The sequence below is a fragment of the Moschus berezovskii genome, chromosome 24 (assembly GCF_049115385.1).
Source record: "Moschus berezovskii isolate FMDL1 chromosome 24, NW_MosBer_1.0, whole genome shotgun sequence".
Taxonomy (NCBI): domain Eukaryota; kingdom Metazoa; phylum Chordata; class Mammalia; order Artiodactyla; family Moschidae; genus Moschus; species Moschus berezovskii.
This window is the reverse complement of record NC_142483.1, coordinates 21,627,849-22,481,756: the sequence shown is the minus strand read 5'-3', so window position 1 is coordinate 22,481,756 and position 853,908 is coordinate 21,627,849. Positions and strand designations below refer to the sequence as shown.

The 853,908-nt window shown below is 41.1% G+C and overlaps 2 protein-coding genes across 3 annotated transcripts; both read left to right on the top strand.

Moving 5' to 3' along the window:
* The first annotated feature begins 256,145 nt into the window (after window positions 1-256,145).
* On the top strand, window positions 256,146-279,454 carry LOC129547536 (methylmalonic aciduria type A protein, mitochondrial-like). Its single transcript, XM_055413282.2, is given in 6 exon segments — window positions 256,146-256,278; window positions 257,466-257,639; window positions 259,833-259,922; window positions 260,649-260,757; window positions 262,483-262,660; window positions 278,402-279,454. Coding segments are annotated over 6 exon segments (1,737 nt in total).
* An 89,008-nt stretch (window positions 279,455-368,462) lies between these two features.
* On the top strand, window positions 368,463-852,852 carry CADPS (calcium dependent secretion activator). 2 transcript variants are annotated; one of them, XM_088831951.1, is made up of 28 exons: window positions 368,463-369,253; window positions 492,581-492,694; window positions 502,626-502,958; window positions 593,904-593,984; window positions 603,618-603,851; window positions 608,584-608,705; window positions 663,005-663,116; window positions 671,073-671,212; window positions 685,592-685,658; window positions 695,821-695,929; window positions 701,503-701,715; window positions 714,877-715,013; window positions 718,400-718,587; window positions 734,225-734,326; window positions 735,528-735,591; window positions 735,983-736,106; window positions 738,443-738,511; window positions 752,434-752,540; window positions 758,354-758,510; window positions 759,346-759,487; window positions 770,743-770,898; window positions 774,814-774,961; window positions 784,719-784,793; window positions 785,682-785,765; window positions 807,701-807,733; window positions 814,448-814,555; window positions 848,395-848,499; window positions 851,723-852,852. In XM_088831951.1, the coding sequence occupies exons 1-28, from the start codon at window positions 368,810-368,812 to the stop codon at window positions 851,900-851,902; spliced, it is 3,948 nt and encodes a 1,315-aa protein (XP_088688077.1). In that variant the 5' UTR covers window positions 368,463-368,809; the 3' UTR covers window positions 851,903-852,852. The 2 variants fall into 2 exon arrangements, with proteins under 2 accessions (XP_088688077.1, XP_088688076.1); XM_088831950.1 differs by lacking the exon at window positions 738,443-738,511 and adding an exon at window positions 720,623-720,781.
* The last annotated feature ends 1,056 nt before the right edge of the window (window positions 852,853-853,908 follow it).

The window sequence follows — 853,908 nt, the reverse complement described above, 5'->3', positions numbered from 1 at the left end:
TGCTCTGAACAAGGCAAAAGAAAACCTTACCCTGTTCAGTAATTATAAGAATACATTTACTTATTCCTAATCTAAACCTTTAAGTAAAAAATGAAGTCAACTATGAGACATTAGAAAATTGACTTATTTGGTCCTTCATGGTCATATGCTCTGTTGGCCTAGGTTCTTCCACATGGCTTGACAGCCGTGCGAGCATTCTGCTGGAGACACTCACAGAGAGAAGCACAAATCTAATACCTAAAATTAGGTTTTACTAAATTATATTGCACTGCATTTTTACACCTGCTTGGCAAATAATACCCAGAAGAAAGGTACAATTACATAGGCTGTCTGCCAGAAATGGAAGACAGGTTTAAAAAAAAAAAAAACTAAGAAGGAAGGAAGAAAGAAAAAAAAAATAATAGAGAGGGAGAGAAGACAGAAAATGAATGTTTTTCCCCCCAGACCATGATCAACAGATATCATCAACAGCCTTGTAAGTTACTTCTTTTGAGAGTTTCCTATGTTCCAGGCACTATTATAAGGTCTTTATAACACTATGAGTGAGTTATGCATATTTCACAAGTAATGAAACTGAAGCATGGACAAATGAATTGCTTGCCCAAGTTCATACAGCTAAATGGAAGTGAAGCCAAATTTGAAGCCAGTAATTCTTGGGAGTTTGAACTTATTTTATACCTTCTAATTATCCAAAGTATAAAATATTCATCCTTCAGACCATAACTGGAAACTAGAGATATTGATGAGCCTTTTATTTCATTATTAACCCTAATTCCCTGATTAGATATTAGGGAACTGATTGCGGGCATTCTCATCTTTTTTTAAAAATTGTGATTAGAACACACGGATAACCAGTCTCCCCAACACCTTTTGCTGAAGAGTCTGCCCTTTCCCAATTATGTAATCTTGACAGTCTTGTTGAAGATCAGGTAAATGTGTATGCTGCTGCTGCTGCTAAGTCACTTCAGTCGTGTCCGACTCCGTGTGACCCCATAGACGGAAGCCCACCAGGCTCCCCCTTCCCTGGGATTCTCCAGGCAAGAACACTGGAGTGGGTCGCCATTTCCTTCTCCAATGTGTGAAAGTGAAAAGTGAAAGTGAAGTCGCTCAGTCGTGTCTGACCCTTAGCGACCCCACGGACTGCAGCCTACCAGGCTCCTCCATCCATGGGATTTTCTAGGCAAGAGTACTGGAGTGGCTTGCCATTGCCTTCTCCGGGTAAATGTGTATATCTTTGTTTATTTCTGGACTCTCTTGTTCCATTGGTCTGCATCTGTCTTTATGTGGGAACCAGCTGTTTAATTGCTGAAACTTAGTGATGTATTTTTGAAATCCGAAAGTGTGATACATTCAGCTTAGTCTTCCTTCTAAAGATCATTTTGGTTATTTAAAGTCTTTATGGTTCCATATGAATTAAAAAAAAAAATCTTTCTTTCTGTTTTTGTGAACAGTGCTCTTGGGCTTAGGGTACAGACTACATTGATTGTGTGATTGCTTTTGGTGCTATGGACATTTTTAACCTTAGTAAGGGTTCTAATCATTGAACACATATGTCTTTCCATTCGTGTATGTCTTCTTTGATTTCTTTCAGCATCATTTCATAATTTTACGTCTTTGGTTAAGTTTATTCCTATGAATCCTACATTCTCAATCTTTCTATGTCTTTTTCATTTCAGTTGTACTGGTAATATTTTTTGGAACATCATTTGTTTTCAAGAAAAGCACCATTCTCATTTATTTCTAATATATCCAAAATATATCTTAGTGTTATAGGACATTAAATGCTATAATAACATGATAGGAACATGCTTGATATTTTACAGATTGAATTCCTGTTTCATAAAAAGACACGGAGGAACCTTAAATGTATATTTAAACATTGGGAGTCAATAAAAAGGCTATATACTGTATAATTCCAGCCATATGACATTCTGGAAAATGTGAAACTATGGAAACAGGAAAAACAACAGTGGTTTCCAGAAGTTAGCGTGAAGGGAGGGATGAAAAGCTGGCATATCCAGTATTTTTAAGGCAGTGAAAACACCCCGAATGTTACCACGATGATGGACACGTGTCATTTTACATGTTTCTAAATCCATGTAGGTCAGGTGGTCTGGAATTCCCATCTCTTTCAGAATTTTCCACAGTTTATTGTGATCCACACAGTCAAAGGCTTTGGCATAGTCAATGAAGCAGAAATAGATGTTTTTCTGGAACTCTCTTGCTTTCTCCATGATCCAGCGAATGTCGGCAATTTGATCTCTGGTGCCTCTGCCTTTTCTAACACCTGCTTGAACATCTGGGAGTTCACGGTTCACATATTGCTGAAGCCTGGCTTGGAGAATTTTGAGCATGACTTTACTAGCATGTGAGATGAGTGCAATTGTGCGGTAGTTTGAGCATTCCTTGGCATTGCCTTTCTTTGGGATTGGAATGAAGACTGACCTCTTCCAGTCCTGTGGCCACTGCTGAGTTTTCCAAATTTGCTGGCATATTGAGTGCAGCACTTCACAGCATCATCTTTCAAGATTTGAAATAGCTCAACTGGTTTTCCATCACCTTCACTAGCTTTGTTCGTAGTGATGCTTTCTAAGGCCCACTTGACTTCACATTCCAAGATGTCTGGCTCTAGGTCAGTGATCACGTTATCGTGACTATCTTGGTCGTGAAGTTCTTTTTTGTACAGTTCTTCTGTGTATTCTTGCCACCTCTTCTTAATATCTTCTGCTTCTGTTAGGTCCATACCATTTCTGTCCTTTATGGAACCCATCTTTGCATGAAATGTTCCCTTGGAATCTCTAATTTTCTTGAAGAGATCTCTTGTTTTTCCTATTCTGTTGTTTTCCTCTATTTCTTTGCATTGATCACTGAGGAAGGCTTTCTTATCTCTCCTTGCTATTCTTTGGAACTCTGCATTCAGATGCTTATATCTTTGCTTTTCTCCTTTGCTTTTCGCTTCTCTTCTTTTCACAGCTATTTGTAAGGCCTCCTCAGACAGCCATTTTGCTTTTTTGCATTTTTTTTCCATGGGGATGGTCTTGGTCCCTGTCTCCTGTACAATGTCACGAACCTCCGTCCAGAGTTCATCAGGCACTCTATCTATCAGATCTAGTCCCTTAAATCTATTTCTCACTTCCACTGTATAATCATAAGGGATTTGATTTAGGTCATATCTGAATGTTCTAGTGGTTTTCCCTACTTTCTTCAATTTAAGTCTGAATTTGGCAATAAGGAGTTCATGATCTGAGCCATAGTCAGCTCCTGGTCTTGTTTTTGCTAACTGTATACAGCTTCTCCATCTTTGGTTGCAAAGAATATAATCAATCTGATTTTGGTGTTGACCATCTGGTGATGTCCATGTGTAGAGTCTTCTCTTGTGTTGTTGGAAGAGGGTGTTTGCTATGACCAGTGCGTTCTCTTTGCAAAACTCTATTAGCCTTTGCCCTGCTTCATTCCGTGCTCCAAGGCCAAATTTGCCTGTTACTCCAGGTGTTTCTTGACTTCCTACTTTTGCATTCCAGCCCCCTATAATGAAAAGGACATCTTTTTGGGTGTTAGTTCTAAAAGCTCTTGTAGGTCTTCATAGAACCGTTCAACTTCGGCTTCTTCAGCGTTACTGGTTGGGGAATAGGCCTGGATTACTATAATATTGAATGGTTTGTGTTGGAAACAAACAAAAATCATTCTGTCATTTTTAAGATTGCATCCAAGTACTGCATTTCGGACTCTCTTGTTGACCATGATGGCTACTCCATTTCTTTTAAGGGATTCCTGCCCACAGTAGTAGATATAATGGTCATCTGAGTTAAATTCACCCATTCCAGTCCATTTTAATTCACTGATTCCTAGAATGTCTATGTTCAGTCTTGCCATCTCCTGTTTGACCACTTCTAATTTGCCTTGATTCATGGACCTAACATTCCAGGTTCCTATGCAATATTGCTCTTTACAGCACCAGACCTTGCTTCTGTCACCGGTCACATCCACAACTGGATATTGGTTTTGCTTTTGCTCCATTCCTTCTGGAGTTATTTCTCCATAGTCAAGGCTATGGTTTTTTCCCATGGTCATGTATGGATGTGAGAGTTGGACTGTGAAGAAAGCTGATCGCCGAAGAATCGATGCTTTTGAACTGTGGTGTTGGAGAAGACTCTTGAGAGTCCCTTGGATTGCAAGGAGATCCAACCAGTCCATTCTAAAGGAGATCAATCCTGGGTGTTCATTGTAAGGACTGATGCTATAGCTGAAACTCCAATACTTTGGCCACCTCATGCGACGAGTTGACTCACTGGAAAAGACTCTGATGCTAGGAAAGGTTGGGGGTGGGAGGAGAAGGGGACGACCGAGAATGAGATGGCTGGATGGCATCACCGACTCGATGGACATGAGTTTGTGTGAACTCCGGGAGTTGGTGATGGACAGGGAGGCCTGGCGTGCTGTGATTCATGGGGTCGTGAAGAGTCGGACACAAGTTGGCGACTGAACTGAACTGAAATCCATGTAATACACAGCACCAAAAGTGACTGCAATGTAAACTATGGATTTTGGGTGATTGTGACATGTCAGTATAGCTTTGTCAAGTGCAAAAATTGCATCACTAAGATAGTAGAAATTGATAGTGGGGGAGACTCTGCTTGTTGGGGGGGTCACTAGGGGGTATATGAGAAGTCTCTGTTCCTTCTGCTCAGTTTTGCTGTGATCCTGAAACTGCTCTAAAATAAGTCTTCATTTAAAAATATGATAGATCTAGCAATGCTTGGTTGACATCTTGAAGTTTGCTGCTGCTGCTGCTAAGTCACTTCAGTCATGTCCGACTCTGTGTGACCCCATAGACGGAAGCCCACCAGGCTCCCCCTTCCCTGGGATTCTCCAGGCAAGAACACTGGAGTGGGTTGCCATTTCCTTCTCCAATGTGTGAAAGTGGAAAGTGAAAAGTGAAAGTGAAGTCGCTCAGTCGTGTCTGACCCTTACCGACCCCACGGACTGCAGCCTACCAGGCTCCTCCATCCATGGGATTTTCTAGGCAGTAGTACTGGAGTGGCTTGCCATTGCCTTCTCCGATCTTGAAGTTTAAAAAAATGTTAATAATTACTTGGTACTATTATTTCTCTAGTCAAGGACCTGTTACGCTCAGTGGTAGAATAAGAAATGGAGCATGTTTATGAAAGTTTTCGTTTATTGAAATGAATGTTGGATGACTTTTCCTTAGCATGATCATTAAATTAACCAAGAGAAAAATGTAATTTTATCTGATGGTTTTTATCTCTATATAAAAGTCAATTAAAGGTAATCATTTTTTGGTTTAATGTGTATGTTTGTGTTAATGGAAAGTTCATGGAGAGAAATATAAACATATTAACACTTCTGGTAGCCTGTCTTGTCTTTAGTTTACAGATATTTTTATGAGTAATACGTATAAAATTTCACATAGTTTAGAACTACTTAAAGTAGAAATCTCTCTTTTCTACCTGCTACTTCCATCGCCCAGAGGAATATACACTCTTCTTGTATAGAGATACATGTTGTTGCTTAGCTGCTAAGTCCTGTCTGACTCTTCTGCAGTCTCATGGAGTGTAGTTCACAAGGCTCCCCTGTCCGTGGGATTTTCCAGGCAAGAATACTAAAGTATGTTGCCGTTTCCTTCTCCAGGGAATCTTCCCGACACAGAGATTGAACCCGCATCTCCTACATTGGTGGCTTCCCAGGTGACACTAGTGGTAAAGAACCTGCCTGCCAATGTGGGAGACATAAGAGATGCGGGTTTTAAGAGATTCTCCAGTATTCTTGCCTGGAGAATCCCATGGACAGAGGAGCTGGGGGGCTAGTCTATAGGGTCACAAAGAGTTGGACACAACTGAAGCATCTTTGCCTGCACTCACACACTTCTTGTGGATTATTTACCACTGAGCCAACATATATGCATGGTATATATGTATATATACCAAGAACATAATACACATATTATATATATTTCAAATAGTATACATGCTATGTTTTATAGAAATGAGATAATACCATATACATTGTTACACAACCAAAATTTTATGATGGTCATTTTTACTTGTCATTTCATACCAGTCTGCTTCCTTTCTCTCTTCCTGCTGGCTAAGATTCATATGTGATGACAGGAGCAGGAGGAGCCAGCCACCTTGGAGCCAGAGATGAAAGAAAAGTTTGGAAAATAATAGAGTTGTCTGACCTCAGATGTGTTACAAGGTAGTATAACAGAGTGTAGCTGAGCACAGCCCTTAGCCCATGGCCATCACTATGTGCCATTACTCTGCACAGTTTCCAGGCAACAAGTCCCACTCAGCCATTGATCAGTGCCACAGTGGTCCCTGTCCACAAGCAACCAACTGTCAAGGAGTGAACGTTAGTGATCCTACTCAGCCAGTGGTCAATGCCTTGGCCCTGCCCACAGCAACCAACTGTCAAGAAGTGAACCTTAGTGGTCCTGCTCAGCCACTGGTCAGTGCTCCAGTGGGACCCACCCACAAGCTACCAACTGTCAAGAAGCGACTTCAGTGAAGGGATTCAGCCAGCAGTCAGGAAGTGTTAGTCGTCAGGCAGAGAGTGAGCTAAAAGTTGGATCCCACACTTCTCGTAGGCCTCCCCTAGAAAACAGCTGGGAGCTGTGTGTCCTGCAGGGCTCCAGAGCCCTCGCCACCACTGCCCACTGTCCAGGCCAGGTCTTGAGGCGGCAGTGAACATCACTGTCAGCCCTGTCTTAGGGACCTAGCAGCAGCTGTCTGCACGGAATGCAGTCTGTGGGACCTGCTCCTGCCCATTTGGGTGGCCTGAGGACCCCAGCTCACAGGCTAGCACTCATCTCAAACACTAGCAAAGTAATGCTCAAAATTCTCCAAGCCAGGCTTCAATAGTATATGAACCATGAACTTCCAGATGTTCAAGTTGGATTTAGAAAAGGCAGAGGAACCAGAGATCAAATTGCCAACATCCATTGGATCATCAAGAAAGCAAGAGAATTCCAGAAAAACATCTACTTCTGCTTTATTGACTATGCCAAAGCCTTTGATTTGTTGTGGATCACAACAAACTGTAGGAAATTCTTCAAGAGATGGAAAAAACAGACCACCTGACCTGCCTCCTGAGAAATCTGTATGCAGGTCAAGAAGCAACAGATAGTACTGGACATGGAACAAGAAACTGGTTCCAAATCGGGAAAGAAGTACATCAAGGCTATATATTGTCGCCCTGCTTATTTAACTTATATGCAGAGTGTGCCATGTGAAATGCTGGGTTGGATGAAGCACAAGCTGGAATCAAGATTGCCAGGAGAAATACCAATAACCTCAGATACGCAGATAACACCACCCTTATGTCAGAAAGCAAAGACAAACTAAAGAATCTCTAGATGAAAGTGAAAGAGGAGAGTGAAAAGATTGGCTTAAAACTCAACATTCGGAAAACTAAGATCATTGCACCTGGTTCCATCACTTCATGTCAAATAGATGGGGAAACAGTGGAAACAATGAGAGACTATTTTTGAGGGCCTCCAAAATCACTGCATATGGTGAGTGCAGCCATGAAATTAAAAGACACTTCCTCCTTGGAAGAAAAGCTATGACTAACCTAGACAGCCTATTAAAAAGCAAAGATATTACTTTGCCAACAAAGGTCCATCTAGTCAAAGCTATGGTGTTTCCAGTAGTCATGTATGAATGTGAGAGTTGAACTATAAAGAAAACTGAATTCTGAAGAATTGATGCTTTTGAACTGTGGTGTTGGAGAAGACTCTTGAGAGTCCCTTGGACTGCAAGGAGATCCAACCAGTCCATCCTAAAGGAAATCAGTCCTGAGTGTTCACTGGAAGGACTGATGCTAAAGCTCCAATAATTTGGCCACCTGATGCGAAGAACTGACTCATTGGAAAAGACCCTGATGCTGGGAATGATTGAAGGCAGGAGGAGAAGGGAAGGACAGAGGAGATGATTGGATGGCATCCCCAACTCAGTGGACATGAGTTTGAATAAGCTCTGAGAATTGGTGATGGACAGGGAAGCTGGCACAATGCAGTCCGTGGGGGTCGCAAAGAGTCAAACACGACTGAGTGACTGAACTGACTGACTGAACTGAGGAGCCCAAGGGGAGTTAGGTTGGGCACATGGCTCCTTCATTGATTATAGCTGGACAAAATCTGGGGACCTGACCCTGAGGGAGCCGCCTGCTGAGACCTGCCTCCTCTCAGTCAGGACCGGGACCTCAGAGAGTGAAAGTTGTACCCGAGGGACCTGGCCCTTTTTGGTCAGAACAGAGAATAGAATTTGTTTGGTGGAGGCTTACAGGGACATTGTCACCTGACAGTAACCTGACTTCAAGAACAAGGGCTCTGACACCAAGAAGTTGGCAACAACTAGCCACCCTCCTTCCTCACCTTTCCTATGAAAGGGCTTTGCTGAAAGTTTTCGGGGAGTCTCGGGTTTTTAAGGCATGAGCCACATATCTCCTTGCATGGCCCTCTGTACACCTTTCTCTCTTCCAGATTCTAATGTTTTGGTATTGGTTGGCCTCACTGTGCATCGGGCACACAGACAGGCGTTTTTAGTAACAGTAGTACTTTGTTCACATCACTATGTTTTGCAGTTTGCTTCAAGAGTTGTTAGTTTATCTTAAACCGTGCCCTAATAAAATGCCTTTCTTTGCCCAATTCAAATGATGTTGACTCTCAGAAGGCTTTCAGATTTCTACCATCTTTAGTCATGTGCCAATTACAAGTGGTCAGTCTTGTTCCATGTATTTTAAAATGTTTCTTTTACCACTTATAATCCTCTGAATTTATTATAGTTATTTTAATTTAGTGTCTGCTGTCAACATAAGAGCCTTACCTCACGTTCCAGACATGTTAGGTGCCCCTGTAATGTGCTCTTATAACATCTTGTACTTCTGTGCAGCAGTTATGCTTAAATTTCTTTTCCAGTATTTACTTTCACGCTAGATTGTGCAGCCTCCACATGGACAAACTTTGGCTGCCACTCTTCTAACTCTTGTCTCCAACTCCCACAGGAGATCAAGCCCAGAATAGTTCAGTTCAGTCGCTCAGTTGTGTCTGACTCTTTGTGACCTCATGGACTGCAGAACACCAGGCTTCCCTGTCCATCACCAACTCCTGGAGTTTACTCAAACTCATGTCCATCATGTCAGTGATGCCATCAAACCATCTCATCCTCTTTCATCCCCTTCCCCTCCCACCTTCAATCTTTCCTAGCATCATGGTCTTTTCCAATGAGTCAGTTCTTTGCATCAGGTGGCCAAAGTATTTGAGTTTCAGTCCTTTAGCATCAGTCCTTCCAATGAACACTCAGGACTGATCTCCTTTAGAATGGACTGGTTGGATCTCCTTGCAGTCCAAGGGACTCTCAAGAGTCTCCTCCAACACCACAGTTCAAAAGCATCAATTCTTCAGAATTCAGTTTTCTTTATAGTTCAACTCTCACATTCATACATGACTACTGGAAACACCATAGCTTTGACTAGATGGACCTTTGTTGGCAAAGTAGTCTTTGCTTTTTAATAGGCTGTCTAAGTTGGCCACCTCATGCAACGAGTTGACTCACTGGAAAAGACTCTGATGCTGGGAGGGATTGGGGGCGGGAGGAGAAGGGGACGACAGAGAATGAGATGGCTGGATGGCATCACTGACTCGATGGACATGAGTTTGAGTGAACTCCAGGAGTTGGTGATGGACAAGGAGGCCTGGCGTGCTGTGATTCATGGGGTCGCAAAGAGTCGGATACGACTGAGCGACTGAACTGAACTGAACTGAATTGAATTGAACTGAAATTGGTCATACTTTTTCTTCCAAGGGGCAAGCGTCTTTTAATTTCATGGCTGCTGTCACCATCTTCAGGTATTTTGGAGCCCCCCCCACCCCCAAAAGTCTCCCATTGTTTCCATTGTTTCCCCATCTATTTGCCATAAAGTGATGGGACCAGATACCATGATCTTAGTTTTCCGAATGTTGAGTTTTAAGCCAGCCTTTTCACTCTCCTCTTTCACTTTCATCAAGAGACTCTTAAGTCCGTCTTCGCTTTCTGCCATAAGGGTGGTGTTATCTGCATATCTGAGGTTATTGATATTTCTCCCGGCAATCTTGATTCCAGCTTGTGCTTCATCCAGTCCAGCATTTCACATGGCACACTGCATATAAGTTAAATAAGCAGGGTGACAATATACAGCCTTGATGTACTCCTTTCCCGATTTGGAACCAGTTTCTTGTTCCATGTCCAGTTCTATTTGTTGCTTCTTGATCTGCATACAGATTTCTCAGGAGGTAGGTCAGGTGGTCTGTTATTTCCATCTCTTAAAGAATTTCCCATCTCTTGAAGAATTTTCAGGTTGTTGTGATCCACACTACAAGACCTTTTAGAACTAACACCCAAAAAAGATGTCCTTTTCATTATAGGGGACTGGAATACAAAAGTAGGAAGTCAAGAAACACCTGGAGTAACAGGCAAATTTGGCCTTGGAGCACGGAATGAAGCAGGGCAAAGGCTAATAGAGTTTTGCAAAGAGAACACTCTGGTCATAGCAAACACCGCCTTCCAATAACACGAGAGAAGACTCTACACTTGGACATCACCAGATGGTCGACACCAAAATCAGATTGATAATATTCTTTGCAGCCAAAGAGAAGCTCTATACAGTCAGCAAAAACAAGACCAGGAGCTGACTGTGGCTCAGATCATGAACTCCTTATTGCCAAATTCAGACTTAAATTGAAGAAAGTAGGGAAAACCACTAGAACATTCAGATATGACCTAAATCAAATCCCTTATGATTATACAGTGGAAGTGAGAAATAGATTTAAGGGACTAGATCTGATAGATAGAGTGCCTGATGAACTCTGGACGGAGGTTCGTGACATTGTACAGGAGACAGGGACCAAGACCATCCCCATGAAAAGAAATGCAAAAAAGCAAAATGGCTGTCTGAGGAGGCCTTACAAATAGCTGTGAAAAGAAGAGAAGCGAAAAGCAAAGGAGAAAAGCAAAGATATAAGCATCTGAATGCAGAGTTCCAAAGAATAGCAAGGAGAGATAAGAAAGCCTTCCTCAGCGATCAATGCAAAGAAATAGAGGTAAACAATAGAAAAGGAAAAACAAGAGATCTCTTCAAGAAAATTAGAGATTCCAAGGGAACATTTCATGCAAAGATGGGCTCGATAAAGGACAGAAATTGTATGGACCTAACAGAAGCAGAAGATATTAAGAAGAGGTGGCAAGAATACACAGAAGAACTGTACAGAAAAGATCTTCATGACCAAGATAGTCACGATAACGTGATCACTGACCTAGAGCCAGACATCTTGGAATGTGAAGTCAAGTGGGCCTTAGAAAGCATCACTAGTGAACAAAGCTAGTGAAGGTGATGGAATTCCAGTTGAGCTATTTCAAATCTTGAAAGACGATGCTGTGAAAGTGCTGCACTCAATATGCCAGCAGATTTGGAAAACTCAGCAGTGGCCACAGGACTGGAAAAGGTCAGTCTTCGTTCCAATCCCAAAGAAAGGCAGTGCCAAAGAATGCTCAAACTACCACACAATTGCACTCATCTCACACGCTAGTAAAGTCATGCTCTATTTCTCCAAGCCAGGCTTCAGCAATATGTGAACCGTGAACCCCCAGATGTTCAAGCAGGTTTTAGAAAAGGCAGAGGCACCAGAGATCAAATTGCCGACATTCGCTGGATCATGGAGAAAGCAATAGAGTTCCAGAAGAGCATCTATTTCTGCTTCATTGACTATGCCAAAGCCTTTGACTGTGTCGATCACAATAAACTATGGAAAATTCTGAAAGAGATGGGAATCCCAGACCACCTGACCTGCCTCTTGAGAAACCTGTATGCAGGTCAGGAAGCAACAGGTAGAACTGGACATGGAACAACAGACTGGTTCCAAATAGGAAACGGAGTACATCAAGGCTGTATATTGTCACCTTGCTTATTTAACTTATATGCAGAGTACATCATGAGGAACGCTGGGCTGGAAGAAGCACAAGCCGGAATCAAGATTGCTGGGAGAAATATCAATAACCTCAGATATGCAGATGACACTACCCTTATGGCAGAAAGTGAAGAGGAACTCAAAAGCCTCTTGATGAAAGTGAAAGAGGAGAGTGAAAAGGTTGGCTTGAAGCTCAACATTCAGAAAACAAAGATCATGGCATCTGGTCCCATCACTTCCTGAGAAATAGATGGAAAATCAGTGGAAACAGTGTCAGACTTTATTTTTGGGGGCTCCAAAATCACTGCAGATGCTGATTGCAGCCATGAAATTAAAAGACGCTTACTCCTTGGAAGGAAAGTTATGACCAACTTTGATAATATATTAAAAAGCAGAGACATTACTTTGCCAACAAAGGTCCGTCTAGTCAAGACAATGGTTTTTCCCGTGGTCATGTATGGATGTGAGAGTTGGACTGTGAAGAAAGCTGATCGCCGAAGAATTGATGCTTTTGAACTGTGGTGTTGGAGAAGACTCTTGAGAGTCCCTTGTACGGAAGAAGATCCAACCAGTCCATTCTAAGGGAGATCGATCCTGGTTGTTCATTGGAAGGACTGATGCTAAAGCTGAAACTGCAATACTTTGGCCACCTCATGCGACGAGTTGACTCACTGGAAAAGACTCTGATGCTAGGAAAGGTTGGGGGCGGGAGGAGAAGGGGACGACCGAGAATGAGATGGCTGGATGGCATCACCGACTCTGTGGACATGAGTTTGAGTGAACTCCGGGAGTTGGTGATGGACAGGGAGGCCTGGCGTGCTGTGATTCATGGGGTCGCGGAGAGTTGGACACGACTGAGCGACTGAACTGAACTGAACTGAACTGTGATCCACACAGTCAAAGGCTTTGGCATAGTCAATAAAGCAGAAGTATATGTTTTTTGGAACTCTCTTGCCTTTTTGTTAATGGATTTTGGCAATTTGATCTCTTGTCCTCTGCCTTTTCTAAATCCAGTTTGGACATCTGGAAGTTCATGGTTCATGTACTATTAAAGCCTGGCTTGGAGAGTTTTGAGGTAATGCTAGCGTGTGAGATTAGTGCAATTGTGCAGTTGTTTGGACATTCTTTGGCATTGCCTTTCTTTGGGATTGTAACAAAAACTAACCTTTTCCAGTCCTGTGGCTACTGCTGAATTTTCCAAATTTGCTGCACATTGAGTGCAGCACTTTCAGAACATCATCTTTCAGGATTTGAAATAGCTGAACTGGAATTCCATCACCTCCACTTGTTTTGTTCATAATTGATGCTTTTAAGGCCCATTTGACTTCATATTCCACGATGTTTGGCTCTAGGTGAATGATCACACCATTGTGATTATCTGGGTCATGAAGATCTTTTTTGTACAGTTCTGGGTATTTTTGCCATCTCTTTTTAATGTCTTCTGCTTTTACCATTACACATACCATTACACATACCATTTCTGTCCTTTATTGTGCCCATCTTTGCATGAAATGTTTGTTGGATGAATAAAGGATTTCCTTAAAGGTAGAAAATATGGATTCCTCATATTTGTAGCCCATTCATTGCTAAACTCAGTGTCTAGCATCTATGCCTTGAGAACCTCATGAACAGCATGAAAGGCAAAAAGATAGGACACTGAAAGATGAACTCCCCAGGTCGGTAGGTGCCCAGTATGCTATTGGAGATCAGTGGAGAAATAAATCCAGAAAGAATGAAGGAATGGAGCAAAAGCAAAAGCAACACCCAGTTGTGGATGGGCCTGGTGATAGAAGCAGGGTTTGATGCTGTAAAGAACAATATTGCATAGGAACCTGGAATATTAGGTCGATGAATCAAGGCAAATTGGAAGTGGTCAAACAGATGACAAGAGTGAACATTGACATTCTTGGAATCAGCAAACTACGATGGACTGGAATGGGTGAATTTAACTCAGATGACTGTTCTATCTACTACTATGGGCAAGAATCCCTTAGAAGAAATGGAGTAGCCATCATAGTCAACAAAAGAGTCCAAAATGCAGTACTTGGATGCAGTCTCAAAAACGACAGAATGATCTCTGTTCGTTTCCAAGGCAAACAATTCAATATCACAGTAATCCAAGTCTATGCCCCAACCAGTAATGCTGAAGAAGCTGAAGTTGAACATTTCTATGAAGACCTACAAGACCTTCTAGAACTAACACCCAAAAAAAGATGTCCTTTTCATTATAGGGGACTGGAATGCAAAAGTAGGAAGTCAAGAAACACCTGGAGTAACAGGCAAATTTGGCCTTGGAGCACGGAATGAAGCAGGGCAAAGGCTAATAGAGTTTTGCAAAGAGAACACTCTGGTCATAGCAAACACCGCCTTCCAATAACACGAGAGAAGACTCTACACATGGACATCACCAGATGGTCGACAACAAAATCAGATTGATAATATTCTTTGCAGCCAAAGAGAAGCTCTATACAGTCAGCAAAAACAAGACCAGGAGCTGACTGTGGCTCAGATCATAAACTCCTTATTGCCATCAGTTCAGTTCAGTTCAGTTCAGTCGCTCAGTCGTGTCTGACCCTCCGCGACCCCATGAATCACAACACACCAGGCCTCCCTGTCCATCACCAACTCCCGGAGTACACTCAAACTCATGTCCACAGAGTCGGTGATGCCATCCAGCCATCTCATTCTCGGTCGTCCCCTTCTCCTCCCGCCCCCAACCTTTCCCAGCATCAGAGTCTTTTCCAGTGAGTCAACTCGTCGCATGAGGTGGCCAAAGTATTGCAGCTTCAGCTTTAGCATCAGTCCCTCCAATGAACATCCAGGATTGATCTCCTCTAGAATGGACTGGTTGGATCTCCTTGCAGTATAAGGGACTCTCAAGAGTCTTCTCCAACACCACAGTTCAAAAGCATCTATTCTTCGGCGATCAGCTTTCTTCACAGTCCAGCTCTCACATCCATACATGACCACGGGAAAAACCATTGTCTTGACTAGACGGACCTTGGTTGGCAAAGTAATGTCTCTGCTTTTTAAAATACTATCAAGGTTGGTCATAACTTTCCTTCCAAGGAGCAAGCGTCTTTTAATTTCATGGCTGCAATCAGCATCTGCAGTGATTTTGGAGCCCCAAAAAATAAAGTCTGACACTGTTTCCACTGTTTTTCCATCTATTTCCCATGAAGTGATGGGACCAGATGCCATGATCTTTGTTTTCTGAATGTTGAGCTTCAAGCCAACCTTTTCACTCTCCTCTTTCACTTTCATCAAGAGGCTTTTGAGTTCCTCTTCACTTTCTGCCATAAGGGTAGTGTCATCTGCATATCTGAGGTTATTGATATTTCTCCCAGCAATCTTGATTCCAGCTTGTGCTTCTTCCAGCCCAGCGTTCCTCATGATGTACTCTGCATATAAGTTAAATAAGCAAGGTGACAATATACAACCTTGACGTACACCTTTTCCTATTTGGAACCAGTCTGTTGTTCCATGTCCAGTTCTACCTGTTGCTTCCTGACCTGCATACAGGTTTCTCAAGAGGCAGGTCAGGTGGTCTGGGATTCCCATCTCCTTCAGAATGTTCCACAGTTTATTGTGATCCACACAGTCAAAGGCTTTGGCATAGTCAATGAAGCAGAAATAGATGTGTTTCTGAAACTCTCTTGCTTTCTCCATGATCCAGCGGATGTTGGCAATTTGATCTCTGGTGCCTCTGCCTTTTCTAAAACCTGCTTGAACATCTGGGAGTTCACGGTTTACATACTGCTGAAGCCTGGCTTGGAGAATTTTGAGCATGACTTTGCTAGCGTGTGAGATGAGTGCAATTGTCATGTTCAGACTGAAATTGAAGAAAGTGGAGAAAACCACTAGACCATTCATGTATGACCTGAATCAAATCCCTTATGACTATACAGTGGAAGTGAGAAATAGATTTAAGGGACTAGACCTGATAGACAGAGTGCCTGATGAACTCTGGACGGAGGTTCGTGACATTGTATGGGAGACAGGGATCAAGACCATCCCCAAGAAAAATAAATGCAAAAAAGCAAAATGGCTGTCTGAGGAGACCTTACAAATAGCTTTGAAAAGAAGGGAGGCAAAAAGCAAAGGAGAAAAGGAAAGATATACCCATTTGAATGCAGAGTTCCAAAGAATAGCAAGGAGAGATAAGAAAGGCTTCCTCAGCGATCAGTGCAAAGAAATAGAGGAAAACAATAGAATGGGAAAGACTAGAGATCTCTTTAAGAAAATTAGAGATACCAAGGGAACATTTCATGCAAAGATGGGCTCGATAAAGGACAGAAATGGTAGGGAATTAACAGAAGCAGAAGATATTAAGACGAGGTGGCAAGAATACACAGAAGAACTGTACAAAAAAGATCTTCATGACCCAGATAATCACAATGGTATGATCACTCACCTAGAGCCAGACATCCTGGAATGTGAAGTCAAGTGGGCCTTAAGAAGCATCACTATAAATAAAGCTAGTGGAGGTGATGGAATTCCAGTTGAGCTATTTCAAATCCTGAAAGATGATGCTGTGAAAGTGCTGCACTCAATATGCCAGCAAATTTGGAAAATTCAGCAGTGACCACAGGACTGGAAACAGTTAGTTTTCATTCCAATCCCAAAGAAAGGCAATGCCATGGAATGCTCAAACTACCACACAATTGCACTCATCTCACACACTAGTAAATTAATGCTTAAAATTCTCTAAGCCAGGCTTCAGCAAGCTTGGAGTTCAGCAAGTTCATGGTTCATGTGAACTTCCAGATGTTCAAGCTGGGTTTTAGAAAAGGCAGAGGAACCAGAGATCAAATTGCCAACATTCGCTGGATCATCAAAAAAGCAAGTGAGTTCCAGAAAAACGTCTATTTCTGCTTGATTGACTATGCCAAAGCCTTTGACTGTGTGGATCACAATAAACTGTGGAAAATTCTGAAAGAGACCACCTGACCTGCCTCTTGAGAAACCTGTAGGCAGGTCAGGAAGCAACAGTTAGAACTGAACATGGAACAACAGACTGGTTCCAAATAGGAAAAGGAGTATGTCAAGGCTGTATATTGTCATCCTGTTTATTTAACTTATATGCAGAGTACATCAGGAGGAACGCTGGGCTGGAAGAAGCACAAGCTGGAATCAAGATTGCCGGGAGAAATATCAATAACCTCAGATATGCAGATGACACTACCCTTATGGCAGAAAGTGAAGAAGAACTAAAGAGCCTCTTGATTAAAGTAAGAGAGGAGAGTGAAAAAGTTGGCTTAAAGCTCAACATTCAGAAAACTAAGATCATGGCATCCAGTCCCATCACTCATGGCAAATAAATGGGGAAACAGTGGAAACAGTGACTGACTTTATTTTTCTGGGCTCCAAAATCCCTGCAGATGGTGACTGCAGCCATGAAATTAAAAGACACTTAGTTTGACTCACTGGAAAAGACTCTGATGCTGGGAAAGGTTGAGGGCGGGAGGAGAAGGGGACGACGGAGAATGAGATGGCTGGATGGCATCACCGACTCTGTGGACATGAGTTTGAGTGTACTCCGGGAGTTGGTGATGGACAGGGAGGCCTGGCGTGCTGTGATTCATGGGGTCGCGGAGAGTCGGACACGACTGAGCGACTGAACTGAACTGAGTCCTTGAAAGGAAAGTTATGACCAACCTAGACAACATGTTAAAAAGCAGAGACGTTAGTTTGTCAACAAAGGTCCGTGTAGTCAAGGCTGTGGTTTTTCCCGTGGTCATGTATGGATGTGAGAGTTGCACTATAAAAAAAGTGCTGAAGAACTGATGCTTTTGAACTGTGGTGTTGGAGAAGACTTTGAGAGTCCCTTGGACTGCAAGGAGATCCAACCAGTCCATCCTAAAGGAGATCAGTCCTGGGTGTTCATTGGTAGGACTGATGTTGAAACTGAAACTCCAGTACTTTGGCCACCTGATGCAAAGAGCTGACTCATTGGAAAAGACCCTGATGCTGGGAAAGATTGAGGGCAGGAGGAGAAGGGGATGACAGAGGATGAGATGGTTGGATAGCATCACTGACTCAATGGACATGGGTTTGGGTGGACTCTGGGAGTTTGTGGTGGACAGGGAGGTCTGGCGTGCTGCGGTTCATGGGGTCGCAAAGAGTCAGACACGACTGAGCGACTGAACTGAACTGAAGCATCTGTTAGGTGACAAATATATGTAGAATGATGCAAACTAAGTTTGAATGGGATAGTATCAAATAAGATGGAATAGGCTTAGAGTATCAGTTCTATAAAGGGCAGTAGTTGGGTATTTTTACCCAAGGAGATCCTTACAAAAGGCTTATCTAGCAGTGTTTCCATCTGCAAATATTTTTAAATTCCTTTGTATCTGAGAAATGATCATTATAGACAGTAATTTAAGAAATGAACCATAGAGGAATACCTGCTACATAACTTCTAAGATGGGACTTTCCATATTGTAAAAGCAGTTGTTTGAATATTCATTTCAACTTGTACACTCACACCCACCTCTCCATGGTCAAGCGTTGGTGAGGAAAATCCATCATTAGTTAATTTCCTTATTCATGATCAAATCATGTCTTTATATTATTAGGAAAATAGAATTTATGCTTATATTTGGAGAATAGATTTAAACATATAAGTGGATTTTAGTCATTTGCTATTATTATTATATATGTGTGTGTGTTTTAGTTGATCAGTCATGTCCGACTCTTTCTGACCCCATGGACTGTAGCCCAGCAAGCTCCTCTGCCTGTGAAATTCTCTGAGCAAGAATACTTCCGTAAGGAGCCATTCTCTTATCCAGTTGATCTTCCTGACCCAGTACTGAACCTGGGTCTCCCAGCCTTTTAAAAAATCTTTTCACAAGTATTTCACACAAATAAAATCATCTAGAAATTGAAGATTGACACGGTGAAGATATTTCAAAAAATAGTATATTTGGGACATTCATTTTGAGTGTTTTGTTCTTCTCAACTTTACAATATTAAAATAGGGTCAGTATTATTGTTGTTATGTCACTAAGCCATGTCCGACTCTTTTTGACTTCATGAACTGTGGTATGCCAGGCTTCCTGTCCTTCACTGTCTCCTGAAGCTTGCTCAAACTCATGAATCCATTGAGTCGGTAATGCCATCTAACATCTCATCCTTTGTCGCCCCCTGCTCCTCTTGCCAGTATTAAGTTCTCTAAATTTTTAAAATATTCCATATTTTCCATGACTGTTTTTGTATAAACGATCACAATAAAATGCATGTCTTGTATGTGTCAAGAATGGACTCATTAATGTGATCATCAGTTTACAACATGAAATGGAAATTTGTTCAGTTCCACCCAGGCCACTCCTTTTGCTGCCTGGCTATTATGTTATCATTGATCAGCACCTTCCTCTTTATAAAGACTCTTTGAGGACTCTTTCCCCCTGCTTATGACTCACAAGTAAAATCATGAGTTACATTCTGTGCTCATTTTATGTTTGTTTTCATGAAGAATGATTATTCCACGGTGTGAAATAATGAATATTCAAGTGACAGCAAATCTGAATTTGTGAAACCATTTCTGAAGTTATTAACCACATCAGAATATTTTTGCTGAAATGAATGATACTGCACAAATTGCTGGGGTTTGCTTTGCTTTGTTTCCCTTCCCATGACCCCTTTAAAGTTTATTTGATGGTGCTGGGGTGGGGGGTTCCGTCGGGCCCCTGAAACAAACCTCAAGCGGATGCTCTTTTAATAAAATGTTAGATGGTCATTCGTAATTGTCTTCATTCCAAGATGTAGACTTGTCTGTCCCATATAATCATCAAAATGGCAAAACTGAGTAAAATTTCCATGGTTTCCACCACTGGCTTTAACTTCTCCACTGTTAGGTAACCCGGGATATTTCTCAGACGGGAGCCAGATGTCAGCTCACTTCTTCCAACTGCTGGGACACCCTTTGAGCTCCAAGTTCCTGCCTGTAGATTTTCAGTGAAGTCGATGCACTTCTATAGCATCACCAGTTCTTAAAGCATCCCGGGAGACCCCAGGACCACATCAGGATTTTCATGGACCCCAGGAAGTTTTGCCTTCATGAGCCTTTTCTCTACAAAAACAATCATGATTGTATTTTGTGACTCTCTTGGTATAAAGATGAATATAATCCAATCTGGACTGTGTTTCTTTTCTTCTACTGATTTTAAAGTAAATGAAACTCTCTTCACGGTTCCGTAGGCATTGACTTTCTGAGCAGATTTGGGAAGCTGGACTCCATTGATGTAACTAGTACAGTAAGTCTCCTATGTACGAACCTTCAAGTTGCAAACTTTGAAAGGTGTGAATGTGTGTTCACACGTCTCATCACGTAAGTTAGTTCACATGTATACATTGTCACACGCATATGTCCTTTACAGGTGGTTGTGCTCTTGTGTGCTTTATAGTACTGTATAGAGTGGGGCTTCCCTGGTGGCTCAGCAGTAAGGAATCTGCCTGCATGCAGGAGATGCAGGTTTGATCCTTAAGTCAGGATTCCCCTAGAAAAGGAAGTGGCAACTCACTCCAGTATTCTTGCCTGGAGAATCCCATGGACAGAGGAGCCTGGTGGGCTTCAGTCCATAGGGTTGCAAAAATGTCAGACATGACTGAGTGATTCAACAACAAAACTGTATAGAGTATAGCATTACAGTATCTTTATTTGAAGCACAGTAGTCTGGAAGCAAACATAAAAGCAGCAGTATAGAGCCAACTGTGTTCTTTGGATACCTAGGCTAACTTTGTTGGACTTACAATCAAAATGAACTTATAAACGTGCTCTCAAAACGGAACTCGTTTGTATATAGAGGACTTACTTTATCTGGAACAAGTGAGACTGAAGGGCGGAGATGTAACAATGCAACTTTATATTTGTTTTCTTCCTATTAAGCTACCAGATACCAGCCACAATGGTAATAAACACAACAGACATCTGATCTCTTCTACACTTGCTGCTGCTGCTGCTGCTAAGTCGCTTCAGCTGTCTGACTCTGTGCGACCCCATAGACGGCAGCCCACCAGGCTCCCCCGTTCCTGGGATTCTGCAGGCAAGAACACTGGAGTGGGTTGCCATTTCCTTCTCCAGTGCATGAAAGTGAAGTCACTCAGTCGTGTCTGACTCTTAGCGACCCCATGGACTGCAGCCCACCAGGCTCCTCCACCCATGGGATTTTCCAGGGAAGAGTACTGGAGTTGGGTGCCATTGCCTTCTCCTTCCACACTTGAATATTGTACTAATAAAAGGGGGGATGTAATGATAATGAGAATAATGTTACGACCAATGGTACTAAAAAAAAAGAAAATAAATCACAAATGCTTGAATTCGTTTATGTGATAAATTCTTCTCTTTTCCAGGCCATGTCCTACTTGGGAGAACATTGGCTCATGTTTGGCTTGCTAAGCGGTTGCCATGTTTCCCTTTCATGTTGATAATGAAAATAGAAGAGTCCTTGTTCACTTGGATGGGGCTCTACCTGGTTTAAGTGTCTGCAGCATTTACGCACTTTGGCCAAGTTTGGTAGATTCTGTGATCCTAGGCTCAGTTTCTTCATTTGTAACAAAGGTTTAGAAGAGATGGTCTCTAATGTGCCTGTTGCTCTATAACAAGTAAGGGAGGCAAGGTAAAATGTATTTTTAAATATTAATGAATCTGATTTAAATCAATTAAGTGGACATAGACTGTGAGTAAATATTGTTTCTTAAAACAAATGGAATGTCTTATTAATTTAACAGTTATTAAATGTCTGCTTAAAATCAATGCAATATTAAATATTGAGGTTGCAAGAAGGAATGCAGCAAGCATTGTCCCAGCAGTGCAGATGGAATGTGAAAATCTGGTGATCAAATACATTGTCCTCTTCTCTACATGTTAGTATATTGAACATCACAGAGGCCAAGATTTTTATTACTGACTGAAAAATGGAAACAGTCTTTACATTAACAGTCTGTATCTTAGGATTAAAGAGTTAAAGAAAAATGACAGAAAGCACACCTTTAGAAGTTAAAAATGTCATTGAAACCAAATTGCCACTATACCCTGAACACTTGAAAACACATTTAAATTACTTCTATGAATTTGCATGACTCCTGTGTTTTCCTTCTAGGAAGGAATTTGTTCTGTCAACAGGCCAGTAATGTGTCTTGCATTCTGCTGAATTTTAAATATTTTTGTGTTTTGTGTTAGACAGCAAGGGTTATTCTCAAAGGTTGGAATTGAGTTTCATGTTGAATATCTAAGTACCACTTATATCTCACATCACAGAAAAAAAAATACTAGACCCTGTTTAGTATTCAGCTCTGGAAACATAAAAAACACACTGCTGCTATATGCTGATAGGTTGTTTTGGCTTATAATAAAATTACTTTTAACTTAGAGCACTTTTCCTCTTAAAGGCTCAAAGAATTTCAAAGCATGCTTAAGGGACACGTGTATTTCTGTCTGCAATAATTTTTTCAAAAGTTATAAAGTTAAGAGTGATGTTTTCATGTATTATTATTTTGCTTCAATTCAAGCATCATATTGATGCCATGTCTGCTTTTTTTTGTGTGTGAATAATCTGAATTTATTCAGCATGCTAATACAGTTTAAACTGGTAATAAATTAGTATGTACAGTTATCAAAAATGTTGGGGGCTTTCCAAGAAAAGGGTTTCTGAAGTATATGCAAAATCCTCTGATGTGGAGTTACTGAAGAATGGAGTATCTTTCTCTGTAAGTCATCTTTAGTGTTTAAAGGTTTCAATTACCATTCCAGCTCCTGCAAACTACGAAGCCTGAAATTATAGTACTGAATTTAGAAACCCCCTGATTCAGTCTCCTGATTTTAACAGATGAGGAACCCACTGATCTTGCCAAGGATTACAAAGCTAGCAGGTCACAGAGCTAGATTACAAATCAGTCCTCAGAGGGGCTCTGAAATGTCTGTGAAGCTAAGCAAGGGACACCACAGAACTCTAGTCATATCTGCAAGACCCTGGTTTTGCTTTCTGCTTAACATAGGATTAAATCCTGATGTGTTCTTTGTGGTTAACAGATGTAGTGACTCAGTTGCTTTTGGGAATGAAAGCATGCCAATGATCACATTCCTGAATATCACTGATCACCAGTGCCACTGGCTTGTCTCCTGGGACATTTGGACTTGGGCACCTTTTCTTCCTGCTCTTATGGTCACAGCAGAAGTGACATTAAAGATGTCTGCTTATCTTCCCATATTTCTTCCAGAGATCACTGAGTTCCTTCACCTTTTCACCTACTCACTATCAGATCAAATCCCTACCCATGTTTTTCTCAATTCATGGAATGCCTGGGTGTTTTACCCTCTAGCAACAAGTTCTGGCTATAGGGACTCTCTGGGAGAGGATGAAGGTGGGATGATTGGGGAGAACGGCATTGTAGCATGTATATTATCATATGTGACCAGTCCAGGTTCGACGCATGATACAGGATGCTTGGGGCTGGTGCATGGGGTTGACCTGGAGGGAGGATATGGGGAAGAGGGAGGTGGGAGGGGGGTTCAAGAAAGGGAACACAAGTACACCTGGGGCAGATTCGTGTCAATGTATGGCAAAACCAACCAATATATTAATGTAAGGTAATTTGCCTCCAATAAAATAAATTAAAAAATAAAAAATAAATAAATAAATTATGAAGGATGTAGTGTTTTTTTTTGCATTAATCACAGGAAGAAACAGAACAGTGGAGTGCCTGGGTCCTGGCTTTAGAGACTGAAAGACCTGGACTCAGGTCTTAGGTGACTTGTAAAAACTGTGACTTTGGGGAAAATTACTGAATCACTCTTTGTGTCTGTTGCATAATCTATAATATTGGGGTGCATCACTGGAAAATATTCCTTATGTGTTTCTTTGAAGATGTGGCAGTTTGAAACATGCCCCCCCCCCAATTTTTACACATTTCTCTCATCAAGGAGTAGAGTCAGTATTTCCTCCTATTTAAGTAAGTGAAAGCTACCCAGTCATGTCTGATTCTTTGTGATCCCATGGACTATATAGTCCATGAATCCTCCAGGGCAGAATACTGGAGGGGATGCTGCTGCTAAGTCACTTCAGTCGTGTCCGACTCTGTGTGACCCCATAGATGGAAGCCCACCAGGCTCCCCCGTCCCTGGGATTCTCCAGGCAAGAACACTGGAGTGGGTTGCCATAGCCTTTCCCTTTTCCAGGGGATCTTCCCAACCCAGGGACTGAATCCAGGTCTGCATTGCAGGTGGATTATTTACCAGCTGAGCCACAAGGGAAGCCCAAAAATACTGGAGTGGATAGCCTATCCCTCCTCCAGCAGATCTTCCCAACCAAGGAATTGAACCGGGGTCTCCTTCATTGCTGGCGGATTCTTTACCAACTGAGCTCTCAGGGAAGCCCCTCCTTCTGTTTAACCTAGGCTTTACAGTCACTTCACCAATGTCAGGTTCTGGAGCCTTAAGAAACTAGCAGCTCCACTTACTATCTCTTGGGGTGCTTGTTCTAGGAACCCATCCCCCATGGCGAGAGGAAGTCCTGGATCCTCATTAAAATAACTGGTGTCTTGTTGCTCTTGGCCATGACTGAGCTCCCAGCAGACCACCAGCACCAGCTTACCAGCCGTGAAGTGACACATCCTGAAGGCGGATCCCCCAGTCCCAGTGAAGCTACTCCAACTGACACACCGAGGAGCAGACATGGACCTTCTCTGCTGATTGCTGATTGAGCTCAGAACTGGTCAGTTGAGTAAGTGATTGTTGTGGTTTTAAGCCACTGTGTTTTAGAATGGTTTGTTATGCAGCAGTTTTAATTGGAACAAAGAGTGAAGGAGATACTGACATACTCACAGAGGTGAGCACACAGTAATCACTAAAAATTATCTCGAAAAATTTAGAAAAGGAGATTAAACTTGCACTTCAATATTCCAGAAAATGTTAAAGTTGAAAGAACCTTCGAGGTTATCTAGGTGAGAGGGGACTAGCTGGCGGTCCAAATGGCTGACAGGTGTATTGTGTTTGGTGAATACGTTTTTGCTGAATAATGAACGCTTGTCTAAAAATACATAACAGAAGTGGTTTGATAAAATCATATCTACACCAACTGCATTTGAGACACTCTGGTGTTGTTCTTCTATTTCTTTTATTTGGCTTCATTGTGGCATGCAGGATCTTTAGTTGTGGCATGTGGGATCTAGGTCCCTGACCAAGAATCAAAACCGAGCCTCCTGCATTGGGAGCCTAGAGTCTTAACCCCTGGACCACCAAGGAAGTTCCTCTTCCTTGTATTTTTAACATTGGTTCCAACCACTAAATTAGTTTCATGACCCACTTTAAATGCTGATCTAATGTATTTAGAAATAGAGCTTTAAAAATCTTGTAGTTCCACATTGTAAAATAATTGTAGAGAATGCTACTGTAAGTCATTAAGTTGCTTTTTAACAGGCTAAAATGTGTTCATCAGAATTTACAGTAGTCTGTAGGAAGGCAATGCAGTTGTTCAAAGGATGCTGTAGTTTTTAAAACATTCAAGTTTCTTTGGGGACTAGGTATTTTTTCCTTCATAGATTATAGAGCGATCATGTTATTTTGCAGTTGTACCACACTTCTTTTTTTACTGTAAGTTTATTAACTAAATCTAGTGACTGCCTTATTCACCATACTTGAGTCCAAATGACCTTTGGCTGCTATTAAAATTTATATTAAATTTATCCTTAAAGAGTGATGATTTGAATGTCTAGGAAATTCATAACATGTACCATAAGCTCTGAATGCAGTGCCCCCCAAAAATGACTTACTGAATGTTTTCTGTGGCTTAAAATAACTGTAGGATAACTTTGAAGGAACCATTCTTTAACTACATATGTAACTTTTGGTGCTGTTCTCAGGGTCTATAACCTGCATGCTTCACTGCATGCTAGAGTGTATGAAAATGTGTGACTTTGTCCGGCCCTTTGAATCATGCATCCTTTTTCTGGTTATTGACACATTTTTAGGAAAGTTTTCTGTAGCTTTGTGGGGAGAAAAGTTTGCATATCAACTTATAAAGAAATGATGGAGAGAGGGTAATTTTCCTTAAGATACATTGCAACATTCCTTATCACTGGAAAAAAAATTTCTCTTTGGCAGCTTTATGCTACACTCAAAAGATATTAAAGACATATTTTCATCCTATATTCGGAAATTGTTGAAATAAAGGCTACATAAATGGAGTTCTAATTAAATGTAATGGATCACAAAACATGGCATAAGGATAAAAAGGAAATTTTATTACAAATGATAAATATGTATTATAAAATAATATAAGCTCTTGGTTTAAAAGAAATCTTTATATAATTGTATCAGACGAAGGTTTTTAGTCTCTAGAGCAAATCACAGTTAATCATTTCTACTAACATCCTGGGAACAGTTAGAACATATAATATTTTTATGCTAATGGAATGCACACTGCTCAAATACTTTCTTTTGCCTTTTTTAATTTAAAATTTATCTTGCAGATCTTTTACATCAGACTGCATATACTTGCCTCATTATTTTCAATAGATACATATTACTTCATGGTGTATTAAGTGAGAGACTCTCTCATCCCAGTGATTCAAACAAGGAAGTCATTCGGTTATCTTTATTTTTCTTTAGTTCAGCTTCATTTTATTTTAGATTCTATTCCCCTGCATAGTTCAACCTTAATCTCTGCCAATTCTGAATCTGACATTTAGTGGAGTCATGGTGGCTCAGAGGTTAAAAGCGTCTGCCTCCAATGTGGGAGACCCGGGTTCGATCCCTGGGTTGGGAAGATCCCCTGGAGAAGGAAATGGTAACCCACTCCAGTATTCTTGCCTGGAGAATCCCATGGACGGAGAAGCCTGGTAGACTACAGTCCACGGGATCGCAGAGAGTTGGACACAACTGAGCGACTTCATTTCACTTATGTAGAACAGAGGTTGTGGCTGCAGAGTCTTGTCTTTGGTTGTTGACTTTCCTTTCCATGCTGACAGATGCTGAGGTATATTTGTCCCATCTGGTGCTCCATCTCTGATCCATGTAGATCTCTGATGATCTTCCCTGAGCCCCACCCCAGTCCCATTAGATCCCTCGAATCTCCTATGCACATCTGTGCCACTGTCACACGTAAGGGATTATTGTGCCATGCTGTGGTTTGGAGGAGATATTGCAGACTCTCTCAGGCCCATCGTTTAGTTGCACCAGGCAGCCATTACATCCTTACTCTTTGAGCACTATGTCAGGATATTCTTAAAAGGGAGATGGGGATGGGGGAGGGTTTGATCTTTTCTAAGCATTTACCTAAGAAGCAGATTTTCTTTTCTCTAAGACTCAGCAAAGTCATCTGCTTCCTACTACTAGACTCATCCTTCTGTGGAAGCTCCTTTCCATCTTTTTTAATTATACAAATAATAAGTTACTTATATAATATGTAACAACTTATGTACAAGTTCCCCTTCTGACTTCCTCACTTTTCGAAGCCGGGAGGTTTTTTATCTATGGAGAGACAGATAAGCTTTTCTCATTTACTGTACAAGCTTCTAAATATCAGGGTTAAGACTTTTGAAACTTTTTGAAACTCAAAAGCCAAATGTTTCTACTTGTTTGACATTTGCATTCTACTCTGCCCTTTGATTTCTGAAGCAAGGCATACAGTATACCAAAGAGGAAAGAAATTCAAGCAAATAGCCCTCCCCAAAGAGATAATATTGCCAAATGTTATCTCAAATATGTGTATTTATAACTCTTTATAGGTAGTAATATTTTGTCACAGCTACAAGCTACAATAAATATCCTTGCCCATATAGCTTGAAAATTTACGTAAAAATATAATATTGACAATAAAAATCCTAACACTAAGATTCCTGGAAAAAAGAACAAGGGCAAGTGTGTTATAAACGTTATTGGACATCACCACATCTCCCCTCCAGAAAGGCTATAAGACCACAATCTTGAGTACAAGTGCCTGTTTCATCCACTAGGTTTTTATCACCTATTTAAATTTTTCCCAACCTGTTAGCTGAAAGTATTATCTCTTTATTTTCAGATTTTCCATGTCTCTGATTAAAAGAGAGATTGAATATATTCTCAAACATGTTCTAGCCTTTTGCACCTTGTGTTCCTTCAATTGCTTATTTTTTCTATTTGTTCATTTTTTGAAAAAAAAAATCAAAGTATAGTTGATTTGCAATGGTGTATTTAATTTTTGCTCTACAGCAAAGTGACTCAGTTTTACATATTTTTATTCTTTTCATATTATTTTCGATTATGGTTTATCGTGGGATATTAAATATAGTCCCCTGTGCTTTACAGCAGGGCCTTGTTGTTTAACCATCATGTATATAATATAATAGTCTGCATCCCTTCATGTGCTTACAGTTTATGGACATGAAAATATGGTGTTAAATAAGCCTAAAGTGTTTAAGTAGAATTTTTTTTCAAGAGCTGTACGTTGATTGCTTAATATTTGTTTTGGGAAATAGATTGTATAAAATTGAATGCAGCTACTGCTTCCCAGTCTTTTCTGCATTTGACCTCAACTGGGTAACTATTATACAGGGTTAGGAGCAAAATAAGTCTGCAGGTAAAAAACTGAGTCACTAACACAGAGGCAGTAATTATGCTCCAAAAATGTTATGATGTCTCCACTCAGCAAACACAGAGCTAGTTTTCATCAAAATGGCATTTAGTCCAGTGGTTACATGATAGAGTCATGTGAGACAGCCTACAAAGCCGATGAATGACCCTTGAGCATGTGTCATTATGCAAAATTCCAATAACTAATTAGCACAATGGATTTTGGTCTCAATTCAAGTGCTGCAGGACATCCATTTCATATGTCCCATGAAGTCACTGCCTCAGAGAATGTAGATTTCTATCTCATTATAGTAGATTTGCTCCCAGTAAGAATTCCACTGGATGTTCATTGGAGGGACTGATGCTAAAGCTGAAACTGCAATACTTTGGCCACCTCATGCGACGAGTTGACTAACTGGAAAAGACTCTGATGCTGGGAAAGGTTGGGGGTGGGAGGAGAAGGGGACGACAGAGAATGAGATGGCTGGATGGCATCACCGACTCTGTGGACATGAGTTTGAGTGTACTCCGGGAGTTGGTGATGGATAGGGAAGCCTGGCGTGCTGTGTTTCATGGGGTCGCGGAGAGTCGGACACGACTGAGCGACTGAACTGAACTGAAGAATTCCACAGAGAAGCTAAGACATGTAAGAATTTTAGGAGCATTGAATGAGGACCAGTTGCCAACTGTGATTATTTTTTCAACACCTTAATCATGTAACGTCTAAAATATCTGACTTCTTTGTCTTTAGATCTTTTCCACCTCTATTTCTTAGGTTTTCTATTTGTTGTTGTTGTTTAGTTGCCAAGTCGTGTTCAACTCTTTTGCAACCCTGTGGACTATAGCCCACCAGGTTCCTCTATCCATGGGATTTCCCAGGCAGGAATGCTGTAGTTGGTTGCCATTTCCTTCTCCAGGGAATCTTCTTGACTCAGAGATCAAACCTGAGTCTCCTGCATTGGCAGGTGTGTTCTTTACCACTGGGCCACCAGGGAAACCCTTTCAGCTTCATACTTACCTATTTGTTAACAAAATCAGCATCCTGTCTCCTAGCTAGAAAGTACCTAACAATCTGAGTAACTCCGTACAATCACCACCTTTCCCTTTTATCTTGATAATAGTTGTTACCATGTCCTGAAGCCATACTATGTGCCAGGCAATGTTGCTAGGTCATTATCATTATCCCATTTTTTATAAATAGAGCCTAACACTCAGAGAGGTTGGAAAACTTGCCCAAAGTCAACATTCAGTAAGTTGCAGAATCAGCATTAGCAGATTCGGAGGTCTGATATATTCTGCAAAGGAAAAGGAAGGACACTTTTGTTATGAGATATGGCATTTCTCAGAATAAATTTTCTTGGATCTGCTACTTAATCGCTAACAATGCCAAGGCCTCTCTGTACATTACTCTGCCCCTGTATACTTAGCTGTCCCTTCAATGCTCTGAATACTTCTGTTTAATCCCGTTTAAAGATTATAAGGATGAGTAAGGAAGCCTGTGCTGTATGACCCTTAGCTTTTCAAACATGGAGAAGAATGCCTTGTAAGGAATAGGGTGGATTCCTGACCCCTCAGCTCATTTTTTGAGCTCATTTTCCTCATGTAAATGGATACAGATGGACTCCTTCCTCTGCTGCCTTCTCCTTCTGGCCCAAGTCCTGTGACCCATCAACTAATCATATTTAGGCTAATTTATGAAAAGAACTTGGAAAAAGAATTAACCTGGAGGAAGGGGCCTAGAAATAGTCCAGATGTTGTACTTAGACCTGGATGGTGGAGCCCTTTGAAAATATCTTAAAAGGATAGGAGTTTCAGGAAAGCATTATTCTGTAAGTATAAATTTGACAACCTTCTGCGATAGTACCTTGGTTTGCCTGTCACACTCCACAGCCAGTGGCATTAGCGACTGAATTCCATGCTTCATAATTAAGCCTCAAGCAAGCCTGATGGTCATCACGTCCCTCATTATCCTTATTAGAGGTAAATATAAAATTTCATTTTCAGGGCTTTTCAAACAGGGATATCAGCTTTCATACTATCTGAAGACTTTAGACTGAAGTGACCTGTTTAATGTAATTTCCTCATTTTGCAAAATGTAAGGTTCATAAAGGAAAGCAGTTTGTCCAGGAACACACAGAAAAAAAAAATTTTTTCTACTCATGTTTTAATTCTGAACTAATATTTAGAAGAGAATTTCAGTTCAACATTTGTGATCCATATTAATACATAAATGTTATAGAAAACTCAAGTGTCCCAGAGAAGCATTTTTTCCCTTGTCATAGCTAACATTTACTGAAATCACTACAATGCCAATTACAGTATTAATCTTTGTCTCCACTGTCATTTAGCTTTACAGTAACACCGGGAAGAAGGAAATTGTATAAATCCCCATTTTATAGATGAGATAAGACAGTCTCAGATATTTCAAGTCATTTGTCGGTGGCTAATGTACAGAACTTATCCCAGTTTTCAAATTCCAAAGTCATACAGGCTCTTAACTATTGTGATGCGCTGAGCCCCTAGACTGCATTTGAAATATTTAAGGGGAATTAAGGGTCCAACCCCAGAGGGCTTGCCTGTACTCTTCCTTCCGCTTGGAGTACTCTTTCTCTAAATATCCATGAGGTTTAAACTTTCACTGACCTCAAGTCTCTGCTCAAATGTCACGTTATCAGTGAGAATTTTTCCAGCCAGTTTGTAAAATACTCAGTTACTGCACTCCCACACTTCTGATCCCCTTCAGCCTGCCTTATTTTTCTGCGTAGACTGTATCATCAGACATATTGTGCATGTACTTCTGCATCGTAACCATCTTTCCTCACTAGAAATGTCATTTCTGTGAGGTCAGGAACTTGGATCTGTTCCTGCATCTCCAGTGCCTGGAAGAGTGCGTGAATGAAGAGTGAGTCAGACAAGTTCAGGTGCGTCTCTATCATCAGCCTCATACAACTGCTTTCAGGAGCAGCTGGGGGACTCCAGGAAGTCTAATTTAAAAGGTGTCTGACTGTCTTTTTAAAAAGTCAGTAGAATAAAAGAAAATTTAATTATGTCAGTGGCTGGTATTAAAGCACAGGAGGGCCTCTGTTTTTCTTCAAGCCCTCACAGCTGGGAGAAGAATGGACAAGTCTGCTCTCCTTGCCTGTCCTTGGGTTCCCTTCTTCCTTGCATAGCTCTGTATATTTAAATCACTGCAAATACTCATTCTGAGAAATGTAGAAGCAGCATTTTTTTTCCCCCTTTTCATAAGCCAACACTTATTCCTAGTGAGAAATGTTTAGCAATGAAATGTCTTTTGACTCTAGTACTTATCAGTGTTTCTGAAATATATAGTATAATTAAATTACTTAGAGATTGTGCTTTAATCAGGAGCAGATTTAATGAATATTCAAGCTGTTCACTGTTAAGAAATGAAAAAAGATTGTAGGAATATTTTTATAGCCTCAAAAGTCATCCAGAAGAGGGTGCTAATGTTCTTTATGAAATACACACACAAGCACACACAGAGATACACATTAAACAAAGCTTTCTTACATGAGTGATCAAGTGATAATAACTCTATACATTGAACATTGAATAGAGAATATATAAACACAGGCAGTTCAAAGGTAAAAATAATTGCCCAATGATAGCACTAAGATTTTTTAAAATTTGGACAGATTATAAAATCTACCTCAGTTTGGACAGATTAGTTAACAGTTAACCATATCACCACCAAAGTAGCATGTCACTTAAAATGCCCACCAGAAATAATAGTGATATTTCATTAAACGATTCACCTCTATCAAAAGATGAACAACAGGAAAAAAAAGTTTGCTTAAATTATAGCCAATATCTTTTAAATAATCAAAGTTTTTGTTTGATTCCTTGCATATTCTTCACTCAAAGGCTTTTCTTTTGAGGGTAGATGGAGATGACTACTAGTTATTGCTTAACTCTGATTCCAGAAAAATCATGTTATAGTTTTTATTCATCAGCTTCAAATGAAAACAGCCTTTTAACATTGACATCTTTTCTGGTTCGCTTACTCAAAAATGAAATTTCAGAAAGGATGAAATTTCTGTGAAGTAAGTAATTCTCAAAATTCTTTCTACTTGTGCTTTGGAGGTATTAGTTGAAGACAGCCATGGCAAAAACCCTTTTCATTTCTGTTTCAAATGTGCCCTAATTTCTCTTCCTTCTGCTAGGTTTTCTGAGCTCCTCCTTGATAGTTCAGGCAATTTGTATTTTGATGATTTCTCATTTCTTTGAAGCAGAACAGTCATGTGAACTGTAAATTTTCTTGAGCAAAATAAACGGAAGTAAGAGGAGATTTTGATGTCTGCCTCAATGAGTTACTTAGAATACAAACGAGAAAAGCCATTCCAACCTGGAAAGCTACTTTCACATGCCGCTATTAGCTTCTAGGCATAGTGGGTTTGAGAGGATATATGCATTACGCAAAGCTCAATATATGGATGGTCTTAAAAGAAGTTCCCTTTAGCTTGTAGAACAGGACTCTGATTGGAAGGAAACAATGCCTCTGCCTGAAAGAGGAGTCTGTTTAGTCATTCACATACAAAATGCACATGCCAACACTGACGAGCCAGCTAAAGTGGAGGAACTCAGGCAGATGGGAGAGTGAAGAGAACACTGCAGACACCAAAGAAGCCTCTGGCACTTACATCTGCCCTTAAGCTGAAAGTCATTGCAGCAACTTACCCTGAACTCATCAGCTTGGGTGAGCTGAATCCATCCCTTTTGTTCTCAGATCTATTTCTCTGCCCTTCGCTCCTTGGCTATGTGTTTGAGGATACTAGTTTCCCAGGCTGTCTTGCTTTCAGCTTTTAGATGGATTTAGCTAATGGAAGACTCTGTGTGGAAGCATGGAGAAGCAGAAGGGAAAAGTCAAAATACCTACCGCTCTGCTCTGTTTCAGGTGGCAACCCCAGTGGTGGCTGCAATACCTGTGTGACTCCAGTTCCTGGAATATATTCACTTCGTCCGTGGTTTCAGTTCTCATCAGAAAGGCCCACCAGGGACCCTGAGCTCTGATACAGCCACCTACTTTTCTCACTCCAGCCCTAGGCTGATAATAACTCTCTTGCTTTTACTAAATGCAGAGTTGCTTCACAGTACTGATCAGTTCCCCAGCTATTCTATCATCTGAGTAAGCAGTCCTTTGTACTATATTTCTTTGGTTTCAAATACTTAAAGGACTCTCTTTTTACTGATATAGAAGACCATCTTTTGTGCTATAGGATTTTTGGAGAGGACACACTGTTCTACTTTAATCCAAATATTTTAATGCATAACTTCTTTAAACCAATCTGGTCGGGCAGTGAAAAAGCAAAGATTTGTTTAAAAATATATCTTCACCACCAGTTGCTGCCTTGCCACCGCACACAAACAACACCCATATATATAACTCTGAAGAACTTATCCCAGTATGACACTTCTGGGATGGTTATAGTTAACACATTTTTTGTATTATTATTCAACTTTCAAATGTTTATGGATTATTAAATATATGTCAGGGAAGAAACAACCTTCAAGCTCCACTCTTGAAGAAGGTGTAATAAGAGACAGAATTACAGATTGAATTGTTTATACCTCACCACTTTGAATATATTATTCCACTGTCTTTAATTCATTGTTCTGTATTCATCTGTGCAGTGGGGATAGTAAGGGTATTTTTTCCCCATCAGATTGTTATGAACATTAAATGAAAGATACTTAAAATACTGCCAAGCCCACAGCAACCACTCAAAAATATTAAGTCTTATTGTTGACTCAAAGTCTTTTGTCAGTCGAATGGTCATTCCTTTGTAGGAATATGTCTTTTAGTCTCTGGTAGCTTATAAGAATTTTGCTTGTCTTTGATTTTCTGAAGTTTTATTACAATGAGTCTTTTAGACATGATTTTGTTTTTGTTTTTCCTAAATGGATCTTGGGATGCTCCTTAAGGCTTAGGATGCCTTAGATGATTTTTTTTTTTTCAATTCTGGAAAATCTCAGCCATTTTCTCTTACCACTTTAGGTCTCCCACATTCACTTTATTTTATCCTAGAACTCCTGCTGCTGCTGCTACTGCTGCTAAGTCACTTCAGTCGTGTCCGACTCTGTGTGACCCCATAGACGGAAGCCCACCAGGCTCCCCCGTCCCTGGGATTCTCCAGGCAAGAACACTGGAGTGGGTTGCCATTTCCTTCTCCAATGTGTGAAAGTGAAAAGTGAAAGTGAAGTCGCTCAGTCGTGTCCGACCCTTACCGACCCCACGGACTGCAGCCTACCAGGCTCCTCCATCCATGGGATTTTCCAGGCAAGAGTACTGGAGTGGCTTGCCATTGCCTTCTCCGCCTAGAACTCCTATCAAGCATATATTAGACCCTTCCTGTTTTACATGCCTCAACTTCTCTTATTTTTCTCTTCCACACTGTAGGTCAGTTCCTTAGATCTGTGTTTCAATATATACATTATTTTTCTGTATGTATTTGTACTGTCGTTAAACCAGTTAATTGATTTTTAAAAATTGTGATGATTTTATGATTATCATTTAAAGATTTCCATTGTATCCTTTCTCATTTTGCACATCAGTTTTTTATACTGTTTTGTGCTTGCTTTATCTCTGTTTTCACTTTACCTATGTAAACATTTTAAAAAAAATATTTCAAACCTCTTTTAGACAGGTCCATTATTTCTTGTTCTTAACGTACAGTTTTTTCTTTATGTTGCACAATCTTATTCTCCATTCCAGTAATTCACTTCCTTCCATGGAATCTTCATCTGGGTGCTTATTTTTAGTTGAGACTTAATTCCCCAGCATCCTGGGTTTCCTGAACTGTGGAATTCTTCTAATTGGGGTAGGCTGGCTTTGCCTCTTCTGAGAATTCATGGATTTCAGTTATTCTAGGTCCATTTCTTTGTTGATTTCTAATGTAGGAACGTCTGCTCTACACTGATGACGTGAATTTGGACCTGCTCATTCGTGTGATAATGGGTTTGAATTTCCTGGGTTATTTTCTTCTAAACTCAATCCTGCATATAAGGCAAACTTCCTTGCTCCTTCCCCCACCTGGAGGGATGGCGTTTGCCTGTCCCTATGAATGCTGACTTGTTGCAGATATCGAAACTCTAGTTTCATGTGTGACTAGCGTCTGTGCCCTACACTACCTTCTCTGCACAGGCATCCAAACCCCCAAATGCAGCTGCTAGAGGCTGTACCTGCTTCTCATAAGACCCTGACACATTCTCACTTAAGCCCCTTATCATTTCTTTGATTTTGTGTTTGCTTTGCATTTCTGAAAGTGAGTATTTCTGTCTTCTGGTTTTTAATTTGCATGTATGCACCTTTTACTTTCTTATATAATATTTTATGAATTCAGAATCTAACTGGGAGTGGAGAGTCCTTTCCTCAGTTTTATTCCCTATATTGACTGCAGTGAAAGAAAAAGTGCTTGGTGATTACAGAAAGATTCTTTCATAGAGTGTTGCCTATGCAGTCTTAGAACCACCTGTAAGGGGGTGGAGAGATAGTCCACTACCAGAAAGAAGATCCTGCTACCCTTAGCTGATCATAAATCCATAAGGAGTTCATGAAATGATGCAAAGGATTTATTTTCTCATCAATAATGAATTCATTTGGTATGCTTTTGGCTGGAGGTAACAGAAAATTCGACTAAAATTGGCTTAAACACTAAGAAAGACTTATTTTTTTTATCAATATTAGAACTAAAAATGGGGCCATTTCAGAGTGGGTGGACTCAGTGGCTTGACTTCATTATTGCTCCAGCTTAAATTCTTCTTATATCTCTTGCTTTCTCTGCATGATCATGAGATGACAGCAGCAGTCCCTAGCATGTCAACCTAAATATATATCAAGATGGAGGAAATGGAAGAAGGTAACTTATTTCTTCCAAAGATCTCTCTTTTTAAAAGAAAGGAAGAATTTCTAGAAGTCCTTGTGGTGTAACCCTCATCTCTAATTAGCTGGAAATGTGTTGTAGGCTCCTTCTCAAACTAATCACCTGGCAAGGGAAATACAGTTACCCCAAATGGCAGACATCATGTTAGACTGACTTTGAAGTTGGTAGGAGTCTAGGCGTCCCTGAAGTACAGGTCTTCCTCACCACTGAACAGTATCAGAAATTTCTTACCTTCAGTTCAGTTCAGTCGCTCAGTCGTGTCCGACTCTTTGTGACCCCATGAATCGCAGCACGCCAGACCCCCCTGTCCATCACCAACTCCCAGAGTTCACTCAAACTAATGTCCATTGAGTCGGTGATGCCATCCAGCCATCTCATCCTCTGTTGTCCCCTTCTCCTCCTGCCCCCAATCCCTCCCAGCATCAGGGTCTTTTCCAATGAGTCAACTCTTCACATGAGGTGGCCAAAGTATTGGAGTTTCAGTCTCAGCATCAGTCCTTCCAATGAACACTCAGGACTGATCTCCTTTAGGATGGACTGGTTGGATCTCCTTGCAGTCCAAGGGACTCTCAAGAGTCTTCTCCAGCACCACAGTTCAAAAGCATTAATTCTTCGGTGCTCAGCTTTCTTCACAATCCAACTCTCACATCCATACATGACCACTGGAAAAACCATAGCCTTGACTAGACGGACCTTTGTTGGCAAAGTTGTTGGGCCAGCCTTTGCCCAAACCAACGTCTGGGTGGGCGACCCTGGGACCCAAGCACCACGCTGACAGATGCAATCAGCGAGAGGATTTTATTGAACGTTTGCGCAAACGGGCCCTCTGCATCAAAAGTGAGCCGAGGACCCCTAGCAACAGTTACAGACCAGTTTTAAAGCCCAAAATCTACATAATTAGCATATCACACGGGTATACAGCTCAGGGACTTTCTTTGCGAAACGTGAGCCTCCGGGGTGGGGCTGTTTTTTTTTTCCTTCCGCAAGGTGCTTTTGGTTGCTCAAGTCCCAGGAACTTGTGAAAGTGTGAGCAAATGTTGGATTGCCCAAGTCCCAGGAACTTGTGAAATGTGAGCAAATGTTGGATTGACGTTTACACGGTCGGGGGCGGGTGTTTCAAAGTAATGTCTCTGCTTTTTAATATGCTATCTAGGTTGGTCATAACTTTCCCTCCAAGGAGTAAGCGTCTTTTAATTTCATGGCTGCAATCACCACCTGCAGTGATTTTGGAGCCCCAAAAAATAGTCTGACACTGTTTCCCCATCTATTTCCCATGAAGTGATGGAACCAGATGCCATGATCTTAGTTTTCTGAATGTTGAGCTTTAAGCCAACTTTTTCACTCTCCTTTAGCTTTTGGGCAAGGTCAGGTGCTCAGAGTCGACATTAAGTCCAGATCTGGGCTCTTTTCCTCCTGTGCTTGCCAGTCCTGTTTCCTGTCTCAGCCCTAGCCCTGCTAAGGCACAAGCAACCTTCAGCACTACCACTGTTTCTCTCTCTGCCCTGTGAGAGTGATAGTGAAACCTCATAATCAGTACTACCTTACAGCCTATGGAAAGCCTAGATGTTTTAACATCTTCACACTGAACCATACATGGGCTAAATAGGGTCCATACTCATCCCTGTCCTGCTTTCGAAATTCATCTTTCAGAAGTCCATGGCATTGTCTAGAGGTGCATGTCTGGGCATCATTGGATGGGGAGAGTATGAAGTCTCATGGCATAGGGGAATGCTACTGCTGTGGGAAAATTAGCTGGTGATGTACTGGTAGGACATGAACAGGGTTTCCATGTGGTGCAGACTAGAGTCCCAGCTGGCAAAGGCTGCACGGCCTGCATTATGAGTAATGCCTCCAAGACACTGTGGGCCATGGTTCCTTTACAACTGTCCTCAGCTTGGTTCACTCACTGGACATGACCTGGGTTATGAGACAGTGCCTTCCAGAACAAGTGCCCTATGGTGAGGTCACTTGTATTTATCAGTCACCTCACTTAATTTCTCCACCTCCAGACCCACATCCACATCTTGTTTATCCCTCCACACAAAAACTGTCTCTTCTTTTATTTCCTTCCAGACTTCAGGGGACCATACATCCAGAGCACAAATCATAAGCCATAGAAAAAACCATTTCTCTTTCGACGAGTGCAGGAAAAACTCCCTTTAACATTGTCTGTGTGATGAGGGAAATCATTTGTTTTTCTCCTAGAGTGTAGACTAGGGAGGTGAATGCCCTGTTAAAGTGGGATGAATGCTTCTAACACCAAAAAGTGAAAAACATAAATGAGCTAAGTTTTTAAAGTAAGATTGCACGTTTGTATCCTGCTAAATAAATAAATTCTTCTCTTGCCAGTATTGATTGCTTTGCAAGTTATGGCCTTAATCCTTTTTATATATTTTTAAAAATAGTTTAAAAAAACTCATAAGCAATAAGATATAATGGAATAAATAAACACCTGCCTCATCTCACATAGGTCTGTATAGTCAAAGCTCTGGTTTTTCCAGTAATCACATACAGATGTGAGAGTTGGACCATAAAGAAGGCTGAGCACCAAAGAACTGATGGTTTCAAACTTTGGTGCTGGAGTAGACTGAGCATCCCTTGGACAGCATGGAGATCAAACCAGTCAATCCTAAAGCAAATTCATTGTAAGGACTGATGCTGAAGCTGCAGCTCCAATACTTTGACCACCTGATATGAAGAGCTGGCTCCCTGGAAAAGACCCTGATGCTGGGAAAGATTGAATGTGGGAGGAGAAGGGGACGACAGATGATGAGATGGTTGGATGACATCACTGACTCAATGGATATGAGTTTGAGCAAAATCTGGGAGATAGTGAAGGACAGGAAAGCCTAATGATTAAAAATATAACAAAGCAGTGATAATTTTAGAATCCAGTCTTTAAACATACCATAACTTCCTCCAAGATACAAATATACTGAATTATCCTCTACCATCTTTGAAAACTCACTGTTGTAAAATAACATCCTTACTCCTTTGCTCTCTGAAATTACGCCTTTAGGGGTCTGTTTTGTTTCACTTTGATCCCTATTAAATACAAATAACCTCTAAGAATGTTGAAACATATAACCTCATCAGCCACTAAAATTAAGTGAGTAAATGTCAGATCTCTTCTTATTGGAAATCACAGAATTCATTTAATAGTACTACAAATCTGCTGATACCTAAAACTCCCTGATTTATAGCTGCCTTTGTGTTTAACCTAACACAGAAGCTGTTTTGTGTATGTGTGTGTGTGTGTGCGCGTGCGCGTGCTTGTGCATGTATGCATGCTTACATTCAATACCACTGGTTTCTCCTGTTTAAAAAATCACTTCAAACTTTTACCTTGACAGATGGAGGGAATAATGGTGGGGAGGTAGGTCAGGGGAGATGGAGAGTGGAAAAGAAGGAACTGCTGAGGAGGAAAAGGGGCAAAACCAGCAAGGCTAAATATTGTTGCCCCTTCTCCGTGGCAGATTGAAACTGACTCACAGAAAAAAAAAAAAAGGAATTATTTGTTTAAATGGAGCTTTTTTCCTTCTTAAAATGAACTAGAGTGATTTCGAGTTAGGGCAAGATGGTGTTGAAGAGTTTCTCCTTGCTCCTCCCCACTCTGGAGAAATAGAAACCCTGGAAATAGCACAAGCTTGTAAGAGGGAGGTGAGATGGTTTTCTCAGGACTTAAGGAACAGAACAATTGCAGGGTGTCCCCTGAAAGGGGCAGATGACCCAGACCCATTGTATCCTAATCCCTGACCTATCAAGAAAAGGCAGCTCAGGTGGGGTTTTTCTTCCCTCAGGTGGAAAACGAGTGCTGTTGACATAGCATAAACCAAGCAGACCAAAGTAACACCACAAAGACTCTGAAAATTAAACTGCCATTGAAACCACAACCCACAGAGTAATCCAAGACCTGTATATGACACCTAAATGGATGATTGCCTGTTAAAATGGAAGATTTAGATGGGACCCAGAATTCTAACATAATAATAGACAACATGTCCACATTACAGCTTGAAATCATGTCATCCCAGTTCAGTTCAGTCACTCAGTGGTGTCTAACTCTTTGCAACCCCGTGGATTGTAGCATGCCAGGCTTCCCTGTCCATCACCAATTCCCGGTGCCTCCCCAAACTCTTGTCCATCATGTCGATGAAACCATCCAACCATCTCATCCTCTGTCATCCCCTTCTCCTCCTGCCTTCAATCTTTCCCAGCATCAGGGTCTTTTTCAGTGAGTCAGCTCTTTGCATCAGGTGGCCAAAGTATTGAAGTTTCAGCTTCAGCATCAGTCCTTCCAATGAATATTCGGGACTGATTTCCTTTAGGATTGATTGGTTGATCTCCTTGCAGTCCAAGGGACTCTCAAGAGCCTTCTCCAACACCACAGTTCAAAAGCATCAATTCTTTGGCACACAGCTTTTTTTATAGTCCAACTCTCACATCTGTACATGACTACTGGCAAAACCATAGCTTTGACTAGACAGACCTTTGTTGGTAAAGTAATGTCTCTGCTTTTTAGTATGCTGTCTAGGTAGGTCATAACTTTTCTTCCAAGGAGCAAGCATCTTTTAATTTCATGGCAGCAGTCACCATCTGCAGTGATTTTGGAGCCTCCAAATATAAAGTGTCTCACTGTTTTCATTGTCCCAAGAACCAGGAAAATCACAACTTGAATGAGAGGAGACAACCAACAGATGGCAACATCCATTTAAATAAATCAGAATTGGAATTATCTGACCAGAATTTTAGAGCAGGCATCATAAAAATGATTCAGCAATCAATTATAAATTCTCTTGTAATAAATGGAAAAATAGAAAGTTTCAGGGAAATAAAATTATTTTAAAATGGAGATGATAGAACTCAAGGATACAACAGCACCAATGAATCATTCACTGGATGGGCTCAAGAGAAGAGTAGAGATGACACAGGATAAAAGTGGTGAACTTGAGGACACAGTAGGACTCACCCAATCTGCATGAGAGAGAAACTAAACTGGAAAAACAGTAAGGTAAACTGTATAAGGATTGCTCTGTTATCTACATGTGAACCTACAATTACATCAATAAAAACTTTGTTAGAAAAGGAAATAGCTTTTTATTATCCTATTAATAATTGAAATTTTAACTACCGTATTTTACTCTCTCCTGTAAAAACAGCATCTTTTATGAGAAACAAGCCATCAGTGCAGACCAGCTGGCCCAGAGCAGAACATAATGCACTCTGTTAACAGGAACTCTGACTATCAAGGCAAGTCACCATTTGCATAGATATTGAAAAATACATTTCAGAGCTTAGAAGATCGACTTTTCTTATTCAACAGTTCCACAGAGGGGCAGCTCCAGACTTTCTATAGATCAGACCCTTCTTAGAGACAACTTTTGTTCATTCTATAAATTGGTGCGAGCCAAGCTACTAAAAGACTACTACATCAGAATATGAATTCTTTTCTTCCATCTTCTGTTGTTTTGACCCTGAAACATGCAGGGCAGAAGTTCTTGGTTCTGTAGTCCTAAATCTTCCCTCCAGTGGTATCCAGAGATCTAGCTACTGTCTCCAACCAAGCTTTTGTCAGAAATAAAGTTGACATTATGATCTTTAGTTCCCAAGTATTTCTGAACTTATGTAAAGAAGAAGGGACTTGAGGTCAGCCTTGTGATTGGAAAGTGGAACAATCACTGCCATTGGCCAACATCACTGTCGACTGTCTCGACACAGCAAATGCTTGGAAAAAATGGCATGTGGAGAAGGGATAGAATAAATGCAGTTCACAGAAGAACTCTTGATGCTCCTGCCGTTGATCTAGATTTCGTGTAGCATTGTCCTTTTCAGTTTCATTGATGATAACGAAAAATGGTATGATATTTCCAATCAAATTTAAGTTGGAGGAAGTTATATTTCATGTAGAATGAATAGCATGTTTAAAAATCCAGAATCAATTTCCCAGACTCTATTTAGGATTTAAAAGAGTTGTAGGTGGAATTTAATGTTGGCAGTGGTATTAATATGGGGGCAGAGGCAAAGCATAACAGAATCACCAGGGCCTACAGGGCTGAGGATGTTAGGGTCTGGACCATGTAAGGCCTTGTGTTGGGGGCAAAAGAACATGATCCTTCCCTTAGAGTTGACAGGGAACTGATGATACTTACTTTCCTCTTATTTGAGAGGAAGAAAAGAGAATTTTAATTTGAATCTCTCTTCAAGGTTTAGAGATTCAGTTCCCAACTATGCACTAGATTTATGATAATGCCCGCATCCATTCCGTGCCTCTCAAGGAGCTAGAACATTGGTTTTCAAGTTCCAGTGAGTTTAGGAATCAGCTGAGTTCTCTGTTAATCATGCCAATCCCTGGACCCCACCCTCAAAGAGCTCAGTTGAGTTGCTCTTGAGTGGATTCTGGGAAGCTGGGTTAATTCTGAAGACCCAGGTCTTTGCATTATACTTTGAAGAGGACTGTGTATGATTACAGTATAAACAGAGCTCCCCTTACTCCTGTCCTATGAACAAAGATATGAATGTACTTTCAAATGGAATTAACAACATTGGCTCTTAGTCTCCACTCAGTTCAGTTCAGTTCAGTCGCTCAGTCGTGTCCGACTCTCTGCGACCCCATGAATCACAGCACGCCAGGCCTCCCTATCCATCACCAACTCCCGGAGTACACTCAAACTCATGTCCACAGAGTCGGTGATGCCATCCAGCCATCTCATTCTCCGTCGTCCCCTTCTCCTCCCGCCCCCAACCTTTCCCAGCATCAGAGGGTAGTAAATTAAAATTTTGAGTTTTGAACAAAACTTGTTTAAATTGTGTGATTTTTTTTCTTTTTTCTTATTTTTAATTGGAGGATAATTGCTTTACAGTCTTGTGAATTGCTTTACAGTCTTGTGTTGGTTTCTGCCATACAACAATGCAAATCAGCCTTAAGTATACACACACACACATCTCCCCTCCCTCATCAATCTCCCTCTTGTCCTCACCCCCATCCCACTCCTCTGCTGCTGCTGCTGCTGCTAAGTCGCATCAGTCGTGTCCGACAGTGCGACCGCATAGATGGCAGCCCACCAGGCTCCCCTGTCCCTGGGATTTTCCAGGCAAGCACACTGGAGTAGGTTACTATTTCCTTCTCCAATGCATGAAAGTGAAAAGTGAAAGTGAAGTTGCTCAGTCGTGTCCGACTCTTCACAACCCGGTGGACTGCAGCCCACCAGGCTCCTCCATCCACAGGATTTTCCAGGCAAGAGTACTGGAGTGGGGTGCCATCGCCTTCTCCTATCCCACCCCTCTAGGTCATCACAAAGCACGGAGCTGAGCTCCTTGTGTTATATAGCAGCTTCCCACTGTCTGTCTGTCTTACACTAGGTAGTGTATATATGTCAGTCTTTTTTATTTTATTTTTTTTGAGAATCAGAGTTTAAAACATTTTTTAATGTGGATTTTTTTTTTTCTACATGGAAATGTTAAAAGAAAAGGCTTTCTTTGGGAAACTGTTTTGCCTTCTTTTTTTTCCCCTAGGGTAATCAAATGACTTGCTCAGATTAATATATTTCCTCAGTTGCTACCTTGTTGTCATTCTGGGGGATGCAGTTATAGGATGTTAGTGATAATACTTTCTGTTTTACAGATGAGGGACATAAGCCCCCAAAAGAAACTAGATCACGGCCTCTACAGTTGTAGTAGAGTTAGGAATAGAAGCCAGGTGACCTGACCATTAATTCAACATCATTTTCTATAAACCATCTTATAAAAAGTTTAATTTGGGGAATGCTGAGGATGGAGAAGGGAATACTGCATTATCAAATTTTAGTTCCTTTAGCTATAATTCCAGTAGGAGTCAGAATTTGAAATATTCATTTGAAGCAGCCTTGAGAGCTGTATGAAGTAACCTTGCTTTATGACTTTATAAATCTGGTGGATGAGGCTCCCCTCTTCTCTTTTTTTTTTTTTTTCCCACTGAATTAGACCAGTTCTGAGTTATAACTCTTGGATTTATCTCTTCATCCTGTGTGAATGGTTTTATTGTTGTTCTTTTTTAAATGGTGGAAACATAGCTTCGAAGTCAGGACAACATGAATTAGGATTTAAAAGAACAATAGCAAGTAAGCCTTGTCAAATAAGGGAAATCGATATAAATGTTCCAGTAATTCAGCCAGTTTATATTTTAAATGGTCTTGGCTTTGATAAAGAAATATGTGCAAAAACTATGATTTTTTTTTCCCTGGCGTGAGGCATTTGCTTCACTGAATGGCTTGGTGTCTGGTGAAGGCATGTGCTTTCTTTTTGGCAAGTTTCTCACCCCTAAGACCTGCTAATAGGAAAAATGGCCTTTTCATAGAAGGATGCTGACCACTTTTCTAGTCTGTGACCAGCCCAACAATGGTATTAATCCCATGAGGAAATGGCAGTAGTGTTATTTCTTTGTTGTGATGGGAGTAATTTCCTGAGAGTCTTAAGAATTGGGGTATAAGAAGTAGTCACTAGGCAGTAACCTAACATTTCCCCCTTTGTAATGGAAAATCACCAGTCATTTCATTACAATGGTATCTCCCAAGCATCCCACTTACATTAAAGCATAGGTCATAAAACCCTAAGTTCCTAAAGTGTAAACCAGCCTTACTCTTACAATAAAGTCTAAATTTGCCATGCTCCTAGTAAGTGTCAGGCAATGGGACAAGTTTTATCCATCAAATCTTATCTGTTACTCATAACAACCTAATGAAGTAGATGCTCTCATTATCCTCATCTTACAGACGATGAAACTGAGACTCACATGGACTCAGGAATTTATATATATATATATGCTTACTCCTTGGAAGGAAAGTTATGACCAGCCTAGATAGCATATTAAAAAGCAGAGACATTACTTTGCCAACCAAGGTCCGTCTAGTCAAGGCTATGGCTTTTCCCGTGGTCATGTATGGATGTGAGAGTTGGACTGTGAAGAAAGCTGATGGCCGAAGAATTGATGCTTTTGAACTGTGGTGCTGGAGAAGACTCTTGAGAGTCCCTTGGACTGCAAGGAGATCCAACCAGTCCATTCTAAAGGAGATCAATCCTGGGTGTTCACTGGAAGGACTTATGCTTGTTAGGAGCCCTAACATCTGAGTAGCCAGGATAGGCCTGAGACCTTGCTTAGGCCTAAGTTTCAATTTCCTGGAGACAGGGTGGAGGCTAAATTCACAGAAACTCCTCCCTAAGAAGATCCCGCCAGCGCCAAAATTAAGAAACTCCTCCCTAGAAAAATCCCGCCGGCGCCAAAATTGGGCCAATCAGAAGAAAAAGGGAAATCCCCCAGAGAAAACCCCGCGTGCGTATAAACTGGCCAATGAGCTTCCACGTGTGCATGAACTGGCCAATGAGCTTCTGCCAGCTTGATCTTTTGAACAGAAATAGGTGCTTATGTAACCTGAGACTATAAAAACCGCTGTGACCTGGGCTCGGGGCTCTTGTCCGCACTCCACTGCGCTGGAGGAGGCATGAGCCCTAGCTTGAGCTAGAAATAAACCCCATTCTTGCTTTTGCATTGCTGCGAGTGTCTTATTCTACCAGTATGGGGGACCTGACTCAGGGCATAACATTTGGGGGCTCGTCCGGGATCCCTCTGACTGGGGAGAATAATGCTCTCCCGGCAGAAGGGTTCATCAGCCCGGAGGAGGGCTGATTACAGCACCGGTGCAAGGTCTGTTCAGGGGTGATCGCCATAGCCAGCGTAAGGCCGAGGCCCAGCATTCGCGCTGGAAGGCAGCTGGATCTGCAAGGTCTGTTCAGGGGCGAATTGATCGCGGTAGCCAGCGTAAGGCCGAGGCCCAGCATTCGCGCTGGAAGGCAGCTGGCTCTGCAAGGTCTGTTCAGGGGCGAATTGATCGCCATAGCCGGCATAAGGCCGAGGCCCAGCATTCGTGCTGGAAGGCAGCTGGCTCTGCGGGAGAGAGGAGGTCTCTCCCAATCCGGAATCTGGTGGGCAGTGGACGCCCTTCGGTAAGGTTACTTTAAACTGCAGGAAGCCTCAGAGGTCTCAGAGACCTAGTAGCGTGTTTTCGGCCGACGTTTGTCTGTTCTCCATTTGTTGTGTTATCGTGTGTGCCGGCATTGTCTCTGTCCTGTGTCTTTTCTCTCCCGTAATCTATTCTGTGGTCATGGGTCAAGGAAACTCTACCCCGCTCTCCCTCATGATGGATCATTTCTCTGACTTTAAAGCTAGGGTCCGAGACTTGTCTCTGCTAGTGAAGAGGATAAGCTGGTGACGCTCTGCTCCTCGGAGTGGCCCACTTTTAATGTCGGGTGGCCGAGAAAGGGAACCTTCAGCCTGCCCACCATCCGGGCTGTTGGGGGAAGGTTCTCACGCCCGGCTCTTCCGGCCACCCGGACCAGATGCCCTATATCCTGGTCTGGCAAGATCTGGTGGAAAACCCACCAGCATGGATAAAGCCTTTTGTTTCTATCCTTTTCACCCATAATCCCACCTGGGATGACTGTCAGTAGTTGTTACAGGTGCTCTTCACCACGGAAGAATGGGAGCGGATTCTATCGGAAGCTCGGAAACATGTCCCGGGTGTGGACGGGAGGCCCACCCTGCAGCCGAAACTAATTGATGAGGGATTTCCATTGACCCGGCCCCAGTGGGACTTTGAGCGCGCAGAAGGTAGGGAGCATCTCCGAGTGTACCGCCAGACTCTAATGGCAGGCCTCTGAGCAGCTGCCCGGAGACCAAGGAATTTGGCTAAGATAAAGTTGTTCAGGGATTGGTTTTGGCTATGGAGATTAAATGAAAATTACGCTGCGAATACAATCCCCAGAGCTCGGGTCAAGTAAAAAGGATGAATCGGATCCTAAAAGAAACATTGGCAAAATTGGCAATAGAGACTGGCAGGGACTGGGTGACTCTCCTTCCTTATGCCCTTTTATTGTTTATGGGGTCCCACCGCCGACCCCCTATAGAATCGGTCCAATTGTTTTTATAAACTAGTGAATTTTATATTGTAATATCTAATTCATGACTAAAGACTCGCTCTGTGTCTATCTTAATATGTCTTGGTATGTCTTTGTCTCTGAGTAATATTTTTGAAGTTAATTTGTAAATGAGCTCTATTTAATTGGCTTAAAAAAGGGTAAGTGCTTACAAATCAAATAATTCTAAATTAAATAATAAATTCCAGGTTCAAGTAAACTGGAAAATATTGAGTATTAAATACCTGATATTAATGTTTGTTGATCTATCTAATATAGACATGTCTTAGAGTAATTAACATTAAGTAGAATATTTTCATTGCACCTAGGTTCAATATAAATTAAATATCATATCTGTTACAAGTTTGTCGACAAAGAAATTACCTTGAGTGAAAAAAAAAGAAACTTCTAAGAAATGTAAATGAGACATGAGCTTTTAGATAAACTCTATTAAGATTAAAAATGTCTGTCTAAAACAGTTTCTCTAGATTTTGGTAACCTGAATTTCTAAGGTTGTGCTAAATTAAGTAACAAAAGTTTATTGAATAGCTAGGTCATTTCCAAATAAGATTCTGAAACATTCACTACTGAATACTAACTTACAGAAAAGCTAAAGATTTTAGACTATTAATAAATAATGTTTGATGCCATCCTGAGATGTTTGCTAAAATTTTTTAAGTTATCACTGGTATTTATGTTCACCAATCTATAGAATGCTAATATAAAGGTCAATTCTTGGTTGCTTAAGGGAAGTAAGATGTGTGTGTTCAGTAAAGAAGGTATGAAGAAGGAAGTTACATTTTATGAAGGAAAAAGGTAGTAGGTCTGACTTACAGTTGGCTGTTCCAGGATGGGAGAACAAATGGGTACAGAAAGTGATAAAATGGTTTTGTGGAAAGTGGACCCCAAGGAAAGAGTTTTGTGTATAAATAAACATTTTCTTGAGATGTTAAACTGCATTTGACAATAGATTTAAGTTTATTTGCCTCTTAAATGATCTGTTCCATATTTGCCTCTGAAATCCTATATTGTTACTATGGCTGAGTGAATAGCTATTGTTTCAGTGACCTATAATCCCATCTGACTGAGTGCTCTAAACCTTTCTGATATTTGTTGACAAAACTTCCTAAATCAATCTGATGAAGCACTTTTGGCTTCTAGCTGACTTTGGGATGCTTCAGAGGGTCCCTGAAACATCCCAAAGGGAGATACTACACTAATTGGGTTCAACTTCCATGTTAAATACATGGGAAGTACTGTCAAGTGAATAAAAAGTCTCGGGTATATTGTATGGTAAATGTTACTAATACAGATATCCTAGAAACAATTTATATATAAATTCTGATATGTTCAGGTAAAATGTTGCCATAATTCTGATTACTATCTTAAAGTGGTGTCACAGCACTAACCAAGTTTCTTGAGAAAATGCTTCCTCTTCCAGAAGATTTATAAAAAGGACTTTTGGATAAATACAAGTTTCTGAACTGGGTAAGAAATTAAAAGGATTCTAGTGACCAACCTTGATAGTATATTAAAAAGCAGAGACATTACTTTGCCAACCAAGGTCCGTCTAGTCAAGGCAATGGTTTTTCCCGTGGTCATGTATGGATGTGAGAGTTGGACTGTGAAGAAGGCTGACCGCCGAAGAATCGATGCTTTTGAACTGTGGTGTTGGAGAAGACTCTTGAGAGTCCCTTATACTGCAAGGAGATCCAACCAGTCCATTCTAGAGGAGATCAATCCTGGATGTTCATTGGAGGGACTGATGCTAAAGCTGAAACTGCAATACTTTGGCCACCTCATGCGACGAGTTGACTCACTGGAAAAGACTCTGATGCTGGGAAAGGTTGGGGGCGGGAGGAGAAGGGGACGACGGAGAATGAGATGGCTGGATGGCATCACCGACTCTGTGGACATGAGTTTGAGTGTACTCCGGGAGTTGGTGATGGACAGGGAGGCCTGGCGTGCTGTGATTCATGGGGTCGCGGAGAGTCGGACACGACTGAGCGACTGAACTGAACTGAACTGAGTGGGAAACCTGATGACTGTACAAAGGTTAACAAAAGGACCGAATGAACTGGCAAATATGCTTATAACTTTTATGGTTTCTGAAAAATTACTGGTTTGAATCTGTGTTTTCCAGATCTTAGGAAACCTTCCCCTCAAACTAATTATGACTTAACAGTAATTTGGTAAAATGGTATTTAATAGACAAATTGAAGCATTTAACATTTTTCTCTATCTGACCCCTTCAGAGACTGGAAACTCTTAGGCTTCCAGTAACTTTATCAGATAAATTAAGAAGGTTATCTCACTAACAGGTACAGAGATCTCAGTTTTGGAGACCTTAAGAAAGGGAGGAATTCACTCACATCTGTTAGGCAAAATCTGTGATAAGCCTTTGAGATGACTTTCCTAGTCCTGAAAGGTTTTAAAGTTAAGTTTGAGACTCCATAAAAGTTTCAGCAAAGCAAAAAAAAAAAGAAAAGTCTATGGTTATATAAATAATCAGGTCAAGTTTATTGAGAACAGATCTATTTTGTAAACAAGGCTTAATTTGGTTATATTTGATAAAAATGAGAGTAATTTTAGGGAAAAAATGATGTTTAAATGAGTGTTAAATCCCAGTTTGTTAATGGAAGTCTGTATCTACTAAGACTCATTTCCTGAATGGATCTTTGCTGTTATGTGATATTAATATAGGATTTGGTTGAGTTCTTGAAGAGCACCCTAGGTTTGTTTCTGAAGCTTGTCTCAGTGATCTATCTTTGGATGAAGATCAGATGCCTCATGACCTGCAACCAGGACTAGAAAAAGACATAATTTAAGGGACTGTCTCCAACCTGGACGGAAGGACTTTTTTCAGAAGAAACTATACTACACCAGGATGAGAAGATGACGACATCAGAGGTAGACAGCTTGCCCAAGATGCTGGACCTGATTCGTATGATCATTTATAATGTTTTCTTGACTTCTTAGCCCTCTGCATATAAATCACATTCTTTTCTACCATAGGCCTGATCCTATGCTAGGTTTAGAAATTAATCCAAGAGTCGGGTTTGTAGACATGTAAAAGCTCATTCTGCTTATACAAAAACTCTGTTAGACTTGTGCCATCCTAATGTCCTTAAACCATGGCAACAGTCTGCTTCTAAATTGGAAAATTAAAAAAAATAGCTGGAAATCAGAGTCAGGGCTATGGGAAATCCAAGATGGCTGCTTGGCTTTTCCCAGCTCCCTGACAAGCCTCATTTTTTATTTGATGGGTTAAAGCCTTCCTGGCTACAGGGTTAATGCCTCCATAATGAAAAATCATGGAATATTAAGTTTGTAAATTGTTAAATTAAGTTTCTAGTTTTGTTAATTAAGGTCTAGTGTTTACTAAGACTCACTGCTAAGACAGTTCCTTGTTACGTGATACTGCTAAAAGATTTAATTAAGTTATTAAAAAGGACACTCTAGGTTAGTTTCTAAGGCTTATCTCAGTAACCAATCTTCAGATAAAGGTCAGATGCTCCATAATGTACAACCAGGAGATTAACACCAGGCTATAGTCATTTAACAAATGAAGTCAGGTGACTTGGGGTATGCCAGGCTTTATCTAATAAAAGTCCTTGACTTATAATTCTTATTTTACTAATAACTGCTAGCTATGGCTATATTATTTTCTATGTCACTTGTTTCACTGAGCCTGTGATATAATGCTGGTATGCAGTTCCATATGAGATCAATAATTGTAATAATGTGACTCTGGGTATGAGAAAAAGCAACAAGAGGGAATATTTTCCTGGACAAGTAGGCTAGTAAGACAGTGGTCCAGAGACTTTTGCTACTTGCAAAGCCTGGTCCAATTTTAGCACACTGAGTGGCCCATCGCTTCCCTAGATGTGGGAATGAGACTTCCCAGCACCACGGGACACAATGGCCATAAAATGGTGTCACATGGTCGGATATGTGGCTATGAAGGGACCCTGCTGACTGGAAGTTGGTACTTGCCAGCTGCCTCTACAAAGATTATGTCATGACCATTGCAAGCTGTTGACCTTCAACACCCCCTGAAAGAAGTTCAGGGTGAAAATCAGGAATGAGGCACTCTGTGCTCTGAAAAAACTGGCATAACAGGCCTTCAGATAGTCAGATCTTTTCAGAAACAGGTTTTATGAGTTCCAATTCTTGCATCTTCTCATACCTAGAAAAACACTGACGTCATTAATGGTGACATCTGCTTTGGCTATTAAAAATTTTTTACAATTAAAAGTCAAAATAGAGTAGCTATGGTTCAGACATCTTGGGAAATAACTATTTCCCAGATATCCTGAAAAATGATATTATGGGTGTGATTTCAGATTAGACGCTGTAACGTAATGTAGAACTTAATGCTCCTGTAATGCATTTTTGCTTCTGTACTTTGCTTGCTGCTCATAGAACCAAAGTTACTCCATTTTAGATAAGGTTGTTTTTAAGTAAAGATTCCTAGAATTGTTTTGAGTAAGGCTGTATAAAGATCCCTGGATCAAACTCTACCCACGGAGGAAGATTCCTCCGTTTGAACAACAGAAAAGTGGGGAGATGTTAGGAGCCCTAACATCTGAGTAGCCAGGATAGGCCTGAGACCTTGCTTAGGCCTAAGTTTCGATTTCCTGGAGACAGGGTGGAGGCTAAGTTCACAGAAACTCCTCCCTAAGAAGATCCCACCAGCACCAAAAATAAGAAACTCCTCCCTAGAAAAGTCCCTCCTGAGCCAAAAAATCGGGCCAATCAGAGGAAAAAGGGAAATCCCCCAGAAAAACCCCGCACGCGCATGAACTGGCCAATGAGCTTCTGCCAGCTTGATCTTTTGAACAAAAATAGGTGCTTATGTAACCTGAGACTATAAAAACCGCTGTGACCTGGGCTCGGGGCTCTTGTCCCACTCCACTGCGCTGGAGGAGGCATGAGCCCTAGCTCGAGCTAGAAATAAACCCCATTCTTGCTTTTTGCATTGCTGTGAGTGTCTTATTCTACCAGTATGGGGGGACCGGACTCAGGGCATAACAGGATGGCATCACTGACTCGATGGACATGAGTTTGAGTGAACTCCGGGAGTTGGTGATGGACAGGGAGGCCCGGCGTGCTGTGGTTCATGGGGTCGCAAAGAGTCGGACACGACTAAGCGACTGAAATGAATTGAACGGATATATATATATATATATATATATATATATGAATTATATATATATGAAACTAGAAGTGGATGAGTCTTTATCTAAATCCAGACAGTCAGAGCACAAGTGCCTGCACATCACCAATCTGCTCTCCCATGCTGGATATATATACAGTCCTTGGGATGGTAGTACAGGGAGAAACGTATCCAGAGAATGCTTATGTGTAGAACCCCATTTAAGGTTGAAACATGATATGTATGTATCCTCTCGTTAAGGTTAAGGTGTTCTTAGTAGGGGACATGTTAGGTTAAGGTGTTCTTAGCAGGGGAAATAAAGGTTAATTATTGGCCACACCTTCTCTGGTGGCTCGGAAGGTAAAGAATGTGCCTGCAATGGAGGAGACCCAGTTCTGTCCCTGGGTTGGGAAAATACCCTGGAGAAGGAAATGGCAACCCACTCTAGTATTCTTGCCCGGAGAATTCCATGGACAGAGGAGCCTGGCGGGCTACAGTCCATGATACCGCAAAGAGTTGGACACAGTGGAGCAACTAACTCTTTCTTTTCTTTTAACAACCAGTAGGAATAGCCTGAAAAAAATGAGATAGGGTTAATGTCTAGGATAAAATTCAAGCCAGACTGGATTTTCATGCTCTATTTACTGTAGCAGACTGGAATCCTTCCTTCAGAATCTCTAAAAACAGGAAGAATAAATAGCAAATATGTTAGAAGGAGCAGAACCTAGACATGTGGTACATATTCACATTAGAGACAGGTGTTATTTCAGATATATCTTAGATTACATTTCTGGGGCATGAAGGCATATGCCTCAATTCACAAGAGTTTAGAGCTCTATCTTTACAAAATTATCCAGAGTGCTCACTGAAATGTGCAAGAGGGAAAAGAAAAGCACTGAAAGGAAAGAGAAACACAGAAATTTCTACTCCAAAGAGGCAGAGATGTATTGGGGCTAGTTGTGTACTGGGTGGTCTGTACCACAGGTGGCTTCTGAGATGATGCAAGATGGTACATGAACACATTTTTTACAAAGAAACGTTAATACTTACATGTTAAATAAGTCTTTGGCGGGGGGGAATCTGGCATTTTAAAACCAGTGATTTTTATGGATATTTCTTAGGACAAGTCTGGGTTTCAAGGAGTGAGCAATCTTAAATTTGATTAGAAAAAAAAATTAAGTGAATAATATTAATAGTGATAGATATGGGAAGAATTTTGAAGGTGTTTGTAAGAGAGATTGAAGTTGGGAAACTTTAGTATGGCAGAATCAGTGTATCATAAAGGCTTTAGATATGTGGGCCCAAATTCTGGTAAAATGTGAGGTTTAGACCAAATCGGAGAGGCCCTTTCAGGGACTGTGTACCCATAAAAGACCTTGGTATTGCCACGAAGGATCTGAGAACTCATGTACTCAGCACTGACTTAGACTGAGTCAGTGCATCCTAATGGTAAGCATATGACTGGTTTACAAAAACATAAAAAAGCTGTCATGATTAATCATGAGTTTAATTAACTTGAACTAATTCAATGAAAGTGCTGCTGAATGCATATGTACTTGAACTAAATGTACATTCTCCAACAGATAGGTCCTGCAAGTTCAGTTGATGTTTTTTATATCGTCACACATCCATGCAGATTTTCCCTGTTAATATAGTTTAAACTTCCATACTGTGGAAGAATTACAACTGTGTACAACACAGAAAGGTGACCCAAGAGATCACAAATAGAAGCTAATTAGTTCCCTTGTTACATGATAATACTGAGGGGAAAATACCCTCTCTTGATCTTTTACCTGACCTAAAATATCTGCATACAGAAGAGACATACTTACTGTAATGACCTTTTGTACCCAGGCCAATTTCTAAAAAGTAGATTTGTAGATAACTCCTTTTGATGGAAATTGCCTTAATGATAACAGTAGTAATAATGATTAAATTGCACCCATGTATTTGGTACGTAATGTATGTGTGTATGTATACATCAGATGTTGTGCTTGATACATTATGCATCTTTGATCTTTCAGTGTATGAATACCCCTAATTTATTGTTTTTACTTTCAGTGTATGCTGCTGCTGCTGCTAAGTCACTTCAGTCGTGTCCGACTCTGTGTGACCCCCACACACGGAAGCCCACCAGGCTCCCCCTTCCCTGGGATTCTCCAGGCAAGAACACTGGAGTGGGTTGCCATTTCCTTCTCCAATGTGTGAAAGTGAAAAGTGAAAGTGAAGTCGCTCAGTCGTGTCCGACCCTTAGCGACCTCACGGACTGCAGCCTACCAGGCTCCTCCATCCATGGGATTTTCTAGGCAAGAGTACTGGAGTGGCTTGCCATTGCCTTCTCCACTAATTTGTTTTACATTACTTTGCTGACAAAGGTCCGTCTAGTCAAAGCGATGGTTTTTCCAGTAGTCATGTATGGATGTGAGAGTTGGACTATAAAGAAAGCTGAATGCAAAAGAATTGATGCTTTTGAACCATGGTGTTGGAGAAGACTTTTGAGAGTCCCTTGAACTGCAAGGAGGTCAATCGTAAAGGAAATCAGTCCTGAATATTCATTGGAAGGACTGATGCTGAAGCTGAAGTTCCAATACTTTGGCCATCTGATGTAAAGAACTCATTTGAAAAAACCCTGGTGCTGGGAAAGAATGAAGGCAGGATGAGAAGGGGTAGGCTCTGGGAGTTGGTAATGGACAGGGTAGCCTGGCATGCTGCAGTCCATGGGGTCACAGAGTTGGATACGACTGAGTGACTAAACTGAACTGAACTGAATTTGTTGTTGAAGTCAGATAGGTTGAGGTTTTTGCCCAAAGCTACAAATCCATAAGGTCCCAATACCAGGATTCAGATCCAGAACTCTTTGGTTCTAAATGTCACCTATTTTTACTATGCTACCCTGTTTTTTGATATAATGAAAGTGGAGAACTCTAAACAGACACATAGGCATAGGAGAAAGATAAGTCAGCAGAATTTTCTTTGAAGAAAGATAAAGGCTCTGAGGTTAAAAGGAAAGATGATGCAATCATATAAGACTCATTGGTGGGCCATGTTAGGATTAGGCCAGAATTGAGACCGAGTATTAAATTTTCACAGCTAAGGTCCCGTTACTGAATCTCCTGCCAGTTATTGAAAAGTCTTTCTCAAAAGTTAAGCTACTGAGATAATCACAGGATTCTGATGGCCATCCCCATACTTACAGAACTGTTCAGACTTATTTTTTCTGCAACATCAATTGACATCATCCAACAACCTGGCAGTTGGAGGGACTGGGCTGATATTGAAAGCTTTTGACTGATTTCTTGAATCAAACATTGTAATCATGGTATTTCCACAGTTGTTCTCCTATGTCAAGGAAACACCTATGAGACAATCCCAGTGGAAACAGAGTTAAATAATATTCTGGGGACATGATCACATGCAGAATAGCAGAACATGGTTTGCTTGCACTCCAGCAACAGTGAATGGAAAAGAAAGGAGGCTCATTCATCCATTTATTCAAAATACATTTCGAAGAGTTCCTGTCATGTAGAGGTTACTAGTTACTAAAGAATGCCAGTGAATGATATAGGAATCAGAGTCAGAGAAGCCCCAATCTTTATTCCTAACCTATTGTCAAGACTGATTTTATGATTCAAAGTGCACGATTCCTTCTGGCCAATGTTGTCTATGTTTAACAATCATTTATAGTACTAGTTACTAGAACACAAGACGAAGAGCCAGGAAGGAGTGATCAAATCCTAATGTTCCTGCTTACCAGATATGGGACCTTGGATAAATCAAAGAAGCTCTCTTGGATTCAGCATGTGTGGAAATAAGAACATTTCAAGTCAAAGAAAAATCTAAAGCAATGATCCTTTCCCCCATCTTAAGAAGACTATTTCCTCTCTTCCAAATCTACATGTGAGAATCCCAGGGTTCAGGAAGGCTCATGAATCATCACTCCAAGATGTATACAATCAAGCTATCATCACTCCAAGATGTATGCAATCAAGCTATTATCTGGTATCCTAGCAGGGTCTTGGCAATGGCAAGCCACTCCAGTACTCTTGCCTAGAAAATCCCACGGACGGAGGAGCCTGGTGGGCTGCAGTCTGTGGGGTCGCTAAGGGTCGGACACGACTGAGCGACTTCACTTTCACTTTTCACTTTCACACATTGGAGAAGGAAATGGCAACCCACTCCAGTGTTCTTGCCTGGAGAATCCCAGGGAAGGGGGAGCCTGGTAGGCTTCCGTCTATGGGGTCACACAGAGTCGGACACGACTGAAGTGACTTAGCAGCAGCAGCAGCAGCAGGGTCTTGGGCTTTCCTGGTGGCTCAGACAGTAGAGTCTGTCTGCAGTGCAGGAGACCTGTGTTTAGTCCCTGGGTCAGGAAGATCCACTGGAGAAGGGAATGGCTACCCACTGTAGTATTCTTTCCTGGACAATTCCATGGACAGTGGAGCCTGGTGGACTACAGTCCATGAAGTCGCAAAGAGTCAGACACAGACTGAACAGCTAAAACACACAGCAGGGTCTCAGGTGGGCAGGAAGCAAAACATGTTGTACTTTTACCCATGCAGTTCCAAGAATCGCCACTTGGTGGTGCCAGATGGCCTATGTTTGTTTATGTTCTACTGGAAAAACGTCCAGGAACTTTTTTTTTTCTATATTTACAAGGTTACCAGGGAGTTCTCTCCTCTTTGCTATTTATAAATATTTTCAGTCAGGGTTGAATCCATAAAAAGGTGCTGAATGGGAAATCTGAAAATCTTGAGAGTGAGGAGAAAATAAAGGAGGAAGGAAATACGGAGAATAGTAGAGGAAGGGAACAAATGGGATAACCAGCGATGTGTCACAGACCTCAGACTCAGAAACAGACTCAAGTAATTGGTTTTTTAAAAAATATTCGGCTGCATCGGGTCTTCGTTGTGGCAGAGGAGACCTTCGTTGCGGCTCACAGGCTTCTGTCTAGTTGTGGAACGGGCTCAAGGGCCCTGTAGCATGTGGGATCTTAGTTCCCCGATCAGGGGTTGAACTCACATACCGCCCCCACCATTGGAATTGCCTTTACTCATAAGTTAAAGAGGTGGTATGGCCACTCTTGGGCTTCTGTTGGTGGCTTAGTGGTAAAGAATTCCGGCTGCCGATACAGGAGATGTGGGTTGACCTTTGGGTCAGGAAGATTCCCCTGGAGAAAGAAATGGCAACTCACTCCAGTATTCTTGTCTGGGAAATCTCATGGACAGAGGAACTTGGTTGACTGTGGTCCAGTTCAGTTCAGTTCAGTTCAGTCGCTCAGTTGTGTCCGACTCTTTGCAACCCCGATGGTAGCTATCGTCCATGGGGTCGCAAAAGGGTCAGACACGACTTAAGGAGTTAAACAACAAGAACAACAATGGCCGCTCACAGCTTCAACTCTCTCATCTACAAAATGATTCCTTATCTGCCTGGAGGAAAGCAGGGCATGATGACTTAGGCTAGCTTCCAGCTCCAGGACCTCAGGTTTCTGTTAAAGGGACTGATCAAATTGACACCCTGTTTACCTATTAGGATCCTTTCTCTCCCCACAGGAGGAAGATTCTAGGCAGAATGAGTTTATCTGCCCAAGGTGGCAGTCACATGTTCAAGTTCAGAGACTCATCATAAACCACATGTGCACTGTTGAGCCACTCACCTGAGCCATCTAATGTTCCTTGTGACCTAATACCTTAGGCCTTCTGGAGAGCCTCCCCTCTCCCTCTGTTTCTCTCCAACTGCCTGCGTAAACTAAATTGTGTACTGTTCTTCAAATCCATCAGTGGTTACCCTTTGCATTCAGAGTAAAATCAAAACTCCCTTCTGTGGATGCCAAGGTCTTCCGTGATCTGGTGTCTCCCTGCCCGTGACGTACAATGCTGGTTGGCTATCCAGGGCTGCTATCAGTGGGCTCTTCTTTCTGATGAGCAGAAATCTGATGCTATCAGTGTCACCATGAGCTCATCACAAGCTCTCAACTCCCTGGACTCATGTGAATTAGGAGTAGCCAGACAATCCATTTATGGATAATGAAATATAAGGGGAAGACTTCTGGTGAGGTCTTCCTGGGAAAGCTTTTCCCCGCCATCAGTTTAGAAAAGGACAAATCCAGCATGCGTGTGTCTCTCGCCCTTACCCATTTTCTTCCTACATTACTTAAGAATGGAATGCCTGCAGAGAGAGGGACTATTTCATGACCATGAGGATACATGCTCCATATAGAGGAGCAAAAGATAAAAGTATCTTGAGGCCCTGGTAGCATGGCATGTGACACCAGCTTGGACGACCTACCTCTTCCTAATGTGATAAAAGTACACGTATGTTCAGTTAAGTGACTGTTGTCCGATATTTGTTCCAAGTTGCAAAAAATATGTAATATTCTGTCTTTCTGATTTTATTTTTTATGTTACTACTCATCCCACTCAGTACAGATGTGCTCTGCTGTGCATCCCAGATCTTCCCTTTCAAACAGAAAAATCTCTTTTCCTACCTTTTAGAAAGATTGTTAAGTGACAGTATTCACCTCTTAGACTTGACCCTAACCCTGTGTGGGTTTTTATTGGCAGCATTTTATTTTGTTAGGGGCTTCCCTCATAGCTCAGTTCGTAAAGAATCCACCTGCAATGCAGGAGACCGCAGTTCAATTCCTGGGTGGGGGAGATCCACTGGAGAAGTGATAGGCTTATCACTTCAGTATTTGGGGCTCCCCTTGTGGCTCAGCTGGTAAAGAATCCACCTGCAATGTGGGAGACCTGGATTTGATCCCTGCAGAAGGGAAATGATACCCACTCCAGTATTCTAGCCTGGAGAATTCCATGGACTGTATAGTCCATCGGGTCACAAAGAGTTGGACACAACTGAGTGACTTTCACTTTCACTTTTCATATTTTGTTAATCCTATTGCATTTTAATCACCATCTAAGAATCTTTTTAGGGAGTCTAACTTTCAAAGGACCTGTGTCTCCTCCAGGCTCAAGCAATAAATCCTCCCTTTGCTTGTCTGGAGCCTCTTACCTTTCTGTGAGGAGTGTGGAGCCTAGGTTTCAGAAAGTGGAGACACAAGATCACTGAGTCATCATATGGGTACAGCAGCCTGAGGAAGTGCTTGATCTACAGCAGATTTTGTGTCATCAAGAGATACATTTTTATGTGTTAACCACTGAGGTTTGGGAGTTATTATATTCTTTGCAGCCAAAGATGGAGAAGCTGTATACAGTTAGCAAAAACAAGACCGGGAGCTGACTGTGGCTCAGATCATGAACTCGTTATTGCCAAATTCAGGCTGAAATTGAAGAAAGTAGGGAAAACCACTACAACATTCAGATATGACCTAAATCAAATCCCTTATGAATATACAGTGGAAGTAAGAAATAGATTTAAGGGACTAGATCTGATAGAGTGCCTGACGAACTATGGACAGAGGTTTGTGATATTGTACAGGAGACAGGGATCAAGACCATCCGCATGGAAAAAAAATGCAAAAAAGCAAAATGGCTGTCTGGGGAGGCCTTATAAACAGCTTGAAAAGGAGAAAAGGAAAGATATAAGCATCTGAATGCAGAGTTCCAAAGAATAGCAAGGAGAGATAAGAAAGCCTTCCTCAGCAATCAATGCAAAGAAATAGAGGAAAACAACAGAATAGTAAAGACTAGAGATCTTCTCAAGAAAATTAGAGATACCAAGGGAACATTTCATCCAAAGATGGGCTCGATAAAGGACAGAAATGGTATGGACCTAAGAGAAGCAGAAGATTTTAAGAAGAGGTGGCAAGAATACACAGAAGAACTGTACAAAAAAGATCTTCACGACCAAGATAGTCACGATAACGTGATCACTGACCTAGAGCCAGACATCTTGGAATGTGAAGTCAAGTGGGCCTTAGAAAGCATCACGATGAACAAAGCTAGTGGAGGTGATGGAATTCCAGTTGAGCTATTTCAAATCTTGAAAGATGATGCTGTGAAAGTGCTGCACTCAATATGCCAGCAAATTTGGAAAACTCAGCAGTGGCCACAGGACTGGAAGAGGTCAGTCTTCATTCCAATCCCAAAGAAAGGCAATGCCAAAGAATGCTCAAACTACCGCACAATTGCACTCATCTCACACGCTAGTAAAGTCATGCTCAAAATTCTCCAAGCCAGGCTTCAGCAGTATATAAACCATGAACTCCCAGATGTTCAAGCAGGTTTTGGAAAAGGCAGAGGCACCAGAGATCAAATTGCTAACATCCGCTGGATCATGGAGAAAGCAAGAGAGTTCCAGAAAAACATCTATTTCTGCTTCATTGACTATGCCAAAGCCTTTGACTGTGTGGATCACAATAAACTGTGGAACATTCTGAAAGAGATGGGAATCCCAGACCACCTGACCTGCCTCTTGAGAAACTTGTATGCAGGTCAGGAAGCAACAGTCAGAATTGGACATGGAACAACAGACTGGTTCCAAATAGGAAAAGGAGTACGTCAAGGTTGTATATTGTCACCCTGCTTATTTAACTTATATGCAGAGTACGTTATGAGGAACGCTGGGCTGGAAGAAGCACAAGCTGGAATCAAGATTGCCGGGAGAAATATCAATAACCTCAGATATGCAGATGACACCACCCTTATGGAGAAAGTGAAGAGGAACTCAAAAGCCTCTTGATGAAAGTGAAAGAGGAGAGTGAAAAGTTGGCTTAAAGCTCAACATTCAGAAAACAAAGATCATGGCATCTGGCCCCATCACTTCATGGGAAATAGATGGAAAAACAGTGGAAACAGTGTCAGACTTTATTTTTTTGGGCTCCAAAATCACTGCAGATGCTGATTGCAGCCATGAAATAAAAAGACGCTTACTCCTTGGAAGGAAAGTTATGACCAATTTTGATAGTATATTAAAAAGCAGAGACATTACTTTGCCAACCAAGGTCCATCTAGTCAAGGCTATGGTTTTTCCCCTGGTTATGTAAGGATATGAGAGTTGGACTGTGAAGAAAGCTGATCGCCGAAGAATTGATGCTTTTGAACTGTGGTGTTGGAGAAGACTCTTGAGAGTCCCTTGTACTGCAAGGAGATCCAACCAGTCCATTCTAAAGGAGATCAGTCCTGGATGTTCATTGGAAGGACTGATGCTAAAGCTGAAACTGCAATACTTTGGCCACCTCATGCGACGAGTTGACTCACTGGAAAAGACTCTGATGCTAGGAAAGGTTGAGGGCGGGAGGAGAAGGGGACGACGGAGAATGAGATGGCTGGATGGCATCACCGACTCTGTGGACATGAGTTTGAGTGAACTCCGGGAGTTGGTGATGGACAGGGAGGCCTGGCATGCCATGATTCATGGGGTCGCGGAGAGTCAGACACAACTGAGCGACTGAACTGAACTGAACTGAACTGAACCAATGCCTAAAGTTTTTCTTGCCTGGAAAATCCCATGAACGGAGGAGCCTGGTAGGCTGCAGCCCATGGGGCCGCGAAGAGTCGGACATGACTGAGTGACTTCACTTTCACTTCTCACTTACACGCATTGGAGAAGGAAATGGCAACCCACTCCAGTGTTCTTGCCTGGAAAATCCCAGGGATGGCAGAGCCTGGTGGGCTGCTGTCTATGGGGTCGCACAGAGTTGCACACGACTGAAGCTACTTAGCAGCAGCAAAGCTACACTGCCCTACCCAGGGTTTTGACCAGACAGATGTAACAAAAACTTTCCAGTATTTATTTTGAAATGCCTTTTGCTTATCAAGATAAAAAGAATGTGATTGGTCTCTTATTAGCCACCTGTAGACTCCCCCTGACCCCTTGAGTTAAAAATCATAAGACAGAAGTTGAGGCCTTTGAGAAGAGAATAATTTTGAAATTTGAAATAGACCCTTTTCCTCAAACTCAAGGCATAACATCAGTTCTTCCTTCCTCTGGATCTGTCTTTCTAAATTTTCATGATGTTGTTCTATTCTTGGATTCTGTCATTTATCACCGTCCTTTTGGGTTTGACTGAGCAATGAATCAGACTTTGCAGTACACTGTATTAGGAGTTGAGCTCTTTGGTCTAGAAGAGCCAAGGCCATGCTTACAACTGTTCATTATTAGTTCCTTTATTAGGAATAATAGTTTGCTTAAAGGGTTTTCTATAAAATGGTAGAAGCTTGACACACAATGTCTATTAAACAAGAAGTTTTTACTATAAGGAGTTCATTAAATTAAAGATCAGACACCAGAGAAGGGAGTGCCAGCTGGTGTGGTGACTCCAAGGGGAGGGTGATAAGGCTGGTTCTGTGAGTATTCGAAAGCTGCCACCTGGCTTAGCCTCTCCCATGGGCAGGAAGAGCTTCTGCTGAGGTCAAGAAGGTGGAGGCTGCAGTGACTTATGGGAGCAGAAAAACCTACAGGAAGGACCCAGGCCCTTCTCTTTCTTCCTGCCTTTCAGTCTTTCTGTCATACTTTCTATTGGCAGAGTTTGATAGAACGGCTGGGAAAGTAGAAAAGTGCTTTGTTCAGTCTCAATCCCAGAACCACATGGCAGAGTGTAGAAGGGCGACCTTCAAGCTGAGAGACAATTACCAAATAATCAAACTATCAGTTATTAGCCACATGATGATTCAATTATCCTTGGTTCTTTCTTCCTGTTTAACTACAGCAGCAGATGCACCAGGAAGACATAATATTACTCTCTCTAAACAAGTGCTTAATTTTGTTGACTTTTTTCCTTCTTTCTCAATGTAAACTTGATCTAAGGCTCCATAACCTCTCGCCTTGACTTTGGCAGTATCTGTCTAACTGGTTTTCTGAATTTCACTCCGGCTTTCTTCCAAATTACTGATACTTATTCATTCAAAAAAGGTTTGTGCAGCATCTTTTATGTACCAGGCACTGACCCAGGCACTTTGATTGTCATAGTGAACAAACCAGATGAAACCTGTCCTAATGGAGCTTTATTTTATTCACTCTTGTTGACACAAAGTAGCAAGATGGATCTATTAAAATAGACTTTACATTGGGTATCTGCTTACAACCCTTCAGAAGCTTTTCTGTTTCAAATAGAACAAAAGCCAAATTCTCTCCATGAAGTATAAAGCCTGGTATGATGTGAAGACTTCCCACCTCTGCAGACTCTGTGCTGTCCCTTTCCTTCTCTGTGCTCTGGACACATTAACCAAATTTCAGTTTCTTGGACAGGCCAGAATTTTAAGTAAGTATATTCCTTGTTGGACATATGTCTCCCCTACTAGACTATAAGTTTCATAAGTGCAGGATTGGTGTCTGTATTCTAACAAATAATGCACTGCCAGATACTCTATAAATATTTGTAGAATGAATTAATCAATTTAAAGCTCCAAGAAGTCAGTTTAATGTTGTTTAATCCAACAGTACCCAATCTTATTTGGCCACAGAATCATTCTTCACATAATACCTCTCAACACTCCTTAAGAACTTGATTTTGTTAATACAGATCCAGTAACACATACTTTCAGTCAGATCCTCTCTGGCTTCTTGTTCAACTCCAGTAAAAACATTTTTTAGCCACAGAGTATTTAGAATCAAGTTTTATTCTCTCAAAATACAAAGAAAAAAGGATTTATGGGCCCTTTTTTATGAGACCCCAGGAGGCATCCTAAGTTGGAGATAAAGCTATGATCATTGAATTCTAAAAAGATTGGATTCCAATGCCAATTTTCATCTGTGAAGTGAGATTACAATTGAAGTGAAGATTACAGTTCTGACATTTCAGAATCATTGAAAGATACGATGAAATAAAACACACAAAGCATCTGATATGATATGTGGCACAGAGTAGGTTCACAGTAAATATTAGCTCTCACATTTTCACCTATCCCCTTTTGTCCATCTATTGGAGAGAAACTTAGCTAACAGTCTGCAGAGAATACTGAAGAGATACAGACAGTGTAATCTTTGGCATGCATTTCATGAACTACTAGTGGACAGGATTATCAGGGGATGCATTTTTGTAATTTTTTACCTCTACAATTTGTTCAGCTTTCCAGTAAATATAAGACATGGTCCTGCCCTTAAGAATTTTAAAGCTAACTGAAGAAAAACAAGTAAACCAAATAACTAGATAACCAAATAATCAAATAACTAGGAAGATAAAGATGCTAATAGGAAATAAGAGTTATAAGAGAGGAAGCATAAGAATGGACACATCTGAGGTTCTCTCACGAAGGCATGGATCTGCAGTTCCTCTTAGGGAGCCTCCTATACTGAACAGTTTAACAAGTGCTTTTGGATGGAGTTGGGGAAATCTACCCCAAATAAAATGAAATTTTGATTTAACAATGTGTTCTACCAAGATCATGGTGCATGTTATGGAGCCTGTCATCATAAAAGCCCCAACTAAAGAAAGATCCAAACTATTAGGTTGACCAAAAAGCTTATTCAAGTTTTTCCAAAAGATGCTATGGAAAAACACTTCCCACGCCCCCATACTTTTGCCTGCCCATAAATACCCTACCCTGACCCACTTCCAGCCTTTTGCCTTCCAGGTAGGTGGTGGGTTTGAAATTTGTTCTTCTGTCTTCTCCACTGTCTTTCTCTTAAATCTCCTTTTTGTTGCAAACCTTAGGGTCTGAGCTTTTGGGTTTGCTGCTGCTGCTGCTGCATCGCTTCAGGTGTGTCCGACTCTGTGTGACCCCATAGACGGCAGCCCACCAGGCTCCCCTGTCCCTGGGATTCTCCAGGCAAGAATATTGGAGTGGGTTGCTATTTCCTTCTCCAATGCATGAAAGTGAAAAGTGAAAGTGAAGTTGCTCGGTCATGTCCAATTCATAGCAACCCCATGGACTGTAGCCTACCAGGCTCCTCTGCCCATGGGATTTTCCAGGCAAGAGTACTGGAGTGGGGTATCATTGCCTTCTCCTGGGTTTGCTGAGCCCTGGACAAAACAAAGCTAGTTCAGTAATCCTGAGAAGCCCAAATGTCAGGCTACTTTTTCTTCTTCACCAAAATTGAAAATTGCTTGAACGCTCAAAAGTGTCTATCTTCTACCAAGGCAGTTGAAAACTAAAGAGAACAAACTCACAGCAGGACTAATCTGTGGAGACATAGGGCTGGTGGGAATTCAGCAGAATACTATTTCTGCAAAAGGCTGTCACCTTGGGTTACCTTGGAGAAAGATGGGAAGTGAAAGAAGGCACTGTGGTCCCTGCCCTACAAGCCTAATTTGGGAAAGTAAATGAGATGAGAGTCTGGGGAAGAGGCTGAAGGGTAACAGAAAGAGTTTGTTGCATACCGAGTGTGAGGTATCAGTAAAGTACCAGGAAGATGTTAAATCTGAAGTTAGGTTACCAGAAGTGACGTTCATCTACAAGTAGGATAAACTTGAAGTTTTTTACATGAGTTCTGCTGAACTGTATAATTTCCCAAGGAGACAGGGAGGAAGGAGAATGGGCATATCAGATGTTCTGTACCCATCTCCTTGCCCAAGCAGCTCCAGTCTGTTTTCTTACTCTTAATTCTGTCTCTGAAAAATGTGTTCCACTGATTTAAAAAGACAAAGTTACAAAACTAGGTGATTTGAGGATTCTCCAGAATCTAAATGTGAATTTATAGAACTGGGAGTATTTCCAGTACAAAACAAACTCTGGCTAAAGTTCCCCTCAGGTGGTTTCCTTCTAGTATTATAGTTTTTCATATATGAGGTAGCATTTTTTCTCCATTGAATTTCTCAACTTTCCTATGATCCTATGACTACAGATTTCCTGTGATTTATAGAGTTTTTCCATCTTCAAATGCAAAGGGTATAATCAATCTGATTTTAATCCCAAAGAAGGGCAATGCCAAAGAATGCTCAAACTACCATACACTTGAGCTCATTTCACATGCTTAGATAATGCTCAAAATCCTTCAAGCTAGACTTTAGCAGTATGTGAACTGAAAACTTCCAGATGTACAAGCTGGGTTTAAAAAAGGCAGAGGAACCAGAGATTGAATTGCCAACATTTGTTGGATCATAGGGAAAGCAAGAGAATTCCAGAAAAAACATTTGCTTCTGTTTCATTGCCTGTGCTAAAGCTTTTGACTGTGTTGTTCAGTTGCTCAGTCATGCCTGACTCTTTGCAACCCCATGGACTGTAGCCCACCAGGCTCCTCTGTCCATGATTCTCCAGGTAAGAATACTGGAGTGGTTTGACTGTGTGGATCACAACAAACTGTGGAAAATACTTAAAGAGATGGGAATACCAGACTACCTTACCTGTCTCCTGAGAAACCTTTATGCAGTTTCAGAAGCAGCAGTTAAAACCAGACATGGAACAGTGGACGGGTTCAAAATTGGGAAAGGAGTACAACAAGGCTGTATATTGTTGTTCTGCTTATTTAACTTCTATACGTCCTCCCAAGATCATGGCACATATTACTGAGCCTGTCATCATGCAAAATGCCAGGCTGGATAAATCCCAACCTGGAATCAAGATGGCAGGGAGAAATATCAACAATCTCAGATATGCAAATGATGCTACTCTAATGGCAGAAAGTGAAGAGGAACTGAAGAGCATCTTGATGAGAGTGAAAGGAGAGAGAAAAAGCTGGCTTAAAACTCAACGTTGAAAAAAACAAGATCATGGCATCTGATCCCTTCTCTTCATGGCAAATAGATGGGGGAAAAGTGACAGATTTTATTTTCTTGGTCTTCAAAATCACTGCTGACAGAGACTGCAGCCTTGAAATTAAAAGATGTGTGCTTCTTGGAAGAGAAACTATGACAAACCTAGATAACTTATTAAAAAGCAGAGACGTGACTTTGCTGATAAAGGTCCGTTTAGTCAAAGCTAGGTCTTCCCTGATATCTCAGTTGGTAAAGAATCTGCCTGCAATACAGGAAACCCTGGTTCAGTTCCTGGGTCGGGAAGACCCGCTGGAGAAGGGATAGGCTACCCACTCCAGTATTCTTGGGCTTCCCTTTGGCTCAGCTGGAAAAGAATCCACCTGCAATGTGGGAGACCTGGGTTTGATCCCTGGGTTGGGACGATCCCCTGGAGAAGGGAAAGACTACCCACTGCAGTATTTTGGCCTAGAGAATTCCATGGACTGTATACTCCATGGGATCCCAAAGAGTCGGACACAACTGAGTGGCTTTCACTTTCACTTTTCACTTAGTCAGAGCTATGGTTTTTCCAGTTGTCATGTACTGATGTAAGACTTGGACCATAAAGAAGGCTGAGTGCTTTTGAACTGTGGTGCTGGAGAAGACTCTTGAGAGTCGCTTGGCTAGTAAGGAGATCAAACCAGTCAATCCTAAAGGAAATCAACGCTGTATATTCATTGAAAGGACTGATGCTGAAGCTGAAGCTCCAGTACTTTGGCCACCTGATGCAAAGAGCCTGCTCATGGAAAAGACCCTGAAGCTGGGAAAGATTGAAGGCAAAAGGAGAAGGGGATGGCAGAGGATGTGATGGTTAGATAGCATCACCAACTCAATTGACATGAATTTGAACAAACTCTGGGAGATACTGAAGGAAAGGGGAGCCTGGCCAACTGTAGTCCATGAGGTCGCGAAGAGTCAGACGTGACTTAGTAAGTGAACAACAACAGATGATCTATTGACTTGATTACAGCTTTCAGTGTTAGGTAGAAATTTTCCTATTAAAAATAAAAAGTCTAACGAAGAGAGAATCTTACGTGGGATTTGTTGGATGAAATGTCAAAATTCTAGTTTAATGAATTTGCTAATGATTTATCTTTAACACTGAATTTTTGCTGGGATGATGTGTTGGGCATATAAACACTTGAAAATCCACAAAACAGTATATTGTTGGGGAGAGGCACCAGCTAAAACACCTTTCAGATATTTACTAAGAAAATTCAAAGGAAGCACATACAGGAACATGGAAAGAAACAAAGGTTAAAAAGAAATAAAAGGAAGGGGGGAAAACGGGAAAGGAATAATAAACAACTTACAGAAAATCAAGACAGATGGCTTTTTAACAAAAACCTAAGTGGGTTCACCTTCCTCGCGCCTTCGTTATTCTGCTACCTCATGTTGTTCAGTCTTCTGAACAGCTGATTAAAAGGACAGCAATGGTGATTGTGAAAATGACTAAAAAGGAAGGAAAAGAGGGTAGAAAATAAGTAAGGTTTGTATGAACCCAGACCAATCAATCTACTTTAGTCGCCGCAAACATGATTTAGAGCAACCTTCAAAACTGATCCTGAGATACAGGGAAAATAAGGAATTCAAAGGAGAGAACTTGTATAAGATGATTTTCATCAGCAATCTATTTCCCTTAGATAGAATGAAATTTCTCTTGGCCCTGATCAGTCTTAATTTCCATGAGGACTTAGCTTTCAGCTAGATTACTTGCTCCTGAAGGAAAGTGATCCCTAAAAATAGTCTTTGCTTTATTCTCAGCACCCAGTGTATAGTTAGGTAGTGTGGGTGATTACAGTACTTAACAACCAATGCTGACCAGAGACGTATAAAGAAAATAATTTTCGTTAGTGAATCAGGTGCAAGTGAACTGAACCTATTTTAGTTAATAAAGTGGTTTCCACAATGATGTTTGACTTTTTTTTATTTCCTAAATCCTGTTAGGGCGAAAAAACATTTGTTAGCTACCACGAGTTCTGTGGAATTATCTAAGCCCCATTTAATTGCAAAATCTGAATGAATCCAACAAATGTCTAACAAACATCAAGCACAGGCTTTTAGACAACACTGAGCAAGATCAATACCATCCATGTCTTGTGGAGCTTCTAGTCTATAGAAAAGGGATATTAAGCAAATAAATAATTATTCAGTTAGGGCTTCCCCGGTGGCTCAGTGGTGTAAAGAACCCACCTGCAATTGCAGGAGATGTAGTACATGTGGGTTCAATCCTTGGGTTAGAAAGATCCCTTGGAGGAGGAAATGGCAACTCACTCCAGTATTCTTGCCAGGATAATCTCATGGACAGAGGATCCTGGCAGGCTACTGTCCTTGGGGTTACAAAGAGTTGGACACAGCTTAGCGACTAAACAACAGCAACTGTAAACTTGGGACCATGGGATGGGAACTTTCTTAAGAGCTCCTTGAGCACAAGGAACATTTCTCTACTGTTTTCTGGTGTTTAACTCTTGACATGTAGGGCTCAAGTAATAGAATAGATCCCCTAAAGAATGAGGGAAGCCTCGGCATACACACCGAGGAAACCAGAATTGAAAGAGACACATGTATTCCAATGTTCATGCAGCACTGTTTATAATAGCCAGGACATGGAAGCAACCTAGATGTCCATCTGCAGATGAATGGATAAGAAAACTTTGGTACATATACACAATGGAGTATTACTCAGCCATTAAAAAGAATGCATTTGAACCAGTTCTAATGAGGTGGATAAAACTGGAGCCTATTATACAGAGTGAAGTAAGCCAGAAAGAAAAACACCAATACAGTATACTAACGCATATATATGGAATTTAGAAAGATGCAAATGATAACCCTGTATACGAGACAGCAAAAGAGACACAGATGTATAGAACAGTCTTTGGGACTCTGTGGGAGAGGGTGAGGGTGGGATGATTTGGGAGAATGGCATTGAAACACGTATGTTGTCATATGTGAAACGAATCACTAATTCAGGGTCGATGCATGTTATAGGATGCTCGGGGCTGGTGTGCGGGGATGACCCAGAGGGAGGATAAAGGGAGGAAGGAGGTGGGTGGGGGGTTCAGGAGGGGGAACTTATGTAAACCCAGGGCGAATTCATGTCAATATATGGCAAAACCAACCAATATATTGTAAAATAATTTGCCTCCAATAAAAAATAATTACTTTATAGACAAAAAAAAAAAAAAAAGAATGAGGGAGGCAGTTTCAACATGGTGTTAGTTCTGCTCTTCCTCTGTTGCAGTGTTCGCTTTAAAGAAAATTCTTTGGTCAACTTTTGGGGGAAATAGTAGGCCATTTCTGAGCCTTTATTATTCTGTTGAATCCATATTTCTTACCAAACTACTGCATAGCAAGCTCAGACTGATCCAAGGGGCATAGAATGACTATAAACAACATAGTCCCTGACCTCACGTAGCAACCTGGACTGTAAACCTACAAGAGGAAAATAGCCTTCATAGGACTTCCCAGGATTACTTGAGTACAGAATACTTTTTCAGCAGAGCATCCCAGGACATTGTTTGAGAGATTACTTGCTAGTCTTATCTAGAAGAATCAGTACTAGTCATTCCCCAAATACTTAGATTGAGTTTTTTTGAAAAGATACTTTAAAAAAACGCCAGGCAAGTCCTTGTTTTTAGGAGGACAAACTAGATGACATGTGGTGGAATGCCCCTTTTAGCTAATGAAGAAGACCATGTGTGCCCCACAGTGAGAAATGATAACCCTTTCTCTGCTGGATTTGAAAGCAACATTAGGGAGTTCTCGATATAAATGTAGAAACCCACATCTTGCCTCACACCAACTCTGGAGATAAGTCAGTTAATGTTTTCCAAGTAATTTAAACCCCATGCCGGTTTTGCAATAATTAGATCCTGGTATGACATCTATTTGGATGCAGTTTTTATTCAAAGAAGAGTATCACTCTAGATGTGAGGCTAATTAAAACAACCATCTCTTGTCTTCTGAAAACTAATGTACTTGTAGAATTAAGATTTGTAAATGCTCTCACTAGGTGATTGAATTGTATATGGGCCAAAGTTTGAAAAAAACAGGAATCTAGAGTTAAAAAAAAAAATGGAACAGGGGCTACAAATTTAAGAGAAGGGCCCTCAGTGGCAGGGAGGACAGAAGAAAACCATTCATGTATTGTTTCTGGCAAATCCTTCCCTTGATACAAACTTTCTCAACCATCAGGAGAACCATAAAACCCTTATTCCTGAACCGAACTTTCCAGTGGATTGTCACTACCATATTTTAACATGCTTTTGGGGCTTGTGGTCTGATTTGTCCAGTTATTCTTCTGAAAGGATGTGCAGCATCTTATTTCAGATGAATTTCTGACTGCGGTAGATAGTTCATTATGTACTCCTGCCAGGCAGGAAACAGAGCCATTGCTCATACAGTCTGTAAATACAAAGCCAGCTTTTGCAATCAGACAGAGCTCACTTTTCCTCAGAGATCCACTGAATGAACATGATACAACTTCTCTTTCCAAGCATCTGTCAAGGGAAGAATATACACACGCTCCACAAAGGGGCTATAGACAGTAGTGTGCACTCAAGAGACAGAAGTGTGACAATTATTTCACTGTTTTGTAAGAATCGGCTGTAACAATGACTGGAGCTTAACAGCAACTCCAAAATTCCAGAGGCATACCCTCCACCACTGTGAATGAGAAGAAACACACCACACCGAGGGCAGTTCTGTTTCTTTCATTTTAGATACCAGGTGGTACATGAAAAGATAGAAGAGACTGCTTTCTGGAATGTTTGTTCAGAGAGGCTCCAGTTGCCTTGATTTCAGTGGTTCACTTGTCTATCCCCATACATTACTGTAAGCATATGAAGGCACAGTTTTCACTAAGCTGTGCCAGAAACTGTGTTCATGATAGGGAAACACCTGGATGCAAAATTGACATGGCCCCTGTCAATGACGAAGGAAGGTGAGAAAGATATTGTGAAGACAGTCATCAGAGATAGAAAATGACAGGAATGAAATGGACAGCATTGTGGGAGGCTAGGAAATGGAAAAAGGATCCTGTGAAAAGGTGTTGGGATGCAGGGTGTGGGGGAGATGTCTAGATAATTCAAGATGCTGATGAAGACTCCTAACAGAGGAGAGAGAAAGATGTTGTGGGTTGAATTTCCGCCCCCCCCCCGGAAAAAAGATATGCTGAAGTCCTAACCCCAATACCTTTAAAATGTGACTTTATTTGAAAATAGGGTGACTGCAGATGTAAGTGGCCGAGATCAGGTCAAACTGGACTGGGGTTATTAGTTAATCCAGTGTAATTGTTGTTATTATCAGATGAGGAAACAGACACACAGAGAAAATGGGCATGTCAAAACAGAGCTGGAGATTAGAGTTATGCTGCCATGAGGCAAGGAACATCTGGACACCCCAGAAGGTGAAAAAGCAGGGAGGATCCTCCCCTACAGGCCTTAGAGGGAGCATGGTGGCCCTGCCAGCACTTTGATTTCAGACTTGTAGCCTCCAGAAGTGTGAGAGAATGGATTTATGTTGGTTTAAGCCTCTCGGTTTGTGGTGGTTTGTTATGGCCAGCCCCAGGAAACCAGCATGTGAAATAAGACTGGTGTTTAACCAGTTGGAGTTCAGATCAGGCCAGAGCACGCAGGGCCTGGAAGATAATATTAAAGGTCTTTCTCTTTGAGTTAAATAAGTGTTTTGAAGCAGTGAGGCGATAATGACTGGGTACTGTATAAGAACCAGTGTGCTTTTATGGCCACCTGAATTTTTTTTCATTAAATGTATTGGAAATATGTGAGAGTTAGTTAGACAACATTACAAATCACTGCCCTTTCAAAATAGCTACCCAGATAAATCAGTGTATTCCTCCAGCTACGCCGGATTATAGTAATCATGCTTTCTGTGCTCGATAATATTGGACACCTAAAACCCCTGTTTCCAAATGGTGTTCCATGGAATACTAGTTCTGAGAACACATTTTAAAAGTGTTCCATGGTCCAAGAAGATTTGGAAATACTAAGCTTCTTTGTGTTTCCTCTTGTAGAGTCATAATGGGTATTAACAAGTTGAAATCTCTGGAAAGTTCTACAGTAAAGAAAGAGTTGAGCCCAAATTCCCAAATATGTTTAATCATGCAGTGCCCCTAGGTCAAACGAAAGCCAGGGATATGTGAGACTACGTGTTACGAGCCAAATACATGCACTTTTGGACATGCAGAGAGATTTAAAATATATATATTTTCATGCTTTCAACCCACTTTTGAAACCAGGGAATTCTATCCAATTCCAAGTTGAAAGCTTGCTCTACTGTTACTCTCTTCCCTGAGTACATAGCCTGCTGGGGAATAGCTGCAGACAACCTGTGAAGGGCAAATCTCCTTTCCTTTGTCTTCTCCTGTCTGAGCTTCCGTTGAGGAATCTGCCCTTAAGCAATTTTACAAGCAGAGGGTGGGAAAAGATGTCTGAACCAAAGGAATTCTAATACTTTCTCAAATGGCAGGTTCAGATGCAATTTGAAATGGGTAGCTCCAAACTTCAAAATGTTGGCCTTCATTTCAAAGGCAAATAACACTATACCTGGTAAGGATTCAAGGAGTCATTTGGTACAAAATGCTCATTTTACTCATAAATAAACTAAGGCATGGGGCTTCCCAGGTAGTGCAGTAGTAAAGAATCTGCCTGCAAAGCAGGAGATCTGGGTTCGATCCCTGAGTTGGGAAGATCCCCTGGAGAAGGGAATGACTACCCACTCCAGTATTCTTGCCTGGAGAATTACAACTAACACACACACACACACACACACACACACACTAAAGCATAGACAGCCTGGAGAATTACAACTAACACACACACACACACACACTAAAGCATAGACAGCCTGGAGAATTACAACTAACACACACACACACTAAAGCATAGATAGCCTGGAGAATTACAGCTAACACACACACACAAGGCATGGATAGCCAGAGACAGCACCAAAACCACACAGTTGAAGGGATAACATAGCCAGGAGGCGGTCAGTGGTGTTTGCTCTCAGCCCACCTTCTCTTGAAATATGCCATCTGGGGCTAATAAAAAAACTTACACAAACTCCTGACACAGCATTTGATCCCAACATTAATAGGTAATATAAAGATCACCAAAAAGACAGTCTAATTCAGGAGTCTCAGTAGCACATACCTTCTCTGAATAATGCTAATCAGTGCAATAAACTCTAAAAATAACACCCAATAAAGTTTAATGTTCTCGTTATCCATGTGCCATGTAAATGGTTTCCTTCATTACCACAAAATAACCCCTTTGACGTTTTTATGTATTCATTGTAAGTTTTCTGTTCTTGGTTAAGGAGTGTTTTTCCTTTAAACAAGAAAATATTAAGAAAATGACATTGAAAATACCTGCTTTGGGGGTTTTTACTTCCATCTCCTTCCCTTCTGCAATCTCTGGTTGCAAATAGAAAGGATCTTCTAATCAGTACCACCCACTTAAGAGAGTAAAGTCATGTTCTGCGGTCTACACTCTGTCTACCTTCCAGGTGGCTAAAAGTCCTTATCAGTGCTTTTATGGAAGTCAGTTTCCGCTCATTCTGTCATTGCTGCCTGGCGCACACAGATCCATGTTCTGCATTTGTGACTCAGCACCTAGACCGCAGCCTGTCAGACAAGGTAATGGGGCACAGCAGGAGGGAAGATGCCTCCTGCCTGAGCAGGAGCTTCGACTGGGAGACTCGCACAGGCATCTCTCCAGGTATGCAATTCTTACAGCCACTCAGAGAAGCAGTGTTCATGCAACACAGCCCCTTCACACAGACCTGCTTCTCTGCCTTGCACTGCCCTCAAGGAAGAGCAATTTGTTCTAATCCTGGAGCATAGCAAGCTAAGGGAACCCAAGGTGATAGATTGTTCAGTAACCATTTTTCCTTTCTCAGGAATTTTTAAGGATAATTTAGGGCTCCCTGCACTTTTATCTTTTACTAGTTAGTTTTAGAACCTAATCCACACACAAAATGTAGACTTCCAGATGAAATTTTGTCATGATAAAATAGGAGCGATGCCGCCTGGACACATCTCGATTTACTCAAGCCCATATGCCTTCTACTGGCCCGTTTAGCTTCTTCTGTTTAGACAGCATGTTTTTCCATCCTATTTGGGCCAATCTTAAAAGCACATCTGGTTCCTAATGTTCTCTCATCTCAGAAAGCAGATAAATCTTTCAAAATGCTTGGAAAGCTGCCTACAAAATGCTGCCATTCCTCTGGCAATAAACACCTTGAGGAAATTACAGTCAGCATTCTTTTTCTAATTCAGGCAGAAGCCCAAATGTAGGTCAAGAAGGAAAAATTAAAAAGAAGCAAGAGTCTAAGTCATGGACCCACTACATATTTACTGAGGGACCTTAGGTGAATTTCTTCTTTATTCTGAGCTTCAGTTTCCCCACCAGTAAAATAAGACAGGTAGTATTGACTGAAAATAATGTTGGGAAAGGACCTGAGGCTTGACAACATTTGTATTTAGTTGCTGGCACATCAAAGCTCTCAGCATGTGTACTTCCCCTTCTCATCTCTGGCTCCTTTGAACCTCAGAATTCAACTCCATGTAACTTCAGACATTAAATGCCAGCTGTATATCTAAAAGAAAGTTCTTTGTGAAAGTTTAACCTGAAGGAATTTGTCATCCTGAGTCTGTAATATCGAGACTTAAATACAGTATCATTAAAAGAATGCATTGGGGAAAAAATACAGAATAGACAGCAAGTGGACTCCACAGAATGGCATAGTGGGGGCCACCTATGTTCATGAATAAGAACTTAAGAAAATAAAAATACTCAGTCCAGTTTATCAGTTCAATTCAGTTCAGTCGCTCAGTCGTGTCCGACTCTTTGTGACCCCATGAACTGCAGCACGCCAGGTCTTCCTGTCCATTACCAACTCCCGGAGTCCACCCAAACCCATGTCCATCGAGTCGACGATGCCATCACCATCTCATCCTCTGTCGTCCCCTTCTCCTCCTACCCTCAATCTTTCCCAGCATCAGGGTCTTTTCAAATGAGTCAGCTCTTCGCATCAGGTGGCCAAAGGACTGGAATTTTAGCTTCAACATCAGTCCTTCCAATGAACACCCAGGACTGATCTCCTTTAGGATGGGCCAGTTGGATCTCCCTGTAGTCCAGGGGACTCTCAAGAGTCTTCTCCAACACCACAGTTCAAAAGCATCAATTCTTCGGCGCTCAGCTTTCTTTATAGTCCAACTCTCACATCCATACATGACCACTGGAAAAACCACAGCCTTGACTAGACGGACCTTGGTTGGCAAAGTAATGTCTCTACTTCTTAACATGCTGTCTAGGTTGGTCATAACTTTCCTTCCAAGGAGTAAGCATCTTTTAATTTCATGGCTGCAATCAGCATCTGCAGTGATTTTGGAGCCCAGAAAAATAAAGTCAGACACTGTTTCCACTGTTTCCCCATCTGTCTGCTATGAAGTGATGGGACTGGATGCCATGATCTTAGTTTTCTGAATGTTGAGCTTTAAGCCAACCTTTTCACTCTCCTCTTTCACTTTCATCAAGAGGCTCTTTAGTTCTTCTTCGCTTTCTGCCATAAGGGTGGTATCATCTGCATATCTAATTTTATTGATATTTCTCCCGGCAATCTTGATTCCAGCTTGTGCTTCCTCCAGCCCAATATATAGACCATATCTATTCCCCTATTACCTATAGATATAAGATTTTGGGGAATGTTGGACAGACTCAAGAAGCAGTTAAATGTAGTGGTTAACAGCATACATTTGGAGTCAAATACAACTGTGTTCCAATCCCAGCTCGGCCACATGCTAAGTATGCCTTCTTAAGCAAGCTATTTAACCTCTGAGTTTGAGTTTTCTCATTGGTAGAAAGGGGATAACATAATAGTATTTAATGTATGGAGTTGTCTTTGGGAGTAATAAATACTGTAATGAATACATAGTGCTCGGCCCAACCGTCAGTCAAGTAGCCTATGTTCAATAAATGCTATCAATTATTACTGCTATTCATGTTATTTTCCCTTTTTATGAGACACTTAAGGTCAATTCTGATTCACTTGTAATCAGGAATTTAGCCATTCAGTCCCCCAAAATGCATAAGATGAACCGAGGGCTTGGGAACAGAAACGAAAGAACATTCTCTCTGGTTGATGTTTCTCCTCCATACAGTATGTTGAAGTCTGTACTCTACAGCCATCACACATGAGATGTGAATTTTGTGAAACTGCTTATTTTAGCTCGATTGCTAGTTTTTCTTCTAGGACAAAACTAAGAAGCTTAATCATGTTACCAGTGGGGAAGCTTTTGCCTTTGTCCTAGCCATTTGGCTGGCGTGACAGCTGAAATAATAGCACTACCCATTCTCTTTAGATGTCTAAAAAAGATAGGAAATCTAGGTCTCTGTGTTAAACAGCAAGTAGTCAAAAAAGAAATCCAGCAGATGTATCTGTAGTTTCTTGGGTAAAAGTAAAAGAAGGATGCCAGTTTTTCTTTATTTCATTGAAGCATTGACAGCAAATTCTTCATCATCATGATGCTAGAGATGAAACATCTCGGCCCCAGGCTAGAGCAGGGCAGGGGTTTAGCAAGTCAGCCCAGACCAGTGTGATGTGGGATGAAAAGGAAGGGGAGTGCTTGCTATATTACTTGCTTTGTATGAATACCAGTTGGGAACAGAATATTTGGGAGGAAAAGTCGATGAATGAGGTAAAAAACTCAAATGGTTAGCTCTTGATAATCATGGACTGGGTGTTCCAGGAGTGAATAGCTGAAAACATTTTAATAATTTTACATATTAAGTAGCAGGCATATATGGATATATTCATGTTATTTAAACAGTAAGTGTATGTTTTTGTTTATGTGTGTGTATACAAGGCTTCCGAGGTGGCACAGTGGTAAAGAATCTGCCAGCCAACACATGAGACGTAAGAGATGCAGGTTCAATCCCTGGGTTGGGAAGATCCTCAGGAATAGGAAATGGCAACCCACTCCCATATTCTTGCCTGGAAAATCCCATGGACAGAGGAGCCCAGAGGGCCACAGTCCATAGTGTCAAAAAGAGTCAGACATAACTAAGCAACTGAGCATGCGTGCTTGTGTGTGTATTTGACATATTGAGGAGGCTACTATGAAGTCCTAAAGTACTATGAAATTATAGAATTTATGATTCAAATGAGAATGCCTCTGGGTTGCTTTTGTACACAAATGTTTATGACAGCTTTATTCATAATCATCAAATGCTAGAACAACCGAATAATTTTCAGCCTGTGATGAGATCAACAAAAAGTAACATAGCCATTCTGTGGACTGCTACACAGCAAGAAACAAGGAACAAATTACTCAAGCGCACTGTGTGGATGAGCCTGAGAAGCATTGTGCTGAGTGAAGGAAGCTCAGCAGGCTGCATCTGATTTTCTGGGATAGGCACAAAACTGATCAGTGATTGCCAGGGGCCAGGGGTGGGGTTAGGATCTGTCTCCAAAGGGGCGTGAGAATTCAGGGAGATGTTATATATCATGATTGTGTGGTGGTTATGAAAGTTCACAGAACAGTGCTCTAAAGAGGATAAATTTATCTCTACCAAAATTATATCTCAAATATTTTAAACAAATCTGAGTTTAACAACATTCCATGATGAAGTCCAGCTGCTCAGACATAGCTGTGGATTGCCGAGGCCCCTTCTTGAGGCAACCTAAGTGGCTTAAGTGAGGACTGACTGAATTGCAGTTAACTGCTGGCTGAGAGAAGGCAATGGCACCCCATTCCAATACTCTTGCCTGGAAAATCCCATGGACGGAGGAGCCTGGTAGGCTGCAGTCCATGGAGTCGCTAGGAGTCGGATACGACTGAGTGACTTCACTTTCACTGTTCACTTTCATGCATTGGAGAAGGAAATGGCAACCCACTCTAGTGTTCTTGCCTGGAGAATGCCAGGGACGGGGGGAGCCTGGTGGCTGTGGTCTATGGGGTCGCACAGAGTCGGACACGACTGAAGTGACTTAGCAGCAGCAGCAGCAGCAGCAGCTGGCTGACCAGGCTGTAAATCACTTGCTCTCAGCTTCAGTTATAGCCATAAATACCAGTGAAAGTGGCAACAATTGCCCACCCTGAGACCCTGATTTTCTCCTTCTTCCCCTTTGGGTCCCCATGCCCCAGGCCCCAGCTGGATACTTCTGGTCCCCATATCAAGGTTTCTTCCTAGCTTCAGCAGGTTAGTGACTTAACTCAGATGCTGCCCAGATTTCTGGGCACTCTTTCCCTGAGACTTCTCCTTGTGTCCGTTTATGAAAAAGTACCAGTAAGAGAAACCAATCTCCCACAATGGCCTGTACTTCTAGATGCCTGCCAGGCCTTAGGCACTACAAATGCCCTTGTTTGAAACAGCAGAAAAACTATTGAAAAAGATCAGCCTCTTTGCTGGAATTTCCAGAAAAAAACACAACTAGAATCAGGTCTCAGGTGTGGGAGAGACTAATAATCCACAAGGCCACCCAGTGAAAAATCCATGAATTAGGTAGGACTCAGGGTTAAGTAACAGGAATCAACTTGAATTATAGTGGTAATATATCTCCATGTATTAGTCTGTGCTCTGTATACATTTCCTTCTTCTTCTAGAATGCCAAGGATATTGTCTTCCCTCTCCTTGTTAATAAAGAATAACTGCATCTGACTTTCCAGACTAAGATATAATTATCTGCACTATTCTTGTCAGGAACAGAAGAGGGCACCCTAAGAATATTTAAGTAGCAGCAAACCATCGCTCTAACACACTTTACAATACTACAGTGAATGCCTGTTCTCAAACACAGGAAAGCAAAGCATGGTCTGTTTTGCAGCTAAAATTATTCTACAGATCTCCATGATTGGGGATAAAGAGTAGGAATGCCCAAGTCGTCTCTAAGAAACAAGGCGAAGCCTAAAATGAAACTTCATCCATTCCATTCCATTCAGTGGCTCAGTCATGTCCGACTCTTTGCGACCCCTTGGACTGTAGCCTACCAGGCTTCTCCGTCCATGGGATTCTCCAGGCAAGAATACTGGAGTGGGTTACCATTTCCTTCTCCAGGGGATCTTCCCGACCCAGGGATCAAACCCGGGTCTCCCGCATTGGAGGCAGACGCTTTAACCTCTGAGCCACCAGGGAAGCCCCAAAATAAAACTTAGTATCTGTCAAACGTGGTATATTCCCAAATAATCGAATCAAAGTGTCACACTGGTTTAGTGAAGAAGGGTGCTCAGAGTTATTATCTTTGTTTAATGAGTATGAACAAGGAAATAATAAAATTTCTATAGAGCACTTTCTATATGCCAAACATATGTCTATGAGCATATTTAGTATTATACTGTAGGAATTCCTGGTGGTCCAGTGGTTAAGACCCCATGCTTCCAGTGCAGGGGGCATGGGTTTGATCCCTGGCTGGGGAAGTTCCACGGGCCTCTCTATGCAGCAAAAATGATTTTTTTTATTTAAAAATAAATCGTATTGCAACTCTGAGGTAGGCATTCAACCTCCCTCCCCTCAACTCCAGTAACTAAGGGATCATTTTAACTAGCCCCTTTTCTGGAGGATCCAAATAGTCTCCTTCATAAGGATAGATCTGAAGTAAGCAGGTAGATTATTCTTTTTTAAACTACATGGAATTAAATGGATTGAGAACAAAGAGGAAGGAGAGATGCAGATAAAGAGAAGAGGGAAAGATAGGATCCTGGCGTGGGGGAGAAGGGGGGAGAAATGGAGAAGAGGGTGTGAGGGGACAGAACAGAGAATCCAAGAGAAAGCGGGGGACGGGGACAGGGCAGCTTCTCCTAAGGCTTCAAGAGGATCTTCATTGACCTGAGTTGTGAATGCGTGCCCTTTATTCTTATACTCACAACAGCCCAAATACGCATATTGCAGACAGGCTGCAACATGGGCGTCAGTGTCCACGCCTAGCAGTGAAAGGAGCCACATGTGCTACTAGAAGGGGAACCATCCAGGGAGGGTATTGATTGAGCAAGCTTGGGAAGCAGGCTTCACAGAAACGCTTACCCATCTCCAGCTGTGCATTAGTTAATGAATATGAAATATCGACTCAAGGATGGCCCTACAGGTGTTCAGGAAAACAATCTCATTTCAAACCAGTCAGTTGCACAGGACTGGAGGGTAGGTAGGTGGAGGAGGGAGAGAATCCTTTACCCTCCCCTCTCCCCCATTTACATCTCCCTGGAGCCTCAGGATAAGCTGGGTCTTTGGATCCACATGCTTCCCCTGTTCTGTCCTAGGTGGGGGAGTTCCTAAAATAAAGACAAAGGGCACATCCACTCCCCTCTGCTCTTTCTGAACACTTCAGGACAGGGGCAAATTGAGTCCCAAAGCTGGGCAATTGTGGTAGGTGAAACTCCCCACTCCCTTTTAAAAAAATTAACTCCTGTGAATTTATTTTAAAGTGTATTTGAAGAAAAATAAACTTGCATATAAAGCCCTCAGTTTCAGAGCTGTTAGAGTAATGTCAGAGGAGCCACTCACTTATAGAGAAACTAGTGTGTAGATATAAATATTGAGAACACAGTGTTTATGGCTGAAATTTGAGAAACACAGGTTTAAGGCGCATGAACTAGGAGTGTTAGATAGATGGGTGAGTGGGTGGATGAGTGGGTAGGTGTGTAGATGAATCAGGAGTGTTGGAAGTGTAAATGGGTGGATGGATGGATGGTTGGACGGTTGGATGTAGGATAAGTGTGTGATATAAAATGCTTCTTTAATTATTAGCTCTAGCAAAGTGGGTTCTGTTTGACTAAAGGGCCTAGAAGCAGAAAGGAGTGCACCTGCTTCTGGACCAGTGCACATCGACAAATATCGGGTGGTGCAGTCCCTTCACAAGTGAGCTGGCAACCTATGTTAACTAAAATGTTTATTTTCCTTATGATGTCAGGATCTCACCAAAACTGTTGAGACTGTGGGCTCTGGAGTCAGATTTCCCTTGTTAACCTCTAGCTTTTAATGTTGACCTTGAGCAAGTCACCTTACCTTGGTGCATATGCCCCCTCAGCTGTAGAGCAAGGCCAGTCTGAGAACTTGACCTGAAGTGTTGCCGTGAAGTTTACAAATAAAGGTGGCCAAAACAGTCAACCTGTACAATCCAAACTGACATGACTTGATGGATGATTTTTTTGATGGAATTAAATTGAAGAGGTTAAATGTAATAAAATGAAAAAATAATTTGCAGGTTTTAAGTTTCCCTTGTGAGTTTGAATCTTTCAGGTCAGGATGATTATTGATTTTATGTTTTTTCTTTTTCCATTTTTTAACAATAAAGTTATTTCTTAAACTCTAATCATTAGTTTGATAAGTCATTAAATTTAATTGGGTACTGCCAAACATAGTATTGAATTTTTAAATAACTGTCTAATGAAAAATATATTTTGACCTGTATACTACTTTGAAAATAACTTTTTTTGGTAGACAGCTTCTAAAATAGCTCCCAAACACCCCTCCTTGTTACCACGCCTTTTGTGTAATCCCTTCCTCTTTGGCGTGCACCAGACTAAGGGGCTCAGATTTAATGAATAGAGTGTGGCGAAAGTGAACAAACAGATCACGTCTGTGATTGGGTTACAAAGGACTCCAGTTGCCATCCTATCTCTCTCATCCCTCTGAGTCCTGGCTCTGGAGGAAACAAGCTGTGTTGTGTGGAGGTTCACATGGCAGGATCTGGTACCTCTGGCCAATCACCCATGAGATGTACCAACCACGTAAGTGGTGGTGGAAGCAAGTCCTCTTCCAGTCAAGCCTTGAAGTGACTATAGCCCTGCTGATACTGTGATCACAGCTTTGTGAGAGACCCTAAGTCAGAGGCCTTGCCTCAGAGAGACAAGGAAGATAGTGGTTTTTAAAAAAATACATTTATTTTTATTTATTTGGCTGTGCCGGGTCTTAGTTGCTGCATTTGAACTCTTTAATTGCAGCACGTAGGATCTAGTTCCCTGACCAGGGATCAAACCCCAGACCCTGCATTGAGAGAGCAGAGTCTTAGCCACTGTACCCCCAGGGAAGTCCCTGATAGTGTTTATTTTGACTTGTTAAATTTGGAGGTAATTAATTGTGCTGCAATGGAGAACGAATACATTATTAACATTTAAGAACTGATGCTGAAGCTGAATCTCCAATATTTTGGCCACCTGATGCAAAGAGCCAACTCATTAGAAAAGACCCTGATGCTGGGAAAGATTGAAGGCAGGAGAAGGGGCCGACAGAGGATGAGATAGTTGGATGGCATCATCGACTCAAGGGACATGAGTTTGAGCAAGCTCTGGGAGATGGTGAAGGACAGGGACGCCTGGAGTGCTGCAGTCCATGGTTTCACAAAAAGTCAGACATAAATGAGCAACTGAAAATGACAAAGAACATTTAGAACCTTCAAGAAACACTATACTAAGCTACCAACGTTGTTCTACCTATTGTACATGTAAGCTTTGGCCGTTAACCTTTCTGAAGTCTATTTCCTCATCCATAACATGGGAATAATAAATCCCACAACATTGTTCATTTATTTAACCTTTGCTGTAAAAACTGGTAAGAGAGTGTCTTAGCTTACAAAGAGGTCTGCGAGAGCACAAGCTCCTTGTTTGCTCCATGCCATGAAGGTGGGAAGGATGGACCTTTGTATGTGTGTGTGTTACTCAGTTGTGTCCAACTCTTTGCAACCCCTTGGACTGTAGTCCTCCAGGCTCCTCTGTCCATGAAATTCTCCAGGCAAGAATACTGGATTGAGTGGCCATTCCCTTCTCCACGGGATCCTCCCAGCCCAGGGATCAAACCTGGGTCTCCTGTTTTGCAGTCAGATTCTTTACCATTTGAGCCACCTGGGAAGCCTGGACCTTCCGAGGTGAGGTTGCAGAATTTAAATACTGGTTTTTGAAATGAGGATTTCATCTTGGGAAAACTAAAACCCTAGATCAATGTACTCAACCTGACTTTGACTCCAAAACAGGAATTCAGGTCCAAATTAAGTCCATTTTGCTGTCACCTCTTCAAGGAGGTTTACCCAGATGACCTGGCAGGAAGTAGCTCCTGCTTTTATCTTTTCACAGCATTTAGCAGCTATGAAATTTACTGCATTCATTTCTTTTTTCTTCTCCTCCCTCAGGAAAGTTAGTATTTTGAGGGCATCGACCTCTGCCTGGTTCATGGCTAGAGCATTACCAACATGCACTAGAATCTCAATACCTTTATTGCCTGCCTGATATGGGGAGAGGAAATGTGCTTTCTGCCTTCATCATCCTGCTAAGAAAAGGTTGCTTAGCCTTTAGGGTAAAGGACCTGATTAAAAACAAAAAAATCATCTTTATGTTCAATTTAGGATTTTTCTGGTTTTCATAAGATTTAGTATTGATTGTAGTAGAGAGGCTGTAAAACTGTTTCAAAATCTCTTAGCCAGAAAAGTTTAGAAAGTGAGATGGGCCAAAAGATGTGAGGCCCTTCTACCTGCTAGCAATATGCTTTGAAACACTTATGTTTCAAGAGGGGGAATTATCCAGTTTTCCCTTCCCTGTCACTGTTAATATTTGCTAAAGGAAACACAGCTAAGTACCCGTGTTTAGAACTTATAATGGAGAGAATAAGAGCTTAATTTCTGAAATTCTTATTTGGAAAGTGTTAATTTCCTTCTACTGAACCACCATTTATCTTGTTCCGAGAATATATCCTGCATTTTGTCAGTAGGTGTGTGCTTTCGTGTGTGTGTGTGTATTTGAGGGTTGAGGAGATTTGAAAGAAAAAAATGAAGGGAGAAATGGATATATTCACAGTTTTAAAAGTACCATAGTTGAAAATATTTCCATGTAACATTCTGGAAAAAGGACATCATTTATGTCAGTCCATTCAAGGCCCTAAAAGCATAACATGCAGTTGTATTAAATAAATTGCTTTAGAAAGAGGTTTAGAAAGTAACAGCTCTATATTTGGTTCTTCTTCATCTCAGGGACTTACTTGAGTCTTTAGCCTAAAATAGAGATCGAGTCTTTTCATTTAGTTTACCTTCTAAAGCAAATATCACAAGATGAAACATTAATTTTGTATTTTCATAGTTGTGGTAAAGGGTGAGAGGGAGCTGTTTTCCTTCTTACTTAACCCTTCTTCCCTCAGGCCTGATTCTGGAGCTGAATCCAAACAATATGTTCCAAATTGCCAACCACATTCATCTCTGTGTGGGATGCTTAAAACATGCAAATGACTCTGAAAAATGTCTCTCATCCTACAAAGATAAATGAATGTATGCATCGCCATCAATTGCAGTGGAAGTCAAAGGAGGACAGAAAGCGTTGATAAACGAGGAATCTTTGCCTTTCCCCATAGACAAACATTCGATCGGAAAACATGAGTGTTGATGGATGACATCAGCCTCCTGACTGTAGGCACACCTGTAGCCTCCACAGCAGCCCATCTTCTTTAGCACTGCTGGGCAAATCTTCCTGAAGAATGGCTTTGTTTACTTTCATGTGCAAATGCCTTCTTTGGCTCCCTGTTGTCCATTAAGGAAATAAAGCCCCACTTTATCATCTCAGTGTTCAAGGCCCCAGTCAACCTGGCCATCCTTATTACCCACAGCTTCTCAATGTGTTTCTTATATTCCAAAGTCAGCTACAAGGGATCCTTATTACTTGAGAATGTATCAGAGTCTCTGTAGTGATGCCTTCAAAAGGGAATCAAAGCTGTAAGGTATATGATCTCCTCATAGCCAATCTGTGAAAGTCAAGTATAAAGTGAAAGAGGTCAGTCATCTCATGCTATCATATAGTTGTATCAAAAGTATCACATGCACACCCCAGCCTTGATCCATTATCTGCTTGAGTACATTGACTCAGCTAAGTCACTTCAATCGTGTCTGACTCTTTGCAACCCTATGGACTGTAGCCCCCCAGGCTCCTCTGTCCATGGGGATTCTCCAGGCAAGAATACTGGAGTGGGTTGCTATGTGCTCTTCCAGGGGATCTTCCTGACCCAGGGATCAAACCTGTATCTCTTATGTCTCCTCCATTGGCAGGTAGCTTCTTTACCGCTAGCGCCACCTGGGAAGCCCCAATCCATTGTCTATTCACTTAACAAATTGCTGTGATTATAACTGACAGAGTATAAAATATAAATTACTTATTTTTAAAGTTTTTATTTAATTTTTGAGATAAATCTCCAAATCAAATTTTCCTTCATTTACTTAGGGAATTTTGGTTCCCACTTGAAATGGATTCCCTTTAATGACATAGCAATTTCCTTTCGCTCTTGCTCCTATATCAAAATATTCCAAACTTCTCTATTCTTGATGGAATGTGCATCTTCCTTATCCTTTCAGGAACAGCTCGGATATTATTTCTTCTAAAAATCTTTCCTAACCTCCTTTAATAAAAAGGAATCTTTCTCCTCTAAACACCCAGCAGATTTTGTTTGTAGCAGATTTTATTTGTAGCAGCTACAGAACATATCAGATGTTGCCCTGAGGTATGGATACTTGGCTACATAGGCTTGGCCAAGGATGGGTTCCTTCATTCATTCAGCTAACATTTGAACTCTTCTTATGTATGATTCAGTGCTCTGGGATTGGTGGGAAGATAACATTGTAAACAATATCTATCTTGAATTCTATTTATTGAACAAAGGGCAAATAAGAAAGTGAAAATTTACATTTCCTTTCTATGGACTTTCCAAAAAATGAAACAGTTCCAGACTTTCGTGTCACTTAATGGAAGGTGTTTTCCTTTTCACTGTGGACCTCTACTCAAAAGGAAAAAGTGGGGGATGGTGGCTCCCCTTGCAGCGGACCCGAGCACTGGCCAGCTCTTCTCGTCTTAGCCTCGCAGCGTGGTTGTTGATGATCTGCTGCTCAGTCTCTTGAGGCCAAAAGAAAAGAATTCAGCAGCTGGTGCGCTGATGGAGTGGTGTCAGATGGAGCCACAGTCTCTTTCCCTGGTGAATCCTCTAATTAGTTTGGGTTAGTTTCTGCAGAAATGGAAAGCTGTTTCTCAGAATAACATTGGCCAATAATTCACAAGCTGATCCAACTTTATGACCAAGATCCTTCAAGGAGAGGATAGGGAAGGTGGTTCTAGGCTGAAATCTCTGTCACACTAATCAGTGTTCCATGTCAACCTTTGAAGAGAAATCCAGAATTTAAACTGCTAAAGAACAGAGAGTTTAGTGGTCACGGATCGCTCAGTGACTGCTGAGGCCAGTCACGTGACTCGAGCGTATGAAGTGGCCTCGGTGTAGTAGTGAGGATTGACAGATGAGCTGGAGGTTGCACACCCCTTTTAACAGGTTCAGATTCAAATGTTTTTGTAAACGTGTGCTTAACACAACATAATTTTGGCTTTGATAGGGCCTAGGGATGCCAGTTTGCAGATCCGAATTTAGGAAAACAATGAATCTTTGTTTAAAAATTATTTTTAGTTCGTTCCTTCTGTCTTTCCTTCCCTTGGTATTTGTGGCTAAAGCATCTTCCCAATATCTCTTTCTGCTGACACCAGGGTCATTTGTCTTATTCAGTTCTTCTACTAAAGCAAAGGAGAAGGTGGCTATGTCACCTTTAGCTTGGCTAAACCCAGGCTGTGTCTCCAGTTGTCTTTTGGGAGGGGACTGTAGAGAAGATCTGCCTGGGTCAGCCTCCAGTCTCCTGTTCTTAAGGAAAGGAGGTCTCTTCTAAAGGGGGAATCTACAGGATACCCCCTTCCTGTCTGTCCCAGGACAAAGTTCATGATAGCTTAAGCAGTTTGTCACTGAAGGTTTCAGGGAACTTTATCAAAGCTCTACTGAGAGATTAAGAGATTGGAAAGAGAAGAGATCTGAGGTTCTGTAACCTAATTACTCCCTTTCCTCACAATGCACGAGGGTAATTCTTGTGTGAACTCTCTTTAATCAGGTTCTTAACTTGTCTATAAATCAGAATCACCTAGCTTAAAACATATAGATACCTGGATCCTAACTCTTAGAAATTCCAATTTGATAGGCTTAATAGAGACTGCTGCTGTTTAGTCACTAAGTCATGTCCAACTCTTTTGTGACCCCATGGGCTGTTTCCCTCCAGGCTCCTCTGTCCATGGAACTTCCCAGGCAAGTATACTGGAGAGGGTTGCCATTTCCTTCTCCAGAGGAGCTTCCAAACCCAGGGATCAAACCCTAGTCTCCTGCATTGCAGGCAGATGCTTTACTGCTGAGCCATCAGGGAAGCCTGAGAGAGCCTGAGCACCAGGATTTTCATATGATTCCAGTGTTCAGCCAAGGCTGAGAAACACCAGCCCTGACCTTCAGTTGCCTGTGTGTGTGATAGGATGAGGGCGGAGGGTGGCCTCTGGATCCTCTGTCCACCTAATGTCTTTCCTTCCTCACTTCCCACTGCATTGTCTTTAACCTATTTGCATTTTCTCTCTAGTGTATGCCCCGCTTCCTACATAAATAAACAAAATCCAGCCCCTCTTTTGGACATCTTTTCTATGTCTAGCATAATTGGCAGCCTTAGACATCCCTTGAGTGTTAAAGCTTCTGCTTCAGTATTAGATTGTGCAGCATTTTTCTCCTTTGTCACCAAATGTCATAAATACAACTGTAAAGGCTGCATAATGTTATCATGCTTACACATGATCATTTATTAAAATATCCCCTCACACTTATACAATTTGTGATATTACAAATGAAGTCACCTTATTTAAATATGTTTGCCCTCTTCTCTGATTATTTCCTTAGGGGATCTTCTTAGCAGTAAAAATTATTGGTGCGAAGATAATAAACATTTTTAAGGTTCTTGGTACACATGGCCAAACCACTTTTCAAAGGGGCTGTATTTACTTATAAAACCAACCAAGATTATATTCTCTAATTAATTCTTTCTTTGTTGCTGAGATGGGTGCATATCAGTTGCATGGGATAATTTAAACGGAATTCGATTAAAGCCTAAGTTGTAGGCTATACCATTCAATAAGAAGTATTAATTAGACATGCTGTAATATTAATAAGCATTTTTGTGCTTTCCAAAAAGAGCTATATTTTATGTGTTCACTTAAAAGACTTCATTAGTTTAGTATGTTCTTCAAATAGTAAAAATTTTTTTCATCTTGCATAATTTCCTTTATAAAGTGTAACAAAATGGAATATACTCATGGATTATAAACCAGGTCATACTGTAGGACATACTGTGGAAAAATCATAGATTTTGAACAATATAAATTCCTGGATTCCTCTCATGGAAAACTTTCACTTATTAGATGTGAGCTAAAGTCCAAGCATCTGTATGTTAGCAGAGGTTGCCCAGGTGTGGCCAATCTGTGTTCAAGCTTGAATACCACTGGACTGTGTTATGAGAATGTCTCCATGACTCTCATATACATACGTATATCATCATCCTTCTTAAACTTGACACTTCTTATTTATAGCCAACAATTCAAGATTTGACCATCGTGCTCCTTTTAAAATTATAATGCATTGATGGACTGTCAAATGGTTATGTATTAGAATTCATGATAAGATTAAAATGTTCTTGCAGATGAAGTAACTATGGAAAGAAAACAATGAACATTTGATTAATCTGTTTAATATGTAATAAAATATCACAAATATGTTATAAGGCATAAGACACGTAACAGAGACCAGAGATTGTTAATAGAGTGGTATCCCAGTCTAGAGTGAGCTGGTAAGTGTGTCTTAAGCATCAGTTTACAGGTTAAGAACATTGATGAATTGGATGCAACCTTGCATGTTCCTTTTGATCATGGGAATGGCACACCATTTCTCGAGTCATACCTCTTTTTATTATGATATACTTTTGTGCATTTGTGTATGTGTGCACCCATATTAGAGAAAAAATGAATGTTATCTTTAGAGTACCTATATATTATATTACAAAGAGCACCCATTGAGCAATAAAGTTTGGGAAATGCTAACTGAATTAGGATGTGTACTGTTGCAAAGGGAAATACATTCAAACCACCTCATGCAACAAAGAGGTTTCAGAAAAGAAAATAAGAACATCTCACATGAACCATGAATCACATGAATCTTGCTCAATTTTGGTTGTTGAGATGGTAAACACATCTTTGAAGACACCTGGAAATCAAAATATCAAGCTGCCTAAAGTTTACAGTCTATCTTGTAGGTGAGAAATGAGCAAATGAACATCAAGATTCTGAGTGGAATGAGCTTCTGTGTTTCAGGCTAGCAAATGCAAACAGCATTTGGACGATTATTTGAAAACCTAGAAGAGTGAGATAGTTAAAGTAGCAGTGATTTCTCTGTGGTTTTTGAATGCAGACAAACAAAATGGCTCCCAGATGTACATCTTATTTTTCATTTAGACCCTGTTGTTTGAATCCCAAATAGAAGAAAGACTTCTACTTGTCAGGAGAAGTACCTACTGGTGAATAATTCAGAACTGATCCAGCAGGGCTGGATAAATCACAGATTGGAATCAAGATTGCAGGGAGAAATATCAACAAGCTCAGATATGCATGTGATGCCACTTTAATGGCAGAAAGTGAAGAGGAACTAAAGAGCCTCTTGATGAAGGTGAAAGTTGGCTTAAAACTCAACATTCAAAAAACAAAGAGCATGGCATCTGGTCCTATTACTTCATGGCAAATAGATGGAGGAAATGTGGAAACAGTGTCAGATTTCATTTTCTTGGGCTCCAAAATCAATGTGGACGGTGACTGTAGCATAGCCACAAAATTAAAAGACGCTTGTTCCTTGGAAGAATAGATATGATGAACCTAGGCAATGTATTAAAAAACAGAGATATCACTTTGCCAACAAAGGCCCGTATAGTCAAAGTTATGGTTTTTCCATTAGTCACATATGGATACGAGATTTAGACCATTAAGAAGGTTGAGCACTGAAGAATTGATGTTTTTAAACTGTGGTAATGGATAAGACTCTTGAGAGTCCATTGGACAGCAAGGAGATCAAACCAGTCAATCCTAAAGGAAATCAACCCTGAATGTTCATTAGAAGGACTGGTGCTGAAGCTGAAGCTCCAATACTTTGGGCACCTAATTCGAAGAGCCAACTCACTGGAAAAGACCCTGGTACTGGGAAAGATTGAGGGCAAGAGGAGAAGGGAGAGACAGAGGATGAGATGGTTGGAAGGCATCACTGACTTGGTGGACATGAGTTTGAGCAAAGTCAGGAGATAGTGAAGGACAGGGAAGCCTGGAATGCTGCAGTTCATGGGCTCACAAGGAGTTGGACATGACTTAGCAACTGAACAACAACAAAAAAATTTTTTTATTTTACAACATTAAGCTTTTCTCTTTAGAAAGACATTACTTAATCTTTCTCTGAATGTATATTATCGTTCTAAACAAATATCATTCTAAAAATGGTAAAAATCTCGTGCTTCTTAAATATGCCACTCCCAGAAATAATCAGTAGTAGTCATCCAACGTATGTATATACATACATTCCATGTGCATATAGATTTAGTATTGATTGGCTAATACCATATCATTATTCTATAACTGCTTTTCACTTGACATTGACATATTGACTCCATTCGTATCAATAAACAGATATGACCGCAGAACTTTCTATCCTACAGCTGGACCATAATTTGACACCAGCCTTTTCATGGACATTGCTTTTCCTCTTGAATTCTTGCTGTTGTAAATATCTGCACAGTAAGTTGTAATGCATATACATTTATCTTCCTGTCCTTGTATTCTTAGGCAATTCTTAAAAGTGGAATTTCTGGATTAATATCCAATTAATTTGTGCCAAAGTCTGTGTGGCAGGCAGAATAATGCCCCCTTCCCAATCCCCAAAGATGCTGATATCCTAAATCCCAGAACCTGTAAAAATGTTAGGTTACATAGCAAGGAGGAATTAAGGTTTAGATGAAATTAAGGTTGCTGAATATCAGATAAATTTTAAAAGGAGGAGATTATCCTGGATTGTTTGGATGGGCCTGGAATAATCACAAAGGTTCTTAAAAGTAAAATAGAGAGGCAAAAGAGAAGGTCAGATGTGAGTACAGGAGGAAAACACAGAGAGATGCAACTTTGTAGGCTTGAAAGATGAAGGAAGGGACCAGGAGCCAAGGAATGTGGGCAACCTGTAGCTGGAAAGGGCAAGGAAATGGATTCTCCCCTAGAACTTCCAGAAAGGAATATAGCCCTGCCAACATCTTGATTTTAGTCCAGTGAGACTTATGTATCTCTAACCTACAGAACTGTAAGGTGATAAATTTGTGTTGTTTTAATTCACTCGAGTTTTGGTAATTTGTTTTAGCAACAATCGAAAGCTAATGCAATCTACTACTGTGACTGAGTTACAGTCAGCATCATTTCTCAACTGCTTTTTGTTTTGTGTTTCACTTTAGCATGAAAGGATGGCTTAAGGGATCTCATGATATCATGAACTGTTGGCCACCTCAGAAAGGGCCTTAAGTATCATAAAGGGATAAAATTTGGGAGGTTTATGATTTTCTAAATCTCACACAACTAGTTGAGTGACAGTTATAACCCATGTCTCTGGGTTCAGCCCACTGCCTTTTCCCCCAGCATGCCTCCCAAGTCCCCTGCTGTGGCAGACAGCAGATGGCTTTATTGAACTGCCAATGACAACTTTCTTTGTCCTAAAGCCTCAGTGCTTCTCCACATGTGACATGACGTTGTCCTGCTCTGGCCAATGAATGGAAGTTGGCCAGCACACCCTCCTTCCTCATTTTTCCTACCTTGATTAAAGACATGAAAGCTAGATCTCCAACACCCAACATCCAATAATTAGGAACCATGAGAACAATTAAGACCATGAGAATATCAGAGTCACTGGCCCTGCCATCACTGGGTCCCTGAACCAATGTCAGATGTCTTGTTATATAAGAAAAGGAAACTTAAATTCTTGTTAATTCTTCATCCTATCATCTGTTGCCAAAGTATTCCTAACAGATAGAAACCCCTTCTATTCTTACTCATACCTTACCCTGTTTCTCTCTTCCAGTCTAATCTTACCCATCCTCAGTCAACCTCCCTCCAAAAAGTTTCTTTCTCAATACGGCTCATGAGAATTTCCACCTCTTCCCAACCTCTCCAGCATCATCCAAGCTGGCTGGTATTTTATGTTGTATGTTTTTCTGACCACTTCATATGTGTCAACCCTGGCTGCTCTCTAGAGAAGTGCTGTCCAATGGAACTTCCTGCCATAAGGGGAATGTCTGTATCTGTACAGTTGGATATAATGATCACTAGCCACATGTGGTCACTAAGCACTTGCAGTGTGGTTAGTGTTGACTGAGGGAACTAAAATTGTATTTAATTTCATTTTAAATAGTTACATGTGGAAAGTGTCTACCATACTAGTCAGCCCAGCCCTAGAGTGACAGTTCCTTAAAGGAAACAACAATGGTTCATACATTTCTTTGCTCCAGCAGAGGGTTAGACAATAAGTACATAATAAATCATTCTTCAGTTCAGGCGCTCAGTCGTGTCCGACTCTTTGCGACCCCATGAACCACAGCACGCCAGGCCTCCCTGTCCATCACCAACTCCTGGAGTTCACTCAAACTCATGTCCATCGAGTCAGTGATGCCATCCAGCCACCTCATTCTCAGTCATCCCCGTCTCCTCCTACACCTAATCGCTCCCAGCATCAGAGTCTTTTCCAGTGAGTCAACTCTTCGCATGAGGTGGACAAAGTATTGCAGCTTCAGCTTTAGCATCAATCCTTCCAATGAACACCCAGGATTGATCTCCTTTAGAATGGACTGGTTGGATCTCTTTGCAGTCCAAGGGACTCTCAAGAGTCTTCTCTAGCACCACAGTTCAAAAGCATCAATTCTTCGGCAATCAGCGTTCTTCACAGTCCAACTCTCACATCCATACATGACCACAGGAAAAACCATAGCCTTGACTAGACGGACCTTGGTTGGCAAAGTAATGTCTCTGCTCTTTAATATGCTATCTAGGCTGGTCATAACTTTCCTTCCAAGGAGTAAGTGTCTTTTAATTTCATGGCTGCAATCAGCATCCGCAGTGATTTTGGAGCCCAAAAAAATAAAGTCTGACACTGTTTCCACTGTTTCCCCATCTATTTCCCAAGAAGTGATGGGACCAGATGCCATGATCTTCATTTTCTGAATGTTGAGCTTCAAGCCAACCTTTTCACTATCCTCTTTCATTTTCATCAAGAGGCCTTTGAGTTCCTCTTCACTTTCTGCCATAAGGGTGGTGTCATCTGCATATCTGAGGTTATTGATATTTCTCCCGGCAATCTTGATTCCAGCTTGTGCTTCTTCCAGCCCAGCGTTCCTCATGATGTACTCTGCATAGAAGTTAAATAAGCAGGGTGACAATATACAGCCTTGACGTACTCCTTTTCCTATTTGGAACCAGTCTGTTGTTCCATGGCCAGTTCTAACTGTTGCTTCCTGACCTGCATACAGGTTTCTCAAGAGGCAGGTCAGGTGGTCTGTGATTCCCATCTCTTTCAGAATTTTCCACAGTTTATTGTGATCCACACGGTCAAAGGCCTTGGCATAGTCAATGAAGCAGAAATAGATGTTTTTCTGGAACTCTCTTGCTTTCTCCATGATCCAGCAGATGTTGGCAATTTGATCTCTGGTGCCTCTGCCTTTTCTAAAACTTGCTTGAACATCTGGAAGTTCACGATTCACATATTGCTGAAGCCTAGCTTGGAGAATTTTGAGCATGACTTTACTAGCGTGTGAGATGAGTGCAATTGTGCGGCAGTTTGAGTATTCTTTGGCATTCCCTTTCTTTGGGATTGGAATGAAGACTGACCTTTTCCAGTCCTGTGGCCATTGCTGAGTTTTCCAAATTTGCTTAGATAACCTCTAATTACTCCACATTGCCCAAAACTGAAGGGTGAATCAATATGGTCAAATATTTCCATTTTGGAAAATCTAGAAATGGGGATAAATAAAATCAGAAACTATAATTTTTTAATGTTAGTAATTAATTTGACATTTAAGAGAAAATAGCTCTGGTAGCCCACATGAACGACAAATGTTGGCTGGATGTGACCATAGGCCCACTAGCTTGAGGCGTGTGACCCATAAGATAAATTTCAGATTTTCCCCAACGTGGAGACTTGCTGACATCCCAGGCAGGACTCCTGCTGTTTCCCCGCAATGGCTCTAGCAATCTGGGATTGCTCATGTTTCCCCAAACATATCCTGCGCTTGTATGCCTTGATGTCTTTGCTTCTGCCATTCTTGTTGCTTCTAGGCACCCTCCCCTGTGCATGCCTCAATACCTTTGTCTTTATAGGAAGCTGTATCCAACTCTTTGCAACCCCATGGACTATACAGTCCATGGAATTTCTCCAGGCCAGAATACTGGAGTGAGTAGCTTTACCCTTCTGCAGGGGATCTTCCCAACCTGGGGATCGAATCCAGGTCTTCCACATTGCAAGCAGATTCTTTACCAGCTGAGCCACAAGGAAAGCCCCAAAACCCCATCTCAGGGGTTCACCTCAGTCATTGTCTTCTATAAAGTCTTCTCTGAATCTGCACAAAACCAAAACTGTATCCTAGCCCTTTGCACAGACAGCTGCTATTTGATTTCTTCTGTGATAATTAGAGTCAGTTACTTCCCAGGCAGCTTTAGTAATAATTACGGCCAGTTTCCTAGCACTGTGTTTGTGCTAGGTGACTTGTACAACTAACTGTGCTAACAGGGGTTATCAGGCTCAGTTGCTACTTCATTCTCTGCAAAGAATAGATAATGATAGTAACTATCTCCTAAGCGTCTGAAGAATAAAAGAGATATTACACATCAAGTGCCAGTACAGTGTGTGGCGCACAGTCCCTTCTCAGTTTGTCCTTTTTGTCATTTCTTACCCTGGATATAGAGTGTCCTCTTGTGATCATGTGATCTGTCTTAAATCTTAAGTCAGACCATCCAACTAAATTTGGTGGAAAACCCATGCAACTATTTTTAACATGAAATAGGAAGTAGGCAAAACAATTTTATGTAGAATTTTCCAGAGTCACCAGGGTGTTAAGGCAGGGATTTAAACTCAGGTCTGTTTAAAATCAAAGTCCAACAATGGTAAAGCTCAGGAGATGGGCTGACCACCCATTCTCCAGGCCGGGAAAGAAAACCAAGATTGGCTGCAGGACTTGACAAGGATTACACTGCCTGAGCAGGACCCCGAGTCCAGGTGTCCTGAATGCAGGGCTTTTTTGCATTTTAGCCAGAAGCTTCTCCCTGCCTAAAAAGCAATTTGCATTCAGGACCATGCTGAGGAGGGATGGTACTTCTGAGCAGCCTTTGTATTTCCTTAAGAACAGTCTTTGGAATAATAGCCTGGAGCAGACCCAAGGGTCATCTTGCAGGGCACTGGGCTCTGAGGATGCCACGGGGCAAAAGGGAAGGGCCACTGACCTGAATTCAAAGATGACAAGCAGGCCTCTTAGGAGACTCAGCTGAGCTCTTCTTGGTTTCTTCCTTTGAAAAACCTGAAATAGTCAGAAAGATCTGTCAAAGAGCAAGACCTGAGCTTCCCAGAATACCTTCATTTCTTAGAAGAATAGCATTCGTAAGGCTGTGAGGCCTTTGGCTTCCAAGAATTAAGAGTGGTAGAGAGTCACATTAAATCCTTTTTTATTTCCTTGGAGGGAAATGGATTTATTTTTTTTATTGTGGTTGGAGCACTTAACAGGAGATCTACTCTCTTACCAGATTTTAAGTGCAAAGCACTTAAAAGTATCGTTAACTGTAGGTGTGATGTTGTAACACTGCATGTCTCTAGAACTGATTCATTGGATATGACTGAAATGTTATACCTGTTGAGAAGCAATTTCACATTCCCTCTCCCAATAGACCCTAGAAACCACCCTTCTGCTCTGTTTCTATCAGTTTGACTATTTTATGGATCCTTCATATAAGTGGAATTATGCACTATTTGTCTTTCTGTGACTGGCTAATTTTGCTTAGCATAGTATCTTCCAGGTGTATCCAAGTTGTCACATATAGTGGGATTTCTTTCTTTTTTTAAGGCTAATAATAGTCCATAGTGTGTATATACAAATTTATTTTTGTCCTGCCATCTGTCGTTGGACAATTAGGTTGTTTCTATATCTTCCCTGTTGTGAATAATGAACAATGAACATGACAAGACTGATAATCTCGTCAAGATTCTGACTTCAGTTCTTCTGGATATATACCCAGGAGTGGCAGTGCTGGACAGTGTGGGAGTACTACTTTTTCATTTGAGGAACTTAAATACTGTTGTCGCTAGGGAGCATAACATTTTACATTCCCACCAACCATGTACAAGCGTTGCCGTTTCTCTACACTTACTGTATTATGTTTTCTTGATAATTGGCATCCTAACAGGTATGAGATGATAGGTCATTTGGTTTACATTTCCCTGATGATTAGTGGTGTTGAACATCTTTTTATATATCTGTTGGCCATTCGTTTTCTTTTCTAGAGAAATGTCTATTCAAGTCCTTTGCCAATATTTTAGAATGAGTTGTTGTTATGCTATTGAATTATAGTTGTTTTCTTTGGTTATTAACTCTTTACCAGATTTGGTTATTAGCAAATATTTTCTCCTGTCCATAGGGTCCATTTTTCACTCTGTTGATTGTTTCTTTTGCAGGGCAGAAGGTTTACAGTTCAGTGTAGTTCCACTTGCCTATTTTTGTTTTTGTTGCTGGTGCTCTTGGTATCATATCCAAAGAAAACATTGCCTAGGCTGTCATCATGAAGCTTTCTCTCAGATTTTCTTTTAATGACTTTATAAAAAATGAAAACACAGTGTATCAAAACTTACAGGCTATAGAAAAAGCAGTACTAAGAGAAAAGCTATAAATGCCTACATTACAAAAAGAAGAAAGATGTTAAACAACTGAATTTTATACCTCTAGAAACTAGAACAAGGAGAAAAATGAATCCCACAGTTAGCAGAAGGAAAGAAATAGTGAAGATTGGAACAAAATGAGTGAAATCAAGAATAGGAAAACAATTTAAAAATCAGTAAAGCCAAGAGTTGGTTTTTGAAAGATTAAATTGATAAATGCATAGCTTTATTAACTAAGGAAAATGAAGACTCAAAATAAAAATTGAGTTGAGACATTACAATGCCACAGAACTAAAAAAGCTCATAAGGGTCTGCCATGAACAATTACACATCAACAAATTTGTTAACTTAGAAGAAATGGATAAATTCCTAGAAATGTACATGCTAATGAGACTGAACCGTAAAGAGATAGAAAATCTAACAAGATGATTTAATCAGTAATCAAAAACCTCCCAACAAAGAAAAAACCAGGACCAGATGGCTTAGTGAATTCCACCAAACATTTAGAGAAGACCAAGAGAGAATCCAGATACTCCTAACCACAGTCCCCTGACTGATGTCCATGTGTTTGCCAGCCTGACCTCCTTTCCTGGAGGATGAGCCTCCATCCTGGAGGATGGAGCAATGTTTACATTGCTGCTTCCCCAGCATCCAGCAGAGCACTAAGTGAACATACAGGAACTAGAATGTACATGGCGCTCAGACAGTGAGTGAATGAAGAAACCATTCCACGGGAGGGAAGAACATTAAAGGAGTCTTCTCACTAATAGCAGCACCCTTACTCTGTCATCTTTATTTTTATACCCTCCACCAAATGCCCAGACGCATCTGAGCATAATCACAACCTCACTTGAATAATTCTGTCGTTTACAGGTAAAATCATTCACACCCAATCTCATTAGCCTGCACTTTGTCTGCCATGCAGGGTTCTCACGCTGACTGCTCCTATAGAAGAGAGCTGGGTCCTTTGGTGCAGGACCTCCGTGGTTAAGAGCTGGGGGAGAGACCCCGTGAGTCCCGACTCAGAGAACCATGTGTCGTTCAGAGTTCTGCCAAGAGAGATGAAAAAGGTAACCACAGTCCCTGGGAGCTGAAAGTGTTTTGCTAAAAGTCTGAAAACTCTCTGCTTTGAGAAGCAGACATCTGACAGGAGCTGCAAAGTCGGCAAATCTAATTTTAGACTACCTAGGAGGAAAAAACAGAAAGCAAAACAGGATCCCAAATTCAGCTACAGTGGCTCTGAGGAGAATTCAGAGGACCGGGCTAAGCACAAGTGTGTATGTGAGCTATGATTAGGCAGGCAGCTCTTTCTGACAGCAGCCCAGGCTTTGCGGGGCCTTTTTTACCTCCATTGGGAATCACAGCAGACCAGAACTAAAGGGAACTTGGATTGTCACATCTGTGCATCTCATTTCACATGAGCAAGCCAAAGATAGGAAAGAAACCACTTTGCAAAGAGACACTGTTAGGCATGACACTTGCCTATCAGCTCATGGGTACATTTGTTCCCGCTAAAGCAACTGGTTGCATGAAGACACTTCTCTGGCATTTGATAGCCTAGGAACTTGAAGTCTACCAATCGACTAAATGGCCTGACATTTGAAAAGTTTGATAACTTTCCCAAGGAAGAATCAGTCTACACAAGGTGCTAAAATTTCTTATATTAATAGAATGTCTCATCAAGCTTTCTTGTTCAGCCAGCATTAGTTTAAAAAGAAGATTAATTTATCCATCAATTTTCATTCAGACTCAGTGCTTGGAAATAGTAGATACCTTTCACCTTATACACTGTACATGGAACAACAGACTGGTTCCAAATAGGAAAAGGAGTGCGTCAAGGCTGTATATTGTCACCTTGCTTATTTAACTTATATGCAGAGTACATCATGAGGAACGCTGGGCTGGAAGAAGCACAAGCTGGAATCAAGATTGCTGGGAGAAATATCAATAACCTCAGATATGCAGATGACACCACCCTTATGGCAGAAAGTGAAGAGGAACTCAAAAGCCTCTTGATGAAAGTGAAAGAGGAGAGTGAAAAGGTTGGCTTGAAGCTCAACATTCAGAAAACAAAGATCATGGCATCTGGTCCCATTACTTCATGGGAAATAGATGGAAAAACAGTGGAAAGTGTCAGACTTTATTTTTTTGGGGCTCCAAAATCACTGCAGATGCTGATTGCAGCCATGAAATTAAAAGACGCTTACTCCTTGGAAGGAAAGTTATGACCAACCTTGATAATACATTGAAAAGCAGAGACATTACTTTGCCAACAAATGTCCGTCTAGTCAAGGCTATGGTTTTTCCCGTGGTCATGTGAGATGTGAGAGTTGGACTGTGAAGAAAGCTGATCGCCGAAGAATTGATGCTTCTGAACTGTGGTGTTGGAGAAGACTCTTGAGAGTCCCTTGTACCGCCAGGAGATCCAACCAGTCCATTCTAGAGGAGATCAATCCTGGGTGTTCATTGGAAGGACTGATGCTAAAGCTGAAGCTGCAATACTTTGGCCACCTCATGCGATGAGTTGACTCACTGGAAAAGACTCTGATGCTGGGAAAGGTTGGGGGCGGGAGGGGAAGGGGACGACCGAGAATGAGATGGCTGGATGGCATCACCGACTCTGTGGACCTGAGTTTGAGTGAACTCCGGGAGTTGGTGATGGACAGGGAGGCCTGGCGTGCTGTGATTCATGGGGTCGCGAAGAGTTGGACACGACTGAGCGACTAAACTGAACTGAACTGAACTGAACTTCACCTTATACGTTCAGTGTGTGGCGATACCCTTTCTCTGAGAAATACTCCTCTCCATACCCTCAGAGGACTTCTGCATACCCACTCCCCAGGCATATTTGTGTCATGTGACTGTTTGGCTACTCACAGTTGGTTGGACCATGGGTGATACCAAGCTGGACCAATCAGATCCCCATTTGTTTGGATTTTAAAACCTGAGAGGTTTAGGAAATTCACCAGTGATCTGAGCTGGTCTCTTAAATGGATAAGTGTAGTCTGGAGTGTTGTGAGGAACACTTAGCTATGAACATGGAAAAACAAAGCCAGCCAGTGAAAGGGAAAACAATGAGAGATGGAAAGAAAGAGAGTGGGAAAGGGAAGAAATGAAGGGAAAAAAGCAAAGGGACTGAAGGATACAGCCAGAGGCAAAGACACAATAGAGCAGGGAGGGCTGGGAGTGAGACAGACAGAGAGAGATTAAGAGATTAAAACTGCCTGTTTCACATTTCTTTTTCAAGTCATTTAAGAGGCCCAGCTGCTCTGGAGTTGCATGTTCTCACAACATTAACACAGTGTTCTCGCAATAATTCCCCCTTTTTATAATTTGAGTTTTTGTTGTTTTCTGTTAATTGCAACGAAGAGTTTTAACTCTAAACAGCTTGGCACTCATTCAAACAGCAGTGCTGGTGAAAAAGCAAAAAGAGAAAGAGTGCAAGCCAAAAAGTGACACATGATGGATTATGACAGATTTGGAGACTGCGAGGCTGTTTCAGAGCCTTTCAAACACTACCTAATTATCTTAGGTTAATAAAACCTTCACCATCAAAAGCGATTCAATTCAGCTCTGCCACTGGGAATGTCAATTAAAAGTTCTTTTGCTAGAACCATAAGATGGGTCTAGCAAGTTAATGTATCCACGTTTGAAGGAAATAGAATGGAGATAGCTAAAGAGAGCTACGTGGTTTGTTAACACACTAGAGCCCAGTCAGAGGTACTGAAGGCTTCATTGAGAAAGTGCCCTTGGTTTCCAAACGTGGGAAGTGGGTGAAGTCAGTGGGTCTCAGCCAGGTGGGGCAGATGAATGGGATTAACCCATTGTATCATCGTTGTGTGTTGTATATGGCGACATCTGTCCACACTGCATACTACTTAGTTACTCTCCGGGACCCAGCCTTTGTATCCTCAGCGCCTTAACACATAATTCAGTTTCATGCACCCATCTATCTGTTTCTACCTTGCGTTTTCTCCACAATGCTCGTAACTTACTCCTCCACAGATCAATCCCGGTGCACTTTCTGAGGTTCTGCTTGAAACACTGCCCACTCTGGTGCTTTCCTCAACCCATGCTGGACAAACCAAGTCACCTCATCCTCGGTTGCCTCCATTTCACTTAGCACTGATATCTGTCACCTGCCAGGGACAGTTCTAAATGTTGGGACCAGAGCAGGAAGCAAAATCCTTGTTTCATTGGTGCTGTATTCTGAGAGACAGCAGGCACATGCACGAATAAATACATAATGTTCAGTACTGATGAATATTATGAAAAAAGCTGTGTAAGGTAGTAATTGATAGGGGAGAGAATGGGATCTTAGTCTAGTAATTTTCATATGTGAGAACTAGTTGTCCCTGTGACTGTTGCACTAAGAGCTCTGAGAAGCATCTTTGCCTGGCACATAGCAAGTGCTCAGTAAATTTGTAATAAAAGTGGGATACGTCATGGCCACAAACCTAGTGTTTCACAATACATGGAATGCTGTTGCAGATTTTACAGACAGTAAGAGAGCTAGAGAGTTACCCAATTTCCCAGTGAATGAAGGAAAATTATTTTGTTCCCTGAAAAATGTAAGTATCATATTTGTCTCTGACTTCACCCAGGAATGTAATTAACCGGAAAGCTCTCAGTATTGGCACCAAACATCGATATTCCATTTCTCACTTTCACAAACAGCTGCTTAGACTTGGCCCCACATTCCACTCTCACTGGCTTCAATTATTTAATGCTGCACTTCCCCGGCCAAAACCTGCTGTTTATTATCTATGTGTCTCGCATTAGTTTTTCAGCCACCAACCCAGTGAGGTTGTAATTTTCAATCCAGTACCCTGGGGTTTGTTGTCTGACTTCCATTCCAAATACTGGTTAATTTGGCTATGGAGACCCTTGAGGGGCTGAACTACTTGGCTGGAATAGGATGCAATTTGTTGAGCAAGAATATCTGACTCATTTCTGAATACAAGCATAACGATGGAAGTAGAGAAAATGCTCAGTAAGTAGGAGCATAGCATTAAAGAAGCCAGACTCAGATTTGGACGGCAGCAAAGGCTTTGGAACCAACTAGAGTTCTGTTTGAATATTTATTTTTCAACTTACTGTTACGGTGTTCTCAGATAATCCAGTCCAGGTTCCTTCTCTCAAACTGAGGAAATTAATATCTCCTTTGCAGGGTCACTGCAACAATCAAATATAGTGTCTACAGAATACCTAGCAGAATATCTCACACGTAGTAGGTATCTATAAAGTAAAATTAATAGACATCGATCAAAGTGGACAATATTTTTATCATAAAAGGAAATCTACGTTCAGTAGACTCTCTGTCTAGCTCATATCTCAAAACTGACTGTGTCCAGTCTTAGGGAGCATCATAAACTGCTACTCTTTGAATCAATACTCTGAGAGAGGTGTTCAAGAACACAAAGCATGGGTTTGAAACCTGCCTTTCTAACTGGGTGACCCTGGACAAATTGCCTTGCAGTGAGTGCCTGTCTCTTCATCTATAACCTGGAAAAAGTCGTAGGATTATTGAGAGGTTGAATAAATACATCCAAGTTACTAAGAATAGGAATCAGGAGCATCAGCTGCTAGTTGCAGTGACGCCAGGATCAGAAGCAGGACCTTAGCCAGTCACCGAGCTCTTCTGCGCCTTCACGTTTCCTGTGGGAGTCAAAGGAACGGGGATGCAAGGTTTCTAATGTTGCTTGCGATGAAGCTAGGTTTACTGCATCCCGCAGTTCAGCACTGTTAGAGAAACCTGGAGTGACCCATTCATTCTCTGTCGAAATGACCTGGCCACTTTGCACTGCTCAAAATTTCCTGGATGGGTAATAGCCTCATCTCAGCTAAAGGGACAGTTATTTAAAGGCAAGAACAGTGCTCGTTTTGTATTCCTTCTAATGCCAGACTGTGAAAAAAAAAGCTTCATTTTTATCTGTTGCATCAAAATAGAATGCTTAACAATATTCACTTTTTGGTTAGGACAGAAAGAGACAGAGACAGAAGTATTGACAGAAGTGCATTCTTGTCACTCTTAATCACTCTGAGATCCTCTTGTAACTCCAGGTTCACAATGTACAACGCTTTGTACAGACTTACCATCTTCCAGCATGGAAGGCTCAAGAATAAACAAGTAAACCACAAATAAACCTCACCTTAATATATTTTTAAAAATATGTTAATTTTTTAAAACATTTTAAATCTCTCTATGATCATTAAAAAAAAAATCTCTTTGGAACCCTTACTAAAACAATGTTATAAACCCACCTCTTCTTCTTTAATTATAAAAGGCTATTTCAAGCCATATAATTGAACCACTGACAGATATAATATTCTGCTTTTTAACTTATCTTAAGCATCTGACAAAGCATCCTCTTTTTCTGTCAACCCTTTTTTTTTTTTTTCTAATTTATATCAACAGGCCTAACCGTTTTGCTATGACATTCTTTTCTTTCTTGTCAATTGTTATTCCATAAACTTGGTAGGAAGCATAAAGAGAAGGCTCAATTGGTATGTAGATGTTGGGAAGCCAGCTAGGCTCACTCATTAGCCTTGAGACTCAACCTTCATTAGTAGAGTTCTTTGGTAGCAAGCAACAGAAGTTGACTCTGGCTTCCCAGGTGGTGCAGTGGTAAAGAATCTCCCTGCCAATGCAGGAGATGCGGGTTTAATCCTTGGGTCAAGAAGATCCCCTGGAGTAGGAACTGGGAATCCACTCAGTATTCTTGCCTGGAAAATTCCATGGAAAGAAGAGCCTGTGGGCTACAGTCCGTGGGGTCTCAAAGAGTCAAACACAACTGAGCACACACACACAGCATGAAATAGAAAAGTCAATTTCTTTTGTGTGGAGATCACAGAGTAAAAAGAAAAAGCTATGAGTCAAATGGTTAAAAGAGAGACAAGCATGTGTGCATGCTCAGTCACTTCAGCTGTGTCTGGTTCTGCTACCCTAAGCCCACCAGGCTCCTTTGTCCATGGGATTCTCCAGGCGAGAGTACTGGAGTGGGATGCCGTCCCCTCCTCAAGGTGATCTTCCTGACCCAGGGGTCGAACCTGCATCTCTTATGTCTCCTGCACTGGCAGGCTGGTTCTTTACCACTAGTACCGCCTGGGAAGCCCAAACAGAGACATAATGCCTCATAAATCCTAAAATATTTGCTAGCCAGCTTTTTACAGAAAAAGCTCGGTAATCCCTACTTAAAATAATGGAAGTGGATAGATAGTATTTTCAGGATATCATGATGGAATGGAATTATTTTCCATCCTTACATCTCTTATTTCAAGTTTCAAGTTCCTAGAAGACAGAGTCCAGCTGACTGAACTTGAGTCACATACCCAGATCGTTCTCAGGGTTCTTGGCTGACCTTCCCACTACTGCAGGATCCAGCACAGTGAGGCACGGTGCCTCAGAGTAAACCCCAGAGCTCTTACTGAAGAAAGGAGGATAGGAGCCAGGCAGGCAAAAACAACAGATGTACAGTACACACACTCCTACACAGCAGCCGCACGGCAGTTCAGGCTCGTGCTTCAGTAAAATGAAAATATATGCGCATGCTACAAGCCAGGGAGCTTCAGGTTGTTCACAGATAGTCAAAACCAGAAACGGTAGCTTTGAATTCCAAGGGTCCAATATATTCCACTTCTCCTAAGTCCCACAGGCATTAGAAATAGCTCCTGAGGGTAAAACCAAGCAACCGCACTAAACAGGCCTGACACTGATAAATAAAAAACGTCACCTCCTGAGACTCAGTTTCCCCAACCTTCCCTGCCTACCTAGCAGAGTTGGAGTGAGGTTCAGTGTCAGGTATGGAATGGGTGCTCCTTAAATATTTGTGAAATGATTGAGGATCTTATATGAATAAATGGCATTAGGTATGGAAAATCATTAGACAAGAGTAAGGCATGATTAAAAACCCAAAGCAAGTCATTTATGGTAGTGTTTGACTGTCTCCAGATGCAGTTTGCTACATTCACATATTCTTTGCTTGTCAGTCATTTATTTCTATAGCATGTAAGTATCAAGACTTTTCTCTCCCTCGCCCCCAACCCCAAACCTATCCTCATCTCTCATGGGTGTAGCCTACTGAGGTTAACATGGTAAACTTGGACACCAATCCAACTTGTCGATACAAGGAAATAATACTGACTTCAAGATACTTAGTGCCTTCTTGGAAGTAGACAATGCCTCAAGATCAGTTCACTGGTAGAAATTTTCACAAAACTTTGCACAAACTAGACTCCTCTGAATAGCACAACCTTCCTCAAGATGCCCACCAAGGTTAGCAACACTTCTATCACCATAGCAACCCACTTTCACAGTATGTTAATCTGATGATTTTGTATTCCTCACCAGAACTCCTAAGACCCTGGGATGTGCAGCCCCAAGACTAATTAGTGCTTTAGGTCCGTCTAGTAATAATAACAATCATAAATCCCTGAAACACTGTCCTAAGCATTGTGTTAAGGCTGTATTTCATTTACTTGGTAGAAGGTACTTGGCATCATTTAGCCAGTGGGAAAACTAAGACCAGGAGATATGCAACAAGTTGAAGGTCACAGAGCTTTTAAGTGCTGGCACTTGGAGTCAATCTAGAGTGGCTCACAGGAGTCCTATCGGGGACAGTGTTTCATCATTTGAAGTCGTCAGCAGTAACAAAGAAAAGGAGAGCACTAATGTTATGCAGATTAGGAGAAAATAAAGGAAAGAAAGCAATAAAGTATTCCTATTGAGATCAGTTCTCTTTACCTTAATTATAAGATCAGAAAGCACCAACTATAGATAGAGAAATGCAGAAAGTTATAATTATGTACCACTCTAGTATGCGGACTTAATGGGCCAAACAAGTGAAGGATGTTTGACATCTGTGTTCCATGCTTCTGCTTTAAGCTAGATGTTTAGTAGAACTGACCCTAGGCCTGGACTACTGGTAACTACTATTTATCACTTCTTAGCACGGTGTTCTTGGGTTCTGAAAGAAGGAAAGAAGGTAGGAGAAAGTCTACCAGTTGACTCCTTCACAAACAGGGTGACTTCATCTGTCTGATAACTGTGTCCTCTCCTCAAGTCAATGGTATATGGATAGAACTTGTAGATTGAAGTAGGAATATCCAGGAGGAAATGTGAAAGACTCGATCCTGACCTGAAAAGAAAACCATTTACCCAGCCAGTCACAGGATGGCATGACTAAGCTTGGTAGCAGAGCAATGGCCTGGATTGGTGGCCTTTCACCCACTCTATGACAGAAGATACTTAGTCATTTAGAAGCATGGATTTGCACTCACAACTTTCGTATTTCTCTAGCCCATGTCTTGATTTTTTAGCCAACTGCCTCCTTGATAGCTCCATTTTAAAGTCAATTTCAACATGCCACAATGGTATATTTTTATTTCCTTTACAAACTTGGTCCAGCTTCCTCACTTCTATAATCAGCAGAACCACCCTTCTAATGGGTCAGGCCAGAAATCTTGGAATCCTTCCTAATTATAATTATTCTATCAGTAAACCCTGTCAGTTTCACCTCCAACATATATCTTGAATTCATCTAATCCCCAAGATTTCTACTGCTAGCCCCTGAACTATGCTACATCTTCACTTTTCTGGCCCTCTGAGGGAACTTCCTCTTTCCATTTTTGACACTTACAACCCAGTGGCAAAAGGGACCTTTGTAAAGCATAATATCTGATCCCATCATTTTCCTGCTTAAAAGCCTTCAGTCACTTTCCATGGCTCTTAGGAGCCAAAACCCTTCATAGTTTATATATTTCTTAACTGTGCCTGCCCTCTCTCTCTTCTTCAGGATCATCTAGGCATTTGTTTTCCTCGAGTTGCTTTTTACTTAGGACCTGCCTGTGTACCCCTTTATCTGCCAGTCTGACTCCATCTCACCCTCCAGGCTCAACTCCCCTTACCAGGAAGTTTTACTGTCCTTGTTTCTTTCTCTCACACTGTCCCATTCCTCTTCTTTCTAGCACTTGTTACAGAGATACTATTTGCTTTCTTGATCAATATGTCTCCCCTATCAGGCTGCAAGTTCCTCAAAGATGGGGAGAACCTCAACTGTCTGATTTACCACTGATCTCCAGCCTAGAACACAGTGCCTACCACTCAATAAATATTAAATGAGTAAATAATGAATGACTCAATCTACCTTTCATTCTTTATGGTCTCTGGCATCACATTTGTAGTTTCACCAATGTGTTTCCTCATATCATCTCCTTCAGTTCAGTTCAGTTAAGTCGCTCAGTCGTGTCCAACTCTTTGCGACCCCATGAAATGCAGCACTCCAGGCCTCCCTGTCCATCACCAACTCCCAGAGTTCACTCAAACTCGTGTCCATCAAGTCGGTGATACCATCCAGCCATCTCATTCTCTGTCGTCCCCTTCTCCTCGCTCTTTCACTGTCTTTGTCTTTTCTGTGAGGAAAGCAGAGCAGATGAGTTCATCTCTTAGATACAACTGTAAAAAAATAAGATTCTGTTTGTTTAAGGGACTTCAGTTCAGTTCAGTTCAGTTCAGTCGCTCAGTCGTGTCCGACTCTTTGCGACCCCATGAATCACAGCACGCCAGACCCCCTGTCCATCACCAACTCCTGGAGTTCACTCAAACTCATGTCCACAAAGTCGGTGATGCCATCCAGCCATCTCATTCTCTTTTGTCCCCGTCTCCTCCTGCCCCCAATCCCTCCCAGCATCAGAGTCTTTTCCAGTGAGTCAACTCGTCGCATGAGGTGGCCAAAGTATTGGAGTTTCAACTTTAGCATCAGTCCTTCCAATGAACACCCAGGATTGATCTCCTTTAGAATGGACTGGTTGGATCTCCTTGCAGTCCAAGGGACTCTCAAGAGTCTTCTCCAGCACCACAGTTCAAAAGCATCAATTCTTCAGCGATCAGCTTTCTTCACAGTCCAACTCTCACATCCATACATGACCACGGGAAAAACCATAGCCTTGACTAGATGGACCTTGGCTGGCAAAGTAATGTCTCTGCTTTTTAATATGCTATCTAGGTTGGTCATAACTTTCCTTCCAAGGACTTACTTAAGGCTTAAAAGCAGTAAGTTTGTGGCAGAACCAAAACTGGAACCCAAGAATTCTGGTCTTTCCTTTAGCTCTCTTAAGCCTCATTAAATGCTTTGACTTGTCTCTCTTAAGGGATAAATTGTTATAAACAAAGATCTCAAAATACAATGAAATGTAGAAAAGGATATTCAAATAGAGATAGGAAAAAGCATAGTTCTATTTAGTCCCATTTGCATTGTTTATCTTTTCAGGTAACAAGCAAATAAGGCTCATTTATGCATTCTGCTTCAAGCAAAGCTAGACAGGAAGGCCTATCTCTGGAATTCAGAAATGAAAACTCCAGGTTTTATGAAGATTTATTACAAGTGAGACATTATAGTGGGTAATAAAGCGAGCTTCATTGACTGCAACAATGATGAAAAGTAATTAAAAGCTGTGGCCATACTAGATTTTAATTAGTGTAATGGACATGTCTAAAATGCAGGTATATCCATTTATTATTCTCTGAGAGTTCCATATTCTTGAAAGCACTAATGTGCAAAAATGTATCCCAAGACAGAATGGCTACATATAATGGATCATTTTAAAGATGAACATTATTTTAAGTTTTGGCTGAGGACAGTTAATATTTTCCAAAATATCATCTAGGTCATTTTTACCGAAATGTTTGTTATCATAGGACCACATAAGCTCCCTTCTTTTTCCATTTCCTTTCTACAAAAGCAACTTATCCCTTCTTAATTTGTAGGAAAAAAAAAAAAAACATCAGCACTATGTCTGAGCATGGCTCTTCAAATATTACAATTGAACCATTTATTTTTATCTTTGAAATTAAAATCACATATGCAAAACAAGGTGTCTCCTCACCAGTCACACTTCTTGACTTTTCTAGGGATACTCTTATCCACAAAAATAAATGTTTTTGCTCAGAAATGTATGAATGAAATTATTTAGTTACCCATAATGATTAAATTATAAAATGTAGGTTGTCTATAAAGATGGATGATGCCAACATTTTCTCCCAGGCTTGTCATATCAGTCCTCCCCTTGGAAATTATTCTCCCTCCTTGAATCTGAGCTGGGCCTACAAGTTGCTTTGACTGAGAGAAGCTTACAGAAGAGACAAGGTGAATTATGAACAATGAGGCTTTAAGACTCTTGGCAGCTCTCGGTTTTGTCCTTTAGGGATCTAGGTCCCATGTCAAGGAGCTCAGGTGATGCCACTAAAAGATTCTTGGGAAGGGAGAGGTCCAGCCAGTCCCAGCCATTCCTGCCAGCCCTGCCAAGACACCAGACACAGGGGTGAATCTAAGATGTTTGAGCTCTTGCTGAATTCCTAGCTCAATGAAGCCATATGTGTGACCTCAGTCAACACCACATAAAAAAGGGATAAGCTGTACCCACTTGCCATGCTCTAACTTTAGAGTCATAAAAAAAAGAAATGGTTGTTGTTTTAAGCCACCATTCAGAGATGGTGTTTTTATGCACATGAAACACCAAGATAATCACATTTATCTATGTTCCATGTAGACAGAAGCAGAGCTCGTCAGTACACTACACATATATTGAACAACTGCTATGAGAGCTGTGGGTACCACAGGACTGATACACAGTTCTAATCTTTAGGTAGCTTCCTGTCTAAAGAAGGATACAGAATCAGAATCGCAGAATTACAGCATTATGTTTGAAGGGCTGACACTTAGTTGTGTAGTTGAGTACTATCCGGGCCAACCTACTAAATCAGAGCAGGCTATGGAAGGAAACAGTTGAGCTGAGTCTTGAAGAAGAATAATTAACCATATATATATAAAGGAAAGAGGTTCTACAAAAAGCAATTTAGAAGAGAATGCTGGGCAGGGGGTGAGGGGGGATGTTGGGGTAGGAAGTACACATGGTAGGGAAACTAAAAGTAGTTGTATATGTGTAAAGTGTGACAAGAAACTGGAGGTGTTGAGAGAGAAGCCTGGGAAAGATGCAGAATATGGTTAACTTTGTATCATTATAAGGGCTTGGTCTGTTCAGTACAGGGAATAGACTGTACGTTAGACATAAATCAGAACTAATTTTTTAACAAGAGTCATCAGGTTGCATACATTAATGGGATCCACCTCTATCACTGAGATAGCTTGGACTCTTAGCTGTAACAGAACCTCAGTTCAAAGTGTATTATGCAAAACAGAATATATAATTTTTGGACTATGTGGCAGTGAAGGAAACTGAGGTAGCTCGCAGATTGGAAGAAGAGCAGGGACTCAAAGAAATCTGGGACTCAAAGAACAAAACCAGAAATCCCAAATCACCAAGAAATACTCAACACAGCCAAGACACATTTACTTACTATCTCTTGATCTCCTCCCCAGGGGCACCTACTGAAAAACCTTTAGCTGTTTCTTCTGCTAATTTCCCTATGTTTCTAAAACAGAAAATATGCCTACACTTCTTTTTCTTGAATTCTGAAATTCAAGCATTGTCCACTCACTTCCTCTTTAGATGGATGATGTGAGTTCTAGTAGATTTCATTTCCCCTACTTCTACCCCTTTCAATATGATTATATCACAGTTTTTGATTAACTGAACTTCAGTGCTTTTACTATTATGTCTGTGTAAATATTTCTCACTGCTCAGTGAAGTAATGTAACCATAATTACATTTAATCTCTTATCCCACTTTTTTCACACCTGCATTAAAATTAACTGCTTTTTACTGCTCTGTTTTTATTAAATCAAAGAAATCTCTCCACACTTTGTAATAACTCTTCAAAACACTTTTCAATACATTTTTTTAAATGACAAACTTAGAATCTCTTAGTTTCAATAGTTTCTTGAAGACATTTCTCCTTGTTCCCTAAATTCAACTTTAATCTATACTGCCATCTCTCTAGCACAACTTGAACCCCAGGTTTTTTCTTAGCTAACATTCTGGAAATTCCCTTAATCTGGGTTTGACGTTCATCTTTTCTGGATTCCTCTCCTCTAGCTTAGTCCATTCTTTCATTTTGCTGGAACAGAGCAGACAGGGTGCACTGAAATATGAAAGTCTTAAAAGTGTCACCCTACCGGGCCCCAACCCTGCATCCTTATATTTGATTGATAGTTTCAGTTCAGTCACTCGGTCATGTCCAACTCTTTGTGACCCCATGGACTGCAGCACGCCAGGCTTCCCTGTCCATCACCAACTCCCGGAGCCTACTCAAACTCATGTCCATCAAGTTCGTGATACCATCCAACCATCTCATCCTCTGTCGTCCCATTCTCCTCCCACCTTCAATCTTTCCCAGCATCAGGGTCTTTTCCTATGAGTCAGTTCTCTGCATCGTATGGCCAAAGTATTGGAGTTTCAGCTTCAGCATCAGTCCTTCCAATGAATATTCAGGACTGATTTCCTTTAGGATGGACTGGTTGGATCTCCTTGCAATCCAAGAGACTCTCAAGAATCTTCTCCAACACCCCAATTCAAAAGTATCAATTCTTCAGCATTCAGCTTTCTTTATAGTCCAACTCTCACGTCTGTACATGACTCCTGGTAAAACCATAGCTTTGAGTAGACAGACCTTTGTTGACAAATTAATGTCTCTGCTTTTTAATATGCTGTCTAGGTTGGTCATAGCTCTTCTTCCAAGGAGCAAATGTCCTTTAATTTCATGCCTGCCGGCACCATCTACAGTGATTTTGGATCCCAGAAAAATTGAGTCTCTCACTGTTTCCATTGTTTCTCCATCTATTTGCCATGAAGTGATGGGACCAGATATCACGATCTTAGTTTTCTGAATGTTGAGTTTTAAACCAACTTTTTCACTCTTCCTCTTTCTCTTTCATCAAGAGGCTCTTTATTTCTTCTTCACTTTCTTCCATAAGGGTGGTGTCATCTGCATATCTGAGGTTATTGATGTTTCTCCCAGCAATCTTGATTCCAGCTTGTGCTTCATCCAACCTGGCATTTCACATGATGTACTCTGCATATTAGTTAAATAAGCAGGGTGATAATATACAGGCTTGATGTACTCCTGTTCTGATTTGCAACCAGTCTGTTGTTCCATATCCAGTTCTAACTGTTGCTTTTTGACCTGCATACAGATTTCTCAGGAGGCAGGTCAGGTGGTCTGGTAGTCCCATCTCTTGAAGAATTTTCCACCATTTATTGTGGTCCACACAGTCAAAGGCTTTGGCATAGTCAATAAAGCAGAAGTAGATGTTTTTCTGGAACTCTCCTGCTTTTTCAGTTATCCAGCAGATGTTGGCAATTTGATATCTGGTTCCTCTGCCTTTTCTAAAACCAGCTTGAACATCTGGAAGTTCATGGTTCACGTACTGTTGAAGCCTGGCTTGGAGAATTTTGAGCATTACTTTGCTAGTGTGTGAGATGAGTGCAATTGTGCAGTAGTTTGAGCATTCTTTGGCATTGCCTTTCTTTGGGTTTGGAATGAAAACTGACCTTTTCCAGTCCTGTGGCCACTGCTGAGTTTTCCAAATTTGCTGGGATATTGAGTGCAACACTTTCACAGCATCATCTTTTAACATTTGAAATAGCTCAGCTGGAATTCCATCACCTCCACTAGCTTTGTTTGAGAAGTGAGAAATGCTGAAACAAAGGAAAACAGTCTAAGGAGACTAAATAATAATAATGTAGTCATTAAGCATAGTCACTAGCTTTGTTTGACTGATAGTTAAGAAGGTGTAGAATTCTAGGTTGAAAATAACTTTGTCAGAATTTTGAAGCTATTCTCTCGTCTCTTAACTCTCCCTGAGGCCTTTCTGATTACATTTTCTTTAATATGAATTGTATCCCCACCCACTCTGGATAATTTGATGGTCTTCTTTTCATCCCTGGTCTTCTAAAATGTCATGATGACACCTCAGCATGGGTCTGTATGTCACCATTGTGATATGTTCCTAGTAGGGTCTTTGAATCTGGATATTCATGTTTTCTAGTCCTTGCAAATTTCATAACATTCATTTTTCCTACTGCCCAGACTTGAAACAGTGAATTTTATGCTTGAATTGATCAGTGTATTGCTTATTGCTTTGCACTGCCCTTTAACTTCTTCATATATGTCCCTCGGAGGGAGACACATGGTTTCTCCCATGGCCTTCAGAGGGAACCAATCCTGCCCACACCTTGATTTTGGCCTTCTGGCCTCCTGAACTATGAGAATAAATTTCTGTCACACTAAACCACCTAGTTTTGTGGTAATTTGTTAACATAGTCCTAGGAAATGTACATGGTTACTTATTGTGAATCTCCAATGACTTCATCCATGAGTGATATGTTTGTTTGTTTGTTTTTCTGTCTTTGGAAGCACATTTGGCTTACATGTGAATAAGCCAAATATCCCTGGAAGCTACCTTCAAATGTGGCACAATTATATCTTACCCTCCTCTGCAGCCAGGGTCCTCAAGTCTGAATCTTCTTTGGTTCATTTCTATCAGGCCCCATCCATTCTTTCATCTTGTGAAGGGTCTTAGAGGTAGAGGTCTTGGCACCTGCAGATACAATTGCTCCTTCTACTAACTTTCAAAATTTGTCCCTGTTTTCAGTCACTGCCCGACTGCCACAGTCTGGAAAACCAGGTGCCTTCAATTCCTGAACTTTTGAGAGATTCTTCAGTGCAGTCTGACATCTGAGTAAAGAACTACTCTGCTTGGTCATTCACCATGCATTCACCTAACTTCTGTTGTTGTATGTTATAGTTTGGGAGTTACATGTTTAACTTAATCAGAGGTGTTTTAATTCAAGACGGAGTTTGTATTTCTGTATTCCTTGGAATTTTACGGGTGATTTTCAAAAGGAGGAAGTTGATTTTACAAGTTAATAAGTGGCAAGGCTGGAGAAGGCAATGGCGAGCCACTCCAGTACTATTGCCTAGAAAATCCCATGGATGGAGGAGCCTGGTAGGCTGCAGTCCGTGGGGTAGCTAAGGGTTGCACACGACTGAGCGACTTCACTTTCACTTTTCACTTTCACACATTGGAGAAGGAAATGGCAACCCACTCCAGTGTTCTTGCCTGGAGAATCCCAGGGACGGGGGAGCCTGGTGGGCTTCTGTCTATGGGGTCACGCAGAGTCGGACATGACTGAAGTGACTTACCAGCAGCAGCAGCAGCAAGTGGCAAGGCAACTGATTTATAAGAGATAAGTTTTACACTCTTTGCGACCTGTAGCAAAGAGTACAGGTCTGTAGCCTGCCAGGCTCCTCCGTCCTTGGGATTTTCCAGGCAAGAATACTGGAGTGGGTTGCCATATTCTTCTCCAGGGGATCTTCCCCACCCCAGGGGTCAAAATCAGGTCTTCCACATTGCAGGCAGACTCTTTATCCTCTGAGCCACCAGGGAATCCCCATGTTTTACATTAATTAAAAATATATCAAAACTGGAAGCAGTTTAAATAAAATCTTGTTCCTGTCTTACTGATTTTTGCATGTAAACTTTTAATCATAAGGTCTTATAGGGCAAGGAACGCACACACTCCTATTTTTCATACTGCTCCTTAGCTATTTGGTAAATATTATATAAGGTAAATTAAAAATGGATAAAAAACCCACACATCCCTATACTTTTCCTCCAGGTTTAAACTTTGTCAGAGCATCATTTACATTGCAACCTTTGCAAACCAAATTTTCCAGTTTATCTCTTACCCATGAATACTTCTGCAGTTTGCAAAATGGAAAGCTGACTTCATCTCCTTGTTTCAGAACTAAACTCTGCAATTCTTCAGGAAAACAGACAGCTACTGTCTCATATGTTAAGTCCAAACTATCAGTGACTCAGTTCTCTATAAAAAGCAATTCACACCTCCCTCCACCCCTCTCAGAGTCCATAAACAAGAAAAGCTTCTGAAAAAGAAAAGAATTTCATGACTTTTCAAGATGATCAGATAAGGAATGGCATGAGGATAACACAGGAGACCTGATTCCCAGGGGGAGCAGACAAGGAAGCAGTCATAGGGCAGCCAAAGAGATGTCCGGTAGAGAAAGCACTCTGTGTCAAATACATCTGGCAATCCCTGAATAAGTATCCCCATCTTGAGGATTCTCAGAGTCTATTAAAAGCTCTGAGAAGTCCTGTAGTAAATAGAAACAGCTCAATGTGGATTAACTAAAGGATTCCAAAATATGTTTGAGAATATAACTTATTTTTTTCAAAATGATAATCTACCTAAGACTTGATTTCCTCTTCTATAAAATAAAGATAATAGTCTCTAGTTCAAAAGGACATTTTCAGTATTTAATATGATAGTTTTAAAAATAGCATTTAACTGGAGCCTTCAGTAAATTTTAAATGTAGTAGTTTGTTGAGTTTCAGTTTACTTGTGGTAGTTATGGGTTTTATTGTTAATAATAATATAATATCTTATGGGAAATGCCATATGAGAAGTGTGTCAATATTTGTACACCACAATCAATGAAACTTGGTAAGTAAGCAGTTCTGAGACTATTACAAGGCTTCCACAGGATCAAAGTTTCCAAATGTCCCCTAAAGTCCTCTGATTTAGTTGTTTAAACAAGCTGTTTGTGCTGCTGGATTCTGTTGATGTCCAGTATGACCTGGGTATCAGAAAAGTCATGAAACCATCACAGGGGGACTCCAGGGATACAACATGAATGTGTGGAAAGAACATCAGTTTTGGAGCCCGAACACATCTGGGTCAAGATCCTAGGTCTACTCTTTGCTCTTTCATTAGTTTGTTTACCATCTCTGGGCCCTTCTCTGCTAGAAAATGAGAAGAATGATTTCTCTTTGATCATGTGCTTGGGTAGATTATTATTGTTCAGTTGCTTAGTCATGTCCGACTCTTTGTGACCCCATGGACACAACAGACTTCCCTGTCTTTCAGTATCTCCCAGAGTTTGCTCAAACTCAGGTCCATTGAGTCAAAGATGAGCAGTTGAACTTGAATTATTGGTGGAAAATGAGTGACTTAGTACCTGGTCCCTATGGGGTTAGTTTCTTGGATATTCTTGCCTTTGTGTTACTTATGCGGATGGCCCCTGCTCTACTGTTGGAATCCAGAAACTTAATCCTACTGGTTTACACAGAAGTGTAGCAATTGCCTGTTGACTGTACCTCTCTCTACCCTCATATGACCTCCCCAGCTTGTATCTACTGAGCTCAACCCCATAGGGCATTATCCATAAGGATCCAAGTGCTAAAATCTCATCACTTTAGCACAGCTCTGATGTGGCTATTCCATTTGTGGAGGCTGACCAATAACAGAGAGGGTTGGGGAACATCAGAACCTTTTTGCACAACCTGAAAAATTTATATTCTGATTCCAAACATAAGACTTAAAGAAAAAAAGAAAAAAGACTTTTATATACAAGCCTTATCTCATTTGACATACATAACAGCCCCATAAAGTAGATGTATCACTTTATTATCCTCTTTGAACAGAAAGAGAAACAACTTCAAAATTGGTTTAGGATTTCCCCAAGGTCATATTTTGCAGTGGAGCTAGTGCTGGAATCAAGTCTTTTGCACCCAAATAATCCATACCAATAATACACGAACTACTATGACAATGACCGTCTTGGACTATTCAAGCCTGTCGTTTAAGCATATCACATTTCATCCTGAAAACATCTTTGAGGGGAAGATAACATCTGTCTTTCATAGATGAAGAAAACAGGGCAGCTGAGAATTGGCAGAGCCACTTAGGGTTTCAGCTAAGGTCTGTTTGACGTCGAAGCCCTTGCCCTGCACCCTAAATGAGGCAAACTCCAGAGAGAGCCTCTGGGGCCTGTTAATGCTGTGAAGACCTGTGGTAATGTGTGCTCCAGTAAACTGGCACCCAGGGCTGCAGATGTTTTGATGAGTATTTACTGTATACACACATCTTGTGGGCTGTTCTCTAAGTACAGGTTTCGAGATGTCTGGGAAGACTGGCAGAATGAGCACAGTTTCATCAGGAGCGAGTCCGCCAAATCCCAAAGCTCTGTCAACAGCAGAGTCAGTGTTTGGCCAGCCCCTTTGGTTTTCTGAGTTCCACTCTCAGCCTTCGTTAGTTGTTCCGTGCCGTCCCCTGCACAGGATCCTCTGCATACTGGGCTGCATTCTTTCCTTCATTTCTTTTGGGTCAGGAATAGGCAATGAATGGTAACAGTTAACATTTCTGGAGAACTTACCATGAGACAGGCACCATGCACAATTCTTTATCATTCTGTTGAACATGCCTAAGTCTCCAGGGAGTTACTCTTAATTAACCCAGTTTTTTCAATGAGAAAACAGACCTGGAGATGCTTTGTAACTTGCAGAAGGTCACAGAGCATAAAAAGTGGTAAGAGCATGATTTAAACCTTGCCAGTCTAATTGCAAATTGCAGCCCTTCTGCCATTTTGCTGGACTGCCTCTTCTTCAGAGAGAATGAAAAAAATATCGCATTAAAAATGAACCCATTAGAAACACTAGCTGCCTAGTCATTTATCCTCAAATACTGATTCCAGTAAAACGACAGAGGGGGACCAAGAGCAGTTTAGATGACTCTGGAAGCAAATACAGAAGGGAAATTGGCAAAAAAAAATTTAAACAAGTTTTACCTCCAAAGACTCTGCCTCTGTGTCTTCCTGTGTATTACAACAACCCATGGGAGATACTGCAGACACATCCATCAAACACCGTGTCTTAAGTTCTTAAAAGGCTCACTCTCAGGCTGCCCAGACAAACATGAGTAAATAATCCACCTCACAAGGGACAATTGCTTCACTTCATGTGAGAACCCTATGCATATTTCTTGCTGGATTATCTTGGTTTTAAAGTCTATTTGTTTTCTGTGGCTGTTATAATAAATTATCACAAAGTTTTTGACTTGAAACAACACAAATGTATTATCTTACACTTCTAGAGGTCAGAAATCTGAAATGGGTCTCACTAAGCTAAAATCAAAGTGTCATCAGGGATGCATTGGCTTCTGATGGCTCTTAAGAGAATTCTTTTTTTTTTTTTTTAGTCTTTTTCAAATTCTAGAGGCTGCCCCATATTCCTTAGCTGTGACTTCCATCTTCAAAGTCAACAATGACCAATCCTATCTTTCTCATGATGTATCACCCTGACACTGACTCTGCCACCTCTCTCTTCCACATTCAAAGACCTTTGTTAATGTCAGCTGAGTACCAACTTTGGCATGTAACATAACATAATCCTAAATTCTAGGAATTAGGATATGAGTGTTTTGGGGGGACTATCCTTCTGCCTATTATGTGGAGCTCTTTGTAAATTCTGTCTTTGGATGGAATCCTTCAGTAGTGTGAGTAGTGAAAACAGAAATGAAAACCTAAGCTACAAAGATTAACTGATTTCAAGGAGATGTGATGTATAATGAAACTTAGCATTAACAGCATCCTTTATCTTTAGGAATATTTCAACATAGAAGCATGTTAACTCATTAATCTACACTGCAAAACTCTAAGATAGTCACTACCCACAACATTTTAGGGGTGAAGTAATCCAAGGCCCAGAGGTAGCACAGGAGCTGTGGCTAAGCTGGGTACAAACCTAAGACACCAGACCCCATGACCTGCTCTCTGCCTACTACACACAACTTGTTCAAAGAAAGGTTCCCACCTTGCAATGTGCATTTACTGACACAGGCCATTGACTGCTAGAACTAAAAGTGTTGAGGAACTAAAGCATTATCTTTTAGGCTTAGGGCATATGGGAACAGATGCTCAAGGTATCTTCAATTGGAACATCCCAGGTCCAGCCTTCTAAACTTATCTATCATGTGGATGGGTAGCTAAGGTAGCAGGTTTCTCCTGGTTTCTTACCTTCCCTGAATCCTGGGTGTGTTCTGTCTAAGAATTGGGTGGCAAGGAGCTCACAGCCCCAATTCCCTTTTTCTATTTGCCAGTCGAAAACAAGCATCCTAGTCTTCTCATTTGCCACTCCTCTGCAAGATAGTGAAACCAGTGTAACTCACAGTTTTTAAAATGAGAATGTCACAGAGAATCCACGATGTGTTGGTCACGCTAATAGAATGAGAGGAAATGTCTCTTAAAAATCCTAAATTGGACCCTAGTGTTCTTTCCAAAGCACCCATAGACTCTGATAAATCTTTACTGATATTAAAATGAGTATATGTGGCTTCTCCTCAAATATATCTGGGTCAGAATCCATCTCTACTGATTACAAGCTGTGTAATGTTGAACAAGATGCTAAACTGTTCTGGTCCTTACTTTTCTTATCTGTGAAATGAACATGGCAGTATTTTCATCCTAAAGTCAATGTGAAGATTCAGTGACACAATGCTTGCAAGTTTAGCATAGACTGAGCTCTGAGTGATCAGTAGTAATTACTACCCTTACTGAACTTATTGGTTCAGTAAATATTTGAAAATCCCCCAATGTTAAATTGGTCCAGGCAGCACAGAGATGAGATTGTGGCTGCCTGGTTACACAAGTCTTTGCTTAAATTCCAATTTCTTTATTCCTTGAAGGATGATTGACACATTTTACCTTCACTGAGCCTCTTCTCAAGGGAAAATGATAGTGTCTCCTTCAAAATGTTATCACTTTAGGAGATAAATGAAATGATATTTAGGTCTTAGCATATGTCCTAGCATATTATAAATACTCAACAAAAGATGTTGCTGTCATTGTTCAGTCACCAAGTCATGTCCAACTCTTTGCAACCCCATGGTCTGCAGCATGCCAAGCCTCCCTTTCCCTCACCATCTCCCGGAGTTTGCCGAAGTTCATGTCCATTGAATCGGTGATGGCATACATCTATCCATCCTCTGTTGCCCTCTTCTACTTCTGCCTTCAGTATTTCCCAGCATCAGGGTCTTTTCCAATGAGTCAGCTCTTCTTATCAGGTGGCCAAAGTATAAGAGCTTCAGCTTCAGCATCAGTCCTTCCAATGAATATTCAGGACTGATTTCTTCTAGGATTGACTGGTTTGATTTCCTGTCCAAGGTATTCTGAAGAGTCTTCCCCAGCACCAAAGTTAGAAAGCATGAATTCTTTGGTGTTCTGCCTTCTTTATGGTCCAGCTCTCACACCCATACATGACTACTGGAAAGGCCATAGCCATGACTATACAGACCTTTGTCACCAAAGTGATGCCTTTGCTTTTTAATACACTATCTAGGTTTGTCATAGCTTTCCTTCCAAGAAGCAGTCATCTTCTAGTTTCATGGCTGCAGGCACCATCTGCAGTGATTTTAGACCCCAAGAAGAGGAAATCTGTCATTTTTTCCAACTTTTCCCCTTCTATTTGCCAAGAAGTGATGGGACCGGATGCCATGATCTTAGTTTTTTTAATGACTTTTAAGCTGTTTTTTTCATAGTCCCCTTTCCCTCTCATCAAGAGGCTCTTTAGGTACTCTTTGCTTTCTGCCACTAGAGTGGTATCATCTGCATATCAGAGATTGTTGATATTTCTCCTGGCAATCTTAATTCCAGCTTATAACTTTTCAGCCCATCATTTGGCATCATGTGCTCTGCATATAAGTTAAATAAACAGGGTGACAGTAAACAGCCTTGTCATACTCCTTTCTCAATTTTGAACCAGTCAGTTATCCCATATAAGGCTCTAAGAGATGAATGTTATTAATTTTGATATTCTCTTAGGACTTCTTAGTTGGAACTTTAAAAAAAAGTAGGAATTTTATTGGCTTATGGCTTTAAAAATCCAGGCACAGAGCAGGCTTGAGTTATGCTGGACTTTCTAGATGCCAGTAATGATAGTATTAGGAAGCTTGCCCTCTCTTTCTCTATTTCTTGGCACCCTTTTGCCTTGGTACTAACTTCACTCTCAAACAAGCCTCGTATATGATGGCAGGAGCCTACCAAACCCTACAGAAAGAAATCTGCTTCCAATATTTCCAACAAAATTTGTACACTGGCTGTCACTGGGCCCACATGATTTTTGTGTCTGTCCCAGAACCAGTGTGTTACTAGGGTAATAAAAATGCTGATTGGCCAGGCCTGGGTCACGATGACTATCTCTGGACCTGAAGGAAGTGAATTCCAATTGCCAGTTCTGCCTGGATTAGGAGAGGTGAATGGGGCTTCCCAAGTAAATTTAGAAAAAAAGAATTGATCCTGCACAGGCAAAACAGTAGTTATTCTTCACCATTGCATTATTATCACATTATTTTAATTTTTTAAAAAATCCAACTCTAGCCAAGGAATATTGTGAAACCTGAGAAAACTCATGCAGTACAATTTTGACAGTCTGGTTCTTTGTGGTGGCTAAAATTTCCCCATTAGTGGGTAATGTTTAAGCCAACCAAACAGCAAGACTGTGGTGGTTTTAACATGTGTCCATCAGTTCCTTGACATTTCTCTTCTCAAGATTCAGAGCTTAATTCCACTCCCCTTGAACAAAAGGATTCACTGGACTGAATGAATCCTGCAGATGAACAGAATATGGGAGGAATGATCATGTGTGACTTCTGAAAGCCACTCAGTTGTGTCCAACTCTTTGCAACCCCATGGACTATACAGGCCATGGAATTCTCCAGGCCAGAATACTGGAGTGGGTAGCCTTTCCCTTCTCCAGGGGATCTTCCCAAGCCAGAGATCGAACCCAGGTCTCCTGCATTCCAGGTGGATTCTTTACCATCTGAACTATCAGGGAAACCTTGCTACTGACTTCTGGGTTAGGTCAGAAAAGACACTGCAACTTCCTCTTTGCTCTCCTTCTTAAAAGATTTTTTTGGGGAGGTCAGCTGCCATGCTGTGAAGACACTCAAATCATCCAAGGGAATGTTCCATGTGGTGGAGAACGGAAGCTTCCTGTCAACAACCAGTGAGAAATGAAGGCCTCCATAACCAAGAGATTGCACTATGTTAGAAGCTGGTCCTCCAGTTCCAGTCCAGCCTTTATGCCTGCGGCACCAACCCACATCCTGACTGTAACCACAGGAGAGACTCTGAGCAAGAACCACCAATCCAGGCCTCTCCCTGACCCTCAGAAACTGTGGGGAATCACAACTGTGTGTTTCTGTAAACCACTAATGGTTAAGGTAACTTGTTACACAGAAATAGATAATTGATACAAGGACCCCAGAGTAAAGAAAATTGGAGTAATAGCATGAGACAAGTATTAGGAGAACTTTCAGGAGATGTAAGTTTGTATTTTGGGCAAATTAAGCATCAGTATCTTTGCACTAATGACTTAATTTCTCTGAGCTTTAGTTTCCGCAAATGTGACGGGAAACAGTACATTCCTGCATATTTTACAAGAACTAGTGATGATCCAACTATATAATGTAGGCATCACTTAAGATAGTAAAACAAACTGCAATTGTGTCATATCACAGTATGGGGGGAAACTTTTAAATTATTAATTGTGTAAAAAATTGGGGATCATACCATTGTAAGGGAATGTGTAGTTCATTCCCTAGTATTTTGGGCATTTAAGATTTGCCTTTCAGTCACAGGATCCAAGAAAGTTAAATGAATAGTTGAAGGTCACAGAGAAGCAAAGGGGGAAAGCAAGGTGGAGAAAAATCACTCATCAATCATTTTTAACCTTTATAACTCTCATGGGTTGGCTTCTCCTTGAAGTAGGCTCTGAAACAAAGTTGAACATGTGAGATATTTATAAGGAGGGTGCTTGGGACAAACTCCTGTTGAGGAGAAGGAAGCAGAACTGGGTAGAGGGGGATGTGGAGCTGCCATGCAGGTCCAATGCCAGCCTGGGCCAACCCCACAGGAAACTCTGGAAACAAAATGACCCATCAAAGCTATCCTGCACTGGGCTGACTTGGTCCAGCCTTTACATAGTCACCTTGATCCATCACTGAGGGAAGCTCATGACCTTGGAGAAGTCAGCTGAGGCAAGTCCTAAAGGAATTGGTGAGAGAAATCTGTCTGCTAAGGGCACTTTCAGCAGCTGCAGGAACAGCTTGCAGAGGGACATGGGTGGCTCATCACAATGCTCACTGCAATCATGATATATGTGCCTGGCACCTCATAGGCAATTAATGACTAAGAGCCACTAACTGGCTCTGGCTCCAGGCCACTCTACAGCATGGCTGTGATCTCTCTCCCTGTAACCATGAAGGAGCTTCATCCCCTGCAGCCTCCAGCTGCAGGGACCCCCAAACTGAAACCAGTGGACACAGGGTGAACCTCGGGAAACCATCAGAAGAGACTATCCTTTCAATGTCCTAATGCTTACTGGGCAGTGAGTCTTGCTCTTAACAGACCATTTCTAGGAGCTCTAGATCATGAAGGGATCTCACTGGAATGCCTGGGGTCTGGTGCAGAAGAGGAAGACTAACGTGTGTGCTGTCAGGCACTGTTTCCTTCCCCAGGTTTTCTTTCTTGGTCTTTGGTTAGCACAGAGCTGTCTGCTAGCCGCAGCTGACGTGTCAATGATTGTCTACAGCCCGAGCCAATAAAGCAGGTAGCTGTTCATGGTGAAGGTAGGGTTCTTCATCAGGGAAGTCTCAGCCAGCTCCTCCAATTCAGGCAAGGACAAGCCTACTAATCCTCAGCCGCCACGCTGCACAGAAGAAATCAGGTCAAATGAATATCACAGGCAGCCTTGAAGGAAAAGAGAAATGACCAGACCTGAGCCTCAGGGAAATGTGGAAAGGGAGGATGGCTGATTTTTCTTCCCTGGGAATGAAGGGTTTATGAACAGACTACACTTAGGAGCTGATTAACTCCCCCTTCCCTCTGCCTTTCTCAAGCACTGCCAGGAATTTATGGGGAGAATTTGAGTGATTGTCCTTTTGTAACAACTAAGGGGCAGCAGTAAGCACACCAGCATTGCAGGGACTTTCATTCATTCATTTAGCAAATATGCTGCACTAAGCATAAGGTCACAGCAGGAAACAGACAGCAGTCCATTTTCCTTGCCACAGACTGTGATATTATAGGTCCCGTATCTCGCAACTGAAATTTGCCTCCCATGTTAAAAGCATTGACCTCAATTCCCTAATCTTCACCACCGCCATTTCATTTTGACCTCTTCACCTCCCACCGTGGATCTCTACCCACTCACTATTTATTTGTTGTTGTTTACAGCATCTAAAACCCCCATGTTTGTTGCGGAAAGATAGGCAGCCTTCTACCCTGTCTCCTGCTTCACTTCTTTAACTAATGTTGTCCTTGAGGGTCACCCAGCTTCTTGCAACCCTTGTTCATCAGCAGCCCAGTTCATTTTTGGACAGATCTGAGTGACAGAATTTTATTATTTACTCTCAGCAAAAATCAATTTGCTCTCTTGCAGCCTATCTCCAGAGTGTGACTCCCACTTCCTTCCAGTCTCTCCTCCAAGTGTCTGTCTTTCTAATTAGGCTACTAACTTCCTTTTAGGTCCTTGAATGTACCAAATTCTTTCCACCCTTACTGTTCACTTTGCTTGACGTACGTATTCCTTCGGTTCACAGGGCTGTGATGAAGGCATCTTTCAGGTCTCAATTTAAATGTCACTTCCTCAGGAAAACCTTTTGTAAATCCTGAAATTATATTAATATACTGCGTCTCGTGACTCTTTCCTCTCATTTTATTAGATGGGTCAGTGAATGGAATGGTTTCCGTGTGGTTTTTGATACCATCTTTGGAGCTTCACTAAATAGACCTGTTTCTACTTCTTTTTGAGATGCCTTCCATTATTTGAATAACACGTTTGTGCCCTGTCTGACTTTTTTGCAGTCTGAACATCCTCAGCTCCTTCTGTGTTCCACTGTAGATCAAAGCATCAGCATGGCCTCTATTGTCCATAAGGCACCTTTCATAGTTCTATTTGATTCAAGCTGGTTTTGAACAGAATAGAATTTAAAGCATGGGAAGAAAAGAATCCTTGACAGAAGGCCAGCTGTGAATGAAAGGAGCAAGGGATAGAAACAATGACAGGAAATCAATATAGTAATATTGCCAGAAGCGGCTAAGTATAGAAAAGCCTGCCATTTATGATATTTATACCCTTCTTGCAAATACCAGAAGACATTTTCCAGCCAGCCCTTTCCCCAGGAGGTCTAAAGTTTCTCTTGATACAGGGTGAGTCTGTATGTAAAACTGACATTATAAAATAATAATGGCTTAGAGCCTTTTGTCACTTCTTTACTTCTAATATTTGTAAAAGTGGTGATGCCTGGGTCCTCCTCCTGTCTCTTACCCTTCTTTAGATCTAGAATCTTGCTTTAAAGAACCATTTCAACTCTGAGAGTTAGTTTCCTCATCTGTTAAAAAGAGGATATATCCCCTGTGTTGCATGAGTGCTCAGTCACTTCAGTCCAGCTCTTTCTGATCCTCTGGACTGTAGCCGGCCAGGGTCCTCTGTCTATGGGATTCTCCAGGCAAGAATACTGGAATAGGTAGCCATTCCCTTTTCCAAGGGACCTTCCAGACCCAGTGATTGAACCCAGCCTTGCAGGTGGATTCTTTACCACTGAGCCACTGGGTAAGCCCAACCCCTGTGTTCAGTTCAGTTCAGTTCAGTCCCTAGGTCGTGTCCGACTCTCCGCAACCCCATGAATCACAGCACGCCAGGCCTCCCTGTCCATCACCAACTCCCGGAGTTCACTCAAACTCATGTCCACAAAGTCGGTGATGCCATCAAGCCATCTCACTCTCTGTCATCCCCTTCTCCTCCCACCCCCAATACTTCCCAGCATCAGAGTCTTTTCCAGTGAGTCAACTTGTCGCATGAGGTGGCCAAAGTATTGCAGTTTCAGCTTTAGCATCAGGCCTTCCAATGAACACCCAGGATTGATCTCCTTTAGCATGGACTGGTTGGATCTCCTTGCAGTATAAGGGACTCTCAAGAGTCTTCTCCAACACCACAGTTCAAAAGCATCGATTCTTCGGCCATCAGCTTTCTTCACAGTCCAACTCTCACATCCATACATGACCACGAGAAAAACCATTGCCTTGACTAGATGGACCTTGGTTGGCAAAGTAATGTCTCTGCTTTTTAATATACTATCAAGGTTGGTCATAACTTTCCTTCCAAGGAGTAAGCGTCTTTTTATTTCATGGCTGCAATCAGCATCTGCAGTGATTTTGGAGCCCAGAAAAATAAAGTCTGACACTGTTTCCACTGTTTTTCCATCTATTTCCCATGAAGTAATGGGACCAGATGCCATGATCTTTGTTTTCTGAATGTTGAGCTTCAAGCCAACCTTTTCACTCTCCTCTTTCACTTTCATCAAGAGGCTTTTGAGTTCCTCTTCACTTTCTGCCATAAGGGTAGTGTCATCTGCACATCTGAGGTTATTGATATTTCTCCCAGCAATCTTGATTCCAGCTTGTGCTTCTTCCAGCCCAGCGTTCCTCATGATGTACTCTGCATATAAGTTAAATAAGCAAGGTGACAATATACAACCTTGACGTACACCTTTTCCTATTTGGAACCAGTCTGTTGTTCCATGTACAGCTCTGACTGTTGCTTCCTGACCTGCATATAGGTTTCTCAAGAGGCAGGTCAGGTGGTCTGGGATTCCCATCTCTTTCAGAATGTTCCACAGTTTATTGTGATCGACACAGTCAAAGGCTTTGGCATAGTCAATGAAGCAGAAATAGATGTTTTTCTGAAACTCTCTTGCTTTCTCCATGATCCAGCGGATGTTGGCAATTTGATCTCTGGTGCCTCTGCCTTTTCTAAAACCTGCTTGAACATCTGGGAGTTCATGGTTCACATATTGCTGAAGCCTGGCTTGGAGAATTTTGAGCATGACTTTACTAGCGTGTGAGATGAGTGCAATTGTGCGGTAGTTTGCGCATTCTTTGGCATTGCCTTTCTTTGGGATTGGAATGAAGACTGACCTCTTCCAGTCCTGTGGCCACTGCTGAGTTTTCCAAATTTGCTGGCATATTGAGTGCAGCACTTTCACAGCATCATCTTTCAAGACTTGAAATAGCTCAACTGGAATTCCATCACCTCCACTAGCTTTGTTCGTAGTGATGCTTTCTAAGGCCCACTTGACTTCACATTCCAAGATATCTGGCTCTAGGTCAGTGATCACGTTATCGTGACTATCTTGGTTGTGAAGATCTTTTTTGTACAGTTCTTCTGTGTATTCTTGCCACCTCTTCTTAATATCTTCTGCTTCTGTTAGGTCCATACCATTTCTGTCCTTTATCGAGCCCATCTTTGCATGAAATGTTCCCTTGGAATCTCTAATTTTCTTGAAGAGGTCTCTTGTTTTTCCTATTCTGTTGTTTTCCTCTATTTCTTTGCATTGATCATTGAGGAAGGCTTTCTTATCTCTCCTTGCTATTCTTTGGAACTCTGCATTCAGATGCTTATATCTTTCCTTTTCTCCTTTGCTTTTCACTTCTCTTCTTTTCACAGCTATTTGTAAGGCCTCCTCAGACAGCCATTTCGCTCTTGTGCATTTCTTTTCCATGGGGATGGTCTTGGTCCCTGTCTCCTGTACAATGTCACGAACCTCCGTCCAGAGTTCATCAGGCACTCTATCAATCAGATCTAGTCCCTTAAATCTATTTCTCACTTCCACTGTATAATCATAAGGGATTTGATTGAGGTCATATCTGAATGGTCTAGTGGTTTTCCCTACTTTCTTCAATTTAAGTCTGAATTTCGCAATAAGGAGTTCATGATCTGAGCCACAGTCAGCTCCTGGTCTTGTTTTCGCTAACTGTATACAGCTTCTCAATCTTTGGTTGCAAAGAATATAATCAATCTGATTTCGGTGTTGACCATCTGGTAGTTGCCCATAAAAGATCAAATGATATAAAGCAAGCTGATGCACCATACAAATATAAGGTATGTTTAGGGAGATGATTTTACTTAGGGAATAATAAGAAACATGTTTTAAGTGAACCATCATGTTTTAATTGAATATAGTTCTGGGAAGGATTTAATGTAAACTTTAAGCAGCTCACATTTTCACAAGTGGGATGATGAAGGATATTTCTAGGGCTGTTGATTTGGTTTCAGAAGGCAGCCAGTGTGTGATCAGATTAGCAAGTAAGATGCTCTGATGGTGAATTCCAGTTTATGGAGGCAGACGTCTCACCCCCAGAAGTGTGACTTTTCCTAACACACACAGAATCAGAATTTGGACTGAGAAATCCTTTAAAGAGTTGCTTTATTTCCATGTTGACATGAAAAACTCTCCTTTCTATAGTTCAAGGAAAAAATGGATACAACATGATATTTGGGCAGTATATTTAGTGGTTCAGAGCAAGCTATTGAAATCAGATAGACAACGGTTCCCATCCTAGCTCTGTGCCATGTAAGATGTATGATCTTGGCCATATTGTCAATTAAGCCTAGTTTTCCTCATCCATAAAGGTAACTATATATCTCTCTATGTCTGTCTATATCTATCTTCATACACTGCTTTGGCATATAGTAGATAAAATGGTTTTCTTTGGTTTGAGGCAGAACTAAGGAAATATCTTATGCAATTATAAATACTGCAATGTAAATTGATATTTACTACAAATGTCTAAGTCAAGTTCTACTAAGAAAGAGTCAAGAACAAAAAAGTGAGTTTTAATACAATGATAAAAACATTTTTAATCTGTAATAGGAACTCATAGATACCACTTGTTAAAGTTGCCCTCAAATACACTCTGAAATCGATGTCTTAATAGATTTAAACCCTTGATATTGTTCTTTAAGCTACTTGGTAGGAAAATGATACAGGAAGCATTTAATGTTCCCCCCACTCCCCCGGGCCATCTACCCAATGCCAAATCTCAAGATGCAGTCGAAATAGTCTCTCTGCTCCCCCCTGCCTCCCTTATCCATTCCCACATGATAGCCAAAACCATCCCCTTAAGACCCCAGTTAGATCCAGTTACCTCATTCCCAACAACACTGACATGTTGCCTAAAATCCTTCTATGACTTCTGCTTACATTTAAAATACAGTCCAAACTCCCTGCCATAGTTCATAAGGTCTGTCTGACTTTCAAACTTCTCCAAACTCATTCTGTGCCAAGGACCACATTGCTCAGTGTGCTCTAGACAACCCAGCTTTAGAATAACACTTAGAACCAACCAAGAGTTCATCTCTACCTGGAGCATCCCCTGCCCTGTGTTCATCCTACCCTCATCCCCAAAATTCAAGTCTCTATTTAAATATCCCCTCCTTCAGAAAGGCCTTCTCGAACAAGCTTATCTAAGACAGCTGCTAGTCCCTCACTTTCTATCAAGGTACTTTGAGTATGTCTTAAACACCTGTTACAAACTGTCATCATTTTACTTATTTACATAGTCACTGGCTTTTGGTTTAGCTCCCCTTACTGAATATAAGCTTCATGAAAACAGGAACCAGCTCTTGAATCCAGAACACTAAGTATCACATGGTGTTTAGAATATAGAAAAACATTTGATGAAAACTGTTACGTGACTAACAATGAATACATCCAAGTTTTACCTGTTTTTCTTCGTGGTAGGTCCCTGAAGGCAACAGACCGGCAGAATGATCACCGTTTGGTGGTGTTTCTTCACTCAATGTTTTTTCGCTTGAGAGAAAACACTTGCACATTACAGCCAAGCTTTCTCAGCAGATTAAAAGAAAAATTGAGGTTGTGCATGTGGCTTGTGAATTGCTGCTGAAAATTCTCAAAGTTAACCCTGGTGCTATTGGATTAATTCCCTCCTTTCCCAACTCAGCCAGGAATCCAGAGGAAGAAAGGGGCAGGTCTAGGTTTTGAGGTGTGAAACCTATATAGATGAGGGGTGTGGTGTCCATGTGACCATAGAGGCACTCCATTCACATTTACCTTCGAGAGATCGGGGTCAGGGTTGCCGACAGTCTCTCCCCTCTATCATTCCTCCGTAAACTCTCTTGCTGTCCATATCTCAGAGAACCCAAGCTGACTCAAGGGGCCTTCTTTGAGAAAAAAATAAATCATGAATACAAATTTAAATACACATCTTTTGTAAACAGTCTTTATGGAGGTGGAGATCCTTGAGACTCAAGCTTCATTAGCACCAGAGCAAGGCCTCCTCTGGCAGAGGTTCCAGATCAAAGCTCCTCGAATGTGACTGCACATCAGAATCACTGGGGATCTTTAAAAATACTGATGCCAGTTTCCCACCTGAGTCTAGAGTGTGTCTTTGGCATCACAGTGAATGAAAGCCCAAAGGATGATTCTGATATTAGCCAGGGTTGAGAGCCACAGTTCTTCTTGGATGCCTGGAGGGGCAGGTGACCATAAGAAGCTCCGATTCCTGAATTTACTTGTTTGGAAGATAGGACAGAATTCTGCTGCAGTGTTTATTCCCCTAACCAGCAATGTGATGCTAAACAAGACCCATACTATCTCTGAGGTTTTCTACATAGACCTGGAAAGTTGGAGTTGTGTTACCTATTTCACCGAATCAAAGGAAGCAATGAGTATTATACCACTTTTGAAATCACTTTTTGGGTTATTAATAATGGTGATGCTGTGTGAATCTTGACAGACACAAGTGCCCCTATTAGCATGGCATGGGAATAAGGATGTTGGGTAGAGAAATATACAATTTCCTGGTCACTTAACTCATAAAGAATATTTACTTCTTGGAAGTAGTGATCATCTTGTGTGTTTGGTGGAATTAGTTATAGGTAATGACAGCAATTTTATAGGAAGGCAATTAGTTTTTCCTAAAATGAACTAGATTGGTATTTCTTAATTTCTCTTGAGTATTTCACCTGCATCAGATTCTCTTGGGAATACTGGTTTAAAATGTGGGTACCTGAATCCACATAAGCTGTTTAAAATAAGGATGAGGGAAGGTGAAGGATGGGAGAAGAGTCTGCATTTTTAATAAGTGCTGCAGATAATTCTTCAGCAAAACAAGGTGCCATGTCACTTTTGTAGTGCATAGAGCCTGGTTAAATGACAATGTCCTCCAATTCCTTGTGAAAAATGCATTTCTTTACAAATCTCAGCATATCTTCTTTACATATCTTAGCACCAGATCCAGCCCACTTGAAAGGACCCCTTGAGAGCAAATTATTTGATCGAGTAGAATTGATTTTGCAGGTTAAAATGAAAATAATTATGAAATGGGTTTAAGAATGCAGTGGATGCAGAAATAAACACTCAGCAGACATATTGTGCTATTTAAGGATATAAATCTAAAATCCTTCATCTGTAGCACTGATTCAGAATTATCAGGAAAATGAATAACTGTTTTTATTGCTTCCTAGCATGTGACACAGTAAATCTAATTCCAGTTTTCACCATTTCTTACGTGAATCTTGAAATATCGTCCTAGCTGGTCTCTTCCTTAAGTCTTCCCCACCTAATAGGTCCAACCCAGTACTGCAGAGTGGTCTTTCTGGAATCCCCAAATATTCCCTGCTTCATTGCCTTCAGTGCTCATTGCTTCTACTCAAAGTGTAGTCTGTGGCCCAGAAGCGTGGGTATTACCGCAGAGCTTGTTAGAAATGCAGACTCCCCAGAGGCATTGGATCAGAATGTACCTTCTTTCTAGCAAGATTCCCAGGTGATTTGTATGTTGTTGCAATGTGAGAAGCCTTAGTCTACAGCGTAAGGTACAAGCTTTGCTCCTTGTGATTTGGCCCCTGCTCCTCCCTCTAGCTCTGCCCCCTGCCTAACTTTCCTTCTACCTTCAGCAACTGCAAACCATCCACAGTTCTTCAGATGTACTCTGCTGTTCCGCTTACTTGAACTTTCACACTTGCTGTTCCCACAACCTGGAGCTTGCCCGGGTTTTCCTCCTCCATGTAGTCCCCCTGATCTCCCTGAGGGAGTTAGTGACTTTCCCCTTAGACATTATGCTGCATCATCACAACATGATGTGATTGTTATCTGTCTGCTTTCCTAAGTTGTGGGAAACTTATTTTGAATCTTTGTATCCTCTGCCCAATGCAGTCTCTGGCATAGAAATGTGACTCAGTCAATACTTGATGAATTGAGTTGAACACAGGAAATAAGTTGTTCAAAAGGACTCAGTGACTTTGAGAATCAGGGTCTGCTGCATGTAGTTATATGCTGCAATCTCTGACTCTTACCCTCTTGTGTTGTGCAGTAAACCACCATTACATGGCAGCTCTGGTCAAGATGAAGCTTGGTCTCTGTACTAGTCAAGTGTCAGTGACAACAAGTGACAGAAACCACTCCAGTTTCTTGGCTACTTTTTGCCAAGAATGGGAACTTATTCTGAGAATAAAGAAATGACCTGGGAAGTATAACCAGGATTTGTGAAACTGGCCTGGAACCAAAAATTTAAAACCTTTCCTGACTTTCTCTTTATTTTTCACGGCTGGTTTCCTTTGTCTGCTAGTATTATTTGTATTCTAGATGCAGACGGATTTTATTTGTTCCTTGTAACATACAGGTTTACAGCCACCCCATAGTCCCCAAGCTTAGATATTACTGGTTCAGCCACTCACAAGGACAGAGATAGGATATACAAAATTTCCAAGGAAGATAATCTGATTGGCCCAGCTTGGGTTAGTGTTAATCAATTGACTAACCAGCTGTGTCTTCGGATAGGCTATACAGTTCAAAAATGACTGCTAGTGGCTTATTTCTGTGGATATGTGCATTGTAGTGTCCCTGAAAGATGGAGTCATACCCCAAAGAGGTGTTCATTATAGTAATATTATGTAACACACTGTCTTTTCCTGCTTAGTACTAAGTACTAAGGAAGCTGGGGTCACAGGTTCCATCCTCACATGAGCAAGGGAGATTTGCTTGGCTGTTCGCGAGCTATCACATTGAGTCTTGAATTGTTGTCTCAAAAATGTTTAAGAGTCTCCCTTATTCCTTTCCTGGTCCAGCTTCCACAAACTATAGAGAAGGAATGAAGAGTGAGGAGTAAAAGACTCCAAGAAGATGAAGACTAAAACCCCAGATGAACTCTGACTTCATTGAGGGCAAGAAATGTATCTTATTTAATCTTTGTCATCCTTTCCCTTCCTAGGAACTAAAACATGTCATGGGCCATATGAATTTTCTGGGGCTTCCCTGGTGACTCAGATGATAAAGAATCCGCCTGCAATGAAGGAGACCCAGGTTCAATCCCTGAGTCAGGAAGATTCCCCTGGAGAAAGTAATGGCTACCCACTCCAGTATCCTTGCCTGGAAAACCCCATGGACAGAGGAGCCTGGCAAGCTACAGTCCACGGGGTCGCAAAGAGTCGGACATGACTGAGTGACTAACACTTTCAGTGTTTTTATTTTTTTTCATGCATCTTTTGGTGAGCTGAATTAAAATGGACTGGACCAAGCCATTTTATTCAAGACACAGGGTCTGATTAGAACAGTATTGAAAGTGGTGTGTAAACAAAGTATCATGAATTTTGAATATGAAACAGTTACCTTATAAATTTTGATTTAGTGGCTTCTTAATGAATGGGACCTTACTTTATTAGGAATATAATTGTGATTTTGAATTCAGGTATACTGCAGTTTAGATTGACTTTACCATGTACTAGCTTTGTCTCTAGGCAAATTATTTAACACATACAAGCCTCATTTTAATCATCTATAAAATGGAGATGATAATAATACCTATCTTGTAGGATACTTGTGAGGATGGAATGGGAAAATGTGTATATTGTGTCCCTGGCCAGTGCTTAGCATATAATGAACAATCAACAATTAGCTATTAATGTTTTTATACACTAACTTCAAGCATTGGCTAGCTAAGAAGCTTTGCCAAGACTCTAGGTACCTAAATGAGGGGGTTAATACTTCTGGGTTACATCATAATCCCAAAGCATCCATGATGGCTTGAATACAATAACTCTTCAAAACTAACTAATTTGCCACTAGGGAGCTTAAGAAAGATAACACTTAATGGGAAAATGTACAACTAATCTTCATGTGCTCTTACTAAGGCCTGCCCAGTTCCCAAGGGACAAAAAGTCCAACTCAATATTAAAGTGTTTTAGAAGCTAAAAGCCTCACAGAATAAAAGCTAATGGCAGAATAACCAATTTTCTCTTTCAGTATGCTCCAAGCATCTACCTCCTTGTCTGCTGCTGCTGCTGCTAAGTTACTTCAGTCGTGTCCGACTCTGTGTGACCCCATAGACAGAAGCCCACCAGGTTGCCCCATCCCTGGGATTCTCTTGGTCTAATCGCCTCTAAATCACCTTGACTAAAACCTTGCTACTGTTTAAGGCAGGAAGTAAATACCATCCCTTATAATTAGAAACTCTGGCATTCCAGAAATCTTGACTAAGCTCTCTTGGATTATTTTTTAGCATCTATCAAATAAAAGGTCCTCAGTGCATTCTTCAGTCTTTTCAATTGTCTCCAAAATAGATGCTCCAGTTGCCAATAGGGATGTCTAAAACCAGAAAGCTGCAGTCTGAATGATTTTCTTAATAAAGAATAAGGAGGCAGAGAGAGAACTCACCAAACTGAAAGAAAACCCAGTGACAATTGGCTGTATAATAGTCTATAAGCAAGTTCTATTGAAAGATCCAAAGTAATTTGGATTGGGTCAATTTACTGAAGGAAAATAAAATATGAACCAGTCAACTGCCACCTAAATTGAAGCATTTCTAGTTCATCCACCCCATGAACATTCTTTCATTTGTGTTGTCTGTTTCCTCCATAAGCCTTCAAACTCCATGGGGCAGAACCACAGTGTTTCATTTTACTATTGTGAACCCCCTACCTAGTACAATGCCTGGCATATAATAGGCACTCAAGAATGTGTTGGTAAAATATGGATTATTTTGTGTTAATGGGAATATAAGTTTCTGTCAAAGGTTGTGTTCTCTAGAAATAGGTGTTGAGTCAGAGTTTGGGGTACAAGATTTTTATTGAGTATCAAAACTGCTGCAAGGGAGGAAGGGGTCCAGGTTGGGCAGAGAAAGAAGTCAGCTTGTCTTGCAGGTCTAACAAGACTTGCCAACTTGGCAGGTTTTGCCTTGGCAGGTTTTGGTGCACGTTTTGCCTTTCAGAGTGTCTTGATCACCAAGGTGGTAGCCCTTTATATCACCAGCTTGCTGAATCACTCTAAGCAGGCTTCCCCAGGAAGGACATGACCTCAGGTAGGAAAGATCTCTGCAATTGAGGGGAACCTTGAAAGAGCCAAAAGCTAGGGGCTGTCCGCTGATCCTGTTCTCTCACAGCTAGACAGCAAATCCTTCCTTGAAAGAGTAGCTGGGCGGAGCATTTTCATGTATGTCACGGTCTCGGTTACTTTTCTCTCTGGGTAAGAAGTCTTTTTGTTGGCTGAACACATTAATTTATCTCTAGATGAGAAAAGAGAGCAATAATGAATCTCCAGATGTGTAAGAGAGATCCCAAAGTGAATTTGGAGGTTGACTCAGAGAGAGATGAACTTTACTTTGTAATAAAGTAGGAGACTTTTTTGCCCTATTTGCTGGAGGTTAATGAGTAAAGGTCGGGAAGATCCCCTGGGTAGGGAAGATCCCCTGGAGAAGGAAATGGCAACTCACTCCAGTACTCTTGCCTGGGAAATCCCATAGACGGAGGAGCCCGGCAGGCTACAGTCCACGGGGTCGCAAAGAGTTGGATACACTGAATGACTTCAGTTTCAGTTTCAATGAGTAAAGAATGAATAGAAACAGAAAGTCAAGAAATTGGGCTGAAGACTGATGCTTGTTGTTTGAATTAGCAGAAATGTTTGAAGAATTGCAGTCCTGAAACAGAAATTCAATTTTAAATTATCTGCTGTATCACTTCCCACCTTCAGTGACTATTACTCGGTTCCTTTATTAAAAAGTATGCTTCCTAATTACAAGTATCTGTTTAACCCATTGAAGTACATTCAGATGGTCAAGCTTTACATATTTTAGCTTAAGAAAACCTGCAATATATTCAAGTTAAGAAAGTAGGAGATGTAGCCAGAAAACATAGAGAAGATACCCAACCAACAGAGAGTCAGTCTATGAAAATGAATCTAATCAGGATAACAGAACTGGAGCTGTTGCAACTGAACCTGGCAATTACCCAGTTTGACAAGGCTCTGTTTTTACCATCCCTCCCAGTGTGTGAGTCCAGGGGACATTGATCAATGTGATGGACTCACCTGAGCCAACTAATCAAAGGTTCAAAGGCAACACAGACTGAATACATGTGAGCACACATAACTGTGTCTGCCTTTTGGTGGTTGCCCTTGTAGGGTACATAGTCTGAGTATGTCCTCCATGCCCACTGAAACCCCAAAAGTGATTTCATGGAAGCCAAGGAAAGAGAACTGAGTTTCATGTGTGGATCACACAGAACAGAGAGAGAGAGAGAGACACATCCGGGGAAGGTTAAAGATCAATTGAGAGCAGGAAATTTTGTCATGGGACCTTCTTCTCCTTATTCTTCCTCTACCCTTTCTTCTTCTTCTTCCTCTTCTTTACCCAAATTTTCAAAAGTATCAAACCATTCTTAGGTCACAGACTGTATAAAAACTGGCCTGTTCCTACACTGGACTCTGGAAAAGAGTCTGATGCTGGGAGGGATTGGGGGTGGGAGGAGACGGGTACGACAGAGAATGAGATGGCTGGATGGCATCACCGACTCTGTGGACATGAGTTTGAGTGAACTCCGGGAGTTGGTGATGGACAGGGAGGCCTGGCGTGCTGTGATTCATGGGGTCGCAAAGAGTCGGACACGACTGAGCGACTGAACTGAACTGACGCTTCCTTGGTTTAAATCACTATGCGGTTTACAGGTAAAGTTTGCTGATTCCTATGACAAAAGAGTAACTATAAGATATAAAATAACTGAATATTGTAGGAGGGCTGAGGGAAAATGCCTTTCCAAAGACAGACTTGGCCCCCTTCCCAAGGCTGAGGCTTAGACCTCACTGGAGAAGGTCTAGTTTGCAGCTCACCAGGTGGTAGGAAGGTTCCCTGGTTGGTTGGGCCAGAGCTGGCCCATAGTTGTTGGTCCATATCAACTCTTGGGGTAAGGTTGGGTGTAGCTAGTAACTGGGCATGCAAGCCTGTAGAAGGAGTTGGGGAGGTGAGGGCAGAAAGTATAGATGTGTGGCTGTGGCAAGGACCAGGGAAAGTGACACTAACTAGGGCTGCTAGGTCCTTGAGGAACGCACATTCTGGGCTCACCACAGAAACAGAACCTCACCAGGTATCAGTCCATCCATACCAGTGAGTGCCAGTTGGAATCATCAGGAGAGCCTGTTTCCTCCTTAAATTCTCTCCAGAGCCCTCTACTAAGAAAGCCGAATTTTGTGCTCATTGTAAAGGAGAAATGCTTAAATTTCATCCATTATCACAAAGTGGGTACTGAAGGGTGAATTGCAAGCTGAGAGGCAGTATATGGATAACTGGCACATGTGTAGTTTTTTTTTATAATCCTCATCATCCCCTAATAAGGAAGGAATAAAAGTTACTCAGATTTTATAGCTGAGGAAGCTGAGATTCAGATAAATAGTTCTTCCAGAATCACACATGTTCAGTTCAGTTCAGTTGCTCAGTCATGTCCGACTCTTTGCGACCCCATGAATCACAGCACGCCAGGCCTCCCTGTCCATCACCAACTCCCGGAGTTCACTCAAACTCATGTCCATCGAGTCGGTGATGCCATCCAGCCATCTCATTCTCTGTCGTCTCCTTCTCCTCCCGCCCCCAATCCCTCCCAGCAACAGAGTCTTTTCCAGTGAGTCAACTCATCGCATGAGGTGCCCAAAGTATTGGAGTTTCAGCTTTAGCATCAGTCCTTCCAATGAACACCCAGGATTGATCTCCTTTAGAATGGACTGGTTGGATCTCCTTGCAGTCCAAGGGACTCTCAAGAGTCTTCTCCAGCACCACAATTCAAAAGCATCAATTCTTTGGCGATTAGCTTTCTTCACAGTCCAACTTTCACATCCATACATGACCACTGGAAAAACCATAGCCTTGACTAGAGGGACTGCCGGCGGCGCAGACGCGAGAGACACCGGCTCTGGCGGCGCAACCGACCAGGCGCAGAAGCGTGGCGGAGAGGAGCTACCCCACGTCCAAGGTAAAATACAGCGGCTGTGCTTTGCTGGAGCAGCTGTGAAGAGATATTCCACGACCAAGGTAAGAGAAACCCAAATAAGACGGTAGGTATTGTGAGGGGGCATCAGAGGGCAGACACACTGAAATCATAATCACAGAAAACTAGTTGATCTGATCACATGGACCACAGCCCTGTCTAACTTGATGAAACTAAGCCGTGCCGTGTGGGGCCACCCAAGACGGACGGGTCATGGTGGAGAGGTCTGACAGAATGTGGTCCACTGGAGAAGGGAATGGCAAACCACTTCAGTATACTTGCCTTTAGAACCCCATGAACAGTATCAATCACACATGTAGAAAGATTCAAATCCAAGGAGAATGATTCCAGAGCCTGTGTTCTCACAGGTACGCTGTGCAACTGCTCAAATATACCCGCAGGTGAATTGCTTTGTGTGTATGTGTGTACAGAATATAAGTATTATTGGTTAGCTCATTGTTGATTGAAGAGTTACCTCTTTTTTTTAGGGGAGGTGGATATACCCGTGAAGCCCTTAAAAATTGTCTCCAACATCCAGCAAAGTATATGCACCTGGCTAGCCAACTTGGCACTGGCCCCTCTTTACCAGTGGCTTCTCCTCTTTCTTCATGTGTTTGATGTTGTCCATGGCTGGCAACACCCCAGGAAATAGTTAGAGACCAGAATAGAGGCTCAGATCACCATTCCTTTTTTTCTCTTCAGCTCTCAAGAAGCTTTTATTGCTCCTTTGGTCAAAAATGTTGAGATGTTGAACATAAGAAGTATCCCCGTTTTGAAAAATTTCACTTTTCTAGAACTTCAAGGAGAAATGAAAGAATGTCTTTTAAAATCCCAGTCACAGACACATCAATAGTTTTGTTCAATTTTATTACTGTCAGAAATGTTAAAAGTACTAAAGAACATGAGATGGGTTTCCTGGAGTTGAGGATCTCTGAGCTTTGGTCTAAAATCTCATTCATCACTCAATTTATCACTTGGTCCTTGGACACTTGTATCCTGGTTTGCAAAGCCCATGAAATGATCGTTTCCACACTTACTGAGTCTCTCTCCCTCATGAATCTTGCTCTACAAATATCAATAGAAGCTGAAAGCTGCCCTTGGGAAATAGCTTTTATGGGCATAAAGTGAATGTCAAAGTCCCTCAATTCTCATGGCCACTTTTTGCTTTGACATATATATTAAAATGGACATTTGTAGGCACAGGGCTTCTATCCCTGTATTTGCTGGGTCTGAGTTCTCTTACTTCTACCTTAATAAAATTAATTTGTTTTTATATAAAAGCATTTGTATAAAAACTTAGTTTTAATCAGCTTTAAAACTTTGGTGACAATGTCTTTATAAATGCAGCACACACATATTACCAAAAACCCAAACAATATAGAAAACTATATAAAAAAAAAATTCATCCACATTTTCACTACTTAGAGTCAGCCAACCACAGTTAATGTTTTGGGATGTTTCCTTTCAGGCTTTTTCTTTGGGCTATGATAAAGCTCTCAGTAAAATTTTAGTTTCTGCTTTTCTACAAGGGAATTTTACCTCCTCTGAAGCTTTATATGGACTATAACATACATATTTCATACATACATAGATACATACAAACTCCAATACTTTGGCTACCTGTTGTAAAGAACCAACTCATTGGAAAAGACCCTGATGCTGGGAAAATTGAAGGTGGGAGGAGAAGGGGAATACAGAGTTGTATGGCATCACCAACGCAATGGACATGAGTTTGAGTAGGCTCCGGAAGCTGGTGATGGGCAGGGAAGCCTGGCGTGCTGCAGTCCATGGGGTCACAAAGAGTCAGACTTGACTGAGCGACTGAACTGAATTGAACATACGTACAGGAAAGTGCTCAATTCATACATGTACAAGCTGATGCATTTCCACAAACTCAACTTGCCCATGTGACCAGCATCTAGGCCAAGAAACAGAAGGTCATTCCTATATTCCCATTCCCAGCCCAATCGCATCCCCTGCAGTTCGTACCCTGCTCCAGGAGCAGCCAGTTTCCTGATTTCCATCTCCATTGATGAGTTTGGCCTATTTTACAATTTTATGTAAATGGAACCATGCAGTATGTACTTTATCATGTTTGGCATTTTTTGCTCAACAATTTATGCGTGAGACTTACTCAGGATATGTAATAGCTCTTAGTTCATTTGCATTACTGTATATAAAGAATTTTTAGAAGATATATGGGTGTAAGAGTGAAGTTGTTTATCCTAGTTCAGGAAACTGATCTCTGCCATCTTCCAGTGATGCTCTGTTACTCAGAATGATTCCTTTGAGGTGCTCCAGAGTGACATTTTATTTGAGTGGAGGGATAAACAAAGTATAGCTTGTCAGTCTCTCAGTCGTGCCTGACTCTTTGCGACACCATGGACTGTAGCCCACAAATCTCCTTTGTCCATGGGATTCTCCAGGTAACAACACTGGAGTGGGTTGCTGTTTCCTTCTCCAGGAGATCTTCCCAACCCAGCAAATGAACCCGGTCTCCTGCGTTGCAGGCAGATTCTTTACTGAGCCATGAGGGAAGCCCCTAAATATGGAAGGTAACTTTCACGATCATCTCCAAAGACTATGTACTATGTGTATTTCCAAGATTCTAAGAGTCCCTATGTCAGAGATAGTTTTCTTTCTTAGAAAGATGTGTTAATAGCAGAATGTATAGAACATTGGGATTAGGTAGAGAAAATTAATGAATTCTGAAGAACTTCCTTTATTCTAGATGCTTCCAGGGTGTGATCACAACTCAAATTTGTCTACTGATGAGACGGTTTGTTTAATGATTGGTTACAGCGGCAGTGCTACTCAGGATGCAACTCTTAGCTGACAACATCAGCTTCAACAGGAGCCCAGTCTCTTTAGAGATTAGATTATAATTAAAACCACAGTGTTTCGTGAAATGCTCCTGAACCTTTGTGCTATAATACCCTTCATGTTTCAGCTAATTTGAGGGGGGCGTATGTTACTTGTAACAGAAAATAAACCTTGACTGCAAGAAAGCACAATTTCAATTTTGTCCCAAAAACAAGACCCACTGCTGCTGCTTCCTGAACGAGCACCTGCCAGCGGGGAGGTCTTACCTGTGCTCTGATCTTCTTGTAACAGCATCTTGAAAATAGAGCAGCTCTGTTCAGTTGCAGGAATAATCACAGCAGGGAGAATATTTACATGTTCAGCATAACTGCCTGGAAGAATGAAGATGAAGATAAGATTCGGTTCACAGAGAAAGGGTCCTTAATTCTCTCTTATAATAGTTAGAGACATTTATCCTCTGGAGTCTAATCATATCAAATTGGCAGATAAACCTGATCATTAGGTTATTTTGAGTGACTTTCTTTTGCTAGTACCAGGGCCAGTGGGAATCCTTTTCTTAGAGTTGCAGATGATTCAGGGATATAACAAATACTTGCAACAAATCTGTCTCCTATATCTGATTTACCTCTGCCCTAACCTGATTGACAGCTGATACAACAGCACTTCGGCTCCTACTTGGACATGATTATGCAGAGGTGAAGTTGGGTTCTAGCCAACTTCACAGGTAGGTGTTGATGACACCTATAAAGTATGCATTGAATGGAAAATGAAAAGAAGCTCTTCTCCCAACCCTACCATCTGTGGTCTCCTTGAGAGCAAGGATCCAGACTCTATATTTAGAGTCCAGTGGCGTGCCTGGATTATTCAAGGAGACTCTCCATGGAGCTGATGACATATGATGTGGTTAATTTTCTCTTTGCCTTACAGGGGGTAGGAATAAAATTAACAAAATATGGCTATTAAACTGTCTGGGGCTCCACCAAAGAAATTAAATTAGACATAAAAAGGGGAATGAAATGTGTAATATTTGCAGGATCGTTCTAAAAAACTCTTTTGTTCAGAAAATATGCTTACTTGTTGTTGAATGTTTCCATAAGATAGGTTATTCGAGTGGAATTTCACCAATGCCATTAATGCCTAAAATTTCTTCTCTTGATAAAGTAATTTAAAAAATGGGGGTCAGAGGTGGGGCAGTCTGCTAATCATCTGGTGTCCTAAGCCACCAGATTGTCCAAATGACTTACAACTTTAGGAAGGCCTAGTGAAAAGAAGGGGCATCCAAAATTACTTGGGCATTCAAAACAATCACACCTTCATCACAGGGTAGGCAACAGTGGCTGTACTATCACAGTGATGATTTTCATACAAAAGACAACTTGGAGACAGAAAATAAATGCAATGAAGAAAAGTTTAAAAATACTTGATTAATGTCTAGCTTGCTTATTTTTACGTATCTGGTAATTGTGTTTGAAAGAATCAAATTGAGGCTCATCCATGGAGTTTAGTCTTATTAAGTTCTAATACATTTCTTCAATTTCTCATGCACTTGTTCCACCAGTTCTTTAGAAAGTATCTACTTCAACATCCTCATTACATAGGGTTTAAAAAAAGCTGAGTCCAAGGAAGGTAAAGCAGCAGCATCCAAGCTAGCAAACGACAGAGACAGAACCCTAACCCTGTCTTCCTTATTCTCAGGCAGCGGTGCCTTATCCTCGCATCATAGTTCTACTTCAGGCTGACCCTTGCTCTGTCCACTTGCTCTGATTTAAAAATCCTGCAAATGCAATTTTTCAAGTGATTGTAAAGCTCATTAAGAGGTAGGATATTATACATTGAGTACCTTTTCCACCATGTCTGAGTCATTCTTTAAGTCCTGGAACAGTAAGTTTCCTTACTTCCAATACAGAAACAAGCCATGTCCCAGGAAGAAAAGCTGGAGGTGGCCCAAGAACCTTGATCATCATCCATCAAACTGAAGCTACACTAAAGAAACCATTTCATACCAAGAAAGGAACTATTTCAAACTTTCTAGAAGGTTAAGAATTATATATTTTTGAATTTTTCGCCTCAGAAAAAGGGTTTCTTATCTTAAATGTGTAATTTACACTTGTTTCATGAATATTATGTCTTTCATTCTGTTTTATCAGTATCCTTTGGGAATTTTCCACTGTCTTTGACCCTGGTCATTCTAGTGGGAAATCAATCATGGGGCCCAGAGTCCTGACTACAATTTAGGTGGAAGTCCCAATAACTGATGATGAATCAAGTCTGTCCCTCCAATTATTTGAATTGTGGACAACCACATATAATGAAGTGGCTAAGGCTGAATGACCCAATGGAAGAAACCTGGAGAGACTACTCAGGAGTTCCTGCCCCCAAGCCCACTGAAGACACTTGTTCCTGTCTCTCCCAAAGCCGGGTCTTCATCTCTTCCTTCAGCTCATTAGTTGTCTCGTAACCCTCTTACCGGAGAAGGCAATGGCAAGCCACTCCAGTACAATCCCATGGATGGAGGAGCCTGGTAGGCTGCAGTCCATTGGATCGCTAAGAGTCGGACACGACTGAGCGACTTCATTTTCACTTTTCACTTTCACACATTGGAGAAGGAAATGGCAACCCACTCCAGTGTTCTTGCCTGGAGAATCCCGGGGATGGGGGAGTCTGGTGGGCTTCCATTTATGGGGTCACACAGAGTCGGACACGACTGAAGTGACTTAGCAGCAGCAGCAGCAACCCTCTTACAACCAAGGTCCGTCTAGTCAAGGCTACAGTTTTTCCTGTGGTCATGTATGGATGTGAGAGTTGGACTGTGAAGAAAGCTGATCGCCAAAGAATTGATGCTTTTGAACTGTGGTGCTTTGAGAAGACTCTTGAGAGTCCCTTGGACTGCAAGGAGATCCAACCAGTCCATTCTAAAGGAGATCGATCCTGGGTGTTCATTGGAAGGACTGATGCTAAAGCTGAAACTCCAATACTTTGGCCACCTCATACAACAAGTTGACTCACTGGAAAAGACTCTGATGCTGGGAAGGATTGGGGGCAGGAGGAGAAGGGGACGACAGAGAATGAGATGGCTGGATGGTATCACCGACTCAATGGACATGAGTTTGAGTGAACTCCGGGAGTTGGTGATGGACAGGGAGACCTGGCGTGCTGTGATTCATGGGGTCGCAAAGAGTCGGTCACGACTGAGCGACTGAACTGAACTGAACCCTCTTACTTGTCTATTTATGTGTCTATTGCTTAGGTCAGTACATTGGATTGCTGTTGCTTACACTCAAGAGACTCCAGTCTTGCTCAACTACTGAATAGGTATATGATCCTGAGCAATTTCCGTCCCCTCTCTGGACCTCAATATCCCCATCTATATAATGGGCATGATAAATTGCATTGGATAGTCTGAATACATGAACAGATAAGGGAGTATGCAAGAGATGATGGAAACAGTTTTTAAAAAGATCCACCCCTATTTTAAGCTTTGAGCTAAATTCAGAGGGCTACAATGATAAATGAGACACACATGAGTATTAAGACTCCGCTCTATCATTCTGGGCATCTAACTTTTCACATCACCACCGTAATAGAGCCAGTATTTCCAAATTTCAGTTATTAAAATAAGGAATTTTATTGTATGGAAATGATAAGGAACCACAAAAGGGCTCACGGAGTGAAATATCATGATTGTAGATATTTGCCGCAAGTACTATTGCCTAGAAAATCCCATGGATGGAGGAGCCTGGTTAGCTGTAGTCCGTGGGGTCGCTACGGGTCAGACACGACTGAGCAACTTCACTTTTACTTTTCACTTTCACACATTGGAGAAGGAAATGGCAACCCACTCCAGTGTTCTTGCCTGGAGAATCCCAGGGATGGGGGAGCCTGGTGGGCTTCTGTCTATGGGGTCGCACAGAGTCGGACACGACTGAAATGACTTAGCAGCAGCAGTCTCGGTCCCTTGAGTCTTCCTGGCACGAGTGATGGAAGGATAGGCACACTGTTGCTGGCTTGATGATCTGGAGTCAGTGACTTTCTTACCCTAGAGCAACTCCTGTCATACATCTCACAGCCTTGAACCTTCACTGATTAGTATTTGGCTCAACCAGGGCAGCTGCTAGTGAGTTGGCACTATTTAATCCTAGCATTGACATTCATGATATCTTGCAGGTGTTGAGGCTCTTATACTTGGCTTTCACTCAATGTGAACTTAAGAAATAAAAACAGTAGGAAGTGCTGTCTCATCACTTGCCTCCAACAGCAACAACAAAGTCATGGATCTAATTTTCTTCATATATTATAGTTATTGCCACTTAGTAAACACCAACTGTATGCCAAGCAATGTGGAGAATTGTATATGAATACCATTGTGTTTAAGAAAGTAACAAGAGGAGGATAGATAATAAGTGCTTCTATTACTCTGGGAAACTGAGGCACAAACATTTGCCCCAATAAATGGTACAGTCAAGATTCAAACTCAGGAAAGTCTAATTTCAAAGCCCTGTGCTTATTGACTTCCACTCTTCCAAGAAAGGAAACATTGCTAGGTTTAGGAATCATTCCATTGGATGGGTTCACTGTCATGCACTTTACAAATATTCCACCTCCTTCACTCCTACTTATCAGGCAGTAGAGGAAACGTATAAAAATAATCCAGTCACATTTGTCAAACATGATCTGTTTTTCATGAGTGCAGTAGAGATTCAGTAGATTTCCACTGATATCAGCTAAAGAAATAATCAATTCCACTGCAAACTCACCTTGTACTTCCTATCATTCATTTGCCCTTGTAGATGATTGGATAGACTTTATAGGGACCTAAGTGTTCATATGATATAAGGCCAATATTGAGAGATGTAACAATGTGCTATAAAGCTGAGACTTTTTGAAAGTAAGTGGAATCTCCTTACGTCTGTGTAAACTGGGTGACTTGACAGGGCATAGTATTAGGAACTTCAGTTAGACCTAGGATACTGAGGGGCAAGAGCTCTGGAGTAAGCAAGAGACTGTGCTTCACTAAAAGACTGAAATCTCAGTCCAGCCTCTGTCTTTCACTTCGTTGGGATACAAAGTGTTTTTTCCCTTTCTTCCCTGTACATCAATGTCACAGCAGATCCAAAACAGCTAGACCCAGAGTGAAGAAGCCCAGCAAGGACGCTGTCTCCACTGACGACCTGACTACTTGATATTTGGTGAATTGCATCCTCTTTACAGACTGTAGGTTAGATTTTCCTTCTATGCATTTGCTAAAAAAGCAAAAGCAACCACCTCAGCATCTGTTACATCAGGAAGACATTGTTTTACTCAAATAAAATAGTATTTATTGCAGAAAACAACAATAGCAACAAATATAAAGTAGCATAAACATGCAACATGCTTCAGCAGCGCTGAATCCCAGCTTGGGACTGTCTTCAGTGACTTTGGTATGCTACCTTCCATCACCAATTTTTTTTTTTGCCATTGGCTGCTGTGTTGGTAATTGAGTCTTTTATTCAACTATTAAAAATTTGCCCAAAAGGGGAGTTATGAGACAGGTTCTGATGATACAAATAGATAGTGCTCATCTGGTCTCCAACAGTTTATTCAGATATCCTGTGTCTTCAGAATTGAAAAGCTATCATTAAAATGACCCTAAAGGGACTTCTTAGATTAGCTCCACAGAGCTGAGCATGCAAAGAAATGTAATGAACTAAAATTCCAGAAAGTGATAAGACTATCCTAAGAGAGAAGAAAACAAACAGTTATTTTATTTCTGGTAGAACTGTGGGAGAAGGAGAGAGGAATCTGTGAAAACATGGATTAAGATAAACCAGCCAAACATTTGACAAATTTTAATGACTCTCTGTGGCTGCATGCGAGCTACTAGGAGAGTTGAGAATCCTAAGAGGCCTCAACCATGGAGAAGTTCTACACCCATCCATCAGTTCTTTCCCATAGGCTTTCACTAAATGCTGGAGGGTGTGATGCTGAGGATTGGGAGTCCTGCGGGAGAGCTGACAGAAAATCATTCAAAGGATTCCAGACTTTGAACAAGTTGGTCCTCCAAAGACTGGGGAGTAGGGCAGGAGGGACAAGAGAAATCCCCCGAGTACACAGCGCTGAGAACAGAGAAACTTACTTGAGATCAAAATGCTCAGAGAGACTGGCAGTACTCAGATCTAAGTTCTTCTGAAGGGAAAATCCTTCAGGTGAACTTGTTATTGTTCAGTGTCTGACTCTTTGAGACCCCATGGACTGCAGTACGCCAGGCTTCCCTGTCCTTCATCATCTCTCAGGGCTTGCTCAAACTCATGCCCATTCAGTGGGTGACGCCATCTAAACATCTCATCCTCTGTCATCCCCTTCTTCTCCTGCCTTCAATCTTTCCCAGCTTTAGGGTCTTTTCTAATGAGTTGGCTCTTTGCATCAGGTGGCCAAAGGATTGGAGCTTCAGCCTCAGCATTAGTCCTTCCAATGAATAGTCAGGGTTGATTTTCCTTAGGATTGACTGGTTTGATCTCCTTGGCAGCACAAGGGGTGATCAAGACTCTTCTCCAACACCACAGTTCAAAAGCATCAATTCTTTGGTGCTCTGCCTTCTTTATTATATTATATTCATGTTAACTAAATATAATTCAAGTTACATCAAAGCTAAATAGAAGAGATTGACTCACCTTCCAACATGATTAGCCCCACAGAATAAAGAACATACATTTTCAGGAGAAAAATATTTACTTATATCTCTACTGGTCTTTCACACAGAGTGTGTAAACATAGTAGAAAATATGGGAGTTTTGAAGAAGCAAGAGCATCTGATTGATGGTCAGATAAGACAAAGAGATGACCCAAGTGTTGGTATTATAAGACAGAGAATTTAAAATAATGATGGAAATAGATTAAAGATCTAGAAGATATGGTGGACAATATGAGTGAACAGATGGGGAATTTTAGCAGAAACTATAAAAAGAGCCAAATTGAAGTGTTTGTTAGAAAGTTAAAAAAAAAAAAAGATGTCAGAAGTAGAAAATTCATTTGGGTTTAACAGAAGACCAAATACAACAAAGGCAGGGATTGGCAAGCTTGAAATAGGTCAAGAAAAGTTACCTACATCGACCTAAAGAGGAAAAGAATGTAAAACACATCAAAAAATGAGAGCAATCTGTGAATTGCTATCAATGATTATCCACCATATTTGTAACTGGAGTCCTAGGAAAAGCAGAGAGAATAAGACAGAAAAAAATATTTGAATATTGATGAACATCAACCCACAAATGTAGTCAGCAAGATAAAAGGTATCTATTACTAGACACAGAGAGGTTAAACTGCTAAAAAAACAAAGGTAAATAAAAATTTTTTAAAGAAGCAAAGTGAGAAAAAGAAATACTGCCAATTGGGAGGGTAGAAAAAGATAGATTATGCAAACATTTAGCAAAAGAAAGCTGTAAGGACTACATTAATATCAGAGAAGGTCGACTTCAAGAAAGAGTATTACCAGACATAAAGGCAAATTAGCTAATTAAAAAAGGTCAACTCATCAAGAAGTCAAACATCCTAAATTTGAATTCATCCAATTCCAAACTTTAAGATATACAAAGCAAAATCTGACAGAACTAAAGAAAGAGATAGTTCCTATCTCATGAATTACCAGAACACAAAGGCCAAAAAAAAAAGTCCAACAAGCATAGAGAAAATTTGAACAACTCAATCAACCAACTATATCTAATAAATATTTAGAGGAACTTCCCTGGTGGTCCAGTGGTTTAGAGCTCACCTTACAATTCACGTGGTGAGGATTTGATCCCTGGTTGGATAGCTAAGATCCCACATGCCTCACAGCCAAACAGCCAGAACATCAACAAGAAAAGCAATATTGTAACAAATTCAATACAGACTTTAAAAATGGTCCCCACTGAGAAAAAATCTTTAAAAAAATACTATAAAACACTGTATCCAACAACTACAGAATATATGATTTCCAAATGCACATGGCACATTCATTGTAAGATATATTGAGACTTTTTTATGACCCAGTGGTAAGACTGAAATTCTCTTCAGTTCAGTTCAGTTCAGTCGCTCAGTCATGTCCGACTCTCCGCGATCCCATGAATCACAGCACGCCAGGCCTCCCTGTCCATCACCAACTCCCGGAGTACACTCAAACTCATGTCCACAGAGTCAGTGATGCCATCCAGCCATCTCATTCTCTGTCGTCCCCTTCTCCTCCCGCCCCCAACCTTTCCCAGCATCAGAGTCTTTTCCAGTGAGTCAACTCGTCGCATGAGGTGGCCAAAGTATTGCAGTTTCAGCTTTAGCATCAGTCCCTCCAATGAACATCCAGGATTGATCTCCTTTAGAATGGACTGGTTGGATCTCCTTGCAGTATAAGGGACTCTCAAGAGTCTTCTCCAACACCACAGTTCAAAAGCATCAATTCTTCGGCGATCAGCTTTCTTCACAGTCCAACTCTCACATCCATACATGACCACGGGAAAAACCATTGCCTTGACTAGACGGACCTTGGTTGGCAAAGTAATGTCTCTGCTTTTTAATATACTATCAAGGTTGGTCATAACTTTCCTTCCAAGGAGCAAGCGTCTTTTAATTTCATGGCTGCAATCAGCATCTGCAGTGATTTTGGAGCCCAAAAAAACAAAGTCTGACACGGTTTCCAATGTTTTTCCATCTATTTCCCATGAAGTGATGGGACCAGATGCCATGATCTTTGTTTTCTGAATGTTGAGCTTCAAGCCAACCTTTTCACTCTCCTCTTTCACTTTCATCAAGAGGCTTTTGAGTTCCTCTTTTCTCTTACAACAACAATATTATTAGAAATTATTAACAAGATATCTAGAAAATACTCAGCTATCTGGAAATTAAACAACACCTCTATACGTAATCTATGAATCAAAATGGAAATCTCAATGGAAATTAAAGCACATTTTGATGTAAAATAAAATTAAAACACAGCACTGTAAATTAAAATTTGTGCAATGCAGCAACAGTAATGCTTAGAGTAGGATATGTAGGTTTCCAGTGCCTATATTAGTAAACAAGAAAGCTCTAAAATTAACTAGTAGTAAGAAGGACAGATTAAATTCAAAGATAAGTAGAAGGCTCAACTAGTTCAATTCCATCATCTTCAGATAAAGAAACTGATGCTGAAAGTTAAGTTATTCACATGAGGTCAGACAACTAATCAAGAATGAAACCAGAACTTAAAAAAAATCCATTTCCTACAGATGATCTGGCTCTTCTCATACCTCAGCCTTCTGTTTTTCCATCTTTCCTTCCTGTGAGATTTACAATTCTGCCCTTAAAGGACGCTGTTTTCTTCCTGTAACAGGCAGAAGAACCCATTCAACCATCTTTGGGAAGTGAGGAAATTTCTTTATTTCTCCTGATTTCAATCATGATGAGGCTACTAGTGACCTAGAATAGAAAGCATGGATTTTTACTACTTCCCTTTCAGCTTTAAAACCCAGCACAGCATCCTAAGCTGTAGTTAGGAAATCTGTGGGCCCAGCACTTGTTCACTCTCCCCCTGATTTTCCTCTGAATAATCCCCTAATCCATTTAGAGTCCATCCTATCGATGCGATATGGTTATAACTCATCTCTAGCAGATTACTCATTTTGACCTATTGAAGAATTTCATGCTCATACTGACCACTGAGATTGGATCAGGAATGTGTGCATAACCCAACCTGAGCCATGAAGATACAATCTGGGTTCCTTTTGCTAGGGCTTTTGTATTGTTGAAGGATAGAGGCATAGTTTGTCTTTTAGCTAAACTTAGAAATGGTAAAATGTAAGCTTTCAGCTTCCATGGGTTATATGCATGAAAGTGAGTGACACTAACAGGAAAGATGAGCTGAGAGCAAAAGAGAAAAATGCTGGATCTGGATGACACTGCTAGTGCTCTGAATCGAGCATAAATATTTGCCTTTATTTTTAAACTGGCTTTTTAAGTTGCATTTTTTAAAGTCCTATTCAGCTAAAAGAGTTCCAACTGATGAAACCCGCCCCCCCCCACAAAAGACGCTGTCTTGGAGACATGTACATTTCTAGACAGCACCTAAACTCTAGAGAGGCCTGGCACCAGCTCTGTTGTAAGATTAGTGAGTGGCTTGTCCAAACCCCAGCCAGAGGGCCTGGGTTACACACTGAATGTAAAGGTAGTCAGTGAGCTGGACTAACTGGATTCTTGCTGTCACCAACTTTAATTATAAAACTCAACAAGAGATGGTTGGTGTTCCAGACTGAATATGTGTGACCCCTCACAATATGGCAAATTTAGCCTTATCCCTCAGTGTGATGGTATTATAAGATGGGGCCTTTGGGAAGTAAGTAGGATTGGATGAGATTATGAAGGCAGGGCTTTCCTGAGTGGGATCAGGAAATGCCCTTATAGGAATCACAAGACAGTTTGCTTCACTAATTTGTTTCCACCGTGGGAGGATACCGCAAGCATTCAGCTCATACTGGAAGAGAGTTCTCACCAGAACTCAGCTATCCTGGCTTCAACTTCCTGAACTGTGAGAAATCAATGTTTGTAAGCTATTCAGTCTGTGGTCTTTTTAAACTTTTGGTAGCAGCCTGAACTGACAAATATTCTTGGCAATAGGAACTATAGCTTATAGTATTAAATAGATTTTTCCCTCCTAAAGATGAAGGTATAGGTAGATTTAGTTCTCTAAGGTAGAATTAGGATGCAAGAATCATGGTAACTACAAGTGATGAAGCTGCAGGATCCATAAGGAAGCACAAGTCATGAAATACAGAAAGCAAATTCAGAGAGGAGGGAAGGAATAGCAAGTCAAGAGTGCAAGACACTTTACCATGTATAAAACAGATAGCTAGTGAGAATCTGCTGTAAAGCACAGGAAGTTCTGCTCAGGGGTCTGTGATGGCCTAGGGGGATGGGATGGAGCAGGTATGAGGGAGGTCCAAGAGGGAGGGGATATATGTATACATATGGCAGATTCATTCACTTTATTGTAAAGCATAAACTATCACAACATTGTCAAGCAATTATACTCCAATAAAGCAATTAAATTTAAAGAAGAGTGCAAGGCAAACAGAAAATTAGCAAAAATAAGACCATGTGTGACTGTGTGGATCACAATAAACTGTGGAAAATTCTGAAAGAGATGGGAATACCAGACCACCTGTCCTGCCTCTTGAGAAACCTGTATGCAGGTCAGGAAGCAACAGTTAGAATTGGACATGGAACAACAGACTGGTTCCAAATAGGAAAAGGAATATGTCAGGCTGTATATTGTCATCCTGCTTATTTAACTTATATGCAGAGTACATCATGAGAAACACTGGGCTAGAGGAAGCACAAGCTGGAATCAAGATTGCCAGGAGAAATATCAATAACCTCAGATATGCAGATGACACCACCCTTATGGCAGAAAGTGAAGAGGAACTCAAAAGCCTCTTGATGAAAGTGAAAGAGGAGAGTGAAAAAGTTGGCTTAAAGCTCAACATTCAGAAAACCAAGATCATGGCATCTGGTCCCATCACTTCATGGCAAATCGATGGGGAAACAGTGGACACAGTGTCTGACTTTATTTTGGGGGGCTCCAAAATCACTGCAGATGCTGATTATAGCCATGAAATTAAAATACGCTTACTCCTTGGAAGGAAAGTTATGACCAACCTAGATAGCATATTAAAAAGCAGAGACATTACTTTGCCAACAAAGGTCCGTCTAGTCAAGGCTATGGTTTTTCCCGTGGTCATGTATGGATGTGAGAGTTGGGCTGTGAAGAAAGCTGATTGCCGAAGAATTGATGCTTTTGAACTGTGGTGCTGGAAAAGACTTGAGAGTCCCTTGGACTGCAAGGAGATCCAGCCAGTCCATTCTAAAGGAGATCAATCCTGGGTGTTCATTGGAAGGACTGATGTTGAAGCTGAAACTCCAATACTTTGGCCACCTCATGCGACGAGTTGACTCACTGGAAAAGACTCTGATGCTGGGAAAGATTGAGGGCAGGAGGAGAAGGGGACGACAGAGGATGAGATGGTTGGATGGCATCACCGACTGGATGGACATGGGTTTGGGTAGACTCCAGGAGTTGGTGATGGACAGGGAGGCCTGGCGTGCTGCGGTTCGTGGGGTCGCAGAGTCGGACACGACTGAGCGACTGAACTGAACCGAGACCGTGTGGTCCGTGGGAGAGAGAAAGATGGAGAGAGACATAAGCTCTGAGATAATACCAAGTGTCTTTCATAATCCATTTCTCACCAGACGGAACTTCAGCAGTTCTTGGTTTTGTATTTTACTGGTCGTAGGAACTCTGACTTTCAGTGCCTGTGTCTTCAACTTTTCAGTCTTGAGCTATCTTCTTAAAATTTACTGTGACACCACTTCCTTGCCTTTAAAGTGGGACAAGGATAGCTCTAGCTTCACTGGATTGTAATAAAGATAAACTAATTCATGTAAGGGTCTTAGCATAGTAATTGGCACATAGTAAGTAATCAATGGGAGACTTTTTTCACTCAAGCTATTGTTTTTTTATTATTCATTCCAATATATGTTGTGTCTCTAATTTTGATAGCCCTCTACATACTAGGGATATAGTGATGAGTGAAAATAAGACCCCTGCTCCATGGGAAATTAAGCAAAGCATCTAAGCCATGGAGGTTACATGTTATCTTTCTTGTTGTATTAATTATCCTCCAAAAATTCCCTTATGGGTAGTTTACCACTCGCCTTATCGGAGTTGTTTTCTTTAAGTCTCTATTCCTTATGTCCAAAAATGTGTAACCAAAACTAGCAGCCTGGGTAGAATGGAGATGATGGGAATCTAGGGATGTGCCTCTGTGTCTAAAATGCATCCTTTGAAATTTTCTCAAATGCTCCATATCCTAATTAGCTCACGTGGAAAATAAGCAAACTATGTAAATAATAAGTCATGGGGATTTTTTTGACCTCATTGGAAGAAAGATACTAGTTAGACTCAAGAAATTATAGTTATTTATTCAAGTTGCTGTCAGTATTATTTCTACCATTCATGATTTAAAACTCTAAGATTCTTTACCACTGTACCACCTGGGAAGTCCTTAAAGCAAACACATTTAAGAAAATTTGTGAAGTATAATAAGAGAAGCTCAGAGTACAAAAATATTTTTCTTAATATTCTTGATTAAGAAGGCAGACTCCCAAGGGTTGAGACATCAGAAAAAAAAACAGCTCAGATGAGGTATTAATAGAGAAGGTATTAATGAGGTATTAATAAGGAAATCTCATCTTTTTTGTACTAGAAAATTATTATTCTCCTGTCCTTATTTTTGATGAACTGATAAAAATCAGAAGTTGTGTTTCTGCCAGAAAATCAGTCATTGAAAAACTGTGACTCAGATCTCAAGAGCCAAAGAGAATTGTGCCTATTGTGACCTTTAGTTTTCTATTCCATTTCATTAACTGTCTGAAAAGGATAAATGAGAAATCAGCACCAAGTCTAGACTGAGTTCCAGCATCTGTCATAATTGTGGAAAATAATGTGCCTGACTGCTCTTGTTTTATAACCATGCATCATCAAAGCCCAGTAAATGAGCATGTCAGCCACCAAGTTCACTAGACAGAGTTACTGATACTTCATGAGACCAAAGGATGCCCCATACTCAGAAGATCACAAAGTACCATTTCCCAGTGGAGATGAGCATCAGACCTGGGATTGGGAGAACTAATGTGCTGCTTGGCTGCCCTTGGTTCTTCTTCCTTAAGAAGAACAAGCCATATTACCTGTGAAGGTAATATATATCCTTCTTTTGTAGGATATCCCTCCTTTGTAGGTTGAAGAATAATACTTACTAGTTGTGAGGTTCAGTAACAATAAGGTAATCATGTCTGGAAGACAGTAACTCTGCAGTGAGTCTGTACTGAATGACCTAAGATACAAATAGATTGGAAAGCACTATACAAAGGGAAGATATATGAACTAGCTGAGTAGCTTCCATAAGACTTCAAAAATAGTGTTAAATAACCTGTGTTTTAGCCATGGTATTAATTTCTTGTTGGGCTTTATACAAATTCCCTAACAGCTATGCCTCAGTTTCCCATATGGGCAACAGATGAAAATGGCAGACTGCAGTCTCACACACACATGCACACACAGACACACACAAAATGTACTCACACAAATGCAAAATTTCTTTTAAAATTCCTGTATTCAGTCATTCACCCAACCATTCAACGAATACTTTATAAACTTCTACAGCCTGCCCAGCACTGTGCTAGAAAGACAGAGCAAATGACACGACCCAAAGTTTCTCCTCTTGGAGTTTACATTGAGATATATTTGAACAAATGAGTCGAACACCATGTAATGCTTGGTGACAGGGAAAGTATGTGGGTAGTGTGTGATTGCACTGGGAGCCCTTGCCTTACTTACATATTTCACTCAGAAAATCTCTTGAACCCTAACATTTCAGTGCTCTGGCTTTTCTAGGTAAGAGTCAGTAGCGTCATCAAAGGCTAGCAGTCTCCTTGAGCTCAGCTGTCTGCTGGGACTGGGAGTCAAAAGTGACATCTCTCACTGCAGATGACACTGCCTGTCAGAAGCGATTGCATCCTTAAGAATGGATGAAGAAAATTCTCCCTCGTGCTCGTACATGAGTGCACCAGGTGTCATTGTTATGTAAGAGGGAACTTTTCTAATCAGCAGCTACTGCAGACCTCCAAACAGCCTGGAAAGCAGCAGACCCATCCATCAGATGGCTGGCAAGCCTCCCTTCTGGAAGAATGTATATTCTGTCCCAGCGAGGGAACGAGTCCTGTTTGTACCCAGTAGTGCAGAGATCTTTCTAAAGAAAAGGTGTATGTGTAGGATCTTACTGTTTGTCTGCCCGTAATTCATCAACCCCCATCTTTAGTTAAATATTCAGACTGTTTCGAGGAAATCACTCTCCCCTATACTGACCTGACCGGAGAAGGCAATGGCAAGCCACTCCAGTACTCTTGCCTAGAAAATCCCATGGATGGAGGAGCCTGGTAGGCTGCAGTCCATGGGGTCGCTATGGGTCGGACATGACTGAGCGACTTCACTTTCACTTTTCACTTTCACACATTGGAGAGGGAAATGGCAACCCACTCCAGTGTTCTTGCCTGGAGAATCCCAGGGACGGGGGAGCCTGGTGGGCTTCCATCTATGGGGTCACACAGAGTCGGACACGACTGAAGTGACTTAGCAGCAGCAGCATACTGACCTGACATGATTTGTGGGGGAGCTGGGCAAAGACCTAGCTCTAGAGTAACCTATCCTTTTAAACAAAGTGATAGCTAGAGAAATGGGGCCTAGAAATAGCCTAGGCCAAATCAATATCTTCTGTAAAATCTCACCCCTGTACTTTGCTTAAAAAAAAAAAAGAAAAAATAAGAAATAAGGCATTCTAGTCCCAAACTTGAAAATGGATATACGACTGAACTTACTTGTAGCCATCTTCATGTTAAGCCTTGATGTCCTCTTCAGTAAAATGAGTATAATCACAGGGCCCATCACATATGGCTGTTGGGAAAATTAAATGACACAATATAGGTAAAGAGCTTAGGAACAGAAGAGAAAAAAAAGATTTAATTAGCTTTAGCCATCATTGAAATGTACAAGTTATGCTTAAAACCTTGAAGGAGCCCCCATTCATCAGAGTTCTATATTTCACTGCATTTGAGCCTTTTAGAAGAGACAGGAGGGCTCTAAGAACTGATTGCCATGGCCCATTGGGTGTGAAACTAAAACCTTTTTCTCCATTCCCAGTTCACTCTGTTTCTCTGCACTGGAGTAGATCACCAGCAGGAGCTCCTTCATAGCCTATATACCAGACTCCTCCGGTAGTGGAAGGCTCTCAGTGTATGAAATACCAACACATGATTCTAAACAATGGTGGTGTACATGTGAGTATATATGATTCTTTAACAATCCAGTTTACTTCAGGCAATGTGGTGCAGTCACGCAAGGCTGAAAGATAAGCCTCTTTCATTGTGTCGCTATACCTCTCTAACTATGTGGTAACCTTGTCATGTAATTGAAAGTGACCCTCAGGCCTCACTTCTCCTATCCCATGCGGGGTCCAAATCACCAGAAATGGAATTGGTGTGTAAAGGAAAAAATATTGCAATGTCACCAATCAACCTCTTACTAGCTGAATACATTGGGTTTCCCAGGTGGTTAAGTGGTAAGGAATCCACCTGCTAATACAGGAGGTGCAAGAGACACGGGTTCAGTCCCTGGGTCAGGAAGGTCCCATGGAGTAGAAAACGGCAACCCACTCTAATATTACTGCAAGGAGAATCCCATGGACAGAGGAATCTGGTGGGCTGTAGTCTACGGGATCTCAAAGAGTCAGACATAGCTGAGCAGCTGAGCACATGCAGACACAGAATGCCATACCTCAGTTTTTTCCCTTTTCTTTTAAAATATGCTTTGTGACATTTAATATATACCACAAGATGGAAAATACAGTACAAAGAAAATTATGTACTTATTCCCCAGTGCGTGCATGCTAAGTCGCTTCAAATAAAACATTACTAATGCATTTGAAGGCTCTGTTCATATCATTTTTTAAAGTGGGTCTATTTGAATTACAGAGAAACAGAAGGCATATTATGGTGGGAATTTCATTCATTTCCTTATAATAACATAATCCATAGAGAGTACCTCTTAATATGAAGGCATGAAGGATTTTGTCTACCACTTCCAAGGCAGAAGGCTTCCTGGCTCTACAAGTTATACCCCTCTTCTCCAGATCTCCCTCTCTTCAATGGGACTTAAGAAACACTCTGAGCCTCCTTCTCCCTGGATTATAGAAACCGCAGCCTGAAACCCTGCAGTGTGAGTATTGATCTGATGGCAATTTCTCCAGCTACAGCAGATCCTGGTGGGACCTGGATGAAAATGACAAATCGTCCAACAATAGAACTGAACTTAGAATTTAGGTACCATTCAGGTCTGAGCGTCTAGCCATAAATACCCTATGATCCCTTTGGACTTTTCAAAAAGCACAGTGTGTCAGCTACTTCTACAGAAATAACTTTGACCTAGGAGATTAATGTGAAAAAGCATATTTTAGGGCTGGATTAGACTTGATCCCTATCTCTGGCTTTCAGGAATGAATATCAGTCATTAGGTATTGAAGTTGTCTGATAACTCTTTAGTCACACTCAGCCAAAGTATAAGAAATAAGTACGAGTACTTAAATGGATAAAACTGTAGTTATAGTCAAGATACCACTGGGCTGTATGGTCTTTAGGTCTGGAGAGTGATAGTTTACTGATAACCCACTAAAAACATTTTACCCAGTGCTATCCGATACATCAACAGAAATGGTAAACTTTGTTAATCTCTTTTTTTAATTACAATTTTTAGTTTATTCAGTTGGCATTTGATAGTGTGCAATAACATCTGTGAAACCACTTTATAAATTCAACATCCCCCTACCCAAGCAAGGACTTCTTATTGTTATCAGAAACAATTTTAATTCACTTCTGTGTGGCAAATCATCTTGGATCTTTCAGTGTAAATGTCCCATGACCAAAAGAGAGGAGGAAGGCCGTATGATTTTTGAGCCCTGGGGAAGCCAGTGAAGCAGAAATCTATCTTCTTGGATATACATTTCCATAGAGGCAACCTCAAATATGACTGTTAAGTGAGCCTATGCCTTACCGAGAGTCCCTAAAGGCAACATACTCTTGCTAAAAGGGATGTAAATCACATTCCATGATGATCTGCCTACTAATTAGTTTATTTGTGATAAATAATCAGCTGTATGTAAAGGGGCTTAAGATGATAGTACCTTGTTAGCATCTAACCTCTTCAGTTTTACACTCGTTTATTTAATACCCAAGATGTCACTGTCAGAATGCTAGGCACTGCTAGGAATGTAATTATAAAAAAGACACATTCCTCGAAGTGAAATAAGCTATGTTCTAACAATTTACCCTTGAACAGCAGGGGGTTGAACTGTGTGAATACACTTTTATGTGAATTTTTTTCAGTAAATATGTACAATAGTACTACGTGATCCAGGTTAGTTGAACCTGAGGATGCACAATTGCCACTTGAAAGGCTGACTATAAAGTCATATGTGAATTTTTGACTGCAAGGAGGATCAACACCCCAAACCTCAGATTTGTTCAAGGGTTACATCCAAAATCAAAAACACAAATGACTGTATTCAGACAGATGTCCTGAAGGCTAGTAGGGATTCAAAGGATAAGAAGGTAGATTATGCATTTGAGGACTTGAAAAACAACTTAATTGGGTGTTTTTATATGACCCAGACCCTGGAGGTTGGGAAAGATCTTGACTGGTGACGATGAAAGAGAAAAATATTACAAACAGAACAAACACGAGCAAGATAGAGGTTTGAGGTGTGGGATACTGTTAGGAAAAATGCAAGTAGTCCATTTTAATTGCATCACAGATGCCCACTGGGAAAAACAGTAAAATGATGACAATGTCAAGAAAACAACAATAATCACATGATAGTGACCATGAGCCCAATAGCTAACATCTGTTGAGCTGGGCGTTGTTCTTTCTATTTAATAATCATAGACTAGGAAATAAGCACATTTATACAGATTATATATTATATTCACAGAAAACACATTTATGTAGATATAATCGTCCCTTGTTTGACTTTCCTGGTGGCTCAGTGATAAAGAATCCTGATACAATGCAGGAGACCCCAGAGAGGCAAGGTTGATCCCTGAGTTGGGAAGATCCATGGAGAAGGAAATGGCAACCCTCTCCAGTATTCTTGCCTGGGAAATCCCATGGACAGAGAAGTCTCTAGCAGGCCTCAGTCCATGGGGTCACAAAGAGTTGGAAATGACTGAACACACACACACACAATTGTTCCTTGTTATCCATGGAGGGATTGTTTCCAGGATCCCCAAGAACACCAAAATCCATGGATGCTCAAGTCCCTTATATAAAATGGTGTAGTATTTCCATAAAACCTTTGCACATCCTTTCCTATAATGTAAGACATCCCTATATTACTTATAATACTCAATACAATGTAAATACTATGTGTATAGCTCCTGGGACATCACAAATTCAAATCTGGCTCTTTGGAAACTTCTATATATATATTTCCTTATGTGTGTATATATATGTATTTATCGTCTGTGGTTGGTTGCATCCCTGGATGCAGAACTCACAGATAGGAAAAGCCGACTCGACCTTCTTTATTGGTGTCAGTTTTTACTATGAATTCATTAGACCTGGTTGGTTCATAAACTGAACCCTCTCATTAAGGGTGATGAGAGACTGAGGAATAAGGCAGGCCACTCCAGGTTGGTAGGTGGCAGGTCTTAGCAGACAAGAAACTTACTTACAAGACTTGACTTGGGTATCACAAAGGATCTTAGGGTTTCTGTGGGTTTTGGAATCTCTATCAGAGGGTGCAAAAGTAGCACTGAGATCTTAATAGGAGGGAATCTGAATTCAGAGAGCAGGTTAACTGCATCCTTTCACATTCTTAAAATTCTGAGTTATCTGTGTCGGAGATGCAAACATTAGAGGAGAAGGGAAAATGGTCACAGATAATTGAAATGGAGTCTGAGAACTGGGAAGGATCTTGAAGGATAATGGTTCAACTGAAATAGTTTAAGCACGGGGAGACACTGGGAAGATACAGCAGATAAATCATGGAAGGACCTGAGGATGCTCATTGGCTTAAATCTATTATTTGTATTTATTTCTTTATTTTTATTTACCTTAACTGGTTAAACTAAAAACCAGTATGCTGATTTTCAGTTCAGTTCAGTTCAGTCGCTCAGTCGTGTCCGACTCTCCGCGACCCCATGAATCACAGTACGCCAGGCCTCCCTGTCCATCACCAACTCCCGGAGTTCACTCAAACTCATGTCCACAGAGTCGGTGATGCCATCCAGCCATCTCATTCTCAGTCGTCCCCTAGAGAAACTAAAACTCGTAACTTTCCAAAGGTCCCTCAACAAAAGGAAGTTGGAGCTTGCTTACAAGGCAAGCATGTGGAAATGGCAGAGAGGTCGATTTCACTTAAGCAGAGGGAAGGACAAGTAATCATAGGAAGTAGGAAATGGGCCTCTACTGTATGTAGTGAGCTCTACACCTTTGGTGGCAAGCAAGTTCAGTTCAGATTCCTATTAGGCAATGATTCAGAGGAGGAGACTCTATCACACTGTTGGTGGTCACACCATTAGAACATACAGTTCCTTACAACACTGAGAATTCTGTCATCTGGCCTTTCTGTGTCAAGAGTAAAATTAGGTCTCCTCCTAACATTCAGATAAAAGTGTTCTTTCAGAACTTCCCTTCAGTTCAGTTCAGTTCAGTTCAGTCGCTCAGTCGTGTCCGACTCTCCACGACCCCATGAATCACAGCACGCCAGCCTCCCTGTCCATCACCAACTCCCGGAGTACACTCAAACTCATGTCCACAGAGTCAGTGATGCCATCCAGCCATCTCATTCTCTGTCGCCCCCTTCTCCTCCTGCCCCCAACCTTTCCCAGCATCAGAGTCTTTTCCAGTGAGTCAACTCGTCGCATGAGGTGCCCAAAGTACTGGAGTTTCAGCTTTAGCATCAGTCCTTCCAATGAACACCCAGGATCGATCTCCTTTAGAATGGACTGGTTGGATCTCCTTGCAATACAAGGGACTCTCAAGAGTCTTCTCCAACACCACAGTTCAAAAGCATCAATTCTTCGGCAGTCAGCTTTCTTCACAGTCCTACTCTCACATCCATACATGACCACGGGAAAAACCATAGCCTTGACTAGACGGACCTTGGTTGGCAAAGTAATGTCTCTGCTTTTTAATATGCTATCTAGGCTGGTCATAACTTTCCTTCCAAGGAGTAAGCGTCTTTTAATTTCATGGCTGCAATCAGCATCCACAGTGATTTTGGAGCCCAAAAAAATAAAGTCTGACACTGTTTCCACTGTTTTTCCATCTATTTCCCATGAAGAGATGGGACCAGATGCCATGATCTTTGTTTTCTGAATGTTGAGCTTCAAGCCAACCTTTTCACTCTCCTCTTTCACTTTCATCAAGAGGCTTTTGAGTTCCTCTTCACTTTCTGCCATAAGGGTAGTGTCATCTGCATATCTGAGGTTATTGATATTTCTCCCAGCAATCTTGATTCCAGCTCGTGCTTCTTCCAGCCCAGCGTTCCTCATGATGTACTCTGCATAGAAGTTAAATAAGCAAGGTGACAATATACAACCTTGACGTACTCCTTTTCCTATTTGGAACCAGTCTGTTGTTCCATGTACAGTTCTGACTGTTGCTTCCTGACCTGCATACAGGTTTCTCACGAGGCAGGTCAGGTGGTCTGGGATTCCCATCTCTTTCAGAATGTTCCACAGTTTATTGTGATCCACACAGTCAAAGGCTTTGGCATAGTCAATGAAGCAGAAATAGATGTTTTTCTGGAACTCTCTTGCTTTCTCCATGATCCAGCGGATGTTGGCAATTTGATCTCTGGTGCCTCTGCCTTTTCTAAAACCTGCTTGAACATCTGGGAGTTCATGGTTCACATATTGCTGAAGCCTGGCTTGGAGAATTTTGAGCATGACTTTACTAGTGTGTAGGGCCTGAAATTCCAAGAATTGACAAAAGAACATTTTCCACATATTTCTCCTTTATCATCACTACTATAATGTTCTTTCTTTTTCTTTTCATTCTTATTTTCCCTTGTCCAAATTGCCTTTTTCCATATCTGCTTCCTTTCCCTGCATACCCTGCCCTCCCCACTCTGCTTATGCTCTGTAGGAGACCCATCCTATGATGATTTTATTTTTCTATTTTCAGTACCCTTTTTAGATTCTTTCAGTCAATACATAGTGCCAAGGATGCAGGAAACAGCCTACAATGGGAGAAATAATGTCATCTGTCAGGAGCCAGCAAGAGAGACCCCGCCCATGACAAGGTCTTGGTTTGAGGAGCTGGCACGCAAGGCTGTCTAGACCTCTGGGGATTTCTCGGGGCCGCCCCATCATCTACTCCTGGGCCTCCGTGTCTTCTTCTTCTGATGCTTGGTAGTCCTCTGTGCTTTCTAAGAATTCTGACTCCTGCTCAAATAACCATGAAGCCTTTGCATGGCAGCAATACAGTCCCTGAGGGTGTATGGGCCCTATAAACAGGCCAGGAATAAAGAAAATATTATTACACAGAACATCCTACCCCTTCTGGCCCTGTTGGGGTTATAAATGTCAATTTAGAATTTGGAATGCTCAGGACTGCACAAAGCGCCCCTGGCATAAAACTAAGTCTGCTAACAATAGGCCTAAACACTCCACAAGCAAAATAGATACAGAGCCTTTCACGAGTTTAGAAGGGCCCCTTAGAGTGAGATATGGAGGGAGCTCATGAGACTCTTGGCCCTCAAGGTCACATACCAGTGCTTGCTGATATGTCTCCCTGCCCCCTGTCCATGGTGTGCCTGGGAGTACACTAGAAGAAAACATAGAGATAAAGGTTGATAACAAAATGAATAAGCATATAGCATTAGTGTAGAAAATTGTCTCTGCAGATGTATGTGGGTAGAGCCCAAAAACAGATACCACGCTACCTAGAGACTCACAAAGTCTGCCCAGAACTGAGGCTCCCAAGATAAGGCTTGTTATGACCAACCTTGATAATATATTAAAAAGCAGAGACATTACTTTGCCAACAAAGGTCCGTCTAGTCAAGACTATGGTTTTTCCTGTGGTCATGTATGGATGTGAGAGTTGGACTGTGAAGAAAGCTGATGGCCGAAGAATTGATGCTTTTGAACTGTGGTGCTGGAGAAGACTCTTGAGAGTCCCTTGTACCGCAAGGAGATCCAACCAGTCCATTCTAAGGGAGATCGATCCTGGGTGTTCATTGGAAGGACTGATGCTAAAGCTGAAACTGCAATACTTTGGCCATCTCATGTGACGAGTTGACTCACTGGAAAAGACTCTGATGCTGGGAAAGGTTGGGGGCAGGAGGAGAAGGGGACGACCGAGAATGAGATGGCTGGATGGCGTCACCGACTCTGTGGACATGAGTTTGAGTGAACTCCGGGAGTTGGTGATGGATAGGGAGGCCTGGCGTGCTGTGATTCATGGGGTCGCGGAGAGTCGGACACGACTGAGCGACTGAACTGAACTGAACTGAACTGATACACAAATAAAGCCATTTCTCATGCCTTGTGGCCTTGATGTCTTAAGAGCCCATTGTTTAAGAGTTATGCGTAAAGGTACTGACTATTCTAGAAGATGGTCTAGGACTGCATTCCCGGCACAATTTTATCAAGACAATCCCTCCTCCCTTTTTAGTATTGCTGGTTTTAGGGTATACAAACACTGATGTAAAAAAATAAAGCAGTCTTGATTCTGCACTCAACCAAGACTCGACTTGCTTTATTTTTCTTTCTTTTCTCGCCAACACCGCTCATCCTGAGGGTATCCCTGGACTCTTGCCGAGGCTGGACCCTGGCAGTCATCGAATGCTGTTAGAACAGTGCTTAGAACTCCTTTATTCATAGAACTCAAAGTCAAGTTCTGCTCTTTTCTCCCAGCCAATGTCCCAGAAGCCATTCTTGCAAGAGCAGGAATAGTGATCAAAGCCTGCTGTGATCTTATAGTTTAAAAAAGAAAAAGGGGTAACTGGAGCCAAGAAGGAAGCACAGTAACACACAACCTTCCCTCAGACCTTTTCTACAAAAACAAGAGCTCAGGATGGTCCTTATTCCATCCACCCATTCACTCATTTCTCCACCAGGTGTCAACTGCTGCTGCTGCTAAGTTGCTTCAGTCATGTCCAACTCTGTGCGACCCCATAGACGGCAGCCCACCAGGCTCTGCCGTCCCTGGGATTCTCCAGGCAAGAGCACTGGAGTGGGTTGCCATTTCCCTCTCCAATGCGTGAAAGTGAAAAGTGAAAGTGAAATCGCTCAGTCGTGTCCGACTCAGCGATCCCATGGACTACAGCCTACCAGGCTCCTCCATCCATGGGATTTTCCAAGCAAGAGTGCTGGAGTGGGGTGCCATTGCCTTCTCCAAATGTCAACTGACCATCTATCAATTATCTAAAAGATTCCACACCAAAAGAATCAAGTAAGACTTGGAAGAACAAAGCTGACTCAGAGGGATTGCAGGAGGGAAATAGCCTCTAGCAATAAATTCAAAGATAAATGTCACAGAAAAAAATCATGGTAGAAAAGCTGACATTTGCGGCCACTGACTGTTAGCCATAACAGACAAAGTAACATGATAGATGTCATAACTTGGATTCATTCAGTCCTTCCAATTCTGCAAAGAAGATGTTCTGAATCCCTGATTATAGGCAAATTATATGAGATACAAAGAGAATGAAAGATAAAAGAAGATAAAACACCCATAAGGTCACATGGCCTGGAAATGGAGGGGCCTGGATTGGAATCTGTCTCTAAATTCCATGCTCTTGGCATGAGAGGTGCGGTGAAGTGGAAGAGGATGATGTCTATGCTTCAGGGAAATTTATTTTGTTTTCATCATTTTTGAGAGGTAAATTCCAACAATAATTCCCCCTGTTTGATGCCTTAAGGAAGGAGAAATGCAAGATGAGAAATAAGTGCAGATGGAGGGGGAAAGAAAAAGATTAGAGAACAGGAGCCATTCCTGATTCCCTTTTCCCACGGCCCCTCCATCATATGCAGGGATGCAGGTATTAGCAACGCCATGCTCATGACCTCTCTGCTCATTACATCTTGTTTCTCTTGCTTGGCTATTTTTCCTAAATGTAAAGGGAGGTAAATTCCGATTGAAGCTCTGATTTTCATCAAATCCATATTTAGACTGTTTCTGATTGTTTTAGTTCAGAGTGGCACTTTTCTGAACCACAATTCTAATAGGTCCCACTAAATCCTACCATTGGAATAATCTTGAACTTATACGCAAACACAGCTTGTCTAACAACCCAACCTGAAAACCCCTGAAATTAGAGACCTTGGTTTCTATGTCTTGATTTCCTATGTTCTAGCACTGCTGGGTGCAGAGATTTAAAACAAACAAACAAACAAAAAACCTTCCCTGAAAGATACAATTGAGAACAGTTTGGAAAAAATTGATGGAACATGAGAGGAAGCCATGTGGCAGCTCAATATACTTGGCCAAGATGTAACATTCTTTTCTTTTTTTTTTAATTGAAGTGTAGTTGATTTACAATGCTGTGTTAATTACTGCTATACAGCAAAGAGATTCAGTTATACACATATAACTTTTTAAAATATTTTTTTCCTTTATGGTTTATCATAGAATATTTAGTATAGTTCTCTGTGGGAGTAGGACAGTACTCCCACTGTGGGACCTTGCCTATCCATTCTACATGTATAAGCTTCCAAGATGTAGCATTCCTAGGGGATAGTTTCAGGTGTGGTCAGTGAAACCCATCTGCAGGAGGCACTGAATAGTACTGGTGGAGTCTCCAGTATAGAGGCTTGACTGATGGCAGGAATGGGAAACAATCCAAGTCTTGTTGCTGTCAGCACTGAGCTCTGTCAGATCCAGCCTATTAAGCTGTAATGGGGACTGAAGCCTCAGCCAAGGGAGGGACTGCAGAGAGAAATGAGGAGAGCCCAGTTCCTAGCTGATCAGCAGTTCTCCCCAGGGGTTTCAGTTTTGTTTCTCGATAATTCAAAGAATTCAGAACTTGGAGGAGTTTGGGAGTGGGGAATAAAATACCAATGGCCCGGTCAACAGAAAATGTGGACTTGGAGAGCAGTTCTCTTGTACCGAAAGAATATTTTGTTCCAGTTTTGGGTGCTCACCCAATGAAACAGTTACTGATTCGAGACATTTTCAGCTGAATTTACATTATTAATATTCTCTCCATAACTTAAGTTTTAGATGATCAGCAAAACAGTAAATCAAGCCCCGATCTGTGGCCTCTGCCGATCTCTGTGGTCTGCATACTCTCACCTTGTCCTTTTTCAAGCTACCAGCACAGCATCCTGAAGGTGGAGTTAGTAAGACGGAACACCTCACATAACCCATAGGGTCTATTGAGGTCATGCAGTAATTAGGAAACAAAGTTTTTGAGTACTTACTGCTTTTGTTTTTAGTTCAATTTATTTTAAATTGTATAATTAAAATTTTAATAAAGGCTGTGTTTAACAACCAGCTTAAAAAGCTTCTCGAAATTTAACAATCAGCTCGCAGAAGCAAGTGCAGGCCAATTCCAGAGCAGCGACTATTCCCTCTTGCACTAGTAACTTTCTCATTATATGGAGATTTCTCATTATATACTCAGTAAAATCTAATATTCCAGCATTTCTTTTTCACTTTACTGTCTGTTTCCCAAGCATCTATAGAACAGATTCCCACAAGGGATGCAACCTTGATGTGTTTCACTGGATTGTATCCCCAGCACCTGAAGCAGCCAGTTGCTACAGTACAGTGCTCAATAATTATCTACCAGAAGCTAAATAAATAGAGAATATATAGTAGTTGCCAATTAATGTGAAAAAGACAAATCGATGAATAGAATCTGGTTTAGGAAACTGTCAGTCATTTCAGGTGAAGAAATTCATCAGGCCATAAACATCAGTTCAGTTCAGTTCAGTCGCTCAATCATGTCTGACTCTCCGCAACCCCATGAATCACAGCACGCCAGGCCTCCCTGTCCAACACCAATTCCCGGAGTTCACTCAAACTCATGTCCACAGAGTCGGTGATGCCATCCAGCCATCTCATTCTCTGTCGTCCCCTTCTCCTCCCGCCCCCAATCCTTCCCAGCATCAGAGTCTTTTCCAGTGAGTCAACTCGTCGCATGAGGTGGCCAAAGTATTGCAGTTTCAGCTTTAGCATCAGTCCTTCCAATGAACACCCAGGATTGATCTCCTTTAGAATGGACTGGTTGGATCTCCGTGCAGTCCAAGGGACTCTCAAGAGTCTTATCCAGCACCACAGTTCAAAAGCATCAACTCTTCGGCGATCAGCTTTCTTCACAGTCCAACTCTCACATCCATACATGACCAATGGAAAAACCATAGCCTTGACTAGACGGACCTTTGTTGGCAAAGTAATGTCTCTGCTTTTTAATATAGTATCTAGGTTGGTCATAACTTTTCTTCCAAGGAGTAAGCATCTTTTAATTTCATGGCTGCAATCAGCATCCACAGTGATTTTGGAGCCCCCAAAAATAAAGTCTGACACTGTTTCCACTGTTTCCCCATCTATTTCCCATGAAGTGATGGGTCCAGATGCCATGATCTTTGTTTTCTGAACGTTGAGCTTCAAGCCAACCTTTAGGACAAGATAATCAACCTTAGCTAGAATTAAGGAAATGTTTTTATTACATTACTATATGGCCTGCCCAAAGCTGGGGACTATTTCTCACTTCAAGATAGTGCTTATTTTGAAAGAGACATGCTCAAATGTAAGAGATTCTGACCCAGGAAGCCTATCACTATATTTTTTAACAAGTATCTTAGATGACTCTGATTCTGGTAACTCAGGGATTTCTTCTTTGAGAAGCACAGTTAACTGATGGTGAGTGTTCTCAACTCTGGCTGCACTTAAGCATTAACTGGGCGAAGAGGGGGCGGAAGTGGGGAGGGTGGAGGGGTGGACAGAAGGGAGGAGAAGAAAGAAAGGAGGAGAAAAAGGGGAGGGAGGGCATTAAAAATAGGGACACTGGCCTCTATTGCTTCTGCTCATACACATTCATTGAAGACTATTTTCCCTGAGCCTATTAAGGATCAATTTCGTGTTTGTGTGTGTGGTTCTTTGCTCCATGGTGAAATCTAAAGCCTAACATATAGCCAGAGTCTAACCTGTAAGAAAATAGCCCTAGTTAGCAATTCTTCCTGTTTTATCTCTGTAAGTATGAATACTACTTAAAGAATGAGTTTATTGAGCTAACGAATTATAATGTATAATGTATTTCAGATTTTTCACCTTTTAGGTTGTACTTTTTCCATTTTCTATTCTGACATATGTCTACACATGAAAAACCCAAATATGTACATCTTCAGCTTTGTAGCAATAGTTGCCTATGGTTCTTGTGAATGTGGATTGTGTGGGATGGAATCCTAACGCTGCCCCAAGCCAGTCCTGTGATCATGAGTAGATTCTCTAACCCCTCATGCCTCAGTTTCCCTCACAGGGTCATTGTGAGAATTAAGCAACTCAACATATCTGAAGTCTTAGAACAGTACCTGGAAAGGAACGAAGGTTCTGTTAGTATTCCTGTTAGATCATCAGTCATCGGGGGAATTGTGGCTGCATTGATGCATATTCGCAGAGAAAAGGAAAAATCAATCAACTGATTTTTTAAAAATGGCACCAATCTGCATGCATCAGCATGGGCACTCCCTAGCCCTTGCCCACCTAATAATAACTGATTATTTACATAAGCCACATGATGGGTTACATAGGTTCTCAGCAACTCTGCAAAATAAGGTGATTCTCTTTAAGATCTTCATGGGATGAACTTCAGGCGATCTTTTTTTATTCCAGAACCAGTCAGATGGCAGCCAAGACCATCTTTCAAATGATGTCTCAGAAATGGGGGAAGTGACACTGTTTTCACTTCAGATCATTCACCAGGTAATAGAAGCAGATTCTAAAAGGGAACTAGGGTCACCAAAATAAATTCTGACGGCCACTGATATGGCACTACTGTGATGATCCTAGGCACAATTGATCAAATTCTCCTGTATTCCCCCAAAGCTTTAGGGTGTTTTGATAGTTCAAAGTAAAATAGTAATTCAGTTTATCCTAAGCAATAATTTGGCTTCAAATAGGTCTTATACTTTATATAAATAGTTTCATACTAAATGCTACATTTTTTTTGCCAAAATTATGTTTTTGAGACTCATCTTGCTGATTCATATGACTAATTTATTTCAGTCATGTTTATTTTCCATTTGTATGAATTGACTGAAACTTATTATTTTCTTTTTGATGAATATTTGGGTTGATATCCAGTTTTTGTGGTTATTACAACCAGTACTGGTATAGTCTGTATTGTATATATCCATGGGTTAAAATTATAAAAAAAAAAAAGGAAAGCAAGAAAATGATTAAAAAAAAAAAAGAAAGTACAGTGTTTCTTCTTAGAAGTGAGAAAGGGAAACTGGCATTAGAAAGAGCTGTAGGGCCATCAGAGGAATGATAATGTCCTGCTTTCTTAAGGTAGATGTGTAAGCAGAAGGGTTTTTTGTGTGTATATATATATATATGGAAAGAGAGAGAGTGGGAGAGAAATACATCCATAAAGTATAAATATACTTTGAAAAACCTTTAATTTTGAGGTAATTTTGAGATAATTCATATTGTTGTATAAAATAATACAGAGATCCCATATAGTCTTTCCCCGTTTCCCCCAATAATAACATCTTATGTACAGTACCACAATTGTGAAATTTATATTAGTACAATCTATAGGTTTGATTTGCCAGTTTCACATATACTTATTTGAGTGTGTGTGGGGCTTCCCAGGTGGCACAGTGGTAAAGAATCCACCTGCCAAGCAGGAGACACCGGTTCGATCCCTGGGTCAAAAAGATCCCCTGGAGAAGGAAATGGCAAGCCAGTCCAGTATTCATGCCTGGGAAGTCCCATGAACAGAGCCTGGCGGGCTCCAGTCCATGGGGGTCACAAAAGAGTCAGACGTGAGTTAGTGACTAAGCAACAAATTTGGGTGTGTGTATAGTTACTATCCCATGGACGGAGAAGCCTGGTAGGCTACAGTCCACGGGGTCACATAGAGTCGGACACAACTGAGCGACAGAATGGAATGGACGGATAGTTACTTTTATTCAATCCTTTCGTAAGTGTTGGTTCATAAGATTAGTACCACAGTCAAGATACAGAACTGTGCCATCATGAAGTTCCCTCACACTGTTTTTATAACCGTAACCATCTCCTTCCCTTCTCCTCTTCCTAATCTCTGGCAATCACTAGTATGTTCTCCGTCTCATAATTCTGTCATTTCAAGAATGTCACTTCAGTATTTCTAGAACAAATGGACTGCCCATTATTTCACCAGCAAAAATGTCTTTATTTGAGATAAACAAAAATTTGTAGTCTGAGGTCTGTAATCATGAGCCATATGGAAGTCCACCCCCACCTCTTCCAAACCCAGCCAAGAGAGAACTCTTTTTTAAAAATGGGAAAGGAAGTTGGGAGTGTGACAGAAAGCAAAGTGCTCATTGGAGGAACGAAGAGTTTGAAGTAGAATGGCTTCTCCGTGGCTGAGTTGCGGCAGTCTGTCATTGGGCAAGCTCTTGCCAGGCAAGAAGAGGAAGCCTTCCTTCTTCCTGTGGTGCATGAGAGCTTCCCTTTCTGTCTTTTCGATTCTGTTTTAACTGAGGTTTCTGTTTATTAATTTCTGTGTCTGCTCAGTTGCTCAGTTGTATCCGACTCTTTGCGACACCATGGACTTTGTGACACCAGGGACTCTGCGACCTCAATGAATGAAGAAGCTCAAAAGGCCTTCTGTTGCTCCATTCTGTGCGGTGTTTTGGTTTGTTTTCTTTCTCTTGCTGCTGTTGTTCCCTCGCTCAGTCATGAGACTCTTTGCGACCCCGTGAACTGCAGCACGCCAGGCCTCCCTGTCCTTCACCATCTCCCATAGCTCGCTCAAACTCACGTCCACTGAGTTGGTGATGCCACCCAACCATCTTATCCTCTGTCATCCCCTTCTCCTCCTGCCTTCAATCTTTCCTAGCATCAGAGTCTCTTCTAATCAGTGGGTCCTTCACATCGGGTAGTCAAAATATTGGAGCTTCAGCTTCAGCATCAGTCCTTTTCAAGGTTGATTTCCTTTAGGATTGACCGGTTTGTTCTCCTTGCAGTCCAAGGGACTCTCAAGAGTCTTCTCTAGCCTTTTTCAAAAATTCTACAGAAAAACGGCTTTCTTTCATCCCTTAGTTTTTGAATTGCCTTAGTACCATTTTTTTGCTCCAAGTACATCCTGAGAAAGAACAGCAGGCAGGAGACAGAAAGACGAAACCTTAACCAGTTTGTTTAGAAAAACATCTCGGCCTTTTAGAGAGGGAGGGGTGGCATCTTTGCTGAAAGTTCCCTTCTCAGCTCCCTTTAGGAGTGCTCATCTAGTTAGAGTTTTAGGTATTGCTTAGCCCTCTGTTGGTCAAGAACAGACTAAGTCTAGCCAGACTGCCGACAGAAGAGATTTGTGTTTTGTTTTTGTTTTTCCCCTTAATCACCTCTGAGCTTCCTGGGTAGCACAGCTCTAGCTGTAATGGTGCCCAAACCCAGTCAATGCAGGCAGAGGTAAATGCACCGGGCCACAGGCCCCATGATTCAGTCAGTACAGGATGCAAGCCACAGAACAAGAAGGCTTACCGTCCTTGAACTTTCTTGGTCCGAATTCTGTCTTTCTAAGTCATACACTCTTTTAGCAACACCAGTACTTTTGTGTGGCTTATAAATGAAAAAGTGAAGTCACAAAAAGGGGAAGAAATTTATCCAGGGTCACTATAGATGAAAGTGATAAATCATTTAAAGTACCAATGAATTAATACAGGGAGTTTAATACCTGGGAATGTGAGCCAGGAAATGGAAGAAGCATCTGACCTGGTACCTTTATTTTAAAGATGAGGTAACTTCAGTCTGGATAGGTAAGAGTATTATCCAAAACTGGAACCCCCTATTCTTTGAAAAGTCAACACTTTTTTCCCTAAACTCAGAAGGTAAGCCCCAAGGTCTAGGCTCATCATCAAAAACCCAGGTGTCCTTAGTTATACACCACTGGCCACCTCGAATTACAGCTAGCTAAATCTTTTGAGGAACCATATCTCAGTTCCCCTAATACATTAAGCATCTTTCTGTAAGAAAATAGAGCAACTTCAATGTTGACTAAATTTCCCTATAGGAAAGAATAATAATACAAGTTATCAGATTCCCAGCATAACAAGCCTGCAGGTCAGAGCCTTTCCGTTGACCAGCTATCTGCAGCAGCAGGCATAGAGCAAGTACCTGAATGAATGTTTGTTGACGGAATAAACGTTTGCTGAGCTCAGGTTGAAAAATCCTCAAAGATCTGGCTTCTCACAGATGTTTTCACTTGCTTGTGGGCAGAAAACAACATCTGCCACCTGGATCCCTGGGCTTTCCCCAAATATTTGGAGGACACTTGTCTGGGGCTGGTTTGTCTCAGAGAGTAGCATGTGCTCTGAATTCTTTTGTGCTGAATAATGGTCTCATATAATCTATTTTCACAGATAAAAAGCAGTATGGATCGTTCTATTTTAGGGTAGGGCAGGAAGGTTTTGGAGCAGAAATTGGTACAATGTAACTCCAGAGAGGAATAATTCAAATCCCCATGGAAATATTTTGCTTCTAAATTTGCTCCTGAAGACAATATAGGGAAATCAAATGTGTGGGTCAGGCAGGGTTGTAACCATGAGCTCTAAACTAACCAAATGGCAAACAAAGTCGTAAAGCAAAAGGTTTAATCTGGGACACTTACTCATCAAGGAGCGACTTCAGAGACGGCCCTCCCCTTCCCTCCCCTCCGCCATGACTGCTGCTGCTGCTAAGACGCTTCAGTCGTGTCCAACCCTGTGCGACCCCATAGACGGCAGCCCACCAGGCTCCCCCATCCCTGGGATTCTCCAGGCAAGAGCACTGGACTAGGTTGCCATTTTCTTCTCCAATGCATGAAAGTGAGAAGTGAAAGTGAAGTCGCTCGTGTCCGGCTCTTAGCGACTCCATGGACTGCAGCCTTCTAGGCTTCTCTGTCCATGGGATTTTCCAGGCAAGAGTACTGGAGTGGGGTGCCATTGCCTTCTCCACCTCCATGACAAAGCTGTGCAGGTGATAATTAATATCATTTCCCCATACCATTGGGAATAATATGAAAAGGGTTGAAAAGTGCTTACCTTTAACTATAGCTGAATAGAATAGCTAAATTTGCATCTGGCCAAAGGGAGAATCGTGTTCAACTCTTTGCAACCCCATGGGCTATACAGTCCATGGTATTCTCCAGGTCAGAATACTGGAGTGGGTACCTGTTTTCTTCTCCAGGGATCTTCCCAACTCAGGGATCGAACCCAGGTCTCCTGCACTGCAGGCTGATTCTTTACCAGCTGAGCCACCAGGGAAGCCCATAGAGGGGTAATCAATGAAAATACCATTTATCTAATAGTTCAAAGAGATGAACTATTAGATAAATATTTAATATTTAAAATACACTTAAGTGTATTTTCAGATAGCAGAAATGTCAAAATTTCACTTTAAGCATTCTTTTTCAAAACCTCTTTTTCTTACCATTCTACCCGTTTTCCTACCATCCTAAAAAAAAATAGCCCACAGCATTTTTGTGCTGATTTGGAGCTTAAATAATGATAATCTGTTATAGGACTGTGCATAACAAAATAATGCTCACCAGTATTCCTGACTCATGCTTACCTTAAACTTATACTATGTGGCTTCAGCCTGCTGTCCTTTGAGCTCACCTTTCTTTGCTGTTTATGTCACTTCCCTTGATGACTGTGGGTTTATTTCTGGTGGTCTTGCTTTTTGGTCTGTTCTTCTTGCCTCTCTCTGCTCATCTATTGAAGTCTGGGAATCCAGATCACCTGGGGTGTTAGAAGTGTTCTGAACATAATAGTGAACAGGTTCCAAATGAAATAGTGAAGGGCTCTCCTGTGAGTTAGGAAAGAATTACATTGCCTTGATGATAAATATTTTCATTCTTGAGCCTTTGTCAATCCCAGGAGAATGTGATCAAATCAACCTCAGATTAGTTTGCTTTTACTGTATTTTGTAAATAAAATTTATCTTGTCATTCATCCTTTAAAAATATCTAGGTCAAGTTATTATGCTTCTGAGTTTTACATGGAGCACTAAATTATAAACACAGAACACTCTTGATTTGGTGAGGCAGATATTCTTATTCCATGTTTTCAAGTAATGAAATAATGACTCTAAGGTTAACCAACTTGCTGAGAGCAGGTAGAAGGCTGGATCTAGAGCATAGGTGTTCAAACTTGGCTGTATATTAAAACACTGAGGATGGGATCTCATCTCAGATTTTTTATATCAGCATCTTTAGACATAGAGGCCTACTCTCAGCATTGTTTAAAAACAGCCCAGGTTTCGTGTTCAATAGCATCAAAATGTAACAAATACCAAAGAATAAATCTAACAAAAGATTGCAAGACTATTTACTACTGAAAACTATTAAAAAACACTTAAACACTATACAAGAAGTAAATGTACATTGTACATGAGTAGAAAAAAAGACAGCATTCTAAAGTTGTCAATTTCCCCAAAATGAGCAACATTTTAATGCAGTCCCAATCTGAATTGCAACAGGTTGTGTGTCTGTGTGTAGAAATAGGAAAGTTGATGCTAAAATTATAATGAAATGCAAAGAGCCAAGTGTAACTAAGACTATCTTGAAGAAAAACAAATATGTAGGACTTACGCTCAGGCTCATAATAAATCTTGTTTTCTATCAAAATTAAGCTAGTGTGGTATTGGCGCATGGACAGACAAATAGAAAGAACAAAATAGAGTCCAGAAAAAGATGTACACGTGTATGTCTGCTGAGTACGTGCTAAGTTGCTTCAGTCATGTCAGACTCTTTCCCACCCTCTATAGACGGTAGCCTGCCAGGCTCCTCTGTCCGTGGGATTCTCCAGGCTAGAGTACTAGAGTGGGTTGCCATGCCCTCCTCCAGGATATCTTTCCAGCCCCGAGATCAAACCCAGGGTCTCTTATGTCTCCAGCATTGGCAAACAGGTTTTTTTTTTTTTTTCTTTCTTTCTTTTTTACTGTTAGTGCCATCTGGGAAACCTTGTGGCTCAGATGGTAAAAAATCTGTCTGCAATGCAGGAAACATGAGTTCAATCCCTGGGTTGAAAAGGTCCCCTGGAGAAGGGCATGGCTACCCACTCCAGTGTTCTTCTCTGGAGAATTCCATGGACAGAGAGTCTGGGGGGGCTATAGTCCATGGGGCTGCAAAAAATTGAACACAACTGAGCGACAAATACACGTATGATCATTTGATTTATAACAAAGGAAGACTAGTGAGTTGGCAAAGTTAAAGGGAACTGGATCAACCGGATATCCTAATGGAGAAAAAAACCAAACATGTATCTTGGCCCCTACTTCACACCATCTACAAATGCTGATTCCAAATGTATTTCATGACTAAATGAAGAAAGTACAATAATAAAAGTTTTCAAAGAAAAGAAACAAGTACTTACGACCATAGAGTAGATAAAAATTTGTAAGTTGACACTATAAAATGGCAGTAATCATAAGAAAAATATAACAAATCAGATTATTAAAATTAAGAAATGTGTTCATCAAAACAGAGCAATAAGTTTAAAAGTCAGCCCTAGAGTGGAAGAACATATTTATAATACATAAATCTATCAGTGACTCATACCCAGAATGTATTAAGAACTCCCACAAATCAGAAGGAGAAAGACAGAAAACCCAATAGAAAATTAGGCAAAGGACTGCTGCTGCTGCTGCTAAGTCACTTCAGTCATGTCCGACTCTGTGTGACCCCATAGACGGAAGCCCACCAGTCTCCCCCGTCCCTGGGACTCTAAATTTGAAACAGTGGTTTTATAAAGGATGAGTAAACACAGGAAAAAGGACTCTACTTCGTTATTCATCAGGGACGTGCACCGTCAAACTACAAAGCAATATGACCACACGCTCACCAAAAAGGTGAAAATGACAGAGATACTCAAAACTAAGCCGATGAGGATGTGGGACAACCAGATGCTTCTACACCGCAGGTGAATGTGGACAGCAGTGCTATACTTCCTTTGGAAAGCTGCTTGGCAATAGCTACTAAAGCTGAAATTACACATGCCATATGACCTGGAAATTTCACTCCTCAAAGAAATATATCTCGAATGGAAATATCGCTGTGTACACCAAAATATATCCTCAAAAATGTTCACAATAGTACTGTTCAAAATAGCCCGAAACAAAAGAGAAACCAGTTGCCTGATAAGATTAGATAAATTTTGCAGTCATACAAAGGAACATAATAAACAATGAGTGTGAACATATGAGCGTACCAACCAGTATCTCAAACCTAATATTGAGTGGAAGAAACCAGACAGCAGAGTATATTCTGAAAATGCCAATATGTAAATTTCCAAAACAGCCAAAACTCATTTGAAAGTCCAGAGAATGTTTCCCCTTTGTCATTGGTAATTACTTAATAGGGGCATAGGGGGAGCTTCTGAGATACTGATGTTCTGTTTCTTAACGTGTGTATACTAAGGATGTGGACAGTTCTCTTCATGCTAGTTTTATTCAGCAAAAAAAATTAAAATGCACCAAAAACACTCCTGGTGAGTCTAATAAGTAGCCAGTTGAAAATCCATCTATCTAGATCTCAGATCCAGTTTCTTCCCTCCCACAATTCCTTCTCTCCCCAGATTCATCCCCACAAGTTACCCTCTCCCTAATTTCTCTGGCTGCAAAGTGTCAAGCACTGTTCTAGGTACAAAACATACAGAGAGAAAGACGCCATTTTACTTGCCTTTAAGAAACTAAATGTCTGTAACGTCAGCCTGCCACTTGACAGTAAGATTCACCTGTCTACACTACAATTGTTAGTAGTGAAGGTACTAAGGTGAAGTTAGTATGGTTCCAGCTGCAAGAAAAAGCCCTATGGCCATCCTGAATAATTACAGTGCTAGTTATGACCACATTGGCAGGCTCAATTGCAACAGATGTTAATCACCTAGGATTGCACTGGGACTCATTCGACCCCAGGTGTAACAGAATTAGCAGAATAATGGGCTAAGTTGCTCAAAGATTTAGAACACCTTGATGTTTCAATTGTATCTGACGTAAGGATCATTCTACTTCCAGTGGGACAATTCTGTTCCCAATCAATACCACATATTTTCCTGAACACAAATTATGATAATCCTCATTCTCTTGGTCTCTCTTTTGTAAGCAGTATATAAAAGTTAGGGTTTCTTCCGTTTATTTTTCTTCTTCCTCTCTCTACACTCTTGCTCTGAAATAAATAAAGCAAGCGATGTCTCTGCACGATCTAGACTTTGTGTTTCCAGATCACGTCTCCAAGCTCCTATCTTTGTCCTCAGACACTTCCAATAACCAGGGCACCAGATGACACAGAAAGTCAAAGCAAATCATCTTTATCTTCACAGTACACTCTGTCTTTTAAGAACTTAGCTATTGATTACTTGACCATGGCCATTATTCCAAGGTTTGCCTTTAGAAACAAAAGATGATCTAACCTTGGCCTGAATCCTGCCTTGAGTTCGTCCTCCCTCTGATGGATGTAACCAGAATCTAAATACTTAGGTGGCAAAAGGCTCCGAGAAGTTACCAATGGCTTCAGCTTTGGACACAAATTCCTTTTCATCAATGCCTCCTTTGTAACCTAGATAAACTATCCTGACAAGAACACTTAAAATGTTTTCCAGATGGGAATGCTCGTTATTTCACTGATTCTTGTTCGCCCTCCAGATCCTAGACTACATGTTACCTTCTGAGACAGCCCTCCTGAACCTTCTGGAACAGTTTAGGTCCCCAGATTAAAAACTTTCACAAATTCTGTATAATTTTCCTTCACAGAGCTTAATTCAATCGCAACTAATCTATTTTTCTGATTGTGTGTCTCATTCACTGATGTATCTCCAGCACTTTGTACAATGCCTGTCTCATAGCAAATGTTTAGTAAATATTGTTGAGTAAATGATTGAGCAAATGAAGAAAGGTGAGCCTTGTGAAGGATGGATGCTATTTTTTTCATTGTTGGGAGTTTTTATTCTCTAAGATTTTCTCTTGCTTTCGATAAAGTACATCCCAAATTGCTCTGTCCACAGTAGGGATGAATGGCATCCATCATGATCAACTGAGGGTTGTTAAAACAATCGCTGGACCCTACCCTCAGCTTCTGATAGTCCAGGGTAGGCCTGGGATTCTGCATTTTTAACAAGTTTCCAGGTGATGCTGAGGCTACTGATCTGGGGACCACACTTTTAGGGTCACTGATCTGATAAATGGAATATTAAGTTAGAATACAGTTAGGCTTAAAAAATAGTTGGACGGGTAAATGAATGAATGGGTTAATCAGCCAATCAGGACAAATCCATCACTACATCAATAGCATAAAATCCTGATAAAACAAGTCTACAGAGATGACTTTTACAGTGGCTTCTTTACAGCAAAGCCATGAAAGGCTCTGCCACTTCTCTCCCTGTGTGACTCAACACTAACAAAAATGGTAGGGCTGGAATTTATTAAGCTGTTTTTCACCTGTTTATGTCTTGCTCTATCTGGAGTTGCAATGGGCATTGCCTCCTCTGGAGTATAATTCAGGTTAACTAATTTCCCAAGTCACTGAGCGAAAGGGAAGCACGGCTGCAGTTCACAGCAGAAGGCATATCAGGAGCTATTGATCAGGAGCTGCACATCAGAGAGATTACCAGCTCTCATTTGTGTTCTCTCTTGGCTGTCTTCCCGAGAACCAGCAGGTCAGTTGAATTAAAGGTTAAAAGCACACTGGCATGTATCTGTGGATGATGTATGCAGTCAGCAACAGAGAAAATTACAGCAGTCCAATAGAGAGTGCGTCAGCGCACTTTGTTTATATCCAGACAGAAGTACATAGTCCTGATTCTGTCACCTAGGAGTTACACGGTCAACACCTCTAATCCTTGATTCTTTTGCTTATAAAACAGGCGTCACTGTAATAATTAACTCATAGGGTTGTTGCACATAATGTGCATAATGTGAAGTTTAGCACAAAATTGACCTCATTTTAACATTCAACACATTTTAGCTAGCATCATTATTCATCACCTTCTCAAACTTTCTTCATCAAGCTTAGAATCAACATGTGCCTTTCGGTCACCTTTAGACTGGATCTGTAGGAGGAATTTCAGGATTTTCAATTCTAATCTAGAGAATGGTTTGTACGCAGATAAATTCTCTTTGCCACTCAGGATAAAGATTCCCACATGGGGTCAACATTCACTCCATGTTAAAGGTACCAAGAAGAAAGCTGTAGAAGAGAGAGCTCTCTTCCTGAAAATCAGCTTTAAAAAGTAGAGATGGAATACTTCCAGTTGCCCTCTCTTTGTCCTCCACACTTACTGAATCTAGCAGTATTCCCTGCGATATGAACTGAGTGAAGAACATTCCGTATCAGCTTGGGGGTCAGACATCCCTGGTTTCTAGTCCTCGTTTCACCACTACAAGCTTCACCACCACCTCACTTCACCACAGACAGAGCCAAGATCAAAGGGAAAACACCTTGGCTCTCATCTCCAGGTGGCTTGGTTGAGTAAAACTTGGCAGAATCCCAGCTGTAGTTTTGAACCTGTGGACTTCTAGTGAGCTTCTAAGATCATATGATCTTGAGTAAATTACTTATGCTCTCTGTTTCCTTGTTGGATCATACTTACTAATAATTACTGTGAGATTTAAATCAGTGAATGCATTTTCCAGTACCTGAAAAGCACTAAGTGCTACCTGAATGTTAGATATGTGAACTCTTAGCATCTTATCCTGTTGTGTGACCATCATTTTAACATCTCTGGATTTGTTGAAGCCTGTGCCCTTCAGGATTGGAGTGGTTTCAATTATATCCCCTTTCAACCTCTTCTTTTTAATAGAAAAGCCCTAATCCTTTTAGAGAGTCCGCATTTCTTTCATTCCTTTGAATGGAATAGTCGCTTGGCAGTTTTTCCTGTGGCTGCCTCGTCTGTCTTTCTGGAAACACTAAATAAGACCTTTCAAAGGTAGGCCTTTCATCTATCCTGCCAAATGCAAGGCCTTTTCCATAATAGGCACTGGATAAATATTTGTTGAATAGATGAATGAATAAAGGCAGCCAAGATATTCGAAAGTAATCGTGGCATTAAGCTAAAAATAAGGGCAGCTTTGTTCCTCTGTAGACATGCAATGGTGCTAAATTAGCACATCCCTTTCATAGAATTGTTCCAAATCAGTCATTCATGAGGAACAGTACAAAGCCCTATTAATCATAATGCTGTCACAAAACACAAGGGTGGGAAATGGGACATCTCTGCATTAAACATCTTTTGATTTTTATTCTGGTCAAAAATCCACATCATCTAGACAGAGCCAAGATTAAAGGGAAAACACCTTGGCTCTCATCTCCAGGTGCCTTGGTTGAGAAAACTTGGCAGAATCCCAGCTATGACTTTGAACCTGTGGATTTCTAGTGAGCTTTGTAAAAGATAAATTAGATTATTTACTGCCCCCACCCCATTAAAACTGCCTGATGACATTCTGTAAGACTTGAAACCTAAACTCTTTGCCGTGGTCTAAAAGGCCCTATCTCACCTGGGTCCTAACTCTCTCTTTATTCAGCTTTCATTTTCTCAGAGAGCCATCTCCTCACCCCACCACCCAGACACTCTGTCGTTTAAAACAGACTTTTTTTGTGAAGGGCTAGACAGTAAATATATTAGACTTTGGGGACCATATCATCTCTGTGACAACTGCTCAACTCTTTCATTGTTGTATGAGAGCATGTATAGAACATGTATAAAATGATGAATATGCTTGTGTTCCAAAAAAATTTATTTACAATAACAGGTAGACATCCGGATTTGGCCCATGTTATATAATTTGTCAACCCCTTCTCTAAAATAAGACTCCTTCTTTAACTCCCTATCCCCATACCCTTCTTTAGTTTTTATGATGTATTTTCCCATTTGTTTGTTACTTGTCTGGCTCAGTCTGTAGAATACGGGCTTCATTTTAGAATGGGGCCTTTGTTTTGTGGACAGCCACATCTCCAGCACCTTGGACAGTTCCTACCACTGTCTGTTCAGTGACTGCTTGTGAGTAAGTGACCTCATCTCCCATTGCTTTTGCGGTCACACAGTACTCTGACTTTCCTTCAGTTTTCAGGACACTCTGGGCTCATTCTTCCCTCCTGGCTTTTGCACTTGCTTTTATCTTCTGCCATAGTATTCTCCCCCCCCTTATCTTTGCACACCTACTTCTTCCATTCATTTGGGTCTCAGATCTTTGGAGTAGCCCTTCCCAGTCACGCTAAATAAAGTTTCACAGGAGCCTCAGCTACTCTTGTCTTATTTTCTTACTAAAACTTTTTAAGAACTGCAGTTATTTTTTTTACTTGATTCTTATAAATTCCCTCCCATGAATCCAGAAAGTTTATTAGCTTCTTTAAAGCCTAAAATGATAAGAGTTTTTAAAATTTATTTATTTAAAAGAGGTTTTCAATAAATATGTGTGTAGAACAGTGTTTTTGAAACTTAAATGTGTATATGAATCACCTGAGTGTCTTGCAAAGTGCCAAGTGCAAGTCATTCAGTCTTTGCGATCCCATGGACTATACAGTCCATGGAATTCTCCCCCTGAGTATCGTATTAAAATGCAGATTCTGAGTCAGTAGGTCTAGGGAGGGTTGTCTTAAAATTCTGCATGTTGAGAGCTTCCAGAAGATGCTGATCCCGATAGTCTATGGACCACTCTTTCTTTGAGCAGGGAGAGTCTGGTGAATATTTTTAACTGCTTCACCTATAGGGCAGGAAATGGAATTTAAGCTGAAGATCCTTGAAAAATTATTAAAGATGTTTGCTAGCATGCCAAAGATCAAAGCAAAAGACCAATCCCATCCTTAAAAGGCACATCCAGTGCAAAATGATAAGGATAGATTTTCCTGAGTCACTTAAGTGGTTTTGGCATCAGGCATCAAGTCTTCAGTGAATGGGAACTGGCAACATTTCCCATATTAAATTCACCCTGAAAATGCTGAATCACCCATGAGGAACTCAAATGAATCTGTCTTCATACCCTGTTCAGTTATCTCTCCCTTTCTTCAGACCATTCTGGTGCATGCCTTAGGGACTTACCTGCTCAACACCTCAGTGTTTCTGCAAAGTGCAGAGACCTCAAGATTCTGTAGAAGCATGGAAATGCTGGTAGTGTAATATGGTGGTGTCTTGACATAAAAGAAAACTCCCCACCTCAAAAGTGAAATGACATGTGTCCAATAGGGGAACATAATACGGCAGTGTGATTAAGAGCTATTGGTCTACAGTGTGATTACCGTTTAATCCTTGTGTGACCTGGAGCATGGTACCTACACTTTTAATGCCTCAATTTCTTGCTCTTAAATGGGATGCAATGGTTCCTGAGTGATAGCATTGTTTTGACAATTAAGGGAGCAGTTCTTGTAAAGAAACTTGGCATAGTTCATGGCATGTGTGCATATCAATGAATGTTAGCTAGAGTTCTTATTCTGGTCCTCCGTAAAATGTTAATATATTTACTATAAGTTATGTTTTAGAATCCAACAATTCCAATTCTAGTTAAATATCAAAGGGAAATAAAGACAGGAGTTTGACTAGATATATACATTCTCATATTTATCACAACATTATTCACAATATTCTAGAAATGAAAACAACCTAAAATGCCCATCAACAGACTAATTGATAAAAAAGATGAGATATATATTCACAATGGAAGATCATTCAGCTGTGAGAAAGGAGGACGTCTTGCCACTTGCAATAACATGGATGCACTGTATGATATCACTTATATGTGGAATCTAAAAAGTCAAAAGCAGAGTAAAATGGTGGTTACTATGGGTTAGAGAAGAAGACTGATGGTATTTAAGGGTACAGACTTGCAGCAAGCACTGAATAAGACATAGAGATCTAATGCGCAGTATATTGAATATAGACAGTAATATTACTCTGTAAGTATGTAATGTGATAAATATCATTATTACAGCAACCATATTGCAATATATAAATACATCAAGGTAACATGGTGTACACCCTAAATTTACAGAATTCTGCATGTTGAATATATTAAGTTAAAAGAATTTGCAAGTGGCTTTGAGGACAATATTCAACACAGTGGGTATAACATTAATAGTTAAGACTTGGTATGTCTACTATGTACATAGAAATATATTAAGTGCTTCTTTTTCTCATTTAATACTGAAAATAAGTCTCTGAAGTTGTTTCCTGCTTCCCTGATAGCTCAGGTAGTAAAGAATCTGCCTGCAGTACAGGAGACCCTGGTTTAATTCCTGGGTCGGGAAGATCCTCTGGAGAAGGGATAGGCTACCCACTCCAGTATTCTTGGGCTTCCCTGGTGACGCAGCTGGTAAAGAATTCACCTGCAATGCAGGAGACCTGGGTTAAATCCCTGGGTGGGGAAGATCCCCTGGAGAAGGAAAAGGCTCCCCACTTCTAGCCTAGAGAATTCCATGGACTGTATAGTCCATGGGGTTGCAGAGTGGACATGACTGAGCGACTTTCACTTCCACTTTGCAGACAGGGGAAACTGAAGCTTAGTACGATGAAAAGGTTTCTAACAGATCACTCAGCTACTAGGGTTGAGTAAATATTTGAACCCAGGTTTGACTGAGCTCAGGGCTCTGGTGATACTCTATCATTTTCTAGTTAAATCATTCATTTAAGTATAGACTTGTATGTCTTGGCTCCTGAACAGGAAATATTTCCATCACAACACCAATTCTTGGGGAGAGTCTTCTATAAATGAAAGAGTTCTGGTGGTTTTACATCCAGTTCTAACAGCCTAATGTTCTGAGTTCTATTCTGATGGATTTTGTTCGTTTATCATTTGTTTAATTTTTTCCACTATAGATATGACCTGTTTGACAGAGTTTTGGTCCAGTGAGCGTCATCATGAACATCATCATATCTTCAAGGTACAGGGTGCTCCTTGATGGCCATGCTGTCCCTTATATTTTAGTTACCTATTGCTAAGGATTAGCAGTCATCTCACATTTTAGTGGTGTAAACAAACAGCAGATTCCGAGTCTAGAATTTGGAAAGGGCATAATAGGGACAGCTCTTATGTGCTTACAACATCTGCAGCCCCAGTTGAAAGTACTTTGGGGCTAGGAGATGACTGCATTGACTAGAGACTAAAGGCATCTAGAACTATCTTCACTCATGTGCCTAGCACTTGGACCAGATTGATTCAAAGGCTGGGACCATGAACTGCACCTACATGGTAGGCTTTCCATGTGGCATGGGCTTCTCCCAGCATGGCAGCTCAGTTCTGTAAGATACTATCCCAAGTGGGAGCATCTGGAAAACAAGTGTTCACTTGAGACTTCAGATTCAGCTTCAGTGTCACTTCTTTTCTGTTCTGTGGTAAAAGTAGATCCCTAAGAAATGCCCAGATTGAAGGAGAGAGGAATTAGATTCTACCTCTTGATGGAGGCAAGCAAGTTCACAAGGCTGAAAAACACGTATAATGAGAGCTATTGCTGTGTCAATCTTTGGAAAGTACAGTCTGCTACAATCTTCACATTTACACTTTCCTCATTTCATCATATTGAACATCAGACACCTTGCAGGAGTCCAGTAGATTCCCTGCCAGCCTCAAATGATCTGGCAATGAGGAGAAAAAAAGCTTAGCCAATCTATTGAATACCCTCAGAAAAAAATTTCCCTCCCTATGGAACATGACTTAATTCATGATTAATACTATTTAACGGAGGCTTTTGGAATTATCAGGAGGTCCTAGGGAACTGATGGTGGTCAAGAATGTTCAAAAGTGATAACAATTCCTATAAAAGAACTTTAGTAAGTAAGTTTACCATTTATTTGCACTTTCATGGCTACTGTTAATGTGTGTATAATCCTCACAACCCAATGAGGGAAATAATACACCAAGTTCTCTATAATAAGATGAAATTGAGGATTGAAGACCTTAAGTAACAGTTCAGTTTTCACCCAGATAAGAAGTAGTAGAGCACGGGTTCAGACCTAACTCTTTCAGACAACTGTAGACGTTCAGTGACAATCTGGTGATACTCCTTTGGATATCAGTTCATCACAAACTCTTTTCAGTAAGGAATTTTTGTTTGTTTGTTTCAGGTGTCAAGAACATAACCACCACTGGCTCATGTGAGTGGCAAGTCACACTAATTGCAAGAGCTTCAGGCATGGCTGGATCCAGGAGCTGCAGCTATATACTTATGAGTCTGACCCTCTCCAACTCTTGGTTCTCTTTCCTTTTCTTTTGGTTTCATTCTGAAGTAGCATCTCCCCGGGTGATGATAAAGATGGACACCACCAGTTACAGGCCTACATCCTACCATTTGAGCAAAGCCAACAGGTATTTAATTTCCCTTCTCTATAAATTAAGAAAGCTTCTTTGAAATTAAAGAGGCAATTTAGATTAAAATCTAACTGATCTCAGTTGAATCACAAATCAATTCCTGAATCAATCACTTGTGATCTGGGAGATGAATAAAGATGGTTGACCGCACTGAAGGCAGACCTTCATAAACACCATGGACTGTATATGGAAGAGGAGTAGTTTCCCAAAGGAATATCAGGGTAAAGGATCAAGTAGCAAAGGAAGGGACATCAGACAGACAAGAACATCAGATGCTGACAATATCCTCGTTTTGCAGATGGATAATCTTATATCTGGAAAACTAATCCTTATTCTGTTTTTATCAATTCCTTCCCTCTGGCTCTCAGTGTTCTATTATAGCATCTGTTCCTCCTTCCTTAGAGGAAAAGAGTTGACAAATTTATACACATTGAGGTGTGAGTCACTCAATCACCAAGAATGCTTGCATTCTATTATAAGAATTCACTTATTTGACTAGTATCTGTTGCACATTCACTATGTGACAAGCTTGTGCTAGGTAAGGATTGCAGATGCAGAAGTGAAATAAGACAGGTCTGACTTATATAGATTTGAGTACGTATTAATATTTTAAGGGAAAAATAAACTATATTTTCATTTTTACAATGCTAAGGTCATTAGGCAAAGGGGAAATACTCAGGTATTTTCAAACTGGAGGAGTTCATAAATATTGCTTGGAGCTGCTTTCTGTTCTCCAACACCCAGATATGTGATTCAGTCTGGAGTGAGAACCAGGAATCTGGATTTCTATAAAGCATTCCCAGAAAAATTTGAAGATGGTTCAGGGAACTTGCTTTGAGTCCCACTGGCTTAACCTGAAAGAATTATTCTCTAATGGCTATAGGTCTAGAATATTGAAATCTCTGAATTTATCTGGAGAAACAGAAATTTTGGAGCAAGAATGAATGCCTTTCCCTTCAAAGCATACTGCATAAGCAGTATCAAATCCAGTCTTTTCATAAAGCATCCACCCTGACCTCCTTGGCATTGAGCTTTGCAAGGTGGATAAATGATGCTATCAAGGCCCTGCCCATAGTACCTATCTCTTCATAGCGAAGGCTGCTTACTGTGATGCATGCTGCTGCTGCTGCTAAGTCGCTTCAGTCGTGTCCAACTCTGTGCGACCCCACAGATGGCAGTCCACCAGGCTCCTCCGTCTCTGGGGTTCTCCAGGCAAGAACACTGGAGTGTGTTGCCATTTCTTTCTCCAATGCATGAAAGTGAAAAGTGAAAGTGAAGTCAGTCAGTCGTGTCCGACTCTTCGTGACCCCATAGACTGTAGCCCACCAGGCTCCTCCGTCCATGGGATTCTCCAGGCAAGAGTACTGGAGTGGAGTGCCATTGCCTTCTCCACGTGATGCATGAGACTCTCATTGTTGGGTTGATTTCTGCTGTACAGCAGGTGACTCAGTTGTGCACATATGTGCATATTTTGTATTCTTTTCCATTATGGTTTAACCCTGGGATTTTAGTTCCCTGTGCTATACAGTCTTACCTTATTGTTTATCCATTCTATATACAGTAGTCTGCATCTACTAACCCCAAATTCCCAGTTCATCCCTCCTGCACACCTCCTCCTCTTTAGCAACCACTAGTCTGTTCTATATAACTCTTGAGTCTGTTTCTGTTTCATAGATAGGTTTATTTGTGCCATATTTTAAATTCCACGTATAAGTGATATCATATGACATTTGTCTTTTACTTTCTGACTTACTTTACTTACTGTGGAAATTTCTAGTTGCACCTGTGTTGCTGCAGATGGCCTTATTTCATTCTTTTTTATGACTGAGTAGTATTCCATTCCATATACATACTGTATCTTCTTTATTCATTCATCTGTTGATGGACATCTAGGTTGTTTCTATATCTTGGCTATTGTGAATAGTGCTGCTATGAACGTAGGGGTACATGTATCTCTTTGAACTGAACTGAACTGAAGGGGTTATTCCTGGCCATGGGAACACACTTCACTCAGGTTTGTCCAGGTACGAGGCTGGAGAATGAATGCTCCTAAGACTCCACTCAACCAATGTAAGTTGGGGAATTGGTAAATACATACCCCAGCTTCCTTCTTCTTCATTGTTCTACACCATCTCTCAGGATCCCTCCCAAGGTATCAAGCTCCAGTTTACCACCAAGGTAACTGGCTTATGAAAGTTTCCTCCAGTGGCTTTCTTTCCTATTCCTGTGTTTCCTGTAATCACTTTCCTTATAAATGGGCAGCACTCTGATCCTTATATCAGAGTCATCCTCCCGGAAAAGCCTAAGCAAACACTCAAGTATGTCTAATTCTAAAATTCCTGTATTGTCCTTTCACTGTTGTTAGAGATACTAATTTCTAATAGTTTCTTCAGATTACATCAAGAAAGAGGTTCCAGTCAAGCGTCTGAAGGGAGCAAGCCAAGCCTTAAATTACAATGGATTCCTCAATATGTGACATGGGAATGATTACATGTGCACTCAGCTATAAAGCAGAGGATGGAGACCTTATTACTCTTATTAGTACTTTTACCATTAACTTTTGAAAACAGCATTTAGCCTAAATCATGCTATATAGTTATTCCAAAGAAGGATGTGGGGAAGGAACATACTGATATTAAAATGTTATTGTACTAAAATAGTTGTTGAAAGTGCAAAGAGTATGTTTATTATGCAGGATGCAGCTCAGCATGATTAGATGTTTGGCAGAGAAGAAATGAGGAAGGAGTAGAAAAAGCCGAGAAAAAACCACCCAGACCCAATGATTTACTCAAAATTGAATGGATAGAAAACTGTTTCTTGGGATTTGGATGTTGATGAATAACTGGCATCTCTGTTCTTCATCTACTTTCAAATGGTAACAAGTCATTCTGATGATAATTGCAGAATGTGTCTATTTTTGGCAATCTGATGGCCATGGAGATGATCCCATTTTGTGTTCTATTCATTACCAACCCCCAAACTGATCCATGGGCTTTTAGAAAAATCCAAGAATAAACAGTGGCATCATAATTTGTTTCCTGACATAAAGAGAAAGAAGAAAAATACTTGTTGAATAATGAACACATAGTAAGAACACAAAATCTTAAGTTTGGAGGATATGATTATGCATAACAAATATATACACATATGTAGCAGGGGAGGGGTTCAGAGTGCTCTTCTTAAACATTCAGAGTATCTGATCTATTCTTGCTAGAACCACCAGGGAGAGATCAATTTAGAAATTTGTTTTCAGTTCTAGAATCTAGGCATCCATTGGATTGTAGAGGGACATACACAGTTGAAAAGCTCCTGAAAAAAATTGTGCTGCATTCTTTTCCCCTGAGAATTTGCTATTCTTCTGAAACCAGTGATTAGTTATTTTAAGAAATCATATCACTAAATCCCTTCTTCTACATCTAATTATAGTAAAACCAACAATTTCAGTTAGGAGTCTTAGTTTGCAAGCAACAGAAATTGATGGATCTGTCTAACTCAAGCACAAAGTAAGCCATTGGGAGTGCTGAGGAAAACATTCAGACTTAAGGGAAAGGCTGAGGAACCAGACAGAGAAAAGCTGCCAGGAACCAGTGATGCTCTGAGAATCCTGGCAGCAAGAACAAATGGACAAACTCATCAGCTGAAGAAGCTGGAATGAACCATCTCCAGCTTCTTTTGTAGCCTTTCTGTCATGCCATTAAAGATTTAGAATACTTGGGTTACAGGTCTGCCTCCTGACAAGGAGAGAGTGATGTACCTGGAATGACAGTTGCACCAAACTGGCATGCAGTGGAAGAAAACTCATTCCCCAGAAGAAAATTAGGTATTGGAATCAGAAGAAGGGGGCTATAGAGCAAGAGCTAGAGGTATCGATAAATGTTCAATGAGATAACAAGTTTGTATAAAGAAAGGAAAAGATCAGTATTAGAGTTTTGTCTGTTTCATGGTCTTGCTATTTTTCTGCCTTGGCCAATACTTCCTTTATAGCCCTAATAGTTATCACAGCAACACTAGAGTTTTTGGAGAGGCATCACTTTTGGAAACACTCCCTTCTTATCACCCTCAAGCTCTGAATCTTCACTGTTCTTTTTCATTTATCCATCCAAATTCTAAACACAGGGCAGCCCTGCCTGTCTGCTCAACCTCTGCATGTGGTCTTAAAGATTCACATTTGAGGCACAAATTGTGAATCTCTGAGTTCAAATATATGACCAACTGCTATGTGCTAGAAATTTGATATTATATTCCCTGTGCTAGGTAAAATACAAACACAAATTTTACATTTATATTTACCATTGTGCAGGAAAACTCTACAGTGTAAAACAAACAAACAAAAAATAATGATGCTAATCCGACAGCCCTTGAAAGCCCAGTGGGATATATTCTGAGGTCTTTGAAAACCACCAAATTCTCAAGCATATCTCTATGAATTATATTTTCCCCCACAAAATGCAATAAAGCATAGCAGAGAAACTATAAATAATCCCCACAGTCTTTAATGATTCTATAAATATGGGACTAAAGTAATTTACACAGCCATTAAAATAAATACTGGCTGGAGCACTCACTGAGACAATTTCACAAATCACTCGTTTTTGCTTTCCTAATAGTGGAGAGATCTGACTCACTGCCAGATATAACATCTCCTCTTAAATATCTTCAATACATGGAATTTCCAGAGTAGAACTCTGAATTGTATAAACCTCTTCCTTCCTACCACAAATGCTAGAAGGAGGAGGGCTCCAGAGTTTGACGTCCCAGGTTCAAATCCAGGCTCCACCACTTAGTATAAGTGAACTTGACAGGACCTCTCTTGAGTAAGTCTTGTTTCCCCCACCTGGGAAATTATGTCGTGACAATTCAAGTACCTCAATTAAGTAAGTGTCTGGTACTTTGTAAATACTCAATATACATTAGCTACTACTTTTTAAAAAGGCTTTAAAAATTATCTCAGGAAAGCAATCACTTTCAGCAACACTGAATAGAGAATAGCAAAGCCCCTTAAATTGTTTATGCTGGGTTTTCAATGAGGTTCATTTACCAGCTAGGTAACTCATTCCATATTCAACTCATATTTGTGTCCTAGAAAAATTAAAAATTCCTTTAGAGTATCATTCTTCAGGGTCACTTACAAATAACTGAACTCCTAAATCCATATGCACCCAGGGTCTAATGTAGAGTTGACAAACATTTGGGGAGTAAAATAGTAAACTTTTAGGAGGAAAGCCCCTGAAATACTGTCTGGCTTTGTAACAAAGACAAAAAAATATTCATGTCTGTGACCAAATAATTTAAACATACCTGAGCTACAGAATACAGTACTGTGAAACAGCATAATCCTCTGAGTGACTTATGAGAACTTCAGTATTAATATCAGACCAAGTAGATGATTCAGCTCACTGAAGCAAGCATCTCATAATGATAATGTAGTGTTCCCCAGAAAATACATCAGAGATGCCAAAACAGAGTCAGAGCATAAAAATAAGTCAAAGTTCCATGATTTTTTTAAATCATATGATTTTAAAATATCATATGAAACATGTTCATGGTAAAGCATATATTACTACTAATTCCACAGTAAAAGCACTAACTGGTGACAGCTATTTGGCAAGAATTTCCCATTAATTTCCATGGCAAGTATTCTCCTGCATTTATAATAGAAAATTATAAATGTGAACTCAAACACAGAACTTGTCTCTGTACAGAATTTGCATCAGTAGAATATGGTACAGTTTATAAATGGCTTTAGAGAAGATATGTGACTCCAATTAAATAAGAAACCGAAAGATGTCAAATAAATATTCCTCTCAAGGACTCCTCTCAGCCCAAGAAGCCCAGGAGATTTATCTTAGTAAGCACTTTACCTCTTTGGCAACACTACAGAGGAATAGCTTTCCAGCAGTGGAGTTTTGTATGATCTATTGCTGGGCCTTGCCACACTGCCTTGGGTCTCACTGATCCACAGATATCTCTGCTCCTACATCCAGGTGTTATAGCAACAAAACTTACCAGCATCACTCCTTCACTCCTTGGGGTTACCCCTTCTCCTTGCAGCAGATCTTATTTAAAATGCAAATACTCCTGGGAGGGGGTAACACATTATTACTATTGCCTTTATTGTCCGTTGTTCAGTTGCTAAGTCATGCCTGACTCTTTTGCAGCCCCATAGACTGTAGCCTGCCATGCCTCTCCATCCGTGGGATTCCCCAGGCAAGAATACTAGAGTGGGTTGCCATTTCCTTCTCCAGGGGATTTTCCTGACCCAGGATCAAACTCACGTCTCCTAAGTTGGCAGGCAGATTCTTTACTGCTGAGCCACCAGGAAACCCCTAGTGTGAATTAATTCAAAGTAACCGAATCCCATTAACACATTCAGAAAAGGCATAAAATGTCTGTTTGTGCTCTTGCCTGGAAAATCCCATGGATGGAGGAGCCTGGTAGGCTGCAGTCCGTGGGGTCGCTAAGGGTCGGACTGAGCAACTTCACTTTCACTTTCACACATTGGAGAAGGAAATGGCAACCCGCTCCAGTGTTCTTGCCTGGAGAATCCCAGGGATGGGGGAGCCTGGTGGGCTTCCGTCTATGGGGTCACACAGAGTCAGACATGACTGAAGTGACTTAGCAGCAGCAGCAGTGCTATTGAAGGGATGGTGGTGCCATTGTGAAACAAAAAAGGATACATTAAAGATAGTTAGGTGGACACTTAAAGAAAGTGCTGTTTTGTTTGGATGCCAAACTTCCAAACTGTAATAGGTGGGATTATTTTCAGCAAATATTACTTCCCTGCTTTGAGTGGAACACTTCATCCCCCATTGACTTTGACCTGGCCATGCGACTCATTTTATCCAATAGAAGGTGGATATGCAGTTAGTATCTCATATGATATCATGCTTTGCTTTGCTTTCTTACACTCCTGTCATTCATCATAAGAAGGAACATCCCCAGGTAGGCACTGACCCAGTGAGGACAAGCAGAACTGAACACATCACCTTGAGGGTCCCAAGCCCAGTCAACCAACAGCACAACAAAGAACCATTCTAACTAACCCTCAGGCCTGTGAGCCAGTAAAAGAAATGCTTAGTATTATAAGCCATTGAGTTGGGTGACTTTTTATGCAGCATGCACAATAGTTGGTAGACTATTAGCAACAGCTGGAGATCAGTGGAGAAAAAACTCCAGAAAGAATGAAGGGATGGAGCCAAAGCAAAACCAATACCCAGTTGTGGATGTGACTGGTGATAGAAGCAAGGTCCGATGCTGTAAAGATTAATATTGCTTAGTAACCTGGAATGTTAGGTCTATGAATCAAGGCAAATTGGAAGTGGTCAAACAGGAGATGGCAAGAGTGAACGTAGACATTCTAGGAACCAGTGAACTAAAATGGACTGGAATGGGTGAATTTAACTCAGATGACCATTATATCTACTACTGTGGGCAGGAATCCCTTAGAAGAAATGGAGTAGCCATCATGGTCAACAAAAGAGTCCGAAATGCAGTACTTGGATGCAATCTTAAAAATGACAGAATGATTTCTGTTCGTTTCCAAGGCAAACCCTTCAATATTACAGTAATCCAAGCCTATGCCCCAACCAGTAACGCTGAAGAAGCCAAAGTTGAACGGTTCTATGAAGACCTATAGGATCTTTTAAAACTAACACCCAAAAAAGATGTCCTTTTCATTAAAGGAGACTGGAATGCAAAAGTAGGAAGTCAAGAAACACCTTGAAGCTCAACATTCAGAAAACAAAGATCATGGCATCTGGTCCCATCACTTCATGGGAAATAGATGGAAAAACAGTGGAAACAGCGTCAGACTTTATTTTTTTGGGCTCCAAAATCACTGCAGATGCTGATTGCAGCCATGAAATTAAAAGACGCTTACTCCTTGGAAGGAAAGTTATGACCAACCTAGATAGTATATTAAAAAGCAGAGACATTACTTTGCCAACAAAGGTCCATCTAGTCAAGGCTATGGTTTTTCCAGTGGTCATGTATGGATGTGAGAGTTGGACTGTGAAGAAAGCTGATGGCCAAAGAATTGATGCTTTTGAACTGTGGTGCTGGAGAAGACTCTTGAGAGTCCCTTGGACTGCAAGGAGATCCGACCAATCCATTCTAAAGGAGATCAATCCTGGGTGTTCATTGGAAGGACTGATGCTGAAGCTGAAACTGCAATACTTTGGCCACCTCATGCGAAGAGTTGACTCACTGGAAAAGACTCTGATGCTGGGAGGGATTGGGGGCGGGAGGAGAAGGGGACGACAGAGAATGAGATGGCTGGATGGCATCACCGACTCGATGGACATGAGTTTGAGTGAACTCCGGGAGTTGGTGATGGACAGGGAGGCCTGGCGTGCTGTGATTCATGTGGTCGCAAAGAGTCGGACACGATTGAGTGACTGAACTGAACTGAACTGAACTGAATAAAAATTGAGCTCTCCCACTGTGCCAGGCATTGAACTAAGGACTTAAAATTCATGATTTTTTAAAAATTCTTAAACAATCTGGTGGGATAGGAATGATTCTCCTATTTAAACAGTTAAGGATGTGGAAAGTTACCAGAAAGATAGCATTGTTAAAGCTCTTGAATAAAACCCCCAAAGCTACCTTCAGATGCCTTAAGCAAACAATAGATGTCCCTGTGGTTTAAGCCTCAATTACTTGCAGCAGGATGCATCCCTAACTGCTCTAGGTCCCAACTATAGAGGCAGCTGCCATTCAGCTTCTGCTGACTACTGATTACGGGAATGTGGACCTGCTATTGCCACATCTTCTATTAAGTAGAAATCTGGATTTTTTAAAAACTGTGAAATCATTCCCTTTTAAAATATTGGCAACTACATAAAATTAGTAAAACATTTTGCATACCAAACAAAATATACCTTCAATGCCAGGTCTAAGAGCTACAATTCTGCAGTTCTTGAGCACTATGTGTATCAAAGTTATAAACACTCTCTTAAATAAACTACCCAGTTTTTCAGGCTGGTCTTGTAAGAAACCCAGATAAGAAGCATCAAAAGGCAATTATGTGAGCACTAAATCCTCCAGATGAAAGAAACCTGTTTTGCCTTCCTAGACTCAAGTGGAAAAGCAGCAACTTCTCCCCACAATTCTAGTCTTGGATTTAAAAAGAAAGTTGAATTATTAGGTCATAGAGAAGATTGACTCTGTTCAGACATTTCAATGGGTCTGTTTTCCAAACTGATTTGTCATCCTTTTGATAAGATCTCAGAAACTGATTGCAGAGCTGCTTGGAGCTCAGGCTTCATGTAACTCATCAAAAGAGGAAGAAAAGAAAACCCTCTCTATGTCAATAATCAAACCAGGACTGACTGCTAATCTCAGGTTTATTGTGTGGCTTCGAATATTGCCCTGGAGCTGGAATAAAAATAGCAGTGGTACTAGTAACCACAACAGTAACTGCAATGGCCTCCATCCAATCTAACTGCTGAAATAGATCTCTGTTGTTTTTATGTTGGGAAACTGCCCTCCCCTGCCCCATATGGTACCAATGGAAATGTAAATCTCAGAAGCTTTCCTACCTTACACTTGCAACGGAAAGCACATGATCTGGACATCATGGCCAGTTGTCTTCCAGTCCATGATAACACCATTTAATCCCCAAACCCAATGGTGCCTTAAAGATTGAACATTCCAATTAAGTAAGTCAATGAATTTCCAGAGAGATATTGCTAAGGAATCAGAACAAGAAGTAGCCATGTGCTGAGATGATGCTGCAATTACATGTGAACTATATTTGACTGCCTAGGATGGGTGGAAGGACAATTTTAGTCAAAATGCCTATCAGAGAATTCTCAGTGGAAGGACAGGGAGCATTGCTAGGAGCAAAAGCAAAAAGTAGTTACACAATACATAGAGATGACATATGATAATAATAGTAATAAATCTCAGCTCCCTATTCTTAACGAACAACTCTATCTTGAATTGTTGTCTTCTTTTTACTTTTGCCCCCCTCCCTCTGAAAATGGTTTGCATTCTGCAGACAAAAAGAGTATGATCTCCAGTGGATGATGATCTGTGGATAGGCATTCTGCAGGCCTTGGAAAATCTTTGTCTTTCTAAAGCCTTACTGGTTGTTAACAAAGTATTTCACTGACAAGGAGGAATGAACGTCTTAGTCACACTGAATCTAGGCATTAGGGTCAGGGAGATTTTGTTCAAAGTCTCAGCTCTGCCCCATAACTAGCTATGATTCTTCCGTATGATTCTTCAGTTCAGTTCAGTTCAGTTCAGTCGCTCAGTCGTGTCCGACCGTATGATTCTTAGGTAAGTTAAATAAATTCTGTGAGTCTTGGCCTTCTCAGCAGTAATATAGATTTTGGTGAGCATTATATAAGCTATTGTGTGTAAAAACACACAACGCAATGCCTTGTACATTGTCTGAGCTCAAATCAAGAGTTTTTGGATGCTTGGTCTTTTTCTCTCCATTATTTTTTTTTGTCCTCAGACTCTAAATCTCTTGGCTTTCTCTTCCTGTTATTTCTCTCTTGATCAAACTTTCTGCCACCATACTTCTTTGTTTCTCCCCCGGAATAGAGCATAATGGAGAACACAGAGTGGTATTCCATAAACCCCTGCCCCAACACATGCCTTGAGCTCACATGTTCTATCTTCAACTACATCCTTGGTGTGTCTCCACTTAGATCTCCAGTAGGCCACCTCAAATTTAATATAGTCATAATAGGACTCTAGATTCTGGTCCCAAGAGTTGCCTTCCCTCAGTCTTCCCCAGCTGAGAAAATGGCACCACCATTTACTCCATGCCCGACTGAGTTGGCTCTTCTCTTCATCCCCCATATTCGAATGAGCATCTAGTCTTACTGGTCCTACCTCCTAGATACATAATGATGACACTTTATTCCATTATCGCCAATGCTATCACCCTAGTTCAAATCACCATCACCTCTTTCCTGGTCTTCTAGCACCCCAACTAGTCTTGTAAGTGAGCTCCAAGTTGACCTACATTGATTATCATGTGACAGTTTTGATAAGGACAGAAGTGATTTCCAACATCACAACAGTTTTCTTTGGACACCTTGAAGACCATACTCAACCAAGGATTATTCACTGCAAGCTATAGGTCAAAGTATTGTGTAATGATTTTTCCTCATGCAAGAGAAAGTTCAGGAATTCTTGAGAATCAGGAACCTGAGTGTCATGCTGAAGAAACTTCAGTTGACATAACCTGGTGCCAGGTCACATATATTCTTTCCAGCTTAGACATTCTTTCTAGGGTTTTTTTTTCTCACTCCTATAACACTAGGAGGGAGACCTGGCTTCTTAAGCTCTTGAAAAGTTCACCAGAACCTGGTGAATTAATTAGACTCTCGTGAAGTTCAATCAATTGCTGCCCAAAGCATTGAAAAGTAGTAATTAACCCCAGGTTTCTACTGCTCAAATAGAACAAGAGCATATAAGCTGCCAGGTTCAGTTCAGTTACTCAGTCCTGTCCTATTCTTTGTGACCCCATGGACTGCAGCACACCAGGTTTCCCTGTCCATCACCAATTCCTGGAGCTTGCTCAAACTCATGTCCATCATGTCGGTGATACCATCCAACCATCTCATCCTCTGTCATCCCCTTCTCCTCCTGCCTTCAATCTTTCCCAGCATCAGGGTCTTTTCCAATGAGTCAGTTCTATGCATCAGGTGGCCAAAGTAGTGTAGCTTCAGTTTTAGCATTAGTCCTTTCAATGAATATTCAGGACTGATTTCCTTCAGGACTGACTGGTTTGATCTCCTTGCAGTCCAAGGGACTCTCAAGAGTCTTCTCCAACACCACAGTTCAAAAGCATCAATTCTTTGGCGCTCAGCTTTCTTTATAGTCAAACTCTCACATCCATACATGACTACTGGAAAAAAAACATAGCTTTGACTAGACAGACCTTTGCTGGCAAAGTAATATCTCTGCTTTTTAATATGCTATTTAGGTTGGTCATAGCTTTTCTTCCAAGGGGCAAGCATCTTTTAATTTCATGGCTGCAGTCACCATCTGCAGTGATTTTGGCTACCAGGTTACTAGACACAGAATCTTGGAAATTACAGCTACCTTTTAGGAATAATATTCAGTGGAGCCATGTGAAATTGCCATCTTTGTAGGTCAAAATGGTTGAATAATAGCAATTTATATTTTTTAACCTAATAATAACTAATGTTTGTTCATTGTCTACTATGTGGTAGGAAATATATCAAGTGCTTTATATGCATTATGTGAAAGGGCTTAACACAATTAAAGAGAATTATAATTACTGACAGTAATTACAGTAGTTAATAATGCGTCACTCAGTCCACTAATAATCTTACAGAGTATTATTACCTCAAGTAGACTAGGAAGCTGAGACTGAGAGAAGGTGAAGGAACTTGCCCAAATCTAACCTACTGATAAGTGACCAAGTCAGAAATACTCACAGGTCTCTGAGAAGCTAAATGCCATGAGCTGCTGCTTTCTTAAGATTCTACTATGTACTGGGCACTTAAAGTATGCTATTTCTAATGTCCCCAAAAGAACATGACACGTAAAGATCATCCCCATTTTAAAGAAAAGGGGAGCTGAGCCTCTAAGAGTTTAAGCAGTCTGAATCCAGATAATACATGGCAGAGCTGTGATTTAAATTCAGAAGTGTCTGATTCTAAAGCACATACTTTTTTCAGTATGCCAAACTGCCTTTCATATATGGAAGAACCTGTTTTGGGGATGGGAGATACACACACGCACACACACACACACACACACATTGTTTTTCATTCACTAGTCATGTTCAATTCTTTGCGTCCCCACAGACTCCAGAACACCAGGCCTCCCTGTCTCTTACTGTCTCCTGGAGTTTGCCCAAGTTCATGTCCATTGAATCAGTGATGCCATTCAACCATCTCTTCTTTTTCAGCCCTCTTCTCCTTTTGGCTTCAGTCTTTCCCAGCTTCAGGGTCTTTTCCAATGTGTGTGTGGTTTGTTAAAATGAATCAGCTGGATTTTTAACAAAAGAAACCCACTTCCTTTCACTTTTGGAGACTGTATGATTTGTATGATTGTTCCAAGAGTACAATATCCAGACTAATAAACATGGTGCTCAGGAATGAAAGGCAGGACCCTGTGCCCCAAGTTTGTTCTGGATAAGAGTGCAGCTGGTGGTTTTCTGCTCCCCAGTGAATTTCCAAGCCCTTCATTTCTAGCTTGGAAATCTTCCTTCTCCACCTCCCCTCGGGAATCAGTACCGACAATGTGTGTGGAATGACTCACTGAAACACTGTTAAAAAAAAAACAAATGAACAGATCTTTCTGAGGCCGTCAGCCAACACTGAGAAATTTGGTACAGACCGTCAGCCACATGGAACTCAATTCATCTAATATTAGGATGATGAGAATGAGTCAACTCTCAGGAGCCTCGAACCTTTTATTTCAATTAGTCCCAATAATGTAAAGCAAATGCTTTTAAACCACTAGAATTCAACAAGCTGCCCACATCTTCCCATAAATACTCCACCTCTTCTCTCCCCGTGCTTCCTTTTTCACAGACATAAGAGAATGCTGAAGTTCAAGCACGGCCTTTAACTAGAATCCGTTTTTCTCTGCTCACATGATGACCAAAGCCTAGAATTGCCAGCATTCTCGTTCTATTAGCCACAAGACCACCCTAGGTTAAAAGACTCAGAAGATTAGAATTAGGAATTTCCCCTGAAATCAGAAAGAATGTGGTTTGGAGTAATTCTTTACATCCTGGATAAATTATCCATTATGTGAAGGTATTTGCCCATTATTTCCTTTTACTAATCATAATGTTGAGGTAAAGATCATGACTCTGAAATCAGACAGACCTGGGTTCAAATTCTGCCTCTATTACATACCACATAGACATGGGTGGTTTTCTTAAAGACTCCTCACCTTGATTCTCTCTCACCTGGGATATGGGACTTGATAATAGTTCCTAGTTCACAGGTCTTTTGTAAAGAATAAATGAAACATAAAACCTATTAAGTGTTTAGAACTATGTCTGTCACATAAAAAGTGCTCGACAGGTGTTTCATAGTATCTTTATTATCATCCAGATGTTAGACAGTAATCTCTGTGTAAGAAAGAGAAATCCAGCTTAAATGAATTAAAGCCCTTTAAGGTCTGAGAGTGATGAGTCTCCAAAATACAGCTGAGATGCCTTCACCAGATTGCAGAAGGCATGGGGCCAGAAAGGCAAAAGTAGCAGATGGTCACTCAAGTCCCCAGGAGTTAAAACAGGCTTGAGATGTAAAGTCAAGTCAGGCAAGCTTCTTGTGACTCATCATGTAGAAATCAGAGAACTTTTCTATAGGATGAGGAGAGGAATCTTTTTATCTCCATAAGCCATTCTCCACTTTGAATCCATTTTTAATGTACTAGATCAGATAAACTGTCTTTAATCAATTATTTTCAAGGCTGCTATAATATGACTGGCCACATACAGAATGGCATGTTCCAGATCAGTTATTAATAAAATCTCTCATAAATATACAAAAATCTGGAGGCAGCTTCCCTTGTGGACAGAAAGGTTATAGCCTGTATCACTAAGTAGGTATCGCTATCAGCATTTTACAGATGAGGAAATTGACATTTGGCATCTTTGAGAGAATTGCCAAAGCCATGCAGATGTAAAATATGGCCCAGTTGTTCTTCAAGTTCAAATTCATCAGATGACAAAGTTTATCCTTTCTATATAATAATTAACCAATGCACTCCTTGGAGACCACCATGAATACATCCTTCCCTTTTTGGCTTCTTGTTCCATACTTGAAATGCTTTGAAAAGGGATGGCATAAACCTGAATGAATCTGAGACTCTCCACACACAAGCAATCTTTGTGTATTGACACCAAACATAGGTGAAAAAGCCATTTTCATGATAGCTGAGGCTCTGCCACTTCTGAAAAAAGACAGCTACCCTCTTCAAACTGGAATGTCTCGCTCTGCATCTCAGCTCAAGGATGGATGCTCTTAAAACTTCACAGGAAAATCCTTTCAGCCGTGTTGAGTCAGGCAAGTGGAAGAGAGCAGACATCCTCCATTCCATAAAGAGCCTGTTACTGTGGAAATTCCACCTCTCAAAACAACTAGCTTGACATAGGCATACATTGTGCTGAAAGGAAATACATCTTGCTTTAGGAATTGTTTTGAGTTGTTGTTGAAGGATTTTAGTTTTATTTATGATCTTTTGAGTTGACAAGCACAATGGTCACAGGCACCTCTTGCATTGATTAATAGGGGTAGGATGTTTCTGGGAAATTTTACAAATGAGGAATTCCTGATTGAGGAGGTTGTTTGTCGGTGATGATAGGTTATCTGAGACAACTGCTTTCCTTGATATGTGACTCAGATTATTATCTGTTACTCGAGAAGTTTCCTGCCGCTTAATTCCTCACTGACATTCTCCATTAAGATGTAGGAAGCTTTAAAGCCAGATTTCCTGCCTACAGAAGAACTGAAGAACATTGTAGCATGTGTCACTCATCCTGTGAGGCTGAGACCAGGCACCATCCACTCATCTCTTTTTTTAAAACTTTTTATTTTGTATTGGAGTATAGCTGATTAACAGTTTGTGATCGTTTCTGGTGGACAGCAAAGGGACTCAGCCATACGTATGCATGTATCTGTAGCATGTATACAGATGTACGTATATTTAGGGGAGAATATACCTAAACTCCCCTCCCATTCAGGCCATCCGTTTCTTTATTCACTTTATTTCTAGAGCTCCCAGCTGCATGACTATGCATAACCAGCATTGGGGACAGATGTGGCAGAAAGGTTGCTGAGTATGGTGACCCTAATGGTTACCTTGACTACTTTTCTTCCAAAACCTCTTCAGAAGTGAAATGGATTGGACCCTGGGGAATACACGCATGAAAGCTGAGATTAACAAATAACTGTTCAAAAAAATGCTACATGTATTTCCTGCAACATGTGTGTTCGGTGGCACAAAGATATACACACATACCTATCAGATACATAGATAGTCCACCTAGTTAGTGAATTTAAACACTATCAGGCTAGAGATTTTTCTCTCAAGCCTATAACTAACACAAGAATGAAAAATAAATTAAAATTTCCCTTTTTTAGTCATTTCAGAGCAGGCCATGAAGTGCAGAAACTGACTTTTTAAAATTTGGGGTGCTCAATTGTACGTGTTGTATGTGTGTGGTAGTTGCTCGACAAATAAATACTAAATGAAAGAACAGCTTAAATAGCTGTGTGATTCCTGTTTTAGTGATTTCTTCTGGTATTTCTGAAATGTGTAAGAAAAGTTTAACATTTAAGACTTTCTTAATGCTATTAGCAGTAGTGGGAGACACAGGGACTAGAATTAAGTAACTTGAGAGGTGACTGTAGAAGTACCAGTAAGGAGAGAGAAAGTTAAACAGGTTTATGGGTGATGAGGAGTGAGACAATAGCTGAAAGCTGGTAAAGGGTGCTTTCACAAATAGGTTACCACTCTGGGGAATTAGAGCTCAGTGCTTCCAGGGCATCGCAGAAGCAATGTACCCAGTTTCCTGGGGTATTTATTCAATGACTCCCATCCTTTACTGATTGTATTATCTCCCCAGCACTCTGGTCTGTCCCATCTGTGAGCCAGGCATGCTCCTGTGGCCAGAGAAGGACCTTGGATTGGTTAAAGTTCTTGAGGTTTTTTGCCATCACATATGCTAGAACTGTGCATGCAATTATACCTGCAATGTATTTGCAGCCAACAGCCTCCAAAATGACTCCCTGCACCGCTGCCCTTCCTGGTATTCATACTCTTGTGTAACCCTCTTCCCTGAGTGTAGACTAGACCTAACGACTCACATTTAAGGAATAGAATATGGCAAAGTGACAGGATGAAGTTATAAAAAAAAAGAAAAAATTGTCTTGCTCACTCTGTCTCACTCATGGGAAAAGTGAGCAGCCTTGCTGTGAGGCATCCCATGGGGAGGCCCATGTGACCAGCCTTCAGACCAATTGCCCTCAAGGGATGAAGCCTGCTGACAGCAGTGGGAGTGAGCAGAGATTCCGATCCAGTCTTGAGACAACCATAGCCCAGATTGCCAGCTTGACTACAAACTAGGAGGGAGGGACCTTGGACCAGAGGCACACGACTCAGTCAAACCCTGATTTCTGACCTACAGAAACAGAGATAATAAATATTTGTTGGTTTTAGCTGACAAATTCTCGGATTATTTGTTACACAGCAATATGTAACTCATAGCGCTGCACTATTGGAGAAGGAAATGGCAACCCACTCCAGTGTTCTTGCCTGGAGAATCCCCGGGACAGGGGAGCCTGGTGGGCTTCCGTCTATGGGGTCACACGGAGTCGGACACGACTAAAGTGACTTAGCAGCAGCAGCAGCAGCAGCAGCAGCAGCAGCGCTGCACTATAAAGAACAAAAGCTGTTCCACCACTTTCTAATGACAAAGAGCTTCAGAAGAGGTATTAATATTTTTATTTGTTTTTAGTCCTATAGCTTTTGAAAGACTTTCAAAGAAAGAATTTAAGTAGATCAGTGGAATACTTACCCAGCTTTTTGTATTTTTTAAATTGATTTAATTGGGCCTGACTTACCATCTAGAATAATGACTCACTTACTGGACACAAAAACTGCAGTTATAAACTGAGCATATGTATTTGTGTTACAGTCAAACAAAACTCAATTAACTTTACACAGTTGATTCCTGACTTATATTTAGTGTGTGTTTGTCAAAGTTATTGAGTGATACCCTGAGCCCTGCTACTGTTATCCTTGAAAAACTGAAACTAGGAAAAGACCCTTTAAATGACATAAAGTCAGGGTATATACAATATTGAAATACAGTTTTGTTGTTGTTCAGTCACTAAGTTGCGTTTGACTTTTTGTGACCCCATGAACTACAGCACACCACGCTTCCCTGTCCTTCACCATCTCCCTGAGTTTTCTCAAACTCATGTCCATTGAGTCAGTGATGCCATCCATCTCATCCTCTGTCATCCCCTTATTCTCTTGCCCTCAATCTTTCCCAGCATCAAGGTCTTTTCCAATGAGTCAGCTCTTTGCATCAGGTAGCCAAAATATTGGAACTTCAGATTTAGCATCAGTCTTTCCAATGAATATTCAGGGTTGATTTCCTTTAGGATTGACTGGTTTGAGCTCCTTGCTGTCAAAAGGACTCTCAAGAGTCTTCTCCAGCACCACAGTTCGAAAGCATCAGTTCTTCAGCACTCAGCCTTTTTTATGGTCCAACTCTAACATCCATACATGACTATTGGACAATACATGACCATAGCTCTGACTTTTGTCAGCAAAGTGATGTCTCTGCTTTTTAATATGCTGTCTAGGTTTGTCATAGCTTTGCTTCTAAGGAACAAGCATCTTTTAATTTTGTGAAGTATAACTTTGAAAGTCGTAAATTTGAGAGCCTAGGAATTTGTTTCTTAACTTGGGGCAAAGCCATTATGCAACACTTCTCCTTCATTTCACACTTGAACAACCTACCTTGTCCTTAAAGGCAGTTAGTAAGACAAGTTATTTTATCATGAAATATACCTGTTTTGTATACCTTCTTTTGATTCCATTGGTGAAAGAAGGGTTATGGTGGCAACCAAAGACATGACACCCCACACTGGACAGATGAGACTGACAGCGGTTTAGGCTCCTATGTTCATAGTCTTGGGGTGGAGGATACCATATGCCATACAGGCCACTTGGGGGCTGTGCTTGGAGACCGAGTGAATAGTCAGGGACTGGACGTGAGAGTTGGACTGTGAAGAAGGCTGATCACCGAAGAATTGATGCTTCTGAACTGTGGTGCTGGAGAAGACTCTTGAGAGTCCCCTGGACTGCAGGGAGATCCAACCAGTCCATTCTAAAGGAGATCAATCCTGGGTGTTCATTGGAAGGACTGATGCTAAAGCTGAAACTCCAATACTTTGGCCACCTCATGTGAAGAGTTGACTCACTGGAAAAGACTCTGATGCTGGGAGGGATTGGGGGCGGGAGGAGATGGGGACGACAGAGAATGAGATGGCTGGATGGCATCACCGACTCGATGGACATGAGTTTGAGTGAACTCCGGGAGTTGGTGATGGACAGGGAGGCCTGGCGTGCTGTGATTCATGGGGTCGCAAAGAGTCGGACACGACTGAGCGACTGAACTGAACTGAACTGATTGAAGGCAGGCTTTGTAGTGTCAAGAAGATGGAATGACCCTGCTTCCTATGAGAAGATGTAATTGGCCAGTTAGAGTAATTCCATTACTGGCTGGCAGGAAACTGAAACCTACCATTCAGGAGAAGCAGGAACTGCATTTGGTCCATTTAATCCACTTTCGGAAGTTGAAGAGGACCTTTTCCCTGTAGCAAAGTGGGACCATTAGAGACTCTCCTTATTTCATCAGATATGAAGGAAGGGCATTATGTTCATTTTAAGCCTCACACTACATTACCCTTGGTACGTGTCTCCACAGAGGAGCCAGGAGCCTCTGTTCCCAGTTCCTCGTTAAGTTTAAGCAAGACATAATGAGATTTACTTGAAACAAGCCCAAATACCAAAGGATATACATGTTCTTTCTATAAATCTCTTGTTCACATCTCTTTTTGGTTTACAAAATTTACTTACTTGATTTTTATGACTTTACAAAGGAAGTTCAGACTCGCAAAGTCATCCTTCAAGGTTGCAGATGACATTAAAGACTATTACTTTATAAGGCCTAGGCCCACAGTTTAAGCCATGCAGGGAACAAGGCAGAAGGCTGCATTTGCCTGGTCACATTCACAGTCACAGCTGCAGAGTTGCAGGCAACCCCTCTGCTGTCTGCCCCCAACAGTGAGACAGCGTGGTTTGATCTGGTGTCCAAGACCAACTGGAAAGATAAAGAATTCACAAAGAGCTGTCCTGGAAATTCTCTGGATATTGCTGAGCACTAGGTTTGATAGGAAACAGAGACATAGTCAGTCCTTTTGACAAGTTTCTCTCCCTTCTTAGTACTGATAATGAATTCTAGTTATAAACTTGCTGTAAGAAATGAGGTGTTCTTAATTGGGTTAAATCACTCCTGATTATATAGTCAAGAAAACAGATCCAGAACAGTAGAAATTGCTCGAAGATTCCACAGCTGGTCAGTTCTCCAGGACACTGGGTGTCATGTTTAGAGGAACAAGGAATGATGCTGAAGTAAATGTCATCTAAGTTTGAATCCCAGCTCTTCTTTCTACACATAATGAGCACACCGAGCTTGCAGTTTGAAGTCTGAGCCTCAGTTTCCTCCTTAGAGTGAAAACTTTGACATAGTACCATGCCTGACACAGAGACTGTATAAATATTCACATACTTATGTTTATATTTTCATTGAGGTAAAATGCCTGTGATCAACACAGTTGAGGCAGCGTTTGATGCCTGGTGTATGTGACTCTGAATTCCTGAGCTCTTTGTACTGTGCACATACTTTCTCATGGAAGAGCAATCATGCCACCAATCAAACCTCTTAGAACATTTTATCATCTCCAGAGTCACAGAGAGCAATAGCATCACCAGAAAAATATACTGGGGCTGTATATTAGGACCTGGAAATGTGTGCTTTTTTCAACCAGTAACACTGACACTCTCTGACTCTTTGAGGAACACTCTCAAGGTGATAAGTGAATATTTAGGTGGGATGACTGGGGAGAACGGCATTGTAGCACGTATATTATCATATGTGAAATGAATCACCAGTCCAGGTTCGACGCATGATACAGGATGCTTGGGGCTGGTGCATGGGGATGACCTGGAGGGAGGATATGGGGAAGAGGGAGGTGGGAGGGGGGTTCAAGAAAGGGAACACATGTACACCCGGGGTGGATTCGTGTCAATGTATGGCAAAACCAACCAATATATTAATGTAAGGTAATTTGCCTCCAATAAAATAAATTTTAAAAAAATAAATAAAATTAAATTAAAAAATAAAATAAATAAATAAAATATAAAGTGAAAGTTGCTCAGTCATGTCTGACTCTTTCCAACCCCATGGTCTATACAGTCCATGGGATTCTCGAGGCTAGAATACTGAGTGGGTAGCCTTTTCCTTCTCCAGGAGATCATCCCAACCCAAGGATCAAACCCAGGTCTCTCGCATTGCAGGCAGATTCTTTACCAACTGAGCTACAAGGGGAACAGTGACCTATTCAAGTATTCTGGCCTGAAGAATTCCACGGACTCTATCGTCCATGGGGTCACAAAGAATCAGACACGACTGAGCGACTTTCACTCACACTGTTTTTATTATAAGTGTATCTAAAGCTGGAAAGCAAAGATAGATGATAGGTTAATGGGCAGATAAGTTGTATAGATCTGGAATCATCTGAATTCAAAAGTCTTTTGCACCTGTAATAGCACTTTACACTTTGCAACGTATCTTCATAGAGTTTAAAAAGTTTATTCCAGGGATAATCATCACATGTCTGCTATGCCTGCTACATGCCAGGCACTGTTCCAGGTGCCAAGATTATGTCAGTAGACAAAATAAGACAAAACACTGTACCCTCATTCAGCTTAAATCTCAGTGGACAGGTAGAGAGGCTATAAACAAATGAGGAAATAAATTCTGTTATCCAACGGATGATGGTTAGTACTATGTTGGAAACTGAAGCAGGGAAACAAGATAAGGGGTGTTGAGGGTGGTGGCTGCAATTTGAAATATGGTGATTTGAGAAGAATGCTGTCCATGGGTTCTCCAGGCAAGAATACTGGAATGGGTTGCCATTTCCTTCTCCAGGGGATTTTCCCGACCCAGGGATCAAACCCAGGTCTCCTGCATTGCAGGCAGACACTTTAACCTCTGAGTCACCAGGGAAGCCCTGAATAGAGGCTGGAAAGGGTTAAAAGATCAAGGGTGTTTCTGAGAGAGGCAGAAGCAAATGCAGAGGTCCCGGGGCAGAAGTGAAGCTGTGCTATTGCTGTGTTCCAGGAAAAGCAAGGAGGTCTGTGTGGCTGAGGGAAGTAAGCAGCTGAGGGTAATAGAAGAGGCCGTAGATGGAAGACTGGGCCAGACCGTGAAGAACTTACAGGCCATGGTGAAGACTAGCTCCTGGTCCAATCAGAATGGGAGGATTAGGACATGAAAATGGCATGGTCTGATATGAGTTTTAAAGGATCGCTCTGGTTGCTGGGTTGGGAATAGATTAGGAGATACAGGATAGAAGGAGGAAGAAACGGGATAGGGGGCGAGGGCAGAATCCAAGTGAGAGAGGATGTTGGTTTTGATCACGATGGGAAAAGTGGAGTTGAAAAAAAGGAATGTAGTTCTAGAAAAGTTTTAAAGGTAGAACCAACAGGATGTGCTGAGATGAGAAGAGAAAAAGGAATAGAAGGAAGTTTTCTGCCAGAGCAACTAGACAAAGAAAGCAACATACCTAAGCATGATGAGAGGAAGGTTTCCATGAGGTGGGGCAGGGAATTAGGAGGTGGTGGGCATGTTAAGTCTGAAACGCCTTTTAGACGATCCGGTGGAGGATTCAAGGAGACGGCTGTTAGGAGTCTGGATTTCAGGCAAGAGCGCCAGCCAAGAGATTTCAATTTGAAGATGAGGGCCTGAGCACTGGGGCTTCAAGTCTTCATGAGGGAGATGAGAACCTCACTCACATCTTCTTCATGACCCACAAGGGCTTGTATTCTTAGCAGAGCATGTTCTTCCCAGAGCTCCCGTTTCTCTGCAGGGGCCAGGAGACGACTGGATAGGAAGCCTGGCTGGTGAATGATGCTCTCAGGCAAGACAGAGACAAATTAGGAGGCGCCTGTGTTAGTGCCCTGTAGCCTGCAGCCAAGCCACCGCAGGCCTGGCTCCCCTTCACTTCAGGCATAGCAGAGGGAAAGGGACTTGTTTATTTGGGCCTTGGGGACAAGAAGGAAGCCACCACCATCACTCAAGCCCCCGCTCTCCCACCCTTGCACTCAGGACTGCTGCAGAAAGCACTGGGTATTTTTCCACTGGAGGAAGTCTTAGAGTGTATGTGGTGATAAAACTCCTCCTTGAAGATGACTCAGCTGTTCTGATATTCTGCCAAAGTCCTATTCAAGAGAGTTGAAGGAGGCTCCAGACAGGGAAGGTAGACTGCCTGCAGCGGGACTGTTCTCTGGTAAGGAAGTCTACCTTTTACACACACCCCTTATCCCCGGGCATCCATGTAAACACTCCTCCTGTTTCTCCAGTGCAAACTGGGGCCAGATACACAAAATGCCATCTTGGAGGTGAGAAAAGATGGCTTAGAGAAGTAGTTAGCTGAGCCATCCACGGTCCTTCTGAGCCTGTGCTCTGGACCTCTGTGCTCTTGGCCTTTCTGAGCATAAACGATAGCTCCTGGTGCCCTGGTACCTTTCCTCAAGGGTCTTGACAGAAGTAACTCAGACCTCTTTCTCTTTACCTTCCTTCTCGGTTAGAGCATAACCAAGCTTTTTACTCTTTTCTAGGGAAACAAGTTGCATGCAGGGTGGGATGGGGGTGGGGGTGCAAAGCACACTTCTAGATAAATCATTTGCAACACTTTCTGTGATATAGAACAGACTTGGAACCACAAAACCTACCTGAGTTTTGAACTGAAAACGTTGGTAGCATGACATTGTTTGCCTAATAAAGAAAAAACAAAGTATAATATCACCTAGAAAATCCCACTGTTTGGTGTGAATCTTGGTTCACCATTTGACCTCAGTTCTCCAGTGATTATCATTGCCACCATACATAAAGAGGTTCTCACAAGTAAGAGCGTCTGTCATTGGAAGCTGCAGGGAATGAACAGACCTCTTAGCTGTGTCTCCCTACCTGCTCTGTCCCTGCCAGGGCCCTGAGCTGCACTGTTCTCATATTCAGAGTGAAGATTGATTTTTTACCCCAAATGGAAACAATGTTTCTGTATTTATAAATCCCAGAGACTCAGACACATCTGCTCATATTTATATCCATTCTGCTGCGGGTGTAAAATTGCATATGCTATTTTGATGAAACTTTATCTTAATTTCATTACCAGCCTGAGCAATGATGTGATAATTGCCTAATTTCCAAGTAATTGGGCAAAAATGCTATTTCGGGTGTTTTTTTCTGTTTTTAAACTCATAACTTTATAAAATATTAGGCTATTTTACTTTCCTAGAAGGAAGTCAAAATAATACATCTTCATGCTGCTCATGAGTCTACTTTGAAGGGAAAATTGTCGACTTTACCTTTAAGAGGGAGTCATTGGTGGTCTTGGTGATGGTCCAATCCAGGCATAGGGAGCCCATCAAAGTCCATTTAAAGTGAGAAAATTACAAGAAAGAGCTCAAGACTTTGCACCTCTGGGGCAGCACTTAAGTACTTTCGGTAACTAGTTGGTCACGTTATTTTAGGCAAATAAAACTATTAACTTATGAGCCTTTTATCATCTAGAAAATTGGACTGAAAATTCACACTTTCTGTGAATCTTAGTGATTACAGATATCAGGTGCTTTGGATGATATCTTCCTGTTGTAGGTGCTTGATAAATGGTAGCTCTTAATATTTTTATTACCGCCTTTCAAACCAGTGCATCTTCCATTGTATCCAAACTGATTGGTTTTGTTGTGGTGAGAAATTTCACTCCGTTCTTCTGACTGAGACAGTATGTTGCTTTGCTGATTGCTCTACACTTCACTTGCTGAGATAGGAGCCAGGGCCACCATGCAGCACAACGCACTCCAGACCATGTCAAGGCTTCCAGATGAGAATATTGAAAGGCAGTCTTGAACTGCCAGCAATAATAGTGGCATCTAATGTTTATTAAGCTTCTACTGTGTGCCAAACAGTGTGCCAAGGCCCTGCAGCGTCATCTCGCTGGTGCATCCCAATAACTGCATGAGATGAGTATCATTTGCATTTAATTATCCCCATTTCACGGATGGAAGAAGTGGGTCCCAGCGGTGGAAGTAACTTGCCAGGAGTCACGTAGCTAGTGAGTGGCAGAGCCAGGCAGGCTACCCACAGACCTGATTCCCCCACTTCACTGTGCTGTACAAACTCCTGATGATGCCACTGTTAAAGCAAAGAAAACACAAACACAACTTCCTGAAAGACATTCTTCTGGAACACAGCAACCACGACAGAATATTAAATCCAATTTAAAAAGCCATGCAAAGAAAAAAAAAACACAAATAAAATTAAGCTCTGGTTCTTTCCTCTTACATTTTCTTATCAAAATCCACAGTCCCATTATGTGTATGGCTCCCTTTGTTCCAGTTTCTTCTTACAACAAAGTTTTGATTGACAACTTCTTGGAAGTCACTATAATTTAATCTACTTACCTTCTCTTTAATCATTTTGCTTTGTTTCCTCTCTCAACTGTTTCTATACAAAGGGGAAAAAGCATCCATTTTCTTTTGCTTTTTCTGCTTTCTTTTTTTTTTTTAGATCCTGGACAGCTTTGTATATATTTCTTTATTTTTCCAAATTCTACCATTTCCAGGAAGAAAGTCATATATTCAAGAGGATGAAAAGCAGGGGAGCTTGGCTCCAATTATTTGTTTTTCAAATGAGAATGAAAAAAACCACTAAAGGCAAAGGAATATTCCCACTCACTTGTGCATTTGACACATATTAATACTTATCACAAAGGTCTTTGTCCTTTGATAGGTTTATTGGAACATTTGGTCTGTTGAAGGACAGAGACATAAGTTATATACCCAAATTGATAAATTAACAGTTGCTTTGAGAGTGTAAAGGAGAGTTACAAGGTCCAATAAAAACTTATAACAGGGGAGTTGACCTCATCAGGAAGATCAGAGAAGTTTTCTGAGGTAGACAGACGAGCTAAGTTAACAAAAAGAAGGAAATCTAGGGGCAAGAATGTGCTAGGCAGAGAGAATTGCTCATGTAAGGGCCCTGTGGGGAAAAGGGTTTAAAAGAAGCCCAGAGTGGCTACCGCAAAAAATGGGGAGGTGAGTGTGTTATGAAGGAGAGCCAGACAGCCTTGCTGAACATGGAGATCAGAGTGTGGATTTTCTCCAAAACAATGAACACACTAAAAGATAATAATCCGGGGAATGGTGCACCCAGATTTGCATTATGCCAAGATTACTCTAGTTATAGTGATTTATAAAACAGTTCCACATAGAAAGACCTTACTCATCATCATGTCTTGACACACCAAGCCATGTCTCAGACAACTTTTTTTTTTTTCCAGTAGACAGAGATCTTGTCTTAAGTGGAATGATCTCAGGAACCTTAGTTCTTTGCTACTGAGTTGAGTGGTGAGGAATATCCCCAAATACCACATCATTAACAAAAAAGACAGCATCTGAAGCTCCCAGGAGCTAAAGATGACCTTAGCCAGAATCTGTTTCTCAATTTCTTGCCGTCATCAGGCCTTTCAGAAATCATCTTGATCATCAGCAGCACATCTACATTTAAATGGCTCTCACAGAGTTTCTGAAACACTTTCACAAACATTACTTGAAAGTAATAATTACAATCTACACTTGTGAGAACTAATCAGGTACTTCAAACTGCCCTTTTTTAATCTTTAGGTAAGGAACACTTAAACTCATTTTAGAGATGAGGATTCTGAAATGCAGAGACATGCAGACTTGTTGAAGATAGCTTACAACCAACCAGCCTGGATCTTGACCCTCAGTCTGCTGACTTTTGGTCTGAAACTTCACAACTCTATATGTCAGCAGTTTATAGGTTGCCTGGACTTAATTCTTTACCGTTTACTAACCATGTGAACATGGGCAAGTTTTTAACTTTTTTGAGGTTCACTTTCCTGATTTATAAGTATAATAATAATAGAACAACTTAAGAGTCATAAAAACTAGATTAGTTAATAACACATAACACACTTAGAACAGCTTAATCCATAGTAAAAGCTCAATGAATGTTATTATCATTATTATTGTTTATTCCCCTGTACTGTGCTATTTTAGGTGGAGCAGGTAAATGCCTCAAAATAATAAAAATTATCTTAAAATGGCTAAAATTTATCAGTCAGATATATTTAGTCTTTAAAGTGTTTACAGTGAGGTAAACATCATAGTGACATAAACTGAGGAAGAAATTGAAGCACAGAGATTAAAAGTAGCTTATTCAGAGCCTCTGAGTTGAAATGTGGCAGGACCAATATCTGAAACCAGGTTAATCTAACTTCCAAAGCAGCAGGCCTGGAAATCTTACTGGTCTGCCGGAAAGCTAGTGGATCTATTGAAAGCACCACTGTGAGAAAACCCAGGTAGCGAGGACAGCACAAGGGTACCAGGAACTGAGAGTTGGGGTGGGGTGGGGAGGTGCGCTGGGAAAGAAACTCATTGGAAATGTCTTTTCCTTCTGGCTAGTTGAGTAACCTGAGAAAGTTTTTTAAAGGCTGAGAATTTTAAGGGCATACACATCTATAAGGAAGAACAGATTGATAATGAAAACAGAAAACATCTTTGTCAACGAGAGTCACTTTTAGATGAAATGTACTATAAGCTATAACTTATAAACTAAGGTCTATAATACTTCCCAGCTAAGAAAAACAAAAAAGAATATGTTTCCTATTGAAGGAATTATCTTGTGATTTAATATGGAATTGATTTTGTTTCCGATGCATATTTTTTTATGCTTTTCCTTCTTAAAAACTTTTCTTGCTGTTTACCCTGGCTCCAGGTTTCAGGTTAAAAAGGTTTAACTAATTACCATTACTTGTTCAGTAAGGTAGCTTTTGTTCCCAAGTTTGTGTCAAGCAATGCTACTCCCACTTTTTTGAATGACTAGGTAATAGAAATATCTTTGATGAGCAAACTGCATATTCATTTGACTGAAGAAAGTCTGATTTCTCACACTGAAGTCTATCTGTTCTCTGGGCCATCTGAAGCTGAAAGATGGTTTTATGGAATTCCTCTCCATGCCACCCAATTTTAGGGTCATTTCCATTTTGCTCTCCATAATGCCAGGCCTGGCGTACTGTGATTCATGGGGTCGCGGAGAGTCAGACACGACTGAGCGACTGAACTGAACTGAACTGAACTGAATGCCACCAAATTTGAGATTTAGTCACAGACATGTGAACCTCTGTTTATGGTGGGAAATCATCACTGTCAATACTGAGTAAAGTAATTAGATGAGAATCAACAAGGGAGCAACTGTCCTTGTTGGAAAAAAAGCATTTATGAAATTTTAATACAGTTTGCCCATGTGATCAAGATTGATTTATTTTAAAATACTTGGGATTGAAATGCAAAAGTATATATTTTTCCATTTAGAGCTTTCACAGAGACTTTGTTATATTCTGGCAATATTATCATGTCCCATTTCCTTTATTTGACCATTAATCATATTTTGTCCTTAAATGTTAACTTACCTTACCATGAAGTATAAATGAGTAGAATAAATATGCAGTCATTTTATAAAGCACTTTAAATAATTCTAAATTTTACTCTTACTGTAGTAGGAAATGCTTGATTCTTTCAAAAAGATCTTATTGTACATGTCCACGCCTGAGTATATTTGCCATCTATTCTGTAACTGATAGAAGTTAAGACCATCTCAGTTTTACCTAAAATACACAATCTTTCTTATATGAAGACAAAGCTAAAGACCCATTAGTTCATCAAGACACAGGCATTAAATTTTCTCCCACTAGTTATTATAGGTCACAAAAATATTTTTAAATTATCACTAAGGTACTTTATTCCCTCTGAAAACAATGTGAATTGCCGTGAGAAACAGTGTGAATTTCAAGATGGTGAATCAAGGTTAAGGGGGAAGGGAATGATCATAAAGGCTCAGTCTTTTTGCACATGAACCTTATCAGCTATGTAAAGTATCAAGTTTTGACTTCATTTAGAACACATTAGCTGAAAATCAAAATTGTATAGAGAAAGTCCTTCTTGCAATCTAAGAAAAACCCTGTATGTCTCTTATCCTACCCAGTAATTACTGGTTGCTAAGCTGGGTTTGTATGCTTGTAAAAATAAAAAAGAATGTATTTGAGTGTGGCTAAATATAGAACTGAACTGAAATATAGAAGACAAGATCCAGATTCTATTGTATTAGAATTTCACATGACTCAACCAGTTCCCATAGGTTAACAACCAGTCTAATTTTAAAACTAGAGAATTTATAGCTGTAAAAAGTATTTCCTAATTAGGTAAGGAATTCTCCTGTCATTCTCCACTCTTGGTAGTTACTCTAAGGAAATCATTTATATTTTGAATTTAACGTTCAAATGGAAACTCCAGGAGTTTTCAGCTTTGTTCCAAGCCCCATTGAACTTCCAAGAAATGTGCCTAATTGTTTTAGCTGTGGTGTAGTCACTAGATCAGGGTGGAACTAAAGTGGAATTTTTGGTAAGCAGAGATGTAGCTACAATAACAAGACTTAACTGTCACTCATGCTGACCAAATCTCAAAAGCATGATAAATAATAGAACCTCATTTAATTACCATTTGTTCTTTCATGACAGTAAAAATTATTATAAATTATGCAGATAAGTAATTCATTATGGGAATGTGCCAAAACAATCTAAGCCTGTGATGTTAAATAATGTTGACTCAAGGCTTTGAGAAAATTAAAATCATAGAGCAAGAGGATAAAATTTGCCCTAACAGTACAGAAGTCACCTTTCTTGTTTGAATATCTCTAGTCTTATCTACTCTACAATCATTATTCAATTGTGCAGTGCAAAGAGATACTAAAACATTCACAGAAATTTACTTTAAACCAGATGATGAGGTATTTGCTCAGTGTCTGCTATGCATAAAGCCTTGCAATTAAGCTCTAGCTCATAGGGCCATTTTGGTCTCACTGGAATTCAAGGTTGTGCTGCTTGTCCATTTTCTAGAGTGTGAACTCCGGGAGTTGGTGATGGACAGGGAGGCCTGGTGTGCTGTGATTCATGGGGTCGCCAAGAGTCGGACACGACTGAGCGACTGAACTGAACTGAAGAGTGGTAAATGGGCTTCCCTTGTGGCTCAGTTGGTAAAGAATCTGCCTGCAATGCGGGAAACCTGGGTTTGATCCCTGGGTTGGGAAGATCCCCTGGAGAAGGGAAAGGCTATTCACTCCAGTATTCTGGCCTAGAGAATTCCATGGACTGTATAGTTCATGGGATTGCAAAGAGTCGGACATGACTGAGCGACTTTCACTTCACTTCAAGAATGGTAAACAATAGCTCTTCCCTTATCCAAAGAAAATTTCTCCTAAATTCTTGATATATCAGCTTTCCAAATTTGGAAGGATTCATTAAAGTTTTTTTATTTTTGCTTATCAAAATTTGAAGTCCCAGCTCATGTGTTAGTGAATGAGATGTTTGCCTTCAAGTTCAGTGCATTTTCCCTTACACAAAATGTGCTGTGCTTGGTCACTCAGTCATGTCCAACTCTTTGCAGCCCCAAGGACTGCAGTCTGCCAGGCTCCTCTGTCCATGGGGCTTCTCCAGGCAAGGATACTGGAGTGGGTTTGCATGGGACAAGCAAACTCTGATAAGGAGTAACAAAGCATTGTGAGGGGGAGAGAAGTCTAGAGGTGACGCCACTAGGGACTGTAGGGGAACCAGAGAGAAGCAACAGGAGCCTAAGAAGTGGGATGCTCCTTCAAGGAAAGAACACTGCGCAAGGAATGGACACCAATGACTGGTACTACCAGCATTTTTGCGTACATAAGGTCCCAAGATTGTACTCAGCCTTTTACATTCATTATCTCACTAATTAACAGGCATTCTCTATTGCTTGTTTGTCAGTTGAGAAAACTGGGACTTAGAGAGGTCAATAAACTTGCCAAAGGATACACATTGAGAAGTGGCAGAGCCAGGATTCAAACCTAAGTGTGCCTCCAGAGTTCAAATTCTTATTGACCACATTTGAATCCCTCACACATACAGATTTCACAAATCCTAGGGTTGGCAAGATCTCCTGGAGAAGGGAAAGGCTACCCAATGCAGTATTCTGGCCTAGAGAATTTCATGGACTATACCCATGGGGTCGCAAAGAGTTGGACACAACTGAGCAACTTTCACAACTTTCAGGGTTGCCACTGCTTAGATCGTGACAGTACAGGGGTGTGGGTTTAGTCTCTCCTTGGTAAATGGCACCTCATGCATGTAGCCCAAGTCAAAATCTAGGAGCAATCCCTGAATGACTCTATTCTATCTTTTACCCCCTGCAGTTTCCAGTCCATCTTGTCAGTTCTACCTCCAAAGAGTATCCCAAATCTGAACCACTCTTCAGCTCCACTGTTTTGTCCTGGACTCCTGAAGCCATCATCCTAGACTACTAAAATGGTCTCCATGCTTTCACACTCAACTTCCTATTCATCCTGCCAAAGCAATAATTTTTTTAAAGTAAAGCATATTATGACAGTACCCTGTTTAGAATTCTCCAATAGCTTTCCATCACTCATAGAATAAGAGTGATATTTTTCACAGCTTGCCAGGTCCTTCAGCATCTGCTCTACTTCATATTCGTCTCCAATAACTCATCCTAATTCACTTTAATCCAGTTAGAGTCATCCTTCTGTTCCGTGACAGTGCCAGAATGGGTTCCATACTGGAGCTATTGTTCCTCCCTCTGGTAAGTGTGCTTTTCCTCCACATCTTTGGCAGACAGGCTCTTGTTTGTCACTGAGAGTCCAGTTAAAGCATCATTTCCTTCATGAATTCTTCTTTGTACCTCTAGTCTCATGGTCCCCATCCTCCTAGACACCTTGTTTTTGTTTCCTCATAAAACTTATCACTACTGACAGGATGCCATTATTACATATTTCTTATCTGCCCCTCCCAATTTCAAATATAATTTCTATGACAGTGGGTCCTGGTCTGTCTCCACACCACCACCACGCTGCGCCCCCCACCCCCGCACCATCTCCATTTTCCAACACTAGTAACACTACCTGGAAAACGTCAGTTTCTCGCAAAGTACCAACGATTGTATGATGAATGAATAAATGAATGGAGAAACTAAGGCTTAGAGAAATTAAGTGGCAATCTGTGGTTTCTTGGCCAGTACAGGGTAAAGCCAGCACCAGCACGCTAAGGCCCTGAGATCTGGAAGTGCTAGGAAACACAGAGTTCAAAGGATCAGCAGAAAGTTGGTATTTAAGTCTTAAGGGAGTGGGATTTTGAAGTGAAGACATTGAGAGTGGGACCATCTAAGATGAGGGAACAGCATGGGCAAAAGCAGAGACATAGAGAGGTTTACTGCTAGCATTTTCTCCTCCAAGAACAAAATAGCAAATAGGCTGAGATAAGCAAGGAAGAGAAAGAGGTTGATGCGACAGCCTCCTACTCCATAGCCTTCAAGCTTGTGGGAGAGTTTTTGCAACTGACACTTAAGAGTTTAGAGATTCTTAATTGTACCTTTTTATTTCTTAGCTCATCTATTGCCTTGCCTAGCCTCCTTCTATTCTGCCTCCATGATGAAGCTCTCATGCAACTCAATTTAATTACCACTAGTTCTTGCCTGGAGAATCCCAGGGACGGGGGAGCCTGGTGGGCTGCCGTCTATGTGGTCGCACAGAGTTGGACACGACTGAAGCGACTTAGCAGCAGCAGCAGCAGTTTGCTTTAGACTCTGACAATGCAATTCCATTAAAACCTGATGGTGGGTGGGAAGGAGTGGGCGTCAAGAGATGTAGGTTCTTAATTTACTTTGGGGCATCTAGCAGATGTTTTTACCTCTATATATCTCAGTGTACTCACCTAGTGAGATCTAGCTACATGTTAAATTTCTAAAATTCTGTGGTTTGGTGTAGAAAATTGGATACCCAACACTGAGTCCTCAGGTTACTTATTTATCTGTTCATGCATGACATGTTTAGTGGTTCTCTTCTTTTATGGGGAATATATTCACTTCTTAGAATTGCCATAACACACTGCCACAAATTGGGTGGCTTAAAACAGTAGGAATTTACTTTCTCATAATTTTGGAGACCAGCAGTCCTGAATAAAGGTTTTGATGGGACTACACTTCCTCCAGTGCTCTGAAGGAGAATCCTTTTTGCCTCTTGTAATTTCTGATGGCTCCAGGCATTCCTTGGCTTGAGAGAGTGGAATTCCAGTCTCTGCCTCTATGTCCATATGACCTTTTACTCTGTGTGTTTTTCTCTGCCCTTTCTTGGCTCAAAACCTGCTTCCACCACTTCCTCAGTGTTTGACTTTGAACATGATACTCAATGTGATAATCTAGTGTTGTTCAGAGGATTAAATGTGACCATATACATATATATGTGTGAAAAGTGAAAGTGAAGTTGCTCACTCATTTCCGACTCTTTGTGACCCCCTGGACTGTAGCCTGCTAGGCTCCTCTATCCGTGGGATTTTCCAGGCAAGAATACTGGAGTGGTTTGCCATTTCGTTCTCCAGGGGATCTTCCCAACTCTGGGATCAAACTTGGATCTCCCGCACTGTGGGCAGACTCTTTACTGTCTGAGCCACCAGGGAAGCTGTGTGTGTGTGTGTGTGTGTGTGTGTGTATTCGAAAGTGAAAAAGTGTCAATCACTCAGTCTTGTCTGACTCTTTGTGATTCCATGGACTGTAGCCCACCAGTCTCCTCTGTCCATGGAATTCTCCAGACAAGAATACTGGAGTGGGTTGCCATTCCCTTCTCCAGGGATTGAAACCAGATCTCCTGCATTGCAGGCAGATTCTTTACCATCTGAGCCACCGTGTGTATATTTCACAAAGAAGAGTGAAAGTAGTTAACTGGGAAATTAAATCCCAAAACAACTTACCATGGATAAAATGGGCTTGAAGTACCCAGACCTTATTCTCTGCATTGATCGTGTTATCCAGATCAATGCTCAGCTGCCAACTTAATGACATCCAAATAGAAAAAGGCAGGATTTAAGATTCATTCAATACCCTTTACTCTCTAATGGGCAGGTTCAGGTTCACCTAGCACTGTTAGAAAGACAGTTAATATAGTAAATTTCTTAGTGTAAGAAGCTTATTATGCTGAAAACAATCATTTTTATTCCTTAAAATTTTGACAGTAGAAATCAGAATCAAATTTGTAGAGATATTTGCTGCTAAGCTTACATGGTTTATACACAGAACCTCAAAGAAGGCATACGCTGATCACCATAGCCCAGAGGATTTCTATAGCTGAACAACTGCAGTTTCCTTCTAAGATACAGGACCTGGTATCTCCTTGCTTCTCTAGCCATGCTTTTGTGCATTCATTCAGTACCTATTCTGGAGCAACAAGGCTGATAAATTTGTGTCATGCAATCTTTTAGACACTGAGCACACTTCCAGTAACTCGCCAGTGTTTTCAAATAAAGATTTTTCTAGAAGTTTTGAGCTCTGTCACAGAATCCCGAGGAACTGGATCATGGCCTCTTTAGGCTAATATTATGACATGATCTCTTAAGATACAGTCCTAACATGACAGACATGTTCTGTCTCTTCTAGAAAATTATACATTCATAGTATTGCATCAAGAGGAAGAAGAGTAGTGTGTCTGATTTCTGAGAGCAGACCGGAGAAGGCTATTGTTTTGGAGCTTATCAGTTATTTCCCCAGGTGTTCAGATTTGGTCTGTGTCACTGTCCTTGTGTAGCCATTAAGATCCTGACATTGGAGCAAATGCCTTAATTTGTATTACCCGAGCGCTCCGGAGACCAAGGTTAGAGCACGGCCCTGGGACTTTTCCATCACCTTCATTTGACTTAAACCTCCATAATGATGGCATCAACTGTGTCTGTCTTGTTTATCATCATATCTGCCTCCTGGGATATAGTCAGCGTTCAGCAGCAAGTGTTCCTTGTGAAAAGAAGAGATGAACAAGAAAGTAAAAATGGAAGGAAGAAAAGAAAGGAAAAAAGGAGAGGATTATATAAAATACTCATGACTGAGCTATAGTCCTTGCCCAACTGTGACTTCCTGGCTGTCTGCTCTGTTGCTATTATCCTCATCTTCTAGCTAGTAGTTTGTTGTGGTTTTAGATTTAGCTGCAGCTCACTCCAGTCTAGCCCTGCTTAACTTACAGCCTTGACTCCTACTAATTACCTCCTACCTTCTCTGTCTCCCAGTTTAAACTCCCAGGAGTAAATTACATTGGCTCATTTTCTCTCTCTCTCTCTTTTTTAAAATCCTACCATGTCACTGGTCATTAGTCATTAATGGCTTGACTAAATTTGTGTCAGATGCTCACCCTTAGGGCAACCAGATGTGGTTAGATTTATTAAGCAATTTACAAGATACTTATTTCATAAACATTTTCCAAAGAGAAACATAAAGCTTCCAAGATGAGTCCACTCAATGGCATACCAGATTTTAGCAGCAGTAGCTCATTACCATGTTGGCCAATATATTTTAAAAAGACAGATACATCTGAGACCAAAATCATCTTTTTAGAATGACAAAGAAGCCAAGAAAATATATCATCCATATAGCTTAGGAGACTAAGCCTGACTCATTCCAAGAAAACTGGCCCAGTGGGAACACCTATAAAATCCTTGTCTGTTCCTCCACTAGCCACTCTGCACTGTGGCTACATCGGTGAATTACAGCATTTTCACATAGTGAAAGTACCCATATAGGAAAAATTTCCAAATGTAAATATAATCACCCCCATTTGAAGAGAACTTTATTGGCTTCTTTATTTCTCAAAGCACAACTTATACCATTTTCCCTGTTGCTCTAGCCACTGACACCAGTGGAGAGAACCAGGCATGGAATTAATTGTCAGTTCCAAAGGTGTCATTGCCCTTTGGATAATAAAAAGGCCTAATGTTGGGGCAAACTTGAAAACAATGAATTTTTTAAATTTTAAATACTGATATATGTGTCTTAAGTGATGAATTTGTGACAATTAAGGGAGCAGCAAACCTGAAATCATGCAGTGAGTATGGTCCTTTTGTAATGATACCAGAATCTGTGCTCAGCATGGACTGCATTCAACTCTCCAAACCTCCCTTAAACTTACAAATGATATTTCATTTATTTTAAATCAATCAAGTGTCCCCAGAGGATTTCACCAGAAACCCAAATATAATTACATAAGCACACAGGCTTCTTAACTACGCACATGTTATGCCAAAAGAAAAATATATCTTAAGAGCAAAGCAGAAAAAATAAAGGCTTATAATATGCATTTTGGTGTCTTATGAATAGCAGTATTAGAATTAAAGTTGCATGTTGCATACACATAGCTTAGCAAAAACACACACACACACACACACACAACAAAAACAAAGAATATGCAGAGAGGATAGGAGCAGATCCTTAGTGTAGTTGGAATTACCCAAGAATACCCTCTTTTCATTTAAATGAAGTTCATTGTTTCATTTGGTCTTCGTTTCAGTAACATTCAAATCCTAGAAAATGTCTAACTTCATCAGCAGTAGGCAATACAAGGGCCTGAGGATATAGTTAGTTTTTTAATTTATTCATTAGATTTATATAGCATCTCTTTTCCAAAGAGCTCCAGGCACTGTAAAGAATGTTTAACTGATGTTGTCCAAGGTCTTACAGAAATGAGTAGAACTGTGTCTCTAAGGAGAGGTGGCAAAAGAGAAGAGAAAACCAGAAGGAAGAGGGAGAGGAAACGGAGAAGCCTACGATGAGGGGAGGACAGAGCCATCTTTAAAATGCCAGCATGAAAATGTAATGTTCCAATGCCAGCTCTCTGAAGTGGGTCCAAAAACGATATGACAGAAGTTCTCCTTCTATGAAGGGACACATTTGAATCTTTCTTAGAATGACACATGTAGATTAAGCTTCTAGGAATCTCATCTTTAACAGACATGTTAAATTCACAAGCTATATGCTAATAAATGTTATTGGATTTAAACATGAAATTTTATGTCAGCACATTTTAATATGTCCTTATTTAATGAATAAAATTTCTTCCCACTTCTCCTGGGTCTGAGGTGATCAAGGTTTTTTTTTTTTTTCCACACCATTTAGGAAGTTCTGAAAGTCAGAAAGGAGAATGGATAGACAGTGGCAGAGTTCCTATTTATTAGATTGTAGTAGTCTGTAGTTAACTGGAAACTCTACTGTGGCATGTTTCTCCCATGTGGCATGCTCTTTCCCTGGGCAGACAAAAGTAGAGGAATTTGGAGTGAGGTTCTTTGCATAGAACTCTTACCTGGTGGCTCGGACTGTAAAGAATCTGCCTGCAATTTGGGAGACAAACCCAGACAAACCCAGATGGTCAGGAAGATTCCTTGGAGAAGAGAATGGCTATGCATTCCAGTATTCTTGCCTGGAGAAGTCCATGGACAGAGGAGCCTGGCGAGCTGCAGTCCGTGTTGTCGCAGAGTCCGACATAACTGAGCAACTAACACTTTCACTTCTTCACAAAGAAGAGCTTTGACCATCCTTTAGTGACATTTAATCTCAGCAAAACTTGGTGAATATTGGATCCAGCCAACCTCATGCCAGTTTCAACAGTAAAGATACAGCAAGGGAGAGGATTTTGATGAGATGATGGGAAATAGCTAGCATTTTAAAACCTTTATTTGTGAGAAAATTAGGAGATTAAATGGTTTACACATTTTACATCCCTACTGATATTAAACATTATTTATTAAAGCACTGATAATCACTTGCTTTAAAAAATTAAACACTGACATTTCAACAAATTACATGGAAATAATTAGATCTAGTACTGTTTAAGTGGAGTCAGAAAGGATAGATGCTGGGATTTTTACTTTGAGAGCCTGACTTCTGGAAGATAAAGTACGAGGATATACTTACTCCCAGACAAATGTTTCTTTCAGAACCACTTTTGGGAATCATGGAGAGACCAGTGCTTTTCTCTTGGACTAGCATACTGAGTCAATTTAATTTAGTGCTCAGTTCACTATTTGTTGGATGGCTTCCTTGTGCTTGGAGCTAAGGCATGTCCCCAGCTCACATTGCTTGAAGTATGAGTGGTGCTAAAAAGAAGCTTGAAATACCACACAATAAAATGTTTTCAGGTTTTCTCTCTCTCTCTTCATTTTTTTGTCCTTTCAAGCCAGCCCTGTTATCAGGACATTATGAGAAACCAGCAAAATAAGAATCTTAACTTTCCATGAACATTTTTTGAATGCTTGAACAAGTTGTGTGACAAATTTTTATTGCTATCTTTTATAAAACAAATTTATCTTTAGTGACTCTCTAGACAAAACTCATGTTTTAATTCACAGATTCAATTAATGAATTCCAAATCAGAAGAATTAATTAGTAATGGTTTATTTCATTTAATAAAACTGAAAACTTTTCCAATTCATTATCTACCAATATATTGACCCAACAAAATAAGAATATCAATGGCAAATGGGATTCAGATAACTGAAATTAAAGTAAAAAAACTTGAACTGTTTTCTATTCCTTAAAAAGAAACTTAAAATCAAGTCCTTGTAAACAAAAGAATCCATTAGAAAGCTGGATTAGGCTAAAGTTGGCTTCGTATTCCCTAAACTCAGGCATTTAGGCTCTCTTTTCCAGGTGTGTGAATCTTGAGTCAGTAGTAGAAAAGCAGAAGAAATGACTGATGAGGACTTACCTCAACAAGTGTCCTGTGACGGATTCTCTCTGCCCCAGCTATAATGTGTCCTGAGTCCCTGCTCCCTGCAGTTGTCAAAGAGCTTTCCTGAGCCCAGATCATGTCCCTGCAGGCTTCACAGGTTCCCCAACTTCTGGTGACCTTCCAGTACATTCCCTTTTGCTTAAGATAGGATGCCCAGACTTGGTTTCTTTTGCTAAAACCAGGAAACATGGTCAAATCTGTGTGAAATGGTCACCTGACTTTTTGTTGATTTCCAAATGATGAGATGCCTAGAGGAAGGGATGCTTTCATTTTGTGGGCTTCCCTGTCATGCTTCTTGGGGTTTAGGAGTCAGAGGAAAGAGGAGCTTGTTTATTTACTGACAAATGTTACTCTGCAGCATAGTCAGTGAAGAGCATGAGAAGACCATTGGGTGTCCTTCACTCAAGCAGTCACCCTCCACCCACCTTTTTGGTGGTTTCTGACTAGCTTGCCCTTTTCAGTTCAAACTGCACCCAGGAAACTGAAGCCAATGATCAAAGTTTAAAGGGACCAAAACTTACCTCTAGGAAACCTTTACTCAGAAAGATCCAAATCTGGGTTAGGATGGGTAGATTGAAAACTAAGGAAAGGAGTTTCCTGATTTGTGCCCGTTAAATTTGAAAAAAAAAAAAAAAAGGAAAGAGAGAAAAGTGACAAAATGGCAGGCCTTAAATATAATTGTGATACTTCTGTATTTCTTGACAGTTGAAATGGTGTCATTTTACCCTCCCGTGATGTATGGGGTAAAAAACAGAATGTCAAATTATATAACGTGTAATTAGAAATGTTTAACTCTAGTAAAATGGTTGGTGTGTCTCCGGGGGATTTGAAGACATTTTATACACTTGTTTTTTTAAAAAAAATAATCTTGAGAATATTTTCAGATCATGTGGTAATACATGTTTACACAGGTAATGCAGTCTATTTTAAATTTTGGCTGTTCTTATTTTTCCCTTCCTTTCATTTTTAATTCACTTGTGAAAACTTTTTTTTCTTAACTAGAATTCCACCTGGACCTTCTTTTCTTTTGAGCAGAGTCAGACTCAAAGGCAAACATTGCTTTCACATTCCTAGGTTGTTCTTTGTTTCATATTACCTGCAGTTGATCTCAATAGAGACTTAATTAGCCATTTACAAGCCAACATGCTAAGATTTCTAATTAATGGTGGCTTGCCTATCAAGTTAATGTCCTTGCAAATTATCTCCTTCTAGAGATTATTGCCATTTGCAGATGCAAGTCCGTTATTTATTATGTAGGGACCTTAACAGACATTTTAAACATCAAGCAGAGGTGTTTCTAACCAGGAGGATATAAACTCCAAAGTCAGAATGCAAGATGAAAAATGTGTGTAGTCAAGTTGACCCCCTTGACAAGCCATTCAGTGGCACTGCATGAGAAATCAACACTCTGGAGTCCATCAGGGCTGCCTGCCCACACAGACCACCCTTTTCTCTTGAACAGCAATGTATTTGCATTTACAAAACATGTTAAACGAAAAAGGATTATTTTTAAACACTGGAATCACATTCAGCATGGCAAGGTGCCCACCTTCTGAGATAAACAAAGAAACAGTAGATTCCCACTGCAGCGCAAGATCAGTTCAGGGGAGGCACACTGACGGAATATGGCCTGAATTTCCTGCATTATTTAAGTTATTCACTTTTTCTGTCACCTCTTTCCCACTCACCACCGTTTTCTCTTTTTGCCAAACCTTTACAGATGAATTTAAGTATCACTTCATGGGAAATAGATGGAAAAACTGGAAACAGTGTCAGACTTTCTTTATTTTTGGGGGCTCCAAAATCACTGCAGATGCTGATTGCAGCCATGAAATTAAAAGACGCTTACTCCTTAGAAGGAAAGTTATGACCAACCTTGATAGTATATTAAAAAGCAGAGACATTACTTTGCCAACCAAGGTCCGTCTAGTCAAGGCTATGGTTTTTCCCGTGGTCATGTATGGATGTGAGAGTTGGACTGTGAAGAAAGCTGATGGCCGAAGAATTGATGCTTTTGAACTGTGGTGCTGGAGAAAACTCTTGAGAGTCCCTTGGACTGCAAGGAAATCCAACCAGTCCATTCTAAGGGAGATCAGTCCTGGGTGTTCATTGGAAGGACTGATGCTAAAGCTGAAACTGCAATACTTTGGCCACCTCATGCGACGAGTTGACTCACTGGAAAAGACTCTGATGCTGGGAAGGATTGGGGGCAGGAGGAGAAGGGGATGACAGAGGATGAGATGGCTGGATGGCATCACTGACTCGATGGACATGAGTTTGAGTGAACTCCGGGAGTTGGTGATGGACAGGGAGGCCTGGCGTGCTGTGATTCATGGGGTCGCAGAGAGTCGGACACGACTGAGTGACTGAACTGAACTGAACTGAAATAGGTACAAGACATGATACCACTGTGATAATATTTTTAAGCAACAGTAGTACTGATAGTTTCATGGCTTAATTTTAGCTCTCAGAGATTTCCCTATTTTTATATTTGTCTTGTTTGTTTCATTAGTAAAACTTACACTCTAATTTTAAATTTCCCAGCAAGAGCCTGTATATCAAAGTTTCAGAAGAAACCTAAGAATTTCAGTCAATTGGGATGGATAGATACCAGTGGATTGTCCATGATTTGAGATCCGGTGAATAGTCCATTTGGTAGAACCCCATGGTTAGTTGAGAAAATTACTTTCAAAACTTGTAAGTCATCTGCAGCTGAAATGTTCCCCTCACCTCTTTCTCCCAGAGATTTATAAGATATTGGCATCCCTGTAGGTTCTCAGAAGACATTAGTTGAATGGGAAAGGATGGAAGGCAGAGAGGGAGGGAAAGAAGAAGGAATGAAGGAAAGATAAAGAAGGGAGAAAGTGAGGAGAGAAGGAAAGAAAGAAGGGAGGGAGTTAGTGAGTTTGAGGACTGTTTCTGCACTGTGGAATCTGTGACCCTGCGGAAGTTACATTTCCTCTTTGATTCACTGCTGCATAGACAGCAGTAAAAGTCCTGCCTGCAGGGAGTCAGTAAATGGAAGTTCAACCTGCTGAGCCATTATCACTGGGTCATATTTAGCATTCTGACCATTAGGAAACCTCATGTATCTGCTCTATTCATAAAAAGTAAATTTATAAATGTTTATGTCTGCAGACTAAAGAGTCGGCCAGTAAGTAGTAATGTTGTCATGAAGAGTCTGCCCCCCAAAGACCATCACAAAACAGAAAAAACTTCTGAAAGATCATCAAAAGACTCTGCCTTCACAGGCAGAGCTGCTGCTGTTGCTAAGTCGCTTCAGTCGTGACCAACTCTGTGCGACACCATAGACGGCAGCCCACCAGGCTCCACTGACCCTGGGATTCTCCAGGCAAGAACACTGGAGTGGGTTCCATTTCCTTCTCCAATGCATGAAAGTGAAAAGTGAAAGTGAAGTCGCTCAGTTGTGTCTGACTCTTCGCGACCCCATGGACTGCAGCCTGCCAGGCTCCTCCATCCATGGGATTTTCCAGGCAAGAGTACTGGAGTGGGGTGCCATTGCCTTCTCCTCGCAGACAGAGCACATAGTCAGAAAACAGTGATGTAACAAAAACCTACTAATGTTACTGAATTGTTACTAACATTACTAATGTTAGCTCATTACACACAAATGCACGTGCCCAATACACAGTGAGGCCAAACAAACCAAAACATCAGAATTTAGAGCAGAGAAAGGTTTACTGCAGAACCATGCAAGGAGATGGATGGCTTGTGCGCCACAAGCCCCAAACTCCTTGCAGGGTTTGGCAAAGCACTTTTAAAGGCAAGGTGAGGGAGGGGCATGGTTAGTTGCCAACTTCTTGGTGTCAGATCCCTTGTTCTTGTATCTGTCCACATAGATCAGGTCACAACGTTCCTGTAAACCTCTGATGAAACAAATGTTTTTTTTTCTCTTTTCTACAACTTTTTATCTCTGTATGAATGGACTCTTAAAGGTCAGAGCCTTGAGAATAGGCTATCCTTATATTTCAGGCCATAGGCAACGTTCTTTTACAAAAGGTGCAGAGCCAGCATGACTAAGCACAGACACCAGAGCACAAAGTTTAAAGTAAAAAGAAATAGATCTAGTATGGAGTCAGATTTGTTCTTTCCTGTTACACTAATAGAGCTGTCACTTGCTCCCATGGCCACACGTGTAGTCATCATCCTCACATCACTCAGTGAGGAACGTCTAACTATTCTCATTTTTCAGACAAGGAAATGGAGCTCAGAGAAGTTTAGTAACTTCCCCAAGGTCACACAGGTGATAAGTGCCAAAGCCCACATTCAGTTTCACTTCCCCTGACAGCGCCATTCCCAGGCTTCTTCTCCTACACCATCCTCACACTCCTTATTGTAAACTAGCAATTTAACTTTATATAGAGTGTTCAGTCTTGAGAAGCAGATTATTTGTTGAAGAAGTAGCGCTAGTAAAGAGATTGAGTATAGTTATAGATGTTGAAAGAAAGAGCTAAACATAATATAAGTGCATTAATTACTGGGTGTCCTTGGAGAATTTCTGTGTTTTACAATATAAAATGCTGGCGAGTAATACTGAACGACCCTGTACACACAGGTCCTTGAGTACATATTATGTATCAGGCACTATTCTACACAGTCTTCTAGGTAGTAACTCATTTCATCCTTATAGTTAACTATTTAGAGCAGGTTCTGAAGCCCAGAATATTGATATAACCTGTAAGTAAAAAATTAGAGTTGATATTGAAGCAAAAGCAATCTGGCTCCAGTGACTTTACTCTTAGCAGCAATATGGGTTGGTCTGATGTTTGTTTTCCTGTACCAGGGCTGCCTCAAAGGGCTGGTAGGTAGATGGAACAGTACAACATAGGCGTTACTGCTTAGGCATGAGTCAGGACTTCCTGAGAATTCTGACATGGAAGTCAGAAAATCTGGGACCCACCATCTTCCCTTTGCTAAACCTTAATTACTTCACTGGTAAAGCATGACCGGTCATGCCCAACTATACTACTTCCATAGGATGATCATGCATATAAAAACTCAATAAGATACACAAAATGTAATTATTAAAGCACAAGTGCCAAATCACACTGCCCGGGTTTGAATCCTGATTCTACAATTTAGTAGCTGTGCAAACCTTGCATAAGTTACTTAACTTCTCTGTGCTTCAGTTTCCTGATCTCCAAATAGTATCTGCCTCATAGGGTTGTTTATAATATACATTCAGTGACGAGGGCGGGGATAGGAAATAAAACAACAATATGAGTATCAGTATTCACTTTGAAGGATGTATTCATTTAGGAAGGGAGCACCTTCATTATTTCATATATGTCAAGTTTAGATCAGCAGTGTAGGCAGTCCCTATTGTTTCTCTAAGCCCTGTTGTTTTTTCCAAAAGCACTTGAAGCTGAGATAATGGAGAGAAATGGTAGGAGGAGGAACACAGTGTGTGAAGATCTTGCCGAGATGGGTGTGGGAAGGGGTCTTTCATCTGCTCTCTGCACTGATGTCAGAAAGAAAACCACTTCAAACTTGTCCTCTACTGCTTGACATCCACTGTTTTCAAAGCCAGGTTTATATCTTGTCTGGCTGTGTTAACACACTTGCAATGTCCCTCTTGGTGCAATAAAGAGATGGCAGCCTCTGGGTTTCCCGAATGCACTGAGCTATTAGAGAACCATTTGTAGTATAAGCACAGCAGGACATTATGAGAAAACATGGGGGGGGGGGCAGGGACAAAGGGGAAGAAGGCTATACAATCTATATAGTCATCTCCTCTTTATTTAGAAATAGCACCCCAAATTTCTTCAACAAATAATCACCCTCTCATAGTCAGTCTGGTGTGGGGGAAGTTAACATTACTCATGACTTCTTCCTTGACTAATGGGCAGGAATTGATGCAAGACTGACCACTCAGTATATTCCATCCCCCTGGTGACCAAGATTGGTCCGGGGTAGGCACTTGAGCTAGGGTAGGCCACTGAGAAGCAACAACTCCAGAACACTTTTTGATAGAATTAGCAAAGAGAGGTTCTTCTTTCTGCTGAGGTCACTAGCTGGATGAAATACGAAGTTGGAGAGATGGGCAGCCATCGTGCTGCCAGTTTGGGGACAACCTCATTGAAAATGAAGCCAAGCATGAAGAAGGAGAAAATGAGATGTCTTCATTTGAACCTCTGAATCAAACCACACCTGAACCAGACCCAGTTCTGGACTTCTAGATTACAAAATTCGTAGGTTCTCTTCTGCTGCTTCTTTCTCTCTTTGCCTTTCTCCCTCTGTTCCTCTCCCTCTCTTTCTTGGTTCTGATTGGGATTCTTGTTGCAGTGGTCTGTGTTCTCAATCTCACCTCCTGTCTGGCTCCAGCATTCCCAAGATTATAGAAAGGCTGCATCTCTCTGCGGGCTTTGCAGCTCTGCTAAAAAAATCCAAGCACAAGACATCAGAACGATTGAAAGGCCAACTAACAGCTGAGGCAGATTTTCATTTTCCTGGGGGAATCAGTTCTTCAAATTCATAATAAAAAAAAAAAATCCATGACTTCATGGTAGAACACAAACTCATTTTCCCAGGTTTATAAAACCCGACTCTATTAAAATGCTGATGGCTTTTATGAAGCTACACTGAAAAGGGGGAAATCGAATGCCTCTGTATGCAATAAACTCATGGGACCCTTGAGTCCCATTCACCATTTCAGAGGCAACGCCAAGAACAGTGAGGGTGTTAGAGAGGTGAGGGGAGCAGTGTGGGGTCCTTTTTAAATCAGTTCACTGTTCAAGCTGAAGTAGGAAAACCAGAAGCCCCATCTTCATGTTCACCGTCTTGCCTTTCAGATGGAGAACACAAACTAACTTAGCTTTGAAACATGATCAAGGAGAGAAGAAACTGCACATAGCTTCCTAGAAGTCTGTGGCCCGCTGAGCATTCTTAATGAAGGACCATAGCTGCTGGGTAGTATGCGGCATTGTGATTTTTATAGACCAGTGCCATTACTTATCTTTATAGATTATTTTTTAAGTTCTGGGGTGATTGGCACACAGTTAAAAACTTATAAAGAGAAAGGTTTTACTAAGAAAATTATTGAATTTTCTTCTTTGGCTTGATGTCAGGCATTAATTTAACTTTTTCATTCAATATGTATTTACCTGTTGAGCATTTATCACGTGCCAAGCACAGTTCCAGGTGCTGGGGTACTGCAGAGGCCAATACAGTCGAGACCACTGTCCACAAGGAATTCATTTTCTACGTGGAGACACATCTGAAACAGGAAAACCCTACAAATAATCACAAATGAAAGGAAAAGGGAACTTCAGAAAATGTTAGCGCTTTGATAAATAGAGTATAAAGACATAATGACTAGCGGGGGTGGCGTCTTTAGAAAGGTGATTAGGTGATGACTCCCTGAGCGAGTGAGAGAGGAGTGGGCCAGGCTGAGGAATAGCACAGTGTGAAGAGTCCAGATCCAGCCAACTAAAATCTAGGACACCCAGTTAAATGTGATTTTTGGATAAAGAGCTTGTCATACTTCTGGTAACAAAGGAGTTTTTTAAATGTAGCAACTCTGAAAGGACAGAGGCTCAGAGGCAGGACTAAGCAGGATATAATCAGCAAGGCTAGCATGGCTCGAGTTAGAGGGGAGGAGGAGGGTGATGGGATATGAGGTTGGAAAATGGAAGTAGTCAAGGTGAGACGCTGGGGTCGTAGTGTTAACATGATGGAAAGCCACTGAAGGACGTTAAAGGGTGAGTGGCCCAATCTGACTTGCAATTTTAAATGATGAAGGAGATTAGATCATGGCAAGTGGGAACACAGAGGCACGGAGCCAGGGAGAGGCTCCTACACCTGGTCCAGTTGTGAGATGGTGGGTCCTCAGTCCAGCGGGGAGGGCAGTGGGGAGGAGAAGTGACTTGCATCTGTCAGGGGTTATAGTTGGAAGCTCTAGAAACTGACTCTAGGACCTTGAGGACCAAAGGGAATTTTGGCAGGGGTTGAGAGGAGGGGGTATATATATATGAAGGCTAAAGAAATAAACTCTATAGATACTTAGGAACTAAAGAAATAAAGGCAGCAATAACCAGCCAAAGCCATGCCATGATAGCACAGGTGCCAGCAGCTCGCCTTTGCCCTTCAAAGCTGCATTCTGCATGTCATCATCTCTCTCTGTATATGTTTGCACTTTCCCTGCATCTCTCTGTAGTTTTCTTAAGACTGTAAGGCCCCGGCAGGATCATCTGTATGGCCAGCTCAGTCACAGGGCTGCACCTGGGCTTCCAGGAGAAGGGAGCGGAATTGTTTGCCACCTTTGGGTTCTGCAGAAGGAGGCTGGGGGTTCTGCTTCCCACCATGATTCAGTCTCATGATTTACCCTAAAGGAATTGAGTCCAAGCTGGGTAGTTCCAAAAATGGCCAATATTCATTACATGGATGATTGTTTTTCAGGACAGAAAAGTGGCCAACGCATCATACTTCTTGCAACTGTGTATAGTTTATCAAAGAACAAAGATCATAACAATGAGATGGATATTTTTATAAAGCTAAACATTAGGATTTATGTCGCAAAGTGTCACCTATATGAACTGGAGGAGCCTGGTGGGCTACAGTCCATGGAGTCACAAAGAGTCAGACACCACTGAATGAGCAGCCAGTCATTTTGAGGGGAGGAAACAGTCCCAGCAAAGTTGAGATACTCATCAAAGGCCCTGGAACTTTTGATGGCAGAGCCAGAACCATGGCTGAGGACTCCCCAGCTCCCAGGCCTCATGATCTTGGCCTCTCTCACCAGATATGCATGTGGAAAACTAGAATCTAAAATATGCTGAGAGCTTCCCTGGTGGCTCAGTGGTAAAGAATCCCTGCCTGCTGATGTAGGGGATGCTAATTCCATCCCTGGTCTGGGAAGATCCCACATGGCACCAGAGCAGCTAAGCTCCTGTGCCACAACTACTGAGCCTCTGCTGTAGAGCCCTGGACCCACAACTACCAAAGCCTGAGCACCCTGGAGCCTGCGCTCCACAACAAGAGAAGCCACCGCAGTGACAAGCCCACATACCACAACTATAGAGTAGCCCCTGCTCACTGCAACTACCGAAAAAATATATGAATAGATAAGGGAGAAAATAAGTAGGGTCTTCTCAGTAGAATGACCCTACTACGGCCCTGCTCGCCAGAGCAGAGCAAGACCTAGTTTTACCCGCAGCCAGTCCCTTCCACCAGGAATGTTCTACAAGCCTATTATCCTCATCCATCAGGGGACAGGCAGAATGGAGATCACAATCACGGAAAACTAACCAAACTGACCACATGGATCACAACCTTGTCTAATTCAATGAAACTATGAGCCATGAGGTGTAGGGCCACCCAAGATGGACAGGTCATGGTGGAGAGGTCTGAAAAAATGTGGTCCACTGGAGATGAGAATGGCAAACCACATCAGCGTTCTTGCCCTGACAACCCCATGAACAATATGAAAAGGCAAAAAGATATGACACCAAAAAATGACATCCCCAGGTCGGTAGGTGCCCAATATGCTACTGGAGACGAGCAGAGAAATAGCTCCAAAAGGAATGAAGAGGCTGAGCCAAAGTAGAAACAATGCCAAGTTGTGGATGTGCCTGGTGGTGAAAGTAAAGTCCGATGCCGTAAAGAACAATATTGAATAGGAACCTGGAATGTTAGGTCCATGAATCAAGGTAAACTGGAAGTGGTCAAACAGGAGATGGCAAGTGTAAACATCAACATTTTAGGAAATCAGTGACTAAAATGGAGTGGAATGGGTAACTTTAATTCACAGGACCATTGTATCTACTACTATGGGCAAGAATCTCTTAGAAGTAGCCATTATAGTGAACAAAAGGGTCCAAAGTGCAGTACTTAGGTGCAATCTCAAAAATAACAGAAGGATCTCTGTTTCCAAGGCAAACCATTCAATATCACAGTAATCCAAGTCTATGCCCCAGCCATTAATGCCAAAGAAGCTGAAGCTGAACAGTTCTGTGAAGACCTACAAGACCTTCTAGAACTAATACCAAATAAAAGATGTCCTTTTCATCATAGGGGACTCGAATGCAAAAGTAGGAAGTCAAGAGATACCTGGAGTAACAGGCACGTTTGACCTTGGAGTACAGAATGAAGCAGGGCAAAGGCTAGCAGAGTTTTGTCAAGAGAATGCACTGGTCAGAACAAGCATCCTCTTCCAACAACACAAGAGACAGTTCTACACATGGACATCACCACATGGTCAATACCAAAATCAGATTGATTTTATTCTTTGCAGTCAAAGATGGAGAAGCTCTATAGTCATCAAAAACAAGACCAGAAGCTGACTGTGGCTCAGATCATGAACTCCTTATTGCCAAATTCAGACTTAAATTTGAAGAAAGTAGAGAAAACCACTAGACCATTCAGCTATGACCTAAATCAACCACCTTACGATTATACAGTGAAAGTGACAAATAGATTCAAGGGATTAGATCTGATAGAGTGCCTGAAGAGCTATGAACTGAAGTTTGTGACATTGTATAGGAGGCTGTGACCAAGACCATCCTCAAGAAAAAGAAATATAAAAAGGCAAAATGGCTGTGTTAGGAGGCCTTACAAATAGCAGAGAAAAGAAGATAAGTGAAAGGCAAAGGAGGAAAGAAAAAATATATCCATCTGAAAGCAGAGTTCCAAAGAATAGTAAGGAGAGATAAGAAAGTTTTTGTAGGTGAACAGTCCTAAGAAATAGAGGAAAACAATAGAATGGGAAAGACTAGAGGTCTTTTCAAGAAAATTGGAGATGCCAAGGGAATATTACATGCAAAGATGGGCACAATAAAGGACAGAAACAGTATGGACCTAACAGAAGCAGAAGACATTAAGAAGAGGTGACAAGAATACACAGAAGAACTATACAAAAAAGATCTTAATGACCTGGATAATCATGATGATGTGTGATCACTCACCTAGAGCCAGACATCTTTGAGTGCTAAGTCAGGTAGAACTTAGGAAGCGTCACTACGAACAAAGCTAGTGGAGGTGATGGAATTCCAGTTGAGACATTTCAAATCCTAAAAGATAATGCTGTTAGAGTGCTTCACTCAATACGCCAGCAAATATGGAAAGCTCAGCAGTGGTCACAGGACTGGAAAAGTTTTCATTCTGATCCCAAAGGAGGGCAATGCTAGAGAATGTACAAACTACTACACAGTTACATTTATTTCACATGTTAGCAAAGTAATGCTGAAAATTCTGCAAGCCAGGCTTCAACAGTATGTGAACCAAGAACTTCCAGATGTTCAAGCTGAATTTAGAAAAGGCAGAGGAACCAGAGATCAAATTGCCAACATCCATTGGATCATCAAAAAAGCAAGAGAGTTCCAGAAAAACAATTACTTTTGCTTTATTGACTATGCTAAAGCCTTTGTGTGGATCACAACAAGCTAGGGAAAATTCTTCAAGAGATGGGAATACCAGACCACCTGACCTGCCTCCTGAGAAACCTGTATGCAGGTCAAGAAGCAATAGAACAGGAAATGGAACAACAGACTGGTTCTAAATTGGGAAAGGAGTGTGTTAAGGCTGTATATTGTCACCCTACTTATTTAACTTATATGCAGAGTACATCATGGGAAATGCCAGGATGGATGAAGCACAAACTGGAATCAAGATTTCCAGGAGAAATATCAATAAGTTTAGATATGCAGATGACACCACCCTTATGGCAGAAAGTGAAGAGGAACTAAAGAGTCTCTTGATGAAAGTGAAAGAGGAGAGTGAAAACGTTGGCTTAAAACTCAACATTCAAAATAGTAAGATCATGGCATCCGGCCCCATCACCTCATGGCAAATAGATGGGGAAACAGTGGAAACAGTGACAGACTATTTTCTTGGGCTCCAAAATCACTGCCGATGGTGACTGCAGCCGTGAAATTAAAAGGTGCTCGCTCCTTGGAAGAAAAGCTGTGACAAACTTAGTGTATTAAAAAGCAGAGACATTACTTTGTCAACAAATGTCCTTCTAGTCAAAGGTTGAGTATTTCCAATAGTCGTGTATGGATGTGAGAACTGGACCTTAAAGAAGGCTAAACACTGAAGAATTTATGCTTTTGAACTGTGGTATTGGACAAGACTTTTGTGAGTCCCTTGGACTGCAGGGAGGTCAAACCAGTCAATCCTAAATGAAATTCATCCTGAACATTCATTGGAAGGACTGATGCTGAAGCTGAAGCTCCAATACTTTGGCCATCTGATGTGAAGAGCCAACTCATTAGAAAAGGCCCTAATGCTGGGAAAGATTGAAGGCAGGAGAAGGGTACGACAGAGGATGAGATGGTTGGATGGCATCACCGACTCAGTAGACATGAGTTTGAGCAAGCTCTGGGAGATGGAGAAGGACAGGGAACTCTGGCATACTGCAGTCCATGAGGTTGTAAAGAGTCAGACACAACTGAGCAGCAACAATAACTCAATAGAATGCATTAAAAAAGGATAGGGGATTTTAATAGCTGATAGTCATATTCTGAATCAACAGTGAGCTGTGGGTGAAAAAAACAGCATAAATCCCCATAGAAACAAAATCCAAAGAGTTTAGGAACCTAGGACAGAAAGCATACTTGAGGCTCTCTTGTCCAATTCATCCTTGACTCAGGTATATTCAGAGATTATTTTTATGGCTGAACTAAATCATCTTAATGCTCTGACCATCACTGAGCTCCCATTCTTTCTGGGATTATGAGGCTAAAGAATAAAGTTGAAACCTTTCAAGAAGTTAATATATAGTCAGACCTGAATTGGCCAACAGATTTAACCTCAGTCTTAGCAGGTTTTTTGATTGAACTATAGTTGACTTACAATATCATGATAGTTTCAGGCATGCAACATAGTAATTCAGCAGTTTCATAGATTATACATGATAAAAAGTTATTATAAAATATTGTCTGTATTTCCTGGACTGTATATTACATTCCGGTGACTTATTTTATAACTGGTAGCTTATACCTCTTAATCCCCTTCACTTGTTTCACTCAGTCTGCCACTCCTCATCTCTCATAACTACTAGTTTGTTCTCTATCTGTGAGTCTGTTTCTGTTTTGTTGTGTTTGTCAACTTGCTTTGGTTTTTGGATTCCACATATAAGTGAAAGCATACAGTATTTGTCTTTCTCTGTCCAGTTTATTTCTCTAAGCATAATACCCTAAAGGTCCATCTATGTTGTCCAAATGGCAAGATTTATTTTTTTTCTGATGAATATTCTGATGTGTGTATATATGTAAATATCATATTTTTAATCCATTTTTTAACCCATTCATCTGTTGATTGGAAGCCCTTAGGTTGCCTCGATATCTTGGCTATCATAAATAATGCTGCTGTGAACATTGAGGTGCATGCATCTTTTCTAATTAGTGTTTTCTTTGGCAACTAGGAGTGGAATTGCAGGATTGTATACAATTTAAAAAATGGGCAGAGGACCTGAAGAGTATTTTTCCAAAGAAGACATGCAGAAGACCATGCATGTGCAGCCACATGAAAAGATGCTCAACCTCATGAATCATCAAGGGAAGCAAAGCAAAACCATAATGTGATATCATCTCATACCTGTCAGGATAGTTATTGTGAAAAAAAAAAAAAAGAAACAAGAAATAACAAGAATGACAAGGATGTGGGAAAAAAGGGAACCTTAGAACAGTGTTGCTGCTGCTGCTGCTGCTAAGTCTCTTCAGTCATGACCAAGTCTGTGCGACCCCATAGATGGCAGCCCACCAGGCTCTGCCGTCCCTGGGATTCTCCAGGCAAGAACACTGGAGTGGGTTGCCATTTCCTTCTCCAATGCATGAAAGTGTTGGTGGGAATGTAAATTAATATAAACACTATGGAAAACAGTATGGAGGTTCCCCAAAAAGTTAAACATAGAACTATCTAAGTCTTAGGTTAAGAGGACACAAACTGGTAGTTATTATAAGACCTAGGGGAGATAATACACAGAAATTAAGGTCTAGTGCCTAGCTTGTAGTAAGTTTTCAATAAATGTCAGTTGTTGCTTTCACAAAGAATGTTTTACAGTTGCTAATAGTTATTTGTGTTTCAGAATTTGACCAACATAGACCAATTAATACATCCATTGAGTATGGGCATTTAACACATCCAATTAATATGTTAATTGAGTTGAAATATCTCCTTAGACTTGCCTGGGGAAAGAAGAGGAGATTTGAGAAGTAAATACACACACAAAGGAAAGAACCTGAATGACCCAATGGTAATGCATTTCTCATCTCAGTAGAAGGGTCTCTTTGAATTGACAGGTTATTACTTAAAATTTATTTATCAAAATCATTGTTTCTGTGATTCTAACACAACTGATAGAAATCCTGCAAACGTCCCAATAGGATGCAGCCACAGTTAACATGTATGTTGTATGCATGAGCATTGACCTTGGCTCTGGGTCATAGCCTATCAATTTCCACTGACCTTTTCAACTAGCTACCTAGAAATCTATAATGAAATAATCATAAATAAAATTCACAATATGCCCTTCCATGTTCTATTCATACCGTATTTTATGAGAATTTTAGTGGACAAAGTGGAAAAACGATTGTTAAATTTGATGCAACAAGGAATATTTTATAGAGGGGAAATGTGCCTAATTACAGCAAAAGCAGAATATTGACAGCAGAATTCATCATATTCATTTACTGTCATGTATATGATTTATATATCCTGCTTGATACTTTACACAAATATATCCTTAACTTTTATATGAGTTGGACAATACTTGTCTTACTCAGTCTGACACTTCAGTTTTTCATTAAAAAGAAAAATTAATCAGTAGACTAACTGGAAAAGAAAGCAGTAGGCAAGTTTTTGAGCTTGAGAGCAGCAGGCATTCTAGGAGAATATGAAATAACAATGCATTAAATTGTAAGCCACAGCTCCAGACAGTATATACATCTTCCCAGAACAACAACAACAAAAAATGTTTCTTAATAAGCCACCAGCAAAGGCACACTTGACTTGGCTGTATTTTCTGTTGGTTATCATGTAAACTATCTTTAATATCAAGTTTCTTTTTATCGTCTACATTCAGACATTCAAGCAGGGCTTATACTCTTCTCTGCAGGGCACTTTGATGGAATCAATAAATTGAATTTCCAGCATTGGTAAGGAGAAATCAGATCTAGGGAAGACTCTTTTCCTATTCAGCTCCATGTCAGAGATTCAGCAGAAGGAAGCCTTTTGTTTTATTTTGTTTGTTTTAATGTTTCCAGTGAACAATATGAGTTTTACCTGACTTCAGTTTATTTATCTCTGAACTATAGTTTTCCTCTGTTATTTTGGTCACTGGCTTCTTAATGACTACTCTTTTGTCCTGAATATAATGACTGAGTTCTTTCATTTTTCATTTACCCATTCATTCATTCAGTAAAGATTTGAGGACAAAATGATAAGGGAGTATGCTGTGTGGTGGAGAGGCATGGACTAGACCCTACCTTCCAACGATTCTTAAGAAGTGAATTAAACAGTTTAAAATTAAACACTCTACTCATGATTTTATTCCTCTTGGACCTGTCTGTTATCATTGTTTTAGTCATTGAGTGGTCCTGTAGGCTGGGAGTCTGAAGCCATGTTTGTAGTGTTGGATCTGTTATTGCTCTTCCCTAAGACCTTAGATTGGAGAAGGAAATGGCAACCCACTCCAGTGTTCTTGCCTGGAGAATCCCAGGGACGGGGGAGCCTGGTGGGCTGCCGTCTATGGGGTCGCACAGAGTCGGACATGACTGAAGCGACTTAGCAGCAGCAGCAGCAAGACCTTAGATAACTCAATGCACTCATCTAGACTTTAGCATCTCCATCTCTGAAATAAGTAGATGGGATAAGAAAGTCTCAAAAATCTCTTACACTCTAAGATTTCAAATCCATTTATATTTCTAGTGCCAATCTTTTATAAGACTTCTCCAAATCTTCCCAGCTAGGGAGTGGAAAGGCTAGACTGAAAAGTAAGCCTCCTGACATTAGTTACCAAGTCAGAGGCAGCATCTTGATAGGGAGCTGGTTAAATACAGCCACAGACCTAAGTTATTGATATGGAAGGTTATCTTGTTAGCTTGTTTGTTTAGTTGCATTGATAATAAGTAAACAAAACATGGATTTATGGTTTCTCATGCAAAATAAGAATCTAGAAACACTGAGTTATATTCCCATGTGTCAATAATTATCAGGAGATAATCAGCAATGACCCCTTCAAGTGATCTATTTGGGCAAGTTTGCTGTAGCCCTCTGGAGAAGGCAATGGCAAGCTACTCCAGTACTCTTGCCTAGAAAACCCCATGGATGGAGGAGCCTGTGGGCTGCAGTCCGTGGGGTCGCTAAGGGTCGGACACGACTGAGCGACTTCACTTTGACTTTTCACTTTCACACATTGGAGAAGGAAATGGCAACCCACTCCAGAGTTCTTGCCTGGAGAATCCCAGGGAAGGGGGAGCCTGGTGGGCTTCCGTCTATGGGGTCACACAGAGTCGGACACGACTGAAGTGACTTAGCAGCAGCAGCAGCTGTAGCCCTCACTACTCTATATTCTTACACAGAGCTTTTGTTTCTCCCTTATGTTACTTACCTTGTCTTTAAGGCAATGAGTTTGGCAAACCCTATACTAAACCATAAATGGATATGTGAGTTTGTGTGTGTGTGTGAGTGTGTGGGAGTGAGGAGGAAGGGAATATATTTTCATATGGGATTTACAACTAAGTCTGAAATAAGAAAAGAACTAGAGCGGGGGGAGCACAAATAGGTTTTATCTCCAGCTAAAAAGTAATTAACATTTTGGACTTAACATCTTTGAATCAACAGAACAGAAATGAAAATGCCATTCAGAACTTAGTTATCATTTAAATTGCTCATCAGCTTAACTTTATAGATGTTTCTGCTTTGTTTCATCCAATCCAATAACCACAATACATATACAGATATTTTCAGATAAAACCCACACTATAAAGGTATAAAACTTGATCTTGAGAAATGGTAGACTTCCCACTGTTTGAAATTGTTTTCTTTAATGTCTGCCTTTGTTAAAATGATCACATAGCTACAGTGATCATTTTCAATCTCTTTAAATGTTTCAAACAGTTTATCTTGCTACCAGCTCAGGTTAGTAGTTAATTAAAGAAGGAAATAAGGAAAATGTTCTCATCTCATTTTTTTTACAATTTTTTTTTAAGTGGAAGCCATTTTCTTTATAGTTTTTATTAAGTATTTCACTACTGGTTGATGTCAACATAACTTAGTATTTGTTTTCTTTTGGACTTCTTTTTTTTTTTTTTTCTCAGTGGAAAATAAAGTAGTTAATTAAGTGTTCATATGCACTTCCCTGAAGGCTCAGTTGGTAAAAAGTCTTCCTGTAGTACAGGAGACTGTAGGCAATGCAGGAGACCCATGTTTGATCCCTGGGTTGGGAAGATCCCTGGAGGAGGGAATAGCAACCTACTTCAGTATTCTTGCCTGCGAAATCCCATGGAATTGTAGACTGGCGGGCTACAGTCCATGGGGTCACAGCAGATGGACATGACTTAGCAACTAAACCACCACCAACCATTAAAGATACAGAGTGTTTAAGAGAAGAAATCACTTTCTTCACATTGGAATTTGCTTCCTTCTGGACATTTTTCTTCATTGTTTGAATTAAACAGACAATCATTCAGTTCAGTTCAGTTCAGTCGCTCAGTCGTGTCCGACTCTCCGCGACCCCATGAATCACAGCACGCCAGGCCTCCCTGTCCATCACCAACTCCCGGAGTACACTCAAATTCATGTCCACAGAGTCGGTGATGCCATCCAGCCATCTCATTCTCCGTCGTCCCCTTCTCCTCCCGCCCCCAACCTTTCCCAGCATCAGAGTCTTTTCCAGTGAGTCAACTCGTCGCATGAGGTGGCCAAAGTATTGCAGTTTCAGCTTTAGCATCAGTCCCTCCAATGAACATCCAGGATTGATCTCCTCTAGAATGGACTGGTTGGATCTCCTTGCAGTATAAGGGACTCTCAAGAGTCTTCTCCAACACCACAGTTCAAAAGCATCGATTCTTCGGCGGTCAGCCTTCTTCACAGTCCAACTCTACACTTTATTCTTCTTATGTATTTTTTTACCTCTCTCAATAAAAAAAAAAAAAAAACAACTATTTCTCACCTTATTCTCCACCACTGTACCCAATGTCCCAGTGATGTTTAGTCTTACCTGTCTTTGAGTCCACTAAACAGATTAAAAGATGATCAGTGAGCAGACTGACTTTTTTGTTATAACAATTTGTTTGATAAAGAACAGACATAGGGAAGGCACAAATAGTCCAGAGCTTCTTTCTATCCAAGGGGGAAAAAATAAGGCAAGAAAACCCCACTATCCATGTGTAGATCAGTCATTTGAATTCAGTATAATCTTTCTCAAGATTATGATTTCTACTCTGATGTTGAGAATTTCTATAAATGTTATGTAAGGTCTTAAAATATCCTTGGTCTTTCCTCTGACAGCTTGTTGTTCTGCATCATTTACTGCTTTCAAACAATGTGTTTTAAAGAGATGTCAGTTTTTCTAAGGAAAAGTGACAGTACATGTAAGACTTCTTTCCCTTATCCATAGATAAGAAAGGTATAATTTTGAGGGTTTTTTTTCCTCTAGCATCTGAAAGATGAGTTGCTCACGATATGCAATTATATGGCTCTAGACAAATAATTTCACACACATAGCAGACTCAAGCTGACTGGAGAGAAGACATTGGTGACATCTCATGAAAAAGTGCGTGATGCATAATTCAAGCATACGAGGACATTGAAAAGAATTCTAGAAAATATGACTATTTTATTCAACTTCTTCTGAACAATCCTGCTTTTCCTCTCTTTATCATTTTGTTTGTTCTTCCTTTCACCATCATGAAGAAAAATTTCTAAACAAATCAAGATCTACTGGCCATGAGGGGAAAAATGTTCTCAGGCTTTTGGGTATCATTCATTTCTGACCATGCTGGTATTTAATTCAAAGGATACTTTTTTCTTTTAAAGTAAAACTGAAAAAAAAAGTACCAAAAGCCCCCTCCCAAATCATCAAGATAATTGATAAAAATATAATGCATAAGAAAAGTAAGTAAATGCATAGAATCAATGTGATTTCCAGCATACTAAGTATTGAGAGTTTTTGGTACAAAGGACCTATGTTTAAGCCTAATTTTTATATAATATTCTGTCTAGTTAATTAATGGTACTAGCTTTTTCACTGTATTATTCAACAAACTAGATTATATAAGTGAATATTTGTTAGTCATGTTTTTAAGTTAAATTCTGACAATTCCTATTGATTCTGTTTCCAAAACCATCAAACATTTCTTTCTTTCTTTCTTTTTTTTAATGTGGCAGTGCTGGTATTGATGCACGATCTGTATGACTGCAAAATCTGTTCTTTTAACTACTTAATTTCAGTGACTCTCGAGCTGTTTTGTCAAGTTGTTTCTCTTTTTAAATTTCAGCTTTATCAAGGTATACAAATTGTAAGACATTTAAAGTGTACATATTGGTGACTTGATGTACATATCAAGTTGATTAACACACCCATCACCCTACATATTTATCTTTGTGTGTGTGTGAGAACATTTAAGTTCCACTCTCTTAGCTAATTTCAATTATACAATTCAGTGCTATCAACTATAGTCACCATGCTTTACATTAGATCCTCACACCTTATTTATCTTATAGCTGACAGTTTGTATCCTTTTGCCAACCTCTATCTCCCCTACACCCAGTCCCCAGCAACCTCTTTTCTACTCTGTGTTTTTATGAGTTGACTTTTCTAAAGATGCCACATATGAGTGATACCAGGCAGCATTTGTCTTTCTCCGTCTGGCTTATTTAACTTGGCATAATACCCTCAAGCTTCGTCCATGTTGTCACAAATGGCAAGATTTCCTTCCTTCTCACAGTTGAATTTTATGAGTATATATATATAATGTATATACATATATATAATCTTTATCCAGTCATTTGTAAAGCTTTCTGATTTTAATGGGTACATATTTTACTATGTACCTTTATTATGTACCTAAACACCTTTTCTCAACTATATAAAAATGTCAAAATGAAGGAAAATATTGCATTGTAGATGGCATGGAAAAGTACCTCCAGAGCATCTCTTTCATGAATGTGATTCAAGCAAAATTATAAGTAGTGTATATTCAATAATTCATTTAACAAATTATATTTTCTTGTCCATAAATAGATATTAGGAAATAATCTTCGGGATTTGATTGATGAAGACAGTGGCTGCATGTGACTGAGAACAGTCTCTATTCTGGATATTAGTGCGGATCAGATACACTCACTAATAGGCAAGCTTCTAGCTTCTTTAGTACAAACCTTTCAGATCCCTGTGAATTGTAATCTATCTGTCTACCCGTCTTCCTCCCTACCAATATTTATTGAGCACCTACTGTGAGCCAAGATGTGAACAAAACAAAACCCTTACACTCATGAAACTCAGTCCAGTGGAGAGAGAGACTTAAAATACATAAATACATATATGATGCCTGGTAAAATGTTTGATTTTTTTAATGAAGCTCAATGATGAAAATAATGAGAGGAGTTGTTAGTCAGATAACTTATGGAAGATTTCTTATTGGTCATGAAAAAGGAAAAGAGAGATTGATACCAGGAAATGTAAAAAAATGAGGGAAAGAAAACACTTTTTCTCAACTATATAAAAATGTCAAAATGAAGGAAAATATTGCATTGTAGATGGTATGGAAAAGTACCTCCAGAGCATCTTTTTCATGAATGTGGATTCAAGCAAAATTATAAGTAGTGTATGTTCAACAATTCATTTAACAAAATTACTAAGGGCCTATTTTGTATCAGGCGCTGTCCAAGGCCCTGGAAACACAGCCATAAGCAAAACCAAGCCCTTTGCTTTAGTGCAGAATTACTGTGCACAGCTGCTCAGGCTGTGGACTGCACAGGCTTCAGGGGCACAGCCACATAGGCCATGATGTGCACCCCCTGGGTTGTGAACCCCAGCAGCTCTGATCTAACTGAAGCAAATATGCTAGTGAGAGGAAGACAAAGCATAAACAAACGATATCACATGGAAGTGCTTTGGGGAAAAAATAAAGCAAGACAAGAGAGAGAAAAAGATTTGGGAGCTATTTCAGATTTTGTGATCAGAGCAAGCATTTCTGATAAGATGATATTTGGGAGGAGCCACTGGGATATCTGGGGGTGGGGGGCAAGTACTCTAGGGAGAAGGCACAGATTTTCAGGGCAAAATGGTTTGTTCCAGGAATGTCCAGGAACCTGGCGTGGCTCAAGCAAAGTCAGTGAGGAGGATCAAGGTAGGAGGCAAAGATGGAGTTATACAGGAAGCTGGGGCCAATGGGAAGACTGTGAGGCCAGTGGAAAGACTTTGTGTTCCTTCCTGAAAATGATGGAAAGCAATTAGCAACTTTTGAACAGAGGCATGTTTTGATCTGATTCATGTACTGTCAGAATTATTCTGGCTTCTCTTTTAGCAAAGACTGCAGAGGTACAAGAGCAGAAACCAGGAGACCATAACAATAGCAGACCATTGAAACAATACCCATGAGAGATGTCCATGGCTAGGACCACAAGGGATCATGAATGGTTGAGTTCTCAAACATGTGAAGGGAACAGTAGGATTTGCTAATGTGTTAGAGATCAAACGTAAGAGACAGGGAGGAGCCAAGCATGATTGTAAGGGTTTTTTCTTGATCAACTCAAAAATCAGTTCAGTTCAGTCGCTCAGTCGTGTCCGACTCTCTGCGACCCCATGAATCACAGCACGCCAGGCCATCACCAAATCACGGAGTTTACTCAAACTCATGTCCACAGAGTCGGTGATGCCATCCAGCCATCTCATTCTCTGTCGTCCCCTTCTCCTCCCGCCCCCAACCTTTCCCAGCATCAGAGTCTTTTCCAGTGAGTCAACTCGTCTCATGAGGTGCCCAAAGTATTGGAGTTTCAGTTTTAGCATCAGTCCTTCCAATGAACACCCAGGATTGATCTCCTTTAGAATGGACTGGTTGGATCTCCTTGCAGTCCAAGGGACTCTCAAGAGTCTTCTCCAACACCACAGTTCAAAAGCATCAATTCTTCGGCAATCAGCTTTCTTCACAGTCCAACTCTCACATCCATACATAACCACTGGAAAAACCATAGCCTTGACTAGACGGACCTTTGTTGGCAAAGTAATGTCTCTGCTTTTTAATATACTATCAAGGTTGGTCATAACTTTCCTTCCAAGTAGCAAGCGTCTTTTAATTTCATGGCTGCAATCAGCATCTGCAGTGATTTTGGAGCCCCAAAAAATAAAGTCTGACACTTTTCCCATTGTTTTCCCATCTATTTCCCATGAAGTGATGGGACCAGATGCCATGATCTTTGTTTTCTGAATGTTGAGCTTCAAGCCAACCTTTTCACTCTCCTCTTTCACTTTCATCAAGAGGCTTTTGAGCTCCTCTTCACTTTCTGCCATAAGGGTGGTATCATCTGCATATCTGAAGTTATTGATATTTCTCCCAGCAATCTTGATTCCAGCTTGTGCTTCTTCCAGCCCAGCGTTCCTCATGATGTACTCTGCATATAAGTTAAATAAGCAGGGTGACAGTATACAACCTTGACGTACTCCTTTTCCTATTTGGAACCAGTCTGTTGTTCCATGTCCAGTTCTGACTGTTGCTTCCTGACCTGCATACAGGTTTCTCAAGAGACAGGTCAGGTAGTCTGGTATTCCCATCTCTTTCAGAATGTTCCACAGTTTATTGTGATCCACACAGTCAAAGGCTTTGGCATAGTCAATGAAGCAGAAATAGATGTTTTTCTGGAACTCTCTTGCTTTCTCCATGATCCAGCGGATGTCATGCTCAAAATTCTCAAGCCAGGCCTCAGCAATATGTCAACCATGAACTCCCAGATGCTCAAGCAGGTTTTAGAAAAGGCAGAGGCACCAGAGATCAAATTGCCAACATCCACTGGAACTCAAAAATATGAAGCTTTATTTACTGAGATGGTCTGAAGGAAGTCAGAAGTCCTGATTCAGATGTAGTGATTTTGAGATGCCTATTAGAAGTTCAAGTGCCAGTGTCAAATGAGCAGTTGGAAATGTGAATATTGGAACTGAAGATACAAGTTTACAGTTGCTGTCATATAGTTAATATAAAGTCTGGAGACTAGACAAAATCAACAAGTAATTGTTCCCAGTGCTAGCTGTGCATCGCAGTCAGCTGGGGAGCTTTCAGAAAGATGAGGACTGAGTCCTGTCCCAGACTAATTAAATCAAAACCTCTCAGGGTTATGCCAAGGCATCAGTATTTTTAAAAAGCTTCCCAAGTGATTCTAAAAACCAGCTGAGGCTGAGAACCATTGACCCACAGAGTCAATGAAGAGAGGAAGGGATGCATAGGAACTAAGCCCGGAAGGACTCTGAACTTCATAAATCAAGGACATGAGAAGGGGCACGGCACAGGAGCCAAACACCAAAATAAGTGAAATATAGAGCAGGGGTCAGAAAACTAAACTATTTGTAAGGAGATAGCAAAGTTTTGTTTTTGTGTGAGTTTATTTATTCATTTTTGGCTTTGTTGAGGACTTGTTACCCTTATGAATTCTGCTGTTGGAGCATGAGAGCAGTCTTAGTATGTAAATAAATGAAAATGTTTGTGTGCCAATAAAACTTTATTTACTGGAGTAGCTGTTGGGCCACATTTGGCCCATGGACAGTAGTTTACCAGCCTCAGATGAAGGGCATCACAGGATTATTTTAGTGTTCTCCAAGTCAGATTACAACCACGTGCTGGTGAGGTGAGCATAAACAAGGAGCCCTTATTATGGCATGGGTGTCCTCTTCAGGGACAGTCGTGAACTTGTCAAAGACATTGGAAGAGCTGTCTCTGGAGAATGTGGACACTCATTTAAATATTTCTATCTCTTTTCATTGAATCTGTTGTGTCTAATGTAATGCTTATAGGTTGGAATTCAATAATAGGTTTGCATTTTTATAATTTTACAAGTAGCTTTTTTCAAATAAGACAGAACAAAATGAGAAAATACATAATCCAAAGTGCATCTATGAACTCACTGGTTAGTTTTTTCCCTTTAATGTTGGATATACTGATACTTTCAACATGGAGTGAGAGTGCATTATTCTCTCAAGAGCTCCCGTTTGGTATTTCCCTGGAGAAGCTGAATTATTCTTCTTACGACACTTGCTAAAATGAGGCAGAATGTATTTCATCTTACAGTGGCTCAGATGGTAAAGAATCTGCCTGCAGTGCAGGAGACCTGGGTTTGATTCCTCGGTTGGGAAGATCCCTTGGTAAAGGAAATGACTACCCACTCCAGTATTCTAGCCTGGAGAGTTCCACGGACAGAGGAGTCTGGCAGGCTACAGTCCATGGGATCACAAAGATTCAGACACAACTGAGCGACTTTTGCTTTCCTAGGTTGTCCCAAACATGCAGGGGAAACATGTATCACCAATGTTGGAACCAGAAGTCTCTGGAAAATTGTGATGACCCCATTGAAAATAAAGCTTCCTACACAAGATAAAAATCACAAAGGATTTGGTGACCCAGAGTGCTACTTTAACTCGGTTAGTGACTAAACCATAATGATAATCATGGTCATTTAGAGCTTCCTGGGACCTCTAACTCAAATACTTCAAAGGGTTTTGGAAACCCAAACAAGCTTTATTATACCTCTGTGGTTAAAAAGCATGTGATCTACCAAGACATGAGGGAAACAGCAACAAGGCTAACAAATAATGATTGTAAGTGGTCAGAGAAAAGGACAGGCAGAAGCAAATTCTAGGAGCAGAATTCCAGATATCTGGCCAACCCTAGTCACAACTAAGGTGCCATGTCCTTGTGAGTGCTAGAATTCCATAGATGGTCTGGACTCCTGCACAAGATCATGAGAGGGATCCCTACATAGTAAGGCTACCACCACAATTGACTAATTGGAAGTATGCAAAGCAGGTAATCTAGTCACCACACTTCAAAAATACGCAGGTGGGTCACATCAAACAAGGCTTGGATTCCAAATCAACCAGGATTTGTTGAGTACCTATTGTGTGTGCCCACCTCAGTTGGGTTATATTACTCAGTGTTGGTATTAAAGCAAAATGGAGCAGAGGACTTCCTGTTCTGGGAAAGAGAGAGTAGTACCACTCCATCCAGACTCTCCCTGCAACTAAAAATCCCTGACATACATAATAAAGAGCATAAGAAGACTCTGAAAAGTGGAAAGAAGAAGGCAGATGGCTTAGGAATCTTGACAATAGAGGAATGACAGAGCACTCAGTTCCCTGGGCTTCAGGGCTTTTCAGAAGTCTTCGTCTCTGCACCACCAACTGGTATAGACAAAAAAGCTTCAAGAGAAGCCCATTGTCCCCAACCAAAGGATGAAGGAGTAGACTAACAACAGAAAATTGTTTTGGTAATGCCCACCCTACACCGACCGAAAACCATAATGGAAGTAGGCTACTCAAATTCCTCTGCCAGGTGCTTTCAACAGCCCAAGCAGGGAGCCTATTTCTGATCATTATCACTATAGACTATCTTTCCCATTCTTGTGCTTCATATAAATGGAACCATACAGAGTGTGTTCTTTTGTGTGTGGCTTCTTTTGTGTAGCAAAATGTTTTTGAGATTTATCTAAGTAGTTGTGTGGATCAGTACTTATCTCTATGTTTCAGTGAATAGTATTTCATTATACGGATAGACAAAATTTGTTTATTCTTCTTCCTCTTGATGGACATTTGCTTTGTTTCCAGTTTGCAGCTACTATTAAAAGCTACTATGAACATTCCTGTACAATCTTCGTATGGATGGGACAGACTTTGATTTGATCATATACATAGCATTCCAGTTCTATATCAGTCTCCTGGGTGTTTTCATTTACAGTAACCATACCTGTTAACTATGACCAGATAATTCTTAAACTTTATATCATTTCATGCTGTTTAAAATCAAGCTTGAAAGGGAGAAAATGGGAGAATTAGGGAATATGAACCCAGTGTGGTTAAAAACTAAACTCAAACTAATTATATAAAATAGAGATTTATATTTCATTAACAATCAACCGACTTACTAAATCTAATTACGTAGCAACCTGTTACAATGAATGGAGTTCAATCCTTGCTGCTGATGTGCTCACAGTCAAGTTTCTTGATAGTATAAAAGTTAATAATTTGATTTGAGGGAATTATTTAATTTGAGGGAGTTTGGGGATTGGAGAATTCTCAGTCTTTGCATATTCTTGTATGAAGTTTTTCTGAAGTTGGAAGTGACTGAAATTTCATGCAGAGCAAGAAAATGGATAAGCTTTTAAGATCAACAAACCAGAGGGAATGATAAGAATTAAAACAGTCTCCATTCTTGGAAAAGCACAAGTTGATATAATGTGATGGGTAGAATGTCAATTCATCTTGATTTACTGGCAATTTGTAAGATATTCTCTTCTCTCCTCCATGATAGAAAGACAGAAAGTAGTAGGTGAGTCATTTTCAAAATAGACTCAGTGACCTACTCCTCACAGCAATTTAAAATCTACTGTACTTTGCCGTAATTTAAAAGCTAATCCTTGCAAAAATGTATTTTGAAAAGAAATGAGAATACCTGGCAACTGTGATTCAAGAAGGAAAAAAAAGTCTTTTAAACACGTATTAGGGAAGTGAATCCCAGTAATAGCATTATCCCAATTTCTATCTTCATTCACAATTTTCAGTCACATCCCTGCACACAACCCTTCCCTAAGAACCCGTTACACTTCCATTATGGCTAATGTACTAGATTCAGAGTTTGCCTGGCATTTCTCAGAAGGGCTTAGTACATGTTTCCATCTACAGTGATATTGAAGGTCCTGCAAGAGACAGAAGGCCTCCTGCTAGATGCTGTTAAGTGCTAATCATTTTTATTACAGAAGATATCATTCAGCAGTGAGAGTCCCACAGAAAGGAGCCTAAGCACAATGTGCAGCATCTCTAAAGCCTTCAGTCTGATTAGGCTGATTCTCAAGGGATCCCTGAAGGAAGAATTTGAATTATCTTGTTTCTGAGAAACTCTGTGGACTCAAGTCCTCAACTGCTTTATTCTGACCTTCACAATATGCTTTTCTGTTGATATTATGGATCTCTGTGTGGTAAATTCACTTGAAGTACAATAAAGTCATGATTAACTAAATTACATAGTGGTTGCTTCCTTCTCATACATCCTGCAAATTGCCTTTTTCCTATTAAGTTGTAAGGTTTCCCTTTCCTTTTGCATGACTTTGCAGTTTGGGAGATCTCTCTGGGTCCTGTCTGTACTCTGCTTCTTTATTCTGCTTCTGGACTATCACCTCACATGATTTTTTTGCTTCTTTGTTTGGTAGGAAAGAAAATTCCCCCATTGTCACAGTGGAAAAGGTATTTCATATCAGACAGGAATACAGATGCCATTTCTTCCTGTGTAAAACCTTTAAGTAACACTTGGCCAAACCCCTTAGGATCATAGCAATCTTTTTTCTAACATATGTTCAGTCCTTTTTTAATCTACACATGAAGCTATGACATGGTAGTAAGTTCCCAGAGCTCTCAAGTTGGTCACAGATACTGTAACTGCTTCTTTGAAATCTCACGTACCTATCAAGTTTGTTGTTACTGGAGGTAGGACTTCCCTTAAACCTCTTTTCTAAGCCAAGTGTAGTTTACCTCTTTTCAAAGTCAAGTGTAGTTTAAAAGCCAGGATGATTTGGGAGAATGGCATTGAAACACGTATGTTGTCATATGTGAAACGAATCACTAGTTCAGGGTCAATGCATGTTATAGGATGCTCGGGGCTGGCATGCGGGGATGACCCAGAGGGAGGATAAAGGGAGGAGGGAGGTGGGAGGGGGGTTCAGGAGGGGGAACTTATGTAAACCCGGGGCAAATTCATATCAATGTATGGCAAAACCAACCAATATAATATTGTAAAATAATTTGCCTCCAATAAAAAATAAATTAATTACATAAAAAAATAAATAAATAAAAGCCACTAGCCTGACATTCCAAGTGCCAAAGCCAGATACAGCTATTCTAGGCTGGAAGAATCGCCTACCTCCTTTTCACTTGTAACATCTAACAACAGATAGGCCGATGCAAACTTCAAACAGAACCTAGAATTCAGAGAGCCCTACAATGTTCTTCCTCTTCTGCCTGCCAAGCTTGAGATCAGGACCTGCACGGCTCATAAAGAGTGTAACTCAGGACCATGCACTTCATTCCTGGCTCTGATTGGTGACTGTTTCTATTATATATCCATTGTTTTCCCAGATAGAAATGCATACGTTTATTTCTACCATGTGTCAATTACTATTGATCTATTTATAAGACAGACACTATACCTGTCCCCACAGAGCTTACATTCTGGTGGGAGAGAAAGACTACAATAAATAATCATTCAACAATAAGACTTCTGGATTACAATAAGTGCTATGACAAAAATAAACAGGGTGACCTGATGGAAGGTATTGGCAGATCCCCTACTATAAATAAAGTATGCGTTGTTTTGAGGAGCAAATATAAGGGCTAACATTGTACAGGTAAGTGTTTATTGTTATGTTATTGACATAGTCTGATATTTGGGCACTCATCAAATAGTTACCAGGAAACAGATGATACAGTTAAATGGAGATATTGGGGAGAGTTTAATGAGAGATCACAGAGTTGTGAGTGGGATTCAGGAAAACCAAGGAGGGTTAGTGATGTTCCCTGTACCGTATCTAGGTATGAAAGCACAAAGAGAGGGAACAGGTCTTGGAACTTAAAATGAGTTGTGATAGTTGTAAGAGAGATGCTCAACAGAAGTTATGGCTTTAGTATATAATAAATAACCACAAGTGGATCATGTCCAGGAAGATATAAAGACCCCAAACTCACTCTCCTCTTTTTCAATTTTCCCCAGTGTCCCATAATTAAGGAAATCCAGCCAGAAGTCAAAGGGGCAGGGCATCATAGATATTGTGGTCCATGGAGATCAGCCTCCCAGAGCACAAAGCCAAGTGAAGAAGAAATATATACGGAGGACCAATGGAAAATAATCATCATGAGGTAGAAGGATCCTGTTGGATGTTGTTAGACTGAGATCTGACATTGTTGAAGCATCAATTAAATAACCAACAGAAGGATGAAAGAAAACAAGCGCAACTGATGCCCACCATAAAACTGTCCTGGGAAGTAAAATTTTCATGCTGTAGGACCACCAAGACTGTCTGCCTTACAAGAAGATACAGTAATCTTTGTAACTCAGCAACTGAAGCCTTTCCCATGAAGTGTCATTCTACAGCAAATCCTGTTATAATGAGACTGCACTGTGCAATATTTTAGAAAAATAGGCATCCTGACAGTTACCACAACAGCAAGAATTCTAAATAAGAGGGCACCAACCATTGAATGACTGAAACATTCAAGATGACAAGCTTTGGTGGCTTAAGCTCTGGTTTATCCTGGATAAAATGAAAATTGCTTCCTGGCTGGTCTTACATAAATTTGGATTGCAGATAATAAGTGACAAGATGAATTTTCCTTTCCAATCAAATCACTTGTCACCCTTTAGTCCCCCTTCAATTACTTGTTCTATCTTTAGCATTCAAGAAATATTTCTATTTATATACCAAATTGTGGGAAAATATTTTGGGACTAGGTTAGAATTTTCTTTTTCTGATCTTTTGGTATCCTCTGAATTTCAAAGTCATACATTTATGACTTGCGTGCATGTATGCTCAGTCCCTCAGTCGTATCTGACTCTGTGCGACCCCATGGACTGCAGCCTGCCAGGCTCCTACATCCATGGGTTTTCCCAGGGAAGAATACTGGAGTGGGTTGCTATTTGCTCCTCCAGGGGACATTTATGGCTTATTCCAATTCAAATTAACTCCACTGCTTAGTAAATATTTATTGAATGCTTACTCTGTTTAGACAGGAAAAATTGCTCCTAATTCATCCAACATGGATCATACTTTTGTGAATTTTGTGTTTATAGCCCTATATCAGTTTACTTATATTTCTCTTCATTCACTGTTACTCTAACACTTAATACTTGAATTTCTTTCCTTGTGTGTATTGGTATAGCATCACCACCTATGTGCCTGGCTCCTTGATTAATGTGTTTCTCTTGGTCACTAGCTGGAGCACCTTAGAGTCATCCATATACTTTCCCCACAGATTTCCCGTTGGTTTTGCCAGTGTACATTGACTGTGACTGGATTACTTACAGTGATTATTAAAAATAACAAGAGTAATTGTGGCATGGCAAACTAGCATGGTTGAGATCTTGCAAGTTGGATCTGCCCATGTTATGACTCCACTGTGCTAGGTACCATGGAGACACAAAGATGAGCCTTATGCAGTTCCCAAATTCAAGAAGATCCCACCTTGATGCAGGAGGGAAATGTGCAGAATAAGGCGCAAGAAACAAGGTAGTGAATGTCTGAAGCAGAACAGGGGAAAGGGTTAAGTCCAAGGACAATCCTAAGGGCTAAAGGGAGGAGGTGGCATTTGAGTAGGGCCTGAAAAGATAGGTAGGATGTTAAGGGAAATTTTGTTTTTAATGTATGATTACAGTCAGTGTTGGGAAAGGTTGGGGGCGGGAGGAGAAGGGGATGACCGAGAATGAGATGGCTGGATGGCATCACCGACTCTGTGGACATGAGTTTGAGTGAACTCCGGGAGTTGGTGATGGACAGGGAGGCCTGGCGTGCTGTGATTCATGGGGTCGCGGAGAGTCGGACACGACTGAGCGACTGAACTGAACTGAACTGAACAGTCAGTGTCTATTGTGTGTTCAGTGTATGCCAGACACTGTACTAAGTATTCCATCTGCATTCTCTCCATGAGTTGTGTTCTGCTATCACACCCATTTTGCAGATGAGGAAGTGGGATCTTGTCCCAAGCTCCCATTAATGAATGTTTCAAGACTATTAAGCAGTAGGGCAGGAATTTTGAGCTGGGCAGAATGGTTCCATGGTCAATTTTCTTAAACAGTACACCGACTTCTGTCCTGTTAAAGTCCATCCATTTATTCAACAGAAATCCATTCAATGCATAGTATACGTCAGGCCCTTTCAGTAAACCCAAGAGACAAAGATCTCTGGCTGGCCTCACGAAGCTCTGGTCTTTATAGGAAAAAGGCCAATAAACAAATAAGCAACTTGCATGTTATTTTGGAAGATGGTAAGTGCTATGGAGCAAGAGGAAAGCAGGAGTACTATTGTAGGTAGTTTAGAGGGGGTTACAGTGTTCAGATATGGTGGTCTCAGGGACGGTTACTGAACCAAGGTGACTCTGGACAAAGGAAGTCAAGTAAGGCCCTTGAGGATGCCTGGAGACCACATGAAAGGGTGCTGAGGGGGTGAACAGGCTGGGCACTTTGTAGAAAGAGCAGGGGGGTCATTGTGGGTGGAGTGGGGTGTGCAGGGAAGAGAGCAGCCACCCAAACCTTGGAAGGTCTTGTAGACCCTGAAAGGACTTTGGCTTTTCTGAGTATGAGCTGGGAGCCATGGGTGGGTTTTGAGCAGAGAAAGGGCATGATCTCATTTTGCAACAGCATCCATCTGCCTGTGCTTTTGAGGTTTGGGTAGCCATTTACAGGTACTGCAGCCACTCAGGCAAAATGAAAATGGCACAGATGAAAATAGCAGCAGAAAAGGTGATCAGGGTCACATGATGTATCGTGAAGGTGGAACCAGTAAGGTTTGCTGATGGATTAAATGTGGAGTACAAGGGAAAAGTGGAGTCTGCTGATGAAGCCAAGGTTTTTTTGAACCTCCATCATCAGACTGCTCCCCGGTACTCCAGTCATCACGTGTGCACCCCCACTAACCAGCTTACTCCTCCAAGAAAAGGAAATCTGCTCTCCTGGGACTCTTACTCTGGGGTAATAAACTGAGGACAGTTGAAAAAAAGGCTCAGAGGTGCCAGTGTAGAGAGCCGATAGTGACTGCAAAGTACTGAAGTTTTGCTGCTGTATTGCCCTTAAATAGAGCAATAGAACTGTGTCTTAAGGTTCCCTGGCATAACACAAAGCTATTCAGTCTGAGAGGGAAGTTGGGGCCACTGATAGAAAATGGAATATCTATCTGGGGAGTTTTGCTACCAGTTTTGCTTTAATTACTCCACAATTTTTTAAGCTGCAGAAAATAATCAAGGCTTACCTACTCAGCCTAGCTTTCGCTCTGTGTCTGGGAAAAAACATTTCCTTCCATGTAATCTTTTTCTCTACCCAAATGTGTGCATATTCGCCTTGGGGAGGCCTGTGGTCTCATGTTCTCAGTACCCACACATATCAAAGAAGGATCAATGCTGGTTTTGGACCAGGTGCTTTCACACAGATCATTAAAGGAAACTGTGTATATCATTAGCCCTGGATATCCGCAGGCGCATTGAGCCCAGAACCCTGTCGCAAACCAATACCCCTGGATGCTCAGCCTTCTGTATCTGCGGTTCTGTTTCTGCTGACACGGAGGCCAGCTGTATATGGATTGGTTCTCCCAGTTACCTGCTCTTTGCTCTAAGCCAAGTTCCTTTACCTGAAAGTACTCTTGCCCTTATTTGTATCATTGGGCCACTGATAACACCAACCTCCTAGGGTTTTTATATGAAATAAAACACGTAAATCCTTTAACTCAGGACCTGGCACCTAAAAAGTCCTTAAGTCTTTGCCATTTTATTATGATTATGCTTATGTGTGTGGTTAGCCTTAATAATAAGCTTAATTAGATGCCTGAAATTAAGTCGGTGCTAAATAAACATGCATCCATTCTCTCTCTCTCTCAACAGTATTGGGATCAGAATCTTCTGAAACACACAGGACTCTTGAGGCCTAGACTAGGAGCTTGCCCACCATGTCTCCTACTACGTTTCTATTGGCCACAGCCAGTCACTGACAACTATTGGCCTTGCTGGGGGCATGGAAATGGGGGCAAGGAGATATGAAGGACTGAGGCCATTTTGCAATCAATTGCAGTTATCACACATCAACTTGTGCCAGTAAATCCCTGCGCAGAAAGGAGAGGGCATCAGGCCATAACCCCAGTCTCCTTTTGTGCTCAACTGAGTCACCCTGCTACAAACAGGACAGACTTACAGCCAAACGTGAGAACTGTTGCCTTCCTAATCACAGAAAAGTGGGGTTTTCAGCTCCTTTCAGGTCGGATCCCTGTCCAACCTTCACCACCATCTCAGGGAATTCCACTTTGCAGAGCAGTCTTGGAAAGTTAGACGCAGATCCCACTGTTGTAAGTTGATCCTGTTTCCCTAGAGTCCTGTTGTACTTGTTCTCATCATTTCCAATTGATCTTGGCAAGACTTGAATCTCTGCTATCTCCGTATTTGCTTAGCTACAGATTTTTTTGATCCCAGCCTCTGACAAGCTCATCTATAAGTGTTTTGTAAACAGACACTTCCATTTATTTATTGAAGGTATTTATTTGTAAAGCAACTTGGTGACAAATCCTTTCTTAGGTCACTTGTCTAGATTTTGGAAAAATAGGATTTTTTTTTAAATGAATGCAGCCCTAGACATATTTCTTGGTAGATTCAAAAATCAGAGTAACTGCCTGGACAGTGTTTCCACTGAGGTTTCCCCTAAAATAAAAATGTCATCCTTAAACCAACAAACTACTGCTTGGTGATTGACTGATTGAGTGGCCCCTTAAGTAAGTGTGCAGAAACCACCTTCCAAGTAGACTACTGGACAATCTCCTTACAAACTGTCATTTCAGGCCTATGGAAAATGCATCCATCCATCTGCTCAGTGATAGCTGAAATTGACAGAACAAGCTCTTTTACACAATCTTAGTCTTAAATTGCAAATACCTTGTTGCCTCTAACACAGAATCTTGCATTCATATTAATGATATAATACAATTAAATAGGAAGATAAATTGATAGATACTGACATTCTATCATCTAGGGCTTCCCAGAGAGCGCTCGTGGTGAAGAAACCACCTGCAATTAAGAGACATGGGTTCAATCCCCGGGTCAGGAAGATCCCCTGCAGAGGACACGGCAGCCCACTCCAGTGTTCTTGTCTGGAGAATCTCATGGACAAAGGAGCCTGGTGGGCTACAGTCCATAGGGTCTCCAAGAATTGGACACAATTGCAGCAACTCAGAATGCACACATACAATCTATCATATGTTTCTTTATTCACCAAATGTGTTCTGAGCACCTATGCTCAGCTCCTTTATTTCCTCTACCTTTTTTCTTTTAAAAACAAAAAGTCTTTTCTTTCTTGCTTCCTTTCTTCCTTTCTTCTTTCCTTTATTTATTTTTTTTTCTTTTCAATCCAAAGTGTCATTATGATGTTAGTTCAGTCCTCAGTGCAGAATTCTCATCCTTTAGGAAGGACAAATAAGGATGTCATCTGGTGAGCTAGTTAGCTCTAATGTAGAAAGCATGTCTTTTTATTCTAATGCTTTGATATCTTCAGGACTTTGCTGATACTGGAAGGGACTTCCCCTCCCAGAATTAGTTAATTTCTTGAGAAAGCAAACAAGTCCCTAAGACTGTACCTTTTATATGGAAACCAACCATCCAGTTCCCTGACTCCCCAACCACCTCTTTTATCAAGCTTTCTTGTTCTAGGCCAATACCTACCTGTCCTAATAACCCCAGACCAGGTACCAGACAGCTGAGGTCAGTACCCATGTCCCAGAGTCCACTAAAATGATTCAAACCAGCCAGACCTAAACCTGTTTACCTGCCTCCTGTGTTTCTTCCTGCAGCAACTACAGTCAACGGTCTCGCCACATTCCCCCTGCTCCACCTTCTGCCTCATAGCTGGCCTCGGTGCTTCCCTCTGCAGCCCTTTGTGGGTATGGTGTGCTTCCTGCTTCTAGGTATCTGTGAGATTTTGAAACTTCTTCTTTCATGACTGCCATTTTTGTGACTGAATGTCTTACCACATCAAATTCCAGCTTTGTCTTTAAAAATCTTAACATTTGGAGTCAAACAGAAGATGAGAAGTGTCCATTTTTCCATCTCCCAGATTCTCTTCCCAGAATCACACATGAGTGAGCTCTGATCAATACAGTATGAAAAAAAAATGGATCCAAAGGATACCTATAAGTGACAATAAGCATAACCAAAGCAAGAGATACAGTAATACATCCTTAGTACCCAACACCTGAGTTGCCTAAGTTTCCTGCCTTGGGGGAGGAAGAGTATCTCTGTTTCTATGCCAGGCATTAAACAGTGATGTGCCAAGTGTCATTTCATATTTTCTCTTTCTGAAAGGTTTGGAGCTAGAAAATTGAACAAGACACGTCCCTGCCCTGAAGGGGATTACCTGGTGAAGGAAAGGGACAGTTCACAAGATAACCCTGTAAGCACATTACTGCTCTGCACAGCTCCCAGGGAATCTGCTGGTACAGGTGGAATTTGCACTCGATCTTGAAGGATAAGCAGAAGATTACTTGAAGAAGGTCAGATTGCAGATCTTAGATAGAGGAGTATCATTTCTTTGCAAGCATACAAAGTGTGGGAAAGAGTTTGTTTTGAGAAACCTGATAGTGTTGCTGTGGTTTTACATTTTTCCTTAGCTTGTGTTTTTGCCATCGCCACTCTGCCTTGTCAGCAAATTGCAAAAGTAGAACAGAATCTCGGCATTGCAGTGTGTCAGTCTCAGGAGATAAATCATCCCTTGGGATTGTAAATTTGCAGATATAGGGGAAGATCACTCCCTCACTACAGAGCTCAGACCCTGTCTCACGTGTCTAGGGTATGTGTGGGGGGTGGGGGTGATTGATAAACAAGGATAAAGCAAGGTAGTTTGCATGTGTCTTTCTGGCCCTTTAAGAGCGACTTGAAATAATACCAAGACGAGAAAAATGAGCTGGTGAATTTTTAGCAGCAGATTTACACTCCACCATTACTCCCTTTGATTCCTTAGCAAACGGTTATATGTCCAACCCAAAATATTGGAAAATGAGGGTGGGAGTGCGGAGGTAACATTCTCAAGATGCCAGCTATTAAGCACAGCAGTCATATGTTTTTGTAGCGTGCCAGACATTGATGAGCTTCTCAAGTGTCTCAGTGGTAAAGAATCTGCCTGCCAATACAAGAGACACAGGTTCAACCCTTGGGTCAGGAAGATCCCCTGGAGGAGGAAATGGCAACCCCTACCAGTAACCCTGCCTGTAAAATCCCATGGACAGAGGAGCCTGGCAAGCTATAGTTCATGGAGTCAAAATGAATCGGATATGATTGAGTGTCTAAGCATGCACTCAGATCATTGATACTCATTGATGTTTGCCAATTCCCAGACTCCAAAGGTTTGCAAAATGTAGCCCTCTTAACAAACTTAAGCCACTCCATTACTTTCAAATTTCTCTACTCTGTCCAGACCCAAAGTGTACTCGTTTTGAAAAGAAATGACTCTTGAAAATCTGAAGAGCCTCAATTATTCTAAATCACTCTGCAAGGCAAGCACAAGACAATCAGGGCTCCTATGTTTGGCATCAGTCAGGCATGCAGTAGAGAATGCCATAAATAAAAACACCAAGTCTGACTATTGGCCAAACCTTGGGGAAGTCTGTTTTCAACTGGGTAAAAGAAAGCCATACCAACCTTTCAACACATTCTTCTATGAGAGGAAAAACTAGAAAATATCTCAGATGAACAAATAAAACCCGGATTAGTGAAGGAGTTGCCCCTTCACTGTTAACCATTAACAGAGATACTGGGTTATTTTCTTAAAATGTTCAATAACCATCCTTATTTCCTTCTATTGGGTCAACAGTGCTTCCAGCTAAACAATAGTCAAAGTTTAAGGCCTTTTCATGCATATGACCACCGCAGGGGCTGAAATGCCTTCGGTCCATTGCTGGCACTTGTTTCCTTGTTGATGTTTTAGAATCTGAGGATGTTTTAACTGGAAGAGACCTTGGATATCTCCTTCACAGAGGAGAGAAAGACACACATGTGAAAAAAAAAAAATTCAGAAGATAAATCATCAACTGAAGCTTTTACCAGGTATTTATTGCATATGAGACACTGATGATAGCTTTATGTATCAACTCTTGAATTCTCACAATGAGCCTATGAGAAAAGACCTTTAATTGCCCCCGTTTTGCATATGGGAAACCTCCGTGGGCTAAGTATTCCATTCAGGATGACTCCGCTCAGAAGGGGAGCAGCAGAAACTCAAGCCAAGTTCATATGCTCTCCACCCACAGGGTTGAACCACACAGGGGAGTGTGATAGGATAGAAGATAGAACCAGGATGCTTGGGGCACCACAGTGAAGACCTCGCCCTTCCAAGCCCCTTTACTTCTCATACAAGGATGAGAAGTCACAGGACAAGAATACACATCCTTTACTTTCAACCCAGCTCAGATCATGAGCTTCTGGGGAAAGATACTATGTCCCTTTCAGTTGTATACCCAGCACCTACCACAGTCAGCCCTTTGGTTATGGATCAGTTAGTTCACTGAATAAGGGTATGAATGAACTTAACCAAAGTCATGTTCCATTTGACGCCTTTCAAGTTTCAGGTAAACAACACAGCCAACTTCTAGAGATAAGCATCCCAGATACAACTTGGATTCCAAAAGTATTCATGCAACCACTTAAAAAGAGGAGTTATTTCAGGAGATATTTAGCAAAATCCTAAAACAAGATGAATGGCCCAGTTTTCTTAAAAAAATAAAAAAAGTGAAGTGATCCTTCCTAATACAATACACAAACATAAACTCAAAATGGATTAAAGACATAAATGTAAGACCAGAAACTATAAAACTCTTAGAGGAAAACAGGCACAACACTCAATGACATAAATCAAAGCAAGATCCTCTATGACCCACCTCCTAGAGTAATGGAAATAAAAACAAAAGTAAACAAGTGGGACCTGATTAAACTTAAAAGCTTTTGCACAGCAAAGGAAACTATAAGCAAGGTGAAAAGACAAACCTCAGAATAAGAGAAAATAATAGCAAATGAAACAACTGACAAAGGATTAATTTCCAAAATATACAAGCAGCTCATACAACTCAATGCCAAAAAAACAAACAACCCAATCAAAAAGTGGGAAAAGACCTAAACAGACATTTCTCCAAAAACGTACAGATGGCTAACAAACACGTGAAAAGATGCTCAACATTGCTCATTATTAGAGAAATGCAAATCAAAACTACAATGAGACATCACCTCACCCAGTCAGAATGGCCATCATCAAAAAGTTGACAAACAATAAACGTTGGAGAGGATGTAGAGGAAAGGGAACGCTTGCACTGTTAGTGGAAATGTAAATTGATACAGCCACTATGGAAGATGGTATGGAGATTCCTTAAAAAACTAGGAATAAAACCCATATGACCCAGCAATCCCACTCCTAGGCATATACCCTGAGGAAACCAAAATTGAAAAAGACACATGTATCCCATTGTTTACTGTAGCACTATTTTCAATGCTAGAACATGGACGCAACCTAGATGTCCATCGACAGATGAACGGATAAAGAAGTTGTGGTACATATGCACAATGGAATATTACTCAGCCATAAAAAGGAATGCATTTGAGAAACTATTATACAGAGTGAAGTAAGTCAGAAAGAGAAAGATGAATATCATATTCTAATGCATATATAGGGAATCTAGAAACATGGTGCTGAAGAATTTGTTCACAGGGCAGCAGTGGAGAAACAGACACAGAGAAGACACTTGTGGACCTGGGGGGAGGGGAGGAGGGGGTGGGATGCACGGAGAGAGCAACCTGGAAACTCACATCACCGTGCGTAAAATAGAGAGCCAACGATATTTTGCTGTGTGGCTCAGGAAACTCAAACAGGGGCTCTGTGTCAACCTAAGGGGTGTGATGGGGTGGGAGATGGGAGGGAGGTTCAAAAGGGAGGGGATATATGTATACCTATGGCTGATTCATGTTGAGGTTTCACAGAAAACAACAAAATTCTACAAAGCAATTATCCTTCAATTAAAAAAAAACTAAATTTTAAAAAATGTGAAGTGATCAATGTAGAGGCAGGGACAATTATAAGTTAAGGGAATTTCAAGAGAAATATAAATGGCAAGTTACCAGCTTTTCTTATTGTGGCTTATTGATTGAAATAAATTGTAAAAGCAATTATAAGGCATAAAAAAATTGTGACAATGCAAACACTGACAGGTAACTGATATTAGAATTATTGCTAATTTTTAGGTGTGACAGTGGTTTGGAGTATGTGCATATTTTAATTGTAAAGCTTCTGTCTTATCAATAAAATACTAATTGATAAACACTAAAAAAAAATTATTCCAAACTATCATCAATGTTTGGTCAACACCGAAATCAGATTGATTATATTCTTTGCAACCAAAGATGGAGAAGCTGTATACAGTTAGCGAAAACAAGACCAGGAGCTGACTGTGGCTCAGATCATGAACTCCTTATTGCGAAATTCAGACTTAAATTGAAGAAAGTAGGGAAAACCACTAGACCATTCAGATATGACCTAAATCAAATCCCTTATGATTATACAGTGGAAGTGAGAAATAGATTTAAGGGACTAGGTCTGATTGATAGAGTGCCTGATGAACTCTGGACGGAGGTTCATGACATTGTACAGGAGACAGGGACCAAGACCATCCCCATAGAAAAGAAATGCAAAAGAGCGAAATGGCTGTCTGAGGAGGCCTTACAAATAGCTGTGAAAAGAAGAGAGGCAAAAAGCAAAGGAGAAAAGGAAAGATATAAGCATCTGAATGCAGAGTTCCAAAGAATAGCAAGGAGAGATAAGAAAGACTTCCTCAGTGATCAATGCAAAGAAATAGAGAAAAACAACAGAATAGGAAAAACAAGAGACCTCTTCAAGAAAATTAGAGATGCCAAGGGAACATTTCATGCAAAGATGGGCTCAATAAAGGACAGAAATGGTATGGACCTAACCGAAGCAGAAGATATTAAGAAGAGGTGGCAGGAATACACAGAAGAACTGTACAAAAAAGATCTTCACGACCAAGAGAGTCACGATAACATGATCACTGACCTAGAGCCAGACATCTTGGAATGTGAAGTCAAGTGGGCCTTAGAAAGCATCACTACGAACAAAGCTAGTGGAGGTGATGGAATTCCAGTTGAGCTATTTCAAGTCTTGAAAGATGATGCTGTGAAAGTGCTGCACTCAATACGCCAGCAGATTTGGAAAACTCAGCAGTGGCCATAGGACTGGAAGAGGTCAGTCTTCATTCCAATCCCAAACAAAGGCAATGCCAAAGAATGCTCAAACTACCGCACAATTGCACTCATCTCACACGCTAGTAAAGTCATGCTCAAAATTCTCCAAGCCAGGCTTCAGCAGTATGTAAACCGTGAACTCCCAGATGTTCAAGCAGGTTTTAGAAAAGGCAGAGGCACCAGAGATCAAATTGCCAACATCCGCTGGATCATGGAGAAAGCAAGAGAGTTCCAGAAAAACATCTATTTCTGCTTCATTGACTATGCCAAAGCCTTTGACTGTGTGGATCACAATAAACAGTGGAACATTCTGAAAGAGATGGGAATCCCAGACCACCTGACCTGCCTCTTGAGAAACCTGTATGCAGGTCAGGAAGCAACAGTTAGAACTGGACATGGAACAACAGACTGGTTCCAAATAGGAAAAGGATTATGTCAAGGCTGTATATTGTCACCTTGCTTATTTAACTTATATGCAGAGTACATCATGAGGAACGCTGGGCTGGAAGAAGCACAAGCTGGGATCAAGATTGCTGGGAGAAATATCAATAACCTCAGATATGCAGATGACACTACCCTTATGGCAGAAAGTGAAGAGGAACTCAAAAGCCTCTTGATGAAAGTGAAAGAGGAGAGTGAAAAGGTTGGCTTGAAGCTCAACATTCAGAAAACAAAGATCATGGCATCTGGTCCCATCACTTCATGGGAAATAGATGGGGAAACAGTGGAAACAGTGTCAGACTTTATTTTTTTGGGCTCCAAGATCACTGCAGATGCTGATTGCAGCCATGAAATTAAAAGACGCTTGCTCCTTGGAAGGAAAGTTATGACCAACCTTGATAGTATATTAAAAAGCAGAGACATTACTTTGCCAACCAAGGTCCGTCTAATCAAGGCAATGATTTTTCCCGTGGTCATGTATGGATGTGAGAGTTGGACTGTGAAGAAGGCTGATCGCCGAAGAATCGATGCTTTTGAACTGTGGTGTTGGAGAAGACTCTTGAGAGTCCCTTGGACTGCAAGGAGATCCAACCAGTCCATTCTAAAGAAGATCAATCCTGGATGTTCATTGGAGGGACTGATGCTGAAGCTGAAACTGCAATACTTTGGCCACCTCATGGGACGAGTTGACTCACTGGAAAAGACTCTGATGCTGGGAAAGGTTGGGGGCGGGAGGAGAAGGGGACGACCGAGAATGAGATGGCTGGATGGCATCACCGACTCTGTGGACATGGGTTTGAGTATACTCCGGGAGTTGGTGATGGACAGGGAGCCCTGGCGTGCTATGATTCATGGGATCACGGAAAGTCGGACACGACTGAGCGACTGAACTGAACTGAACTGAACTGATCATCAATGTTCCACCCATCCTAACATGTACATTAGGCAGCAGGTGGACCAAAGGCACTCAGGGTAATTACAGGAATCTCCTAGACAAGATGCTTGAATTTAAATGAGACACAACCCCATTGGGGACAGATTCCTGGCCTCTGTCTCAGACATAATTCAATCGAGGGATAGAGGGGAGAATTGCAGTTGAATATACAAGAAAATGTATTCAAAAATCTCTTATTTCTCAAGGAAAACTGCCAGTAAAAATACTGAAATGTAAAGTTGATTATTCAATATATAGATTTCAAAAATAATTTCATGCTAAGTGGGAGTTCTCATGAATTCTATATACTCAGTCCATTTTGTTTGTTTTCAAAACCATAGCCACTCAATTCCCAAACACATATCATGTCAGACTAAGCGTCATTTCCCTCACCCAGTCCTGTAGATATATTCATAAAGGGCTATTTTCTAGAAGAAAGTGATAGGGCTGGAAGAATTAAGAACCCAACAACTGAAATTAGTCTTTGAATCTTTGCACTACCACTTTATCAAATGTGGGACATGAGCAAGGTATTTTATAGCTTTGTACCTTCTTTTCCTTAATTGTAAATGTGGATAATGATGATAGTACCAAAGTACCCAATCCCATAGGGATGCTCTAAGGATTGAATGAAATAATACATGCAGGGCTTGTAAATGCAATGCATGGCCATGGTGATTCCTTCAGAAAGATTAATAATTACTGATTCTCTGTTATTATTGTATTTTATTTCTTTAAATCTCATTTGGAAAAATGTTAATTGAGAGGGGTCTAACCATTCAAACGTTAGTTTTGATAGTAAAACTGTCACCTTATTTGCCTGTTTAGTCTTTTAGAGAGGCAGAGACCATTTCCACAGCCAAGATGCTATCATCATCAGTTCAGTTCAGTTCAGTTCAGTCGCTCAGTTGTGTCCGACTCTCCGCGACCCCATGAATCACAGCACGCCAGGCCTCCCAGTCCATCACCAACTCCCGGAGTTCACTCAAACTCATGTCCGTAGAGTCGGTGATGCCATCCAGCCATCTCATTCTCTGTCGTCCCCTTCTCCTCCCGCCCCCAATCCTTCCCAGCATCAGAGTCTTTTCCAGTGAGTCAACTCGTCGCATGAGGTGGCTATCATCATAGGCTTGATATAAACATGCATGAGTTGTCTGGGACTAAACTGAAGAAAACAAATTATCTTACCTAAATAGAGAAACAAAGTACATGATCAATTATGAAGACCTACTTGATATTGGAATTTTGTGTAATTTCAAACCCTCACCACTTTAAAGGGTAGATATTATTATTTTATTTTATAACAGTAAACTCTGGAGCTGGGACAGGTTCAGTAATCTACACCAGGTCACAGAGCTAGAAAGTTATGGAGATGAGTTTTGAATCCAATTTTTTTTTTTTTTTTTCTGAGCAAAACCCACATTATCTAAACACTCCTTTTTAAGACAGAGGTTCTCAGCCCTCACAGACCCGGGGAGACTTTAAAACTCAATACACAGGACCCACCCAAAAGAATTGAGTCACTGCCACGGAGGGGTAGAAGGAAAACCCACCCACCTGTAATTTACAAATCTCCTGTGTCCTCAGGACTGAGAACCACTTAACTAGACTCCTCCATAGTGTGTAAAATAAAGATTAACCTAGAGCAGCATCTTTCTCGTTATCTATTCCATTAATTAGCTTTGAGCAGCTAAAATGAAGACTCATTTGCATCATTTACTCGCTGAATTAATTTTCCCTGTTTAGAAAGTCATCCATCCCAATTTGGATGAAAAATCTCACATTGCTTACTGTTTCTACATTATGAGCCGTGCAATTATTTCTGGTGACTTTTTTCCTTCAAAGGTGTTTTTGAGAGTGCCCTCTGTGTCCTTATTGTTACTTCTGAGAGACATAAAGAAAAAATGAGCCACTGCTGTTCTCAAGGAGGTGATGATCTTTATGGCAACATATACCTATAGAACATTTCATTGATTGATACTAAGCATTGTAAAAGCCAGCAAGTATATAGAGGCAAACAATGTACATGTAACTACTATCCTTTTGGAACTTATAGGTTAATACAGAAGTAAACATGTAAATTGATAAATATGCAATTACAAATTATGGCAAATGTTATGAAGAAATAAACAGAAAGGGTCTCCTTTAGATTGGGTGGTCGGGGAGAGTTTCCACACAATATCCTCAAAATCAGGAGTCTTTTGGGTGTTGTCATGTATATTCCTAACAGCTAATTTTATAACTATAATGTGTATACCCAGTTTATCCTCTCTTATGTCTGACTTCTTTCTTTCAGCATAATGTTTTTGGGATGCATCATGTTGCTAAGTGCATCAGCAGTCCATTTCTTATCCTTGCTAAGCAGAATTCCATGGTATGAATATACTGTTGGTGATGTTTTTGCATATTAAAGTTTAAGAATCACTAAATTCGATTGTTACTTCTTTAAGGGCAGGAACAATGCCTAATATTATGTACTGCATTTTCAAAAACATTTGTCATAGGAAATTTCACTCAGTAGGTATTCAATACACATTATCTGACTGGATGAATTTTGATGCTTGAGGATAATACCTTTTGTTCCCTCTCTAGTGTCCCTACCCACAATATTCATGTGATTTTAAAAAATTTTTTATTGGAGTACAGTTGCTTTATAGTGTTGTGTTAGCGTCTAGTGTACAGCATAATGAATCAGTTATATGTATACATATATCCGCTCTTTTTTGTTTTCTTCCCATTTAGGTCACCACAGAGCATTGAGTAGAGTTCCCTGTGTTATACAGTAGATTCTCATCAATTATCTGTTTTATACATAGTGTCAATACTGTATATATGTCAATCCTAACCTCCCAATTCATCCCCCCTTTGCCCCTTTGTATTCATACATATGACTTTTGAAAAAAAATTAAAGTAGACATTATTTTGAGTCAATAAAAGACAGAAGTGATTGAGCATTTTCACAGAAGGCAAATGATTTATTTGATGGTAAGGCAAGGAATCACATCAACAGCAGTGAACCTGTTTATTCTCAAGATTCTTTAAAATCATCTGTCTAATGCAGGCAGACATTTGCCTCATTCATAAATGTGTCCATGGTTGGTTCTGACACTTTAGCTGTGATGTTAATTAATTACACAAAATTTAGATGCAATTGAGAGGTGAGGATAAGACTGTAAGCTCCTAGGAAACGGGACCAACCTTTATTCCTCTCCACCTCCACTGGAGCCTGAGTCACAGCATCAAAAATCTAGTAGGTGCTCAAAAAAGATCTCTGGAATTGAACTGAATGTAGACCACGTGCTCTAATACAAAATATGAATGTTTACAGTGTGCTTATCCATAATAATTACTCTGGGAACATTCAAAGAAACCCTTACTGAACCTACATTTTAATGCAGGGCACATTTCTGAGACGAGACTGATGTTCTCCATAATGACTCCCCTGAAACCAGACTAACATTTAAAACAGTTAGTATGCCAGAAGCAGTCTGGGAAATGTCAGTGTGGTTTGCGATCACGAGCTGGTCTAAATGAAGAAAACAGCTCCCTTTAATAAACTGAGCTTTATACAGACTGCACAATTTTATTGAAATGAAGACAGATGGACTTGACTAAACTAAAAGGCTTAGACATATTATTGCTTATTAAAATGTATTCATTAATTAATTGCTGATTAAAATGTATTCATTCATTATTGCTACATTAAAATGTATAGAATCATCAAGATTGATTCTATTATAACAGGAGGCAGTTGGAAGTTATTTGTTGAGTGTTTGAGCTCTAAAGTCAGAATGAAGTCTGCCATGTCCTACCTGAGACCAAGGTTCAATCCGCCTAACCTTTCTGACTCTTAGTTATCTAACCTACAAAAAGGCGATAATATTAACAGCCTCACTGGCTGTGCTCTGATTGAATTATACAGCATGTTGTATAAGACACATCGTCGAGGAAAGGTTAGCACATCCTCATCACCTAAGAGCTTATTAGAATGCAGACTCTTAAGTCCAACTGCCGACCTACTGAATCAGAAACTCCATCTTAGCAAGATCCCCAGCTGACTCTCATGCACATTTAAGTGTGAGAAAAGTGGATCTTAGGCATTTACACATGCCAGGCACACAGCAGATGCTTCATAAATACTTGCTGTTATTATTGTATGGAAAATTTTAGAAATGCAAGTAAAAGATAGTTTTGTCGTCTCCCCAAAGATAGTCAGGTCCATTTCTTTTCCATATTGTACATGTCTTTCATCTTCTTAGAACTGTTTCACCTTTGCAAAGATCAATATACAGCATTTTAATGTACAGCATTCAATGTAAACACTGACTCATTTAATTTGGTTGATCATTTGTAAAACCAGGATTGAATAGTTCACATTGATCATCTAAAGCTCGGTGTCTTTGTGGACTACAAATATACAGCTTTATCGGAACTGGCGGGCTGATGTTAACATGAAATTACTAATTGACCTTTCTACTTCCTCACAGGCACAGACAGATATATTGGTTTTAAATGGATTCTTCACACTATGGTAGCTTGGTTCTCTCTTCCCAAATCTATAATTGACTGAATAGATGAAACATAAGGGAACAAATGGTAAAATTTTAAGAGGTGATCATTGCTAGTTTCATTGAGCCTATTTTCAGAAAGATTAGAGACAATGGTTTTGGATAGGAGACAACAGGGCTTTCTTTATGGTTTTCCCCCCTCTGCATCGATACTCTTAAGTGTGCTGTCTGAAAATCTCTAAAAGAAATAAGTAGTTCACCATTTGTCTTTAAGAATCCTCCATCTCCCCTAAGTAGGTGTTGGGAGAATAGGAAAGACAATGCATTTCTTCTGAACAAACCATTGAAATTTTTCAGAGCAGGAAGTTGGCCCCCAAGCAAATGGACTGAAGGTGGTATCAGGCTGGGAGAAGTTAATCTATTAGAGTCTCTTCTAAGAACAGTCAACTCATTTTAAATTCTAAGGCAGCATTTCTTTACAGTTCTTCCACAACCGTAGCTGAACCGAAATAAAATGGAAGCTTTATAAAAGTGGGCCCAGAGGTTTGTCCTCCTGGTTATGTGCTGACCTGAGCTGTTACCCTTCTCTGCCTTCACTGAGAATTCTTTCTCGTTTCCTAAGTGTTGTACAACCTGCTGCCTGGAGATGAAATCTCCTGCCCATGTTTTGTAGACTGCTATCTGACTATCAAAATAGAGAAAGTACAATTTGTTTTCAGTGACCACTCCCTATACACAAATACACACACACTCATGGGTGCATTCCCTTCTTGGGTCCTTTTATCCCACATTCAACAAATTTACCCTCATGGGGTCCTCAAGTTGCCCTGAGCCCCTCTTACCATAGAGATGATGAATCGAATAAAATAATTCACATTGCAATATCTCTATCAGGTAACCACCTTTTAAAAAAACATTTTGAGATACTGAAAGAACATACAAAAGGCACAAAGTATAGAACTTTTATATAAAACATACTCCAAAGATTTCCTGTCTCACAGAGAAGAAACCCAAGTTGCTGATGTGGCCTTCCGTGAGATGGTGTCTCCATCTCCCACCATTCTGGTCCTCCTCTCTCTATTCAGCCACCCCTGCTTGCCAGGATTAGGGCCCAGAACACTAGCATACTGTGCTCCCTTCGCTTCAAGACTTTCCTCCTAAACATCCCTTTGACTCCTTACCCCCATTTCTTCGGGTCTCTCTGCAATGTCTCCTTATCAGAAAGGCCTGTCCTGACAACCCTGAATGAAACAGCTTTCACTCCCCCAACCCAGGCTCAGCATCTCATATCCCCTCACCCTGCTTTGCTTTTTCCCAGAGCACTGATCACGTACAGTATATATTTAGTTGTAGACTTTCATATTGTCTTGTTGTCCTGACAAAAATGTTAGTTCCCAGAGGTCAGGGTTTTTGTCTGTATTTTCCCTGCTATATTCCCCAAGTCTGGAAAAGAACCTGAGACATGGTAGTACAATATATAAATCATCATTGTATGTCCTGATGAATTTTCACAAATATAACACATGTACAACATGCACCTGGATCAAGAAAGAACATCCCAGCCCCCAGGGTCCCCTCTCAGGTCTCTTCTAGGCTGTACCCTCCCAAGAGGGTAATAACTCACTTGACATCAAATAATGGATTAATTTCCCCTGTTTTTGATAAATACACACTCTTTTCCTGGTTCTTTCATTTGACATAATACAAAATATATTACTTCATGATATCGTCTAGATTAAAAAATAGTTTAGAAAAAGGAAAACCATGCAGGAGAGAAAGCATAAGACACTAATTATAAATAATATATCTGATTCACTACCTAGAAAAATTGGAAAAACAATTTATTTCTTAAAATATAGTTACCCATTTTTCTTTAAAATATAGAGAAACTTTTAGATCACATATTTTACTAACTCATTTATCGACCTGTCAGTGTGCCTTTGCATAATGTATGTTACTTAGAAAATAGCATGAATACAGATTGTGTATAAAGGTATTACTAAAAAGGCAGGTGAGGCCAACTTTGTATGCCCTGTTATTAAATTATAATTAATTCATAGTCTAAAACTTATATTTATTTCATCTGGGGGGTATATGCTTTCAGGAATAAATGTGATCATTTTAAGGTAACATATTGATCAATTTAAGCTAACAAAAGCATGTCTGAAATATCTCGATTCATTTATTCAGTGCATTTTGAATGCAAGTAATACAATGCTGACCAAATGCAAAGTTGACCCTTCCCCTATTGGATCATATAGCCTGATGAGAGACAGATATTAATCAAAGAATCATGCAAATAAATTTAAATGTAATGTTAATGGCTGAGTGTAGGCAGGCAGGCTGTGAAAGAATGTCAAAAGGGTGGACTGACTTGACTGGGAGAGTCACAGATGGCTTTCCTAAGGAAGTGATGGTGGAGCTGATAATTCAAAGACAGAATGTGTGTGTGCTGTGCTGTGCTCCATTGTTTTTGAAGCTGTTGCAATCCCCTGGACTGTAGCCCCCCAGGCTCCTCTGTCCATGGGATTTCCTAGGCAAGAATACTAGAATAGGTTGCCATTTTCTTCTCCAGGAGATCTTCCCAACTCAGGGATTGAACCCAAATCTTTTGCATCTCCTGCACTGGCAGGCAGATTCTTTACCACTGCTGTACTTGGGAAGTCCCAAAAACAGAATGCTGGAATTTAAAATAGCCTTGAAAATCTACCAACCACATATACAGAAATTGAGTGCAACATCTCTAGGTTCTGTTTGTCTACAATAGTCTCACAAGTATTCACCTAAAACACATGCAGACAAACATACTCTTTGCTGTCTAACTCTTAGGCAGCCTCAGGTGTCAGCTACAACTTTTCTCTTTTAGACAAGAAGTTCCTAGATGTCCTTCATGTACCTGAAATAGGTCAAGGTCTTTAGTTTTATGCTATTATTATTCACATCTTAACTGTACCATTTGTGATAGATTCCCCCTCCCCGCTTTGTTTGTAAGGAATAACGTGAGATTATCTGTGCTCTGTGCTTCCCACAATGTCTTGCACAACATGAATATACAGCAAACAGTAGCTCTCAGTGTGTTTAATGTGTATAATCTCTACAAAAATACTCTAAGCTCTATGAGGGCAGGAAACACATGTCATGTTTTCTCCAGGAACAAGAGCACTTATCACAGAGCACAGTGTTAAGTTAGATCTAGAGTCAGACTGTCTGGGTTTGAATTCAGTACTAGCAGCATGACCTTGTTCAAGTTCTACATGTCTAGTTTGTTCATGCCTGCACATCTTACTAGAAAGTAGACTCCATAATAAAACCTATCTCATAAGCTTGTGTCAAATACTCATGTTTATAAGTTGGAAGGAACAGTGCCTGGCTCTTAGTAAGGAATTTATACATTCACTATTATTATCCATATGGATTCAATAACTACTACCATTCCACTCTGCCTCCTTTAATGCTATATTAATATACTGTCAGAATCCAAGAAAATGGGGATTGAATCCTACACCAGTTCATGCAGGGCTGCTTCATGCCTCCTGGGCTTTCCTCAGCTGAGTCAACTAGGCCTTGGGATTGGCCCATGAACCTTTGCAGGACTTATCTGGGAAAACACTTCAATTTAGAGCCTCATGGAAAAAACTTTTATATATTTTTTTAAAATTACTTTTTTGAAGTATATGTGAGTCCAGCCCATCAATAGAAACTTAGATTAAAGATTTACTGAGCATGGTCCCGCCCATCAGAATAAGACCTAGTTTTCCCCTTCAGTCAGTCTCTCCTGTCAGGAAGCTTCCATAAGCCTCTTGTCCTTATCCATCAGAGGGCAGACAGAATGAAAACCAAAATTACAGAAAATTAACCAAACTGATCACATGGACCACAGCCTTGTCTAACTCAAAGAAACTATGAGCCATGCCATGTAGGGCCACCCAAGATGGACGGGTCATGGTGGAGAGTTCTGACACAACGTGGTCCACTGGAAAAGGGAATGGCAAACCACTTCAGTATTCTTGCCTTGAGAACACCATGAACAGCATGAAAAGGCATAAAGATATGACACTGAAAGATGAAATCCCCAGGTCGGTAGGTGCACAATATGCTACTGGAGATCAGTGAAGAAATAACTCCAGAAAGAATGAAGAGATGGAGCCAAAGCAAAAACCACACCCAGTTGTGGATGTGACTGGTAATAGAAGTAAAGTCTGATGCTGTAAAGAGCAATATTGGGTAGGAACCTGAAATGTTAGGTCCGTGAATCAGGGCAAATTGGAAGTGGTCAAACAGGAGATGGCTAGAGTGAATATCGAAATTTTAGGAATCAGTGAACTAAAATGGAGTAGAATGGGTGAATTTAACTCAGATGACCATTATATCTACTACTGTGGGCAAGAATCCCTTAGAAGAAATGGAGCAGCCCTCATAGTAAACAAAAGAGTCTGAAATGCAGTACTTGGATGCAATTTCCAAAACGACAGAAGGATCTCTGTCCGTTTCCCAGGAAAACCATTCAATATCACAGTAATCCAAGTCTATGTCCTGACAGTAATGCTGAAGAAGCTGAATATGAACAGTTCTATGAAGACCTACAAGACCTTATAGAACTAACACCCAAAAAAGACGCCTTTTTCATTATAGCAGACAGGAATGCAAAAGTAGGAAGTCAAGAGATACCTGCAGTAACAGGCAAATTTGGCCTTGGAGTACAAAACAAAGCAGGTCAAAGGCTAACAGAGCTTTGCCAAGAGAATTCACTGGTCATAGAAAACACCCTCTTGCAACAACACAAGAGAAGACTCTACACATGGACATCACCAGATGGTCAACACCGAAATCAGATTGATTATATTCTTTGCAGTCAAAGATGGAGAAACTCTAAACAGTCAGCAAAAACAAGACCGGGAAATGACTGTGACTCAGTTCATGAACTCCTTATTGCCAAATTCAGACTGAAATTGCAGAAAGTGGGGAAAACCCCTAGACCATTCAGGTATGACATAAATTAAACAATTATACAGTGAAAGTGACAAATAAATTCAAGGGATTACATCTGATAGAGTGCCTGAAGAACTATGGATGGAGGTTCATGACATTGTATAGGAGGCAGTGATCAAGACCATCCCCCAAAAAAAGAAATGCAAAAAGGCAAAATGGTTGTCTGAGGAAGCCTTAAAATAGCTGTGAAAAGAAGAGAAGTGAAAGGCAAAGGAGAAAAGGAAAGATATACGCATTTGAATGTAGAGTTCCAAAGAATAGCAAGGAGAGATAAGAAAGCCTTCCTCCAAAGAAATAGAGTAAAATAATAGAATGGGAAAGACTGGAGATCCCTTCAAGAAAATTAGAGATACCAAGGGAACATTATATGCAATGATGGGCACAATAAAGGACAGAAATGGTATGGACCTAACAGAAGAAGAAGATATTAAGAAGAGGTGGCAAGAAGACACAGAAGAACTATATAAAAAAGATCTTCACGACCCAGATAATCACGATGGTGTGATCCCTCACCTAGAGCCAGACATCCTGGAATGTGAAGTCAAGTGGGCCTTAGGAAGCATCACTACCAACAAAGCTAGTGGAGGTGATGGAATTCCAGTTGAGTTAGTTCAGATCCTAAAGATGATGCTGGTAAAGTGCTGCACTCAATATGCCAGCAAATTTGGAAAACTCAGCAGTGGCCACAGGTTGGAAAAGGTCAATTTTTATTCCAATTCCAAAGATAGGCAATGCCAAAGAATGTTCAAACTACTGCACAATTGCACTCATTTCACATGCTAGCAAAGTAATGCTGAAAATTCTCCAAGCCAGGCTTCAACAGTATGTAAAGCATGAACTTCCAGATGTTCACGCTGTATTTAGAAAAGGCAGAGGAACCAGAGATCAAATTGCCAACATCCGCTGGATCATCGAAAAAGCAAGAGAGTTCCAGAGAAACATCTATTTCTGCTTCATTGACTATGCCAAAGCCTTTGACTGTGTGGATCACAACAAACTGTGGAAAATTCTTCAAAAGATGGGAATACTAGACCACCTGAACTGCCTCTTGAGAAACCTGTATGCAGGTCAGGAAGCAACAGTTAGAACTGGACAAGGTACAAAAGACTGTTTCGCAAATCGGAAAAGGAGTACATCAAGGCTGGATATTGTCACCCTGCTTATTTAACTTATATGCAGAATGCATCATGTGAAATGCTGGTCTGGATGAAGCACAAGCTGGAATCAAGATTTCTGGGAGAAATATCAATAACCTCCGATATGCAGGTGACATCACCCTTATAGCAGAAAGTGAAGAGTTAAAGAGCCTCTTGATGAAAGTGAAAGAGGAGAGTGAAAAAGGTGGCTTAAAACTTAACATTCGGAAAACTAAGATCATGGTATCTGGTCCCATCACTTCAAGGCAAATAGATGGGGAAACAATGCAAACAGTGGCAGACTTTATTTTGGGGGGCTCCCAGATCATTGCAGATGGTGATTGCATCCATGAAATTAAAAGATGCTTGCTCCTTGGAAGAAAATCTATGACCAACCTAGACAGCATATTAAAAAGCAGAGATATCACTTTGCCAACAAAGTTCCATCTAGTCAAAACTTTTTTTCCAGTAGTCATGTGTGGATGTGAGAGTTGGACTATAAAGAAAGCTGAGCACCGAAGAATTGATGCTTTTGAACTGTGGTGCTGGAGAAGACTCTTGAGAGTCCCTTGGACAGCAAGGAGGTCCAACTAGTCCATCCTAAAGGAAATCAGTCTTGAATATTCATTGGAAGGACTGATGCTGAAGCTGAAACTCCAATACTTTGGCTGCCTGATGCAAACAGCTGACTCATTAGAAAACACCCTGATGCTGGGAAAGATTGAAGGCAGGAGGAGACGAGGATGGCAGAGGATAAGATGGTTGGACGGCATCACTGACTCAATGGACATGAGTTTGAGTAAGCTCTGGGAGTTGGTGATGGATAGGGAAGCCTGGTGTGCTGCAGTCCATGGGGTCACAAAGAGTCGGACAAGACTGAGTGACTGAACTGAGCTGAACTGATTTATGTTTCTAGCATACAGTGAATTGATTCAGTTTTGTGTGTGTATGTATGTGTATGTGTATACACACATTGTTTTTCGTGTTCTTTTCCATTATGTTTTAACACAGGGTATTGAATATAGTTCCCTGTGCTGTACAGTAGGGCCTTCTTGTTTATCTATTCTACACATGAGAATTTTAATAAGAACTTTTGCTTTTAAACACTTGCTCTGCAGACAACCTTAGAGGAACACTCAGAAGGGCTTTCTGATAAAGAGCAGAGACTTGTGGATAAGCTCTATACTGGCTTAATCCAAGGCCAAAGGGCCCATTTAGCGGAGGCCATAACTCCGGTAGAATCAACACACAGCAGGAAAAAGGAGTTGGCCCAGGTGCTTCTTCAGAAAGTATTAGCCCACCACAGAGAACAAGAACAATTAAATAAAGGAAAACCACTAGTGTTTCTAGTGGGATTGTCTGGGCCTCCTGGTGCTGGAAAATCAAACTTTATAGAATATTTTGGAAAAATGCTCACTGAGAGAGGACACAAATTATCTGTGCTGGCTGTGGACCCTTCTTCTTGTACTAGTGGTGGATCACTCTTAAGTGTTAAAACCCGAATAACTGAGTTATCTAGAGATATGACTGCATACATCAGGCCATCTCCTACTAGAGGCACTTTCGGAGGTGTGACGAGGACCAGAAATGAAACTATTCTTCTGTGCGAAGGAGGCGGATATGACATCATTCTTGTTGAAACTGTGGGTGTGGGACAGTTGGAGTTTGCTGTCGCCGACATGGTTGACATGTTCATTTTACTACCGCCACCAGCAGGAGGAGATGAATTACAGGGCATCAAAAGAGGAATTGTGGAGATGGCAGACCTGGTGGCTATCACCAGATCCGATAGAGACTTGATCCTGCCAGTTCAAAGGATAGAAGTAGAATATGTGAGCGTACTGAAATTACTGCGCAGGCGTTCAGGAGTCTGGAGACCAAAGGTAATTTGTATTTCTGCCCGAAGTGGAGAGGGGATCACTGAAATGTGGGATAAAATGAAAGAATTCCAGGAGGCGATGCTTGTCAGTGGGGAGCTGGCCGCCAAGTGACAGAAGCAGCAGAAGGTCTGGATGTGGAACCTCATTCAGGAGAACGTGATAGAGCATTTGAGGACCCACCCCGCAGTCCAGGAACAGATTCCTCTTCTGGAAAAGCGGGTTCTCAGTGGGGCCTTGTCCCCAGGACTAGCAGCAGACCTGTTGTTGAAAGCTTTTAAAAGCAGACACTAATGAAGTACATCCTACACAGTGATTTTAATGTATCTTTTAATAAAGTATTTTAATATTAAAAAAATAAATAAACACTTACTCTTCTTTCTCTCTTTTCACTTTACCAAATGGGTTCCTTTTCGCCTTACACACGGCTTTATGCTCATCAGGTTCAGAAATAGTCTGTAACACTGTGGTTGGTTATTCAATGGTCCAATAAACAGCAGAGGGAGGGAAGAAGTGGTCCAAACCAAAGGGAAAATCGGTTGGATGTGGTTTGTCACTTGTACTAATCAGGAGAAGAAATTCATCAATCTCCCCTCAAAATTGTAACCATGGCCAAAGGAAATATTTCATCCTTTTCATCATTGTAATTGGTTGGCCCTTTTCTATTGACAGGAGCAATGTCTGTGTTGAGAACTCATGGCAAAATGAACTACCATTCTCAACTCTTATAAGGAGCAATACATTTCAACAGGAAAAAAAGAATGTTTTTATAAAACAAAACCAGCAAGTATCTCTAACTATGAAAGTTAGCTTTGAAACAAAACTAGAGAAATTAAAATTAAAATTTCAAACTATGAATTACATATTTTATTTTCTAGGACTGAATTTTGCTGGTTAATTAGAATGATTCCTTATTAAATCAAACACTTCCCCCAAGGGATTTGGTAAATCTTTATTGTACTTTTTAATCTTTCTCAAGAAATAAACTATATTTCCTTGTGTTATTATTTCTACTTTTATGCTCTAACAATTTTTGTAACAGTGCAGATGCTTATAGACACTGGTAGTTAATAAAAACAGATTCAAATTAAATCTTGACAGAACAGTTTCTAGAGGATCCAAATTTTCTTGAATTGAGAAGTTTAAAAGAAAACAATAAAACTTTTATAACAAAGCTATTTTATTAACTTTTTACAGTTCTGATAGTTTAGTTTCTGCCTTTGTGATAAAATACAGGAATCAGATACAAGGGTAAAATAAACAGATTCCACCATATTTTATTATACCTTAATGTTAAGAACATCTGTTCAATGAAGCTATAAAATTCATATTTAAATCCCACTGGACTAGAGCATTAGCCTGACGAGGACAGGGATGGTTCCGCTTGTTTCCACTGTGTCAATGTCTTGCCCGTAATAGAAGTTTAGGAAATTTGTTGAACAAATAAATTTAAGAGGAAGAAAATGATTTATATGGGTCAGTTGATTATGCAAGTCTTAGATGAGATGATGTGATGAGAAGATCACAGTTATGACATAGATCTCTTAATTTACCCAAACCCAATGTTCTTTTATCTAATTAGAATGAGTTTAATAAAGGATAAGATGCCTGGACATACTGCTGTATATCCCCAGCATCATTTCCTTTTCCACTTTTCCATGAGCTCTCAATTTTCACTGGAGAGCCACAAGATCTTTCAATATCTAACTCCATTCCCAAATCTAGTAGCACATGACCTAAGTAAAGCCAAGGGCACCCCACTTTTTAGTTGCAATGAATTGGTTCAGAATAGGCATGTGACCTATGCCAACCCAATTAGATTGACTCTCAGAATCTCAGTAAGAAATGTTCTTGAATATGCTTTTTTTCTCTAGATGGAACAGTGTCTGTGTGAGTCCTAGAACTCCTGCAGGGATGTGCAGAAGAAGGCTTATGGCTGATGCAATCAGCTTTGTCATCCTGTTGGAAGCCAGTCAGATGAAAAAGCAGACTCACCTGGAGGGTATACCTAAGAGAATTAAGGAAAAAGAAACAGAGTCCATTTTAAGTTCATAGATCAAACCACACCTAAAAGTTTGACTCATCTTAGAGTGCTCAGCCATTATCAGAGTTGAATTTTGGAGGGAAAGGGAGGTATGATCAACTCAATGATATCTGTAGAGCTCTTATGTTCAGATATGGTGATTAGCACTTAACATACAATGTTTTATTTAATCTTTATAACATGATTATGAGTTAGTAGTTACATTATCCCATTTTACAGATGAAGAAACTAAGGCACCAAGAAGTTAAGTGATGTGCCCAAGGTCACAGAGCTATTAAGTGGTTAATTCTGCCTCCAGAACGCACCCAATTAACCACTGTTCTAAACTCTCTAAAACCACGTTGACTCCTTTCAGACCCTCCTTCCTACTTAAGGCCTTTTAATTTGTATTTCTGCCTGCTTAATTAAGAAGATTGTTCTTGTCCTTCATGTCTCAGGTCAGTTAGCCACTCTGAAGTGGCCTGCCCTGACCGCCTGACCTAAAATAGGACCCTCCCAGGAACTCTGTATCCCATCATCCTGTTTGTTTCCTCCAATATATTCTTCTCATGCTGTGTTTATTCCACTAGAATGTAAACTCCATGAAGGCAGAAATCACGAAACTCATTCACTCCTATATTTTCAGTGCCTTGCCAAGAGCTTGGCATGGTGTAGGCACTCAATAAGTGTTTAATATTTTTGAATGAACAAACATCTCAATTAATTAGACATGATTATGCTTATTTAGATAATAATCACTCTCATTAATGTATGTTAATGAAATAAAATAGGGAAGAAGAGAAATGTTTTAGATCCCTTAGAGACTATAATTGCTGGTAGATTTGTTTTGCTGGGCACTTAAGTGACTTGATGAGTCAGCCAGTCTGCATTCATCTGTGAATATCCAAGTTATCATTTTAAATGTCCTCTGTATCCAGTCATATGCCTGACTGCCCAAACAGCTATTTAAGTGAAGATGGGCAGAACTTGACTCTAGGCTCTGTGTGATTCATGGGCACAAGGAAGCTGAGGGAAGGAAAATGGAATGAAAATTAGAGCTGAACAAGATCAGCTCTTGGCCAGTCTGTGTAAAGTTTGAGGACCTCTCTTGAGCATGCTTCTTCTTCAAACCCACTTCTCTAGAGAACTTTGAAAAAACTTCCAGCCTACAGCTGTGCCCTGCCACACATCCCCTAAGTACACCTAACTTCAGAACCTCTGTGTGGACAGTTCCGTGTATATTGCCAACATCTCACCCTAGGGGCACTTCTGGAGAAGTCAATCCACTTTCCTGCCTCAGAAGGAGAAATGGCACCAATATGTGGGGAAGTTAGTGTCTGAGGTGCAGTCATCAACCAGAATAGGGTAGAAGTCCGAACTCCTCTGGTCTCCTTTTATTTGATTGACAGTTTGTCCAGATCTTCCCTAGAGTCCTCACTGGAATTGAACTCTAGGTGACAACACTGCAAAGCAACTTAATTAGGTAAACTTTGTTGGCTTTTTACCTCCCTGTGTCACTGTTACTTTTTCACTGTGCTTTATGGTATCTCTTCCCAAATAAACTATTTGTTTCTAAGTCCTTATCACAGGATTTGATTTCAGGGAAGACGTTGAGCAAATTACAAAAAAAAAAAAAAGTCTCCCAGATGTGTGTGGATGCAAATGGGAGCCCTCTCTGGTAGAAATGTTACAGAAAGGAAAAAGGCACCTTTTTCTTTAGGCTAATATAGACCCTCCACAAGTTACTATAAATGTAACTTGTATTTTAGCGCACGCACTCTTTCTCCCAAACCAGGTGGTTTTGTGCAGCCCAGAAGTGCACACTGTACATGGCCTTCTTACCCTAGTCTCTTTCTGTATATCCTCAGATATAGCAAAACATTTATAAGGTTTGTCAACCTTTATCAAATTTTATCAAGTTCCAAAGTAACAACATTCTTCCCCTTGACCAAATCCATTTTTTCCCATATTAAGTCTACTATGTGAATATGTAGATTTAAATCTCTTCTAGTAGATAACAACAATGATTATATGGTTACACATGTTTAGGTTTTGTTTCCAAATTGCTATACTATGTATTACTTGATAAATTCAACATATGGATATTATTCCCATTGTACAGATGAGAATATTGAGACTCAGAGAGAATAACTAATTTTCCCAAAGCAAAACTTGCTAGTAATCTAGGATTTGATTAACGCAATATTTTAACCTAGTTTTATAATTCTAAATCTTAAAAACTTTTCACCAACCCAGGAAGTCATAGCAAGCAACTTGTGAAACAGAGATTTTTTAGAACTTGAATATTATTTTTCTTACTCTACTGATTTCTAGACATTTCCTACTGATTGGCAAAGTAGTTATGAGAGACAAGTATATGGGATGTAAAACTCAGGATAATTTTTTCACTGGATGGATGATTGAAAGGATAATTAAGGGTAGAATGAAAGCTCTTCCTTGTTGATTCCCTAATACTTAAAAGCAAAACCCAAATGATTAATTTATGACAACAACTACCATTTATCAAGGGACTCAAATATCAGGTATTCATTTTTCTTTATGTATTTTGGATACTTATATGGGTGTAACTGAATCACTTTGCTATACACTTGTAACTAACACATCATTGTTAATCATCTATACTCCAATATAAAGTAAAAATTAAAAAGAATTCAACCAGAAGTGGAATCTTGCCACTTATTAGAATCGAGATTTTGAGCAATTCACCTCACAGGGTTGCATGGAGAATTAAATGCGATAATATTTTCCCCAATGTCGGGGGCAATTTCTGGAACATAGTAGACTCTCAACAATGAGATGTTTTAATTAGTTAACATGTATTAAGTGCCTGCTCTGTGCTAGTCCCTGTGCGAGCCACCGTGGGAGCCAGTAAAAGACAGTCCCTGCCCTCCATGCCCCTAGTCTGTGGTGGACCGAATCAGAAGGTAGACTTGAGATGCTCTTGAGTTCTGAGTGTCCCAGCTGTGTGTTACAGTAAATGTGCCCTTCATTGCCTTGTCGCTGTCTGATGAGTTCAGCTACTGTTTTGTTCAAGGTTGTGTGTGAATCATGGTTTGTGCTAGGTTTATCTGTCCCTTTCTCGGTTGGAGTCAGTCTGTATTTATCAAAGCCAACTGACTCGGAAAAGAACAGGAGCAAAGAATCAAATAGTCGGAGAGTTTCCCATACCTCCCAGCTCTGGACTCTCAGAAGAGGGATGAGCCAGAGATCCTCAGCTGTGACATGTAAGATCATCCATCTTTGTTGCAGTACATGGGATCCAGTTCCCTGAACAGGGGTCGAACCTGGGCCTCTGCATTGGAAGCATCGAGTCTTAGCCACTGGACCACCAGGGAAGCCTACAGAGGTCCTTAGTTTTCACTAGTTCCTATCCTGTGGCTAAGGTAGATGGCAAGTATGATTTTCAGTCCATAAGCATAGCTGTGCCAAAAAAAAGAGAGAGAGAGAAACCACAAAGCAAAACAAACAACAAACCCAAAACAAACAAAAAAGTCCTTCTGTTTCTTTAACTTCCTTAAATCCACTTGGTTCTCATTCAGGGGCCACAGCTCCTGGCTAACCAATGGAGGATGAGCTATTAGAGTCTTCTTCCTAAAGATGATGGATGTCCCAGAGGCTATGAAGCATCACAACTTAAAGGAGGGTGCTCAATCATGAACTTGAACCTGTTCTAGTTACTACTGAGAGTCCACAGTGCCTCCAGCCCACACCATCCCTCCAGTTCTGATGGCATGTCTTCTTCAGAGTCATGCTTGGGGCCTGGGGTCTTTGAGAAAACTGGGAATTCTGGTGTCTCCAGTGAACCCAAGCACTCAGTCCTCTCGGCAGTCTGGACATCTTCCAAGGCTGCTTCCAGGGATAGCTCAAATCTCTACTGCTTAGGGCAGACACACACACACACACACACACACACACACACACACACACACAGCTCTGTATTCAAAAATCACTTTTTTAATCCAAAGTAAAAGTTTTCTTTCTTTCTATTCTTGTTTCCAATAATGGCTCCCTTCCCTCTTCTCTCCCTGCCAGAAAGAAGTCTAGCATCATCTCTTCAGTGGACAAATCTTTTGAGATTAGAAGTTCATAAATGGAACTGCCCTATTCACTTTCTTATTTGCTGCTAACTTTCCCAGGGGCAAGAGAGCAAGCCTTGCTACCTGCTTGAGTGACGGAAGAGAAAAGAAAAATGTATGGGAAAACTATGCAAATTAATGTGTTTGTAGAAGATTCTACCACAGCTCTGAGCTACTTGAGTTTCAGTGCAACAGACAGGGTAGTCAAGTAGGATTTTGACTAGCTAAATGTTTGATATCATACATCAAAAGAAGAGAACCATCTCATAATAGTGTGTATTTATAGATAATTAGAAGTTAGACATAAAAGGAAATTGCTGCTGCAGTGTTTGTGTTTGAGCAGCATTGATTATGATGAGGTGTGAGAGAGAAAGTCTTCAAGAAAGTATCACAAGCCAGCCTTTCTTGAATACAAGAAAGTATTCACAGCCTTTCCCTACAGAGCCTGATGGGGTACTGGACAACACCAAAGATGGTTACAATAGCCATCATTCACTGGGCATGTACTATATGCCAGTAGCTCTATAATATTATCATATTTAAACTTCACAAAAGAAATGTGAGTTCCATGTGGGAAAGGGTTTTGTTTCTTTCACTGCTGTGCTCCACAGCTATAAACAGTGCTTGGCATATTATAGGTGTTCCACATGTATTATTAAAAGAATGAATGTTTTGAACTATCTCCATTTTATAGATTAAAACCTGAGATTTATTGGGAGATGGTGATCACGTAGTAATAGAAATAGATCCTATTCTTTATAATCTAACCCTGAGAATTGACCAAGAAAAATAATTCAAATTATGAAAATCCAAAATGGAAGAGAAGATATCTTTACAGAAATAAAAAGAATTGTAACAAAATAGTATTAAAAAAAAAGCTATCTGCCAACATATCAGATAATGTAGGTGAAATGGACAAATTCCTAGAAAGATAAAAACTGCTGAAAAAGACTCATTCAAAAAGAAATGGAAATTTTAAATAGACATATAACAAGTAAAGAGATTGAACTAGTAATTTAAAAAATTCCTCCAAAAAGAAGCTCAGGCCAAGATGGCTTTACTGGTGGAGTCTTCTAAACATTTAAAGAATTGGAAATAATTCATCACAAACTCTTCCAAAAGATAGGAGACAAGGAAACACATTAGAAACAGTACAACCTATGATATGAGACTATATACACAACTCCACAGAACCCAAGACCCCAAAATATTTATTAATATAGTCTCCTAGCTACTCCAAACTTCAGGCAAAGGAAAACTGTAGTGGCTTTTTATGATCTGAAACAGACATGATGTTTCAACACAGAGCATTCACTCAGACACTTCCTAACAGGATAAGAGGAAAAACAAATTTGTTTTCCAACAAATTTGTAACATTCAGCAGTGGCCACAGTACTGGAAAAAGTCAGTTTTCATTCCAGTCCCAAAGAAGGGCAATGTCAAAGAATGCTCAAACTACTGCACAGTTTCAGTCATCTCACATGCTACAAAGTCATGCTCAAAAGCCTCCAAGCTAGGCTTCAACAATACATAAACCAAGAACTCCAAGATGTTCAAGCTGGATTTAGAAAAGGCAGAGGAACCAGAGATCAAATTGCCAACATCTGTTGGATCATCGAAAAAGAAAGAGAGTTCTAGAAAAACATCTGCTTCATTGACTATGCTAGAGCCTTTGATTGTGGATCACAATAAGCTGTGGAAAATTCTTCAAGAGATGGGAATAGCAGACCACCTTACCTGCCTCCTGAGAAACCTGTATGCAGGTCAATAAGCAACAGCTAGAACTGGACATGGAACAACAGACTGGTTCCAAATTGGGAAAAGAGTGCATCAAGGCTGTATATTGTCACCCTGTTTGTTTTACTTATATGCAGAATACATCATGTGAAATGCCAGACTGGATGAATCACAAGCTGGAATCAATATTGACAGGAGAGCTACCAATAACCTCAGATATGCAGATGACACCACGCTTATGGCAGAAAGTGAAGAGGAACTAACGAGTCTCTTGATGAAGGTGAAAGAGGAGAGTGAAAAAGCTGGCTTGAAGCTCAACATTCAGAAAACTAAGATCATGGCATCTGGTCCCGTCACTTCATGGCATATAGATGGAGGAGAAGTGGAAACAGGGAGATTTTAATTTCTTGGGCTCCAAAATCACTGCAGATGGTGGCTGTAGCCATGAAATTAAAAGATGCTTACTCCCTGGAAGAAAATCTATGATAAACCTAGACAGCATATTAAAAAGCACAGACATCACTTTGCTGACAAAGTCCATCTAGTCAGAGCTTTGGTTTTTCCAGTAGTCATGTATGGATGTGAGAGTTGGACCATAAAGAAAGCTGAGCACTGAAGAATTGATGCTTCTGAACTGTGGTGCTGGATAAGACTCTGGAGAGTCCCTTGGACTACAATGATATCAAACCAGTCAATCCTAAAGGAAGTCAATCCTGAATATTCATTGATGCTGAAGCTGAAGCTCCAATACTTTGGCCACCTGATGCGAAAAGTTGACTCTTCTTTAGAAAAGACCCTGATGCTGGAAAAAGATTGAAGACAGGAGGAGAAGGGGATGAGAAAGGATGAGATGGTTGGATGGCATCACTGACTCAGTGGACTTGAGTTTGAGCAAGCTCTGGGAGTTGGTGATGGACAGGGAAGCCTGGTGTGCTGCAGTCTATGGGGTCGCAAAGAGTTGGACACGAATGAACAACTGAACTGCACTACACGGACATGGGAGACTTCAGATGAAATGAAGCCTGAAGAAACAGTCAACCTGAGAATTTTTATGCTAGGTGTGGTTAAGAGACAACAGTGGTGGATAAATGTAACAGGTCAGAGAGTGTGAACTAAGTGGAGTAAGCTGGGAGAGACTTAGCAAGGCCTGTTAAGAATCTTCTTTGCATCCCTTTGTCTATGGAGATAAGGAAGCTCTTTGAAGTGTCTTATGACCTATTCCAGGAGGGGAAAGGTCAGAGTGGCCTTCTTACTGCTGCCATTTTCTCAAACTACTTCATCTTATAACAGGCCATATGCCAAGGCACCATCTTTGTGGTACCTTGATGTTGACGGGGCAGTATGTCAAAACCCTGTCAACTTCAAGGTAACTTTATTCTTTCTCTTCAGATTTTTATAGCATGAAGCATTCTTTGTCATTCACTTTCCCACAATTCACTCAAACACTTTCAGCCCTGTTCCTCCCCTTCCACTGACCAGGTTGGTTTATACGTCTAGATTCATCCAAAATACAATAGTCAGCAGTTCATAAGCCCCTAGTGTGTGTGCCCACTGCAGGCATGGGAAGTAGAAACAGCTAAGCCACCCAGAGGCTCTCAGTCCCTTGTGACTACCCTCGGATCTTACCATCTCCCTGCTTGGTTCCAGCAGACAGCTGTGGCTTCTATTTAGTCTGAAATAGCAGAAAATTAATGCCTACATGAGCCCTTGCTGCAGCAGCAGCAGTTGGTGTATTGTGGGTAGACTCACAGGCACCCACAGCTCTCAGTGGGATAATTCTGAGGCACATTTCCTACAGCATTTTCCAGAGTCCCACAGCAGGATTCAACTCAGGAGCTCTCTAGTGGTAGCTAGATGCTACCTATCTCATGATAACATAAGACATCTCTTCCTTCCTGTGTCTTCTTTCCCTGCTGCTCTACTGGTTTCCTCATCTCCCCAATTAACTATGAACACTGGAATCTTTGTTTAGAGAGCTGCTTCCTAGGAAAAAAAGTTAAGGCATACATTGTTCCCATCTATGTAGAATTTACAATCCATTAAAGATTCAACATAGACACAAAATAGCATAAACATGTGTGCAGGTCTCCACTGGCCCAGAGAGAATGTGGGGGGTTGTCCAGTCTTTCTTTGAAATCAAATAAATAATGAATTAAAAATCCAACTTAGCTGTTGAGTATAAAGGCTCTGTTTCTCCATAGGGGTTTGTTAGCTAATCCCATCAAAGGCTGTCACTCTTGCTGAGAGAGCACAGCTCTCCTCCCATCCTCTCTACCCTTTCCCACCAGGAGCCATGTCACCATTAGCACCTCACGGATGGCAGATTCAGCAGCTAGAGAAACACAGAGAGGCTCGTTCTGAGAGCCAAGAACACTGTTCTTGCTTTGGTTTCAGAATCAAAGAGAAGTTTCAGTGTCAGAAGCTATGATTGAATTGATAAACCTTTCTTTTAAAGTTTAAGGAAAAGTCACTTTCAGCTCCTTTCTTTCTGAATAGCCAGGAAGGAAACACACAGTCACACACACACACACACACACACACACACACAGAGCGTAAGGAAGGTGTTCATTGTCCAAAATCCTGGAGAGTAAGAAAAATAATCAGAACAATACAATAAGAATCTTTTTTTGACTATTTTTGACTATTTACTTTCCTTATGTCAACCCTAAGCGTTAGGAATTTTTAACCCCATCTTACAGATGAGAAAACTGAGGCTTCAAGAATGTAGTCACTTAACTATTGAGGGAGAAAATAAATATAAGCTCCATGGGGAATAGGGATGGTATCTTGTTCATGACTGAACCCTTTTAGCACACTGTTTAGTGCATAATTATTGTTAGATGAATGTTGAAACTCTGTCCTAAAGACCAAGTATTCAATATCCAAGAACTCATAGAGAGTAGGGACAGCAAATGTTTTCTGTAAAGGACCAGACCACAGATATTCCAGGCTTTGCAAGCTGTAAGGTCTCCATTATCTGCTTGACTCTTCCACTGCAGTGGGAATGCAGCCATAGACAATACAAAAGGAAATGTGCATGGCTGTGCTCCAATAAAACTTTATTTACAAAACTGATAGGAGACCAGATTTGGCCCACTGGCTGTAGTTTGCTGACTGCTCATGTAGGAACTTGTTCCTCAAAAGTGAGGTCTGTGACCAGCAACATAGGCTGGGCCAGAAACCCAGTGTAAGTCCTTCCCTAGATCTGCTAAATTAGGATCTAAATTTTAAAATTAATAAAAGACCAGCAGAGAGAAGGAAGGGGGCGGGACGTAACAGGGGTGCGGGGTTAAGAGGTCAAACTGCTATGTGTGAAATAAATAAGCTACAAGGATGTGTTATACACAGGGGGTGTAACCAGTGTTTTATAATAGTTACAAATGGAGTGTGGGCTTTAAAAAGTGTGAATCACTATGTTGCACACTGTATGTACAATTATGTTGCACACAATTATATAATATTGTAAATCAACTATACCTCAATTAAAAATTTTAGGTTAATTATGTATTGAAACGGCACTGGGTTAAATAAAATATATTATTTAAAAAAAAAAAAAAAAGCCCTAAGGATTCATATGTTCAGTAACATTTGAGAAGCACCACTTTAGGAGATTTGCATAGTGTAGCCTATCAACCAGAATAATTATACAGGATTTCAAATAAACTTTTATTTCCATTCAACATTGTCTGAGTGTAATTACAGCAGAAATTTGCTTAGTTTGATGTGTCCAGGTTTGCAGTGGTTATTTTTCCTGATGGGTGAAGAAAGGAGTGTGGAAAGCTGAGGAGGATCTCTTTTAAGGTCTACAAAATTGGAATAGATCACAAAATCTGGACAGTCCAATTCTGTGCAACTCAAAAATCATCATGCCACCCCACAGAACCAAGAAACCCGCAACTCCTTGATTTCCTTTGCTTCCACAAAATAGAAACACTTTCTACTAAACCAGACCAATCATGCTAAATCTGATTGCTCAGACCTGTGTACAAATAATTTAGGTGTCTTTGCCATCACAGGTTATTAAATGTCCCCCAAGTACACAGCTATTCCCATAAATGTCATGCTCAGAGCCTTGAAAAAAATGAATGCCTCTCTCCAAGGACTGAAGTGCCTTCTCGTTAAACTTACTAATCATTTTACGTTCTGTCAAAGGTGAATCCGTAGTAGAAAAGAGTCCTGTCCTAATCCAAAAGCAATTGGCAAAATGGTCCATGTTTTAGTAACATGTGAGCCTGAGTTAGGCACTTGGCTTCTCAGAACCAGTGTTTTTCACTGGAAAGTGGGCATTCAGATCACCAGATACTATTTAGGGACTGATGCTAAAGCTGAAACTGCAATACTTTGGCCACCTCATGCGACGAGTTGACTCACTGGAAAAGACTCTGATGCTGGGAAAGGTTGGGGGCGGGAGGAGAAGGGGACGACAGAGAATGAGATGGCTGGATGCCATCACCGACTCTGTGGACATGAGTTTGAGTGCACTCCGGGAGTTGGTGATGGACAGGGAGGCCTGGCATGCTGTGATTCATGGGGTCGTGGAGAGTCGGACACGACTGAGCGACTGAACTGAACTGAACTGTAAACAGTTTACTGGCTTAGAACTTCTGACCCAACAGTTATACTATTGATACTAGGAATACATTCTATAAAATTTTCATAAAAGTATACAAAGGTTTATTCTGACATATAGCCATCCAGTGTTATTTTAATAGTAAACTTAGAAGCAGCCTAAATATTTAAAACTATGTGAGAACTATTCATTAAATGTTCAATACATTGTGGAAGAGATATGCAACAGTTTAAAAAGAAGTGGATCCATTCGTCCAGACGTGAGACTATAGCTGTGCTGTACTATTTTTTACCATATATATTTATTTTAATTGGAGGATAATTATTTTACAATATTGTGATGGTTTTTGCCATACATCAACATGAATTGGCCGCAAGTATACATGTGTCCCCCCATCCTGAACACCCCCTCCCACCTGCCTCCCCACTCTATCTCTCTGGCTTGTCCCAGAGTACCACCTTTGTCTCCCTTGCTTCATGCATCAAACTTGTACTGGTCATCTATTTAACATATGGTAATATACATGTTTCAATGCTGTTCTCTAAAATCATCCCACCCTCGCCTTCTCCCACTGAGTCCAAAAGTCTATTCTTCACATCTGTGTCTTCTTTGCTGCCCTGCATGTAATACTATTCATTGAAAAAATTAATTGCAAAATATTGACATATTTCATTGATTTTAAAATGTACATTCTTTATATTTTGACATTATTATAAGATGTCTTATAATTGATAATGTCTTATAGTTGTTGCTGGCCAGGGAACAGTCCTGATGGTGGTATATACCATATGATAGACTGCATCATCAGTGGCATCTTAGATTTAATGCAGTGTGCAAACAGAACCGCATACACATGTGAGTGGATGTGTTCATGTATGTTTCTTTTACACTATGTGTATATATATATTTTTCAGTTTATGTATGTGTGTGGATATATATATATGTATATTTTAAGAGGTACATATCAAAATATTGAAAAATGCCTAGAAATTTGCATACCAAATGAGCAGCAATCACTTTTAAGGGGGAGTATTAAGCAAATAGGACTAGGAGTGAGATAAGAGAGGTAGTTTTGCTTTTCAGAGTTTATACTTTTTATTCTTTTTGTATTGTTTTGACAGAGAATATATTTTGCTTTTCAAATCACAAAAAAAATTATGATGGTGATAATGTTTTCTTTCTTATTTCATGAGACTGGAGTGACACGTTATAATGCAAAAGTAACAGCTATACACCTGTGTGACCATTCTGCCTTACTTTCTCATCTACAGAGACTAAGACATACGAGACAGAAAGAGATATTCAGTACTGTCACCTTTTTTTTCTGACTTTGCAACATGTATTCTGTGCAAAAATGAGACGAGATGGCCCCTGGCAACAGGAGAAGCCAATCTTTGGCTTGTTGGGATATTGCTTCGGATCGCAAATGTGTCATGAGGCATTCATTCATGAGGCAAATCAGCAAGGAAATGTCAAAACATCAGGAAATTGTGAGTAAATAGACTCAGACACTTTGGTGCAAACTTGATGAGAATAGAGGCTGTGGTTTCCATATGCCTCTGCAAACTCCACTGGTAAGATGCCCTCATGAATATTAACCACTCATATATTGTGAAAAATGGTGGCACAGCCAAGCATTGCAGGCCAACTTTGGGTGGGTCGGATTGAAGGGAGGACAGTCCAGTTTAACAATTGGAAGGCTTTCTCTGGAAGCTAGAGAAACAATGGCCCTATGCAGAACAGTTTTCTCATTTATGATGAAACTTATGACAATGTGTGGCAGACTCTTTGGCATCCTGTAGCTCCCTGGGACCTCATGATTCACTGTAACTAGCGCTGAGCCCACGATAATAGGCACCAAGCACATTTTCTTTCTTCAGGCAAAATACACAGAGTCAACTTGCCTCTTTTTTTTTAAAGTATGGGACTATCTCAGAATTGCCCTTGAAGATTAACCTTGAGGTTAAGATTAACCTTGAAGTTAACCTTGATATTAACTTGAGTTAACCTCAAGTGATCTACAGATAGGGAAGTCTGGAGGGAAAACTGGAGCCCAAAGGCATGAGCAAAAAGTGGTTGCAGTTAATGAAAGAACACTAATAAGTATTGATAATTGTTGAAGCTGGGTAATGAATGTATGGATACTTCTCACACTACTTTTGTGTGTGTTTGACTTTTCCATAATTAAAGGTTAATAAAGGAAAATTAACTGGAGGACTCCTGAAGAGGAGTTCTGAATTTCTTTATCAGTGGGGGGAGAGGGAGCTAATATGTCAGCAACATTCCTGTCATTATATTCTCAATTTTCTTACCTAAAAAAATGGAGGTAATGTCAACTCACCGGGTCATGACAAAGGGAGAAATGAACTTAAAATTTCCAGCACTGAGCCTGAAAGTGTGCGACTATTACTGGAAGATAAAATAAGATTAAAATACATTTAAAATATCAACTATTGATTAGCAAGAGGGGGCTGGGCAGGGAGGAGCCGGCTGAACTGCTTAGAGAGAGGACCGGGCTTGAATGCCGCGAGAACAATTTGAGAGAACTGGGGAGAGCAAAGCAGACTGTGGGATAGCTTCCCTACGAAAAGGCGGAAAGCTCTAACCTATGACTCGGCCAGCCCCGCTCACAGAATAAAGGACTGAGCAGAGCGAGCCGGCTGCTGTCGGCCCATCCCCCATCCCCCGCCGAGACAGGCAGGGAGCGCAGCCAGAGCCGGAGCGGGCAACCGCAGCCCCAGAAAGGCATCCGATACAAACTGCAGACAGGCTTGTTGTTAATCAGGACTTCTTGGGCTCGGGCCGGTCGATATCCCCCTGAGAAGGTGCGCCGGTTGTACACCCAGAAAACTGAGTGGCGGGGACTGGGGAGGCGATAAGTCGCAGAGACCGCGCTCGCCAAACACCTGGTCCCCTGAGCTGCTCGGACCGGGGAAGGCACAAAACGCAGGCCCAACCAAGTCTGCGCCTTTGTGGAGTACCTGAGAACCTGAACTTGAGCCGCTCAGACCTGGGAAGTGCATACAACCCGGTGCCGGCCTCGGACAGTTCCCGGCAGAGCAACCTAGAGCCTGTGCCGTGTAGACTGGGACAGCATACGTGCTGTGAGCGGGGGCAAACCCAGTGTGGCCGAGACGCTGCGAGCACTCCCCACAGACGCCAGAGATAATCGACTGCAGCGTTCCTCCCTTCCCAGAACAGGACTGAACAACTGAGCCTTAAAAAGTGTCCACCCACCCTCTAGTATCAGGACGGAAATTAGACACTGAAGAGACCAGCAGACAGAAGCTAAAACAGAGGGAACCACCTTGGAAATGACAGATAGAGATGTCTAGAGACTACTCCAAGAATAAGACCAAAAACCAGAGGCAAGAGGCTTAAGCCCGAATCCTGAGAACACCAGAGAAGTCCTGACTCCAGGGAACATTAATCGATAGGAGCTCATCAAACGTCTCCATACCTATGCTAAACCCAAGGGTCAACAAGTTCCAGAGCAAGACATACCACGCAAATTCTCCAGTAACACAGGAAACTAGCCCTGAGCTTCAATATACAGGCTGCCCAAAGTCACTCCAAACCCACTGATATCTCATAACTCATTACTGGACACTTCATTGCACTCCAGAGAGAACAAATCCAGCTCCACCCACCAGAACACCGACACAGGCTTACATAACCAGGGAACCTTGACAAGTCACCTATCCAACCCCACACACAGCAAGGAAACTACATAATAAAGAGAACTCCGCAAACGGCCAGAAGAGGGAAAGGCCACCCCAAGCAAAGCATTATAAGCAAGATGAAGAAGCAGAGAAATACCCAGCAAGTAAAGGAACAAGATAAATGCCCACCAACACAAACAAAAGAGGAAGATATAGGGAATCTACATGAAAAAGAATTTCGAATTTTGGTGGTGAAAATGATTCAAAATCTTGAAAGCAAAATGGAGTTACAGATAAATAACCTGGAGAAAAGGATTGAGAAGATGGAAGAAAGGTTTAATAAGGACTTAGAGGAAATAAAAAAGAGTCAATATACAATGAATAATACAATAGATGAGATCAGAAACACTCTGGAGGGAACAAACAGTAGAATAACAGAGGCAGAAGACAGGATAAGCGAGCTAGAAGATAGAATTGTAGAAATAAATGAAACAGAGAGGAAAAAAGAAAAACAAATTAAAAGAAATGAGAACAATATTAGAGACCTCTGGGACAATGTTAAACGCTCCAACATTCGAATCATAGGAATCCCAGAAGAAGAAGACAAAAAGAAAGACCATGAGAGAATACTTGAGGAGATAATAGTTGAAAACTTCCCTAAAATAGGGAAAGAAATAATCACCCAAGTCCAAGAAACCCAGAGAGTCCCCAACAGGATAAACCCAAGGCGAAATACTCCTAGACACATATTAATCAAATTAACAAAGATCAAACACAAAGAACAATTATTAAAAGCAGCAAGGGAAAAACAGCAAATAACACACAAGGGGATTCCCATAAGGATAACAGCTGATCTTTCAACAGAAACTCTTCAGGCCAGGAGGGAATGGCAAGACATACTTAAAGTGATGAAAGAAAATAACCTACAGCCCAGACTACTGTACCCAGCAAGGATCTCATTCAAATATGAAGGAGAAATCAAAAGCTTTACAGACAAGCAAAAGCTGAGAGAATTCAGCATTACCAAACCAGCTCTCCAACAAATGCCAAAGGATCTTTTCTAGACAGGAAACACAGAAAGGGTCTATAAACTCGAACCCAAAGCAATAAAGAAAATGGCTATGGGATCGTACTTATCAATAATTACCTTAAACGTAAATGGGTTGAATGCCCCAACCAAAAGACAAAGGCTGGCTGAATGGATAAAAAAACAAGACCCCGATATATGTTGTCTGCAAGAGACCCACCTCAAAACGAGGGACACATACAGACTGAAAGTGAAAGGCTGGAAAAAGATATTCCATGCAAATAGAGACCAAAAGAAAGCAGGAGTAGCAATACTCATATCAGATAAAATAGACTTTAAAACAAAGGCTGTGAAAAGAGACAAAGAAGGAAACTACATAATGATCAAAGGATCAATCCAAGATGAAGATATAACAATTATAAATATTTATGCACCCAACATAGGAGCACCGCAATATGTAAGACAATTACTAACAAGTATGAAAGGGGAAATTAACAATAATGCAATAATAGTGGGAGATTTTAATACCCCACTTACATCTATGGATAGATCAACTAAACAGAAAATTAACAAGGAAACACAATCTTTAAATGATACAATAGACCAGTTAGACCTAATTGATATCTATAGGACATTTCACCCCAAAACAATGAATTTCACCTTTTTCTCAAGTGCACATGGAACCTTTTCCAGGATAGATCACATCCTGGGCCATAAATCTAGCCTTGGTAAATTCAAAAAAGTTGAAATCATTCCATACATCTTTTCTGACCACAATGCAGTAAAATTAGATCTCAATTATGGGAGAAAAACTATTAAACATGCCAACATATGGAGGCTGAACAACACGCTGCTGAACAACGAACAAATCATAGAAGAAATCAAAAGAGAAATCAAAATATGCATAGAAATGAATGAAAATGAAAACACAACAACCCAAAACCTCTGGGACACTGTAAAAGCAGTGCTAAGGGGGAAGTTCATAGCAATACAGGCACACCTCAAGAAACAAGAAAAAAGTCAACTAAATAACCTAACTCTACATCTAAAGCAACTAGAAAAGGAAGAAATGAAGAACCCCAGGGTCAGTAGAAGGAAAGAAATTGTAAAAATTAGGGCAGAGATAAATGCAAAAGAAACAAAAGAGACTATAGCAAAAATCAACAAAGCCAAAAGCTGGTTCTTTGAGAAGGTAAATAAAATTGACAAACCACTAGCCAGACTTATCAAGAAACAAAGGGAGAAGAACCAAATCAATAAAATTAGAAATGAAAATGGAGAGATCACAACTGACAACACAGAAATACAAAGGATTATTAGAGAATACTATCAGGAATTATATGGCAATAAAATGAATAACCTGGAAGAAATGGACAAATTCCTAGAAAAATACAACTTTCCAAAACTGAACCAGGAAGAAATAGAAAATCTGAACAGACCCATCACAAGCATGGAAATTGAAACTGTAATCAAAAATCTCCCAGCAAACAAAAGCCCAGGTCCAGACGGCTTCACAGCTGAATTCTACCAAAAATTTAGAGAAGAGCTAACACCTATTCTACTCAAACTCTTCCAGAAAATTGCTGAGGAAGGGAAACTTCCAAACTCATTCTATGAGGCCACCATCACCCTAATCCCAAAACCTGGTAAAGACCCCACAAAAAAAGAAAACTACAGGCCAATATCACTGATGAACATAGATGCAAAAATCCTTAACAGAATTCTAGCAATCAGAATCCAACAGCATATTAAGAAGATCATACATCATGACCAAGTGGGCTTTATCCCAGGAATGCAAGGATTCTTCAATATCCGCAAATCAATCAACGTAATACACCACATTAACAAACTGAAAAATAAAAATCATATGATTATCTCAATAGATGCAGAGAAAGCCTTCGACAAAATTCAACATCCATTTATGATAAAAACCCTCCAGAAAGTGGGAATAGAAGGGACATACCTCAACATAATAAAAGCTATATATGACAAACCCACAGCAAACATTATCCTCAGTGGTGAAAAACTGAAAGCATTTCCCCTAAAGTCAGGAACAAGACAAGGGTGCCCACTCTCACCACTACTCTTCAACATAGTTCTGGAAGTTTTGGCTATCAGAGCAGAAAAAGACATAAAAGGAATACAAATTGGAAAAGAAGAAGTAAAACTTTCACTGTTCGCTGATGACATGATCCTCTACACAGAAAACCCTAGAGACTCTACCAGAAAACTACTAGAGCTAATCAATGATTACAGTAACGTTGCAGGATATAAAATCAACACACAGAAATCCCTTGCATTCCTATACACTAATAATGAGAAAATAGAAAGAGAAATTAAGGAAACTATTCCATTCACTGTTGCAACGAAAAGAATTAAATACTTAGGAATATATCTACCTAAGGAAACAAAAGACTTGTACATAGAAAACTATAAAACACTACTGAAAGCAATCAAAGAGGACACTAATAGATGGAGAAATATACCATGTTCATGGATTGGAAGAATAAATATTGTAAAAATGAGTATACTACCCAAAGTAATTTATACATTCAATGCAATCCCTATCAAGCTACCAACGATATTTTTCACAGAACTAGAACAAATAATCTCACAATTTGTATGGAAATACAAAAAACCTCGAATAGCCAAAGCAATCTTGAGGAAGAAAAATGGAACTGGGGGAATTAACCTGCCGGACTTCAGGCTCTACTACAAAGCCACAGTCATCAAGACAGTATGGTACTGGCATAAAGACAGAAATATAGATCAATGGAACAAAATAGAAATCCCAGAGATAAATCCACGCATCTATGGACACCTCATCTTTGACAAAGGAGGCAAGAATATAAAATGGAGAAAAGACAGTCTCTTTAACAAGTGGTGCTGGGAAAACTGGTCAGCCACTTGTAAAAGAATGAAACTAGAACACTTCCTAACACCATACACCAAAATAAACTCAAAATGGATTAGAGAGCTAAATGTAAGACTAGAAACTATAAAACTCCTAGAGGAGAACGTAGGCAAAACACTCTCCGACATAAATCACAGCAGGATCCTCCATGACCCACCTCCCAGAATATTGGAAATAAAAGCAAAAATAAACAAATGGGACCTAATTAAAATCAAAAGCTTCTGCACAGCAAAGGAAACTATAAGTAAGGTGAAAAGACAGCCTTCAGAATGGGAGAAAATAATAGCAAATGAAGCAACTGATAAAGGATTAATCTCCAAATTATACAAGCAGCTCCTGCAGCTCAATTCCAGAAAAATAAATGACCCAATCAAAAAATGGGCCAAAGAACTAAACAGACATTTCTCCAAAGAAGACATACAGATGGCTAACAAACACATGAAAAAATGCTCAACATCCCTCATAATCAGAGAGATGCAAATCAAAACCACAATGAGATACCATTTCACACCAGTCAGAATGGCTGCTATCCAAAAGTCTACATGCAATAAATGCTGGAGAGGATGTGGAGAGAAAGGAACCCTCTTACACTGTTGGTGGGAATGCAAACTAGTACAGCCACTATGGAGAACAGTGTGGAGATTCCTCAAAAAATTGGAAATAGAACTGCCATATGATCCAGCAATCGCACTCCTGGGCATACACACTGAGGAAACCAGAATTGAAAGAGACACGTGTACTCCAATGTTCATTGCAGCACTGTTTATAATAGCCAGGACATGGAAGCAACCTAGATGTCCATCTGCAGACGAATGGATAAGAAAGCTTTGGTACATATACACAATGGAGTATTATTCAGCCATTAAAAAGAATACATTTGAATCAGTTCTAATGAGGTGGATGAAACTGGAGCCTATTATACAGAGTGAAGTAAGCCAGAAAGAAAAACACCAATACAGTATACTAACACATATATATGGAATTTAGAAAGATGCAAATGATAACCCTGTATACGAGACAGCAAAAGAGACACAGATGTATAGAACAGTCTTTGGGACTCTATGGGAGAGGGTGAGGGTGGGATGATTTGGGAGAATGGCATTGAAACACGTATGTTGTCATATGTGAAACGAATCACTAGTTCAGGGTCAATGCATGTTATAGGATGCTCGGGGCTGGCATGCGGGGATGACCCAGAGGGAGGATAAAGGGAGGAGGGAGGTGGGAGGGGGTTCAGGAGGGGGAACTTATGTAAACCCGGGGCAAATTCATATCAATGTATGGCAAAACCAACCAATATAATATTGTAAAATAATTTGCCTCCAATAAAAAATAAATTAATTACATTAAAAAAAAAAAACATGAAACTGGAGTCAACAACTGGCTATTCGGACCAAGTCACATCTAAAAAGTATGTGGGCAGGTTATTTTGAAAACTGAATATTTGAATCGACTGGATACAGGAAAAGCCTTCCCTGCAACCAAGTATAAAAGCCTCATAAAAAAAAAATAAAAATAAAATAACTATTGACAATGATTGTGTTTCAACGATGGAAACATTTTTTACTTGCTTGTTTTTAATTTTATTTCCCCCAATTTCTATGTTAAGCATATATGCAGCACTACAGTTAGAACAGGTGAAATAATATTTACTTAAAATTAATGTTGGCTCATCTCTGCCCATATAAAATGTGTCTGAAAAACTTGGACTACGACATTCAAAAACTTTCCTAATATTATAGCTTCAATTCCTCCCTTTAAAGGCTCTTTGAACAATAACTTTGGGTTTAAAGTTCCTTAAAAATTAATGGAAAAATTCCCTGAGTTATAACATACCCATGTCTTCTACCTATTGGTTCCCAAAAGCATTTAAATTAGCTGCTAGCTATTTCTGTGTAAGATTAGTTTGTAATTTTACTTGACAAGTGATAGGTTACAGTAGCTCACCCTGCAGTTCTCCAGGGATAAATATGAAATTTTCTACTTTTGTCAAAGAAGCTAGATTGCAGTTCAGTTTTTTACCTAAAAAGTATGTATCATGCGCCTGTTTCTTCTGCTTTTATTTGGAGCATAAAATAAATAGAAGGCTCTGACTTCCAGGAGTTTTCCATGTTGAAGCTGTTATGATTTGTTCTTGTACATTCTATCAAGTATCAGCTGTCACAATGATGCTCATAGCCAGGTGAAATTGACACAACAACATAACTTCCTTGAGAGTAGTAGCATATATCGTGTTTTTCCCCTAGGGTAACTTTGAGGTCAGCTACTATAACCTTCAAACTATCTATAGATACAGAAAATTCAAATGAAAAACTGTGCAGCCTACAGTAATAAGCATTGATTTAGCTCCTCAGTCTGCAGGTATGCTTGGTTAGGCTGGGCTTGGCTACTCTGAGTTGGTCTTGCTCTCACTCACATGTCTAGGGTTGCTGACTGTGGTCTGCTTCAGGGTAGCCTTCTTTGAAATAAAGGGTCCAGGGGCTCTGCTCCTAATGTTTTTTTGTCCTCCAGACAACCCTAGACGTAGTCTTCTGATGTGAGAAGGCCTAGCTCAAGCAAAAATGTCCAAGTTCTTTTTTCCCTCATCATTTTGTTCAAAACATGTCTTATATTTACTGCTTTTTTTTACAAGTGCTTTTTAAAGCATCTGTTGTGTCATGTCTGCTAACAACCTTATGGCTAAAGCAATAACTAAGACAGCCCAGGTTCAAGGGTGAGGAAGTAGACTCTGTCTCTTTAGTGAAAGGGATTGCAAATTCACATGGCAAAAGTTGAGGCTACAAGAGAGGGTAAAGAACTGAGGCCAGTAGAAAAATCAGCATGCCATAAAAAGTTACATGATAAGAACTAGCGTTTCTCTGTGATATTGAGTTTTACAAAGCATTTTAAGGAGTTTCTTGTATCTAAACACATCCCTAAGGCCTGAAGAGGGTTCATTCTTTTAGGAAGACAGCTATAAGTTGTTTCAGTGCTGACATTTACCTTTACTTCTGGCATTTTATCCCCTGATTTGAACATATATGCTATGATAGTTTGAAATTTTAGAAATCAGTGAGTGAAAGTGCTTCTTTGCTTTTGGCACATGCAGTGTGTGGTGGTTGCCTGATAAAACACCTATTCAAAACCCACCTATTATTATCACCTCTTCTAGGAAGCCTCTCTTGTCTCTCCAGATAAAATTAATTGTGCCCTCCTCTGATCTGCCTTTATCTGGAGCCTACTTTCACCTTTATTTATTGGTTTGAGCTATGATCTGCCTCTCAAAGAAGCTGAGCCCTTTGAGGATCTCACGGGTTCTAGGATCAGACTGGGTGTGCATGCTAAGTCTCTTCAGTTATGTCCAACTCTTTGCAACCCTGTGGACGATAGCCCGCCAGACTCCTCTGTCCATGGGATTCTCCAGGCAAGAATACTGGAGAGAGTTGCCAAACCCTCCTCCAGGGGATCTTCCTGATCCAGGGATCGAACCTGCGTCTCTTATCTCTCCTGCATTGGTGGACAGGTTCTTTACCACCAGTACCACCTCAGAAGCCTGGGATCAGGCCACCACAGTTCAAATCCCAGGATTATCATTTTTTACCTGGGGGACCTTGGGTAGTTTGGACAACTTATCCAACTTGGGCTAATGCGCCTCCTTTTTTTTTTCTCATCTGAACAATGGGAATAATAATTATATCAATACTTACTTAAAAGGAATATTGAGAGAAATGAGTATTAAACTTATGGTAACATATCTAACATAGACTACTAAATAATAGTAGCTATGATTAATTATAGTCTTATCCTAAATGTTGTTTAGTTTACTTTATACTACCTTGGAATAAATTTATAACACTGGGTCTCAATTGCCAAAGTACCCCTAGATCCTTGAATCCAAAAAGAGTCTTTACAACTCTATTGTCCAGATCAAAAGTGCAAATAATATTGTAGTCAGGACCTGAAAGAGAAGGGGACAGAAAATTAATAGCTGGGACACATAAGCAGCCTCTCAAGACCACTTGGTTCTAACCATAATACATAATTCCATGAAGATAAAGAAAATAAAATACAGGAGGATCAAAATGTACCCAGTTAATATTCATCTTCACAGTTTCATTTCTGAGTATTGTTTTCCTGTTCCTCTGAGCAGAAGGTTCACTTCAGTCATCTCAATAAGCTCTATTCACCAAAAACCAAATAATAAGATGATGTAAGGACAATGGAAAATCAAATGGCATAACCCGTCCTTGAGGCTAAACAAAGTAATGAAATAGAATCATATAAGCCACCCTTAAGTCCACAGTTTTAATGATGCATTTACTTTGAGATGTCTCATCTTCAAAATGGGCAAGCTGAGGATTAAAGGAAATGAACAGATGGCATCTTGATAAATTAAATTAATGGAAATGAGAGAGGTGACACATTGTCTACAAAATTCAGAAAGTACTTCTCAATGAAGAAAGCATGTACTATACTTTGGTGCATCTGAAGATTTTTAAATGTTTGTGTCACCATCATTTTTGTAGCTTATTTGGGGGGAAATGAATCTTAACAAAGGTGGACATGACTGAGAGACTGAACTGAACTGAATTTTAACAAATGGAAAAATACATTTTAGCATGTATTCACTATATGTTCAGTTGTGTTCACTTATATGTTCAGTGTGTTCACTTCACAGCAAATAGAAGAGGCAAAGGTGGAAGCAGTGACAGATTTCCTCTTCTTGGGCTCTAAAATCACTGTGGATAGTGACTGCAGCCGTGAAGTTAGAAGATGATTGCTTCTTGGCAGATGAAAGCTCTGATAAGCCTAGACAGTGTGTTAAAAAGCAAAAACATCACTTTGCTGAAAAACGTCCATACAGTCCAGGCTATGGTCTTTCCAGTAGTCACATATGGTTGTGAGAGCTGGACCATAAAGAAGGCAGAGCACCGAAGAATTGATACTCTCAAACTGTGGTGTTGGAGAAGACTCTTGAGAGTCTTTGGACAGCAACTCTGAATACTCACTGGAAGGACTGATGCTGAAGCTCAAGTTCCAATATTTTGGCCACATGGTGCGAAGACCCAATTCACTGGAAAAGACTATGATGCTGGGGAAGATTGTAGGCAGAAGGAGAAGAGGGCGACAGAGGATGAGATGGTTGGATAGCATCACCGATTCAGTGGACGTGAACTTGGGCAAACTCTGGGAGATGGTGAAGGACAGGGAAGCCTAGAATGTTGCCATGGGGTCGCAAAGAGTCAGACACGACTTGGTGACTGAATAACCACAACCTAAATGGGAAAAGAAATTTGAAAAAAAGTAGACATGTGTATAAGTATAACTGAATCACTTTGCTGTCCACCTGAAACTAACACAACATTGTTAATCAACTATACTCCAATATAAAATTAATATATATATGAACACCAATATCACATAATAAAAACAGAAAATTATCAGCTCATGGGAATGTATCCAGGGAGTAGACCTAACAGCTTCAAACACAGCTTGAGGTTCTTGGCTCTTCATTCTCTCATTCATTTTGGGGTTCTCTTCTCCACTGGTTGCTTCCAATTTTAGATTCTGTGGAGTGAGAAAATAGTGGTCAGCACCCCCAGCTTCACATTCAGCCTAACTTCAAATCTAGCAAAATGAAAAAGGTCTCTTCTCCAGCTATTCAAGGAAAATCTGAAGCTTAATTCTTACTCATCAAAACTGTCTCATACCCATCCCTGAACCAATCACTGTGCCAAGAGGAACATCCTTTCACCCTGGAAGCACACACATCCCTCTAGTCCACCCCCGCCCCCTTGTGCTCAGAAAATGAAGGAAGCCACACTGCCAGAAGGAAAACGAGGCTGCCATTACCAGAAGAGGAATGAACTGGTGGCAGGCAGATGGAAATCACAGAGGTGTACAGCACTTAACCAATTAGGAGAAAGACAGGAGTAAAATATCTTTTGCTTTGCTGTAGAAAGTAGTTGTATCAAAGATAGAGAGACTATATCCTTCTCTTATAAGACCCCAATAAGTTGTTGATTTTCAAACTGTATTTCTTATTACAAGATAAACATCAGTTGGACAAGGAGTATAAGTTATCTGCGTAAAAGCCACTCCGGTATTGCTGTTTTCTGCGATATTGACTTGAATTCAATAGTACAATAATTCAGATTTTGGTCACTTTCCAATTGCTTTCAGAATCATTCCCAGCAAACACATGGTGATATCTTTATTTTTTTTCCCCTTTCGGGAAATGCATTGTTGGAATGCTTCTTAGCCACTTAAACTAGCAGTTAAATTTTTTCATCACCCAGATAGCATAAACATACACACTGAAGCCTATCAGAAATAAAAAAGATAAAAGGCTACCAATGACTTTTATCAAATTAGGGGAAATAACAGGCAAGATTCAACTAGATGTAAACGAGCAGGTAATACAAAGCAAAATATGTCTTTCTTAAATGTACATTTCAAATGACATTTCAGACCGCTATTTACAATCAAAAAGCTATTCACTAACATCGAAAACATTGCCTTTAACCTCAAGACTGCAGCAGATTTAGGAATAAGATCACTGAAGTCTAGTGATATGAATGTGACAGAGCAGATCATTGGGAAGAGAATTAACCCAGATGCTGGCTTAAAATGCAAATTATTTGGCGTGACCAAGAGCTATGAGCTGCATATCTGCAGGTGGGATCTGAGAACCTGGATATTAATTAACTCACTTGGTGATGCTTATGAAGTCTATACGTGAAAAAAAACCTGTTGATAATCTAACTCCTTCATTTTATAAACAGGGCCACTGAAGTGCAGAAGCGGGAAATGACTTGTCAGTAAATGGCAGAGTTGGGTCTAAACCCACGAGTCTTGACTGCCTTGCTCTTAACGTCTCTTGCTTTCTTCCTTTCTATACATACATTTCCACTGGTCACTGAGAATGAATCTGGCTGACCAGACTGGTCAAGCTGGTGTGACATTCTATTAGAAAGATATCTGGTGGGGAAATTACCATACCAGTGGGTTTTAACTGTTCCTTAGAGGATTCATCTTCTTGACTGTAAAAAGCATCTGTCTGGATTAATGCTTAGTTAACTGGTTCTGAAAGAAAAGTGGCCCAGATAAGGAATGATGTTTCCGTTGGTCAAAAAGCTATATATTCTAAAGATACAAGGTGGGACTCATTCAGGGTCAAGGAACACTGTACCTGAAATGGGTCCACCTTGCCATACAGTTGATTCCTTTTGTGTTCTCTACAATAAAAATGAAGAAAGGCTGAGGAAACTACTATATCAAAGCCTAGATTATATTTTTCCTGGGTGTCTTAAGTCTTATTTCCCATACATAAAATTATACCTGGATAGTCTATTTGATGTGATGTTTCAAACTGGAATGAAGCAGCCTCCACGGTCTTTTAATTTTCAGTGGATGAGATTTTTCTCTTCCTTCTTTCTACTCTGACTCATCCAATTTTGTACTCTCCACATGCAGCATAATGCCTAGTATATTTTATCATGGTATTAAACAGAGGTTATATGCCCCAGTACTTAACAGAAAGAGCTGCAGGTGTGCTGGTGTTTAATAACTGGTTCCTTAGGAGAAAAAAAAGTCCCTTCTAATAAGTAGCTTTTGTTTATTTCCATGGTATAGATAGCCACCCATGGCCAAATTCAAGCTACCAATGTGATGTCTTTGAATGCAGAGTCACAAAAAGATATGCTGTAACAAACCATTATATAGTAATTCCACCACAGAGATTCAAAAGACAAAAGTGACTTCAAGAGCAAGGATAAAGTAGACTGTAGTAAAATAATTAGAAAGTGATGAGCTTCAGTACTTGTTAACTTTGTTTTATTGCAGTTTATTTAGTAAAAAAATTGTGTAATTGAATGTTTCGTAGCAGCTGCATTTAACAACCAGTGCTCAAAATTCCTGAACATTTAACGGTTGACTCTTGTGAACTATTTGACTTCAGTTGCCACTGGAAAAGGCTCTGGATCCAACAGATTAGGGTTTGAGTCTTGACTCCTTCAACTACTAGCTCTGAGACTGTGAGCAAATCGACTTCGCCTCCTTGTTCCTCTCATTTGTTAACTGTATAACAGAATAATAGCTGTATTTCATAGGTGGTGTGAAGGATAGGTGAGAAAGTGTGTGTAAAATTATGGAAATTTTGTAAGAGTTGAACTAATGTTAGCTTTCAGTAATAATAATTAGTATTATTATAATAAATGCTGACTCAGTGGTGAATGGATGGATGCTGCAGAATCTGTGAATGGACAGATACTTTTCAAGTGGAAGTGGAAAAGCCTTTTTGAGTGCAAAAGTATATATAAATACAAGTGAGCTGTGTTCACCCACAAAATGTCTCTGAGGAGTAAATGAAATCCTCCACTCTGAAATGCTGGGTGGATTTAATCAGCTCCTCTGCTTTCTGTGAAGCTGCAGGCCTACTATTACACAGGAAGAGACACAACATGACTGCTATTAGTAGTGTCAGCAGCCACGGGAAAGGCAGGAAAAGGAGTGCCTGTTAGTCACTCCTATCCTCCCCTGGGAGCACAGGTGTTAAATCCCGTCCTTCAGACCTCATTTCTGCATGTCCAGGGCCCCCTCTCCCCGGAAAAGGGCTGAGTCTGTCTCTTTCAGCATGTCACCTCAGCTACCATCAAGTGGCATTGTCTTCCCTCCCGAGACCACCTAAGGATCGCCTCCTCTCCCAAGACCACCTAAGGATGTGTCTCTCTCCTCCTCATAGTGAACTGATCCCAGCACCGCATGCAGTTGTCTCTCACTCAGATGGAAAGTCTGACATACTAAGAACTCTGTCTCCTCTCAGACTGAGTAAAACCCATTTCCTTCAGAATAACCTCTTTCCCCTTGCTCCAGTTAAAGCTTTAGTTTACCTTCACGTGCCAGGAGAGAGGAGAAAAGAGAGACCTAAGAACTATGGTTCCTGGAATGGCCATGCAATAACGTCTCAGAAAAACCAAAAGTGGAAGCCCTGTTATCATCAAACTCAACTTTTCTAAATCATTCAAACAGATGCCCAAGTGGTGGGGCAAAAGCTTAGAAAATAGGTGTTCTGCAAAAAGGCCTTTGACAGAAATTGGCATCGGTTAGGTTGAGAATACTGACCTCCTCACTCTAAGTCTAGAGCTTTTTTCCATTGAATCATGCTGCCTTTGGGTGAGGGGGGGGCACGTTGGGGAGGGATTTCTTGACATATAAATAATGCCTGTGATGTTTTCACCTTTCAAAAGTTAAACATTCAGAGTATCTATGTGTTTAAGGAAACAAATATAGTTCTACTGTTTTAAATACTTTAAAACAAAGAAAAAATATTTTGGAATAGTAGGAACATCTTTAACCTGAAAAAGTTTACCTCTAAAAGCCTAAAGCAAGCCCCACACTTAACGGTGATGCATTCCTCTTAAAATCAAAGAAAACCTCTGCATATTCACTTTAACTTCTTCTATTATCCTGGAGATTGCAGGAGTTTGGAGTAAGATAAGAAAAAATAAATCACAAGTGTTAAGACTTAGAAAGGAGGAAATGAAACTGTCAGTCACAAATGACAAAACTCAAAAAGTTCAAAATCATCTTCACATTATTAGAATGAAAAAGAAAGTTTAAGAAAGTTAATTGAATATTAAATCAGTACATAATAACTCTATACACCTGTATCAGAGATTTTAAAAATTGACTTTAAAAGTCTTCATGTATAAAATTTTATGATACTGAGGAATAAAGCTAAAAAGATTGCTACCATGTTAACAGATAGGACTATTCTATGTTGAAAGTTAATTGATTCTCTTCTAAAATTACCTGTAAGCTAAATACTATTTCAGTCTGAAGTCTTTATTAAAGTCATTTGATATTTGAAAGCAAATGTCTGTATCAGGAAATATGACTGGAAACTCCGGTGAAGGCAGTGAAGCAATTAGAATAAGCTTTGGAGTCAGAATAAACCTGCTGTATGTTCTGGGACCAGTTACTTCTCTCTGAGTCTCAAATTGGGGGATATAGTGACTAGTTGTAGGTTTGGGGGTTGGGATAGCATCATGAAATCATGAATGTCAATTGTTAGTCTAAAAATAATAGCTATTATAAATAATACATTATCATTACCATAAACTGACCCCTATGTTGCACCAATCATGCTGTGCACATAATTCTTTTAATCCTCCCAACACCCATGCAAGTGCTTGCTATGTACCAGTCCAGGCATTTTTCATGGTATGTGTGCCGGGAAACACATGGTATGTGTACAGGAACAAGAGGGCACATTCAAAATTGAAGAGACATTAATACAGATGCTATTTACAAACAGAGAAGTAAGCCTCAAGCAGCCAAGGGAAGGAAGTTCACCAGAATGTGGAGAAAATTATGAAGAGAGTCAACTGAAAGGAGCTGTGCTGTTTCTGAGAGGCGACCTAGAAGGGTGGGAACTGGAGAAATCAGTATCCTGACCTCATGCTCCATTTACCCTCAGATCTTCTGCTGATGCTCACATTGGTTGAGCAGAATCCACAGGGTGAGGGAGTCCTTTGATTTAGTCTATACTGATCGGACTTCCAGGTACAGACCAGGGTAGAAAAGGATGGAAAGAAGCTCTGAGAGGAATTATTGCTTACATAAATCTTTGCAACCGCCCCAAGGGGTGTGGATTACCGTTATCCCACTTCACAGGGGGAAACTGGACCCTAGAGAAATTGACAGCTGGCATGTGATGCAGATGGGGTTCTGGGTCTAGACAGTTCCAGTCCTGAGCCATGTAGAATCAGCACTAGAGTGAAGCTGATGGCTTCCTCAGAGGAGAAGAGATTTTCTTCGATCAGATGAAAAGCTGGACCAATGTAAAAAGAAAGGACTAGCAGTTCTCCGTCCTGCCTGGTTCCAAATGCCGCTTTCTACCCATGGCATCTTAAGAGCACCCATGACACAGCAGCCCAGGAGATTTGAACACTTGGGACTTTTCCTCACGATAGCAAAGTGGAGAAATGAAAGATACCAATAGTACCAATTGAAGTTCTCAACCGGTTGTCTCCTGAGGCTAGGTGGCAGCCATCCTTAGAAAGCAACAGTCTTCATGGAATGAAGAGTGACCCAGGAAAGAGCAAAGAGTGGGCATTTGCTAATCTGCATTCTGCAGACTCTCAGGAGTCACTGAGGATATTCTGAGGGTTTACATTGTTAGAGGTATTGGAGTATCTGCATTCATTTTGATTTTTTTTAAGGCCATGAAATCAAAGAATTAGGTAAAGTTTTATTTTTTTTCCATTAAAGAAGCAAAGCAAAATACTCTGAGGACTTCCAACTCTTATCATAGGCAGTTTTAAGATATGCGGTCATTTTTCACTCATCTAAATGCTGTTGACCCACTTAGGGGCATTACAGTTATACAACTTTCTTTGGTTTTTAGAGAAAAGCAAGAAATTAATGATCATACAAATGATAACAAATCTACAATTTCCACTCAAACTGGTATTAATACCCTCTAGATACCTTGATTTATCTGATCAGAATTTTTAAACCATACATGTCAGGATAACTCTGTTGCCTTAACATGCCTTGCTCATTAAAAGAACTTCAGTGATGATTAATTTGGCTTTTGATTTATTGAGAACAATAATAACTACCCATATGATGATTTATTTGCAGAGAAACATTGGAAATAGAAGCCTTGAAATTTATTAACTTGCCAGTTGGAAACAAAATAGAAAAGCATTAAAAATAAACCAGTTAACTTTAAAGTGAAAAATTCAAGCCTTCCAAACAATCAAAATGAAGTCATTTTTACAAATCTATTTTTGATGCTGTAACACCTGCTAAATCCCAATCTCTATTTTAATAACCTTTCAATGCTCAAACTAAATAAGATATGATGTTCTTTTAAAATGCAGCTTTGTTCCAGAATTAATTCAAAGTAGATTAGTGTCTGTCCTTTTCTTAAAGGAGAAAAGTTGCATTCCTTTTCACATATAATGTGACCGTTAATGATGATCATTTAAAATTTACTATAAACCATATACAATACAGATCTAAATTTAAAACTAAAATCACTTCTTGTGATATTCCATGAAATGAGTAATGAAGTTATTCGTTAATCTGACTAGGAGATTGAAAAATCAAATTGCTGTGAGTGGTAGACATATGTTGCTTTTTTCCCATTCAGCATCATCCCCTCGTCTCATCGTGTTGCCCAGAATCTCCTTTGAGAACTACTACCTCCCAGTCACAGCCCCATATGGGATAGGTGACACTGATCTGACTTTCTGCTTCGTTGATGGGCATCTTGACCCAGACCAAGAAAATCAGAATGTACAATGGCCCTAGCAAGTGATTGGTTCAAATCTAGGCCATGACCCAAACGGTGCTAATGACTTTTATGTGAACCGGTAGAATAAAGAAGTTTGCTTTAGGCTGGAGCCACTGAGATGGAAGAAGCTAAGACTGGAATTATCTTATCATTGCACGAGAAGAAAGCAACACAGAGAAAAGCAGAGCCAAGTGATGGATGAAGATAGATTCCTGATGACATTTGAGCCCCTGACATTCATCTATCAAGTTATTGTTTGATAAAACTAAGAAGCCTAGGAGCGAGAATCTAACTGAGTAGTTAACAGTTGGACTCTCACTCCTAGACTTCTCAGTTTTATCCAACAATAACTTGATAGGTGAAAGTGAGCAAATCACTTTATTTCTCGGGACTTCATGTCCTCATCAATAAAACAAAGGCATTAGACTAGATGACTGCTTAAGATCTCTTTCAAATCTTACATCTTTTATACTGTGGCTGACTATGTATTAGTGACTTTTTAGATGTAATTCTTTTCTTAAATTTTATTTATTTATTTTTGGCTCCACTGGGTCTTTGTTGCTGCCCACGGGCTTTCTCTAGTTTGAATGAGCAGGGGATGCTCTAGTTGCAGTGTGTGGACTTCTCATTGCAGTGACTTCTCTTGTTTTGGAGCATAGGCTCTAGGGCATGTGGGTTCAGTGGTTGTGGCTCGTGGGCTCTAGAGCATAGGCTCAGTGGTTGTGGCACACAGGCTTGGTTTCCCGGCAGCATGTGGAATCTTCCTTGACAAGGGATCGAACCCATATCCCCTACATTAGCAGGTGAATTCTTAACCACTGCACCATTAGGGAAATCTCAATATAATTCTTGCTGCTGCTGCTGCTGCTAAGTCGCTTCAGTTGTGTCCGACTCTGTGCGACCCCATAGACAGCAGCCCACCAGGCTCCCCCGTCCCTGGGATTCTCCAGGCAAGAACACTGAAGTGGGTTGCCATTGCCTTTTCCAATGCACGAAAGTGAAGTCATTCAGTCGTGTCCGACTCTTAGTGACCCCTTGGACTGCAGCCTACCAGGCTCCTCCGTCCATGGGATTTTCCAGGCAAGAGTATTGGAGTGGGTTGCCATTGCCTTCTCCGCGATATAATTCTTAAATAGACCCAATTTCAATTGACAGAATAAACGGTGCTGACCATCTCTGCCTTCTTCATATATATATTTTTAAAAAGGGTAACTCATACAGTAGTGATAATTGTAGGAGCCTTGAGAGGTCAGCTAGTCCTTCTGAGTCTCTGATAGAAATTGAAAACATACAAAAATTGTTTTATACATGCTATCTTCATTTTGATGGGGCTCAAGGGCAAATGTCTGAGTTAACCTAATCACAGATGTCAGTCACAATCTGTGTCATGATCCTAAGTATTCCTGCCCCCATTTAAATATATATATATGTATATTTGGCTGTGTCAGGTCTAGTCGTGGCACAGGGGATCTTTCATTGTGGTACACTGGCTCCAGAGGGCTCTCTAGTTGTGGCACGTGGGCTTAGTTGCCCTGCAGCATGTGGGATCTTAGTTCCCTAACTAGGAATCAAACTCACGTCCCCTGCACTAGAAGGTGGGTTCTAAAGCACTGGACCACCATGGAAGTCCCCCCACCCTCATTTTGGTGAGTAAATCTGACAGTTATCCATTTTAGTTTCACATGTACTTGATGAAATTCTCCTTATACACTTTAGCAAATGCAGTGAAAAAGCCCTCATATAATCCACATTGTTTAATAATTCTTTGATAGATAGCATCCATACACCCCGATAATTATTTTCCCCATAAGGCAGGGTATTACCTTCCAGAAGATATTCTACAGGTAAGAAAGCTTTTGAAAATATATAATATTTTGACCTTTTGAGATAAGAGATTTGTTGTGAAACTAGTCCTTTTTATTACTAAAGTGTCATTCAAAATAAAGTAATACGTTTAGACATGTTGCATCAATTTACTTGCTATTACTCAAATCTTACCCTCTAATTAGAAGGAGAAATATGAAGCCTCACCAGTGCATAATTTAACAAACTCAATGTCATGAAATTACTGTATTTTATTCTTGCCTAGCACCAAAATTTGCAGGCATGGAGGGAAGCTGTGCACTTCTAAAATGCAAGATATGACTTACAACAAAAGAATGTTCCAGAGGTGAGAGTAAAGATTCAGGCTAATCAAAGGTTTTTGGACGAGTTCCAAAAAACAGATTTTAAAATACGACTCAATCTCCATATCCTGTCTGCTTTGGGATGCAGTAGAAAAAGATAGGAAATCACTGAGGGAGGAAGAAAAAATTCTGAAAACCAGGACTTTTTAAAGCACTGATGGAAATGATAATGAAGCCGTGGAGATTCCAGGAACAGTTCTCCAGGGGATTAGAATTTCACCTCCAGGTAGAAAAATCCATACACGTGAAAGTGGCATTGGATTCTCTACATTAGAGTTCAAGTTCACTTTGCTCTGTCATCATCAATCTACCATCTGTCTATTTGCGAAACCCATATTAGGGAAGGTTACAGGCTTTACAAGACAACCCTAAAATTAGATCAGTGTAACAAAATCAAGGTTGTTTCTCATGCACATCACAATCCCATCTGGTTGTTCCTGTTCAGGAAATATTCTCCTTGGTCATTTCATCATGACCCTCCTCTAGGACCTCAGGGTCCTTTTCACTCAGCAATCAGTGGGGAAAGTAAGACCTCAGGAAAACACGCCACATCTTAATTACTTTGACTAAGAAATGACACACATCACTTCTGTACATATTCTCTTGGCCAAAACTCATTCATATGTCTACAGTGAAGTGAGAAGGAGGCAGGGAGGTGTAATCTCACTGTGAGCCAGGAGGAAAGGGGAAAGGTCTTGGTGAACATGGCATTGTCTCTGCCACACTCCTTCCCTCCCTTTCTTCCTTGTCCTCTCCCTCCCTCTATCATCTTCACAATATTGCAAAACAGAAATGCAGAGTTAAATATGCCCTCCAGTCAGACTACCAGAATTCAAATGCAAGTTCTGCTTTCAGTAGCTATGTGATCTTGAGAAATTATGTAGGCTTTCTGTGTTTACTCTTCTGGAAAACAGGAATAAATGAGAGTACTTACTCATAGCATCCTTGCAAATATCAAATAAATTAATGCCTGTAAAGAGCTTAGAATGTGCCTGACACTTAGTTACTTCTCGGTATCTGTTCTTAAGCAGACTTCCAGTTTGTAATGGAACAAAAATCTTGGTGCCTTAAGTAAAAAAGACTTTATGAGAGGACCAGGCAGGCTGCAGAAATGGACTTAGGAAACAAGCCCAAAGGAAACACCTTCTGGAAGGGCCAGGCATCTGGAGCCAGAGTGGGTCTCCCAGCAGGAACAGGTCCATTCAGAGATCCCCAGGCCACCCCTGCTGCTAAGATGATCATTTCCTGTAAAAGCACCACACCTTGTCAGCACCTTAATCAAATTCCAGGTGTTATCAAGGATTGTCTGTTTGGCCAAGCTGAAGTCAAATACCTGCTTGTGAACTCACCAAAATGGAAGTAAAGGAAATTTGGCCCTACTTGCATTCCAGTTCCTGGAATGCACACAATGACACATTTCTAAGAGGAGAAAAAATTTTAATAGTTATAGTACCTTCCCAAGATGGATGCTGCCCAATCAGATAAATAAAATATGCATTATATGACTTATCTCTCCAGCCATCCATCCATCCATCTATTCATCCATCTACTAAGCTACCTACCCAGTGAAACACCCAGCCATCCACCTATCCAGACATATGTTCACCCACCCTACTACCCGTCTAGTCATCCACTCTTCAACCCAGCCAGCCAGCCAGCCATTTATCCATCTCTCCACACATAGATATATTTGACAAACACACATCATCAGATTTCAGTCACGTTCTTTATATCCAAGTGCCCGTAAAAAATGAGTCTTTCAGCAGAAACTTTTATGGACCTAATTCTCCCCAAGGCTTATGTCTCTCTGAGCAGTAGATGAAAAATATTGCAGACTGAAAATAATTGACTTGAAAGAATTAGGGCCCCTGCCTAAATGCCTAACATAGTATAAAAGAGTGACTCTAGCCCCAGGGTGAATGGAATCTTATGTTTCATAAGGCAAGATATTTGCTATGATGGCAGGACAAAATGGCCTCAGTCAAATCTTAAGTCCAGGATGCATCTAAAACAAGAATGTCACTTTCAAATTCAAAGCCAAAATTCACATTAAAGTCAAAGAGTGCTTATCAATTCTATTTAAAATTCTCTTTACAGAAATGGATTAGACTTGCCATTGATACCAAGCTTCTGTTCTACCTGAGATGTATTTCATGTTTTGAGTAGAGTTTAAGGCTTTCTTCTGGAACTAATAACCTCACTTAATTTTCAATTTCTATGTTAGAATTGACGTAGTCAAAAAGAAAAATTACATTATTTTCTTCGGTGAAATTCTAAATTAGCCCTTGGGATCTCCAACTATGACAACCACCACAAAAGATTCTGTATTTTAAGGGAGTTAATAGTCTTGGCATTTTAATGCCATGTTTTTGAGGAATTAAAATTTATTAATGCCTGTAAAGAACTTAGAATGTGCCTGACAGTTACTTCTCAGTATCTGTTCTTAATTAGACTTCCAGTTTGTAATGGAACAAAAATCTTGGTGACTTAAGTAAAAAAGACTTTATGAGAGGATGAGGCAGTCTGCAGAAACAGACTTAGGAAACAAGCCCAAAGCAGTCACCTTCTGGAAGGGCCAGGCATCATTAACCAAAATGTTCTGTAATGCAATGTAATAGACACCTTCTTGTAGCTGTCTCCTACATATTACTGGTTGGGTTCAGGGCACCATACTAGAATATGTACATTTGTTGTTGTTAAGTCACTAACTGGTGTCCAACTTTCTGCAACCCCATGGACTGTAGCCCTCCAGGCTCCTCTGTCCATGGGATTTCCCAGGCAATAATATTGGAGTGAGTTGCCATTTCCTTCTCCAGGGTATTTTTCTGACCCAGGGATCAAACCCGCATCTGCTGTATTGACAGGCAGATTCTTTACTGCCGAGCCACCAGGGAGACCCTAAGATAGTTACATAGACCAGTTCATTGAGCCCTTTCAAAACCTATGATGTAGGCTTTATTATGTGTTCTATTTTATATGTGGGAAAATTAAGGCTTGCAACATCAAGTGGCTTTCCCGAATGTAAATAGTGAAACTGAAAATCAAACTCAGTTTTCTGATTCTAGAACCCAAGTTCAATCACCCCATAGCCTTGCAGATCGATTTTCTCCCATATCTTTCATTCAGACTGGCTCAATGGCAGCAATGTGTGGTAGATGCGACCCCACCATCTTGATTACTACTGTTCAGGTTAGAGGCCTCATCTGAGAAGGGCTAACTTGGGTAATTCTGGAAATTTGGAACTGAGATCAAGGAACTGATGTTTAGTCTGTGTTAACTTCAAAAAACAAAAGAGCTGGGAAGGATTCGGTGGATGTATTCTCCACATGATAGGGGGCTTAGTAGCAGGAAAACTTGGATGGCAGAGGACAGAAGAATTAAGAAGATACGCCAAGAGAAATGTTGATATTTCTTAAACCATTTTTTAATTTGGTGAAATAACATTTGGTAAAATAAGAATTTAATGGCAGTCTTGATAGTAACAGCAATATTAGAGACATCCCTTGCCAGACATTTTTTATTAAATACAATTATTTCAGCACTTAAAATCTGTAGAATCTGATAAATAACACAATACTGCTGAAACCTGTATCTGTTATTTGCTTCACTATTATGCTTATAATTGACATTTTTAGTACTTAATCCATGCTAGCAGTCCCAAAGTCATCCTATTTGTACTTTATTATTCTGAATAAAACACTTGTCCTTAACTCATTGTTTTCTCTTAGTTCATGGTTTTTGTTGTTTAGTTGCTAAGTCGTGTCTGACTCTTTGCAGCCCATGGACTGTAGCCTGCCAGGCTCCTCTGTCCATGGGATTTACCAGGCAAGAATACTGGAGTGGGTTGCCATTTCCTTCTCCAGGGGATCTTCCCAACCCAGAGATTGAACTCACATCTCCTGCATTGCAGGCAGATTCTTTATCAGGGAACCCCCTCTTAGTGTGCCTTTTTCTTTCTTTTAGATCGTCTGAATGACTTTTTAATCATTATAAATTATGTTTAAATATTCTAAGCATTATGTCAACCAAATACTACCCACTTTCTTTTTGGCTTTTCGGGAGTTCAAATCCCTCTTGAGCCCAGTTGCATCTCTTCCTTTGAGTTCTAGAATGTGCCCCGATCATCACTGACTCAATGGACATGAGTTTGAGCAAACTCCAGAAGAAGATGAAAGACAGAGAAGTATGGCATGCTGCAGTCCATGGGGTCGCAAAGAATTGGACATGACTGAGTGACTAAAAAACAACTATACAATGCATTTCCCAGTTTTTTTAAGATGGCTAATTGCTTTCTGTTGTTTGCAACCCCAAGTGTCCTGATCTAGTAAGAATTATGGGAGGAGTTCAGTATTTACCAAATCTTTCCTACCCGCAAGGATGTTAACATAGTTTTACTAATTTAATTCTCATGACAAACTTGGGAGTAGTCAATTCAAAGCATTTAAGTGATATAAAGTAGTCAAGATTCTGTCTGTGAGTTCCTGAACTCCAGAGCCCAGGCACTTTCTCCTGTATGATGTTGTAACCTACCTCAGAATTAAGAGAGGAAAAAAAAACACCTCTTTTGAAACTCAGAAATGTTATTTAAAAGCTGAACTTCAACATTTGTAAATGATGAGGGTACAAGTAAAACACGATGGCAGTTGTTTGCTTCTAAAATATACCACTGCCCCCTCTAAAGCATTGAATAGTAAGTACCTATTTCTTTATGAGCCTCTGTACCCAGGGATTATAAAAGCCTACACAGTTACCGTCATAACTTGTACAAAGCAAGAACAAAGAGCATCCTTTTGAAAATGTAGGCAATGAACAAGAAATGAACAAAGAATAAAGAAAAGAAGCCACAACTACAGGCAAAACTACAATATACATGAAGTTGCACAGTTATATTGGGGCTTCAGTTCAGTCAGTTCAGTTCAGTCGCTCAGTCGTGTCTGACTCTTCGCGACCCCATGAATCACAGCACGCCAGGCCTCCCTGTCCATCACCAACTCCCGGAGTTCACTCAAACTCATGTCTATCGAGTCGGTGATGCCATCCAGCCTCCAATCCCTCCCGGCATCAAAGTCTTTTCCAGTGGGTCAACTCGTCGCATGAGGTGGCCAAAGTATTGGAGTTTCAGCTTTAGCATCAGTCCTTCCAGTGAACACCCAGGATTGATCTCCTTTAGAATGGACTGGTTGGATCTCCTTGCAGTACAAGGGACTCTCAAGATTCTTCTCCAGAGGTGCTTATTTTACATTAACTGTTTGCCCATAAGAAAGAGTCAGTCCAAATTATGGAAAGAAATTTGATGGCCAGTCAGGTAGCAGGGATCTAAAACAGAAAGACCAGAAGGGAAACCATAGCAACTCAAAAGACCTTGGCAGTAGATTTGGGCAGATCTTCCCATCAGTGCTCCATCCAGAAGGTAGATGAACTTGACTACTATTGGTCCCACCTTTGTGTGTTTTTGCTTTTTGCACTGCAGACTAGCTTCCTTGCACAATATTCTGTGTTTCTCTCTGCCTTTCTCACCTCCTATTCATGGCTTTTGCTCTCTTGTGATTTCTACCTGCTTATAACTTTTCCTGTTTCATCATGACCTGGGCTCCTCTACTGGTACCTTTCAACTTTACCCAGGACAGTTACACCCTGGTGGGCTCCATGTTTCCCTCTTCAAAGTCCTGGAGCTAGAATCTGGCTGCCTGCACTCATCTTGACTTGGACAGAAGTTTCGTTTGTTTGCTTATGGGCTCTTTTGCTAGGTCCTCTCATACAGAGTGGCACAGGCCATGGATTGGCTGCTGTGCTTATCCCTCATGTGAAGAACCCTGGGTAGTGTGTGTGTGAGAGAGAGAGAGAGAGGGAGCACGGGGGGTGGGGGTGATGGTGAAGACAGGACACAGTACACAATTCATCCTGGTTTAGGGCTACCGCCGCATCAGTGGCAATGATGGGAAAGGCTGTGGCAGCTACTGCGGCAGATGTGCTTAATCTGGGCTTTGCCCGAAGTCTCTGTGTATTGATAAAGCAACAGGTAATATGTGTCAGCCCTTCTGTGTTCTTGGAACTTTTCTAAATGCCTTCTGCACACAATCCTGTGAACAGCTAATCACAACTTTGTGAAGTCAGCCCCTGTTTTGAAGTACCATCCCATTTAGAAGATAGAGAAACGGAGACATGGATAGCTTTTACTCTTAGCTTGTACATAGATTAGGAGTTATTATGGGAGGTGACATTCAGAAAGTGAAACAGGGCAACGTGATCACTTGTTTCGGGTATTTCTAATCCCTCACAAGACTTGAAGAATTTTTAAGTCCCTAAACAAACAAATGATCAAAAAGCAAAGAATGGAGGGAGTTCCCCAGTTGGCCTAGTGGTGCCCTCAGGATGCTATTCAAGATCCAAATAAACTATCTGATCCTAGGGATCATATGGAGAAGGATCTCCAAAAGGAGGGTCAACCTCCAAAAGGATGTTGGGAAAATGGACTCAGGAGAGCATTGGAGGTGTAATTGACAAGAACACTCAGATCCTCCTCTTCTAATCTGGATCCTTGATAATCAAAGAGGAACAACAGGAAAAGCCAGTTCAGATTTCCCTTGCCCTTAAGATGTGCCAAGTTCCACCTTCTTCAAGAAGCTTTCCCAGATTACTGCAGGATGTCTCCTGCCTTGAAAGACTCATTGCAGTTATTCTGTGGCTAACACAGGATTATTCTCCACAGAATAGAAAAGGAAGAAATAATTGTGGGCCTACCTGGTAGCAGCTTCAGCTGTGGCAGCAGCAGGGGAGCCCAGCAGCTGCTGCTGACATCTTAGCATTAGCAGTTTGGGCAGATGCCCTAAGCCAAAAGCAGACATGTGTCTGGGGCTTTTTTTAGTCCTTGCTGCAGGAGCTGCTGTATTCTCTTCCTCCCAGTGCTCTCATCTCTCTCTCTTTTCTCTTTGGAGGGCCCAGTCCTGGGTTCTGAGGCTACCGGCAGACCTGCGTGACCTGGTCAAACACCATTATGTCTGGGTGAGCCCACTGAGTGATCAGAGGGAAGGGAAGACAAACACAGCCAGGAAACAAGCTGCCAAATGAACTGAAACCAAACAGAAGGGCACCGTAAGATCGCTGCAATCACAGTCACTGTGCAATTGGCAATGTACCTAGCACAGAGGGAAGGGTTAAAGGAGATAGCCTGCCTCTCACGCCTCAGCAGATGCCTCCTGTGGTGAATGGGCTGTGTCTCCCATCCTCTCAAATATAGTCTACTGCTGGCTTTCAGGCTGCACCAAAGCCTTGATAAAATGAAATGTGCAATTACATTCAAAATCCATCCTCTTTCCCTGCCAGCAAATAGTTACTATTCTATTTCGATCAACTGCAATTCTTTTATCAGGGAGATGCCTGGGGGGCTTTTTTTTTCCTCTCAAGCTTCAGAGTTTTGTTTTTTTTTAATGTATTTGCGTGCCTGTGTTTTCAAGGAACAAATTCCCCGTAGAAGCAAAGTCACATACCTTATCATGTCTGTTGAACGCTTGACTATCAGAGAATTGAAAAATGTGAGGACTTCAGTGCTTCAGTGTGGAGCCACTGTGTGTATATGTGAGTGTGTGTGTGTGTGTGTGTGTTATTATGACCGAATTCTCTTTCTGAGCCAGAACATTTCTGTATTTTAGAGAAGAACTGCTGAGATACAGTGTTTTGGTTTGTGTTTTGCTTTAACAACACAGTGGTATTCTCTTTGGAGGAAAATTTTTTTAGGTTTTTAAAAAATAGACACTTACATATCTCTCCTTTGCTTCATCCAGGGTTTCTCAGCCTCAGCATATTACTGCTTTGGACCGGATAACTCTTTGTTTGAGGAATGGTCCTATGTGTTGTATAATATTTAACATTATACAGTTAAATACAGGACTCTACTTACTAGATGTCAGTTCAACTCCTTCCCAACCCCCTAACAACTTGTGACAATGGAAAAAATATCTCCAGACATGAACAAATGTTCCCAAGGGGACAAAATCACCCCTGATTGAGGACCATTGACTTAATATAAAGGTACAGAGCTTTTGCACAAGAGGCACTCAATACAGGAACTTTATTACGGGCAAACAAAAGCATTTCCCTCTGCTCCTGAGGAGAAGGCAGAGTGTCTGAACTTGGCCTTTTGGGCTAACCTGCTCTGGCCTCAGCTTACCTGTGAATTCAGATCTTAAAGCAAACACTCCTGCTGGTTTTACTCTGGCCACATTTCCATCTGCATGGGATTTAGCGCAAGCTGATGCCTCTATGTGGAAGGACCTTCCCTCACCTACTTGGTGAATCTCCTGATGAATCAGCTTTGGGAAACACCGCGCTGGCTTTACTTCCCTCCTCCCACTCAGAGACAGGATCTGGGGCTGGGACTTCCTCCAGAACCATCTTCTTTCAGAGCCGCCCCCAGCCTATTCCATCATCAGCTGTGACACCAAGCAACCTACTTGGTACTTTTTCATCTGGGATCTCTCCAGAGATAAGCAAGAGTGTGGGGGAGTTATCCAAAGTTACAAGATAAAGGGGGCCGTTTTAATTTGTGTAAGCATCAAGTTTTATTCCTTGGTGAGCAATTTAAGACATTCAAAACAGAGTTGTTATAGACCATGAGAGAGAGAGAGAGTGAGTGTGTGTGTGTGTGTGTGTGTGTTTGTGTGTATGTGCGTGCGCGCACCTGCTGCAGACTCACTTCCCGTCATACAACCCTTCTTTTCTGCTGTCAAAGTGATTTCTTTTCTGCTGTTGGGATAATTTAGTGACAAGTTTGAATGCTTTCTGTCTCAATACATGAGCCGATTTTAATAGCATCTAGGAAAACAGCAAGGACATCCAAGGATAATTTACTCCTAATCAGGGCTTTGTAAGCCACCTTCATTTTGTAGCTTAGCTGGTAAATAATCTTCCAATGTGGGAGACCTGGGTTTGATCCCTGGGTTGGGAAGATCCCCTGGAGAAGGGAAAGTCTACCTACTCCAGTATTCTGGCCGAAAGAATTCCATGGACTGTATAGTCCATGGGGTCACAAAGAGTCAGACACAACTGAGCAACTTTCACTTTCATTCCTGAAAAGCAGATAGAATGGAAATAAGACATAGTACTTTTTTAAGATGTATTTATTTATTTGGCTTCTCCAGGTCTTTGGTGCACTACATGGAATCTTTTAGTTGGAGCATGGAAACTATTAGTTGCAGCATGTGGGATCTAGTTCTCTGACCAGGGATTGAACCTAGGCCCTGTGCATTGGGAGCATGGAGTCTTAGCCACTGGGCCACCAGGGAAGTCTCCAGACATAATACTTAATTTCAAGAAGTTACTGTCCAGTGGGGCTTGGGTTGCTAGATAAAATACAAGAAGGCCAGTTAAATTTTAATGTCAGATAAGTATAATATATCCTGGGCTTCCCAGGTGACTCAGTGATAAAGAATCCTCCTACCAATGCAGGAGACATGGATTTGACCCCTGGGTTAGGAAGATCCCCTGGAGAAGCAAATGACAACCCACTCCAGTATTCTTGCCTGAGAAACCTCATGGACAGAGAAGCCTGGCAGGCTATAGTCCATGGGGTCCCAAAAGAGTCAGACACGACTTAGTGACAAAACAACAATAAAAATATACTCAGGCAATCCTTAGACTTATACTAAAAGGTTATTTATTTTCCATTGGTAGCTCAGATGGTAAAGAATCTCCCTACAATGCAGGAGACCCGGGTTCTATCCCTGGGTTGGGAAGATCCCCTGGAGAAGGAGATAGCAACCCACTCCATTATTCTTGCCTGGAGAATCCCATGGACAGAGGAGCCTGGTGGGCCACAGTCTATGGGGTTGCAAAGAGTCGGACACGACTGAGCGACTAATACTGACACTAAAAGATTATTTATTATTTAACCAAAATGCAAATTTAACTAGATATTCTGCTGCTTCCCACCCACATATAGGAAGAAAATGAGTATCCATGCAAATATAATATAATTCCAATATTGATTAGACAGTGAAAGTTACTTCATTGGAACTACAACGGAAGTGGTTTCAAAGGAAACAGAGGCCACATCTGATTGAGAAACTAAGGATGCAGGAGTAGAATAGGAGCTGAGCCTTAAAAAATGAGCACAATCTGTAAGAAGCAAGAATAGGGCATGCTCCAAGCAGGAGGAAAAAGTAGGAGACAGGAAAATATAGAGGAAATTTATTTCACCAGAGTATAGATTTGGCATCAAGCACATAAAGCTGAAAATGGATTGATGCAGACAGACTGAAGAGGCCGAGGCACTTAGGATTAATCAGCTTCATAGGTGTGAGGGGAAATCTGATGGTTTCATAGGATCTGGGCATCAAAGAAGTTTAATCTGATAAGGGTCTATGGAATAAACTAGAAAGAGAAGATCAATTAGAAGTCTCTTCCAATGATCTGTGTCAGCTTTTTCTGTGAGTCACAGCTTTTTAGTGGGTTGTGAAATCAATTTAATTGCTCATGACTAGAACCTTTAAAGAATAAACCAGAAAAACAAAATTAAGAAATTTCAGTATATATCAGCCATCATCATATTTGTGTCACTGCAGTAAGCATTTGTTTGGTGTGTATGTGTGTGTATCTGATGGATCATGATGGAAAATATGCTTCTTAAAAGTCACTGTCCAAAATGTTTGAAGGGCAGTGTTCCATGCAGAGGGTGGATCAGTTGGCTTCTTTACTTTGTGCTCACCATCTTCCGAAGAACTCGTTCTCTCCCACTGACTTTGGCAGTGACCGTTCAGTGTTCTGTGTGATCCTTAGCTCTGACCAGGGTAAACATCTGACCCAAGAAGAACCATTCAGTAGACTGGAGCTAAACCAATCATCCACTCAATTGTGTCAGACTCTTTGCAACCCCATGGATTATGGTACACCAGGCTTCCTTGTCCTTCACCATCTCCCAGAGCTTGCTCAAACTCATGTCCATTGAGTCAGTGATGCTATCCAACCATCTCATCCTCTGTCATCTGCTTCTCTTTCTTTCAATCTTTCCCAGCATCAGGGTCTTTTCTAATGAGCCAGCTCTTTGCATCAGGTGGCCAAAGTATTAGAGCTTCAGCTTCAGCATCAGTCTTTCCAATGAATATTCAGGATTGATTTCCCTTAGGATGGACTGCTTTGATTTCCCTGAAGACTGAACTGTGGGCTGCTTTCATAAATGCTTGTAATCTGGTAGATCGTGGCCACATTAGGCCATTGGCAAACTGAAACCGCAGGTCAAGAGGGAGATGAGCAAATATGAGAGGAACAACCCAGTCCTTAAGAGGCAGAGACAGTTGAAACCCAGCAAAGTCACTGATGAACAGAGACTAATTTTGTGTTCTGAATGTCCACCTATGATCCCCAAGTGCCCGAACTGTTGTTTCTGACACTTACATGTCTGTGAGATTACCTTTTTTAAAATAATAACAATAATAATGTATTTATTTGACTACTCCAGGTCTTAGCTGTGGCATGGAGGGTCTTCAGTTTTCATTGCATCATGGGAATCGTTAGTTGTGGCATGCAGGATCTAGTTCCCTGACAATGGATCAAACCTGGGCCCCCTGCACTGGGGGCACAGAGTCTTAACCACTGGACTTCCAAGGAAGTCCTGAGATTGTATATTTTGTCTGTGTGTTTTATTTGCAATAAATTTCCCTTTTTCTTGGACAAGCTTGAGCAGGTCCAGTTCTTTGTTACTAACTGGTCAGTCACTAAGGCAGAGTATTTGGGCAACAATAATGCTGATAGGTAAATATTTATCATGGAATGAGAGGGAAGAAGATTAATAAGAGACCTAACAGCTGAATAATAATAATAATAAAAATAAATTATCATACTTTATTTGCTACCTCTATGTGCTCAGAAACAGCAGGACAGATACTCCACTGGTTGTGACCATCATCAACATGAATCCCCACCACCCCTCTCTAAGTTCTGTACTTTTGCAGATGTAGGTACTGAGTCTCCAAGAGATGAGGGAAGTAGTCCTGGTCACCTCACTTGTAAGTGACAGAAGGGACTTGTCCAGGCTTATCACCCTCCATTCTTAGTGCTTGACCTCACTTGATGTGGCCAGTGAAGAGAGAGAGCAAGGATAGTAAGAAACATCCCCTCCCCACCCCCCCAGCCCCAGGGACCATGAAAGTAGCCCAGACTCTATCTGTATTGCTCTTTCCCTTTTCATGTCATTTTCAAATTACATTTCAACAGTAGTCAATCAATCATGTGGCAGGAGATGGTTTCCATACAATCCCAAATGAAGTGGAAACAACTGTTATATAGTTATAACAATTATATATAATTTGATCAACAGTCACACAGTGAAGATTCACCAAAAAAAAAAAAAAATTCTCCTTTAGAAGTGATTTCTCTGATTACTGGTTTCAGTGCTATGCTAGCTCCACATGGAAGAATAGCACGGCCCGGGTAAGACCAGCAGCAGGTGCATAGTGGTGTAACCCTTCATCCCTCACATATCCTCTGGGTCTAATTGGTACTATGTCTACACCCACTCCTTCCGGTGGCAATTACGGGAGTGGCCCTTTCTCCTTCTGCGTAGAAACCATTTCTTTAATATAATATTCAGGTTCCTCCAGAACCTGAAACTGACCTGAAATGTGAGAACTCCCAGCTTACAGTCAGCAGTCTATTCATGCACCCATGCATCTATGTATTAATGTGTGTGTTTGTGCAGAGAACACTTATTGTGTTCCTACTCTGTGCCATTCCTATTGTTGCCAGTGGGCATTCTGAAAGTAATAATAATAATACTGAGGTGTATGATAATTAATGTTTGTGAGTTGGTAACACAGGCCAGGTGCTAGACTAAGCCATTTATTTGCAGTAACCAATTTTAAGAGGTGGGTACTATTATCATCCATGTTGCAATAAAGGAACCCAGAAGTGAAAGACGCTGCCAACTCTCCTAAGGGCCACACAGTTAAGAAATGGCAGAATCAAGATTCAAACTCAGATCTATCTAACTCCAGAATCTGAATATTGAGCAGTTGTTTCCCAGTGCATATACAGAATGAGATCTATATAGTCCTGTCCACAAACAAGTACTCTAGAAGGAAAAAAAAATAGCTGTGTAAATGTAATTAAATGCAAATAGAGATATCAGGATGGAAGTGTGAAAAAATGGATCAATCTCATCAAATGGGTTGACTGGTTCTCCCCAGGGACCAGCAGCAAATTTTTTTAAAAAAATTTATTGTATTTTCAATTGGAGAATAATTGCTTTACAATATTGTGTTAGTTTCTGCCATACATCAACATGAATCAGTCACAGTGATATACACATCCCCTCCCTCTTGAACCTCCCTCTGACCTCCCACCCCATCCCACCCCTCTAGGTTGTCACAGAGCACCATGTTTGAGCTCCCTGCATCATACAGCAAATTACCACTGGCGATCTATTTTACATATGGTAATGTAAATGTTTCAGTGTTGCTGTTTCTATTCATCCCTCCCTCCCCTTCCCCCACTGTATCCACAAGTCTGTTTTCTATGTCTGAGTCTCCATTGCTTCCCTGCAAATAGGTTCATCAGTGCCATCTTTCTAGATTATATATATATGCGTTAATATACAATATTTGTTTTTCTCTTTCTGACTTACTTCACTGTGTAATAGGCTCTAGGTTCATCCAGCTCATTAGAACTGACTCACATGTGTTTACTGACTGATTTTCAGCTGCCCAGAGTCCCCACCCAACTTCTTTCCATTTTTCTAATCATTCTGCTATTTTAAGGCAGGATATATCTTTCCTCACCTGTGCAGAGGTTGTTAATCAAACAGGAAAGCTCTTTTCTGCCTCAGAATACTTATCAACATAGCCTTCAGGTCAACTTGTCATTAATTAGAGTTGGAACATAGACATGTTTTGTCTCTCAATGCTAATCTACCTTGTTTCATGTTAAAAATGAGGAAGTGGAGGCTTGAAGAGCCGAGGGTCACCCAGTGAGGTGAGATAGACCTAGATCTAGAAGCCAGGCATCCTCCCTTCCAATCCAGACTCTTCTTCCAACCCCGCCCCACTCCCATCCTTAGTCTACCCCTGTGATCTATTGCCCATCACGAGAAATGATGATCAATGAAGTCCAAGGACGCAGAGAGGGAGAAAAGTAAAATGCCAATTACTCAGTCCCGACAGACTGAGTGCCTGCTTGCAAGCTGCATGGGGATACACCTACGGAAAATGTCTTTAATTAGAGCCAGAATCTGATGAAAGGTTGGCAGTGTCTCTAAAATCTTTATTTTCATTTAAGTGCATGGAACACTATGCATGTATATCATTTCCATGCCATATTTGAGTTGAGGAATATTAAATATTTATTCTTCTTCAGTTAATGAGTAACATGCTGCTCAACTTTCCTATTTACTAACACAACTCATTTGTTTATTCCATGGCTGCGTTTGTACTGGGATATTTGAAATATCACTTTTAGCAGATCCTTAGGTATGAAAAGAAAATGTCAACTTAGAAAGGAAGGCATAGAAATCGTATATCCGTAAGATAAAGTGCAGGCCTAATCATGGTCGATTAATTCTGTGGTGTTATAGGAAGGGCCCTTAGCATAAAGAAGATTGAAATTTGAACTAAAATTCTCTTCTTGTCACCTGTATGAACTTGTTCCTTTCTGACTGATCTCTCTGATTCTCGTTCCTCATCTCTCTCAGAGGTGCAGGATTCGTATGAGATAAGAGGGACTATATTGTGTTTGATATTTTAATTCTCTTGCTATAACTATTCTGTTTTTGTCTACTGTATGCTGAGGTAGTAAGAGCCAATTCAGTCAGTTCAGTAATTCAGTCAGTTCAGTTCAGTCGCTCAGTCGTGTCCGACTCCTTGCAACCCCATGAATCACAGCATGCCAGGCCTCCCTGTCCATCACCAACTCCCGGAGTTCACTCAAACTCATGTCCATCGAGTCGGTGATGCCATCCAGCCATCTCATTCTCTGTCATCCCCTTCTCCTCCCGCCCCCAATCCCTCCCAGCATCAGAGTCTTTTCCAGTGAGTCAACTCGTCGCATGAGGTGCCCAAAGTATTGGAGCTTCAGTTTTAGCATCAGTCCTTCCAATGAACACCCAGGATTGATCCTTTAGAATGGACTGGTTGGATCTCCTTGCAGTCCAAGGGACTCTCAAGAGTCTTCTCCAACACCACAGTTCAAAAGCATCAATTCTTTGGCGATCAGCTTTCTTCACAGTCCAACTCTCACATCCATACATGACCAATGGAAAAACCATAGCCTTGACTAGATGGACCTTTGTTGGCAAAGTAATGTCTCTGTTTTTTAATATGCTATCTAGGTTGGTCATAACTTTCCTTCCAAGGAGTAAGCGTCTTTTAATTTCATGGCTGCAATCAGCATCCGCAGTGATTTTGGAGCCCCAAAAAATAAAGTCTGACACTGTTTCCACTGTTTCCCCATCTATTTCCCATGAAGTGATGGGACCAGATGCTATGATTTTTGTTTTCTGAATGTTGAGCTTCAAGCCAACTTTTTCACTCTCCTCTTTCACTTTCATCAAGAGGTTTTTTAGTTCCTCTTCACTTTCTGCCATAAGGATGGTGTCATCTGCATATCTGAGGTTATTGATATTTCTCCTGGCAATCTCGATTCCAGCTTGTGCTTCTTCCAGCCAATAATTAGGAAGTACTTAATACATTCCAGGTCATATGGGTCTCCGCATCACATGGTCACTGTCCATGTGTTAGTTTGGGCATCCTCACTATATAAGTGTCTGGGTCCCTAGGACGAGCATCTTGAGAGAGAGATAGTGCTAGACAATGTGACCTGGCCTGGAAAGGAAGTCACAGAGCGTCACTTGTGCCACAGTTGATTGGCACAAGTCAACTGTGCCTGCCCAGATACAAAAAGGGAGAAATAGGCTCCATCATGGACAGAAGAGTAACAAAGTTCTCTTTGTGGAAGAACGTATGAGACTAGAAATATCACTGGACCATTTCAGGGAAATATAATCTTTATAGAATGTAAGTGCCATGAAGGCAAGAAATGATGGATGTTTTGTTCCCCTAAGTGGTACCGTTGTCTAGAAGCGAACTGATTCCTAGAAACTCAGAATGCATTTTTGTGGCGTGAATGAAAGAATGGTAGTTTGTAAGGACTGTGACTTGTCGTAAACCTTGTTTTATGGAAGATGAAACTGAGACCCAATGAGAAGAACAAATTGGTGCAAAGTTCAGACTAAATCTGGCATTCCTGTTTCCAGTTTCATGTTCTTTCCACACCCCAAATTCTGCCTGTTTTGGATGAAGTTACTGGGAAAGTCTGATATTATCATATGTGAAACGAATCGCCAGTTCAGGGTCGATGCATGTTACAGGATGCTTGGGGCTGGTATGCGGGGATGACCCAGAGGGAGGATAAGGGGAGGAGGGAGGTGGGAGGGGGGTTCGGGAGGGGGAACTCATGTACACCCGGGGCGGATTCATGTCAATGTATGGCAAAACCAACTAATATAATATTGTAAAATAATTAGCCTCCAATAAAAATTAAAAAAAAAAACCTCATTGTGATTTAATGTCTGGTGATAATGACCAATTTTGGAGCTCCTGGAGAGCTTCTGGAAGTAGCAACCCTTCTCCCAACAAAATATCGGCACTATAAATTGCTATGTGTTAAGAAGCTTGTGGGTGTGCACCATATTCATAAAAATAGCTGAAAACCAAGAGAACAATTATTACAGAATTGATTGCCCGTGTCTCAACCCAGTGAGATTTGGATGGTCCTATACTGTGAGGTGCCAATGGACCAAATGATGTGATATTTTAGAAGGACCATTGATTGCCCTCTGAATAAGATTTGAAGCAATTTGAGCCAAAAAGCAATCCTGCATTGGATCCTGGTGGAATTTTTTTTGTAGTTCCTGTGCAATATATGTTTAGCAAGTAATTGCTAGGCTCATTGAGATGTTTTAGTGTTCTGGTTTCAGAAGTCTGCACAGTGTTTATGACATCCAGTGAAACCAGTTTGTTAGCAGATTAGTAGTAGATGATACTATTAAATATCATCTAGAGTTCAAGGATAATAAATCAGAAGTCAGAGCAATACCCACAACATTTCTCAGTTAGAGTACAAATAAGATGAGAGATAAACAAGATAAAAATTTGTGAGCAACCATGGCATAGTGGCTAAACACATTGACTTTTCCACCAAGTTTTCTGGACTCAAATTGCTATTCCATTACCTACAGCTGTTTCAATTGTGTTGGTTGTTTAAGATTCTCGTCTCACAGTTTCTGTAATAGACATAATCATAGCATATACCTGTAATGTTTTTTAAAGATTATGAACATTAACAGATATAAAGTGCTTAGGGCAGTTCTTGGAATTTACCAATAGCTATATGAATGTTAGCTGTGATTATTATTATGCGAAGAATTCATCCACCCAAACATTTGACCACCTCCCGACAAAGACTGTTGGTAAAGCTGAGATAAAAACTCTGACATTTTGCACCAAACCTCTATGCCTTGACATCTTCCACTAAGAAGACTCTTTTCTTCCTTTCCTGGGAACTGCATTTACAGTTATCATTCGTTGAAAAAGTTATCCATCATCGGGTGCAACAGACCAAACACTAGCAGATGGGGAGGAGCAGAAGTTCAGCTTCCAAGAACCAATGTCTGAGGTTTACTGAGCTGAGAAATCCCCTAAAATTAGGCTGTGGGGGACAGAATGAGAGGAAGCAACCCAAAGTAGCCCCAAACTGGAAAGAATTAAAGATTGGGGGATGGATGAGCCATCTGCATCTCCTTAATAAAAGAAGACTCCTGCTTCACTTCCCTGTGCTAGCTGGCTTAATGCTTTTCTCTGTGTTTTCCCAATAATCTCCATGCATCAGTACATAGACAGAGGGCTCACCTGCCCTAATTTCTTTCCTAAATCCTCCTTTACATAGGAAAACTGTTGAGAGTTCAAGCATTACTTCTTGCCTCTTCCTATAGAATCACTTGCAGAGTAGGAAGAGGGAGACATCAAGCCTTGACACTGAACAGAAATCTGTGTTGTCAGATCCATGTTACTTTATGTAAATATATATATATATATATATATATAATGGAATATTACTCAGCTATGAAAAATGAAATAATGCCATTTGCAGCAATGTGAATAAACCTAGAGTTAACTATGCTTAGTGAAAGAAGTCAGAAAAGACAAATACTGCACTTATATATAGAATCTGAAGTAATACAAATGAATGTATTTGCAAAACAGACTCATGGAAAACAAACTTGTGGTTACCAAAGCGAAGAGGAAATGGGGGAGGGACAAATTAGGAATTAACAGATACAAGCTACTGTATATAAAATGGGCTTCCCTGGTGGCTCAGATGGTAAAGAATCTGCCTGCAATATGGGAGACCTGGGTTTAATCCTTGGGTCGGGAAGATTCCTTGGAGGAGGCCATGGCAACCCACTCCAGTATTCTTGCCTTGAGAATTCCATGGACAGAGAAGCCTGACAGGCTACCGTTCATGGGGTCACAAAGAGTCAGACACGACTAAGCGACTAAGCACAGCATAGTATATAAAATAGATAAACAGCAAGGATTTACTGTACAGCACAGGGAATTATATACCCAGTATCTTCTAACAACCTATAATGGAATTTAATCTGCCAAAATACTGACTCACTATGCTGGCACACCTGCTGCTGCTGCTGCTAAGTCACTTCAGTCGTGTCTGACTCTGTGCCACCCCATAGACGGAAGCCCACAAGGCTCCCCCATCCCTGGGATTCTCCAGGCAAGAACACTGGAATGGGTTGCCATTTTCTTCTCCAAGGTGTGAAAGTGAAGTCGCTCAGTCGTGTCCGACCCTTAGCGACCCCATGGACTGCAGCCTACCAGACTCCTCCATCCATGGGATTTTCTAGGCAAGAGTACTGGAGTGAGTCGCCATTGCCTTCTCCATGGCACACCTGAAACTAACACAATATTGTAAATCAGATATACTTCAGTTTTTTTAAAAAGTTCAACATAAAAAAAAAAAAAAAACATCGAGTTTGTTACCTGCTAAGCACTCCACTGAATTCTCTTAGCAATCTTCTGAAGTAGGTCCTATGGCTATACCCATTTCAAAGATAAGAAAACATTGGCTTAAGGAAATGAAGTAACTTGCCTCAAGTAACACAAGAAGAATAAAGCCAAGGTTCAGAACAAGGTCTGCCCAACTCCAAAACCCAAGATCTGGGTGAAACCGTGACCATAAATCAGAATTCTTATTGTAGCCTGGATGCTCTAGCCCCACTTTCCTCTCTGACCGCCTCCCTCTCTCTCCCTCATGCCATTCCAGCTCCACTGGCCACCTCATTATTCCCTGAAGATGCCAAGCCCAGCCCTGCCTAAGGCTATGTCTCCAGCTGTTCTCTAGCTGGAGCCTTTGTCCCCTAGATGTCTGCTTCCTTCACACTCTCATCTTGAGTCTTTATTTACATCTCATCTTTCCCTGGGAATTATTTTGAACTATTCATTCCTACAAACTGCCTCATCATCCTTCACTAACCCTGACCTCCTTAGCTAGCTCATTTTTTTTTTCTTTTCCAAACTTCCTTATAGACTTTATAATTTACTTATTTTAAGATGTATTGTTTGTCTGTTTCTTCCACTAAAATGTAAGTGCAGTGAATGTAGGGACCCTTATTTGATTCACTGGTGGTCCCAAGCAACTGTAGCAGGACCTAGCACATAGTAGGTGTTCAATAAATTATTGTCAAATGGAATGAATGACCTTTCCTTACATGTATATTTGCCTTTCTTCAACCTTTCTCTCTTCTTATCCTTAGAAGTTTCCACATACCTAAATTATGTTCCACAAAAACCTTGCTAGTATCTCTGAGGGTTTGGAACTTGAGTACATTCTATTGATATTTACATGTAGCATTTTCCTTCACAGTCTTTCAGGATTTCCTTCCTTCCTTCTTTGCAAGATTTTATAAGCTTCCTACCATGTGTCTGGTATTCTCTCTCTTTCCAGAGATGAGATGATGAAAGTGTCACAACCTTTGACCTCTTGAAGAACACTGCTGCTGCTGCTGCTGCATCACTTCAGTCGTGTCCGACACTGTGTGACTCCATAGACGGCAGCCAACCAGGCTCCCCTGTCCCTGGGATTCTCCAGGCAAGAACACTGGAGTGGGTTGCCATTTCCTTCTCCAATGCATAAAAGTGAAAAGTGAAAGTGAAGTCACTCAGTCGTGTCCGACTCTTAGCGACCCCATGGACTGCAGCCTACCAGGCTCCTCCATCCATGGGATTTTCCAGGCAAGAGTACTGGAGTGGGGTGCCATTGCCTTCTCCGCTTGAAGAGCACTGGCTGTCTTAAATCAGATACACCAAAAGGAGGCTCCAAGACCAGGATTCATTTGCAAGTGATTTCTTCAGTGCTCTTAGTATAAACCAGTGAAGGAATAGGGCTCAAGTCTTATGTCCTTCCTATAACCATCCCAGACTTCTCTTGAGCCTTCCCTGACCTGAACACTGGTTAATACATGCAGGTCACTGTTGGAGTTAATAAAAGTTAGATGCTACCAAGAAATTTAAAAAAATCCACTGGCCAACCCTAAAAGGTATCAGAGAAGGAAGCTCCCATAGGAAAGCTATATATCACACTTTGGCAAAGTCTCAGCAATCAGACTAGATCAAATCCCTACTCACCCATTTCCAAGCTGTTTGTCTTTGGACAAGTTACTCAAGCTCTCTGAACCTAAAATGTATCATCTGTTCAATAAAATACTATATCATAGAGTTTTCTTGGGGATTAAGCAAGATAATGTACATAAAGCACTCAGTAAATGTTAACTACAGCTGTAACGGCCACTACTAACAGTATTCTTTTATCTTAGTAATTTATTCATCTTCCACCTTCCCCTGATACCTTTGTCTGAATGAAGTAAGTCAAAGTCACAAAGCAACTTATTATCTTCTTATTTTGACTACCCTCATGAGTTACACTAGAGAGAACCTTCACTTATTTGATTACAGTACTATTCAGAAATGTCAAGATTTACTAGTCAAGAATGGCAGAAATCAAGTGAGTTTTCGTGGTGTTATGTTTAGTCATCATGGCTGGTTTAATCACATTGAATTGGGCTCTGAACGCCAATCTAACCTTAGCTATTTGACAAGTTTAGTCATGATTGATTGCCTCCTGAGACTTGAGTCTTTCCTGTAGCTCCTAAGATGAGCAACCTCTTCCTGGGATAATCTGTTTTTCTCCAAAAGATTGCCACTTGCAGATAATTACATCAGTATTCCGAACCAAAAAAGTTTTTTTAAAACTTTATAACATGCAACACTTTTAGCTTAAATATAGGAGAGAACAAAATGACCCACAAGCTTTCTGATCAGCTAGAATTGAACTGTATGCTCAACAGGGCCAAGGGGCACAGTCAGATTACCAAGAAATCCATATGCAACAACAGCACAATGCCTGGCAAATAGCTGACCACTAATTCACTTGTGTGGGATGGATAGTTGTACTGATGGATGGATGCTTGGATGAAGTACATAACAGGAAAGCCCAAAGTTTCTAATGAGAACAATAGTGCAGGTCTTAAGCCACTTTGAATCCTTTAAGGATCAAGGCAGGATATTAATTAATTTACTAAAATCCCCAGTTTGCCAGGCTAGTGGCTCTCTCAAGAAAAGGAAATCAGATTATATTACAAATACTGTAATTACCTTAACAGTCTTCCTCTGGGGATTTTTTTCCCCTTCTAATCTATACTACAAATCGTCTCTGAATTAATCTTCTTGGAATTTAATCTTTTATTAATTTATTCCTAATACCACCTATCATTTCTTTCTCCTACTCCTTCAACTCATTCATCAAAGATTTCAATTAGACAGTAATAACATTCTATTTAAGGCTGATATTTCCATTTCAATAGGAACAGGTAATGCCCAAGGTAGAAATGTCTTAGAAAAGTACTGTTTGACCAGAATGACAAATATCCCGCACAAACAATATATTTACCCTTTCACTCTCTTTTTACTGCAAGCTGTTTAAACAATTAGGAGGATCTCAGGAGCAAATGGCATCGTTCAATATTTGAGATCTCCCTATAGCAGGTGTCCAAAAAAATAGACACATGCAACTATTGTGAAAATAGAAATTTAGATCGATATCTGACTCTCTGAGAAAGCCAAACTTTTCCACAACCCTTTTAGATTAGCTTGTTCTATTGTTAAGACCTTGTGAAATAATTAGTATCCATTTCTCAGAATATAATTTTATAACAATGATAATAATAACATCTACCATCATCAAATACATATTTGATATGTCAGCTACTATGCTAAAGGTTCTAAATCTTTCTGTTCATTGTAGTTATTGTTGTAATACCAGTTTCATAGGTGGAGAAGCTGAAGCTCAGAAACACTAAGTAATTGGCCCCAAGGTCACCCACATGCAAGGAGCAGGAATATTCAAAAAGAATCTGTCTGACACGACCACCTGCTCTCTTAATCTCTGGTCATATTGACCTCATATATTTCCTCTAAATGGCAGGAGGTTGGAAGGAGAAATGGCATGAATATTTCACCATTTCTTCTTGGATTCCTTCTATAAATATGGAAAGCCTCTGCTCTGGGCCCTGTTAACCACTCTGATCAATAGATCAGTGAGTGTGGACAAAGGAGATAGGGAATGAATGCTAACATTTTAGCATTAAAGTTGTATCAGAGCCTGCGCTAAGTGCTTTCCAATTATTTCTTTTAACCACCATACAAGCACTGCCCTTAACACAGTACCTGCCATGGAGCAAGTATCCACTAAATATATGTGGAATCAGACAGCCAAGCTAATACTTCTAAGTGGAGAGCATCACTTAACAGATTAGGGGGTACCACAATAGTCATTCTCTGTTCCTTTCCACAAAATTTATAGAGACTGAACTTCTGAATCAGGGGAGCTATGAAAGTATTCTTCATGGACATGTACTGTTTAGCTGGAAAAACAATAATGCAAAATGTGAATTTTTTTATCAGACTGTAGATATAGCTTAGGTTTACCTCTGTATGTGTGCTTAGTTGCTCAGTTGTGTCTGACTCTTTGTAACCCCATGGACTGTAGCCCACATGGTTCCTCTGTCCATGGGATTCTCCAGGCAAAAGTACTGGAACAGGTTGCCATTCCTCCTCCAGGGGATCTTCCCAACCCAGGGACTGAACCCATTTCTTTTGTGTCTCCTGCATTGGCAGGCAAATTCAAATAATGGCCCAATGTATGTTAGTTAAAAGAATGTGTGGGATCTGCAAGAGGGTCCAGAGTCAAATTTTACAGATTATTTTTCAAAACAGGTGTTCCAGAGTGCAAAAACATGACTGGAGTGGTCCCATACACATGGAGAGGTGAGGGAGCCCTACTCTAGGGAGAGAATTTAAACACTAGAACTGGACTTCTCACACCTTGCCTAGCCCATGGCAACCTATACAAATATGAAGCAAGCTTCTACAAGATAGAACAGATCTGCTGACCAGTCCATCCCTCACATTAATGACAAAATGTTCCTCCTCCCTGCCTGCCAGCACAGCAGTCCTGCCCCCTTTCCAGATGCCCACAGGAAGCCATCTTTTGTGAACACTTAGCTCACAGTCATATATCCCTCTCATTCCTACCCTTTTCTTTTAGTTCTCCAGGTATTTGAGAGTGATGGGTGGAGAAAGAGAACCAGAGCTAAGATTATTTACCTATTAGAAGAAAAATGTCACCAGCCAGAAACAACTTCTTCTTAGTGGCCATGACTTCCTGCAATCAAAGGATTAATATGAAAAGAACAAAACTAGGAATGTTATTTGCCAAGTCATTCAAGTCCTAAGAGGGCTTCCCTGGTTGTATCAGTGGTAAAGAATTCACCTGGCAATGTAGGAGACTTGAGAGAGGAGGGTTTGATCCCTGGGTTGGGAAGATCCCTGGAGGAGGGCATGGCAACCCACTCCAATATTCTTCCCTGGAGAATCCCATGGACAGAAGACGCTGGCAGGCTACAGTCTATGGGGTCACAGAGTTGGACACACAAAGTGACTTAGCACACACGCAGGCATGAGTCCTAAGAAATATTTTGTCCTCAGAGAAGCCACAAACAAACCACAGACAAAGGCAATAATGCCACAATTCAAGCCCAGTTCAAAGCAGTCAGTGTTGATAAAATTCTGAGTACATTGAAATCCTTTCTAAAATAAAGGAAGGTTTAAGAAATTGTCACAGGACGCAGGGGACTGAGGAGCAAAACCAGAGATGTGGAGAGTAAAATAAAACTACAATGGAAATTCTTGTATTGGTTCCTGGAACAGAAAAAGGACATTAATTGGAAAACTGGTGAAATCCAAATAAAGTTTAGAGCTTGGTTAATAACGAATCAATGTCACAAAATTTCTCCGTTTTGACAGCTATACCATGGTAATATACAGTGGGGGAAAATAGATTAGAGATACATGGAAACCACCTGTAACTATCTTTGCAACTTTTCTGCAAACCTAAAATTATTGGCAAAATAAAAAGTTAACTGAAAATACCCTTTAGAGCCCACTGCAATGTTTTGCAATGGTCTCCCAATTCAATTTCTCTTCCCCTGTCACCATAGCAACCTGCATCCTATGACAAATGATGGGGTTGCATGAGAGGAGGAAGAAGCAAGCAGGCAAGATGACCTTGGTTCTCAATCAAAGAACTTAGCCTACAGAGGATTCCTTCAGTAAGTTTGTTTTTTATTGTTGATACTTGGTATCTTGGGATATTTAACACCTGCCCACAAACATGGGAAATATTCCAGTTTACTCTCCTGATTGTCTTGGCATTTAAGGATATTGCTTAGTAATATGTGCTGTGATTCATTTCAAGAGCCAACAGTTATAAAAATGTTAACATAACATAAATGTACAAGTCCCATAGGGAAAAGGGCTTAACTTTCTAAGAAAAAGACAGTGGGAAAGATCCTAACCTTAGGAAATCTAAAAAGTTAGAAAGCTGCTACAATGTCCAACTTAGAGATCAGAGAGAAATAAAAAAATTACTGGCTAAATTCTAATGCTTTCAGAGAGAGGAGAAAAGATGTAAAAATCTCTCATAACTGGGAAAAATCTAGAAAGTATTCAGGACATTGGATGCTGTCTTCTGATAATTCTATTACTTAACATCAACTAGTTATTTACTAAATTCCCACTGTTTGCTAACTGGATTCATATATATATATATATATATATATATATGATCAACACACATGATTGGAAAAGACCCTGATGTTGGGAAAGATTGAGGGCAGGAAGAAAAGAGGTTGACAGAGGATGAGATGGTTGGATGGCATCCACTGACTCAATGGACTTGAGTTTGGGCAGACTCTGGGAGATAATGGAGTTCCGAGAAGCCTGGCATGCTGCAATCCAGTTCAGTTCAGTTCAATCACTCAGTTGCGTCAGACTCTTTGTGACCCTATGGACTGCAGCACACCAGGCTTCCCTGTCCATCACCAACTCCTGGAGCTTGCTCTAAATCATGTCCATTGAGTTAGTGATACCATCCAACCTCATCCTTTGTTGTTCCCTTCTCCTCCTGCCTTCAATCTTTCCCAGCATCAGGGTCTTTTGAGATGAATCAGTTCTTTGCGTCAGGTGGCCAAAGTATTGGAGTTTCCGCTTCAGCATCAGTTCTTCCAATGAATATTCAGGACTGATTTCCTTTAGGACTGACTGGTTTGATCTTCTTGTAGTACAAGGGACTCTCAAGAGTCCTCTCCAACACCATAGTTCAAAAGCATCAATTCTTCAGCGCTCAGCTTTTCTTTTATAAGTCTACTCTCACATCCATACATGACTACTGGATGGGTGTCATATCTTTGACTAGATGGACATTTGTGGGCAAAGTAGTGTCCTTATTTTTTAATATGCTGTCTAGGTTGGTCATAGTTTTTCTTCCAAGGAGTGAGCGTCTTTTAATTTCATGGCTGCAGTCCCCATCTGCAGTGATTTTGGAGCCCCAAAAAATAAGTCTGTCATTGTTTCCACCGTTTCCCCATCTACTTGCCATGAAGTGATGGGACTGGATGGAGTCGCAAAGAGTTGGACATGACTGAGAGACTGAACAACAACATATACATGATTCTTTTCAATTAAAGTGTGAAAGTTTTTAGGAAAAAATGTCTCTAATAAATTGCCCAACAGAGGTATCTTATTTGCTAAAATGTATGTGATTCCCCCAAATGGGAGATAAAACCAAAAACTATGATGCAAGCTGGATTCAGCATAAACTGAAGGAAGTATGTGAACTTTAACATTTGATAAACAATTTATTTTAAATGTAACATAATAAAGACTATTGTGACCACTTTTGTCATATGTTTGGAGTAGAAAGGGTGCACTCCATCTTAATACTTATAGTCATCCACGTGTCCATGTAGATGAGTTCCAGGAGCCCTCTTGGATACCAAAATGCTCAAATTGCTTATATAACATGGCATGGCACAGTCAGTCCTCTGTATGCCTGAAGTGAAACCTCAGGATGTGGAGAGAAGTTTGCATATATTCTTTATGTCTATGTGTATATGTGTGTGGTGAGTTGCTTCTCTTTGCAACCCAATGGGCTGTAGTCTGCCAGGCGTCTCTGTCCGTGGGATTTTCCAAGCAAGAATACTGGAGCAGGTTGCCATGCCCTCCTCCAGGGGATTTTTCTGACCCAGGGATCAAACCCATGTCTCTTAAATCTCCTGCATGGGCAGGTGGATTCTTTACCACTTGTACTACCTGGGAAGCCCTTATGTGTATATATATATATACATATAAATATATACACACATACACATGTCATATATATATATATACACACACTTACATAGATCTTCCTCGACTTACAGTGAGGGTATGTCCTGGTATACTCATCATCTTAAATTGAAACTATCACCAGTTGAAAATGCATTTAATATACTTAACCTACACCTCATGCGAAGAGTTGACTCACTGGAAAAGACTGATGCTGGGAGGGATTGGGGGCGGGAGGAGAAGGGGATGACAGAGAATGAGATGGCTGGATGGCGTCACCAACTCGATGGATATGAGTTTGGGTGAACTCTGGGAGTTGGTCATGGACAGGGAGGCCTGGCGTGCTGTGATTCATGGGGTCGCAAAGAGTCGGACACGACTGAGCGACTGAACTGAACTGATGACCAACCATCATAGTTTATCCCAGCCTACTATAAACATGCTTTAGTGTACTTACAGTAACCTACAGTTGAGCAAAATCATTTACCATAAATCCTAGTCTATAACACAGTGGTGACTATCTCATGTAACTTATAGAATACTGTGCTGAAAATGGAAAGCACAGTGGTTGGGTATAGAATGGTTGTACATGTGTGAGTTGTTTACATGGTGATTGCGTGGCTGACTGGGAACTGCAGTGGCTGCTGCTGCTCAGCATCACAAGGGCACATGCACCACACGTGGCCAGCCCAGGAAAAGATCCAAGTACTTCCAAGTACTGTTTCTACTGAATGCTTATCCCATTGGTATCATGGTAAAGCTGAAACATTGTAAGTTGAACCATTGTAAGTCAGGGACCATCTCTGTGTGTGTGGCATGTGAGGCTTAGCCTGCTTCTTTACTGCAAGCCAAAGAATTAAGTCAGTGAATCTGATATTATCTCCATTTGAAATATTAAATAAATGAAATATTTTTTCAAAAGAGCAAGAAGGAAAGGAAACAAGTAAAAGAAGAGGGAGAAGAGGAGGTAGGAGGCAAGGGAAGAAGGGAGGGGGAAGGGGAGGGAAGAACAGATTTGTTAGCAACAGAGATTGCCAGGGACTTCATTTAGTACACCAGCGTTTCTTCTCCCACTCAAAATGCTTCAGTGTTCCTTTTCCAGGAATACTGAATTTAAGAAACATTCCCACAGTTTTAGCATGCTTTACAAGAAGGAAGAAAAATAATAGATGTATCTCTTTGGTCCTGTCACAGGAACCATTCCACTAGTCTCTTTGGAATTGCCCTCCTGAAGGAGAACTTTAGCAGGTGACAGTCCAACCTCACCCTTTATGGGGGGGTTGTTTCTATATTTAGTAATAAGATGCTGGTTCTGAAGACTGGAAGATTATCAGTTGGACCTGGGCTAGACTCTCAGGTAACGCTGGCCAAAAGTGACATGCATGGACAGTTTCCTTAAATCACCTTCTTCCCCGTTTGCTATTGACTTTATTTTATTGGATTTAAAAAAAAAGTATAAGTACAATATGTATGTATCATGACAAAACACACAAAAGTTAATATTATGCTCTTCCTTCCAAGCCTCCCTCCCCATACCCTCTGGGTAACCAAATCAGTGTTAATAGATTAGTAGGTAGTAACTATTGCCTAGAAAATCCCATGGATGGAGGAGCCTGGTAGGCTGCAGTCCGTGGGGTCACTAAGGGTCGGACATGACTGAGCGACTTCACTTTCACTTTTCACTTTCACACATTGGAGAAGGAAATGGCAACCCACTCCAGTGTTCTTGTGTGGAGAATCCCAGGGACGGGGGAGCCTGGTGGGCTTCCGTCTATGGGGTCACACAGAGTCCGACACGACTGAAGTGACTCAGCAGCAGCAGCAGCAGCAACTATCTGCTAACCTGTTAACTAGCATTCAACACATGCTAACATGTGCTCATTCAAACATGTGAAAACAAATGCTCACAAATAGGTTTTTTACATAGTATTTTACAAAAATGGGATCATATCCCTCACTCTACTCTGAAGCTCTTTTTTTTTCATTTGACAATTTCATTTGACAGTTACATCATGAACATTCCTTTAGGCTAATACACAGAGATTAATGCACTTTAAAAAAAATTTACAGCTATGTTGTTCTTGATGGAATAAAGGTATCATAATTTAATCCTCTATCAGTGGACTTGGTTTCCTGATTTCTTTTCCACTGTAATGTTACAATAAATATATATATTCTATACATTTATATATTCAGTTCAGTTCAGTTCAGTCGCTCAGTCATGTCCGATTCTTTGCGACCCCATGAATTACAGCACACCAGGCCTCCCTGTCCATCACCAACTCCCGGAGTTCACTCAAACTCATGTCCATCGAGTCGGTGATGCCATCCAGCCATCTCATTCTCTGTCATCCCCGTCTCCTCACACCCCCAATCCCTCCCAGCATCAGAGTCTTTTCCAATGAGTCAACTCGTCACATGAGGTGGCCAAAGTATTGGAGTTTCAGCTTTAGCATCAGTCCTTCCAATGAACACCCAGGATTGATCTCCTTTAGAATAGATATATTAGGTATCTATATTTTTATGTATTAATAAATTATATACATAGATGCTTTATTTCTTTAAGAAACATACCTCAAAAGAGATTAATTTTTCAAGGAAGCAACCCATTTTGCAATCCAGATGTATAGGCTATTATAACTACAAGTAACAATTGTTCCTCTTAATATTTAGGACCCCTTGAGGGTCATATAGTAACGTAAAATAGAATGATCAGCAGAATTCCAAGTGAATTTATTGACACAAATACACTTCACATCAGGGCTTCCCAGGTGACTCAGTGGTAAAGAAACCACCTGCCAATGCAGGAGACACAGAAGACACAGGTTTGATCCCTGGGTTGGGAAGACCCGCTGGAGAAAGAAATGGCAACCCACTCCAGTATTCTTGCCTGGGAAATCCCATGGACAGAGGAGCCTGGCAGGCTACAGTCCATGGGGTCTCAAAGAGTTGGACACAACTTAGCGACTGAGCGCACACACACACACACACACGCACACACACACATCATATCACAGGGCCAAGCAAGGTCCCCAGCTGAGACTTGTGGAAAGAGCTTTTCACAGAGAATTCAGATATGAAAGTGTGATGGTAACTTCACTAGGCCCTTCATCATGGCCCATTCTCAGCATCATGACAACTTCCTAGTAAAGAGAATAGGCGAAGTGATTTTTTTTTATTTTATTTATTTATTTTTATTTATTTTTTACTTTGCTAATTCTCTGTTGCTGTGCAGGCTTTTCTCGAGCTGTAGCAAGTGGTGGCTACTCTCTAGTTGCAGTGTCTGGGCTTCTCATTGCAGTGGCTTCTCTTGTTGCGGAGCACAGGATCTAGGTGCCTGGGCTTCAGTAGTTGGCAGGATTCTTAACCACTCGACCACCAGAGAAGTACAGTAAAGGGATTTCTAATAGTACATCAGTCAGTGTGTGCTGTCTCCTCCTTAAAATGCTAAGTTTACCCATCACTAGTTAATTCCTATTTTGAAGAATCAAAGGTAACTAAATGTTTTTAAAAAGTGAGACTGGACCCTTTTTTTTTGAGGGGAGCAGAGGTCACACAGCCTTGGGAAACAGAAGCAGTTTAACAGTCAGGGATGATACAGATAACCAAGAGAAAGCCAGTTTCGTCTGCAGGATGATGAAGCAGTCTTGGATCTCAAGACGGCTTGCTAGGTAAAGGGGAGAAGGTCGTTTCTCTTAAACTGGAATCCAGTTGACATATTAGATATCTAATAATGAATAACAATTCCTTTATGGTCATTAATGTTACACTTCAACTGAAGTCATAGCACAGAGATGGCTATGAAAATGTATCTTGAGGGCCTGAAACACCCAGCAGAGAAGAATTTGAACTGTGAAAGTCTTCCCTTCTGCTCAGTGTAATGAAAACTCTCTGGAGTAAAACTCAGGAGATCTCAGTAACATTGAGAAATTCATTGAAATTCTCTGAGTTTCCATTTCTTTTCTGCAAAATGGGGCTAATACTGCCCCCTGACCCCTGAGCTAATAGCTCACTGCAGTCAAAGAAATAACACACCAGAAAAAACATCGAAGGCAAAGATAGATGTTAAGAATACAGACCCTGCAGTTATCCAACCTCTGTGGCTTTTCTGGTTCCTCCTGGGTAATCTTGATCCCATTACTTGCCCTCTGAGCTTCAGCTTCCAAAAAGGGGATAATATACCTACCTTGATTTAAGAATGTAATATAGCCACTGATTTAAGAATGAGATGGGATCATGCCTTCAAAAGTGCAAGCACAGTGCCTGGCACATAATGAGATCTCAGTAATACGAGCTATTATTTGTAAAGTGCTACTCAAATGTGATCTCCAGTAGCATTTTGGGCACCTACTGACCTGGGGAATTCATCTTTCAGTGTCCTATCTTCTTGCCTTTTCATACTGTTCATGGGGTTCTCAAGGCAAGAATACTGAAGTGGTTTCCCATTCCCTTCTCCAGTGGATGTGAGAGTTGGGACTATAAAGAAAGCTGAGCACAGAAGAATTGATGCTTTTGAACTGTGGTGTTGGAGAAGACTCTTGAGAGTCCCTTGACTGCAAGGAGATCCAACCAGTCCATCCTAAAGGAGATCAGTCCTGGGTGTTCATTGGAAGGATTGATGTTGAAACTGAAACTCCAATACTTTGGCCACATGATGTGAAGAGCTGACTCATTGGAAAAGACCCTGATGCTGGGAAAGATTGAGGGCAGGAGGAGAAGGGGACGACAGAGGATGAGATGGTTGGATGGCATCATCGACTCAATGGACATGGGTTTGGGTGGACTCCAGGAGTTGGTGATGGACAGGGAGGCCTGGCGTGCTGCGGTTCATGGGTTTGCAGAGTCGGACACGACTGAGCAACTGAACTGAACCAAAGCCAAATGTGATAATCCTTCAAAGAAGCTCTAAATATTTTTTCTGAGGTTCCTTAAGCATTTCTTTCATTCAGTAGTTGCTTTTCGTCTTCTTGTGAGGACGCTGTCTTCTTACCAAGACACAGTGACTCTGTCTCTGAGAGAGAAATAGGGGCCTCAATGCTAGAATCAAGGCTGCAGGAAAGGGTTGAGAACATGAGATTCAGCTTGTGATTTGATTGGAAACAAGTGGTCAGGAGCCCTTGGGCCCTTCTGCAGGCCCCAGTGTGAACCACATTAGCTCCTGACTGCTCTGGATCCCAGAACAAACCCAGAGATTAAAGGGCACCAGGTAAGGCCTGATGTGAGTAGAGGGATGTCTGAAGCCTCCCTGGAATTATCTAGGAGCTGTGGTCGATTGAGAGCTGGCTCAGGATACTGTCTTGTTTTTTAACAGAAGGGCGACTCCTGAAGACTGGAGAACTAGGGTCGTCCAAGTTATGTAATCATCATAAGAGTGACCACAGCTGCTGCCAATCCTTGGTCATCAGCAGATGCTATGTCAAGGATATCAATGCTGATAGAAGGCAGGTGGTATTGCCTCCACTTTACAGGTGAGGATCTGAGGCTCAAGCCACTTATCTGAGGTCCTACCGTAGGTATGTGGTGATCTGGGGTTCAGATCAGGATCTTTGCATCTCCAAATAGTGGGCTTTTTAACACACAAGCAGTATCTTGTAGGATATCAAGCCAGAGTTTTATATATGCATCCTCACTTTTGCCAGGATCTCCTGCCAACAATGCAGCCAGATTCCCTGCTTTAAAACTCTTAACAGTATGGCTGAGTCACCCTGCTGTCACCTGAAACTATCACAGTATTGTTAAATGACTATACTCCAATATAAAATTTTATTTAAAAAAAAGGCTTGAAGCAGAACTTTGGAGAAAGGGTGCATTTACTGGCTGTTGACTCCTGCCTGATACGACTGTAGCGATGCCTAGAAAAGAGAGGGTGTAAAAGGAGCAGGCAGAGAAGGACGGCTACCTTAGTGGGTAGGAATGTTCCATGGAAAACAGTGAGTTCCACTCCAAGAATGGTATTTAGAATTCATCTACTACTTCTACCTAATAGAATTTTCTGTCAAGAATGCAATTGTTCTGTAATACATCTGTACTAGCTTCATGTGGCTATTGAATACCTGAACTATAACTAGTGAGCTGACTAATTGAATTCTCATTTCATTTTAATAAACTTTAATTTAAATCGGCATATGCGACCAGTAACACAATGGACAGTGCAGGTGTAGACCATCTTTCTGCTGCCCAACATGGTTCTGTCAAAATTATGAGTCAGGGAGACAGAACACTAGAAGGGGCTATGAAGTCAGATTGCCTGAGCCTGAATTCCAGCTCATCATTTCTAGAGGGGGCTGTGAGGTCAGACTGCCTGACGTTGAATTCCAGCCCTCGCATCTGTGTACCTCAGTTTCCTCATCTGTAAAATGAAGATTACAAATCATAACTGCTTCATAGGGTTATTGTGAGAATTAAATGATTTAAGGTTTTGAAAGTACTTTTTACATAGTACCCAGAATAGAGTAAAATGATAAAGGTACAGAAATGAACAATATCTATTCCCTACCCTCAAGAAGCTTTTATACCACCTCTGTGCCTTTAGGACTTTAGTTTATTCCACTGCCCATAATCCAGTCAGTCAAAATCGTATGCATAGTCCAGCAGTATGAATAGATAGGTTATACAGATCAGCATATTTGCTCTGTGTGTATCACCTGACACGTGGTAGACACTCAGTCAATAGTGGCAATTTTTCTCTTGTTAAATAAGATCTTGTGACATGTAAGAGCTAAAATGGACCAAACTGCTGGACTCAACTCTCCAGCAGTACAAGCAGGTGGTGTACCACAACATGGTTTAATTTTTACTTCTCTTCTTTTGGCCATATTTCAGAGGCTTTGTGAGACATAGGATTGTGAGAAGCCTGGGTATTTTGGCAGGCTCTCAAATCCGGAAGTCCATTAGGGACCTCACAGTCAGCCTTTGTTTTGCCTAATTGAGTAGTATGTACTAGGGTTGTTTTACTCCCCCCTCCTCACTGAGATGCACTGATTTTTCTTCCAAGGACCAAACCCTTATTTTCCTGGGGGAGCCACGTCTTCCCATCACAGTTCACATCCTTTAGTGGGTGATTCTGACTCTAGGAGAAGGGTATGATTATGGATTAGCCAATTAGAGCACTCATGCCTTTAGTCATGGTGATGGAACATAAGTGGCATTTGGCCCAAATCAATCCAAGGAGGTTGAAGTCAAAAATTTTGCAGGACTCTTAGGAAGAAAGAACATTTGTTTTCAAAGGACTTCAACTGAAAGAATGTTATCTAGACTTGGAGAGGACATTACACAGAGAAGGCCTGACCTGGAGTAAAAGCTGCTGTTGCTGCTAAGTCGCTTCAGTCGTGTCCGGCTCTGTGCGACCCCATAAACAGCAGCCCACCAGACTCCTCCGTCCACAGGATTCTCCAGGCAAGAATACTGCAGTGGGTTGCCACCTCCTTCTCCATGGAGTAAAAGCAACACAAAGCAAAGCAGAACTAAAGACAAAGGGACTGAATCTTGATGATGTCTCTTTAGCTCTGGCCCGACCAAGCTGGCAGCACTACTGCTAGACTTGAGGAGTGTGAGCCAATACATCCCTCTCTGCGTTTCAACCAGTGTGAGCTGAGTTTCTGTTTATTATAACCAAAGCAGGATATTCCCTCTGCCATTTCCTCAGTGTAAGAGGGTTGCTCCCAGCAGCTCTGTAGGGGTAGAGGTCAGACCACCTGCCCTCTCCTTCCCTTGATAGCAGCCTCAGAGCACTTATCGTCAAAGACCAAATGGCAAAAGCCACTCACATGCTCATGGCAGCAATTTTCAGGATGTCCTGTGTGAGACTGACCCTAAGAAGGGATTCTAAAAAGGGCCTTGCTTATGTAATTGAAATTCTTAAAATAACTGCAGATGGAGTCTGAGAATCCCGCTGGGCCTCCAGACTGCCTAACCTGGGATGGAGAGGTCAGAGATTCTCGATGAATGAAAAATAGGCTGACAGCAAAATAGGCTAAGAACAAAATCATCCCATACCCTCAGCAGAGCCGAAGAGTGGGTCAGGACTCCAAGTGGCAAAGGCATGACTTTGCATTTATTTAACGACTTCTCAAAAATACCTTTAGCAGCACAGGAGGAGCTGACCCATTTTGGGGTCTGGAATCAATAGACTAATAAAAGCAATCCTTAAAAATAGCTTTCCCTTCTTAAAATATATTTCCCATTGAGCAGGATCCAGAAGGAAATTTTTATGTAGGCCCTGACTCATTTTTCTATGGATTGAAACACAGTGAGATGGAAGCCTTGGCGTATAAGATGGTTATAGTATCCACCTGGATACTGTGCACAGGGTTCCGTTCCCGAGAGCAAATTCCAGTCCAGGTTTCCCAGCTCTCCCTACTGAGCCGCTCCTCCCCCTCAGGTGGGGAAGGGGGCCAGGCCTGGGAGGCGCCCAGACTTCACTTCGCCAAGAGGGATGCATCTGGTGTTCTCATCCTATTTCCATCAAACTAAAACCTGGAACCAGGGAGTAAGAAGCAGAGTCTGGAGTGCTGAGAATGACAGCTTGGAAGAGGGCAGGGAAGTCCTTGGGCGGAGTGGCTGCTTCAGTTATCCTGGAGCAGATTGGAGAGAAGAGAGGGAAGAAACTCATCTTCAGAACAAAACAAACCCTTCAGGACAGGAGGGAATCTGTGGACAGTGTCGTTTTCTTAGCCCTGGGTATGTCCTCATTCTGACTCCCTCAGAATGACACTATCATTAAGACCCCATTCTGGTTGTTTTTTCCCCCAAGAAAGAAAATGCCTTTCTTTTTTCCATTTCTGTCCAGCACTTTCTGTACAAGTAATAATCCAGGATCTGTCTTATCCCCTCCATCCATTTATCTTAGGAAAGAGAATTCCCTAAGTAGTATTTCTCAAAGCAAGGATATGGACCTTTTGCATCATGGGGCACCTGACAAAAACACATATTCTAGAATCCCACTATAGACTTAATACATCAAAAACTTGATGGGTGGAGCCCAGAAATTTCCATTTTTAAGATTGTGACCAGGCATCCTTTATGCACACTAAAATTTGAAACCCACAGCCTGGTGGTAAGAGCAGATATTTCAAGTTGCTACCGGCAAATGCAAAGTAAGGCCTTCTATTACCGTGTGCCCTCTGATTTTCAGGGAAAGTTCCCGCTTGAAGGAGCGGGTGTTCAAACTTGATTGACAGGAGAAAAAAAGACCAGAAATAATGTAATGCTTCCTGCTTGATTGTCAAGCAATAGGTCCTGTTTCTGTAGCTCCTGGCAAGGGACTTACCTTGAAAATTCCAGAAGCTTCAGGTTCCTTCCTAAATTCAACTCAAAGTCACTTCCAGTGACATCTGTAGTTAATGTTGTTTTATGTGCTTTGGAGGTTTGACTGTCCCTCATGCCACCAGAGATGGCAGTGTGCTGTAAAAAGTATTTTATTACGGACCATAACCTGCATTTTTGGTAATGCAGACAGTAGTTATTTTACAGCCATGCCTTCTGAGCTCTGAGACTGAATAAAGCCCATGGGAGAGACAAAAAGAAAATGAAAAAACTTGTTTCCAGGCTTCTTAACTGGAATTTGGAAAGGATGGGAAGTCGGGACCAGATGTTATCAATGGAAATGGAGTACAAAATTATTATCAGTTGCAAATTGAACCCAAGGGGCTTTCTAGGGAGCGGACAAGATGAAGTGAGAGTTGCCCTTAATGGTATGTGAGTGGTGTCTCGTGGAAGCAAAATGAAAGTGTTAAGATGATGACTGACCCCACAAGGTCAAGTATCTTTACTGAGAAGCTCTCCATTAAACTGAGCATTAAAAAAAAAAAGGTGGGGGGGGAATCTTGAGCTCTGCTTTTGTGGGTAGTAGCTGTACCCATAGGAATAGGGAGGGGAAAAAATAAGTGGTGATCATTGAAATCTAATAGTTAACTATACATTTCTTGAGCCTTACTTCTTAATCCTTGGGATGATCCTGTGAAGTATGAGACTAACCAAAAAGTTCATTTTCAGTTTTTCCCTGACATCTTATGGAAAAACCCAAATGAACTTTTTGACCAACCCAATAAATAATGATACCATAGCAAAGGAAACTGGGGACCTGAAACATTAAGTAAGTTGCCCAAGACACATGTCTTTGTCAGTTTACTTGGTAAAGGATTTGACTCAAATCTTTTAATGATGGCCTTTCTAATGACTGGAATCCAAACTGCAAGCAAGAGGCAGTCTTAGAACCTTATGTGCTATACAGTAGTATATCAAGGTGTTTAACAGCACAAGTTCAAATCAAGACCATTAGGCACTTGTTTGGAAAAAAGAACGAAAGAAAATATATGAAGTCCTTAGTGTCTGCATAGATGAAGCTGCTACTGCTGCTAAGTCACTTCAGTCGTGTCCGACTCTGTGTGACCCCATAGACGGCAGCCCACCAGGCTCCCCCATCCCTGGGATTCTCCAGGCAAGAACACTGGAGTGGGTTGCCATTTCCTTCTCCAATGTGTGAAAGTGAAAAGTGAAAGTGAAGTCGCTCAGTCATGTCTGACTCGTAGCGACCCCATGGACTGCAGCCTACCAGGATCCTCCGTCCATGGGATTTTCTAGGCAATGGCAAGCCATTCCAGTACTCTTGCCTAGAAAATCCCATGGATGGAGGAGCCTGGTAGGCGGCAGTCCGTGGGGTCGCTAAGGGTCGGACACGACTGAGCGACTTCACTTTCACTTTTCACTTTCACACATTGGAGAAGGAAATGGCAACCCACTCCAGTGTTCTTGCCTGGAGAATCCCAGGGATGGGGGAGCCTGGTGGGCTTCCGTCTATGGGGTCACACAGAGTCGGACACGACTGAAGTGACTTAGCAATAGCAGCAGTTATTCCCCAAATAGGACAAATAGTAAACGTTACTTAATCTTCAGTTCAGTTCAGTTCAGTCGCTCAGTCGTGTCCGACTCTCCGCGACCCCATGAATCACAGCACGCCAGGCCTCCCTGTCCATCACCAACTCCCGGAGTACACTCAAACTCATGTCCACAGAGTCGGTGATGCCATCCAGCCATCTCATTCTCCGTCGTCCCCTTCTCCTCCCGCCCCCAACCTTTCCCAGCATCAGAGTCTTTTCCAGTGAGTCAACTCGTCGCATGAGGTGGCCAAAGTATTGCAGTTTCAGCTTTAGCATCAGTCCCTCCAATGAACATCCAGGATTGATCTCCTTTAGAATGGACTGGTTGGATCTCCTTGCAGTATAAGGGACTCTCAAGAGTCTTCTCCAACACCACAGTTCAAAAGCATCGATTCTTCGGCGATCAGCCTTCTTCACAGTCCAACTCTCACATCCATACATGACCACGGGAAAAACCATTGCCTTGACTAGACGGACCTTGGTTGGCAAAGTAATGTCTCTGCTTTTTAATATACTATCAAGGTTGGTCATAACTTTCCTTCCAAGGAGCAAGCGTCTTTTAATTTCATGGCTGCAATCAGCATCTGCAGTGATTTTGGAGCCCAAAAATACAAAGTCTGACACTGTTTCCACTGTTTTTCCATCTATTTCCCATGAAGTGATGGGACCAGATGCCATGATCTTTGTTTTCTGAATGTTGAGCTTCAAACCAATCTTTTCACTCTCCTCTTTCACTTTCATCAAGAGGCTTTTGAGTTCCTCTTCACTTTCTGCCATAAGGGTAGTGTCATCTGCATATCTGAGGTTATTGATATTTCTCCCAGCAATCTTGATTCCAGCTTGTGCTTCTTCCAGCCCAGCGTTCCTCATGATGTACTCTGCATATAAGTTAAATAAGCAAGGTGACAATATACAACCTTGACGTACACCTTTTCCTATTTGGAACCAGTCTGTTGTTCCATGTCCAATTCTAACTGTTGCTTCCTGACCTGCATACAGGTTTCTCAAGAGGCAGGTCAGGTGGTCTGGGATTCCCATCTCTTTCAGAATGTTCCACAGTTTATTGTGATCCACACAGTCAAAGGCTTTGGCATAGTCAATGAAGCAGAAATAGATGTTTTTCTGGAACTCTCTTGCTTTCTCCATGATCCAGCGGATGTTGGCAATTTGATCTCTGGTGCCTCTGCCTTTTCTAAAACCTGCTTGAACATCTGGGAGTTCACGGTTTACATATTGTTGAAGCCTGGCTTGGAGAATTTTGAGCATGACTTTGCTAGCGTGTGAGGTGAGGGCAATTGTCCGGTAGTTTGAGCATTCTTTGGCATTGCCTTTCTTTGGGATTGGAATGAAGACTGACCTCTTCCAGTCCTGTGGCCACTGCTGAGTTTTCCAAATCTGCTGACATATTGAGTGCAGCACTTTCACAGCATCATCTTTCAAGACTTGTAATAGCTCAACTGGAATTCCATCACCTCCACTAGCTTTGTTAGTAGTGATGCTTTCTAAGGCCCACTTGACTTCACATTCCAAGATGTCTGGCTCTAGGTCAGTGATCACGTTATCGTGACTATCTTGGTCGTGAAGATCTTTTTTGTACAGTTCTTCTGTGTATTCTTGCCACCTCTTCTTAATATCTTCTGCTTCTGTTAGGTCCATACCATTTCTGTCCTTTATCGAGCCCATCTTTGCATGAAATGTCCCCTTGGAATCTCTAATTTTCTTGAAGAGGTCTCTTGTTTTTCCTATTCTGTTGTTTTCCTCTATTTCTTTGCATTGATCACTGAGGAAGTCTTTCTTATCTCTCCTTGCTATTCTTTGGAACTCTGCATTCAAATGCTTATATCTTTCCTTTTCTCCTTTGCTTTTCGCTTCTCTTCTTTTCACAGCTATTTGTAAGGCCTCCTCAGACAGCCATTTCGCTCTTTTGCATTTCTTTTCCATGGGGATGGTCTTGGTCCCTGTCTCCTGTACAATGTCGCGAACCTCCGTCCAGAGTTCATCAGGCACTCTATCTATCAGATCTAGTCCCTTAAATCTATTTCTCACTTCCACTGTATAATCATAAGGGATTTGATTGAGGTCATACCTGAATGGTCTAGTGGTTTTCCCTACTTTCTTCAATTTAAGTCTGAACTTCGCAATAAGGAGTTCATGATCTGAGCCACAGTCAGCTCCTGGTCTTGTTTTTGCTAACTGTATACAGCTTCTCCATCTTTGGCTGCAAAGAATATAATCAATCTGATTTCGGTGTTGACCATCTGGTGATGTCCATGTGTAGAGTCTTCTCTTGTGTTGTTGGAAGAGGGTGTTTGCTATGACCAGTGCATTCTCTTGACAAAACTCTATTACCCTTTGCCCTGCTTCATTCCGTGCTCCAAGGCCAAATTTGCCAGTTACTCCAGGTGTTTCTTGACTTCCTACTTTTGCATTCCAATCCCCTATAATGAAAAGGACATCTTTTTTGGGTGTTAGTTCTAAAAGGTCTTGTAGGTCTTCATAGAACCGATTAACTTCAGCTTCTTCAGCATTACTGGTTGGGGCATAGGCCTGGATTACTGTAATATTGAATGGTTTGCCTTGGAAACGAACAGAAATCATCCTGTCATTTTTAAGATTGCATCCAAGTACTGCATTTCGGACTCTTTTGTTGACCATGATGGCTACTCCATTTCTTCTAAGGGATTCCTGCCCACAGTAGTAGATATAATGGTCATCTGAGTTAAATTCACCCATTCCAGTCCATTTTAATTCACTGATTCCTAGAATGTCGACGTTCACTCTTGCCATCTCCTGTTTGACCACTTCCAATTTGCCTTGATTCATGGACCTAACATTCCAGGTTCCTATGCAATATTGCTCTTTACAGCACCGGACCTTGCTTCTATCACTGGTCACATCCACAACTGGGTATTGGTTTTGCTTTTGCTCCATCCCTTTATTCCTTCTATAGTTATTTCTCCACTGAGCTCCAGTAGCATACTGGGCACCTACCGACCTGGGGAATTCCTCATTCATTATCCTATCATTTTGCCCTTTGTCACTGTTCATGGGGTTCTCAAACTCTTAATTAAAAATACAATGACAGAGCAGGTTGCGAGTAGATTCAGCTGCTCTAAACAATTTCTGCATCGTTGAATGCGAGTTAGAGAGACAGAGTTAGGATTTGAGCCCAGGCCCATGTGATTCCAGTGTCCAAATAGAGCCTTCCATTGCCATTCTGTAATTTGCCTGGAGTCTGCTCAGATAATTCACCCTGCCCAGAAAACCCATTCTGTCCTCCTTCTTCTTTTAGAAAGACATCACCTTAAAACCTTTTTGGCACTATCATAGAGACATGGGTTCATATAAAGACTCTTGCCGTTTTGTGTTCTTTGGTACATTTTTCATCTTTCAGACACATTGGACTATAGCGCATTGTCACTCTGTTTTTCTCATTACTTGTACTATTCCATATCCTAACTCTAGGTATGCCTCATAGCCAGGCCTGTAACTATAGGCTTCTAGTTCTAACCTCAAACCTTCCAGAGGACATTATCAATTTTTTTATTGCCTATGTTTTCAACTAGAAAGTGAGCTCCTTGCAAGTGAAAAACTGGACTCATTTGACTTTGCCTTCTCAGGATCTTGCCCACAGTCTGGTACATAACAGATATTCAATAAAGGGTACAAATAGGTATGTTCATTAAACCAGTGGAAAATTAGTTGAACTCTAAAGTCAAAAATTATTTGATGACTGTTATTAGAAGTCCATGTATGCTGCTGCTGCTGCTTAGTCACTTCAGTCGTGTCCGACTCTGTGTGACCCCATAGACGGAAGCCCACCAGGCTCCCCTGTCCCTGGGACTCTCCAGGCAAGAACACTGGAGTGGGTTGCCATTTCCTTCTCCAATGTGTGAAAGCAAAAAGTGAAAGTGAAGTCGCTCAGTCGTGTCCGACCCTTAGCGACCCCACGGACTGCAGCCTACCAGGCTTCTCCATCCATGGGATTTTCCAGGCAAGAGTACTGGAGTGGCTTGCCATTGCCTTCTCCGAGAAGTCCATGTATACCTGACACAAATAAATGATAAGAATTATCAGAGTCTCTGCTCACAAAATCTAACTTAAATGACAAGTGGTGCTGGGACCCATGGTTAAAAACATAACCACATTTCAATTAGTGAAATTGAAGTGCCTTTGAGGTCCTGGAATGCACTTGCAGGGCACATACACCAGAACTATTGGCTCACTGCAAGGTTTCACATGTAATTCTTCTCACTTAGCATCCCCAGGCTTGAAAATTGGCACATGCTGAAAGGAATCTCTGGGGTAAGAGAAAATCCTGATTCCCTGATATGTTCCAACGGGGACAGAAGGATTGCAGTTTCATTTCCTGCCAATTTCTAAATTATGAATATTTTGGTATGATTATAAGTAAGTGAGACAAGCCTACCCAGGGAATCAAATAATCCAGGAACATGAAAACATAGATTATTGTTTTCCTTTCCTTTTCCTCTCAAGCTGATTTGTTTTGCTTTTGCAAGAGAAAATAAGGTCAGGTGGCAGGAAAATTAGTTTGGGAAATTTAAATCTATAAAATCATAGTGAGAGGAAATTTGTTCTTGCTTACTCAATCACATCATCCGAATGCATAAATCTGCTCTGGTTTCCTTGAATTATGGACCAATTATTTGATTAGATTAAACCCTCTTTTATGTTAGGAAAAAAATCACCCTATTTGACCCCTCCCCCAATATCTCTCCAGATTGTGTAAACTCTTTAGGAACCACCTCTTTGAAATTAGTAAAGCAGACTATTTTAAAAGAATTCCTAGTTCAGAACAATAATAGAGGTAAGAACAGACTTCCTTTTAATTTTCTAGAGTGAAATATAAAAGCTTAGATTTTTGTGGTATCTTTTTGTAGTAATCTGAAACATGGTTTTGTTATGTTAATGGTACACATTATTATTTGAGGATTCACTAAATTTTCCTTTCATACAAAAGCACTTTCAGAATCCAGACAGATTAGGTTAAGGCAAGACTACCTTTCCCATCACCATTTTATAAGCAAATCTTTCAACATCCAACATATGTTGGTTGAATTAATGAGAGCAATAAACAAAGAAACCAAGATTAGCTATGAACACACTCAATGGAAAACTTCATCTTACTCTAAAGTCTTCTCTCTTTTTGAATGTTATGGCTAAATATAGGATAAGAATGCTTTCTTGTGTACTTCTCTTTATGTTTCAGTCTCATTCACAGACTTTCTGACTCACCCCTATTCATGATCAAACACAAATTTCACAAAAGGTTTAATTGCATCTAGACTTTAATAAATATTCTATTTGGGAATCTGCAAATAAGACTATAGGAAGGTGGGGTAATCTTTTTGTTATGCAAATACAAGCTAGTGGAGCTCTCTCAGAAAGCTATTTAGCTGAGCCCTCAAAAAGCAATGTTTGAATGGACTTTTCTTTTTTTTTTCTTCCAGGAATGTCAACCTCATTACAAGTCTGGTAATAACATCCTTATTCTTTGGTCAGTTGGCAAGTAAATTCTTCCTCAGATGAATTTTGATAAAGCATGTAATGATAACTTGATGTGTTTTTGTAAGCTATCTCAAATGAAGTTCTTAATTCAGAGATGGAAGGATAAGATCTTGATAACAAAGAATTTCTATAGAAGCTTCTCCAACAGGCCCTGTCCTTTCTGCAAGTGGGCAAGTGCTGGACACCTCTCTTCTTTGAGTTCTTCCATATGGAGTTGGATACAAATTGATGTGTAATGTTGACAGTAACTTCCATCTCCTGAACAGAGGCCAGCCTTTGTGCTAAGCACCTCAGATATGTGAATTTGATTCACCTTCACAAAATCTTATGCATTATTGGTATTTAATTGCCACTTTTAAAGTCAAAGAATTGAGAATCAAAGAACTATCTTTTTCAAGTCACAGCTACTAGAACCAGGATTTGAAATCTGTCTAACTCCAAAGGCACAACTCATACCCTTTATGCAAAATTTGGTGTTTTAATAATTCTCGGTTTGAGTTTCGTTTTTCTTTCTAGAAGCAACTCACTTAGTAAAACAGGTGGTATATAGACATATTTTACCCAGTGAATCATGTCTATAAGCATTAGAAAAACAGTATACAAACCATGGCAACAGCAAAGGTAATAATGAGGTCAAAAAGACTAAATATTTGACTATGAAACTATATTGACAATTATGGAATATAAAGTTGATGTGGAAATCTTTAAAGTTTTCTTTTGTCACCTAAATGCCAGTTAACCTGGGCAAATTTGGGGGTGAAAACAAACTCTTTGCAGGCTACAATTTCTCTTATTTTTTAAACTAGTTATTCCTGTGAGAAATGAATTTTAAAGTCCTATATTTTGTATCATGAATTTGGGCACAATTTGATCATTTATCACTTTCATCACACAGCTAGTAAATTGTCATCAGGGAACTGAACACTCAGTTGCCCTCAGTAACCTTGAACACATAATTGAGCCCCGTGATGGACTTACTCCATGATGAAGCCATTCCCCTTGCCTGTGAAGTTGTCAGAGGTCATGCATATGTATGGGTGTGGGGAAAAATGATGACTCAGTTTTCTGTGATTATTCAACCTATGCCTGAAGGCATCATCATCACACACGTAAGGTTTTCCTTTTCTACACATTTTCTGAAGTAATCAAACAGGTTATGGCCCTTGCATGGGAAATGTGTTGTTTTAGTAGCTGACAGTACAAACGGCTTGGTGACTCACAGGAGTCTGCTTTTGTTGTGCAGTATAAATAATAATGGGAGGAGAGATGAGGCCTTATGATTTAGGTCTAACTTTTTGCTGTCTCTTCACTGTGAGTTAACTTTGAGTGCAGAATATTCTTTAAACATTTATTGCATTTCCTATGATGAGTTGTCTGAGATGGAGATAGCACTTTACCTCTTCAAGGGAAGCCTGTATACTGGTCTTTTTATAGCATAAAGTCATGCCTTGCGAGGAAAAGTTAATGAAGGCGTCTCTATGACAGTTGACATGCCTGTTTAAATACACTCCAAGGGTTTCCCTTAGAGTTCTAGCCAACTCTTTTAGCTTCACAACTTTGCCCTTGTCCTTCACTTAATTCTCCTTCTTATGTTCATATACCTTCTAAAAATATAACAGTAGATCAAGATATCAGAAGAGTGAAGATGGGGATGAATTAAATCTTTGCTCAAACAACACAACACTCACCTCCTCCAAGTGTTGTAGCTTTGGTGCAGACTCTTATAGTCTGCCTTAGGTTTCTAATGCTAACTTGCCTTTCTCTTAAGGGGCAAGAGATTTCTCACTGGTCTCAGTAAACTGTGCCCCTCTTCCCATTCCCAAAAAATAGAGCCTAGCTTTGTCATTTTGAATAAAATTTCATGATAGCTACCAACAGCATCAACATCTCATTGGCATTTAACAGAAGCTTACTATACTTTATTCTAAGCATGTGTGTGTTCTAATCACATACGTGCATTCAGTTCAGTTCAGTTCAGTTGCTCAGTCATGTCCGACTCTCTGCGACCCCATGAATCACAGCACGCCAGGCCTCCCTGTCCATCACCAACTCCCGGAGTTCACTCAAACTCATGTCCATCAAGTCGGTGATGCCATCCAGCCATCTCATTCTCTGTCGTCCCCGTCTCCTCCCACCTGCAATCCCTCCTATCATCAGACTCTTTTCCAGTGAGTCAACTCGTCACATGAGGTGGCCAAAGTATTGGAGTTTCAGCTTAGTATCTGTCCTTCCAATGAACACCCCGGATTGATCTCCTTTAGAATGGACTGGTTGGATCTCCTTGCAGTCCAAGGGACTCTCAAGAGTTCTCCAGCACCACAGTTCTAGTTCACCTATCTCCTTCAAAGACGTTGCCAAGAAAATTGTCAGAATTTCAAATAAATAAAACTGATGGAATGAGACCCACTTTTAAGAAACAGGTACAGTGGTTCAGTTGGATTCTTGGTTGCAGGATAGCCAGGGATCTGAGAGCTGGAGTCACTTGGTGAAAAGTGGTAGCTTGGGTCATGATCTTGCAGAGAGAAAGGCAAGCTTCTGGCTCTCTTCTCTCTTCTCCTCAAGAAGAGAGCATATTAATCAGATTTATCAGATAATGTAGACAGTTGAAGCATGTTCATGAGTAGGCAGGTCGGGGTGCATCAAAGAGCTGTGATGGTCACGTCTCTCTCTTCTGTTTTTTTCTTCCCTGTGACTGGGCTGAGTAGATTCAAGACATGTAGTCTTGGGACAGTGCCTTCTCTCTGCCTCTCTTTGCAGGCATGCCAAATTGCACTTAATTGTTATTTTCATTTCCTATGCCTCAAAATCAGTCAGAAAGTGATAAAACATAAAAATAGGAATTCTAGATGATCAGGGTAGAGATTCTGCTTAGAAACAAAGCCTAAAATGTATATTTTATTCAAGTATTATCAATGTTCTGGGGGCGGGGTGGATTACTGAGGCTTATCCTACTTATCATCATAATGGCATTGTGATTTTTATCCATCATCGTTCCTTATGTATTTCTCCCAAGAACCACACAGGATGAATGAAGGACGATGAAAGAACAGAAGTTTTACTGTTGGAATATACTGGTTGGACCTAGTTGGAGTATACTAAACGTTTTCACAGTGCAACCCTAGACCCTTATATAAGTCCGTTGCTCTTCATGGTAAACTTTAGGTTTAACAAGATGCAGATTAGCATCTTCCTAAAGGTTCTTGAAGCTCAACATTCAGAAAACAAAGATCATGGCATCTGGTCCCATCACTTCTTGGGAAATAGATGGAAAAACAGTGGAAACAGTGTCAGACTTTATTTTTGGGGGCTCCAAAATCACTGCAGATGCTGATTGCAGCCATGAAATTAAAAGACGCTTACTCCTTAGAAGGAAAGTTATGACCAACCTTGATAATATATTAAAAAGCAGAGACATTACTTTGCCAACAAAGGTCTGTCTAGTCAAGGCTATGGTTTATCCCGTGGTCATGTATGGATGTGAGAGTTGGACTGTGAAGAAAGCTAATCGCTGAAGAATTGATGCTTTTGAACTGTGTTGTTGGAGAAGACTCTTGAGAGTCCCTTGGACTGCAAGGAGATCCACCCAGTCCATTCTGAAGGAGATCGATCCTGGGTGTTCATTGGAAGGACTGATGCTAAAGTTGAAACTGCAATACTTTGGCCACCTCATGCAACGGGTTGACTCACTGGAAAAGACTCTGATGCTGGGAAAGGTTGGGGGCGGGAGGAAAAGGGGATGACCGAGAATGAGATGGCTGGATGGCATCACTGACTCTGTGGACATGAGTTTGAGTGAACTCCGGGAGTTGGTGATGGACAGGGAGGCCTGGCGTGCTGTGATTCATGGGGTCACGGAGAGTCGGACACGACTGAGTGACTGAACTGAACTGAACTGAACTGAAAGGTTCTTTTGGAATCACTGGGCAAAAAGTTCTTACTGATAAAAGAAACAAGAGTAATGGCATTCTTAAGAACAATGGGCTGGAATAGTAGACTCAACTGTAGAAAGAGTCATTGTCACCCTAAGAAGAGGAAGAAGAAGAGGGACACTCTTATGAGCAGGGTCCAGGTTGTAATCTATGAATTTCCCTTTTGCTAATGGCATGTAGGTGACTAGACCTGGTTTAAAGCCTTTTCCTCAGTAGGATAACCTCTACTGACCTGTGATCCCAATGTTAGTATCTATCCCTTGATCAGGACCCATCATTACATTTTCTCTTACTTTCCCTTCATTTATCAAGCCTCTCTCAACCTCTTTTCCTTCCTCATTATTTTCCTCCAGAAGATTAGTTATTCAAAAGACCCATATGTTTTAGGGTAGCGGGTTGGTGATGGACAGGGAGGCCTGGCGTGCTGTGATTCATGGGGTCACGGAGAGTCGGACACGACTGAGTGACTGAACTGAACTGAACACTGAAGGAAGTTACCGTTTTCAATTGTTTAAAATGAAAAACAAACTTATTAGTATGGAAATATCATGATGTTTTAAACAGCCATTGCTGTTTAAAATCTATTAAAAGCCTCCCAGTCTAAAGCCAGTGCAGTCTGTGAAACCTATTAAATATAACCAGACAATCAACCCAAAAAATTATTTTGAGAAGATTAAAGTAGCAGCATATGCCAATATAAGCCAGATTAAAAACTGGGCTAATTAGAGGAATTATCAACCTAATATCTCATACAGAAACCGGTATGTGGGTATTTTCCCCCTTTTATTTCCTGTCATGTCCCTGCATCCCAGAGTCAAGGCAAAAGTCTTAATGCTTCACTTCATCCATGTAAACAGCAGCATAAACTTCATTTCAGCCTATGCCATATCTAGCTCCTACTTTTATTAAGAGAAATTTTATACAGAAGAAATGTGATTACTCTTGTGAATAGTTGGTTTTCAGAATTCAAGTTAATTATTTGCTATAAAATACATTGTTTCATTTTTTATCATCTTCTTAATAGGTGGGTTTTTCAAGACCAATTCATAATAAGTAGTATTATTTATTACTCTAAAACATTTTGTTTTGTTGCCTAGAGTAAAAGATGTTTTTGTGTGTCTTGATTCTATTATTTTCGTCTTATGATTATCCTTTAATTCCATCCTAACCCACTTTAGCAAGATTTATTATATGATAAAGAGTAATGGTGAAAAGCAGCTTTTGCAAACAAAATAAACCTTTTTCTAAGTCTCTGAAAATATTATCTAAAGCAAGACAGGGATCAATTAAATAAAAAGCAAATATCCTATTATTCAAGGATCTGTTTCTGGGTTATGTGATTCTTTCTTTCTTTGAGTTTTATTGAGGTATAATTGACATATAGCACTGTATAAGTTTGTGTACAGTAAGATAATTCACCTTACACCCATTGTGAAATAATTACCACAAAAATTTTAGTGAAAATCTATCTTCTCATATAGATACAAAATTAAAAAATATTTTTCCTTACGATGAGAACTCTTAGGATTTACTTCTTAACAACTTTCAAATATAATATACAACAATGTTAATCATATCATTTGTACATTATATCCCTCGTAATTACTTATCTTAAAACTGAATGCTTGTCAGATATTTTGACTAACTTCATCTAATTTCCTCTCCTCCCATCCCCTGCCTCTGGTAATCTGGTAACTACTAATCTGATCATTTTAAAATGAGTTTATTTGTTTTTGAAGTATAATTGACCTACAATACTGCCTCTTGAGAAATCCGTATGCAGGTCAAGAAGCAACATTAGAACTGGACATGGAACAACAGACTGGTTCCAAATAGGGAAAGGAGTACGTCAAGGCTGTATATCGTCACCCTGCTTATTTAACTTATATGCAGAGTACATCATGAGAAACACTGGGCTGGATGAAGCACAAGCTGGAATCAAGATTGCTGGGAGAAATATCAATAACCTCAGATATGCAGATGACACCACTCTTATGGCAGAAAGCAAGGAAGAACTAAAGAGCCTCTTGATGAAAGTGAAAGAGGAGAGTGAAAAAGTTGGCTTGAAGCTCAACATTCAGAAAACGAAGATCATGGTATCTGGTCCCATCACTTCATGGGAAATAGATGGGGAAACAGTGGAAACTGACAGACTTTTCTGGGGGGGCTCCAAAAATCACTGCAGATAGTAACTGCAGCCATGAAATTAAAAGACACTTGCTCCTTGGAAGAAAAGTTGTGACCAAACTAGACAGCATATTAAAAAGTAGAGACATTACTTAGCCAACAAAGGTCCATCTAGTCAAGGCTGTGGTTTTTCCAATGGTCATGTATGGATGTGAGAGTTGGACTATAAAGAAAGCTGAGTGCTGAAGAATTGATGCTTTTGAACTGTGGCGTTGGAGAAGACCCTTGAGATTCCCTAGACTGCAAGAAGATCCAACCAGTCCATCCTAAAGGAAATCAGTCCTGAATATTTATTGGAAGGACTGATGCTGTAGCTGAAACTCCAATACTTTGGCCACCTCATTTGAAAAGACCCTGATGCTGGGAAAGGTTGAAGGCAGAAGGAGAAGGGGATGAAAGAGGATGAGATGGTTGGATGGCACCACCAACTCAGTGATCAGTGTGATTTCCTTGTTGACCATCTGGTGATGTCCATGTGTAGAGACTTCTCTTGTGTTGTTGGAAGAAGGTGTTTGCTATGACCAGTCCATTCTCTTGGCAAAATTCTGTTAGTTTTTGCCCTGCTTCATTCCGTGCTCCAAGGCCAAATTTGCCTGTTACTCAAGGTGTTTCTTGACTTCCTACTTTTGCGTTTCAGTCCCCTATAATGAAAAGGACATCTTTTTGGGGTGTTAGTTCTAGAAGGTCTTGTAGGTCTTCATAGAACCATTCAACTTCAGCTTCTTTAGCATTACTGGTCAGGACATAGACTTGGATTACTATAATATTGAATGGTTTGCCTTGGAAATGAATAGAAATCATTCTGTCATTTTTGAGTTTGCATCCAAGTACTGCATTTTGGACTCTTTTGTTGACTATGATGGCTACTCCATTTCTTCCAAGGGATTCTTCCCCACAGTAGTAGATATAATGGTCATCTGAGTTAATTTCACCCATTCCATATTGTAGCCAATATCAATATCTCATTCTTTTTTAAGCTGAGTAATATTCCACTGTATATATACACCAAGTCTCCTTGATCCATCCATCTTTCAATGAGCACTTAGGTTGCTTCCTTATCTTGGTTACTGTCAATAATGCTGCAAGGAACATAGGGGTACACATATCTTTTTGAATTAGAATTTTTGTTTTCTTCAGATAAATGCCTCGGAGTTAAATTACTAGATGATATGGTAGTTCTATTTTTAATTTTTTGAATTTCCACCCTGTTTTTCCATAGTGACTGCACTAATTTACATTTTCACTAACAGTGCACAGGTGTTCCCTTTTCTCCTCATCTTTGCAAACCCTTGTTATTTGTTGCCTTTTTGATACTAGCCATTCTGATAGGTTTGACACTATGGTTTTGATTTGCACTTCTCTGAAAATTAGTGATGTTGAGCATCTTTTCGTGTGCCTATTGGCCACCTGTATGTCCTCTTTGGAAAAATATCTTTTCAGGTTCTCTGCCTATTTTTTTAAATATTGTTTATTTATTTATTTATTTGGCAGTACTGGGTCTTCATTGCAGCACAGGCTTTTCTCTACTTGCAGTGAGCAGGGGCTGCTCTTCATTGCTGTGTCCAGGCTTTTAATTCTGGCAGTTTCTTGTTACAGAGATCGGGCCTAGGGCGCTCCGACTTCAGTAGTTGTGCTTTCTGGCTGTAGAGCACAGGCTCAAATGTTGTGACGCACAGGCTTAATTGCTCCCTGATATGTGGGATCTTCCCAACCCAGGCATCAAACTCATGTCTCCTGCATTGGCAGGCAGATTCTTTATCACTGAGCCATCAAGGAAGCCCCTCTCCCCATTTTTTAAATCTTTTTTTTTTTAATGTTGAGTTGTATGAATTCTCCATATATTTTGGATATTAACCCATTATCAGACATATCATTTGCAGATATCTTTTCCCATTCAGTAGGTGGCCTTTTCATTTTCTTCATAGTTTCCTTATTTGTGCAAAAGCTTTTGGTCTGATGCAGTTTTTCTCATTTATTTTTGCTTTTGTTTCCCTTACCTGAGGAGACATAGCCCCCAAAGTATTCTAGGGTCAGTGTCAAAGTGAACACTATGTTTTCTTCTAGGAGTTTTATGGTTTAATTTATATTAAGTCTTTAATTCATTTTTAGTTTATTTTTTAATATAATGTGAGAAAGTTGGGTTATTTGATTTTTTTTAGTGTTTTTCCTTCCAGTTATGCATGTTCAATTTTATTTCATTTATAAGGAAAATGAAGTCCTTTTCCTTTCAGCGGAAACATGTTTATCTCCTTTTAGTGGAAAAAAAGGCTTAAACCTAAAGTCTGTTGAAAAATACTTTTTTTATACTATTCAATTTGATTTTCTTGTCATTCTAAGGTGAGTTAGTACTACTGTCCCTCAATTTACAGATGAGGAAACTGAATCTGAGTCATTGAACAATTTTCTCAGAATAACTCTGCTGTTAAGTGGCAAAGACAGAACTGCCTGGGTCCAGATCCCACGCATTTAACTTGAATTTAGGCAAGGTTCAAATTTATCCTTTTGGGTATTTATGTCTATTCTTAAATTTAAATATATATATATTGATTGGATGAGATGATTACATCTGAAATTTATTGTGAGATTTAAAATATATATATTTTATTTGGCCAAACTATCCTCTAGTAACAAACACAGAAAATCATTAAGATGGGCATTGAACTCAGGTTTATTTGATTGAAATATGTTATATGAGTGACATAAAGAAGTGATGGTTTTTCACCAAGATATGTTGATTGCCAATGAGTCAGCTATTCCATCATACTTGTGGCTTTTTACGTAATTATAATGAACACTTCAGTGGAGAATGAGGTCTAGAAATAATCAAGATCCAGATGACAAAACCCTAGTTTAATGTCTCAATCATTTCCATTTCCTCTAGAGTTTGCTGGGATTAAAAAAATTCACTGTTATAACTTCTACTTTCATGATATGGTCTCCAGATGGCTGACTAAAATTTATTCCATCACCTTAAGGTTATTCAAGTTTCCTACAAAGCAGAACTGGAGGTGGGGGCAAGCATGCAAGCACCTAAAATAGCTTGTTTGAGGATATAAATACTGATGTATATCTGAATCTATGGTAGAATTGTATTTTTAAAAAGAAGAATATGGATGTTAACAAAAGGCAGACAATAATTAACATCCTTTGGATGTGTTCTGGGATAATTTTCTTCCTTTTTCATCAAAATTTGCATCTAGGAAAGCCACAATTCCTAGTTTAGATGCCTAAGGAGTTCAGACTGGGATATCCTATCTTCAGCAGAAAACAAAAGTTATAATATCTCCAAGGACATTTAACTTTCAGCTAAGGTAAAAAATATCTTTGAAAGGATGTATTTGTGTGTGTGTGTGTGGCCTTGTCACACGGCATATGGGATCTTAGTTCCCCAGCCAGTGGTTGAACACACGCCCCCTGCAGTAGAAGTGCAATCTTAACCACTGAACCACCGGGAAAGCCCCAAGATGTACTTTTTAAAAGTCAACAATACATACATTTTGGAAAAAAAAAATTATAAAAGTATTTCCTGTAAAATCTGTTTGCCTCCTTTGATTGAACACTCATGGGTGTGTTGAGAAGACTGTTAAAGTTATCTGAGCAATGTCATATTTAATAGCCAAATCATAGGCTTATATGAGTAACAAAGGGTAGATACTGAGTTTATGTTTTAATGAAAAACATTGTTAAAAATACAAAACTACAAAAGTCTATTACAATGATTGAGGAATTTCAAATGGTTCTAAAGACAGAGTTCATGGTCACTCTTCTACCGGAACATAATGTAATAATACTCAAATGCCTCATCTTGCTTAGAAATATTTAATTAGTAAATGACTTTGTCTTTCCTTCTGTGCAGAAGTCACATGCTCCTTAGCTAGCCATTTATTCCTTTGTGTCCTAAAGATGACCACTGCCACCCCTTCCCCCCAATTTGGCCAGATGGATGATTATTTCAACTTTCTTTCCTCCTCCCTTCCCATTTCCTACCCACATACTGTCTCCATTACATGGCTTTGCAAATCCCTCTTTCCACTTATAATATCTTCCCTTTTCACCATTAAGTCATATAGTTCATTTCTTTAAAATTTAACTCTCTTTTTACAGAAACATATGATTATCTTCCATTCCTAGTTGCTTCATTCAAGCAAGCTTTTAGCAGTTTAGTAACTTGGATTTGTTTATATGTTGCCTTGAAATAAGCACTGTCAATCTTTTTCATGTGTTTGTGTTGTTATCTCCAACAGGGGATTATAGACTCTTTAAGAGAATGTCTTCTAAAAATTCCACCTACTCCAAGCACCTAGAACAGTGTTCACTTTGTGAAAAGGTGCTAAAACTTCCTTTGACTATAAAAGCCTACAGTATTGATAGTCATGGTAAATTTTAAAATACATAAAGACATGTGATATAAACTTTAAATGCACAGTACACTTCAACAATAACTCCCACGAGTATCTATGAGTAATTAGAGCATTGAAAATACATAAATGGGGTGAGGGAAGGCCAAGAGAGGTCTCTAGATAGTCTAAGATCAAAAGGTGAAGAGTGTTGGTTTGTTTGCAATCTATCTGTGGGTCGCTGATTAGATTCAGCACGCTGGCCAGCTCCCCCGTGCGCTGGGTTTATTGGCTTAAGTGAAAGGAGCCGGGGGAAGGAAGGCACCATCTGCTGCTTTGAATTAATAGATAACGGAGAAGCAGGAAGGAAGACAGTGCGACAGAATCAACGCATTCGACGTCGCTGCACTCAGGTATTAGAGTGCCCTTGTCTGATTTTGGGGTCCCCAACCCTCCACCCAGATACTCTAGCGAGCCAGAATGGAGGAAGAGCTGAGCAACAAGAAACCCTTCTCTTTCCATGGTAGGCTCACCTCAGCATAAAGTATTACCAGTTATTGGAACTGAAGAATGCAGAGTAGGCAGGGGCGGGGGTTCTACTTAAAGAGTTGAGCTGCGTGATGGATACATCAGTCCGCTCAAAATCTTTTCTTTACGGTTGGGTGTATGTTGTAAACTGCTGGCTTTGGAGTTTACACAGGTGGGACAAACAGGCTGTTTGGTGAGGAAAATGTGAGGAAAGCTGGTTATAGCAAATAGCCTTTCTTTTGTGTATATCATCTCGCCGACTTCGTCTCAGTGAGATCTCTGAATTTAGTGTGTCCAACAGCTGACAAAAAGTCATCACTGATTGATTTATTTCCTCCTCTCCCAAGAACTTTTTGTTCGCGGGACGGGGAGAGACGTTGAAACCAGGAGGGCTGGGCACCAAGGAGGAAATTAGCCACAACGGGGTGGGAGTGAGGAGGACGGGAAAGCACTGGGATCACTACGGAAGCTCTGAGACTTTGGGGACGCTCCGCGCTCTTCCGGCTCCAGCCCACTGCAGCCGCCCTTTATGCTGCGGACACGGGAGAGTTAAGCCAATAAACACGTAAGCGCCGCTCCCTCCCCAATCGGCAAGATGCCTCTTCGGCTCTAGGCTGCACCGACAGCTTGCAACACTCGGCATCTTTTCTGGAGGCGCCTCCTTCAGCGGCTGCAGATGGCATCCTGCTGTGGGCTCGGGGCTCGCAATTGACTCCCTCCTTTGCCCACTTTGGGTCCACGGACGCACCTCTCCCCGCCCCTCCTCCCCTGGTGCTCCTGGGTCACAGCCCAGCTCTCGAACGCCGGGCGGAGGAAGCAGTCTCCGCGGCCGAGGCTGAGGCTCAGCAGTAGCGCGCTTGCTCCCTGATTTGGGGTGAAGCGGCCATCCGGGAGAGCCGACCCCCAGCTGCCTCCAGCGCCCCCCACCTTTTGCACCCCAAGCCAGGGGCTCCAGGGAGCCCCCCTCCCCAGGCGCCACCATGCTGGACCCTTCATCCAGCGAAGAGGAATCGGATGAGATCGTGGAGGAGGAAAGCGGCAAGGAGGTGCTCGGCTCGGCCGCGTCCGGCGCGCGCCTGTCTCCCAGCCGCACCAGCGAGGGCTCGGGCGGCGGCGCCGGGCTGGGGGGCGGCGGCGGGGCCGGCGCCGGGACCGGGCTGGGCGCCGGCGGCGGCGGGGGCAGCGGCGCGAGCAGCGGCGGCGGGGCCGGGGGGCTGCAGCCCAGCAGCCGCGCCGGTGGCGGCCGACCCTCCAGCCCTAGCCCGTCGGTGGTGAGCGAGAAGGAGAAGGAGGAGTTGGAGCGGCTGCAGAAGGAAGAGGAGGAGAGGAAGAAGAGGCTGCAGCTCTATGTGTTCGTGATGCGCTGCATCGCCTACCCCTTCAACGCCAAGCAACCCACCGACATGGCTCGCCGGCAGCAGAAGGTAGGTGCGCCTGGGGGGCCCAGAGTAGCTCCGGGACGTTGCCAGGCAGGCGGGGCGAACAATGGGAGCTGGCGGCGCAGCTGGCGAGGAGGAGCTGGAGGAGGAGGAGACCGCGCCCCGGGGAAGGGGTCACAAGGCCCCCTCTCCGCGGCCAGGCCTCGCCTAGCCCAGCCCGGAGCGCACCAGGAGCTGCCCAAGACCAGCAAGGGTCCTGGAGCGCAGCACGCTGTGCCTCGGCCTCCCTGCTGGGGAGCGAGGCGGGCAAGTTCTGCTTTGTGGCCGGGGAGGTTCGGAGAGTGACTTGCAGCCGGCGGCGCCCAGAGAGGCCTGGCTCTCTTGCAGGGCTCCCAGCACTCTCGAGCGGCCGGCGGCTGCGCTCAACTCCCGGCCCGCCCTCTGGGCGTGCGCAGGGCGGGCAGGGGCGCCCGGTAGGTGGGGGCTCCGGTATGGAGCAAGCGGAGCGCCTCCGAGCCGCGCTCAGGCTAACCCCGGCAGAGAGCCACCGCAGGGGCAGGCGAGAGAAAGCGAGCCCGGAAGGCGAAGCTTCCCGTGACACTGTGAAGGGCACCCGCTTCCCTCCAGCCGGGTCAGATGATCACAGATTAGGGTCGATTTGGGGGTACTTGGAACACCGCTTCACTCTGGCTGGGCTTCCTTCCAGTCTCCCTTGCCCTTGCTCACTCACCCCAGAGCAAGGCAGGCACAACTGCTCCTTCTCCCTGGGTCAGCCCCTGTCTTCCTCCCTTTGACCCCCTTCTTTTCCCAAGGTGACTTCGCCGCCACCTTCTGGCTCTTCTAGGCCCTCCAAGCCCTGCCACTACTAGCTTGATAAAGTGCAGCTGGAAAAAGCCTTGTAATTATGAGCATCAAAAAGCTTTTTGTGTCTGAGGTTGGGGTAAGGCTAAGACAGTTCCGGGCTGCCTTTGATGTGAAAAAAAGTGCCTATTTCTATCAGCTGTTCTCCAGCCAGAGAAAGGAGGGATTAGTTAATGCAGGTCGAGGGCGGTGGACCAAAAGAGGAGTCGGGTACTCAGCTGGAGTGAGTTGTGAAGCAAGTTAGCATCTCATTCTGTCTTTTAGATGAGTCTGCCACAGCTGAACTAACAGAGAAGTCAGTGAAGCCCCCAGAGGGGCGGTGTGAGGGGCGATTAAAGTCAGCTCTAACCCCCTCAGAGGTTACTGAGACCAGTTTCTTAAAATAGAGGGTTTCTGGGTTGGTGCCATTTAAGACTGATTTATCTGTTGCCTGGAGTAGAGTGTTAGGTTTTCCTATATTTATCCAGCCTTATCTTGAGTTAGCACAGATTTCTCTGTTTATTTTGCATGTATATGTACACAAACCACCCAGAAGTGATGATTTATTTCACCTATCACAAGCTTGGTTATCAGTTTTATTAAAGATAAAATTCATTTCCTGGTTGAAAAAGAACAGGTGGGCTACACACTCCTTGCTTAATCCCCACCCCCTCATCAGTGGTTCCTTGCTTTTTCCATGTGTATTTTGAACTATCCTAGAGCAAAAGTATTTTCAGAACCATAAAAGTTTTTGGATAGTCTTTTAAGGTTGAGGCTTGGGTTCACAGGGCCTGCTATTTCAAGCTTAAGGTTGAAATTATTTCGGTAATTGTGTCTTTATAGCAGGGGAAATTCCATCTCCACAATCTCTCCCATTAATAATGGCACCCACTAAAGATGTCCTGTTTTTTTGACAATGAAAAGCTGTTGTCACTTAAAGAAAAGTTAAGAAACAAACTTCCCTTTATCAGTCAAAAGGCTCTCTAGCTCTGTTCTTCAAATCCGGGCTGAAATCCAGCATCAGAATGGGAAAAGAAATCCATTCTCATAAAGACCCAGGTCTTCTAAATAGAAGCTTCAGCCACCTGAGAAAGAGCGTCATGAGGCTGGTTTTTCTGATCTGATCTGGTGTGTTTTACCCAGATCCATTCAAAGTTGTGGTTGAGGGACAAGTAAGGTGTGTTTTTACACATAACCTTAATATCAGAGGGACTCCAGGACAGATTGATAACACTGGCATTTGGTCAAACTATTTTTAGTTGTTGCAGCAGACTAAATACATATCCCGGCAAAGCTGCCTCCGGGCTGTTGTCTGTATTGGTACGCTGAATATCTATCTCTTTATTACAAAAAAAAAAAGCAAGCTTTCCCCATTACTATATCTTTGCGTTTGGTGCTTCTTTGGGGAAAAAAAAAAGCTGTTCTGCTATTTTTCTCTAAGTAGAAAGCTTGAACTTTTTTCTTTTTTTTTTAAGGAGCCATCATTGAAAGTAAAAGTTTGCATAATCATGGAGGCAAAATTAAAAGCCAAGAAATAAGATTGATTTAGTCTTGGTGAAATAAAAACTAGGTATAAAGTAAACATGAGTTTGTAGAAAAGAAATGGATGAACTAGAAAAAGAGGAAAAATGATGTAGAGAAAGTGAATAGAGTGGTAAGGGCTGGGGCAGAGAGAACTGCTTATGAAAAGCAATTGCTAAATTGGGGAAAAGGAAAGATCATATTGTCAAATCATTGTTACAAATCACACCTTAAAGTTACACAGTGTTGTATGTCAATTATATCCCAATAAAGTTGGGGTGGAGGAAGACCATATTATACAGAATTTAATAAACTTTAGGAAACCAAGCAGTGTACTTGATAATAGTGACATTGGCTACTGTTTTTTAAGTACTTACCTAGTGCAGGGCACTTACTTTAAGTCATTTTTTAAAAATGGACTTCTTTTAAGGAGAGTCTTAGATTTACTGAAAAGTTGAGAAAATAGTATAAAGAGTTCCCATACAACCCAGACAGTTTTCCTCAATAATTATCTTATAGTGGTATGGGTACTTGTTGTACAATTAAAGAACCAATAGCTATACCTTGTTTACTAAAATCTGTCATTTATTTAAGTGTCCTTCGTTTTACCTACCTATTTCCATTCTTAGATCATTTTATGTTCTTCTCATAATTAACAATGTAGGAATTATGAAGAGAACTTAAAATGATCTAAGAACAGAAATAGGAAGTTAGGTAAAAAATAAGGACATTTAAATAAACTATAGATTTTAATTAGCAGTAATGTAAGGATTACCATCCCCATCTTTAGAAAAAAAAAACTGAGACTCAGTGAGATTTTCTAATTTGCCTAAAGTACTGTGTAGACAGATGAGAGAGTGGGAATTTAGGCATGGCGTTCTCTGATTTCAAATCCTATCTTTTTAATATGCAACACTGGCCAGAAGTATTCTAAATGAAAAATAGAAGGCTAGCATCCTGACAACATGTCTAGTGTACTTCTTGACTCAGGATTATTTCTATTTGAGTTGAGAGAGACCTGTCCCTTCCACTTTGAACACCTACCCAAAAAAATCAACATGGGGAAAATAGAACTGAACTGAAAGAGTCTGAAGGAGAGAAAAGGCTTCCCTGGTAGTTCAACTGGTGAAAAAGCCATCTGCAATGTAGGAGACCCTGGTTCGATCCCTGGGTTGGGAAGATCACCTGGAGAAGGTTACAGCTACCCACTCCAGTATTCTTGCCTGGAGAATCCCATGGACAGAGGAGTCTGGCAGGCTACAGTCCATGGGATCTCAAAGAGTCAGGCATGACTGAGTGACTTTCACTCACTCACTCATGAAGGAGAGAGACGGCTGTTAGCTGGTAAATCTGAACAGCAGACTGTTGTCAGTCTTTCTATATACTTTGAGCTGGAAAAAAAAAATTTTTTTTTTTTTTTTTTAGCTCAAAAGAACAATTGGGAAGGAACAGAGGGAAAAGATGCCATTGCTGGATCATTCTGATAGTTAATTACATAAATTACTTAGGCTTCACTTTTACTGGGAAAGAGAATGCCTAGGTTTTCAATCTTTCCAGTTAAAAGAAGGGATTTGAAACGAACTATGTGAAAATATTGTTAGAGAATAAGGTCATGTGCCTGATGTACAGTGAAGTCAAATAAACCAAACATTGGAGTTTGGAGCAGAGAAAGGTTTATTGCAGGGCCAACCAAAGAGACCCAGTGGCTGGAGCTCAAAACCCCTGAATTCCCCGATGGCTTTGGAAAAGGTTTTTATAGGCAGAATTTAGGATGAAGGTTGCAGACTGTGTGACTTTCCTCTGATTGGTTGGTGACAAGTTAACAGGGTGGTGCTCTGGGAATCTTGCATCAGCCTGAAGTTGCCATCCCCGCCCCACACCCCGGGTGGGGGCTTTAGTTCTCCAAAAGAGCTCAAAGATAGTGTTGCATGTGTGCTCAGTCGTGTCTGACTCTTTGAGACCCTGTGGAGTGTAGCCCTCCAGGCTCCTCTGTTCTCGGGATTTCCCAGGCAAGAATACTGTAGTGGGTTGCTGTTTCCTTCTCCAGGGGATCTTCCTGGATGAGGAGTCGAACCCACAGCTCCTGCATTGGCAAGTGGATTCTTTACCACTGAGCCATCCTGTCGATATATTCCTTGAAGAAGAACCAGTACCTGTGACCCAAGGCTTGTTTCTTGACTGCAGCTCCCTTGTCTCTGCATCCCCTCCCTTTTCTGATTAGCATGGGTTAGAACCTGCTCTTTGGAACACAGGGGAGGTCCTGGAGGTTACATAAAGTCTATTTCCTACAAAAAAAGAAATGAACACAGAAAGGATTTATACCCAGAAACTGCACAGGGTCTTGCTAAATTTCAATGTTGTCATTTTTAGGTATATTTTCCTTGTACTACTGTAAATCTAAATATAGTGTGTTGGTAATGATAATTTATGACCACAACAAAAACCTAGTCATCAGGCTGTCACAATGTATGTTTTAGCAGCTGATAAATGATAATTTGAAAAACAGTTCTGAGCTTTTTTTTTTTTTCTCTTTTTTCTCAGAATGCTAGAGTGAATACCTAGAAGCTGGCATGACAGAGCAACACCATATGTTTCTAAATCACGTAGTAATGGTGATGAGTGGCTGCCTCATGTGAACTACCTACTTATAGATGTTCCTGAGGGAATGTAAAGCAGGCACTGTAAACAATTCTGTGTAATGTGTAAATTGACATGACTTGTTTGTTTTTTTTTCAACTTGGCTAGGAACTATTTGTAATGCCTGGATTACAGATGTCCAGAATGAATTATGAGTGCATATGTAGGTGTGTATACATGTGTGTCTGTATGTATTATGTACGTGTGTGCTCAGTCATGCCCAGCTCTTTGCAACCTGATAAACTGTAGCCTGCCAGGCTCTTCTGTCCTTGAAAGTTTCCAGGCAAGAATACTGGAGCGGGTTGCCATTTCCTACTACAGGAGATCTTTCTGACTCAGGCGTGGAACCCATCTCTCTTGCGTCTCCTGCGTTGATGGGTGGATTCTTTACCACTTGACCACCTGTATGTGTTTACATACACAGAAATATACATCATGGCATCACCAATGCAATGGACATGAACTTGGGCAAACTTCGGGAGATGGTGAGGGATAGGGAGGCCTGGCATGCTACAGTCCATGGGGTCGAAAGACTTGAACACAACTGGGCAACTAAATAACAACAACACCTGTATATACTGGATTGGCCAAAAGTTCTTTCAAGTTTTTCTTTACCATCTTATAGAAAACTTGAAAGGAACTTTTGGCCAACCCAATATATGATGAGAGAAAGGGGCAATACTAAAATTGTATCTCTTCTATATGAATTCTTCATTCAAGAGGACTTGAACTTGCAACACATTTGGTCTAGTCATCAAGTTACTCATTTCCATGTGATTCAGCTTATATTTTACTCTAAAATTATGGCTAAAGTTGACTCACTGTTAGCCAGAGAAATTCCATCTTTATTCATTAACTTCTTTGACTTTGTTGTTCAACTATGACTCAAAAGCCCATAACTTTCATAAAATTTAAGATCAAGTGCTAGGTTACTAAATATGTGTCTGAGTGTGTGTGTATTTTAAATCAATAGTGGTGATTCATTCATTCAGATATGCTTTGAGGCACTTAGGTTAGCTCTACTCTTCAAATATCAGAAGGGTTGCATTGTGAATGCAGCATACAATTTGCATTTTAGAAAATAAAATATTTTCACCTTTTGAGAAAACTAAATGACTGTTCAAACAGGATTCCTTCAAAAAGAATTATGTTTTTCTCTTCTTCAGGAAAAGAATTGAATTCTTTAAATCTGCTTTTTGGCATTGACCCCCAAGCCCCAATCGTCTTGGTGCAATGGGTAGGAACTGTTATGCACTGGTACTAGAAGAGGCATTTTGAAGATACAAAAAACCAAAAAAGTAATAAGAGAAGTTCTTGCCTCATTACACACTTGCAATAGATAGCCTTTTGCTTCCCTAAAACTGGACTGAACAACAAAGGAAATTAAATCTCTCATTCCTGAAAAACTGTACTGTGTGAAGTAGTGAAAGTCAAATAATTCCAAGGTCTTTTTCCTTGGAAAAAAAAGCAGACTTAATATATAACCATAGATTGTCAAATTAAAATATAGCCAGTATTTGGGGCCAAGTGTTTATACAACTTAAGTTGGAATGATCAGGGGTGTTTTACTTACTTAGACCTAAGTTCTAAGAAAGACCAGTTATTCATTGCACCAAATATTCTCCCAGGCTTTTTGAAGAACTGGAAGATAGTTGTGAGGTATGATTCTGCATTAAGGAGTTTCTGTTCTGCATTGGAAGATGTCACATAAGTTGAGAATAAGGTAGTGTTTAATTGTAAGATGCTGCCGAAGAATTGATGCTTTTGAACTGTGATGTTGGAAAAGACTCTTGAGAGTCCCTTGGACTACAAGGAGATCCAGCCAGTCCATCCTAAAGGAGATCAGTCCTGGATGTTCATTGGAAGGACTGATGTTGAAGCTGAAACTCCAATACTTTGGCCACCTGATGTGAAGAGCTGACTCATTGGAAAAGACCCTGATGCTGGGAAAGATTGAGGGCAGGAGGAAAAAGGGAAGATAGAGAATGGGATGGCTGGATGGCATCACCAACTCAATGGACATGAGTTTGAGTGAACTCCGGGAGTTGGTGATGGACAGGGAGGCCTGGCGTGCTGCGATTCATGGGGTCGCAAAGAGTCGGACACGACTTAGCAACTGAACTGGAACTGGACTGGATTACAAATACTAAAGTAGGAGAGGGGGAGAGAGAGTATGCATGTGTGTGTGCAGGTGCGTGCACACGTAGGATTGGATATAGCAGTAGTGAAAATCTTCATGGGGGAAGTAGACTAGGGTGAGCGATAGCAAAAACTCAGCTTCTGTGCACTGGTGCCAAATCAAATCTCGGAGACAGAGTTCGGGGTGAAGTAGAAAGGAACAGATTTATTGCTTTTCCAAGCAAGGGGGGAACACAGTGGTCTTGTGCCCTTCAAAACTGCATGTCCCAACCTGGAGGAATTTGGTGAGTTTTATAGCAATGGTTCAAGGATGCGGTTGCTGATAAAGAACAGGGTATGTGCAGGGCGTTAATCTGGCCTCAGGTGATCTCCTGACCTTTTCTCTGGAATAAAGATTGTTTCATCAAGTAGTTAGCATCTTCCATTTATTGTGAGGCTCTGTTTCCATAGAGGAGCTGAAAGATATTGTTCTGTATATCCCTTGAGGCAGGCGCCTGTCCCAAGACTATGCTATTGTTTCTTGACTGGTCCTCCTTTGTCTCTGCATCCCTTCGCTTCCTTGATTAGAACTGTTTGAACCTTACCCTTTGGAACTCAGGGAGAATCGTGGAGGCTTTAAGCCTGTTTTGTACAAACAAGAAAGAGGGTGTACTTTGCGCGGGACAAGGTGCTGGGCACATAAAGCCTTCTGTGTCCAGAAGCCCCATGGGATCCTGGTCAATTTCACTAGGTCTTAAAAAATTTGCATGATTTGTGTAACCATAAGGAAAGGCAGGTATTCCAGTTAGGAGAAAAGCATGATGTAGGAGGATTGTGGAAGGGAGTCACTGTTTCTGGGATTAATCATCCCATTCTTTTGGTTCTAAATGACATAAACCCAACTGAAATGGCTACATCAATAGGAAAATAAGGGGACAAGAAAGGATTATTGGTGCACGTAATTTAAAAATCCAGAGCAAGATGCAGTCATGGCTGGGTCTAGGAGTTCAAATGACTTCCTTAACAATGAAGAAAGCTGGTTGATGAGAAGAAAGGTTATGTATTGAAACCTGTGTTTGAGCTCAAAGTCTGCCACTAATAAACCACCGATTGCAGGAAAGTCATTGTCTGTCTTTGGGATAATTTCTACATCTGCCTTATGAAGAGGGGATAGGGAACCCTCAAATAATCTCTACTGTCACATTTGTATATCATATTTGATATATAATAGTTGATATTTCTTTCTGGGCAATGAGGTCACTCATTATCAAGACGTGCTGCTACTGCTAAGTCTGCTAAGTCACTTCAGTCGTATCTGAGACTGTGTGACCCCATAGACGGAAGCCCACCAGGCTCCTCCTTCCCTGGGATTTTCCAGGCAAGAACACTGGAGTGGGTTGCCATTTCCTTCTCCAATGTGTGAAAGTGAAAAGTGAAAGTGAAGTCGCTCAGTCATGTCCGACCCTTAGCGACCCCACGGACTGCAGCCCACCAGGCTCCTCCATCCATGGGATTTTCCAGGCAAGAGTACTGGAGTGGCTTGCCATTGCCTTCTCTGTATCAAGACGTAATTTCATTCAAATTTGTATTTGGTATGTTTTGACATTATAAAATAAGGCATTGTCTTCAAAGAATTTGAGATGAAGTTAGAGTTCACTTTGTGTTTTTCGGTGAGGAGATTAAGTCTTAAAAGATTACAAGGCTACAGACCATGCAAGAGATTCAGTTTATGGGATGAAATGGACTGAAAGTATATTTTTGTCTATATTTTTCAAAAATTTGAATTCGTTCTCAACATTTAAAACTGTCAAGATATTACATGCAAAAATTTGTGTTTCTGGCTCCTCTTATAACTGGAAAATATAGCTGAGCTGAGTTTTTAATGAATCTGCAAAAAGCAACAGAAATAAGACTATTAGTCTTCATTTAAATAATGGAATGTTAATCACTTTAAATAAATAAAGTATGCTTGTTGTAAGAGGAACATCATAGAAATTTGATTGGTAGGACAGCAGCAATCTTATTCTTTCCAACACTGTGTCTTCTTGCCATTGATGCTGTAATACTGACTGTCTGACCCTTGCCTCTGTAATGCATCCAAGAAAAAGATCTGGAATTTGGAACTCTGTGTTACCTGTCTCTGGCAGGTGTTTCTCTACTGGGATCAGATTTATAGTTTCTACAGAATTGGAGGGCTGACAGTCAGAATTACCTTATTATTTTTTCATTTGTCCATCCAACCATGTGAAAGAATTACTTCTCTGTTGTTAGCAGGCAAAGAAAAGGTGATGAAGTCAGTCAGTGATTTAAAGCCTGGCCGTTGCTTTTGACATATGATGTATAGTGCAGGAAAGAGCATAGATTCTGAAAGTTCAATGCCTATGTTTGCTCTTCTGGATATACCTCAAGCAGGCTCTGTGATTTGGGACAACTTACTTAAACACTCTGGCTTAGTTTACTCATCAATAAAGTAGGGATAGTAATGGTGTCTCCATCATTTAGTTCTTGTGAAAAGTAAGTGAGCTAAAATAGTAAAGCTCTTAGAACAATGCCTGGCATGTGGTGAGTAGTACGTAAGTGTTCTTCTTTTTGCTAATTTGATAGGTACAGTTTTGTGGGTTTTTTTTAATCTGTGAAAGGACTGTATGTGAAGTGCTGACCATAGTATGCCTTATATGCAATATTGCTATCATCCTTATGATCATTATCCTTATTGATATGATAAGTAGACCCAGGAATAAATGGTTACCATTACAGCATCATCTACAGAGTAGGTGAGGTTGAGAGTACAATACTTGACTATTCCTTCTTGTTGTGACACTTCATTAACTCTGTAGGTCATTAGTCTCTGTTTCAAATGCCTAGCCAGTTTTTTGACCTAGTAGCTGTGTGACCTTCGGTGTATTATCCAATCTCTCTTAGTTCCTTCCTGTATAAAATGGGGGGAAATAATAGTGAGGATTGCAAGAAAAAAAACATGTTAACTGCTTAATAAGCCCTTAATGTGTGATAAATGTTGAACAAATATTACCAGTGATAGTATTGGGTTGGCAAACAAAGTTCTGGTTTTTCCGTGTGACAGAAAATCCCAAACAGACGTTTTGGCCAATCCAATAAGAGCTTTCTTGCATTTTTATCCACCAAATGCCCCCACACTATTTCATACTACAGTGCCTTTGCTCATGCTCTTTCTGTTGTTAGAACAACTTTCTACCTGTCTTCACTTGATTTGCTCTTGTTTGTCCCTTAATTAACTCAGGTATTACCTTCTTCAAGTAATCGTACCCAAAACTTTATATTGAGTTAAGTGCTCCTATAATTCCCTAGTCTGTTTCTACTTTTCTTCCTATATATTTAAATTACCTGTTCTGTGAGTGCCTCTCACCCACTAGGAATGTCAAAGATGGGGACCACATTTTTATTCCTTTTTGATTCCCCATCTCCTAAAACAGTGCCTGGAACATAGTAGATGCTTGTAAACATTGACTGTTGAAATTCTGCACTGATGCTTTATTTCCTAGAAAGTTTCTAATGAGTGGATATGAAGGAGTCTTATAGTCTGTCTTGATCATGGACAAACAATTTACATACTTTTATAAAATCTTATTGGAAAGCATGGAGGGTAAGCCAATTATTCCATGTTTTCAAAATAATTTATGTTGTAGAAACATACCATCAATTGTCTCCCTAGTCTGGTTTATTTATACCAACAACTGACAAATTTCTAGATCTGTTATAGAGGAAAGTTTTCTTTCAAAGACCATAATCAATTAGGAATTTCTCATAGTGACCGAATCTCAGTTGAACTTGAATCACCATGTATGAAGTGAAAATCGCTCAGTTGTGTCTGACTCTTTGGCGACCCTATGGATTGTATCCTACCAGGCTTCTCCGTCCATGGGATTTTCCAGGCAAGGGTACTGGAGTGGGTTGCCATTTCCTTCTCCAGGGGATCTTCCCAACCCAGGAATCGAACCCAGGTCTCCTGCATTGCAGACAGACGCTCAATCACCATAGGGTGTGTTTAAGTGGCCAAATCTTAAGCCAAGGTGAGAACTAACATATTGGGCATATGTCTTATTTGACTTAATTCTTTCTGAGGGGGAAAAAAAATAATGAGTAGTCAGCAGTACTAGAGAAAGTTAGGCTGTTGAAAATATTCAATCTCAATATTGTCAGAATTACATAATAAAATCCAAGTTCTACATATTTAGATGTAAGCAAATATGCTTCTTTTCCCTACTTTTATTCTTTTATGGGATTTTGGCTCTACTTTCTCTGTCATTGTATGCTGTCCAAAGTCCTTTTTGAGTATAGTTAGCATGTAAATAAATAATGACTCTAGTGCTTTTGCATATTGGATGAGGTAGTAAGAGTATAAGATGGGTGTAAAATATCTGTAAAGTAAAACTGCTTAGGTGTGGCTTTTCCTGATGCTTTTCACTAATCAAAGGGAAAATTATCTTTGCTAAGCCACTCCTTTCATTTAAACAAGCAGAGTTAACATCTGAGAGTCTTGAAAAATACATTGAATGATCAGCCCTCCAAGTGTCTCCAGATTCTGACTATCCTTCTAAAATTAAGAGATGTTGAATAAACTGATAATATATTGATGTCCTCTGTAGCCTATGGGAGGAAAATATCAGCCTGTTTTTTCATACAGTAGGAAAGTTCTCAGATAACTTTGCAGTTAACTTCTTTTTTAATCACTAAGTTTTGGGGGAGCATAGGCTAAGTTTCAAACCCTCTAGAGGCTGTACTGCTTTCAGAAAGACAATGGGATTTTGGCAAATGTGCACAGTGCTACAGAGAAGCTACTGTGTGACTGAAGAAAGCAAAGGGAAAACATTGAAAAATCTTGCAAATAATTGTGCCTTCTGTTGCCCATGCAGAACAGCCTTTTGGTGGGGATGGTAGGCATAGAGTTGTTTAAGCAAATGAGTTAAAATATATCTTGAACATCTCCTTTGGTTATTTTTCTGACAAGTACAGCAAATGTTGTCTATAAGGCAGCGAATGTCACAACATACTGTGTTCAAAACAGTTCTTGGGGACTCTTCCATATTCAATTTTTGTTTGTTATACATCATCAAACGGCATTGTTTTGTACCACTTCTACATACAAGAAATTCACTAACTCCTGCAGGCAAAATGTGGAAAGACGTTTCAGACAACCTTCCTGGTTTCTAAGAACCTATCAATCAGATTGAGACGTTGAAGTCCATCAGCAATGAACAGAGCTCATAATGTAAGGCAGTATATGGTGAGCATCTGAATCTTAAATATTAGTGTTTTTCACATCTCCACCCTTGACTCTCTTTATGGCTTGATTATGTCTCCCCAAAAATCCGTATGTTGAAATCCTAACCTGCAGTACCTCACAGTGGGACCTTATTTGGAAATAAGGTCTTTGTAGATGTAATTAGTTAAGATGAGGTCATTGCTGTTGTCCAGTCACTGAGTCATGTCCAACTCTCTGTGATGCCATGAACTGCAGCAGGCCGGATTTCCCTGAGTTTCCATCTCCCTGAGTTTGCTCAAACTCATGTCCATTGAGTCAATGATACCATCCAACCATCTCGTCCTCTGTCGTCCCCTTCTCCTCCTGCCCTCAATCTTTCCCAGCATCAGGGTCTTTCCAATCAGTCAGGTCTTCGTATCAGGGGACCAAAGTGTTAGAGTTTCAGCTTCAGCATTAGTCCTTCCAGTGATTATTCAGGGTTGATTTCCTTTAGGATGGACTGGTTGGATCTCCTTGCTGTCCAAGGGACTCTCAAGAGTCTTTTCCAGCACCACAGTTTGAAAACATCAATTCTTCAGCACCCAGCCTTCTTTATGATCCAATTCTCACATCCATACACTACTGGAAAAATGATAACTTTAACTGTACGGACCTTTGTCGGTAAAGCGATGTGTCTGCTTTTTAATATACAGTCTAAAGTTTATACTAGCTTTTCTTCCAAGGAGCAAGCGTCTTTTAATTTTGTAGCAGCAGTCACTGCCCACAGTGATTTTGGAGCCCAAGAAAATGAAATCTGACACTGTTACCTTTTACCCATCAATTTGCCATGAAGTAATGAAACCAGATGCCATGATCTTCATTTTTTGAATGTTGAGTTTTAAGCCAGGTTAAAACTTTAAAACCTAGAGTGGACCCTAATCCATGATGACTGGTATCCTTATTGAATGGGGAAATTTGGACATAGAGGAAGTACACAGGGAGAACACCATGTGAAGAGGAAGACAGAGATTGGAGTGACCCTTCTACAGGCAAGGGACACCAAGGATGGCCAGGAGCTAGGGTACAGGCATGAAGTGTGTTCTTCATTCAGTCCTTAGAAGATGCTGACCCTCCAACAGCTATAAGACGGTAAATTTCTGTTGTTTAAGCCTCCTTGCCACTGATGATCTCTACACTTCCATTCTCAAATCTGGAGCTCCAGGATACACCTGTCACCAAATGTCTAATCCAAACATCAGTATTGCTGAAGGGGTGGTCTCACACTGGTGCAGTTAGTTAATGGTTTGTCACAGGTCCACAAGGAAATAAGGAACTTTCACTAGAATGTAAATCAGCTCACTGCTTTCTTCAAGAAAGTCTTGCTGCAAAAAATTGTCAGCTGAACTGAACTGACGCATGATGAAGTTGATGTATTGTTTCCAGTACTAGCACTTTATCTTGGTGCAGACCAATAATAAGCAGTTCACAAATGGCGCAGATCTACACGTTACACTTGGAAGAGCACTGACCTCTGTCACGTCTCCCCTAGGATATCCTCAGACTAGTCAACAGTAGAATGTCTCACCAAGACTCTTTGCAGCTCTATCTTCTAACTCAGGATAAATTAATTTTCTTAAGGTTCTGGAGTACAGTTCTGTTGCTGCTGTATAACCAAACTATTCAAGACTGAAGCACATAACTTCATCCTATTGATGTTCCAGTTAATAAACTTTTCATCTCTTTTCCTTCACCTTTATCACTGGTGCTGTGCTTTGGACCCTCATGATGATTTGCATGGACTTTTACAGTAACATTTTAACTATTCCTTCTGCTTGCTTTCTTGTCCTCGTTCCATTCAGAGTGGTCATTCTGAAGCACATCTAATCATGTCCTTTTCCTGCTTAGAATGCTTCTGCGGCTTTCCGTTGCCTATACAGGATTCACTCTAAACTCATTTGCATGGCATAACTGGATCCTCCCTTCCCATCCAGCCTCAACTCCTGCAATTCTGTGTACACCCTTGGCTTCAGCATATATTAACAATTATTGGCAGGGGACATTTGCAGAAACTAACACCATGGCTGTAAAAGGCCTCCAGTCAATAATGTGTTAAGCTCTTAACATCCCTGCATTGTTGCATGCTCTTTTGTGATACTGTGTCTTTTGTACACATTCTTCTAGCTTAAAAGGCCCTTCCCATCTTGCCCATCACATTCCTAGGTAGATGATGGCATCTAGGCATTAAAAACAGGAACAAATAGTGACTATTTATTGGATGTTTACCCTGTATACTCACTGTTCTATAAATTTATAAGGTTGTATTTCATTTATTCCCAATAAGATAGTAACAGGTAGAGCTGGGATGGGCCCAGACAGTCTGACTCTGGTCAGAACTCTTAACCTTGTGTTATTTTAATCATATTATGGCACTGCGCACATATTACTTCATTGTATACCTGTTTCTCTCACCTGATGCTACAGAGATTACATTTAGTATCCTGTGGATCACAATAAACTGTGGAACATTCTGAAAGAGATGGGAATCCCAGACCACCTGACCTGCCTCTTGAGAAACCTGTATGCAGGTCAGGAAGCAACAGTAAGAACTGGACATGGAACAACAGACTGGTTCCAAATAGGAAAAGGAGTACATCAAGGCTGTATATCGTCACCCTGCTTATTTGACTTATATGCAGAGTACATCATGAGAAACACTGGGCTGGAAGAAGCACAAGCTGGAATCAAGATTGCCGGGAGAAATATCAATAACCTCAGATATGCAGATGACACCACCTTTATGGCAGAAAGTGAAGAGGAACTAAAAAGCCTCTTGATGAAAGTGAAAGAGGAGAGTGAAAAAGTTGGCTTCAAGCTCAACATTCAGAAAACGAAGATCATGGCATCTGGTCCCATCACTTCATGGGAAATAGATGGGGAGACAGTGGAAACAGTGTCAGACTTATTTTTTGGGGCTCCAAAATCACTGCAGATGCTGACTGCAGCCATGAAGTTAAAAGACGCTTACTCCTTGGAAGGAAAGTTTTGACCAATCTAGACAGCATATTAAAAAGCAGAGACATTACTTTGCCGACAAAGGTCCGTCTAGTCAGGGCTGTGGTTTTTCCGGTGGTCATGTATGGATGTGAGAGTTGGACTATGAAGAAAGCTGAGCACCGAAGAATTGTTGCTTTTGAACTGTGGTGTTGGGGAAGACTCTTAAGAGTCCCTTGGACTGCAAGGAGATCCAACCAGTTCATCCTAAAGGAAATCAGTCCTGAATATTCATTGGAAGGACTGATGATGAAGCTGAAAGTTCACTACTTTGGCCAACTGATGCGAAGACCTGACTCATTGGAAAAGACTCTGATGCTGGGAAAGACTGAGGGTAGGAGGAGAAGGGGATGACAGAGGATGAAATGGTTGGATGACATCACTGACTCCATGGACATGAGTTTGAGTGGACTCCAGGAGTTGGTGATGGACAGGGAGGCCTGGAGTGCTGCAGTCCATGGGGTCGCAAAGAGTCGAACCCAACTGAGCAAATGAACTGAACTGAAATTTAACCATGAATGAAATTGACAGACATTTGGAGGTGTGAATTTAACTACACATTTATTAATTTTGATTTTCCATTTTGGCTTTACATTGGAGGCAATACATTTCCTTTGAGATCTATTCTCATGTCTCCCCATATTCAAATACTAGGGGTAAAGTGGCTTTCCAGGTGGCACAGGTGGTAAAGAACTCACCTGGCAATGCAGGAGATTCAAAAGATAATGGGTTCGATCCCTAGTACAGGAAGATGCTTTGGAGTAGAAAATGGCAACCTGCTGTAGTGTTCTTGCCTGGAAAATTCCACTGACAGAGGAACCTGGTGGGCCTCAGTCCGTGGGCCTGCAAAGAATTGGACACGATGATTAACTGAGAGGTTCTGGTGATAAAGGAGCATTTTATCTTCCGTCTGTCATTATCTGTGTGTATAACTCTCTTCCAAGATAGGTGACTTTGGCCCAAGTTGTGAATCAGGTATTGCTTGTCGCCAGGTTCTTATATCATCTAGGCTTCAGAATACTACCAGAGAATTAATTAATTACCAGAGACTCAGAGTGGGCTTCCTGGAGGAGGTTGTGCTGCACCTGAGGAATAGGTAGTATTTGAATATGGGGAGACATGAGAATAGATATTCTAGAGGGGAGCATGAGCAAAGACACATAAGCCTCAGAAAGCTAGAGCAGACAGTACATACAAGGTGTAAGACTGGAAAGGTAGATCGGGACCACGTGGTGTAAACACTGAACACTAGTAGTCTTTATGTGTTGTTCTTTATTTGATAGGCAGCCTAGAGCCCATTACAGGTAATGCAGACATAAGCAATTGCCAGATGGAGGGTGATTGGCCTTAGGCTTGTCTTAACATGATAAATTTTCCCATAAGGCAGTTGAAAATTCAGATTTTCCAAGGAATAATGTCAGCACAAGCAGAATGTCTTATTTGCAAAAGACGTGATTGCTCAAGCATTTTTCCATGGCCAGGTTAGAAATAGCTTCCCATGAGCTTTGACAGTGGACTCACATCCTTTGCCAGCTTTCCTGTTTGCCTGGCAATGGAGAAAAGAAGAGGATTTTTTTTTTACTATCTACTTGCCACAGGCAGCCTAGTATTGTTTTTTATTATGTATACGCAGTACTGTTGTATATTATGATTCAGCATTATAGACCTTCAGAGTAAACAGACACTGGTTACAATTTGTACTTGTTTTAATTAATCAGAAGCCCACTTCCCCCACCCTACCCCCACCCCACTGAAGCAGTAGTTCTAAACAATTTTGAATCTGTTGTTGGATCCAAAGAGCTTTTCCTATTTTTCCTTCCATTTCTCAAAAATGTCTTTTAGTGAATATTCAAGTAGGATTTGAGTCAAAAGTCTATGTTGAACTGTTTACAGTGGGGCAAAACATAGTCACCTAATCTCACCTCTGTTTATCTGTGTACAGAAGACCATCGATTTTCATTAAAGAAATAAATGTATATATGCTGCTGCTGCTGCAAAGTCACTTCAGTCATGCCCGACTCTGTGTGACCCCATAGATAGAAGCCCACCAGGCATCCCCGTCCCTGGGACTCTCCAGGCAAGAACACTGGAGTGGGTTGCCATTTCCTTCTCCAATGTGTGAAAGTGAAAAGTGAAAGTGAAGTCGCTCAGTCGTGTCTGACCCTTAGCAACCCCATGGACTGCAGCCCACCAGGCTCCTCCATCCATGGGATTTTCTAGGCAAGAGTACTGGAGTGGCTTGCCATTGCCTTCTCCGATATATATGCTGCAGCGTAAGTTAAATATTATGCTAAATGAAGTGTCTGTTTACTGCTTCAGTTCAGTTGCTCAGTCGTATCCGACTCTTTGTGACCCCATGGACTGCAGCGTGCCAGGCCTCCCTGTCCATCACCAACTCCCGGAGCTTGCTCAAACTCACGTCCATTGGGTTGGTAATGCCATCCACCCATTTCATCCTCTGTCGTCCCCTTCTCCTGCCTTCAATCTTTTCCAGCATCAGGGTCTTTTCAAATGAGTCAGTTCTTCATATCAGGTGGCCAAAGTATTGGAGCTTCGGCTTCAGCATCAGTCCTTCCAATGAATATTCAGGACTGATTTCCTTTAAGATGGACTGGTTGGATCTCCTTGCAGTCCAAAGGACTCTCAAGAGTCTTCTCCCATACCACAGTTCAAAAGCATCAATTCTTTGGCGCTAAGCTTTCTTTATAGTCCAACTCTCACATCCATGCAATACTGCTGAAAAACCTTAGATTTGACTAGACGGACCTTTGTCGGCAAAGTAATGTCTCTGCTTTTTAATATGCTGTGTAGGTTGGTCACAACTTTTCTTCCAAGGAGTGTCTTTTAATTTCATGGTTGTAGTCACCATCTGCAGTGACTTTGGAGGCCAAGAAAATAAAGTCTGACACTGTTTCCCCATCTATTTGCCATGAAGTAATGGGACTAGATGTCATGATCTTTGTTTACATAGTTTACTGCTTATGACCTGACAATAAATGACTGTGTTCAAAAAGACTTGATGGAAAAGAAAACCAGTTTAACATACTACATACTGTATACACCAAAATTCAGGGTGATTTATGATCTAGAATATTGTTCTTTTCCACTCACAGTAAGAACTCTATTTCTGTTTTGTGTACTCATCCAAATGCTTTTATATAATGATTTCTTTAATCACTATCCTCTGGCATAGTCTTTGTTTCTAGCAAAATCTATTACTCGATATTATCTTTTGTCATTGAGCTATGATTTTGGAACAAAAGCAGTTCATTCCTAGGATTTACATGTGATAGCAACAGAGATACTTAGAGAATGCAGTAATTTATTTTGATTTTAATTACACCAAATTTACCTGCCCGCCTAAAATGCCAGATTTTTTGAGGACAGTAGCAAAATGAGACATTTATGTTAATTTGAGGGAAAATTTACACTTGTTTCATGACCCCAAACTCATTTAAGCAAAACATATCATTAAAGTGATGTGGATAATCCCTCAAATTATATAGTAAATTTAATGAATGTGATCAACCCATAGAGATCATTCAAATGAAACTTTCAGTTGTACCTTGTCAATACGCCAGATTGTCATTTTTAGTGGGCAATATTGGTTACATACTTGCTATTCATGACCCAAAGCCAAGCAGAATTACAGGGTTTTTAGGTAATTATTTTTCCCCATTCCTAGCATCAGGAATAGATGCAGATTTGTAGATGCAAGCCAATTGGCACATGATACTGTACTGAAAGTGTGGTTGGCTCATGAGTGAGAGTGACCATGTGACTTAAGTTGATCCAATCAGACTAAAGGAAAGACTTACATTTCACTATGCTTGGGAGAAAAGTTTTACTCCTCTTCTTTTGATTGACATACCAAGGAAAAATGGGCCATCTTGCTACTGGAAGCCAAATTAGAACCATTAGAAATGGAATTATTTTCTTAATTTTTCTTTCTGATCTTTTGTTGCCAGTGTATAAAAATGCAACAGATTTCTGTGTATTATATCCTGAAACTTTATTGAATTCATTGATGAGCTCTATTCTCTGGTAACATCTTTAGGATTTTCTATGTATAGTTATCATATCATCTGCAAACAGTGGCACTTTTATATTGTCTTTTTCAATTTGGATTCCTTTCATTTCTTCTTTGATTGCTGTGGCTAAGACTTCAAAAATTATGTTGACTAGAAGTGGTGAGAGTACATATCCTTGTCTTGTTCCTGACCTTCGAGGAAATGCTTTCAGCTTTTCACTGTTGATTATGATGTTAACTGTGGGCTCGTCATACATGGACTTCATTATGTTGAGGTTATGTTACCTCTGTGTCCACTGTCCAGAGTTTTTAATCATAAATGAATGTTGTATTTTATCAAAAAATCATTCTGCATCTACTGAGATGGTCATTTTATTTTTATCATATGGTTTTTATTCTTCAATTTGTTAATATGGTGTGTCACACTGATTGATTTGTGGAAAGGAAAAATGCTTGCATCCTTGGGGTAAATCCCACTTGATCATGGTGTATGGTCCTTTTATATATTGTTGGAATCGGTTTGCTTGTATTTTGTTGAGGATTTTTGTGTCTGTGTTCATTAGTGATATTGGCCTATAATTTTATCGTTTTGTGATATCTTCGATTTTGGTATCAGGGTGATCATGGCCTCATAAAAGAAATTCAGAAGTATTCCTTCCCCTGCAATTTCTTGGAATAGTTTCAGAAAGATAAGTGTTAACTTTTCTCTCAATATTTGACAGAATTCTCCTGTGAAGCCATCTAGTTCTGGACTTCTGCTTGTTGGTAGTTTTTAAATCACAGATTCAGTTTCAGTACTTGTAATTGAACTATTAATATTTTACTCCTGGTTCAGTCTTGGTAGATTATAACTTTCTAAGAATGTGTCCATTTCTTCTAGATTGCCCATTTTATTGGTGTATAGTTACTTGTGGTGGTCTGTTACGATCCTTTGCATTTCTGTGGTGTTGGTTGTAACTTCTTTCTCATTTCCAATTTTATTGATTTGTGCCCTCACCCTTCTCCCCCACCCCCTTTTTTTTTCTTTCTTGATGAGTCTGGTGAAAGATTGGTGGGATTGTGAATTGGTACAGCCACTATGGAAAACAGTATGGAGGTTCTTTAAAAAGCTAAAAATAGTTACCGTATGATCCTGAAATCCCACTCCTGGACATGTATCTGGAAAAAACTAATTTGAAAACATACATGCACCCTAGTATTCATTGCAATACATTTACAATAGCCAAGACATGGAAAGAACCAAAGCATCTGTCAACCTAAACATCTATCGACAGATGATTGGAAGATGTTATGTGTATACATATATATACACACAGGAATCTCCTTGCTGTACACCTGAAACTAACACATCGTAAATCAACTCTACATCAGTTAAAAAAAAAGTTGCAAAAAAGAAACATGAGAAGACCCATTTTAGTCTAAAGCCAAAGTTAAAAAGAGTAAAGTAGTTGAGATACGGAAATAAGTTGAGTCTCTAATGATGTAACAGTAATAGGCAACAACATGACGTCAGACCTGGAGCCTATCTTTCATCTGAACTTCCAATAATGTAGTAAATTCTCTTCTTCTGTAAGTAATTTTGAGTTATGGCCAAAACTACTGTATCCATGCTCCATTTCTCTTCGAAACAGGAATTGCAGGACTCAAATTTTCAGCCCTTAACTCTCAGATTTATTTTGCTTCAGCCATAAGTAGAAATGGAATCCTCTTTGCCATGTGAGAAGTAAAATTATAATTATTTCCTTCTAACTACATGTGTATTTGGGCCAAAAATAAGGTTTGTTGGTTAGATATAAATCTTGTCTTAAAACAGGGTTAACTTGTATTATAACTAAAATGATTAAGTGAATTCAGTGGGCTTCCCGGGTAGCTCAAATGGTAAAGAATCTGCCTGCATTGTGGGAGACCTGGGTTCAATTCCTGGGTTTGGGAGATCCCCTGGAGAAGGGAATGGCAACCCACTCCAGTGTTCTTCCCTGGACAGTTCCATGGACAGAGGGGAGATCCCCTGGAGAAGAGAATGGCAACCCACTCCAGTGTTCTTCCCTGGACAATTCCATGGACAGAGGAGCCTGGTGAACTACAGTCCATGGGTTGCAAAGAGTCAGAGACAATTGAGCTACTAACACATCCACTTTCAGTCTGACTTAAGTTTACTAGTTTACATATTTTTCTGTAAATAAAATTAAAACATGTTGATTACAGAAAAATCAAATAGGAAAATACATAAATTAGAACTAAAAGTAATCTCCTTATTCCATCACTCAAAGACATCCACTCTATACACAAAATATATTTATATTATCTACATGGAGACATAGATAAAGAGTTCAATATTTTATATATATATTTCATATATAAGCAGTATTTCTATAATGTTTTGCAACTTGCTTTTTTGAGGGACAATATGTAAAGAAAACCTTTCCAAGTCAGTAAATATAAAATAAGTGTTCTTCTAAATGGCTTGTAGCAATCCAGTTTATGGAAGAATCATAATTTATTCAACAGGTCATCTATTGATTTCTGTTTCTTGCTTCTATAATCATTCTTCAGTATGTTTGTATATGTATATCTTTCCACACTTCCTCAAATGTGTATGCCCTTAATACAAAGAGTATGTTATTTCCGGCTTGTTACTAGCTTCCAAACCATCTGTAAAGATTTATACCCCCATGAGGGGGATATGAGCATGTCTGATTCCTCGTATTAAAACCAGATATTATTTTTCATTCAATTTTATCAACTAGATGGATGATTTTCAAAATTTTGTATTTGCATTTCCTCTTTACGTGTTTATTGCCTGTTTGTATTTTGTCTTTTAAAATTCTCTTTTTTTTTTTTTCACATATGACAACATACATGTTTCAATGTCATTCTCTCAAATCATCCCACCCTCACCCTCTCCCACAAAGTCCCAAAGACTGTTCGATACAACTGTGTCTCTTTTGCTGTCTTGTATACAGGGTTATATTTCCATCTTTCTAAATTCCATATATATGTGTTAGTATACTGTATTGGTGTGTTTCTTTCTGTCTTACTTCACTCTATATAATAGGCTCCAGTTTCATCCACCTCATTAGAACTGATTCAAATGCATTCTTTTTAATGGCTGAGTAATACTCCATTGTGTATATGTACCAAAGCTTTCTTATCCATTCGTCTGCAGATGGACATCTATACATTCCATTCATTTTTCTATTTATTATTTTTTTAAAGCTTTATTTCAGTAGTCTTAACACTGGCATATATGTGCAGTTTATGTTTTGTCATTTGTTGTTAGACATATTTTTATGTTTACTTGTTATGTTTTTGGCCTCTTTATGTTTAGCTAAACAGAATTTTTTTAATGTAGTGGAATCTGTCCAGTTTTCCCCTTTATGATTTCTGGGTTTCATGAAAAGAAGTATCTTTTTTAACCTAAAGATTATAAAACTGTTGATACTGTGTTCTTCTACTACTGTCATAGTTTCACTTTTTGCCTTTACAATTTTGACTCATCTGAAATGTATAATGCTTTAATAAATGAAATATGAAACCCACTTTGTTTTGTTTACAAAGAACTAGCCAATTGTCTCAACATCATATATTAAATAATCTATTTGCTCACCAGTTAAATACCTCTTAAAGAAAACACTAAATTCATAAGAATATTTGGTTTTATTTTTGTGTTGTGGGTAGAAAGTCATTAATCTTTCACATCCTGTACCATCACCACTACTATCATAGCATTACGATAAATTTTAGGATATATTAATGAGCAGTTCCTTTTATTACACTTTTCAGCATATCCGTGTGTCTTCTGGATATTTTTTCCCCTTTGGGAAAATATTATTTACTGATTCTGTCAGTTTTAAAATAAAGGATCATTTGGATTTTAATTGAAATTCCATTGCATCTATAGATTAATGTAGGGAAAGCTGACATCTTTATGACATGGAGTAATCCTGTCTAAGAACTAAGAAACTCTGCATTAATTCAAATATTTTGATGTACCTCAGCTTCTTAATATATTTTTCAACATATATGCCCTAAATATTTATTGTAAAATTTATCTATAATTCAGTCCTAACATTTATTAGTTGAGCACTTTTAGATGACTCCCTGCATTAACCTAAACTCTCTATTCACTCTGCAAAGCAAAGGTGCTCAAGTCTATTAGGCTGCTCTCTAATACACTTGTGCCCCATCAACTGAGATATTTTTTTGCCAGGAGTAATTGTGTTTCCCAAACCTGTTTAGGCTAGTTTCAGTAGTTATTATAATCCCATATTCAATTAGATGTTATTTAACTTAATGAGCTATGATTTTAAAAACAAAAGATAGTCTGTTTATTTTATCTAAGTTGATTCCTCTGGGAAGTTTGAATTACATCTGAAGAATGTCATTGAATTGTAGTTGGGCAAAGCTGCAGTACAATTTTGATGGAAAAGGTAGTAGGTATCTAAAGGATTTTTTGGTCAGATTGTTTTCCAAGTTCCTTAATTTTCATTCCTCTTTAAAGAAATAAAAAATGGAAATGATAACCCATATACTGTGCAAATTAATGAGGATGTGAAACCTATACATAAAGGCAAAATTGTAACCCTACATCAGAAAGTCAGCAAATAAATAGTTATAAATTTTAAGTAAAATTGGATTACCTTTTGTGTTATGATTCTGTACTTCACCTAATTTTAAAAAAACATTAACCCTTGAAATGGTATCTTGATTCCACTGGACATGAAGAATTCCATAGTATTTTTGAGTTTTTGTTGACATGAATAAATAAAGCATACAAATTTTTAAAATACTTATTGTTTGTCATTCTAAATAGTTTTAAACTATTTTTTTTGTTTTCTTGATAATGAATTATTTAAAATTAAAATAACAATTTTTCTTCTTTTCCAATATGTTTACTTTTTCTTCTAATTTCATTGGCTAACATTAACTTCTCTGTTACTACTATACATGGCAAGAGCCTACTCCAGGTATATAAAATTTGAAAACTTTAAAATCAGAACAATTACTTTTATTTTAGTTATAGCTTTCTTTGAAAATAACTGGCACTTAATGTCGAGTGAAAATTAAATGTACACCAAGAGAAGAGAGTTCAATAACCATGCTGCTATTTATGTCTGTTTTGAACAGGTTCATTCTAAATTCCTCATTCTAGACTAAAATTTTTAAAATGTATTGAATGAATTTTTACATTTGATTCTTTGAAATAAAAATGTATAAAATATAAAGGACAGTCAACTTTGAAAGAGTAAAAAAATACCTCGCATTCCATTTAAATTTCACTACGATTTGTCTTTTTAATGAGGAATTTATCATGTACAAAGGGCAAGCAGTTTCATGCTGGGGGTAGGAGCTTCACATTGGGAAGAAGTTAAGGAAAATAAAACATCATTTTCTTATGACTGTGCAATCTCCATCCAACAAAAAAAATATGTGCAGTCTTTTGTAAACTAGACTTTTCTCAACCTGGTCATATTTTTCACACACATCCATGAAGGTAAGCAACATATAAAATTCCTAAGAAAAGCTATTAATAATCTTGCTGCTGCTGCTAAGTCGCTTCAGTCGTGTTCGACTCTGTGTGACCCCATAGACGGCAGCCAACCAGGCTCCGCCGTCCCTGGGATTCTCCAGGCAAGAACACTGGAGTGGGTTGCCATTTCCTTCTCCAGTGTGTGAAAGTGAAAAGTGAAAGTGAAGTCGCTCAGTCGTGTCCGACTCGTAGCGACCCCATGGACTGCAGCCCACCAGGCTCCTCTGTCCATGCGATTTTCTAGGCAAGAGTACTGGAGTGGCTTGCCTGGTCCCTAAATTCTTAGTAGAGAACACCCAATATGAAAGGCATTTCCCAGAATTCCCTTTGTCATTAGTGACTCTCCTCCCTCAGAAAGGTATGATTTCAGGCTTAAAATTACACTCTTCAAATTTAGAGACTCTGGAAATAAGATTCCCTGCCCCAAAACAGATGAACGTTCCTGCCACTAGATATACTGATTGCTTGCTGTGACCTTCACAGGGCAAAACTATGAAAGGAACATGCAGAGAAACTTACTGTTTTGACAGCGAGATTAGTAATTTTATTCTATCAGTTCCAACCCATAGATTCTATCTCTCAATTCACATGATTTAAGAAGTGTTGAACTTGTGGGTTGGAGTTGTTGACAAGCGAGTCACTTTGATAGCTTTCTGAGCTGAGATGTCTGTATTTTAGTCATTCCAAATAAACTATGTAAATGCTGAAATGCATCAGTGAAGCAGCAGTAGGTTGAACATAGAATGAAACTAAGAAGAGAATTCAGTCTTTCCTTTTACTTATTTGGCCATATGAATTTTAGATGTCTTATCACAAAATATCACTATGTTCTTGACCTTAGGCTCTAAATACTGAGAAACTGTAACTGAATATAATAGAATCCATTCTGACCTGGCTTGGTAGAATTGTATTTTATTTTCTGAAGGTTCTTTCTTTTCTTTAAATCTGCCAACAGAAAGAGGTGGTGAAAGTAGCAGTGATCACAGTGATGTTTCCCCCTGTTTGTTCTGCTATTCATTTATGAATTCAGCTCATTCTCTCTGTGCAAAATTAATATGTCATGTTTGAGATAAGCCTTTGAATCACTACTTAGGTAGGTTTCCTAGGGCTTGCAGCTTATTTACATATCACTGGAGAATTGGGGAGAAAAGATGCCAGAAAATATTGTCAGTCTGGTGTCTTTTAAACAGTTTTTAAAGTAAAAGAATAATTGAATATTAAAATTTTTGTAACATAGCTCTGACCTGAGTTATTTTAAGGTCATAGTTATTTATGCGTTCATTCTATGCACATAGACAAGTGGATGAGTAACTAGTCTGTGAAATGTTGAGTGAAAAATGCCAGAAGGAAGAGACAAAGATGGTTCATGGCCTGTGAAAGCTCCCAGAAGGAGGTGGTTTCTAACCCAAGTCTTGAACTATTACTGTCATTTCAAAAGTGGAAATTATGGCTCAGTTTAAGCAAAGTCATGAGGAGGGAGAAGTTCAGGACATTTTTAAAGAATTGAACTGCAATCATTTGGCTGGAGAATAGAATGTGCTTTAGGAAATTCATAGTGAAACGAGGGCTAACTGGGGCCAGATCATGGTGAACTTCAAAAATCAAGTCAGTAAATTTGGACTTATTTTATATATAAGGAGAGATGAATTATTAAAGATTTTTAAATAAGGGAAAATGGTACTTCCGTGAGTTCTTTTTTTTTTTTTGATAAGTCACTGGTATGTGACTTATAATGTGTTAACAATCTCTTGATGGGGCCGTTATGATTCACCCTGACTCTTGGCAGAAGAAAAAGAAAGCATAGATGCAAAAGTCATTTTAAAGGTAGTGCTGATAGCATTTTGTAACTGAAAGTGGTAGGGCAAGAATGTTTTGTCATATCAAAAAGCAAAGTAGTTATTGACAAAGTTACCAAAGACTTCTAGGGTCATATGAAAAGGACTCAGGATAGTAAAATAGGTTCTGATGGACAGAAGAGGGGCCAGTTGATCATTAGTACGGATAATAACTGAAATGGTATGAAAACTATCATATTTATTTAAATCCCTAAGTTTATAGAAATACTAAGGAGAAGACACTCATCTCATTGGCCATTTCTGGAGGGTGCTAGAAAACCATTATATTTGGAGATCAGTTAAAGGGAAAGCACACTGCCTATGGAGTAATCTTGCCAAAAAACTGAACTTGAATCTGATGAGTCATCTAGATCCAACTATCACAGTATAGGAAATACAACTGAGAAAGGAGCATGCCCCAAGAAAAATGCAGATAAAATCAGGAAAATGTGGGCTAGCAGAAACTCCTCAGAATAAAACACCACATCTCTTCAACAATAAAAGTCACAGAAAAAGATAGATGATAGAAAGGGAGAGGAAGAAGAGGAAGAAAGAGTGGTAGGTGATAAGAAATTTCAGAGATGTGTCAACCAATTACATCAGATACTTTAGGGAAGCAGGGCTTAAATGGAGTTTGGAAATTTAAATTCTCAAAACCCACTCTTGATAATTACAATGATAATTATAACAGCCATGAAAAGAATTATCCTATTAATGTTGATGGAATCATGCATCCTCCCTGTGTTTTGTCACAAAACTGGACATTAGGCCAAGAGATTGAATGCTTATTCTGGGCCTTATAATTTTTTTAATCTCATTTGATCTTTAAAATGACCCTATGGGATATGCAGTATCTCCTTTTTAGGGGTAGTGAATCTGAGACTAAGAGCTAAAGTAACTTGTTCCAAATCAGATTTCTGGTAAGTTGCTGATTCCTTGTGAAGTGCAGCATTTTTGACTGCCAACCTCCGAACACTTCTATTTGGGAGAAATTGTTAACAGTAAATCTTGAACTATAGGGCCCAGTTTCCTCTGATAGAAACTCAAGATGTTATTTGGCAAAACCTGGATATCTGACATCAGATTGACCAATCCTTCTGACTGGGCATTCCATCTGAGTGTGGATCAGTTGAAGCAAAGGAATGGGAACCCTTTAAACTTTATTCCACTCATAGTGATAGCATTCTTTCTCCAATGGTAATAGAGGCAGCAGAATTAAAGGCCCCACTGTGTGATGGTATGTGTCTATGGCTATTTCCAAGCTTATCTGCCTCTTATCTCAGTAGTTTAACTTTGGTTCCTGCCGATTTTTCCAAACCCATTCTGCCTTTTGGAAAACCCTGAGGCCTACCCAGTGTTTTTCCAATAATTTCCTTTTGCTGTACAGTTAACCAGAATTAGCTTCTCTTATTTGCATTCAGGGCTTCCCTGGTGGCTCAGATAGGAAAGAATCTGCCTGAATGTGAGAGACCTGGGTTTGATCCCTGGGTTGGGAAGATCCCCTGAAGAAGGAAATGGCAACCCACTCCAGTATTCTTGCCTGGAGAATTCCATGGACAGAGGAGCCTGGTGGGTTACAATCCATAGGGTCACAAAGAGTCAGACACAACTGAGTGACTTTCATTTCCATTCAAAAATCTTGATTAGCTTGACTGAGAGTTTGACCACAAGTTTGTCTGAAACTGAGCCTGTCACTTTGCCACATAATTCCATGAAACTAACAGTCAGAGAATGGTCAGCAGTTTGTCTAGTTTATATATTATATTAAGAATACATTTCTTATATGCAATCGTATGTTAAGTAATCCGCCCTTTGAGATCCATAAGTCTTTGGTCTTTAATGAATAGTTCAGAAACCATGATAACTATGGATCCTTGTGTCTTCCTTAAATTTGCATTCACACTTATATTGTTTCCTGTTCCCTTCCAAGCTTGGATGTTGTGTGTCCTTGGCTTTGACAGGCTTTCCCTGGGGGCCAAGGTGCTCCTCAGTTTCAGTTCAATTCAGTCACTCAGTCGTTTCCGACTCTTTGCGACCCCATGAATTGCAGCACGCCAGTCCTCCCTGTCCATCACCGACTCCCAGAGTCTACCCAAACCCATGTCCATCGAGTTGGTTATGCCATCCAGCCATCTCATCTTCTGTCGTCCCCTTCTCCTCCTGCCCCCAATCCCTCCCCAAATCAGGGTCTTTTCCAATGAGTCAGCTCTTCGCATGAAGTGACCAAAGTATTGGAGTTTCAGCTTCAGCATCAGTCCTTCCAATGAACACCCAGGACTGATCTCCTTTAGGATGGACTGGTTGGGTCTCCTTGCAGTCCTAGGGACTCTCAAGAGTCTTCTCCAACACCACAGTTCAAAAGCATCAATTCTTTGGTGCTCAGCTTTCTTCACCGTCCAACTCTCACATCCATACATGAACACTGGCAAAACCATAGCCTTGACTAGACTGACCTTTGTTGGCAAAGTAATGTTTCTGCTTTTAAATATGCTATCTAAGTTATGACCAACTTTTCTTCCAAGGAGTAAGCGTCTTTTAATTTCATGGCTGCAGTCACCATCTGCAGTGATTTTGGAGCCCCCAAAAATAGTCTGACACTGTTTCCACTGTTTCCCCGTCTATTTCCCATGAAGTGATGGGACCAGATGCCATGATCTTAGTTTTCTGAATGTTGAGCTTTAAGCCAACTTTTTCACTCTCCTCCTTCACTTTCATCAAGAGGCTTTTTAGTTCCTCTTCACTTTCTGCCATAAGGGTGTTGTCATCTGCATATCTGAAATTATTGATATTTCTCCTGGCAATCTTGATTCCAGCTTGTGCTTCTTCCAGCCCAGCATTTCTCATATGAACTCTGCATATAAGGTAAACAAGCAGGGTGACAATATACAGCCTTAACGTACTCCTTTTCCTATTTGGAACCAGTCTGTTGTTCCACGTCCAGTTCTAACTGTTGCTTCCTGACCTGCATACAGTTTTCTCAAGAGGCAGGTCAGGTGGTCTGGTATTCCCATCTCTTTCAGAATGTTCCACAGTTTATTGTAATCCACACAGTCAAAAGCTTTGGCATAGTCAATGAAGCAGAAATAGATGTTTTTCTGGAACTCTCTTGCTTTTTCAATGATCCAGCGGATGTTGGCAATTTGATCTCTGGTTCCTCTGCCTTTTCTTAAACCAGCTTGAACATCTGGAAGTTCATGGTTCACATATTGCTGAAGCCTGGGTAGGTTAGTGTAAAAGGAAAAGACAGAATGGGGAAATTTTTTCATGAATTGAAAATTTTTTTAAAAAAAGCTAAAATAACCCATGAACAGTGAAAGTGTTAATTGCTCAGTTGTACCTTTTACTCTTTGCAACCCAATGGACTGTGCCTGCTAGACTTCTCAGTTCATGGGATTCTCCAGGCAAGAATGCTGGAGTGGGTAGCCATCTCCAGGGGATCGCCCAGACCCAGGGATCAAACCCAGGTGTCCCACATTGCAGACAAATTCTTTACTGTCTGAACCACTAGGGAAGCCATAGCAACAGGTAATTAATGTCAAAAAGGAAGGTATTATCCACCTGAACCCAAATCAAATTTTGCTTTCATTGCACATTCCAGCCTGCATTCTTGTTCTAAACAAGATAATTTTACTCTTTTATTTTTTTCCCTTCTCTTAGTTTTTATCATCTCTAAGATTTCTCGTATTGATCAGCCCTGTGTTTTAAACTTGATGAACTAAATACTATGCAAATAGGTGACACTCATGATGGCTGACTTTATCAGGAGAGGTCTTATCTTAACATGATGGGTTTGGCACTATTTCCCCCTTTCTTTTCCTACAGAGTGGTGGTAGAGGCTCAGTGAAAGACATTTTACAAGAGCAAAACAATACCAGTTCAGTTCAGTACATTTCAGTTGCTCAGTCGTGTCCGACTCTTTGCGACCCCATGTATGGCAGCACACCAGGCCTCCCTGTCCATCACCAACTCCCAAGTCCATCGAGTCGGTGAATGCCATGCAGCCATCTCATTCTCTGTCGTCCCCTTCTCCTCCTGCCCCCAATCCCTCCCAGCATCAGAGTCTTTTCCAGTGAGTCAACTCTTCGCATGAGGTGGCCAAAGTATTGGAGTTTCAGCTTCAACATCAGTCCTTCCAAAGAACACCCAGGACTGATCTCCTTTAGAATGGACTGGTTGAATCTCCTTGCAGTCCAAGAGACTCTCAAGAGTCTTCTCCAACACCACAGTTCAAAAGCATCAATTCTTTGGCACTCAGCTTTCTTCACAGTCCAACTCTCACATCCATACATAACCACTAGAAAAACCATAGCCTTGACTAGACGGACCTTTGTTGGCAAAGTAATGTCTCTGCTTTTTAATATGCTATCTAGGTTGGTCATAACTTTCCTTCCAAGTAGCAAGTGTCTTTTAATTTCATGGCTGCAATCAGCATCTGCAGTGATTTTGGAGCCCCCCAAAAAATAAAGTCTGACACTGTTTCCACTGTTTCTTCATCTATTCCCATGAAGTGATGGGACCAGATGCCATGGTCTTTGTTTTCTGAATGTTGAGCTTTAAGCCAACTTTTTCACTCTCCTCTTTTCACTTTCATCAAGAGGCTTTTGAGTTCCTCTTCACTTTCTGCCATAAGGGTGGTGTCATCTGCATATCTGAAATTATTGATATTTCTCCCAGCAATCTTGATTCCAGCTTGTGCTTCTTCCAGCCCATTGTTCCTCATGATGTACTCTGCATATAAGTTAAATAAGCAGGGTGACAATATACAACCATTTGTTCATAAATATATAAAATGTCTATGTTCAGCTCTGAATTAGCAATTTGAATTAAGCTTTTAGATTTTATTGAATTAAGGTTTTGGGAAGAGAATACCTATGAAGCCCAAGGAGAATATCTAACTTTACAGGAAAAAAAGTATTTATCTTTGTACTCTCTTAAGCTCTGGTAGAAGCTTCTAATTTTCTTCTAACATCCATTCTCCTCTTCTTCCTAATAATGGGAACTTATTTTTTAGCTGGAAGGCAAAATAAAGACATTTGCTACCCCCTTATTATAGTTAGATATGGCATTGAGAATAAGTTCTGGTCAGTGGTGTCTGAGTGACTTCCAGGAAGTTTCATTTAAAAAAGGAGCCTCTCTTTCCTCCTTTTTATTCCTCTTACTGGTTAGAAAACAAACTTGATGACTGGAGCTTGGGCAACCATGTCACACCAGAAATTTTGTCTTGAAAATGATGGAGAAGCAAAGAGGAAGTTACTGGGGCCCAGATAAGGTTGAGTCCAAGTCCCTACTACTTTCCTCCGTCTATTGCTTGGGTATGTATGTGTGCCAGTACACACATACAGACTAACTGCTATCTTGTTTACATCACTGTTATTTGGGGATGTTTTATAAGTCAGTTGTGTTTCTCTTTGAAATACAAATGTGAAATATCATCTGTCTTTAACATAGAAAGCTCAGATATTTCTGTTTCTTGGCTGTGAGTCTTATTATTTATTCATGTCAGGAATAATGTAAGATACATGTGGTTTTAGCTATAAATAGAATAAGTAAATAATGTGAAATTAATTGTTTTCTCCTTAATAGTGATTATTAATGATCCCTGAAATGATTATTTGATTTTAATACTTGGAAGGGTAAGTCACTTTAAACTGCATCGCCTCTCTCATGGAAAAGATCTTCCTTGACAGAATTACCTGTTAATGTTTTTGTAATTCAGGAAAAAATAGGAAAATAATTATCTTTTGGAATATAAAAGAAAATCATCATACCAGAGCCTGATATTGTTGCTAAACTTTATGATTAACAATCATTTTTATTTTAAACATGCTTATCATGTGCTTTTCAAAATACCATACCTTCCAGTAGCTGCTGCTGCTGCTGCTAAGTCACTTCAGTCGTGTCCAACTCTGTGCTAGGAAAACCATTAACTTGCAGCCAGGTTCATTGAGTATCATTCTAAGAACCTTGGTCAAGTAGTGTGGATGGCTTGCACTACACACTATCTTGTGCATCATGAAGGTGAGTGTTAAAGTTTTAAATTATCATAATTCTAAACAAAGGCCATGTCTGTAGAGTACAGTGAGATGGAGGCCATGTATCACTATTGGAAGGCATGAAGACTAGATTCCTGACTCTCCACTTCTTTGTTTTTTACCTTGTGAAAGGCACTTAACTTCCCTGAGCATTGCCTTCCTTACCTACAAAATAAGGCTCATTTCTGCCTTGGTAGAATTTTTGTAAGAAGTCAATTAAATGAGGTAATCTAAGCAGTGTACTTATTCTAGTGGTAGGCTCATCATCAACCTGTAATAAATAACACTTATGATTACTGTTATTGTTAATATCATGATGAAGATGATTAAATAGATAATTGAAGCAATCAAGCAGAAAATTAAACTTGTAGTTTTGCTGTAAAATTAAAACCAGTATTAGCTTGATATGTATACTGGACAGATTTACTGAAAAAAATCCTCATGCCATAGTGGGTCAGAATATAGACTCTGGAACCAGACTACCTGGGCCCAATCATATCTTTACTACTTACCAGCTCTTTGGGCAAATTATTTGACTTTCCTGTGCCTCAGTTTCCTCATCTGAGAAAGAGGAATGATAGTACTTATCTCACTGGGTTTTTGTGAAAATTAGTTGAGATAATATTTGTAAAGCTCTTAGAACAATGCCATGGCATGGGTGGGTGCTGTATTAGTGTCAGCTCTTCTTATTGCCAGGTAGATAAATGAACACTGTGCCCTCTTGTCCTGTGATGAATGAGGTCCACATAGGTTCTATCTTCTCTCTAAACTATCCCAGATGTCTTCGATTGTTTCAGTGAGGGTTATCTGTCTTGGATGTGGGTTTAAATGATTTCTTTATGTTTGGTTTTTGTCTGAGGATATAGGTTATCTAAATGGATACCTTTTTGGTAAATGAATAATGGTCTTTACTTACAGGAAATAAATCAGTTTCTCAATCCTCACTTGTAAAGGGAAAGAACCATAAGCCAGAGGGAAATATATTGACTTATTTGGAAGACAACATTATAGTTGGCAGAGATAGTCTCAAAGTGGTTTTTGAAGGAAATCCTGGTGTTACAAAGGAATGCCAGAGAACTATAGAATTTTCTATCTTTTTTAAAAATTTAATTTTATAGTAGAGTATAGTTGATTTACAGTGTTGTTTTTGTTTAAGGTGTACAGCAAAATGACAGTTATCATATATGCATACATATATCCATTCTTTTTCAGATTATTTTCCCATAGAGGTTATTAAGGAATATTGAGTAGTTACCTGTGCTATACAGTAGGTCCCTGTTAATTATTTTATATGTTATTCCCAAATTCCTAATTTATCCCCTCCACCCCGCTTTATCCATTTGGTATTCACAAGTTTGTTGTAGAAGTCTGTGAGTCTGTTTCTGTTCTGTAAATAAGTTCATTTATATCTTTATTTCCTTAGGTTTCACATATAAGTGATATCATAAGATACTTGTTTTTCTCTGACTTCCTTCACTTAGTATGATTACGTCCAGATCCATCCATGGTGCTGGAAAAGGGATTCTTTCTTTCTTTTCTATGGTTGAGTCATGTTCCATTGTGTATATGTACCACATCTTCTTTATCCATCCATCTGTCGATGGACATTTTGCTTGTTTCTGTGTCTTAGCTAGTGTAAATAGTGCTAGAGTGAATGCCGGGGCATGTATCTTTTCAGATTATGGTTTCTCTCTCCATAGAGGACTAGAACTGCGATGCCTGGGTCATGTGGTAGCTCTGTTTTAGTTTTTTAAGGAACCTCCATACTGTTCTCCATTGTTACCAATTTATATTCCCAAAAACGGTGTAGGAGGATTCCCTTTTCTCCACACATTCTCCCACACTTACTGTCTGTAGTCTTTTTAAGGATGACTATTCTGGCTGGTGTGAGGTGATACCTCCTTGTAGTTTTGATTTGCAATTCCCTAATACTTTTAGCTACCTGATGTGAAGAGCTGACTCATTTGTAAAGACCCTGATGCTGGGAAGGGTTGAAGGCGGGAGGAGAAGGGGACGACAGAGGATGAGATGATTGGATGGCATCACCGACTCAATGGACATGAGTTTGAGTAGGCTCCGGGAGTTGGTGATGGACAGGGAGGCCTGGCGTGCTACAGTCTATGGGGTCACAAAGAGTCAGACACGACTGAGCAACTGAACTGAACTGAATAAGTTGCTGTGTGGAGCATCTTTTCATGCACTTTCAAAAGAAAAAGAAAGAAAATACAGTGTGCATTAAAGGACCTCTCTCTTGAGATTGGCTTCCTGAAGGTCCTCCCTGTTTTGAATTACTTTTCTGTTACCATCCCAGGACATCGCTTGAGGGCGTGTGTCTTTTCCAGACCAGCAGGCCTTGTGAATTTGAATTGCCCACAGGCGCTGGTATTCAGGTTGTTTCTATGGGAAACGTCCACAAGGCGGCAGCACTGCTTCATGCCCCACTGGGGTTACTTGGGCAACCTGGGTTGTCGATTACAGTCGAATGTGCTGGCATCCTTGTCTCTTGACTTCCCCCTTACGCTACACTCCTCAGAGAAATCCCAGGTCCTCCCAGAACTACACTGCTGAGGGTGCTGTGGTACTTAGGTGGGGCGACTCTGTGGAAGGAGGCTGCTGGTTGGAACCCCACCACCAGAAGGTTTGAAGAACAGGTGCCATTTTAAAGCTCTTTCAGCCCAGAGGATCCAACTTCCTTTGGGTTCACTAAGCTTGGTAGAGCTATCGGAGGGCCCACCTGGATCTGGAGATTGGGATCCCATCCACTGCAAACCAGGCATTCCAGGTCCTAGGGGGACTCCTTTGCTGATCCATCATCCCCATATTTCTCAGGGGTACCCTAGTCCAGCCTTGGGACCCAAGGCTGCTTAGGCTCCAGGGATTAACAGTAGCCCAGGTCACCGAGGCCTGAGGGGAATGCCGTTGCCATTTCTTTTCTTTTTAAAATTATTGTATACTGTTACAGTGTTGTTTGTTTTTGGTGTATAGGCACCTGGTTCAGTTATACATGTATCTGTTCCCCTTGGGATGGTTTTCCCTAATCACTCTGTGATTACAGAGTGTTGAGTAGATTTCCCTATGCTATACAGCAAGGAAAGTTTGATTATCTAGTGGCTCAGAGGTTAAAGCGTCTGCCTGCAATGCAGACCTGGGTTGGATCCCTGGGTCGGGAAGATCCACTGGAGAAGGAAATGGCAACCTACTCCAGTTTTCTTGCCCGGAGAATCCCATGGACGGAGGAGCCTGGTGGGCTACAGTCCACAGGGTCGCAAAGAGTTGGACTCCACTGAACGACTTCACTTTCAGTGTATGTATATACTACTGCATATATGTTAATCCCAACCTCCTTATTTATCCCTCCCTCTGCCCCACCTTTCTCTTTTGCTAGCCAGAAGTTTGTTTTCTGTGAGTCTGTTTCTGCTTTGTAAAACGAGTCCGTTGGTATCGATTTCTAGATCATACCCATAAGTAATATCATAAGGTATTTGTCCGTCTCTCCCTGACTTCCTTCACTTAGTAGGATCATCTCTAGGTTCATGCAAATGGCATTATTTCTTTCCTTTCTATGGCAGTGTCATGAATTGTATACATGTACCACATATTCTTTATCCATTCCTCTGTTGATGGACATTTTGCTTGTTCCCATGTCTTGGCTATTGTAAATAGCGCTGCAGTGAACATTGGGGTGTATGTGTCTTTTTAAATCAAGGTTTCTCTCTGGATACATGCCCAGGAGTGCACTTGCTAAATTATTTTATGGCTTTCAAACCCAAATGCCAAAATGAGTACCCAGGAAATAAGGAGTTCTCCCTCTCCAAGAAGATACTTGTGAGACAAACCCATAAAGTAAACCATGTTTTTTGTTTTGTTTTTCTATTGCAGAAAGCTTTTGCAAGTTGCTTTATTTACACTGTCAAAAGATTACTAAGTGAAGTGAAGTGAGGTCGCTCAGTCATGTCTGACTCTTTGCCACCCTGTGGACTGTAGCCTACCAGGCTTCTCCATGGGATTTTCCAGGCAAGAGTACCAGACTGGGTTGCCATTTCCTTCTCCAAAAAGATTACTAAGCTACAGATAAGTGGACTATAAGCAGAAATCACTTTATAAGAAGAGGGAAAGCCCCAAATGCACTTTTTATAAATGGCAACCCACTCCAGTATTCTTGCCTGGAAAATCCCATGGACAGAGGAACCTGGCATAGGATCGCAAAGAGTCGGACGTGACTGAAGTGACTTAACACACTTAACACACACATAGAGAACCCACGGTTCAGTTTTATTCAGAGCATATTAAAGAAAAGGAAAACATTCTTGATTATACTAGAAGAAACCCAGCCATAGGTTTGGAATCTGTACCAAACTATACATGCAATGAGGTCAGTATTTTGCTAATGCAATGGAGCGGCTATACGGGTCACTCTGAGGAATGCCGGGTGAGACTCTTAGATAGTAGCTTTCCTTTTGTTTTGGACTAAAAGGTTTTCTTCTCTTACTTATGGATTTAGGTGGTAAGGTTTCCTCTCTCCTTTGTGCCTGCTGATTGGTGCCTAATAATGGATTTAGATGAAACTCAGAGGAGATATTTGCTGACAATAAGGGCTGTTAGAGAATAGAATGTGTTACAGGAAGGAATTTAGCATCTCATTTACTGTTTGGAGATGGAAATGGAGTAAATCAAGTTCCTTTCTGCTCAAAGGTAAATGGACTGTTAGATGAATGAATACAAAGCCTGTCTGGTACTTGGAGATACCAAGATGCTTACTACAGAACAAGATTTCAGCTGACATTCTATTGTGATTTCTTGATTTGGTCAATAGAAAAGATTGGCAGTAACCCAGAAGATTAAATATGCAAGCAGGAGTCTGCCTCATTTGGGATGCATGATTCACCAGATATCTTAGATAATTACCAATCCTTAATTATGACTTGATTATTTCTTATGAGCCAATTCTGCTGGTTAAAAGTTTATGTTACAGTATAAAAACTTTTTATGAAAAGTATGACTTCCTCAGCTTCAATTAACCAGCCCCCAGGGACACAAGGCTGTTTATTATTCATTATTTCCCATGTGTACATGTGAGGGGTATACACTTTCAATCTCTCACATACATACAACATATACAAAAACATATACAGTATTTTATTTTCTAGGAAAGTATTCTCAAAAAATAGACATATGACTGATAGGAAAACTAAGTTCTCACTTACATGATTAAAATTATCATGGCAATCTGGCTATCGTGTTAAACCATGCATTTCAGAGCTGTAATTGTCTTCTCATTACTAAATCCTGTGGAAATCATGTTGTACACAGTCTCATCTCTTTGAATGTAATGCCATTTAATAATATTGTTAGACTTATGGGTCTTTCTGAGAAAGAACTTGATGATTCATAGACAATTTCACTTTATACCCACATGTCTTATGAGTTAGAGATGGTGGGTGGTTATTATTCCCATTGAAGGGGATGGAACATTTAAGGCTGAAAGAGGTTAAATAAGAACTTGTGAGGCTTATGCTGTAAGCTGAAGGCAAAAGTCATGATGATAGTTTTTTGTAGCTCATGAAGTAATCGATGTGCGTTGTCTAATTTAATCCTGATTAAAGATCTAGTCTGGATTCAGTCCGTCTGGCCTCCTCAGTTTGCTCCAACTCGCTGTATCCCGTACTGTCTCCCTAAACGTTCGCTTAGCCCCACCTCATTCTTCTAATTTCAGATGTTGGAGTCAGCAGGTACCCAGTCATCCAAGCAGAAACCTCAGTGGTTTTCCTTGAATATGTCTCTCTTGCATCCAGGGTATCATCAATCACCACGTCATTTCCTGTTTGTCTCCTCAGTGTTTTGTGTATTTTTCTTCTTCTCAGTGTCCCCTCAGCCACAATCACAGTTCATGGTGTGGCCTTAGTTCTTGCTACCCTCATTTCTCTCTGTGTGTATGTACTTCAAAACCTCTTAGAGTTAGTCTGTGCCCTCCAGTCCTGGCCTCCCCAACACATCTTCACAGCTCTGCATATATCTTACAAGGTTCCCTTCAAGGTGAGTCTTAGTTCCTCTCCAAGGCATCCAGGCCCTTCATGGTCTAGCCTTCTTCCCACTTCTTATCCCATATTTTGGACTCCAGAACCCTGAATGCACTGTGGCCTCTCACACTTGCAGTATTATTTCTCATCTCTTGGTCTTTGCTAATATTTCTTCTTAAAGGACCCTGACCATTTCCTCCATCCCCCTGAAATAACATCTCTGTAAGCAAAGCTTTTCTGGAGCGGTGTTGAAGGTCCTCTTTGCCCACAACTGAATTAGCGTCTCCCATCTGTGTCCCTGTCATCCTCTGAATGTATCTCTGTTATTGAATTTGGCAGTTAATTACAATTGTCTGTGTTTATGTTGTACTCATTTGCCCATCCCAGACCATGAGTTAGTTCCTCCTGGGAAGGGACATTATCTTACCTTGATATTTAGAAGGCCTGCCCAATGCCTGGAGCAAAACAGGTGTTCCACAGTATTAGAGCTGGGAGGCATCCCATTTTATTTATTGTGCATCAGATGCCCATATCTCGAATGACTTGTTCATTAATTATAGGGCAGGGTTTGTCCAGGACCCACAGGCAAGCGGTTCCTTCTACATCCAGGATGATAACGATGATGACGATGCATGAACACTGACTGTGCCCTGAGTACTTTTCTTAGTGTGTTTTAAATATTAACTCAGTTAATTATCATAATAACAGTATGGGGTAAAATTTTATTATTATTCCCAGAGAGGTTAAGTGATTTTCATTACAATTGCAGAGTTAGAAATCAGCGGAATCAGGATTTGAACAGGGTCTTAACTCTTTTGAAAATCTGAAGATTGCAGACTTTCTGCCCCCTAAACACTCACCCACACACTATTCTGCACATAGTTTTAGGAGTTTCATAGATTCGCTACGGATCATCTAAGAATCCCTTGATTAAGAATGCCAACTAAATGACCCCCACACTGGATTTTTCTTTACAGCATCTCAAAGTTTTAAGTTTTAAAGTATGACATAGCTTGTATTTACTCCCTCCTGCTTCCTGACTTTGACTTCACCTTCTATTTTAGAATTCACCTTCTAAAAACCAAATGCTTTCTCTTTATAACACTTTAACTGGTGTTGCTCACCTGTATGGAATCAGGAGACCCGCAGGTTTCAGAGGCATCTGCAAGACTCCTCGTTCCATCACCTGTTGGTTAGTGATGCCAGGCTGGATTATGATACTGCTACCTGGGTATATTTGTATGAGAATTGTCATAAGAATATTGCAGTCTTAATTTTCCCCATTTTTCCATAGCAGATAAGCTTCTTACCTATCACATTAGCTTATCCTCTGTAACTTGACTGGATGTACAGTTAAATTGATGCTTCCTGGGAAAGTGGATAGGTGGGAGGAGAAAAGAAAATATGATTGTAATACTTATTGTTCTTGCAAATATTTGATGAGACCAGACTAGGTCCAGCCATGTGCTGGCTGACAGGCATGAAATTTTTGGATCCAAGCCTCACAATAACCCTGTACAGTAAGGTCCTGGTCCTGATGTTTCAGATGAAGGAGTAGAAGCATGGAGAAGATAGGTGACTTGTGTGGTTGTAGCTGATGAGTGGTCTGACCTCAGAGTTGGTACCCTTAACTACTGTGCTCTGGCTCAGTTTGTCACTGAAGAAGGATTAACTATGCCCAGTTGATTTAGAAGAACTCAGAAGACCTGATTGTTCCATCACCACTGTGTAGTGGCCTCAGCAATCACTTCTCCTCTTCCTTTGCTGTCTATAAAATGAGTGCATCTGCTCAATTGGATTAGACTGTTCTTTAAGTGTGAATTGCTTGTTATTGGATATCCCATCTCCATCCAGTTTTAAATAGCAGTTGTCTTAGGGATGCTGGGCTGTGCCAGTTGAAAGCCAACAACTTGCCCTGAACTGCAGAGATGCCCAAAGTGAATGCTTCCACATGTGAAACAGAATGTCATCCTCAGTCATGTCTAGAAGAGCATCTCTTCTCCTTGTACCAAACTTCACATTGCCAAGGAGTCCTCAAAGGTCCAAAAGTGTTGAAAACATGAAGGCTTCTTTTACTTACACTCATGATTCTTTTTTCTTCTTACAAAAACCTGTGACAGAGAACTTAGAAACTTAGAAAATACAATTAAAACAGTAAAAATGTGAGTTATCACTCATCAAAAGTTTCTTTTTTCTGTGCCGTATAAATGCACAGGACTTCCCTCGTAGTTCAGTGGTTAAGACTCCACCCTTCCAAGGCAGGGGGCATGCGTTCAACCCCTGGTCAGGGAACTAAGATCCCACATGCTGTGGGGCATGGCTAAAAAGTAAAATAAAATAAATGCACATATGGATATTTTTGCAAATTGAGATAATACCATATACATGGTTAATAATCTGATTTTTCCCAAATCAATTTATTTTGATAAGTGAAAAGTTTCATCAAAAGCAATCTTATGTAGAACTCTAACAAACAGATAAAAATAGAGATGCTCTCTTTAGGGAAAGGGTATAGAGCAAGGGGAGTGAAACTAGCTCAGCTCCAGCTTCTGTCTCCTTCCTGTTCCCATGAGGGGTCCAGAAGCAATCCATGGCAGAGCTCAGAACTTAGATAATGAATATCTTTTCCAGGATAAAAATAGTATTAAAAGGTACTAGTAACCATAGTTGTTGCAACTATCACCTGTTAAAACTATAAGAATCATTGAAAAATCTGTGCTCTCTTCTCCCAAGGCTAGAAAAGTAGCCTGGACTCTCCCTGGGACCAGAACACTGAAAGAGAGCTGGAAACAAAAAGACAGTGCCTTGTTGCTTTCCTACTCTTTCCTAATTTTAGATATTGGAACATATTTAAAACTCTTCCTACCTAGAATAAGCAGTTCCTCCAAAAATGAACAAGGAGAAGTTGTTGGTTGCTGTTGTTTGAAAGAAGCGGAGGGTCTCTTCCTTCCTTCCAAGCAGGCATGGATTCATAGCCAGCGAAAGCAGATGGCCCCTTCTGCTCTGCCCTTTAGTTTTATGACTATAAGACTGGAAGATTTTTCAGCAGTTGCAGTAGCTGGCTCCATCCATCACACCAGCCAACGCTTTGGCTTGTCTTTCTACATTTAGGTTCTATAGATACAGACTAACATAAGCTTTGTGTTTTCACATTGAAGCTCTTGATGAGCTCTGTGAGGAGAGACGGAATTAAACAGGGCCATCGCCTCTCTCCATTCCCAGTGCATGTCAAGCTGAAATTGATGGTGCTAGGTGAAAATTCTGCTCTGAAGCTTATCCTCTACAATATCCTTCGGTGAAATGAAACCACCTTCCAAGTGACATTTGATGCTATCTGAAGTAGCATCAGAATTTCAGAAGAACATCTACTTCTGTTTCATTGACTACGCTAAAGCCTTTGACTGTGTAGATCACAACAAACTAAGGAAATTCTTAGAGAGAAGGGAATACCAGATCACCTTACCTGTTCTCCTGAAAAACCTGTATGCGGGTCAAGAAGCAACAGTATCAGACATGGAACAACGGACTGGTTCAAAAGTCAGACATCAAGGCTGTCTATTGTCGCCCTCCTTATTTAACTTCTATGCAGAGTACATCATGCGAAATGCTGGGCTGGATGAATCAATCACAAGCTGGAATTAAGATTGCAGGGGGAAATATCAACAACCGCAGGTATGTAGTTGGTACCACTCTAATGGTAGAAAGTGAAAAGAAACTAAAGAGCCTCTTGATGAGGGTGAAAAAGGAGAGTGAAAAGCTGACTTGAAACTCAATGTTGAAAAAACTAGCCTCATGGCATCCAGTCCCATCACTTCATGGCAAATAGAAGGGGAATAAGTGGAAACAGTGACACATTTTATTTCCTTGGGCTCCAAAATCACTGCAGCCATGAAATTAAAAGATACTTGCTCCTTGGAAGGAAAGTTATGACCAACCTAGACAGCATATTAAAAAGCAGAGACATCATTTAGGCAACAGAGGTCCGTATAGTCAGAGTTATGTTTTTTCCAGTAGTCATGTATGGATGTGAGAGTTGGACCATAAAGAAAGCTGAGTGCCGAATAATTGATGCTTTTGAACTGTGGGGTTGGAGAAGACTCTTGAGAATCTCTTGGATAGCAAGGAGATCAAACCAGTCAATCCTAAAGGAGATCAACCCTTGAATATTCATTGGAAGGACTGATGCTGATGCTGAAGCTCCAATATTTGGTCACCAATTCAAAGTGCCAACTCATTGGGAAAAAACCTGATGATGGGAAAGATTGAAGGTGAAAGGAGAAAGGGGTGGCAGAGTATGAAATGGTTAGATAGCATCACCAACTCAAAGGACATGAATTTGAGCAAACTCTGGGAGTTAGTAAAAGAGGAGCTTGGTGTGCTGTAGTCCATGAGGTAGCAAGAGTCTGACATGACTTTAGCAACTGAAATGCACCAGCAGCAGCAACAAGTATAGAAGCATCTTTGTCTCAAAATGCTCCCTGGTAAGAGTTTCTGGATTCTGTTTTAACTTTGGCATACTTTATGGTGTGGCCTTGGGGAAGTCATTTATGCTTTCTTTTCTACTAAGATGATAATGTCACCTCACGGATTCCCTTCCCTAAAGCTTAGCATAAAGCACTTCATCAAGAGATTTTCATGAACTGGTGGCTCTTAACCCTACTTGCAAATATGGACCACTTGGGGTATTTTTTAAACTGCTAGTGCCAAGCTCCAATGATTGTAAAGTGTAGCCCAAATTTAGAAACAGTAGCCCTGACAAACCCATTCAGAATTACTGTCAATTTCCTGTGTTTGTTCTCTGTTTTGCTTTTTAAAACTTAACTTAAAGAGCCTCTTAATGAAAGTGAGAGAGGAGAGTGAAAAAACTGGCTTAAAACTAATCATTCGACAAAGTTCCATCTAGTCAAAGCTATGGTTTTTCCAGTAGTCATGTATGGACGTGAGAGTTGGACCATAGTGAAAGCTGAGCACCGAAGAATTGATGCTTTTGAACTGTGGTGTTGGAGAAGACTCTTGAGAGTCCCTTGGACAGCAAGGAGATCAAACCAGTCAAGCCTAAAGGAAATCAGTCCTGAATATTCATTGGAAGGACTGATGCTAAAGCTGAAGCTCCAATATTTTGGCCATTCAAAGAACTGACTCGTTAGAAAAGACCTTGATGCTGGGAAAGATTGAAGCCTAGGAGGAGAAGGGGATGACAGAGGATGAGATGGTTGGATGGTATCACCAACTTGATGGACATGAGTTTGAGCAAGCTCTGGGAGTTGGTGATGGATAGGGAGGCCTGGCGTGCTGCAGTCCATGGGGTCACAAAGAGTCGGACACGACTGAGCCACTGAACTGAAATGAACTAAACCCAATGGTCTTCCTTATTTTTCTGCCCATTGGCTTACCTATTGGCAATGAACTGTAAGTTTCTTAAGAGACTGATGATTTATCAGTCTCAGTAATTTATCTTTGTATTCCCATTGTATCTTGAGCAGAGGGAATCTGGTTTTAAAAACTGGCTCTAAGACAAAGCTGTGCAGTTTCAGGCAAGATGCCTTGCTCTCGTGTATCTGTCTCCTTGTTCCCTGTGGATGAGGATACAGAAACCTATGCTGCACCATGGTCTTGAGGCGTAATGATTCTGTTCGTATTAGGATAGCAGCACATAGTGAGTAGTCAGCTCAGATCAGCTATGTTTGCTGGATTCAGTGCCTTTGGTGTACTGATTTTTCCTTTGTTGTGTCACTCATTCACTCAACCACAATTTTTGAGTACTTTCTACTATAGTTCTAGTCATTTGGGAGAATGTGTTCACAGAATTTTCATTCTAGAGAATCATATCTGTGACCTTGAAACATTTTTATGAACACCTGTGTTTTCTTATGCCTGAATTATGTGGATTCTGGAGGTTAAGAGAAATTAAGTGATATTGACGCCCCCGCAGTAATCTGGTGATGGAGCCCTGCCTGCAATCCAGCGGTAAGGCTTGTACCCAGTGCTCTTTCCAGAGAACCTGATGCTCTCCTCAAGGACTGTGGCAGTGGACCGTAGTCACAGAGGTAGCCACGTGCAGGGGGAGACCGAGGTGGTAGAGTACCCAGGTGTGACTAGTGACTCTGTGACTTACGAGCTGTGTGACCTTAGAAAAGTTACTTTGCCTCTCTGATGTTCAGTTTCCTCACCTGGAAAATGAAGATAATATTTATTTAGTGAGTTTTTGCAAGGATTCAGTATGTATCAAGTGCTGCCTGCTACATGGCATATAACACACAATAGGTGTTAGCTATTTTGATGCTTGTTAAAAATGAGTGCTGCTACTGCTAAGTCACTTCAGTCGTGTCCGACTCTGTGTGACCCCATAGACGGAAGCCCACCAGGCTCCCCCTTCCCTGGGATTCTCCAGGCAAGAACACTGGAGTGGGTTGCCATTTCCTTCTCCTAAAAATGAGTAGGCTCTATGAAAAAGCTGCCCAGGACTTTAGGGAGGCTCCCTGCCTTGCCACTCTTAAAATGGCTGGATTTTGTTATCAAGCAGTTATCCTGGTTATCATCTTTGAAATGTACCTACTTGTCTGCAACATCTAGAAAATGCAGTGATTTGTGCATGTGAAGGAATAAATCCCCCCCAGCGAATTGGAATTGTTCCATGAACAGCAGTTGGTAAAGTCCACAATTTACATGAGGCTATGTGAAGATTTATAAATCCATTTATAAAAAGACTGACTGGATAATAGAAATATCCAATGGCATCTCTTGTCTGGGCTTGGACCAGATGATCTCTTGTGTGTGTTTATTTTCCTAATGTAAAAATAATGTAATAAGGTTTCCACAGAACATGTGGATTCTTATCTTGGGAAGAGAAATGTCCAAGTCCAGCATATCCCATCAGTCAGTATAATAACTTTTATATCATTGAAAAGGCCATGTATTGAAGGATGTCTTAAATCATGACTGTGCAGTTACAGAACCAATTTCCTGTAGGAAGATTGTTTATGATCAGCTGGAATTGTAGGGAATCTGATTAATTTAACTTCTAGCACTCAGCATAGCCATTCTCCTTCTACTTTGTTTTCCCTGTATTTACTTTTCCAGGAAAAATGAGGGGGAGACATTTTCAGCATTTCCCTCCCTGGTATGCCAGTTTGACTGACAAGCATATTCAATGGGGGAAAGAATGGCTGGTAGATGATTATGATTACACTGGACTGGGAGAATGCTTTTCATTCAGATGGGGGTAAATTTTCTCTTTCATGTTGAAGGTGATCCTGATTTGTATCATAACCTAGAGAAGTAACTTTGGTGACTTGCTGTGGTCTAGAGGAGAGAGAGAATAATTTTCAATGATGAACATGAGTTGGGTCATTCAACAGAACCTACTAGATGACAGACCTTTACCTGGGTCAGGATTATGTGAAGATGCTTATGGTCTTCTGAAATGAAATGATTTCAATGCAATGTGATAGGTGCCGTCACAGAGCTAAGCACAGGATGTTATTAGAGCAAAGAAAGGATGACTTACCTAGCTGATGGTGATAGAAGAAAAAAGGAGTAAGATTTCAGCAGAGCAGACACTACTGTTTATTGACAGGAGGTTGGCCATTGGGCAAGGATAACTCCTGAATCAAATGGAGAGTTGAAGTAGCATCTCCTCCAGCTTCTCTAGTCTTTATCTTGCATTGTTCTCAAGCTGAACTATTTTTTGGTCTTCTCTTAAAGAGGTGACTGTCAAAAATTAATAGAGTACTCATTAATATTGAACATAAAGCCTAGAGAGCTAATACTAGCTCCATGAAACCTTGACTTGCTCCTTATTCTTGGCCCAGAACCCAAGAACCAAGAATGTTAAGTAAATTGTAGACCCTTGGTAGTAGTCTGTGTAGTAGTCTGTGTAGTAGTAGTCTGTGTAGTCTGTGGATGGGTAGATGCTGCCCTTTGAACTTTATCAAAGTGTTTTCATATCACCCATTCATTTGGTATTCACAGTAACATATGACATGCGGGAACTTATGCTAGTCTCTTTTTTTTTGCAGCAAAACCAAGGTTTCTGAAAGTGAAAAGCCTGCACTCACTTATTATTTTATTGAAGTATAGTTGATATAAAATATTGTGTTAATTTCTAGTGTACAGCAAAATGATGCAGTTATACCTATATACATATTGTTTTCCATTGTTTATTGCAAGATATTGAGTATAGTTTCCTGTGCTATACAGTAGAACCTTGTCGTTTATCCATTCTATATATGATAGCTTGCGTCTGCTAGTCTTAAATTCCCAGTTCAACCCTCACCCACTCCCCCTTCTCCTTGGCAACCACAAGTCTTATCTCTATGTCTGTGAGTGTGTTTCTGCTTTGTAAATAAGGTCATTTGTATCATATTTTAGATTCCAAATATAAGTGGTATCATATGGTATTTGTCTTTCCCTTTCTGACTTTGCTTAGTGTGATAATCTCTAGGTCTATCCATGTAGCTGCAAGTGGTGTTATTTCATTCTTTTGTGGCTGAATAATATTCCACTTTATTTATATACCACATCTTCTTTGCCAGTTCATCTGTTGGTGGGCATTTAGATTGGTTTCCTTGTCTTGGCTACTATAAATTAAAGCCTGTACACTTTTAAGTCATTAGCATCAGGTCCTTAAGTCTTGATATGCCATCTTTTTCATGAATCCTCAACTTTTCTTTCTCATGTAATGATCCCTAGGCTCTGCATTTTTACATGACCATGAAATTCAGTTGCCTACAGGAACCATACATATGAGGTAAAGGATTAAATAAACGGAATACAGTTGGGAGTGGTCAGAACTGTGATGAAAGGCAGTATGTGCATATCAACTAAAGGAAACCAAAATCAAGTTCTTAATAAAAAAAATCAAGGAGGCCAAAGTAAACATGCCCATTTCATTACAGGATTGAGTTCATAAATGGCCAATTTGTAACCTCAACAGAAAAATTGAGATATAAGACATATTCTGTTCTAAGCAGTATAATAAGTAGAAGAGCTAATTTTAAAACTCTGTTGAGATGTATTTACATGTTCAGTTCAGTTCAGTCGCTCAGTCGTGTCTGACTCTCCGCGACCCCATGAATCCCAGTGTGTCAACTCGTCGCATGAGGTGGCCAAAGTATTGCAGTTTCAGCTTTAGCATCAGTCCTTCCAATGAACACCCAGGATTGATCTCCTTTAGAATGGACTGGTTGGATCTCCTTGCAGTCCAAGGGACTCTCAAGAGTCTTCTCCAACACCACAGTTCAAAAGCATCAATTCTTCGGCGGTCAGCTTTCTTCACAGTCCAACTCTCACATCCATACATGACCATGGGAAAAACCAAAGCCTTAACTAGACGGACCTGTGTTGGCAAAGTAATGTCTCTGCTTTTTAATATACTATCAAGGTTGGTCATAAGTATACTTAAAGATCTAACTTGGTTCCCTGACTATAAACATATCGTTAAATTAAATGGAATATTAGAAGGTTACTGATAGGAGAGATGAATCTAGATCTAATCCTTGTGTTATATAAGACTCTTCTGCATCCATTTGCCCTTTGGTACAGATTCTGGTAATTTATGTCAAAAAAACCCAAAAAAAACTTCTATGGCAAAGATAGGATTATCTCAATGACCAACTGACCATTTGGTCAGTTACTTGGTGATCATCCTATCCTTCTGCCCAATTGCTTTACCATACTCTCCTTGACATGATGGGACCTGTGAATGAAGACCACCCAGCCCTGCTTATGTCACTACACATTGGATGGCCTGCCACTGTGAGAGCATAGAAAGAGCACTGTAATTGCCATCTGGAGACCAGATTTGAGCCCCTGCTCCATGGCTAACTAAAGTGTGATCCCCCACCCTGACCCCTGCCCTATATCAGTGGCTCTCCTTAGGGCATGGTATGTTCATCTCCCATAGTACCCATTTGAAAATGTGGTTGGATGGGGGGTTAGTTGTGATCATGATTAGTCAGAGCCCTTGGCATTTAATGCTTGGGAGCCCAGGATGGCTGTATATCCTGCAGTGCACAAGACCATCCCACGTGATGAAGCTGTGTCCCGGCTAAAACTCAGGTGTTCCCCCTTTGAGAAACAGTGATCTGGCAATTTGTTTACCCTCTGAACCTCATTTTCCTCATTTGTGAAATGTCCTACTGAGCTTATAAGATTATTATGAAGATCAAATGAGATAATATATGTGAAAGTGCTTTGTAAGCCCTAAAGCATTGTATGCATGAGAGGTATTATAATGATTATGCTAAGTACCGAAGAGAGGCAAAGCGTTTTATAATAAATGGTGAACCATACAGATCTATAATCTCCCTTCCCCCAACCCCCCTTTTTTTAAGCATGGCTTAATCTGGGCCAGAATGGAGGTTATTTTTTCCAATGTGAATTAGAAAATTATTTAACTCCCCCTTTAAAAAATTTTTTTTGTTAGAGTATAGTTGCTTTACAATGCTGAATTACTTTCTGCTGTATGGCAAAGCGAATCAGTCATACATGTATCCCCTCTTTTTAAAATTTCCTTCCCATTGAGGTCACCACAGAGCATTGAACAGAGTTCCCTGTGCTACACAGTAGGTTCTCATTAGTTTTCCATTTTATTTTGTTAAAACTTCATATACTGAATATTTTTGGTACTTGCTGTTTTAGTATTCAGTTTATTTATTTTCTTTTTTTAAAAAATTTTTTTATTTTTTTAATTTTAATTGGAGGCTAATTACTTTACAATATTGTATTGGTTTTGCCATACATTGACATGAATCCGCCCCGGGTGTACATGTGTTTCCCATCTTGAACCCCCCTCCCCCCTCCCTCCCCATCCCATCCCTCTGGTTCATCCCAGTACACCAGCCCCGAGCATCCTGTATCATGCATCAAACCTGGACTGGCTATTCATTTCACATATGACAATATACATGTTTCAATGCCATTCTCCCAAATCATCCCACCCTCGCCTTTTCCCACAGAGTCCCAAAGACTGTTCTATACATCTGTGTCTCTTTTGCTGTCTCGCATATAGGGTTATCGTTACCATCTTTCTAAATTCCATATATATGTGTTAGTATACTGTATTGGGGCTTCCCTGGTGGCTCAGAGGTTAAGCATCTGCCTGGAATGCAGGAGACCCGGGTTCGATCCCTGGGTTGGGAAGAACCCCTGGAGAAGGAAATGGCAACCCACTTCAGTACTCTTGCTTGGAGAATCCCATGGAGGGAGGAGCCTGGTGGGCTACAGTCCACAGAGTTGCAAAGAGTCGGACACGACTGAGCGACTTCACTTCACTTCATACTGTATTGGTGTTTTTCTTTCTGGCTTACTTCACTCTATATAATAGGCTCCAGTTTCATCTACCTCATTAGCACTGATTCAAATGTATTCTTTTTAATTGCTGAGTAATACTCCATTGTGTATACATACCACAGCTTTCTTATCCATTTGTCTGCTGATGGACATTTAGGTTGCTTCCATGTCCTGGCTATTATAAACAGTGCTGCAATGAACATTGGGGTACGTGTGTCTCTTTCAATTCTGGTTTCCTCGGTGTGTATGCCCAGAAGTGCGATTGCTGGATCATATGGCAGTTCTATTTCCATTTTTTTGAGGAATCTCCACACTGTTCTCCATAGTGGCTGTACTAGTTTGCATTCCCACCAACAGTGTAAGAGGGTTCCCTTCTCTCCACACCCTCTCCAGCATTTATTGCTTGTAGACTTCTGGATAGCAGCCATTCTGACTGGCGTGAAATGGTTTCTCATTGTGGTTTTGATTTGCATTTCTCTGGTAATGAGGGATGTTGAGCAGTGTGCATATGTCAATCCCAATCTCCCAATTCATCCCATCCTCCCTTCTTCCCTTGCTGTCAATATGTTTGTTCTCTGCTTCTGTGTCTCTATTTCTGCTTTGCAAACAGGTTCATCTGTGGTTCATCTATACCACAAAAATGGTTGTTTTGATCATTTAAGATCTTCTGGCTCTCTCTACTCTTAAAACAAGAAAGCCCCTCTCATTTATAAGATATATTCTTGAAAGTATCAACTGTGATGGCAGAAAGTATAGCTTCCTGATTATGAAAAACCTGCAATTAGAGAAGTCTCCATAGAATACATAGGCTTCCTTGGTGGCTCAGTGGTAAAGAATCCACCTGCCAGTGCAGGAGATACAGGAGACATCGGTTTGATTCCTGGGTCAGGAAGATCCCCTGGAGGAGGAAATGGCAACCCACTCCAGTATTCTTGCCTGGGAAATCTCATGGGCAGAGGATCCTGGTGGGCTACAGTCCATGGAGTCACAAAGAGTCGGACATGATTTAGCAACTAAACAGCAGCATATCATACATAACATAACTGCTATAACTATGAATTTAGAGTTCAGAAGTGTCCAGTTTGAGTTGTGACCCCCACCACCACATCTTCCCTGGCTATTGGGTCCTGGTAAATTAATTCACTTTTCTAGTCTTCAATTTCCCATAAAATAGAGATTAAAATACTCACCTTGCAGGTATTGTGAGGGTTAAATGATATGTCTTTGGCATAATGAGTGTTTCTAGTAAAAACATATTTGTCTTGTCCAGCCCCCAACATTTGCTTGAAGAGTGAGTATCCTGTCTGTTTTCACACCTCATCACCAATGGAAGCATTCATCTTATTTTCAGACTTCCTGGAAAGACATGCTTAGGGACTATAATGTATTTCCATTTATAGGGTGGAAAGATTCCTTCATAGAACTAGGGTGGGGTGGGGGGCAATCGATTGGAAGGCCGGATGTCACATGAAGCCTCCCATCAAAACCATTAACAGCAGTCAGTTGATGTGACATTCCTGCCACCCAAAACAGCTTAGGTGTATTTTTAAATACTCCGTCTGGCAGCTTAGGAAAAGAAAAAAAGAACTGAATAGGCAGCAACCAACAGATTTCTTTCCAACAAAGACTCCCTCTTCACAACCTGTCCACCCCTTTCGAGGAAGGAGTAAGTTGAGAGATGATGTACCAAAATAGCAGAGAGTGGCCTTGTTACCTAGCAACCATGCCTAAGGATGGGTGCTAAACGTGCCCACTGATTACTAGATCAAGGAGACCCTCCCTCAGAGTGGCTTCAGTAGTGAGCAGAAGCATCTGGGTTTCAGTGACTCCTGTGAGAGAATTCGATGATGTGAGAGCCTTCCTTTCCACTGCCAGGAAGCTGTTGGGATGCTAAGGCTCAGGAAGGGATGACATCTAAAAATTTGAAGTAGCATAGCCCTAGGTTACTTTCCTTAGACCACTTCCTGTCCTTGCATGACACCGGTTTTTCCCTCAGCTTTATTGCAGTCTGATTAGCAAATAAATTTGGTTGCATTACATGTTTTTTTAAAGGTGTACAATTTGATAATTTGATATATTTGTATGTTATGACATGATTACCATAGTCAAGTTAATTAACACTCCTGTTGCCTCACAGTTATGTTTGTGTATGTTGAAAACACTTAAGATCTACTCTCAGCAAATTTCAAGGATAAAATGCAGTATTATTAGTTATAGCCAGCATCTGATCTCCAGATTTTATTCATCTTCGAACAAGTTTTTACTATTTGACCAACATCTCTTTGTTTCCCTGATGCCCCCATGACACCTTTTTTTTTTTTTAATTTTCTCTTTTAGACAGTTGAAGATTCACATATAGTTATAAGAAATGATTCAGAGAGGTCTTATATACTCTTCACCCAGCTCCTCCTAGGGGTAAACATTTCACACAGCCATGGTACAATGTCATAACCACAAAATTAGTACACCCCATCAGCCTTATTCAGATCTCACCAATTTTACTTGCACGATGGCACCAATTTTAAGGAAAATATAAACCTAGCGCGTGACCTCTTATTCACTTATTTATTGGCTGTGCTATAGCATGTGTGGATCTTAGTTCACCAGTCAGGAATGGAAGCCTTGCCTCCTGCAGTGAAATGAGGAGTCTTAACTATTGGACCACTTGGGAAGTCCAACAAACCCCTCTTTTAAAAAATCTTCCTTGATAACTCCAATCAATGAAACAAACTGGTCTTGGGAATGTCTCAGAAACTCCCCGTAGAATCTGTCTGACTCTCCTCTACTTGCTGTCTCTCTTCTATCAGCTGAATCAGAGTTCTTGAGAAGAAGTAAAGAGCTGTGTCTCAAGGACATGGTAAGATTTAGGAACAGGCACGGCAGCCCATGTCTCAGTTACTTGTAAGCCTCCGCCTGTGTACAGTTGGGAGGCTAAAGTCTGAATTCTTGAGATCAGAAATATGAAGATCTGGTCATCACCCTGGGCTATTCTCCTGATGCTTTAAATGCTACTCACACCTCCTAGTTCACCTGTACGATGCCATGCCTGTTGGGCTGAGGGCTGAGGGCAGAAGAAGAGTTGTGACTGCAGGTGTAATAAAGGAAGGACCACTGCACCTCCATGCCTGGAAAGTTGTATCCTCTCTGGGCAAGCCAAGGCAGAGCTGTTTGTGAAGTCTGAAGCTGATTTCTATAGCCACCAGGGACTATATTGAAGGCAGCATGGAAAAGGTTTAAGGTTAGAAGCATGAATGATTGGAGTTTAAATCTTTGCCCCACTGTTCACCAGCTGTGGGGCGGATCACCTTGCCTCCTAAGCCTCACTACCCTCCTTTAGGGGAAACTGGAGAGGCACATAGCAATTCATGCTTCATAAAGCATCTAAGGGGTTTAAATGTTACAAGTAGTGGTTCCCACATTTGAACTTACACTGGAATCACCTGGAAGGCTCGACCCAACAGACTGCTGGACCCACCACAGAGTTTCAGATTCCCTAGACCTTGGGTGAGGCCTGATTATGTACATCTCCAACAAGTCCCCAGGTATTGCTGCTGCCAGTTTGGGAGTCACACATTGGATTCCTGTGTGATCACACTGTGCAAACCCCTAACATAAGGCATATAAAGTGCCTAATAGCATTCCTGACCCTTGGCATTTACCCAGCAGCAGCAATTTCCCCTTAGCTAATAAGGATTGAGAAAAAGAAACCGCAGATCTGAATTTTCTAACTTTCTTGAGACTGACTCCCTGGTCAGCACCTTAACAGCAATGTAAAACAAAAGCCTGTAAAATTAATAAGCGTGTTGGACAAGGATACCCAGACAGTTTTGCTGTTTCCCAATTGAAAAGTGATTTTCTAATGAGAACCTATTTTATAGCTCAGGGAACCCCACTCAGTGCTTTGTGGTGACCCAAATGGGAAGAAAAGCTAAAAAAGAGGGTATATACGTATATGTATAGCTGATTCACTTTGCTATGTTCAGAAAAAAACTTACATGGTAGTGTAAAGCAACTATATCCCAATAAAAATTAATTTTGAAATATACAAATACAAAAAATAAGTGATTTTTCCCCTGAATAGCAAATTGAAAATTAGAGGTTTCATGTGGGATGTTTGTGCACGTGCATGTATTTGGAAGCACATATGTACACACACTTCTTGGCTCTTTATGTACAAGCTTCACTCCCAATACATAACATTTTCCCCAGGCAGGCCCAGCTTATGTGCTTTTTTATTTATTTTTTCTTCTTTTGGCATGTGTACGTGGGAGACAGAAGACAGAGAAAACAAGTGTTCTTAGAAGAAACACAGAACCTCTCATTAGAGAAGAAAATTAAAATAATTCAGTCCCTGGGCTATTCTTTTTAAGTACACCAAATTATATCTGTTCTTGATGGAATGAATACACTGTAGTCTATAGGATTATCTTTTTTTTTTAATAAAGTACTAATATCTTTCACTGTGCTACGAGCAAAATAAGGAAAATCACTCTTAATGTTATTTTCCTTGCCACCACAGATTTTTTTTGTAAGAAAGGGAACCCCAGGTGTGAACCTGAGGAATTATTTTAATAATTGTTGGTGCCTGGATTTCCTGCCATTGCATTCAACCCTTCATTTCTTTTTATTAGCTTACCCTTCAGACTCTGTACATATTCTGACTTCCAGCACTGGAGAGAACATTGTCATAGCCTCTGAGAGAACTCAGATTTATCACTGTAGTCTCAGACTTGACTTCTACATTCAAGGTGCTGTTGGCCACTGCTGCCACATGTGCTATAACTGACTCCATGTTTAGCAGATTGTAACTGTTGAATATTCATGCATTAAAAAGATATCAGTAGCTTTAGCTCTCCGTCTAGCTAGGTTTTAAAATCTATGTAGATTTGAATGATGCATCCTATTTTTCAATAGGTACCAAAACACTAGCTGCAAAATGTTTCAGAATCGGGAGTTTGAATGGCAGTGGTGATGTCAGCCTTGGATGTCAGCTTGGGTTTGGTTCTTTGTCCAAGTCCTCCTAATCTGAGATTATTTGAGGTCATTTCCCCCTTCTGCATTATGTAATGTCTGCAAAGAGAAGTCAGATGGAGAAAAAAGTGAGAGCCGTGGCAGAAAAACAGACACTGGCCCTTAGGCTGTCACGTGACTTGTAAACCTGCAACCCCCTAAGGTTCAGCAAGGATGGGATTGACAGGCCCCCCGACTCCCCCCTGCCCCCCAGCCCCGCCATGCCATCCCTGTCAGTTCATTCCTAGGAAAGGAAACCAGCAGGAATTGAAATCGTAATTGTTTTTCTTCAGTCAAAGAAATATGGATGAAGCGATTAAACAGATTAAGGCTTACTTACCTCCTACAGAGAACCAGCATAAGTGTAGTCCTGCTTTCTGATAGGACTGTAACTGTCAGTCAAGGATTAAGCCTTTAAGGAGTGGAGAGAGGAGGGCCTTAAAATGTGTTCAAATTTGCAAACTACAGCTGTGTAGTTAAGTCCTGGGAATACATATTGATCTTGCTCCTCTTTGAAGTCTACTGTTCTGTTACCTACAGGCTTTCTGCCCCCTATTACATTAAAAAAAAAAAAAGGATATTTTTAAAACTCACTTAAAAATAGTATTTCATTGAATCACCCAAAGAGGAGCTATTAATTAAAGCTAACCATTTGCATTACCCTCAGTGAGGACAAACCTCGAAAGTTTTATCAACTTAGAATGTACGAGTCTGGTTATTTCATCAGAAATATGGCGTTGTATATTTGAATTTTTTTCCCGCAGCCTATTCTGGATTTTGTCCTTTGAAGGAGGTTGTTTTTCCATGTAGCAATTCAGTTGAGGACTGAGTGTAGGTTTTTCATTTTAGTAATACAGATATACCTGCTGCTTTAAATTGCATCAGCAAAGTGAAAAGTGAAAGTCATGTCCGACTCTTTGCAACCCCATAGACTATACAGTTCATGGAACTCTCTAAGCCAGAATACTGAAAAGGGTAGCCCTTCCCTTCTCCAGGGGATCTTCCCAACCCAGGGATCGAACCCAGGTCTCCTGCATTACAGATGGATTCTTTACCAGCCGAGCCACAAGGGAAGCCCATGAATACTGGAGTGGGTAGCCTACCCCTTCTCCAGCGGATCTTTCTGACCCAGGAATGGAGCCAGGGTCTCCTGCTTTGCAGGTGGATTCTTGACCAACTGAGCTATCGGGAAGCCCTTTACCTGTTAGTACACACGCAAAATGCACCTTCTGTTTCCTCTAGCTGTCATCTAGCTGTCTGTACCTATTAATTTTTTGAAAAGCTAATGGATATCCCTAGAGAAACCAACAGAAAATGGCAGAGTAAATGACAGGTCATTTCTTATGTGCTGATGGAAATTAAGCATTAGCAGGTTTCTGACAATCTTCAGTCAAGGTTCTGGGTTCCTTATCTCAACCTTGACATCTGGGTTTTATGCTGCAAACCCAGTTTCTCCCCACCATTTTTCTGCCTGAAAACAAAAGTCCCATCAGCCAAGACTGTGTTCCCTATTTTTCCTAAGTCTAATGAACAAGCTAATGCATCAGCTACTGTATTTTGAACTTTCATCCCATCCATCCACCCATTTGTTGATTCATTTATTCAACCAGAGCCTTCTCAGGCTCAGTGTTCAAGGCACCAACTATGAATAGTAAGCATTCATTTCCTTGGAGCTTACAATCCAATTTGGAAGACAAATTTTTGAGTAAGTAATTAGACATTTGAGTATAGCTGTGAAATAGACTGGCAAGGAAGATCTGGGGGGCAGAATTACAAGAGTGACCCCAGTGACCCTCACCCTTGTGTAATTTCTTCTGCTTTGCGTGAAAGTGGAAACTGTGAATATAATATCAGTATTTTGAGGATGTCAAATTCATATGACAAAAGCGAAATTATTCCAGTGGGTCTAATATAATTATATGAGTCCTTTAAAAGTAAAGCATTTTCTCTGGCTCGTGGACAGAAGGTGGAGTCAGAGAGATGGCACACTTGAGAAGGATTAGATAATCATTACTGGCTTGAAGATGGGGGTGGACACAGGATGAGGAATATTGGTGGCCTCTAGAACCTGAGAGCAGCTCTGGCTGACAGCCAGCAAGGAAATAGAGACATCATTCCTACAGCTGCAAGGAACTGGATTCTGCCAAGATTTGAATGAGCTTAGAAATGAATTCTTCCCTATAGCTTCTAGATAAAACTCCAGCCCTGCAGACACCTTGAATTCAGCCTTAGGAGACTGCTAAGGGTTGACTCCTTTCTACCATAAAAATATATTGAGATCCTAACCCCCAGTCTCTTGTTAGTGTAAAATGTAAAATGCTAGTGATGTGTAAAATGTAGCAACAGTCTCCAACACTGGTTGTCTGTCTTTTTGAGTTACTCAAATAGGTGTGTTTGACTCACCTACTTGAGATACTTACCTGTTTGAAATACTTATTGTAGTTTAATTTGCATTGTCCTGATGGCTGAGGATGTTGAGCATTTCTTCATGAACTTATTAGCCACTCTTGCATATTCATTTGTGAAGTGTGTGTTCTTTTGTCTATTTTTTCCTTTTTTAAGTATTTATTTTATTAAAATATAGTTGATTCACAATGTTGTGTTAATTTCTGCTGTATAGTAAAGTGGTCCAGTTTTATATAAACACACACCCACACAAACATATATACCATTCTTTTTCATATTCTTTTACATTTTGACTTACAACAGGATATCCAATTCATCCCTCCCTCACCACCAAATCCCCACTGGCAATCTCAAGTCTGATCTCTATGTCTGTGAGTCTATTCTGTCTTGTAGATAAGTGTGTTTGTGTCATATTTTAGATTCCACATATAAATGATATCGTGTGGTATTTGTCTTTCTCTGTTTGATATATTGCATTTAGTATGATAACCTCTAGGTCCATCCACGTTGCTGAAAATGGCATTATTTCATTCTTTTTTATGGCTGAGTAGTATTCCATTGTGTAAATGTACCACATCTTCTTTACCCATTCATCTGTTGATGGATATTTAGGTTGCTTCCATGTGTTGGCTATTGTGAATAGTGCTGCTGTGAATAAAGTGGCGCATATATCTTTTCAAATTATAGTTTTATCTGGATATGCCCAGGAGTGGGATTGCTGGATATGGCAATTCTATTTTTTTTAGTTTTTTGAGGAAGCTCCATAATTTTTTCCATAGTGGCTGAACCAATTTCTATTCATACCAACAGTAGGAGATCTTTTGCCTATTTAAAAGTTGGGTTGTTTGGCTTTTTATTTCTGAGTATAGGAATGCTTTCTTGTCTTAGCCTTTCTTAAGATTTTGATGCAGTGTATGGAGTCTGTGTCCCCATATGACTCAAATCTAGTCAAGTTTGAGGAAGATATGACTTTGCTAAGTCTTTGGCTATTTGCAATGACCTTAAGTTGAGATTTTCCCATCCAGAGGCTTGCTTGGTGATTATTTTAAATTGTCAAGAAAAACATTTGAAAAATGATTCTCAGCATGTTGTTTTCTTCTCACTGTGGACTTGGCATTGAATTTTAATGTCAAAATTCAGCTAGAAAATTCCTAGCTTGGACACAGTCACTTTAACCAAGTGTGGGTTGTACAGAACGTATTACTATCATTATCAAAGGGCCCTTGTGTCCATTGGTAGTAGCATTCTAAAACACATCCTGTTTCTCCTCCCTCAGTGGAAAATGTGGTAATGTAGACATTTGAACGTGGAAGTCTATATGCACTTTGCATCCTTTTCTAAGTAAAACTGGTTTAGAAACCATTTGAACCTTGTGTTCATGTTCCTATTATACCAATCTGTCTAGCATACAAGCTTCTTGACCCAGAATATTAGGCTTCTGCTCAATAATTCCTTGAACCTTCACAATGATTCACATAGTATCATTAAACAAGCTACTTACTCAAGGACCTCTCTTTATACTCAGACGAAAATGTTAAACAATGAATTCCACCTAATTATTTAATAAACTCTAGACATTTTTTCTTTAAAGAAAACTCCAGATTTGGAAGCTGTTTTGAGCCTTGCTTCATGGATCTAGAGAGCTAAAGTGCTAAAGAATCATAATATTCAAGGAATCAAAAGGTTTCTACAAGCTCAGTCATGTGAAAATGTGCCAGCAGATGCTTTCTCTTTTTCAGGGAACCCTACAGCCCTGGTGGTTCAGGCAGTAAAGAATCTGCCTGCAATGTGGGAAACCTGTGTTCGATCCCTGGCTTGGGAAGATCCCCTGGAGGAGGGTATGGCAACCCACTCCAGTATTCCTTCCTGGAGAATCCTCATGGACAGAGCCTGGCAGGCTACACAGTTCACAGGGTTGCAAAGAGTTGGACATGACTGAGCTACAAAGCACACATACAGCCTTAGTCAGCTAATATTCAATACAAATATGGCAAATAGATTGCATCTCATATGAAAATGCTGATTAATGTGGTTCCCTTGAAGGTCACGCAGAGCTCTTCCCTATTCTTCAGGCAAGTGAGATGCAACTGACTTGTGATAACCCCACCTTCCCTGAGCAAGAAAGTACCTGTTTCAGTTCTGTGTACTTGACCTTTCAATATATGAGGTTCTGAAGTGAGCCAGAGAGCAAAAGCAAACAAATTATGCAGTGTCTATCAAATAGTCTGTTACCCCGGTGTTTAGAAAGACTCCTCAGTCAACTTTTAGTTCTACATGTAAGGGAGAAGAGATATTCTAAATCCTAGGGAGGAAAGATGTTCAAACCGTCAGAGAATCTCCATGATCTTTGTTCCAGGGCCGCATCTGTCTTTATTTCCTGACCTTGAACATTTGATTGTTATTTTTACAAGGTCACGGTTGAGAAAGGCCAGGAAAAGTTTAACCCAAATCCTTCACTTCATCTGCAGCTGTGGTTGGAGCATTTTGATATGGAGAAAGTGGAGGAAACCTGGGCTTTGACAAAGCTTCTGGATCATTTAGAAATTTTCTTGTCATTGCAGACTGTGGAGATTTGAAAGCTGGATGTTAGTATAAGACTGAAATGAGAAAGGAGTGATGACTATATGTCAGCTCTGTTTGAATTACTCCAGGAGAAATGGCCTTTTTAAGACTCACCTGTGAAAAAACTTCAGGCTTTCTTTTTTTAATTAATTTTTTTTGAAGTATAGTTGACTTACAGTGTTGTGTTAGTTTTAGGTATACAACAAAGTGATTCGGTTTTATCCATCTGTGTTTTCAGATTCTTTTCCCATATAGGTTATTACAAAATATTGAGTAGAGTTCCCTATACTATATAGTAAATTCTTGTTGATTATCTATTTTATATATAGTTTTCTTTACTTCAGTCGCTCAGTCATGTCCAACTCTTTGCCACCCCATGGACTATAGTACACCAGGCCTCCCTGTTCATCACCAACTCCCGGAGTTTAATCAAACTCATGTCCATTGAGTTGGTGATGCCATCCAACCATCTCATCCTCTGTCGATCCCTTCTCCTCCTGCCCTCAATCTTTCCCAGCATCAGGGTCTTTTCAAATGAGTCAGTTCTTCGTATCAGGTGGCCAAAGTATTAGAGTTTCAGCTTCAGCATCAGTCCTTCCAATGAATATTCAGGACTGATTTCCTTGTTATTCACAAATTGCTGATTTATCCCTCTCTCCTCACCTTCCTCTTTGGTAACCATAAGCTTGGTTTCTATGTCTGCAAGTCTGTTTCTGTTTTGTAAATAGGTTCATTTGTATCATTTATTTAAGATTCCACATATAAATGATATCATGTATTTGTCTTTCTCTGACTTATTTCCCTTGGTATCATAATTTCTAGGTTCTTCCATGTTGCTCCAAATGGCATTATTTCATTATTTTTTTATGGCTGAGTGTTACGCTGTTGTATATATGTACCACATCTTCTTTATCCATTCCTCTGTTGATATACAGTTAGGTTGCTTCTATGTTCTGGCTTTTGTAAATAGTGCTGCAGTGAACAGTGGGGTGCATATATTTTTTTGAATTATGTTTTTCTCTGCATTTATGCCCAGGAGTGATATTGCAGGATCATATAGTAGCTCTGTTTTTAGTTAATATGAGTCTTTCTGAATGCACAGTTTCATACTATTCTGCACTAAGGTTTCTGCAAAGATGGTAGGGTCATCTTACCCAGCAGTGCCAGGATGTTTTCATTTAACCATGCCTGATTTTTATTCTATTGTTTTAACTTTACATCAAGTAGAAATTTCTTCCTTTTTTCTTACCCTTTAGTATTTTATTTACGCTAAATGACTGTCCTAGACTGTCTATAGATTTTTTTTTCTAAGTTGTCAGCTCAAATTTCCATATGATGCTTTGAAATGAGATCCTTTTAATGCAAGTTCCATTTGTAGTAGGAGCTAATAAAATACCCACCTTTGTAAACAAATTATTTGATGATGGGTAAGAGTGGGTAGCAGGAGACAAACTAAATCCAGAATGTATTCGGTTCCTTGATGATGGTGTCCAAAGCCTGCATCTACAGTTTTCCCAAAGAGGCAGGAAGAGTTGAAATGGGAAAGACTTTTTGTTTTAACCATTATATGTATATGTTTATTCACATGTGCATATATGTGTGTGTGTGTGTATATATATATGAAAGTGAAAATGTTTGTCACTCAGTCATATCTGACTCTTAGTGACCCATGGACTGCAGCCCACAGTCTTCTCCGTCCATGGGATTTCCCAGGCAAGAATATTAGAGCAGGCAGCCATTCCCTTCTCCAGGGGATCTTCCCAACCCAGGGATCGAACTGGATATCTGCACTGCAAATTCTTTACCATCTTAGCCACCAGGGAAGCCCAAATATATATTGTATTTTATATATTTATATACATGTATTATATATTTATATGTTTTGGTGTATGAAATATTGTTTTCATTCTTTTGGCCTTATCCAATTGTCTTATACTAAGTATTCATAGCAAGGTCAGGTCAGAGTGTCTATCACGCAGTTATTAATTTAAAGCTTTATAAAAATATATCCATCTGCTGTGATCATCTCCATGAGCCCTGGATGGGTGGAGAAAAATTGATCTCTCTTCCAGCTCAAATTGGAAAATGAAATGCGAAATTGACAGAAAATACTTTAACTCTTCATGATCCCCACATCATCATGGAAAGATTAACTTGAAGGCTCAGAGACAGTCCACAGCTGTTCTAATTCAAGTAGAAAGGTTTATGTATTGCTGATCTCTCCTTTTTTCAGTAAATTTGCAAGCCTGAAGAAGACAGAAAGCCTTAGAGAGAAAAAGAGAGATGGAGAGATAGACAGACAAAAAGAGAGAAAACAAAGGCAGGGGCACAGAAGGGGGGATTTTACATAAAAGCCATATCAGTTTGTTTTATCTTGGCTTACATAGAAACTCAAAAAGGTGGAAGCAAGAGGCAGCATAAAGGGACCAGTCTTTAATAGGAACACACGAGATTGGAGTGTGTGACACCAAGCTTCCAACTTTCTATGTGCTCCGTTATTTTTATGTGAATAGCACTGCAGTATCAAGGACATTCAGTAGGTCACACAGACCTGACAGGTGTAATTTGTACCCAGATCATGAAAAAAAGATGTTATCTGTCCCCAGCTCTTCCCTCACCAATCACTGCTCCGATGGACATGCACTACTGTTCTGATTGCTAACACCGTGGATTATTTTTGCCTGGTTTGAACTTTATGTGAATGGAATCATAGTGTGAAATCTCTGGTTTCTTTCACTCACTAATTTGTGGGTGTGGTTCATCCATGTTGTTGCGTGTAGAGCAGTGGATTCATTTTCATTTTATGTGTAGTTCAGTGACTAGGTCGTTTTTCACCCATTCTACTGGCAATAGACCTTTTAGCTCTTTGCAGTTTGAGACTATTTCAACCTCTGTTGCCATGATCAAGCTGGTACATGTCTTCTGGTGAATATATGCTTACATATTTTGTCTCCATTTGTCTTCAGAACTGTAGTCTCCTAAACATCAGAAATTGAAGTTGTTGTTTTTTAAAAAAAAAAAAAAACACCTGTGCCCATCTTCAAGAGAAGGCCAGAACCTTCTCAAAGGGGTTTGATGAGCTCTGATAAGGGAAGGACCGAAAAGAAGATAGAAGTGAAGCAAACCTGTTTTGTGAGATTTGTATCTCTGCAGAGCCCTCAGAATTGAGTTTGCTTTTAAAATGGGAACGTTTGTTTAGTGATTCATATCATCAACTAATTGCTTTGATCTTTAAAGTAATGAAAACAGTTGAAGGAGTAAAAGAGTCGGTACTCCCTGTGCTCAACAATTAAGTTTCATGGAGTTAGACCCTAATGATCACACAGCCCACAAAAATACACTCCAGCTTCATCTGAAACCTGTTCTTGAGAAAACAAGTGTATGACTGCGTTTTCAGAATATGGCTTGTCGGTTTGGAAAGAATTGTAAATTTGTGAACAACCTCAGTAAGGTTTTCCCACGATGTAATTTCTTTCTGAGATTTAACTCGAGATTTTGGAAACTTAGAAATCTGTGCTATATGTTAAATACACATGGGTTTAGAGAAACAGTAAAAATAAGACTTTCTATATTGACTACATTTTAATGATAATATTATATATTGGATTAGGTATAAGGTTAAAATTAATTTCATCTATTTCTATGTATTTTATTGACAACTACTAGAAAATTTAAAATTATGTATATGGCTCAAATTACATTCGCTATGGTATGTTTAAACCTTCCAAACACTGGTGTTTTGGCCCAGGAAAAGAAAAAAAAAAGGAGCTTTGCAGGATTGGAGAAATAAATTTTAAAGATATTCATACATTTCTTTAAATTTATTTTTTATTGAAGTATAGTTGATTTATAATGTGTTAATTTCTGCTTTACAACAAAGTGACTCAGTTATACACATATATCCATTTTTTTTTATTCCTTTCTATTATGGCTTATCCCAGGATATTGAATATAGTTCCCTGTGCTGTACAATATGACCTTGTGTTTATTAGATGTGCTTACTTTCTAAGTACTTACTTTCTACATCTTCCCACAGATCCCATGTCTTACATGGGCTTAGCTCGATTGCAGCTGCCTTTTATCTTGTTTCATAGCTTTTATCATAAAATGATTAGAGCATTTAGTAAGTGCCAACTGTGTGCAGTTAAGAGAGATGTTTTATACAGCCATGCTTCTTGTTGAAGAGAAAAACCCCATGTGTTTTATTTATTCATTCATTCAGTAAGGATTTATTGAGCTTCTATTGTGTGCTGGCAACTAGGCAAAGAATGAGGGATTTAGTGATAAACCAAGCAAACTTCTGTTGCAAAAGAACTTAGGGTCAAATAGAAGAGAGAGATAAGAAAGCAAAGTGGGTGTATGGAAAGCAGAGATCTGGGGGTGTAGGGCGGCGTTATGGAGTATGAGGTGCTGTGAGATAACAGAAAATATATATACTGGTTCCTCTCTCCTCCAGTTCCCAGCACAGAGTTCCTAAAACTCTTGCAATTTCCTAAGTGATGAGAGTGTCATTTCTTCCAATGGATCGACCTTGAGTGGGCTCCTACATGGCTCCTGGTGGAGGGCTGGTCACCAGTAAGACTTAACCATGATTAGAAACTTGGAATTCTCAGCCCTACCTCCCATTCTCTTGAGAAGGGAAAAGGGCTGAAAATGGAGTTCATGGTTGATTATGCCTGTGTGATGAAGCCTCCATAGAAATGCACAAAATATGGGGTTAGAAGAGTTTTCAGGAGGGTGAACATGTGGTTGTGCAGGTACCCAGACAAGGATGGAGGCTACACATCACGCCCTACATGACCCTTCCATCTGGATGCTCATCCATATGTTTTATCATGTCCTTTAAGAGAAACTGACAAAACATGAGTGTTTGCCTGAGTCCTGTGAGTTGTTCTACCAAATTAACAGAGCCCAAGGTAGAGGTCATGGAAACCTCTGGTTTATAGCTGATCAGTCAGAAGCATGAGTAACAAAATGGACTTGTGATTGGAATCTGTGTTAGGGGAATGAACTGTCCAGTAAGACTGAGCCCTTAACTTGTGGCATTTGTTGCTGTCTCCAGATAGTGTCAGAATTTAATCAAATAGTGGAGAATTGCTTGGTGTGGGGTGTTAGTCAGTCCAACTCTTTGTAACCCCATGAACTATAGCCCGCCAGGCTCTTCGTCCATGGAATCCTCCAGGCAAGAATACTGGAGTGGGTTGCCATTTCCTTCTCCAGGGGATCTTCCCAACCCAGGGATCAAACTCCAGTATCCTGTATTATAGGCAGATTCTTTACCGTCTGAGCCACCAGGGAAACCCTTGGTGTGGGATAAATCCGCTCAACACCCACATGTGTCAGAATTGGTTGTTAGAATCAAAATACCTGCTTTAGACACTTTTGACTAGTGTTCTTCTATTCCTATGCCCCCTCCCACCCACCCCCACACCCCCAGTCACATGCTTTTCAATTTCCATTAGGAAGTCAAAGGATCAGAAGGTCACCAACCAAGAGTGTTCTGGAAGGGGATTCTTAGGCATACATAAATTAGTTGCTGGCAGACCCTTTGGCTAATGCTTTGGGGAGCTGTCTCAAATGGAGTGCTGTAGAACCCACTCAATCTCTTATAATTCAGAAAAGAGTCCAGTATCAATTTCATAAAAGAGCATGTGTGTCTTATTTCCGATGATGGAGAGTATATACTCTGAACCACTTAATTGCTCCTGTGAGTGATTTGCATAATGCCCAAGAACTATCTGGAAAGCACGTGTGGCCTGAGGCAGCAAATGCCAGTTGTTTCCTTGCTGCCTTTAAAATGAGGTCACATGCATATCTGAAGCTGAGATTCCTGTGGCTGCATCTTAACTCTGACTCTGAATATAGAAGATGAGTATTTGTTACTCATCTGCTAGCAGGGAAGGAATCATTTCTTAAGGAGAACAGTTTCTGGGTTCAAACTTGAGTGTGGATACTAATTAACTTATTAACCTTGGGCATATTAGCTAGCCTTTCTGGGTGGGCATTGCCACCTCATAGTGAGAAGTCAACTTACAGATGAAGGGGAAAGGGCTTTTAAAAAAGGGACATTTCTGATTATACTGGTAAAAATATGTTTATTGTATAAAATATACTTATGCAGAAAAGTATATAAAAAATAAGTTTAAAATCACCATTCCCACCACCAAATAAAAATAGGTTAATTTGTTTGTGCCTTTCTTCCTATTGTTTTTAGATATTATTTTTTTCATCTTTGAGGTCATACTATATTTACATAAGTGCATATCCTGTCCTTTTCATTTGACATATAAATATGTCAATATGTGTAAATATTTTTAGAATGAAGTTGTCAGTATTATTGTGTAAAAATGTTTTCAGAATGAAAACATTTAACAATTTTGATTTCATATATAATTTTTCATAGGGTGAACATATGTAATATGTTGGAGGACTTTTAGGTAATTCAGAAACATTTAAGCATTGGGGGATATTTAAGTAAAGAAAAGGCAATTTTAAAACCTTAGGGCAAAATAAATATAGTATTTTAAAAGTTTAATTCAAACTCCAACACAATTTATCTTTTGATGAGGTGATAAATTTGCTTAAACTGTGACACAGAGATAATGAATGTCCTCATTTGGGTGTGAAAGATACTTTCTAATAAAAATTGACTCAGTTCTGACTACTTAATAGTTGCTAGTCCTTGATCTGTATGAAGAAATTGTGAATTACTGTGCTTGGACAAAAGCATAAGGTGGCTTACCTGTGAGAGAAGGCTTCAGGAAGAGTTGGGTGAGTCATAGATGGGATTTGAAGGATGAAATAGGATTGAAATAAGTCTTCATCATGCAGGGCTTTTGACAGTCCCATGACATATCCCTTCATCTACAAACACTGTTTCTTATGTTTCTTTTAATACAAATACTTGTAAATCCATAGTGCCAAATGAAATGCGTTTTCTCAGAGCTTGCTAAGTGACTTAGCAGCAGCAGCAGCAGCAGAGCTTGCAGTGTGGACCCTGTATACTTCGGTGAGAGAGTTAAATGCCAAGTAGCCAAGTTTGGGGATGATTATGCAACACACAAGACACTGACGGAAGGGGTGCAGAGGAGGCTGGTTTTGAAGATTTTCATAATGTTAGCCAGGAGGAGGAGTGGGTGGGATAAGCAGAAACTAGAGGAGAGAGTTACTAGGTCAAAATCTTAAGCAACTCTCTCAGTTAAAAATTAAAGATATTGTGAAATGTATGACTTCATTCATTTCAGTGTGCTTTACATTGAGCTCCTTACAGAATCGACATCTCTGACACTCAAATTTTGTTGGGTCTTCCACCTCCTTGGAAGTTTGATGAAAGCTAAGAACCAAACCCCCTACCCCCAACATGAAAAGCTACTCCCCTAGTGTGAGTTTGGCGTCCCCTTTCTAATTCCTTTGGTTTTGGAGTCAGGCTCATTAATAGTAGAGAAGGGAGAGCTGGACTTGACTGTGCAATCTCTCCTCCCCTATCCCAGCTCTGTGGTTGGTATGAAACATGCATTGGGTTCCTGAATCCTCACTGAAGACCTGTATGGGTGACGTCTCCAATTAATACCTGGTTATGGAGAATGGTTTTTTATTCTGTTTAGAAATTCAGATGGAGTAACATTCAGTTCAGTTCAGTTGCTCAGTCGTGTCGGACTCTTTGCCACCCCATGAATCACAGCACTCCAGGCCTCCCTGTCCATCACCAACTCCCAGAGTTCACTCAAACTCTTGTCCATCAAGTCAGTGATGCCATCCAGCCATCTCATTCTCTGTTGTCCCCTTCTCCTCCTGCCCCCAATCCCTCCCAGCATCAGAGCCTTTTCCAGTGAGTCAACTCTTCACATGAGGTGGCCAAAGTATTGGAGTTTCAGCTTTAGCATCTGTCCTTCCAAAGAACACCAAGGACTGATCTCCTTTAGAATGGACTGGTTGGATCTCCTTGCAGTCATTAAGGATTCCTAAAACTGCACATGATAAAATTTTATATTGCCTAAAAATGGATGGAAAATAACATCTTCTTGATGAAATGTAGATTTTGTAGAAGTTGACTGAGGGAAATTAGCCTTGGTAACAATGAGAAAATTCACTGTGGAAAAAAAAAAAACAACTTTGAAGTCATTGTGAAAAAAAAATCTGATAAAATAAGAAAATATTGATGAAGTTTCAAAAGAAATGAGCTCACCTCTGTGAAGATCACTTTGATTAAAAAACATGAAATTAGAAAAACTGGAGATAATTCACATGTGCTGGATAGAAATTTGATTAAGGAATTAAATTGGCTTAATGTCATTTACTGGAGAAACTATTGCCTTCATGGCAGTTCTCCGGTATTGGTTTAGATTTGATTAATGTTTATAATCAAAACATTTGTGGTTGAAATGACAAGGTCAAACTTTGGGGTCAAAATGTCTTGGTCCCTGATAGGCCCTGATAGAAAAAGCAAGAGAGTTCCAGAAAAACATCTACTTCTGCTTTATTGACTATGCCAAAGCCTTTATGGGTCACAGCAAACTGTGGGAAATTCTTCAAGAGATGGGAATACCAGACCACCTGACCTGCCTCCTGAGAAATCTGCATGTAGGTCTAGAAGCAACAGTTAGAACCAGACATGGAACAACAGACTGGTTCCAAATTGGGAAAGGAGTACGTCAAGACTGTATATTGTCACCCTGTTTATTTAACTTGTATGCAGAGTACATCATGTGAAATGCTACGCTGGATGAAGCACAAGTTGGAATCAAGATTGCAGGAGAAATATCAATAACCTCGGATATGCAGATGACACCACCCTTATCGCAGAAAGCGAAAAGGAACTAAAAAGTCTCTTAATGAAAGTGAAAGAAGAGAGTGAAAAAGGTGACTTAAAACAAAATTCAAAAAATAAAGATCATGGCATCTGGTTCCATCACTTCATGGCAAATAGATGGGGAAACAACGGAAACAGTGAGGAACTTTATTTTCTTGAACTCCAAAATCACTGCAGATGATGACTATAGCTATGAAATTAAAAGACACTTCCTCCTTGGAATAAAAGCTATGACCAACATGGTGGTGGTTTAGTTGCTAAGTTGTGTCCGACTTGTGACTCCAGGGACTGTAACCTGCCAAGCTCCTCTGTCCACAGGGTTCTCCAGCCAAGAATACTGGAATGGGTTGCCATTTCCTTCTCCAGGATATCTTCCTGACCCAGGGATCAAACCTGGGTCTCCTGCATTGGAGGCAGATTATTTACCGACTGAGCCATGAGGGAAACCCATGACCAACCTATACAGCATATTAAAAAGCAGAGATATTACTTTGCTGACAAAAGTCCATCTAGTCAAAGCTATGGGCTTGCCTGATAGCTCAGGTGAAAGCTGAGCACCGAACAATTGATGTTTTTGAACTGTGGTGTTGGAGAAGACACTTGAGAGTCCCTTGGATACTAGGAGATAAAACCAGTCAGTCCTAAAGGAAATCAGTCCTTAATATTCATTGGAAGGACTGGTGCTAAAGCTGAAGCTCCAATATCTTTGGCCACCTGATGCGAATAACTGACTCATTGGAAAAGACCCTGGTGCTGGGAAAGGTTGAAAGCAGGAGGAAAAGGGGATGACAGAGGATGAGGTCATTGGATGGCATCACCGACTCGATGGACATGAGTTTGAGCAAGCTCCAGGAGTTGGTGATGGACAGGGAAACCTGGTGTGCTGCAATCCATGAGGTCACAAAGAGTTGGACACGACTAAGTGACTGAACTGAACTAACTGATTGGCCCATTTTATCCAATAATACACAATGAATGATACTGTCTCAAAAGTGTAAGAATTGCTTGCTGTTTCAGAAACTAAACACCCATTGAAATTATTCTTTCATAGGCCTTGATTTGAAAAACTGATCACTTTTAGGCTGTAGCCTTTGCTGTCTCAATTAAGACTGTAAATGTTAAGGAGGAAGTAATTCTTCCAGGATCTTATTCAGGAAGAGTTGCTGATTGCTTGCCTGAGCAAGAACAATTTCTGAATTAGTGTTATGTGAATTAGTGCCTTTTCAACTGGAAACAGTTCTCTCTAAAATATGTGTGTTTTCATGCTTTTTTTGAAAAGTGTATTTAGTTGCAGTCGGGGTTAATATTAGTCCAATTTGACTCTACTTTGATAACTAAATTCAGTAATAGGCTCTGCCAGTTACTGGTTATTTGGCCTTAAACAAGTTACTTAATCTTCGTTTCCTCAACCATAAATGAGACCATAAATAAATACTCATGCCATAGGATTACAGTGAAGATTGAGAGGAAGACTCTAGTGCTTTGGTTTAAAGAAGATGTTTAAATTGTAGTCTTTGCTATGCCCACTATCATTAGTATATCACATTTTCTATGCTCACAACAGAATTACTCAAGCTCTTTGGTTTGCATGATTTCTTCCCCAATTAGGATGAACATTTTCCAAGACAAGGGTTAGGCTTTCTTCCTTTATTAGTTATTTTTATTCTTCCTTAACAGCTATTAGCATCCTAGCAAAAAACAGGTGGGTTACTCAGACTGGATAATTGAGGGGGGCTGAATGAAGGGATTATTTAAGGAAGAGTGGGCAGAATAAAGGAAACCCATAAGGGCTTCCCTGGTGGCTCAAATAGTAAAGAATCCACCTTTAATGTGGGAGACCTGGGTTCAGTCCCTGGGTTGGGAAGATCCCTGGAGGAGGGCATGGCAACCCACTGCAGTATTCTTCCCTGGAGAATCCCCATGGATAGAGGAGCCTGGTGGGCTGAAGTCCATGCAGTTGCAAAGGGTCGGACACAACTGAGCAACTAAGCACATAAGGGAAGAAGGAGCAAGGAGACCAGAGTGCACATAGCATGCCGAGGCAGGGGACAAGAGTCACCCCGCAACAGCTTTAGGTAGAGAAGTACCAAATTGCTTTCTGACCCCAAGGGAATCAATAGAATACATTCTTCTCTCTCTTCCCACCCTCTGATCTGTTGCTGGTGCTTCTGATTGGCTGAGCCCAACAGAAAGCCAGAAGATAAGAAAGCTAATTAAGACCATGTAGAAACTGACATCCCTAACACAAAGCAGGGAGGAGAAAGGAGATGAGTAGATATGAGAAGTAAACTGCTTCTCCAGACTCCATCATTTAATATAGCTGCTTTACAAACAAAGGGTGTCAATAAATGTGGAAAAAATTTACCAAGGCTAGATTTATGGCCCTGGAGAATGTTCCGTGTGCACTTGAGAACAAGGTGAAATTCATTGTTTTGGTGTGAAATGCCTTATAGAGATCTATTAGGTCTAATTGGTCCATTGTAGCATTTAAAGTTTGTGTTTCCTTGCTAATTTTCTGTTTAGTTGATCTATTCATAGGTGTGAGTAGGGTATTTTGAAATCATTTCAAGCACCTTTCTGATCACAGTGCATTAAGATTAGATGTCAACTACAGGAAAAAAAAAACTATTAAAAATACAAACGCATAGAGACTAAACAACACGCTTCTGAATAACCAGCAAATCACAGAAGAAATAAAGAAATCAAAATACGCATAGAAACAAATGAAAATGAAACCACAGCCACCCAAAGCCTATGGGATTCAGTAAAAGCAGTGCTAAGGGGAAGGGTCACAGCAATACAAGCTTACCTCAAGAAACAAGAGAAAAATCAAATAAATAACGTAAGTTTACACCTAAAGCAACTAGAAAAAGAAGAACCCCAGGGTTAGTAGAAATAAATGAAAAAGAAACAAAGGAGACTATAGTAAAAATCAGCAAAACTAAAAGCTGGCCCTTTGAGAAGATAAATAATCTTAACAGACCCACCACAACACAGAAATCGAAACTGTAATAAAAAAATCTTCCAGCAAACAAAAGCCCAGGACCAAATGGCTTCACGGGTGAATTATACCAAAAATTTAGAGAAAAGCTAACACCTATCCTACACAAACTCTTCCAGAAAATTGCAGAGGAAGGTAAACTGCCAAACTCATTCTAAGAGGCCACCATCACCTTAATACCAAAACCAGACAAAGATGCCACAAAAAAAGAAAACTACAGGCCAGTATCACTGATGAACTCATTCTGTGAGGCCGCCATCACCCTAATGCCAAAACCAAACAAAGATTCCACAAAAAAAGAAAACTATAGGCCAAGATCACTGATGGACATAGATGCAAAATCCTCAAAAAAATTCTAACAAACAGAATCCAACAACATATTAAAAAGATCATACATCATGACCAAGTGGGCTTTATCCTAGGGATGCAAGGATTCTTGAGTATTCACAAATCAATCAATATAATACACCACATTAACAAATTGAAAGATAAAAACCATATGATTATCTCGACAGATGCAGAGAAAGTGACAAAATTCAACATCCATTTATGATAAAAACCCCTCCAGTAAGCAGGTGTAGAAGGAACATACCTCAACATAAAAAAAGCCATATATGATAAACCCACAGCTAACATTATCCTCAATGGTGAAAAATTAAAAGCATTTCCCCTAAAGTCAGGTACAAGACAAGGGTGCCCACTCACCACTACTATTCAACATAGTTTTGGAAGTTTTAGCCACAGTAATCAGAGAAGAAAAAGAAGTAAAAGGAATCCAGGTTGGAAAAGAAGAAAAACTCTCACTGTTTGCAGATGACATGATCCTCTACATAGAAAACCCTAAAGACACCACCAGAAAATTACTAGAGCTAATTAATGAATATGGTAAAGTTGCAGGATATAAAATTAACACACAGAAATCCCTTGCATTCCTATACACTAACGATGAGAAAACAGAGCAATTAAGGAAGCAATTCCATTCACCATTGCAATGAAAAGAATAAAATACTTAGGAATAAATCTACCTAAAGAAACAAAAGACATATATATATAGAAAACTATGAAACACTGATGAAAGAAAGAAAAAAATGACACAGATAGTTAGAGAAATATACCATGTTCATGGATTGGAAGAATCAATATAGTGAAAATGAGTACACTACCAAAAGCAATCTACAGATTCAATGCAATCCCTAACAAGCTACCAATATTATTTTTCAGAGAACTAGAACAAATAATTTCACAATTTGTATGGAAATACAAAAAACCTCAAATAGCCAAAGCAATCTTGAGAAAGAAGAATGGAACTGGAAGAATCAACCTGCCTAACTTCAGGCTATACTACAAAGCTACAGTCATCAAGACAGTGTGGTACTGGCACAAAGACAGAAATAATAGATCAATGGAACAAAACAGAAAGCCCAGAGATAAATCCACACACCTATGGACACCTTATCTTTGACAAAGGAGGCAATATACAATGGAGAAAAGACCATCTTTTTAACAAGTGGTGCCGGGAAAACTGGTCAGCCATTTGTAAAAGAATGAGAGTAGAACACTTTCTAACACCATACACAAAAATAAACTCAAAATGGATTAAAGATCTAAATGTAAGACCAGAAACTGTAAAACTCCTAGAGGAAAATATAGGCAAAACACTCTCCGACATAAATCACAGCAGGATTCTTTATGACCTACCTCCCAAGGTAATGAAAATAAAAGCAAAAATAAACTAATGGGACCTAATTAAACTTAAAAGCTTTTACACAACGAAGAAAACTATAAGCAAGGTGAAAAGACAGCCTTCAGAATGGGAGAAAATAATAGCAAACGAAACAACGGACAAAGAATTAATCTCAAAAATATGCAAACAACTTCTGCAGCTCAATACCAGAAAAATAAATGACCCAATCAAAAAATGGGCCAAAGAACTAACCAGACATTTCTCCAAAGAAGACAACAGATGGCTAACAAACACATGAAAAGATGCTTAACTTCACTCATAATCAGAGAAATGCAAATCAAAACCACAATGAGGTACCATCTCATGCCAGTCAGAATGGTTGCTATCAAAAAGTCTACAAACAATAAATGCTGGAGAAGGTGTGGGGAAAAGGCAACCCTCTTAACACTGTTGGTGGGAATGCAAACTAGTACAGCCACTATGGAGAACAGTGTGGAGATTTCTTAAAAAACTGGAAATAGAACTTCCATATGACACAGCAATCCCACTGCTGGGCATACACACCGAGAAAACCAGAACTGAAAGAGACATGTACCCCAGTGTTGATTGCACTGTTTGCAATAGCTAGAACATGGAAGCAACCTAGATGTCCATCAGCAGATGAATGGATAAGATAGCTGTGGTACATATACACAGTGGAATATTACTCAGCTATTAAAAAGGATGCATTTGAATCAGTTCTAATGAGGTGGATGAAAGTGGAGCCTATTATACAGAGTGAAGTAAGTCAGAAAGAAAAATACCAATATAGTATATTAATGCATATATATGGAATTTAGAAAGATGGTAATGATGACCCTATATTCGAGGCAGCAAAAAAGACACAGATATAAAGAACAGACTTTTGGACTCTGGGAGAAGGCGAGGGTAGGATGATTTGAGAAAATAACATTGAAACATGTACATTACCATATGTGAAATAGATTGCCAGTTCAGGTTTGATGCATGAGGCAGAGCGCTCAGGGCTGGTACACAGGGGCGATCCTGAGGGATGGAATAGGGAGAGAGGGGGGAGGGGGGTTCAGGATGGGGGACACATGTACACCCATGACTGACTCATGTCAATGTATGGCAAAAACCACTACAATACTGTAAAGTAATTAGCCTCCAATTAAAATAAATTGATTTTTAAAAATGTGGAAAGAAAAAAAAGGAAACCTGATGGAATGTGGTTGATAAAATGTTGAAAATTCATCTTTAATGTAGATTGAGAAAGACTTTTCCTCCTAATACAGTAGTTTGGAGCTAAGGTTTGGAATCCCATCAACTGCAGCTTGAATTATGCCTTTTCCCGCTCCTAACTGTAGGATTGAGGGCAGTTACTATAAATAAATGACTTAGCCTCACTTTCTTCCTTTGAGAAAGAAGGATGAATTTAATATCTACTCTGTAAACTGCTTCTGAGGAGTAAATGAGATGATGTATATAGTATGCCTGGCACAGAAGAGTGCTGAATGCAGGTTAGCAAGTGAATTCTCAGTTCCATGGGCTGTTTTGCCCTTCAGACCTCCCTCTGCAACGTAAAGAGATATTTTTAGTTTTAACTGCTGAAAAGGTGCTATTGGCGTCTAGTGGTAGAAATCAAAGATCCTACTAAACCTTCTTCTTTGCCCAGGACAGCAATCCATTCCAAATGTCTGAGAAGCTTTTCATCCCTGTATATCTGTCTTTGGGCCTCTGAGTTACTTGATACTGGTTCTTAAGACCCATGCTTACTACTTTCTTGTTCTCTCTCAGTAAATTTGAGATTTCTGTCCTCTTCCTTCCATAAAAAGATGAGGTGATAGTATGTATTGAGTTGGCCAAAAAGCTTGTTTGAGTTTTTCCATAATATCTAATGGAAAAACCTGAACACACATTTTGGCCAACCCAATATATACTTCAACTTCAAAACTCAGTGACTTTGTCCTTCACTATGCTAAATGATTAGATAAATGAATGAATAAAAAAACAAAAACAAAGGAAAGATAGATACATAAAGAAAATAAGGAAAAAGTAGAAATCACTGTGATATGTTATAACCCAAGCTACAACTATCCAGTATTAAATCACTCATGTCAGATTTATGTTGTAGACTTGTAAGGTGGTAACAATACAGAGCTATTTCCAGGGGCATTTCAAATCACCAGGGAGCAGTCTGTTGGAACACACTGTTATTTCTGAGCTGTAATCTCTGGTGAGGCTCTTTGTTATAGGAAACAAATGCTGCAAACTTGTAAAAATAATGAATTCAAAATAGATGAGGGGAATTAAGCATTCATTTAGAGAAGGATCACCCTTAAACCTAGTTTGATTGTATTTTCTCTTTCCCCTTTTTTCTTCCTTGAGCTCAGTGCCATTCTATCCAGAGTTGTTGCCCCTGGCAACAGTAGACTTGTCTCGAGAAAGTTGAAGTTGTTAAAGCAGGATTCCCCTCCACCTTAAGATGGCTCTGGACTTCACTCTTTGTTTCATTTCCTCCAGTGTCAAAGGAAGAGCCATCTTCCCAGCCCTCCAGTTCTTTTATTCAAGTTGAGTTTTCACTCAAGTCCTTGGCTAAGACAGAACAAGCACACAGCTTGTGGTGGGATGGAAGCATTACTCAAGTCAGCAAGCAAATAATAAGTACCCATTGTGACCAGGGCTGTAAAAGAAGCAGGAGCCATGACCAGAACCAAAACCAGAGCCCTCCTTTGGCAGTCTGATCAAGTAAGGCCTCTTTGAGGAGATGATATGTAAGGTGAGTGAGGAAGGAAGAGAAGGGGCTTTCCAACTGCCAGACAAGGGAAGGCCCTACAGGGAAGGGCTGGCATGTGCAAAGGCCCCTCCAGGCAGGAAGGAGCTGGGTATGTTCGGGGAATAAAAATTGGTGAATGAGGTTTCTCTGATGAGAGGCTTTGGGACAGGAGCAGCTGGAGAAGGGTACAGGATGTGTAGGAAGCTTGAAATTATTCTAAAAGCAGTGGGGAAATGAAAGTATTTTAAACTGGGCAGCAACTTAATGTTTGTTAACGTGTAGTGTGCATTTTCTGCGGGCTGAGAGCATTTTATTTGTAGATGATAACTCATTTAATACATCTAATTTGTGAGATAAGACCTATGATTATACTTATTTTGTAGAAGAGAAAACAGAAGCCTGGGAGCTTGAGAAACTGAAGCTCGTATAGCTATACTCAGGGTTTCTCAACTTCACCACTGTGGACACCTTGGGCCGGGGCTAGAGTGTTGGTGTAGGATGTCTAACGGTAACCCTGCCTTCTCCCCATAAGCTGCTAGTAGTCACCTCCCTTCTCCTCCTGGTTGTGACAGCAGAAAGCATGTCCAGACTTTGTCAGTTGTCCCTTGTTGTTGTTCATTTACTAAGTCATGTCCGACTCCTGGCGACCCCATGGATTGCATGCAGCACACCAGGCTCCCCTATCTACTGGAGTTTGCTCAGATTGATGTCCACTGAGTTGATGATGCTATCTAACCATCTCATCCTCTGCCCCCTTCCCCCTCCTCCTTTTGTTTTCTCCTTTTGCCTTCAATCACTCCCAGCCTCAGCATCTTTTCTAGAGTTGACTCTTCACATCAGGTGTCCAAAGTATTGGAGTTTTAGCATCAGTCCTTCCAATGAATATTCAGGGTTGATTTCCTTTAGGGTTGACTGGCTTGATCTCCTTGCAATCCAAGGGTCTCTCAAGAGTCTTCTCCCGTACCACGGTTCAAAAGAATCAGTTCTGTAGTGCTCAGCCTTCTTTATGGTACAACTCTTACATGAGAAAGAAAAAAAAAAAATCTAAAACACCTCCAGGGCACCTCCTTCTGGGCGCCTCTCTAAGCTTCCCCTTCATTTGCTTCAAGACATCTTTCTCTCAGGTCAGCCACCTTCAAGCAATGGTTCCCTCCTTCACCAGCTAGTGGGTACTCGATCCCCATGGGCCCACCTACTCATAAACTATGCAGCAAGAGTAGTGATGTGGAATTGTGTGGTTTAACTCTCCTGGACATTGAAGTAGATTTGGAAGGCGAAATAATGAGGTACTGGAGGAAGCCACCATTGCCTGCCTCAAAGGCCTCTCCACTGATGAAAGTTGTTCTTGCTTATCTCAGAAGCCCACTCAGCACTCCTGGGTGACGCTGGAGCAGTGCCACCACTGACTCAGGACTAGTGCCTCCCAGCAATGCTGGGTACACCTGGTGAAGACCTAGTTTGGTGGCACATAAGAGTGCATCCTTTATCTGGGTCAGAGAATGGTAAGATAGAGAAGGATGGAAAATGAAAAAAAAAATTGAAAAAAGGATGTGTCATGATGAGCTAGCTTCCGATTCTTGACTTGAATAGTGTTAAAATCTAACATTCAGTATTTGTCACTCAGTCATGTCCAACTCTGTGATCCCATGGACTGTAACCCGCCAGGCTCCTCTCTGTCCTTGAGGATTCTCTGGACAAGAATACTGGAGTGGGTTGCTATTTCATTCTCCGGAAGTCTAATATTATGTGTCACTTAATCAGTTCAGTTCAGTCGCTCAGTCGTGTCCGACTCTTTGCGACCCCATGAATCACAGCGTGCCAGGCCTCCCTGTCCATCACCAAATCCCGGAGTTCACTCAAACTCATGTCCATCAAGTCAGTGATGCCATCCAGCCATCTCATTCTCTGTCGTCCCCTTCTCCTCTTGCCCTCAATCCTTCCCAGCATCAGACTCTTTTCCAGTGAGTCAGCTCGTCGCATGAGGTGGCCAAAGTATTGGAATTTCAGCTTCAGCATCAGTCCTTCCAATGAACACCCAGGATTGATCTCCTTTAGAATGGACTGGTTGGATCTCCTTGCAGTCCAAGGGACTCTGAAGAGTCTTCTCCAACACCACAGTTCAAAAGCATCAATTCTTCGGCTATCAGCTTTCTTCACAGTCCAACTCTCACATCCATACATGACCACTGGGAAAACCATAGCCTTGACTAGATGGACCTTTGTTGGCAAAGTAATGTCTCTGCTTTTAATATACTATCTAGGTTGGTCATAACTTTCCTTCCAAGGAGTAAGTGTCTTTTAATTTCCTGGCTGCAATCAGCATCTGCAGTGATTTTGGAGCCCCAAAAAATAAAGTCTGATACTGTTTCCACTGTTTCTATTTCCCATGAAGTGATGGGACCAGATGCCATGATCTTCGTTTTATGAATGTTGAGCTTCAAGCCAACCTTTTCACTCTCCTCTTTCACTTTCCTCAAGAGGCTTTTGAGTTCCTCTTCACTTTCTGCCATAAGGGTGGTGTCATCTGCATATCTGAGGTTATTGATATTTCTCCCAGCAATCTTGATTCCAGCTCGTGCTTCTTCCAGCCCAGCGTTCCTCATGATGTACTCTGCATATAAGTTAAATAAGCAGGGTGACAATATACAACCTTGACGTACTCCTTTTCCTATTTGGAACCAGTCTGTTGTTCCATGTTCAGTTCTGACTGTTGCTTCCTGACCTGCATACAGGTTTCTCAAGAGGCAGGTCAAGTGGTCTGGTATTTCCATTTCTTTCAGAATTTTCCACAATTTATTGTGATCCACACAGTCAAAGGCTTTGGCATAGTCAATGAAGCAGAAATAGATGTTTTTCTGGAACTCTCTTGCTTTCTCCATGATCCAGCGGATGTTGGCAATTTGATCTCTGGTGCCTCTGCCTTTTCTAAAACCTGCTTGAACATCTGGGAGTTCACGGTTCACATATTGCTGAAGCCTGGCTTGGAGAATTTTGAGCATGACTTTACTAGCGTGTGAGATGAGTGCAATTGTGCGGTAGTTTGAGCATTCTTTGGCATTGCCTTTCTTTGGGATTGGAATGAAGACTGACCTTTTCCAGTCCTGTGGCCACTGCTGAGTTTTCCAAATTTGCTGACATATTGTCACTTAATAAGTGTCCATAAATATTTGCCTGTTTATTCAATTTATTCAACATCTGGGATGTCAACGGGATGTCTTCTAAAGAAATTTTTTTTTGGAGTATGGTTGATTTACAGTGTTGTGTAATCTTCATGTATACTCTGTTATACATATATATGTATCAGTTGAAAATATACATATATCCATTCTTTTTAGATTCTTTATCCTTATAGGCCATTATATAGTATTGAATAGAGTTCTCAAAGGGGTGTCTTGACCCCTTTCATCCAAGGTATCCAACTCTACCCCCATCAAAGTAAGTCAAAGACTTGATTCATTCAATCAAAATATGTTGTGTGTCTTTCACGGACTGGGAAACAAGTCTGTCCTCATGGAGCTGAAGGTGTAGTAGAGGAGAAAGAACCCCATCAAAGAATCACATGAATAAATGTCAAATAGCTCTGACCACCACTTTGAAGAGGAAAGTGCTTGACACCTGTTAGGAGGACTAGCAGGGTTTGGTGGCTGCCCTGTGGCTCAGATAGTAAAGAATCTGCCTGTAATGCAGGAGACCCAGGTTTGACTCCTGGATTGGGAAAATTCCCCTGGAGAAGGTAATGGCTGCCCATTCCATTATTCTAGCCTGGAGAATCCCATGGACAGAGGAGCCTGGCAGGCTACAATCCATAGGGTCATAAAGAGTCAAACTCAACTGAGTGGCTAACACTTTCACTTTTTCAGCAGAATTTGACCTAGTCTTGGAGTGAGGTAGAAAACTGCTCAGTGTATGCAAAGGCTGTTCAGAGATATGATGAAGGAGTGGAAGTGAATTAAGCATTTGTTGGCAGGAATTATTTTTAATTCAGCCCTATAACTGCCAAAAGACTCTTGCATTGATGGCATTTACTGGACAGATCATCTGTTATTGTTTTATAGGCCCATACTGAAGTAGTACTCATGAAGCACTAGCCCTTAGTTAAAACTCTATGTAAGTCTTAGAGGTATGTGTTATAATGCCATAGCACAGATTAAGAAAGCTAGGCCTACAGTCCAAGGGTATTCATAGAGAGGGATCTAGGACTTGAACCAAGGTCCATTTAATAACTCATTCAATCCTATTCTAATCCTGTCTCCTAGTCTGCACCTTAACAAAGATAGCTAGGCTATGTGTTTACCCTGAAAGGGGCGGGTAGGGGGAGAAAGCAAACTAACAAAGGGCTTTTTATAAAAATAGAAAGAAAATTAAATTGGGAGCTCTAGGTGTAAAATTGTTTTATTACTAAGACATCAAAGAAGAATGTTTCATAAATGAATTTTCTGGGAGCGATGTTTTAATCTTTTTATTGCTGTTGTTCTGGTTTATTCCAAATCATTTAACTAAAATGACACAGATTAAAAAGGATATTAACAAACATATTCAGCAAGATCATGGCGGCACAATATATGTACCCAATTGCCTGGATGGCTCTGTTTTGAACTCTCTGTATTCAAAACAAGAAGTAAATGCATCTGTTTATATCAACCAGGAAAATGCAAATCTACAATTTGTAACTGAAATGTAATTCTGTATTTAATCAGGTTAATTCATGTCCAGTAAACACACTCAGAGTTAACTGGCATTTAAAATATTTATCCAGTTAATTATATTTCCATTTATCTACATGATTCTGAGTGAAAACAGAATAAATTAGTTGAGAAGTGTTACTCGCTCAGTCATATCTGACTCTGAGACCCCATAGACTGTAGCCCACCAGGGTCTTCTGTCCATGGGATTCTCCAGGCAAGAATACTGAAGTGGGTTGCCATGCCCTCCTCCAGGGGATCTTCCCGACACAGGGATCAAACCCAGGTCTCCTGCATTGCAGGCAAGTTCTTCACCGTCTGAGCCACCAGGGAATATTAAACTCAAATGATGAGTGCCTTCAGTGGAAGTGATAAGCCCGCATCACATATGGAGTTTCACTTTGGATAAAGAGCTTAATATCAGTTTTCAACATTTTCTTCTCTCAGAAGAATGATGAAGAGGAAGGTGATTCTCAAGAACTGTGAAGGGTCTGAGATTTTACTCTACTTTCAAGCTAACAAGTTAACTTGCCAGAGAATCGTGGATGCTGGCAGATGACACAGAAGTATGGCAAGGACCAAGGATTTTCCAACTTATGGCGTAACTTGGGGCCTGTGCTCCCTTCCTGTTCATGGTGGCTCCCTGGGTTCCCCACTTCGCATGGGCCCACAGGGAGGAGCCCAGATAGATACTGTGTAGTCACTGGGTCTGTGTCATAGCTGAGGAACACAGAGCTCAGGGAACTCTGGTTTTATGTGAATGCCGCTAATAAACCTGCCCAGTTTTTGCCCAGTTATAATCCTGGTCGTACACAAATCTTCCCTCTGTCCTGTAGAGACTCCCTATCTCTGTCTTCCCAAAAAGTTTAGTATGTAAACAAATTTGAAAGGATAGTCAAGAAGAAAAGCTGTCACAAGAATTTTTAGCAATGCCATGGTGGATTAAGCTTCCCTTGTAGCTCAATTGGTAAAGAATCTGCCTGCAGTGGAGGAGACCCAGGTTTGATCCCTGGATTGGGAAGATCCCCTGGAGAAGGAAATAGCAACCCACTCCAGTATCCTTGCATGGAAAATCTCATGGACAGAGGAGCCTGGTGGGCTGCAGTCCATGGGGTCACAAAGAGTCAGGTACGACTGAGCGACTAACACTTAATGGTGGATTATTTCCCTACCATGATATGGTGGGGGCAGTGGTGGTAGCTAACTTTTGTTGGCTCCCATGTCCCAGACATTGGGCCAAACCCATAATCTCATCCAACACTCATTACAACTCAAGGTAAACAGCTTATTATTCACATTTGTATATAAACGTGGGCTTCTCAGGTGGCACAGTGGTAAAGAATCCGCCTCCCAATGCAGGAGTTGCAAGAGACTCAAGTTCGATCCCTAGGTCAGGAAGATCTCTGTATTCTTGCCTGGAAAATCTCATGGACAGAGGAACCTGGCAGGCTATAGTACAGAGGGTCTCAAAGAGTTGGCTACGGCTGAATGACTGAGCATACACATACATACATTGTAGAGACCCAGAAAGGTTTAGTGACTTTGTCTCAGAGTCACAGACACAGAGACTGGCAACATCAGCTCTTGAATGCAGGTCTCTTTAACTCCAGAATCCGTGGAATTACGGAATTCTGGTGTAATCTTGCTGTTTTACAAAATATACTTACATCTAAATATTCGCCATAGAGGAAACAAGTTGCTATATAAAATCATGATTACTCGATAGTAAATTATCGAAAACTGGTGGTTTCAGAGCAGTGGGATAGTTATCCAAAGAACTTCTGTCACACTTCTTTTTGATTCCAACATGCCCTGCATTTATGAAGTTTTAGTTTTTTCCTCTGCAGCACTAAAGCAAACAAGTTTATGAAGTAGTCTAGCTTATTCTCAAGTATGCTGATCCTGAGTGGTTATAAAATATTTATGGAGGTCATTTAAGTTGCATCAGAAATGGTTTCCAATCAGAGTGAAATCATCTCTTAGTTTAAGCAAATGATGCCAATAAAAAAAAAAAAAAATTTGCAATTATTCCCAGCTTAGACACTCTCTCTGCTATAGGCCTTTTGCAGGGGGAAAAAAAAAGAATTTAATGTCCTTTTCACACAGCATTTGTATTCTAATATAACTCATTCCTTCCTCTTTCTCTTTAGTTGACCAACTGTGAGTTGCTGTCCTTCAGGAACTCAAGGAAAGGAAATTTTGAGGTGATTTTTTAAAAACCCAAGCTTCCCTTGGAGATTTTACTCTCCTGAATAAAACTCGCAATAGCTCCCCATTGCTTATAGGATAAAGTTCAAGCTTTTAGATTTTTTTTTTTTTTTTAACTTTTTGGCTGCACCATGTGGCTTGTGGGATCTTAGTTCCTCAATCCTGGATTGAACCCATGCCCCCTGCAGTGCACAGATTCTTAACCACTGGACTGCCAGGGAAGTCCCAAGTTCAAGTTTTTTAACACATGATTCACAACCATCCATGATCTGGGCCTTCCTTACACCTCACCATCTAATATTTAACCACTTAGTTTCTCCACCATCATGGTTTCTGTAACTTTGTTCATGCTCTTCCCTCTATCTGGAATATCCATTCCAGTTTTCTTTATTTGACTATTTCCCACTTGTCTTTCAAAAACCAGCACCTCTTTCACACCCTGTGGGAAGTCTCCCCACCCCTGCACTGGTTTTAGCTAAGATCCCATCCGAACTCCTTAATACCAGTGGTAGACAGAAGCTTCTGTTGAAATCATCTGGGCACATCTGCCCTGTGCAGTAGACTAAAAGTTCCACAAGGTCCAGAATGTGTTTTATTCATCTTTGTCCATCAATGTCTGGCATTTTCTGGCTCTTCAATATACATTTGTTGAATGAAGACATGAATGAACATGACCCCATGAGGAAGAACTTGAGTTGGGAAGTCAGTGAGGCAGAGAAGACTTTGAAAATACAATTCCAGGGAGGTGAGAAGACCAATGTGAGGCATGCAGCTGATGCAGAGAAGACAACATGTATGTGTTTGTTGAACCAGTGTTTACTGTTAGCATCTATGTGCTAACATAAGAGGTGGAGTGATGGGCAAGATAAATAAGGACCTTTATGGAGCTTACTTCTAGGACATAAGCTTAGAGTACTACAAAAAAATAAAAAGTGCTTTAAAGAAATAAATAAGATACAAGTGGTAGAAGGAAGGGAGTTTTGACTGGATGGTTAGAGCAAGTGTCCTTGAGAAAAAGATTTTGGAGATGATACCCAAAATTGGTAGGGTGGGAAACCAGTCTTTCTGCAGGCTGGAGAGTTGTAGCTTCTGTTAACTGTGGAGTCTACTCCTCGTGGGTGGGGCTGGACCAATGCCTTGTGGAGGTTTCTTGATTAGGGCGACTTGTGCCTATGTTCTGGTGGATAGGACTGGATCTCATCTCTCTGGAGGGCAGTGCAGTGTCCAGGAGTGAGTTTTGGGGTGACTTTGGTTTTGGGATGGGTCTGGGCAGCCTGCCTGCTAACGTGCAGAGTTGCGTTCCTGTTTTGTTGGAGGATTGGCATGGGGCATCCTGCACTGGAGCTTGCTGGCTCTTGGGTGAAGCTTGGTCTCAGTGTAGGTATGGAGGCTTCTGGGTGGGCTCTCATCTATTAATGTTCCATGCGGTTGGGAGTTCTCTAATGCTCCAAAGTCCTGGAGTTGAGTCTCCTGTCTCTGGGATTCAGGCTTGACCTCTTACAGTAACATCAAGACTTCTCAGGCCACACAGCACACAAGTCAAAGCTCCAGGAGATCAGTTGCCTTTCTGAATGTCCGGGATCCTCTGCCAGCGTTGAGAAGTTGTTCTTTAGGAATTGTTCCATGTGGAGATGGTCTTTTGACGTATTTATAGGGGAGGAGGTGGTCTCCTCCCCCTATTCATCTGCCATCTTTGATTCTGCCTTGGAAGCCAGTCTTGTCAAGAGCTGCTGGAAGAGTATTCTAGTGCACGTAAAGGCCATGAGGTGGGACAGATTCAGGATTTTTGAGGGAGAGAAAATCTATCATGATATAGAGGTCAGGTTGGGAATCTAGAGGGCCTGAGTTCAAAAGGAAGATGATTAGTAAAACTTAGGTTGGCTTGTGGGTGACTCAGAGACCAAAGACTCAGAAGCCTGCAAAGAATGGACACTGTGGGGTCCATGAGGCTCCGGCAATGAGACACGGGTCTGAAGGAGAGTCTCCACAGGCTAAAGACTGGTCCCCACATTCTGTAAACTGATATGTAGGAGGAGAAGGGAGAAACTCGATTTGAGGAAATTCTTTACCTAAACTACTGAGACCCCATCATTCACTGGAAAGAACTCTTGGATTCTTTACCATTTGTTCCTCCTATATAAACACAAGCCACAGATTTTTCTACCCCCACAAATGTATCAGCAGGGTCCTCCCATCCCTAGGGAGGGACTGACAGTGACATAGGAGGGTTAACAATGGTTTCTTCTCTATTTTTTATTACTATCCAGCATCAGTGGAATAAAAATAGCTCATATCAATGCCAATTTATATCAGACGACTCACAGCACAAGGGTTAACACATGGACTCTGAAGTGAGACTCCTTGAATTCAAATACTGCATCTTGCACTTACCAGATCTGTGGCTTTTGGCAGATTACCAAGTGTGTGGCTTCATTTCCTCATCTGTCAAATGGGCTTCCCAGGTGGCACTAGTGGTTAAGAACCTGCCTGCCAATGCAAGAGACATAGGAGATGCAGGTTCAATCCCTGGGTCTGGAAGATCCCCTGAAGGAGGACTCAGCAGACCACTCCAATATTCTTTCTTGGAGAATCCCATGGACAGAGAAGCCTGATAGGCTATGGTCCATAGATTCGCAAAGAGTCAGACATGACTGAAGTGGTTTAGCATGCAAAATGGGTGTAAGAGGAGATAATAAGGAATGTCCTGTGGGTTTTATGAAGCATATTTAGGGAATAGAGGGGAAGTGCTTAGAATAGCTCTTCATACAAACTGATGTAAAAGCAAGCTTCCATCATTGATTTAAGTATTATTAACTGCTCTTATAAGGTGGGTAATGTTGCTATCCCTACTCTACATATGGGAAAATTTTAAAGGCTTTATGTCTTTTGCCAAGGTGTGGAAACAGTGACAGACTTTGTTCTTGAGCTCCAAAATCACTGTGGATGGTGACAGCAACCATGAAATTAAAAGACACTTGCTCCTTGGAAGAAAAGCAATGACAAACCTAGATGACATATTATAAAGCAGAGACATTACTTTGCCTACAAAGATCCATATAGTCAGAGCTATGGTTTTTCCAGTAGTCATGTATGGATGTGAAAGCTGGACAATAAAAAAAGGCTGAGCACCAAAGAATTGATGCCTTCGAACTGTGATGCTAGAGGACTGATGCTGAAGCTAAAGCTCCAATACTTCAGCCACTTGATGCGAAGAGCTGACTCATTGGAAAAGACCCTGATATGCAGGGAAAGACTGAAGACAGGAGGAGAATGGATCAACAGAAGACGAGATGGTTGGATGGCATCACCAACTCAATGGACATGAGCTTGAGCAAGCTCTGGGAGATGGTGAAGGACAGGAAAGCCTGGTGTGCTGCAATCCATGGGGTTGCAAAGAGTCAGGCATTACTGAGTGACTGAACAATAATAGCAGAGCTCTTTGGTGGCATAGGTGGGATTTGAGTCCGGACTAATTTCAGAGCCCAAGCTCTAAATCATCACTCTTATCATACTTATTTTATTCAGAGTTGCCATGTGGGTTGGAAATTTGCCCATTTATTTATGCTGTTATTTTGACAAATTTTGAGTATAGGTTTTATTTGGTTTTGTGGGTTGCTAAAGCTGAAACTCCAATACTTTGGCCACCTCCTGCGACGAGTTGACTCACTGGAAAAGACTCTGATGCTGGGAAGGATTGGGGGCAGGAGGAGAAGGGGATGACAGAGAATGAGATGGCTGGATGGCATCACCGACTCTGTGGACATGAGTTTGAGTGAACTCCGGGAGTTGGTGATGGACAGGGAGGCCTGGCCTGCTGTGATTCATGGGCTCGCAAAGAGTCGGACACGACTGAGCAACTGAATTGAACTGAACTGAAGAGAAGGGTGATGTGATTAGATAGGATTAGAATTCCTGCTCTTCAAGAACTTATCCATGGTGTTATTATAATAGTGATTCTGAGAAACAAAGTCATTAAACATACATGTTTGTATACATACCCACCTCATCCTTTGATGGTTTTAGTTTTTTTCCTTAATTTTCTCTGAAAATTGGAAATCTATAAACATATGTAGTAAGATTCTCTAAAAATTATATTAACTGCCCTCAGAAAATAACCCTGTCCCTAATCCATGTGAGACAACCAAGTTTTCTTTACGGAGGATCACAATATGTCAGGGGACAGGCCCCTGGTTATTTGGTGCAGTCATTTTTGAGCAGTGGTTTGTGTCAAAAGGTCTGTGTTCTGGTTTAACAGTCATGCTGGCAAATGAGAAAGGATGCTTAATGGGATGGTCTGCTGCATATATTAGCTCCAGCCACTTCCATAATTCTTAATTCAGTTCATGGATAAATTTGATCAGCAGCAACACTGAAACTGATTCTGTATAATTCAGGTCTGAGCTGGATTCTCTCCAAGAAGACTCACAGAGAAAACCAAAAGGGCCGTGCTTTGTATAAATAAGTTTCTGTTTTGCCTTTAACAACAGCATTGACCCCAAAGAGACCATGGAAGAAAGCTTCCAATTAATAGACCTGTTCTAATAGATCAAATAAAGAGTGATGCCATATTCTACACCATATTAAATGTTGTGCATTATATTTCCCCATTGTACGCATGTTGTAAACTTGGCATTCCCAACTTCTTGCAACACTGGTTTGAAAATGGAGCAAAGTAGGGACAGAACTAGTGAAGAAGAGTACTTCCAAACACTTCTCAAACAGATAACCTTTAGGCAGTTTTTGTTGTTGTTGTTTTGTTTTTTAGTCACTTGACTATCGAGGTTTTTTAAAGGTATATGTATGTTTTTATTTTATTCACCTCTCATGTCTTTCTAGTTTATTAACTGAGCTGGTGAGTACCCCACACTCCACTGAGTACTTGGAATGTATCATCTCCTTTAATCTTTATACCTCCCTGTGTGTTAATGTTACTGCTGTTCTCATTTTATAGATGAAGAGACTAACGCATAGGAAAATTTTTCTAATAAGTGGCAGAGCTGGACTTCCAGTCCAGGTAACTGGACTCCAGAATGCATGCTCTAAATCTTTATGCTCTACTGCTTCACAAAAGGAGATTATCAATGATTATCTGCTCCATAATTATGTGCACTGGAGTTGTGAGGACCTACTCAGGGCCTGTGACAGAGGATGCAGCCTTTAAAAATTAATACAGTGCACATTTTATCCAAATGCACTGATTATCTCATGGTGTTTTACTTTATGAAAAAACACATCTCTCCAGAGGATCTGTCTCTTCCTACCTCCTGAATTTGGGATTAGTGACATTCCCTGAGAACGCTGTGAGTCAGCATCTTTTCAGCATGGACTATAGTTTACCTTCTCATCGGCCTCTAAGGTTTGTCTAAACCACTGGTGTTAAGAGTGTGAATCTCCTGCAGCTTCGTGGTAAGAGCCTTGATAATGAAAGTAACAGGAATCATTTATTGAAGGCTTGTTCTGTGCTAGACATGAGCTCAGCACTTAATGTGCATTGTCATTTAATATTTACAGATGGTTTCCATTTGAAGGATGGGAAGCAGTCTCAGAGAAGTAAAACAGCTGGCTCAGGATAACACTTTTTTTTTTTCATTATTTATTTTTTATTGTTATTTTGGTTGGTTTTGCCATACATTGACATGAATCCGCCCCGGTTGTACATGAGTTCCCCTTCCTGAACCCCTCCCACCTCCCTCCTTCCCTTATCCTCCCTCTGGGTCATCCTCGTGCACCAGCCCCGAGCATCCTGTATCATCCGTCGAACCTGGACTGGTGATTTGTTTCACATATGATAATATACATGTTTCAATGCCATTTTCCCAAATCATGCCACCCTCGTCCTCTCCCACAGAGTCCAAAGGACTGTTCTATACACCTGTGTCTCTTTTGCTGTCTTGTATACAGGGTTATCATTACCATCTTTCTAAATTCCATATATATGCGTTCGTATACTGTATTGGTGTTTGAAAGCGATATTAGGAAGACTCTGATCCCAAGCTCATGCCCTTATCCCCCATGCTATGCTGCCCAGTGTGCATTCTGGTGCTGCTCTACTTGCCCTGCTCTGCCTAGCCCAGTGTCTGGTGCCCCGGACAGAGATCTAGTACCTGCTGATGATGGAAAGATCTGTTGGTTATTTGATTGACGGATGAAATGGAAAGTTGAACAGTTGTCTCTAGAGGGATGCTTCTGGACTGTTACTTTGCATATGAATCACCAGCAGATCTTGTTAAAATGCAGCATCAGGTACCAGAGGTTTCAGGTAGGGAATGAGGGTCTGCATTTCTAACAAACTCCCATGTAACCCTGGGACTGCTGGTCCAGAGAACACATTTTGCATTGCAAGCCTGTAGCTACTGTGTGGTTATTTATATTTAGAATAGTTAAATAAAATTAAAATTCAGTTTCCCATGTGCACTTTTTACATCTTTCAAGCACTCAATAGCCTGACTGTTATCTACCATATTGTACAAGCAGATCGAAAACACTTCAGTCATCACAAAAAGTCCTATGGTTCTGCACTGTTAGAGAATGTCCAAGTAGAATAGAAAAATACAATCTGCTTTAAGAGTCGCAAATACACTCATATCTCATCTTGTTGGTTTGAAATAGTGTCTGTTTTCTCATTAACACTTACGTTATCTTACCTATATATCAGATACCCAAATCTTTGATGGGAAATGTCAATATTGTGCCAAGAATACTGGTAAATAAATTTTCGTTTTTATGTTTAGGATCCAACACATGTGCTTGAGGAAAAAAAGAAACTTAAAAAAAATAACCAGTAACAGGATTGTCATGACTCCAAAAGCTCCAGAACCAGACTCAGAAAACGTGAAGACGCACCTGCAAAACCAATGCTCTCTGGTCCTTTTTAGGCACAGTTATGACTTTTCATGGTATCTGTCTATCTGTAGATAGACATCTTGTATAAGACCCAACTTTTATGCCTTGGTATCTGGAGGTCATGGTCATTGTCCGCAGAGCAAGGAAAATCATTTTTGCTCATTGACAATATACTGAAAAGTCATTTTGTCCAATCCTCTCATTTTGCAGATAGGCTGTGATTCATGGGGTCGCAAAGAGTCGGACACGACTGAGCAACTGAACTGAACTGAACTGAAACAAAGGTTCAAAAGGGGAAGCAATTTCAATTAAGTGCTAGTTAGAGCTGGTTTTAGGTGCAAGGCGATATTTGCAGAACTGATGTGAACCTAATTACCCCTCCCCTCTCCCCCTGGATAATCAACCTTTAAATGACACAGTGATCACTGAAAAACACTTTTTATTTCCCCTTTCACTATTATTTTATTTCCTCTTGCCCTTTTTATTTCCTTGCACTGTGTGGAAGTTATACATGGCCACATTGAATTTGGAAACAAATTGTCCAGAATGGAAACAAATAGGGCTACAGCATTTACAAAGTAATTTCTTTTTGTATCGGTGCTACCTACTCATTACAGGAATTTAGAAAATACAAATAAGAAAAAAGAATAAAATTTAAATCACCCATAGCAGTTATTCAGAGCTATTACTATGAATTTGGTGTTTATATAGCCTTATTTTTCTGTGCAAGAAATTTATAAAAATATATATCACATACTCCTTTGTAATATCATTAACATTTTCTCAAATCATTTCATAAGATTCTAAATAATTTCTAGTGGCCAAAGTAATAACTTTATTGTATGCTAACATCAAAACATATCCTTTTGACTCACAGAAGCATTTATATCACTTCTTCCTTTTATTATGTTAAACCACCCTGTGGTTGTAGGAGTAATTGACATAAGTTTCTTTTTGATAAGTTCCCCCAAAATGGTACTACTTGGTGAAATATTTTTTAAAAATTTAAGCCCTCTGTTGCAGAGTGTTAAAGTCCGCTCCAAAATGCTTGTATTCCTGGACCTAAGAGAAAATATACAAAAGTAAGCTCCCTGAAAATATGGACTCATTTTATTTCAGACTATCTGTAGAACCTAGAATAGTACTTAACAGATAGTAGGCCCTCAATAAAAATTTATTAGCCTAGAGTCTGGCACATAATGATGTTTGATAAATGTTAATTACAGTATACTGTCTTTGAAATTGTTATTATTCTCATGGCTCACACATTCTCACTGCATGACAACATCTTTATAGGTTTATTTGGAATAATGTCTAAAAATAAACATAACACCTTGGAAAACTCCAACCTAATCCCTTTTGTATTCTCCTGTGGGTCATTTCCTTTGCTGACTGTCTTTGGAACATGTTCAGTGTGGCCCTGGTTTCTGCCTTTTTTGTTTGGTTGGTTTTTTGCCAGTTTATTTGTTAAACTTCAGGCTGTCACTTGATGTTGACTCATCCACTCAGACTCAAAGAATACAACTCATTGGGGGCAAATGTGCCATATTGAATTTATGAAAACCAGCAATAGAAAAATGATCGAAGCATGCCATGTCCAACATAGTGCTTTTTTGTATGTCTACTGGTTGGACCTGTGTCATCTTTCCTTTTTCCAGGGAATGTGACACAATTCAAAATACTGGCTTTAGTTTAGAACTTGGGTCTGCCATCCAGGCTCTGTGATTGTACAAAGACAACATTGTAAATCAACTATACTCCAATAAAATTGAAATTTTATTAAAATGTAAAAAAGATTAAAATCAATAATAGAATAATTACCCGGCCTCCATAAGTTTTGTTTTCCTCACTTGGAATAGCAGTGCCTATCTCTCAGAGTTGTCGAGAAGAGCCCGCAAGACAGTGCACAGAAAGCTCTTAGCAGCAAGTCTAGATCAGAATGAATACCCCAGTATACAGTGAGCACTGATACTAGATCCTCATTGCCATGAATGATTGAACACTGAATATATGTCCAGTTTTATGTTCCCTGGGTTCTATTTTATGAACTTGACACTGGCTTTCAAATTCTGAGATTAGTGCATTAGATTTTGCTGAGCTTGCCATTTGGTAAATCTTGAGATTTTTATTGAGCCATTTTCGACTAAATGAAAGTAAGGCCCAAAGTTGCCAAGCAAATGCTTCTGGCACTCCAGAAATCCAGGAAAATGTTGGAATTGGAACTCTAACTGTAGAGCTCGGTGGAGTTGCTTCTGAAAAAAGGGACACGGACAGCCTTCTGGAGACGGACAATTTGCTTTATTCTTCAGGCGTTATTATATAGTTTTACAAGGAAGTAGAACGTCAAAAACCATAGCAACATGACAAAAACCAGAACATCTGCAGAATGTTGATAACATCAGGTTTACTAAACATGCTGTCTCCACCTCTAAGCTTAATCAGTTTCCCAAGCCCCCAGATTAGCTATAATCATGGCTCCTGGCATAGTTTTTGGTCATCTCAAGGACTACAGGCACAAGGAATGTTCCTTAGGCTAAATGGAAAGAGCAGGGAGTGTTCCTTAAGCTAAATGGAAAGAATTGTTAAGGGTCAAGGGATGAGATCTTTATGAGAACGTTGGAGACATGCTGAGCGAAGCCGGCCCTTCGCCAAGGCCTCTGGTGAGGACCTTCTCCTCAGGCAACCTCTTCCTCAGTTTCTCAACACTAACCAAACCATCTCCATTCTTAATTCAAAGTATCAGGCTGGTGGTAGTGATAACAAAGGTCATCACAGTGCTGATGAATGAGTGCTTATTTTTGACTGGGAAGGGTGTGTTTATACATAGTATCTCATTTAATTCTTACAACAAGCACAGATGTAAGTGCTATTTATTCTCAGAAGCTGAGAGAATCTATTAATTTGTCCAGGATCATATAGCTGGGAACTATGGAGCTGTGATCAGAATCCAGTTTAACCTAGATTGAAAATCTGTGCTCTTTCCTACTACAAACTCCTCTGTAAAACCAACTGTTCAGAAGGTAATCCCTGCTCTCAGCAGAAGTCAGTGAGGTCTTTTTTTTTTTTTCTTTCTGATCATTGAAAATACTGCCCAAATCAGTAGGATTGAATGTGTAGCCAGACTCATCTTAGAAACTAACTTCTGTTTCCTGTTTTCAATCCTATTTAAAATCAGTGAAAAACACTCTAAACCACTAGCCTTTCAAATCTGAAATTCACAGGAATGTTTTTTTAAGTCTTTTTGGAAAAATACCTGAGAAATCACACTTTCCTTTGTAAGAAGAGAAGCCTGTATTCATTAGCTCTCCGGTTGAGCACACAGAGAGAAACAAGACAGCAGATTATTCAAATAAGCCAGTCATCTGATTGAAAACACACTAATAACCTTGTTACTGTGGGGAAGCCCTCTCTGCCGGAAAGTCTGTTTGGCAACAAGTCATGTCATTGAATCAGGAGCTAGAACAGGGACTAAAGGACACGTGTAATGGCTTTGCAGAATTTAAAAGTGCAGCTGTGTGGGTCTCAGGTCATCCTGATAGATCTTTAAAATGCATGGATTGAAGGCATTCATCTTTTTTCTTTTTAAATATAATTGACCTACAACACCATATTAATTCCAGATGCACAACATAGGAATTTGATATTTCTATAGTAATTCTGATTACTCTGTCACCATACAAATTTATTACGATATTGTTGGATGTATTCCCCATGCTATAGATTTCATTCCTGTGACATACTCATTTTGTAAGTGGAAGTTCGTACATTTTAATCTCCCTCACCTATTTCACTCATCCCTCGCATCCTCCTCCCTTCTGACAACCATCTACTTGTTTCTAAGCCTGTTTCAAATTTGTTCATTCATTTCAATCTGTTCATTTGCTTTGTTTCTCAATTCCACACGTAAGTGAAATCATATGGTATCTGTCTTTGACTTACTTCACTTAGCATAATACCCTCTAGGTCATTCCATGTTGTTGCAAATAGCAAGATTTCATTTTTTTTTATGACTGAGTAATACTGAACTGAACTGAATACTCTACTAGATAGATAGATATCACATACTCTTTATCCAGTTATCCATTGTGAAGTGAAGTGAAATCACTCAGTCGTGTCCGACTCTTTGCGACCCCGTGGACAGAGGCAGCTGCACCAGGTTCCTCTGTCCATGGGATTTTCTAGGCAAGAGTAGTGGAGTGGTTTGCCATTTCCTTCTCAGGGAATCTTCCCAACCCAGGGATCGAACCCAGGTCTCCCACATTGACAGACAGACGCTTTACCATCTGAGCCACTAGGGAAGTCCAGTTATCCATTAGTGGACACTTATGTTGCTATTATATTTGGCTTTCATAAATAATGCTATAATGAACATGGGAATGCATATATCTTTTCAAACTAATGTTTCTGTTTTTGTTGGAAAAATACCCAGAAGTAGAATTGCTAGATTGCATGTAGGTCTATTTTTAATTTTTGAGGAACCTTCATACTATTTTCTATAGCACTTGTACCAATTTACAGTCCCACAAACAGTGCACAGGGAGTCCCTTTCAATTTTGTCAAAAGGTTTTTGCATCTGTTGTGATGATCATGTGATTTTTATATTTCAGTTTGTTAATGTGATATATCAATTGATTGAGGATATTGAATCACCTTTGCATCCCTGGAGTAAATCTATTTGATTATGGTGTATGGCCTTTTCAGTGTATTGAATTTGCTATGCTAATATTTTGTTGAAGACTTTTACATCTGTGTTCATCAGTGATGTTGGTCTCTGACTTTCTTTTTTTGTGTGGTGTCTTAGCCTGGTTTTGTTATCAACATGATGCTGGCCTTTTAAAGTAGGTTTGGAAGGATTCCTTCCCCTTCAGATTTTTGAAACAGTTTGAGAAGGATGGGTGTTAACTCTTATTTAAATGTTTGGTAAAATTCAAACATTCTGTGAAGTTCTGGTCCAGCACCTTTGTGTGTTGGGATGTTATTATTAAGTCAGTTTTATTACTGGTAATTGGTCTGTTCATATTTTTTTTATTTATTACTGATCCAGTCTTGGGAGATTATATGTTTCTAAGAATTTTCCATTTCTTTTAGGTCATTCATTTTATTGGTGTATCTTGTTAATAGTAATCTCGATGATCCTTTGTATTTCTATAGTGTTGGTTGTAGCTTCTCTTTCATTTCTGATTTTATTTCCTTGGGCCCTCTGTCATTTATTTATTTTGATGAGTCTGTCTAAAGTTTTATCAATTTCATTTGTCTTTTCAAAGAAGCAAACATTTATTTCTGTTCTGATCTTTATGATTTATTTCCTTCTACTAACTTTGGCTTTTGTTTGTTCTTCTTTTCCTAGTTCCTTTAGATATCAGTTCAGTTCAGTCGCTCAGTCCTGTCCGACTCTTTGTGACCCCCCCTGAGCCGCAGCATGCAAGGCCTCCCTATCTATCACCAACTGCCAGAGTCTACCCAAACCCATGTCCATTGAGTCGGTGATGCCATCCAGCCATTTCATCCTCTGTTGTCCCCTTCTCCTCCTGCCCTTAGTCTTTCCCAGCATCAGGGTCTTTTCAAATGAGTCAGCTCTTCGCATCAGGTGGCCAAAGGACTGGAGTTTCAGCTTCAACATCAGTCCTTCCAATGAACACCCAGGACTGATCTCCTTTAGGATGGACTGGTTGGATCTCCTTACAGTCCAAGGAACTCTCAAGAGTCTTCTCCAACACCACAGTTTAAGAGCATTAATTCTTCGGAGCTTAGCTTTCTTTATAGTCCAACTCTCACATCCATACATGACTACTGGAAAAACCATAGCCTTGACTAGATGGACCTTTGTTGACAAAGTAATGTCTCTACTTTTTAATATGCTCTCTAGGTTGGTCATACCTTTCCTTCCAAGGAATAAGCATCTTTTAATTTCATGGCTGCAATCAGCATCTGCAGTGATTTTGGAGCCCAGAAAAATAAAGTCAGCCACTGTTTCCACTGTTTCCCCAACTATTTGCATGAAGTGATGGGACCAGATGCCAAGATCTTAGTTTTCTGAATGTTGAGCTTTAAGCCAACTTTTTCACTCTCCTCTTTCACTTTCATCAAGAGGCTCTCTAGTTGTTCTTCAGTTTCTGTCATAAGGGTGGTGTCATCTGCATATCTGAGGTTATTGATATTTCTCCTGGCAAACTTGATTCCAGCTTGTGCTTCCTCCAGCCCAGCGTTCCTCATGATGTACTCTGCATATAAGTTAAATAAGCACAGTGACAATATACAGCCTTGATGTACTCCTTTTCCTATTTGGAACCAGTCTGTTGTTCCATGTCCAGTTCTAACTGTTATTTCCTGACCTGTATACAGGTTTCTCAAGAGGCAGGTCAGGTGGTTTGGTATTCTCATCTCCTTCAAAATTTTTCACAGTTTATTCTGATTCACAGTTAAAGGCTTTGGCATAGTCAATAAAGCAGAAATAAAAGTTTTTCTGGAATTCCCTTGCTTTTTCAACAATCCAGCGGATGTTGTCAATTTGATCTCTGGTTCCTCTGCTTTTTCTAAAACCAGCTTGAGCATCAGGAAGTTCATTGTTCACATATTGCTGAAGCTTGGCTTGGAGAATTTTGAGCATGACTTTACTAGTGTGTGAGATGAGTGCAATTGTGCGGTAGTGTGAGCATTCTTTGGCATTGCCTTTCTTTGGGATTGGAATGAAAAGTGACCTTTTCCAGTCCTGTGGCCACTGCTGAGTTTTCCAATTTTGCTGGCATGTTGAGTGCAGCACTTTCACAGCATCATCTTTTAGGATTTGAAATAGCTCAACTGGAATTCCATCACCTCCACTAGCTTTGTTCTTAGTGATGTTTCTTAAGGCCCACTTGACTTCACATTCCAGGATGTCTGGCTCTAGGTGAGTGTGAGTGATCACACCATCATGATTATCTTGGTTGTGAAGATCTTTTTTGTACAGTTCTTCTGTGTATTCTTGCCACCTCTTCTTAATATCTTTTGCTTCTGTTAGGTCCATACCATTTCTGTCCTTTATTGAGCCCATCTTTGCATGAAATGTTCCCTTGGTATCTCTAATTTTCTTGAAGAGATCTCAGTCTTTCCCATTTTATGTTTTCCTCTATTTCTTTGCATTGATGGCTAAGGAAGGCTTTCTTATCTCTCCTTGCTATTCTTTGGAACTCTGCATTCAGATGCTTATATCTTTCCTTTTCTCCTTTGCTTTTCACTTCTCTTCTTTTCCCAGCTATTTGTAAGGCCTCCTCAGACAGCCATTTTGCTTTTTTGGATTTCTTTTTCTTGGGGATGGTGTTGATTCCTGTCTCCTGTACAATGTCACAAACCTCTGTCCATAGTTCATCAGGCACTCTATCAGATCTAGTCCCTTAAATCTATTTCTTGCTTCCACTGTTTAGTCATAAGGGATTTAATTTAGGTCATACCTGAATAGTCTAGTGGTTTTCCCCACTTTCTTCAATTTAAGTATGAATTTGGCAATCAGGAGTTCATGATGTGAGCCACAGTCAGCTCCTGGTCTTGTTTTTGCTGACTGTATAGGGCTTTTCCATCTTTGGTGGCAAAGAATACAATCAGTCTGATATAGGTATTGACCATCTGGTGATGTCCATGTATAGAGTCGTCTCTTGTGTTGTTGGAAGAGGGTGTTTGCTATGACCAGTGTGTTCTCTTGGCAGAACTCTATTAGCCTTTGCCCTGCTTAATTCTGTACTCCAAGGCCAAATTTGCCTATTACTCCAGGTGTTTCTTGACTTCCTCTTTTGCATTCCAGTCCCCTGTAATTAAAAGGACAATTTTGGGGGTGTTGGTTCTGGAAGGTCTTGTAGGTCTTCATAGAACCGTTCACCTTTGGCTTCTTCAGCATTACTGGTCGGGGCATAGACTTGGATTACCGTGATATTGAATGGTTTGTCTTGGAAATGAACAGAGATCATTCTGTTGTTTTTGAGATTGCATCCAAGTACTGCATTTCGGACTCTTTTGTTAACCATGATGCCTATTCCATTTTCTAAGGGATTTTTGCCCACAGTAGTAGATATAATGGTCATCTGAGTTAAATAACCCATTCCAGTCCATCTTAGTTTGCTGATTCCTAGAATGTCGATGTTCACTCTTGCCATCTCCTGTTTGACCACTTCCAATTTGCCTTGATTCATGGACCTAAAATTTCAGGTTCTTATGCAATATTGCTCTTTACAGCATCGGACCTTGCTTCGATCACCAGTCCCATCCACAACTGGGTGTTGTTTTTGCTTTGGCTCCATCCCTTCATTCTTTCTGGAGTTATTTCTCCGCTGATCTCCAGTAGCATATTGGGCACCTATCAACCTGGGGAGTTCATCTTTCAGTGTCCTATCTTTTTGCCTTTTCATACTGTTCATGGGGTTTTCAAGGCAAGAATACTGAAGTGGTTTGCCATTCCCTTCTCCAGTGGGCCACTTTCTGTCAGGCCTCTCTACCATGACCCGTCCGTCTTGGGTGGCCCCACAGGGCATGGCTTAGTTTCACTGAGTTAGACAAGGCTGTGGTCCATGTGATCAGATCGACTAGTTGTCTGTGATTGTGGTCTCAGTCTGTCTGCCCTCTGATGCCCACTCAGTGCCAACTGTCTTACTTGGATTTCTCTTACCTTGGACGTGGGTTATCTCTTCACAGCTACAGCTGCAGTACTTTACCTTGGACGTGGGGTAGCTCCTCTCTACCACTGCCCATGACCTTGGACCTTTAGATATAAGATTGGGTTGTTTGAGTATTTGTTTCTGGCATGAAACATTTAAGTGAACATTGAGAAATGAGTAACTTTGTATGAGTCACCAGCTTTCTGGGTATCCCCCTAATAAAGTGCATGCTTATCTCAATTCCATCTTAACTCAGTTTATTCTCATCTAAGGAAACCTAGGGCTATAGAATCCATATAATGCTGTCACACAACAGAACCTGAGTGGAAGCTAGAGAAACGAGGCATATGGTGAAAAGTGCTGTCATTGTGCCCTTGCTGATTTTTTCCAAGAGCCTCTTAGTTTTCATTCACATATTGTACTTCGTAAACAAATTAAGGGAGGTAACTAGTAGGAAAGGTATTGTGTTCTCTGCTCTTCAGTTATTTCAGAGTTGACTGTGTGTGTTACATACCATGTCATTCAAAGGAGCCTGGAGGGACACCTGACCTAGTTGAGCAGTCGTGCCTTTAATAAAACTGCCAAAATAAGTTATGGAATTTCTTACACAACTGAGAGATTCCCTCAAAGACACACTGAAGGTTACTTAAATTTTAATATTTAGAGCATAACTTAGATGGTAGTGACCAGCCTGCTGTGTTACATGATAATGATGATCTTGTTATGATGACCACAGTGATGGCAATGAGGAGGAGAAAGAGGAAGAGGAGGATAGTACCTGTCATTTCGTACACTTTGCATGTGCCAGGGACAGAGGTACAATATCATATAGTAGTTCCATTTAATCTTTACAACAATCACGATGAAAATACTAAGAGTATGCCTACTTTACAAATAAACTCAGGCTTAGAAAAGCCAATCTGGTTTCTCAAGACCACATAGCTAATGGGCAGTGGGTCTAGAATTCAAACAGTCTGATTCCAGAATGAAGATCTTTAATCACTATATCTATGATCTGCAAACTCCTTTGAACACACACTCCATCGGTAAAACATTTTGCTAATGCCCCTTTTATATTTATTTATTAAGTAATACCATACTAATATACTATATACAAAATAAAATATGTGAAGTATAAATGGAGAAAGATGGTAAAAGATGAAATATTTTATTATTTCAACAATAATATTTTATTATTATTTATCAACAGTACAGAAATATTTTTGATATCATAAAAAGGTAATTATGATTGATGTTTTGGTGAAAGTTACCTGCTTATATTCTTCAGTATTTTTGAAATTTTTGTTTAACACTTTCTGAATAAGTAGCTCAAAGTCTCACTTCTGAGGTTTTCTTTACTAGTGTGTCAAAACTGGAAATGATGCTTTAGGAAGATCCTTAGATCCAAATGGAAATTGGGCATCACTGTTTTTTTTTTTGGCTGCACATTTTTTTCGGGGGGGGAGCATTGCAAAATTATGAGAAAAATATTTGATAGATGGATAATCATCATCAACAGTAAATGAACTATGGGGAGATCAAGTTAACCATATTTCAGTTCTTCCCACCAATTTTGCAAAGATTTTTGTTGAAATCCACCTAGTGCATAGCTGTCTTTTCTTATGTTGATCTGTTGTTGTTCTGCAAGTGCATTTTTATATATTTTTTAATTTGTTTAAAACTCAATAAAACTCTAAGTTCAAAACTTCTGAATGCTGATTAATCAGGCTTATACAATTTTTTCCATTATTTTAAAAAGATTTTTAAGATACATCAATACATGGATATGTTTTAACATCACACAATAAATGAATCATTTCTGAAAACATTATTTGCTTCAAATTGCTGTTTCCATAACACCAGATTTGTTTTGTTATTTTAAAGAGTTTGTCTCTATGTCTAAGATGCTTGGTGTTTTTGTGTCTTGCTAATTGTGATGGCTTCAAGCCATCATTAGCTAACGTCTCAAGATAGTCTGCATGGGACATAGTTCATTCACTGTTAATGATGATTATCCAGCTATCAGATATTTTTCTCATAACTTTGAACTGGGGTAGCTGACCTCTTGATAGATTTGAAGAGCTCATCTTTATAATTCTTAATAGGCTGAGGCAGAGTAAGAAAGGAGGTTTTGATTCAGCCATTTCCTTACTCATTTGTGCTGATTCTGTGTTCATTAACATAACCACCTTAGATAGGGAAGGGAGCTGGAAAGCTGATGGATCTTTAATGTTAATACATTGAGTTCTTTTTCTGGATTCTTTCAGTTTGGGGAATGGCTAGAGATCTTACCATACATGAATTGGGTGAACGCTGCAGTTCTATAAAAAGGCTATTCCAGTTTTGTAAATTATTCAAAGTACAGTGCAAGCAAGTGAAACTTATGGTATTAGGAGATTGAGACTCAGCATTGTTATGGTGGGGAAATTAAATTGCTCTAAAGAGCCCTGGTCACTAACATTCCCTGCTCCTGCCGTTTACATGCTACCATCAGAGTTCAATCACTCATTTACTTTAAGAAAAACTATTTGTCAATTATGGAAATATCAAATGTTTATAAGTAAGTAGAGAGGTTAGTGGAGAAGGCAATGGCACCCCACTCCAGTACTCTTGCCTGGAAAATCCCATGGACGGAGGAGCCTGGTGGGCTGCAGACCATGGGGTCGTGAAGAGTCAGAAACGACTGAGCGATTTCCCTTTCACTTTTCACTTTCACGCATTGGAGAAGGAAATGGCAACCCACTCCATTGTTCTTGCCTAGAGAATCCCAGGGACAGGGGAGCCTGGTGGGCTGCTGTCTATGGGGTCACACAGAGTCGGACACGACTGAAGCGACTTAGCAGCAGCAGCAGCAGCAGAGAGTTTAGTGTCACAAGCCCTCATATATCCACCCTTCAACCTATTACCTGTCACTTCATGGTCAGTTGTTTCCTCTACATTCCCCATGCCTCCTTACTGAATTATAATGATGTGAATCCCAGACGTAATATCATTACACCCGTAAATATTTTAATATGAATCTCCAAAATATAAGGAACTGTTTTTTTAAGCATAACCCATGGTACCATTATTACACTTGATAAGTTAACAATATTCCTAATAACATCAAAATCCAACTAGTTGTCAGACGTCCCTGAGACGTCACAAATGTTTTTAATTTGTTCACTCAAATCAGATTCCAGATGAGGTCCATATATTGTAATTGATTGGTCTGACACTTCTGTTTTTTTTTAATCTATAGATTTTTCTCTCTCCCTATTTTAAAGTTAAAATAATGTTTCATCATTATTTTTGCTTGCAGATTTTTGTTGTTGTTGTTGATTTTATCGGGTCATTTGTCTTGAACAGTTTCCCATGGTCTAGAACTTGCTGATTGCACCTCCTTTTAATTTTTTAACTTGATCGTCTACAATTCCCATAAATTGGCAATAGGATGCAGTGGTGGATTGTCACATTAAGATTTGATTCTTTTGCAAGAATACCTCAAAGGCAGTATTTGAATTTCTATCAGTAGTCACATAATGACTAGTTCTCTTCCTTTTGGAATCTTAATAGCCCTTGATGACAATTACCTCGGTTCCTTATTTTGGGGGATTGTGACAGGTGATACTCTTTCTTTTTTCACATATTAGCTGGAAGAAGTCTATGAAGACAAAGCTTATTTTATCAATTGTTGTTTACTCTGAGGTACAGATGACACAAGGAAGGCCAAAAAAAAAAAAACGCTTGGTAGTTTATCATATCAAAATGAAAGATTGGTTCCTTACCATCCATGGAAGAGAATCAGTTACAGGTCTTGCTCTGTTTTGAGTCGTGTTATGATTTGAACATACTTGACATTCTGGGTAGTTATTATTTTTCTTGATTCTCAAATCATCTCTGGCTAGTGAGAGCCTCCTCTAATTGGTTCCTGATTCCTTTTAACAAGATTCCAGCAGTCTTTGACAGCTCCCTCAATTTCTAGTAAGATAGGGGTCATCATGTACATTACATACCTCAGACAGGGAATCAGCAGAGGAGCGCTGGTCAGTTTTCATGAGAAATGGTATTCAGAGACTGCAATCTGGAAACCATTTTGGTTTTAAACTTTGGTTTATCTTCCATTTTTTAATTATAAATGTGTGCATGTTTCTCTCCTTCTCTCTTAGATAAATAACGTCATACTATCACACATTTCTCTGCCTATTTTTTTTCCTGTTAACAATACATACTGGAGGATATTCCATATCAGTATCAAAAACTATTCTCCATTCCTTTCTTACAATTATATACCTCTCCATTGCATGTGATACAGTAGTATTTTCAATCAGTCCTCAGTAGTGGGCATTTGCTCTTTAAAGTAATACTTTAATGAATGGCATTGCTTTTTGAAAACTTGTTGTGGGCTTCTCTAGTGGCTCAGATGGTTAAGAATCTGCCTGCAATGCAGGTTTGATCCCTGGGTTGGGATGACCCTGTGAAGAAGGGAATGGCTACCCACTCCAGTATTCTTGCCTGGAGAATTCCACGGACAGGAGCCTGGCAGGCTGCAGTCCATGGGGTCATAGAGTCAGACACGACTGAGTGACTTTCACCTAACTTTATAATGATAACTAATGGGTTAGTGCATTGCCTGAGATCACACAACTAATAAGTGATGAGCTGGGATTCAAACCACACCTTGTTGTCTAGCTCCCAAACCTGGATTTTCATTTGCCGTTTCTTTATTATCCCAGGATAACTAAAATACTGGGTCTGGAATCCTACCAATTCATTGTGAATGTACTGCTGCTGGAAGCTCAAAGTTCGTTGTTGTTTAATCACTAAGTCGTGTTCGACTCTTTTGCAACCCCATGGATTTGTAGCCCTCCAGGCACCTCTGTCCATGGGATTTCCCGGGCAAGGATATTGGAGTGGATTGCCATTTCCTTCTCCAGACAATCTCCATCTAGGGATCGAACCCACGTCTCCTGCATCACAGGTGGATTCTTCGCTGCTGAGCTACTTGGGAAACCCTAGCTCAAAGTTTACTTGGCCTTTAATTAGTAAAAATAAGGGAGAAAACATTATTAGGTGATAAATGCAAAGTTTTAGAAAGGAGACAACTTTCAAGACTTGGGTCCATGGAGGGAAAAATAGAAGTTCTTGATGGTGGAAAAGCGTAGTGTGCACCATTCCCAGTTGTGCTTGAAACAAAGTCAGCCTTTTACTGATGCTCCCCTAGATCTCAGACTGGGTCACCTTTGTTCAAGGAGAGCCATACTCTCCGTTGTTTATTTTCTTTTTGAAACCACAGGAATATTCTGTAAGGATGGAAGATGGTGCTGTTAGGAAAGTAACAGTCTAGAGTGTACTCAAAACTCCTGGAATGCAGTGATTAAGCACCAAGGACAATTTCTTTGGCTATTTTTCCTTCTGTCCATGGTTACATAGCACAACTCTGTATGTCCTTCCAGAGAAAGAAAGTTGGTTGTCCTTCATAGCCAAATTTCACCCTTTACGACATTTTCTTTCTCCCTTTGGAGACTATATGGTAAATTCTAAGTCAGAATTTACCTCCTCTTTTATTGTACACTAAGTAAAACATTGGTCATGAACTCATACCATCCATTAGGTATCACGAGGGTCAAACAGAGTGGCTGACCCTCCTTGTCCTTTTGTCCTTCCAAAAGGACAAGGTGTTTTTTTTGCTTTTTAAAATTATCATTGGATCCTCCGTGCCTAGAACAGTGCTTGGCTCGTAGTGATGCACTGTAAGTAATTGGTTGAATGTAAATGAATACATAAGTGAATGGGTAGAGAGATCTATGCATTTGAGCTCCAGAAATTTGGTTGGTGTTGATGTTAAACTGTAAGGATGCCCCATTAGTCTGCACTGTGCAAAAATTGCCAAAGGGGGAGATGCTTTTTTCCCTCTCACCTTTGTCTGTCTCCTGCCTTTGGACATCCTGTCCTTTTTCAGTTTTTCAACAAGTTCCAGAATGATGCTTCTCCTCTTTTCCACCCACACCAAATATCTAGACTTCTTTTTTTTTTTTTGTAGTTAATTTATTTTTTATTGGAGGCAAATTATTTTACAATATTATATTGGTTGGTTTTGCCATACATTGATATGAATTTGCCCCGGGTTTACATAAGTTCCCCCTCCTGAACCCCCCTCCCACCTCCCTCCTCCCTCCTCCCTTTATCCTCCCTCTGGGTCATCCCCGCATGCCAGCCCCGAGCATCCTATAACATGCATCGACCCTGAACTAGTGATTCGTTTCACATATGACAACATACGTGTTTCAATGCCATTCTCCCAAATCATCCCACCCTCACCCTCTCCCATAGAGTCCCAAAGACTGTTCTATACATCTGTGTCTCTTTTGCTGTCTCGTATACAGGGTTATCATTTGCATCTTTCTAAATTCCATATATATGTGTTAGTATACTGTATTGGTGTTTTTCTTTCTGGCTTACTTCACTCTGTATAATAGGCTCCAGTTTCATCCACCTCATTAGAACTGATTCAAAGGTATTCTTTTTAATGGCTGAGTAATACTCCATTGTGTATATGTACCAAAGCTTTCTTATCCATTCATCTGCAGATGGACATCTAGGTTGCTTCCATGTCCTGGCTATTATAAACAGTGCTGCAATGAACATTGGAGTACACGTGTCTCTTTCAATTCTGGTTTCCTCGGTGTGTATGCCCAGGAGTGCGATTGCTGGATCATATTGCAGTTCTATTTCCAATTTTTTGAGGAATCTCCACACTGTTCTCCATAGTGGCTGTACTAGTTTGCATTCCCACCAACAGTGTAAGAGGGTTCCTTTCTCTCCACATCCTCTCCAGCATTTATTGCATGTAGACTTTTGGATAGCAGCCATTCTGACTGGTATATCTAGACTTCTTAACAGAGCAGACATCAGCATAATATTGGTGGAGGATTGGAGAAGACAAGGGAGGTGAGTAATATTAGGGTATGAATGACTAGAATTTGGTATTGAAGGTTTTCTTTAGAACAAAAACAAAATGAACAAAACTCAATCAATCTGGGGACCAAAAAGAAAGAAAAAATTTCAGTGTATTAGAGGATGTAAAAGCCTATTCTGGTCTCTTATTCATTTCTAAAATACAAGAGTTTCCTTCCGGAAGATGATCTCTGAGATGCAAAGACTTGGATCGCCCGGCCTCTGTAACACCTCTGTCCTCCTGGGGTCTGCTTGCCTTTCATTATACAATTTACATCTGTTGATATGTATTGTAATAGAAATCAAAACTGGATAGTTTTAAATATTTATGAATTCATGGAAAATAACAATATATTTTCCATGTGTTAAATCTAAATAACACTTTAAGAAAACAACTGTATTTTTCCCTGGTGGCTCAGGTGGTAAAGAATCCACCTGCAATGCGGGAGACTCAGGTTGGGAAGATCCCCTGGAAAAGAGAAGGGCTACCCACTCCAGTATTCTTGCCTGGAGAATTCCATGGACAGCAGAGCCTGTAAGGCTACAGTCCACGGAGTCACAAGGAGTCAGACACAATTGGGCCACTTACACTTTCACTTTTCAAAAACAAAAATCAGTGAAATCAATGGCAACAGGATATAGTACTGAAAATCTCCTTAAAAAATTAACAGAAGATAGCCGGATTCTCATATCTGTTTCTGCAGTCATTCTGTTGTGATATGCTGTTTTGGTTGAAGCATGTGAAGAAAACCTGGCCTCCCACAGATACATGGTTGAAAAGGGAGGGATATTTTAATAGCTTTTTGAGAGAGATGTGGAATATCTTTGATAATATACCAGAGTTCATCCAGAATAGTTTCTCAAAAGTTAGTTGCGATGTAAAATTGGATACCTCATCAACGTGACTGGGGAACAGCCAAGTTTTTATGCTATGTTTAGAACATTGCCCCTATGGGCATATGTTAAAACACAACAGGATATAGTTTCTAAAAAGTCACAGAAAGGTGGTTGTTTCTGTTGTTTAGTCACTAAGTTGTGTCCGACTCTTTTGCAATCAGTCCTGCATCTCCTGCATTGTAGGCAGATTCTTCACCACTGAGCCACTTGGTAAGCCCCCGGGGGAGGGATAAATTAGGAGTTGAGATTTAATATATACACACCACTTTATATAAAATAGATTAACAATAAGGACCTACTGTATAGCAGAGGGAACTCGACTTAATATTCTCTTATAACCTATATGGGAAAAGAATCTAGAAAGGAATAGAAACACTGTATATACATAACTGAACCACTCTGCTTTACTCCTGAAACTAACACCTTGTAAATCAACTGTGTGTGTGTGTGCACGCACACACACTTGGTTGTGTCCTACTCTTTGTGATTCCATGAACTGCAGCCCACAGGCTCCTCTGTCCATAGAATTTTCCAGGCAAAAATACTGAAGTGGGTTGCCATTTCCTACTCCAGGGGGCCTTTCTGACCCAGGGATCGAGCTTGCCATCTCTTGCATTGCATGCAGACTCTTAATCACTGCGCCACCTGGGAAGCCCAAAGTCTATACCCTAATATAAAAATTTAATTTAAAAAATAAAATTAAAATAAAACAGCACAAAGTAGGGAATGAAGATGACTGTGATTTTTCCTCCTCTACCACCATTGAGCTATATGACTGTGGGCATCTTACCTAACTTGTCTTGACATGGGGATACTTATGTACACTCTAGGTTTTGGAGATTATATTAGATAATTTATTAAAACAAACCAAAGTTTGAAAATAAAGCTACAAGATGACTTTTTCACCTTTTTTTTTAATCATGTAGAGCAATGTCTAACAAGCCTACCCAGACATCACCGCAATCTCATAGGTTTGTTTGACTTATTTGTTTCTATTGAATAGAGCTCAGATTCTGTGAAGCTAGAGTTTGACTTACAGAATATTGATAAGTTGCAAATGATTTCTGTCTGGTAGAAAGAGATTATCTCCAAAGTTACAGCATTATTGACACTGATAAATTTTGAACAGAACTTAGAAAACTCATTTTAGCATCCCTTTGCGGGCTGAAAATATAAATTGCTTCTCCTCTAATACACTTTGAATTAGTTTTCCTTCCTTCTGGTCCTTTTAATAAATAGTTAAATAAATCTTTGGTAAATGCTAATTATGTATTTATATGAGTCATGTTTTTAATTTTTTGAAAAATATACTTTGAAAATAGGTAAAAATTATCACAGAACTTGGAAGTTAAGTGCTACCAAGTAAGTGTTAGTCCTGTTCTCTCTTTCTCCAGGACTCAGTTTCTAATTTATAAGGAGGAAAGGTTGGACTAATGTTTGTTAGGGTTCCTTTTGCTTTGCTGGATGACTCTGGCTGCTAATGTGCATGGGACCTATTGGAGACAGGTAACCTCAGGTGAGGGAACACACGCTTACTCACATAACCTGTAACAAGGGGCTTGCGATAGGGTAAACACCACAGTCTCCCTGCGTATTGCTCACTGCCCCAGGGGCTCACAGCAGACAAAACTACGAGGCCCACAGCAACTGAGTTGGGTGCTGCCAAGCACAAGAGCAGTGAATCTGTAGGCAAGAAACACTTTGAGGGTATGTCAGGACATGCATGCATTGACATACTTCCATTCAGAAATACAGAAGTCATTCCTATGAAATCCTCTTCATTTCAAAGAACAAGCAGCTTTCAAGTTGGGTATAGAAACCCAGAAAAGAGCAGATAATGTTGTGTCAGCCTCATGGACCTCGGATAAACGGGAAATGACACACTGGACACCTAGCATGGGGAGCCGAGAATCCTGAAGCAGAAACAGAAAGAGGGGCAGTGTGGGAAAAGGCAAGGGAAATTCTGCTAGGAGGGCACAAAAGACAGGAGTGGGGAGAAAACTACTCCTGGGGGCCAGGACATGCTCTGTGGGTGTGCGGGGCAGATGGCAAGCTCGATCCTTGGGCCAGAAAGGCCCCCTGGAGTAGGAAATGACAACCCACTTCATATTTTTGCCTGGAAAACTCTATGGACAGAGGAGCCTGTGGGCTGCAGTTCTTGGAATCACAAAGAGTAGGACACAACCAAGTGTGCGTGCGTACACACACACACACACACACAGTTGATTTACAAGGTGTTAGTTTTAGGAATACAGCAGAGTGGTTCAGTTATGTATATACAGTGTATCTATTCCTTTCTAGATTCTTTTCCCATATAGGTTATAAGAATATTAAGTCGAGTTCCCTCTGCTGTACAGTAGGTCCTTATTGTTAATCTATTTTATATATAGTAGTGTGTATATATTAAATCTCAACTCCTAATGTATCCCTCCCCCGGGGGCTTACCAAGTGGCTCAGTGGTAAAGAATCTGCCTACAATGCAGGAGATGCAGGTCTGACAGAAACAACCACCTTTCTATGGCTTTTTAAAAAACTGTATCCTGTTGTGTTGTTTTTTTTTTTTATTGGAGGCTAAGTATTTTACAATATTATATTGGTTGGTTTTGCCACACATTGAAATGAATCCGCCCCAAGTGTACATGAGTTCCCCTTCCTGAACCCCCCTCCCACTTCCCTCCTCCCTTTATCCTCCCTCTGGGTTGTGTTTTATCATATGCCCATAGGGGCAATGTTCTAAATACAGGATAAAAACTTGCTGTTCCCCAGTCACATTGATGAGGTAGCCAATTTTACATCACAACTAACTTTTAAGAAACTATTCTGAATGAACTCTGGTATATTATCAAAGATAATCCACATCTCTCTCAAAAAGTTATTAAAATATCCCTCCCTTTTCAACCATGTATCTGTGGGAGGCCAGCTTTTCTTCACATGCTTCAACCAAAACAGCATATCACAACAGAATGACTGCAGAAACAGATATGAGAATCCGGCTATCTTCTGTTAATTTTTTAAGGAGATTTTCAGTACTATATCCTATTGCCTTTGATTTCACTGATTTTTGTTTTTGAAAAGTGAACGTATAAGTGGCCCAATTGTGTCTGACTCCTTGTGACTCCATGGACTGTAGCTTTACAGGCTCTGCTGTCCATGGAATTCTCCAGGCAAGAATACTGGAGTGGGTAGCCATTCTCTTTTCCAGGGGGTCTTCCCAACCTGAGTTTCCCGCACTGCAGGTGGATTCTTTACCACCTGAGCCACCAGGGAAAAATACAGTTATTTTCTTAAAGTGTTATTTAGATTTAACATATGGAAAATATATAGTTATTTTCCATGAATTCATAAATATTTAAAACTATCCAGTTTTGATTTCTATTATAATACATATCAACAGATGTAAAATTGTATAATGAAAATTTCTCTGGAGTCTTCAATAAATTATCAAAGTGTAAAGAGATTTGAAACCAAAATGTTCTAGACCTGTGGCAACTAGAACAACTCTCTATGAGGCCTTGGGTCTAAGTATCCATCTTTAACTACCTGTCAGAAAATTCGAGTTGAATGCCGCCTGAGTGCTTCCAAACTGGAAAAAAATGTAATTTTTTTTTTTTTCTTCTTTAAACTGTGAGTATTGCATTAAAGGGCAGGACATTGAATCCAAGTTTTAAGAGCTTTGCTGTGTGTATACAAGTTATCTCTTCCTTCTCCTCCTGTTCTTTGCTTCTACCTGTACTGAACCCTTTACCTCCTCTCATCCCATTTTTAATCCAACTATTAGTCTGATTCATTCTCTAGATTTGTCTTTTCCAAATTTTTTTCTCTTCTACTAAATATTTTCTCAGAGAATTCCAGCTTAATCAGTGTTTAAATTCTCCTACAAAGGTCACTTTTCTTGGGTCATAGAATACTTTGTTCTTTCTCTCCTGCCCCAACCGTTTTTTAGGAGTAACATGGTTGGTTTGTCTTTCTATTATTTAATGAATTAAAAGTTCAGAGTTAATTTTTTTACAGGTAGTAATTAATGTAAAGACATTCAGCTGCTGCCCTAAATTTTAAAAATTGAGCAAGAACATTTATATATAGCAGATTAAAAATTTTTTTTCCAAAGAAGCACTTTTAAAAATGTTGTAGATGTATACAAGATCAGAGTAGATACCTATGTTAGCTATGCTGCTGCTGCTGCTATAGCTAGTACATAAAGCCTGTGCCTGCACAGGTATTATTTTTTAAAGTTTCAGTTAAAAATGAAGCTATTTGAAATATATTTGGGACAAAATTTAAAGTAAATAGTAGTATAGTTGGTATATAGAGAGGACATACTCATGAAATCATTACCTGAATGGTTGAATTTGGGAAACTATGTCACAAAGAGAAAATCAGAGTTACAGCTGCATTGTAACTTCTCCCATCTTCCATAATTTTGTGCCTTCAACTTCCATTTCAGAATTATTATAGTTTTATGTGATGAAGCCTTTTAAATTTTTCTTCTCAAGCAAAATGCTTGAAACTCACATTAACATCTTTTTTTCGGGGTATGTTGTATACATGTTCATGATGTAGAAATTGATAAGAATGATTTTTAATTTTCCTGAAAGCAAGAGTTCACTTATTATACAAAATATTTTAGTCTAGTTGTAGGAAGAGGAGATTTTATTTATGAATAAAATTAATGAGCTAACAACATAAACTTCGATAACCTTCAAGGAAAAGAAGTTAAATCAACATTGTCCTCATTGCTCTGGATTAAATTTTTAGTTTTTAAAGCACTTGTTGATATTTTTGCCTATTTTCTATAATGAAGTAAAAATTTCTTTAAAAAAATTTTGTTTTTTATTTGACTGCATTGGATCTCAGCTGCGGCATGTGGCATCTTCTGTTGTGTTATTTGTGGGCCAGTTCCCCAACCAGGGGTTGAATTCAGGCCCCCTGTACTGGGAGTTTGGACCAGTGGACCACCAGAGAAGTCCCCCCAAGTTTGTTTTTTGACAAAGAAAAATCATAGTTCACGTTGTAATCTACAGTGCTGACCTTGTACTTTAGAGGAGGATTTCATGTATGTGTGTAATCGACACTTCCCTTTACACTCAAAAACAATGTTTGTTACCTTTTCCCAGTTGTCAGAATGCTACCATATTAAACTCATTCTTTTAGTAAGCATTGCTTCTTCCCTCCGTCATAATACATTGCTCCTGTCATAGGAAGCATGTTAACCAATAAGCACTTTGGGAAGCATGCTTTCTTTCATGCCTAGAGAAAGCCACATGTATCCATTAGGAAAACATTTGCCTGCAAGTAAGAGAAAACACACAATGAGTTAAACAAATAGTGATTCCTTTTCTTCTCACATAATGAGAAGGCCACAGATGGGTGTTTACAGGCATTCATGCAGCTCCTCAAAAGTACCAGCATCAACCTTCCTTCATGGTCACACAATAAACAGCACAAGTCTAGACAAAATATCTTTATTCTCAGCAAAAGATGGAGGCAGTAAGGAAAGAAAGTGTTACACTACCACATGGATTCATTTTTATGAGAATTTCATTCGAAAGCTTTACCAGATAAGACCCTCAGTAGTTTTCTGCCTCTGTTACATGGCTACCTATGTTGCAAGGATGCTGGGGAAAGAGTACTTGGCTTTTCAGCCTCTAAATTGGGAGGAACAAGAAGGGGTAAATGTAATTTCAAGTGATTGAATAAACAAGGGGAAAAAAAGCATTGAAATAAGATTAAAAGATTGAAAGGGAAAAAGGAAAAACTAAATGGTAACAATAATATTCTTAAATTCACTGAGCCCTTACTCTGTACCATGTACTATGCTATCTAATATATATTTCATCTTATTCTCACAAAAGCCCTACAAAGTACATAAGATCATTTGCTACTTACAGAGAGGAAAACCCAAGTTAACCACATGCCCAAGGACTTGTATTCAGGTCGAGATTTGACCTGAGCTTACTCTGACTTCAACATTGCCTCTCCTGAGACCAGCCCTTAGAACGTGTGGTTTCTCTTCACTGTGGGTCCCATTAGATACTGCTCCAGGATGCTGCAGTAGATTACATACTGCCTGAAATGCAGGGGAAATTTTCAGGCCTCACTTAATGAGGTGGATTGAACCAAGAATACTTGAATAGTTCTAGCAAAGGCCACTGCAGCACTTTCCTCTGCAATAATTGCCTTTCATCATTCAGGTTTTCTGCTCTTGGAACTCATTACTTCAATTCTGAATTCTGATCTGATGCACAAGAGGATTCCGCACATATTGAGTGCTTTGAGATGGGCTTCTATTTTAGGACAATTCTGTTCATAAGCAGCTCATAGAGGCCTGTTTGTCTACTTAGAGTTGTACAGTCAGCTACTCTTGGCTAATTATCTTGGTGTGTTCATGCAAGGTCACCTTCAGGATTCAATCCTATGTAGGTCAGTTACTTCTATCCAGAGAGAAATTCTATCCTACAGATTGGTTCTTGGTCTGGTTATTTATGGGAGTTCCTAACAGTGCAATACTTTGGCCACCTCATGCGACGAGTTGACTCACTGGAAAAGACTCTGATGCTGGGAAAGGTTGGGAGCAGGAGAAGAAGGGGACGACCGAGAATGAGATGGCTGGATGGCATCACCGACTCTGTGGACATGAGTTTGAGTGAGCTCTGGGAGTTGGTGATGGACAGGGAGGCCTGGCGTGCTGTGATTCATGGGGTCGCGGAGAGTCGGACACGACTGAGTGACTGAACTGAACTGAACAGTGAATTTCATTCACTCATCCACTCAGTGAAAGGATACTAAGGAATCAAAGATGAATATGATCTCTGACTATACTATGAGAAAACTGAGAACTAAGATTGTGCCTTGGTCATTTTTTTTCTTCCAATTTTAACACTGTGCCTGGGATTTGTTAACCATTTAGTAACCTTACATTATGACCAACCTAGATAGCATATTAAAAAGCAGAGACATTACTTTGCCAACCAAGGTCCGTCTAGTCAAGGCTATGGTTTTTCCCGTGGTCATGTATGGATGTGAGAGTTGGACTGTGAAGAAAGCTGACCGCCGAAGAATTGGTGCTTTTGTTTTTTTTTTTTTTTTCTGGATTTTAATTTCTTTTTTATTTCTTTTTTATTGGAGGCTGATTATTTTACAATATTATATTGGTTGGTTTTGCCATACATTGACATGAATCCGCCCTGGGTGTACCTGAGTTCCCCTTCCTGAACCCCCCTCCCACCTCCCTCCTCCCTTTATCCTCCCTCTGGGCTTTTGAACTGTGGTGTTGGAGAAGACTCTTGAGAATCCCTTGGACTGCAAGGAGATCCAACCAGTCCATTCTAAAGGAGATCAGTCCTGGGTGTTCATTGGAAGGACTGATGCTAAAGCTGAAACTCCATTACTTTGGCCACCTCATGCGAAGAGTTGACTCACTGGAAAAGACTCTGATGCTGGGAGGGATTGTGGGCAGGAGGAGAAGGGGACAACAGAAATTGAGATGGCTGGATGGCATTACCGACTCGATGGACATGAGTGTGAGTGAACTCCGAGAGTTGGTTATGGACAGAGAGGCCTGGCATGCTGTGATTCATGGGGTCGCAAAGAGTCGGACATGACTGAGTGACTGAACTGAACCTTACATATTGCTTCAACACATATTTGATCAGAGCTCATTTTGTGCCAGGCACTAGAAGCACAGCAGTGAACAAGACAGATGTGATTCTCATTACCTGTGAAACAGATGCTCTTATGGGGAGATAAACAATGAAAAGGTGGTAGAATCATAATATAGAGAATCAAGGTCCAGATGTCCATTAGTAGGAGAATGGATAAAGAACAAAGTTATACCATGCTTTACTACTCAGCAATGAGGATGAACAAGCTATTGCTACCCCCAACCATGTGCCAGAATCTCCTAATGCTTGACTGCACTGACATTAGGTTCAAAAATAGACAAAATCTGCCTCTGATGATAGAAGTCAGGTCACCTTTGGAGAGGAGCAATGCCTTTGGGAAAGTACAGGAGCTTCTGGGGTCCAGGTCATCTTGAAAAGAGAATTATTTCCACAGGAAATTTCACTGTGTGAAGATTTCTCATGCTCTGTGCTTAGGGTGTATATTTTTCTACATGCAGGTTATAATTCAGTTAAATTTATCTTAGAAAAGATATATGCTGACTGTGATAATGGTTGTGGAGGAAATGCACAGGGTCTAAGCAACTTCTTAGAGAGTAGTTTGGGGGAGCATCATGGTAGGCAGGGTGAGCTGAGAAGACCTTCCTGGGAGACACCAGGTAGGCTGAGTCCTCAGGGTGAGAAGTTGACAGCTTTGGGGAGAGGAAGGGGAAGAGCATCCCTGGCAGGGGGGATTGGCAGGTGCAAAGCCTTCTGGGCAAGAAAGGTCAGGGTGCATTGAAAAGGAGAAAAGAGGTCAGTGTGGCCGGAGCAGAGTAAGTAGAGAACACAGTGGGACCGGAAGCTGGGAGTATACAGAGGCCGCATTATTTAGGGCCATCACATTTGGTCTGTGGTCCACCCCTTGTCACTGGACTCTTCTTTTGCTCTGGAGAGTGTGCTAAGATCCTTGGCTACATCATCCTGTGTCCTATTCATCTCTCCAGAGAAGCCTTAAGAAGTAGATTTTGTAATCCCCATGTTATGTTGGGTTAGCCAAAAAATCCGTTCGAGTTTTATAGCAGCTCACAGAAAAGCCCAAATGAACTTTTTGGCTAGTCCAACATAGGAAGAACAAAGGTTAGGGATAATAACTTTCCCAAGGTCACCCACTTTGGAAATGAGGGGTATCACCAGTATTTGTACTCCCATCTCTCTGACTCTAAGCCCACATTTTGAACTCCTGGCTCCTGACCCTGCCTCTGAGGACTGGTTGGTGCTCAGAACAACTTCATAGTGCAGTGCATGTACACTTATTGTGGTGAGCAAAGATATGAACACGTAGAAAATTCCACCTGGGGGAGTAGTTCATGGGCTGGATTTTGTGGATACATAACGAATTTTCCCATAGGCGTGCTTTCTTGAGGGAATGGTAGGCAAAGACTCAAAGATGGGAATTAATCATCACAGCAGCTGATGTTCATTGAGCATCCATGTTGTTCCAGGTTCTGTAATGAATATTTTACTTATCCCAGTTCACCCTGAGAACAATCCTGTGAGGTCACTTTTGGCCCCATTTTACAGATAAAAAAACTGAGGTGTGCAGAGGTTAGTTGTTTGCCTAGCGAGACACAACTAGTGAGTTGATTGAATGGACACAATATTTGTTTGATTCATGGTGAGAAAAGCAGTGAACATGGATAGGCAGGTGTGTCAAGGCCAGACATAAACACATACTAGAATTCATGTCCTTAACTCTCCTGCTTGGAGCTTGGGTATCCAGGGAAGTGGGGAATGTTTTGTGAGGCTTCATGACTTGAGTTCTATGAACTCAATTGAAATGAATATTCCTGGAGGCCTTCTCTTTTTGGCAGGGATTTTTTTTTAAATAAACTTTAATTTGTGGGAATTAAAAAAAAATTTTATATGTAGCTGATTCACAATGTTCGGTTAGTATCAGGTGTACAGCAAAGTGATTGAGTCACATATATACATATATCTGTTTCCGATTTGTTTTTGAGATTTTTATAATCTGTAATCTCTCTCCTCTGAAACCCTAAATCACACTTGTGTGTGTGTTTGGTATGCTTTTCCTCTTCCTCTAGACTGCAGCGTCCTTGAGGGCAATCCTTTACTGCTTTTGATTCCCCAGGGCCTAGCCCTGGTGGGTGAGATGAGAAATGCTGTGTTTTGTTGCTCTCAGGGCATGGGGCAGGGCCAGGGCCGGCCAGGGCCAGCCAGGCAATACGTTATCTGTAAATATTTAACAAAAAGTAGAGAATGAGATGGCTGGATGGCATCACCGACTCGATGGACATGGGAGGCCTGGCGTGCTGTGATTCATGGGGTCGCAAAGAGTTGGACACGACTGAGCGACTGAACTGAACTGAACTGAAGAGTGATAATGGATTTGGCTTGGGTCAACAATCCTTGTCTTCCAGATTGTGTGCACCTCATCTTATGTTAATTATTTAAGCACTTAAGGCAAAAGCACAGTTTATTTTCCTTTCTATTCCTGCCCCATCACCTCACTGCATCCAAATCCCAAATCTTGCAGAGTTGGTATGGATCCAGATTTAGAAGGAATTCTGAGCAAGAAATTCTGTGAAATGCTTCAGTTGGTTCTGTACTATAAAGATTTGTGACTTAAAACAGCCTGCTTAAAAGAAATTCATGTAATGATGTCATTTTTATGAGCAAATCAACTGCTGCCTGATATTTCAATGTATATAACTATAACTATGATTTTCTCTACAACTCCACTGATAATCAATATACTCAGGTTAGAACAGTAAAGCTTAAGCAGTGTAGAAGTGAGTTATTTCATGCTCTAGGCCCATGCTGTATGCTTGCTACATTTGGCTACTCAACACTTGCAGTGGGGTTATTCTGAATTGGGATGTACTTTAGGAGTACATGGGTTTCCCTGGTGGTTCAGACTGGTGAAGAGTCCACCTGCAATGCAGGAGATCTGGGTTTGATCTCTGGATTGGGAAGATCCCCTGGAGAGGGAAATGGCAACCCACTCCCAATATTTGTGCCTGGAGAATTCCATTGACAGAGGAGCCAGGGGGGCTACAGTCCATCAGGTCAGATAGAGTCAGACACGACTGAGCAACTAAAACACACACAGACACACACACACACACATTGAACTCAAAGACATGGTATAAAAAATGAATGTAAACTATTTTATTAATAATTCCTCTAATGGTTACAATCAATGTGATAGTATCTTGACATGTTGGGACTAACGAAGTATATGAAAATTCATTTTGCCTGCTTTTTACTTTTTGAAATGTGACTAGAAAATGAAAATTTATTAGAAAATGTAAAATTACATTGACATTGGCCACTGGTATTCTAGAACGAAACAGCTATGAATCTGACACAAATCTAACTCCTTGGTGCTGCTCAGTGGCTAAGTCGTGTCTGACTGTTTTGTGACACCATGGACTTTAACCCTCCTGGCTCTTCTGTCCATGGGATTCCCCAGGCAAGTATACTGGAGTGGGTTGCTATTTCCTTCTACAGGGGATCTTCCCAACCCAGGGGTCGAACCTGCATCTCCTGCCTTGGCAGGTATGCTCTTTACCACTGAGCCACCAGGGAAGCCCTTTACGTCTGCCTCCAAATTCACCATTTCCCAGTTCTCCCAAAGTACAAAAAAATTAGCTAAAGCACCCCAACTTTCGTGTATATCTGTTGTCAAAAATCTGTTCTGCTTCATTTCCTGATGGAGTGAAAACTCACACCAGGCTTCAGTCTCCTACAACTTTTAGCCTTATTTTCTACTAGCAAGACTTCCTTCGACTCAAGTGATGAAAACACTCTCAATGTATATAGAAACTCAAAATTAAAAAAAAAAAAACGACTCATATCATGTCACTGAATAGCTACAACTATCCCAAGGTAGTGAGTAATTAGGATTATTACCATTTTGCAAGTGAGAAAACTGAGGATGAGATAACATTTAATTATTTAATCATGGCCCTATTCCAGCAATGAATTGTGAGTCTGGCCAACTTGGAAAACATAAGTCACTTTTCCAAGATGACACAGTGGTTGATAGAACTGGGTCTGAAATGATCTTCTTTGTCTTTCTACTAGAGCAGCAGTTCTCAGACACAGTATCCTATGGTCAATTAGGAAGTGTGACTTTGTACGAAAAGTGAAAGTTACTGAGTGGTGTCCGATTCTTTGTGACCCCATGGATTGTAGCCCACCAGGCTTCTCTGTTCATGGAATTCTCCAGGCAAGAATATTGGAGTGAGTTGCCATGCCCTTCTCCTGTGGATCATCCCAACTCAGGGGATCGAACCTGATCTCCTGCATCTCCTGCATTGTAGGTGGATTCTTTACTGTCTGAGCCACCAGAGAAACCCATGACTTTGTATAAATAACATTTAAAAGAGTAAAGTTTTTAGCTGACTTTCTTTTTAGATAAATTAGAAATGATGAAAGGATGTTCAAAAATAATTTGTCTTCCATATACTTCATTCATTCATCCATTTAACATGAATACCTGGCATGTACTAAGGCACTAAGTTGGCCCTGGGGAAACGTCAGTGAACAAAATAGCAAGAAGAGACAGATCATCTAACAAATTTGATCATAACTAACAAGTAGTTGGCAAAGTAATGTCTCTGCTATTTAATATACTATCAAGGTTGGTCATAACTTTCCTTCCAAGGAGCAAGCGTCTTTTAATTTCATGGCTGCAATCAGCATCTGCAGTGATTTTGGAGCCCAAAAAAACAAAGTCTGACACTGTTTCCACTGTTTTTCCATCTATTTCCCATGAAGTGATGGGACCAGAGGCTATGATCTCTGTTTTCTGAATGTTGAGCTTCAAGCCAACCTTTTCACTCTCCTCTTTCACTTTCATCAAGAGGCTTTTGAGTTCCTCTTCACTTTCTGCCGTAAGGGTGGTGTCATCTGCATATCTGAGGTTATTGATATTTCTCCCAGCAATCTTGATTCCAGCTTGTGCTGTGATTCGTGGGGTCGCGGAGAGTCGGACACGACTGAGCGACTGAACTGAACTGAACTGAACAAGTAGTTAGAATACATGATGTGGCCTGGAATTACTTAGCAGGCAGATATAGGCTAGGGTTTGGGAAGGGCTTCCTGAGACTGAAGGACAGTGGAACACAGCTAGATAAGGGATGGAGAAGAGAAAATAAATAGGAATCTTTCAAGGATGCTTTCCTAAGTGGGGAAGAAAGGCAGGCTTGATGAGGTAGAGAATCACATATAACCTACTGCTCCAGTTATCTATGCCACACCCTGGAATAAACAGTACAGTTTAAAAACTTCTATTTCCATGCTGCACTTAGCAGGATACTTACCCCCAAGCTTTATCGAAATATGATTGAAATATAACATATATAGGTTTAAGACGTACAGTGTGGCAATTCAGTCCATGCATGTACTGCAGAATCTTACCACAAGAAGGTTAGTTAACACTTCTGTCCCCTCAATAATTACCATTTTTCTCTTGTGGTGATAGCATGTAACATTACTCTCTTCACAACTTTCAAATACTTAATAGAGTAATATAAATTATAGCCACTATGTTAAACATATTAGAATCCTAGAACTTACTCATCTTATGGCTAGAGATTTTCACTCTTTGATCCCATTTCCCCTACCCTGAGCCCCCAGTAACCACTATTGTAGTCTCTATTTCTCTATTTTTTATGAGTTCATGTTTTTTAGATTCTGCATATGTGAGAACATACAATATTTGTCTTTGTCTGTCTGACTTGTTTCATTTAGCATAGTGCCTTCAGGGTCCCTATGTGTTGTTGCAAAAGGAGGATCTTCTTTTTATGGCCGAAGAATTGATGCTTTTGAACTGTGGTATTGGAGAAGACTCTTGAGAGTCCCTTGGACTGCAAGGATATCCAACCAGTCCATTCTAAAGGAGATCGATCCTGGGTGTTCATTGGAAGGACTGATGCTAAAGCTGAAACTGCAATACTTTGGCCACCTCATGTGACAAGTTGACTCACTGGAAAAGACTGATGCTGGGAAAGGTTGGGGGTGGAAGGAGACGGGGACGACAGAGAATGAGATGGCTGGATGGCATCACCGACTCTGTGGACATGAGTTTGAGTGAACTCCAGGAGTTGGTGATGGACAGGGAGGCCTGGCGCGCTGTGATTCATGGGGTCGCGAACTGAGCAACTGGACACGACTGAGCAACTGAACTGAACTGAATATTCCAATGTGTGTGTCTGTGTACGTATGATAATATTCCAATGTATGTATGTATTATGAATGTATATGTATGTGCATGTGTGTACACACACACATATATGTATCAAATTTTCTTTACCTGTTCATACATTGATGAGCAGTAGATTGTTTCCATATTTTGGTTATTATAAATAATACTGCAATGAACATGGGAAGGAGTTATCTCTTTAAGAGAGTGACTTCCTTCCCTTCCTGGGAATGTATACCTAGAAGTGGGATTGCTAGATCATATGGTAGTTGTATTTTTAATTTTTTCAGGAACCATAGTGGCTGCACCAATTCTAGCAACAGTTAATAGAATTCCCTTTTCTCAACACCTTTGCCAATAATTGTATCCTATCTTTTTGATAATAGCTACTCTAGCAGGTGTGCGGTGATTGTGGTTTTGATTGGCATTTCCCTCATGATTAGTAAAATAGAGCATCTTTTCATGTACTTAATGACCATTTGTCGGAAAAGGCAATGGCACCCCACTCCAGTACTCTTCCTTGGAAAATCCCATTGATGGAGGAGCCTGGTGGGCTGCAGTCCATGGGGTCACGAAGAGTCGGACACAACTGAGCGACTTCACTTTCACTCTTCACTTTTATGCATTGGAGAAGGAAATGGCAACCCACTCCAGTATTCTTGCCTTGAGAATCCCAGGGACGGGGGATCCTGGTGGGCTGCCGTCTATGGGGTTGCACAGAGTTGGACATGACTGAAGCAACTTAGCAGCAGCAGCAGTGGCCATTTGTATGTCTGCTGTGGAAGATTGTCTATTCAAGTCCTCTGCCCATTTTTTAATCTTTTTTTTTTTCTATTGAGGTATATGAGTATTTTATGTCTTTTGGGTATTAACCTCTTACCAGGTAGATGATTTGAAAATATTTTCTCCCATTCCATAGATTGTGTTTCATTTTGCTGATTGTTTCTTTGGCTATGTGGCAGCTTTTTAGTTTGACGTAGTCTCATCTGTTTATTTTTGATGTTGTTCTTTGTGATTTTGGTGTGATATCCAAAAAATCATTGCCAAGACCAATGTCAAGAAGCTTTACCCTATGTTTTCCTCTAGTAGTATGACAGTTTCAGGTCTTACATTTAAGTCTTTAACATATTTGAATTAATTTTTGTAAAAGTGAAAGTCGTTCAGTCATGTCTCGCTCTTTGTGACACCATGGGCTATAGTCCATGGAATTCTCCAGGCCAGAATACTGGAGGGAGTAGCTTTTCCCTTCTCCAGGGGATCTTTCCAACCCAGGGATTGAACCCAGGTCTCCCAAATTGTGGGCAGATTCTTTACCAGCTGAGCCATAAGGGAAGCCCAAGAATATTGGAGTGGGTAGCTTATCCCTTCTCCAGCAGATCTTCCCGACCCCAGGAATTGAACCAGGATCTCCTGCATTGCAGGTGGATTCTTTACCAACTGAGCTATCAGGGAAGAGTGAGTGAGTGAGTGAATGTGTGTGTGTGTGTGTGTGTTAGAAGATAGGAGTGCAGTTTCATTCTGGTGCATATGAATATCTGGTTTTCCAACATCATTTATTGAAGAGGCTGTCCTTTCCCTATTAAGTATTCTTAGCTCCCTTGCCGTATATTAGTGAGTCATATATATGTGGGTTAATTTCTGGGTTCTCAATTTTGTTCCATTAATCTATCTGTCCGTTTTTATGCCAGTACCATGCTGTTTTGATTATTATATCTTTGTAAAGCAGGATGTTTCAGCCTTTTTGAGGGGCTTGTGCAATGGTGTGTTAAAAACAAGAAAACAGATCTCAAAAAACCAAAAACAGCAACAACAAAATCCAACTCTGATTTGTAGCATTTGCCAATTTCTGTAGAATACAGACTCCCACCGTGACTGATATCTACCTCTCAAAATAAAAAATAATTGAATGCAAAACTGGGAAGAAATGTATGGTAGGACCCCATTCATTTCCACCATGGAAATATGATAGAAGTTCAGTTCAGTTGCTCAGTCATGTGCGACTCTCCGTGACCCCATGAATCACAGCATGCCAGGCCTCCCTGTCCATCACCAACTCCCAGAGTTCACTCAAACTCATGTCCATAGAGTCGGTGATGCCATCCAGCCATCTCATTCTCTGTCATCCTCTTCTCCTCCTGCCCCCAATCCCTCCCAGCATCAGAGTCTTTTCCAGTGAGTCAACTCTTCGCATGAGGTGGCCAAAGTATTGGAGTTTCAGCTTTAGCATCAGTCCTTCCAATGAACACCCAGGATTGATCTCCTTTAGAATGGACTGGTTGGATCTCCTTGCAGTCCAAGGGACTCTCAAGAGTCTTCTCCAGCACCACAGTTCAAAAGCATCAATTCTTCGGCGATCAGCTTTCTTCACAGTCCAACTCTCACATCCATACATGACCACGGGAAAAACCATAGCCTTGACTAGACGGACCTTGGTTGGCAAAGTAATGTCTCTGCTTTTTAATATACTATCAAGGTTGGTCATAACTTTCCTTCCAAGGAGTAAGCGTCTTTTAATTTCATGGCTGCAATCATACATACATACTATGCTGCTGCTGCTGCTAAGTCACTTCAGTCGTGTCCGACCCTTAGCGACCCCACGGACCGCAGCCTACCAGGCTCCTCCATCCATGGGATTTTCTAGGCAAGAGTACTGGAGTGGCTTGCCATTGCCTTCTCCGACATACATACTATAGATGTAAGTAATCTCAAAAACACAGATAATAATAAAAGAATCAGGAAGCATTGAATTCTGAGTTTTTGAATTTTGTTTTTAATATGGTTTAGCTCTAATTTATATTAATTTTTAGTAATGATATGTTTAACAACTGCCTCACAGAATTTCTGCAAATATAGCAATCAGCTTCCACATGCCAGTACACGCCAGCTCCTGCATGCCAATTGGCCTGGCTTCTTCAATATAAAGTAACTGTGACCCTTGTTTAGAGAAGGTCCTCACCATCTCCTCCTTCTCTGTTTCTTACAGATCAGCAAACAGCAGCTGCAGACAGTCAAGGACCGGTTTCAGGCTTTCCTCAATGGGGAAACCCAAATCGTGGCTGATGAAGCCTTTATGAACGCTGTCCAGAGTTACTATGAGGTAAGGTTCACCAGACAGAAGAATGCCAACACTGCCCAAACCTGAAGTCTGAAATACTGGTCAGTGAGAACAGTAGCCTTGGCCTTCTACAGGGCCATCCTTCTGAGGTCAAGGGGTCTGTGATTGATTATAACTTTAACGAGTATAAAGGAGCATTTTGTTCAAGGGGTGAGGGAAACTGTAAATTGTTATACCAGGAAGAGTGGTGAGTATTTTACATACCATTTCTTGTTTAATCTTGACAACAGTGATGTTATTCCCATTTTACTGATGAAGAGACTGAGGCTCAGAGAAGTTAGGTCAGTTTTTCAAAGTCACACAGCTATTAAAGTGCCTTCCTCCTGTTTTCCTTTCTTTACTCAATTTTTAGGTAGAAACTTGTTTTAAAACAAAAACACAGGTGTCCCTGCCTCAGTCAATAAGCACATGCTTATTCTGCCCTTGAGTGCTGTGTTTCTCAGTAGATGCTTTAAAAATGTTTGTTGATTGATTCAGTGAAACGCTCCTTCTTGTTGCTAAGCACTTGACTCCTTTCATGGAAAGAGTGGAGCAAGACTGCAATGAGATCTTGTGAAAATGTTATTGATTGGTTTGCTAATTAGCCTTTAATAGTAAACAGCCTTTGTCTCCTTGATGTTTGCTAGGTCCATCCACAGACTCTTTTTGCATGCTATTTTTTCCTCAATGAAACTTATATTTGGATCTGTTTTAGAAGTCTGATTTGTTTTTATATATATGTCAGATTTATTTATTTTTTTCATTTTACAAACAGTGTTAACGATTGCCAGTAAGGGTCGAACTTTAGTGCTTCATCTGATGTGACGTATTTTTTGGTTAGATTTAAGGGAGAATGGAAATGAGATCTGCAATTACAGTGGTTGTGTGGCAGTGAATAACCTAAATATATTTAAGAAGGTTCTGTTTAGAAACTGCCAGGACTTGAAACCAATTATCCCCCTTTTGTCAAAATCTGGAAACCAGTTGAGACCAGGCAGACACTTATCAATAATTCTCCATGTTTAGAGTAATTCATGAGTTTGTAAATTTGCAGATTGCAGATCTTAATTAGAAAGCTCATTTGACTAATGATATAAATTACAAGAAAGCACCATTTCTATCTATTAATTAAATTTGAAAATTAATAGTCATCAACTTACTAATGAGTCTCTGGAAATTACCATGATATCTATGGTGGTCCTGATATTTCCCTCTATAGTGGCTAGTTTATTTGAAAGGGCTTCTGTTTAGTCTGATGAGAATACAGACATAAAGAAATTACTGAATATTTAATATTGAGATCTGAGTAACAGGAAATAATGTCAGTTCAGTCAGTTCAGTCACTCAGTCGTGTCCGACTCTTTGCGACCCCATGAATCACAGCATGCCAGGTCTCCCTGTCCATCACCAACTCCCGGAGTTCACCCAAACTCACGTCCATCAAGTCGGTGACGCCATCCAGCCATCTCATTCTCTGTCGTCCCCTTCTCCTCCTGCTCCCAATCCCTCCAAGCATCAGAATCTTTTCCAGTGAGTCAACTCTTCGTGTGAGGTGGCCGAAGTATTGGAATTTCAGCTTTAGCATCAGTCCTTCCAATGAACACCCAGGACTGATCTCCTTTAGAATGGACTGGTTGGATCTCCTTGCAGTCCAAGGGATTCTCAAGAGTCTTTTCCAACAGCACAGTTCAAAAGAATCAATTCTTCGGCGATCAGCTTTCTTCACAGTCCAACTCTCACATCCATACATGACCACTGGAAAAACCATAGCCTTGACTTAGACGGACCTTGGTTGGCAAAGTAATGTCTCTGCTTTTTAATATGCTATCTAGGTTGGTCATAACTTTCCTTCCAAGGTGTAAGCGTCTTTTAATTTCATGGCTGCAATCAGCATCTGCAGTGATTTTGGAGCCCCAAAAAATAAAGTCTGACACTGTTTTCACTGTTTCCTCATCTATTTCCCATGAAGTGATGGGACAAGATGCCATGATCTTCGTTTTCTGAATGTTGAGCTTTAAGCCAACTTTTTCACTCTCCTCTTTCACTTTCATCAAGAGGCTTTTTAGTTCCTCTTCACTTTCAGGTATTATTTATTTACTGTATTCATTAGTAAAGCTTTAGAGTGTCTTGAGATTCATGTTTCTTGGGAAGCCTAATCCTCTGAAGCAAAGGTCCCTAGTCAAGGCATCAGGATTGATACATCACTTGGGAGTGCTCCAAGCTGATTACTCGTCCCTTTCTGTCTCTCCTTTCACTCTCGGGCAGTGGAGAGCTAGCATCTCTTCCTCTGCCCAGTTACAGTCCCATCCCTTCTTCTGGGATCAAGTGGCTTTTATGTCGTGTTTGCCGCATCAGGTAGACCAAGGATCAGACCCAGGACAGACACCACCTCTGGACCTGGGGTGCAGGTTCAGTCCCACTGGAACCATTTGTGTTGAAATGGCCTGGTTTCCCATTAAGAAACTGGGATGCTTTTTAATGGAAGCGGGAATGTTTGCTTAAGAGGCAAAACATTCTCCTAAATTCTCAACCTCCACTCCCCTACACATACTCTCTCTCTCTCCATCCCACCATACCAACCCTGACATGTCCCAATTTACAACTGATAATGACAATTTAAAAAAACAAACAAACAAAAACTTTTTCTCTAAAAGTTCTGAGATTACTATAGTCAGTTATTAATACTAAAGTCAGTTTCTGGAAATAGCATTGTTTTGCAAAGACAGTAATGCTTTGTCAACCTGCTAGAGTAGTAATGAGCATTTTTTTTTTTTTTTAAATAAAAGGAGTGGGAAGCCACTGTCCTTTTTCCTTCTGTGCTCACCCACATCCAGCCCAGTCTGAGCCCAGCTGCCCAGCATTCATTGCAAGCTAGTCAGGCCTGGAAGCAGAGCTGGGCCATGATAGAGGGAGACCAAGGTTCCCTGTGGCAAAGCAGATCAAGCAGGGCAGCAGATTAATCCTTTAATCTGTTTCATGATGCCTTTGAGGGCTGGGCACCAAGGTGGATGCTCTGAGATCTAGCTCAGCAACTTCATCCTATTTCCATGCCACAGTGCTAAGGCATCAGAGAGCCCCCCACCCCGTTTCTCCAGGGCCCCCACATTTTTCTCTCAGCTCTTTTAAGACAAATTGTGAAACATAAGCCCTCCCACCCTCCATCCTCATCCTCACCTCCCTCCCCATTTACCTGTTTAATTTTCCTTCCATCACAGGCTGGCCCCAACAGCAGCAAAAAGAGGCAGATGGAAAGGTCTTACAGAACCTTCCTCACTGAGACCCTGCTTGGAAGGAAACATGGGGGCATCTGGTGGGACCAGGGAGTGTAGAGCACGGTAGAGGGCATGCAGACCAGCACTCATGTTAGAGCAGGACAGCTGCTGTCTGCAGTGCAGCCAGCACCACTGCTATGACTGAGTTTAGTTTTGTTTCATTTTATTTTCAGCTGATCTTCTCTAACAAAGCCTCAGTTAGTTTTTGTCACACTAGATTTGAATGGTGTATCCAACACAGTTCTTTGATTGTGAGTAACAGAAATTGACTGTGGCTAAATTAAGCCCTAATAACAACTGTTGTTTTGTTATCAAAAGAGAAAAACCATCTAGAGAAAAGATGGGGCCCAGGATAGCTTAGCCTCAGGAAGCTGGGTAGCAGGATATAATGCATACCCCATCACTGGTATGAATCTACTCCAACCCCATCCCTTTCTTATGCTTCCCCACTCTGAATCTAAACCCCAGAAGGGGAAGTCTGAATGCCAAGTTCAGGTCCCAGTTCACCACTTGGCAAAGGAAGCACACAGTCCTGTGAGTGACAGCCCCAGCGAAATAGTGTGTAGCGATCAAGGTGTTCTCGGACTGAGGTGCTGTTACAGAAGGGGATGGATGGTTGGCAGGCAAAACCTGCAGGTGTTCTCTGCACAGGGTGACATATGTCATTTCATCTTTATCACTGAACTTTTTTTAATCTAAGAAAAGTAGATGTCAGGTCACACTTGGCTATTTTTCTAAAATAAAGCTATACATTTGCATAGGCAATCATAGGCAAAACCACTATGATTCCTCAGTGGCCTTGGAAAAGAGTAACCAGCCATTCTACAGGCACTTATTCCTATAGGAAAAACCAGGCAAGGAAGGAGGGGGCAGAGGGCCGAGTGGTTAAGACTAGTGGGGTCCCCAGCCTCTGGGAGCTGATGCTTGATGATCTCAGGTGGAGCTGCACATTTATTGTGCACTTTATTTCTAGTAATAGAAATAAAGTGCACAATAAATGTGATGTGCTTGAATCATCCCAGAACAATTCCCCTCTCCTCAGTCTGTGGAAAAATTGTCTTCCATGAAACTGGTCCTTGGTATCAAAATGGTTGCAGACCAGGAGCAAGAAGATGAGTTGAGTGTCTGAAAGTGGGGGTGAATTCTGGTTTGGCTGCAAACTGGCTGTGGGACCTCAGCCACCTCTGAGCTTCAGCTTCTGCATCTGTAGTAGGATCTTCCTTGCATAATTGCTGTCAAGATTAAATTCCAAACACACTCAGACTACAACCTCATCATAAATCTGCAACAGAACAGTGCCGTTATGAATACCGCAGGGGAGGAGGGGTGACATAGTGCCCACCTGCACAGGAATAAATGAGAAAAGAGGACTGAAAGTTACAGAATCAGTCCACCCCCTAGTTTGGGGCCTAGACATGGGGACGGAAGGTGCAAGGTCAAGGCAGGGGAAAAGGACATAGAAAGCAGCAAGGGAACTACTTTTGTTCCTAACCTACCACCACTTACCATAGGTCATGGCCTCAGATATGTTTCTTAAATTTGCCTAAATTTGCCTTTCTGACAAAAAATATCTTTAAGATCCAAGGATGCTTTTTATTTTAGAAAGTTACATGCATCTTGCCTCAGGGAAAGTAAAATTTGTCATTTTCCCACGTAGAAAGGGGTGTTTTATATAACTGTGAAAGTCAAACATGTCAATTATAAAACTAGACAATAGGGAAAAAATGGAAGTGAAACGGTTAGGAAAATACCTCTAATCCCATCATGCTAGACAACCACTATTAAATTTTGGTATATGCCTTTCCAGGTATTTTTTGATATATCTATACTTGTAAAGATAGCTCCTTGATTTCCATGTTAAGATGAAAAATAACTAAAAAATGTTAATAACCCATTTGTTTAATTTCACAGTCTTCCATCTTTCTGCTTCTGCAAAAGTCACATCTGTGCTAGCTCTATCATCAGTAAAAAGCTTTATTACAGTACCTGAGATGTTCTCAATCAAAAATTATAGTCCTGTGCCCCAACCCCACTTCACCCCTACCATTGGAAGTCTCTGATTTAGCAGCATATCATGGACATCCTTTGATGCTGATAAAAGAAGAAAAGTTATATTTTTTCATGGCTGTATAATACTCATTTTAAAAATAACAGTTAACTTTTACTACGTTCTTGGAGCAGGCAGCGTGTTCCTCAGTTGACTTTCATTGTGTCACTGAATTCCCATGGCAATCCTTCACAGGAGGGTGGTTATGATTCCCATTTGAAAGATGATAAACCTGAAGCCCAGAAAGATGAAGTAAGTTGCTCAGCGGACAAAGCCAGCAGCTGGTAGAGCCTGAGTTTGATCTCAGGTTGTCTGATACTAGAGCCCAGGGTCACCATTATGGGTGTGCCAGTCATCAGAAATGTTGTTAGTAACCTGGTTGTTGTAGGTTTTTAAAATCTTATTTACTGTAACATCTAGGTATTTTTCCTATTTATGTTGGAATGATGTGCTTTTGTAGAGCAGGAGAGGCTCCGCCTTGTGTTCTCAGCCTGTCTGTAGAGAAGCAGGAGCTGGGCCAGCTTTACCCCATAGCATGTACCGTCATTAAGTACCGTTGCGCTTCTGTGTTTCTAAAACAACCTTGAGGCTGCTTGGCTCTGGCAATGGAGGGAAGGACTGATGGATGAGGCTGAGTTGCTGAATTGACTGCCCTTCACTGTTTCGTATTTATTTGTTTATCTGCCCTCTCCCATTATGACCTGTCTGGGAGTTGGCAGAGAAGCGAGCAGGATTTATGGATGTGCCGCATAGAGCTGTGCCTGGAGTTGAAGTCTCTTGTAAGAGCCACTGAAAAATGAAGCAGAAAACAAAACACAAAATACCAGATAGAGCTCCTGGTACAAATGAATTTCAAGGGTCGTTTTAGAGACACACAAGTACGTTGCCTGCCTGCCTTCCTTTCGGACAAGACTGAGAAGCCAAGACAGATGATGTGCCTGGAAAATTAGCTTTCTGCTGCCACCATTTCTCCCCGTTGCTGTCTTGATGCTTTTTTGGCACTTGTCCGTCTCTTCCATCTTCTGCCTCCTTCCTCTATTCTGTTAACATTCCACTCATCTCCTTTTGCTCTGGGGCCTAGCGATTATATCTTACCTGTGGACAGATGGAGCCCTCCACTTTTCAGAATCTTTTCAATTTGATCTTTTTCAGAGAAGGCTGGCTGATTGAACCCCAGGTAATGGTGAAGGAGAGTGAGGTTGATAGAAGTTAAGTGATTGTCTAAAGCCATCTGCTAGTAGTAAAACGAATATATATTTAGTGGCTATTGTGTATAAAGGAAGGACCTATGGAAAGCAGATAATGTGTGCAGGACCCAGGGATCACCAGTTATGGATGCTGACTGGGACCTTTGTGCCAATATCCTCATTTCTTCCCCAGAGAAGGGCATGGCAACCCACTCCAGTATTCCTGCCTGTAGAATCCCATGGACAGAGGAACCTAGTGGGCTATAGTCTATGGGGTCTCAAAGAGTTAGATACAACTGAGAGACTTCCTCATTTCTTATCCCCTATTGTCAGGTCTCATGGAGAATGTAGTGTCAGTCAATTGTTTTTAAGAGACCAGTATATTTGTGCTGGCTGGTATCTTCTTTACCTTCTTCCGTCCTACAGATATAATCTCCGTAGGGTCTCTGCTTTGAGATGTCTGCTTTGTTAATGTTCACTCACTGATTTTCCTCATTCGACATAGCACCAACCATGTGCCAGGCACTGTCTTAGGCACTCGGAAAAAATAATAGGAACAAAGCAGATACAACTCCTGCCTTCCCAGGACTTATGTAGTCTAGCTGGAGCCTCAGACATTAACTAAAGTTAGAGGGACAAAGGCCAGATAGCAACTGTGGAGGGGCTATGCGGGAAAGGAATACGGTGCTGAAAACCTGAAATGGGGTCCCGTTCCAGGTTTGTGGGATGCTGCTATGGACAAATGGAAGGAGAGTGTGGCTTCATTGTTGAGTGAGTGTTTTTAAGTTACCTCTGATATTCACTAGTGCTGACAGCAAAGAATTAACCCCTTTGCATCGCTACCACCATCACTCACCTGTGCTCATAAGCTGTGTCTCAACTGGCCTCCTGTCTTTTGGCCTTCTTCAGGTCCATTTTCCACATTAAAGCCAGAGAATGTGAACCTGATTGTATCATGTCTAGGTTTATAGCCTTCAATGGCTTCCCAGTGCCCTTCAAATGAGAATTAATGTTCTTAATAGAACCTCCCATGCTGCTGGCCATCTGGCCCCTTCTACCTATCTTACACCAATCATTTTCACACTTCTCTCGCCACAGCCACACTGACTTCTCCTTATTTCCTCAGATCCTCAGTGTGTTTACATATGTTATTCCTTCTTTCTTTCTTCTCCTACCCATTTTTCACATTTCACCTTAAAGGAGTTCTCCTCCAGGAAAGCTTTCCTCACCACATATTGGAATGTATTCCTGGTTACAAGCATGCATGAACCTGCATAGCTTCCCTTGGTTAGCACTTGTCCCAGGTTGTAATAATATTTGTATGGGATGATTAGGACAATGTCACAGAGGCATGAGGGCTGGGTCAACATCTTTTTCCTCCTCATTATAACCCTGGTACCTGGCACATGCCTTCCTCCAGTGAGTACCTAAAGAAAGGATGAATGGACTCATGAGTAAGGGTATAAACTTTACAGCTTAAAAGACAAGCTCAAAGTTTTATAGTTCAACTCCCTCAGTGTGTAGATAAGATACTAGAGGATCAGAGAGATGAGGTAGCTTACCCAAGTAACACAGAAAGTTAATGGCAGAGCTGGCCTGGGAGTATGGTTTACAGGTCATGTCACAGTGTTATACTGTCTCTCCAGAAACTTCCTCTTTTGCTTCAAAACTTTGATGTTCTTTGAGATCTAGACCTATAACTGAAACACAGTGTGTTCGTTACATGGAGTAACTACTTGCATTAAGCATTATAGAGTTTCAGGTGAATTGCTAGCTCATTAAAGCTCTTAAAGCCTCAAGATTCACTGTAACCTTTATTTTTTTTTAATAATTGATTTTTAAATGAACTGTTGGGGGCGGGAGGAGAAGGGGATGACCGAGAATGAGATGGCTGGATGGCATCACCGACTCTGTGGACATGAGTTTGAGTGAACTCCAGGAGTTGGTGATGGACAGGGAGGCCTGGCGTGCTGTGATTCATGGGGTTGCGGAGAGTCGGACATGACTGAGCGACTGAACTGAACTGAAGGTCTCAACTGAGTACCATTCCCAAGCACAGTGGAGCAGGCCGTGGCCTCTAGCCTGTGAAACAAATCCTTGGTCCTTTTTCTCTCTGAATTAGTTCATTCAATTGACAATAAATGGAGTGCAACTTTCTAACATCTCTCCTCCCCAAGGAAGGCTGTGATGAAGTGGGAGGCAATGAGATGCCCCCCAAGCAATCGCCTACCACAGGCATTCTCTGAAATATGACAGGGAAGTGAATATTTGTTCTGCTTCTGGAAGGCTATTTATGCACCTTCTGAACTGTGACCAGGACAGGACATGGCTCAAAAACATCAGGTGTTTCCTCTTGGTGAATAGGAAGCAGCAGCTTCACTGCCTTGTATGACATCCCAGAACTGTGTAGCTTATATAAACTTCCAAATAGAGTGACAGCAAACTGTTGTTAATGGCTGCTCTATCCCAGGATCAAGGCAGCACTAGCAAAATAACCAAGGGCTGTCGCACCAGGCAGGTGAGACTCATAGGAAAGGGAGGAGCCAGGGTGAAGTCAGGAGATCATACGTTTATAGAGCTGTCCATTTTGAGTTAAAAAAAGACTCCTCTCTGAAGTCTTGGCTTTTCCATTTACAAAATGGATTGAGTGTAAGGCCTGCCTTCCTCATTATTCACTCTCAAAGCAGGAGGCTCTACTCTAAAGATGGGTGGGTGATATTTGGGGGAAGAAGGGCACGTTTCTGGCCCATGTGGAGTTTACATTTGGGGAGGGGAGACAGGCATGAAATACATATTTATGTAATCCTTGTTCAATATGAATTGTGATGAGTATCACTGAGAGGATAAAATAAGATGTAAATAGTGGACTATGTACTCTGTGAAGTGCTATGACCAGACATCATACCGGCTATTTTACATATAAAAATTATAACCACCACAACAACACTTATGGTATTAATATGAACCACCCTTTCAAGTGAGTATCATATATTGACTCATTTATCCCTCATTTAGAATCACCTGTGCTGTAGAAACTACTATTGTCCCAATTATATAGATGAGAAAACTGAAGTATAAAGAGGCTAATCTGTTGAAAGAAATAGGACCACTAAGTGGCAGAGAAAGGACCCGAGCAGTCTGAGCAACTGAGTCTCTACATTATGCTGCCTCTTAGGATATGTCTGTCTCATTTTATCCTTGCGACAATCTAGGAAATACCACAGCCATTCCCATTTTCCAGATTTGGACACAAAAGCAGAACACCTAAGAGACTCCCCTGAGTTCCCACATCTAGGAGGTAGCCATCAGGCTGTGACCCACCCCGGTGCCTCCCGGGATGCCCTCGAAGGGGTCAGCCCCGCCCCCGCCCCAGGAAGCACTTCCTCTGGGGCAGCTTTCTGACGTCTGCCCTGCCCCCTCCCGCACAGGTGTTCCTGAAGAGCGACCGCGTGGCACGCATGGTGCAGAGCGGCGGCTGCTCCGCCAACGACTCGCGAGAAGTCTTCAAGAAGCACATCGAGAAGCGCGTGCGCAGCCTGCCGGAGATCGACGGCCTCAGCAAGGAGACCGTGCTGAGCTCCTGGATGGCCAAGTTTGATGCCATTTACCGCGGGGAGGAGGACCCCAGGAAGCAGCAGGCCCGGATGACGGCCAGTGCCGCTTCCGAGCTGATTCTGAGCAAAGAGCAACTCTACGAGATGTTCCAGAACATTCTTGGGATCAAGAAGTTCGAGCATCAGCTCCTGTACAATGCTTGCCAGGTAAGAAGCTGTCACTTGGGCCCAGGGCTGTGAATGAAGCAGGGCCAGGGACTTCCCTGATGGACCGGGGTGAAGGCTCTGCACTTCCACTGCAGGGGTCTCGGTTTGCATCCCTGGTGGGGAACTAATCTCCCCCGAGCTATGCAGTGCAGGAAAAACAAAAAAAGCAGGGCCCTATGACGACTTTTATATTCCCTAGCCATTGTTGCCTTCCTGTGCGTATCTTAATTTTTTTTAAATGTATTTTAAAATTAGATTTTGTAATTTTGATATATTTTAATATTACATTTTGTAAGTGCATTGGTAAAAGTTGAATATGGTCCAGTCTAGAAGATTTTCAGGTTTTTCTTTTGATTTTTAAAAGAAATGAAAACATTTTGTGAGCTCCTAAAAATCTCCTGGTCCTTAGATGTTGTGTGTATTGTGTTCAGGGGGTCAGTTGGCCCCTTTGTGGAAAGTGTCCTAAGATCAAAGTGATTTTTTTTAAAGATTATGTGCCTTTAAAATAGATGGTATTTACCAACTTAAGGGCTTGTACTTCCTCATTTGATGACACAGTTGGACCTAGCACCTGGTCAAGAGAAATTATTTAAAACAAAACTTCCATAAAACCTGCCTTGTACCCATTTACTAGTCACACCATAAATTTCCAAGTGGATCTGAGGAGGCTAGCTGAGGCTCTGCTTGTGTGCGTGCTAATTCACTTCAGTCGTGTCCAACTCTGTGTGACCCTGTGGACTGTAGCCTGTCAGGCTCCTCTGTCCGTGGGATTCTCCAGACAAGAATAGTGGTGTGGGTTGCTGTGCCCTCCTCCAGGCTCAGCTTGGGCCCACCCAAAAAGTGCCCTTATATTTTCTCTGGATGGAAGTTTGGGGGAGTCAAGTACTCTAGATCTTCATTAACTGCAAATCTTTCTCCATTATATTCCTTTATTCAGCAAATATTTATTGTGTGCCTACTCAGCAGACTTTGCAAATTTTACTGAGTGTCTCTTGGGAGCACTTTTAAAAGGCACATTTCCAGCCCCCAGCCCTAGATTCTGGTTCTGCATTCTCAAGGTAGGGCCCAGAAAAATGCTTTTTTAAACAAGAGCTTCCCTTCCTAGTAATCTTGCTCCCCTTTGCCTTTTAAGAACCATTATAGAATTTCAGCTGTGCCCTGGTTTCCCTGTACAACTCTACCCCTAAAGTTGGTTGAATGAGGACACTAGTTCATTGGCTAACAATTGTTCCTTGCTCAGAATCCAGTAAGCCTTGGTAAATCTTAATATAACTCCTTGCTTAAAATAACTTTGAGGACTTGGGAGTTAACTTCCCCACACATGAGCTTGGGATGCAGTTGTAAGGATGCATGTGCGCAAAGCCCAGAGTAACATGGGGCACTTTCTCAATGGTAGCAATTAAAGTTTATTATAGTCTGTTGGAATAAGCAAAAAGTCAACAGACACCATCAGAACAGTGCCATAAATATATATATATTTTTTAATTTTTAAAAAATTTTATTGGAGTATAGTTGATTTACAGTGTTGTGTTAGTTTATACTATACAGGAAAGTGAGTCAGTTATACATATATGTATACTCATGCTTTTTTAGATTCCTTGCCCATATAGGTCATTGAAGAGTATTGAGTAGAGTTCCCAATGCTATACAGTACATCTTTATTAATTATCTAATTTATGTATAGTAGACTCAGTATGATCATCTTTAGGTCCATTCGTGTTGCTACAAATGGCATTATTTCATTGTCTTTTTATGGCTGAATAATATTCCATTGTATATAATTAAATGTTTAATGTAAGAACTACAGGATATTGAGATTTTCTTCTTCCTGCCTCCATGGCTATCCACTAATTCAAGGTACACATTATTTACTTCGATGGTCAGTATTTACCCAACTGGTAACGCTGCCTCCCTTCTTGCCTGTGAAAATGTAGCCGCCACACACCAATTGAAGTGATCTTTTAAAATTGTAAACTGGATCATGCCAAGTCTGCGCCTAAAACCTTCCATGGCCATCCCCTCACCCCTAGAATGGCATCGCTACTCATAACTAAGGCTTAAGGCAGAACAGGAATCAGCCTGGATCACACCACTTTCCCTGTGTGCTTTCTCACTGTGTTTCCCAAACATATCACATTGGCTGTGGCCCTTGCATTTGGTCTTCCCTCAATTTAGAATACTCTTTGCCAAGACCTTTGCATGACTGACACAGCTTCAATGTCAGCTTCTCCATGAAGTTTTCCTGGACCACTTCGTCTAAAGTTCTCCCTTGCTTCACACGCTGCCAAGTCACTCTTTCCCATTCCCCTGTTTGATTTCTGTCAAAGCCTTTACCACTGTCTTCTAGTTCCTATTCACCTGTTTTTATGTTTACTATCTGTCTCACCCTCTCTGCCCATCCTTTAGCAGAACGTTGGCCTTATCAGGACGGTAGTTAATCTCTGCCTTATTTGCTAATATTCCCAAAAAGTATTGAAAATACTTTGTCAAATTATTTCCAATACTTTGACACAAAACAAGTGTTCCATAAATGCCTATTGCATTAATAAATGGATAATGGCAGATTGTTCTAAGTAGTTAGTAGGCTCTTATCAACCATTATAGCTCACCCTAAAATTTCTGCATGTTTTAGTAAATAGAAACCTGTTTGACATCTCATAATATAATATATATATGTATATATTGTATTCAAAGGTATTCCTGACACCCTGCTTTCCTCTCAGCCCACTTCAGTTCAGAAACCTGGTTTCCTACCCAAAGATAGAGTTTCTGTGATGGGTTAAAAAGTATTTGAAATTCTCAAGCCTCAATTTGAGATTAAATTTATTTGTTATTTTAAATTAACATATTAGTATTGCATCCCATGTAGCACTTATAGATTGGGGTAAGCAGGTAGCAAAACCATCCATCACCACCCTCTTCTCTGCCACAAGAAGATGACTTGTGATAGCTTCAAAAAGATTGACAATCACCCACTTAAGTGGTAAGTAATATGCAGAATTAGTCAAGTGTTCCTAAACTTGCTAGGCATAAAATGTTTCTAGGGATTAATTTCTAATTTCATGGCTAGCTTATCATGACCCCACTCCCTTACTCTTGCCTGGAAAATCCCATGGATGGAGGAGCCTGGTAGGCTGCAATCCATGGGGTCACTAAGAGTTGGACACGACTAAGCAACTTCACTTTCACACATTGGAGAAGGAAATGGCAATCCACTCCAGTGTTCTTGCCTGGAGAATCCCAGGGACGGGGGAGCCTGGTGGGCTGCCGTCTATGGGGTCGCACAGAGTCAGACACGACTGAAGCGACCTAGCAGCAGCAGCAGCTTATCATGAAGATTTTCTGCTCTTGCTTAAAGATCAGCATCATTGGAATGAATCTATTGCTATGCCATGTCTTACCTTGGTTGCTTTGAAGTTGTTGACTATGGTAAAGTGGCAGGACCTTGTTTTACTTGTTTCTCCTAAAAAATTAATTTATTCTACTTATTTTCAACATTTTTCTATGTGGTATTAATAAATAAAATGATATAAAAGAATAATGTTTTCTCTCCCCAAAATAATGATTGTCCCCTTAGCTGAAAGAGAGTTATAAGAAATGTAAAGTGAAGTACATCTTGGGACTGGAATACTTAAGGCATTTAGTATTTTATTTCATACTGACACCTAGTCTGATTACTGCTTCATTGGTTCGCCTTAGTAGAAATCAGGGCAAAGAGCATATACAAGTAATTCACAAAGAAAAAAACAAAATAATTCTGAATATACGACTGTAGAATTTCTAAGTTCCATGCTTTTAGTCATCTGAGTTATATAATTGTATTAACAATCAGAAGTATTTGAATAGAAATGTACCATTGGTAATAGTAATACATTGCAAATGTTACAGAAATGGGTATTCTCATTACTTACTGGTAGAATGATTTATAGTGGTAAACTTTCTGTAGCATAATCTGTTAATTTGCAGCCAAACACCTTTATATTTGTCAAACCTTTTAACCTAGCAGCTCTGCTTCTAGAAATTTAAGTAGATATTCAGAGATTTTATCAAGAGTTTTAAGTCCAAAGATGTTCATTGCAGCATGTTATATGACAGTGAAAAAAATAGAAACAACCTTAATTCCCAGTTGCTGCTGCTGCTGCTAAGTCACTTCAGTCGTGTCCGACTTCATAGACGGAAGCCCACCAGGCTCCCCCTTCCCTGGGATTCTCCAGGCAAGAACACTGGAGTGGCTTGCCGTTGCCTTCTCCGTATAATTCCCAGTAGGAGGGATTAATTAACTAGATTTTAACAGTATGAGACAGTACTTTTCAGCTAGCAAAATAGTTGCTGAAAAAGAACACTTACCAAGTGGGGAAATGTTCAGTAGATATTTCTAAGTGGAAAGTCAGGCTATGGACCAGTGTGAAGACATAATCCCATTTTTATGGAATAAGAACTGGATAGGCAAACAATAAAATCTAAACTGTGATTATCTTTAAGGGTAGCATTATGATTGATTTTTGTGTTTTCCACTTGTGCTTTTTGGTGTTTTCACATTTTCTGCCTTAAGCATATAGATATTTTGTAAATAGAAACACATATCAAAAATCTCAACAAAGAAGCTATCAAAAGAAGAAAATTATCTTCAGCGTTGTATTTGAGACCTCAGTCATTAGTATATCACCTTCATGATTTTATACCATTTCCAAGTACTACCTGTGTGATTATTTATTTAATATCCGTAATTAAGCCAACACTTAACTCACTTTGTAAGCCTGTCTTTACCTTAGAAGTAATACATGTGAAATCACAACTTTGATGTACTAGGTTTTTAAAAATACTATGCAATAATGTGAATCATAATCATTTAAATAGATGCTCTTTAACAGTCTGTCTCTGACTTAATCTCACACCAGCATTGATGTGGGCAACATGACTCTGGTGACCAGTTCTTTTAAGTACTGACATTGATGAGATAGATCCCTCTGACACCATCCCTGAAAATAGCCCCAGACTAACCTGAACAGATTTCAGCTGAAGTCTGTACTTCTAACACCCTGCAATCAGGTTTCAGAAATTATAGATACACTCACTAGCTTTCTCATAGATTATGCTCAACTGTGCAGTACTCTGTCCACTCATAGGAGCAAAGACATAGAACTGAAAATCATACACATTTGCAAGAGTATGCTTGTTTTGTTTTTTTGTTTTGTTTTATATTTTCTGATCCTTCTCCCTATGAGAGGGAGCAGTTCATAGGTGCTTTCAATCTAGAAACATGCATATTTCCTTGTATGCATATTGTATTTTAGGGGAAAGTATAATTTGATTTCTGGTGCAGTTTTCTGATGGTTTCTGTGAGGTACTGCCAGGAACTTGTTTTTATCTCAAATGAGAAAGGATGTTTAACAAAGAGTGATTGTATCAGTCAGTCAGTCAGTCAGTTCAGTCGCTCAGTCGTGTCCGACTCTCCGCGACCCCATGAATCACAGCACGCCAGGCCTCCCTGTCCATCACCAACTCCCGGAGTACACTCAAACTCATGTCCACAGAGTCGGTGATGCCATCCAGCCATCTCATTCTCCGTCATCCCCTTCTCCTCCCGCCCCCAACCTTTCCCAGCATCAGAGTCTTTTCCAGTGAGTCAACTCGTCGCATGAGGTGGCCAAAGTATTGGAGTTTCAGCTTTAGCATCAGTCCCTCCAATGAACATCCAGGATTGATCTCCTTTAGAATGGACTGGTTGGATCTCCTTGCAGTATAAGGGACTCTCAAGAGTCTTCTCCAACACCACAGTTCAAAAGCATCGATTCTTCGGCGATCAGCTTTCTTCACAGTCCAACTCTCACATCCATACATGACCACGGGAAAAACCATTCTGTCTGTTGAAACATGGATGTCCATCAAACCATTAAAAAAAAAAAGGAGGCTTAATAAATGTCTCTATATTTACACACAGAATTTTTTAAGACGATTGTGTTTGAAGTTTCATGGCTCTGGCTCAGAGAAGAGTTTGCTCATACAACATAATCATCCTTGTAAAATCATTGAAAACTCCTATTATGAAATCAGTGTTGTTTTTATTTTCCCAGACTCTTGAGAAGAAGCAATTAGATAGCCATTTGAGTTGAAATCTGTTACTCAAAAAACATAGAATAACCTTTGAGAATGGGTGTTACCATCTGAGAAATGGGACTAACACAGACCTGCTTTCTATTTTCATAAAATGCAAAGATGATGATGATGTATTTTAAAAGTTTAAGGAATGCAAAACACCCTTTTTCCTTATTCTTTCTAGTAACCTCCACATCTGGAATTGACTTAATGCCCAGTTGGATGTACCAAATGTCTGCAATTTCCTACCCATATACTTAACTTCATGAGTTTTCCTTAATTGTTCTGTTCTGAAATGTGTGGGCATTTCTCCTTGAAAAACACTTCAGAGGTGTTTCACTTTCATGTATTTTTAAATGAAGATAAATCCTTCTTAGGGAAGCAACCCAACTAATTTCCAAGAGGATATGGATGAGTAGAAGCTAAGAAAGTTAGTTGTTTCTTCATGTTTCAGTTCTGCTCTTTGAGAACAGCATTTCTTTCTGGTTGTGTCCTTATGATCTCACCCATCGCTCCTGGAAACGTGCGGTTATGAGTCTAATCTTCTCCTCAGCCATCATTTGTGCCTCCTGGGCAGCAAGGTAACATACATCCTGAAGTTAAATGATGACAGTATTCTGTTCATTTATCTTCTCTGAATTTCTAGAGATTTTTTCATATAATCCAGAAGACTTGAGTAGAAGCACATGGACTATAATGTCCCAATCTATAAACATCTTTGCATTTTCAGTATTAAATTCCCCACCATTACTGAACTACTGACTGTCTTAACGTTTCATTACCTTTCCTCCAGTCCCTTATTGATGTGGCTTTTGATTATGTGATCTTGTTACAGGGCTCTCTTCCTTGGACTTGATTAACACTTGGCAGCTTTTCAAATAGTTTATTAGACTCTGAGCAGAAACCTCATATTTTCAGCTTTCAGCTGTGACCCGGATTACTGGATTGTATCTATACCTCATTATAGAGTCTTTCATCTCTATTTAAGTAGATTTTTTCCCCCATAGAATCTTTCATCTCTGTTTAAGTAGATTTTTTTCCTAATCCATAAGTCTCCAGAAGATCTATAGTCTCAGAATTTGCTTCTCGTCCTGACTGTATTTCTTAATCACTTTTCTTGGCTCTCTGTCAGTATTACATTTCTTTGTACATAATGGTCTTTCAATAAATAACCTACTGAAGAAATGTTTTAACATCTGAGGGGATGGACATGGCAGACTAGTATTAAACACTTTTATTTAGCAGTGTACTTTCATTACTCCTAAATTCATTCATTAATTTAACAAATGTTTTGCCTGCATACTGTGCATTAACCACCATGTTTCAGATACTGGGAAAAAGCCTAAACTTTTCTATTTTCTCACAGACAAGCCCATATTTTACCTCCTGGCAATCTTCCTCTTTGCTCACCCCCAAAACAACTCCCAGCGAATTTTATAGCTTTTTCCTGCTCAGAATATTCTATTTGTTTTCATTGTGTTGCTGTGTAAAAATTGCCACAAACTCAGTGTTTTAAGATACTGCCCTTGTATCATCTCACAGTTTCTGTCGATCAGAAATCTGGCATTACTTAGCTGGGTTCTCTGAGTGCTCAAGGATTCATAGGGCTGGAATTAACTGTGATTGGGCTATGTTCTCATGTCAGTGCAGCTGTAGATGTCTTCAAAGCCAGCCGTAGAGAAAGAGAACTTGTCTGGTGTTTCAAGTCTCTGATTAATCAGGACTTCACTGGCAGTCCACTGGTTAAGAGTTAGCTTTCCAGTGCTGGGGGCATGGGTTCCATCCCTGATTCAGGTCTGCCTCTCTGCTGAAAAATCAAAACATAAACAACAGATGCAATATTGTAACAGATTCAACGAAGACTTTATGAATGGTCCACGTCAAAAAAATCTTTTCAAAAGAGAGGATCGTAATCACCTTAGCCAGTCCCATCTAGGATAACCATCCTTCTCTATTACAGTCAACTGATTAAGGATTTAAATTACATCTGCAGAATCTCTTCATTCTTGTCATATATTATCAGTTAGAAGCAAGTCAGAGTCCCCCCGGATTTCCCTGCTGGCTCAGCGGTAAAGAATCGGCCTATTAATGCAGGAGACACAAATTCGATCCCTGGGTCGAAAATATTCCCTGGAGGAGAAAGTGGCAACCCACTGCAGTATTCTTACCTGGGGAATCCCATGGACAGAGGAGCCTGGTAGGCTATGGTCCATGGGGTCGCAAAAGAGTTGGACACGAGTTAGCAGCTCAACAGCAACAACAGCAGAGAGTCCCCCACCCCCAAGGGCAAGTGAGTAGAATGTTAGTCACTGGGGGTCATCCCAGTTTCTGCCACAGTTGTTCTGCCCCCATTCCAGTGTTCTTCATAGAACTCATTCAAGAAACCTTTTAAGAGAAACTCTCCCTTATCATTCTGCCTAAAATAGGTTTCTCCTTGTTTGGGGTTTGTTTTTTTTCTGTAACAGTACCTTGCTTTTAACCATCATAGAATATCACACAATCGGAAATTACCTTGCATCAGTTCAGTTCAGTCACTCAGTCGTGTCCGACTCTTTGCAACCCCATGGACTGCAGCACACCAGGCCTCCCTGTCCTCCACTATCTCCCGGAGTTTGCCCAAACTCGTGTCCATTGAGTGGCAATGCCATCCAACCATCTCATCCTCTGTCATCCCCTTCTCCTCCCACCTTCAATCTTTCCCAGCATCAGGGTCTTTTCAAATGAGTCAGCTCTTCGCATCAGGTGGCCAAAGTATTGGAGTTTCGGCCTCAACATCAGTCCTTCCAATGAACACCCAGGACTGATCTCCTTTAGGATGGACTGGTTGGATCTTCTTGCAGTCCAAGGGACTTTCAAAAGTCTTCTCCAACAGCCCAGTTCAAAAGCATCAATTCTTCATACTAGTTGATATTCGTTCCCTTATCATCTGCCTCCCTCTCCTGATTCATTTATTTAAGAGCAAGGACCATGTCTTTTGCATTCACCACTCTATGGCCAGTACTTAAGCACGACGCTAGGCACACAACAGATGTTCAACTAAATATCGACTAAATCACTAAATGGAGAGGCGAAGGCATTTATGGTCTTTGGATGCTTAAATGCCCATATTCTACAAAGGTGTGTGTTTCCACCTTTGTTTCCCTTGAGGCAAAGTGCAGCAATGGAACAGACATGTTAGTCTGAGACCAGAATCAAACTGCTGATTCTCCTGTTTTATAGTGTGGATTTCACATGAGATTCACAGAATGCTGGTAGCCATAAAGTAAACCTTCCCTCTAGTCACTCCCTGCCTGTCTCTCCCATCACAGGGTTGGAGGATGAAGTACAGAAATTAAATTCACTTGCTGCCTCTAACAGTCATTAGATAATTGATGGACTGCTGGTTTTCAGTGGCTTTGCCTGCCAAATGTACTTTAATTCAGTATTCTTGGGATATGGAAAGAGATCAAGATGTATCCACCCCCATGAACATGTTCTCCTCTGTTAGCAGGAGCAAAATTAGTGGGCATTGAAGATGCGGAGGGCACATGGCCAGATAACAATATTTAATTTCCCAGAGCAACAATTCTCTGATGACCCCATCAGGACTTTTCATGATGGAGTCATCAGAAAATTCTTGCTACTCTATCAGTTCTTCCTAGAACACATGGTTAGACATTTCTGTCTAACTGTGCCTGCTATTATGGTGAGATGGACTGCAATGGAACCTTGAAATTGAGAGGCAATGGGTAGCCTGGATCTGAGGAACAGGAAATTGAGCATTTTCTATGCAGGCTTTGAAACTGCTGGAGACATTTTACAAAGCTCTTCCCTTTGTTGCCAAAATGGAATTACAAATATACTGGGTTTATTTGAAGTCTTTTCATAAGCATTGAACCACAAAATCGTAATCAGAGGTGTTAAAGAGGTGTTCTTTCAGAAAAGGACATACAGAAATAGTATTTTCTACTTTGCCACCTTTCACCAAATGAGGGAGGCTATTATAAACCAATCTAACCCAGCTATGCAAAGGGAGATATTTTACAGGTCTTCTGACATGCTTCACCAGCCCAGACTCCCCATGATCATTATTTGAATTTACTTTATTCTTCTTCAATGATTCAAACCTCCAGTTTGCAGAAACATGGATAATAGAGTGTTGTTTACTGATTAAATTTTGTGGTTAGCTTTTTCTTCACCCTTTATGCAAGTATACATAAAACATTGTAGTTCTTTCCTGCCCAGCTTGTGAGTGGTTCTGTCTTTCATAATAGACTTTTATTCAGGGAACACTTCCCATCCATGTCCGACTTCCAGTTCAAACAGTAATAACACCTATCAGATACGAAGCCTTGACCACATTCCAGACACTAAGCCTAGTACTTTACATATATTATCATATTTAATCCTCATAATAAGCTTGTAAGCTAGTTATTTTTACCCACATTTTAATAAGCAACCTAAAAGAGAGAGAAAGAAGTTCAACAATTTTTCCAAGGTCAGTCAGTCAGAAGCAACCTGGATTTGAACTCCAGACTGTATGACTTAGCCACCAAGTAAAATAAATTAATTAATTTTTAAAAAATCAGCTCTTTCATGCAATTTCTGAAAATAATGGTGATTTTCTATCAATATAGAAGGCTCTGAAGAGTAAGTAGAAAGTCTATCAATCCTGCCTTTATTCTAGGAAGACAGATATGTGTGTATTGTACACAGTGTTTATGAATCTCTTTTAATATAGCCTATTCCTTTATTCCTAAAATTTATTGAAGGAAATGAAAGATCAGCTGACACTCAGTTCTTTGCATTTTCTTTTTTTTTTAATTTTTATTGGAGTATAGTTGATTTACACTGTGGTGTTAGTTTCTGCTGTACAGCAAAGTGAATCAGTTATATGTATACATATATCCACTCCTTTTAAGATTATTTTCCCATATAGGTCATTACAGAATATTGAGTAGTGTAACATGTGCTCTATAATAGGTCCTTATTAGTTATCTATTTTATACATAGATGTGTGTATATGTCAATCCCAATTTATCCCTGCCCCCACTGTTTTCCCCTTGGTAACCATGTTTGTTTTCTACATCTGTTACACTGTATTTTCTAGTTAGAATTTTAGTGAATGTGTCTTTATTCACTGGTAACCAGTAAGGTTTATGATTGCTTTATTCATTTAGGTTCTACTGTATCAGTACTAATGTGTCCTGATTTCACTTTTAGAAACATACTTCAGCCCTCACAACATTCAGAGGATGGTAAAAAACAGGAAATATTCGTCTTTCTTTCCTGTCCTTCTTAGCGTCTGATCAAGCCAGGAGGAGGACTTGAAAACACGTCTTGCATAATGAGCACCTTCCTGGGTTTCAGTGACCCCAGAATTAGAACAAAGTTGCTCTTGGGAGAAAAAAAGACACCCACAAAAGCATGCATGAACTTTCACCTCACAAAGGTTTTCAGTGAAGAATTAAACCAGGGGTTGCTAAATGTTTTAGGCTTTGTGGACTTTGCAGCCTGTATCAGTTCAGTTCAGTCACTCAGTCATGTCCAACTCTTTGTGACCCCATGAATCGCAGCACACCAGGCCTCCCTGTCCATTCCTAACTCACGGAGTTCACTCAAACTCATGTCCATCGAGTCGGTGATGCCATCCAGCCATCTCATCCTCTGTCGTCCCCTTCTCCTCCTGCCCCCAATCCCCAGCATCAGGGTCTTTTCCAGTGAGTCAACTCTTCGCATGAGGTGGCCAAAGTATTGGAGTTTCAGCTTCAGCATCAGTCCTTCCAGGGAACACCCAGGACTGATCTCCTTTAGGATGGACTGGTTGGATCTCCTTGCAGTCCAAGGGACTCTCAAGAGTCTTCTCCAGCACCACAGTTCAAAAGCATCAATTCTTCGGCGATCAGCTTTCTTCACAGTCCAACTCTCACATCCATGCATGACCACTGGGAAAACCATAGCCTTGACTAGACGGACCTTTGTTGGCGAAGTAATGTCTCTGCTTTTTAATGTACTATCTAGGTTGGTCATAACTTTCCTTCCAAGGAGTAAACGTCTTTTAATTTCATGGCTGCAGTCACAACCTGCAGTGATTTTCGAGCCGCCCAAAATAAAGTCAGCCACTGTTTCCACTGTTTCCCCATCTATTTCCCATGAAGTGATGGGACCGGATGTCATGATCTTAGTTTTCTGAATATTGAGCTTTAAGCCAACTTTTTCACTCTCCTCTTTCACTTTCATCAAGAGGTTCTTTAGTTCCTCTTCACTTTCTGCCATAAGGGTGGTATCATCTGCATATCTGAGGTTATTGATATTTCTCCTGGCAATCTTGATTCTAGCTTGTGCTTCTTCCAGCCCATCGTTTCTCATGATGTTCTCTGCATATAAGTTAAATAAGCAGGGTGACAATATGCAGCCTTGACGTACTCCTTTTCCTATTTGGAACCAGTCTGTTGTTCCATGTCCAGTTCTAACTGTTGCTTCCTGACCTGCATACAGGTTTCTCAAGAGGCAGGTCAGGTGGTCTGGTGTTCCCATCTCTTTCAGAATTTTCCACAGTTTATTGTGATCCACACAGTCAAAGGCTTTGGCATAGTCAATAAAGCAGAAATAGATCTTATTCTGGAACTCTGTTGCTAAATGTTTTAGGCTTTGTGGACTTTGCAGCCTGTATAGCACCTGCTTAATTCTGTCATTGTAGCAAAAACTACCATAGGCATTATGCAAAAGAATGGACATGGCTGTCTGTGTTCCAGTAAAACTTTACTTATAAATCAAGCAACTGGCAGATTTGACTCCAGAGCTGTAGTTTGCCAAACCCTGAGTTAAATAATATATCACATTATAACAGAAATAATTCTTTACTTTCCGCAAAGTTGCCCTTTGAATATCAGATGTTCCTTTTATAGCCCCAAAAGTTTTTAACAGAAAACTTAGACTGTCCATGTCCATTCTGTGAACAGTGGGATATAATGGTGGTTAACAGTGTTGGCCGTGAAGACCATCATTACATAACCCAGAAGTGAAGTGTGTGCTGTTGAATTCTTAATATGCTTGACTCATTTCAGTCTTTTTTTTTCTTTTTGCTTGGTTGATTTTATAGGAGAAAAGTACATTTTAGTAGAGAAGGAAGTCAGCAGTGAATTTACCTTACCACTGTACGTCTTGGACAAGTCACTTACCTTCCTTAAGCATCGCTGTGCTTCTCTGTACAGAATGGGAATAATACAGCATGTGCTTTACTGCATTTTTTGTGGTACTGTGGTAAGACTCAGCACTTCCATTCTTTGGTACCTACCCAAGAGAACTGAGTATATTTGTCCACCAAAAGGTATTGCCAAGAATATTTATGGAAGTGTCATTGCCAGTAACCAAAGATTGGGAGCAACCCAATCTGTCAACAATATCAAGTGATACACAAACTGTAGTATAGTTATACAGTGTAATATTCAAGCAGTTTAAAAATGAAGAATAACACTGGTACATTCAACAATAAAAATGAATTTCACAGACATTTATCTTGAATTTCACTTACCTTGAAATTCAGTTACATTTATCTTGAAATTCAAGGTCAGGAAAAGCTCATCTATGGTTACACAAATCAGAATAATGATTGCATCAGCAGATGGGGAGTGAAAACTGGGTAGGTATTGATTTGAAGGTACTCAGATGCTAGGAATGTTCTATTCCAGTAACGTCCAAAATGGCAGCCACTTACCTCGTTGAATTAAATTTTAAATTCAGTTCACACTAGTCGCGTCTCAAATGTTCAGTAGCCATGTACATCTTGTGATTGTCAAAGTGGACAATGCAAACACCTCACCAAGTCCTTTTGGACAGTGCTATTTACTCTATTTTGAGTAGGATTGTGTTTTCATGGTATATATCTGTGAAAATTGACCAAGTTATGCCCTTGGAATTTATACTTTACTGTATATATACTTCATAAAATATGCTTCAAAATAGATATGTTTTACCTTGTAAAATAAGAGGGAAGTGAACAAGAAAGAGAAAAAAGAAAACAAAAAGTATAAATAGGCGCTTTCTAAATTTTAATTTTGAAATTAGTATGGGACATGACCTCAGGAAGAAAAAGCATAAGAGCTCTGTGCAGAAATATCAAATAGAACTTTCAGGCTAGAGATTATTTCTCATTAACTTTAATTAGGCTCCTTTTAGGTTTACAAGCTTAGCAAATTATCAAACCAAAAATAAAAACCTTAGGCTCTGCTCTCAGGCCAGTTTCTTCACATTCTGAAGCATCCACGAACGCTCTTCTGGCATCATTGCCTTTGTTACATCCCTGTGAAACCAATCTGTTTTGCTAATTAGATTCCATCATGAAGCGCGGTTTCAATCATTTTCTGTCCAGCACAAGCATCTTTGTTTGTATAGAGATGTGTGAGCCCCCATCGTGCACAAATGCATTCAGAGTAATGAGTTCGATTATAGTGGCCTGATTTCTGTTTTATGAAAGTTAATTGAAAGTGTAACTTCAGTCTTTTTTACAGAAACCTGATTAACCCACTGCTTTATCTTACATGTGCAACAAAGAATCCCTTTCAACATATAGTAGCTTTTAGATTATCAAGAAGCATAAAAGAAGCAGTCTGAGAATTGTCGGTCAATTGTAGGCCTCTCACACTGGATATAAACACATGTGTTTGAGCAGAGTGGAATGAATCAGAAGAGCTGTGTTACCTTGGATAACTTCTTACCTTCTCTGAGCTTCAGTTTGCCTCGCTTTCTGCCTTCCCTGGCTCTGCAAGGAAGAGTTGTTTCCCTTCTGTTTGTTCCCAGCACAAGACACGGCAACCACGGAGCAGCAGAGAACACAGTGACTCTATAAATTTAGTACCATGCACATCCTCTCCCTCTGGACTGTGAGCATCTGGGGTCCGCGAAGTGTATCGTTGTTTCCTTAACACATAGGCCACTGCCTGGCCTGCGGCATATCTGAAAAAAGGTCCTTTGAATAATTGAGTCAGTAAGTGAATGAGAGAATGGAGTGCTCTATTATATATTGGTTTGTAACCCATTACCCCACAAGTTACTTGGGCTTGAAACAACACACATTTATTATCTCATAACTGTGGGAGTCAGGAATTAAGCATCGCTTAGTTAGGTCTTCTTTCCCAGGGTTCCTCACAGGCTACAGTCAAGGTATTGTCTGCAGCTACAATCCTCCCAACTAGGGCTGACTCTGCTTCCAAACTCACTCTTTTTTGTTGGGAGGATTTAGTCCCTGTGGGCTGTTGGACCGTGCCTTTCCAACATGGGAGTGGGACTTTGCAGCATGGCAGCTTGTACCAGCAAGATAGAGTTTGCTAGGAAGACCTAGTTTGCTATAATTTTTATAAGCTAATCACCAAGTTGACATACTGTAGTTTTTGCTGTGTTTATTTGTTAGAACCAAGCTACTTGGTGCAGTCGTCACTCAAGGGGAAGAGATGACATGAGGATATGAATACTGAGGTGAGGATCATTGGGGCCATGTCAGAAGCGGCCTACCGCAAGTGCCTCCTTCATAAGACTGCAAGGAAGTTCAGAAAGAGACAGTGTCTGTGAAACATACCCTTGCTGTTTGCTTTTCCTAATTATTCTTTTTCCTAGAATGAACTTCCTCGCATCCTATTGATATTTCATATTTTAGCTTAAGTGCTGCGACCTCCAAGGGGCCTTTTACTGAATATGAAAATGTGACCCTTGAGCCATTCTTTTAATCCAGCACTCATTTTTTTTTTCCTTTTTGGCACAAATTGCCATTCATATATTTTACTTACTGTCAACCTCCTCCACAAGAAAGTGAGCTTTGTGAGGGCAGGAGCCCAGCCTGTTTGATCTCTCCTCACTAACCAGCACCTCAAACATAGTAGGCCTCAGTAACTATGTGTTGGGGAAAAAATGTATTTTTAAATCCTTTTTTACAGTTTATTTGCTTTGTAAAATTAGCATCAGTTGGAGTCATCATCCTTCAGATAGTTTTCAGGTATTTAGAGCTGTCCCAGGGATGGGGACTCTGCTGAGATTTAATAGCATGCCTTCTAACAAAGCCAACCCTCTCTGGGGTGTAAGTTATTAATAAATTGCCACTGCAAATTTGGCTTCCATAATTTGAGCGGTAAGAAGATATTGGGGCACGCACACAAATGATAGTGACGTTTGTGTTTGGTTTTTGCCACCTCCCTTCCCTGCCTTCTTCACCAAGCTCGTGCTTTTAAAGTAGCCAACAGCCTTGCACCCGGTGCTACCCCTCTCAGCTCCGCCCCCTTCCCCGGCAGTAAGGTCTGCACTGCCCATACTGTAAAAACCCCTATTTATTGAGTAATAATGACATGCCAGACATTGTACTAAAAATTTTACATATGTTCTTCCCAGTTCTCACCACAACTTTTACACAGCAGACAAGTGAAAATAATTTTAAAAATTCAAGGCAACCAGACTTTCAAGGCCAAGCTAATTCTGTCACCACCACCCACTCTCCTTCCCAGCACATATTAGAAAAGACTGAAGATTTGGGAGGTCTAGGTTCTTGTCCTGGTGATGCTGTCTCCTTGCCAATGTCTTTTTAAACTTCTCACATACAATCATCTCTTTGAAGGAAGCCTATTAGTATCCCAGCCCAGATATCAGACTGTCGGAAGCCTGGACCCAAATGGACATCTCAGACCTATGCCAAATCCCCTTTCCTTTCAGAGCTTTACGCTGAAATGTTTAATGAGCCAGAATATAGATTTTTCTGTCACGTAAAAAACGACGAGGCCAGCGTCTAACTCAGAGGCAACCTTAGCAGCTTGTGATGGAATAGCAGAACTTCTCTTGAGAAAGGTGACTATTTTTCTCCTGTAATGTCTGGGCTACAGGCCTGGCTAAATCTCCAGGGTACCCTTTGCAAGGATGGTCGGCAGAATCTTAGAGGCAGAATGTTGGTCGTAATGTGACTCACTGTCCCAGGTAACCGTGTGTGGTGAGAAATGAACGCGGTCCCTGTGGCAGGCACAGACTTTATGGGTGTGTTCGCTGATGGCAGTGAGCTGAGTGTGGGAAGCAGATTTAAGAGGGTGAGGGTAGTTCACTGTTGGGCTAGGGTATTATTGGCATTTTCAGCTGGATGATTCACCCCTGTGGAGTTTGCCCTGTGATTGCAGTACATTTACCAGCATCCCTGGCCTCTCCTCTCGAGATGCCAGTAGTTGACACACTCCTCCATTCTCCATTTGTGACAAACAGCATGTCTCCAGACATTTCCAAATGTCCCACAGGGGAGGGCAAAATTACCAGCAGCTGAAAATCACTGGACCATCAACAGTGATGTGATATGGTCAGGCTGGGCTTAATAGGTTGTAGTAACAAATCACCCCAGCATCTCAGTGGCTAAAGCAATCTATTTCTTGTTCGTGCTGTATGACCATTGTGGGGTGACAGAAGGAATACGGACTTCATGGTTACTCAGAGGTTCAGACTAATGGAATGGCCAACATTTCCCATGTCATGGGTGCCAGGACAGAATACTCCGGTGAGTCTCAAACCAGCCATTAAATGCTTCATCTCAGAAGTTTCACACTGTTTGCTCTCACAACCCTTGTATTATGCCCAGATTCACAAACCACAAGACCAGGAAGTGTAGCCTTACCATGAGCCTAGTAAAGAGGAGAACTAATGATAGAAATATTTAGCAAGTAGCATTAACAACAATTTGAGATGCAAAGGAGGTCTTTGTCCCCTGTTAATATAGAATGAGAAAGTGTTAAAGGCAGAATATACAAGGTTACCCGGTATTTCTAGAGACAACAACAGCAAGAATAACTGTGATGCAATAATAACAGTTTGAATTGTGCTTATTATGTGCCAGACAATCTAATTCTCACATAAAAACCCAGTGAGTAGAGTCCTTTTCATTTCTGAGACACAGAATACTTAAGTAACTTGCCTAGAGTCACACTGCTGGAAAGTGGCAGGAATGAGATTTGATCCCAGGTCTCTCTGACATTAAAGACTGAGCACTTAAACCCCACTTTACAGATCAGTTTGACTGTTGTGCAAATGACTTTCTCTCCTTTTTGGGCTGAATGAGCAAGTTGTCTCTCCAGTAACCTGCTCAGCACCTTTGTGGTTTAAACTGGAAGCATAATTGACATGTGATGGCAAGTACGTTCCATCCCTGCATTCCCTAAGCATTTTTCTTAAGGAATCCCATTGATCTTGAACATCTGGAAGAGAGCCATCCAGTTGCACCATCATGAGGTGGTCATGCTCAGAGAAACAAATAGAATGATTCCAGTTACTCAGAGATGGCACTGAGCCCCACATCAGCTTCAGTCCTGAGACAACTACACAAAGTCAGGCAGTGGACTCAGCAATGTGGATACTTGAGGATGCTGTAACCAACCCAACTGGAATCCACCTAGTATTTCTAGATCCTGGATGCTAAGGCCAGGGGATTAATTACAAAAGCTAGTACAGATAACAATGACTAACATGTATGCTTGGGGTGGTTATAAGTATGCATTGTCTAATGCAGATAGGTACTTTTAATATTACCATGTTTTTGCTTTAAATAAGCTTTAATAGATTAAGTTAATCGATCATGGTAGTACATAGATATTTCTGAATCTTTGGTATATAATGTATATCATTAATCACCAAGAGCTTATAGAGTGTATAAGTTTTGGGGAGGAAGAAGTTTTCCACTATTACCATTTTTGGAGACAAGGAAATTAAAGCTGGGAGAAATAAACTAGCAGTTTTTTGGTGTGATTCCAGATTTGATTCCAAATTTCAAGTTTTTACTCATTGTAGCAGATGTGTGAAGTTGCTTAACATTTTAAACCGACACATGCATCTCTTTCTAGTGACTTTCATGCCCCTAGGACAAGCTTATAAAATTTATTTCTAAGAGAAAGGGGGATAAAAGACAAGAGATTGATTTCATTTTCTTTTCCCTTTGGTCCAAAGAGTTACCTGAGAATTACTAAATTCATCCTATCTAAACAAAAATATTCAGACTTTCCCAAACAGCCTTCACAATGAGTTAACTGTTAGGCCATTACTCAAGATCTTATCATTGAGAGAATCTTGAGATTTGGATATGAAATGACACTGGGTCAAAAGTTTCCTTTAAGTTCAAACTCCAGTTTTCAAAGCCATATGTAAGGGAGCTATTAAATATCTTTGGTAATAATTATTGTTAAGGGAGAAGGGTAAAGAAACGACGATGTGAGGATGTATTAGAAAAAAGAAAAGCTGAGACGTGACTCTTAGTATCTTTCAAAGAATTTAAATGAATTTATTTAAGGAAAAAGTGAGATGAGTGTTAGTTTTAAGAAAGACTTCCCTAATTAAGTTGGAAACAATTTTTTTCAGTGGAATAAAGAACATATAAATCTCCCTTCCTGCAAGTCTGAGAAAAGGCCAATCCATGCCAGAGGAAAAGAGCCAATACAGTAAAGAGAATGTGGGCTTTGCGGGCGGACACTTCTGGATTTGAATTCCAGCCCTGCTGCTTAGTAGCTGTGGGACCTTGAGTGGGGACTTCCCCCTACCCTAAGCCTCAGTTTCTCTCATGCAAAAGAAAACCAGGTGTGCCCTCCCAACCTTGTAGGATTACATACATAATCAAAAAACATCGTGTTTCAGTGGTCGTTTATAAATTGATGAGAGCCACACAAGCACAAATTGAACCAAAATTGAGCCTATGCCATTTTTGAAAAGCAGCCCCTGCTCCTGAACTACAGAAAAAGAAGACCAGCGATCAGAATGTTCTCATTTTAGTTTTTCTCCAGGTACAAGTAAACTAAGTATTTGGGGAGAAGCTTTATTGCGATGTCCATTTGCTTTATCCAGTGTCCACCAGATGAATCACAGGCTTCCTGGACTGAGATAACAAAGTCCACTTCTAAATAAATGTTAGCCTTGTCTCTCAAGGCAGTGGGTATAAAAGGTCTCCGTGGTGTGCTCACTCAAAGTTGTGTTACTGTTATCACTTATAGAACCTTTCCCTAGCGGGAAAGCGTGTAGGAAGCCTGCATCTCTGCAGGCGCCACTTAAACGGCATTCATTGGCCACTCTCCAAGGCAGCTGTTGGAAAGCACTGGAGCATCCAGGGCTGTTTTGTTGAAGAGGTTACCCATTTAAAGTCTGTGACTATTGCTATGGAGACAGCTGTGAAATCAGAGAAAAACTAGATATTGAGCTCTTCAAATCAACATTTCTCTCCAGATTGCCCACTCTCTGCAACTGTCTTTGCTGATGAGTTTTGCCTGTTCTAGACTTTCTGTAAATGAAATTGTTAAATTTAAGCCTGCATCTATTTGTATGTCTCCTCTTGTGCCTGACTTCTTTTCCTCAACTTTGTATCTATGAGATGTATTTTTTATTGTTGCAGGTAACTAAGAGTAGTTCATTCTCATTTATTCTGCTTGTGAATACACCAAGGTTTGATGAACTGTTGATGAATATTTGACTTAGTTCCAGTTTGGTGTTACTGTGGAGAAAACTGTTCTGAATACTCTTCATCATGGTATTTGATGGAAGTTAGAATCCAGTTTTTGATACATACTTAGGAATAGAATTCTGAATCATGAGGCATATAGACATATTCATCCTTCAATATCTGTGGGTTACTAGTTCCAGGATCCCCTGCAGATGCCAAAATCCCTGGATGCTCCAGTTTCATGGTTGGCCCAAGGTCCTGCAGGTTCTGCTTCTGGTTGGTTGAACCCACAGATGCAGAACCATGGATACGGAGGGCCAGCTGGATAGATATTCAGATGTTCTTCCTCAGTAGGTATCGTCAGACCATTTTCCAGGGTAGTTTTATCAGGAAACTGCTTCCAGGAATATGAAAGAATCTGGGTGCTTCACGTTTTCACCCACAAACAGGCCTTATCTATGTCATCTTAAAACAATGACTCTTTAAAAAAGAGTTGCCTGTTAAAATGTGTATAATTCTGTGTAACTCTCCCACATCCCTGCCCAAACAAGATAAAACCAAAAATAGAGCAAGAACTTAACTCTCTGGTAGATGGGTCTTCTGATCTTACTGTGATATTATAAAAGAGAATTTTTGAGGGGGATTTGGTTGGTGGCAAAAATATAAAGGGAACAGAAGGGTTAATTACTTTGAGCTGAATGTTGTTTTTACTTTCTTTTACCAGAATTCTGTTTTATTTCTCCCTAGCCATTGATCAATACAGTTAATGGGTTGCTTGAAGATATTGTACATCCCCAGTATGACTAGAAACTGAACAATCTTCGGTTCCTGTAATTAAGGAAAAAGAAAATTAGCCTTCCTAATAGAGTGTATCTCATGTCATAAGATAATTCTGTGTCTCTTCCTGTGCAGGCCAGGTTACTATTCCTGCTAGCAGTAGGCAAATACTCTGTCCCTTTGGTATTTGTAGCTAAGGTCCAATCTACTGGGAACCTAAGGATTGTTTTTGTTGAGTCTGAGGGGCATGACTCTTTCATTTCCTCTAGAACCAGAGTTTTATTTCAAATTTGAATATAGAAAAGTCAAGAGCTTCAGTTTGCAGAAAGGTATAAATGCATTACTTAGCTCTGAAGCACTATGAAGGAAATTGGTGTAATTACTCTTCTAATCGAATGATTTCAAAAGCCCCTCTGTGAACCTGAAGTGGCCATTTCTTTCACTGTCCCCCTACCAGGGTGGATCTATGCCAGGCCAGAGTCACCAACAGTAGCTGCAGACAGCCACAGTCCAGCAGCATCCTTCAATTATCTAAGGTTGGAGCTTTAAAATACCCACACGGCTCCTCCTTCAGCGTGTTTCTCTACTACTCCAGTCCTCCTTCTGAGCCCTTTGTTGGAGTGTCATCCTTCATGAGAGTATCATCCTTCATGAGAGACGCTAACTTCTCTTTGATATGGGGAGTGCTGATAAATTCTCCTGCTAGGCCTGTGTGCTCCTGTATCATGTGAGGTCCTGTAGAGCAGCTCTGCTGCTGCGGCTGAGATTCCAGCAGTCTGTGTATGGAGCGTGACACCTCCCGAGCATCAATTTAGGAGCAGGGACTAGTGTCCTGTCTTTAGCAACTATTCCAGACTTGATCCCAAGGTCTTACATGCAGTGTAAACTGACTAACAATATTGATGAACATACCACTGCTTCCTATATGTCAGGTGGTGTCGAAGCATTTTGCATATACTAACTCATTTAATCATCGCCCAGCCCTAGGAGGTAGGTACTATTTTCATCCCTGTTTCACAGTTGAGGGAACGGAGACACAGAGTTATTAAAACTTGTCCAAGGCCCCATAGCTAATTAGTGCTAGAGTTTGGGTTCGAACGCAGTGGATCTGGCTCTGCTACACTATACTTTCCCTTTGAACATTTATGGAAGAATTTACCTGGGTTCCAGGTTATTGTTATCTCTGAGCAAGGTCTAGACCTGCATTGTCCAAGGCAGTAGCCACTAGTCACAGGTTGCTAATTTAATTTTAAATTAATTAGAATTTACTAAAAATAAAAATTTAGTTCCTTGGTCATGGTAGCCCTATTTCAAGTGCTCACTAGTCACGTGAGGCTCTTAGCTATCAGTTCAGTTCAGTCGCTCAGTCATGTCCAACTCTGCAACCCTGTGAACCACAGCATGCCAGGCCTCCCATCCATCACCAACTCCCGGAGTCCACCCAAACCCATGTCCATAGAGTCAGTGATGCCATCCAACCATCTCATCCTCTGTTGTCCCCTTCTCCTTCTGCCCTCAATCTTTCCCAGCATCAGTGTCTTTTCAAATGAGTCAGCTCTTCATCTAAGTGCAAATATGGAATGTTTCCATCATCGAGGACAGTTCTGCTAGAATTTAAATTTGGAATAAAGGAAGCAAGATGGAGAAGTGCAGGTGGGGTGTTGAGGACAGGATGAGGAATTCAGATATTGGCAGTCCACAAGAAGGGAGGAAAGGCAGACAAATGAAGCCTTCCAGCTGGCCTAGAGCTCAGGCAGCCAGCCATGTAGGGTGCATGCGTACATGCAGTTTACTGTCTCATTGCAGTGGCGATGGTCATGTATCCTGGGGCCCAGTCAGGAGCTTGCTGTGTGTCAGAAGAGTGATTGAACTTCTCTGTGTTCCCCTTACCGTGTGTGCTCCTGAAGATAGTTGAGGGGTTGTTGCAGGTGTTCAGTGTGGGGATGTATGATGAGATTTGCCTTTTAGGAAGGTGTCTTTTGGAGGTCTCCTGGAGAGGATTCATGACAGAGAGAAATCAGTCAGGGAAATAAGTTAGGATGCTGTTGCCCACACGTGGGCCTTTGAACTGGTGACAGTTCTTGCCAGAATTTTCACTGATCCATCGAGAAATGAGGAAAGTAAAGATGGTATGTTTTGTTGCGTATGTGACCATGCAGGTGAGACTCCCGCTGTTCTGTTTGTGCTTTCCTGTGCGCATGTGTGCATGCTCAGTCATGTCCAGCTTTGCGACCCTGTGGACTGTAGCCCACCAGGCTTCTCTGTGCATGTTATTTCCCAGACAAGAATACTGGAGTGGGTTGCCATTTCCTTCTCCAGGGGATATTCCCCACCCAGGGACTGAGCCCACATCTCCTGCCTTGCAGGTGGATTCTTTATCACTGAGACACCTGGGAAGCCCTGTACTTTCTTGAAAATCCCTTACTATTCAGAGACTACTGTTTTTTCTACCTTTTGGATGTCAAAATGCCTTTTGTTTGTGAAATAGCATTCACAGTACTATAGTAGATGGTAGGGATTTTTTTTTTAATGTCCTTACTAGACAAGACAAAATGTATATCTGTGCCTTAGTCTGTTTTTAAATTATGATTCCTAGTCCGTGAAGTTCCCAAATCTAGGAGCTACAAAGTTAGACAGTTTGACAGTGGTGCCCAGGTGAGAGTTGATGAGTTCTTAGGGAAAGGAGGAGGCACATTTCAGAGCAAATGATATAAGCCATAGATAAGTGGATGGGGACGAAATCAAGGAGGCAGAGATTAAAAGAGTCTCTGAAGAGTCTGTGGTTTCTCCTTGCCTGTGAGTGGAGCTGGGGGAGGAAGAACTGATGTGAAGTCCTATGGAGATGCCCTTACTTCTCTGGCACCCCTGTTCCGCTGGAGCTCCTGGCTATACCCTGAGCACACACACATCAAGGTGAAGTGCATGCAGGGAAACAGTTGACTTTCCTGCCCTGGCACCAGAAAACCACAGGCAGGGTTCCCCTAGACACAGCAGGACCCAAGTGAGGCCACCTGACCTGTGATCCCCTCTACTTGGTCCCCCTCCTCTTCCCTGCCCTGAACACATGGCCCTGGAAGAAGGTGTCTGTATCACCTCAGTGACCTCCACCCTTCTCTGAGACAGCAGTGCCTGCTGTGCCTCTCAGACAGAGCTTGCAGAGGCTAGAAAGAGTGCTGCCAGTCCAGCAGCAGGCTTCTTGCATTTTAAGCAGCATATGCAAATTAAATTAGCAAGGGTTCCACTTCATCTCTGGAGCAGCTCAGCTGCACTCCCCAATAATTCCCAAGCCAAACTGACCCAGTTTGAAATTAAAATCAAGTTTATTTTTAGAGGAATATATTTTCCCTATCCCTCGGTCTCAGTGGATGCTTTTTCTGTTTGGCCTGATAAACATACAAGTACATTATCCCCAGACCCACTGAGCCCTTCTGACAGCCACTTGACAGATAAAAGGCCTAGCAGAGTCAAGCTCATGTATATTCAGATTGCGGAGATGAGCCCCTCACTCTGTGCTGCTGAAGAGGGTCTGTATACGCTGGGTCCCTTTTTCTCCACCTGTCTGCCAGTCTTAAGGTTGGTGTCAGGGTCCCGTGAGCTAGAGAAACCTTAAAGTTTAAGGTGATTTAGAGCCTGGTCACAGTTGGGTTCAGCAGAATCTACAGGCATTCATTGGAGACTTCTGATATCTCCTCGTGGTAAAAATCTGTCACTCTGGCCTCTTTGCAGTCAGATTGAAGAATATTTTTCATCCCAGTTGAAGGCTTTGAACGTTCTTTGGTAGCACTTTCTCCAAGGAATTGTTCACAGAATGTGTGGTTAACATCTGGCTCTTTTCTCAAAACTGGAAGCTCCCTGAAGGCTTGAGCCTCTTCTGTCTTGCCAGCATCATCCCTGAGCTTAATCCTATGTTAAGGTTCTCAGCGCTGAACTGCTAGCCCAGTGGTTCTCAGCTGGGGGCAGTTTGACCATCTCTTCCCCCTGCCATATATTTGTCAGTATTTGGAGGCATTTGGGGTTCAGCTAGGGGAGGGGTGATACAGAACTCGGGTAGAAGTTAAAGGTCATGATGGTGCTAAACATCCCCATGACAGCCCCTGCCACAGAGCATTACCAGCCCCAGATGTCGTTAGGGCTGAGGTGAAAATGTGTGCTGGATAAATCCATTCATGGTTGCTTCTGCCTAATCTGGGCAGGCCTCTCACTCATGGGTTTTGGAGTCAGGCTCTACCTCTCACAAGGACACTGACTGCACAATGTCCTTGACCTCTCTGAGTTTAACTTTTGCATCTTAAACTGAGAATAAAAAAATATTACTGCCTTTACACCATTTTTTGTGAGACTGATACGAGATTCTTCCTCTAAAATGTGTAAAACCCGTCCTGACACATGGTAACTTTTTAGTAAATGCTTACCATTTTTACTGTCATTATTCTTGTTCATGTTACTTTTTTAAGCAAGGAAGTTTGGATTCAACTCATACATCAGTCAGGATAAACTACATTGGGCTGCAGTATCAAACAGCCCCCAAATCTCAGTGGCTTCAAAGATGAGGGCTTGTTTTTTATGTTACACGTCCACTTACAGGTAGGCAAGGGAGCTCTGATCATGATGACTACTCTTTGATCCAGAAAACTCTGATAGGTCTCGCTGTAACCTAGAAAGGACACACAGCACATGGACTCACAACTCACTGGCCACAACTAGTCACATAACCCCACCCAGGCCCTCACGTTACAGCAAGTTTACTCCTGCCATATTAGCTTAGGTAGGGAGTGGATAGATTTTGCTCAAAGGACAGATAACCAACTTAGACCTTTAGCATATTGGTGGATTGGACTTTTTTTCTTTTGGCAATGGCTGTATTTTGCAGGATGTGTATTTTCCAGGAAAGTACAACTTATTTACAGTTTACCCAATTATACTTAACAGAATACTTGCTAAAGGTGGGCACTGTGCTAGGCACTGGGTATATAATGATAAACACACAAAATCCTTGTACCCGTGTACTGTACAGACCTTTGGGGGAAACCAAGATTCAAGATCTCACCAATGAGTTTGTAGTATTAAATTGAGATAAAAACTCAATGATGGGAAAGATTGAAGGCAAAAGGAGAAGGGGACAGTAGAAGATGAGATGGTTAGATAGCACCACCTACTCAACGGACATGGATTTGTGCAAACTCTGGGAGATGATGGAGGAAAGAGAAGCCTGGTGTGCTACTATGCATGGGGTTGCAGAGTCAAACATGACTGAGTGACTGAACAAGAGCAACAACAGAAAACTCTAAAGAAAAGAAACGGGTCTCTGTGGGGGCATCTGATGTAGATTAAGGGGTGGGGGTAGCTGGTCTTCACTGATCTTTGAGTTTGATATGTAAAGGACAGGTAGCATTCACTAAGTGAATGGAGGGTGAGTGAGAAGAGTGTAGGACAGGGGAACAGTATATGCAAAGGCCTTGTGCCCAGAGAGGGACTGAAACTGCAAGCGATTGAAAGGTGTGTGGGAGAGAGTAGGGCAGAGGAGGGGCAGGCAGGGGCCAGGCCGTGCAGACCCCAGGCAAAGTCTGGTTAGGATCTGATTCTTTTATCTCCACCATGAGCCTTTGAAACACTTAATTCAAGGAGTTGGCATAAGAACCCAGAGACAACACTCCCATGACCTCTGAACTTACTAAAAATCCTTGTTTTTGGAAGGGCCCTGATTCCTTTCACTCACTAGCAATATTCTGAAATCACAAATCACCTGTACGTGCAGAATTTTAAGGCAAATACTCTGAGCCTCTCTCTGCATACTGAAGCCACCTTCTATATAGCTGAAGTGTCCCTTTCTTTGTACTTCTCACACTCGGGGATGCCTCCCACAGACTCCGGGAAGGAAATGACATAGCGTCAGAGCAGTGCAACTGCCTGCAGAGAGCAAAACATTCCTAATGCATCTGACAATAGGCTGTTCCCTTCTGGAGATGTGGGTTGCACTCAGTCTGCCAGAGGGGGAGGGTTGTTGTGTCAGCTCCTTAGCCGTAGAGGATTAGCATTGCCAGACCTCCTGCCAAAACTATTATTACTCGCTGAGCCCACCCAGTCTCACATCTATATCTTTTCATAGATGTGAAGAATAGAGCAACAGTTACTCAGCTTGGAAGCATCCAGGATTCTCAAGCTAGCATTCTAGGAATTTCACCTGGCCAAGCTCATGGGTAGATCAGAGAGAGAGAGCCTGGCTGTTGCCCTTCAAACTTACACAGAAGAACAGCAAGCTCTGTGGTCATTTCCTTTTGAGTTGAAAGATACAGTTTAGAAACGCTATAAGGGTAGAGATTGTGTAACCATTGCACCCTCAGAGAAAAGTTCTTAGTTTATAGTGGGCCATCAGACATTTAAATGGATGGGTTTTTTAAAATGCATTAATTTTTTTTTTCATGCACATAACCATCATTTGTTGAGAAGCTGCAGTGGGCCAGATGCTGTGCTAGAGCTGAGACTGTGACAGATGTGAACAGGTCAGATGTATTTTTAGTTCTATGGTGCTTTTATTCTGGTGAAAGAAGATGGACAATAAACATGTAAATAATTAAGTGAAATAATTGCAGATGGTAGTAAGTGTTATGAATAAGATGAAAGAAGACTATCGGATGGAGTGTTAGGGAGGTGAGGAACGGTTTTGTTAGCTGGAGTGGCCAGGAGAAGAAGTCACTCTGAGAGGTGACATTTGGCCCAAGAACTCAATCATGAGAGAGATTCAGCCGTGAGCTGTGTAGAAACAAGTCTCCAGGTGAAGGGAATGGCAATGAGAAAATGAGTATAGGGTGTTGTAGGAGCACAGAAAACAGAGAGGCAGCTGGTAGGAAATGACATCAGAGAGATGGGCAAGACCCAGACCTTGTGGGGTCTAGTAGTCTATGGTCATGAGTTTGGATTGTATTCTGTCTGCAACAGGATACCATTTGGTGAATTTTAAGCAGAGCTGTGATCAGATTTCATTTCTACCTTGAGAACGCTGTGGCTATTTTGTGGAAACTAAGTCAGAGGATCGGAGAAAGCAATGGCAAGCCACTCCAGTACTCTTGCCTAGAAAATCCCATGGATGGAGGAGCCTGGTAGGCTGCAGTCCATGGGGTCGCTAAGGGTCGGACACGACTGAGCGACTTCACTTTCACTTTTCACTTTCACACATTGGAGAAGGAGATGGCAACCCACTCCAGTGTTCTTGCAAACAGGGACATAGGGCGAGCAGGAGCGACCCTGAGCCCCAGTCAAGTGAGCAGTGATGATTGGGAGATACTGAGAAGCTGTCAGATTCAGCAGGAAGTACAGATACAGGAGCTACACCTAGGCTGCATATGGGATGTGAGGGGAAAGAGGGTGGTCTCTTAAGTTTCCAAGTATGAGCAATGGGATGGATGCAGGTGTTACTATTAGAGGTGAGAAAGAGCAAGTTCGGGGGCAGGTGAAACCAGAGTTCCTCTTCTGTGCAAGTTAACTTTGATACTTCTTTAGGAATCTAAGTGGGCATGTTCGGGAGGCATGCACATATGTATGGAGATACAGTTGAGGTATTCAGTTGTGTTCAGTTCAGTTCAGTCGCTCAGTCGTGTCCAACTCTCCGCGACCCCATGAATCACAGCATGCCAGGCCTCCCTGTCCATCACCAACTCCCGGAGTTCACCAAAACTCATGTCCACAGAGTCGGTGATGCCATCCAGCCATCTCATTCTCTGCCGTCCCCTTCTCTTCCTGCCCCCAACCTTTCCCAGCATCAGAGTCTTTTCCAGTGAGTCAACTCGTCGCATGAGGTGGCCAAAGTATTGAAGTTTCAGCTTTAGCATCAGTCCCTCCAATGAACACCCAGGATTGATCTCCTCTAGAATGGACTGGTTGGATCTCCTTGCAGTCCAAGGGACTCTCAAGAGTCTTCTCCAGCACCACAGTTCAAAACGTGCATCATTACCAGGACATCTGACATTTCTCTTTTCTTTCATTCAGCAAACAGTATGTTTACTGTGACAACATGTGAGATTTTATATTGAGCTCTAGCAGATCCAGTCTCATTTTGGTTTGTGATGGACAAGTAATACAACTCTTCATTGATTGTTTTGTCTGTCTAGTCTTCAGTGTAAGGGGTCTATCGAAAAAGAGGGGAATGAATGGCAGATTCCAAAGTGCAGATTTTCTATGGCCATTTATGGAAGAATGAATTTGCCCTGCCACTGAGAAATTCTGAAACAACCTGAGATTGAAGGGCCAGCTTGGATGCCTACCCTGTGCACTTCACCAGTCTTTTAATTATCTTTGCCAGCTTGGAGTTGGCCTCATGAGCCATTAATATTTCTAGAATCTAAATTTGTGCCACCAGGAGATTAGAAAAATAGGATCATTTGGTCCATGAACACTAGATTTTCAGACTCTGTGAGGCTTTGACTGTGTCCAGAATACCTAGTAACTCAGTCAAACAACTGATCAAGCTACATGATAGAAGTTAATCAAGCAAGCAGGTGATGAAGGACCAATATACTCTTCAGCTAATTATACTGATAACCCGTTAAGTCTGATGTAAAAGACTAAGATCCTGTCATCTTCCTGCCCCAGTTCTGTCATTGGTAAAGGTTTGATTTCGAGATAGACACATAGTAGAAAATAGCAGTAAAGTCTTCTTGTTTGGGTGACAGTATCTAATATAATGACATCTAATGTAATGTAATGCCACCTTCAGAAAATGGCAAAGTGCTGTGATCTGTCAGACTATGTAGCAGGCAAATGATACAGAATGTTCCAAGTTTGCATAAAGATCTGGCTTACATTTAAAAGCTACCATTCAGAGACCTGGATCCTAAGACTTCTGGATTTTTCCAGAAATTATCCTACGGATTTAGATTTACAATAGTTTAAATTGTGATGTTGTTCTGTGCATTATGGTATGTTGTTTTCTCATTTATAAACAAGAAATACATATGAATTTGCATAGTCTGATAGTATTCTAAATGCTACACTGAATTTTAAGTTACTTAGCAAATGTCTTAATATTTCATTATAAAAGATCATATCTATCTTCAGGTAGCATTTGTATTTAATGTGCATGTGTTAGTATGAGACCTGGATTCTTAACATTTCATAATAGGGAAACTGTTTTTTACTGGACTATAGCATGGGTATGATGTCTTTTGTGACTTAAATGAATGTAATTTAATGCTTAATTCCCATATTTATCAAATTCCTTTTCTTTACACTATTCTAAGGAGGAAAAACAAGCTCACCAAAATATCAGAAACACAATATGCATTCAGTGAATGTTGAATGAATAAAAAGCTAAAAAATGTTGTATATTACTAATAATTATAATAGTTCAAGTTAACACTCAGTTTTTATAATATCTCAGGCTCTAGGCTAAGTACTATGTAGAGATTGTCAATCTAATATTCACATAAAATACTATAAGGTATGTTTTACCATTATCTTGATTTTAAAGGTGAGAAAATTGAGATATAGAGAAAGTCCAAGACCCAACAGCTGAATAGAAATGACATTCAGAACCTAAAAATATTGCAGGCATTGGATAAACACATAAATTAATTTCATGACACAAATCTATCATACATGCAAAGCATTATATGTAATATATAAAGAATAATAAAGTGAACACCTGCACCTAACTTAAGAAATGCATTTTACCCCTTTCATTTAATTTTTTACTGTGGAAACTCTCTCACGTGTGCTAAAGTAAGAATAATATAAGGAGCTCCCATGAAGCTCTCAGGCAGCTTTTATCCCCTGTCACACATGAGTTCCAGCCATCTTTGTTTCATCGCTGTTCCACCATGTCCTCCACCCTTAGAGTATTGAGGTTGTTCTTATTTTGTGCTCAGTCACTAAGTTGGTTCCAACACTTTGCGACCTCATGGATTGTAGCCCACTAGTCTCCTCTGTCCGTGGGATTTTTCAGGCAAGAATACTGGAGTGGGTTGCCATTTACACACTCAGATATAATGAGGTGTAAGGTCTACTGAAAGTCAGACCTGCCATCTTGGGCCTGGTTGGTTCTAAATATGTCATGTTCTCAAAGTCTGTGTCATTCTTTTAAAGGTTGTACCCTGCCTCCTTTCCTCCTGTCTCATGGGTAGTATAGGGTAGCAAAACTGAGCAAAATGGGTAATTAGTTAAACCTGATATTAAACTATTTAATACTCTATATGGGCTTCCCTGGTGGCTCTGTATGTAGAGTACATTATGAGGAACTCTGGACTGGAAGAAGCACAAGCTGGAATCAAGATTGCCGGGAGAAATATCAATAACCTCAGATATGCAGATGACACCACCCTTGTGGCAGAAAGTGAAGAGGAACTAAAAAGCCTCTTGATGAAAGTGAAAGAGGAGAGTGAAAAAGTTGGCTTGAAGCTCAACATTCAGAAAACGAAGACCATGGCATCTTGTCCCATCACTTCATGGGAAATAGATGGGGAAACAGTGGAAACAGTGTCAGACTTTATTTTGGGGGGCTCCAAAATCACTGCAGATGCTGTTTGCAGCCATGAAATTAAAAGACGCTTGCTCCTTGGAAGGAAAGTTATGACCAACCTAGATAGTATATTAAAAAGCAGAGACATTACTTTGCCAACCAAGGTCCGTCTAGTCAAGGCTATGGTTTTTCCGGTGGTCATGTATGGATGTGAGAGTTGGACGGTGAAGAAAGCTGAGCACCAAAGAATTGATGCTTTTGAACTGTGGTGCTGGAGAAGACTCTTGAGAGTCCCTTGGACTGCAAGGAGATCCAACCAGTCCATTCTAAAGGAGATCAGTCCTGGGTGTTCTTTGGAAGGACTGATGCTGAAGCTGAAACTCCAATACTTTGGCCACCTGATGCGAAGAGTTGACTCATTGGAAAAGACTCTGATGCTGGGAGGGATTGGGGGCGGGAGGAAAAGGGGACGACAGAGAATGAGATGGCTGGATGGCGTCACCAGCTCGATGGACATGAGTTTGAGTGAACTCCGGGAGTTGGTGATGGACAGGGAGGCCTGGCGTGGTGCACCTCATGGGGTTGCAAAGAGTCGGACATGGCTGAGCGACTGAACCGAACTGAACTGGTGGCTCTGATGATAAAGAAACTGCTTGTAATGCAGGAGACCCTGGGTTGGAAAGATCTCTTGGAGAAGGGAATGACTGCCCACTCCAGTATTCTTGCCTAGAGAATCCCATGGACAGAGGAGCCTGGAAGGCTACAGTCCATGGGGTCACAAAGAATCAGACATGACTGAGCCACTCACACATGCAATTCCTTCTTCATGAGTAGGATTTTTAAATTCAACTACTATACTGTGTAATACAGAAGTTAACAGAAACTTACAGAGTTTCTTTGCTTGCTTGCTTTTCCTCTGTAGCAACTAACTGTGACCTTGAGTACATATCAGTGTTGAAGAGCTTTTTGGTATAGAACAGGATTTGATAGTCCCCAGCTTCTTAATTCACTAGTCAGATGAGCCTCAGATACCCCATGTACAATGAAGATACAGAAACACTCTGGTTGATTTAACCAAAGGTGAAGGTATTGGACGGAAATGTAGAATTCAGAGAATCAGAGAAATAGCCATAAACTAGGTTCAGAAAAGGCAGAAAGCCAGGCGACTGTAAGGATCTAAATAGTAGGACTTACTGAAAAGTCCCCACAGGTCACAATCCTTGAGAAGGATCCGCTCCAACAGAGAGATTAGACTGTAAGACCCTGGAGAATATTACTGGTCAGGGTTGGGTCACAATATCCTTCCTTGAAAAGACTCTTTAATTGTCAGGTCCCACCTTGACTAAAGAGTGAGGAAGAGATAATTCCCCCCATCTCCACCTCTGAGGAGATTGTCCTTTACCAGGAGAAAGAGGATCAGTGTGTATAGTGAAAAAACAAGGAAACAAATGCCCATCACATTACCTTGTAAAGTTTTAATGAGGATTAAAGAAGATAAGGCATATAAAATTCACAGAGTCTGGCACTGTAAAAGCTCAGTCAATGGTGACCAGTGTTATTTTTACACTTTAAAAGAGAAAATGTGCAACAATTCAGCCGTGATGCAAGACTACAGGATTATTAGGAATTCTTTCACTAGGAGAGGTCCTGACATTGTAACTCTAGAAGTCTCAGAACTGGCCTTGGCTTAAAGTTGGCTCATTTACATCCGCTAACTTTACGACCTTGAATCTTAACCTTTCTGGCCAGTTCCTCCTCCCGGTATGAAACACTGGTGAATAATCCGGAATCATGTCAGAGAACTGCTATAGAGCACAATTTCTGATCATTTGTCAAGAAAATAGACTCAGGGAGATGGAGAGGGCCAAATATCTACAGTAAAGCCAAAGAAAAGAATTGAGGCAAGTTGGTAAAACCATAGTTTACGTATTTTGTAAAGTGTCTTTTATTTATAACCCTACCTTCAATTCCAGAAGGATTTTTGACTGTTCATATTTTGTATAAATAGCAATGATTCAGCTCTTAACTAATTAAAAAGGATGCACATTGGTAAAATGAAATTCAGAGGTGAGCAACAAGTCTTCCATTTTAATTTATCACCTAGGAAATGTCTATATTAAACCCAAATGGTAAAATGAGCAAAGGGCACAATCACTGAATACATACAATATACAATAAGCATATAAAAAAGTTTCAATATTGCTCATAAGCAAAGAAAAGCATATTTAATAGCAGTGTCTGATTTTTCATCTAAAACATTGGCAGCAGTGAGATAGAAAAACTAGCAATGCCTAACGTTACCAAGGACGTTGGGGAGCTGCCACTCTCGCATCTTGCTTTTAGAAATATAAATTGGCACAGCCTTCCTAGAGGACAAAAAAGATGTATCTGTCATTAAATACTGTTTGATCCAATAATTCCACTCTAGTAATAAACCTTACAGAGCATTCACATATGGGAGAAATAATTATAGACATGAATATACATTGTTTTTAATAGCTAAAATTAGTTTTCTTTGCTGTACAGAAGCTTTTGATTTTAATTGGGTCCCATTTGTTTATTTTTGCTTTTATTTCCAGTGTGCTGGGAGGTGGGTCTTGGTGGATCCTGCTGTGATTTATGTCAGAGAGTGTTTTGCCTATGTTCTCCTCTAGGAGTTTTATAGTTTCTGGCTTACATTTAGCTCTCTAATCCATTTTGACTTTATTTTGGTGTATGATGTTAGGAATTGTTCTAGTTTCATTCTTTTACAAGTGGCTGACCAGTTTTCCCAGCACCACTTGTTAAAGAGACTGTCTTTTCTCCATTTTATATTCTTGCCTCCTTTGTCAAAGATAAGGTGTCCATAGGTGCGTGAATTTATCTCTGGTCTTTCTATTTTGTTCCATTGATCTATATTTCTGTCTTTATGCAAGTACCATACTGTCTTGATGACTGTGGCTTTGTAGTAGAGCCTGAAGTCCAGCAGGTTAATTCCCCCAGTTCCAGTTTTCTTCCTCAAGATTGCTTTGGCTATTCGAGTTTTTTTGTATTTCCATACAAATTGTGAGATTATTTGTTCTAGTTCTGTGAAAAATATCATTGACAGCTTGATAGGGATTGCATTGAATGTATAAATTACTTTGGGTAGTATACTCATTTTTACAATATTCTTCCAGTCCACAAACATGGTCTATTTCTCCCATCTATTAGTGTCCTCTTTGACTACTTTCACTAGTGTTTTATAGTTTTCTATGTACAAGTCTTTTGTTTCCTTAGGTAGATATATTCCTAAGTATTTAATTCTTTTCGTTGCAACAGTGAATGGAATAGTTTCCTTAATTTCTCTTTCTATTTTCTCATTATTAGTGTATAGGAATGCAAGGGATTTCTGTGTGTTGAGTTTATATCCTGCAACTTTACTGTATTCATTGATTAGCTCTAGTAGTTTTCTGGTAGAGTCTTTAGGGTTTTCTGTGTAGAGGATCATGTCATCAGCGAACAGTGAAAGCTTTACTTCTTCTTTTCCAATTTGTATTCTTTTATGTCTTTTTCTGCTCTGATTGTTGTAGCCAAAACTTCCAGAACTATGTTGAATAGTAGTGGTGAGAGTGGGCACCCTTGTCTTTTTCCTGACTTTAGGGGAAATGCTTTCAGTTTTTCACCATTGAGGATAATGTTTGCTGTGGGTTTGTCATATATCAGTTCAGTTCAGTTCAGTTCAGTCGCTCAGTCGTGTCCGACTCTCCGCGACCCCATGAATCACAGCACGCCAGGCCTCCCTGTCCATCACCAACTCCCGGAGTACACCCAAACTCATGTCCACAGAGTCGGTGATGCCATCCAGCCATCTCATTCTCCGTCGTCCCCTTCTCCTCCCGCCCCCAACCTTTCCCAGCATCAGAGTCTTTTCCAGTGAGTCAACTCGTCGCATGAGGTGGCCAAAGTATTGCAGTTTCAGCTTTAGCATCAGTCCCTCCAATGAACATCCAGGATTGATCTCCTTTAGAATGGACTGGTTGGATCTCCTTGCAGTCCAAGGGACTCTCAAGAGTCTTCTCCAGCACCACAGTTCAAAAGCATCGATTCTTCGGCGATCAGCTTTCTTCACAGTCCAACTCTCACATCCATACATGACCACGGGAAAAACCATAGCCTTGACTAGACGGACCTTGGTTGGCAAAGTAATGTCTCTGCTTTTTAATATACTATCAAGGTTGGTCATAACTTTCCTTCCAAGGAGCAAGCGTCTTTTAATTTCATGGCTGCAATCAGCATCTGCAGTGATTTTGGAACCCAAAAAAACAAAGTCTGACAATGTTTCCACTGTTTTTCCATCTATTTCCCATGAAGTGATGGGACCAGATGCCATGATCTTTGTTTTCTGAATGTTGAGCTTCAAACCAACCTTTTCACTCTCCTCTTTCACTTTCATCAAGAGGCTTTTGAGTTCCTCTTCACTTTCTGCCATAAGGGTAGTGTCATCTGCATATCTGAGGTTATTGATATTTCTCCCAGGAATCTTGATTCCAGCTTGTGCTTCTTCCAGCCCAGCGTTCCTCATGATGTACTCTGCATAGAAGTTAAATAAGCAAGGTGACAATATACAACCTTGACGTACACCTTTTCCTATTTGGAACCAGTCTGTTGATCCATGGCCAGTTCTAACTGTTGCTTCCTGACCTGCATACAGGTTTCTCAAGAGGCAGGTCAGGTGGTCTGGGATTCCCATCTCTTTCAGAATGTTCCACAGTTTATTGTGATCCACACAGTCAAAGGCTTTGGCATAGTCAATGAAGCAGAAATAGATGTTTTTCTGAAACTCTCTTGCTTTCTCCATGATCCAGCGGATGTTGGCAATTTGATCTCTGGTGCCTCTGCCTTTTCTAAAACCTGCTTGAACATCTGGGAGTTCACGGTTTACATATTGCTGAAGCCTGGCGTGGAGAATTTTGAGCATGACTTTGCTAGCGTGTGAGATGAGGGCGGATATGTCCCTTCTATTCCCACTTTCTGGAGGGTTTTGATCATAAATGGATGTTGAATTTTGTCGAGGGCTTTCTCTGCATCTATTGAGATAATCATATGATTTTTATTTTTCAGTTTGTTAATGTGGTGTATTACGTTGATTGATTTGCAGATATTGAAGAATCCTTGCATTCCTGGGATAAAGCCCACTTGGTCATGATGTATGATCTTCTTAATGTGTTGTTGGATTCTGATTGCTAGAATTTTGTTAAGGATTTTTGCATCTATGTTCATCAGTGATATTGGCCTGTAGTTTTCTTTTTTTGTGGGATCTTTACCAGGTTTTGGGATTAGTGTGATGGTGGTCTCATAGAATGATTTTGGAAGTTTCCCTTCCTCAGCAATTTTCTGGAAGAGTTTGAGTAGAATAGGTGTTAGCTCTTCTCTAAATTTTTGGTAGAATTCAGCTGTGAAGCCGTTGAATAATTGTTTAAAGTTTTGACTTAATCATACAATCAAAAGTGTTTACATTTGTTAAAGAATAAAGTGTATCTTCTGAAATAGAAAGATGTTTGAAATACATTTTAAAGTTGCATAAAATGATAATGTCATCCCATTTTGTCACTATGTATTTTTAGATATTTTAGAAGGACTGAAAAGCTGCAGCTCAGGAATATGTGGGGGATTTTTTTTTTTCCACTTGCAATTAAGCATCCACTACTCTTTAGAGTCCGTTATACTGAAAGGAAATCCAACCAGTCCATTCTAAAGGAGATCAATCCTGGATGTTCATTGGAAGGACTGATGCTAAAGCTGAAACTGCAATACTTTGGCCACCTCATGCGACGAGTTGACTCACTGGAAAAGACTGTGATGCTGGGAAAGGTTGGGGGCGGGAGGAGAAGGGGATGACGGAGAATGAGATGGCTGGATGGCATCACCGACTCTGTGGACATGAGTTTGAGTGAACTCTGGGAGTTGGTGATGGACAGGGAGGCCTGGCGTGCTGTGATTCATGGGGTCGCGGAGAGTCGGACACGACTGAGCGACTGAACTGAACTGAACTGATGGGGTTAGTGACGTCGCAAAAGAAGACTGAATCCTTTGATCTTAAACTTTAAGTTATAATAAGGAAATAGTAGGTATGAATAGAATATAGCTCTTAGACTCTAAAACAATACTATGAATAAATAATACAGTCAGTCAATAAATAGCAAATGACTGGATGGCATCATCGACCCAATGGACATGAGTGAGCAAACTCCGGGAGATAGTGAAGGACAGGGAAGCCTGGCGTGCCTCAGTCCATGGGGTCACAAAGAATCAGCCATGACTGAGTAACTGAACAGCAACAAACACTTTGCAGAGCTGATGTAAACCAAGAGCACAATCAGGTTATTCCAAGCTGCTGCTGCTGCTGCTGCTAAGTCACTTCAGTCGTGTCCGACTCTGTGTGACCCCATAGACGGAAGCCCACCAGGCTCCCCCGTCCCTGGGATTCTCCAGGCAAGAACACTGGAGTGGGTTGCCATTTCCTTCTCCAATGTGTGAAAGTGAAGTCGCTCAGTCGTGTCTGACCCTTAGCGACCCCACGGACCGCAGCCTACCAGGCTCCTCCATCCATGGGATTTTCTAGGCAAGAGTACTGGAGTGGCTTGCCATTGCCTTCTCCGAGCTGCTAGGCTGACATGATAGTGGAGGACAGGGAAGCCTGGCGTGCTGCAGGCCATGGGGTTGTGGAGTATTGGACACAGGTTAGTGACTGAACAACAAGAAGGAGGATTGACACTGGAAAAGGCCTGGAGTTCAGTCTCCGACTAGCTGTATGGCCCTGGCAGTCACTTCATCCCTCCTTGTCTCAGCTCCCCCGTAGGTAGTGTGACCAAACTGGCCCATGTGATCACCTGAAGTATGGCTTCTCATCTAGAAAATCACAGGACAACAAGAATCTGAAACTGGCTCACTCAGGGGATTTAGTGAGACTCAACAAGGGAGTCCATAAATTCCATTCAAGAGATCCGTGAACTCAATAGGGGGGAGAAAAAGTTACATGTTTATTTTTACTAGCCTTTACCTGAAACTTAACAGGGAATTCAATTATAAATGTAGGCAACCAGCTATAATAATATTAACATCTGCTTGCATATTATCTTCATAGTTGCTGCAGATGCCTTTATATATTGTTTATACTCATCACTCCATCAAAATTACCGTGGATATTAGATTTGTTGCTAGACCTTGTTATTTAATGAGTTATTAAATAAGCACATTTATTAAAAATGATATTTCAAATCGTTTTGATATCTGTATGTCAACATAATTAGTTCTCTTGGTAATCCTGCATATCATATTGTATGAATTTTAAAACATTAGGTGAGAAGGGGTCTCTGGAATTCACCAGTCTGTGCCACGGTGTTTGTGCCACAGAAGAAAATAAAAACCTCCACCTTGTTTCTTGTTTGCTTTTCTGCTACAGCTAAAACCAGAGACTGGCTTCCTGGTAGGAGCACAAACTTCAGTAAAGTAGCAATTCGTGGGGAGTTCTGATAGCATGAAGGAATAGGCACAGAGGAAATAAGTTAGGAGTTGAAAGAAGTGATAAGCATGAATAGGCAGCAATGATATGCTTGGGCTAGACAGAAAGTATTTCATTTTTTATTTGCTCTGATAAATAATAAAGATTCATCCTATTATTTCCTCTTCGCTATCATCTCGTAAAGAAAATGCCCAAAGACAAGCTCGCAAAAGGGATGGTAAAGGGTAGATAGAAAGTCCAATGGTCAAGAATTTAGATGAGTGATTCTCAAACCATGCTGTATGTAGATTTTTGGAATCTGTCAAAGAGAGTGAGTAAGAGTAAGGTGTGTTACTGACTAGAAGAGGCATGAAGAAGCTTTCTGGGTGGATGACAGTATTCCATGTCTTGATCTGGTGGTGGTTAAATGGTTTTTATCTATTCATAAAATATCACTAAGCTATACATTTAAGATTTGTGCATTTATGTTCCATATGTCTTACAAATAGCTGTTCACAGGCCCCACCACTGAAAAGTCTTAATAATTCAGTTGATCTCGAGAGTAGAAGAATACGGGAATTGGTATTTAAATTGGAGTATAATTGCTTTACAATATTGTGTTAGTTTCCACTGTACAGCAAGGTGAATCAGCTAGTTTTTATTTTTTAATTATTTCTTTTATTATTATTTTGCTTCCTGAAGGATAGTTGACTTATACTGTTGAGTTAGTTTTGTGTATATATGCTTGGACTCAGCTATGGCCGTCTGAGGCCCTGACCCGGAGCATGTATTGTAGCTGGACTTAACTGCTAAAGTGATTCATTTATAAATACATATATATCTATTTTTTTCAGATTCTTTTCCCTTATAGGTTATTTTAAGATACTGAGTATAGTTTCCTGTGCTATACAGTAGGGACTTTCCAGGTGGCTCAGTAGTAAAGAATCTTCCTGCCAATGCAAGAGACACAGGTTCAGTTCTTCGGTTGGGAAGATCCCCTGGAGGAGGAAATCAAAACCCACTCTAGTAATCCTGCCTAGGATATCCCATGGACAGAGGACCCTCATGGACTACAGTCCATGGGGTCTCAAAGAGTGAACATGACTGAATATACACACTCAGTGTGTTATCTATCTTACATATAGTACTGTGTATATGTTAATCCCAAACTCCTAAGTTATCCTTCCCTGCTCCCTAACTTCCCCCTTTGAAAACTCGCTTTTCTAAGTCTGTGAGTCTGTTTTTGTTTTATACATTAGTTCATTTTTATCAGGTTTTAGATCACCCCTATAGGACAGGAGGAAAAGGGGACGACAGAGAATGAGATGGCTGGATGGCATCACCGACTCAATGGACATGAGTTTGAATGAACTCCGGGAGTTGGTGGTGGACAGGGAGGCCTGGTGTGCTGTGATTCATGGGGTCGCAAAGAGTCGGACACGACTGAGTGACTGAACTGATAGGTGATCCCAGTGCTATTTGTTTTCTCTCTCTGACTTACTGGACTTAGTGTGATCCGCTCCTGGTCTATGCGTGTTGCAGCCAATGGCGTGATTTCATTCTGTTTTCTGGCTGAGAGATACTCCATTGAATATATGCAGCACATTTCCTTTCTCTGTTCATTTGTTGATGGACATTCTGGTTGCTTCCATGTCTTGGCTGTTGTAAATAGTGCTGCAGTGAATACAGAGGTGCATGTGTCTTTTTGAATTGTGCTTTTCTCTGGATATAGGTATTTCTTAAAAAACTTCCCCTGTCCCTGCTCAGTTGATTCTAATGTGCAGCTAAGATTGAGAACCAGCTAGAAGCTTCACAGAAGGTAAGCCTTCATTCAGTCATTAAGTCTAGGCATATGGGAGAGCTAATAAGGAGTGAGGCTATGGAGAAAGAGAACCTCTCTTCTTGAGGGTTTTTATGAAGTGGAGTAAGGTAATAGCTAGCACTATTGACAATCAGCATGGAACCTTTGAGTTTTCCAGTTTTAGTGGTCATTCTCAGAATTGTTGGGGAGCATGTTGAAAATAAAGTTCCCAGGCTGCCCCCCAGAGGTTCTAGTGCAGTAGGTCTGATCTGGGATCTGAGTAATGTGTTTAAGGAACAATAAATAACATGAGGTTTGGCACATAGGAGGAGGAAAACAAATAGTTACTGAATTCTTGAGTTACTGGTCCAAGTGCTTCATACCCAGTATCTCCTTTAATCATAAGCAGCAACCCTCTGATGGTATTAAATAAAACCCAGTTCTACAAATAAGGAAACTGTAGTTTGGAGCAAACAATCTGTCCAGGGTCCGAGGGTAAAGAAGTGAGTGAGTGGGGATTCCAACACATCTCTCATAATGACTTCAAGTCTGAAAAAAATGTAGTTTTGTTTTGTTCCCCTTCCTGGAGGGACCATTATTACTGAGATAGAGGAGGAGGGAGTGACCTGATTTGTCAGACCACTGCTTGGACACACCCCTCTGTTTGAGCAGGAGCTGGAGATTCTCTCATTAAAGCTAGTATCAGCTGTAAGATGCTGGATCACAGAAGCTGGAAGCTCTGAGCTAGGGTTTGCAAGTACCTTCAAACGCCTTCACAGTGAAAGGGAAGGTGTGCTGGCCTTGGAGCTCCTTTCCTCACAACCCACGGAGCTTTCTTCAGTGGCTGAGCCCTGGCAGAGGGAGGTTGTTAGCTCATTGTTCTGTCTTCACTGGCTTTCTGCTCCGTTCCCAGGCCTCAAAGTTGAAAAGCACTTACTACACCCTGGCCCTACCTTTATCCTGTGCGGTTGCTATGGATGCCACAGCCACTCCGATTTCTGTTTCATCATTGATCCAACCCTGGAGGCAATGATAGCAGGGGCACCAGGGACTCAACTGGGTTTCTCCCTCGTGGCATCCAATTAGGCAGGGAAGGTAGTTGAATTTTCTTACAGTGGGGGATTCTGCGTGCCCTCACTCAGATTTTGGCTCTTTTCAATGCTTTTGCCTTCTCCATAGAGAACTTTCTCATGAAAAGGAAGCAGTACATAAGGGAGAGGGCTCTGAGGCCAGGGTGGCTGGGTTTAAATCACCACTCATAGTGTTCTTGGGCAAGTTACCTGATCTCCAAGGCCTTCACTTTCCTCATCTGTGAAATGGAGATAATAATAACATCCACCACATTAGATCATGAAGATTAAGATTTTATATACACAGTACTCAGCATATATATACCCACACACACATACACACTACATAATATATGTACACTGTCTATATATATGCATGCATAACAATACGCACAAATATTTTTCTTATTGTTATTGCTACTACTGTTGTTATTTCCTGATTATGTTTTCCTTTTTCTCCCCACTTCAGTGCTTTCTCTCTGCTCCAGTCCTGTCCAATACAGATATAGTGCAGGCTATATACATCATTTAAAAATTTTAATAGTTATGTTAAAAGTAAAAATAAGTAAAATGTATTTTCATAGTATTTTAAATTTTATTGAATGCAGCCCAACATTATTTTTTCATCAGTATAATAAATATAGAAACTATTAAGGTATTTGTATATGTTTTAAAATTAAGTCTCTGAAATCTGGGATGTACTTGCAATTACAGCACAACTCTAGTTGGACTAGTTTATTTCGATGCTCAGTAGCCACAAGAGATTAGATGCTAATGCATTTGACAGCATAGTTAGCCCATCACTCTCCTTTACGGAAAATTACCAGTCCAGTGTTTCTCCTTCAAGGCCCATTGCCAGCTTTTGATTTTTCCTTTCATGCAGGAAGTGTTTATTAAGTGCCTACTGCCTGTTAGACACTGTGTTGATTGTCATGGATGCAAATGACATAATTTCCTGTTATGGAATAAGCTGTATCCCCCAAAAACTCACGTTGAAGGTATTCACCCTCCACGAATGTGACCTTATTTGAAGATAGAAGCTCTACAGAGGTAATCCAGTTAAAATGAAATCACTAGGCTGGTCCCTAATGCAGTATGACTGGTGTCCTTATAATAAGGGAAAATTTGGACAGACATACAGGGAGAATGGCTTGTGAAGACAGGCATTCTGTTGAAAGCAGAATAGATAGGAGGGGAGCCAAGCAGGCCCCCTCTTAAGCCTCACTGATGGGAAATCAGGAGCAACTGAGGGAAGAAGAGTGAACTAGAGGAGGTGGGTATTTGTGGGCAAAGGAGAATTCTTTAGTGCCTAGCTGCTTGTAACGATAAGGATGCTGTCTTGCAGAGGAGAGAGGAACTGAACCCTAGGTAACCTCATCCAGCCACTGTTACCTTTCCAGATTTAGAACATGTGACACAAATAATGAAAGAATCCTACAAAGTCCATCATCAGGTTAATGAGAGGAACACAGCCCAGGAGGCAGATTTTATTCATCCCCCCAACCCGAGAGCATTCTTCTGTCTTACAGGAGTATTACTATAGATTATTTTTAATACCGGTCTGAAATCACCGACATCATCAAAGTGCAGATATGCTGGACCTGGTTAATTGATATGGGTTTTTTCTGTTCTCTTGAAGCTTCTACTTTGCTGATACCTTTAGGAGTTATTTCCCTCTATTGGGCTTTCCATAAGTGGTACAGTGAAAAGGGGAAAGGAATATTTCCAAGCTTCAGTTTGTACATTGATTAAAATGCTGTCAATCTACAGAGCTCCTGTAAATTCTGTTTAAAAAAAAAAATCATGTACTGTTTGATACTGGATCCTCCTGTGCCTTCTTAAATTTGGTGGCACCATTTTAGAATTTCAAGAGTGCTATGTCTGGCTGATATCAGCTTTGTACTACAGGAGGAAACCATCCTCAGTAACCCCCAGCTTTCATCACTGATGATAACTTGAATTTCCATGTAACAAATCCATCATCATTAGCACTAAGTCCAAATTCGGAGCAGACTGCTGAAAGAAATCCTGCCTTATGAAAGGAAGATCAAATGAGGAATCTTAGGTAGAGGCAAAAAAGTGAAGAAAGAAAGCAGTAGTTGAAATAAATAGAACCCCAGTGGATATTAGCTAATTTCCTTAGGTATCATTAAAGCATGCTTGAGTCAAATGGAAAGAAGAATGAGTCAAATCAAAGTGAAATGTACGCTCAGATGAGTATATCACAGACAAACATCTCCACAGCTACGATTTACTAGGAGTGACTGGTGGAGCAGAGTCAGAGAACACCAAAGAAATGTTCTCTGAGAGTGAAGAACAAAGTTACCCTTTGTCGCTCAGGCCAAGAGAAACATCCCTGTACAAGGAGGCCGTGGTGTTGTGACATCTTACTTTATTTTCTGCAGCATAGGTGTGATCGTCTGAAATTGTTTCGTTTTCCCATTTATCACCTTTTCTCCTCACTAGAACTTTAGCTCCAAGCAAGTAGAGACTTCACTTGATTCCTCAGTGTTGTGTCACCAGTAACTAAAATATTGCCTAACATGGCATAAGTACCCAATAAATGGATAAAATGAATGAGTGAAGTCAGAGTTACGACCTACAGCATTATGACCAGGCGTCGCTTAGATCAAACTCCTGTTGGACACCCAGTTCTCAATGAGAGGACTTGCAAAGGGAAGTGCTTTGCTGTAAGAGCAGGTCAGCTTGGATTGAACATTGTGTTATTATACACAGCACTGGCTCACTGGGGGGTCTTTCCTCATCTTTCAAATTTTCACCTTTGGCAACTCAGGGAAGATGCAACCTAGCACTTCATCTCAGTGATTTGCCTGCTTTTCGTCTTGGGAATCTCACATTTTGTGACCTTGCCAGTCTCCTGTAGCTGTGCCGCATCACCCTAGGAGCCGCTAGTTCAAATCTGTCTTCGAGCTCCGTAATTCATTTTGACTCCCTCCCTGGGGTCTGTCACTTCGAAGATTTCTCTCTCCAACTTGCCATTAATCCTTCTGAAGAAAAAAAAAAAAACTGGTGTCAGAATACAATTTCAGTTTCCTGGTGGGACGGGCCAAATGTCAGCAGTCTTTGAGGGCTGTAGAAGGATGTTCCCAAGGGCTTTCTTACATCCTCACAGCCATCTCCAGCGGTGAGCTCTAGTGCCCATTCCCCACGCTGGAAGTCCAAAATGTCAGTCATTTCCCTTAAATAAACTACAGAACCCTCCTCCATGCCCACTGAGAGGTCCCTTCCTGGGTTAAGTGACTCGTGGTAGAAAAGTCTTTGGAGTCCCTTGAGTCATTTAATACATTTTCAGAATTTCATAAAGTAGAGTCACTCAGTTGGAGGTGTGAACGTTCTCAACCAAGTTCTATAGATTTACCAAAAAGTTGAACCAGGATGTTCACACATGTATTCATTTAAAGAACAAGCTATCTTCATACCTTATAAATAATTCTGTCAGAAATCTCACGAGCTTTTCACGTGTTTGTTACATAAATGGGGCTTACCTCTCACAGGTTTGTGTGAGCAGAATGCTGACATAGAGTGACTGAGAGCACGGGCTCTGGGGCCAGGGTGTCTCAGCTCACATTCTGCTTACTGGTTAAGTCACTCTGGCCCAGTGATTCATTTCCCTGTGCCTCCGTTTCTTCACCTGTGCAATGGACCTAAGGGTGGTACCTATTGCATGGATTCATTTTGAGAATTAAATGAGAAAATTCATTTAAAGTGCTCCAAATATACATTAATTAAAAGCATCTACATCATGAGGAACGCTGGGCTGGAAGAAGCACAAGCTGGAATCAAGATTGCTGGGAGAAATATCAATAACCTTAGATATGCAGATGACACTAACCCTTATGGCAGAAAGTGAAGAGGAACTCAAAAGCCTCTTGATGAAAGTGAAAGAGGAGAGTGAAAAGGTTGGTTTAAAGCTCAACATTCAGAAAACAAAGATCATGGCATCTGGTCCCATCACTTCATGGGAAATAGATGGAAAAACAGTGGAAACAGTGTCAGACTTTGTTTTTTTGGGCTCCAAAATCACTGCAGATGCTGACTGCAGCCATGAAATTAAAAGACGCTTGCTCCTTGGAAGGAAAGTTATGACCAACCTAGATAGTATATTAAAAAGCAGAGACATTACTTTGCCAACCAAGGTCCGTCTAGTCAAGGCAGTGGTTTTTCCCGTGGTCATGTATGGATGTGAGAGCTGGACTGTGAAGAAGGCTGATCGCCGAAGAATCGATGCTTTTGAACTGTGGTGTTGGAGAAGACTCTTGAGAGTCCCTTATACTGCAAGGAGATCCAACCAGTCCATTCTAAAGGAGATCAATCCTGGATGTTCATTGGAAGGACTGATGCTGAAGCTGAAACTGCAATACTTTGGCCACCTCATGCGACGAGTTGACTCACTGGAAAAGACTCTGATGCTGGGAAAGGTTGGGGGCGGGAGGAGAAGGGGACGACGGAGAATGAGATGGCTGGATGGCATCACCGACTCTGTGGACATGAGTTTGAGTGTACTCCGGGAGTTGGTGATGGACAGGGAGGCCTGGCGTGCTGTGATTCATGGGGTCGCGGAGAGTCGGACACGACTGAGCGACTGAACTGAACTGAAGTGAAACATTTAATTCCTCAGTTGCACTAATCATATTTTAAGTGTTCCATAGTTATGTGTAACTACCAGCTACCATCTTGACCAATGCAGATAAAACATTTCCATCATCATAGAAATTTCCTTTGAACAGAGATTGCCAGATACAGAGTAAAAATCATCCCAGTAACTCCTGCATTTCTTTCACTTCCATCCAGTCGGTCACCACATACTCCCAAGTCCATATGTTTCATGTATGTTCGCTTCTCTCTGGCCTTATTGCTACCAATCCATTTATTTCATTTTTTTAAAGTGTAGTTGATTTGCAATATTTTGTTAATTATTGCCATACAGTAGAGTGGTTCAGTGATACATACATAATGGAAAAGTATTTAAAAAACTGTGTGTGTGTGTATATATATACACACACAGGACAGAATATTGAATATAGTTATCATATGACATAGAGTATAATTCCCTGTGCTATACAGTAGAACCTTGTTGTTCATCCATAATATATATAATAATTTGGACCTACTAACCCCAGCCTCCCACTCCGTCTTTCCCCCAATCCCTGTCTGCCTTGGCAACCACCAGTCCGTTCTCTGTGTGATTCTGTTTCAGGGATAGGTTCATTTGTATCGTATCTTAATTTCACATGTAAGTGGTATCATATGGTATTTGTCTTTCTCTTTTGACTTATTTCACTTAGTATGATAGTCTGTAGTTACATCCATATTGCTGCAAGCAGCCATTTATTTCTAGATGATGTAGCTCAGCTGGTCTCTCCATGTCCTTTCCTCCTCTGCATCATCCTTGGGAGCATCCCCAAGCTGAGCCCCAGCTGCACTTCCTTCTGTCTGGCTCAGCCCATACATTGTAACTGGTCACTTGGACCTGGATATCCATGGATCCTTAAAGGCAGGGACCATGTTTTATTTCTTTTGTGTCTCCCAGTCTTTGGCGTGTCATAAGCATTTGAATATTTGCATGAATGAATGATTCGGTGCATAAACGAACAAACCTCCCTCTGCTGGGGAACAGGAGGTTGTATCCCATTCTTCTTTGTCATTCTGTAAGACACCCTTCTCTGGAACTGCTTCTGCGCCCCAAGGCATTGCCTGCAGGTATGAACCTGTATGTATCTTCCAGTAAAATCAGATGACAAGCAGGGCATCTCTTCTAAGCATCACTTTGCCCTCAGGCTTTTCAAAGAGACTCCCCAGCGGTCTCATGGTCCTCTGGCAGAGGCCAGGAGATAGGCTTCCATCTGTGTTCTGTTCGTCCCTATACCTTTAAGTGGGACAGCTCTGGGCCCCTATACTGGGCTTTTTCACTCCTGGACCCTGTTCCCTCCAACTACCAACACTAGTAATTTAACTTTTCCCCAAAGTAGCTGCTTTCTCTTGTCCTAGAGGAATAATGTGAACAAGACTGTAGTTTCTGGGATCAACTAAGAGCTCCCACAATTCTAGCTGTGTAGCCTTGGTGATATTACTTAAAAATTCTGTGCTCCGTTTTCCTTATCATAAACTGAGGATATTAAGGGTACAGTCCTTATAGTGTTCCAGTGAGGTTTAAGGGAGACAGAACATGTGAAATGCAAGTCATGTTAAAAACTAAATAGAGATTACAGCATTAGTCCTAGAATTCCCACTTTAATGATAGGAATGAGTCACAGGCTTAGCTACCCAATTCCTTTCTTTAAAATGTAAAAATCATCCCTAATAAGAGTGAGTCATATCAAGGACAGAGTTATAATTATGTGCTGTGCTGTGCTCGGTCCCTCAGTTGTGTCCAATTCTTTGTGACCCCATGGATTGTAGCCCTCCAGGTTCCTCTGTCCGTGGAATTTCACAAGCAAGACCGCTGGAGTGCATTGCCATTTCCTACTCCAAGGGATCTTCCCGACCCAGGGATCAAACCCATTTCTTTTGTGTGTCCTGCATTGGCAGGTGGATTGTTTGAGAATTATAATGAAAAGTAAAGTTTATGAAGGAGCACTTATTGTGTACCAGACACTATGCCAAATGCTTGGTCTGCTTTATCTAACTTAATCCCTGGAGGAATCCAACAGAAAGAGAGAGAGAGAAACCAAGATGGAAGCCACAGTGCCTTTCTTGTTATAACCTAATCTCCAAAGTCACAAATCATTACTTCTGCTGAGTTCTCTTCCTTAGAATTGGGTCACTGAGTCCAGCACATACTCAATCAAAAGACGAAGAATGAGGCTGCATCTCATGAAGGGAAGACTACCAAAGACTTTGTAGACACATTTATTCAAACTACCACAGTTACGAGTTGTGTTTCTTACTCTAGGGAGTGGTCTAAAAAGTTTGAAAGTCATTTCTCTAAGTTGACCATATTATTTAAACTATCAGATAGGAATCCTGGATCCAAAGCATGGTAGAGATGGAAGACTCGTGGAGATCACACAGACCTTTAGATTAAGAGGGTGGCAAATTTTTTCTGTAAAGGGTCAGTTAGTAAATATCTTAGTCTTTGCAGGCTGTATGGTCTCTGCTGAAACTACTCAACTCTGCTTTCATAGCACCAAAGCAGCTGTAGATAAAATGTAAATAAATGTTTGGTCTGGGTTCCAATAAAACTGTTTTTAAAAAAAAGTCCATAGGCCAGATTTGGCCCATGAGCTGTAGTTTGTAAACCCCTGACCTACACAATATTGATCAACCCTGGGTTTACAGTAAATGCAAGAGAATTTTTTCTTAAGTGCCAGGGTCTACACTACAACTTGGTTTGGTTACATCTGAATCTCTGGGAGTGAGAATCCAGATAACATTATTTTTTCCAAAAGCTTGTCAAGTGATACCAAAGTACAGGCAGAGTTGAAAAGAACCAGTGACACAGGAGGTGATCACCCTGCTTGAGGAAGTACAGGCCCAGCAGGGTGACAAAAGGAGGCCCAACTCACGTGCACATCGGATGGCAGTGCCAGGACCCGCTTATTCTCCCCATGCAGTTCTGCATGAGAGTTTGAAAAAAAATGCATCTGAATTATTCACAATTAGAAGCTTAAGGAAGAGGGGCACACTTCTGAGGAGGTTGCTGGGCACTGACAGTGATGTCTCTGAGCTCAGAGACAGGGCCCTGCCAGTCTGGTACCCAGACCTCTGGGAGGAGATGCTGGTTTCTCTGAGGTTGGTTCTGCAAGTAATGAAAATCTCGCACATGGGATTCAGTTGCTTCTGAGAGAAGGCACTGCTGCAGCCAGGAGGAAGACATTTTGCTGAGGTGCAACTCCCACCCAAAGAAGCAAACAGGAAGGGGCAAGTCCATGCTCCTCTTCCACCCTGCAGCTTTTCCTTAGGGACCCCTGTTGTCAGAGGCTCACAGGGAGCAGCCAACAAAGCAGGAGAGAAGGGATTGCAGACTCCTAGCCCCGACCTGATACAAATACGTATAGAGAATCTGCTCCATGCCCAGTCCAGTGCTGGGTGCTGGGGATGCACCTGATGAGAATGACAGATGCTCCCTGTCTTCGTAGTGTGTAGCTTAGAACTCAGGGTGAGAAACAGTTTTTTAAAAAGTGAACAAATGAGTGCACAGAATAATCATGGTTTGTTGGAATGACTGGGAAGGAAATGAACAGATAGATGTGATAGAGAGTAATGGGTGAGAGGTAATGAGCTCTTAGAGTGGACAAGAGCACCTCTCTGAGGAAGTGAATTCTCCGTCCAAGGAAGGATGGAGAGAAACCAACATGAAAATTCAATTCAGTTCAGTTCAGTCACTCAGTCATGTCCAACCCTTTGCGACCCCATGGACTGCAGCACGCCAGGCTTCCCTGTCCATCACCACTTCCTGGAGCTTACTCAAACTCATGTCCGCTGAATCAGTGATGCCATCCAACCATCTCATCCTCTGTTGTCCCCTTCTCCTCCTGCCTTCAGTCCTTTCCAGCATCAGGGTCTTGAAAGGGACTAAGTATCCCTGACAGAGGGAAGAAAAGGTGTGGGGGTTCAGGGATGAAGAAAAACTTGCTGTTCAGGAAATGGGAAAAAACCCAAAAGATCAATGCTCAACATCGCTAATCATGAAAGAAATGGAAATCAAAACCACAATGAAGTATCACTTCATACCTGTCAGAATGACTATTATCAAAAAGACAACAAATAACAAGAGTTGGTTAGGATAGAAAAGGAAACCCTCCTACACTGTTGGTGGGAATGTAAATTGATTCAGCTGCCGTGGAAAATGGTATGGAGGATCCTCAGAAAATTAAAAATAGAACTACCGCATGAGCCAGCAATTTTACTCCTGGGCTTTTATCTGAAGAAAGTGAAAACACTAATTCGAAAAGATATATGTATTCCATTGTTCATAGGAGCATTATTTGCAGTAGTCAACATGGAAGCAACCTAAGTATTCACCAACAGAAAAATGGTTAAAGAATATGTGGCATATAAACATATATACAGTGGTATAGTAGATGAACCTGTAGGGTGTTGTAGTAATTCTTGGTGAAATGAATCAGACAAAGAGAAACACTATATGTTTTCACTTATATGTGGAATCCAAAAAAAATGAAGCAAATGAACAAATGAAACAGAAATAGACTCACAAATACAGAGAATAAGCTACTGGTCACCAGAGAGAAGAGCAGTGGGCGGAGGGGTGAAATAGGTGAAGGGGATTAAGTACAAACCAGCCAGTTGTTAAAAAAGTTACAAGGATGCAGTGTGTGGCACAGGAAATAACAGTATTTTATAATAACTTTGTTTGGAGTATAATCTAAAAATATCAAATTACTCGATTGTACACCTGGAAAGTAATATAATGTTGTAAATTAGCTATGTAATTCAATGAAAATGAAGACTATATATTTTAAAGCAAAAGATCAGTGAGGGGGAAGAGTGACTCAAGATGGTATTAGAGAGGTGACTAGAGATCACATCATCTGCTGAGACGCCACGATTATTCTGGAAACAAGAAGAGACACTGATGGTTCAAAGTATGACCATAAAATGCCTTCCTTTTTTAAAAAACAATTTATTTTTATTGGTGTATAGTTGATTTTAAATGTTGTCTTAGTTTCCAATATACATCAAAATGAATTAGTTATACGTATGCCACTCTAAGATTCTTTTCCTATATAGTTCTTTTATATTGAGTAGAGCTCCCTGTGTGTGTATAAGTAACATGACTTCCTTTAGATTTTAAGATGTCAGTTCTCTATGCTGCTGCTGCTGCTGCTAAGTCTCTTCAGTCGTGTCCGACTATGTGTGACCCCATAGACGGCAGCCCACCAGGCTCCCCTGTCCCTGGGATTCTCCAGGCAAGAACACTGGAGTGGGTTGCCATTTCCTTCTCCAATGTGTGAAAGTGAAGTCGCTCAGTCACGTCTTGACTCATAGCGACCTCATGGACTGCAGCCGACCAGGCTCCTCCGTCCATGGGATTTTCTAGGCAAGAGTACTGGAGTGGCTTGCCATTATGAGTTTATAAATTCAGTATCATCCTAGTAAAAATACCAGGAGAGTTTGTTATTTAAAACCCTCACCTCAGCTATGTATGGAGACTATAGCACAGAGGGTAATAATCAAAACTGGGAGACCAGGTAGAATGCTAGTGAACTGTCTTGTTGAGCAGTGATGGTGGCTTGGAATAAGATGATGACATGCACCCATATTCATCTTGTAATTGAAAGATTTACCCTTTTACCAACATCTCCTATTTCCCCACCCCTCTGTCCCCAGCAAGGATCTAATGTGCCATGTGGTAACTATAGTTGATAATACTGTAACATATAAATGAAATTTGCTAAGATGGCAGAACTCAAGTATTCTCAGGGGGAAGAAATAGGTGTATCTGTGAGATGATGGATGTGTTCATTAACTTGATGGCAGGGATTTCTTCACAATATGTACATGTATCAGATCATCCTATTGTACACCTGAAATATTTTTGTTTGAACAATTTTATTTGCCAATAATACTTAATTTTTTAAAAAAAGAACTCGTGGTATCTGTCAAGAATATAGTTACAGGATCGGGCTTATGTTTGCAGTAAGACAGCAGGATGTGGGCTTATTGGTTCCAACCCATCTCTAGATAGCTAGAACAATATATAAATGTTATCTCCTGGGCCAACAAAGAGGGCTTTCTCCTGAACCAACTCTGATCAAGTAGTAGTTGTGTGGATGAGCAGCATCGTGGCTCAGTGGGGAAGAGTACAGAGCTGAGTTAGAGATGTCTGCTATGTGCAGGAGAACACGCAGTACTGTGTGCCAGGTATTTGCCTTCTCTGACCCAGATGGTTCCTTTTTACTGAGCAGCACTTGTACTTGGTTCAACCTAAGAATTTCCTTGGAAGTGGGGCAAAAATGTAGGGAGTGGAACGCTCTCCTCTAGGAATCCAGACCCCAAGAGTTGCGGTGAGTTCTGAGCATCCATGTATTTTTTTCAAACTCTTATGCAGTTCTGCTGCACAGCAGATTTTGAAGACCGAGTGGAAAAAAACATCATTGACAGATTTCTTAAAGACACTGGGATTGAAATTTTTAAATGATGGATGCTAAGTGACAGACAGTATTTATAAAAGAAAGTCCATGTGTATCCAGACTTTTATATACATTTCGTAAGAGAAGACCCCATTGTCAAAAGAGGCATGTCGTCTATTCGTTCACCGCCTTAACTCAGGGGCTTCCAGGAGAGGAAATATCATTCCTGGCTGCTGTTGGAAGGATCACTTTTGAGATGTTTTACTCTGTGCCAGGTGCGTGTGCTTTTAAGACATTCTGTGACAAGGCAGATGAGATGTTCTGTGTGTGTGTGCATGTGTCTCTCTGTCTCTCAGACTCTTGGAGTAATCCAGCCCAGCCATGAATTGCAGTTTCCAAGCTTTAGCCCTAAGGTCCAGGGCCAGCAAGGTTGGTAAGTGCGAGCAGAATTTGGTGGCTGGATGTTGGCTCTCCACGATGCTGCAGGAAACAGAAAGCGTGAAAGTGTTAGTCACTCAGTTGTGTTTGACTCTTTGTGACCCCAAAGAGTCTGTAATGCAGGCTTCTGTACCCATGGGATTCTGCAGACAAGAATACTGGAGTGGGTAACCATTCCCTTCTCCAGGGGAGCATCCTGACCCAGGGATTCAACCCAGGTCTCCCGCATTGCAGGCAGGTTCTTTAATATATGAGCCACCAGGGAAGCCTAAGGTGATTCTTTTTAATTTTTCCAAAGATGAGAACGGCCCCTGCTGCTGCTGCTATATTTTGTTACCAAGTCAAGCATTAAAGTTCCCTGGGGCTCAGTTTCAATCTCCCAGTCTATAAAGAAAGTAGCCCACTATTCACTTTGGAGGAGTTTTATGAGAAACAAAATGTAAAGCTCTGTATGGCTGTCATGATGCAGAGAACATGTATTCCTGTGTTCTCTCACACCGGAATATATGAGATATGTCACTCACCTATTTAATGGGCACCTACTATGTGCTAGGTCTGCCCCAAGGATGAGCACTTTTGCCATGAAGGACAGACACTGGACCTACCCCCACAGGGGGATAGGAGTGTATTTAAAGGAGAATTTGTGCTGGCAGTTAACATTCATGTTATGGTTCCAAATACTGTTCATAGTTAATCATGCAAATCTCCAGGTCATTAATCTTGATTTCCAGCTTCATGTCATCAGTAAAACTCATCAGTAGTGTCTTCTTAAACAGATACATATCAGTGAGAATATTTGGGAGCACCTGAAAGTGATGCCAGCTAACTTAAAAAACAGTGATTTTTTTTTTTTCCAGTGATGGTTAAGGGACAACAGTCAGACCTGGGGACTGACAGGAAGAGCACTGCTCTGAGGGTAACAACAGATGGTACTGAACACTGTCTTCAAGGTGCCAGCATGTGACTGACTTAATTCCAACTGACATACGTTCTCGCACTCCTCTGCTTGAGCTTAAGACTCTAGGAAGAAGGTCTGATTGACTGTCTTGGGCCTTCTGCTCATGTTTTGGCCTGGGTAGAAGAATGGGGACAGTGGGTGGGAAGATTGTACCTTGCTTGAAACTGCCATTCCTCCAGAACAAGATGGAATTAGGGAATGGCAGTTCACTGGGAGAAAAGCAGTGCACCGTTGCTGGGAGAAAAGGATCCCTCTGTAGGATGAGCACAGAAGAAGATTTCCACCCTAGATGCTCTATACTGAGTCCTACAGAGGTGTGATGGTATTTTGGGAAATTCAAGTGGTTGATGTCAAAATGACTGATGAGTTTATAGAACAAAAGTCACACATTCATGACCAGCCCCAAACAAGTTTTCTCATTTAAAAAATACCTGATGGTGTATGCCAGATTTCAGAATGTCATTGATGACAATGGAAGGGCTGTCTACTCTCTATGAGAACTTTCTAGTAAATGACTGAGGTGATTTATAAAACAGCTCTTTCTGACCCCTTAGTTCCTGTACTTACTTTTCACTTCCTGACTTCCGATCCTCAGAAACCCTGGTGATTAAGCCTTTAATCTACTTAATAATTGATTAATATGTATCACTCCTCAGCTTTCTCCTTTACTCCTCTGAATCCGGCATTATCCTCATGGTGCCTCTAAATTCAGTGGTCCTGACAACGCAAGTCCTTCTATCTCAAAGTTCCCTGGTACCCGCCTCTCATCCCGCTTTGTTCTATTGGTTTGGAGCCTTGTGGCTCCCTGCCGTAGACTGAATGTGTCCCTCCAAAGTTCACAAGTTGAAACTTAGTTCTCAGTGTAAGGGTATTTGGAGGCAGGGCCCTCAGGAAGTGATTAGGTCATGAGAGTGGAATCCTCATGAGTGGAATTCGTGCCCTGATGAAACAGACCCCTGAGATCTCTTTTTGCCCCTTTTGCCACGTGAGGATTCAAGGAGTGATGGCCATCTGTGAGCCAGGGAGGCGGTCCTCACCAGACAGGGAATCTGCCAGAGCCTTGAACTTGACTGTGAGAAGTAAAGTTCTGTTGTTCATAAGCCTCCCAATTCTTGATAATTTTTATAGCAGCCTGAACAAATTAAGACACTCTTAAATGTAGCTCTTCCCATGGTTCTTACATGGACTTCTCCTCTTTCTGCATGCTGTCCCTCAGCCTTAATGACCTTCCTTTTCATGATATCAGCTGCCTTTTGCATTCAAATGATTCTGAATTCTTCCCTGGTCTCTCTCCCTTATGCCCTAGTCTCCTATTTCCATCTCATCTGCCCATTATCCTTAATAGCACATATCCAAAACTAGCTCATCACTCACCTCTCACCACTCACAATTCCTTCTTCTGATTTTCCAATTTCTGATCCTACCAAAATAAAAACCTCAGGAAGCTAAAATGAAAACCCCAGAATGTCTTCTCCCTGTATCTGTTACTGCCCAGTCCATTGCTCCTTCTGCTAGCCTGGTTTAGACCCTGTGAGCGTGAGTCTGTAGCGCTGTAGTCACATGCCAATTCTGTCTTGGGGCACTCTTCCTTCTTTTCTGTCCAATGTAGCTTCTTATGCCCAAACTGAGGTATGATTTGGTTATGTCACTGCCTGCCCCAAAAACCTTTTAAATATCTTCCTCTGTTTAAAGCAGTGGTCATGATCTCGGATGCTGAGAGTGATAGAAATGAGTGAAGTGAATCTGGTACAAAAAAATTCAACTTTTTCATGACCATCAGTGGATGAACAAAACATAATACAACCATGTATCTTCTTGGAGATTCTGATTCTCTGTCCTAAGAAAAAACTGACAGTAAAGCCCAGCTTCTTTTTTCCTTTTGATATGTTGTGAAACAATAGGGAATGGTGGGGATGTGGCCAACTGGAGAATAAATGGCTCACAGAGTGGAGGCAGCTGCTCACCAACTTCAGCTGTAGCAGGATCATGGGCCCAATATGACAGATCTTCTTTTAAGAGAAACTGAAAGTCTTGATTAAAAATATATATTGCACATGACAAGCAAAGCACATCTTTCCTGCAAACATAGTAAACAGGATACCTGTTTGGGACTCTAGTCTAAGGAAGACTAAGGACTCTTCCCAGCTAAAATGCTTCTTACTCTTTTTGACCGGTTTTGCTCTGTGGTCAAACTAGACTGCTTGTCATCCCTCTCAACTTGCTTTGACTTTTCTACCACTATGAACTTGGAATGGCTTCTCAGCGCATCTCTCCTTGCCTCCTCAAAATCTCACCCATCTTGCCCATCTTAGGAGTGGCTTCTTCCTAGAAGCTTTTCCAGTTATTTAAAGAGAAATGTATGTGCTGGGAAAGATGACCTAAGAAGCTATTAGCACATTTGCATGAAATGATTTATCAACCAGAAGCAGAAATTAAGGCTTTGAAAGATTCAGACCAGGGGTCTTATAAATTTTGGGACCTTGGCAGAAAGAAGTTCTATAATGTCAAGTACACTCATGGTTATACAAATACAGTAATACACATAGAAATTAATACGTTGTCTTTTGTTTTATACCCTGCAACCCCCTCCTGAGAATGATGGAGAATTAACTGCATTTTATAAAGCAGTGATTTGGTTTTTACTCAGAGAGCCCTAGGGCACTGACATTCAAGTGAAGGTCTTGGCTCATGCCCAACCTGTATTTCTGGGTATCAGTTTTCTTCTCCTTCCATACTTTTACAGCAGTTGGAGGTCATTATCTCAAGATGACATTCTGTCCTCTTGGCATTATCTCTTAATTATGTTTACATTATGATTTTAAAGCTCATTGTGTACTGTCTCTTTAGATTCAAATTTCATGTTATAGGGAAAGTGTTTATAAACCATCTAAGGTAATAACACCAAAAAAATTTGGAGGAATGCATTTTTTTTTCAGCTCAGGTGCAGCAGAGAAAAATTAATTGTACTGTTCTGCCTAGAGCAAACACTTTACTACTTGGATGAAATCTAATGTTAGCCCTTCCTTATTCAAGATATATTTATTGTTAGGACTAGGAAGTTTTTCTACAAATGGATATCAGTAAAACTCTTGAAAGCTGTCAAATCACAGCCTAGTAACAAAGGAAGTCGACAAAAGCTGAATCATGTGTTTCACTTATTCATACACTGGAAAGGTTGCCCCCCCGCCAAACCTAGCGCTCATTTAGAGAAAATTGCTGGCATTGTCAACTCCTTTCTCCTCTTCCTCTCTTCCCACATCACCTCTCACTGCTGCCATGAACCACTTGGAGGCAGTGGGTTATAGGATCCCTGGTTCCTCTGACACTAGATATTGGAGGGCTTTGTGATCCTTTGTTTGGGTTGTTCATGGAAGGGATAGTAAGATGGCATAGAGCCTCTGAGCTTGGCAAGTTCTAAAATGTCAGCCCAGGAAAAGCCTTTTCAAACCTGAAAGCTTCCTTACAGGTTAGGCGATGAAAGATGATGACAGACTAGGATGGGAAGGTGTTTAAAGATGGTGGGAGCAAGAACTGTAATACATCTACTGTAATTGCAATACAATTGTAATTGATATCTCCAGTTACTTACTTCCGGTCAATTCATTAGTCACAGCAAGGTTGACAGGTGGAAACGGTTATACCCACTTTAGAGATGAGGGGCTGAGGCCACAAATGCAGTTATCTCAGTAGTTCTCAGTGGAGATAGCTTTGTACCGTCACCCACCCCCACGCCACCCTAGGACACTAGCCAACATCTGGAGACACTTTTCGTTATCACAGGTGGGAGAGGTTTGCCCTTGGTTGCTATTGGGCAGGGACCAGGGATGCAGCTAAACGTCCTGCAGTTCACAAGACAGCCCCCACAACAAAGAATTATTCATTTGAAGATGTTAGTCAGGCTGAGAGTGAGAAATCTTAATGAAGTGATGGAAATTTTTGATTAAATCCTCATCTCCGTTCCCAAACATATTCTGCTGGCCACAGTACTTTTCCACCTCAGCTCTGTAAAGTGGTTGCACACTGGCATAGTGCCTGCTCTCTGAATAGCTGTTGAATGAATGCATGATGGGATTAAATGAATGATTTACATTGGGAGTTGATCTTTACCTTTTCAGGCCTCAGTTTCCTCAACTATAAAATGAGTATGACTTATTTCAGTTCCAACTACTTCACAGCACTGTTCTTTTTTTTTTTTTTTTTAGGTAATTATTTTTTATTGGAGGCAAATTATTTTACAATATTATATTGGTTGGTTTTGCCATACATTGATATGAATTTGCCCCGGGTTTACATAAGTTCCCTCTCCTGAACCCCCCTCCCACCTCCCTCCTCCCTTTATCCTCCCTCTGGGTCATCCCCACATGCCAGCCCCGAGCATCCTATAACATGCATTGACCCTGAACTAGTGATTCGTTTCACATATGACAACATACGTGTTTCAATGCCATTCTCCCAAATCATCCCACCCTCACCCTCTCCCATAGAGTCCCAAAGACTGTTCTATACATCTGTGTCTCTTTTGCTGTCTCGTATACAGGGTTATCATTTGCATCTTTCTAAATTCCATATATATGTGTTAGTATACTGTATTGGTGTTTTTCTTTCTGGCTTACTTCACTCTGTATAATAGGCTCCAGTTTCATCCACCTCATTAGAACTGATTCAAATGTATTCTTTTTAATGGCTGAATAATACTCCATTGTGTATATGTACCAAAGCTTTCTTATCCATTCGTCTGTAGATGGACATCTAGGTTGCTTCTATGTCCTGGCTATTGTAAACAGTGCTGCAATGAACATTGGAGTACACGTGTCTCTTTCAATTCTGGTTTCCTCGGTGTGTATGCCCAGGAGTGCGATTGCTGGATCATATGGCAGTTCTATTTCCAATTTTTTGAGGAATCTCCATACTGTTCTCCATAGTGGCTGTACTAGTTTGCATTCCCACCAACAGTGTAAGAGGGTTCCTTTCTCTCCACATCCTCTCCAGCATTTATTGCATGCACTGTTCTTGCCACCTGCTACACAGTTGTTACAGGGGCAATAAGGCCTTTAAAAGTTCTTTACAGATCCTACAAAAAGTGGTAGGGGAGTGCAGTTAATAAGAGGTTCTTTACCATAGTCATTTGTTAAGGTGGAAGCAAAAAAAAAATGTGGAGGGTAGGAAGTAGCACTAATGCACAAATGCACAATGTTGAAATTTAAGGGGAAGATTTCAAAATATACAAAAGATAATATTAGCAGAAAGGTGAAGTAATCATGATACTCACCCCTGAAATTTGAAAATGTTCAAGCCAAAACCCACCTTGGCTCGCAATGCCTAGTACCCTGGGGTCTTAAGGGCCTCCTTGTCTGATTATATGCCTTCTTTCTTGTCATTTAATTAAAAACAAGAAGAAATTCCTTTTGTTGGCAGCACTTAAGTTCTTTTTCTTAGAATTTCTTAACAGTGTGCCCCCAAAATGCCCCTGGCATTTGGAATGTTGATTGAAATCATTTCTCTTTTAATCAAATGTCACTTTGCAGTATTTCCTTCCCCATTTGGGACTTTTTCTCAAGTTCCCTGAGAGGTCAGTGTGAATTTACAAACCTATAAACTGATATTGAGGACAGTGAGCAGGGAATTTTAACCATTTTAAATCGTTGACTGACATCAGCCCTTTAGAAAAACAAGAACAGATGGGAGAGATTTGCCACCCCCTTGTGGATCCCCCCTCAACCCTAATCTAGACAAACAAGACTGTTGATCCCTCTTCTCTGCCATAAACAAAGCTCCTCATGCTGTTTTAAGCTGCAAGCCTTTGGCCATAAAGGAAGTAACCCCCTCCTGATGGCAATTCCCAGGCTATAGTGACAGCTGTTGCAGCTGCACTACTGGGTGGCAGCCCTCAGCCATAACCATTATCACAATTATGTTACCCAGCACTAGCATGAGGCCAGCATCTTCTGGTTGTTACTGTATGGAGAGAAGCACTGTACAAAGGGCATGTGTAGTGATGACAAATTCTCTGATACTCGCTGGCTTTAAAATACACTCCTGGCTAATCATCCAGTGCATTCTGGGATACTCCCTACGTGAAAGATGTTACCAAAATGCATAATGCTAAATGGTGACAAGGAAACACACACTAAAATGAATGAGTTGTATTTCACTTAAACAAGGTTGATGAGGTGCCATCATGAAATATATTCCATAAATAGGACATTCAAAGAGGCAAACTCAGAAAGAATGAAAATGAAAAATCCTAAAGCATATGCCATTATGAAACTGGGGGATTTTATTTGCCTCTGCTTGTCCTCAGATTAATCACATTTTATATAATGACTTAAAATGTTCATGAACTCTGATGGCAAGGAAAAAAAAAGCTTCAGAAAATCAAGGGAAATGTCTCTCAGATTCACAGTTAATACAAAAGTTTGTTTCTCTTGTTCGGTACTGAAGATATCTTCCTGCCCACTGAGGTCAGCTGATCCATTGATTCCCTCCCCCAGGTGACTTTCTGAAATAAATTTGAATAAGTTAGTCCTTTTATTGTTGTTTTCCTCCCACAGGGAGGCAGAAGTATTTTATGCTTCTGAAGAGTTCTGTCAGGAAAAGTAAAATAGTCTTCTGTTTGCCAAAAGCATGTCAGTTTCTAAGAAAATTTTCATTCACTGGCATGCAGTTAACTTACTCCCTTAGCATGGATCTTTGTTTGTAGTCATCTTCACTGCCACTTTCTACCAAGGTAAATGAGTCACTTCAGAGTCTAGATTTCAGTTTACTAACCTCTGAGCTGAAATGTTAGGGTTAGATGATTTTTTTAAGCCCCTTTGCTTCCCTTGGAAACATTAGAATCATTATTGCCACTTCTTTGATTTGTATGGTGTCTTTCAGTTCAGTTCAGTCGCTCAGTCATGTCCGACTCTTTGCGACCCCATGAATCACAGCACACCAGGCCTCCCTGAGCATCACCAACTCCCGGAGTTCACTCAAACTCATGTCCATCGAGTCGGTGATGCCATACAGCCATCTCATCCTCTGTCGTCCCCTTCTCCTCCTGCCCCCAATCCCTCCCAGCATCAGAGTCTTTTCCAGTGAGTCAACTCTTCGCATGAGGTGGCCAAAGTATTGCAGTTTCAGCTTTAGCATCAGTCCTTCCAATGAACACCCAGGACTGATCTCCTTTAGAATGGACTGGTTGGATCTCCTTGCAGTATAAGGGACTCTCAAGAGTCTTCTCCAGCACCACAGTTCAAAAGCATCAATTCTTCCGCGATCAGCTTTCTTCACAGTCCAACTCTCACATCCATACTGGAAAAACTATAGCCTTGTGTGTTTACACTCCACCAAATGCTTTGTTGGAGTTAACAGTCTGTTAACTGTTTCCTTGACTTACTTTCGTCTAGTCTGGATCACTTGTGTCAGGTGTGTGCGTGTGTGTATGTGCACATGCATGTTACCATGTAATTACGTCCTGTCAAGTTGGAAACGTGTGAGAACTGGTTAGCTTTATTCTGCTCTGAGACTGCTCATGCCTTGATAACCATCTTACATAGTATTAATTATGAAAACCGAACAAAGGAAGTAATCATAGATGCAAAAAAATCACTTCTCTACTTACATATTTTTATAGCTTACTTTTAAAGAAAGGGAATTAAATAGCATGTTTATTACAAATAAGAGTCTTAAAAATCAGAAAACTTAAGAGAAGAAAAGAGCCCTTAAAATGTTCTGTTTTAGTTATCTGTCACTGTGTGACAAGCTACCACAAAATTCTGATTTAAAAGAGCAGCTGTTTTATTACCTCTCAGGATTCTATGGGTTGGCTGGGCTTAGAAGGGTGGTTCTTCTAGCTTTATGTGCTGTTGACTCGGATTACAGTCACCCACAGTGCCCACTGAGCTGGAATGTTGAAGATGGCTTGTTTGCAGTTAGTACTGACTAACTTTACAGTACAGTTCTTTAAAAGTACTGACGGGCTTTAATTCTCCTCTCCTGTCTGTTGGGCTTTGCAGGGTTTAGCAGCTGGGCACCAAGAGACAGGAGGTAGAAGTTTCCAGTCTACTTCAGGCTTGAACTCAAGAGTTTCCAGAAACTTATGGGCCACATCCTGTCTGTCCTGTGGCCTAATGGGCCACAGCCAGTGATAAAGCCAGCCATCATCCAAGGGGAGGGGAAATAGAGTCCACCTCTTGATCCCAGCAGTGACACAAGCCCACCAGAGGAAGGAACTAGTCAGAGGCCGTATTTGGAGACTGTTACCATCAACATTTTGGTGTCTATGTATCCTGTACTTCTCTTTCCATGGGCATGCACATGGATAGGTTTCAGTGCCAAGTATAGATTTTTTTTTTTGTAAGTGACATGCAGTTGTTTTTAGCAGCAAATCCTTTTTTCAAATGAGATGTCTCATGGATTAAAATCTAGAGCTGCTGTGCCTAGAAGTGAGGTGGAAAGTCTGGAGCCCCACCCATGGCCTCTGTGTGGTCCCTGAGGGACCTGCAGGGAGCCTCGGGACTCTGTAGATCTCAAATTGAAAATCAATGACTAAAGGACTGTGGATAAAACACTCATGACTGTCATCCTTCCCTCCAGTCTAATCTCTCCAAACTAATAGTTAAGGGGGGTGAGGAGAGAAGATAATGACCAAACACTCTAATTTGGGTAACAGGGAAGAGGTCAATGACTCCGCAAACCCAAAGAAACCTAATCCTAAACCAACAATAGATAAATCTGAGCACTCTAGGATTTATCTCCTTAAATAGCTCAGAAACTGGTGTTAATATGTATCTCTGAAAGTGAGGACTTATGAAAAGGAACTAAAGAGAAGAACTGGTTGAAAGCCTAAGAAGCATTGCTATCCTCAGAACTCCAGCCACCTCCTCCTGGAACAGGACTGAAGCGGGTAAAGCACAGGGTCTCCAGACAGGATAAATCAGGCACAGTCGAAAAAGTCTAGATGATATGGTGAAAGGGGATGAAGTGGGCAGATGCAGATTAGATGCTGAGATCCTCGGCTTTCCCCTGCTGCATAGCAACCAAATGCTGATAATTCCGCCTTCATTCTTCAATCAGGAGACAGGAAGCACCTTCTCTGGGGAATCTGTTCAACAGGGCACATCAGGAGATAGTGACATTGGAGATTTCCCTCAAATAAAGTTTCCACATCATCTTCAGTACTCTGAGTCAAAAGCTCCCTCACAGTGCTTCCATCGAGATTTTTAGTTTCCCACTCCCTTTAAAAAAATGACCCAAACTCAATGATTATCAGACACCTGAGAAAGGCCTCTAATAAGGAAGATAGAAACCAAAAGGAAAATTATAGAAGACTAGAAAATCAGAGAAAACATAGACCATGAGGAGGAAGAAAATGTCAGCAGATGCTAACATCTTTAGTGGGATCAGAGAAAATATTGCAGCTGTGGAATAAGAACAGTATATTACCAACAAAAAAAGGAACATTTGGAGAATAAAAAAGTAGTCTTGGAAATAAAAATTTTGATAGCAGCAATTGAAGGGTTGGAAGATATATTGAGAAATTCTTTTAGAATATGAAGCAAAGACTTAAAGAGGTTTTTTAAATAGGAAAGAAAGCGTAAGACAATAAGAGAATCAGTTCAGGAGGTCCATCATCAGAATGACAGCTCCAGGAACAGAGGCCAGAAGAAATGAAGGGGAGTTCGTTATCAGTGACATAATTTTGAGGAGATTTCACACAATTGAAGGAAATACGGTCCAGATTGAAAGTGCCCAGCACAAGTGGATGAAAACAGATCCACACCAAAACCCTTAGGCTGGAACTTCAGGACATCAGGATCAAAGAGGGTCTTCAAGCTTCCAGGAGATGGGACAAAAATAGAATTAAGTAACAGAGTAAATGATTTTAAGATTTCTTTTTTTTTTTTGACAGCCACACTGGAAGCTAGAAGGCAAGAGAGTTAAGCTTGGTGTATTCAGTTGACTCGGCCACATCAACAGGATTTACTCTTAACCCAATCCATTCTCCAGATGAGCCGTATGAAACCCCAGTCAGTTTCTCATTCCTTCTGCCCATGTTTCCTACCCTACCTTCCAGCTTTAAATTTTCCAGTGGTTTCCTGCTCTTGTAGGATAGAGACAAATAACCCTCCCATGACCTCCAAGACCCCACACAGTCTTACCATGACCCCATTTCACGGCTTGACCCCTGTCTATCTCTCCAACCTTATTTTGAACAACTCTCCCCCTTGCCCTGTACTCACCATACTGACTTGCTTCCACATTCTCTCCTGCCACGGGCCCTTTCCATACACAGTCACCCCTCACTATCCACAGGGGATTGGCTCTCAGAGCCTACAGATACCAGAATCCTCCCTTGTTAAGTCGTTTCTGTAAAATGCCAGAGTACAAAGACTACAGTTAGCCTGCTATATGCACAAATTTCAAATCTGCAGATTCAGCCAACAATAATTGGATTTGTGGTTGGCTGGATTCACAGTTAGGAAACCTGTGGAGACCAAGGGCTGACTGTACTACCCTGTCTGTAGTGTGGCTTTTCATTCTTTGCCCAGTTTATCTCTGTGTATCTTTAGTTCTCAATCCAAGAGTTACTAAATAGAACTTCTTTCACTGAATCTTGTTCTTATCATTTGGAGCAGTTATCTGTTTGTAAGTTTACATTGATGTGCATGCTCACGTGATTAATGTTAGCATCCCTCTGTAAATTATAAATGCCATGAGGGAAAGGTCAGTTAGTTCATTTATGCTCATCAGTGTATTAACACCTAACACATTACCTGGCACAGTCTATGTTTAGTATTTGTGGAAAGAAGCAGATGAGGAAGGAAGGAATGAGCTGCCTTTGTTATAAACTGTTTCAGAAACTTTTTTTGCCCTGAGAGCTGGATCTCTTAAAATAAGAATTTTGAAATGCAGAACTAGTTTCCTGAACTCTCAGCTTCCAACTCTGAACTGTCAGCAAAGTGAGGGAGGGTATGAAAATGGACTAATTTGGAAATCCTATGACTTGTTAGACAGTAGCAGATTTCAGAGATGATTTTTGAAGCACTAATATTTCCAGTGGAAAAAGCAGTGCTTTCAGAGGAGGTGAAATGATGCTTTCAGCATCTCTAGCTCTCAGAGCTTCCTCATAATGATTCTCAATTAAGCTCCTTTAGGATTTAAGTGTCTCACATAATGAAGACTGAGTGTGTCCATCCTGGCATTTTATGGTCGTTTAGTGATTCACTGACTTTCTAGAGATATAGGTTCCCTATGCTAAAGTAGAATAAACAGGGAGAAAAATAGCTCCTGTACTTATCTTTAATGTCAGGGGAAAAAAAGGCTGAGTTCTTTCCTTGATTCCAGAAATACTTTTATTGTGGTATCAAGGCGCAGCCACCAAGTCTGTGGACTGTGAAATAGGTTTTCAGTTATTAAAGAAGGAGGCCTCCCCCTTTCCAAATTGACTTCATTCCGTGTGTTGCCAAAAATAGCTCACTCTTGTAACTTGTGATTATTTTCTTATTGCCTTTGAATTCATTAGTTAATAATGCAGCCCAGCAATACATACTTTTTAATTCCTCTACAGATGCAAACATGGTGTGTCTTTTTCAATATGGTCTCCCCCCCGCCCCCAAGTAAGGTTCTCTGGAAAGGAAAAAGGTCTAAATGCCATTATTCTCTCTGTTTTATCCACATCCACCATCCCTTTTTCCTCTGGATCTATTGCATAAGTTAGTCTGTGACAGAATTTAGAGTCAAGTCAGGGAACCTTAGAGATACTGTAGATGTATTGAAGCTGAGTCGGTGACTGATGAACCAGAGTTCTTCAAAACAAGATTTTGTAGGAGACTTTAAATGAGACGAATCTATGTGGGTTTGTCAGACAACAAAAATCTTGTCCACCATTTCTTTCCTTCTTCACTGGTCAGAGGTCAAGAGAGAAACCAGATGTAGTTCCTGCCCTCCAAAATTTCTAGTCTCATAGGAACATTAGCTATGTGTTGCACATAATAATAATACCAAGTTCTACAGTGGTAAATGCTGTGAGGAGGGCATTGGGAGGACTCCATACAAAAAGTTCATTTCCTTCTTTCTGTCCTTAAGAATTTAGTGGATTCCTAACAGGCCAGGCTCTGTGCTGTCTCTAAGGTTATCTTGTGAGGAAGGGAGAAGCAGATATTGATTATAACTACACAACCAAGTGTGCAGTTGCACACTACCCTGGGGTCCCTGACAATAAGTGTGTGGTTTTCTGAGATCCTGTGGGAAAGAAGTCTGGAAGACAGGATGTTATGGAAAGCCTGCCCTACAGAGGAAAGATGCCAGGAATCGCCTTAGGGTGGAGCGCAGTAGGCGCCTTCTGGATGGGGCAGCAGTGCATCTGAAGTGGAATCACCTTAGGGTAGAACACAGTAGGAGCCTTCTAGATGGAGCAGGAGTGCATCCGAGGTGGGCTATGCAGCCCAAGAGATCCTTGTCATGCAGAGATGTGTTTTCATGAGCTAGACCTTCTTCAGAAGCTCCCTGTCTCCCGACCACTCCTCCCTTCCTACCTCTGAGACTCCATGCCAGAGTCTCCTGTTGCTGGACTTCCTGGACCAGTATCCACCCCTCTAGGACAGGATTATGGCAAGATGGCTCTAGCTTGGCCATCTTTCTCTGTGTGCATTTGATCTTTAAGAAACTCATGCATCTTTGTCGTGCCAAATAGTTGTAGTAAAAATAGTCCTCAGGTGTATTCCACCACCATCCCGCCTTCCTCCTCCATTCTCTTTGTGTCTAGATCTACCTACCTACAGTACCTAGTTAGCTGAGGGCCACATGCTATGCCTGTCATTCATCTTAGCTGTTTAATTAACGTGCAGACTTTTCTTAGTCACAGTGAATGAGATCTATTATTAGCACCACTTTGTAGGGTTCAGTTCAGTTCAGTCGCTCAGTCGTGTCTGACTCTCTGCGACCCCATGAATCACAGCATGCCAGGTCTCCCTGTCCATCACCAACTCCCGGAGTTCACTCAAACTCATGTCCATAGAGTCGGTGATGCCATCCAGCCATCTCATTCTCTGTCGTCCCCTTCTCTTCCCACCCCCAACCTTTCCCAGCATCAGACTCTTTTCCAGTGAGTCAACTAGTCGCATGAGGTGGCCAAAGTATTGCAGTTTCAGCTTCAGCATCAGTCCTTCCAATGAACACCCAGGACTGATCTCCTTTAGAATGGACTGGTTGGATCTCCTTGCAGTCCAAGGGACTCTCAAGAGGCTTCTCCAGCACCGCAGTTCAAAAGCATCATTTCTTCGGCGATCAGCTTTCTTCTCAGTCCAACTCTCACATCCATACATGACCACAGGAAAAACCATAGCCTTGACTAGACAGACCTTGTAGATTTATACTAATCACACCCACATTTATATTTGGTTTTATTTCTTTTCAAAGTATCTATAATATCATATCCAAATAACCAAGTTGCCCAAAATAACTTTAGTAATGACTCAGTGGTAAAGAATCCACCCTCCAATGCAGGAGATGTGTGTTTGATCCCTGGGTTAGGAAGATCCCTTGGAGAAGGAAATGGCAACCCACTCCAGTATTCTTGCCTGAGAAATCCCATGGACAGAGGAACCTGGTGGGCTACAGTCCATGGGGTCGCAAAGAGTCAGACATGACTGAGCAACTAAACAATAGCAACAGCCTAGACAGGGGAGCCTGGTGGGCTTCCGTCTATGGGGTCACACAAAGTCGGACATGACTGAAGTGACTTAGCAGCAGCAGCAGACATAGAGAAGCCAGCTGGCTGCAAGCCAAACATCCAACAGGAAAAATGAAATGGCCCTGCTTTTACAGGTCTCCAGTAGCTCCAAATTATTATTAAAGGAGAAGTAGCAGATAGTCCCCCAGGGAGCACAAAAACAAGCCATCACAATGCCCCTTGACCAGCGTCCCAGGAACCTTGATAATTCTATTTCTTTCTGATCATTCCCTCTCCTGTCCTTTCCTAGGCCTCTGCTTCCATAAGCATGGGGATGAGGTCAGTGGGGAGGGTTTTGGGAGGATGAGTAGGGGTAGCAAGTCAGGCTGGATGACTCTTGATAAGCCCAGGAGGATGTGGATGTTTCCCTAAAGTTTGTCTCCAAATCCTGAATAAAAGAAACAGTCCCCTTCAACACCCCATGGCAGACATTTCCTTGGGTCATCATGTGTCTTATTTGCAGCTTTGTTTATGTAGAAATTATATGTAAAAATATGCATCCATTTATGCTTCCAGAGGACTTTAACAAGGGATGGGTAATATAAGCCTGCGCCCAGAATCTCAACTTCCCACTTACTGTGAGGCTTATCAGAGAAGAGAAACTGGCTTAAGATGTTCTTTGGTAAAATAAATTCATCACAAGCTCTTTCTTCTGTACAAGATTAGTGTGGTTTCTCATTACAGTGGAAGAATCTCCAGAAACACAGATGTTAGAATCAAGCATCATTTTTTTCTTCGTTATGAATTGGTGACGTTGGGAAACCTAAGAAGATAGCTGAAAATGGAACTTAGTAAAGAGAGACAGCAAAATTTTTTTATATGATTGAAAAAAGGAAGTGGGTTTTTCCACTTTGAGTTAGATTAAAGGGATTAAAGGATCACCTACCTGAATGTCATGGACAGAATCCCATGGACACAGGAACCTGGCAGGTTACAGTCCATGGGGTCGCAAAGTTGGACACGACTTAGCGTCTAACCTACCACCTGAATGTCACCCTCCTTACCCACATTTCCATCCATCCCTTGGTTCTACTTCTTGGTTTATGATTCAGTTCCAAGAGGCATCTCAGGCTTTTAAATCAAGGAGAGGTGGCTGTATGTTTGGGTCACTCTGACCTATGGGTTGGGGTCTTGGTTCGTGAATGCTACCATCACTGTCCACTTGACAGAATGTTAGAGAGGATACCATGCTTCTGGAGACCCCGCTGCAGGTTTACCCTGGGACGAGGAAGCCTGTGTCAGGAACATGCTCAGAACACAGGTAGGCTGATGCACTTGAACACTCTCGTTCAAGGATACAGTGGTTGACACACGTACACCCCCACGACCGCCTCGGCCATGTCTCACACACCCCACAATGCAACAGCCTCTCACACCGGGTTCCACATACACCTGCCTGGATTAGTTCTGGAAGCCTGACACCTGTCAAAGTTTTTAACCACAGTCTGAACTACTGAAATTCCCCATTCTTCTCTCTTGCTTTCCTCAAATTATTTCAGATCTCAGCCCGGCTGTAGCATTGGAAAGAGTTTAACGGCTCGAGGATTAACATGCTGAAGTTAAGCCTCTATGTCAGTTCAGCCATGTTCTTTTTGCCCTCATAATCATATGTTGTCAGAGCAAACAGATTGCATGCCTGAAGTCAGCATCTGCAGGAGGGTTTCTCAACCTCAGCACTACTGACATTTTGGTCCGGGTTGTTCTCTGTTGTGGGAAGTTCCTGTGCGTCATGTGATAGGATGTTTAGCGGCATCCCTGGCCTCGCACAGCCTGGATGCTAGTGGTGCTCTCTCCTTCAGTTTGACTTCAGTTTAACCAGAAACGACTCCAAGCTTCACCAGAGTCCGCTGGGGAACAGAGTACCCCCTCCCCCAACCACCTCCACCTGGCTAAGAAGCAAATCTAAACCATTCTCCAGGAGCTTGTTAAGGAGAGACCTGATACTTTCATCCTAATACATGATGATAGCTAATATTATGGTTTATGCTGAGGACTGTCTTCTGAATTTCTGTAGCCTTGCTTTTCTGATAAGAAGCTGAAGGGTGCTGTGAAATTAATCACTTCAGAAAGGTTTACAGAGGGAGGTATAGTTCTAGTCCTTGGCTGTTCCCCAGTGCTGGCCAGTATAAATTGCCAGAGCTTATTGACGTGGGGATTAATTATTAATGATAGAGAAGCTTATGAATTTTTCAGAATTTTTTCCTCGTTGGGTGCTGCTGTCTGACTTCCTGTCAGCAGCACAGGATCCCTTCCAACTGTCCTACATCAAAGCCACAGGCTGTCACCCAGGGCATTATCTTGTTCCGTGCAGGCTGGCTGCATATGTTGACTCTAAATTTTTTAATCAGCCATTTTCCAACTCAACTGCACATGTCAAACTGTAAAGACAGAATCCATTAAGCACCGTCTGAAACCAACAGGGTCCTGTGGCACTGTGATTTGATATCTCTAAGACAGAATTTCACAAAAAGAAATTAGAAGCACACATTTTGCTAAAATGTCAGCAAAATGCCTGTAGGACTTAAATGGAGGTAAAACCGTATCAACAACAACAATAATAATAATCTCTGTACAGTCCTTTCAACTCTCTGAAGGATTTTCACTTATCTTTCATATATTTAAGTATTCTTATTTTTTCCAAACCCTGTACTTTTTGATCTCTCCCTTTCTTTTTTCTTTCTGTTATTTTTTAAAAGGTGCTTATTTTAGTGAAAGCAAAACAATAAACTTGTAAAAACATGTCATTTACTCCAAGTCATGAAGTTCAAATGTTTAAGCCCTTTAAAATTTTTATTCATTTATTTATTTCTGGCTGTACTGGGTCTTTGTTGCTGCGTGGGCTTTTGTCTAGTGACGGAGTGTGGGGGCTTCTCTCTAGGTGCTGTGTGCAGGCTTCCATTGCAGTGGTTTCTTGTGTTGCAGAGCACAGGCTCTAGGGTACATCCGAGTTGTGGGGTGTGGGCTCAGTAGTGTGCAGTTCCTGGGCTCTAGAGCACAGCCCCAATAGTTGTGGACCCGAGCTTAGTGACTCCGTAACGTGTGGGATCCTCCCAGATCAGGGATCAAACTAGTATCTCCTGCATTGTCAGGCAGATTCTTTACCACTGAGCCACCAGGGAAGCCCCTAGGCCTTATTTTAATTAAAAAAGATTACTGAGGTATGATTGATTTTCAGTATTATACAAATTTCAGGTGTACAACATAGTGATCCACAGTTTTTAGAAGTTATACTTCATTTATCAGTTCAGTTCAGACGCTCAGTTGTGTCTGACTCTTTGCGACCCCATGAATCACAGCATGCCAGGCTAGTTACTGTAAAATATTGGCCATATTCCCTGTGCTGTATGTCTCCTTTTTTTTTTTTTTTTACCCAAATAAAATGACTAAGCAGCTGATCCAGTCATCTCATGGAGAACAATTTTTAAATTTAAAAACACATAGATCAGCTTAGAATACTGAAGGTTCCCTGTTACATGGAGGATAAAATATAGGCAATCACCCAATAAGTAGATATTGAAAACCTATTTGTGTCAGGCCCTAACGGAGCTATTCACTTGAAAATCATTTGAGTTTCACGTCATGTTAAAACCGTTTCTCAAAAATGTATTTTTCCACTCTGCTGCTTTAGAATACAGTAAACATCTTGCTGAAAGGCGTCATTCTACAAATCAATTCTGTGTCCAGGAATGCTAGCATAAAAAGAGCAGGGCATTTACCTGATACATACGTTTGGTATTGCTTTTTAAAAACAAAACCCCAATTTGTGAATTTACTTTCCTTGTTCTTTTTTTAAAGGTGTTTAAATGAGATCCCTGACTAAATTTTTTTGCCTTTCAGACTTTTTACAGTAATTTGTGAGCTGGGGAGAAATATGCTACAATTGCTTTAAATTTTTTTTCCCCTAAAAAGCATTCCCTTTGCTCAGAAAATTCAACTTAGATGTTTTTGCAAATGTGGAAGGATAACTTCAGCAAGTGGACTATTTAATCTTAAAAACTGTTTCACAGAGGATTTTTGTCTTGCATGTCAGGTGCAAATAAAATCTCAAGAGATTTTTGCTATAATTTGATGGCAGATGATGAGGAAATCATCTGTCTTGATAGTGGTCTACCCCTCAAAGTACTTCTTAGCCTGGACAACTTTGAGTACATTAGAAATAAATTAGATTATGAGACCCTACGGCTGTCTTGATTCAAACCGCTTCAGTGCTAGAATTGTGTGTTTCAGTCAATACTGTTTTAATTTTTACTGGTTAAAATATTGTTTATTTGCAGGCTTCTCTTTCCAAGAAGAGCACTTCTTTAATTTCCCTCCTCTAAGCCACAGCCATATTTACCTTTCACAATGCAAATTTAATTATGTTACACAGAGTTCAGTTGCATTACTTTGAAATGATTTAGAATTGTCAGCACAGATCAGGTAAAATAGAGAATCAAGCAATTTCCAGATATTCAAGATAGACTTTAAGCACTTTAACCAGAATCTGTAGTGGCTTTTTGTGGCAGAGGCAGAAATGCTCACCAAAGATTTTGTGTGTTCTTTGACATTTTCTGGCTGCCCTTGCAATTAGGTTAGGAACATGGGACTGGCTCCAGCAAACAGGCTATGGGTTGTGCATGCTCTGTGTTCCCTGTCACGTGAGCTTGGAAGCCACATGTTGAGATGGCAGAGTCACAAAATGGTGCTTCCATCTGCCTGGATCCCTGAGTGGCTTTGTGGGGTAGTAGCCCCCATAATCAACACTGGGCATGTAGGGTGAGCAAGAAATCAACCTTTGTTGACTTCAGACAACCGTGAGATTTCACTGTTGCTTTGTTACCATTGAATACATTAGGCTTTCCTGATGGATTTGTTCCCCTTTTTGAGTTTACTTTTTAGTGTTTGCTTACATTTTCAGTATAGCAGTGTATCACATGTGTTAGAGTAGATGAGACCTTGATGCCTTTGCTCATCTTTAGCACATGATACAGACCATTGCAAGCAGAAAGCTGTCAGTCAATACTGACAGTGTAATTGGGGGGGGATTTTTGTCCTTTGTTTTCTCCCATCTGTTGGAAAATTTAGAATCTCACTCTTTTTAATACTGTCTCTTTCCTCTTGCCCACAGATGCTTCTAAAATAACTAATAAAATGTATCTACTTGGTTATGGATTTGATAGCAGAAACCAACTCTTCCTTTGACAGGTCTTAATCAAGGTGAAATACACCCCTCATAAATATTTTTGGCTTTGAACAATGGTATCACCAAGGTAGACACACTCTTACACTCTTCCGGGCAGGCAAAGTGAGATAATGATATATGTGCGTAAACTCATTAATAGACCCAATTTCTACTAGGAACTTGTATGATGATCAGACTGGGACTAGAAATTCAACATGTCTTGTATTTGTGACATAGTACAAAGGAGAGAAAGGTACATACGACAGTTCTCACATGCCCTGGAAATTATGCTACTTAACCTCCATTTTAATTGACGGACAGCTTTATGATTGAGAGCTCTGAAGATCTCTGTTAAATGTTGAGATCTCTGTTAAATGTGCACACGTGCACATTGCCTACATGTACATATACATATTTACTAAATTCATAATTACAGAAGCTGGAAAACCTGACTTCATTTTGACCTTGTGAGCAACTTTCATACTGCATGATCAATATTTGAAAATGAAATTCAGTTCCTCTTAAAATAGCAGACATTTTTAGCAAAAGCATTTGATTTTATTAGTATATAGAGGTATTTTATATTTTAATGGATGTTTTCTGGATTTCCTATTGAGTGCATTATTTTTGTCAGTTATAAATTGCCTTTCACCATACTTCAGAGTTGCTGAGATATAAAAATGATTCAACAGCATAAAAAGGCATATTCTTTTCTATCATATTCATGTCAGAAATCTCTTGTGGCTCATTTTGAAGTGATCATTTTTTATCAGATCAGCATTTTTTTTAATCAGATGAGCTGCTTGAGCAGAATTTGAGAAGTTAATAAAAAAAAATTCAAAATTAGTGACAACAAACATAATAATTTACATTTGTGAAATAGTTTACTAATTGGAGGGTAACCCTTCTTTTTGGTTTTGAAAGAATCCTGGAAGTTATCCCCACTGAGTGCTGGGACAGCAAGCTGTCTGGATTACACTCTGGATTAAGACAGAACTGAACTTGTATCCCAGCCCTCCCTCCTACTTTGATCCCTCTGGGCCTCAGTTTCCTCATCTGGAAAGTGGATTTGATTATAATAGTGATAGCAATATTCTCAAGGATTAAACACGACAATGAATAAAAATTAGGTTATATGCCAGGCCATAGTATATACTCGGTGTTCAATATGTTGGCTCTCATGTGGACCATAAACTCACAGAAGCTATTTCTGTTGTGCTGCTTTCACATTGTGTAGCATGATGGTTGGCATACGGCAAGTGTTTAAGCAAGGTGTTTAAAAGGTGAGTTGAGTACCAGGTTCCAACTGAAGAAACTCCCAGAGTTCGACTGGTTCACATGTCTATGACTTTCACCACTTTAGTTAATTGTTCTGACCCTTCTCAATTTCAGTTATACATTCAAGGAGGACTTAATAAATTAAACTATGTGAACTGAGATCTCTATTTAGGTCATAATTTTCTTCAGTTCAGTTGCTCACTTGTATCTGACTCTTTGTGACCCCTCGGACTGCAGCACACCAGGCTTCCCTGTCTGTCACCAACTCCTATAGCTTACTCAAACTCATGTCCATCAAGTCGGTGATGCCATCCAACCATCTCATCCTCTGTCAGCCCCTTCTCCTCTGCCTTCAATCTTTCCCAGCATCAGGGTCTTCTCCAAGGAGTCCGTTCTTTGCATCAGGTGGCCAAAGTAGTGGAGTTACAGCTTCAGTATCAGTCCTTCCAATGAATATTCAGGACTGGTTTCCTTTAGGATGGACTGGTTGGATCTCCTTGCTGTCCGAGAGACTCTCAAGAGTCTTCTCCAACACCACAGTTCAAAAGCATGAACTCTTCAGTGTTCAGCTTTCTTTATAGTCCAACTCTTACATCCATACACGACTACTGGAAAAACCTTAGCTTTGATTAGATGGAGCTTTGTTGGCAAAGTAATGTCTGCTTTTTAATATGCCATCTAGGTTGGTCATAGCTTTTATTCCAAGAAGCAAGAGTCTTTCAATTTCATGGCTATAGTCACCATCTGCAGTGATTTTGGAGCCATATAAAATAGCCTGTTACTGTTTCCGTTGTTTCCCCATGTATTTGCCATGAAGTGATGAGACCAGATGCCATGATCTTTGTTTTCTGAATGTTGATCTTTAAGCCAACTTTTTCATTCTCGTCTTTCACTTTCATCAAGAGGCTCTTTAGTTCTTCTTCCCTGTCTGCCATAAGGGTGGTGTCATCTGCATATCTGAGGTTGTTGATATTTCTCCTGGTAATCTTGATTCCAGCTTGTGCTTCATCCAGCCTGGCGTTTTGCATGATGTGGGTTTTTCCCGTGGTCATGTATGGATGTGAGAGTTGGACTGTGAAGAAAGCTGATCGCCAAAGAATTGATACTTTTGAACTGTGGTGCTGGAGAAGACTCTTGAGAGTCCCTTGGACTGCAAGGAGATCCAACCAGTCCATTCTAAAGGAGATCAGTCCTGGGTGTTCATTGGAAGGACTGATGCTGAAGCTGAAACTGCAATACTTTGGCCACCTCATGCGACGAGTTGACTCACTGGAAAAGACTCTGATGCTGGGAAAGGTTGGAGGCAGGAGGAGAAGGGGATGACAGAGAATGAGATGGCTGGATGGCATCACCGACTCTGTGGACATGAGTTTGAGTGAACTCCGGGAGTTGGTGATGGACAGGGAGACCTGGCGTGCTGTGATTCATGGGGTCGCAGAGAGTCAGACACAACTGAGGGACTGAACTGAACTGAACTGACTGAACTCTGTATATAAGTTAAATAAGCAGAGTGACAATATACAGCTTTGATGTACTCTTTTCATGATTTGGAACCAATCTATTGTTTCATGTTCAGTTCTAACTGTTGCTTCTTCACCTGCATACAAATTTCTCAGGAGGCAGGTCAGGTGGTCTGGTATTCCCATCTCTTTCAGAATTTTCCACAGTTTGTTGTGACTCACATAGTCATAGGCTTTGGCATAGTCAATAAAGCAGAAGTAGATGTTTTTCTGAAACTCGCTTTTTTGATGATCCAGCAGATGTTGGCAATTTGATCTCTGGTTCCTCTGCCTTTATTAAAACCAGCTAGAACATCTGAAAGTTCACAGTTCATGTACTGTTGAAGCCTGGCTTGGAGAATTTTGAGCATTACTTTGCTAGTGTGTGAGATGAGTGCAATTGTGTGGTAGTTTAAGCATTCCTTGGCATTGCCTTTCTTTGGGATTGGAATGAAAACTGACCTTTTCCAGTCCTGTGGCCACTGCTGAGTTTTCCAAGTTTGCTGGCATATTGAGTGCAGCACTTTCACAGCATCATCTTTTAGGATTTAAAGTAGCTGAACTGGAATTCCATCACCTCCACTAGCTTTGTTCGTGGTAATGCTTCCTAAAGCCCACTTGACTTTGCATTCCAGGAGGTCATAATTTAAGCACCTATTAAATATCAAACACTACACTAAGTGTTTTCAACAACCTGTCTCATTAATTCATCAAAACCACCCTGCCAAGTAGGCATAATTATCTCCATCTCGAAGTTAATTCTGCAACTACTTCTTGCATAACTACTATGCATCAGTCTTGTAGTGAACCTGACAGACATGATCCCTGTCATCAAGGCATTTATAGTCTTGCAAAGAGCATGACCTGGAGCCAATAATGGCACATATGATTAGATTGGTAAAAGAGGAGGTTCAACATGTTGTAGGGACCTTGACGAAGTGACCTTGGATGGGGAGAAGAAGTATCCTAAGGAAGCAACATCATGGCGACTGGGAGATGGTTAATGAGTGTCAGCCAGATGAGGACGGCAGAGGAAGGCAGCACATGCACGCTGGCTCGGGGCCATGAATAAGTATGTCATGTCTGAGAACTTGGAAGCAGCCCAGAGTGGCCTGGGCCTGGAGGGCAAGGCAAAGCACTGGGAAAAAAGGCTAGAAAGCTCTGCAGGAGCCAGATGGTAATGCTGCCTCAGCTTCGTTGTTGCTTTTCATTTCCATTTTGTATTGGGAAGTATTGGGAGTATAGTTGATTAGCAATGTTGTGTTAGTGTCAGGTGTAAAGCAGACTGATTCAGTTATACGTACATGTGTATCTATTTTTCAAATTATTTTCCCATTCTTTCCCCAGTATTCTGTTATTACAGAATATTGACCAGCATTGTCTGTGCTATTCTGTAATTACAGAATATTGACCAGCATTGTCTGTGCTATTCTGTAATTACTGAATATTGACCAGCATTGTCTGTGCTGTTCAGTAGGTCCTTGCTGTTTTTCTATTTTAAATGTAGTCGTGTGTATATGACAATCCCAAATTCCCAATTTATCCCTCCCCGACAGTGTTTCCCCTTTGGTAACCAAAAGTTTGTTTTCTGAGTCTGTGGGTCTGTTTCTGTTCTGTAAATAAGTTCAGTTGTATTATTTTTTAGATTCTGTGTATAAGCAATATTACACGATATTTATCTTTGTCTGACTTACTTCACTTAACATGATAATCTCTAGGTTCATCCATGTTGCGGCAAATGGCATTATTGTGCTGTTCTTCATGGCTGAGTAATGTTCCATTGTATAAATGTACCACATTTTCTTTATCCATTCATCTTTCAATGGACCTTTAGGTTGCTTGGCTATTGTAAACAGCACTGCAGGAACTTTAGGGTGCATGTATCCTATCAAACCATGGTTTCCTCTGGATATATGTCCAGGAATGGGATTGCTGGGTCATACGGTAGTTCTATTTTTAGTTTCTTAAGGAACCTCGATACTGTTCTCCATAATGCCTGTACCAATATACATTCCCGTCAACAGTGTAGGAGAGCTCTCTTTTCTTCACACTCTCTCCACCTTTTATCGTTTGTAGACTTTTTGATGCTGATCGTTCTGATTGGTATGACATGATACCTCATTGCAGTTTTGATTTGCATTTCTCTAATAATTTAGCGATGTTAAACATCTTTTCATGTGCCTCTAGGCTGTCTTTGTTTCTTCTTTGGAGAAATGTCTATTTAAGCCCATTTTTTGATAGAATTTTTCTTTAATTGAGCCTCATAAGCTATTTGTAGATTTTGAAGATTAATCCCTTGTCAGTTACATCACTGAAAATCTTTTCTTCCATTCTACAAGTTGTATTTTCATTTTGTTCGTGGTTTCCTTAGCTGTACTGAAGATTTTGAGTTTGATTAGGTTCCATTTGTTTGTTTTTGTTATTTCCAGTACTGTAGGAGGCTGATTGAAAAAATATATTGCTGCAATTTATGTCAAGAGTGTTCTTCCTGTGTTTTCCTCTGAGAGTTGATATTATCATGTCTTAACATTTAGGTCTTTAATCCATTTTGAGTTTGTGTGTGTGTGTGGTGTTAAAGAATATTCTAATCTCATTATTTTACATGTAAACATTCAATTATCTCAACCATATTTATTGAAGATGCTATCTTTATCCATTATATAGTTTTGCCTCCTTTGTCAAAGATTAATTGACCATAGGTGTGTGGGTTTATTACTGGGATTTCTGTCCTTTTCCATTGATCTATATTTCTGTTTTTGTCCCAGTACCATGCTGTTTGTATGACTATAGCTTTGTAGTATAGTCTGCTTTGATAAGGGTCTCAGACTCCTGTTGCCAAGGATAATAGAGTATTACCATAGGGGCTTACACATGAGAGAAATGTGAGCAAATGCACATTCCAGCAAGATGAGCAGAATACACTACAGGTGCCCCCTCAGAGGGCAGTTCTCTGCATCAGCATCACTCAGAATGAGTAGATTCTTGATTCTCACCCCAGACTTATTGAATCAAAACTCTCCAGGAGTGAGGCCCAAAACTCTTTTAACAATATATCTGGTGGATTCTCACTGTAGTTTGAGAACCACTGGCTTTTGGTAAAGACTGTCAACCTTTACTGCATGTTGGAGTCTTCTGAACAGGTTTTTTAAAAAAAATGATGCCTGCCTGAGCCCCAAGCCAAATGTCTGATTTAGTTGATCTGGATGTATTCTGGGTATCAGGATTGTCTTTCCTGTCCCCCAGATGATTCTCATGTACGGCCAGGTTGAGAACTGCTTTGTCAGAGAGGATGCAGGCAAACAGGCCAGTGCTCCATGGTGGAGACAGTGGTAATCTGCCCTAGGAAAGTAGATGAACAGATTAGATGGATTCAGGAGATACAGTGGATATGACTTCATAGTTAAGAAGGAATAAACCAACCTAGTCCCAAGCACAGAAACCACCTGCTGCCTCTGTACCCCAAGCTTCAGTGGCCACACTCCCACCCTGAAAGACAACGCCTGCTCTCTCAGTGGCTTTGATCTCTGTGTCCTTAGGATGGTCTAAGTGAACTGGAGCATCTCCCAGCCCCAGCAGTAAAGATCATTAAGATGATCCATAAAAAGCACAGCTGCGTCTTTCATGCTGGACAAAATTCATAGGCTCTTGCCTCAAAAGTACTAAATGATAGCCTGACTCTGTGTCCTCGCATCATATTTGAGGCACTGCGCTAAGTGCCTTATGAGTACCGTCTTCTTTTATTCTCACTACAAACCTCTGCTGTTGGCGTTGTTAGTATTAGGACTCCCACTTCGCAGATAAAGCGGCAGACACAGAGAGTATATTGTCTGCTAGTAAATGGCAGAGCAAAGTTTTGAGACCAGGTCTGACTGTTTCTAGTTCCCTGTGTCCCTGACTCATATGCCCTCCTGTCAATCCTAAAGGAAATCAGTCCTGAATATTCATTGGAAGGACTGTTGCTGAAGCTGAAACTCCAGTTCTTTGGCCACCTGATGCAATGAACAGACTCATTGGAAAAGACCCTGAGGCTGGGCAGGGTTGAAGGCAGGAGGAGAAGGGGATGACAGAGGATGAGATGGTTGGATGGCATCACTGACTCGATGGACATGAGTTTGAGCAAGCTCAGGGAGTTGGTGATGGAGAGGGAAGCCTGGCATGCTGCAGTCCATGGGGTCACAAAGAGTCGGACACAACTGAACGACTGAACTGAACAATTATTGTGGCAGGAAAAGAAATCCAAAACACATGACACAGAGAAGGTTGAGATGCTAGACAGGCCGGCACTACCTACAAGAGCAAGTTGATATGTGACCAAAGCAATCCAGGAGGGCTTCCCTGAAGAATTCGGGTCTGGAACCAGCCCCCTGAACGATACATCAGATTTGACATAGTGGAAGGCAGAGGGGAGGTCATTGCAGGACTTGGGTGGGGGTAGGGGAAGGCTGGTTGAGCACTGCAGGATCATAAAGGAATGGATTGGTTTCCTTTCCGGGGTATTTTTATATATTTATTTGCTGCTCACTCAGAGAATTACTGCATTTGGAGCTCTTGGGTTATATTTACTGCATTGCCAGAAGCCAGCAAAGACATAAAATGGGTGACTCAGATGCGGAGGATGTTCTCATTGGCTGGCAGACTCTGGGAGCTAAACCTTGCCTTTTGCAATCAAGGAGAGGTGCATCCTTCAGAATGGAGACTTTGACCTACTCAAGGTCTTCTCTTGGAGAGGGAATAAGGCACAGGAAAGAAAGACACTAATGGTCTTATTTTACTCTTTCCACTAATGTTGAATGTTTTTTATGAAAACAGAATATAATTGAGTGTGCACGGGATACCAAAGTCCACGAATTAGCCTGAAACAGAGCCCTCATAAAGAGTCACATCAGAGGCAAGGCTGCAGATTTCATCAAATTGCCCCCAGTAACAATAATAGAAGTAATAATAAACCTACAGTGTATCAAACCCCTAGAGGGTGGAAATGTCTGTTATGATTGTCATCAGAGTAGTCCCCTGAGGAAATTATTTTAGAGTTCAGGTACAGATGCTCAGAGAGGTTGAGTGCCCTGGCCTTGGTCACACAGTGAGTATGTGATGAAGGTGGGGTTTGATCTTAAGGTTTTCTGGTTCTAAAAAGCCAGGTTTTCTGGTGCTCTATTTTCTCAGGGTTATACCCTTTGTGCAGGGTCAGCTGTTTCTGAAACTACCAGCAAATGACTTCATCTTTTGAAGCTTGCTTTCCTGCATGGAAGTAGGGGAAGCCTGTTCTGCCATTTTAAGTGTTAATAGAATCAGAACTTGTGTAAGGGTGAAGTGTATGGGCTGCAGAATGCCAAGTGCTAATAGCTGCTAAGATTTACAGAACGTGTGTGCCAGGCTCTTTGCTAAGCATCGTACACATACCACCTCGTTTAACCTCTCATCAGCCCTACAAAGGAGGTATTCTCATTATTATTCCCATCATAGAGTTAACAGAGTTGAAAAATTAAGTGAAGATTCGAGAAATCGAATAACTTGTTCAGTGTTGCTCGGCTTCAAAGCAGAAAGGCAGCAATTGATCTTGGACGAGAGAGGTGTGACCCTCTTCCACAGCCTCCACGCTGGAGGTGGACAGAGGGGAGACGGGCTGTAAGAGACGGGAGGACAGGAGTTTGGAGGCAGCAGCCAGGCACTGAGTGCAGTCACGAAGGCCTGTCCAGACCTCAGTGTGTTCTCGAGGCTCGAGCTCCGGCACCCACATCCCCTGGGTGGAAACTGACTCTGTCCTGGCTGTAACTTTCCAGACTGCAGTGCACCAGGAAGGCAGCATTGGCTGGAGCAGTTTGTCTTTGAAGGAGGATTAATAAAAAAGAACAGGCCTGTGGAGGACAGGGTGGAGTGGGGAGGTGGAGTGCTGGGAGGGGCCTCTGCTCTCCCCTGCAGTCCCTCCTGGCAGCCTCCCTCTCAGACACGAGTCCCTGGGCACCGAGGGAGCAGCCTGGGAAGTAGAAAGGAAACAAAAGGAACAGATGGAGCTAAACGCGGGTCAGCAGGTGGCTTGCCCTGCAGCTGCTGATAGGCGCACCTGCCTTGGTCCCCAGTAGCCCAGAATTGAGGATGCTTTATCAGTGATGTGACTGGGTATAAGCCCGCCAAGTTCAGACTTTACATATTTCAGGGAAAGTGGCCCATCCCAGGACACAGCACTAAGCAGCAAGACAGAGCCTAGAAGTGAGCAGGTTGGTAACATGGTCCCACCCTCATCACTGATGATGCTGCTGTGACTGTTGGTGGGTTACTTTCCTTCTGGTCACAGTTAATTAACTCAGTCTTTTAATTGGCCAGGCAGTCATCATAGCACTCTCTGTAGCTGGCACCAGGCTGGGTGCCAGGGATGCAGAGGTTGCAAAATCACATCCCCTGCCCTCACGGAGTCTACAGTCTAGTAGGTGGACAACACATAATCTCATGAGTGGATGTGAAACTATGGTTGCAGTAAATGCTGATGAAGGGAGCGTGCCTGCATGGGGAGAGCATACAGCAGGGAACTCACCAAGTCTGGTATGATCAGAGAAGGCTTGCTGCCAAACTGAGGGACGGAGGAGGTTAGGGTTAGCGTTAAGTCAAGGAGGAGACAAGGGTGAGTGCTCCAGGTGTGGCGGACGGTGTGTGCAGCAACAGGAGCAAGCCAGCCCTTCCAAAGGCCTGGGCGGAGGACACAGTGGAGCGGACAGAGGGGGAATGTGGTGCCCGACAGGCCACAGAGCTCAGCAGGGTCTCTGCCCTGAAGTCACTGTGTCATCTCTGAATCTCCTTCCAGCCACAGTTCTGGGTCGTGTCAGTGTAGTCCCGAGACTGAACTCAGTCCATTTGCTCTGAGGCTGAGGACTAGAGATTTGTCCAGAAAGCAGAACAATTACTCAAATATTGCATCAAGTACTCTGCCTGTTTATTTCAGTTTTCTGCATGTTTGAATCACAGTCCTTTCTTCGCTTGATGGTGGGTTGCTTTGTGGCAGTAACAGTGATGACTGGATGAGTCCAGAGTTGGACTCGCCTCCACAAAATGATAATGTGTGAGCCCCAGAGCACTGAGGCATCCCTAGGGAAAGCTGGTACCCAAGGATGTCTCCAGGTGCACTGGCAAGGCCTGTCCTCCAGGGCTGTGAGGCCAGTGAGGGGGCTGCGTGCCCAGGCCCTGGCATGACGTCTCTGTCACCCCAGATGTCAGACGGGGTCTCCCAGATGGGTCCCTTTTCACTGAGACATAGACTTATTTGCAGACTGTAGGTGCTTCCTCCCTGCCTCCTTCTCTCCTCCCCCTACACCAGATTCTATCAGTGGGCATGAGAAAGCGAGGCACGTGGGAGAACTGCCTGGGCGAGCATGGCCCCAAATGTCTGGGCTGTTCAGATGTACTACCCATGTGGCCAGATAGGTTTGGGAAATATGGACCCATACAACCTTGCCTTCGTGTAGGATTTCCCACTTATGTGTCTTCTTGCTTCTCAGAAAGGGGAGAGAGGAACACACAGAACCCTGTCTCATAGAGGATCCCTCGGACTTGTGTTCCCCAGAGTATGGCTTTGAGAAATGCTCCTCTAGGTTTTTCAGAGACTCCTGGAACATAGTCTCTTAGGGTGTGTCATTTATCAGAGGATGGGGTTGTGGACAGAGAGATCGTGACTCTGGTCTGACATCTTCCGGATAAGTTCAAATCATGACCAGAACACAAGTACCTCTAGTCCACACCAGGGCTCCCCTGTCCCCCAGCCTGGTTTCTTTCATACATCGCAGAGGGCACAGAGGGGAGGTAACATCTGATGAGCACCCATCCTCAAAAGAGTTAATTCTGGATACGAGTTGCTAAGCTATAGGATCTCGTATGTGCTCACCATAATCATTCCACTCCATCATGCTGTAAGCACACCAAGGTGGATATCTTATTGTCTCCCCTTTTTACACAAGGGGAGAAGGAAACCGAGGCTTAGAATAAGGGTTGAGTTACCTGTTTGATCCCTTTGAGTAAGGAAATTGCAGAGTCAAGGTTTGAACCCAAGTCAGCCTGACTTCCCTTGAAGCACCAGGTCTCATCCAGTCCTTTCAGTAGCTGTGCAAGATGAAAAATAGCCCTGCCTCTGCAGTCAAAACCTGAGAGACGTTAAGAGATAAGACATGGTCCTGCAGCCAAGGATTGGGATAGCTGGGCACAGACTCCCCCTGGGGGTCTTCCACCATGCAGCATTCCTGCCAGTGCCAACCAGCCCGACAGCCGTGATGGGCTGAGTTCTCATGTCTAAATTGACCGAATGGGCACAGAGGTGAGTGGAGAGAATCCTAGACCTCCGGATGGGATTAAACCTCTGGCTGAGGTGATACCTGTCTGCATTAACCCTGTGCCGAGCTTAGTTCTCCATCACTTTAAAAGAAAAGCCCAGGGAGATAGTTCTTTTGCTTGGCTGGCAAATCAAAACAACCACGCTGCCCCTGTCTGACCCCTGCTAGTAGGAAGATTATTTGGCTAATTAGGTAAAAAGCCTTCATGCACATGTACATATTTTAGCCCTAATGAGCTGTCGGCAGGAAAGGTTTGCCCTTGGCCTGGTTCGCCAGCAGATCTCTCCTTTCCTTGGTGGAAAAGACCAGCAAGGTAAACAGAACCTTGTTTCCATGGAAGCTCCCTTGCTGGCTTTTTCTTTTCAGCTCTTGAAAGTAATTACTTGATTTCTCTTTATTTTGGAGGGGCCTCATCCAGTGGGTCTATGGAGCCTTTTCTTGGAGGTTGGCCCCCTCTCTCACACCAGACTATTTTCGGGAGCTTTGGTTGCATTTCTGTTTCCATTTTTCCTTCAGATCATTATCTCTCAGGCAGCAGTGTCCACCTTCTGGCCACTCCTGCTAATTAAAGTCCAACAGAGCAAAGGACTTGACCCTGGACAAAGGATACACTGAAAAGCCGAGGAAATTTGTCCAGAAATGGAAGCCCCTATCAGTTTCCTTTCTGGGCACAGAAGATTAGACCAAGACACCCACATCCACACCTGGCAGGGACACTAGCCCATCTGGCACCTTCTCATCTGAATCTTTGATGCCCCATTGTGGGCCATATCAGAATTACAGCTAGCATGAGCTGTTCTTATAACACAGCCGACAGCCACTATTTCCTAAGTGTTTGCTGCGTGCCAAGGAGTGAGCTAAATGCTTTATATCTGTGGTCTCAGTGAATCCTCATTACTCCTTGGGTAGACTTATTATCTTGATTATTCAGATGAGGAGGCCTGAGCACAGAGAGGTTAAGTAATTGCCCAAGGTCACATAGCTACTAAGTGGCAGAGCCAGGATAAGGACATGCCTATTGCTGTCATTTCTTAGGGAGGCCTCTGGCACTGCTGCAGCCTGTCCAGAAGAAATCAGTCATGATAGGAAACAGAGGGTGGATATTTTTCTTCCCCCCAGTCATGGGGTGGTGGGGGTTCTTTGTATTGAATTAAACAAAGTAAGAGTGAGGAGTTCTTTGTCAGGGCTAAAAAGAAAACCAGAACAACACACTAAACAAAGAAAGTCAATGTTAAGCGGAATAAAAAGAGTTCCAGGCTGAGGCAGGGCCGACTCCATTTCACATGGCTCATGCCATTTTACCACATTCCTGTACATTACAGAGACTGGTTCCTCGTCTATAAAATGGTGATGATGAAGGTACCTTCCTCATAAAGATGTTTGGCATGGGGAATTTCCCACACTACCCTGTGGAACCCTTGTTTTCACTGAAATAACTGTGTCAAAGACAATATTAAATGCAGTTAAGTAGGCTTATTTACTACAGAATTTCCCTGAATATTAATTATGTAAATATGTGTTATGAATTTTCAGGCAGAAGCAATGTTTCCTGGCCCAGAATCCTTTTCCTGGGAGAATGCACATTGAGATTTATTTCTTGGAACCCCTGAGAAAAGGGTTTAATATACGTCACACGATACCTGCACTTGAAATAGGCATCAGTAAATGCTAGTCCCTTCTCTTTTGTGTCCAGATTATTCAAATAATCATAGCTATTCTTTCTAGATTTTGAGCTCCATAAAGGCAGGGGCTGGGTCCGTCTTGTTCCTTTCTGTATTTCAATATCATGCATAGCAAGACATTCCATAAAAATGTGATGAATGAATAAGTAAACCAAAGAATGAATGGGTGATGTTTCATGTAGACCTAGCCTGCTCATCTTCACTGCTGGCTTTCTTTGCCGTTTGTAGTTGTATTTGGTGAGGCCAGTGGGAGCCCTCAGACCCTCTGAGAATTTTCATAATGGAAATAGTTCTGTTACCTTTTTTTTTCTTTTCAGTTTTAACCTCTGTGAGCACCATATCTTCTGACAGACACGTAACTGTAAACTCTAACCAAATTATTTTGCTTCTTGTCAGTGAAGTAGTCAGATTTATATATATTTTGCATACATGTTTTGAACAAAACATTTCTAAGTGTTCCCAGTGGGTTTGCACCTGGATATGAAGAAGTCTGAAGCTTCCAAGAAACAGACTAAAAAGCACTTCATTGGAGCTTAAAACCAGCACTGAGGATACCAGGTTTGCTATGCGTGTCAATTGTCAAGCAGTGGCGAATGGACCACTGGTCAGTGGTGTGACTGCTTAGTAATTTAGAACGGGATTTCCAACTCTTGTTCTCTGGGCATTATGCAAGAAAATAATATTTTAAGTTAAATAGTAGTTGAATTGTTTCAAAATCTGACAGTTTTCCTTACTGAAGAACTCAGAAACTGTATTTCAACACAGCATTTTCCAGGTTTATCTAACATTCTTTTGGAGCCTTTCCAAGTCGTTTCTTCTGGAGTATTTAATAAGGTTGTTGTTCAGCAGAACACCCTTTGAGAAATGCTAGATATATGGCCAAAAGTTACAATCCAGTCTTCATGATCTAGAAGATAGTTCTGCTCATCAAAACTCTGGAAAAGCAAAATTGTGTAAAGCAATTATCCTTCAATTAAAAAATAGATTAATTTTAAAAAAAAACTGTGGAAGAGAGAAGATAAGACAACTCCTTAATTGAATAGGGTGATAAAAAGAGCATAAAGCCAGGTAGATTTCTATGTTTTGTAAAACAAACCAAAGAAGGCTCTTCATGGTACATTAAAAAAAAATGATTGTAAATTATCCAGTTTTCTGATTTACATCATAGTAGACATAACTTTTTGTATAGTTCTTCTGTGTATTCTTGCCACCTTTTCTTAATATCTTTTGCTTCCGTTAGGTCCATACCATTTCTGTCCTTTATCGAGCCCATCTTTGCATGAAATGTTCCCTTGGTATCTCTGATTTTCTTAAGAGATCTCTAGTCTTTCCCATTCTCTTGTTTTCCTCTATTTCTTTGCATTGTTCACTTAGGAAGGCTTTCTTATCTCTCCTTGCTATTCTTTGAAACTCTTCATTCAAATGAGTATATCTTTCCTTTTCTCCTTTACCTTTGGCTTCTCTTCTTTTCACAGCTGTTTGTAAGGCCTCCTCAGGCAACCATTTTGCCTTTTTGCATTTCTTTTTCTTGGGGATGGTCATCATCCCTGCTTCCTGTACAGTGTCACGAACCTCCGTCCAGAGTTCATCAGGCACTCTATCAATAAGATCTAGTCCCTTAAATCTATTTCTCACTTCCACTGTATAATTGAAAGGGGTTTGATTAAGGTCGTATCTGAATGGTCTAGTGGTTTCCCCTACTTTGTTCAATTTAAGTCTGAATTTGACAATAAGGAGTTCATGATCTGAGTCACAGTCAGCTCCCAGTCTTGTTTTTCCTGTGTAGAGCTTCTCCATCTTTGGCTGCAATACCGATTTCAGTATTGACCATCTGGTGATGTCCATGTGTAGAGTCTTCTCTTGTGTTGTTGGAAGAGGGTGTTTGCTATGACCAGTGCCTTCTCTTGGCGAAACTCTATTAGCCTTTGCCGTACTTTATTCTGTACTATTTCTTGACTTCCTACGTTAGATCATCGAAAAACCAAGAGTTCCAGAAAAGCATCTACTTCTGCTTTATTGACTATGCCAAAGCCTTTGACTGTGTGGATCACAACAAACTGTGGAAGATTCTGAAAGAGATGGGAATACCAGACCACCTGACCTGCCTCTTGAGAAATCTGTATGCAGGTCAGGAAGCAACAGTTAGAACTGGACATGGAACAACAGACTGGTTCCAGATAGAGAAAGGAGTACCTCAGACTGTATATTGTCACCCTGCTTATTTAATTTATATGCAGAGTACATCATGCAAAATGACGGGCTGGATGAAGCACAGGCTGAAATAAAGATTGCTGGGAGAAATATCAATAACCTTAGATATGCAGATGACATGACCCTTACAGCAGAAAGTGAAGAACTAAAGAGCCTCATGATGAAAGTGAAAGAGGAGAGTGAAAAAGTTGACTTAAAGCTCAACATTCAGAAAACTAAGATCATGGCATCTGGTCCCCTCACTTCATGGCAAATAGATGGGAAAACAGTGGAACCAGTGAGACTTTATTTTGGGGGGGGTTCCACTTGCCTGGAGAATCCCAGGGATGGCGGAGCCTGGTGGGCTGCCGTCTGTGGGGTTGCACAGAGTCGGACACGACTGAAGCAACTTAGCAGCAGCAGCAACAGCATTATCACCGCAGATGCTGATTGCAGCCATGAAATTAAAAGATGCTTGCTCTTTGGAAGAAAGGTTGTGACCAACCTAGACAGCATGTTAAATAGCAGAGACATTACTTTGCCAACAAAGGCCCGTGTCATTAAAGCTATACTTTTTCCAGTAGTCATGTATGAATGTGAGAGTTGGACTGTAAAGAAAGCTGAACACCAAAGAACTGATGCTTTTGCTGTGGTGTTGGAGAAGACTCTTGAGAGTCCCTTGGACAGCAAGGGGATCCAACTAGTCCATCCTAAAGGAGATCAGTCCTGGGTGTTCATTGGAAGGGCTGATGCTCAAGCTGAAACTCCAATACTTTGACCAGCTGATGCCAAGAGCTGACTCATTTGAAAAGACCCTGATGCTGGGAAAGAATGAAGGTGGGAGGAGACGGGGACGACAGAGGATGAGATGGTTGGATGGCATCACCGACTCAGTGGACATGAGTTTGAACAAGCTCTGGGAGTTGGTGATGGATAGGGAAGCCTGGTGGCTGTAGTCCATGGGGTCACAAAGAGTCAGGCACGACTGAGTGACTGAACTGAACTGAGACATAACTTATGTTATGTACCATTTCATAGTGTAGATGAGTTTCTTTTTTTTAAGTGTGGAGTTGGGTTTTCATCTTCAAACTTCTGAATAAAAATGACTCTTGAAAGAAAAAGACTTAGAAAACTCACAAGTTCTTAATTGACTTTTTGTTGTGAGTTAATATGTTCTGAAACGAAGAATAGAACACATCCCTTTTGAATGCCACTGTTCCATACTTATTAAACTCTTCCGTGAATAAAATAATGTATCAATTACTGAACTAAGCAGACTCATTCCAGCTTGAAGGGTAATGCTAAGCTTGCTTAGAAATGAAGAGAGAACTTTTAATTCCTAGAGCAAGGATCAGTAACTATGGCCCACCACCTGTTGTTGATAAAATTTTATTAGAACACAGCACTGCTCATTTATTTAGATATTGTCTGTGTCTGTTTTCATGCTTCATTGGAAGAATTGAGTCACGGCAGCAGAGACCTTATGGCCCTCAAAGCTTAGAGTATTCATTATATGGCCCCTTGTAGAAATACTTGCAATATCTTTCACAGATCTGTAGAAATATGGGAAAGGGATGCTGGAGATTACATAACCAACACCTTTATTCTATAGAAGGTAAAACTGACACCAGAGAAGTTAGGGGATTGTCTCCCCATCAGAAAAGACAAAAATAGATTTCTTTTCTTTTTTTTTTAACCACATGTCAATTTAATATAGATGTGGCAAAAGTCAGCTGAGTGGGTAACTAACCTCAAATATCACTAACAGTTCATGGGTAACGTCCCTTTGAGGCATGTTCAGTATAGTTTCTAAGGCATGCATTCAATTAGTTAGAAGGAGACGTGCACCTACTTCTACTGTACTGTTTAATCTTTCATTAATTTTTATTGGACTATGGTTGCTTGACAGCATTGTGTCAGTCTCTGCTGTATAACAAAATGAATGAGCTGTACGTATGCATATATCCCCTCTGATTTGGATTTCCTCACCACACAGCACTGAGTAGAGTTCCCTATGCTGTACAGTCGGTTCTGTTAGTTATCCATCAATATGTTACACATAGCAGTGTATATAAGGTGTCAACTCCACCTGAGAGGCTGCTGCCACCTGGAGTACTGGTTGAGAAGGTCTCAGGGCTCAGAGAGAAAGGATGCAATAACTGACTGATCGTCCATGGTCCAGGGGTGGGAGAGAGCAGCAGGCTATATGCTATGTAGGTGCTTTGGATGCGAACTGTGTCTGCTCCATATATCACTAATGGTTATATTACCATCTCTTTCCCTGAATGTCTGCTCTGTGAACACTTTCTTCGTTGGACCCCAAACAGAACTGCTGCATCAGGCCCTCATTAGAAACACTACTGCCTGGAAGTTCATAAGTGATTCTATCCAAGTTCATTCAGATGCCCTTCTTAGCAACAGCCTGCTTGCCCCATCACACTCTGTCTAAAAGGATTTGTCTGTCACACAGTACTTAAGTTTTAGTGAAATAGGTCCATGGGGGCACAGAGTAAAAGTGTTCATTGTAAAGTCATGAGTTCCTGGGCTTTTGTCGTCACCCAAATTCAGTCTCCATGTTTGTGCTTTTGTGCAGCTGGACAATCCGGATGAGCAAGCAGCCCAGATCAGACGAGAGCTGGACGGCCGTCTCCAAATGGCAGACCAAATAGCCAGGGTAAGGAAACTCTGGGGACGTTTGCTGGGGGACCAGGCCTGAGTGCCACACAGGGAGCACGCTGACTATTAAGGGCTGTGAAAAGACAAAACTGAGAATCAGAGGGGAAGAAAGATGAGGACAGTCATCCCGAGGGAGTCCTCAGCCCTCCCCCTCGGGGCCACTGTCCTTGAGACAATGCCTGTATTTCCTGTACTCCAACCCATACTCAGATCCAGCCTCACCTTCCTTCCGAGTCCCTGCCTAATGTTTCCATCTGTCTGTTGAGCATTTCCACTTTGATAATCCCCTTCATTTTAAGTTGGATGTGTTCAAAATCTCACTCCTTACCTTCTTCCTCTGACTGAGTGCACATAGCTACTTTTACTCCTCTTCATGTGGCCTCTGTCTGATTACTGTGGATGAAACACATGTACGCCCAGGGCAGATTCATGTCAATGTATGGCAAAACCAATGCAATAATGTAAAGTAATTAGCCTCCAATTAAAATAAATTTAAAAAAAAATAAAAAAGAAACCTCCTGGTTATTGTCAGTTTCTCCTTTCTCCCCACAACACTACACACTCAGTCTGCCACTCAGCTCGTTGATTCTGCCTCCCAAATGTGGGTCAGATCCCTTTTACTGCATTCCGGCTCCACTGCTAGTGCTTCAGTCCAGGTCCTCGTCTCCCAGGCCTGGTCTTACAGTAGCCTCCAAGTGGGGATCCACTCCCTCGCCGTCTTCTGTCCATCCTGCACATAACTGTCATTATAAACCTTGTATATGGACATCTCAAAACAGAGCCTCAGAATCCTTCAATAGAATACTCCACTGTCCCCAGAACAGAAGCTTGCTCCTTTAGAATGACACTCAAGGCTCTTATCCACAGACCGTGCCCTTCCTTACTGGCCTCGCCCTCCCATTACTTTCCCACCAGGACTCCCCATTCCAGCTGCACAGAATGCCTCCCTCTAACGAGTGCAGGCCCTTTCCAGCCCCGGTGCCTTTGTACTCACTAGCGTTTCAACCTGGAATGACCTTTCTCCTCTCTTCTACTTATCACGCCATCCTACTCAGCCTTCAGTCCTCAGCTTAACACCCCTTCGCTCAGAGCTTGTCCACCCCACTCTTGTGCTTTCTTTTTTGCCGTATGTAAACCCTTATAACGACAGTTCATTGAATGGTGATTCTTCACTGGCGTGACTGAGTCTCCCAGTAGGTAGGATTGCTTCAGAGCTGGGATTATGTCTTCCTAATGATGTCTGTGAGCCTAAGTGTTATCTGCTATTATGTTGTTATTCATGGTAGTCACGCTAGTGGTGTTTATTGAGTATTGCCTTTGTGTCAAGCATGTTAAATGCTTTACATGTACCATCTCATTCAGTCCTCCAAACAGTCCTGTAATGACATTACAGTTATTATTTTAGAGATGGGAAAAACCTAAGCTAAACAGTTCTGTAATAGTTAAGAGACTACACTAGACCTTTAACTCAAGTCTGACTAAGTATCAGGACTGGAACGAGGTGAGGTACTCGCCTCAGATACAGAATTTGAAAATTCCGGGTGGGAGGATGTGGGAATCAAAATAATATTTTAATGCAATACTTTAAAAATCATAACCAATGCAAAAATATCCATGAAGAACAAAATATCACCGTTTTAAATAACAGCATCCTCCTGGTTCCTGCGGTAGCCACAGGCCTTGTGTGCACGTGAGGCTGGGGGCTGTGGGAACTGAGGATGGGGAGGATGGCCAGAGTAGAGCTTGGCGTTCAGCCTTCCTCTTTATGGGAAGAAGTGTATCAGGATTTGCACACACGGAAAGGAATTCTACTGGAGGAGACACCCAAGAGAGATTCCAAGAAGCAGGAAAATTCCCTTTCATGCTTAAGCAGTTTTGTTGAAATATTTTGCATCTTGTTTTTGGACACCTTTAAAGCTTATATTCGAGTCAGTCTGGTGGCTAAAAATAGTATCCAGTTGTTTGGCTAAAGGTAGTGTGAAAGACTCTCAGTTTGAAAATCCTGCTTAATGTGGGAGTAAACATCAATAAGGCTTTAAAATGTGCTTCTCTAAAGTCAGCGTCTCCTTGGCAGATTATCCAGAAAATAGAGGTCATGTCATCCACGCCCTGCTCTTAGGCAGCTATATCCACAGCTAGTATTATTCATGACACTTAAAATTTTATATACACTTCTAAAATGAGCTCATGGCACCTTTATTTTAGTTGTCTTATTTACTTTGAGGCTTAACAAGATAATTTTAGAAACTCACGTAGGCTAATTTTAATTTTTAAAATATCATGGATGAACAGTTGTTAACATAGTGAGCCAAGTTGCTCATTTCTGATCAGTAGATGAAGAAATTCTCTCCCCTAGCCCACATCACTGGCTAATCTGACACCAAATAGAGTATTACTGACAACTTAGAACTAGAACTAGACTTTCTTGAACAGTGAAATATGCAACTGAAGTGAATCTGGGTCAAAATTTACAGAGAATGGAGAATAATTTCAGAGTATATTGAGGGTATATTTAAATATTCAGGAGGATTTTTGTGAGTCTGCCCACTACTATCTTCTGCTGTCCTGGACATTTGCTGTCTTCTTTTGCAATATTTGTTCATGCCCTTGGCCTCCTTGCCATAGTTACTTGGTCCTGGAAGTGAACTCCTCATGCAAGTGAAATCAGCTTCCAGCCTATCCTGCTCACCAGTGATTGGTCCAGAAATGGGTGCACCTAACCAATGAAACCCCTGAGACCTATGGACCATGAACTAACAGAGCTGTGTTGTGTAGTGGTAAAAAGATGTTTGCAGTCATGTTCAATTCTTCCATGTAGGGAAGAGAAGAGAAAAGAAAAGAGTGAAGCCATTATACAGAAATAAATAGAGACAGAATATACTGAGATCCTCAGGATGTTCAAACCCCCTAGATCTACTTCTTGACCTACAGCTATAGAACTACTTTTTGTCCAGTTTAGTGGAATGCCAAGGAAAATAAATACTCCTTCTGCTTAAACTAACCTGGCTAATACTAAGGAAGAGTGAGAACTATCTTGTCTACTATAAATTAAATAAAGTATCCAATTCTTAGGTAAAAGCTAGTTCATGAAGAGATATTGAAACAAAGCACCCTTGCTTGTCTTCTTTCAGCATGTCCTGATTTTTCTATTTCTAGCATCACAGTGAATTTTATTGAGGGTGTGCAATTCAACCCATATGGCTGAACTTCAGCTCCTGTAAATATCATAACCAGAAATTCCTGGAGATAGATGTCATCTGTCATACATAATTCACTCTGTTCTCTGAATTATAAGATGAGTGTCTTGATTGCAAATTAGAAGCTCCAACACAGGGAAGCTTTTTACAAGAGGGTATCGATTCTAAGAATTAGGGAATGTCTCACAGAGCCCATGGGCAAGTTGTCGCCAAGATCTAGGAAGGATGTGGAACCAGGGACCACCCGGGGGTCAGGGTTTCCCCTCTTCTCTTGAGTCTATGTGTCCCATTCATTATTCCTTCTTTCTCTGTGAACCATCTTTCTTTGCTCCTCAAATGAGAAACATGGCTATTCCTCAGGTTTTCAGTATGGCCAGATAGGAAATGATTCAGCCGATCAGCCTGTCTGTCAGATCTCTCTCCCTCTCTCCTCTTTCCCCTTTTGTCACTACCCCTTTCACATTCACAACCTCAAGAGTCAGACCTCTGAATGACCCAGCTCAGTTCAAGGGCCAGCCCCGGGAGCAGTTGATCGATCCACCATGAAAGGGAGTAAGGGCCTTAATGAAACATGTGGATGCTGGTGATACGTCACTGAGGGTGGGGATGCTAACTTTAAAGCAGGGCTGTGGGGAGAGTGGTCATCATAAGTTGGGAGCTGCTTGAAGATATACACAAAATAACTATTGCTGATGTGGTGTTTACTGTGTGCCCAACTCTCTCCTAATCATTTTACATCTGAGAACCCTCCAACAACTTTATGAGAAAGGTTCTATTATTATCCCCTTTTGAGGATAAAAGAGGAGGTTGAGGCATCGACGTTAGAAGCCTTGGCCAAGGTCATTCAGTGACCAGAACCTTCTCTCTTAACCATCATGCACACTACCATCCCAAAATGCCATCCCAAACACAAAGCCTCATTTCCCCGTCATCCCAATCCAACATGCCTTTCACCCAGGCCTTCACCTTTCTGCATCCTGACCTCTCTCTGCTAATCAGTCCTTTATTAAATCACACTGGCTGTGTGATTTCACATGAAGTCTTATTCAGACCTGTGACAGACGATTCTGGGCATTGCAATAATTCTCCCCAATTCAAGCACATCAGAAATTGTAAGTGATCCTCCAGAACGCACCTAGCTAGTAAGGTGGAAGCTGAGTGCTTTAATTCCAAGCTTCAAGTTCGTTCTTTTCAGTAGTCAGATGACAGGCAGGAAGTTCCGCCAGGACAAGACTGTCCCAACTCCTCCCTCCCTGATGGTTTCCTCTCCTGGAGCCTGCTTTCTCTCTTCCACAACAATTTACTGTGCATTCCCTGCAGGTCATCCGTAGGCCCAAATGAAGCAGTAGTACATAGCAGGCAGAATGGGCTCCTGGAATTCTGAATCCCTTCTACTTTGGTTACCTTGGAATCTGGGAAAGAGGTGGTAGGGACCTTGGTGGTTCTGCCAGCAGCATTCTCATCCTCACGCACTTAAACGAAAGGCAGATGTTTGTCCTTTCTTCCTTGGAGAGAAGGGAGCCAAGTGTGAGGTTGCTTTCCTCCACCCGCAGCCCTACCGTGTAATCTGTCAATTCAGTCACACCAGCATCCAACAAATCATCAGACAGATGGCTGTGTGAGCCCTCACTGTGAACATCAGACACGCTGCCTTAAAAGTTCCATGAAGGGACCTGAATGCATTTCTAAAAATCTGGTAGGAAAGACTTCTTAATCCCTGCGGAAACATTTTCCCAAATCCTCTCATGTTGACATTAAAGTTTCCCCAGATTTCACCCAGGAATTAAGTCTAAGTTATTTAAATTATGTGATTAGAAGTTGACATTGGAGCTTACACCGGCAGCTTGTGGCATTAGTGCTGCTGTGATATTTGCCAGTTCTTTTGGCCACATTTTGGGGTAAAATTCCAAAATTTTTGAGCTAATTATATAAGACAAATACTACAGCTTCTGCAGTATTAGAGGCAGAGGTCTTAGAGTGAAATATCATTGGTTTTTCAAGCTATCATTTAAATGTTGAGTTGCCATTTAAACCCTATTTTCTGCAGAGCAAAATGACTATCTCATTCCGTGGTCCCATTGCAAACATGATGATGTGCCTATGTGAGAAATAGCATCCAAATATTTCCGTGATGGAAAAGTTTTGCTCCATGCATTGCCAAAAATCAGATCAGAGTGGATCCTCTCCTTCCAGAGAATGATACCACCTCCACCTTAATGAATGTTCTTGGACCTGGCATCCATCCTGGGTCATAAAGTAGCACAGTGTCCGAGCATATAGTAATTTAGTTCAATTTTTTTCCTGAAAAATGTGTGTAGGGAGCATCTCCCTGACTCTGACCTTTGACAGGTAGCTAAGAACCCAGGGGAATCTGACTTCAAAGAAAAATCTAAATGCCAGGGAGGTTCATTCAGGGGAAAGTAAGTCTATGTCATTCATAAAAGTTAGGAAGTGCAATGAAGCCACTTAAGCACAGCTTTGAGTAAAAGAACCAATCCAGGAAGCTGTACTAGCTGTGCCCCAAATGCTTCTAGTATCTGTGATGCTGATTTTGACAATTACTACCAAGACCTCCTTTCTCTCATTTAACACACTCACCCTTCCCCCGTCACTCCCTACACTTCACCCATCACCCAGCATCGTACAGGCCACATTGGCTGGTGATGGTGGGGTGGCCATGCTGTGGAGGACTTGGCTCTGGCCCATGCTCTCCTGGGCACTGTGAGCTGTACAGCGAGGTATGTGGAGGGTGCTCACTGCTGAGAGGCCCCAAAGGATTCACCTCGGCCCTGATGCCACTTGGGGCCAGATGATCCAGCCCTGTTGTGTGGGCTCTGGGTTTCAAACTCAGTTCTGCTGATTATGGATGGAACTTCTGTATCTTATTTTTGTCCAGAAAATGGGAATAAATAGAAGCACCAGCCTCAATGGGTTGTGGAAAGATTAAAGGAGGTAGAGCATATAAAGTGCTTAACTTAGTACCCAGTAACCTGTCAGTGCCACCTCGCAGCATGCTTCTCTGCACTCACCACTATTACTATTGCTATTATTGTTTAGAGTGCTGGCAGCATGGTGCCTGATACAGTTAGATATGTGTATCTGTGTAGGAATATGTGTATGTGTGCATATGCATATATGTGTATGTGTGTGTGTACATATATACGGGTTGAGTATATGTGCATACATATATATGTATGCCTATGAATGCTCAGTGGTCAAAAAGTATTAATGTTTATTATCTCTTCCTCTTCACAATAACTTTTTAAGGTTTGTCATTCACATTTGCGAGATAAACACTGTTATTCAGACAGGTGAAGAAACCTGTTCAAAGTCACATAACTAGTCAGTGGCAGACGCAGGATTCAGGGCGAGTCTGTTTCATCGGTGTGGACTGGATAAGGCTCCTCGGTGCCCCTTTGTACCTGCACACGCCTCTCATACCATGTGTGTCACGTGGTGCCTGGTCACTTTCTGGCGATCCCCGCAACCTTGGACACCTACCTCTCAGCTGACTCTTTCATTCCTAGTGATAGCTGTACTATCTAACAGGTGCTAGGAGCCCAGGAAGGGTCTGAGACATTGTACTGACTTGGCATGTCTGTAGGCAAGCTCCACATCTAGAGAGTGTCCTCGTACCACAGCCTTCTTTCTGACCATCTACAATGTCATTTGTGCCTTGGGGTCTAAGGATTCTTTATCCAAGTACCCTTGCCAGCTTTTACGTGTAGCTGCTTCATTCTGCATGAGTGAAAATGAAGAGACATAAAAGCAAAGCAAATGACTGACAGAGCTCTTAGCGCTTTCAAATGCTGTTTTTCAAGATGTTCCCCAAATCCCTCAGTGTGGCCGAGCATCGGTAACTCCAGAGGAGTTGTCCTTGGGAGGCCATCCCCACTGTGGAATGTTATCATCCCCAAACCAAAATGAATGACCGGCAGAGAATTTCTGTGGGAGACTTTCTCCACCCGCCTGCTGTGTCTTTCATAAAGCAATATAAATAAGCAATCCTTTTGTCAAGGCTGATTTACTTTTATGCTTGGGAATGTAGCAATTGAGATGGATGACTACATTTTCCTTATTTTGGCACAACTTCAGCTTTGAAATGTGTTGATAATGGGTGTGCTGCTGAAGACACCACTTTGGAACTTCAGCCGAGATTGACAGAATGCTATTGCGTCTCAAGGCTTAAGTACTCAGAGCAGAAAGATGGCCTTATTTTCCCTTGCAGACTTCAGTTTTATGAGTCTGTTTTTATGCTGTCGTTAGGAACTGTCCAAGTTCTGGGAGGAGTGATCACTCTGGATTTTTCCAATATTCTGCTATAGAAAGTTTGGTGGAAGCCACCTCTGGGCCAGAGTGGTGGTGTCTGTAACCACTGAGTCTTCTTCCAGAGTTTCAAGACTGTGGCAGAGTTTCAAGGCCTTTCAAATTAAAAGACCTTCAGTGAGTCCCAAAGATGTGTGTGTGATGAGGGATCACACTTGATAGTAAGGCTGATTGGCAGGAAAGAACCCACTTCCTAGTCAGGATGGTTTTTTCTCTCCATCTCCATGGCAACTGCAGGGCCAGCTGCTTCTAGTACAAATTAAAGATACTACTTACCCAGCTCCCCCAATATCCCATACAGATATGAGCTTTGGGCCCAAATATAAGGAGAAAGGAGATATATGAGTGTAACAGCCTTCAGGCTGTTATTATGTAACCTTTGCTGCATGGCAGCCTTAACATAAATTAACTTACCTCATCCTTCTCTTTACTTGTAAGAAGCGCCATGTTTGAAAAGAGATGGGGAAATATTTGCAACCGTGTTCAGCGTATATAGACCCTCTTGGATTTATGGTTGCCTGTTATATTTTTCATGGAAAATCAGCAAATACAAGTGGCGCTGTCTCAGCCACGTCAACCCAATGTCAAACCTCATCCATCACACTCTCAGCCCAAGGGTCACCTTCTCTGGAAAGCTACCTCTGAATCTTTCAGGAAGACTTCACTTCTCATCTACTTCCATCATAGCATATACCTTGATGTTTCCAATCCGTGTTCCCTGTGATCCAGATGGAGTTCTACCCTGAGCCACAGAGACGGAAGACATAACTCAGGTCTAAGCAATTCATCTTGACCCGCCACTGGCCATGGAAACTGGTTCAGGGTGTGCACATCAATCAGAGTTCTGAGAATTCTGAGATAAAGATGATCCATCTTCTGTGAGCATCACGAGAGAAGATGTTCACTCTTTCTTTAGATAGGGTGCTGCAGTATTGTGAAGTACAGGGCTTTAGCAACCTTTTTATGACATAAAGAGGAGCCAGACTGAGCTTTCTCTGAAGCCAACTCAGAGAAACCCAAACCCAGTTTTGAAGGAAAAACTCAGTTATAATGATATTATCTGACTCCTCACTCCAGCCTTGTCAGAAGCTGGTGCTACCCTTGGATATTTTCAAACCAATACATTCCTTTTATTGTTTAAGTCAGTTCAAATTGGATTTTTCTGTCACTTGCAGAAAGAAAGATGTCAAACCGATTTGACTTGCCCCTCACCTGCTCCGTTATGGAGCTGGACTACAGAGGGCTGATTCTTTGAGAAAGTGATTGATCCAGAGTCTACTCACTCGAGACATCTGGACAACTTAGGCCTGTGAAGAAACACATAGCCTCGCTAAAGCAGGTCGCCATTACAACTGAACTCTTAAGAAAGGGAAAAACGGGAATTTCCCAGTGGTCCAGTGGTATAGAGTCCACACTTCTGCAGGCAGTGTGGGTTCCATGATCCCACATGCCGCATGGGGTGGCCAAAAAAAAAGCAAAAAACAAAAACAGAGAGTTCAGTACTGATACTGAGTTATTTTATCTTCTTTTCTAAGGAATTTTAATCATGTTTTTCATCGCTTCATTAATTTTTCTTTCAATTTTTCTTGAAAACAATTAACTATTCCTCTTAGAAATAGCCACAGGCTCCATTTGAAACATCTCAAATGAGCTCCTTTTGAATTATTCATGTGAGAAAATCTCTATAGATATCCAGAAATAAGGTGTCTTTCTGACTCCTCAACTTAAAAACAACTGACTGTGTTTTCCTAAAAAAGAAAAACTGTTTGATTTGAAACCAGATTTGAAAAAACATCACCCCATTTTTCATTCCATAAATCAAATATTCTGGAGATAACTGGGGGGGGGAGATAGAACTATAATAAAACATTTCTCTCTTTCTTACTGTATATTATGTGTTTCTTACCTATTAGAGATACTAAATAACTAGAAGGCAGGCAGCTGTCTTCTCAACTAGACTGAACATTTTTCTAGCATGTGCCACAGTACCTGGAAAAATTTCACTAGTGGTAGATGTCATCAGAACTCAGGGCTGAAAGATGAAAATCTTTTATGTAAATCAAGTCTTTATTTACTCCATGGCTCATACCTTTCTTTTTCTTTACAAGGAACGCAAATTTCCCAAGTTCGTATCCAAAGAAATGGAAAACATGTACATTGAGGAGCTGAAGTCATCTGTCAACCTGCTCATGGCTAATTTGGAGAGCATGCCAGTGTCCAAAGGCGGCGAGTTCAAGCTTCAGAAGCTCAAACGCAGCCACAATGCTTCCATCATTGACATGGGTGAGGAGAGTGAGAACCAGCTGTCCAAATCAGACGTCGTGCTGTCTTTCTCCTTGGAGGTAAAAAGCCCTAAATCCTTGAGAGCTTCCTGGCAGAGCAGGCCAGACCGGGGTGATTAGATGCATCACAATCAGCTTGTTCTCCTTTTCGCTCCCCAGGAGCAGTTATTAAAATAACAGCTTGCTAGGCATGGGTCAGCTAATCAGTGAGTAATTTCCCATCTCCAGGAAACCATCCTTTTCCTTAGGAAATGCAATCTTAAGAACCACCTACTAAATTTAATGTTGAATTACTTTGCCCATCTTAAAGCAGTTCTGAAGGATTTTGTAAATATCTTGTACAATTCAGAAAGTTTAACATTTTGGTAACCTATGTTCAAAATAAACAAACAGTCTAGCTTCATCTCATGGTAGGTTGGCAGTTCTCTCTCCAATTCTCTCTCCCATTGGCTTCCCCATAGAAAGGCCCTTGTTGCAGTGGAGACTTGTTTGGTTTGTCTCATCACCCCAAGAAAGAACCCCTTTGGGCCAGAATTATGGCAGAAGTCTCAACATGTCAGTAGTTCTCTGTCACCTTGACTCACATGTTTGTTTATCATACATGCAGTGTAAGGAGTGGATCTGATCTAACTGCATCAAAATTATTAAAAACTGGTTCAGTGTGCGCATTCCAGCACCCCCAGAACTGTTGACCCAAATCCCTAAAGGAGGAGAATGTAAAATGGTGTGGCCACTTTTGAAAATAGCTTTGTGGTTTCTCAAAATGGTAAGCATAAAATTACCAGGTGATCCAGCAATTCCACTCTTAGATATCTGCCCTGCTGCTGCTGCTAAGTCACTTCAGTCGTGTCCGACTCTGTGTGACCCCATAGATGGAAGCCCACCAGGCTCCCCCGTCCCTGGGATTCTCCAGGCAAGAACACAGGAGTGGGTTGCCATTTCCTTCTCCAATGTGTGAAAGTGAAAAGTGAAAGTGAAGTCGCTCAGTCGTGTCCGACTCGTAGCGACTCCATGGACTGCAGCCTACCAGGATCCTCCATCCATGGGATTTTCTAGGCAAGAGTACTGGAGTGGCTTGCCATTGCCTTCTCCGGATATCTGCCCTAGAGAGATGAAAATACATGTCTCCACAAAGACTTGCTCACAAATGTTTATAGCAGCATTATTCAGTATAGCAAAAAAATGGAAATAATATAAATGTCTATCAACAGGTGAATGAATAGACAAAAATGTGGTACATCCATAGAATGCTCTTCACCAATTAAAAAATAATAAGCTACTTATACATTTTTAAAAATATAGACGAACCTCCAAAACATTATGCTTAGTGAAAGAAGCCAGATTCAAGAGACCACATATTATTCATTGATATGAAATGTCCAGAAAAGGCACACATCCAGTAACTGAAAGCAGGTTAGTGTTGCCTAGGACAGAAGGTAGAAATGATCATAAGGAAACTTATTGGGAGAGAGAAAAATGTCCCAAGCAGTGATTTGTAATGATGGTTGTACAACCTAATAAATTTATCGAAATTACCATATTTTGCACTTGAAATGGAGAAGGCAATGGCACCCCACTCCAGTACTCTTGCCTGGAAAATCCCATGGACAGAGGAGCCTGGTGGGCTGCAGTCCATGGGGTCGTGAAGAGTCAGACACAACTGAGCGACTTCACTTTCACTTTTCACTTTCATGCATTGGAGAAGGAAATGGCAACCCACTCCAGTGTTCTTGCCTGGAGAATCCCAGGGACAGGGGAGCCTGGTGGGCTGCCGTCTATGGGGTCGCACAGAGTTGGACACAACTGAAGCGAGTTAGCAGCAGCAGCACTTGAAATGGTGAATTATATAATATGTAAAACATGCCTCAATAAAATTGTCAGGAATAAAATCTCCACGTGGAGCACACATGCGTTTTAAGGAGCTATCCAGGTACTCCTTACATACTCTAAAGTTGGAGACCCAATTCATAAAATATGAAAGCTCAAACTCTGTAAGGATTTTATGATAATCCAAGATAGGAAGCTAAGAGAATAGATCAAATTTCTATATATTTAATTAAAATTTGTAAAGATTAAATTAACTTTCTAGAACATCATTAAGGCTTGCTGTGAATGAACTGCCAGTAATTTGTTTTACTGTGCTCAGTTCAGATTGGGATAGTCACATTGCAGTATTTTCAACATGTATTTTGCAAGTGGAAGAGGCAATATTCAGTTAAATATAGAGCACTTGGTACATGAAAAAATCACCACTGTAATTTCACACAAACTTCCTTCCTTTTTTTAATTCTACCACCTGAGATATTGAATGCTTTTTCTTAGGTGTCTTTGAATTTGATTATTGCCAATTAAAGGTGGCAATTTATTCCCTACTGCCTCTTGTCTTCCTACTAAAAGGTGAGGGGAAAGTGGTTTATTGATTTTCATGAAGCTTTTAAATCTGTAATTTTCTAATTCTTTATCAGTACTCAGTATTAAACAGCTGATTGTCAAAAATACAGATGTGGATGAGTCCCCAGCCATACTCCCACGTGTACATGATTCAAACAGGTTGTAACTTATAAGTGCAAGTACAAAATGAAATGCCCTAGGTTTCCCAAATACTTTGTAATTAGAACGCTAGATTGCTCATCATTCTAGGTCAGTGACAGAAGGCCTTGTGTATCTGTTTGTGACTGTGTTTTGGTGGACACAGCGAGGGGGGCTACAGAGAGGCAGAGAGAGAGAGGACCGTCATCTCATCCGGGCAGACTAGGTTTGAATTCGCAGGCTCGTGCCAGATATATTTTATATAATTACAGAGTTGCATGGCCGGAAGGGACAGTAGAGGACAGTTACCTGAAGGAGGAGACCTGATGTCCAGGAACACAGCGGGAGTGTCCCCGGGCAGGCGGTCGTTGGGAGAAGTGTTCTGGCGAAAACCAGTCGGTGTCTGTAGAATCCTCCCTCATCATTCACGCACTGAATCCTCACAGCAACCCTTCAAGGCATTTGCAGATACGGAAACAAAGCCTTAGAGTAGTTAAAAACCTTGTAAATCATTACACAGCTAGTGAAGATGCAGGTACAGGATTTGAACTCAGATCTTTGAAACTGCAGAAATGGTGTTCTTTCCCTAGAGCCTCTCATTTTTTTCATTTGATGGTTCTTTCCACCTAGTGAAAAGATGTTCTGTTACATGCATCATCTCATCAGATCCACACACAGTAGCAGTAGAGGAGAGAGAACCTGTACCATTATCCCCACTCTACAGATGAGGAAACTGAGGCGCAGGAGAGTTAAAAGTAGAGTGACTTGATGGTCAGGATTTGCCCAGTATCTCATGAGTGGCATACTGGCTTCTGGATCTGCAGCATCAGTATCTGCATCACTAGGGAACTAGTTACAAATGAGAAGTCTTGGGCTCTACCCAAGACCTGCTTGTCAGCAACTAAGTGGGTGAAGCCCAGCAGTGTCTGGCTTATCCTTCCAGGTGATTCTGATTCACACTGAATTTGAGAATCCATGGGCTATTATGCAGAAAATAGACTTGTGAATCCTGAGGTAATGCAGGCCCTATTGTCTTAGGCTTTTTTGAATCGAGCCCGTTAAAGAAGTGTACATTTTTTGCACATCCATATCCTTCTCCTTGTATAATGCCATTAGCTCTTTTGGAGTATAAGTCAGTGATTTGTTAATATCCCTTGGTCTTTATCGATCTCTGTTACAAGTTACTTGTTTCTGATTTTTAAATCAGTGTCTTCTCCTCTTCTCTCTTCTCTGCTCCCTGCCCTCTGATGAGTGGCAGTGTGTACCACTAAATATGAAAATAACAGGTGATTGAATGGAGTTGAAAGGTAGTGGTGGGAAATGCCAGGAGTTTTAAAAAAATAACTTGGTCAATCCAAACCCAGCCTTTTTCTCAGTCTAGACAGAGAGTATACAACTGTAGGCTTTTTTTTTTTCACTCTACAGTGTTAACCTGCACAAAGTTTGTTTATTTTATTTCTCTCTCTTAAAATTATTATCACAATTTCAAGTTCAAATTTCTAACTTTGACTGTGATTCAGGTTTCCATTTTCTGGTAGCAGAAGCTGGAGTATTTGGCAATCCATTTACCTCTAGACTGAAGTAAAGCAAGGCAACAGGGGCTGTAGCAAAGTAGAAGTTGCCCCCTTTAAATGGAGCTCTCCAGTTTGCCACAGTCCCCATCACTCCCTTTTGCATCTCTGACTCTCATGCCAAATGGTACTTGCCCTTTATCTTAGCACTTGTATTATCACTTACTTTTTATCAAGAGGAAAGTGAATTTCTTGGCCTGTGTCTCCATCAGGTTCTGAGTTAAAAGCTAGACTCTATTTTTTTTTAATAGGAGAGTCTATTTCTTGTGGAAATGAAAAATCAAGATCATTTTTTTAGCTGAAATCATTTTTAAATTTTTTTTCTTTTTATTTTTATTGGAGGCTAATTATTTTACAATATTACATTGGTTGGTTTTGCCATACATTGACATGAATCCGTGTTTTTAACACAGAAAAGAGTAGCCCATTCCACTTAATCTGGCTCCTGTGTGCCTCTGAGTTAGTGAACCTCGTCTTTCCATCTGGGAGGCAATAAGCTACACTATGAAGAATTGCGTCTTTGTGCTGGACGTGTCTCAACATGGCTGGTAGAAACCTGATTGAAGTTCTCAGACACCTATTGGGGTTTTGTGTATATGCAGGAAACAGGTCTTAACGTATCTATTTTCCTCTGGCTGATGCTGTCCATAGACTTTGACAGTAACCTCTGCTGTGTGCGACTGTGTTTCCAGGTGGTGATCATGGAAGTCCAAGGCCTCAAATCCTTAGCTCCAAATCGCATTGTATATTGCACAATGGAGGTGGAAGGAGGAGAGAAACTACAGACCGACCAGGCCGAGGCTTCAAAACCAACGTAAGTTATGTTTCTCCATGGTTCACCTTCCAGGCGGTTCTTCTCATTGGCATCATTTTGGCCAACTCCCAAGTTGAAGATTGGTTCCCCCAGAAGATTATAGTGACATCCACCTTGTTTATTCTCCAAACAGAATGACTTGACTACATTTTCACTTAGCAGCCTTAATAAGGATTCCATTCCTTCAGAGCAGAGAACAGAAGGAAATGTGAGATACAGTCTCCTTTCTGGAGATTTTATGTATTTACCTGAAAAAGTTTAGTCATCACCTGCTGGTTTCAATAGGATATGCAGGGGAGCTTGATAGAATTTTTTTTATTATATTTACTAAATAATATTTGGTTTACAGTATAAGCATTTTTTTCAAAATCTTCCTCTATGTGCCACAGTTATGAATATATCAGCTAAGCAGTACATTACATGAGGCACAATCCATTAATTTGTTAGGTAAACACATATTTATTAACGACTCACTGTGTGTGTGTACAGTGCACGGTTGCACAGTGGAGAGGAAAGTAGTCTCTGTTATAGCCCAGCAGAGCTTATAGTTAAGTGGGAGAGCAGAAAAAGAGTCTCACAAATTTATAGCTACAAATAGATACAAATGCTGAGAAAGAAGGAGTACTTTGTGAGGAGACATCGGGGGAACCTGAACCAGTGTGTAGAGACAGATTCAGAGCAGGCCTTCTTGAGAAGTTATAAGACATTTAGGCTAGTATTATAAAAGCTGAGCAAAGGAGTTGGGAGTAGAAAGAGCATTCCATGCAGAGTCAGCTTGTGCAAAGGCCCTGTGGTCAGCAGAGGCCCTGTGGCATGGCAGCATTGAAAGAAGGCCAGTGGGGCTGGGGTCCAGAGAACAAGGTATGCCATAATCTGCCACAGGGCAGGAAGAGGCCACACCATGAAGAACCTTGCTAGACCACAGAGAGGAAGGATAGGCATGTATGATTAGACATGTGTTTTGAGAGGATTACCCTGGCTGCAGCAAAAAGGGCTGGAGTCAATGCAGGAGGCCACTTAGGATTCTACTGCATTGGTTCCCAGGAGCTGTGATGATGAATGTATTTGGGTCAATAGACACTCAGGCTGCAAAAAATTCTTGAGAGATCACTGTTCTCCTCCCTCCCTCCCCATGCCTCTCTCCTTTTCTATCTCAGTTAAACTAACCTAGGATAATGAACAGCTTTTTTATTGTTGTTAATTCAGAATAAAGTCATTAAAAAGGATAACCCCTAACAGAAGCCTCCTCCCTCAAAGCATTATGAGCTGTTTGGCAGAACATGAATACCGTACTGAGATGTTCAAACAAAACAGCTCAAAGAAAGCACTGAATGTTTCCCTGACTAGGGAAAATCTGAGGGCATTGTGTGCCTTCAAGTGGTTCTTTGTATGAATACGCAAAGGCCTCAGATGCTCAGATCTGGGTGAAATTAACGAGCGTGTGGAGGAGGAAATTGGAACCAAAGCAACTTGTCACACTCCATCCTTCCTTCCTTTTTAAAAATTTAGTTTTAGACTGAAAATGAATGTGGTTTCTTTTTTATCACCATTGATAAAAATCCCAATTTTTCCCCCAGCTGTCACCATAGCCTTATCATAATCAATGCTATTAGGTTGTTGCATTATTTATATGTGCTTTTGAAAAATGTGTCATGTGGTGGGAAGAAAAACTTCTTTGGTGTTCATGCTAACCTTTTAAGAAGTTGAGCCCAGTATAGTGTCCTATGTAGAGAAGAAAGGAGAAAACTGATTATCTGAACACGCTGTTGTTTGATATCAGCTACTTAACTCAAAATGTAATTCATATCAGTTTATGGGGTCTAGAGGTTTCAGTTGCCAAGGTGAAGGATGAGCTGATTTTAGGTATTGACTGCTTTGGTCTGCCTATTTGAAATGCCTATGCTTCACATATGCATTTACTCACCTCCATACATGTGCATTATTATGTCCGTATTAATAAAATCTCACACTGAAGCGTTTTGCTTTTCTAGCTGGAAGTTAAATTTTTTCTTTATTACTCTTCAGTCAGTGAGTAGGTATTAGCAGAACCCTGTAGAGAACTTGTTTGTATTTTTTGTTTTTTAATACCATAAGAACGCAGCTTTCATAAGTAGCATCAGGTCAAACCAGTCAGTAGTGGCTAACTCGAGTGCTGTTTTGAGAAGGGTTCTGAAGCCAGATCTATATTCAGAGGAAAATAAAGCATGATCAATATGATAAAAGAGGTACGAGTGCCTTGTGTTCGCCATTTCTAGAGTATCTCAGCGAGGTCTACCGAAGTTCATGTTTCTTCCCGTCTCTTCCTTTCTCCTTCCTATATAAATTTATAACCCCTGTTCATCTGCCTTCTGAAGCCACAGTTGTTTTTCCACTTCTCTCTTTGCCTTTTGCTTCATCATGGTTCATTGCTAATACCACTCCTCTGCCTCCAGTTTCATCTGACAGGATGAAGGAGCCTGTGCATGTTCACGCAGGTGCATTTTCTTCTTCCCTCTCGTTTGAACTTACTCAGAATCCTCTTCATCATTTCTTTTCTCTGAAGCTTGTATGTCTTCTCCTTTCCTCCTTGGTTCTGGTCACAGTTTTTCCCATTACTAATCTCTAACTGTCATCTCTGCTACTTGATTACCCCAAAAAGTACCCTTTGGAGGGTCATCTTTCATCTGCCCTAATAACTCTACTTCACCATCTGACAAATTTAGTCCTTTTCCTGCGCTATTCATCTTCTGATTCTTGTCTCTGACTGTTCCTACAACCAACTGATGCCCATACTTTACTGGCACATTCTAAAACCAGGATTCCACTGAAGCCTGTTTTATTTAGTACTTATAAATTGTATTGTTGCTGCTACCAAGTATTTTACCCATTTGCTGGAACTCTAATATCTTATCCTATCACGTCCTAGCCTATAAGGAATTAGGCTTTTTCTTTTTTTCCAAGTACAGTCAGACATTCAGAAGTATAGTATATAACCCAGTTTGTCCAGGAGTATTTTTTTTTAATTCTAATGTGTAGAATAATCCAAAAAAAGACAAAGATGGGAGAGTGGTATCATGGTCAAGTGACTTTGGGAAATGCAAGGCATTACATTTCTCTCTGAATTATTTACAGTGCACATTGGCATTTTAAAGGCTTTGAATATTTACCAAAGCAAAATAAATCTTGTTGTTTGTTTATCCATGAGTTTCCCAAATGTTATTCAACTAACGCCTATTAGCATCCACTGAAAATGCTGCTGTGTATTGTTCAAACCTAGCAGTGGCGGTTCAAGCTCTCTCACCTCCTTCATCAAGGTTGCATCTTCTGTTACAACCAGAGCCCTGCCCCCAGGTGGTCATTTTGATTTTGTTAGGTGCATATTATAAGAATGCTGTATTCATGAGTGAAATATATTGTCTGGCTGGAAAAAATGTGTGTGAGTGTGTATGTGTAGCCCCTTCTCATCTTTCAGTGTATCAGTCTTTTGGCTACATGTGGGCTATTCTGAAGCAGAGCATATATCCTCTCAATTCTGTTGTCCTCCTCTCCTGGGTTTTTTGAAGTAGGAAGCCAAAATATATGATCAGATTTTTTCAAGAGATATACTTACTTTAAAAAACATTGCCTTCATTTGCAACATACCATTTCTGCTTCTGGTAGGAAACTGATGAGGGTGCTAAAGCAGGGCAGGAGTCATTGAAATCCCGTTTTTCAATGAGCAGTCTCAGGAAGGCATGGAAATGGAAAAGGGAAAGACTTTGTGGTTTCAAGAACTCAGATATATTTGCCCATCTCCTGTGAAATAGAGCAGAGGAATTTTCTTACCATAAGGCAGCATTTTTCTTCTTTTTTACTTTTTATTGAAATATAGTGGATTTACAATGTTGTGTTAGTTTCTGGTATACAGCAAAGTAACTCAGTTATATATTCTTTTTAATATTCTCTTCAATTCTAGCTCATTTCAAGGTACTGAGCATAGCTTCCTGTGCTGTACAGTAGGTCCTTGTTGGTCATCTATTTTCTATATAATAATTTGTCTCTACCAAAACAAAACTCCTGATTTTTCCCTCCCCAGCCTTCCCCTTTGGTAATTGCAAGTTTGTCTTCTCAGTCTGTGAGTCTGTTTCTGTTTTGTGGATAAGTTCATCTGTGTCATATTTTAGATTCCACATGTAAGCGATATCATATGGTATCTGTTTTTCTGTTTCTGGTTTTACTTCACCTCGTATGAACATCTCTAGGCCCATCCATGTTGCTGCAAATAGCATTATTCCATTCTTTTTTCTGGCTGAGTTATATTCCATTGTGTGTATCTACCACTTCTTTATCCATTCAGTTGTTAATGGACAGGTTGCTTCCATGTCTTGGCTATTGTAAATAGTGCTGTTGTGAACATTGGGGTGCATATATCTTTTCAGATTAGTGTTTTCTCCAGCTCTATCCCCCAGAGTAGGATTGCTGAATCATATATGATTATATCATATATGATAGTCCTGTTTTTAGTTTTTTAAGGAGCCTCTCTACTGTTCTCTATAGTGGCTCTTGCCAATTTACATTCCCACCACTAGTGGAGGAGGGTTCCCGTTTCTCCACACCCTCTCTAGCATTTGTTATTTGTAGGTTTTTCTATGATGGCCATTCTGACCGGTATGAGGTGATACCATATTTTAGTTCTGATTTGCTGTTCTCTATTAATTAGTAGTGTTAAGCATCTGTTCATGTGCTTTTCAGCCATCTGTATGTTTTACAGAAATGTCTACTCAGACATAGAAATGTCTATATAGATCTTGAAAGGCAGTGTTTTTTGAAGGGTGGCACTCTTACTCTGCTGATAACAGAGATCATGTTAGGGTTAGGAAGACCTAGAATTGAATAACATCAAGTCATATGAAAAGAAAGTTACCCCTCCATGTATTTCTCAGTTCTTCTGATGAAGTCAAGGGGAATGGTTATATTGGTTCTGGTAAATCTTTAATCTGAGGAGGCCTTACAAATAGCTGTGAAAAGAAGAGAAACCAACAGCAAAGGAGAAAAGGAAAGATATACCCATGTGAATGCAGAGTTCCAAAGAATAGCAAGGAGAGATAAGAAAGCCTTCCTCAGCAATCAGTGCAAAGAAATAAGAGGAAAACAATAGAATGGGAAAGACTAGAGATCTCTTCAAGAAAATTAGAGATACCAAGGGAACATTTCATGCAAAAATGGGCTCGATAAAGGACAGAAATGGTATGGAGCTGACAAAAGCAGAAGATATTAAGAAGCGGTGGCAAGAATACACAGACCTGTACAAAAAAGATCTTCACAACCCAGACAATCACGATGGTGTGATCACTCACCTAGAGCCAGGCATCCTGGAATGTGAAGTCAAATGGGCCTTAGGAAGCACCACTACAATCAAAGCTAGTGGAGGTGATGGAATTCCAGTTAAGCTATTTCAAATCCTGAAAGATGATGCTGTGAAAGTGCTGCACTCAATATGTCAGCAAATTTGGAAAACTCAGCAATGGCCACAGGACTGGAAAAGGGCAGTTTTCATTCCAATCCCAAAGAAAGGCAATGCCAAAGAATGCTCAAACTACCACACAATTGCACTCATTTCACACACTAGCAAATTAATGCTCAAAATTCTTCAAGCCAGGCTTTATCTATACGTGAACTGTGAACTTCCTGATGTTCAAGCTGGTTTTAGAAAAGGCAGAGGAACCAGAGATCACATTGCCAACATCTGTTGGATCACTGAAAAAGCAAGAGAGTTTCAGAAAAGCATCTACTTCTGCTTTATTGACTATACCAAAGCCTTTGACTGTGTGGATCACAATAAACTGGAAAATTCTGAAAGAGATGGGAATACCAGACCACCTGACCTGCCTCTTGAAAAACCTGTATGCAGGTCAGGAAGCAACAGTTAGACCTGGACATGGAACAAGAGACCGGTGCCAAATAGGAAAAGGAGTACGTCAAGGCTGTATATTGTCACCTTGCTTATTTAACTTCTATGCAGAGTACATCATGAGAAATGCTGGGTTGGAGGAAGCACAAGCTGGAATCAAGATTGCCAGGAAAAATATCAATAACCTCAGATATGCAGATGACACCACCCTTATGGCAGAAAGCGAAGAACTAAAGAGCCTCTTGATGAAAGTGAAAGAGGAGAGTGAAAAAGTTGGCTTAAAGCTCAACATTCAGAAAATGAAGATCATGGCGTCCGGTCCCATCACTTCTTGGCAAGTAGATGGGAAAACAGTAAAAACAGTGACAGACTTTATTTTTGGGGGGCTCCAAAATCACTGCAGATGCTGATTGCAGCAATGAAATTAAAAGACGCTTACTCCTTGGAAGGAAAGTTATAACCAACCTAGACAGCATATTAAAAAGCAGAGACATTACTTTGTCAACCAAGGTCCGTCTAGTCAAGGCTATGGTTTTTCCCGTGGTCATGTATGGATGTGAGAGTTGGACTATAAAGAAAGCTGAGCGCCGAAGAATTAATGCTTTTGAACTGTGATGTTGAAGAAGACTCTTGAGAGTCCCTTGGACTGCAAGGAGATCCAACCAGTCCACTCTAAAGATCAGTCCTGAGTGTTCATTGGAAGGACTGATGTTGAAGCTGAAGCTCCAATACTTTGGCCACCTAATGCAAAGAGCTGACTCATTTGAAAAGACCCTGATGCTGGGAAAGATTGAGGGCGGGAGGAGAAGGGACTGACAGAGGATGAGATGGTTGGATGGCATCACCGACTCAATGGACATGAGTTTGGGTAGGCCCCAGGAGTTGGTAATGGACAGGGAGGCCTGGCGTGCTACAGTTCATGGGGTCGCAAGAGTCAGACTGAGCGACTGAACTGAACTGAATGAAATCTTTAATACCCCTATCAGCCTCATACTCAGAGTCTTTGGCAGACAAGAGCCTTCCATTAGAATCTAATGGCATGATTTAGATCTCATTTAACTAAAAATGTTTTCTGTGTACTGGGTCATGGAATGATTTAAATGAGAATGGATTATCTTTCCTGGATGCCTCCTTTGAAGTTATGTATAAGGGAATGTTGTAGAAGGTAGACATTTACATTCTCTTTACAAGTGTACTTGAGATGCTCTCCTTATGTCCAACTAGTGCTCGGGTTATGGACATAAATAACAGAAATCAGGCCTTAGCCTCATGGATTGTTAATTCTGGTAAAGGACACAGAAAACAAACAAGAGAATAAAGATTGTACTTTCTGGTACCTTCCAGTCATGGTTGGTGACATAGGTTTTTCTTTTTAAAGAACTATATTAATATTTAGATAGTGAAGTAATTTAAATAAAATATATTAAGCAAATAATAACACAGGTGGTACCTAAGTATGATTTTTTAAAAAATCATGTAATTATCTTGTGTTGGTATGTGGAAATGGCGAAGATAGGAAAGATGATATGCAAATTAATTTGGAGAAATTGTGTAAGGAAACCTGATATATATTCCCTGAGTACAAGATGCAGTCCCAAATGACTGTCTTTCTCAGTGGATTTACATGGTACATGTTACCATGCAATGATAGTATGTGCTGAGGACTAAATACAAGAGAAATTTAAGTAATTCTGCTGAAAAGAAAGGCAGTTGGAGTTAGCAGCCCAATATTGTGCTAGCTTCTCTGAAATTATATTCTTCTGAGCTGAAGCCTAGAATGCCACTTGGTATTTTATTATTTAACAACTTTGTTATTCCCTGACAAACCATGGGCTTCATGATATCTGGATTTTATTACTGTCAGGAATTTGAAAATATGATCAAACCATTTCCTGACATTTTCCAAGAGAATAAGAAACTTAAATATCCTGATGGTATACTGTGCTATAGCCATGGCATTTTCTAATGGCATCTTATCTGATAAGAACTTATTTTTTATATAAAAAAACAAGAACAAAGTACCTAGACTTTCTATAACATTTTTCTTCTGTGAAATATATTATTTGTCCTAATGGTATAATTCAGAGTGGGCCGGGCTCATTATGCCCAAATTATTCTTAGAAACACAGTTCCATTAAATTGCCCCACATTAAGTCAGTTACAAAGTTAGAAAGGAAGTCATGCCCTCCAGTTTGTTGTCTAGTACATCATCTTCTTAATGGTACTTCCTTCTTCAATTAAGCTAAAAATCTTTTCCTGTGTACTTGGAATGGTTTAAATGGAAACAGTGCATTTCCTGAACGGCCCCTTTGAAATTTAGGTATAAGGGAATGATGCAAAGGGTAGCACTTAGATTCCGTCAACAAGTGTATGGGGGATGCCCTACTTGTGGCCAGCGAGTGTTGGGGCTACAGCTGTGATAAGCACATCAAGCCCTGCCCTCATGGAGTTTACAATCTAGTAAAAGACACAAGCAGCAAACAAGTGAATAAATGAATACACATGGTAAAAAGAGAATGTAATTCAGTTCTGTAAGAAATGAACATGCTGCTCCAGTAAAAAGTAACAGGGATGTAGGATACTCAAGTGGCCAGGGCAGCCCACTCAGAGCGGGTAGTGTGTGATATAACACCTGAACGGTGAGAAGGATCCAGCCATTAGAAGATTTTAAGTCAACGAGGGAGGGTACAATTGGATTTCCATCTTGAAACCTGAAGCCTCTTTACAGACCAAAGTAAACTGGAAACCATGGATGTCTTGGTCGACAAATAAGAGCCCCTGCTGTTGGCCAGGCATCAGTATAAACTGGGAGATAATACAGACATGGCCCTCAGTTTTGTAGAGCCTTGAAAAAGCTGGCTGAAAACATCCCCGTGCCTGGACCACAGAGTGATCAATTCTTCAGGGGCCACTTTAAGTTTTGAGAACTGCAAAGCCACCATGTGGGAAAGGGAGTGAGGCCTCCTGGGAATCAGCTTCTTTATTGTCTACCTTTCTTGAAACTCCAGCTCAAGGTCATAGTCCAGAAGACAGTTATATAATACTGAGTGAGAACTCGATGCCATTTCTGTGGATTTTCCTTTCTGAGGAAAAGGCTTATTAGCTTCATTCAGAGTTAATTAAATCATAAATGGTAAAGGCCAACACTGACCCAGAAATTCAGTTTTGCTAGGCTCCCTGAAGATGTCTGAATTGGGAGGAAGCATATTTCTAATCACAGTTTGCAGTGCTCAGAGACCAGAAAGCCTGGTCCAGAAGCCACAACTTGTGTTGACAGCCAGTTTGTGTTTGCTTCTGAGCTGGAGGGTGAAAGGAAGCTGGCTGCTAAAACAACAATCAACAGGACAGTAGAAATGAACAGATGCTAGAGAATAAGCTTTGGAGAAGGTGCTCTGAGTGCTGCATTTGCCTCCGTCCTCAGCCACCCTCTCTCATGTAGGTCACCAGGCTTTCCAGCTTCACCACATCCTGAGAAGTGGTATCCAAGACTCCTTCTCCCTCAGCAGTGCTATAGTTTTGTTTTGATTTGTTCTTTTCTTCATCTAGTGGATCCTGAGAAGAGCCATAGTAGCAGAACTTGATGCAGAATTTTCAGGCAATAACATGAAGTTGGTTAAAATGTCTAGAGTTGATAGGAGTTCCAGAATCGGATTATTATGTGGTGACTGGCCTTTGGCAATTAGACCATGATACTCCATCCAGATGTGAGAAATTCATGAAAGTTCTGGTTTCATGAAGAGTCGTACATTGGCTGGGTATGAAACAAGGGTGTATTTTTTCATTGCTCTTTAAGAACTAAGTGACAGTAGGTCCATTTCCTTTCTAGCTCAGCACCTCAAGTACCTTGCCAGAACTTACTTGGCAATTACATCTGATGATGATGTGATCTGAGAACTGGATTTATTTCCCATCACTGTCCAGTGGAAATCTAATTCAAAATATGTCTCCCCGAGGCTTCCCAGGTAGCGCTAATAGCAAAGAACTCTCCTGCCAATGCAGGAGATGTGGGTTTGATCCCTGGGTCAGGAAGATCCCCAGGAGAAGGAAGTGGCAACCCACTCCCGTATTCTTGCTTGGGAAATCCCATAGACAGAGGAGCCTGGTGGACTACAGTCTGTGTGGTCACAAAGAGTCGGATCTGACTGAGCACAGGGAGGGTATAAAGAATACAGTTCTGTACTTCAGTCTCCCAGGAGGAGGCTTTGCCAATTGCCCAGTGTGAAAACCACTATATTTGGTATTCAGTCATCAGGGAGAATATAGGGTGGAATGTCATATAGTCACTTTCCTGTAGTAATGAGATACAACCCAGAAACTCTAAATTCTAATAAGAAAATGAGAGAGGCTTGGTTTAGATTCACTGGTGCACAGATGCAGTCTTGTGTTATGCGCCGGAGCTCAGAAGGAGAAGGAAGAGTGCTGGGTTTGAATGTCAACTCTGTGACCTTGGACGGGTCACCTCCTCATCCCCTCATTTCCCAAATTCTTGAGAAAATTAAATTCGCATATATAAAACACTTAAAAACAGTGCCTGTTACACAGTAGTCATGTTAGCTGTTGTTACCATGGCTTCATTTTTATTTTGGAGGGAGAAGGGAGAGATGGGGGGAAAAAGTGAGCTGGGTCTGAAGTAGTAATCACTGACATTGATTCAGCAGTTTCTGTGACCAGGTACTATACCAGGTATTTCATAATCAATGTCTTCTTTGATGCTGTACTGAAATTACAGTATAGGTACTGTTGTCATTCCCGTCTTACTAACGAAACTGCTGAGATTCAAGAAGGTTAAGTGATTTGGTCAGAGTTGCACAGATAATACAGAGCTAAGCCAAGAGCCAAATGCAAAGTCTGTATTTTTAACTCTTTCTGCTACCCTGCCTTTCTGAAAGAAGTTACTCCCCTAAAAGAAAGTCTTTTAATTAGCATTAACTACTCAGCAGAATGGTCTAACAGGCTCATTTCCTTTCCATAAACTCAGTTTTCTTGTGGGTTAAATCGCTGCCCCTATGTAAATGGTGATGAATGTGCTGTCTCACTGGTGTTCCACGTCAGTGCAGACACTCAGCTCAGCAGCAGATTCCAGCCCAGAGGGAGCCACATTGTGCGGTGTTGTGTGTGCGTGTCTGCAAAGAGGCGGCCCCTGCCCTGGCGGTGCTTACAGCATTCCAGGAGAGCTGCTGCTGAGCCTCATCCTTCCTCAGAGAAATCACCAGCAATAACAGTTGTTCCTACCATTTATTAAAATACAGCAGGCGGCAGGCACTGAGCCACCCGTTACCAAATGGTAGAGTCACACAGAACTGGGTGTCAATCCCAGCCTCACCACTCACCCACTGGGTGACCTTGGGCAAGTGGATGCTCCTCATTGGGTTTCAGTTTTTTCTGATTTGAAATGGAGACAGTAATGCATCCTGTCCCCATGGAACTAATGTTGAAAAGCGATATGATTCAAGCTAAGAGCTGAGTCCAGTGGATGGCATACTGTAATCTCTTGAGAAACATTGCTAGTAGCAAAAACCCAGTATAATATCACTGAGTCCCACATGGTAGTGTTAGGAAATAGATGCTCATTTCACCCTCCTTACATATAAAAAGAAAGCTTAGAAAAGTTAGGCAGGCTTTGCTAAAATCCTGCAACTCCCAAAAGCTAGGTTATAGGATTCCAAGTATGTGAAAAGCAAAGAGCCAGGGCTGCCAAAGGAGAAAGGGCTCTATTGCTGAAATGCTTTCCAGCGCATGAGAACAGATGCTCGAGCATGTATCTAATCATACAGGACCTGGTATTACCCAAAATGTCACCAGGGTATCTGTCTCGCCCAAAGCTGAGACAGTCCTAGTTTGGACCACAGTTATGCCACTGACATTGTTACAGTGGGTAGGTTACTAAATCCTTCTGAACCTCAGTTTCTCCATGTGTAAAATGAGGCTAATGATACTTATAAAGTTGTCGATGAGGTGTCTATTTAATAGTATATGCTGAGCACTGGCACAAATGGAAGGCTGTCATTCTTATCTTTATAATAATTGTTGCCGTCACTGGAGCCAGGATGGAGAGGAAGACAGCACAGGCCATCAAAGTCAGGTGGTGTGAACTAAAGAAGTTTAAGATACTTTCTCTTTCAATTAGATATCCTTTTGTAGTTTGCCTTGAATGTATTCATTTACATTTTGGGGGAGGGCAAATTCCCACTGCCCCACTATCCCTCTTCAGCTCTTTTGACTGGTTGAATAATTAAATCGGTACAAGACAGATTAATAGGAAAAATAAATAAATTTATATACACAGGTCTCATAAAAACAGGTCCCCCAAAGTGACCAAACTAGGCTATTTATATATCATTTATAGACACACAAATTATTAATTTGTGAAGATTTAACAAGAGGGTTTTTGCTTAGGGTAGGAGACTAATGAAGAAGCAAAAAACTATTTTTATAGTCTTCTTAGCTTTAAACCACCAGCTCGGTGACAGGATGCTTTCTGTCCTCCTAGTGTTTGGAAGATTCTGCTACGTGAGAGATTTATATCCTGCTGTTGGGGAAAGAGAGAGGTCAGAGTGGATTTTTATATCATTTCCCCCTACTGACTGCTCAATTAACTCTTAACAATAATCAGTGCACTATTGCGGTATATAGGGCAACCACACCTCTGAGCCCCAACAATATATAGATGCTTTACTCATACTTGTTAAATCCATGTATCAAATTAGTTTCCTGTAATGCCTTACATGTATGATGGTTAATAAATCTTGATTGACTCAGGTCTAAGCCTTAACGGCAAATGGTGAAGAACTCTGGGCAAAGGTAAAATGTGGGTCCATAGCATGGACTTGGAAACGTCTTTAGAATACTCATGGCCATAAATGTCACTGTGGCAGAGATATCTCCACTCAGACGAGTTCTCAGTATCCGAAAGAACAGAAATGGTTGCAAATCATCCAGAGAACAGGAAAAAAACCCTTGAAAAATAAAGTGAACCCATTTTGTGAGTTCTTCCTGACACCAAACCACTATTACTTTTCAAGTATGAACAAAGTACATACACACTATACACATCCCCTTCAAAGAATCACTGGGTATGTCACAGGGTAAAATAATTTTTGAAAATTTGGGAGTGTCTTGACATTTAGCTAATTAAGGCATGGTTCCGCTGTTATGGATTTTTCTTTTGTAAATTTGCTCGAGAGAGAGAAGGAATACAGAGATCTTTTGTCTACTGTTACTTCATATATCAAGCAATACAGTAGAGTTGCAATATCAGTGTTTGAGAATTGTTAGGAAAGAGAAGTCCGAGGCAGGAATGTCAGTGTCTGAAGCCCTAGTTCTGCTCTGCTCTGCCATGCCTTGTCACCTTGCTTTCTCCCTATTATGTCTGCTATCTACTCTAGCCACAGAACTAGGTGATTTTCTGTTGAGCCAAATATTTGAAACCTGAAAAATGCTTCTTTCTCTCTCTTTCTCACTCTCCTAGAGAGACCCCAAACAAGACACACCTCGAAATTAGCCTGGTCTTTGGACATGGCAACCTCTGGAAGGACTCATGGTTCTCTTTGGGTCATTTGTGATGAGAATTCACCCCATGGGCCTGCTACTTGGTGATCCCTCAAGTATTTGTCAGTCGGGAGAGAATCAGATCACAGAGAGTGGAGCGCAAGATAGCATTCTCTACTCTTGTTCGTTCTTCTAGCCCTTTCTTCCTTTTATCTTGTTTATCTAGTGGCTTCTATATGCTAAACCACGTGTAAGGTGCTGAGGATACAGCAGTGAACAAAAGAAGCAAAAATCCCACTGTAATGGCACCCAGAATCTAAGGGGACAGGCAAACAATAGAAAAGGCCATCGTAGGTCATTGAGTAGAGATGCATCAAAGTTTGGCTTTGGCCTTACTGTTTAGTCGGAATCTGTGTACCTTTGCTTGAGCCTTGCCTTTGGAATGCCTGACAGTCAGATGATATCTCAAAGTCATCTCTGGCATCTTTGTACTCGAGTATGGTCAGTGATATAGATAATCATCATAAGTAATGGGTGTGATACTGTCTGAAATACAAGCAAGATATGGATCATTCTGCTTTTTGTTAATATCTGCATATTCTGAAGTATAAGTGAGCATTCCAAATGTGTATTAGAATAAAAAATCCTTATATATGCTTTATATATTGAAATTCTGTCAGTGATATATATATATACACACATACATTTATTATCAAATGTCAACATAATAATGTACCATTAAAACTTTATTTTATATGAAAAAATTAAGATTTTCAAAGAGTTAAACAAGTATGTGACTATTAAAAGAATATAACTGGATATCTTTAGGATGACTATCATATCCCATTTGAGCCAAGAAATCTTTGTAAAATTTAAACAATTGTCAAGGCAGAAAAATTAAGGTTAGGCTATATCATAATTCTAATCTTTCGGTAGACCCATTTGCTGTTCTAGCGTTCATCACATTATACAATAAAAAGATTAAATTTAAATTAGTCAGTTGCTATCTGAAAGGAAGGAAAGCTTAATCATTTGCTTTCACTGTTAGCATTTCCCCACACTGTCAGAATTGACCCCAAAATATTCTACCTCTTCACCAAGCTCAAGGCAAAGTAAACATCTCTTTGGCATCCATCTTTAAATGTGCCATATAACAGCACCAAGGGGACATGTTTAGCTGATAGTGCTCGGAAATTATTGTTCCTACACCGCAATAACAGAAGCTTGAATTGTTGCTATTAAAGCTGTAATAATAAAATTATAACTAAATTACTAGCTTTACAAATTTAAAATAATACTCCCCTGAATTGTATTCCTCTCAGAAGTACAGGATAATATTTTTAGATAAATGATTAAATCTGTTAGCATCTCTTTTTATTATTTTTAATTAATGTTTATGGGAATATAGTTGATTAAAAATGTTATTAGTGTCTGCCGTACAGCAAAGTGAATCAGTTATACATATATCCAGTTTTTAGATTCTTTTCCCATATAGATCATTACAGAGTAGAGTTCCCTGTGATATGCAGTGGGTTCTTATTGTTATCTGTTTTATATATAGTAGTGTGTATATGTCAATCCCAATCTTACAATTAGCCTTCCCACCCTCTTCCCTCTTGATAACTTTAAGTTTGTTTTCCACATCTGTGACTCTATTTCTATTTTGTAAATAAGTTCATTTGTACCCTTTTTTAAGATTCCACATATATACATTAATATACACTATTTTTTTCTCTTTCTGACTTCACTTAATAAGATAATATCTAGGCCCATCCATGTTGCTGCAGATAACATTATTTCATTCTTTTTTATGGCTGAGTGATATTCCATTGTATATATGTACCACATCTCTTTTTATCCATTCAACCATTGATGGACATTTAGGTTCCTTCCATGTCCTGGCTATTGTGGATAGTGCTGCAACAAACATTGGGGTGCAAGTATCTTTTGTTTCTCTCCAGATATGTGCCCAAGAGTGAGATTGCTGGATCATATGGTAGCTCTAATTTTTTTTTAAATAATTTCACTTGATTCTTGTATTCGCAACAGCTTATTCTGTAACGTTAATGCTCAACTTTGGTTAAATATTCATTTGTCACCCTCTATCCATTTGTTTTTCATGCAAAATGCAGGCTTAGGGCCCCTTGAGGTCTGCTGTGAAGAAATGATGCAAAGAGATTTGGTGGAGACTAATCAAGTTGGGAAGAAACAGCTGTTAGAATGAGGTTGGTCAGAAAGTGTCTCCAAGAGTTGACAGTTAAACAAAAAGGAGCTGGTCAGACAAAGAGCTGGAAGAGAGACTGGAGGGTTCAGGGACTTTAAATAGAAACTGACATGTTTGAGGGGCAGATAAAGAACCAGAGGGGCTGGAGCAGAGCAAGAACAAAGGGAGATAGAAGCAGGTTAACACAGATGGCTGAAGGTAGATCCCACAGGGTCTGGAGGCTAAGGTCAGAAGTTTGGATTTTAAGTGTGAAAGTTATCTAATGGTATTTACGTGTTTAAACGATCCTGGCTGCTGTGTGGAGAATGACTTCATGGGCCATCGTGGAAGCAGGGACACCATTTGGTAGGCTGTTGCAGTCGTGTGGGAGATGATGGAGGCTGCTGGTACCCAGGAACAGGAGTGAAAGGGACAAGTTCAAGAAGATGTGGTACAGATAGACAATGAAGACTCAGCCATAAGAAAGAATGAAAGGATGTCATTTGCAGCAACACAGCTTGGATGGACCTAGTGATTATCATGCTAAGTGACAGAAGTCAGACAGAGAAAACAAATACCATATGATATCACATGTGGAATCTAAAAAAAGAATGCAGATGATTATACATTAATAAAACAGAGACAGACATAGAGAACAAACTTATGGTTTGGGGAAAGAAACAGAGTTGGGACAAATTACAAGTATGAGATTAACAAGTATAAGCTACTACTCATAAAACAGATAAACAAGGATCGCTGTATGGGATTTACTGTATAGTTCAGGGAATTATATCCAATATCTTGTAAAAACCTATAGTGGAATATAGTCTGCGAAAACAACTGAATCATTATGCTGTACACCTGAAATTATAGAATATTGTGAACCAACTATACTTCAATTGAAAAAAAAAAGATACATTGGGACCTCAGACCAAGACTCTACTCATACCCATGTTCTACTCTTTTCCAAGGGGAGCACTGTGCCCTCAGACATAGTACTGTGCTGCATTCTAGCCCTTGTCATCTCTTGGTTCTCCCCCTGTTTGTAGGTGTTTGCTGCTGCTGCTGCTAAGTTGCTTCAGTCATATCCGACTCTGTGCAACCCCATAGACGGCAGCCCACCAGGCTCCCCCATCCCTGGGATTCTCCAGGCAAGAACCCTGGAGTGGGTTGCCATTTCCTTCTCCATTGTAGGTGTTTATTTGTAGGTGTTTGCTGCTGCTGCTAAGTCACTTCAGTCGTGTCCAACTCTGCGTGACCCCATAGACGGCAGCCCACCAGGCTCCCCCGTCCCTGGGATTCTCCAGGCAAGAATACTGGTTTATTACCCCCCAAACCTTGCTTTTGCACGCATTATTTGCCGATGTGTACGTTGTGGTTCCAGTGTCTTGGTGAATGACCTTGAGTCAGTTGCAGTCAACAGGCATCTCTTACAACCCCATGGGTCCTGGATGTACAGCTGGGACAGTCGGTTCCTTGGCTGGGTCTTTTGTTCCCTGTGAGGATTACTCCACAGCTGTGCCATATCTGTTCTCTCTCCTCCTTAGCGAAGATACACCTTTTTCAGAATGCTGCATGCTGACATTAGGGTGACATTGACACCAAACCAAAAAAGAAAATTAAAGGCATTTGCTTCCCCCTCAAGCTTACATGCCCTGCTTGGTGTAAAAGTCAGACTGCACTGTGCTTGGGGAGGTATGAATGTGAAAGGGTTTCAAGAAGTAACCTACAACAGGCTTAACATCACCAAACGAGGCAGCAGCTCTCTGTAAGTAATGTGAGTGTTGAGTACTTACAGTCTTTCTTAAGAGCCATGTTTAGTTATATTTAAGTCAATGACGTTTGACTCCAGCTTTACAGTGGAGTCTTAGACCTAGGATTCTCCTAACAAGTGCAGCTGCTGAAAAAGTGTGGGTGGAAAAATACATATCTTGTACATAAACATCAGATAATATTTTCTGTTTTGTATAAAGCACCATGTTTGTTCTTATTATTGGCTTAGTTTTAAAAATCAGATTTGATGTTTCAGATGAAAAAATTCATATGTTGACAAAAATTGAGACAAATTGTAAGGAGAATTTTTACTCATGATCCCAATATCCGTCAATAGTGAATATAAATGTCTTGATGGTGTTTTTCCAGTTTGCAGTTCTGTATCTATGAGTGTGTATATTTAACACTCCGCAAATGTAGGCACATGATACAGACCCTTGTATGGAAATCTTTATATTCATTTATGGTTGTTTCTTCTGGAGAAATTCCTGGGATATGGTTCATAGTTATTTCCTATTGGTGAGTAGAGTGACCAACTCTCCCAGTTTGCCCAGGACTTGCCAGTCTTAGCACTAAATATCCTGTGTCCTGGAGCACGTTCGGATGGTTGGTCACCCTATTCAAGTGAACACATTTTCAGCCTCCATCACCCTGCAGGCAAGGTGCTGGGGAGAGGATAGTCACTTGATGAGTTTATTTATTGGGAGCTTCAGCCATCAGGATGCTGTCTTTGTCTCTGGGGCCTCAGAGAATTCCTGGCAGCTTTTAAACTTGAAAGTGAAAGTTGCTCAGTCATGTCTGACTCTTTGTGACCCCATGGACTATACCATCCATGGAATTCTCCAGGCCAGAATACTGGAGTGGGTAGCCTTTCTCTTCTCCAGGGGATCTTCCTTACCCAGGAATAGAACTGGGGACTCCTGCATTGCAGGCGGATTCTTTACAAACTGAGCTATTTGGGAAGCCCCAAATTAAGAGGTGATTCAGTTCTTTGTATACAAACAGCAGACAAGTCATTGTGCTCAAATGAGGGTCATTCTCTGGCCTCACTGAGCAATCTGAATTTGCTCCATTTATCTGGATACATAAAAAAAGCTCACAATTAGAATTATTATATAAACAACAGAATAACAGTTGATGTAACTAAGCAAGCAGGTTACATTGTGATGTTTATACATTGAGGTGAGAAGAATTAATTTCTTAGTTATATTTGTATAGGATCTTGGTTGAGTAAAGCATCGAGAGAAAACATAGTTACAGATTAAATTATACAGGGAGAGACAAAGCATATGAAACAGACACAACTCGTTGCAGAAATTTTCCAGATCTTCTGCAATAACTAGTAATAATATGGGTCCTGTTTGGAATAAAGTGTGGGAGTTAGTTCCTTCTCCATTTTTTTAACCTACTGAGATCCACATTGTGTGTTAAGTTCACGTGAAAATGTGTCTGTCAGGCAAGTCATGAACCAAGGTTAATACCACTGGCTTTAATTAAAGTAACCTAAGATCAGCTGCCAACTTCATTACCTAATACCTAATTTTTTCTAGGATCTAGGAAAAATTATTATACACAGAAAAATATATAGTAAGAAAAGATATATTTTCCTTTATATAAGTATATAGAGAAAAAACAAAATAATATAAATATAATTGAGATGCAGGCATAGATATAATTTGAGGAAATAATTTTGTCTTCCTTTGGAAATTTCATATCTCTTTTTAAAAGTAAACTCAGAAAAAGATTTGACCCATATTCAAAATGGAGCACTTAAGAAATAAGATGAGAAATGCACATAACCTTGAGGACACTCTAAATAGAGAGGCAGTTAATAGGGCTTAATTCTAAACCTAGGTTGCCAGGGTAACTAAAACCATGTGTTTTTTTTTTTTTAATTGACATCAAGCACCTTGTTAAAAAGTGAGGATAAACCACAGAAAACTCCAGACCAGCAGTATTTGCAATGATTTTTCAGACCCAAGGTGCTGATTAGAAGTACGTACTTTCTCTCCATGAGGTTAAATCTAATCAAGGGACAAGTGATTAAAATTTCTTCCTAGAATTACTTATTTTAAAAGAAAATGAGATAGTGCAGATGCAAAAATATTGTCAGTTCAGCCAAAACAAAAACTATGGTTTGATGTGAGTCTGCTGTCTGGCTGTTACAGATCTCTTGATCCAGTTTGCATCCTGATATATTCTGGTTGTTCTGCACTGATTCATATTCTGTTTCCTTATTTATTCAGCAGTCATTTATATAAAATAGGAACCAGACACTGCTTTAGCCACAGGAGTACAACAATGAACAAGATAGTCTCTGCTCTCAGAGAACCTATTTTCTAGTGGGAGGAGACATAAAATAAGTATGTAAACAAATAAGATCACAAGGCTCCTCTGTCCATGGAGCTCAACATTCAAAAAACTGAGATCATGGCATCCAGTCCCATCACTTCATGGCAAATAGATGGGGAAACAGTGGAAACAGTGACAGACTTTATTTCCTTGGGCTCCCAAATCACTGCAGATGGTGACTGCAGCCTTGAAATTAAAAGACGCTTGCTCCTTGGAAGAAAAGTTATGACCAACCTAGACAGCATATGAAAAAGTAGAGACGTTACTTTGCCGACAAAGATCCGTCTAGTCAAAGCTATGGTTTTACCAGTAGTCATGTGTGGATGTGAGACTTGGACCATAAAGAAAGCTGAGTGCCGAAGAACTGATGCCTTTGAACTGTGGTGCTGGAGAAGACTCTTGAGAGTCCCTTGGACTGCATGGAGATCACACCAGTCAATCCTAAAGGAAATCAGTCCTGAATATTCACTGGCAGGACTGATGCTAAAGCTCTAATACTTTAGCCACCTGATGCGAAGAACTGACTCATTTGAAAAGACCCTGATGCTGGGAAAGATTGAAGGCAGGAGGAGAAGGGGACGACAGAGGACACGATGGTTGGTTGGCATCTCTGACTCAATGGACATGACTTTGAACAACTCCAGGAGTTGGTAATGGACAGTGAGGCCTGGCATGCTGCAAACCATGGGGTTGCAAAGAGTTGGACACGACTGAGCAACTGAACTGAACTGAAATAATGAAGACCACCAGGCTCCTCTGTCCATGGGATTCTCCAGGCAAGGATACTGGAGTGGGTAGCCATTCCCTTCTCCAGGGAATCTTCCTGACCCAGGGATTGAACCTGGATCTCCTGGTCTTGCAGGAGGGGAAGCAGGGAAACCCTTTAAGACATAAAGTGAGTACTATGAACAAATGAAAAAGGGTAATATGAGGGGAAATGCTGGATCGGGGGAAGTTCCCTTTATTAATGAATAGGTCAGGAAATTTCTTCCTGAGATGCTGCTCTGGGAGTTGAGAACTCAGTGTCAAGGACTCAGCCACCTGAAGAGCAAGCAGAAGAATGTTCCAAGAAGAGAATAGAACCAGTTTAAAGCCCCTGAGGTGGGAATAGCTTACGATGGTCAAGGAATAGAAAGAAAAGTGTTGTATCTGGAATACAGAAGCAAGGGGGACTGTCATGAAACAGATAGGCAACAGCCAGACCAGGTAGATAGAGCCTTGTGGGCCATTAAATGACTTTGGGTTTCAGTTTAACAGCCAGAGGAAGCCATTGGAAGTTGTGAGCAAAGAATGACTACCCTGCCAGGTACCGTGTGAGTCCTATGTGTGTGATGGATCAGGAGATAGAACACTAAATACCTTTGTAACCTTCTGGTTCAAAGTTGAGTGATAGCTTCCTGCATGTTGTGTAATTACTATGCTTCAGAAATTATACATATGGCTCTATTATTTGCAAACATAAAGCAATGAAGTGCTAATGCATGCTACAACACTGATAAACCTCAAAAACATCATAAGTAAAAGAAACCAGAGGCAATGAACCCCATGTTATGTGATCCCATTTATATGATACATCCAAAAAAGCCAAATCAATAGAGACATAAAGTAGACTAGTGCTTCCCTAGAACTGCAGACAGAATTGCAGGCAGATCTTTTGGGGATGATGGTTATATTATAAAATTGGATTATAATGGTGATTGCTATCATGTAAATTTACTGAAAATCATTGAATTTTACACTTAAAACGTGAATTTTGTGGTATATAAATTAGACATTGATAAGGTTGTTATTTAAAATTATCAGAAGAAAAGGAATTCCATATCTTCCTTTTTTAAAATAAAAGAGACACTAGGAAACTAGTGAGAAGCCTACTAGTCGGGGGCTGTCCGAGCAAGAGATGATGGTGACTTAGACTGGAGTGACAGTGAAGAAAAACAGACATGTTTTGGAGAATGATGCAAAAAGACTTATGGTAAAATTAAATGTGTGCATGCGTGGAAGTGACGGGGGGAGAATCCAGAATAAGGTCTCAGTTTGGGATTTGATCGACCAGACAGTGGTGGTGCCACTTCCCGAATGACAGAGGAGCTGCTCATTATCCGTAGGCAGCCTGGTGCTGGCAATTAGTGCATTTTGCACACACACACACACACACACACACACACACAAACATATACATTTAGTTAACTATAGAGGATTCAGAGTTGTCCCTGTGTTAACACACACACACACACACACACACACACACACACACACACACACACACACAAACATATACATTTAGTTAACTATAGAGGATTCAGAGTTGTCCCTGTGTTAACAGCTTCTAATTCTCTTGTGCTTTTGTATGCCTTTTTTGTGGGTTTTTTTGGTTTTTTTTTTTTGAGTCTGGAAGAAAATGATTGCTTCCTGGCCAGTGTGCATGGGGAATTGCGTCTCATCTGCATCCTGCCGTATCAATGTCAGGGCCCCGAGCGAGTGATGTGGCTCAGGCGACGTTCTCCATTGTAGCAGTGCAGGCTCGCACAGTTTTTTACTTCTCCACAGATGCCGGGGGCAAAGAGGGGGTTTCTTTCCACTCTGGTTATGCCCATGGGAGGCAAGTCACACAGCAGACACCTTCCTAATTGGTTTCCTCCTAATTTGTGAATCTGAACAGAGGAAAAGGAATACTCCACTCCACCTACCGTAGAGCAGACCTAAATATTTAGACATTATGAGCACGAACAATGTTACCTGCAAAAACTTCCTCAGGGACAGATCAACTGATTTATGAACATGTTGCTTACCCTGGAGCTTCACAATTAGAATTTCATATGACAGTATGAGGCTGAATATATTTGAGATCTCAAGTAATAATGGCTTTTCACGGAGAGGGAGAATTCTGTTTCTTCCCAGTGGTTTTAAAAGCGTGAACTAAGAGTCAAATAGTTTGAAGGAGGGTGGGAGGGGACTGAATGCAGGCTTAAGTGATCGCCTGTAGTCAAAACTACATCACAAAGAAACTCAACAGATTAGAGCCTTCTATCTCTATAGATTGTATAAATAACAGCTTAAATGGTGAATAGAAGTAATATATTTATGTATAATTTTAAAATTCCATATCAACATATAATTTAAAAGAAAGACATCAAGTAATGGTTTGTTTTCATGATTGTCAGGTTATTCTGAAAGCATTACTCTGTTTAGTCATTTCCATAGTTAGGGCATCAAGATGGTTGCTGTCTTTTTAAAATCCCTCAGTTTGAAATTTTCAGTTCTGTAAACAGGCCATAAAGTAGGTCTTATTTGCTTTCTAACAAATAAGGCAGAACAGCTTGCCCACAGAGATTTAAGTCATAATTTACATTTAGGTTTATTTTTATAGACAGGCCATAAGTACGATTTGCAAAGCTGGATAAAACCAAGGCACTAGAAAATTAAAAAGAGAGATTTATTTTTCCCCTTAAAATTGAGTTCAGTTGTAATTTAAAACTAACTGCTTTAATTATATAGAATAATTGGATTAGGCAGAGGTTTGCATAGTTTGTCAGGATCAGAATATGACAGTTCATGTTTGCCGCCGTGTTCTGTTGAAAGCAGGATGTGCACACACACACACACAAGATGCACGTACATATACACACACAAACCAGAAAGAAAGTAGACTGTAATGTGGAAATGATTCAGAGGAATTAAAGACTTAACATTATGTAAAAACAAATCCTCATGCATACATATTAATGAGATTTCACAGAAAAATCTCATTTTTTCACAGAAAAAAATTCTGTATTTGACTTTAAGAAGAATTAGGACATATATCTACTTGTTAGTCATCCTCCCTTTTACAAATTCATCATATTTTTGCCATCCACTGCACTTAAATCAGTCAGCACTAAAATATACAGTGTTTAGCACTGGCTCTTTTTTAAAACTACAGTCATTCCTGACCACCCTCACACCATATCTGCATACAACCAGCACTAATTATTTGTTTTATTCATATTTTTTAAAATCTATTCCTGTTCTAGAACTTAGATTTAAAGGAGATCTTTTTCTGTCTAATTGTGAATAGAGAGTAACCATAAAAATAACGTCAGTGAAAACAAAGCAACGTTAGTAAATTCTAGATTGAATCTGTTCTTTGCAGAAGGAGGCGCCAATGTCAACAAACTGCCATCTCTTTTAAACAAAAGAGGATGAGCAAATTCAAGACATTTTTCTGCCATGCTGAGCCAGTCTTCTTGAGGAGTCAAAAGGAAAGGAAGAGAATGACTGTCTAGCATGGACATTTGTTGCGCCCTCTTTGTGTCACCTAATATCATCTCCAGCATACTAGATCTGCATTTTGAGAATCACAGTACTCAATAACTATTTGTTAAAGAGCTTAAATATACTCTGAATTTCTTGAATGATTTTCCAAGAACATTCTGTGATTTTCTCTCTGCTTAGTAAATCTTCCATGCCAACTTGTGAAGTAAAGTAACTGAGAAACAATTAGTTTCAAATGTTTGAAATTAATTGACGTTACTGAAGATGGAGAGTCAAGACAAAAGAAAAAAAGTGTTTTTCTGCACAACTAACTTTGTCTCTTGACTTATCTGAATAAAACATCAAACGAAAGTGTTAATTCTTGATGGGAAAACCAAAGAAAGTTCCATAGGGAAGGAAACATTTGAAATAGGCTCTTGCTTTTCTCTGAATTTTATTTTTCTGTGTATGAGAATTTTTTATTATAGCCTTGAAAAAGATGAGATAGCAGTTACTGAAGAAGTTCCCAGGCCACAAATAAATAAAATGAATAATTCATTCATCTGATAAATTTCCATTGAGTATCCAACTTGTAAAACACTACTAGAGGCCAAAGATGAATAAATGAAAAGCAAAGACCTTGCCCTTAGGATGCATACACACTCACAGGGAAATAAGAAATGTGTATTCAGAATGAATATGAAATAGAAAATATTCCATTCTGAGGTGAACTGCAGATTCCTTCTTTTTGGGAAAACTGAAAGAGTGCTCCTAGCGGAGATGGCTTTTGAAATGGCCTTTGAATCTGGCTGTGAAGTACTTGCAAATTCAGGACTATGGTGGGAATGTAAAAAGGTATAAACAAGAAGAGAATGAAATCTATAAACATAGGTTGAGTCAAAGGCAAAAAAAGATTCTTGAAAAGTAAACTCAGAGAAAGGAACTTCAAGACGCAAGGACATTTGTGAGGGATAACATAAAACTGAACCGAGAATGCTGGTGAACTGCCATCAGTGTGACCCAGCTTTAGCTGTTACCCCTTTCTGGGCTTCCCCATTGTAAGTATCCAAGTCTGGAATGAAGGATTCCGATTGGCTCAGACTAGGTCAAGTCCTCATCCTTGAGACAGTCAGCTGTGGCCAGGAGGGCAAAGTCATACACAACGGACATGGCTACTGGAGGCCAAACCAATGCCTGGAAGAGGGGCCAGAGAGAGAGGATTAACCTCAGCTGAATATTCATGTGCACCCACCTCAGCACAGTTCTGTAAAGTGAGTATTATCATCCCCATTTTACAGCTAAGAAAAGCTGAGACTCAGTACCATTAGATAACTTGCCCTGTGAAATGGGGAGAATCTTGAAAATATAAAGGGAAGAAGTTAGACAGAAATTTCCTGAAAGTTTTTCAGACTTTTCCTAAAAAAAAAAAAAAAAGTCTCTGAAAATTTCCAAATTCTCAGTAGAGCAGGAAGCAGGTTCATCTGAAACGGACAACTTAATCTTTCAACAAGAGATTGTTTAAGAGATTCTTTAAGAGGCTGGAGAAATTTGAGAATAGAAGTTTTCTTAAAAAAAAAAAAAATGTATTACCAGCCCTGGTTTAAATGGTTCTTTGCACAGCTGTGTACTTAGCAGAGAACAAGGCATTTGCATTTTTGGATTCCTCTTTCCTAGAGACAGATGGATGATCTGATGCAGTTCTCAAACAGCTGGAGTTGGGAAGCGTATGCAAATACACTAGGATGGGGATGGGGAGACAGTGAGAAAGACAGAGATTAAGGAACCAAACATTTTGTCCTCCCCAAACACAGACAGCCCCTCAGTCCTCTCACTGGCTTGTGTAACTCCTCCGTTCCGTTCCGTCACTCAGTCGTGTCCGACTCTATGCAACCCCGTGGACTGTAGCCTACCAGGCTTCCCGGTCCATGGGATTCTCCAGGCAAGAATACTGGAGTGGGTTACCGTTTCCTTCTCCAGGGGATCTTCCCGACCCAGGGATCGAACCCGGGTCTCCCGCATTGGAGGCAGACGCTTTAACCTCTGAGCCACCAGGGAAGCCCGTGTAACTCCTAGAAGTACCTAAAATTTCCACATCACAGGATGGAGTTGAAAGATGTGGACTGGGGTTTCTCCACCTCAGCACTACGTTGATTATTTGTTGTTCATTCGCTAAGTCGTGTCCAACTCTTTGCAACCCCAAGAACTGCAACACTCCAGGCTTCTCTGTCCTTCATTATCTCCCAGAGTTTGCTCACACTCATGTGTCCATTAAGTCAGTGATGCCATCCGATCATCTTATCCTCTTTCGTCCCCTTCTCCTCTTGCCCTCAGTCTTTCCCAGCGTCAGGATCTATTCTAGTGAGCTGGCTCTTCAATTCAGGTGGCCAAAGTATTGGAGCTTCAGCTTCAGCATCAGTCCTTCCAGTGATCACCCAGGATTGATCTCCTTTAGGATTGACTGGTTTGATCTCCCTGCTGTCCAAGGGACTCTCAAGAGTCTTCTCCAGCACCACAGTTCAAAAGCATCAAATCTTCAGCACTCACACTTCTCTAGGGTCCAACTCTTACATCCATACGTGACTACTGCAAAACCCTAGCTTTGACTATATGGACCTTTGTTGGCAAAATGATATTTGGGGACAATTAATTTTTGGTTATAGGAGGTTGCCCTGTGCATTGTAGGATACATATCAGTATTCCTGAACTCTAAAAAGTTCTAAAACGCTCTTAAAAGTTATAAGAGGAGGAAGAGAATAAATTTTATAAATATAAGCTAAATAGATGCCAGTAGCATAGTCATACCTGTCTGCTGCTGCTGCTGCTAAGTCACTTCAGTCGTGTCCGGCTCTGTGCGACCCCGTAGACAGCAGCCCACCAGGCTCCCCCGTCCCTGGGATTCTCCAGGCAAGAACACTGCAGTGGGTTGCCATTTCCTTCTCCAACGCATGCATGCATGCTAAGTCGTTTCAATCGTGTCCGACTCTGTGTGACCCTACGGACAGCAGCCCACCAGGCTCCTCTGTCCACAGGATTCTCTAGGCAAGAGTACTGGAGTGGGTTGCCATTTCCTTCTCCACACACCTGGCTGTGACAGCCAAAAAAATGTCGGCAGACATTTGCCAAACATCTCCTAGAAAAAGGAAGGTGAAATCCCCACCAAGCAAGAACCACTGGTTTAACTAATAGTCCTTTTTATCTGTAATATCAAACCATTTACTTTGCACTGACTGAAATGGTAGTTTAAGAAAAGAATTGTTCAGCTGTGGGAAGTTACAGTTAGTGTTCACTGGCCTTGTGGGCAGTATCATCAATGAACAACTATATTAAAGAATCTGGTTGTCTGATGGTTAACTCAAAAAATGGCCAGTCCGAGCTCTAACCCTCTTCATATTATTGCCAAATAGGGACCAATGTTCTGCTAGCAAGCAAGGAAGCTGGGAATTGATTGTAAATCAATTTAGGACTTTATTCTTGAGTCATATTTATTATCTTCTTACGTGCCAAAAATAAGTAGAAATACATTCCAGTCTAGTCCATTTCCTGATGGCATCCAGGGATGGAGCCTGATTAAATTGATTGCATCAGAGGACATGGAAGGATTGTATTTCAATATTAATTAAATACCCAGTGGTTATCAGCCACTAATAAAGCCTAATCCAATGGCACTTTCCATTTAACCCCCCACCCCCGCCCTGCTCTTTGGTCTCCCTGATCCAAGTTTCAGAGTCTCTAAAGCATGAAATCCGGCATGGCTGTGCTTTGACCTTGTGTCTCTGTCCAGCATGGTCAGCGCTGGACAAGTGACATAGATGTAACCACCCCACACAGAGAAAGGGAAATGGACATTTCTTGAGATATTCTGACCTCTTCTATCACTGTTATGCTTTTGTATAAAGCAGAATCAAGGTTCATTAAAAAAAAAAAACCAAGGTGCATTTTTAAATTACCCGTGAATGTAAACACTAGTTACATTTTCCTCTTATATATCAGTTAACGCCACTTGGTGAAGTAATAAGGTAGTTAAGAGTATAGAGGGCCTGGTGCCCTTGTTGAACCTTTTTAGGTCTGCTGAAGTATTTCTGCAGCCAGTGGAAATGTGCTTGGGAACACAGGATTGAAAATCCACCCTGGCTGAGTGGGGAGGCATTCATGGTCTGGGATTGCCATCTAGTGGCTAAATTCTGCTATAGCTTCCTTTTCCCGTGGACTTCAGGAATCTTTTGTATCTTTGTTGCTGTTTGGGACTTCCCTGGTAGCTCAGGAAAAGAGTCTACCTGCAATGCAAGAGACCCAGGTTCGATCCCTGGGTTAGGAAGATCCCCTCGAGAAGGAAATGGCAACCCACTCCAGTATTCTTGTCTAGAAAATCCCATGGACGGAGGAGCCTGGCGGGCTACTGTCCATGGGGTCCCAAAGAGTCAGACATGACTGAGCAACTTTCACTTTTACTTGATGTTGTTTAATTGCTAAGTCAAGTCTGACTCTTTTGTGACCCCATGGACTGTAGCCTGCCAGGCTCCTCTGTCCATGGGATTTCCCAGGCAAGAATACTGGAGTGGGTAGCCATTTCCTTCTCCAGGGGAGCTTCCCAACCCAGGGATTGAACCTGTGCCCCCTGCATTGGCAGGTGGATTCTTTACCACTGAACTACCTGGGAAGCCCTATTTATATCTTACCAGTGAACAAATGATAGGCCAGTGTGTCCTCGAAGCCCAGCTTAGCTCAGGGATAAACAAAGAATTCTGTAATAAGAAGGAACTAAGATTCCTAAAAATACCAGTATACCTAATGCTTGGCCCTTTCCATTTTTAATACATGTTTGTATTTCTTCCTTCAGTAAGGCTGGCTGTCTGCCTTTAAAGTCCTGACTATAAAGGACTTTATATAAAACAGGAAAGCCTACTATCACCATGTCCTGGAAAACAAATCAGATGTGCATATGCATCTAGGCCTGATTGTTTAGCTCTTGGAAGAAGTTTCATGGCCCAGAAAAACAAACCTTAAAGGTCTGGAACACAAAAGTGCGGGTCTGTCTTGCACCTGTGGTGTATCCACAGCACGTAGACCTCAACCTGGCACAGAATCCAAATGCGGTATAGTCTTTGTTGTTGAGAGTAGAGAGGGATGCAGAAGTTGGGGACATTTAACTCCAGCTCGGCCCCTTTCCACACTCAGACTGTCTAAGACATTGGAGGGCCCACTCAGCCCTGGGCCAGGTTGCCTGGCGAAACACACAGCTCCAAACCAAAGCCAGTTCAAGAAACTCTTCGGGGTAGGAGTAACTGCAGCAGGAAGGAGGGGTGATCAAGGGCCAGAATGATCAGGAAAGGTGCCTGGGGCCGGGTGGGATTTGCATAAGGAAGAATGAGGAGCCATTACTGGTGGAGAAAGCAGAGGCAGGAAAGTCTTCATTTCTATCTTGTTGAACTACAGGACTTCCCAGGTGGCACAGTGGTAAAGAATCTGCCTGCCAATGCAGGAGACGCAAGAGACACAGGTTCGATCCCTGGTCAGGAAGATCCCCTAGAGGAGAAAAGGGCAGCCCATTCCAGTATTCCTGCCTGGAGAATTCCATGAACAGAGGAGCCTGGTGAGCTATGGTCCTTGGGGTTGCAAAGAGTCACTGAGCGACTAGCGCGCACACATACATGTATTTTCCTTCATATCCTTTTCCATTATGGTTTATCACAGGTTACTGAATATAATTCCCTGTGCTATACAATAGGGCCTTGTTGTTTATCTATGCTGCTGTTGTTCTTTAGTCGCTAATTAGTGTCCAACTCCTGGTGATCCCATGGACTAGCCCACCAGGCTCCTCTGTCCATGGCATTTCCCAGGCAAGGATACTGGAGCAGCTAGCCATTTACTTCTCTAGGGGATCTTCTGACTCAGGGATTGAACTTACATCTCCTGCATTGCTGGCAGATTCCATACCACTAAGCCACCAGGGAAGCCCCTGTTTATCTATATCATTCTACATATAATAGTTTGCATCTGCTAATCCCAGACTCCCAGTCCATCCCACACTCCCAGGCAAGAGTCCCTAGCAAGGGGAACTAGGGACCTTGGGGGCAGTGAGGTCACTGTTAGGAGAGAAGAGAGTGAGATTCAGGTCGTTGAGATTCTGCCAACCCAGCAAGCATTTCAAGCCCAGAAGCCTGCCGTCCTGCTCCGCCTGGATGGCATTCAATCTCTTGCTTTACCGAGGGCCACTCTTTGTACTTAATGGCAACCGCTGTTTGCACCTCTACTGCCTGCCTTCCAACCTTCTCTCCAAGTGAAGGACCCAGGAGTGGCCCAAACCCAGTTCCATAATGTAGCATTCAACATCCACTTTCTAGAAAACTCTGTGACTGCCCCACATCCAAAGATTTGTCTATATTTTGTATTCACACTGGAGTCACAGGAAAATCTCCAATATCTTTGGCAGAGATTAAATGACAGAAACAAAATTTCTGGAGTCAGAAGGGAGGGTTAAGTTCCTCCCACCCAACCCCTTGCTGTACGGATGGAATGGCTGATCAAAGAAAGAGCCTGGAACGTATTCAGAGTTGCACGGGACTCTAGTTGGGGCTGGAACCCAGGCCTCCAAACTCTGCATCCTGTGCTCCTTCTGACTTAGCATCCCAAGAGAGGCAAGGTGCATTGGGATTCCTCTTCCATGAAGGAATTCCTGCTCAGTGTCAGGAAGGCCAGCCCAGAGGTGTCAGTCCGGAGGCTGCTCAAGGCCCGCACTGCTGGGGTAGAGGGGTATTCACTTCAGCAGGCGCCGCACTTGTTGGATCCCAGTTTCGCTTTCTGATAATAAGACATGAATATTAGCGTGACTTTCTAAAAAGATGGCTGTGAGGACAAGCTGTCGGTGCTGGAGTCTTAGCCTCCCTGCTCACTAGTCTGGTGACCTGAAGGCAGGTTCTCTAATGGGGCTAATGTTTTGAGCCCCATTTCCTACTCTGAACACTGCAGTGGTAATGGTACCTGCTCTGTAAAGCTGCTGCCATGATAGAATAAGACACCGTGTTTAAAATGTTCAGCACAGTACGCAGCATAATGAGCTGTGTTGATTTACTATTATTGTTGTTGTTTAGTGGAGTGACCTTGATCTAGTTGCTTAAAGACTGAACATATCAGTGGTCTGTAAACTGGGGGGTGAAGACTGTACCTTCCAATGACATGGGTAGCAATTCAGTGAGACCCTTCAGACACAGTGCTTAGTGCAGACCAGATACGTAGTAGGCCCTCAGTCAGAGTCTTTCATGAGTGAGCCGTTCGATAGCCCTGAATGATAACAGTCCCTCAGGCTTACCTGGCATCCTTACCTTTCCAGGAGGAAGGAACTGAGTCTGTCTTGCTAAGCAATTCTTTTTTCAATAGAGGTTAAACAAACCTAACAATATAAACAGATTCCCAGTTGCCCAAGAGTAAAAAAGCAATCGATACCACCCAATAAATAATGAGTACCTTTTTGTACATCAGTAAGAGTGTAATGCTCCATCCATACAAAACGATTTTTCTACCACCAAACATGCCCAACAAATAAATAAAGACAACAAAAAATCCATAATCATAACCTCAAACCAAGAGACGCGTCCATAAGCAATCTCTGTCCACAAATAATGTATTGATGAGCTATAACAGAGAAGTCACTGGGGAAAGGGCATAAAATACAGCTTAAGGAATAATATGTGAATGTCTCCTCTCATTAAGAAAACTGTAATGCTTCCCCAAAAACTACATGAATAGGACACCAAAAATTTTTTTCAGAGTCTTGTAAATTCTCAGTACTCGAAAGAGGCAGAAGGAGCAGATGCTGGGGCCGGAACTCACTCCAAAGCACAGGCGTTTCTGATTGCTGTCATCCCTTTGATGGTGGCAGAAGGGCTACAGAAGCTAAAGAAAGCCTCCCCTCCCCAAAGCCTTGACTTGAACAGCCCCGCTTTAGAGACATGCTATTTCGAATGCAGGCAATGCTTTTCCAGCTGGAACATGCATGGATCACAAAGTCCCAGAGTTCAACAAGGAGCATCTTCCTATTAAACCAGCTTATTGATAATATTGGAAAGATTTTTATATTGAAACAAGAAACCCATGTAATGGGATAGAATGCACAATGCATAGGGTTTTTTTTAAATCAGTGACTTTGAAAAAGTGGTTGCAGAGTGGTGTTGCAGACATGCCCACCATTCTCCTAAAAGTTCAGTACAGTTTATTTACTTCCACCATTAAAATGAACTGAACTGAAACACCAGATCTCTTAGGATTTCACTTACACTGCACATGTGCAGTACCTTGGGAGGAAGTTTAGGCCACAGGTCAGCCTGCTTTTTTGTGAAGAGCCATATAGCAAATGCAAGCTCTGCAGTCTTTGTCACAGCTCCTCAGCTCTGCCATTGTCACGTGAAAGGAGTCACATGTGGTGTGTAAATGAATGGGCACGGATGTGTCCAGTAGAACTATTTACAAAACCAAGCAGCAGGCCCAATTTAGCCTGTGAGGTATAGTTTGATGATCCCTGGGTTAGACCATTCCTAGTCATCATTACCTAAGTTAGATTAAGTTATTGTACAACTAATCTAGCAGCGGAGCTCCATGAGAGCAGGGACTTTTTCCTACCTAATATTCCAAGTATGGAGTACAGTGCCTAGGCCCACTGTATGCTATGCTATGCTGAGTTGCTTCAGTCATGTCCGACTCTTTGCAACACAGTGGACTATAGCCCACCCAGCTCTTCAGTCCATGGGGATTCTCCAGGCAAGAATATTGGAGTGGGTTGCAATTTCTTCCCCCAGGGTATCTTCCCTACCTAGGGATGGCCAATAAATGAGATGAAGGAATAGATAAAGGAAATGTAGTGTTTTCTGAATAATCTGTATTCTGTTAAGGACCTGGAGGAACAGAACACAGGGCAAGTAGATTTGATTAAGAAGAATTCTAAAGAAATGCTCAAATAATAGAGTAGCGCCAATGCAGTCTGAAAAGCAAAATGTCAGAGTCCGATCATGAGGCTGCAGGCACCTGAAAGGAAGAGATGATTGAAATGTGGGAAGAAGTAAATGAAGAAGCAACAAGCAGGTCCGTTGGGACTTTGCTTTACTTCTTCTGTTGCAGCGAACAGAACTCTGATTCTAACTGGCTTAGACGGAGACAGGAGTCCATCGTTTCGCTTAACTGAAGTGTCTAGGCCTGCAGGCGTGGCTTGATCCTAAAGCTCAGAGGGTGTCCTCAGGTGTTCCTCCTTCCTTCAGCTCTATGCCTCTCGACTGTTTTCATTCTCAGGTAACCTCTTCCCTTGTGGAAGCAAACTGGTTGTTGCCAGTAGCTCATGGGCTACATTATCTGCATGTAGTGAAAGTGAAAGTCACTCAGTCGTGTTCGTCTCTTTGCAACCTCATGGACTGTACCGTGCATTGAATTCTCCAGGCCAGAATACTGGAGTGGGTGGCCTTTCCCTTTTCCAGGGGATCATCCCAACCCAGAGATCGAACCCAGGTCACCTGCATTGCAGGCAGATTCTTTACCAGCTGAGCCACAAGGGAAGTCCAAGAATACTGGAGTGGGTAGCCTATCCCTTCTCCAGCAGATCTTCCTGACCCAGGAATTGAACCGGGTCTCCTGCATTGCAGGCGGATTTTGCATGTAGTAACCCTAAAGGAAAAGCATCTCCCCTTTGTTTTTTAGCCAAAGTTTAGCTGACTCTTTATCAACTGAGTCAAAGATCCACACTTGATTCAGTCATCCTAGCCTAGGAAATGCAGTGTCAAGAATAGCCACCTCTCAATTCAGGAGTGGGGTCAGCTTCACTCAAACCATATGAACCAAGGTCAGGGAGAGGTGGTTGCCAAGGCAGAATTACAGGATGTAACTAGAGGCGGGGGCAAGAATGTTGGGCTGGAAAAATAACAGATGTCCATAAACTTCACCTAGTTCACTCATTTTCTCTGGGCCATCTCTACCTTCCTTGTGATAGTTCATTTATCATACCAGACCTACACATTTCTACCGTTTACCCAGAAGCCTAAGTCAGCCATCCTCTATGACTGCGATCACTTCTCTGTGGATGTGAAGAACTGACTGCTTGTGTGTTAGCTTCTGTTATAGCTACTTCTATGAGCTACTACTGAGTAGCCTCCTTCTCCTCTGAAGGGTTTTTAGTACCAATGCTTTCAACTTCCCCTCCCCAGTATATGGCCTCTGCCCATCCATATTTTATCCACTTTTAAAAATTAATTTTTATTAGAGTATGGTTGCTTTACAATGTTAGGTTAGTTTCTGCTACACAGCAAAATGAATCAGCCACATTCCCCTCCCTTTTGAACTTCCTTCCTGTTTAGCTCACCACGATATATTAAGTAGAGTTACCTTTGCTATACAGTATATTCTCATTAGTTATCTACTTTATTTGTTGTTGTTTAGTCACTAAGTCATGTTCAACGTTTTTGTGACCCCCATGGACTGGAGTCCGCCAGGCTTCTCCGTCCATGGGATTTCCTAGTCAGGAATACTGGAGTGGTTGCCATTTCCTTCTCCAGGGAATCTTCCAAACCCAGGGATCAAACCTATGTCTCCTGCATTAGCAGGTGGACTCTACCACTGAGCCACCAGAGAAGCCCCTAGCTATTTTATAAGTAGTGTCAGTCGTGTATATATGTCAGTTCCAATCTCCCAATTCTGCCCACCGCCCCATTCACCCTTGACATCCATTTATTTATTCTCTACATCTGCATTGTACCGATTCTTAGGACCTCTGCTAGTTGCATCTGCCCCCACCATGATGGACTTTTAAATCATTGAAAGTACATCAGTCTCACTGTCTTCTGAACCACAGTATTCATTACCTCTATTATCCATTTATTAGCTGACTGTATTCTGCCTTGGGACATTTCTTGAACTATATTAAATCATTTAGCTCCTCTGGGCGGTTTTTTAATTGTTCAGAAAATTACTTTGTTCTTCAGACAAACAAGGACAAAAACTGGGAGCCAGACATCGTTGTAGCACCTCAGAACTTAAGCTTGTGATGTGCTAAGAGTAGGTTACCAACTCATGTTTTCCAAGAGATTGATCGCACATTTTTTCCCAGGGTGACAGGGTATCATAAAATTATAAGATGTGAGATATCTTATTCTGCAAGATTTTTTAATAGGATTAGAACATTTGAATAAAAATTATTTTTAATTTTAAAAATCCCTAACTTTACCCAAACAACTTTAGTAAAATGTAGACCTAACAAAATAGATATGGACTATACCTCATGGAAAATACTTGTGGAGTTAGACACTCAAAAACAGCCCTCAGCCTTGGTGAATCCCTGGAACACCTTACCTGTAAAATAGAAGTAGTCATACCTACATCATAGGGTTGTTGCAAGGATTCATGCACATGATATCCATACAGTATTGAGCATCATGTCAAAGATTCGTAGTTAATAAATATTACTGACGGTATACAAAAAATGTGAAATTGCAGACAAGAAGCACTGTGAAAGTGAAAGTCGCTCAGTTGTGTCCAACTCTTTATGACCCCATGGACTGTACAGTCCTTGGAATTCTCCAGGCCAGAACACTGGAGTGGGTGGCCTTTCCCTTCTCCAGGGAATTGTCCCAACCCAGGGCATTGAGCCCAGGTCTTCTGCATTTTGGGCGGATTCTTTACCAGCTGAGCCACAAGGGAAGCCCAAGATGCACTGTAACATGATCCATTATTATGGAATCAGCAAACTGAACTGAACTGAAGTCAATGTACTGATGATAATTACATGAGACTTTGGAGTTTCAGGGGGGAACTTTTGGGATGCCTTTTTGCCTGTGAGAAGGTCAGGAATTTTAGAGGTCCAGGGACATAAGGTTATGGACTGAGTGTTCATGTCACCCTCCAAATTCATATGTTGAAGCCCTAGTTCCCCCGCAGGATAGTAATTGGAAGTAGGACCTCTGTGAGATAATTAGGTTATGAGACTGGTGCTCTCATAAATGGAATTAGGTTGTAAAAGAGACAAAGGAGAGATGATCTCTCTGTCATGTGAAGACATAACCAGGAAGCAGTCTCTCACCAGACACTGAACATGCTAGTGCTAGGGCTTGCCAGACTCTAGAGCAGCCAAACAAAATAAACGTCATCTAAGTTCCCAGTCTAGGGTATTTGTTAGAGCAGCCCAGGCTGACTAAGACAGCGGCAGAGTGTAAGGAAATGTGGAATTATACACAAGGTGTGCTGTAACATGATCCATTATTAACGGTAAAGCACTGGCCAAGCCAGGATGCCTGCACATGACCATCAAATTGCCGTCTAACTCCTCATGGTAAGGTATGACTATGTCAGTCTTTTAAACCATCCTGCAGTATCACTGCTGTTGGAAGGGCTAAGTCATATATCAGTCACCCGCTGTGCCTCTTAATGATTTTCTGGCATTTTTTCCTCACTCTCTCTCAGAGCATAACTCCACTTCTGCCACCCTGTGTGAAGGGAAGAGAACGTGTCAGTGCCCTAAGCATCACCAATGTTTGTGCCTGACAGAAGAAGAAAAAAGCCTGTCCAATCCAGACAGCTCTGCATTTTCACGTTAGGCACATTGAATTTTTAATGATGCAAATAATTCATAAAAATTTATAAGCAGTAATAGTGGATAATGAAATTATTATTCCCCCTCCACTTAAAGTGATGAAATTAATGACCACAATTCTATAAATTTTCTTGGATGATTGATGAAGGGAATAAACCTGATTTTATTGTGCTTGTGATGAACTGCCAGAGCCTAAGCTTCAGATTAGAGGGAGAGGAGTGTTTGCAGGCAGCGGAAAAAGGCATGTGGACTTCCGTAGGGGGACGACACTGGAACTTAATTGCAGGGCTGTGTGGTATTGATTCTGCTCCCCTCCTTCATGGGCAGGTGGTAAAGCTGTGTGACAGTGTGCAGTCAAGAGGTCATGAATTGTCTTATCATTTATATAAATCTGGAAACTGTGAGGGAAGGGTTTAAACACTCAGATACTGGGAATTCTGATTTTAAACAAATTTACTTACCACATTTTACTCAGACAGTGTCTTCAGAGGGAGAGAGAGAGAAAAAAAAAAGGGGAGGGAGAAAAGAAAGAAGTTAGGGAAAAGGGAGGAAGTAAAGAGAGTGGGGATATCAAACCAGACTCATTCATTGACTCAGCGAGGATTTTCAGGATACTGGGCACCAGGGATTAACTGGAGACAAGAGCTTAGGTCCCTCCCCTCTGTCGCGGTCCCCCACCTCATTCTCCCTTTGCTTCACTAGGGGAGGGGGACAAAGAAGGGTGCGGGCAGCTTGATGACAGACCCCTCCCCTCTGGTCGCAGCTCGAGCACCATGTCCTCAGTCTGTCCCCTGATTATCCAACCTAATGGAGCCCTACCCCTGGCATTGTCCATGTTGTGACCCTGTTCTACTGTCTTCACAGCGTCTGTCCTTCCCAGAAATCATCACACTTATTTATCTGGTTATTATCTGTCTGGCCCAAACGATAAAACCTTCTTCATGAGTGCGGGGACCTTCTCTGTCTTATTCACGGACTCTTGCCCCAAACCTGGAACAGTGCCTGGCACAGATGGTGATCAACGTAGGGTGGTTGGTGAGTTTGTGAGTGAATGAACGACAACAGAAACCCAACAACAAATGACGACGATCGAAGCAAAATCAGTCAGCCTGCTGTCATCCACTGGAGAGCTCAGAGGGAGTGGCAAGGGCACCTGTCCAGTCAGCTCCCTTGTCCCCAATTCTATATTATGGCTCCTGCCCCTCATCTTGCAAGTCCAGGCAGAAGTCATCTGCTTGGCACCCAGTAATTCATCTCCACTGTAGACAGCAGTTAGGTCCCATATCTATTATTGAATTGATTTAGATTAAAGTACATGGAGTCAGAGGGCCCAGAAACCTAGGGGAACCCTGGACCTGACCCAGAAAGTCTGTCAGGGGATGGGTAGGGAAGAGGCAGGTGGGACACTCTAGGAAAGTCTTTGCAGTTGGGCAACTAAAGGGGGAATTCTTAGTGAGCTCCTCTACAGACTAGAGAAACTCCCCAAGTACAGCTCCAGTGTTATCACTATGCCTATTATGATTTATTCAGTGTTTTATGTGTTGCAGACACTGTGTCAAATACTTTGTGTTTTATTTCATGGAATCTCATAGCAATCTATGAATGGAAAGTCTGATGAGTTTTCAGATAAGGAAGCTGAGGCCCAAAGATTTTAAGTAGCTTCCCCTGGTTACCCAGCATAAAACAGATTTCTAGCTGGCCTAGAGTAATTGGAATATTCTATTGATAATGAAAATTATTCTGAAATCAGAACTCATCAATAGCACTATTTCAGAATCAATTCTTTGTTCAACAGACATCTGTGAAGTGTCTAAAATGTGTGGGTCACTAGTCTTGATATAGATGTGGCAGAGAACAAAGCTGACAGGAGCTACTCTCCATACCCCCACTAGAGGGTATGGCCTCTAGTGGGCGCAGATGAGCAATAAACAGACAAAAGTGAAATATATGTCAGATGGCAGTAAGCGCAGAGGATAAGAATGGAGCAGGGAAGAAGAATAAGGAGCCTGGGGATGTTCTTTTTTAGACACGGTGGTCAAGGAAGTCTTCACTGATAAAGTGACTTTGGGCAGAGCCTAGAAGAAGCCAGCCAAGAGAGTCATTCATCCAGGGTACAGGAGTGGGGCAGGGGGAAAAGCATTTCAGACAGGGACCAGCACATGCAAAGATGCTTGGTGGAAGTGTGCACGGCATTTTCAAAGAACAGCAATGAGACTGCATTGGCTCGAGCTGAGTGAATGAAAGTGAAAGTGGCAAAATCAGAGGCAATGCAAGTCCAACTCCTGGACGGCCTTGGAGGCCATAGTGCAGACTTTGTCAATTATTTTGACTGAGCTGGAGAAGCACTGGAAAGTTTTGAGCAGAGGAATGATGAGAGCTGACTTGCATTTTAAAGGATCACTATGGCAAGATACAGACATAGAGAACCAACTTATGGATGCCAAGGGGGGAGGGGTGGGATGAGTTGGGAGATCGGGATTGACATATATACACCACTGTGTGTGAAGTAAAGCACTAATGGGAGCCTACTGTGTGGCTAGGGAACTCTACTCACCTCTCTGTGGCAACCTAAATGGGAAGGAAATCTTAAAAAGAGGGGTTATGTATGCATAGAGCTGGTTCACTTAGCTGTACGGCAGAAACTAACACAACATCACAGAGCAACTGTGCTCCCTTCAAAACCAATGAAAAGAAAATAGATCACTATGGCTTTTAGGGAAGTTGGAGAATACAGGGGTTGAAGAAAAACAAACCTGAAGGCAGTATACTGAGTCGGGGAGGAGAGGGCGGTGCCTGGGGCCAGGGTTGGATGAGTGGAGTGGCGAGACGTGGTCAGGTTCTGCCTGTACTTTGAAGATGGGACCAGTAGACTGCTGGAGTCACAGGCGACTCCAAGCTCTTGGCCAGAGCAATCAGAAGGATGGGTTTGCCCACTGCTGACCCGAGGAAGACTTCAGGGGAGCTGATTTGAAGGGGAATGGGTTAAGATTAGGAGTTGAGTGTTGAACGTATTAAGTTGGGGTGCCTGTGAGACATCATTAGTGTGGTCGGTGTAGACCAGGATTTCTCCGGCTCGGCACTGCTGACACTTTGAGCTGGGTGATTCTTTGCTGTTAAGGTTTCTCTTGTGCACTGCAGAGTGTTTAGCCGCAGCCCTGGCCTCTGCCCCCTGGATGCCAGAAGCAGCATATGCACCACCACTTCATGACAACCCAGAGAGTCTCTAGTCGTTGCCAAATGTGCTGCCCTGGGGCCTCACAACCATCCCCTCAAGAACCACTGATGCAGACAGAGGAGAGGTCCATAGACAAGCCCGGCTCTGCTCAGGTCTGGAGAGAAGATGAGAAAAGCAGCAGAGGGGACTGAGGAGGCATGGCCCGTGAGGCCGGGGGAGAGCCGGGAGAGGAACCTCATGCTTCACTTGCTATTTGAGTGAATCTCGGTAGTTATGTTGGTTAAAAAAAATTGCAAACAAGTCCATCATGGTGTAGGTATAGAGAAGTTCATGGTATGTAAATACTGGCTATTCCTGACAACCCAGGTGTGCCAAAGGAAGGTTTAATCACGGCCTTCTTCAAGAAAGCCTCCAAGTTCAACACATGAATTTCTAAAGGGTCCTTTAAACTCCAGCCACCTCCAGGAGCCCACAATTAATAACAGTGGCTGACTTTGTTCAGCCAAGCATGTGTTCACTATGCTGGTGCTTTTCCTGAATGATATGGTTTATTCTTTATAACAACCCGATGAGGTAGATATTTTGTTTATCCTCGGTTTGCAGATGAGGAATTGGAGGCTCCAAGAGGTAGTGTATCTTGCCCATGATGACACAGCTTCTAGAAGATGGAGCCAAGTTCAAAACCAGAGCATCTGACCATTAGAACACACCATTAGCCACAGCACCTTTAGGTTTCCTCACTGGCTGCACCTACATTTTCTGCACTCTGTTTTCCAATACACTGAGCCTCTGTGTGGTGGAAACCTGACAAAGCAAAACAGAGCCCCTACCAAGTGGCCAGTGGAGGGCATGGAGAAGGGTCCTGAGCTGACGGGCTCCGGGTGGGCGTCACTGCAGGCCTGGTGTCCATCTGCACACAAGGCAGGAGAGGGCGCAGGAAGGGAGGACTCAGTTATGCTAGTGTGGCAAAATGGATCCCATTATAAAAAGGTAAGTAACATTTGTGAAGCCTTCTGAAGCACTGGAATTTGTTACGACCTTCATGGATCCAGGGGGCTAAAGAGGAGGTTTTGCTACTGTCAAATCCCAGAGCCGTTGAGAAAACCTAGTCCAGAGGCAAGTGGCTGGCTCTTGCTTGAGCCTCTCAGGCACGCTTGGCCGAGTGGCCTGCTTTATGTTTATGTCTCCTCTGGACTGAGACAAGACAATACATGGGCCTTGCAGGCAGGAGGAGATCATGACAGTACCTGCCTGCGTGCTTTTCCTGGGCAAATACTGTGGAGCCAATTTGTGCTTGGGAGGATGTGTGCGAGTCAGCGCTGAGTATGGGTTAAAGCTCATCCTGGCTCCTATCAATTGGAGGGACATCAAGTTGATTATTATTGTTATTTTTAAATCATTTTTATTTTTTTTAATTTTTATTTAATAAATGGTGAGTCATTTTTAATATTTATTTATTTGACTGCACCAGGTCCATCTAAAGATCACGTGGGCTCTTTAGTTGCGGCATTCAAACTCTTGGTTGAGGCATATGGAATCTAGTTCCCTGGACGGGTATTGAACCCAGGACTCCTGCATTGGAAGCGTGGAGTCTTAGCCAATGGACTCACCAGGGAAGTCCCCAAATGTATTATTTCAGGGTGAAAAGCAAGTGCCAGTCATGAAATACTAATTATATCTGGGCCCGAGACAGTCTACCCGGCAGAGTCATCTTACGTGCTAGACTCCAGGAGGTACAGTGCCAGGGACCCAGATGTTCCTTAAGAGGATGAGAAATTAGCTAAACCTTGAAAGGAAATATTTTAACTCCAAATTGAAGATAATTACAAAATCAAAAATAATATTGAATTACGTGTCCCTTAAATTTATCCTACATCCACTAGTTGATGGCAAGTCAATTCAGCTTTCATTCAGCTTTGTGTATATTTTTGGCAGGATGTTCTGGAGGAGTCCTTTTAGTATGTTTAATATTTGAGTGGGTGGGAGTTCCAAAATTATTGTCGCTGAGCCCTTTGGAGGGCCCCTGTGTTCAGCGCAAGGAGAACCAGACTTGAGTGGAAACATAGGCAATGTTTTCACCCCACTCAGACAGCATCAGTACACCTTGGATGGTTGAGTGGTAGTGATATTTCTCTACAAATGAGATTTGTCGCTTTTCAGGAACAAGTCTCTGGCTTCACTCTGGACCTGTGCCATCGCACTTGGTCTCGAGAACAATCTTCCCAGTGCTCTAAGACAACACCTCAGTCCTTACTGAAGGGCATTTGGCCAGCTGGCCTATTCAGTGTTTCCCTGTAAGACTCCTGGCATTCATGACCACTCCCAGTGGTTCCTCACAAATGTGAAACAGAGAGAAAAAAGAACAGATCCACCAGCCAGTCCCTGGGGGAACGAGACAAGCACGGCTCACAATGGTGTCCTCAGAGATCCCCCTCTGTGGGATGATGGGAAACCAGCCCAGGGAAGCAAAGCCAACAATAGCTCCCACAGCCCTCTCTATCTATCAAAGGCTGCTGGGAGGTCTTACAGGAAGGGACTGGCGCTTGGAGGGCAGCCGATGCTCCCAGTGGCTATCCCTGAACCCCCAGTGCTGCCTCTGTGTGCCCACCACAGCTCGGGTGCCCACTTAGAGCCACAAATGTTGGGGGCACTCAAGTGTCGCCGAGGTTGGCTTTGATGCTCATCGCCTTCCATGTGGGAGGCTTAATCTGGAATGCCTTTGATGTGGTTAAGCCTTCCCCTGGGAGCGCTTGACCACAGGTGGTGTGAGAGACACAGGCAGCCTGCCTTGGCCTTAGGAAGTGTCTGACCCTCCTGCTCTGTAGGGGACCTGGTCAGGCCTGTGGCAGCCTTCACCAGCACACTCAGACCTGAGTCCAGTTCTTACACTGTGGAGAGATGGCCTCATTTGACACTGGCAGACAGACAGGTGGTTTTATGAGGACATATGAGCTGGGAACTACTTTTTTCAAAGCAACAAGGTTTTTAGACGGGTATTTATTGAGTGACTGCAATAGACTTTTTAATAATATGAAAGGACTGTGAGTTGCGTGCGAGGTCTCCCATATGTGCTGTCCTGGCTGAGGGCTCCAGACCATTCTATACGACATAGAATAGAACAAGGATGATGTGATTAAACAGAAGATGAAGGCAGTGTATCAGTGATCTGTTGCCATGTAACAGACTATCTCAAAACTTAATAGCTAAAAACAGTCATTTATTTCATTCACTCTTGTACATATTGCTTGGGGGTTAGCCAGTTCATACCAAGCTCAGCTGGGTGGCTCTGCTTCAGCTGTGGGTCTGGTTAGCCTTGGCTCCTCTCTCTGGGTTGGGCTCAGTCCTGCTCCAGGTAGATCACTGTGGGATCCAGATTGAAGGTCCAGAGCTACCTGGAGGAAATTTTACTCACAATGATGACAGAGGCTTAGGAGAATAAGCCCAACCATTCAAGCACATTTCCAGCCCCTGCTTCCATCACATCTGCTAATACGCCATTGGCCCAGGAAAGTCACCTGGGCAAATTCAAGGTCAAATTTGGGGATTATATACTCTGCCCAGAAGGAGGCCAGAGCAAGTAGTCATATGGACAAACCCAACAGCAGTGGGGCAGGAAGAAAGCTTTCCTCCTGGAGAAGGTAGGATAGAGTGAATCCCTTTGAATAATAGTCTGATAAACTGCCCCCCACCCCAGGGTCAAGAGAAAGCCAGAGAAGGATGATAAACAGGATGGGGGTAAGAGGAAGTGTTTCAGGCCCTTCCTGAGAAAAGGAAGTCTTGAGAAAATGACAGTGCGTTTTCAGCTCTTAGTCCTGTGCCATTGCTGCCAAAATAATCAACCCCAATTCAAGTCCCAATTTTATCGTCCCCAGGCTGAGAAAACACAAGTCATTGCCCAGATGGTTTGGAAAACACTTGCAAGGTCAGCTCATAACCTGATGTTTGATTCTGCTGCTGGCAGTTGGAGTGCTGTTGTGTACTTCTGAGATGTCCTGAATAATTGTGGAGGGAAATGGCAACCCACTGTAGTACTCTGGCCTGGAGAATCCCACGGACGGAGGAGCCTGGTAGGCTACAGTCCACGGGGTCACAGAGTCAGACACGACTGAGCGACTTCACTTTCACTTTATTGATGACTAGACTGGGAAGCATTTTTCTCAGCTAATTCTAACAAGGGGATGCTAACTGGGAAGCATTATTAATGTCCTCATTTTACAGGTAAGAAAATGGAGGCCACAAGACATTCAGTCAGTTCTTTAAAGTCACTCAGGTAGCCACTCAGTGGCTCAGCTAGGTGTAGAACCCAGGTTGCTACACTCTCAGGCCTGCTCTCTTAATACTGAACTCCATAGATAATGCGAGCTGTAAGTGCTTCTCTCATTTAATTGGGGGACAGGCAGACAGGAAGCGCTATAATGTAGATACTCATAATGTGCCTGTTTTATAGACATGAAAACTGAGCTCTGAGAGACAGACTCATTTGCTTGATATAATTAACTGTGAATGATAGAAATTAAACAGCCTGACTTCAAAATTCATCCCCACTGCTCCAGCTTCCTCAGTTGTGAATGAGGAGCTTGGCCGCAGTGATCTTCAGGGCCTCAGTCAACTCAGTCTGTGCCTCTGTAATCTCCTAGCTGTTTGTCATCATTTGTTTCAGGTTCTTAGTAGAACCAACTTGGAGTGCGAAGGGGTTTGCAATGCACTTTGTAACTCCCCTGGCCAGGTTTTCTGACAGCGCGTTAGTCTCCCTGACTGCATACCTGTAAATCTTCTGGAAGCTGCAAGGTGTCCTAAGACAGGTTCAAGTTCTAAAGACACAGGCCCTCCCAGTTATTATGAGAATCACAGGTTGCAACCCAAATAACCAGCTCAGGTTACCAGAGCAATTATAGGAAAAAGCGTAGTGTGGGAAATTAAATAAGGGTTCATCAGCTGAGTCACAGAGAAGAAAATGAATGAACATATTCTCAGCAGGCTCCTGCAAGCATCTTTTTGGTGTCTGCCATGCAGTGAACTGTTCACTTTTTCTAATGGTCCATAGGACCTTAGAATAAACAGATAGAGAAAGACAGCTAGGTGATAGAGACGCAGGAGAACTTCAGAATGGGTAGAGAGCCATCATTTCAAATGACAGGAACTCACCCCCTTTTGTCATGATAGATGATAGGGGATATCTTTACCCCACGCCACAAACTCCAACCCTGACACTCATGTCATATGAGGTATTGTCATCTTCGTGATCTAGCCCTTGACATGTCCTCACAGCCCTGCAAACCCCATGACTCCCAACCCCAGGCTTACGCCACCCCACTGCACCAGCACTGCATACCACCCCATCCACCCTAAGGCCACACCATTTATTTAACATTATTTAACTCTAGCCTTGGGTTCCCCATTTAGATTCTCTTTTTGACCGTCTGTGTATTTTCTTATGAGTCAACCTCCAATAAGGAATGCAATCTCGATTCTCACAGCTGGATAGGATCTTGACAGATCCAGGCTCTAATGGATTTCTGGTTTCTGGTCTGGAATGTGAACAGCTTGGAAGGCATGGGTTTTGTTGTCAAAATAATAAAAAGGCTAAACAAACAGAAAATTAGCAATTCTCCTTAGATCCATCAAGGAATTTAAGTCACAGGGAAAACCACTGCACCCAAATTTAGAGAGATGAACAGAGGGAATCATAGCCTACTGGAGCAAGGACTGGGAAAAGAAATTGCTCCTGGAGCCACACGGGGTTCCATTTACCCAGTACATCACTTTCAACAAAAATGATAAGAAGATACAAAACACAGTTCGAAGAGACAGAGAAAGTATCAGAATGAAGCTCAGATATGGTAAAGATGTTGAAATTATCAGACTGGAGATTTAAATCAACTATGATTAATACACTAAGGTTTCCAATGGCCCCCCAAAAAAACGTAGATAACATACAAGAACAAAAGGGTGATATAAGCAGAGAGATGAAAACTCTAAGGAATCAGAAGGAAATGCTCAAAATCATATAGCCAGGCTCTTATCTTTAGGATGAAAAAATGTTAGTCTCCCTACCCTTATTATAGAGATGAGTAAATTGTCCGATGGTTTGTCCAAGGTCACATAGCTAATGAGAAAACTAGGATTGATAGGCAGATCTTTGTACTCGATCTCTGGCCTTCATTCACCAGGCATTTATCGAGTGTTCCTTCTTCAGTGGGCAGAGCTAAACACTGGACTGCCGCAGCAATGGGCTTGGTCCCACTCTTATAAAGTTTTGGTAAAGAATTTTCCTGTACTTCCTCTTTCACTTTGCCAAAGAATGTAAGTCCAGGTGAACCCAACATTGTTAAATTTCTCTTTCAACTTGAATCTTATCTCCAAATGTGTGTATGAGTGTTGATAAAGTCACAATTCATTGAATCCATTCCTTCAGGAAATGCTTATTGGACATGCACCACGTGCCAGGCACTGTGCTTGGTGTTAGGGATACAGCCATCCTTAGACTTGTGGGTACACAGGCACGAACCCTGCCCTTAGGGGAGTTTACATTCTTGCAGGAGGAGACAGACAAGAAACCAAATAAAGAAGTACAGGTAATTAATTGCCTCTTGGTAAAGTTCTAACTGTCCACTCTATATAAATATTCCATCCACTCTCTTTCTGGCACTTCTAACCTTTCTTTTCTGAGTGAATAGCAGTTCCTTTGACTACGCTGGGGACGCCTTAGCAGGACAGATTTGAGGGGAGAAAGTTAAAGCTGAGATTTGGACACATTGAATTTCTGGTTCCTGGAGAGGAACTGTTCCATTGGAAATGTCAGGTAGGCAGATTGGAACCTCCATCCCTCTGCCTCCTGGACAACCCAATTTCTACAAAGCAGACACCTCATTTGTGCAGACAAGAGGGAGTTTAGCTTTAGTCTATTAAAGGCCCCAAGTCACATCCTATCAATTAGTTTTCATGAAACACATCATGGTGGTACAATTGATTCGCTCAATGTAGAATAGCATGCCGTCTGCCTTGAAAGGCAGGCCAAAAGATTTTAATGTAGTTGTCTCCAGGCAATTAATAACTTTATCCCTCTTAACAACAGGACCAAAGGACTTTCATTCCCTGAAATGACACTTCTCCCTTGTTAAAGCCCACGGTTAATTTTATGAACCACACCAATCTAACACCCAGCTCGCATGAGCCCGATACCTTGAATAAATGCAAATCTAGCCTCCGTGGCATGAATGATGGCCTTATGCTGAGCATTGCCATGGCAACTAATGACATCATTCCCTCCCTCAACACCAAACTGCACAAAATCCTATTCTCCAAGGGTCCTGATTTGCCTAACATGGATGTGTTCTTGGCTTACGCACATACACATTCGTAAATATCATTCTGTTGTCAGAGGTTTGCAGTGGATGTTTACTGTCATTTTGGGAGGTATATTCCCTTTGTGGCAAGTGTTGTTTTTTGTTCATGAGGGGGGTGGGGGAAATTCTGATGAAAATTACTGTGTGTATTTGATTAGCAACATTTGTTGATAACATATGGTCTGAGGAGGCTTCCGCAAATAAGAGGCTTTAAATAGTAAACAGAGATGGGACTGCGACGGAGCAGATGCTCTCTGAGCACACAGTAGAAGGTGGCTTTGCCTGTGGATTCCTCCCTTCCTACACCCAAGCACATCTCTCTCCCCTATTCTACCCTGTCCCAGATCAAAGCATCCATTTTCAAAGCAGTGACCCTGTGGAATGGGTTAGGAAAAATAACGTGCTGTGACTTTAAAAGTCATCTCCATCCTTCCCCAAATATGAATTATCTGCTACTCTTGTTTATTATTTGATATTAATAATGATGTAGTGTGGCTGAATGACTCAGCCAGCTCAGTGGATCTGAAAGCAGCATTTGGGCACCACGTGTCTGAAACACGGCGATACCCAATCCCCAGGTTTCCCGTACACCAAGAGTCCCAGCAAGAGCTCCGGGAAGGATTTCGAGCAGCACGCTGAAGCACCACGTGGCGAGCTCTCCTTGTGAGTGTGTGTTTACAGTTTATCTTTGTGGATGTGCGCTGGTGAGCATACTCCTAATCTGCTGTTGAAGATAAAAAGTTTCCATTAGACTGAGCTGGTGATTGAACTGTGTGTGTAGGAGGGGTCAGCAAACGTTTTCAGTACAGAACCAGAAAGTAAATAATCAAAGCTTGTTGACCATAAGGTCTCTGTCGCAACTGCTCACCTCTGCTTTTGAAGTGCAGAAGGCTATTTGTAAATGGATGAGTGTAACTGTGTCCTAATAAAACTTTATTGTAAGGCATTGAAATTTGAATTTCATCTAATTTTCATGTGTCCAAAAATATAACTCTTTAGATTATTTTTAGCCACTTGAAAATGTAAAAATCACTTTTAGTCCATCAGCCATACATAAGCAGGTAGTTAGCCAGCCTTGACCCATAGACTTTAGTTTACCAATCCGTGGTCTGTAATCCTAAAATAGAAGGCTTACTTTTTTTTGGTGCTTTCCATGTGCTGGGTATTGAGTTGAGCACTCTATATGCAAGTAGCTTATCTCCTACTTATCCTTCCATCCACCATCTAGGATCAGCACTGTTCTTATCCCCAGTTACAGATGTGAAAGTCGAGGCTCCACCTCACATATAACAACTGTTGTCATTTCTGGACGTGACATCGCCCTAAGTAGAATATAACATCTGTAAGGGCAGCACTGACAGCTCATTCATCTTTTCATCCACAGCAGCACCTAGCAAAGTGATTTGCGCATGGTAGACATTCAGCAAGTGCTCTCTAAATACAGGAGGGCAAAGTACAGGTCTGAGTCCTAAGCAGTAGAAGTCAGAGCTTCATCCAACACCACGGCACATATAGTTTATTCAGCTGTTCTTCTCTTTGTTCTCCACCCTCTTGCATAAAGGTATTTGATTTGGGGTGAACATACATGTTCCTTCATATTTGGAGGTGCCACTGTGGGTGACTGCATGTGTGCAGTCTGTGCTTGCGTCAATTCTGGTTGAAAAGACCAAAAGTAATAACAGCAGTTCACTTGGTAACTCTGTGACACTTTCCAGCATTATACTGTCGCCACCCACATTGCTCCCAGGCCTTGGCCTCATGAGCTAACCACTCTTGACCTTCAAAGACCTGCTCCTTGCTCATCAGAGCACTGTCCTTGCTGCTGTGTCTTTTGGGTCCCCTCTTCATGTTCCCACACACTGTGTTACACTGCAGAGTGTTGGTGCTCCAGCAGCACAGCCAGTCCTCGAGGAGATAAAGTCCTGTCTTTGGCTTAAAGGAAGCAGTCACACCCTTGGGTATCTCCTGTGTCTGATCTTTTCAAAAATCCCCTGAATCTGATGACATGACTTCTGAATTTGTCACGTCTTCCTAGTCATTAAACAAATGTTTGTTGTGTGTTGGGCCCTGTGTTTGGTACAATAGATTTTTTTTTTTAAAGTCATGCTCCTTGCCCCAAGATATTCATCTAGAGAGGGAGCTAGACACACAGATGATTGTCAGTTCTAATACAGCTTAGTGAGTCATGGAGAAGCGGTCAGGCTCTATGGTTTGATGCATGGGCTTTAGGATCAGAAACTTTGAGTTTTAAGCCCAGTTCTGGGATAGCCTGAAACCCTGGCCAAGTTCCTTAACCTGTCCAAGCCATAGTTTCTCCACTGATCAAGTGGCAGTAATCACAGGATATGCCTTACAGGACTGTCAGAGGTATTAAATGAGATAATCCATGAAAAGTGCTCAGCCGAGAGCCTGGCAGAATAAGCACTCAATTGGGGACTGTTTCTGGTGCTTTTGTGAGCTGGTTGTACAGTGTGAGTACAGAAGCAGGTGTGATAAGATCTCAGAAGAGGGCCACCTCACCCACTTGACTTTATGTACCCTGTGTTCAGGGAGAACTTAGTTAACCTTCCCAACTGCTGCTTGCTATAAATACTGTCAGCTTCTGGTCTTTTCCAATCAAAGTGGAATTTTATTTCAGTCCTGTGAAACTCTGAGAAGAGGTATTCATCTTAATAGCCACAGTCAGTGCTCAACAAAGGAAAAGGAAGGGGCAGAGAAGAAGGCAACCATGAGAAACAGATTCATTTATCAATGTTTGACTCCACCAAAAAGACCAGGTTCCACCACGGACGATTTGTCTGCAGGTTATGTAGCAAGCACTCTGTGAAGCATATTGGTCATGAGAAATAAATTCAGAGTGGTCTCATCCTTTCTGAAACAGAACTCTGCCTTTGAGTTACAGAGGTAGTTGATGTTAACAGGATCCCGACACCAAGGAGTAAGTTGGTGGCATTTGGGAGGAAGGCAGCTTGGCAGCATGGCTAAAAGTTTGGGTGGTAGAGCCAGAATGCATTTGCTCGCTGTGACCTTGGACACATTCCTGTCCCCTCTGAGCCTAAGTTTCCCCATCTGTCACTAGCGGGGAGATCATTATAAGCATTTCACAGGATGGCCAAGGGGGCTTAAGAAAATAAAAATATACATATGTCCATCTGAATGTGTGACCAGCACATAGTAAGCTCTCAAGAAACATTAGCTGTTTTTGTTATAGTCAGGTCTTTTCCATGGTTGGAAAAAGACAAAGAGTGAACATTTCCATGACTGTTTTTCCAGAGGGGAGAGGGGCAGGGAAAGTGCTGATAAGTAAATCTCCTTGGGGCACCTCCTAATAGGAAGCATTGCCAAAAGGAGCTGGGAGTAGTTTTCAGAGTCTTGTGACTGTGACGACCTTCCCCCCGACCACCACCATCACCCGTTCTCTGACCACCCTAAACAGACTGGGTGGCCTTGGGCTCAGAGCCTGATTCATGAGCTTGTGACGCCTGTGGCTGCACAGGCCCCACATGCAGACATTTGGTATCATCCATGCTCTTCATTCCTGTCTTGTAATTCTTAATTCTTTTATCTTTGACCTTGAGTCAGTTAAATGGGGTCTTATGGAATAACACGCATGTGTTGGAACAGAGGAAATACTTAGAGAAAGGAAAACACTGTATTTTAATGTCTTTAGCACTTTTTCCTGCCTTTTGAACAAAAAGCCCACATTTTCATTTTGTGCCAGACCCTGGAAATAACATAGCTAGTCCTGATTACACTGAGGGCTTTCTCTTTTTTCCTGCTCCACTGGGCCGGGTCGCCATTTTGAAATCTGGGGGATAAGCTGGGAGTTGGTAGCAACCAAGCAACTTGAGGTGAGCCAAGGGTCATGGTAGGAAGCCAGGGGCACAGCTGCAAGCCTGTTGGAAGGGAAAGGAAATCACTGGTCAAAGGGACAGAGTTGTCAGGACAGCCTCCAGCAGCTTGAACTCCATCCAGCTGAGGTCTCAGAGACCTTGCCGTGCCCCACGGTCTGGGTCATGTTGAATGCCTCATGAGCTGAGCAGCCTTGGGTGGCACCAGGGGTCCAGGCAGACTGGGTTCGTGCCCACCAAACAGGCCAGAAAAATCCTTATACACCAGTGTCCCAGGGATCCAGTGTGAGGAATGCCCAGGGACCTGGGATCAAGGCCTCTGTTTGACCATGATAGAGCACCTCATTTTAGAAGACTCTTGGTTTCCAACAGGAATCTTCCTTATTTCCTTCACTGTACATGATAAACGCCCAAAGAAATTCATAGCACAATTAATCATAAATAGTAATGATCACTGCAAAATTGTTAATAGTTCTTGTTGTTGAATATAACATTAATAGCAGCAAGAGCTATAAATGGGAATTAGGAGATTTGGGTTGCAGCCCAAACTGACCACAGTTCTCTGGAATAAAATGGACAAGATCTTGAAGTTGTTAGTTTTCTCATCTTTGAAACGGGCACAGTATGAACTTTTTACCTTGTGTAGTAGAAAGGGTAAAGTCCCTCTTGTTTGTTCAGCAAAGGGTCAGATAGTTAATAAGTGCTTAATATATTTGTGTTGAATGGATAACACAAAAGATCAGTGAGTCTCATGGTTTCTAGAATACATCTGCTGCTGCTGCTAAGTCGCTTCAGTCGTGTCCGACTCTGTGCGACCCCATAGACGGCAGCCCACCAGGCTCCCCCGCCCCTGGGATTCTCCAGGCAAGAACACTGGAGTGGGTTGCCATTTCCTTCTCCAATGCATGACAGGGAAAAGTGAAAGTTAAGTCGCTCAGTCATGTCCGACTCTTAGCGACCCCATGGACTGCAGCCTAACAGGCTCCTCTGCCCATGGGATTTTCCAGGCAAGAGTACTGGAGTGGGTTGCCATTGCCTTACATCTATGTATCCTTATTTGGGGAAGGAAGGTAGAGTTTGAGGGGCTCTTACCCTGCCCCAAGCCTGCTGCTATTTACTGTTTATAACTAGTCTCTGAAATTGTGTTATTTGATCAGTAAGAAAGCTGAAGCTCAGGGACATTGGCTCGCCCAAGTCCTACAATTTGTCAGTGACTTAACGGGGTTTGAATGAAGAATGTTGGGTTCAAAACCTTGCGCCTTGTCATGTTGCCTTTGCTGGGACAGAGGCTCCCCATCTTGGGAGCTTGGGAGTAGCTGCAGTAGCTGCTGACCAGAATGGGGTGCCTCCGTCTGTACATCTCACGTCTTGCTGTTGCGTTTGGAGCCTGTTGCTGCTTGTCGCGTCTCGTGTCCTCTGCCTTTCTGTGGCTTTCGCGTGTCCTCAGTGGTTCTCAAACACTCGGATCCCCGTGGAGCTGGACGTCCCCTTGTCTCCATCTTGCGCGCTCTTGCGCGCTCTCTAGGTACCTCATGTTTTTGAGTTAAGTTAGTGAGATTTAGCCTATTGTGTACAACCATGAGATTAGAAGCCAGGGTTCCATCGTTTATGAATGAAGAAATACAAACAGCCAGCAAACTTAGAGTAAGATAGTCAAGCCTGCTATTTACCACAGAAATGCCCATGAAAACAAGAATGACAAAATTGGCCAGAAGAAAAAAAGCATAGGGACACCCAGAGGAGGCAGAAAGCCATGTGATTTGCACTCTGCTTCCCGTATGGCAGGAGGGCAGTCAGCACCTGTGTGGATAGCGTTTCGGAAATGGGTGATCACTTCCCAGCCATGAGAGTCATCACTGAGGAGCACGGTTCGCGCAGCATTGTAGGAGCACTACCGTGTTTGCTGATGAATGAATGAAGAAACGATCTCCCATCTAACTCCCTGATTCCCAAGGAAATACACAGAAATGCAGTTAAAAAGTAATGTCCAACCCAATCGCAGTGACAGAGCAATGGTTAAATAAATTATGATACATCCAGAATGTTACAATCATTAAAAATAATGTTCAGTGAGTAATCTATAGTATGGAAATTGACCATTACGTAGGCAAGTTGAGAAACATTTCTGTACAAAATTATATCTATTCCTATTTCCTAATTCTGTAAAAGAATATATATTTACATAATTTATTTATTCAACAAATATTTGTTAAGTTTCTTTTGTGTGCTAAGTACTGTGGTAATGCAAGATAAGCAAAATACAGAGTCACGCATTTACGGAGCTTACAGAATATGAGAGGATTCAGTTACTAAATAATCACCACAGTAAATCAGTCATTACAAATCTGTGATTCTTAGGATAGAAAATTAAACAGTACATTCAAGAGAGTTTAACACTGGAACCAAATTGAGACTGGGAGTTCAAGGGACAGATTCTCTGGGAAAGTTATTTAAGCTGAGCCCTGAAGAGTTAGCCAGGTGAGGAGTAGGGTGGAGAGAAGCACTGCCAGCAGACGGAGCCGTGCAGGCAACAGCCTGGAGGTAGCATGATGAAAAGCCCATGACCCTCTGGTGGCTGACTGGGAGACCATACCAGGCATCCAGGCATCTGGATGGCCCCCAGTGCAATGGAGCAGGTTCCATGGAAGGGTTTAGGGCAGCAGCTCAGTGTAATCCACTCAGCACTTTAGGAAGATCACATTATTTTAGGTACAGAGTGGATGGAAGTGGCTCTGTGAGAATCATGCAAATGAATGAAAAGGTCACATGTCAGGGGCACATCAAGGGCTCATGTCAACCCAGACTGGCAGATGCCAGGTAAACCAGGGGCTCCCCTCTCAGGAGATCCACTATGGTTCCCAGAGATTGGTGAGTGGGGAGGGGGGTTTCCCTCATCACATCCTTCCACCTTCATTCCTCTTTAGCAGGGCTAAGCTCCAGCCATTGCTCTAGTCAACATATCTGTGAATGTCAGTGGAAATAAGACTCCCTCCCTCCCCACTACTAGTGAGGTCTCATTGTAAAGTCATATGTTAGCTCCGGCCAGAGGAAGTGCCATCTCAAAATCTAGAGCAGCAGTTTCCAAGAACTAGGGATTGATTCATAGGCTACAAGGAAACGTTAGCAGTTGCCCTGGAGTCGTTTGTGGGGAAAGCAAGTGCATGGGACAAAGTTCTCACCAACTTGATTTCATGCTAATTCCAAGTGATTCCTTCTAGTGCTCTGTGAAGACCCCTGGCAACTTTCTGAGCATCTGTCTTGCATTTGTCTAACAAGTTAATTAACACTTTTTGTCATTCTGGCAGCTTGGGAGGGGAGGGAAGAGGGATGTGACAGCCAGTGATGATGCCTCGGGTTAACCCTGTGTTCACCCAACCCAAGAAGAAGGCAGGGCTAAGTTGAGCATTGGCACAGTGGAGGGCTCCACGATGACCGCTCTGATTCTGTCCACAGCTGGGGCACCCAGGGCGACTTCTCTACAACCCACGCACTGCCCGCTGTGAAGGTGAAGCTGTTCACGGAGAGCACGGGAGTCCTGGCCTTAGAGGACAAGGAGCTGGGACGGGTGAGTGCTCCCTGGAAAAGTGCCAAACACACTTAGCGTATACATATAAAAAAAGATTTAGGATCTAGACTCAATTGATTATCAGCAGTTTGTTCTACCTTCGTTCCTCTCTGATGGGAGTATTCAACAGTCAGTCGGAATGCAGGACGATTCATCATTATAATTAGAGGAATAGCTCACTGTGGCTGGATGATTAGTACCCCGGGCCCTGCCTGTTCAATACCAGCAGAGGCCAGCACCGACTGTTTTGTCAACCAAAAAATGTCCCCCACGTGTCTGAAACATCTCAAGGGGTAGTACCAATCCCTGTGAGTACCGCTGAGATAATAATTCTTATTTGAATAATTTCTTTTATGAATAATTTCTTCTTTCATCTCAGCTATTGACTGACTCTGCACCAAACAGCTAGTATTTTCAGAACTCCAGCTGACTTTGTTCCTTGCTGGCCTAAAGTGCTTCCATGACTCCAGAGTGAAATCAGAGCTGTAGCACAACGCACAGAGCCGCGTGTGATCTGGCCTCTGCCCACCTCCCCAGCCGTCTCATTTTCTGTCACCTCACCCCTCATCCAGATGCACCAGCATCACGGACAGATTTTAGTCCCTCAAGTACACCAAATTCTTGCTCATCTCAGGAGGCTTTCTCTCTGCCTGGGACCCTCTTCCCACCCCCCAGCCCTCCCAGAGGCTGCTTGCTTCTCTAATAAATGCCACCCCCCTCCTTGGAGAGCCCATTGTGGACTGCCCATCCTCCTTCCTGTACTCCCTCAGCTCCTTCCCTGGTCACATCCTCATAGTTTATCACTGAGAGAACTTACAGAAATTTTGGTTTCTATCTCCCCCACTGGACTGTAAAAGTTCCAAGGAGATAGAAAGCAATTTTGTCCTTTTTAAAGAAATTAGAGTGTAGTCAGTTTACAAGATTTTGTTTCCGGTGTACAGCATGGTGATTCAGTATTTTCATAGATTATACTCAAATTTATAATTATTATAAAATACTGGATATATTCCTTATGTTGTACAGTATAGCCTTGTGTCTTATTCATTTTATATGTAGTAGTTTGTACCTCTCAATCCCCTACCCCCTTTTTGCCCCTGCCCCCTTCCCTCTTCCCATTGCAAGAGAGAGACCAAGAGCATGAAACTGGACATTGTTTTTTTCACCACCCGATACCTGTACCCAGAGCCCAGCACATAGACTCTGAGTAAATTTCACTTATGCTGGTTAAATGTATAATTCCTTCTGAAAGCTGTGTGACACAAATCAAGACATTTCACCTCTCTGAGCCTGTGATACATCATCTCTGTAGGATAGGGAAGAATACCTCAAGGCATGCATATGGTACATACGCCTAAGAACACCAGGAAGAACACATTAACCAGACTTTCTTTTTCGTACCTTTGTTTTTTCATCTCCTTTAACTGGTTTTCATCTATAGAGCTATATAGAATCATATTACTAGGACCTAAACCACAGATGGAAATAAGGCAAAAGTAAAGAAGGGGACGGCAGAGAATGAGATGGCTGGATGGCATCACCGACTCGATGGACGTGAGTTTGAGTGAACTCCAGGAGTTGGTGATGGACAGGGAGGCCTGGCGTGCTGTGATTCATGGGGTCGCGGAGAGTCAGACACGACTGAGCGACTGAACTGAAACAAAACTAATAGCAAAAAAACTTCTTCCCCCACACACGCACAAAAGAAGGGCAATTAAAGTAAGAAGAGATTTACCTGTTTTCTTTGTGAAATGACAAATACGCATTTCCATCCCTAGGGAAAGAGACGCACAGAGTCGGGGAAGGAGCCTGCCTTTTCTTTTTCTTCAAACCTTTCTTTTTCCATGAAGACTCGAATCAGGAATCATGAGTGTCTCAGAGACCTAGGATATTAGTGTTAGCAGACTCAAGTTCAGGAGGCATCAGCCCGAGTCCATTCCATGGGCCTCAGGAGCCCCTTGAAATTGTTTACAGACGTTGGGGCGGGGGACATAGTAATGCTTGCTAATCCAAGTGTTCACCAGCTTCCTAAAACTGTTTCCATTCAGAAAAGTTAAAACCCACTGGTCTAGTCAAAGCCTTTTACTTTAATATGAGAAAACTGATTGCTATGGAAGGCAGGATCCTCCAGTGCATGCACGTGCAGACACACACAGCCACCCGCTCATTCGGGACCCGCGCACTGTTGCATATTTACCACTGGCCAGGCCTCAGCCCTCACTGACTCTTCATCTGAACCCTAGGGAGAAGGTGCAGTCACTACCCTCCTCCGTTCTTGGGCCCAGAGGAGGTAAGTGACTTGCCAGGAATGATGTCATCTCATCTCTAGGGCTATTTTTGCTGCACCATTTTGTTCATGTGCAAAAATAGAACTCCTCTGCTGTTGGGGTGAAGACCATGAGTTTGCCACAGCCCCTCACAGCCATTAATCTCTTAGCAAATTATGCTCTCCTCCAGTCTCATTACAGATTCCGCCAGATAGTAGTTTACACTTTGTTCCTGCCAAAGAAACTTTCCACCTTGCAGTGGAGCTGGCCTGCCTGGCCCTAGTGCTGGCGGGGCGGGCGCCCTCTGCTGGCAGCACCTCCACAGGCAGCAGCTGGGTGACAGAAGTGGTCTTTTTAACCAGAGGCAGCAGAGGATGAGATGGTTAGATAGCATCACCCACTCAGTGGACATGAATTTGAGCAAACTCTGGGAGACAGTGGAGGACAGAGGAAGCTGGTGTGCTGCAGAGTGAAGCTGTGCAGTCCATGAGGTTGCAGAGTCAAACACAACTTAGCAACTGAACGACAACAACAGATAGCCAATTAATGGGGCTTCAGGTGACTCAGCGGTAAAGTATCCACCTATCAATGCAGGAGATACAGGTTCAGTCCTTGAGTCAGGAAGATCCTATGGAGAAGGAAATAGCAACCCACTCTAGTATTCTTGCCTGGGAAATCCCATGGACAGACAGAGGAGCCTGGTGGACTACGCATACAGTCCATGGGGTCACAAAGAGTCAGTCACGACTTAGTAACTGAGCAAGCAGACAGCGCCAGTTGACAGATTCAGATACACAGCAGAGGGGCTCAGTCATACATCCACATGTAGCTGTTCTCCCCCTAGCTCCCCTCCACCTGGATGGGGGGAGGGGAGTTTGGGGGAGATTCCTTGGACCCCTTGAGTAAGTGTTTCTATGCGTCGATTCTTCCCAAGTTTAGCAGGACACAGCCACATTCAAAGATTCTGGTGCTATGTTCCTTCATGTAATAGTATTTAGTTGGTTCTGTTTGTGTTTTTATGTTTCATTTTTATTAATCTTGCTAACTAAAAAGTAACTCATTCATATACTAAAAAAAAAAATAATCAAAAGGGATATATAATGAAAATGAATGAGCCCACCCACCTAACTTTACTATCTTTTACCAGGGAAAAACCTTGTTTTTGATGTGTTGTATATTCTTCCCTGGATATTCTTAGGAGGTGCAAACATAGTCTGTACAAACATTTTTGAATATATCTCTCTTAAAAAAATAAAAAGAAAGAGAAAGAGCATAGTTGGATACATATTGCTCAGCACTTTGCTTGAAATACCAGGATATTTGGAGATTAGTCTGTGTCACCATATGCTGACTTCCCTCTTGTTTTCATAGCCACATACACTATGTCCATGTATTTATTTAGATTGTCTCCACTCTCTGGCTGCATAAACAATGCCTCTGTGAATTACCTTAAGTTTATGTCTTTGCATGTTTATGTACATAAATAGGATAAATTTCAAAAAACTATCTTGCTGAATGAAAATTGAAATGACAGATACTACCAAATCGTCCCCTAAAGAGTATGTGTGCTCAGTTGCTCAGTTGTGCCCGGCTCTGTTGCCCCACTAACTACAGCCCACCAGACTTCTCTGTCCATGGAATTTTCCAAGCAGAAACACTGGAGTGGATTGTGACTTCCTACACCAGGGGATTTTCCCAACCCAGGTATCCAACCTGTGTCCCTTGGTCTCCTGCATTGGCAGGCAGATTCTTTACCATTAATACCAACTGTGAGGCCCCAAAGAGTGTACCCCCAATTTATTTCTCAAAAGACATGAGGGAATGTCTGTTTCTCCACGCTCTTGCCAACACTGCAGTACTGTCAAACACATTCATCAAATAGGATTGCAGGCCTGCCATGTCCAGTCATTTCTGCCATGCATAGAGCAAGCAGGAATGACAGGAAAAAATCCGTAACCTCAGAAAATGTAAGGGATGGAGACAAAAAACCCAGAAACTACAGTGTAGTGTGGTGAGTGCTCTGCTAGAGAAAGATACCTAGGGAACACATAGCAAAGGGATGTATTCTAGTCTGAGGAGCAGAAACACTGAGCCAGGAGAATGCAGAGATCAGGAGAGACTTCCAGGCTAAGTGCCGGAGGGGATCAGCCAGGTAAAGACTCAGGGTAACGCCATCCACCAGAAGGATCTGTCTGGATGCCCAGGTAACATAGGGAAGCTGGGGCCAGCTGGCATGCAGCTTACTGCCCAGGATGGCGTGTGTTCCCACATCAGCATTACCACATCAAAGCACAGCACACATGGACCGCGGCTGAGATGACAAAGTGCTTGATTAGCAGCCTGGAATGTCTAGATGAGGTGTCTGGACTACTAAGGACTCTTGTGTACTCATGTGCCCCCAGAAGGACCCTAATAATTTAGCCGGGTTGACACTTACAAAGGATTTGGCAGCCTCTCGGGCCCATGGCAGGGTGGGGATGAAGATGGAGGAGGACTGCAGTGACCTCATCTTTCCATCCACCCTAGAGACGAGGTCTCCCCAGGAAGTGATCAAATGGGGGAAGAAGCCTTTGTGGAGCGGACAGTGATGGTCTGTGGCCATTTGTGTCAGCAAATGGATAGCATATTGCCAATGGGAAACGTGCCCAGGATCCATATGGTGGATGGCCTGTTAATGAGCTCTGGGTACCCAGTGCCCATTTCGATTTTGCCAAATGAACAGAAGCAAAAGGAGGCCCTGGGCCTTACCTGCTGCTGTTCTGGCCCTGGTGGTGTTTCCCTTATCAGCTCCTCCCCTTCCTTGTTTCCCAACACATCACCCCCTCTCCCGACTCATCACCTCTCGGACCAAAGGAGCACAGCTGATTCAGCTTCACCAAGATCAGCAGGGCCCGCTCTCTGCCTCCACAGTCTGGGGTCTCAGGATGCGGAACATGATGGAGTTGACCTAGAGGGACAGGCTTTATCTTGAAAGATAATGAGGGATCTCTACAACCCAGTGGCACTGTGGCTGGTTTCCTTCCAGTGTCCCAAGGCATGTCACAGTTCACTAGTGCCAGGTAAGTGAACTGATAACATTTTGTGATAGAAATTTCAACTAAATCAACCCTCAAAAAATGAGCAAATGACCAAAAAGATTACTACAGAAGAGCTATGATTTAAAGACAATACTGGTATTGCAAGTCTCGCAGAAAATGTGAAAACGGTGGAGGTGACATCAGTCCTGCTGATGAAGAGTTCTGCCATCCATGGCATGAGATAAAAATAACGCCAGTGCAGATGTCCATCAGAACAGTATGAAGTCATCCATTAAGTCCCCGTGAACCACGGATTCGCATCCGGTACCACTGACAGTGAGCCTGGCATTACCTGCACATGGCACCTTAACGTATAGCTAAGAATGGTACAGGGCCACCAGCATTAGCAAGATGTTTAAAACTAGAGTTTGAGGGTACTTCCCTGGTGGTCTGTGCTTCCATTGCAGGGGCACAGGTTCAGTACCCGGTCAGGGAACTGAGGTCCTGCAAGGATGGCAATGTCAATAGAATTAACAAAGTAAAAAATGAAAATAGAAGTTTTTTTTTTTTTAATCTTTAACCCGTCTTTTAAAAACTTCTGTTTGTGTATGTTTTAAAATATATGTAATGCAATATTAATATAAAGTAAAGATACAGCATGTAAAATATACATGGATATATACTTTATATACATTTATATTAATTTTTATATTACTAGTAATCTGTTTACAGGGTTTTGGCTACTTGCTTAAAAAAATTTTACTGAAGTCTGTAATGATCCAAAAATGTTGGCAGCCTCAGTTTTGAAAAATCAGGCCTTCTTGTATTTTAATCAGGTCATTAGACCTTCAGTTCAGTTCAGTCGCTCAGTCGTGTCCGACTCTTTGCGACCCCATGAATCACAGCACGCCAGGCCTCCCTGTCCATCACCAACTCCCGGAGTTCACTCAAACTCACATCCATCAAGTCGGTGATGCCGTCCAGCCATCTCATTCTCTGTCGTCCCCTTCTCCTTCCGTCCCCAATCCCTCCCAGCATCAGAGTCTTTTCCAGTGAGTCAACTCGTCGCATGAGGTGGCCGAAGTATTGCAGTTTCAGCTTTAGCATCAGTCCTTCCAATGAACACCCAGGACTGATCTCCTTTAGAATGGACTGGTTGGATCTCCTTGCAGTCCTAGGGACTCTCAAGAGTCTTCTCCAACAGCACAGTTCAAAAGCATCAATTCTTTGGCGATCAGCTTTCTTCACAGTCCAACTCTCACATCCATACATGACCACTGGAAAAACCATTGCCTTGACTAGACGGACCTTGGTTGGCAAAGTAATGTCTCTGCTTTTTAATATGCTATCTAGGTTGGTCATAACTTTCCTTCCTTAAAAGGACTCAAATGTTGGTTATCAAGAATGTACAAATTCTGTTTCATCAGAAAGACAGAACTGAGTGGATTAAAAAAAGGGTCAGGTCTAGAATCAGAAGGGGTCAAAAATCAGCAGGTAAGACATGTCAGAGTGGGCTGATTTTATTTTCCTGCCATGATCTCCTATTCCGCTCCAAGCTCTTGCTCCTCAGTCCCACAGGAAGCTGTGTGCTCCAGTCCTCCAAGTGCAGGCCAAGCCTGCATGACTGCACTGAGGCCGACATAGCCTCTGGAAGGCCAGAGTGTCCAGCCCTGAGACCCTGACCATCTCCTCCCTCGTCCTCCTGCAGACTGCAAGGGGCTGTCTTTGCTGCTCCTGGAGAAAACAGAGGCTTTGAAAACAGACCAAACAGCATACATCAAACCAGGGCACTCTACCATCCCAGAAGCAGAGGCCCAGCTTTTGTCATGCCTATATTTGGTTCACATTCCCTTTGTTTAGGGGGTTTTCCAAATACTTCACTCCTCTTTAACGCGTATTCCCTAGACCCCAGGTTGCTTCTGAGTGAGAATTCTTTCGTAGCATCATGAAAAAGTGGATTTACATAAGTGGGTCCCTTTCTGGCTTCACTTATGGCATCTGTGACAATGAGAGCTAGGATGGAAGACCCAGGTCACTTTGTCATCTCTGAAGCACCCTGGTGACAGGCCTTTCCTCAGAGCCTGTCCTTCAAGCTGTGTGTGCTTCCCTCTGGGCCAGGACAGAGCTGGGTGCTGTGTGAGGTCACATCCAGGTTGAAATGTGGGACTCTAAGCCTGTCCCATCAAATCATGTCCCTTCCTTCTTCCCCTGCAACCCTAAAGGGATTTCTCCTCTCAAGATAGCAGTAGAAATCCTGAAGATGGGAAAAGGAATAGACATTCTCTCTACTATAGAAGGGTGCTTCTTCTTTTTATGCAGCCATCTTCTTTGAGGAGAGTAATGTGTGGAGTACATTCTTATTTCTGTGTTGCTTTACTCAGAAGCATGATCACAGAAATTGTGATCCCTGCCCTTTCAGAATTAGCCAGGGAGAGAGAAGAAAACCAAGAATGCCACTTCTGTCCTCAGGCCGGGCTGCATGGCACCAGTCAGCCGTGGTTGGTAGGTGGATCCTTGGATTTGAGTCTGATGTTTAGGCCTTAACTGCCTTCCTGCTGGCCATGGGGCAAGGATAAAGACCCTCAATTCTCAGCAGCAAAGTTTCTCATCTGTGAAAACATATCCATATCTTGTTCCTATTTTCTGGCTAAGGTGGTTGTCTTTTTTCCCTGCAGGTTATTCTCCATCCCACCCCCAACAGCCCCAAACAGTCAGAGTGGCACAAAATGACAGTCTCCAAAAACTGCCCCGATCAAGACCTCAAAATCAAACTCGCTGTCCGAATGGATAAACCTCAGAATATGAAGCATTCTGGGTAAGTGCGCCTTCTCTGAGGGGTAGTTTTTTCATTCATTTCTTTCTTAAAAAAAAAAGTTGATCTTTGGAGAATGACATGGGAGAAAATATAAAGAAATATATGAAAGATTATTAAAATTCATGACTATGATATTTACTAGAGACTTCCCTAATCCTTACGATTATTGTATTTGCATTTTTGCTAAACTGTCAGGAGAGTTGTTTCTTTCTCCTTTTCTAAAAAAAATTTCCAGTACAATTCAAAACCTTCCTAGGCCCAGGCTGGGTGATTCTGGTTTAGGAGGTTTTACTGGCTTCATATACCTTCTGAAAGGAATCTAGATCTTTCTGACTCTCCGACACATGGCACTTACACCTTCATTAACAGCCACATCCAGGATGTGTGAGCAGTTGCCTTAGGCAACCTTCAAACAATCAATTCACATTGAATCCGTTTTAGTGTTTATCGTAGCATTTAAATTAACCACAAAGTGGAAAATTTGTCTTAAGTTTCTTAAGATTTGAGAGGAATGACCAATAAAATAATTTCAAGTAGGATAAAAAATATTGTTAAAATGTAGTTTTATTTTATAGATCAAGCCAGTGGTTTGTACAGGAAATGTTTATTGACACATGGGTTTATATTGAGCGCCATCACCCAAAGCTAAATTGCTTGGACCCCACAAGCTCAGAAAATGTGATCACTTAGAAAGGAGTTGAACCATTTAACTCTGATGAGGGGAATGCTTAACCAGTGAAAGGGCATGGGCTGTTTTCCAAGGATTCTGCATGTACCACAGCCAGCCAGCTATCATTCTGCTTCAAGTGGTAAAACTGACATGAAAATTGAAGCTTGGTTATGTGCTAGAGATTTGGGGAATTCATACACCATATACCAGGGACTTGCCACTGGTAAAGACAGGTTTAAACAGAAGCCCAGAGGGATGAGAGGTCAGAGGCACGTGGTCAGGATAGGCGGTTCACATCCCAGCAACTGAGCAGACCACGGCAGCCTGCAATCCGAGTAAAGAGCAGCACTCTGGTCTTGTTGCTTCTAGATTCTAGGGAGCAGAGAAAGCTCAAGATTTGAGAAAAAGATAGATACTTACCAGCCAGGGCATTGGAGGGGGTCAGATATGAGGAACTCCAGAGGAAGCAAACCCACAAACTAAGGACCAGGTAGTGAACCTGGGCTCTGGCTTAGATTTGAAGAATTTCCATGGCATTGTCTGGTGGCCAGACTATTCCTAGAGTGTGAGGTGGGATTTTGGCAAAGCTCTTCTGCCTGTGGCCTTGCAAAGGGTAGGGGAGTGAGCCAGGGCCCTGCTATATGCTCTGTCCTTTTTCAACCGTCCATCTTGAAGGGCATCCAGCTTTACTTCAGTTACGTTAGCAACTCACGGAAATGTTTGTGACATGTTTCTGAGGTCAGCTTTTCCTCCTTATCATATTCCTGGCACTTATTCCCAAAATGTTAAATGGGATTTCTCCCTAAAATCTCTCCTTGTTCAATGTAAACATCCTACTTTTAAGACAAAGGATTTGAGAATTCTGTTGGGTTTCTGTGGCACCCAGAAACAGGTTTTGGGTCTGAAGCAGACATTGTCTCATAAATACTTGGTAAATATTTGCTAAAGGAACAAGAACAGGAGTGAGCAGCGTGGAGGGGATAAGGGCAAAGTGAAGAGATTAAAGCAGACAAAAAAGAGAATGTGAATGGATGTATCTGTCCTTAACCATGCTGCAAAAAAAAAAAAAAAAAAACTTCCCTGAAAAGATCAGTAGCTCACCCCACTTTCTAAGCCCCTTTGAAGCTCTGAATAGGAATTTCATAAACACTCTGTTCTTTAATCCCACTGCAAACACTTGACATACATATCCCTTTCCTCATCAGACGAATTCCTATTTCTTACACGCTCTTGATTTCTTTAACCAATCTGGGTTAAGTAATTTTTCTCTTGATTCATTTGTAGAATTATTAACATATTTAAGGCCATCTTGACTTTATGGACGACAGGAGAAATCTGTAACTCACTACTGATGAGCTCCACAGCTATTTCAGTTTACTGCTGCTGCTGCTGCTAAGTCACTTCAGTCGTGTCCGACTGTGTGTGACCCCATAGACGGAAGCCCACCAGGCTCCCCCGTCCCTGGGATTCTCCAGGCAAGAACACTGGAGTGGGTTGCCATTTCCTTCTCCAATGTGTGAAAGTGAAAAGTGAAAGTGAAGTCGCTCAGTCGTGTCCGACCCTTAGCGACCCCACGGACTGCAGCCTACCAGGCTCCTCCATCCATGGGATTTTCTAGGCAACAGTATAGCTGCCATTTAAAAACTACCCCTGTCAGGAAGTATACCAGGAGGGCATAGAGCTGCTCTGAAAAGTGAATGGTGGTTGCTTTAAAACATGGTTTGACCTCCTGTGCCATAAAATCACAACGACCTTAGCTATTCAAGGGATGATGCAAGGAAAATAAAAATATTCTCAACTATATACATATTTTTTTGCATTTGAACTTAAAATAGCTTTATAAGGCCCTATTATATGGGGAAGGAGGATAGAAATATCAGAATGGTGTCACAGCTTAGAGAATGAGAGAAAGGAATTTTTAAGAATTACAGCTGAGATTGTATTGGGTTGGTGAAAAAGTTTGTTTGATTAGTGAATACATTGTTCAATGAAGTTCTTGGTGAAAATGAAAAATATGTTTTTAATTTTTACTTAAAATGGAACAAACTTTTTGGCTGACCCAATAAATTGTATCTACTTCAATGTTTGTTAAAATTCTAAAGGAAACAGAATTACTATGACTTACTCTTTTTTTGTGTGGACTGTGGTTCCTGGAATGAGCCACTGGGCCGTTTGAATAGCTTTCTTTATTGAATGGGAAATTGTCGGCGAGAAAATCAGCACTGGTCTTTGGCTTTAAGATATGAGTACTGGGGATGTTTGAGAATGAGCAACTCTTCAGTGACTTTCTAATTTTTCATCTGTTGTATCCATATGATACTCTCAGGTTCTGGAATTACGTGCATTTGCATTATCTCATTTTATCCCTGAAACAGCCTCCCAAGGATCTGGTATCGTTATTCCTCCATCTTAATGAATAGTCTTGCCCTTCACTCAGGTGCTCACACCAGGGTCCTTGGAGTCACCTCTGACATGTTTCTGTCTCCCACCCTTCATCTCACGCATCAAGTCCTCGTCACTCCACCTTCAAGGTAAATCTAGAGTGTAGCTTCTCATCACCACCACTGCGCCCCCTCACTGGTTGCACTTGCCTCGTAAGCAGTTCCCTGGCTGCTGCGCTTGCTTCCTATCAGCTATTTCCCACTCGGAAGCCAGTGTAATGTTTTTAAAAAACAAAGGTCAGATCCTATCACTTGAATGCTGGAAAATCTCCAGCGATTCCCCCAGCTCATTTAGAATAAAGGTCAGTGTTGTTTCCATGGCTCCAAGGCCCTATCTGATAACGACTCCACTGCCTGTCTGACCTTGATCACGGCTCCAGCCTCACAGGCCCCCTTGCTCTTCACCAAAGACTTCACGTGTACCCTCATCTCAGGGCCCTCGTCCCCACTGTTTCCTCTGCCTTGGAAGTCCCTTCTCCGCCACCCAGATATCCACATGACCCGCCGTGATTTCCACGCCTCTCTGCACCTTATCAGAATGCCTTTCCTGGCCCACTTGTCCTCTCTCTACCTTTCTCTCTCTCACCCTTCTTTGTATTCACCAGAGTACTTACAGTCATCTCACATACCCGCTATTTCTTCACTTAATTTGTTATTGTCTGTCTTCCCCACTGGCCTCTGAGTTCCTTATCAGCAGAGGCATTTGTCTTCTTTGTTCAAAGAAGCTAGTACAGGGCCTGACTGTACTAAAAGTTCAGTAAATTTGTTGCTATATAAATAAATATGGACGAATGAATGTCCGCTTTACAAATAGGAAAACTGAGGTTTATAGTGGTGAGCACACTTGTCCAAAGCAGAGTAAGTAAGCATCAGAGCCAGGTCTAGAGTTGTATTATTTCTTTCCATTTGAAATGAAAGAAATCAACTTGACGGAGGACCTGAAACATGAATAAAATACAAAGCTTCCCATGGCTCCACTAGGAATTCTTTCAGTGAACCACAGTCCACTCAAGAAGAAGAAATTTACAGCAATTCTTCTTTTTTGGGGGCTGACTTTTTTATTTTAATAAAAACTATAAAACTTAAATCCTAAAAGTTCAACAAACACATGTTTAAGAAACATGAAAAAAAATATAGTAAAACACAGTGTAAGTATAATGCTAATAATCAGTGATAAAGAGCAAATCATAAAAGCAGCCAGAGGACAACAAAATGTTGCACACACAAGAACAAAAAAGCAGAGGGGAGGAGAGGGTGGGATGTATGGAGAGTGACGTGGAAACTCGCATTACCATGTGTGAAATAGATAGCCAGCGGGAATGTGCTGTATGCCTCAGGAAACCCAAACAGGGGCTCTGTATCAACCCAGAGGGGTGGGATGGGGAGGGACGTTCAAAAGGGAGGGGATATATGTACACCCATGGCTGATTCATGTTGAGTTTGACAGAAAACAATAAAATTCTATAAAGCAATTATCCTTCAATTAAAAAATAAATTTTGAAAAGAAAGAAACAGTGCTTGTTAGAAACATTACAAGTGAGGGCCTTCCCTGGTGGTCCAGTGGCTGAGACCCCATGCTCCCTATGCAAGAGGCCCAGGTTTGACTCCTGGTCGGGGAACTAGATCCCGCATGCTGAAACTAACACCTAATGCAGCCAAAATAAATAAAGATTTAAAAATGCTTAGAGAAACATTGCAAGTGGAAAGACAGAGGGGCAACACCTTTAATGTTCTCAGACCTATATACCCAATGAAAAGAACTTTCAAAATGACTGACAGAACTGTCAGACACGTTTCTTAAAGTCCCCTTTCCTCTTCCATCTTTTTAGCTGCCCCATTGCTCTAGACTTCTTGTTCTTCAAAACGATTGCATCGCTCTTCCTGTCCCATGAGTCTTCAAGGCACCACTCGTTTTGACATAGTCTCTCAATCAGCACTACCTAGAATGACCTAATTGCATATACTTGGGATTCCACTTTATTTCCCATGGGCTTATTTTCTATAATTAGATCAATTAAATCAAGTTAGCTGACAATGTTGTTTAAATCATCTAAATTCTTACTGATTTTCTGTAAATCATTGAAGTCTGACTATAATCGTGGCATTATTTCTTTCTGCTTGAGAGTTCTGTCCATGTTTACATCATATATTTTGAAGCTGTCCATCTTTGCGTCATACATATTGAAGCTCTGTTATTAGATGCGTCAACATTTAAAATGACCATATCTTCTTGATGAATTGACCCTTTTATCACTATAAATTGATCTTTATCCCTGGCAATATTTTGGCCCTGAAATTTATTTGGCATGACAATAATAAATATAAACACTCCAGATTGTTTTAAAAACTAATGTTGGCATCATAAATCCTTTTGCATCCTTTTATTTCTTGTCTATTTGTGTCTTTAGATTTGAAGTGTATTTCTTGCAGGGATCATAGAGTTAGGTCTGCCTTTTTAAATCCAACCTGAAGATCTCTGCCATTGGGCATTAAATATCCTTTTAATTGGGATATTCAGCCTGTTTCTGTTTAATGTGGTTATTGATAAGTTTAAGTTTAAATTAAATTGGTATTTGTCATCTTGATATTTGTTTTCTGTGTATCCCAACTGATATTTATTCCATTTTTTTCCACCTTCTTTTGAATTAGTTGAATACTTTATGATTCCATTTTATCTTCTTCATCGTATTGTTTTATATAAATCCCAATTTATATAAATGCCAAGTGACTAGAATGTATTCCTCTCTGCAGCTCATTTTGCTCAGCGTAAGATGGAGGTAATGATAATATTTTTAAAAAACTAATGTTGGCATCATAAATCCTTTTGCATCCTTTTATTTCTTGTCTATTTGTGTCTGTTGTGAGAATTGAATGAGTTGATAATTGTAAAGCATGTAGGACAGGATCTGAAACATGGGAAGAGCCGTGGCCACAGCTACGGAAGAGTTGGTAGTGGTGGCTGCTGTCGTCGTCCATGTCACTTGCTCTCGTCTATACTTTGCACCTTTCTCAGTGTATGCCTCTTCCTGCTGAGATGCTGCAGGAAGATGGAAGCACCTGGAGCCTTAGCACTTGGGAATCTCTTTCATTCCTCAATGAATGGAGGGACGCATCCTAGCAGTAATAATGGCTTTTGTCCTCTTGTGATTGGTCTTCTTAGGAAACAGTCTCGTGAAAAATTTCTAGCAACAACAACAAAAAGCGATCTCTGCCTTATTATATTGTGATGGTCCAGGCACCATGGTGACACAGGAGTAGAGGGACTCAGAGGAGCGCTATTATAGCCTCCTGCACGCTCAGGACTGAGGCTCACTCTCCACTCAACCCAGGTGGCACCAGTTCATTTCTAGGCTCCTCCGTGACTTCTGGTTCCACAGTCCCCCCAGAATGAAACCTCCGCCTCCCTGGTTTCCATGTCTCTCTTAGCCGCCTTTACCCCTTTGTAAGCAGAAAGTGATTCTGGCAGATGTCGCAAGGGGGCCATGTACTCTTCTCCCTGCACTGGAGGCTCATCCCTAGGCGCCCGAGGAGACACCCAAAGATACACAATCAACATTTCCCCACAAATAGCCATTGACCACCCTCCGTGTGCTCACCTAGGACTAAACACAGACGATACTTAATAAACAGAGCTGAGCACATTCAGACTCTGCTTGGAAGACTGCCCCGTGTTTTGTTTTTTTTACACAAATGACAACTATGCAAGCCTCACCCTGGGTGCTCCTGTGCTAGGTGGTCCCAGAGCAGAGGGATGCTGGCACCAGGGACTTCTCCATGCGTTTGTTCAAGATTTCCTGGACCCAAAGTTGAACTGAACCCAAGTGGATCTTTGTACTCCCTTTGTAGTCCTTTGTAGTTCACTCTGGACTCTCATAGAGCTAAAATACCACCAGTGAATGGCAGGGATGTCGGTGTCTCGCAGGCATGGATTTTAAGAAAATGTTACAAGCAAGGATATGTTAGAATCATGATGCAGAGTTTTGCCTGGAACCTCAAACACAAATATGTGAACCTTGCTTTATTTCCCAGTAGATGTGTGCCAGAAGCTGAACACAAATTGAAATAGAGAATCCAGTGATGAATCCTTTCAGTTCAGTTCAGTCGCTCAGTCGTGTCCAACTCTCCGCGACCCCATGAATCACAGCACGCCAGGCCTCCCTGTCCATCACCAACTCCCGGAGTACACTCAAACTCATGTCCACAGAGTCGGTGATGCCATCCAGCCATCTCATTCTCCATCGTCCCCTTCTCCTCCCGCCCCCAACCTTTCCCAGCATCAGAGTCTTTTCCAGTGAGTCAACTCGTCGCATGAGGTGGCCAAAGTATTGCAGTTTCAGCTTTAGCATCAGTCCCTCCAATGAACACCCAGGATTGATCTCCTCTAGAATGGACTGGTTGGATCTCCTTGCAGTATAAGGGACTCTCAAGAGTCTTCTCCAACACCACAGTTCAAAAGCATCGATTCTTCGGCAATCAGCTTTCTTCACAGTCCAACTCTCACATCCATACATGACCACGGGAAAAACCATTGCCTTGACTAGACGGACCTTGGTTGGCAAAGTAATGTCTCTGCTTTTTAATATACTATCAAGGTTGGTCATAACTTTCCTTCCAAGGAGCAAGCGTCTTTTAATTTCATGGCTGCAATCAGCATCGGCAGTGATTTTGGAGCCCAAAAAAATAAAGTCTGACACTGTTTCCACTGTTTTTCCATCTATTTCCCATGAAGTGATGGGACCAGATGCCATGATCTTTGTTTTCTGAATGTTGAGCTTCAAGCCAACCTTTTCACTCTCCTCTTTCACTTTCATCAAGAGGCTTTTGAGTTCCTCTTCACTTTCTGCCATAAGGGTAGTGTCATCTGCATATCTGAGGTTATTGATATTTCTCCCAGCAATCTTGATTCCAGCTTGTGCTTCTTCCAGCCCAGCGTTCCTCATGATGTACTCTGCATATAAGTTAAATAAGCAAGGTGACAATATACAACCTTGACGTACACCTTTTCCTACTTGGAACCAGTCTGTTGTTCCATGTCCAGTTCTAACTGTTGCTTCCTGACCTGCATACAGGTTTCTCAAGAGGCAGGTCAGGTGGTCTGGGATTCCCATCTCTTTCAGAATGTTCCACAGTTTATTGTGATCCACACAGTCAAAGGCTTTGGCATAGTCAATGAAGCAGAAATAGATGTTTTTCTGAAACTCTCTTGCTTTCTCCATGATCCAGCGGATGTTGGCAATTTGATCTCTGGTGCCTCTGCCTTTTCTAAAACCTACTTGAACATCTGGGAGTTCACGGTTTACATACTGCTGAAGCCTGGCTTGGAGAATTTTGAGCATGACTTTACTAGCGTGTGAGATGAGTGCAATTGTGCGGTAGTTTGAGCATTCTTTGGCATTGCCTTTCTTTGGGATTGGAATGAAGACTGGCCTCTTCCAGTCCTGTGGCCAGCACTGAGTTTTCCAAACCTGCTGGCATATTGAGTGCAGAACTTTCACAGCATCATCTTTCAAGACTTGAAATAGCTCAACTGGAATTCCATCACCTCCACTAGCTTTGCTAGTAGTGATGCTTTCTAAGGCCCACTTGACTTCACATTCCAAGATGTCTGGCTCTAGGTCAGTGATCACGTTATCGTGACTATCTTGGTCGTGAAGATCTTTTTTGTACAGTTCTTCTGTGTATTCCTGCCACCTCTTCTTAATATCTTCTGCTTCTGTTAGGTCCATACCATTTCTGTCCTTTATCGAGCCCATCTTTGCATGAAATGTTCCCTTGGAATCTCTAATTTTCTTGAAGAGATCTCTTGTTTTTCCTATTCTGTTGTTTTCCTCTATTTCTTTGCATTGATCACTAAGGAAGACTTTCTTATCTCTCCTTGCTATTCTTTGGAACTCTGCATTCAGATGCTTATATCTTTCCTTTTCTCCTTTGCTTTTCGCCTCTCTTCTTTTCACAGCTATTTGTAAGGCCTCCTCAGACAGCCATTTTGCTCTTCTGCATTTCTTTTCCATGGGGATGGTCTTGGTCCCTGTCTCCTGTACAGTGTCACGAACCTCCGTCCAGAGTTCATCAGGCACTCTATCTGTGATGAATCCTTTACAGAGTTGGTAATTGCATATATTGGGTTGACCAAAAAAGTTTGTTTGGGATTATCTGTGACATCATATGAAAAACCCAAACAAACTTTCTGCCCAACTCAATAATTCTTTCTACTAGGGCTACTTTTTTTTTTCACTACTACAACTAATAATAACAACACACATCCATAATACTAACATTACTGAGCAGTTACCATGTGCCAGTTACTATGTAAGTCATCTTCATCACTCCTCACAACAACCAAATGAGGTCGGTGCTGTGCCATCCCCATTTGACAGCTGAGTAAACTGAGGCATGGGGTAGCTAAGCCAAAAGATAGCTAATGGCAGGCTAATTCCCACCTCAGTACTTCCACCTTGAGTTTAAGATATAACCCTTCAGCTTAATTTAGGCTCACAGCACTATAATATTGATATGTCTATTCCCAAACCCAGATTTCTACATATCTGGATGGCTTGAAGAGACAGCTGAAGGCCATTGCCCACACAGGTCTGTCTGTGGAATGAGGATCTGGAGTGTGAGGTGGGGAGTGGGGGGGAACCACCTGTATATCTACAGTGAAAGAATTCCATCTGCTCCAGGTGCATTCCATTCTGCTTAAGGAGCATGTTCCATCCAACCTAAGAAAATGCAGAGCTGGAGCTGACTAGACAGAAACAGTACATTGTAGCCCTCAATTTTTCTCAGTTTTGACATCTTCTGTTATGTGCCAGATTAGTAATAAATTCTGAGGAAAACCTCAGATGGAAAACCCTTCTTTCAGTCAGACCAAATGATACTTTCTAAAGGAGGATTAATTTTTCTCTGATCCCACTCAGCTTTCCTATTCAGTAGCTTTTAACCACAAGTCTTCTCTGATTGGAATAGCGTTCATGAACTTAGTTCAATAAAAAAGGCAAAGTTTGTGATTTGCAAGAGTAAGAATAGCATGCTGAAAGGGCAGTCTAGAGCCACTGTTCCAGGTGTAAATTCTGTCGATGTCGTTCACCAGCTTGAAGCCCTAGAGAAGTTACTGGAGCTTTCTGAACTTCATTTCCCTTAGCTGTAACATAGGAGTAATAACATAGTGACACTGAGTTCTTACTTTGTGCCAGATATTGTTCTAAGGACTTTCTACTTCATTAGCTACTTTAATCCTTACAGCAGTGCTTGAAGTAGGCACTATTATTATTATCTCCATTATACAGAGGAGAAAACTGAGGCAGAGATGTTTAGTAGCTTGCTGAAGGTCACTCAGGAACCTAGGCAGTATGGCTCCAGATTCAGGCTCTTAACTCCTCCAAGTGGGTATAATCAATTGATGTAAAGTACTGGGCACACACAGAAGAATAGTAAGACTTCACTAAGCAATATCTAGTATTTCTATTCAGAGAAGGCAATGGCAAGCCACTCCAGTACTCTTGCCTAGAAAATCCCATGGATGGAGGAGCCTGGTAGGCTGCAGTCCATGGGGTCGCTAAGGGTCGGACACGACTGAGCGACTTCACTTTCACTTTTCACTTTCCACTTTCACACATTGGAGAAGGAAATGGCAACCCACTCCAGTGTTCTTGCCTGGAGAATCCCAGGGATGGGGGAGCCTGGTGGGCTTCCGTCTATGGGGTCACACAGAGTCGGACACAACTGAAGTGACTTAGCAGCAGTAGCAGCAGTATTTCTATTATGATGGAGAAAAACTAATGATTCCATATGAATTATATTCTGTGACTTTAGGTGAACTAGTTTTCCTACTTGCATGTTCCTCATTTAAAACTACACTTTATGGGACTTCCCTGGCAGTCCAGTGGTTAAGACTTTGCCTTCCGATGCAGAGGGTGTGGGTTTGATTCCTGGTCAGGAACTAAGATCCCATATGCCTTGTGGCCAAAAAAGCCAAAACATAAAACAGAAGCAGTATTGTAACAGATTCAATAAAGACTTTAAAAATGGTCCACACCAAAAAAAAAAAAAAATCTTAAAAGAACTGTAAGTCTTTAGATGTAGTAGCTGTGTTTGTTTTTTTGAATCCCTTTATACAGATTTAGGTCAAGAAGAAAGAAAAAAATGGGTAGTAGCTGCTAGAAAAGTATGAGACTGTTACAGTCTTACCAGGAATTACTAAAAACGCAAAAACCTTTGCCCATTGTCTTTATCTGATCTTTCATTTCATCTGTTTCCCTGTGTACATATGTGCAAGGAGAGTTCTTACCACATATGTAGCTATTAATAACTATTACTAATGATATGCTTATGTATGTTTTATAATTAGACTGACATTCATTGTGCATCTACTTCTTGCAATACTTTGTGATTACACTTCACAAGCATCATCTCGTTTAATCCCCACAACAACCCTGCAAGAGAGAACTGTTTCTGGCCATGCTTTTCCAGAATACCAAGTGATTAAGTATCTTGTCCAACATCTTGGGTTAAGCAGCAAAACTAGAACTGGAAGAGTACACCCTTAATCAGTACAGACCAATAAGCCACTCTCTCCTTAGACCTGGCTGAGGCTTCCTTTTAATGTTCATTTCTCCCATGGATACATTAATATATTTCAAGAAGATTAAGAGCACTGTCCAAGGCAGCTAGGTGATCCACATAACCAGAGCTGACCGTTTTGGCCCCAGAGCTGGTAAATTTACCAGCCAACCAGCCTTTTCCACAGTCTCAGCCACCATCCTCTGGTCTGCACCCCTGTAACCATCTCCTCAATGATTTCCCTGCCTTCTCTCTTGCCCTTTGAATCTACAGTGCATTAACCACTCAGCAACTTCTGGGATCATCTTAATTAGAAACATAAATGTGTCACTCCCCCCTGCTTGAAACCCTCTCATAGCTTCCCATTCTTATTTAGATTGAGTGTATTCCTGATTTAGTTGACCCATTAAAAAGTCACTCTGTTTCTGTTATATAACAAATGGAGTTCCAGTGAAAGCAGGGAGACCAGGTAGGAGCCTATTCTGTGGCTCAGGTAGAGATGATAATAACTTGAATGGGGAGTAGCAGTGAATATAGAAATACATAGGATAGAGACCATCCCTGGCTGTCCATTGCAAGAGGCACAAGTTCAATCCCTGGTGGAGAAGCTAAGATCCCACATACCTTGCACCGAAACATAAAATAGAAACAATGTTGCAACAATTCAGTAAAGGCTTTAAAAATGGTCCACCTTAAAAAAAAATAGATGGGATATATTTTGAGAGGAAGAAAATTTCAAAAAATTTTGCAAAGAAATGCATGCCTCTATGCCATGTTTGAAACTCTCATCAGAAAACTTTTTAAACATGGCTCTGGTTTCTCAAGAACTTGGCATTCAGAACTAATCAAAATATTATACAAATGTATATTGACCACCTACCATACATCAAAAATTGTGCTAGGAATTCAGAATGGAGAATTTAGAAAAAAATAAGTTTCCTTCCTTCAAGGAACGCACAATCCAGTAGAAACAATACATAGGAAAATAAAAAAATTATAGCATTATGATCATTGTAACTACCAGTAGAATTATCTGCAGGGCCCAGGAGGTGATGACATCAAAGTAAGAGTACAAACTTAGGAAGACTATGAATTCTGACATAGGGATCAGGCAGAAGGCATTCCAGGTACCATAATATGTACAAAGGTAATGGGATGGGAAACTATGCTGTGGTCAGAGAGTAGAGATGCTGTGAGATACAGAAGCGGAATTTAGAGGGCATAGAACAGCCAGATGCAGGTGCTCTGTTTCTTTCTAGGCTAAGGTTTCACGAGTGTATTCTCACCACTGATGCTGCACAACAGCGTTCATGACACACAGATAAGCTTATAGGTAAAGAGTTACGTATTTTCATGTGTCTTATGCAGTATAATATGAAAGTAGTATATCAATATAAACATGTTATGACAATTCCTTTCAAAATAAACTTATTCATGTTAAATAAGTCAAGTTAAAGAAAAAAAAAGGCAAATTATATGATGGACTGATTTGGAATAAATCATGGAAGTGCAGTGTGAGTGGCCGAAGTTGGGGGCCCCCATCATGTCTACAGGGGAGACTCAGTGAACGTGTTTCCCCTGGGAAATCCATGCCAGAATGTGCAGATGTAGGATCTGTCCTGAGGCCTGAAGGAGGATGCAGATCTTTCTGGTCTGTGGTTGACTGTGGCCCTCAAATGTGGGCTGGGGCTGAAAGAGGGGAGGTGTGAGCAGAGTGAGCAACTTTGCAGGAGGTAAAAATCAGCTATACTTGCGACTTGCATGAGGACCTGGGTGACTCTGGTCTGTGGCTTGAAGGCCTGAGTGCTTTGGCCACCAGACACTCCCAGAAGCCCCTGAAATTTGTCAAACAGTGTACATTTTCATTAGGTGCATTCTTCATTACGTTCCAAAGAGGAAATTCTGTCTGATTGCAGGTGAAGTGGGAACTTGGAAGTAGGCCAGTTGGTTTTTGAGAGCAGGTAAAGCCAGTTTGGGAACTCGAGGATTTGAATGCATTTGAGTATGACCAGGTCTGTCTTCGCCTGGTCCAATAGAGCCTGAAAAGTTCAACATGTATCAATTCGCAAGGCCGAGGAAGGGCATAATTCATGAATCAGTAAGTCAGTTACACTGATAATAGAATCTTTGAAGTGTGCCTTTGTAATTCTTAACCTTCCTTAATTTTATTTTCCTGTATGAAGAATAATTTCCATCAACATATGAGCATTTGGGGGAGGAGGGAGAGGTGTAGGGAGGACTTGCTATGTCAGCTTGAAACTTCCTTCTGTATTGTACCTTCATTTGCCAGAATCACAGCAAAAGCAAACAAGGGAAGTTTTTCCTTAGTAAGACTTGAGAAGAGGTGAAAGAATTGGAGTTGTAATATTTAGCACTATTCTTTTCTCTCTTGTGCAGCAGCAGGAGTTTCCCTACCTACAAGATTTTTAGCACATAAACAAATTAAGGTGTAGTGTAACATTTTCCAAGGTGCTTTCTGGAATCTGACAAGGAATTTAAGTCAAGTCTGATGATGGGCCACAGTGCTTTCTATAAGTGGAAGTAAATCCCGCCTCCTGTTCCTTTTCCTCAACCACACCCCAGAATCTGTTTTCTGTTTCTGAGCCCTGTGAATTTCCTTATCCATGAGCTCCCAGCTTCATGGCGAAGCAAATTAAACAGTGCACTTGCTCGAGCTTAATGCAGCTCTGGTCTTTTTCTTCTCTTTAGGTATTTATGGGCCATCGGTAAGAATGTCTGGAAGAGATGGAAGAAAAGATTCTTTGTCTTAGTGCAGGTAACTCTTCAACTCTAATATCAATCTTAAGAGCCATTATTTTTAAACACTTGATAGGATTCATTAATGTTTCGGGGGTTCCCTGGTGGCTCAGTAAAGATTCCACCTGCATTGTGGGAGCCCTGGGTTCAATCCCTGGGGTTGGGAAAGTCCCCTGGAGGAAGGCATTGCAACTCCACTCCAGTATTCTTTCCTGGAGAATCCCCATGGACAGAGAAGCCTGGTGCGGGCTGTAGTTCATGGGGTTGCAAAGAGTTGGACATGACTGAGCAACTAAGCACTTTAATGTTTTTTGTATCATTTACCTTAAGGGCACAAAGCTTAAGTGTTTAACTCAATGAATTTCTATTTATTATATATCCATGCAGTCACCATTCAGAGGGATGCAGAACATTTCCAGTACCTCGATGGCTCCTTTTCCTACTTTTCCATCACTTTAAAATTCTAAACATTAATACATGCTAATTATTTTTTAATTCTAACAATACAGAAATATATATGAAAGGTGGTAACAGTAGACCCTCACCCCTGCCAGCAATGCAGGGCCCAGGGAGAGAGAAAGCATGCGCCTGATTATGGCAGCAGGGACATTAACACTGTTTTACAAGAATCTGCTGTTGCTGCTAAGTTGCTTCAGTCGTGTCCGACTCTGTGCGACCCCATAAATGGCAGCCAACCAGGCTCCTCTGTCCCTGGGATTCTCCAGGCAAGAATACTGGAGTGGGTTGCCATTTCCTTCTCCAAAGATGGTCATTATGAGAAAAGCCAGAAATTAGTTGGACTTTTTACATCTTTTTCTTTGTTTCGTATGTTTGATTATGAATTTTCTGTGGAAAAACATTCCGTTCTTACTGATTTCTGAGGCTTCCGGATCCCCAGTAATTAAGATTACCTTTCTAAACATATCTTTCCACATAGATTTTTTTTAAATAACCAAACTCTTCATGTTGTTTATTAACATGTTTTTTTGTTTGTTTTTTAACACAAATCACTATAGACACTGTTTCATGACTGTGTGTATCGCTCAGATTCTACCTGTCCTTTGGGCTTCTCCAGCTGGAACTGTTACTAACCATGCAGCCAGGAGCATCTCTGTATATATAGATGCAGGTGTAGGTACAGACAGTGATACTAATGATACCCTAGAAATATATAAATGATATACCATTGCTCTCTTCTGTGCTTCTTTAAGAAAAGTATAATTCCTTGAATTATGTCCTTGAATATATATCCTTGAGTATGTATCCTTGAAAAATCTCTCTTTTCTTTTTTTTATTTTTGGTTTGTTTGCTTTTTGCATCAGGATTTTTCAGTTTATAAAGGAATTTGCCATTACCTCTTTTTAATTTATAAGTTCCACCAGAGCATGTAAATTTGCCAAAATTAATTTATGCTGTACTTTGAAACATGTCATAAAGTGAGTCAACTTCTAATTTAAATTTAAGTGACTAAAGGTGTTTCTGGGTTACAGTGTTGGCTGTGGGGCTTCCCTGGTAGCTCAGCTAGTAAAGAATCACCTGCAGTGCAGGAGACCCTGGTTCAATTCCTGGGTTGGAAAGATCCCCTGGAGAAGGGAACGGCTACCTGCTCTAGAATTTTGGCCTGGAGAATTCCATGGACAGAGGATCCTGGCAGACTACAGTCCTTGAGGTTGCAAAGAGTCTTGACTAGTATTTTGGGCTCTACCGATTCGAAACCTCACAGTAAAGCAGCTGCCCCTTAGTCTAAATGGCCCTGAACGTTCTACCAACCCTGAGCTTCTAAGGCTAGACCTTCTGTGGATCTTCTCAAGCCTCTGCTGAGCCTCTAAAGCAGACTTCATCTCTCTAGCTGTAAGCAAGACATGATCTTTGCTTTCATGATTGCTCTGCTGCTGCTGCTAAGTCACTTCAGTCGTGTCCGACTCTTTGCGACCCCATAGACGGCAGCCCACCAGGCTCCCCCGTCCCTGGGATTCTCCAGGCAAGAACACTGGAGTGGGTTGCCATTTCCTTCTCCAATGTGAAAATGAAAGTGAAGTCTCTCAGTCATGTCTGACTTGTAGCGACCCCATGGACTGCAGCCTACCAGGCTCCTCCGTCCATGGGATTTTCTAGGCAAGAGTACTGGAGTCGCTTGCCATTGCCTTCTCCGTCATGATTGCTCTAGGGTACAACAAAACCTCAAAATAAATTAACCAAAGGAAAACTTTGAAATTTTTCCCACCCATTCAAATCAGCCACGTCTAAGTGATAGAAGACATTTAATCCTGCAGTACATTTCCTCGGAATATCAGCTAACCAACATTTATCCAGAACCTATTTTGATTAGGGCACATTGATAGATCATAGAGAAGAACCTGGAGACCTAGTCCCTACTTCCAAAAGAGTATCTCTTAGAGTTCCTCATAAGCAGACAGCAGAAACAGAGGCAAGGCAATTATGATTTTAAAAAATGTATTTTGGAAGGCTTTTGTGTTAGTTGATATGATTGTTGCAAAAGCTACTTCCCAGAGGAGTTCCAGAAATCCAGGCGGTAGGAACCATGGCCAGTGTCACTGATGTGGCTGTAGGACAGAATCAGCTCTGACCATTTTCTATCCTTGTGTCTCCACTCAAGGGTCAAATTTGAGACAGGGAACTGGGTCAGTCCAGCTTGTGTCACACACCCAACTTTTCACAGGGCAGGCCATGGCACTTTGACTCACAGTGCCACTGAGCTGTCTCCAATGCAAAATCAGGGTGCCATTACCAGACACAGAAGTGAATGCTGAGCAGGCACAAACAGGTGATATCTACTCTAAAGAGAGCATGTAGGTGGAGAGAAACAGACATCAAAAGAAGCAGGGCTGGATTGTGGGTGGTTCTCCCCTTTTGTGCCTCCCACTGGGCAGAGCAGGCCCCCTGGAATCACTGTGCATCTGGCCTCCCTCATAGACGGTGTGCTGCTTCAGGGTCAGTTCTGTTTCTGATTCCTCTAGCTGTCCTTCCCTCCCCTCAGCTCCAACACATACCCTGCCCTGCCCAGTAGCTGGCATGCTTATTCAGGAAGTGCTTGGTGGAAGTAAGAAGGAAAAGGAGGAGAGAGGAAGAGCCAAGGCAGTGCTTCAGGTGGTTCTGAGAAAAGAAAGGTCATATGGCCTGGAGAGTGGCTGGCGACACCTTCTCAGAGGAAGTGGTACAAGTGGCCTTATCATGTGATACAAAGTCTCGTCTCCCACTTGGTAGTGGGTTACTGGACCCAAGACTTTCCTCTGAGAATCTTTGAAATGACAGAGTGCTTAGGAGATGTGGCTGATCTCTTACTTCGGGAGAGATTTCACTCTTCAGGGGAAAAAATAATTGTGCTGAAAAATGCTAATGAAGCTATGTCTATACAATATGTACTGAACCCAAAAGAAGAGAATGATTGTTGTAAGCAGTGCAGCTGGAACACAGACATTTTAGGGTTTTCACACCAAGCCTTCTACCAAAAGAAGATAAGAATCACCTAGTAGCTACAAAGCAAGCTCTGAGCTCACTTCTGAAAATCATGAAAGGGCATCGGAGGCCCGCCTAAAGCTCAGCATCTTTCCTACAAGGATTTTGTGAGATGTTTCGTGTATATCTGATTCTCATTCACTTTAAAGAGCCCTTGCGGTACATTGGGTACAGGGATCCCCCAAACTAAACCTTCTGTTTCAATCTAAACCTCCCTTAACACCTTCTGTGGCTTACAGAGGTGATAGGACAGCCTTGCCATCACCAGGGTAATAGGGGAGCCAGGAGGAGAGTTCCGGTTTTGTTGACATTTTTGTCCTGTCCACTACAACAATGTCTCAAAGCAGTTTTAGTGGCCTGCCTGGAAAATACTGCATCACTTTTGGATTCTGCTCATTTTTTCATCTCTGCTGTTTAGATGATCACACTTACAGGCACTCTATGAAAACGATAAACAAAAACTTAAGTACTTTGAAACAACCCCAATGCCAACAGAACTGCAAGAGAGAAGTTCAGGGCCCCAAATCCTGGCCCAATTCAGGGAAACCAAAAATACCCCAAGTTGCTTGAAGAGAAACTTGGCACCGGGCAGCAGCATGTGGTGTGGAATCCAGTCTAACAGACAGATGATTTTGAGTTTCTTTTCAGCCACCGCACCATTCCACTGACACCCAAAATGCAAAAGTAAAAACAGGATAACCTGAACTTCTGGTGTTCCAGTGGTTAAGATTCCACGTTTCCTCCGCAGAGTCTCTGGTTCCATCCCTACTTGGGGAGCTAAGATCCCACATGTGTGTGGTGTGGCCCAAAACAAAACAAACAGGAGAACCGGTCTGATCAAATTTGGGGATGGGTGAGGGAGCTAGGGAAGGAAGCAGATCCCTCCACCCTGTCCTGCCCTGACTCCCCAGCAGCCTCAGAGGGTTCTCTGTGGACAACGTGAAGCCACCACTCAGGAAGCACAGCTGCCCACGTGACTCAATGAATGTTTGTTTCCTCTCCACTCAGACGGAATATTTTTTATAGAGACTTAGTGATGCATAATTTCCAACAGGATCGTGAGTTCCATTAGATTTAATAGAAGGAAAATTGTTTGGAAAGCCTAAAGAGAGAACATATCCAACACCAGTCTCCTCAGAGTCCATCTCCTCTCCCACCCCAGCTGTCTGTCTGTCTCTCTCACACACATGCACATGGTCTCCTTTTTTGTCCATAATGCAGAATTTTTGCATTCTGTCTTAGTGAGATTTCCTTTCAGAGCTAAGCTACTACCTTGGGAACAAAAAAATAGCTTGTAAATGGACTTCCTACTAACCAGGGACAAAGGCCACCCTTTGAGGAGTGTTGAGCCAAAGCGGCAATTCCCGTGTTTAAGGATCAAGGCTGAAATGATGGTGAGTGTGACTGGAGCCTGCACCACGGGCCCTGATGGGAATGAAGCCGTTTCGGGGTGTTTCTGTGACAGAGACTTCAGTGTTGTTCCACTGTGTTTTCCGGTTATGGACCTGGACTGCCTGGACTGCGTGTTGTTTAAAATGCAGATTCGAGAGCCATGCCGAAGCCTCTGACACAGAGACTCTGAGATGGAGCTCAGGAACCTGTGTCCTTGACACGCAGCTCAGGAGGTACTGGTGCAGGGTGTCCAGTGGAAGAAACACTGCTCAGCAATCATTGTCCCTGTTAAACCAAGTCTCTCCTTCCTGTAGACTATGCTCTCTCAGAATGTATGTTCTCCAGGAAAATGAGCATCAGAGTAACTAAACTGCCGTGGCCATGGTCCGGACCAAACGCATTGATTACCATTGTCAGGAGCTGTGGCCAGACCACTACTAATGATGGAGATTACCTCCACTCTGAGCTTCCCATCTTGGTTTGGAAGGGGAGGAGTGGAGGCAGCCAACTCCTCATCCATATCAGATTAGAAAGCCTCACCTCTATCATCTTCTTATTTTAAAATATTTTTCTTCCATGCCCCAGTGATTTCTTGTTAATATCAATATTTAACTGGTCTTCAGCCAAATTATTTCTGAGATACTTGTCCCCTTTTAGCATCTTTCTGTGATTTGTCTAATAATGCTGATAATTCTATTTTACGGCCTCTGGGAGTTTACAAGGTGTTTATCAAGCTGGTCTTCACAATATTTCTGTAATATAGTGAGGACCCATCTACCCCCACCACTACCCAAGTTCCACATAGGAGGAAACAGAAGCTGAGGCTGCTTAAATGACTTGCCAAGACGCAACAACTCATAGACAACCAGTGTGCAGCCTCACACAGGTCTTCTGATTGCAGGTGTCTTCCATGACTCCAAACTCTCAGATGAAACTGTGCAGATACAGCAGCCTATAACTTTCTAACTTGTATCAGTTAGAACCAGTGTAGTCCCGAAATGATATCTTGTCTCTGATTCCTTAGAGATAATATGAAAGTGAAGTGGAAGTTTTGGTCGCTCAATCGTGTCTGATTCTTTACAACCCCATGGACTTAGCCCACCAGGCTCCTCTGTCCATGGGATTTCCCAGGCAAGCATAGTGAAGTGGGTTGCTGTTTCCTTATCCAGGGGATCTTCCTGACCCTGGGATCGAATCTGGGTCTCCGGCATCACAGGCAGATTCTTTGCTATCTGAGCCACCAGGGAAGCCCTGAGAAAATATAGAAATAATATAATGTCCCTAAATTCTGACCATTCCAACTTTCTAAAAATCTAAATCTGAATAAGCTAGCATATTGCCTGTTAATGTAAAGCACCTCATAATACAATAGTTAGTACCCAGAAATCAGTATTAAGTTAACCATGAAAGTGAATTTTAAGACATGGAGTATGTGAATGATTTATCGCTGAATGAATGTTCATTCTTCCCATTCAGCTTCACAAGTGCCCTAAAAGACATTTTTATTTATATTCTGTAAACAACAATCATCAACCTGAATTAGCTTAAGTTTTAGAAGAATTATATTGGTTAGTTATTAAATTACTGATTAAAGAGTTTTTCTGGCATGGCTGGGTCCAGAGCTTTAACAAAGTCACCAAGACACAGTCTCTCTATCTGAACCATTTCTTTGCTTTTTTCTTGTTATCTTTTTATTTCTCCCTACTATTTTATCAAGAACATTTTCAAACGTACAGAGAAACTGAAAGAATTTTACAGTGAAAACCTCTAAAAGCACGATTAAATTCTTCCATTAGCATTTTACTATACTTGTTCCATTACAAATATGTTTTTAATTACAAATCTCTTACCTACTTATGTGTCATCCATTCATGCACCCACGCATGGATTTTTGAACAGCTTCATTGCTTATAGAATCTCTTGACTGTGCTTTCCTCTAAACTGGCTTCATTCTTGAGGAGCCCCATCCATGCAGCAAACTCTGGCAGGTCAGGGATTACAAGACTTCGTTGTTGTTCAGTCGCTAAGTTATGTCCGACGCTTTTCGACTCCGTGGATTGTAGCAGGCCGGGCTTCCCTGTCCTCCACTGTCTCCCAGAGTTTGCTCAGATTCACGTCCATTGTGGCGCTGATGCTGTCTCATCCTCTCCTGTCCCCTTCTCCTTTTGCCTTCTTTTACAGCAGTTTCAGTTCAGTTCAGTCACTCAGTCGTGTCTGACTCTCTGCGACCCCATGAATCACAGCACGCCAGGCCTCCCTGTCCATCACCAACTCCCGGAGTTCACTCAAACTCATGTCCATCGAGTCGGTGATGCCATCCAGCCATCTCATTTTCTGTCGTCCCCTTCTCCTCCCGCCCCCAATCCCTCCTAGCATCAGAGTCTTTTCCAGTGAGTCAACTCGTCGCATGAGGTGGCCAAAGTATTGGAGTTTCAGCTTTAGCATTGGTGATGGACAGGGAGGCCTGGCGTGCTGTGATTCATGGGGTCGCAAAGAGTTGGACACGACTGAGTAACTGAACTGAACTGAACTTCCAGTGAACACCCAGGATTGATCTCCTTTAGGATGGACTGGTTGGATCCTTGCAGTCCAAGGGACTCTCAAGAGTCTTCTCCAGCACCACAGTTCAAAAGCATCAATTCTTTGGCGATCAGCTTTCTTCACAGTCCAACTCTCACATCCATACATGACCACGGGAAAAACCGTAGCCTTGACTAGACGGACCTTGGTTGGCAAACTGATGTCTCTGCTTTTTAATATACTATCTAGGTTGGTCATAACTTTCCTTCAAAGGAGTAAGCGTCTTTTAATTTCGTGGCTGCAATCAGCATCTGCAGTGATTTTGGAGCCCCCCAAAAATAAAGTCTGACACTGTTTCCACTGTTTCCCCATCTATTTCCCATGAAGTGATGGGACCAGATGCCATGATCTTTGCAAGTCCCAAATCCTTGCTGTTTCCTCACACTTGAAGATCTCTAGAAAATCTGAGGTTCCTTGCAATAATTATAAATATTCAAAAATAAATCATTCCTTCTTTCTTCCTTTTTTTACTAAAGTAAGTTGCCAAATTCCATATTAAAATGGTCCTGATAAACCAATTTCTTTGAGCCCAGTTTGTCTGGAACAACTTCAACAGTATTACCAGAAGGGGGCAGCAGCGTACAGCTCTCCAAGAAGCAAGGATCTAAGTAGAAGAAGGAAAAGTCAAAAAGCCCCAAGCATGTATTAATAGTAAATGCTTGAACCTTGAAGTAGCGCCTTTCTGTTGTGATGTTTCACTGATCTCAAATAAACGTCCCCAGCCCTCTATCTGGCTGATCACCACATTAATGTGCTGTATAATGTCCAGTTTACCAGAGAGGTCAATAATATCATTGCAGAGCCATTTCAGCAATATCTGTTTACTCTTGGGTATGGAGAATCAGTTGTCTCTGGGATCAGTAATGGACTGGAGTAACGTGTAAATCTGGAAGGGAGGAAACCTCTTTATTGGATGATAATACTCATTTCATTTTTCTGGAATCGATCAGACTCAATTAGTGAATGCCCGTTACATGGTAGATTTTGCTCATGGCAAGGGGAGTATAACGAAGATGTATGATTCTCTAGGCATGCCTTCAAAGGACTTATAATCTGGTAGGCAAATACACCTGCTCAGCTACTTTGTAGGAGAAAATAGTGCCAAATGCAAGGAAAATGCTTACATAAATGCATATACTGAGTATTTGCCAGGTGAATATCACACACAATGTAAAAAGCCCTTCACCACTCAGGTTATTCTTCGACCAAAATAAGACAGCTAAAATACAGATAAGGACTCTGAGTTACATGTGTGAGAACTTAGAGAGCTGGGATGAGGTCCCTGGCCTGTGTGACCCCTAACGCAAAGCTTCCATTCTTAATCCTCCTTTTTAGAAGAAGATGCTTATTGCAAAGCATAATACATGTCCACTTATGAACATTCTCATAGCGGCTTTATGTTTCCCTTGAAGCCCTTCGAGACCCTGCAGTATAAGGAACAGATTCTGTAAGCTATAAGAAAGGATCTAAGTAAAGAAATACAAGTCAGGCAGAAAGTTTTCATCAGGAACCAACAGAGGGCAGCAAGAGATAAACCAACCAGTGAAACATTCTCCTGAGGACTCCTGTTATCTTACGGCTGGGACCTTCAGGCCAGGGACTGTGGGAGATATATGCAGGGTTTGAGAGCTCTAATTTCTTACCATTTAAAAAAAGGACAAATCTGACCCATGGAGGAGATAAAAAAATATCCCCTGCTGGGATCAAAGTTCACTTAGTAAATGTCTGTTTTAATAAAGGGAACTAAGAGATGAGGGATGTGGCACTCCTCCAAGACATTTGACATCCATGGAAAGCAAATATGCCCCTGAGCTTTTAGCCCAAAGCCTGAAGGATGCTTGCTCTTCCCTGGACTCCTTGCAGACAGGCTGGATGCAGAAATGCTCAGTATCCATGCTGGGTCTGGATGCACTGTGGCGACAGGATCCTGAAGGCCGGCCTGCAGCTGTGGAGCATGCACCCAGCACAGACATGGGCGGAGGCTGGTGAGGGACAGGGGCTGAGGGTGGCTGTCCCGTGACTGGCGCCTAGAGATCAAGCACTCATTGCTTGTGACAGCATGTCACTCCTGCACTTGTCTGAGATGAAGGGAAGACTTTTCAAAGCGACCAAAGGCACTCCTTCCGTGGGAAGGGCGAGGAAGAAATGAGATGTGTGGCTCAGTGCAGAGAATTGACCTGCAAAACATAAAATACTAAAACAAATGGAGGCAGGTGTAAATAAAAAACTAGTCCCTAACTTATGACTGAAAGGCCTGTGTCAAGTCTGAGAGCATGACAGCCTCAGCCAGAGCCAGGGCCAAAGTCATAGTAGGTAGAAGGTATAAAATTGCTGCTCTGCAACCAGTTTTGACCTACCCAAATGTGAATTTCATGTAGCTTAGCCCAATTAAAATATAGCAGTAATGATAATAGCTAACTTTTCTCACACACTTCCTAAGCATCAAGAAAAGATTTGAAATGCATTGCACATATGAACTCATTCAGTCCCCACAATAAGGCAGCGACAAGGTAGCTTCTCAGATTATATCCATCTACAGGTGAGATATCAGGATCAGAGAAGTCTCTTAACTTGCTCCAAGTCACACAGCCAGGAGATGGAAAAATGCAGTCTGAGCCCAGCTCCGGAGTACAGGGCCTCAGAGGAACGGACAGGCTTGAACGGGCAGGGTTTATTCCAGGAAGACGGGCTCTAGGGAATCAACCTCACGTGTCTCTGCTGCTCCTTTTCAGGTGAGTCAGTACACGTTTGCCATGTGCAGTTACCGGGAGAAAAAAGCTGAGCCTCAGGAACTTCTCCAACTGGATGGCTACACTGTGGATTACACGGACCCCCAACCAGGTACCTGCCCACCTGCTAGACCATGAACCCACAAAACTCTCTCCCTTCCCTCCATGTTGGACACTAACTGAGCCAAGTCACTAGGGCGCCACAGCCACAGTTCCCCATCCCCTGGAGGTTCCTTCCCAAATGAAGAAGTGCCCATTCCAGTCCGGGGATTCGTTTTGACTCAAGGGATCCTCGTAAAACCAAAATGAAAATGTAGTACGTTTTTCTCTTATGTAGCTGTGCCCACCTCAAATTTTAATTCCACCCTAGAATGTTCAATAGAAATTCCTGAAAAAGAAGTCCTACATGTACTCCCATGACTCTGTGTGTGTCTGTGTCTGTGTCTTATTCACCAGTGATGTGTGGGCTTGGCAGGTGTCGTGTCTCCTGTCCAGGTAAACCTGCCCTGAGGCCCACATTTGCTAAGTACACGTCACAGTTATCTGATAGTACTTGAAAAGAAAGTCTTCTCTAAACCATTTTTTTTTCTCCTAAAATGACAGCAGTCCACAGGGTAGACATCCAAACTCCTCAGCCTTATGTAACTAAGAGAACCACACAAATGGTAGTATTTCTCGGAAGTTCTACGTTGCATAAGTTCCGCATCCTGCCCTCTCACACCTCTCTCCAAACCCATGTTATCTTTTTCCCAGAAAAAAAAAAAACTGAATAGAAATCTGCCTCAAGGAACCTTCAAAATGGGGGGGGGGGTGCGAAATCATTTCAGCATATTAATGAGCAACAGGCACCAACAGCCCTCTCCCAGAGAAGTTTATTTTTATGCCAAATCTGCACAAGGAAAGCATTTCCAACCATACTGCATTATTTGGCCCAAAACCTTTTTTTCTACTCCCATATTGCTCTTCCACATGCAACAAAATACACATAAAGGAAAAACAGAGTCTGAGAGAAGACGGGGCGTTAACCTGAAAAGGTGTAACTGGGAAGACCTCTGGCCCAGTTCACTAGGGACAATTATCATCTCAGTGGGCATCAGAACTTCCACTCCTGAGTGCCTTGGACCAGACCTGCCCCCTCAGACCGCCACAGATAATTTGTGTCCTGCCAGAGCACGATACAGAGCTGACCATGTAAAATGTGTCAGGACTTTAAAGGCTTGTCCTGGAAATCCCTCCTCATGAACAGGGCCTTGGAGCCTGAGCCAGTTTCACACAACAGCTTGAGCAAAGGATATGGCCCCTGTGTTAAGAAATGAACCCTCGTGGCGTTCTGCAGTGGTTTCTTCTCAAATCACAGCATTCCCTTCAGAGAAACAGTCCCTCTTTCCCAAGACCTCCATCTTAAAGGAGGTCTTTATGACCCTTTAAGGGCCCGATATGAGAAGGAAAAGCAGCACTGTCTTGTGAAACTACCTCCTTTTCAGCCAGTTCCCTTTTCCTTTCCTCTGCACGATAGCATTTGGATTTCACTGCGGTCCACCAAGTCCATAGGACCAGAATTGTCATCTCATTTTGTAAAGGAAGAAGCAGCGCTGGGCCTTGAGGTCTAACCCGTCTCACCCTTTGGCACCTGCAGTAAAGCATAGCTGTGTGCACAGCTGCAGTGAAGCTCGAGTTATCTCCTCACATGGAAGCAGGCAGACCTCTCTACCGTTGGGGAGAAGGCTGCTCCATCTACGTGCAAAAGGAGTAGCTGTGCACACACATTATAAAAGCTTCTCTTCTTTTTCTTCACTTTGATCCCCTGGGATATAATTTATAAATTCCTTTACCAAGGATGTAAATGGAAAGCAAAGTGATTATGTTCTTGAGAATAATAAGCAGAGTCTTCTCTGCCTTTCTGTGTGCCAAGTCCTAGTTATTTTCAAAGCAACGTTTGATTGAAAATGGAGATTCAGATTCTCCCAATTGTCAGGGGAAAAATCTAACCTAGAATTTTTTAAAAAGAGTGATTGTGAAAAATAATAGTTCCTGAACCCTAAACCTAACCAAGAACCAGAATCCTCCTGTTCAGTTAAGCACTCTGGGGACTTCCCTGGTGGCCAGTAGTTAAGACTTCACCTTTCAGTGCACATTTGATCCCTGGTCAGGGAGCTAAGATGCCACATGCCTTGCAACCAAAAAAAAAAAAAAAGAACATAAAATCAGAAGCGATGTTGTAACAAATTCAATAAAGACTTTAAAAAGGGCCCACATCTGTCACTTACTAAATAATAAGCTCTCAAGGAGAGTCTTTTGGACAGTAAAGTTTACCACTGAAGATCAGGGTAATCAATACACAGTTTGGCCAGTGTCCTCAGAGATTTGAGAAGTCTTCCCTACTGCCGCCCGAAAGGTGAGTGTGCACGTGAAGGAGGACCTCTGGGTCCATCTGTCCTCCTCCTCCTCTTGGCTTTATTCTGGTTTTCAGTGGAAGCAACTGGTAGAGGTGGGGCAGGTAGCCTCATAGCACAGACATCCTTGCCTTTGTGCCAGCCTGGGATGCAGCAGTCACCCAGATAGAAGCATTGGCTCTAAATCAGCTCTTCAGTTTAGGGTCCTTGAAAGGTTGGTTTGGGGAGCTGGTAAATAACTGTAAGTAGTTTTTACATTTAGGCTCTTCATTTTAATCTAAAGATGAAACTGCTTCCCTTTATCTTTCCCTGGGTGTTCAAAGAGTATGCAGCAATCTCTCAGTTCCTATTAAATAAGAAAGTCTTCAAATAAGAGGATATTCGTTTGGAATAATTCAGTGGCACAATTTCAATGACTAAATTAAATCTTCGACAACTTTACCACCCTAAATAGACTATGTCCATGTGTGTGGTTGAAACAGCAATCCCCGGCCAGGGAACTGGCCAATATTCCTTGCCTAGTCTGCCTCCATCTATTCCCAGACACATCCTCTTGTTCCTGAAGGTCAGTCCCTGTGGGGTGTTCCATGGAGAGCCCGGGCATTCTCATACATTGCATTTTGCAGATTCTGTCCCAGGATCTGCTGCCTTGCTTACGAATGCTGGCTGGGAGCACATGTTGTGTTCATGTTTGTTTTCTTTGAGCTAGTTGGTGTGTCCTTGGTCTCCCAGGCTTTCTGGAGAAAGCCTGTTGCTCTTCGCTGCTGTCACTGTCATTGCTTCTCCTGCTTTACATGTTTCTCTTTGCCTCACTCGCCCCATGGTTAGGTTCCACTCTGCTGTCAATAGCTCATCCTCTAAGAGCAGTTGCTGCGTGCCAACTGTGCTGACCAGGTTCCGCAGTGGTCCAGCACTACGCTTATAATCGTCATCTGGAGTCAGACAGCCGGGGTCAGAAGCCCAGCTCTGATCCTCACAGCTCCACTTCGTGTTCATGGGATAGTTAGCTCCTTCTCTCTGACTCAGTTTCCGCATTTATACAGTAAGGACAATAATGTATATTCTTTACAGGTTTCCCACGTGGTGCAGTGGTAAGAATCTGCCTGCCACTGTGGGAGATGAAGGAGATGTGGGTTCAATCTCTGGGTTGGGAAGATCCCCTGGAGCAGGAAATGGCAACCCACGCCAGTATTCCTGCCTGGGAAATCCCATGGGCAGAGGAGCCTGGTGGGCTGTACTCCATGGGGTTGCAACGAGTCAGACACGGCAGAGCGACTGGTTGCATGAGCACATGTACACACTTTGTGAGGCTGTTGGGAGGAGTCCGTAAAGCTCTCAACACTTCTTAGCATCTCTGCACCTCTGCCTCTCCTTCCTGAGTCAACCCCCTGAAAGGACTTTCTGACAGTAGCTCCAAGAACACAATGTTCTTATTCTGAGTTTCAGGCCCTGGCAAATGCGAGGTGGTGGGTCAGGGGAAAGGTCCTGTCCAGTGATGGCTGGCCTGGAGTTCACCTGCACTATCACAGCACCTTATCCCAGGGGTTTCCATGAGACTAGACTGCAGAAGCTCTACTGAACTTGGTACCCACTTTTCAGAGCTTAAAACATTCTTCAAAGCCCTTCCTCTCTCTCCCTGCAGAATTTTCCTTCTTACAATGCTGTCCATCCATTTCATCCGGTTTTCCCAGCTTGCTCACTGTACAACATCCTATCCAAATCACACATTTTAAAGCTCTCTGTAAGAACCAAAATATTGCTTCATAATCACAACCACGAAAGATATTTTATTAAAATTGCTGTACCCCTCAACTCTTCATATAAAAAAGATGCTCTTTATTGTTCTATAATCCCTGGCAATTCTAAATGCAAAATTATTAACACACACCCATTCTTATGAAGCAGATATTTGAATTAATATTGTCAGCATAATAGATAAGTCTTAACATCACCTGAAATCTTTCCCAAGGCAAATGTCAAATAGGTTGGCAATTGGGCCCTGTTGGTTTAGGGATTCTAACTACTCCACTTACTCCCCTTTCACCTTTAAAGAGGTAGGTTGAATGTAGAGGAATGACGAGGAAACTGGTGAAGATATGAAGCTTTGTTTATGGACAGAGAGTCCCAGTCACCCCAAAATTATGGGCTTTTGGACTATGTTGACAGACACAATGTAGCTTTGGCCTGAGCCCAGAGAGAGGCTTCTTTTGCCCACTTCTCTCTAAATTGTAACCTAGAGAACTGCTTATGGGACAAAATGGGTCTTTGAGCATTCATTCATCCAACTTGTATTTGTTGAGCACTCGCGCTGTGCCATGCACAGTGCTGGCTGAGAAGAGAGGTGAGTAAGGAGAGGTGAAGGTCAGGGAAAGCCTGAACAAGCATGTGATGTCTGAGCACAGAGGTGAGGCTGTGACTCATGAAAATAACTGGAGGAAGAGTCCTCGGCAGAGGCAGTAGCACTGAGCAAAGATCCTGAGGGCGAGAATGGACCAGGAGTGTTCAAAGAGCAGCAGGAGGCTCGCGTGGCTGAGGGAACTGGATGCATACGTGTGCACACAGTAGGAGAGGCGGGTGGAAGCAGTGGAGGGTCAATTCACGTGGGGCCTGGAAGGCCTTGTCAGAACCTAGACTTTTCTTCTAAGTGAAATGCAGAGCTACTGGTAGGTTTTGAGCAAAGGGATGGCACAACCTGACTCTTGTGCTAAATCAATTACCCTGTCTCCCATCTGAGGGTCAAGTATAGAGAGCAAGGGTGGAGGCAGATGGATCAGATAAGAAGCTACTAGAATAATCCAGGTGAAAGGTGAATGTGGGTGAATTCAGAGTGGCAGCCCTGGAGAAGGAAGAAGAGGTCAAATTCTGTTGTAGTGTCCTGAAAGTAGAGTCTTCAGAATTTCATTGGAATGGGCAATGAGAGAAAAATCAGGAGTCTAAAAGGTCCCTGAGGTTGTGGACTTGAGGGGTGGGGTCAAGAGGCGTTTCTGTTGTTGTCGTTTGGCTTGTTTTTAAAAATGAGAAAAGTAATAGAATGTTTATAGACAGATACCCTGCCATTAGGCAGTTCAGTTGATGACTCTGTCCCCAATAAAACAAAGGTGGCAGGAGACAACAGCCAGGCTCCAAATGCCTCTTGGAGATCATGGTATCAGACTTGCTATCCTATAGTTAGATAAACAGATGCACCTCTTTTTTCCAGCCCAAGGAGAAGCATAGAGACTGCCGCTCAGAGCTTAGTCCTGCCGAGAACATTGCAGCTCAACTTAGTAGTCTTTCTTCCCTTTTAACCCAGGTTTGGAGGGTGGCCGAGCCTTCTTCAATGCAGTCAAAGAAGGAGACACCGTGATATTTGCAAGTGATGATGAGCAAGATCGCATTCTCTGGGTCCAAGCCATGTATCGGGCCACTGGGCAGTCACACAAGCCTGTGCCCCCAACCCAAGTCCAGAAACTAAACGCCAAGGGAGGGAATGTGCCTCAGCTGGACGCCCCCATCTCCCAATTTTGTAAGTAAATATGCCATTTGTTAAAACTAGTTCTGTAGAGTAAAGTCAGTCTTCTAAAGTTGAATTAGAGAATCTAGTTGCTTTCATATTAAGGATGCTCAAAATCATGTTTGCCTAAAAAAAAAAGATAGTGAATTCAGAGGGGGAGAGTTGGGACAAAAATGTTAGATAAAAGTAATTTTAAAGTGCAATACTTGACAATCCCCTCCTCCAGGACTAAACAAAAAAAAATATGTTTCAGGTGGATTTTTCTCTCTTTGTTTTGTTGAGAGTTTAGAATTCACAGCCAAACAGGTATTTGTTTGAGTCCTTCAAATATAATAGATTATATATATCCTTGCCTCATTTCTTCCTATTAAAAGTAACTTTAAAATAGAGCTTAATTTGAAATAAATTTTAATATGCAACTTAGAACCATTTAAAAATAAATGATGACATTATCACATGCAGTAGGGGAGGGTGGGGGGACACAGGAACACACACAAGAAAACAACACAGTATCTAAAATCCCATTCTGAGCTAAAATGCCAGAACCCAGAAATGAAACCGTCTCCTTAAACAGCCCCAGTTCATATTCCAGTCTCTTCCCCTCTATAGGTTAGCATCAGTTTTAATTTCTTGCCCTTTCACCGTGCTGTCTTGCTACCAAGATAATTTTGATCTTGGGACAATTTAGATGCACAGGGTAAGATGAAAGACAGCATGCCCTTGCAGATATTTACTGAAACAAAGAAAATGGAAACACTGGAAACATAAAGCACCAAATTCATTTTAGTTACAAGCATTCACCCTAAGTAGAGATATCTGCCATACCCTGAATACAGGTCAATTAGGAATAGGTCAGGGACACGTCAGTTTTCAGCACTAATCATGGTGAGTCTTGTCTTTAGCATGGTATTCAGTGTAGTTCACTGAGCAACTGCCTAGGTGATGAGACATGTTGATGAGGAAGACAAGGAGATCCCCGTTCTCAGGATACCTCCAGCCCAGTGGGGAGGTCCAGACAGTAAACCAAGTGAAAAAAAAAATAGTAAGATAGTTTCACACACTGAGAAACACCATAAAGAATGTCATGCCTTGGTGAGTGAGTGGGGAGAGGAAATATAGCACAGATGATCTGAGCTTAAGCCCAAATGCTAGGAAATTACCCCCACAGACATCTCTGGGAAAAGAATTGCAGCAAAAGGGAAAGCAAGTGTGAAAGTCTCTCATCGGAAACCTGACCTTGAACCCAGTGCCTTCACACAGTCTCTCCCCAGTTGCTCTTAAAACATGGACCAGATAATTCTGTCGCTATAGCAACTAAGTAGAGGTAATTCCCTTTCGATGAATTCCACTGCCGTGTCGGTTTCTATTTAACCAGACTGTGTTCTTAAGTCTTGTTACACCTTTGCTGGTGGGGAAACATTCTTGTTGGATGACAAATACTACCCATCAGGTGCTCCCAAGGATTCTTGTCCTGTACTGATGGTTTGTTGTTTTTTTTTTAAAGGAAGATGCTTTCCCTGTGGGACAGTGTAAATAATCACACAGTCATGTGGGTTTCCACACAGAAAACCCTAAACAAATAAGAAGTCAAGGAAGGGCTCAGAGGAGGAAGGACAGCCCCTCTGACCCTGACCACCACCAAGTTTCCTACTCTTTTTTCCTGTAACATTCATGACACTTAACTTTATCTACGAGAAAAAAGAAAGAAAAGAAGCATCTCTTTGTAAATGGTTTAGTCATTAGTTGAAATAAAACATCCCCAATATTAATTATAAAAATTCCCCTGTAATGGAATCCCTTCTTTCACCTGGCCTAACAGGCTCCTTATAAATGAATTTTGAAACAACACATCCTATCATATCCCTCTGAGATGGAATTATCTGTGTGAGGAAATAAAAATGCCTAATTATGATCACCATCTAAATCAACCTCATAAAACATGTATCACAGGTGATATTTGGAAAATCTCAGTTTTATTTCCAAATAATTTCCATTTCTTCTGAAGTCATTTCACCTTACATTCAGTGTCTCTATTCTATCTTCTCCCCAGATTAAGAAGTTAGTACTTGGTTCGTGATCAGCCCACTTTTTTCTCTCTAGTATAGGAAGGAGAATGGAAATTCAAGGGTAAAATGAAATGGAGACCAGACATAGATTCTATAAAGGCAGTGACTGAAAGAGGCTGTTGAAGGGGATGCATGCCTCTTTATAGAAATACACTAGGGCTCTTGATTTAGTTTCCTCTGTGGGTAGGATTCTTTTAGCTATGAAATTAGAATCTGGTCAGTAGGCATCAGCTAGAAGATTTGTTTGCATGCACGCAAGGTTGATATATGTTACTATCCTAGTTGACAGAAGAAGCTTTTATTAAATAGAACATCCAGAGCAGAATTCTAAGAGTTAAAATTTGGGGATGAGGATAAGAGAATGTGAGGCAGGCTGGGAGGTGAGTGAGAAGGTCAGGGGTGTCATGCCCCTTGGATTTATCAGAACCTGCTGCCAGAGCCACCCTCTTCTCTATTACCTCCTCATCTCTGCCTGGGAACAGAAGGTCTCTAGAGAGTATTACACGTACCCCACCTACCAGGCTCTGTAAGAAGGCCACTGCTTTCAGCCATGCAGACTGTGCCCTTCAGGAGGCTCTCTTCCCATAGACAAAAATGTGAATGGTGCCTCTTGAGTGGTGCAGTGCCCGCTTTGCACAAGTGTGTGCTTCTGACCCGCAATCAGTGACACTCCTTACATGGAGCTTTGACCCACTAGCACTAAAGCCAGTAATCCCGTGGTTACTTTACTGCCCCGAAACAGAGCCTCAGCTACTCCAGACTTATCTATTGCTAGTGGAGGCACTTAATGAAAACTGTGGCCAGAGTACCAGAAAGTGAGGCTCTGTTCCCATGCTTTAGAAACTAGCATTATAATCTAGTCAGGATCTAACTCACCCAAACTTCTGTATCTGATCCCGAGTCATTTACAGTCAAGAGTATATAAAACCCACAAGAAAGATCCAAACAGGATCCAAGAATTGCACATCCTGTGGTGTCACTGAGTAGTTGTGCAAAACAACACAAAAATTGCTGAGAGTGGGGGATGTATCATACTGAGCGGAGTCTGCCATAGAGTGAAGGTTACGGAACAGTTACTGCAAAGCTGCATTTAAACCTTTAAATTCAAACCCTCACTATTAAACAGATTAGATTTAGATTTATACTAAGTCAGATTTAGTGTTTATTCATACTTAGAATCCTAACTAGCTCATGCAAATTTGCCAAAACTCGCCTTATCCTAGCAATTAAAGTCCTGTATCCCAGAAACTGTTGAGTCCTGGGCAAACTGCGACAAATTGGTTACCTAGTACTGCAAAGCGAGATTACAGAAAAATGAAAAGCAGTCACAACATAGTAAGAAATACCAAGTGTTGACCCTTCACTGACATTTGCTTCTCAGTCTATACCTCAGTTTATTTTGTCACATCACAAACATTGTCAGTCACAGACTCTAACAAAAGGAGTAAATACAATCAAGTATTGCATTTTAAAAAGATTTCCTTGACTTCCAAAAGGTAAGGATCATTGTTAAATACTCGATTCTGTGCACATCTCATTCAATCCCTGGTTTTGAATATTTACTCAAAGTAGCTGCCTTCCTTGCAAGTGAATGATGAAGAAATTTTTAATGAGTTAACTTTGTAATCACTATGTTAGTATTTACATGGCAAAGGGAAGCTAACAGAAAAATACAAGAGGTTTTTTTGGTTAGAGAAAAATAAACACTCCAGTCTTGTCATGTCGCTGTCTGCTCAAGGGAAATTTGAGAATGGAACATTTTATAGTTCGGGATACTTGACTGTAATCATGAGTTTATTTGGGTCTTTCTAAATTCAGTTTGACAGACTTCTGGGTGCAGATTTTATTTCTTTTGCAATTTCAGAAGTTCTATTTCAACATGAAAAGACACGTCTAAGAGTGGAGTGGAGTATTTGTATGGAATTGGGAAAACTGGAAAAAAAAATAGATCCTGCTATTCATTAGTTTCTATGTGACTCTACAATAATTTTGGGAGGGTTCCACCAAACTTTACAACTTTTTTGTTCTTTTGTGGTTTTTTTGGTGTGTGTTATTGTTGATTTAATTTTCTCTCTCTCTTTTTTTTTTTTTTTGGTTAAAACTTAAAAAAATTGTCAGTGCTTACCTATACAACTTTTTACAACAAATACTTATAATTTTCCAATTTCTTAAGGCAAATGTTGCTTACTTTGGAAATGACATCCAAATCTATAATTGAGTGTTGCCACAATTTGTTATACCAAGTGGCCTCTCACTGAAACACCTGATCCCTGTCCAGTGTGTGTTAGAAGAACAGTAAAGATCAGTATCTCTGTTCTCAAGACTGGGAGGGGAGTGGGAATTTTAAGCTTTGCTATTTGGTCAATGATTATTTGATATATCACTTGCAATGAGTCTCATATTAATGTCTGTTTCTCAACTAATAACTGTTAATCACATCATAAATCCCTAAAGTTGGATGTTTTTGAGAATTGTTGTAGTTTTGCTACCACCTGAACAGCCTTCAACAGTTAGGGGGACCTTGGTTACTGTTGGTTTGGGGGGCGGGGTTGGCTTTGGTTTTCTTGTTTTTTGTTTTGTTTCATTTAAGTTTTCTTGTTCAATCTTTGCTCGAACCCAAGAACTTTAGCTGCTAGGTTAGAACTCCTGTCTGCTTTCCTGAGCCTTGTTGCTAGTCTTTATGTTATTCTGGTTTGTTCCTTCTTACCCTGCTAACTTCTAGCTGGACTGAAGGGTAAGTGTTCCCCTATAGCTAGCACAGCTCAGATAATCAGACTAGATTATCTGACACCTGCAATGTGCTTCCTCCCTCTCCTCTGAAATCTTCCTCATGTCTAGACTTTGTAGTAGAACTTTTTATGTAATTTTCCTGACCTTAGGTTGGAAATGTAAGCTTCCATACTGAAACTAGGATGCATGTGTTGTGTGCATAATTGCCTCCTCTCCTTGGCTTTCATATTGGCATCAAATGATCCTCTGAGTAAAGCCAACCATTAACATCTCCTATTTTTTTTTAATTCCAAGAATATTAATGAACATCACAACGAAATGGCAAATAATGCCTTCGTTTCATGGAATTCACAGCTACCTGACTGCTTAATGCCTGAAAACAGATCATTTTGCACTCTGATGATGTGTTGTTGTTGTTTTTCCTTTCCCATTCCAAAGGTTAGAATGGTCAGAGAACCAATGGTGTGGTAACCATGGATACCTTAACAAAAAGAAAGGTGGGCTAGGAAACCCAAAGATGGTAACTGAGCAAGACTCCAAGAAATTGCAGAACACAATTAATAAAGTAAATGCATTATTTGAACATGAAAGAACTCATTCTGCCTAAATTGAGGGTGTACTCTAAGTCCCAATAGAGGTTAATTTTGAAAAGAGAGATATAATACATGCAGCTACCACACACAAAAGCAAGAAATTGAGGACACAATTGAAATCATGTAATTTATTCACAGAAGCTTCAGATTCACAATCTCACAATGTCATGGAGGGTTTAGACCTCTGGTCTCAAATCTCTCTCTACTGCTCTCCCAAGAACAATGGCAATAATAACATTTTTTTACATCATTTGTATTTGTATTCATTTTTCTAAAAATATACCTGTAAGAGAAAAACAGAAACTTTAAAACTTAGAAAAATCATTCTCTTCACTATTTAAGTTATTACTAAAACAGAGTATACAGTTCCTTGATTCATAGAGGAAAAAGTCACCAAAAATGTGTTGAGGGAAAACTTGACATTAGAGGGAGCTAGAAAAATTGGTCAAGAGAGCAGGCAAATATGTACTCAAGTATTCTGAACACTCACTTAGAAGTTATAGGTCGCATCATTTCTCCTGACCATTTAATAATAGTCCTTGATTCTTTTTGTTTCTTAATTTTGCTTTCCCCCTCCTTTCTGTTTTTTTCTTTTCTTTTGCATAAATGTACCCCTGGCTAGCAGACAGATTTTTTTTTTTAACCACTTGAAGCAGATACTTAATTCTTAATTTAACTTTCCTTCCTTTCCATGTCTGATGAGGCATTTTTAAAAGCTTACTGGAGAATGTGAACTTAGTGAAAATTTAGGATTTTGCTATACTGAAAAAAAAAAAATCTACAAGATGGATGAATAGATGACTGAGTGAATTTTTTTCTAGTAAAATTTCGTGCATTTGCCCAACAACACATTAATATCCTAATAGACTTTCAAATAGTCACTTGCCTAATTCCTTTCTATAGTTTTGTCTGAGGAGGATTTTTTGCTGTATCTTCTTGTATTGTCAACTTGCAGTTACTACATTGCAGCAATACAACATCAGAGGAAAATTCAATATTAACTTGCATGACCCCAAACCACACTATAAATCACATTTCTTCTCTCCATAAAGTATATGACTTTCAGTAAAAGAATAGACTCTCACAGTAAGGTCCAAAATTTCCCAAATACTGTGGTAGATTCTCAACAGATCATATTAAATGAAGGGTCACTTCTTTGTTACCTACTTCAGGCACATCTAACATATTGTTCTCTAGTCAACTGAGTATTTTCATGATCTATAGTGCCTTATAGGAGACATTATTAATTAGTCAACTCTCGAAAATTTGTGTTAGCTCATGCTGCAGTGCCATAAAAATATTATCAAGTACTCTGTAAATTGTAAGTAAAGCAGGGAAAATTACGGATCACTTGCTTCCTGATCACTGACAAAAATCTGATGATTTTTATTCAAAGCATTTGCCTTATGAAGAATCACAAAAATGAACATTGAAATAAACATCACTGTTTATCCCCGTGGTTGTCCTGTCAGTGATTTCTGCAAAATGCAATGTGGCCCTTGATAGCTTCTCAGGAAGCCTTTCGGTTTTAGCCATGCAAGTTAGCTTGACTGAGTCAAAGGGACCATGAAAGAATTAAGTTGTTTCTCAAGGGCAGCAGGCAGGGGAGGACCAGTCTTTTGCTTGCTGTGCAGAGCTCAGGCAGGGAGCAAAATCCCCTGGTTATTACTTGATCATGCCAAGAAAAACTCTTCTAGAAAAGTCTGTAAACAGCCAGCTGCCATCAATCATTGTCATTTCTTTATTTCATGTCTTCTGATGAGGTTGACTACTGTCATTGTTCGTTATTGTCCAAACCATACATTCACTCTTACACTGTCAAGCAGATATGACAAGCACACATTTTCCATATAAGAAAGATACAAAGTCACCTTTTAATTTGCAGTTTGAGTTCACAATGACTTTATAGTTACATTAGCTATTCTCTTGCCTCAAGCATCCATCAGGAGTAACAGCAGCCATGACTGTGTTCTAAATTTCAGTGATAAAACAGCTACCTCTAGTTTATTATAAAAGGGATTCATTAGAGAAAGGAGCCTGTCTCACACAATTTATTAGCAACGTAGTCATAGTTTATTTTCAACAGCAGAATTTTTTCTCTAGCCAATAATAAGTTCTAAAATGTAATATTACAAAATAAAAAGAGAGATTTGACCTTTTGTCTTCATTCCCTGAGCTGCTGGGATAATAAAGTCGCCATAAAATGAAAATTGAAAGACTATATTATCCACTCCCCTCAAGAAAATTCCATTTGGTAGACCTTACTGCAAACTTATCTAGTTTTTTTTTTGATCAGAAACAAGATCACACAAATATGCTTGCTATTAAGAGATCATCGCATTGAAACATGTATATTATCATATGTGAAACAAATCACCAGTCCAGGTTCAATGCATGATACAGGATGCTCGGGGCTGGTGCACGGGGATGACCCAGAGGGAGGATAAGGGGAAGAGGGAGGTGAGAGAGGGGTTCAGGAAGGGAAACTCATGTACACCCGGGGCGGATTCATGTCAATGTATGGCAAAACCAACCAATATAATATTGTAAAATAATTAGCCTCCAATTAAAAAATAAATAAATAGAAAAAAAAATTATCCAAAAATAAAATAAAATAAGAGATCATGAAATAATATGATACATGCTTTCCCATTGTGAGGGAGAAAATATCAAACATGAAGTAAATCCAAACATCATGATGGGTTAAAGAACAGATAAATGATAGGATGGTCAATGAGGAACATCACTTGAAATTTAAGCAGATTAAATGAGAGTGTAAAGTCCACATAATCATATCATTCCAGGAACTGTGATTTTCTCAATATTCCCCACAATTGTTTTCGAGCAAATTTGGGGTAAAGGTTTTAGTTAGTTTCCACTTGAACAGATACCTGCCTTCCTGAAGTCTGTGCGTCTGTCAGCCTTTTCCTTTATCATGGATGCCCACTGTTGGTTCCTTAAATTTATAAATGTAGGTTAGGCACCATTATTCATCTAAGTTCAGTGTGAAGTCATTTTCCTATGCCCATGCTATAGAGGACTTCAAAATCTTTCTACAGTTAAAGGCCAGAAGTCAAACAAGTAGCATTGTTTGGAAGATGTGTTGAATTATGCCCTCGCTCCAAAGCCTATGAAATTACATAGCCCATTTTCAGGACATGTGAAGCCCTTGCATACCAAGCAAGAGTTAGTAACTATTCAGCCAAGTCTGAAAAATGTTAAGACCGAAGTAAATTCTTAAAATTCAGTCAATCCTTGATTTCTTAAATAAGTAAAAAAACAAAAAAAAAAAACGCACACGTACTAATGAAAAAGAACATTGGTGTGTGTCTCAGAAAGCAAGAGCTAATCCAAACCTCATTAGAGCTTGAAGCTTCTACTTTCCCTCCTGATTCTGTTTTGCTCAGCCTAGTATTTAAATTCATTTGCATTCCCTTGACACATGCCAAACATTGGCAAAGGAATGGATCCCAAGGTGTCCTGAATCCAGGAATTGACTTTCTCACCCTTTTGCTCTGGGCTGTTTTCCCCTTGCTAATGTCAACATTGGAGTTTTCTTTTTCTCTCATCAGCCTGTTCCAATCGTTTGTACAGGGCAAAATGGGATTGCACGGAGCATTTAGTTTTTCATGTTCAGCACTGTGGAAGAACAGACTGGGCCATCGCAAGGATGACTGGATGGTGTTGCTTGAGAAGCACCCACAAGTTCTTTGAAACAGAATTTAGAACAGCTGGACCGCTGCAGTGTTTTATTTTAAAATAGACAACATATGTAATGCATATGGTCCTAGACATGTATGGAGACACAGGCAGACAATCTGAATGGTATCCAAAGACACCTGCACCTAGAATTCTGTTTCCTTTTATAAGATTTTTTTTCCCCCCTAAGAGCACATGTTCCCACTTTGGGATTTGCAGGATGCCATCTGAGTCCCCATGTGTGTGACTCCTTAATAAAGTCGGTGGGAAGTTTCCTGGGATGGAGGTGTAGGTGTCAGAGTCAGTCAGTTAATAAATACCTCCTAAGGACCTGGCTCCTCTGGGAGCTGGCAGGGAAAATAACAGATCGGGACTGTACCCTCAAAAATCATATTATCTATCAGGGAATTTAAGTGTGTGTTCTGACCACAGAGAAATTGGAACATCACCCAGCAAAAACACAGAGACAGAGATTAGGAATTAATTATACAGGGCCAGAGGAGAAGCATAAAGCGGAGAGCTTGGGAAGGACTCTCAGCTTCCCAGAAACAATATGGTTTAAGAGGCAACCTCTAACTAACATTAGTGATCAATGGAGAGACAGCCTTGGCCAACTGACTTTGAGAGTGGTGAGAAGACTGCTCGTCCACTCACGGCTAAGCTGAGCACTCAGTATATGCCAGCTACCTAGGTGCTTTACAGATTCTTCTTATCAGGTCCTGTCAGCAGCCACCTCTGAGGGTAGACTCGGACACCTTTCTCAACGCAACACGTGAGGAAAATGAGACAGAAACATTAGTCTGCTTCCTCACATCTCGTATCTTCTAACAGCAGGGCTGGCCTCACGTTCAGTCTTTGTGACCCTCTATGCCCAGCCATCTGAGCACCTGCTGTCCTACCTCAGATCAGTTGTTCCTGTTGAATTTAATGTGTCAACATTTCCGAAAGTCAAGAAATAGAAAATATTTGTTGACCAAGTGGATTTATTTATTTCAATGAGATATTAATTATTTTAACACATATGTCTTGAGTGCCTGCTGTGTGCCAGGTTCTGTTGTAGGTGCTGGGAGCACAGGAGAGAACAAAAATTTCAAAATCCATGTTTGGATGGAGCTTCAAAATCACATCCCTTCCTTCCATGGACACCTTAGAATAGCATTCCCCACCTACCGATTCTCCTTCCCCTCCCCGCCCTGAATATAATAAACTCAGTGAAATTCTCATGGGAGCCAGCCACCCTGTTAAGCACTCTTGAGTTGCTGGAACCATTGAAACAACGAGCCTAGTTCTGAGTAAATGAAGATTTTATGTAAGCAAAATCCAGGGGCTGCTCGGTTTACTTGCTGGAAATTCCCACTGCATTAAGCTCCATCCCACGCACATGGAAGGTGTGAAAGGGACCTTAAGAATGATTAAATGACAGTGACAGCAGAAAGGGAACTGAAAGTTTGGCTCATTTTACTTATGAGGAAACTGAGGCTTAGACAGATCAACACCTCCTCCAGTATCCCGCACCTCTTTAAAACTGGAGCTCACGGGAGCGTCCAGACCCCCTCCCTCAGTCCCAGGCTCATTCACCATGTGAACGGACAAGAGACAAAAGGAGGAAGAAGGGAAACAGGAATTTTTATGTTGATAGGGTTACTTTCAGAAAAGGAAAACATGCGGATTTTAAGCCTATTTTAAAGCCTGCTTTAAATTGTCAGTAAAAATGAAATTGTTCTTTCCATGAAGTCTAAGCCAAGAATTAGCGTGGTGAAGCTGTCTTGTGATGATGGATGGGGGAGGCGGGAGGGTGGGTCTGTACCCGGGTCTCCACGGAGGAGCCAAGCTCTCTGTGCAGATCCATTTCCTGAACTGGCAGCCAAGCAAAATAGTTCATCACCAAGTTTTCTAGAGGCTCAACAGATAAAGAGTAAGAGACTTGAAACACAGGCTATATTTTTAACAGCCGCGAAAGAGTCCTCTTCTCTCTAGGTGAGTGACCGTTTGCGTCATCATAATTGAAAAGGAGTAAAACGGCAGAGCCAAGTTGGTAAGGTGAGCGACCCGAGCAGTTAGTCAGCCTGCAGCCTCCTCTGGGAAATCCGAGAGCAGGAAGCTGGTGCTGGCTGAACTCACCTCATCTCTCTGCTAGACAGCGTGAGTGAGGCTTTTTATGAGGATGAAACAGGACAAGCAATGGGTGTGTACCCCACTGTTAGTTTCTCCAGGGACTGACACGATGGGGCTAAAAGAACAGATTTGTCCTAGGCGATGGAGCGGTACCACCTGGGTTACAGGTGTGTCATCTTGCAGGAAGATTCCTAAAGTTGGAGCAGGTTCAAACCACTTGCCTTGGGCCACGGAAAACACATACACACACACCCCATCCCACCCCGCAGAAACAGCTAGCTAGTTCCCCAGAACCAACTTCCTGGCCACCTCTCTTTCCAGCCATCCTGAGTCGAAAGAGAAATACAGCTTGGAGACCACATTACCAGACAAAAGAATGCTCAAAGATTAAGCACCTAACCTCCAAATTGAAAGCACTTTCCTGAAGACAAACCTCAGACAGTTGACCCAGCAAAGAGGCAGATTCTCTAATAAAATTCCTGCCCATGTGATAGCCCTTCCAAAATCGCGTATTTTATCCTCCGAAAGGAGTGAATTGGTTATTAAAACACACATTCTTCGACTTGTCTTCTGGAAACTGTTGCTTTCTTGTGTCTTGGGCATAAACAACACATCCTGTTCAAACACTGACCACTTGCTGCCTCTCTGAAAGATGACTGAAGATTTAAAAACCTAATAGGAAGAAGGCATACATCTGACATATCATGCATTTAGATTGGAATGATACACAAAATTAATAATATGAGGGAAAATCATTATCTTAATATTACACTGTAACTATAACCCCCATTTTCAGTCAGCCCCCAAGCAGGGAAGAAAAAAAAACTGCCTGGGATGAAGGCCACGTTTGAAAATATTATTCAAACACCTTCTCAAGTCAGAAATCCATTCTCTGCGTGTCCTGACAGCATCGCTGGTCCCTGGCAGGTGCCTGTATTTGAGTAGAATGTTGCACGCAAGGAGATGAATACTCTCTTGCTTGATTTAAGATTCTTTTTCCTTGCAGTATTTCAGGAGAGTGAGTAAATATGAGATGGAGTGAGCCGATTCTTTTAATTTCTAGGACCTTCATTCCCTCCTCTTCTGAGATTTGTTTGGTCTCACTTGAGTTGAATTCTCTGAGTTATTTTGCCGATTGAATATAGACTATTTTAGTTACACATATTGAGATTAATTAGTTAGCCCTTAGGAGGTTTTGCCTGCAGCCTTCACCCTGTAAGGAAAAGTGTGAATGCATTGAGACTATTAATTCACAATAAATGGCAGATCATAGCCCTTGCTGAGTAAATTTGTTTGTCTTTCATAAGCTTTGCTAACTGAGTAAGCACACTATCTCAGGCAGTGTCCTTTGCTATCACTAACTAAATTCCCAATGAACTTATTCTCCAGGTTTCGATGGAAATCTTTTGTTATTATTTTGTTTTAATTTTGGAGGATGGGGACCCAAACCTTTTGTGCAACCAAATTGGCCACGGGGATTTGAAAGGGGAGGATACTAATATTGTCACTTGGCTGAGAATCAGCATAACCCTTTTTTTCCAGATGATCCCAGTAATTGTAGAGAAATTGCTCTAGACATAACCACTGGAATGGCAGAATCTATTAAAAATCGAAAAGCTAAATAGGCTTTTATAAGCAAAGATCCGATCTGCTTTCAGTGTTTGGTGAAACACAGGCGAAATGACGGTCGTGAGCTTAGTTTTTCAAGAACAACAGAAATGCACTAGAGTTGTGATCATTTGATAAACATGTTGATGCCAATATATTTTTGCCGAAATGCAATAAACTCACCAGTAAGTGATGCAAGTTGACAATGGGAGGTAAAAGGAGTATCTTGGGGATGTTGGTGGGCGGCGACGGGAAAACAGCTAGCGTTCGTAATGCTTAGTGAATTCCTGTGTATTTGAAATGTCAAAGAAAATGCGATGTTTCTCTAAATTGTGTCTCTCTCTACATGTATAAATGAACAGACGCAGATAGAGCTCAAAAACATGGCATGGATGAATTTATCTCTTCCAACCCCTGTAACTTTGACCACGCTTCCCTCTTTGAGATGGTGCAACGCCTAACTTTGGATCACAGACTTAATGATTCCTATTCTTGCCTGGCAAGTATATTCTTTGGTCTACAGCAATTTAAATGCAATAACATTTTGAAAGAAAATATTTCTCTACCTTTGTGTCAGAAGCTCTTCTCCCCATTACGGAGCCTCTTTAACAATTATAAATGTGTTCTTGATTTCCTGGGTTGAGATAGTTTTCCTTACCAAAGAAAGAAGACAGAGCGGGAGGAAGTTATCAGTAGAGACGGATCCAATTCCTCAGCCTCCCTATCTGAGCTTCCCCCTTTTCAGCTGCTACATGAGAAATATTCTCAAGAGGATAATCGAGTTTGGCACCTACTTGTAGAGAACTTGTAAAAATTGCCTTGGTTTCTTAGTCTTCAAGATCCCCCTCCCACCTCACCCCAGATAATAAGACCCTGTGCTCCTGTCTCGGAAATGAATGGGTCCTTTTTGTTTATATTTTTAAAGATTAAAATGATTTGTCGATAAAATTCACTTCCCCTTTCATAAGCTAAATGGGTTTGGGTTTGTTTGTTTGGGTGGCTTTTTTCCCTACATAGTATTCAAAGCATTTTTTATACCCTTTGAGGGAATTTTTTTATGGTGCTTAAGATGGTTAGAAGTCCAACTCTCCAGCAAGAGCATGGGTATTTCTTAAAATCCTGTTTTAAGCCTAGATTTAAAATCATTTAAATGCAAAGGACTGCTATTATGTCTTTATTGGATTTCTGAAGATACATTTTGGGCTTTATGCTATGCAATTTAAAAGATACTCAATTTATTTTCTTCTGCAAACCAGACATTGTTATTTTTAAAGATAGACTATTGATCCCACTTTATAGATGGGAAAGGTGAGGGGAAAGGATACAATGGCTTTACACAGAGGAAAAGCCTCATCTCTGATTCCACATACTAAGATGAATATATCTGTATATTATTAATTAACTCAGGTTAACATTTTATTGATATCAACATAAATATAATGAAAATCTGGGGTTTTTTTCTTTAAATGACATGGCTTCCTCCTAAATCTGTTCCAATTTTTCTTTTAAATTCCTTTTTTTGTTCTTTGTCAGAAGCCAAAATATAAAAATGACAGATAAAATAGTCCAAAAAACAGAAGCAGGATCATGTGGAATAATTTATTAATCTTTGTCTCATAAAAGATTCATTGATTATCTCAGGTTTAGAATCACATTATCAGAAGTCTGAACTTTGCCAAATTGAAAAGGAATACATCATTTTGACTTTAAAAAAAAAAGGCTTACCTTGCATTGCAAGGCAGTTTTTCTCAAATGTGTTTTCTGTGATTATGTAATTATTCACGTAATTATAAATTGTGTTCATGAAACTTGTAAGAATTTGCCTCTGAACTTAAATCGTTTCCTTTTATATATAATTCCTAGTCTCTTGAGGAATTTTTTTGAGACATTATTTTCAAGATTTTTTTCAAATCGTACTTTCTTCAAACAGTTTTCTTTTTCACTAAGAAATTCATCACTGAAGAGTGAATGCTGTCTAAAAAATTAAACCAGATATGAAATTTTGAAGCTTGCTTCCTGTTAGTCATATTCAGGCCTAAAAACCCCAAATTAATTGTGAATAGTGTAAAATAGTTTCCTTCCCCATTTGTATACCTGTATGTATTAATCGTCATCCCCCGATTTCAGAAAATAAGAGCCATTAAGAGGACCTCATCTCCTGCCTCCATACATTCCATTTTCTCATTATTACAGTCTTTTTTTCCAGTCAGTTTTGGAGACCGACCAGCAGGGATACATAAATTTTTCTGTGTCTTCGACTGAGCTCCTAATTGATATTTCTTCAACTCTTTTCAAAGCAGCTATTTTGGCATCTACAAAAGACTTGGTGTCATCTGAGTCGTAGAAAATATATTTTAATCTTTCACAGCAGTGTTGTTTCTAAGATTTAGCATTTGGGGTAGCAGATGGAGTGGCAAAGAAGTTGCCTATAGGGGCAGCCCACTGCCTCGACTACTCTCCCGCCCTCTGCAGTAACTTATCATTTGAAATAGGAAAGATGCCGTCTTTCGTCAGATGCATTGCTGAGCTGCATGTTGTCAATCGAAGATTCCCCGGATCCCTAGCACAAGATCCGAGTGTTGCAGGGTCCTCCCTTGCTGCACTTCTGTGGCTTCTACCTGCCACCCAGTGACTTTCTTCTTTTGCCTTTTCTCTCCCAGGATGGAGAGATATATTCAAAAGATGACTCAGAGAAGACCCTCAAAGTAAAATTAGGTTTATATTTAAGATCATCCTAAATTCCCAACTTACAAAGTACGACCTCAATTTTTATTTCTGGCTTCAGAAAGGTACTCAAACTGAAAGAAGTGATTTCATTACAGGCTTGTCCCAAGAGGGACTTTGCATGGCAAGTCGCTGGGCCTTACCGAGCATCTTTTTTCTTCAGTGCTTGGTGGAGGCAGCAGTTTCTACACCATGGCACCTCCTAATGTACTTGCATCAGAAAGTCCAGCTCGATTCTTTTACGGAGCAGAGCCTTGCGTGGTCCTGCAGCATGCAAATACATAATAAGAAAACAAATAACTGCCAGGGAGAATATAAAACACTCAGCCTGGGCACAGGAAGCTCCTCTCAGTTTAGTTGAATCCTCTATGATTCACAACTTGAGAACTTAAAGTCACGTTGTTCTTTTTGGAAAGTTCTGTTATTATTCATTTTTAAATCTACACAAAAAAAAATTTTTTTTCTTCCAAAGTGAAAGGATTTATGAAGTTCTGGCATGAATGTAGATCAATCCTAGTATTTGTTAATGCTCCAGGGTATTAAAAATACAGAAGATATGGAGAAAGACGGAACTGGGTTTGAGTCCTGGCTGTTTTGTATTACTTGTGAGCTCTTATTTTCATTTCCTCATCTGTGAAATAAAGATAGACCTGCCCTGTCTACTTCTCAAGGTTGTCATGGGCTCAACTAAAAGCTCTTGTCAAGGGTAAAGCCCTGTACCAATTTAAGGCATTCATGTTATTATTTTCTCTTATCAGTAACCAAGACTTTGCCCTAGCCCCACTCCAGTGCTCTTAGGGTTTATGGTTCAGTGTTAAAGCAGTGGGTGAGACTCTTGTTTCTGGAATCCTGCCCTCTGCTAATCCATACGCCATCACTTACTAGCTGTGGGACACTAGGGAAATTCCATGTACTCCCTGAGCTCAGATCTCCCATCCATCCAACAGGGAGAGCAGCACCTCCCTCATAGGGCTCTATGAGGACTAAACCAGCTAGCACACATGGTGTTTGACAGAGTGACTGATGCTTAATAAGCAATCAGGAAGTGTTGGCTCTGGTTATTTTTAACCCCCTTTTCCAGTCACTCCCAAGTTTAGAGCTCTCCCCCAAATAAACCCAACCTATATTTGAAAGAAGGTCTCTCCTTTATTCCCCCATCAGGGCTGGTTCAGTCCTGGCCAGGTGTTTGTACTAGACGAGTACTGCGCCCGGAACGGAGTCCGAGGGTGTCACCGACATCTGTGCTACCTTAGAGACTTGCTTGAACGGGCAGAGAACGGTGCCATGATCGACCCAACCCTCCTTCACTATAGCTTCGCCTTCTGTGCATCCCACGTCCATGGGAACAGGTAGGCACGTGTCCAGGGGTATTCCTTTTAAAAAGATGTTTAAGGTGCTGGCAGTGGTTTACAGCTGGTCCTGCTCTCAGGGTCATCTCTAAGTCTACCCATTCCTATTCGCTCAGTAGTACAGACATGTGGGCACACACACACACACCAGCCACACAAACACAACGTACACACAGGTCTGAATTTCTTCTCCTTTCATGAGTCTCAGCAGAGACGGCAAACAGGACTTCTAGAGTGGTCTCTGAAGTTAGAACAATCTAGACTCAGATAATGGCTGCTTCATTTGCTAGCATGACCCTGGGTCTCTGCCACTGTCTTCTCATCTGTAATACAGGGAAGATAGAATCTTCATGGGATTGTTGAGAGGATGTAAGTGGATATAAAGGGTTCAGCACAAAGCCTGGAACATGGCAAGGGCTAAATAAATATCTTTGTTGGTTGTTGTTATCATTTATTTCATAAAAAATAAATGGCTACTTACTGAAGGTCAGGAACTCTGGTATACCTTCAGTGTACATGGTGAGCAAAAACTAGACATCAAGCAAAGGCAGAGATACAGAGAAATTAATTCTTTGAGAAACAGGGATGAAATCCCATGGTAGCATTTAATGAAGGACCATGATTCAGATGGGGTGGCAGGATGCCGGGAGAGTCTCCCTGAGGAACTGATGCTTGGGCTGAGTACTGAAGTAGGAGTTGAGTGGTTCTGAGCGAAAGGAGGAGCGTGTACAAATGCTCAGCAGAGGAAACTCAAGGGCTGAAGAAAGCAAGGTGATGCTGGGAGACGTAGATAATCATGACACTTTGAGTTTAACCAGAGAGCTGGGAGGAACTTCAGAGATTATGGTGTAGTCAACCCCTTCGGTTTATAGGTTTTACAGACAAGATCAGAACATCAATTCTTCTAACTTGATACTAAGTACTTTCTTTCTTTAGACATTGCCCAGCTCCTGGAGGAAAAGATCCATGTTCTGAATAATGCAAAAATCAGCAAATAACTTAAAAATGGTGCCATTTGGCTCTGAAGACCCGGAATAAATTTCTGCACTGCCAAGCCAGTTTACTATCCCAGTGTGTGTAGCCTCACATTACTATAAAGAGACGTCTCCATTACCCTGCGAACCCCTACCAATAGCCAGGGAAGGCACACCCAGGGAAAACTAGGTGGCTTCAGAAACCCAACCTAAGTGAAAAACTTGCTGCTCTGGGGAAATTCTTACATGGGAGAATCCAGAATTGACAACTTTTTCTTTTAAATCAGAACCGTGTCAGTCATCTTTGCAAGCTGTACAACTCTGGAATATCTGTGGGGTTGGTTCTGTGCTTTTTCTCTCCTTAGTGCTGGTAGATTTTATGAGATGCAACTTCAACATTTAGAGCTGGGTAACAATAGCACTGTAGGTTTGAATATTTAACAGGCAACAAGATTTTCATCACCTCCCATTGTTACCAGGTTTGCTAGCCCAGCACATGACCTTTCATTTGCATAAAAGATATTCATGAAAACTCTGATACCTGGGGACTATCTCTGCATAATTCTGCTTTTTATAAATATGTACACTTTGATGACTATCTGTTACAGCCTCTTGGACTGAATTCTTTAAAGAGAGAGAGAGAAGTTGCATTATATTCTCTGGGTTGTCACACTGTATTCTACATATGTTACTGAATAAGGAAGTGTTATAAAATAATGAAGTGTTTTTGTAAACTCCCTGGTAAACATCATCATGAATTATGATACACATTGTCTGGATTTCATATTGTAAGACTGCCACTTGATTCACAGTTAGGTTTATACATCTTGTCATGGAAACAGTTTTGGATTTCTTATTTTCTTTTCAGTTCTGATTTTCCTTATGCAAGTTTGCATCTTTTTTTTTTTTTTGCTTATTATTTTAGTTTGAATGCATTTGCTCTTGCTGTTTGATGCATCCTTCTTTTTCTTTCTTTTGTTTGTGCATGAATGTGTGCCCTTGATTCTCCCATGGCTGGCCACACTCTGTGCATGCTCCATGCGACCACCCCCTCTCCAAAGTCAACAAATGCATGTGTACCTTGGTGGGCTGCCACCAAACACAGACCCTGAAGGGAGCAAAACTCCCTCCCCATCTGAACCAGAGGCTAAAAAAGATACCAAAAAGGAATCCAAAAAAAGAAAAAATCCCAAAACCCAGGCAAATCCAGAACCTAAAAGGTAAGATGTCTTGTGTGTATTGGCTTGTTTTGGGATGTCTGTGACCTTTCCCTCCCCCCAATCTATGCTGAATCTCAACCTTAGCAACAGCAAGCTTTGTGTATTCCTGAAGTCTCTGTTTGAAGGTGCACTTAAAAAAGCTAGCAATGGGCAAAAATATCATGTATTAGGACTGAATTTGAATTGGGTATTTAGTGACTCTTAAAGCATGTTCATATTGAAAAAAACTAATCAAGCAATATGTAAACAGAAGGATGAGTCAGATTGCTTTTTTTAGTGGCATCTAGTTAGGGGCCTGGTACCTTAACAAGTCACTCATAATAAGCAACCCATGATTTATAATTTTGAAATTATGGTTAAGGAGCAAATAAAATGGGTTGACATAAAATGAGTTTATACCTTTATAGTAGGTCCATCATTTTCAGCAGACCCTCTCAGTTCTACATTTATCGCATGAAAGTAATCCATTTTCAGATAATTGTTATAATAAAGGCATGAAGCAATGTCTGTCACCAAATTAATGACTCCTCATAGAATCATTTATATGATGAAATTACCTTGAAAATACTTTTAAGTTCTCAAATTATGTTTATCCTCTCTTGTTTCCTGTGTCTTTGAGATGTTCTCTTTGTGAAGTGGTAAAATGGCAAATTGGTGGCTTTTATTCCCTTTTAAAGTAAATGAAGTAGATGTACAGTTGTATCCAGCATTATCCCTATGTCCTTCTTCACCTTCCCTATCTCACCCCAAATTAACACTGACATTTTAAAGTTTTGTGGTGAGGTTTTTGAAATGGATGTTCTGACCCTGACATTGCCAAAGGACACAAAGTTTGCAGGGAACTGTGCTCTGTGTTTCACTATGAATTTGCTCAGCCGAAAACTTCTAAGTCCTAAAATTCATACAGTTCACTGTAGGCAAACCAAGTGAAAAGGCCAGTTTCACTTCCTAGAAAATGAAGCAGGCAGTAGATCATCGTGTGCCAGTCTAATAGTGAAGGTCAAAGAAAGCCCCGATTTCATGAGAACACCCGTCTTCTGAAATTGCAGTATACACAGAGAGAAGTGGAGTGGAGTTTTTGTGTTTCCCTGTGTGGGTCAGAGTGCAGGGCAGAAGCAGCCTGCAGTCAGTAAGAAAACGCAGAGTATTGTAGGTGCCTGAAAAGGCGGCGTTTCTGGCTGCTGTCCAAGGTGCTGGTTTTGGCACGATCAGCACTGAAGCAGAGGAGAGAGGCTTCCTAGAGCCTGACCTGTTTCCTGTGCCGTGAAAAACTACCAGGAAAGATTGTGAGTGGTGCTTTGAGGCTTATACACATAAGGATCTATATTTGCTATTTTTTAAGGAAGAAAAAATCATAATCTTAAATATCTGTACTTAAGTGTGGTATTCTGCAGTCTACAAAATGCTTTTAATATATTCCTGTCTCTGTACATGTCACTTGCTGTAACACTTTCAGGTCATGTGCTTTTATACCCATTTTGCAGATGATGAAACTGAATGTCTGAAAATTGAGGTGGCAAACCCAGATATTCTGAGTTTAAAGTTCTTTTTTGTACCACATCAGCACTGTATGTAGATTCTAAAGATCTGAGTATTGGAGCCTGTTCTGCATAAATCTAAGATGATCATATCTCATTTCGGTGCCTCAGTTTTCTCATCTGCAAAATGAGCACATAGAATCATAGCATCTGTTATCCTTCATCAACCTCTAAAATTATCTTCCATGGGCTATAATAAGTTAAATAGACCATTGTTAGATTTCATAAATAAAGTGTAATTAAAATAAGGATACTTGTCACCATTTAATATGTTTGCTATATGCCAAGTACTGTGCGAAGTGGTATTTACATATATTACCTCATTTTATCCTTAATGCATACTGGGAGATCTGTATTATTATTACTGTCCCCTAACAGATGAAGAGTTTGAGGCTCAGATAAATTCAGTCACTGTCTTCAGTGAACATGGTTCACATAACAAGCATGGTTGTTCTATCGTTGGAGCTTGGATGTGTAACTTCTCTGCCTTATTACCTGCCCAGCATTAGCACTCTGTATGGTATGATATGCAAATTCAGCCCATTGAATATGAGTTTCAACATTTCCAGGTGACCTCCTGTAGCAGCCATCTGAATTAATTAAAGAAATTAATTTTAAAATTAATTTTAAAAATTAATTAAAATTTCCCATTTTTGTCCTGATGACGTCCACAGTCAGTCTTGGCCCACCTGGTGATTTTGACCTTGTAGAAAAAGAGTGTACTTGGAGCTTAGGGCCACCTAGAGGAAACGTTCCTTTGAGCAGCATTTAACACTGGAAAATATTTTCCTACCTCTCTCACCAGGATGAGCACTGTTTGCATGTGGACAGGTTATCTCTTCTTTGACACACAGTAAGAAGGAACTCATGACCCATGGAAACAAATTGCCCTGTAACTGAATTTAACTCAACAATAGATCCCATTTCTATTTTCATCTCACAATCAACTTTAGATTAGGTAAAAAGTAGCTTTTTGTCCAGTTATTAATTTTTTTTTTTACCTATTAATAACTCAGCAGCCCCAAACACGGAGGCAGAGCCCAGCCCTGCTGCAGCTAGACATCATTAGTGATCGCTCAGGTGCTGGTGACTGAGTTTATCCCATCTTCTCTGAAAGCCTGTGCTACATCATTGTGAGAGACTATGCCTGTTATTGTTGTTAGTCGCTAAATTATGTCTCTCACTTTTGCAACCACATGGACTGAAACCCGCAAGACTCCTCTGTCCATGGGATTTCCTAGGCAAGACTACTGGACTGGGTTGCCATTTCCTTCTCCAGGGGATCTTCCCAACCCAGGGATCAAACCCACATCTCCTGCATTGGCAGGCAGATTCTTTACCACTGTGCCACCTGGGAAGCCTAACACTATGCCTACTTGAATCCAGAACATCTAATCCAGAGTAGACATACCTGGTCAAGTTCACTGTTCATGACTCCAAGCAGTGGCAGATAATGAAACCATCGACATGTCTGGAATCTTTTAGATTCCTGACTTGGGGTGATCTCTTCCCCAAGGGACACTTGGCGATGTCTGGAGACATTGTGATTGTCACTTTGTGGTGCTGTTGTCATCTGGTGGGTAGAGGCCTGGGATGTTTCTAAAGATCCTGCAGTGCACAGGGCAGCCCCCTGCAGACAAAACCCTAAACATCAAACTTGCAGGTGTTGGGATGAAATTTCTCCTTTTTCTTTGGATTTTGGTTTCTTTTATACAGATATATTCTGTGTCTAAAGGCTTGACACTGATGTTCAGCTTGTGCAGGGGTTGTCACAGAAATCACATGGGGAGTTTGTAAAAATGGAGAGAATGAGGTCCCATCTTCAAATAATTTGGTTCAGCAAGTCTTCGATGGTGCCAGGCATCTACCCTTTTTAATAATTTCCTCCCCAGGTATTTCTAAGGCATTTGGTCTTCAGATCCTACTTATTCAAGACCTTGGTTGTTAAACTTAGCTGCACATTGGAATCACTTTAAGAGCCTAAAAAAATGTTGATGCCTTAGCCCCACCAGGAGAGGTTTTGATTTAGTCTAGGATATGACCTAAGCATCTTGATTTTAAACCCTTATATGTAGCAGCATTTAAGAACCATTGATTGAGGGAACGTTAGTTTGAACTAGCTCTTTAAAACTGAACCCATTTTTGCAAAGAGAGAGGGGAAAGAAAAGGAAAATGTGAGTATGTTCAGCTGGTTGCTCTTGGCGATCATCAAATCCACAGATGTAAATCGCTATATCTTCTAATTTTTAAATCAGCTCCTAAGGTTGCAGTACTTAATTTTCACCATAATATTTTTAGTCTTCTTTCTAGATGACATTTAGATTAACATCACTTTGGTCACTGTCCCACAGTGACAAGGCAATCAAACAGCTCCGATGATTGCAAGTTGCGTCAATGTTCCTTGGATCCCTTTATTATTGGGATTGGAAATTTTTCTCATTTACATTATTATTTAACATTTCTTGAATGCCAGTGCTGCTCTTCACATATGGCCTGCAGAGAAAGTACATTGTATCAGCAATTAACAAATCCATAATGCCAACCGCCCCAATCCAAAGTAGGCTGCATAGATTAATGCGTCTGTAAGCAGATGTAAGAGGGCATGAATCCTAAAAATCTCTGAAAATGTGTCCAAGGATTCTTTTGGGAGATGTATTTGAAGCCAAGGTGCTGCTTGTGTGCAGAAATTGTGTGATCCCTGTGGCTTAGTAACTGAGCACTCAGATGGAACTCACTTTTCTCCTGTTACTCCTGTTTCTAAGTCAGTGAGTGATTCCACCCACCCATTTGCCCAAGACCAAACTTTGGGAGCAGTCCTTGATGTCTCCTTCCTCAGAGCATCAGAGGAATTTAGTTACTGTGCCCTGCCAATGCTTTTACATCTCTCTCAAGTCTGCCTACTTCTCCTTATCTTCAGTACCACTGCCAGGGTTCAGGTCTCTATCTTCTCTCCCCTGGACCACAGCATTTGCTTTACTGTCCATGTCCTTGCCTCCAGTATGGGTCCCTTACTCCCAATCCATGTCATATCATGGTTGCCTTTATTTATTGTGGGGGGAATGCCTACCTAGAAGTAAATGAGTCATTTTGCGTATGTATTTATTTTTGCCTTTTTTCTCCAGTATCTCCTTCCCTCCTTTCCTCCCTCCCTTTCTCTCTGTGTTACACACACACACAGCCATCAGGACATTACGTCTGGTGCCTTCTCACTCTCCCTCCCCAAAAAGAAAGAAAAGACAATAGCAGGGTAGTTCTGTTTTTACCAGCCTGTGAATGCAGCAGTTTGGTAGCAGGCAGGTGTGGGTGGGGGGTGACAGTGACATGCACACTCCTGGTCCCATGTCACATGCTGACACAGGCCTTATCTCACTTGTGGACAGGAGCACCTGGCTGGTTGGCCTCTCAGCTCTGAGTGGGTGGCGGTGGCCTTATATGTGGCTGCGTCATACTCTTTAAATCCTAATGAACCAGCCTCACCTAATCGGACGAAGGAGAGGAGGGAAAAAGTCCAAAGGTATTTCATGTAAAAGTCTGCATCCCAAGAAGAAATTCTCTCTAGAGCTTGTATGCTGTCTTTTAACCTATGTGACTCTCTTCCTGAAGGAAATTTGCCCCATGAGAATAGCAGATTTTCCAATTCAAACATAAAATGTTGTATAAAATGTGCTGGATATCTGTCCCATTGGTGCATAACAAAAAATCCAAATAATGTGCATTTTCCTTCTAAAATTCCACTGTGTGTCCTCATGCTGTGCTCATTGGTACAAAATATATTTTCAGATATCATACCCTTTTTAGGGTAAGTGTGATACCCAAAAACTCTGACCACTGATATTACTGCTCTGAACCGCTCAGAAATCTCTACATAGGGTCATAGGGTATTCAAGGTAGAATTTAAAACCTAGGTGTGTCTTTGCTTGTCTAGAAATAAAGAAACTCATCTCTTCACTTAGTCCTCAAAAAGAAAAATCTATGTAGTAAAACTTTTGGAAATTGGTCCTTCTCTGGAGAAAGAAATATGCACTCTTCTACAATGCATACCTTTTATATCATTTTTCTAATCATCTCTGGGGCTCTTGCTTCACTCAGCACCTGGGCAGAGCCTAAGCCACTTTGATTAATGTCCTTGTGCCAATAACTTACATTCTGAGATTGTTGAGTAGGGAGAGACTTCTATCACCCCCATCCTTTTAAGAGAGTAAAGACACCTTCTGATATTATTGGCTTTTAGCTCCATATTTAGAAAAGCAGTAAACAAGTCACAAAAAACCTGACTTGTATATTTTTGCCCTGGTCTAACCTCTTTCTCAAATTGACCAAAGCCAGTCTCAAGAATCTTCACTATGCATTTGTAATGTTGTAGAAACTGGTTGCTGTTGCTTCCTAGCTTACTCTTTGTGATACAAACACTTTGATATATTTGTTTTAGCAGCGTGTCTGAGCCCCAGGGCATCAGGGCATAATTAGAAAAGGGCATGGGCTGGAGGGAGAGGAGAAGGAAAGGGTAAGGCTGGGCTTTTATAATGAAGCAGTGACTACAGGATGTGAGAGTCCTAATTACAATTTATAATTAACCTAGAGATTATACAAACCATCCAGATGAGCAAGTGGGGATGCCTCCTTTTGAGATGTGCTGCTTTGGTGTTCTTAAACGTGGAGTTATTAACCACTTGACAGAGACAAAGGAAAATATTCCACAATAGGATTAAATTCAAAAGTGTCATTTTGAAAGTTGTAAGGATTAAAAATTGCTAGAAGTCAATTTTTGAAGAGAGAGAGAGGTTAAGAGTGTGTGTTTACTCTGAATGTTCTATTTAGGGACCATTGCAAGGAATGGCTACTAAACTATTCTGTTCCACTCTGACCCTTTCAGCTTTCATGTTTCTGGGCTGGAACAATTTTGTAGCAAGCAGGATTCGGTTATCTTACTTGTTTAAGGACATTTTCATGGATCCATACTGCGGTCTGCAGGCATGCATCCATTTGGAGAGAGAGAATATATCGTGTTTACTGCACCGGCATATGTGGACATTTGCATTTGGAGAGAAAGTATATTCCCACTTCAGCTGGAGTTTTACCCCTTGTTGATAGTGATTGGAGCTTAAAGCTGGCTGAATGCAGAGAGGTGGACCAGACACGCTTTCCCCTTTTGTTGAATTCACACATTTCGTTTCACACTGGATTCTGCACTTGATTACCAGATAGATGCAGTATCAGAACACATCTATCAATTAATCCAATATGTTTCAAATTAATTTAGTAACCTGACCTTCTTGAGATATCTTACCTTCCAAATGGAGGTTTTGTGGCCCAGCTTTCAATATAGAGAACCCTGTTGGCAGAATAATTAAATGCTAGGACTTCATGTGCCCACCTGGGTGTCTAATGACAATTTAACAGTCCCAAAGAGGTCAATTCACTTTCACAAAACACAAGGTAGTTTGAATTCTTTGCCTCAGTTTCACACTTAATTTCAAGTATCAAGATAAAGTGTTTACACATTAAAAGCCTCATGCTTAATTATATTGGATTGATCCTACAGTAGACACTAAGTAACGAACTCTAGCTCAGAAACATTTGGGTAAAGTAAGAAGAATTTGCATACTAGTTCTGAAGTGTGGGCAGCTGGGTTAGGGTCATTTAATCTGATTTAAAAAAAGAGAAACAGGAAAACACAACTCTAGATGTATTATTATTTGTGACATGGCTCAAGATGGGAGGCTGTGAGGAGAATGAAGATGACAGAACTGGTGCTAACCACTGTGACAAGAACTTGAAGAGCAGCCGACGTGACATCTTTCCTATCGTGCTGCCGAAAATGTCAACTTTGTGAAGGACAGTGAGAAAATGGTTTGCCGAAAACTTGAAAGGTGGATTCCGGAGATGCCTGCTGTGTCAGATGCAATATAGTCTGTCGTGGCCCGAGAGACCCACTTCTGGCTCCAACGATGGCCTGCAGGTGGGAGAGCTTCCAGTCTTCAACAGGGCTCCAAAAATGACTGCAGTTGACCTGCATATTGTCTCAAGTTTGCGGGATCATGATATATAAGAAGTGAATGGTTAGCCAGTGTGCAGTTAGGTGGAACCGGTGACCAGGGATCACATTTCCTTGTTGTGTGTGTGTGTTTGTAAAGCTAGATTCAAAGGCATCAACATTTCTACTAAAATTGAGCACATGGGAAAGGAGGGAATGTGTACTTTATGCATGTACATCAGTTCCATGTAAGGAACAAAAACTAACTCTGGATAATCTAAGCGAAAGAAAGTTTATTGGGATGATGCCAGGAACCTCAAAGAAAGGGAGGAGGAAACTGGAATCAAGGGAGTGACTGAAAAGTAGGAAACAGGATCAAAGCCATGGTGCCATCCTACCTGCACATTCGAATAACTTAGAGAATTAAACTGACGATGTGTAGACCTCGATGCAGACACTGAATCACAGATTGAGGGTGGGACCTCTCAAAGCTCTCTCCTGGTTCTAAGGCTCAGTCACAGATTAAGAACTACGAACATGGGGAGACAGGCTGGGCAGGGCATAGCTGCTAGTATGAGCAAACCCCACGTGTTTCTTTTATCTTTTATTGTTTCTTTGACATAAAAGTTCCAGGAAAGTGTCTAGTTGACTGAGTGTAGTTCATAGTCCAACTAAGATGTCCAGTGACCACCCAAGGGAGGAGCTGACCTGTACGAAGTCTTCAGCATTGATAGCAGGAGAGAAGGCATCTCAGTTTATGCACAGTGCAGCCAAGGGCATTCCTCCGAAGGAGATCTGGGTGCCCTAAGGAAATGGCAGTGGACCCTAGGAAGTACAGAAACAGCAGCAGAAAATGTAATAGGATCCAAGAGAACAGAGGATTCAGGCAGGCTCCTAGACATGTGTCCTGAGTGAAGAAACATCTCAGCCTGGGATTTGCTAGGTAGGAGTGTAAAGATCCAGCTTCAGTCCTCCTCTTCTCTCATTCTTTTTGATTCCTTAAGTGTTAGAAGTATTGAGAGCAGAGCAGGATGCAGAGCCAGTTTTATGACAATTATAGAATCACCCCCAAATGTTTCCAGAACACAGAAACAAAGCATGGCTTCTGAGCGATACCAGTACAGTTCTTCTGTTTATTTTGCAACCAGAACTGCTTGGAATGGCACCTTGGAAACAGTGCAAATGCCATTTTTGGAAGGGGTTGCTAGCTTCGTTAAGTGGACTGTGTACTTCTTAGAGAAAATCTCTGGTTCCAGATTCATTCTAATCCAAGAGAAAGTAGGAACCCTGAACCAAAATACTCTTTCATGTATTCCGCCACCCACCAAATATTTTCTTGCTGTCTAAGGCAGAGGTTCTTAAAGTAAGATTCTCCAAACCAGCAGGACCAGGGAACTTGTTAGAAAGGCCAGTTCTCAGGTTCCCCCCCAGATCGTACCCCACATGCCCACAGTCTGAGGTAGCCCCTCAGTCTGAAGTCTCACAGCCTTTCTATGTGATTCTAAGACAGTATGGCCCCTGTTCTAGGGAAAGTATTTTATTGCTTCTGGGAGAACCATGTTCCCCAGAATATTGAACAGGATTTTTCAGTTGGTAGATCCATGTAAACCTGTACAGTTAACATTGATGAATTATAGGGGTCAATGGAAAAGAAATTGATGTTTGACAGAATTTTCAAAAACTATGAGAAATCAATGCAGTCAAGTTTATTCTTGCTTTTTAACTGATAGAGTGACAATCTGTGATCTTAGACAAATTCTATTATTCCTGCATTTCTCTCCCTTGATTTGTAAAATAACATCTCCCATTACCAGCATCATTTCAGGGCAATTCTGGCAATTACAAATAAATGTGCATTGGATGTCTAAATCGTGATATGTTTTATCACCTGTTTTTGTTGGTGAACTCTGCACTGTGTGTCTTATAGACTCAGATTAGTTTCTTTCATTTATTTTAAAATGAAAGTGTTCACACTGACATAGGTGATTAAGAAGCAAATTTAAGAAAAGATAAAAATAATTTTTCATTGTTTACCTTTTTTGAATAGGGAGATTAACAGTGTTCACAAAGTAGTCCAAGGAGACATGGAAGCTGCCGTCTGATACATTTAATAATTATAAATGTGAATCATTAAAACAAAAGGGAAAAACATCATAAATGTTATGTTTATAATGCCATTGATAGTGAGAATTACAAGAAAGTCAGGCACATACTAAATGTTCAGTTTTTATCATCTCAGACACAAATCTGAGAGCTGCTTCCTAATTGCTTGATTGCTTTAGAAGGCTTGTTGGGTACGGAAGGAAATGATATTCTTCACACAGAGGTTTATTTCCTAGTAATGGCCATAGACATCTCTGGCTGCCTATGTGAAATGGTCTTCAGGCTTTTCTAGGTGATCTATAAACTCCTCTCTGAATTTAATAGCATTTTTCTCTGGTTTAATTCCTCACTAAGAAACAAAATGCTTAAAATGGCTCAACTTTTCTCAAATTGATTGTAGATATGCACACAAAACGACTGTATAAATGTGTATTCGGTGCATTAGCAAGCTGAATTTTGTGTAAACAAAATCCAAAAGCCATAGCCAAAGGAAATTTTAGATTATAACAGACACATGAGATGTTACTACAGAAAGTGTCACATGTATTTTCTGGGGCCAGTGAATTCATCCTGAGGTTTAACTACAGATTTGTGGGTATTTCATGTTTTTAAAATTTTTTTTAATAAATTTCATAAATTAACATTTGAGATTTTTCTGAGAATTTAAAAGTAAGGGCACATGTATAGATTCAAACTGCCTACCTGGTATTTACCATTTTGCATTTACTTACGTTCAGGAGGGTGTGAATAAATGCACAGTATAGGATTTTATTGTTAGGGGTATTTTCTACAAAATGGGGGAGAGGAAGTTTTTTCTTTTTTCAAATAGGGCATTTTTAGTACTTAAAAAGAAGGGAAGCTGACCAATAAACCCCTAACAGGAGGTACACTGCTATCATTTGCCAAGTCTTTTGTGCAGTCAGACTGGTCTAGTATACAGGATTTTCCCAACTTCTGCTGGATCCTTGAGAAGGCCTATAAATAAGACCATTTGTTTGGTCTCAAGATGACTTGCATTTGCAAACTGAAGAATGTTCCAATAGAAGTTTCATGGTGACGCACCAATCTGCAAACTGGCTCAGCCAGTAGTCAAAACAAGTCACTACAAGATCTGGGTAGCTGAAGACTTTGAATGGGTCAGATTATCCTACGTCTAATTTGGCACAGATAAGTTTGGGCTATAAATATGCAGCCTTCCTTTGTATTCTCAACTTGAATGGGCCAGAGGAAATAAGGAAAATGTGTGTGAACCTATTGCCGATTCAGAAACATTAGAATACTGGGACTAAACTGAAATTCACTTATTTATGCTGGGTCATTCTTTTTTATTAAATGAGCAGCAGTTCACTAAGATCAAAAAATAGCCTATGTGGTTTGTTCTTTTCTCTACTTTTTTTGAGATACTGACATATATGATGTATGTTTAAGATGTACAATGCGATGATCTGATACATGTATACATTTTAAAATGATTACTGAAATAAGATTCATCAACACCTGCATCCCCTCATATACTCACTGTGTGTGTCTGTGTGTCTCTCTGTGTGTGTTGGAAACATTTAAAATCTACTTTCACACTTTCAAGTAAGTGATACAGTTCTGTTCATTATAATCACTATAGGATATATTAGATCCCCAAAACTTACTCTTCTCATAGCTTTACCCTTTGACCAACATTTCCCCATTTCACTCACTCTCCCACCCTGGCAACCTCCATTCTACTCTCTCTGTCTATGAGTTCAGCTTCTTTTGATACTACATATAGGTGATATCTGTCTCATTTATTTCACTTAGCATAATGCCCTCAAGGTCCACCCATGTGGTCACAAAAGCAGTATTTCCTTCTTTTTTGTGACTGAATGATATTCTACTTTGTATATATTACATTTCCTTTATCCATTCATCTGTGTTGATAATATTGTTAATACCCAACTTAGGTAGTCTCCCTATCTTGGCTATTGTAAACAATGCTGCAATTAATACAAGGTGCAGTTGCATCTTGAAGATAGTGATTTCCTTTGTTCAGATATATACCCAGAAGTGGGGTTACTAGATCACATGGCAGTTTTATTTTCAATTTTTGAAAAACCTCCATACTGTTTTTCATAGTGGCTGTGTCAGTTTACATCTCTACCAGCAGTGCACAGGAGTTCATTTTTCTCCACAGACTCACCAGCATTTATTTGTTGTCTTTTTGTTTTGAGAACAGCTATTCTGACAGGTGTAGGGTGATAGTCATTACAGTTTTGATTTGTATTTCCTTGTTGATGAATGACGTTGAGCATCTTTTCATGTACCTGCTGGCTATTTATATGTCTTCTTTGGAAAAATGTCTATGTCTTCTGCCTATTTTTAATCAAATTATTTGGGGTCTTTGCTATTTTTTTATGAGTCCCTTCTGTATTTTGAATAGTGGGCCCTTATCACATAGATGGTTTGCAAATATTTTCTTTCACTGTATAGACTGTCTATACCTTTTGCTATGGAGAAGCTTTTGAGTTTGCTAAAGTGTCACTTTTTTGTCTTGTCTGTTTTGCTTTTGTTGTTTGTGCTTTTGGTGTCATATTCAAAAAAATCATTGCCAAGACCAATATCAAGGAACTTTTCCCCTATATTTCCTTCTAGGATTTTTACGGTTTCGGGTCTTTAGTCCATTTCAAGTTCTTTGTTGTGAGTGTTCTAAGATAAGGGCCCAACTTCATTCTTTTGTATGTGAATATCCAGTTTCCCAACACCATTTATTGAAGAAATTGTCCTTTCCACATTGACTACACTTGGCTCCCTTGTCTAGTATTATTTGACCATGTATACAAGGGTTTATTTCTCAGCTCTCAACTCTGATCCATTGGTCTATATGTATGTTTTTATGCCAGTACCATACTGTTTTGATTACTGCAGTTTTATAGTTTGAATTCAGGAATCGTGATGCCTCCGACTTTGTTCTGCCTTCTCAGAATTGCTTTGATTATTTGGGGCTTCTGTGGTTCCTTACAGATTTTAGGATTTCTGTGAAAAAAAATTCCATTGGAATTTTGATAGGGATTGCATAAAACATATAGATGACTTAAATAGTATAGATATGTTAACAATATTAAATCTCCCAGTCCATATACACAAGATATTTCCACCTGTTTTCTTCAGTTTCTTTCATAAAGGTCTTATAATTTCTACACTGTCTTGTAATTTATTCTTTAGTTACTATATAAGTGGTTACATTAATCTGAACATCTGTAATTATGGAAATTGAGTCATTTATTAGCATTGAGCTCTGGGAAATATAGACACTTACAGGGCACCTAGTTTTCATAGGAGTTTGTGTGCATAATTCAGGAGTCTCAAACCTAAGTGCCTGCAAGAGATTCACGTAACATAAAGTAGAAATGTCGACTAGAAGAGCGACCTGCAACAGCCAAGGAAGCTGTTTCTGCCCCTTGCCAATTAATGCCAGTTGTTCCAAATTTCCAAGAGAATTGTGTTATAAAACTTTCCTAATTAAAAAAAAACAAATGTTGGCAAGCAGTTCAAAATTTTCAGAAGCTGTGATCCAAACAAAACAGATCTAGAAGCTGCTTTAACCTGCAAGCCACCACTTTGTGCATTTTACCATTTCACAATAAGTGAGCGACAGTTCTGCAAATGTCTCCAAACGATAACTTCAGCGCGCCCCACCCCCTCTGGCCACCAGCACTGAGAAGCGGGACTTCTCCTAAGGTCACAGCGATCACTGTAGTTGTTCTTCTAAAATGGACAGTTTCCTCCTGCTAGAGATTTGATTTGATGGTGTCAGCATATGAGGTTCCCATCACCTCATGACATGTCTCCTTTCAGGCCTGATGGAATCGGAACTGTGACTGTTGAAGAAAAGGAACGTTTTGAAGAAATCAAGGAGAGGCTCCGAGTTCTGTTGGAAAATCAGATTACACATTTTAGGTAAGGATCTGGGGTTAAAGGGCTTTTTAGGAGGATGAGCCCGGGGAGGGGCAAATTAATTGATTTTCTAAAACTATAAATCTATCAGAGACACACTGGATATTTAAAAACAGCTGAATGGGGACTTACTGTATAGCATGGAGAGCTAAGCTCAATATTTTATAATAACCTATAAGTGAAAAGAATCTGAGAAAATATATATATATATGAAACTGAACCACTTTGCTGTGCACCTGATACTCGTACAATGTTGAAAACCAGCTATACTTTAAAAAAAAACTTGAAATAACGAATGAAAAAGCCAACCAAGACAGAGTTCGCTAATATTCAGGAGACTTAAAAATCTTAAGTTCATTTTATTTCCACTAAAAGAACAAAGCCCTCTTTGTGTAAGCTGTCCTGCTCCCTTTGTACCATGAGGAAGTGTCTTGAAAGGCTTATGACTGCCCAAAATAGTCACTAAAACTATTTGTATCATCAAAAAACCTCCTGGGGAGGGACTCCCCTGGTGGTACAGTGGTTAAGACTCAGGCTTTCACTGCTGTGGACCCAGGTTCAATCCCTGGTTGGGGAACTAAAATCCCACAGACCGTGTGGTGTAGCAAAGATAAATAAAATCTGTGTGTGATACACATTTTTTAAAAAAAACAACCCTGGATAAATCCTTACTGGTTGTACACTCTATGCAAGATACATTGCCAGTAACAAAAGATCAAATAGCAATTAAAAACTACAATCAAGGCAAGACAATTAGCGGAATCATGAATTTGCTCAAAATACACTCTTGTATTTCCTATCTTAATCCTCTAGGGATTTAAGTGTATTTGAAGTTTAGCTTGTTTCAACTAAAACTATTTCTTAATGCCAGTCTCAATAATTATATATAAGGTCACAATTGAGCTAACAAAGGGTTCTCCTTCACAATAGAAATCTAAACAGAACCTTATGTCATCACTGGAAATATTCTTTTCTGTTGCAGACATTTGCAGAGTCTCTCTTTAGTCATTATTCACACATACACATATATATATATTATATACACACATATATGGTGTGAATTCAGATTAACATAACACAACGTGACAAAATAAAAAGCATTCTCTGTTCCTCAGAGAGAGTTGCCATAGGAATCAAGTTATAGCCTATTTCATGCTAAAATGCAATCGATTCAGCAACCTGAATATTTTTCTGTCTGTTTTAGGTATTGCTTTCCATTTGGTCGACCTGAAGGTGCTTTGAAAGCTACCCTCTCACTTTTGGAAAGGGTAAGAATGAAACTAAAAGACAGATGATATGTACACAGAGACATGAACACCATCGTGATGAAATACTGTGGTTGAGTGACCTAGTTTCTCATTTTTAGAAGGTTTTCTTTTTACCGTTCATCAAACATCAGAATAAATATGAGAAAACTGCCAGTCTCCCAAATTGTTAAGATATATTGATGATATGCCCCTAACCTTTCCATGAATCATGGATAGGCTTTGACAGCCCAACTGTGCACTGGAATTTTTTATTTTGTCTCTAACCGTGGTGCTTGATCAATATTAAGTTGCAAAGAGGCATTCACAATTAATTTTAAACTGAATTATTTAAGGATAAATGGGTAACACATTTCATTGAACCATTTCAAGAACCGTGTTTTTCCACCTGTAGGTGTTGATGAAAGACATTGTAACCCCAGTGCCACAAGAGGAGGTAAAAGCAGTCATCCGTAAATGCCTAGAGCAAGCTGCTTTAGTCAACTATTCCCGACTGTCAGAGTATGCCAAAATCGAAGGTAAGACCCCCTTCTGCCCCCAGTTTTTCATTTAAATTTTGGTATGCCTCCCTGGGGAAGTCTTTCTCTTTCCTGACAGGCACCAGGAAATAGTGGCCCATCTCTGTATTTAAGGTGAAAGTTGAAAGCACTTGAAATGTGATAGCTTCCTCGGCTGTGGCCACGTAAATGAGTTCAAGAACAGGGGCTCAGGAACAGTCTTTGTAGAAAAGGATGTTGAATATAGGATGTTATAGGACAACTAAGATCCTTCCAAGAGTTGGTGTTGGCCCTAACTTTGCTCTTTGGCTAATGTTTTTCTATGAAAGAGCTCTGTAGGATGGCTACCTTCTTTAAATAGAGGAAAACTAAGCAGTCTGTTGTCCACTGTTGATTGCATTGAAAGTAAAACAAGAATTGAATAAAGCAACATCAAGATTTTGCTTAACTCTTTCTTGCCCCTTGAATATATCTTGTCTCTTGGTAGCTTTTCAAACTTGATGGCAGGTTAGTGTTCCACTGTCTCTGATGGCTCCTGGTTTGTTATAGATCTTGTTCAATCTTGTTACTCCAAACCTCGGATGGTTGTTATCACTCCCCTTTCAGGTTTTAGGGATATGGTCACTAATGACCAAGTAAATCGTCCAAAGGCACTTTGAGTCCACCCTACTTGAGAAGATATGGTTCTTTGGGACCTGTTTGTTTGCAAAGGTATTAATTACTTTTCATTGTTACCCTGTTGGCTGCTATAGGGTGATTTGAAAACCACACCCAACTTGACCCATGGTGTAAGTGTATAAATGTGGAAGTTCTGTGTGCAAAACTCAGTGTGTCCGCATTCTGGAATCCGATGTTCTCTCCCTCATGAAACACCCAATCAATCCAGCAAATATTCATTGTCTGCCTTCAGGACATGACTGGAAAAAAAAAAAAGAGAGAGACCCCTAATTAACTACTGAAGTCCCATCACTTACCCTGCCAAAGTTCTTGTTTCCTTAGAGAATTAGGTTAAGATCATGTCAAATTTGCAGTGTTCTGTACCTTCCATGTCCTCCCTCTCTCAATTTTGTCTGTCTGACAATGCAAATTGTGTACCAGTGGTAATGAATTCGTTGTTATGCATCCAGGGAGAAACACTTAAGAATTGGGCACTAAAAGGATGATCAACTCTTGACTTGGTAATGAGTGACAAAAATAGATTGTTAAAGGGCTATATTAGCAAATAATGATTCCAGCATTTACCTTGCCAGGACATAATGATTGGTTGTATTTGTTAAAGTCAACTGGGGACCTAGTAATTCTAGGCCAGGCCAGAGATGGGATGGGATCAAGAAACGTTCGGTTGCCATGTCCGCTGACTCATATGTAGGTCTTGGTCTAGCTATGACTAGTCTTTTGGTAAGATCTGCTCTCTTCTTTCAGATAAATATATCCAAAAACAAACTTTAAGATCTGTAAGTAAAAATGCATTCGTTTCCAAAGTAGATCAGCTGGTCTGTAATTTCCTTTTGTGCCTCAATTCTTCTTGGTTGTGTTAATTATCTTTTGCACTGTGACTTTTAGGTCTGGGGATTCTTTGAAGAAATCAATCTTTTTTTTCCAACTCTCTTGTCAGAGAAGTACCTCATTCCACACTACCTGCTCTCTTCTGCTTCTCTCCTTCCTTGTCCGTGATTGGCTCAGCCACTTTTTGACTTTACCTCTGCAAAAGTGTCTGTGACGCCAATTTCAAAGCATGCTGGGATTGTTAATTCAGACAACCCAACATCCTCTGGCTGCATGTAGCAGGTTTTCTTTCATGAACATAGTCCACCATAGGCTGAGACATGGCAGCTTTAAAGATATTACTACCAGTCAACTTTCTTTTACAAGGTTCTGATCCTACCCCCAGAAAAGAAATCTTGACATTTGAGCTTCTCTGTGATCATTAATAGCTTAGTTCCCTGAGAATGTTGGAAAGAAGTTATAGCAATATTGCTGGAGACTATGTTTATGAAGAAATACCTCAAGAGCCTTAGATACTAAAGTCTGAAATCCTTAGTATCTTGGAGCCTTCAATCAATGAAATTCTGTTTCCCTTTATTCATGATGTTTTCGGTCATTGTATTCTTGCAAATAATTCTAAAGAGACGTGTAAAATCATGGTCACAGTCTCTCTCGTGACTCACGGCATGCTGAATGGTTAATCCAGTAGATCTCCAATTTTGATACTCCTTGTTTCTTTTATCCTGTGTTTATCCCAAAATATTCTGTGGCTATTTTCCTTTGAGCTAATGTAACGTTTTCCTCTAACCTATGACCTTTAACCTCTTGACCTCTGACCTAAGCCTCTTGCATGCCCAAATCCTCTTTTATAGGGAAAAAGAGAGAAATGTATGAGCATCCTGTCTTCTGCTTGGCCTCCCAAGTGATGGATTTAACCATTCGTGAGTACCTACCACCTCCTCGCCATGCTGTCTTCACTCTTTCTGTTTTCATTATTTCAAGAAAATCCAGATCCAAATCAACTCACTCTCCTTGCTTCAAGTTTTTTAGCATTGGCTTGTCTGTTGATTCTGTCTGTGAAACCCAGTGTGAGAAGTCCAGTCACTTTTTATCAGCCTAACACAGGTTAGACAATTAAGCCATTTGTTTGTGATAAACTCAGATTTGTCTGTAAGTTTTTCAGTTATTCTCTGTCTGTGACCTGAATGCATTTTTACTTTGCTTGTGTGTAACCCCAATTTGTAAAGTGCTTGTCACTGGTACACAATCAAAAGATAGCAGCTAGGCGGGGAGCCATGTGTTAGGTGTCAGGAAAAGGACAGTTGGGGCAAAACCATGCTTTCTTTTCCATGTTTAAGATGTCAAACTGTTGTGGGTAGAAGATCGCATAAGTGGTCCCTTCTATGTAAAATGAGCTCTTATATGCCTCCTGTCTGTTCTCGCGCAAGCTGGGGAGCTTTTCCTTGTTCTTTCTGAAGATTTGAACTTGTCCTCGTCCTCTAAGCTCTGGCTAGAACATATGACTTAATTGTCACTTGGAGAGTTTATGTATGTTTCATAGCTTGATTTCACATTAAAACTTAATTTCACTAATTTTCTATTTGTGCAGCATTTTTCACCTCTGTGAAGGAGCCTTTTGTGCTGGCCCCCACACTTCGGGGCGGTGGGAACTCAAGGGCAACTTTTTCTTTCCAATGTCATGTATCACACCTAAGTGGGGGGCGTTTGGGCTCACTTGCTCATTAATCCTGCATATGTGTTCTTGTTTCTCTCTCTCTTCTCTCCTTGTTGTGCTTTCTCTTTCAAATAGAGAATCAAAAGGACGCAGGTGAACCCACTGTATATGCATTATGAACTATCAGGACTGTTGAGTCATATTTAGTTTTTGTTTCTGTTTTTGTTTCTTGATAGCTCCTTAACGTATGTACTCCCAAAGACTGATGCGGAGTTGCAATGATACTTAAGGAGTTAATTTGTGCTGTCTCACTATAATCTCTTGCCCACGAGACGTTGACCTCTGTAGAGCAGACTTTCTGTAAAGGCATAAGCTTCGAAGGGACAGAACTATGGTTTGCTGTAGAGCTTCATTTCATCTTTGGCTTCAAGGACTCCAGTGATTTGGCCTCATGTACTTTTTTTCTTTTTAAAGTGACTGAAGCAAACTAATCTTCCCTTTTGTTTTTCCATTTCTTTTTCCTGTTTTCTGCTCTATTGAGAAGTTTGTGTTCTTTGATGAATGTTTATCGATCAAGGCAGAGAGGAATTGTCTCCATGTTGTTCTTGTATGTACCATGTGATGGAGCAGGATGCACACACAGGTGGCTAAACGAGGATCATTGCTAGAAATTTCATGAGAGGAAAGCCCTTAAAAGTTTTCTGGCTATGGCAGTTTTCGTCTTGTTTGGTTCCCAAACTTCTGAGTCTATTTTGAGGAAAGCTTGAACAAATACATAGTATAGACCATGGTTTTAAGGTCTAAAGACTTCTCCAAAGATAATTATCATTTGAGTAAAGTTGAATGTGTCTCAGATCAATTCAGAAAGCATTTTTGAGCACATGCCAAGCACTAGGCTAGTAATAAGTATTTGAAGACTCACAAACCTATGTTCAAGGCATACAAGCTTTTCTCTCCCTGGAAGGGAAGATGTTCATTTATCCATTCTCTCACTCGCTCATTCTTTCTCAGGCGCTCAGTGGGAGCCTGCCATGTGCCAGGTACAACGGTAAAATCAGGGTCTGTGTAAACAAGAAGAAACAGCCGATACCCTCATAGAGCATATGTGTCCATGGGTAATTAAATGTAAATGACAAATTCTGCACTCAGCAACACTGATGGGTAGAGCTGTGAGTAAGAGGGCTTTGTTGGAAAGCCACAGAAGTCTTTGCAGGGATGGCAAGTTTGAACTGCATCTTGAAAGATGAAATAGAATCAGTGAAAAGGAGATGGGATGGGAAAGTGGAGAGGCATCCTAGCTAAAAAGTAATATGTGCAAATACATAAAACCATAGCATTAATAAAAATAGCTAAAGCTTATTCAGTGTGTATTATACGCCATCTATGACTCTTAATTTATACGTATTCACTCATTTAAACCTCAAAATCTCTTATGAGATAGCTACTACTATTATTCCCATATTAGAAATGAGCAAACTAAGATATGCAGAGGTTAAATAACATGTTCCTAGAAGTCTAAGTACAGAGCCAGAGTCTGAGGCCAGGCAGAGGCCATACTCTGAACTACTCTGTAACTCAGTGTGGTTGTAGAAGAGGCTGAAATGACAGCAGGTGGGCACCAATGATGGCAACAGAGGCAGCAGATAAGATCCCTTTGTACCTTCATAATACAGAGTTCAGATGGTCTCTCGTGGTCCATGGGTTCTTCACCTGGAACCTGTACCAATTTTTGTAGACAGTTTTCACAAGAAAAATTCCACATGTCTCCCACCCAAAGGTGACAGAGAGCCAATAAGGCTCTTGAAGCAAGAGGGCAGCTTGGTGATTTGCACTCCAGAAAAACCATACCAGCAGAGATAGAGAAAAAAGACTGAGGAGGAGGGAGAAGGTAAAAGTGGACCTAAAAGTTAAGATCAAAGCAGAGTTGGAGCTTGGTGCGTCCAAGTCTCCTTCTGGGCAAAGTAGATCTGAGCTGTAATCAAAACCGTAATCACTTCTTTCCTGATCTTTACTTCTTTTATTTTTACCCTCCCTCTACCTTTTCCGTTTCCTTAGAGGGAACAAAGCGTGAATACATGGATAGGTGTGCAAAACTAACTGTGTGGAGGTGGCCAGGCACAACTGGAGTTATCCATACAAAAATCGAGGTGCAAACAGACAGCTGCTGAAGCCTGCAGTCAGACTGTGCTTTGCAAGGCTCCGGGACTCTACAGATGGCATTTTGGTGGACTTATGCTTTCTGTCTAGGAGCATTATTAGAAATTGCATGTACAGTTCAATTACAGTATCTCAAAAAAAAAAAGAGATGTAAAAGGCTGTTACTCTATGAAAGAAAAGCTGTGACTCCTGCAAATGAATTCTATTATTTTAAATACATTTCCATTTAAACCTTCACACGTTCTGAACCCAACATATCTCTGGGAAAGTCTGCACCCCTGTTGCTGGTTTGCCTCAGTTCTCAGCTAAATACTTGTATAATTTTTCCTTCAAATACAGCAAGGATTTGCAAAATAGATCTATAGCCAGACAGACAGACAGCCTACCCATGGGCCCAAGCACTGTGCTAAGGACGTAATAAGAAGGATCTGATTCATTTGTTACCTTAGTCCCATCGAGAAGGTTTCATTACTGCCCTTCTTACAGTTGAGGAGACCGAGATTTGGAAAGGATAAATGACATTCTTCAGCAGGATTTGAACCCACATCATTCTGAATTCAAACACCATGCTTTTTTTTTTCTTTTATTGTGGGGGAGGGGTCTCTCTCCTCCAATCCAGCCTTTCCAGCCAGCATGATATGATAGCAAATGGATAATACCCTTTCACTCAGTGGATACATTCAAAATTACTTACAACTTTTATTTCAGGAAAACCACCAAAGTCAGAGCAGTCTTCTGGGCCCAGATCATTGGCAAAATCTTTCCCCAGGAAGTCTCCTGAGGGCAGTGAGATCCCCTGAGATTGTCAAAGAACTGAGGATTTTTCTTTTCTTCCCAAATGACAGAAACCTTCTAGAGCAAGTCAAATTTTTCCAAAGGACTTTCAGGCAGATTCTGTAGTAGTGAGGTTCCGTATCTTCCCCTGTCTCCATCAAGTCTTATAGGTCTGAGTTCAGTTGAAGAAGAAAAATAGAGACAAGCAAGCTTGTGATACTCAACAGCACACAGTAGGGAGCCACTCACCCGAGACCAGTGAGGGTAAATCCCATCTCAGCAAGATCCAGGCCATCCTAAATTCCTAAAACAAGGCCCATCTAACACTTCCTGTCGTAAACACTGGGGAGTAAATGTTTATCTTTTCATCTTTCTTGTTTCAGTGATACATAAACCAAGATTTCCAAACCAGAATTATCCTGTAGACTAGAATCTCATCTATACTTTATGAAAAGTGAGGAGGGCAGGGAGAAACATGTTTCAAACACTCTCACCAAGGACGATCCTGGAGGAAGAGAGGATGTGTTAAAAATATGCCGTGAATCAATAAATATGAAACTGACATCTCTTCTCCCAGAACAAAAAGACATGCTGCCGATCACGATAACAACTGTCATTTATTGAGAATTTAGTATGTGCTAAGTAGATACATGCATATCTCATTTAATTTTCACAATTCTATGAGCATTTTGTTGCCATATTTCATTGACTCTAAAAGCCATCAATTATAAGAGGCACCATTAATTTATGTAATCCTAAGAATAAAATAATGCTGCCAACTAAATTGTGACACACCATCAAATGTAAGATGTATCCAATTTCAGAAATGTTAAAATGTGCCTCTTACACTCCATGAAATAAAAAATCACTGTTGTCTGTAGAAATGCAGAGAAATGAAACAGAGAGATGTTAAGTAACTTGCCCAAGGGCACCCAGCTGGTTAGTTGTAGAGACAGAATTTGAACATGAACCTAATTCCAAGCCCACACTTTCAACTTTTATACTATGAAAGACTTGTGACTGTTAGTGATAAAATTAGAAGAGGTTTCTCAATCACTTAATCCCAAACTACCATTTGACAGATGGGGAGACCAAGGCATAGAGAAAAGAAGCCAGTTTCAAAATAAGATGGGCAAGTGAGCCACTCTTGTCTGGGGTCCTGCACACTCTTTAGGGCCTTCACCCACCCCCACACTGAGCCCCCCACCACCACCACCAGGCTGCCATGTCTTTCAGCCAAGAGATACTGTCCCCACTCACAATGTAGTAACTGGTTTCTAGTGTGACAGTTGAGGGATTCCAGAGTCTACATACCAGAATCCTAAATGCACAGCTCCAAGAAAACAGTCTCCCAGGACCAGCCTGAACACTCAGGATCTGTTATGTCAAAAATTTACATCACACAGTCTTGGCTCCAATTAGTTTTTAACCTATCTAAGTCTCACCTTTGTTTTCTGTGCGTGCATACTAAGTTGCTTTAGTCACGTCCAACTATGCGACACTGTGGACCATAGCCCACCAGGCTTCTCCATCTGTGGGATTCTCCAGTCAAGAATACTGGAGTGGGTTGCCATTTCCTCCACCAAGTATCTTCCCAACCCAGGAATCAAACCTGCATCTCTCTTATGCCTCCTGCATTGGCAGGCAGATTCTTTACCACTAGCACCACCTGAGAAGCCCCTTTGTTTTCTGTAAAAGGGGCTAATAATGTTTCCTCCTCTCAAAGGGTTGTTGCAAAGATTAAAACATATATTTCCAACAGAGCTCTTAACACAGTGCCTGGTACATAATAAGCCCTCATTACTATCTATAGAGACAAAGTTTTATATATGTTATTATATATCATTATTATATAATTATTATATATATGTATTATTATTTAAAAGGAAACCCCCAAATCCAAATGTACAATATAGACATATTATTTGAATTCAGAAATGGAATAGAAAGCAGTGCTTCTCAAAATTTAATCTTTATACAAATCTCTGGGGATCTCGTTAAAATGTACATTGTGATTTGGTGGGTCTAGAGTGGGGCATGGAAATCTGCATTTCTAACACGATGATGAAGCTGCTGAGGCAGGGGCTACGGTTTGAATGTCAGTAGACTATAGGAAGCAGCCGATTTATCTCTTTATCATAAATTTCAAAAGAAAATGTTACAATATAGTTCCACATATGTTAAATACCCACTGAGTTCCAGGAGCTCGGTCAGGCACCAGGGAAGGGAGCCATGAGAAAAAGCAGCCCAGGCCCCTTGCCCTCAGGCAGCTCCCAATAAACTTCTCAGGGAGAGGACAGGTGATAAAACAAGTCATTTCATCTGGAGACTGTGTTGTAGAGGGAGATGCAGGATGCTGCAGGAATGCCATACACAGGGATTTTACCTGGGCTGGGGTCCTTGATGCATGGCAGAGGAGGATGTGGTGGACGCCCAGGGCTGATGCCCCGAGAACTGCCTGGGATGTTCCTCGGCCTTGTTGAAGGCCTACTCATCATCCATTCAGATGTCCCAGAGTCTGTCCTAGAGCACCCACGACCATATAAGTGAAAGTTTATTCGGGGACTGGGTGAATATTTAATAGTACTATTAAATAAGTAGTCCTACTAGAACAAGTGTTCGAAAACCACCACCACCACTGTAAATAGCTTAAGCAAGAAAAGGTCATTTTTGGCCTGTGTAGCTAGGAAATGCATGGAGGGATTGGACTCAGAAGTAAAGGCTTTTAGTGTGTCTTGCGGAGAAGGCAATGGCAAGCCACTCCAGTACTCTTGCCTAGAAAATCCTGTGGATGGAGGAGCCTGGTAGGCTGCAGTCCATGGGGTCGCTATGAGTCAGAAATGACTGAGCGACTTCACTTTCAGTTTTCACTGTCACACATTGGAGAAGGAAATGGCAACCCACTCCAGTGTTCTTGCCTAGAGAATCCCAGGGATGGGGGAGCCTGGTGGGCTGCCGTCTATAGGGTCGCACAGAGTCGGACACGACTGAAGTGACTTAGCAGCAGCAGCAGCAGCACCAGTGTATCTTGATCTCTCCAGCTGCTGACAGTCTTCTTTAATGTGACTGTCATCATAGCAGGGGTTGGGGGCAAAATAGCCACAGATAGCACCAGGTTTTTACCCCAGATGCTGAGGCGCGAGGCACAAAGAGGTTTCCTCTCTATGAAACTGTATACAGTCCCAGAGAACACTCTCTTTGGCCAAGCTTGGGTCACGTGTTAGTCCCTGACCCAATCATAATACCCATGATGATGTGGGGTGTTATGGTTGCCCTGGCTTGGCTCACATGGCTGCTCCTATTTAGGATTCATTGCTTGACATTCCACTAAAGCCGCATAGAGAGGAAGAGAGGCAATTCTAAGCAAGGCAACTGTACATACAAGAATAGCAGATGTCCACTACTGTCTCCCTCCAGAATTAAGTTTACTTATCTTAGGTACAACAGCTCAGTCTCGAGGACAAGCGTGACCTTGGATACAGAGATACCAAATTGGAGAAAAAATATACATATATGTATGTATGTGTGTGTGTGTCTATATATATATATCTTTGTGTGTGTCTGTATATATATCTTAATAGCATTATTTCTTTCTTGTGGATATATTTTAATTTGAATACAAAGATTTTTCATTATCTTAAATCACTTTTCATTGCATTAAAACACCTGAAGTTGTTTTCTGGTTTGCAAGTAGAAGTTACAATGTTTGCTGTTCAGCAATTCAGCTACATGCATTGGCTCCATAACCAGGGGCTTTGGCTAAGAGGTGAAAGTTGCCTGTATAGTTTTTATGCATATTGCAACCACAGAATATTTGATTTTCCATGAAGGCACACCACTGGGCTGGATCCACTGAGGATTTCCTGCTCTGGACCAGGTACTGTACTAGTCCCTAGAAATACAGAATTCGCTAGGTACAGGGAAAGACAAACATGTATATCATTGGCTATTAGTCAAGGACCATAAGAGTTCAAGTAGCGGTATCAACAGTAGAGTTGAGTCTTTGTTATGAAGGTATACCTCTTGGGGCTGCGGGGGAGGTATGGTAGGGAATCTCTTAAAGGCTTTTGAGCAAGAGTATGATAGGTTCACATGTGTGCTGTATGAAGATCACTGTGAATGCTGCGTGAGCAATGAACTACAAGGGAGGGAAGGAACTAAAGGCTGGTTTGGAGTCTTTAGCAACCGTTGAGGTGGAGATGATGAGATGTGAGTTGAACATCTACTCTGTCAGCAAGAGTATAGCCGCATGATCTCGTACATTGGGAGGTAAAATCAAGAGACACAGTAGAGGTAGATTGGGCAGGCCACGCCACCCATGTCCTTATGAGGAGAAGCCAAAGATGGCTCTAATAAAAAGAGTAAGCAATTCGTGACTCATCTACTGGTTTTCAGTAACATATACTTTATATTGCCCTAAGAATGGAATCTTCTGAAAGGGAGTGATGAAGATACAGGGGATCAAGTATACATGATGGCCTGTCCCACTGAGGAAGTTACATTGAATTATGACCCTGTTTGAAATGTGTGGTCCGTGGAGCCATTTGTGGCTATCTGTTTGGCTTTCTCTTCCCACTCAAGCTTTTATCCATCCCTACCCCCAAATCCTAGTGAATTGCTCCAGGATAGTTATTTTCAGTAATAACGTAATACAAACACTGGCATCTTCAGCAAAACATAAATAGGTTGGAACTTGGTTTTAAGTGTGCTTTCCATCAACCATATCCATTTCTCATACGATGTTTCTGGAACTGGCAGTTAACTGGCTTGCGGGAGTCAAGAGCTGGCCAGGTTATTTAAGGGCTATTGGAGAATCTCTCGCTCCTGGATGCCTCTCTTCCTTTGCTTAGCTGAGCCTGCAGAGGATTTCTCTTTTTTATTTTTCTGTAGTCACATTTAACTCCCTCTCTGGAAGCCAAGCAGATTTAATTGTGTAAACATGAGCAATGGTAATTGGGTAAATGAAGTTGGAAACCAAGGTATGATGTTTTTGTTTTGCTCTGTGAGGGGGAGAAAAATAGGGAGCTTGTTTTTCTATGGTGGCAAACCTCACTGTCAGAATTCTGGACAGACAGTTGGCAGGAGGGAATCCCTTTACGAATTTTCATTGAGACCCATTGAGCTGAAATATGTATCTGCTGCCTTGCCGGTTACGGATCCGCCCTGGGGCATTTCATTGTTTTATAAAATGACTTACGAAGTGGTTTACGCAAGTTCTGTTATCTGGGAAAAAATGTGTGAGGAGTTTCCCTAAGAATCGCACACTCAGGTAATACACAGTCATTCAGAGAACCAGAAAAGGTGTTACTAGAAATGCTCCCAACTTTGCACCCTGCTGTAGGTGGAAAAGCAGATTTTAACAAAACATAAAATATAGAATTCCTTTTTATAAAGAAGAGATTAGTAATTGCCTTCCTTTATATAGCTGCCATTTAATATGGATTTTTGTTAAAAGTCTATTTACATACAATCTTTCCCAAACAAAAGATTTAAGTAAGAGGATAGTTGAATAGAATATTTTTGTAGTCCTTCATTTCAAACATTGAGGTGATCCCACAAGAAAAGGATGATATCAACTTTTGCTTTTAAGAGATGGTTCTGCCAGGATATTATATTTATCCTTATTTCTTGTATTTTTTATTGTTTCTGCTAGAATTCCATTTCCTATAAGCCTGCAGTAAACTTCGTTTTCCCAGTTGAAAAATTCAAGCAAACCAAGAAGCAGACTTGGCAATGTAATATGTCCCCCTCACCATACAGCTTGCTTTATAAACGAAAACCATTAGAAAGGACCAGGTCCGAGGTTAATGAGACACTCATTAAAGAGAGAGAATGGCAGAAGCTGATAGTGCTCTGCGCCTGTGTTGGAGGAGCGGCTATTGTTATAGGATGTTTGCTGTGCTGATATTGTAAACCACATGACAGATGGGTCAACTGCTGATTACCGTATTCTAACATTTGGAATAGCAAGTAACATATTTGATAAGCTGGCAAGTTTTTATATATGATTCAACCCACAATATAAAAGCCATGAGAATTCCAAATTGAAAATAATTAAATGAGCTGGAAACAATCAGATACCACACATTTTTTTTCCCGCAAAATGACAGATTTTGACATGTTGAAATTCCACAAAGGGAGCAAGAATATTCCCCAGCTCAATTGAACTAATAATGGCCCTTCATCTGCTTTTGCAAAGCAATTTATTCCTGCCTTCTCACCACATGGGAGATAACAGTGAAGATTTGTAGGCACCTGAAGCTTTACAGAGATCCATCCCATGCATTGTTTTCTTTGCTGTTCTTGGCAACCCCTCAAGGTATACAAAAAGAAGATGTTAATATTCTCAGTTTACAGAGGAGGAAGCTGAAGCCTGGAGAGGCTTACGTAGAGGGGAGAAGGTTCCATAGGAAATTAAGTAGCCTCGTGAGGATGAGAAGTCATATCCCCCAACTATGTTGACATCAAGTGCTATTTCTGGTCATCTGGAAGGAGGAAGCAGCTGTTAACAGTTAGGTGTGCTTTCCTGTACAAAAAGTCTGTCTTCTTTCGGTCAGTGGCACCGCCACCATCACCCATGCGTTCCCACCCGGATGAAGGCATTCCGCCTCTGAGTGTCTCAGTACGGTGGTAAGAGTCTTGTCCCTCGTCAGGCAGTGTCACACCTCTAACGCTGCAGTCACACCAGGAAAGCAGCAGCTCTCCATTCATGTGTGATCGTTTTTGCTTGTTTGGTTGTTCTTTTCAGAGTTTGTCATCTTACTTGTCACCTCTGTGATAGTCACTTTGTCTCTTTACTTTTTTTTTAACTGTCTCTCCTCACCTACCCGAGCAGCTCCCCCGCCACCTCCTGGGCCTCCTCCACCCACCCAAACGCAGACCAGCATTTTATATCAGAGGCTCAAAGGCATGCCTAGGCCAAAACCAAGTACTGTAAACTTTTACGTTTCCTTTATGCGACAGCTTTCTAGTTTAGTTTGCTTTTCTGTTCATTTCTCTGGAAATTTTGTTTAGCATACTAACCTGAGGCTCAGACTCTCAAGTTTGACACTGTAGGTTTTGAGAGACTTGAAAAGAGAGCATTACTTCCAAATGTCCACATTTTTTTTTTGTCTAGCTCTGTCTGACATATGCAACATTTTCAAATCTCAGTGTCAGCACAAAATAACATTGTTGCATAACATTTTGCATGATGATTTTTTTTCTATGTTATGAGCTTCAATTCTGTTGTATGAAATGTTTACTAAGTATATTGTATTTTTAGTTCCCCTCTTTCAGTGCTCCAGCTAGTACAAGATTGGGTGATAGGAATATTGCAGTATGTTTCCAGATATTGCAGACAGCAGACATGACCCAAAAAAAAAAAAAAAAATCATTTCTAAGCACAAATTTCTCCTTGATCTCTGTAGGGGGGAAGGAAAAGGGGCTACAGGATTTTGCACAATATTTTCTTTAAAGACAACATCTTAACCAGGTTGATTTTAGTACCATTTTTACTAACTAGTGAGTCAACAGTGCAAGTAAGAGGAAAATACAGTCATGTCTCAATATAGTAGCGCGATCTACAGATAATGGAATTGCAGCTAATTAATAATAAATGAAAGTCTGGCTACATGGGCTTATTTAAAGATCAAATATTCTAGATTCAAGCATATGTAACCTACTTACATGAAATGGTTGCGGTTTAAAGCAAAATTGCAAAAGATTTTATTAAACATACTGTCTGTATATATACATCAGGCATACACATATTTGCGTACAAGTGTACACACTCACAGGAAGATTGTGTGCACATGTACACTTTATGTGTATCTATTGATATATATGGTAGTCAATCTCAGAGCACTGCATATTAAAACAAATCTTCAGGTGATCCTAGCTTATGTATCTTGGATTTCTCCCAGCAGAAAAATCATTTACATCTTTGAAATAAAAGTACATAAAAATATTGATGGAATGATTTCCATTACTGCATCGTGTGTCATGGACATCTAGAATTTCCCTAGATTCGACAAGTGTTCTGCCCAAAAGAATAGTATTCTCTATTTTGTAAGAGATTTCAAAGATGTGCCCCAAGTGGGATTTCCTGCAGATTTGTATTAACGTGCAGGCTTGTCTGGTTACTAGAAAATGTATGTAAGTGTGTGATGTGTGTATGTGGGTGTATGTGTCGAATAGGTAATAAGCATAGGATGAGGAATTTGCAAATTGATGTGTAAATGTGAATATCAACTAATAAAAAAGTAGCCTGTGCATATTTACTATCAAAATGCAAATACCTCACTCTACACATATTACCTCAACATATATACACAGTATGTTTGTTAGAAATGCCTGAAAGTCTACTAATGAAATTATGATAGTCCATTTGTGAAATTACAAACAGACCAGGCACCTCCGAAGCACAGGTATCAAACCCGTCCCTCAGTCTTTCTCCAGGTGTTATTGCTGTGGACCAGGCAGTGAGCTGCCAGCCCCTGAGCTGTGCACATCTCCTTATCTGGGTGGTGGAAATTCTGTACCTAATCTGCAGATTTATTTCCCCACAGCTCCCACCTTCAAGCCCCCACCTTCTCTGCAGCCACATTTCCACCTGAACCTGGCAGAGACAATGGAGCATTCTGTTGGCCTGATTCCAGAAAGCTCATTTTCACACCAGTCATCGGGCCTTGTTAGAGTGAAGCTTGCACCACCTCAATTATCTGACCAACCCCATCCATCATTCATAGTTCCCATTGGCTGGACCACTCCTTTTGCATAGTGTTTCACAGAATTTTTCTTTCTTGTTGTTAAATCCTACGTTATTAATCATCTTCCATGTTTATCACCTATATAACAAATGTACAAAAAATTAGGAAAATATTATGAGAAACTGCTTGTTTCTCTTCTTTTTAAATTAGCCACCTTCTACCATTTTGTTTACCACTCCCCCGACAAACACACACAAACTACCAACAGCACACCAGCCCTTCCTGTGAAGTATTCAGTTACCTACTCTGGCAAGTAAAACCCTGAAGTCAACACGTACCTGCTTCAGATGAGATTGAAATAACTTTCAGCAGTTCTTTTGTGCACATGTATACCCTCCTTGTGGAACTGTGCTGCTGCTGCTGCTGCTGCTAAGTTGCTGCAGTCGTGTCCGACTCTGTGCAACCCCATAGACGGAAGCCCACCAGGCTCCCCCGTCCCTGGGATTCTCCAGGCAAGAATGGAATTGTGCTAAAGGATCCTAATTGCTGTTACACGCCATGGGCTATAGATGACTCAGGCTTCAAGATTTGAAGAGGTCTAAGCACAAACTACAAGTTCACCTGTGAGTTTAGACTGGTTGAATTCAGGCCATTTCATTGGCTTAGGAAATCTTTGTTTCAAATATTACTCTTTGCCCCACCCCAACAGGAAAGAAAAATACAGTTCTTTGTAACATAATAGCACTGCCAAACATTCAGCTCTATAAAGGATAAAATGAAAACCAGAGTTTGGAAACCAGGGTTCAGTTTGTTCTTAAGTCCAGTAAAAGCCCTTTCAACACAGTAGAACCTAAAATGCATTGTTGCCATCTCACTGATAAAATTGCACTCGTACCAGCCAGTGGAACAAACCACTTCATCCAATACTCTACACCCTGTGTTCTTTTAAAACTTCTATCCTGCCTTCTATCTAATGGCCCAGGAATGTCCATTAATTCTCAGTCTCCTCCCTGGACAACTTGAAACAGCCAGACCTTTAAGTCTGCTTTTTTTTTTTAAAATGAACATGCCAATACCTGTTAAACATGCAGACCTTGAATGAGAAACAGTGCTGTCATATTGTTTAGGGACAAAGCCAGGAAATAGATGGAGCAGCAATCAAGACTAAGTTTCTGTTACATCGTCCCACCTCAGGTCCCTCAGGTCGCACAAACACTGCCTAGAGAGGACTATAGGATAGTGCATTCATGCTGTCTTTAAAGAACATGTGTACAAAATGTCGCTAAATTTGTAACGGGCTATCACAGTCTTCATACAGCTTTAATAAGCAAATTGGAAGCTGGAGCACTGCTTTTTCTTAGTATGTATTATAATAACAATGGTGATAATAATAATAAAATGGCTTTCTGGTTTGCTCACTACTAATTATGTGGCATTTAACATTTGCATGAAACCTAAAAAAAAAAAAAAAGGGATAATCTTTGGAATTTCTTACCCACTAGTTCTAATGGCCACAAAATTAGCCCACCACTTTCACTGAATTTTAACACAAATTCTTGTACTACAGAAAATGTAGGCCGGTTAATCACTCCTGCCAAAAAGCTGGAAGATACAATACGTCTTGCTGAACTGGTCATTGAAGTTCTTCAGCAGAACGAAGAGCACCACGCAGAGGTAAGCAGGCGCCAGGGGGCCGGGCCTCTCATTCCTCAGAAGATGTTGCGCAGCTGATTCTACCGGCAACTTTGTGAATACAATGTCTCAACTCCCATTTTCTTTTAACTGACCTTGTAAAGCATATGAAAGTGGCAGTTTTGCAAGGAGGATCCTTTGCAGGGTTGTTTAAAACAGCCAAAAAGTGGGGTTGTGTGATGTACGTTTCAGCTTCAGTTTTCAGATGTTTCTATCAACAAGCCAAAGAGGTGAGTATGTCTTTGAGATAATTATTCAAGCAGCATATGGTTATTGTCAGGAACATATGAAATACTTTTTGGTCTTTTTGTGGCTGTTTCTGTTGCTACCACTCTTGTTTTGGTTTATTTTATTTGGTGTGTGGATTGAGAGCTGTCTTTTTTAATTTATCTCCGTAACTTAGTCCGCTCGCCCTAGAGTCTTCATTTGTTAATCTCAGATGACCTGGGTTGCTAAACTCAGTGACAGAAACAAATTATTCTGTGTTGTTCAACTTGTTGATTCTCTCCAACCTACATCTAAATAAATACAGCTTACTTTTTTTTAAACAAGCCACTATCAAAATTATTATTTTGATAATTATACACTGAGGGATTTAGAGGCTAATTCAATCCCAAACCTGTAAGGACTTAAACAACCCAACCCTTCCAAGAAAAGATTCCAAGATTTCATTATGATCAAACTGATACACCACTGCTTGTTTCAAAACTGAGATTTAAAAGCATTTCTCTTAAAATCGCCTATTTTAAAAAACCTCACTCATGCTCACTCTTCCCCTCCAATCAGCTCTACAAGGGGGAAAAGAGGGCATCAATAGAACTAACATCAAAGGCACCTAAAATGCTAATTCCCATGAGTAAACGAAAATCAACAGTATAGTTCAATAATACACCATAAAGACAATCATCCCAACTAATGCCTGATTACATATCTAAATTTCCTCCCTGTTTTTCTACTGTTCCACTCAATCTTGGCTGATCGTGGCAGGGGAAAGAGGTATGTGACCCAAATGAATGAGTCAGCCACCTGCTGTCATAGTCTGTGCATGCCCTTCCAGTACCATGTCTTCTAATGGGACTTTTCCTAGTGCCCCTGCTTCCTAACACTGACCCGAGGAATGTAACAGCAATTTCCAGTGGACTGCTTGTGAAATGGGTGCCTTCCACGGCAGGGTCGATGTGGGTGATTCTCTTGTGCGTGCATGAAGCAATTGATATACTTAACAATGACTGCGGTTACATCCCAACACACGCCTCCTAGCTGCCTTGACTCTGTCCCCTTAGCGTGTTGTAGCTCCTCTGTACGTCTGTACTTACCTCATCCCAGCAGATGAATACCGAGCCTAGTCACCAGTAGCTAGCCAGAGTGATACTAATCTTCCTCTGCAGCTGTCTGTATGTGAACCATATATACAGTATTTATATATAGAGAGAGTGCCAACGAATCATGATGTCCCCCAAACCCTCACTGAGAATGGGGTGAAGACCCCTTAAGGTAGGTACAACTAACTCCTGCAACACCCAGCAAATGCACAGCCAGGAGTGAGACGAGAAGAGGGGCCAAGTCAACACCCTCCAAATGTAGACACCTTCAGACAGAAAATTAAGTTGGGCTAGAGTTTTTTATTCTACTCTATCCTACGTGATGTACTTTTCAGATGGGGGCAACTGGGGTTCATTGTGATGGTAAGTATATTCTTTCTGAGTATCTACAGAATCATCTCCAGAGGCATGGAGGGGTCTGGCCAGTCCTTTCCTGATTTGAGTATTGAGGCTTTTCCCAATATTTCAGACCAGATTTTTGAAGACATGGATACAAAGCAGATGGTTTTCTTTCAGTGAATGATTGAAGAAGGAAATGGACACATATGCTTGATTTAATCAAGTTATTTTCTGAGGCTACTGCAGTCTGAGAAAGGAGAACATTCTCCCAAATGACTCACAAGTGGTACCAAAGAGAAGTTGATATTCCAAAGAAGTCTCTTTTCCCCAGTTTTCCAAAAAGCCCTTCTTCACTCAGTACTACTCACCATCTTAAACCACCCTCATAACCATCATCACAAAAATATTTTAATCTTACGTGTTCAAAAGCCATTCATAAATAGGGCAGAAATAAATTCAGTTCTGTTCTCATTTACTGACTTTGGAAGTGAGAAATGAAAACTTTGGCATACTTTGGAATTCAGAGGCCCAGTTTTCTTTTTGATAAATGTAGAGGTTTATTTCTGAAATCAGTCCTTTCACCCAATCACAAAACCGCATTACTCAGTTGATCAAAAATTACCCACCTATGAGCACAGAGGCATTTCCCTCAGCCCTGGTGACTTTTTTAAACTGTCCAGCTGATTTCAGGGTAACAACTGGTCAAGAGACCCTTGGCTGCAACCAAAGAAGTAAAATTTGCCCTGGCACACTGAGGAAGAGACGATGAGGTTTTGCTGCCAAAAGGATGAAGGATGAAATTTTTCTCCTACTGACCAGTACTCACTGCCGTCTTCTCTAGATGCCCAGTGAACTCTAGAAAATCAGTAAATCCTAAACATGAACCTTAGCTGGACCTTAGCGGTCCTGCTGTTTGGTGGCACCACACTAATAAAAGTGACAAACGGGATCGCCTCCCCCACAGAAGTCAGTAATCCTTAAAACTACTTTGAATTCCAATATAAAGTAATTCAATCCCCACCAGCTACGAATATTGTCATGCACACACACACATGTAGTATATGGTAGCAGTTATCACCCGAATCTCTAAATTACAACATAATTCTGCTCTCCGAGCCTAAGTTATGTGCATATACACACCTGCACACACACAGGAATTATACCTTCGTTTACTGTTAACTTCACTTTCCCAATCTCTCTCTCTATGTATACGTATGTATATGTATATATGTATTGTGGTACACATAGGGGTACATATATACATGTAGTTTGTGTAGAAAATATAGTGTGTTCAGTGTGGTTGACCATACCCCTAAAGTGTACATCTTTGCCTTTAAATAATGGAAAACGCTGGGTAAGTATCTAGAAACCAAAGTACAACTCCGTCCTGTCTTTGGAAAAGATTTCTGAAGATTTTAGACACCCATAGACATGTACAAAAATAGCATTAGCCTGTATGAGCAAGTATAAAGTAAATATAGATGTCGTTGTTGTTTTATTTTAAACCTTTGCCTTGCCCAGTCCAAGTACACAGACTCTGTTCATTTGATTAAAATTAAGAAATGGCTTTTTTGGTGATTACTGCTCTCACCTGAATCTTTTTCTCCTTCTTAGTGAGTCAGGTTTGATTATGAGGTTCTGAAAGAATTACTGTGGGTATAGAAAAATAAATTTGGACTTCACTTCTCCAACAACCCCCCTATTTAATCTCTCTTCCTCCGCTAGAATACCAGGTTTCTCTGCCAGATATTAATGGTAACAATTCATATCACAGTAGTCATTGTTCTTCATAGGGCTTCCAATCTATATGATTATTAATATAACAACTGTAGATAATTTCTCAATAATTTATCAGATTCTAACAAGGGACTAAATTTTCTGTAGAGAGTAAAAGTGGGTGCTTCTTAAGTCCTCTGGTTTGCAACTTTTCAATAAAGCTGGTAAGAACCAGGTATGAGGTTGGTCTGAGAAAATTTTTATTTTAAGCATTTAGGATTAGTTTTCGTTTTGTTTCATTTTGTGTTTTGTTTTTTTTCTTGTCATCCTAGAGCAAAATTGTATCTGGGAAGGCATTTCAGTCTCCCCAGTTACTATTTTTTTGAACTCACCCTGAAGATGTAAAGTGAAACAAATAACTAAAGCTTAAGTACCAGCCAATGTTTGGTGTGCCTTTGTGATTATTGCAAATATCCCCCATCAGGACTGATGAGAATCAAACTCCACATAGGGTTGGGTAGCAGCAGTGGAACTTTAGCAAGTTTGCGTGTTTAGAAGGTCTCTGCCTAGAAGGCAGATGGCTAGGAGAGCTCTGGGGGAGGAGTGGAGGGTTTCTCCCTTGGCTGGATTTAGCCAGGTAGTCAGTGGAACAAGCCCCAAACCCCAGGGCTCTCATCCTCAGGTGGTAAAACTGCAGTAAAATCTCATCGATTCAGACCCAATTCCTCCTCATTTGTGACAATTCACCTTCAGATGTGGCTCTTTTAATTTCTCTTCAGTAAAATGTTTGACATGATCTCAACTTTCTCTAGAAATTCTAAAGGTTCTTCTTCCAAGTTTTATCCCAGGATCTATGAAATTAAAGCTCCCATCTCTTTTACTTCAATTTATAGGTCAATTTATCTACAATTATTTGAAATTTTAAAAATACTTTTAAGTTTACCATACTCTTAGTGATAGCCAATCAATGAATACATTGTACTTGGGCTCCCGTGTATAGACTGCTTTGAAAAGTGGCTAAATGATCATTCTTTTTTAGAAAGCCCAGTAATTTAGGTTTTTTGCTGACAGACTAGCATCTCTTCTCTTCCCTTACTCTGAATCACTGAGGTTTTACTGTAAGTTAAAGTGGAAACAGCAGGTGTCTTATTTCCAGCCAAGCTGCCCTTGCAGAATGGTCCATGACTTGATTTTTTCCATTTAATTTGCAAACCAGCCACATGTTGATAAAGGAGAAGTAAGTAAAATGAAATCTCATGAAAGAAGAGAGGTGGACCCCTATTCTGCCTCCTGGTGGCTGTTAGAATATCCCCAGATAACTAAGAGATCACAGAAGAGCTTGGCCATTGAACAAACTCTTTTATTTATGGAATTATTTCCATAATCATCTTTCATGTTTTGAAATGCCTTCCCATCTTTTTTTCGATGAATGCTCTGGAAAGTGTTTCCCATGTAAATACTTTATGGCACCGGGTGGGGAGGTAGGGGAATAAAAAGGGCTGGCAAATTGTTTTTGTTTTTCTGCTCTCTTTGAAATCAGCAAAAGGGGATAAAAAGGGGGCCTGTTGACACTGCCACTCATTCTGCATGCTCCCTGCCAGAAATGATTAGTCAACATGCATGCATGCCTTTGAATTGCATTCACATCTGGCCCATCTGATGTGAATGTCACCTCTGAGACCCTGCACAGTGATTTCCAAGGACCCATGTGCATGAAAATGAGTTACTTCACTGATATTTTTGGTTTTCAATGTACATATGTGTCCAACCCTCAGAAAAGTAAGTCCTAATCTTACTGAGTGTCTCCTAGCGTAAAGCCTGATCTTTCCTATAGACAGGATGCAAAACCAGAGGCTCCCTGCTTAAAGAGATCTTAACTCAAAAGTTTTGTGACAATACAACAATGGTTTCCTTTGCCTTGGTATGAAATAGGAGTAACATTTCTAACGTGTAGGGAAAACGTGAGTTGCTGAGCTTGTATGAAACCACAGACAATTAAGCCCCAGATGCTTAGAGATAATAAACAATAATTACCAATTTTCAAGTTAGACCAGCAGAAAACCCATAAACACAGTGAAGAAACTCCCAAATTCTAATACTTTAGAGCAAGAACTAGTCAATAAGAGCAATAAAGAGCATGACTCAAAAAGTACTGAGTTATTGTAAATTGAACAGAAGTTCTGTGCCTGTCATTTCTACAGCTGCAGATTTCTAAAGCAGGCCTGGAATCACGAAAAACGTTGCCCTGGGCCACGTAGAGGCCCAACTATATCCAAAAGTGCTGTTCTCTTTACAATAAAATTACCAAACCCTGCTGGATGCACAGTCTTTAACAGCCAAGGCTTGACTTCACATCTTAGGTCGGAGACAAAAAGCTCATCACCTCTTTATCTGTTATTTTTCTGCCACATCTCAAAGGCCTTCGCGTGGTGGTCAGACTTGATGGTGGAACATGCCGAGACGTTCCTGTCACTCTTTGCAGTGGACATGGATGCAGCGTTGGAAGTGCAGCCCCCAGACACGTGGGACAGTTTCCCACTGTTTCAGCTGCTGAATGATTTTCTCCGGACTGATTGTATGTATCATCTTTGACTGTTTGACTGTCTTAAGTAGTGTGCAGATAACTGATGACTGAAATGTGTTTATCCCAGGCAGGCTACACACTATCCAAGGCTGGACACAGCTCTTCCGAGTTTTATGATTACTTTAAAGAAACAAAAAAAAAAGGTTACAGCTGATAAAATTCCCTTTCTTCCAGCAAGCATCATGTTGCAGGGAAGCCCTGTCTTCACTAGGCAGAAAAACCCAAGCTCAATGAGAAAGGGGTGCCCATGCCCATGGTTTTATTTGCTCTTGAACAAGCTAATTAACTTCAGCTCTACACATTTTGAATTTTTAATCAAAAGATGCTTCCTAGATGAAAAACAATTTCAAGCTAAATAATGCCTAAGTGTTTCAGAGTGTCTTAGAGCACCACATAGCCATAAAGTAGACCGTCCCCCTCAGAATGATGAAGGAAAGAAGGGATACAGAATTCTCTCTTCCTGGTAACATAAGGGGGAAAAGGGAGCAGGTACAAAGAAAACCTAAAGGAAAAAAAAAGTATCACTTTTTGCTTTTGTTGTTCTTTAAGGGGGCATGCTTTTTTTCCCTTTTCTGGAGAGTGACACAAATGAGTAAAAGGTTTTTGAATTCCATTATCCTTCCACGCAGATTGAAGCATGATGCCATTCATGTACCTTTTGCTTTGCTTCTTCTCCTTCTTCCCATCCTCCTCCTCCTCTTCCTTTTCCTCTTCCTCCTCCTTTGAAGCAGTATATTTAAAAGAGAAAACAGTCCTCTCTACGTCAACACTGTTTGATGATAAAGCTACTGTGGATTCTTACTGAGCTTTTGCTTATCTGTTCTAGATAATCTGTGCAATGGAAAATTTCACAGACACCTGCAAGACCTGTTTGCCCCACTTGTGGTTAGATATGTGGATTTGATGGAGTCCTCAATTGCACAATCCATTCACAGGGGCTTTGAGCGGGAGTCATGGGAACCAGTCAAGTAAGGAAACCTCTTTTGATACTATCGGAGTTTGGGTGCAAATGGCTGGAGAGTCATACAGAAATGGATTAATGGTGTCTTATGCTGCTCATTGTTTACATGGACAGAGAGCAAACACCTTACTTGCGACTATGAGGCTCATACCCTCCTTGTCCAAGGAGGGGAGCGGGGAAGAGGTTAAGAAATGTTTCATGAAATGAAATCTTTGTTTTATTACACAAGATAGATAAGCAATATGGGATATAAACCTGCCTGTGATATTTGCACTGTGTATGTTACTCTAGTGGTTTTACCCCCTAGGAATTGACGTTTCCCAAAGTGGGTTCCATCAGAGTCTAGACAAGGAGTCAGCAAGCTTTTTCGTGCAAGACCAGATAGTAAATATTTAGGCTTTTCAAGCCACGCGATCTGTATCAGCTCTCCACTCTAGAGTAGTGCTAAAGCAGCAACAGACGATAAGTAAATGAACAAATGTAGCTGTATTCCCCTAAAACTTTAGTTACAAAAGCAGGAAACTGGCCTGTGAGCCAGTTTGTCATTTCTTGACCTAGGCTTTTGAAATGCTCCTCAAGAAAAGGAATTTGTGGCCAGGTATGTTTAGGAAACTCTGCATACCCCCTCATCCACCCAACACCCTTGTCTCCTGGGTAGCCTCTGAGAAGTATTTCAAAACTCAGAGAGTATAGTAATAGAGAAACTTGTTTGCCTGTGCTTAATCTAGAACTTTCTGAATTACTACTATTTTCCCAGCAGGATATCTATCCTATAGGACCAAGTACAGGAAATCCCATAGGTTGTGATTTTGACAGTTGCCATAGCTGCTTGGCAGATAGATCCTATTAGAAATGGGTGGCAGGTTCAGTGCCACCTCCATTCCCCAGCAAGGAAGGAGGGCTGTCACTCAAGGCTGCATAGAGGGTCAGTCTCAGACCCTCCCCCGACCCCTTTTCTGGAGAAGTGAAGAGCTTCTTGAGGGAGAGAATTTTCTGATAGGCTTAGAAAAGTGCCAGTAAAGCCTGATAAGAGCTTTGCTCTGTTAGATTCTCTCTTTTTTTTTTTTTTTTTTTTCTGTAAGAAAACCATTTTGTCCTTTTGGTCCACGTCTGTGGGATGTGGCAACCAGCATGGAGTGAAGTGGGGTGTGTACCGCACCCTGTCAGTCACTCCACAAGAGATGTTCAGGAGCCTTCTCTCAACTTGGAAGCCTTGACTTGCACCCTGTCTTTCAGTGGTTTTCTGAATCAAGACTCCCCTTCTAATATTACACTGAATCAGATTCTGACTCATAAAAGAATCAATGCAAAAATAGCTTTTTCAACCCACACCCCCCTCTTTCCACATCTGAGCCACATAAGAGGTCTCTTGACTTGCCCTACTGAGCAGGTTAATAGGCAGTAGCTCTTCATTTACAAGTACCTATATATATATATATATATTTTTTTTTTCGCTTATAATTCTCAGGTTTACAACCATTTCTTAATACAGCCCTGCTGACTTTCAACTCATGAGAATAGAAACGGGACCTTTGATGATAAAGCATGAATGAGTGTATTTTTTTAAATGCTCACTCGAATCAAGACAGTTGTCCCGTGCAGAATGGTTGTGAAAAAAGAAAAGGTTAAAATGAGTAATACTCACATTTTGAAAATAGCAGTGGTCTTGAAATAGCATTTACTTACTTGGGTTTAAATGGTGAAAGCTACTACCATCAGCACACACGGGAGGAAATGACGGACATCCAGATGTTCCTGTTTCTTAAAGGGCCCTAGAGTCAGGGGCCTTGTTATCCAGTTACTAGCCAGAAGGCAAGGGCTTGAAACTCCATAAGTGTCTTCTCATCTGTAAAACTAAGTTTTAAAAACGTCGCTACTCAGTATGTGAGATTTGTCCTGAAGCTCTGTGATCACGTCCCTGAAGTCATTTTTAACCTGTTAAATTCTTCAGAAACCTTCTGCACCATAACATATACATGATCAGTCAGAAGTAAAAGTAGACTCAGACTCATTTTCACAATTGGAAGTCTTGGTCTGGGAATGTTCTCACAGGGTGTTTTTAAGGGGTAGAAATAAATAAAATATGAACTCTCAGATCAGTAATTTAAAGATCTGAAAATTAGCAAAGAGTCGATCATTTGTGACTAATAACCTAAAAATAGTTTATAGGAATGTGTTTTTTCCTTAAGTAGCTTTTTTCTCTCCTAAACTGTGCTGTGGGTGGGCTCATGAATATGACTGTGGTTTATTTAATTCATACTAAATAGTACATGGTTTTCAGAGTAAGGTAGAGGTATTGGAAAATGCCAGCTAATACATAAGCTAAATTTAAATTGTCTGAAATCAGCTACATTTTATTAGCTGATTTGTAAACAGAATGTGGGTACCATGGAACAGATTTGCAGAATGGCTGGCATATATAAAGGGTATAAAAGGGAATACAAAATTGAGAGCACACCAATGTGATCAGAAGGGATAAATCGCTCTACTTCTTACCATGCAAAAAGAAAGCATGAGCTTCTATCTGACCTCTAGATAGAGGGTTGATAAAGACGCAGAGATCCTTTTTTCCCCCAAGTAAAAAATGATCTTTTTGGAATGGTTTTCATCAGGGTACTCAAAAATAAGAAGCTGACTTAGGTAGTTTGCTCAGTCTTCTCTAATTGTGTCACATGATCCTGCAGCGCGCGCGCGCGCACACACACACACACACACACACACACACACAGAAACAAACACCACAGCCTTTCTCTCAAACAATTCTTATACTCAAATAGTTCTGTTCGTCTACTTTTCAAAAGTCATTGTTACAGCACCTGATTATACATAAAATGACTGAGAAATGCATTGTAAAACTTACTTCAGGAAAAACTGGTAGAGTTGACTCTTGAACAACACGGGTTTGAATGGCACAGGTCCACTAATACAGGGATTTTTTTCTGGTAGTAAATATGACAGTTCTACTCAGAGCTTGGCTGAATCCACAGATATGGAACTGAGGGTAAGGAGGAACCGTGGGTACAAGGGCTCAGTATAAACTTATATGTGGATTTTTAACTGCACAGGAGTCAGTGCCTCTAAAGCCCCACATGGTTCAAGAGTTAACAAACTATTTAAAATGTTAAAGCAAAACAGAGCTCTGACAAGGAAATGCTACCAGTATATCAAAGTTCCTAAGAAAGGAGTTTAAATATTCTTTATCCTTCAGATTTTCTTCCTTCAAAATATGGTCCTGTAAGAGAAAATAAAGCATCATCATTTGGCTTTCATACAACTGAAGTCATTTGATAGAAAGGGTGAAATGATTGGGTCCTTGCTGATGCCTTTCTCTAGAAAGGTGAGCTTCCATCTCTGCAAGAAGCGAAAAGGGGAGCTGCATCTCCGTGTCCATTAAACCAGACGGTGGTCGTGATTTGAATCTCCAGGCTTTGGTGAAAAATGTCATCCCATAGCTTCTCACCACAGCTGAAGTCAGTCAGCCTCTCGAGGGCAAGACTGGGCTGGAGCCCATGGCCCTCTCAGGGGTTTCCATCAGGACACATCATAGGGCTGCCACCCACAGCTGGGCAGGTTGTTCAGAACCCTTCCAGTGGCCCTGGAGTATGAGCTTCTGGTCCTAGCAGATGGACCACATTCTACCAGCTTTTAAGAGTTGGTTTGTTGCTAGTCATGTCATCTTGACCTATGTGGAAGAAAACTTAGAAAGTGTCTAATCTAAAGCTTGCAGAAAGCCCTCTGCACTACTCTTTTGCTGACAGATCATCTCCAATCTCACTCCCTAGCACAAGGAATCCACGCTTCACAGTTGCCCCTTTCAGGTCAGGGTGATTCTGCATTGTAGAACTAAGCACTGCTACTTGATACACGCACACTAGAAAAACCAGGTTTCTCATTTCTCAAAATGCACTCTCTCTCTCTGCCTGAGATAGACATGTGAAAAGTATTAAAATAATGTCTTTTCCCAGATTACTAAAGATGTCAATATCTTATAATAATGGAATGTCAGACCAAAGATACCGTAGCAATATGCAGGTGTCCTAGTATGAAATAGACAAATATTAGACAAAGAGGCAGAACTCTTTAACTCTGCTAATAACTTGCTGAGTGACTGTGGGCAAATCCAATGACCTTCTTGAGCCCCAGTGTCCTCCTTTGTAAAACAGGAACTTTGAATACCCAAGACTTTCTCACAATGACATTCTAGAAAATCTGATTTTCCATATTCATTCCATAATCAGCAGTGCCTTCCTAACCCCTTAGACAGGACCTAGGGCAGGTGTTCAGTAAGCATGTATTGATTAGCTGATATTTATTAAGAAATCCTTACAGGCTGAAAACTGATAAGAGTACCACAGGAGAACTGTGGCGAAAAGAAATTGAAAAAAAGAGATACATTCCCCTGAATGGAGGTTTCAATCTGGTTGGGTCTGAGCCAACATGCACACACAAAAAAAGTACTTTTGTGGGGAAGGCTGGTAGTGATAGTAAACAAAAAGTTGAGAAACACCCCCTCTAAATTCTAGAAAGATACCAAAGAGTGCCCCATGGACCAAAGTAGGGATTAGACCAAGGGTACACCAGGAGAGAAGTTTTAGTGTTCAGAGCACACAGAAAAGACAAGCATCCTTGCAACAAAAGGTGCATACAGTGAAAGGCTGTCTGTGTCTTAACTCTAACCCCATCCAGAAATCTAAAGCAGAAGACTTTGAGAGAAGACCCAACGATACCCTCTCTGCCCAGGACATAAGTGTACTAGTCACTCAGTTGTGTCCAACTCTTTGCAACCCCATGGGCTGTAACCCACCAGGCTCCTCTGTCCATGGAATTCCCCAGGCAAGAATACTGGAGTGTGTTGCCATGCCCTCTTCCAGGGGATATTCTCGACCCAGGAATCGAACCCAGGCCTCCTGCATTACAGACAGATTCTTTACCATCTGAGCCACCAGGAAAGCCCAAAATTAATCCTGGAAGTAAGGAATGACTCTGTCATCCATAGACATGATGAGATGTGCACACATTTGTAATTTTCATCCTTTTGTGAGAGAGAGCAACTGAGAGTATTTCAATCTAGTGCTGCAGGGATGAGTCCTTTGACATGAATGGGAGCTACCCTGAAAAAGGTCCCCAAATGAAAAGGTCCCCAGACTCATTCAGCAGTCCCCAAAATGAATGAGTCTTAATCTTTAACATGTACCTGTTGTTACAATAGCAAATTTTAACATGTATCTGTTGTTTTGATTGCAATTTACACTTCTTACACTATCCAGAGATACCCAATTATGATTTTTACAGAGAAGTATGCTGGACTTGTTTCTATACAGTTGCTAAATAGCCCTCCAAAGCAATAATTTGTCATATCCATCAGCCACTGCAGGAGCCTGTAGACCTGAGTGCTACAGGAAAATTCCCCCTTTCACATATATATGAGTCACATATAATGCTTGAAATTGACTCTTAGATGATTAATATCCAAATGAATTATCAATAACATTAGTAACACACTATGTTATTTTGCTAAAATCAGAAATGTCAAGCATGTTTCTTCAGCCTTTTAAAACTAGATCACAAGGATATGTCACAGAACGAAAATGTTTCTATGAGTCCAGTACAGCAGTCTGGCCAAATGTCATATTTTGCCAATACAATATGTTTTGATTAATCTAAGTATTTAAAAATTTTTCATGTTTGAAACAAAGCTCATTTCTAATTTGTGTGCCCACCCTCCGCTAATATGTTTAAATTGAGTTTCTGTTGCATATATTTGTATGTTATTCATTCCTAGCTACTTTTAATTTGCTCGGAATTGACATTTTAACTTTCCAGGCTGCCATCTCGAAAGATCTTCTAATTCCTTGATCAATATTCAGTGTGTGTATCATTTAATGATCACATTTGCTTATATAGGCTTACACATGTCTCAGTGGAAATCGCCAACCATTTTATTGCATAGCAGTGTTTAAGAATGAGAACCACCAGGGACTGAATTCAAAGGCAAATTCCCCAGTTAAACAGAGAAACATGGAAGTCAAAGTTCCATTTTCCTTCTACTTAATAGCTTTAGCTAAGCTCTTGATCATTCCCACAAGAGCACCCCTTCGTCCCAAGCAGAGAAGTGTAATTGGCTTTCCCAAAATGTGAAATGTTAAGGACAAACCTTTGAGACACCTGTTTCCCTTAAGGAAGAGAATGCTGGGCTGGCAATTTTGCATCCTAGGTTCCTCCATCTACCATCCAGGGCTCTATTCCCATTATGAAAGGCCAGCTCATTTCTAGAGGGAGACAGATGTCCAGATTATCTCAGGGGTCCAAAATTTCAAACCTATCGGGAGACTTGCCCCCCTCAGCAAGCCCAGAGGCAGCTCCAGCCTTTGCAAGAGCTGTGTTAGTCAAATACAGCTTGCCCGGGGCAGAACTGCTTTGGCAAAACTTGCTCTTCTTCTGCAAGATCCAAAAAGAAAACCTCAACTTCTTTGCCAAAATGCTGTCAACTCCACTTAAACAGGAAGGCTCCTCTCAGATGCAGAGTTAGGCTGGGCTCCACTGTGCCAGTGACTTTGGCTGGATGGAACACCCTTGAAATGCCACTACAGAATCGCACGATGCCAGCTGGTTGAGCAGTCCCTCCAAAGAGATGTGGTTGATTCACTTTGGAGTTTTCGTTTTGTTTTACTTCCTTTCTTTACTCATAAAGCCATCCATCTCTCTTTCATCACCTCAGTTGATCAATCTTTGCTCAAAAAGAAAACCTGATACAAGGTCACAATTTGTAACTGTTTATTACTTTTTAACTTAAATTTTGACTTTTTACAGAAAATATAAAACTTGATTAATATTCAAATGACAATCACACTAATCAAGAAACAGAATATCCCCAGCCCCCTACAAGGCCCCGTCATCCTTTCCTCCAGTGTCTATCTCACTTTCAGAAGTAATTACTTATAACAGAAGACCACATTTTAAATCCTCTTGTGGTCAAAGAATTTACTGTAAGAGCTGAATTTGGGACTCTTTCCTTTTTTTGAGTGCAAGCATTTCCCCACATTAATTAGACTTAGTTTGGGAGGGGAGGTCCCCGTTTTCTTTAAGTGTTCTATAAAATTATACAAAGCTAATCATTCCTGTTGACACAATTCCTTTATCTTTGCCATCAGCCCTGATGCCCCATTGCACATACACTGTCTTCAGCAGTAGGGGTTGGAAAGAATTCAGGTTTTGTCCACTATCATTATGTATGGGTTCAAGTGGGTGAATTTCCTGCTCCATCTTGTATCTACTCTCTGACTTAAGAAATGTGCCTCCATCAAAAATAACTCGTACACAAGAGTGAAAACATCAAAGCGTTCTACCCTTTCTATCAGTCCCAGCTACTTCACTACAGCCCTCGCCACAGCAATGCCAAGAATTCCATCAACTTAAAGTTTTTTTGTCTGAGACAGGTCCAGACCCTCACAGCAGTGCATCTGGAAACTGAAGGCCCCTCACGCAGGCATTGAAATAACGTGTGTAACATCATTGCATATAGGTGTCCATGAGTGTCCACGCTTTTCAGTTGCTCTGTGGTCAGTTTTTTTCCCATGAATTTTTCTCATTTCTCTCTGAACACCTGAGCCACACCACAGCTCCCCATCCGTGAGCTGCTTTCTGAAATGTGTTGCCCAAGTTTTCGCTGTTGTCTTTCTGTGGACTTAGCCACTTTGTTTACAACTGTCGTGTGCTTCTGCCACATCTGCATTGTCACTGTGATGGTATTTTTTTCTTTCTGTCTGTTTCTTCCACAGGAGTTTAACCAGTAATCTACCCAATGTGAACCTACCCAATGTGAACCTTCCCAAAGTACCAAATCTACCAGTTAACATCCCTCTAGGCATCCCACAAATGCCTACTTTTTCGGCACCGTCATGGATGGCTGCTATATATGATGCTGAGTGTGTATTCAGTTCACATTAGATCTCATTTAAATTTAAGTGATCTTGGCATGGATATGTATTGTTTATTTCTATACATCCTATATAACAGAGATGGAGATGGATAATTAGACATATTTTGCTGATCATACAGAGACAATATTGTTTATTTCTGGCATGCAGCGTGTTTGTAAGACGTTGGCTATATATACCGCACTAACAATTTGTCTTACGCCCACTGAATGTTTGAGAACTGTGTTTCACTTCCTGAATTCCTTTGCAAGAGGCTTCTTCCCATGTTTTGCTTTTTTGTTGTTGTTTTTTTTCCTAATCCAGGTGACATGACTTTAGAAATTAATCACCCAAAAATAGTCCAGGAAACCTCTTTGCTGGGCTGGCCAGTCATTTCTGGCTTGATCCAAATCAGAGAGAAAAGCACACCTATCTAGAAGCTGGTTTGCTTCTTTTTGTTTTTAATAAAAAATTCCTAGATAATGTTTAAACCATAAAGCATATTTCTGGTGTCAGCAAATGGCAGAATATAGTAACAGTATGTTCTTGGCTAAACAAAAATGTCTGAATGGATCAAGCCTTAGTAATGTAAATGTTATGTAAAGTACGCTCCAAGGTCATAATACAATTTGGAGCATCGAGATCTAGATAGCAAGATCTCCGAATCTGAGAACACAGTGCCATTAAATTGGGGATGGGCAGTTCATCTGTGGTTTCGGTGTAGGGCCTTTCTCTCTATTCATCCAAATGCCAGCAATTTACCGGCTTTTTCCACCCCTTTAAATCCAGCAGTTTGAAGGGTGGAGGTTGAGAAGTCATTTCTTCTAGCCTAGGAAATGAATCTTCTCTCCCTCTTTCCTAAGCAAGAAGAAGATCCAGCACCCTGAAATCCTCCCTCAGGAAAATTAAATTAGAACCACATGCATGATTTAATAAGTGAAAGAAGGTTTAGTGATCCTATACCCTCCTTTGATCCTTGTCTTAGACCACAGCTAATTATAGGCCAGATAAGCTTTTTCTTGAAAGAATAAATTGGCACGTTTTCAAAGGGAAGTGTTATTATCAAAGGAATAAAAAATGATCTGAAACTGGGAGTGATGTTTTGAAATCTCAGAATCACATTCATCAAGATGGCCCTCCATGTTTTTATTTCTGCAGTAATCCAGGTATAGCACAGAGCTTTAGAATGACTGCTCTACTTGGCTCCTCCAAAGCTGCCTAACATTTTTTAAAAACTCGTATATTTGCTCACAAGTTCACGAAGAAATCATCTGGTCAGTGTGTCTGATTTTCTTTTGAAGACAAATTAAAACCTCCAAAATTTGTATCCGGGAGGAAAAAAAACTTCTTAATAAAAAAAATACCCATAAATCATATTCATGCTAAGATGACTGTATGAAAAGTTAGATTAGGTAGAATCTGTTAAAAATTTAAAAATAAATATCTGAAAGCTTCCTTTACCTCCTTCTGTGCATGCTCTGTGACATGTTTTTGAAAAGATATGAATCAAGACATTGTAATAAAGCAGATAATGGTCTCCGTTCAATTAATTAAGGCATGAGTGGGAACACATTTTGGTAACTGCTCAGCAATCAAAATAATCTTGGTGCTATTGCCTTAACATTAACAGTTTATCTTAAAAATAAAAAGAAAATATTCTTTTCCTCATGTCAAAACTTAATAATAAGCTCTTCAAAGAAAAAAGAAAAAAAACCCTAGAAGAATTTTTTGAAACTCTGAAACCAGATGGGTGTCAAAATGTTGTTGTAATAAATACCAATTATTGCATTCATATGTACTTAATGATTTAAAACATACAACCATGCAGTTCCAAAACGGGGTTTAGACCAGACAAAGTTGGGGTTTCTTTTTCCCAAGCCTAGGACGGGATAGGGGGAAGGCCGAACTTTGACAATGCGTTCCCCCACTTTTGAACAGTGCCTACCACAGTATCTGAAAAGAAGGTGTAGATTCTCAGTCACCCACCAGGAAATGCCTGATTCTATATCTTTTCATAATTTCAGTTTCCTCCTTTGCCACCTTTCATTTTAAGGACGTGTTTCCATGTTACCTGCTCCTTCGTGTCAGATACATCTACGTACTGACCTCAGACTGGTCTGTCCTTGAAAACGTGACCCTGTTGGTGCAGGCCGTGGGCTCCCTCCCGGCATGTTGGGAGTCTGCCCCTCCAACCTCCCCCCCCCCCGCAGTAGCTGTGTATGCACTTATGCACTAGCTATATTTCTCTCTCTGAAGCATTAATTCAATGCAGCTGGCATCTGTCACAATAGAAACACCCACTGTCATCTGTTTCTATAGACGATGTCAGAACAAGTGGTAATGCATGGTATGTTGGACATTTTATAAATTGCCGTGTTAGCATTAGTGGTATGCGAGGAAGGGGGTGGGGGGTGGCCACCCCTTAGAGCTCCCAATGGAATTGTTTTAAAAGAGGAAGCCAGCCAGAGAAGGTTGAGAGGGTGGGAGGTGGAGTAGTTCCCGTACATAGGCTTTCCGTCGCTGCCCCAGGTAAATGTTTCTTAAACGTCATTGTACAGAAAGGAATCGAGACCAGTTTCTCCATCTGTCCAGAGGACTGGGTAAGATGGTGCAACAGTACAGGAGCTCGGGTTTTGTGCCCTAAAGCTTTGCGAATATTCCTTGTCCACTCACCTCCCCCCACAACCCACCCTGTCCTGGGGCTGCCATGCAATGGGCTGGTCTATGAAAATTGGAATAATAACCAAACTGAGCAAGAATCTCGGATTCAAGGCATCAAGGTGTACTCGGCTTGGTTTGAGTCACCCTAATTTCTTTCCAGCTCTTCAAGGGAGAAAGTGGGTCCTCGCTCACCACATTGTTAGCACTGTCCTTTTACAACTGAAAGTCTTGTGCAGTCTCCAAGAGGCCTCCACTCTGGAGGGGAGCTGGGGAAATGCATGAAACCCTGAATTCTAATAACTGCATGTTGCCATGTAGTTATTATCCGTTGAGACCTACTTCTCCCCCTGGTTCGTGGCCTTCATCTGAATCATCACATGTGTTAATGTGGTTATTAAAAGAAGGCTGATTTTTACCATACATTGTTCGAGTGATGGGGCAACACGTCCTCAGACTTCTCACTGGTCTGGAATAATTGGCCGAACAAAGCCTGCTAAGTCATGTATGGTAAAACTCTAATCTGCCAGTGGAGATTGCCCCCATCTCCACCGCCAACACTCGTCGTTTTGTATGTGGAAGCCACTGTTTGCCTTAAGCCTTCTAGTTCCCCCCTTGTTCTTGTGTCAGCTTTTGCAGAACCCTCGGCCAGTGGATGACTCTTGTTTTCTCATTTTTATCCTGCCAGTAATGGATCAGGCACTTCAGAAGATCTATTCTGGAAACTCGATGCCCTGCAGACGTTCATTCGGGACTTGCACTGGCCCGAAGAAGAGTTTGGAAAGCACCTGGAACAACGGCTGAAGCTGATGGCAAGTGACATGATCGAATCTTGTGTCAAAAGGTGAGCACAGGTGGCTGGACAGGTTCTGCACACCTTCCCTGCTGTGCCCTGACTCAGGAAGGGATGGGTGGCTGCTCTGAGTCAGCCATCATTTGGAGTGTCTGGGAAAAGGTGACTGCTTATCGTAGTCAGCTGGAGTGGTGACCACATTGCAGCTCCTGTTCACCTTCCCACATCTTGCCAAACCCAACAAAAGAGGGCACAAAATAAGGCTGCCCATGTTTTCATTCAGCTCCGTGAGGAAAGGGTCCTTCTTGTCTCTGTATCCTTAATACCCAAAAGTGTCTGGCACGAAATGTTCAGTTAATAAGTATTTGTTAAATGTATGAGTGTATGTGTGGGTGGATAGCTGGCTGGAAAAAAAATGGGGAGAACCTACTAATCCACTATTTTAAGCACAGGCAGCAGGCATCTCTTGACTCTCCAGTGACGTGGACAAGACCTCCGCAGCACCGTTCATTTTGTGAGCATGTACCACATGCTGGCCATGAGTTGTCTTGCCCCAAATCTAGCTAGATAGCAACACAGGGGCGTGAGACATTCATTGTGCATTTTGGTTTCCTGCACATTGCCCATCTTGTCACCATGGCTTGCGGGATTGAGGTGGGAATGCTGCATTTGTCCTTTCTAGGTAGACTTTCCTGAGAAATAAGTAGAAAATGAGGACAAAGACTGTTTGGGCTCCTCCTGTCTGCCAGGCACAGTGCTGAGTTCTTGGCACGCCAAGAAGGATGGGAGATCACGTCCCTTCCCTTGTGGAGTATCTATATCTGAATATCAGAGACAGAGAGGAGATCTGTCTGGTTTGACATCATTATCATCACCCTGTCTGTCTCCAGACACACATCCAAGTTCCTTTTCCAGTTCATAACCGTTTCATTATCTTTCCTCTCTCACAAAAACCCCCAGTCTCCCAGACACCACAGTCTCCTCTGGATCTCCAGATGTTATGTAGCTGAGTTGATGGATCAGTTGTGTGTGATGGGGGCTGGGTTTGGCTGAGAGTGACCTGAATCTGGTATCTTGTATCTTGCAAGAAGAGAAGAGAAGAAATAGCATCAAAACTGGAAGCCGAAAAGGCAAAAGAACAACACAGTCCCAGGTTGGGGAGTATCGTAACAGGAGTTGGGAAAGGGGCTGTGTGCACCAAGGACTCCGGGCAGGTGTCTGTACTTCTAAGAGCTTAAAGTCCTAGGGACTCAGGTTTTGTGTTTTACTCTTTTCTTTCCAATTGTAGAACCATAGACAAGCCTATTTCTTAAACCAGTGGTCAAAATCTTTCCTTAGGGTTTTGATTTCCACCATTTGCTACATGGTCATTTTTAGGGAAAGCAGATCTTTCCCTAAAGCCATACCATCCCACCAAAAACTCCTTGCAGGGCAGTCTCCCTGTGCTGAAAAGTTCTCCCTTGATCTACAGCTAGTGGCTGCAATGCACTAGAATGAAGCCTTACTAGATTCCGGTCTGTGCACACAATTGTACATAAAGACTTGTTTGCCCTTTTCTGAGAAGCCAGACTTCTGGGTATGGAGTAAGAAATAGGGAGATGCTGGAAGGAAAGGGGAAGACACAGGGATGTGAAAGGTAGAAAGTGACTCTATTTCCTCCCTCACCACGTGGCTTGGCTAGCGAGATCTTAGTTCCCCAACCAGGGACTGAACCTGCCACGCCCTCTGCTGTGAAAGTTCAGAGCCTAACCACTGGACTGCCAGGGAATTCCCCTCACTACATGTCTTTATGGTTCATCCACCCCCAAGACTGTGGGCTACTGAAAAGCAGGAAATGTATCTTGTTCATTCTGAGCTCCTCACCTTCCTCAGGTCCCCTCCTCATGCCTGACACATAGCAGCTGTTAGGTAACCTTTTGTGAACAGAAGTTGGTCAGCTTCACATGTACACCTGAACTGGACATATAAATTTCCCTGTGTCCCTTTCAATTGAGGCCCCAACAAAAGCAGATCAGAGCAAGCATAGCGGCAAATACCATCCCCAGACCTCCAGATTCAGAAGTTAAAAAGTGAAGAAGTTCTTGGATGCTGTAAGACATGGAATGCACGTGAGTAGAGCCTAGAACGTTAGCTTTCCTCTTTGGGAAAGAATAAAACGGTCTTGTTCTAGAAGGACAAGAACGTTATTACATAGGTGTAAATGCGCAGTGCCTGAAAGTCAGTCAGGCACTCATTTCCAAGTTTCTCAGAAGTCGAAATCATACATTTGACGGAGCCTCTGGTCTCCTTTATGTGAGATCCACACAAAATAAGGCACCCTAACCACCCTCTGAGAGGCAGTGTATTAACTGACCTTGGCTTTTCCACCCCATGGAGCCCTCTCAGTCATATTAATTTCGCATTCAGCTTCCTTTTTTCACAGCCACACACTCCAAGGGCTATGAACAGCTCCCTGTGAAAACAGAAGACGGTTACTTCATTGTAAGGGAGTGATTTAGCATTTCCATTTCTCAAATTGGGGCCGGAACTGGCACACGGACCTCAGAAGATCAGCACAGGGACCTGTCCAAGTCAGTCCGCATCAGGCCCCCTTTTCACAAACCAGAAAGCAATGTATTTTCAACGTAGCTTAAAATGATCATCATGATTAGAAAGCTTCAGTGAGCTGAGTCTCTGGGAGCCAAGATACATTTATCTTTAACGTGATCATATAATCTATAGGAGTGTTTTAAGGGGTTTTTTTCCTTTTAGTTTTTTTTTTTTTTTCCGTTAAGAACTGGGCTTCCAACCTTAGAAATTATACTTGGCTTCCCTGCATGCACCCAGGGTGTGTTAGCAAGCTGGCATCCTTTCCTGAGCTAACTAGCTGTGTGGTCCTCCCTATGCACTGTTAGAAAACTGCTACAAATGCCTCTTGAAGTAGTGCTCTCCTGGTGGCTGCGTGCCCTCCAGAACCTGACCATGAGCAATGCTCAAAAGATGCACCAGACGGAAGGAGCTTTATTAAAGCAACTTACTAACCAGGTGCTTTTTTTTAAAGACATGTCATGACGTTGAAACCTTCTCTTCTGAAACCTCTTAAAAATTTAACTGGTCCCCTTTACAATGCTGATATCAAGGATTACGTCTCAGCCCTGTGTTACCACCTGCTCATGTCAGACTAGGTTTTTCCTGTGAGCAGTTAGCACATTGATGGGATCATGATTTGACCTATGTCAAAGTTAAGTCACTTTAAGTTTCCACCATTGTATACTTCTTGAAATGGTAAGTATATTATGATGCTTTTACTTGTAAAAATAATATAATCTTATTGCAAAGCAATACTTTAACATTGCAAAAACCCAGCAACAGCCAAAAAAAAAACATAGTAGAAGCACTCTCCAGGACCACTCCTCCTAATTTCAATCTCCTCCCCAAAGGTAATCATCCTATATTTTTAGTCTTTAGAGCAATATAATAAACTTGTTGAATTTTTTTTTTATGTCTCTCTCTTTCACGACCAGAAAGGGGGAAAAATAATGTCATTTAAGATATTTCCCACCATGAGACTTTTTAACGTTAGAAACTGCTTTTGGGGGTGGGGGGTGTTGTTTTTTAATGAAGTATTTCAACGTAGTCAGGTGCAAATGTGAGCGAACGTATATATGCTATAATGGTGTAATTGAGTTTTTGTTCATTCATTCTTCTGCAATTAGGGTTCTCCATAGCATGTAAACTATAGACAGAAATACGCCAAGCTACAGGTGTTCCATGTGCTGCAGAGAAAGGAAGGGTTTACGTGGCTGTCTCTGTGAATAGGCTTCCTTAGCTGGGAAAGTCATTTTTAAAAGAACACATGTGAAGTCATTGTCGATTGAAACTGATTACAGCCTTCAATTTTCTTTTTCACTGACCTCTCAGAAAATGTCTCCTCCACCTGCTGCCATCTGAATGCTGAATTGGTCTTTTCCTACTTTGTTTTAATAGAACCAGGATTGCATTTGAAGTTAAGCTGCAAAAAACCAGTCGATCAACAGATTTCCGAGTCCCACAGTCAATATGCACCATGTTTAATGTTATGGTTGATGCCAAAGCTCAATCAACAAAACTTTGCAGCATGGAAATGGGCCAAGAGGTAAAAAAAAAAAAAAAAAAAGATACAGATTTCATCCCCCCCTCCATTGATCATGTAGAAGAAAACTTCACAAATTCCTTCCATCTACTCTCGCTAGTTTCAGAAATGCACTCTAATGTGGATTAAGCCACAGATGAATGTTTGCTGTCTGTTCGTTAAGTAAATTTCTAAGGCATGTGCTGATGACTATGCCAGTCACTTGGAAGTGATTCTCAGCTGGGCTTGGGGTGGCCATAAAGTTCCTTTAAGTCAGATCAAGCTTGATGACCTTATTTGTTGGGCTGGCATCTCCGGCAGGTGTGTTTGACAGAATGCAAGTTATTTTCACATGCGAAGTGCATTTCATTACCTGAGCATCTGGGCAACAGGAGAGAGCTCTTCCTAGCATCACACAGCCTCCAGGATGTATAGCATTAGATCACCCTGCCACCCAGTCCCCAGCCAGCAGGCTTTGAACTTCCAAGAAATCCCAGGCCTTTCATTTTCCTTAGACTGAGTGGTTGTGAATCTTCCCTGACCAAAAGTTTAGTCCTTTGCTAAGTTTCCAATCCCAAAGTGGTATTTAAAATGTAAAGGAGAAAGTAACAGCAACTTGGGCTTGATTAAAGACTATCATGATCATTTTTCTCCGATGGCCTTAAGCCAGCTAGATATTCATATACCAATTTAGAATTAATTCAGAAACATTTCTGGCAACTCTCATGTTGTTGCCAATTGGCATAAATTGCTCCTAAATCAGATCTTTCGATACCAGCCTTATATGCTCAGAATTTTTACTAAATTATATTTGCTCCTTATTCGTTATTTATTTTCTCTTTCAGCACCTTCCATTTTTAAATGTGGGTTGGTGGTATTCTCTTCCTGGCAAGACTGTCTCTAACCTTCTTTCCCCTCCAAATCAGCTTCCTCAGCCATCCCTGTTAGCTGCTGCTCCTGATCGATTTTCTTGTAGGGTATCTTACCCCAGGGGGCTGTGTTCTAAGCACTATGGTCAAATGCAAGGTGCCAGTGGTTCTCTTTGCTGGCTCTATTCACTGCATGGGAACTATCTGGAGCAATAGTTCTCCAGTTTCAGTGCCTATCAGACTCTTCCAGAGAGCTTTTTAAAACCCAGATTGTTGGGTCTCACCCCACACGAGTTTCCAATAGGTCTGGGGTGTGGTCCAAGAATTTGTATTTTTGACAAATTTCCTAGTGATGCTGATCCTGCTGGCTGGTCTGGAGACCCCATTGTGAAAACCACTGGTTCGGAGGCTCAGTATCCAAAAAGAGTTATGGAGAAGAGCTGAGGTGCACAGGCCAGCCTCCTGAGGAAGGCTTAGGTTAAATGGGCATCCATACCCTGGTTCTTTTGCCTGGCGGTGCTGCAAACTGGAGCTGATCAAGTCACTCAGCTTCTTCAAACCTCAGTCTCCTCATCTGTAAAAGGGTAGTTTCATTAAGGCTGTTTTTAGCTGTTGATTCTTCAGACCTCACCATAAGGCCAGCACATGGAATGAATAAAATCGTTCCAGATGAAAAGGAGGAGGCAGGAATTCAAGAAATAGGGGGCCCAGAGTCCAAGGTACCATATTCCACTCCACCTCTGCACTTCTTCACTGCCCACCAGCCACCTACCCACCCACCCTTCTCTGGGGGACTCTGAACAATCTTATAGGCTTCACAGAGTCTACTTTAAAAACCTGTTCTTAGTGATATCTAAAGTTCATTAAAATACCTTTGAATTCAAACCCCAAAGTACCATCCCTTCTAAATGTTTCTTCCTTTGAGCTTTTTTTATGTTGTGAGATGTAATTCACATACCATAAAATTCAGCCTTTGAAAGAGTACAGTTAAGTCATTTTTAGTATATTCACAAAATTGTGCAGCCATCACCACAGTCAGTTGTAGGACTTTTTCACCCCCCTGAAAAGAAACCCAGACCCGTTAGTAGGAATTCCCCAACTCTCCCTCCCCAACCCTAGATAACCACCCCTCTCCTTACAGTCTCCAAGAATTTGCCTATTCTGAGCTTTTCACATCACTGGCATCTCATGTGTAACCCTTGATATCTGGTTTCTTTCACATGGCAAAGTGTCTTCAAGATTCACCCATTGTTATTGCATGTATTCATGTTTCCTTTCTATAGGTGAATAATATTCTATTACATGAATATACCACATTTTGTTTATCACTTCGTCAGTTGATAGACATTTGAGTTGCTTCTATTTTTTAGCTACTACGAGTAATGCTTCTGCGAACATTCCTGTACACATTTTCATATGGACCTCTGTTTCACTTCTCTTGGATATATATGTAAGAGTGAAATTGCTGGGTCATATGATAACTCTGTGTTTACCTTTGAGGAACAATCAAACAGCTGTGCAAAGTGGCTGCACCATTTTACATTCCTGTCAGCAATGTACGAGAAATCCTATTTCTCCATAACTTAGCCGATACTACTTCTTCTTAACCATCTTTTTTTATATCACCATCCTAGTGTGGACGACACAGAATCTCATCATAGTTTTGATTTGTGGTGATGTTGGCCATCATTCATGAGCATATCGACCGCTTGTATATCTTCTTTAAAGAAATCTCTATTCGCTCAAATCTTGCTCCTTTTCACAACTGGGTTGCTATCTGTTTGATTATGAGAGTTCTTTGTATCTTTTGGATATGAGACCATTATCATATATATGATTTACAGGTATTTTCTTACCTTCTATGGGTTGGTTTTTATTTTTTCACTTTCTTGGTAACATTGTCTAAAACAGAAAAATTTTTAAATCCATTTTATCTGTTTCTCCTCATAGCTGCTTGGCATGTCCATTTTAACTGAGTCTCAGAAGGATGGCACCATTCAGGGTAGGAAAGGGTGGTGACACTAGGATTGTCCTTCCTTTCCCCTTGGCAACTTTTACAGCCCCCCTTCTGTTTGACTCAGCTATGGCCTTGGTTATAGAACTCCTACCTACCTGGTCAGATGGCTGAACCATCTTTTCGAACAGAACGAGTCACTCTGATGTTTTCTTTTTGAACTGGAGCTGAGAGGGTAGTGGGAGTGGGGTGAAGGAGTGGAGGGGGGTGTTGTCAGGCAGCCGACTGAGAATCTGATGAAGTGGATGAAGCCATTTCCCAGAAGAAAAAAAAAAAACATACTTTCATAAATTTCACTGTACAATTGCAGGGCCTTGTCAGGCCAACCTGTAGACCCTGGTTGGATATATAGGATGAGAAATAGCCAGTTTGTTTTGTCACAGTTGACTGTCTCATTTTTACCACGAATCTGTTCTGTGCTAGAGTAGTATGACATTGGCTTAATCCCAATGCCTTGGTTTTCTTGAATAATTGTCCAATGGCTTTAATAACTAAATCATATGAATTCTACACGTTAGCTACCAAACTACATGACATTGAGCAAGTCACTTACTCTCATAATCTTGCTGTCATTTGTCAGATGAGAGATAGAGTACGCAACACACAACATTTGAGAGGTATGTAGCTTGTCAGAATTGGGGATAAAGCTTCCTAATTTCTGTATGTGAGATGAGAAAATTGTCTTGGATATTCCCAAACAGTAACATTTTCAAGGCTAAACAGCAGTGACTATTTCTTTCTGGACATTATTCTATTTTATGCAGTAGAGAAAACTTCATATATTTACCCCTAACTGAGTCAACATGCTTTCCTTTTTTTTTTTTTAATGAAAACAGTAACTGACACTTATAAATGTTTCACAGTTTCCCAGAACTACTGCCCAGACAACTGAACTAAATGATCTTTAATTAAGAGCCCATCCAGTACTGTATTCTAGCCTGTGATTTTTACCCTAAGCCTGTCACTTTCCCAAGCCATGCTAGAGCGACCTGCTGTGCCATTTCTCCATGATATAACTGTATCAGAGGCACCTAAGTGACCAGCTTGTGAGAAATGAGGCCTCTTCTGACCTTAGAATGCCAAATGACTGAGAACAGTGAGAACGAAACCAGATGTCATTGTAAATATATACTTCCTTCATGCATCTTGCTCTGTAGCTGTGACTTTGGCCAGAACTTTATTGGGAAGTCTCATGCAAATGATCTCTTAATTTTTCTCACTTTGTAGAATGGGGATATTCATCTCCAAAGTAAAACAGTTGTTAAAATGAGATTGGCCAAGGATGGCTGGAGAAATTACAATACTGGGTGGAAAGAAGTCCAGTGTTTTTATGTAACTTTCATTTTGTGGGGCTTTCCTGGTGGCTCAGACACTAAGGAATCTGCCTGCAATACAATGCAATCCCTGGGTCAGGAAGATCCCCTGGAGAAGGGAATGGCAACCCACTCCAATATTCTGGCCTGGAAAATCCCATGGATGGAATAACCTGGCAGTCTACAGTCAGTGGGCTCGCAAAGAGTTAGACACAACTGAGAGACTTCACTTTCACTCTCTTTTCATTTTGTGAATATTTTGATATAAACTCATATTATATATCTAGTTACTTATACCTGTTTCTACCTAGATTCCAACTCCCTTAAGGTATTTTGGACTAGATACCAACCAGGTGATAGTGTTCTCCAATTTTAAGATCGCTTCCTGAATTTCATCACTGGAATAAAGTCTCATTTAAAGGCAGCTGTTGAAACATTTGTTAACCATACTTTTCCATCTTAAATATTTATTTTTTCATTAAAATTTGTGAAGCCCCAATAGAGAGGAAATTGTGTATTAAATAGTTTCTCACTTGGTCTAGTGTGTTTTCGTCTCATTTCCAAGGTCAGATGGTCTTAACAGAAAGACAACATACACACAATCTGTTCCATGACAAGGCAAAATGTGCAGCACAGGAAGTCAAGTGGAATAATTTTCAGAAAGTGATTGTGAATTCCTTGCAACTTAGCTCATCAGAAGCAAAAGTAAACTCTCCAGACTTTCCATGCCATTGAAGATCAGTGGTTCCCTTGCTATCATCACGACCTAGTGCCCTAGAATATAGCTTAGAAATATTGTTACGATTATTGTGAAAGTGTCTCAGTAGTCTCTGACTCTTTGTGACCCCATGGTCTATACAGTCCATAGAATTCTTCAGGCCAGAATACTGGAGTGGGTAGCCGTTCCCTTTTCCAGGGGATCTTCCCAACCCAGGGATCAAACCCAGGTCTCTCACATTGCAGGCAGGTTCTTTACCAGCTGAGCCACCAGGGAAGCCCTTAGGGTCAAACCAACCTAAGAAAACCAATAGAGAGGACTGAAAAATGCCAAAGTAGGCAGGAAACCCTTTTGTACCATATTGGGTTACAGACTGGAATCAAGATTGCCAGGAAAAATATCAATAACCTCAGATATGCAGATGACACCACCCTTATGGCCGAAAGTGAAGAAGAACTAAAGAGCCTCTTGATGAAAGTGAAAGAGGTGAATGAAAAAGTTGGCTTAAAACTCAGAAAACTAAGATCATGGCATCCGGTCCCACCACTTCATGGCAAATAGATGAAGAAACACTGGAAATAGTGAGAGACTTTATTTTGGGGGCTCCAGAATCACTGCAGATGGTGACTCCAGCCATGAAATTAAAAGATGCTTGCTGCTTGGAAGAAAAGCTATGACCAACTTAGACAGCATATTAAAAAGCAGAGACATTACTTTGCCAACAAAGGTCCATCTAGTCAAAACTATGGTTTTTCCATTGGTCATGTACGGATGTGAGAGTTGGACTATAAAGAAAGCTGAGCACCAAAGAATTGATGCTTTTGAACTGTGGTGCTGGAGAAGACTCTTGAGAGTCCCTTGGACTGCAAGGAGATCTAACCAGTCCATCCTAAAGGAAGTCAGTCCCGAATACTCATTGGAAGGACTGATGCTGAACCTGAAACTCCAATACTTTGGCCAGCAGATGCGAAGAACTGACTCATTTGAAAAGACCCTGATGCTAGGAGAGATTGAAGGCAGGAGGAGATGGAGACAACAGAGGATGAGATGGTTGGATGGCATTACCAACTCGATGGTCATGAGTTTGAGTAGGCTCCGGGAGTTGGTGATGGACAGAGAAGCCTGGCGTGCTGCGGTCCATGGAGTCGCAGAGAGTCGGACACGACTGAGCGACTGAACTGAACTGACTGAGGTTACAGAGAGAACTGGATAGTTCCTTTGACTGCAAGAAATTTTGTAACAAGATAATCTAATATCTAGTGTTGGTCACTCAGTTGTATCCAACTCTTTGCAATGCCATGAACTACAGCCCTCCAGGCTCCTCTATCCATGGGATTCTCCAGGCAAGAATACTGGAGTCGGTAGCCATTCCCTTCTCCAGGGGACCTTCCCCACCCAGGGATAGAACTCGGGTCTCCTGCATTGCAGGCAGATTCTTTACCATCTGAGCCACCAAGGAAATACTGTCTAGATAGGACGGCAATTAAAAGATGCCCCAATAGTATTTATATGCCTTTGTGGAGCTTCTCATCTACAGGGAGCAATGTGTCTCCTGAGAGAACAGAGTGAAGGCAGATTCCTTGGTCACTATTTCTCTAGAAAAGCAAGTCAATCAAATAAATCTCAGAAGAATCTGGTAAAAGGAATTCATATGTTTTTGTAATTACTTGACTAGCAATGGGGGCTGCTTTGATACGTAACCCTTTGCTACGTGATTAACAGAGTAGATACTACCCTGCTCTACAACCTTTCCCAAAGTAGGTTTTATTTAATTCAGATTATGGTTTACATATAAGAGCTTCCCTGGTGGTTCAGCGGTAAAGAATCTACCTGTCAGTACAGGAGACGCAGGTTTGATCCCTGGATCAGGAAGATCCCCTGGAGGAGGAAATGGCAACCCACTCCAGTATTCTTGCCTGGAGAATCCCATGGACACAGGAGCCTGGCGGGCTACAGTCCATAAGGACAGAAAGAACCAGACACGACCAACTGAGCAGAGCACAGCAGAGAGAATGTATACACACATGTAAACATTATAGTAATCAATTAGTAACTGTAGTAGTGATTCTGCCAGATAGCAGTTCTGGGTTTCTAAATCATGTTTCTGAGCATCGTTTCATGACTTTGTTTGGTAAATATGATTTCTACTTCCACAAGATGTTTAATTCTAGCCCCACTGAGGAGAGGAGGAAATAGAGCAGCAGAGATGAACATGCTTAAGTTTTTCCTCTGAAAGTCAGAAGCAGAATAATCATGGCAGATGCTTTTTCTCATAAGTAGGAAAAAAGAAAGGTGTAGAAGCATGGAGATCCCAGTATTCACCAAGAGAGAAAGGGAGAGACAGTGATTCTCCCTGGAGAATGCTCAGGACTGTATTCCGCATGGAAATATTGAAGGTAGGAAGAGACTCCCATGTCTCCATAAACTTTAGCTTGGGTTCCTTAGAGAATGAAAAGGTTTGAGGTTCTGTCACTTCTGAAGCCAAAGTAACATTGTTAATCTTCCAATCAAGAGCCTGAATCTTCCTTAAAAAAAAAAAAAAGATTTATTTATTTATATCTGACTGCCCTGGGTCTTCATTGCCATGCAGGGACTTTCTCTAGTTGCAGCACATGGGGGCTACCATCTCTCTAGTTGCGATTAGCAGGCTTCTCTTGTTACACAGCACAGGCTCTAGGTATGCAGGCTCAGTAGTTGCAGCTCGCAGGCTCCACAGACATTTGGGATCCTTCTGGACCAGGGATCGAACCCTGGTCCCCTGCATTGGCAGGCAGATTCTTAAACCACTGGACCATCAGGAAAGCCCAAGCCTGAATCTTAGAGTGTGGAGAGTGATTGCTGTTGGCTTTATTTGCCATTTCAGCCAAGTGTTTCAAGAGAGAGTTCCTGTTCTCAGTGATGTTCTTTACTTGGTTAGAAGTCCCTCATTTAATATTTCACATTATATTATTTTTCCTGCAGCTAGCTTTCCTGAGTTAAACCTCATAATTAATTTAATAGAGGTGAATCATTTATAGTAATTCTAAAGAAAATCTAGCAGAGTGAGGCAGTCACATGGCGAGGGAAAGGAAGCATGTGATTCTGGATCTTATCTCAAGACCTAAAAATGAATTTGGAGCCTCGTCAATACTCCTGAAATTCTTTTGCTCTGACATCTTTCTTTGTGTTTCTAGCACAGAATCCTGCAGATGGTTTTTCCATTTACCTGGAGGTTTATGCCACTTACCAGTTTATGCCACTTTCATGAAGCTACCAGTAGAGCCAACCTGGACCATTCATGTTCTTATTTTCCTCTAATCAACCAAAATGAAAAACTAAAATGATAAAGCAATTATTCTTCAATAAATAAAAAAAACTAAAATGAGATGACTGATGGTGATCGCTCCCTCTCTTTACCTTCTGCTTTATGACCTTGAACAAATATTTGAATTGCAATTATAGTTGACAGAATGGTTTCACATGTAGACCCTCAGTATGATCTTCAAAGTAGATTTTTGAGCTTGAGAGCAGGACTGGCAGGAAAGGACTTAGTCCTGGTTATATCATCATATTAATAATGCTGAATGTCTTCATACAGAGTTTGCCACATTCTCTACTAGTTTTCTTCCTTATCATTGGTCCTGGGTGGTAGTAGTATTACCTGTTTGTTTTGCAGATGAGGAAACTGAGCCATATTTTCTTAGACATCATGACTTCCCAGCTTTGCACTGGGACTTTATGTAGGTCTTCCAATTACAATCAGAATTCACCTATGACTTTAAGTAAATTTACCTAATTCACATCCCTTTGCTCCTAATTGCCAGTTATCAGAATATTAAACCACATTACTATGGCTTATTATTTCTGTATGTTTTCATAACTTTTTGGATGCTTTGTTTAATTTTTATTTTTCTCATGCGTCCTTTTGTCCTAATTTTTATTTGCACTGTTTCTTTTCTTTTCTGTTCCTAATTAATCATCCTTCTGAAAGTTTGCTAAAGAGTGGGTAAGTGCATTTTCCTTTCCAAATAGCAATGTTTTGCATTGTTATTTTTTATTAAGGAAATATGGAATAATTCAAATGGATACTAAAATGATCTAATAAATGTCAAGGAGCTGGCATGCAGTATCTTCTGTTGAAATCGCTTTTCCTTCTTCCCTGGCATTTACAGCAAATTTTTGTTTGTGTGGGGATTTGTTTTTGCATTACTGTTTAAGTTTTAATTGACAGTGGCAGTACGAGAAATTGAAAAGCTTAGCAGTCGTCTCAGGAGAACCTATAAACCTGGGTCTGCTTCTCCACAAAGGAAGAAACTGAGTAACTGCCACAAAGGGTCCTAGAGAGAGACTTTGCGTTTAGACTGAGTCAACCCCTGGAGATACAACTAGGCAGCTCTCAGGCAGTAACCCAGAGGATCTGATGACTTGAGAACAGTTTGTGCAAAACCAGTGTATTGGTCACATTCCCTCTGGAGTTTGTGACTCCCAAAGTCACATCACCCAGCAGTTTCCTAAAGATAATTTTCATCCTCTATATTAAATCAGTGCGCTGTCTTGCTTTATAAGACCCAGATCAACACACTGCCAGACCATTTGTTAAGCCACCCCTGCATCCTATTTGTAAATGTGTGTGTCTACACATATCAAAGCCAGCAAAAGCTTTGGGTAAGGAACAACGTGTCTGGTCATTTTTTTTTTTTTAAGAGCTTCTGATCTTTCTTCATCAAAGACATGGAGTCAGAATCTTACAGCTGCTTCTGGGACTATGGAAATAAAATAGGTCTGCCGGCCAGGTTTTATTTATAAATTGCGTTGTCTAAAAATCACCGAGGGCTGCAGTGCCAGCACCTCCCAAACATGCTAATGTTTGTCTTTCTGTGTTCTTTAGCATCAATACCATTCAAAAATAGACGAACTAATTGAAGAAACTGTTAAAGAAATGATAACACTCTTGGTTGCAAAGGTAACCTTCAGCTTCAGGTGAAATGTTTCATTGTGAATATTGCTTTGTTTTGTCTGCATTTCCATTAAAATGTAACACGTTAAAAAGTTGCGCTGGGTGCTTGTATTTCTCAGGAAACAAGATAGTATGTCACCCAGCTGCAGCTCTGAAGGGTTTTTCTGATGATTGTGAGCCCGGCGAAGATAAATTGATGAAGTGGCATATGTTCCCCTAATAAAAAATTGTCCCCCAGTGTTGCAGTAGGTTATGCAGGAAATATTTGTTTTGTTTTTCAGCCCTGACAAAGTTAGCTTTTTAAAACAGCAAGTTAAATGGTAATAAGGAATTCTGCCATCGTGAAAACCCCTTTCCCCTCGTTTCACATGCAGTGAGAGTCATAATAAAACAGAAAAGTCAGATAAAGCTATTTCAGTCACCCTCATGAATTATAGAATTTTAACTAAGTAATGCTGAATGGGAAGGCATTTATATTTGCCAGTGCTAAACTTCTGTTTCCCCAAAATTACTGATAAAATACAAATAAAAATAGATTGGATTAAATGTAGTGCTAATATGTAACGTAAAAACTGCTTTGCGCAGTTTTGGATTTTGAAAAGTGCATTTAATATTATCGCATGCTATATGCAACTCAATAATATTTTGTCACTTTACACTTCTGTAACACTCTATATTTGCAATCACATAATAATGAAGAGAAAGCCGAATAAGTCAAATATTTCTATGTTAAGGCAGTCTATTCCTTTCCCCAAAGACAGGAACCAAATAATAGAACTTAAAAATGAGCAAGGGCTCATTGCTGGTCTCTGGGAGGTTGGGAAATGCTGCTCTTTATTATGAGCAATTATAGTTTGAAATAATGATTCTTTTCCCTTTTTGCTATTTTGCTAGTTCGTTACAATCCTGGAAGGAGTGCTTGCAAAATTGTCCAGATATGATGAGGGGACTTTGTTTTCTTCTTTTTTGTCATTTACCGTAAGTAAAGAGCTTCTTTCTTTCCTGGCTTATGTTCTAGTTTGGGTTTGGGTTTAGGGGCGAGGTGCTTTTTATGTCATTTTGGTTTAGGTTTGTGTATATATATATATATATGTTAATGTGGTCAACTGCTAATGTATAATAATAACAGGAAAATAAGCAGAACAGTTCATAACAACAAGTAATCCAAATCATATCTATTTAATTTTGAATATATAGTATGTATGTGTGTATATGTATGTATGTACACAGACACATGTATGTCTCTATTAATATATGTGTGTATCCAAAGAGGGTTGCCAGTCAGTGCTCACCTCAGCTAGCTCAGGTATTTCTGGGCTCCTTTTCCTGCAAATGAGGAGAATTAATTTTAGCAATTACCAAGCAGAGATCTAAAAGTCAGATAGAGCTTGTAAGTAGATTTTGTTTGGTCCTCACCATATCCGATACACTTTTCTTTACTGAATTAGCTGCCCATGTTTAAGAATCACGAGAACTCAGAGATGTCAGTATTCCGGGGTTTCTTCATAAGGCAGGCAGTCGGCAGCCTTCGGTCTGCGTGTGTGCTTTTCTGCAGTCTGCTGGAAATCGGTAGTCCCCACAGATCAGAGAGGTGTTTACCAGTTCCCTGCAGCCCCTTTCCTTGCCATTTTGCTCATTCCTGTACTGGCCTGGGCTTGGGGACACTGGAGCTTACAACTTCTGCTGTGCATGATCCAATCTGTACACATTCGGAAAAGCTCTAATTCTGTGCCAACATGCCTCATGGACGCAGAAGTGCGACAGGTCATGGGCAGAAGCCAGACTCATTCTCTGTAGGTAAGGGATCCATGAAGATGGTGGCTCAAATGGGCTACCACTTCACCCTTCCTTCTGTGCGAGGTGGGCACTGCTGCTGCGTGCTTTCTTGCCATTTCTCACAGCAAGGATTTTGCTGGCTGGTAGACCAGCTGTTTTCCTCTCACAACACCGTAAGAAAGGCAGTCAGTTTAGGACCTGCTATTTATGGGTCCTTAAAAACCTCTTTTCTAGGAGATGAAGAATCTCCTAGACAAGCATCGAATGCCAAGGCAGAGCCCAGCACGGGCCAGAGGAGGAGCGCATCGTCATCTGTGAATCCAGCAGAGCTGGGTTCAAATCCCATTACCTGTATTAACCAGCTGTGTGGTCTAGAATAGGTGTCTCATCCTCTCTGAGCCTAAGTTTGCTTTTGGTTTGTAGGAGGCATGCAATTCTGTCCTTTTGTTTTTGGTTTATGTTTCTCTGTGTTAATTCATGTCAGCTACCGATGTTGTAGGCGAATGGAGAGTAGGTAATTTCTTCTGTAATGAGCTGTCATGATGATAATTATGTGAGTGAAAGACTTGGCATAGTCATAACACATAGTAGGTTTCAGTAAGTGGCAGCCTTGACTAATAAAAAATAACTAAGAAGGTGATTATGCATTACAAACTTAATACATGTTTACAAGTTCTTTGCAAATATATCCTGCTTTGGTCTTTCCCTAATACATACATTAGATATCCTGGGAATTAAGGGAAATGTAGACAGAAAATATTTAAAGCAATTTTTAGATTGTATCTATGTACTTTATCTATGTGCCCAGCTTATTTTGGTATGCAGTTCTGACCTTCCCAAGTGTAAGGATTGAACTTAGTCCTTAAAGTGTGATGGCCTTGGTCTCTGGACTCTGTTGGCAAAGTTGGGATGGGAAAAGGATGATGACAGAGAACAGCAGTTTGATTCAGTCAGTAGGACCACCCATGATGTATCACAGCCGGAAGGAACCCTATCCAACCCATTTTTTGATGAACCAAAAAACCAAGGCCCAGAGACAGGGAGTAACCTGTCTAAGGTCACACAGCAGCGGGAAGAATGAGGACAGGAACTCAGGTCTCCTGCCAGCTTCTCCCCACCACCAAACAGCTTCCTGGAGAGAGTGGGATTCAGCTGGCAATTGCCTGACACTAGAAGGCAGATGGGCATGTGAGCAGGAAAGATTCATAAAGAAGGATTCAGGGCACACGAGTGGGAAATATTAGATAATCTCATTCCTCAGTGAAGTCACGGAAATGGTGAAAAGAGGCAGAACTAAAGGCAGCATTTTTGGAAAACGCTACCCTGACACCCACAAAAGATAACCACTTTCTTTGAGTCTTCATTTTGAGCAACTGTTTTTGCTGCACTGGATTCGAACCAGTGCAAACCATAAAAGCCCCTCTGCTCTTCCTGGAGCAGAATTCAGTCCTCTAAGGACCCCACCCTAATGCCAGGGGAACATTCCCCGCTTGCCAGGGGACCTAGTGAACGGTGGTCCGGAGGTAACAGGAACGTGGGGCCAAGGGGATTCTCATGGCAGGGTTAGAAACAAAGAAGAACTAACACATGCCAGAGTGTTCATGCTAGAATTCTCATCCTCTCAATCTCCCCTTTGGGAGACATTTGCAGCCTCACAGCCTGCCTCGTGAAGCTCCCGTCACCGCGGGACACTGCGGGGCTGTTGGTGGGCCCGTGACTTCCCCTCCTTAATGACACTCCTCCCACACGCTCGGCTCCCCCAAGGCCAGAAGCACCCACTTATCATTTGCAGCCTGTGTTCTCAGCCCTGCCGGTGCTCCAGCGCCAGAGGAGGCGAGCTATGCAGAGAGGTGGCAGGAATGTCTCCACACGTGGATCCTGGGCTCCTGCCCGAATCTCACAGGGCCTTTGAAGCCTGCCTGCGGCCCAGTGGTGTTAGCCATCCCAGAGCGGGGTGGAGGTCAGAGGGCTGCGTGGAGGCAGCAGGCACTGTGGACCAGGCCTTGATGCCTAGGACAGGGGGACCAGCCAGGAGTCCTGCGACCGCGGACAAAGGCTTAGGGATGCTGCCGACATCCTGGCAGGGTTTCCTTCACTCTGCTCCCATTTCTGATTCAATTCCTTAAGTATTACTGTGCACTTACCACATCCCCACCTCAGTGGGCCTGCCAAGTCTAAGCCATGTGCTCTGCCCCCCAGAAAGCTGACAAGTACCGACAAATATGCCACCCTTTTCCCCCTCTTTCTCCTGCTGAGCGCCTCCTTTCCTGGGTGGGCTTGATTTCATGGTCCAAGCCAGACATTTTGGAAAACGTCTGCAGTGGCACAGAGCAGGCAGGAATATTTATTTCTCGTCTCCATCTGCATTGCTTCCTCTCTTGGAGAGGAGCTGGGGGGAGGAGGGAGGAGGAGATGTGTCTTCTCTGTGCCAGCCCGAGAGGCGCCCAGGCACACCCCTCCTCTCCTCCGGCTCCAGCCCCAGCAGCGGTAGCAGCCCGGGATTTAGGGAGGCAGGCGCCTTTCGAACTTTTGAAAGATCAGCCCAGTTGGAAGTCGCAATTAGCAACCATCCGCCCATTTCCCCCGACTGCAAGATGTGCTTTTGTGTGGGTTGCCTGCCTGGAAGACTCCGTGTCTTTGTGGGTAGCTTGGCGCTGTTCTTTTAGGAGGCCAAGAAGGGGGGCCAAACAGGTGTCCAGGCTGTCCTCCCAGCAAGTTAAAATCTTTGCCTTGGTCCTGTCCAGGTGTTACCAGATTGTTTCTAGAATCCGTCCGTTGGCTCATGCATTCATTCACCAGGTGTGTGTTTACCCCAAACCTGTGTGTTGTGGATCATGTCAGTGCCAGAGACCCAGCAGTGAGTGAGGGTGGCATGTTCCCAGTCCTTTAGGAGCTTACACTGAGGATAGGAGACAAGAGAAAGTTATTGGGGCTGGGGGCACTGCTATACAGACCAGAAGCTGGAGACAGAGAGAAGGTGGAGGGCGGTGTTCCTTCAGCTGTGATGGTCCTAGACAGTCTCTCCGAGGAGGAGATGGAGGGACCAGACTTAAAGGGACCAGACATGGGTAAAAAGGAGAGGAGATGCTTCTGGACAGAACAACAGCTACCATGGCCACGTGGCAGGAAAGCAGAGAAGACGGTTTCAGAGGGTACTTTGAAAGGAGCATCAGGAGGGTTTAAGGACTGAGTAGATGCGGAGGGTAGATTCAGTTGCAGGGGACAAAGTTGGGAAGCTTGAGAAGTGTGATTTATGGAGAACTCAGCTAAGCCAGATGAGTCCTGAGAGTAAGGGATTCAGCGGAGAAAGACATCATAGAGTGGGGAGACGGGGCAGGACCCCAGCCCTGCCCCTCACTAGCGAACTGTGCGACCTGGGACACAGGACCACCCCTTGGCTTTGAATTCCCCTCAGTGTAATCTGATGATGGCTATGGTAGATGAATTCGGAAGTCCAAAATAGCTACAAGAGCTTCAGCTCCTATCCTTTAAGCACTTGCTAAGTGCCTGGCACAGGGCTAAGTGCTTTAAATATATTTTTTCTTGTCGAATCCTCTGAACAATCCTGCTGCAACAAGGCTCTCCTGCAGATGATGAAAGTGAGGCTTCAGGAGGTTAAGCCCTGCAGCTCGGCCAGCCTTCTCTCTCCCCGTACACTCCAGAGCCTCCAAGGAAACGGGAGGATGTAAGAGGCACCCACTCCCAGCATCAGATTCCCTGAAGCCCCCCTAAAATTTACCTAAGATTCCCCCCCCCATTACCCACATCCATTTGAGATGGTCACAGCATAGCATGGAAACTTCTCAGGTCAGGGAGGATAAATCCCACGTTAGGGCTGTTGAGGGGCCCAAGCTCCACTGTCTGACCAGTCTCCTAGGCCTCAAATTACCCTCTTTCACCCTTTTTCCCTTTTGTCAGCATTTTAATTGTTTTGCCACTTAGATATGAAATGCAGTGGACATGCTTCTCTTCCTGCTAGAATCTGAGGCCAGGGCTGATGTTCATGCAGATGAAGCAGCAGCTTGGACTGCTTCAGTGCAGAGCCCCTGATGGCAGGCCAGAGAGCACGACTGCCAACTTGGTCAAAGGCCAGAACTGGATCAAGGGTATTCACTTCTGTCCACAGAACATTTTGATCCAGAAGCAGTCCAAACTGTAGAGTGGGCTGAGGCTGGTCATGACTTGTCATATCAGTGTTACCTCTGATGGCGTTCCATTTTTCTTTTGGCTTCAGGGAACACCAGCATGGGAGAAATGGCTTTTTACAGTATGGGCTGGTGATGGCGGTGTAGACAGAGAGGTCTTGGTTCTTCCTCAGAGGGTAACCTCATCAAATTATCAGATGCTAGATTCATGTGATTCAAGTCACTTGGCTTCTATGCTTCAGAGTAGAGGTGCCTGCCTTGGACAGAAGCACCAGCCATGGTAGTAAATGCTTACATGCTTTGAATATGACGTGTGCCAGGCACAGTGCTAAGTGAATGACATGCATTTTCTCATCCAATCCTCACAATCACCCTGTGTAATAGATATGATGATTATCCCATTTAACAGATGAGATAAGTTGAGTAACGTGCCCAGCTGAGTCTTGCACAGCTGATAAAACTCCACCTTAGATCTACTGCTTAATTATCACCAGAATGTTATTCCCCATAGAAGCTAAGAAACCCATAGATGAAGGTAATTTGTGACTGTTCCCAGAACCATCGACTATCTGTGATCATTCTTAAGGGAAAGAGTCATCTATTTCTCACATCTTACCAGCAAAAGTATGTTATAATTTACCCACCAGCCAATTAGTTTTGCAGTAAAACCAAAGGAGTAGACATACAGAATCTCCCCACTTCCTTTCTGCTTTCTGAACAATCTTTAGTTTCACGCTGCTCCATTCAACACATGTTTATGGAGCACCTACTGTGTGCTAGGCACTGGGAGTTTAGCCACGAATGAGAGGAACAGTGTCTCTTATTGTATATTCCTGTGAGGGAGACATTCTCAACAAGTAATTTACAAGCGTAGCGATTATTCAGAGACTAGCTGATGCAACTGGACCATAGCCCAATGGGACGCAGCCTCATCTGGGAGGCCATAGAGGAGAGGCGTTTGAGCAGAGGTCTAATAGATAAGTAAAATCTCACCTCGTAAAGAAGAAAACAAAGAATGTCCAAAGTACAAAGACCTGGAGAAGAAAAAAGTGAAAAGTGAAAGTGAAGTCGCTCAGTTGTGTCCAACTCTTTGCGACCCCATGGACTATAGCCTACCAGGTTCTTCCATCCATGGAATCTTCCAGTCAAGAGCACTGGAGTGGGTTGCCATTTCCTTCTCCAGGGTGTCTTCCCAACCAAGGGATCAAACCGGGGTTTCCCGCATTTCTGGAAGACGCTTTACTGTCTGAGCCACCAGGGAAGCCCTGAAGGTCTACTTCATTCTGGAAACTGGAAGTTCATTGTGACTCAGGGTAGGGCCAGAGCAAAGGGGGGAAAATGACAGGGATAGAGTTGGATGGAGTTAAGGATCTAGTCCAGAGCCTGTGGTTATGGGACTTAAGGCTTTGCATGGGGACATTGTGGAAATTGATTCAGTTGGAGAAGTTAAGAGCGGTCATAGAGAGACCAGTTACCTGCTACAAGCTAGTGTTGGGTTTGTGGTCTTCTCAATTTGAAGCTTCGAGCCACTAGTGGAAGGCAAGACTTAGGTTGTCTAATGTGTTTTGTTCGCATGGACCAAACAAAAACAGCTTGCCCTGAAATGCTCAAGAACTATAAAATACTGATCTGCCGTGTCTTCTATGGACTTCTTTCATCAGCTGCTCCCCAGTGTTTCAGAACTTGACATCCACTTTGGGGTCTGTGACAGATAATTTTATCACCTAGTAGGACATCATCCTCTTTCCAGTTCATGCCTTGAAAACACACATGACAATTAACATACCTGCTGTCCAAGGCAACCTTCAGAAGAAATAAAGTAAGGATCCAAATTTAACCATTTCCCTTAATATTCTTTAGTAAACAGATAAGTATTCAGCGTGAACATGACACAGACACAGTATTTTCTTTAGAACATGAGGTGCTGAACTACAGGGTCATAGAAATGTCAGCTTTGAATGAAATACCTAACAAACTTGTGCATGGCTTCAAACAGAAAATAATTGTTCTGAAATTAATAGAGATTCTGACCAGACCTCTGAGTCACATGCAGTGGGAAGCTTATCCCCAGAAAGGTAGAGAAAGAGAAGTGATTGTGAAGCCCAGACTTACAGAAATGTGAGAAAGTCATTGAACATTTTTGAGTCTCACTTTCTTCTTCTGTAAAGTGGTGATGCTAATGCCTACCTCAGAGACTCAAGGGAACAATTAGGTACAAAGTGAGCATTGGCCTTGTATGATACCTGGCATGTTATGGGGGTCCCATAAATAGCCATTCTTAACCTTCCTTCAACCTTGAATATTCATTGGAAGGACTGATGCTGAAGCTCCAATACTTTGATCACCTGATATGAAGAGCCCACTCATTGGAAAAGACCCTGATGCTGGGAAAGATTGAAGGTGGGAGGAGAAGGGGACGACAGAGGATTAGATGGTTGGATGGCATCATCAACTCGATGAACATGAGTTTGAGCAAACTCTGGGAGATAGTTATGGACAGGGAAGCCTCGTGTGCTGCAGTCCATGGGGTCGCAAAGAATTAGGCACAACTTAGTAAGTAAAGAACTAAAGAGCCTTTTGATGAAAGTGAAAGAGGAGAGTGAAAAAGTTGGCTTAAAACGCAACATTCAGAAAACTAAGATCATGGCATCTGGTCCCATCACTTCTTGGCAAATAGATGGGGAAATAATGGAAACAGTGAGAGACTTTATTTCGGGGGGGGGGGGCCCAAAATCACTGCAGATGGTGACTTCAGCCATGAAATTAAAAGATGCTTGCTCCTTGGAAGAAAAGTTATGACCAACCTGGACAGAATATTAAAAAGCAGAGACATTACTTTGCCAACAAAGGTCCATCTAGTCAAAGCTATGGTTTTTTCAGTGGTCATGTATGGATGTGAGAGTTGGACTATAAAAAAAGCTGAGCACCGAAGAATTGATGCTTTTGAACTGTGGTGTTGGAAAAGACTCTTGAGAGTCCCCTGGACTGGAAGGAGATCTAACCAGTCCATCCTAAAGGAAATCAGTCCTGAATACTCACTGGAAGGACTGATGCTAAAGCTGAAACTCCAGTCCTTTGGCCACCTGATGCGAAGAACTGACTCAACAAAAAGACCTTGATGCTGGGAAAGATTGAAGGCAGGAGGAGAATGGGACAACAGAGAATGAGATAGTTGGATGGCATCACTGACTCGATGGACACGAGTTTGAGTAGGCTCTGGGAGTTGGTGATGGATAAGGAAGCCTGGCGTGCTGCAGTCCATGGGGTTGCAAGGAGTTGGACACGACTCAGCAGCTGAACTGACTGACTGAGCAAGTAAGCAACAACAACCTTCCTTCAGCTTAAACCTGTGGGAAGGTTGAAATGACCCTAATGCTTTTAACCAGAAGTTTTCTCACTGGTTTAGTCCTCAGCATAGCATCTTTTCTCCTAAGCAGCCCAAACTATTACCTGTAACAGAATCAACCAAAACTCTTTTATAAGTTCCTATAACTTCCATTTCAGCACATTTCCATATCTGGAAGTTAGATTCCTCAAAGATATTGTCCATTAACTTTAGTATACTTTTATAATTTCTCACTTTAATTCTTCAGGAACTTTTCATTCATACATGATCTCTAGAATACCTCTCTATTAATCAAAATAGTTCCTTTACCAGAGTTGAATCTCCCACTCTCCAAGCATATGTTAAATTTAGCCAAGTTTATTTCAGCATACACCAAGCCATACTTACTTGTCTAGTTCTGCCCCTTACCATATTATAACCTTGAACAAATTAATTCACTTCTTGTTTTAATTTACTGACCTATTCAATAGGAATAATAATAAGACCTAGATTATGTGGTATTTTTAGAAATAAATGAAAAAATGCTATCTATCAAGATCCCCTGGAGAAGGAAACGGTAACCCACTCCAGTATTCTTGCCTGGAGAATCCCATGGACGGAGAAGCCTGGTAGGCTACAGTCCATGGGGTCGCAAAGAGTCGGACACGACTGAGCGACGGAACGGAACGGATCTGCAATGGGAAAAGCATTCAAAGAGTCACAAAGAGTCGGACAGGACTGAGCGACTTTACTCAAGCATTCAATGCTTGTTTTAATACTGCTATGGTTTGTGGTTGTTACTGTGGTTATATCACTGAGTCCTGAGTATTACAGTCAGTTTCTTAATCAGCCACCATGTTTTAAATGATGGCTCTATGCAAATTATTGAGCTAGAGTTGTAGACTAGGGAAGATTTTTTTTAAAAAAGGCTTTATTTCTGTTAACTGAAAGTTACAATCTAGAGTACATATAACAGAAGGATCTGAGATTCTCTGGTCCATTGTTTCCAGTGATGTGCTCAGTTCCTACCTGCTGTTAAGAGCAAATTCTTTGCAGTTCTTTTCATATTCACTTTTAGTGATGTCTTGTTGGTAGCTTGAGATTGATCAGAATAAAACCGCTTATACCACAGAAATTGGCAGATTCTACCAACCAAGGCTGCTGCTTCTGCTGCTTCTTCCCTTTCCTCCTCTTCCTCCTCCTCCTTCTTCTTGACAGCCTTTCCTAGTGTATCACTGCGTGTTTACCAAATGTAGGGGACAGTCTACATGTTATGTGAGAAGGTGTCAGATGTGGCAGAAACTCATGAAATAACACTAGTCAAATTGTGAGAAGGTTATTTCTTTCTTAATCATATTTCCCTCCATATCCTTCTATCAAGGAGAAAGTTTCCTTTGAGTGTTTGCCTCTCATACTTCTCCAAATTTTCAGACCTTCATGCCCAACAAAAAGAGAGGCAGAGAGAAGGAGCAGCCTCAGACACAGCACCCTTAGCAGGCAACCCTGTCTACCTAGAAAGTAATCACTTCATCATGTGTATGTTGTATTTATTTTTGTGCTTACCTTCTCTTCTCTCTTATCTTCTCTTCTTGTGATACCAGGTTTCTTTTTAGAATTAAGTATTTAAAAAGTGAGCCAATTTAAAGGAGAATATTAAGTAAATAAGTAAATATAGTACATACAGATGGCCCACGGGCAATAGCCCAAATCAGGAAGGTGGTATTGATGCCAAAAGTTTGGGAAGTTGTGATACATTCTAGCCACCCCATTTTGCAGTTGTTTACACTGAGACCAGAGAAGGAAAGTGATTTGAACAAGTCATTTTGATATAGAACCCAGACCTCCTGTCTGATCAACGTGTTTGTTTTCCCTGATCTTTACCTGAGATGCGGTGGAGGGGGTGGGGGAAGAAAAAATGCTTCCCTCTGTCGCAGACCTAGCCTGGCTGTAAGAGACAGGTTATCTCTGGCAGCAGCAGTGTAAGCAGGGTATACACTTGAGTTCACGGTGAGGCAGCTGCAGGGGTGACAGGTGGTCCCCTCGTGTAGAAACACTGCTATTCAGTACAGGCTACCTTGGCTCAGCAGCAGGGCCACGTGGAAGCAAGGACACGCGTAAGACATGGCCCCTAGCCTCTTCCAGCTTATATTCAGTTGGGCTTCTTGGTGTTGAGAGATGTTTACAAGATAAAACCCGAAAATGCCAGAAGTGGGCAAGGGCCCCCTACATTTTTATTACTGTTGTTTCTTTATTTTTTGGCTGCGTTGGGTCTTCGTGTGGCATGCAGTCTCTCCAGCTGCCGTGTGCAAGCTTCTTACAGTGGGTTCTTCTGTTGCAGAGCACAGGCACTAGGGCAGGTGGGCTCAGTGGTTGTGGCACATGGTCTTAGTTGTCCTGGGGCAGGTGGAATCTTAGTTCCCAAACCAGGGGTCCAACCTGCGCCTCCTGCATTGGAAGGCAGACTCTTAAGCCCTGGACCACCGGGGAAGTCCCAATATAATCAAATAAAAATAAGCCTTTATTCCTTCATGGAGAGTTTACAGAATTAAAGCTTTCCATTCTGCATTTCCACATTTGCCTTAAAGTGAGAGGATGTCATGTAAATAGGCACATGGAAGAGCAGCTCAGTACCCTTGAGAGGGCACAGACCCCAGAGTCCAGCAGACCCACATTCACACACCTGCTCCATGACACTACCAACTTTGGGTCCTTCAGAAAGTCACTAAACCTCTCTGAGCCTCAATTTCCTCATGTCTAAAGGGTAATAACCATGACGCCTCCCAGTGTGAGGGTTAATTACCAATAAATCGCTTAGCCTCATGCCAGGGAAATAATAAGCTTGTGACCATTGTTGAGTCTCAGCAGCATGAGAAGAAAGAGTGGTTTTGGAGGAGCCCTTGAGCCTTGCAGAAATCCTCCCTGGGAAGTAATGGTTGGGACAGAAATGAGGGAGAGTGGAAAGAAAAACAGGTCTCCTTCCATCGGGCATCTGTTCGGAAGCCCCAGGGGGGAAGAGAGATGAGAACATACGCTTCCTGGACCCAGTCTCGGAGCACAGTACCCCAAGCAACAGGAGACGCGAACAATTCTCCTCGTTAATGAGGCTGCGGCGCCTAATCAGCGCATGGAACAGAATGCTTTCGCTTAATAGAGATCATTTCCCTGCCTCTTGCCCAACTCCCCAGCAGTGCCAGCAGCTCTTTGTTTGATGAAAGGTGGGGACTCAGAGTAGTGTGGTGGGATGGGCTGGAGGAGGTATTATTACCCTCATTACTATGATAATAGTTTAATCACAATCAATATTTATGAACATGCACAGAAGCCCTGCAATCAACCAGCAGCCCTGCAACTCATGTTCTTGTCTAAGGAGGCTTTCCAGGGAAGCCTGGGCTCTCTCCTACCTTCCCCCAGCCCCTCTGAAGCTCTCCAGTGGTCCTCAGAGGTTATTTCAGAATATCCATGATGGTTCCATCAGTTGTTACATGTGAAGTCTTGCTGTGATGATAGGTGAAGAGCATCTTAATATTACCTCCTTGGACTTCTCAGGTGGCGCTAGTGGTAAAGAACCCGCCTGTCAATGCAGGAGACATAAGAGACGCAAGTTTGATCCCTGGGTCAAGAAGATCCCTGGAGGAGGGCATGGCAACCCACTCCGAATTCTGGCCTGGAGAATCCCACGGACAGAGGAGCCTGGAGGGTTACAGTCCTTAGGGTCTCAAAGAGTCGGACACAACTGAAGCAACTGAGCACAGACCTTCTTTGCTTTTCAAAGTAGATCCATAACCCATGATCTGGATTTTATCCTCAAACTTAGGTAAATTGTTTTGTGAACAAAGGTATGGCAGGGTAGGGGGCAGCATAATACAGTAATGAATCCTTTGAAGTCAGATTCATTTAGTCAAATCCTAGGTTTGCCCTATGTTAGCTGTGTTCCCCAGGGAAAGCAGCTTAAGCTCTCTGAGTGACAGTTCCTTCACTTGTAAAATGAGAAGACATGAAAAGAATTGGCTAGATACTATAAATTAGGCATCCACATTTTTAGTACAACTTCATATCAAGTGACTTCCCTGGTAGCTCAGTCGGTAAAGAATCTGCCTGCAGTGCAGACCTGGGTTTGATCCCTGGGTGGGGAAGATCCCCTGGAGAAGGAAATGGAAAACTACCCCAGAATCCTTGCCTGGAAAATCCCATAGACAAAGGAGCCTGGTGGGCTGCCGTCCATGGGGTCGCAAAGAGTCAGGCGCAACTGAGCGACTAACACTTTCCCTTTCACTTTATATCAAGTGTTCTTTCTGTGTTGTCTGTGAAAAGACAACTGCTTTCCCAAAATTCATAGAGCCAGTCGTTGAAAAAACAATAGTGAGAGTCTGAATTTACAATCCAATACTCCCTTTCTCTTATCTGAAAAAAAAAAGTTTAAGTTCCACTTATAGGTAATTGAGAGAAATTTTATTTGAAAACATTTTGATGCTTGACTCTTGTCTTTCAAATGTGAATCATATTTTGAAAGCCAGTGATCATCTTGCCGAGCAGCGGCCTTCTGATGACCTACCCATAAACAATTTTTGACGTCACAGTTCCCACATCTGGTAAAAACAGAACTTCTAAAATCCTGCCCTCCTAAGAAGGAAAGTGGAGGAAGATGGCCTCACCCTGAATGTGCATCTGTGCGGCATGAACACGGTGCTGACACGGGCACAGCACTTCCCAGTTGGCCAGAAACAGCCTTGATCTTCAGCAAGCATCGAAAACACTTCAGCCTCTCTGGTGGCAGAGCTCTGGGAATCCGTCATGCTGTCTGCAATTCCTGATCCACTTCAGGGTTGTGTTTTTCTCCAGTGCTCAGAAAGTGTTGGAAGGGGCTTTCACTGTAATTGTCACTTGGCCCCAAGCAAGAGCCACCGAGGTTTGCTCAACTGCTCACCCGCACACACAGTCCCAGTACATCCGCCCACTGGCACATTCTGTCTCCCCCAAGCCGTCAGTCCCTCGGTTGGCACTTACAATTCATTCCTCTTCCCAAGATGCACTTAGAGCATCCAGATTATGTATTGAGGGGGGTTTTTGCTAGGTTTTGCTGCTCAGAAACATGATTTCAGTCAAGCAAAAACCTTGAAGAAGTTACCCTGGAGAAGATACAGTCTTCCTGCAAATGCTAGAATGCTGAAAATTTTATTGCTGATTTTGTTCTTTTTGCAATAATTTCTTATGAACGAAGTAGACATACATATTTGAAATGTGAACTAGTACAGAAACACAGTAATAATTCTTTAAAAGCAGCAGTTCTCAGTCCCATCTCTTTCCACTCTCAGTCCCTTATTCCACAAGGGGCCCTTTTAAACAAGCTGGCTTTTCTCTTCCTAGCTCTAAGTGCTGTTCTTAAGTTGCTGTTTCTGGTTTATCGGTCACAGAGAGGACTTTTTCCCTGCTATAGTAGGTAGAGCGTTACTCGCTTTACCCTCTCTGTTTCTTCTCCCAGCTCCCTTGTATTACAGGTGCATTTGTATTACCAGCCCTCTCTTGGGATCCTTATCGCTTTACATCATTCCCATCCACCTTAAGTTCTTTCTCATCCACAGGATGAGGCTCTTGACACCCATGGCTTCTTCCTTCCCCTTGCTGCTACTTCCAACTGATCTCGTGTTCTGATATGAGAATTGAATGACACACCTCTTCATTCTTATCACTAAAAAATGTAATAACCTATATGTATGAATGTCTTTTGAATCTAGACCAGAAGTGTCCAATAAAACCTTATTCAATGACGGAGCTATTCTATATCTCAACTGTCTGATACGATAGCCACCTGTACTTGAAATGTGGCTAGTTCAACCAAAAAGTTGGATTTTTAGCTGCATTTCTTTTTCAGTTATCTAAATTTAAATAGCCACTTGTACCTGTCTGATAGTGCAGGGCCAGACCAAGTTCTATATACAGGTTTGACAACCTAGAACAACCTGATTTTCCAACAGAAATGATATGACGAGCTGACACATAGTTCTTACTGTGAACCAGGAGCTCTTCTGAAAACTCAGTTAATAACCCATCTACTCCATAAAAAGTTCTATTATCCCCATTTTACAGATGAGAAAAGTGAGGCATAGAAAAGTGAAATAAATTGTCTAATAAGCGGTAGATCTAGAATTTGGCCCCACGGCATCTAACCCCAGATGCTCTCAGCTGCTTCTCCACACTGCCTGTCAGCCCTGTTAGAAATGCCCACATCCTTTTTCACATCGTTCCAATCTGCTGATTAATGATGCACTCATGTTTCTCCCATGTTATTGGCCCAAACGATGCTTGTCATAGGGGCTTATGTGCATGTATAGCCCATTCCATTTCTGCCACACAACACAAGAGAGCATGAGAAGTAGAGACTGAGGAAACAGAAGGGCACATGTCGGGACTCAAGGCAAGTCAGCTGATTTTACTACTGGAATAGAAAGGCTGTTTGTTTGGCCTGCAGTTCCAACAGCAGTAACAGTAGCAAGTACTGAGCACCTGCCGTGTCCTTTATGATGCCTCGTGTGTGTATCGTCTTAGTTAAACCTCACGACGGCCCAGAGAGGTACAGATGACATATCTCAAAGGTACCGGGAATATGAATGAGGTGGTTCATAGAAAACACTGAGAACAGTGCCTGGCACAGAGTGACTAGGCAGCACACACTGCCTGTTGTAATCTTGCTGTCTCCCTGCTGGTTCTGCCCGCTGGGTCCTGCTGCATTATCTGGTTCCTGTGCAAAGGGTCTTTATTTATCTCTGTTGTTTTTTCCCTTTCCCTGTTACTGTAGTTTTTCCTGGAGTCTCATTTCCAGAGCTCTTGTTAATATTAAAATATTATTAACCTTTTGTTTTCCTGCTAGAGTATTTATGAACTTTTCAAGGTGTGGGAAGTGTTCCCTGCTTCACATCCTTCCTAGCAGCTGCCTCATACACCATCTAAGAGTTGCATTTCTGTAAGAAATCCAGAGAAGACCCTGAGCTCTGTTCCCTATTATCACAGATAAGGACAGGAGGCCAACAGCCTGGACCAGTAGACAGTCAACTAGTTAATGGCCATACTGAGATGAGAAATGTGCATTGTATGATTTTTTTCCCCACCCTCATCCCAGTGGCTTCCACTTAAGCAAGTTCTAGTCCAGAGGTCATAAAATTTCTTCTGGAAAAAGCCAGATAGTAAATGTTTTTGACTTTATAAGTTGCATAGTTTCCGTCACAGCGATGCATGCTCTGCCTTGTAGCATGAAGGCAGCTATCAACAAGATGTGAATGAATGGGTATGGCTGTGTTCCAGTAAAACTTGATCCATGAACCCTGAAATGTCAACTTCTTGTCATTGTCTCATGTCAGGAAATATGATTCTTCTTTTGATTTTCTTTTTTTTTAATTTTTATTTTTATTGGAGGCTAATTATTTTACAATATTATATTGGTTGGTTTTGCCATACATTGACATGAATCCGCCCTGGGTGTACATGAGTTCTCTTTCATTTAAAAATGTGAAAACCATTCTTAGCTCGTGAACCACACAAACACAGGCAGCAGACTAGATTTGACCCACAAGCAAGAGTTTGCCAACCTTCTTGCTAGTCTGTAAACTACAACTAAGAACTCACTTGGTACAGTTGCTCCCAGCTAACTACATGTGAGTTAGACACTAGTAACAATATTAGCTAATATTTCTTAAGCTCTTACTGTGTACCAGTTACTGCGTTATTCCAGAGAGCACTGGAAGCTTCTGTCCTGGGTACAGAATAAAGAGTACCATGCTCAGAAAGTCATTCTTTCAACACTTTTTAAATTTTTTATTTTATATTGGAATATAGTTGATTGACAATTTTGTATTCATTTCAGGTATACAACAAAGTGATTTCGTTATACATACACACATATCTATTTTTCAGGTACTTTTCCATATAGGTGATTACAGAGTGTTGAATAGAGTCCTCTGTCTTTGTTGATTATTTTTTATTTAGCCTCTACTACATACCAGGCAGTGTAGATAGTGAGGAAAAAAAAAAGAAATTCTTATTCCTCATGGAGCCTACAATCTAGACATGAGGATAGTGATAAATGATAAAATTCAACTAATAAAGATAAAATCATTTTATAGATGGTAGAGGCATGAATTATGATACTGAGACACTGAACTGCCTCAACTCTCATATTTCTGAGATCTTCTTGGTTAAGAAAATGGAAAAAGAGGCAATATAGCACCATGATCCTTGCAGCAGATATTTCACAAGCCAAGCATTGAAGTAGATACTGCTGGGCCCTTGAAAGAGCAGTGTGGTCAGCATTTTTTAGGCAAAGGCAGAGAAATCAGCTCAGAGCTCTTGTGAAGTCAAACAGGCACGGGTGGAGTCAGCTCGTGCAGAGAATAAATCGTTGGCTTGGTTGGTTTTTGTCATTTTTTTTTTAAGGGACCACAGGGAGAAAGAGAGCTCAGGCAGTCACTAATGCAGTGGTATCTATTCTGACTTCTTTTTTCTTCCATCTTTGCGTCCTACCCACCAGATTTCTGTTTGCAAAAAGGGCCTAATCCACTTTTTTTCTTGTCCGTGCATTGATTTAATAGTATCAAACCCTGAGGTCCTCGTGGTCTGCACCTGGGTTGCTTTTTCCCCTAATGAAGCAAGAGAAGTGGTTTAAGCCCCCGCCGTGCTCCCTGTCAGAGCCACACAATGATTAACTCAGGTCCCCTTATTAGGACCGGGCAGAAGAAAATCCCTTAGTCATCAGCATTGTGAAAATCCCAGAATGGTGAGTGTTCAATGAAAAGATTACCTTTGGGCACCTGAAAAATAATGGGAGAGCTCAATAGAGTAACCATTAAGCCTGTCTACACACGCTAAGTCAGGTGGAGGGTCTAGGTAATTAGCTGGGACATTCAAAGCCAGAGAAACCGTTTTGGACCTTCTGCCCTGAGTCGGCACAGATTGTTATTCAAATCCCTCAAATATTTTTCGAGGAAAAGCCATTTTAGGTTGTGTCTACATACAGTGAGAAACAAGACTTAAATATGACTGGTTAATAAAAGTGGTTTGATAGATTTTTTTTAAAAAAACTGGATTATAGACAGCTTGGGGGATGTGAGGTTCAGAGCTGTTACTTACTGCCTGTGTGACTTTAAGCCAAATTGCTTCCTTTCTCTCAGCCTCAGTTTCGTCAGCTGTAAAATGGGACTGTTAATGGGACTCTTTTTCAAAGGTTGTTGTGAGGATTAAATACAACAAGTGCAGTCTTCCTAACTCAGCACCTGGCAAGTAGGAAGCACTCAAGAAATGTTACTTATAATTATGAGTTGTGGCGGGGGACATGACTCATTCTGGGTGTTTGGAGAGATTGTGCATTTAGACACCATCCCAGGAAGGGGCCGTGAGTCAAGGATCAGTGGCCTCCATCCCTGTCCCCTAATGCAGTGCCCAGGACCTGAGAATCATTCTTTCCTGAAGACCTGTGAAAATATCATCAGGTGGTCTTTCCACCTTCACCCTTGGTCTCCATCAACTTCTCCTAGTTTGTGTGTCTCTTTTGAACCCAGAACTGGCTCTGTCTGGCCAAGGGGTGAGGGTGGGGTGTTTATGGATACTGCTAGAGCGGAGGCAGGCATTCCTTGTCCCACCAAAGCGGGGATGGTGGGAAAGTAGGGAGTATCAGGAAATGTAGTCTGGCTGAAGTCACAGTTCTTGCCTCTCCCTTGGAGGGCAGTTGGGTCCCTATAGAGAAAGGATGGTATGTGGGCAAACCCCTTTCCCTCAGCCTTTTCTCCTGTGCCACAGGGCACTTAGCTTTGTACCAGAGAGTGCTAGGGATATGTGATTGAATGTACAGAGCACCCTGACTTGGGGAATTACCCTCTCACTCATGCCCTGGCTCGGGCAGCCTGAGGAAGGGAATAGACGGGAACACTGCCTCGGTGTTCTAGAGAGGAGTCCACTGCATATGGTGTTCACGGAATTGACAGGACGTTTGCCAGACTGAGAACCAGCTAAGATACCTGCTGGAAACCTGGGGAGATTCCAGCATCCTTTTTATGGTGAGAAATTGCTCATGGACTAGACATGAGCAGTGAAACTGTCACCATGGCCACTGGGGTGTGGAGCTGGTACTTGATCTACACCAGTAATCCAACATTGGAGTAAGAAGAGGTACATGTAGTAGCTTTTACCACATCTGCAGCTCTGTTCTTCACCCTTAGCTGGATTACCTCTTCCAATCCCCTCTGTATTCCTTTGAGGAACATTATAATTGTCCCATTTGCAGAGTAGGCTCAGAAGTTAATTAACTTGGTCAAAGTCACCTGGTGTGCGCTCAGATTTTCTGACGCTTGACAATGATTCGAAATCCTTATTGAGTTGGGAGGATCTGGTGCTTCCTCTCTACTTAGAGTATAGCTGGCCAAAGACAGAGTCCTGTGGATACTTAAAAAAAAGCACCTAAAGGTAGCACATAAAGGTTGGCATTAAGCAGGCAAGGGCTCTCAAGGGGCCACAGTTCGGATCCTGGTTCCGTCAGCTTACTCACTCTGCTACATCCCGACATGTATACTGAAAAACAAACAAACGAAAAAACAGGACTAATAATAGCTTTCTATCTTTTAGAAATTTTACTTACTTAGTCATTTTTGGCCGTGCTGGGTCTTCTCTGCTGCACACGGGCTTCCTCTAGCTGTAGCGAGTGGGGGTGCTCTCCAGTTGCAGCGCACAGGCTTCTCCTTGCGGTGGCCTCCCTTGTTGCAGAGCATGGGCTTGAGGGCACCCAGGCTTCCGTAGTTGCATTTCACGGGCTCAGCAGTTGTGCCTCTGGGTCTAGAGCACAGGCTCAGTTTCCCCACGACATGTGAGATCCTCCTGGATCAGGGATTGAACCCATGTCCCCTGCATTGCAATGTGGATTCCTAACCACTAGACCACGTCAGAGCATTCTGCATACCTCGTGCTTGAACTCCTCCAGCAAGGTGTCCTTGGTCACAGAGACAGCCAGCGCCTGGCTGGACCAAGATAGCTGTTTTCATCTTCTCTTAGAGTCACATTGTGTTCCTCATCCTTCCTAATTGTATGCTCGAGAATTACCATGACCTAGTTCAACCCTTCTACATTGAAAGTCCTTGCTGAACTGCATGAAGGTTTTCATTTCCTTTGCCATTAGCCCTTCCTTTTCCAGACACCTCCTTTACTTTTCTTATAGAAGACACTTCCAGACTGCCTTGGGTCCTCAACATCTTCCTTCAAGTTCAGTGGCCAGGACCAAAAATGATACAGCACATCTTTCTAAATAATAATAGGATCACAACTTATTCTGAGCTGTTTTTTATTATGGGATGGAAAAAAGGTTAATAAGGTTAAGTGCAAGTCAGCAGTTATCAGGTTTTTAAAAAAGACCCATGAACTGAGTGCTGGTGCATGTGGCAGAGGGGACGATTTTCATCCTGGTACAGAGTTTACCTTATCTTCCCAATCTGATCTGAAAGGAATAGGCTTTGACTGGTGTCCTTTTCTGGGTTAAAACTGCATGTTGGTGGGAAGAGTGGGCGTGTTGAAAGGTTGATCATTTCAGCTGTAGCAAAACTCTTACCAACTGCCAAGCACTCACTCGACAGAGCGAAGGAGGCAATTTGTAGCTGAGAAGAATTATTTTGTCAGCAACTGCCTGCCCTGACCACTGAAGCTTACCTTCCTCACACTTTCTACCCGTGGTGAGAAGATCGGGAGTTCAAAAGGACAAGTTAGGGCTCAGGAGACCCACGTGTTAGTTGGGCTTCTCTGTCTTCTGGCCCAGGTCATGATCAAATAAATTTTTAAATTCAGTGGGTTTTAATGTTCTCAATAGTCAGTAGATAGAATTAATAGCCCTCCCCCCTTTTGCAGGTTGGCTTAAAAAAGAAACAATACATGATAATATTTTGCAAAGTGAAAAACATCATAAAATGTTATATGTTAATGTACATAGAGGAGACGTGAAAGGACAGTCACCCTCTTGCTCAAACTAAATTCTAGAACAGGAATAAAGAGGAAATCGTTCATATTGAGAATCATTTAGCAAAATGTTAATTATGCAAATATAGAAAGCTTTCCTCATACTCCCCTTAACAGCCCAGAGTGGGTTCACTCCTTCACCCACCATGCTTTACAAGCACCCAGCTTTATATGCAACCCTTTGGGCTTTCAGACTGACTCCTGCAGTGACTTCTCGATCTTGTCTGCTTATCCCTTAAGCATCCTGAAGCCAGCACTGGTCACTAGCTGCTTCTTCCTTCTACAGATCTTCCCTGAGTGACCTTTCTAAGCCAGCTACCAAATGAGTCACAGGAGACAGCCATGGGCAAGACATGACATTGTGTGGGAGACAGACATTGCAGAGAAATAACTGAATTGCAGTTGCAATCAGAGCTGCAAAGAAAAAAAAATGTAGGGTTCTTAGAGAATCTGTAATAGGATACTCTGGGAATCATCTAGGGTGTTGGTGGTGATTTCAGGAGAGAGAATGCATTGTCCTCTCAATAATTTACTAAACAGTGTGTATTCTGCCCTTTAAAGTTTACGAAACACTTTCTCATACATTTTGTCACTTGATCAGGTAGGTTATCAACCCTCCAAAGTACACAATGCTATCACCCTGTTCTAGAGTAACCTAGGTGAAGGACTCCAAAGTGATGATCTGAAGGTCAACTATTAACAGTTCTGTCACTTACAGAACTTTTGACTCCAAATCCTGAACTCTTTCTACTCTGTCCATTGGCTCACTGATTTCTCCTTTTTTTGTTGTTTACGTCTTTAATTGTGGTAAAAGTCACATAATATAAAACCTACTATTTTAACCGTATTTAATGGTACACTTCAGTGACACTAAGTACATTCACATTGTTGTACAACTCTCACCATTATCCATCTCCTAAAATTGTCACCTTCCTAAATTGAAACTCTCTCCTCATTAAACACCAAGTCCTCAGTCTCCCACCCCACCCCACCCCCAGCCCTTGGCATCTGAGTGTACTTTCTGACTGTATGGATTTGACTATTCTAGGTATCTCGTTTAAGTGGAATCAGACAATATTTGTCTGCACCTAATGTAGATTGGAATGCATTTTTAAGGTTAACTTTATATATACCCTAAGAGTTGACATTTTAAGTAGTGGCTTTGAGAAAAGAGCAACAGGGACAAATACTCCCTTGGATATTTTCCTGGGAGACGTGTGGGTAAATGTGGTGATTCCAGTACCAGGGTGCAGCAGGAGGGGAGGGTGCTAAAATCCTACTTGGCCTGCAGCCAAAAAATCCAAACATAAAACAAAAGCAATATTGTGAAAAATTTTATGAGGACTTTAAAAATGGTCCACATCAAAATAATAATAATTGTTTTAAAAGGGGAGGGAGGAAAATGCTAAACTCCCACACACACTAGGTCCAGTGTGTCAGTAAAACTTTGCTGTCTTTTTCTTTTTCTCTCCCTCCCTCTCTCTCGCTGTTTTTCTCTCCAAAGCAGTGGGTCTCGCTTGCAGAAAAAAATAGCAAACAGATTTTATTTTTTTAGTACCTTTCATGTGTTTCCTGGTCAGCTCCGTCTGCCGGCATATTGTTTTAACTCTGATGGTGATACAGCAGCGAGCTGTGAACAATTAAACATAAACACCAGTCTCACTTCCATCCTCTTCTTTCCTCCTTAGGTGAAAGCAGCTTCCAAATACGTGGATGTACCTGTGAGTATTTGAAAACTGTTTTTGTTGGGAGGAGGGGTTGGCTTTCGTGAGAATTTTGATGGTGCTCTTTACATTAGTTGCCACTAAATTGTATAGTCCTGACTTGAATCACCAGAAGAAAGGAAGGCAAGAATATTTCCTGGTAAAGTTGCTCTGAGATGAGAGAGGGTATGGTTTCTTTCAGCAGGAAAAAGAGACTGCATTTGAGGGCGAACCCGGTTCACTTTGGTTTCCATTGCCTTTGGTTTCTCTGGTGTTATCAACCGGCGCCCCTCCCCTCCTGTGTGCACACCTTGGGAGTAGGGCGTTGAGCTAGAAATTTGCACAAGCATGCCAGCATTTTTTAAAAACAAATAATTTCGGAATTTGTTCATTTTGGGGTCAATTCTGCAATTGTTTTAAAGAAACCTTACAAAACTGCTTATAATTAGTCCAGACCTCATTAATGAAGAGTGCTCTCCAAGTTCACAGATAAAGCACTCAAAGTTGCCCAAAATTTACATTTAAATTGAGGTTAAGTACTACACATGAATGCTAGAGTGTGGGATTACCTGTGATAAATCAGGATACATTCATAGACTGACTTGGGCCTGCCTATTAGCAAAATAAAATTGGAGAGATTTAAATATATTCCAATAAAGGGGAAAAGAAAATGATTCTGTTTCTCCATTTCTAACAAAAGAGGTGTGAGTCTATTATAAAATATTAAATTTAAAGAGCTTATCTCAACAGCCACCAAGGGCCTTGTACTGAGCGTTTCTCATTCTGAACGTGGTTAAGTACCCTCCTTGTTCAAATACTTATTTGTTAAAATTTGTTTTTTTCTAAAAGGATTTATATTAACATTTAAATTCATTTCCCCAGGAAGCTCAGTGTGTAATGGTTTATTGGCTTATTTCTCAAAGGATGGCAAAATGGAAAATTGGAGGGAGTTTAGCATTAGCATATATTTTGTTTGTTTAATGAAAGAATGTACAATCAATAATTATGCTTTGAATTTATATAATACTTCTCATTGGGGGACCCCCGACTCCTTCACGTAGATAGTCCTTATAATGGAGAAGAGAAAAAGCTCACATACCTGGAGCTGGGAGAGAAGTAATTTATTTTCACAAGCCCCAGAGTAGAAACTTCCAGTTCACGGGGAGCAGACTACTCAAGTTTTGTGAGCCTGGTTCTCCATCCTTAAATAGGGATAAAAACTCATATCAGAGATTCACTGTGCAGATTACATGGCACATACATGGGACACTCTCTAGATATTTCTAAAGCAGGAGCAGGGTGGGGCGGGGGGAGATATTTCTGCTCTGTTGCACAAGGGAGGAGGTGGGATGAATTGTTGACATCCACCCTGGCCTAGCCTGGGCTTCAGCAGTCATAGAAAGAGAGTTTCTAGTCCCCAACCCAAAGATCTAGTGACTGAAGTCTGTTTTCTGTTACACCTCAAAGCAAAGGGGAGATCTCACCTGTGAGATTTAAACAGGTGACCAGTGGGCAGGACCTAAATGTTTGGGGAAAAAAAAAATTGATCTGGCAATTGGTTCTATCAACTGAAATTATTGGGCAGTTAAAATTATTGGGGGCAGAGGTCAAAAAAGTCAAGTATTGGTAATGTCATTTGGCTCAACCCACTTCCTGTGAGCCAGACTTGGATTTATTGTCAAGATGAGGGCAAAATGGATTCTACGTCGACACAAAAAGGAACAAAAATCAGTTAGCCAAGTTTCCTCCCCCTAAGGAGACAGAGAAAGTAATGCAGTATGTCCCCAAACGTGGTACATTTCCCACCAACAATATACAATCTCATAGTAACAAAAACTGCAACCAAGCCTTATAAACAACCTCTGTGTATGAGGCATTGTTTGAAGTACTTTACATATAACTTTCACAACCATCCCCCTTCACGATGAGGAAACGGTGGCCCTGCAAGGTTGGCTTGCTGAGGATCCCACGGTTCATAAGAGGCACAGCTGAGCCTTAATGTTCTTAAACACTACATCATCTGCCGGATATGATTTCCTTTAGTGCATAGACAAACATATTTTTTTGGAAAACTGAGAAATTATTTTAATGAATATTAGAAAAAATACAATCGGCATGTCAAATGTGCTCTTTCACCGTGATTTCACCCATTAGTATGCCTTGGGGACAAAGCTTAACTTTAAAATTAAGTTCCTTAGAGTATTTTTGCAGCAAATCCCTGGTGGCTCAGACAATAATATTATAGCAAATGTTTTAATAAATAATTTTCCAGAAAGCATTAGTGCAGGATACACATGTACTGTATATACATTGTTGACCCAGAGTAAATAATAGTTTCCTTCTCAATAATTATTCACTTCTCAAAACAGCCCTAGGAGGGGAGTAATAGGACCATCGTGTTTCACAGTGAGGAAACTGTGGTGCAGGGAGGTTCAGTGGCTGCCATGGTCACCTGACGAGTTGATGGGTGTATGAACATTCAAGTGCTAGTGGTTTGATACATAGAGCCACTGGCACTGGCTCCCAAGAGTCAATGGTGTGTGTTTGCTTCCGACTCTGCCTTCAGTGAGGGCACATTAGTAGCTCGAACTCAGCCTTGGTAGGGGAGTATTTACACCATGAAACTGTCAAGCACTACACTTCAACTCTGCCGGTTTTGTTTGATTGTTTTTGTCTTGAAGAGCCAGTCTACCAGCTCACCAGCAAATATCACCTATTAAATCAGTAGTCCCCAAACCAGAATGTGCAGAGGTGATAGTTGGCAAGGTTTTTTTGGTTTGTTTCAGTTGTTTTTGCTGTTTTAATAGAGATTCCCAGCCCCTTGCCTCCGGAGATTCTGACTCAGCCATTCTGGGGTGAAGCCTGGAGATCTCTAAGAAGCTATCCACTAAATTCTGGTACTTTGCACAACTCTGGGATCCAGTGGGCTAAATCAGTGATTCTTGACCTTTGTTGTATACTGGAAACACAAGGAGTTTTTTTACAAGTATCACTATGAGGTTGCTTGGCAGCTTAAAGCGGAATCTCTGGCTGTGGGGTCTAGGCATTAGTATCTTTCAAACTTCCTATATCCTTCTCATTTGCAGCAAGGTTTAAGAACTCTTGGATAAAATCATCTTTTAAGTTGTTTCTAGCTCTGGTGAGTTGACCTCTGTTGCCCTGTGAGGTTTTTGGCACATGGCTTGTTGGTTTAGTTTCTTGTGGGGACTAGTATTTAGTTACCGTAGAGGTTTGTCTCTTAATTATCTACACTAAGAGAGAGAAGTACTGTTACCAGTCATTCAAAACATTGCATGATCCCCAAAGCACATCTCTTTGTCTTAGGTGGAGTATTTGACCCTTCAGTACGGAGCAGATTTGCATTCCTAATTAGGGCTTGCTTTAGGTTGCTGGAAATTTGAATTTGTTTCCCTCAAGCTCTGAAATATCCTGGGAGGAACATGCCATGATTAAAATGTCCTATTTCTTCCAAGCCACCAAGTGGCTTCTTCAAATTATGTCTTCTACACGTGGATTATAGTTAACTATATAGGGATTTATATAGTCATTATTTGTTTAATTATTTTTTAAAATCTACATCTCATGCTGTCAGTCTGTCCAAGGCACATTTAAAATAAACAATGTAATTGTGAAATATTAAAAACCATCCCCTAAAGATTTTTCCCATTGTTACTAGATAGCCATGTGGTTTAAAGTGAAATGAAAGTCTCTCAGTTGTGTCTGACTCTTTGTGACACCATGGACTGTAGTCCATGGAATTCTCCAGGCCAGAACACTGGAGTGGGTGGCCTTTCCCTTCTCCAGGGGATCTTCCCATCCCAGGGGTTAAACCCAAGTCTCCCGCATTGCAGGCTGATTCTTTACCAGCTGAGCCACAAGGGAAGCTTCATTTATCTAATAACATCAGTTGTTCAACCAAGAATGTTTTTTATCTATAACTACAAGTTAGCTTGTTGGTCAGTGAACAGTTACAAGTTTAACCATTTTGGTTGAAAATCTGCTTAGAATGCATTGCACAACCTTCTCTACCTTTTTAAATGAGAACTGACAGTACATGAACCTTTTCCCTGTGACCAAGGATCTCCAGTGGCCATTTAGTGACCTGCTTCTGCAAGGACTTCCCAAGACATAGCCCCAAACCTCAGTGTAAGCGGAGTCTACATGCCTGATGCTCCAGTTTGGCAGCCTTCTCCCACAAGCTAAGGGTATCAGGAAAGGTGATAACTTCTGTCAGCACCTCTGTTTCAAATAAGTCCCCTCATTGCCCTTCCTGGTCCACCAAAGGATGGAAAACAGGCTTGTCAGAATTGGAAGAAAGCTGGTCAAAAATGTGGGGACCAGAGGACTTTGAGAAAACACATTTTCATGCAGACTTGGTTTTTTGGTTTTTTTTTGACTTTGGTTTCTCTGAAGCAACTTTTTTCTTCTTGGTTCCAAAGTAGATACCAAAGGTAGGTAAGGTCATGAAGTGATATAATCTTGTGGGGGAGGCGGGGGCGAGAAGCATAGTGGCTCATGTTTAAATAGCAATTTATGGCCTTTGAGGCAGTTTAACTTCCATTATTTTAGCTGATGATCGTAACAATCCTTGAAGGTAAGTAGGGGAGCTATTATTAATCCCATTTTACACACGGTTATAACCAAAGCCCAGAGAAGTTGAAATGACTTTCAAAAGCTCCATTGTGTGGGGGATCAAATAAAAATCCATGTAGTGTGACTGAGTGGTTTAAATGAGGAGGTGGGACAGACACTTATTCATTCATGATTTTGTTCATTTGGGAAATATTTAGTGATCACATACTATGTGCCATCATTTCTGTGCTGAGGATACAGTAAAAAAAAAAAAAAAAAAGATCAGATAAGGTCCCTGTGTTCATGGGGCTTATGTGCTAAGTGGGAGAAGACAGAAAGCAAATAAATTTATTATACAGTGTCAGATATTGGTAAGTGCTATGAAGAAAAATAAAAGCTCAGTCAAAAACTCAGTTTTTTAACTACGTGGTTGAGCTGAACTGCACTGATATTTATTTTCAAAGTTTTTAAAGCATAAATGAAAAGCCCCTTTGAGGACAGCAATTTAGTTAAAAGAGAAGGAGGGGTGAAAATAGCCGTTATTGTAGATCGCTGTTGTGGTTACAAATAGGTCTGCTGAATTTGGCTTTGAATCTTAGCTCTAAGATGGCTGCCTGCATCCAGGAAAAGTCAACGTCTGCCACAAGTACACCAGGGAAGAAATGGAAACAATAATAAGTTTCTCAAGTGCCCCAGGTAGGGGTCCCCATCCCTACTGAGGACTCCCTGTGATGTGCGGCTGCCAAAGGGAGTGGAGGAAAGAGTTGCCAGCTTAGAACTGATAGCTATCACTTCCATCTCATTGAGAACCTCTATGGTTTCGTATCATAAAACTGCAACAATTATAGGACCATCACACAACCTGCTCAGTCCATTCGCTGAAAATTGCTTGAAAGTGTAGCAGTTGACTACTGTGGCTTTGAGTTGTCCTCATTGTTTTTCAAATTAATACCTTGTCATTGTTTTAGCAGGTGTTAAGAAATGTTACTAGCATCCCAGGGGCCAGGCATTGGCCCTTTGCTTGATAATTGTTTGCTTTGTATCAGGAAAAAAAAAAAAAAATACAGTCCTACTGTTTCCAAACCTTCCTCATTTTCACCCTGGAAATTACACAGAAGTGTTAACTAACTTCAATTTGCAGTGCCTGACAGTCACGTCTTGTAGAGAAATGATACTTTGTGATCTAAGGTAAAATCACAGTAATGAAAACTAATCTTTTTAGTTATTAGCAAACATACATGTCGACTGTGGAAATTTAAGGGGTTTGTGGCAGCTCTCCTAATGACCCATATTACAGTGTTTTAATAGGTTTCTTTGGCGATAGCTTTGATTGCGATATCTCAAGCAGTATGCATTCTTAGTTTTGTTTTTCTCACCATAAATGATTTTTTAACTACTGAATGAGACCACTTGCTTACCTTTCCAGAACATCTAATTTATTTAAAAGTCTAATCCCCTCCCCATCTTTTTGAATCCTTGGACTCTAAAGCTATACCAGGAAGCAAAGACAATTGGTTGAATGTCTCCTTTGAGTAAACTAATAAGGAAATACTCACTATATACTCAGGTTAAACTACCCCCACAATATGACTTGGGTAGGAGGCGGTATAGATTGAAATAGGATTTTTTTACTTGTCACATCCTCAGTTTTTTAAATTGAGGAGATCAGGGAAAGCTGTCATTTTTCTAATATTATTTAAGGACAGACAGTGGAAGGTAGAGTATTTTTGAGTATTTTTTGATGGAGCTTTCAACCAAAAGAAAAACCAGAGAATATCTCTGGGTTATCTGGTGACGATTTATCCATTAGAGTATCTTTGCCAGAAAAAAAAAGTTAATAATAGAAAAAAAAAAAAACCTGTTCTACCCTGTAATCTCAGCTCCCCTCTTGCCAGGCTGAATTTTGAGAAAGAGCTGGAGATTGTAATATCAGTTTCAGTTCCTGGAATCTCAGTCCAGGCTGTGGATAGTGATGCCATATATGGTGGACCCTCTAGATACAGTGTGCTCTGGACAACTCCCAGCTCTAGGGGAGAGCTTCAAACTCCAGAGGAGGTGCTGGGGGTTCAGGCAGGGTGAAGTGGGGAGAGCATGCAGGGGTAGTCGAGAAAGAGCCACTGTCTGAGAATTCCATGTTCACGTTCTCCTGTTTCTTTGCAGAAACCTGGGATGGACGTGGCCGATGCGTACGTGACTTTCGTCCGCCACTCTCAGGATGTCCTTCGTGATAAGGTCAATGAGGAGATGTATATAGAAAGGTTATTTGATGTAAGTAAATGCCTTCTCCTCCTTGAAGGCCAAGGAGGAGACCCTCCAAAATGTGACAAAATAAAGAGACAGGAGGATAAGTCACATTTTGAGAAAATGGATTGGTCCTGATGCAAACTAAATCTTTTCTTTCCCCTCCACCTTAGGCTCTATCTGTCCTGTGTCTGTCCCCAACCCTCCCTGGCGTGGCCGTGTCTCAGTTCCCACCTGTGTGATACACAGCGCAGCACACAGCCTCGCACAAGCCGGCTCCTCCCTGCACGAAGCTTGTGAGGTGGCAGCTTCCTCTAACTGGCAAAGACCTTCCTGGGTCATGGTTCCCCTTCTTGCAACCCAGCCCTGCTTTAGGGAGATGCTCCCTGCTGTCTGGGAGATTGTGACTGGCCCCTCTCCTGAGGGTGTTCACAGCTGTGGCATGCAGCTGTTGCAGGAAACGTAGCATCGTTATCACTCCAAAGATGATTGCGTTTCTCGAAGACTAGAAATCTTCAGCTAGCCCTGGGTTTTGGCAAACACTTAATGTAGTTACTTGTTCTTTTGCTGTTCTAAACTGGGGTGTCCCTTCCTCACCTCTCCCACCCCACCCACTTGAAAATTTGGAAAAAGAAGCAGGGGTATAAAGAGCAGTTACCTCAGGCTGCCAGACCTGGCTTGAAGTTCAGAGAACAAATTTCTGAGGGGTGATAGTTACCAAGTAAACTTCCTTCCACTGTGATTACATCTGTACTCCCAAAGCAAACCACTGAGGTAAAAAGCAAAAAATAAAAAGGAATCTGCTTCGGTCTCAAATTTTCTGCCTCTTTCAGGCCAAAGCAGATGGGGCTGCCTGATTTAGCCAGATATTTTGTTTCAAGTTCCCACCGAATTTGCCAGTGTAGACCCGGCCAGAGTGCATGGAAGCCGGCGTACTTGTCTCCGTGTGGCTCTAATTGTACGGCCTACTTCTGTCTCGTGAAGCGTGAGCTCCTCCTGTCCAGGTTTCTGTATTTTGAGTGCCAGTTCGAACATTAATGTTTTGGTCTACTATGGAATCCGTGTTTCTGTATTTCTTCCGCGATTGTGTTCAGCAATTTACATCGAGTTTGTGTGTGTGTGTGTGTGTGTGTTTTTGTTCCACGGCTAAGTGAGCTCATTGTTGGCACCGCTTAAGAATCTGCAGCTCCTGACTTTTCTGCGCTTTGTCTTCCAGCTCATTTGCTTTCCTCGTGTGTTGAAAAGGCTCCTGTCTTTTTTTTTTTCGTCTCTTTTCTAATCATCCCCTTTCTGTGTTCAATATCGCTCTTTCCTCTGCATCACCTTTCTTCGAGAAAACCCTTCTTACTTTTTAATTCCCACCCGTCCTCTCTCAGATTAAAATGGAACTTATCTCTCATGTCAAATGTTTTATCACATTATATCAAGTGGCATGAATTAGAATCAAATAATCTTCCTGTGTACATCTTCTAGCATGGCCCACATCCACTGAGAATGCCTCATACATGCATAAAGCTCACCGGCGGGTCCTCTCCCTTCTCTGCATGCGTGCCTTTATGAAAGTACCAAGCCTGGAGTGTCTGGGGCCCAATCACCCAGCCAGTAGCGTTGAAACAGTCAGACAGCACCCTGGGTCTGCGTTTTGGAGTGTGGACTCTCTGCCCATCTCCGCTGAATGAAATTCCAAGCCACGAATGTTCAGGAAGCCTGTGGGGTTGTTCTTTTCAATGCCTAGGTTGCCTTTTTTTTTTCTTTTCTTTGATCAGTATCTTCTAATTCTCAGTTTTGTGTGGCCGTTGTGTGCGTGTGTGTGCGTGTTTCTGTGTGAGCGTGTGTGTGAATAACCCAGTGCTCTCCAAAACTTTCAGACATCTAGTACTGAATTTCATGTTGAATCCACAGTTTAGCCTATTATTTCATTGACAAATAACCCACTTTTCCTTCCTGATTTTTTTTTTTTATTAGAAATCGTACATGGTGGGGGAAAAAATGTTTTTAAGGTGGCTTTGTCAAAGGCAGCAAGGCAGATTGTCCTTTTCTGGGGCTTTTTTAAAGGGAAAGTACAACTGGATCTTGATTTTAAAAGTACGGTTGTAGCTTTGGCCAGCACAGATGGTAAACTGGACTTGCCCAACTGTTGAAGAACAGAGGCAAATTCAAGCCCTCTGGTCATTGGTGTAAATTAATAATGAAAAGAAACAGTATACAGAGTATGTTTCTCAGGATGCAAATTATGTTTAGAGTTATTCAAAAATTCACAAGTATGTCAAATCCCTTGTGGAATTACAAACTGACCAGCATAAAATGGCATCAGTAATATTATCAGAATCCCCACAATTTAATCTCCCGTTGTCCTAATTCTGTTTTTCCAAAGGAATCTTAATTGCACTTCCCTGAATATCTGAGTTTAAAACTTAACCATTATAATCATTCACTGAACATCACTCCCACCCCTGTGGGAAAAATTTTTTTCAGCAGTCTTATTTCAAGATAGCAAATTTCTGTGTCATTTACTTCTTGACTTCCCAAATAACCTGCTCCCCTAATTTACAGAATATTGGTGCTAGGCAACCTAACTGATGTCATGCAGAAAAAGTTCTTGAATCTGTCATGATTTTAAAACATTTGTCATTCGATAAAACCCAGAGCTTCTTAAGAAGCTTCATTACCATGCAGCCCCAGTAATTTAATTCAGTACTTACTGTTTTTCTATAATCTAGCAGCAAAACATCAGATTACCAACATGTTTGATTATCTTCAGCTTCTGTTTCCTCAAGTAGGGTGTTTGTTTCTTTACATATATGCTCTGGAAGGCCCTCACTGTCCACTAAGCTACACAAGGGAGTCGGAATATTGAGGCAAAAAGGGTGTCTGTAAAACCTCTCACCCTACATTTCTTGCTACAGTGAACTTCCCCTTTCAACTTCATTCTTAATGATAGTGGTCCTGGGGCGGGTTTCTAAACAATTGGCAGAAAGCTATTGAGAAAAACTTGTTGATCTGAGAGGTGTCTCTTCCAAATTGTTGCATTTTGATAAATGGCAAAAATGAATAATAGAACATTAGCATTTTGAATGAGGAAAAATATATGTATCTCCGAGATTGTTTGCTGTTTGGAGGTTGTTGGTTTTGATTATTGTATCATTCTCTGTTTTTTAGTTCCTGCTGGCATCTGTCTTTCAGAGGCGTGTTCTCAGAGTTCCCATTGTATTTTTAACAGTATTTCAAAGTCTCAGTTTGATTTACCTGGGAAGTCCTTTAAGTTCTTTTTGTTCAGGATTATTTTCATTTGGTGGTTTGTTTTTTTTTTTTTGCTTCTGAGTGTACCTTGTGTAAGAGTCTGGATGGCTTTAGTGTGTATCTGTTCCTGAGAATATTTAGACTAATACCCAGTCATTTAATGAGTGCATCTTCCGTTTTAACCAAGCACCGATCTCCGTGTTCTCTCTGTCTCTGTCTGAGCTGGGTTTTTTCTTTTCCTCGTCATTGTACTTCTGGCTGGAATTGGGTGTTTGTGGGAGATTATCGGCATAGCATTTGGGGCTCTATATTTAATGTTCTGCATTTTTATCTATTTTATTATGTAACTTAAGAACAGCTTTCCAAATTCATCTTCGCCAAATTTTTTTTTTAAAACAGGCATTTTCTAGGTTGATTGAAGAAATACAGTCAAGCATAATGTCTCACCAAGTCTTTTCAATGCAGTGAAAGTTTCCCTGTTTATTAATCACTGATTCACATAGTTCTCCTATAAAATGCTAGCAACCTTTTTAGTCATGCACCTAAAAACAACACTGATCGGTTCAAAATTAAGTGCTGACAGGAAAAGAATCCTCAAACTGTTTTTCTTAGTGTTTCAGATATGTAGCTGTACATTTTTTCATCTGCATGTTTGTAATTTTTTTTTTGCTAAAAAATGGTGAGCCATTCTAAACCAGTTCTAATTGCTACAAAATAACAGTTTATAATATCTGGGGGTGGGGGATGCAGAGGTTTAGAGCAAGCAAATATGCTGATATGTACAATCATGGGGAATCTAAATTATGTTAAAGATGCTGAATTCTGTCAAGAGAATCTGATTGCTCTCAGACTCAAGTGAGAGCTTGGCCTCTTTGAAAATTATTGCTGACTTTTAAAGAAAATATAAAACATGGAGATGAATAATCTCCATATTCCTGAAGCAGCAGCTTGAAAAGGAAAGCACAGCCCAAGAAATAACTCGAAGACAGCGATTTAAAGCTTGAGTGTCCATAAATCATGCAGATAGCGTCCCCCCACCTCCTCTGGTGATTAATTCACCATTTTCCCCGAAACAAAAACATGCTTTTGGAAATTAGAGATCAGATCATCAAGAGAAGCACCTAAGGTTTCAAGGTCTAAACAAAAATTAATTTATTTTCTTTCCTCCTTGTACTTCTTGAAGACACAGACTGAGAAGAAAATCGGGATTAAAAGATGTGCTTAGAGTGAATTCATCTGCTTAAACCTCACAGGCTCGGAGATGAGTGATTAAAAAGCCATCTCAAACTTGGATGGCATCCACAATGGGGGTAATGCTGCATGCACACTGCCTTCCCTGGGCCCCCGTGTCACTGTGAACCAGGCCTGGAGAACACTGGACTGGAGATGATACATGGATTATATAGGTCAATTATACACTTAATCTGCCTTCTGGAGGATTAAGTATTTGCAGATTGACTCTGCATTTGGCTTCTCCGTGGCAGTTATCAGATCAGGAAAGGGCCCCCTCACCACACCGCCTCCTAAGCACTTAAGCAGGCAGCGCAGTCAGTTCGGTTGGGGCCGCCGCCCCCTATTCTCTGCCTTTCATGGATTTTAATTTGCTGTTCCATTATCAAATCATGTATTTGTCCACTTTATGTGTCAGCCCAGTAATTGAGTGTGAATATGTCCCTTTAAAGGGGTAATTTGAAAACTGAAACCCCTGCCTATTAAAATATATTTGCTGTATTTATTTATATAAGATGCCACAGATAACCTGATTACATTACAAAAGCACAACCTAAGTGAACATGTATCAATCAAAGTAGGAGCCATTCTGCTCAAGGAAGGAAGTGTACAGAAGACCTGGCAGCAAGAGAAACATTATGTTCTTAGGTGATATCTGTCAGGTGTGTGGCCAGCTATGCCGCAGAGGGAAGTTACCTCCAAAAGAACAAAAGTCGGGAGAAGCATACAAGATTCACCAATAGAATAGGTTGTGGTTCTAAGGGCTGATTAAAGAAAATCAAGGCATATGGCGTTCAAGACAGTGAGACAGTGAGTTATCTCCTCTAGAAGCAAGAAGCCGGCTTGGCTGCCCCTTCATGGGAGTTCTTGGGTAGTGAGCCCGGGCCCGTCTTCTGGAGCCTTCAGAATTCACCCTTGCTCCTCACAGGCTGGGTGACCATGAGCAAGGTACTTAATCTCTCAGATTCAGCTGATTCATCTGTGTGAGAGATGATAACAAGCAGAACCTTCTTGTGGAGTGGTTTTGAGGGTGAAGCACTTTGCACTCCTGCCAGCATCAGGCTCAGAGAGCGTTGGGTAAGTGTCAGCCGCCACCACCACCATTATCGCATCATCGTCATCCCTGAAGTGGAAAGGCTTTTCCCAGGCATCTGTTTTCCTTGTTAAACAAAAGCCCATATCCATGTGAAGGTGCTGTAAGAATCTCGCCGTCACTTGCAGGCATTAACTCCAAACTTGCTTAGAATTACAGGATGTACAGTAGCCTGGTACCTTTGGTAAAACATAGTTCTGAAGCAGGTAGAAGAATGGTGATCAGGGCTGGGGCTTTGAAGTAAACCAGACAGGAGAAGGGGTTCTGTTTTTGCCACTTTTTAGCTGTTTAACTTCGAGATTAGTTAACAACCTCTCTGAGCCTCACTTTTCTCACCTATGAGGAAACTGACTTCTTAACTTATTTTGAGGACTGAAGAACATAATGAATATACACTGGCATAGTTAAAAATTTGACAAGTCTTTTATCATCATCATCATCATCTCAGAGAACTATCTGTTCATTCCACTGACTCTGAAATGACCTAGCCCTACCCCCTAAACGCAGTGACAGTATATTGGCAAATAACTTATAATTGACCTTCTGACTGGGGAAGGGAAGGATAGGAAGGAGTGACTATACCTTTTATTATTACAGAGGAAACAAATGTACATTTTAGACATTTAGAAAATACAGCTAAGCAAAAATAAGAAAATGTTACATGTCCAGCAGGCAGAGTGTTTATTCTTTGATTCTTTTTCTGTTTATGTATATGATACACTTTTAACCAAAGTAAGTGAGGAAAAATTGCTATTTTTAAGTTGATGGTCTTGATTTTCAGTGTCAGTAAGTGTTCATCTAATTCACTGTCCATATTCAAAATTTCCCACTTTTCCCCAAAATATTCTTTATAGTTGGTTTGTGCAACCCAGGCTGTGATTCAGGGCCACACGTTGTTTTGGTAGAGATTCACGTTCAGTTTCTTTTTTACCAGTACTGGCCCTTTTTTCATGATCCTGACTTAAAGGGACCGTCGTGCCAATTGTTCTGCAGACTGGAGGAGTTTATTACTATCTAAACATAGAACTAATTTAAGGAGAAAAAACTATATATCTAGCTGAATTCAACCAAGTAGCACTTTTGGACATAATTAGTAACTCAGCATAATTCAACCAGGGTTTTGTGTTTTTTTTTTAAAGCTGTTCTCTGTATGTAAGGAAAATTTCTGAAGCTAGTTTTAAAATAAAAAGCTAAACCGCAGGGACTTCACAGAGGTCAGGAACAGGTTGCCCATATGACGAGCTATGGTGATTTTATTTCCTGCACTAAGGCACAGGTATCTGAGCTGAAGGAGGAAATCTGAGGTCCCAGTTCAGTGTTTCTCATCTCACTGTAACCGCTTTGGTCAGATCTTGGACTGGGAACTTAGACTGGCCTCCCCAACTCCCCACCTCACATCGTTTAGAAGGGTTCTTTGTTAATTCTGCTAGGATTTTCTCTGAGGTTATCAGTCTGAAATTAAGCCCTTCAAATCAGTCTGAAGCTGAGCTTTTCAGTACTCCTCAGATCCAGCTTTAATTGAACTATGACCTCAACCCCATCATCCTCAGTGATGAGGCTAGAGAGTGTTTTCTCCAGGCTCCTAGGATATCCTTGAGAATCTGTGTGATTATATATACTGGAACAGGAAAACAGATCCAAAATGAATCAGGAAATATAGGAAAGGAAAGATCACTGATTTTTTTTTTCCACCTGATCGTGAATCCCAAAGTAAACTCTGGCAGTTCAGGCATGTCCTGGGCCAAGTATCATTTTGCCAAATAGAGTGTGGAAATGGGACACAGAGTTAGAAGGAGTTGAGAAGTGGAAAACCTGTCTCACCTTGATTTGTAACATTATAAGGAATATAAAATACAAACACATGCACACACACATATGATTAGGGTTTGAGTTCTTGCAGTGAACCTCAGACTTGGGACCGTTCCAAGCTGGAATTAGTAAACAGTTCACTTTCATGACTTTTATCCAGTGCTCCTTAAAGACCCAATGTCTTCATGACTTCCCTGGTTCCCATCATGTAAATCTGCTTTTAGCAGATGTGTTATTTGCTCCACTATTAAGGTGAAGAAGACTTAGTTCTGTCCTTGTTGGAATATTGGCAGTTTTATTCAGATATTAAGCCCAAAGAGTAAGGCATGAATAATGGTGATCTTTGACATGATGGAAAGCAAGCTCTACTAGAATGGGAGGGGATGGAAAGAAGAATGTTTTCATGCCTCTGATGCCCTATGGCAGTGAATCTTATTTTCAAATACATATCCTTCACAATAACTAGTAAATGATAGCAGTTATTTTGCATTTTGAGTCTTAGGTATAGAAACACATTTCTGTTCCACAGGCTTCTTTCCATGCCTGAGGTTTCAACAGTCATGCATGCAGGAAAGATAAGGAGGCATTAATAGATTTGGACTATTTGGATTAATTGTATCAAATGGGCTGTTACTCTCCAAAAGGAAGTATTTATTATTTGTTAGCATCATTCTTCGGAGAAGGCAATTGCAAGCCACTCCAGTACTATTGCCTAGAAAATCCCATGGATGGAGGAGCCTGGTAGGCTGCAGTCCGTGGGGACGCTAAGGGTCGGACACGACTGAGCGACTTCACTTTCACTTTTCACTTTCATGCATTGGAGAAGGAAATGGCAACCCACTCCAGTGTTCTTGCCTGGAGAATCCCAGGGACGGGGGAGCCTGGTAGGCTTCCGTCTATGGGGTCACACAGAGTCGGACACGACTGAAGTGATTTAGCAGCAGCTGCAGCATCATTCTTACAGATTTATATTTCAGGGCCATGTCTTATTTCTAGTCGTTCTTTCTGCTCTAGATGTTGTCTCTGAAGCCATTCATAGAAATAGATCTCGTTTACTTTCAGGCAAACTTGACATAAAACCAGTCTTGAATTTTTTCTGGAGCTTGCGCCTACCAAAGAGTTTTGCTAAGTATCTTTATCAGAACAGCTGTCTGTGTTCCAAGAGACATTTGGTGAATACAGTTAATTTGTTTTCTTTTCCAGGGGAGAATGTTCCAATAGTCATTCTAAGAAGCCAAGCTGATTGCTCTGTTACATTAAGGTCACAGTATCCTTGCTAACATGACCCACACAATACTTTTGTGTCTTAGAAAAGGTTTGTTTTTTCTTATGGCAGACTTATGGCATGGAGGCAGTGACAGACTCACGTGTACGTGCACGCACACACACACACACACACACCATACACACAGGCGCACACACAGTAGCCAAGGCGCATTTTGTGGAACAAATATTATCACACTGAGTTTCAAGATACGAGATGTACTAAATCCCCAATTACTTTCCTTCTTGCAGTGCTCTGTAGAGGTTACTATCATAAGGTTTCACTGTCTCTTGATGGCTAACTCATAATCGCTTGCCCTAAAATTTTTTAATGAATGGATTTTAAATATCATCTAGGTTCTTATTATTCAAAGTGTGGTTCTATGGACCATCAGCATCTCTCTCCTCTGGGAATACAGAATTGCAGCCCAACCCCAGCTGAAACAGATCTGAATCTACATTTTGACAAGATCCTCTGTTGATTTAACGTTTGAGAAGTACTGGGTAAGATCAGTGACTCTCCTATATGCCTATGACTCACAATAGGAAACACATTCTATATTACAACCCAGTATGTATTTATGCATACACACACGACAACAAAAGTTTGTGAAACAGTTTTCAACCTCTGTGAGGTGCAGTGTGATACCTTCTTTTCTGTCTTTCAGAAATCTTGATGGTAACCAATGAAATGATTTCATTGTATGATGTGTAGGTTGTAAGAGGTCCTTAGAGAGCAGAGGTTCTCACTCTCGGCACTGCTGACATTTCAAGCCAGATAGTTCTTGGTTGTGGGTGTGCTGGCCTGTGTACTGAAGGATGTTGAGCAGCCTCCCTAACTTCTACCCACCAGGTGCCAGGGGCAACCCTTCTCAACTGTAATGACCCAGCCTCTAGACGTTAGTACCCTGGGAGCGGGGGATACCAAAATCACTCCTGTTTGAGAACCACTGATCTGGATGATCCAGAGGTTAATGCTCCACAAAAACAAGGGAGCCTTATGTCTCTCCATGTCCTGTGTCCCTCTGCCACCACCATCGCACACATTTGAGAAGTGTGTATAGCATCAACAATGAAGAGTCCACTTGTCGACCCCAGAGGTGACATGGCGGCTGTGCCTGTCTGGGAGTAGACTATATTTGCAGTGATAGGACAAGCTTGTGAGACGCCCAGGACCCCCCACCTCCCTCACCACACCTCCCAGGAGGAGTCGCTCAGAGCCAGGGGAGGGATCCAGAGCAGCAAGTTAGGTCAGCGATACAGATTCCCACTTGGACCTCCCTCAATTGCTTTGCTTTTTATAATTTCATCAGGACCTTGGTTAATTTTTTTTTTTTTTTTTTGCTTCTACTAGGTAGCTACAAGTTATTTTTGTGTGTCCAGAAACCTGAAGAGAAGGCTCAACTTGAATACTTCATTCATCCTAAATTCCCAGTTCAGAAGAGAACAGTTAACAGCCTCCTGTTCTGTTAAACTCCTGCTGAGTTGACTAAAAATCCAGTTAATGGAGTCTAGCAATTTGCCACCCATAAGAATATTCCTGTATCAGAAGGTTTATAATGATTGCGCTACTTGCCACATCGGGTCACCTTGACTGCCTTTGGCAGAATTTTTCACCCTAACCATCCCTGGACTAATTAATGCCCATTATACCAACAAATCTCTAGGTCTCGCCCAGGGTGGGATTACTGTTAATTACCAGATCTTCATGCCATCCAGAATATAAAAGATCCTATCATATTTTGTGTAAAAAAATTTTTTTGGCAAAGAACAAATAATATGTAAACCAAGTTAAATTCATGAGTTTTCCAGTGCAATTCTCTAAGTCAGTGGGGTTTTTTTCCCCCCATTTGGCTTTAAAAAATTTTTTTTCTACAATTTTTAAAGGTTACTTTGCATTTACATTTATTACAGTGTTTATTGGTTGTTTTCTCCATGTTCTACAATACATCCTTGAGCCTGTTTTACACCTTTTTTTTCTTTTTTTTAAATTTATTTTTTTTATTTTATTTATTAATTTTTTTTTTATTGGAGGCTAATTATTTTACAATATTATATTGGTTGGTTCTGGAAGAGAACCATCACCTCCTTTTGTTCAAAAAGTTCATTATTTGGCCTAGGGATCCATCCTGTTAAAAAGAAGAGACCCAGCTATCAGGTACCTAACCGATTTGGGAGTACTAGACCAGTGGTTTTTTTTTTACCCAGAGGTGGTTTCGCCTCCCAGAGAGCATTCAACAATGTCTGGAGACACTTTCAGTTGTCACAGATAGAAAGGTGCCGTTAGCATCTAATGAGTAGCGACCAGGAAGGCTGCACTGGACAGCCCCACAACAAAGAATTATCTAGCTCAAAAATTTAAAAATCCTTTGTCTGCAATGCTATGGGCTGTTTAACTTTAAATGTTGGTAAAAATCATGCAGTTTTCTTCGGATCATTTTCTCACCAAGGGATTCCGATTTCTGTCTCTAAAGAATACTCGACTTCGGAGATTTATCAGAAACTAGTCTCCAAAATCCTTTTGACAAGCTTCATCCAAAGACATCTTTTTAGGGTCTCAAAAATAAAAACCAAAGAATCTTTAACACCTGCCTTTCTCATCTTGAACTTAACACTTATCCATGAGTGGTTCCCATGAAACTTCAGTACTTCAATAAACCTCCAATCTTGTCAGTTAAATGAAACACCACAGCTTCCTTTTACTAAAAAGTGTCCTTTCAAGTTTTTAAGGAACTAATGTCTTTATGTCAAGCAGACATTAAGAGCAGAGGCTTTGTAGTGAGACAGCCCCAAGGTCAGTTTTTGGGTCTATGACTGCTTCCCTGTTGTGTGACTTTGAGTAACCTCGATTTCCCCCTCTAAATATAGGGATAAAAACAGTACCTACCTCTTTGGATTAGAACAACTAAATGAGGCCATGAATAAGCCATATGATGCTCGGCGCATTAAAATTACTCCACAAATGCCCCTTCTTGTTGCTGTCTCCATCAGCAGTGGCAGTACCATGAAAACCAACAGCAGTTCTTGCCTAACACCAAAACAAGCTTTGCAACAAAGAAAAGTAATGATCCATTCCTGGTCAACAGGAATTTGAAAAGCCAGAGATGAAATAGCCAGAGAATATAATAGTAAGTAACAAAGAACCCAGTTGTGCTACAAGATCTCTAAAGAAAAAAAAATTTTTTTTTCTAATTGAAATATAGTTGATTTACAATATTATGTCAGTTTTCTGTGTCAGCAAAGTAATGGAGTTATATAAAGAGAGAATTTTCAGATTCTTTTCCATTCTGGTGTATTATAAAATATTGATTATAATTCCCAGTGCTATAAGTAGGATTTTGTTCATCTATTTTATATATAGTAGTTTGTATCTGCTAATCCAAAACTCCTAATTTATCCCTCCCCCACTCCATTTCCCCTTTGGTAACCGAAAGTTTGTTTTCTATGCTCTGAGTCTGCTTATATTATCTAAATCCATTTGTATCATATTTTAGATTCCACACATAAGTGATACCATATAATACATATCTTTCTCTGACTTACTTCACTTAGTATGAGAATCTCTAGGTCCATCCAATCCATGTTATTGTATGATTTCATTCTTTTTTATGGATGAGTAATATTCATATATATACACACACACACGCCACATCTTGTTTATCCGTTCATCTGTCGATAGACACTTAGGTTGCTTCCATGTCCTGGCTACTGTGAAGAATACTGCTACAAACCTTGGGGTGCATGTATCTTTTCAAATCAGAGTTTTCTCCAGATATTTGCCCAGAAGTGGCATTTCTGGGTCATATGATAGCTCTACTTTTAGTTTTTTAAGGAACCTCCAACTGTTTTCCATAATGGCTGTACCAGTTTACATTCCCACCAACAGTGTAGGAGGGTTCCCTTAAGAAAGTCTGCCTTAAACTAGAGCAAAGTCCTGTAGAATGGAACCTCAGAGATAGTACCCCAGAGGAGCCAGCCTGGACAGGCGTCTTGGTTTTGGGGAAGAGAAAGAGATAGGATTCTGTGCTCAGACGCTATGCAGGGAGACAGTACTGCTGCTTCTGGGAGCATCCCTGACTCACCACCACTGTAGCTTCATCAGGACTTCTGTTTGGAGATGTCCTTTCAGAACTTAAGTGATAGCTTCACCCAGGTCATGATGACTCCAGTCTAGGCATCTGGATATTTGCCATGTAGGCATCAGCTGCTCCATCATCTAAAGGGCTAAATTCTTTTTACATTAATAGGTGTTGTTTTGTCATTAATATGTGCTTGTTAACCAGGGGTGTACGTAAGAATTACTTACATATTTTTGTGAGCCACAGTTCTCTCATACATTTTTAGCTTTACCTAATATCCTTTTTCTGTTCCAGGATCCTGTCGATCATATCTCATTATATTCAGTTGTGTGTCATGTTAGGCTCCTCTTTGAATCACATGAAATTTTAAGGAATGTTGGTCAGATATATAGGATACCCCTCTGTTAATTATCTAATATTATGAATCATATTTAGATGGGGCTTTAGAATTTGGAAGTTATATATATATATATTTTTTTTTTAATTTTAAAAATGTATTCATTCCAGCTGTATGCCACAGATTCTGAGTCAGTAGATGTAAGATAAAGGTCAAGCGTCTGTTTTTTTAAACAAGTCCAAGGGTTCAGCCCAATCATTAGTCACTGACTTAGAGCAGTATTTTCCTCCCTGTGGATCGTTGTGCCCACCCAGAGTTTATTTGGAGACATTTTTGACAGTCACACCTCTGGGTTGGGGGTTTGGGAGCTACTGAGATCTGATGGTAGATGGTCAACATGACCCGACTCAGGACAGTCCCCATGACAGAGAATTATCTGGCCCCAAATTTCAACACTAGTAAGGATGTAAGTCCTGATTTAGTCAAAAAGACATGTTCTATTATTTCTAGTAATAACCTTTCCATATTGTGGCCAAGAAAACTATTTTATAACCTTTCTATTTATATATATATATATAGCAAGCATACAAAGAGATAGGAGAAGGTACTCTTATTTCCATTTTAAGATAGAAACCTAAGGTCCAAAAAGAGCTTGCCCAAGGCCCCCAAGTCCCAGGGACCCTGTCTCTTGAAACTGGGTTCACACCACTGCCACCCTCCACCACCAGCACACTGAGGGCAGCAGTATTCTCTCATTCACCATTCCATTCATGAACTCTCAGCAATTGGGTGTTAGACAGGTATTGATGAATCCCTAGCCTGTCTCATGGACCTTGTCAAAGATTTTTTAAAAGGATTTTGTAATTTCCAATTCTAACTCAAAAATAGTAATTAAATCCTTTCAGTGTCTCACTATGGATTTTTGCAACTGTCACTTTTTTTTTTTTCAGAAGCCTTGAATAGGTAGTATTCTGGTTAATTTAATGAGGAATGAATTGTTTGGGTCCATTTGGCTTTTCAGCTTTTCAGTTATTTTGAAGATGTATTAGAAAACCTTTTCTCTTTCAACCCTTACTTTGGATAGACTTTCTAAAATGTTTTAGGTCTATTTTCTGCCTTACTGAGCATTTGAAACCAAATCTAATTCTCTGGGTCAACATCTTTCAGGGCTCTGGCTTTACCCTGCTTAACCCCAAGTGACACTTTCCAGTCATGAAGGTGTAGAAAGAGTGAGTTATCCAGTATTGCTAATAACTTCCCCAACTCCAAATATAGTGCTTCTCCTGTCATACCCCATGCCTTAGGAAGATGGGGCTGAAATGTTCATCACTCAAAACGCATTCTGAAAGCTGCTTTTATGAGTCAGTCCCAAAGAGGACTTGTGAAGGGAGGGAAGAGGATTGCTTTCTAGGTACAAAAAGGGAGGAAGAGTCCCAATAATTGACAGGTTTAATAATAATGATAAAGTTTATTTAGTCTTTCTTTTATGTATATCTCTTGACTGTTTATTGATGGTAACCACATCATCTCATTAAAAGTGTTATTTCTTGTAAGTCCTCTTTGCAGCCCTAGAAAGTAGATACCTAATGATCCCCACTCCACAGCTATTGAGGCTGATGAAAGTCAATATTTATAGGGTACCATCTATGTACCAGGGTACAATTCTAGGAACTTACTGTAATCATTTCTGTAACTCTCATAACTTTCTTGTGAGGTGGGTTTTTACAGACAAAGATCTTGAGTCACTGAGAGGTATATTGACTTAAGTAAATTCGGAAGCCAGGAAAGTGATCAGTCCTATATCAAAGTCCTTTCTTTCCAATGCAAAGTGGACACCTAACCATGATATCTTTCAGAAGAAAAACTATAGTCTTCAAATATGTGCCCCCAAATTCTTATCCAGTGAGGGCTCTGCATCCCACATTCATCCACCACGTACATAACAGTAAAACAGTCATTATTTCCTGCTTGCTACCACAGCAGTACTCAAGACCGAAATTGCAGTTGTGACCCCCTAGTAGAAAGTAGCTTGTTAGTCACAGCTTGTCCAATAACAATGATGGGAGTTGCATAGCTAATTAGGCAGGCTCTTTAATGAAGACTCAACCCAGCTTCTTCCTGAATGTGAGGATTTTGTCATCAAGCTGGAGTTCCACCTGTACCAGCAAATCTAGACCTAAAGGTGGAGACCCCAGGAAGCTCTCTTGTACCCACTTCAGGGTGAAACCCCATCCTCAGCAGAGAGGGACCGCAGCGCAGTGGGGAAGCTTGCATGCCATATGTGCTGCAAAAGCCATTTCTACCTAGGCTTTCAGCGTTCAATCTATATTTCCCTCTGGGTGCTGTCTAAGATCCTTTATCCCAGAAGAATAAAGTTTTGTGGTTTATTTGAGGCAAGGGGGATGATGGTAACACAATACCATTACATCCCAGACAGTTGGTAAATGGTTTAGGGTAGCAGCTTAAGTTCTTTAAGTAAACCTTGACACAAGTGGTATAATTCAGCAACAATGCCCCAGAGTCTCCTGCGAGGCCCCATGGACTCCTTTAACCTGCCCACATAGCTGCGTTGTCAATGGCACTATGAAATTTCACAGATCAGCAGGGCTTTACAGGAGGGGAAAAGTAATCCAGAATTACAGAATAACATAGTCATACAATCCATTCGTAACACAAATGTAGTTGCAACTAAATCATTATGTGGTCATTATCCAACAATGCCTAAGATGTCAGCAATGTGAAAGTTTGCAATCGGGTTTCACCAGCGTCCTTCCTTGACTTATTTCCAGCCGAAGATTATAATAAACAATCTGACAGGGTGATAAAAGAGGAAGGAAGAAGGGAAGGGAAGGAAGGAAGGAGGGAGAGAGGGAGGGAAGAAAGAATTGTGTGTGTATGTGTGTTGAAGCCTTAAAGAGCTTACCAGATAGATTGTCAGCTGTCAGCCAACCCTTGAAAGTAGCAAATCTCTTAGCCACTGGAAAGTTCTCTCTCCACATTGTCTCTAAAGAGTTTGTTTATTGAAAATATGTCTGCTTTGGGCATTCAGCTTCCTAAGTGAGTGCAGGCTCCTGGGTGGCAGCAAGGTCAGCAGTGGTACACTGTTCACTAAAGCTCACTTCTGCCTATGATTTTGGAAGTCACCAGCTAGTGGTGACCACCGCACGGGAGGACGTGGATGCAGACATGCTAGGACTCTCTTAAAGTTTCCCCACTTGGCTTACAGAGAGCTGGAGACATGAAGGCCTGATGGCCCATGCTGGTGCATATTAGAAATAAATTTGGGCACTCAGCGTAAAGAACTCATGAATGGCAAGATGCACAAAGACGAGTGATTCTCCGTTTAGCTCAGCTTTTGTAAGCCTGGCCAGGCAAGGGGGTTTATTACAAGAAGTATGTAAATAATGCAACCTGCTTTACAAAGGAAAGCAGAATGAAATTAATCCAAGACATCCGTGGCGTGATACTATTTTCTGCCCTCAGCTTTTCTTTTTATAACTTGAGACACACAGCCTAACAGTCCAGCGCAAACAATATCATGCTCAAAAAAAAAAAAAAAAACCCAGACCCAGGGCATCCTTCAGTCCTTAGGATAGAACTTGGAATCAAGTCTTCAGCCTGTCACACAGTATTATTATTAAATCTATAATGTGATCACAGCCAAATCTTTGGCTTGGGCACAATCCTCCCATTCTCCCTCCTTTTGTGGGGGAAAAGGGGGGAAGCATTGGGAGGGGCCAAGGAACCAAGCCAATCAAAGTTAAAATAAAGTCTCTTTCTAGCAAGACTACTGTCTATAACATGTTGTTCCTTATAGAAAGTGGGATATGGTGGCATTTGCTTGATTAACTTGCTCGACAAAAGTGACAGCTGCTGTGGGTGCCTGCGGATAAGCTGCACGGCGCAGTTCCGCCTTTGTACATCTGTCAGCAGAAAGGGAAGAATAAAGAGTGAAAAGAGACAAATTGGTCCCAAAAGACACTCCATTCAACTTAGGAGGTTTGCCCCATTCAGGCACTCGCTGTGCGCCTCAAGTACTGAGAGCTTATTCAATTTCATTCACTCTTTCGAATGAACCCACAAGTGTTTAATTTCTTATTCTGTCGCCTCAAAAAAAGGAAGGGGGGCTGGAGAAGGGAGAGGGAGGCTTGTGGACGGAAAGCATTAATGGCAAGGCAGAGGGATTCAGCCTGCACATATTAACTCATGGCTAATTTACGGTTTAACTCTATGCGCTCAGGTCCTAGCCCCAGCTGAATGCTGCAGCGGGGCACTTGACGCAGCCTTCCTATCTCCTGGCTGGTGGATCCAAAACCATCTGTAGACACTGAGGGCACCCAGCAGGGTCAGGTGTGTATCCTGTGTGAGGACAGTGGTCTGAGGACAGTTGCAGAGATGAGGTAGCGAGCTCCCCAGAAGGAGGTTGGGGTTAGTGATCTGGCGAATGTGAAGTTTTTTTTTTTCTTTTTTCTTCCCTCCCAGAAAGGTAAAAAAAAAAAAAAGAGTCACTCTGAGTGAGAAGTAGTAAGTGGGGAATATGGTTTACAAAGATTAAAAATAAAGCAAGAGGAAAGGGCGCCTTTGGGAAGCAGAGCCCAGCTGTACATGGTGAAAACACATGTTAACTTTTTTAAAAGCAGCACTTTGATTTTCTTTTCTTCATCTCTGAGCCCCAGGCATCAGAACTTACCTTCTGATCTCCTTTATATAGGGGCAATCACCATGTACCCCTCAATGTTTCCTCTTCAGAGTTTGAGAAGTCTTTACCTGCGCCTCTGCCATCTTTTCTCCTCCATTCTCATGCTTGTCTTTGAAACCTGGCGTTCCTGAACCAGCATCCGAGCATTGTCCCATGGACAGCTTCTTGGAAATCAATGCCATCTCTGGTCCTAAAAAGATGGTACCCTTTCCTTATGGGAACCCATTCCCCATAGAGCCCAGTTTCCTGAGGGCTGGCATTGATGTAATTTTGAAACTGCTTAGAGAACTTTGGAAAAGGGTCCTGGACCCATAGATATAGTTGTTGGCTTTATTGTCTTAGAATCCTTGAGGCTCTGGACTCTGCGTCCTGGATGGTATATAAGTACCCAATCATCTTCCGCTTGGAAACTCGCTGTGTGGTTGGACCAGCAGCATCCTGTTTGTCTGTTTACCTGAATGTTTTCCATGGAATAACAGATTATGTGAAGGTGCAGATCATGCGTTTTGGTTGTGGTGGTGGTGTTGTTAATATTGAGAGTAGGGACTAAAACAACCTCAGCCCAGAAAAAGAACTCCCTGAAGTCAATATGAATTTTCCCACATAAGAACTTCAACTTTGACTCACAAAACTCTCATGAGTCATGACTCTATAGACAAAGTTGAATATGTGCGAATTATGAAATTAGCTCCTTAATGTGATTAACCAGCCCTGTTTTAAAAAGACAGAGTTGGCATTCCACTTTATCTTTCCGTTTGGTACATGAGTTACAATCCTTATTTTAGAGTATGATTTCTATAATCATTTCTATATGGTATGCAGATTTCTTATTCAGTTGCTTACGTCAGTCTGCTTGTGAATTAATGCAGTTAACTCTCGATGTACTTCCCGAACCTATGAAGCGGTCGGGGGCGGGCAGATGCCGTTCGTGAACCATCTGATTTCCGCTCCTGGGATGAATCTCTCTCCCCCATCTAAGGTCCTTGTATGCGTCCCAGAGAGCAGTTTTCAGAAAAAGTGATCACCCTTCTCACGTGGATAATAGGTTGGTAGGATGTGCCACCAAAACTAGAGTTTCTTTTTCGACATAATTGAGCTTGAAGTGATTGAGATGACTTGAAAGTGTGAATTTGGATTGTAACTATACATTTTTCTCAAAACAGTAGGTTCCTTTGAGAGGACAGAGGCTCAAGGCATGGGGGTCCATTTTCTCAATGCACAGGGAGGCCCAGGACTAAATCCCCAACATATCCAGAGAAAAATAGGCCCCAGAAAAAGGTATTGTTAACCAGGGTGAGTTTGTTAATGTCCAAACCGCACACCTGCCCTGGGCAGCCCAGGCGGCAGACCAGGCCTCGCTAGAGGCTGATTGGGGATTAATCGCGTTTGGCTCATTATTTACGTCTCTTGGAAAAAGAAAGAGCCTGAGAAAATCCAGGTACCTGAGAGAGCTTTTTCCTTTTCCCTTAAGTATCACAGATTGCTGAAAGTTAGGTATCAGCTTCTGACATTTGCTAAAGTACTGGTCTAGGTAACAAAAGTCCGAAACACAAGCATGTTCAGATTTGCAGTGATAGGTCCCGTTGGTCAGCCAGGGGGTGTTAGAACAGCTGGTGTTGGGTCCATGTTCCATCTTCCATTCAGGGCTTGACCTCTAGTTACATTTTTATTCAATTACTTAGGTGTCCAGCAGTTTTAGAAATCACGTTGTGTACAGGAAAGCACAGATCTAATTTTGATACCTAAATTGGATTCTTTTTTTCAGGACAGCAGGCCATTGGAGGCTAATCAAAAGAGACAGAGGAGAGAGAGATATTTTGCTATTTGAGTACCTTAAGTTCAAAGGTGGAAGGATTTTGCAGGGAGTCATGCGTCACTCCTCATTTAACTTGATATTAAATAGGGCCTTGAGTTATAGGGGAAAATATATATATATATATTGGGGGAGCTTACATGCTTCAGGATCTCTGAAAACAGGAAAAATAGAATGAACGTTAAAAGCCAGCTTATTACATATGGATTATATTTCCTTTTCTCCCTCTTTCAGGGAGTATGAATCCATATCAGTATGGTGCTATAGAAGTGTAAAATGGAATTTAAAAAGTAACTATTTCTTGAGGTTGTTAGGAGAATTAAATGAGTTTAACCCATATAAACTGCTTAGAATAGTGCCTGACACGTAAAAAGTGCTCACTAAATGTTTACTGTCATTATTTTTACTACTATTATTGTTCATTATTATTAGTTATGCCATTATAGGATTTTTTCCCATAGCGGATTCACTGGGACATTAGTACCCTGAAAGCTACGGCTCATGGCAAGTAATTCTTTAGTCAAATATATTTGGAAACTAGGACGCAAAGTTCAGTGGGTTTCTCTATGGCAGGACTTCTCAGCGCATTTAATGTGTTGGTGCAACCCTGTGGCTCTGAGTCACCAGCAGTACACAGACCTAGTATATAGGATGCATATGTGCATGGCAAACACATTCACAGGCCAGGTAAAATTGAAAAGCCTGAAAACTTTAACGCTAGTATCACTTGTATTTCTTTTTAAAAGCTTGTGATGAAATTCCTCTGGGTAGTCGTTTTGTCCTGTCTTCATTTGGTCCCACGGATGGGATAGAACAGCCAACGTTCCCCATTAAGTGTCTCCCATTTTTCCCCCTCCCAAGGAGGCCCAAGGGGCAACACGACCATCATGCAGCTAGGAGGTTGCTGGTCTTCACTGGGCATTGTTCTGTGTCTTCATAGTGGTTTTTAAAGACATCCCACAGCCTCCAATCCATAAACTTCAGAACCACCTTGGATTCAAAAGGTGAAAAGGCCTTACTCAAAATCTCCAAACAAGTTCTGATCTTGGACAAAGAGAGGAGTAGCCTCCCTCTGGAGCTTTCCAGTCCAAGTATATGTCACCATTTAAATAAAAAGACACAAACTCCTTGGATTAGTTCAGCTGGGCTGGGAGCCTTGAGATAAGAGGTCACTGGTGTGAGTTACTATGGTAATTGAGTAGTATCAGCACTAGTTTTGCTCTCATGAGCATTAAAGCACATAATAATAGGCAAACAACAGTGGTTAAAGCAAGCAGGTAGGATTACTATGTTCTTTTGTCAGAAGTATATAATGTCTTGTAGTCAGTTTTAAAGACTTCTCAACCCTCAAATCCACCCCACCGTCACCTGCTGAGTAATTTTGTATGCTTAATCTCCTGCCCTCAACTCCCAGATCTCTGCTAATTTGAGGCAAATGGGTATTTCTGACATTAAATAGGGCAGCCAGGAAGCTCTGACCTAGAAAACCCGCATTCTGAAGCACCGAGAAAAAAATATATTCTTTCACCAATTTTATTCAGTCTCTTTTGAATGACGAGGGGGGAAAAAACTAGCTTTTACTGCAATGGGAGGTTGCAGCCGCCCAAGGATGGGGTTTTTGCAGAACCAGGAAAAAATAAAAGAAAAAAGAAAGAGAAACTTGCCGAGCATCCCCACTCCCAACTTCCCCCATAAAACTTGTCACTTCGCATTGCCATCCGCTACCCCAACAATAATCACTCCGTGCCTATTGCTAATTGCAAGCACAGCTGAGGCCCAGCGGGGGGCCCTTGCACAGTCTCAGGCCTTTATACGAGGCTCAATCTGTTGTATGGCACTTGTTCACACACAAAAAAACTACCAGCAAAGGCAGAAAGAGGCAGAGTCACAGGTTTCTTGTAATCCCTCCGCCTCCCCGCTGACAGCCCAGCCCTAGAAGCATTCCTGGTTTTGTCCTCCGCTTTACAAAATCTGAAGTGACCTTAAGCTACGAGCATGTCAGCTTTTGAATGTCGAGTTGCCGGCTTCTTCAGGTGCATTAAGGAGCAAGGGGGGTGGGGGGTCCTACATCTGGCTTCTGCGTGTCTGTTTGCAGCACCCCTGGGGCGAGCTGTGGCTTCCTGTAACATGTAAAATATGAGTGTGAACTCAGGGTTCATGGCAAGGAACAGGAGGTCATGCCTCCATTCAGTTCTAAGTAAAGAAGCTGGGAGTTTGCAGATGTTTTTCTCTATGTGTAATGACACCACCCCCCTCCCCAGCCAGCGAGTGCCCAAGCGCCGTTTTTTGATAAAATGTGCCACAATCAGTGTGCTACTTGCAGATTTATTCATATCAATTTTTGCAATTTATATATTCAGAGACAAGATTGCTATTTCGGCAACTTTATGTTGGATGTCGTACGTTTGCATCTACAGAAAGAGGGAACGAAGTATGGGGCGGGGAGGGTGGGCAGAGAAAGAAAAGAAATTAAGTCTGTTCCTCCGGCCACCAGCTGGGGTGTTGTCAAGGAGACAAAGCGTCCAACGGGAGGGTCTGTGTCCCCCTTTTGCCCAGCGGTCACTTCCTGCCCAGGCTTGGAGGTGAGAAATCTGTAGATTCTGGCCCAGAAGAAGGTCCTGAAATGGTTACAGTGAGGAGGAGTCAGTTTGGCGATTTGGGAGTGAAAGTCCCCCTCCATAGATGAGGCCCAGGCCACCCAAAGAAAGGCCTTTTCATCCTCCTTCAGGGTCAAGGACTGGCCAAAGGAGGTCTTTGGAATGGGCCTCTAGTGGGCCTGGTAGGGGGCACCCAGCCCTTCCTGTCCACCTTGCCACCCTCTAAGATGAGAAGGGAATTAAGCCTCCTGTGAGATCCCCACTTACAGAAATTTCTGTTTCCAGCCCAAAGCCTCATACTGTATTTTCAGCGAAGGAAGACATTGGTCAGGCAAACATGGAGATTAATCCTCCTTAGCCTGGGGAATAAACGTTCCTCAGTGGGGCAGTGTTAATTGCCGAGCTGGGTGCAAAGATCATTTTGAGGCGTTTAAGAAATACATGATTTTTATTAGTATAACTGTTCCATGTAGGAGTTATTTTTCAGCAAAGGGCAAAAGCTTTGCTTGCCTCGCATTATTAGCCTAATTCTTCTTAATTGTTTCCTAAAATAAGGGCTTTGTAAACACACATTCCAAACCTTAATAAGTCTGTTGTAGAGTGGGGTGGTGATTCTGAATGGTGGAGCCACTGCCCTTTTGGGCAGTGGGAACCGGGGTCTCAGGGCTGAGCGCTGCTTGATCAAATCTGTATGGGGAACATCAGGGGGCGGGGAGCAGGAAGGGGACGGGGGAGTCTCTGTGAAAAAATATGAGGTGATGTGTCACGCGGTGTGAAAAATGCATCCTTTCTGGCTGTTTGGACCCAATCCTCTATGAGGATTCTCAGTTCTCATCTCTGGGCTTCATTTAATTCTCTTTCACAGATTTAGAAATGTTGGCCCCGTGGCATGTTTTAAATAAACCCAATAAGTGACTGAGCAAATGCTACCAGATATGTTCTTTGTTCTGCACAGTCGCAGAACTCGGCCTTGAGAAATCATCTCCTCCCGGCCCCCGTTCGTCGTGCACATCATTTTTTGGCTTTTTGTGAAACACGATTGGGTGTTCCAGATTAGAACATGTACATTGCTACCTGGCCGTGCCTTCTTTAGCAAAGTTTCCTTTTCAACTGGGGGAGCGATTCTGCATTTCCCTTCTTTGTGTTTTGATTGTGGTAAAAACAAGCATAATGTAAAATTGATCAGGTTAACCATTTCAGATGGTACAGTTCAGTGGTGGTAAGTGCATTCACACTGTTATGCAGCCAATTTCTGGAACTCTTAAGTCTTGCAGAACTGAAAGTCTGTAGCCATTCAGTAGTAACTCCCCATTTTCCCCCTCCCCAGCCCCTGGCAACCACATTCATATATTGTTCTATGAATTTGACTATTCTAGATACCTTATGGAAGTGGAATCATAGTATTTGTCTTTTTTTCACTGACTGACTTAGCACAGTATCCTCAAGTTTTCTCCATGTTATAGCATTTGACAGGATTTCCTTCCTTTTTAAGATTAAATACTGTTCCATCATGTATAGATACCACCTTCTGTTTATTCATTCTTCTGTCCATAGCCACTTGGGTTGCTTCTGCCTTTTGGCTATTGCAGATAATGCTGCTCTGAACACAGGTGTGCAAATATTTCTTCAAGATCCTGCTTTCCATTTCTTTGCATCTGTGGAATTGCTGGATCTTTTTATAATATCATGTACTCAGGTTGCGGAAATGGTGGAAGAGTGGTATCCACATGTAAGTTGAAATTGCATTCACAGTAGAAAATTCACTTTAGTGCCTCCTTTCTGTTCCTATTCTGTCTTTAGGTAAATATCTGTGAGTTGATCTTTGAGTTTTTTCATTCAGAGTTGGAAAACTTTCCAGAAATATCTTAGAAGTATTAGGAGAGCAGAGCTTTTGGGTACTGTCTCAACTCCTTGCAGGTGACCATTCACCATACCGAGATGTGGGGCTGGGCGGGATACAAGGGGATTTGTGCCCTCCTGGATTTCACATAGTCTGATTGATTCAGAGGCGACACACTCGTTTCCCGTATGGCTTTGGGTGTTTTGGACAGCTTACTGAAATTGTCAACAAGTTTATCAAACCATTAAAATAAAAAAAAAAAAAAGGATGTATCTTCCAAAGAGAGATCCCTGTATAACCTGTATAAATATAACTTTTGAATTAAACTCTCCTGCTTGATTTGATCCTAGAAAGAACCCTTCGGGACTCCTTCTTTCCTTGTATTTCCTCCCAGGCAACTAGTAGTGATGGTATTGACTTGGTGAAATGGCTACAGTGCATTTAGTCAGGAGTCCAAGTGGAGTCATTATTTTGAACATCCATTTGAAGTGTCATTCCTGAAGACACTGCTTGTTGCACATTTCTCTATATTTCAGGTTTAGACAGGTAAAATTTGGTCTTGAATAGATAACTGCTTATTTTAATAAAAGAATATTAAGGTATGACTTAGGCCCTTTTGAAGGAAATTAAAATTGCTCCCATATGTTAAATTCTATATATGTTCCTATAGAAGAAGCAAAATTTTTAAAAAGTATCAATTTAAGTCAAAGTTTTAAAAAAAAAATTTTATTTGCAATATCTCTTCCTTATGAGAAGAAACTAAAGGCAAAAGAGTTGCTGGGTTCTCTTCATAGCAAAGGTCTCTGGAACCATGGTTTCAGCAAGTTGCCTCTGACGTCCCCCTCAGTCTGGATTGCATCAGACTTTCAGAGGTTGCTGTCCAGAGTTTAGAACCCTGAAAAGCCACAGCATCAAGACAACTTTATAAAGATTTCAATGAAATGGTTTTTAGCCATCCAGAGAATTATCAGTTCAGTCGCTCAGTCGTGTCCACCTCTTTGCGACCCCATGGACTGCAGCACGCCAGGCTTCCCTGTCCATCACCAGCTCCCGGAGTTTGCTCAAACTCATGTCCATTGAGTCAGTGATGCCATCCAACCATCTCATCCTCTGTCGTTCCCTTCTCCTCCTGCCTTCAATCTTTCCCAGCATCAGGGTCTTTTCCAGTGAGTCAGTTCTTTGCATCAGGTGGCCAAAGTATTAAAGATTTTAAAAAAACCAAAAACTTCCAACTAAAAAAGAACACTTGGGACAGCCTAGAGTGTCACCCTGATTATCTCTACCCTCTGATTGTGGTATCTTTGTGCTTTTATCTGGCGTCCTGAAGCTGTGACTGGAAATACCCACTTCTAGAAGCAGTTGTTTTGGTGAATCAAATCCTGAATTACAGTGTCACTCAAGTAAGGCAAAAGATTGCATCTTTCAGCTACATACCATTTGTTTTTAAGTACTCAGATGACACACCCTCTTAGTGAAGCATATCAGCTCCCTTTGGGGGCTCTGACAAATCCTGAAACTTGTGTGCAGTCTTTTAGTGTTCATTGACTTGGCAGAGATGTCTTGAACATGCCAAACCTTTGTCAAACCCTCTCTGAATCTGGAGTACAACACCAAATACAAGCAGATCCTTAGCCGTAAGAAAGCTGCAAGGCTATGGAATTCTGGCCCAGGTCAACAGAGCTTTGGAGACTTTGGTAGGAGTGTGGAGAAAACCTTAATGACGCTTTTCACATGCTCGTAAATTACCCAAATTGTAAGAAAGAAATATGCATTGAAAGCCTCAAATGTAAAATATTTCATTACAGTATTTCAATACAGCCATTTAAATAGGTTGCAGGTTTCTTTTCTGCTAATAATAATCCTCTTTTGTCACAAAAAGCAGCATGAGGAACATGGTAGTCATATGGGTGTGGTCCAAGTATTATCTTCCTCTTTGACTCTTTGCCAACATATAAAATGTCCTTTCTTCATTAGATAGTCCATGCAAGGTGCTGAGGCAGTTTCTCTGATGTCTGGCTGAGTTGCATTGGAGAAAGGGTACTTTCCAAAGAAAAGATAAAAATCTTCCAGGTTTCACCGTGTTTCCTCAGTTCAGAAATACAGGTTGCTTATCAAGAAGTTATAAATTACCTGTTTGCTCAGGTCTTATTCAAAGAATGGGAACTGCTCAGAAAGCTTTGCACAACCCTGACTAGCTGGCACTTAGGAAACATACTATTAATATTTCTTATTCATGGAATAAGGTAGGACAGCAGGGCTAGATAGTAACAGCTAGCACTTAGTGTATGCCTGGCGCTGTTGTAAGCATGCCACACGTATTAACTCATTTAATCCCCACAACAACCCTAAGTGGTTTTTCTCATCATCCCCATTTAGCAGATAAGAAAACTGAGACACAGGGATGATAAGGAATTTATCAGGATTCAAACACAGGAAAGGCCTGATTCAAGTCCAGTCTCTTAAGCTGTACTGCGTCTCAGCCTCTTGAGGCCAGGTTCCATCTCTTGCTGGCTGGTAGACCACTCTGCTTCTCTGAGCTTCAATTTCCTAATCTGTGAAGTGAGGCTGTAGATGATAAAGACTCAACTGTTCAGACTTTAGCCATGAATTGCCCAGGCACTTAGCACTTTGCCTCCCTGACATGAATAGGGTGAACATGCCAATTTCAAACGAAACATGTATTTGGAAATGAGCCAACAGTAGAACTCAGATCATTGTAAATTTTGACTATCATTTGTGCATAGGTTATATAGAACCGAGTCACAGGTTTTAATCAAAGAAGGTGTGTGAAGAGATGTGTTTGTGCATGGTGTGGTTATTGGTCCTTAGACCAAATACCATAATTTCTGAAAGGGTACATGTTCATGTATCGGGCTAAATATTACCTTCTGTGGTAGGCATGTGCTTGGAATTTGGGTGTAAATGCTTACGGTTTGCTAAAAGTGGTACACTATAGTGTGCATGTTATACTTCAATAAAATTTTTCTTTGAAGAAAAAAGCAACACAGGAAGAACTTTTTGCACTAGACTATTTTCATTGCATTTGATATTCCGCCCAAAATCATTTCTCTTTCAGCCCTTTCTGATGACATCCTATTTAACTGAACATGAAACTGAATTCCCCAAGCCTGTCTTCCTCTCCCTGTTCACAGACAGTGTTGAAGCTTATGATGGATACTTTTTCAGAAGTGAAATTTTGGTCAGTGTCGTAACTTTTGTATCTCCAACACTCTGTTAGGAAAATTAAATCCATTGTGACAGAGGCAGTTTTTCTAGTTGTATCTGTCATTGAAAAAACAAACTGCCCACAGTGAGAGTTTTCTCTTAGTAGCAATTGCTGAGTTACCAACCTAAGAGAAAAGAAGAAATGAGGTAGGACTACAGAGAGAAATTAAAAATACATTGATGCTAGCTAAGAAATAGCATCCCTCACCCCCATCCAACTTTTCTGAATCATTTCTCTTAAGAGTCAGCAATGATTATCTCTCATCCGTTATTAGTTCTTTAAGGCTGTTGAGTGTTTTTTTGTGGGAAAACCCCTGACTCCACACACTGTACCTAGCAATTTTCTAGGCTCATAGACAGTAGAATATTTTCAACAACAGGCCAAGCTTAGACTCTGAGAGAGACAGTTCCAAAAACACTGGAACCCACCCACACACTTCTCCTTTGAGAAATTCAGAGCTGAATGACTTTGCTGAAAGGGTACCTGGCAAGTAGTAAAAAACAAGCCATTGTTTAAAAACAAGCCATTGGTTTTTAAAATTATTGAGCTAAATGTGACAACTTACATAGGTGTAGTGGTAAATAACCAATTTGAAGCCTGCTCCACTGCTTACCGGTCATCTGAATACAGGCTACTTATTTAACTTATCTATGGAGTTGGTGATGGACAGGGAGGCCTGGCGTGCTGTGATTCATGGGGTCGCAAAGAGTCGGACACGACTGAGTGACTGAACTGAACTGATGCACCTTTTTCTCATCTATAAAACAGGGTTGTTAATACCATTGATGCTTGTTTAAGTGTGTCATTTTGTTTTATGTTTTTTATTTTTATTATTGATGTATTTACAATACATATTTATGTATTACGATGTATTTACAGTACGCTGTTAATTTCTGCTGTACAGCAGAGTGACTCAGTTATACACACACACATGTACATATGCATACGTTCTTTTTTTATATTCTTTTCTTTTCCATTATGGTTTATCCCAGGACATTGAATATAGTTCCCTGTGCTATAAAGTAGGACCTTGTTGCCCATCCATCCAATATGTGATAGTTTGCCTCTGTTAACCCCAAACTCTCAGTCCATCTCTCCCCTTACTGATACTCTTAAGAGTTCAATTCTGTGGTGAAATTACATAATGCTTATAGAACGCTGTGCACATTACTTGTGCATTCTAAGGACTCGGTGTTCAATGAGTAGGTAACTATATTAATTTTGGGTACTATGTGTTTGTGTGTGTTAGGAATCCTGTACAAAATAGCACTTTGTCAAAACTATAGACTGTAAAGTCTTACAGAATGGTATGGTGTGATAGGCAGCTATGTAAGTTAAGCAGATATGTTAACCCTTGCAATTTAGTGAATATGGAAACACTACTGAGTAGTTTTATCTCCTTTTCAGCCTCTATTCCTTATTTTCATTGCCACTCATGAATTCGATGTGGCTGGCTCTGAAAACAAATGAGTCATTAACAGTAAGGTCCCTTTAGGATGTTGAATTAACATCAAGGTGGGGGAGGGCAGAGAATTTAGACTCATCTAGGTGGCTGTGATAGTAGAGGGATGAAGGCAGCAGCCTTTTTATAGCATGGTAACACTGTATCCCGCTGATGAGGGATTATCCAAATCCAATATAACAACCCAAACATGTTGTCCAGTAAGGTGTGAATGATCTATCCCATCTCACAATCCTGCGGCACTTCCAGAGGATAAAATTCCAGATAAACAGTGAACCCAAGTATAGGGACTGGGGAGAGATGAATGACTCACTTCTCAGTTCCAAAATGTTAACGAGTGATCAAGGTAAATGTCTTAATATGTTTTTAAAAATTGAAAGCAAGTCACCCATAATGAACAAACTCATATTTGAGTTTGTAGTAATTAAAGGCAGCATCCAATCCTGCACTTTTGCAAGACCCTGCCTCACCCTAATCTTAGCTGCAGTGAACCCCTACTTACAGAAGAGGTATGTTAAGTGTAAGGATTCCTCTGCATGAAGTCAGTGTAGTTAGTTGCAGGGCAGAATGTGTGACCTGAGTATATCTGCATATTGATTTTTACTAGAAATGGATCATGAAAATTCTTCTGTATTGTGTATTATTAATAAAAGGATACTGGTCTGTTTTGGGGAGTAATAATAACAATACTGGCGAAATTTTATTGAGTGCTTACTGTGTGACAGTCATTCTGCTAGGCACTTTACACAATTACCTCTTTTCACTGTCACAGTAATCCTGTGAAGTAGGTACTAATATTAACCCCAAGAGGAGACTAGGGGTCAGAGAGTTAAGTAGCTTAAGAGTTGAGTTTATCCAGCTAATAAGTATCCAACCCAAGCTGAAGGTGTAATTCATCCATGTAGGGTTTGCAAAATCACTCATTACTTGTCTGAAACCTTTGAATCCTATATTTAAATCTAGGTCAATATAGTTTCAATATAGTATAACGCACTCAGGATAGTTTTATAGGTTTGGGTGATGCCCTAACACAAAGCAACTCTACAGTGGGGTCGCTTTGTTGAGAGCTTTGTTGTATGTCCTGTAAGACCTGAGCATATGATCCCAGAGATATTCCAATGGGAATAATCTCTTCCACCACTGCATGGCTTCCTCTGGCCATTTGTTCTGTGTTCTTCCTTGTTTTGTGGCATTTCTTGGGTTGAGAAAGAGACGGAAAAAGAGGAGCGGTGATGGTGATGATGACGAGGACGTCACCTGTAATGGTGACCGTTGTTGTGATGCTAGCGGTAGTGTTCGCTGTGGTAGCGGCTAGCATTTATTGAGGCCTTATTATGTGCCAAGTACTGTGATGTGAGCTTTATTAGCATTAATTCGTTTAGCCCTCAGAAAGGCCAGTGAAAGAGTGATTAATTCCCATTGACTGATCAGGAAACTGAGTCTCTGAGAACGTAAGTAACGTGCCCAGGATCACAAACCTAGGTGAAAAGGAGGTCAGGCCTGTGATGTTAACAATTGTGTGGAAGAAAGGGAAGGTGAAAAGGAAATTAATGGTAAAGTTTTAGATCAGCCTTCCAAAGTGCTCTTGATTTATTTTTTTGCAATTAAAAAAAATTTTTTTAAGTGTGGTTGATTTACAACATCACATTAGTTTCAGTGTTGAGCTACCCAAGAAGTTCCCAACTCTCCAAGGCTTTACTAGCCTTTATTCTTTTGGCTTCTAACTGTAAAACCTTCATAAAATTAGTCCCTAGGGACTATACTTTCATGGTGCCCAGGTAACAGGTGATTTTATTTCTCAGGGGCTTTTTTAGGATGAACTAACTTTATGTAGGTAGTTTCCAGTTAATATACCTGAACTAAGGCAAGGCATAGTATATGCCATGCTCTCACAAGTTTTATTTCTAAGGGTTTAGAGTGCATTTTACCAAAACTTTTGTGGCTATCTCTAGAAAAGGCATGTCTGAACCAAAGACAAAACAAAGCAGGGAGAACTTAAAATGTTGTATTAATTTCCTCTTTCAAAGAATCATAACAAATCTGCTATATTAGCATCAATCTCAAATAAAGCAAACCTGATTAATAAGCACTGTAAACTGCATGAGGAAAAGCAGGAACACCCCAGACACCCAGTAATATGCTGATGAAATGCTTTAACAACTGGCTTTCTGAAAAGGAGAAGGCCCTAGTTGGTGGCGTTTGCCAATTTCCATAGTGTAAGAACTCCCACTAAGGCCTATTTCTACTATCAGTGTGATACCCCCCGAATGCAGAGTTGGGAAAAGATACACCAGATTAGCTCTCATGCCCAGTGCACCGTTACACCCTCCTAGGTAGCAGTCTTTAGATGCTCAGCTTTTTCATGCCAGTGCCTAGCCCTGCAAAACCACCACTTCCGGACTCACTAGCACTGTGACTGCGGGCAAGTCACTTCACCTCTCTGGGCCTTGATTGCCTCCTCTCCAAGGTGGAGATCAAAGGTGGAAGATCCCTTTCACCCCTTAACGTTTTCAAGTTCTCGAAGGCAGTGACTCCTGCTTCCTCCAACACCCAAGTGCCTGTAAGCAAGCGCCTTTCTGGAAAACCAAGTTAGCACCACACTTCATCCAAAAGTGCCTCCAATTTCATCTCCTGAGCATAAGGTTTGGAAAGGAGTGACTTACTCCCTTTTGCCTCTTAAAATGTGTAGCCAATGGGGCATCATACATTTTTTACACTTCTTTCACGAGATGTGAGATCCAGGAGGAAAAGCATGGATGTTCCAGGGCTTTCTTGTTCTCCTGGGGTGGAAATCTGTGAGTGTGATAAGCTGACGCATCCATCTCCCTTTCAGCAGCACAGAAGAGTATTGAGAGCAGTCTACCTTTTTCTTGTTCTTGTTTGACTATCCAAAGCCATTTTTTACAAGAAGGGGAATTACTTATATGAAATAGCGGGTGGGGGGCGCTCGTTAGTTTTTTCTTCCCCTGAAAGGTGGCATGTCTCTCAGCAAAGAGAAAAAGGCATGTTGCACAAGGCTTGCTGGCAGCGATAGAAGCCAGCGCCGGTTTGCCTGTTGTCACAGCCAAAGCGAAATGCCACCTCTGCCTAGAAGCCCGAGTGCCACATTCCTCTTTTGTGTCCCTGAGATGCACCCATCATGGGGCCCTGGTCTGGTCGGATTGGCCGGGAGGTCACCCACGTTCCTTTGAGGCTCATTTTCCAACCCCAGGAGGTAGGAGTTGGGGAACAGGGGGACATTTCTCATGTCTCTCAAAATAGACTATTTGAGCCCCCAGGCTGCACGTCAGATAAAGCTAGTAAATGTGGGAATTTGAGACCTGGGGTAAACACAAGAGGGCTCCCAGTTGCTCAGAGTAAAGTAGGGCTGCACCCATGAACTAGTAATGTTCCTGTCCCAGCCTCTTAACAAACCCAGATGCGGTGACAGCAAGAGCTCCAGGATCCCAAGGCAGGAGGTGCAAAAAAGAACCCCAAATAATCACAACCACCAGCCCCTCCCACACACAAAAAAATGTTTCAGTAAAATGTTCTCACTCCTAGAGGGGAAAACCTGTCCACACCTAAAGTAGCTTGACCAGGGCAAACCCCCTCCCGACATGGGGTGAATCGAAGATCTGAGGGAAAAGAACACCCTCACCCCGCCCACTCTTTTGGGGAGGGACAGAAGGTTCCCTGAAACTGACAGTTTTGCCTCCATGATCTTTAAAAGAGCAGAAGTTGGCTGTGAGGCTGCAGTGCTGCCTCGATTGGGGTAGTGTGGTCTCTGTTTGCGGCTGGGCTCCAAGGAGAGCCACAATTGGCTCTGATGAGGAAAGAGCCTCGAAACGGGAGATTGCAGAGAGGGGCCATGGCTGCGACTGTGTCGTTTCTTGCAAGGTGAAACTTGGCAGTTCTACCTTGCAAGTAAAAACCCAAATTAATTTTTTTTTTTTTTTTAGAAATTAAGTCAGAAACAAGGCTTCGGAAAAACTGTGAGTGTTAGGCATAAACTGATTTTGGATGATCTTTAGGTGAGAAAGGGTGGAGTTACCATCAGAAACATGTTTTTATTTATGCTTTTCAAATCTCCACTGGTGTGCGTGTGCTTGCGTGCGAATGTGCGTGTCAGTTAGCAGGAGCGTATGCAACGTTTCGATTCTTTAACCACTGTTTCTTTCTTACATCGTCTCTGTGCACAGTTCATATACTTCCCTATAAATAAATGTACAGGTCCATCCACACCTTTTCATTTTATTTGTAAATTGTTTGGTATAAGCGGCAACGCGTAATGAAACCTGGTGAAGTTTAAAAGATTAGATTTTTTTTTTCGTACTGACACTTCATAACACTGTTCATATGTCTCCAAGTGAGATTTATGAATATATGAGCAGTGCTGCAAAATTATACCGCACCAGAGACTCTCTTCACCACAGGGGTGGCAGTCTAAAGTGACACAGCTTCAAGCATTTTTCACAGACAAGAAGCAAAATTTAACCCCCTTAAGGGGAAGTATGATTTCAACAGCTTGAAATGAGCTCATTTGTAGATGTTTTTTTTTCCCCCTCTCATCTTCCATAATTTCTGGGTGTTAAGATTAAAACAGATTGCACAGCCAATGTAAGGCCACATAAGCTGCCCAGAGTATAATTTGGCCCTTAAAGAGAAACCCTCCTTCATAGAGTTTATTCAGATGACCCATTAGGGTAAATGAAGGTAAACTTTGCCCTAAATTCCTAAGGCTGTCAGCCTGATTCCCAGAACTTTCCTTAGCAGACAGGGTCTGGATTTCTCTACAGGTAAGTAGCCAGTGGCATCAGGGCACAGTGGAGTGGTCCCCCATCTTCCCGGACCCCTGAGATAATGGCAGTAGGACGTACACAGTGACTTATATCTTGGCTGAGTGAGGTGAACCGACAGAGCAAAAGACGGTCCTTCTGAACTGATTGCGTATGAGGTGTGTAGAGGGGAAGACTTGCGCTTTCAACCCAGAGTCCGAACCGCGCTCTTTTCGGCTGACCTGGGACCCTGTGACTTTGTGTCAAATCACTGTTCGTGATCTCTGTGCTCTCAAATGCTCTTTAACTGTTCTGTCTTCCTCTTGGAGCAGGGCAGGGTGCTCACACATGGCCTGATCCCTCTCTGCTGTTTAAATGCTCCATGATGTGTTGCCTGGAGAACTTTTGTCTCTTTTTTCAGCAATGGTACAACAGCTCCATGAACGTGATCTGTACCTGGCTGACGGACCGGATGGACTTACAGCTTCACATTTATCAGTTGAAAACTCTAATTAGGATGGTCAAGGTAAAGAAAACATGGTGATTCTCCTTTGCAAACAGCTGGCTGAAATACATTTCATTGGCAAGCTGTAGGACTTCTCTAACACAAAGAATATTAGTTTATGTATAAAACAAGATGCTTCTTAAAACAGTATCTCAGGCAAGAAAAACCGATGAAATCATTGTGGGCTGCCTGGTTAATTTATTATTCAGACATCAAAGGGAAATTTAATAAAAAGGCAGTTGATATGTTATCCAGACTGGAAAAATACTTTATGTATTTGCCATGCAAATATATAGCTTGAGCCATTGTGCCCTTTTGCATTAGACTTTTAGAAGCTGGCTTTGGGGTACCGCCATGCTAATCACCTCCATTATGAATTTCATTTATGGTTTAATTAAATTAAATTTTGCCACAATTAATTTAATAGAAATATTTACCTCCCGCTCCTTCTAAATATGTCCTGTGACCATTATCAGGATGCAAATCAATATTGTTCTCGTAGTTAATTGAAGTAGTTTCTCTTACAATGAGTGTATACAATCAAATGTAAAGGATCACGAAGGTGAGGTAACATACCCTGAACGTAGCTTTTTTCCCCCTGTTCTTGTGTGTGCCTTGGACTAATGATAATTATTTCAGCGTGAAATCTCAGTGGTTTACATGAAATAATAAGATCACAGAAGGGGGTAAATACGTTTTTGATCATTTCAGTTTCCATTTGATGCTGCACCGTAGAGGGTTTTAAAAACATTCGTATGCAAAAATCTCATTCAAAGCACAAAGTCTCTTTAAAAATATTTTAACAATAAAACAGGGCTGAATTTCTATTTCTGAACAGTTTGCCAAAAGTCACCCCCCTCCCGCCTGCCCCATTTCTTAGTCTCTTTCGGATTAACACCATTTCATTCAAGGTACTCCTCTACCCAGTGCTGACTTAAAACCAATTACTGTTCCGTTGAGTGTAATTAAGGAGAATTATTATCATATGCATTTGATCTCACAAAGAGTCCTCCCAGGGAAGGTTACAGACAGTGTATTGCAGCTCCTAAAAAAGAAATGTGTGCACTTGGACTATGTACCCAGCCTTATTTTCATATTTTTAAATGTAAGGCAACCTCACTAACCATTGCCTGATCCCTTGAATTCCATTTTCCAGCTATAAATACTCTTAGGGGAATTTTTTTCTATTTGACCTTTCCTGGGCAGACATGCATTTTAGTCTGTTACAATATCTTCCCATTACTGATATTTCCAGATTTTTGTTGAGACTGTTGGAATTAGCAATATTTTATTAAGAAAAAAAAAAAATAAGTCAGAGAGGAGGTTGCTTCTTAGCCTCTGCCAAAAACAACACAGACATGAGCCACAGGGAAAGGGACACAGAAACATCCCTGCCAAAGGAACTCCTTCACTTTTGCCAAAAGTGAGCCCGGCTTAACTACAGCCACAACACAGAGGGATGAAGCAGAATTCACCACCTCTTCACTAAGTACGTTAACCAGGGGCCTCCTCCTCCTTCAGGCAAACTTCCAATGATAATTGGCTTTTTTTCCTGCCTCTCCATCCACTCCATTTATTCATCCATTCATTCATTATCCAGCAAGCATTTATTCATCCATCCAACCTCAGACAAATATTAGTTGAGCCCCTACTTGTGTGCTACACAATGGAGTATTTAAAAAAAAAAAGAAAAACAACTCTATGTCATTAGACATGTGGAGTCTGGGTGAGAAACACACTGCTCTGGAATTTAAATAGAGAGGAGAATATTTGAATGGTCTCTACCTTTCTTTTCCCCATCATATTCTGGCAACCAATTCTCAGTGATTGAAAAGTACAGAAAAACCAAGTAAATCGTCTGGATATCTGGTCTCCACCACACTGGCATTTAATCAACCTTTTACCGATACCCCCTCCAGGTGAAGACACAGTTCTCCTAGCTACCTAGTAGAACCATAGTTAGGGTGACCTTTGAATTTCTTTTAAGTAATTAGGATGTACTTTTTAAGTAGTTAGGATGATCAGATTACTTTTAAGAAAGAAAGAAAAATGCTACAGATAATCATACTGGGACCACAGATATAACCTGGCAAAGGGAACCCACAGTCATCCTATTTATAATCTTTTGTTATTGGACTTCATTGAGCTGAACAGCATTCACTAGTACTCTGCAGTCATTACCACATGTGATTTTCAGGAGTGGTTGACATGGTGAATGACACTAGGACTGCATCAGATGGACTCTAGAAACCAGAAATCATAATGCAAGTGGTGCTGAAGTACGTTACTGTACCTTCTTTTGACCCCTTAGCATGCTTCCCATATCAAGAGGAGAAACAAACAGCAGAATCAGTAGCTGAAATGATATGCAGTGTGATGAGGAGAGTTGTAGTTAGAGAGGGACCTTCTGCAAAAAAACATGTTTTGCGAAGTAGACAACAGCCAGATGCTTCTGGTCATGTTCAATTAACGCAAAGGGATTCCTAGAAAAACAGTCCCTGGGATACCTCAGGAAATCCAAGAGAAATTGCCTGAAGGAACAAAGAAAGAACTGGTGGTACAGCAATACCAAACCATTGTTCTTGAAAAAGAGCCAAATTTCTTCCCTGAGACCACGAAGTTGTGAACAGAATAGATACACTTCTTTCCCAAGGAGACAGGCCATCAGTCACATGCCTGCAACATACTGATGAGGCATTAACGTTCCATCTTCCCCCTAACTGTGGCTGCCCGTGATCGGTTTCATATACCAATATGCATATGTCTGTCTGGTGAATGAGACAAAGGGATACACAGTCACAAGCCTCAAAAAATACTGAAGACCAGACTGCAGCAGAAATCACAAAATACCATATCACACAATCCATTATTTATGTGTTATAGCTATTCACACTGTCTATCATATGATACTATACTAACCTAAGAGAAAGAACCAGACCAAAAAAAAAAAAAAAAAGGAGAACCAAAACAATGATGGAACATTTCCCTTTACGAAACTGAATAAACAAGCTTATGTTCTTTGCTTTGTCTCATCTAATACAGTTTATCCTGTCACCATTTCTCATTTTCTGTCATTCAACAAATCTCAGTTTTCAGTACAAGTGAAATCTGAGCACGGTGGCTTTTCATGTGACAGTGCATGCAGTGTGAGGCCACTGTCCTCACCCCCACACTCACCTTGTGCCCCCTCCCACCCTCCATGGAGATGAGATCTCCCTCATCACTGCATCTTTTCCCTCTTTAGAAAACCTATAGAGATTTCCGATTGCAAGGAGTCCTGGACTCAACCTTAAACAGCAAGACCTATGAAACCATCCGGAACCGTCTCACTGTGGAGGAGGCCACAGCTTCTGTGAGCGAGGGTGGGGGCCTGCAGGGGATCAGCATGAAGGACAGCGATGAGGAAGATGAAGAGGATGATTAGAATGCTCAGGCTTAGGGTCCACAAGGACAGAGTCTTGTAATCAATGCATGTCCTTAGTCTGTTAGTTAACCCCATTAGGGAATTTTCTGTCAACTACCATGCCCATGAGATGTGTACCGAGACAATTGCCATTTTAGGTATGTGGTACCAAGATTAGCAAATGACCTTTCAAATACCATTTTGGAGAATCCATAGCTCAGTTGCTAGGTGTACCCCTGTGTACAGCAGAGTCCAATGATGCTTCATTAATGTGCTGTGTGTGCACGTTGACAGTAAATGGATATGAGGGCGAGTACGCCAAGTACCTTCTTTATTTCCCGTATGTGGATGCCAGTTATTTAAATGAGTACAATAAATGAATTTAAGACACATAGATCTGCTTTGTTTTTTGAAAAACAAAAGGCGAGTCTCCAACAATCAACTTTTGGTTCCTTCTCTTCCCCTGAAACTGAAAAATGAACCCTTGGCATCCTTGTTAACCCATCCTGTCATTTATCCAGATAATTACCCAAAAGAGGATGGCTACATACCAATGGATTGATCCTCCTAATTGTCATGGCACGAGCGATCCTCTCATGACATCCAGCACAGTTCAGAGCGACTGTCTTCTATCAAAGTTTATCCTATTAAATGTTATGCTTTTATGTTTCGATAACCATATATGTAAAAAAAATCAAAGACCTGAATATTTAAATTATGACCCTAGACTATAAATGTGTTTATATTAAGATATAGATGTTTCCTTCAGTAGATTGTAACCATAGTTTAAAATTATTTTGTTCCACGCTGGTTTTTATATCTGTCATGTACATTGCATTTTGTTCTGTAACTGCATGGCCCTGGGGTCCTCTGCAGAGCTCTTTCTGTCCGTGTACAGTAGTAGGTCCATCTTGCTTTTGCCTTATATAAAGCCTACAGTTATGAAAGTGCGGAAAACTGTGGCTTCTCAATAAATAACCATTCAGATGTCCCAAGAGTACTTTGGGGTCTTTTTTTACTTGCATCTCCTTTGAAAGCCGGAACTAAACCATACAAATCAGGAAGATGTGGGCAAGTGGAGGCAAGGGGTCATTTTCACAGAGTGTTCTTGAAACTGCTGGAGTGGGTAGTTTACAAACACTTGTCTCCACGAGAAACAGTGTAAAATTCCATTAATGCAGACTCCACTAATTCAGAATCTGTGGGCATTTGGACATGTTGGGCTGATTACACTTGCATTATAGGATAAATAAGGGTTTGCTAAGCAAGAGAGTAGTGTAAACGAGAGAAATGTTTCTCCTGTATGAAGAGAAGGCCAACAAACTGTTTTTAAGCACCACTTTAACAGCAGTGTTTGCATTCAAACAAAGCGTGTGCCAATTATATATGATTCTTATATATTTGTTAAAGCATTTTACAAGATTCTCTAAGATATGGAGTACTCGTCTTGCTCCCCAGTCTTTGTCAGCCGTATAATCACCTAAGTTTAAAAGACAACCAAACATTTTGGTAGCCTTACCTGTTTTATTTGTGTCTGCCACTAAATCAATCTGACCTTTTCCTTAGGGCTGACACAGGTCTTAAAGAAGCAACTACTTTTTCATTAGGACCAGGCAAAATGCTTACCAGTTGGTCTCGACATCAACCCCTCTAAATATAGTACATCTCACTCTATTTAATCCTTAAGGTCTGCAGGAACAAATCACCAGTACTTCCTGCCCCTGGTACTGAGAATAACTCCCATTTATTGAGCAACTATTGTATACCCATAGTTGCTGTTGTTGGGCAACTATTTTATTATCAAGTGTACTCATTTTATACATTCTACGTGTCTTAACCACATTCAGATTTCACAACCACATTAGTGAGAGAGGACTGTAATTATGCTCCTTCTAGATGAGGATACCGAGATAAGAAAGGATAAGGTAACTCACCCCATGGTGACACAATTCTGTGTAGAAACACTCACCCAGAGATACTCGCAGACAATTGTTCAGACAAATGATGAGGGCACAGGTGTAAAACAT

What these genes read in the sequence shown, in the direction of transcription:
- CADPS (XM_088831950.1), top strand. Translation starts at nt 368,810, where the DNA reads ATGCTGGACCCTTCATCCAGCGAAGAGGAATCGGATGAGATCGTGGAG. An exon ending in ACGAAGAGCACCACGCAGAG is followed by an intron (nt 752,541 to 758,353) that starts GTAAGCAGGCGC and finishes CACATCTCAAAG; the next exon opens with GCCTTCGCGTGGTGGTCAGA. An exon ending in GAGTCATGGGAACCAGTCAA is followed by an intron (nt 759,488 to 770,742) that starts GTAAGGAAACCT and finishes TTATCCTGCCAG; the next exon opens with TAATGGATCAGGCACTTCAG.